This window comes from Mobula hypostoma, chromosome 22 (assembly GCF_963921235.1).
Source record: "Mobula hypostoma chromosome 22, sMobHyp1.1, whole genome shotgun sequence".
NCBI lineage: Eukaryota > Metazoa > Chordata > Chondrichthyes > Myliobatiformes > Myliobatidae > Mobula > Mobula hypostoma.
In genome coordinates, this window is record NC_086118.1 from 41,381,687 (window position 1) to 42,535,119 (window position 1,153,433).

The following is a 1,153,433-nucleotide window of genomic DNA, read 5'->3' on the forward strand; positions in this document are numbered from 1 at the left end:
CCCTGAGATCCCTTCACTGAGAATGGTTACCTTGTTGTGATGGAGAGCCTTGTGAGATCCTGAGATTCTATGACTAATATCATGTGGAGCTTAGCTCCTGGTAGGATCACCTATGGTAGTATAGACAAGGATGAGGTTCCAGACAAAGTGATCCAACCAAGACCACAACACTGGAGCTGGCAGAAGATGATGACATATCACAATGGCAGTGAAGGTGAAGGAAGATGGCAGCAGTGAAGGGTCGCCAGGCATCTTATACTCCATGCCACTGCACCCTGCCCTCGATCTGTCAAGGACTGTGTGGAGGATGCCCACGCATCAGCCTCCCCACATTAAACGGGCAATCTCGGGAGAACATCATACTCAACTCGAGTCATCATACTGCATCTACTACCCTGGAATTCATTTCCTTGCAGGTATTCACAGTAGAATAAAGAGATACAACAGAATCAATGAAAAACTGCACACAAAGACTGACAAAAAAATGTGCGGAAAAAGACAAACTGTGCAAAAAGCACAATAATAAATAAGTAAATAAATAATACTGAGAACGTGAGTTGTAGAGTCCTTGAAAGTGAGTCTGTAGGTTGTGGAATCAGTTCAGTGTTGAGGTGAGTGAAGTTATCCAGACGGGTTCAAAAGATTGATGGTTGAAGGCTATTTCTGCACCTGGTGGTGTGGGATTTAAGACTCCTCTACCTCCTTTCCTGATGGCAGCAGCGAGAAGAGAGCATGGCCTGGATGGTGGGGGTCCTTGATGATGGATGCTGCTTTCTTGTGGCAGTGCTCCTTGAGGATGTGCTCAATGGTGGGAAGGCTTTTCCTGTGATAAACTGGGCTGCATCCACCACTTGTTTGTATAATGCACCTTATGATCAGGAACAACAATAAGGCAGAGATATAGCATTTGCCGCAAGTCATTTATTGGCAAGGGAGCAGGTACAGAATTGTTAGCAACAGGGCAGGATTCCAAGCACATTAACTGCGTCATTTTATAATGCTTCTCTTTTTCAGTATAAATATTGTAATCTGTGTGCAAACAAACAGAAAAAGAAGTGCCACAAAAACAGAAAACGCTGCAAGTCCTCAGCGCCGGCGAGGGAAGAAACTGAGCTCGATATTCTGGGTCAACAGCCCTTCTCCAGACTGACAAAGTGAAAAGGCTGAAGAGAGACAGAGAGAACAGAGCAAATGCTTGCAATGGCTTGCAGACCAAAGTTGTCAAGGTAACAACTAGGTTAAAAATTGGCAGTTGAAACAAAATAAGTCAGAAACAATTTGGAACATAATAAATTGAAATAGAATGGTACGCATGGGTCTGTGCAGAGAAATAAAATGGGGAATGCTTGAAACTGTAAAAGTCAATATTAAGGCTTGAGGGTTATATTGTGTCTAGTCAAACATGAGTTCCAGTTCCTGAAGCTCATGGTGGTCATTGTTGGAACAGTTTAAGAGTACAATGACAGTGAAATCAGAGTGTGAGTGGGAGTGGGATGGAGAAATACAATTATAAAAATTATTACAAATACAATTACAAGCAACTGGAAGAACAGGACTAGTCAGAGGTGTTCTTCAAAATTGTCACCAAATCCATCAAAGTAGACTCCACTACTTTGGAGAACTCAAATGCTGATTTGAGGCAAACTCCTGAGATGCACCTCAGGGGTGTGTGCTTAGCCCACCGTTCTACTCTCTATATACACATGACTGTGTGGATGGGCATAGCTCAAATGCCATCCATAAATTTGCTGATGGTACAAACCATTGTTGGCAAAATCTCAGATGGAGATGAGAGGGCGTAGGAGTGAGATATACCAATTATGAAGTGGAGTCGCAGCAACAACCTTGCACTCAATGTCAGTAAGATGAAAGAGCTGATTTTGGACTTCAGGGAAGGTAAGACGAAGGAACACATACGGGGGTGGGGGGTGATTGATAAGTTCATGGCCTAAGGTAGAAGGATCAATTTTAGAAAACCTAGCAAATTTATTTTTCAACGTAGTCCCCTCCTACATGTACACACTTAGTCCAGCAGTCGTGGAGCATACGGATCCCTTCTTTGTAGAAGTGGTCAACAGCAGGAGTGATTGATAAGTTCGTGGCCTAAGGTAGAAGGAGATAGGTTATTAACTTCAAATTTTCTGCATTATCACTCAAAGAGTTGAATTGCACGTGCATGCAACAAGAGCGTATTGGACCTCCAGGTGGTCCACAGCAGGGGTGATTGTTAAGTTCGTGGCCTAAGGTAGAAGGAGATGAGTTATACAGCTCTCATTACATGCACGTGCAGTCCAACTCTTTGAGTGGTTATGCAGGAAGTTTGAAGTTTCTCCTCATCTCCTTCTACTTTAGGCCATGAACTTATCAATCTCCCCTACTGTGGACCACTTCTGGAGGTCCAAGACGCCAACTTCTACCAAGAAGAGATCCATATGCTCCACGACTGCTGAACTAAGTGTGTAAATGTAGGAAAAATAAATGTGCTAGGTTTTCTAAAATTGACTCCTTCTACCTTAGGCCACGAACTTATCAATCACCCCTCGTACCAATCCTTATAGAGGGATCAGAAGTGGAGAGAGTGAGCAGTTTCAAGTTCCTGGGTGTCAAGATCTGTGAGGACCTAACATGGTCCCAACATATCGATGGAGCTATAAAGAAGGCAAGACGACGACTATAATTCATTAGGAGTTTGAGGAGATTTGGTATATCAACAAAAACATTAAAAACTGTTATAGATGTACCATGGACAGCATTCTGACAGGCTGTATCACTGTCTGGTATGGGGGAGCTACTGCACAGAACCAAAAGAAGCTGCGGAGGGTTGTAAATTTACCCAGGACATGCCCTTTTCTCATTCTTACCATCAAGAAGGAGGTACAGAAGCCTGAAGGCACACACTCAGCGATTCAGGAACAGCTTCTTCCCCTCTGCCATCTGATTCCTAAATAGACATTGAACCCATGAAAACTACCTCACTTTTTTAATATATATATATATATATATATATATATATATCTGTTTTTGCATGATTTTTAATCTATTCAATATATACAGTACATACTGTAACTGATTTCCTTATTTATTAATTTTTACTTTTTTTCCTTCTATATTATGTTTTACATTGAACTGCTGCTGCTAAGTTAACAAATTTCGCGACACGTGCCAGTGATAATAAACCTGATTCTGATTCTGACATTGTCGTGGATGAACTGCAACTACCTCACCTGGATCCCTGGATGAAGGAATGTAACAGCTTTTACATCTCCTGCAGTGTCAAGGGAAATTGTATACAATTTAAGTCAACAAAGAGGTGTTGCTCTGCTTAAAAAACTGTAGAATGGCACAATTTTACGATAGATTTTGAGTATGATAAGATAGATTCTTCATTTCACAATCTACTTTACTGCTGTCGTTCCTTTCCACGCCTTGCGGTGCATTGGATGACAACCTTGCCATTTCTTTAGCTTTTGTTGTTTGTTTTAAACGAGGTTGAGATGCGAACTCAACACTCAACCCAGCGTGGATGGAACGCGCGCAAGGAACCGGCCAGATTCGAACCCCGGACCACTCACCTTGAAGTCCAGCGCGGTTGCCACCACATCACCGGCCGGCTTAATCTACCTCGTCATTGCACCTTATTGTCTGTCTGCACTGCACTTTCCCGGTAACTGTAAAACTTTATTCTCCATTGTGTTACTGCTTTTCCCTTGTACCACCTCCCCGTACTGAGACGATGAAATGATCAGTATTGCCAGCATGCAAAAGGAAGTGTTTCACTCTTTCTCCGTACATGTATAATATTAAACCAATTTACCAATTGCTTTGAGAAGAGGAATAATGGAGGAGATGGAAAGAATGGACCTGGAAGTTGCAGAGGGAAAGGAGCCTGTGGAATGCAGAAAGGAAAGGGGAAGAGAACGTGTGTTTGGTGGGAGGACCCGATTGAAGATGGTGGAAGTTATAGAGAGAACAGAAGATGAGGCAGAAGAAAAGCAGTTCTTTTTCTGGCTAGGTGGACAGGATGGATTGGGTAATGATGATGGTATTTGGGTGATTATAGTAGGAAATCATTATAGTAGGAAAGAAATTTGTCATAGCTGAAGGCCCTGACCACTGAGATAGGGGAAAGCCACAGTTTAGGAAACGTGAATTAATTATTTTCCCAAGGCAAAGTATTATTTTTGCCCCAGTTCCTTTCAGATGAGGCTAGGATTGCTACAAGATGGCATCAACACTATCTGAATCATAACAAAGCAGGCATTACTGGAATGAGCATCAACTTCTTCCCTTAAGTATGCAGTAATTATAATTCAATTGTGTCATTTTACAGTGTATTTTTACCTCTTTGCTGACCTAAATTATGAACAGAATTCGGTTTATGATTCAGATTGGCAAAGAGGTAAAAACACTGTAACATGACATAATTGAATTATAAACAGACTTCTGTTCATATAGTCCTACTAAAGAACTAAGAAGGATTGGTGACTCCCGATCAATATTGAACAAGAGAAAAATAATTGCCAGGTTTCCATGCTGTTTGTAGATTCATCTGAAAGTACAAACGTATTTGAAATATCTTATTTTCCTTGTACTTACAGCAGTACTGCCCACTAACTTGAAGGTTTAATGGCAGATCACTCTCTCCTGGAAATGGTTTTCCAAGTGAGGGCATTGGTATGTTTCAATACATTTTGAAATTAATCAACATCTGGCCACTTAATAAAGAAATGTATAATATCATAGAAGCATTGCAAGTATTAGGTGTGATTGCAGATCCAATTGACCTTGTTTCCTTCTCAACATTCAGCATTCAACAAAGACCACCACCAAGTGGCTGGAAATCTGAAATAAGAACAGAGCTACAGAACAGGCGAGGCCACTTCTGAGCAAAGAGAAGCAATGTTAATTGTACTGGTTGAAGACCCTTTATCAGAAGTAGGAAGGACTCTAAAGGAGATTGAAGGAGGAAACCATGACTACCACTAAAATCAACTCTTCTTCCTCCTTCCTTTTCAGTCCTGTTGAGGGGACCTGGTCCAAAACATCGACTGTTTATTCCTCTGCGTAGATGCTGCCTGACCTGATGAGTTCCTCCAGGATTTTGTGTGCGTTCCTTAAGATTTGTAGCATCGCAAAATCTCTTGTGTATTTGATCAATCTTCATTTATTTACTGTACGTGACATGCCTAAGTTCCTCGCATCATTTAACAAGTGTCTTATCAGTAATAAAATACTGATGTTGTGCTGGAGAATTAGCTTCCAAGATGGATGACAAAAATCTTGCAAACAGATTTAGATTTTAAGGAGCATCTTTATGATTAGTTGGGGTTTCAAGGAGGAGTCCAGAACAAAAGGCCTTGGCAACAATACCTTGGAACTCAGAGCACAATTACCAAAGAGAAAGCAAGCAAGGAATCAATCAAAGCAATCAAGCAATCAATACCAGTAAAGTCAGTAAAGGAACAACACAGGAATCTCAAGTTGTCTAAGACTGGTAGAGGATACAGACTTAGGGAAGACTGAGGTACAGAGGGAAATGAAATAAGGATTTAGTTTTTAAAATGAGGTGTTTTTGCACCTGTAACTAGAGCTCAGAGAACAGAGTTGTGCTGGGTGAGCGAGACTTGATACTAATTAGAGAGATGAGAGGCAGCAGAGCTTTGCATGAGGTTTGTGAAAGGTGTTAGTTAGCAGGCAGCCAGAAGAACGCAGGAATAGTCAAGTTTGGTTTATGGATTAAAGTTCAATTTGAAAATGATAACACCGCAAAGGAATGAGAGGACTATTCTGATGATGGAGCCGAGATGATCAAAACTTAACTCCAAATTAAACACAACTCTAAGGCTGCACACTACCTGACTTGGTATCAGATAGTTTTGGGGAGGGAGAGAGGAGAAAGGGAACATGTTGGCTATAATGGTTTAGACCTTGTAAACATTTTGTTTCAGGAAATTTCTGCTAATCCAGAACTGAGAAAGTGACCAAGCAAAGGAGTGGTGAAAAAGATCCAGAGACTATTAATATTGGTGTAGCAACGAAGAATAAATTGGCAGCATGCAAAAGGAAAAAGTAGAGAGACAGAAAGATTACAAAATTGATTGTGCAGGAGTGCCAAAGAAGTCATTGCAGATGATGTAATGTGACTTTTTAGATCAAATCAGAGTTGGGCCACGTCAGACCCACAGGCTAGAAGAAGAGCAGATGAATTAGAGGAGGTTGGCATATGGTCAGCGCTGTTAGAGATTACAGACAGGCTGAGAAGGGAAGGTGAGAAAAGTTAACATGGACACAAACACAAAAAGTCTCACAAGAACAGGAGAAGTAGGATTTCAAAAGACTTGTAGTTTTTAATCCAGTGCAGTAGCTTTTTTTTCATAAACTGACTTCATAAATCTAAGCGACTCATTTCACTGATAACACACATCAAGCATGGGGAGATCACTCCGTAAATGCTGCGCACCAGCTTACGTAAAATATTGCTGTCACCGTGTGACCATGGAACTCTGGAAAACTTCTATCACCATCAAGAATATCAGAGCAGGAGAAAATCCCCAAGGTTCTCCAGCCTATTTCAAATTCAGAAGTTGCTGATCCAAACCACCATCCACCTGGCTTCACTCTATATCATTTAATGCAAATGTCTGTTAATAGATTGAAATCTATTGATGGTGGCGTACTGCCTGCTGTGAGGGGACATTGGCACAAGCATGACAAACATCCTCCCTCTTCGGACTGGCTCTGGTGTTAAGGTTACTTTCCTTTGTCCTGGATTTTCCCATTAGCAGGGGAAAAAAAGCTTTCAAATACTTAAACATATCTAAAATAAACATTTTAATTTACACGCCACCTCCTTTATTCCAGGAAGCACAGTGCCATTCTATGTATAACTTCTTATAATTTACTTTTAAATCAGAATAACGTTGCGTCTCTTCCAAGGTCAGCCTGTTTCTTCTGGACTCCACATCTACCTGATTTATCTTTTAAATATGCACCAGCTGTTTTTCAAGTCAGGGTATAACAACTGTTACCTGGAATTAAGTCAAAATGAAAATAGTTTTCCTCAAAGGTAAAATATTTCAGTTCCAGGAATCTGAATTTTGTAAATGGTGTCCAAATTCATTGCCTTCCCTTCTAATCCTGTTACATAAATCATGTATGAGATTATATTACTGAAGGGACAGTTTGGTGCTGTACAGCAACTCTGGCAATTTTTGTTTGTTTATTTATTGAGGTTGTCAAGCCGAGGGGTGGTAGTGGGAACAAGCTCCCACTACCTGAGAAGTGCTCCTCACGGCATGCGACTCAAGTAGCCTCTGACAACAAGTCCAACTCCTGGCCTTCTCGTGTGGTTTAGTCTCTAAGCCCGGCTGAACTGTTTCTACTGACAGGAGAAGGGGCGAAGGCGGGTCCTGGCGCCTTAAAACCAGTACTTCGGGTAGATGGAGCTCATCAGCCTGGGAAGGCAGTCCATCTAAGAGAGGGGAAACTCTGATTTCAAACCTCCGCTGCCTTGCAGCCATACCCACTCAAGGGAAAGGCTTCGGAAGTAAACCCTGAGGACAAATCTGGAGCTAGAGTCCCTAAGGCAGTCCGACGTTGTCTTCAACCTCATTCTGGAAACTTCTGCGAAGTCACTGGTGCCAAGTTGTATTGGCCCTTGCTCTTCTTCCCTTGGACAACATTGGTGTCGTGGAGAGGGGAGATTTGCAGCATGGGCACCTGCCGGTCTTCCATACAACCTTGCCCAGGCCTGTGCCCTGGAGAACCCAGGTGCAGATCCATGGTCTAGTGAGACTAATGGATGCCACCATTATTGAGATAAAGAGTGGAATGGACCTTCCCAGCCCTTCTTGAGCTACGCCGCCAGCAATATTCTGACTTAATCCTAGCCTAATCACAATTTACAATGACCAATTAACCTACCAACTGGAATGGCTTTGGACTGTGGGAGGAAACTGGAGCACCCGGAGGAAACCGGAGCACCCGGAGGAAACCCACGTGCTCATGAGGAGAAAGAACAACCTCTTTACAGGCAGTGGCACAAAATGAACCTAGGTCACCTGTACTACAAAGGGTTGTGCTAACCACTGCACCATGATATATTGTACATAAAATGCCTCGTTTTATCAAAGCCTTTGTATAAATCATCTTTCAAAGTTATTGCTACTATCATACATGCACATTGAACCTAGTTCTGTTTGAATGTACAATGATTACACACTACATGAGCTCATCCTAATCTTGATAGCTTCATTCCTGTAAGTAAAGGGTTATTCTATGTAATCACTTACGATTCCAATCTTGGAGCCCCAGCAATATTGTTCTCTTGCATCGCTTCCAAGGTCACTATTCCCCTCCTAATGAGCCCACAGCCACCAGCATAATATTTTATTGTTCATTTGTTTTCAAGCAAGGATGATGATAATACTTAAACAAAATAGAATCTATAGATGTTGGAAATCCAGAGCAACACACACAAAATGCTGATGAAACTCAGCAGATCAACAGCATCTAGGGAGGGGAATAAACAGTCGACGTTTTGGGCCAAGGCCCTTTATCAGGAAGGTGGTGGTGGGGGGAATGCCGGAAAGGATAATACATAAATACAGTAAATAAATGTTAAATAAATTAAGTCCTACTATTTCTTCAGAAGGTATATATCTGATGTAGATTGTTGTCTGCATCTCACAATGGTTATTGCATTTTCTATGTTACATAGGCAATACTCAATGATTCAGGAATAGCTTCTTCCCCTCTGCCATCAGATTCCTAAATGGACATTGAATCCATGAATATTGCCTCACTACTTTTTATTATCTCTTTTTGCACTAATTCAATTAAACTTTTTAAATATACATATACACACTTCTTACTGTAATTTTACAGTTTTTATTGTTATGTATTGCATTGTACTACGGCCGCATGGTAACAAACTTCACGACATATGCCAGTGAAATTGATTCCGACTCTGATTCTGATCACTTGGTTCTGACACTTGCTCAGCTACACCACTAGATGGAGATCTTTTCTATCTAGGGCTGTTGCTTTCAAAAATAGGTGAGAAGGGATTAAAAACTGAATTATGTGGACCTGCTAGATATTCATCATGGATTGACAGTTTATAAATGGATTATGGAATTGTGAAGCCCTTTTGCGTACGAGAGAAGGCACCATGGTGAGCAGCTGCAGAGAGATACAGAAGGGTTCAATGTCTGCAGGTCTAAATACTGCCCTTTTCTGTGCCACGTAAACCAAATTATAACTTTCTTGTTCTAACAAGTGTCTTCCAGCTAATATCTTCTGTAACTAATTGCTGCAGATTACTAGAGTGTTGGTTTTAAAAAATAGGAACTGAAAGGACAAATGAACAAGTTTAGAAGTTACATTATGTTTTCAAAAATACAAATCCTGCCACCGTTTTAATTTGATTGGCCTGTGGCTCCAGTGGGGCCTGTGAACAATATATCTCCTCTGTCACCACCTTTACATTGAACTGCGTTGTCAAAGGATGAATATTATTTGATCCTCAGCGTCAGCTGGAATGATGGAAGTTATTTTCAATGCTTTTCATTTGCTTTCATTCCGCAGCTACGTACCCTTATGTTCAAAATTCAAAGTAAATTTATTATCAAAGTACATAAATGTCACCATATGTTACATTCAGATTATTTTTCTTGCAGGCATTTACAGGGAAAAGAAGAAATACATAGATTAATGAAAAACCATGCGCGACAAAGACTGACAAATATCCAATGTACAAAAGAGAGCAAATCGTGAAAAAATAAATTTTGAAAAGTAAATAAGCAAATAATGCCTTCAAAATCCAATGCCTCAAAAAGTGACATCAATTATTTAGGACCCACATCACCCAAGACGTACTCTCTTATTGCTACCATCAAAGAGGAAGATCAGGAACCTGAAGACACACACTCAGGAGCAACTTCTTCCCCTCCGCCATCAGATTTCTGAATGGACATTGGACCCATGAACAGTACCTCAGTATTTTTTTCTCTTTTTCTCTACTTATGTAATATATACATACACACACTTACTGTAATTTATTGTTTTAATTATCATGTACTGCAGCTGCAAAACAAATTTCACCATAGAGCAGCAATGGCATGAGTTTCTGGGAAAAATTGAGCCAGATGCAGGATAGATGTATACCAAAAATGAAGAAATACTTAAACGGCAAAATAGTACATCTGTGGCTGACAAGGGATGTCAAAGCTAAAGTGAAAGCAAAAGAGAAGGTATACAACAAAGCAAAAATTAGTGGGAAGACTTCTCTGTAGGGAAGCTTTTAAAACCCCACAGAGAGAAACTAAGAGAATCATGAGGAGGGAAAAGATGAAATATGAAAGCAAGCTAGCAAGCAATATCAAAGTGGATAGTGAAAGCTTTTTCAAGTGTGTAAAAAATAAAAGAGAGATGACAGTGGATACAGGACCACTAGGAAATGAGGCCGGAGAAATAATAATGGGGGCCAAGGAGATGGGAGATGAGCTAACTGAGTATTTTGCATTAGTCTTCACCGTGGAAGACACTAGCAGTGAGTGCAGTTACTATTACAAGGGAGAAGGTGCTCAGGTGAAAGACCTAAGGATACATTAGTCACCCGGACCAGATGAACTGTACCCTAGGGTTCTGATAGAGGTAGCAGTACAGATTATGGAGGCATTAGTAATGACCTTTCAGAAATCACTGGACTCTGGCATGGTGCCAGAGGACTGGAAAACTGCAAAAGTCACTCGGCTCTTTAAGAAAGGAAGACTGCAGCAGAAAGGAAATTATAGACCAGTTAGCCTGACGTCAGTGGTTGGGAAGGTGTTGGAGTCAATTGTTAAGGATGAGGGTATGGATTACTTGGTGACACAAGACAAGACAGGACAATATCCGGAATATCCAAATATCCGGACCTGCCTCTCAGTTTTCTTGCACTACCTTCCTTTCCATTTTTCTATTTTCTATCTATGATTTATAATTTAAATTTTTAATATTTACTATCGATTTGTAATCCAGGGAGCGGGAAGCGCAGAATCAAGTATCGCTGTGATGATTGTACGTTCTAGTCTCAATTGTTTGGCAACAATAAAGTATAAAGTCAGCGTGGTTTCCTTAAGGGAAAATCTTGCCTGACGGACCTAATGAAATTCTTTGAGGAGATTTCCAGTAGGATAGATAAAGCGGATGTAGTGAATGTTGTATATTTGGATTTTCAGAAGGCCTTTGACAAGGTGCCATACATGAGGCTGCTTACCAAGTTAAAAGCCCATGGTTTTACTGGAAAGTTACTGGCATGGTTAGAGCATTGGCTGATTGGTAGGAGGCAGCAAGTGGGAATAAAAGGATCCTTTACTGATTGGCTGCCAGTGACTAGAACTGTTCAGCAGGGGTTGGAGTTGGGACCACTTCTTTTTATGCTGTATATCAGCAATTTAGATAATGGAATAGATGGCTTTGATGCCAAGTTTGCAGATGATATGAAGATTGGTGGAGGGGCAGGTGGTGTTGAGGAAACAGGAACACTGCGGAGGGACTTAGACAGATTAGGAGAATGGGCAAGAAAGTGGCAAATGAAATACAATGTTGAAAATGCACGGTCATACACTTTGGTAGAAGAAATCAATGTGCAGACTATTTTCTAAATAAAATCCAAAAATCTGAGATGCAAGGGGACTTGGGAGCCCTTGTGCAGAACACCCTAAAGGTAGAGTCAATGGTGAGGAAGGCAAATGCAATGTTAGCATTCATTTCAAGAGGTCTAGAGGACAAAAGCAGGGATGTGATGCTGAGATTTTATAAGGCACTGGTGAGGCCTCACCTTGAGTATTATGAACAGTTTTGGGCACCTCATCGAGGAAAAGATGTGCTGGCATTAGAGAGGGTTCAGAGGAGGTTCACAAGGATGATCCCAGGACCAAAAGGGTTATCATAGGAGGAACTTTTGATAGCTCTGTGTTTGTCCTCGCTGGATTTAGAAGGATGAGGGGGGAATCTCATTGAAACCTTTTGAATATTGAAAGGCCTAGACAGAGTAGATGTGGGAAGGGTGTTTCCCATGGTGGGGGCATCTAGGACAAGAGGGCACAGCCTTAGGATAGAGGGGCGTCCATTTAAAACAGAGATGTGGAGAGATTGGTAATTTGTGGAATTTATTACCACAGGCAGCTGTGGAGGCCAGGTCATTGAGTGTATTTAAGGGAGAGCTTGATAGTTTCTTGAATGGACACAGCACCAAAGGTTATGGAGAGAAGGCCAGGGAGCGGAGCTGAGGAGGGTAAAAAAGGATCAGCCATGATTGAATGGCGGAGCAGACTTGTTGGGCCAAATGGCCTAATTCTGCTCCTATGTCTTATGGTCTTATATGCTATTGATGGTACACCTGATTCTGATTCAGGTGCTGCTGTCTTGTGGTAGCACCCCTTGTAAATGTGCTCAGTGATTGGGAGCGCCATACTCTTGGTGTCTCTGCATCTCCGTACAGTTCCATTGATGTTGGTTGCACTCTTAAGGAAGTCACCGTTCATGTGTTATGTAGCATTAATGCCAGCCATTGCATACAATAGTAGACAATTACACCGCTGCAGGGTTCAATGGCTGTCCCCCATGCACTCTCACCCAAATGTCTGGGCAATAATTAACTACAGATTCTGGCAATGGTTTTTCTTGAACTCTACAATAATACATGACTTTTTGGTGTGAACAATCAAAAATATAAAAATCTTGCTCTCAATAGTGGAGAAAATGCTGGCATTTATAATTATGAAAGTGGTAACCAGATAGGATTGGGCAGAGTCAACACAAAATGGGAAAAGGAAGTCATACCTTACAAACCTTAGTAAATAAAGTCGGACTTTGGTAAGATGGCGGTGCAATTAGATGCAGTGGCCTCTTTGTTAAATGTGTTCTGTTTAGTCGTAAGACTATACTGGACTCCGATAACTATGGGTACGGCAGGCCTGCTACATCAGTGAGCAGCTCGTTGTTCTGAGTAGCCGGCTGGGATGTTGTAGGAGCCGGCCAGCGGTTCAGAGAAGGGGTGGCCAGCGGGCGGCCATAGGAGGAGAGTCGGGCAGGTGGGCTGCAAGGGGAGAGTCTGACCAGCGGGCTGCATGAGAAGCCAGATTGGGTTTGGAGGAGCTGATCTGGGTGCAGACCATTCTGCTACCTGCTACTTGAAGGCACTGGAGTTGGGGCCCAAAGGCAGCATGCAGTGAAATCGTGAGTGACTGCCTTGGACATTTCTTATGCAATCACGAGACCCTAGTGGATATTGATTGCCACAGGCCTGTTTCCCTTGTTTGGAGGAGAGACAAGAGGCAAAGCAGCAATGTTGCTTTAGTTGTAGTAAGGAATAGGCCTCAAGCATGGGCTTGCCTGCTGCTGCAGTCCAGGTGAGGAAACGCCAAATGTAGTATAGCATGGTGTCCATGTTTGGTTGGATGTGGCCTCTTCCTTTGGTGCTGCCCTCCAGTGTTCGACCGGTGGAATTACAAGCTGGATTGCCAGAAACCATCAATTTGCAGTATATGCTTTCTTGTGTGACTATGGTCTTTTTTACTTTCTTGCTATTTTGACTGTGTGTGTATGTTTTTGCATCTTGGCCCCAGAAGAACACTGTCTCGTTCATCTGTATCCATGTGTGGCTGAATGATAATTGAAGTTGATTTAATTTTGATTTGATTTGATTTGATTTGACTTTATTCTCTGGAGATTGAGGAGACAGAGATATGCAAAGTTATGATGGATATAGATAGGCCTTTTCCTGAGGTTGGGTGAGACTAGAACTTGAGCATAAGACTGCCCACTGCATTAGTGGCACCGGTCTACTCACTATCAAGGACATATATACAGAAAGATGTCAGAAAAGGGTCAGACACATCATGAAGGATCCCACCCTCTCTGTTTATTCCACTCCCTTCAGGGAGGAGAATATGTCACATCCACACCAGTCTGATCAACTCCTCCGCCTGTTAACTCCACCACTATTTCCTATCAGTCACCTAATGTACAGCCAAGTGTCACTTTATGGACATACAGTCTATCTATGTATATATAAACTATCTTATGTATGTGTATTCATTGTGCTTTTTTTATTATTGTGTTCTTTTATCTTTTGTGTTCTTTTTGTGCTTCGTCAGATCTGGAGTAACAATTGTTTTGTTCTCCTTTACATTTTTGCTTTGGAAATTCTACTAAATAATGTTGAGACACATAGGTTAGGTGTGAAAAGTGAAACATTTAAGGGGAACATGAGGGGGAACTTCTTCATTCAGAGGGTGGTGAGACTGTGGAACGAGCTGCCAGCACAAGTGGTGCATGCAGGTTTGATTTCACCATTTAAAAGAAATTTGGATAGGCACATGGATGGGACAGGTAGGGAGGGCTGGAGTCCAGTTACAGGTTGTTGGGACTAAGCAGAATAATAGTTTGGCTTAGATTAGATGGGCTGAAGGGCCTTTTCTGGGCTACAGTGCTCTATGACTATCTATGACAAGTACTGCATGTTCCAGAGTTTTGTTTTAAAAACCATCATGTATTTAGATTTTCAAAAGGGCTTTGATAAGTTGCATGAAAGAGATTATTAAGATGCATGGTAAGAGGGGAGTGGTTGTATTGCATGTGGAGGTGCAGATGGTTAATGCATAGAAAGCCAAGACAAAATAAATGGATTGATTTTTAGGTTAGGAAGTTGTGCCCAGTTGGATGTCATGGGGACTGATCCTGGGGCTTCAGTTCACAACTCTTCAGAGAATTGAATGAGGGAATCATGTATAATATGTCCATGTTTATTGATGATACAAAGGTGATTGGTATGTGGGCAATGATCAGGATGTAAAGAAACTTTAAGCTATTATGGACAGACTGAGGGAATGGGCAAAGACATAATGAACGAATGAAATATAATATGGAAAAATATGAAATTACCCACTTCAGCAGATAAAATAGAAAAAGAATATGATTTACTTGGTGAGAAATTGAAAGGTGTTGGTGATGAGAGGGATCAGGATGTACTTGTACATGAGTCACTGCAAGCTAATCCGGAGACAGAGCAAATACTCTACGCAGGAAAGCAAATAGCACTTCACCATTTATTGCAAGATAATTTGAATGCAAGATTAGACATATCCTGCATTGATTGCGTAAAGTGCTGGTGAAATCAGTTCAGGTTGATTGTCAAAGTTTCCCTGTGTCAGGTCTGCAGACTTCCTGATGCAGGGTTTCCACCTAAAACATTGATAATTCCTTTCCTCCCATAGATGCTGCTCTACCCACTGATTTCTTCTAGCAGATTGTTTGTTCTTCCAAAGGTAGTCTAGTTATAAAGTTGCAACATTATATTTCAACCTTTATTCTTGCCCCTGAGCTGTGAAGGTAAGCATCTCCTTTGCCTTTTTCAGCATCTCATCTACCTTATCTGCTATTTCCTCAACCATGGACTTGAACACCAAGGTCCCTCTGTCCATCAACGTTCCTTAGTGCCCCTTCCATTTACTGTGCATGTCCCATCTCTATTTGGCATGGTAGCATGGCAGTTAGAGTAACACTACAAGAGTGCCAGTGACCTGGGTTTAATTCCTTCTGCTGTCTGTAAGAGGTTTGCATGTTCTTCCCCATGTGGGTTTCTTCTGGGCGTGCCAGTTTGCTCCCACATTCCAAAGGTGTACGGGTTAGGAGGTTAATTAGTCACATGGGTTTAACGGTCGGCGCGGGCTCATTGGACCACAAGGGTCTGTTACTGTGTTGCATCTCTAAAAAATAAAATGGATCACCTTGCACTTGTTGGGGTTAAATTCCATCTGCCAGCACTTCACCCAAGTTTCAATCTGATCTATACCTTATTGTGGATGTAGACAACCTGCCTTGCTGCCCACCACACCATCAATGTCTATATCATCCACAAATGGATGATTCGGACCTCCTGCGTTCATTAGCAAGAAGTGCAGCTTCAGAACCTGCAATACACCACTGGTCATAGATTTCCATTTGGAAAAGCATCTTTTTCTTTGCCTTCATAACCAAACTAATTATAGATCCAATTAGGTAGCTTGCCTTGGATCCTATAAGCCTTAACCTTCAGGACCAACCAACCATGTGAAGATCATCAAATGCATTACAAAAGGCCATATAAAGATGTCTACTGCTCTGCCTTTATCAATATTCTTATTCGTCTTCTCTAGCACTCACTCAAATTAATGAGATAAAATTTCCTCCACACAAGTCATGCAGACTATACCCAATAAGCCCCTATGTACATAATTCATATATCTTTGGATTTTTTGAGTAATTTTCCTCCATAAGGCTCATGGGTCTGCAGTTACCTGGCTCTTACTAAAGAACAACACGTACTATCCTCCAGTCTTCCGACATGTTACCTGTGGCTAGCAGAGGTAGAAGAATCTCTGTCAGTGCCCATGTATCCCCTTCCTTGCTTTTCATAGCAACCTTGGGATGGATCTCATGAGGCCCTGGGAAGTTACCAATCGTTATGCATTCCATGACATCTAACTCCTCCTTCTTAAAACTGACTTGCTCTTGATTACCCCTGTGCTCCTCCCTGAAACTTACTATCTTCTGCATCCTTTCCTTGGACAATGCAGATGAGAATTATTAATTTAGGTTCTAGCTGACATTGCCTGGCTCCACACAAGATTACCACTTGGTCCCTTAGGAGATCCACTATTTCCCTGGCTACCCTTTGCTCCTGATGCTCCATCGTGGCCATTAACCTCCCCACCATCGAGGACAACTTCAAAAGTGAGTCTCAAAAGGCAGTGTCCTTTATTAAGGATCCTTATCATCCAGGATGTGCCCTCTTCTTATCACTATCACCAGGGAAGAGGTACAGGAGCTTAATGTCACATACTTAACATTTCACAAACAGCATCTTCTCCTCTGCCATCACAGGTATTCTCCTTAGTTTTACTTACCAAAGATATTTCATGGCACCATTTTCCCCACCTAATTTCCTTCTTAAGTTCTCAAGAAAGATGTATTGGGAATGTAGCTGTGAGGACCTTAATGAATGGTAGTGCAGGCACAAGGGCCTAATCCCACTTCTCTTCCCTGTGCATATACATTCTATCCTAGAAGGACTTAAATCTCCAAAGAAGAGTACAGGTTGTCTCCAGGTTACAACAGAACTCTGCTCCCTTGTTCAAAGTTCAAATTTAATACCAAAGTACATACTTGTCACCATTTGCGATTCATTTTCTTGTGGACATTCACGGTGAATGCAAAGAAATGCAATAGAATCCATGAAAAACTGTGCACAACAAAGATGGACAAACAACAAATGTGCAAAAGACAACAAATTGTGCAAATGCACACAAAAACAAATAAACAAGTAAATAAATAATATTGATAACATGAGTTGTAGAGTCCTTGGAGATGAGTCCATAGGCTGTAGAATCAGTTCAGTGTTGGGGTGACTGAAGTTATCCTCTCTGGTTCAAGAGCCTGATGGTTGAGGGGTAATTGTTCATGATGCAAACAATTTGAAAAGTTGTTAATATGGTCACAGGTGAAGTACCCAGGCAACTGAAGATGTCTAAAGCTCTTTAGCAGATGAAAATCCACCCTGTAGTGTCCCAATCACAGTCTTATGTATTCCTCATATTCCATCTAAGTAGCCTCCAAGCTGGTGGCACAAACATTGTTTTCTCCAACTTCCACTAATTTTCCCTTTCCCCTTTCCATTTTTTTTCAATTCCCCACTCTTCTCCTCATCCTATCATCTCCCCTAATGCTCTTCCTGCTTCCCTTTTTCTCCCTTGGTCCATTCTCCTTCTCCAGCCCTTTACCTTTTCCACCTATCAACTCCCAGCTTCTTACTTCACCCTCCTCCCCCAACCAACTGGCTTCACCTATCACCTTCTGGCTTGTTCTCCTTCTCCTCCCCCACCTTCTTTCTGGCACCTTTCTCCTTCCTTTCCAGTCACAGTGAAGGGTCTTAGCCCAAGCTATCAACAGTTTATTCACTTCCATGGGTGCTTCCTGATCTGCCGAGTTCCTCCAGCATTTTGTGTGTTACTCAGTTGTACGTGCAGGCTGTGCATAAGTTTGGCTTTCGATTGCTTGGGAGAACCTTACACTTCAAATTTCAAGCCTTTCCATTAATCAGGTGTAATAACTTTAAATTCCATAATATACTCAAAATCTGTATACAGCTACAATTACACTGCCTCTTTTAATATTAAACAAAGCATTCTTATTTTGTATTAACAGTTAACAAATTGTATCAATTATTAGATCTAACAAAGTTTGTTCCGAAGACCCAACAGTCTAAAGAACTAATTAAATCAAATACTGTTTTATGTTTCTAATGCAGTTTGGGATCTAATTAAATTCACAGTTTGAGGGAATAAATTGAATGAAAATTATGCAATTAGCATACAAAATTAATTATTCAGGAGCTATGTGTCTCTGTGGTTCAAATCACCTGAGTCATTAACGTAGGGTTTACAATTCCTGAAGGTTAGGTTGAATTCAATGAGATGGCAATTTTAGTCTTCAGGTAGATATATAGTGCCTTTGCAAAGTATTCAATCCCCTTGGAAGTTTTCTTGTTTTATTGTTTTACAGCATCGAATCACAAAGGATTTAATTTGGCTTTTTTGACACTGACCAACAGAAAAAGACTCTTTCATGTCAAAGTGAAAACATATCTCCACAAAGTGATCTAAATTAATTGCAATTATAAAACACAAAATAATTGACTGCATAAGTATTCACCCTCTCCCCTTTAATATGATACACCAAATCATCACTGGTGCCACCAATTGGTTTTAGAAGTCACATAATGAGTTAAATGGAGATCTGTTTTTGGAGACCTGTGTGCAGTCAAGGTGTTTCAATTGATTGTAGTAAAAATAAACCTGTTTCCAGAAGGTCCAACCGCGGGTGGACCAATTGTCAGAATCCTGGCAAAAACTACACCATGAAGACAAAAGAACACTCCAAGCAACTGCACAAAAAGGTTGTTGAAAAGCACAAATCATGAGATGGGTACAAGAATATTTCCAAGCCACTGAATATCCCTTGGAATATAGTTAAGTTAATCATCAAGAAATGGAAAGAATATGGCACAGCAGTAAATCTGCCTAGAACAGGCCATCCTCAAAAACTGAGTGACCGTGCAAGAAAGGGACTCATAAGGGAGGCCACCAAGAGACCTATGACAACTCTGGAGGAGGTACAAGCATCAACGGCTGAGATGGAAGAAACTGTGCATATAATAGCTGTTGTCTGGTTGTTTCACCAGTCGCAGCTTTATGAGAGAGTGGCAAAGCGAAAGCCACTGTAAAATAAAACTCATAAGAAATCGCAGCTAGAGTTTGTCAGAAGGCAATTGGGAGACTCTGAAGTCAGCTGGAAGAAGGTTCTTTGGTCTGATGAAACCAAAATTGGGCTTTTTGGCCATCATTATGTTTGGCGTAAGCCAAATACAGCACATTATCAAAAACACACCATCCCTACTGTGAAGCATGGTGGTGGCTGCATCATGCTGTGGGGATGCTTCACTGCAGCAGGCCCTGGAAGGCTTGTAAAGGTAGAGGGTAAAACAAATGCAGCAAAGTACAGGGAAATCCTGGTGGAAACGCTGATGCAAGCTGCAAGAGAACTGTGACTTGGGAGAAGATTTGTTTTCCGGCGAGACAATGACCCCAAGCAAAAAAGACAAAGCTATACAGGAATGGCTTAAAAACAAGAGTGGCCAAGTCAGAGTTCAGACCTCAATCCAATGAGAATGTGTAGATGGACTTGAAAAGAACTGTTCACTCACAATCCCCATGCAATCTGACAGAGCTTGAGCAGTTTTGTAAAGAATGAGGAAAAATTGTAGTGTCCAAATGTGCAAAGCTGAGTGAGACCTAACCACAGAGAATCAAGGCCAATGATCCATCTACTAAATACTGACTTGAAAAGAGTGAATACTTATGCAATCAATTATTTTCTGTTTTATATTTGTAATTAATTTAGATCACTTTGTCGAGATGTTTTCACTTGGACACAAAAGAGTCTTTTTCTGTTGATCAGCGTCAAAAAAACCAAATTAAATCCATTGTGATTCAATGTTGTACAACAATAAAATATGAAAACTTCCAAGGGGGCTGAATAATTTTCATAGTCTCGGTATACTATTACAAATAGAACTGCGTTAATCTTACAGGGAGGTTAAAAACAAAAAGAACTTGTAAGATTGTTTAATTGATTATATTTTTCCCAGTTGCTTTCTGGACTGGTTCAATTACTTTGTCTGTTCCAGAAGTGCATGACCCTCACAGTGATGGCACATCTTGAAATGATCTAAAATGGTTACAAGTTGAATTTTGATAAAATATCATACTATACCACCGTGGTCCCCAGCCTCCAGATTGCGGACTGATACATTGTTGTGAAGAATGCAGTGGTGCAGCTGTAGGCGGCACCTAATTAATTAGCTCGTTTATTTCGTCTTTTTTCTTAAAGATGTGCTGGGTGCGTTCCGACTACCGCTGCACCACTGCATTCTTCGTAGCAATGTAACGGTCCGCGGCCTGGAGGTTGGGGACCACTGCTATACCATCTCTTGCGTTGGAGATTACATTGAAACGTTAACTTGAAATTTCTTTCAGAATGCATAGGAATTAGATTTGACAACAACTCCAGCTTAAAAGAACAGTGCTCTGTTGTTAATAGCTGAACCATTAATACAAGAAGTCTTTACCCAACAATAATAAATTTAACAAAAGATGATACCAGCATTAAAAATCACCTCAAATGTTTTTATTTTCCATGAGAACAAACTCTCTTTACATTACCTCATTAAGTTCCTGTGCATGCTAATTGGTTTACACTATATCTGCTCAAAGTATTCTTCTGGGGTGGGTTTCATTCTCAGTATAATGCACATAATTCCATAGGAGATCTGATTAGTCAATATTGTAATTTACAATCTATTCCAACACTTTTAATTATTTCTAAGATGTTGATCATACTTCTTTTTCTGAATTACTCATTAAAATATGTTTTGCGTTTTAGATTAAGCTTCCTTTTCTCATTTCCTGCAAATTAATTTTATGCCTTTCATTGCATTTTTAATTAATGTTCCCATTTTCCACAAGTTGCACCTCCTTCTGCGTAATTATTTGCAACCTTTGGCATTCTCATTTATAATACCCTGGTGTATTAGTAACTTAGGTTTATACTTTAGCCCAGACCCTCTATTTATTATCCCACTCACTGCACTGTAAACACTTTAAACCACTATTTATAATATTGTTTACATTATAAATATGTGCTGGTATCTATGTATTTATGCACATTTTAATCAATATCCTCTAACCCGACATTCTATATAATTCTTTCTTTATTTATAATTATTGAATATTGTTTTTGTAGCTTGTTGCACCATGACCACCACATCACGGCAAATTCCTAATACATGTAAATATATATGGTGAATCAAGATAATCCATGAATCTCTGGATCCTTTAGTCATTCTTCATTGATAAAATCATTGCCACCAATTTGTGAAAATGGTTACAATGGTCATATTTTCTTAATAGCAGTTCTAGATATTTTTGCTACAGCAGTGATATCTGTAAAAAGTGTTAGGATTATCTGACTAATTGTTACAACAGCAACTGCAGGAATTGTGCTTAACACCTTTGGAGAAGGCTGCACACTCTGTTGAATATGAAAGTGTACTGGTCACTGACAACAGCTTTGAGATTTCTGTATTCCATATGCAAACATCACCAAGTTGCTATAGTTTACAAATAATGCCATAATTGATTTTGCAAAATTTGCGCCAATTTTGGTATGGTTGTCCAAAACATCAGTTTAAAATCACTAACCTTTCTTGTTCACATAATAGTTACATTTAATCAAGCCAGTCTTTTTTCAATTATTTGTACCATTCAGAATCCTGTTTGCTGATTTCCCTACAGGTTGATCCTATAATCCCTTTTGGCAACTTTGCAGCAAAGGGAATATGCTTTTGACTTTTCAGAATTTTGAGATCACATTCCAAACAAATTGACTTGTAAAAATATTGTCTAGAGATTTGTTAACTTTTGGCCCAGTTTTCCTGCATGTTATGGGTTCCTATGGGACTGTGAGGAACAGACAGGAATCTGGAACTGAGGCCTAGTTTAAATTAACCAAAATCTTCTTGAATGGCAGAGCAGGCTCAAGCAATTGTAGATGTCAGCTTGTACTTACTTGTCTTTCTTATGCTCTTGTTCCATATTTATTTTCTTTAACTTAAATCGGCTGACATTTCAGTAAACATTTCTAAAATTTGCTGCACACTGCAAGGTCTTTCTTTGTTTTTTTTTCATAGAAACATAGAAAACCCACAGCACAGTACAGGCCCTTCGGCCCACAAAGCTGTGCCGAACATGTCCTTACCTTAGAACTAACTAGGTTTACCCATAGCCCTCTATTTTTCTAAGCCCCATGTACCTATCCAGGAGTCTCTTAAAAGACCCTATCGTTTCCACCTCCACCACTGTCACCGGCAGCCCATTCCATGCACTCACCACTCTTTGTGTAAAAAGCTTACCCCTGACATCTCCTCTGTACCTACTTCCAAGTACCTTAAAACTATGCCCTCTTGTACTAGCCATTTCAGTCCTGGGAAAAAGCCTCTGACTATCCACACGATCAATGTCTGCCATTATCTTGTACACCTCTATCAAGTCATCTCTCATCCTCCGTCACTCCAAGGAGAAAAGGCCGAGTTCACTCAACCTGTTTTCAAAAGGCATGCTCCCCAGTTCAGGCAACATCCTTGTAAATTTCTGAAATCTTCATATTTGAAATGAGTTTGAAATGCAACCTGTAAGTGTAGCAAATGCAAATAATTATTTAAAAGCCGTTCTTTTTCTTATGCACTTGGTTCAAAAATCTGCCTTCACTTTTAAATTCTCTGATGCTCTCTATCTCCCCTTATCCATTCTCTGCATTAGCATGTATCTGACAGGGTTTCGGCCTGAAACATTGAGTGTTTATTTCTCTCCATAAATGATGCCTGACCTGCTGAGCTCCTTGTCTGCGGTATTTTGGCTTTCCAGCATCTGCAGAATCTCTCATATTTATGACAAATATTCTTTATTTTTAGATAGACTTGGATTCTTAACAATTGTCCAAACTCTTTTTAGGTTATTCTATTTTGTCCTATAAATACTAGTTTTCATTTCTCTATTTTGTTATTACATTACACATTTGAATTTTGTTGTTGTCTCAAACACCATTATAAATTTTTCACATATAGTGCTTTGGAATTTGAGATATAGTAAAATTCCTTTGGGATAAATATCAGGTCTATTGAACTTCAATCTTCTTATGCTGCTGACCTTTCTTTTTATCCTCATAGGGATTTTGTGTCTGCAAAGTTATTGGACTTGGGCATTGTTCAGGTTTATGTCTGACTCCCCATCATTAAATCTAAAATAACATCTGGTTTTAGTTACCCAGCAACAATGCAATGCAACAATATTCCCTTGCCTCCATGCGCTTTCCTTAGTTGTGTTGCTGCTATGCAAGTCGGTACCTGGGTAGTTGAAATCCCAATGATCATCAATATAAATCTGGTGCTTTGGTTCATTAACAAGGACCTTGCTTTCTGCGAAGATCCCAGAGCTCAACATGTCAACATAATCTGCAGCAAATTCCAAGCGACTCTGCATGATTCAACATATTACATAGTCAAGGCAATTTACCATGACATAATAAAATACTGTTCAGAGAACATGTGTATTAGTTCATTGTCTCCAAATGATCATTATTTGGATTGCATTTAACATACCTACGTCAACTGAGTCCAGTAAATACGTGAATACTGTTTCAAGCCATACACTCAGCTAATATATTGAGATCCAAACTCAAAATAGACTCTAATTGTCTTGATAATGCTTTATTTTTGTAGTTCTGCCCACAAAGTATGGTAAACCCTTAACAGGCTGACTAAATAGGGGCTGAGGGGAATTCTGATTTGATGAAGATGGGCATGAAAGCACAGAGGAACATCTGGAAAAATTTCTGAAACGCTCGTTCGCTGCTGTTGTTACTGCGTGGTCGGGACTCTTTCGGAGGGTAGGCCTCAAAGTCCCCAGCTTTGCCTGCTGTTGGTGACCGAGAAGGGGGTCGAATCGTTCGGATAGTGAAAGCACTCAGTACTCGGTGTCGGAGAGCTGAGCAGTGCTCTAAGTTTTTGGATGACTCAGACTGTGACTGTGGTTGGGTATGGCAGGGAGAGTTTTTCTTCCTTCTCTCCGTCTGCGTGAGATGTAGGATATTTGAGAGACTTTGAACTTTACTGTGCTCATGGACTCCTTCATCAAGTTATGGTATTGTTTCACTGTTGTAACTATATGTTATAATTATGTGGTATTGTTAGTTTTTTTCAGTCTTGGTCTGCCCTGTGTTTTGTGATATCACACCGGAGGAAATATTGTATCATTTCTTAATACAGTTTAATATAGGTATTAATATTCTCATATAAAAACCTACCATTTTAAAAAGTATTTATTTCTTCACGTATTAAAATTTAAATCATAATATAAAAGGCTGGTTTATCATTTGGTCAATGTGTATTCATTAATTGCCTGTTATTATTACAAGGTAGATGTTTGCAGATTTACAACTGAGTTGTTGATTTGGCCTAATACTGGAATTGGAAGACCTAAATTCTGATGTGTTGCATATGGAAAGTACAAATGTTTGGTGTCCAACAGCAGATTGACATGTAGTTTTAGATAAATATCCTCTTGCCAATTCAAATTTAGCATATAAAACTTTTGGCACCATCTCAGTACCAAATATTTGGAAATAAGTTAACATTACATCATGAGTTGGACGTTACTGCTTCCCCACTGTACTGAAAGAAATTTCTTTACATTAAGGAAGCAAAATTGGTCACTAAACTGAACCAATTTTCTAGATGTAAGATTTTATAAATCATTATCAGGATAATTATGGGCAATTATGTAAAAGGCAGGAAATGTCATAAATTTGTACTAATGCTTGGTGGGACCGCAGAAGGCTTAGATAAACCTGCTGCTGATAAAGCAAATGTGAGACCGTATATCAGCCTGATGATAAGATGACTCATAAATGGTGAGGATAGACATAACTGTCCTTTCTCAATCAATGATTGGCATTGTATTACTCAAGTATATTTTTATGAATTAATTTTTGAGGTCATTGTCAAACCCATTGAAACTATAAGCCAAAATCAAAACTTACTCAACCCTAACTTATGTTTACCTTTTGACAAGATAATAACAAACATGTTTGCACCAGGTTACAACCTTATAATTAACTGATAAAATATTCAAGGCCTGTCAAAAACATTTTAACTAACAGAATGTCAGGTAATTTATCAGTCTGAATCCATTTGCTCCGGTAGAGTGCTAAGATCTGTGATATCAGACTGCAGATCTTTAAATGTAACTACAATTGTAATTGAGTCTCCCTGTGGCTGCCTGAAATGTTGTGTACAGTATACATACTTTGATTTTGAACTTTGAAAGAAAACCTGCCCTAGATGAATTAACGCATCTCACCTGAGAATCCAAGATTGATTAAAGTTAGGTTTTCTTTGACTCTGGTTTGTAAAATGGGCAACTTCAAGTAGTTAAGAATGGAGATGTCTGAATTGAAACAACTGGTGCATGTTGCGGCTGAGGGAAGGTTCTGCTACCAAAAGCCTGTAATAACAGGGCAGGATATGGATTTGGCACTTTTAAATCGGCCAGTGCCGTCCGAAAAAGATGAGAGGTCGGTAACTAACTTCTTTGTACTTATCACTGTATGTGAAACGCTTTGATTCGGTAAGTTTCATAAAAATGCAAATACTTGTTTTTAAAAAGTCTGTAAGTACAGTACTGTGCACTGCACTTTGTTGAGTATTTAAAACATTTTTACAAGAGATGTTTAATCCGTATTTATATAACTTCTAAAATTAATTCAATTTAAAAATTACTTTTCAATTTCAATCCACTGGTCTTGGAGAGACGGGGATTCGTTCTTGGGAATCGCTTTCGGTCCTAGGTGAACAGTTATTCGGAGAAGACTGATAAACGTACCTATAATAAATTACCGCATTTGCACGAATAAATCAAATAGCCACCTATAAATGGATATTATTGGTAAAGTAGCATTTATTAATTTCGCTCTGAAAACACAAACACTGAAGTTTCTGGCAGATGTACCCCTTACTAATTATTAACTTCCACCAAACTCGACATTATGACACGAATTCCGACAACTGCGTGACTGCCTTCACATTATTTGCAAAAACAACTAGATTACAAAATAATTCATGTGCTTGGTAGATTCTCAGAGCGAAATCAATAAACGTCACTTTACCATTACTTTGCGGGGATCTATTTAAACGCTCTCCCGTGATATTATTATAGGCGCATTTATAATTTGTTCTCCAGATAAGATGACCATAAAGCATCGACAATCCATCGCCACTGAATTTGAAACGTCCCGTCCGAGAGTCTTTTGTCAGTTTGCATTACAATTTTCTTCATAAATGATTCGCAAATTAAACAAGAATGCATTCAAAGCGAGCGGGAATCAGGCGAGAATTCGCGGCTGTCGCAGTCGTTCTCTGCGGGGGCGGGGAGGGGGAGGCCTGCAGTTGTACGAGAGGTTGTTTCACGTCGCCCTCGGCTGCGGTGCTCGGCTCCGTGCTTCCCAAAGTTATCAAAAATTCTCGGACTGGAAATTCCTTCTGGACTGGAGATTTTAGGGAACCTGGTTTGCGGAAGTGGGCGGCCAACGACGGGAAGAGCGCGGCTATCTGACCACGGTCTCCAACTCCCCACCGGAGGTCTCGGTCTGATCCGCCGTCTGGTGATGTGCGGCGATCTTCGCGAGTCTGGGACACAGCATCACTTGGAAAGCTCTCCCGAAACTTTCCGACAAGCAGATGTAGAGGATGGGGTTGGCGCAGCTGTTGAAGTACGAGAGGACCACCGTGAACTCGAAGAGCTTCCTCAGGGAGACGTTCCAGGAGACGGAAATGGAGACCACACAGATGTTGAAGGTATAGAAGGGGAGCCAACAAATGGCAAAGACCGCCACTATGGCAATCACCATGCCGGTAATCTTCTTCTCCGACCTCACTGACGCCGGGCTGTGCGTAGATCCCGCCGTGGTCTTTATCTTTACCAGCAACAAGATGTAACAGAGCGAGATAATGGTGAAAGGTAATGCGAATCCCAGCACAAAAGCACTCACAACGAAGGCAGTTCTCCGAACAAAACTGGGCTCCGGCCAGATTAAGGTGCACATCTCTGAAGTGTCATCCACCCCCGAATAGATGGCCATGGGGATCACAGGTACGAAGGAAGTTAACCACAGGATGACACTGACTTTTTTGGCCAGGCTGGGACTCCGCAACCTAGAAGATACGACGGGGTAGGCAACGGCCACGTACCTGTCCATGCTCATCGCCGTGATGCAGAAAACACTGGTAAATTGGTTAATGCCGTCCAAAATCATCACCGACCTGCACAGTAAGTGGCCTAAAGGCCAGCGATGGAGAGCGACTTGCAACGCCAGGAATGGTAACCCCAACATAAATAAGCCGTCCGCCAGGGCCAGGTTCAGGATATAAATGTTGGTCACTGTCCTCATCTTCTCATGTCGGACAATGGTGAAGATCACCAAGGAATTACCGAGCAGTCCCACCACACAGACCAGACAATAGAGAATAGGGATCGGGAGGTCGACCATGCTGGGAGTTATGTCATATTTGAAGTCCTCGGTGTGATTTTCCGGCCATGGTCCGTCGGAGGTGTTGGCTTCAGCCTCTGGGTTAAAGGATGTTTCCACGTCCGTTTCCACAACAGAGGTGTTCATTTCGGATGAGAAATAGTTCATTAGAATGATCCTTTGGTAAATTTAATCAAGCGATCACTTTTGTGTGCTCTCTGAATATTCACTAGACCTGGCCTCTTCCACCCGCCAAATTGTCCATTCACCGTCTTGTACACCTTTCCGCTTCTGTTGTTCTGTGAGTCATTGTAAGTAGCTCCTAAAGCTCCAACTGTTCCAAGCGCCTCAGATCGCTGAACTACTCTGCGTAATCACTCCCTCCCTTAAATAGTTTCCATCTTTCCTGGCATTAAGTTACTTTGTCAATGGTCATCAGTTAAGGCATAGCGCCCACTACAGCGACTAATTACAATTCTTATCACTCATTGCAGAAATTTACCAGATTTGACCATAATTATTTATTTCACACGGCCCCTTCATTCCCTAAATCAACGCGGAGGCTGTCCTGGCATTAAATGTTTAAATAGATTGGATTTGATTCTCAATCATGGATTCACTTAGTTCCAGTCAGTCGTATATTTCTATCAGCTCACGCCTGAAAGTATACTGTAATGGGTTGACTATTAGTTAGTAACTAGCTGGGACTGTAACGGGGGCTAAGGTTCTACGCATGAAAAAAGCTTGTAGGTCAGCAAATAGCCCACAAACTAATTTTTGAAGAGAGAAGCGAGGAGGATGAAAGGAGTGAATGATTTTCTATGCGTTAATGAACACCATTAAAGACGGCTTTCAACGAAACTGCTCTGTACCGCGGAAACCACCGGCGAAACGTGCTTAAACATTCGACTCCAGATGGGACTTTATTTTCTTCCGGATGACTATGTCAAGGAATTTCTGGAATTTCTCATTCCCCATCCTCATCAATCACAAGTCGCGCCCAATTTAACACTTCCCAGTTTGGCAAACGTTAATAATTCCAACATTAAATATCGCATCACTGAAATTCCGTTGAGTGATGCGACTAAGCGTGAGTTGGCCTAAGGGTTGCTCAAGCCTCTAAAATCTGGGCAATACAAGGAAGCACTCTTTGCAAAAGTTGGGACAACATTTCGAAGGAGTTCTGAATTTAATTCAGCACTTTTAAATGTAAAATGCTGACATGAAGGATGTTTAAAAGAATCAATAATCAGCAAAATGTTCCAACTACTGATACATGCACAGGTTGATCAGCTCACTTCCAATAATATTATGCTTTCTTTGAGCTGATAGCTATTATTTTCTAACATTATTATTCAATGTCCTGGGGAGCTAGTGACTTAAATCCAAAATACTTCTGTTTTTGTTTTAACAATGTCGCACTTGCTCACTGAGTAGAATGAAAGGACGAGCATTTCCACAGACTGGACACACGGTGATTTACTCCCCGCAGTTAACCCGGGGAATCCAAGCCACTGCACACAATGTGAATGTAAAGAAACTCCCTGCATGAACAGTGAAACTATTGACCTGTCCTACCTCGGAACGCCCTGACCCTGCTTATTTCTGAAACGCTTGCAGCGTTTGGACCCAGTGCCATCACTTTTCAAAGAACCATACTAAGAATATGCGGCGGAATCGCTCATTTTAAATTGCTACGGCGGATTTTGCCATGTTTAAAACAAAAGGGGTTCCCTTCAGAAAAGGGTTCGGTTCCCAGTTTAGCAAATGACGTTGTTTGGGTAAGATTAGTTGAGGGCAATGGTTTTATCAATCATCCTTTGGTTCGAGAGCCACAGAAACCTCCAGTTAGATCAAAAGTAATCCTATTTGCTAAACTGTGAAGTGATCCATTTACAAATGAGTATTAAATTATGCTATCTCCAGTCCGTCTAGTGTTCACTCCAGAGCAACACGCCGTACGATCTTCTAAGAGGCTTATTTGTGGCGCCAGCGAAAACTGAAGTGGGAGATGGCAAAGAGGTAATCTCTCAGAGGGTTGGAGAACTCTGAGTTTTACAGAAGAGACGGTAAACCCGCAGTTTGAATTTTAATAGTTAGGAATTGATAGCGCAAGGGTTAAAATTACACAAGTTCTGGAGGTTAAACTTTAAATTGTATATGTAAAAAATCAATTAATCTCGTTCAACCCCCCCCCCCCGCTACATTTTTATACTGTTATTCCAGTCCTGGTGTAGGGCCTCGATCCGAAATCTTTCTGCCGATTTCCCTCCATACCGGCGGAATCCCTCCAGCATTTTGTGTAGATTTCCAGCATCTGCAGTATCGTTTGTGTTACCACAATCTTTACGTTTCATGTGATAAATCAACAAATGTGGCACCAAAGCACACAAAGCCAGCTAAGTATTCGTATGGAGTGCAAAGGGAAGTTGCAGCCCGAGTTAAAATGAAGACTGTCAAAGGCAATTGTAATGTTTTCCATATACTGTACAAGGTATTAACACAGTAATATTTTACCAGGTTTTTAAAAATTCATATTCATTTCCAGCATTTAAAAATTGTTATCTGACACGAAACCCTTTATTTATCAGTGGAATAAACCCTACCTACTTCTCCTACAGCCGTTGTACTTTCGCAAGACCCACTCATGTAAGCTTTGCAAGGAGATTGGAACTAAGTCGGATTTACATTATTTTATTTTACTGTGTTATAGCGACTTCGATTCGTCCAGGCCGGCAGTAATTTTGAGCTCTTTGCAGTTAGCGGCAGTTCGTTGCTATGTAATTTTAGATATGGGACTGACAGGTTTTTATTAACTTCTGGTTTAAAGGATACGTGGAAAAGGTGAGCACATGGAGTTGGTCTCATATACCCAGATCACGTTGTACATGGAAACGGGCTCGTGCAATCCATTTGTCTGCTCCTGATCCTTTCCAGGTCCGTGGGGCGGCACGGTAGCATAGTGGTTAGCGCAAAGCTTTACAGTATAGTCGATTGGGGTTCAATACCCATCCTGTTTGTACGTTATCCCCATGACCGCGTGGGTTTCCTCCGGGTGCTCTGATTTCCTCCCACAGTTCAAAGACCGACCGGTAGGTTAATTCGGCATTGTAGGTTAATTGTCCTGTAATTAGCCTTCGATTTAATCGGGAGATTGCTTGAAACGTGCCGTGTCTTAATTTAAAAAAAATAAAAATATAAAAAGTAAAAATAAAAACATGGTTGCATGTAGTTGTCAAATCCTCGCCTGGCAGTTCTGTGAAGCGCTACTGCCTTAGCCAAGTTCCAATCCTTTATCCGAAAGGCCATTTCTGTATTTCACCCAATGCATGGCTTTGAACTCGGGACCATCTATGTAACATTGTAAGCACAAGCCTTCAAGTTTTCAGTCTTCACCATTACTCACAATTACTTCTCAGGACTTTAGAATTGTATTAAAAAATTGCCAGATATTTTTATAGCTTTCTGTGACTTAATGAAGAAATCATTTTTTTCCGCCCAGGTAAGAGACATCAAATAAATGAAAACATTTTCCTCTTCTGCACTGACATCACCCTTTCTTATGGAGAGTTGACTGCTGTCTATGTGAAAGTGTTTGCCTTTCCTAATTGGATATTGGCTGTGAAATGATTTTGCCCTGAACATTGCTTCCTTCTGTTCCTAAATTTAGAATTTCAGACCCTAATGATTCCTGTTATGCAAATGGAACTACTTCCCATTTACTTGTGACCCATAGACTTAAGTATTTCATTGCATTCCTACTTGGCTTCCCTTATTCTATTCCAATCTTGAGACAATGGACAATGGAAGAAGGTAAAGGAGCCTCAGGACCCATACCACCAGGTTCAGGAACAGTTATTAACCCTCAACTACCAGGCTCTTGAAACAGAGGAGATAAAAGCAGTCAGTGTCCCTTGTCCCGTCACTGAACTACTCCCACAACCTATGGACTCATTTTAAAGGACTTTACATCTCATGTTCCCAATATTTATTGCTTATTTATGTACTTATTTATTATTCTCTCTTTTGTGCTTGCACAGTTTGTTGTCTTTTGCATATTGGTTGTTTGTCCATTCTGTTAGTGCAGTCTTTCATTGATTCTATTGTGTCTCTTAGATTTACTGTGTACGTCTGCAAGAAAACATACTTGACTAGATATTTATATTTGACAGAATATTAAAAAAAGGATGTAATACTGAGGCTTTATAAGACACTGTTGAGGCCTAACTTGGAGTATTGGCAGCATTTTGGGCCCATTAACTATGAAAGGATGTGTTGATGTTGGAGAGGGTTCAAAGGAGGTGGACGAAAAATATTCTGGGAATGAAGGGCTTATCATATAATGAGCATTTGATGGCTCTGAGCTTCTGCTCCCTGGAATTTAGAAGAATGAGGGGGATCTATTGAATGTTGAAAGGCCTAGAGAGAATGGATGTGGAAAGATGTTTCCCATCATGGGGAAGTCTAGGACCGGACAGCAGAACTTCGGAATAGAGGTATGTCCATTTGGAATGGAGATGAGGAGGAATTTCTTCAGCCAGAGGGTGGTGAATCCGAGGAATTTGTTGCTACAGGTAGCTGTTGAGGCAAGGTCATTGGGTGCATTTAAGGCAGAGGGTGATAGATTCTTGATTAGTCAAGGCATAAAAGGTTATGGGGAGAAGGCAGGAGAATGGGGTTGAGAGTGAAATCGATCAGCCAGACTCGATGGACTGAATGGCCAAATTCTGCTCCTATGTATTATGGTCTTTATGTCTAAAATGAATCTTAGGGCTGTACATGGTGACAAATTTACTTTCAACTTTGAATTCCACTACCTCTGCCCAGCTCACATCTGCTCTCATTTACCTATTATTCCCATGCTTTTTGATGTGACTAGCCTGGAGTTATTACCTCGATCTTTCTCAATGAAATTCTTTCCTGCTCCCTTAGCTGTCATAAATTCTGGAATTACCCTCCAAAAAGCTTTATTTCTTCCTTCACTCCATTCTTTAAAATATTTCATAAATGCCAACTTGCTGACTAGGCTTCTTTTTAAATGCCTCAGAAGTAATTTGGTGACAGTGTTTTCATTTGATTTTGTTCCACTGAGGCATCTTGAAACATTTTATGCAATGTCAAATGTGTCAAATAAATGGAAATCATTGTGCAAGACTTGTTTTACACTTACTAGCTGTACATCCAATGAACACTTCAATTTATCGTAGCAAAAATTATATTGTGTGTCAACCAGTAGGATTTTATAATAATCATAAAGTTAAGTAAAGGTCCTTCATGGACATTTATGCAAACTCTAAGCATTAACTTTTCCTAATCTTTTCCTGATAAAAACGCCCACTGACCTTGTTCCAAATATGTACTGCTTTTATTTCAGGCTTACATGTCAATCTGGAGCAGTTTTCAGGACTGGGGGCACTATTGGAGATACTGTTAAAACTCAATTCCAACCAATCTTTCCAGTGGTCAGAAAAGTCCCAAGGCTGCACTTTGAAGAACAATAGGGGAATCATCAATGTCTTGGCCAATAATTCACTCCAACTCCATAGTACTAAAACAGCTTATCTTGCCATTATCATAACTGTGTTTGAAAGAAATTACTGTACACAAGTTGGCTGCGTCATTTGCTACATTACATTTAAACAGACATTTCCAAAAGAACTGCTACTATAGTGCTTTGGGATGTTCTGAAAAAGCCCCAGAAAATAATAGACAAATACAAACCTTTTTTTTTTAGATTTTCGGTGGGTCTAAGTACTCATAAACAAATTATGCTGAACCAGAAAGCTATTGTTAGATGACCAGGCTAAAGCTTTGTCAGAGAGTCATAGAATAACAGAGCATAGAAACCAGCCAAGATGTCCACTTAAGCTAGTCCTATTAGCCCAAGTTTCAACCATATCCCTCTAAAACTTTCCTATCCATATACCGGTCCAAGTGTCTTTTCAGTATTGTTATTTTAGCTGCTTCAACCAGTTCCTCTGGCAGTTTCTTTCATATATGCACCAGCCTCTGTGTGAAGATACCGCCCCTCAGGTTTATTTTAAATCTTCCTCCTTTCTTCTTCAATCTATGCCCTTTAGTTGTTGATTCTTTTTCTCTGGGAAAATAATTTCTTCATTGATCATATTGATGCCCCACATAATTTTATAAATCAAGTCTCATGTTTGTATATCAAGGGCAATGTAACAAGGGGGATTTCAATATGCAAGTCGATTGGGAAATTCAGATTGGCGCTGGATCGCAAGAGGGGGAAATTCTAGAATGCTTAATGCTTAAGGGATGGCTTTTTAGAGCAGGCTCATGGTTGAGCCCACCAGGGGTTCAGCTATTTTGGTTTGGGTGTTGTGCAATGAACTGGAATTGATTAGAGTGCTTAAGGTATAGGAATCCTCAGGGAACAATAATCACCATACGATAGAATTCACCCTGCAATTTAAGAAGGAGAAGCTAAAGTCAAATGTATTAAAGTGGAGTAAAGGCACAGAGGCACGAGAGAAAAGCTGGCCAAAATTGATTGGAAGGGAACACTAGCAAAGATGATGGTAGATCAGCAATGGCTGGAATTTCTAGGAGTAATTCTGAAGGCACAGGATATGTACATCCCAAAGAAGAAGTATTCTAAAGGCAGAAGGACACAATTGTGGCTGACAAGAGAAGTCAAAGTCAACATTAAAATGCAAAGAGACGTCATAAAATAGAGCAAAAATTAGTGAAAGTTAGAGGATTGGGAAGCATTTAAAAACCGAAAGAAGACAACTAAAAAAGTCATAAAGAAGGAAAAAATAAAGGTAAGCTAGCCAATAATATTGATCAGGATACCAAAAGATTCTTCAGATATATAAAGTGTAAAAGAGAGGCAAGCGTTGATAATGGACCACTGAAAAGTGATGCTGGAAAGGTAGTAATGGGGGAGAAGGAAGTGGCAGATGAACTGAATAAATATTTTGCATCAGTCTTCACTGTGGAAAACATTAGCAGTATGCAGAAGTTCGAAGTGCCAGTGGACAGAAGTGTGTGAAGTGTTACGTACCCCGTAACTGGGTTGCCAAACCAGCAGAAATGGATCACTCGGTTGGAGTCTGGAGTACTAGAACTAAGAAAGTTTTATTTAAGAAACAAGCAACACAGTAATCGAAAGGATAATAAATGCAACAGTTCAGCGATGATAAACACACATGTGCACAGAATTAAGATAACAGCATCAATCAAGCTCTATCGTTGTCTAGGGGTAAATGACCAAATTTCAAAGTGACTCAAAGTTCAGTCCAGTTTAGTAGTTCAGTTCGCAGTAATCGTTGCCATGGTGATGGACAACGTGGGGGAAGAGAGAGAGAGAGAACAGGAACAGCTGATCATTCAGACACTGCTTCACTCACAGACTGGCGAGATGGCTCACAAGCAGCTTTTGGGCGGGTCCTTGGTGATGTCACCTGAGGTCACCGACTGTGACCCCTCCTCCAGATGCGGTCGATCCTCTGCAGTGAACCCGGCACCCAGGCAAGGGCGGACACACACTGATCGTACACTGATCGTTCCCGCTGATCGTACCTTTCCACCCTGTGCGTTGTCCGATACTTCTCACCAACTCGTGAGAGGCGTACCGCTTCCAGGGTCTCGTTACCTCGGGTGGCGTGTGTGTGTGCTGCCTTAGCGAACCGGTCCCTTTTTATCCCCCTGCTGGGGTATCGCCTGTCCATCACTTCAAACAGTTCAAGGTTCAAAGGGGGGAGCCGCTCCAGACAGCTCTCTCTCCCCCGTTCCTTCATTACACATCTCCAGACGCTGCTCTATTGTTCCTTATCTCTCTTTCCCCTGAGGGCAGGTGGCAGACCACTTGCTGATGTCACTGATGCTAACCCAGGCCAGCAAACATCTTAATTTTATGTGTATTCTCGTCACAGAAGTTGCCATTACTAGGGTGAAGGTTCTGGGGAAACTGAAAGGTCTGAAGGTAGATAAGTCACTTGGACCAGATGGTGTATCCTCCAGGGTTTTGAAAGAGATGGCTGAAAAGATTGTGGAGACATTGGTAATGATCTTTCAAGAATCAATTGATTCTGGAATGGTTCCAGAGGACTGGAAAATTGCAAATGTACCTGCACTCCTCATGAAGGGAGAGAGGCAGAAAAAATAAAACTCTTAGCCAGTCAGTCTGACCCCAGTAGTTGGGAAGACAATGCAGTCGATTGTTAAGGTTGTGGATCTTGAGGTACTTGGAGGTACATGATAAAATAGGCCATAGTCAGCATGGTTTCCTCAAGGGAAAATCTTGCTTGACATGTACATTGGAAATCTTTGAAGAAATAGCAAGCAGATTAATCAAAGGAGAATTGGTGGATGTTGTGTACTTGGATTTTCAGAAGGCCTTTGACAAGGTGCCGTACATGAGGCTGCTTAACAAATTAAGAGCCCATGGTATGACAGGAAAGATATTAGCATGGATAGAGCTTTGGCTGATTGGCAGGAGGCAAAGAGTAGGAATAAAGGAAACCTTTTTGGTTGGGGGCCAGACTGGTGGTGTCCCACAGGGGTTTGTGATGGGACTACTTCTTTTTATGTATATGTCAATGATTGGGATGATGGAAGTGATGGCTTTGTGGCCAAGTTTGCAGATGACACCAAGACAGGTGGAGGGGCAAATAGTGTTGAGGAAGCAGGGAGGCTGCAGAAGGACTTAGACAGATTAGGAGAATGGGCAAAGAGGTGGCAGATGGAATACAGTATTCGGAAGTCTATGGACATGCTCTTTGGTAGAATTAAACGTGTAAACTATTTGCTAAACTTGGAGAGAAAATTCAGAAATCTGAGGTGCAAGGATTCCCTAAAAGGTAATTTGTAGGTTGAGTCAGTGTGGTGAGGCAGGCTAATGCGATGTTAGCATTCATTTCAAGAAGACTAGGATATAAAAACAAGGATGTAATTCTGAGGCTTTATAAAGTACTGGTGTGGCCTCACTTGGAGTATTGCGAGCAGTTTTGCATGGATGTGCTGACATTTGAGAGGGTTCAATGCAGGGTCACGAAAATGATTGCAGGATTGAAAGGCTTATCATATGAGAAGAGTTTGATGGCCCTGGGCCTGTACTCAGGAGAATGAGGGGGGACCTCATTGAACCCTATTGAACGGTGAAAGGCCTCGATCAAGTGGATGTGGAGGGAGGATGTTTTCCATGGTCTAAGACCAGAGGACAGTGCCTCAGAATAGAGGGGTGTCCTTTTAGAATGAAGATGAGGAGGAATTTCTTTAGCCACAGAGTTGTGAATCTGTGTAATTTGTTGCCACAGCCAGCTGTGAAGGCCAAGTCATTGGGTATATTTAAGGCAGAGGTTGATGGATTCTTTGATTGGTCAGGACTTGAAGGGATACAGGGAGAAGGCAGGAGACTGAAGCTGGGAGGGAAAGTGGATCAAATGAAATATAGACCACAGACTGAAGAGCTTAGTCCAGAGACCATAGACTACAGACCGTAGAGCTTAGGCCAGAGGCCACAGACCACAGGCCACAGACCACAGACCACAGAGCTCAGACCACAGAGCTTAGGCCAGAAACCTTAGACAACAGACCGCAGAACATATGTTAGAGCCCATAGACTACAGACCGTAGAGCTTTGGCCAGAGACCATAGACCATGAAATGGTGGAGTAGACTTGATGGGCCAAATGGCCTTATTCTGCTCCAATATCTTTTGGTCTTCTATGCTCCAATGTATAAAGTCCTACCTTGCTCAATCTCTCACTATAACTCCGGTCTTCAGGTCCTGCAGTCTTCTCAGAAATCTTTCTTGCATTCTTCCCAACTTAATGACATCTTCCCTGTTACAGGGTAATAGTAACTATATACAGTACTCTAGGTGTGGCCTCACAGATGTCTTATACAACTGCAATATAACATCCCAACTCCTATATCAATGCGCTGATTGACAAAGCAGGTATCAAATGACTTCTTCACCTGTCTATCAGTGACACCATTTTCAGGGAACTATGTACTTACATGCTAATTCCCTCTATTCTACAAAACTCCCTGCAGCCCTGTCATTCATTGAGAAAATCCCGGTTTGACTTCCAAGATCACAGCGGTGGCTTACAGGTGGATGTTAAAACAGGACTTAAAGTGATTTAAGATATGACAGCTTAACGTAGACAAAGGAGTGGGAGAGTGAACTGAGAGCAATAAATCATGGGAACAGATGATCCAGAGAGTGGTGGCACTTCCATGTTCACAATGCAAAAGTTAGTGCTTTTCTCAATATATACGATAGGAGGTCTGGATCTCAAATTGAAGTTGACAAGGATACCAAGATAACGAATGGACTCCTTCAGTTAGAATTTATCTCTGAATACCATAAAGATGTCTGAATCACAGAGGAAGATGAGGAGTTTGGAGACACATTGCAAAAGATGAATAACTAGGTGAGCTCAGGGATTGTTTAGAAACTGATGGTGGAGGGGAAGAAGCTGTTCCTAAGGTGTTGAGTTGTGGGTCTTCATGCTCCTGTGCCTCCTCCCTGATGGTAAGAATGAGAAGAGGGGATGTGCCAGATGGTGACGCTTCTTTAATGATGGATGCCACCTTCCTGATGCATCGCCTTTTGATGATGTCCTTGATGTTGGGGAGGCTAGGGCTTGTGATGAAATCGTTCATTCGTTCGTTATGTGCCGCGTCCAATGACGTGTGCAATTATGGTCTTTCCATGACCATGGTTGTCCTTGGCAAAGTTTTCTACAGAAGTGGTTTGCCGTTGCCTTCTTCTGGGCAGGGTCTTTGCAAGATGGGTGACCCCAGCCATTATCAATACTCTCCAGAGGTTGCTTGCCTGATGTCAGTGGTCGCATCACCAGGACTTGTGGAGCTCTTACGGCCAGCCACCACTTCTCCCATCGCTTCACATGACGCCGATCAGGGGCTAAGCAGGTGCTATACACCTTGCCCAAGGATGACCTGAAGGCTAGCGGAGGGAAGGACCACCTTACACCTTCTTTGGTAGAGAATATCTCCACCCCGCTACCCACTGTGATTAAATAGATTGACACGAGACTGGAGCATATGGCATATGAAAAATGACTATAGGATTGGAGTCAACATGGATAGCTGAACGGGAATTACAATGGATAAATCTGAGATTGGAACTAACAGGTGTGTGGGAATCTAGTTGATGTATTTCGATATTCATTGTGCTTTTGATAAAGTTGAACATAAAAGATTATTAAACAAAATTGATTCACATGTGAGAGGACAATTACGAACATGGACTGAAAACTAATTAAGAAAAGACAAAAGCAAAAGATTACGAGCGTGCTGGTCATTTCCACAGGGTTCATTGCTGGGGTCCCGCCTGTTCAGAATGTTTCTCAATAATTTGTAGGGAAGGAAGGTGCATAATATATTGGTTTCATGATAAAACACAGGAAGGAACTGAAAAAACGATTTTTTGGGACTAAAAAGATTGCACATCCACCCAGGCGCACACCCAAGCACTCGAGGGATAAGCGGCAGCAACCTGTCACGAGGCAGATCCGGTCCAGAAATGATAACGTTGTGAAAGATTTGTAGAAGTTGGGAAAATATTATGGGGCTCGATATAAATCCAGGTTCAATGCATGTTTTATAGTTCGAACTGAAGAAATTAATTATAATCAATTATTCAAATATATGGGTCTTTTTACTTAGCACTAATATAGCAATTTTCCGCGGTTCATTGAACGTTGCATTATATATTAAAACTATATTTAATTTTTTAAAATGTAGACATGAGGATATTTTTAAACTATTTCATGAATTGCAAAATGCAGTAAAGTGACATCTGAATTTTGTGACCTGCAAGGCGAAGCAATTGGAAACTGGAGCAAAAAAAAATCGCCATCAGCGTAAGCAGTAGCATTTTGTTTGACTGCAGAATGAATTTGTCTTATTCTGTCAGTGTTTGATTGCAACATTACACCTCTTACAAAATTAATGTAATCCTTTTTCATAAAGGGGCATACGAAGACGGAACTAAGGAGCTCACTCCCCGACCTCCATTGGACTGAATGAAATTGCTGGATGGGGACTGCTACACGTGAGACAGTGGACGCCGGTTTAATAGACAGGCATTGTGCCCTATGAGGCTTGTAGCGTCCTTTGTACGTGGCTTGCCATTGGATGCAGTCGGTGCCGTTTAGTCAAACGCGGCGTGGCTGCGAAGTGGCGGATGCGGAAGTGAGTGGAGTTGGGCTGGTTGGAGTCCAGGGAGAGCGAGATGATTGAAGGCTGGAGTCCGGTTCTGCAGACCTTACTTGGGACCTTTTTCACTTGGGGTCTCACCGCTGCCGGGGCCGCTCTGGTGTTCATCTTTGCACAGGGACAGGTTGGTATTTGTGGACATTTTGTGTACCAATTTGAATTTATGTGAATGAAATCATAACTGCTCTCTCCTCAGATATGCTTAAACATACAGCTTTGATTCAAAGGTCAAAGAACAACATATGAAAGATTAAACGTCAATGGAATGACATGATTAATATGTATGGAAGCAGGACAAGTCGAATCCAGCCAATTATTGCCCCATAGAGTCCTCCAGTTATCAGTAAAGTGCTGAAAGGTGTCATTGTTAGTTGCACTTGATACACAGGCTCCAGTATTCATTGATACTCCCTTAGGTTGTGGTTGGTGCACTTGGCCGCAGACCTCATTCCAGCCTCTTAAGAAATGAATTTCAGAAACAAACCAGATAGTGTTGGAAACGTTCAGTGGAGTTGGAATTGGTTTATTATTGTATGTATGGAGATACTGTGAAAAGTTTGTCTTGCACACTGATCAAACCATTACACAGTGCACTGAGGTAGAGCAACTTAAAGCAATAACACTACAGAATAAAGCTACAGAGTAAGTTCGGTGTAGGTAGAAAATAAGGTCCAAAATATCATGCTGAGGTAGATTGTGAGATCAAAGGCTAATTGATTATACTAGGGAACTATTTAATAGTCTTATAACAGCAGGGTAGAAACTGACCTTGAGTGTGGTGGTATGCACTTTCAGGCTTTATACAGAAGTAGAGTTAATTATCCAAATTGAAAATTCTAAGAGTTTTGTTTTAAATTTCAAATGTGCAAAATTTTTTTTGGTTTTAATTTAAAATATAGAACAATACTGTACAGGAACAGACAAGAGAATCTGCAGATGCTGGAAATCCAAGCAACACACACAATGCTGGAGGAACTCAGCAGGCCAGGCAGCATCTATAGAGAAAAGTATAGTTGACGTTTCGGGGCGAGACCCTTCTGCTGGACTTTCTGCCTGAAGCGTTGACTATGCTTTTCCCCATAGATGCTGCCTGGCCTTCTGAGTTCCTCAAGCATTTCCTATCTGTACAGGAACAGGCTCCTTGATCAATGATGATATAGAATCTAACCTTTGCTCTGACATAGCCCTCCGCTTTTCTTACATTCATATACCTATCTAAGAGTCTCTTAACTGTCCCTAATGTATCTGCCTCTGCCACCACCCCTGGTAGCATGTTCCATGCAGATCCCATTCTCTGCCAGCTACCTCCCGCATACTCTACCAGCACCTTAAAGTTACGTGCCTTATGTTAGCCATTTCTGCCCTGGGACCTTCATTGTGTTAAAGCAGCTCATGTACTTTCACTTCCACCACCTCTTTACAGGTTTGGATCAAGTTCACAATACCTTACTCAGTCACTGCACTAACCAACTCACAACAAGAAATTTCAATTTTGTTTTTTGCTCCCCTTGTTCTTTGAATTAATGTTTCCCAAATATGCTGGACTAATTAAGCTAATGCATCTTAATCCCTTTGGCCTGTACATTGTCCATATTCTTACATTATCTGTATATTCAAGTGTCAAGTGGTTTATTGTAATTTAACTACATACATGTATATAACCATATAATGTACGGAGAAGCAAACCAGGTTGTAAAGCACAGTAGTACACATAACTCACTTACCATGTGATAACGTATGAAGGCAAGGATAAAATCTACAGATGAATCACACATAACAAACTAAAGTGTATTAATATTAAATTCTGCAAGGTACGGAACAGTAACACTTCAAATACGATGCAGCTAGGAGTTCAGAGCCCTCGTGCCTGGGGGAGGAAACTGTTTCTTATTGTAACCGTTCTCGTTTTTATGTATCACAGTCTCCTGCCTGATGGTAGAAAGTCAAGGAGAGTGCTAGATGGGTGGGTGGGATCCTTAATAATACCAAGGGCCCTGCGTATGCAGTGCTCTGATGAATGTCCTTGATTGATGGTAGGGAGATCCCTATGATCCTCTCAGCTGTTCTCACAGTCCTTTGTAGGGACTTCTGGTCTGATGCTCGACTGCTCCCATACCAGATGGAAATGCAACTTGTCAAGATGCTCTCAATGTGTCAATCTGCCTCCCTACCAGAGGCCTTTAGGTTCAGACCCAGGGAATAACTGTACACCACAGTTTACTTAACAGTACATACTGTTTATTAGCAAGCTTGTGTCGCATAGTTGATAAAACAGAGTCCCTGCCTACAGCCTAGGAAAATCTGCAGTCAAGTGAGCCCCCAAGAATGGTCTGGGCTGCTGATATACAGTGGCATGCAAAAGTTTGGGCACCTCTGGTCAAAATTTCTGTTACTGTGAATAGTTAAGTGAGTGGAAGATGAACTGATCTCCAAAAGTCATAAAGTTAAAGATGAAACATTCTTTTCAACATTTTATGCAAGATTAGTGTATTATTTTTGTTTTGTACAATTTTAGAGTGAAAAACAGGAAAGGAGCACCATGCAAAAGTTTGGGCACCCAAGGGATTTGAGCTCTCAGATAACTTTTACCAAGGTCTCAGACCTTAATTAGCTTGTTAGGGCTATGGCTTGTTCACAGTCATCATTAGGAAAGGCCAGGTTATGCAAATTTCAAAGCTTTATAAATACCCTGACTCCTCAAACCTTGTCCTAACAATCAGCAGCCATGGTCTCCTCTAAGCAGCTGCCTAGCATTCTGAAAATTAAAATAATTGATGCCCACAAAGCAGGAGAAGACGATAAGAAGATAGCAAAGTGTTTTCAGGTAGCTGTTTCCTCAGTTTGTAATATAATTAAGAAATGGCAGTTAACAGGAACGGTGGAGGTCAAGTTGAGGACTGGAAGACCAAGAAAACTTTCCGAGAGAACTGCTCGTAGGATTGTTAGAAAGGCAAATCAAAACCTCCGTTTGACTGCAAAAGACCTTCAGGAAGATTTAGCAGACTCTGGAGTGGTGGTGCACTGTTCTACTGTGCAGCAGTACCTGCACAAATATGACCTTCATGGAAGAGTCATCAGAAGAAAACCTTTCCTGCGTCCTTACCGCAAAATTCAGCGTCAGAAGTTTGCAAAGGAACATCTAAACAAGCCTGATGTATTTTGGAAACAAGTCCTGTGGACTGATGAAGTTAAAATAGTAGTTTTTGGCTGCAATGAGCAAAGGTATGTTTGGAGAAAAAAGGGTGCAGTATTTCATGAAAAGAACCTCTCTCCAACTGTTAAGCACGGGGGTGGATCGATCATGGTTTGGGCTTGTGTTGCAGCCAGTGGCACGGGGAACATTTCACTGGTAGAGGGAAGAATGAATTCAATTAAATACCAGCAAATTCTGGAAGCAAACATCACACTGTCTGTAAAAAAGCTGAAGATGAAAAGAGGATGGCTTCTACAACAGGATAATGATCCTAAACACACCACAGAATCCACAATGGGCTACCTTGAGGCGCAAGCTGAAGCTTTTGCCATGGCCCTCACAGTCCCCTGACCTAAACATGATCGAAAATCTGTGGATAGACCTCAAAAGAGCAGTGCATGCAAGACGGCCCAAGAATCTCACAGAACTAGAAGCCTTTTGCAAGGAAGAAGGGCGAAGATCCCCCAAACAAGAATTGAAAGACTCTTAGCTGGCTACAGAAAGTGTTTACAAGCTGTGATACTTGCCAAAGGGGGTGTTACTAAGTACTGAACATGCAGGGTGCCCAAACTTTTGCTTCGGGCCCTTTTCCTTTACTGTTATTTTGAGACTGTAAAAGATGGAAATAAAAAAGTAATCTTGCTTAAAATATGAAAGAAATGTGTCACGTTTAACTTTATGCCTTTTGGAAATCAGTTCGTCTTTTACTCGCATAGCTATTCACAGTAACGGAAAATTTTGACCAGGGTTGCCCCAAACTTTTGCATGCCACTGTATGTTCGTTATCACATACATACTTTGATAAGGATGGATGGAGAAGCTTTCTCATGCAACAAACACTTCTTTGTTCATACATTATTCTCACACACGACTTGTTAAGCTGCCAGTAAGTCAGTTAGGTTTTAGCTCTTTTAATTCTGCATATAATTCCTCAAATGGTGGTCCTGTAAATGGCAGTTAAGATGGGGAGGGGATGGGAGCCTTGCTTTCTTCAGTCTTTTTAGGAAGTGCAGGTGCTGCTCTGCCTTCTTGTACAGGGAGGAGATGTTGGGGGACTAGTTGAGGTCATCCGTGATGTGAACTCCCAGGAACTTGATACACTTAATTCACTTCACAGAGGAGCTATGTATTCACAGAGGGGGATGGTTCGTCTGCACCTTCCTGAAGTCCACAATGATTTGCTTTGTCATCTCCACATTCAGGCTTAGGTTGTTCTTTTCACACCAGTCCACCAGACACTCCATTTTCCCCTCTGCACTCCATCTTGTCGTCGTTCTTGATAAGGCAAACCGTTGTGTCACCCGCAAACTTGATGAGGCAGTTTGAGCTGGATCTTTGACACAGTCACGTGTTAGCAGTGTGAACAGCAGTGGGCCGAGCACATGGTCTTGGGGAGTGCCAGTGCTCAGCGTAATGGGACTAGAGTCATTGTTGCCCACACGGACTGACTGTGGCCTTACTGTTAAGAAGTTAAATCTCCAATTACAGTGGGAGGTGTTGAGACCCCAGTGAGTACAGTATCCTCTCCAATTTCTGGGGTACAGTAATATGGTGTTGAACACTGAACTTCTGTAAACAGCAGTCTGGCATTTGACACCCCATTTTCCAGGTGGGACAGGACGGAGGGGGGCAGAGGCTGTTGCATCATCATTGGATCGATTTGAGTGATAAACGAACTGGAAAGGGTCTAGTGTAACTGGGAGAAAGGCTTTAGTGTGGTCTATGAGCAGCCATTCAAAGCATTTCATAATGGTTGATCTTAATGCCACTGGACGATAGTAACTTGTCTAAATGACTGTCACCTTCTTTGGCGCTGGAATGATGGTTGCTGCCTTGAAAACTGAGAGGACAATGGATTGTTCTAGGGAGATGTTGAATCATGTGTCTATCTCGGAGAATCTTAAGTATCCCTATCATATCTGCCTTTACCACCACACCTGTCAGTGCACTCTCAGCACTCAGTGCTTCTTAAATAAAAATCCTGTACATCTCCTTTGAACTCCCATCTCCTCTTAATTTTTTTGACCCTGGGGAGATAAATGCTGGCTATCTACTCTTCAGCCTTTTCCCAAATGTCCTCTCTGCTTCTATAGCTGTGGAGAAACCAACCCTTGTTTATCCAACCCTAGTTTATTGTTAATTTCCAGAGATGGAGTGAGAGTGACTGCTTTTGATATCAATGTTAAGTTTGATTTTAGTCATGTCAAGTGGCCAAGTAAGGGGAAAAGTTTTTCACAGGCTTGAGACATGGCTAGTGCATGGGTTGTCGGGGTCCAATCAATTCAGCCCTGTGATATTGTGGCAGAAGATCTTTTCCAGGGATCCAGTAATCTTCAGCTGCTTCATCGATGATCTTAACTGTAGCATGCTCGGATGTGTGGATGTTTGTTGATACAGTGGAGTCCGGTGAATTGGGACTCATTGGAACCAGTACATTTGGCTCAATTAAGTGGCTGCCCAAATCACAGAAATAGTTAAAAAGGTTTAAAAAGGGCCAAGTTCCATTTAACCAAGAAACGTATTATGGATTGTATTTAAATGAAATACAGAAGAAATTAGAACACTACCAATACCACTACAGTACTATAAAAGTGTATTAGTTTCTAAGAGTTATCGATGGAGGAATTCATCAGTGTGTGCTGCAGTGGGCTTTTGATTGACTGCAAATGAACAAAATCAGCGCAAACACCTTGGGTAATTTTGTTGGCTGGTGTCAAATCTTTTCGTGGCATCTTGGCAAAGGTCTGAAATCTTTTAAAGTCAAAATTATCAAAAATATCTTTTTTTAAATTGACATCTGTTGCCCAGATCGATTAGCATAATGCAAGCATGTGCAACTGACGCTATTTAAACACTGTTCGCTCTGAGCACGGTGTGGTGTCTAAAAGCCACACAAATACACACTACTTGCACTGATTCGAAACTGTCCAGCAACAGTCTTCTGTCCCAATTAAATGGCTAACCAAACAAAGGAAATCATAGCTATTTTCTCAATTAGTTTTGTGCTTTAAACATTGTCTAAAGTAAGCTGCTTCCTTGATAAACTGATGGCCCAATTAACTGGAATCCACTTGAAGCACCTTCAATTACTCCAAAAGACTGAGGTTTGGTAAAATACTGAAAGGCTTTTATTCGCTGTACAATACGACCTCCACAGTGAGTGTCTGTCCCCGGACTGAGGGGAAGGGGCAAGGCGAACACCTTTATACAGGACTCTGTGGGAGGAGCCACAGGGGCAGTCAGCAGAGGGGTGTGTCCAGACAAGTAACCGAGTTACAACATATATACATGGTTTACCACATTCACCTCTCCTTTTTTAAAAAGAGTCTCGCGGGGTGAAGTGACTGACAATATTTACAAGAAGTATATTTACAGGTTAAGTCTATCAGGCGGTCGAGTCTGTCGCTGTGATCTACGTAGCACCGGTGGTGATTGCACCGGTGATGGCGGTTGTGCTGGCTCCGGCCTGACTTGAGGTGCCAGCACGTTAGGCGTCGGTAATCCCTCGTGCGTGTGCGTCGCGCCCGGTATGGGAGTGTCGTGTGGTGTCTGTATAGGGTTTGGGGTGCACGGTGTCTTGTAGGTACATACATTGGTGGGTACGGGGTCTATAGTCACCACGGAGTGTGCAGGGTAGGGGCCCGGAGCTCCTGCGGGCGCCAGGTCCCGGATGGAGACCGTGTCCTCCCGCCCATCAGGTAAAACCACGTAGGTGTACTGGGGGTTCGCATGAAGTAAGTGAACCCTCTCGACTATCGGGGAGTATTTATGGCTCCTCACATGTTTCCGGAGCAGCACTGGCCCCGGGGACGTCAGCCAAGATGGTAGGGTGGTTCCAGTGGTCGATTTTCTGGGAAAAGAAAAGAGCCGCTCATGGGGGGTGGCATTGGTGGCTGTGCATAACAGGGAGTGGATGGAGTGGAGTGCCTCAGGAAGGACCTCCTGTCAGCGGGAGACCAGCAGTCCCTTTGACCTGAGGGCTAAGAGTGTGGCTTTCCACACTGTGCCATTCTCCTTCTCTACCTGTCCATTCCCCCGGGGATTATAGCTCGTGGTCCTACTGGTTGCAATTCCCCTAGCCCGTAGATATTGGCGCAGCTCGTCACTCATAAACGAGGACCCTCTGTCACTGTGGATATAGCATGGGTATCTGAACAGAGTGAAGAGCTTGCGCAGGGCTTTTATAACTGACGTGGTAGTGGTGTCGGGGCAGGGGATGGCGAAGGGGAACCGCGAGTACTCGTCAATTATGTTAAGAAAGTACACATTGCGGTCGGTGGAGGGAAGGGGGCCCTTAAAGTCAACACTCAGTCGCTCAAAGGGGCGGATGGCCTTGATGAGTGGTGCCTTTTCGGGTCGGTAGAAGTGCGGTTTGCACTCTGCGCAGACTTGGCAGTCCCTGGTCATCATCCTGATCTCCTCAAGGGAGTAAGGCAGGTTCTCCGCTGCTGATTATTAATCATGAATGCGACTGAGCGCTGGTCAGTTAGCAGGGTGAACCTTTAGCCGGCAAGATAGTTCCTCCAGTGCCTTATAGCTTCCACGATGGCCTGGGCCTCTTTCTCTACCGCAGAGTGCCGAATTTCAGGGCCTTGAAGGGTACGGGAGAAGAACGCCACTGGTCTTCCTGCCTGGTTGAGGGTAGCAGCCAGCGCAAAGTTGAAGGCGTCACTCTCTACTTGGAAGGGAATGGCCTCATCCACCGTATGCATTGCTGATTTGGCAACGTCCCCTTTTATGCGGTTGAAGGCCGCGTGGGCCTCGGCAGAGAGGGGGAATGTGGTGGACTTGACCGGGGGCGGGCCTTGTCTGCATAGTTAGAGACCCATTGGGTGTAATATGAAAAGAAGCCCAGGCACCTTTTGAGGGCTCTGAGGGTATTGGGAAGAGGGAGTTCCAACAAGGGACGCATACGGTCGGGGTCAGGGCCAATGACTCCATTCTCCACGACACACCCAAGGATAGCAAGTCGGGTAGTCCCAAATACACACTTGTCCTTGTTATAGGTGAGGTTGAAAGATTTGGCCTCTTGGAGAAATTTTTGGAGGTTGTTGTCGTGATCCTGCTGGTCGTGACCGCAGATGGTGATGTTATCCAGATATGGGAACGTGGCCTTCAGTTGGCACTGGTCCACCATTGCCCTCTGGAAGACAGATACACCATTCGTGACACCAAAGGGGACGCGCAGGAATTGATAAAGCCTGCCGTCCGCTTCGAAGGCAGTGTAAGGGCGGTCCTCCTGGCGGATGGGGAGCTGATGGTAAGCGGATTTTAGGTCTATGGCCGAGTACACCTTGTACTGTGCTATCTGATTGACCATATCCGCGATGCGGGGTAGAGGGTACGCGTCGAGCTGCGTGAACCTATTGATGGTCTGGCTATAGTCCACGACCATCCTATTCTTCTCCCCGTTCCAAACAACCACCACCTGGGCCCTCCAAGGACTTGTGCTTGCCTCAATGACCCCCTCCCTGAGCAGCCGCTGCACCTCCGACTTAACGAAAGCTCTGTCCCCCGCGCTGTACCTCCTGCTTTTAGTTGCCACGGGTTTACAGTCGGGGGTCAGGTTGGCGAACAGCGGTGGGGGAGGGATCCTGAGGGTGGAGAGGCCGCAAGTGGTGTCGGTAGTGTGGCAGTTGGCATGATGTTGGGTGGGATGCGCGGGCCGGTGTGTGTGTGTGTGGTCAGTAGCGGTGTACATGACATATCTCTACAAAACAGGGGATTTATGACAGTAATTGGCGGGAGGGGCCCATCATACTTCATTGTCACGCTTTTCAGGTGGCTCTGGAAGTCCAACCCCAACAGCACAGGGGCACACAGTTGAGGCAAGACCAGTAACATAAAGTCTCGATATTCTGTGCCCTGCACCACTAGTGTTGCTACACAACCCCCCCGGATGTCTGTTGTATGCGACCTGGAGGCCATGGTGACCCTCCGACTTACCGGCCGTATCATGAGTCCACGATGCTGCACCGTGGCCGGGTGGATAAAACTCTCTGTGCTGCCTGTGTCAAACAGGTAGCTTGCCCTGTGCCCCTCCACCAGGATGTCCATCATTGACCTTGCGAGCTGGTGGAGAGCATTTTGGTCGAGGGTCACGGAAGCCAGGGTGGGGTCGCTGTCTTGGTCCGGCGCGGTGGGGTGGCCCGTGAGCACCCGTTGGTCGTAGGCGGTGGGAGGTGGCGCCGACCAAGATGGCCGCCCCCATGTCTTGCACGTAGTGGTGGCGTGCAAGGAAGATGGCGGCAGGCAAGATGGCTACCCCCACGTCTCGCACATGGCGCTGCTCGATCCCGCTCGCGGTTTTGACTTACAGACCTTGGCGAAGTGGCCCTTCTTTCCGCAGCTGGAACATGTAGCTTGTCGGGCTGGGCAGCGTTTCCGGGGGTGCTTCTCCAGTCCGCAGAAGTAGCACTTCGCAGACTCACGACTGGCGGCAGCCGAGGTCGATTCACCGGCAGGTTGCGGGGTCTGCGGCACCCGCGAGGCGATCGGGGGATTGTGTGCCTGGAGAGCCTCGGAGTTATGCAGAGCGGCCTCCAACGTATCAGCCAGCTCGATCGCCGAACTTAGGGTAAGATCAGCTTTTTCCAGCAGCCGCTGGCGCACGTACACTGACCTGGTCCCCGTAACGAAGGTATCTCTCACTAGGAGTTCTGCATGCTGCGCCGCCGTCAGCTCCTGGCAATTGCAGGCCCGCACGTGCGTCCGTAGGGCCTGGACGAACTCAGCACTCGATTCCCCGGACCGTTGTTGCTGTGTCGCTAAACGGTGCTGAGCATAGACGCTGTTTATCGGCTGCAGGTATTATCTTTTGAGTGCGTTCATTGCGCCGTCGTAGTTCGGCTGGTCTCTGATCAGCGAATAGACCCGTGGACTGACCCTGGAGAGTAGAACTCTGCACTTCGCTACGGGGTCGGTCGCTTTAATCTCCTCTAGATACGCTTTGAAGCAGGCCAGCCAGAGTTCGAAAGCATTTCCAGCTTCAGGTGTTTGCAGATTGAGGTCTAATTTTTCTGGTCTCAGGGCCTGTTCCATGTTTTAAAATGTACAGCGAATAAAATTGAAGCACCTTCAATTACTCCAAAAGACTGAGGTTTGGTAAAATACTGAAAGGCTTTTATTCGCTGTACAATACGACCTCCACAGTGAGTGTCTGCTCCTGGACTGAGGGGGAGGGGCAAGGCGAACACCTTTATACAGGACTCTGTGGGAGGAGCCACAGGGGCAGTCAGCAGAGGGGTGTGTCCAGACAGGTAACCGAGTTACAACATATATACATGGTTTACCACACCACTGCAATTATATTGTACTTACTACCCATTACACTGCTGGTGTTTCGGTTCTCTCTCTCTGCTGGTGTTCAGTGCTTTCTCCTTCATGTCAGTAACTGCCTTTCAGTTTTCACTACTGTCAATGAAGCAAGTCTCGGATGGAGACTCAGGAACATTGTTACACGCAGATGTAGAAGGATTCTTCATTGCTGTTTCCATAACAATTCCGTTTGACCAGTCGGGGTTGTTAGCCCTGAGTTGAACCTCCAAACCTGGAGGAATGGTGGACCATTCTTAGTCTGGTTTCTACCATTTGACCTGTTTGGCATGGGTGACCATACCAAGAGTCAAAGCACAAAGCCCTGTCTCTAGCCAACATGGATCGTTGGGTCTTTGTGGTCGTCTTGGAAATTCTGTAGTTACATTGTGTTCAGAATCATGTATCTCTCTGTACATAATAATGTACTTAAAGACTTGATTCAAGAGTAGGTCATAGAGTGGGGTATTTTGCAGTGAGTGATCCCTGTTGCCTATTTTCTGCAAGGTACTGTACATTGGAAATGTGTTGGAACTTTCACCACTTGCCTGGAAGAATGCAGATCCAATTGCCTTCAACCATGATGAAATAACCCTTTTTATCAGTATCCTGCCTTCGATACTGAACTTCCACTCCCACCATCACTACTGCTGGTCAAATTAAAATGCATTTTGGTTACTTGCCACAACTTGCTCTCCTGTATCTCCTAATCTTCCCAACTTTCCTCTTCAGAGGAAAAGGGCAGCACACCAATGAGTGTCTATATCTCTGCTTATCTTCTGAATTTCATCATATTATCTACAGTCTTTTTCCCCAAGGTAGGGGAGTCCAAAATTAGAGGGCATAGGTTCAGAATGAGAAGGGAAAGATTTAAAAGGGACCTGAGGGGTAAGTTTTTCCCACAGAAAGTTGTGCGTATATTGAACGAGCTATCAGAGGAGGTGGTAGAGGTGGGTGCAAGTACAGCATTTAAGACATTCGGATAGGTGCATGGATAGGAAAGGTTAGGAGCGATATGGATCAGATGTGGGCAAATGGGACTGGTTCAGTTACGCAGCTTGCTTGGAGGGTCTATTATCTGTGCTCGGTAGCTCTATGCTACATTCTTAGTCTTGTCACAGAGGAAAGACCATTGAAGTTGCTTCTGAAAAGCACTGAAAGTGTCTTTGTCATATGGGGCATATTGGTTTGAGAAGATGTTTCTCAAGGGCTGTTGATATGAACACGTAGTAGTCTTTGCCAGCAATACTTGTATTCAGCATAGATAAAAGAATTCTCACAAAAGGATAAAAATAAAATAATTATTTTATCAAACTTTGCATGTGGAAAAAAAAGTATCCAGTAATTCACAAAAAGCTTGTGTGGGACCTTGGCCAGATTTTCTGTAAGATGCATATCTTACTATTTGTATATATAAAAGAAACCTGGCATGGGTGTCATCTCTTCATGAATCTTATCTCTGGTGATAACTTGTACTGAATTAGGTTGGAATTACAGTGCCTCACAATGCCATGTTGAGTGCACAAAGCTTTGCGTGTATTTATTTGGAGATACGGCACGGTAACAGGCCCATCTGGCCTAATGAGCTCATGCCACCCAAATATACCCATGTGAGAAGAAACGGTAGCAATCTGAGGAAACCCACGTGGTTACAGGAGGGACATAGAAACTCCTCACAGACAGCAGCAGAATTGAACCCAGGTTGCTGGTGCTGTAATAGCATTTCATGAACTGCTACACTACTGACTGCTGCCACTTCTCAGCCATCTTGTACTGTTATTTTAAGAGCTATAAATACAATAGTTTAATGATATTGACGGGAGGAGAAGATGGCGGCGTGATGCAGCTCGCAGCGGCTGCTCCAGTGGTGATGTCTGTTATTTGTCAAGTAGGGTGCCGTGCACAATCCTGATTTGATGGAGGCGGACGTGAAAGTACAGAGGAACATCTGGTGAAACTTCTGAAATGTCTGCTTCGTTGCCGTTGCTACTGTGTGGTCCGGAATCTCTGGAGGAGAAGGCCCCGAGTCCTCGGCTTTGCTTGTTGCTCGGCGGCCGGGGCGGGGTTGAATCGCTCAGCAGAGGATGGTGCTTGGAGAGGCTGTGTTGGAGGGGTTGGTCGGAGGCTTGAAGTTTTTGGACGGACTCAGAGTCCGCTGCGGTCGGGTGCTTCCAATGGTTCTGCATTGGCAAGTTGGCAGCGCTTGGAGGTTCTTGGCAGGGAGAGTTCCTCCCTTCTGCCACCTGCGTGAGATGATGAGTCTATCGGGACTTTGAGACTTTTTTTTACCGTGCCCATGGTCTGCTCTTTATCAAATTATGGTATTGCTTTGCACTGTTGTAACTATATGTTATAATTATGTGGTTTTGTCAGTTTTAGTCTTGGTTTGTCCTGTGTTTTCTTGTGATATCATTCTGGAGGAACATTGTATCATTTTTTAATGCATGCATTTCTAAATGACAATTAACGAGGACTGAGTGTCCTCATAATCTAATCTAATATTGGGGAAATTGAAATCACTGTTAAGTGAGATCACTAGTGTTAAAGGTTGAGAAGAGGTAGAATTTTTAATATTCATCCTGAAGAGCTCTTGAGCCAATACATTGATTCGTATTTGAGAAGTAGCAATATTAGGTCTAAACCTTGGCAATGTATCTAGACAAGGATAGGCAATGTCAGTGGGAGAACATTTCATAGATGGTGAATGCAGTTGTAAGTTTTAAGGTTGTTCTGGAGAATGATAAGGATAGACTGTAAATGCAAGCCCTGAAGTGGGGTAAGAGCCTGATTTCAATCTGATGACACAGGCTTGATGAAGGTGAATGTGGAGTAACTACTTTCAGGTAGCAGTTACTTCCCATCCACCTTTATACTTTCAGGTACATATACGAATGAGGAGTGGGAGGTATTTAAATATGAAATAACAGGAGTTTAGAATCAATATGTTCCAGAATGCTGAAGGATAAGCTGAATAAGTCTAAGGAACCTTAATGTCAAGGTATATTGGGGGCTGGTGGAGAAGACAATGTTAGATTATTGTAGATCTAGAGGAGTGAAAATAATTGAGGCCTTGCAGATGTATGGAATGTATTGGGGTAATTTAAAAAAAAAAGTAATTAGGGTTATGAAATTGCAATAGCAGATAATAATAAAGAAAACTGCAAAGCATTTATTTATATTACTTGGCAAAGGGATAACTGTGGAAAGAGTTGGAACATGGTTAAAGTTAGAAAAGAGGATATTTCACCTATCTTCACTATGGAGACATCCATTGTAGTTGGAGAATTTGTGGGGAGAGATATTGGTGGAATTCTAGAATAAATTATCATTAAACAAGGTTTACTGGTAGTCAAATCCTCAAGACCCAGATTTGATAATCCTGAGCAGCTGTAAATGTTTGACAAATTCGAACTGTCGCCTTTTCCTGGACCTGCATGATGTCTCAAAGCTATTAGTAACGACCAAAATGTGCGTTCGTGCCACTTCTTTATGCCAAGGAGAACACTCCAAAGCTGATCCACAGAGATGGACATGGACAGAGATTAATACAGAACCAAAGTTTGTTTAAACAACTGAGTTTTAAGTACACAAGAAGTAGGAGCAGTATTGGCTTGTTGAGCGTGCTCTGCCATTCAATGAGATCGTGGCTGATGTGGCTGTGGATTCAACTCCACCTATCTGCCATTTCACTATAACTCTTAATTCTCATACCATTCAAAATTGTATCTGACTGTGTCTTAAATATATTTAATGAGGTAGCCTTCATTGCTTCCCTGTGGGAGCAGTTTCTTCCCCTCCACGATCAGATTTCTGAATGGACAACAAACCCATGAATGATACCTCACTAATTTTTTCCTTTCTTTTAGCACTACTTATTTAATTTTTTAATATATCCTTAGTTAGATGAATTGCAATGTACTGCTGCCACAAAACAACAGATTTCATAACATATGCCAGTGTTACTAAACCTGGTTCTGATTTTGATTTTGATGCCCTTGGGTTGGGAAAGGGACTACTTAAGCCTAGAAGCTTTGCCAAGTGCAAAGGAATGCACCACCTCACAGACCTCATCTTAGGTCCTGAAAACTACCCAAAACAAGACTTGTTTGTACGGCTGAAGTCTGGTGGGTGAGTACAATGGAGGAACGTAGCGAACTAAAACCAAGGCGGAACCTAAGCTGATTTTATTGAGAGTTGATGCAAATTTGGAGAGGGAATGGGTTCGTGTGAGCAAGATTGATTTTGTGTTTAAGGAAATGGCTAACACTTTGATTGGAAAGATGAGCATGGATATACATTTATGTATTCGATGAAATTCCAGGAACCTTTGGCCAAAATTATGGCTCCTAGAATTGAATGTAGATTATTGATCAGCTTAGGAGATGGAGGAGTGGGATATTTCCATTTTGGAAGCTTACTAAGCTAGGAACTAAACTATTCACTGGATTTTTTAAAAAACAATTTAGCACCTTGTAGGTTCATTTTCCTCAAGCATCCCTCTACCGCAAAGATTGAAGACATTGTAAAAGAAATTGCTCAGAGGATGACATCATAGAGATGTGGATGATGGAGGAACACCCAACACCTGGATTTGAATAATGATGATAATAATAATAGGCATCACTATGAATAAGGAGGTAGTGAGATTGACCAGTATTACATTTGTGGGAGGGAGATGGCAAAGAACAGTGGGAATTCCATGCAACGTCAATCTACAGAGGAATTGCAGTAATAGTTCAGAGTACGAAATTGGAATGTTAAAATTAGGTGAGTGCGCAGCAAAGATGTGGACCCCTCCCCTCACGTCTGTTTAAACGTGTCAAAGATGTGTGTATATGTGAATGATGTGTAACACAGGTCCTTCCCAGGTTGTGACAGGGTTTCATTTCTGTGAGCTGGTGGTAACTTGGATAGTTCACAGGTTGGAAGTGTGGCCAACTACTAACTGAGTTCTCACGCAGCAGAAGATGTCCGAGCTCTGCGGCAGCCGGCAATGCTAAAGCGTCGGTCACCCAAATACTCGTCAATGTGTGCAGGTTGTAAAGTAAGTCAGATGTTGCTAAACTGGGGGAGGTGATCCGTGTGCTGCTTCAGAAGTAACCACGTTTTAACTTCCTGCATGTCCCTTTGGCCTGTGTATTATTTTGGTCCGTAATCTATCGAAAACTTGTAGATCTAAAGGAATGTGAGCATCTCTGGAGGCGACCATTGCCACATTTCATCAAGTTTAGGCAGTAATTTGACATACAAGCAGACAATGTTGTAAACAAGCACTCAGTAGGCCAGGCTGCATCTATGGAAGAAGAACCAGTGTTTACATTTCAGGTTGAAATTCTGATGACATTTTCTGTTTTTGATTCCATTATCAGAAGTAAATTTATTTTCATTTATACCCAATTTATTGAGACAATTAAGTTTATCGCACAGAGGCAGATATGTTATTAATTTTAACTTGAAGTGTTGTGCATGCTGCACACCAGGTGATGTTAGACCATGTGCCAGTGTCAGAGGTAAACAAAAAACTTGAGAAAATCAGAAGCGATAGGACTTATGTACACTTAGAAAGCAGAATTGATCTGGGACAGCCGGCATGGCTTTGTGTGGGGCAATACTGCCTCACTAATCTGATTGAGTTTTTTGAGGAGATTACTAAGCAAGTTAAGAAAAGGTAGGACAGCTGAGAGTCTATGCTTGGCCTGTAGTAAGGGGGTTGACAAGGTTCCACATATATTAGACGACATATAGTATTCGGGTATTCTCTTCAGGTTTGAAATCTGTCTATTGGTGTACTGTGGAAATTAATGCTGGGACTCAGTGTTTGTGATTCTAGATGTCAGGCTGACCAACTTGTAATTCCCTGGCTTGTCTTTGTTACCCTTATTAAACAACAGAATTGGCCGCCTTTTAGCCTTTGAGAATTTTATCAATGGCTAATGATGAATCAAGTATCTCCACAAGGAGTTCTGCCATTTCTTTTCTCACCTATTGAGTCTGAGGATGCACTCAAGTCAGTCCCTGGGGATTTATCCACTTGAACACGTTGTAAGGCTGCAAACAATTCCTCCCTGGTAATATGAATGTTCTCCAAAACATCATCACTTGTTTCCCTTGAGTCTTGAGCAACCATGATTTTCTCCTGAGTAAGCACAGAAGAAAAATTTGTTTAATAATCCCACCCATCTCCGGTGGCTCAAGGCACAGGCATCCCTTCTGATCTGTAAGGGAATCTACTCTCTCTCCCTTGCCATCCTTATACTCTTGGTATAGTCTTAGATTCTCTTGGGATTTTCCTTAACTGTACCTGACAGCTCCATCTCATACCCTCTCCTTGCTCTCCTGATTTCTCTTCTTTCTACAGTCACTCATCCATGAGTTCCTTTCTCTTGATGAGAGTCCCGGTATCTCTGATCAGCTAGGGTTCCCTGAGCTTGCCAGGTAAACTATTCACCTCAGCAGGAACATATGGCCCCTGGATTCTTGGTAGCATATTCTTTAAAGGCTTCCCAATTGCTATTTGTGTCTTTTCCTCATAGAGGCATACCAACAGACCTCCAGTACACCCATTTCACAAATTGGACAGTCAATAGAAGGGAAGCAGAAACCTTTCACTAATGCATCCCTATTATACTGATGCTGCCTGACTTGTTGAGCTCCTCCAGCTTTGTATGTGTGCTACTAAATGACCTGAAGGTTAGGTACAGCTGAACTGTCATGGAATGCTGCGTGTTTTTCAAAGCACCGCTGTTTCACAAGGAGCTTTGCCTGTGAATTCGATTTGAAGAAATTTAATTTGTTTCCAAAAGTTATAGATAACTATAGTAAAGCTTTATTTGTAACGGAATAATCAGCATTTTTAAGGAACATAGTTTCGGCATCTCTTGCGAGGCTACCTGATGTTTGCGTGTGTTGCTTGTATTGCACTTGTATCTATCCATTTGTTCCTCGTTTTGTTGTACTTTATGTAAGGAAATGAGATGGGTTTGGGGCATGTGGATAGATGAACTTTTCTCTTTCATCTAACTAGTCTCCATTATTGATGTGAATTGGGGCCAAGATGACACTGGTGACCAGTGGGACAAATGGTGATGTCCTGCAGGCAGTTCACGATACTACTGCTCCTTATTCTTTTAAATGTACCCCTACTACTAATCTGGTGTTCCCTTGTTTTTGTGGCTGCCTGTGGGAAGACAAATCTCAAAGTTGTATTCTGCATGCATACTTTGATCATAAATATACTTTGACCCACTTCATTGAAAATTTTTATTTCGCTTGTATTGAGCAGTGAGTTTTGCCAATCCAAAGATGAGTGGAGAATAATTGAAAGGTGCAATCTCACAAAAAATAAAATCCTGCATGGAGAGCACGGGAATGCTGATCCCAGACTATGTGGGGAAAGCTCTCTCCAACAAGTGAGGTCTTATGACTAATTGATCAATGTGCTACGATTTCAAAGATAATTTTGAAGTGAGAATATTTGTTTGAAGAACCAAAATGTATTTTGCTTGCACGATTTTATTGACTTCATTGCTTTTTGTAGGATCTTGATCCGTAGAAATTGGCTCTTGTTTGACTTGTGAAAAGTGGCTGAACTTCAGAAGTCTTTGATTGTTGGTAAAGACTTTCTGATGTGGTGAAGAATGATAAACGTTCTCCTTTTTATCAAAGTGTTTTAATTTTACTCTTATCTTTTCTACACAGAAACAAATCCTGGATGGAAGTCTTGGTTTTGCTGCAGGGGTGAGTGGATAAAGAGTCTTTAAACACAGTGTTTAAAAGCTGTTATGACAGCGTCAGCCTTCTAACTGAACATTTTTTGCTAGAATAATGATTTGTTTCTGCATCCTGAAACATACGATTGTGAGAGTGAAATGTAGATAAGGAACAAGAATATTCTGAAGGAAGACTATACAAAGAATCTTGCCGAAAGGTTTGTCTGCAAAAGTCAGGATAAAATTAATTTATGTACTGCCTTCTGTCGCATTGTCATGCAGACGGAAAGAGTACCCCCTTCAATCGGTAAATAATTTAGGCCCAAGTTGACAGGAGGTGAGGGCACATACTGTTGATGGAACTGAATTGAAACCTAGTGACATTAATTTATTTTTATGAAGATAGTTGAATGGTGAGGAGTGGCATATGTGCTATTTCTATCCTTATCAAGGTGAAGGATGGCATTGGTGAGACATGCAAACATGTCATTGCTTACGCAATTGAAGGTGTTCAACTGCCAGTCAGTCTACAAGCAGCACAGGCAGATGTGGGAGTATCTTCCTTTAATCAACGGCATCTAAGAAAATGAGAAGGAAAGGAATAAGATGATGTAAGAATAGTTGGACTGTCAACAATTCCTGTGGAGCGTAAACGCTGACACGGACTATTTCATCTAAATGGATAGTTGGGCTTTAGGAGCATGCCCCATTTCCTGTGTCAATCATTGATTGAAGTAGATGATTAGCAACAAGTTCTGCAAAGTTTCTCGCAGTGAGCTTTTCAGAAGCTGCCGTAGAGTAGCCACACTGCTGACAAGAAATGGAGACCTACTCTGCTCTTGAATATGCTCCTGCAACACTTTCCTAAATATGATCTGACATTTTGAATGTTTTCTGGTATTGTTCAAATCATGTGAGATTGTACATTTTGTTATTTAATATGATCCCCTTGAGTTCTGGTTTTAATGTATGCTGATTCCTCATGTAGATTTTCCATTAATGTGCTGGTCCAAATTCTTTGCCAGTCTGTGCATTTTGGTGCAGCTATTTAAATTCTATTATTTCCCAATGGCAAGGGTTGATCCTTATTTAACTGTTGGCAATCTTTTTACAAGAGGGAGTGAAGGATAAGCAGATGATAGGTTTGACCTCTTACTCATGATACTTGCTCTCCTTTTGATCAGCTGTTGGTTTCATCTGAATGGCAGCAGAGTTGTAGATTTGGTGTGTGCTGTCCATTCGAGGCTTTGATCTGACATGTAACAAATGGGAAGGCAGTCGAATATGGGGTTTTGGGAATAGAGGCTGATGAGATCAGATGAGAGGAACACTTGAGGAGTTTGAACACTGGATACAGAGATCCCATGAAATACAAAATGTTGAGAGTTAATCTTAAAAAATAGCATTTCATCTGACACTATTATGATGCAAATGCTAGAGACAGATATGTGATTCCCTAAACTTAAGAGGTTTTGCTTTTCATTGTTAAAAGCCATGATACTTATGTGAATAGATCTGGAACTTTCTTTTGTGTTCATTTAGAGAATCACTGTGTTGTTGAGAGTGAAATAAGCCCAATCTATCTCTGTGATATGGGAGACAGCAATAAAGCTGTTGGATAATGTATCACCTGAAGCATAACAAATATAAACTGTAGCTCAGTCTTCAAAAATAAAGTGAACTGATTACCAACTTCTGTTTAATCTGAACGCTAAATTGATTTTCTGGATGATTTTAATTGCTGAGGATGCTATCTTGCCTGTTTTATTTCCTTTTATGATACAGGAGGCCATTCAGCTTATTGATATTATGTTGGCTGTTGAGAGCATTTCTATATAACAGGAACAATGTCACACCCTTCGGCCTGTTGAGTGTGATTTGCTGTTTGATCATGCATGGTTTATTTTTGCTCTCAGCCCCATTCTCCTTCCTTCTCCCATTACCCCAGTTTACCCTTGACCCCATTACCCCAGTTCTCCTGCCAGCTTCCTGTGCTCGGAGTAATCTGATTGGGTTGGCTTTATTTGGCACACGTACATTGGAACAGTGAAACCTACTGTGAAATGCGTCATTTTGTATCAATGACCAGCACATGTCCGGGGATTTGCTGGGCGCTTCTGCTGCCAATGTAGCATGCTGACAGCTTACTAACCCTAACTTGCACCTCTTTGGAGTATGGGAGGAACCTGGAGCACCCTGAGGAAACCCATGTGGTAATGGGGAGAACACAGACTCCTTACAGGCTGCGGTGCAAATTGATCCCCAATTTAAACAGCCTAGCACGGTGAAGTGTTACCGTGACTACAGCACAATTGTGCCGCCCTGTATCGGTTCCTTGCAATCGCCAGTTAACCTACCAAGCAACACATATAGTGCCTGTAAAAAGTAATTGTTTCCCTGGGAAGTTTTCATGTTTTATATTTTACAACATTGAATCACAGTGGATTTAACTGGCTTTTTGGACACTCATTCGTAAGGCCAGTGATGTTGTGGACATGGAACTGGACTCTCTCACGGTGGTGTCTGAAAAGAGGATGCTGTCTAAATTGCATGCCATCTTGGTCAGTGTCTCCCATCCACTACATAATGTACTGGGTGGGCACAGGAGTACATTCAGCCAGAGACTCATTCCACCGAGATGCAACACAGAGCGTCATAGGAAGTCATTCCTGCCTGTGGCCATCAAACTTTACAACTCCTCCCTTGGAGGGTCAGACACCCTGACCCAATAGGCTGGTCCTGGACTTATTTCATAATTTACTGGCACAATTTACATATTACTATTTAACTATTTATGGTTCTATTACTATTTATTATTTATGGTGCAACTGTAACGAAAACCAGTTTCCCCCGGGATCAATAAAGTATGACTATGATCAACAGAAAGAGACTGTTTTGTGTCAAAATGAAAACAGATCTCTACAAAGTGATCTAAATATCCCACACAAAATAGTTAATTGCATTAGTATTCACCCCCCCCCCCTTTACTATGACATACCATATCATCACTGGTGCATTCAATTGGTTTTAGAAGTCACATAATTTGTCAAATGGATATCTGTTTTTGGAGACCTGTGTGATGAAACCAAAATTGGGCTTTTTGTCCATCAGACAAAATGCTATGTTTGGCATTAGGCAAACTCTACACATCTTCAGAAACAAATCATTCGTACCACGAGGCACAGTGGTGGCTGCATCATGCTGCAGAGATGCTTTACTGCAGTAGGCCCTGGAAGGCTTGTGAATGTAGAGGGTGAAATGAATGCAGCAAAATACAGGGAAATCCTGGAGGAAATCCACCTGCAGTCTGCAAGAGAAGTGTGACTTGGGAGAAGATTTGTTTTCCAGCAAGACGGTGACCCCAAGCATAAAGCCAAAGCTACATAGCAGTGGCTTAAAACCAGCTAAGTTAATGTCCTGGAGTGGCCAAGTGGGCTATCCAATTGAGAATTTGTGGTTAGACTTGTGCACTCACAGTCCACATGCAGTCTGACAGAGCTTTAGATTAGATTATGAGGACACGCAGTCCTCTTTTATTGTCATTTAGTAATGCATGCATTAAGAAATGATACAATGTTTTTCCAGAATGATATCACAGAAACACATGACAAACCAACTTAAAAACTGACAAAAACCACATAATTATAATATATAGTTACAACAGTGCAAAGCAATACCGTAATTTGATAAGAACAGATCATGGGCACGGTAGAAGTCTCAAAGTCTCTCGAAAGTCCCATCATCTCACGCAGACGGTAAACCTCCAGCGCCGCCAACTTGCCGATGCAGCATCCTGGAAGCATCCGACCACAGTCCGACTCCGAGTCCGTCCGAAAACTCCGAGCCTCCGAACAGCTCTCCGACGTCGAGCACCATCTCTGCCGAGCGCTTCAACCCTGGCCCCGGCAACAGGCAATAGGCAAAGCCGAGGATTTGGGGCCTTCCCCGCTGGAGACTTTCGATCGCACAGTAGCAACGGCAGTGAAGCAGGCATTTCAGAAGTTTCTCCAGATGTTCCTCCACACCTCTCGCAGCTGTCTGCATCAAATCAGGATTGTGCACGGTCCCCTAGTTAACACATATCGATATCAATTCGGAACAGCTGCGCACGCTGCGTCACACCGCCATCTTCTCCTCCCTTGAGTGGTCTTGTAAAGAAGAATTGGGAAAAATTACAGTATCCAGATGTGCAAAGCTGATAGAGTCCTATTCACACAGATTCAAGGTTGTAATTGCTACCAAAGGTGCATCTACTACATACTGACTTGTAGCGAGTGAATACTCGTGCTTTATATTGGTAGTTAATTAGATCACTTTGTAGAGATCTGTTTTCCCTTTGACATGAATGTCTTTTTCTGTTGATCAGTCTCAAAGGAGCCAGATTAAATCCACTGTATTTCAATGTTGTAAAACATGAAAACTTCCAAGGTGGGCTGGGAGGTGAAAACTTTTTATGGGCACTTTATATATTCACAGAAGGATTGGTAAAGCTTCACCCTGGTAAGAATGGAAGTTGGGAATGGACCCTGCTAGTTGGAGCCGTGGCGCAGTAACACGAAGTGTTATACAACTGCGTCATTGCGTCCTCATCTGGATGGAAATGACTGCATTTAATACTGAATATTTCATAAGATGCTGTAATACTTTTGGAACATCTTCACCAGAATCTGACAAACAACCCATGCTGACAAAACTCGTTTTAAAAAGAATTAAATTGTAAATCTGTGAGCAGTTGAGTTTCTGCGACTGTCTTTGTACTGTGTATGTAAATTAGGAAGGCAAATCTACCGGTACAACAGGTCCACAGCAGGTGCTATTTCATTGACTTTCATTGGAAACTCTGGACAGTGAAGATGCATACAAATGGATGATCTATATGGACTACAGCTTGGCATTCAATACTATCATCTCCTCAAAACTAATCAATAAGCCTCAGTACCCCCTTGTGCAATTGCACCCTTGATGTCTCTCACTTGCAGATCCCAGTCAGTTCACATTGGCAGCAACATTTCCTCCATAATCTCCATCAGCACAGGTGCACCACAGGCTGTGTGCTTAGCCCCCCTGGTCTACATGTTTTACACTTATGACTGTGTGGCAAAGTACAACTTCAGTGCCATTTTTGAGTTTGCTGGTGACACCACTGCCATTGGCCAAATCAAAGGCGGCGATGAATCAGCACATAGGAAGGAGATTGAAAATCTGACCCTGTGGTGCCACAATAACAACCTCTTGCTTACTGTCAAGTCAAGCTAGAGTTTCTAGAAAGTATTGGGACTTAGAGGCAAAAGAAAATAAAGTTTAAAAGTAATAGCAAGAATCCACTGATAGACCGGATGGAACTCACTGCCTGAGTGCTGCTTCTGCCTGGAACATCGGGAGGACCCGGCAGCGTCACAGCGGCAGTCCGGGAGCAGCGTTGGAATCTGCGGTAATAAGTAACTTGAAAGACTGTTTCATGGAAAAGAGCACTGCTGTCACTGCGATTTGGGTTAGCGCTAGCTTCATGTCATGGGGATCATCGCGCACAGGCGCTTCTGGGAAATGGTGTGAGGTTTAAGAAGAGTTGGGGAACCTTCGGGAAGGGTTGCCCGGTTTGAAAACATAACGGTCTATTAGGGAGGGGAGACTGTGCAGGTTGAATCCGTCTACAAAGTCCAGAGAGGCAGCCAGTTTTTTCACCTAATGACTAGTGTCCAATGGCTAATGCAACACTCACAACACGCTGGAGGAACTCAGCAGGTCGGGCAGCATCCGTGGAAACGATCAATCAACGTTTCGGGCCAGAACCCTTCGTCAGGACTGAAGAGGGAGGGGGCAGAGGCCCTATAAAAAAGCTGGGGGGAGGGTGGGAAGGAGAAGGCTGGTAGGTGCCAGGTGAAAAACGGGTCTGGATGAGGATGGCTAATGGTTGATGGAACTAATGGAACTATCAAACTGCCGCACTTGCAAAAAATAAAAGGAGGAAAAAGGAAAAGTTGTTTGGTCATTGAGTGGAATCCAGTTTAAAAAAAACCTTTGGGTAGATGCATTCAATCTCTTTCAAGTGGGGAAGCTGCACATGTTCAAAGAAGAAAAAGAAATCCGACTTGACACTTACTGTCAGCAAGACCAAGGAGCTGATTATTGGCTTAAGGGGGAAGAAATCGGAGGTCTATGAGCCAGTCTTCACTGGTGGATCCGAGGCAGAGAGGGTCAGCCACTTTAAATTCCTCAGTGCTGTCATTTCAGAGTACCTGTCCTGGGACCTGGATCCAGCACACAAGTGTAATTACAAAGAAAGCACAGCAGCACCTCGACTTCCTTAGAAGTTTTCAAAGATTCAACATGACATTCAACAAACGGGCAGACTATTATTTAAATGGGGAAAGAATTGAAAGTTCTGAGATGCAACGGGACTTGGGAGTCCTCGTACAGGATACCCTTAAAGTTAACCTCCAGGTTGAGTCAGCAGTGAAGAAGGTGAATGCAATGTTGGCATTCATTTCTAGAGGAATAGAGTATAGGAGCAGGGATGTGATGTTGAGGCTCTATAAGGCACTGGTGAGACCTCACTTGGAGTACTGTGGGCAGTTTTGGTCTCCTTATTTAAGAAAGGATGTGCTGACGTTGGAGAGGGTACAGAGAAGATTCACTAGAATGATTCCGGGAATGAGAGGGTTAACATATGAGGAACATTTGTCCACTCTTGGACTGTATTCCTTGGAGTTTAGAAGAATGAGGGGAGACCTCATAGAAACATTTCGAATGTTGAAAGGCATGGACAGAGTGGATGTGGCAAAGTTGTTTCCCATGATGGGGGAGTCTAGTGTGAGAGGGCATGACTTAAGGATTGAAGGGCGCCCATTCAGAACAGAGATGTGAAGAAATTTTTTCAGTCAGAGGGTGGTGAATCTATGGAATTTGTTGCCACGGGCGGCAGTGGAGGCCAAGTCATTGGGTGTATTTAAGGCAGAGATTGATAGGTATCTGAGTAGCCAGGGCATCAAAGGTTATGGTGAGAAGGTGGGGGAGTGGGACTAAATGGGAGAATGGATCAGCTCATGATAAAATGGCGGAGCAGACTCGATGGGCCCAGTGGCCGACTTCTGCTCCTTTGTCTTATGGTCTTATGGACATCTAAAACTTTGACAAATTTCTATTGAAGTGTGGTGCAGAGTATATTGACTGGCTGCATCACACTGCCAGATCAAAATGGATTGGCTTCAAGTGAAGAAAATTGATGTCCTTGAGTGACCCAGTCAGAGTTGTGACCATGACCCAATTGAAAATCTCTGGCAAGAGCTCAAGGTTTGCTGTCCTTCGTTGCTCTTCAACTAACCTGGCACAACTTGAGCAATTTTGCAAGAAGGAAAGGGCAAATCTTGTTCCGTCATGTTGTGCAAAGCTAATAGAGACTTATCCAAAAAGACTACTGGCTGTAATACTGCGAGACGTGGTTCAACAAAGGGGGATGAGTACTTTTGAACTGCTGACATTTCAGTTTTTGAATGTTTAGTTTTTTTCCGTGTTTTGCGCTCTACTGAGAAAGAAGGAGCATGTGATTCATAAGTAAAATAATTCTTAGTCAAATTGATCAACGTCCCTGGTTTTAATATTCATTCATCTGAACAAAGGGGTGGGGGCTGAATACTTTTACAAGGCACTGTATTGAGTGTGCCCGCAAGAAATTGAATCTCCAGATTTCATACGTACTTTGATAGTAACTTTACATTGAATGTCTATATAGAGCATAAGTAGGATCATAGGCTTATTCATTGAGAGAGGCACAGGAAATTAGGCCTTTGACCCATTAAGTGTGCTTCAGCTTTCAAGCACTCAATTCCCTAACCCTACCTGAACCTATCTTATTCTCTCCACCCCAAAGTCTACCAGCCTACGGTTTAGGGGCAATTCATGGCAGTCAATTAGATTGCCAGTCTGCACGTTGTAGGAAATTGAGAAAGCAGACCATCTCGAGGAGACACATGCCATCCCAAACTCCAAACAGATGGCACATACCAAAAGACACACATGGTTTGAGTCTAGGTTGCTGAAGCTGTGAAGTCAGCTTTTCTAGTCACCGCAGATGTGATGGTGCAGGAGAAGCTGCAGTATGTTGCCTGGGATGAGTGTTTTTGTTCTGAGGAGAGATCGGAGAAGCTATATCTTTTTCTGTGCAGTAGAGGAGGTTAAGAGGGCATCTGATTATTATACTCAGGCCAATTTATTAGGTACTCCTGGTAAACCCAGTGTGGTATTCTGCTTCTGTAGCTCATTAAAGGTTTGGCATGTTTTGCATTCAGAGATGTTCTTTTGAACACCACTGTGGCAATGTGTGGTTATTTGAGGTACTATTCTCTTCTTGTTGGCATGAACCAGTCAGGCTGTTCTCCTCTGATCTTTCTCATTAACAAGATGTTTTTGCCCACAGAACTGCTGCTCACTGGATTTTTTTTTTTGTTTGCACACCATTTTTTGTAAACTCTGAGGAGTGCTGTGTGTGGAAATTCCAGAGGATCAGCAGTTTTTGAGATACTCAAACCACACCTTTTGCCACCACCAATTATTCCACGGTCAAAGTCACACTTCTTCCCCATTCTGGTGTTTGGTCTGACCGACAACCGAACCTCTTGACCAATGTCTGCATGCTTTTAAGTATTGAGTAGCTGCCACATGATTGGCTGATTCAATTTTGCATTAACGAGCAGGTGTAAAGGTGTAATTGGCCACTGAAGGTGTATATAAAATTTAAAGGGTATCAGTGGGGAAGACTGCTGGAAACTTTCCCCCATATCAGAGGTAAATAAAATTAGAGGACATAGAATTAGGGTAATGGGGAGATGATCCAGAGGGACCCTCACCTATAAATTGCTAAGTATTTGGTATCACCTGAAAGAGTGCTTGGAACAGAGTTGATAACAGCATTTCTGGATGAGGACTTAAATCACCTGGGCATTGAAGGTTGTGGGGCAAAATGCGATTAAAATGGATTGGTGCCCAGTGGTCAGTATGGATATGGTGGGCTGAATGGCCTGTTTCCCAGCTTTTTGAATCTGGCGTAATAAATTCTGCTGCCTATTCCAGAATAAGCATACGTGAATTGTTCAAGTGTTATCTCGCTATCTTATAAACTGATATGTGGTGTTTGTAAAATGGTAGGCTTAAAATAGTTCGCATCTCATGAGAGAATAATATTGAATAGCATTGGTTCTTAATCCAACTTCCGTTAGCCTTGAGGTGACATTGCAAATGTGAGATTTTTGTAATACGCTAACATTTTTAAACATTAGTTATAAATACTCAGGAGGAATAGTAGACATTTTGTCTCCAGTGTTGAGACAGTGTGAAATTGCAGTCAAAAATGCTGGTAGGATCACGACTAGAAACAGGCAACTGAGATCTTTGGAGCATGGGTTTATGAAAAGATTCTGCTGAAATCTCAACACAGCATAGACCCACACTTGGAGGACCATATTCAATTCTCCTTCCCCTTGGGTAGAAAACACACTGTTTGAATTACTGTGAATCATCACGTGATTGATTGGCATCCGTCTGTCTTGAAGGACAAAGGGTGATGTTGATGATCATCATCAAAAGCCTGGGCGGAAGCTATGGAGATCCTGAGATGCATCCTCCTCTCGGCCTCACCAGTGTAGTCCAATGGGAAGTGAAGCAATATGTTTTGGCATCAGCCTGGCTGCAGGAGCTGCTGGAAGGATGTTCAGTGACATCCGGCCACTTTCGCGACTCCCATCTGGGTTTACTCCCGTAGCCTTTGTCTCTGCCGAGGCTGCCCACAAGGCAGTGGGGCTATTTACCCAAAGCTGGGGATCTGGTTCACGAGCACCAGGGCATGTCCACACACTGGTGGGCCTGTGTGCTACGTGTGCAGGGGCCAGACCTCCTCACCGTCCTGTAGTTCAGTCCGAGTCTGAAAGGAGCTCAGTTTCCATGTGTCGCCAGCGAGGAGGCAAGACATGAGGCTTGCTGTTGGACAGGTTATGTACTGGCAGGGAGAGACTTGCACATTCAGCTCTCCTTTTCGCAAGACTGCTAGCTGGTGGTGGAAGCTGAAAGTGAGAGCGACAAGCACTACCCACTACACTACCACACTAGATGCATCACAACAACCATTTTGACACCACATGATTATTATACACATAAAACAAATACCAATACAGTTATTTGCTCTTTTGTATGACATTGTTTTATAACTTTTAAAACACAACAGTTGGCTGCACCCTTGTGTAGTGTTACGTACCCCGTAACTGGGTTGCCAAACCAGCAGAAATGGATCACTCAGTTGGAGTCTGGAGTACTAGGACTAAGAAAGTTTTATTAAAGAAACAAGCAACACATTAATCGAAAGGATAATAAATGCAACAGTTCAGCGATGATAAACGCACATGTGCACAGAATTAAGATAACCGCATCAATCAAGCTCTATCGTTGCCTAGGGGTAAATGACCAATTTCAAAATGACTCAAAGTTCAGTCCAGTTTGTAGTTCAGTTCGCAGTAATCGTTGTCATGGCGATGGACAAGGTGGGGAAGAGAGACATAGAATAGGAACAACTCATCATTCAGCACAGCTTCACTCACAGACCAGCGAGATGGCTCACAAACAGCATTTGGGCGGGTCCTTGGTGATGTCACCTGAGGTCACCGACTGTGACCCCTCCTCCAGATGCGGTCGATCCTCTGCAGTGAACCCGGCACCCAGGCAAGGGCGGACACACACCGGGTTCCCGCTGATCGTACCTTTCCACCCTTGTCGTTGTCTGGCACTTCTCACCCACTCGTGAGAAGCGCACCGCTTCCAGGGTCTCGTTACCTCGGGTGGCGTGTGTGTCTGTCTTAGCGAACCTGTCCCTTTTTATCCCCCTGCTGGGGTATCGCCTGTCCATCACTTCAAACAGTTCAGGGTTCAAAGGGGGGAGCCGCTCCAGACAGCTCTCCCTCCCACATCCCTTCATTACACATCTCCAGACGCTGCTCCATTGTTCCTTATCTCTCCTTCCCCTGAGGGCAGGTGGCAGACCAACTGCTGATGCCACTGATGCTAGCCCAGGCCAGCAAACATCTTAATTTTTATGTGTATTCTCGTAACACTTCCCCCCTTTAAGGATTTTTACCGGGAGGTAAAAATTACAAACATGACTACATTATCTGATACATACACAATATACATCTTTAACAGTTCTTTAGCTAATACAGAGAATTTGAAGCTGTCAACACCTTGACAGACAGTCATCACATTTTCTGTTCCTTTTACACGTGTTATTAATAATCCCTTAGACCAGGCTCCAACTCAGCAAACTTCATAGTGGCCAAAAACACTGATGAATTGCGACCAATGTAACCTCTCATTTGGTTTTGTCCCGGACCACAACAACAAGGGTCGTCCCATTCCGACTCAGTTTTCTCTCGCAAGGGCTTAGTAGGAGGGGGACGGGTATTGACCGCAGAGTTATTGCAAAACTTCCTGCAGTACCCCACCATCTCCAAAAGCCTTCTGAGGGCCCTCTTGTCTGTCGGGGTTGGGAGGTCAGCGATAGCCTGCACTGTAGCTTGCATCACTGCCAGCTGCCCCTGTGCCACCACAATTCCCAGGTAAGTGTCCTTCGTGTGGCCGAATTCATTTTTTTCAAGGTTCACTATCAAGCTGGCTTCAGACAGCCGTATTAAATTGCCAATACACACCTCTGTGTTCATCAGCCCTTTAGTCACTGAATTACTCAAAAAATATGGGTGTTGTTTGCTTGGTTGCCCTATTGTAACCACAATCACCCAACGTCCCAGTTCTTTGCATTTCCTCGGGACAATCAAACACATGGGTGCGAGTCGTTTAATTACTCCTTCGGGGATTAAGGGAGAGACCTTATCAGTAGACCTGGCCAAAACAATAGCCTTCTCCCATCTGACCGATCCCATCCTAATCTTTTCAAAATGGTTCTTTCCTCTTATCAAGGGGCCCCTAGCTTCATTGATTTCCACGCTAACACCGACAAGGTTTGTTAGCATATCAAAAGCCGGTGACCGTCTCAGTTCGCGTCGGTCATGATCAATAACATTTTTCCCCCTGGGCAGCCGGTAAATCTCTTTCATGATTCCACCAACTGTTTCCTCCAGCACCGCAAGATGTCCACCGGGGGGTACCTCGTGGGCCATGTTAAAAACCTCATCCCCATAACTCTTTTGCACCACCCCCCACTCCTCATCTGCGGGTACTGTACTTGATTTCCCTTTCTTCCTTAGCACTTCCTCCTCCGCACAATAGCTTGTCAAGGCTGTGTCAGAGAGAGCGGTCTCGGCAAAAACCATCAGCCCCTCGTCTCGCTCCTGCGTCTGCACAAATTCTTTCCTGGCTACTGCTACGTCCGTCCCAGCTCCCTCACTACCTCTTATCTCACTACACCCTGTCTCATACAAGGTTGGCAGGAATGTTTCAGCCAAATTCACCATCGCGGGCGGGGCCTCCATGCTGGCAGGCTGACCCGTCAATCTCACGACTGGGAACACGATTCCTCCGGCGATGTCATTACCGAGCAAGACTTCCACGTCTTTCATCTGTAATTCGGACCTCACCCCGATCGTGACTAGTCCAGAGACCAGGTTGCTCTGTAAATGTATCTGGTGCAAAGGGACTGACTCTGTCCCTTCCCCAACACCTTTGACCTCTACCTCCCCAGTCTGGGTCTCTGAGCTAAACTCTAATACACTCTTCAGTATTAGTGACTGACACGCTCCCGTGTCTCTCCAGATCCGCACTGGAACTGGTTTTAACCTCTCCTTCACTGACACCAGTCCGGCCGAGATAAACCTCTCGCGCCCTTCCTGGACTTTTTCAGACCTGTCCTTCCCTAGCGGTTCGCTTAACAGCTCAATACAGCCATTCAAAATTTCCGCTTTTCCTTTCCCCGTCTCCTTCCTTGGGGCAAAGCACCTGGACGCAAAGTGTCCGACTTTCCCACAATTATAACAGACGACTCCAGGAGACTTCCTACCAGGCTGCTCCCGGTCTACCTTATCCTTTTCACTAGTCCCTGGCTTACTTTCTGACTTTTCCGGTGGACTCTCCCCGCCGTCCTGACTACCCTTCTGGTAGCCTTTACTCGGGGCAACCTTCATTTTATGCGTCAACGCATACTCATCCGCTAACTTAGCAGTTGCGGCTAACGTGGCTGCCTCTTTCTCATCGAGGTAGGGTCTCATACCCTCAGGGACACAACCTTTAAACTGCTCAATCAGAATCAGTTGCAGCAGTCTGTCGTAATCCCCCTCTACCCCTTTCGAGGCGCACCAACGCTCACAATATGTTTGCATCTCACGAGCAAACTCCAAATACGTGCGGTCCCACCGCTTCCTCGCATTCCGGAACCTCTGCCGGTATGCCTCCGGGACCAACTCATAAATCCTGAGGATGGCCTCTTTCACCACCTCATACCTCTGGGCATCTTCCGCGGATAAAGCGGAGTAAGCTTGTTGGGCCTTCCCTTTCAGTACACTCTGAAGTAAAACAACCCACTTATCCCTCGGCCATTCCTGACTTATAGCCACCTTTTCGAAGTGGAGAAAGTACCGATCCACATCGGTATCGTCAAATGGGGGAACCAGCCTAACCTCCTGGGTCACCCGGAACCCTCCACCTTGGTTCGGCACGAGCCCCTGCTCGGCCCTTATCCTTAACTTTTCCAACTCAAATTCCCTTTCCCTCTGTTTCTCCTCTCTCTCCAACTGTCTGTCCCTCTCTCTCTCTTCTCTCTCCAACTGTCTTTCTCTCTCTCGCCTTTCTAACTCTTTCTCTCTCTCCCGCCTTTCTAACTCTCTCTCTTTCTCCTGCCTTTCTAACTCTCTCTCTTCGTGTTCTAACTGCCGTACCCGGAACTCGTGCTCGAGTCTCAGTTTTTCAAGCTGTACCTGTACCGCGTCTCCAGCAGGTTTTTCAATAGACACCACCCCCAGCTCACCTTGGGGAAACACGCCTTTAGATACATAGTGCTCTACAATAGCTCTGTGTATCTCCTCTCTCCTCATTGTCGACTTCACCTTAGCAAGATTCACCCGTTTTGCCACAGCTATCAATTCCGATTTCCTGGCATCCTCTAATGCCTCCAAGGTCGGCGCCTTTATAAATTCCTCAACCTCCATTTCTGCTGTTTGTCTTTTCTTTCTTTTGGGAATTTTAACCCAATCAATTTACTCCGTCCCAAATTTAGCGTTCAAAATCCCGGACGAGCCCCCACTTATGTTACGTACCCCGTAACTGGGTTGCCAAACCAGCAGAAATGGATCACTCAGTTGGAGTCTGGAGTACTAGGACTAAGAAAGTTTTATTAAAGAAACAAGCAACACATTAATCGAAAGGATAATAAATGCAACAGTTCAGCGATGATAAACGCACATGTGCACAGAATTAAGATAACCGCATCAATCAAGCTCTATCGTTGCCTAGGGGTAAATGACCAATTTCAAAATGACTCAAAGTTCAGTCCAGTTTGTAGTTCAGTTCGCAGTAATCGTTGTCATGGCGATGGACAAGGTGGGGAAGAGAGACATAGAATAGGAACAACTCATCATTCAGCACAGCTTCACTCACAGACCAGCGAGATGGCTCACAAACAGCATTTGGGCGGGTCCTTGGTGATGTCACCTGAGGTCACCGACTGTGACCCCTCCTCCAGATGCGGTCGATCCTCTGCAGTGAACCCGGCACCCAGGCAAGGGCGGACACACACCGGGTTCCCGCTGATCGTACCTTTCCACCCTTGTCGTTGTCTGGCACTTCTCACCCACTCGTGAGAAGCGCACCGCTTCCAGGGTCTCGTTATCTCGGGTGGCGTGTGTGTCTGTCTTAGCGAACCTGTCCCTTTTTATCCCCCTGCTGGGGTATCGCCTGTCCATCACTTCAAACAGTTCAGGGTTCAAAGGGGGGAGCCGCTCCAGACAGCTCTCCCTCCCACATCCCTTCATTACACATCTCCAGACGCTGCTCCATTGTTCCTTATCTCTCCTTCCCCTGAGGGCAGGTGGCAGACCAACTGCTGATGCCACTGATGCTAGCCCAGGCCAGCAAACATCTTAATTTTTATGTGTATTCTCGTAACAGTAGGAAGCCCATTACTGGGAGTACGAAGTTCCATTTTAATGGCTTATTGAGCAGAGGAATTTGCTCTCTGTCAATTTGTGTGCTGATGTAATGCAATGTTTTTTGCTATTAGCACTACCAAGGACTTTGGAAAGAACTGATTGGTGCAATTGTAATTGTAAATATGCTTTTGGAATTAGTGAAACACCACTTATTATGTGGCTAGTTGATCTTTCCAACCCCTTCCTTGAAAGAGCTCTTCTATGTGAATGAATTATTTCCTTCATTCCACCCTTTATTGCTTTCAAATGATTTTATTGAATCTGCTTTCCCCATTTTTATCAGGCTGTCAGTTTGAGATTTTAACTATTTGTGATGCACCTTTCATTCCTCTTTAGTTCCTTTAATTATCAACCGAAATGTAATGCTGATCTTTGTACAAATGGAAACCATTTCCTCTTTAAACATTGTTTTATTGATTTATAGATCACTGTAAGTCCTTTGTTAAGCTTCTCTGTTTCAAGTACAATCCGGTTTCTCTTGTTTCTGCATAAAACTAAAGCACTACGTTCCTGCTTGTAAATCTCTCCGTATACTCTCTAGGGTCCTGGCAATTGTCATTATGATTGATGCTCAGATTCAGTGTGAAGCATCTGTGCCTTATCCACTGTTTTATATAGATGGAATATACAGACGTTGTAGTTTCATTCGTCTTGTTCTTCCTTTATGTTAAAGCCAAGGATATCAAAGATTTTTTCCAAAAAGATTTATAAAGATTTTTTTTTGTCACATGTACATTGAAATTCTAACTGGCTGCATCACAATCTGGTATTGGGGTGGAGGGGCTACTACACAGGATTGAAGTAAGGTGCAAAGAGTTGTAAATTTAGCCAGCTGCACTATGAGTACTAGCCTCTGTAGCATCCAGGACATCTTCGAGGAGCAATGCCTCAAAAATGTGGCATCCATCATTTAGGACCCTCATCACCCAGGACATGCCCTGTTCTCATTGGTACAATCAGGAAGGAGATACAGAAGCCTGAAGGCACACACTCACTGATTCAGGAACAGTTTCTTCCCCTCTACCATCTGATTTCTAAATGGATACTGAACTCATGAACACTACCTCACTACTTTTTTAAATTTCTGTCTTTGCACTAATGTAATGTAACTATTTAATATATCTACTTACTGTAATTCATGTTTTTCTCTATTATTATGTATTGCATTATTGTGGGCACGTGGCCAAGTGGTTAAGGCATTGGACTAGTGACCCGAAGGTCGTGAGTTTGAGCCCCAGCTGAGGCAACGTGTTGTGTCCTGGAGCAAGGCACTTAATCACACATTGTTCTGCGACGACACCGGTGCCAAGCTGTATGGGTCCTAGTGCCCTTCCCTTGGACAACATTGGTGTCATGGAGAGGGGAGACTTACAGCATGGGCAACTGCTGGTCTTCCATACAACCTTGCCCAGGCCTGTGCCCTGGAGAGTGAAGACTTTCCAGGTGCAGGTCCATGGTCTCACAAGACTAACGGATGCCTTTATTTATGTATTGCATTGTACTGCTGCCACGTTGTCAACAAGTTTCATGACAGACGCCGGTGATATTAAACCTCACTCTAAAATGTGCCATTTACGTCATATACAATCTGAGGTTTGTGGGGGGTACCTTGCAAGTATTTCCATGCTTCCGGCGTAAACATACCATGCCCACAACTTTAAAAACCCTAACCTTTACGCCTTTGGAATGTGAGAGGAAACACACGCAATCATGGGAAAGTGTACAAACTCATTACAGACAGGGCAGCAATCAAACTCCCTAAGAATGATCGCTGGCACTGAGAGCAGTTCTGCTAACTGCCATGCTACTGTCCGCCCACTTACTGTATATCATGAAAGAAGTCTAATTGGGGCTTGCCTTTTTTGAAAATCGTTGTGCCAGCAGTTTAGTACTTACCCTCACAGTTAATCAACACCTCTCATGTTCCCTCAAGTAAAACATTGTAAAGTGTTTGAGAGATTTTCACATGGCCAATAGGTCCCGTGGTGATAAGACATATGCTTCGTGTCCTGCAGCACTGGATACTGCTTAATGTCTTCATGTGCTTGCTCTTCACTCCAAAAAGCCTCTTCTCTCTCTCTGTTCCAACACCTACTTAGTCCTGTGTCATTTGGTTAATATTGCTCCTCCTCTTCCTACCAAAGCCTTACGTTTTGGTGTTGCACTGCAATTGACAAATATCTCTCTATATATCCAGCCTGGTACCTTTTTTCTTTTGTAGTTTCATAATTTACTCTCATGTTTGTGAATGTGTAATGATGCCAATACCAGGGCATCCCAGCAATCTTAAAAAGCCTTCAAAGCAACTTCCTGTTTATTGCCTCAGTTAAATTCTGTTAATTTCATGATTTGTCAAACAGGTATTTTGTGGAATGCCTTCTGAAAGTCTTTGTGCATGCCAACCCTCGGAAATTAGCCAAACTTGATTTGTATTTACATATTTATACTTGGTTATAGATTTTCAAGTATCAGTTCATTTTGACTCGGATTATTACCCCAGCACCAACTGGAGACTCAGAAATGCCACTGAACACAGATACAGAAGGATTCTTCATTGCTGTTTCCATAACGATTTTATTTTTGACCAGTGAGGATTGTTGGCTCTGAGCTGAACCTCCAAACCGGGATCGTGCTAAGTCTATCCTCTACCCTCTTTGATCTGTTTGACATGGATGACCCTACCAAGAGCCAAAGCACAAGCCCCTGACACCAGCCAGCATAGCTCTCTGGGATGTTGAGGCACGCAAGCCCCCAAACCCTGTGACAAGGTTGTGGTCCTCTTGGAGGTGTCATTTTTTTTTCCAAGCATGTGATTGAGTGAGTTTTGGAGTTTGTGAAGTAAACACAGAAAGTCTGGAAATGCGCAACAGATCAGGAGGCATCTATGGAGAAGTAACCACATTAATGTTTCAGCTGCAATGTGGCCTTTGGGTTCTGATGGAAATGCAAATGTCAAAGATCATAAACTAAAAACTGTAGATGCTGCAAATCTGAAATAAAATAAAACACAATGTGTGAAATTTTAAATGGGTCAAGTGGCAGGTATGGAGACGGTTAATATTTTCCATTGATAACCTTTTATCTGAACGAGGTAAAGTTGGAGATTGTTCTTGTTTCAGAGTTTGGATGGGAAGAAGATAACTAAGGTTGGAGACTAAGAGACAGATTGACTGACTTGCAAGATGGTGTGGCTGAGAGAGAGTGGGTGAAGCCTTATTAATTACATCTAATCTAGGGGATTTTGATTGAGTGTAAGGGCCAAGAGATTTGGAGAGGTTCTGAGGGGAACTTGTTTCAGCCAGAGGGTGGTGAGTAACTGGGTATTGCACTGCAGAGGACTGATGGAGGCATAGTTGCCAGTCGCATTTTGGACAAGCACTTGAATCACTTCAGCATGGAAGGCTACAGTAGAGCTGGAAGCTGGGATGAATACAAATGGGTGCCCGCTGGTCAGTATAGATGTGGCAGGGTGATTCCATGCTGCATGATTCTTACCTTTTTTAAAGAGATGTAAATAGATGGGTACGGATAGGGGAGGAAAAACAGATGAATGAGCAGAGAGAAGAAAATCATGTTGGACCTGAGGGGATTAAAAATGCTGAAATTGACAGAAATTTTAAGTTAAATAGAATGCTGGACAGGCATGTTTGGCTGCAGCTGTGGAGCGTTTAATAGACTTTGGCCGCTCTTGTAATAGTGTGAAAATTGAAAAAGAATACTCGGACACAGGATGTGGTGAAGATGTGAGAAATAGGTCTGACAAGGGTAGACTACAAAATTTCATTTCAAGACATGGTGAACATGTGATGGCAAATATTGTCAATCCAATAGTTGTACATAGTTTTCAAGCACAGAACTACAAACTGAAAGTGATCCAGTCTTGGCTAACGAAAGATGTTGCAGTATATTAAATCGAAGCAGAGTCCGAGAAGTTGTCAGAAAGAATTTCAAGAAGGCATGAGTGGCAAAGGGTATGGGGAGAGACAAAGAAAATTGTATTGAGGGAAAGGAACAGCCATGATTGCTTTGAACAATTGCCAACGTGACTGAACAGAATGGACTGCGTGAGCCCGTGCAAGCCAATCCAAAAAGCTGAGTGCTCTACTTGCTGCTGTTTCTCGGCTGATGACCTTACATTGTTGAATTTCATGTTGAATCCTGATCCTAACGTTCCTTGTTGGAAGATCAGGTCCTGTACCTTAAGTTTGTGTGAGGGTTCATTGGATCTACACAGGGGGCCAGAATGGGACTGGGGTGGAGAATTGGCGATGAGGAATTAGAATCTCAGGCTTGTCCTTGGAAACTGACAGATCATTTTGCAGAACATTTCCATTCTATGTGCCTTTGATGTCTCTAATGTAGGCGGGACTGCACTGTGAATAGATTGGAAGGAATGTTTGGGTTTGCTGACAAGAGAAAATCTGCAGATGCAGAGGGGAAGAAGCTGTTCCTGAATTGCCGAGTGTGCACCTTCAGGCTTCTGTACCTCCTTCCCAGTGGTAACAATGAGAAGATTGCACGTCCCGGGTGACGGGGGTCCTTGGTAATGGACGCCACATTTCTGAGGCACCACTCCTTGAAGATGTCTTAAATCTTACAGACGCTAATACCCATGATCGAGCTGACTCATTTTACAACTTTCTGTAGCTTCTTTCGATCCTGTGCAGTAGTACCACCCCCTTCCCTTATCCAGACAGTGATGCAGCCTGTCGAGATGCTCTCCACAGTACATTTGTAGAAGTTTTCAAGTGTTTTAGGTGACAAACCAAATCTCTTCAAACTCCTAATGAAATATAGCTGCTGTCTTGCTTTCTTGATAGCTGCCTCGATATACTGAGACTAGGTTAGATCCTCAGATATTGGCACCTAGGAATTTGAAATTGCTCACGCCCTCCGCTTCTGATCCCTCTGAAGGTTGGTTCAAGTTTCCTCATCTTACCCTTCCTGAAGTCCACAGTTAGCTCTTTGGTCCTATTGACATTGAAGTGCAAGGTTTTTGCTGCAGCACCCCTCAACTAGCTTGTCTATATCGCTCCTGTATGCCCTCCTGTCACCATCTGAAATTCTGCCAACAATGGTTGTATCATTGGCAAATTTATAGATGGCCTTTGAGCTCTGCCTAGCCACGCAGTCATAGGTATAAAGAGAGTAGAGCAGTGGGTTAATAGACACATCCCGGAGGTGCGCAGGTGTTGATCATCAGCGAGGAAGAGATGTTATCACCAAACTGCATGGATTGTGGTCTTCCGGTTAGGAAGTTGAGGATCCACTTGCAGAGGGAGGTATAGAGGCCTATGTTCCGTAGTTTTTTGATCAGGACTGTGTTAAACGCTGAGCTATAGTCAGTAATCAGCATCCTGATCTGGATGTTTTGTATTGCCCAGGTGATCTAAGGCCAAATGAGGAGCCATTGAGATTGCGTCTGCGTAGACCTATTGTGGCGGTAGGCAAATTGTAGCGGATCCTGGTCTTTGCTGAGACAGGAGTTGATTCTAGCCATGAACAACCCCCAAAGCATTTCATCACCGTAGATCACCGTGCTACAGTGGCTCACACTAAGGCAGCTCACACTACTCTTCTTGGGCACTGGTATAATTGTTGCCCATTTGAGGCAGATGGTAACTTTTGTCCATAGCAGCGAGAGGTTGAAAATGTTTTTGAATACACTCGTCAGCTGGTTGGCACAAGTTTGTAGAGCCTTACCTGATACTCCATTGGGGCCTGCTGCCTTGCGAGAGTTCACCAGCCTGAAATACAGCCTGATGTCCTGGAGCACTGAAAAGGAAAGAGAGAAAAGGTAGGGTGTTACATCTCCTGTGGTTCTGTGTAAAGTTGTGTCAAGCCTCTGAGGCGATATGAGAAAGTAACGCAAGCAGTCAAGGAGGGCACAATCCCTTTGGAATTCTGGGGAAGTAATGTGTGTCTCTAATGGTACTGAGGTGTCACAGATATTCCCTACATTCTCTCCTCTCTGCAATATAAAAACGTGTAATTTCTAATCTTTTGGTTTCTGAGGAAAGATCATCAATTTTCTACGCTAACTTTGTTTCTCCCTTCATTTGTGATTCTTGACCATTTTGCATTTTCTGTTTCGCTTTTCAGATTTGCAACATCTGCAGATTTTTCACACCTAAAGTGCTGGAGGAACTCGGCCCTCATGAATTCCTCCAGCCTCTTGTGTATGTTATTTTGGATTTTCAGAATCTCTTGTGTTTAGGACCCGCAGATTTTGCTGTTTGAAATTGTGGAAATTCATATTCTTTCCTTCAACTCCCAGGATGCATGACATCGGACATTTACTTTTCAACTTAGAACATTGCCAATGCTTATTATCACCCTGTCTTGTTTTATGTTGCCAACAGTGCTTTCTTCACAGTAATTTTCTTTAGAGAAGACCGTGGATGTACTTTTTCTCTCCATAAGGTTCGCTAAGTTCCTCAAAAGTCCCAAATACTCCTTCATTACCCTTTAACGAGATGTCTGCAATTGGTTTTAGCTGTTTTTTAGTAGAGAGCCTATCTTTAAAGCTTTTCGCTCCTTTTTGCTTCTCTACTTAATGTGTAGAGATGTTTGCCATAAGCTGAATGCTTTTGAGGTTCTGTGCTTTAAAAAAAATCTGTGGTTTTGGAAGCAAAGATGAAAATTTCAAAAGAAAGGATGGCTGGAAGAGTGTTAACTGATGGCACCGAATGAAGTTAGGTGAAAAGCACATCTGGAGGGTGTGGTGGTAGGCTAATTGCCTGCTGTAAAATAGGTTCAGTGCAGAGGGAAGGCAGGAGGATTGTAGGAGTTGATGGGCAAGGGTGAGAGAATAGGCAATAGGTGAGAAAATGGGTCTGATGGGAGTGCTTTAAGGACCAGCATAGATTTGACTGGCCTCCTATGTTATGAGGCAATATGGATATAATACAGTACAAAAGAATGCTGTTTAGATTAAAACTATTTGTTGAATTTATTAATGCCACTTAAGTTGACAAAAGAAATTAAAATGAACCAGAGCTTTAAGAGCAAATACTTAAATGATGAGGTGAATCAATCTGAAAATCTACTTTATTTGTGGAACGGAGGCGTCACTAGTAAGGATATTTGTCTGCTTCATAGTCCATTTCTTGGTGATTGTTGGTTTTCTTTTTGATGTCTCAGTACTCGTTGTTTGGCCAATGGAAAGGGCCACTTTGCGTGCAATTGTGTGTGCACACACAGTAAATAAATTTGATATAATGCCATCAATTACGGGTTAAATTTTTTTTAAGGTATGTGTTAATTTGCCTTGTTTTCCATGAGTTCCACAGGATCTTTTGCACCTTTGGGAGATGGGTTTGTGGTTCATGTTGCCCTCTGTAAAACAAAACTCCTGACAGTGCAGCTCTGTAGTATTGCCCAGATCAGCTTCAGTTTTAAAGTCCGTACTGTGAATGGCAATAGGTGCTTAGTAACTTTTAAATTTTTAGCCTGTAATTTGTTTTGATTATTCAAGGGTGCTGAAGAATCTGGGCAAAAGCTGCTTTGTGGCATTGCACAATATTCACCGCGATCCCTTTGAATGACAGAGCAGGGTCAGCTTGTGCCAACTATTTTTTAAAAGTGCGTCAAGTGGCACTTTAAATCTCAACCTTTTGACTGAGGCAATGGCAAATGCTGATCAGCCAGAGCTGAAATATGGCCTGTCAACTGTGTCTGCGTCAGTGGCAATGCGGTAATTTACTCCTGATGGGTTCCTCTGTTTATCACCATGTCAACTTTGGGAAGAATTGTGTCAAACTTGGTGATATCACTGTGGAGATTGGCAGATCGACAGCAAACCTTAAGAGGTTAAGATGAAGGAGCACAAAGTACTTTTCAGCATATTAACAAGCACCTTTGCAACATAATCGGTTTGGAACAAAAAGCCCTTTGTTTTAGCCACAGGCTGTAATGTATGGACCTATTTCTTTTAAGAGCAATGACCCCCCCCCTCTTAGTACTACGTATTGCGCTGTTGTCTACGCATATGCATTGGCGTCTTTGGCTGCAAAGTGAATGCACCAGTTAAAGCCATCTCCTGCGTGCGTGCTTTTATTTAATTGATATGTAATTGTGCACACACACAACACAGGCTATTGATAATGACTAGTATAAATTAACATTTAACTTTCTGCTGTTCTGAGTTCTAGCAATACAACAAGCTAGTCTGCATAGGGGGAGGAAGCAACTGAAATATTTCCAGTGTTGATTCTTTTTAACATGATGTGACAGTAGATGCATCAGATTGCCAGCTTCTATGGTTACTCTGGTTTGATTTCAACTTTTGCTCCACAGTAGAACATTAAGTCCTCCCTGATTTGCAATATTTTGGGTACTTGTTCCAGTATGGCAGGACCTAGTTGTTGTATTTAAATAATCCTGTTGAGTCCAAGAGTCAGATTGTTGGTTATGACTGCAAGGTTTAACAAATGTTATTATTATTTACGGAGACAGTGTGGAATAGGCTCTTCCGGCACTTTGAGCTGCGCTGCCTGGCCACCCACCGATTTAATCCTCACCCAATCACCGGACAATTTATAGTGACCGTCCTTGGACTGTGGGAGTAAAGTGGAGCATCCATACAGTCTTGGGGAGAACGTTTAGACTCTTTACCGGCGGTGGTGGGAATTGAACCTACATCTCCTGTACTACAAAGCATTGTGCCACCCCAGGTTCGCTTGGAAATGAGAGCTGTGGATGTTTGATCCACGGGCAAGAGTTTGAATTCAAGTTTAAAGGACATTTATTATCAAAATATGCATATATTATATAACCTTGAGATTTGTCTACTGACAGGCAGCCACGAAGCAAGGAAACTTTTAAAAAAAACAACATTAAAGGCTGTCAAACACCCAGTTGCAGAGAAGAAAAAGCACAAATCATACAAATAATAAATGCAAGCGAATAGCGTTCTGAATTGAAGTCTACAGGTCAGCGCATAATGAACTGGAACATCACTCACTTCAGGGTCCAGACATCCTGACCTTTTCAATGTGGCCTGGCGCTTCAGTCGTCACCCAAACATAGAATTAAGTCTCTTCGATGCACTCTGGGGCCCGGACCTAGATTCAGCCTGTACTCGACCTTTCCGATTCGGCCCGGCACTAAAATGTTGGCCACCTTTGGCAAATGGGAAATAGACGACTGAATTAGAAAAAGAAAGATGTTTGGCTTGGTAACAATAGACATCATGTAACTTGATTGTTCCAGAGCTGACTTGGTTCATTCAGGAAAGGAAATCTGCCATCTTTGCCCTGTGTTACCTGGATGTAACTCCAGACCTATTAATGTGAACAGAATCTTTATCTCAGAGGCAACGAGACCTGGACAGTAAACACCAGATGCCTTGCCAGCAACATCGACCTCTCCTGAGCTAATGAATTAAAAAATGGAGAATATTCATGGTGGTTCTGTTCCTCAGTGGCGTTCCATATTTTTTACAGGAACGCTTGTTTCTAAAATCTGTTTTGAGTCTCATGGCTTGCATTAAAAATTATTTGAAACAGCTGGCATGGAGTGTCAGTGTAATCAGGTGAGAGCGCTTTGTATTTCAAGCTGCAGCTATCATTAATTATGGACTAACAGCTGTTAAGTTTTTGCCAAAAGCACGGTGGAAGGAGAGGCCCGTGCAAGCTGCACGTAAGCTACACTTAGTGGCCACTTTATTAGGAATGTCTTGTGCCGAATAAAGTGGCCACTGGGTCTTGTGCATGTCGTTCAGCTGCTGTAGCCCATCCACTTCAAGGCTCGATATGTTGTGTGTTCAGAGAAACTCTGTTGAACACCACTGTTGTAAACAACAGGAATTCTGCAGATGCTGGAAATTCAAGCAACACACATCAAAGTTGCTGGTGAACCCAGCAGGCCAGGCAGCATCTCTAGGAAGAGGTATAGTCGACGTTTCAGGCCGAGACCCTTCGTCAGGACTAACTGAAGGAAGAGTTAGTAAGAGATTTGAAAGTGGGGGCGGGAGATCCAAAATGATAGGAGAAGACAGGAGGGGGAGGGATGGAGCCAAGAGCTGGACAGGTGATTGGCAAAGGGGATATGAGAGGATCATGGGACAGGAGGTCCGGGGAGAAAGACAAGGGGGGGGGGAACCCAGAGGATGGGCAAGGGGTATATTCAGAGGGACAGAGGGAGAAAAAGGAGAGTGAGAGAAAGAATGTGTGTATATAAATAAATAACGGATGGGGTACGAGGGGGAGGTGAGGCATTAGCGGAAGTTAGAGAAGTCAGTGTTCATGCCATCAGGTTGGAGGCTACCCAGACGGAATATAAGGTGTTGTTCCTCCAACCTGAGTGTGGCTTCATCTTTACAGTAGAGGAGGCCGTGGATAGACATGTCAGAATGGGAATGGGATGTGGAATTAAAATGTGTGGCCACTGGGAGATCCTGCTTTCTCTGGCGGACAGAGCGTAGGTGTTCAGCAAAGTGGTCTCCCAGTCTGCATCAGGTCTCGCCAATATATAGAAGGCCACATCGGGAGCACCAGACGCGGTATATCACCCCAGCCGACTCACAGGTGAAGTGTTGCCTCACCTGCAAGGACTGTCTGGGGCCCTGAATGGTGGTAAGGGAGGAAGTGTAAGGGCATGTGTAGCACTTGTTCCGCTTACAAGGATAAGTGCCAGGAGGGAGATCAGTGGGGAGGGATGGGGGGGACGAATGGACAAGGGAGTCGCGTAGGGAGCGATCCCTGCGGAAAGCAGAGAGATGGGGGGAGGGAAACATGTGCTTAGTGGTGGGATCCCGTTGGAGGTGGCGGAAGTAACGGAGAATAATATGTTGGACCCGGAGGCTGGTGGGGTGGTAGGTGAGGACCAGGGGTACCCTTTTCCTAGTGGGGTGGCGGGAGGATGGAGTGAGAGCAGATGTGCGTGAAATGGGGAGATGCGTTTGAGAGCAGAGTTGATGGTGGAGGAAGGGAAGCCCCTTTCTTTAAAAAAGGAGGACATCTCCCTTGTCCTGGAATGAAAAGCCACTTGGTGGTAATTTGAGTTACTGTCACCTTCCTGCCAGCTTGAACCAGTCTGGCCATTATCCTCTGATCTCTCCCATTAACATGGTGTTTTCACCCACAGAACTGCCGCTCACTGGCTGGATTTTGGGGTGTTTTTTTTTGTACCATTCTCTGTAAACTCGAGAGACTGTTGTGCTTGAAAATCCCAGAAGACTGAGATACTTAAAAGATTCAAAGTACGTTTATTATGTGTGCAGTATACAAGCCTGAGATTTATCTTCCTGCAGACAGCCACCAAACAAAGCAATGTCATGGAACCTGTTCAAAGAAAACATTAAATACCCAACGTGCAAAAAAAAAGGAACAAATCACGTAACCGGCAAAAGACAAGTGAAAACAGAATGTAAAACATAAAAACATTGAACCAGTTCAAAAAGTTTAGTTCAGTTTAATTTAGCCCTGCTGTTCATTGACTGCAGATCGCACAGCCAGTCTGCCTTGATCAAAATAACACAAAGTAACAATGAAAAGGCGTAACCAGAAACACATAACATGAAGTACAGAGCCCAAGCCACATCGATTTAAAGCAAGACTCCAGCACCATCCTCTGGGAGCAGTGAGTGACAGTGAGAGAGAAACCGGTTAGACAAAGGCACTAATCTCCAGCAGCAGTCAGGGGGAGGGAGTGAGAGATCAAATGCAGGCAAATGCTCGCCTTAAGGCTGATTTATACTTGTGCGTACGGGCTACGCCGTGGGCCTGATTTATACTTCTGCGTACCCCTACGCCGTAGCGAGCATGCGTAGATGTGTCTGCGTCGCTCTGCAATTCACCACCAAAACGCTAGTTGGCGGTGGGGTTTCAATGCCACTGTGTTGAGTTTCTTCATGAGAGACATGGACGAGGAAATGCATTTCAGATATTTTTGGAAATTGACAGGTAGATTTGACAATTTGGTTCATCGTCTCCAACTATTTATTTTGCGTCAGTGTACAGACATGGCGGAGAAAAGCAACCGGAAATGCATAGGAGGAAATGCGATGCTACCAAGCGGACCAATCACAGTTGTTGTGGTCTGCAAACACGAGGAAATCTGCAGATGCTGGAATTTCAAGCAACACACACTCACAAAAGTTGCTGGTGAACGCAGAGGCCAGGCAGCATCTCTAGGAAGAGGTACAGTCGACGTTTTGGGCCGAGACCCTTCGTCAGGACTAACTGAAGGAAGAGCTAGTAAGAGATTTGAGAGGGGGAGGGGGAGATCCAAAATGATAGGAGAAGACAGGAGCAGGAGGGATGGAGCCAAGAGCTGGACAGGTGATTGGCAAAAGGGATATGAGAGGATCATGGGACAGGAGGCCTGGGGAGAAAGAAGAGGGAGAGGGGTGAAAAAGCCCAGAGGATGGGCAAGGGGTATAGTGAGAGGGACAGAGGGAGAAAAAGGAGAGAGAAAAAGAATGTGTGTATATAAATAAATAACGGATGGGGTACGAGGGGGAACTGGGGCATTAGCGGAAGTTTGAGGAGTCAATGTTCATGCCATCAGGTTGGAGGCTACCCAGACAGAATATAAGGTGCATCCCATCAGGTTGGAGGCTACTCAGATGGAATATAAGGTAGACATTCTTTGGTAATAGATGTGAGTTACATTTTTGGGGAGGTGCACATCACCCTACAACATAGGGTACGGTGTAGGGTATGCAGTACCTATGGCGTACATTTGACGCACAAGTATAAATCAGCCTTTATGCTCCCATTGATTTCAATCTTGCTTGATGCTTTAATCGGCGAAATTGGTGATAACTGGAGTAGATCGTGGGCTTGTGCCTTGTCTCCAGGCTTCTTGGCCTTTAGGCCGCGCACTCCATTCAAAACCTCACTGAACTCCCTCAGTGACAGCAGAGCACGAGATAGTGCAATTGTCACAAAAACACACCATCAAAATGTAAATCACAGGTTCTAATAGTAGCAGAATTATATTTGAAAGAAGTAGCAAAAGAAGTAGCTTCATGAACTGCCTGAAGGTCGTGTTCTTCGCTGGTGCCATCTTCTTCTGATGGAAACCATCCTGTCTGGCACCAACAATCATTCAAAGTACATCTATTACTACAGAATGTCTAAATTATTCAACCTTGAGATTTGTCTGCTTACAGGCAGCCACAAAGCAAGAAACCTGAAAGAACCCAATTAAAAGGAAAATAAAGACCAACCCCCAATGCACAGAGAAAGAAAAAAAAATACAAATCATGCAAGCAATAGAAGCAACAGCATTTCAAACTAAATTGAGCCCTTAGATCCGAATCTCTGGAGCGGCCTGAAGTAGGCACAAAACCTTTGCATCAGTTCATCTTATTAGCGGAACAAATCGCCACGAAGCTTGCAAACATGGAGCACGGCAGCTGAGGACAGCCTCACAGCCTCGGTGCCACAGAGAGAGAGGAAAAAAAAATGAACATCGCTGGGGAGGTAACAAAATTGGCCCGACTCTCGCCTCCGATCCCGACACCCCATCTTTCCAGTCTATCCAAACCAGTGTTTAAATTGTACCTTGCGAAATGCACCAGGCCTAGATGACGCCACCCAGTGATTCACTGTGGATCTAGATTTTGCCACCCAGCCCCAAGTCTCTCTTGACCTTTCCAAATCGGCTCGGCACTTAGAGTAATCCAACCCTGCATCCGGGTTGGTTGGACAGTCATCGAAACTCCTTTGCTTCGACTTCTCTCCAAATTGCTCACTCCACCTGCATTGATTTTGCAGTGTACCAGCACAGCTCATCTCGCGAAATTGCTTCGCTTTTGCTTGCCTCATCATTAGCAGTAATAGTTTACCACAGTTTACTTCAGAAAAGGTGTTACTGGTAATGTTTTTAGTCAAATCTTTTGCCCTTCGAACTGCCAGAAAGCTGTAGCATGCCTTCGGTAGCGCCGTCTTAAACCGGAGAAAGCTCATGATCAAAGTTGCTGGGTTAACATTCCTTCCCCATTCTGGTGCTTGGTCTGAACAGCAACTGAACCTCTTGACCATGCCTGCATGCTTTTATGCACTGATTTGCTGCCACATGATTGGCTGATTAAATATTTGCATTAACTTACAGGTGCACTTAATAAGGTGGCCAATGAGTGTAGGATGTGAGTCATGAAGTAAAGATAGATTTTAAAGATTGGGATTTTGAGCATCATGTGCTCAGCAATCATTTCACAGAGTGAATTGTACTTTGTTGCATGACAGCAACTTCTAAATATAGCTGACCTTGGAACTTAATGGTGTGTGTCTAACAAGGGTGCTCAGCCTTCACCTCCATCTGAATGAATGGTTCATCTGAGAGCAGTATTGTACATTATAGACCACACTTTAAAAAGGTGCATGTTTGGTTGCTAAGTACCATTGTAATATCCTGAGACCATGAAGCTTGTTGCAAATGGCCTTCTTCCCCAGATCATACTGGTGCAATTCTACACTGCCATCATAGGGAGCATCCTCACATCAGCCATTCCTGTCTGTTTTGGTGCAGCACCCTCTCACAATATATGAGAACTACAGTGAGCTGTCAGGTCTGCGGAAAAGGTCATTGGCTGCAGTCTACCAGCACTGCAGGACTTGAACGTGTCTGGGAGAAAGAAACGGGCAGAATAATCATTACGGACACTGCCCTTTCCAAAAGCTCCTTTATGCAAAGTGCTATGTAGACCAATTAAAACAAAAATGTCACACCATCTTAAAAATTTCTTGCCTCGGGCAGTTAATCTTATCAACCATTCCATTTAGCCTCTCCACCCCTCTATTTGTGACCACCATCGCTGCACCGCACTGTAAATTCTTCAACACACATAAAAGTTGCTGGTGAACGCTGTAAATTCTTCCGTCACTTTTTATAATGTTGTCAATACATAATGGTGCTTATGCATATTTTATTCCATATCCATACTTTAATCTCTAATTTTTTTTTTACAAATCTTTATACTTTGTAATTGTTGAATGTTGCCTTTTGCTGCATGTCACAACCTGACTAACACACCACAGCAAAAACCTATACATGTAAATGTATTTGGTGAATAAAACTGATCCTTCAAGACCTTTTTTCTTTCTTTTTACTCCCAGACAATATGAGTAAATCTATGTTCAATGTGAGTTTGAACAAAAATGTAAACCTTTTGACTGGATTATAATATCCAGATCTTCTGTTTGTTTTCAAGCTCTGTAATCTCACCCAGATAATAGCTCATGAGCTAATGTCATGTTTACAGTACTAAGACACCAAACACTGACAAAATGCTCACTTGTTCTAAGTACCGTGGTTTGTTTACTCGGAACAGCCAATCCCAGCACAAGTTTTGCCAGCTACATCAATCGCACCAGAATTTTCCGTCCATGTTAACCTTTGATTTATTAACCAACTGCTTGTTTCCAAGACACATTTTTATGTTTTGGAACAATTAGGTGGTTTCTTCACTGGTGAATTTAGGACTTTGCGAGCTGACTGATCTGAGAATAGTATTGTGGGAAAATATGAAGACACAGTCTTTCCTACTGCTGGGTACGCTGGTTGAGCAAGTTCAGTCATCCTGATTGTGCTATCCAAGCTACCAACCAGTATTCCCTCTTAATTTGTAATGGCCAGTATATGCCAAAATCTTGTGCGGTGTCGTTTTTGCCCAGTGACAACGTGTACACTGAATCATTTCTTCAGTAAAAACAGTCAAGTAGGAAAAGATGTGTGCGTGCACACACCTTGGAGGGAACATAGCTGTCTACCATGCATATTCATGTGCACACAGATACAGGTAATCCAATAGCAGGAAATTTTACTCCGAAGTTGCATGTGGAAAAAAAAAGTAAGTGGACGGGTGTACCTACATTCTGCTTACTGCTGTTGCAGTGCCCAAGAAATGTCTCCAGCCATTTACGGTATTCCCGCGTAAATCTGCATGGATCGAGTGAAGAGCCAGAGACTTTTTCCCAGGGCTGAAATAGCTAATACAAGGGAGCTTAATTGCAAGTGCTGTTCCCTCTAAGCTACGCTGGTGCACGGCCACGCAGTAACTGAAATGCTCCTGCATGCATGGACTTTGTTGCCGTGTTGCTGCGATTTTAAAAAGTATAATGTTAATATAATTTTGATGGCTACAGTATAGTACTGCAAAAATCTTGGGTACATGTATATAGCTATGGTGCTTAAGACTTTTGCATAGTACTGTAATAATTTTATGTATTGTACTGTACCACTGCCACAAAAATAACAAATTTTGTGACATATGTGAGTGATGATAAACCTGATTCTGACATGGGTGTCTACTATGGAGTAAGAGTGGGAAGGGGGCAGGGAGAGGGGAATCATGGTTGAGAAGAGAGGAAGGGAGAGGGGAGGGAGCGGGATGCACCAGGGAGACATTCTGTAATGATCAATAGAGCAGTTGTTTGGAATCACATGACCTTGCCTGGTATCTCAGGGCTGGGTGTGTCTGCACCCACACCACTTGTGGCACTTCTTCTCTACCCACAAACCCCTGCTGTTGTGTGTCATCCTTGCCATTCCCAACATCCTTTGCCCCCTCCAGCTCTATGAACTCTCTCTGTGTTCCATGTTGACAAATACAGTACTGAGTTGGTCCAATTCTTTGCAGAGTATATATGTATTTTTTTTGCATAGTGCTGTGTGTCAATATAACTTTGAAATACCCTAAATTAATTATGTGTTAACATAGGTGTTCGTAAGCAAAACGGTAGAGGCATTTAAGGGAAACCGTAACAACTGATTTATTGTCAAACACAGAACATAAAGCGTGGTAAAAAACTTCACGTCATTATGACATCACGTCAGACCAGCCTCTTAAAATGAGCCCCAATTCAATGTCGGTGGTTATGAATTAAGCATGTGTTTTCATCCATTGCATTACCCTACATTACTGAACATAATCCTAATTTTCTAAATAATAGAAGTATCACAACCTTCACTTTGAAACATTTTAGAGCTTCAACATATTTACATTGTCAGTGTTTCAAGTTGCAACACTGTCACAAATTGTAACAATAAACACAGAATGGAATTCAGTAGCTCATTGTAAATAAACCGCCGCCCCGCTGAATGGCAGCACTTTCTAAAGTGCCGCACAGCTTTCGGACTGTGTAAATAAACAAACAAATAAATTAAATTAAATTAAAATTCCTGCTCAGAGCAATGGTTGGTCTGTGTAGCTGCTTTTTTTTTTAAAAAAGAGAGAACATTGATAGGAGGAGGGATGTCAAAGTTAAGTTCTTCACGCAGAGGGTGGTGGTCAATGTGTGGAATGCCCTGCTAGGGGTGGTGGTAGAGCAGGTGCATTGGTGGCAGCTGAGAGACTGTGAGATAGGCACATAGATGTAGGCAAATGGAGGACTATGTCGGAGTGAAGGGCTAGACTGATCTTTGAGGAGGTTAAAAGGTTGGCACAGCGTAATGGGCCGAAGGGCCTGTGCTGTGCTTTATCTTCTAGTTTATTATGTTCTATCTTCTAGTTTATCTCTATAACTTATTCATATAGGAAGGATGAAAGACTGAAACTATCATTTGAATCTAAGATCACTTGGCGTTGATTTGGGAGCTTTCCTATTGGGCTTTCTGCTTTTGCTGAGGTTCAACCTTGAGAAAAGTGGTAAGGCAAATTAGATTACTGCAGGTACTTTCAAATTTTGGTGGGGGTTTCACAACCTCTTTTATGCCGTGGACCCTTGCCATTAACTGAGGTTGGGAACTCCTGATTTAAAGACTGGATTTCTTTGGTTGGAGGACTCAACATTATGGTGCATGGTGATGAAAATCCACACTGAGATGTGCACCTCTGTACCTGGAATGGTACTACCGTATCTAAGGCAGCTCCTGCCATTGGTTAACAGCACTGAACATGTCATCTTACTGTTGTATCTATTGGAGGATCCTGTGACAAGCAGACTGTAAACTGGGCTGGCAGTGTGCTTTCTTTTGTCAACTACAGTGGTGCTAGAAAGTTTGTGAACCCTGTAGAATTTTCTCTTTTCTGCATAAATATGACCTAAAATGTGATCAGATCTTCATGCAAGTCCTAAAAATAATGAGAACCCAATTAAATAAATAATACAAAAATTACACTTGTTCATTGATTTATTGAGAAAAATGATCCAATATTACATGTATTCGTTGGAGGAAGTATGTGAACCTTTGCTTTCAGTAACCGGTGTGACCCCCTTGTACAGCAATAACTTCAACCAAGTGTGAAATGTACACGATAGCAGCTATTCAAGTTTGGTTTACCACCGAAAACACTTGAAAACTTTTACAGATGCACCATTCTAACAGGCTGCATCACTGTCTGCTGTGGGGGGGGGGGCGGGGGGTGGGTTGCTACAGCACAGGATTGTAAGAAGCTTCAGAAGGGTGTAAAATTAGTCATCTTCGCCATGGGTACTAGCCTCCGTAGTATCCAAGACATCTTCAAGGAGCGGTGCCTCAGGAAGATGGCCTCCATTATTAATGACCCCCATCACCCAGGACATGTCTACTTCTCCTTGTTACCGTCAGGAAGGAGGTACGGAAGCCTGAAGGGACACACTCAGAGATTCAGGAGCAGCCCTCCTCCCGTTTGCCATCTGATTTCTAAATGGACAATGAACCCATGAACACTGCCTCACTTTTTCTTCTGTTTTTGCACTAATTTTAGTCTAACAATTTAATATACATATACTCCCTGTACTTGAATTTTTTTCTATATTATCATGTATTGCATTGCACTGCTGCCACCAAGTTACCAAATTTCACGACGAATGCAGTGATATTAAACCTGATTGTGATTTTATGGTTTATTTTATCTTGATCTAATTGTATTATAAGCCTAAAACAGGGAAATCTGGAATGCAATGGCAGTACCTTACAGCAGATGGAGAGTTCTGAAACAGAGAAACAAGCCCTGCGATGCACTTACAAACAAGTTTTTTCATTGTACCTGAACCTCATTGTACTTGTGCACTTGTTAATAAACTCGACTGAGTCTGCACTGACCATTAAATAGTCATTTATTATTATTATTATATCGATTTTATTCTTCTCGCATTCCCATCACTTTTATGCTGCAACTCGGCTAAACTCCATCAGCAATTTAGAAGCTAATTAAGATGCCAATCCGCGTCTTTGGGAGGAATCATTGCGCTCGGAAGAAGTCCACGTGCAAACTCCACATGAGCAGCGGTGATGGTGATGGGTCACTGGAAACCATTAGCTGGCAGCTCAACCCGCTGTACCAACGTACTACCTTCTGGGTTTGTCTGGTGGGTTACCACATCTGGAAAATTCGGGGGTTAGTTTTGTGTGCAAGTTCAAAAGCAAGTGCCTCAAATTTCAGCTTGTTTGGTCACGACCACCCCAAGTCTTACTCTAACAGAAATTGGCATTGAATTTCAAACCGTACAATTTGTTAATTATATCTGTTCCACAAGGCCATTCAGCCCATCAATTCTGCTTCACCATGGCTGATCCATTTCCTTCTCAACCCCATTTTCCTTCCTCCTCCCCATAACCTTTCACGCCCTAACTAATCAAGAACCTATCAATCTCCTTAATACACCCAATGACCTGGCCTCCACAGCCGCTTGTGACAGTGGATTCCACAGATCCACCACCCTTTGGCTAAAGAAATTCCTCCTCATCTCCATTCTAAATTGTATTCCTCCTCATTTCTGATCCTACTACTACTACTACGTCGACTCAGGCCTAGGGGGCCGGTGTCGGGCACGATGACGGACTCTCCACTTCTCCCTCTCCCTGATCCATTTCTGATCCATACAATGAATTTCAGAAATAAGTGGTTTTGCTTTTCATTTTGCTTCTTTCTTTTGTATTTAAGCCTCTTATTTTCACTTAATTTCATTTCATTCTATTCTGTTTGGTTAATTCCATGGTTCACTTCATATGCACTTGCTCTGCCATTTATCTTTGATAATAGCATGCCAGGGTGCTATTTCAATCTCTGCCCCTGAATTACTTGCTGGAGTACACTCTCCTTTAATGTATTATCATCCTGTGACTTATTACCAAAGGGTTATTTTATTAAGCTGTATTACATCTGAATTTGAGTGCAATATATGTATGTTTTATAAATGTTCCACCTAACAAGAGATGAATTATGCTCTGGCTGGCCCCTTTTGTGTAGTGGAATTGGAAGGAATTGAATGGATTTAAACGTTTACATGATAATAAACAGTGGCACTTTCTGATTGAATTAAAGTAGCTACTGGGACAGCTGTTGCAGAGTTTAAGAGCAGTATTATTGATATAATGGGGGTCGGAAATCTTTTCCCTTAATCTGTTGAAAATATCCCAAGAAACTTTTGAGTAGGGATTGTTTTCCACTTGGACATTAGTGCTTCTCCTGTAGCATTTGTAAACCATTTCATTGACTGCCATGTCTTTAATTGTCAAGGCCCTGGAATCTGGATTAGTCCTTAATGATCAGAATCATGGGCATATAGTATGTCGCATTATTTGTTAACTTTATGGTAGGAGTATGGAGCTGACTAATTTCATAAGTCTCTGCAACTTACTTTGATCTTGTGCAATTGCGCCCCCATACCAGACATTGATGCAGCCAGTCAGAATACATATTTGTACTGCACTACATATTTGTACTGCACTGCATATTTGTAGAAATTTTCTGGTGTTTTGGTTGACAAACCAAATCTGAAACTCATAATGAAATGTGGAACTAGCTTCTTTCTTTGAAAGCTAACACTTCAGCCAAGTTTTTTTGGCATTTGCCCTCAGTTGATGTGAAAACAGCACATTTGGAAAGCGGTGAAATCATCGGACAAAGTCAGCATGGATTTGTGAAAGGAAAATCATGTCTGACGAATCTCATAGAATTTTTTGAGGATGTAACTAGTAGAGTGGAAAGGGGAGAACCAGTGGATGTGGTATATTTGGATTTTCAAAAGGCTTTTGACAAGGTCCCACACAGGGGATTAATGAGGAGGACTTTGTAGAATGCCCATGAAATGATTTTTTAGAGCAGCTTGTAGGTGCAGGGGAAAGCAATTCTGGATTCGGTGTTCTGCAATGAACCCGATTTGATTCGACAGCTGAAGGTAAGAACCCCTAGGAATCAGTGATCATAATATGATAGAATTCACCCTGCAGTTTGAGAGGGAGAAGCTAAAGTCAGATGTATCAGTATTACACTGGAGTAAAGGAGATTACAGAGACATGAGAGAGGAGCTGGACAAAGTTGATTGGAAGGGAACACTAACCAGGATGATGGCAGACCAGCAATGCTTGAAGTTTCTGGGAGTGATTTGGAAGGCGTAGGGTAGGTACATCCTAAAGATGAGGTATTCTAAAAGGAGGACGAGGCAAGCGTGCCTGACAAGAGAAGTCAAAGCCAACATAAAAGCCAAAGAGAGGGCATATAATAGAGCAAAAATTAGTGGGAAGTCAGAAGATTGCTTTTAAAAATCAACAAAAGCAGCTAAAGAAGTCATTAAGGCAAAGATGGAATATGGCAGTAAGCTAGCCAATAATATTAAAGAGATCCCTCAGATACATAAAGTGTGAAAGAGAGGCGAGAGCAGATATTGGACTACTAGAAAATGATGCTGAAGAGGTAGTAATGGGGATAAAGGAAATAGTGGATGAACTGAAGACGTATTTTGCACCAGTCTTCAGTATGAAAAAACACTAGAGGTATGGTGGAAGTTCCAAGTGTCACGGGGTCATGAATTGTGTGAAGTTACCATTGCTAGAGAGCAGGTTCTTTGTGGTTTCATGACCGGCCGTTGTTCGGCACACCAAGGGTTCGGCCTGAGAGTGGCCTCGTGTTTGGAAGCCTAAGATCTTGGGGGTTTGGAGACAGGCGGATCGAGGGTCGGTGTCGTGGCAGGAGACTCGTGTGTCGTCGGGGAGGCTGGAAAATCTTTCGCTATGGGCCTGAAGACTCGAGATCTTTGCGATCTTCGGGCACAGAGCTCGTAAAAAGCGATGATACGGACTTCTTAACATCATAAACTAGCGAGTTGTTATGTCTCCCGCTTCCTGTGAAAATAAGGGATACCTCCCTCTCTATTATTAGGGAGAGAACCCGTGGTTTGGCGAATACCAGATGAAATGCGATAGTCTTTGGGGTAACTGCAAGGTCTGTGTCTTTGCTATCGCCTAGCTCACGCTTGTGCTTGGTAGCGGGTGTGCTTTTTTGCTGGGGGAGGGGGGTATCGCTGCTGCTTACGCATGAGAGCGGGGAGCTTGGGGGGGGGCTTTGGGGTTCTCATGTTTAACTGTCGTTCATTCTTTGGGGCACTTCCCCGACTTTGTGGATGTTTTGCGAAGAAAAAGCATTTCAGGATATATATTGTACACATTTCTCTGACATTAAATTGGACTTTTGAACGTTTGAAATTCTGAAAGGTCTGAAGGTAGATAAGTCACCTGGACCGGGTAGTTTACACCCCAGGGTTCTGAAAGAGATGGCTGAAGAGATTGTGGAGGCTTCAGTAATGATCTTTCAAGAATCACTAAATTCTTGAATGGTTCCAGAAGACTGAAAAATTGCAAATGTCACTCCACTCTTCAAGAACGGAGAGGGCAGAAGGAAAGAAATTGTAGGCCATATAGTCTGACCTCAGTGGTTGGGAAGATGCTGGAGTTGATTATTAAGGATGAGGTCTCAGGGCACTTGGAGGCACATTATAAAATAGGCTGTTGTCAGCAAGGTTTCCTCATGGGGAAATCTTGCCTAACAAATCTGTTGGAATTCTTTGAGGAAATAATAAGCTGCATAGACAAAGGAGAATCAGCTGATTTTGTGTATTTGGATTTTCAGAAGGCCTTTGACAAGGTGCCACACATGAGGCTGCTTAACAAGCTATGAGCCCCATGGTATTACAGGAAAGATTCTAGCATGGATAAAGCAGGGGCTGATTGGCAGGAGGCAAACAATGGGAATAAGGAGAACCTTTTCTGGTTGGCTGCTGGTGACTAGTGGTGTTCCACAGGGGTCTGTGTTGGGACCAATTCTTTTTATGTTATATGTCAATGATTTGAATGATGGAATTGATGGCTTTGTTGCGAAGTTTGCAGACGATATGAAGATAGGTGGAGGGGCAGATAGTGTTGAGGCTACAGAAGGACAGGCAGATTAGGAGAATGGGCAAAGAAATGGCAGATGGAATACAGTGTTGGGAAGTATATGGTTATGCACTTTGGCAGAAGAAATGAAAGGGTTGACTATTTTCTAAATGGAGAGAAAATGCAAAAAACTGAGGTGCAAAGGGATTTGGGAGTCCTTGTGAGGGATTCCCTAAAGGTTAATTTGCAGGTTGAGACTGTGGCGAGGAAGGCAAATGCAAAGTTAGCATTCATTTCAAGAGACACACACAAAAAATGCTGGTGAACACAGCAGGCCAGGCAGCATCTATACGAAGAGGTACAGTTGACATTTTGGGCCGGGACCCTTCGTCAGGACTAACTGAAAGAAGAGATAGTAAGAGATTTGAGAGGGGGAGGGGGAGATCCAAAATGATAGTAGAAGACAGGAGGGGGAGGGATGGAGCCAAGAGCTAGAGAAGGGAGAGGATCATGGGACGAGAAGCCTGGGAAGAAAGAGAAGGGGGGAGGGGAGCCCGGAGGGTGGACAGCAGGCAAGGAGTTATAGTGAGAGGGACAGAGGGAGAAAAAAAGAGAGAGCGAGAAAAGGCGGGGGGGAAATATATATTAAATAAATAAGGGATGGGGTGTGAAGGGGCGGAGGGGCATTAATGGAAGTTAGGGAAGTCAATATTCATGCCATCAGGTTGGATGCTACCCAGATGGAATATAAGTGTTGTTCCTCCAACCTGAGTGTCGCTTCATCTTTACAGTAGAGGAGGCCGTGGATAGACATATCAAAATGGAATGGGATGTGGAATTAAAATGTGTGGCCACTGGGAGATCTTGCTTTCTCTGGCAGACAGAGCATAGGTGTTCAGTGAAACGGTCTCCCAGCCTGTATCGGGTCTCGCCAATATATAGAAGGCCTCACCGGGAGCACCGGATGCAGTATATCACCCCAGCTGACTCGCAGGTGAAGTGTCGCCTCACCTGGGAGGACTGTCTGGGGCTCTGAATGGTGGTGAGGGAGGAAGTGTAAGCGCATGTGTAGCATTTGGTCCACTTACAAGGATAAATGCCGGGAGGGAGATCGGTGGGAAGGGATTGGGGGGGGACGAATGGACAAGGGAGTCATGTAGGGAGCAATCCCAGCGGAAAGCAGAAAGAGAGGGGAGGGGAAGATGTGCTCGGTGGTGGGATCCCGTTGGAGGTGGCGGAAGTTACGGAGAATTATATGTTGGACTCGGAGGCTGGTGGGGTGGTAGGTGAGGACAAGGGGAACCCTATTCCTAGTGGGGTGGTGGGAGGATGGGGTGAGAGCAGATGTGCATGAAATGGGAGAGATGCGTTTGAGAGCAGAGTTGATGGTGGAGGAAGGGAAGCTTCTTTCTTTAAAAAAGGGCATCTCCTTCGTCTTGGAATGAAAAGCCTCATCCTGAGAGCAGATGCGGCGGAGACGGAGGAATTGCGAGAAGGGGATGGCATTTTTGCAGGAGACAGGGTGGGAAGAGGAATAGTCCAGGTAGCTGTGAGAGTCCGTAGGCTTATAGTAGACATCAGTAAATCAGTAAATGAATTTTTAAATTCATTTCAAGAGGACTAGAATATAAAAGCAAGCATATAATGTTGAAACTTTATAAAACACTGGTGAGGCCTCACCTGGAGAATTGTGAGCAGTTTAGGGGCCCCATATCTTAGAAAGGATGTGCTGAAACTGGACATGGTTTATAGGAGAAACGAGAGAAAATCTGCAGATGCTGGAAATCCAAACAACACACACAAAATGCATCTATGAGAAAGAGAGCAGTCAATGTTTCGGGCTGAGACTCTTCAGGACTCAATCAGCAGGACAGATTCAAAGGAAGTTCACGGAAATGATTCCAGGATTGAATGGCTTTTCATATGAAGAGTGCTCGATGGCTCTGGACCTGTATTCACTAGAATTCAGATTAATGAGGGGTAACTTCATCAAAATCTATCAAATGGAGAAAGGCCTTGATAGAGTGGATGTGGAGAGGATGTTTTGTGTGGTGGGAGAGTCTAAGACCAGAGAACAAAGCCTCAGAATAGAGGTGGGGGTCCTTTTAGAACGGAGATGAGTAGGAATTTCTTTAGCCAGTCAGGGGTGAATCTATGGAATTCTTTGCCTCAGGCAGCTGTGGAGGCCAAGTCTTTATGTATATTTAGGGCAGAGGTTGATAGATTCTTGATTGGTCAGAGCATGAAGGGATACAGGGAGAATGCAGGAGATTGAGGCTGAGAGGAAAATTAGATCAGCCATGATGAAATAGTGGAGCAGACTCAATGGTCCAAATAGTTCCCGTCCAAATAATTCTGCTCCTACATCTTATGGTCTTTTATGTTTGACTCCCAGTGACTAGCATTGTTGCACAGGGGTTGGTATTGGGACCTATTTTTTTCACATTATATGTCAATGATTTGGATGACAGAATTGGTGGCTTTCTGGCCAAGTTTGCAGATGATATGGTGATAGGTGGAGGGGTAGGTAGTGTTGAGGGGGCAGGGCTTCTTAGATTGGGAGAATGGGCAGAGAAGTGGCAGATGAAATATAGTGTAAGGAAATGTATGGTCATGCATTTTGTAGAAGGAATAAAGACAGACTGTTTTCTAAATGGGGAGAAAATTCACGTCTTCCTACAGGTTAACTTGCAGGTTGAGTTGGTGGTAAGGAAGGAAAAGGCAATGTTAGCTTTAATTGCGAGAGGATTAGAATACAACAGCAGCGATGTAATGTAGAGGCTTTATAAAGTATTGGTTAGCCTGCATGTAGAGTATTGTGAGCAGTTTTGGGCCCCTTATCTGAGAAGAGATGAGCTGATATTGGAGAGTGTCCAGAGGAAGTTCACGAGAATGTTTCTGGGAATGAACGGGATATGAGGAGCGCTCAGCAGGTCGAGCAGCATCCGTGGAAAAGATTGGTCAACGTTTCGGGCCGGAACCCTTTGACCTCAGCATCTGCAGATTATTTTGCGTTTATGAGGAGCATTTGATGGCTCTGGGCCTTTATTCACTAGACTTCAAAAGAATGTCGGGGTGGGTATCTCATTGGAACCTATTGACTATCGGAAGGCCTAGATAGAGTGGATGTGGTGATGAATCTGGATGGCTGTGCAGTTATTCAGTATATTTCAAGCTAAGGTTGATAGGTTCAGGGCTTCAAACGTTACAGAGAAAAAGCAGGAGTATGGGGTTGAGAAGGATAATAACCAGCCATCATGGAATGGCAGAGCCAACTTGATGGGTTGAATGGCCTAATTCTGTTCCTATTTCTTAATATCTTATGGTATTTTATTAAGTACTTCCATTAAAATAAATTCCATGCAGAGTTTCCAATGAGGAAAGTGGCCATAATGTGACTGTAGATTCTGATTTTGTACTGGGGTTCACAATAAAGTCAGTCATGTGAACTTAAGGGAACTACACACTAAACTACAGGAACTGAAAATATAGAATGTGCAGGTAAAGGTAATCTTCTGCACATCCCTGGTCTGGCTTGAAAATGACTCACATTTTGAAGTTTAAAGTAAGTTTATTAACAAAGTACATCCATCTCATCATATGCTACCCTGAGATTCATTTTCTTGCAGGCATTCACTGTAGATACAAAGAAATTCAGTGGAATCAATGAAAGCCTACACACGCAGACTGACAACCAACCAGTGTGCAAAAGAAGACAATCTGTGCAGATCCAAAATAATAACTAAATATTTATGATTATAAATTATTATAATTATAAATAATTGTGATTATAATTACCGTGATAATTGTGTTTTGATTGGCTCTTAACTGCTCTCTGGTGCTTCAAAAATATCATCCAATTCAAAGGCAGCTATTATAGACAAATGGCAATATTACTGGCAATGCCCGCTCCATGTGAAAGAGTTTTAAAGTTCTAAGTAAATTTATTATTGAAATATATACATACACACACACACACACACACACGTGTCCCCCGCTTTTCGAACATTTGCTTTACGAAACCTCACTGTTATGAAAGACCTGCATTAGTACCCTGTTTTCGCTAACAGAAGATGTTTTCACTGTTACAAAAAAAAATCGCGCGATAAAAAATCAGCGCACGATGAAAGGCCCCGAGCAGCCGCTCTCCCCTGGATTCGGAATGGCATTGCTTTAACACGTGCCTGTGAGCAGCCGTTAGCAAGATGAGTTCTAAGGTGTCGGAAAAACCTGAAAGAGCTCGTAAGGGTGTTACACTTAGCGTAAAACTAGACATAATTAAGTATTTTGATCATGGTGAACGAAGTAAGGACAACGTGAGTTTGGCTTGTGGAAGCTGAGAAGGTAATGTTGAAGAGGTTTTGGCATCCCATGACCAAGATCTGATAGATGAGGAGCTGATGCAATTGGTAGAGGAAAGGATAACAATCGAAACCAAATGAGTAATGATAAAGTACGACTTTAATTTTGAAAGGGTACGTCGGTTTAGGGGATATTTGCAGGATGGTTTGAGTGCTTACAAAGAACTGTATGATAGAAAAATGCGCGAGGCTCAGCAGTCAAGCAAGCCTTGCATATTAGCCACAGCAGACGACGAACTTCGACATCGAGGCAGGCAGTCATAGGAGAAGATGAGCCGCCTGCTCTAATGGAAACAGACGACAAGATGACACCCCAGTGTCCCACCACCCCATCCTCCGGGCCACGGACAGATACCGATTCGCAGAGAATGCAGCGGTAGCCAGGAGGCACACAGCACATCTTTAAGAAAAAAGCCGAAATAAACATGCTAATTAATTAGGTGCCGCCCCACATGTAATTGTCAGCCCAGATCAGAGATGACGCAGTCGGCACTATCATCACCATCATCAGTGTGCTCTGTGCTGTCCCGATTCCGTTAAGTGATACTACACTGTACATACATTTTTTCTACTTTATATCGGCTGTGTATTTTTACGTGTTGTTTGGTATGATTTGGCAGCTTCATAGCTTAAGGGTTACTGGAGAGAGTGTTTTTGCCAACAGTACTTGTGTGAGATTTTCGCTTCGGCGAACAGTGCCGGCAATGATTGTGGAAAAGTATTTCTACTTTATATAAGCTGTGTATTTATCATATTATTCCTGCTTTTACTATATATTACTGTTATTTTAGGTTTTATGTGTTATTTGGCATGATTTGGTAGGTTATTTTTGGGTCTGCGAACGCTCACAAAATTTTCCCATATAAATAAATGGTAATTGCTTCTTCGCTTTACGACATTTTGGCTTATGAACCATTTCATAGGAACGCTCTACCTTCGGATGGCGGGGGAAACCTGTATCACCATACACATTCCTGAGATTCATTTACTTGTGGGCATACTCAGTAAATCCACAATAGAATAATAACCATAATAGTATCAATGAAAGACTGCAGCATTCAACCAATGTGCAAATGACAAGAAACTGCAAATACAAGAAAGAAATAGTAATTAATAATTAAGTAATAAATATCGAGAGCACGAGAAGAAGAGTCCTTGAAAGTGAGCTGAGGGAACACTTCAGTGATGGGGCAAGTGAAGTTATCCCATTTGGTTCAAGAGCCCGATGGTTGAGGGGTCACAACTGTTCTTGAACATGGTGGTACGAGTCCTGAGGCTCCTGTACCTCTGTCCTGATGGCAGCAGTGAGAAGAGAGCATGACCTGGGTGCCCTGACGATGGATGCTCATTTCCTGTGACAATGCTCCGTGTGCAGGTTCTCAATGGTAGGGAGGGCTTTACCCGTGATGGACCGGGCTGTATCCACTACTTTTTGTAGGATTTTCCATTCAAGGTCATTGGTTTTCATACCCGACTGTGATGCAGCAGCTTCATATACTCTGCATCATACATCTATAGAAATTTGTCAAAGCTTTAGAGGTCATGCTGAATCTTCACAAAGTCCTGAGAAAGTAGAGGTGCTGCTGTGCTTTCACTTACCTGCTGGGCCCAGGATTGGTCCTCTGATATAATAATACCGAGGAATCTAAAGTTGCTGATGCTCTCCACCACTGGTCATCCGTTGATGACCTCTGGTTTCCTCCTGCTGAAGTCAATAATCAGTTCCGTGGTCATGCTGACATTGAGCAAGATGTTTTTATAGCACCACTCAGCCAGATTTTCAATCTCCCTCCTATATTAAGCTCCTGAATTTTGAAAATGTAATGAATGCAGTCTTCCGTTTTCTGAAGGGACCTCTAGGTGTGAAGGAGGACAGCCTTCTTTAATGTACTAACTATTTTAGTAAACTGGAGCAAGCTTGGCAGAACATCATCAAAGAAATGGTTAAGAAACAAGTGACATTAACCTCTGAGTTTTTGAGTGGGATGTTTTCAATCAATTGACTATATAAATATTTTGTGAAACAAACTTGAATCTTAAGAATCCATTTCTTAACATACTCTTAATATAGTCTCAGGAGAAAGCCAAGTCAACCTTGGGTCAAACAATACTTTTTCAAGTAAATCATATTCACACAGGCTCAGTTTAAAATTTGTATCTGGCAAGTGCAAGTGTTTTAGTTCAACGAAAAAATACTCGCTGTGGATTGTATGTCATCAGTGTCTTATTGTAGGTGACCTTAACCTTTCGATGTTATCATCAGTGGTGCAAATGCCTGAAACACTGTTTTTTGCACTGGTTTTCCTGCAGGAAATATTGGTAGAAAAAGTCTTTGAGGGACTTCTTTCAACCATGTTGTACAGCAGTGGCCTGCACTGTATGACTTTGAGCCTTATAGCAAACAGAAATTTGGATCCTGTGGGCTAGTCCCCCAAACAATCTATCAAAGTTGCTGGTGAGAAAGCACCCAAGACCTGTTCGTGCTGAGGTTTCCATCACCAATTTCATTCTGTACTAGGCATTTGCAAAGAAGGTTTGGAAGAAAATGCAGTGATCTTTTGTCAAGGTTCATCAGCTGGATTACGGGAGACTTTGTACGTCACATGGTCTGTACTTGTCATGGTCTGTACTCATTATACACCGTAGGCTGTACTTAGGAGTCCGTACTGAGATGAGCTTCAACCAGTTTTATCTGTCCAAAACTTGTTGGTCTTCCATGAGAAAATGTTGCAGTATTGTCATTTCCTAAGGCCCAGGACAACTGCACTGCAACTGCTTCAAAACAGCTGTCAGAATGGCCTCAGTTTAAGCCCGTCCTATCATTAGTCACTGAGAAACTGGAATCCATTTTAAATCTTATTTGCTTTTGAATGTCTATTTTAAAAAAGTAATGCTGAAAATCGAATCTAATAAGTAGAATACATGGTGATTTATAAATATACTGTGGTATTTATTTGCAAGGTTAGTAAATTGTACTTTTCAAAATAAAATATAGAGTAGCTTCTTACTCTTTTGTTTTAAAAAGAATGGAACAGTTGTCAACTGTGTTCCTGGGCACTACACAAAATGACCAATTTAAGTCCAATGGAAAGGTTGATATATAACATCATTGCAAATTATGTCCTTAGAAGTTGAGATGAATCTCCAGTCCTTTTAAATAATTGCACTGTACGATGGATGTTAATTTCACCCAGTGCCAGCCTACCTTGGTGGAAATTCTCTGCAATTCTATGGTGTACAGTATTTCTCGACTCTTGACCGTACCAAAATACCGGGCCAAGATTCTTGAGTGCTGATGAAGGGTCTTGGCCCAAAACGTTGACTCTCTTCCTTTCCTTAGATGCTGCCTTACCTGCTGAGTTCTTCCAGCGTTTTGTAGGTTGTTACACTGGATTTCCAGCATCTGTAGAATCTCTTGTGTTTAGGAAGAGCTGTTTGTATTTCATACAAAGCCTGAGATAAGTGTTATCTGCATTTTTCACCATCTCCTTTTGGGTTACTTCCCAGTGCATTAAATTTTATGTCCCCATTTTCAAATTCTTCTACAGCAATTCTCTTTTCATTTACTGGTCTAGAAACTCCCCTTTGCACATCTCCCAGTCATCTAGCTTCAGTGATGGACGCCTATATGCCGTGCACCTGGCGTTTCTTGTTCAGACCCTCTTTCCACCTTAAGTGTCTGTAGAACGTCCCTTTGATCATGTCTTTGATCAGTCTGATACTGCCACCCCTTTGAAGCAAGCTAAAGTGGCCATGTGGGTATGTTAAGCAGCAAAGTCTCAGGTTTGGTTAACTTGGTCTAAACACTGAGCTTCCAACCCAACACTATTTGTGTACTTTCAACATAGGAGCTTGGTAGTTAGGGATGAATTATGTACATTGATTACGTTGTTTGGTCTTGCATAATAACTTGGTAATTTTTTTATGTGTGAAAGGTGATTTAAAATGTCAGTTAATTTGATTCAATTACATTTTACTTTGCCGTACACTCCAAACTGAATACTAATTATTCTGAATAGCAGAACTTTTAGCACTCAACAATTTTAAACAGGGAATGGTTTAAACAGTGCATCAATTATAATGTCAGTTGCATAACCTCAATTAATTTGCAAGAAATCAGCGTTTCTGACAGATCCAGTATTTATTGTTCATCCCAAACTATCCAAGAGAAGATGGTGGTGAGATGACTTCTTGAACCTCAGAGTTAGAACCAAAGTTCCCTCTCATGTTTTGAACAGCTGCATGGACCAACCATTGCTCTAAGCAAGACATTTTTACATGGCCTGGAAACGGCGCGGCTCTTTAAATGTTCTTTTTTTTGTGATATGCTTATTTAGATTGAAAAATGAAAAATCACAATCTTTTTATTTTATTTTTCAATTGCAGGGTATAATAACATATAATGCAATAAAGAAAATCTTTCACTTTTTTGGTAAACTTTTTCCAGTCTATTCCAGCTGTATGGCAACGATGGCTATGTACGCTGGAGCAATGTAGTTACAGCACGGACGCCCACCTGCAAAGCTTAGAGGGAACAGTGGTTAAAACATAGAGCACATAACATTATTGCACAGGACGGGCCTTTCAGCCCATGATGTTGTACTGACTTTTAAAATGCATTGCATGATAGATCTAACCATTCCCTCCTTTATAGTCATCCATTTCTCTACCATCCATGTGCTTACTTAAGAGTTTCTTGAATGCCTGTAATGTATCTACCTCTACCACTAGCCCGAGGAGTGTGTTCCTACACCACTCTCGGTTTTAAAACAAACTTACTCTGACATTCCCCCCCAATACTTCCCTCCTTTTCATTATGAACCCACAGATTAAGCTGGGAAAGAAGTCTCTGGCTAGCCACTCGATCTACACCTCTTATCATCTTGTATACCTCTATCAAGTCGCCTCTCATCCTCCTTCAGAGAAGAGACATCACTCAGAAATGGGACCTTCAATTCACCACGTAGATTTGCATCTTATGCTTATCTACACTAATCCCATTTGGCTCATTTGGACTGCAGCCTTCTCTCCTTGTCTATTTAAGTGCTGTTAGAGAGGGCAGTCCATTAGCTATGTCCAGCAATGAAAGAGCAGTGGTGATGCACTACAAAGCCAGAATGCAGCTCGGAGGGCAATTTGCGGGTGGTTGCTCTCCTACCCAGAAGCTTGGCACATCTTCCAAATTTGCAACGGTGCTGCTTTATAGGGGAGGTGTGGGAGTAATGAAGTAGAATGCGGATTGTCACAGAGGGCTGATAGAATTCATAATCAGGTTTATTATAATTTGACATGTGTCATAAAGTCCTGAAGAAGGGTCTCAGCCTGAAATGTCAACTGTTTACCCTTTTCCATTCCATTAATGCTGCTTGACCTGCTGAGTTCCTCCAGCAGCTTGTGTGTGTTGCTGGGATTTCCAGCATCTGTAGACTCTCTCATGTCTTTTGTAAAATTTATTTTCCAGCGGTTAGTAATGAGAGGAGGGGATGTCCTGATGGAGGGGATGCTCAATGATGGATGCCACCTTTTTGAGGCATTACCTGTTGAAGATGTCCTTGATGCTGGGGAGGCTGGTGCCCATGATGGAGCTGGCTGAGTTTACAGTGTTCTGGACAATGGGTTTCCTTTCCTTGTTTGCAACCACAGTTGAATCCTTCTCCCAGTTACTTATGGTGAAAACTGCTGAGCACATTCCTTAGCCTTCCTGAAGACTTTACAAAGCTTTTCATCACCTTTATTAATTCTGTGCATGAATTGAAATAATGAGCTGTCTTCTGAAACTAGCCTGTGAACAGCACAGTTAGATACAGTATGCTGATCAGTAACCACTTGGATGTAGAATGCTGCCATGTGATACAATCTTGATGAGATTTTGTGAAATTCTGCACCACTCAAATCTGAAGTTTGTGCCATTTCTTTTATTTTTAAAATGACTTATAAATGGAATCTAGAGAGATGTAAATGCAACAGGTCCATGGACTAGTGCCATTTGGGCATCTTGGTTGGTTTGTGTGTCATTAGATTTTAAAAAAAGATAAATAACACTTTATACAAAATGCTGGAAGAACTCAGCAAGACAGGCGACATGTATGGAAAAGAGTACAGTCAACGTTTTGGGCCAAGACCCTTCATCAGGGCTGGGAAAAAAAGATGAGTAAGAAAGTGGGAGGAAGGGAGGAAGTACCACAAGGTGATAGGTGAAACCAGGAGGGTGGGCGAGGTGAAGTAAAGAGCTGGGAAGTTGATTGCTGAAAGAGAAACAGGGCTGGAGAAGAGGGAATCTGATAAGACCATAAGGCACGCGTAGAATTAGGCCCTTTGGCCCATAAGTCTACTCCGCTATTCAATCATGGCTGATCCTTTCTTTCTCCTCCTCAGCTCCACTCCTGGGCCTTCTCCCCATAACCTTTGATGCCATGTCCATCAAGAACCTATCAAGCTCTGCCTTAAATAACCAAATGACCTGGCCTCCAATGCTACCTGTGGTAATAAATTCCACAAATTTACCACCTTCTGGCTAAAGAAATTTTTCTGCATCTCTGTTTTAATTGGCCGCCCCTCTATCCTGAGGCTGTGCCCTCTTGTCCTGGATGCCGTCATCATGGGAAACAACCTTTCCACATCTGCTCTGTCTCGGCCCTTCAACATTCAAAAGCTTTCAGTGAGATTCTGCCCCCGCCAAATCCTTCTAAATTCCAGCGAGTACACATCCAGAGCTATCAAACATTCCTTGTATGATAACCCTTTCATTCCTGGAATCATCCTTATGAACCTCCTCTGAACCCTCTTCAATGCCAGCACATATTTTCGTAGATGAGGAGCCCAGAACTGTTCACAATACCTCAAGGTGAGGCCTCACCAGTGCCTTATAAAGCCTCAGCATCACATTCCTGCTCTTGTATTCTAGACCTCTTGAAATGAATGCTAACATTGCATTTGCCTTCCTCACCACTGACTCTATCTTTGGGTGTTCTGCACAAGGACTCCCAAGTCCCTTTGTGTCTTAGTTTTTTGGATTTTCTCCCCATTTAGAAAATAATCTGCACATTTATTTCTACTACCAAAGTGCATGACCATGCATTTTCCAACCTCGAATTTCATTTGCCACTTTCTTGCCCATTCTCCTAACCTGTCTAAGTCCTTCTGCAGCCTACCTGTTTCCTAAACACAACTTGCCCCTCCAATCTTTGTATCATCTGCACACTTGGCAACAAAGTCTTCTATTTCACCATCTAAATCATTGATATAGATTTCTGGTTGGCTGCCAGTGACTGGTAGTGTTCCGGAACGGTTGATGTTGGGCCCTCGCGGAACACTACTTGTTACTGGCAGCCAACCAGAAATGGATCCTTTATTCCCACACACTGCCTCCTTCCAATCAGCCCATGCTCTAACCTTGCCAGTAACTTTCTTGCAATAACTTGGGCTCTTAACTTGGTAAGCAGCTTCATCCGTGGCACCTTGTCAAAGACCTTCTGAAAGTCAAAATATACATCCCCTTTATCTTTACTACTTGAAATCTCCTCGAATAATTTCAACAGGCTTGTCAGGCAGGATTTTCCCTGAAGGAAACAATTCTGACTTTGTCCTATCTTGTGCTGTGTCACCAAGTACTCTATAACCTCATCTTCAGCAATTGACTCCAACATCTTCCCAACCACTGAGGTCAGGCTAAATGGTCTATAATTTCCTTTCCTGCTGCCTTCCTCCTTTCTTAAAGAGTGGAGTGACATTTGCAATTTTCCATTCCCCTGGCACCATGCCAGAGTCCAATGATTTTTGAAAGGTCATTACTAATGCCTCCATAATCTCTACTGCTACCTCTCTCAGAACCTTAGGGTGCAGTTCATCTGGTTCAGGTGACTTATGTACCCTCAGGTCTTACAGATTTTTGAACAACTTCTCCCTTGTAATAGCAACTGCACTTACTTCTCTTCCCTCGCAGCCTTCAACATCAGGCACACTGCTCGTGTCTTCCACTGTGAAGACTGATACAAAATACTGATTTCGTTCATCTGCCATGTCCTTTTCCTGCTGTTATTCTTTCTCTGGACTCATTTCCCAGCGCTCCTATATCTACTCTCATATCTCTTTTATTTTTGCATACTTGAAAAAGTTTTTACTATCCACTTTTATATTGTTTGCTAGCTTGCTTTCATATTTCATCTTTTCCCTCCTAATGATTCCTTTAGTTACTCTCTGTAGTTTTTTAATAGCTTCCCAATCCTCTGTCTTAACATTAATTTTTGCGTAGTTGTATGCTCTCTGTTTTGTTTTTACGTTAGCTTTGACTTCCCTTGTCAGCCATGGTTGTGCTATTTTGTCATTTGAGTATTCCTTTGTTTTTGGAATACATCCATCCTGCACCTTCCTCATTATTCCAAGAAGCTCTCACCATTGCTGCTCTGCTGTCATCTCTGCCAGCATTTCCTTCCAATTTACTTTGATGAACCCCTCTCTCATACCACTGTAATTTTCTTTGCTCCACTAAAATACTGCTATGTCAGACTTTACTTTGTCCCTTCAAATTTCAAGTTGAACTCAGTATTATTATGATCACTGTCTCCTAAGGGTTCTTTTACCTTAAGCTCCTTAATCACCTCTGGTTCATTACATAACACCCAATCCAGTATAGCTGATCTCCTAGTAGGCTCAACGACAAACTTCTGTAAAAAGCAATCCTATTGGCATTCAACACACTCATTCTCTTAAGATCCATTACCAGTCCGATTTTCCCATTTGACCTGCATCTTGAAATCTTCCATGACTATGCAAACACGAGGAATTCTGCAGATGCTGGAAATTCAAGCAACACACATCAAAGTTGCTGGTGAACGCAGCAGGCCAGGCAGCATCTCTAAGAAGAGGTACAGTTGACGTTTCGGGCCGAGACCCTTCGTCAGGACTAACTGAAAGAAGAGCTAGTAAGAGGTTAGTAGTTACTAACTCGTTACTAGCTCTTCTTTCAGTTAGTCCTGACGAAGGGTCTCGGCCCGAAACGTCAACTGTACCTCTTCCTAGAGATGCTGCCTGGCCTGCTGCGTTCACCAGCGACTTTGATGGGTGTTTCTTCTATGACTATCATAGCATTGCCCTTTTGATAGCCCTTTCTAATATCCATTGTGATCTGTGGTCCACATCCCAGCTACTGTTGGGAGGCCTGTATAAAACTGGTATATAACTATGTAACTGATGAGGGAGTACAGAAGGCCATGGAAGAAAGAAAGGGAGGAGGAACAGCAGAGGGAGATGATAGGCAGATAAGGTGAGAGAGGGAATAGGGAATGGCCTGCTGAGTTCCTCCAGAATTTTGTGTGCATTGCTTGGATTTCCAGCATCTGCAGATTTTCTCTTGTTTGTAAATAACACTTTAGTTTTTAGTCATTTTTCAAACATACTGTAAAGGAAATGACACAGTCATTGAAATCCGAGTGGAGCAGATTTTCGTGAAATCCCCATGAGCTCAGAGTAAATTTACGTTCTGATCCATTGCAACTCCACATTGGGTCTTTCATTTGGAATTAATGTGGTTTTCAGCTGAAATTAACAGGAGTAAAAGCCATCAAATAAAAGAAGGATTTCAAAATTCCCAAACAGTCTTTCAAATGGCCACAATTGACAGATATACAGTTAAGAGACGTGTTTAGCTTTCAGTCGAAAACCTGATGCTGCATACATAAAATATAAGCTTCTTCCAATCCACAAGGAGGAACGTCCTAAACCTGAGAGAGCTGAGTTTGTTGAAAAGTCCCAGGCAATGAAGCAGCATCATCACACAACACTTTAAGAGGTAGAATTTTCTCAATGGCAACAACAAGTACTACATACTTCAATAAGTATCACGTCTCCTGACCTATTAAATTGCCGAATGTAAATCGCTATTTGCCATAGATGAAGAATATTAATATCTTTGATAATGGATACCTGTTCCCTCTTGGGTGAGAAAGCTGCCACAAGATTTAGCAATATTTCATTGTCAAATGGTACTGCCTCACATAGAACTGAGTTCCCGTTGATTGAGAAAGTGAAAACTTCAAGCTGGTTTGTAATTGCCGATGATTGCACAGTGTTCAGTTCCGTGCACAGCTCAGAAAATGAGGCAGCCTGGTTCTGATGCAGCAGTAGGAATGCTAGGTAATGGCTCTGTTAAGAGAGAACCTAAACATTACCCTCATGATAGTTTTTGGCACTGCCGTTGTAAGCTCTTCAGACAAAAACAAATGATAGGAGTTGTAATAACAAAATGCTGGAGGAACTCTGTAGATCAGGCAGCATCTGTGGAGGTGGAATAAACAGTTTATGTTTCGGGCCAAGACCCTTCATCAGGACTGTAAAGAAGGTGGAGGGGAGGAGTACACAAGCTGGGCGGTGATAGGTGAAACCTGGTGGGTTGAGGCAAGAGTGATGAAGTAAGAAGCTGGGCGGTGATAAGTGGAAAAGTTGAAGGGCTGAAGAAGGAATCTGATAGGAGAGAAGAGTGGATGGTGGGAGAAAGGGAAGGAGGAGGGGCTCCAGACAGAGGTGATAGGCAGGTGAGATGGGGTAAGAGGGGAATCAAAATGAGGAGTGGGAAGTGGAGAGAAATATAGGGGTTGCAGGATCACTATTTACTAGAAAGTTAATTTGATGAGGCACATAAACACATTGGCTGTATCAGCAGATCAGAAAGAGAGATCTTTCCTTGTTGCCCATTGACTTGTCTGTTGCTTTGTTCTTGTTACAATGAGAGATTTGCTTCCAGGTTCTGCAAATCTTGCACAGCAGTTTATAAGGCACAAGACAGATGTTTGATGGAGTGCTTTCTTCATGTTTGCAAGGATGTAGTTTCAACAACAAACAGGTAGCTTAACAAAGTGACTTGTATTGCTGATAATCTATTTGTCACCATTAGCATTGCCGTACTCCCTATAAAATGCTCTGTAACAGTTAGCTAACATTTTTGACAGCCTTCGTGAATTTAAACTTTAACTATCTAGAATCCTGGCGGCATCACGAGTTCATCTCCAAGTTGTTCATCTCCAACCTGTCTTTGAAATATTTTGCTATTCCTGCATTGTCCTTAGGTCAAACTATTGGAACTCACGTGTGGCACAAACATCACAACTAGTTCAAGTTCTTGGCAAGATACAAATGATTATCAAGTGCTCGATTCGGTAGCATCCACATGCAGGTATACTGAATTGAAAAGGGGTTAAACTGCCATGGTATTCCATGGGAGAGTCACACTTGGAGCAAAGGTACTCTTGATCAGCATTAGTGAGGGAGCCTGACTGCTTTTGCTAGTATTAATAACTTTAAACAATTGAATCTTGTAAAGGCTGAAGGGTTAGATTATGAAAGATGGTTGCTTGGACTTGGCATATTTTCTCTTTTGTTTAATTGGTTGATTGGTGATATAATTCAGGGATTTAAAATGATTTGTTTAATAGAAACAGCAGGTAATTATCAAACTAATTTCCATGCATAAGCTGGTGCCTTTTGGGAGGAAAAGAAGACATAATTATAAAATAAGAGATTAAATTGAATTAAGGACCTAAAGGGAGCCTGAGTATTTCATAAACGTCACTAAAATTAATAAGGCCATAAAAAGGCAAATATAACAATGTGAATCTTATTTCAAGGTTTGAGTAAATCATTCTATGTCAAGGGAAAATGTTTCCACTTGTTGGGAGAACAAAAATATTTATAAATATAAATATAACCTTGAACAGGTCTGAAAATGGTTGGAATTTGAAGCCCATATCCACCTGTTAGTTGAGACATGTCACCTTGATTCATTGAAAAGGAAATTTAATTAACTCCAAACGAAAAGGAATAGAATACTTTCCTGAAAGCTTCTTGGATGCTTATGTGGATGAGAAAAACTGGCATAATGTAGTCAGGCCAATCAGCCTTCTGTGCTTTATATTCAATACAATCTTCTTTTTCGTCTTGGGGATCAAAGGTGACTTGCTTCCACTCCATTTCTGAGAACTCTTGAGTTGGCTCACGAGACCACTGTCAGGTCCGTCAACTTTGCCACATCACTTGGGATGTGGATCACTGTTGTCGGGGATGGTGCATTCCCAGTTTTGCTTTAGTGTTCTGCATGTCTCCATTGAAGCGATCAATGGTTGTTAGTTCCTTCCCAAACATTTCTTCATCGTTTATGAGTAGTCATGACCAGGAATTCCTATAGAACATTTTTTTTACCCAAGAAGTGTCACCTTGATGGTTTTTGTTGTCCAGAACTCAAGTTAGAGTGCCTAATTTTGTAGTTTAGTGTTTGTACTATGATCAGCATGGTTAGCTCACCCGGATCAGCTGAGTTCAACTGGAGCCTAGGTATTGTCGTTGCTGGCCTGGGAGAGGATGTTGACATTGGGTTGCTCATCCTGCAGGTGAAGTTAGAGGAATTTGCAGAGATAATGAATGTGATTCCCTACAGTGTTTGAGATTGCAGCTGTAAGTAGTCCATATTTTGATGTACACAGGAGAACAATGATCACTGACTATGTAGACCATGAACTTTGTTATTAGTGGACGGTTGTGATCTTCGCCCAACCTTTTCAGATAGCCGAAGGTTTCGCTGATGCCCTGAAGATAATCTGAATTGGGTTGGAGATCACAACAATTTTATTAACAAAGACTGTTTGTAGTATGGAGGTGTTGCCTGAGGGTAGAGTGGAAAACAATTTTGCATGTTATACTAGCTTAATATAATTTGTTTTCTTTTAGAAAAACTGCGATTTTAATTTGCGGGTAATGATCTCTAATGGTAGTTAAAATTTCAATGCATGCAATGTTTCCATCTGCGGACTACTAAAAGAAGAGTAGGTAGATGAAATAATTTCTAGTTGGCCATCAGTGAGAAGTTCTTCACAGGTTCTCAGAAAAGCTGATTGCAAACAGACAAGTGCACGGAACAGAATCTGTTTTAAACACAGGAGATTATGCAGATGCTGGAAATCTGGAGAAACATGCACAAAATGCCGGGGGAACTCAGCAAGTCAGGCAGCTTCTATAGGAGAGGAATAGGCGATGTTTCTAGCCGAGACCCTGCATCAGGACCCATTTCAGAATCTGTTTCTAATGCGTCCTGACCTGAGTATAATGCATTAGAGCAGGGGTTCCCAACCTGGGGTCCACAGATTCTTGCTTAAGGGTATTGGTCCATGGCATAATAAAATAGGTTGGATACCCAGTATTCGAGTATGTATGCTAGTATTTTTGTTATGAATATTCATGTGTGGTCAGGTGAGGGTTCAATTCTGCCCATAGTAGTGCACTTTGCTGTGCCAGAGTGACTCAAATTTCTACTTACGAATGAAAGTTTAAGTCACTGGAGTTCATGGAGCATGGTCAACAGACTTTTTCAGCATGAGCAATGCAATGAATGGAGTTTGGATTTCACTCATGATGGTTTGCAGCTCCACTTGTGTAACAAGTCAGGCTATAATTTGTGTTAGAATGTTTAAATTTATTGCAGTATTCCAGACTATTTCCAATCTGTTGTAGGCAAGGCTGGGAGAGGGTTGAAACTGTCCCAATGTGTAAACTTTATATGTTACATGCCAGTTGTGGAGGAAGTGCAAAAATAGATTCACTGTGCTAATTCCTGGGACAAGAAGACTGTCAAACCACACAGCGAAGGAAATTAGATCCATTTTCTTTCGAGTTTTGTGGTTAGTGATCTTACTGAAACATTCAAGATCCTTAGGAGGTAGGTCGGGTTGGTTTGTGAGATGCTTCCTCTGGTGGGAGCATCTTGTTCAAAGTTACAAAATTAGCGAGCAGCTACTGTACGTGGGCACCTCTTCCCTCAGAAGTGAATCTCTCAATTTATCTACCGTAGAGGGTTACAGATGATCACTCATTGTGGACATTTACAGAGGAAGTAGGTAAATCTCTGAAAGATCAAGTTCGTGAAGACTGTGGGAGACTGGCACAGAAGAGAAGATGAGGCAGTGGCAGATCAGTCATGATCATAGCAAAGGCTGGTCAGCCTTGAGGACATACACTGAGTGGCCAGTTTATTTGGTACGGAAGTGAAACCCAGCGTGGTCTTCTGCTGCAGCAGCCTATCCACTCCAAGGTATTGTTCATTCAGAGACATTTTTCTGCACACCACTGTTGTAACAGGTGGTTATGCAAGTTACTGTTGCATTCCTGTCAGCTTGAACCAGTCTGACCTCTCTCATTACCAAAGTGATTTTGTCCACAGAACTGCTGCTCACTGGATGCTTTTCATCATCCTCTGTGAGCTCTAGCGACTGTTGTGCATGAAAATCCCACTTTCTGAGATACTCAAACCACCACATCTGGCACCAGCAATCATTCCATAGTCAAAGTCACATAGATCACATTTCTTCCCCATTCTGATGTTTGGTCTGAACAACAACTGACCCTCTTGATCATACCTACATGCTTTTATGCATTTAGTTGCTGTCGCATGATTGGCTGATTACATACGGTATTTGCATTGATGAGCAGGCGTACCTAATAAATTGGCAACACCGTGTTCCATTGCTATTTTCATTTTGAAGCCTGATTTGTTCACCTGCTTTTTTTTTTGCTCCCAGGCACATTGTAGAGTTCTTGTTTTTAGACAAGGTAATGAGTCGCATTAAATTGATTCTCCAGCCTTCTGCGCAAATTTAATAATGTTTAAGAACTAAAAGTGTTCACACATGAATAAAAATTAAATTTCCATATATATAATTAAAAATAAAATTGCTTCAGCACAATCGCGAGGCTGGTAGGGATGATCGCCTGACTGTGGGTCTCATCTGCATTTCTGCATTCAAAAACAATCCTTTTAGACTTCACAGTTTCCTATAATTGAGAGTACAAGTAAGTAGTTTACAAATTTCCTGGTATAAGCAGTACTATATTTTTATTGAAAGATGTCTGCAGTCACTTTTGATTGAGGAGAATCACTTTTTTGGTGAGACAGAAGGCTGACCTTCATCAGTAGCATAGCCATCATTTTCCTGCATCTCAGAGTGTTACCAGTATCACACACACAATACTGGTTCTAAACGTCGAGTTGAGTTTGTTGGTCGTCTCGCTGAGATCCTGAGATTGCCGTTTTGGTGGGGTGGGGTGGGGGTGGGGGCGGGGGTTGGGTTGCAGGTTTTTGTGATTAAGATTTTACATCACACAAACACTGATAAAGAGGAGGTAGGAGAAAGGCTAACCACAGTGAAAGACAAATAAATTATTTGATCCTAGTTTGCTGAGGAGAATGAGGGAGGAAATTGCAGAGGCACTGACCATAAATTTCCAAAGACTATCTTCAGGATTGAATCTGTGGATTGGAAAATTTACAACATTACACACTTGTTTGAAACAGGGCACTGGAATTAACCCAGTAGTTACAGGCCAATCGGTGCAATCTCTCTGGTATGCAAAATCCTGATCAAGGTAATAATTATTAGTCAATTGGACGTGTACGTATGCATTGTTCTAGGAAAGGCAGCATGGATTTGTGAAAACAAAACATGACCAATTAACCTGATAGTCATTGTTATGAAATTATAGAGAATGGTGATGAAGAAAACGTGATTGATATAGTCTGTATCGATTTTCAAAGAGTATTAAATAGGCTTGTTATTAAAGATTGAAGGTATAACATAAAAAAGGCTCCTGCAGCATGCATTAAAGAAAGCAGATATTTGTAGTGAAGGGTTGTTTAATGGACTGAAGGGAATTGTATATGGTTGAGTTCTTTTTTCTGCGGATTTTTCAATGTGTTCTTGGGTTTACAGGGCATAATTGCAAATTTGCAAACTTGGAGGTTCTTGAGCTGTTATATTTGGCAAATAGGTAGCAGGTAAAATTAGATCCTGGTAAGTGGAAGGTATTAAACTCTACTAGGAGGAATGAGAAGAGACAATATAAACTAAGAAGTTTACAAGTCCAGTAGATTTGGGGCTATATATAATCAGTTATTTGAGTGGCAGGATAAGTTGAGAAACAGTTTTAAAAAAAGGATGGGATCCCATGGTTTTTGGATAGGACTGCAGATTACAATAGGATGTCATGATGAACCTTATAAATCACTGGTTTAGCCACAATTGGAGTATTGTTTCCATTCTGGGTGCCACATTTTAGGAAGGATATGAATGCTTTAGAGACAGTGTGGGAGAAAATTACCTGAATAATTACAGGGGTGGGAGACTTCAGTTATGTGGATAGGCTGGAGAAGCTGGGGTTGTTCTTCTTTTGTGTAGAGGAGATGGTGAGGGGGATCTGAAAGGTGCTTAAAATCAAAAAGAGTATGGATGGATGGAGCCCATTCTCATTGGTAGTAGGGTCAAGAATAAGAGGACAGAAATTGAAGACAGTATTAAAAGAAACAAGTGATGTGAGGAAAAATGTTACCATGAGGAATTCTGCAGATGCTGGAATTTCAAGCAACACACATCAAAGTTGCTGGTGAACGCAGCAGGCCAGGCAGCATTTCTAGGAAGAGGTACAGTCGACGTTTCGGACCGAGACTCTTCGTCAGGACTAACTGAAGGAAGAGCTAGTAAGAGATTTGAAAGTGGGAGGGGGAGGGGGAGATCCAAAATGATAGGAGAAGACAGGAGGGGGAGGGATGGAGCCAAGAGCTGGACAGTTGATTGGCTAAAGGGATAGGAGAGGATCATGGGACAGGAGGCCCAGGGACAAAGAAAAGGGGGAGGGGGGATAAAACCCAGAGGATGGGCAAGGGGTATAGTGAGAGGGACAGAGGGAGAAAAAGGAGAGAGAGAAAAAGAATGTGTGTATATAAATAAATCATTATTTATTACACATGGGGTACGAGGGGGAGGTGGGGCATTAGCGGAAGTTAGAGAAGTCAATGTTCATGCCATCAGGAAAAATGTTGTTTCACTGTGCGAGGTTGGAGGAGGCTGACTGAATGTTTTAAGGGGAGCTGGATAAGTACCCAAACAAAAAGAATTTGCAGGTCCGTGGGGAAAGGGTGAGGCACGATTAAAGTGAGTTTCTCTTGGGTAGAATTGGTACGAGTCAAGTAACTAAAATATTTTCCTTCGGTGCTGATTCTGTTATTCTGTGAGTTATCCATGTGGGAGCAACAACTTGAAATGATAATAAATAGACAATTTTGATATGAAAGGGCATCACAGGAATGTTACCAAACAAACCCTGGCTTTAGGCAATTAAAAAAAAATTGATAACCAATAGGTAGGCTTTAAAGAGTATCTTGAAATAAATTTAAGAAACTTAGTAGAAAAAAATCCAAAGCTTTGAGTAAGTGGAGAACCTTAAAATAATTGAATTGAGGCAAAGAATTTAGTAACACGAGATTGTGCGGTTGCTGGAAATCCAGAGCAACATATTCAGAATGCTGGAGGACATCCAGCATTTTATATGTGTTGCAAAAAGATTATGCCTTGCTTTAACAGCACAGCTGAACTCTGTCAGCCTTTTATTGAAAATATAGGCAGAGAGATTTTATTGGTATTGCCCCTGTGGGATGAAAAACAATTCTTGTAAAGTTGTAATGACGAAACAGGACATATGAACACACAAGTCACAGTAATACACACAAAATGCTGCAGGAGCTCAGCAGCTCAGGCAGCATCTATGGAGAGGCTCTGTATTCCTCTGCGTAGATGCTGCCTGACCTGCTGAGTTCCTCCAGCATTTTGTGTGTGTGTGTGTGTGTGTTGCTTTGGATTTCCGGCATCTGCAGAATCTCTTGTGTTTTTAGTTACAGTAATGGTGCTTTTGAAATGTGTAACATTTCGGGTAGTGTGGTAGTTCGCGCAATGCTTTATGGCGTCAGTAATCCGGGTTCAACTCCTGCTGTCTGCAAGGAGTCCATTCTCCCCGTGACCACGTGAGTTTCCTCCGGGTGTTCTTGCTTCTTCCCGCATTCTAAAGACAAACGGGTTAGCATTAGTAGGAGTTGAGAATGCTACGTTGGAGCTGGAAGCATGGTGACACTTGTGGCTGCCCCCAACACATTATCATCACGAATGACACATTTCACTGTATGTCTTGGCCCGAAATGTCGACTGCACTCGTTTCCAAGATGCCGCCTGGCCTGCTGAGTTCCTCCAGTATTTTGTGTACGTTGCTCGGATTTCCAGTATCTGCAGATTTTCTCTTGTTTGTCACTGTATGTTTTGATGTATTATACATGTGACTGTACAGGTTTGATAAGGTAATCTTCTGCTCCTCCTCATACCTGAGACGACAGTGCATTATCTGTCACTTGTGTGAGCGCCTGGCCCTTTGAATGCAAGCTGCTAGTGGCCACAGAAAACAATGTCTGTGATCAGACCACACCATTCCACTACTCCATCACAGATAATTTGGAAGTTTGGTTGATTGCCAAGTTTGGCAAAATGTCTGCAGACGTTTCGGCCCCAATTGAGAAGCCATCACCTGTGTACAGTTGAGGGCGTTGTCTCCTCAGAATGCCGGTTTACAGACTCCTCTGGGATCGGAGTGGATATTGATCGGACCCTGTGACCTGCATGGCTGGTTCAAAACACTGTGAACATTCGGACCCCAGAGGAGTATATAAGCGAACATTCTCAGGAGACAACACCCTCAACTGCACACTGATGGTGGCTTCTCGATTGGAGCCGAAACCTCTGCAGACATTTTGCCAAGCTCGGCGATCAACCGAACTTCCAAATAGCCACTCCGAGCCACCAATATTCCACAATATTTCAAATCATATATAATGGTCAATTGGCATTTGTATGATGCAGAATATGTGGACCTCACTCCCTTCCTCAGCATCTGGTCGTGTTCCTGATGTACCACCTTGACTCCCATTGCTCTTTTTGGTTACTGGCTCATGTATCGAAGGTACAGTGGAGGGGAGCAACTCACTCGCAGAGGCAGTGCGATTGTGACCATGCTGCTGCCTCCTGTCATGAAGTATTTTGGATCAGAATATTGGGATATTGGCTCTCCATTGGTTTCAAAGTACATTTATTATCAAACATACATTCTATAACCTTGAGATTCATCTCCTTTCAGGCAGCCACAAAACAAAGAAACTCAAAAAAAAACTCATTTAAAAAAATGACCATCAAACACCCAATGTGCAGAGAAAAGAAAAACAAATCATACAAGCAGCTAGTGTTCTAAACTAAAGTCCACAAAGACCGTCTGGCCACAAATCTTTAGTTCAGCACAGAGCCAAATAAAGGTTGTGGAATAGCAAGCTGAAATGGCCTGTTCCTATCCTTGGGCTCGATGATGACAATAGGAACCTGTGCGGGAAAGCTTTTACAGTGGAAAAGTCTTTGCTCTGGGGCAGTTCCACTCTCGACCTCAGAAGACCTGTTCCAGTGGTATGAGTGATTGTCACAACTGGAGACCTCCTTGGTGTTGTAGTGGATGGCCATGGCATCTTCTGTGCCTCACCATGCCCTTCGTGCTCCACAGAGCTCTACAGAATCACCTTCCCGACTGTTGGATCTCACTGTTAATCTTATTCGCCCGGTCCACCAAAACTGACTTCTCATGCTAGGATAGGCATATCCCCATCTCACCAGTGTTTGGGGCCAACCAGCTACTCTCACCTGGTTTGACCCGGCTGTCGGAATGGTGCACCAGGGTGTGGCTGCTGTCAGAAGCAAACAGCTACTTGGGGTCGTAGGTGAGAGCTGAGTGTCCGGTGGGGACCAAAGGCGGACCAACTGACCTAAGGGAGACACAACAAGCCCTCTCACCAGAGGTCCTACCCCTCCCTGGACACCCCATGCACGCCTGTGTTACGATAATTAACTGTCACAGAGTCATAGAAATATACAGCACAGAAGTAGGTCCTTCACACCTAGTCTGTGCTGACCATCAGCCACCAATTTACACTAAGTAGTATGTTAATTCATCCATCTTATTCTCCCCACATTGCTGTCATCTCTGACCAGATTCTACCACCCACCAGCACAATAAGAGCAAATTGCAATGGCAGTTAGCCTAGAAACCACCAGCTCTTTGCGACGTGAGCAGAAACCACATTACCAGAGGAAACCCAGGGAGAGCATGCAAACGCCACACAGATAGCACTCGAGGTCGGCGTTGAACCTGGGTCTCTGGCATCGTGAGGCAGCAGCTGTACTACAAACATCATGGGCTTACTTAACATGACTTTCATGACCATTGACCTTAGGTAAAAATAAAAGCTGATTTAGTATTCAAAATTATAATGGCCTCTTCTCCGTCTTGTTTTACGGCAGTTGGCACCCAGCTTAATGGTGCATTACCGCCACATTTATAATGGCTTGTTTATCTGCAATACTTACAAAATCTCAAGCAAACTTTGGCCGTAACCAAACTTATAAAAAAACATTAGATGAACTAAACTTTGTGTTAACATGAATCAGAGTTTACAGGAGTACTTATTTGGAGAAACACAGTTCTTTGAATTATATGGTATTGTTGCTACTTGCTGGTCCCATGATCCCTGCCTGAACTTGTAAACTGTCCTTTCATATCTTATTTCTGACAAGTCCCTCCAGTGGGATAATTGTTTCAAATGTCATGTTTTTGATATAGTTCTCCCGAAAGTTTTATATTCATTATTTTTATCAAAAGTTCTTGAATTTGTTCCAGATGTTGTTAATCAGCACTTCAGTTTTTCAAGCAAACTTTGGAAGTGTAGAAATTTGTGACAATATTTGTATTTACTCTTTTGTAAACATGATAAACCATTCTGCCATTTCTTGAGAGATGCTGTCCACACATTGCTTCTGCTCTGATTACATCTGAGGTGGCCCCTTTGGCTTCTCACTTCCCTCCCTGTGACTTGATTTGATTTTTGTTTTGGATGTGCCCTTATCGTTAAGTGAATAATATTGCCCTCCCCTTATCCTGCAGGTTTATAATTTCTTCAGGAAGTGGTGAACAGATGAGGAAAGAAGGCAAAGAACTATAATAGTGCCTTTTGCAGTCTCGAGTTGCTCCAAGCAAGTTTGAGAAGTGGCCCCACTGAAATGCAGACATTTACAACCATCTCCCACGGACAGCTATTTAATCTATTCTCATGATGAGGAAAGAAACCGCTGACTGCTGTCAATTTAGCAGAAATATTACAGAAATATCTAATCATAGTTCAGCAATAACAATAACAGTTTTTCAAAGAAATGGCAAGTACTTCCTGTACTCAATTGAAGCGAACTCAATTTTCACTTTTTCTATTTCTTTTTTCACACCATGCATGCTTCTGGTGGCTGTGTCACCACCTAGTAGGGAGGCTCCAGTGCACAGGATCACAAGCGGCTGTGGGGGTTGGGGGTATAGACTTAGTCAGCTCCATCATGGTGCAACTCTTCCCACCACTGGAGACATCAGAAAAAGAACCGGGTTTATTATTATTGATGCGCAGTAGCTTGTGACATTTGTCGTTTTGCGGGAGTAATGCAGAGCATGACTTTAAAGATACAATAAGAAATATATAAAAGAAATAATCGTGCAAAAAGAGCAAATTAATGAGGTGGTGTCCATGGACCATTCAGACATCTGGTGGCAGAGGGGGAGAAGATGCTCCTAAAATGTTGACTGTGTGTCATCAGGCCTCTGTACCTCCTCCCTGATGGAAGGAATGAGAAGAGGGCATGTCCTGGGTGGTGGGGATCCTTAAGGATGGATGCTGACTTTTTGAGGCATTGTCTTTTGAAGACGTCCTCAATGATGGGGAGGCTAGTGCCCATGTTGGAGCTGGTTGAGTTTGCAACCCTCTGCAGCTTTTTGCAGTCCCCGTGCAGTGGGGCCTCCATATCAGACGGTGATGCAGCACGTCAGAATGCTCTCCACGGTACATTGGCAGAAATTTGCAAAGGGTCTTTTATGACATATAACCATATAACAATTACAGCACGGAAATAGGCCATCTCGGCCCTTCTAGTCCGTGCTGAACTCTTACCCTATCCTAGTCCCACTGACCTGCATAAATATAACATCTTTTTTCATATTTACATATTGAGATACAGCGCGCAACAGACTCTTCCAGCCCTTTGAGTCCTGCTGCCCAGCAACCCCCGGTTAACCCTAGCCTAGTCACAGGTCCTTTCGTAATGACCAATTTATGTACCAACCGGTACACCTCTGGAGTGTGGGAGGAAACCCACGTGGTCACGGGGAGAGCGGGGAGATCTTAAAGAGCTGGTCCCTCAAGAAAGTAGTATCCGTCGTCAAGGACCCTCACCATCTCTTTGATCTTGTGTCTGTAGGTGTCTTATTTGTTACTAATGGCTCTGGGTGCTGGTGATAAGGCCAGGATGGACTGCACATCCCAAATTCTACTTGCCTTCCTCAACCAAGGCACAAGAGATGCTGGAACACGCGCAAAGTGCTGGAGGAACTCAAACAAGTCAGACAGCGTCTGTGGAGGGGATCCCTCTCAGATGCTGCCTAACTTGCTGAGTTTCTCCAATAATTTTTTGGTGTTTTTTTGCCTTCCTACACCACAGCATCCTATGTATTTAATTTTGTTTTACAGTAATACTGATTAAAGGAGTGCATGATTTTCAGCTACCAAAATGAAGATATGGCAATATATTTTTAACTATTTGAAAATACTCTTACGAAATACCTTCAGATATTTAACAGTTGTAAATGCTCTGCATAAATGCAAGTTGGTACAAATTGCAAGTTAACTTTTTAGAACAAAGCAGAAACACTGTGCTGTAAACAACAGGAATTCTGCAGATGCTGGAAATTCAAGCAACATACATCAAAGTTGCTGGTGAACGCAGCAGGCCAGGCAGCATCTATAGGAAGAAGCGCAGTTGACGTTTCAGGCCGAGACCCTTCGTCAGGACTAACTGTGCTGTAAATTGCTTTGAAGGTTCTGTATTGTGTAAAGTGTACTGGTGTCATCTAACATTATTATGAAAGCAAAATGCTAATCGTTTTTGAGGTCAAATGATCTTAAATGTTAAAAAACCAGTGGGGTAGTGTGTTAGCATAAAGACTGATTTATACTTCTGCGTAGTAGCCTACACCGTAGCCTACGCTGTTGTGAGCATTTATACTTGTGCATTGGTGTGTCTGTGTCGCTCTGCAATTCACCTCCAAGATGCTAGCTGGCGTTTCTATGCCACTATGTTGAGTTTCTTCGTGTTGAAGCTGAACACAAAGAAACTCAAACATCAAACAATGGCGACTGAAACTGAAGGAGGGTGAATTTCCTGTGCTTGTCCGGCCACTGAGGGACATGGACGAGGAAATGCATTTCAAATATTTTCGGACGTTGGCAGGTCGATTTGACGATTTGGTTCATCGTCACCATTTATTTCGCATTAGTGTACGCATAGTGTACTCAGAGACTGGCAATCACCATTCAAGTTTTAGCTTCAGGTGGAAGTCAACGGGCTGTAGCAGCTAGCTACAAACTGGCGTCAAGCACAGGGTCCTCCATAATTTCGGAGGTGTGTAAAGCTTTATGGAAAGCATTGCAGCCAGAGTTCCTTCCCTGCCCTTCAGTCGCCCAGTGGGAAGCTATTGCAGTGTAGGAGGAAATGCGATGCTACCAAGCGGACCAATCACAGTTGTTGCGGTCTGTGTTGCCGCGACACGTAGTTACATTTTTGGGGAGGTGTGCGTCAGGCTACGGCATAGGGTACGCGGCTAAGCTGTACCTACGGCATAGATTTGACGCAGAAGAATAAATTGGCCTTAATGCTGCTACAATACTAATGACCCAGGTTCAATTCTGTTGTTATCTGCAAGCAGTTTGTATATTTTCCCTGTGACCCCGTGCGTTTCCTCTGGGTGTTCTGGTTTCCTCCCACAGGCTATAGAAATATGGGTTGATAGGTTAATTAGTATAATTGGATGGTGTGGGATCATTGGACTGGGAGGGGCTGTATCTCTAAATAATTAGTATTTGTCATTGTTGGTTATTTGCAAATATGTTGCTTAAATAGATACTGTTGAAGTAGCATCATCTTTTCATAAAAGAAGACAGCTTGAAATAGGGTTTCATAAGGTTTTGAATAATCGTTTGCTGGTGTTAAAGTTTATAATTTAGTTACGTGGAAATATCTGTGTTGTAAACCACATTCTTTTTCAATGTAATCCGTCATTAATTGACATCATATTCTATGGTCAATCATTGAATTAGTCGAGAATAATATTCATTCATGAATTTATTCCCTTTTGCTGATGAGCTCCTTGAAGAAGACAGTTTAGCCATCACAAGTGAACTGCCTTTGCCATTAAGGCAAAATGTAGGTCCTTTTCTACCTTCAGAAAGCAGAAACATGCAATTAGGCCTGGCAGTTAGTTGCACAGCAACAGACATTTGTTTGAGGCCTATGGCATTTTCAATAAACTGTTTCTGATCGGTTATTGACCTGAAATGTTAAATCTTTCCTCTCCCAGAGCAACCTGACTTCCTGAACACGACCAGCATTTTCTGATTTTATTAATGTGATTCGGTCTGTCACCTCTTCATTATTAGTTTGCTTCCCACTTCAGGGTCTCGATGAAAAACAGGTGACATTGTGTTTGGATAAGCCTCTAAAGTGAGAACTTAAGATGATCTTGTCAACCAGTTAGACAGGGGAACACGATCTCTGATCTCTGACTTTTTTCCCTCACATGTAATTCATATTCAGATTCTTAAAGGTTTTTGCCTAGCATAGTAACTACAGCTGATGCTCATTTTATTCCTGTACCGTAGGTTATGCTGGCTGCTTCGTACTGGTCACTGCTGGCCCCGGCTATTGAGATGGCAGAATCATCAGGGAGCTACGGAGCATTCGCCTTCTTCCCTGTAGGGGTGGGCTTCACACTTGGAGCAACCTTTGTTTACTTGGCTGATGTTTTGCTGCCCTCACTGGTGAGTGTGCATACATCTAATCCACTTTGAAATCACATCTTTCCCTGGTGTGCAGACATTGCTTTGCGGGCAGAAAGAGCAATTTGGCGTTTCCCGCAGGGAGATAGAAGATGAAAAATGTGGGAAAGTTTAATAAAAAATAATTGAAGAGGTCTGAAAGCATTGAGTAATTTTACCTGAAGACAATTTTGTGATGTTCACACAAATTACACCAAAGATCAGTACCAACAGAGCTACTCATAAAAAAATTTAAAATGTTACTGTGAAATACAGTTTTTCTGACTGAATGATTGTATATTTTCACTTAACTGATTACTTTCCCTGCAGACGGAGTGAGTCGCAGTACGAAATCGCCAAAGGCAATTAACTGCCTAGGTATCCTCACTTAGAGGTCTCTAGAGACGTACAATAGTTTGTCACAAAGCAAGATGTTCTTTTGGTATAGGTAGGAGTTAGCAGGTGGAGGATGGATATTGTCGACCTCTTTACCTCCATAATGGATGAATGCTAAGCATAACGAAGTGGATGCAGTGATAGAAGATAGTGCAGTAGAACTGAAACATGTCGGATGTAGATGTCTTGTAGTGGATGGTGTGGTTTTAGGTTGAGCATGATATCATTTAACCTTGCCTCTACCCTGCATACTCTCCATGTCTGTGCATGCAAGGTCAGTATAAGGTATGACATGATGGTGTTTCCACTGACCATCTTATCCAAACTTTCTGATACAATGTGCCTTCATTATTGCTTTACTGTAAAGTGCCGAGATCTATAGAATTAGTTCTTCAACGGAAAAGGTCCTTCACCATTATGCCCTTTGTTTCTCTTGTCTATTTTAAACTCATTGGTGTATTAAGGAGTGAATTTTATCTGCGGTCCATTGAGTGGAGGCAGTCACTGGTGATCTGATGGCTGCTTTCATTTTGATTTCATTCCGATGGAACCAAGTGGAGAGGAGCGGGCAGTTGGATCAGAGACAGCGGATTTTGAAAGTTGAACCAATGATACCACTTCAAAGTAGTAGGAGTTTAAGCTTTTTGCATCAATTTAAAAACAGCTGAAAATGTCACGTATAAGCCAAGGTCGGAGGAGATGTACACAAAATCTATGCATGGATTTTAATGATAATCAAAGGTGATCAGTGAGTAATCTGATTAGTTGAATTGCATGATAAAAATGTATGGAAATAATTATTAGGCAAGGGTGGAAACTAAATGCAAAGTGAAATTCAGTTTGCTTCAGAGATTAGTCTTAGATAAGACATCCACTCCAGCTCCAAGAATGTGTCCTTCTAGTGAGGAAACAACCCCTGACTCGGCTCCATCTCACCCTCGCTGCTGAAACCTGCAGACTCTAGACATGAATTTCCCATTAAAGAAACCATGCTGACGACAGTCTATTTTATCATGTGCCTCCAAGTATGCCAAAACCTCAGATTTAATAATGCACTCTAACTTTACCAGCCCTTGAAATCAGGCTAATTGGCCTATTAATTTCTTTTCATAGAGACTACATGGTGAGTGGCTACTGAGACAAGAATGTCCATCCATCAGTAGGAGATGGAGCTTTTAATGAGCCAAGTCTATTTACTCAACAAGCTGCAGCAAATTTAGCAGTGTATCAGAACAAGCTGTTTGGGGAATGTAATCAATATGTTATAAATATGCAGTTCCAATTAGAACAAATTCTCCCACTAAAAGCCTGATTATTTCTCCAGCAAGATGCTGTGTAGAGGAGATTAGAGATGGCGGCTGTGATATATATGCCAGCTGCAAAAGCAAGGAGGACTGCAGATGTATTTAGTGAGGACATTCTGGCTAGGAATGTTGATATTGTAGGCTTCTTGTCTTAGATTGTGATTCTAGACTCAGGCTGTATTCAGATCACAGCTACCCAGTTGATGGAAAATGAAGCTGCTTCATTTCAGTCGATGTGTTCGTCCAAAACAGAGCAACCTTAAAGAAGAATAGAATATTATCAATACACAAACAGGATTTAAAAATCACCAAACTATTTGAAAGATGTGTCCCTTTTTGAGATAATAATTATTAAATGTTGCCTATTTAATAATTGGATTTTGTTTTAGTGTATTGCAATTTATTCAGCGGAGAGTAGCCAATTTACTTCAAAGGAATTCAGCAAGAGGTTTGGTGTCTTGTGGAGTGTACTGTTTCTCTTGTTTTTTTTATATAAAGTTGACAGTTACAAGGACTAAATGGCAGTTTGCTTCTAGATTGAGTTAATTATTCAGTCCAATAATCAGTGCTTCTTGGATTATTTTTTGAATTAAGAAATGAAAAATTTGAATTCAGTAATAAAAGTTGTGACCCCAGGTTAGCTCTGTCGATATTACTGATCAAGAGTCTTCCCATTGCTCTGCATTGTTTGTTCAGTTCGTGTGAGTTATAACTTACAAAAGGTTTACAGTAGTAGAGATGTGTTTTTCTTTCTGGGGAGCTCAGGACCAAGGGCCACATAAACAAGTTTGTCATTAATAAATCCAGTGTAAAAATTCAGCAGTAGCTGGTTTACTCAGGGAACTTGACAATAGGGAACATGCTATCACTTGGAATGGTCTAGTCAAGAATGGTGATTGGGATTGGTGATGTCTGTGTTGTGGAAGCCATTTGCATTAAACCAGATGCTACAGTTTGAATTAAACAAAGAATTATTTTAAAGTATTGAGTTAACCAGAGTGGTTATTTTTTGGGGGGGGTGGGAGGGAGTTGGCAGGTTTTGCTTCTGCATCAGGGGTTTCCAACCTTTTTCATGCCATGGACCCATACCATTAACCGAGAGGTCAGTTTGCCCCAGTTTTGGAGCCCTTGTTCTAGATATTTTGATGGGAATGGCAGGTATAATGTGCATCTTAAGTAGGCGGAAGGGAGACAAGTGTGCTTCTACTTTCAACAAGCAATTTGCTATATGAACTCAGTCGCATCTGTGCGGGAAAGGGAATTGTCGATGTCTTGGGTTGAAACCGTGCACGGCCAGTATAAAGAGAGGGGGAGTCGTGAGATGACTAAAGAGAGGGGGAGTCGTGAGATGACAACCAGACTTGATTGGAGAAGATCAAATCACAAACAAGAGAAAATCTGCAGATTTTGGAAATCTGAGCAACACACACAAAATGCTGGAGGAATTCAGCAGGCCAGGCAGCGTCAATGGGAAAAGTACAGTCGACGTTTCGGGCCGAAACCCTTTGGCAGGACTGTATTCAATATATTATGAAATATGCAGTTCCAATTGGAACAAATTCTTCCACTAAAAGCATGATTGTTTCTCCAGCAAGATGCTGTGTAGAGGAGATTAGAGGTGGTTGCTGTGATATCAATTCCAGCTACAACAGATAGGAAATAGAGAAGGGGGGGGAGCATCGATTGCTCAAACTTCCAGTAATGCCTCCCCCCTTCATCATTTCCCATCCCCTTGTCCCTCTCTCATGTTATCTGATTCCTAAGCTCTGGAACCTGGGCCTTAGCACTCAGATCTGCAGCTGGATCTTCAACTTCCTCACAGACAGGACCCAGGCTGTAGAAATAGGGGACAAGCTCTCCTCTACAATCACTCTGAGCACCGGTGCCCCACAAGGCTGTGTACTCAGCCCCCTGCTGTACTCACTGTACACCCATGATTGTGTAGCCAAGTTTCCATCGAACTCAATATATAAGTTTGCTGATGACACCACAATTGTAGGCCGTATCTCGGGTAGTGATGAGTTTGAGTACAGAGAGGAAATTAAGAACCTGGTGGCATGGTGCGAAGACAATAACCTATCCCTCAACGTCAGCAAGATGAAGGAGTAGCGGACCGCATGACCCCATTTACATCGGTGGTGCGCAAGTGGAACAGGTCAAAAGCTTTAAGTTCCTCGGGGTCAATATCACAAATGAACTGACTTGGTCCAACCAAGCAGAGTTCACTGCCAAGAAGGTCCACCAGCGCCTTTACTTCCTGAGAAAGCTAAAGAAATTTGGCCTGTCCCCTGAAACCCTCACTAATTTTTATAGATGCACCGTAGAAAGCATTCTTCTAGGGTGCATCACAACCTGGTATGGAAGTTGTCCTGTCCAAGACCGGAAGAAGCTGCAGAAGATCGTGAACACGGCGCAGCACATCACACAAACCAATCTTCTGTCCTTGGACTCACTTTACACCGCACGCTGTCGGAGCAGTGCTGCCAGGATAATTAAGGACACGACCCGCCCAGCCAACACACTTTTCATCCCTCTTCCCTTCGGGAGAAGGCTCAGGAGCTTGAAGACTCGTACGGCCAGATTTGGGAACAACTTCTTTCCAACTGTGATAAGACTGCTGAACGGATCTTGATCTGGATCTGGGCTGTACCCTCCAAATATTTGGACCTGCCTCTTGTTATTTTTGCGCTACCTTACTTTTCCTTTTCTATTTTCTATTTATGATTTATAATTTAAATTTTTAATATTTACTACCCATTTGTACTCCAGGGAGCGCGAAGTGCAGCATCAAATATCGCTGTGATGAGTGTATGCTCTAGTATCAATTGTTTAGTGACAATAAAGTATAAAGTATCTCCTTGCCCGCCCATCACCTCCCTCTGGTTTCTTTCCCCTCCCCCTTTTTCTTTCTTCCATGGCCTTCTGTCTCTTTCACCAATTAACTTCCTAGCTCTTTGCTTTATCCCACCCCCCCCAGTTTTACCTATCGCCTGACGTTTCCCTCTCCCCTCCCTCCACCTTTCAAATCTACTCCTCAGTTTTTTTTTCTCCAGTCCTGCCGAAAGTTTTGAGCCCAAAACATCAAATGTACTCTTTTCCATAGATGCTGCCTGGCCTGCTGAGTTCCTCCAGGATTTTGTGTGTGTTGATTGGTGGAGTGAAGGCTAACAGTCAAATTGAATCAGGTGTATTTTTGACCAAGGTGGATGACTTCATGTTTTTCCAATATGTATTCCTTCATTTGTGACATACACCCATATGCCCTGAATACAACAATACTCTAACTATTTCTGATAAGTTTTCAGCACATCAAAGGAGACCATTCAGCCTACTGTGTTTATACCAGCTCTTAGACCATTCCCTTGTGACTCATTTCCACCTTTATCTACTCATAACTTTTTCTCTCTCACATGCCCATCAACTCCCCTCTTGAACTGTCTCTGCATCTTCCTCACTAACCATGATCAAGAACAGTTATATTTCGCAGTCCCACTGAACAAATTGTTAACATGTGTGGTGAACTGTTGATATTTAAACGGTGTTCCCACGGCACCTTATCTTGGTCACTTTGCGACCGCACCTGCACAAAGATTATTCAGTTGTAATTAGCCATTGTTTGTGTATGTCATGGATTCAATTACCTTGTTAAGAATTTTGTGTGCACTAAGAACTGAATCTATGCTAACATAGATTCAGTCTTGTGAGTCGGCTGGGGTGATATACTGCGTCCAGTGCTCCCGCTATGGCCTTCTATGTATTAGCGAGACCCAACACAGACTGAGAGACTGTTTCGTTGAACACCTTCACTCTGTCCGCCAGAGAAAGCAGGATCTCCCAGTGGCCACACATTTTAATTCCATGTCCCATTCCCATTCTGATACGTCTATCCACGGCCTCCTCTATGGTCAAGGTGAAGCCACACTCAGGTTGGAGGAACAACACCTTATATTCCGTATGGGTAGCCTCCAACCTGATGGCATGAACATTGACTCCTCTAACTTCCGCAAATGCCCCTCGTCCCCTTCTTACCCCATCCCATATTTATTTATTTATTTTTCCCTCTCTCTTTTTTCTCCCTCTGTCCCTCTCACTATAACTCCCTGCCTGCTCTTCACCTTCCTCTGGGCTCCTCTCCCCCTTTCTTTCTCCCTAGGCTTCCCGTCCCATGATCCTCTCCCTTCTCCAGCCAATCAACTTTCCAGCTCTTGGCTCCATCCCTCCCCCTCCTGTCTTCTCCTATCATTTCGGATCTCCCCCTCCCCCTCCCACTTTCAAATCTCTTACTAGCTCTTCTTTCAGTTAGTCCTGACGAAGGGTCTCGGCCCGAAACATCGACTGTACCTCTTCTAATAGATGCTGCCTGGCCTGCTGCGTTCACCAGCATTTTGTGTGTCTTGCTTGAATTTCCAGCATCTGCAGATTTCCTCGTGTTTGCTATGATAACATTGACTTTCCAAGCGTTAATCCCACTTGAAGGTGTGCACTTTTGTTTGGACACACTATCCCTACCTGGCAGTTTGGTCACCATTACCTTGCCCTTCGTGCTATAAGTTTTGTCTCCCCCGACCGCAGCCTATCCCTTGAAGTTAATTTTAAAGCCTTATCTTCTGCTCCAGCTGTTCAGCTTGCTTAGGCATTGGCCCTGGCCTAATGTGAATGAAGCCCAGTTCACTGAAACAACTCCCCTCTTTCCCTTGGACTGGTGCTAAATCCACATGAATTGAAATCCATTTCTCCCACATCAAACTTTGAACCGTGTATTCAACCTCTTGGTGTAATTGATTGCATGTAGTTCAGGTAATAATCCGGAGATTCTTAACTTTGTGGCTTTGCTTTACATTTGGCACCCTGGCTGAGAATACTCTTCAGCAGAACCTCATCCTTAGTCAGTTTTCACAGGGGCTGGCAGCTGAGCTGTTTTCTAGCCATTCTCTGTTCCACAAGTTGTATTTGAGCAATCGTAAGGGAATTGATCTTGGGTTTGATTGCATCCTGCAGAACATGAGTTTGGATTCCCAATATTTATTCCATTTTCAGAGATGTGTTAGTTTGGCATCATTTGCTTCATCAAATTTATTCAGAAAGACCTAACCTGTAAAAATGAAGAAAGTTTTCAATTGAATCAACATTTCATACAAACTCTTCTCCCTCCTGCCATCTGGCAAAAGGTACAGAAGCATTCAGGCTCTATGACCAGACTGTGCAACAGTTTCTTCCCCCAAGCCATCAAGTCTAATACCCAGAGTCTAGACTGACATCTACATTATTTATTATTATATTGTAATTTGTCCTCTACTGTGCCTATTGTCTCGTTTATTATTTATTGTACTGCCCTGTACTGTTTTGTGCACTTTATGTAGTCCTGTAAACATCTGTAGTCTAGTGTAGTTTTTATGTTGTCTTACGTAGTCTAGTGTAGCCTTATGTTGTCTCACTTAGTCTAGTGTAGTTTTGTGTTGTTTCATGTAGCACCATGGTCCTGGAGGAATGTTGTTTCGTTTTTACTGTGTAGTGTACCAGCAGTTTATGGTCGAAATGACAATAAAAAGTGACTTGACTTGATTTTTGCCTGAATTGGTCTTTCTCAGCCAAGAGGGTTTGAGGGTTCTCCAGATATTGATAGGCCCTGCCGTTCTAATAATTCAGCATTCCTTACGTGTGAGAAGGCGTAGGTGCTGTTGGGATGGGGCTGGGTCCGCAGAATGCCAGTGAACAAAATAGTAATGGACTGTGTCATTACGTCACGGAGTTGAATCAGAATCAGAGTCAGGTTTAATATCGTAAACACGAAGAATTCTGCAGATGCTGGAAAATTCAAGCAACACACATCGAAGTTGCTGGTGAACGCAGCAGGCCAGGCAGCATCTCTAGGAAGAGGTACAGTCGACTGTACCTCTCCCTAGAGATGCTGCCTGGCCTGCTGCGTTCACCAGCAACTTTGATGTGTGTCCCAGGTTTAATATCGCTGACATAGGTTGTGAAATTTGTTGGCTTTGTGCCAGCAGCACAATGCAATACAAAAATAAAAGAAAAACACGAATGACAGTGTGTGTGTATATCCCAAGAAGTGTGATCCTGAGTCTTGGAAGGGAGCAGGTATACCGGCAGAGGAGCAAGATCTTTGGATGGTGGAGTGGGGGGATAAAAGGATGGAAGAAAGCTGCAAAGAAAGAAGAAAAAGATATTCTTGAATTTGGACATGGAATTTTGGACACTGTTTGAAGGGATAGTCACTAAAAATCTTTTCACACCTCAGATTTAGTTAGAAATCATACTTCGCATGAAACATTTGCTGGTTCTTTGAATTCCTTGAAAAATAAAATAGAAATGGCAGACTTACAGTATAATGTTTAGTTTCATGTCACTGTATTACAGGGTTAATTATTTTAATTGTTAATTAACATGATCATGGGCTGTCAGCTTAGTCTGCAGATAAACACTCAAAGTTTAATTGTATGATAAGTGGTGTAAAATTTGATGCAACTGAAGTTCTGAAGATTTTAGTGCTTGTAAAGTGGATGAACAATCTCTGTGCTTTTCTTTGTATGTATTTGTTAGTTTATCGAGCTGCTGTTCATTGGCTGGGGGTTGTGTATAATTTAGCAGTTGTACTGACTTGTGAGTGAGTGCTTCTTCTAGTTCCCTTTGGATGATTTGCATTGGTGGCCCTGTTTTAAATGGTAATTATCTTATCTGGTGAGTAGCAGAAATTTTTACATTGAAATGATGAATGATGATATCCAGGCAATGTAAATAAGAGCAGCAAGCAGAGGGAGAGGAACAGCCTCTTTGATTTATCAGCCATGATAAACATAAAAGGGAAAAGATCAGTGTATGGAATTCTGAGTCTGAGAATCTTAAAAAGCAGAGAACATTTAATTCTGGCTGTCGACCAGCAAGATCCCTGATTCATAATCTGCATATGATTGAATTATTTTAATAAATGAATCATCTATGACCTTTGAAAACTACCGTGCATGAAGTAAAATCGTTCTGTGCATTAAACCACCAGCGCAGTGCTGAGACTGCTTTCTGTGTTAACATTTCATCACTAATTGCTAAAAAGTAGTGATTTCCTACTAGCTGTAAACTGGATTCTAAAATTTTATGTATTTACATGCAGGAGAATATCCAAATGAAGTACTTAGATTTTTTGCAATTGCAATTTTTTGATGTATTATTCTGGATATTTTTGTAATGCTAAAGCATTTTTAGTATTGTATCATTAGAAGATTAAGTTCTCTTGCTATTATTTGAAAAAATTAAGAGTTATTCTTGTTTCCTGCCACTGCTTGTGATGCCTGTGTAAAGCACTATGCCATATACACTCAGTGGCTACTTTATTAGGTACCTCTTGCACCTAATAAAGCAGCCACTGACTGTACATTCATGGTCTTCTGCTGCTATAGCCCGTCCATCTCAAGGTTCGACGTCGTGAGCTTTCAAAAATGTTCTTCTGCACATGACTGTTGTAACAAGTGGTTTTTTGAGTTACTGTCGCCTTCCTGTAAGCTTGAACTAGCCTGGCTATTCATTTCTAACCTCTCCCATTAACAAGGCGTTTTTGCCCACAGAATTGCCACCCACAGGAACTTTCCCAGCAGCGATGGGCAACCTAGAGTCCACTGACCTAGCGATTAATGGGTGGGGTCCATGACATAAAAAAGTTGGGAAAGCCTGACTCTAGACATGTTGGTGCGTGAAAATCCCAGGAAATAAGCAGTTTTTGAGGTACTCAAACCACCCCGTCTGGCACCCCCAGCAATAATTTTACAGTCAAATAAATAAATCACATTTCTTCCTCATTCTGACATTTGGTCTGAGCAATGACTGAACCTCTTGACCATGTCTGCATGCTTTTATTAATTGAGTTGCTGCTGATTAGATACAGTATTTGTATTAATAAGCAGGTGTACAGGTGTTCCTAATGAAGTGGCCACTGAGTGTTCTGGATGTCATGTGCATCTATATTAAACTAAGTGTTCATTTAAGCTTATTATGTACTTTATCTTACTCGTATCTGCTATACAAGTATATGTTCAGTATTACATGTTTGCAGTGAGGTCCTTTGATTTGTTCCTAAACCGTGAGAGAAACTCCTTTCAGTGTCAGCTATTGAGCCACCACTCAATTTGTTCTCTGTTATTTTTCTGCAAAATCGGATTTGAACCTGTGGACAAGAAGGTCACATACCTCAATACGTGGGCTCCAGGTTCATTTCTCTTGTGTCCAGAAGCTATGGAATACAGTTTTATCTCCTGAACAAATACTGGACTAAATCCAGATTGGGAGCAGTTTGAGAACTTGGCTTAGTGCTGGTGTTACGAGTACATGGCTGCACATTATTCTTATCTACATTATTTTTATATAACTGAAATATTTCTTTCCCCCCGGCAGTTAATCTGATTTTTACTTATTGACATACAGTGATGAATAGGCCCTTCTGGCCCTTTGATCTGCACCACCCAGCCATCCCCCCTTGTAATCCTCGCCTTACCACAGGACAATTTACAATGACCAATAAGCCTACCAATTGGCACATCTTTGGACTGTGGGAGGAAACCGGGGCACCCAGAGAAAACCCACACGGTCATGGGCATGACGTTCAAACTCCTTACAGGCAGTGGTGGGAATTGAACCTGGGTCTCTGGTGCAGTAAATTTTTTTAGCTAACCACTACACGACTGTGCCACCCTATGTCCTCTAATTAGCCCCCCACCCCTTCCATCTATTACCCCCGTCACTGTACTGCACAGTAAACCCTTTAAACCACTTCTGATATTGCTGTTTACATTGTAAGTACATGCTGGTATTGATGCACATTTTATTCCATATTTGTTCTTTAGCCTCTACCGTTCCTTATAATTGAGGAAAGTAGTTGCTTTTGTTGCCGCCTGACCAACACACCACTGCAAATTCCTAATACAAATAAATGAATAAGGTGAATAAAGTTGATACTTGATGTGTATGTGTCTTCTTGTGCTTTTGTGAGGGGTGTGTGTGTGTGTGCGCGCGCGCGCGCGCACACCCACTTGTACAGGTGGAGTTGTACAACAGCTTTTACAAGGGCTGGTCATTGACTTCAGGCTGGGGGTGGTGCACATGCCCCTGTTTACATCAACCCTGCTGAGGTCAAGAGGTTCAAGTTTCTAGGAGGGAACACCACCATAGCATTCAGTGTCCTGAAGAAGGGTCTCGGCCCAAAATGTCGACTGTTTTCTCATTTCTATGGATGATGCCTGACCTGCTGAGTTCCTCCAGCATTTTGTGTGTGTTAATCACCATAGCCAGTCCTGCTCCAACCATGTCGATGCCATGGCCAAGACAGCTCATCAAAGCCTCCAATTCCTCAGAAGGCTGAAGAATCATGTCCCCTTTGACCCTCAACATGGCAAGTATCCTATCTGAATGCATCAGGGCTTGATATGGTAACTGCTTTGCCCATGGCCGTAAGAAACTGCAGAGAGCTTTGGACACCGCTCGGCACATCACGGAGCCAGCCTCCCCTCTACGGTCTCTTCACACTTCTCGCTGCCTCAGTAAAGTAATCCTGGACATATTGTCTCTTCTTCAAAAGATACAAAGGCCTGAAAGTATATACTGTCCCACCAGGCTCAAGGACAGGTTGCATGCAGTCTGTTATGAACCATTGAATGATTATCAGACAGTACAGCACAGGCTTGTTGGCCCACGACATTGTGCCAACCTAACCAACTCCAAGATCAATCTAACCCTTCCCTCCTATATACTGTCGCTCTTCAATTTTCTGCCATCCATGTGCCTATCTAAGAGTTTCTTAATGTCTCTAATGTATACGTCTCTACCACCACCCCTGGCAGGGTGTTCCATGCACCTACCACTGTACGTGTAAATAAATTTATCTCCGATATGGATTCCGCACACGCCCCCCCCCCCCATACTTTACAGCAGTCACCTTAAAATTATGCATGAAGTTGAGCACGATACTATAAGTCGGACCCTGTGGATGTTTCACAGTGTGCGATATATTTTATATTATACCTGAATGGCCAACATTTGCAATGCAATAAGTAACATTAAATGAAAATTAATTTGTATAGAGGCTGTATTTCTATTTAAGTTTTTTGAAATACCACAGCCCAGAATTTGTTATAAAATAATTGGTTGCTGGGCTAGCTATTATCTGTATTTACAAAGACAGGTTATGTGACAAAATGACACACGTAAATTGCAAATTGCTTAATAATTTGTGCCAGCCAGTTGATGGCCTCAACTGACGGCTCCTTATGTGTCTCGGAAGTTGCTGGCTTATCAAGGTAATTGCAATTTAACCTCGCTCCACAACACAGAGGCTGCTGTTTGACAGGGCCAGGACTCTTAATCAGATGACGTGTGGTCTTGAGTTAAGTCGATAAGACGTAAGAGCAGAATTAGGCCATTCAGTCCATCGAGCCTGCTCTGCCATTCCATCATGGCTGATCCCGGATCCCACTCAACCCCATACACCTGCCTTCTCGCCATATCCTTTGATGCCCTGAATGATCAGGAAACAATCAACTTCTGCCTTAAATATACATATGGACTTGGCCTCCATCGTAGTCTGTAGAATCTGACTTCCACAGATTTTCTACCCTCTGGCTAAAAAATTCGTCTTTATCTCTGTTCTAAAGGGTTGCCCCTCAATTTTGAAGCTGTTCCTCCTAGTTTTGGATACCTCCACCACAGGAAACATCCTCTCCACATCCACCCTATCTAGTCCTTCAGACCAAGAAGAATAATTAAATAAGAGTCTTACCTGATGCAGGGGCTGGCCTGAAATATCCACATGTCTCTTTTGTTTCCACCAACGCTGCCTGACCTGCTGAGTTCTTCCAGCAATTTAATTTTTGCTCCAGATTCCAGCTCCTGTAGCCTCTTGTACCTTCAAGAAACACACACAAAATGCTGGAGGAACTCAGAAGGCCAGGCAGCATCTGTGGAAAAGAGTACAGTTGATTTTTCAGGCCAGATCCTTCACCAGTCCAAATGAAGGGTGTCGGCCCGAAACACCAACTGTACTCATTTCCATAAATGCTACCTGGCCTGCTGAGTTCCTCCATCATTTTGTGTGTGTTGGTCGGATTTCCAGTACCTGCAGATTTTTCTCTTGTTTGTGATTGTACCTTCAAGAGTCTTATTTGTTTGGGCAGTAATTGCCGAGTTAACATGCACGGCCTTGCTCTGCAAACTTACTCTCCCTTACTTGCATCCTCCTCTTCTCTCTCTTGTAGACTTCTCTCCCTCCCCCTTTCTTTCTTTATCAACAAAGTATTTTTTCAGTTTTTATAAAAATTGTATTTTCTGCATTTCTTTCCTTCCTTTCCCCCACTGCCTCCTCCAAATATCTATCATTGTGAGTGAACACTGCATAAAGTTGTGTAAGTAGAACGCTTGAAGTCGAATAGTTGATAGCTTCTTGCAATCTGAGCGGGAAAATGAAAATGAAAGAGCTTTGTTCTTTTTGGACAGTATAAAAGTGAATCGCAATACTCCCAAGGATTCTGATATATCAGATAAATAGGTTATTATATTTTACAGGTTAAAGGCATTGAATGATCTTAATGCAGAAGATGACACAGGACAATTGAAAAAAATTCCATCTTGATGTTGTGGTTTAGATCAAGACATAAAAATTTGGAAGAATGCCATATATGTGCACTTCTTCAATAAAACAACTTGTGTATCACTGGCTGTGTGGGAGTACAGCACATACATAGCACTAAGGATACCACAACGTGCCGGTTTGAGAGATGAGAATAATGTGGGTGGAAAAGCACCAGCAAAAGCTGTTTTTGTTTCATCTGTACAAATGGGAATGTGCTGAGGTGCTGCCCATGACTGCTCAGTTAAAGATTGGTGATACTCCCCCAAATTAAAACATGTAAGGTTACATTTGGGGGGGAAATAACACCTCAGTGTTTCTGCCCCCATTGACTTTGTGCGCTCTGAAATTGCCTGTCAGTATCTCCCACTGATGAAGTGGGTGGAGGGCAAAAACCGTGTGTTCTTCTGTTTCCTCCTGCCATCACCACTCTTCTGCCCATTCTTTTCATTCATCCCAACTCAACATCCCTGTCTGACTAAATCCACTTTCTCAGTACGCACACCCCTCTCCCTCCCCCCTCCCCATCCCCCATCCAACCACCCTACTTTTCTCCTCCCACTCCCCACACTCCCCAATCATTGCCCCTTCCCTTCCCCTCCCCTTCTCCCTCTCCGCCCCCTCCCGACTCATGCCTCCCTCCTCCTCCTCTTTGCTCTCATTCTCTCGCCCCACCCCACTCTTGTGTCCCCCCACTCTCTACAACCCCTCACTTTCCCTGCTCTCAGCACCTCCCCCCCCCCGGCTCGGCACCCCCCCACACCCCCAACTCTTGGCACCTTCTCCTCCCCCAACTCACAGCACCCCCCCCAACCTCACATACACCCTCAGCGCTCTCAACCCCTCACCCCCCCACCCGGTCTTGGCCCCAGCTCTCCACACCACCCTTCAAACCCTCAACTCTTGACACCTTACTCTTGATCCTCTCCTCTTTCGACCCTCCCCCCAGCTCTTCAAACACCCCAAGGATCAATCGCCCTTTATTTCTCCCCTCACACTCGTTCTCCACCCTCCTTACCGCACTCAGCTCCTCTCACTATTGCCCTCCCTTCCTCTCTCTCTATTCCAAAGTGTGCATGATAATCCAGTTTAATACCATATAAGGAAGTTCTTCCCTTTGTGTACACATTTTGATTTGTATTCCAATTTCATTTCCAAGAATGCGAGAAGCTAAGAAACAGAAATACTAATGGGCCACTCTCTCCCTAATCCCTGTTGTACCGTTGAATAAACTCAATACTGATCTGTATCTCAGCGCACGTTCCTTTTTCCTGTTATTCTCAAACTTTCAAAGTTCAAAGTGAATACACTATCAAAGTACATATACAGTACGTCTCCATATACAACCCTGAGATTCATTTTCCTGTGGGTATACTCAGCAAATCTGTAGAATAACTGTAATAGTATCAATGAAAGATTAATCAGAGTGCAGTAGACAACAAACTCTGCAAATATGCATATAAATAAATAGCAATAAATAATGAGAACATGAGATAATGAGATAAAGAGTCCTTAAAGTGAGATCATTGGTTGTGGGGACATCCAGTGATGGGGGAGGTGAGTGTAGTTATTCCCTTTTATTCAAAAACCTGATGGTTGAGGAGTAGTAACTGTTCTTGAACCTGGTGGTGTGAGTCCTGAGGCTCCTGTGCCTTCTATCTGATGGCAGCAGTGAGAAGAGAGCATGGCCTGGGTGGTGGGGCTCTCTGATGATGGGCGTTGTTTTCCTATGCCAGCATTTCATGCAGATGTGCTCAATGATTGGAAGGGCTGTATTGGTGATGTACTGGGATGAATCCACTACCTTTTGTAGGATAGAAGTTTATCAAAGATGTCATGCCAGATCTGTGCCGTTCCTAAGGAAGCAGAGGCACTGCTGTGTTTTCTTCGTAATTGCACTTGCACGCTGGGTGCAGGACAGATCCCTGAAATAACAACACCGTGGAATTTGAAGTTGCTAACCTTCTTCACCTCTGATCCTCCAATGATTACTGGCTCATGGACCTCTGGTTTCCCTCTCCTGAAGTCTGCAATCAGTTTCTTGGTCTTGCTGACATTGAGTGACAGGTTGTTGCCATGACACCACTCAGTCAAATTTTCAATCTCCCTCCTGTACGCTGATTCATCCCCGCCTTTGATTCGGCCCACAACAGCACGCTTGAATATGGCATTGGAGCTGTGCTTAGACACGCAGTCGTGGGTGTAAAGCAAGTCGAGCAGAGGGCTAAGCACGCCTGTGCTGATGGGGATTGTGGAGGAGATGTTGTTACCGATCCAGACTGACTGTGGGTCTACAATTGAGGAAATCCAGGATCTAAGTGCACGAGGAAGTATTGAGGCCGAGCTCTTGGAGCTTAGTTCTGAGGGGCGATGGTATTAAATGCTGAGCTGCAGTCGATAGAGCATCCTGGTGTGAGCATTTTTTTGTTTTTCTCCACCCACTCATCCTCTGCATCTTTTTCCCATTGCAATCACTCCCACCCCCACCTGTACCCCCACACCTTACTCCTCTGTAACGTGTTATCTTTCGATTGCTTTCTTTTCCATGGCCCTTGTCAGGTTGCTTCGGATGTGCTTTAATCACGCTGTTGCCTGCACTTTGTCTCAGAGTGCAGTGCAGTGATGTTTGCATTCAACCAACCAACTGAACACCAGCCTGAATCCTTATCTTCTGGGATGTAGCTGTTCTATCATTCTACCTACGAGTCTTGCCTTTCTTTAATGGTGTTGGTGTTGTTGATGAACGAATTAGTTTTTTCTCGTGTGCAGTATTCTATTCGTTTAAAACTTTGAGCCTATTCAGTATTAGTCTGCTTTGTTTCTTTCAGGGAGTGTGCAGAAATAAATTGGAAAGATTAAAGTTTTTTGAAAGATTAACTTTATTTGTCACATGCACATCAAAACACAGTGAAATGCATTGTTTGCGTCAAATCAAATCAGCAAAGCTTGTGCTGGGCAAGTGTTGCCACTCTTCCAGTACCAAAGTAGCATGCCCACAACTGACTAACCCTAACTCGTACGTGTTTGGAGTGTGGAATGCGGTCTTGCAAAAAACATACAACCTCAACAGGCAGTGGCAGGAATTGAACCCCTGATCTTACAGCAGGCACTGTAAAGTGTTGCTCTAATCTCTACAATGCCCGCGAGAAAATATCTTGAGTGTCATTTCTCCGCACTTGCTTGCCGTGTGGCAGCATTGATTACATCTTGTTGGCTGAAATCATTGTTTTGAGATGTAAGTGTAAAATGAGAAGTTATTCTGAAATAGGGACCCACCAGAATAAGAAGCTGAAGATGATAAATGCCTTAAGCTAAACCATCAGACAACTGCTGATAATCCTTTCGTCTGACATCCATTTTCTTTAGCTAAAAGCCAATTTTCTTTCCAGTATCTATCAGAAATCTAATTCCACCCTCCCCCCCGCCGCTTTGTTTTACAGTAGACCTTGTGATAAGAAGACTGAAACAGTAGAAATCAGATAATTGTATTGACCTGTATGTTTTGGACTATTTGGCATGAGTTCTGTTTGTCACGGTTTCCGGTATCATCAGGAAACGCAGCCAGTCTTGTGCTCACCAGTCAAGACAGATAGCTCCTGAAAATTTAACACACAGAGTTCCAGGTTGCAGGAACTCATTCAGGGTCTGTTCAAAAACCAATAGTTAAATTAAACTTTGTGGTCACTTTATTAAGTATACCTGTACACTTGTTCACTAATCGGCCAATCACATAATAGCCACTCAATGTATAAAAGTCTGCGGACATGGTCAAGAGGTTCATTTGTTCAGCCCAGACATCAGAATGGGGAAGGAATGTGATCTAAATGACTTTGTGGAATGTTTGTTGTTGCCCGACTGGTAGGTTTGAGTATCTCAGAAGCTACTGATTCCTGGGATTTTCACGTCTAGTGGTCTCTAGAGTTTACAGGGGATGGAGCGAGAAACAAAACCTCGTTCAGTGAGTGGCAGTTCTGTGGATGAGAACACATTGTTAATGAGATAGGTCAGAGGAGAATGGCCAGATTGTTATCAAGTTGACAGGAAGGTGACAGATACTTAAATAACCACGTTTTACACCAGTGGTGTGCAGAATAGCATCTCTGAATGCACAACACGTTGAACTTTGAAATGTGTGGGCTACAGCATCAGAAGACTACAATGTACTATCCAATCATGTGTGAAGAAGTTGAAGCTGCAATACGATCACTGAAGTGTTGGAAGTCAGCAGGAGTTGACAACATCCCTGCTGAGCTGCTGAAGCATGGAGGAGAGGCCACAATAGACATGCTTACCAGCATCTGCAATAAACTCTGGCAGACAGGTGAATGGCTGACACCTTGGACTCAGTCGCTGATCACTGTGCTTCCCAAGAAAGGCAATCTCCAACTTTGCCAGAATTACCGTACCATCAGTTTGATCAGCCGTGTAAGCGAGGTAATGCTCAGAATCATCTTGAATAGACTGAGACCTCAGGCAGAAGACATCATTGCCAAGGAACAAGCAGGCTTCCATGAGGGCAGAAGCACCATTGAGCAGATTTTTAACTTCCGCACCCTTTGTGAGAAACACCTTCAGCACCAGAGAGAGTTCTACCACGTCTTCATAGACTTCAAGAAGGCATGATGCCTTATGGGCCACCATGAAGAAATTCAACATGGGGCAGAAGCTGATCCATACAATCCGTCAGTTTCACGCCAAGGCAACCAGTGTAGTACTCGCTCAGGGCACCATCGGGGAGTGGTTCTATACCTCTGTAGGAGTCCGTCAGGGCTGCCTCCTCTCCCCACTCTCTTCAACATCTTCCTGGAACGAATCATGAGTGTTGCCCTTGAAGATCATGTGGGCACAGTCAGCATCGGAGGGAGGAATATCACAAACCTTAGATTTGCTGACGACTTTGATGGACTTGCAGGAAAAGAGGACAAACTGGCCAATATGGTCAGCCATCTTGACAGAGCCTCCACAAAGTTTGGAATGGAAATAAGTGCCGAGAAAACCAAGCTCATGGCAAATGCTAACAGTGCCATCACAACAGACATCTCAGTCCATGGTCAGAAACTTGAGACAGTGCAGCAGTTCAAATACCTGGGGGCAATCATCAGTGATGAAGGATCAAGACCAGAAGTCCTGGCAAGAACCGCACAGACAATGACTGCACTATCCAAACTCAAGACAATATGGAGGGACAGCAACATCACCATGAAGTACAAGATCAGACTCCTGCGTGCATTGGTATTCTCCATCTTCCTGTACGCATGTGAGACATGGACCCTCACAGCAGAGCTACAGAGGAAGATACAGGCATTGGAAATGAGATGCTATCGCAACATCTTGGGCATCTCATACTTGGACCACATCACAAACGAGCAGGTCCACAAGACCATCCAGCACCACATTGGCCCCCATGAAGACCTTCTCACAACAGTGAAGAAAAGAAAGCTGAGATGGTACAGCCACATAACAAGATCCAGTGGCCTTGCAAAGACCGTTCTACAAGGAACTGTGGGGGGGGAAAAGAAGGAGAGGCAGACAGAGGAAACGATGGATGGTCTATATTAAAGAATGGACGGGGAAAACATTTGCGGTGACCCAGGCTCTGGCACACAACCGCGACAGATGGAACAGACTGGTGCAAGGCTTGTCATGATGGCGCCCTGATGACTCCACCAGGAGTTAAAGGCGCAAGGAAGGAAGGAAGGACTTAAGTAAAGTGACCACTGTGTGTATACATAAACACAAGACATTCTGCAGCTGCTGGCAAGCCAGAATAATCTGAGGGTTACAGTCCAAAACGTTGACTGCCTATTCCTCTCCATGGATGCTGTCTGACATGCTGAGTTCATCCAAATTTTGTATGATTACAGTACATTAGCATCCAGGAATGGTTAGGCTGAGGATTGAAACAAAACAACAAAAAGCTAAAATCAGGGGCGGTGCTAAGGTGGTGCTAGCTGGTGGTATAGCCCCAGCAGAAATTACAATAACGCCATCGTAGCACCACCAAGAAATTAACTGAAATTTCACATACAAATTGCAGCTGCTTTGCTTTCTCTGTATAGTTCTGAATACAGCTTGTTTCTCCAGTTGATCTAGTGAAACAGCGCCCCCAGTTACCATAGCACCCACGCAGCAATAAAGTTATAAACTCTGTCAGGTCCACTCTACACTTCTGCTTATTCGTTCGTTGTCAATGTCTTGCCGTTGCTGTCCTTGGATCAGTTACGCTGATCTAAGATTGCTTAAGGTGGTGATGTCACTCATTCTCACTCACGCGAGAGATTGATAGTATACATCCAGGCACAGATCCATGGTCTTGTGAGACTAATGGATCTCTCTGTCTCACACACACACACACACACACACACACACACACACACACACACACACACACACATATATATATTGTGCTAGCGTGGGCCTGGCACGTGCATTATTTTGGCCGGCGTGAAAAATGGATTGATTTTTAGTGAGAAAACTACCCTATCCAGAGGAACCAGTGGTGTCTCAGCCTGAGCCTGTCTTAATTGAAAGTGACATGCAGAAAGAAGTAAGTGGAGATGAGGACGACAGCAGTTCATCGAAGGAGTGTGAAGGCGAAGTAGAGGAACAAGAAATGGAGTAGGATTCCGAAGAGAACGTGGATGAAGCTGCTCTTAGTGCTAGTGGGAATACTGTTAGCGATGTTAGCCAGCAGCCTGACGAAGGACCCCGTCGGCCAGCATTGAAAAAGTACCCTTCGCTGCTCGCAACAGTTTGGCAATCAGCAAAGGAGTTTTAATCGTGGCTGGTTTGACTGACTGGAATATTTGATCAGGAAAGATACTACGTTCTGCTTCGCATGCAGGCATTTCCTGTGTGGAGGACAGGGGTTCCATTCTGAGTCTACCTTCACTGTCACCGGTTACTGCAACTGGTGGAAAGCTACAACAGCTTTCAAAACCCACCATGTAAGTGCAGCTCATAAGTCTGCTATGGAGGCACGGGCCGAATTCAGATTGAGAAAACAAGACAGTTCAAGATTGGGAAATATGCTTGACAAAGCACATGTAAAAATTGTCCAAGAAAATCGTGAGTGTATGAGAGCAGTGGTTGAGTCTCTAGCAAGGACAGACAGTGAATGACACAGTGGAATTTCTAGCTCTCATGAGATCCTACTGCGATATATTTATAGATTTATACAAACAAATCTGCATATCACTAACTCTACCTGTGACATCTGCCTCAGGCAAACGGAGTTTCTCTTGCCTCAGATGCCTCAAAAACTACCTAAGGAATAGCAGCGGCGATGCGAGGAACAGCAACTTGGCCCTATTAGCCATAAACAGCCGGAGGACCAAAGCACTTGAAATCCAGAAAATTATTGATGCTTTCGCCACCAATCACAACAACAGATGGATTGTGCTTCTCTGAAAACATCAATGGTGAGTGCAGTTGATTTAAAAAAAAATTTGGTCGAAGACTAATGCTGATTATTATTATTATTTTGTACCCCGTAGTCCTTATGTTTCCTGCAAATCCCACAATGTTACATTTACTGCTATTAAGCCTACTGGTTTTGCTTAGACTTCCAAGCGGTGATTCTGTTGATTTTTGTTTTAAATTCAGTAGCTGAATTAATTGAGGTATTGCATGGTCAGAGTACGATTTGTCCAACTCCTGGTAAAGCCTTGCATCTGTTGTTTGCCTTATTTGACTTTAATAACGGTGTATCTTTTGGCATGCGAAAAGCAGTGGACATTGTGGGTTAGTGTTGTGTTTTTCAGCTGAAAAACATGCATTTGATGGTGATTGCGGGATTGGTGCGTGATTCACGTTGTGCGCTGTGGGTGAGATGTTCTGTTGGTTTGTTTGTTTATGCTCTGTGTAGCCTGGGTTGTCTCTGATGCTGTTGACGCTGTCAGAGTTCACTTTTATATTATATTTATCAATTACTGTTGCTTGTGAATCAACAGAGGCACTTATAGCAGGCGCATAATGCTTGAAACTGACTTTTGAACGCCACGCGTCTGGCCTTGCGAATGCATATTACCATACAGTACATCCCTCAGCACCATCACTGAATAATTCAGCCCCACTGTAGCACCAGCAAGAAAAAATCTCCGGCGCCGCCACTGGCTAAAATCAATGATTAGGAGCAAAGAGGAGTGGAGTTCTCAAAGTAATGTAAACAAAATGTTTCTGAGGACCCTGTTTCAATCTAACGTTACCTCTCTTGCCTCTTTTTGGTGTTCTAACTCAATGCCCCTTGTCCATTCTTCATGTTCTACCTTGTTCTGGTGAGAGGGCTGCAGCTATTGTCTAACCTACTGAGTATTTTCAGGAAATAACTGTTCTTTTTTCACCTTTCTAGCATCTACTTTCTGAATTTTGTCTGGTTTCGTGGGCAAGGAGGGGGCTGGAGAAACTACGGCTCTTTTCCTTATAGTGGCACGGTCTGAGGGGAGACCTGATAAAGGTTTATCATCGCAAGCTCGAGGAAATCTGCGGATGCTTTAATTTCAAGCAACACACATAAAAAATGCTGGTGAACGCAGCAGGCCAGGCAGCATCTATAGGAAGAGGTACAGTCGACGTTTTGGGCCGAGACCCTTCGTCAGGAAAAGTTTATCAAATTCTGTCTCTCATAATGCTGGCTGTCCACTCCAAACAGTGTAGACAGCTCGTATTTCTCCAGGGTCAAAATTTCTAATACTAAAGTGCATGCATTTAAGGTGAGAGGGGGAATATTCAAAGGAATTGTGTGGAGCAATTTTTTTTAGACACAGAATGCACAGCCGAGGGTGGTGGATGCAGATACGATAGAGATGTTTAGAAGACATGAATATGCAGTGAATGGAGGGATAAAACCGTGTGCATTCAAGAGTGAGTAAACATCATTAGCTTTTTTTTAAGTTTGCACATCAAGGGTCCCAAGGGTCTTTTGTTCTGTCTTACTGCTCTGGTTCTCATTTCTGTTCATTCTGCTTGTGTCCCTACTCTTGTGCAGTTGCATTCTTGATGGTGCGTAGTATTATTCTTGTTCTGTCCCTGTCCCTGTCTTGATTTCTTTCCAGTCCTGATGAAGGGTCTTGTGCCGAAACTGTTTACTCCTCTCTTTCGATGTAGCCTGACCTGCTGATTTTCTCCAGCTTTTGGTGTGTGTTATTTAGAATATGTGCGGGCACTTTGCTCCTTGCCACGTTTGTCTTGTTTTCCTGTTTCTTACCCAGGTTTGGACCAAGATTTTTGCAGTACTAGCAATGACTTAATTTGTTATTGAATTGTAAATCACACAGTGACTTCTGGTGTGCACACATATGGTTAGACATGGAAATCTGGTAGTTGCTGTCGGCATGACCCTGTTCCCTTGGAAGATTCAGTAAGAAATATACTGAAGCCTGCAATAAGAAATATAATTTATGAACATGTGAATGAGTATAAGGCAAGCAGAGTCTCCTAAAACAGGTGAAGGTAGATGTGAAATTATGTGGTTTCTCTACCTGAGTACGTTCTTACTGCCCATTATGTCACTGGAGTTTAGGGCAGCAACGAAGGTCCTCCTACCTTGGTGGTGGTTTAGAGCTTCCTTCATCTTGTCGGTGGCTTCCTCTCTGTTTTTACTACTGCCAGCCGTGCAAGTCCTGAGTGAAGACTCAGGAATACCATCGTAAAAGGGTTCTCCGTAACAGCTTTGTTTGACCAGCCAGGGTTATTACCCCTGAGCTGAACCCCCAGATCAGGAGGACCAGTGGTCCATTCTTAGTCTGGCCTCTACCCTTTGACCTGTTTGGCATGGGTGACCCGACCAAGAGTCAAAGCATAAAGTCCTGACTCCAGCCGACATAGCTAGCAGGGTCTTTGAGGTACGCAAGGTGTAGAACCTGCTGAACCTCCCGATCAGGGTCACGTGAAACCATGGGGACAGGTTGTATGAGCAAGTCCTGGTTATGCGACCACTTCCGTCAGGCGCACAATCTCTGGGGAGTACTGATAATGGCTGGGGTCACCCTCCTTCTAAAGGCACTGCCCAGAAAAGCACAATAGCAAACCACTTCTGTATATATCTATCTTCGAGGAATAGTTGTTCGCCAGCATTTGGTTTAACCATTGATGTACTGACCTTGGAGATCGTACAGACAAAGGGTAATATACTGTAATGGAGGAAATAATTACTTCTTTTATTATTTAGCAATGATAAGCTATTGCCGATGTTCTACTTTTTTAAAAAATCTTTTTCCAATATTTTTTATTGATTTCTATATAGAAGAATACAGAGTCCAAGAGAATACATATTATAAAACAAAAGAAAAAATATAATAATACCAGATACAGTATATTGAATCACATTAATGAACTCCTTACTCTATATTCATGTAGATTAAATTAATTAGTGTATTAGAATATAAACAATTTTATTTTTAAAAAAGATCTCCTCCCACTACCAAAGTCGAAGTTGTTTGGGGAAAAAAAAGAAAAAAGACTTATCAGATAATAAAGTATGCTATTAACCAACTTCTGTACTTTAACAAGAAGTCAAAGATTATGAAAATAATTTTAAAATGGTCCCCACAAATTTCGAAAATCTTGGTTAGATTCAGAAATTGAACAACGAATTTTTTTCTAAATTTAGGCGTGCCATAGCACCCCGTAACCTCTGAGCACGATTAGGCGGAACAGCATCCTTCCGTTTAAACAAAAGCGCCCTCCTAGCCATAGGAGAGATAAAAGCCCGAATGTGCAGATCAGACGTCTTCAAAATGATATCTTTCCTTCCAACGATACCAAATAGGGCAGTCAAAGGATTAAGCTTAAAATTTACTTCAAAGAGTACAGAAAAAGTTTCGAATACTTCCAATATTTTCCAAGACTTGGGCACGTCCAAAACATATGAAGATGTTCTATTTTCCAACAGTTAGAAACATGGCATTTATAATTTAGTCCTCATTTTGTCATTTATTTATAGGAAAATGTATCTTTCTAAAATAAAAATTGAAGTATAGGCCAGGCAGCATCTATGGAGAGGAATAGATTGAATCTTTCTGTTTGATAATTTTTCATCACAACTTGGAAAATGTTGGATAAGTATTGTGTGTTGCTGGGAAGTGGGAATGGTGAAGAAAACCAGTAAGTGTCTGCAAACCTATTTCAACAGACTTTCTTGTCGTCTGCAGCTATTTGATGTGAACTGAGAAGTGTATTCAATAGAAGCAATTGGCAATCTACTAAGTATTTTAAAATATTTTGACATTTCTTGAAAGATCTTTGCTTTCATTTATACTGCTGACTATTATTTACTGTAAAGTCTATGAACTATTTCCAGTACAAACAACAGGAATTCTGCAGATGCTGGAAATTCAAGCAACATACATCAAAGTTGCTGGTGAACGCAGCAGGCCAAGCAGCATCTATAGGAAGAGGTGCAGTCGACGTTTCAGGCCGAGACCCTTCGTCAGGACTAACTGAAGGAAGAGTGAGTAAGGGATTTGAAAGCTGGAGGGGGAGGGGGAGGGGGAGATCCAAAATGATAGGAGAAGACAGGAGGGGGAGGGATGGAGCCAAGAGCTGGACAGGTGATAGGCAAAAGGGGATACGAGAGGATCATGGGACAGGAGGTCCGGGAAGAAAGACAAGGAGGAGGGGGGGTGACTCAGAGGATGGGCAAGAGGTATATTCAGAGGGACAGAGGGAGAAAAAGGAGAGTGAGAGAAAGAATGTGTGCATAAAAATGAGTAACAGATGGGGTACGAGGGGGAGGTGGGGCCTTAGCGGAAGTTAGAGAAGTCGATGTTCATGCCATCAGGTTGGAGGCTACCCAGATGGAATATAAGGTGTTGTTCCTCCAACCTGAGTGTGGCTTCATCTTTGCAGTAGAGGAGGCCGTGGATAGACATGTCAGAATGGGAATGGGATGTGGAATTTAAATGTGTGGCCACTGGGAGATCCTGCTTTCTCTGGCAGACAGAGCGTAGATGTTCAGCAAAGCGGTCTCCCAGTCTGCGTCGGGTCTCACCAATATATAAAAGGCCACATCGGGAGCACCGGACGCAGTGTATCACCCCAGCCGACTCACAGGTGAAGTGTCGTCTCACCTGGAAGGACTGTATGGGGCCCTGAATGGTAGTGAGGGAGGAAGTGTAAGGGCATGTGTAGCACTTGTTTTGCTTACAAGGATAAATGCCAGGAGGGAGATCGGTGGGGAGGGATGGGGGAACGAATGGACAAGGGAGTCGCATAGGGAGCGATCCCTGTCCCATGATCCTCTCATATTCCTTTTGCCAATCAACTGTCCAGCTCTTGGCTCCATCCCTCCCCCTTCTGTCTTCTCCTATCATTTCGGATCTCCCCCTCCCCCTCCCACTTTCAAATCTCTTACTAGCTCTTCTTTCAGTTAGTTCTAATAGATGCTGCCTGGCCTGCTGCGTTCACCAGCAACTTTGATGTGTGTTGCTTGAATTTCCAGCATCTGCAGATTTCCTCGTGTAGGGAGTATATTGCGTGGGATGAAGTGCTTCAGTTATGAGCAAAGATTGGAGAAGCTGGGTTAGCTTTCTTTAGTTTGGAGAAGGCTAAAGGTTGACCTGATTGAGATAAATAAAATTATGTGGGGTACAAATGAGCTTGGTAGCGACACATTTTCCTCTGTTATGAGAAGCATCCACGACCAGAGGGAATTGGTTTATGACAAGGAAAAGAACAATTAACAGCAGTTTGAGGAGGAGTGTTTTCACTCAGCAGGTGGTTGGAATCTACAATGTGTTGGGGTGGTGGAGGCAAGGCAACCTTCAGGAATTATTTAGCTGAACACATGAAATGCCATGGTGCAAAGGCAATGAGACACGTAGTGGAAGAGAGGCATTAATGTAGGTAAGTACTGGATGGTCAAACAGTTTGATTCTATTACTTCTAACATTGATTTTCCAAGCAATGCCTAATTCCTGTGTTAACAAAGATTATTCTCTCAGAGAAGAATAGCTGAGAAAGCCCTGAGCAACCAGTTGGAGAGTTACTGTATGGAGAATATAGCTGCTTTAGGAAGTGTTAGGCAGGACTGTACTGAGCCAGGCTGCCTGGCAAGTAGTTCACCCCCACCCCCGACATTCCCCTAAAAACCATGAGCCAAAGCATCACTCAGTGACAAGGCCACAGGTTTCAGAGGCTGTGACTCACGCTGATGGCCTTCCGACAGCTGTGAGAATCAATCAGACATGTTGAAATTGTTGAAAAACATTAAAATAACTAAAAATTATGGTTATGAACCAAAAAAAATTGAATTGCATTACACAGATGAAATAACTAGAAGCATTATTCACTGAGAAGAAATCTAAATATAAACAAACCTCTTGTGGAAGGACATCAAACCCGTTCAAAGCAATGGGCTATGTTGTTTCTTATGGCTGGTGTAGACCGGAACAAAGTGTATCCAGCTTCTTCACCAGTGCCTTATGGAACAGGAATAGATTAAGGTTAGGAGCACTGGCCTCTGACCTCCTGCTTTTTCCATGCTTCCTGCACTGCTGAGCTCCAGAAAAGCTGCATGGGCTAAACTGTCAGACACTTGGACTATGTAGTCAGGCCCTTTTTTCACGACAAGCTATTATGAACAGTTTTTTTAAACTTTGGTATTGAATAGCTCTGATTACATTTCCAAGTAATTTGACAGTGACAATCAAATTGACAACCGCAGTCTGTTTTTTTTTCATCAGGACTGTTCCCTCCACGCCACGCTGTTATTTGGGCTGTGCCTTGGGGTAAATGATGTGTTTGCACTCCAGTCCTTTGTTTGGGTCCTGAGGTGGTGAACGGATCCTACGCTGGATCTGCTGACTCTGTCAGAGGTGGGCTGGGTGAAGCTCGGAGGGGCTGGTAAATTTCCGTGGTTATATCGGCTGTTGGCGTACATTCGGCGCACACATCGATGTAGTTACAAAGAAGGCACGACAACGGCTATATTTCATTATGAGTTTGAGGGGATTTGGTATGTCACCAAAGACTCTTGCAAATTTCTACAGATGTACAGTGGAGAGCATTTTAATTGGCTGCATCACCATTTGGTATGGAGGGAGTTACTGCACAGGATCGAAATAAGCTGCAGAGAGTTGTAAACTTAGCTCCATTGTGGGCACAAGCCTCCATAGTATCCAGGACATCTTCAAGGAGCATCCATCATTAAGAACCCCCCTCACCCAGGACGTGCCCTGTTCTCACTCCTACCATCATGAAGGAGGTACAGGAGCCTGAAGGCACACACTCAACGATTCAGGAACAGCTTCTCCCTCTGCATTCCAATTTCTGAATGGACATTGAGCCAATGAACACGACCTCATTACTTTTTAATTTTAATTTTTGAACTACTTGTTTAATTTGATTATTTAATATACAGTATACATTTACTGTAATTCAGTTTTTTTCCCTCTATTATTCTGTATGGCATTGTACTGCTGCTGGAAAGACAACAAATTTCACAACATATGCTGATGATATTAAATCTGATTCTGTTCGTTTGGTGGAATAAACAACTAGGACATAATCCCTTTTGTCATTTGCAAACTCAAGATGAGATTAGGCTTCTTCTTGAATTTGAACATATGGATTTACTTCAGCTCCATGCTGTTACTTTGTATATTTATGAAAATGATGTGCTCCTCACAGAACATATTGATAGTATTGACCCTGACTGTAGTGGTTAGTGTAACACTATTACAGTACCAGCAACCTAGGTTCAATTCTGCTGCTATCTGTAAGGAGTTTGTACGTTCCTCCTGTGACTGAGTGGGTTTCCTCCGGGTGCTCCAGTATCCTCCCACAGTCGAAAGATGTAGGGAACAGTTGGTTGATTAATCACATGGGTGCAGTTGGGTGGCACGGCCTTGTTAGGTTGGAAGGGCCTTTTGCAATGTTGCATCTCTAAATAAAATAATTTTTGGTCTGTAATTCTGAGAATTAATTTTCAAAATTATCTGTGCAGTGGCACGGTGTAGAAACATTTTAAGGGTAGGGTTTCCTGTCATTTTTACAAGCGTCACTTCGAGGATTCTTTCTGAGCCTGGAAGTCTCCAATAATAAGGTAAATCTTCTGTTGATCTACTTAGGCCATAAAGCTGCTGCTTTGTCATAAAAAGAAGATCACTCTGTTTCTAAATGTCTCTAATTGTTACATCAGCAGAGAAATGTTCAGTGTTCTCCCCCACTAATTGATTCTCCCTCTTTCAGTTGTGAAGAAATATCCTGGACCTGAAATTTTAACTCTTTTTCTATCCACATCTGCTGCCTGACCTGCATAGTCCGGAATTTTCTGTTTTAATTTTGCCTTTCAATTAAAAATGACCTGCTGAAGGTTTTCAGCCCGAAACATCAACTGTACTTTTTTTCATAGATGCTGCCTGGCCTGCTGAGTTCCTCCAGTATTTTTGTGTGTGCTACAATGAAATAAAGTCATTGGTTTACATATTTACAACTACTTTGAATATAAGTAATTATTGTCCAACACAGTATCTTCTTAATATTTAACTTGAAAAGCAGAGATTTTCCTCTATTTAACCTCTTTGATCATTCTGCAGAGGAGCTGTAATGAGACTGAGTAGATTCCATTGTCTTGTTGACAATCATTAACAAGGCATTGGTTAGTTAATATGTATTGATGAAGCCTCATGGTAGGTTAAATTGAACAAATGCTAATGGCAGTAATTGGCGGTAATGCACCATTAAGCTGGATGCCAACCGCCGTAAAACAAGATACAGACAGACAGGCAGTAAAACAAATTGCAAAATCTATTGAGATGGATAAAAATGACATTTTCTTCATTGGGCTTTCAAATGCATTCTGCAAGGCACAAGTTGTAAACAACAGACTATACTTTTTAAGGATTTATTATTATTCATGAAAAACAGGCATGTTAATTGTAAGCAACAATATTTGTTGGGCAAAATTATTCTTCTGCTACATTGACAACTGCATTGGTGCTGCTTCCTGTACCTGTGCTGAGCTCGTTGATTTCATCTTCCTATACTGCATCAACAAGTGCATTGGTACTGCTTCCTGCGCCCATGCTGAGTTCATCAATTTCGCCTCCAACTTCCACCCTGCCCTCAAACTTACTTGGTCCATTTCTGACACCTCTCCTCTTTCTCAATCTCTCTGTCTACATCTACTGCTATCTTTTATAAACCCACTGTCTCGTACAGCTATACCTCTTTCAACTCTGTCACTTGCAAAAACGTCATCCCCTTCTCTGTTTCTCTGTCTTTGCTGCATCTGCTTGGAGGATGAGGCTTTTTATTACAGATTTCTATTATCTGCAGTCTGTTTTGTGTCTGCAACTGGTTATCCTTTCTGTAGACTTGTGGCACAAACTGTTGGTGTACGAAGATCCGTAAAGTAACAAAAAGAAAACTGCCGATGCTGGAAATCAGAAAGGAAACAGCATTTGCTGGGGAAACTCAGCAGGTAAAGCAGATCTGTGACGGAGGAACAGAGTTAACTTCAGGATGATGACTCTTCATCAACAGATTTCTTCTTGCTGGCCTGCATTCTTGGACAGTGTCAAGCTGTTGTTCAGCCACAGGCAGTGTAGGTGTGATAATGGTAAACGAATTACCACAACATATCAGTTAATTGAACAAATATACTCAGTGGCCACTTTATTAGGAACAGGCGTGGAACCTGAGTGATCTTCTGCTGCTGTAGCCCATCCACTTCAAGGGTGGATGTTGTGTGTATTCAGAGGTGCTGTTCTGCACATCACTGTTGTCATGTGTGGATATTTGAGCTACTGTCGCATTTTCTGAGATGCTCAAACCAACCTGGCACCAACAATCATTCCACGGTCAAAGTCACAGGTCACATTTCTTCCCCATTTTTATGTTCGGTCTGAATAAGAACTGAACCTCTTGACCTTGCCACAGGATTAGCTAATCGGATATTTGCATTCGTGAGCAGGTGCACCTAATAGTGCGGCCACTGAACATATACCTCATTTCTAAATCATTGTTTCCTATAAAGGTGGTCAAGTTGCAAGTGATTTTCTTTCCTATTCCTATAGACATCATGTTCTGTTAAATAGAAAATGACTTAACTTGGTTGTATGTGAGTGCCACCCCATTGGCTGGAAATCATTCTTTCTTGAATCACATGTCATATACCCAGCTTCAGCTCCAGGCCCTGGAGAGAAGGAAGAGTATCTGGACCTTAAAGTGGAATTCCTGAGGTTTTTCCTGACATGCAATCATCAAGCCTCAGATAGTGCTTATCTTTTTTTAAAGTTTTGGTCTTTTATATTGCTATGAATATACTCTAGGCCTAAAGCACAATTAAAGTTAAGGTTATTAACTTTAATCAAAGTAGAGTGTGAGGTTTCAAATTGAAACAGCATTTGTATTTTCTATTTAAAAGCTGGGTTTATTACTCATGAATCCTTTTGGAATTGGAATATAATGATTGCAAGATGGGAAAATATCTCAAAGTCAAATCAAGTGAACACGTACATGAATGCACTGGTACAATGAAACGCTTACTTGCAGCCGCATCCCAGGCGCGGGGTATTAGAGACACAGCACTCACAATAACACTAATTAAACAAATTATGAAAAATGTTGCCAGGGCACAATTAAGAGAAATAAAAAACAAAGTCCATTGTTGTGTAAACTTGTCAGTGTGGTCGTAATGAGCTAGACTGAGGTACTGAGGTTGGTCCAACTCCTGGACTTCTATCAGTAATCCAGGCATATAGATTGCAAAGCAATGCTAATCTTAATTAGATTATGTTGCGTGATTCCTTGATGGATTTTTTTTCAACCAGGTGAAGGATTGCTGAAGTAGCTGTGATACTGCGAATGAATTATTAATATTGCTCTCTTCCAAAAAGGAATAACTTCTGAAAGATTCCAGATTGAGCAGGTTTGGACCGCAGCAAATTGACTAGATTTAGATACAAGTAACAAGGACTGATCTGTTGGCTATTTCCAGCATTCACTTTTGTTTTAGGTTTCCTGTAACCTTTGTGTTTGCATCTCATTGTTTCAACATGGAGTCCTAGAGTAATACGGCCAGTGACAGCCCCTTCAGCCCAACTTGTCCGTGCTGACCTATTTGCCCCCTTTTAGCTCATTTCCCATGGATTTACTTTTCTTTTTTCTCCCTCTCATACTGCCCTCCCCAGACTAATTCATCGTTTAACTAAACAACACCAAAGCGTCATGTCATTAGGTTTCTATTTTATCACAGGTACTTCACCCGCCCCCCCAACTCACCGCACCTCTGCAAATTAAAACATGCTTGTTCTCTCGCATTCTCAGTTCTGACGAAGGCTTATTGAACTGAAGCATTAACCCTGCTTCTCTCTCCAGAAATAGCGGCTGACCTGCTGAGTACTTCCAGCACGATCATTTTCTTAAAATTTCCGACTTGTATCTGCAGGTAGAACATAGAACTCTACTGCTCAGCACAGGAGAGCTGGTGCAGGGATAACAACTTGATGCTCAATGTCACCAAAATCAAGGAGATGATCGTCAATTTCAGATGGTCTCAGCCTGAGCACACACCCCTCAGCATCAGTGGCTCCACAGTGGAGAGAGTGGAAAACATCAAGTTCCTTGGGGTGCAGATCTCGGACAATCTCACCTGGTCCAGGAACACCACTGGGATTGTGAAACGGGCCCAGCAGAGATTGCACTTTCTGAGGAAGCTTAAACAAGCATCACTCCCCACTAACATCTTAACTACATTCTACAGAGGCGTGGTTGAGAGTGTGCTGACCTTTTGCATCACAACCTGGTACTCCAGCTGCAGTGCTGTCGACAAAAAAGCCTTGCAGAGGGTGGTTCGGGGAGCAGAGAAGGTTATTGGGGTCTCCCTACCTTCTGTCCAAGACCTCTTTCAGAGTCGATGCCTCCAGAAGACATGGTACATCATTAAAGACCCCTCACACCCTCTCCATGAACTGTTTGTTCTTGTGCCATCAGGCAAACGTTACAGGAGCATCAAAACTAAAACCACAAGGCTACTAAACAGCTTCCTCCCACATGCAGTCAGACTGCTAAATAGCTGCTCTACCTGACTCTGCTTTGGACACTTTTAACTTGCACTGGATACTTATAACTTGATTTTAACTGACATGTGGCTGTTGTGTTTTACTATTTATTGTTATGTTTATTACTTAGTGTTGCGTTTGTTATGTTATGATTGCACTGCTCCTGAGAAATACTATCTCATTCTGCACTGCAGAGCTGATGCACGGTTAGAATGACAATAAAGTTTTTTGAATCTTGAATCTTTGAATCTTGATTTTGCGCTGACCTTGTAACCTACTCTAAGATAAATCTAACCCTTTTCTCCAACATGTTTTCCATTATTCATCTGCCTGTCAGAGTTTCTTAAATGTGTATACCTCTACCGCCATTCCTGTCAAGGTGTTCCACGCACCACCGTTTTTAAATTTTCTTGATAAAGCAAAGTTGTTTTAATTCTCGAAGTCTTGGCAGTAAGTTCATTTCACTAGGTTACTGCTGTAAGTCAGTGCTGAATATGTGTAAAGCGAGCTCTTCAATTCACCCCCTCCCCCTCGCCAGTGGGAGGTGATAGTTAAATGTCTCAGATGTCTATTTCAGAAGTGTTGCTGTGAGTGAGGCCTGTTCCTACCACCTTTGGAGACTTGGAAAGGTGGGCAAATGGTGCAATCTACTCATCCCAGTTCTTCCAGATTGACCATCCTCTGGTATTGTGTAGATCTTCCATGCCAGATGAAGGCAAAAATGCTGAATTTTGTCTGATTCAAAGGTTCCATATGTTCTGTGATGGCTTCCAGTGTGGATGGCTTCCTCCAATCGGAAATGGAAGAAATTGAACAATCCTGGGACTTAAAAGGTTTGAATTATTGGAAAATTGAACCAGGTATTGCAATGGCTTGAGCAAATTGGTACTAAGTAAATTGGCCTGACGTGTTCTTTTTTAAAAAATTGATATATGGATGGTCACATGTGAGTATATGCCTATTTGTTCAGTACCTCCCTTGATGGAGTAGGAAACAGAGTTAGACAAATAGTTAAAGGCTATGAATTTCACTGCCAAACCTGAACCAGATGCCTTGTTCACACAAACTGTTTGATTGTAAATAGTTTCCACAGCAGCTATGATTGTGTTACTACATTTTCCATTTGCTCAAGTTGATTCAGTTTAAATAGACCCAATCTCTTATCTAGCTGTTTGAGTTGCAGAGATTTCAGGAGTTTAAAAAAAAGTGCTTGATAAATTTAGGATAAGTGTGCAATTCAATCCTGCAGGAGTATAGTCACTTATTTCCAGTTTAATCTAAGCCACATTAGTGAATACTGCTGCAGCAGTATGCAGGCCATCACCTTATGTATTTGACATATATAAATTTACAAAATTCCCTGGATAACTTTAAATTACTTTAACCAATATTATTTTTGATTTTCAAACCATTATTTCTTGGTCAGCGAAACCAACTGAATAAAAACATAACTATCCACTATCTTTGCAACAAAGGTCAGAGAAGATAACTTAACTCAACTTCACTTGCCCCACAACTTATGGACTCTCCTTCAAGGAGTCTTCACCTCATGTTCTCAATATTTATTTATTATTATTATTTCTTTTTCTCATCTTTCTTTTTATACTAGCGCAGGTTTTTTTTTGCATATTGGTTATTTGTCCACCTTGTTGGGTGCGGTCTTTCGTCGGTTCTTCTATGTCTATTGTATTTACTGTGATTGCCCCAAAGAAAACGGATCTCAGGATTGTATATGGAGACATATATGTACTTTGATAATAAATTTACTTTGAACTTTGAAAGCTGCAGAAGATTAGATTTGTTATTTCTTGCTATAATTGGACATTCATCTTGGGTCAAATCCACATACATTTTTATTAAGACATTTACAGCAAAGATGTTAATTATTGCCTACTCTAATAGTACTTCAATGGAGGAAGTAGTTTGTTTATAATTTATTTGTTGAGATACAGCACAGAATAGGCTCTTCTGGCCCTTTGAGCCACGCTGCTTCCCCGATTTAATCCTAGCCCAATCACGGGATAATTTACAATGACCAATTAACCTACCAACTAGTACGTCTTTGGACTGTGGGAGGAAACCGGAGCATCCGGAGGAAACCCACACGGTCATGGGGAAAATGTATAAATTCCTTACGGGCAGCAGCGGGAATTGAACCCAGGTCACCTGTGCTGTAAAGCATTGTGCCAGCCACCATGATGCTGTGCCATAGCTAGTAGTCAGTCACAAAGACCTACGGGGCAGGATTAGGCTATTTGGCACATTGGGTCTGCTCTGCCACTCTGTCCTGGCTGATTTCTTATCCCTCTCAACCCCACTATCCTGCCTTCCCTCTGTAACCTTTGTTACCCTTACTAATCAAGAACCCAACAATCTCCACTTTAAATATTCAAGATTCAAGATTCAAAAAACTTTATTGTCATTCTAACCATACATCGGCTCTGCAGGGTAGAATGAGACGGTGTTTCTCAGGGGCAGTGCAATATATCATAAATGCAACACTAAATAATAAACATAACAATAAATAGTAAAACACAGCAGCCACATGTCAGTTAAAATCAAGTTATAAGTGTCCAGTGTAAGTTAAAAGTGTCCAGAGCAGAGTCAGGTAGAGCAGCTATTTAGCAGTCTGATTGCCTGTGGGAGGAAGCTGTTTAGTAGCCTTGTGGTTTTAGTTTTGATGCTCCTGTAAAGTTTGCCTGACGGCAGAAGAACAAACAGTTCTTGGAGAGGGTGTGAGGGGTCTTTAATGATGTACCATGTCTTCTGGAGACATCGACTCTGAAAGAGGCCTTGGTCAGAAGGTAGGGAGACCGCAATAACCTTCTCTGCTCCCCTAACCACCCTCTGCAAGGCTTTTTTGTCGACAGCACTGCAGCTGGAGTACCAGGTTGTGATGCAAAAGGTCAGCACACTCTCAACCACGCCTCTGTAGAATGTAGTTAAGATGTTAGTGGGGAGTGATGCTTATTTAAGCTTCCTCAGAAAGTGCAATCTCTGCTGGGCCCGTTTCACAATCCCAGTGGTGCTCCTGGACCAGGTGAGATTGTCCGAGATCTGCACCCCAAGGAACTTGATGTTTTCCACTCTCTCCACTGTGGAGCCACTGATGCTGAGGGGTGTGTGCTCAGGCTGAGACCGTCTGAAATCGACGATCATCTCCTTGGTTTTGGTGACGTTAAGCATCAAGTTGTTATCCCTGCACCAGCTCTCTCGGTGTTTGACCTCCTCCCTGTACGTAGTACCCAATGACTTGGCACCCACGGGTGTCCGTGGCAATGAATTCCACAGATTCATCAATCATCCTCTGGCTAAAGAAATTCCTTGGCATCTCTGTTCTGAAGGGATGCCCTTCTATTCCGAGTCTGTGACCTCTGGTCCTAAACGCTCCCACTCTTGGAAACTTGCTCTCCATGTCTACTCTGGCTAGGCCTTTCAATATTCGGTAGGTAAAGTAAAGTAAAGTAAAGGTTTCAATGAGATCCCCTCTCATTCTTCTAAACTCCGGTGAGTACGGGCCCAGAGCCATCAAATGCAGCTTTATGTTAACCCTTTCATTCCCAGGGTTATTCTCGTGAATATTGGCGGGCCTAAAGTCACTTCAAGGTGGCACATTTCCTTCCTTAGAAGATGTTGGAAGATTTAATGGGTTTATGCAGCAATCTGTTAGCTTCGTGGTTACTAGGTTTATTTTTACAGATTTTTATTTAATTAGTAGAATTTAAATTTCCCATCTGCTGTGGGGGGTGGTGGGGGGGTGGCGGACTTTTTTTTCCCCAGAATCTATCATCCAATCTTCTGGAAGCAGCTAAATATTTAAATTAACAGAATATCTCAACCTAGTTTTGTGTCTTCCATGTGAAAAGCCAACCTTTAGTTACTCTTGCTGGTAAAGCTGCTGAGTACATAGAAGTGTTGTGCATATGAGTCTAGTTTTGAGAATTTCAATTACTCTTTGAGGATGAAGGAGATCTTTTGATCCTTGAAGCAAGCATTCTTTCATGGTTAGTATGTCCCATTAAGTTTGAAAGTAATCATGGAACATTGTTTTTGGAAGAAAGGTTATGACCCAGAGTAAAAAGTATCTACGTCATACTTAGCATCAAAGGGATGAGGTCATCCTACTTTTGACTCTTCTATTTTTCACCATACGGAGGGTTGAGTGCTGGGTTGTCTTCCAAAGCACCTAATTAGGAAATGCTATCACTATAAGTAACACACAAAAGTACTGGTTGCAGCTATGCTCTTTCACAGTGTGCTGTCTTGATGATACTGATACCCTAATGCCACTTTCCAAGGCTGTGTGGGACATTGTAAAGCTTCAAGAAGAAGCACATTGGTTGATGGCAGTGCACCCACTCAGCCAGTAGTTTCAACTCACATCTTCAAAATTTATTGTCAGTGAAAGTAGCTGTGACACGATTGCCTTCAACCGAGGAATATTTTTCTGAATATGTGTTTGACTGGCGCATAGCTTCGCAATGGTTCTGTGAAGCATGCCTCAGAGACAAAGGAGAGGAAAAAAAGCTTCCCGCATGTGCTACTTTATACCCCCCCGCCCCCACCACCCCGAGGTGGCTGGAACTGGAGATTGGTGCCTTGGTGTGCAAATCAACCAATGGGAAAGAGTGACAGCAGTTTTTAAATGCACCAATCAACAACTGACACTGTGGAGGTAGCTTTGACTGGCAAATAAGCCGCACCTCACAGCACAAAATCTGTTTCACATTTTAAGCACGTGAGTCAAATTGACTTCTCTTCGAGAGTACTTCAAATTGATGTAAAAGCGATCCTCGGATAATGAAGTCACAGGAATGTTCACCACATCAAGCAAAAAGAAGAAGGAAAATGCTAGTGACCAAACAGAATTTAAAAGTTCGGGAAATAAATCCAAGCAAGTCAAGAACAGCAGTTTGCTTTCATTTGGGTCTGATGATGAATAGAGTAGGAAGCACTCGTTTTGAATGCTGATTTACGTCAGAAGCCTGAAGAATTGTTAATGCAGGGTGGCACAAGATGGGAGAAATAAGTATCGACCTGTGTGCAATTATTTTCGATGAAGATAGTGAAAGTCCTGTCTTATCCCCAGGTGTATACAGTCATATTGCTGTATCAGTTGCACAGTGTCAGTTACTGTTTGTAACTGAAGGAGTGCCAGACTGTCTCCACCATTCTGCAAAAAGACTCAACTTCACTCCTACAATCCTGACTCGGCCTTTAAATAATATTGTCTAGGTCTAGACTCCCAACCAGTAGAATGATTTCCATGTCCCCTTTTTTTTGGTCTTCTATCTTAAGTCATGGTTTTGCCATTTCCATGGTTAAAGAAATGAAGTAGGAAGTTAATGTTTTCATTGTATTTGAATCTCCTGAAAAATGTGTGTTGGGTATTGTTACTTGAGCATTGGTACAACACCAAATCATGATGGGTGTGTAATAAAAGATGTAAAGTAAAAAAAAACCCATCCCTATGTTAAGACTTTTCTAAACATTGTAATTACTCTGATAAATCTGCAACAGCACCGCCGTCTAGTTTGTACCTGTCACAAAAAACTGTGGGTCAATTGTTTAAGAAAAATAACCAGATGGCTTGAGTCGCAAAAATAAATTAAGGTGCTTTTATTTACCTCAAAACAAGACAAAAACTGGGGAAAAAACAATATGTATATAGCCACCCTCAGACTAAACACAAAAAAAACTAACCCTAAAGCCTTAGTAACCTGCTTATAACTGCTAAGCCTCCCTCTAGACCAACCAAAAGCTAATTAACTCAATTATCCAATTAAAGATGGTATCCTCCAACATCAGCACACCTGTGCAGGTTGCTGCTGCCTCTATATGAGACAGCTCCATGAGGCAGCTCTGGTTCGGACCCAGTGATTATTACAGCTGGGGATGAGTGTTTTACTGAGTGCGCCATGTGCCGTCCGTAGTTAGTGACGGGCCTTCGTGAGTTAGTGAGGCCTAGCCGTGAATGCAAGGTTGCTGGTGGAGTCTGATCAAGACTCGTGACTCAGCCATCCTCACCCTCCAAAGGTCTTTCTCAGCCTGAATGAAAAGTGCTGGCTGCACCAGGACATTACTTAAGGGACTTTGCAGTCATCCAAGGGAGAGTATCAGAAGGAAAAGAAAATGAGAAGGAAAATATAAAATTACATTTTATTTCCAGAAACATTATGCTTTAAGGCAAAGGCAAGTTCAAATGTAATACCAAACTAGCCAACCAGCTGACTGCAGACAGCTTCCTAAGGTGTAATGAGGATAGCAAACAATTTAGATTTGCCTGGGTATACATGGAGATAAAACTATGTAAATTACCCATTTGCGTCAAGCACTTAAACAATTTGGATTTATGGTTGTTGATAACTACGTAATATTGATAACATTGCTAACTGTCTATCTCATCACTAAGAACTGAGAAAATGTTCGTGCATAGGAGTAAGTAGCAGCTACTGCAATACAGTTTTTTTGTGTGGTGAATAAAGTGAAAGGAAGATGAAGAGTCCAGTGCTTTCTGCTCTTCAGATGTACTCTCTTTAACAAAATATTTTACACCCTGGAACGTTGATCAGCACTGCTCGATAACCCAACCTGCACAAACATTTAAGTGGAGCTTTGCCCATTTTCTCTGCCTGTACTGAAATGAGTGCAAGATATTTGGTCTGAATGCCAGGTATCCATTCCATGTTGGTCTTTTCTAACACTGGACTTCAGTTTCATTTTGTCAGCTTGGATTTGTGTCATTTTTCTAATACTAGTTAGCTTGGCACCTAAGTTGAGATGTCCTTCTTGAATCAATCTGCTCCTCTCCCTATTCAAGATATTTTTTAAAACTCTTTGGTCATTTGTCCCAGTCACTTTTTATGTGCTTTTCTGTCATTCTTACCTCCTGTAAGGAACTTTGGAGCACTTTACAATATTAGAGTTCTAAATGTTACTGATTTGTTATGCCAAGATTGAACTTGGCAACAGCATTTTTCAATTATCTACCTCTACATTAATAATTGCTCCCTAATGCTTTTAGAAAAAGATGTTATGCGGGTGAAAAATATTTTGAAGGATGCCTGTAAAAGGTCACAAACAGCACCTCAATTATGACTGGACAGGTTTTTTTTTAAATAATTTTCTTTGAATCTATTTCTAAGTTACAGCACCATTCCCCAATTTCAGTTTCATTCAGAGCGTACAGTGGGCTACTGGTAGTCTGCTGATTAGAGTGAGGCTATTACAGCTCAATGCTTTGGAGTTCAGTTCTGGGGCCATTCTGGTAAGGAGTCTCGTAAGTGTTCCCTGTAGAATGCACGGGTTTTCTCTACGTGCTTCAGTTTTCCCCCCACAGTCCAAAGATGTACCGGGTAGGGTTATTTGGTCATTGTAAGTTGTCCTGTGATTGAGTTAATTGGGGTTGTTGGACAGCGTGGCTCAAAGAGCTGGAAGGGTCTACTCTGCACTGTATCACTGAATAAATAAACAAAGTTGGTCCCATTACTCAGCAAGACTTAAAGCTAATTATGATTTGGTCACTTTTCCCGTAGTGGTTTGACTTTGGAATTTTTTGAAGTCATGTGTTGTCTCAGATGTTTACGCAGGCTTGGCATGTCATCTAAAACTTTGACAAACTTCTATAAATGCACAGTGGAGAGTATTCTGACCAGTGCATCACAGCTTTCTATGGAGACACCAATGCACAAAAAAGGAAAAGCCTACAAAAAGTAATGGACCACCACCCAGGCATGCTCTCTTTTCACAACTGCCATCAGGGAGGAGGTACAGGAGCCTTGGGTCACACACCACCAGATTTAGGAACAGTTATTACCCTCCAACCATCAGGCTCCTGAACCATCGTGGATAACTTCACTCTTCTCAACACTAAACTGATTATTGAATATCAGCCTTTGGACTCACTTTCAAGGACTCTACAACTCCACTTTCAAATCTCTTACTAGCTCTTCCTTCAGTTAGTCCTGACGAAGGGTCTCGGCTCGAAACGTCGACTGTACCTCTTCCTAGAGATGCTGCCTGGCCTGCTGCGTTCACCAGCAACTTTTATGTGTGTTACTTAAATTTCCAGCATCTGCAGAATTCCTTGTGTCTACAACTCATGGTCTTAGCTTTATTTATTTATTCGTTCATTTGTTTGCGCAGTTTGTCTTCTGTTACATCTTGGTTGCTTGGCAGTCTCTGCCGGTGTGCAGTTTTGCATAGATTCCATTGTTCTACTGTGAATGCTTACAAGAACATGAATCTCAGAGTGCTATATAATGACATACACGTACTTTGATAATAAATTTACTTTGAACGTTTCCACCTTTGCAAACTGACGTTGCCTTTCAAAGCACTTTTGTTGAATGTTTCTTTGCACGTCTTGAACAGCTGACAGGATTGCACAGATTGTTTTAGAAGTGCAGGTCTTCCCCAGCTGATCAGCGCCCAACTTGTTTACAACCCATACGTACAAATCAGTGTACGTGAGGCTGGTGGGATGGATTTGCCGGCTGCCATGGGACTGCAGGGACCTTCTGCCTGAACTGTTTACAGGAATGGAACTCTGTTGTAGCCTGGAGAGGCCACGTAATGTGACATAACCACAAAAACAATAGTTTGTAGATGCTTGCAGACTGCTGGAAAAACTCAGCAAGCCAGGCTACATTTGTGAAGATTGACATGCAGTTAATGGTTCGAAGTGGTACCTTTAACGACTTTAAAAGGTTGTTCTCCCAGATATTGCATTAGTAGAGATGTGACTGCCTTTAAAAAAGAAAAATTTCCAGGTCACTTAACCTCTGCTTTATGTCTTAGTAAGTTACAACACTGAAGTGTCTGCACATTGGCGATCAAATGGATGTGTCAATTTATTGTGTTTTATGGTCTAAAATAGCTTCTACACCACTGATAAGGTGGGCGTAGCTATTAGGCATTCAGGTATATTACCAGAATTCTGATGGGCCAATTTGAATGAAGTAAGCTTTTCAACTAAATGACTCCACAATTAAGTGCGTCGTTGTCTTTGTAAATTAGCCCCAAGCTGAAATTGTATTGCTGTAATGGTTTAGAAGTTTGGTGCTCATCTGTTCTGCATTAGTATGATTCACTTGGGCACCTGTGGCGTGTTGGAGTGAATTTTGTGAAATTCAGGAACATTGTGTGAGAAAGTCTGATGTTCCTGGGGACTTGCAGGGGAACTGTCAGAACACACGTCAGCTGTGAATCCGTTCCAATCCTGTTGCTTCAAGTGAAGACACCTTTGTGGTCTATGTCATAACTGAATGTAAATCTGCGCTTTTTATGTATTGAACAGAGACTATTTTAAGATGTGTTTGTCGAAGATTGATGATAACAAATTTGTTCAGTAGTAGTTGAAAACTATGACATAAAGTGAATAAGAAAAGCATGGGTGATCTCATTATCGGCCCCTTTCATTTAATTTTTTCGCCAAAGCAATAGATAATATTTTGTAATTTGCAGTGTAGACTATAGCCGTCAGTTTATGAGTAATTACAGTAGGACGCTTATGCATTAACTAAGTTACTTAGCGTAAACAATTCATTCAGCTTTTATTTTTGGTTCAATTATTTTTTCAGATATAATTCAGCTATTTTCCATTATCCAAAAAAATTAAAGCGAAGGGAATCAACTTTCATTTTTAATAATAATTCACCGCCAGTTGAAGGCACCAAAAATAGCACCTGCATGTTCAAAGCTGTTCTTACCTTCTCAGCTTCCTGGCTCCTGAAGAGCCAGTCATGTGACTTAATGTATCCTGTGTCCATAAATACTCAATAATCTATGTGTAATGCATGCATTTTGAAAATTGTATTTTTAAAACACAATATACAATTATCATTACAGTGTGGATTCTATGTATAATGTGGATTACATCATATCATCATCATCAGGTGCTGTGCCCAGTTTGAGCGTTGACTGCCATGGCCCACACACTCCTGTTTTGGGTCAAGTAGATCAGTTCATTGGTATTCATTTCCAGTTTTCTGGCTGCCGTCTCCATCGTCATTTGTCTTTGTCTTCCTCTTGCTTTCTTCCCTTCAATCTTTCCCATAATTACCGTGCATTTTAACTCCTCTTTCCTAATCACATGTCCAATGAAGTTACGTTGCCTTTTCATGATCTCATACATTATTTCTCTTTTTGTGTTTGCTCTGTTCATGACATCCTCATTAGATATTTGTTTTGTCCATGATATTCTTTGCATCCTCCTCAAAAACCACATCTCTGCTGCTACAAATCGTTTCCTCATGTTACTAGATATTGTCCAACATTCTGAGCCATATAACATAACTGGATAAACGTAACATTTCAGTTCTCTGAGGCGGGTTGTTATGCCTAGTTTATTGTTGGTCAGTATACTCCTCATTCTCGTAAAGGTGTCTTTTGCCATCCCTATTCTTCTTTTGATGTCTATGTTGCACCTGCCATCTGATGTCACCCAGCTTCCTAAGCAGCAAAAGTTCTGTAATTGTTTTATGTGTTCCCCATTTATTCTCAGCCTGCAGATAGGATTCTCCTTCTTTTTGGATATCACCATACATTCTGTCTTTTTGCAATTGATAGATAGACCCATTTTTGCACTTTCTTCAACAACTATATCAATTAAGTTTTGTAATTCTTCCTCCATACTTGCAATTAACACAGTGTCATCTGCATATCGGAAATTATTGAGTTTTCACCGCCAACTTTGATACCCAAGATGTGTCTTATTTTTTGTAATATTGTTTCACTGTACACATTAAACAAATCAGGGGAGAAAAAACACCCTTGTCTAACGCCGCTCTTGATTTTCGTAAACTGACTCACTTCTCCATCTATTCTTACAGCGGCAATTTGTTCCCAGTACAGATTTCTGATTAGGTGGAGGTCTTTCGAATCTAGATCTAGAGTTTCCTGTAATGTTTCGAATAATATATTGTTTCACTTTATCAAATGCTTTTGTGTAGTCAATAAAACAAACAAACAAATCTTTTTGCACTTGAATAGCTCATTCTGATAATATCCTTAACATCAATATCACGTTTCTTGTACCTTTGTCTTTCACAAAACCACATTGTTCTTTACTTATTTCAGCTTATATCTTACTTTTAGCTCTTGTCGTCAAAATTCTTAGAAGTATCTTAGTGATATGACTCATTGACCTTATGGTCCCATGTAACTCACATTCTGTTGCTCCAGCTTTCTTAGGAAGAGTGATAAATACTGATTTTTTTCATTTCTTCTGGTATTATTCCGGTCTCCTAAATGTCATTGATTAAATCAGTAAGTTTTTCAATTCCATAATCTTCAACAGCAATAATTTGTTCTATTACTAATTCATCAGGACCTGCTGCCTTCCCTTTCTTCATCTTATTTATTGCATTACGAACTACAGATTTTAAAATACTCAGTTCTTCAACATGCTTCTTAATTTCTGGCTTTTCGCCTCGATCGTCTTCAATATATTCAGTCCATCTGTTCATAATCTCATCTTTTTCCATGATAATGGTACCATCATATATAATCATATATAAAGCCAAAAATTAAAAAGAAAGGTGATGTTTTGATTCAGGTATTAGCTAAAATGGAAACATTCTAGCATTTTTATTGATTTCCATGTGTACTGACCTTATTGGAAATGAGTTTCTCACCTGATCCTACTTTTGGTTTATTCCTGAGGACTCTAGTGATACCATGTCCCTTAATTGATGGACTAGTCTTCTATCAGTCATCCTCTGTGGCTGAGTGCTCAGACATGGGGGAAGGGGCGCACACTGAGCTACGAGGGAAAGGGTACGCCTGTCTAGCTCGCCAGATCAATTGAACCTACTGCATCAATTCATGGAATGATCAGAACTCTACCAAAGGAAATCATGTAGCCAACGTAGCCTGAATTCTCCACAGTGAAACTTGTAAGTATCATTATGCTGGGAAGGATTTTGAACTCCGTTTGTGGGCAGCGAATTGGAACTTAGAAGACTAAAACAGGAAGAATTAGAAAAATATCTTTCAGAACTTTAGCACTTTCTAAGAAGCTCTGCAGCCAATGAAAAACTGTTGTATGTTTTTGAGATGTATCTGTTGTGCATTTAATATTTCAGTAATGTTTGAAAATAAACATGTTGTTTGATTAAGCATTCTTGTTTGTTTAAATTATTCATTATGGGTTAAGCGTAAAAATATGTGAAATGCACTTGTCATCATGCTAGCCTGTGATATATGCGTATCTCACTTAAAATAAACACTAAGTTAGACTCATATTTTGGACTCCCGTGTCTTCCTTTGAATTTGTTTAAAACTCAATTGTATTTTTAAACCTGATATACAGTTATCATTACAATGTAGATTGTATGTATAATGTGGATTGCATCATATACAAAGACAAAAATTAAAAAGAAAGGGTTTTGGTGGTATTAAGAAACGTGACAAAGTTACAAAACTTAACAGTATCCACTTCTGTAATGTTGCAAATCCAGTGTCAATGTTTTGAAAACTAACAATAATGAGCAGATGATATCTCTTCAAGTAATCTTGTTTAAGTGTAAACGTATTAGCCTGGGCACCATGGATCAATTGTCGTATAAAGAGCTGGCATTGACTTCAGGCTCCAAATGGCCTTCACTTTATGTTGTAATAATTCCATGAGTGCTCTTTTTGTCTGAAATAATGGTGTGAAAGATCTTGCTCTTACCTAAAATGTCTTAAACATCTCATTCCAATGCGGCTATCAGAGACATTATGGCATTCCTTTCTACTTCACAGATATGTCGACCTAGATTATATGTTCAAATCTTTGAGTGTGAACGCAGAATAATTTGACTCAACAAATTCCAAATAGCTGAATGATATTGCAAGCCAACCACACTCTGCCATGCAAAGGCTGAAGAGTCTGTTACAGGAGCCCTCTCCAAATCAGCTGTGGCTTTGTAATGGTAAAAATTGATCTGTTGGCCTCAATCACAACAAGCTTTTAACTATTGAGCAATGTACTCACAGAATTAGCTGTTGAAATGCATGCAGCTGTGTGGAAAAAAAACCCTTCATGTTCAAGGTAAAATAAATCGAGAGAAACCTTGAGGTATGAGCTGGCATTATATCTGTTTAATGGAAAATGCTAGGGCTGAGTGCTTTTATGGTTGTTAATGCTGTGAGAGGACCATAAAATTTCTCCTAGAAACCAGGTCGAAGCTAATCTCATCTTGGAACCGGACATATGGGCATCTTTATGCCCATTTGAATCCTGCAGTATCAGAAGTGGCATTCCAGATTAAGGAACAAAGATAATGGTTGCAATTTGCTTGTAGTGCTGTATTGTAGTGCTATAATTTACAGGTAATGAGTGGCTAGCTAAGGGATTGTTAATAACTGGGCAAATGAACCGAATCAGAAATGTGTAAGCACAAATAAATACTGAAATATCAGTAAAAATCTATATTATTTAGTATAATAACATCATAATTGTTAATGTTGTTATGGACAGAAGAAATTCAAATGATGAATTTGCCTCACATTCTCCATGTTTGTATCCTCTCATTGTAATTTCTGAAGGCTCTGATTTACCCTCTGTTATGAATGTATGGATAATATTGATTTATTAGTGCTTTGCTCATTTGTACTGGGTTGAAGGAGTAAGAACATATGCTGGCAGATTCATTGTGGAGCAGTGGTGACTTTCCCAAAGTCTTGTTTACATTTCAAAGCCATTAGTGAATTTCCAGCAGTAGTGTGGCGAGTTGCTTTTCAGGTGTGAGCAGGTGACTGAGATCTTTGTTGGCACAGGGTGCAGTTAAAACTGGTGGCTTTATCTAAGTTTTTGAGGCAATTCCCGAACAAACACTGGAACACAAGAACTGATAGAAGATCATTGACTGGCAACTGTAACACTGATACTCCCTCCCTGGATGCTGACTGACCTGTTGAGTATTTCCTGTTGATCTCTGATCAATATGTTGATCTACAACTCGCCTTAGGGTAGTCTGTGAAAGGCAAAGTAGCCACAGATAAAGAAAGCAAATAGTAGGTACTGGCTTTAATAAATGGAGATTTCAATTTCAAAATTTAGTAAATAATGATTGGCTTTGTAGCTTTGATCGTAAAATAGGAAAATATTTTATGACTTAGTATGTCAAAGAAGGAAAGAAACAAATACTCAGGGCTTAATTAAGTAATAGAGATAATCAAATCTGCAATGCAAAGGTGGGTAGGTCACACCATTAAAAGAAATAGAGAAGCTTTTGCCAACCAGGAGGTGATCTTAATGCCTGTAAGGAACTTAACTGGAGTGGCCACAGAATACGTACAGAAGTGTGAAGGAGCTGTTGCATTGCTTCGTGTAAGTGATTCTAAATGCAAAGGGCTAAATTTGATAATGCAAGGGTCCAATAAGCTGCTGCTGCTGTTAGTGTTGTTACATACACTCAGTGGTCACTTTATTAGGTACACCGGTACACCTGCTCATTAGTGCAAGTATCTAATCAGCCAATCATGTGGCAGCAACTCAATGTATAAAAGTATGCAGACATGGTCAAGAGTTGCTGTTCAGACCAGACATCAGAATTGGGAAGAAATTTGATACAAGTTACTTTGACCGTGGCATGAGTGTTGGTGCCAGACAGGGAGGTTTGAGTATCTCAAAAACTGCTGATCTCCTGTGATTTTCACACTCAAGTCTCTAAAGTTTAAAGTGCGAGAAACAAAAAAACACATCCAATGAGCGGCAGTTCTGCGGGGGAAAACACCTTGTTAATGAGAGAGGTCAGAGCAGAACGACCAGACTTGTTCAAGCTCAAAGAAAGCGACAGTAACTCCAATAACTATGATTTACAACAGTGGTGCATAGAAGTGGATCTCTGAATGCACAACTTGTCGAACTGTGAAGTGACTGGGCTGCAAGAGCAGAAGGTCAAGGTCTCGAACATACATTCAGTGGCCATTTTATTAGGTCTAGGAGGTTCTTAATAAAGTGGCCACTGCGTGTATGTCTGATGAATGGGATGATCAGGTATTGCAAACTCAAGGTGCTATAGGTAAAATTTGCGTGAATGTTGGTAAATGTACCAATTGCTTCTCGCACAGTAAATTTCCACTCAGGACAATGTGAAGACTTAATGTTGATGCTTGTGTGCAGTGTTTGAGTGAACAACATTGGTCAAGATCTGCAAAACTCTGTGCTGTATTCTGAGGATCTGGGATAAATATCAGAAGAATTGAGGTAATTTTGAATGAGTGAGAAGTTAGCTAGTCAGTGAGTGATTACAGAGCCATGTGATGATAACACTCTCAGTGGCTGCATGTAATTCTTGTGTTTTCATCCTGTACTTATTAGGCAGGCATCATAAAGATGAAATTGTATGAATGCTTTTCCATAACTATAGTCTAAGTTGTTTGAAAGGCACCAGTGATGGAGGTTGAATTCATGCAACTATTGAACGCGGCCACTTGAAAGTGGAATCCAATCATGTGACTGAAGTTACTTTATAGCCTCTTTTTGCTGTGGTGGTGCTGAAGTGAAGAACTTTATTTCACAGTGTACTTTGTTACTCGTCTGTTTCTGATTCCTCCTCGTGATGTTTAATGCTGAGTGGATTCTTGGCCTGTATGCAAGGCAAGCTTTTTCCGGCATGTTGGAACACATGACAGTAAACCTATTCCAATTCCTTCTCACAAGAAGGGCATTTAAGAGCAAATGAATCCATCAAAAACTATTTAAGTTGCAGTTAACCGAGATATACAGGTCCTCACCAGCAAACATTTACACACTTTTGTAGCCTCCCGGTAAGCCTCAGGCTCGCTCAGCTCGCTTCCGTCTGGGGAGAGCAGCCTTCGGCCCTGCCAAACTGGGTAATCAAGTTTAGGTGGATGCTGTATGTTGTGTCTCCTGTGTAACATCAGTACCCCGAAATAACATTCAGTCCACAATGTGCGGTTAAACGAGTAAGATTTTATATTTAAGTATGGGGTGAGTAGAGAATAAAAGAAAAGGAAAACAAATAAAAGCCGCCAATAATCTCATAAACGTGTCCAGTGCACAAACGTTGGAGCTCACAGATTCCCTGTCGCTGATCCTCCTTTGCTCGTCTTCGACCCCTGGGCTCCCTCCCCGAGCCCAGGCCCAGCGGATCCAGCAACCGTCTCCTCAAGCCACGTCTTCTCTCTTCATCCTCCTCGCGCCTTCTCTCCAAAGCCCGCGCAACTAACAGCTTTCACACAGACAGAAAGAATAACATCTATCCCAATTGGCTAACAAATGAATACAAGTCCCAATATCACTAATTATAATCCAAACATACTGCTATAGAGATCCACTGTCTCAGCAGATAACAGTACAGAGAAGCCATTTTATTCATCTTAGCAGTAACATAAAAGAAGAAATCCTTACACTTTATTTACAGCCCATACGTAAGGTTGAATGTTTGGAAGACCATTGGGCTGGATTTGCCAGCTACAATGGGTCCCATACTAAAGGTTGAATGTTTGAGAGACCATTGAGACAGATTTGCCAGCTACAACGGCTTGCAGGCATCTCCTGCCTGGTGGGAACTCGTTTACACTGTTTGGGTTATGAACAGTTCACAGGAACTTGTGGATGACACCAAGTTTGGCTTGCAGAGAGATCTGGATCACCTGGAAAAATGGGTTGAAAAATGGCAGATAGAATTTAATGCAGACAAATGCGAGGTGTTGCCCTTCGGGAGGACGAAACGAGCTAGGTCTTACACAGTGAAGAGTGTATTAGAACAAAGGGATCGAGAATATAAGTCCATAATTCATTGAAAGTGGCATCACAGGTAGATAGGGACATAAAGAAAGGTTTTGACACATTGGGCTTCATAAATCAAAGTATTGTGTACAGGATTTGGGATATTATGTTGAAGTTGTAAAAGTCAATGGTGAGGCCTAATTTGCAGCATTGTATGCAGTTTTGGTCACCTACCAGAAAAGATGTAAGTAAGGTTGAAAGAATACAGAGAAAAATTACAAAAAAAAATCTGGGTGACCTGGGTTATATGGAAAGATTGAATAGGCTTGGACTTTATTCCTTAGAATGTAGAAGATTGAACATAGGACATAGAAATCTACAGCACATTACAGGCCCTTTGTCCCACAATGTTGTGCTGACCATGTAACCTACTCTAGAAACTGCTTAGAATTTTCCTTCTGCATAGCCCTCTATTTACCCATCTAAGAGTCTCAAAATACCCTGTTGTATCCGCCTCTACCACTGTCACTGGCGGTGCATTCCATCCCCCCTCACCCCCCCACCACTCTGTGTGGAAAAACTTACCTCTGACATCCTCCTTGTACCTACTTCCAAGCACCTTAAAACTATGCCCCGTTATGTTAGCCATTTCAGCCCTGGGAAAAAGCCTCTGGCTATCCATACGATCAATGCCTCTCATCTTATACACCTCTATCAGGTCACCTCTCATCCTCTGTCTCTCCAAGGAGAAAAGACCAAGTTGACTCAACCTATTCTCATAGGGCACACTCTCCAATCCAGGCAAGATTCTTGTAAATCTCTCTCTGCACTTTTGTAAGGAGATTTCATAGAGGTATACAAAATTATGAGAGGTATAGACAGGCTAAATGCTTTTTCCCACTGAGTTTGGGTGGGACTACAACCAGAAGTCTTGAGTTAAGTGTGAAAGGTGAAAAGTTTAAAGCGAACTTGAGGGGAAACTTCAGTCAGAGGGTCATGAGAATATGGAACAAGCTGACGGTACAAGTGGTGCATGTGAGCTTGATTTCAATGTTTAAACGAGGTTTGGATAGATACATGGATGGGAGGGGTATGGAGGGCTATGGCCCCAGTGCAGGTCGATGAGAGTAGGCCATTTAAATGCTTTTAAATGGACTGGATGGGCCAAATGGTCTGTTTCTGTGCTGTACTTCCCTGTGAATCTATGACTGGAATCCTGGGGTAATCTGGGAAGGGCTTGTGCATGAGAGACTGATTTAGCAAATCATTCAGGTCTTTTGGAAAACAAATAATCCTCCTTGCAGTTTTTTTGGGGAGCATGTGATCATTTTATTTGAGTCATCTGTCAACGTTCGTTTGACTAAGAAATAGTGCGTGATAGATGGCTTTGTACTGTTGGCAAAGGTGATGGGTTCGTGCTTTCCTGGTCCCAGCAGTCACCAATGAAATAAGTATTTATTGACGTGCTGTTTTACTAACTCATTATTAACTATGGTTATGATCTCTTTATATGAGTCTAGCAGATGGACAGCAGTTATGTTGTCTTTATGTTGGGGCAAACGTTTATTGACTTAATTGGAGATTGGCAATTGTGGTGACTTGATAAAGAGTGTGACTGGAAGGTCACATTAAATGCACAAAGTTTACATTTACCTAATTACACAGCAATTAACATTAGACTTTGACTGAATCTGTATTCCTATAATGCTTTGAGGAACTGTGCTCCTGCCCCAAGTCTGTTCATGGTTTTAATTACGGCTATTTTGACAATCTAAGCCGTAAACTGTGGAATTTGCCTACATATTTGGTCAACTGCCTGGATGTTTATTTTTTCTGGCTTGATTTTCAGTGTTTTACTTGATAACAGTCCCATGAAATACCTTGGGATATTTTTGACTTGCTAAATACATACGTAACATAAATGGAAGTTATTATTTTTGTAAAGTATAACATGCAGACCATTAATTACATGAATTTAGATAACTCAAGCTTCTCATTACCACGTAACTTGTAAGGCAGAATTCCCCAAATGCTTTATTTTCATGGACCGAATCAGAAAATGTGCCTTTGGAATGGCACTAAATTAAAAATTGCTTGGCAGTTGGTTATAAAATCAGGACATCTGCACAGATTAAACATCTCCAGTGCAGCTGTGTTGCTGAATGGTGGGAGTTAAAATGATTAGTTCAGACCAGCGTGTGTTTTCAGGTGCCACCCCCCCCCCCCTTTGTGATGGTGCTGTATAATTGCGTGACCTCCGGTGAAATTGTATCAAAAAATTGCCGTAGCTTTAAAAATAGCAGTTTGTTTCCTCAAATGTCAGCTGAGGTGTGGGGTGCATGACTTCAAGCTGCTTAGCTGCATTTTCAGAGTGGACTCCATCAGCCAAGCAAATTTGATGCCATGAAAATTGTGTTACTGAACGTTATAGCTTACACAATTTGCCTGAAATTTCTGAGGCTTACGTTAGTTGTAGAACTGGTGCTTTTTATTTTTGCCTTAAGAGGTATATGGTAACAGTTGGATGTTCATTTTCAGAGCTCAGCGAGTTCCTTTCAGCAGTCAGTTCATCAAGACCTGGAGGCGCAAGTGTAAAATGGAGAAGGGTGGATTCCCTGAATGAAGAATGCCTGTTTGTGATTTTGTTTAAAGTGGGGAGGCTGATGCACGGACAGTCACCACACCGTCCTTGACAGACTGGAGTCAGGGTTCAGTGTTGTGTTTTGCAAGACAACTGGGGACCTTTCATTGCTGGAGCCTTCCTCCACCTTCACTTTTGTTGTGACGTATCACCATCATCCGTCTGCTCCACCGTTGAGGTCTTGGTTGGATCACTCTTTGTCACCCTTACCACCCTGGGTGACCCGATCAGGAATGAAGCAGCGGATGACTAAAGTCCAGATGGCGTCGCTCATGGGATCTCAGGAACTCACAGAACTCTCCTCCATGATAAGATGGCGATCCTCGTAGAAAGGAAGTTTAAGATGCAAATAAGGGATAATGAATTCTACCATGTATTGGATTAATTTGGAAGAATTGATGCTGACTGAAACACCTACACTGTTGAAAGAAATTGACAGCTTGGTAAAGCAACACTAATAGACTGAGACATTGTCTCTTTAAACCAAGATTGTGACAAGTTAGATGTTGTGAGGATATTTTCCTTGGTAGGTGTGTTGTAAGAGGAGGCATAGTCTATAATTTAAACTGTCAACTGCTTGTCCTAGAGTGAAAAGGACAGTTTTCTCTGTTAAGTTTGAGAATCCCTGGAACTTTCTGTTTTCAGAAACTATGGATGTTGAGTCACCAATTACATTTAAGCCTTTGATGCAACTCTGAATTAGATGGCATTAAAGGCTATGAGGAGCAGATAACATAGGGAGTTAAGACCAAAATTCAGATCAGCTATGACTGCAAAGAACATGCTGAATGTACTCAGTAAGCTCTCTGGCACGTTTGGAGAAACAGGGTTGGCAGAACCTCCGATGGTGACGAGAAGGCGTACAGGAGCCCTTCCGATACAGCCTCTCGAGCGCCTTCGATCTCGCCCCGGCCGCTGAAACAAGCAAAGCTGAGGATTTCGGGGCCTTCTGCTCCAGAGATTCTGGACCACACAGTAGCAGCGGCAACGAAGTGGGCATTTCAGAAGTTTTCCAGATGTTCCTCTGTACTCTCATGTATGTCTCCATCAAATCAGAATTGTGCATGGTCCCCTACTTGACAGATAACAGACATCACCACCGAAGTGGCCGCGCGTGCTACCGTCACGCCGCCATCTTCTCCCCCTTTTGATAAATCTCCAAAAACACTTGCAAATTCCTACAGATGTACCGTGGAGAGCATTCTGACTGACTGCATCACTGTTTGTTATGGTGGGGGGTGGTGGTGGGGTGGGGGAACTACTGCACAGCATCAAAGTAAGTTGCAGAGAGTTGTAAAATTAATCAGACCCATCATGGGTACTGGCCTCCATAGTATGCAAAACATCTTCAAGGAGCTTTTAATTTTCTTAATATGAAGCTTTCAATGTGGTAGAAATTCATCCTTGCTGATTTATGATCAGAATCATCTTAGTAGTGGCGTTGCATTGTTGTTTGCTGCTGAAAATCTGTGCTTTTGAAGTCAACAGGTGTGAACAACAGTACTGTAGCACCATAGGACAATCACTTTGTACGCCTAGCTATCACTTAAGCTGAATCTCCCAACACGTTTGTTTTGCTGCTGCAGGAAGGCACTCCATTTACTAAATAATGGAAGGGATGTAGAATGAATTCAAACCATATGGTTTTGTTCAGATGTCCTGAAGCATGTACAGCTGATAAGTTCCTTGCAATGTTTTTGTTTTGGTTTTAAATGAGGTGTGGCGGTCATTTTGTACATGACAAGGCAATCTCTCACAGTTACGTTGTTTTTAGTACATCAGCGATAAGTATTGGCCAGCACATCATGCACAACTTCTCTGCACTTCTTCAAAACGGTCCTGGGAGGTGCTTTACATCTACCGGAGAAAACAGAGAAGGTTCACCCAAAAGACTGCATTTCGAAAGGTGTAACACTCTCTTACACTGAAGAGTTAGCTAAGCCTGATGTACTCAGATCTCTGAAGATCTGAAACTTGAGTCTTACGACTTTGGGGAGAGAGCTACACACTGAACCACAGTTATGGAGAAAAAGATGAAATCTGTATTTGATGAGAATAATATATGAGTACAATCTGAAATTAAATGAAAACAAATACTTTTCTAGCAATTTTCATTTTTCTCTTGTCTTAGGCATATAAATCTAGCCCGCCAGGCAAGTCCCACCATCTTACCCTTGACAACTCGTTACACAGGTTCTGTTACCTGACCCATTAACCTGTTTCAACCCTGATACTATCTTTATTCGACACATCCCTCCTACTGAGAACCAACTTGCATCTCTCTCTTTTTCCAATTCTGATGAAAAGATTAACCGTTGCTGCTTCTTGCCAAGTTTTTCCCAACGTTTGCTTCCAAAATTAAATTGACCATATGCATACTTACAGATCTTATACATCAAAGCGACCTCAACGTTCGTAGATTTTGATAACGGTGGGAAGACTGAACAGAAATTGTTTATTATTTTGTGTTTGTACCAAGCCTCTTTGTGAGTGAGGGGGGGAAAGATAAGTGAAAGAAGGAGAAAGACAAAGGGGCAGGAGTAGGAGGGAAAAGAACGTGAAGCAAAAGAGAGAGAGAGGAAAGAATGAAATTGAAAAAAACAGAGGGAATATAGAATGAAATTATAATTTTTCTTCATTCTAACATTGTGGAACAGTAGTTAGATGTCTGTAACAGAGGCAATAGACATTCTCGCTACAGTACAATGAATAATCTGACATTGAAGTGCCTGCTCGGGTATGGGATTACTGCTGATTCTTAGCAATGTCAGGGGTCAAGAAACACTCGTTAGTTTGCATAAATTAATAGGTATGTTTATCAATAAGCATCACAGCAACAGGCCCATCGGCCCCCAATAACACTTCTGTGAACACTTTGCATGTATTCTCACCACTTCAAAACTTCTTTCCCAGTAACTGCAAAATGAATCACAAAACCTCATGCTTATTCACATTTACACAAGGCATTGTACAAGAGGTAAAAGCCTGCTCACAAGCTGATTAAAAATTTAGGCTGAGGCCCAGGTAATTTGAATTTCTTACAACTAAAAGTGGCCAGCATTACTGTTTTTTTAAGAAAAATAATGATTGCATTAGCCACCTTATTAGGAGTACACCATATAGGTCTGTATTGAATGGGTTCATCTCTTAACCTGAACTCATGTGAGGCTGTTGGTCTGAGATCGGAGGATAAATGTTCATTGGCAAACTCAAGCAAGCTTCTGTTCTGAAAGTTAAAAGTTACAGTATGTGGATAGCTCAAGAAACATTGAATACATTTCACTCTTGGTAATTCATCCTTAATCAAGACAGAACTTGCCTTTACAAAATGACTATTAGAGAGGTACACTGGCAACTTATCAAGAGTGCATGATGTGTTACCAGAAGGGAGAGTGTTGATAGAATCAGTGCCAAGAGGGTTCATTACAGCACCACGTGCTACAGAGAGATCTGTTACTGACAGTTCTGCCATGCCCGAACCTGGTGCAAATCTGGTAATGCTTGAATTGGTGTGGAAAATTTGCCGTTGAGGCCTGGCGTTGGGCAGGTCAAGCCAAGCAGAGTGATTGCTCACTGGCCAACATGTGAGTTGCCCACTGCCATGTGTGACCTGTAACCTGTAACCTAGCTGATAGGGGTGAAGTCAGGGCAATGCACTTGGTTCGTTCATTGTCAAACCCCTGACATGGTGCCTCTCTGTATCTCCTGCTAGATGTGGTGAAAGTTGCTGCTCCCCTCCAGTCTCGCTTCAGCCCAGAGATTTCTCTGTGATAATAATCTCAATGGGTATTTACCAGCAATAGGTTTGTTACCTTAAAACAGACGACACTACAGCATAGTACTGACTCTTCAACCCATGATATTGTGCCAACCTTTTAACCTTCTGAGATCAATTTAACTCTTCACTCTCACATAGCCCTCCATTTTTCTGTCATCCATATACCCATATTAGAGTCTCTAAGTGTCCTTTATCTTTCTGCCCATACCACCACTGCTGGCAGCATATTACATGCACCCACCACTCCCTGTGCAGAGGAAAAACTACCTATGACATTCCCTTATATTTTTTTCCCAATCATCTTTAAATTATGCCTTGTCATTTTCCAATTTATCCCTGGGAAAAAGGTGCTGTCTATCCACTATTAATGCCCCTTCTCATCTGGTACACCTCCATCAAGGCCCCTCACATTCTCCTTCGTTCCAAAGAGAAAACCGTAACTTGCTGAACCATTCCTTGTAGGTCACACTCTCTAATCCGAGCAAAATCCCTGGTGAATCTCCTCTGCGCCCTCTCTAAAGCTTCCACAGCCTTCCTGTAATGAGGTGACCAGAATTGAACACAGTACTCCAAGTGTGGTCTAACCAGAATTTAGGGAAATCTCTTGGCTGGGATCAGTTGTGCAGCCAAACACAGGGAGCAAGGGAGCTGCAGCTCCTGCACCCCCCCCCCCCGCCCCTGGAAAGGAAGTGTTGAGAGACCCCGTAGGGTTCGGGTGGCCTGCCAGTCAATGATGTCCCACATTCACCCTGCCCACCAAGTGAGCAGCCAGAGCATCTCCACTAACTGCTGAGCTAGTGTCCAGTTCGTCCCGTTCAATCAAAACACACCTTTACAGGCAACCTCTCCAGAACGTGCCATGGGGTGATGCCCCACTGGTGGAGCATCTGCAGAGAGCAGAGATGTCAGGGATCCACCCAATCCATCCCAGTTCATTCCAGGAAGATTTTTTTTTTAATTCAGTGAGCTGGGACTAGAGGACTGAGTAATCTTATGAATCAGTGCTCTGCATGGTTGCCCTAAACAGAGCATCAGTGTGGGTTTCTCTCATTTAGGGAATCTAAGCTGTGGAAGGTAGAAGTTAGAAAAGTTCCACACTGAACAATGCTTCTCCTGTATTTGTGCAAGACATTTACCGCTCATGAGGAAACATGATCCTTTGTCTTTAAAGAATGTGGCTCGATTTAATGATGCAAGTTTAGGTCTCAAACCAGTTTACTGTGCCCTAGAACAAATACACACTGTTAAATCAATACACAGTGACAATTTCTTTAGGATGCCAAGTTCTTTGCGCAATTTTCTGCAAGGAGACGAGATTGTGAAAGCTGATTTTTGCCTTTGTTCCTATCCCCACGTTTGTAGGCTGGAAGTGTAGACAGTTTTGCAAAATCCTGGGTTTACAATCTCCCAAGTAGACCCACACTCAGGTGGTTTTACAAAGGGAGTCCTGGTGAACCTGACTATTTGCTTTGACTTGCTTTAAATGACTTAAAAATGTTAATGAGACATGCAAAAGCTCTTTATATTAACTGGGAAAGACTATTTATAATTCATGACATCTGATCAGGCATACACTGGGGTTGCTGCCCTTGTATGAGCATGGCTTTTACCTCTTGCAAATACAATATATTTCTGTATCAGAGCAAAAAAGATCTGCAATTTAATGAACAATTAATTCCCACTTTTTTCCCCCTCTGTTTAATTCTCTTCACACACTGTTCAGACGAGGGGATGACAGCAGTCGCAGACTCCACTGCTGGCTCTGCTACATTTTCCATCGTTTTTGATTGTTGGCTTGCTGTTAGTAGGAAAATTAAAGACAGAAGACTGCAGATGCTGCAAATGTTAAAGCAGATCAGAAAATCCTTCAAATATCTGCCATGTCACGCAGCATCCGAGCACAGGATTTGAAAAGTTAAAATTTAAAACCTGTGACCTTCTGTCACAACTCTTAGCTTTAAGCATGAAATGTAGTCCATCTCTTTAATCGCGTTATTCAGAAGATCAACGGGAGGGAAAGTTGTCGTCAATTGGAGTGGGGATAAGGGAGCTTGAAATCAATCTCATGGATATAATGACCTTGAAGAGGTATATTTAAGGCAGAGTTTGACCGGTTCTTGATTAGTAAGGGTGCCAAAGATTGCGGGGAGAAGGGAGGAGAACGGGGTTGAGAAGGAAAATAAATCAGCCATAATTGAATGGTGGAGCAGACTTGATGGGCCAAATAGCCTATTTCTGATCCTACGTCTTATGGTCTTGTGGCTTGAAGGGAGACTAGGTAAAGGAAAGAGAACCAGGAGAATGGTCCCTTCAGCATCGGTGAATGAAGGTTTCGGCAGGTGATCCAAAGAAGGGAAGAATGTGGCAGAGATGACGATCATCAGCAGAATTCGGTGCAATCCTGATTCGATACCTCTAGTGAAAAAAAGATACGTTTGGAAGGCGTCTTGGATATGCTTCACTCTGCTAATGAATATAACTTACTTTAATTCTAGACTTTCAAAGACTGTTGGCAAAGACTTAGTCATTGAGTCATAGAACACAACAGCACAGAAACAGGCCCTTTAGTCCATCTTCTCCATGCTGAACTATTATTCTGCCTAGCCCATCGACCAGTACCCAGACTGTAGATCTGCATACCTCTCCCATCAATCTACTTAGACAAATTTCTCTTAAATTATGAAATCGAACCCTCATCCATCACTTCCACTGGCAGCTCTCACCACCCTTTGAATGAAGAGGTTCCCCCTTATGTTCCCCTTAAACGTTTTACCTTTCACCCTTAACTTATAACCTCTAGTTCTAGTCTCACCTAACGTTAGTGGAAAAAGCCTGCTTGCATTTATCCAATTTATATTCCTTATAATTGTATACCTAAATAAAATGATTGACTTCTTGATATTGACTTGTTAATTTTCTCTCCTATTGTTCAGTGCTTTATATTAGTCCTTTGGCATAACTCCTTAAATTGAATCAATTTTGTCTATAAATTCAAGTATTCATTTAAACCATAAAATTAAACTGTGAATTGAAAAGTGGGAAATGTAGTTTCAGCCCATTATTTTTGAGGGATGTTTCTCTAGGTCATTCATTTTCAGTTGTGCTGTATTTTATTTATACTGAAATTTCAATCTGGTGCCTTTGATTTTCACTTGGTATTGGGATGTTGGAATCTCAAAAGCAGCCTCATTTGCTTCATTGCACTTAAAATTGTTGCTTAGCTGTTCAGTTTAGTAATACAGTGGATTCCGGTTAATTGGGCCATTAGGCAGCTGTTTATTTGGGACACTATTTGAGAAAATAGAGGGAACACTGCCACTTTTGAGTCAGGAGACTGCTGTTGAACAGTTTCTAACTTGTGTCAGTTGCGTGTACTTGTGTTGGCTGTTAGACACTAAATCGTGCTTAGAGTGAACAGTTTTCAAATCGGGTCAGTTGCTTGTGTTATGCCTTCCATTTGAGCCGATGGATGCTAATTCAAAAAGCAGTGACTTGTGATAAGTTTGTCTTTTTTTTATACCTTTTGAACAATTCTCATGAAATTTTAGCTTATTAGGGCAGCGGCTTAATTGGGTCAAAATGCACTGGTCCCGATGTGCCCCTATTAACCTGAATCTATGTTATTAACTGTTTTTCCTCTTTACCAATACTACCAGATGTACTGGGTATTTCCTAAATTCCAGATCTGCATTTCATAGCTTTTTATTTTCTCTCTCCCCCTCTTCTGTCTCCTTTCTCTCGTCCTTACCCCCTACCTCCTAATCCCCTAAACCCCATTCTTTCCAACCTGGCTGATCGAAATTGTACTGCCATTGTCTCTTGCAGTTGTTACAATGAGACAGCCAGTCTCTTACGTCTGTCGTGTTTGCTGCAGGATCCGTGCAGGCAATTTGCTCATCGGAGCTGAGAATGTTATTGTTTCACTTAGAAGCACCTATGAGAAGAAATCTTTTCCAGATTTCAACATAAGTATTACTCTGCAAAAAAATGCAGTATTTCTTTCAAATAAAATAATATCTGTTTAAATTGTGTTTTGTATGATTCATACTCCACTGGAGTTAGTATTCCATTAGTAGACATCTTATCTGAGCTGCTGCTGATAATAAGACATCAAGCAGAATAGTGAGCACACTATTTTGGACTCTTATTTGGTAATTGAGACTACTCTCATTTCACTTACTAGTTCATCAGCAGTGAATTTTATCATATGGTTGAGCAAACCTCCTGTAGTGGTTGCTGATTCCACCTACACACCATCATTTCAGGCATTTCTTACCCTCTGAAGATCAATCTTAACCCGTTCCTAGTTCCTAGTTATTGCTTTGTGTCAGGAACCAGTTGTTCCATAGTAACCCACAAAGTGCTGGAGGAACTCCCTCATCTATGGAGAGGAATAAAGAGTCGGCGTTTGGGGCAAAGACCCTTCATCGGGACTGGAAAGGAAGGAGTAAAAGCCAGAATAAGAAGGTGGAAAGGAGGGGAAGGACTACAAGCTGGAAGATGATAGGTGAAACCAGGTGATGGGGGAGGTAAGTAGGTGGGGGAGGGGGAATTGAGAAACTGGGTGGTGAAGGTGGAAAGGTGAAGTTCAAAATAAATTTATTATCGAAGTATGTATATGTCACCATATACAACCCTGAGATTCATTTTCTTGTGGCATTAACAGTAGATACAAAGAAACACAATAGAACCAATGAATGAATACACACCAACAAAGCTGAGCAAACAACCATGTGCATAAGAAGACAAAGTGTGCAAATACAAAATAAATAGTAAGTAAATAATATTAAGGATATGAGTTGTAGAGTCCTTGAAAGTGAGCCCATATGTTGTGGAATAGTTCCGCGTTGAGGCGAGTGAAGTTATCCACACCGGTTCAGGAGCTGAATGGTTGAAGGGTAGTAACTGTTCCTGTACCTTCTTCCCGATGCCAGTAGCGAGAAGAGAGCAAGGCCTAGATGGTGAGGATCCTTGATGATGGATGTTGCTTTCTTGTGGCAGTGCTCCTTGGAGACATGCTCAGTGGTTGGGAGTGTTTTTCCCCTGATTGATTGCACCGTATCCACTACTTTTGCCAGCTTTTCCATTCATGGCCGTTGATGTTACATACCATGCTGTGATTTAACCAGTCAGAATACTCTCCACTGTGCACCCATGGAAGTTTGTCCAAGTTTTAGATGACATACTGAATCTGTGCAAACATCTAAGAAGCAACACACATCAAAGTTGCTGGTGAACGCAGCAGGCCAGGCAGAAAAGCTGTTACTAACTCTTCCTTCAGTTAGTCCTGACGAAGGGTCTCGGCCCGAAACGTCGACTATACCTCTTCCAGAGATGCTGCCTGGCCTGCTGCGTTTCACCAGCAACTTTGATGTGTGTTGCTTGAATTTCCAGCATCTGCAGAATTCCTGGTGTTTACGTTTTTAAAAACACCTGTTTAACCCAGGGGCTCCCAACCTTTTTTGCACCACGGACCGGTTTAATATTGACAATATTCTTGCGGACTGGCCGACTGGGGTTGGGGGGGGGGGTGGGTGTTCAAGTAGGGTTAAACTCATTTCAACATGTCTTTTACAGTTAGGGTTGCCAACTTTCTCACTCCCAAACAAGGGACAAAAGTAGCAGTTAAACTGCGGGACACTTTATCCCAGGAAAGACTACCATGACCATGAAGCCTTGCGCGGGAACCTGTGTGCGCATGCGTGACGTGTGCGCCTCCGTGCCGATTTTTTTTCCCCACAAATTGGTTTTGTCTTCATCTTCCCGACTACACTGTACATACATTATTTCTACTTTATTTAGGCTGTGTATTTATCATATCATTCCTGCTTTTACTATATGTTTCTGTTATTTATTTTCGGCTTTATATGTTATTTGGTATGATTTGGTAGGTTATTTTTTGGGTCTGGGAACACTCAAAAATTTTTCCCATATAAATTAATGGTAATTGCTTCTGCGCTTCATGCCATTTCGGCACGAAAGGTTTCATAGGAACACTCTACCTTAGCGGGGGGAAAAACGGGACAAACCAGTTTAGCCCAATATACAGGATGTCCCGGCAAATAGTTGGTAACACTATGTTCAAGTGCAACAGTGCGTGACAGGGAATGAGGAAAGGTGCAGCTGACTCGTATTGTTTCCTCGCGGCCTGGTAGCACATGCTTTGCGGCCTGGTCATTGGGGACCACTGGTTTAACCAAATCCTCTTGGTTATACCTTATTGAATTAGTTGCCATAAATTTAAATTTAGTGAATCATTCCGCCAGCCCCAAATTGTATTAAGATATAACTGAATATTGACGATATACAATATTTTTGGCCATTCTTTCCCAAAGCCCATAATCCCCTTGGCAGCAGGAACTAAACAAGGCAAAGTAAGTCACAGAATGGAAACAGCAGCGCTTCTAAGAGTTATTCATTTCTCGTTTTGATCTAAGCATAACTTACATTTGGGATCTAAGTAAGACTGTCAGAAATAACTCGGAAAATGCTCGGGTGGTTGAAGGTTTGGTTGAGTTGTTCAACAGCGCACGGATGATGTCTCCTTTTATGGTGACAAAAAGTTTGCAAATGGATTGTCAGCACCAGAGAACAACTCAACCCAACTAAGTTAGACTCTTCATATTCCATAACCTTCACGATCCATAGTCCATTGGGCAGCACCGTAGTATAGTAGTTAGTGTAATGCTAATACAGCATCAGCAACCTGGAACATAAGAAATAAGAGAAAATTCAGGCCATTTGGCCCATCAAGTCTGCTCCACAATTCAATTGTAGCTGATTTATTCTCCCTCTCAACCCCATTCTCCTCACTTTTGCTTTTGTTAAGTAAATAGCAAATCATAAATAAGAAAGTACATTTCTAATTAAAGAGCAGCAGAGTGATGCAATGATTAGCGCTGCTATCTCACAGCTCTGGTTTGACTTGGACTCCCCACTGACGTACCAAATACATACGGGGGGTGATTGATAAGTTCGTGGCCCAAGGTAGAAGGAATCAATTTTGGAAAACCTAGCACGTTTATTTTTCAACATAGTCCCCTCATACATTTACACAATCCAGCTGTTGTGGAGCATACGGATCCCTTCTTTGTAGAAGTCGGCGTCTTGGACCTCCAGAAAGTGGTCCACAGCAGGGGTGATTGATAAGTTCGTAGCCTAAGGTAGAAGCAGATGAGTTATACAGCTCTTGTTACATGCACGTGCAGTTCAACTCTTTGAGTGACTATGCAGAAAGTTTGAAGTTAATAACTCATCTTCGTCTACCGTAGGCCACGAACTTATCAATCACCCCTCGTGCAAGTTAGTAGGTTAATTGGTTACTTGAGTGGTGCAGGCTCATTGGGCTGGAGTTGCCTGTTCCAAGCTGTATCTCTAAATAAATAAAAAAAATCTGATGTGCCATAATGACAAACAATAACAAAGAATACTTTAGAGAAATTCTGTTCTTTAAAATCATGAGATTTCTAGAAACAGCTCAAAGTCAATATATCACATTATCCAAAGCAGCATGCCCAGCCATAACTCAGCTGCCACAACACAATAGAAAAGCAAGTTGGACAAATAATCCCATGCACACGAAACTGAGACAACAAAAAGCAAACAGGTCCATCCCGAGCCAAATAATAGTGATTATTTGCAATGTTTTCAACATGGGAAGAGCAGCACGTAATGACCTAGATGCTAATGTGCTCAGTGGGTCTGTTTGCAGCTCCCATGAGTAGTTTCGATTTTTGTAAACAAACATTTCAGTTGCTTCCAAAATGTTTTCCAGTTGACTTCAAGCACAATGTTCTGCATCCTACATGGGTTAATGGTAAAATGTGGAATATGGATATTCAAATCCCTGGTGGGAAGATGGCGGCGCGACGCAGCTCGCAGCAGACACTCCGGTGGTGATGGCTGTTATTTGTCAGGTAGGGTGCCGTGCACAGTCCTGATTTGATGGAGACGGATGTGAGAGCACGGAGGAACTTCTGGTGAAACTTCTGAAATGCCTGCTTCGCTGCTGCTGCTACTGTGTGGTCCGGAATCTCCGGAGGAGAAGACCCCGAGTCCTCGACTTTGCTTGTTGCTCGGCAGCCGGGGCGGGGTCGAAGCGCTCGGCAGAGGATGGTGTTCGGAGAGGCTGTGTTGGAGGGGCTGGTCGGAGGCTCGAAGTTTTTGGATGGACTCAGAGTCCGCTGCGGTCGGGTGCTTCCAATGGTACTGCATTGGCGAGTTGGCGGCGCTTGGAGGTTCATGGCGGGGAGAGTTCCTCCCTTCTGCCGCCTGCGTGGGATGATGAGTCTATCGGGACTTTGAGACTTTTTTTTACTGTCCCCATGGTCTGCTCTTTATCAAATTATGGTATTGCTTTGCACTGTTGTAACTATATGTTATAGTTATGTAGGTTTGTCAGTTTTAATCTTGGTTTGTCCTGTGTTTTTCTTGTGTTATCATTCTGGAGGAATGTTGTATCATTTTTTAATGCATGCATTTCTAAATGATAATAAACGAGGACTGAGTGTCCTCATAATCTAAAAAAAATCTTTAAAAAACTGAAGCTTTATTTTATATTCAAAGGTAAAAAAGACAGCTTTGAAGCAACTCTCTGTAGTTCTTCTCATGGCACAAAATATACAGTACCAATTCATATTTATAAATTATCCACAACATAGGCAAATGACTAGAAGCATTCCTCAGGAGATTGGGTTATGGTAACAGCTTGGACTACAAGGAGAGTTTTAAGGAGAAAGTAAAAGGAAAAGGGTGAAAAGATTTCGGGCTAGAATTCCAGAGCTTAATGCTAAGACAACACAAGACAGCCACCAAATGTTGAAACAAAGCAAATAGGATGACCTGCGTTGCTCTTGTCAAGAGTTGTCGGGGTTCAAAGGATCAAATGCTCTTCTTCAGAGCTGCTACCATTCTCAGATGCCATCAGGAGGTGGAGATGAAATAATGCAGGATTTCTTGCAATGATGCGAGGCCAGGGGAGATTATGGAGGTACAGAGAGAAGAAACTCATATTTAGAGAATGAAGGTAGTCAACAGCTTTAAACTTCCCAGCATGCTACTGGGGTACGTTTCAGCTCATCCAGGAATATGGATGAAGAATCAGTTTACAATACAGGGAAAGTAAGACTGGGAACAGAGACATGGAACAACAATTACTATCCAGTCAGACTTCCTCTTCTTCAGCCCTTTAATTGCTTTATAGGATGGAACTGCCTCAGTGCACGCAGACGGGAGAAGGAAGAAAAACTCTCCCTGCCATGCCGACCACAATTCGACTCTGAGTCATCCGAAAACTTTGAGTTCTGTTCAGCTGTCCGACACCGAGTACTGAGCGGCATCTCTGCCGAACGATTCGACCTCATTCTCGGTCGCCAAAAGCAGGCAAGGCCGGGGATTTTGAGGCCTACCCTCCGAAAGATTCCCGACCACACAGTAACGACAGCAGCGGACAGGCATTTCAGAAATTTCTCCAGATGTTCCTCTGTGCTTTCACGCCCATTCTCCATCAAATCAGAATTGTCCACGACCCCTATTTAACAGATACAACATCATTTTTCACTGGAGGGCTGCGTATGCATGGCGCGCTGCCATCTTCTCCTCCCGCCATCTTTAGGAACTGATTACTGACTGCAGGAGGAGGACACTGGAGGCCCATGAGCCAGGCCTCATCAGGGGATCAAAGGTGGAAAGTATTAGTAACTTTATATTCCTTGGTGTTATCATTTCAAAGGACCTGTCCTGAGACCAGCACGCAAGTGCCATTACAAAGAATGCACAGCAGTGCCTCTACTTTCCTAGGGGAGGGGACAGAAAACCACCAGGTGATAGGTGAAACCTGGAGGGGGAGGGATGAAGTAAAGAGCTGAGAAGTTGATAGATGAGGTGAGAGAAGGACAATGGGATGTGAAATTGTGAGGGGTTGTGGGGTGGAGGAGGCATCACCGAAAGTTTGAGAAATCGATGTTCATGCCATCAGGTTGGAGGCTACCCAAACAGAATAGAAGGTGGTGTTCCTCCAACCTAAGTGTGGCCTCATTTCACCTATCACTTGGTGGTTCTCTCTCCCCTCCCGGCCACCTTTGAAATCTACTCCTCAGCTTTTTTTCTCCAGTCCTGCTGAAGGGTTTCGACCCAAAATGTTGACTATACTTTTTTTCCATAGATGCTTCCTGTCCTGCTGAGTTCCACCAGCATTTTGTGTGTGTGTTACTCGGATTTCCAGCATCTGCAGATTTTCTCCTGTTTGAGGATTTGGTCAGTTTATTTCAACAGAAAGAGGAGATTGGGATATGGTGTCCTCATCAGACCTCTAGCAGTTCACTTTCTTCTTAGGAAGAGTAATCTTGTTTTCAAGACCTTGAAGGAACTTATCCATCATTCATACAAAATAAAGGCCTTCATTGCTGCTTTTTCATAAATTTTCTTTTGTGCAACTTTTCTCCCCTCTTTCTGTTCTCGAAGCCTCCTGCAACATGCTTGGTGATTTCGGTGGGAGCTGCTCACTGGCTCCTCCACCAGCCAGATATTATTGAGGTGCCATTCTGAGAATAACAACAGAGAGGCCTCTTTCAGTGCAGAGTGGCTTTACAAAAGAGGTCAAAACATCTCTCCTCTTTGTTCCGTGTTGTCCGATGAGTAACTGGGTAAAGGAAAGTAAAATTCTGCCTTTTTTTGGCACTTTTGTCATATTTTATTGACTGAGAATTCCTCTGTAGTGTTGTCACTCTAGTAATTTTGGGTATGCGGTTTCTACCTTGCATACAGGTTGATCCCCCAAACAGGAAAGTAATATCAAATAGGTAATTGTTTTTTTTCAATTGTCCTGAATGAAGGAAGAATGTGAGTTTTTTTTTGCATCCACCTGAGAGACCACATGCCAGAATGTTCCTTTCAATCTTCCAGTGTTCTCTCATGCTGCCCTGGAGCACAGGGCTTTGATTTTTTGTGGTGTTCCCTCTGTAGAGCTGATGCATTTCACTTAGAAGCACAACGGCTGTTAAGCTGAGCTGCAGCTGACCCCCGTCTCATTGCAGTGAGTGAAGATCAAAAGCGCCTATGTTCGATTTGGAGGACTGTCCTTGTTTTGGTGGGGGTAGAGAGGGCGAGAAAGAGGAAAAGAGCTTGTTTTGTTCTTGTTGTTTTGTTGCTTGTTCTGTTCTGCTTTGTGTTCTTTGCTGCTCTGCTGAGCATTATGGGTAGAGGAATAGCATATGGGAGCAGGGATGTGATGTTGTGGCTCTATAAGGCATGGTAAGACCTCACTTGGAGTACTGTGTGCAGTTTTGGGCTCCTTATTTAAGAAAGGATGTGCTGATGTTGGAGAGGGTTCAGAGAAGATTCACTAGAATGATTCTGGGAATTAGAGGGTTAACATATGAGGAACATTTGACTGCTCTTGGACTGTACTCCATGGAGTTTAGAAGAATGAGGGGGGACCTCATAGAAACATTTTGAATGTTGAAAGGCATGGACAGAGTGGATGTGGCAAAGTTGTTTCCTAAAGTGGGGGAGTCTAGTACGAGAGGGCATGACTTAAGGATTGAAGGGCACCCATTCCGAACAGAGATGCGAAGAAATTTGTTAGCCAGAGGGTGGTGAATCTGTGGAATTTGTTGCCATCGGTAGCAGTGGAGGCCAAGTCATTGGGTGTATTTAAGGCAGAGATTGATAGGTATCTGAGCAGCCAGGGCATCAAAGGTTATGGTGAGAAGGCGGGGGAGTGGGACTAAATGGGAGAATGGATCAGCTCATGATAAATGGCGGAGCGGACTCGATGGGCTGAATGGCCGACTTCTGCTCCTTTGTCTTATGTCTTATGGTTATGTTGGTGCCAGAATGTTTGGCAACACTTGTGGGCTGCCCCCAGCACATCCTGAGGTTGTGTTGGTGAGTGATGCCCTACATTGTGTTTCGCTGTAAATGTGATAAATAAATCTGACCATGCATCAGAACTCATCACAGTGTGGATTCTGAGGAGCATTGGCACCTGCTGCACGCCATATTTGCCTCACTTTTGGCTGGGGTGACCAATGGTGTTTTTGATAAACAGTGTTGTTGCTTGGAATTCAGTGTGTGGTAGCAAGGAAATTTCTAAAGCAGTGGTTTAAGGCTGCCCACAGTTAGGTTTTTGTTACCCTGTAGTCTGTATAAGCTTGATCTTGGTCTAGTCTAGTCCAAGGACCCCCTAGCCGAATGGTATTGGTCCAGGAAATTTTAAAAAAAGGGATTGGAAACCATAAAGGCAGCAGAGACTGCAGGTGCTGGAATCTGGAGCAACAAGCAATCTGCTGGAGAATCTCATCGTCTGTGGAGGGAAAGGAGTTGTGGAAACCCTGCATCTGGGCTGGGAGGGGAAATGGCCGGGATATAGAGGAGAGGGGGAGTAGTGGAACAGAAGCCTGAGGTGACTGGTGGACTGAGAAGGAGTAAATGATGATCGGCAGGTTGCATCAGTGAAGGGAAGGAGTAGAGTTGGTGATAAATAGACAGAAGAAGAAAATTGTGAGGCAGATGGAGTGAGTTGAAGGAAGGGGAAAGTTGAAAACAGATACTGGAGGGTGAAAAGCAAAACACAAGGATTATCAGTGCTGTAATCTCAAAAGTAAAAAAATTGCAATTGGAATCCTTTTATAAACTATAGGCAAACTCATTGTACCTGTAGGAAGTTCTAATGCACTTTGAGTAGATGAGAGCTTCTGTTAAAACATCCCTCCTTGTTCCATCCTCTCCAATAAAGCATCATACAACCAAAACGCTGCAAACTCTTTCATTGCTACGGTGATCCACGGAGCTGTCTGTAAATGTTAAATTTAAAAACATTTTGGGAAAATTTCTCTTTGGGATGCGGCCAGGGCTGTCTCATGGAGATAACTGTTCATGAGGTCATTTGCTTGCTTGGTTATTTATTTACTGATTTAGAGATACAGTGTAGAACAGGTCCTTCTGGTCCAATGAGCCACGCCACCCAGTGACTATTTAACCCTAGCCTAATCACAGGAGACAATTTAGAGTGACCAATTAACCTGTTAACTGCTATGTTGTTTGGACTCTGGCAGGAAACCGGAACACCTGGAGGAAACCCACGTGGTCAAGGGGAGAACGTACAAACTCCCTGCAGACGGCATTGGAATTGAACTCCAACACCCTCAGCTGTCGTAACGTTATGTTAACCACTACGCGGCCATGGCGCCCCAATAGCTTGTGGGAAGAGGTAGGGGGAAAGAACGCAGTCCTTTCTTCATAAAGAATCTGTGGAATTCATTGCCACAGAAGACTGTGGAGGCCAAGTCATTGGGTATATTTAAAGTGAAGATTGATAGGTCTGTGATTAGTAAGACCGTTAAAGATTATGGGAAGAAGGCAGGAGAATGGGGTTATGAAGGATATAAGATCAGCCATAGTGAATAATGGATCAGACACGATGGGCTGAATGGCCTAATTCTGTCTAATTCTGTTCCTATGTCTTATTGTCTCACAAAGGCCATAGAACTGAGGGGAGGGGGTTTAGGAGAGAACACAGACAAAGAATTGTCAGTGTGGTCCTATAGTCCTGCATTTCATATTGTCCATAGGTCAAGCTTTGTAAGCAGAGCAAGAAAAACGCTGTGTCAATATTGAAGGTAGATTAAAAATCAGTTAAAAAGCTGTAGCTGTTGCAAATCTGAGGCAAAATCAGAGAGCTCTAGAAGCAGTCAGCAAGCTCATCTGCTTCTCTGAAAGTCAAAACCCAGCACTCCTGAAGCCCACCTGGCAAACTTTTGGACTTGCGATAAAACCAGGCCACTTCAGGTGTTTAGTTCATTCGATTTCAGTGAATGATAAGGATCGAGTGGCCGCAGCCGTCCATTAGAAGAGCAGCACTGGCCAGACCTTGAGCTGTCTCTCCAATCACTCAACCTCAGGGAAAGAGAAGGAAGCAACAAGCTGACATGACCTTGCAAAGCCTCTTAGGATTCCTGTTCTGGCACAGTGTCTGCACTGACACTTGCATCTGTGTTTTCATAGCGATCTTCTTATCTACCTGTGAAGAGGAGACGTTTTATATGTGGAATTCATTGTAAATGGAGGTTGACCATAATAGTGCAGCATAGTAACCTCAAGTATTGGGTCAAACACTAGGTCAAGGAGAGGTTGACAAGGAGAGGTCAATTATAAGATGTGTCTCTTGTTCAGCAGACAACGTTACAATACTCAGTACTCAGTACACGGATCATTTGGAGAGTAATCAAAAATGAAAAGGGCCATTGCTGGATTAAACCCAGATCACTTTACTCAGAGTCTCCCTCTCCTTCAGTGGATCACTATAAAATTAATCATTGTTCCTTGTCTCTAAATCTTAATAGCAGGGTGGTATTCAAAACTTAACTCTCTGCCACAATGTTTTGTATCTGCTGTTTCACAGGCAAATATTGTTTCTGCTATTTCACTGGACAACAAAGATTTTGCTTCCTGAATACCTTTAGGTGTATCTTATGTATTTTGGGCAACTGATCATGAAAATCACCATGAAATTTCCCTATCACACACCATTTTTTGAAATCATTTATGTTTATGTAAGAGGTTTCTTCTTTTATGTTACTGCTAAGGCTAATAAAAATGGCTTCTTTGTTATGTTAGAATAAAATAGCTTCTTTGTTATGTTAACTGCTGAGAAAGTCCTTTGCTCTAGCAGCTTGTTTGGGTTATAATTACTGACAAAGAGAATTGTATTCATTTGCTAACCAATTGGGATAGATGTTACTCTTTCTTGTGTGTCTGTAAGCTATTGTTTTCGCGGGCTTTGGAGCAGAAGGCGCGATGGGGACAGAGAGAGGAGACACGATGCTGTAAGCTGGGTGACGGGACGGACCCCGAGCGGGAGTCCGAGGCCCAGGGTCTTCTGCGAGGAGAGGAGACAAGGACAGACTCGTGTGGAGCGTCTGGTCGACCACCATGGTTGGTCCCAGGCGGCGGGTTGAGGAGGTCGGAGGGGATCGAATGGTGGAAAGAAGACTCTGTTAATTGAGCTCCAATGGTTGTGCACAAAGTGGTTGGTCTCTGATAAGTTTGGCACCTTTTACTTTCCCTTTTATGTTGTATCTCTATTAATTTCATAGTTCCAGTAAGATCTATGAAGTGTAATCATTTGATCGCATATGGTGTACTGTCTGTTATTTGGCGGGGTGGGGTACATCACACAGCATCTACACAAACTTGATTACCCAGTTTGGCAGGGCCGAAAGCTGCTACCTCTAACCGAAAGCGAGCAGAGCGAGCCTGAGGCCTACCAGGGGGCTACATTTATTATTTCAATTCATAATTCAAGTCAATTAAAATGTTGCCTACAATGTAAGCTGGAAAGTTTCCTATCTTGTCCAGGCATGCTTGGGCAGGCTTAGGTGGTGCAGCTGCTGCATGGCAGGACAGGTTTTAGTAATAATTTTTGGGTTCAGGACTGTAAGGATGGAATTTGCTATCACCAGACACAAAAATTTCTATGAAGGATTTTAATATTTGAGACAGGTGCTTCCCAGAATAACTGATGTCAAGATTAAGGAAAGCATTTTTGTTGGTCCACAAATCAAACAGGTCATCAATGACAGGCAATCTGAAGAATTTCTAGTGGGACCGGAGAAAATCACATGGAAGGCATTCAGGAAGTTGTTGAAATTTTTCTCAGCATCTACAGAGCACCAAACTACATGCAAACACGAGGAAATCTGCAGATGCTGGAAATTCAAGCAACACGCACAAAATACTGGTGGAATGCAGCAGGCTAGGCAGCATCTATAGGAAGAGGTACAGTCGACGTTTCAACCCGAAACGTCCACTGTACCTCTTCCTATAGATGCTGCCTAGCTTGCTGCGTTCCACCAGTATTTTGTGCGTGTTGACCAAGCTACATGCAGCTGGTTGAAAGCATGTTTCAAGCATATAAAACCATGAAATGCAACATGTCACTAAAGATTCATTTTCTGCATTCCAATTTGGACTTCTTCCCTGCAAATCTTGGTGCTGTTAGTGACGAGCATGGTGAAAGGTTTCACCAGGACAGATACCATGGCAACTGGAATCCATCAATGCTGGCGAATTATTGTTGGACACTTATGCAAGAAGCCTCAGACACTGAGTACAAATGAAAATCATTAACAAAATATTTTTAACTTAGTTGAACTTTTGCAAAGCATCAGCACCATTAGGCAATGAAACACATTTATATTCAATAAAAGTTAATTTGTTGTTTCTCCAAATTCCTACGTGATACAAGTAGTCTGAAATTATATTTGTGTTCATCTTCAAGCAGTCTATCATAAACAAAAAAATGATTCTGAAGAAGCAACACTTTTGAAAAAATTTTTAGACGTCCTTTAGCACTCTCTGTTACCCCTTGAAGCAACATGAGCAAATAAGCTCTCACCATGGTTAAGGAGGCTATCACTTGGCACGGGTTTTGTTAAGGCATTATATAAGTGTAACTTGAAGTGTCTTATAATGGACTCTGTTGGTACTTTGAACTATATAGTGTAAATGGTTAACAACACACACAAAATGCTGGAAGAACTCAGCATATCAGGCAACATCTGCAGAAGGGAATGAACAGTCAATGTTTCGGCTCGAGAATCTTCATCAGGGCTGGAACCGAAGGGAGCAGAAAGGCCTCAGCCTGAAACATCAACCATTTCTTTCCACTCCATAGATGCTGCTTGACCTGCTGAGTTCATCCAGCATTTTATGTGTGTGGCTCAGGATTTCCAGCATCTGCAGAATCTCTTGTGTCCTTGGTGTTTAGTGTTTTGTTTTGCTTTTGATCTGTTATTGGCACATTCATAGTTAACTTTCTATGTCCCTTTCATTGCCTATCATTTGCAAAACTTCTTTGCCCTCTTTCAACTATCTTGGTTTTTTTTTTATTATTGCCCAAAGTGTTCACTTTTCAACTGATATGTCCATATCTGTATATTCATCCAGTTGAAAAGCGACAAAATGACTGTGGACACTGAAAGTCTGAAATAAAATGGAAAATGCTGGAAAGACTTAACAGATCGGACAGCTTCTGTGGAGAGAGAAACAGAGGAACTGTTAGTAAACAAGCATGTTTTTAATGGTGGAGGAGGGGGAAGAGTGGAGAAACAAAAGGAATTGTTTGAACCAGGGGGAGATCAAGAGACACATGATGGTGATGTTGGCTGAAAGAGTGGTGAAGATGTCCTCATCTCGTGTAAGACCATAAATATTAGAAGCAGAATAAGGTCATTTGGCCCAGCGACTGATCCATCATGGCTGATCCATTTTCTCTCTCAGCACCAATCTCCTGCGTTCTTCCCGTAAGCTTTTACACCTTGACTAATCAAGTACCTATCAAATATACCCAAAGACTTGGCCTCCACAGCTGCCTGTGGCAATGAATTCCACAGATTCACCATTCTCTAGCTAAAGGAATTCCTCCCTATCTCCGTTTTAAAAGGACGCTCCTCTATTCTGAGGCTGAGTCCTCTAGTCATAGACTCCCCTGCCATCAGAAACATCCTCTCGATATCCTTTCAATATTCAATAGGTTTCAATGAGGTCAGCCCTCATTCTTCTGAATTCCGGTGAGTACAGCCCCAGAGCCATCAAACGTGCTTCGTATGACAAGCATTTCAATCCCAGAATCATTTTCGTGGACCTCCTTTGAACCCTGTTCAATGTCATTGCATCCTTTCTTAGGTAAGGGGCCCAAACCTGCTCACAGTACTCCAAGTGAGGCTTCACCAGTGCTTTATAAAGTCTCAACATTACATCCTTGCTTTTATAAGTTTAGCATTTTAATCATTATAAAGTCACTTGACAGTACCTGTCACTTAATATTTGCCTTGTCTGTACTGAAGTGTGACACATTATGATTTATGGCCTGCAGGTGTTGTACAGCTGTTCTGAATATTTAATGCAAGATGGTAGCTGTCTGCTGGGTGATTGTGATATTACAGCCAAACCTTGCTTTTTCTCATTTGGCTATATAGCTGACAGCAATAAAACCTTGGACCTACTTACTCATTCACACCTTTCTATTTCTGTACCTAGTCAACCCTTTTAACCCAATTCCCCTGCCTTCCCCCCGTAAATTTTGACGGTCTTACTAATCGAGAACCTATGAACCTCAGCTTTAAATATACCTAATGACTTGGCCTCCACAGCTGTCTGTGGCAATGAATTCCCCAGCCACTGCTACCACTTGATTGGATGAAATTATAAAATTAAACACATTGTGGGGTTGTAGCTAGAATCTCATATGGCTTATTAATCTAGCAATTGAACTATGAGTAGCCACTGGGGAATTGTAGATTTTGTCAAGAGTGGGTTTTTTTCTGATATAGGTTTGTTCAGTCACCATTCAGCATCGATATATGTTATGTCTACTTGATGAAGTGTTAGCCATCGTCAGACCCCGACTCAAACCCCATGCTGGTATCAAAAGCTCAATTATACCATAAGGCATAGGAGCAGAATTAGGCCATTTAGCGCATCAAGTCTGCTCTGCCATTCTATCACGGCTGACTTTTTAATCCCTCTTAACCCCATTCTCCTGTCTTCTCTCCGTAACCTTTGACAATCTTACTAATTGAGAACCTATCAACTTCCACATTAAATATATCCAATGACTTGGCCTCCACAGCCATCTGTGGCAATGAATTCCACAGATTCACCAACCTCTGCCAGAAAGAAATTTCTCCTCATCTCTGCTCTAAAGGGATGTTTATTCTGAGGTTGTGCCCTCTGGTCCTAGACTTGCGCTCCATGGCCTGACTCTTGGTTTTCAGAATGAAGCCAGTGGCAACACTGATCCCAACCTGATATTCCAGACCTCTTTCATAGCCAATTTTGGCTCTCCTCCTCGTCTGTATTTTCACTTGTCTGACCCCAACCCATCTCACTGCTTCTGTCATCTGCCGACTCAGTTGTGTCAGTATTGCTTGGGTGACCCTTGTTCCTTTATTCTGTGCCTTCAGACCATTCATATGTCTGGTCACACCGTTCCTCCAGACCTGATCAATGATCATATTTTTATTGCCCCTGGATCAGATTTAAGATTTAATAAGTGCAGAGAAGATAGCTAAGAGGAGAAAAGGATGATATTAAAAAAGAGAAGAATATTGAGAGCAGGTGAAAGTAGGGTATGGAAGCTCACATGGAGAGCAAAGACTGGCATGATCAAATTATGGTTTATGTAATATTTATTTTTAAATTCTGTTATTCTTGTATCGCCATGAATCCTGATGGTCAACCTTTCAGTTGCCTCAGATTTTCTTTGTAGATCCCTTTCTTAGAATTATCCTTTGGGAAAAAAAAGCAAACATTTTTGATTAAGCTTTTGGCCACATCAGCAGCACTGCATTTTCTTCTGCTTATATCAAAATGATTTTCTATACTTAGGAAAAATTCTAAATGCTTTTTTAAAAATCCAGTCTTGCCAAAAGGATCTCGGCCCGACTGTACTTTTTTCCACAGATGCTGCCTGGCATGCTGAGTTCCCCCAGCATTTTGTGTGTGTTGCTTGGATTTCCAACATCTGCAGATTTTCTCTTGTTTGTAACTGGAAAAAAAATCTATTTTAGTCATCATTTTTCAGCTACTCTCCTCACAATAAGGGGATATGAAGTCAACCTAAGCAATTTTATTAGAGTTCTGACAGATTTTGGGCTGGTTTCATGTGCTAAAGACATTAGACATGTCTTCTCTAATGCAATGCACTATGAAGTCATAAAGTACGTATTTTATTAGGATTCCTTATCACCGAGCTGGCCATCTGTTAGTTTTGGCTGCGGTAGGCAGCTTCTCAGCATCAATAAAGGAAGCTATTATGACACTTTTTTTCAATCTTTCGATCGACAAGATCTAAAGTACAACTCTTATGTGTCACGTTTTATTATTTTGCCTTTATGCTTGTGTTGAAAGGCTGTGGGTTCAATCAAAGCACTCTTCCCACTGATATATGATTGTTCCTGAACTACTGTGGTCATTTGAGAGTTTGCTTGGAAAGCTGGACAGTCTGATTAGCTAAATCACGAGTAGCAGGACAATAGTGCTGATGAGCCATATGCTGACTGCAGTATTGTGGAAGGCAAATTAAGCTGTCTGTTCTTGAAAGGATTGACCTTTCCAGGTATCACACTGCAAGGCATACGCCAGTTTATTTTGCTAAGGTTTAGCCTGTTCTAATAAATAAGGCAGAATAAAAAGAAACAAAATTATAATGCTTCAGTGTTTTAACATAATTTGGAAGGTGAGATTTACAGAACAAAATGCCAGAAGATAGTTGTGCAAGTGCACAATAATATGTTTACATAATTTAAATATATAATTACACAGAATGGATGTGTTTCAGAAGCTGAGATGTTGTTAAAACTGTGGGGCTTTAACTACAACTTTTGCTCATCATGTTCCACTTCTCGAGCGGTTTTGAAATTGAAAAAAAATTACTTCAGGCCTTACCATGTGGAATGTTGATGTGCTTAGTGAAAAAAGTGATCTTTATTTATGAACATCGTACAGAAAAGTGAGCAAGAAAGCAAAGTGGAGTTCAGGCAGTGCTTAAAAAAGCAAATGGATTTAGCAACTGACAAGTTTGGTTTTGGCTTTGGTGGCACTGGAAAGAAGTCCAACTGCGAACAGTTTGAGAGTTATGGAGAGGAGTTTACTGTGCATGATATGATTGGATGCTACATTGATCTTGATTCTAACATTGTTAAATTTTCAAAAAATGAGAAGTTTCCGCTGTGGTGTGAGAGAAATTGCTTGTTCCATATTCAATTCTCTTAACCATTGAGAAAGTGTAGAGCACACAATCATTAGCTCTGTGATGTGAGAGAGATTCCTTGTTACAAATACAATAGAAGCAACTATTGACAATGTGAACAGCTCACTGTCAACTGTCATGTGGTGGGAGGAGAAACTGATTTTTCTCCATCCAAATTCAGTGGATTACTGAGAATGGAACACTCAATATGGTTTGTTATGGCGTGTGAGAGATATGATTTCTATCCATTATATTGTGTGAATTAGTGAGAATGGGAACAGTGCACAGTCCAAAGTTATGTGTTGTATGAGAAATCGCTGATTACACTTGTAGTTCATTGCATTATTTACGATGGGAAGTTTGTTGTGTGATATGTGTGAAATTGCTTGTTCCACATGCAATTATGTTAGTTATTGACAAGGAGAAGTCCTCACTGTCGTTTTTTGTGGGATTGCTGTAAATGGCCCGTTAAATTCCAATTCAGTGAATTATCGACAATTTTAAGAGTTTCCTGTCGTTTGTGCTAGGGTGTGAGTGATATTGCTTCTACACATTTTATTCTGTAAAATAGTGAGATGTATGCCGTATTATGCTGGTTGGTGTAGTAGAAATAACTTGTAACAGATGTAAATCATTAAAATATTGACCGTGGTTTCTTTTGACTGTCGTTTGTTGTGGGATGTGCACAAATCGCTTGTTTACGTTCAGTACGCAGAAGTGTATCAGGGAGAGAAGTTTCTTGGAATTATTGAAATTGGGAACTGCACCCAGTCGTTTTTTCTTGGGTGTGAAAAGCAGAATGTGTTATAATTCTACTTAAGTGAATTATTGACGATGAGAATAGCTCACTAGCATTTGTTGTGTGGTGGGAGGAGTAATTCCATGTTTCCCATGGTAATTCAGTGGATTATTGAGAATTGCGCAATAAGTACCATTTATTGTGGGGTGAGAGATATTATTTATACACATTATCTTGTGTGAATTACTGAGAATGGAGTTAGTGCACTGTCTTCATTATGGGTTGTAAGAGAAATCGCTAATTACACATGTCATTCATTGAATTATTGACAATGGGAAGTTTGTTGTGGGGAGTGAGAGATATCACATCTACACATTTTAATCTGTGAATTACTGAGAATGGGAACAGAACACTGTCATAAATTGTGGGTAGTAGGAGAAATCACCTTATACACATGTAGTTCAGTGCATTATTGAGAATGGGATGTTTCCTCTGTGGTGTGAGAGAAATTGCTTGTTCCATATTCAATTCTCTTAACCACTGAGAACGTGTAGAGCACACAATCATTAGCTCTGTGATGTCAGAGAGATTCCTTGTTACAAATACAATAGAAGCGACTATTGACAATGTGAACAGCTCACTGTCAACTGTTGTGTGGTGGGACAAGAAACTGATTTTTCTCCATCCAAATTCACTGGATTACTGAGAATGGAACACTCAATAGAGTTTGTTATGGCATGTGAGAGATATGATTTCTACCCATTATATTGTGTGAATTAGTGAGAATGGGAAATGTGCACTGTCCAAAGTTATGTGTTGTATGAAAAATCGCTGATTACATTTGTAATTCATTGCATTATTTACAGTGGGAAGTTTGTTGTGTGATAGTTGTGAAATTGTTTGTTCCATATGCAATTATATTAGTTACTGACAAGGAGAACTTCTCCCTGTCGTTTTTTTTATGGGTTTGCTGTAAATGGCCTGTTAAACTTCCAATGCAGTGAATTATCGACAATGGTAAGAGTTTTCTGTCGTTTCTGCTGGGGTGTTCCATTGGATTTCAATAACAATTGTTTTTGGAAGTGTTGCTTCCACAGAATTTTTTTTGTTTATGTTATGATAGATTACTTGAAGTTGAATATAATTTCAGATTATTTGCATCAGAGAGGACTTTGTAGAAACAAATTTTGATTGCATATAATGTGTTTAATTGCATAACAGTGCTGACACTTTACAATAGTTCAACTAAGCTAAAAATGATTTGTCGATGATTTTCATTTGTACTCAGTGTCTGAGACTTCTCACTTAAGTGTCCAACAATAATCAGCCTGCACTGATGGAATCCAGTTGCCCTGATACCATTTCTCCATGACTGTAATGTCCGGGTGAAGCCTTTCACCATACTCATCACTGATAGTGCCAGGGTTTGCAGGGAAGAAGTCTAAATGGGAAGGCAGAAAATAAATTTTTAGTGAAATGTTGCACTTCATGGTTTTGTATGCTTGAAGCCTGTTGTCAACCAGCTACATATAGTTTGGTGTTCTATAATGCCAAAAAAATTTTCAACATCCTTGAATACCTTCCATGTGATTTTCTCCGGTCCCACTAGAAGTTCTTCGAATTGCCTGTCGTTGATGACCCGTTTGATTTGTGGACCAATAAAACTGCCTTCCTTAATCTTCGCATTGGTTATTCTGACTTGAATTATGAATTGAATGAACAAATATAGGCAAATTTTTTTTAAAATGGCGCGTGATAGGGAAATTTCATGATCAGCTGCCCAAGGTCCTCAAGGTACACCCAAAAGTATTCAGGAAGCAAAATCTTTGTTGTCTGGTGTATTTATTTATTTATTTATTGAGATGCAGTGTGGAATAAACCCTTCTGGCCCTTTGAGCCATGCTGCCCAGCAATCCCAGCTTGTCTGATCACAGGACAGTTTATAATAACCAATTAACCTACCAACTAGCAAATCTTTGGACTACGGGAAGAAACTGAAACACCCGGAGGAAACCCACGCAGTCACAGGGAGAATGGGAATCGAACCCAGGTTGCCTGTACTGTAAAGTATTGTGCTAACCACTACGCTATCGTGCAGCTCTTATCACTGACACCTGCTCGAACTTCCAGGAAACCAGTAAAATGAGTTAATAAAAAATGGCAATAATGTTAAGATTAGTGTAAATGAGTGGTTGCTGGTCACCATGAACTCTTTGGCCGGAACAGCCAGTTTCTACATCAGAATTTAATCTCTCAATATAGTTTTTAAAATGCAGTTTTTATTTTGATGAGAACTTGCAGAATAATAAGTCTTGGACCAAAAGTTGGTTACAGGTTTCAAATCAAATGGTTATGTGTGCCAATTCTAAATGAAGTGTTTTAGAGTGTTAAAAGATTATTAACTTTTACTGGATTTGATTGGCAGTAATCTGATTGGCATTTACCTAGGCAATACAATAGTGCACATTCACCCAAATAAGGGTTAAAAATTGAAGTTCTCAGTTTTTCTGTATAAAGTGTATATGGAGATGAGTTTTTGTCAGTTGAATTCACACAGAGCATTCAAGTCTTTCCTTAGGTTCCTTCAAAAAGCACTTGATAATTCTGAATTAATCTTAAAGAGGAACCTCTATAATTATATAGGTAGTAAATTGCAAACATCCAGAGGATGCATACTGTTGGTCCGATTCATTCCCAGTGCTAAGGATTACTGGTCCCATAAAACCATAAGACATAGGAGCAGAATTAGGCCATTTGGCCCATTGAGTCTGCTCCGCCATTCAATCAAGGCTGATCCTTTTTTTTTCTATCTCCTCCTCAACCCCAGTTCCCGGCCTTTTCCCCGTGACCTTTGATGCCATGGCCAATCAAGAACCTATCAATCTCTGCCTTAAGTACACCCAATGATCTGGCCTCCACAGCTGCATGTGGCAACAAATTCCACAAATTCGCCACCCTTTGGCTAAAGAAATTTATCTGCATCTCTGTTTTGAAAGAGCACCCCTCCATCATGAGGTTGTGCCCTCTTGTCCTAGACTCTCCCACCGTGGGAAACATCCTTTCCACATCTACTCTGTCTAGGCCTTTCAACATTCGAAAGGTTTCAATGAGATTCCTCCCTCATCCTTCTGAATTCCAGCGAGTACAGACCCAGAGCCACCAAACGTTCCTTGTATGATAACCCTTTCATTCCTGGAATCCCCTTGTGAACCTCCTTTGGACCCTGACCAATGCCAGCACATCTTTTCTAAGATGAGGGGCCCAAAACTGTTCACAATACTCAAGGTGAGGCCTCACCAGTGCCTCATAAAGCCTCAGCATCACATCCTTGTTCTTGTATTCTAGACCTCTTGAAATGAATGCTAACATGGCATTTGCCTTCCTCACCAGCGACTCAATCTGCAAGTTAACCTTCATGGTGTTCTGCACAAGGACTCCCAAGTCCCTCTGCATCTCAGATTCCTGGATTTTCTCCCTGCTTAGAAAATAGTCTGCACATTTATTTCTACTACCAAAGTGCATGACCATGCATTCCAACATAGTATTTCATTTGCCACTTTCTTGTCCATTCTTCTAATCTGTCTAAGTCCTTCTGCATCCGACCTGTTTTCTCAACACTACCTGCCCCTCCACTATTCTTTGTATCATCTACAAACTTGGCAACATAGTCATCTATTCCATCATCTAAATCATTTATATACAGCATAAAAAGAAGTGGTCCCAACACTGACCCCTGTGGAACAGCACTAGTCACTGGCAGCCAACCAGAAAAGGATCGTTTTATTCCCACTTGTTGCCAACTACCAATCAGCCAATGCTGTAACCATGTTAGTACCTTTCCTGTAAAACCATGGGCTCTTAACTTGGTAAGCAGCCTCATGTGTGGCACCTTGTCAAAGGCCTTCTGAAAGTCCAATTATACAACATGCACTGCATCCCCTTTATCTATCCTGCTTGTAATCTCCTCAAAGAATTCCAACAGGTTCATCAGGCAGGATTTTCCCTGAAGGAATCCATGCTGACTTTATACTATCTTGTCCTGTGTCACCAGGTACTCTATAACCTTATCCTTAACATTTGGCTCCAACATCTTCCCAACCACTGAGGTCAGGCTAACTGGTCTATAAATTCCTTTCTGCTGCCTTCCTCCATTCTTAAAGAGTGGAGTAACATTTGCAATTTTCTAGTCCCCTAGCACCATGCCAGAGTCCAATGATTTTTGAAAGGTCATTTATAATGCTACCAGAATCACTTAAGCTACCTCTTTCGGAACCCTAGGGTTCAGCTCCTCTCATCCGGGTGACTTATGTATCTATAGGTCTTTCATCTTTTTGAGCACCTTCTCTCTGGTAACAGTAATTGTACCCACTTCTCTTCCTTCACACACTACAATATCAGGCATGCTGCTATTGTCTTCCACAGTGAAGACTGACACAAAATACTCATTTAGTTCATCAGCCATCTCATTGTTCCCCGTTATTATTTCTCCTGCCTCATTTTCTAGCGGTCCTATATCTGCTGTCATTTCTCTTTTATTTTTAAAATATTTGAAAAATCTTTTACTATCCACTTTGATATTATTTGCTAGCTTGCTTTCATATTTCATCTTTTCCCTTCTAATGATTTTTTTAGTTGCTCTCTGTAGGTTTTTAAAAATTTCCCAATCTTCTATCTTCCCACTAATTTTTGCTTTGTTGTCTTCCCTTTCTCTTACTTTTACGATAGTTTTGACTTCCCTTGTCAGCCACTAGTTTACCATTTGAGTATTTCTTCGTTTTTGAAATACACGTGTCCTGCACCACCTTCATTTTTCCTGGAAACACATGCCATTGCTGCTCTGCTGACATCCCTGCCAGCAGCTCCTCCCAATTTACTTTGACCAACTCCTCTCTCGTACCACTGTAATTTCCCTTACTCCACTGAAATACTGCTACATCAGACTTTACTTTCTCCTATCAAATTTCAAGTTGAACACAATTATATTGTGATCACGGCCTCCTAAGGGTTCTTTGACCTTAAGCTCCCTATTCGCCTCTGGTTCATTACATAACACCCAATCCAGTATAGTTAATCCCCTAGTAGGCTCAATGACAAACTGCTCTAAAAACTATCTGTTAGGCATTCAACAAACTTGCTCTCTTGAGATCCATTACCAACCTGATTTTCCCAATCGACCTGCATGTTAAGATCTCCCATGACTACCATTGCTCTTTTGATTCGCCTTTTCTATTTCCAATTGTATCCTGTGGTCCACCTCCCAGCCACTGTTGGGAGGCCTGTATATAACTGCCATCAATGTCCTTTTACCCTTGCAGATTCTTAACTCATCCCACAAGGATTCAACATCTTCTGATCCTATGTCACGTCTTTCTACTGATTTGATGCCATTCTTTACCAGTAGAGCCACACCACCCCCTCTGCCTACCTTCCTATCCCTCTGATAGAACGTGTAACCTTGGACAGTCAGCTCCCAACTACAACCATCCTTCAGCCACAATTCAGAGATGACCACAACATCATACCCGGCAACCTGTAATATTGCAACAAGATCATCCATCTTATTTCTTATACTACGTGCATTTAGATACAACACCTTGAGTACAGTATTTGCTGTCCTTTCTGACTCTGCATCCCTAATGATTTGATACTCAGCCTGTTAGCTGCAACTAAGTCCCATCACCTGCTTGCCCTTCCTGACAATCTGACTGCATGCTATCTTTACTTTTTTGCCATTCGTCCCTTTCTGAGTCTCTTCACCGGTTCCCAACCCCCTGCCAAGTTAGTTTAAACCCATCCTACCAGCTCTAACAAACCTGCCTGCGAGAATATTGGTCCCCCTCGGGTTCAGGTGCAACTTGTCACTTTGGAACAGGTCATACCTCCCCCAGAAGAGATCCCAATTATCCAAGAACCTGAAGGTCTGCCCCCTGCACCAGCTTCTCAGCCATACATTTATCTGCAAAATCATTCTGTTTCTATCCTTACTGGCACGTGGCACAGGCAGCAATCCAGAAATTACTGCCCAGGAGGTCCTGCTTCTCAGCTTTCTACCTTGCTCTCTCAATTCTCTTTTCAGGACCTCATTGCTTTTCCTTCCTATGTCGTTGGTACCAATATGCACCAAGATATCTAGCTGCTCCCCCTCCCTTCCAAAATGTTGTGGACGTGATCTAAGACATCCCTGATCCTGGCACCTGGGAGGCAACATACCATCTGGGTGTCCTGTTCACATCTGCAGAATCTCCTGTCTATTCCCCTCACCATCGAGTCCCCTATCACTACTGCTCCTTTCAAACGAAACGTTATTTCGTTTTTGCTGTGTACTGTACCAGCAGTTTATGGTCGAAATGACAATAAAAAGCAACTTGACTTGACTTCTCTCTCTTTCCCTTCTGCACCATGGACCCATGCTCAGTGCCTGTAGCCCGTTGCCATGGCATTCTCCCGGGAGGTCATCCCCCACAAAAGTATCCAAACCTGTTATACCTTTAAAATCCTGCGTATAGAAACATAGTTTTTTTAAAAATAAGTTTGTGATATATTGGTTCATTTAAAAATAGTTGGTTCAAACTATAAAGTGCCTCAGTGTAGAGTCAGTACTGTATAAAATATGGGCTCAAAGACCAGTGCAGACTCGAAGTATTTTCTGAAGGATCCACTCTTTAATATCTGGTAGGAAAGATAGCTTATGTAGCACTCCCTGCACTGAAGCATAATTTTAAGTCTGTGCTCTAGTGAACTTTGAGGCCACTTCTTATTCTGTTTACACCAAGCTGACACACAAATATTCTGCTTTACCTGCTTTTAACCTGCATCCTAGGTAGATTCATTTTTATTTTTAACACCGTCATTAATTGCCTGCCTTGGAGACCGACTTCAGCATTGTGGTTTTAATAGAGGAAGTACATGGGGAGTAATTTCTAAAAACAATTGTAACTTGAGCCTTATATATATTAAAAATGTGTTTCTGTATCCAGGATTTTAAGGCTGTGGGAACATTATGTTTATTTGTTGGACCAATAACCTGTGGACCTGTGATATTCCAATTCTATATAGCTGCTGGGAAAATTAAAACTCAGTTAAATGAATAGATGTGAAATATAACATCAGCCTTATGTCCATGAAACCACCAGATAATCATAAAATCCCATCTGGTACACCAGTGCCCTATGGGGAAGGGAATCCGCCATCCATACTAAGACTGGCCTCTGTTCATTCAGGGATATTGAATATGACTGACTCCTAATTACCTCTCTATAATAGTCTTGTAGGCCAGTCAGTTTGAGGGTAAAAAAGACCATCGGGGACGGCAATGTCTACATCCTATTTGTGAGTTAAACACAAAAAAGGAGTCTGATTATCAAATCTGTTTTCAGTGCACAGAGAAGCCTTTGCACAGCAGGACAAATAGATAATGCTTTTAACTCAGATTTCCATTATCGCCCACATGGAGGTCACCCTTGAACTTGCCCCGTCTAGTTATTTCCTCCATAATTCCTTTCTGCTTATCATACTGTGGTCTGATTGTGTTTTGAGTGATGGCCTTCAGCTGTCTTGTGTGAAAGAGGTTTAAAATCAGGGTGTTTTCATTAAACACCTGAACTTTTATCATGTTGTTTTGAATCATTTTTAAGGAGAAAGAAGAAGATTCTTATAGTGTTGTTGAAGATATCCATCTTAAATGATATACAGTATGGTTGTGTGCAGATTTTATTGCCTGTATTAAGCATGTTGTTAAGTGGAGAATTGGTACAAGCATGGAATGCTAAAGTTTTCATAAATATATGTGTTGGGGATTATTAATCTACCCAGAACTTTGACGCATTCAGTATTAATTGTCTCTAGTTCCTCAATCTATTTTCATTTTTATTATATGTCTGTCTTTCTTTATAGGAATTGGTAGCTGTTCATCTGATTTACCACAGTGCGCACAGGACAAATAAAATATACATGCTGAAGAACAAATCTATAATAATTTAGATTTATTTGGCATTTTGCTTGCAAGGAAGCATCTCCAGGCACTTCCCAGAAGTACAGCCAGAATAGTACTGATGGTGATACAGGAGTTACTCCACTCCAGGTCTGGACAGTATGATGTTCAAACATCTGCAATCAGCTGTAGTAAAAGACTGACCAGGTTTAATAAGGCGCTAAACAAAGCTATTTTTAATTTCCTGGATCCTGCTACTGCTATAATTTAAAACTGTTGAAGTATGGAAACACTGTCGAATGCAGTTTAGGCTGTGCTGAGAGAAAATCAGTAATTAATCAGCATCACCACGCAATAAGCAAATTTTAACTTGTCTGCCCTTTAACATTTCTTTCTTTACAATTTGTGAAGTTTTATTACTTACAGAAGTACTGAAAGCCAGACACAGCTAATGAATATAGGTGGAGGTTTTATCACATGGGAGAGCCATTTTGTTGACCAATATTGTTGTTATGGTGAAGTATTCCCACAACAGTTTGAGAGAGCAACCCTGTGGAGTGTACCTTTTGGTTGTTGGGTTGAACGCATTCCACATCTGTATCTGAAAGAGGCTACATAGCATCCACACCAGGAGCTCTAGACTCAAACACAGTTACTCCCCCCAAGCCGTCAGGGTGCTCACCACCTCCACCCATTAACACCACCTCCCCACCCCACCACTACATCCACATTAACCAGACGTCTCCACAGCCTATCAGCACTCTTCATCTCTACCATGAATTCATGCTTCCACTCCACATCTCACACAGTCACTGTCCTACTGTTTATTAATGCATTAATTTATGTGCGTACAATCAGTCTATGTACAGTGTCTATGAAAAGTATTCACCGCCCCCCCCCCCGGAAGTTTTCATGCTTTATTGTTTTACAACATTGAATCACAATTGATTTTTTGACATTGATCAACAGAAAAGACTCTTTCGTGTCAAAGTGAAAACACGTTTCTACAAATTGGTCTAAATTTATTACAATTATTAAACACAAGATAACGGATTTCATAGGTATTCACCCCCTTCAAGTCAGTATTTAGTAGATGCACCTTTGGCAGCAATTACAGCCTTGAGTCTGTGTGAATAGGTCTTAATCATATCTGGACATTGAAATTTGCATATCTGGACATTGCAATTTTTCCCTCGTTCCTCTTTATGAAACTGTTCAAGCTCTATCAGATTGCATGGGGATTGAGTATGAACAGCCCTTTTCAAGTCCAGCCACAAATCCTCAATTGGATTGAGGTCTGGACTCTGACTTGGCCAATCCAGGACATTAACTTTGTTGTTTTTAAGCCATTCCTGGGTAGCTTTGGCTTTCTGCTTGGGGTCATTGTCTTTCTGGAAAACAAATCTTCTCCCAAATTGCAGTTTTCTTGTAGACTGCATCAGGTTTTCCTCCAGGATTTCCCTGTATTTTGCTGCATTCATCTTGCCCTCTACCCTCACAAGCCTTCCAGGCCCTGCTGCAGTGAAGCATCTCCACAGCATGATGCAGACACCACCGTGCTTCATGGTAGGGATGGTGTGATTTTGATAATGTGAGGTGTTAGGCTTATGCGAAACATAATGTTTAGACTGATGGCCGAAGAACTCAATTTTGGTTTCATCAGATCATAGAACATTCTTCCCCAGCTGACTTCAGAGTCTCCTACATGTCTTCTGGCAAACTCTAGCCGAGTTCTCATGTGAGTTTTTTTCTAACAGTAGCTTTCTCTTTGCCACTCTGCCAGAAAGCTGTGACTAGTGAAGCACCCAGGTAACAGTTGTATGCACAGTCCCTCCCATCTCAGCCACTGATGCTTGGACTTCCTTCAGAGCTGTCATGGCTCTCTTGTTGGCCTCCCTCACTGGTCCCTTTCTTGCACAGTCACTCAGTTTTTGAGGACGGCCTGCTCTAGGCAGATTTACAGCAGTGCCATATTCTTTTCTTTTCTTGATTGACTTAACTGTACTCCAAAGGAAATTTTCTTGTATCCATCTCCTGACCTGCTTTACAATAACCTGTTCGTGGAGTTGCCTGTAGTGTTCTTTTATCTTCATGATGTAGTTTTTGCCAGGATGCTGACTCACCAGCAGTTGGACCTTCTAGATACAGGTGTATTTTTACTACAATCAATTGAAGTACTCTAACTGTACATAGGTTATATATAGCTGGGACACCTTATCTAATTATATGATTTCTAAAACCAATTGGCTGCAGTAGTGATGATTTGGTGTGTCATATTAAAGGGGGGGGTGAATATTTATGCAATCAATTATTCTCTGTTTTATATTTTTAATTCATTTAGATCACTTTGTAGAGATCTACTTTCACTTTGACATGAAAGAGTCTTTTTCTGTTGATCAGGGTCAAAAAAGCCAAATTAAATCCACTGTGATTCAATGTCGTAAGCAATAAAACATGAAAACTTTCCGGGGGGGGGGGGGTGTGAATACTTTTTTTTGGCACTGTGCATAAACTAATCTTATGTATATATGGCCACACTCAAAGCAGTTACTGTACATCATTTTTTATAAGATTGCTTTTATATTTATACTTATTGTGTTCTTTCTGCTTATTGTGTGTGTTTTTCTGCTGTATTGGATCTAGACTAACAATTAATTTGTTCTCCTTCACACTTGTGTGCTGAAAAATGACAGTAAACAATCTTGAATCTTGTGATTGGTCTTGTCGTTGCAGTTTGATCTTCTTAAAGCCTTTTGCTACAAAACTATTCAGTGAGTGATAATTTCTTTGTCAAGTACTTTTGTTTTTACATGACTAGTCCTCTCATTCAATTTCTCCTGTATTCTTCCATGTTTCAGAATATCTATTCTTCTATCTTATTTCGAAACTTGCATGTTCTTCTGCTGTTCCCCAGCTCTGATGAACACATTCTGCTTGACCTCCTGAGAATTTCTAGCATTTGCTGCTTTTTATTACAGATTTCTACCATACATACATTTCTTTGCTTTTGTAGTTGCTTTAATTAATAAAATAAGTCGAAGACCTATGGCTTTAAGGACTGATAATAGCAGAAAGTGAAATATAAACATTGAACACTTAAGAAGGAAGAATGCAGCTGAAGCAAACCTTTATTTCCAAGGTGAAGGAGTGAGAGGAGGAAATTAAGGTCCAACAGAAATCTGATATAAATGCTCCTTATTTTAGCTGAGCTAATGAAGATACTCTCTTCACATTTTATGAACAGATTGTACTACCCACTCCGTGCCATCCGATTTCTAAATGGACAATGAACCAACCCATGAACTCTACCTTACTATTTTTGTTCTCATGTGCACTACTTATTTAATATATTTTTAATACATCTTATTGGAATTTATAGCATTTTTATGTATTGCACTGTAGTGCTTCCTACAAGTTCCATGACATATGTCAGTGATATTAAACCTGATTCTAATTCTGATTCTGAGCTGCCCAAAGGCCTGTGCTAGCACCAGGCAAAATTGCTAATTGTTATGTAGCCCTCATGTTTGTAGCAAGTATATTCTGATGCTTTACGGGCCAGTTCACTGCTGCTTCACAGTGAATTTGGTGGAGAGATTGCAGTGGCAAGCACAAAAGCAGTTGACTGTTGCAGATTCCACTTATTAAACTGAGTTGCGCACTCTGACGTCTCAATGGACAATGTGTGAGAGGCGGTGATTATGACCCTGCAGTAGAGAAGCAAATAGTCATCACAAATGTTGTTTACTTATAGAGAGAGAGAATATTAAATTTGAATTGACAATGAGAAATTATATAATTTTAGATAAAGGGTAGTCTTTCTAATTAAGATTGTGCATGAACTATACTTTTAAATAGAGGAGTTCAGTGCAGTGAGCAAAATTTTGGTGTCTATGTGGTTGTGTGTGTGTCTGTCTTTGAAGTAATTTCATTTACTACTAAACAGATTTAAATAAATAATTGTTAAATGGTTTATTGCTGTCACTTAAAAAGCTTTTGTTTGTATGCCATCCAAACAGATGTAAGTACACTGAGGAAACACAAAAGGGGAAAAGAAAATGCAGAACATTACTATTTTTGGGTGTGTTACGTACTTCATGGATATCTTGTGATTGTTTTATGAGGATGATATAATGGTCTTGCAGAGGTCACATGATGTAATTTCCCCGCCGATGTGAGGTCATGTGATGACCTGTTCTCAGCAGGTATATAAGTGTAGACCGCTGGTGACGCAATTAGTTTTCAGTTAGATCGTCAGTCAGATACTCCGCTACGCTGCTTATTAATCTCATGACGCAGTATAGTTTTAAAACGGAGTTTTACTTTCTATTGTAAGGTACAGAAGTATTGGGCTCGTAGTTTCACCAATAGCTGCCAGATTTGTTGATGAACCTTTTCAGTAATATTGGAGAGTGAAGATGGGAACCTGAAGGAGTCGTTTGGCGGTTTTGGAGAGGATCGACCATTATTGAATTCGTTCAAGTAAGAATGATCTGCATGAGATAACCTCTGCTAAAAGAAGCAGAAAAGGTTGTGCAGTAGCTAGTCTATTCTACAGAGAAAAAGGTCAGTGCCTTTAAACCGTCTTATTTCCGTCGTCATGAATCCTGCGGACAAGGCAGGTTCCAGCTGGGATCGACAGTAACGTCGTGTCTTCGAGGAATTCTTTACTTCAGGAAAATCTCTCCTAATTGACGGTATAAATCTCTTGGACTTTCAAATTTACCATTTGAAGAACTGTGTTTGAATTTACCACTTTAAGACTGTTTTCGCATTTACTGCTTTAAGAACTAGTATTGAGTGGCGCTTTGTTAAATGGCTGCTTAGCAGTTTACTTCCAGTTGAGATTTTTCATTTGTTTATCATTTTACTAATTTTGAGCTGAGTTTAATAAATGTTTATTTGTTTATAGAACCTGATTCATTTCTATATTCATTGTTGCTGGTCACCTGACAGGTGGCTTTGAATCGGAGCGGACTGCCAATAATAAACACTGAGCTGAACTGTATGTGAACTCTTCGTTTTATATTCCGTTCTTTTTTTTGCTTGTTCTTCCTTGTTGCTGTTTGCATGATTTTTTTGCATCCGGTGGGTGGCGTTTAACGTTTTCCCTTGAATGGGTGCCATGGTGTTTTTTTTTAATCTTGTGGCTGTCTGTGTAGAAGATGAATCTCAGGGTTGCATACTGCATACATAGAATACTTTGATAATAAATATACCTTGAATCCTTTATATGCAATGTTACAGTTTCAGAAAAAGTACAGTCGGAGTGGGCAAATAAAATGCAAGGCTCAGGGCAAGCTAGATTCAGAGATTAAGGTATCATCTCTATTGTATAAGAGAGCTGTTCAAGAGTCTTGTAACAGATAACAAGAATCTTTGAAGCTGTCCTTGAATCTAACGGTTGGTGTGTGTCTTCTGTCCAGTGGAAAGCGGAGAAGAGTGAACGACTGTGCTGAGAGAGGTCCTTAATGATGTTGGAAGCCTTCCTGAGGCAGCAGGAAGTGTGGACAGAATCATTGCAGGGGAGGCTGGTTTCCATGATATACTGGGCTGAGTTTGCATTTCTTTGCAATTTCTTGTAGTCTTCGACAGAGCAGCTGCTATACCAAGCTGAGAGGCATCTGGGTAGAGTGCATCTATAAAGAGTGGGTGAGGGTCATTGGGGACAAGCTGAATTATCGTGGTATACTGGGTAAGTAGAGTCTTGGTGTGCTTTCTTGGTCATAGCACCTGCGTGGCTGGACCAGGACAAATTGCTGGCGATAATTGCACCTGAGACCATGATGCTGTCAACCAGATTCGCCTCTGCATCTTTGATATGGACAGAGGCACATCCTCCATCCTGCTTTCTGAAGTCAATGGCAGGCTCTTTGATTCTGCTGACATTGAGAGAAAGATTGCTGTCTTGACGCCATGCCACTTGGCTTGCTTTTGCCTTCCTGTTCTCTGCCTTGTCGTCGTTTGTGATCTGACCCAGTGTGGTAGTGTCATCAGCAACCTTATAAATTGAGACAGAGCAGAATCTGGCCACACAGTCGTGAGTGTGTTGGGAATAATGAAAGAGGTCGAGGATGTAGCCAGGTAGGGATTGTTGTGGCAGAAGTGTTGCATTTATAAATCAAACATGGAGTTTAGAATGCAACAGAAATAGAGGAATAAAAAAAAGTTCGGAGGAACAATTTAACCTTTATTGCTCATTAAAACCGATATTGTCATTGTGCAACAGATAGGAACTAATGCAACGAGAGACTGTGCTGCAAAACGGTCAGTCCTTGAAAGAACTCATGAAATCCATGTTAATAATAGCACTGGGAAACATTACATCAGATTTAATGGAAAAAAAATTGAACATAATATTTGAAAGTTTGAAATATTATGTTCGAAGTTTTTTTAGTTGAATCTGTTTTAGTATTTCCCAATGCTGTTGTTTAACATCTACCTCATCGACTTGGCTCTGTTGAGCTAAACTGTACTGATGATTACCTTGAAAGACAAGGGCAGCCATGTGGAAGAGTCTGTTGCTACCTATGAGTTCCCCTCCAAGTCCGTGCCTGCTTAGCTTGGAATTAAACTATTCAATCTTCATTATCACTGGGTCGTGAAACTCTCTGCCTAATATCAAGGTTGACATTTCTTCACCAGAAGCAGTGATTCACAAAAGACAAGTCGGTACTTACCTTCTCAAGAGCATTGAGAGAAAGGCAATTAATGGTAGTCACATATCTTACAAATATGGAAGAAAGTAAATATCTCGCTGAGAACTCCTAGCTCTCCTGAATTTTAGCCTCTGAGATGTTTCGGGGCATTGGTGTTTCAACATCCTTTAAAGGATATTTAGGATCTATGTTCTCTTCAGTTAAATAATATGCATACCACTGTTAAACTGTAACCAAACTGGTATGAATGATGTGTGCAGAAACCAAGGACAGATGAGGGCTGCAGCTGAAATGATTGTGTTGGAATTTGTGGAAGTGGCCAAGTTAATGTGTGGAGAATTGCATGTGCCAAATTGCATGTGCCAAATTGTCTTATCTGCCTTTGACCAAATTGTTTTATGCTTTGTTGATAAGCAATGAAACTCAAATGCCATTTACATCAGAACATTGAGCACAGTTGGAGAAAGAAGGGTCGAAGATGTGTAAATCCTGCCTGAATCACATTTGAATTATGGCAATTAAAGCAGCTTTTTCCAAAGAAAAGTCAGTCTATCAATTTCAAAGTTCAAAGTAAAATTATTTCAAAGTACATATATGGCATCATATACAACCCCAAGATTCATTTTCTTGTGGGCATTCTCAGTAAATATAAGAGATATAATAAAAATAATGAAAGACCACGCCCAACAGGACAAACAAACGACCAATGTGCTAAAGACAACAAACTGTGCAAATACAAAAGGAAAAAAAGCAAGAAATAATAATAATAAATAAATAAGCAAGAACATGAAAGTCCTTGAAAGTGAGTTCACAGGTTGTGGGAACAGTTCAGTGCTGGGGTGAGTGAAGTTATCTCCCTTGGTTCAACAGCCTGATGGTTAAGGGGTAATAACTGTTCCTGAACATTGCAGTGTAAGCCCTGAGTCTCCTGTACCTTCTTCCTGATAGAAGCAGCTAGAAGGGAGCATTGCCTGGGTGGTGGGGGGTCCTTGATGATCGACGCTGCTTTCCTGTGATAATGCTCAGTGTAGATGTGCTCAATGGTGGGGAGGGCCTTACCCTGGATGGACTGGGCCATACCCATTGCTTTTTGTAGGATTATCTGTCCAAAGGCTTTGGTGCTTCCATACCAGGCTGTCATGCAACTAGTCAATATACTCCACATTGTACATCTATATAGGTTTGTCAAAGTTTTAGATGGCATGCCAAATCTTCGCAAACTCCTAAGGAAGTAGAGTGCTGGACCCAGACCAGTTAACACTGAGAAATTTAACGTTGCTGACACTCTGCACCTCTGATCTCCAGATGAGGTCTGGTTCATGGACCTCTGGTTCCCTTCTCTTGAAGTTAATAATCAGCTCCTTGAACTTGCTGACACTGAGTGAGAGGTTGTTGTTTTGGCACCACTCAGCCAGATTTTCAATCTCCCTCTTCTATGTTGATTCGTCACCACCTTTGATTTGGCCAACAGTGATGTCATCAGCAAACTTAAATATGGCATTGGATTTGTGCTTAGCCTCACAGCCTTAAGTGTAAAGTGAGTAGAGCAGGAGGCTATGTGGTGCCCCTGTGCTGATGGAGATTGTGGAAGAGATGATGTTCCCAATCTGAAATGACTGTTCTGATTTACTGACTAATTTTTGGTAGTTTATGGATTTCTGATTCCTTAAAGGACAAGTTGAAGTACAATTTTTTTTTATTTTAGTGTGACGAAAGGAGTTGATTTGCATAAACTTTCTTGTTTTACCAAGTTATTGTTAAAAGTCCTTTACTCATTTGTGTTTATGGATATGAAAGTTTTCCAGAGTTGACTGGAGAACCATTTTGCAGATGTCTTTTATCGATTTAGAATGTTGGTGCCAGGATTTTCTCCACACTTGCGATACTTTCTATTGATGGGTACAATGCAAAGCAAGCTGGCTGACTTAGCCAATATCTAGTGCACATGCCATTCTAGAGGATGCTTTGTCCTTCTGCATAACAGGCACATTCACAGCAGGGCCGTAGGCTTCTTTTTGACTGAGATCAGTTAATGAAGATTTACTGTGTAAGCCTGTAGCAACTGAACATGCCTGAGCATTGTGGTGACTCTATCTTTGTTCACAATTGGTGTGCATAGTGCCAAGGAGCATTCCACTTTAATTAGACCATAGGAGCAGAATTCAGCCCTTCAGTCCACCAAGTCTACCCTCATGATTTATTTCATCATAATTTATTTTCTCTCTCAATTCCATTCTCCTGCTTTTTCCTCGAGACTTTGACGCCATTACTAATCAAGTACCTGTCAAATTCCACTTTAAATATACCCAGTGACTGGCCTCCACAGCCATTTGTGGCAAAGAATTCCGCAGATTCAACACCCTCTGAAGAAATTCCTCCTATCTGTTCTAAAGGGAGGTCCTTCTGTTTTGAGGATGTACCCTCTGGTCTCGACACAGTCATTAGAGGAAACATTCTCTTCACATCCACTCTATCTAGGTCCTACAATATTTGATAGGTTTCAAAGTTACTTATGGAAGTATTAATACTCATGTAGCTAAATCCAACATGCCCATTCCAATTGAAGAACAACACTGATGACAACGTTCTTTTTGATTTTGTTCAGTAATTATTACTTCTGTGCCATTTGCTTTGTGAAACATGACTTCACGAGTTTACAAAATAAGCACGAGCTAAGAAGGCTGTTTGAACTTCAGATTTTATCCTAACAAAACTCTGAAACCAGCTTTTGATCACTTCAGACGTTCACAAAAGCATGAAATTTAGTGAATAGTGTTTGAAAAATATATCAGTGAAACATTACAAAGTTGTGAATGCCTTCAGGAGAGGAAAACAGGATGCAGCACTGATTTTGTGTTTTTGACAGATGAACTTAACATAACGAAGCCCTGTCGATTTTAACTATGAAATATTCACTGTCAGTATTATACAGAAAAACCATAGAACCATAGAAAGTACAGCACAGAAACAGGCCTTTGGCCCTTCTTGGCTGTGCCGAACCATTTTCTGCCTAGTCCCACTGACGTGCACACAGACCATATTCCTCCATACACCTCCCATCATTGTATCTGTCCAATTTATTCTTAAATATTAAAAAAGAACCCGCATTTACCACCTCATCTGGCAGCTCATTCCATACTCCCACCACTCTCTGTGTGAAGAAGCCCCCCCTAATGTTCCCTTTAAACTTTCCCCCCTCACCCTTAACCCATGCCCTCTGTTTTTTTTCTCCCCTTGCCTCAGTGGAAAAAGCCTGCTTGTATTCACTCTATCTATACCCATCATAATTTTATATACCTCTATCAAATCTCCCCTCATTCTTCTACGCTCCAGGGAATAAAGTCCTAACCTATTCAACCTTTCTCTGCAACTGAGTTTCTCAAGTCCCGGCAACATCCTTGTAAACCTTCTCTGCCCTCTTTCAACCTTACTTATATCCTTCCTGTAATTTGGTGACCAAAACTGAACACAATACTCCAGATTCGGCCTCACAAATGCCTTATACAACCTCATCATAACAGTTCAGAAAGTGTGAACATTATATTGTTCTCAGCTGTCAAGCTTAACCTTCAATTGATATAGAGACAGGTGTATAGGGCTACAGCTGGTGGGTCGATAAAATATCATTTGTGGTCAGTGATCTTTTATCTGAATATGAGGTGAATGAAATTCCCACCAAAGGCTTCAATAAGAAACATCAGAAATTACAAATCTGTCATTAGTGTTTATTTACTTTGTATGTTTGTTTGTCCTCTATCATACTGGTGTATATTTAACAATCATAATCATACAATCCTTTTATGCTCTAAGGAGCAATTGAATGGCTTGTGCTTTCCCTGCTGCTTTTTGATACATTGATTGGCTTGTTCAGGTCAAGCTTATTCCTGTGGGTTGGAATTACTTGCTCATCACTCTGATTACAGCCAAGACCATTGAATGCTTTAGCAGGAAAGTCGATGTGAACAGCATTGATATCCTGGCTTGGAGCTGTTCTTCTTTTATCTGCCATTAAAATTTTAAAGTAAATTTATGATCAATATATATATGCCAGCCCTGAGATTCACTGGTTGTTTGATGGTCTTTTTTAACAGGTTCTATGGGGTTTCTTTGTTTTGTGGCTGTCTGTAAGGAGACAGATCTCAAGGTTGTATATAGTATATATACTTTGATAATAAATGTACTTTGAACTTTGAGATTCATTTTCTTGCAGGCATTCACAGTAGAACAAGGAAGTTCTATAGAATCACTGAAAAACTACTCACTGAGAAATAGTGCAAATACAAAAAGAAACAAGTTTTAATAATAGTACTAATTATAGGAACATGAGTAAAGCACGAACAAATCTGGGAACATGATTTGTTGAGTTCTTGAAAGTGAGTCCAGAGTTTGTGTTCAGTAATCAGTTCATTGTTGAGGTGAGTGAAGTTATCCACGCTGGTTGAAGGGTAATGTAATTGTCCTTGAACTTGGTGGTATGGGACCTAAGGCTCCTGTACCACCTTCCTGATAGTAACTGTGAGAAGAGGTCAGCAGTACCTCCTGCCTCCCCTACCTTTTGCCTTTTCCTACTGCTTAAGACATAGAGTAACAGACAGTGAGAGAGGGGCGTGAAACATGGAATAAATATGATAATGCAAGGGGAAATGTGAACAGTTGCAAAAGTATTAAGCTGTTACCAGAAATTAACAGAAGAGTTGACATTTAAAGATAAATTTAAACTGGGTTGGATTTGGTTTACATTGTGGAAGGAATTGTAGTCTGCAATTTAAATGTGTTTTTTGACTTGAACTAAACAAGATGTTGTTAAGTATTTCAGTTGCACAGGGCATTGATGGAAAATTTTCTTCATCACTGCCCTGTGAGCCTTCAGAAGGTCATGTGTACCACCTACAGGATACACTGTAGCAACTTGCCAAGACTCTTCAGAATAGCACCTTCCAAACCCACAAACTCTACCAGCCAGATAGACGCGCATAGCAAAAACAAGGGAACACTGCCACTAGAATGTTGCTCTCTAATTCACACACCATCCTGACTTAGAAAAATATCACCACCCCTTCACTGTTACTGGATCAGAATCCTGGAACTTCCTCACTAACAGCGGATGCACCCACATCTCAAAGACCGCAGTGGTTCATGAAAACAGCCCACTACCATCTCTGAAATGCAATTTGTGTTGGAAATTGGATGTTTGCTGAGCCTGTAAAGTTTGCATTCCCTGAATGAACAATTACAAAAAAAACTTAAACGTGTCACTTAAGATTATTGACATTTCTGTTCAGTGAAATGTATCCTTTCTATTCATCGATGCTTTTCAATATTATTAAGTTCAAGTTTAATTGTGATTCAATCATACACCTGAATGCAGCCAAATGAAACAGCATTCTTCTGGAACTAAGATGTGAAACGCAGAACCAACAGTCACATACAGGCAATTGTGATAGCAGAAAAACACAGTTACAGAAAAAAATAATGTAGTCCATGTCCATGAGTGTCATAGCCTGCAGATTTTTGGTGCCTGGATGTTGGCCTGGAGCCATGTTTCTGCAAGAACAGTCTGTAGCAGTTCCTCATGTCATGCAGCTGCGGGCAAACGCAGTCCAGCTTGTCTTCCATCGAGCAAACACTGGAGGCAGCACTGACAGCGGGGGCCAGCCTTCAATACAGTGTGAATCCAGCAGCACACAGCCAGCTCTGGCATCTCCTTCCTCGACGGCTGCAACAGACGACCCCTGAGGCACGAGGACCTGGTCTGTGGCACAACTAAGGCCACATAGTTCCCTGCCGTCAGTCTCACCAATAAACCAGTAAACTGGACTCGCAGTATTTTACCATCACAACAAAAAGATCCAAGGCAATCATCCTCACCGTCCGTTGGATTGCACGTTGCTTCTGATGCCTTCTTCCCTGGGTGGCTGAAGCAGGCTGCAAAACAGTGTGAAACACGTCCAGCTCCACCGCGACCAGCAACTCACTAGCAGGGTAGACCTGAGGTACTTGATGTTCTTGATTACCAGCAGTGTCTTGCAATCATGAAAACAATGTAAAGGACAAACAATCACACCTTTAGCTGGACCCAGAGAGGCCGCTGTGTTTGAGCTTACCACCGTCTTACCAGAAGATGCTACAAGTCAGAATCATTAAGAAACTGCCAGTGCAAAGACGGAAATTAACTGTAAATTACAAAATAAACAGTGCAAAAAAAAGAGAATAACGAGGTAGTGTCCATGGCTTTATGGACCATTCAGAAATGTGGTGATGGAGGGGAAGAAGCTGTTCCTGAGTTGTTGAGTGGGTGCCTTCAGGCTCCTGTACCTGTGTTGGTAGTGATGACAAAAAGGACTTGTCCTGAAAGGTGAGGGGTCTTGATGATGGATGCCACTTCCTTGAGGCACCTTGCTGTACTCGATGGTAGAGAGGGTTGATTGAGCTGGTTGAGTCCATAACATTGTGCAGCCTCTTGCAATCCTGCACATCAGAGCCTCCACACCAGAGTGTGATGCAGCCAGTCAGGATGCTCGCCACCGTACTGTAGACATTTGCAAGGGTCCGTGGTGACATATGAAATCTTAAACTCCTAACTGCTTGGTGTGCCGCCTTCTCGATGGCATCAGCATGTTGTGCCAAGACTGATCCTCGGAGATGTTGGCACCCAAGAACTTAAACCATAAGAATCTTCAACCAAGAACTTCTGCTCACCCTTTCCACTGATAACTCCTCATTGAGGATTAGTATGTGTTCTCCCAACTTCCCCACTTCAACTCTGAACATCTGTCTAGCTGCTCCCTGTTTGCTGCAGAGTGGCACAGTGGTGCAGCAGTAGTTTGTGCATGATTCCAGTGGCGCTCATTGGATCTTAACCTTGGGTGGAGCTTACTAGTTTGTTCTGGTGCTTTGGTTACCTCCCATATCCTGTAGGTACAGTGTTTGGCTAATTACCTGTGATGTAGGTGAGGAGCTGGAGAATCAAGGACACTTGATAAGCATGTGAGAAAGAATAGGTTAATGAAAAATAAGAGAGGTACAGGCAATACTGGAGTGCTTTGTGAGATGGCATTAATTAGATGGGCTGAATATCAGCCTCCTATTATATTAAATATAAAGGTACTATTGTGGATGGTGAGCCCCAGTGCAACCAGCAAGGTTATGTACTTGGATGGAATCTAAGATAGTGCAAAACAATATTTATGCAACAGAATTTAATGGTTTGTCTGAAATTTTGTGGGACCCGATTCAAATGTTTTTGTTGAAAGGATGTTAGAAGCAGATTAACTCTTGATTTGTGCAAGACAAACGGTTATATTTCTGAAGAGCGAAATATTTCATGTTTGGAGAAAAAGCAGTGGAGAAGAGGTTTTAAAAAGTTCTAATAAAGATGTTGGCACAGGCATGATGCACTAATTATGCCATAAGATTCTATGAAATAACTTTCTCTGTCAAAATGTGGAAAAAGGTGAAAACTGGATTAAAATATTGTGATCTGCCATCCATTTTCTGAATGAACATTGAACCCATGAACACTGCCTCACTGTTTTTTGATTTTCATTTTTGCACTACTGATTTAATATATATATACCTACTGTAATTTACTGTTTCTATTATGTATTGCATTGAACTGCTGATGCAGAGTCAACCAATTTCATGATATACCAGTGATATTAAACCCTGATTTTGATTCTGATTCTGATCAAGGTTGTTTGTCAGCAAAATGGAAATAGTGCCACATTTCCATTTAGGCTATTGTTGCTAAGCAGACAGCTAAAGAAAATAAATGGTTTTGAATGGATTGACACTGATAGTGCACAACAAGATAACGCCTGAGGATTTCTCATGCACATGATTGGAAGGTATGATGGATATCCTGGAATGTGTGATTGGTATGAGGTTTAGTGTAGCTTACAGTAACTACAGATTACCTCATGGCATCAGTTGCATGAAACAGACTCCTCATCCTTCAGACTGGAGACCAAGACTGGATACAAAACATCAACCGTAGAGAATTTCAGCAAGACTTCCTTCCTTTTACACTTCAACATCCTTGTGCAGTGTATAATTTGCAGCCTTAGTTGCTTGTGGTACCTAATGACTATGTCTTGTGCCTCCCAAATCTATATAAACAGTTTTCTCCAAGCCAGTATTTACTTGTTACTCACATAAAACATAGAACATTGAACAGTACAACACAACATAGGCACTTCAGCTCATAATGTTTTGCCAACCTTCTAATCTTCTTCAAGATCAATCTAACCTTTCGTCCCATATCGTCCCGTTTTTCTTCTTAAAAAAAAATCTGCTTTTCTGTTTTTTCCAAAGTGTACAGCTCACATTTTCACACATTATATTCCATCCCTCGCATTTGCTTAATTTATCAGAATCCCAGTAAACAGACACTTTTCATCTTTCTAGCTTTTTGTTTTTCCCAGTTTTCCATCAAGTTTTGTATTACAAGCAAATTTGGTTCTGCCAATACTAATCTGTATGGCACCTCAGTACGCTCTAAGCTCTGGGGGTACGCGGCTACGCGGTAACTGAAATGCCTCTGTGCACATAGCCTTTATTGCCGCACAGCTGGAATTTTCTCTTGTATAACGTTAATCTAACTTTGAGATTTTGCTAATGCAATTTTGTAATCTGTATTAATATAATTGTGAAACACCCTGTAATTAATTATGTGTTAATGATTATAATCCACGCTTTCTAAATAATAAACAAATCTTTACTTTGAAACATTTTAGAAAATCAACATATTTACAGTATATTGTCAGTGTTTCAAGTTGCAACACTGTTACAAATTGTAACAACAAACACAGAATGGATGTCGGTAGGTCATTGTAAATAAACCATTGGCCTGCTGAACGCCGACACATATTACAAAAAAAAACATTTACAGTGCTGCACTGTTTTCAGGCCATGTAAAAAATTTACTGCTCAGAGCATTAGTTGGTTAGCTGTAAAAAAAATTAGTGGGTATGTTGCAACTACTAATAATCTGTAAATTTTTGAAAAGCACGCTTCTTCTTATTCCCTTATTTATTTATCCTTTAGCTATCTGTAATAATGCTGCTCTAAATTAATGAGACCATATTTTATTCAACAGCCTTTGATGTGCTATTAATCAAGTGCCTTATTATTCATTGAATGATTTATCCACACCAGTGATTCATTAGTCAGGTTTATTACATTTCTTCAAATTTTTATTGAGGAAAAACGACATTTGCTTTCTGATTTGTGCACATTGAAATGTTCTCTAATTTTGCATCTTATTAGCAACCTGTACTGTGCTTGACGGTGCAGAGATCTACTGCCCTTTGCCTTTGTTTGCTTTATCATAGGTGCTCTTACTGTTGGCACTCGTCAGCTGAGGATGTCAGTCTAATTCAGCAGTCACCTCTCCATACTTTTTTAGTCTTGTTTCATTTCCCACTTCAATCTTTCTTCTATTAAGTGCGCCTGTTGGTGTTGACAAAGATTTACATGAGGTGAGGCTTAGTGACACTGCTACTGCTCGGGGCGTGGGAGTTTGGAGTTCAATCCTGGCACCGTAAGGAATTTGCACATGCTACCCATGACCGCGCGGTTTTCCTCTCACAAGTAGCTCTCACAAGCTACTCTGGTTTCCTCCCACATTCCAAAGACATACCAGTTAGTAGGTTAATTGGTCGTTGTAAATTGTCCTGAGAATAGGCTCGGGTTAAATGGGGGCGGGGGGATGCTGCGCCGTGCGACTCGTTGGGCCAGAAGGGCCTGTTCCAATCTCTATCTCTAAATAACCAAATTCATTCTGGACAATGCATGCTTTCATACGGGCTGTGCACAGATGCCATTCTGTTCACTGAATCCTCCCATGTGGAAAACTTGGACGACTCAGAACTGGTCTGTAAAACAGATGATTAATTATCACAAGTGAACTTCGGTGATACTAAGAAATTTTTAATCCCATCATTAAACTGCACAAGAAGATATTTTGCCAAAACTACTGAAGCTTTAGGGGTCATGGAGGCAACTAAATAATATAATGAGAAACAGGCAAGAGCAAATTGGTAAATGATTTCACAGTTCTCCTAATTTTTCTTTTCATTGTCTGAAGAATGGAAAAACACATCATTGCAATATCCCTCCCGCACACCATTCTCACCAACCCACCTTCCTCTTCACTTGGCTTTACAATCACTTGCCAGCTTGTACACCTTCCTCTCCCCCCACATTTTTACTCTGGCTTCTAACCCCCCTTCCTTTCCAGTCCTGATGAAGGGTCTCTTCCCAAAACCTCGACTGTTTATTTCTCTCCATAGATGTTGTCTGACTTGCAAAGTTCCTTCAGCATTTTGTGTGTGCTGCACATCATTGCAGTGAGGTATAAACATAACAGATGTTCAAATCAATCAAGTACCATCTGTGTCATTATAGAACATAAAATCCTGTGGGATCTTGGCAGCGAAGAAGATGTTTTCTCTTCATTGGGTTGGGCCGGTTCAGCTCACTGCTCTGCGAGATTTACTCATCTCTGAACTGAGGCTGTGGCCTGCAACTTACAGGCTATTGCCTCCGATGCAGTGATGGCTTCCTGGCTATGAACTCACTTTTGTTAACTTCACTTGTCTGTTTGCTTTTGTTGTTTGCACAATTTATTTTTTTTCTTTGCACATTGGGTGTTTGAAAGTCGTTTTTTAATGGGTTCTAAAGGTTGTATATCTCAAGGTTTTGTATAGTATACATACTTTGATAATGTACTTTGAAATTTGCAAGAGTCTAAAACTTGAGATTTAAGAGTAAGGATCACTCATTCAAGATTGAGGAAGTGAATTATTTCCTCTCAGTTATGACCCTTTGAAATAGTCTTCATCAAAGGGTGTTGGAAACAGAGTCTTTGAATATTCTTAAGGTAGATGCAGATGGAAACTTGATAAGCAAGGGGTTGAATAGCTAATGCAGGAGTGGATGGGAATGTGAAATTGAGGTTACAGCAAAGTGGGATGATAGCTGAGCAGTCAGTGTAATGCTGTTCCAGTGCCAGCGATCGCCAGGCGGGGTTCAATTCCTGTCACTGACTGACAGCAGTTTGTACATTCTTCCCGTGACCACATGGGTTTCCTCCCACATTCCACAGATGTATGGCTAAGGTTAATGAGTTGTGGGCATACGGTGTTGGCACCGTAAGTTTGCCCTCACTTGCTGTCTGCCCCCAGCACCCCCTCGAACTGTGTTGGTTGTTGATGCAAATGACGCATTTCACTGGATGTTTCGACGTACATGCAACAAATGAAGCTAATCTGTCTATCTTTCATAATGTTATTGAAGGGCAGGGCAGGACTGAGGCTCCACCCCACACCATCTCCTACACACTTTTTTTCTTTTTTCTCTCTCTCCTTTTTCTCCCTCTACCCCTCTCACTATACCCCTTGCCCATCCTCTGGGTTTTACCCCCTCCCCCTTTTCTTTCTCCTTAGGCCTTCCTGTCCCATGATCCTCCCATATCCCTTTTGCCAATCACCTGTCCAGCTCTTGGCTCCATCCCTCCCCCTCCTGTCTTCTCCTATCATTTCGGATCTCCCCCTCCCCCTCCCACTTTCAAATCTCTTAGTAGCTCTTCTTTCAGTTAGTCCTGATGAAGGATCTCGGCCCGAAACATTGACTGTATCTCTTCCTAGAGATGCTGCCTGGCTTGCTGCGTTCACCAGCAACTTTAATGTGTGTTGATTGAAATTCCAGCATCTGCAGAATTCCTCGTGTTTGCCATCTCCTACATCTTCAGTTTGCATGATGCCAGGAACAGTGTTACTTTCCATACTATATTAATTGTTCTGAATATTCTCTTGTTTTCCATCCTGGTTTTGGACTCGATAATCTTAAGCATGATATCAGTCTAGAGTTCACTTCCTCTGCATACATTACAAGATAAGGCATGTTTTGTCTTGTGCCTAGAGACCCGAAAATGGCCAGCTTGTTTCAATTGCTGCAAGCATCCTTTGTTCTTGGCTCTCAGGCTTGTTTGATGTTCTAATCGAGGCACGAGGGCTGCAGTTTCGAGGTGTGACTAACTCCTTTTTATGTGCAAGTCCTATTCAATTCAGTTTTGGTGCAGATATTGTCAAAGCGACAGATGAGCAAACAAAGACATTGTGAGGGAAATCTGTATTGAATTAAGCTGTGATCAAAGAGGAGGAAAATAATAAGAGAAAGCAAACAACAGGCTCAGCAGGTCGCAGGAGAAAGTGAAACCCAGGCAGCACAAAGTACCAAGGGGAGGCCTCCAGTAAACTGTGATGAAGTCACAGGATACTTGTTCTCCCCAAGTTACTGCTGGGTTCCGTTCCTGTGAACGATTTATAATCTGAACAGTTTATAAGTGAGGAATGTAGCCACAAGTTGAGTTCCCAGATGGTAGAAAATGCCAGCAGTCTCCCCCCACTCCACCCCCATCCAGCTGCTGCCGGATCTACGCTTTCAGTCTGCCAAACGCTCATTTGTATATAATGGCTGCACACAAGTTGGGTGTTGAGAGGTGGAGAGGACCTGGATGTTGTTGAATGGCATCTGTGCATCACTAGGCGGGCACTGGTGAGAGGAGAACTGAAAACCCTTACTTTACTTTTATTGTCGCCAAACAATTGATACTAGAGCGTACAATCATCACAGCGATATTTGATTCTGTGCTTTGCGCTCCCTGGAGTATACAAATCGATAGTAAATATTAAAAATTTAAATTATTTATCATACATAGAAAATAGAAAAGGGAAAGTAAGGTAGTGCAAAAAATCCAAGAGGCAGGTCCAGCTATTTGGAGGGTACGGCCCAGATCCAGGTCAGGATCCGTTCAGCAGTCTTATCACAGTTGGAAAGAAGCTGTTCCCAAATCTGGCCGTACGAGTCTTCAAGCTCCTGAACCTTCTCCCGGAGGGAAGAGGGACGAAAAGTGTGTTGGCTGGGTGGGTCGTGTCCTTGATTATCCTGGCAGCACTGCTCCGACAGCATGCGGTGTAAAGTGAGTCCAAGGACGGAAGATTGGTTTGTGCGATGTGCTGGGCTGTGTTCATGATCTTCTGCAGCTTCTTCTGGTTTTTGACAGGACAACTTCCATACCAGGTTGTGACGCACCCTAGAAGAATGCTTTCTATAGTGCATCTATAAAAATTAGTGAGGGTTTTTGGGGACAGGCCAAATTTCTTTAGTTTTCTCAGGAACTAAAGGTGCTGGTGGGCCTTCTTGGCAGTGAACTCTGCTTGGTTGGACCAAGTCAGGTGTTTTGTGATATTGACCCCGAGGAACTTAAAGCTTTTGACCTCTTCCACTTGCGCACCACCGATGTAAATGGGATCGTGCGGTCCGCTATTCCTTCTGAAGTCAACAACCAATTCCTTCGTCTTGCTGAAGTTGAGGGATAGGTTATTGTCTTCGCACCATGCCACCAGGTTCTTAATTTCCTCTCTGTACTCAAACTCATCATTACCCGAGATACAGCCTACAATTGTTGTGTCATCAGCAAACTTATATATTGAGTTCGATGGAAACTTGGCTACACAATCATGGGTGTACAGTGATTACAGCAGGGGGCTGAGTACACAGCCTTGTGGGGCACCGGTGCTCAGAGTGTTTGTAGAGGAGAGCTTGTCCCCTATTTTTACAGCCTGGGTCCTGTCTGTGAGGAAGTTGAAGATCCAGCTGCAGATCTGAGTGCTAAGGCCCAGGTTCCGGAGCTTAAGAATCAGTTTATTTGGAATGATGGTATTCAAGGCTGAGCTGTAGTGAATGAAAAGGAGCCTTACATATGTGTCTTTATTCTCCAGGTATTCTAAGGAGGAATGTAGGGCCAGAGAGATGGCATCTGCCATTGACCTGTTCCAGTAGGCAAATTGCAAAGCGTCGAGATTGACCGGTAGGCTGTGGTTGATGTGTGCCATAACCAATCGCTCGAAGCACTTCATAGGAATTGATGTCAGAGCCACAGGTCAATAGTCATCCAGGCATGCCACCTTGCTCTTCTTCGGCACTGGGATTATCGTTGCCTTCTTAAGACACGATACCAAGCGAAGCATTTTCTGTGGAATGATGGAGCTGGGAGATCTGCTGCCTTGGAGCTTCAATGTTCCGGGTTTGATCCGGCATTCTGGTGTTGTCTGTGCAGAGTTTTCACGTTCTCCCTGTGACTGTGTGGGTCTCTCCTAGGTGCTCTGATTTCTGCCGATGTCCCATAATTATGTTGGTAAGTGAATTGGCCCCTGCAACTTCCCTGCAGTGGGTCGATGAATGGTAGAAGCTGGAGGGAGCTGATAGGTTTGGGTAGGTTGAATATAAAAGTATGTGCTTGATGGTCAGCACAAAATTGATGGGCTGAAGGTGTTCTTCTGTGTTGTATGCCTCAGTGACTCACTGACAAGAAAAGAGACAGAAGAAGGATCCAGAGGAACATGACAATATATTGATTGAATGAACCAAACTGCCAAACCTATCATGGGAGATTTTGTAGAATGTGTTTGAGATTGCATCTTATAGCAGTATGTTACAAAACCCACCTGGGCACTGATTGTTTTTGATTTGGTCATGGCAAATGAGAAAGGGTTGATTAGAAATCTTGTGGTTAAGGATTCCTTGGGAAGTGATGACCGTAATATCATAGAATTCTGCACTCAGAGGACACTTTATTGAATACCTCCTATACCTAATAAACTAGACACTGAGTGTATGGTCATGGTATTCTGCTGCTGTAGCCCATCCACTTCAGGGTTCAACATGCTGTGTGTTCAGAGATACTCTTCTGCACACCACTGTTGTAATGTGTAGTTATTTCAGTTATTGTTGCCTTCCAGTCAGTGTGAACAAATCTAACCATTCCCATCTGACTCCTGTCATTAACAAACAACAGGAATACTGCAGATGCTGGAAATTCAAGCAACACACATTAAAGTTGCTGGTGAACGCAGCAGGCCAAGCAGCATCTATAGGAAGAGGTGCAGTCGACGTTTCAGGCCGAGACCCTTCGTCAGGACTAACTGAAGGAAGAGTGAGTAAGGGATTTGAAAGTTGGAGGGGGAGGGGGAGATCCAAAATGATAGGAGAAGACAGGAGGGGGAGGGATAGAGCCAAGAGCTGGACAGGTGATAGGCAAAAGGGGATACGAGAGGATCATGGGACAGGAGGTCCGGGAAGAAAGACGGGGTGGGGGGGACCCAGAGGATGGGCAAGAGGTATATTCAGAGGGAGAAAAAGGAGACTGAGAGAAAGAATGTGTGCATAAAAATGAGTAACAGATGGGGTACGAGGAATGGGGTAGAGTCTAACTTCCGCTAAGGCCCCACCTCCCCCTCGTACCCCATCTGTTACTCATTTTTATGCACACATTCTTTCTCTCACTCTCCTTTTTCTCCCTCTGTCCCTCTGAATATACCTCTTGCCCATCCTCTGGGTCCTTCCCCCCCCCCCCGTCTTTCTTCCCGGACCACCTGTCCCATGATCCTCTCGTATCCGCTTTTGCCTATCACCTGTCCAGCTCTCGGCTCCATCCCTCCCCCTCCTGTCTTCTCCTATCATTTTGCATCTCCCCCTCCCCCTCCAACTTTCAAAACCCTTACTCACTCTTCCTTCAGTTAGTCCTGACGAAGGGTCTTGGCCTGAAACGTCGACTGCACCTCTTCCTACAGATGCTGCTTGGCCTGCTGCGTTCACCAGCAACTTTGATGTGTGTTGCCTGTCATTAACAAGCCATTTTTATTACAGAACTGCTGTTCACTGGATGATTTTTTGAATTTTCTGCACCAATCTCTGTAAACTCTAGAGACTGTTGTGCATGAAAATCTTAGACCAGCAGTTTCTGAGAAACTCGAATCACCCTGTTTGTGAGCAACAAACATTCCACTGTCGGCCACTTAGATTCGCTTCTTCCCCATTCTGATATTTGGTCTGAACGATAACCGAACCTCTTGACCAGGTCTGTATGCTTTTCCGCATTGAGTTGCTGCCAAATGATTGGATGATTGGGGATTTGTATCAATGAGCAGGTATACAGGTGTACCTAGTAAAGTCACCATTGGGTGCAGATGCAGTTTGACAGTGAGCACCACAGGTTCGGACCATTGCCCTCAATTTAAATAAGGAAAATTCTAATAATATTAAGGTAGAGTTGTTGAAGGTGAACTGGGAAAATGAGCTCTGAGACAGGTCAATGAATGAGCAGTGGCAGATATTCAAACAGTTGGTCCATTACGCTCAGCTGGCATTTATCCTAATTATAAAGACCAATTCCGAGTAAGAAGTACAATCTATGGTTGAAAAAGGAGGTCAAGGATAATATTAAGTTGGAAAGTTGGCCACATGAAGTGTTAAGATCTGGTGGTAGGCCTGAGGAAATGGACGATTTTACGCTCCAATAATCTGTACATCTGTGGATGAGCACCATTGGCAACAAAGGCTGCTGTCAGTTGTTTGTCTGACTTCACCAGCTCCGTAATCTGGTCAGCAGTAAAATCGGAAAGCTGCTGTGGATTCCACCTGCTTTGGTGAGTGATTTTTACACTTTCCTTGTTTTTCAGACCGCTACCTCCAAGTGTGGCCCGAGGAGCCACAGTTGTAACAAATCGTCTCCTTTAATCCCTCATCTATTCCGCAGTTCCTTGCTATGTGCCCCCACCGCTGGCACACAAGTTAAATTCACGGTGATGTCACGGTGGCTACATTCACTACAGCCACCTTATAGCTTCTCTTCCCCCTTCTCTGGTCTATCTCACTGGCTCATGATACTATAGCCGAGTAGGACACTATTCCCAAACCTAAAACTACCTGATGGGCTGACCTCGGGCCTTCCTTCAGCATTTTCAGCTGGACTGGGCCATCCCTACTTGGATTATCCAACCCTGAATACTCCTGAAGCGCTCGATATTTACTTTCTGTGTAATCTATGGCTGGCTCATCAGCTCTTTGAATCACTGCCATTATCGTTCCCCTAGTTACTCTCACCTCCACCCAATCATTGCCTCACTTCCTCTTTAAAGAAGTGATATCTCTCTTCATTGCTGGCGTTCCCAGTAGTTGCCCATTTACCATCCTGCACCCCCGGGCTATACTGTCCCACATATTCCTTTGGGCACTTTGCTACTTTGCTTTTACCAACACATGTATATCTTTAGGGTGTATCTGGTGAAGTTCAATCAATTCCGTGAGCTTGCTCCAGAATTCTGAATTCCCAGATGTGACTTGTGAGCGCAATTCCAACAAAATGCGCTGCTTCTCCCTGGGGCTGAAGGACTTCTGAATGGTTGTAAGCAAGGTCAAGGGGTGGCTCGAGTCATCAGGGCTCTTGACCTGATGTTGCCTGACCTCAAAAGGTGCCATCCTGACAGATACATCTGGATAAAACCTCTCCCTGAGATATCTCCACACTAATTCCCACACTGTGCAAAACATAAATGGCAGATACAAGTTAAACAGTGCACACTTAAAACCACAGAGCATGTACTCCGCAATTTGTCACTGATGTGCGTCTGAACTCATGATCCCTGCTGTCTGTTACCCCAAGGCACACGCGCACTCACAAACGCGTCTGTCCAAGTACAGTTTCCAGAATGAGTAGAACACCTCGACTGGCATTCGGAACCTTCAATAACCGCTCTTTGCAACTGGTTACCCTGTCTCACCAAATTAACACCCAATATCAAGTCTCTTATATAAACACACGTGCACGCATAAACACCACACTACTTTATCTACTAGTTCAGCTCTCTGCTGTTTTCGTGATACCTCCTGATCCTGTGTAGCCACCAACCCGAACAGGTCCAAGGGTGAGTGCTAGTTTTTAAAATGCTTGCCCACTTAGATTGCTGGCCATACAATGGGTCACAAGAAGATATCCCGGATGAGCCCCCAATGTTGTCGCGTGAGCAGAGTCATTGGAGGGAAGTAGCTGGCAGATATGAAGCAGTCTCTTTATTTGACAACATGAGAGACAGCAAGCATCATATTGAGACCCTTTCAGATCTGAAGGTTGATGATGTTATTTGCTCTGTGTCCTAACCCCAAAAACAGTCCCTCCTGGACAAAAATAAATTTGTACAAGGAAAGGTCAACCTTAAGGAGGATCTACTCAATTAGGGCAGCAGAAATGCCCTGCCTCAGAATTCCCCCAATTACTTAATGTGCATCTACATTTACCCTCTCATTCCTAATAACTACCTACAAGATGCTAAGCAGAAAGACAGTTTCGGAAATTTGAGAAACAGTGTTTAAAAATTCAGCTTCATCATTCATATGCCTATTGCCTCCTTTACTTCTTGGGACTACTTGCTGTCTGTGGGCCATGTTAGCTACTTTGCAGACAACAGATGCTTGCTGTCCCTGTCTTGTCCATGTTATTTCTCCTTTTCCTGAGTCTTATGATTGTACCTGCCTTACTCAGTGTGTCTATTCCCAGTATAGTATCTTCATTGTTTGGGCACACTCAGAAACCTACAGGAAGTTGCACTCCCTCGATCTCAAGTACCTGAGGCTGACTTCTCTCATCCTCATTGTTTCACCTCCTGCACTAGTAATGTAAATCGCCTCTCCAGTCGTGGGCAGGGGTAGATCAGTTATCGATACTGACAATACTGTATCCACTAACATTTTGCATTGCTGGCCTTCCAGCTGAGAAACACAGCTTATGATGAAAAGCCCTCTTTCAAGAGGCTGAACCCTTGCAAGGCATCAAGACCAGATCGTGTATCCGATATGGCTCTGAAAATCTGTGCCATCCAGCTGGTGGGAGTGTTCAAGGACATCTTTAATCTCTCGCTGCTGCAATTGATGGCTCCCTCCTGCTTCAAGAGGGTGACAATCATTCCAAGAAAAGAGGATGTGGAGCCACTGCAGTTTGCCTGTCCCCACAGTAGGTCTACAGTGGATGCAATCTCTCTGGATCTCCACATGGGCTTGGGTCATCTGGATAATAGTAATACATCAGGCTGCTGTACATTGACAAGTATCATCTGGAAAATAGCTATGATCTTATGTCTCAAACAAAATACTTTTCTACTTTTTATAGACAACAGTAATTAGGCTGCTGTATTCCATAACGTTCCTCTGTTATGTTTATCCTTATCTGGGCCTGACATTTGTTCTTTAGAAGCTCTGTCCCATTTATCTTCATTGTCAAAACATCCCCCCAGCCATAAAACAATTCTCCTGTCATAAAAAGAACACAGAGTTTCCTATCATAAAACACACACAGTCTTGTAAGCCTCCCACGCAAACCAGCAAAACACCATTGGATTTCATAGGTTCCATTTTGTCACATTGCATTTTATAAATGTTACAAATTCATATAGACTTCATGATTACAAATATATTTCTACAAGCTTTTTCTTGACCTGATTGAGGTGTATAAGATGATGAGAGGCATTGATGGTGTGAAGAGTCAGAGGCTTTTTCCCAGAGCTGAAATGGCTAGCATGAGAGGGCACAGTTTTAAGGTGCTTGGAAGTAGGTACAGAGGAGATGTCAGGGGTAGGTTTTTTACACAGAGTGTGGTGAGTCCGTGGAATGGGCTGCTGGCGGTGGTGGTGGAAGCGGATATGATAGGGTCTTTTAAGAGACTCCTGGATAGGTACATTTGTGCTTAGAAAAATAGAGGGCTATGGGTAACCCTAGGTAATTTCTAAGGTAAGGACATGTTCGGCACAGCCTTGTAGTCCGAAGGGCCTGTATTGTGCTGTAGATTTTCTATGTTTCTATGTTTAATCAAAAAGCTCTGAATTCTGCTTCTCCTCCTCCCTCTGCAACTGGATCCTTGACCAGCTCATCAGGAGAGCACAGTCTGTGTGGGTCGGAAATAACATCTCCTTGCTGACAGTCAGCATTGGTGCGCCTCAAGGATGCATGCTTAATCCATTGTGCTTTTCTCTCTACACCCTCGACTGTGTGGCAAAGCACAGTTCAAATGTCATCTATAAATTTGCCGACAACACAACTATTGTTCACAGGATTTCAGATGGTGATGAGGAGGCAGACAGGAATGCAATGGATCAGCTGGTTAAGTGATGTCACAGCAACAACCTTGCACTCAATGTCAGTAAGACGAATTGATTGTGGACATCAGGAAGGGTAAGTGGAAGGAGCACACAACAGTCCTCATCGAGGGATCAGGAGTGGAAAGGGTGAGCACTTTCAGGTTCCTGGCTGTTAACGTCTCTGAGGATCTATCCTAGGCCCAACATATTATGCAATTACAAAGAAGGCCCAACAGAGACTATATTTCATTTGGAGTTTGAGAAGAATTTGTATGTCACTAAAGACACACGCAAATTTCTACAGATGTACTGTGGAGAGCATCCTAACTGGCTGCATCACCGTCTGGTATGGAAGGGCCACTGCACAGGATCGGAGAAAACCGTAGAAAGTTTTAATTTCAGTCAGCTCCGAGGGGGACACTAGCCTCCCCAGCACTCAGGACACCTTCAGAAGTTAGCATCCATCATTCAGGGCCCACATCACCCAGGACATGCCCTCTTCTCATTGCTGGCATCAAGGAAGAGGTATAGGAGCCTGACGACACACATTCAACATTTCAGGAACAACTTCTTCCACTCTGCCAACAGACTTCTGAATGAATCATGAACCCATGGACACTTCCTCAGTATTTTTTCTTCTGTTTTTTTGCATTTTTTATTTAATTTATTCTAATTATTGCAGTTTATTGTTTTAAATTATTATGTAGTACAATGCACTGCTGTTGCAAAACAACAGATTTCATGATATATACTGATAATATTAAATCTGATTATGAAGCCATTAACCTGAAGTTAAACCTTAATATTGTCATTGTGGGCGGAGGGGGGTGGGGTGGGGAGGCAGGTTGGAAGTGTTGTGCGATAAACTCCCGCTATCATTAAATGCTCCCAATGGCTTGCCTCTCAAATAGGCTCTGACAGTCAAATCTATCTGCTGGCCTTCATGTGTGGCCTCGCCTGGTGGAACCATTTCTGCTGACAGGAGAAGGGGCAAAGGCAGGTTCCTGGCACCTTAAAACCAGTTGCTTCAGGCAGATTTGGCTCGTCAGTGTTAGTAGATGTGTTAGTGTTAGTTAGCCTGACTGACTGGAGGCTAGTGACTAGTGGTGTGTTGTAAGGATTGGTGCTGGGTCCATTGTTGTTTGTCATCCATATCAACAATCTGGATGGTAATGTGGTAAACTGGATCATCAAATTTGCGGATGACACCAGGACCGTAGTGGACAAAAGGGAAGCCTAACAAAGCTTGCAGTGGGAACTGGAAAAATGGGCTTTAAAATGGTAGATGGAGTTTAATGCAGACAAGTGTGAGGTGTTGCACTTTGGGAGTAGGAGGACCGACCAGAGTAGGTCTTACGTGGTGAGGGGTAGGGCACTGAGGAATTTAGTAGAACAGAGGGATCCGGAAATACAGATCCATAATTCCTTGAAAGTGGTGTCACAGGTGTATAGAATCATAAAAAAAAAGGCTTGGCTCATTGGCTTTCATAAATCAATGTAATGAATACAGGAGTTGGAATGTTATAATGACGTTGATGAGGCCTAATTTGGAGAATTGTGTCCAGTTTTATTTACCTAACCACAGGTAAGATGTAAATAAGATTAAAGGTGTGCAGAGAAAACTTACCAGGATGTTGCTGCAGTTTGAGGAGCTGAGTTATAGGGAAATGTTGAGTCGGTTAGAACTTTATTCCCTGGAAGGTAGAGGGAAGATTTGATAGAGGTATACAAAATTTTGAGGGATATAGGGTAAATGAAAGCAGGCTTTTTCCATAGAGGTTGGGTGAGACAACAACTAGAGGTCATGAGTTAAGGGTGAAAAGTGAAATGTTTAAGGGGAACCATGATAGAGTAGTAGTTAGCATGCGACTATTGCAGCTTGGGACATTTTCCCGAGTTCAGATTTCAATTCTAGTGCTGTTGTGCGAGTAGTGTCTCTCTCTCTCCTCCCTGTGAAATATGTGTGTTTTTTCTGGGTTCAGGCCCAAGATCAAGGAATGAGCTGATGGTTGGCCATTGCTGGAGCGGGCTTGGGGTCAAATTGAAGTGACAGGGCCCAGTCCTGAGAGTGAGGAATGAGCCGATGTATGGTCGATTAAAGCACAGGGCCAGATTGGAAAGGTCAGGGTGTTGGGAGCCAGTGTCCAGCTCACTGCTCTGCGAGGCCTACTCATCTCTGGACTGAACTGAGGCGATGGCCTGCAAATAACACTGGCTGCAGTGATGAACTGGCTTCGTGGCTGAAGACTCACTTTTGTGAACTTTAGTTTTGTTTACTTTTTATTGTTTGCAAAATTCGTTGTTTTTATGCCTTGGGTATTTGACAGTCACTTTTGCAAGGTTCTGTTAGGTTTCTTTGTTTTTGTGGCTGCCTGCAAGAAGACAGATTTCAAGGTTGTACACGATATACTTTGATAATAAATGTACTTTGAACTTTTAACTTTCCTCCCACAGTCACAGATGTACAGGGTAGATTAATTGGTCATTGTAAGCTGTCCTGTGATTAGTTAGGGTTAATCAAAGGTTGCTGGGGCAGCATGGCTCAAAGTGCTGGAAGGGCCTACTCCACGTTGTGTTGTTAAATAAGTAAATAGATAAACATGAGGGGGATCTTCTTCACTCAGAGGTTGGTGAGAGAATGGGATGAGCTGCCAGTGGTAGATGTAGGGTCGGTTTCAACATGGAAGAGAAATTTGGATAGGTACATGGATGGGAGGTGCATGGAGGGGTGGGGGAATATAGTATGGGTGCAGATTGATAGGACTTGGCAGATTAATGGTTTGGCATGGACTAGATGGGCTGAAGGGCTTGTTTCTGTCCCATAGTGCACTATCACCCTTGACTCTAGATCTTACAGGTGCAGTGAAAACCTTGCCGCAGAATCAAAGGTGCATCATATCATATAAAGAGCATACACATAATAAAACATAAATCAGGCGTACTTTAAACCCAATTTTTACGAGAAAGAACATAATTAGAATAAAAAGGTCTATTTCAGTACAAAGTGATGAAAGTGATCGTAGTCTTATTAGATTGTCATGTTTTTGGGCTCAGGAACTGAATGGTTCAACGAAAATACCTGGTTGAGTGGAAGTCCTGCCTGATGGTAGCTGGGAGAAGATGATATGGCCCACATGCTGGGTATCTTTGAAGATGGATGCTACTCTCTTGAGGCAATGCCTCTGGTAGATACTGCCAGTGCTGGGGAAGGATATGCCCATGATGTAATGGGCAGAGTCCACTACTCTTTGAAGTTTCTTGCATCCTGTGCATTTGAATTGCTGTCCCAGACCACGATACCTTCAATAATACACCAACAGGATTTTGTGTGAATGTTTGGTATCAAGCCAAGCCTCCACTACTATAGTTTGCTGTGATTTTCAGAAACCATTGGGATGGACGATGATCACTGAGGTGGTGTGAGAGTAACAGTTTTGGTAAACGCAGCCCGATTCAGGTTATTCACTTAAATGCTGGACCTTGAGATGAATATAAATGTGCATTGTGAAGTCATGTTGCACTGAATCACCAATTACCCAGCCAGACAATTGTATTAGATAGCGGACTTTAAATAAATCTTTCTTTGTGACAGCTAACTTGTCATTTTTAAATTTGCAGTCTCTCATAATTCGGGACATGGATAAATAAAACTTTGAGTTATGTTCACAAAAATCTAAAAGTCATCTGAATTTGTGTTTTAAATTTGCCCTTGTGATTGATATTACATGAATTCGGTCTGCAAAGCACAAATGAAAGATAAGCTGGGCGACTTGTAAGAGTGAAGATATAATTTCAGTAACTGGAGCATGATAACATCCTGCAGTGAAAAGAATTAAAATTGTAATTCAGTTGGTCAGTAATGATAGCAACACGCTTCAATCGTCAGCCTGATTTCAGAGGATCTGTCGTGGATCCAGCATAATGAAGAACGCATGCCAGCACCTCTACCTCATTAGAAGTTTGTGGAAATTCAACATGACATCTAAAACTTTGACATACCTCAGAGTATGTTAATGATTGCATCATGGTGTGGTATTGAAAAACCAGTGCCCTTGTATGGAAAATTTTATAAAAGGTACTAGATACGGCCAGTCCATCACGGGCAGAACCCTCCCCACCATTGAGCACATCTGTATGGAGCACTGTCACAGGAAAGCAGCATCCATCGTCAAAGACCCCATCATCCAGGCTGTGCGCTCTTCTTGCTGCTGCCATCAGGAAGAAGGTACAGGAGCCTCAGCACACGCACTATCAGGTTTAAGGATGGTTATTACCCCGCAAGCAACTGGCTCTTGAACAAAGGGGACAACTTCATTCAACTTCACATGCCCCATCACTGTACTGTTCCCACAACCCTTGGATTCACCTTCAAGGACTCTTCACCTCATGTCCTTGCTTATTTATTTATTTATTATTATTATAATTCCTTTATTTGTCTTTTTCTTTTGCTATTTGTACAGATTGCCGTTCCCATGGTCTGCTCTTTATGAAATTATGGTATTGCTTTGTACTATTGTAACTACATGTTATAATTATGTGGTTTTGTCAGTTTTAGTCTTGGTTTGTCCTGTGTTTCTGTGATATCTTTCTGGAGGAACATTGTATCATTTTTTTAATGCATGCATTTCTAAATGGCAATAAATGAGGACTGAGTGTCCTCATAATCAAATCTAATCCAAGATTGTTGTTTATTCTTTGTACATTGATTGTTGTCTGTCTTGTTGGGTGCCATCTTTCATAAGAAGCTGCAGTGAGTGAGAATTTCCTCTCTCTGGCAACCACAGCGAGAGAGCATTCCTTTGCAAATCCTATTGCATTATGACCTAATATGAAAACCGTAAGATCGTAAGACATAGGAGCAGAATTAGGTCATTCGGCCCATCGAGTTTGCTCTGCCAATTTATCATGGCTAAGCCACTTTCCCTCTCAACCCCATGACCTTTCACCCCCTAACTAATCAAGAATTTACCAACCTCTGCCTTAAATACACCCAGTGACCTGGCCTGCACAATCACCTGAGGCGACGAATTCCACAGATTCACCGCACTCTGGCTAAAGAAGTTCCTCCTCATCTTCATTCTAAATGGATGCCTCTTTTCTGAGGCTGTGCCTTCTGGTCCTAGACTCCACCACGATCGGAAACATCCTCTCCACATCCATATTGTGCAAACGTGGCCAGGTAGGAACCCAGGAACAAAAGTAGACCGGTGTGAGTGATTCATTCTGAGTCACTATAGGCAGGTAGTATTTTTTTGCATGGCAATGTGGTCTCTTAACTTGAATGACATGCAAGTTTCCTCTATTTGATAAAGCAGCAGTTACTTTATTTTAAACCAGAAACCAATGAATGAATTGTGTTCAACCGCAGTCTATACAGTTTTTTTTACTATAATTGTAATTATTCCTGTCAAAACAATAAAGACTATTTTTCTTCAACAAACCTGAACTTAAAATTACAATGTCACAACTCCTGGGAAGTAAATTGTCACTATAGGATCAAGGGGGGTAAAAAAAAAACAAAGCATTCTATTGCAGAAGAACTAGACATCGCTGCAAGTGTTCTCAAGGCAATGACATGCTGTAAGTCTGGATGACATTTCTGTCATGTGGGAGCTTATCTTGAACCGTGTTGTGTGCTGGTACTTTGTCACATTGTCCTTGCCATCTGTTATTCTATAATGTTCGAGTGTTCCGTCTACAGGATGTTCATATCCTGGGGGTGGAGTGGGCGTGAGATTAATGGTGTTTTATTTTGTTTTTATGTATCACGTTCTTTTCTTCTATTTATCTTGTCCTTTCTGGCAGTTTGCCACCAGACAGCCTATTGCCAAGGAGACAAGATTGTTCCAGCAATGCGTTCCTTCTGGACTGATGTTAATGTCGCTGTATTGTTGGCCACAGAAAGAAAGAGCTACCAATCAGGTGGCCACATTTCAAAAGCCCTCATCCCTTGAGCCACTGCCATTAACTCCCATTTGCAAAATAGCAGGGACCTCATCACAAACATGTGAACGTCTGCAGATTCTGGAAATGCAAGCAACACACACAAAATGCTGGAGGAACTGAGGACCGTCCGGAAGAAGGGTCTCGGCTCAAAATGTCGACTGTTTGCTCTTTTCCATAGATGCTGCCTAGCCTGCTGAGTTCCTCCAGCATTTTGTATGTGTCGCTAGGAAGCTCATCACCTTCTGCAGTATCAAGGATCAACTTTATTCACCATATGCACTCAGTGGCCGTTATTAGGTACCTCCTGTACCTAATAAAGTGGCCGCTGAGTGTATGTTCATGGTCTTCTGCTGCTGCAGCCCCTCCACTTCAAGGTTCAATGTGCTGTGCATTCAGACTTGCCCTTCTGTATACCACTATTGTAACGTGTGGTTATTTCAGTTACTGTCACCTTCCTGTCAGCGTGAAACGGTCTGGCTGTTCTCCTCTGACCTTTCTCATTAACAAGGCATTTTTGTCCAGGGAACTGTGCGTGTGTGTGTTTAAAAAAAAAATTAAAAAATAATAATAATTTTGTCCACAGAACTGCCGCTCACTGGATGTTTGTTGTTTTTCGCACCATTCTCTGTAAACTCTAGAGACTGTTGTGTGTGAAAACCCCAGGAGATCAGCATTTTCTGAAATAATCAAACCACCCCTTCTGGCACCAACAATTGTTTCATGGTTGGAGTCACTTAGGTAGCATTTCTTACCCATTCTGATGTTTGGTCTGAGCAACAACTGAACCTCTTCACCATATCTGTATGCCTCTATACATTGAGTTGCTGGCACATGATTGGCTGATTAGATATTTGCATTAACGAGCAGGTGTACACGTGTGCCTAATAAAATGGCCACTGAGTATATATTTTCATAGATTGGGAATTTGCTGCCATGTGTTTGTCAGGGCATGACATAAAACAAAAAACAACATTCAACAAATATGAACAATAATGAATTATATAAAAATAAAGTTAGAGGATAAAGTATTGATATGGAATTACATGTGCATAAATACCAGTATACATTTACAATGTTAACAGCATTATAAAATCTGTTTTAAAGTGTTTACACTGCAGTGCCCTGATGGCGTAACAGATAGAGGAGGATGGGGTTCTAAATATAATGGTTGATCAGATAAATCGCCTGGGGGAAGTCATTCTCAAGATGGAGCGAAGCTTTTGTTCCAATAGCCTGGTTACAGGGCTCCACGATCGCGTAGTGCTTTGCACAACCCCATTACAGCTTGGGGCATTGAAGTTCGGAGTTCAATTCCGACATCAGCAGTCAGGATGATGGAATGGGTGTGTTTTCTCCAGGTGCTCCGCTTTCCTCGCACAGTCCAAAGGCGTACTGGTTGGTGGGTTAATCCGCCATGAATTGGGGCTCATTGGGGTAGGGCAGCTCAAAGGCCTGGAAGAGCCAACTCTGCACTGTAATTTTAAGAAAATAATTGCACATTCCAGAAGAGAGCTATTGGAAATATCCAGTTTGCAGGATGGGTTGCATCCACAATTTTTTCCTCCCTACTTCTTTGTCCTGGATGCAGACAAGTCCTGCAGTGATGGCAGACTGCAGACAATGGCCTTATTATTTTCTGCATTAAGCGTGGGGGAATATTGTGGATTTATGTAAAAATTGCTGGTTTGGGTATAACTCGACGATTGCATGCCATTCTGGTCTGGAGGGATGTGAAGGCTTTGAAGAAGATGCGGAGAACATATGGTAAAATGATTACAGGAATGGGGAACCTCATTTATATGGAGAGACTGGTGAAACTGTGATTGTTCTCTTTGCAGGATTGGCAATCAGACATTGTGATAGAAGTGTTCTGAATCATAAAGAACCAAAGTCAATAAGGGAAGCAGTCTGGATGTCCTCTCTTTGAGCGTTGATCTGAATTATCCCTCACCTTCAGTTAGTTGATTTATCTATCTCTCCCTGACGTAGGTTCATTTATGAAAACTGTTTTAGTCATTGGTGTTTTGAACAAGCTAATGAGTTTCAGAGAATGATGTACTGGATAGATCTCTGTCGATGTTCAATTGGTAATGCATCCATCTTGCATTGAGGCCCCTCAAGTTCTGTACAGTACCTTTATGCCTCCGTCGGTCAGGGTCAACCATGGATGCTGCATCCTAGCTGTCTAGATACACAAGCCAGGGCAGTACAACATAGAGAGCAAGGTGTTGCTCCTTTCCACGCATCTGATGAATCCAGAGGAACGGCAGAGACTGATACAGTTTGGTACCAGCAGTGTCGCAAGAGTTGCCAGTCAACATTGAACTCCATGCAGGACTGCCTGAGCGACTCCAGCTCCGGATTTTTTTCTCGGGCCTTACTCCTGAAGTCTTCCCCGTGAGTGCGTATAGCCGCAAGGCAACGGAGGTGTGAGATCAGAGTTTTCCCTCTCGTAGGAGAGCTGCCGACCACAGCTGCTAAGCCCCATCTGCCAGAAGCGACTGGTTTTAAGGTGCCAGTGGTCTGCCTTTGTCCCTTCTTCTGTTAGGAGAAGCAGTTCGGACAGGCTTTGCAGCTCAGCCACACGTAAAGGCCAGGAGCTGGACTTGGTTGTCAGAGGTTATTTGAGTTGTACGCCATTGGGAACATTTAATAGCTGCTGGGAGCTTGTCCCCATTACCACCTTTGGCTATAACAACATTAAGGAACCAGTGCCTTCGTATGAATGACATTTACCAGTTTTTGGGTTGCCCACCCGATTTACCAGTGCCTCTCTAGCCTCAGTTGATGGATGTGCTTTATCTTTTTTGTGCGCTTGTAGTGCATTTGACTTTGCTGTCCGTTTCTGACCTCAAAAACACATTGTGTTGAGGAGGATGTAAAGAACACAATGAAGCCAAATCGGTTGTGCAGATTCAATCATAACTGAAACATCTTTACTGTTTCTTGACAGCTGGATAGATCTGTGAGGCTCAAACTGCAGATAACTGAAGAGATTTCTCTAACTGCAGCAAATTAATAAACGCTCACTTGTAACCCATGAATACACACAGTATAGAGCTGCTGATTCCAGTGACCCAGATGTGATCCCGATCTCCGGTGCTGTGTGTGCAGGCTTGCATGTCTTTCAGCGAACACATAGGTTTCCTCCAGGTCCCTCATTTTCCTGTCATGTCTCAAGGACAAACTGTTGATAGATTAATAGAGCAACATGGCAACAAAGTAGTTCATGCAATGTTTTACTGCGCAGTGATCATTGATCTGAACTCAATTCCCACTGCTGTCTGTGTTAGAGTTAGAGATGGCGAGTTATGGGCCAACTATGTTGGGGCGGGAAGCATGGTGATATTTGCAGGCTAATCCCAGCTCAACTGTTGGACTGCTTGACGCAAAATGAATGCAGTTCATCATACGTTTTGATGTATATGTGACAAATAAAGCTAATCTTTAACTATCCTTAAATTCTTTAATTGGCTACTATAAATCGCACCTTGTATGTGGTGAGTGATAGAATCTACAAAGAGTGATGGGACCTAGGGAGAACAAAATGGGATTGGTGTATGATTAGTGCAAAAAGGTGGCTGATGCAAATGGTGAGCAATAGAGCCTGATTCTACCAAGGACAATTAACAGATATTTTAACATTCCTGTGTTAAGTTTTGGTTCACGAATGTCTAGAGCAGGAAGAGCTCTTTAAGTTGCTTAGGTCAATGTACAGAACTAAACCACATATTACCTGACCAACATCTGTACTTTATTTATTTTTTGTTTGCCCAAAAGTTTGTCTTTTGCACATTGGTTGTTTGTCAGTCTTTGTTTACGTATAGTTTTCATAAATTCTATTGTATTTCTTTATTTTCCTGTAAATGCCTGCAAGAAAATGAATCTCAAGGTAGTATATGGTGACACATCTCTCACTCAGTCTTGAAAACAATGGGAATGTACAGAACTTTGCTATTGGTCTGGTTTTGGACTGTTCAGAGGAGACCTGTTTTTGTTGTCTGGAGCAGTTGCCTCCGTGTAAAGTCGGAGGGAGATGGGTCTCCTCTCTGCAAGCCTTATTGCATACAAGTTGCTCGAGGGGTACCTGTCTCGCTGCAGAGACGTTCTGGCTGACTGAGTTCTGAATACCTAGTGATGGGTGGTATGTGAGGCAATGGAGAACCTTGAGGTAATACACCTGCTGTCAAAGAAACAGGAGAGAAGAGAAATGGTCTGCAATGAGAGAATAAGTAAGGATACAGATTACATAGTCAGCGAAGAAGTTGTAAAGCAAAATATGCGGATTTTACCCCACATCACTAATGGACAATTTGAAGTATTAAAGGGAATGGCAGACAACACTCTTAATATTAGTTTTTAAGTGCTAGAGATGTTGAAAAGTAAAAAGGCTAGCAATGACAGACAATAAAGTAACATTTCTGTGTTTTTTTAAAACAAGAATAGGTCACTAATAACTGAACTTGACTGAATTTTGAACTTGTCAGTTCACTGATTTCTGTTGCTTACGCTGAGGAAAGCTCCAGTTGTGCCCTGCGTGGCAAACCGAATAATATCAGAGAGAAACTAATGGATTTCTAAAAGTGCATATGCCTGTTCCAGATGTTGCTGTCATATTTCCTCCATTATAATGCTGTGTCATAATAATTTCTCACTGCAAATTTTGTCATGTGATTCAGCATACACTCTATGATAAAACTATAAAACTGACCTTTGTAGTGAAGTAACAGACCATTTAAACTGAACAAAATTAAGTGCAGTTGTTGTTGCAGGATTATTTCGATCCTCACTTGGAGTCTTGGAATTTATCTCAGCAGAAATTAATCCCTTGGTTAGTGAAATTTTTCCTTGCTAATGCATTCATTGGATTAAGTTTAGATCCTGTGCCTGTTTTTTCACAGGGGGTTGCTTCTGTTGCACATTCACATTTCTGAGATTAAAGTAAAATTAAAGCCTAAAGATGTACACACAATGTTATAGAAACAGCTTTTTTTCCCTGCCGCTATCATATTTCTGAATGGTCTATAAACCTACGCACTACTCCTCTTTGGAATTACTTATTCCTGATTGTAACTCTACAGTAATTTTTCCTCTGTTGCACAGCATCATTAAAATGTGCCGTGCGATATGACATATCTCAAAAAGGAGGTTATGAGGATGATTCTGGGAATGAAGGGGTTAACATATGAGGAATGTTTGACAGCTTTGGGCCTGTACTCACTGGAATTTAGGAGAATGTGAAGGGATCTCACTGAAACCTACTGAATATTTGAAAGGACTAGATAGGGTGGATGGGGAGAGGATGTTTCTTATGGGGTGGGGGTATCCAGAACTAGAGGGCACAGCCTCAAAATTGAGATCTGACCCTTTAGAACAGAGGTAAGACAGAATTTTGATTTTTAGCCAGAGAGTAAATCTGTGGAATGCTCTGCCACTGACTGTGGTGGGGGCCAAGTCCGTGCATATATTTAAGGCAGAAGTTGATCGTTTCCTGATCGGTCGGGCATCGAAGGATATGACGAGAAGGCAGGTGTATGGGGTTGAGTGGGATCTGGGATCAGGCATGATGGAATGGTGGAGCAGACTCGATGGGCTGAATGGCCTAATTCTGCTCCTATATCTTACGGTCTTACGGATGTGGGTGATCATGGTCTATGACCAGTAGTCATTTGCCATTGCCTTCTTCTGGGCAGTGTCTTTACAAGATGGGTGACTCCAGCTATTCAGGACATGATATGCACCAGCTGCTGATATGGCCCTCTGACTCCCATGGCTTCACATGACCCTGATTCCCTGATTGTTGGGGGGGTGGGGGGATAAGCAGGTACTACGCCTTGCCCAAGGGTAACCTGCAGGCTAGCGGAGGAAAGGAGCGCCTTACATCTCCTCTCGTGGAGAGGTATCTCCAACTCGCTATCTGCCACTGTCCCGTTGGCAAAAATGACAAATTTCATGACGTATAATAAACCTGATTCTGATTCTGAAGATTGTGAATTTGTATAGAGCCTATTCTTGGAAAGCCACAAAGCCCTTCAGAACTAATGACGTGCAGCCACTGTCTTAATAGAGGGAAGGTGACAGCCGATCTGCACACAGCAAGCTCTATCAAATAGTTACCTGGTAATGATCAGTGCTAGTGAAATGGAGCGAGGAATAATTATTGGACCTTGATATTCTCTGAAGTAATGTCAAGGAATATTTTGCATCCACCTGAGAAAGTGGACACAGACTTACTTATAACAATAGATGATGCTCCTTGCTCTGCAGTAGAGTGCTGTTGTCACTGCAGCATGAGCTTAGTCTGCAGTCTTGTGGATCGGAGATGTGAAGGCCCTCAAATTGTCCAGGGCGGATGCAGCTGGTTTCAGTTGTTAACCGATAATGGTACCTGATAAATTATTTTCTCTGGCATGTTTATTGCTTCTGATTTCATTAGTATGGATCAGTTATTAGAGAGGAAATTAGAGTGCACTGCATTCTAACAGTCACAGGATGAGACTGAGGTTTCCTTGAGTTTTTATTTGCAATTTGTTTTTTAAGCTTATGAATCATCCAATGCAAAGTTGTTGAATTTTAAAGGTTCTGTGGCATCTTATTTATTAAGAGCCAAATACGTTACTGATTTTAAAAGAAAAAGCACCCATCTCATGCCTGGCCAAAAGATGATGAGACCCAACAATTACCATTTCTTGTTATCAAAAGTAAAATGACTGTCAGTGCAATTATACGGATCACTTGGTTTTGGAATTGCTATAATACAGCACAAGTTCAAAGGAAAGAGCAGTACTTGCATTTATTCCACATCTTCTATTCCTTAGGATGACCCAACATATTGTGTACTGAATTAACTCAATGAATTGTCACCACGGTGGTAACTAAGGCATATGTTGAGCGAGGAATGTCCCACAGTAGAAAATGAGATGAGTGATCAGATAAGCTATTTCAGGGACTTACACTGAGAGATCACTGTTCAACACAACCTATCTTAAAATCTTTTGCAACACACACAAAATACTGGAGGAACTCACCACGTCAGGCAGCATGCATGGAGAGGAATAAGCAATCATAGTTTCAGTTGAGATCCTTCAATGCCGACCATTTATTCCACTCCGCAGATGCCGTCTGACCTGCTGAGTTCCTCGCAAGCAAGAGCAAATCTGCAGGTGCTGGAAGTCCAAGCAACACACACAAAATGCTGGAGGAACTCAGCAGCCCTTCGGCAGGGCTGGGTTTTGGCCCGGAACATCAATTACAGTACACTTTTTTCCATAGATGCCGCCTGGCCTGCTGAGTTTCTCCAGCATTTTGTGTGTGTTGCTCGGATTTCCAGCATCTGTGTGTTCTCTTGTGTGTAACATTTCTTGTGCTTGTTCAAAGGTGCATTGTTGTCTGTAACATCCAATGGATTTCTGTCACTCAGACCACAATAAAGTCTCAGCCTGGGTTAAGTTCAAAGTAAATATATTATCAAAATACATATGTATCAGCATTTACAACGCTGAAATTCATTTTCTTGTGGGTATACTCAATAAATCCAGCGTAGAATAATAACTATCATAGAATAGAAACATAGAAAACCTACAGCACAATACAGGCCCTTCGGCCCACAAAGCTGTGCCAAACATGTCTTTACCTTAGAACTACCTAGGCTTACCCATAGCCCTCTATTTTTCTAAGCTCCATGTATCCATGCAGGAGTCTCTAAAAAGACCCTATCGTTTTCACCACCGCTGCTGGCAGCCCATTCCATGTACTCACCACTCTCTGCATAAATAAACTTACCCCTGACATCTCCTCTGTACCTACTTCTAAGCACCTTAAAACTATGCCCCCTTGTGCTAGCCATTTCAGCCCTGGGAAAAAGCCTCCGACTATCCACACGATCAATGCCTCTCATCATCTTATACACCTCTATCAGGTCACCTCTCAGCCTCCGCCGCTCCAAGGAGAAAAGGCCGAGTTCAATCAACCTATTCTCATAAGGCATGCTCCCCAATCCAGGCAACATCCTTGTAAATCTCCTCTGCACCCTTTCTATGGTTTCCACGTCCCTCCTATAGTGAGGTGACCAGAACTGAGCACAGTACTCCAAGTGGGGTCTGACCAGGGTCCTATATAGCTGCAACATTACCTCTCAGCTCTTAAACTCAATCCCATGATTGATGAAGGCCAATACAATGTATGCCTTCTTAACCACACAGTCAACCTGCACAACAGTTTTGAGTGTCCTATGGACTCAGACCCCAAGATCCCTCTGATCTTCCACACTGCCAAGGGTCTTGCCATTAGTGCTGTATTCTGCAATCATATTTGACCTACCAAAATGAATCACCTCACACTTATTTGGGTTGAACTCCATCTGCCACTTCTCAGCCCAATTTTGCATCCTATCAATGTCCCGCTGTAACCTCTGACAACCCTCCACTCAATCCACAACACCTCTAACCTTTGTGTCATCAGCAAATTTACTAACCCATCCCTCCACTTCTTCATCCAGGTCATTTATAGAAATCACAAAGAGTAGGGGTCCCAGAACAGATCCCTGAGACACATCACTGGTGATCGACCTCCATGCAGAATATGACCTGTCTACAACCATTCTTTGCCTTCTGTAGGGAAGCCAAGTTCTGGATCCAGAAAGCAATGTCCCCTTGGATCCCATGCCTCCTTACTTTCTCAATAAGCCTGGCATGGGGTACCTTATCAAATGCCTTGCTGAAATCCATATACGCTACACCTATGACTCTACCTTCATCAATGTATTTAGTCACATTCTCAGAAAATTCAATCAGGCTTGTAAGGCACGACCTGCCTTTCACAAAGCCATGCTGACTATTCCTAATCATGTTATGCCTCTCCAAATGTTCATAAATCTGCCTCTCAGGATCTTCTCCATCAACTTATCAACCTCTGAAGTAAGACTCACTGGTCTATAATTTCCTTGGCTATCCCTATTTCCTTTCTTTATTAAGGGAACAACACCTGCAACCCTCCAATCCTCCGGAACCTCTCCTGTCCTCATTGATGATGCAAAGATCATCGCCAGAGGCTCAGCAATCTCCTCCCTCGCTTCCCACAGTAGTCTGGGGTACATCCTGTCCGGTCTCGGTGACTTATCCAACTTGATGCTTTCCAAAAGCTCCAGCAATCTTCTTCCCTAATATCTACGTGCTCAAGAATCGATGAAAGACCATGCTTAGAATGGTAGAGCATGAACAGACAATTTCCAGAACTTCCAAGACAAGCTTGATATTTAAGTGCAGTCAGAAATCCTCATCAGGATGTAAGAAATGTTACTTTGGGGTACAGAATTTGTAATTTATCTTTGTTTTTAGATCAATATTAAGTTTGCAAAGTTGCTCCTTAAATAGAGAAGCATATGATATAAAATCAGATGATGTCTTACTTGTAAGTCAGAAGCGTGCTCTACCTTCAGGATGGTCTTCAACAAACTAAATAGTAGTTAGACATCTCTGAATTAGCATACCCAGCCTGTTGTAAACAATTAAAAATTAATGAATATTAAAATGAATTGTAAAGGCATTTCTAAATGAAAAATGAATAAAACATGAGAAAATTTATTAAACTAATTAAATTCAATTAATTCAATAAATGTAATTTATTGCTATTCTATTATTATTTGGAACAAGGTGAGCCAGTAATTATAATGAATGATTTTCATTACAATACAACCCTAACTTGAAAGTTGACATTTAGAGTAGCCAGATTAATTGGCAATTGTCAATATGTGAATTTGCCAAAGTTACTAATAAGCCAATCACGCAGCAGACAGGAGCTGCAAGTTGTTACTTAACATCTCTGTTATGACCAACAATGTAGGTAATTGTGTCTCTCAGGCACGATACATTACAGTTGAAATTGTGGACTAATGGCAGCTTTTCCTGCAAAACTTGAATTAAATCTATCTTGTATCACAAAGAATGCTTGCAAGTTATGAACTGAATATTTGCCCTTTTGAGAAGCAATTCAATTACTGACTTGGATTAGTGAGATTCTGCTTCATGCTCTTAAATTTTTTTTAATTTGTACTTTCTCTCTAAGCCATGAATAATTTGGATCCTTATGTAGCTGTATTCTATCGGGATTGGAACAAATTTTCTTCCAATTGACAAGCAATGTAAAGTATTAGTGTTATAAAACTAGTTGATGATAGAAATTAATAAATACTCTTTAATATGTGCCGTATCGTATGACATAGGTGATCATGGTCTTTCCATGACCGTGGTTGTTCTTGGCATATTTTTCTACAGAAGTGGTTTGCCATTGCCTTCTTCTGGGTAGAGTCTTCACAAGATGGGTGACCCCAGTCATTATCAGTACTCTTCAGAGATTATCTGCCTGGTGTCAGTGGTCGCATAACCAGGACTTGTGATGTGCGCCAGCTGCTCATACGGCCATCCACCACCTGCTCCCATGGTTTCACGTGACCCCGACTGGGGGGCTAAGCCTTGCCCAAGGGTAACCTGCAAGCAAGCAGAGGGAAGGAGTCCCTTACACCTCCTTAAGTAGAGATGTATCTCCAGCCTATCATCCGTAAATGCAGCCATGTTATTTATTATGGGTGTACTCTTCTTGAGCAAGGCCATTATTTTTGGTGGAAACAAATGGGCCTGAGGTAGGTGCTGATCTCCGGCTTTGAGTTGCCAGAATCCACTTGATGAAAGAGCCAACATCATTGATTTGGGGAGATGGTCCTGGTCTCGGTGGGTGTTTCAGTATGTTGAGCTAGTGAATATGAAGCAACTACTCTGTATTGTTTAATCAGAGCAGTGTGGCAGGGAATTTGTACGGGGCTGCACTCCAATACGTCTACTTCACTCATCCTTCTACATGTAATATATCACTGGAAATGTGGGGGCTCTTGAAACAGCCATAGTGAGTTGAGCCATGAATGAGGACAGCATTCAGGCTTAAGCTAATCAATGCCAAATAATGTTCCCGTTACAGATGGCAAACAATTAGTATTTTGTAGAAGTGTCTAACCACTCACCCATGTCACTTCAGTGCTGAGCCAAATATTTGCGGTGCCGAGGTGGCATAAGATATAGGCACTATGTTTAAGCAGCACTTTGATTTATTGTCAGAGTTGCCTCATCCCTTGCATTGTTGTATTATCCCAAGACCTGATTACTTTAGAGCTTGTTGACTATTAGTCTTCCCATCTTCTATCCCTAAGCTTCAGCTGCTCTGCCCCTAGCCCACTGCACATCAAGCTCAGACCACCCTTAGCCTATGTGCATTGACTCCTCATCCAGCAATGCCTCAGATTTAAAATCCTTTCTCACGTTCCTTTGCGGTTTCACCCTCCTCCACTGCCGTACTATCAAAAAAAAACAGTAGAAAATCGGTGGCAGAGTAGACCATCTGGATGCCTGCCCCATCCTAATGATGGCTGATCTCTCTTGGACCTCAGTGCCAGTTACCCTGGGGCCTCAATACCTTGATCTTACAAAAAATATATCTACCTCCTCACTAGATACTTCCTATGAGTTAGCTTCACAAGCCTCTGTGTTCGAGAATTCCTGAGGTTCACCATTATGTGTTTGAAGAAATTTCTCTGCACCTTAGTTTTAACTGTCCTTCCACTTCGTAGCTCTGTCGCCTCAGTAGAGGTATCTCACAAATGGAATCATCTCACTGTCAACCTGTTTGTGGCCCTTTTGGGATCTTGCATGTTTCAATAAGATCATCCTCACTCTTCAGAACTCCCAATGATGCAAATCTAACGTTTTAGCTATGAATGGTAGAACAAACATTCTCATCCAAGATTCAAGAGATTCATGGTTGTTTAATGTAATTTCCAGTACACAAGTGTAAAGGAGAACACAATAATTGTACTCTGGATCCGATGTAGCATACAAGTAAAAATGTAATAAGATGAAGAAGACAAGAATAAAAAAAATATATAAATGTATAAGATAGCTTCTATATATATATAGATTGATTATATATCCATAAAGTGATGGCTGGCACAAGTGTGTCTGTATATATAGTGACTCTGACAGGAAATGATAAAGTTATAATGGTGGTAGATGTGGAAGGTTGTGTTAGTGGGTGGAGATGATGATCAACCTTAATGGTTAGGGCAGGTAACTGTTCTTGAGTTTGGAGGTCCTCGCGTGGATGCTATGTAGCCTTCTCCCTAACGGGAGTGGGGCAAGCAGGGTGTGGGATCCTTCATGATATTGCTGGCCTTTTACTGGCCAGCGAAAAAACTGGAAACTCTATGGAATCTCTTCTGATCCACCTCCAGTAGTGATTTATCCTTTCTTAGATAAAAAGACCAGAGTTATCCTTATTCCACATGTGGCTCCAACAATACTCTTTAAAAATTAGAATAACACTTTTTGATTTTCTAGCAACAATCCCTTGAATTAAAGGCTTCTTCCTAAGGAGCCTTGTACCTTAATCTATATGTTTCATTATTTTTTTTTAGTTCTGTTCTAATATTTGTTTATCTGTGCACTTGTAATGCTACTGTGACACTGTAATTTCCTTTGGGATCAATAAAGTATCTATCTATCAGTCTAATTATCGATCAAGAACATGTAGACCTCTCATCATTCATTTTCAATTTCTGTCTAATTAGATAGTAGTCTGTCTTTGGATTCCTTCTACTGGTCCATTACATAATACTTTCCCACATTAAACTTCCTTTGCCCAGTTTTTCAAAGTTCAAGGTAAATTTATTATCAAAGTCCATTCATGTCACCATATGCAGTCCTGAGATTCATTAGTCTACTTTTATTTTGTCTACTCATTCAACCAAAGAGGTCCTCCCAATAAACTTGTTATTTAAGAAGTTCTGACCTCTTGTTTATCAGTGTATGCCTTCACACCAACCAACCTCAATTGATGACATTTAATTAAAAAATCTATATAAGTGTTAACTTGTGAAATCCACGCCATAAACTTCTTTGCTTCTTGACACCACTTTTAATCTTCAGACACTCTTTAAAACCTACCTCTTTGATATTTTTGGTCACCCACACCTTACTGTCTCCCCATATAGCTTGATGCATCACAGGAGGTAGCTTGAGGGCTTTTAATATATGGTAAGTGCCATAGAAACTCAGACTGGCATTATCTAAGCTGGTATTGAATTGGCTACTTGCCTGGAAGCAAGTGCTTTAGATAATTCCACAGTAGTTCCCTTTAAACAGAGAGGTATGTATCTCCTGCAGTTCACTGTTTCCATCAGGGTTTTCTACAATTTTAGTATTAGAACCAGTATCAGATTTATTATCTCTGCAGTTTAATATTGAACTTCATTTGGATGGCAGCTCAACAATTATACTTAAAGAAGATTAGAATTAAATTCCATTCGTTTTGTATTCCTTATCTTCTTGTTCTTTCCTGTTACTCCAGTCTGAACATAACCTGTAGAACCTTTTTAAGAATACTTGACTTCACAATATGCGAATGAACTGCTAATATTATATCTGGCGTCCTGAATAATTAATTACTGTGGACTGTTGAATTTATTTTGCCTTCCCACATAAAAAGAATAAATAAATTTTTTACTGAAGCGGAGTGGGCAGGTTACCTTATTATCATGTATTAGAAACAGATGAAGTCGTGAGTGATGCAGTATAAACGCTGAAAGTTCCTGAGGACTGACCCTTCATTTCAATATATTGGAAACAGAAATAAAGCATGATATTTTAATTAAGAAGGCGGCTCTGTTGTTGATTGATGTTTAATCTCACAGAATGAACGATTACTGTTGTATTCTATGGTGCATTCAAGATCAAGGTGATTGTGTTGTCTCTGGTGTTGCAGTCTAGCACGCATCTTTTATCAAGGGCCGAATTATTTTGCCAAGATTATTGCCTTGTGTGTTGATTTGTTTGTATATAGATGTACTAAATAGATTGCAAAACGAGGATATTACGTAGGTGGGGGGAGAATGGAAGGGAAGAAAGGGGCTTGTTTTATTGCTTTTTTTTGTGTTATGCGTTGTTCTGCTGAAAATTGTGGGTGTGCTATGTTGGCATCAGAATGTGTGTTGACACTTGCAGGCTGACCCTAGGAGATCCTTAGGTATGTTGGTTGTTAATGCAAACTGTGTACTTCACTGCATGACTTGATGTGTATATAAGTAAATCTGAATCTGAGGTAAAACAGTTCAGCATAATTTTTAAATATTGCCAGTCACGATCCAGTCTGAAAGAATCTAATGCCAGACCACTCTGACCTGGTCTTGATGGATTAGTGTCTGTGTTTGTAAATGTTTGATATTGCAAAGTATTATCACATAAATTCTACCACCGTAGTCTTGTGATACTGTACAGACTGAGTTGGATAAATATTATTTTCCATGCGTTTCTATGTGCTTCTTTCTTTACTCCTAATGTACTCTTTCACTTCTTGTTTGCTTCTCCCTTTCTGTTTTCTCTTCATTTTTTTTGCTTCAAACTGCACAAAACATGTCCTGAATCTTACTATAACCTGTCATTCACCTCACCTTAACCCTTTGCTACTGCTGTTCATGGGGGTTCATAATGAGAATTGTTTCCCCTGCTAAATTCAAAGCTTGGAAGAGAGGCAAAAGAAGTTTTTCTTCTTGATACCTCTTGGGCTGTGCCAATTTCGCAGGGAAAGTTTCCAGCATTACAGTGGGAGTGTGGAGGATTGTGCTGCCTGCCATTATGGTGAAGACATTTGGTTGAAACAAGTGTTTCTTAATGCAATAAATTGTGCAATGTATGCAATTACTGTCTTTCAATCTGAATGGTTATAAATGAAAATCAGCAACAGACCATTTTTGTTTGCATGTGCAAGCACTTGTTTTAAAGTTGCTTCTAAATTACTTCCTGTTTTACAATTATTTCCAAAACTGGATTTCTTGAACTCATCAGGATCAGTTAAGCATGCAGCAAACGTATCTTAATGCAAACTGAAGCAGTGGCTTTGCAAAACCATCATCCAGCATGTGCCTTGTTGTTCCAGTTTCTGCTGTTTGTTATTGCATCTCAACTATTCAGTTGAAGGCTAATATGTATTCTTGAATGTAAATGTTATGAGCATATTGCTAAGGAACGTAAATGGAAGCAGAAGGAATCCACTTGAATAGTTGCTTCACCAATCAATAAGCAGTGGAATGAAAAATGCCATTTAGTTCTTTTTGCTATTTGTACCGTGGTTTGGTTGCAAATTGGAGCATCATCACACTTGTCCCAATTGCTTGTGAGATGGGACTTTTCCCTTTCAGAAATGCAGAAGAGGCCATTTGTGGGAAATTACAACAAAAAAAAATTGATCTATTTGAAGTGAAGCCCTCACTTTTAAAAAAAACATAACAGGGGACCTTCATGTCAGGTTTGTGCTTCAAGAATTGTAATTAGTTTATTATTGTCATGTACTGAGATACAATGAAAAGATGATCTTGCCGATGGTTCAACAGATTATTACACAGTGCAGAGAGGTAGAACAGTGTAAAGCAATACCAATGTAAATAAAATGTAGCAGTTACACAGGACAATCTGTAGAGAGAAGACAATGTATAGTCATGCCACTCAGGGACTTGGGCTATATTACTTTTTTTCTTTGTGACTGCATGCTTTTCTGAATTTGTAACTTTATGTGCTATTTGTGCTTGGTCTGAGTCCACTAAGCAAGTGGTGCTGCTGGAGCTGACAGTCCCATGGGAAGATAGCTTGGAAGAGGCCTTTGAAAGGAAGCTCTCCAAGTACGCAGGACTGGTCAGCAACTGTCAGCAGGCTGGATGGAGAGTGAGGTGTCTCCCAGTGGAGGTTGGTTGTAGGGGATTTGTAGCCCGTTCTTTAGTTAGAGCCTTCAGCATTTTGGGCATCGAGGGAGAGAGGAAGAGGAGAGCCATCCACAGTACCACCGATGCGGCAGAGAGGGCCTCAAGATGGCTGTGGTTCAAAAGAGGGGAGCCATGGAGTCATAAGTAGCTAGCCTTCTGGACATAAGCTGGGGTCTGATCAGCCCCGGCTGGGTCACCTGGAGGAGGGTGTATGATGTTGAAAGACCTGAAACACCCGATGATTCCAGGAACATCACTGAAGATGTGTCCAGAAGCATCAGTAGATGTATGTACACAGTGCTTTGTGCAGTATGCTGTGTGCTGTTGGTAATGTGTTTTGCACCTTGGTGCTGGAGAAACACTATGTTGTTTGGCTTTATTCATGTATGGTTGAATGATAACTAAACTTGAACTTGAAGGTGCACTGAAGGCAAACAATAAGGTGCAAGATCATAACAAGGTAGATTAGAGTACTTATTGTACTAGGAAACCATTTAGCAGTTTTATGACTGCAGGATACAAGCTGTCGTTGATCCTCGTGGTAGCAATATAGTGCAGTACATCAAATTACTACAGTACTGTATGTTTAACAAAGGTGGGCTTGATGTTTGCCCTTCATTTAACTGTCAAATCCATCATGTGACTACACTCTATGACCCAAACTTAGAAAGTAAAGAGGTGTACAACAATAAGACATTAAAAACAATCTCATATTCTGCTTCTGTTCCTAATTGCCTCCTGTCCCATTTTTTTCCCCACCAGGGCATTGATGATTCTCCACAAATGGCATTTGCACTCAATCAGGAGCCAAAATCAATGAAGGAAAAGAAAGATGATGATGCTGCAGATTCCCGGTTGCAAGATGAAGAATTTGCCATCCGGATAGGTAGAGGTGCATTATTAGCAGGCAAGCATCGTGTCATATGCCGACAAACAACAAAAAACTAGGTTGAAAAAGGGAGAAATTGAATTTAGTTAAAGAAAGTATTAACAAATGACAATTGTAAGGCTTGGTTCAGTTCTTCTGACGGTTTGTTTGTTGAGGTTTAATCAGTAATGAATGGCTTTGGAGAGTTCTTTCTTCCTTTGGTTGGGGACTATTATCTAATCTCTTCTAACTGATGTGGTAAATTATCTGCTTTGGTCTGGTTGCATGTTCAAACCTTTTATCTTCTTTTATCTATGATTCAAAGAGTGTTGCTTTCTTCAAATTGCACAGGCCTTCTTCAGAGTGAATTTCATCAGTGAGTGCAGGCAGTACTGTAGATGGCATAATAGGAATGCTCCATCATTGATAGTCATTCCAAGAAATAAATGCGCAGTCTAAAACATGTCAATATTGATTACTGAAATAGATTTCCATGCAAACAACTGTAAAAGCAGAAAAATAAACTTTTCTTATATTGGGAAGATGTTTTCATGTTAACTTCCTCAAAATCATTTCATCTTTTTTTTCAGCACAAGGATTCTGCACATGCTGGTAATCCACCGTAACCACACACAAAATTCTGGAGGAACTCAGCAAGTCAGGCAGCATCTTAAGTCCAGTCTCCATTCCATTCTGACATGTTGGTCCGTGGCCTCCTCTACTGTTAAGATTAGACCACTCTTGGGTTGGAGAGGCAACATGTCATATTCCATCTGGGTAGTCTCCAATCTGATGGCATGAACATCAATTTCTCTAACTTCTGGTAATTTCTCCCCCCTCCCCCTTTCCCCATTCTAGCTCCCCTCTTCCCTCTTCTTTTCTCATTACCTGCCTATCAGCTACCCCTGGTGCTGCCCCATAGTTCACTCTTGTCTCCTATTGGATTCCTTCTTCTTCAGCCCTTTGTCTTTTCCAACTATCACCTCCCAGCTTCTCACCACCCCCTTACCCCTCACATGGCTTCACCTATCAACTCCCAGCTTGTAGTCCTTCCTGTCCTCCCCATCACCTTTTTATTCTGGGTTTCCCCCTTTCTTTCTGGTCATGAAGAGTCTTGGCCCAAAATGTCGATTCTTTATTCCTTTCCCTAGATGCTGCCTGACCTGCTGAGTTCCTCCAGCACTTTGTGTGTGTTGATCCTTTTCTGGTTAGTTCTAAAAAGCTCTTGTCACTGGATTATCTAGGGATTGACATATCTCTGAGCAAAAGAATGGGAAGCAACTGCATTTGCTATTAGTTGAAAAGATTACTCTGTACTTTGATTTTTTTTAGAAGAATGCTTAAAATGATTAGCCTAATACTTGGGGTTTGTCAACCAAGGGTGTGATAGCCAAGCAGGTCAATTTTAAATATTTTAGACCCTGTGTTGTGGGGTAAGAATGGCAAAGAGATCTTTTGACGTATAATAATTATGCAGTTGTGTAACAAAGATTCAAATACTGTAAAATCTCATCAAAGCTGTTGATGGTTCAGTTTGTTTCAGACTGTAGCACTAACACTTGAGTCATTACTGGCTGCTTTCATGTTTGTTGTGGTTGAGTTATAATGCTCAAGGTACGGCACTTAAACATGCACAGGAGTTATTTGGTAAGTTATACACTTCAAAAGGATGCAAAACAGGCCTCCATATATTCTTATTCTTTCTTTTGACTAAAATCTTGTGGTGTTGCGTCTTTGGATTTTAAAATCATCAAGAGGTAACTAATTTGCAGTAGAACAAGTTCCCTCAAATGTTACTGTTGTTGTGTGAATGAAGTCACCAGAGAAAAATTCTGGTAGGTATGAAGCAGCCTCTTTATTCAACAGAATAAGATACAGCAGGCAACATATGGTGACCCTGTCGGCTGGAAAAAGGTCAACACTACACACACATTATGTGCTAAAGATCAAAGAAAATTCAATACAATTCAAACTAATCCATATTTACAGTGCCGTTCATACCCCAGAAACTGGTGAGGAAACTGTCCTTGCGGTGTCTCAACACCTCGTTCTGCATCTGGATACTGAAATACCACTCTGCCGTCCCATTACGCTGAGGATCAGCGCTCCCCAGACTGTGTGCTCAGCCCGCTGCTGTTCACAATGCTGACACATGACTGTGTCGCAGGATCCAGCTCAAGCCGTGTCACCAAGTTTGCAGATGACACAACATTGTTGGCATAATCAAGAATGACAACGAGACAGAGTATAGAGAGGAAGTGGAGTGACTGGTGGATTGGTGTGAGAAGAACATCCTAAGTCTGAATGTGGAGAAGACCAAAGAAATCACTGTGGACTTCTGGAAGGTGCAGCTGAACCATCCCCCCTCTGCGAATACATGGCTCCTCTGCAGATACATCAGGTTCCTGGGAGTTCACATCATGGAAGACCTCATCTGGTCCCTTAGCATCACCTCCTTGAACAAGAAGGCACAACATTGTCTCCACTTCCTTAAGAGTATTGAGGCTAGCAAGACTCCCCACCTCCATCTTAACTGCATTTTATAGGAGCACCATTAAGAGCGTCCTCCATCTGGTATGGGAGCAGTCGAGCGTCAGACCAGGAGTCCCTACAAAGGATTGTGAGAACAGCTGAGAAGATCATAGGGGTCTCCCTTAGTATTGTTAAGGCCCTTAGTATTATTAAGGATCCCACCCATCCATCCAGCATCCTCTTTGACTTTCTGCCATCAGGCAGGAGACTACGATGTATAAAAACGAGACCGGTTAGAATGACAAACAGTTTCATCACCCATATCAATAGGCTTCTGAACACTCGGCTGAATTGTCTTTGGAGTGTCACTGGTTAATCTGTTCCGTACCTTACAATATTTAATATAAGTGTACTTTAGTTTGTTTTTTTTTATGTCTGATTCATCTGTAGATTTTATCCTTACCTTCATAAATTACTGTGTGTTATGTATACTGCTGTGCTTTACACCCTGGTTTGAAGAAACATCTTGTTTCTACATACATTATATGGGTATAGTTAAATGACAATAAGCTTGACTTGACTTGAGATACACATGTAACAATTTTAAACAATTTTGAATTCATACATATGGAGACAATCAGTTAAGTGCCTGTTTCCTGGTCTGTCTGGTCTGCATATTAAATTTAATCTTCAATACATATTCGAATCTGGAGGCTAGTGGCTGAAGCTGGTTAAGTTAATTGCTGGATATGCTAACCCAAAAAATTGTTCTAACACTTACTATTTCAAATGAGTCTGGTTCCACTTTACTCTTTCTCATTGGACTTTGACACATCATTCTCTGTCCCCAGTTTCTGACCCCTGTGAGTGCGGACATTGATTTAAATGATTAATGAAATAATGGATTCAGATATAATGGTAATTTAAGAATTTCGATGCTGGAAATCAGAGAGAAAGAGAAAATCAATGAAACACACTCAGCATCTGCAGAAGGAAAATCCAGAGGTAATGCCTTATCGGGACTACATTGGCGGTGTAGAGCAAGCAATCTGACAACAGCCACCAGATACCGCGGAGGAGGTGAGGATAGAGGTCTGCGTGACCCTCCAAAGGGCTGTTTTGCCAAAGTCAAACATTACAAAAGAAAAGTGACTGGCCCTCCGGGCACTACGGCGAAACCAAGACACCATGATTTTACCTGCAGACAAAGGATGTGTGACAGTCCTGATTTCCTTGGAGGAATACCACAGGAAAGCCCAATAGATTCTGGACTACTCGCCTACAGATCTCTACAGCGTGATCCCACGGGTTTTGATATGAGGATGACCTCTGCTGTAGTGAAGAAATGTGGATTGCCAGCAGACATATGCAAGACACTTCTGGCTCAAGTGTGGGGCCACCAAGACTTTTCGGACTCTCTTAAGATACGCAAGGAGGGTTCACCCCGTAGTCTGTTGTCAGTGGAATAGATTCTCCAACTTGCTACCTCGCTAAGCATTTAACGGCCATGTTGTCTCCCTTTGCTGGGGGCTGTGTGTATCACATCATGAATTTGACTGACTTTGCAACAACAATAACCAACATGCAGCTGACTCTGGAGGATATAATGGTCAGTTTTGATGTGATGACCCTGTTCATGAGAATTCTCATTAAGGACAACTTGGTTTTCCTTTCAATCTTCTATTCAGCGGTGTGCTGGGGCAATAGCATCAACACAGGTGATGCGAACAGGTTCAATAAACTGATTAGAAAGGCTGGCTTTGTTATAGGAGTCAAATTGGACACACTGGAAGCTGTGGTAGAACAAAGGACCCTCCGGAAAATCCTGGCAATTCTGGACAATGTTTCTTACCCTCTGCATGCCACCTTGGCTGAATAGAGGAACACTCACAGTAATAGACAAAGACAACTGCACTGCTCCAAAGTGCTATATGAGGTCTTTCTTACCCTTGGCCATTAGGCAATATAAGAGCATTCCTATAGCCGGGAAAGTGATGATTCCTCTCCTGTTAACTGTTATTAACCTCTATTCAAGCTCTGTTTAGCTCTGTTTACCACACACTGCTATCTCGGACTCCCTGTGCAATGCTACCAGCACTTCTGATCTGGATGGTGTGAATATGCACCCATTACTGTATAATATTACGGTAATTCTTGCACTACCATCTTATCAGCGTGAACTTAGAAATCTTGCAGAGCTTGTAATCTTTGACAGGTAAATCTTGTACATCTTATTTTTAAAGTAACTTATTTTTCATTCGTTCTTACTTCTAATATTTGTATATTTGTAGATCTGTGCACTTGTAATGTTACCACAACACTAATTTCCTTTGGGATCAATAAAGTATCTATCTATTTACTGGAATTTGATTGTAAACAAGGTGGGACAGCGAAAACTTAATTAGATGAGGACTAACCAATCAGGAGGGATGGACGATGGGGGTCTTAATACCACCTGACTAGACATGTCCAGGCATCATCCCTGATGAAGATGGCAGAGTTTGTCGTCGAAACATTGGTTAAAATCGATACCTATGTCCGGCTGGAAGCCTGAGAAGAGTGTATTCAGTAAGCATACATTAATCAAACTGGCTACGGAGAGCAGTAAAAGGAGGAGGCTTGAAGATGTGAGGGCTGCAGTTATATTCTTCCCCATTGTTTTAACAACCGTGAACGTGTATGATTTGATGTGACTCAGTTGGAGCGCTCTCACCTCTGTGTTGAAAGGGCAGTCTAAAGACCGGAGTAGAGATGTAAACTGACACTCCTGAACGTGCTTGGAGTGCTGTGCAGATGAAGGTGCCATCTTTCAGAAATGATGTTAAAATGAATCCGCACTTCCTTGTCAAGTAGGACGCTAAAGGTTCCAAGCTACTGTTTTGCAAAGTGCATTAGCTTTCCTCGGTCAGCACAACTGGAAGAAACAGATTATCTTGTTATCAAATGTGGCAGTTCATTCAAAAACTGGCTGCCTCATTTACTATACTTTGGAAACAATTTGTTAGGTTCAGGAAGCTTTATTTATTTATTTTTCATTTAGCAAGACAGAACAGAACGGGCCCTTCCGGTCCTTCAGGCTGTGGCATGGCAGCAAACCCCTACAACCCTGATTAACCCTAACCTCATCATGGGACAACTTACCATGACCTACCCATGCAAATCTTTGGACTGTAGGGGGAAACTGGAGCACACAAGCTCCCACAAGCAGGAAGATTATGTTGTAACATTCCACAGGGAGGACATACAAAGTCTCCTTACAGACGGTGCCAGAGTAGAATTCCAATCTCTGATGCTTCAAGCTGTAATAATGTCACGCTAACCACTGTGCTCCAGTGTTGCCTTGAAAGAGACGTGAAATGCATTCTGAATATGCAACACTCATTTTTCTTCGTCATTTTTTTCCAAATCATAGTGAAGAAAGAAGCACTGGCAGAAGCAAATTTAAAATCATGCTGTGGTGGACACAAATTAAATCAATAACTTGCGTTAACTTTGAATCTCCAGATTTTCTCTTGTTTTTGATTTTGACTCTGTTTAAGTAGCCCTCCACCACTGAACCAGTGGGCCTTTGAATTGCAGATTCATATTGATTTATCACATGAATATGAGGCATACAGTGATACAGTGAACCGCTTCGTTTGCACGAACAGCCAACGCAGCCAAGGATTTGCTGGGAGCAGCCCACAAGTGTCACCACACTGGCTTTCAATAAAGCTATTCAGAAGGTCCCATATGGGAGTCCAAGGCATCCAATTAGGTGTAAGGTTGGCTTGGTATCAGCAGGCAGAGGATTATGGTGTAGAGTTATTTTTGTGATTCCAAGCCTGCGGCCTCTGCTACCCCACAGGATTCTGTGCTCTTCTTGTTTAACAATTAGGTGTGAATGTAGGGGGTATGATTAGTCAGCTGGCACAGAAATTGTTCGTTGCAGTGATTACAATTATTGACGATTATGGAATAATATTGATGATTACTGAGTAATATTGTTGAATTGGAAGACAAGTGGAGAAACAGCAGATCATGTTTCAGTTTGATAAGTGTGCCATAATATATCGTGAGAGGACTAAGACAAGCACACATGCAATGAATGGTACATCCTTGTGGAGTATTGAGGAACAAAGGAACCTTGATTGTATTTATGTGTAGTTCTTCCTGAAATCTGTTAGATTTCTTTATTTTCCTGTATATGTCTGCAAGAAAATGAATCTGAACTTTGTATATGGTAACATATGTGGACGTCAATAATAACCTAACTTTGACATTGAATTTGCCTTTGGTGTACAAACTCAAGAATCCCTGATGGTATTGATCGTGTGGATAGTCAGAGGCTTTCTCCCAGGGCTGAAATGGCTAGCACAAGAGGGCATAGTTTAAGGTGCTTGGACGTAGGTACAGAGGAGATGTCAGGGGTTGGAAAGTGTATGGTTATGCACTTCGGCAGAAGAAATAAACGGGCAGACTATTATTTAAATGGGGAAAGAATTCAAAGTTCTGAGATGCAGCGGGACTTGGGAATCTTCGTACAGGATACTCTTAAGGTTAACCTCCAGGTTGAGTTGGTGGTGAAGAAGGTGAATGCAATGGTGGCATTCATTTCTAGAGGAATAGAGTATAGGAACAGGGATGTGATGTTGAGGCTCTATAAGGCGCTGGTGAGACTTCACTTGGAGTACTGTGGGCAGTTTTGGTCTCCTTATTTAAGAAAGGATGTGCTGACGTTGGAGAGGGTTCAGAGAAGATTCACTAGAATGATTCCGGGAATGAGAGGTTTAACATATGAGGAACATTTGTCCGCTCTTGGACTGTATTCCTTGGAGTTTAGAAGAATGAGGAGAGACCTCATAGAAACATTTCAAATGTTGAAAGGCATGGACAGAATGCAAAGAAATTTTTTTAGCCAGAGGGTGATGAATCTATGGAATTTGTTGTCGCAGGCGGCAGTGGAGGTCAAGTCATTGGGTGTATTTAAGGCAGAGATTGATAGGTATCTGTGTAGCCAGGGCATCAAAGGTTATGGTGAGAAGGCGGGGGAGTGCTATGTCCAGTTTTGGAAGCCACACAATAGGAACGTTGTAATTGCATTGAATAAGGTACAGAAGAGATCACCAGGATGTTGCTGGGATGGAGTATTTAGTTTATGAGGAGATCCTGGATAGGGTAAGTTTGTTTGCTTTGGAGCAGAGGAGTCTGAGTGAGAAACAGATTAAGATTTGCAAAAATGTGACAAAGAGTAGATAATGAGAACATTTTTCTTTTAGCAGAACTATCCTAAAACTGACAGCAAATGCTTAAGATAAAGGGTAGGGATTTAGAGTGGATTTAAGGAAGAGTATTTTCACATAGTTGGAATCTTGAACAATTGTCTTTGGGAATGGTGACGCAAACTCTCACAACACTGTAGATGCACTTAAACAAACATTTGCTTCTTCGAGGAATAGGAGGCTATGGACTAAGTACCAGCAAATTGGATCAGTATAGATCAGCTGTCGATAGTCAGCATGGATTTTGTTGGCTGCAGACTTTTGCCCTAAGACTCTATGACAACACTGCATTGGACTAACTGTTGTTTAAATGGGACACTAAATGTCAGGTTTCTCCATGAACCCTTGCACTACCTTGATCTTTCTGCAAACCGACTTTGTTCCTGGTATTTCATGAACATGAGAAAGTCTGCAAATGCTGGAAATCCAAAGTAACACACACAAAATGCCGGAGGAACTCAGCAGACCAGGCAGTATCTATGAAAATGAATAAGCGGTCGACGTTTCGAGCTGAGACCTTTCTTCAGGACTAAGAAGGAAGGGGAAAGATGCCAGAATAAAAAGGTGGACGGATGGAAGGGAGGCTAGCTGGAAGGCGGTCTTCTTTACTTGCTGTGATTGATGGCGTTTCTTGTATGCCTGAGAATTTAGTTCAGTGTTTTGACTTACATGGATCCTCTGCGGTTTACAAGTTTAGAACTTACATACAAGTTATTTTAGTCTCATTGAAGCTATGTTAGTAAATCAAATTTCTATTTCTTAATGAAAATCCCACTTGGTAATCAGCACAACTGTAGATTTTTTCATTATAAATCTTTGGCAATAGATGATAATCTAAAGCAGCCTTTCTGCCTGGAGGAACCCTTGAAATAATTTTCACTTTTCAGGGAACGCCTGCATAAAAATTATTATACCCACAACTCATGGTAAATGTGCATGATCAGTAAGTTGTAGATATATTGAAGATAGAGTTATATAACTCTTTTGAGTAGAGAATGAATTTTTAGCTGACCTTTCTTGAAATTAAATTCTTTCTTTCCCTTTCATAAATTTCAAAAACACATAAGAAGAACTTAATAAATTTCTCAATTCTGGATCAAACTTGAGATAAGCACACATGGATTTCACCTTCAGCTGAAAAGAGACGATTTCTATCCTTGCTCAATGCTTGTTAAACAAGAAAAAGCTTGTTCACGCATGCAAGAAGTTGAAAACTGTATCAAAATATTCATTGCTTTCCTATGAATGTCAGGATACTCTTCTTTCACAGAAATCCAGAACGTGTCCAGGGGTAGGTCAGTAAATCTCAATTTGAGTGCTTGATGAGTCAAGTTCTTAGGCTGAGCAGAAGATTCAGAGAAAAGGTCCCTCACCTAGTCATACACTTGTGTTGAAAGGGAGGGAAAATGCTGTTCAGTTTTGTTCTGCAGTTCTTCCAGGTGGTTTTCAATAAGACTCAAGACTTCCTGATACCGTTCCTCACTCTCAAGCCCAAGCAGCAGTGGAAACATTTCAAGATTTCCTTTTGGAACAAGATTTTTCCAAAGATTCAGTTCCTTTTAAGTCTAAGAACCTTGCCACTTGAAGTCAAAACGTTTCTCCAGGGCCTTGCAGAGATTTGTTCAACTGGTTCATATGATGAAAAATGTCTGCTAAGTAGGCTAGTTTCTTCAGCCATTCTTCATCTTCAAAGCACTCAGCAAAATCTGGCCTACTACTTTCATGAAAGTACTCCTGCAATTCACCTTTCAGCTCAAACACCCTGTGGAGAACTCTTCCTCTGCTAAGCCACTGGATTTCTGTATGTAGCAGGAGATTGGTGTGCGCTTTGTCCAGGTTTTCGCGCGGTTTTTAAAAAATATCCTTGAGTGTACTGGTCTTAAAGCTACTAAATAAATTGCTTTCTGAAGCTTTTTATTGACTATGACTTTTATTTTCAAAAGCATTAATCTGTATGTTTTGAGATTCCAATAGTCGTTTAAAATATTCAGCACTTCTACGTGTCATATGGCTGTGATTTGTAGTTAAGTGTCTTTTTAATTTTGCTGGAACCGTTGCTCCATTTGTAAGTTGTTTGCCACAGACTAGGCATGATGGAATAGGACAACTTGGCTCACCAGTCCATGTAAAACCCATTGAAAAGTAGCTTTCATTGTAGAGAGGGACTTCTTTTGTGTCAGTTTTTCCACTAGTGCAGTGAAATGACTCAGAAGATTGTAATTGTTCATCATTAACTTTATCACAATTGTACGTAGACCTGGGCCTAGTATCCTCTTCTTCAAAAATCGCCACATTGACCATATTTAGCATGAAAATTTCCCTCCAGTTTTCTATTACACTGGTGGTTTGTTTGCTCCCGTAAGTCAGTCAGCAACACGTACGGGGATGTTGGGGGAGATAATACAAGAGGGAGAAGCTGACGTCCCACCTCAAGTTGGGCGAGTCCATTCAGTGCTAGGAAAATGCACCACGCTCCTCATCAGCCTACCGTCCTCCCTTCCGTGCAATATAGTGCTCTCCGGGTATCAGCCTACTGCCCTCCTCTCTGTGCTGTACAGCGCAAACCAATTATCAACAGCTCCCCTATCTCGCGTCAAAAACTGAGAACAGACTCAGCCAAATAAACACGGTCCTACTGTGCACTGCCACACTCGGCTGAGATTGCTAACAGGGTTGCTGGGTCACTGCCTGCCACTGCGAGTGTTAGCATTGAGCGTTGTGCGAAGTTCTATAAAAGGTTTTTTTAAAAAATTACGACGGAATCCCTAGTGACCTCTCACAGAACCCCAGTTGAGAAACCCTGATCTAGAAACATAAAACATAGAAAACCTACAGCACAATACAGGCCTTTCGGCCCACAAAGTTGTGCCGAATATGTCCTTATCTTAGAAATGACCTAGGCTTGCCCATAGCCCTTTATTTTTCAAAGCTCCATGTACCTATCCAGGAGTCTCTTAAAAGACCCGATCGTTTCCGCCTCCCCCACTGCCGCCGGCAGCCCATTCCATGCACTCACCACTCTCTGCGTAAAAAAAAAGAAATCTACAGAAAGAAGCAACCATTGGAACCAATGGAGTAAGCAACAGGATTATTGTCATATTTAATAGGAATTCTAAATGCAATTTAAAAAAAAATCACTGTATTCAGAACAAAAACCTTTGTCGGTGTTTCAGATTATGACAGGATGCATTGATAAATTGATTGGATGCAAAAAAATATACAACCCATTCAAGCGTGCATTATGATAATGAGTTATTAATAAAAAAGGATTGCAATCACATATTTAAAATGCATGAGTTTTTAGTGAAAGCATGACTGCAAGATCCTGTAGCTTATAAAATCCTGCAGGAGAAGTTTGTTCTTCAGGCAGTCAAATATCTAGAACTAAGCATAGAACTGCACAACATTGGACAGATTCTTCAGCCCATGAATTGTACCTATCTTGATGCTGATTTAATCTAAATGTCCTCCTCCTGTTTATCATCCATTTCTCTCGATTCTCCTCATATCTATAAGCCTCTGAAACTCTACTAGACTGCAGAATTCTACCACCCCGATAACCCATTCCAGGATACTCATCATTTAAAAAACACTCACCCCTCATGTCATCTTTAAATTTCTGCCCTCTAACTTTAAAATCTTAAATTTTAGAGCGTTTAATTCAATTTTTCAAACTTGTACGCAGGCACACTGATACTTAGTGATCTAGTGTATTTAGTGGAATGATAAAGATGAATCTCCTTGCTGTTTTCTGATCTGAGCAAACTCTCTCACTTGTGTTTCAGTTCAAATTAATTAAATTTTGAGATTTTGCTGGTGCACTATATTAGTAATTCTCCTGGTCTTGTCTATATTTGGCTCAACTAAAGAACCCATTGGTTTTCTGGGTGCTATGTCCATGATTCGCTGGATGGCTAACAAAGAAGGCCATTGCCTTCATTATTTCTGGAAAAAAATGCTGTTGTTGCTGAAGTTGAAGCAGTGGTCACCATTCTTTGGTTTGGGATACCAGAATGGCTAGTGCCTTCCGTTCGTCGGGTGAGTCGCCTTATCCTACCCTTGCGGCTGGGTAAATAAAATTATGCCGATGAAAGAGTTCCTGAGGTAGGCAGAGTTATGGTTAAACACCGTGTAAACTCAATGCACATCTTCTGTCTGTCATTTTTGCTTTTTTTTCCCCTGTTGCACATACTCCCCAGTCCCTCGTTTCTCCTTTCATTTTCTTGCTCTTCAATTTCATCAGCTCTTAGTTTTTCATTCTCTCCGTCCCCTCAACCCCTGTCCCTTCATCTCTGTAGTGTTTTGTTTGGTCTGGACAGATGGTTGACAGTATAGCTTTCTTGAGAAGGCTGTCTGGGTTCAGGCAGTCCAATTAGTGTGAAGGGTCATAAACCAGAGGTCCATTTCTGAATATGGTTGACAGATTAATGTTAGGATTAGTTATCCCTGCAGTGCACTGCAAGAATAAGCGATGATAAGAAGTTGGAGCACTAGCTGGACAATAAGCCCTTTGTGCCATCCTTCAATAAGGCCATCCACCCAAACAACATTTTCCTGATCTAACCCACATCCTTGATTCCTTTAATACCCAGAAACCTATTGATCTCTGCTTTAGTGCTAACATTAACTGAACTGGCTCAGCCCTTCCGTGTAAAGAATTCCAAAGATTCACAACCCACTGAGTGGGGAAAAAAACTTATCATTTCAGTTATAAATAATCTACTCCTTGTTTTGAGGCTGTAATTGCAAGTGCTACACTCTGCAGTCAAGGGAAGTGTTCTTCCCATATCCACCTTGTCAGTTGTTGAAGAATTTTGCATGTTGCAAACAGGTGACTGCTCATTCTTCTGAACTCCAGAGAAATTATCCTGGCCTACTCAATCTCTCCTTGTGGGAGAAACCCATAATCTTGGAACCATTCCATAGAATCTTTTCTCTACTCCATCTGAATCAATTACAGGTTGACCTTCACTAATCCAGCACCACTGGAACCTGAGGAGTGCCAGATTAGGGAAAATGCCAAATTACAGAAGGATCACATTAAGCAATAGCTAACCGCCTCATCGTACCTTTAAAATATCATGTAAATCAGTACAAGTTAGATAATTATATTACTTTATTAAAATTTCACTTGCTACTCACCTAATATTTCTGTTTTATTATTATCTAACTTGTACCGTACAGGCACAGATAAAATAAAGGGTACAGGTAAATGTACAGGAATTATGTTGAGCACTTCTGCTTCTAAAGTGAGACATTTATTATATCTTCAGGCAAAGTTACATATCTGCAAGTGTAGGGTTGTCAGGATCATCAATATCTTCATCTTGAAAAATGAGTGAAGTATCAGGAACTGGTGCTGAAACTGGCACAACTGTTTCTTCAAAAACTGTTGATGTTGGTTGAAAATTGAAATCAGTGCCGGATTATCGAAGGAACCGGATTACAGGTAGTCGGATTAGTGAAGGTTGACTGTATTTCCTTTTTAGATAAAGAAACTAAGATTGTATACAAAATACAATCAGTACTAATGAAGGGCCTGATGGATCATTTCCATAGATGCTGCCTGACCGCTGAGTTCCTCCAGCATTTTGTGTGATTTGCTTTGTGTACAAAACACCTTTTGACAAAGTTGTTTGATGTCTGAAGTAACTACAGAAAAGATTTCTTGCCTAACTTGCCTAACTAAATGCTAAAATCTCAGAAGATATTATTTACAGCACGTCTTTGTTGTAATTGACTAATTCCAACACAGCAATCCATCTGTCCTAATCCCTCTGTCCTTACTTCCTTACATCCGTGCAATGTTCTTTTTCTTCTATTCCCATCAACTTCCTGTTGATTCGTTTGCCTCACCTATTGTATCTTAAAGTATGTTTTTGTCACTCATTTAACCTAGCCATTTTGGGGGTGTGGGAGGGAACTGAAGCAGTAGTCATGGAGGGACTCTTGTCAGTTCCACAGCCTCAAAAGCTGAGCCTTTGAACCTGAGTCCTTGGATCAGTGAGACATTGCTACCTGTTTGTTCTGCGGTTTAGTTGCCCCTCTTCAATATCACTAATACAGAATTATCATGGCTGTGGAGTTATGTCATTAATTTCCTAAAAATGTATTTTGATCTTGCAAAATTGTTATTTACTTATGATTTTAATTTTGAGCCCATGGACCAATGTGTCTTTTCACCAATTTGAGCCTGAAATCTAACTTTACCAAAATATTCCTATTATTCCAGTAAAACGCCCTTTCAGTGGCCGCAAACAATGAGGTTGAAGTTCTACCTGTATCTCTGAAACTTTACTAAGTTTCTACTCCCTCACCTATTGGACCAAACAACAACTTTTCATGTCATGCTCTGTAGCGGTTGGCTCAAAGTACTGTCCAATGAGATTCTAAGTGCTCAACATTGTAGTGTGGAGCGCAAGAAACCACTGTGGTAACACAGTTTTGATTTGAGATTTTGTTCCAATAATTGCTCCATGTTGCTTAGAAGTGGACTGGATGCTGAGTGGATCCACCATAATTGAACAGCTGAGCTAATTGAATAATCGTTGTCCACAGGAATGGAAGAGTCTTTCAGTAAAGTCACATGTCAGTAATTATGCCTTGGGAAACTTGAAAGTACCAGTTATGGGAACTGAATTATGTTGGTTCGTATCACACATTGAAGTGATGTGATGTTTAAACACTTGCAGCATGGGTAGCAGGCTGACCATTCAATATATCTACCAATGGCTCAAACATGATTGCACGAGGTAACATTTCTGGAGGGCGAATGATTAGAAGCAGGGTAAAGATTGAGAAGTGAGGATGATTAGGCAGAAAAGTAGCAGCCTGAATTTATTGCAGGTAAGTGATACACTTAATTTATATGATCCAAAAGGATTTGAAGGAACTAAAAGTCTGTATGTACATAAATCCTGGAAAGTCATAAATGCATGTTGAGAATGGTTCATAGTGCCTATGGGATCCGTAACAGAGGTGTGGAGATCAAAAGCAGAGAAGTTGCATTGAACCTGTAAAAAAGAAATTAGAGGAAAGCAATTTTTTAAGCAATGATGTCTTGAAATCTGTGCCTGCCTGGTTGTGATCTCATAGCCAGAGGGAACACTGCTTACTAGCACACTTAAACAGATAGAATAGGGAGATGCTTTAAGTGATGGTGGGAAAGAAGAAGAGATTAAATTGAATGTTGGCAGTAGCACCAAAGGACTACTTCATCCTAACACCAGGTTGGAGAAACAGCTGTGGCATACGGAATTAATGAAAGCAGCTTAAGGAAAGACAATCCCAAAAAAACAGTTGCATTTGTTTTAATCAATTTGCCCCAAGTGAAAGTGTACTGTGTACTTTCTCTTTCAGTTATATTTTATTACTGTCGTTCTGTGGAGGTGATCTGAAATTCTTCCAAAAAAAAAATGGAATGCTTTCTTCAAGTAATAATTGTGCTCCATACAAGGACAGGGAATATTATGCTTGCTTATTTCTTTCTGCTGCCAGATAGAATGGAATGCTTACTTTAGTACAGGGCAGTGTATTGGAATTTGGAGGTCATATCATTAGAATTTGCATGTAGGCTTTTTTTTTTGTAGCCTTATGCATTTGTTACTCTGGGTCCAAGAGTTATTTTTAATTATCAATTTGAAATAAGTTTTGCAGCACTCAAAAATGTACACAACCCTCTCTGAACACAGTTCCTTTCCTCCATTCTTTCTTTGGTGTCATTTTCAGACTTCCAAATTATCTGAACTTTTGTCTGAAAGTTCCTAAGAAATGTTGATGAACGCAGGGAATGTTAGGATTGAAAGTGTTGGCAGAGTTAGATAGCATGGTAGAGAATACCTATGGCATGCTGTTCCCTCATGGGCTGGAGCATAGAACATCAAGGTTATGTTGCAACTTCATAAAACACTGATTATATTGCACTTGAAGTACTCCATGAAGATCTGGTCACCATATTACAGGAAGGATGTAGTTGCTCTGGAGAGATTGCGGAAGAGATTCATCCATATCTTATCTGGAATTGGCAATCGGCGGGAGGAGAAGATGGCGGCGCGCCTGCGTGTGCGCAGCTCTCCGGTGAAAAATGATATTGTATCTGTTAATTAGGGGCCGTGAACAATTCTGATTTGATGGAGAATGGACGTGAAAGCACAGAGGAACATCTGGAGAAATTTCTGAAACGCCTGTTTGCTGCTGTCGTTACTGTGTGGTCGGGAATCTTTCGGAGGGAAGGCCTCAAAATCCCCGGCCTTGCCTGCTTTTGGCGACCGAGAAGGAGGTCGAATCGTTCGGACAGAGATGACGCTCAGTACTCGGTGTCGGAGAGCTGATCAGAGCTCGAAGTTTTCGGATGACTCAGAGTCGAATTGTGGTCGGCGTGGCAGGGAGAGTTTTTCTTCCTTCTCCTGTCTGCGTGAGATGTGGGACATTTGAGAAACTTTGAACTTTACTGTGCTCATGGACTTCTTCATCAAGTTATGGTATTGTTACACTGTTTGTAACTATATGTTATAATTATGTGGGTTTGTCAGTTTTTTCAGTTTTGATTTGTCCTGTGTTTTGTGATACCACACCGGAGGAAATAATGTATCATTTCTTAATGCATGCATTACTAAATGACAATAAAAGTGGACTACGTGTCTTCATAATCATCATTATCATCTTTAGTTATGTGGAGAAATTCCATCAGCTGGGCTGGTTTCCCTTGAGCTTAGGGGAAAATAGATCCTTGATGAGCAACACACACAAAATGCTGGAGGAGCTCAGCAGGTCAGGCACCATCAATGGAAAATCGATGCTTTGGGCTGAGACCTTTCATCAGGTCTCTTGATAAGTTTAGGTACACCCCAGGCTTCCCTTAAGTGGCACTTAGCAGAAGCATGGATAGCGTATATAGTCAAAAACTTTTCCAATGCTGTAAGTGTCAGAAACATGAGGTTACATACTTAGGTGAGAAGAAAACATTTTAAAAATGATGGTAAGTAGAAAAGTTTTTTTGTATTGATGTCTGGAACTTGCTACCAGAGGAGGTGATAGAATTAAATACAATCCCTACATTTAAGAGGCATTTAGAAGGCAGTTACATGGGCAAGGTAAATGGGATATGGTCCTGGTTTTGACCAGTGTAAGTACTGATGTAAGTAGTGTAATAGTGTAGTGCAGTAGAGGGACTTGTCCCTCTCCATCTTCATCAACGTGGGTGCCCCCCAGGGCTGTGTGCTGAGCCCATTGCTGTACATTCTGCCCACATGTGACTGCAAGGCCAAATACCAGAGTAGTCACATTGTCGAGTTCACCGATGACACAACAGTGGTGGGGCTCATCACCATCAAAGTGAGATGGCCTACGGAGCTTAAGGTCTGGTGCCAGGAAAATTGTCGTCGTCGTCGTGGCTATCCCTCGAGGTTGAGGATGATGGTCTTTCTTCTGAAGAAGTGGCCCACAGAGCGAAGACGCCTGTGCGTGTATTTGTTTAACGTGATACTTGATGTTGCACTCTAAGAAGCACACGATACTTCACAAATCAACCAACTGATTCCAATGGCGTGGAAACCACGATGATTGGAGCTGATGGATTTGTTGCAGCCTTCGTCCGCCTTCACAGCCATTGAGTTCGAAGTAACTTTGTCCGCCTGTTCCACCATTATGGTCTTGGTTGGATTGTTCTTTGTCTGGGACCTCACCCTCGGCCTTACCACCATGGGTGACCCTACCAGGAGCATAGCTCCAGATGGCATCGCTCTCAGGATCACAGGACCACATAAGCTTCTCCACTACGACAAAGTGACAATCCACGGAGAAGAAAATATCCTCTTCCTTAATGGCAACAAGATGAAGAAGATGGTTATCGACTTCAGGAGAACTTGTACCACCCACTCACCTCTTTATATTGTCATCACTGTGAGCAGTTTCTAACTTCTGGGAGTGGACTCCTTGCACAAACCCTCATGAGCACATCCTGCACAATCAGGAAACCTCTGGTTTCTGAGGAGGCTGAAGGGACTTAGACTATGCCCATCATTACTCACATCATTCTACAGATGCACAGTAGAGAGCATCCTAACATGCTGTGTCACTGCACGGACAGAAAGGCTCTTCAGTCGGTAGCCAAAACAGCCCAACCCATTACCAGCACCAGCCTACCCACCATCAAAGACATATATATACATAAAGGTGCTGGAAAAGGGCCAGTAACGTCATGAAGGATCTACCAACCTTACTCTTGAGCTGTTTGTCCTACTCCCATGAGGGAGGAGGCTACGTAACATCCACGCCAGGACCACCAGACTCAAAAACAGTTGCTTTCACAAGCAGTAAGGCTGATCAACACCTCTACCCACGAACCCCCACTCCGCACCCTCTCCCAGCACCACTACATTATAATTTCCTGTCAGAGTCACTTCCTAGCTATAATGTCACTTTATGGATATACAATCAACATAATAACATGCATATAAGCAGTCATATGTATTTATATTTTTTGTGTTTTTTATTGTTGCATTCTTTATCTTATTATGTTTTTTTTTCTGCTGCATCAGATCCAGAGTAGCAATAACTGTTCTTCTTTATACTTGTACACTGGAAATGATATTAAACAATCTTTAATCTTATCTTATGGATGGCCAAAAAAAAAGCTGGCATAAGCATGGTGGACAGAAGAACTGTTTCTGTGCTGTGCAACTCTAATTTAGTGAAATGCTCAGATGTGTCTCCCGTTGATTGCTGATGGGCCTGTTGCCTATTTTTAGTTCTTTCTGTTTTTCTTTCAGGTTTTCATGCAGAGTTTATTCTCTCGTCTCCTCTGTTTACTCCCACATCTGATGTAGTTTGATTTCTCACATCTAAAAGATTTAAATATTTTAAGATTTTATGAAATGCACGAAAACCCATGGAAGTGCATGAGCTTTGTGTTTGCTTCTCCATTATAATATGTATTAGAAAAACAAGCTTGTTATACAGTATATTATTGAAAAAAATAAGCATCAATTTAATTCTTGGACCAAGTAAATGACTATCAAGACATTGTAGTAGTTAGCTGGGTTGACAGACCAAGATGGTCTGACCTGCCAAGATTTTCATTGCCAATCCTGCTATTACTATTTTGTACAGTGATATAGCCCTAATTGAGAAATATTCTTGTACAATGGATTAATGTTTTTTTTCTGTGTATAGTCCTTTTGAGCTGAAGCTCCCACTCTGCTTGAGTGGGTTCTAAGATGACTTATGAGGTAAATGTAACAATCTCACAGGGGGTGGGCATCGAAAGTGCCTAATGTGTTAAGACTATAAGAGATAGGATCTAAATTAGGCCATTCAGCCCATCGAGCCTGCCCTGGCAGTTAGTCACGGCTGATTTATTTTTTCTCTCAACCCCATACTCTTGCTTTTGACCCCGTACATCCTTACTAATCAAGAATCTATCAACTTCCGCTTTGAATATACCCAGTGACTTGGACTCCATAGCCATCTGTGGTAGAGAATTCCACAGTTTCACCAACCTCTGGCTGAAGAAATTTCTCCTCATCTTGTTGCTGAAGAGACATCCTCCTATTCTGAGATTCACATGAGTGTTATTTGTGAGGTGATGCTCTTCTTATCCAAGTAGCCTATTGGCACGGTGTCAAGACAACAACCTTGTCTTCAATTTCAGCAGGAAGGAAAAAGCGAGAGCTTGTCATTGACTTCAGGAAGTGGGATGGAGAAGACACCTCTGTCTGTATTAATGATGCTGAGGCGAAGATAGTTGAGAGCTTCAGATTTCGAAGTATGACTATCGTGAATTGTTGTGGTCCAACCAAATCGACAAAAAAAATGTCAGTGCCTCCACCTCCTCAGAAAGGCTATGGAAATTTGGCATGTCCCCTAGTTTTTATCGATGCACCGTAGAAGACGTCCTATCTAGGTGCATTACATCTTGGTATGGCAACTCCTCTGCCAAAGACTGCAAAAAAAAAATCACAGTGTGTTGCGGGTACAGCTCAGCTGTCCATAACTGATGAAAGCAAACCTCCCTGTCACTGGATTTGCTTACTCTTCCCTCTACCTTGGGAAAACAGCCAAGGCTCTAGACCACATCTCTTGGACAATAAAGGTGGACTTTTGATCTCTCAGTGTTCTTCGTCATGGTCTAGCTGTACTGGATCTTTTCTGCAACTGTAATTATATTCTGCATTCTGTTATAGGGGGTGTTTCTTTTGTACTACCTCAATGTACTTATGTTTGAAATATTCCATCTAGATGGCTTGTAAAACAAAGCCTTTCACTGCACTTTGGTGTATATAACAATAATAAACCAATTACCAGTGTTTACATGTGATTGAGCTCCACACAGAGTGTCTGTTTCAGGAGTCTGGTGTCCAGAGCATCAATGATTTGTCCTCTGCTGTACAGCCAGCTGAGTGTACTTAGGGACTGAGAGAGGACTCTGATGTTTGTTCCCGTATCCTTTCAGTTAATTTGGAAAATCTTTAGGGAGAGTATTGGAGTATCTTTCCAGTGTATTGAGATGTCTGCAGTACGTAGCCCAGGGATCAGAGGTATATAAGAGGCCAGGGATCACTGTTGCCTGATAGACCATGAGCTTTGTACTAACTCTGAGGTCTTTATCTTTAAACATTCTTATCCTCAATAGACCAAAGGCAATGAAGTTGGTGGGAAATTTCATTATTGACATCTGACTTCACTGAGAAGCAGCTCTTGAGATACAGAAAGTGGTCCACATTTTAAGCAATCTTTCCATGAATTTTTTTGCTCCAGGGTGGCATTGGGCACGGGGGCTGGTTGTTAGAGAAACTTTGTCTTACCACATTGTGTGAGGCCCGTTGTCTCGTGTGCTTCAGTGAAGCATGTGAGACAATGGAGGTCAGCTTTAAACACACACAGGTGCAGGAGTTGACTGCATAGTGGAGCTCAACAAATTACTCAACCATTAAACTTTTGTCACCATTCACGAGCACAGTGGTTGTGTCAGGGTCAACTGACAGAATCATCATCTGACTGTGGGGGCTTCTCAGATCATTAATTGGGAATTTAGTTTAATAAGGGGCAAACAAAACAAACCTAAAAGAGGATTAAAGGTATCCCTGTTTTAAAGTGAAAATTCTTGAGTCGTATGGTAATTCATTGTAAAATTTCACTTTTGTTTTGGATTAGCATCGGAGGTGTAAAGTTTACAACCAAAGGTGGTGTTTATTGGATGGTTTGCTTGCCCCAGTTCATTGGCTCCCTTACAATAAGAGAGATTACTCCTCAGGGATCTTAAGATAGGAGTCATGTCTCATTTAACTTTGCAGTCGTTGCTGGAATCATTGACAACAACCTTCTGCTTCTCAAACCCAAGCTAATAAATTTCTAATGTGCTGTACATTATGACTGTCTCCAGTGGCACGTCCATGCAGCCTTACTTTGGTCTCAATCCCAAGGAGAGCAAGAGCTAAAATCTCATTTGTTGCAAATTTAGCACACATCTCACATGAAAACATCATTGGTTGATTGAGGAGGTAAATAGTGTGACATTGGTGCATGACTGTTATTTATTTAATTTTTATTTATTGAAATACAGTGCAGAATAGGCCTTTCTAGCCCTTCAAGCCACGCCGCACAAAAATCCCTGCGTTTAACCCTGGCCTAATGATGGGACAGTTTACAATAACCAATTAACCTACAACCTTGATACATCTTTGGAATGTGGGAGGAAACCAGAGCACCCGGAGGAAACCCATGCGGTCACTGGGAGAACGTACAGACTCCTTACAGACTCCTTACAGACATCGGTGGGATTTGAACCTGGGTCGTCTGTACTGTTAAGTGTCCTGCTAACCACTACACTACCGTGCCACCTCACTTCTGGCAGTGGAGTGAGATATTTACATCATGAATGTTATCAAATAATTTTTTTCTGCATTAAGAGAGAATTTTCATAATATTAAATATATGGTGTTGCAACCATTGATATTATTAAATATATTTTATTCAGTGGGTTGTCCAACTTAGACCAAGATGAGGATTCTAAACAATGGGAATTCTATAGCCCAGGGATATGTTGATATTGAATTTTTGAGTAGATTATTGATTGATAGATTTTTGATTGTAGGTGAATCTGCATTTGGAAGGAACATGAGCTTAAAATACCAAGTCAGTCGTTGTCTTATGAGCAGTGGAGTAGGCTTGAAGTATACGTGGTCCACCTCCACTCCGATCTCTTCTTTCGCTATGTTCATAGGGGAGTGTTTGTGCAGGGCGAACAGACCTAAGCCTACTCATACAAGCAAGGAGGCAACCAAACTATAACATCTCTGGATCCATATGATGTTGATATATAAGCCCATAGGACATTGGAGCAGAATTAGGCCATCTGACCCATCGATTCTGCTCTGCCATTCAATCATAGCTGATCCTTCTTTTTTATCTCCTCCTCAACCCCATTTACTGGCCTTCTCCCTGTAACCTTTGATGCCATGTTCAATCAAGAACCTATCAATTTCTGCCTTCAATACAACCAACATTGTGGCAACAGTGTTGGACTATTACAGTGTCTCTGCAATTGTCATAGGGATAGTGATTATTCACACAAGGGAAATTCAACCATAGAATCCTTTGGATGAAACTAGAACATTTCCTCACTTAGCAATCGTGGTTATTTTGAATTTACTCATAAACTATATTTAATTCTTGATCATTCTCCAAAGAACACAGTGATTATTTGCAGCTGGGTGTACTGAGAGTAACAATTTCAGAATGAACCTTGGAAAGAAATAGGTAATTTCAGATTGGTCTGACAGAGTTCCACTCTCGCAGTGTATTTATCCTTGATCCAAGGTGAGGAATACATTGTCGTGGGGAAAGGGTGTCGCAGCAAACTGCTGTGGCATGAATACGACCTACCTTGTTTCTCTGGTTCATCAGTTAAGGCCTTACTGCAGTGAGTAGTGCAATGCTTTACAATGCCAGCTGTAAGATCAGGGTTCAATTCTCACCGCTATCTGTAAGGAGTTTGTATGTTCTCCCTGTGAAAGTGTGGGTTTCCTCCGGGTGCTTTGGTTTCCTCCCACACTCCAAAGAATTACGGTTAGGGTTACTAAGTTGTGGGCATGCTGTGTTGGTGTAGCCAGAGGCATAGCGACACTTGCGGGCTGCCCTGCATAGTTGATTTCATTTGGCGCAAATTATACGTTTCACTGTTTTGATGTACATGTGACAAATAAAACTGATATTTCATGCTCAAATTCCCCCCCCCCCGCTAAATCTCTCTGCCTTTCTACTTTTTTTTTGTTGCCTTATAAGATCTCTTTGAATCATTTATCAATGAGAATATTTTGGTTATCTGCCTTAATTTCTGGTATTTTGGAAACCATGGAAGACCATTATTATTGGAGATGAAATTTGTTGACTTGGTGTAAATAGTGTAATTGCACTGACAAACAAAATGGTGAGCAGTATGAGGGATGGACCAATAGAGGCATGTAACTCTTTTCACTCAACTGCTACCATCTAGATCATTTCCCAAACTAACTGCTTCCTGACTCTGAACTGACCTAACAAAAATCCGGTTTAAACACTACACTTTTGGTGGCCCTGCTTTCAGCTGCCAAGTCTTCATATCTGAAATCTCCTTTTGATGCTTGCCCGTCTCTATCTCGGTCTCATTCAATTTGTGCCTCATGTTCAATCTTTAGGTCATCTACCTGAGTATTTTCAAATTTCATTTTAATGGTGTTTTTTTTTGTAGAACCATGCAAATTTATAATGTTAAATGCACATGAAATGTATACAAGTGGTTTTGTATTCAGCACTTGTAAAATTCTGCCTTTCAATTTTTAATCAGGAAATGTGTTGTACTGAGACTGACATAATGTAATGGATAACTCCTCATGGTTAGTACAATGGAATTATGAGCCTCACAGTGATTTGCCATAGAGAGCAATTCAATCATCTCCAACTAACTGGAGTGACCATAACACCCTTGTACTGGAGCTCAGTTTGTGTGATGGGGCTTCAGTGATTCCATTTAATATCAGAGAATGTATACTGTATACAACCTGAAATTCTTACTCTTTGCAGACATCCAATAAACAGAAGAGAACCCCAAAAAATGAATGAGGAAAACGTTAAAATCCTAAAGACACTCCCCTCCCTCCCACGCACAAGCAGCAGCAAAGGCATTAACCCCACCCCCCAACCTTTTCCAGCAGGAAACATCACCGCCCACCAAGCAAGCAGTCGCAAAGCTCCCAAAGAGACCATGATCTATAGACCATCAAAAATACAGTCCAGAATACAGCTCTTCGACATGCCACAGGCTCTCTCTCTCTCTCTCACTAACAAGGGAGAGAGAGATGTCAGCCCTTCCACAGAGAAAGGGGAGACCAACAAACAACTCGCTGTTACAATGTTTAGTTAACAGTTCATTTTGAGAAGTCCTTGACAGGAAATATTCTGCTTTAATGAGAGTTTTCATTAACTCCAAATATATCCAGGACTCTCGGATGCCTAACCTATTAATTATTGGTTCACTTTGTAATTTTATCTAAGCAGAGATATTATACATAATTGATACTTAATTCACAGAAAAATGAATATAAGTTTTGAATAAATTCCTTAAAAATTTTATTGATTTGTGTCAATTGTTGAACTCTTGGAGATTTCAACTATCATTCAGCTGAAATTCTGCACTGGGTTTGGTATGTCATTTTTAAACCATTGAAAAATAGAAGAATGTGTTAAATAACTCAGCTTAATAGCAGGATATAGTTGTTGTGAAACAGAAGTGGATTTAATTGCAGTCCATTAACCCGTCATATTTGATTTTAACTATTGCTATGGGAATGTAAGCTTGCATGAAGCAGTGATTTTATTTCATTGAAGTTATGACATCAGCCTATCAGTGATAACGAGAGTAAAATTGGAGTAACCCCTGCAGTTTTTGTGTTGCAGAGTCATCCATTAGCGCTGGCTGTGCTTGATGTTTCACCCCGTTATTAAACAATCTGATCTATGATGAAGTTCCCAATCTTTGACAGTATCATTTTGGAAGCAAATGCCATAATCAATGTCATCCCTGAAGTCTCAAAAGCATATTAAGGTTACAGTACAAGAGCCTGAACACTCACACTCAAAATCTTAGGAACAGCTTCTTCCCAACCGCCATCTGAATGGTCCTTGAATCCAAAAACCCTACCTCTCTATTTTGCTCTTTTTTTACACTACTTCTTTTTATATTTCTTAATATAACCGTAACCCCCTCACTGGGGCTTGTACTTTAACGTAACTCTTAAGCTAACTCTGCTAACAGGCACGTGACTCAATGGTGAGAATGCCACCTTTCATAAACAATATACGTTTAGGGTCGGTATGATTTGGAGTTCAATCAAATAGGGACGTTGGGATATTCTGATTAAAGAAACCTTGATTTGAGCAAATGCTATTTCAATACTGCCTATACTCTGTTATTGGTAGACCAGAAATGATAGGTCGTACACCAGCATAAAATTGTAAAGAAAGTATATTTACCTAATTTACAGTTACAGGGGAAAAAGAAAAATAAAAGGGCCTATTATTACAGTTACACCAGTCCAATGTGCACACAAACGTTGGAGCTCATTTCTGGAGTAGTCAGGGGGGTATCACTTTACTCACGAGCTGTTTCCACGTGCTATGTGAAAGCACCCACCATGGTCTAAATTGCCCTCGAAGACCATCTTGAGCAAACTGGCTCTCTCAGGAGTATTGGCCCTTCCTCCCAGGAGCCATTCATCCGCACAAAGCACTTCTTTCAGCAGGAACTCTCCTTCCAATAGCATTCCGTGGTATCTTCCCTTCTGCCCTCCTCCACAGCTCCCGCTGAAAGGACCCCAAATCAGATTACTGTCCTTCAGAAATCCCTTCCCACCCACCTCTCTGGAACCTTCTCAACATCCCACAATCCTGATTGGCCCATACAACATTCCTGAATCAGACAACATAGCTCCTTATCTTTAGCCCAAGCCAAAACACTCAAAACAGCAGGACACACTGGTTTTACAGAAAACTGGTAAAATAAAATACCTCACAGCATAGTAGTAGAAATCTTAATCAGGGCATTACATAACTTAGAGTAATTTTTAATGTATTGCACTATACCGCTGCTGCCAAACAATAACATAGATCAGTGATGATAAACCTGATTCTGATTAAAATTTGAAGACTTGAGGATATATGAATTGATTCTCCACTCTTAAGTGCTGGGAAATCTACTGAGAGTTCACTGAAACTTACAATGTCAACTGCCCTTGTGGAGTCGTGCTGTCTGTCTGTGCACAAGTCTGACAGCTACAAGAAGAGGTTGGACAAACATGGATTTATTTCTCTGGAGCATCGGAAGTTGAGGGGCAATTTGATATTAAATTTTGAAAGGTATAGTTAGGGTGGATAGTCAGAGATTGTTTCCCAGAGTGGAAATACTGTGTAAAATACCAGATAAGAGGAGGAAAAGCTAACAGAAAAAGGTGTATGAGGTAATTTTTTTACTCGGAAAGTGATAGGTGCCTGGAAAGTTCTGCCAGGGAAGGATGGTGGTAGCAGAGGCAATAACGTTGAGACATTTAGACAGACACATGAATAGGGAGGGAATGGAGGGATATAGACCAAGTGCCAAGTAGCTGGCATTAGTTTCAATTGCCATCATGGTCAGTGCACATGTATGTTTTAAGTAAATCCAAAATATGCTGGCTTTTAAATGGGTAAGTGTTCTGTTTGAAAGTATCCAAGCCACTAATTTCTTAAACTGAATTTTAATCAAAGTGGTTTTTGCAGAAATGGAATTACTTAAGGATTAACGTACTTCCTTTTTAATACTCATTGTACAATAAGTGAATAATACATTTGAACAGTCCTTTTTCCAAGATGCTCTTCAGTACTTTTGTAAGTTGGCATGGTGGAGGAAATCTGTGGATCTCCAATGTAACACTTCCTTGAGAAATGCCGTGAGCTTCATGATCAAGGACAAATGGAGGTCAGACATTTAAAGTTGAGAAAGACTTGGTGATATCCAGTGGATGTAAAGGATGTGGAGATTAGAAGTACATAACAAGGCAAGAAATTTAACCTTGGGAAGGAATAAAAAAATGGAAGTGTGGCGGAATGATGGAGCAATATGGAAGGAATTTAAGATAAATCTGAACATGATTCATCACAACTAGAACACAAGCTTATTTACATACAAAATAATCACTGTTCTTTTTCAATCAGACTTTCCTCGACTGCTTTGAGCTTCCTATCTGGGATCTGCCTTTTTTTCCCCATTTTCCTTGGAATCTGTTGGGATCTTACAATAATCTTTCAATATTGATTGGGTTTTCAAGTTAACTGATTTGTTGGCTTGTCAAGAGGAATGGTTTAAAAAAAAGATGATGCATATGAGATTTTCGCCAATTTAATTAAAACATTTTTTGAAAGACAAATTACTGTTATTCAGATATGCATTGATGCTGCCATTAGCAAAACTTGCATGTAAATAACTATGTTTAATTGTTGAGGTGTGCATTTTTTTTTAAGACTATGCCTAGAACCAAATGACATTTAAAAACAAAAATTTAACTCTGGGCTATGTATTTAAATTGCATAATATACCTGAAAATCCATTTTTAGTATATCTGGATGTAGTTTTTCTTTTTTTCTTGCCCACTAGAATGAAAGAAATTTTCACTCAATGCCATTTTATTCTTCATTTATGCTGGGCCATAGACGAGTGACTAACTTGATAACTTTTCCCAGACTTACTTATGAATTTCCACATTGTATAATTTTTATCTCTGATATCTGGCTTTTAGCTCCCTTTAAACTGGGGAAAAGAGAACACAGTGGCCTATTCAACATCCAAAGTTTTCTATAGCTCATAGTTTCCGATTTTTATCTTGTTTTCATCCATCACAAAGCATCTCACCTTGGCTGCTGCCTCTTTGTGTTGAGTAGTTCAGATTCTCCCCATCATATATCCACTACGGGTTCCTCTTTTATTCTTTATGTATTTAACGATACAGTGCGGAGTAGACCCTTTCGGCCTTTCGTGCCATTCTGCCCCAGCAATGCCTGACAAACCCAATTAACCCTAACCTAAACATGGGACGGTGTGCAATGACCAGTTAGTCTACCTGATGCATCTTTGGGCTGTGGGATGAAATCAGAGCATCCAGAGAAAACCCATGCATTCCATGGGGTACAGTCTCCTTACAGATGGTTCTGGAATTGAACTCTGAACACTGGAACCCCCCCCGAGCTGTAATAGTGTTGCGCTAACTTCTACAGTACTGTGGCATCTTTTTTTAAAGAAATATATCAAACCAAGATCATATCTCAGTGTCAGCTCTCCACCTCATAGTAGATTTTACTCTATTTCATAAACCAATAGTCCATCGTTCATAATATAAATTTTAAAAATTATTTAAACCCATCCATGTAGGCCAACAACTGCAGTTCTATGGGCAGATGCTTTATTTTTGTCTTTATTGATTCACTTTTGGCTGCTATGATTTATTGTTTGGAAGTGCAATGATTATTTGAGAAGATGCAATCATTTCATCCCAAAATGTTCCCGTAACGACAAGTGGAAAAAACGTGATTGTTAAATAATTGTCTGCAGCTGTTTTGGGGAAATTATACTAAATTGATAGAATTATTTGAAGGCCTTTGATGCTGGAGATGTGAAGTTCTAGCCCAGGGTAAGTGGATGTTTCCTGGAAAATTTTTTGTATGTAAGATAGAAAATACAATGCTCTTCAGAAATTTAACACATGTTCAAAGGGCTCATCACCAAAGACGTGAACTTTTGTTATCTTCACTATATTTCATTGTTTAATTTTGGGAGAAATGACTGTATTTCAATATTATGATTTCTCCCTTCATTGAGATCTTTTATCCAAAACTTAGTCACATTTTCCTGACCATCAAAAACGATGACTATTTCAAAAGGAAAGCGACACGTAAGTTGGGTCCTTTTAAATAATTGATGGCTTGCAATCATATTCTCAAACTTGATCACTCTTTAATGTGTGTTTGGTATATGGCACTGAATGTGACATAATTGCCTGCAATTTTACTAATATGTAGTGAAGTAAGCACAATGTTTAGCTTTGAAGTCGTAGCGCATTGCAAGTGGTTTGGAACTTAGTTTGCATTACTTCAATGTTCAATGTTACTTGAAATAAGTTTGGTGTAATGTTTTATTGGGGTTTTGAGCAAGAAACACAAGTTCTAAATGCACTGTGTCATCATATTAAGAACACTCAGTTACAGAGCATCTTGTGCCATACCATTTTCTAATTGGCCTTTTTGTGTCAAAAGGAATCCTGGACTGAGGAGAATTTCCATGCAAACCCTCTCCTTTAAATTATATTATAAACCTGCTAAGAGTTGGCGTTCTGTGGGTGGAGCTAGGCTGGAGACTCCCCTCTGCTGGCTCAGGGTTACCATCTGTTTTCTGCTGCAAGTGACATTGTCTTGTATAATGGGATCTCAGGTTATGAAATTCATGGTCAATAATTATAGGGAACAATGGAGACCTGGAATACAACACAACCTCTGTAGCTTGTCCTGTGTAAAGCTATTTCTAACAGGAGCACTTTTAGAGTCACTAAATTAATCTTCAGAATCAGAATCGGGTTTATTGTCACTTAGAATAAAAAAAACAAATGAAGAGTGAGATAGTGATCATGGGTTCATGGAATTCTGAAAAGTGATGGTAGAGGGGAAGAAACTGTTCTAAGAATGTTGAGAAACCACCTTTAGGCTCCTGTACCTCCTACTTGATGGCAGTAATAAGAAGAGGGCATGTCCCAGGTGTTGAGGGTCCTAAATAATGGATGAGGCATTGAAGGTGTTCTTGAAGGTGGGAAAGGTTGAGCCCATGATGGAGGTAGAATAAAAGAGGTGCTGGGAAGAAGGAAATGCCGAATGAAAAATGAGACAGTGAATTTGGTCATTGGCTCTAAGATACAAGAAATGTACACAAAATTGCTGCCCTTCAGATTAAGCCAATTAAAATATGATCAAGTTTCTTGCCATATAATTGCTCTATTCAAGGCTATGTTAAGCTTTTGGAATCCAAGACTCAGTTCTTCTAGTTCTATCCTGATCTTGATTCCACCTGCTTTTTCTCCTGATCTACACTAGTTCCAGAAACATTCTAAATCCTAAGTCCTGAATTCTTCCATGGTAACATTTTCAGAGTCTCCCCTAGCTTTAACATAATATTCCCTTTCATGCATCACCACCTTCCCTTGTCTTATTATCAGACATCCCACCTCTCCCAGAAGTTCCGAGGGTCTCCTGCATATGAATAGTGGCTCCCTGATGCCCGCAATTTATGTACAATATCACAGAAATCAATTTTTTTGAGAGCGAGCGAGAGAAAAGCAAGAGGGAGCACGCAAGAGCAACCACGAGTGAGAGCAAGCAAGCGAGCGAGTGAGAGAGAAAGCAAGCGCGAGTGCGCGAGCGAGAGAGAGCAAGCGAGAGTGCGCGAGCGACCACGTGAGAGGGAGAGAGCACGCGCCTTGGCAGAGTGTTCCAAAAAATATGTAAAATGTACGTCACCCCAGACTACCCTAAAGTGTACCCCTGCCTAATAGGGGTCAAAATAATGACAGTGCTGCTCGCTGCACTGTTTGCAACAGTGACTTTTCTATTGCCCATGGTGGGTTAAGACTGTAAAAGACGTGTTGAGGTGAGTTTAACAGGTGTCATGGTTAACAGGTGTCATTCATTCATTAGCATAGCTAACGTTATTTAAACTAGCTGGCTAGCTGCTAAGGAGCTACTCGATTGCAGACATCTCACGTCTCCCGGAAGTCTGCTGCAAATTGATGGTGCTACCTCCGTGAAATGAGTTTTTGCAGGGTGGGATGTCTGTATTATACATTTTGCCAATAAGGCATCGACATTGGGTATTCTCTGCTCCCAGTTCTAAGACCCCCTTTAACTCAACAAGGACACCCGTCAATAACCATTTGTTTAAAAATAGTTACAATTCGGCGAAAACTGAGTTTTATTTATGTTAAACATGCTGTATAAATGCAGGTTGTAAATGTAGAGTAACAACAAAAGAGAAAAAAAATTCAATGCCCGTCTGTTTAAACAGCTTAGCATTTGTGGTATGGGCCTGTCACCATAGGGTGAATGATATGTCAATGCTCCATTCAACAGTGTATATGTATTGCAATGATTTATTGGTTCTGAATTTGTTTGGATAGTTCTTTGAGGCCATCAGTCACTTTTGAAAGCTAGACTCATATCTGGTTTGTTGTCCTGAGTTGATAAGACAACCTTTGAAAGGATCCTGAAGAGAAGGCGGTAGGTGTTTTAAATTTGGACACTGTTCATTGTCATCAGCTTGATGTTCAACTTCAGTGCCAGTTGAGGTCAGAATAACAAGTTTGGCACATTGAAGATAATGAAAAATCAGAACTCTATTTCATGGAGAGTGCTTTATGTCCTTTCTGCTTTAGATTTTGAGTCAACGTGAATGGTTATTGTATTTCCTTCTTGTTAACAGACTGTCACAACCAACTTTTTTGCTGAAGCCTTGTCTGAAATAAGGGATAAGAAAAACATTGTAAGGAAAGTGAGACTGGCCAAGCTGAGGATCTAATTTGCTGAGTCATTTTTTAAAATGCATATTTATATTTTGGCAGGCAAGGAATAAGAAATTGGTAACACTTTCACCTCTGAGTCACAGGATTGTGAATTCACAACTGCTTTACTGTGTATGAATATCTAGTCTGATTATCTGACACAGAGCAGAGGGAATACAGTGGTCTCCTATTGAAAATGCCATTTTTGGAATGAAATATTCAATCTGCTCTCTCAACTATGCACTAAATATCCCATAGTAATATTGTAAAGAAAATCTCACCAGCTTTCCTCTGCATTCTGAACCGATATTCAAATCTGAATCAATATTTCCGGAACCGAATATCTAGTGTTGATCACATTGCTGTTGATAGAGCATTGTGTGTGTAAATTGCAACATTACGGTAGCAAATACCATTCACAAGTACAACATCAGCTGCAAGGAGATGTGGATGCTAGGGGTATGGAGGGCTATGGTTCTAGTGCAGGTCGATGGGAGTAGGCAGCTTAAATGGTTTGGCATGGACTAGATGGGCTGAAGGGCTTGTTTCTGTGCTGTACTTTTCTATGACTCTATGTCTCCAACTCGATGACTCTGAAAGGCATTAAATAAATGCAAACTTCCCTTACTATCTAAAAATATATGTACTAACCAGTTTGTTGGTGTTGGAAATTCTGATATTGTTCTGCATTTTCATTTCTTCAGCACTGCTTTGGTTTTCAGGTAGTTTGTGTTAGATTGTTTTTTTAAATTGAAGGAATGTTTGATGCTTATTTTCATGACAAACTAGTAAAGAACAATGATAGAGATATCAAATTGGAAACATTGCCACAGGTGCAGATGTAATAAAACACAAGCATTGGGCATAAAATAAGGCATAAGTATGAGAATCGTTTAACGGATCAGGTGGCATCCACCGTATTCAGCGTGTGATAAACTCCGAAAGCAGTAGAAATCGCTGCCTGTAAGGAATTTGTACATTCTCCCCATGACCACGTGGACTTCCTCTGGGCGCTCCACTTTCCCCCTGACGTCCAAAGACGTACCGGTTGGTAGGTTAATAGTCATTGTAAATTGACCTGTATTCAGGCTAGGGTTAAATTGGGCAAACACGAGGAAATCTGCAGATGCTGGAATTTCAAGCAACACACATAAAAGTTGCTGGTGAATGCAGCAGGCCAGGCAGCATTTCTAGGAAGAGGTACAGTCGACGTTTCGGGCCGAGAACCTTCGTCAGGACTAACTGAAAGAAGAATGAGTAAGAGATTTGAAAGTGGGAGGGAGAGGGGGAGATCCAAAATCATAGAAGACAGGAGGTGGAGGTGGAACCAAGAGGTGGACAGGTGATTGGCAAAAGGGATATGACAGGATCATGGGACAGGAGGCCTAGGGAGAAAGAAAAGGGGGAGGGGGGAAACCCCAGAGGATGGGCAAGGGGTATAGTGAGAGGGACAGAGTGAAAGGGTATAGTGAAAGGAGAGAGAGAAAAAGAATGTGTGTATATAAATAAATAAATAACGGATGGGGTACGAGGGGGAGGTGGGGCATTAGCGGAAGTTTGAGAAGTCAGTGTTCATGCCATCAGGTTGGAGGCTACCCAGACGGAATATGAGGTGTTGTTCCTCCAACCTGAGTGTGGCTTCATCTTTACAGTAGAGGAGGCCTTGGATAGACATATCAGAATGGGAATGGGACATGGAATTAAAATGTGTGGTCACAGGGAGATCCTGCTTTCTCTGGCAGACAGAGCGTAGGTGTTCAGCGAAACGATCTCCCAGTCAATTGGGAATTGCTGGTTGGTGCATCTAGAAGTGCAGAAGGGCCCTAGTCCATGTTGTATCTTTATAAATAAAATACTCAGACTCCTAGATTAGCCTGCTGAGTATTTCTGGCATTTTCTATCTTTACTTCATATCTCTAGCGCTGAGCATGAATGTTTAATTAGTCAAGATAAAAACCAATTCCAGAACACTAAGAACAAAAGGGCGATTATGCAGAACCTTCTCAAGAGCTCCTAAAGCATTTCACAGCCAATAAATCACTTCTGCAGTCGAATGTCTATTGTTTGATGGCCAGAAGTGTTTAGGTCCCATCATGCAATGATGACCAATGATCTGCTGTTCAGAGGAGGCCGATACAGAAGGGGGTCGATGATCGTAGAAAATGCCTTGGCAGGATTATTTGAAGCTGATTGTTCTATGATTTCAATCTGTTCACATTGACCTAATGACAAGTTGGCACATCAAAGTGAATACTCCTGTGTCCTGCACAGAAGTGGCAGCCCAATTAATTTTCAGGTTGCAGATGGAGGCATGGCTCATTGAGATCTGTACTGTGGTACAATCAGTACTCAATGAATGGTCTTAGCCCCTTTGAAGAAAACAAAACAATTTCTTAGTATTGATTAACTTAAATGTCAGCGTTCATAGTAGGTTTATCAGGAACAGCCCGATGATTATTGACTTGAAGGGTGAAGGAAAAATATTGCGGTGAAAATGTCATTGATCCTTATTTGAGCCAGCTCAAGCTAAAGGCATAATGCATTGAAAATACGAGCAAGGACAGTCAATATTCTTCAGCCCATAATGTCTGTGCCGACTCCTATGATTTCTGTACCCTCTGCAAATTCCCACTGTTGAGGGCATCTTCAAGGAGCACTGCCATGAGAAAGCGGCATCCGTTACCAGGGAACCCACGCTCCACCCATCCAGGCCATGTTTTCATTGAGACGGAGGTACAGGATACTTAGGTTCCACACCATTAAGTTTTTGAACAGTTACTACCTTACAACCATCGGGCTCCATCAGAATCCAAGGTGGATTCTACAAGCATTGTAATTCATGTCCCTGTCCAGTCCCTTTGAAGTCATTAGTTGGTTCAGTTTGCACCATCCTACAGGCCATGAACTCCAGCTCCCAATATATAGATTAGTTTCTCTCCTGTTTTCTAAGACTGGATTTAATTTCAAGTATTTGTTTCAGTTGTCCATAATTTAATGTCTTTCTGGCTAATAAGTATGATATTCGTAGCGGGCCTGATCTTGCTCACCCGGCCCTCTCTACCCAGAATCACCATCCACAATTGACCTTATTCTGTGTTTATCAGGTCTCAAAGCAGAAGAGCTATTTTGACTGAAGTATGCAGGACTCCAGTGGCATGGTCTGAACAGTAACAGGACCTCCACAGTATAGTGAAAACTTTAACAGATGTCAAAGTTACACTTCCATCGTTGCTGGCTGCAGAAGATGTGAAGAGTTTATACTTGCTGCCTGTTACACTGCTGGCGTCTAGGGCAGCAATGAATGTCCTCCATCTCTCTCTGTCCTTTATTGCTATTTTTGTAACAGTATAACTTGACCAGTTAGGGTTGTTAGCCCTGCGCTAAAGCTCCGAACCTGGAGGACCAGTGGATCATTCAGAGTCTAGCCTCTGACCTTTGACCTGTTTGGCATGGGTGACCCTACCAACAGCCAAGACATAAGGCCCTGACTCCAGCAAGCATAACTCTCCAGGTCATTAAGGTACATAAGCCTCCAAACCCTGACAAAATTGTAGTCCTCTTGGAGGGAAGAACTTGTAATCAGTTTTAAATTTCTCTGATATTCTGAAAAACATTAAAAAAAACTTTTAAAATTGAAGTCATTAAAATAACCTATTTTAATCAATAAAACTGAAAAATATTGCTCCTAATCTTATTCTCTGTTTACCTTATGCTGGACCTGGCAGGAAGTCCAGGATTTCATGTTTGACAGCATATGTACAGATGTTCCGGACATACTGTTGTTTTACTGCAGCAGTCAGGCAGACTAAGCCTATTATTCTCTCCCACTTAAAGATCACTGAAGCATTCTGTGTTGTCTGTATTTGGAGATAGCTCTGTATCCAGTCAGAATAGAAAGGTATTGTCCTTTCTCCATCAATCATTCCCGGTGATGATCTTGTTGTAAGTGCCTGAGACTGATATGATAGACATTATTTATGTGTACCAGCACATTTGTTGGAATTACTTACCCTACTTTTATTGGGAGATGTTATCTTAGTTTTGGTCATAAACACACTTTCCTCTGCTCTTTGAATAGATTCCATTTTCCCAGTAAGTTGCCTTTGTTTGCTGCAGAATAGGCTGACTGATGTGAGCACAGACATGCGTTCACCTCTAACATGTCTACTGGCTCAGTGTTGTTCAATAGATGCTCAGTAAGCAAAATCTCTCAAGACAGAATGACACATTCTACTCAGACAGCAACGTACATAAAGTTGCTGTATCAGATAGCATAGAATAAATCACCTCAACTTGGACGTTGGACAAATAAACCACTGGAAGCCTGTCCTTGTTGATGTTCTTGTTGTCCTTTGGCGAGTTTGTGAGTTTCTTTTTGTGTGTGGGTGGGCTTGGGTCGATGTTCTTGTTGCCATTTGGCGTGTTTGTTAGTTTTTCGTGTGAGGGGCTTGGGAGTTGATTATTGTGTTGCCATTCTTTTTTGTGTGGGGGGAAAGTGGGCTTGATATTTTTCTTGAATGACCTCCGTGGTGTTCCTTGTTCCGTGGCTGTCTGGAGGAGAGTTGTGTACTGCATACATAACTTTGATAATAAATGAACCTTTGAACCTTTTATTGCTTTGTAATTCAGTTTCCTCATAGATCTTGCTGGTTGCTTTCTCCTACATCTACCTCATTGCTGGTCTTGCTGAATGTTTATCAACAAATTGCATTAAGGGTTTGAGAAACGTTTGTGTTACCAGATGAAGAAGGAGTGTTACCGGATGAAGAAGGAGTGTTACCAGGTCATGTGACTTTCCTGGCATCAGCTGATTTGTGTAACATTATTCGTTTGCCCCAATCTCCTGCTGAATGGTATTGGATCAATTGTGAGAATAGGCAAATGTACATGTGGCCAATTGATCATGTGGTGAATTGATTGGACCTCTTTTAGACATTCTCTTTTGGGCACGGGCTCTTGAGTGTGCATGTTTTCATCTCGAAGGGCCAGGTTCATTACTCTCACACTGTAATAAGTTTCCTAGCGCGTGCCATTACTAACACGACTCAGTAAAAATATTTAATTATGCTCTTGCTCCATCCATACATAATTCTTGCCATGAACAAATTAGGAAAAATAAGCATCTCACGGCACAATTAGTGTCAAATAAAATGAGACCCATATCTAGATAACAGACATGGATCCTTTATTCTGCTGGAAGCTGAAAGGTATCATGAGAATAAATATTGATGGGAAACAAAAATCAATTTCTGACTTAGTTTTCTGGTTCATTTCTTGCATCGTCACTGTGGAATATTAAGAGCATAGTCTAGTATAACTATTTGTTAGTATGTCATATTTTATTGATCTGTCACCTTGTGGTAGAAAATGAATAGAAACTATTATAATGATTACTTCACAGAGGCATGCTTTTAATGTATGTGACATGATGTAGTGGGTTAACCTATCGCAGGCATATAGTCAATTTAGATACTGTTATTGTGAAGTGCGGTACTTCAGACTGCAAAACAAGCATTGATTATGATGATGTATTTCATTTCAAAATAGAAAATAAGAAGTCATCACAAAAAAATAATAAATAAAGATGACACGTCTAAACAATAGCAAATCTAATTATTCTGGGAGCACCTGTAGTTTACGCATGGTTGAAACTGAAAAAGCTGACTTTTTAAATTCAGAATGATTAGTAACCTCCAGTTATCAAATTCTCAACTAGCATTAATTTAGGAGCTCAGTTCAAAAATTGCTTGCGTTCTTTCGTTCTATATGAGCATTAATTAAGGTACAGTATAGTGTAAAAAAAACCTAGATGCTGCGATGAAGTGTGTTCTGGGGTTAGAGGATTGTGGGTGGGTGGGTGTGAGGGAGGGAGGGGCAGGGACTCGTTTTGCTATTGTTGCCTTGTTGTTTGATATGTTTTGTTCTGTTTTCTGTGTTGTTCTGTCGAGCATTTTGGGTGGGCATGTTATGTTAGCACTGGAATGTGTGGCACCACTTGCAGGCTGCCCCCCCCCCACACACATCTTTGGGTGTGTTGGCTGTTAAGGCAAATGACACATTTCACTGTAAGTTTTGACTTACAGAGATAAATGTGAATTTGAATCTAGTCATTCGGTAGTATTTGTGTGTAGTCTTCATTGATTCTATTGTATTTCTTAGGTCTGCTGTGAACGCCTGCAAGAAAATGAATCTCAGAGTCGTATATGTTTACATTTATGACTCTGAGGTAATAAATTTACTTCGAACTTTGAACACTGTCACTTTCTTACCCACCTGACCACCTGACCTGCTGAGTATTTCCAGCAATATTTAAAATGTACTTAAGATATATTAGGATAGAAGAGGTCGAGAGGGATATTGGCCAAATGTAGGCTAATTGCACTAGCTTAGATGGGCACTTGGTTGGCATGAATGAGTTGGGCTGAAGGGCCTGTTTCTGAGCTTTATTGCTTTGAAGCTCTATTTGCCACATTTGTAGTGCATCCTTTTTGAAAAACAAAGGGTTAATACTGAGATCTGCAGTGGAAAACGCAGGCATCTGAGATTTTTTGAAGATAATAGGTTGATTTGATTTATGTTTTTCAGTTGAGCTAAGTGCATTTTTCATGACCTAGAATTATCTCAGTTGAGCAATTTGCAAAGCTGAAAGAACTACCGAAGAGCACAACAGTAACTGATCTAATTTTTATGATCAGATTAGAACGCAAAAGAGAAGGAATGAATAGCTGGTTAATTGTCCTTTTTCTTAAGGATTCTAATGTTCTTACTCATTTAGGGAGCATTCAAGAAAAGTGGGATTCTGAATGTATTACCCAATTAAATTACAAATGTCGTCACTTTTTGCTATTCATTGGTGTGGGTATATTCACAGACCATGACAGTTTTAAATACTGTAGGTTTTGAGTGGAAGAAAATAAATGAGGCAATGTTGGTTTATTTTCTGTGGGAAAAAAAGCATAGCGTTTCAAAGGGCAATGCTATAGAAACCGAGAGAAAATTTCAGCAATTTTGTCCAAAACAAAGAGATCACAGCCAGGCCAATTTTGTTGCATCTTTTTAATCCAGGAAACTAGTGATATAGGCTCTAACCTTTTTTTAAATAGAGTCATACAGCACGGAGAAAAGCCCTTCAGCCTTATTGGCTCATGCTAACCGAGAAATACCATCCAAGCTAATTCCATTTGCCAGAATTTGGCCCATAGTCTTATAAACCTTTCTGATTCATGTATCTTTTAAAAGTTGTTATTCTTCCTGTCTATGTTAGGATGTATTCTGGAGATGTGCAATAGAGCAAATATTCATTTCCCCAGCAACCAGTCTTCAGATCTAAATATGGTTTGTAGATCGAATCTGAACAATGGTCTTTCTGGAGCTGCATTTTAGAGTAAATTGCAGACCAGGATACACACAAATGACCTGAGATGTCTGCTAATGCATAAATACAATCAACACCCCCATTGAACTGAGATGTCTGCAAATGCATGATATAACTCAGAGACAATGGTAAATCACGCTTATTTTGGGTGTGTTGGTGGGAAGATCCAGGTATTTGAAAAATTACATCACTCAAAACAGAGATGCGGTTAAATTCCTTTAGCCAGAAAGTGATAAATTTGTGGAATTTGTTACCACAGGCAGCTATGGAGGCTAGGTCGTTGGGAGTATTTAAAGTGAGATTAATTGGTTCTTTTGACCATGGCATCAGAGGTAACAGGGAGAAGGCCGGGGAGTGGGATTGAAGAGGGGAGAAAAAGATCAGCCATGACTGAATGGCGGGGCAGACGCGATGGGCCAAATGGCTTAATTCTGCTCCTATGTGTTATGGCTTTAACCTATTCCAAGTTCAATCTAACGTACGCACATGCCCTTTTTCTTTCATCCATGTGCCTTTTACTGGGCAAAGAGATGGCTTCAAATTAATTTTGGAGTTATAGGGACATTATCATTGATAGTACACTATCCCCCACTGATAACTTCCCAGTTGATTAACTATTTGATCAAATCCACCACTGAGGTCATGTTCTTGTCTCAGGAAGATGATACTGGAGCCTCAGGACTCTCATCACCAGGTTTGGAACAGTTATTACCCCTCAACCGTCATCAGGCTCTTGAATGAAAGGGGATAACTTCTATTCTGAGGTTGTGCCCTCTTGTCCTAGACTCCCCCACCATGGGAAACATCCTTTCCACATTTACTCTGTCTAGGCCTTTCAACATTCAAAAGGTTTCAATAAAGTCCCCCTCATCCCTCTAAATTCCAGTGAGTACAGGCCCAGAGCCATCAATCATACTTCATATGATAACCCTTTCATTCCCGTAAACCTCCTCTGAACCCTCTCTAATGGCAGATAAGGAGCCCAAAACTGTTCACAATGTTCTATATTCTTATATTCTAGACCTCTTGAAATGAATGCTAACATTGCTTTTGCCTTCCTCACCACCAACTCTACCTGCAAGTTAACCTTTAGGGTGTTCTGCACAAGGACTTGCAAGTTCCTTTGCATCTTAGATGTTTGGATTTTCTCCACACTTAGAAAATAGTCTTCGCATTTACTTCTTCTACCAGTATGTATGACCATGCATTTTCTAACATTGCATTTTATTTGCCACTTTCTTGCCCATCCTCCTAATCTGTCTAAGTCCTTCTGCAGCCATTCTGTTTCCTCAACACTACCTGCCCCTCCATCAATTTTTGTATCATCTGCAAACTTGGCACAAAGCCAGTTCTTCCATCGTCTAAATCGTTGACATAGAGTATATAGTCCCAACACTGACCACTGTGGAACACCATTAGTCACTGGCAGCCAACCAGAAACGGATCCTTTTATTCCCACTTACTGCCCCCTACCTATTAGCCAATGCTTTAACCATGCTCTTACTTGGTAAGCAGCCTCATGTATGGCACCTTGTCAAATGCCTTCTGAAGATTCAAATATCCAGCATCCACTGCATCCCCTTTATCTATCCTACTTGTAATCTGGTCAAAGAATTCCAACAGGTTTGTCAAGCAGGGTTTTCCTTGAAGGAAACCATGCTGACTTTATCCTATCTTATCCTGTATCACCAAGTACACTACAACCACAACCGTAACAATTGACTCCTATACCTTCCCAATCACCGAGGTCAGGCTAACTGGTCTATAATTTCTCCTGCTGCCTCCCTCCTTTTGTGAGGAGTGGAGTGACTTTTGCAATTTTCCTGTTCTCCTGAACTAGGCCAGAGTCCAATGATTGCCTCCTCAATCTCAACTACTACCTCTTTCAGAACCCTAGGGTGTAGTTCATCTGGTCTGAGTGACTTATGTAACCTTTATGTCTTTCAGCTTTTTGAGCACCTGCTCCCTTGTAATAATAATTGCACTCACTTCTCTTCCCTCACACCCTTCAATATCTGGCACACTGCTCGTGTCTTCCACTGTGAAGTAAAATGTTCATGTAGTTTATCTGCCATCTCATTGTCCCCCATTATTATTTGTCTGCCCTTATTTTCTAGCAGTCCTGTATCCACTTTCATCTCTCTTTTATTTTTTAATATACTTGAAAAGGCTTTTTTTCCCCACCTGGATATTGTTTGCTAGCTTGCTTTCATATTTAATCTTTTCCCTGCTAATGATTCTTTCAGTTGCTTTCTGTAGGTTTTTAAAAGCTTCCCAGTCCTCTTATCTTCCTGCTAATTCTTGCGTTGTTGTATGCCCTGTTTTTTTGCTTTTCCATTAGCTTTGGCCTCCCTTGTCAGCCACGGTTGTACTATTTTACCATTTGAATATTTCTTTGTTTTTGGAATACATCTATCCTGCACCTTTCTCATTTTTCTCACAAACTCTAGCCGTCGCTGCTCTGTTGCCATCCCTGCCAACATCTCCTTTCAATTTACTTTGGCCACCCTCTCTCTCATACCACTGTGATTTCCTTTACTCCACTGAAATACTGTTAGGTCAGACTTTACTTTCTTCCTATCAAATTTCAAATTGAAATCAATCATATTGTGATCACTGGCTCCTAAGTGATGCTTTGCCTTATGCTCCCTATTCACCTCCGGTTCATTGCATAACACCCAATTCCCTTAGGCTCAACAATAAGCTGCTCCAAAAAGCCATCTTGTAGGGATTCAACAAGTTCACTGCCTTGAAATACATTACCAACCTGATTTTTCTTTCCCAGTCTACCTGCATGTTAAAATCTCCCATGACTGCCATAACATTGCCCTTTTGACATGCCTTTTCTATTTCCCTTTGTAATCTGTGGTCCACTGTTTGGAGGCCTGTGTATAACTGCCATCAGGGTTCTTTTAGCCTTGTAGTTTCTTAACCCACAAGGATTCTTCATCTTTCATCCTATGTCTCATCTTTCTACTGATTTTATGCCATTCTTTACCAGCAGAGCCACGCCACCCCCTCTGCCTACCTTCCTATCCCTCCATTGCAATAGAGTAAGATTGGACATTAAGCTTCCAACTACAACCATCCTTCAGCCATGATTCAGTGATGGTCACAACATCATACCCAACAATCTGTAATTGTGCAACAACATCATCCACCTTATACTTTGTGCATTGAAATATAATACTTTAAGTACTGTATTTGCTACCCTTTTTGATTCTGCATCCCTAATGCACTGATACTCACCCTGCTGGCTGCAATCTTTTTCCGTCATCTGCTTGCCCTTCCTGTTTGACTGCACGCTACCATCTTTTTTACCATCTGACCTATCCTGAGTCCCTTTACTCCGGTTCCTGCCCCCCCCCCACCAATTTGTCTAAACCCTCCCCAACAGCTCTAATAAACTCGTCTGCGACAATATTGGTCCCCCTCGGGTTCAGGTGCAACCTGTCCCTTTTGAACAGGTCATACCTCCCCCAGATAGGATCCCAATAATCCAAGAATCCGATGCCTCGCCCCCTGCACCAGCTTCTCAGCCATGCATTTATCTACCCAGTCATCCATTTCTACGAGCACGATGCACAGGTAGCAATCCAGAAATTACTACCCTGGAGGTCGTGCTTCTCAGCTTTCTGCCGAGCTCTCTAAATTCCCTCTTCAGGACCTCTTTGTTTCTCCTTCCTATGTCGTTGGTACTGATCTGTATCAAGACATCTGGCTGCTCTCCTTGCACCTCCAAAATGCTGTGGACACGGTCTGAGATGTTGCTGACCCTGTCGCTGAGAGGCAACATGTCATTCAGGTGTCCTGTTCACATCCACAGAATCTCCTGTCTGTTCCGCTGACTATTGAGTCCCTTATCATTACAGTTCCCCTCTTCTCCCTCTTTCCCTTCTACACCATGGACCCATATTGAGTGCCAGTATCCTGGTCTCTGTGGCATTCCCCTGAGAGGTCACCCCCCCACAATAGTAACCAAAAAGATATATTTATTGTTGAAGGGAATAGCCACAGGGGTGCTCTGCCCTGCTTATTCTCCATCCCATTCAAGGGTCGGAACAACATCGTGCACTGAAAGGTCTGCACTGTGCTGCACTGTTCTATGTTCCATTTTACCTACTTAGACTTCTGGAATTGATATTTACTTTGTTTTGGCTTGTTATAGAACCTTGTTTCGATCTGTACCATAGAGGGAATCTGAATAGCAACTTAATTTGGAAAATGATGTAAACAAGCTTGCTTTGCAGCTCATTTCTGTTAATTGCTGCAGTTGATCAGTGCAGTCTGATTCCTTAATAGAATAATAAACCTTACTTAGAGTCTTAGAGAAGTACAGCACAGAAACAGGCCACTCGGCCCATCTAGTCCATGCCAAAACTGTTTAAACTGCTTATTGCCATCAGCCTGCTCTGGTACCATAGCCCTCCGCACCCCTACTGTACCTATCCAAACTTCGCTTAAACATAGAGTCATAGAGAAGTTTTTGAAATGGAAATAAGATTTTCACTTAAATATTATTTATGCTTTTTTTATGGCACTGAACGCACAAGATGAATTCCAGGAATGAGAGTGCTAGGAGAATCAGTAACATTATAGCATTAATGTATATAGAGCCAAATGTGTTATTGACAGCTCTGATTCCCATTCCCATTCCGACACGTCAGTCCATGTTCTCCTCTACTGCTGTAATGAGGCCATAGTTAGGTTGGAAGAGCAACACTTTCTGTCTGGGTAGCCTCCCACTTGATTGGAAGAAACATTGATTTCTCGAACTTTCAGTAATGCCCCTCCCCTTCACCATCCACCTCTCTCACCTTATCTCCTTATCTGCCCATCACCCTCCCCTGGTGCTCCTCTCCCGTTTCTTTCTTCCATGGCTTTCTGTCCACTCCTATCAGATCCCCTCTTCTCCAGCCCTGTATCTCTTTCACCAATCAACTTCCCAGCTCTTAACTTCACCACTTCCCCCCCACCCCCTGGTTTCACCTTTCACCTTGTGCTTCTTCCTCCCCTCCCCCCAACTTCTAACTTTGACCCCTCATCTATTTTTCTTCAGTCCTACTGAAGGGTCTCGGCACATAATGTTTACTGTACTCTTTTCCATAGATGTTGCCTGGCCTGCTGAGTTCCTCCAGCATATTGTGTGTGTCACTTTCCTTTCCATTCTAATTCCCTCAAATTGGAGCCGTCTCTCCCTTCTGCTTGGAACATACTATCAGTCATTTCTCACTTTACATTCCAACGTCTGGGAGTATTGTTGGCACATTTTCTCCCCGTTATTTCCTGCTGACATTCTCCTTCCATCCCCTCCCTCGATCGTCCGTTGGCCTCTGTACTTTCTCTCATCCCTTAATTGGCTCCAATTTTTCATCCAAGTTTATTTTCTTTATTTCTCCTTACTGCTCTCTGTTGCTTTTCATAATTGTCACATGGTCTTCTTTATTTTCATTCATTCCCCTGTTCCTTTCTCGTCTGAGCCCAATTAGAAAAATGTCTAGACTGGTTCCTCAATTTATAATCTCCCATTGGTTCCTCATGTCAGCATTTCAAGTGACTCCAGCATTTAAGTGGGCTGTTCTGTATTCAAGAAATATCCTGACTGCAGCAGACGATATCCATTATCATTGCTTGAAAAACCATAGTATCTAGGTTCTTACAGAATTAGGGAAATGGAAATTGAAAAATGTTGGACAGTACTTTAAAATTCTGAAGCCATCGTATTGCTAGGATGGTTAACATTTTTTCCATAATACATTTATAAGATATTTTCCCAAAGCATGGTTGTATGTGGAAGGGGATGTCTTATAGTGAAACGGTTGTCTTGTAGCTAACAACAGGATTCCTGCAGATGCTGGAAATTCAAGCAACACACATCAAAGTTGCTGGTGAACGCAGCAGGCCAGGCAGCATCTCTAGGAAGAGGTACAGTCGACGTTTCAGGCCGAGACCCTTCGTCAGGACTAACTGAAGGAAGAGTTAGTAAGAGATTTGAAAGTGGGAGGGGGAGGGGGAGATCCAAAATGATAGGAGAAGACAGGAGGGGGAGGGATGGATAGGGATGCCTTGCCCATCTTCTGGGTTCCCCCCCCCACCCGTCTTTCTTCCCGGACCTCCTGTCCCATGATCCTCTTGTATCCCTTTTGCCAATCAGCTGTCCAGCTCTTGGCTCCATCCCTCCCCCTCCTGTCTTCTCCTAACATTTTGGATCTCCCCCTCCCCCTCCCACTTTCAAATCTCTTACTAACTCTTCCTTCAGTTAGTCCTGACAAAGGGTCTCGGCCTGAAACGTCGACTGTACCTCTTCCTAGAGATGCTGCCTGGCCTGCTGCGTTCACCAGCAACTTTGATGTGTGTCTTGTAGCTAATTTAAGTTTTCAGCATAATTCTGAAAAGGCATTGTTTTGTTGAGTATCTGCATCTGAGAACTCAAATCTTGTTCTATATCAACATCAAAATTCAAATTTATTACCGAAGTACATATACCATATACAATCTTGAGATTCAGCTTCTTGCAGGCACCCACAAAACAAAGAAATAGAATAAAATCCATGAAAGACCGCAGACAACAAAGACCAGCAAACATCTAATGTGCAAAAGGGGACAAGTCATGCAAATAATACAAAAGAGTAAAGAAATAATCAGAATCAGAATCCTTTATTATCGCCAAGTATGTGGACACATACAGGGAATTTGATGCCAGTTTCCCTGAGCTCTTGCTGTACAGAATCAAAAAGCAAACAAAACAGTAGTGCAAATAATCGTTAACTATATACAATGGGGTATACCTGTGTATGTACAGGTGGACTTGGTTTATAATAAACTGAAATTCAAGTGTTCGTAAGACTGATGGCATACGGGAAGAAACTGTTCTTGGACCTATTTGTCCTGGCATACAGTGATCTAAAGTGCCTACCAGAAGGAGGGAGTTGGAACAGGTGATGTCCAGGGTGTGATGGGTCTACAATGATGCTGCTTGCTTGCTTCCTGACTCTAGATGCATATAAGTCCTGGATCTAGAACAAAAACTGCAGAATCCCTGAAAGTGAGCCCACAGCCGTTTAGTCAGTTCAGTGCTGAGGTGAGTGAAGCCAGTCGTGAAGCCCAATGGCCGCAGGGCAACAACTCCCCCTGAACCTGGCAGCGTGCAACCCAAGGCTCCTGCACCTCCCACCCAATGGGTGTGGCGAGAAGGGAGGGAGACGGGTCAAACGCATGTAGATGGTGCTGACCATCGGTTCGCCTTTCCCTCTCGGCTTTGACAATTTAATCTGGCTCGACGCTTTAATCAGCACAGAGAAATAGAGCTGAGCACGGGCACAGAGTTTGTATGTGCTGGCCAGTTGGATGCTTTGAAAAAGACGCGAGTGAGTTAGTAGTTCAATGCTAAGCAGAGGGCTACCTTCACAATGAATAATTTGGCTACAGAGGCACATTGTTTATGATTGTATTATGCTGACAATGTATCTGAGTGTTTGATCAAGAAATCAGCTAAATTATTGAATTTACATCTTACTCTCTCCGTGGTATATTTTCCAATATCGACCAGTAGGTCACAATCCAATACCAAACAGAAAGCAATAGAATAATTCCAATAAAGGTTTGTTTTATTTATTTTACAAATAGCCTGCGTTTGCTATTTCTGATTATGAGAAACCCTTCATGTCTACCAATTGTAAAATAAAAAAAAAATACCCTGAGGTTATCAGGACAATTGAAATATTGGGTGTATTTAAGCACCCTTGAGAAGGTTCCAGATATCAGCCACAGCATAAACTTCAAACAATAACTGGGGACAATGAAGAAAGTTGTGTCCTTTTCTTAAAGCATATTAAGGATTCTTATTTTCAATGATCAAAGAGGAAGGCTGATTATTATGTGAATGCCCAAAGCAAAAATCTTAATTGCATTATGCTTTTGAGTTCTTATAAATATTAATTGAATGAGAAACACAACTTGGAGAGAGTGCACTCAAGTCTACACATGATAAGTCCAGAGAGCATTTATCCAGTTGAACAGTAAATCAATTAGTTTTATCAATGTCATTAATTTGTCTTAATTGTAAGTTTCCCTATGTTACATCAAAATGCAAGTCTATTACTGAAATATTAGAGTTGTTTCTGAACTAAATACATTCACTGTATTGTTTATCGTATAAATTCCCATTATCTCCGACCTCCAACCTGATAGAATGAACATCAATCTCTCAAACTTCTGGTAATGGCCCCCCTTCTTCATTCCCCATTCTCATTTCCCTCTTTCACCTTTATCCTCCCTCTTCTCTTTCTTCCATGGCCTTCTCTGTCCTCTCCTTATAGATTCCCCCCTTCTCCAGCCCTTTTATCTTTTTCACCACTTGACTTCCCAGCTCTTTACTTCACCCCTCTTCCTCTTCCGGTTTCACCTATTACCTCCTACCATGTACTTCTTCCCCGCTCCCCCCCTCACCTTCTTACTCTGACTTCTCATCTTTTTTCTCCAGACTCGAAGAAGGGTCTTGGCCCAAAACGTTGACTGTTTACTCTTTTCCATAGATGCTATCTGACCTGCTGAGTTCCTCTACCATATTGTGTTTGTGTTTCTTGAATTCCCATTATCTGCTTCTTTAATACACTTTCCTGTTTACTAAAACTTTATTTGATAAAATTCATTGTTTAAACTATGGCTTTAAAGATATTATAGAAGAGCAATATATGTTAAAAAGTCAAGTATATTGTCTGTCTACAGCAAAATGGAAAGAGAACTGGTTATCTTTTATAATTACTCTTAATCACTGCAGTAGAATTTTGAGAGTAGGCATCTATTCAAAAGAAAATGCCATACTTTGGTAAGTGGATTTAGAGGACTTGGAAGGAATTAAACAAGTTTTTCAATGAGCAAATGAGATGTGGAGGAGAGGAGAACATGGCTGATCTTTTGTTCAAGAATGAAACTCGGGACTTCATGCTGCCCTGCTATGTAATGAATGCATGGATGGACAAGTCATCCATGATATAAACTAGACAGACAGGACCACAAACACAAGGAAATCTGCAGATGCTGGAAATTCAAGCAACACACATCAAAGTTGCTGGTGAATGCAGCAGGCCAGGCAGCATCTCTAGGAAGAGGCACAGTTGACGTTTCGGGTCGAGACCCTTCATCAGGACTAAGTGAAAGCAGAACTAGTAAGAGATTTGAAAGTGGGAGGGGGAGGGGGAGATCCGAAATGATAGGAGAGGACAGGAGCCTCCTCTACTGTAAAGATGAAGCCACACTCAGGTTGGAGGAACAACACCTTATATTCTGTCTGGGTAGCCTCCAACCTGATGGCATGAACATTGACTTCTCAAACTTCTGCTAATGCCCCACCTCCCCCTTGTACCCCATCCGTTATTTATTTATTTATTTATTTATACACACACATTCTTTTTCTCTCTGTCCTTTTTCTCCCTCTGTCCCTCTCACTATACCCCTTGCCCATCCTCTGGGCTTCCCCCCCTCCACCTTTTCTTTCTCCCCAGGCCTCTTGTCCCATGATCCTCTCATATCCCTTTTACCAATCAACTGTCTAGCTCTTGGCTCCATCCCTTCCCCTCCTGTCTTCTCCTATCATTTCGGATCTTCCCCTCCCCCTCCAACTTTCAAATCTCTTTCTAGCTCTTCTTTCAGCTAGTCCTGACGAAGGGTCTTGGCCCGAAACGTTGACGGTACCTCTTCCAAGAGATGCTGCCTAGCCTGCTGCATTAGACAGCACCACAAAACTGGAAACATTCAGAGTGGTATAGGGTGGAAGGTGTAACCTTTAAAAGACTGGATAAGGAAAAGAAGAATGGAGTCAAGTCAGATAGTAACAAGATGTTCCTGTCTCTCTTTGAGAAACTAAACCCAAATTGGGCAGCAGATTATAAACACAAGAAATTCTGCAGATGCTGGAAACCTGAGGCAACACACACACAAAATGCTGGAGGAACTCAGCAGGTCAGGCAGCATCTATGGAAATGAACAAACAGTTGAGGATTCGTGCTGAGACCCTTCTTCAGATTGGGCAGTTACTTCAGAAAGCACTTTCATTCAGTGACTTTGGTATTTCCCTTGCTGTATCTTTAATTCTACTCCACCTCCCTGACCTCTGTCTTTGGCCTTGATGATATATATCAGTATTTCCAAATAGATGAGTTATGTCCACTGCAATAAAGATGAGCGGTCTTCAACCTCACAGCAATGTGATGGAGATTGTAACCCCAGTAACACATTGCCCTGTTGTACAACATAATGGAGCTCTGTTATTTATTACCTCCTGCCATATTAACTATAACCTCCAGATGATTTGTTCTATGATGTGGCTAGTTATTGGTTTGATCATGATGCCTTCATGCTGTTCCTGTTTTTTTTTAATGAAAATAATCCAATTAGTGCTGGGTAAACTGCCAAGCCTTTGAGAAAGCAAAGTAACCCATTTTTAAGAGCTTTACGACAAAAATTAAGCCTGATTTATACTTTTACGTCAACTCGACGCTGTAGGTACGGCGTTGCCGTGGACCCTATGCAGATCCCTGCGCCAGAGCCTGACGCACACCTCTCCCAAAATCTAACTGTGCGTCATGGCAACGCAGAACGCAACAACTGTGTGGTAGCATCGCATTTCATCCTGCGCTGCAATAGCTTTCCATTGGGCGACTGAAGGGCAGGGAAGGAACTTTGGCTGCAATGCTTTCCATAAAGCTTTACAGACCTCCGAAATTACGGAGGACACACTTCGCTTTTACGAAAAAAGATGCTCGCTTCTTGTTTACCCCGAGAAAAACTACCATGACCGTGAAGCCTTGCACGGGCAGGTGTGTGCACACGCGTGATGTGCGCGAATTGCAGAGCGACGCAGGCACACCAACGCACAAGTATAAACACTCACAATGCGCGTCGGTCACTCGCATAGGTTACGGCGTCGAGTTGATGGAGAAGTATAAATCAGGCTTAATTTTTGTCGTAAAGCTCTTAAAAATGGGTTGCTTTGCTTTCTCAAAGGCTTAGCAATTTACCCAGCACTAATTGGATTATTTCCATTAAAAAAAAATCAGAAATTGAATCCATAGTCTTCATTGACTTTGTTTCTTTCTATTGAGATTTTTGTGGGGGAACCACAGTTATTGATATCTTGAGGTTAGGATTCTGCTGAACTTAAATGTTGTGCGGAGCTTCCGAGTATAATTGTATGATTACGTATGCTGTGTAGGGATAGCATTGTCTTTGCCTGTGAAACCCCCATACATGAATACTAGCCCTATGTATACTTCTGATATTTACCTGTCAATAAAATAATCTTGATTTCAGTAAATAAAAGAGATACTTCAGCTTTTGACAGACTTATTTCTGGGATTGCAGCAGCAGGAATTGGCAGAATGGAGTCCAACTAGACAAAGGCCGTAGCTGGCTTTCTGGCACTCTGCTAGATATGATGCTGGATGGTGTAAAAATAACAGTCACATCCTCTTTGGGAGGAAAGAAAGTTGCTGGTGAAACAAACTGCTCGGGTCAGTGATCCAACTCGGGGGCAGGAAATGGTTGTAGAGGGGTCTTTCATTATTTCCTCGTGTCTTTCACCCTGATAAGCTAACTTCAACTGATCACACCAATAAGTTTACGCAGGCAGCAATCTGTGTATTAGAATTGCAATGCATTTCCGTCTGTCTGCTTGCTGCTGACATACCCATGTGCAATGCTGTGCCTGACTCTTGTTGGCACCCTCGGGGAATGCTCTTTACTCACTTGTTTTATACACGACGGGACACCCATGATACTTGGGCAGGAGGACATGCTATAGGACATGAACGAGAGTCAGAGGAGTTTAGCTGATGACTATTGATAGTTGCAGAGTACAGGGAACTGGGAAGTCAGCAGAGCTTTGAGGCATGGATCTCTTTGTTACTTGGTGAGAGCCAGACAGTTCCCTGGTGCACAACATATGAATTCATCTCACGATATTAGTAGAAAATGAAATTTGTGATTACTTTTAGCATCCTTCCCTAGCTGGTTCCAATGCTTGTGTTAGTTACAAGAATCCCAGAGGATGTGGTCCAGGAGGGTAACCTCAACCCGGCGGTGGAGTTATTGGACTGGCATCCAGAGCCCTACACAAGGAATTCAGAGCCTCGGGTTCAGGTAACTAATTAAAACTCAGCAGGGAAGTGCTAGTTTTAGTAATGTGCATATTAAATCTATCAGATTGACGTGAATACTCATCTGGTTCAACATCGTTATGATCTTACACTTTATCATTTACCCGCAGTGCACTCTATTGCTGGCTTTTGCACTTTATTCTGCATTGTTATTGCTTTACCTTATTCCAGCTCAGTGCTCTGTGTAATGATTTGACCTGTATAAGCAGTATGGGAAGCAAGCTTTTCGCTGTATCTCGGTAAATGTGGGAATACCAAAGTAACACCAATACTAGTGTCCTACAGGGAAAGGGATCCGGCATTCACTGGAAAATTTCTTCACTCAAAACCTTGTGGAATTTAACCCCACAAAATTGATGATGCTTAGTCGTAGTAGTAGTAGTAGTTGTCATACTTTATTGATCCTGGGGGAAATTGGTTTTTGTTACAGTTGCCCATAAATAATTAAATAGTAATAAAACCATAAATAGTTAAATAGTAATATGTAAATTTTAGCTGATAATTATTTTAAAAGTGTAGCAGTAAGGGAATAGGCGGGAAGATGTAGTGACATGAAATTTAAGTTACAGTTTTAGTGAGTGATTGAACATGGTTAATATTTTCCAGGGATGACTGCTATTTCATTTCTCTGTCTTATTCTTCGGAAGGTCAATAAGTTGTTGCATTTGCAAGGTGGAGGACGAGTCATCTTGATTTAGGTTTGGTGCTATGAGTTGAGAAAAGGATGTTCTGTCACCTGAGAAGGGATCTGAACCTGCTCATGATGCCTGATCTTAATGAGTAAGTCGATCATATATCATACAAAAAGGTTAAGTAACTTGGTCAAAAGGTTACTTCTCATAGTTCATGGAGGAACAGGGGAACAAAACCTTATTTTGCAACCCAGGTTCTAAAACAAGGAGAAAATCTATTTTGGCAAAGAGTCCCTGAGAAATAAATATTCTTAACTTGGAGCTTTGGGTGCCTTCACGTATTGATGTGATGCAAAATTAATCTTGTTAATTTTCGATCATTCCCCAATAATTCATTTTGAAAAACAGGATAATCTCTGCCAGTTGAAAATAATGTAGGACTGTAATTTCATTATCAGCTACTAAAGAGATTCATAGATGGAAATACCACCAGATATTGAAAACAGCTTTTAATAATTTCATGAGCAATGGAGGCAATTAATTTCTTGTTTACTGGGCTTTTTGACAATGTGACTGAGTATTGAATTATCGACTACATGAAATAATTCAGCATTTAAAGCTGGGGTAAATCAGAAGCACATTATTTTCAGGTGAAGAGGAGTTGAAATTTAGATTTTTTTGTTCCCAGAACTTTCTGAATGTTGGGCCAATTGAAATTGTCAAGATTGGCATTGATGAGTATTTATTAATTAATGCCAAAAATTTAAAGATTAGCTTTATTTGTCTGAGATACACCAAAGCATAGAGTGAAATGTGTTGTTTGCATCAAATCAATTCAGTGAGGGTTGTGCTGGGTAGCCCACAAGTGTCTCCTTGCTTCCGGCACCAACGTAGCACGTCCACAACCTGCTAACCCTAACTGTACGTCTTTGGAGTGTTAGAGGAAACCGGAGCACCTACAGGAGACCCGCATGGTCACCGGGAGAACAGACAAACTCCCTTACAGACAGTGGCGGGAATCGAACCCTGGTCTTACAGCTAGCATTGTGACAGCATCATGCTAACTGCTGAATGTAGATCAAAGGCAGATAGAAGGATCTTGTGAATGGTAGAATGTGATTGAGGGGCTGAATGCTTTCCTATGTTCTGTGAACTCCGTGTTTAGTTTAATCTATCTCAATGCAATTTAACTATTGTAAAAAAAAGTACCAGGCAAAGAACTGGTTGATCCATTGAGCTGGTGTCCACTGCAATTATATTACTTTTCAGAAGAAAGCACTAGCTACAGTGAGTTACATTACTTTGATTTAGGTCTATTGACCACGAGATAGCAGCTAGCGTAGATAACGAGATATGAAAGAACTAAATATTCTAAAAGTGCCCCTTATGCCCCTGATCCCCTGAGCGGCATGACAGGTAGATATCGAGATATTTCCACTGGTGAAAGAATCTTGCGTGAGGAGACAGAGTTGCTAGATTAGAGGCAGTCATTTAAAACTGAGGTGGCAGGAGCTCACAGAGGGTAGTGAACCTCTGAAATTCTCTTATCTCAGAGGGATGTGACGGCTGGATCTCTGAGTGGGTTTAAAGAGGAAGAAGGTAAATTTTTAGAAGGTAAGGACAATTGAGTCCGATAATGTGCTTATGATCTGAAGGCATGCGTAACCATTGGCCACAAGACACTTCGCAATAATCTGAAAGAAGCTTGAAGATGTTTGCCCAGGTGCCTGGTCTTGACCTGAAATGTTGACTATCCATATTCTTCCAGAGGTGCTGTCTGACCCCCTGAGTTCCTCCAGTGGTTGTTTTTTTGCTGCGTATATAAAAGTCATTTTTTTATTTCAGTCCAAAGCATCAAAATTATTGCAATTTAGAAGCACAGGTCCTTTCAGTCATTTGACCAATGTGATGTGGCCTTCAGTTTTCTTGTGCATCTAAGAAGCAATACTTGTGATGTTAAGGCAATCAAAAACACATTAGATTTGTATTAGGAAGCTTTCAAATATAATCTGTAGTGAAATACTGTACAGTTTATATTTACACATAAAATTCCCAGCACACCAAGGCCATAATCTATGTTATCTGCAATAAGGAGTACAACTACTTGCCTGGACATTGTAAGCAGTATCTCACACAGTCCTCGATACCTGGACTACAGAAATATCACATGACATACCATCTTGATATTTCACCCTGGGGGAAGATCCTGGAACTTCCTGCCCTTTTGGCATTGTGGGAATATTTTTAGCGCACGCTCTAGTCTGGTTGAAAAAGCAAGTCAAGGTCCAGGAAGGAATGGGCTGGAACTGCAGTTCTGGTTGGGGATGCCTGTGTATTGAATGAGTTTCTTGAAAAAGGAACCTGGTATGTGAGAACATTGAACTCTGTAAAGTCAGCTGAGGTGTGCTGCTTGAGATCTGGAGGAGGGCTTAACCCAAATTTGGAGTTGGGGCCAAGTAAGAAGTTGTGTATAAATTCCCTGCAGTTTAAACAACTTAACTTTTTAGTCACTACATTGATACATTTACACACGGGCAGATGATTGAAATCTGGTTTTTATCTCTCAATATGACAAAGTGAACTGGTGGATTAAATTATACCCTGTGTTTCTCACTGGTTGTCTCTCTGTCTCATTAAAACAGAATTGCCATGGCAGTGACATTTCAGTGTGCAGTAAAGTCACCTCATTGGTGGCAGTTCTACAGTACGTTTATAAAATGTACAATCTGGCTTAAGTTTAAACTACATAAGAACCAAATTTGGGCAGCAGCCCAAAATCCCACACAGAGGCGTCACTACTTATTAGCCTGACATTTAGGCTGACGTGGAGGGAAGCATGCTGAGCCCACATTGGCTGCCATTAATTATTGTAGCTCACTCATTTCTGGCTGTCAATTAGTATGAAACACAGCTGAGACAAGCGTTTGAGTATTGATTTCAGAGCAGGATTCCCAGCACAGGTCCCAAGGAAGTGGATTGCTGCAGTGTATAGCATTGTTGGAAACTAATTGGAATTAACATGTATAATAGATGAAACAGCATAATTCCTGTTATTAGAACATTAATTCAGTTAAATATTGCAACATATGTAATGCACAAGTTGAAAACAAATAAATTGAAGAATGTTGTGTTACAAAATTTTAGAAAGGAATCTCATGAAGAAATTAGCATTGCTTTTATTTAATATCTGTCTCTGAGCAGTTGGAGTTGGAGAATGAACAGGCATAAACCTTCAAAATGTAGCTGGTGAGATTTTCTTTGTTAATTATAGAAAATAGACTTTAAATCAGTGCAGTGCAAGTGCGATGAGCCAATTTTAAAGTTTGGATTCAGCTTCTAATTTTCATGCAAGTTGCTGGTGACATTGATTTGAAGTTGCTTGCAGAGTTTATCACATGGATTCTTAAAAATGGCTTGACGGCTGAACTTCTAAGCAGCAGATTTTGAGTGCTCAGTTCATTTTCACCGATTCTGTGCAGAGTATGCTGACAGGCTCAGCAACATTGTGGATTACAGATGAAGCAAAATGTAGCTCATGGTCATTAGATCTTTGTGGAGCAGGTCCTTGGTTCAGAAGTTGAACAATTTGTTGCGATCATCTCCAGCTTTTGCAGGTCCTGTGGTATCTGGCCTCGGTCGTCCTCCAGTATTTTTACAGAACAAAGAGGCCCTTTAGAAAGATACTGTGCCCAGGCATCCCCTTCTCCTTGTGCCTTTTACAAGGTGAAATAGTGTAGCACTTAATGGAGAATTTCTAGAATGGATGTTGATAGAATGTGGTGAAGCCACAGAAATCTCCTGTCATGTTACAGATCTCCAGTTCATCAGTCAGTGAACAGAGCAAATGAGAAAAGAGACACATTTGAATGATTGGAATTCTCATTGACATTACATTTACTGACTCATGCCTTGCAACAATTCGTTGCTCTTGGAATTAATCAATTGAAGTTAATCACCTAAGTATGAAGCACTAGCATTCAGAAGTTCCAGAGGACTGGGAAGTTACACATGTAATGCTAGTATTTAAGAAAGGGTTAAGATACAAGTAGGAAATTACAGGGGTCACTTATTTCAGATGGAGATGAGAAACAACTTTTTTACAGAAGTTCATGAATGAGTTTTGTGGTGATGGAGTCATTGAAGATATTCAGAACTAGACTTGGCAGACATTTCAACTAGAGGGATATCAAGGGATAGGGAGAGAGAGTGGAAAAAATGACGCTGAGGCAGAAATTAGATCTGCTATAATCTTAATGAATGCAGAAAAAGCTCATTCGCTGACGTACTCCCGCTCCACATTCTCTTACATAGCATCCATCAGCTGCCTAATGAGCCACAGTCTGTCCTTTGCTTGTGCAGATTCCGAACCAAACAGTGCATCCTTCAATAAGCGGCAAATAAATGACATTTCTGCTCAAAACACTGTTGTGGAGACTTAAAAGGTTGTTTGTATCTAATGTCTTGTTATAATTTATGTTCTGTGATGTCATATTCTCATTGTAATTGTATACATCATTGCCTTTCTTTAATCTGGATCTTCCCCCTGAAGTTGAAGATGACTTTGTAGTTCTGTCAACCCCTTGTCCTCGCTGTGCATCCATTGAAAATCCTTTGTAGAATTTACTTAATGTGCATACACATTGCAAAATAAATTATTTGCACACTTGGTTGGACAATGTAATTCTTCAGGCTGATGCCCAGTTCCACTTTATAGGATAATTTAGGACATAGAACAGAGAAAACCTACAGCACAATACAGGCCCTTTGGCCCACAATGCTGTGCCGAACATGTACTTACGTTAGAAATTACCTAGGGTTACCCATAGCCCTCTATTTTTCTAAGCTCCATGTACCTATCCAGGAGTCTCTTAAAAGACCCTATCGTATCCGCCTCCACCACTGTCGCCGGCAGCCCATTCCACGCACTCACCACTCCCTGCGTAAAAAACTTACCCCTGACATGTCCTCTGTACCTACTTCCAAGCTCTTTCCAATTTAGAAAAAGAGATTAAATTGAGTCCTGCCAGAAACCTATTTAGAATACGATAATTACTAGATAGAGTCTGACGAACTCTATGTTGATATCGATTTAGGATTTATGCCTTTGGTGAGAGAATGCCTCACTTAGCAGTGTTGCTGAGCAGATTAGTGAATGAGGCCATTCAATTTACAAGCATTTAATTGATACATTTATTGACTTGGTATAAAACTGTCATCTGCATTTTAGCCATTCAATGGATGAACACATCTGCGTTGTGAGTACTTTTCAGTCATGCTGTATTTTTGATCTGGTAAAATAATTTCTGTGAGTTTAATTTACAAAAGCAACTAATTGTGCTGACTCAAGAGCTTGGGGTGCATTACTGCATTTAGAATAAATGACTTGCAGCTGGCTAATGAATGCTGCAATGAGGTTGCTAGGGAGATTGTCAAAATATGTGCAGCTATGAGCACTGGCCAAGTTACATTGGGCTCAAAAGGGCAAACATTTCTGTCTTCCATTTCTGCCATATCAAGAGACGTTCTTTGAATCTTAGACCAATGAATGAAGGTTGCTGCACTTTCAGCATTGAAAGTCAATGCCAGGTATAGTGGCGATGTTACAGGAAAGTTGATTTGGAGACTTGAGTTCAGCCTCAGGACATTCATGAGGAACTCCTGAAATGAAATTCTAAGTCCAGCCATCTTTACCTGCACCATCACTGGGCTTCCTTCCATTCTTAGATCAGAACGCACAAAAATAGGAACAAGAGTGGGCTACTTTGTCTGCTTTGCTTGCTCAGCCATTCAATATGATTATGGGTTTTCTATGCCAGTTCTTCATAGGCCCTAATTCCCTGATTTTCAGAGATGTACAAGACGATGCCAAAATAAAGCACGTGTGAAAATAAAATTCTGTAAAATGAAGATACTTCCAGAAATAATGAAATGTAAAGTTTCTAAATATCAAAAAATTGCCATAAAGAGTAGTGACAAGTAGAAAATACTAAATCAAATGAATACTTGGTGTGACTACCCTTTGCCTTTAAAACGGCAGCAATTCTCTTTGGTACACTGAAGTGCAGTTTTATGAGAAAACCAGCTGGTCGGTTGATGCAAGCATCTTGAAGAACTTGCCACAGTTCTTCTGTGAATTTTGGTTCTCTCGCTTCTGTCTCCCAGGTAATCTCAGAGAGCCTTGAAGATGTTGAAATCAGGACTCTGTGGAGACCATACCATCTGAAACCATATAAAAAAAATTTAGGGAGCCTAAGACTTTTGCACGGTACTGTATTCATCTCTTTGAGTGCCTTCAATGTTCCAACCGTCATAGTCCTCTGTGAGACGAAATTCCTATGTTTTATGATACCGAACAGAAAAGGCCCTTTGAGCCGCACCACCCAGCAACCCCCAATTTAACCCTCGCCTAATCATGGGTCAATTTACAATGACCAATTAATCTACTAACCGGTACGTCTTTGGACAGAGAGAAGAAACTGCAACACCTGGTGGAAACCCATGTGGTGACGGGGAGAACGTACAAGCATCTTACAGACAGCAGTGAGATTTATGTACTTGTACACGTTTTATTCCTCAAATTTTATCTTCTGTATAATTCTTTATTTTTTATAGTTATTGAAGGATGCTTTTTGTTGCATGCCGTGCTAACACACAACACCAAATTCCTAACTTATAAATAAATGTAGACAGTGATTAAAGTTCCTTGATCCTTATCAAGGAAAGTTAAGGATGGGCAATAAATGCTGTTATTTCTAGTGATATATCAGATTCTGAAAATGAAGGACTCCCACAAGTAAAAGTAGCATGCAAAGCAGATATCAGTTTATGGTCCATTTGGATTATTATTGCAAAAACCCCTTGGTTCATTACTTTCCTTTAGTGAAAGAAATCTGTTGGCTTGGTCTTGATTGGGTAATATATCACTGTAGTTGACCTTTGACTGTCCTCAGAATGGTGAGTGAGCATTAAAAGATGATTGTTGAGGGCAGGGAGATAAATACTGTAGACATGGACTCGAGCAAGACCTTTGACAAAGTCCCCAATTATTAGGCTGGTCCAGAAGATAAAATCACATTGAATCCAGAGTAAACAAGCAAATTGGTTTGGTAGAAGGAATGAGAGTGCGCTGGTGGAAGTTTTTTTTTCAGATTGGAGATCTGTGAACATGATTTGCTGCAGGGATCCAGTTGCTTGTCATCTGTATTAATGATTTAGATGAGAGTGCAGGCAGAATGGATAATATGTTTGTGGTTGATACAAAAATTGGTGATATGGTGAATAGTGAAGCTGGTTATCTAAGATTACAACACGATGCAGATCAGGGGTGGCCAACCTTTTACATTCCATGCGTCAACTTTTTCACGCACGAGTTCAGATGCGATTTTTTTCACACACGGGTTCTGTATTGACATATTTTTACAAGAATTGAATGGGGGTACAAGAGTTGTATGGCACATCTGAACTCGTGAGTGAAAAAAATGTGAAAGGTTGGCCACCCCTGATGTAGATCAATTGGGAATGTGGACTAAGGAATGACAGATGGAACTTGGACAGGTATGAAGTTAACCTGGGGTAAGAATTACACAATAAATGGTAGGTACTGGAGAGTGTTCTAGAGCAGAGAAACCAAGGAATACAAGTACATAGTTCCCTAAAAATGGCAACATGGTGGCTAAGAAGGCATTTGGTATGCTTGTCTTCAGCAGTTAGGACCCTGTGTACTAGGTAGCTGTAGAAGATGTTGGTGACACTCCACCTCGAGTGCTATGTGTGTTTCTGCTCACCTCACCACAGAAAGGATGGAAATAGTGCAGGGAAGATTCACAAGGATGTTGTTGAAACTGAACAGCTTGAGTTATAAAGAAAAACTGGGTTGTTTTTCCCTTGGAACATTGGAGGCCAAGGCTTATATACCTGTATAGAAGTATATAATACAAATTTCAAGGTTGTATTATATATTGTATTAATTTCAACTTTGAACTATGAAATCAAGAGGGACATAGATAAGATGAATGATCGGTCTGTTTTCCAGGGTAATGGAATCTTAAACTGGAAGGGATAGGTTTATGGTGAGAGCTGAGATATTTATAGGGGATCTGAGGAGCAACTTTTTCCCACAGAGTATGGTGGATATATCAAATGAGTTGCCAGAGGAATTTGTAGAGGCAAGTACAATTGCAACTTTTAAACAACATTTAGACAGGTCTGTTGACAGAAATGATTTTGTGTGATATGGGCCAGATGCAAGTAAATGAGACATGGGACAAGGCACCTTGGTCAGCATGAACAAATTTGGCTGATGTACTGTATGACTCAGTGTCTCTATGACTCCATGGCACTACAGTCAGAGAACATTTAAAATAATTGGTACAGTTGTCATTGTAAGATGAAGCTGAACGTTTGTTTAGTGACTGCTGCTTGAAGGGAAATCAACTAAGGCTGAGCTAAATGACAGAAGTGAGAGTATTAATCAAGAAATTGAGGCTATTAGTCTTATTTCTGCAGTCACAAATGTTGGACTAAGGTGCACTTCAGTCAAAAGAAGCAGCACTTACTGAGGCAATGGATCTTTGACAAACTGAAGGCTGCCCAGTTGGCCATCTGTGATTGCAAAGTATGTTAACATTAAAATAAAAGCCATTTACTGACAAGTCTGTTTTACACAGCAGCTGGTTGGCCAAGAGATTGTTAGGTAGAAGAATTCATTAGTTGTTTATGTTTCACTAATATTACGATATATAAAAAATTATGTACATAATTCTTTGTGTATAATTGCTGAATGTTGTCATTTTTAGTTGCATGTCCTGCCAACACACTACAGCAAATTCCTGATACAAGTAAATGTACAGTCAGTGACCACTTTATTAGGTGCAAGAATGAAACCTGATGTTGTCTTCTGCTGCTGTAGCCCATCCAGATGGCAGATGGAGTTCAACGTGGAGAAGTGTGAGGTGGTACAGTTTGGAAGGACAAACTCCAAGGCAGAGTACAAAGTAAATGGCAGGATACTTGGTAGTGTGGAGGAGCAGAGGGATCTGGGGGTACCTGTCCACAGATCCCTGAAAGTTGCCTCGCAGGTGGATAGGGTAGTTAAGAAAGCTTATGGGGTGTTAGCTTTCATAAGTCGAGGGATAGAGTTTAAGAGTCGCGATATAATGATGCAGCTCCATAAAACTCTGGTTAGGCCACACTTGGAGAACTGTGTTCAGTTCTGGTCGCCTCACTATAGGAAGGATGTGGAAGCATTGGAAAGGGTACAGAAGAGATTTACCAGGCTGCTGCCTGGTTTAGAGAGTATGGATTATGATCAGAGATTAAGGGATCTAGGGCTTTACACTTTGGAGAGAAGGAGGATGAGAGGAGACATGATAGAGGTATACAGGATAATAAGAGGAATAGATAGAGTGGATAGCCAGCACCTCTTCCCCAGGGCACCACTGCTCAATACAAGAGGACATGGCTTTAAGGTAAGGGGTGGGAAGTTCAAGGGGGATATTAGAGAAAGGTTTTTTACTCAGACGGTAGTTGGTGCGTGGAATGCACTGCCTGAGTCAGTGGTGGAGGCAGATACACTAGTGAAGTTTAAGAGACTACTAGAGGAATTTAAGGTGGGGGCTTATATGGGAGGCAGGGTTTGAGGGTCGGCACCACATTGTGGGCCGAAGGGCTTGTACTGTGCTGTACTATTCTATGTTCTATGTTCTATCCACTTCGAGATTCAATGTGTTGTATGTTCAGAGATGCTCTTCTGCACACCACCGTTGTAGTATGTTGTTATTTGAGTTATTGCCTTCCTGTCAGCTTGAAGCAGTCTGACCTCTGTCATTAACAAGGTGTTTTTGCCCACAGAACTACCACTCACTTGCTGTTTTTTTGGGGGTTTTTTTTGCACCATTCTCTGTAAATGCTGCAGGTTGTTATGTATGAAAAGCCCAGGAGATCAGCAGTTTTTGAGATACTCAAATCACCCTGTGTGGCACCAACAATCATTCCATGATCAGAGTCACATTGTAGATTACATTTCTTCCTGATGTTTAGTCTGAAAAACAGTAAACTCCTTTGCCGTGTCTGAATGCTTTTATGCATTAAGTTGCTGCCACATGATTGGCTGATTCGATATTTACATTAACGAGCAGGTGTACCTAATAAAGTGGCCACTATATGGCAAATAAATTTGATCCTTGAAAAAGTAGCAATTTGCTCACCTCTGTGCTCTTTGCACCACAGTTCCTACTTTCTGGAAGAAAGATTGAACTGTTTGATGAAGTACTGGCACTGAAGACATCTAATCCTCCACAGAATTAATTCTGTACAAAGCTTTGGTTGTGAAGTTCTTGATAATATCTAAAATTGCACTGTAAATGTCACAAGGAGCAAATTGTGAGTTGGCACCTGTGCTACAAATGTAAATACAAGGTCCATCATTAATTTAATAACAATAAATAGTTGGAACGCTGCAGTTCAGTGTGCACATGGTCGGGTGTTAGTTCTACTTCATACTTTATTGTTGCCAAACAATTGATACTAGGACGTACAATCATCAGAGCGATATTTGATTTTGCGCTTCCTGCTCCCTGGATTACAAATCAATAGTAAATAATAAAAATTTAAATTATAAATCATAAATAGAAAATAGAAAAATGGAAAGTAAGGTGGTACAATAAAACTGAGAGGCAGGTCCGGATATTTGGAGGGTACGGCCCAGATCCGGGTCAGGATCCGTCCAGCAGTCTTATCACAGTTGGAAAGAAGCTGTTCCCAAATCTGGCCGTATGAGTCTTCAAGCTCCCGAGCCTTCTCCCGGAGGAAAGAGGGACGAAAGGTGTGTTAGCTGGGTGGGTCGTGTCCTTGATTATCCTGGCAGTACTGCTCTGACAGCGTGCGTTGTAAAGTGAGTCCAAGGACGGGAGATTGGTTTGTGTGATGTGCTGCGCCGTGTTCACGATCTTCTGCAGCTTCTTTCGGTCTTGGACAGGACAACTTCCATTCCATGCTAGTATAGTTTCTAATATCCCAAAAAACTTTTACTGTTCTTGGACAATTACCAGTTACGTTTTTTTCTGCACTGTGGTCCAGATTCCTCTCTAAATGGCAATGGATGCTCATATATATCAGTAAGGCATGTGCCTCAAGGGAATACTTTTATTCATTATCAGTGATAATCTTTTAATAATTTCACACTTAATATTTTGTCACTGTGCATATGCATGGGATTCTAGTGTAGCGTCTTAGATGATTTAGCTGGTACTTGAGCAGATTCTCTGCTCATTTTCAGACTTAAAAAAACTAAGTATGAGGAACAGTCTCTGTGAAGGCTACATTTCTGCACGATGTTGACCAGAACTGATGGAGTAGAATTAGGTCCTCAGTGCTGGGGTATTGAGAGAAGATGCTGATGCTGGTTTAATTATCTTGCCAGTGGATTTGAAGGACTTTGTAGAGACAGCAATAGTGGTAACTCTCTGATATTTTGAATTGCCCGCTATAGGTTGTCTCTGAAGAGCACAGGAATGCATAGATCGATGAAGCCTGGAATAACCAGAAACTTGTGCTGGGTTTGAGGGCTTGAACTTCAATCACTCAGGTAGTTATAGCCTGCACTGAAGGTGACGGTGGGTTCCAGGCCGATATCTGCCTTCATTCATAGTTAGTTCATGGGAGAGTGAAGATTTCCATGTTTGCAGATCTTTAGATAGATAGATACTTTATTGATCCCAGAGGAAATTACAGTGCCACAGTAACATTACAAGTGTTCAGATATATAAATATTCAAAGAGAGGTAGAAAGAATAAAAAAAATTACCTCAAACATTTTGCTTCAGTATTCACTATGGAAAAGGATCTTGGTGATTGTAGAGAGGACTTACAATGGACTGAAAAGCTTGAGCATGTAGATATTAAGGAAGAAGATGTGCTGGAGGTTTTGGAAAGCATCAAGTTGGATAAGTTACTGGGAATGGACAAGATGTACCCCAGACTACTGTGGGAAGCGAGGAAGGAGATTGCTGTACCTCTGGCGATGATCTTTGCAACATCAGTGGGGATGGGAGAGGTTCTAGACGATTGGGGGTTGCAGATGTTGTTCCCTTATTCAAGAAAAGGAGTAGAGGTAGCCCAGGAAATTATAGACCAGTGAGTCTTACTTCAGTGCCTGGTAAGTTGATGGAGAAGATCCTGAGAGGCAGGATTTATAAACATTTGGAGAGGCATAATATGATCAGAAATAGTCAGCATGGCTTTGTGAAAGGCAAGTCATGCCTTATGGGCCTGATTGAATTTTTAGAGGATGTGATTAACACATTGATGAAGGTAGAGCAGTAGATATAGTGTATATGGATTTCAGCAAGGCATTTGATAAGGTACCCCAAGCAAGGCTTATTGAGAAAGTAAGGAGGCATGGGATCCAAGGGGACCTTGCTTTGTGGATCCAGAACTGGCTTGCCCACAGAAGGCAAAGTGTGGTTATAGACGGGTTATATTCTGCATGGAGGTCGGTGAACAGTGGTGTGCCTCAGAGACCTGTTCTGGGACCCCCTACTCTTTGTGATTTTTATAAGTGACCTGGATGAGGAAATGGAGGGATGGGTTAGTAAATTTGCTGATGACATGAAGGTTGGGGGTGTTGTGGATCGTGTGGAGGGCTGTCGGAGGTTACAGCGGGACATTGATAAGATGCAAAACTGGGCTCAGAAGTGGCAGATGGAGTTCATTCAACCCAGAGAAGTGTGAGGTGGTGCATTTTAGTAGGTCAACTATGATGGCAGAATATAGTATTAATGGTAAGACTCTTGGCAGTGTGGAGGATCAGAGGGATCTTGGGGTCTGAGTCCATAGGATATTCAAAGCTGCTACGCAGGTTGACTCTGTGGTTAAGAAGGCATATGGTGCGTTGGCCTTAATCAATCGTGGGATTGAGTTTAAGAGCCAAGAGGTAATGTTGCAGCTATATAGAACCCTGGTCAGACCCCACTTGGAGTACTGTGCTCAGTTCTGGTCGCCTCACTACAGGAAGGATGTGGAAATCATAGAAAGGGTGCAGAGGAAATTTACAAGGATGTTTCCTGGATTGGGGAGCGTGCCTTATGAGAATAGGTTGAGTGAACTCAGCCTTTTCTCCTTGGAGCAACTGAGGGTGAGAGGTGACCTGATAGAGGTGTACAAGGTAATGAGAGGCATTGATCGTGTGGATAGTCAGAAGCTTTTTCCTAGGGCTGAAATGGCTAGCATGAGAGGGCACAGTTTTAAGGTGCTTGGAAGTAGGTACAGAGGAGATGTCAGGAGTAAGTTTTTTTTAATGCAGAGAGTGGTGAGTGTGTGGAATGGGCTGCCGGCGATGGTGGTGGAGGCAGATATGATAGGGTCTTTTAAGGGACTCCTGGATAGGTATGTGGAGGTCAGAAAAATAGAGGGCTATGGGTAACCCCAGGTAATTTCTAAGGTAAGGACATGTTCGGCACACCTTTGTGGGCAAAGGGCCTGTATTGTGCTGTAGGTTTTCTATGTTTCTATGTTTCAAACAGTCTAACAGGAGGGGGTCAATACTTCCCCAACTATAGGTTTACTCATTGAAGAGCCTAGTGGCCGAGGGTAAGAATCACCTCATATCACACTCTTTGGAACAGCGCAATTGTCTTAGTCTGTAACTAAAAGTGCTCCTTTGTTCAACCAAAGTGGCATACAGAGGGTGCGAGACTTGTCTAGAATTGCCAGGATTTTCAGTAGGGTCCTTTGTTGTACCACAGCCTCCACTGTGTCCAGTGTAACAGAGCCAGCCTTTAGTATCAGAGGGTAGGTTTGTACAGCAGGAGGTGGTTGTTAGAGGACCTTTTTTTTTGTAGATGCTAAGTGTAAAGTCCATTCTCCCTTAAGCTACAGTGAATGAGTCAACAGTGACAGAAGGGATCTAAGCTTTTGAATGTGTGAATAAGTATGTGTTACCTGCATACTAAAGTTTACTGACTGAAATTGGCATGATCTTCCTCTGTAATGGACGTAATATAGGTTAAAATTTCTCATTTATCACAGAGGTTGACTTCACTCTCATGGGAGCATGTTGGTAATGAGGCACAGCATTGCAGTGGGCTTACTTGTTGCCAGTCTTCAATTTATGTAGTGGAGCTAGTGATTCAGATTATAGCTTGGATATGATCATTCTTGGATATGAAGAGAAGATGGCGGCGCTACGCAGCGCGCAGCAGCCACTCCGGAATAAATATCTGTAATCTGTCAGGTAGGATGCCATGCACAACCCTGATTTGATGGAGACAGACGTGAGAAGCACGGAGGAACATCTGGTGAAACTTCTGAAATGCCTGTTTTGCTGCCGCTGCTACTGTGCGATCCAGAATCTCAGGAGGGGAAGGCCCCGAATCCTTGGCTTTGCCTGTTGCTTGGCGGCCGGGGCCGGGGTCGAAGCGCTCGGCAGAGATGGTGCTTGGTGCTCAGTGTCGGAGGCTGGTCGGAAGGCTCAAAGTTTTCGGACAGACTCAGTGTCGGCTGTGGTCGGGTGCTTCCAGGGTGCTGCATCAGCAAGTTTGCAGCGCTGGAGGTTCATGGCACGGAGAGTTTTTCTTCCTTCTACCGTCCGCGTGAGATGATGAGTCTATCGGGACTTTGAGACTTTTTTTTACCGTGCCCATGGTCTGCTCTTTATCAAATTACGATATTGCTTTGCACTGTTGTAACTGTATGTTATAATTATGTGGTTTTTGTCAGTTTTAGTCTCGGTCTGTCTTGTGCTTCTGTGATATCATACTGGATGAACATGGTATCATTTCTTAATGCATGCATTACTAAATGACAATAAATGAGGACTGAGTGTCCTCATAATCTAATCTATCATTCAGCTGTTATAAGATAAAGCCGAATTTCTGTTGACTGCAAATTTAAGAAGGAAGCTTCACAATGGCTTGACTAAGCTCAAGGCTTTTCTGAGATCAAGGAGACCACACAATATCCTGCTCCCTGCGTTTTCCTTTGGTCTTATTGACTAGTGAAGGTCATGCTTGATGTTTGGCCTGATGGATGCAAGCCCCATTGTCATTTGGGAAGCAGCTCGCTTGCTACTGGGAGGGATTTGTTGCGATGGACCCTGACAATGGTATTCCTTTAGGCAGGCACCAGAGAGATCTAACTGCAGTCAGAATTCCTAATTCCCAATCCTAAATTGGTTATGATTATGGTGTCTCTGAGGTACCTCCATAATAGAGTCATAGAGCACTATAGCATAAAAACAGGGCCTTTTATGTCTTTTTTTTCCAAAACGGTGAGGTCAGGTTGAAAAATTGCAGCTGGCGTTCTTCCCTGCCAAAAATTGAAAAATCAGTCAGAAAGCATTCTGCTCCCAATGCCTTTATGCTCTTTTATCAGTTGACATATGGTCCCTGCAGCCTTCCCTGGGATGGTGAAAGATCGGACTGGATAATTTGCTTTTATGAAATGGAGTCAAGAGCATTTGGGTCAAGGACCAAGTCAGGGTTGAATAGTTCTTTAGAGCATTTATTCTAGTGAGTGCTGATTGCTTCTCTGTCTTCGATTATGCCTCTGTCTTTGGTTTTTACTGGCATGGGTGTTTGGGCTGCGGGTGGTCTTGATAGTGCAGAACAATCTTGGTATGACACGATTATAATTGAATCAGTGGGCTTAGTGTGGTCTTTTCACCGAGACGAGGTTTGGTGTTCTTTAGGCCACAGTCTTTCAATTGAGCCTCTGTCTTTAGATTTCAGGAGAGCTGTTGTGTCCTGCTTGTGGAGTGCTGAATCCAAGAATGCTTTGCGTTTGTGGTTAAATAGCATCTCCTGATTATTTCAAGTAGGGAAACTAAGAGTCTCTTCACAGCTGCTGGCTTTGGTGGCTGCTTAGACATCTCACACTCTTATTGTCGAAAGAATGTACGTAAGGTACTGTCTGAGAACAACTAATTTGCAAGATAGTTCAAAATTTTAACACTGCTTTTCTTGTGGGAGGGAACATTACTGTGGCAACCATCGAGTTATGGTAGGCTGATTATAGAGTAGATTAAGTGAGGTTAGCACATTAATCATCAGTGTTTATCTTATATGATTTGAAGAAGGCAAAGGGTGTCTATGTTTCATGATAAACTCTTTATAGAAACATAGAAACATAGAAAATAGGTGCAGGAGTAGGCCATTCGGCCCTTCAAGCCTGCACCGCCATTTATTATGATCATGGCTGATCATCCAACTCAGAACCCCGCCCCAGCCTTCCCTCCATACCCCCTGATCCCCGTAGCCACAAGGGCCATATCTAACTCCCTCTTAAATATAGCCAATGAACTGGCCTCAACTGTTTCCTGTGGCAGAGAATTCCACAGATTCACCACTCTCTGTGTGAAGAAGTTTTTCCTAATCTCGGTCCTAAAAGGCTTCCCCTTTATCCTCAAACTGTGACCCCTTGTTCTGGACTTCCCCATCATCGGGAACAATCTTCCTGCATCTAGCCTGTCCAATCCCTTTAGGATTTTATATGTTTCAATCAGATCCCCCCTCAATCTTCTAAATTCCAACGAGTACAAGCCCAGTTCATCCAGTCTTTCTTCATATGAAAGTCCTGCCATCCCAGGAATCAATCTGGTGAACCTTCTTTGTACTCCCTCTATGGCAAGGATGCCTTTCCTCAGATTAGGGGACCAAAACTGCACACAATACTCCAGGTGTGGTCTCACCAAGGCCTTGTACAACTGCAGTAGTACCTCCCTGCTCCTGTACTCGAATCCTCTCGCTATAAATGCCAGCATACCATTTGCCTTTTTCACCGCCTGCTGTACCTGCATGCCCACTTTCAATGACTGGTGTATAATGACACCCAGGTCTCGTTGCACCTCCCCTTTTCCTAATCGGCCACCATTCAGATAATAATCTGTTTTCCTATTTTTGCCACCAAAGTGGATAACTTCACATTTATCCACATTAAATTGCATCTGCCATGAATTTGCCCACTCACCCAACCTATCCAAGTCACCCTGCATCCTCTTAGCATCCTCCTCACAGCTAACACTGCCACCCAGCTTCGTGTCATCCGCAAACTTGGAGATGCTGCATTTAATTCCCTCATCCAAGTCATTAATATATATTGTAAACAACTGGGGTCTCAGCACTGAGCCTTGCGGTACCCCACTAGTCACCGCCTGCCATTCTGAAAAGGTCCCGTTTATTCCCACTCTTTGCTTCCTGTCTGTTAACCAATTCTCCATCCACATCAATACCTTACCCCCAATACCGTGTGCTTTAAGTTTGCACACTAATCTCCTGTGTGGGACCTTGTCAAAAGCCTTTTGAAAATCCAAATATACCACATCCACTGGTTCTCCCCTATCCACTCTACTAGTTACATCCTCAAAAAATTCTATGAGATTCGTCAGACATGATTTTCCTTTCACAAATCCGTGCTGACTTTGTCAGATGATTTCACCGCTTTCCAAATGTGCTGTTATCACATCTTTGATAACTGACTCCAGCAGTTTCCCCACCACCGACGTTAGGCTAACCGGTCTATAATTCCCTGGTTTCTCTCTCCCTCCTTTTTTAAAAAGTGGGGTTACATTAGCCACCCTCCAATCCTCAGGAACTCGTCCAGAATCTAACGAGTTTTGAAAAATTATCACTAATGCATCCACTATTTCTTGGGCTACTTCCTTAAGCACTCTAGGATGGTGCTCAGATGTAGCAGTCTTGTCACACTCCTGTTCCCCTGACCTGGAACATGTAATGATTAAATGTCAGCCATTCTACTTACCAAGAGAGTTCTCTGTGATCCTGACGGCAGTTTACATACTAGTAAAGGACAATGTTAAGCAGGCACTCAAGATACTGAGTGCCGACGTCAGCAAACAAGAACTTCGGTAAGGCTTGTTTAAAGAAACCTCTGGCTAATTATCATCAACATATCGCCTGCAGCACCAGTGTTCCCAACACACTCAACCACTGTTACGACATGAATAGGAATGCCTACTGTTGCATGCCTAGACCGCGCTTTGGGAAATTTGATCACTTAGCTGTCCTCCTCCTTCCTGCATACAGGCAGAGGATTAAAGCACAAAACTCCAGACATAAGGACAACAAAGAGGTGGTTGCCGGAGGTGGAAGAGTGGCTACGGGATTGCTTCGAGTCAGTGGGCTCGGCCCTATTCAAGGATCTGAACAAAAACACCACGGTTGTCATGGCCTTTATAAAAACAGTCATAGAACTGTCCCCACAGAATCAATCGGAGTTGTCCCTAACCAGAATCCCTGCATGAGCTTTGAGATCTACAATCTACTGATGGTGAGATCGGGGCACTCAGGTCCAGTGACCAAGTAAAATGCAAGAGGTCCAGCTACGTTCACCATCTCATGAGCGAAGAGGCAATTCCAGTTCAAACTTGAATCATTGAAGGGTGTTCGGCAGCTGTGGGATGTCTCAAATGCTATCACCTCCTACAAAGTGAAACCAGGCGACATAGGTGATAACAAGGCTTCCTTCCATGATGTGCTCAATGCACATTATTCTTGTCTCGACCCTTTGCACCTGAGGTTTTTGAACTTTCTCCCCATTTAGAAAATAGTCTTTGCTTTTATTCCTTCTACCAAAGTGCATGACCATAGACTTCCCGACACTGTATTCCATTTGCCACTCCTTTGCGCTTTCTCTTAATCTGTCTAAGTCCTTTTGCAGCCTCTCTACTTCCTCAACACTACCTGTCCCTCCACCTATCTTTGTATCATCCACAAATTTGGCCATAAAGCCATTAATTCCATCAGCCAAGTCATTAACATAAAACATAAAAAGCAGTCCCAACACCGACCCCTGCAGAACACCACTAGTCACCAGCAACCAATCAGAAAAGGCTCCCTGTATTCCCACTCTTTGACTCCTGCTAATCAGCCCATGCTCTATCAATGCTAATATCTTTCCTGCAGTACCACGGGCTCTTATTTTGTGAAGCCGGCTCATGTACGGTACCTTGTCAAAGGCCTTCTGAAAATCCAAGTACACAACATCCGTCGATTCTCCTTTATCTACCCTGCTTGTTATATCCTCAAAGAATTCCAACAGATTTGTCAGGAAAGATTTTCCCTTAAGGAAACCATGCTGACTTTGGCCTATTTTATCCTGTGCCTCAAGTACCCCAAAATCACATCCTTAACAAGTGACTCTTAACATTTTCCCAACCTCTGAATTCATGCTAAATGGCCAATAATTTCCTTCCTTCTGCCTCTCTTCCTTCTTGAAGAGTGGAGTGACTATTGCGATTTTTCTAGTCCTCCAGAACCATGCCGGAATCAATCAATTCTTGAAAGATCATTACTAATGACACCAAAATCTATTTAGCTACCTCGTTCAGAACCCTCGGGAGCAGTCCATCAGGTCCCGGTGACTTAACTACCTTCAGACTTTTCAGTTTCCCAAACACTTTCTCTCTGGTCATAGCAACTGTATTCACTTCTGCCCCCAACGCTCACGAAATTCTGGCATGCTGTTCATGTTTTCAACAATGTAGATTGATGCAAAATATTCATTCAGTTCATCCGCAGTTTTCGTGTCCCCCGTTACTACCTCTCCATCATCATTTTCCAGTGATCCAATATCTACTTTCACCTCTCTTTTATGCTTTATATATCTGAAAGAAGATTTTGGTATGCTCTTTGATATTGTTGACTAGCTTGCCTTCACCTTCCAGCTTTTCCCCTCTTATTGCATTGTCAACCACAGTTGCCTCAACCCATATTTTGAATACTTCTTCTTCTTTGTAATGTATCTATCCTGCACGTTCTAATTTGCTCCCAGAGTCATGGCTTCTCTGCCATCATTCCTGCTAGTGTCCCCTTCTAACCAACTTTGGCCACCTCCTCTCTCATGCCTGTGTAATTTACTTTACTCCACTGTACATCTGACTTTAGCTTTTCCCCTCTCAAACTGCAGGGTGAATTCTATCATATTATTATCACTGCCTCCTAAGGGGTTCCTTTACTTGGAGCTTCCTAATCAAATCCAATTCCTAACACAACACTCAATCCAGAATAACTGATCTCCCAGTGGGCTCAACTACAAACTACTCTTAAAGGCCATCTTGTAGGCATGCTTTTTGTATGTCCTGTAGTAATTTGCAGCCCATTTCTTGGCTACTGTTTGGAGGCCTGTATGTAACTTCCATCAGGGTCTTTTGACACTTGCAGTTTCTTAAATCTACTCACAAGGATTCTACACCTTCCAATTCTATGTCACCTCTTTCTAAGGATTTGATGTCACTTTTTACCAACAGAGCCATGCCTGCCCACCTGCCTGTCCTTTCAATACAATGTGTATCCTTGGGTGTTAAGCTTCTGACTGTAATCTTCGTTCAGCCACAACTTGGTGATGCCCTCAATGTCATACCCGCCAATCTCTAACTGCATTACAAAATCATCTACTTTATTCTGCGTACTGTGGGCATTCAAATATAACATCTTCAGTCCTATATCTGTCACCCTTTTCAGTTTTGTTCCCCTTTTACACTGCAACTCATCTCACTGATTGCAATTTTGGCCTATCATCTGCCTGTCCTTTCAAACAATCTCACTACATACTGCCTCTGCTTGTAAACCAACAGGCCAATCATTCTGGTTCCAAACCCCCTACCAAATTAATTTAAGCCCTCCTTACTAGCTCTTGCAAATCTGCCCAAAAGGATATTAGCCCCCTCTCAGGTTCGGGTGTAATCCATCCCTTTTGAACAGGTCATATCTTCCCCAGAGGAGACCTTAATGATCCAGAAATCTGAAACACTGCCCCCTGCACCCGTTTCTCAGCCACTCCTTCATCTGCCAAATCATCCTGTTTCTACCCTCACTGGTGCTTGTCTGCTCTTCTATGGAATCCCTGTCACAACTGACGTCCTCTTCTTCCTCCCCACCCCCCGCTTCCCTTCTGAGCCTCAGTACCAGAGATCTGGTGGCTGCCACTCTCCCTGGTAGGTCTTACCCTCGACAGAACCCAAAAGGGTATACTTATTATTGAGGGGAACAGCCACAGGGGTACACTGTACTGCCTGCCCAGTTCCTTTTCCTCTCCCGGTAGTCACCCATTTTCCTGCCTCCTGCAACTCAGAGTGGCTACCTCCCTGTAGCTCCAACCTGTCACCTCCTCAGTTTCCTGTATGCTTATGACGCTGAAGCAAAGCACAGGACCAATTTCATATTTAAGTTTGCTGACAACACCAATATTGTCGGCCAAATCAAAGATGGTGATAAATCAGCATATAGGAGGGAAATTAAAAATCTGGCTGAGTGGCGCCACAACAACAACCTCTTACTCACTGTCAGCAAGACCAAGGATCTGATTATTGACTTCAGGAGGAGGAAACTGGAGGTCCATGAGCCAGTCTTCATCAGCGGATCAGAGGTGGAAAGGGGTCAGCAACCTTAAATTCCCTGGTGTTATCATTTCTGAGGAACTGTCTTGGTTTCAGCACATAAGTGCCATTACAGAGGAAGCATGACAAGTGCCTCTACTTTCTAAAAAGTTTGCAAAGATTTGGCATATCATGTAAAAACTTCTACAAACTTTTATAGATGTGTGGAAAATATATTGACTGGTTGTATCACAGCATGGTATGGAAACACCAATGCCCTTGACCAGAAAAAAGTAGTGGATACAGCCCACAAACAGGAAAAAAGATGCCGGAAATCCAAAGGAACACACACAAAACTCTGGAGGAACTTAGCAGGCCAGGCAGCATCTCTGGAAAAGAGTAAACAAGAGTAGTCCTGAAGAAAGGTCTTGGCCTGAAATGTTGACTGTTTGCACTTTTCCATGGATGTTGCCTGGCCTGCTGAGCTCCTCCAGCATTTTGTGGATACAGCCCAGTCCATCACAGATGAAGCCCTCCCCACCATTGAGCACATCTACACAGTGCACTGTCGCTGGAAAGTAGCATCCATCATCAAGAACCCCACTGTTCAGGCCATGCTCTCTTGTCACTGCTGCCATAAGGAAGAAGGTACAGGAGCCTCAAACCCACACCACCAGGTTCGGGAACAGTTATTACCCTTCAATCACCAGGCTCTTGAACCAATGGGGATAACTTCATTCAACTTTGAACTGTTCCCATAACCTATGGACCTTCGTTCGAGGGGTTTGGCTTGCTGATCACATCAGTGTTTGAGAAAGTAAACAGTGAATTTGGCACCCAGCCCTTGTTACTGGTGTCTCAGCTGAAGTTTGATTCATTTGTCGTTTGATGTTGACTTGAGAGAAGTAATGCACATTTTATATTTGAATGATTAGCAAGAAATGATTTGACAATTTCCTTGCAATGAACCTGTGTGGAAAATACAAACACTGTGGGTTACAAGATAAATTATCACAACAGCACCCAACAAATGGCAATAGACAGTTTCTCTACCAGATCCTAGTCTGATGTTTGTGGATATAGATAAGATATACCCACACTCAACACACACAAAATCCCAGAGGAACTCAGCAACTCAGCAGTCCAGACAGCATCTATAGAAAAGAGAACAGTTGACGTTTTGGGCTGATATCCTACATCTCCAATGCACTGCATGTTTGTGTGGAACCTGGCTTAAACCTGCTCAAAACCGTAGGCAAACAGGTGGGGAAGGACCGCAGTAAAGTGTTCTTCTGTTGCTGGGGGGGGGTTGGGGGGGACACATGTTGGGGCTGGAAGAATTTGAATTATTGCTCCATTCTTACCCCTAGGAAAGGAGACAGTAAACATGGTGTGAAGACAATAACCTATCCCTCAACGTCAGCAAGACGAAGGAATTGGTTGTTGACTTCAGAAGGAGTAGCGGACCGCACGACCCAATTTACATCGGTGGTGCTCAAGTAGAAGAAGTCAAAAGCTTTAAGTTCCTCGGGGTCAATATCACAAATGACCTGACTTGGTCCAACCAAGCAGAGTTCACTGCCAAGAAGACCCACCATCGCATTTACTTCCTGAGAAAACTAGAGAAATTTGGCCTGTCCCCTAAAACCCTCACAAATTTTTATAGATGCACCATAGAAAGCATTCTTCTAGTGTGCATCACAACCTGGTATGGAAGTTGTCCTGTCCAAGACTGAAAGAAGCTGCAGAAGATCATGAACACAGCCCAGCACATCACACAAACCAATCTTCCGTCCGTGGAGTCACTTTACACCGCACGCTGTCGGAGCAGTGCTGCCAGGATAATCAAGGACACGACCCACCCAGCCAACAGACTTTACGTCCCTCTTCCCTCCGGGAGAAGGCTCAGGAGCTTGAAGACTCGTACAGCCATATTTGGGAACAGCTTCCTTTCAACTGTGATAAGACTGCTGAATGGATCCTGACCCGGATCTGGGCAGTGCCCTCCAAATATGCGGACCTGCCTCTCGGTTTTTTTTGCACTACCTTACTTCCCATTTTTCTATTTTCTATTTATGATTTATAATTTAAATTTTTAATATTTACTAATTTTAACTATTTTTAATATTTAATATTTGTAATCCAGGGAGTGTGAAGCGCAGAATCAAATATCGTTGTGATAATTGTACATTCTAGTACCAATTGTTTGGCGACAATAAAGTATAAAGTTTCTACCCTTTTTCTTTTTTCCTTTTCCCTCCTCCCTCCTCCCTCCACCCTCTCCCTCCACCCTCTCCCTCCTCCCTCTCCCTCCTCCCTCTCCCTCCTCCCTCTCCTTCCTCCCTCTTCCCCCTCCCTCTTCCCCTCCCTCCTACCCCCTCCCTCTTCCCCCTCTCTCCTACCCCCTCTCTCCTACCCCCTCTCTCCTACCCCCTCTCTCCTACCCCTTCTCTCCTAACCCCTCTCTCCTACCCCCTCTCTCCTAACCCCTCTCCACCCCTCCCTGTCTCCCCCTCCCTGTCTCCCCCTCCCTCTCCCCCTCCCTCTCCCCCTCCCTCTCCCCCTCCCCCTCCCTCTCCCCTCCCTCTCCCGTCTCTCTCTCCCCCTCCCTCTCCCCTCTCTCTCCCCCTCTCTCCCCCAGTCTCTCTCTCTCTCCCCCTCCCTCTCCCCCCTCTCTCTTCCCCTCTCTCTCCCCCTCTCTCTCCCCCTCTCTCTCCCCCTCTCTCTCCCCCTCTCTCTCCCCCTCTCTCTCCCCCTCTCTCTCCCCCTCTCTCTCCCCCTCTCTCTCCCCCTCTCTCCCCCTACCTCTCCCTATCTCTCTCTCTCTCCCCCTCCCTCTCCCCCTCTCTCCCTCCCCTCCCTCTCCCCCTCTCTCCCTCCCCTCCACTCCCTCTCCCAATGTTCACTGATAAGAATTCACATAACTTGAAGCATCTATGCTTCCTCGATCATCCAGTCTCTGCTCTTTTTTTTATTGGAGATGCAGCTTAAAAGTGTTATTAATTATGGAAAAACATGAGGTTATCCACTTTAATGGAAAAGTACAGAAATGCTGAGTTTTGTTTAAATGGTATGATATTGACAAATGGCAATATGCAAAGGAGCCTGGGGGTGTGTGTCTTGTACACCCATTACAGGCAGCTAGCCTAGTGCTGTAGCAGGTAGCCTAAAAGACAAGTTACCAGTTGCCCTTCATGGCAAAAGAATCTGAGAGCAGTTTTGGTCCCCTTAGCTCAAAAGAGAATATTGTTGTCTTCGGTGGAGTGTAGGATGCTTTACTAGATAGTGTAAGGAAAGAATGCATCGACTGTCCCTCATTTCCACAGAATTTAGAAGAAGCAGATACAACAGCATTGAGAGACATTTAGAGAGGTGCATAAACTGGGAGGGAATGGAGGGATTTAGGCCAAATGTAGGCAGAAGGGATTAATTTGGCATCATCATTGGTATAGACATTGAGGTCTAAAGTGGCTGATCGTGTCCTTCACCATCCTATGATCCGTAAGGTGATCTCTTTATAGTTAACAAAGAACTTGGAGGATTTGAAAAGGTAGTCGTAGGGTCAAAGATTTTTCTGGCTGTTGTCCAGAACTCAGAGGTCCTCACATAAGCGATAAGCCATTTAGGACAGGCCATTTTGGACTATGGTGGGGAGAATTCCTTCATTCCAAGATGTTAAACATAACAAATTCTCCATCAAAAGGGACGGTGGGCACTCAGTTATTGATGCATTTAAAGCAGTTTGACATATCTCTGGATAAGGCATGTAGGGAGATGACTTGGATGTCATCTTGTTTAATGGCACAATAGACTTGTGGGTTTGAATGGCCTTCTCCTCCTCCTTTGTCTTATGTTCTCCAGCCTTGATTTGAGGCCTCATCCAAAAAGACAACATCTTGGAGGTGCAGGATTCCCTCAGCATCTGCTCAAGTCTTTGGAGTGGGTCTTGAAACCACAGTCCTTTAACTCAATGCTGGAACCATCTTTGGCATCAGGGTCAACAAAAAGATATGAAAGGGTCATTGCAGGATTAGTGCAAAAATATTAAGATTATCGTAAATCTGTGTAATTTTTATCTGATGTGTATCAGAAACTTTTTTTTGGCGTGAGTTGAACTAATCTGGACCCTTTTCCTTCTTCCCAGCTTTATGTTGTTGAGAAATAGGAACCATTAATCTGTTCAATAATTATATGCCTGATATTAAAATAGCTTTATACAACAAACATTATTTTAATGGCAAAACTATTCAGATGTTTAGATTTTTTTTCATATTGTAAAGTATAAAGTTTCTCAGGCATTAAATACTCTTTACATTTACAATTTAGGAATGTACCTTTGATTGACATTTGTCTCCAGAGAACCACTGAATTGATAAGTGAGTTTAAAATCTCCAAAATCTACCTGGTGACCTTGCCAATTGGTACATGGAGGTGCTCCATGTTAAAAATTGGCTGATGTCAATTTTCAATTTATTTTTACTCTAAATTTATCTAAAAACAAAACAAACTGTCACAATTCACTTTTCCAGACAGTGAATAAATATGGAACAGAAACTCTCTGGGATACAATAACTTTCTATTTTGCCATGAATAATTTTTTCAAATTTGTAAAATCTTAGGTCCTTAAATTTAGATGCCGTTTATGGGAATGGCTCTGTCAGTTTTTGAAGCTCTGATGCTGGCTTGTTTCTACATATTTCCAAGAATCCATTTAAGTGGGAACTAAATTTAAATCTGCTATGTAGTATGGGAACTGATGCTTCACCCCGGACAGCAATTGACGAAAAGCTTCATTTGTGTAGAATTAAAACAGAGAATGCTGGAAGTATTCAGCACACCAGGCAAAATTGTGGTGAGTGAGATGCAGAGGTGAAATCTCAGTCATGAAATGAGGTGAAATTTCCATTTGAATGACAGATCCAATACTGACCACAGCAGCTGTGCAGCACTTCCACAAAAGGAGACTGATTTTAGGTGAAAGCCTGATTCGAACTTGGTTTGAGGGCATTTGATGTCTCCATACTTCCACATGTTGCTTTCAGTTAGTAAATTCAGAAATGCTGAAATATAATACTACATATCTGATTTCATTATTCAGTAAAAAAAATACTTATTGTATTTTCCTGGTTAATGACAAATCATATCCTATAGCAACAAATGAAGGCCATTTGGCCCATTAAGTCTATACTGGCTTCCAGCAGAGCAGTGCTGTGAATCTCGCTCTCCTTATTTCCTTGTGGCCCTGCAGCATATTTTCTTGATTATTTTTGTGATTTTCCCACACAAGAGGGTTATTTGCAATTGCCGGTTGGTTTATCAGCATGTCTTTGAAAGGAGGTGGGTATTATGGGAGCATTCTCCTGGGAAACCTGTGTTCCTGGGGTATTAATTGCTGCATCTGCTTTCATTTCATTTCCGTCCTGTTGGTGGTTGAATGCCTCCTATAATTCAAATGAATCCTATTTGTTATTCTTGGTATTCTGAGGACATATGTAATTAATTTATAGCCTTAACTTAAATGTGAACTCACTTATATGATAGAAACAGCTGTAACTTGTAATTTGGCGCTGGCTGCACCACCTGAGGCTACTAGGCTGTCTTCATATAACAGGGTCACATTGTAGATGGATGTTGGGGAGGGTAGACAGGGAACAGTAAGCCCCAGCCATAAATATTATGAATACTTTGGCAGCTGGTTAAGCTCTGCCGGTATTTAAAACTTATGAATAAACTTCCTACATATTCCTATTCTTATCAAACAAAAATTACAAAAGGCATTCAAAAATAAAAACTCTATTTTCAAAGGTTTCAATTGGCTGAAGTTCAGTCTGCTTGTCTCTGGAAGGAAATGTGAATTAAAGGCATATCCTTAGATTGTCAAATGTAACCGTACGATCAAATGCTTGGGGAACTTTTTGAGTTCAGATGTGAAACACATTGTGAATTGCTGAAATCCTTTGCTATTAAAAAGAAAAAGTATTACATTTATTTTAATACCAAACATACAAATTATATTATAATTATTGAAGGCCACAGTAAGCATGCTGTCCTAACACTTCAAGTGTTTCTTCATTTAATAAAATGTTTGTTGCTAGTTTGAATTGTTGACCATTGTTGATATATGTCCAAGTTTACAGATTTCAGCATCTGTACCTTTTTTTTGTGCCTCCATCTGGAATGTCGTTCATTTTGTTATGCGCAGTGGAACACTTCCTCCGATCACTCTTTGGCACGCAACTGTAAATTCATTCCCTCAGCTCACATTCACCATCTTGTCAATCACCCAGTGCCTTGGTGTTCCCTATCTTTTATTCCTAGAATGCTCGGCTAAATCTCTTTGATCCTGATGCATTAAATATAAATGGCTATAAAATGTGTGCAGTAGAAGGAGCACAAGAGGCAGAGCTCCGATGAATTCAAAGAAATGTGTAAGAAATATTGAATCCCATTTAGTTTAAATAAGCATTTGAATTTAAAAAATCATGAGAGAAATTAAAATGTCCCTTCAGGGTAATTTGAAAAATAAGTAGTTTGAAAGTAACAATATTTTAGGTGTGTTCTTTTTTTAAAATTAAGTGCCTTTGAGGTGCAACAGTAGTTTTGCGGTTAGCGTGATGCTATTACAGCTCGGAGCATCGGAGATCGGAATTCAATTTCACTGCCATCTAGTAAGGAGTTTGTATGTTCTCCTGTGACCACGTAAGCTTCCTCTGGGCGCTCCGATTTCCTCCCACAGTTCAAAGGCATACCAGTTAGTAGATTAACTGGTCATTGTAAATTGTCCCGTGATTAAGTTAGCGTCAAATAGGTGGTTTACTGGGCAGCGTGGCTCACTGGGCCAGTAGGGGCTGTTCCACGCTGTATGTCTAAATATAATAAATTTAAAAATAGATGCATAAGAGAGTACCTAAGACCAGAAGAATGAGGCTAGGGAGTTAATACAGGAAGAGAGCTTTAGATTTCTGATTTATTGGAATTAGATGAGTGGACTTAAAGAGGCTGTGTGTATTAGCGAAGAACGCACCTCCTATGCGGTGTGGATCTTCAAAACTATCATGGGAGCTGTGCGTGTCATCAGCTAAAGGAGCACAATCTCTGCATTTTGCAGCCTGAGCAGCAGCTGGTGTTGGCGTTCAGGAAGCTGAGGGCTTTGCGGGAAGTGCGCTTTAGGAGGTGGTCACTCCTCAACTTAGAAGAATGCAGCAGGGAGGGACAGGCCAAAAATGCAAGCGCACTCAGATTTCCAATTGGGATTCAAATTGGTTTGTCACGTGTGCATCAAAACGTACAGTGAAATGAATTGCTTGTGTTAACATCCAACACAGCCCAAGAATGTGCTGGGGGCAGCCCGCAAGTGTTCTGACACCAACATAACATACCCACAATGTTCAGCAGAACAACACGAGCAGCAACAGCAACAACTAAGCAAAACAACCGCAAAACAGTCCTCTTTCAGAGATATCCCATGTCCTTTCCAACCCCTCCCCAACTTGCAGCTTCAAACTAACTTGCTTTGTCACATTGCTAGCTCTGATGAAGAGGGTTTCTAGTGTTTTCTGGATTTTGTGCCACTGTTCTGTTGGTGTGGAGATGGAGAAAAAAAAGATGAAAGGATTGTACAGAGCAGCTGCAGAGAATTCTGGAAGGCTGAATCAGCCATGACTGAATGGCAGAACAACCTTGGTGTAATTCTGCTCCTGTGTCTAATGGGATGGCCAGGGATTATGTTGGAATTGATGATAGAGGTGGAGAAAGAGTTGTGATAATTACTCCCGATGCTATAGGCCAGCAAATATAAATAAATAAATAAATACATTCTCCTCCTCTCTCTTCTCTCCTCTCTACTCTCTCTTCTCTCTTTCTCTTTTCTCTGCTCTTGTCTCTGTCTTCTCTCTCTCCCCTCCTTCCTCTCTCTCCTCTCTACTCTCTCTACTTTCTCTGCTCTCTCTTCTCTTTACTCTCTCTTCTTTCTCTTCTCTATCTACTCAGTCTTCTCTCTACTCATCTCTTTCTCTTCTTTCTCTCTTTCTGTTCTCTCTTTTTGTTCTCTTTCTTCTTTCTGTTCTCTCTCCTCTCTCTCCTCTCTCTCGTCTCTCTCCTCTCTCTTCTCTCTCGACTCCCTCGACTCTCTCCACACTCTGTACTCTCTCTTCTCTCTTCCCTCCTCCCTCTACTCTCTACTCTCTTCGCTCTTTTCTCTCTCTTCTCCCTCTACTCTCTATCTTTCTCCCTGTCTCACTTGCTCTCTCTCTCTCTCTCTCTCTCTCTCTCTCTCATATATGTATCTATATAATCTATCAACAGGATACTGGAGATAGTGCAGGAAGAGACTGTTCTGTCAATGCTGGAAATCCAGAGCAACACACACACACAATGCTGCAGGTTAAACAGCATCTTTGAAAATTAATAAACAGTCGATGTTTAACATCAAGATCCTTCATCAGAACTGGAAAGGAAGGGGAAAGAAGCCAGAATAAGACTGTGAGGCAAATGGAAGGATTACAAGCTGGGAGGTGAGAGGTGAAGCCAGGCGGGTGGTTGACAGGGTTGAATTAAGAAGCAGGGAGGTGCTACGTGGAAAAGGTAAAGGGCTGGAGAAGAAGGAGAGAAGGGCAAACCACGGGGAAGAAGGGAAGAAGGGTCAACGGGGGTAGGTGAAGGCAGTTGAGGAGGAGAGGAGAGGTGAGAAGGGAGCCAAAGTGAGGAATAGAAGAAGTAAGAAGGGGAGGCAGAAATAGACTTGATGGGCCGAAAGACCTTGTTCCTTGGTGTAGCCATCTGGTGATTCCATGAAATGCAGTAGCTGATTTATTCGGTTTGTTAGTGGATAACACAAAGTGGACCAGAAAATTGTCCATTAACAGCCGTGATTGCGGAATGATTGACTTTGAAGCATTGTTTTAAACCACTTTTTACCATTTTCGGTCATGTTTGAAAGTTGGCAAACACTTTGTAAAGTAGGAAAATCAAACAATATATAATCACTCACAAAATCATTTTGTTATTATGAAACCTATATGAAGCCATGTGTGGGTTTTTTAATCGATTATATTACCTGTCAGATTCAATCGTTGCTTTTTTTTGTCCTTGAATGTCATTGTTATGTAAATTAAATTCATTAATTATATGTATGGCCTAGCGGGCCATACACTGAGATTTAGTGAAGTTCAGCTTCTGAACACACAGTCAGTTTCATTTCTTCAGCACTTAATCATTTGAGTTGATGGATGGCATTTGATTCTTTTCATGCACCATGCACATGAGCCAATATAAATTACTGGAGGACGTGCATTTAAAGGTGAGGGGAGGGAAGTTTCAGGGACACAACACGCTGGAGCAACTCAGCAGGCCAGGTAGCGACTGCTGAGAAGAACAAAGTCGATGTTTTGAGCCGAGACCCTTTATGAGGCCCTGAGGAAGGGTTTCACCCCAGAAATATTGACCCTTTAGCCCCCACATTGATGATGCTGCCTGACCTGATGAATTCCTCCAGAGTATTGTGTGTGCATTGCTCTGAATTTCCAGTATCTGCAGAATATTTTGTGTTTGAAGTTTAAGGGAAATGTGCAGGGCAAGGTTTTTTTACACAGAAAGTGGCAGGGTACCTGGAGGAGGCTGCTGGTGGGGCAGGGGGGCTGTGGGGGGGGGGAGGGGGGAGGGGGTGTGTGCGGTCAAAGCAGCTACAATAGTAATATTTCAGAGGCTTTTAGACAAATGCATAAATATGTAGGGAATGGAGAGAGAGGGATCATGTTCAATTTGTATCTTGTTTGACACAGACATTGTGGGCTGGAAGGCTTTTTCCAGTTTTCATAGTCATAGTCATACTTTATTGATCCCAGGGGAAATTGGTTTTTTGATACAATTGCACCATAAATAATTAAATAGTAATAAAACCATAAATAATTAAATAGTAATATGTAAATTATGCCAGCAAATAAGTCCAGGACCAGCCTATTGGCTCAGGGTGTCTGACCCTCCAAGGGAGGAGTTGTAAAGTTTGATGGCCACAGGCAGGAATGACTTCTTATGACGCTCTGTGCTGCATCTCGGTGAAACGAGTCTCTGGCTGAATGTACTCCTGTGCCCAACCAGTACATTATGTAGTGGATGGGAGACATTGTCCAAGATGGCATGCAACTTAGACAGCATCCTCTTTTCAGACACCACTGTCAGAGAGTCCAGTTCCATCCCCACAACATTACTGGCCTTACGAATGAGTTGTTGATTCTGTTGGTGTCTGCTACCCTCAGCCTGCTGCCCCAGCACACAACAGCAAACATGATCGCACTGGCCACCGCAGACTCGTAGAACATCCTCAGCATCGTCCGGCAGATGTTAAAGGACCTCAGTGTTTATGTTTTATTTTCCAAATTGTTGATCAATTATGGGACTTTGAGTCATGATCTCGCACAAGCACGCCGTTAAAAACTGCAGCATTTGAAACTTACGAGGGTCCTTGCTGTTGGTTCCTTCTGCTATCCTTTCATCTCTGGTTAAAACACCATCGGCTATTTTCTGTCTCCTGATGTTAATTCATTTTCATTTCTAAATCTTTTTATTAATTATTATTGAAAATTGACAAAGAAAAATACATTAGAATAATCAAGTCAATATATCAATAAGTATAATGTTAATTCTAGCCATTTCTGCTCGCTCCCGGTGGGCCCAGAGAACACAACTTATATTAATTGAGTACGGAGCAATTGTTTTAAAAGCAGCAGGCAGTCTCAGGGAGGCCTCGGTGCCATTATGAAGGTGTCAGAGTGCCGCCCAAGCACATTTGAGGGTGCCATTCGATAGCTTTCGACTGAAGCAGAGAGTTTACTGCTATGCCATTACAGCTCAGGGTGCACTGGAATTCGGAGTTCAACTCCAGTGCTGATCAGTGAGGAGAATCTGTACGCCCTCCATCGTGGAATGCATGGGTTTTCTCTGGGCCCTTCTGGTTTCCTCCCACAGACCAAAGATGAATGGGAAGCTTAATTGTTCATTGATTAGGTTAGGGTTAATCAGATTTATCGAATGTTGCTGGGGCAGTGTGGTTCAAAGAGCCTACTCCATGCTATATTGCTAAATAATAAATAGATTGTTTGGACGGAGGGACTGTGGAGGAAAAGGAATTTTTAATCTTGTGTCCACTTGCCACCTGACCTGGATCTGGATCCAACTGTCTTGATCTGGACCTCGAATATTCCATTCACCACTGGAACACTTTCAGCTGAATCAAATCTGAAATGGTTTCCTTTCCATTTCCCTTGGTAATTTACAAATGAATCAAAGATCTATTCTTTTTCAGACCTCTTCAATTTTCTTGTGGTATTTTAGATGTTAAATTATGTATGAGGAACATGCATCATACTTTTTAACAGCCAGGGTGCTTAATAAAACAAGGAAATGGAAAGGGAACAAGTGTACCGGCTGATCCAATTTGCATATAAAGAACTTCATTGTCCATAAAAGTGTAAAGGTGAGATGAATTATAAACTGCAATAATTTCATGATTTAGTGTTTTCTGATGTAAGAAACTAGAAATGAGGGAGGAGAGAAAGGAAATTTGAGTTATTGATTTGAGGGAACTGCGGGATTTGTAATCTGTTTGCTTGAATGACCTTATGTTCTTTGCTTTATATTAGTTGTTCACAGTGACTGGTAGTAGATCATGGTGCTCTGTTATGTTAGTGAGCTGTTGTGGCAGTCAGGAAATTTTTCAATCTTCCATTGTGCGATTGCCAAGTGGATGTGACTAGACTCCTTGTGGTAGCCTATGCATTTTGCTTCAGGCCAGTTGATTTCACTCATCCTTTGAGTCTTTTGCCCCCACTGAATACTATAAATTAATCCAGCCAAGACCTCAACGGTGGAACAGGTGGACGAAGTGACTTCAAACTCAATGGCTGTGAAGGCGGATGAAGGCTGCAACAAATCCATCAGCTCCAATCGTCGTGGTTTCCACGCCATTGGAATCAGTTGGTTGATTTGTGAAGTATCGTGTGCTTCTTGGAGTGCAACATCAAGTACACGTTAAACAAATACACGCACAGGCGTCTTCACTCTGTGGGCCAATTCTTCAGAACGAAGACCATCATCCTCGACCTCGAGGAATAGCCACGACGACTATAAATTAAAGAGAAATACTGACATCCTTATGTTTGGAAAGGAAGGACATTTGCAGTTTGCTATATAAGGGTATTCAGCCAGCTAATAATGCAAGACCAGTTAATATCTAGTTAATATTTTATGCACTATCTGCGATATAGTCTGACACTCTTGTTTGCTTTTTCCACTGATGTACTGCAATTTCTGTGTTCCATTTGATCATATTTATTGTTACTCTTCAGTACACAGCTGTAAAGGAGATTGTTACTTCGTATTCAATGCAGCATTTAAAAAGCACAATAAAAAAGGAGAGGTACGTGGCACCTGGAGTTTCTCAGGTTAGCGGACGATTTCCCTCCATGCCTCACTGACGTAGTGGGGAACCACGCACGAGGCAAGTTACAGCAGTGGTTTGCCGTTGCCTTCTGCCGGGTGAGTTTCCAAAGAGATCACCAGCTCATAACTCAGCACGGATGGAAAGCGTGCAGGGGAGCCGGCTGGATTCGAACTCGGGACCTTTCGTCCCGAAGTCCGACGCTGATGCCACTATGCCACCAGCCGGGTCAAAAAAAGCACAATAAGCACTAAAAAATATATAAATATACATGAAGCCCTATAAGACCCGTAAAGTGTCACTAGGTGATGTGTACGTAGTGGTGACAGGTTGGGTTAACGGGTGGAGGTGTTGATCAGCCTGACAGCTTGAGGGAAGTAACTTATTTGAGTCTGTTGACCCTGCGTGGAAGCTGCGTAGCCTTTTCCCTGACGGAAGTGGCAGAAGCAGTCCATAAGCAGGGTGGGTGGGATCCTTCATGATATTTCTGGCTGTTTTCTGGCACCTTTCTGTGTACACAAGTTTCCCTTTACCCTCTCTTACCTTATCTCCATGCCCGCCCATCGCTTCCCTCTAGTGCTCCTCCCCACCTTTTTTTTTCTTCCTTGGCCTTCTGTCTCTTTCACCAATCAACTTCTCAGCTCTTTACCTCATCCCTCCCCCTTCAGGTTTCACCTTTTACCTGGTGGTTCTCTCTCCCCTCCCCCTCCCCCCACCTTCTAAATCTACTCCTCAGCTTTTTATTATCCAGTCCTGCTGAAAGGTTTCGGCCCGAAACGTGGACTGTACTTTTTCCTATAGATATTGCCCGGCCTGCTGAGTTCCTCCGGCATTTTGTGTGTGTTGCTTGGATTTCCAGCATCTTGTTTGTACATGAGACATTCTACAGATGCTGGAAATCCAAAGCAACACACACCATGTAGCGGTTAATTGAAAACAAACCAAAGCCGCTCCGAGACTAAACATGGAAGTTGACAGGTCTGATGTGCTTCAAATAATGAAGTTTCAAAGTTCAAAGGAGTATATTCGATCTTTTATTAATAAAGCAGCAAAGACAAACAATCTTGTAATGAAAAAGAACGAATGAAACTAAAACTAGCGATGTAATGTGAAGTAAGTGGTGTAAATGGCAGCATTCGCAATCTTAGCATATTTAAGCGTTCAACAAAAAATATCACCCATGGCCTACTCCCTGGCTCTAATCAGACTAAACTGAACTGAGACTAAGTGTGAATACTTCTACCACACCTCAACCCACGTGACAAATTACCATAACCCTTAATAAACCTGCAACACAAAATACAATACATGCAGGCAGAAAATAGATACATGGCCCGTACATGTACAAAATGCAAGTCAGGCAGCATTTTGTATGTATGTCCGTGATGACAGGTAAGCAGATGCCGGAGATGCATCGGGCGGTTTAACTTACCTGTTTTAGAATTCTCCTGTCTACTGCACTGCAGTTTCTGTATCTCACCAGATCAAGATTTCTACCTTTCCTTTAATTTTCAGTTTTTCTCAGCGTTAACAATAAATCAGCAGCAAGTCTGAAAGCTGATAAGAAACTTTATGCGGAGAGGATGCCACCAAAAGAGCATTTAAGTAACTGTTTCCACTTCCTCATACATATGAGGGGTGATTGATAAGTTCGTGGCCTAAGGTGGCAGGAGTCAATTTTAGAAAACCTAGCACATTTATTTTTCAATGTAGTCCCCTCCTACATTTACACACTTAGTCCAGCGGTCGTGGAGCATACGGATCCCTTCTTTGTAGAAGTCGGCGTCTTGGACCTCCAGAAAGTGGTCCACAGTGGGGTGATTGATAAGTTTGTGGCCTGAGGTAGAAGGAGATGAGTTATACAGCTCTCATTACATGCACATGTAGTACAACTCTTTGAGTGTTTACGCAGAAAGTTTGAAGTTAATAACTCATCTCCTTCTACCTTAGGCCACAAACTTTTCAATCGCCCCTCGTAATTAGAGCTTGCATTCATGTAGAGCTTCTAATGTAGCACAATGTCCCGAGGTACTACACTGACCTGAAAAGATGCTGCCTGCCAATTGTCCTAACATGATGCCAGATGATTAAAAACTCAAAAGGGATTGGAAATAGTCTTTCTGTTTAGGAAAGGAGACAGTAGTCTCAATTGCAATGAAAAATGAAAGTGTTTTATTATAGTAATTGCCAATCTTTGCCAGTCATGCCCTAATGGTTCTTGTGATAGACAGAATCAAACAGTGCTCTTGGGTTGCTGAGGGTGGTCATCAGATGAATATGGCTCATAATGACTGCCATTATAATGGGGGAAAGGCTCCGAATCCAGATAATTGAGTTTTCCGTGCAGCTTTTTACTGTATCTAGTGCATGTTCATAACAACCATTAACCTAGCCCTGTCACTTGTACATTTTAACTGAATTATTCAAAGATTCAAAGTGCATTTATTATCAAAGAATGTATAAATTATACAACCTTGAGATTTGTCTACTTACAGTCAGCCACAAAGCGAGAAACCCGAAAGGACCCAATTGAAAAAGAAAAGGCCGACACCCAATAGGAAAAGAAAAAAGGACCATCATGCAAACAATAGAAGCAAGCAAAAGCATTTTTGACCCCATTAACAGATCAGTCAAAAGAAGTGATTAAGCAGGATAATTTTTTCATATATTCTTACACAAAACGTGGACGTTGTTCGAAAGGGCGTCATCCATTGCCCATCCCTGACGATTTGCCAAGCCATTTCATCAGGCAATTCAGAGTGAATAAAATTGGCATGATCCTAGTCATAGGCTAGACTTGTTAAAGATGGCAAATTTCCTTTTGTAAAATTTATTTCTGATTTTTAATGATCATCATTACAGATATCTGTATCAACTACTGCACAGAGTCTTGTCATCTGCAGAAGTTTTCTGATCACTCTGCCATAGTTGGATGCATCAGCAAGGGAGATGAGGCTGAGTACAGGGCTACGGTAGGAAACTTTGTCACATGGTGTGAGCAGAATTACCTGCAGCTTAATGTGAAAAAGACTAAGGAGCTGGTGGTAGACCTGAGGAGAGCTAAGGTACCGGTGACCCCTGTTTCCATCCAGGGGATCAGTGTGGACATGATGGAGGATTACAAATACCTGGGGATACAAATTGACAATAAACTGGACTGGTAAAAGAACACTGAGGCTGTCTACAAGAAGGGTCAGAGCCGTCTCTATTTCCTGAGGAGACTGAGGTCCTTTAACATCTGCCGGACAGTGCTGAGGATGTTCTATGAGTCTGTGGTGGCCAGTGCTATCATGTTTGCTGTTGGGTGCTGGGGCAGCAGGCTGAGGGTAGCAGACACCAACAGAATCAATAGACTCATTCGTAAGGCCAGTGATGTTGTGGGGATGGAACTGGACTCTCTCACGGTGGTGTCTGAAAAGAGGATGCTGTCCAAGTTGCATGCCATCTTGGACAATGTCTCCCATCCACTACATAATGTACTGGTTGGGCACAGGAGTACATTCAGTCAGAGACTCATTCCACTGAGATGCAACACAGAGCGTCATAGGAAGTCATTCCTGCCTGTGGCCATCAAACTTTACAACTCCTCCCTTGGAGGGTCAGACACCCTGAGCCAATAGGCTGGTCCTGGACTTATTTCCTGGCGTAATTTACATATTACAATTTAACTATTTAAGGTTTTATTACTATTTATTATTTATGGAGCAACTGTAACGAAAACCAATTTCCCCCGGGATCAATAAAGTATGACTATGACTATGACTGTCTATTTTTATATGCCGGATATAGGAAAGATAGCAGTGAGCTTGTAAAAGTGCAGAGAACATTTATAAGGATGCTTCTGGGATGTGAGGACCTGAGTTATAGGGAAAATTGAATAGAGTCATAGAGAAGTACAGCACAGAAGCAGGCAATTCGGCCCATCTAGTGCATGCCAAACCATTTAAACTGCCTACTCCCATCGACCTGCACTGGCCGTCCATACCCCTACCATCCATGTACCTCTCCAAACTTCTCTTAAACGCTGAAATCAAGCTTGCATGCACCACTTGTGCTGGCAGCTGGTCTCACCCTCGTATGACTCTGAGTGAAGAAGTTTTCCCTCATGTTTCCCTTAGAACTTTATTCTCTAGAGTGCAGGAGAATGAGAAGAAATCTCAAAGAGGTATACAGAATTATGAGAGAGTACGGATAGAGTGAATGCATGCAGGCCTTTCCCTTCTGGATGGGTGGGAATAGAACTAGAGGTCATAGGCATAGAGTGAAAGGAGAAATATTTCTGGGGGGGATCTTTTTTCACGTAGGGAGTGGTAGGAGTGCAGAATGAGCTGCCATTGGAAGCGATAGACATGGGTTCAATTGTAACCTATAAAAAAAGTTTTACAGATGGATTTACGTGGATGAGAAAGGTGTGGAGAACTCTGGTCCAGGTGCAGGTGAATGGGACAAGGTAGAAGACCAGGCTGACATGGACTACATGGGCCTGATTTTGTGCTGTAGTGCTCTATGACTTTAAAATTATTTAATTAATTTTCTTGTTGAAACTCTCAGTTGTCAGTTCATGACACTGGCTTCTCCGTCATCAGCAATGTGATGACCCCATCCACTCCCATTGCTTGATGTTTCAAAATATATACAGTACTGTGCAAAAGACTTAGGCATGTATATGTAGCTATGTTGTCTGAGAATCTTGCACAGTGCTGTATTTGTCAATGTAGAGCAGAGAGCAAGTTTGTAAATCCGGCAGGAGCACAGGATGTTGAGAATAGTGACGGAGCGTCGCAGGAGGGCGTGGGACAAGTGGAAGAGAAGGAGTGCTAGGGGCGGCAGGTGATGTCAGTGCAGGCACACCCAGCCCTGAGGCACCTGGCAAGTTCATTTGATTCCAAACAATTGGTTTATTGTTCATTGCAGAATGTCTCTCTGTTGCTTCCTGCTCTCTCCCCTCTCCCTTCCCTTTTCCAACCATGATTCCCTTCTCCCTGACCCCTTCCCACTCTCAGTCCATAATAGTGTCCTCTATCACAACTAGGCTTATCATCACTCACTTATGTCATGAAATTTGTTTTTTTTTGCAGTAGCAGTACAGTGCAATACATAAAATTATGCAGTACTGTGCAAGAGTCTTAGGAATCTTTTACATAGTGGTTGAATTGGTGTGTAATTTGCTGTGAACTTTTAATATTGTAAATTAATTGTTTTTTGTTAGTATATTTACTACCTGTATAAATCCATCAATTGGCTGTTGTTTCTGTTGTTAACCAGGGCATTCTAACACAAAGGAAGATTCAGTTTCAGTAATCCAACCTCACTGTGTTCAAAGATCATAACTGCAATTATAGTTCATTGCCATAGAGTTAATTGCTTTGTCAAGACATTAAGGTTAATGTTCTATACAGGGCCGCCCTTCTCCCCTTATCAAGGCTGTACTTAGAAATAAATAATGTTTGGAACAATTTAACTCTTGCTGAACTCTACAGACTTATTTGATAGCAAACAATCCCTTGAATGCCTTGCCATGCTGACGGTTTGTGAAACTTCATACATCAAGAAGTCGGTAATCCTTCAATATTGCTCTACACACGTCATAGAGACATAAAGAAACATTGGATTAAAGTCAAAGTCAAAATAATTGTCATATGCGCAAGTGCACGTGTGCATAGATGCAATGAAAAACTTATTTGGAGCAGAATCGCAGGCATCATTTCAGTATTATTCACAAGAAAAAATTTAAACATTTTTACCACAAAGAACACAATCGGAACGAACAAGTCAAAGTGTACTTTCGTGCAAAGTGAACAAAATGGTTATACTGTTGCTAAACTATAGTGATTAGGATTGAGCAAGTTGGTTCAAGAACTGAATGGTTGAAGGGAAGTAACTGGTTTTGAACCTGGTGGTCAGGACTCCGTGATTCTGAAGGGCACCAACCTTGCACTCAATGTCAGTAAGACCAAGGATTTGATTGTGGACTTCAGAAAGGATATGATAAGGGAAAGCACACCAGTCCTTATCGAAGAATCAGTAGTGCAAGGGGTGGGCAATTTCATGATCCTGGGTGTCAATGTCTCTGAGTATCTATCCTGGGCCCAGCATATTGATGCAATTATAAGTTTGTGGTGATTTGGTAAGTTACCAAAGATACTCCCAAATTTCTACAGATGTACCATAGAGAGCATTCTAACTGGCTGCGTCACCATCTGGTATTTGGTGAGGGCACTGTACATGATTGAAATAAGCTGCAGAAAGTTGTAAGCTCAGTCTGCTCCATCTTGGGCACTAGTGTTCGTAGTGTACAGGACATCTTCAGGGAGTGATCCCGCAAAAAGGCAGCATCCATCGTTAAGGGCCCCCATCGCCCAGGACAGGCCCATTTCTCTTTGCTGCCATCAGGGAGGAGGTATGGGAGGCGGAAGGCACACATTTTATGATATGTGGTAGCATAGTAGTTAGCGCGCTTTACAGTACCAGAAACCAGAGTCAATTCCCATTGCTGCATGTAACTGGTTTGCATGTTCTCCATGTGACCATCTAGGTTTCCTCAGGGTGCTCTGGTTTCCTCCCACCATCTAAAGATGTACTGGCTGGTAGGTTAATTGGCCTTTGTAAATTGTCCCATGATTAAACTGGGATTAAATCGGGGAATTGCCGGGAGGCTCGGCTCAAAGGGCTGGAAGGAGGGCCTATTCTGGGCTGCATCTCAATAAATAAATAAATCCAGGAACAGCTCCTTCCCTTCTGCCATCAGATTTCTGAATGGACATTGAACCCATGATCACTGCCTCACGACTTTTTTTCCTCCTTATTTAATTTAACTTTTTAATTATATATAGATATACTTTTCACTGCAGCTTCTTGTGTTCCTGTTCATGCACGTTGCCATTCCAGACCATGAGACAACGAGTCAGGATACTTTCAACAGTACTTCTGAAGAAGTTTGTCAGTATGTTCAGTGACAAGCCTTGACTTCCTGAGAAAGTAAAATAGTGCCACATTTTCCTCGTGATTGCATCTATGTGCCAGGCTCAGGCTTTTGTACGTTAATGCCCAGCCGCTGACTTCTTTCATTGCCGATCCCCTGATGTAGACCAGCACATATTCGCTCTCCTCCCCCTTCCTGAAATCAACAATCTCGTCTTTAGTTATAGCATCAGACAGCCAGGTGTCCTACCTTGCTTCTGTAAGCTCATCGTCAAAGTTGGCCGAACATGAGAAAGGCTATTAGTGTGAAAACCTGGGAGCATTTGGCATGGCAGTCAGTGATGGGCAAAGGGAAGCTGAGTATGTGGAGCCCATGCAGGAGAATATTTTTCTCATTTAGCTGGTGGAAATTATAACTTGTCTAAGGCTTGAGTGCCAGGCAAACTCACAATGACATAGGTTATCAGTGGCAGAAAGAATTATCTGTGAGATTGGTGTTTTAGCAAAGCCTGAATTTGGTGAAGGGAAGGCGATGGGATGTAAAGTGATTGTATGAGGAAGAGATGGGGTTGCAAGACAGGAGGCTATCAATGCCCAAAGCAAAATCAATATAAACCAATTTCATCTTGGTGTCAGGTTGAACAAAAAGTAGCTGTGGGCTTGAAGAGCTTTAATTGAAGTAATGTAAGACAACAGCACCTCTGAAGGAAAATTCTTTGATGTAGCAGTTTGAACCAAGTGTGCAGAGCAAAGCTTGAATAGTATCAGGCAAGTATAGTTTTCTTTACAATGAGAGATTACACAAACTGACATTGTGTTTCCTTGAACTTGTAAGGTGATTGTGTTCTACTACAGAGTTATTCTATTCAGGCTTGCAAGATTTTTTAAATGGAGAGATATGGTAGATAGAGTTTGTTTTGTGTTTTGAGGAGTTTGCAGTACAGTCTGCAATTGGTAGTAAGTCACGGCTAATTGTTAACTTTCAGTTGTGACTGATTTTTTTCCGATGGAGACGGTGAATAGCTAGAGCTATGTCACAGGTGTGATCATCTTCCTGACCAGTGCAACAATCTCAACTGGTACGGTGACGGAGTGGTTTGCGTAGCGATAATACAGTGCCAGCGACCCGGGATCCTCGGACTGTGTTGGTCGTTGACGCAAATGTCGTGTTTCACCGTATGTTTTGGCGTACATGGCAAATAAAACTAGTCTTTAATTTTTAAGCAACACACATCAAACTTGCTGGTGAACGCAGCAGGCCAGGCAGCATCTCTAGGAAGAGGTACCCACTTTTTCCACTGCTCTTGGTGTTGTTAGTTCTCAAGGTGCACACTGTATAAGCAACCGTCTGAGATATTGTATGTAGTGAAAGGATAAAAAAAAGCAACAATATAATGTACACAAATTTTGACACAGAATTTATAGGATTACCATTGTTATTGTAACAACGCACTTAGAGTTTGTTCTCAAAATGACTTTCAGAACAACCTCCGCTGACTGTCCTTAGTGACTTGCATGGAGCATTAGTTGTTACACTCTCCCTCCCAGTGCTGAGATAGAAATTGCTTTTTGAGAATCAGATAAATTTCAATATGGAACAATAACTGAATTCAATAGGTCTACCAGTGTACTTTGTGAATTATTCACTGGATTTTTATCTGTAATCTAATTGATCTGTGATACCCAGAACTAGCTTGTGAAATTTATTCAGGTGAAGTTGTTAATGAATAATTGAAGGCAGTGATTTATTTATGTAAAATTCATGCAGGTCAAAGAGATACTGCAGCATTAAATTATCAATTTGTCTTTATAGCACTAATTGCTTGTGTATGATTAATTTATTTAAAAAGCTTGTCCATGAATATTTTATATCTAGGCTTTAATATCAGTTAAATGCTCAGAGCTGACAAGCTTATGATATCTGCACCTTCGTCAGAATCAGAATTAGAATCAGAATCAAGTTTAATATCACTGGCATATGTTGTGAAATTTGTTAACTGTGGCAGCAGTACAATGCAATACATGATAAGAATAGGAAAAACACTGTGCACTACAGTAAGAATATATGTATATCAAATAATTAAATTAAATAAGTGGTGCAAAAGCATAAATTAAGAAAGTAGTGAGGTAGTGTTCATGAGTTTGGTGTCCACTCTGAAATTAGATGGCAGAGGGAAGAAGCAATTCCCGAATCGTTGAGTGTGTGTCTTCAGGCTTCTGTATTTCCTTTCTGATGGTAACAGTGAGAAGAGGGCAAGTCCTGGGTGCTGGGGGTCCTTAATGATGGACGTCGCCTTTTTGAGGCATTGCTCCTTGAAGATATCTTAAATACTACGGAGGCTAGTACCCATGATGGAGCTGTCTAATTTTACCACTCTCTGCTGCGTACTTCCCCCATACCAGATGCTGATGCGGCCCATCAGAATGCTCTTTGCGTAGAAATTATTGAGAGTTTTGGGTGACATTACAAATCTTCTCAGACTCCTATGTAATATAGCCGCTGTCTTGCCTTCCTTGTAGCTGCATTGATGTGCTAGGACCAGGTTATGTTCTCAGAGATATTAACACCCAGGAGCTTGAAATTGCCCGCTCTCTCCACTTCTGCTCCCTTTATAAAGATTGGTGTGTGTTCCTTTGTCTTACCCTTTCTGAAGTCCACAATCAGCTCTTTGGTCTTACTGACATTGAGTGTAAGGTTGCTGTTGTGACACCACTTCAACCACTCCTGTACTCCCTCTCGTCTCCATCTGAGACTCTGCCAACAATCACTGAGTAGATCACTGACTGATGTGTCCCTTCCAAAGTCAGGTCCATTATTGTCAGTGAGATCAAAACAAAAAGCCTGCCCATAGAAATGCTGAAAAAAATCGATTGCTGTCTAAGTCTTGCCTGTTCAGTGTTGGCTGTCAAAATTTAAAATGCCTTTTAATGTCTTTGAAACAATCAAAAAATCTTTAGCAAATAACATTTAAGTAAGCTTCTGGAAGAAAACTGTAAATGATACGTAACCGATCTTTCTCCCTTTCTCCTGGTCTTCCTTAGCTTAATATGGTGCAGTTTCAATGGATAGGCTTCCCAGACTGAGCCTTGGGGATGCCCATGAAGTTGAAGTTCAAACTTTTTGTCATAGACACAGAAGCTTTGGATATAAATACCACCAAAGCTAGCTTTATGCAGCAGCAGCAGCAGCTCGGTATGTTACAAATATAACACATATGAGTTAACATAAATTTAAATTCATATAAATTATGCATAGTGTTCACTTGCACAAAATAAACAACAACATAAGTTCGAATTGAGAGAGAATAAAAGATAGTGTTTGGGTTTTTCAAGCAATTTCAACAGCCTGAGCACAGTGGGGAAGAAACTTCTATAGATGCACAGATGAGCGTATCCTAATTGATTTCATTATGGCCTGGAATATAAACACCAGTGCCCAGTCTATCACAGGCAAAGCCCTCACCATTATGAGCACATCTGCAAAGAGCAAGAAAGCAGTGTCCATCGTCAAGGGCCCCCACCATCCAGGCCATGCTCTCTTCTTGCTACTACCATTGGACAGAAGGCTTGGGATCTTAAGTCCCACACCACTAGGTTCAGGGACAGTTTTAACCCTACAACCATCAGGCTTTTGAACTAGGGTGGATAACATCATTCATCATTATTCTGAACTGATTCACTTTCAAGGACTCTTATACAGCTCATGTTTTTGGTATCATATTCATTTACATAGTTTGTCTTTTGCACATTAGCGTTTGTCAGTCTTTGTATGTTTATGTATAGTTTTTTGTAGAATTCTATTTTATTTCTTTTCTTCCTGTTAATACCTGCAAAAAACTATTCTCAAGGTGGTGTATATGTACTTTGATAATAAATATACTTTGAATTTTGAACCTTGAGGTGTGGGTCTTCGAACTCTTGGCAACAATGAGAAGAGGACATAGACTGGATTGTAGGGGTCCCTGATGATAGATATCGCCAGCCTGAGACATCGCCTCACGTGGAGGTCCTCGGTGGTGGGGAGAACTATACTGGTGGTGAGGGAGTTTCACTCTGTGCCTGCAGGAGTGTGTGATCGTTTGGTGGGGAGGGGTCTTCACTTTGTGTCTGACCCTGGGAGTGTATGCAGGAGCAGTGCAGAGAGAGCTTCAGTGGTGGGGAGAACCATGATAAAACTGGCTGTCCATAATTCTTTATAGTTTCTTGCATTCCTGTGCATTGGAGTGTCCATACGAGACAGTAATGTAACCAGCCAAAATGCTTTCCACTTTACATCTGTAAAAATGTTCCCTTAAACCCCTAAGAATGTAGAGAGACAGGTGGGCCTTTTTCATGGTTGCCTGTATGTACTGGGCCGATGATAGGTCCTCTAAGATTTTGATACACACGGACTTGAAAATTCAAAATTAATTTATTATGATGTATACTGTGTACAACTTTAGGATTCATGTTCTTGCAGGCAGCTACAAAAAAAACACAGTAGAGTCCACACACACACACCAAAGACTGTTGAACACCCAATGTGCAGGAAAAAAAACACAGAAAAACAATTTAAAAAGTAAACAAATAACACACAGCACATTAACTGCAGAGTGTGCAAAAGTGAATCCAGTTCAGCGCTGAGGTGAGTGAAGTCAGTCCAGGAGCCCGATGGCCAGTTCAGCGCTGAAATGAGTAGAGAGTAGTGAAATTCATGGAGTAGAGAGCTGCTCACTGGTTCTTCCTTCACTCTCGGCCTTGAACCCTTCGATCAAATCACACAAACAGTGACAAAGTAAACAAAAACACATGGAACATGAACTGCAGAGCCCCCGAAAGTGAATCCACAGCTGAGGCGAGTGAAGTCTGTCCAGGCTGAAGGGCAGCAACTGCTCCCAAACCTGGCGATGGGGAAGCCGACTCCTGCACTACCTGTCCAGTGGTCGAAACTGCTCACCCTTCGCTCTGCTGACCCTTCCTTTCGTGTTTCACAGCTTCAACTTACAGTATTTCCTTTTGTGTAGCCCCATCAGCAAAATCTCAGCAATTGCTAGGAAGTTATGAAACGCAAGCGCATGTGACCTGAACTTATTCAGCATGTCCTTTTGTTGCAACTTGAGTGATATGGTGTGAGTGTAAGCCAGCAGCACGGGACTGAAGTTGCAGAACAGCTACTGACATTTTAACAGAATTTGGACCAATTGTATCATGATGAAGCAAAGTCAAATTCTTTTGCCTGAGCAGAAGTGCTTTACTCAGTGAGCTACTGAGAGAATAATCCAAAGGAAATTACAATTATTTATTGGTGCTTTGACAGTCCTTCTTCTTCCAGTGGTCTCCATGTGTGACTTAGTACAAAGCATTTAGAGATTTATTTCTGTTCCTAGAAAGATTAGACTGTAAGTTCAAATCCTGAGGGTTTTCATCTCCATGATTTGAGCCAGGAAAGACCGTGGGTCCTTCTTGTTCAAGGAGTTCTGAGGTTTAGAAAATACTTCTGTTTTGGACTTTGTTGTAGAGTGTAAGCCAGCAGGTGTATTGTTATTGAGGCATGTCTCTGCAGTGGGGTTCTGCGCTGAATACAAATAACTGACAAACAACAGGAATTCTGCAGACGCTGGAAATTCAAGCAACACACATCAAAGTTGCTGGTGAACGCAGCAGGCCAGGCAGCATCTGTAGGAAGAGGTGCAGTCGACGTTTCAGGCCGAGACCCTTTGTCAGGACTGACGATTGTTTCTGTTTCTGTTTGTTGTTGCTTGTTGTTTGCTTCACATGATGACAGAGAAGGCAGCAGTCAGTGTACGGATGCATTTTGCTAATTTAGTAACATTAGCAGCTAAAATTTGACAAAGATGAAGAAAAAGAACTCGAAAACAGCAGCTTCAAAATAGCTCTCTGTATTTCATGCTCAGCAGCTGTGCTTTATGGGGATTCCCTAACTATGTGCTAAGCATCTTCTGATATTGTGGAACAAAAGTTTGCTAAAAAGATTAAAACCAAGATCTTTGGCCCTGGCAACAAATTTTTTTTTCCCCTTAGACTTCACATTGCATCTCACCTTGACAATCATCCCTGTTTGTTACATATGTTTCATCAAAAATTCTATCCTGAGCTTCAGGCCACTTATTGTGTTGTCACTAAAACTGTGTTTTATTCCATCTTAGTAACTTTGCCTGACTTTACCCCTCACTCTGCTCATCTGATGGTGCCCATGACTTTGTGACCTTGACATTTAATATTTCTGTGTGTTCTTGGCAAGCCTCTCAGTCTCATCCTCCGTAAAAGATGAAGTGTCCTTGTCTTAACTTGTACCAGGTCACATTCACCTTTCAACGTCAGCTCCTGGTTACGCAACACATTTAATTTTAAAGAAACTTCATTCAAACCCCTCTTTGGCATCGTACACTAACCCCCTCGCCCCGACTGTTGAAAGCCGTCTAGCTTTATGCAATAACATATATTCGCTCAACACACATAAAAGTTGCTGGTGGAACGCAGCAGGCCAGGCAGCATCTCTAGGAAGAGGTACAGTCAATGTTTTGGGCTGAGACCCTTCGCCAGGATTGGCAACGTCGACTGTACCTCTTCCTAGAGATGCTGCGTTCACCAGCAACTTTTATGTGTGTTGCTTGAAATTCCAGCATCTGCAGATTTCCTCATGTTTGCATTTTTAAATATATTCGCTCGTATTGTTCTCACATTGCTTTAGCATATTTCAAAAATGAGGCAGAGGAACTCTTCAAAAACACAGAACGCTAAAACAAAGGATGTCTGTAATTGCCACCCACTCTTCTACTCTCCCCGACTCTACCTTTCTTTTCCCCTTTTAACATGTTCCTTAAAATTTAGCTCTTTGATCAAACCTTTGGTCGTTTGACCTGCTACTTCCTCTCCTGGCAAAGTGTTAAAATTCGTTACGTAACAGAATTACTGCAATTTTAAAAGTGAAAAGTGATATAGCTGATATTTTTGTTGGTATGATTTGAGGAATTTTGGTGTGGAATGGGTACATATCTCAGAATCAGAACCAGGTTTATTGTCACCTAGATATGTCATGAAGTTTATGGTTTTGTGGCAACAGTACAGTGAAATATATAAAATATACTAGATATACATACTCAGTGGTCACCTCCCGTACCAAATAAAGTGGCCACTGAATGTATATATAAGTAGATATAAATATATACAATAATCATAAGTATTGCAAAAAGAGAACAAAGTTAGTGAGGCAATGTTAATGGGTTCACAATCTGTTTAGAAATCTGATGGCGGAGGGGGAAAAGCTGTTTCTAAAATGTTGAGTCTGTGACTTCAGACTTCTGTACCTCCTCTCTGGTGGTAGTAAAGTGAAGAGGGCCAGTCCTGCCAGGTGGCAGTGGGGTTTCTGAGCTACTTGCTCACCCAGTCATTTTTTTAATTAGTAACACTTCCTTATAACAGTTCAAAAGACTTGCTGTTTGAAAGCATAAAAAAGAGAAGCAGCATGTCATGGGTCTCACAACTTATTCAGGTACATTACTGAAGTGGCTAGACACTAATTGAACGGACTTGTGCTTTAATATATATGATGATCCTGACTCAGTGAAATGGAACCCAGTGGGTCACATTTTTTTTTCATTTCATTGCAAAAATGAGGTGGGGAACTTGGCAAAAAACAAAATGGAGCATTCAAATAATGCTTGCTGCTTTGTAATTAACTTTTGTAATGAATCCCCCATTGTATTGAACAACATTTAACCTCTGTAAACATACTGGACTTGAGAGCAGTAATAACAAACAGTAGTAGATTTCTGACTTCACTTCCTCACTGGTAATCTCATGGGGTCAATTTAATTTCAAGTCCAAGTTTAATTGTCATTCCACCATACATAGGTATACAGCTAAATGAAACGGTGTTCTTCCATGTCCAAGGTGCAAAACACAATACACAACATTTGTTGGACTCAGAGAGGCTGTTACAACCAAATGCGCCACCATCTTTCTTGGGGGGTCATATATGTTCAATTGAACATATTTAGACTACCTTTTTAATTCTCAGTCCTGTAACATTATAGGGGTTCAATTCCCACTGCTGCCTGTAAGGAGTTTGAACGTTCTCCCTGTGACTGCACCAGCTTCCTCCAGGTGCTCTGGTTTCCTCCCACGTGTCAGAGATGTACAGTTAGAATTAGTGAATTGTGGGCACACGTGTAATGTTACTTGAGGGCTGCCAGCACAATCCTCGCATGACCAAAGGGCCATGAGCCAGTCTTTATTGGGGGAATCAGAGGTGGAGAGAGATCCAGCAACTTTAAGTACCTCAGTGTTATAGTGTTATCATTTCCAAAGATCTGTCCTAGGTCATTAGGGTCATTACAAAGAAAACAAAATGGCACCTCTACTTTCTGTGACATTTGTGAATGTTTGGCATGCACCTAAAACTTTGACAACTTGTATAGATGTGTGGTGAAAAGTATATGGACTGGTTGCATCATGGCCTGGTATGGAAACACAAGTGCCTTTGAATGGTAAAGCCTACAGATGGAAATGGATACAGCCAAGTTCATTATGGGTAAAGACCTCCCCATATTAACCACACCTACACAGAGCAGTGTTGCAGGAAAGCAGCATCAATCATCAGGGACCCCACCACCAAGGTCGTGCTCTCTTCTTGCTGCTACCATCAAGAAGAAGATACGGGAGCTTTAGGACCCACACTACCAGATTCTGGAACAGTTATTACCCCCTCAAACGTCAGAGGGGATAACTTCACTCAATGTCACTTGCCCCGTCACAAAACTGTTCCCACAAACTATGGACTCAGTTTCAAGGACTCTTTTTCCCAAGTTCTTGATATTTATTGCTTGCTAATCCATCTATCTATCTGTTAATCATCATTTCTATTTTTTTCATCTTGTACTTGAACAGCTTGTTGTCTTTTGCATATTGGGATGTGTAAGAAGATTGAGTCCTTAAAGTGAGATCACTGGTTGTGGGAACGTCCCAATGAATGGGCAAGAGAGCGTAGTTATCCCCTTTTGTTCCAGAGCCTGGTGGCTCTTCATATATGTCTATGTCGTTTATTACAGAGGTATATTTCGCTGTATGTTTCAATATGGCAAATAAAGCTAAGCTTTAAATGATCTTTAATTATTTTATGGCTGAATGGTGGAGATGAAAATTCATCATTTTGTGTCTTACTGCTGATCATCCATTTGTTGACTGAGCATTGCCACAGACCTTGTGATGGCTATATTGGCATGTTATGTTTTCTTCATTCATAATTAAGAAATGTGTACTGCATTACAAAAAGAAAGGCAGCATTCTCTGACTGCGACATTGGGGGATATCCACAAGTTCAAACCCAGAGGTGGAAACTCCCAATAACAGAGAGCAAGTTTTAATGACTATAACAAAAATCAGAAATAATTAAAAATTATTACTTTATCATCATCATTATGCGCCGTGTCATATGACCTGGGTCCTTCGTCTGTCTTCACTCTGAGAAGTTCTAATAAGCTCTTCAAAACTTTTGCCTGTCCATCCCTTGATGTAACTCATCTTATGTTGTCGACTGCGACTTTTTCTTCCATCAATTTTTCCCGTCACTATTAGATGTTTGGGCTTCTCTTTTCTTAGTACATTGGCCCAGAAATTCCAGCTGTCATTTAATTATAAACAGTCATAAATCAAACAAGTGGTATTCTCCTGACCCATTGTAAAATTTTAATTACAATGTAAATTAGCAATTATTTATTGCCTGATAAAAATATGAAAGCCATTATAAAATGTGTGTTTTTAAGTTTTTGGGTAGCATGAATAGTACTTTTATATGAAGGCTTATAACTGATAACTTGGAGGTTCATTTTTTTATTAATAACTAGATTGGAGGAGTTCTCATTTTTCTGAAACATAATTAACTCCAACCGCATGTACGGTTTCTACCATCTTCAAGACCAAATCCTCCGTACTACTGAGAATTTTCTAGCCCACATCTGTACAGCTCTTTGAATGCAAATAAAGGGACCCTTGCAGGAGTCTGGAATTTCTTTAGTTCAGAATCAGGTTTGATATCACCGGCGTATGTTGTGAAATTTGTTCAACTTTGGGGCTGTAGTACAGTGCAATACAAGATAAATGTAGGAAAAAAATAAATGAATTACAGTATTTTGATCGTTATCTCTGCTTCTGCTTGATCAGGCAAGATCACCGTTTGCACCCTACCAGGGCAGCCCGCGGAGCCCTGCCCTACGTCTACCCCCAAATCACAAACCGTATATTGGGTGGGGCTTTCAGCAGCTAGATGAATCAGCGGGTATGCAGCAGGAGGCTAGTTCGGTTTGCCTTTCACTGACCCATGCTTGTTATAATACTCATGAAACATGACATGAAGGCTGCGGTTACTGTAGTGGGGTCTTCTGCTAGAAATGGGTAAACTGCAGAGAGGTGAGAATGTGTGAAGTCTACAACTGCACCACTATCTGCCACTACAACTTCCATTAAATCGCTGATACTTATCATATTTTGAAAGGAAGTTCAATTCACTTTTCTCAATAGTATTGCAGCATTTCAAAATGATAAGCAGTTTGGAGAACAAATTGTTGCTGCTAAGTCTGACATACTTTACCTGTCAGATACGTGTGAAAATCTGAATTTATTAAGCGGACAGTTATAAGGAGAAAGCTGCAATCTCATATCATTTAAAGAGGCTATTACCTTTTTCCTTGGAAAACTCAAACTTTTTAGCAGCAATATTTGACGTTACAGGCTGAAATCAGTGTGAGAGGTCATTCTTTGGTAAGTTTAACAAGAGCATGGGAGCTTTCTCTTGACAAGCTGAAGTCAGCGTGAGAGTTTGTTTATTGGTGACACGGCACAAAGTTTAAAAACAGCTCTGGAGCTTTCAGCTTTCTTTTGACAGGCTGAAATCAGTGTGGGAGGTGTAAGTGGAGTGGGCATTGTTGGAGTGGACTAGTGTTAGAGTGGTCTGGCTTTGACTCACAGGCTCAGCGAGAGCAGGCTTGAGCAAGTGTGGGTGGAGGTACTAAGTAAATAAGTAAAAAAGTTTCTAGTAAGCTTTCTTTTTCTGTTAATACATAGCTAGTGCACTGAGAATGGGTCCAGAAATAGTGGTATGTTCCTCATGTGAATTGTGAAGAATTTGGGAGATCTCAAGTCTCCCTGATAACTACATCTGCATGAAGTACATCAAGCTGTAGTTTCTTAGAGACCATATTAAGGGCTGGAGCTGCAGCTGGATGACCTTCAGCTCCTATAGGAAAATGAGGCAATAGGTAGGAGCTACAGGGAGGTAGTCTCCCCTGAGATGCAGGAGACAGGTCCCTGGGTTACTTTTCAGGAGATGGAAAGATGCCAGGGTCAGGGATGTCTTGGATTGGGTCCATGGAATTCTAAAAGGGGAGGGTGAATGGCCACAAGTCGTGGTACATATAGGTACCAACAACATAGGTAGGAAAAGGCAGGAGGTCCTGAAGAGAGGATATAGGCAGAAAGCTGAAAAGAAGGGCCTCTCTGGATTAGCACATGAATGTGTGGCTGAGATATTGGTGAAGAGGCCAGGATTTCAGATTTCTGGGTCATTGTGAGTCGGCTGGGGTGATATACTGCGTCTGGTGCTCCCGGTGCGGCCTTCTATATATTGGCGAGACCCGACGCAGACTGGGAGACCGTTTCGCTGAACACCTACGCTCTGTCCGCTAGAGAAAGCAGGATCTCCCAGTGGCCACACATTTCAGTTCCACGTCCCATTCCCATTCTGATATGTCCATCCATGGCCTCCTTTATTATCAAGATGAAGCCACACTCAGGTTGGAGGAACACCTTATATTCCGTCTGGGTAGCCTCCAACCTGATGGCATGAACATCGACTTCTCTAACTTCTGCTAATGCCCCACCTCCCCCTCGTACCCCATCCATTCTTTATTTATTTATTATTTTTAATTTTTCCCCCCTTTCTTCCTCTCTTTTTTTTCTCTCTGTCCCTCTCACTATATCTTCCTCTGATGCTCCCCTACCCTTTTCTTTCTCCCTCGGGCTCCCATACCATGATCCTCTCCCTTCTCCAGCCTTGTATTTTCTTGCCAATCAACTTTCCAGTTCTTGGCTCTATCCCTCCCCCTCCTGTCTGCTCCTATCATTTCGGATCGCCCCCTCCCCCTCCCACTTGCAAATCTCTTACTATCCCTTCTTTCAGTTAGTCCTGACGAAGGGTCTCGACCCGAAACGTCGACTGTGCCTCTTCCTATAGATGCTGCCTGTCCTGCTGCGTTCCACCAGCATTTTGTGTGTGTTGCTTGAATTTCCAGCATCTGCAGATTTCTTCATGTTCTAGTTTGCATCAGTCACAAGGATCTCACTAAATACCCAAAGTAACAATATTAAGCACTATTTCATTGCTGGTTGGAAAAATATATCATGAATAAAGTATCCTATTCAGACCTTTGAAATAGATTTATTTTTCATATACACCTGTAACCTTATATTTGACATATGATAATACCTATAACCAGTTAAGACATAAATATTGGCTGTATATTAGAATAATTAGTACAGTTGACTAAAGAAAACTTTTATCAGCTAACGAAGACTATAGAGACATACATCAAAGTTGCTGGTGAACGCAGCAGGCCAAGCAGCATCTATAGGAAGAGGCGCAGTCGACGTTTCAGGCCGAGACCCTTCGTCAGGGTCTCGGCCTGAAACGTCGACTGTGCCTCTTCCTATAGATGCTGCTTGGCCTGTTGCGTTCACCAGCAACTTTGATGTATGTTGCTTGAATTTCCAGCATCTGCAGAATTCCTGTTGTTTAAGACTATAGAGAGTTGGGGCCACAGAGGTAAGTGAAATTCGCAAGTGGGCCACAAGCAGAAAAAGGTTGAGAACCACTGTTCTAGTATTTAACTTTTCCATCTTGGATAAAAGACTTTAACTACAGATCCCATCTGTGCTTGTCATAATTTTATATATTGCTATTAGGTCACCCCACAGCTGCCAATGAATCACTTGCATTTTTCAGCAAGTGCCTATCTGAGATTCTAAATGGGGAAGATGGCATGGGGTAGGGGTGAGGGTAAACCAGTTCGGATTGTGATGGCGTACTAGTGAGAAAGTCGACACAACAATGGGTTCAATTGGCAGTATTAGCTTTTCCAATATAAAAAAATCTTAAGTTAATTTTATCTGGTTTTGTGGGTAGTTGGGTAGTGAAGAAATAGGTTGCATTAAACCTAGCTTGTGGTTTAAGGAAATGAAGGAAAGAGCGCTGGGCAACCTCCTCCAAATTGTTAACACCTCTTGTGCCTCTGTACGGTACTAGAATGCTTTTTGATTTCCATGTGGTGATGATAATGTAAATTGTGACGGAACAGCCGCTCCTCAGTTGAATTTATGGAAAGTTAAGAGAATGTTATTGTGTGAAATGAACTTCTCTCTGAGACAAGCCAATAAAGCTCAGATTATGCAGCCGATTGCATTTTGCCCTCACCTGCACACCCACCAGCCAGATTGTAACCATGATTTCCGCTGAGCAGATCCACAGGTTGTTAATACTTGTGGATTTAGCAGTCAGTGTAGCAGCGTTCATTTTGATAAGGATCAAATCTGAAGTAACCTGTTGGTGTGCATTGAAGATTAAGCAGCTGACCTAGTCAGAGACTATTAGATCTGTAGTCCTAGACATTTCTAGAGTGCCTTATAATAACCACAATAATGTTCAATGATAAGTCTTTATTTATTGTTTGGTGTGCAATCTGAGGTCTTTCTGCTTTTTTGATCATTATGTGAGATGAAGTTTACAGAAGTATATTTACTTTACATATCACACTATTAATTTGTTGTCTATTTATTTTTTTGATAAATGTTTTGCGTGACGGCCATCAAAGGGGAGCATTTTAGCTGAGAAAGCCTATTATACTTATCCCTATCTCTATTGCTGGCCACATTGCTGATGCCGTGAATCAGTTCATTCATTGTCTGTTCACCACTGGGATCTAGGTTTAAATCCAATGGATTGAAGAGAAGAACTGCTCAAAGTTGAAAGTACATTTATCATCTAAGTACATACATGTCACCACATACAACCCTGAGATTCTTTTTTCCTGTAGGCTTACTCGGCAAATCTATAGAACAGTAACTGTAAATAGGATCAATTAGAAACAACAAACTATGCAAATGCAGATGTAAACAAATAGCAATAAATAACGAGAGCATGAAATAACAGGATAAAGAGTCCTTAAATTGAGATCTTTGGTTGTGGGAACATCTTAATAGACGAGGGTAGTTAGCCTCTTTCGTTCAAGAGCCTGATGGTTCAGAGGTAATAACTGTGCTTGAACCTGGTGGTGCAAGTCCTGAGGCGTTTGTACCTTCTACCTGATGGCAGCAGTGAGAAAAGAGCATATGGCCTGGGAGAGGAGGATATTTGATGATGGATGCTGCTTTGCTATGACAGCATTTCATGTAGATGTGCTCAATGGTTGGAAGAGCTTTACCCCTGATGTACTGGGCCGTATTACTACCTTCTGTAGAATTTTTTGCTCAAAGGCATTGGTGTGCCCGTACCAGGCCATAATGCAGCCAGTCAATACACTTTCCACCACACACCTATTGAAGTTTGTCAAGGGTTTGATGTCATCCTGAATCTCTGCAGACTCATAAAGAAGTAGAGGTGCGGTTGTGCTGACCCAACTGCAAACTTTCAGTTTTGAAGCTTACTTTCAGCAATTTTAATTCTGGGGCCTGTTCACTGGACAGTACAATTATTTTGTACAGATGAAACTTCAAGTCTAATTCTTTCTCTGCAGAATGCTCCCTGCCTGGCTGAATGCTTCTGAATGTTATTTATATATTTTGGTTTGGGCTTCTTGCATCTGTAGTTTTATTTTCAATCTTTTTGTATGATTGGATGGTATAACTTGGAGAAAAATTAAAAGTGCGGTGTGAGAAATGTAAAAGAAAAAACACATTGCTGCAATTCATCTGGTTGGGTTGGAGGTGAAAGCCTGTTCTCCTATCAGAGTCCATCAGGCTGTGCGTGATCACTCCTTAAGCTGTTTAATGCTGATGAGGGATGTGAAGAGCAGAGTGTGATCCTTTTCCCACCACTGTCATATCTCCTCTTCGTTGGTGTAATTCAAATGCTGAATAATCTCCAGTTTGCAGCTGATGTGGGCCTCCTTCAATCAGCCTTGGTCAGAAATCTGCATCAGTTCCTCTGTTTTTTGAGACAAAATTAAGTTTGATTATGCCTTTTCTCCTTCAGAAATCATTTGTTCTTTCATCGCACTGTACAAGCTGGAGCACTTGACACTCTGTGCCTTTGATGTATCACCTGATGGCAGCTTTAATCAATCCGTAGCGTGAGGCCCAGATTTAATTTTGCCCTCAGCTAACAGAGTTTGCTCATGGTTGTGTTAGTCCAAAACAAATTTTCTACTGCCCAGGCAAAAGCAATTGGAATTGAAGCAATATTGATTGCCAGATTGACCAAATGAAAATGTGGAGCTGGATACTGAAAAAAAAAATCCTGAGCCTCTCAAACAAATGTTGGTACAGACCAGAATACCAGTCAATGTCAGTCAGTATTTAATCAGATCTTTACTTCAGATTTTGTCTTGCATGCACTGCTCTCTTCCTCTCTCAATGCAGTTCCAACTCAGTTATTCAGTTATGTTAAAACTGTTGAACTTGTTGGGAGTATACACTCAGTGTCCACTTTATTATCTACACCTGTACTGCTCATTGACAGACAGTCAATCATGTGGCAGCAGCTTCATGCATACAAGCATGCAGGCATGGCCAGGAGGTTCAGCTGTTGTTCAGAGCAAGTATCAAAATGGGAAAATAAATGTGGCTTACGTGACTTAGACTGTGGAATGATTGTTGGTTCCAGATGGGGTGGTTTGATTATCTTAGCAACTGTTGACCTCCTGAGATTTTCATGCACAACGGTCCCTGGAGTTTATAAAGAATGATGTGAAAAACAAGATTAGTTGAGTGAGTGGCAGTTCTGGGGGCGTATACCTTGTAAATGGGAGAGGTCAGAGGACAATGGCCTGGCTGGAAGGTGATAGCAACTCAAATAACCACACGTGACAATACTGGTGTGCAGATGAGCATCTCTGAATGCACAACATATCGGAACTTGAAATGGATGGGCTACAGCAGCAGAAGACAACACTGGGTTCCACTCCTGTACCTGATAAAGTGGGCACTTAGTCTATATTGTAAAATGATAAAATACAGGCTGAGAATTTCTTGACTAAGTTTATTATTTCATTTTATTTAAATTCATTTTGTCCTCATTTATGCTGTTATTTCAGATCATCCAGATCTATTGATTGCTTCACAAAGTTATCTTTCTTAAAGTTGTACCAGTTAGAACAACTTGTGATACACTACTTTATATTTATCATTCGGGTGCTTAAGACTTTGGCACAGTACTGTGTTTGGAGAGCAAGTTGGTGAATCTTGTGGGAGCAAAGGATGCTGGGAATGCTGAGGGTGAAGTGTTGCTGAAGGGCTGTGGGACAGATGGTAGAGAAGGAGTACCGGGGCTGTAGGTGGGGTGGGGTGGGTGTAGACATACCCAGCCCTGAGACAACAGGCAGGTTAATTTAATTCCAAACAATTGGTTTAGCAATCATTATAGAATGTCTCTCTGGTGCTTCCCACTCCCACGCCTCTCCCTTCCCCTTTTCCCCCCACCATGATTACCCTCTCCCTGCCCCCTTTTCCACTCGCAGTCCATAATAGAGACCCATATCAGAATCAGGTTTATCATCAATCACATATGTCATGAAATTTGTTTTTTGTGGTAGCAGTATAATGCAATACATAAAATTACGACAGTAATATGCAAAAGTCATAGGCACTCTAGCTATAGTGTATATATATGTGTCCATGACTTTTGCAGTACTGTAATAGGTTTGGAATTGAAACAGCAGCAGGAAAGCACTATTTGAGAGAGTTCCTAAGAATGAATCAGCTTGTCATCTGCAACTTCATTTACAAAAACAGGAAACTGCAGATGTAAGGAATTTGAAATTAATTCAGGAAATACAATAAATACTCGGCAGGTCAAGCAGTATCTGTGGAGAGAGCAATAGAGGTGATGTTTTGGTCCAAACACCTTTCAACAGAATACAAGAAATGTTGACTTGATTTCTCCCTTCAATGATGCTGCTCACCTGTTGCTTATTTCCAGCGTCTCTGTTTTCTGTAAGAAACTTGCTTTCTAGTTCATTCCAGATTCTGCAAGTGATAAAAGGTTTGTAATTTTCATTAGTCGAAGATCTAGGAATAAAGCTACTTATTTATTCACTTAGCATAATAGCAGATAATTGCATTGGTTCCTGTACTTCCACAAGCTGCTGATTAGCTTTACTATGTGTAGTGCTGCCAACAGATCTGGTGTGTAGATTTTTCGTAGAATACAAGGATGATCTTTGTGATCAACAGCTTTATCCCTACCCTCAGCATTTACGTTTGCAACATCTGGAATTATTTAATAACCTTTCTATAGGGTGTGAATAAGATGGACCATTAACTTGCTCGTTATGCACCGTGTTGTATGACATGGGCCATCATGGTCTTTGCATGAGAGGCAGAGGCAGGAAGCATGTTCCTGATGTTGGGGGAGTCCAGAACCAGAGGCCACAGTTTAAGAATAAGGGGTAGACAATTTAGAACGGAGTTGAGGAAAAACTTTTTCACACAGAGGGTTGTGGTTCTGTGGAATGCTCTGCCTCAGAAGGCAGTGGAGGCCAATGCTCTGGATTTTTTCAGAAAAGAGTTAGATAGAGCACTTAAAGATAGCGGAGTGAAGGGATATGGGGAGGAGGCAGGAAAAGGGTACTGATTGTGGATGATCAGCCATGATCACAGTGAATGGTGGTGCTGGCTCGAAGGGCTGCATGGCCTACTCCTGCACCTATTGCCTATTGTCTATTGATTGTTCTTGGCAAATTTTGCCATTTCCTTCTTCTGGGCAGTGTCTTTACAAGATGGGTGACCCCAGTCAGTATCAATACTCTCCAGAAATGATCTGCCTGGCATCAGTGGTTGCATAATCAGTATGTGATATGCACCAGCTGCTCATCTGACCATCCACCACCTGCACCCCTGCCTTCACGTGACGCTGATCAGGGGGCTAAGCAGGTGTTACACCTTGCCCAAGGGTGACCTGCAGGATAGCAGCGCAGACATCCCACCTCTCCCGGAAGTTCCAGGAGTCTCCCGCATATTGATAATGACTCCCTGATGCCCGCAAGTTATATACAATATCCCGGAAATTGATTTTTTTTTGAGAGAGAGCGCCATGGCAGAGTGTTCCAAAAAAAAGAAAATATAAAACGTACGTCACCCCAGACTACAATAAAGTGTACCCCTGCCTAATAGGGGTCAAAAATAATGACAGTGTTGCTCTCTGCACTGTTTGCAACAGTGACTTTTTTATTGCCCAGGGTGGGTTAAGACTGTAAAAGACACGTTGAGGTGAGTTTAGCAGGTGTCATTCGTTCATTAGCATAGCTAACGTTATTTAAACTACCTGGCTAGCTGCTAAGGAGCTACTCTATTGCAGACATCCCACCTCTCCTGGAAGTTCCGGGAGTCTCCCGCAAATTGATGGTGCTACCTCCCTGAAATGAGTATTTGCAGGGTGGGATGTCTGGCAGCAGGAAGGAGCGCCTTATACCTCCCAAAGACCATTCATCGCGAAGGGAAATTGGGGGAAAAAGCAACTGGAGGAATTCCAAAATAAAAGTGTAAAGTGCTGGAATGCTCAGCACATCTGTGGAGAGAGAAACGGTAGGCGGCTTCAGCTCTTAGACCTTTCATCAGAATGAGGAAACAAGTTAGTTTTCTGTAGCAGAGAAAGTGGGTCAGGGATGGGGGAAAACTAAGGCACTCTCCTTGGTAAGATGGGATCAAATGATTAAAGTTAGAAGCCTGTTGTGCTTATTTGTCTCCATTGTGTGTTGTTGGGGCTGTTGGGCCTGTGCTGCATGACTGATTATATACTAAAAGAAAAACTGAGCCAAAATAATGAAGGGCAGAAATATCCAGTTCTGATAAAGGCATTAAGGAAAAAAAAAGTGAGTTAATTACTGCTGGACAGTTCAGTTCATCAGGCTGCAATCTATGGAGATGAAGATGAAGATGAATGTTTTTCTTCAAGCTTGCATTGGGCCTCACTGCAACAGTATGTGAGATCATAGCCAGAAAGGTCAGAGTTGAACTAAACTAGTGAACTACTATGGCAGCAGCTGGAAGCTTAGCGATCTTTCTACAGGCGGAGCATAGGTACTTTTCAAGGTGATCACTCAATCTACACCTGAAACACAGTAAAATGTGTCATCGGGCGAAACAGTCCGAGGCTGTGCCGGGGTCAGCCTGTAAGTGTTGCTAAACTTCTGGCCAACATAGCCTTCTAACTCTAACCCGTACGTCTTTGAAGTGTGGGAAGAAACTAGAGTGGCAGAATTTTACCCCGGCCGCTGGTTCAATAATAGCAGCGCGCTAGCCACTGTGTTACTCTACCACCCGGTCGGTTGTTCCAGCTGAGAGGAAGCCACGTGTGTACACTGAACATGGCACACGCAGCTGGAAAAAATGGTCACTGCTTTGCCTTGGTGGAGTGTTTCTGTCCTTGAATGGTGGGAAGTGGTTGGTGGAGATGGAAGTTTGGACAAGGAAGTCATGAAGGGAACGACGCCTTTGATATGCTGAAAGGGGAGGGAAGAAGAATGTGTCAGCTCGGGCTCTTGTTGGAACTGGCAGAAGTTGTAAAGGTAATTCACTGAACGTGGAAGCTGAGGGGCATGGGAAATTCTGTTCTAACTCTGACAGAGGAGGGGTGGGTGAGGTCTATGAGCAGAGGAGAGGAAATATATGAGACGTGGAGACAAACTCTGCCGCTTTGGTAGAGGGGAAACATTTGCGGGCTGCCTCCAGCACATTCTTGTACTATGTTGGTTGTTGATGCAAGTAACACATTTCACTACATGTTTTGATGTTTCTGGGCACATATGTCAAGTACAGCCAATCTTTATCTGTGTTGATACACCACCCCATATTCTGTCATAATCTATAGATCCCTGTTTTGAATAGTTATTAACTATATGAGTCATTTTGAGAGCAGTGGCTACAAGCACATCTTTTTTTGCCTTTGCTTGCTGACCTTCCCTCAGTGCCTAGTGGCATGGTGACAAGACTGCAACCTTTCCCTCAGATTCAGCTAAACAAAAGAACTGTTCTTTGACGTCAGGACGTGGTGCAGTGCATATGCATGGGTATGTGTCAACAGGTGATCTTGTGGAGATGGTTGAGAACTTTATTCCAAAGCGTAAACATCACCGATAGCTTGTCCTTGTCCAACCACAGAGATACTATGGCCAATCACCAGCACCTCTACTTGCAGTACATGACTAAGGTAATTCAGCATGTCCCTGTTGACCCTCACTAGCTTTTATAGATGCACCATAGAAAGCATCCTATCCAGATGTTTCACAGCTTGGTGTGACAGCTGCTATGTCCAAGAGCACATGGCATTGCAGGGAGATGTGGACACAGCTCAGTTCATCACGAACAATAGCCTCCCTTCCATGGACTCTGTCTACACCTCTCGCCGCCTCGTAAAGCAGCCAATGTAATCATAGACCCCACCCACTCCTGACATTCTCTTGTCTCCCCCCTTCCATCAAGCAGAAGATTTCAAAGAACACTTGAAAACATGCACCACCAGATTCAAAGGCAGCCCCCATCCCACTGTTATAAGTAATGGATCTCCAGCACATTAAAGATCAACTGGAGATCTTTAATTAACTGGAGAACTTCACAATCTACCTCATCATGGACTTTGGACCTCATTGTCTACCTGTCCTACACTTCCTCTCTAACAGTAAAACTATATTCTTCCTGTTAATTATTTTCTCTTGGATGACCTCAATGTGCTTATGTTTTGAAAAGATCTGTATGGATGGCTTGCAAAACAAAGTTTCCCACTGTACCTTGGCACAGATGATCAAGTCTTTCATTGATTCTGTTATAATTATTATTCTATTATGTATTTATTATACCCCCAAGAAAATGAATCATATATGTACTTTGATAATAAATTTACTTTGAACTTTGAAATAGGGATAGGAGTAGGCTATCTGGTCTGTCGACACCTGCTCTGCCATTTATGGCTGACCTAGATGTGGATTCAACTCCACCTACCTGCCTTTTCCCATAACCCTTAATTCCCCTGCTATGCAAAACTCTATCTAAGATGTGCCTTCCATGGGGCGATAATAAGCCAATTCCAATTCTATTATCATTGTGAGAACTTGATTTGGATAGTAACATGCAGTTGCCTACCTGTGAATTAATATAACTTATTTTATTTCCCAACTGACCTTTCAGTTTTATAAAATTAACTGAAGGAAATTTAATAATTATCCATCTTTGTCCCTTAATTCCAATTATCTGGATCCCTCGAATGATTCGTGTTTAACCTGCTGTATTGAAGCAAGCTGCCTGAATTGATGGATGTTTCTAGTCGGTCGTTTTGGGGCTGTGCATTTCAGTGCTTCATGAGCCTTAACCTCTCTCTCATGAAGGCATAAATACACAGTAAAGCTAAAAGCACGTCGCTAAGTGGGCTGAGTAAGACGTCAAAAAGCCCCAATGGAACAGTTGCTTCCCTCAAACTGTCAGCACCTCTACCCACTAACCCACTCCCCCACTCTCCCTCCACCAGTACATACACATTACCCAGCGTCTCTTCATGTACAAACATACATCTGTTTTATAGGATTGCTTTAATATTTATTGTGGTTTATTTTATGCTTATTTTGCTTTTTTGTATATTTATTGTGTTTTTGTTTCTTTATTGTGTATTTTATGATTATTGTCTTTTTTATGCTGCAGTGGATCTAGAATAATAATCATTTCATTTTCCTTTACACTTATGTACTGAAGAACAACAATGAACAATCTTGAATCTTGAAGTGGCAGCATGGGGCCCAGGTCCACCATCTTAAAAACGAATCTGGTTAACACTGCTACTGTTCTTTGGGCACAAGATGTTCCCAGGAATGGGAGTTCAAACAGACTCAGTGTTAAAAGAGGTTATTATTGCATTTCACATACAGAGAGATGCAATATTGACAATCTGACTGTGCTAGGAACTTGGCATGACACTCAGCTGTAGAGGCGGCAACTTCCATTACAATCTCTGTGGCCTAAGGGGATGTGGTGCAGATGTTGCCTATGTCCGTCAGTGATCCATGCTGCTCACACCAGCCCAGCCAGCCTTCACAGGCTAACTCTTCACAAAAAGCGGTTTGTTGCCAGGTTCTAGGCACTTTGCCACGCACCAACAGTGAGGGCAAAGATTCATGCCGGGGGTCCTTGAACCCAGGCTCTCAAGCATGAGGTGGGAGAACAAGGAATTCACAGCAGGCTGCTAATACACCAGTACAGTCAGCAGCAGATCTCCCTCTATATAATCCTCTCATGAATCTTTCACCACTGATTCTACTAAAGTACCACTCTGTAGGTCCGCGTACTTATGAGTACAACACCAAACATTGCTTCAAATACCAAGTTGCAGGTCCAACAGTATCACAGTGATTTTATTGAGTCAGTTAATCTAGCTGATATTTTTACTGCCTATTGAATTTTGCAATGACTAGCAGTCATCTTGCGGACAATTACTCAGGGATTTCCTGCTGACTTGTTGGCTAAGATTTCCAGTCTTACCAGTCTGTTTAATTCAATGTGATAACCTCAACTGGGAATTGGCAGGGTCAGTGAGCAGAACAAATAGTAGGGATTACTTTTAGTCGGTCAGATTGACGAGGCTGCTTTTGAGACTTGCAAAGGTAGGAAATTAAATAAGAAGAAATGTCAAGTACGTTTACACAGAAGCCAAAATGAAGTCGGCAAATAAATATGGTTAGGGCAGAGAATTAAAGGAAAAAAGAAGAAATAAGAATATTTTCATTTTTTAAATCTGCGATATTTCACTGAATATGATAACACATTTAATTAATTTTTCAGGGTCTGTTGTGCATCAATAATTATCAATCATTACAACAGTAAAAATTCTATTGCCCTTGATCATACAAGCTGAACCCTAATTGTAGATTTGTCATTATTGTGGCTAAATCACCTCAAACCACGTTGTTAGTCTGCTGACTTTTTTGACAAAAATTGTAGCATTGCAGTCTTGGAGGATTAAAACATTCAGGTAATTCCAGTTAATTGGGACCAGTATGTTATGGCCCAATTAAGTGGCTAGCCCAATTAGCCGAAGTTTCATGGAAATAGTTAAAAAGGTATAAAAAAGACAAGCTACCATTTAACTGAATAACAAATAATGTATTTAAATGAAATACAGAACAAATTAGAACACTATCAATACCTCTACAGTATTATAAAATTGTGTATTAGTTCTCAATAGTTATTGACAGAGGAATTGGTCCAGAGAACACTACCACATTCTTTTGATTGTCTGTAAATAAACAAAATCAGTGCAGACACCGAGTGCAGATGATGGACTGCTGTCATGCAATGCTTTTAACGATTGCATTCTCCAAATACTTTATACTTTATTGTCACCAAACAATTCATACTAGAACGTACAATCATCACAGCGATATTTGATTCTGCGCTTCCTGCTCCCTGGATTACAAATCGATAGTAAATATTAAAAATTTAAATTATAAATCATAAATAGAAAAATTAGAAAAATGGAAAGTAAGGTAGTACAAAAAATCCGAGATGCAGGTCCGGATATTTGGAGGGTGCAGCCCAGATCCGGGTCAGGATCCATTCAGCAGTCTTATCACAGTTGGAAAGAAGCTGTTCCCAAATCTGGCTGTATGAGTCTTCAAGCTCCTGAGCCTTCTCCTGGAGGGAAGAGGGACGAAAAGTGTGTTGGCTGGGTGGGTCGTGTCCTTGATTATCCTGGCAGCACTGCCCCGACAGCGTGCAGTGTAAAGTGAGTCCAAGGACGGAAGATTGGTTTGTGTGATGTGTTGCGCCGTGTTCACGATCTTCTGCAGCTTCTTCCGGTCTTGGACATGACAACTTCCATACCAGGTTGTGATGCACCCTAGAAGAATGCTTTCTACGGTGCATCTATAAAAATTAGTGAGGGTTTTAGGGGACAGGCCAAATTTCTTTAGTTTTCTCAGGAAGTAAAGGTGCTGGTGGGCCTTCTTGGCAGTGGCTGTGCTTGGTTGGACCAAGTCAGGTCTTCAGTTTCATTGTAACATTCAAGACAATTGTCAATATCTTCAAATTCTTCCTCATTCCCGGCCATTTCTAGCACCTCCGAGCCTGAATGCTCGAAACCACGGAGAATAAAACAGTTCTAATTGTCTTACTACTTATTACTCACCAATTATCAGTGACAGAAATCACTGCTTTTTGAACATAAACTCACATAGCTGATGCTATTTAAAAATGATTCACTCTAAATACAGTGTAGTGTCTATAATGGCCACACAAATGCACACCACTGGCACTAGTTACAAACTGTTTGACAGCAGTCTTCTGTCCTAATTAAGTAGCATAGTGACCCATATAAATGAAGAAAATCATCTACTCCTCATCTTTTTTTCTCCAATACTGTCGAAGTGAAACGGCGACTGTACTTTTTCCATAGATGCTGCCTGGCCTGCTGAGTTCCTCCAGCATTTTGTGTGTATGGAAGGAAATTTCTGCTCTTTTCTTGATTAGTTTTTTTGCTTTTTAAGAGTTTTGCCAAATAAGCAGCTGCCCTGATTAACCAATGGCCCAGAGATTAACCGATCGTCCAGTTAACTGGAATCAACTGCATTTGACACCAGCTTTCAGATTTTCATCTTTAATTATACATGTGTGGGTACATCTGTGATAACGGCAAGCAGTGTCAGCTTCACCGTTAGTATCACAGCAATATCTGAGCCATAGTAATAGAAATAAAACTGTTGTGAGGGAATAATCTCTGGTTTTCAGTAGCTAAAAAATCAGTCTCACCACAATGAGGATACAATTAATAATAAAGATCAAGGAAACTCCATTTTCTTTTTAGAATTTGACTTTCAGTGTCTCCTCTTCCTCCTTCTGAAATGAAGTAACATCTTGTGAAGAATAACAGATTCAGTAATTTAATTTTAATGTAATTACAAAATTGAATTAATTAATTCTCCAACAGACTGTAAGACAGAGGACAGAATTAGGCCACTTGGCCCATTGTGTCTGCTTCGCCATTGCATTATGGTTGATTTATTACCCTTCTCAACCCCATTCTCCTGCCTTCTCCCCATGATCTTTGCTGATCAAGAACTTACCAATATCCCTCAAATATACTCTCCTATGGAACTACTTTATAATCCCACACCTGCAAGTTTCAATGAGAAATTCACACTTTCAGGCAGCTCATCGAACAGAGCCTTTTGTGAAAATCTGCAGCATGATGAAAGAAGGCTATTGAAAACAAAATTGCAAAGGCTGAAAAGCTGAAATAAAAAGCAGACAATGTTAAAAACACTCTGCAGATCAGTCAGCCTCTGTGGAAAGAGGAACAGAGGAAACCGTCCAGGTTGAAGACTGTTACAGTGGTAAAGTCCAGGACTAAAGGGCACAGCCTCAGAATAAAGGGATACCCATTTAGAATAGAGATGAGGAGGATTTCTTTAGCCAGAAGGTAGTGTATCTGTAGAATTCTTTGCTATAGACGGCTGTGGAAGCCAAGTCATTGAGTATATTTAAACCGGAAGTTGATAGGTTCTTGATTTGTCAAGGTGTCAAAGATTATGGGGAGAAAGAAGGAGAACGGGGTTGAGAGGGATAATAAATCAGCAATGATGGAGTGGCGGAGCAGATTCAATGGCCCGAATGGCCTAATTCTGCTCCTATGCCTTAAAGGTGTTATATCAGGACACCAGAACAGAGAAAGAAAGAACACAAGTTAATTTTGAGTTCATTACAGTGTGGTAAAAATGGATGGGGCCTAAGGAATATCTGTGAAAAGATGTAGGCATTGTTGCTGTGGGAACATGTTATGGAAGTCATCTGGTTGATAAGTTAATGGGGACTGTTAGAAAGAGAAAATAACATGAGGCCATGTAGAAAGTAAGACTGCAAATAAAGGAAAAATATCTGAAATACAGGGTTGTAGGACATGTCCAGGAGACCAGGCTGTGCTAATGGACAGAGAAAAACAGTTCTGACAAAAGATCTTTCACCTGAAACCTTACACTTTTCAGAGACATGGCCTGAAATGCTGGCTGTTTGCAGCATTTTCTATTTTTATGTTAGGCTCCTGAAGAATGTTTATTGAAATCTGCTGTCAACATAGAAGTACTCTGTATTTCCCATAATTGACTCCTTGTTATAGGACTTTTTTGCTTGGCTGAAGGAAGGCATTATCTGATCACCAGCAAACAATATTTTTATCAGCTTAGTATGTGAAATACTCATGAAATTATATATTTTTCTGATAAAAGCAGCTCACAGTGTATAATACTCTTATTGATTGCAGAAGGTTGTATTAAGATTGCTATTGCAGAATTAAATGCAATTTTGTATCTATGGCGAGGTAGATTCTTCAACTCGAGTGTTTCATTTAAACTTTCTCTGATGCTTGGAGAGTGTGGGCAGTGTTTAATTGATTGGATCTGTGAGCTTTTAACCTTGAAATAAGTCATCCAGTTTCCTAATACTGTAATCATTTTAACATGCAAAGCATGGATTGCCATCGAGTCAAAGAGAGGTACAGCATAGAAACAGGTCTTTCACCCTGCTGAGTCTCTGACTATAATCAGGCCACATTCTTACACTAATCCCACCCTGACCTATTTAGTTCTTCACACATTCTCATCGATTCCACTACTGAACTCCTTACTAGCAGCGATTTATTATAGCCAATTCACTTAGGCAGCCGGCACGTTTTTGTGATGTGGGAGGAAAGTGGAGCACCCAGGGAAAGCCTACGTGGTCACAGAAATTGTGCAAAGTCCACACAGTGCTGGAGGTCGGGATTGAAGCTGGGTCATAGGAGAAACAATTCAACTGCTTTGTTATTCACGCCCAAGTTGGTGTGGTCTTCCATTGATTCGGTAATGGTTACTATTCTATAGATTTATGAGTATGCCAACAAGAAAATGAATCTCAGGGTTGTATATGATGACATATGATAATACATTTACTTTGAACTGTGAACTGTCACTCTAAGTTGTGGTGGGGTTCAGAATATTGTTTTGTTGAATGTATAGGATGTTTGTGAAGGATGAATGTTGGATTTTCAGGAACGATTTTGTAAAATTGGGACTAGCTGGGGATCAGAGGTTTCTTTATGTCAATTATTTTTCTTAGACAGTCCCTTGGGGTGCAGGAGACTTACTTCCACTCCAGTTTCTATGGATTCTGACAAGGCTGATTCAAACACTTTACCACAGCTCTGGCAGGTGGTGCCTGAGAAGTATGGGATGTGGTGTTCTTATTGTGCTCTCCTGTGGTTTCTTGTACCACAGACAAAGAAACTCGAAGCTCTTATTGTTGTCCTTGATGGTCCCCCTTATTTTCATTGGCCATGGGCCTGGTATTCCCACAACTCAGGATGTTTCTCCTGCAGAGGGAATTTAACTCCTCACTTACCCATTCTCCGGGAACTGAACTGAGATTACTAAAGTGAAGATGTGTAGTATTGTCTCAGTACACCTGCAGCTGAACCACCAAAGGTTAATACCGAATGTTTCAGAATCAGAATGAAGTTTATTATCGTTGATTTAGTTTGATGCAAAAGATGCATTTCACTGTATGTTTCGGTGTACATGTGACAAGTAAAGCTAATCTTTAAATCTTTAATCTGACATGTCGGGAAATTTGTTGTCTTCTGGCAGCCAGATAGTGCAAGACATAAAAGAAATGTTGTAAGTTACTGAACAATAAAAATTAAAATAAATAAATAGTGCCAAAGTGAAACATTTAGTCCCTTGTATCCTCCTAGTTCGGTTCAAAGTAAATTTTATTATCAAAGTACAGATATGTTATCACTTACAGTCTATGACTGTTTAGACACTGTTGCCTCCATTTCTTTCTCTGCCCTAACTTACAGATAGTTGAGAAGGTTTGTGATGAGTGTACATTGCTACAGATGTAACATCATGTAAGATGTTGCCTTGATAAATCAATAGTGTAATAATATTATGTATTTGACCAGATGTATCTGAAAACATATTTGTGTCATTCAATCTCGAATAAAGTTGATCAATAAGAATACTGCAGATATTTATATCTGCTACTTCATGGGCTTTCCTGCATATGGCTGTCGAGTTGCTGCTGGCTGCTGTAGAAAGGGAGCAAAGATGTTCTGGGACAGATGATCACTATCTGAATTTTAGGCCACTGTGTGCATGTGTGGTTAGGTCGACCTGAATGCAGTGATTGAACTGTGACCCCGACTGATAGATGTTCTGCCTTTGCTAATAGACCTCTTAGCTGTTTGGTTATCAGTTGTCAAGGCTTTTCTTCAATGCAAGACACTCTGATCGTTGCCAGAATTTGCCTGAACACCTGATGTACAAGTAGCTTAATTACAGCCTCCTACTTTCCAGAGCAATACCAACTTCGGGGGAAATTTCATGCCTAAAATTCATCGTTGTGAGGAAGAAATTAAATATAATGCTCATGGATTACCTAAAGAGAAAATGTTCAGATTTTACTTTAAGCTGATGTGTGCAGGTGATGTGAAAATTATATTGGTATTTCAAATAATTAATGATTTAATCACAATGAAGGGTCTGTTGTTCTCAAACTATGCACTTAAATTCCAGCTGGGTGAGTTTGAATACACTGGACGATTATTTTTACGTTCATTCATTCATGTCATGTGAATGTGGTCATCAAGGGAAGAACGTATTGCTCATTTCAAATCATTCTGAAGAGGGGTGAGGTGCATGTGAAGGTACTGCCACTGACTTGCTGGATAAGCTGTAGCAGGACTTAGATGCAGCGACACCGAAGGAACCACAATATTATTTATAAGTCAGGATGCAGTATGATTCTGTTAGCTGTCTTGGCAAGTTGCTGGAGCTTGTTTTATAATTGGTAGACTTTGTAGCCTTAGTGTGCTGGTAGTGAATTCAGTGAACATTAATGTTGGTGAATGGGGTAACAATGAATGAGTCACATTGTCCCAGATTCCTTGAGTGCCATTGCTACCACACTTTTATGGGGAATGTGAAAGAATCTCATCACACTTCTGACGATTGCTTTGTTTTGAATCAAATTGACTACAGGCTAGCTTCAGAGATCTTGAGAACCATACGGAAAGATTGAGATAGATCGACACATGACAAGCTGGATCTGAACTGTCAGTTGTGGGATTGTTAGCGCTTTTAACCACCTTTTAAATGGATGAACAAAATCTGGAGCTGCAAGAAAGACTTATTTTGGTGTTATTGTTCATTGCTTCTTGTGTTCTGGCAAACATGGTGGACATGTGACGTTGGCACCAGAATGTGTGGCAACACTTGCAGGCTGTGCCCAGCACACCCCTAGGTTTGTCATAATTATATGCGCTATGCGTGCTGCGAGCTGTGTGTGACTGTTGGCCCCAGAGGAATGCTGTTTCATTTGACTGTTGTATATATTTGAATGGCAATTAATCTTCAACTTGAACTTGTTGGTTGTTGATGCAAATGATGCATTTCACTGTATGTTTCAATGTACGTGTGATAAATAAATGAATAGGAATCTGAATCTAAATTGACTTAGTGGTGAAACTCTTTGTCACAGCTGTCAGAGATATTGGCGATGGTTTTCACATGGGCGTGAAATGAGAAGGTCCCAGCAAAATCCAGTCGTGGGCATTGAACCTGATAAAGTTGAGGATCCGAAGGACTTGGTGATATCACTGGTTGGTTGTCAACTGAATAAATTTCACCGCTGAACACCCAACTAGGCCAAGTACAATAAGACTCTGATAATCTGCTATCTGAAGATTTAGAAATCCTGATGATGGTTTGGCATTTGGCTCATCAGTTAAGTTTCTTGGGATACTGAGATACAACCCTGAAGACCAGAGACTGCAGATGCCTGGAATCTGGAGTAACAAATGAAAAACTGGAGGAACTCGGAAGGTCAGGTACTATCTGAGGAGGGTCACGGATGGTCTACTCTCCACTGTCCCGCTTTGCTTTCTCCTTTTAATCTACTTGGCACTCATGCCTTTCTCCCCTTTTCCACCTTCTCCAAATAGCCATCACATCCATGCAGTTTTCCCATCCCACAGCACTCTCCACCACCCTCCCATTTATTCCATTATTCGCCTTGCTCTCCTGTCAGTTTCCATTGATCACTGCCCTTCCCAGCCATCACCTCCCAGCTTCTGGTGCTCCTCCCACTTCTCACCTCCTCCACCTATCTGCCTATCAAATGCTCCACTGTTCCCAAACCTGGATTCACCAATCGCCTGCTCCGTCCCTTCCCTCCACCTTTTTATACTGGTTAGCGACCCTCTACTTACAGTCCAGATGAAGTGTCTTGACCTGAAACGTCAACTGTTCATTTCCCTCCACGGATACTGCGTGACCTGCTGTGTTCCTCCAGCTTTCTGTGTGCTACCTTTGGAAAACCAGTTTGCCCAGCACCACCAAAGTGTGCTGAGTTATTGGAAGTTTATATCTGGTCACTGGGTTTGAGTGGCTATTTTCCAATAGGAGATCAGAGTCGATAACCCTGACTTGTCCTCTGTCAGGTCGGGATAGTTACAATTAAACACTAGTTATTTTTGGCTCCTTCTCCATTCAACTGTCTTTATCCCTGCATCTGTATTGCAACAGTTGCCGCTCTTTGGAAGTACTCATTTGGTTCGCAAGCCCTTGGAATGTCCTGGAAGGGATGCCAAATGTTTTCCGTTTTATCTCGGTCCACAACTGGAACTTCTATGGTCATGTAAAAGAGTACATTGAGGAAAAAAGAGTTCTCTGCACTTAGTGGGTTGGAGGTGGTAAAATGGCAAGGGGTTGAGAAAGTTGTTATGCTACAGTCACATGCTCTTACCATTAGTTAGTTGGAAGTCCAAAGAGTTCAAGTACATGAGCAATCACAGAATGTGCACAAAAGGTGGTGTCACAGTAGTGTGGCAGTTAGCATAAAGCTTTACAGCACCAGGGACTGGGGTTCAATTCCCGCTATTGTTCCTATGGTGTTCATATGGTCCCCTGTGACTGCATGGATTTCCTCCTGGTGCTTCATTTCCTCCCACATTTCAAAAAGTTAGTAAATTGTGGCCATGCTCTGTTGCCATAGAAACATGGCGACACTTGTGGCCTGACCTCAGCACATTCTTGGTCTGCGTCGGCTGTCGACACAAATGATGGATTTCATGATATATTTTGATGTTTTTATGTGCGTGTGACAAATAAAGCTAATCTAATCAACCATTAGACACCTTCACAAAATCCTCATCTAGCTGTTGCATTGTCTTGATTACCTGTTGCAACTGATTCCAGTTCAACAGACCCGAGTTACACTATTGACTTCCTGTTACTGTGTATCAGGAAACGTGGTTTTGATGGCTAATATTTTTTCCTTGTGTACCTAGAGCTCCACCTACTGTTATCTATGTGTTTGTAGAGCTATGGATGAACAGTTTGTTCTCTGCGAACATGACGAAAATCAGAAGTTGGCAGTTTGATACTTCTGAGCTATTTTGGACCTCTAGTGGCGGACCTTGTCAAATGCCTTGTTAAAATCCATGTGGACAACATCCATTGCCTTGTCTTCATCAACTTTCCTGGTAACATACTTGAAAAACTCTGTAAGATTAGTTAGAAATGACCAACCACCCATAAAGCCATATTTTCTTGTAATATCTTCTACTTTTGTCTGCTGTTGACTATATGTCCACTGTCTCATTGGACAGAACTTTGCATATCCTGGCCACTTTTTGTTTCTGGTCATATCACATCTCACTCTGCAGCCAAAAGCATCAAATCTATGCCCTTTGGTTAATGATCAGGTACCTGAAAGAGCTTCTTTAAATTTACTTCTATTAAACTTTCTTCAAGATCTTAAACACCCGTATAACTTCTCTTCTTCACTGCCTTTGTTTTCTAGTTCATCCATTTAATCCTCATCCCAGAACAATTCTGGAGCTTCTCTTCTTCTTCATTACCAATGATGGAGGGGGAAAAAAAATCAGTGTTAACTTGTCGGAGTTTAAGTTTATTTGCCTGTACTACATCAGATTTTTATCTAGCCCATGATGGTGTCAATCTATTTGCCATTGCCCTTAAAACAGCATAATGTTTCCTCTCCCTAGTTGAGATGAATTAAGTATGTTCTCAGCATTGAAGTCGTTATTATGATTTTCAACACCAATGCAAAACAAAATGTTTTAGGTTTAAAAATGAATCGTTTCATGTTGTTCTGCTTTGTGACCCTTGACCCAGAATAAAAACCCACAAGTTTTCTGTTTCATTTACCCCATGTGAGTATGCAACCACTGTCCTTCAGGGTGAGTGGGAGGATTTTAAGTTATTATTTGTAGATCTTTTAAAAGATGGACACCTCAGTGGTGGAAATGAGAATGTTTGATATGATAATTTGGATGTCTGCTACACAAGTAGAATTTCAAGACATAAGTCTCTGGCTGAGTTTTTAAAAAGTTTTAAAAGATTCGCTTTATTTGACACACGTACATTGAAACATAAAGTGAAATGCGTCATTTGCTTCAGATCAAATCATTGAGGATTGTGCTGAGCAGCTTGCAATAATGTATTCTTTGATCCTGAAAGTTTCTTCAAGACCTGTCTGTTCAATCTCTTGCCATCTGGTAGGAGAAACAGAAACATCTTGGCCAAGACAGTCAGACTAAGAAAAACAGCTTTTTCCCACGGGCTGGTGTGCAGCTGAATAATGCTACAGTCCAGCCTTCCATTGATCTTTGAGTGTTAAGGACTACTGAAGTCACTTGTTGCTGTAAATATATATAGATATTTAATTCAGCCACACTGCACGCATTGGAAATATCCGATTTGCACAGTCTGGGGTAGCAACACAATCTCATTGTCTTGACCAATGACAATATAGTGTTCTGTTCTTTCTATTCTATAATTAAATTTATAAAAAAGTAGAATTTAGAATCGCAAACACGGGGAATTCTGCAGATGCTGGAAATTCAAGCAACACACATCAAAGTTGCTGGTGAACGCAGCAGGCCAGGCAGCATCTCTAGGAAGAGGTACAGTCGACATTTCAGGCCGAGACCCTTCGTCAGGATCTCGGCCTGAAATGTCGACTGTACCTCTTCCTAGAGATGCTGCCTGGCCTGCTGTGCTCACCAGAATTTAGAATCTTTGTTTATACTGCATGGCAACAGGCTCTTTGGTTCACTGAGTCCGTACCAACAATCAACCCCCCCATTTACTCTAATCCTACATTAATTCCTTTTGGTCTCTGCCTATTCTCATCAGCTCCCCAGATTCTATCACTCACTTACACTGTGCACACAATTAGTGATAGCCAATTGGCCTAAGCTGCATATCTTTGGCATATGGCAAGAAACTGTACGATCTCGAAGAAACCCTCACTGTCATAGGTTGAACATGCAAACCCTGTACAGAGAGCACTGAGGTTGGGATGGAACCCAATCACTTTAATTTTGTTCCATATGCACAATTAGCTACCACAGTTCTCAAGCCATTGAAATGGAACTAAAATGGACATTGGTAAAACAACTGCCATCACTATGATGTACCCATTCTCTTAAATGTATTGACTTTAAAATGTACTAACCATATTTCTGGAGAATTAAATGACAGCGATTCTTGAACTCTGGGGGGCTATTTGCGCAGAAGTTAGCTCTGTTAAGAAATGTTTGTCTAAGCAACTATATTCCTTCTGGAGTAGCGTATTAGTATCAGCAATCTAAAGAGATCCTTCTAAAATCCTCACCGCTATGCCAAACAATTACTTGTCTCATTCTTGAAATGATTTGACTACCTTCATACAAATGCTTATCCCTTATGCTTCCATCTGTACAGTGATGTTTTAATGTTGTATTGGTTGAACTGTAGATCATTTAGATTAAGTCTCCATTTTCCACTATAATAGGGTAGTGGGTGGATTGGCACTGCCACAGCTCAGACTCTGAAACTGTTAAGAGCAACTTTCTAGGGAAGAAGTATCTGGTTTGTGTTATCCTTCTGAGAAACCAGCTGATTTCCCCCAAACTGTCAGGCTGATCAACACCTCCAGTTATTAACCCACTCCATCCCCACCACATCCATATCAACCACTCCTCTCCACAGCCCCTCAGCACCTTTCAGTCACTATGAACTGCCACTTTACAGTTCCTTGTTTATTGTGTTTTATAGGATTTCATTTATATTAATATTTACAGTCGGCCCTCCGTATCCGCGGATTCAACCAACCGCGGATCGAAAATATTCGGGGGAAAAAAAATTCCAGGAAGTTCCAAAAAGCAAAACTTGAATTTGCTGCATGCCGAGCAGTACGCTGATCCACGTGAATGAAGTGATGTGTAGGCATACCCTGCTGTAGCCTCCCGCCATTTCACAGATCCTGAGTCTCTCTCGAGCTCTCGTTGTTTGAGCATTGTTCGCCTCGTGTCTCGTTCGTTTGCTACTTGTGTTGTGAGCAAGAGGAAGGAGTTGAAATTACGACACATTTGGATAGCAGTAACAGGATCGGTCCAAGTCAGCATGGATTTATGAAGGGGAAATCATGCTTGACTAATCGTCTGGAATTTTTTGAGGATGTAACTATGAAAATGGACAAGGGAGAGCCAGTGGATGTAGTGTACCTGGACTTTCAGAAAGCCTTTGATAAAGTCCCACATAGGCGATTAGTGGGCAAAATTAAGGCACATGGTATTGGGGGTGGAGTACTGACGTGGATTGAAAATTGGCTGGCTTGGACAGCCAATTGACAGGAAACAAAGAGTAGCAATTAACGGGTCCCTTTAGGAATTGCAGGCAGTGACTAGTGGGGTACCGCAGGGTTCAGTGCTGGGACCGCAGCTGTTTAAAATATACATTAATGATTTAGATGAAGGGATTAAAAGTAATATTAGCAAATTTGCAGATGATACAAAGCTGGGTGGCCGTGTGAAATGTGACGAGGATGTTATGAGAATGCAGGGTGACTTGGACAGGCTAGGTGAGTGGGCGGATGCATGGCAGATGCAGTTTAATATGGATAAGTGTGAGGTTATCTGCTTTGGTGGTAAGAACAGGAAGGCAGGTTATTTCTAAATGGAGCCAAGTTAGGAAAAGGGAAAGTACAACGAGATCTAGGTGTTTTTGTACATCAGTCACAAAGCAAGCATGCAGGTACAGCAGGCAGTGAAGAAAGCTAATGGCACACTGGCCTTCATAACAAGGGGAATTGAGTATAGGAGCAAAGAGGTCCTTCTGCAGCTGTACAGGACCCTGGTGAGACCACACCTGGAGTATTGTGTACAGTTTTGGTCTCCAAGTTTGAGGAAGGACATTCTTGCTATTGAGGGAGTGCAGCGTAGGTTCACAAGGTTAAGTCCCGGGATGGTGGGACTGTCATATGTCAAAAGATTGGAGCGACTGGGGATGTATACTCTGGAATTTAGAAGGATGAGAGGGGATCTGATTGAAACGTATAAGATTATTAAGGGATTGGACACGCTGGAGGCAGGAAGCATGTTCCTGCTGATGGGTGAGTCCAGAACCAGAGGCCACAGTTTAAGAATAAGGGGTAGGCCATTTAGAACAGAGTTGAGGAAAAATTTTTTCACCCAGAAAGTGGTGGATATGAGGAATGCTCTGCCCCAGAAGGCAGTGGAGGCCAAGTCTCAGAATGCTTTCAAGAAAGAGATGGATAGAGCTCTTAAAGATAGTGGAATCAAAGGTTATGGGGATAAGGCAGGAACTGGATATTGATTGTGGATGATCAGCCATGATCACAGTGAATGGCAGTGCTGGCTCGAAGGGCTGAATGGCCTACTCCTGCACCTTTTGTCTATTGTCTATTGAGTTTAAGGCTAGTAAGGGATGGCTGGCTAGCTATGTAAAGCGCTGCAGCCTCAAGAACTTAAAGATCATGGGAGAATCTGCATCAGCGTTCCCAGAAGAGCTGCGATGGTTGTGTCTGTACTGAACATGTACAGACTTTTTTTCTTGTCGCTATTCCCTAAACAATACAATATAACAACTATTTACATAGCATTTACATTGTATTAGGTATTATAAGTATTCTAGAGATGATTTAAAGTATACGGGAGGATGTGCATAGGTTATATGCAAATACTACACCATTTTATATAAGGGACTTGAGTATCCGCGGGGGGGTTCTGGAACCAATCCCCTGTGGATACCGAGGGATGACTGTATTCTGCTTTATGCTTGTTGTGTTTTTTTATGCTGCATGGAATCCGAAGTAGCAATCATTTCGTTCTCCTTTATATTTGTGCACTGAAGAATGACAATAAACAATCTTGAATCATAAATTTGTCAAAGTTATTTGTCCAAAGAGATTAATTGTAATCTCCTTTTATTTGACTGTTTATTCATGCACACATGATCTTCAAAGGCGATGGAGGAATTTTCACCCTTTTTAGTTTAGAGAGTGCCTAGTGAAATGGAGATCATTTTAATGTCAGCATGATCCAAAACAACCGAACATTGTAGCTGCAAACAAAGATTGTACACCATGGTATATCAATGGTCAGTTTGGTATGGAGGTACAATCTAGCTCTTTTAACTGTTTAACAATTTAACTGGACAAGGTTGGTGATTCAGTGAGAACAATCATTGTACTACTTATCATTAAGAAATTAGAGATTTTTGTATTTGAAGAGCTGTCAAGTGATGCGATACTGTTGCTTTTAAAAGGTTAATGTAAATGATTCCAACAATGCCTTTTTTGCCTGTTTTGTCTCATGGTTTGTGTAATTATTTACAAACCCATTTCCAGAAAAGTTGGGATATTTTTCAAAATGCAATAAAAACAAAAACCTGTGATATGTTAATTCACATGAGCCTTTATTTAACTGACAAACGTACAAAGAAAAGATTTTCAATAGTTTTACTGACCAACTTAATTGTATTTTGTAAATATACACAAATTTAGAATTTGATGGCTGCAACACACTCAACAAAAGTTGGGACAGAGTTAAAATAAGATTGAAAAGTGCACAGAATATTCAAGTAACACCGGTTTGGAAGACTCCATATTAAGTGGGCTAATTGGTAGCAGGTGAGGTATCATGATTGGGTATAAAAGTAGCGTCCATCAAAGGCTCAGTCTTTGCAAGCAAGGATGGGTCGTGCCTCACCCCTCTGTGCCAAAATTTGTGAGAGAATTGTTAAGTCAGTTCAAAAGGAACATTTCTCAACGCAAGATTGCAGAGAATTTAGGTCTTTCAACATCTACGGTACATAATATTGTGAAAAGATTCATAGAATTCAGAGACATCCCAGTGCATAAAGGGCAAGGTCGGAAACCACTGTTGAATGCGCATGATCTTCGAGCCCTCAGGCAGCACTGCCTAAGAAACCGTCATGCTACTGTGACCATTATAGCCACCTGGGCTTGGGAGTACTTCGGAAAACCATTGTCACTCAACACAGTTTGTCGCTGCATCCAGAAATGCAACTTGAAACTGTATTATGCGAGGAGGAAGCCATACATCAACTCTATGCAGAAACGTCGCGAGTTCTCTGGGCCCGAGCTCATCTCAGATGGACTGAAAGACTGTGGAACTGTGTGCTGTGGTCAGATGAGTCCACATTTCAGCTAGTTTTCAGAAAAAACAGGCGTCGAGTTCTCCGTGCCAAAGATGAAAACGACCATCCAGATTGTTATCAGCGAAAGGTGCAAAAGCCAGCATCTGTGATGGTATGGGGGTGCATCAGTGCCCACGGCATGGGTGAGTTGCATGTTTGTGAAGGTACCATTGACGCTGAGGTGTATATTAGGATTTTAGACATATGTTGCCATCAAGGCGACGTTTGTTCCAGGGACATCCATGCTTATTTCAGCAGGACAATGCCAGACCACACTCTGCACGGGCTACAACAGCGTGGCTTTGTAGACACAGAGTGCATGTGCTTGACTGGTCTGCTGCCGGTCCAGATCTATCTCCTACTGAAAATATACGGCGCATCATGAAGAGGAGAATCAGACAACAGAGACCACGGACTGTTGAGCAGCTGAAGTCTTATATCAAGTAAGAATGGACACAATTTCCAATTGCAAATCTACTACAATTAGTATCCTCAGTTCCAAAACAATTAAAAAGTGTTATTAAAAGGAAAGGTGATGTAACACAATGGTAAACATGCCTCTGTCCCAACTTTTGTTGAGTGTGTTGCAGCCATCAAATTCTAAATTTGTGTATGTTTACAAAATACAGTTAAGTTGGTCAGTAAAACTATTGAAAATCTTTTCTTTGTACTTTTGTCAGTTAAATAAAGGTTCACGTGAATTAACATATCACAGATTTTTGTTTTTATTGCATTTTGGAAAATATCCCAACTTTTCTGGAAATGGGGTTTGTACTTGAAATTGCTTCTTCTTATGTTCCCTCAGTTAATCCTCTGCTGAGGCCAACATCCATGTTTTAGCATCTTCTATACTTGCCATTTCAAATAATTTCATGGTCACTGCTACTAATGCTCTTCAGTTCAGCCACATACGCTGAAATGGACCACTTCTTTTTGATTCCACTTATGAAGCCTGAGGCATTCTTGCAATTGACAATGGTTTTGATTCTAAATGTTCCTGCATTACTTTCGTGATATCAGAAAGTTCATTTTGGCTGGTTTGGTTGGAGTAGTCAAACTTGAAAGCAAACTATATGCCTTCAACCCCGATGCACTCAGCAAAACAGGTACTCATTTCTCAGTAACACACATCAAAGTTGCTGGTGAACGCAGCAGGCCAAGCAGCATCTGTAGGAAGAGGTGCAGTCGACGTTTCAGGCCGAGACCCTTCGTCAGGACTAACTGAAGGAAGAGTGAGTAAGGGATTTGAAAGTTGGAGGGGGAGGGGGAGATCCAAAATGATAGGAGAAGACAGGAGGGGGAGGGATAGAGCCAAGAGCTGGACAGGTGATAGGCAAAAGGGGATACGGGAGGATCATGGGACAGGAGGTCCGGGAAGAAAGACAGGGGGAGGGACCCAGAGGATGGGCAAGAGGTATATTCAGAGGGACAGAGGGAGAAAAAGGAGAGTGAGAGAAAGAATGTGTGCATAAAAATGTGTAACAGATGGGGTACGAGGGGGAGGTGGGGCATTAGCGGAAGTTAGAGAAGTCGATGTTCACGCCATCAGCTTGGAGGCTACCCAGACGGAATATAAGGTGTTCTTCCTCCAACCTGAGTGTGGCTTCATCTTTACAGTAGAGGAGGCCGTGGATAGACATGTCAGAATGGGAATGGGATGTGGAATTAAAATGTGTGGCCACTGGGAGATCCTGCTTTCTCTGGCGGACAGAGCGTAGATGTTCAGCAAAGCGGTCTCCCAGTCTGCGTCGGATATAAAAGGCCACATCGGGAGCACCGGACACAGTATATCACCCCAGTCGACTCACAGGTGAAGTGTTGCCTCACCTGGAAGGACTGTTTGGGGCCCTGAATGGTGGTAAGGGAGGAAGTGTAAGGGCATATGTAGCACTTTTTTCTCATTTCTCATTTCTCAGTGGCGATTTCATTTGCTTTAAAATATTGCTCAATTCCTTCAGTATAAAAAATCTAGTTATCTCTTGTGCCATCGAATACTTCAATCTTTCCGATGTAGCCAGCCATTTCTTTTTTATTATTTATGATTATTATCACCCTGTACTCACTGTTTATGAACCCCTGAATTTGTCCATTTTCTGCCTTTTTTTAAACCCAGACATCGCACTGCACTTCATCAGTAGGTTTGACGTCTCAGGTTCATTTAAAACTTCCTTGTCATTAATAGAAAGCAAAACAAATAACTGGGAGATAAATGTGTGAACCCCGTTTTTGTTTTAAGCAAGGCGCGTACATAAGATGCAGTGGCGTGATTGCATACGCCATTCACGTACTTCATACTTAACACTATAATAAATTATTTCAGCAACAAAGAATGCTTAATCAAACTATATACAGTATTTACAATAATTCTCAAATATTTCTGATATATTAAACACACAACAATCTCCATGAATGCTACCTGACTTGCTGAGTTCCTCCAGCATGTTGTGTGCGTTTGTGTGTTGCTCTGTTGAAATCCTACTGTGTTCAAATAGCTGCTGCATTCTGTTCTTGTATCTTTCTTTAGCCTCACGAGATTTTACTGTCTCTCAACTCTTTGCACCTTACTGCTTTTAGTCACATTGCAGTGTCCTTTGCAAACCTTGCTCTGGAATTCCATCCCTAAAGATTGCATATCTCTTTCTTTCTCTCATCTTTTAAGTGTCTCTTCAAATTCTCCCTCAGTGGCCAAATTATTAATTGGTAATTATAGTCATGGGGACATATTGTGAAAACCACTTAAATGCACATTATCGTGGTTTCCTCCATTTGTTACCTCTGCTGTCTGTCACTTTTCACCATGAGTACTTTGTGAGTGATATGAGCTTGGCTGTCCTTTGCTTATTCCAAAATTGGAAATGATACATGTATTGTGGCTTCAGGTGAGATATAAGAGAGAATAGCTATATAAAAGAGGGGGCTAAAGTTTATTTGTTGCATGTACTTCAAAACATGCAGTGAAATGCATTATTTTGCATCAAATCATGTCAGTGAAGATTGTGCTAGAAGCTGTCCTCAGGTGCTGCCAAGCTTCCAGTGACAACATTGTATGCTCACAACTTACTAAGCCTATGCAAACTGTGGTATGTTTGAGGAAACTGGAGCACATGAAGGAAACCCATGCAGTCACAGGGTGAACGTACAGCCTGCTTACAGACAGTGTTGGGAATCGAACCCTGACTGGTGAACACTGGTGTTGTAAAGCGATTGCGCTAACCAGTACTGTGACACCCCATACTTCATCTATTTAAAGGAATTGAGTTTGAAATTGTTTGCATTGATCCATCAATTCAAATTGAAACTGAGCATACTTTGCACTGTATGTAAGATGACTTAGAAACAAGATAACTGAATGAATTAGTCCAGTATCATTAAAATACTGTGAATGTGATTGCCTATTGATCTTCTAGTGTGTAATGTTTTATGGAAAAGACTCCAATTAATAGGTTGCCTTCCAAGATCTATGAGCAATCGAAGTCTGCACAACTTTGGAAATGTGTGTGGTAATGTTTTTATTGAGCAAAATTGTTAAACAAAAGCATTCTCTTAAAATTGGAATATGAGGTCAAAGACTATCTTTAAAGTACAGAAAAAAATACTGCAAATTTAAGTGCAATTCATAATACATTTACAGCGAATTTTAAATATATTTTAAGCTTTAGTGTAAAAGTAAACTGAGGGTGTTGGAAATGCTAGAAACAATGGTAATGTTTCAGATTAGAGACCTTTCACCTGGGCAATGTCAACACATTGTTGGGTTTCGGCTCTAAATCTCAGAGATAATTACTTTTCACCATTCAGCCTCTTCGTGTTAACTTGGTTCCCAATGAGATGGAACCTGATATAGTGCCAGAGTGTAATATGGAAATGTAAGAGCTGAAACTCTAAAAGTAAAGGGACCAATTCTGTTAAAATGTGGGCTTGTAGTTGGTTTAACTGGGCAGCATTGTAGCTTAGTGGTGAGTGTGACACGTTACAGCACCATCTATCACCAATTGGAGTTCAAGTCCCACCACTGTCTGTAAGGTGATTATACATTCTCTATATGACCTTGTGTGTTTTCTCCAAGTGCTCTGGTTTCCTCCCCCGTTCCAAAGACGTATACCTGAGGTTAGGATTAGTGAGTTGTAGGTGTGCTACAGTGGCAGTGGAAGTGTGGCAACATAATCTTCGGACTGTATTGGTCATTGATGCAAATGGCACATTTTATTATATGTTTTGATATACATGTGGTAAATAAGGTAATCTAATCTAATCTCACAGTTTTAGACATATTACCATGTGCCAAAACATTTCAGCTGGGGAAATTGTCCTTTCATTTTTTAGTGAAGATTTTCTTCTCCCTGGAGCATTTCTAATACCAATAGTCGTGTAAGTGCAAAGTTTGACTGCAAACTTTACAAAGTTTTTCAATTGGACTGTTCTGAAGAATGGCTTCTATTTACTCACAGATCAACTAAATTTTGCTCAGTCTTTTTATCCCTGAAAATGTGCAATTTAGGGGTTGGTCTTTTTTTAGATTGGGTTCTTTCGGGTTCTTGCTTTGTGCTGCCTGTTAAGCAAACAAATTTCAAGGTTGTATAGTTTATACATTCGTTGATAATAAATACACTTTGAATGTTTGAATAATATATATGAAATAGAACAATATACACACACACACACACACACACACACACACACACACACACACACACACAGAAACTGGAATTTTGTTGATTTGCTAATTTGCTGTATTGGATTCCGGTGAATTCCAGTTAATCAGGGTAGCTGCTTATTTGGGACAACTCTTAAAGAACAAAATCTAATTAAGAAAAGAGCCGGGTTTCCCTTCATTTATTTGGGACACGATGTCACTTAATTGGGACAGAAGACTGTTTCCGAACTCTTTCTAACTAGAGTCAGTAACATTTGCTTGCGTGGCCATTAGGCACCCTGCTTCCTGTGAACAGTTTGTCAATTGCCCCACGATTAAGCTAAGGTTAAGTCAGGGGTTCCTGGCGGCGCAGCTGGAAGGGCTGGAAGGGGCCTGTTCTGTGCTGTATTCAATAAATAAACAAACAAAGGTTACCCAATTTGGCTTTTTTATGCCTTTTTAACTATTTCCATAAAACTTCAGCTAATTGGGGCAGCTGCTTAATTGGGCCAAGATCTACCGATCCCGATGTGGCCCAATTAACCAGAATCCATTGTACATCAGTACAAAATACCATCATTTATTTGCTGTGCACAGCTACCAATCGTGGCTTGGATTTGAGCACAGTGTGTGTGGGGAAATTGCAGGCAGACTAATTTTCCATCAATTTGACCTTCAAGATCAAACATTAGACTGTAAACACTTTCTGTGTTTTTCATGTTCTATTGCATTTGAACATGCTTCGAATTGGATCTCTGGAGTGAAATATGATTGGATTTCAAACAATATTTTTGAGAGCATGTTGAAATCTGCAATTTATAAGTAAGTTTCACAGAGCAGAAACCAAAGTTCAAAATGGATTTCTTATCAAAGTCACCATATACAACCCTGAGATTCATTTTCTTGCAGGCATACACATTAAATCCAGTATTCATAATAGAATCGATGAAAGACTGCACCAACTTTGGTGTTCAACCGATGTACAAAAGACAACAAGTTTGTCCAAATCTAAGAAGAAAGAAATAATAATAATAATAAATAAATATCAGGAATATGAGATGAAGAGTCCTTGAAAGTGAGTCCATAGGTTGTGGGAGCATTGCAATGATGAGGCAATTGAAGTTGAGTAGTTATCCCCTTTTGTTCAAAAGCCTGATGGTCGAGGGGTAGTAAGTGTTCTTTAACAGAATGGTGTGAGTTCTGAGGCTCTTGTACCTTCTTCCTGATGGCAGCAACGAGAAGAGAGCGGGTCCTGAGTGGTTGGGTGGGGGGGGGGTGGGAATCTCTGATGATAGAAAGTAATGGTGAGTCTTGAAGTTCACAAGTTACTGAGTAAACTGCAAACTCCATGCTAAGGGCTTATTCTTTCTCGTCGCATCGAAGTTAGCTGTCCTTTCTATACTTGGACGAAAGATCTAATGTGTAAGTTTAGGAAAAGGTAAATTTTGTGATAGCCAGCAAGTGTTAAAGTAGCACCATTGGTGACATTTTTGCACGTCTTTGCTGATAAAGTGTAAGGTAATGAGGTATGAATTGTCAGGCTGGAGTTGTTCCTCTTGTGGAAAGGACATATCAGATACTCAGTAAATGCCAGCGTTGTAGCTTGGCAGTTTCTACCATTGTAAGGATGTCATGAGCCCAAATCTTTTTGCGCAGTGTTTCCTGCAGATTGTATATAATTAATTCAGCTTTTGGCTTGAATTGAAATGGAATCCATTAACCTGGAATGCTGTGAACTGAACTGTTCTATCCTGGATGGTGTTAGTCTTTTCGAGGGTAATTATAATTCCATCAAGCAGTGACTATTTCATCACAGCAGACTTCTGTCTGATAGAGGGTGTTTAGGCTTTGTGTGGCCAGGAGTTGTGTCATTGCTGACAGAATCAAGCACCTGAGCCTTGCCCTGTTCTAGTGGATTCATTGTTAGTGTGACCAATTTCATTCACCTTCAGGTCAGTAGTAATCCATTATAATGATGGTGGAACCACATAATATCAAGGGTATCGATTCCTTCCCTTTCAAACAGAGAAGATGGCATATTGTTAACAACTGGTTGTCAATACAAGTATAATTGTCATCCTGAAACTACTTGAGTCTGAAATATTCAGAGAACGAGTCATGGATTGGAACAGTTGTGAGTGGACTGCTCTACTCTAGATCCCATAATGGCTGAAATGCCAAAAATGGCTCTTGCTTATTTCTCTGTCAGGCTGCTCAACTATTTGCACTTTTTTCAGTTTTGTTAGACGTATAATCCTGATATTTTTCATTTATGCTGATGGACTTATTGATTGACAGAAGAGTTTCACACGCATTGATCGATAAACTCACTGCAAAACAATATGAATCTTCAAGAAAACACAAAGAGCACAGATACATTTTTAAAACAACATAGCTTAATTGCAGCACAGACAAAATGCTCGAGGAACTTAGCAGGTCATGCAGCAACTATAGAAATGAATAAACAGGTGACATTTTGAGCAGAGATCCTTCTTCAGAACTGTGAAGGAAGGAGGAAGATGCCAGAATTAGAAGGTGGGAGGAAGGGAAGGAGGCTAGCTGGAAGGTGATAGGTGAAGCCAAGTGGGTGGGAAAGATAAAGGGCTGGGGAAGAAGGAATCTGTTAGGAGAGGAGAGTGGACCATAGGAGAGAAGGAAGAAGGAGGAGCACCAGGGGGAGGTAATGGGCAGGTGAGGAGCGGAGATAAGAGGCCAGAGTGGCGAAAAGGAGAAGGGGGAGACAGCATAGGAAGAAGTATATCAAGATAGCCATGGAAATCGGTAGGTTTATAAAAGATGTTGGTAGACAGTTTGTCTCCAGGGATGGAGACAGATTGAGAAAGGTGAGCTAGGTGTCAGAAATGGACCAAGTGAATTTAAGGACAGGGTGGAAGTTGGAGGGAAAATTGATGAAACAGCACTTTTACAGTCATCAGTGTAGTTGTTTGGCATCTTCTCCTTTCCCTTCCAATCCTGAAGAAGGGTCTTGGCCCTAAACGTCAGCTGTTTACTCATTTTCATAGATGCTGCCTGATGTGCTGAGTTCCTCCAGCTTTTTGTGTGTGTTGCTCTGGATTTCCAGCATCTGCAGAATCACTAGTGTTTTTAATTAGACACTTCACTTCTAAAAGGACAGAGTTCACATATGTAATCAAATGTCTAGTTTCTGGATGTAGTGGAAATATTGTTCTGATTCTACTGATATGTAGAAAAGCATCTTTGATCACAAATTAGTTATGATAGGAAGATATCGTCGGGTTTTCTTGCGTGGTTCAGTAAAAGGTACACTATCTTCCTTCAGCGTTGCCCACCTTACTGAGAATATAGAAGGCAATTTTCTCTCACCATTGTATCTTTAATCAGAGGTTGACAAATGTCATTTTTGTACAGCACAAAATGAGGCTATTTGGCCCAACTTGCCATTGCTGAGCAAGGTGCACATCCAACCTAGTCCCACTTACCCATGTTTGGCCAAAACCCTCTAAACCATGGGTTCCCAACCTTTTTTGTACCATGGACCAATAACATTAGGTAAGAGGTATGTGGACTCCAGCTTAGGAACCCATACTCCAAGTGTTTCACTGTCCCTGTACCTGTCCAAATGTCTTTTAAGTGTTGTTGTTCTACTGGTGGCCCCCTATTTTCCGAACGTTCGCTTTACGACATCTCGCTGTTACGAAAGACCTACATTAGTTACCCGTTTTCGCTAACAGAAGGTGTTTTCACTGTTACAAAAAAAAGCAGCGTGCGCTTGAACAGCCAAGCTCCTCCCCCAGAACTGCATTCTAGCTGCCATTGCTTAAACACGTGCTTTATCTCGATTTATTTTGTGCATCCGTTAGCAAGATGAGTTCTAAGGTATCGGAAAAGCCTAAAAGAGCTTGTAAGGGTGTTACACTTAGCGTAAAACTAGACATAATTAAGCACTTCAATCGTGGTGAACGAAGTAAGGACATTGTCCGCGCATTGAACTTGCCTCCGGCCACCATTCGCACTATTTAGATTATGAAGACACGCAGTCCTCTTTTATTGTCATTTAGTAATGCATGCATTAAGAAATGATACAATATCTCTTCCGGTGTGATATCACAAAACACAGGACAGACCAAGACTGAAAAAGCTGACAAAACCACATAATTATAACATATAGTTACAACAGTGCAACTATACCATAACTTGATGAAGAAGTAAAAAGTTCAAAGTCTCTCAAATGTCCCACATCTCACGCAGACGGGAGAAGGAAGAAAAACTCTCCCTGCCATGCCCGACCACGATCTGTCTCTGAGTCATCCAAAAACTTCAAGCCTCCGAATCAGCTCTCCGACACCGAGTACTGAGCGCCATCTCTGTCTGCACAACTCAACCTCAATCTCGGTCGCCAACAGCAGTCAAAGCCGGGGATTTTGAGGCCTTCCCTCCGGAAGATTCCCGACCGTGCAGTAACGACAGCAGTGAACGAGCGTTTCAGAAATTTCTCCAGATGTTCCTCTGTGCTTTCACGTCCGTCTCCATCAAATCAGAATTATCCACAGCCTCTATTTAATGGATACGATATCATTTTTCACCAGAGGGCTGCGCACGCACAGCGTGCTGCTCTCTCCTCCCGCCAGAGAGTAAGAATTTATACGCAGAGAGTAAAAATTTTGAAAGCTGCCGATGTTACTATTGGTTCTGCTCGTAGCAAAGTGGTCTCTCTTAGTCAGCATCCAATAATGGATAAAATAGAAAGTCTATTGCTTGAGTGGATTGATGGTTGTACAAAGCATGGTTTTCTGTTAAGTTTTCTTATACTTAAGGAGAAATCAGTCAGTCCTTTTAATAAGCTGAAACAGAAAGCACTGGACGATGGTGATGAAAGTGTTGTGAAAGTGGAATTTAAAGGTAGTCATGAGTGGTTTGATCAGTTTCTGAGGCAAGGGCAGCTTCATGGTTTAACATTTACCGGAGAGAGTGCTTTGGCTGATACCAAAGCTGCCGAAAAGTTCCCAGCAGAACTGAAGAAAATAATTACAGAAGGTGGTTATTTGTTATTTGTATAAGCAAGTGTTTAACTGTGATGAAACTACAATTTATTGGTGTCTTCCCGATTCCGGTAAGTGAAACTACACTGTACATACAGGTGTCCCCCGCTTTTCGAACACTCACTTTACGAAACCTCACTGTTACGAAAGACCTACATTAGTTCCCTGTTTTCGCTAACAGAAGGTGTTTTCACTGTTACGAAAAAAGGCAGCGCGCAGAAAAAGCAGCACGCGAAAAAAAGCAGCGCGCACCCCGAGCAGCCGCTCCTCCCCCGGATTTGGAACTGTATTCTAGCCAGCATTGCTTAAACACGTGCCTGCGAACAGCCGTTTGCAAGGTGAGTTCTAAGGTATTGGAAAAGCCTAAAAGAGCTCATAAAGGTGTTACACTTACTGTAAAACTAGACATAATTAAGCGTTTCGATCGTGGTGAACGAAGCAAGGACAAAGTGAGTTTGGCTTGTGGAAGCTGACGAAGATGATGTTGAAGAGGTTTTGGCATCCCATGACCAAGGACTGATAGATGAAGAGCTGATGCAATTGGAAGAGGAAAGGATTACAATTGAAACTGAATGCAGTAGCGAACGGACCGAAAGTGAATTCGTCCAGGAACTGAACGTGAAGCAACTGCGTGAGAGTTTCGCTGCAATGATTGCAGAAAAGTACGACTTTAATTTTGAAAGGGTACGTTGGTTTAGGGCATATTTGCAAGATGGTTTGAGTGCTTACAAAGAACTGTACGATAGAAAAATGCGCGAGGCTAGCAGTCAAGCAAGCCTTCAGCAGACGACCCTCGAGCTTTGACATTGAGGCAGGCAGTCATAGGAGAAGGTGAGCTGCCTGCCCTCATGGAAACAGACGACGATGAGATGACACCCCAGTGTCCCAGCACCCCAACCCCCTGGCTGCGGACAGATACCAATTCGCGGAGAATGCAGCGGTAGCCGGGAGGCACCCAGCACATCTTTAAGAAAAAAGCCAAAATAAACAAGCCAATTAATTAGGTGCCGCCCGGCACGTAAATGTCAGCCCAGATCAGAGGTGATTGCCGATTGCGTCGCCTCTGATCTGGGCTGACATTTACGTGCCGGGTGGCACCTAATTAATTAGCTTGTTTATTTCGGCTTTTTTCTTAAAGATGTGCTGGGTGCGTCCTGGCTACCGCTGTACCCCTGCATGCTTCGCGTATTGGTCGGCGGCCCAGAGGATGGGGGCCACTGCACCACCCCAACCTCCGACAACTCAGCCTAACACACCATCATCAGTGTGGTCTGTGCTGTCTTTCTGATTCCCGTAAGTGATACTACACTGTACATACATTATTTCTACTTTATATAGGCTGTGTATTTTTATACGTTATTTGGTATGATTTGGCAGCTTCATAGCTTAAAGTTTACCGGAGAGCTCTTGCACCGTGTTTTTGCTGAGAGTGCTTGCATGAGATTTTTGCTACGGAGAACAGTGCAGGCAATGATTGTGGAGAAGTATTTCTACTTTATATAGGCTGTGTATTTATTATATCATGCAACACACATCAAAGTTGCTGGTGAACGCAGCAGGCCAAGCAGCATCTCTAGGAAGAGGTGCAGTGCACGTTTCAGGCCGAGACCCTTCATCAGGACTAACTGAAGGAAGAGTGAGTAAGGGATTTGAAAGCTGGAGGGGGAGGGGGAGATGCAAAATGATAGGAGAAGACAGGAGGGGAGGGATAGAGCCGAGAGCTGGACAGGTGATAGGCAAAAGGAGATACAAGAGGATCATGGGACAGGAGGTCCGGGAAGAAAGACGGGGGGGGGGTGACGGAGAATAATATCTAGGACGAGGGAGATGTCTTCATTTTTTAAAGAAAGAGGCTTCCCTTCCTCCACTATCAACTCTGCTCTTAAACGCATCTCCCCCATTTCACGTACATCTGCTCTCACTCCATCCTCCCACCAACCCACTAGGAATAGGGTTCCCCTGGTCCTCACCTACCACCCCACCAGCCTCCGGGTCCAACATATTATTCTCCGTAACTTCCGCCACCTCCAACGGGATCCCACCACTAAGCACATCTTTCCCTCCCCCCCTCTCTCTGCATTCCGCAGGGATCGCTCCCTACACAACTCCCTTGTCCATTCGTCCCCCCCATCCCTCCCCACTGATCTCCCTCCTGGCACTTATCCGTGTAAGCGGAACAAGTGCTACACATGCCCTTACACTTCCTCCCTTACCACCATTCAGGGCCCCAAACAGTCCTTCCAGGTGAGGCATCACTTCACCTGTGAGTCGACTGGGGTGATATACTGCGTCCGGTGCTCCCGATGTGGCCTTTTATATATTGGTGAGACCCGACGCAGACTGGGAGACCGCTTTGCTGAACATCTACGCTCTGTCCGCCAGAGAAAGCAGGATCTCCCAGTGGCCACACATTTTAATTCCACATCCCATTCCCATTCTGACATGTCTATCCACGGTCTCCTCTACTGTAAAGATGAAGCCACACTCAGGTTGGAGGAACAACACCTTATATTCCGTCTGGGTAGCCTCCAACCTGATGGCATGAACATTGACTTCTCTAACTTCCGCTAGGCCCCACCTCCCCCTCGTACCCCATCTGTTACTCATTTTTATGCACACATTCTTTCTCTCACTCTCCTTTTTCTCCCTCTGTCCCTCTGAATATACCTCTTGCCCATCCTCTGGGTCACCCCCCCCCCCCCGTCTTTCTTCCCGGACCTCCTGTCCTATGATCTTCTCGTATCCCCTTTTGCCTATCACCTGTCCAGCTCTCGGCTCTATCCCTCCCCCTCCTGTCTTCTCCTATCATTTTGCATCTCCCCCTCCCCCTCCAGCTTTCAAATCCCTTACTCACTCTTCCTTCAGTTAGTCCTGACGAAGGGTCTCGGCCTGAAACGTCGACTGTACCTCTTCCTAGAGATGCTGCCTGGCCTGCTGCGTTCACCAGCAACTTTGATGTGTGTTGCTTGAATTTCCAGCATCTGCAGAATTCCTGTTGTTTGCATTTATCATATCATTCCTGTTTTTACTATATGTTACTGTTATTTTAGGTTTTATGTGTTAGTTGGCATGATTTGGTAAGTTATTTTTGGGTCTGTGAACGCTCACAAATTTTTCCTATATAAATAAATGGTAATTGCTTCTTCGCTTTACGACCTTCCAGCTTACGAACCGTTACATAGGAACGCTCTACCTTCGGATAGCGGGGGAAACCTGTACCTAGATCTACTACTTTCTTTGCCAGGTTATTCCATGTGACCTACCACCCTCCCTGTAGAAAAAATTCAGGTTCCCATCGAAACTCTTCCCCACCAATTACCCACACCCTCTAGATCAGGGATGGCCAACCTATGGCGCAGGTGCCCAAAGTGGGGCATTGGATGATTAGACGTGATGCATTGCACCCCAGTGATAATATTAAAAAAGTAAGCCCACTCATGCAAAACAAGTCTTAACCAAAAACCGATTTGTAGAAGAAAAAAATCTATAACAGGAATTCAAGTAGCTTAGAGTTAGAAATGGGTTTTACTGAGAATAAATCTAAAACTTAGCAATTATTTTTAGCGATTTTATTCTTCCGTGCACATCTTTTGGCGAATGTTATCTTCTTTCACATTAATCTGTTTTCAATTTTTAAAAAAAGTTCAACGAGTCAACTAGGAAAGAAGGACTTTTGTTCTGCCGTCGTTCCATAACAAGTTTGATACTTGTTTGATCCTGAGGCGCCAGGCGTCTGCACCTGCGGTGTGTCGTAGGTTTTTGCCAGTCAGTTTACAATTGACACTCGTGCACTACGGAACTGTGCTTTGTTCGCCCTTTGCGAACATTTGCAGTTTTGAACTTTGTCGAAAATTAAGTCTTGTTTTTATATTCGGTTACCCATCACAGTGCAAAAGAAAATGAGCAAAAGAAAAGCAGAAAGTGATAGTAAGCATGAATTCAATGAACAGTGGGAAAATGAGTTCTTATTTATAGCGGGTCTGTCAGGAAAACCGTTGTGCATTGTTTGTGAAAACACTTTCTCACATAATAGAAGACATGATCTTAATAGACACTATAAAACACAACATCAGACTGAAGTAGAAGGAAAACTAAAGCTAGAGCTTGGGTTTGAGTTACGGAAAGAATATGTGATTAAGTAAAAGGAAGAAATCAAAAAAAGACAAAATATATTTGTTAAAAGTCTCATTAAAGTAAGTAATGTTTATCTTGTTTTTATATTAAGTCAATATATCATGTAAAATGCTAAATATGTCTATATTAACATTTTTTACAAGAATTAAATGGGGGTACAAGAGTTGTATGGCGCATCTGAACTCGTGCGTGAAAAAATTGACGCATGGAATGTAAAAGGTTGGCCACTCCTGATATAAATCTTGATTTCACAACTCTGTGAAAGAGGCCGGAAGTATTTACCCTGTTTGTGCAACGACAGAAATACTGTAGCATTAGTAAGGGCATCAAAGGTTGTGGGATGAAGGAACGAAAATGAGGTTGAGAGGGATAATAAATCAGCCACGATAGAATGGCGGAGCAGACTCGATGGGCTGGATAGCCTAATTCTGCTCCTATGTCTTATGGAAACTGGAGGTTTGTGCCAACCAACAAAGACCCATTTTTTCTTGCACTCGTCCCACCCTGATTCCTTCTGTCCTCACCAGAACTCCCCCCACTGAACTCTCATACACACTGTTAAAAATAAAAACAAAATGATACTAAGCCCTGCAGCAAATTCCATGTCTATAGAAATATAGGGCTTTCAGACAAATCTGCTTTTATCAAAAGCTTGTTATATGCTTTTCTCACTATCGTTATTTGTAATGTTTCGGTGTGATCTTCCAGCTTTCTCTGAGAAAGGGATTTAGTCAAAGCCATTTTAATGTTTTCTTTGCTTCACTTCAAGTATTATTGATTGATGCGGTAGAATTGCAGAACTACCTCAGTGCATTAGCACTTAGGCCATGGAGTCAGAAGGCTGTGAGATCAAAGCCATTACCAGAAACTTAGCATAGAAATATGAAAGGACACTGTGGGTATGGCTGCACTTTTGTCGAGCTGTATTTTACATCAGATACAAAACTGAGCCTCAATTTCTCCTCTTGGTGGATGTGAAATGAATCTCTTGGTATTGTTTTAAAGAGCTGGGAAATTGGCCTTAATATCCTGGCAAATGTTTATCCCTTAAATAACAGTGCTAAAATAAAAGTTATCTGGTTGTCATCGGATTACTCTTTGTGGAGACTTATTGCATGCAAATTGATTGTGACATTGCCTGCTTTACAACAGTAAATCCACTTCAGAAGTACTCAGTGGCTGTGTGACACTGTTAGAGGTTCTGGGATTGTGCAAGCAATATTTAAATCCAAGCCTTTATTACTTTTCACTACCACCTGTCTGGAGATGTCAGCGTTGCTGAAATATGCAAATTATATATTTTTGTCATTCAAAAGAGACACTTGTTCTTTGAAAATGGTAAAACCTGCTGCTGTAAGTTTTACGCAAACAACATGAATTCTGCAGATGCTGGAAATTCAAGCAACACACATAAAAGTTGCTGGTGAGCGCAGCAGGCCAGGCAGCATCTCTAGGAAGAGGTGCAGAGGTTCGTCCTGACGAAGAGTCTCGGCCTGAAACGTCGACTGCACCTCTTCCTACAGATGCTGCCTGGCCTGCTGCGTTCACCAGCAACTTTTATGTGTGTTGCTGTAAGATTTACCACTTTTTGTACTTGTGTGTGACTTTTGTTCCTTTATCACAAGGAAAAAAATAATCTGTGACCTTGAACTATACATCTATCTGCACTTACAATCTTTTGCCTCAAGAAAAAAATAAAAATTAAGGCTACGTCCGCACTACGCCGGATAATTTTGAAAACAGAGCTTTTTCCCTTCGTTTTGACCTTCCATCCACACTGAAACGGTGTTTTCAGCCCCCGAAAACGGAGACTTTCAGAAACGGTCTCCAGAGCGAATAAATCTGAAAACGCCTAATATCCGTTGCAGTGTGTACGGGGTAACCGGAGCTTTTTAAAACCGCTGTCATGACGTGCCGGAACAGATGGCAGCAGCGCGGCATTTCATTGTTTTCTTCTTATTCTTATTATTATTAGTGCTTTATTGTTGCCAAACAATTGATACTAGAGCGTACAATCATCACAGCGATATTTGATTCTGCGCTTCACAGAACCTAACAATTTCAGAACAGACAGCAACGAGACTGAAGCCAGAAGAGTTAGAAATGTACTCACCAAATACTTTGACCCATAGCTTACTGAATAAATAAGTATACTCACTTTGCCCTGTTTTCTGTCCTTGCTTGTATGAAGGTGCTTTACCTATTTATGCAAGTACTTCTCTGACAATAGATGTGTAACAGCCTAATTTAACATTGTATGGAAATGCAAGATTACACTGATGCAGACGTTTTATATATTTAACAAGGTGCTTTATTAATGCAACAGAGTTAGTCAGTTTTTCAAAGTTCGTCGTCAGCTGGGTCATACTGTCCGTGAACTCCCTGTCGGTTGCCTCCATACCCTCCAGTACTTTTTTTTTGTTTTAAGTCCTCTTGCGCGAGAACCAAGAGCAATTCTTTTTAAGTTTTTCTACTCTGTAACCGGACAAACGTGCACCAAGTATATCGTTTCCTCTTCGCTTGTTTTCTGTGTGTCCTGCGCATGCCCAGTAGGAGGAGATTCGCCGAAATATCCGTCTGATGTGGACAGAGATATTTTGAAAAACGCTTAGTGTGGACGCTTATCGTCTTTACTCGAAAACGGCGTTTTCAAAATTATCCGGCCTAGTGTAGACATAGCCTAAGACAGAGCCTGGAATAGGCCTTTTTCTGGCCCTTCCCCCAATTTAATCCTAGCCTAATCACAAGACAATTCACAATGAACAATTCCTCCACGTGCTTTTGTTTCCTCCCACAGTCTCGGTAATGTGCCATTGTCGTGAATTTTACTCTATGTGCCTACCTTCTCTGATCATACCCGGTCGTGCCAGAATATGCCAGGAAGTTATGGCACCTTCCCATGGTAAGCAGTCGCACTATGTTCCTTACCTGACTGTTACTCTCTTCCTCTATCCGTCCATGAATGTCTGTGAGACGTCGATTGTCAGCCGGATGGTTAGACAATGGTTAGAGGAAACAAGAGCACATGGAGGAAAACCACACAGTCATGGCAGGCAGCGGTGGGAATTGAACCCTGGTTACCTGTACTATAAAGCACTATGCTAACCACTACACTACTGTGCTGCCAGATAAAAATTTGAACAGTGTGGCACAGAGATAGGCTCTTCAGACCATCATGTCAGCACTGACCATGATGCCGAATTCAACTGATCCCACCTGCTTTTACACAGACCATATCCCTCCATGCCCAACCTGTTCAAGAATCTGTCTCAATGCTTCTTAAACTTTGCAGTTGCAGTTTGTTCTATCAGTGTGTTCCAGACACCTACCACTCTCTGTGCAAAAAAAATCTTGCCTTGTGCACCTTTGTCCTCTCTAGTTTAACATATGGCACAGTAGCCTAGTGGTTAGCACATTGCTTTATGACTGTGAGATCAGGGTTCGATTCCCACTGCAGCCTGTGAGGGGTTATACATTCTTCCTGTGACCGTGTGGGTTTCCTCCAGGTGCTCCGGTTTCCTCCCACATTCCAAAGTCATATGGTTAGGGTTAGTGAGTTGTAGGCATGCTACATTGGCACCAGAAATGTTGTGACATTTCTGGTCCATACAAACCTCACTGATTTAATTTGATGCATACAATGTGTTTCACTATTTTGTTCTGCACGTGACAAATAAAGCTAATCTTTTTTCAAAAAGTGTTTGTTACTTCTACCCTGGGAAAAAGATTCTGACTGCTCGATTCTTTAAGTTTAATGCGTAACCATGGTATTCTGACCTGTCTTTTCTCAGAATACATGGTATAATCTATATTTCACTCATATTTACTCATCGTTGCTTGAGTACGTTGCATATTCCATGATGTCATACTGGAATACTTTAAATTAGACACAGCAATTCAACAGTGTGACCATAATTTGAGGAGGGGAGGAGTGTATTAGTAAGGTCTATCCCTTAACGCAAAAAATGCTTTTGCAGGTCAGTGTAGAATAAAGGGCAACTTGTACCTTCTGAATATTTAAAAGTGAATTAAAAAAGAGATAAAATCATGTTTGTGCAGCAATTGAATTTATGATGGGGGGGGGGCGGTAAATGAACAAGGTGCCCTGATCAATTCCTGGATGGATAGTAGTTTCAATGAAAAACAAAGTCTGCTGCTTGAAGCTAGCAAAAGCACTTTAATGGGAATGTTGGCACTGAAAGTTAAAAAAAATACTCTAATTGAATCAGAATCAGGTTTATTATCACCAGCATGTGAAATTTGTTAACTTAGCAGCAGCATTTTAATGCAATAAATAATATAGAAGGAAAAAAATCCATAAATAAATTACAGTATTTGCTGGGGGTCCTTAATAATGGATGCTGCTTTTCTGAGACACTGCTCCTTGAAGGTGTCCTGGGTACTTTGTAGGCTAGTACCCAAGATGGAGCCGACTGAATTTACGCCCCTCTGCAGCTTCTTTCGGTCATGTGTAGTAGCTCCCCTCCCATACCAGACAGTGAGGCAGCCTGTCAGAATGCTCTACACAGTACTTGTATTTGAGTGTTTTTGTTGGCATACCTAATTTTCTTTTACATGCAGTCTGAGGGACTTGTAGTCTATTGTACTGACAACCAAATGGATATACCGTTTTAGAAACAAAAAAAAATCAAATGCTGGAGATACTCTATTGGTCAGACTGCATTTGTGGGGAGTGGTAGAGAGCTGACATTTCATTTCATCAGAGTATCCAGAATGTTAACTATGTTTCCCTCGCCACATAAGTTGCTTCTCTGCTGAGTATTTGTATTTTATATCAATTAACTCTGCATTGTATTACAGGAAGGATACCAGTCAGTTTGAGTGCATCAAGTTCCCAAAAGCATTATTTGATAATGGCCAACTTTTTGTTTTATAGCTGAGGGATAAATATTGGCCAGGATACCAGAATGACTGGCTGCGGTATTTCATACGATATCACTCAATTTTTCACAGACAAATTTGACAGAGTATTTGCAGGAATAATGTTTTCTTTGGCTAGAGTGTGATGATCAAGAGTTCGCAGTCTCAGATCAAGGGCTCAGTTTTTCAGAAGGAATGTCTTCACCCAAAGGATAAGGAATTTTTAGAATTCTCAATTCAAAAGAGGCGTGGAGGGTCTGTTACTGAATACGTTCAAGAAAGATAGTGTGGAGGTTTTGATAGTCAGTGAATCAAGGAACATAGTGTTAATGGAGGAAAGTGGCTGGGGTCCTCTGCTGCCCCAAATGTGTGAGGTCTGGAGCAGTACATCTCATTGCTAATAAAATGCAGCAGAGAACAATGTCACAGATGCCATTGTAGCTCTTTGAATGTCATGCAGAATGAATCAGTTTAATTTAGAAAATATTCTGGATAAATGAAGTAATTGACAGGCGTCTTGGGTGCAAGAATCAGCTATTCCACTGCAGAGGCATGAGAGAGTTTGGATCTGTTAATCAAGTAGTGTGGAAACAATGATTTCCGTTTGCTTTGTACTCATTGTTGAAATTGTCTTTGCTTGGAATGGCTGTTTTAGCGAATGGAATAACTTAATTTCCTTCTTTTCTGCCCTTGCCTTTTCCTTTGCTCTATCTTTGCATCTAAATTGCAATTTGTATTGTCGAGCTTGTTTACAAATTAAGCCCATGGCAAGGATGTTATTTCCTTTATAAAAACATCCAATAAAGATATTACAGATGCTAGTGATAATGTTTTGCTAGAATCTATTTTGCATGAGTAGTGTGCGAATGTTGCCAAGCACGAGTCAGAAGTAACAGAATGCTCAAAATATCGGAGGCAATGTTATCTTTGTAATTTATCTGTCTGTAGAACAGAAGAATGACATTTAATATATCATTTTAATTACTCCCTTGTGTTAGAAGAGGACTGATGGTTTCCAGCAGTCAACTTATTTTCTAATTTGAATAAATAATTGTGGTGATGCACACTTTATTGCTGTACAGATAATCAGTACTGGTTATTAAAATGAGATGGAAAGTATAAGTATGTTCCCAGGGAATTGCTTCTGTCTACTCTGGGATTCACCCACTAATAGAAATATCTGTCAGTGGTTAATGTAAATCTGTAATTCAGTAGCTTGCTTGTACAGTGGGCTGAAATGTACATACTGTGGCGTGCATTTGGCCCATAATGACAGACGAGGAAGCTCTTTAACTCAACAACTGTTTTATTGTGATAGACACGAAACAGGCAGGGCACCATGATCTTCTGGGATTTGCAAGTGTCACTGCAGTGCACGGACAGCTCTACATCCTGCCTGTACCCAGGCCAGTAGAAGCTTTCACGCAGCCTCCCAACGTCTTTGCAACCCCAAGATGGCTGGCCCCCACCAGCCTGTGCACCGACCGCAGCACCGTGGTGTGGAGCCGCCGGGGGACTACCAGCTGCAAGAGATGTCTGTCACCATTGGACAACTGCCTCCGCCTGAACAGCAACCCGTGGTGGACCTCCAGCGTTCCCCACTGCCAGTATAGGGCGTTGGTCTCTGGGTTCAGGGCAGAGAGCTCTGCCCACTCCGGCCTTCGTCCCACACTCAGCCATCCCCTTACCTGGCCGGCACAGAATCGCTCACCTGTTCACTGTGCAGCTGCTGGTCCGTGGTGGGAAGGTCGTCACCAGAAGCAATGTCACCGTCGCTGCCCGTGGTTCATCTGTGTTGTGTCGGGCCGCTGCCGGGTCTGCTGCACAGCCGTGGGCCGTTGTGAAACTGATGGTGGTTGTTTCCCCCGCTGGGACCGCTTTCTGGAGCTACCCTGCCGGAGAGCCACGGCTTTGGCACCGAGGTAGAGTGTTGCCCCCGACGTATCCCCGCGGGCCCTCCAGCGGGACAGCAGGTCCAGGCCAAGGATGCAGGATTCTCGGATGTCGGCGAGCCACACCTCGTGCTCCACTGTGGCTTTCCCCACTGCGATGCACGGCCTCCTCTTCCCTCGCATCGCCACACAGTCGCCGGTGGCCAGCTGGACCATCATTGTTACCACCCAGGCGGGGAGAACACCGGACGGATGATAGTGATGGTTGACCCCTCCATCACGCAGTCCACGTAGAAGCCTTGCTCTTCACCCAAATGGCCCACCCGGAGGGCTTGTGCTGGAGGATACGGGCAGCGATTCGCACTCAGCATTTCCTGATGGCTGCTCTGAGCTGTGGCGTGGTGCCAGTGCGGGGCAATCCCGGGCCAAATGACCTGCCTCACCGCACCGGTAGCCGAGGTCATTTCGTGGCTGGCGGCGGGGTCGTCGCGGCGCTGCTCGGAACTGTCTCGCGGGCTCCTCCTCGTCAGTTTCCTCCTCACCCTCGGTGACACTAGCCTGGGCTCTCAGTGTGCAGCGCGATGTTGGAACACTTTGGTGGGGGGGGGCGCCAAGATCGCTTCTGCTCTCTCCACCTCGGCCAGCGCCTCGTCCAGCGATGATGGCGACGTCAGGGGAACACGCTGCCGAAGGCGCTGTGGCGTCAGCACCTTTTCAAAGGCGTGGAGGGCGAGCTCTTCCAGAGCCGCGGGAGGGAACTGGAGGTAGCCACGCCGGGCACAGTGGCGGAGATCTGCTGCAAGCGCCCCCAAGATTTCTCCCATACAGTGCCGTCTGCTGCACAGTTATTTCCTCATTGCTTCCGCCCGCAGCCTCTGCTCGAAACGCTGCTCTAGCGCTGCTACGAGTGCCCTGTGATCACACTGCTCCGCCGGCATTAGGTCGAGGAGGGCTCGCAGGGCATCTCCCTCCAGAGCCAGGTACACTGCTGTCTTGCTGGGGCTCCACCCGTTGTGCTACGTGGCTGGTTTACCATCGTATCTGGGGAGCTCCAGGGGTAGACCTTGAGGCTGAAATCGTCATGGCCCTTTGATCTTCCTGTTCCTCTGGTGGCGTCTGCCATGGTGCCCATCCTCGGGTTCTCCGGTGCGGGTTGCTATGGAGGTGAGTGATGCGCTTTGCTCTGTTCCCAGGTCCTCCCTCCGGATCTCGTCTGCATGAGCCCTGCCTGTGGGTGCGGGGGAAGCATACTGCGCGGTCCCTCGTCTTATTCCCCGGGACTGAAGGCACTCTGTCCGAAGTCATAGCTCTTCAATCCCGTCGTTGTTCTCACATCCCACTCCTGACACCAATGTGGCGAGCATTTGGTCCGTAATGACAGACGAGGAAGCTCTTTAACTCAACAACGGTTTTAGTGTGATCGACACAAACCAGACCGGACACCATGACCCGCAGAGTGAACCCAACCAGTCTCACACCCAAGGGGTAGGTGACCATCACACACCCCGGTTACAGTCAGGGTGACCCACAAATACACAAGCAAATAACTGTCTAACCCAAGTTAAAATGTAACAATAAATGAACTGGAACTTCCCACCATAATCCCACAAAAGCATTTTAACACAAGAACAATGAACAGTACCGGTCATTAGAAATGCGGGGGCAGGCTGTTGACCATGCGCCCCCCCCCCACCCACCCAGAATGTCACAATACCTTTTGCCAATCATTCAGAAGGAAATTGCTAGCAAGGTGCTCCCTGTAGGTTAACCCATTGTAGACTTAATGTAAGAGTGAGAAGCATACTGATGGTCAAATCTTGCCCGGGATTCAGGAGCTAGATGCACTTCATATCTTACCTCTCAGCATTATGCTTTTAATGCAAATGACAGTGAAGTCAGGGAGTGTATCTACTCTGAATGCAAGACATTTCTGAACTGGAAGCTCTATCCTTAAAAAAAAACACCTGTACAAGTACCTAAATGCTGAAGGTCACCAGACTACCTGTGACCTAAAGAATTAATGAACAACTGATGGATGGGGTACAGCAAGAGTCTTAGGTAGAGCCTGATAGAGAACATGTCAACTAGGGGGTATAGGAACCAAAACTTGTAGGTTGACCTGGGAAAAGACACTTGGCTTCTCTACCTAGAAGAACCAGAGATAGTTTGATAAGAACGACAATGAGACCGAGGAGCTTAGCCACACCAAAAAGGTGCAGCAGCTCACTGGAAGCGTTCCACATTGTTTATTTAGTATTACTTTTTTGTATTTACACTGGTTGTCTTCTTTTGCACATTGGTTGTTTGTCAGTCTTTGTGTGTAGTTTTTTTTCATGAATTCTATTGTATTTCTTTGTCCTACTGTGAATGCCTGCAAGAAAATGAATCTCTGGGCAATATATGGCTTACAGTGCCTATAAGAAGCATTCAGCACCTCCCCCTGGACGTTTTTGTGTTTTATTGTTTTACAACGTTGAATCACAATGGATTTTATTTGGCTTTTTTTGACATTGATCATCAGAAAAAGACTCTTTCATGTCAAAGTGAATACAGATCTCTACAAAGTGACCTAAATGAATTACAAATATAGAACACAAAATAATTGATTGCATAAGCATTTTCCCCCTTCAAATCAGTATTTAATAGATGCAGCTTTGCTAGCAATTATAGCCTTGAGTCTGTGTGAATAGGTCTCTTACAGCTTTGCACACTGAAGTTTTTCCCCATTCTTCTTTACAAAATTGCTCAAGCTCTGTCAGATTGCACAGGGATCGTGCGTGAACAGACTCAGCCACAAATTCTGAATTGGATTGAGGTCTGGACTCTGACTTGGCCATTCCTTAACTTAACTTGTTGTTTTAAAGCCATTTCTGTGCAGCTTTGGCTTTATGCTTGGGGGTCATTGTCTTGCTGGAAAACAAATCTTTTCCCAAATCACCGTTCTCTTGCAGACTGAGTCAGGTATTTCTCCAGGATTTCCATGTATTTTGCTGAATTCAGTTTATCTTCTCAAGCCTGCCAGGGCCTGCTGCAGTGAAGCATCCCCAGAGCGTGATGTAGCCACCAGCATGCTTCACAGTAGAGTGGTGTGTTTTTGATGCTGTGTGGTGTTCGGCTTATGCCAAACATAGTGTTTAGTCTGGTGGCTAAAAAGCTCCATTTTGGTTTCATCAAACTATAGAACCTTCTTCCATCTGACTTCAGAGTCCCTCACATACCTTCTCGCAAAGTCTAGCCAAGATTTCATATGAGTTTTTTTCAACAGTAGCTTTCTCTTTGTCACTCTCTCATAAAGCTGTGACTGGTGAAGCACCCGGTCAACAATTCTTTTATGCGCAGTCTTCCCCATCTCAGCCATTGAAGCTTGTAACCCCTCCAGAGTTGTCGTAGGTTTCTTGGTGGCCTCCCTAACTAGTCCCCTTCTTGCATGGTCACTTCATTTTTCGAGGATGTCCTACTCTAGGCAGATTTACAGCTCTGCCATACTCTTTCCATTTCTTGATGATTGACTTAATTGTACTCCGAAGGATATTCAGTGACTTGGAAATTTTCTTGTATCCATCTCCTGACTTGTGCTTCAATAACCTTTTCATGGAGTTGCTTGTTCTTTTGTCTTCATGGTGTAGTTTTTGCCGGGATACTGACTCAGCAGCAGTTGGACCTTACAGATACAGGTGTATTTTTACTACAGTCAATTGAAACAACTGACTGCACACAGGTCTCCAAAAACAGATCTCCATTTAACTGACTATGTGACTTCTAAAACCAATTGGCTGCACCAGTGGTGATCTGGTGTGTCATATTCAAGGGGGGGGTGGGGGGCTAAATACCTATGCCACAAATTATTTTGTGTTTTATATTTGTAATTAATTTAGATCACTTTGTAGAGATCTGTTTTCACTTTGACACAGAAGAGCCTTTTTCTGTTGATCGGTGTTTAAAAAAGCCACATTAAATCCACTGTGATTTAATGTTGTAAAACAATAAAACATGAAAACCTCGGGGGGTGGTGAATACTTTTTTATAGACATTGTATATGTACTTTGATAATACATTTACTTGGAACTTTGAATTCTTGGATCTGGTGCAATCGTAGTGACGAGTCTTTGGAAGCCTGGGTTCTTGATCAAGAGTCATGAATTGGAGCCCCACCACTGTAACTGAGTAAATTCAAATAACAGATATTTGTAAGGGTGAAGACAAAATGGCAGGGATGTAAAAACCCATCTGAATCACTAATGTCATTCAGGAAGGGAAATCCGCCACCTTTATCTGTGTAAACCAATGTGCAACTCTAGAAACTCCAAACCGCTCAATATGGCTGACTGTCAACTGTATCCTTTAGTTCAAGGGCAATGATGGCTGGTTCTTCACTCACGAAGATCAGGAGTGATGACATGATTGTTGGTTACTGTAAAGGGAGTTGAGAGTGCGACTTCCAGTGTCATCTAACACCTGTTTTTTTTTCCCCTTCTCCTTCGCTGTAGGACTTTGCTTCCCACCTGCGCTATGTAGCTTTATAGTGAGGATCATTGCCTGCACACTGATTCCACTCTTTAGGCTGGGGGACGTTCCGCAATGGCACAGCAAGCTGCGACCACTGAGGTGACCGCAAGGCTGCAGGTTAAGTATCGGAGTTTTCCTTCTAGACAGACTGCATGGCAAGGCTATCCAGTCCCATCTACCAGGGTTTAGAGTCAGAGTTGTCCCTCTCGTAGGCTGGCTGCCAACCAAGGCTGATGAGCCCAGCCTGCCTGCCCAGTGATACAGCTGGTCACTCTGTTGCACCATGACATAGCAAACTCAGTAAGAACAGGGACACCACGTGAAGGCGTTGCTATGGGGACAGTAGTGTAGGAGAGGTCATATGCGAGTGAACCCCTGCATGGAAAGCCAAACAGTGGTCCTGCAGCGATCACTACACCTGGAAAGGAGAGACTACAGAAGGCGCTTTCTTAAGTGAGCAGGACGTCCAACCCAGGAAATAGAGGACATTGAATACCAGTGATTGTCATACCTGAACGGAGAGTAAGAGTGGTGAAGGTACTCCCATGATGCTTTCAGTGAATTCCAGAACTTTTCCCTGACGACAATGAATCAGTGGGATTTCCTGTAAGAATGGAGATATAAGGGACTTTAGAAGCTGGAATCTTTGGCAAGAAACAAGATGCTGGAGGAACCTGGCAGCATCTGTGGGAGGGAAGGGACTCTTGATGTTTCGGGTGTCATGTTGGTGAGTGTCCTGGTATTGAACTTGCGGCAGGTGGATTTTGCATTTGATTGCTGCCTTTCTCCGACAAGTAGAGGCCACAAGGTTTAAGATTTACTTGGAAATGAGTTGCTGCAGTGCACCTTCCATGTACATCTCAGTCACAATTTGAGAATTTCAATAAAATGTAATTTTCTTTTCATTTGTCAAAGGATATTTGCTGAATTCTGTTGTAGATGATTACTTTTCCCATTTACAAATTCATTGGAATACTTTATAAATATTTTTTAAAAAGCAAGCGTACTTTAGCTAGAGGAATAAGATAAGAAAATTCATGAGTGATTGAGATATGAAATATTCTTACAGGGAGACTGGAGATTAAAATTGTTCATGACTGGAATTGATCAAGAAGCAATTGAATGCTTCCAGTAAGATCTCTGTAGATGGATTAATTCAGGTGAGCCAAATGGGTTTCTCGTTTATCTGCATCTTGTATCTTTCTATTCTTTGTGTTCTCTTCTTCAGCTACCTACACCCAAAATTTCCTTGCTTCCACCTCTTTACATCACCCTTCAGGAAACTACTCCCTGACTCGGGAGTCTCAGTCTCAAGATGGGGAGTGTTACGTCTTACCTGATTTGGATTGTTATTTTACTTCTAATTATCACTGCTTACTTGTGGGTTCACAGCTGTTGATTACTCATTATCACATTGTTAAGCAATTAGCCTTTGACATTAGGTCGGCCTTTATAAAATTGCTTGTATATTCATACATTCATTCATTCATCAGAAGCACTTGTTGGCAGTTGGAGGAACTTCAGTCAATATTTGAATCTGCCTTTTGTTAGAATGCCAAGAAGTACTTGCTTTGTATGCCAGCTCATTGAGTACTGTAACACATTGGTGAATAATAAAACCGCCTTGAACTACAGCTACACAGGGACTGGAGTTATCGATCTGTCTAGCTTGAAAAAATGGAGAAAAGTCTTGAGTGAGGGTAGAATAGAGAGTTATCTCCATTTTGAGTCGTCACAAATTGGTAGGGGTATTTCAGTCTCGGAGGTTCTGAAAACCTCCTTGAATTGTTTTCTCAGTCAATGAGGTTACTGCTTTCTTTGACAGCTTGGACTAATATGCCTGTTTGGGCATCTGGTATTGAGCACGGCAATGAGCTAGCCTGGTCATTGTAGCTGACTGGGTGTGGTTAACACTGCATTACACTGCAACACTTTTCTGGCCTTTGGGTATTGTGTGTGTGTGTGTGTGTGTGTGTGTGTGTGTGTGTTTGCATGCTTGTCCTTAAAATCTGAAAACGGCACTGAAGAGGCACAAGTTAATTGGAGAAATGAAGGATCCTGGCAGATTTGAGCAGAACAAAAATCTTCAGTAACTTTCAACCTAGCCGTAAATTCTACAGTGCGCACATGCAGAGTTGGAGTGTGTGTATGCTGAAGGGTCTGCCTCGAACAGAGCCATTGACAAAGGATCAGTTACAAAGGCACGTTACTCAAGAAAACACTACAAGAATTGCATGTAGTTGGCAAAAGAAGCAGCAGGTGCTTGTTACTGCCTTGCCTTGTACTTCAGCATTTGAAAAGGAACTCGGCGCTTCTGAGGGATTGGCTTTCAGTCATGAAGGAATGCATAGTTGTAAACTCTGTGGGAACGGAAATACTACAGCCAAGCTCTCATTAGAGTTTGCAAATCACTGCACTGGACAGGCGTGAATGCCGAAGTGGACAATTTCACAGGAAAACGTGAAGTGTGAAAATCTATGGAAGCAAAGCAACAGAAAGTGCAGTGCTGGACCAATCTTGTTTGAAAGTCACAGTACATTTCGACTTCTTTGTCATCTGACTGTACATATATACAACCAAACGAAACAATGGTCCTCCAGACCACAGTGCACTCACAGAACATATAACAACACACAGCACATAAACTAAAATATTACCATAAATAAGTTAATAAAATATAATTCAAAATGCAAGCAGCGTAGGTAAACAATGTAGTATACTTTAAACAGCATGCTGACCAAGTGACAAGACCTCATTGGTGGTGGGGTATTCGTTAGTCTCACAGCCTGAGGGAAGAAGCGGTTACCCAGTCTGACAGTTGTAGTCCTGAAGCTTCTGTACCTCCTTCCTGACGGTAGGAGGTAAAAGAAATAGTGGTATGGGTGGTAGGGATCTTTAACAATGCCTTGGACCTTTCTCCTGTAATGCTCCTTCCTCACATCTGAAGCTACCTGGTGGGTTGGTTATCTTTCCAGCTCCTTCTGAAATACAGAACTTCAACTCAATCACATATTCAGCCTTCTTTCTCTTGCTGATGCTCAGTTTGCCAGATACAATATCCAGGCCAGGCAGTAGCAGGCAACAGCTCACAATTCACTGCTTGCACAATTTGTGTGTTAGCCGACGTTCACTCATGCAGCGTCGTCAGTGCATTGGGAAAGTGGGAAAGTGGGAAAGTGAAGGAGTCAATAATAAAAAAAACAGTCGGGTCATTAATGCGATAAGGGGAAGACTGAGATACCGACCATACCTCAATCTCTTGCACCAACACAATGGTTTACTTCCAGCCCAACCCAGAGACCAAAAGATGACCGAGCCTGAGAATGACTCTAATCAGCTGCAAGCAAATTCAAACCTAAATGTCCAACTGGAACATGCAGACAGAGGGAGAGAAAGAAGGGCAAACAAGCTCTGTGATAACCAAGGAGATGTCACGCCTTAAAGCAGTTGATGTCAGAGAATCCAGCAACAGCATTAGAAACAAGGAATCTGGGGGACAGTTGAGATCCAGTGAGGCTGATGAAGCCACAGTAAAAGGGTGACTTTGACAAATGAAGCTGATAAGAAACAGAAGACGAATGAACTATACCTCGTGCTAGAGTCTGAGGGCAGCACTGTTCAACGACCATGGAGAGCACTAACCACTGAGGACTGGAGAATGGGTGCTGAAGTAGAAATGCATGTTTATTCATTTATTTTAATGATGCAGCTTGTAATAGGCTCTTCTGGCCCTTTGAGCCAAGTCGCCCCAGCAAACCCCTACAAACCTGACCTAACCACAGGACAATCTACAATAACCAATTAACCATTGGACTGTGGGAGGATATCGGAGGACCTGAAGAAAACACAAGTATTCCACGGGAAGGCTGTACAGAGGATGCCAGGGTTGAACTCTGAACTCTGTAATTGCTCTGTTATAGCGTCACGCTAACGACTGCACTAGCGTGTTGTTGGATTGGAAAATTGTGATATCTTTTTTTTGGTTGTAAACAGAGCAATTTAAGTTAAGTAGATTAAATTGCATGGATATGAATGCATCTAAATTTATTTGTGTTTATTGGAACAGTAGGTGGTTTGATTTTCTTATTCTGAATGTTGAAGTCACAACATGCTTAATTATAAATAAAGAATGCAAGAAATGAAGCACTATTTTATCGTAACACAATAATTATCATCATCAAGCATTTCCAGGTCAGAGAATGGAGAGCTGAAGACTTGTGAATAGCTCAGAAATAATGAAATATGACTTGCCGAGAGCGTGACAAAGGACTCCCTTAGGTAAAGAAATGCCAGCTATTAGAAATAGCATAGTGCAATACCTAAGTTCAATTTAGACAAAGCAACATTCAGGCTTAGTGTCTGGAACAATAGAAAAGCAAGCTGTTGATGAATTACATAATTACAGACATTATTCCTTCTGAAGTTCATGTCTGGTATTTTTTCCAAGCATTTCAGTTAATGATTCTGTTTTGGCTTATAATTATGTGGTTTATATCATTAGAACACAAGGTATTAGTTCATGAATATGCTACTTTCATGAGATGTTCAACTTCATGTAAAACTTTGTTGTTTTTTTGTTCGAGCGACTCTCTCAGTAGTGCAGATGCAAGGTGCTGGAATCTGGAGTGACAAGTAGTCTACTGGAGGAATCTAGCGTGTCGGGCAGCATCTCAGAATCAGATTCAGATTTATTATCACTGACATATGTCATCAGATTTGTTGTTTAGCGGCAGAAGTACAGAACAATGCCAACTAAAATTGCTGGACGTATATAAAATAGATAAATAGTGCATAAGGAGAGCAAAATAGCATGTTCATTTTCATGGGTTCATTAACCTTTCAGAAATCTGATGGCGGAGGGGAATACGCTGTTCCTAAATTGATAAGTGTGCATCTTCAGGCTCCTCTACCTCCTGCCTGATGGCATTAATGAGAGGAGGACGTGTTTTGGATGGTGAGGATCCATAATAATGCTTGGCACCTTCTTGAGGTATTAAGTTCTGAGTACTATATATCTTCCATAGTGGGGAGGTTAGTGTCCATGATAGGGTTGGATGACTCCACAACCCTCTTCATCTTCTTGTGATCCAGTTCTTTGAGCATCCATACCAGACAATAATGCAACCAATCAGAATGCTCTCCATACTGCATTTGCTGAAATTTGCTTGTGTGTTTGGTGATATACCAGATCTCCTCGTACTCCAAATGAAGTGTGGCCACTGGCATGCCTTCTTCATGATTGCATTGATATTTTGGGCACAGGATCCTCTGAGGTGTTTAAGCCCAGGAACTTGCAGCTGCTCTCCCACTCTACTGCTGATCCCTTGATAAGGACTGGTGTGTGTCTTCCTGACTTTTCCTTCGTGAAGTCCATAATCATTTCATTGGTCTTACTGACGTTGAGTGCAAGGTATTTGTCGCGACACCACTCAACCAGCTGATTTATCTCACTCCAGTACTTCTCCTCGTCGCCACCTGAGATTCTGCCAACAGTCGTGGTGTTATTGTGAAATTTATGAATGGCATTTCAGCTGTGCCTCGTCACACTGTCATGAGTGAACAGAGAGTAGAACAGTGGGCCAAACACACATCCTTGAGGTGCGCCTGGGTTGATAGTCAGCGAGGAGGAGATGTTATTTCCTACTTGTACTGTGTGTTGGCACGTGGCCAAGTGGTTAAGGAGTTCAGCTAGTGATTTGAAGGTCACTAGTTCGAGCCTTGGCTGAGGCAGCGTGTGTGTCCTTGAGCAAGGCAATTAATCACACATTGCTCTGCAATGACTCCTTCCGAGGCGCAAATCCATGGTCTCATGAGACTAATGGATGCCTTTATATATATATATATATATATATATATACTGACTGTAGTCCCCCGGTTAAGAAGTCAAGGTTCCAGTTGCAGAGGGAGGTACAGAGGTCCAGGTTTTGAAGCTTGTTGATTTGTACTGAGAGGATGATGGCGTTGAATGCCGGTCTGTAATCAATAGACAATAGCCTGACGTTTGTATTGCTCCTGTCTGGGTGGTCCAAGGATGGGGGGGGAAGGGACGGGGGAGGAATTATCAACTTGTCATGTTGAGGCGAAGTTTCAATCTGAACCATCTATGACTCTTTTCTCTTGTAGCAGTAGTAGGGGGATCTGTCGAGTCGAGTACGATGTTCTCCTAAGGGCTGTTCCCTTAATAGTTAACACCTGTGAGTGACTTTGTTTAACGTAGGGAGGCTGCCGCACGGCCAGCCAGCAGATGGTGCTTGACAGATCGGGGCCAAGGGTCCAGCGGCCTGGAGTGCAAGACGACTGGCGATCCTTCACTGCTGTGGCCTTCCTCCACCCTCACTGCCGTTGTGACACGTCGTCATCTTCTGCCAGCACCGCCGTTAAAGTCTTAGTTGGATTGCTCTTTGCCTGGAACCTCCCCGTTGACCTCCCTGAGATGGGTGGCCCTACGAGGAGCTAAGCGCCAGATGGCTTAACTCCATTCGCCATCGGTCTTGGGATCTCAGGAGCTCACAAGCCTCTCCGCCACGATGAGGTGACGATCCTCAGAGAAGCTTCTTATTTTGAACCTGTTTGACTGACAGCACTCCGCCAGCAAACGACTTGCTTCAGCAAACTGGGATCTCAATCAGATTTTGAGAAAATTAATTATTTAGCATATCTTTTGCCACTTAATGTGCCTCCCGATACTCATATTGATGCTTTATGTGAAACTGCAGTTATACCTTGTTCCTTTTCTCCATCACAGGACTTCACTTGTATGAGTCACTTGCTGGAACCATTCATAGATAAACAGTTCAGTTTTTTCTTTAAAGCGAGATTCGGCAATTGCAGCTGGGTTTTTCATGTCCGTTCCTCCACTTGTTGTGAGCAGATCCACTGCTCAAAGTCTCAAGTGCGCGCAGATGTCCTACTACCTGGGAACCGAACGTGGTTGATTCAAATTATTTCTTAAATTCCACTTCTATCTCATTAACCTCTTGCAGAGCCAAGGAAATTGCTAGGAGAGTGTGCTTCTCGTGTGACGAACAGATTAAAGCTAATTTTCCTCAGGTCTGTTGACTTATCCCTCACAGGGAATATATCAACATCATGGCCAATTCTCATGCTTAATCGCTTTTCAGCATGCAAGTAGCTTTAACGTGGGAGATTCTGCAATGAGTTCCCAATCAGATGTAATGAAAATATTAATATCTGGCTGTTCAGATGCAGCTTAGTTTTCTAGCCTTACTCTCACTATAATTACGAATGTTTTCAGTCATTATGATCCCCAAACAATGAATTGTTCCTTTTGGGAAAGAATTAATAAAGATAGGTGACTGTGTTTTGGCTTGTTCTGGTGCAATATAATGGGGTGACGTTTGTGGCTTGATTGTAGTGTACCATCATAATTGATGGATTTATATGACAACACTATTGCTTTGAATGTTGCCTCCAAAATTCAGTCTGGAATTAACTCCAAGATTTGTGGAGAATTTTCTTTCCTGGCTCTTCAGCTTGGCATCCATGTGCAGGCTCCTGCAAAGCAAAAAATCCTTATTAAAATCGGTATTAAAGATTCAAGTTTATCTATCGTGCACTTCGAAGCATGCAGTGAAATGCGTTGTTTGCGTTAACGACAAATGCACCCAAGGGTGTGCAGGATGCAGCTCGCAAGTGTCGCCACACATTCCGGTACCACCATAGCTACCCACAGTGCTCAGCAGAACAACGCAGAATACAGTAAAACACAGCTCAACACACAGTAGGACAACAACAGCAAAACAAGCCCCATCATCCTTCTCCCCCTCTCTCCCCCCTTTCTCTCTATCTCTCACTCTCTCTCTCTGTCTCTCACTCTCTCACTCTCTCACTCTCACTCTCCCTGTCTCACCCTCTCACGCTCTCTCTCTCACACACACTCTCTCACTTTCACACTCACTCACTCTCTCACTGCCTCACACTGACTCTCTCCTTGTCACGCTCACGCTCTCACACCTCTAACCCCTTCAGCCAGTCCGTATTCTTTGGTTCCAGCCTTCAGGGGACTCAGACACACAGACATCTATTTGATTTCACCTTTGAGATTCTGGTTTCATCATTATTCAGCTCAGAGTACAAAGTTGCCTGACTTGGGTCCAGATCATGCTTCCCAATATTGGCTTCGATAGATAACCTATTCTCGAGGACACGGTACATTTTTATTGCACATCCCCATAATGGCCCTTTCCTTCTCCGCCATGCATCCTGACAAAGCACTTGTAAAAAATATGTTGGGTGACTCAGAAATTTTAATGTTTCTAGAAATAAAGTATAGCTTACTGAAAGAGTTATAAATGTTGGCTGATGGATTTTGGAAAGTTGATTTGATTATGATCCTCAAGGTTTACATCTTAAAGGTCTTTGACTCAAGCTCACCTACTCTCAGGAATGGTTATCAAGGCTGTGTTTCTTGCCTTCTCTTCCTTTGTTTATTCCCCTATGATTTTTCATTGCCTGCTGAAATACCTGCTGAATTTGAAATGTAATTTTCTTTTTATTACTTGGATGGAATCAGAATTTGCTGTGTTTACTGCAGACCTAGTCCCGATTTTAATAGAAAATATATGAAGGAGAGAGGTCTTCTGTAAGCAATCCTATTTATTTTTTATTCTTAATAGGTGCTATGTTTGACAAAGCTGAGATCTCACTGGACTGGTCTGTCTTTGATATGTCATAGGTATTAGTTATTTCACTGCACTGCAGGTTTTATTTAACCTGTACAGCTCCATCATGGCCACTGGCATCTTTGAAAGGCGATGCCTCAAAACGGCGGTGTCCGTCATTAAGGACCTCCATCACATACAATACTATGCAAAAAGTCAGTCAGTCTCTCTCTCTCCCTCCCCCTCTCCTCCCCCTCTCCTCCCCCTCTCCTCCCCCTCTCCTCCCCCTCCCTCTCCCTCCTCCCCCTCCTCCCCCCCCCTCTCTCCTCCCTCTCCCTTACGCGCGTGCACGCAGACACACACGCACACACACACACACACACACACACACACACACACACACACGTACATATATATCTTCCTAACCTAAGACTTTTGCACAGTACTGTATTTGGCAACATGGAGTGGAGAGTGAATTTTATAAATCTGGTGGGAGCAAAGAATGGCGAAAGTGGAGCACCACAGCAGGGGTGTGGTACAGGTGACAGAGAAGAAGTGCCGGGGGTGGGAGGTGGGAGGTGGGGGTAGTGTGGGTGCAGACACATCCAGCCCTGAGACACCAGGCAAAGTCATTTGATTCCACCATTGATCATTACAGAATGTCTTCCTGGTACTTCTCGCTCCCTTCTCTCTCTCTTCCTCTTTTCCCAACCATGATTCCCCTCTCCTTGCCCCTTCCCACTCTCAGTCCACATTGGAGACCCATATCAGAATCAGATTTATCATCACTCACATATGTCATGAATTTTTTTTTGTGCAGCAGTACAGTGCAATGAAACCCAGCTGGTGGTGTAGTGGCATCGGCGTCAGACTTTGGGATGAAAGGTCCCGAGTTCGAATCCAGCCGGTTCCCTGCACGCTTTCCATCCGTGCTGGGTTACGAGCTGGTGACCTCTTTGGAAACTCACCCGGCATAAGGCAATGGCAAACCACTGCTGTAACTTGCCTCGTACGCGGTTCTCCACTACGTCAGAAAGGCGTGGAGAGAAATCGTCCGCTAACTGGAGAAACTCCGGATGCGATGTACAGTGCAATACATAAAATTGCGACAGTACTGTACAAAAGTCTCAGGCACCGTGGCTATATATATGTGCATCAGACTTTACACAGTACTGTATTTCTTGCTGTAATTTACAGTTTGTTTTATGCATTGCATTGTACTGCTACTCTAAAACAATGAATTTTATGACATATGACAATGATAAAAAGCCTGATTCTGATTCTGAACCTGCTGAATTGCAAAGCTAATTATAATGGGGCAAAGGCAACAGGAGCCTCAGTTTATGATGAAATTATTTCCTCCACAGAGTACTTCACTGATTGATATAGTGGATTGTCAGAGATGGAGGGGAAATTAGATCTTGGAAGGAAATCAAGTAAGTGATGGAAAGACTAGTTTAGGAGAGAAAACAAAAAAAAATTCAATACTAAAGAGTTGTGATTCATTGTAAAAAGTTTACAACACATATTGCTCACTCTATTAGCATTTGAGATGCATTCCCATGAATGTCAGAGCTAGTGGAATCAATGCTCGAAGGAATTAGAAAAATATTTAGAGATAGAGGCCTTATTACTGACAGTGCTGTGTGCCAGGAAGCTGATTGATATCCAACAATGGATCGCCTCACGGCTTGACGTGGAACAGGTCTGTTCTCTAGGGACTAGTTCATGGCAGGCTGGGGCATGAGGGTGTTCACTCACCACTGAGAAATCAAACACAATGGCCAGCTCGGTGAGTGTGGGACGTTGCTGAGAGCTGGCACTTTCGAATCCATGTGTTGGCAGACTGCCTAATCCTCTGGATGCGATTTAAGCTGCTACCTCCCGTCTCTTTACTTGACTGCAGATCTCTCTGTAGCCTGGAGATTTCCATCTGGTAACAAGCTGAACGAAGAGGAGAGGCTGCAGTATTTCTCACGTGCAAAATGTGGTAATGAGATAAACTGTGTAATTCAAGTACTTTGTTGACATGAAGAGCGCCCCCCCAGTTAAGATTGGCTTTATTTGTCACATGTACATCAAAAAAAGTTCAGTGAAATGTATCATGGACCACCCACACATCAAATGAAGAAGTTCTCAGAAGAGCCCAAGCAGTTCGATCACTCATACCAACAATAAGAGAAAGACAACTCGGATTCCTAGGACACGTCATGCGAAAGATGTACTAGAAAAACTCATACTCTCTGGAAAGATTGAGGGGAGCAAACCTAGAGGAAGATCTCGGCTTATGTACATCAAAAGCCTAGCCAGGTGGCTACACATTTGAGGAAATGGAAATCATCCAAAAAACGAAGGATGGAAAACCATGGTCACCAAAGTCCGCATCGGATATGGTACCTAGACAGACAGACAGACAGACAGTGTCTGTTGTGTCAAATCAAACCAGCGAGGATTGTATTGGGTAGCCTGAAAGTGTCCCCAAGCTTCCAGCGGTAACGTAGCATGCCCACACCCCCTAAACCTGACCCGTACATCTTTGGAAAGTGAGGGGAAACTGGAGAACCCAGAGGAGACCTATGCGGTCGCAGGGAGAGTGTGCAGTCAGTAGCAGGAATTGAACCCCCAATCTGACAGCTGGTGCTGTAAAGCATTGTGCTGACTGCTACGTCACTGTGCTGACCTGGTGGTCCACATTCACTATGCTGGGCCCACATTACTGAGTCACTTCACTCATACTATCCCACCCCAGGAGTGGCTGCTTGCAGTAGGCTTCTCCATGCCGAGCTGTGGCCATTTCTTTGTTGTGGTAGCATCAGTGGAAATCAAGGCTTTAAACCCGGTTCTCAGCACAGCCCAAGCAGCTGCCTTTGATGAAATACATGGACAGCAAACCTTTGAATGTTTGTAGTTGAGCAGCAAGCGTACACTGGCAAACAAAAACACAAGAGAGTCTGCAGTTGCTGGAAATCCAGAGCGAAGAAACACAAAATACTGGAGGAACTCAGCAGGTCAAGACAGCATCTATGAAGAGGAATGAACAATGGACACTTTGGTCCTGGTGAAGGGTTTCGGTCCAAAACATCGACTATTTATTCCTCTCATAGATGCTGCCTGACTTGCTGAGTTCCTCTAGCACTTTATTTCTTGCGATGAGAACCAGTAGTCTTTTAGGTACTGTTAAATGGGGTGTCATTATAAAAGGATTAAAATCTATCATTTGCTCTTTTTTTAGACTAGAGTTATTGATTAACATTCATTCCAAATTACTGTTACCAAATTTAATTGCCAAGTTAAGTTTCAGTAAGTTGCCCAGCAAGAATTCTTAAATGTTAATATAATATGCAACATTTTGTGGTGAGATCCAGCAGGTTCTTAGAAATAACAGAAATAGAGTGTAAGCTGGAATTTTGTGAGAGTAAGTGGGGAATAATGTTTATTGTTCACTCACACAGCAACCTTCCGATTTTCGAGAGAACTTTGATTCATTCCAAGTTTCTAGAGAGCAGAGGGAGGAAGGGTATAATTACATTCTGCTGTTTTCATCCTGAGCATTCCGGCCCATTAGTTTTGTGGCCTCTTGGAGAGCCACTCTTGTGCTTCTTCTTTCCTCTTCAACTGATTAGTTACTGGAAGAGGCTACCCACCATGTAGATTCCTGGGTAGAGTTGCAAATTCTGTGGCAATCTCTCCAACTAATGTTCATGTCCTCGGTACTAACTCAGACCAATTATTTGTGTCCTTGCCACCAACACCAGTCAGCCATCCCTACACCCTCGAATTTAGGTCAATCAGAATATCTGACATACAGTACTACGCACTGGGGTGCCTACGAAACTATATTATGGAGAGAGATTTTCTATATGCAATTCCATTTACTTTTTATTCGTAAAAGGTGCTATGTTTGGCAAAGCTGAGATCTTGCTGGACTGGTCTCTCTGTAAGTGTTTGTCCATCATCGACGTCGATGAGGACCTCGACACCATTATGATGGTGTCGAGGCTAGCGCGTGATTTGGATTTAAGTGAGGGAGAGTTGCGCAGCGTCAGCCTCACTCTCTCTTCCCAGTTCCCATCTGGATCTAGCGGCAAGACAGAGTCGAGACGGCTGGAGATGGGACTAGGCGCAGTGGATGACCAGGACGTCTTCTGTTTCTTGTCCTGCTCTATACGTTCCACACCGCTTGCAGAGGCCGCCTTCTTGACCGTTGGACCTTCCATTGGTCTCGTCCGCTCAATCCGCCGGAGTCTGTCTTCACATGCTGGGATAGACAACTCCCTATCTCATCGAGGGTTTGAGATCTGTCAGCTGGTTTAGTCGGCTTGTCGAAGCTGTTGCCCGGGGTATGGCCGCTGTCGCATGCAAACAACTTACAGGGAGCCACAAGTGAGAGTTGAATGCCAGGTGAGGACCAAAGGTGAACTAACGGCCTTGAAAAGAATGCGACATGTTCCCCCACCAGAGATGCTTCCCCTCCCTGACACTCCATACACCCCTAAGTATAACATATTTGTTAGCTATTTCACTGCACTGCAGCTTGATTTTGTTTTTATTGAATTTGTACAGCTCCATCATGGGCACTGGCCTCCCCAACATCTTTAAAAGGTGATTCCTCAAAAGGAGGGCAACCATCGTGAAAGTCCCTCACTGTACAAAAGTCTTAGACACACACACACATAATATATAGAGCTAGGGTGCTTAGGACTTCTGCACACAGTATTATATTTATCAATATGGAGCAGAGAGCCAGTTTCTAAATCTGGCTGAAGCAAAGGATGTTGAGAATGTCAAGGCTGGAGTGCCTCAGGAGGGGTGTGGTGCAGGTGGCAGAGAAGGATTGCCGGGGCATGGGACAGCTTGGGTGCAGACACACCCAGCCTTGAGAACCCAGACTGGATCACTTGATTTCAAGTAATTGGTTTACTGATCATTACAGAATGTCTGGTGCATCCTGCTCCCTTCCCTCTCTCTTCTCCTTTTCCCAACTGTGATTCCTCCCTCTCTCTGCCCCTTCCTACTCTCAGTCCACGATGGAGACCCATATCAGAACCAGGTTTATCATCACTCACATATGTCATAAAATCTGTTTTTTCTGATGTAGCAGTACAGTACAACACATAAAATTACTACAGTACTGTGCAAAATTCATAGGCACCCTAGCTGACAGCCCTTTCAACCACTAACTCCTCAATGAAGAATGGTGTGTCTTCTCCCAGCTTCTCCTTGGAGGGCACAGTCAAGTCCTCTGTCTTGCTGATGTTGAGGGAAAGGTTGTTACTGCAACACCACTTGATCAGCTGATCTATTTCAGTCCATTTTGCTGTGTCTTAGAAGTAGCTTAATCAACCTTAGATTGAAGATGCTATAGAAATACAAGTTTACATTTCCTCATTACTGGGTCTCCCACTAATAGGAAATCAGGAATACCTTTAGTATGTTTTATACAAATTCAGGATTGTAGTTTACCACCTCTTTCTCAAGAGCAATTAGTGACGGGTAATAATGCTAAATTTTTCACAAATTATCATCTCATGAATGAATCAAAACAAATGTTTATATGCTCTTTAAATTTGGCCAAGTTTGGTCAAAGTCAGAGTTTCACTGATCTACCTGATATAATTAGACTATTTTTAATGTTTTTGGTTTCCTGTTTAATTTCCTTAAACAGGATGTATCACCATTAATCTGAAATTCATAATCTCATGTGTGTTAGAGTGCCGAGAAGTAAGTTACCCTTCTAGTGAGACCAAAACTACTTGTATTTTTCCAGGAGACAGAAAATTGTGCAGAATTCACCCCCGCCCCCCAATAAAAGACAACGTACCTACATACCTGCTTATGCCATGGGTCTATACATACCCAGGTAATGTTTAAACCCATGCCAGTCAAGCTCCCAGGCACCACTGTCCATACCTAAGTAATTAGATCTCCTTCATGTCAATACTGTGATCCACCATTGAATAAGACTTTACTTCCCCTTCTGGGGCAGAAACCCCATCATCTCTAGCTGCAGATCTCACACCACTCCAAACTCACTCTCACTGAGGACTGCAGTCAGTCCCATAATGGGCTCAGCCACCAAACCCCCTCTCCCATATTTCAATGATAGGCTGGCTGCTCTATGTGATATCAGTTTCAGTAGTCCATTATAAAGGTATATTGCTGGGTAAGAGAAAATATGGGTGCCTTACAGAGAGAGGTGGGAATATGTATCATGAGGATTCATTGAGTGAGTGTGATTGTCCAAAAACGTAGCTGATGGGGTATTCATGGATAAATATGAGGTTATTCATGTTGGTAGGAACACCAGTGGAGCATTTTTAAATGGTGATAGATTAGGAAATATCAATGTTCAAAGGGCATCGTACAGGAGTCACTGAAAGTTAGTAAGTGCAGGAGGCAATTAGAAAGGCAAATCGTAAGCAAGAGATTCTGTCAATGCTGAAAATCTTGAGAAACACACACAAAGTGCTGAAGGAACTCTAAAGGTCTGGCAGCATCTATGGAGGGCAATAAATAGGGTGATGTTTCAGACCAAGACCCTTCATCAGGACTGGAAAGGAAGGGAGAAGAAGCCAGAATAAGAAGGTGGGACGAGGGGAAGGCAATGTTATCTTGGCTGTTGTTACAAAAGGATTGAGTACAAGTTTAAGATATCTTATGGCATTAATATAGAATCTACTGAAGCCACCCTAGAATATTGTGTACATTTTCAATTTCTGTTTGTACAGAATAGAAGAACAAGTGCTAACCTGATTGAAACATACCAAGTTCTTTGAGGGCTGATTGGGTTGATGCAGGTAGGATATTTCCCCAGACTGAGGAGTTCAGAATCTGATGTCATCATCTCACTGTAGTCCCAAGTGTAGGACATTCAGGGCAGAGATGAGGAGAAGGTTTTTCACTCAGAGGTGATGAACCTTTTGAATTTTCTACCCCACAGTGTTGGGGAAACTCAGTAACTGATGCATTCCGAGCAAGAATCAATAGGTTATTGGATGGTAAAGGAATCAAGAGACATGGAGACAGGGTAGGAAAATGGCTTTTAGGTAGGAGGTCAGCCACAATCATGTCCAACCTAAAAAAGTAAGGTCTTGGGCTGGCTTTGCACCAAATGATTTCATGACTTCAATTCGTCTTTCCATTATTTGACATATACAATGACATTGGCAACTTGTTGCTTCCCACACACTAAATTCAAGCTTACCTTGGAGTGATCTTGCAGAGAACTTTCAGCATCAGTTTGGAGGGGGATTCCTTCCCAGTGAGCAGAAGAGGCTGACCCCACACCTTCTCCCTTGTCTTTTGAAATGGAGTGTTGCCATCTCTAACTCACCTCCACTTTGACCTTGAGAGGTTAGTAATCCAATCTTGTCTTCTCTCCGGTGGATGGGAATTGTTAAATGTCATATTCATCATTTCCTCAGTCTTTGGGACTACTTTCCACACTGAAATCGGTGCAGTGTGGCAAATTCTGATGCAAGACACCATGCCAATTTTGAAAGCAGGAGAAAAATGCTACCATTGGAGAGGGTCCACAGGAGGTTCGCAAGCACGATCCTGGGAATGAAAGCGTTAACATATGAGGAGCATTTGATGGCTATAAGCCTGTCCTCGCGAGAGATTAGAAGAATGAGGGGGTTATTTCATTGAAACCTATCAGATATTGACATGTCTAGATAGAGTGCACGTGGAGTGGATAGAGGAGATGAGAGCACTAGTGATTGGGGTTCAATTTCTGCCCCTGTCTGTAAGGAGTTTGTACGTTCTCCTTGTGACTGGTGGTTTCCTCTGTGTTCTCTGATTTCCTCCCACGTTCCAAATGCATACAGGTTAGGGTTAGTAAATTGTTGGCATGCTGTGTTGGTGCCAGAAGCACGGTAACACTTGCAGGCTTCCCTCGCACATTTTCAGACTGTGTTGGTCATTGATACATACAATGTGTTTCACTGTATATTTTGGTGTTTTGATGTACAAGTGACAGGTCTATAAAAAAACTCAGTGACCACTTTATTAAGTACACATATACAGTATACCTGATCGATAATGCAAATATCTAATCAGCCGATCAAGTGGCAGCAGCTCAATGCATAAAAGCATGAAGACAGGGTGAAGAGGTTCAGTTGTTGTTCAGACCAAACATCAGAATGGGGAGGGGAATGTGATCCAGCTGACTTTGACCATGGAATATTGTTGGTACCAGACAATGTGGTTTGAGCATCTCAGAAACTGCTGGTCTCCTGGGATTTTCACACACAACAGTCTCTAGAGTTTACAGAGACTGGCGTGAGAAACAAGAAACCATCCAGTTCTGTGGATGAAAATGCCTTGTTAATGATAGAGGTCGGAGGAGAAAGGCCAGATTGGTTCAAGCTGACGGGACTGCAGATAACCACGCTTTACAACAGTGGTGAGCAGAAGAGCATCTTTGAACATGTAACATGTCAAACCTTGAAGTGATTGGGCTACAGCAGCAGAAGACCATGAACATACAGAAATACACCAAGTGGCCACTTTATTTGGTATAGGGGTACCAAATAAAGTGGCTACTGAGTGTTTTTAACATAGACAACAGTCTGCCTGGCCAATAAAGTAAATCACTTTTAATTCTCTATTTTTTTCTCAGAATATTGTGTTTACTATGTAATTTTTACATGTTCAGTAGCCTTAGAATCTTAGTTAGCTGCCTCATCAAGATGATTGATAGATAACATGAACCATCTGAGCCAATTCCCAGAGTGCTTTGGTCAGCCATTGCAGCCCAATTAAATCTGCTTCCATTAAAAATTAATGTTTATTTCCTGAAATTGCACCAATTCATTATCTAATTTACATTTATCAGCTTTTATTACGGGCCTGTTGCATTAACCCCATGTGTCTTGTGAGGCACATTGGGAAAGATTTACTGAATGCCATCCAGCTGATATCCACTGCAAAATCAACAGGCAGTAAAAAGCTGAAGAATTCTTGTTATTCTGTTCGGAATGATAGCCTTCCATAAATCTGTGGTTGCTGTTTTCCGGCCAATCGATGTTAACTTTATTTTTTTACTCATAATGTTCGTGATCCCCAGTGTCAGTGCATCAGACATTAGTCTCATAACTTACCCTCCTTGCCCCAGTGTGGAACCAAAGCTCGCCAGACAAGGCAATCAGTTCCTTGAACATTTGCAGCCTTGGAATGATTAAAACGATATAGTTTTCTTAAGTTGCTTTTCCTTATTTTCTCTGAGCATTTAATTTTCCTCCACCTTTCAACAAATGGCAATAAAATGCTTGTGATTTTTTTCTGCAGATTTAATAATAACTATTAAAATGACCACTATTGTTTGTTTCCCCTCTGTTTCAATTCTTTATTTTCAGAGATTTGCACTGAGTCTTGGCAGTTTGATTAATACGTTTGTCTGTGGCTTTCCCTTGGTAATTTCTGCCTCATGGTAATGTTTCCCAATGGTCCACTTTATAAAATTCAACGGAAATACTTGATTTTTATGCCTTTGTGTTAATTACTAGCTTCAATCTAATTTAATTTGTTATTGTTTTTGTATTCTCTTTAATCTGCTCGCATCTCTGTCAACCTTCCTGAATCAGAAAGCGGTCAGGTAATGAATGGCTGATGAATTGCACGCTGGGGTGAAGATTTATTATTTTTCCATTCTTTTATATACCCAAGAGTAATGCAAGGAAAGTGCGTTATAAAAAATTCTAAAATACCATAAGTTAGTATTGATGTCGAGAGGTTTATTTTCTCATCGGTGGCCCAGATGTGAGGCTGATTAAAAACACACAATTTGTTTGCCCTTGGTTCCAAGAAGATTGTGACACATTTCACTGGATGACAGAAAGTTTGTTGTAATTGTAGAGACGACACACACCAATTTTTTTTCATTGTTAGACAAAGGACGTGTTTCAGTGGAGCACAAGACACTGTAGAGGCATAAGAAACACACACAGGCAATTGCTGGAACCTGGAGCAGAAAATGAACTGGGGCTGCCAACCATTTTTATACCATGGACCAACACCATTCAGCAAGGGGTCTGTGGACTCCAGATTGGGAATCCCTGAGGAGATAAATGGATACCTGACGTTTCGGTTCCAAACCCTGCATCATCATCTGAAGCAATGGGTGTTTCAAAATTGAATTAAGGAATGGGATATTTGTTTTCCTATTTTTGTGTGGGATATAAGCGATGCTGACAAGGCTGGTATATTTTATCAAGGCATTCATTGAACTCGGAAGGGTGGTTGTGAACTAGCTTCTCAAATTGTTCCTCTTGTGTGGCACTAGTTCTTCCCTCCCACAGTGGTATGAGGTAGGGAGTTACAAGGTTTGACTTGATGACAATGAAGGAATATATTTCCAAGTTAGTGTGATGGGTTCCTTGGAAGTGGTATATTCTTGCAAGGCTGTGTGCTCTTAGTCTTACCATGTGGCAGAGATTCTGAATGTGAGAGATAATGTGACACAGCCACTGTGTGCTATTGGTGATTCCCTCTGCTCTTACTCTTGTAGCCATTCTAAATGTCATTAAATATCAGCGAGATGGTGATATTACACTCATGCCTGTGTGGTTAAGTGCAGTTCGAACAGCATCTATAATTTTGCCTATGACACCACTGTTGTTGGCAAAATCTCAGGAGGCATACAGGAGTGAGACAGATTGGCTGGTGGAGTGGTGTTGCAACAATATCCTCATACTCACTGTCAGCAAGAGCAAGGAAGTGATCATGGACTCTGGGAGTCCACGAGGACTGGTGGGTCAGGAGAATACCCACCAGTCCTCGTTGTGGGGTCAGCAGCAGAAAGGATGTCAGCATCTCAGAAGAGGATTTATCCTGGGCTCAGTGCTCTGATGCCAACACAAAGAAGACATGCTAGTGGCTCTGCTTCATTCGGAGTTTGAAGAGATTGAATATGTCACGAAAAACTAGAAAACTTCTAATGATATACCCGTACGGCAGAGAGTATTCTGACTGGATCAGCTCCTGATATAGAAGCTCCAAAACACAGAGGCTACAGAGGATTCAGTGAGCTCCATCACATGCCCAACCCTCCCCACCTTGAAGGGCATCTTCCAGAGATGGTGCTTCAACATGGTGGCAACCATGACTAAAGATCCTCACCATCTGGGGCATGCCCTCGACTTTTGAGGAGGAGCTGCAGGAGAAAGAAGACAATCACTCAACAACTTGGAAACAGTTCTTCCCCTTCCGCCATCAGATTTCTGAATGGTTCTGACCATTATCTCAGTATTAATTTTTGTACTGTTTATTTATTTTGTAACTGATAGTAATTTTGTGTCTTTCCGATATGCTACTGGTACAAATCAACTAAATTCACATCAAGCAAAATGGTGATAATAAACCTGATTCTGGTTCTAATCTGATATTCTTCCGTGTCGGAAATGGCAGTTACCTGTTACTCGTGTGTTATGCATGGTACTTCAACATGTTACTTCAACTTAACTTGAATGTTGCCCAAGTTGTTGTTGCCTGAGGGCATAAACTTGACATATCCCATTTCTTGATGCAAATTGTCATCTGCATCTGATATTTTGAAGCCAATTAATTTTTTTCATATTTTGGACATCTTTTTGGAACAGTTTTTTTTAAGCAAGTATCCTTGAAAGAAGATCATAGTTGGGAGCTCAACATCCAAGGATACACCTTGTATTGAAAGAACAGGCAGGTTCACTGAGGGGGTGCCGTGGCCCCTTTGGTAAAAAGTGAAATCAAATCCATAGAGAAAGGTGATATCACATGAGAATATATGGAATCTTTTTGTGGGTAGAGTTAAGAAACTGCAAGGGTAAAAAGACTCTGATGAGAGTTGTATACAAGCTTACGGACAGTAGCCAGGATGTGTACTATAAATTACAACAGGAGATAGAGGAGGCATATAAAAAGGGAAATGCTACAATAGTTATGGGGGATTTCAATATGCTGGTAGACTTGGAATATCAGGTTGGTGCTGGATTCCAACTAAGGGAATTTGTAGAATGCCCGCAAGATGGATTTTTAGAGAAGATTGTGGTTAAGCCCACTGGGGAAAAGGCAATCGGGGTTGTGTAATGAACCAGATTTGATTAGGGAGCTTAATGTACACTGTATACAATTATAAGGAAAGTATGTTTATGAATGTTCACTTAGCCAAAGAGTTATCAAAGAAAAGAAAGAAAAATCAGAAAGGGCCCATTATAATCATGCAGTCAAATGTGCACAGGTGGAGCTCAAATTTTCCAAAAGCCATTGCTTCTGATGTATTCACTCCACCACTCCTATTCACTGCTCCCCAGTAAAAGTTCCCCTCTTGGGCTCCATCGGATCACACGTTGCTGCCAGATTGAATCCTATGGCCAGTTCTCTCAAGCTCCCTTTCTCTCCATCTCCCACTGACTGAAAAAGGTCTCAACCCACCTCAGTGTCCATTACAAAAACTGCACCCCCAGCATTCTCTAGAACCTTCTCCCAGTTCCACCCTTATGTGTGGCACCTTGTCAAAGGCCTTTTGAAAACCCAAATACACAACATCCACTGATTTTCTTTTGTCTATCTGCTTATTATTTCTTCAAATGGTTCTAACAGATTTGTCAGGCAAGATTTTCCCTTGAGGTAACCATGCTGACTATAGCCTATTTTATCATGTGCCTCCAAGTACCTTGAGTCCACATCTTTAACAATCGACTCCAACATCTTCCCAACCATGGAGGTCGGACTAACTGGGGTATAATTTCCTTTCTTCTGCCTCTCTCCCTTTTTGAAGTGTAGAGTGACATTTGCAATTTCCTAGTCTTTCTGAACCATTCCAGAATCTAGTGATTCCTGAAAGATCATTACTAATGACCCACAGTCTCTACAGCCACCTCTTTCAGAACACTGGTGTGTACACCATCTGGTCCAGGTGCCTTATCTACCTTCTGACTTTACAGTTTCTCAATAATCTTCTCTTTAGTAATGGTAGCTTCACACATTTCATGACCTCTGAAACCTGGAACTGCCACTATACTACTTGTGTCTTCCACGGTGAAGACTGATGCAAAATATTTATTCAGTTCATCTGCAATTTCTATGCCCCCCAGTACTACCTCTGCAGCATCATTTTCCAGCGGTCCGAAATCTAATCTCACCTCTATTTTACACTTTATGAATCTGACGAAAGTTTTGGTATCCTCTTTAATATTATTGGCTAGCCTACTGTTGTATTCTATCTTTATCTTCTTAATTAATGGGTTTTTTTAGTTGCGTTCTGTTGTTTATTTTAAAGCTTCCCAATCCTCTAACTTCCTACAAATCTTTGCTCTATTATATGCCCTCTCTTCGGCTTTTATGTTGGCTTTGACTTCTCTCGTTAGGCACGGTTGTGTCATCTTGGCTTTAGAATGCTTCCTCTTTGGGATGTATATATCCTGTGCCTTCTGAATTGCTTTCAGAAATTCCAGCATTGCTTCTCTGCCATCATCCCTGCCAGTGTTCTTTTCCAATCAATTCTTGCCAACATGCCTCTGTAATTCCCTTTACTCCACCTTAATACTGATACATCTGACTTTAGCTTCTCCTTCTCAAATTTCAGAGTGAATTTGATCATATTATGATCACTTATCCCTAAGAGTTCTTTTACCTTAAGCTCTCTAATCAATTCTGGTTCATTGCACAACACCAAATCCAGAATTGCTGAGCCCCTAGTGGATTCAACCACGTGCTGCTCTAAAACCCATTTCAGAAGCACTCTAGAAATTCCTCTTCTTGGGATCCAGCACCAACCTGATTTTAACAATCTGCCTGCATATTGAAACATCCGATGAATATTGTAACATTACCTTTTGGTATGTATTTTCTATCTCCCATTGTAATTTGTAGACCACATCCTTACTACTGTTTGGGGGTGTCTGTATGCAACTCCTATCAAGGTATTTTTCCCCCTGCAGTTCCTGAGCATTCTCCACAATGATTCAACACCCTATGTCACCTCTTTCTAAGGATTTGATTTAACTTTTTACCAACAGAGCAGTGTCACCCCTTCTGACTTCCTGTTGTCCTTTCGATACAACGTGTATTCCTGGACATTAAGTTTGCTCTTCAAGTCAGAGAAACTGCCATGAAGCTCTGCTTTCTAAACCTCAATCACTGTCCTGATTGAAGGGTAGCTCTTTTTATGCACCCCTGATGTTGATTGTCCAACTTACAAGAAATATACTGGCATAGATAGAACACTGGTTGGCTAACAGGAGGCAAAGAGTAGAAATAAAGTGGGCCTTTTCTGGTTAACATACACAAAATGCTGGAGGAACTCAGTAAGCCAGGCAGCATCAATGGAAAAGCGTACAGTCGACGTTTCGAGCCAAGACCCTTCATCAGGACTGGGAAAAAAAAAGATGAAGAACAAGAAGTTGGGGAGAGGGGAGGAAGAAACACAAGGGGATAGGTGAAACCAGGAGATCGGGAAAGGGTGAAGTAAAGAACTGTGAAGTTGATTGGTGAAAGGTTAAAGGGTTGGAGAAGAGGGAATCTAAAAGGAGAGGACTGAGGGCCATGGAAGAAAGAAAATGGTGAGGAGCACCGGAGGGAGGTGATGGGCAGGTAAGGAGATAAGGTGAGATAGGGAAAAATGGGAATGGAGAAAAGTGAGTTCGAGAAATCGATGTTCGTGCCATCAGGTTGGAGGCTACCCAAACGGAATGTAAGGTGTTGCTCTTCCAACTTCGGTCTCTTTCACCTTTCAACTTGTTACTCTGACCCTTCATCCTTTTTTTCTCCAGTCCTGATGAAGGGTCTCAGCCTGAAAAGACGACTGTTCTCTTTTCCTTAAATGCTGCTGGGCCTGCTGAGTTCCTCCGGCTGCTTGTGTGTGTTACTTGGACTTCCGGCATCTGTAGATCTCCTCGTGTTTGTGATTGGCCTTTTCTGGTTGGCTGTCGGTGACCAGAGGTTTTCCACAGGGGTCAATATACTGGGACCGTTTCTTTTCATATTTTATGTTAAGGATTTGGATGACGGTATTAATGGATTTGTGGCCAAGTTTGTGGACAATATGAAGATAGGCAGAGGGGCAGGTAGCTTGAGGTGGCAGAGAGTAGAACTTAAACAGAACAGCAGAATGGGTGAAGAGGTGGAAAATGGAATACAGTGTAGGGAAGTGTATGATCATGCACTTTTGTAGAAGGAATGAAGGCATAGGCTATTTTCTAAATGGTGAGAAAATTCAAAAATCAGAGATGCAAAGGGACTTGAGAGTCTTTGCCTAGGATTTCCCAGTGCTTAACTTGCAGGTTGCGTTGGTGATAAGGAAAGCAAATGCAATGTTATCATTCATTTTGAGAGGGTCAGAATATAAGATGCAATGCTAAGGCTTTATAAGGCATTGGTCAGACCTCACTTGGAGTATTGTGAGCACTTGATCAGGTTTGATCAGAGTGTGATCAGGTTTACTTGTAATATGTCATCTGGTACAATACCCTCCAGGCAGCCAGGGCAGAAGATGTTATGACTGCGACTGAGTCTCTGGACACTGTGAGCTTGTAGAAATAAGAGGTCTTCACTTATTTCAAACTACTTGAAGAATGAATTTCTCCTCTCCTCTCCCTGGACAGTAAAGTGGTGTTTTTATGCTTTTTAAACACAAAGACTGATAAATGATCAACTATGGTTTCAATGGTTATAATTGCCTTCTTAACTAACATATTGAGTGCAGACAAGTAACTTTTGCAGAATTATAAATTTACGATGGGAGTATTTCCCAATTGGCAGAAACTCTGAACATTCAAATACCTGTGGCTGCACCGAGAGCTTCTGAGCACAAAGTGCCATTCACCCAAATGATGCTTCTCTGCTTACCGTGTTGAGGGATGGCTTCTTGATTATACAAACAGCAAGTGACGAAACAGACATACTTTGTGCTGTGTATTAAGTTGCAGGGAAATTCCTTTAGACATGTGTTGGAACATGAGATAGCCACTGCCTTGGTCTTGAGGATTTCAATGAGGGCCAGATAACATGAACATTTATCTATCGTCTTCCCCTGTGCAGTATCCATGGTACAGAACCAGAATACCCTTGAAGGCCTTTTTTGCCTTTAAAGACTAGCTTGTTTTAATTAATGCCTGCTCTCTCTATAATTCCATAACTCCTGAATAACTCAAATGACTGATGGCTTCAAGGACACTGTTTTAGGAAGTTCCCAGACCCTTAGAACTCAACCTATATGAGGAATAACAATGTGAAGGGAAAAAAAATCTATATAATCCACGTACCTATTTCTGCATGCAATGGATGCTAAGTCCAAACCATCAGAGAATGTCATTGCATTGATTATGAGATAGAGATGTTACGTAAATGGCAACAATGAATATCAATCGAGACAGGTTATATAAAAATAACCAAACAATTATTAATCACGGATAAACGATAAGGAAAAAAACAAACGAAAACATTAACCAGAAGTTAACTGGTATGCAGCCGTTCACCAACTTGCCACTCGGCTCTGGTTCTTAAAGCGTTAAATGCGAAAACAGTTCTTAAAGTGATACAGTCAGATATAGTTCTTAAAGCAATAACTTCGAAAGCCCAACAGATCTACACGTTCAATTGGGAGAGACTTCTCTGGAGAAAGATTTCTTCACAGGGGCAACTTTACTGCTGGTTCTGTCCACAGAATCCACGTGGAGGTAAATAAACAGTTTAAAACAACTGACCTTGAATTCTTTTAGAGAGAGAGCACAAACTGTTGCATGAACTCTTTGCTCTTTTTGGCAAGAGTTATCTCGATGCAGGTTGCTACTCCAACGAAGACTCAATAAGGTTGATCCTTTATTAAACTGCCAAACGATGCCGACTCCTCTCGATCCCTCGATCCTGCACTTCGATAAATTCTTCACTCTCCCTTCTAATGTTGGAATTGAGTAAATCAACACATCTAGCAAAAATTTCCAGTCCAATAATATGGTATCTTGCAAAAGAACACACACTCCGTTTTAAAAAGAAACTGCATCACAAAAACAAACACGCAACAGAAACGGAGGTACAGCATGTTCTACCTGGAAATCTACAAACTAAAAAACCCACCTGCGTCACCTGGGTCGACCTTTATATAGTCATAGGTCACATGTCATCTCGTGACCTCACATCGGCGGGAAAATTCACATCAGGTGATCTCCAAAAGACCATTACATCATTCTCACAGAAAAAAAAACAGATCTCCTTGAGCATGTAACAGAGAATTGAAGTATTGCTTTCCCGTCAACAGTGAATACTGGTTGAGAAAGGTTAATTAAGGACACAGGAAATTGAATAATTTGAAAGTAGATATGTTGTTCAAAAAGGACAATTGAACATTTTATATCTTGTGTGTCAATTGCCAGCTAGAATTATAAAATCAGTATCTTTATTATAAATATTACGAAGAGCTGCGTATAATAGCATGTCAAAAAGATAAATTGCTCAAAAAATTTCAAAATCATATCAGTAGAATTCATCAATCTGTTGCCACTAGCAACATGAAATAACACTTTGCAATATAAATAGAGACATTTGTTATTTTGAAAAGTTTGGCTGTACAAAATGCAAAAGTTATGGAAAAGTTTTTGTTTTAATTGTTGAAACTCCAGGCTTGGTGATACTGTTGGAAGACTGTATAGTCTTAATCAATCAAGAGGAGTCGTCCTGGAATTAATGGGGCGTAACAAATTCGGTTCTGCACGTGTGGATTGCAGATTAGAATTACAGTGTAGACAGGAGGTATTTGAATGTGCATTTGCAATTTGCTTTGTTTGTGAACAAAAACAAAATGTCTCTCTCAGAGCATCAGTGAATTTGTTCTGCAAGTGGCTGAACCATACAGATTACAAGGTTAGAGTTTCAGTGTTTGTGCTAATGTAACTAATTCCTGTGGACCATTATAGAATCACAATGACGGGTGCTAGCCCACATCACGCAGTTTGTCTTGGTATCTTTAATGCAGTGATCTTGGTTGAAAATTGTTTAATTGTAAAGGGATGAAAATAGGATTGTTAAAGCAAATGGATAATTAATTTTTAAAAGCAAATTGGATGCATACTGAAAAGTTTGTAGAACTTGGAAAAGATTGAAGTCAGAGAAAATTACAATACAGAAACAGTCCCTTCAACCCATCTATTCCGTGTTGAATGATTTAAACTGCCTATTCCCAATCGGCCTGTACAGTGTAATTACCGATAAGTAACTACGTGCTTCTCCTTACACCACCTTGTTTTTATGGCTTCTATCCCTTTCTTTCTAGTCCTGATGAAGGGCCTCAGTACAAAATGTTGACTGTTTATTCCATAAGTGCTGCCTGACCTTTTGAGTTTCTGCAGCATTTTGTGTGTGTTGCTCAAGGTATTCAGCATCTTCAGAATCTCTTGTGTTGCTGATGATGATCCAGGCATACTCTCTTCTTGACGCTGCTATTGGGAAGGAGATACAGAAGCTTTAGGCCCCACACCATCAGGCTCAGGAACAATTATTACACTTCAACCATCAGACTCCTGAATCAGCGTGGAGAACTTCACTCACATCAACACTGAACTGATTCCACAACCTACAGACACACTTTCAAGGACGCTACAACTCATGTTCTCAGTATTATTTATTTATTTGTATTTGCACAGTTTGTCTTCTTTTGAACATTGATTGTTTGTCTGTGCTTCTGTGTAGTTTTTCACTGATTCTTTTGTATTTCTTTGTTCTGATGTGAATGCCTGCAAAAAAAGAATCTCAGGGTAGTTTCTGGTGACATATGGTAATAAGTTTACTTTGAAATTTGATTTATTTTGATTAGCTCTTTCAAATACCTAGCACAGTACCATGCGTTCAGATTCTGTGACCAGATTAATAGTTAATGCAATTGGATTGATCTTTGTGTTGGGATCTGCTCAGTATGTGCAATGGGAATCTTTGAAGAGAAGGGCAATCATTCAATTGCAGATTTTCCCAAGTAACATCAGCAATAGAAGTTTTCCCTCTTGACAAGGGCAGTGCCTGATTCCCCCTTCACCCATAAATACACATCTACCACTGCTTCCTGCACCAGTCATCACCAAGATGGTTTAAAATGCAACCATGTGAGGGAGAGATTTATAATTTGACAACAGTTTGGGGTTACAAACTGAATGGAGACAACCATTTTATGTAGTGGTTTTACTGGATTGGATTAAAACTCAGGAGCTGAAACCTTTTTTTTAGCTCAAGGGCACTGTTTTACAAACAAATCTAAAAGCTGTTTCAAAATATGTAATACATTGCACATTTATTTCTCATATTTTAAAAAATTAAATGATGTTGAGGCACAGCGATTCAGCACGCTTCAACAAGTGATGATAAGGCATAGGTTTAAACACAGAATTTTGAATGCAGAAGGAACTTTTTATTCCATTAAAACTGTAACATTTTGCAAATAGTCTACCCTATCAGTCCATTGTATTTCCTGAGGGAGATTTCCGCATAAATATTAACTGACCTACCAAATGGTCATGCTAAAGTCCAGAATATTTACCCATCTTTGTGATTCTTAGTTAAGTGGTGACTTAGTCATGCACACACAGCAACTCTAGAGAGCTGGCAGGAAAGGAGTGTGGGAGGGGAGGTGGGGGCGGTGTATACAGTAGATAAACAAGTTTAATAGGACGTGGCTTTTTTGTTTCAGGTCCTGGGTTATGTTCCAGTCCAGACCAATAACTGATGTGTACAAAATGAGTTTGGGCAGTCTCCATTCAAATCATAGAACTATACTGCTTCCTAACCATAAATTCACCAAAATTTGTCAAATTGTCTGTGTGATGTGAACCATCCTTGCAGGTGTTTTGTGTAGGAAACAGTGAAAAAAATATCTTTATGGGCAAAAAGATGAATGAGGGAAAAACTGTAATTTAGGGATTGCCCTTCATTTCTATGGACACCATTCCATGTACCAAATGCATCCCAGCATTAAGAATTACTGGACAATGTCCCTGCATTCTGGAATGGCTCCAGCCACTAATGTTCAAATTGAAATTGTTGCTGACCGATATCAACTTCACGTAATAGATGTTGTATGCATTGTACTCAGCATTCCCGGACCATTCAGGGCATAGAATGTTCTGGACTTGTTTGTATTAAGAAATAGTGGTTTGATCTAAAGTTGTTCTTGATGTTCTTGTTCTTGATAGAGTTGTTAAATTCTTTTAGAAGGGTCAGTGATTGAAAAGAATTTTAAAACAATACAGGAAACAGCAGGTCAGGCACCAGTGACCGGAAGGTAAATACAGTTGGTGTTTCAAATCAAAAGCCCTTCTTTGTAATTAGAAGGATTTATCTCATCAAACTCATCGGGATAAAATGTTCATTTTTCTTTATAAAACTTTCCCAGCCTTCAGACACTTCAGAAATGTTTGATGGCCGAACATAAGAGATTCTGCCGATGCTGGAAATACAGCGCAATGCACACAGAATACTGGAGGAACTATGCAGGTCAGGCAGCATCTATGGAGAGTCAATGTTTCGAGCTAATCCGTCTCTTAAACGTGGTCGAGCATTCAAAAGCTCAAAGTAAATTTATTATCAAAGTACAAATATGTCACCTGATACAACCCGGAAATTTGTTTTCTTGCAGGCATGCTCAGTAAATCCAAGAAACGTAATAGAATCAATGAAAGACCCCACCCAACAGGACAGACAAAAAAACCAGCATGCAAAGGGCAACAAACTGCAAATATAAAAGAAAAAATGGAAATAATAAAAAATAAATAAGCAATAAATATTGGGAACGTGAGATGAAGAGTCCTTGAAACTGAATCCATAGGTTGTGGGAACAGTTCAGTAATGGGACAAGTGAAGTTGAATGAAGTTATCCTTACTGGTTCAAGAGCCTGATGGTTGAAGGATAATAACTTTTCTTGAACCTGGTGGTGTGAGCTCTGAGGCTCCTGTACCACCTTCCTGATGGCAGCAGTGAGAAGAGATCATGGCTGGAGTGGTGGAGGTCCTTGATGATGGATGCTACTTTCATGTGAGAGTGTTCCGTGTAGAAACGCTCAATGGAGGGGAGAGCTTCACCTGTGATGGACTGGGCCATATCCACTATCTTTTGTAGGATTTTCTATTTAAGGGCATTGATGTTTCCATATCAGACTGTGATGCAGCCAGTCAATCTACTCTCCTTGACACATCTTTAGAAGTTTGCCAAAGTTTTAGAAGTCAAGCTGAATGTTCACAAACTTCTAAGGAAGTAGAGGAGCTGCCTTGCTTTCTTCATAATGGCACTTACACGCTGGACCTAGGGCAGATGCTCTGAAGTGATAATATTGAGGAACTTAAAGTTAATGACCCTCTCCACCCCTGATCTCCTGATGAGCACTGGCTCATGGACCTCCGGTTTCCTCCTGCTGAAGTCAATAATCAGTTCCTTGGTCTTGCTGACATTAGATTAGATTAGATTATGAGGACACGCAGTCCTCTTTTATTGTCATTTAGTAATGCATGCATTAAGAAATGATACAATATAGAATGAGAGGTTGTTGTTGTGGCACCACTCATCTAGATTTTCAATCTCTCTCTTATATGCTGAATCAATAAGGACATTTAATGTCAGAGCAATGTATACAATATACATCCTGAAATTCTTTTTCTTCACAAACATCCACGAAAACAGAGAGTGCTGCAAAGAATGAATGACAGTTAAATGTTAGAGCCCCAAAGCTCCCCCCAACTTCCCCCTCCCACACATAAGCAGCACCAAAGCAACGATTCACCACCTTTGATTCAGAAAGTTACAGTGGTGTCATCAGTAAACTTAAATATGGCAAAGGAGCTATACTTAGCCTCACAGTCATAAATATAAAACGAGTAGAGCAGGGGACAAAGCACACAGCCTTGTGGTGCACCTGTGCTGATGGAAATTGTGAAGAAAATATTGTTGACAATCCAAACTGACTGGGGTGTGCAAATGAAGAAATCAAGGATCCAAATGCACAATTAAGTATTGAAGCCAATGTCTTGAAACTTACTGATTCGTCTTGAGGGGATGTTGGTATTGACTGTGTGCAAGGCCCCACAACAATGTGATAATATGCCTTGTGTTTGTGAAGGTGGAGTAAATATTATTGAGGACCTTGGATAAAACACCCTGCTCTTCTTCAAAGAGATCGTTTCCAACAGACCTCAGCTTAACTAAAAGAAAGCACTTCCAACAGTGCAGCTCTCTTGTTTTTTTGCTGGAGTGTCAATCTTGCTGATGTCCTGGGAGAGGAACTTGAACTCATGTGGCTTCTAATTCAGAGGGATAAGTGCTACCAACTGAGCTGCAGTTGACAAACTGACAGTTTGTTTGTGAAGTCCTGTGTCTATTTTCTGGACTGTTGTTGCATGTCGTGTTTCAAACACTGTGATTTCTGGATTCACCATTTTATGGCTTGGACTATTCCTGCCTTCAGTTGTTAACTCTTAACACTTGCAGAGAAATGTTTCTTTGTGGACACATATCATGGTAAAGTGTTAACTATAAACACAAAAATGTCTGCAGATGCTGAAAATGCAAAGCAACATACACAAGATGCTGGAGGAACTCAGCAGGTCAGGCAGCATCTACAGAAAGGAATAAACAGTCGAAATTTCGGACTGAGGCCCTTCTGTAGGACTCTGAAGGAGGGAGGAAGATGCCAAAATGAAAAGTTGCAGGGAGGGATGGATGGGAAGGGAGGCTTCCTGAAAGTGACAGGTGAAGCCAGTTGGATGGGGAAAGGTCAAGGGCTGGAGAGGAAGGAATCCGATAGGAGAGGAAAGTGGCCAGAGGAGAAAGAGAAGGAAAAAGCAGTTGAGAAGAAGTAAAAGATCAGAGTGGGGAATAGAGGGAGGGGTGGTGAGTGAGGAAGTTTTGTTTGCCAGAAGGAAAAATCGATGTTCAGACAGTATTCCTGCCTTCAGTTGTTAACTCTTAACATTTGCAGAGAAGTGTTTGTGTGTGGACACACATCAAGGTAAATAACTGTTGTTTTCTATATCTGAAGGCGATTTACATTCATGAGCTAAGTTCACCCATAAAGAATAGAAGAGATGCTATTGGAGTGACCAGTGAACCATGGAACAGAGTGAACTGTGTGATTGATGCCTTAACACTTAAATCACTACATTGTCTCAACTCTGATATGTTTATATTACTTCTGCAGCCTTTTAATCTCGATAGACCTCTGCTTTTCAAAACTCTTGTCTAGGTTTCTATATTCATCTTTTTGATGAGTCTGGGTTTCACGCAGACTGAGATTCAAGAAGCCGCAGGTGCTACAGTCTAGCAAAACAGACAATCACATGCTGCTTGAGTCACTGAGTTCCTTTAACAGATTGTTGCTTCACTCTCAAATTCTCCCCTTTAAACTCTGCAACTGACCAATCTTTCTGATGGACCTGCAACTGCGGACAAGTGTGTAACAACTTCTCTTAAAAATCTCTTACTTTGGCTCAGTAACCTCCTGCATGAGGCAATAAATGAACAACATTTTCTGAATGTAAGTAAACCAGACTGATCTTGTTGGTTTGAAATGACAGTCTTCCATTTCTCATGCAGAATTCTCCCTGTGCTCACCCACACAAAATTGTTACAATGCTGTTTATACAGCTTGATTTTTTTCTTTGATTTGAAGCATACTTGCTTGACGGAATCCAAGGGAGGATCGTGAGGTGATCTCTAAGGAGAGTACTGTTTATCCGCCTTGGCTTCAAAAAACTTACTGCAAATTGAAACTGGTAAATTGCACAGCACACTGGGAAAGCACCATTCTTAATATCAAGAAGATAGTTCTATAATGCAACTAACTGTGAAATTCATTATATTTGATAGAAAATATAAAGCAGAATTGGAGAAAAACCATTATGAAATAAAATGGCAAAGCTGCTTTGTACTTTAAATTGACATTTTTTCCAGGCAGTTTTATAATGGATGAGTCACGAATGCACCATTTGTCTGGTGATTTGCTGATAGATATTTCTATGTCAAAGAATCAACACTGGCCTGGATTTTTATAGGAATGGAACTTGCTTGAGGAAACTTAATTCTTCCTTATAAATCTATGCAGTACCAGTCATTGAAAAATACACACAGTGGCCACTTTATTAGGTACACCTGTGCATTAATACAAATATCTAATCAGTCATAAAAGCGTGCAGACATGAAAAAGAGGTTCAGACCAAACATTAGAATGGGGTTGAAATGTGATCAAAGTGACTTTGACTGTGGAATGATTGTTGGTGCTAGATAGGGTGGTTTGAGTATCCCAGACAGTGCTGACCTCCTGAGATTTTCACATGGAACAGTCTCTAGAGTTTACAGAGAAGGGTGCGAGAAACAAAGAACATCCAGTGAGTGGCAGTTCAGTGGGTGAAAACACCTTGTTACTGAGAGAGGTCAGCAGAGTATGACCAGACTGGTTAAAACTGACAGGTAGGCAACAGTAACATAAATTAGCCACGTGTTACAATAGTGATGTGTAAAAGAACATCTCTGATTGTACAACATATCGAACCTTGTTGTGGATGGGCTACAGCAGCAAAAGACCACAAACATACACTCAGTGGCCATTTTATTTGGTACAGGAAAGTCAAACATTTGAAAGAAACTTATTCTTGGTGTCGTCATCCGAAGTTACTATAGTTAAGGTTCAGAGGGCGATACCATATGAATAAAAGGTCTTGGTCCGAAAAATCGACTGTTTATTCTTTTCCATAGATGCTGCATGGCCTGCTGAGATCCTCCAGTGTTTTGGTTGTGTTGCTTTGGATTTCCGGCATCTGCAGACTTTCTCCTGTTTGTTATCATCATTATTATAGAGGAATATGGTTGTTTGAACAGAAAACAAATATTAACTTGCATTTTATGAAGGACTTCAATGAATTATTTGAGATATCTAGGATAATGAAACCTTCAGTGGCTGGTTTCCTCATGTGCCAATCCACAAATGTCATAATTCATTTATTGCAAGAAGGTGGGGTTTTTCGGAAAGCATGATTGTTGATTGCAGAGTGGGTGGCAGGAAAAAGGGGTAGGCACGACTTAAATGAATTGAGCGATTTTCAGTATTGTACTTTCTTTAAATCTGCTGACAGGATTTATGATTGGGCTGGACTCAAGCATCCATTGAAATGGGTGAGGCCTTTATTTTAAACAGAATCAGAATCCTTTATTACCGTTAAGTATGTGGACACATACAGGGAATTTGATGCCGGTTTCCCTGAGCTCTCGCTGTACAGAATCAAAAAGCAAGCAAAACAATAGTGCAAATAATCATGAACTATATACAATGAGGTATACCTGTGTATGTACAGGTGGACTTGGTTTATAATAGACAAAATTCAAGTGTTCATAAGACTGATGGCATACAGAAAGAAACTGTTCTTGTACCTATTTGTCCTGGCATACAATGATCTAAAGTGCCTACCAGAAGGAAGGAGTTGGACAGGTGATGTCCAGGGTGTGATGGGTCTACAATGATGCTGCTTGCTCGCTTCCTGACTCTAGATGCATATAAGTCCTGGATCAAGGGCAGCTTCACACCAATAATCCTTTCCACAGCCCTGACGGTTCTTTGGAGTCTATTCTTGTCTTGTTTGGTAGCTGATCCAAACTAGACAGTGATGGACGAGCAGAGAACAGACTGGATTATTCCTGAATAGAATTGAATCAGCAGCTCCTGAGGCAGGTTGTACTTCCTGAGTTGACGTAGGAAATACAACCTCTGCTGAGCCTTTTTGATAAGAGTGTCCGCATTGGGTGTCCACTTCAGGTCCTGGGAGATTGTGACACCCAGAAACCTGAAGGTCTCCACGGCAGACACAATACTGTTGAGTATAGTGAGTGGGGGGAGTATTGGGGTGCTCCTCCTGAAGTCCACTGTCATCTTCACATTCTTGAGCGTATTTAGCTCCAGATTGTTCTGACCCCCATACCAGAGGGCCAGCCGTTCCACCACCCGTCTGTATGCAGACTCATCACCGTCTCGGATAAGGCCAATGACAGTTGTGTCATCTGCAAACTTCAGGAGTTTAACAGATGGATCCTGTGAGGTGCACTCATTAGTGTAAAGGGAGAAGAGCAGTGGGGAGAGCACACATCCCTGGGGGGCACCGGTACTGATTGTCCAGGTGTTAGAAATATGTAGATTGCCATTTGATTAATTCATTGACCGCACCTTCATTATTTGATTCCAGATTCCATCATTTGCAGCCCTTTGTTACCTCCACTTGCAACTCTGAGATTCTGGAGACATGAACAAGGAGTGGAGGCTGGAGGTGCCCTGTTCTAGGCCTGGAGGCCTGTCTCGTGTGAGTGGGTGGATGGGAGTTAGGTGGGAGAATAGGAAAGTAGCTTGTTTTGCTGTTAACCAATGGCAAATACAACAGGCCTCATAATTAAGCCTAAGGGGAGAAGTTCTTACCAGTTGATATCAGAATATGAAGATGGTTCTCCTTTGGGGGTAATAATTTGCAATTGCCAGATGACACCAATATAAAAGCAGATGTTTTGAAATATATTAATATCCTTTATCATTGCCGGGTCTAAATCCTCACATTGACTGTGTGAATGACACGTTGGGAGTATCCCACTTGAAGGACTGCAGTGGTTCAAGAAAATAATCACCTTCTCCAGGCGATTGAGAGTGGCAATTAGTGATGTCCATGGACTGAAAATAGTAATAAATAAAGAAAATTGTGCCCTAAAGGTAAATTTCCAATCAAATCATACTCAAACTGAATGGAACACATTTTCACCATGGATATGCTATCACAGGTCTCACTTCCATTTTGAGCTGATAACTTCAGTTCTCAGCGCACAGAGTACAAAACCCCTTCTGCTGGAACCCCCAAAGTGCCAGCTTCCTGGCTTATTAAACCTGTTATATTCATTCAGTATTATTTTGTTCCTTTTCTGTATTTTGCCAGCGTTTCATTATTGAGTGTCCTGCTATGCCCTTCCAGTAGTTTGCACACACTCTGCTTCCTGTCTTATCAGTTTTGCCTGGATGGTCAGTTACTGAACTTAAGAGCTGTGACTTATTGACAGCGGCAGAGGAGAAATGGACATGGGAGGAATAAGAATTAAGGGGAAATGATCTGAACAGTCAAAGTAGACATTTTAACGCTTCCTTTTAAGGCGATAGACTGACAAAAACATATTTTGGTACTTTATGTCAAGGCCTGAACTTTTAATAGTCTTGAGCCACTGATCTGTTAGTCATTTAGTATTTTTAACATCACTTCAGTATTCTTTTGATCGGTTTAATATTCCAGTAAATGAAATGGAATAACTTACCCTTTTCTTTAAAGAGCCTTTTTTCCTTATTCTGTTACAAGTTGTCATTGACAATAGCATTTCTTCCTCAGCATCGAAGAGATGTTATTGTCAGTGACAGCTTGTAACAGGTGCATCTCAACAATGTTTGTTTAGCCCACTTCACCCTCTCTACACTCATGACTGTGGCTGAGCACAACTCAGTCTAATCACCACCTATAAATTCGCTGACGATACCACCATTGTTGGTAGAATCTCAGATGGTGACAAGTAGGCATAAAGGAGCGAGACAAATTGGCTCGTTGAACTCTTTCGCCTTGCACTCAATATCAGCCGAGGGAAATGATGGTGGGTGTCAGGAAGGGGAAGTCGGGAGAACACACACCAGTCCACATTAAGGGGGTCAGCAGTGGAAAGGGTGAACAGCTTCAAGTTCCAGGGCTCAAACCATTGATGCAGTCACAAAGAAGGCCCACCAGTGGCTCTACTTCATTAGGAGTTTGAGGAGATTTGTTATGTTACCAAAGACTCTTGAACTTTTCAACAAATGTATGCTGGAGAGCATTGTGACTGGTTGCATCATAGTCTGTATGGAGGCTCCAACGTAGTGCGCTGAAAGTGGCGGAAGAGGGCTGCAGTCTCAGCGACCTGTATCACTGACACACCCTTTCCCACCTTCAATGTCATCTTCAAAAGGTGATTCCTCAAGAAGGTGGCAGCCGTCTTTTAGCACTCTTATCATCTGGAACATGCCTTCTTCTCTTTACCGCCATCAGTGAAGAGGTACAGGAGCCAGGAGACACGCACTCAATATTTTATGAACAGCTTCTTCCCTTCCACCATCAGTTTTCTGAATGGTCCAGGAACACGACTTCATGATTCCTCTTTTGTGCTATTTATGTATTTGTTTTTTTACTGTAACCTGTAATTTTTTTTGTGTGTCTGCTTTACTCTGTCCTGCTGCCACAAAACACCAGATTTCACAACGTGTCAGTAATAATAAATCTGATTCTGATTCCTGGCATCTATGGAAAGATGGCTTTCCCTGTGCATCATTGCTACTGAATCTGAAGGACTTAATGAATATAATTAAACTTTTTGCCTTAGGACTCAGTGATATGGGGAGAATTTGTTGTCCTGCCTGATGGAATAGTCTAAGTCAGCCATTAGTGGTAGGGCATGGAGAATCTCAACTAATTGCGAACTCGACCATAACTATTTGACCTCTATTGCAATGGATTCTTTCCATTGTATTGGTCTCTGCACTTCAAGATTGTTTAATGCCATTTCCTGTACAGAAGTGTAAGGAGAATGAAACGATTGTTACTTGGGATTTGATGCAGCCCGGAAGATAAAGAACACAACAATAATAATTAAAACACAATGAATATAAATTCACAAAATAGCTTATAAACATAGATAGTATGTCTATAAAGTGATGCTAGGCTGTACGTGAGGTGACTGATGGGAAATATTCAAGTAGTGGTGGAGTTGGTGGGTCGAAGTGTTGATCAGCCTTACTGCTTGGGGAAAGTAACTGTTTTTGAGTCTGCTCGTTCTGGCGTGGATACTACCTGGCCTCCTCCCTGACACAAGTGAGACAAACAGTCCATGAACCAGGTGTATGGAATCATTCATGGTGTAACTGGCGCTTTGCTGGCACCTTTCCGTACATACGCCCTTGATGGCAGGTAGGCTGGTGCCAATGATGCATTGGGCAGTTTTGCCCACTCGTTGTAGAGACTTCCTGTCCGCTGCAGTGTAACTACTCTGACTGTGAAGCGCTTTGCCATATTCTGAATACTATGCCGTGCGACTTTTTCTCTTGCAATTGTGTGCAATTATTACAAAGAATTTCCTTTACTGGAGCAGTCAATTCTGGAATAGAAATCACTTCTTTTTAATTGATCACTATGCAGCACTAAGCTTCCACTTGCAATGAAATACTGCCAAATGAAAGAGCTTGGATGCATTAGGAGAAAGGCTACGATCTGCCAACTGAGAGCTGTTCTCTGAATGCTTGATGGGGTTGGGAATGTGTTGCAGGACCTAGCAGACTTGAGCAGTTGTATACCATAGAGTAGATTCTTCCAATATTCTTTCACCATTATAACCTCAAGAGATTCTGCAGATGCTGGAAGTCCAGACCAACTCTCACAAAGTGCTGGAGGAACTCAACAGATCAGGCAGCAACTATGGAGAGAAATGAAGAATTGACATTTTGGGTGAGACCCTTCCTGGGGACTGGAATGAAAGGGGGAAGAAGCCAGAATAAGAAGTTGGGGGGAAGAGAAGGAGTACAAACTGGCAGATGATAGGTGAAACTTATTTTTTTGCCATTATCTTTTAGTATTGGGGAAAATGTATGAGTAAACCTTCAATTCCAGATTTTAATGGCAGTTGGTCAGGTCTACCTCATACAGCACTTTATTTGCAATGGGGTGCAATGTATTTTGTTGTTACAATCAACCCTTCTAGAATGACACCTTGGCCGTGAATATCACATCACTCTCCAGCTCCATCCTCATTTTGAAGTCTTTACAACCACCATTCAGAGGCCCATTTCCTGGGTTGTGCCCTTGATTCTCTCATGATGTTAGCATCTCACAGCAGTTATTTCACAGCATTCTTTCAGTTTCTTCTTTATGTCTGCTCTCTTCCATCCAACTACTCTATTTCTTCCATAAAACATAGGAGCAGAATTAGGCCATTTGGCCCATCAAGTCTGCACTCCCATTCCATCTTGGACAATCTATTATCCCTCTCAACCCCATTCTCCTGTCTTCTCCGCATAACCCTTGATGCCCTGACTAATCAAGCACCTGTTCATCTCCACTTTAAATATACTTGGCCTCCACTGCTGTCTGGGGCAATGAATTCCACAGATCTACCATCATCTGGCTAAAGAAATTCCACCCTCAGTGGAATTCTTTCCTCAGATTCTGTCAGGGTGTTAATGCTTCCCAGTTCTTCACCCAATCTTACAGAGCTTACAGAGTTACTGAGGGCAGGAAGACTCTACAACGGGTAGTCAAAACTGCCATCAAGGACATGTATACAGAGAAGTGCCATAAACAGGCCAGTAACATCACGATAGATCCCACCCACCTAGATCATGGGCTGTTTGTCCCACTGCCATCAGGAAGGAGGCTAAGAAGCATACAGACCAGGAGTTTCCCCAAGCAGTGAGGCTGATCCACCCACTAACCCACCCCTCCACATCCTCAAGAGGCTTCACTTTACCATTTCCTGTCAGTCACCTTTTGTACAGACACTCCTGTGCCCAGTGTCACATTATGGACACAGTGGATCTATGTATATAAACTAAATTGTGCATTTATATTTATTGTGTTTTTTTTCATTGTGATTGTGTTCTTTAACTTGTAATTTTTGTGGTGCATCAGATCAGAGTAACAATTACTTTGTACTTGTGTACTGGAAAAGACATAAAACAATCTTGAATATTGAATCTAACACTTTGCTTTTAATGCAGTCCTTTCTGAATGTCACAGAGGATTCAACCAATTTGTACGCACGATAAACTCCTCCACCTTGTCAGTTCTCTCCCTTTCTTAAGCCTCCTCAAAACACATGACTTTGGTTACCTCTCCTAGTCCTTGTACCATTAACATTTGGTATTTGTTTTCACTGTCCCTGAATGCTTGAAATTGTTGTGATGGTGAAAACAATTTAAATGGAAGCTGCTTGCATGTGAAGCTGTTCTGTGCAATAATCAATTATAAAACAAATTGCTTGTGAGTTGGGAATAGGCAGTAAGGTGTGATTCTTTAGTCTCTGCATGCTAAATGTGAAGCACTTGCAGAAATATATGGACAACTTTTGTCTGTATTGGAAGTGTGATCTTAAATTGGGACATTTATTGTGAGGATGTTAAATATATTATAATCCATTTGAGGACCCGATTTCTTTGGCTAGCACTTATTCCTCAATCCGCTCCACCAAAGCAGATTTACTAGCTCAAACACGAGGAATTCTGCAGATGCTGGAAATTCAAGCAACACACATCAAAGTTGCTGGTGAACGCAGCAGGCCAGGCAGCATCTCTAGGAAGAGGTGCAGTCGACGTTTCAGGCCGAGACCCTTCATCAGGACGATAAACTCCTCCACCTTGTCAATTCTCTCCCTTTCTTAAGCCTCCTGAAAGGTCTCGGCCTGAAACGTCGACTGTACCTCTTCCTAGAGATGCTGCCTGGCCTGCTGCGTTCACCAGCAACTTTGATGAGATTTACTAGCTGTTTATTTTATTGTTTGTGTAGACTGATACTTGTATTTTCTGTAAAACTCTGCATAGAATGGAAAGCCAGCCTGAGGGTCAGGATTGGAGGCACAGGTCGGGCTGATTCTGCTCGCTCTCCCGCAATGCTCCTTCCTCTCTCCACGGCGCCGAGGCGATGACCTGCTTTGGCAGCTGTCGTCTCCATGGGTTTTGTGGCACTTTTCGCCCTGCTAATATGATGAACTGAGATCAAGACTTGGGCCAACTCTGGCGGTTCCCGGGAGCAGATCTAAGTACTCATTCTGGTTTGGAATATCGTTGTTTGCATGATGTGTGCGTGTTTTTTATCCTCTTACTCAGCATAGAGGATATGGTCTTTCTTTTTATTTAATTAGTTCTTTGGGTTTCTTGCTTTGTGGGTGCCAGTAAGCAAACACCATCTCAAGGTGTAAAATTCATACGCTCTTTGATAATAAATGTGCTTTGACCTTGTCAGTTGGAAAAGGCTGGTGACAACCTAATGTAAGTTATACAAAGTTTGTCCTTTGTAACGTATTTCAAGGCATCTTGACTTTAGTATTAGGAACAATATCAATTAAAAAAGGATGGCACAAAAGAGGCTTAAGTTCAGTATAGATTGGACAGTTGGTAAAGACCAATGCTTTAAAGTGGAACTAAGTGTAACAAATCTGAGTGTTGGCAGAACTTTTGTATTCAAGGACCAACTTGATTTGCCATATACATTTACGTGTTTTCGCATTTTGCTGTGAAGTGTTGGTGTGGCATGCAACAAAAACCACAGCATCCAACAGACGGGTCATATTCTGCATGGAGGTCGGTCACCAGTGGAGTGCCTCAGGGATGTGATCTGGGACCCTTACTCTTTGTGATTTTTATAAATGACCTGGATGAGGAAGTGGAGGGATGGGTTAGTAGGTTTGCTGATGACACAAAGGTTGGAGGTGTTGTGGATAGTGTGGAGGGCTGTTAGAGGTTACAGCAGGACATTGATAGGATCCAAAACTGGGCTGAGAAGTGGCAGATTGAGCTCAACCCAGATAAGTGTGAAGTGGTTCATTTTGGTAGGTCAAGTATGATGGCAGAATATAGTATTAATGGTAAGACTCTTGGCAGTGTGGAGGGTCAGAGGGATCTTGAGGTTTGAATCCACAGGATGTTCAAAGCAGCTGCGCAGGTTGACTCTGTGGTTAAGAAGGCATACAGTGCATTTGGCCTTCATCAATCGTGGAATTGAATTTAGGAGCCGAGAGGTAATGTTGCAGCCTGGTCAGACCCCACTTGGAGTACTGTGCTCAGTTCTGGTCGCCTCACTACAGGAAGGATGTGGAAACCATAGGAAGGGTGCAGTGGAGATTTACAAGGATGTTGCCTGGATTGGGGAGCATGCCTTATGAGAATAGGTTGAGTGAACTCGGCCTTTTCTCCTCGGAGCGACGGAGGATGAGAGGTGACTTGATAGAGGTGTACAAGGTAATGAGAGGCATTGATCGTGTGGATAGTCAGAGGCTTTTTCACAGGGCTGAAATGGTTGCCACAAGAGGACACAGGTTTAAGGTGCTGGGGAGTAGGAACAGAGGAGATGTCAGGGGTAAGTTTTTTACTCAGAGGGTGGTGAGTGTGTGGAATGGGCTGCCGGCACCGGTGGTGAAGGCAGATACGATAGGGTCTTTTAAGAGACTTTTGGATAGGTACATAGAGTTTAGTAAAATAGAGGCTATAGGTAAGCCTAGTAATTTCTAAGGTAGGGACACTCTCGGCACAACTTTGTATAGTGCTGTAGGTTTTCTATGTTTCTGTGTTTCTAGTTATAAGGATAAAGAATTACATAAAAATTAAACTTAGAGTATAACATATGGATGTAGAATAAAATGTGCAGAAATGCATAAATACCAGCATGTATTTACAATGTAAACGGCATTATAAGAAGTGGTTTAAAGTATTTACAGAGCAGTAAAGTGACTGAGGTAATAGATAGAGGGGGATGGGGTGACTAACTAGAATGGTTGATCAGATTAACTCCCTGGTGGAAGAAACTGTTAATATGCTGTGAAGTTTTTGTTTTAATATCCCTATAGTGCTTTCCACAAGGGATCTTTTGGAAAAGGGTATGCAGTGTCTGCAGTGATTTATCCTGCCTGATTCTTTGTTCTGGACACAGTGGGTTATGCAGTGACGGCAGATTGCAGCCAGTGACTGTGTCGGCTGGTAGTTTGCTATAGTTTTTGTATATAGTGAGAGGATGCTGCTGCAACCCCAGACGGCAGTGGCTGGTGCGTGGATTCTGTCAGTGTTGTCAGTGTAGAATTGCATCAGTATACTGTATTCTGATTCAGGAACAAATGGATTGAAAATCAATCAGAATTAGGTTTAATATCACTGGCATATGTCATGAAATTTTTGTTTTGTGGCAGCAATACAGAACAATACAAATAATATATACTATAAATTACATTTAGAAACTTGTACAGTGTACACTGCAGTGCTCTTTTGATTGTAAATGAACAAAATCAGTGCACATGAACCTCGCCTAGGTAATGAACTGCTTTTATACAATTGCCTTCACACAATTCTCGACAATTGTATCCTGTAAATGTTCATTTTCATTGTAACATTCAAGATGATTGTCAATACCTTCAAACCCTTCATAGTTCCTAACTTGCTGATGTAGTGGAATCATTTCATTTTCACTCCCAGCCTTTTCACAGAACATCGCATATCATTTGTGAAAGAAGGCTCCAAGTCAAGGGTGTACAGCGCAGGCTCACGATCAAGCATACTTTCTTCAGCCAATGATTGGTGTGTCAAGGCCAACGTGGACGGGAAAGGCAGTTTCCCGGAGCAAGTAGTTTTCATCACATTGCGTCCAGATATAATCGTATGGTCTGACACCAGTAGAGAAGTGGTTATTGGTGAACTCTCAGTCCCCTGGGAAGACAACATCAATGAAGCCCATGAGCGCAAGTTAACCAAGTATGCAGAATTAAGATCAGAGTGCAGAGACAGAGGGTGGAAGGTCTCATGCTATCCATTCGAAGTAGGCTGCCGTGGGTTTATTGTGTTCACTCTCCAGAAGTGGCTGCGTGACCTTGGCTTCACTAGAAGAGAGATCAAGTCAACCAGCAGGGCTGTAGCTGAGGCAGCAGAGAAAGGATCAGCATGGGTGTGGACCAAGTATGTCCAGAGGGGCAGATAGTCTGACAGTGTATACATCTTTTGCAAATCCTTCAGTAGTTGCATAGACACCTGAAGAGCAGACTATCTGTTGGATGGAAGTGACCAATAACTCTGATAGAGGCAGATGCCAAGTTTTTAAGCTCACCAGTGGGAGGTGGTGCTTTAGCACTGCTGGCTCACCACCTCGAGGGAGTCTTGATCATAAGCAGGCCGAAACTCCTGAAGACAGGTGGCAGATCAACTGATGATCCCACTGGTGAGAGCACAGGACAGTTAACATCTTAGTCCACGTGCATTTTGTAACTCTGGCGTCTTCAAGCTTGAATGCTTGAACCCACATGAGCAAAACAATTCCGAATTGTCTCACTGCTTATTTCTCGCCAACTACCAGTGACAAAAATCACTGCTTTTTGAACACAGACACACACAAGTGACGCTATTTAAAAACTGTTCGTTCTATGCATGCTGTTTAGTCTAACAGCCACGCAAGTGCACATGTCTGATGCTAGTTAGAAACTGTTCAGCAACATACTCCTACCCCACTTATGTCCCAAATAAGTATCTACCCCAATTAACCGATGTAGTGCAAAACGAGAGCAAACAGTAGAATTGTTCACATTCTTGATAGTTTGACATATTGTGCTCTACATTATTGAGCAAGAGTTTAATTTTTTTTTGGACACAGGCCATGACTGTACCAAAAGCAAGTCTTATTCTGATCTTGTTCTGAGTTCTCAGGAGGCAGTTTGATCCTGAGCTATTTGCCCAGTCCCTACTATATCTAGCCTGATAAAATTTCTATCTGTGTTTTTCTCAAGATTTTCTTTAAAAAACAGATTGATCTTGTCGTGTTCCTTAGTTGTGTTTTAAATTTAGATCAGCAGTGCTGTGACAGACAAGGAGAGCTGGCAAAGTGTCTCCAGATGTGTTGAAATTCAGTAATGACAGTGGTAATGAAATTGCTGCACAGGCACCCTGATGAATTCTATAGGTGTGATTACTTAACACTATACGAGATGCAAAATATGATATTGGCTGTAGTGAGTTTGAGTTTGGAACTTTGAAAAACTGCTAATTATCTCGATCCATCCGAACCGCAACACATTTGGTTTTCCTGTTCAAATCCTGTTACCTGAATGACCAATTGAAAATCATGTTTCATTCCATTCTGTATTTAGATGTTGTTCAGTGGATAGAAATGTTGTTATTTTATTTTTGTTTAGAGATGCAGCACGGAACAGGCTGTTTCAGTCTAATGAACGGTACTGGTCCTGCAATCCACTTATGTAAGCAAAGCCTAATCACAGAACAACGTACAATGACTAATTAACTGACTTACTGGGATGCCTTTGGAATGTGGGAGGAAATCAGAGCACCTGGAGGAAACCCACGCACACACAGGATGAACATGCAGACTTTCTTACAGAGGACGTCGGAATTAAACCCCGAGCTCTGACGCCCCAAGCTGTAATAGCATCACATTAACCGCTTCACTACTGTGGCGCCCTTTGCTGCTCCAAAAATTCTTTCGTGCATAGAACAAAATGATAGAATATTTGCTGCTTGTTTGATGTAATTTCTATAAAATACATTAGGCTGTCAAGGTCTTTATGATGGGCATATCAAGGTCAAAGTACGTATATGTCATGACATACTACTTTGAGATTCATTTTCTTGCAGGCCTTCACAGTAGAACAAAAAAATACAATAGAATCAATGAAAAACTGCACACTTTAAACGGTATAGCACAGGACAGAACCTTTGGCCCACATGATGCTGTGCCGAAATAATTAGGCCCGTGACACCTAATTTAACCATTCTGCTTGGAAAAGGTCCAGATCCCTCTATTCTTTGTATATTCAAGTGCCTGTTAAAGAACCTCTTAAACAATTCTGTCAAGTCTGCTTCCTCTACCATCCCTGGCAGCACATTCCAGGCACCCACTAGTCTCTGTGGAAAAACAAAACTTGCCCCACGTATCTCCTTTGAATTCAGCCCTCTTACTTTTAATGCATGCCCTCCGGTATTAGATATTTTGACCGTGGGAAGAGCTAGTGGGTCTAAGCCTCCCATAATTTTGTAAGCTTCAATCAGATCTTCTGTCAGCCTCCGCTGCTCCAAAGAAAACAGTCTTAGTTTGTCCAAGTTTTCCTTGAAAAACATTCCCTCTAAGCTAGGAAACATCCTGGTAACTCTCTTATGCACCCTCTCCAAAGCCTCCAAATCCTTTGTATAATGGGGTCACCAGAACTGAAATCAGTACTCCAGATGTGGCCTAACCAGTGTCTTTCAGAAATATTTGTTTCTATGAAGTATTTAAATAAATACAAAAAAAGTAAATTATCACCTCTACTAATTTGTTTTTCTATCTAAATAAAAAATGCTCTGCTAAAAAGACCTACAAAAGTTTGGAGGTTCTTCAGATGTGTATAATTTAGGAGCTTAATCGTGATTGGCTAAAGACCATGGGATATTGTGGTCTTGGGCATGATAAAAGATTTTAAAAAAGATAAAGATTAGCTTTATTTGTCACATGTACATCAAAGCATACCGTGTCATGTGTCGTTTGTGTCAATGGCCAACACAGTCTGAGGATGTGCTGGGGGCATGCGGCAAGTGTTGCCATGTTTCTGGTGCCAACGTAGCATGCCTACAACTTACTAACCCTAACCTATATGTCTTTGGAATGTGGGAGGAAACCAGAGTACGTGGAGGAAACCTACATGGTCAAGGGGAGAATGTCCAAATTCCTTACAGACAGTGGTGGGAACTGAACGCCTATCATTGATCGCTGATGCTGTAAAGCATAATGCAAGCCATTGTGGTACTGTGCCGTTCTGAGTGTTGGGATTTGGTATCCACATAAAACACAGAACGACCTTGTTAGTGACCCCAGGGAACTGACTTACTTCATATCAGACAGGTGCAGAGTAGGCTTGTAGCTGAATTCTTAGATTAGATTATGAGAACACTCAGTCCTCTTTTATTGTCATTTAGAAATGCATACATGCATTACGAAATGATACAATGTTCCTCCGGAGTGATATCACAGAAAAAAGGACAAACCAAAGACTAACACTGACAGAACCACATAATTATAACATATAGTTACAGCAGGGCAAAGCAATACCATAATTTGATGAAGAACAAACCATGGGCACTGTAAAAAAAAAGTCTCAAAAGTCCCTGAGTCGATCGACTCCCGAGTCCCCGATAGCAGGCCGCAAAACGGAGAAACTGCCTGCCATAAACCTCCAGGCACCGTCAACTTGCCGATGCCTTGGAAGCAGCCAACCCCAGCCAACACTGACTCCATCTGACCGAAAACTTTGAGCCTCCGAACAGCCCCTCCGATACAGCCTCCCGAGCGCCATCCTCTGCTGAGTGCTTTTGACCTCTCCCCGGCTGCTGAAACAAGCAAAGCCGAGGATTCGGGGCCTTCAGCTCCGGAGATTCCGGTTACCACACTGTAGCAGCAGCAGCGAAGCGGGCATTTCAGAAGTTTTCCAGATGTTCCTCCGCACTCTCACGTCTGTCTCCATCAAATCAGAATTGTGCACGGTCCCCTACTTGACAGATAACAGATGTTCATCACCGGAGAGACCGCCCACGCTGCCGTCACGCCGCCATCTTCTCCTCTGAGTAATATTGCTGGTTGGAATCACAAGATTGAAGGTTCACATCCACTTCAGAGTTCCAATGCAAAATCGTTCTTGCAGTCCAGGGCTATGTTTTGAGTAACAGGTAGCTATCGATGTGATTTTTGTTGTGACCCTAAACATTTCCTCAGTTTAGCAATACTATGGGCACTTAGCACTCCTGTGGATTTGATATTTTTTGTCCTAATTGTGCTCTTTCTTGTATAATTTTGTATAATTTATGCTTTTCTTTTAAATGTTATATTCTCTAATGCAATGTGTCTGTGACGGCTCTGTTTCTCATCGTACATGTGTATATATGAAATTGTGCATTTGACAATTAATTTGACTTTAACTTAAAAGAGACATTAAACAAATGGTTTATGGTTTAGATGGATGTTAAAGGTCCCACAGTATTATTGATGAAAATGAAAATTCCATGTTTTAGCTGTAATTAGCATAACCAATGAACAGATAACCTGGCCTTGCGTACCACTGCCATGGTCGCATTTAAAGAGGTATCATAGAAAGGTGTGGCAAATTGAGTGTAGATTTTACTTTGGAATCATTACTTGAGCAATTCCTTTCTGAACTGTCCTTGAAAGTGAGTCTAAAGTTTATGGTAATAATATAGTGATCGGGCAAGGAAACTATCTCCACTGGTTTGAGAGCCTGACATTTGAGGGGTAATAACTGGTCCTGACCCTGGTGATGTGGGCCTTGACTTTCCTGTACCTCCATCCTGATGGTAGTAGCAAGAAGAGATGGTTTTCCTGCAACAGTGCTGTGTGTAGATGTGCTCAGTGGTGGGGAGAGCTTTACCCGTGATGGACTGGGCTATATCCACCACTTTCTGTTGGCTTTCTTGTTCCATGGCATACTAGGCCGTGATACATATAGTCAATGTTCTCTCCACCGCATATCTGTAGAAGTGTGCCAGAGTTTGAGAGGACATGCCAAGCCTGCACAAATGTCTAAGAAAGTAGAGGCACTGACCTGCCTTCCTTGTAATGGCACCTGTGTGCAGGGCCTAGAACAAATGCTTTGAAATGATAATATTGAGGAATTTAAAATTGCTGACCCTCTCTACCTCTGGTCCCCTGATAAGGACCTCTGGTTTCCTCCTCCTGTAGTTATAATCATCGCTTTGGTCTTGCTGACATTGAGTGAGAAGTTGCTGTGGCACCACTCTGCCAGGTTTTCAATCTCCCTCCTATATGCTGATCTATCACTACCTTTGATTGAGCTAACAGTGGTGTTGTCAGTAAACCGAAACATGGCATAGGAGCTGTACTTCACCTCATGGTCACTGAATGACCACAGTGAACAAGTCTGAGTTCCATCTAATGCAGCCGTACAAAAAAATCCACTTAGTTGCATCCTTTGAATTTCTTGCCATTGTGATATCTTGTACTACCTCAATGCACTGTTATAACGAATTGATCTGTAAGAACAATATGCAAGGTCAGTTTGTTTTCACTCTACCCTGGTACATGTAACAATAGCAAACCAACAATAATCCAGTTTAAGCAACATACATCAAAGTTGCTGGTGAACGCAGCAGGCCAAGCAACATCTATAGGAAGAGGCGCAGTCGACGTTTCAGGCCGAGACCCTTCGTCAGGACTAACTGAAGGAAGAGTGAGTAAGGGATTTGAAAGCTGGAGGGGGGGGGGGGAGATGCAAAATGATAGGAGAAGACAGGAGGGGGAGGGATAGAGCCGAGAGCTGGACAGGTGATAGGCAAAAGGGGATACGAGAGGATCATGGGACAGGAGGCCTAGGGAGAAAGACGGGGGGGGGGGTTGACCCAGAGGATGGGCAAGAGGTATATTCAGAGGGACAGAGGGAGAAAAAGGAGAGTGAGAGAAAGAATGTGTGCATAAAAAGGAGTAACAGCTGGGGTACGAGGGGGAGGTGGGGCCTAGCGGAAGTTAGAGAAGTCAATGTTCATGCCATCAGGTTGGAGGCTACCCAGACGGAATATAAGGTATTGTTCCTTCAACCTGAGTGTGGCTTCATCTTTACAGTAGAGGAGGCCGTGGATAGACATGTCAGAATGGGAATGGGATGTGGAATTAAAATGTGTGGCCACTGGGAGATCCTGCTTTCTCTGGCGGACAGAGCGTAGATGTTCAGCAAAGCGGTCTCCCAGTCTGCGTCGGGTCTCACCAATATATAAAAGGCCACATCGGGAGCACCGGACGCAGTATATCACCCCAGTCGACTCACAGGTGAAGTGATGCCTCACCTGGAAGGACTGTTTGGGGCCCTGAATGGTGGTAAGGGAGGAAGTGTAAGGGCATGTGTAGCACTTGTTCCGCTTACACGGATAAGTGCCAGGAGGGAGATCAGTGGGGAGGGATGGGGGGGACGAATGGACAAGGGAGTTGTGTAGGGAGCGATCCCTGCGGAATGCAGAGAGAGGGGGGGTGGGAAAGATGTGCTTAGTGGTGGGATCCCGTTGGAGGTGGCGGAAGTTACGGAGAATAATATGTTGGACCCGGAGGCTGGTGGGGTGGTAGGTGAGGACCAGGGGAACCCTATTCCTAGTGGGGTGGTGGGAGGATGGAGTGAGAGCAGATGTACGTGAAATGGAGGAGATGCGTTTAAGAGCAGAGTTGATAGTGGAGGAAGGGAAGCCCCTTTCTTTAAAAAATGAAGACATCTCCCTCGTCCTAGAATGAAAAGCCTCATCCTGAGAGCAGATGCGGCGGAGACGGAGGAATTGCGAGAAGGGGATGGCGTTTTTGCAAGAGACAGGGTGAGAAGAGGAATAGTCCAGATAGCTGTGAGAGTCAGTAGGCTTATAGTAGATATCAGTGGATAAGCTGTCTCCAGAGACAGAGACAGAAAGATCTAGAAAGGGGATAATCCAGTTTATCATTTAAGTGACGACCTTATTTGGAACTGTATTACTTCCTTTGAAAGCAAGAGTTTCTTTTTAATAGTTTCCATAATGGAGACACACCTTAGATTTTATTCTTTGTTACGTTTCCTCCATTATCACAAGTTTTGCTCTTCAGAAAGTCCTCCATTTGCTGTAAAGTGCTTTGGGGGAAGCCTTGAGGCAATGATATGCTTTCTTTTGAAATGACTGCAGGGAGGCATTTGTATTAGGAGTTGCAAAACTCAATTTATGAGGAAGCTTTGCCTCTAGCAGAACAAATGGAAAGATAAATGCCTTTTTATATGGTAGATGTTTGAAAGCTGAAGGTTATAATGTTTTTCAGATTCTGGAAAGTAGAATGTGAAATGATTTGAGATCATGTAAATTAAAAAAAATCCTTTAAAAATGTCACCTTTCTGATGGATTATTACTTTTCTTTTCAGAGAGTGTAGACAATGGAGAAATTTATCAGAGAAAAAAAACTCAGCACCCTGACTACTCCGAGGGTCTGATGGCATTCAATCAATCAAGGTCTACGCCAGAGCAGCAACAAAGCAGTTGGAAGCGCATTATATTACTTATTCTTGCCATCACCATACACAACATTCCAGGTAAGAAGTACTGAACACAAATACAGTACCTTCAGAGTTAAATGCACCTTGATCAATTAATTAATCTGTAGAGGAACAATGTTACTATTGGAACCAGGATGAAAGTTGCAGTTCAATTTTATAAAGCTGCTTACAGAGTTGGCATAAATCAGGAGGGTGTTATTCTTGATAATAATGAATATCCCAATGAAGGATATGTTGGAATATGACAACCTTTATATTTGATACCATGTACAAATTTCAAACCCACCTAGATTGCCTTAATTATACTATCATCATCATTATGTGTCGTGTTGTATGACGTGGGTGATTATGGTCCGTCAGTGACCATGATTGTTTTTGGCAAATTTTTCTACAGAGGTGGTTTGCCATTGCCGTCATCACTCTTCCAGATCTTTGGAACTAATCACTGAACCTATCATGGTGGTAGAAATACTGGGAACACTGAGTAGGTCAGATTGCATCGGTGAAAAGACAAAGAGTTGATGTTTAGGTTTACACTTTCATCAGAACAGGATTCTGATGATGAGTCCAGATCTGAAACATTAATTATTTCTCATTCTTCAGATGTAGTCTGACCTGCGTGAATGTTTCCAGCACTTCCTGTTTGTAATATTGATGTGGAACTACAAGTTGCATTGAAGAGCTACATTTTAGTGAAGACAGAAGCCAAAGGGCTTTCTAAGATCACCAGTAATTTAGAAAATGATATCTATCAGTGGGTATAGTACTTGTTTCCTTTCTCCTATCAGATGCTTACTCTACACAGGAGCAAATGGATATAAACAGACCGGAAGCTATTATCACCTCATCAACTTAATGTAGATTTGAAAATGCCTTTTATGTGAATGCTCTTTTGTGCTTTCAGTTCAAAGGAGCAATAACAGCAGGAAGGAGAAAGCCTGTATGAGGGATTGTAAATACAACCAACATTAACAGCGTATTCCTGATTGCAGCACTCTGTAGCTAATAAATGAGCCATGGATAGGTTTAAGTCAGGTACCTTGGCAGCTAATATACCAAGATGCTACACGCTGATCATTGTCTCATTGAAAGGATGGGAAGGTAACTCCTGTGAATTTTCTTCCATATCTCACAGGCAATTTATGAAATGGTGTCAGAGTTGGATGATTCGACACTGTCCTCAGTTTGTAAGGTCATAACCATTCAAAGTTCAAAGGAAGTTTGTTATCAAAGTAAATATATGTCACTGTATACAACCCTGAGATTCATTTTCTTGCAGGCATGCTCAATAAATCCAATTACCATAATAGAATCGATGAAAGACCACACCAACTGGGTGTACAAAAAATGTGGAAAAAATATATGTGCAAATACAAAAAGAAAGAAGAAATAATAAGAAGCAATAAATATCTGGGCACAAGCTATTCAGTTGGGCACGGGACTTGCCATCCAGGGAGCCATAGTACCGACAAGTTCCTACTAACTAACAAATAGTCTCTAGTTTCAAAGCAGATGGAAGATTCCAGCAAAAAATTACTAATGTACGATTTAGCATTGTAAATTAGAAAAAAAAAATTGTTTTGACAAAATGTACCCACCAGGAAAAAAGCATCATTTATCTGGAAGTGTATTTGTGTCAGCAAAAATTTATTTTGAGTTAATGATGCAAAGAGAGGAGAATTAAAACTGATGCATTTGTGCTCACAGAAAAGAAAGGTGTAACATTGACAACATCTCGATGGAAAAGTAAATAGAATAGTCTGGGCAGCTTTGGGCAAGGTGGGGTCAAAGGAAATGGTGGTTTTCTGCAGTATCGATTTTTGACTCGGTTTGATGTAGGGGCTCATGCTGCAGAGAAACAAACAGCTTAAAAATCAGCTTGGGTGTAGCAAGTGAAGATGTGACCTGATGGAGGAGTGGTGGTGTGTTGCTATTTCTGAAACCTGTTACCTTGATGTTTGCATTTCTATTTAATTACTTTCTTGCACATCTGGCACCGTAACTGCTTGAAATGTATTTCCATTCGTAATTACATCTGCTGCTTCTCTTCCAATGCCGTTTATCAGATAATCAGTCAAATCAAGGATTTTCACTGCAAAAAGGAAGAAAAATGACATTTTAAAGTAACTTTTACACAGGTTCAAAACATTAAGGTTGTGTGGATTTGTCCTCTTTAATTCCGATACCCTGATTTGGTCTGTACGAGCTACAGGCTATCTTCGTGCAATACCATCACTTCTTTTATTTACATATGGCATCAATAATTGTATGATTTAATTTCGAGTTATAACATGATGCATTGATTTACCCAAATCATGTGAAATTTCAGGAAAAAAATTCCTTACAGTGCCAATAACTCAGTCTTACTGTTTGCAGTTCTTATTGCTTTGTGTGTCACTGTTCCAGACTGCTGGATATATTAAGATTGTGTTGAGTGAAAGGTGCCATATTCCTTCACAGCTGTGATCACACTGTAAGGGCTGATGAGTTCCTGCAGAGTAGTCTTGTGGTTTAAAGCTCATATATTTTAATTATAAAAGAGAAACTTCTCCAAATGTATGCAGAAAGAAAGATATTAACTTTGTTACACCGTTTGAAGACTCAGTGATGTTTCTTTGCTCTGGAAATAGCTGTCTTTTATATCTAGGTTGAGGATTAGAGGAAATATAATGTCATTTGAAGCCGTAGTGCCTGCACATAGGAATGAGTTGATGTTGAGGTGTAATGGGTGTCTCACTTGGCAACTTTGTCCTCCTGGAGTTGTTTGAATACCCTCGACGATTTAAAGGTTTGAAGATGATACCTTTGTAGTGGGCCACACCTCAAAAACTGACGAGTCAAAGGTTCAAAGAACATTTATTATCAAAGTATGTGTGCAATATACAGCCCTGAGATTCGTCTTTCCGCAGACAGCCATGAAACAAGGAAAACCATGGAACTCATTCAAAGAAAAACATCAAACCCCCAATGAGAGGGGGAAAGAAAAGCAAACTGTGCAAACAGCAAAAAAACGAGTTAAAAACACAGCCACAAAATCATTGAAACAGTCCAGGATGTTCAGTTTAGTGCGGTTCATTTCAGTTTAGTGTTGTGTCATTTGATTATAGGCCACAGAGCCCGTCCACCCTGGTCAAAATTGCAACAGAAAAGGAGCAACCAGAAACTGGATGCACATCATAACATGAACTACAGAGTACGTTACACAAAGAGCATCAATTAAACCGTGGCCCGAAACCCAAGACCGTGACACCATCCTCCGACAGCACTGAGCAAGATAGAGACCGACTGAACGCAGGCACCTTCGTCCACCAGCAGCGAGTGAGAGGAGAGAGAGACAGGTCAAACGCAGGCAGATGGCACTGAACACCCACCTGCCTTCTGCTCTAATCCTCATTGATTTCAATCTCCCTCGAAGCTTTAACTGGCGAGAAATGGAACCAATCATAGGTTCATGCCCCATGTCCGGGCTTCTTGGCCTCCAGCTGCACACTTTGCTTGAAACCTCACCGAACTCCCTCAGAGACAGCAAAGTGCTAGGTCACTCAACGGACCAGAAAATACACCATCGAAATGTAGATTACAGGCTCCAGTAGTAGCAGAATCATATCTGAAAGGAGAAGAAGAGGTGAAAGAAGTGGCTTTCTGAACTGTCTGAAGGATGTCACCTTTGGTGTCTTGTCCGCTGGTGCCATCGGAACACAGGGAGGAGGTAGAGAGCTTAGTGACATGGTGCCATGACGACCACCTTTCCCTCAATGTCAACAAAACTGCAGAGATTTCAGGGCACAGCTCAGCACATCACAGGAACCAGTCTCCCCTCTATAGACTCTGGCTATACTTCTTACTGACTCAGTAAAGCAAAGACCCCACCCACCCCATACATTCTGTCTTCTCTCTCCATCAGGCAGAAGATACAAAGGCCTGAAAGCACATACCACCAGGCCTATTACACTGTTATCGGACCCTTGAATGGACCTCTTGTACAATAAGATGTACACCTGGCCTCACAATCTACCTTGTTATGATCTTGCACTGTTTTTTGTCTGCTCTGCACTTTCTCTGTAGCTTTTAAACTGTGTTCTGCATTGTTATTATTTTACCTTATGCAAGACAATCACTATATCTTGGTACACATGGTGATAAGTGCTGATGGATTCATATTTATTGTGTTCTTTATACTTTTTGTGTTGGATTATGCTGAATCAGATCTGGAGTAACAATCATTTTGTTCCCCTTTACACTTGTGTACTGAAAAATGGCAATAAACAATCCTAAATCTTGAATAATAAACCAATATCAACACCAATACCAAAAGAAATTCCTGAAACACTATGAAGGTATATTATGACATGAGCCAGTCTTCAATTAGTTGGCTCAGTCTGCAAGATAAGTCTTAGTTCAGCAGATGAGACATCTCAGCTGAAATGCTGAGATCTTGTGCATCAGGATGAACTATGCCTCTACCCAAGCTCTTTCATAACATTTGCCAACAAGATGGAAAACGATCCATGTAAATCTAGCCTGGACAGAATGGGGAAATCCAGACTGGACTGATACCTTCCCATCAGCTAACTTACAGTACGTTCATCAGCAAAGTGACTTCAGGTTTACTCATGCACATTTACTTTTGAGTTGTTTGGAGTCTGCAAACTAAATACATTCCAGATTTCATTAAGTAATTTCAGAATCAAAATTAGGTTTATTATTATTGACATATGTCATAAAATTTATTGTTCTACAGCAGCAATATATAAAAATTATTATATGCTACAGTAAAAAATATAGAGTACTGTACAAAAGTCTTAGGCACATATACTCTTGTAGCTAGGGTGCCTAAGATTTCTGCACAGATATTGTATTTGAGAGTGAGTTTGTAAATCTGACGGGAACAAAGAATGTTGGAAGTAGCAAGAGTGGAGTGCCAGGGGAGGAATGTGGGACAGGTGGCAGAGAAGGAGTGCCAGTGGAGGGTGGTGGTGTGGTTGCAGACTCACCAGCCCTGAGACACCAGGCAAGGTCATTTGGTTAAGAACAATTGGTTTACTGATCATTACCGAATATCTCTCTAAAGCTTCCCACTCCCTCCCCTCTCCCTGCCCCCTTCCCACTCTCCACCCACAACAGAGACCCATATCAGAATTAGGTTTATCATTACTTACAAATGCCATTAATTTTCTTTTGTGGCAGCAATTCAGTGCAATACATAAAATGACTACAGTACTGTGGAAAAGATTGAAATAAGCTGCAGAGAGTTTTGTAAGCTTAGTCAGCTCCATCATGGGCACATGCCTTCGTAGTATCCAGGACACCTTCAAGGAGCAATGCCTCACAATGTCGGCATCCACCAATAAGAACCCCCATCACCCCGGACATGCCCTCTTCTCATTGCTATCATCAGGAAGGAGGTTCAGAAGCCTGGAGGCACACACTCAACAATTCAGGGACAGCTTCTTCCCCTCTGGAATCAGTTTTCTGAATGGACACTGAACCCATGAACACTACTCTATTTATTTTTATTTTGCACTATTTATTTTAATAAATATTTTATACACGAATACTTACTGTAATTCAGTTTTTTCCTCTATGATGTATTATATTGTACTGCCACTGCAAAGACAATAAATTTCATGACATATGCCAGTAATATTAAGCCTAATTCTGATTCTGAAAAGCCTTAGGCACCCTAGCTATGTGCATAATACTTTGACACAGTACTGTACGTATATATAAAATCAATAAATACTGCAGAAGGAGGAAAAAAGAGTTGAATTCTGAAGAGGAACTCACGCTGCCACTATCAAGTCAGCATTCGACCAAGTGTGGAATCAAAGTTGTTCACAACTCGAAGTCGGTGGGACTCTGGAAAGTGACTTTTCTTCTTTGGCTGTAGCATAACGGAAGGTGGTTGTGGTGTGGTCATTGAATACAAATAGGACGGAGAAGTGTCAGAATGTTTCACACAATGGAAATGCAAATCACGATTCACTGCCGCTCCACCACAGCAGTGAAATTCAAAAGATTCACTGCCAATGCAGCATAGAAATCTGAGCCCAGAGCGAGTCAAGGGCAGCATGGTCTAGGCCCGCAGCCTTTCACCGCAGCAGTGCCCAGATCCTAAAGCAAGGTATGGTCTGCTGTTTAAACACCGACTCAGATTGGAGACAAGAGCCAATTTCGCTCGCTCTCCGCAATGGTCACTCCTCTCTCTGGGGTGCCGGAGCCTCTCACTGTTCCATAATTTGGTCAATTTAGACACCAGCCCAGATAGACTGAAAAGACAGGGTGTTGGGATCCAGGATGAGAGTCGACTTCGCTCGCTCTCTGCGATGGTCACTTCTCTCTCTATGGTACTGAGACTATGAAGACTTCCCTAGCTGCTGTGCCCTGTGTCCGTTAATATGATGAACTGATAAACGAGGCTTTGGGCCTACTCCGGGCTGCTCCAGGGTTTGAATCTGAGGACTCAATTTTGGTTCAGAATGTTGTTGTTCACTTCAATTGTTTGCATAATTTGTGTTTTTTCCCTTGCGCATCAAGTTTTTTTATTTTCTATTCTTTTTTTTAATTGGGTTCTTTCAGTTTTCATGCTTTCTAACTAAATGTAAGCATGCAAAGCTCAAAGGTGTATAATTTATACATTCTTTGATAATAAATGTATTAGAATCTTGAATGAACGCATTGCAAAAGGTTTCTCCCTCCAATCTTTGAAAGGCACATCACCAACATTTGTGCGTTCTAACACCAGTCACGCTGAAGTTGCAATCAGTGCTGTTTGAAAAGATGAAGAGCTCAGCCTCGGGACACCAGCACATGAAATGGCAGTGATTCAAGGAAGTGATCCAATGTCATTTTTACAAAGAAAGTAATGATTGATTAACATTGCTGGCTAGCAGTACACACATTCTATGAATTAATTGTGAAAGAAATGCTTTGCTTCATGAAGTATTTCTTGTCTCTCAAGTGATGAATAGATGAAGGCAGCAGTGATAAACTGGGTAATTATAAACCAGTTAATCTAACATCAGCAGCAAGAAAATTACTGATTTTTTAAAGAATAGGATTAATCTGCTCTTGGGGACAGGGATTGATCAGGAATAATCAGCGTGACTTTGATGGGCCTGACCTGTTTGACTAATCGGATATGAAGTTCTTAAATGTGTTATTGAAGATAGCTGAAGTTCAAGTTTGAGTTGAACTCCCTTCCCCAACTCTAAATAGCTACATGGCTCCCAGGGTTTCCAGTCCTGCCAAAGGGTGTCGGCCCGAAACGTCGACTGTACTCTTTTCCATAGATGCTGCCTGACCTGCTGAGTTCCTCCAGCATTTTGTGTGTGTTATTTGGATTTCCAGCATCTGCAGATTTTCTCTTGTTTGAGTTTAATTGTCATTCCACCTTACATGAATACAGCCAAATGAAACCGCATTATTCTTGGGCCAAGGCACGAAAACACAGTACCAACAGTCACACAGTTACAACAGTATGGTAAATGCAGTCTATGTAGACTTGGTAAAGCTTTTGACAGGGTCCCAAATGAGAATGAGCCGAAGGATTCAATGCAAGTTCACATATTGGTTCCAAAATTGGCTTGGTCACAGCAGGCATGGAGTGATGGTTGAAGATCGTTTTAGTGATGGCACCTGACCAGTGGTTGACTGAGGGATCAGAGCGGGGGCTGTAGTTGTTTCTCATACGCATTTATGATCTGGATATGAATTCAACAAGTACGATTAGCAAGGCCATAGCTATCACTCAGCAATTCAGGAACAGCTTCTTCACCTCTGCCAACCATTTTTAGAATGGACATTGAATCCATGAACACGACCTCATTACTTTCTTATTTCAATTTTTGCTCTACTTATTTAATTTAACTATTTAACATTTAAATACTTACTGTAATTCACAGCCTTTTCCCACTATTATTATGTATTCCATTGTACTGCTGCCACAAAGGCAACAAATTTCACGACATATGCTGGTGATATTAAATTGGAGTCTGATAAGGATTGGCATTGTTGTGGAAACTGGGAAGTGGCTGCAGAATATTTGTTAATCAGTAAGATGGGCAGAGAAATGGCAGATGGACTTTAACTCTGAGGCATGTGAGGTGTTACGTTTATTAAAGTTTGGATATACTGTAAACAATGAATTCTAGATTGCTAAGAAGTACTGAGGAATACTTGGACCTTAATATACATGTTAAAGTATTCCTAGAAGCAGCATTGCTGGGAACCGAAGTGGTTGAGGAGTCATATGGGATAATTGCTTTCATTAGCTGAGATAGAGTTATAAGAGTGGGAAGGTTGTGGTACAACTTTGTAAAATATTAGGAAGTCTGTAGTGTAGTACTTTGTGAAACTCTGCTGGCCTCACTACAGAAATGATGTGATTGCTCTGGAGAGGGTGTAGAGGAGGTTCACCACAATGTTGCCTGTGATGGAGTGTTCACAATGAGAGATTGTATAGGCTGGGTTCATTTTCTTTGCAGTGGAGAAGGCATGAAAGAGGCTTACAAACTTATGAGGGAAATAGATGGGGAAGAAAGCAACAAACTTTTCCCCTAAGCTGAGATGACCATCACAAGAGGGAAGAGGTTTAAATTTAGAAGTGAGGGATTTAGAGGATATTGGAGTTTTTTCACTCCAAGGGTGGTTAAAATTTGCCTGAGTAAGTGGTGGAAGGAGGTACTCGTCAGACCGTAAGACATAGGAGCAGAATTAGGCCATTCAGCCCATTGCGTCTGCTCCTTCATGTAGATCATGTATGATTTATTATCTCTTTCAACCCCATTCTCCAGCCTTTTCCCTGTAACCTTTTATACCCTTACTAATCAAGACCTTATCACCTTTGTTTTAGATATACCCAATGACTTGGCCTCCATATCCACCTGTGGCAATGAATTCCACAGAGTCACCATCCTCTGGCGAAAGAAATTCCTCCTCATCCCTGTTCTAAAGTAATGTCCTTGTATTCTGAGGCTGTGTCCTCTGTTTCTAGACTCTCCCACTTCAGGATACATCCTCTCTACCTAGGACATGTATCAGGTTTATTTAGAGGATCATTTGAAACACTGTTCAAAAGTTCAAAGCAAATTTATTATCGAAGTACGTATAGGTCACCATATACAGCCCTGAGATTCATTTTCTTGCAGCCATTCACAGTATACACAAAGAAACACATAATACCCTGGTTCATATCTTTACTGTTATTTTGACCATCCTGTAAGATCAGTTTGTTCTGTTTTCATGCTTGTTTGGGTTCTTGTTGAAGATCAGAGTTGAGGAGAAATGTGTGCCATCCAATTAGGATGGTTGGATTAAGGGGAGGTTTCTCTATTGAGGGATAAAGAGACTGGGCTTGGGGCTTTTGTTTGAGAGGAGATGAAAAGAGAAGGTGCAAGGGAGAACCGGTCATAGCATACGATCCGGTGGGAGACCCGTTGTTCCGGATGGATTCCAAGTGACGATCGGAAGGTGGTGTGTGCTTTCACATTGACTGAGGGCCCAGCGTGTGAGTGACAGAGAAACTCGAGATGAGCTCCAACCTGTGCACACTTGACTGTTTAATTAGAACGGGCCCTTTTCTTTTTGTTATTTTTCACTAATCCTTTAGTTAAGATTTCTAAATATAATTCCTTTAATCATATGCAGTGTAATGTTTGTTATTTCATGGCATTAGTTTGTAACAGGGTGACAAATGACTCAGTATCCATACAAACTGGGGTTTGGGATGGGATCAAGCGCGCCTCCATCTCACGAGTTTGGTGGGGCCAGAGGTTGTCCTCCCTACACTTATGCAGCCAAGGAACCCAGGGTGTTTCACACAAAAGAATCAATGAAAAATGCACAGAAGATGGACGGACAACAAATGTGCAAAAGATAACAAACTCTGCAAATACAAAAAGAAAAAAAGACAATAATAATAGTGATAATACTAATAAAAAATAATCAATACATGTTGAGAATGTGAGATGAAGAGTCCTTGAAGGTGAGTCCATGAGATGTGGGAACAGTTCTGAATTTGGGTGAGTGAAGTTATCCCCTCTGGTTTAAGAGCCTGATGGTTGAGGGGTACGAACTGTTCCTGAACCTGGTCATGCGGGTCCTGAGGCTCCTGTACTTCAGCAGCGAGAAGAGAGCATGACCTGATCCCTGATCATGGAGCTGCTTTCCTTTGATAGCGCTCTGTGTAGATGTGCTCGATGGTGGGGAGGGCTTTATCCATGATGGACTGAACTGTATCCATGGCTTTTTGTAGGTTTTTCCATTAAAGGGCATGGGTGTTTCCATATGCGGCAAAGAAGGGTGAGATGCTATGAAATGGGATTATTATGGATGGGTAATTGAGGGAGAGCATGGGTAGTGAACCAAAAGAGCTGTTTCTATACATGCAATATGGAGTAACTCTGTTATTCTAAGATTACAGGCTATGTGAATTCAAATTTTATGTGTAGCAACATTATAATGGATGAAGATAAATGGTTTAATAAAATCAAGTCAAGTCAAATCAAACAACAGGAATTCTGCAGATGCTGGAAATTCAAGCAACACACATCAAAGTTGCTGGTGAACGCAGCAGGCCAGGCAGCATCTCTAGGAAGAGGGCTGGTGAACACAGCAGGCCAGGCAGCATCTCTAGGAAGAGGGCTAGTGAACTCAGCAGGCCAGGCAGCATCTCTGGGAAGAGGGCTGGTGAACGCAGCAGGCCAGGCAGCATCTCTAGGAAGAGGCCTGACGAAGGGTCTCGGCCTGAAACGTCGACTGTACCTCTTCCTAGAGATGCTGCCTGGTCTGCTGCGTTCACCAGCAACTTTGATGTGTGTTGCTCAAGTCAAATCAAGTCAGGTTTACTGTCATTTAACTATGTATTTTTATACCATCAAATGAGAATGTTTCTCTGAACCAGGGTATGAAGCACAATAGTACATATAACACACAATAATTTAGGAAAGTAAGGATGAATCTAGAGATTTTATAAACAAAGTAAAGTGTATAAATTAAATATTGTAAGGTACAGAACAGACTAACCGATGACACTTAGAAGGTGATAAGGCTGGGAATTCAGAAGCCTAATGGCCTGAGGGAAGAAACTGTTTCCCATCTTGACCGTTCTTGTTTTTATGCATCGGAGTCTGCTTCCTGATGGTGGAAAGTCAAAGAGGATGCTGAGTGGATGGGTGGGATCTTTAATAATACTAAAGGCCCTGCGTATACAGGGCTCCTGATAAGTGTCCCCCATGATCCTCTCAGCCGTTCTCATATTGCTTTGTAGGGACTTCCAATCGGATGCTCGCCTGCTCCCATATCAGATGGAGGTGCAACTTGTCAGGAATCTCTCGATGGTGCTCCTATAAAATTCAGTTAAGATGTTGGAGGAGGGGGCGTCCTCATTTGCCTCAATCTCCTTAGGAAGAGGAGGTGCTGCTGTGCCTTCTTGTTCAGGGAGGTGATATTAAGGCACCAGGTGAATGGCAGTCTTTGCTTGTTTCCTCACGCTGTGTTCAAATGTCAGTGATGTGGGTGTTGAAAGGGGAGAAAGGTTCAGTGACTGCAGCATACTGTCAAGTAAATTTGGGCTTGATAGAGTCATTCGGTGGAAATCTATCAGTTCCAGCTGCTTAAGTATTAAAGAATAACCTAGATGATATCCTCAAATGAATTTGCTGCAATCTGATCGTCACCAAAGTAAGAGTGAGCATTTTCTTTGTATTGGCTAATCTAGCTCTGATGATTTATCCTTCATCCAAGATAAAATAGTTAGAGCTGACTGGTGTCTCAATTTCGTCAGTGCCAGTTGTATTCGCCTCTCACTAAGCTGGTGTCGAATCATGTTTAGCAAATCTTCATTGACTCCAGATTTATTGGAGGTGTTCAAAACATCTGCTGAACCGAACAGTGGAATATCTGCCATCTTTTCCTTGAAATGAACATCTTTAATTTTCAAACTCCCTCTGGCAATGTAATTACACCTCGTGTGCTTGAAGAAATAATGAAATGCCAGTATTTATTTCTTTGATGGTACTTGCAGCAATAGCTCTCAAATGTTTATCAGAACAATTCCACCTGATAGCTTTTCGATGACTTGAGCAAGGTTGGACCAGTTAGGATGGAAGTATGGATAGCAGTTCACTGAACATAAACTGTTCCCTGATTTATGAAGCTGCAATTGCCATTTGATTTTGCCATGTTGAGATAAGAAGATTGATTTTGTAAGATTAGCAGCATTACTTCTGTTGAAGTAGTTTATTTATAAATTGAAACTGCCTGTAGTGGAATGTTCCAGAATGGGATCAGATCATCCTATCTGAGCCTGCCAGCAGTTTATTTGTGTAAAAGTCTTGCTGATCAGTTCCCCCGTCAAAAATGCCTGAACTTTCCTTATTAATTGACAAGGCAGTTTACATTCCTTCTGAATGAAAATCCATCAAAAAAATAAAGCAGTGAATAATCATGAGAAATGCTGGTTCTGTGAACGTTTTGCATTGTTTCTCATGGGTAAAAGGCTGGAAAATAAACAACAAAAGTCGGTTTGGCTGAAGTCGGTACTCTGAGGAGGAGGGGGGTGAATGCAGAGATGTCCCATTAAAAGCTTGATAGCTTTTTAAAGTGATTAACAAAGCAGTGTACCCTTGAGAATTACAAATTTGAACATGAAACTAATTCAACGTTAGTCAACATTTTGGTCTGTTGAATGGCCTGCTGAGATAACTAGAGTGGGAGGAGTTCTGTGCCGAAAATTGTTTATGCTGAACATCAAAATGTTGAAGGGTTCGTGTTATTGTCAAAGTGTGCATGTACGATACAACTCTGATATTTGTCTACTCCAGATAGCCATTAAATATAGAAAGACCACGGGTGTTGATTGAAGAAAAGGTGTCAACTCCCCCGCCCCCACATGAAGAAGAAAAGAAACAAAACTGGCAGATCCCAAAATCCCCCCCACAGCAAAAAAACAGCCACGATAATAATACTGACCCCCTACACATAACAATTCCCAACCCTCTCTCTTGCAGAAGAGAACAGCGAGAGGCACCAAATCCCCAAACCCCCACTCTCACACACAAAAATTAACAGATCACCCACCCGCCAATCGTCCACAAAAAAGAAAATGTCAAAAAACTGAAGGAAACCAATTGCAGTCTAATAATCATATAAATCTCAGAATATGGGAAAACACCTTTTCGTCTGCATACAAGGAGAGCAGGCGTACGAGCTCAGTCTTTCTGCAAAGAGTGACTGCCAGCCTGGGGCCGAACATGCCAATCTGGCTGCTGGCCCTCTCTGTTGGGAACCATCAATGAGTCCCTCACCATTTGCCTCGATGCTGCAATCTTCCTCGCCCTTTTGAGATCTAGTCGTTCATGGCTCTGGTCCTTTCCACGAATCTGCTTGTGTTCCCGGAATTTTTTGCCCCCTCTGTTTCTGATCTCCGCGAGGCAGCTCTCCGGACACAGCACAGAGCTGGGTCCTTCGAATGACTTCCAAACTATATGTCACTGGCTCCAACAGTTTCCGTAACACAAACGAGACAAAAAGAATAAACAGAAGGCTAGTAAAAGTGAAATAATTGGATAGACTTGCTATCTGAAATCATTGTTCGCTGGCGCCATTTTGATCAGAAGACAATATATTCTATTTCTGTGCTGTATTCCTACAATATTTCTTGATAAAAGAAGCTTTAGTTTTCCAGTTTCTATTTTTAGCTCACCTCAGGGTGTTTTCTCAGTTTTTGTTATTTATGAGTATTATTTAAAAAGTATTCGGAACAATGACGAGTTATTTCAGGTTTTACCTTAATGGTTTGTTTGAGACATTCAGATTCAGGTTTATTTATCATATGTACGTTGAAACACGTGTGAAATGCGTTGTTTGCGTTAACAGAATTTTTGAAGAATACATTTCACGAGGCCGTGAACGCATCATCAGAGATGTAACCTGGGGTCATTGGGTGTTTAGGGTCTTTCAGCGTCAGACACCCTCACCCAGGTGACCCAGCCATGGCTGAGCACGCCACGACTTGTGTTCAGGTAGCACGCCCTCCAGATCCCCACTGACTTTCTCTCTTCATCCAGAGCCATCGTGAGGCTTTCTCTGCTGCCTCGGTGATGTTGCTGATGGCTCTCTGCCTCCTCGTACCAGCGATGCCCAATGCATTGAGGACTCTGTGAAGAGATTGTCCAGCAAAGCCCTGGCCGCCACCCACTTCAACTGGCATGCATTTTGCCTTCCATCCCTGCCATTAACATTCTCTGACCAATTCCTCGTATCTGGCAAGGTTCCTCTCTTGGGACATGCCTTCTACGGCACTGTCAGCTCCAGCAGAATGATGTATTTTGCTGTCCCAGGGCATTCCTTATATTTTTTTTGCATAACAACCTACGTCCTTGGTATATCAATCAAATCCACCTGTGATTTTACTCCTGGTTTTATACTACTATCCACCTATGAGCCTGTACATTCCACAGACAAATGGGATTATTCTGTCTTCAGTTGTATTTTTGAAAGCCACTGCAGTGTTCTTTTATAACCAATGAGAAAGACTGAAGAGATGCCCCTGAACTATATCAAGACAGGGTGATGTAGTTCAGTTACAATACCGGCTTCTGCCTGACGATGTGTAAAATTGCTCAGATAGATCCTATTCATGAGATCAAGGTACATGCAAGCTGATTAATTACCACCCATCAGTGCACTCTTTTTATCATCAATGAAGTGCGAAGAGGTATTGACCACATATCTTGCTTTCCAATAACTTGATCCTCAATACCCATTGTGGATTTCGCTTTTGGTTCATCATCTCCAGAGGTCATTAAAGCCTTGATCATTAAAGCCATGGGCCAAATAACTCGAAAAATGACATGCAAGTGTCTGCTTAAGACATTGAAGCAGGACTGGACTGAGTAGCAACAGTGTCAAAAATATAAAAAATGCATTATGAGAATCTGAAAGATATATGCCTGTGTATATACTGCTTTGATGTATAGTGAGGTAATGTTCATGGGTTCATTGACCATTCAGAAATCTGATGACGGAGTGTCCATTGGCTGATCTACCTTATTGGTAGGAAACTATCCTCCAGGAAGGCCAAGGGGTTGTTTTTAATCAGGTGGAACTGAAAATTATAAAATAATAAAAAGCATAATATTGTTGAAATACCAATTGAGTGAGGGAAACAGAGTTAACATTTCAAGCCCGATGGCATGAACATCGATTTCTTAGGCTTCTGGTGGGGCACCCCCCTCCCCAACATACCTCGTCCCCTTTTCCATCTCTCAACTTGTCTCCTTGCCCGCCCATCACCTCGCTCTGGTGCTCCTCCCCACTTTTCTTTCTTCCGCGGCCTTCTGTCAGACTCCCCCTTCTCCAGTCCTGTGTCACTTTTGCCAATCAACTTCCAAACTCTTTGCTTCATTTTTTCTCCCATCCTGCCGAAGAGTCTCAGCCCGAAATATGTCGACTGTACTCTTTTCCGTAGATGCTGCCTGGCCTGCTGAGTTCCTCCAGCATTTTGTGTGCGTTGCTTGACATTTCAAGGCCTTTTATTGACCTGAAGTGTTAACTCTGTTTCTATCTTTCAGAAGCTGCCTGACCTGCTGAGGATTTCCATCAGTTTCTGTTTCAATTTTAGCATTTTACTAATCGAGCTGTATTAATGTATGTAATAAGAAAGTGTTAGCTTTCAGATGACAAGTACTGTTGTGGGAATAAGAGCCTCCATTCCTGGAGTTTACTTTTGCTCCAGTGTTAGCAGTGAGAACTGTGGGTCATCAAATGGGGGCAACATCTCCCATCTAACACGTGCCATAACTTCAGTCAAGACATGAAGGGACTGCTGGAATTAATGGAGATATTGAAACTTGTTTTCCATCTGTCCACCAGTGCTTTGCTGTATCGATGAGAGCAAAGGCATTTGTGCTGATAGCTGAGTTCTGCTGTCAGCAACACAGGCTTCAAGAGGATTTATTCCTTCACATGGACAGCTGAGTGGGGGCATATCTGACTGAGTGAGTGGGTTCACTGAGAGTGAGCTCTCTGTGTGAGTCTGCAAATCCATGAGGGGTATGAAACTGTACCCTATGTCAGAATATTGTAAATCACTGTGAAAAGACATCTCATTGGAAATATCAGGCCAAAGTCTTAAACTGCCCTAAGGTGTTAATGCATCACTGAGCAGTTTTGAAATGGAGGTTTCAGCTTATTTATCATGTCCTACTGTTGGTGTCGCAGTCACAATGAAACATGATGTAAGTAAAGCTCTCCCTGAAGGTTAGTGGAAGAAAAGGTAAGAAATGACTATTGGCAGCATTATAAGAATTATGTTTAGCTCTCTGTTGTTTCAACAGATCTGTATTTTTTTAAATAAAGAGGCAATACCATAAGAAATTGTTTGATCTGTTTATGACTTTCATAATTCCAGTGTTGTTTTCTATACAAAATATCTGTGACCCTTCCCTGCTGTTAACCATCCATTCTGGTATGTTACCTCCAATGCTCTGGGCTGATCCCTTGTGAGTTAGTCTTTTCAGAGGCACCTAGTGAGGTCTCCCAGAGGCTACAGAGGTCTGGATCTTCTCTGTGCACTCAGGTTGAGACTTGCTTGAGAAACTCCAACAAATTTCTCAGGTGTGTTTTCCCCTTCATGAAGCCACACCAGCTCAAATTGATTAGGTTCCATTTTTTTGAAATGTTCTGCTATTACTTCTCCAATAGTTGATTAGAATTATAGAAAACTACAGTACAGAAACAGGCCCTTTAGCCCATCTAGTCCATGCCGAACCATTTAAACTGCCTAGTCCCATTGACCTTCATCCGGACCGCAGTACTCCATACCCCTGCCATCCATGCACCTATCTAAACTTTGCTTAAATGTGACAATTGAAACGCAATCCACCACTTGTGTGGTAGTTCATTCCACCGCTTGTGTGGTAGTTCATTCCACACTCTCACCACCCTGTGAGTGAAGAAGTTTCCCCTCATGATCCACTTGAACATTTCACCTTTCACATTTAACCCATGACCTCTGGTTGTAGTCTCACCCAACCTCAGTGGGGGAAAAAAAAAACCTGTTTGCATTTACTCCATCTACACCTCTCATAATTTGGTATACCTCTATCAAATCTCCCCTCAATCTTCTACGTTCTAGAGAATAAAGTTCTAACCTATTCAATCTTTCCTTATAACTCAAGTCTTCCAGTCCCGGCAACATCCTTGTAAATTTTCTCTGTACTCTTTCAATCTTATTTATATTTGTCTTGTGGGTAGGTGACCAAACCTGCACACAATGCTCCAAATTGGGCTTCACCAATGTCTTGTACAACATCACCATAACATCCCAACTTCTGTACTCAATACTTTGATCTGTGAAGGCCAGTGCCAAAAGCATTTTTTACGACCCTATCTATCTGTGATAGTTTTTTCCAAAAATTGCAGATTGGGAAAGATTGCCTGAGGGTTATGTGCTCGTTATGTTTTCCAGTGGTGTGTAGATGAATAAAATCTTTGTTATGATTCCGGACACATTAGAAGGCATGTAACTTCACCCTTTCCAAAACTCCACTTTAATTTTGCCTTGATAATAGTTTAGTTTAACATTATGGCTTTGCAGTTAGTTGAAGTAACTTCCATTTTTCTTTCTCCGTAAAATACAACATATAGTGGGTATATGAAAATCAGAAAACTGCAGATGCTGGAAAAGGTCTTGAAAGTTGTTCCGTCTAAAGCATGAACTCATTTTCTGTTTCCTCAGGTGCTGATGACATACTGAATATTTCCATATTTATTTTGCCTTTTACATGCCATTTCCTTCTTTGCTTATTACTTGGTGGGCAGCACATTCCTTTGTGAGTAAGCTGTGGTGTTATAATGGATTTGGAAGTGAAACTTGCTGCTCTTTTGCCCATCCAGAATGGACTTCCGTTTCGTCCATAACAATGCAGTTATGTTGCACCAAAGCTGATTTCTGTCACTTCAGTCATGCTGTATGTTGAGTTGGCAGCACTAATTTACAGTGATTCACTGTTTCCTCTGGCTCATCTTCTGACTAAAACTGAAAAAAAAACTTCATCAACTTAATGGAGTAATTCTTGCAGGAAGTCAAGAAACTATCTCTGCTTTTGCAGGTGCTCATGAAAGCCAATTGCTCAGCTGCTTATTGGCAGCACTGATATATCATTCAGTGTTGGGGACCTGTGCAGAATGTGTCTGGAGAGCAATCACTGATTTGCTGGAAACTGCCTACACGGTTTTAACTTCCTCCCTGACATCTGATTGTCACTTCTTTTTTGATAACTTCTCTCATAAAGGCAGACAATCTTCTACTTTCTAAGGACCAGAGGGATAGGTAAGACATAATATTGAAAGTGCTGGAATCCAGGAAGAGCATGTACTTTAGGGTTAGAACTTAATACAGCTGTGGAGAGAAAGACTTCTTCAACTCATCAAATCCTGCCCCATGAGATGCCATTATTTTTGCTCTTTCCTCTGCACCAGGCAGTGTAAATTCCAATATTAATGCAAATCCCTCATTGGGATAAAGTAGTCTGGTGTATATGTTCGCAAACACGAGGAAATCTGCAGATGCTGGAAATTCAAGCAACACACATCAAAGTTGCTGGTGAATGCAGCAGGCCAGGCAGCATGTCTAGGAAGAGGTACAGTCACCAGCAACTTTGATGTGTGTTGCTTGAATTTCCAGCATCTGCAGAATTCCTCGTGTACGCATCAAAGTTGCTGCATTCACCAGCAACTTTGATGTGAGTTGCTGGTGTTTATGTTACTGTTGTTTATGCACAGCTGAGAATCGTTCATGAATATTTAAAAACAGCTGCATGATGGGAAGTTGGTTTTTAACACAACATTGACAGCGTCATGCATAGTCAGGAGAAGCTGACATCGGTATTATTCTGATTTACTTTAAAAAGCAAGCGCTTATTTTACCGTTTCTGTGTCAGTGATGGACCTTCTTTGTGGAGGATCATTCTTTGTTGAAAGGATGTTGGGTTTTGCTTGTGTTAATGATTACGCTAACAAGCCAATCCTGACTTAAGTTGTAATGGAGCTCCATATCAGTGAAAGTAATAATGACTCAAGAAAATCTTGGATAACCTGCATTATCTTCTTTGTTGTATTGTGATAGGCTTAATGTCAATATAGCAGGGATTTAAAAAATCAAATCCCTTCACAATGTAGTTACATTGCACCAAAACTAATTTCTGTCACTTCAGTCATGCTGCATTTTGAGCTGGCAGCATTCCTAGTTCCATATTTGCACTAATTTTCCAAACAGATTTTGAATCTTGAATTAATCAGCTTTGCGGTTGAGATACTTTTCAATGCTGGGCCAATTGCATTTTACCGTATAGCCTACATTATAATAAGGGACTACTTTATGTTTTAGTAACGCGTCATTGCATGCGCTATTAGGCGCATATTGATCTGTACGTGTGTGCCGAGTTCGGTTTCTGCCAGTAAGGAACAATGAACCTTAGCTGCCCTGTCCAGTGTTTTTATTAATAGCATAGTGGTGTAACCAGGCCACATACACAACATGCATGTACCAAAAACATCTGCTTTCTAATGCACCCAGAGCAGAGAACATAGACCAAGACAGCACAGCACAGCACAGCGTAAGCCCTTCAGCCCACAGCCATTGCTAAACACTTTGAGTTTCTTCCTTCAGGTATGAATATTTTGGCCATTTTGCCATATATATTAAAATAGCAGTCTAGTATTTGTTCCTTGAGGAGAATAAAATTGATCAGTTCGATAGACTGACTACTTTCCAGCCAGTGCTCAAATTCAAAATAAATCTATTATCAAGATTCATTTTCTTGTATGTGTTTACATTAAACTCCAAGAAATACAACAGAATCTATGAAAAAAACATACATAAACAAAGACTAACAAGTAACTAATGTACAAAGAAATACAAACTGCAAATAAAAAAAAATACTGAAAACAGGAGTTGTAAGAGATTCCTTTAAGGTAAGTCTTTAGGTCGTAGAATCATTCCAGAGGTGTGATCAGTGAAGCTATCCTTGCCAGTCCATGAGCTAGATAGTTGTTGGGTAATAACTGTTCCTGAACCTGGTGGTATGGGACCTAAGGACCTATGGTACCTTCACCTGATGGTCGTCGGAAGAAGAGAGCATGGATCTGGGAAGCTGGATTCTGCTTTCTTGTAGTGGTGCTCCATGTAAATGTATTCAGTCGTGGGAGTGCTTTGCCTGTGATGGAGGGGTTGTAACCATGACTTTATGTAGCCTTTTCTATTACTGGGCATTGGTGTTTCTATACATAGTCATAGTCATAGTCATACTTTATTGATCCCGGAGGAAATTGGTTTTCGTTACAGTTGAACCATAAATAATAAATAGTAATAAAACCATAAATAGTTAAATAGTAATATGTAAATTACGCCAGGAAATAAGTCCAGGACCAACCTATTGGCTCAGGGTGTCTGACCCTCCAAGGGAGGAGTTGTAAAGTTTGATGGCCACAGGCAGGAATGACTTCCTATGACGCTCTGTGTTGCATCTCGGTGGAATGAGTCTCTGACTGAATGTACTCCTGTGCCCAACCAGTACATTATGTAGTGGATGGGAGACATTGTCCAAGATGGCATGGAACTTGGACAGCATCCTCTTTTCAGACACCACCGTCAGAGAGTCCAGTTCCATCCCCACAACATCACTGGCCTTACGAATGAGTTTGTTGATTCTGTTGGTGTCTGCTACCCTCAGCCTGCTGCCCCAGCACACAACAGCAAACATGATTGCACTGGCCACCACAGACTCGTAGAACATCCTCAGCATCGTCCGACAGATGTTAAAGGACCTCGGTCTCCTCAGGAAATAGAGATGGCTCTGACCCTTATTGTAGACAGCCTCAGTGTTCTTTGACCAGTCCAGTTTATTGTCAATTCATATCCCCATGTATTTGTAATCCTCCACCATGTCCACACTGACCCCCTGGATGGAAACAGGGGTCACCGGTGCCTTAGCTCTCCTCAGATCTACCACCAGCTCCTTAGTCTTTTTCACATTTAGCTGCAGATAATTCTGCTCACACCATATGACAAAGTTTCCTACTGTAGCCCTGTACGCAGCCTCATCTCCCTTGCTGATGCATCCAACTATGGCAGAGTCATCAGGAAACTTCTGAAGATGACAAGACTCTGTGCAGTAGTTGAAGTCCAAGGTGTAAATGGTGAAGAGAAAGGGAGACAGGACAGTCCCCTGTGGAGCCCCAGTGCTGCTGATCACTCTGTCGGACACACAGTGTTGCAAGCACACGTACTGTGGTCTGCCAGTCAGGTAATCAAGAATCCATGTCACCAGGAAAGCATCCACCTGCATTGCTGTCAGCTTCTCCCCCAGCAGAGCAGGGCGGATGGTGTTGAATGCACTGGAGAAGTCAAAAAACATGACCCTCACAGTGCTTGCTGGCTTGTCCAGGTGGGCGTGGACACAGTTCAGCAGGTAGACGATGGCATCCTCAACTCCTAGTCGAGGCTGGTAGGCGAACTGGAGGGGATCTAAGTGTGGCCTGACCATAGGCCGAAGCAGCTCCAGAACAAGTCTCTCCAGGGTCTTCATGATGTGGGAGGTCAATGCCACCGGTCTGTAGTCATTGAGGCCGCTGGGGCGCGGCGTCTTCGGCACAGGGACGAGGCAGGATGACTTCCACAGTACAGGAACCCTCCAGAGCCTCAGGCTCAGGTTGCAGACATGGCGAAGTACTCCACATAGCTGAGGGGCACAGGCTTTGAGCACCCTGGTACTGACACCATCCGGTCCTGCAGCCTTGCTTGGGTTGAGACGTTCCAGCTGTCTTCTCACCTGTTCAGCTGTGAAGCCCACTGTGGTGGTTTTGTGTGGGGAAGGGGTATAGTCATGAGAGCAGGGTGGGGGACTGTGAGGAGGGGTAGGAGGGGAGAGTGGAATATGTGTTGGTTGGGGGCCGACAACAGATGACTCATGTGGGGGATGGTCAGGGGTCAAATCTGTTAAAGAACAGGTTAAGTTCGTTGGCCCTGTCCACATTGCCTTCAGCTCCTCTGTTGCTAGTTTGCCGGAACCCAGTGATGGTCCTCATCTCACTCCAGACCTCTCTCATGTTGTTCTGCTGGAGTTTCCACTCAAGCTTCCTCCTATACCTGTCTTTAGCCTTCCTGATCCTGGCTTTCAGGTCCCTCTGTACAATACAATAGAATCTATGAAAAAAACATACATAATCAAAGACTAACAAGCAACTAATGTACAAAGAAATACAAACTGCAAATAAAAAAAAATACTGAAAACAGGAATCGTAAGAGATTCCTTTAAGGTAAGCTGTAGAATCGTTCCGGAGGTGTGATCAGTGAAGCTATCCTCGCCAGTCCATGAGCTAGATAGTTGTTGGGTAATAGCTGTTCCTGAACCTGGTGGTGTGGGATCTAAGGCTTTCGTACCTTCACTTGATGGTCGTCGGAGAAGAGAGCATGGATCTGGGACGCTGGATTCTACTTTCTTGTAGTGGGTGCTCCATGTAAATGTATTCAGTCGTGGGAGTGCTTAGCTGTGATGGAGGGGCTGTATCCATCGCTTTATTATGTAGCCTTTTCTATTACTGGGCATTGGTGTTTCTATACCAAGCTATGATGCATTTCATTCGGATACTCTCCACTGTGCATCTGTAGAAGTCTGCCAAAGCGTTTGACGACATGCCAAACCTACACAAACTTAGAAAGTGGAGGTGCTGTCATGCCTCTATGCAATGGCATTTACATGCTGGTCCCAGGACAGATCCTCTGATATGTTAACGCCAAGAAATTTAAAGCTACTGACCCTCTCCAGTGTTACTCGATTCATAAGAAGGTACCTTTAAACTTTTGCCCACAGTTCTGTAATAAGTAAGGTATTTCACTGTTTGTTCCCCCCCCCCAAAGTACTGTTGTTTGTGAAAATAGCTTTACCTCATGCATGAACCCACATCGTGTGTGTTATTAGAGTTAGTAATGTTTAGTAATTCACCTCAAGCTCAGAATGGCCCTGCACAGATGTTTCCAGATAGAGCTTACACAAGGCATATCACTTGATACTCTTCCAAGGACTAACAACAAATTATTGCTGTTACTGCGTGACCTTGTGTTAATAAATATAGATTGTAATAAGTTTTACATAAAGGCAAAATTGGGCCCTTGACAATACTGTAGTGTCAATTGGTAATATAATGATTAAGAGCAACGAGTGAACTCTCTTGTCAGCACCTAAACTGCTTCATTCTGTGCCTGTAGAATGATTTGTTTCTGTGTTAACATATTTTCTTGGGGGTTTAGCACATTTTATCTGCAAAATATATGAACTGTCACTCTTTTCTAATGTATGAAGATAGAATTCAAGATTCATGATTGTTTGATGTCATTTCCAGTACCCAAGCATAAACAGCAACTGTGTAAAAGAAGGGCCAGAGTCATTTCCTCTTCCTGAGGAGACTGAGGTCCTTTGGATTATGCAAACCTTTCCTTCACATGTTCTACCAGTCTGCTGTTGCCAGCGCAATCTTCTATGTGGTGGTGTGCTGGGGCAATATCATCGACACGGGTGATGCCAACAGGCTCAATAAACTGATTAGAAAGGCTGACTCTGATTTAGGAGTCAATCTGGACACACTGGAGGCTATGGTAGAACAAAGGGACCCTCCGAAAAATCCTGGCAATTCTGGACAATGTTTCTCACCCTCTGCATGCCACTTTGGCTGAACAGAGGAGCACTTTTAGTAATAGACTAAGACAACTGCGGCCCTCCAAAGAACATGATATGAGGTTATTCTTGCCCTCAGTCACTAGGCTCTATAATGAATCAACCTGTCTTTGGGTAAGAGATGACCCTCCTCCTGTTAAACTGTTTGAGTTAACTTTTAAAAAAATTTTTTCTTACTTCTCTTTTAATATTTGTATATCTGTGCACTTGTAATGCTACTGTGACACTGTAATTTCCTTTGAGATCAATGAAATATCTATCTATCTGCCTGTCCACAGTATCTATCTATCTAGAGGAGAATGAAGTAATTGTTACTGTCAATCCAATGCAGCACAAAAACATAATAAGATAAAAACACAAAGATATAAATACGTAAGATAGCTTATATATATAGATTGATTGATTGTATCTCCATAAAGTGATGCTCGGCACAGGAGTATCTATACATAAGGTGACTGACAGGAAATGATAAAGTGGTGGTGAAGTGGTATGTGGAGGGATGGGTTAGTGGGTGAAGGTGTTGATCAACCTTACAACCTTGGGGAAATTAACTGTTTTTAAGTCTGGTGGTCCTGCGTGGATGCCACATAGCCTTCTCTCTGGACATACAGCTCATGAGCAGGGTGGTGGGATCCTTCAAGATGTTACTGGTTCTTGTATCCTTGATTGCAAGTAGGCTGTTGCTGGCGATGCATTGTGCAGTTTTAACTATGTGTTGCAGTGCGTTCCTGTCAGCCGCAGTGCAGTAAAGATGCTCTTTACTGTGCATCTGCAGAATAACGTAACTATAGATGGGCATAGTCTAGCTCTCTTCAGCCGGCTCAGAAAGTAGAGGCATTGGCGAGCTTTCTTGACTGTGTAGGACGTGTTCTGGGACCATGAGAGTAACGTAAGATGTGCGCTTCTAGGAGTTTTGAAACTGCTCACAGTTTCCACTGCTGTGCCAACAATATAAAGAGGGATGTGAGCAATACGAGTTCTCCTGAAGTCGATGACCTTGTCCTTTGTCTTACTGGTACTGAAGGACAGGTCATTTGCCTGGCACCAGGCCTCGAGCTCTTCCACCTCCTCCCCATGGGCCATCTCATCGTTGTTGGAGATGAGTCCCACCACTGCCGTGTCATTGGCAAATTGGCAATGTGATTACTCAGGTGTTTGACTGTGCACAAATGGCAGAATCTGGACTTAACCTATACTGTACAATTACTGGCAGACAGTGTTGGCCACAGCTCAGCCATGGAGTCAGAGAACAATACAGCATGCTTGGCTCAACCAGTCCCTGCTGTCCACAATGCCCGCCCAGCTAGTCCCGCTTCCCTGTGTCTGGCTGATGTCACTGTGAACCTTGCCCTCGATGTACCTATCCAAATGCTTCTAAAGTGATACTATCGTACTGCTTTGATAGTCTCCCTCTGTGTTAGCTAGTTTCTACCTGATTGTGTTCTTGTTATGTAATGTCCCTTCTGCAACAGAAGAACAAAGTGTGATAAACCTTAGGATTTCCTCGCTGTTGACTAACAAATTCTACAGTGTGGTTTTTCTGAACATCTATTGTAGACATGTGCACGTGCCCCGGGAGGCAAGTATTACTAAAAAAAAAACAGAGTAGTTTGCTGCACACCAGTTTATTCTTACTGAGATCTGTGCTTGGTATTCTTTATGAAGCGATGATGAGTCATGGAGGTTGGTTAGGCCCCAACACGAGAGCCCAGACTGTGTGTGCTTTGTAGAGCAAGAAGCATCTTGACAGATAGTTGAATGAGCAGGGCATAGAGGTGAATGGAGTTAAATGCAGGAAAGGACATCTGCAAGGAGTGATGCTTCAAAAAGGCGGCAACCATCAGTAAGGACCCCCCATCACCCAGGATATGCCCTGTTTTCATTGCCACCATCAAGATGCAGGTACAGGAGCCTGAAGGCTCAATGATTCAGGAACAGCTTCTTCCCCTCTGCTATCTGATTTCTGAATGGCCGATGAACCCATGAGCACTACTTCATTGCTACTTCAAAAAAATATTTTTGCACTACTTAATTAATTTAAATATTATGTGTGTGTATGTATGGAAACATTCCCTTTGTTCTATTACGTCTCCGCCAACCATTAGGCCTATCAGAATATAAATATACTTAATGTAATTCACACTTCTCTCCTCTATTATTATGTATTGCATTGTAATGCTGCCACTAAGACACCAAATTTCATGACACACGCCGGTGATATTAAATCCGATTCCGATTCTGATAGGTATAATGGTTGGCATAGACACAGTGGGACAAAGGGAGTGTCGCCATGCTGTACGACTCTATGGCTCTGTGGAGAAGGACAGCGAGGACAGGTTTTGTCTCCTGGAGGGAGTACATGTGTGTCTCTTTTGTAGAAAGGTGTACTGGCGTCGGAAGAAATTAAATGGAAACTGGAAACGCTTGAATATATTTCACTAATGTTGGATTTTAAAATAGTAAATGCTGGAAGCACTCGGTAGGTCTTTCAGCATCTGTGGGAAGAGGAAAAGAGTTAATGTTTCAGGACAAAGAGCCTTTGTCAGAACAGTCAATTTAAAAGGGAGCCTGCAGGTGATGGTTTTCCCATCTACCTGCTGTCCTTGTTCTTCTTGGTGGTAAAGCTTGTGAGTTTGGAAGGTGCTATATGAGTAGCCTGGAACAGCCAATACTCAGTGCTGAAGGTCGCGCACTGTGTGCTTTGGGCGATGGATAGTTGAGCTCACTTGCTTTGTCCTGGATGGTGCTGAGTTTCTTGAGATCTGTTGGATCTGTACTTCTCCAGGAAAGTATAGGTTACTTCATCAAACCCCACCTTTGTGATTTAGAGATGATGAAAGGGCTTTTGGAGGGCAAAAAGTGACCAAATAACCACATTAACCAGCCTGCTGTTATAGCCATATTAGTTACATGGCTCGCCCAGTTAGTTTCTGATCAATGATGAGCCTTGAAATAACGAAGTTGAGGGACTCTACGATTGTATTACTGTTGAAATGTTAATACGCTGTCTTGTTGGAGATGGTCATTCCCTGGAAGTTCTATAGGACAAAAGTTAATTACTATTGATCGGACTATAATTGAGTAATGTATATAGGTTTGAAATCTTTTACCATCTCTTCTTTCACTTAGTCCTGATGAAGGGTCTCAGCCCGAAACGCCGACTGTACCTCTTCCTATAGATGCTGCCTGGCCTGCTGCATTCACCAGCATATTTTTAATGTGTGTTGCTTGAATTTCCAGCATCTGCAGATTTCCTTGTGAATGTATAGGTTTGGCTGAGTGCAGGTATAGATTGCTTCATTTGTTGAGGAGGTGTGGATGGATTTTGAATATAATGCAATCCAACAACAATCCTCCCTACTTGGAAGGAAGGTCAGAGGTGAGGGATGGGCTAGTTCAATCACAGGTCCGCAAGCTTTACTCGACTCTGCTCTGAACTTCAGCCTGCTTCTCCACGAGGTTTACTCATCTGCACCAAACCTTGGCTGTGGCCTGCAACTATCAAAGTGCGGACTCGCTTTTGTGAACTTCGGTTCCGAATGCTATTTGCTTACTTTTATTGTTTGCATGTTTTTTGTCTTTTTCCTGCATATTTGCATGTTTGACGGGTTGACGGTCTTTTTTAATGTGTTCTATTGGATCTTTTTGTTTTGTAGCTGCCCATAAGTAAACAAATCTCAAGGTTTTACAAGTATACATTCTTTGATAATAAATGTTCTCTGATGAAGCTTTGATGAAGCAATTGGACCAAATACACTTTCCTTGTACAATGATATCTTGGGGTTGGCAGGATAAAACTCCAACCTCTGTCGTGTTCTTCCCCTGATGCCCGTTAGGTTTAGCTTCAGCAGGCCTTCTTGTTGTCGGCCTTGGTCAAGAGTTGTCTAGATGCTGAGAGCAGATACTCTCAACTCATCTCTGGAATTCAGTTCTTTGGCCAATGTCTGGAGCCATGTGGCCCTGGCAAAACCAAATGGGCACTGGTCAGTAGGTTATTGAAGAATAAATGCTCATTGATTGCATTGTTGATGACTTCTTGCAATTAGCTGCTAATTGAAAATAGATTGTCAAGAATTAATATTCTTGTTGATAATTGAAAGATTGAGCATATTTTAAATACTGTCCGGTATATTCCTGACAGATTAGATTTTTGTGAACTAGGTGATTATCAAGGAAGTACCATTATGTTCCATTTACCTTTGACAGTTTAATTCATATTCTTGTGGATAATTGAAAGACTGAGCAAATTTTAAATGCTGTCCTGCAAAGCTGAGTGGTAATATTTCTTCTCAGCTCTTGAAAACCATTTAGACTGGCTCTGAAGAAGTATCTCTTTGTCCCATTGAAAAAGGAAAAGGAAAGACATGTAATTTTTGTGATACAATCAGAAGAGAGGCCCAAAATACCTTGCAGTCATTGAAGTGTTCTCAGGTGGAAAACACAAGAGATATAGTGCACAGCAAGCTCTCCCACAAACAGCCGAGGACTCATTACCGAGTAAATGTGTCTCCAGATAATTTCAATTTGTCATCTTGTTTGAGGGTGGTTTTGGTAATTAAACCTTTAAGAGTTCAGCAGGGGAACTTTAATGTCTCATCTGAAAGATGATGTCAAGGCAGTGTTGGTCACTTGTGATGTCAAGAGCACTCGGAGTACTTGGCTTTCTTATTTAAGGGGAAGGGAGGGAACGTCGACTCAGACCATGAGGAGAGGCCTGCGTTGGGCATTTTCATGCTTTACAAGGCACAGATTGGAAGTCTGTGTGGGGCACCACTCCTTGCACAGACTAGAGCAATGTGTGATTAAATGCCTTGCTCAAGGGCACAAACACGCTGCCACAGCTGAGGCTCGAACTAACGACCTTGAGATCACTAGACGAACACCTTAACCTCTTGGCCACGTGCCCAACAATTTAAGAAAGGATATATTAGCATTTGTAATAGTCCAAAGGAGAGTCACTGGCCTAATTTGTGGGATGAGATGGCTGTCCTACTACAAACCGCTAAAGAAATTAAAGATCCTTCTGATTATAGACAAATGAGGGGGTGACCTTACTGAAATTTGCTGAACCTTAGGGTCATGAAAAGGTTGATGTTAACATGTTTCCACCAGTGGGTGAGACTCAAATAATGGGACGGAGTTACAAGGATGAGGTGCAGCCATTTAAACAGAAGTGCTTCAGAATTATTCCTTGCACGAATTGGTGAATCTCCAAGATTCTTTACCCCGTGCAGTTTGCCGGCTGGCAGGGTTACTTAAAGAGGAAGCAGAGTTTTTGAAAGACTGGGGAAATTAGACTTATGGGGGACTGGCACTGAAGAAGAGATGAAGCCTGGGGCAAACCAGCTGTTACACTGATTGGCAGGAGAGGCTTAAGGGGGCAGTTGATCCAATCCTGTTTGTATTTTCTGATGGTCTAATGGTCTGATCTCATTACTGGAGCTGCCTTTTGGTGTTGTGTAGGATTATCAGTGGAAATGTTTGTATTCACATGTCGAGATGGAACTTCAACCCACAGCCTTATTATTCAAACGTGAGAATGCTGCACGTGGAGTCACAGATAAACTGCTCTGCTTTGAAAGCAGTATCTCATCCCAGATAGATCCATGAAATAGGTCAATCTGACATGGGATTTAGAAATTGTCTCTTCTGGTAATAAACCGGTCTTCATTTATGTAGTGAAAGGTTTGCAGAGTCATTTGTGATAATACATCTCTTTATTACAGCACAATTTGCATTGCGGGGCTCTTTACTACAAAAATGGGGACTGACTTTTTACTGGATTTCTGAATCCAATGTCACATTTGCTTTCTTTGAGGATTTTCATGTTCAAGAAGTTCAAAGTTCAAGATAAATCTATTATCAAGGTACCTTAAGATTCACATTCTTGCAGGCATTTTCAAGAAAAAAAAGTAATACAATTAAATTACGAAAATATATGCATAACAAAGACACACAAACACCGATATGTAGAAGAAGACAAACTGTGCAAGTAAAGATAATACTGAGAACATGAGTGGTGAAGAGTTCTTGAAAGTGAGTCTGTAAGTTGTAGAATCAATTCAGTGGACTGGTGATTGAACTTATCCATGTCAGTTCAGGAGGCTAATGTCTGTAGGGTAATAACTGTTCCTGAATTAGGTGGTGTCGAACAGCGGTCCCCAACCACCGGGCCGTGGACCGGTATCAGGCAGCAAAGCATGTGCTACCGGGCCGCGAGGAAACAATATGAGTCAGCTGGCACTTTTCCTCATTCCCTGTCACGCACTGTTGAACTTGAACATAGGGTTGCCAACTGTCCCGTATTTGCCGTATATTGGGCTAAATTGGTTTGTCCCGTATTTTCCCCGCTAAAGTAGAGCGCTCCTATGAAACCTTTCATGCCAAAATGGCGTGAAGCAAAGAAGCAATTGCCATTAATTTATATGGGAAAAATTTTTGAGCATTCCCAGACCCAAAAAATAACCTAACAAATCATACCAAATAGCACATAAAACCGAAAATAAATAACACCAACATATAGTAAAGGCAGGAATGATATGATAAATACACAGCCTATATAAAGTAGAAATAATGTATGTGCAGTGTAGTCGGGAAGATGAAGGCAAAACCGATTGGTGGGGGGAAAAGATCGGCACGTATGTGCATGCGCACATCACATACGCACGTCACGCATGTGCACACAGGTGCCCGTGCAAGGCTTCATGGTCGTGGTAGTCTCCTGGGGCAAAGTGTCCCGGGATTTGACTGCTACTTTTATCCCTTATTTGGGAGTGAGAAAGTTGGCAACCATAACTGTAAAATACATATTGAGGTGAGGTGAGTTTAACCCTACTTGAACCTTGGACACCCCCCCCCCCCCGCCCCCCGGTCGGCCGATCCGCAAGAATATTGACAATATTAAAACTGGACCGCGGTGCAGAAATGGTTGGGGACCCCTGGTGTAGAACTTAAGGCCTCTGTACCTCATACCTGATGTTTGTAGCAAGGAGAGGGTATGGCCTGGCAGGTGGGGGTCTTTGACGCTGGATGCTGCTTTCTTGTGACAGTACTCCAAGTAAGTGCACTCAGTGGTGAGGGGGGTTTCTCGTGTGATGGACTGGGCTGTATTCACTATTTTCCATTCCTGGGCATGGGTCTTTCCATACCAGGCCATAATACAATCACTTTTCAGCCTATAAGATGCTCTTTTAAGGTGCATCCTGAATTCCTCAAGTTATGGTGCCTCTAAAATCTGCTTCAGCTTAACACAGGAATAGCTGTGTTCCACAGTGACCATTACAGAATCCTGCTGCTTATAGAGATTCAGTAAAAGGTTCAACAGTGTTAAAAAGAGATGCTGCAGACATTGTAAATCCAGAGTAACACAAAATGCTGGAGGAACTCAGCAGGTTGTTCGGCCTCAGTGGAGAGGAATGAACAGTTGATGTTTCAGGCTGAGAGCAGTGCACTGGCCGAAATTGAAAAGGCTCATGTTAGCTTGTGTACCTAGCTGATTCTGTGGTTTTGTGATTCCTTGTGACAGATGTGATTATGTAACAAGATAATCGTAGTTTATTGTATTGCACATCTTCTTTTGCATGTAAAAATTCATTCTCATTCACAGCAGACCATTACTTCAGTCTAGTGCATGAATAATTGCAGTCAGGGTCACCTTAAACTTAGAAGGTTGCAGAATTAATTTAGTAGGTTGAATTGGCATGTATAGTTAAGCAAATTACTCTCAAAGACCATGTTGACACATTTTGTTTGTTTAATTGCTGTGCAAGGAAATTCAATCGAAACCTCTCATGGTAAATTTAAAATCACTTTCCTTTCATCAGCATGCTTTTACTGAAATTAAACTTAAGTGACAGAACTGTGTTCAGGGCTATTTTTGAATTTTTAATGGTATAGTTCTGTTGCTTCAATCATATATGAACAAAAAATCATGATTAATTAGGAAGTGGGTTGTTTAAAAATATGATAATTATTGTTGCACACAAGATTCCAAGTGCAGTGGGATATTCAGCATTAGTATTCTACTATACAGAGAGTTGTAGAGCTCGCAACTCTTTATCCCTCTCCACTGATGCTGCATGACCTGCTGAGTTCCTCCGGCATTTTGTATGTGTCACTTTTGTTATGTACCCCGTAATGGGCTAAAGAACCAGCAGAAATGGAAAACACCTTGGAGGGCCGGCTGGTGGTGCAATGACATCGGCGCCGGACCTGGGAGCGGAGGTTCCCGGGTTCGAAACTAGTCGGGTCTGCTCCTGAGTACGCTTTCCATCCATGCCAGATTGAATGTCGAGATCGCAACTCGACCTCGTAAAATAAAGGGAAAATACTGCGAAAAGTGTCTGTGTGGGGAGTGGCGCGCCACACAGTCTCTCTCTCGCTCCGCGCCTTGTAAAAAGCCATGAAAAAGACATCATCACGGACACGCAGATGCACAAGCGCGCACACACACAGACTCGCACGCACGCAGGCACACGCTAGAAATAAGGAAAACACCTTGGATTCTGGTATTGCTGTTAACTAATGCTTGTTTATTAGTAACTACGCAATGCAGTACAGTAATATAAAATCAGATAAATCAAACAGGTTAGCAATGATTGTATATATAAGTGTGGAAATATATAAAACCCCAGCTTCTTCAAGCTTAGGAGGTAAATGGGTTCAGTCTTACGGTGATGGGTAAATGAAATCAGTTCAGTTCATGGTATTGAGTTGAGTAGTTTTGGAGGGAGAGAGGTGTTGTGGTTGTCCGAGTAAGCCAATGCCGTCGATTCTTCCCGTTGTCCTCCGAAACTTCCAAGTTAGCCAAACTTGACCAACTTAAGAGCACCGTCTTCAAGTGATAGTCCACCAACCCAGTCAAAGGTTAGACACACAGGTAGACTCCACAGGGTCGCTCTTTCACGCACTAATAATCACAGATCGATCCCTCACAATCGATCCTCAGTGCTCACTTGTGGGCACCTGAACAGGGTAGTGGTAACTTCACCACACCTTAGTGCATCTGCGTGTCCTGTGAAACAGGCAATTATGCTAGTTTAAATACTGTTGTATTTAAACATCAGCTGTCCATCAAGTAGCTCCTCCCTTCTCTCTCTGTAGGATCTCAGAAGCTGGCAGTGTCCTTGCAGAAATCCCAAACAAACTGTGAGCGGTCTTCGCCCTTCTCTATCTCAGTAACAAGTTGTTTGTGCTGTACAGCTGCACACTCTCTCTCTCTTTTTAAAAGCACAGTCCGTAATGAATAACTCAGGATATCGTCACACTCTGGATTTCCAACATCTGCAGCGTCATTTGTGTTAAAATCGCTGAACCAGCATTGTTTATCCTGGGCCCAACATATCAATGCAGCTCCAAAGAAGGCACGGCAGCGGCTATATTTCTTTAGGAGTTTGAGGGGATTTGGTATGTCACCAAAGACCCTAGCAAATTTCTACAGATGTACCGTGGAAAGCATTCTGACTGGCTGTAACACCGTCTGGTATGGGGGGGGGGGTGGGTGGTGCTGCTACACAGGATCGAAATAAGCTGCAGGGAGTTGTAAACTTAGCCAGCTCCATCATGGGTGAAAGGTGAAATATTTAAGGGGGACCTGAAGGGGAACTTCTCCACTCAGAAAGTGGTGAGCTTGTGCAACAGGCCACTGGTAAAAGGGGTACATGCGGGTTTGATTGCAACAGTTAATAGAAGTTAGAATAAGTACTTGGATGAGAGGGGTATGGAGGGTTATGGTTCATGTGACTAGGCAGAACAATAGTTTGACACGGGCAAGATGAGCCAAGGGGTCTTTTTCTGTGCTGTAGAGCTCGACGACTCAATGATTAGCCCAGCAGTTCGATTCCTGAAGTATTGATCAGAAGTTGGGATTTCAAATTTCATCATACCAGTTAAGGAATTAAAATTTAAGTATAGCTAGAAAAAGAAGCTAGTAATGATAACCACTAAATTGTTGGACTCTTGTGTCCTTTGAGAAAGGAAATTGGCCATCTTGGTTTGACCTACACTTGGCTTCACAGACTCTAGTGATACGGACTGAAGTGCTTACAAGCTACTCAATGCTGGAGACAACGAGGGGTGGTGCTCTAATAAGTCACAGGCCTTGCAAGAGAGAATGAATAAGTAGTTAAAATAGAATCTTGTATGAATCTGATAGCCTTCTCGAGCTGCAGAATGCCAAAGGTTTGTACAGATTTAGTCCCCCGGTCCCTTGCAACAGGTGCCATTCAGATTATTTGCATCACATCATTGTTCTGACACGTTAAGCCAGAGCAACAGTTCCACTGCCACTGGTGCTCCACCTTGTGCCAGTGTGCGTCTCTCTTGTGCCTGCATTTTCCCTCTGAACAGACAGGAGGGGGGGCCTATCAGAGTGAATCTGACACTGAATCCATTCAGGCATGACGGTGATGGGGCAGTTAGCATAATGCTAATATAGTCCCAGGTTCAAAGTTGCCGCAGTCCTTAAATGATTTCTACTTCCTCCCTGTGACTGCGTGGGATTCCCCTGGGTGCTCAGGTTTCTTCCTATGTTCCAAAGATGCAGGCCTTGGTAGGTTAATTGGTCAGATGGGTGTAATTGGGCAGCAGAGGCTCATTGGGCCAGAAGAGCCTGTTACTGTGCTGTGTAAAATAAAATAAAATGTGCTTAACTCTCTTACACCCTTAGTCGTGTTGGGTGAAATATCTAAGTGGACACTAACTAAAGTAACTACTCACCACTGTGTTGTTTCTATCTTAAAACTGCCCTGCCTTTCTGTTTTTAATTACCCAGACTTTAAATCATACCTTGATATAATTAGATATGTAATCCACACAGATGACAATGGCCACTTGAACTTTCAAATCTAACTATCGTGCTGTCTTCTCCTATCATTTTGGATCTCCCCCTCCCCCTCCCACTTTCAAATCTCTTACTAACTCTTCCTTCAGTTAGTCCTGACGAAGGGTCTCAGCCTGAAACGTCGACTGTACCTCTTCCTAGAGATGCTGCCTGGCCTGCTGCGTTCACCAGCAACTTTGATGTGTGTTGCTTGAATTTCCAGCATCTGCAGAATTCCTGTTGTTTATTGTGCTGTGGTTGTGTTTTCTGCCCTGCAGAGTAAGTAGCCTGTGATTTGTCTGAGCAGCAGTCTGTGGCCTCGCATTTTGTGCCCGTGTGCAGTGCGTGGTTCTGTTGTGCATGCATGTTCCCTCCTAACAGACAGGAGAGGGAGCCTATCAGCTTGGAGACTCAAGATTGTTTACTGTCATTTCCAGCGCACAAATGTAAAGAAGGATGAAATAATTGCTACTCCGGATCTGATGCAGCACAAAAAATAAAAACAATAAGATAAAGAACAGAATAATACAAAAGCACAATAAATGGAAACACATAAGATAACTTATATACATTGATTGTATGTCCATAAAGGGTTGTTAGGCACAGGAGTGTCTGTACGTAAGGTGACTCTGACAGGAAATGATAAAACAGTGGTGGTGAGGGGTGTTGAGAGGTGGGTTAGTGGGTGGAGTTGTTGATCAACCTGACTCCTTGAATCTACCCAAAGCCTGACTCTGTGATGGTGACATTGTGACCTGAGAACCTGGAATAACATAAGCTACCCAACAAGCCCTTTTCTACATACAGGGGGATGACCTTTTTACCAGAAGAGGGGATTACTGAATCTAGTTAATTGTATAGAAATCAGATCTGTTTACTGCGTGAAAATGCAAGTTAGCACCAGGGAATTTTTTTTTGATATTGTAGAAAAGTTTTTCTGAGTCTGCATAAATAATGCCCTTCTGCAACGTACATTTTACCTTTGTTCAGCATGTGTGCATTCAAAGTGAAGATGTCTGTCTCTCATGCCCCTTCTACTCCTACTGTGCTAGTGGTTGTAAAGTTCATCTCTGGGCACTGTGTTTGAATCGATCCAAACCGGTCTCCACTCCTCCTGTGGTATAAATTTGGCTCTTCAAAGGCATATCCTGTGTGGCCTCCATTTTAAAGTTTCTGTCCTTGTTTATCGCTCACTCCATGACCTACAAAGTTCAAAGTAAATTTTATTATCAAAGTACGTATATGTCTCCATATCCAATCCTGAGATTTATTTTCCTTTGGGCCTACTCAACGAATCAATAGAATAGTAACTATAGCAGGATCAATGAAAGATCAACTAGATTGCGGAAGGCAATAAAATGTGCAAATGTAGATATAAATAAATTGTTATAAATAATGAGAACATGGGATAACAAGATAACAGGGCATTAAAGTCAGATCATTGGTTGTGGGAACATCTCAATGGATGGGCAAGTGAGTGTAGCTAACCCCCTTGTTCAGTAGCCTGATGGTTGTGGGGTAGTGATATCCTTTCTATCACTGTAACCTCCAATAAATTCTTAGTCCACAAAGGGATCAGCACCACATCATTTCTGTGTTGCAATATTCTCACATTTTAATCCTTCCACTGTTGGCAGTGACATCTTTAGGTTCAGCCGGAGGCATAAGTTCTCGACTTGTCCCTTTGGTGAAATTGTTTACCATTGCTCAAACATCTCCTTAGTGCCTCTGTCCCTCTGAATATACCTCTTGCCCATCCTCTGGGTCACCCCCCCCCGTCTTTCTTCCCGGACCCCCTGTCCCATGATCCTCTCGTATCCCCTTTTGCCTATCACCTGTCCAGCTCTCGGCTCTATCCCTCCCCCTCCTATCTTCTCCTATCATTTTGCATCTCCCCCTCCCCCTCCAGCTTTCAAATCCCTTACTCACTCTTCCTTCAGTTAGTCCTGACGAAGGGTCTCGGCCTGAAACGTCGACTGCGCCTCTTCCTATAGATGCTGCTTGGCCTGCTGCGTTCACCAGCAACTTTGATGTGTGTTCCTTAGTGTCTTGTCAAGTCTTTATGTGGCTTTGCGTCAGAGCGTTTGTTGCTTTTTCTGTGAAGTAATTCGAATCATTTCGTTGTATTACGAGCAGTGTGTAGTTTTTAGGTCAAAATTATGTACAGGCATCCCTCATGTTACAGCCATTCAGGTAAGAGAAATCCATCTCTACTAAATTTACAAATAACCATCGTATGATCTGAGAAACAGAAGTAAAATTTGCTCTCTTGGAGTTTGTGTGGAAAATAAGTAAATAAACACAAAATCTTTTCTTCAACTCGTGTTTCTTGATGCTTGTGCAGATGACATGACAGGTTGAAAGCACAGAGTCTTTTTCCAAGAGAGGGCGTACTAAAAACAAGAGGGCATAGATTTCAGATCAGAGGCAAAAAATTTAAAAAGGATATCATGGCAACTTCATCATGTGGGTGGTGGTATACATTTGGAATGAGCTGCCAGGAGTTATGGTTGAGGTGGGTACATTAGCAGTGTTTAAAAGCCATCTAGTCAAGTACACAGATTGGAGAGGTTTAGAGGGTTTGGGCTAAACAGAGGGTATGGGCCTACCTCACTGGGCAACAGAGTCAGCATGGACCAGTTAGGCCAAAGGATATGTTTCAATGCTATCTCGCTCTATGACAAATGGAAAAATGTGGCACAGGCTACCTTCCAGGAATATAACCCAACCCTATTCCCCCAACCCCATTAACACAGGCCCATACTCAGAACTTACCTCATAGAATCTGACAAACTTAAGTTTTCATTTAGAAGTTAACTAGTAGAATCTAGATTCCTTAAGGTTGTTTTAGCCAGGAAGGAAGTGGGGATAAACTGCCTCTATCTATTAAATGCTCCCTATAGTGTGCATCTCAATTAGCCTCTGACAACCAAGTCCAGTTCCTTGCCTTCATGTGTGGCTCAGCTACTAAGCACAGCAGAACCATTTTTACTGAAAGTAGAAGTGACAAAGGTGGGTTATTGCTGCCTTAAAACCAGTTGCTTTGGGCAGAAGGAGCTCGTCACTGTAGCTGGCAGCTCATTTCAGAGAAGGAAAACTCTGATCTCAAATCTCCGCTGCCTTGTGGCTGTGCCCGTTCATGGGAAAGGTTTTGGGAGTAAATGCTGAGGAAAATCCAGAGCTGAAGTTCCCAAGGCAGTCTCACACTGAGTTCATGCTGACTTGCAACTCCTCCAACAATGCTGGTGTCAAACTGTATTGATCTGTGCCGTTCCTTTGGATTCATCAGCTGTGTGGAGAGGGGGAGCCTGCTACATGGGCAACTGCTTGCTCTCCGTATCATACTGTCCTGGCTTGCGTATCATATAGACCAGGGATCCCCAACCTTTTTTGTACCGCGGACTGGTTTAATATTGACAATATCCTTGCGGACCGGCCAACCGGGGGGGGGTGGGGGGAGGTGTTCAAGTAGGGTTAAACTCACCTCAACTTCTCTTTTACAGTTAGGGTTGCCAACTTTCTCACTCCCAAATAAGGGACAAAAGTACATCATACACTGATGATGTATATGATGTCCTCCTCTACATCAGTACTTCACTTGCGAATCTGTTGGGGTCATCTATTGCATTTTGTGCTCCCGGTGCGGCCTCCTCTACATCGGTGAAACCCGACGCAGATTGGGGGACCACTTCGTCGAGCACCTCCACTCCGTCCGCCACAACAGACAGGATCTCCCGGTAGCCACCCACTTCAACTCTGCTTCCCATTCCCATTCAGATATGTCCATACATGGCCTCCTCTACTGCCATGATGAGGCTAAACTCAGGTTGGAGGAGCAACACCTCATATACCGTCTAGGTAGTCTCCAGCCCCTTGGTATGAACATAGAATTCTCCAACTTCTAGTAATTCCCTCCCCCTCCCTTCCTCTATCCCTATTTCGCATCACCTCCCTCATAGTTCCGCCTCCTTCTACTATTGTTCTCCTGCCAATCACCTCCCTGCTTCCCCTCCCCCACCCCTTTGTCTTAAAAATTACTGTTTTTTTCAACTACCAGCATTCTTCAAACCCTCCCCAAAGTTCTTCCTTCAGTCCTGACGAAGGGTTTCGGCCCGAAACGTCGACTAAACTTTTCAACTGATGCTGACTGACCTGCTGAGTTCCTCCAGCGCATTGTGAGTGTTCCTTTGACAACAGCATCTGCAGATTATTTTGTGTTTAAGGGACAAAAGTAGCAGTCAAATCCCAGGACACTTTACCCCAGGAAAGACTACTATGACCATGAAGCCTTGCGCGGGCACCTGTGTGCGCATGCGCATACGTGTCGATTTTTTCCCCACAAATCGGTTTTGCCTTCATCTTCCCGACTATACTGTACATACATTATTTCTACTTTATATAGGCTGTGTATTTATCATATCATTCCTGCTTTTACTATATGTTAGTGTTATTTATTTTCAGTTTTACGTGTTATTTGGTATGATTTGTTAGGTTATTTTCTGGGTCTGGAAACGCTCAAAAATTTTTCCCATATAAAATAATGGTAATTGCTTCTTCGCTTCACACCATTTCAGCACAAAAGGTTTCATATGAGCGCTCTACCTTAGCGGGGAAATACGGGACAAACCAATTTAGCCCAATATACGGGATGTCCTGGCAACCGTATCATCAAGTTCAAAAGTGTGTGACAGGGAATGAGGAAAGGTGCAGCTGACTCATATCTTTTCCTCGCGGCCCGGTAGCATATGTTTTGCGGCCTGGTACTGGTCCGCGGCCCGGTGGTTGAGGACTGCTGATGTAGACAGCCAAAATGTAATACCCATGGTTGACCCTGACCAACAGAGGGCCTCGGAGGTAGAATCTGGTGAGAATAGATGGGAATGTGGCAAGAATAGAAATGAGTGAGTGTAAATGATTGTTTTATGTTGGCAGGGACTCGGTGATCCCAAGGGCCAGTTTCAAGTTTCACTGTGTGACTTTGTGACCTTGTGACCTTACAAAATACACAGAGTTTTTCACCAGGCTGCTCCCACAACATTTCCCAACCTATGACGTCTGATTACAAAGAGGAAGAAGGGTCACACCGTCCTGCCGAGGAGATGCATTACTCTTCTCTCATTATTTCTTGGTCTGAAATCTGGAGCTCCCTTCCCAACAATACAAAGGGAGCATCTACGTCAGTGATCTGGATCAGCATGCAAAGGTCACCCACTGCCGGCTTTTAAGGGAAATTCGGAATGAACAATAAATTTTCATTTTGCCAGCGATGTTTGCTGAAAGAGACTGCAGTAATGAAATAATATTAATCTCAGTTCATGAGGGCCATTTTGCGAGTCAGTATTTCTTGAACACGAATGTGTTGATGGGCGTTTCAGCTAACTGATCCTTGCCTTTTCGGTTAAAAAAAACATTTTTTATTTACTTAGAGATACAACGCGGAGTTGGCCCTTCCAGCAGCCCCGATTTAACCCTAACCTGATCACGGGACAATTCACCTGTCTTTGGACTGTGGGAAGAAATTGGGGCACCTGGGGAAAGCCCATGTCGTCCACAAGGAGGCCATGTAGAGACTCCTCACAGAGGATGCCGGAATTGAACTTTGAACCCAGAGGCCCCGAGCTGTAATATCCTCATGCTAACCACTATCATACCGTGGCAACCTAAACTCAAAATTTAGCACCAAAACTATTATTAATCTTTCTTTCTTTCTTCCTTCCTTCCTTCCTTCCTTCCTTCCTTCCTTCCTTCCTTCCTTCCTTCCTTCCTTCCTTCCTTCCTTCCTTCCTTCCTTTCTTTCTCTCTCTCTACCCCCTCCCTCTATCCCCCTCCCCATCCCCCTCCCCCTCCCCCTCCCCCCTCTCTCTCTCTACCCCCTCCCTCTATCCCCCTCCCCATCCTTCTCCCCATCCCTCTCCCCCTCCCCCTCCCCATCCCCCTCCCCATCCCTCTCCCCATCCCCCTCCCCATCCCTCTCCCCATCCCTCTCCCCCTCCCCCTCCCCATCCCTCTCCCCCTCCCCATCCCTCTCCCCCTCCCTCTCCCCATCCCTCTCCCCCTCCCCCTCCCCATCCCTCTCCCCGTCCCTTTCTCTCTCTCTCTCTCCCCTCTCCCTCTCTCCTCTCCCCTCTCCCTCTCTCCTCTCCCCTCTCCCTCTCTCCCCCTCCCCCTCCCCTATCCCTCTCCCCATCCCTCTCCCCATCCCTCTCCCCTATCCCCCTCTCTCCCACCCCCTCTCTCCCACCCTTCTCCCTCTTTCTCCTTCCCTCCCTCTCTCCCGCATCTCACCATCTGAGATAGATAAAATGTGTATGATAATGCAGAATAAAGTATAAACTAAAATACATAATTTTAATTTTGTGCTTTTGTTATTGCAGTTTATTCAAAATTTTCATTTAAAAGTTATGATGTGACTGCAGGCGAGATTTGGTTGAACTCACCATCACAAATTTTCAGCGCATATCTAAGAAGACCCAAATGAATGTTTAAGTACATTCCTTCAGAGTTAGCAGCGCTGTTTCACTAACAGACTTGCACAAAACCATTGAAGCAGGTGAAGACTTTGAATGAGTGCTCAATTGCAAAATATGAGCAATCTGCACATTCTCCATGTAAAGACTTCTGTGGGCTACTGTTTAGCATTCAGGCTAGCAGTAATTACTTTATAGATTAATTGTGTGACAAAGAAGTGAACCTGCTTCCCCTGCTTTATCTGCATAATACTATATAAGGTACTAATTGATAATATAAGAAAATTAGGTCTTTCAGGAAACAAGTATTTTACATTCTGTAGTAGCAGATTATTTTTGTTAATTAGAATCCTAAGATTAAATTTAAAGTAAGTCTCATTGAAGGTTGCTGATGCCTAATCCAAATATTATTGTGTTCATTCTGGTGTGAAATTGAGGAAAAGATTAACTCATCCATTCACTATAACTTAAGTTATCTACATCATGGAGTTACCGGGTCTTTATGTTTGCAGTGCATGTACAGTGCCCTCAATATTTTAAATTGTTCACTTGGAAATACTGAAGGAACAATATTCGGTTAGATATATAAAGGCTCACAGCTTTGTGACGAGATAGCTTTATTGATCACTTTTATGAATTAATCCTTTCACTTTCTCAGAATAATCTTAAACTTTCATCATGGATGATATAACTGAAATTAATGTTGGTTCAGCTGTTTATTAAAGATCTACCTCTTCATCTGTCCACCAATTCGTAGTTAACCTTTTGAGTGAAAACCTATACAGATTCTGTCTACACGATCTCACTGTTCAGCTGTTCAATTGGATGCCATCTATTGTTCAGCATCTAAAGGCCCAGTAAAAAGGGACAGTTCCCTTTCCCAATCTTGCTGTCAGTAGGATATCTTCGTTTTGTTCCACAACTGGCAGATGTTACCTTCTGGTCTGCAACTAATTACTTCTTCTTTAGACTTCTGTTGTTCATGATTGGCACAAGGGTGTGAGGAGTCACAGCCTTCTACTCCATTGTTAGGTTGTGGAGTACAGTGATAGCATCAAAAAGTCCAGCAGCTTTCATACTGTTGATACTCATGTCCTAGTGCCAATCATGACCAGATTTTTGAATCTTTAAGCATTGCACCATATCTTAAAGTAAAGGGGTTGAAGTTAATAGAACTAAATTTCAAAAGCATAATACAATACACATATTAAATATTGAGTGCATGTGACTGAGGTTGAAATTCTACCTCCGTGTCCTTCTCTCTATCATATCTCTGATGTTTTCCAGAAACTCTCATAGTTTTTAATTTGCTGCAGTGTCTTGGCCTGCCTCATCACTGGAATCCTTCGTTCTACAACCCACCCAGACTTTTCCTTTATCCGTTTTTGGCTTCTTGTACATCCCTGATTGCTTCAAAGTTCAAAGTACATATATGCCACCATATTCTATCATGAGATTAATTTTCTTGCAGACATTCACAGTAGAACAAAGAAATACAATAGAGTCAATGAAAAACTACACACAGACTGTCAAACCAAAACAATATGCAAAGTCTACACACAAACCAACAGTCAATGTGCAAAACAAGATAAACTGTATAAATACAAAAAAAAATAATAATGAATAAATAATACTGAGAACATGAGTGGTCGAGTCCTTGAAAGTGAGTCCATGGATTGTGGAGGTGGTGAGGAGGGTGAAGTTATCCACGCTGGTTCAGGAGCCTGATGGTTGAAAGGTAATAACTGTTCCTGAATCTGGCGGCTTGGGACCTTAGGCTCCTGAACCTCCTTCCCAATGGTCTTGCTCTTCGATGTCTTGGCCTCTTATTTTGTGCCTGCAGTACTGAAATTTCCTCCTACTCTATGTGATGACTACTATTTTAAGCTTACCTTGTTTTCTGAGTGTATTGTAAGCAGGCCAAATGTCTTTTTCTTGGGCTAAATTCAAATCTTTTTGTGTAAATCATTGAAATTTTGGGATCAAATCCTGTATTGAAGAGAAAAGGAAAATGGAACAGTTGTCAATCATGGGCTCTCAAGTCTACTGCACACTTCATTATTATTATGGCTAAACATTTATATGATCTTCATACTCCTTGATTTTATTTAACCTCAAAAATCAGTTTTTCTCAAAATTGAGCATAGATAATGGCTGTGAAATAACAGGTCCCTGAATAACTAATTAAAATAGATTAACAATCTTTGACGGGAAAAAATTTTAAATGTACCAGTTCTAAGTATCCAGTCATCTCTACTGAGGCTATGGCTGATAATTCTGAGCTCTTCAGAAAAGGAATACAGATTCTTGCCTGAATAGTTGGTGGAGACAAATGCTTTCACAACACTTAAGTATCTAGATGAACATTTAAGTCACTAAGACATGAAAAGGCTGCTGGCTAGAACATGGTATAGATGAGCACTTGGTGGCTGACATAGATCCGAGGATTCTCCAGGATATCTTCAAGGAGCATTGCCCAAAAAGGTGTCATCCGTCATTAAGGGCCCCCATCACCCAGGACATGCCCTCTTCAAATTGCTACCATCAGGGAGGAAGTACAGGAGCTTGAAAGCATGCACTCAATGATTCCGAAACAGCTTCTTCTCCTCTGCCGTCAGAAGTCTGAATGAACATTTAACCCATGAACATTACCTCAATATTTTTCTCTTTTTGCTCTACTTAATTTAACTTTTTAAGTGTATGTGTATGTGTGTGTGTATACATATATATATATATACACTGTAATTTACAGTTTTTATTATTATGAATTGCAATATACTGCTGTCACATAACAGCAAATTTCACGACATATGCCAGTGATAGTAAACCTAATTTTGATTCTAATTTTGTTTCTGAACACGAGGTTCTGCAGATGCTGGAGATCTTGAGCAACAGAGACAAAATGCTGGAGGAACAACATACACAAAATGCTGGCGGAACTCAGCGGGCCATGCAGCATTTTGTGTGTGCTGCATGGATTTCCAGCATCTGCAGATTTTCTCTTGTTTGTAAAATGCTGGAGGAACTTAGCAGGAATAAAAGATCAACATTTCAGGCCGGGACCGTTCATCAGGTTTTGTTTCTGATCTGTACAAAGCTATGGTGCATCCTATCGTCTTCATTAAGAATTTTGTCTTTCAATGCAATCATACCAAATTCTAATTTCGGGGAGCATAGCACCAATCTGCTTGATGGTACGATAGAACGGAATATTATTAACATAGAATAGTACAGCACAGTACAGGCCCTTCAGCCCACAATGTTGTGCCGACCCTCAAACCCTGCCTCCCATATAACCCCCAACCTTAAATTCCTCCATATACCTGTCTAGTAGTCTCTTAAACTTCATCAGTGTATCTGCCTCCACCACTGACTCAGGCAGTGCATTCCACACACCCCAACCACTCTCTGAGTAAAAAACCTTCCTCTAATATCCCCCTTGAACTTCCCACCCCCCACCTTAAAGCCATGTCCTCTTGTATTGAGCAGTGGTGCCCTGGGGAAGAGGCGCTGGCTATCCACTCTATCTATTCCTCTTATTATCTTGTACACCTCTATCATGTCTCCTCTCATCCTCCTTCTCTCCAAAGAGTAAAGCCCTAGCTCCCTTAATCTCTGATCATAATGCATACTGTCTAAACCAGGCAGCATCCTGGTAAATCTCCTCTGTACCCTTTCCAATGCTTCCACATCCTTCCTATAGTGAGGCGACCAGAACTGGACACAGTACTCCAAGTGTGGCCTAACCAGAGTTTTATCGAGCTGTATCATTACCTCACGACTCTTAAACTCTATCCCTCGACTTATGAAAGCTAACACCCCATAAACTTTTTTAACTACCCTATCTACCTGTGAGGCAACTTTCAGGGATCTGTGGACATGTACCCCCAATTCCTCTGCTCCTCCACACTACCAAGTATCCTGCCATTTACTTTGTACTTTGCCTTTGAGTTTGTCCTTCCAAGGTGTACCACCTCACACTTCTCCCATTAAACTCCATCTGCCACTTCTCAGCCCACTTCTGCATCCTATCAATGTCTCTCTGCAATCTTCGACAATCCACCACTCTTATCTAGAACACCACCAACCTTTGTGTCGTCTGTAAACTTGCCAACCCACCCTTCTACCCCCACATCCAGGTCGTTAATAAAAATCACGAAAAGTAGAGGTCCCAGAAGCGATCCTTGTGGGACACCACTAGTCACAACCCTCCAATCCGAATGTACTCCCTCCACCACGACCCTCTACCTTCTGCAGGCAATCCAATTCTGAATCCACCTGGCCAAACTTCCCTAGATCCCATGCCTTCTGACTCCTGAATAAGCCTACCGTGTGGAACCTTGTCAACTGCCTTACTGAAATCCATGTAGATCACATCCACTGCACTACCCTCATCTATATGCCTGGTCACCTCCTCAAAGAACTCTATCAGGCTTGTTCGACACGATCTTCATAAAGCTGTGCTGACTGTCCCTGATCAGACCATGATTCTGTAAATGCCCATAGATCCTATATCTAAGAATCTTTTCCAACAGCATTCCCACTACAGACGTAAGGCTCACTGGTTCTACAAGTGCATTCCATGATACTGACAAATTGAAGAAAGTTGTTAAATTTGTTTTGCTGCCATTGTGCAGCTCTGGGTTTCTCACCTGGCAGCTGTATCTGTGAATTTTGTACAGCAACTCTTTCACTAGGCAGCCCACTGGGTGGATGATGACTTCAAAAAACAGATAATTAACTTTCAATCCTGCATTGATTTGAAGAGTTGAAAATTGAAGTTTAACCTCTGTTGCATACAGTATAGCTACATTTACACTTTGATTTTAGAACATAGAACAGTACAGCACATTACAGGCCCTTTGGCCCACAATGTTGTGCGGACCCTCAAACCCTGCCTCCCATATAACTCCCCAAAATTTTACTCCCAATATTTACCAGTGCATTGGATGAATTTAAGTTCACACATACCTTGCAGGCCGTTGATAAATCTGTGGTTATTTTTGGCTAAAATACTTCATTTCGGCGGTCAACTGCTCCCTACCATACAGCTCTTGGGATCTCAGTGCATCAACATGACAAGAACTTTGACAACAACTGCATAGTTCTTAAACGCTCACAAAATGTTGGTAGGAACTCAGCAGGCCAGGCAGCATCTGTAGAAATGAACAAACAGTCAACATTTTGGGCCGGGACCCTATTCTCCCCTGTGGTCAATTTGAGTGTTTGGCTGAACTGAGGAGAAGGCTTCCACCACTTCTTCCTTTTGGAAATATTCCATTTGTCCCAAACCCTGCCTCACTGCAACTTAATACTAAATTATTTCTATCTTTTGAACTGAAAGCTGAGTTTTTTTGTCTTATACACAGGTATTTGAATGTCTAGGCTCAATGAAAATCACAGACATGTAGCATCATATAAGCAGCGGTCGCAAGGAAAACATTAACATAAGTTAAACACAACTTTTACGAAGAGGTCATTTGTCCCATTTCTGAGAAAGGGTCTTAGGCCTGAAATGTTAACTCTTTTTCTCTTTCGACAGATGTTGCGTGATTGGTCGATTGTTTCCTGTTTTTAGTTCAGATTTCCTGCATTTGCAATTTTTTGATTTTCCAATATTGGCTTTGTTTTGAAGCGGCCTTCTTCCTGCACCAGGGCGTCCTATACAACTTTTGTTCATTAATAATTGACTCCGATTGCGTTTTCAAATAAGGAGTATCCATCACCAGCTCATTCGATGGTTGTATCAGAGCCTGCCTGCTTTGTTGCTAGGCAATTATGTATTTCATTCCAAAATGGCTTTTTGCTGGTTTTTTTTGGAGCTGGCAGGCAAAATACTGCTTGTTTGAGACGAAAAGCAGAATTTTATTATCCCAACCAAAAAATGCAGAAGACATGCAAGGCTCCAAATCACAACCTTTATTTTAAAGTTACAGAATAAAAGGTTGCAGTAAAGTAGCGGATATCACTTATTTTATTTCTTTAATCTTGTCAAAAATGATTACGTTATTTTCTACTTTAGACTTGTATGATTTTTACTCATTGAAAATCCTAGCTGATGATTAGATTATATAAAATAGATTCTTGAGTTAGATTACAGTTAAAAACCTAGCTCTTTTTAAACTGCTGTGAAGGTATTCATAGTTACAAATTACATGAGTAATTGGAAGTTCATTTCATTGCACTTAAGTGCTTTGTCCCTATCATTTATATATTTTATTGTTACTTCCTCCCACTCAAACTCTTGAATACCTGGATATAGTGGCAACTTGTGGGTAGCACGGTAGTGTAGCGGTTAGCGGAATTGCTTTACGGTGCCAGTGGTCACCGGTCGGGGTTTGATTCCTGCTGCTGCCTCTAAAGAGTTCATACATTCTCATTGTGACTGAGTGGCCTTCCTCTGGGTGTTTCCTCGCACATTCCAAAGACGTACAGTTAAGGTTAGGGTTAGTGAGTTGTGGTCATGCTTTATTGGCGCTGAAAGTGTGGTGACATTTTTGACCCTAATCCTTGGACTGTGTTGTTCACTGACACAAAAAAACAACAGTTTAATGTATGCTTCGATGTACCTGTGACAAATACAGCCAATTTTAAAATCTTCAACTCAGTTCACCAATAAAGAAATCATACTTTTAACTTCTTCCATAAATCTTTCTGATTCTCTCCCTATAACACACATCTTTAATTAAAGGTTTAGTTGCACTTTCCATCAACTCATTTCTTGGCCCAATGCAATTTATTTTCCTTATATCTTTGAATTTATATGTAGTGATTTTCTTTGTTAAATGTACCATAATCAGTAACCTCAAATTGAACTGACTTAACTGCGTTCTGTGGTCCCACTGTTCTTTGCAGAAAAATGGTCATCTACTAATGAATAAAATAACTGTAAGCATAATTTGAAACCCAGCAGGTTCCTATGATGCTTGATTTCCTAGGTCAGAAAGACATCTCTGAAATACTTCCAGTTGTCATGTTATGAAGTTATCTTCACATTCCATGAAACTTGCAAACTAAAAATAAAATAATGCAGGTTAAAATAATTCTGAAATAAATCAGAATGCAGATTGAACTGGGTGAAGAATTTCCTTCATAATTAGAGTTACCATTTCAGGTCAGTAGCGTTTTTGATAGTGTTGCTTCCTCAGAACGATTTTATGGTTATGATAGACCACTTGAAGCTGAACACAGTATAATTTCAGATGATTTGTATCACGTAGGACTTTGGAGAAACAAGAAATTAACTGTTATGGAACATAATGCGTTTAATTGCATAATGTTGCTGACGCTTTGCAATACTTCAACCAAGTAAGAAACTAAGCAAGCTTTAATACTTTAGGGGTGTCATGAGAGTGTACCAGTTGTCACAGTTGCTTCACAGCACCAGCAAACACTGATTGAGATTTGCTTCTCGCCGCTGTCTATAAGGAGTTCATACATTCTCCACATGACCAGGTGGGCCTCCTCTGGGTGATCCAGTTTCCTTCTACAGTCCAAAGGTTAGGATTAATAAATTACGGGCATACTGTGTTGGTACCAATAATGTACCGATACTTGTGGGTTGCCGCAACACAATTCTCTCAGATTTGACATAAACAAAGCATTCCACCATATGTTTTGATGTTTCAATACAAATGTGTCAAGTGAAGCTAATCTTTATAGAAGATAGAATGGTACAGCACAGTACAGGCCCTTCGGCTCACAATGTTGTGCCGACCCTCAAACCCTGCCTCCCATATAAGCCCCCAACTTAAATTCCTCCATATACCTGTCTAGTAATCTCTTAAACTTCACTAGTGTATCTGCCTCCACCACTGACTCAGGCAGTGCATTCCACACACCCCAACCACTCTCTGAGTAAAAAACCTTCCTCTAATATCCCCCTTGAACTTCCCACCCCTTACCTTAAAGCCATGTCCTCTTGTATTGAACAGTGGTGCCCTGGGGAAGAGACGCTGGCTACCCACTCTTATCTATTCCTCTTATTATCTTGTACACATCTATCATGTCTCCTCTCATCCTCCTTCTTTCCAAAGAGTAAAGCCCTAGCTCCCTTAATCTCTGATCATAATGCATACTGTCTAAACCAGGCAGCATCCTGGTAAATCTCCTCTGTACCCTTTCCAATGCTTCCACATCCTTCCTATAGTGAGGCGACCAGAACTGGACACAGTACTCCAAGCGTGGCCTACCCAGAGTTTTATAGAGCTGCATCATTACATCGCGACTCTTAAACTCTGTCCCTCGACTTATGAAAGCTAACACCCCATAAGCTTTCTTAACTACCATATCCACCTGTGAGGCAACTTTCAGGGATCTGTGGACATGTACCCCCGGATCCCTCTGCTCCTCCACACTACCAAGTATCCTGCTATTTACTTTGTACTCTGCCTTGGAGTTTGTCCTTCCAAAGTGTACCACCTCACACTCCTCAGGGTTGAACTCCCATCTGCCACTTCTCAGCCCACTTCTGCATCCTATCAATGTCTCTCTGCAATCTTTGACAATCCTCTACACTATCTACAACACCACCAACCTTTGTGTCATCTGCAAACTTGCCAACCCACCCTTCTACCCCCACATCCAGGTCATTAATAAAAATCACGACAAGTAGATTCCCAGAACAGATCCTTGTGGGACATCACTAGTCACAATCCTCCTTATCTTTAAGATGCAGAGAAAGGAAGGGGGGGTGCAAAGGGAACAAAAATGTAAATATGGGATTGGGTAGGACCAGGAGAGATAGAATGATACAAAAAGTACTGATTGAAAGAGAGTGGTGTTTGAAGGAGGTGTACGTGGAAGGCGAAGAATGAAATGTAGAATGAAAGAGGTGAATGCTTGGAATATAAAAGACTGAAATAGAATAGTTGATCATCTGAAATTGCAGAATTTGCAAGTTCAAAGTTCAAAACGTCAATGTAAAATTTATTATCAGAGTGCATCCATGTCACCACATACAACCCTGAGATTTTTTCCCTGCGGGCATATCTAGCAAATCTATAGAATGGTAATTGTAAACAGGATCGATAAACAACAAACTGTGCAAACACAAATATAAATAAATAGCAATAAATAATGAGAGGTTGAAATAACAAGATAAATAGTCCTTAAAGTGAGACCATTAAATGTGGGAATAACAGAATGAGTGTAGTAATCCTCTTTTCTTCAAGAGTCTAATAGTTGAGGGGGAGTAACTGTTCTTGAACCTGGTGTTGTGAGTCCTGAGGCATTTGTACCTTCTACCTGATGGTATCAGTGAGAAGAGAGCATGTTCTGGGTGGTGAGGATCTTTGGTAATGGATCAACACACATAAAAGTTGCTGGTGAACGCAGCAGGCCAGGCAGCATCCGTAGGAAGAGGTGCAGTCGACGTTTCAGGCCGTGACCCTTCATCAGGACTAACTGATAATGATAATTGGTAATGGATGCTGCTTTTCTACAGCAACGTTTCCTGTAGATGTGCTGAATGGTAGGTAGGGTTTTACCCGTGATGTACAGGGCTGAATCCACTACCTTTTGCAGGATTTTCCGCTCAAAGGCTTTGGTGTTCCGTAATGCAGCCAATCAATACACCTTCCACCACACTTCTATAGAAGTTTTGCCAAGGTTTTTGATGAATCGCCGCAGACTCCTGAGGAAGCCGAGGCATTTGACGTGAGTCCGAGAGGCTGTAATATGTCCAGTCTGAAGATAAGGTGTTCATTGAGTTTTTACCGGTTCTGTTGTATTGCCAAAATATGGAGTGGTAATTGTGCATGGTTTTCAAAAGAATAAATGGATATTGCTGTTGTTATTGAAATTTAATAGATGTTGTTTTGTAATATCATTCACATATTTTATTGTTACCTTAATATTATATGGCTCCTGACTAGGAATACATTTACTGATGAAGCTGCGATGTATCTGTCCTTCACTGTAAGAGAGAATACCTTGTAAGCATAGATTGGAATATTTACCCACTGAAACTGTATGCAGTTGGTTTGTTTAATGCGAATTGCTTCCAATTCCAGCAATTTGTTTTGATTTCAGCAATTATATTATACATCAAAATCTGGCATGCATTTGTACCTGCAATGCAGCATCACCATTCTATGCACAATACTTGACAAATAGCTGCAGCTCACTTCAATATGAGGCTTTGCTGCTGTCTTTATGAAAATTGTTGCCAGTGATGCCAGTCAGCCAGCTTTGACTCTGAAGTCATCAGTTGCCTGTCTGTCTGCAAAACAGTGCAGTAAGTATATCACATCAAATTACCTTTTGTACTGCACTGGAGACCCTGAAAGTATCAATAAGTTATGTTGATCTAAATAAATGAACTGCTAAAATTGTTGAGTCAGATAAGTAACTGGACTTAATATGGCTGATGAAGAATTGAACTGCCAGTCCATTAAGTTTTAGTAAATAATTGGTCCACTTTCACCTCAGTAGGCCAGGTCCCTTTTATCTGCTCTTCTTTGATGGCACATTTAACTCCACCCACTGGCTGAGGGCGTGGCACGTGGCCAAGTGGTTAGGGCATTGGGCTCACGATCTGAAGGTCGTGGGTTCGAGTCTCAGCCAAGGCAGTGTGTTGTGTCTTTGAGCAAGGCACCTAACCACACACTGCTCCAGTCCACCCAGCTGAAAATGGGTACTGGCAAATGCTGGGGGTTAACCTCGCGATAGACTGGCGTCTTATCCGGGGTTGGTGCGGGGGGGGGGCGGGGAGTCTCGTACTCTCAGTCGCTTCACGCCACAGAAACCGGCAAAAGCACTGGCCTGATGGGCCACAAGGCTCGGGACAGATTTTAACTTTAACTGGCTGAGGGTAGTTATCGGCTTTGGAATGTATAAAGTCACATTGTCGAACTGGAAACAGAAAGTAAGTGTGTGTATGTAAGCTACACCTTTCAATGTCTCAGGATATTTTAACATGCAGTAAGTACCTCAGTAATTTTGTCACTATTGATAAGGTGACGAATACTGTACATTGACTATTCTGCGACCGTGATTTCCATAAATAGCAAGGGAATAAATGACAAGATCATTTATTTTAGCTGCTGGTTTGGAGGTAAATGTTGGTCAAGAGAAATTCATTTGCTGGTCTTCAAATAGTCCACAGTCTGTGTAAAATATATGACACGAGATTTGAAAGATACCGCCCCTTCTTCCCTTTGCCATCAGGTTTCTGAATGAACAATGAACATTACCTCACTATCTTTGCATTACTTATTTGATTTAGTTTGCTATAATTCCTAAATTTTTATGTATTGCACTGTGTCTCTGCTGCAAATCAACAAATTTCATGACCTACATCATCAATATTACACCTGACTTTGGTTCTGATTCTGATATCATCAGTAGTAAACTCCAATGGTAGATTGTGTACTCTGACCTGTGCAGCGATGTCCTTACTAAAATAAGACAAATGCTTTCACATTGCTTTTTCTGTTGCACACATTCAAGTCCAATTTACAGCAATGCTGTTCACACTGCAATCTAATTATTTTCTCAGGGGTTGTTATAGTGTTTATTTTGACTACAATTGAAATAAAAGAAACCTGACTCTGTAATGAGCACGGTTATTTGCGTGTTATGTTACTGCCCGTAGTTAGCTAGTATTGGTGATTCTATAAATTACTTTTATAATTGACAGTGATATGCAACATTCTTTAATGAGCTATCTTGCCAGTGACTCAGAGTTTAATTTGATATAACTGCGGAGCTTGCTCATTATTCTTTCTGGCCCCAGTGTTCTGTTATAGAACAGTAATCATGCAGCATCCGGAATCCGGTACACTCATAAAGTGCGCACTGTACAATGAGTGGAAGACCCCCATGATGTAATATTGGACTCTTTCCACCTTCCACGGCAGACATGGCGTTCCACTAGTGCCCTCCTCTTGGCATCTAGAGTGCTGCTCTTAAATTGTTCGAGTTAACTCGGCCATTTATCTGTGGATGAAGTCCAAAATGAGTCCGGGAGGTGCAGTGGGTGAGGAGGATCCCTGATGTTGAACGATACATAGCTTTGCATTGGCATCTGAAGGCATATGTGATTAATGTGAGAGCAGGTCACAGAGATGATTGTGGGCTTCTTCCCTGGACTTCCTGTCAGATCGCCGGCAGGTGGTAAGAGTGGGTCCCCTCACCTCTGCCCCTCAGGGCTGTATCCTAAGCTCCCTCCTTTACTCTCTGTATACCCATGACTGTGTCGCCACCCACAGCTCCAATCTGCTCATTAAATTTGCTGATGACACAACTCTGATTGGCCTAATCTCAAATAATAACAAGGCATCCTACAGAGAAGTCATCACCCTGACACAGTGGTGTCAAGAAACAACCTCTCCCCCAACGTTGCACAAACAAAGGAGCTGGTTGTGGATTACAGGAGGAATGGAGACAGGCTAACCCCTATTGACATCGATGGATCTGGGGTTGAGAGGGTGAACAGCTTTAAGTTCCTCAGCATAAACATTACCAAGGATCTCACGTGGCCTGTACATACCAGCTATGTGGTGAAAAAGGCACAACAGCACCTCTTTCACCTCAGACAGTTGAAGAAGTTTGGTATGGGCCCCCAAATCCTAAGAACTCTCTACAGGGACACAGTTGAGAGCATCCTGACTGACTGCATCACTGCCTGGTATGGGAACTGTACCTCCCTCACTCGCACACAGCCCAGCACGTCTGTAGATGTGAACTTACCACTATTCAGGACACTTACAAAGACAGGTGTGTAAAAAGGGCCCGAAAGATCATTGGGGAGCCGAGTCACCCCAACCACAAACTGTTCCAGCTGCTACCATCCGGGAAACAGTACCGCAGCATAAAAGCCAGGACCAACAGGCTCCGGGACAGCTTCTTCCACCAGGCTACCAGACTGATTAATTCATGCTGACACAATTGTATTTCGATGTTATATTACCTGTCCTGTTGTACATACTATTTATTATAAATTACTATAAATTGCACATTTAGACAGAGACGTAACATAAAGGTTTTTAACTCTTCATGTATATGAAGGATGTACGTAATAAAAGTCAATTCAATTCAATTCATTAATTCATTGCTGGAACATCCTGTAGGTGACTGTTAAAATGGAAGGCTCCTGATACATATATTATTTAATTCTAAACTTCCTGAAGGTCAGGGTTGTCCAGATTCAAGATCCAGGTGAGACACATATGATTGTTCTATTTTCATTCTATCTTGGGCCATTCTCCTTCAGTAATTTTCATTGCCTGCTGACTAATATGTACATATTCTCTGAAGTAGTCCAGGAGTGTAAATGGTAAAACCTTTTTCATTACATTGGTCCTTTTCAGTGCATTTCTTATTTTGGCTTTTATGCGCTATCTTGTTCATTCACATACCTCCAACTCTACGTGTATATAGCTTTCCTTATGCAACACAGACAAAATGTGGAGGAACTCAGCAGGTCAGGCAGCATCTATAGAAATGAATAAACAGTCGACTTTTCGGGCTAAGACCCTTCTTCAGGATTGGAAAGGAAGGGGTAAGATGGCCAGAATTAAAAGGTAGGAGGAGAGAAAGGAGGACTAGCTAGAAGGTGATTCCTCTCCTCCTTCCCTTTCTCCCATGGTCCATTCTCCTCTCCTATCAGATTCCTTCTTCTCCAGCCCTTTACTTTTTTCACCTACTTGGCTTCACCTATCACCTTCTTGCTGGTTCCCCTTCCCCTCCCCCCCACATTTTTATTCTGTTCTCTTCCCCCTTCTTTTCCAGTCCTGATGAAGGGTCTCGGCCTGAAACTTTGACTGTTTATTCATTTCCATGGATGCTGCCTGAGCTGCTGAGTTCCTCCAGCATTTTGTGTGTGTTGCTCTGGATTTTCAGCATCTGCAAAATCTCTTGTGTTTAAGCTTCCCCTCTGGTTTGGTTTGCGAAAGGATAATAATGATGTATGATAGCACAACAACACCAGATAAGGGATTATATAACAGTATATTATAGCCCAAAGATGATGTTATTTATTTTTGCTGCCTCAGTGGTTCATATTCATCAAATTGCTAGCATGACAGTTCTAAAGGTTTGAACTCTCATCTGGCTAAGTCAATTGGCATCTGATGCTCCAACACTCTGGGTGAGAAAGAACAACCTGTGTCGTGCGTGTAATTTAGATGAGGACCATCTCACTTTATTTTGTTAAGCAATTTGCAAAATATTGAAAACAACCCTCAATAATCAACAGAAATTATTTGCAGTTCATTCTGTTCCAATTTCATAAACAAATTAAGTTTCTGGCAATTCTGTTATTTCTCTTGCAGCGAGTTCTTACTTTGCTATATTATTGACATCATCACAGACTTCTGCAAAAAATGCTTCAATATGCCATAAATAGGTTTGCTAACGACATCACTGTTTTTGGCCAAGTCAAAGTTGCTGACGAATCAGCATGTAGGGGGGAGACTGAACATCTGCCTCAGTGGTGCCACAACCATCTTGCACTCAATGTCAGCAAGACTAAAGAGTTGATTGTTGACTGCAGGATGTCTGTGAGCCAGTCCTCATCGGGATATCACAGGTGGCGAGGATCAACAACTTTCAATTCCTCAGTGTCATCATTACAGAGTATCTGCCTTGGGTCCAGCACGACAGAGGTGCTGCCCATGCCTTTTGAAGGCTTGACAGCATTTCTACTTTCTTAAAAGTTTGCGAAGGTTTGGCATGTCATCTGAAACCTTAACACATTTCTCTAGATGTGCAGTGGAGAGTATATTGACTGGCTGCATCACGGCCTGGTATGGAAAGACCAATGCATGGATGGAGAAGCCTACCAAAAGTAGTAGATACAGCCGAGTCTATCAAGGGTAAAACCCTCCCTATCATTGAGTACATCTACATGGAGCACTGTCGCAGGAAAGCAGCATCCATCATCAAGGACCCCCACCATCCAGGCCATGCTCTCCTCTCACTACTGCCATCAGGAAGAAAGTACAAACAACAGGAATTCTGCAGATGCTGGAAATTCAAGCAACACACATCAAAGTTGCCGGTGAACGCAGCAGGCCAGGCAGCATCTCTAGGAAGAGGCACAGTCAACATTTCAGGCCGAGAAGTCTCGGCCTGAAACGTTGACTGTGCCTCTTCCCAGAGATGCTGCCTGGCCTGCAGCGTTCACCAGCAACTTCGATGTGTGTTGTTGGAAGAAAGTACAGGAGTGTTAGGACTCAAACCACCAGGCTCAGAAACAATTATTACCCCTCAACCAACAGGCTCTTGAACCAGAGAGATAACTTAACTCAACTTACTCACCTCATCACTGAACCCACAACCCATGGAGTCACTTTCAAGGACCCTTCACCTCATGTTCTCGATATTTATTGCGTTTTTTTTGTATTTGCACCATTTGTTGTCTATCACACCTTGGTTGATTGTCTTGTTGTGTGCAGTTTTTCATTTATTCTATTGTTTGTCTTTCTATTTACTGTGAATGCCCACAAGAAAGTAAATCTCAGTGTTGTATATGGTGACATATTTGTACCTTGATAATAAAGTTAGTTTGAACTTTGAATATGCCGCCTGTTGGAAGTGTAAAGAGTGAAGATCATATCCAGGGGTTCCTATGGCAACATTACATGAGCACAAGAGAATAGAAGTGGAGTAGGCCACCTTGTCCCTCAAGTCTGTCTCATTATCAATCTGCTTATAGCTGATCAACCTCAGGAAGGCTTCTCCTTCTCTTCTGTTTCAGTTCAAAATCATATATTCTTTGTTTTAGAGCATTATTTATCTCCTCTTTAACATCTCCAGTGACTTGACCTGTCCAGTCCCCCGAGGCAGAGAATATCAGAGATTAACCACCCTTCTACTAATCTATGCACCTCAGCTTTAAATGTTGTTTAAACTATGTGTCCTCATTTGAGACTCTCCCACTAGTGGAACCGTCTCAACATCTACCAAACAATGGATAATAGAATGTAGCTTTTTATTCCAGGAATTAATCTACTGAATTTCTTCCAGACTGCCTCTGAAGTTAGTATAATCTTTCTCAAATAAAAGTAACCAAACTGTCTGCAGTATTGACGAAGGGTCTCGGCCTGAAACGTCGACTGCACCTCTTCCTATAGATGCTGCTTGGCCTGCTGCGTTCACCAGCAACTTTGATGTGTGTTGCTTGAATTTCCAGCATCTGCAGAATTCCTGTTGTCTGCAGTATTTGTCGATTCAGTTCTTGTAAGTTATCTGTGTATTATGATTTGACTGTGCTTATACAAACAAGAACTTCCATTATTCATATCATTGGGCTAATCCACCCACCTTGCTCATGGACTATTTGTCCCACTCCCATCCGGAAAGAGGTTATTTACGGACTGATTGTGGGCGAGTATTCTGAGGCTGGTGAAGAGGTAGGGGTGTTTGCACACAGAGAAGATGGGGTAAACTGTGAAGTACAGTATACAGGAATGCAGAAAATCTAAAATGGTGGCAACACAGGTTTCCAAAGAAGTTAAGACTGCAATCAAGGAAACACAAATAATATGAACATTAAAACTTAATTTCCAGAATAATTGACTTGAAATAATAATTAGTTTTTCATTAACACTGCATGTGTTAATTTCAGTGTGTTGTTTTGTTTGGTTCGGTATTGTATTAAATCAGCATATCTTATTACTTCTGGTCTCATTGCACTGTGTGGTGGAAACTAATAATAAATTGCTGTGCTTAAAATCCAACTCAAGGCAAATTCTCAATTTAAATGTGAGTGTCATTCTTCCTGGCACTGCGTTAACTGTGCTAATGCAATACTTCATTAACTAAATATTATCAGAAGGTATAAGCTCGTCCATATTTGCTGCAAGCCATTACTGTCTTTTTAAAGTCTATTGAGTATGTTGCGTATTTTAAAACGAAAGAAAAGAGAAAAAATAATGGAAAAGCACTTCAAGAGGGCAGCATGCATTTGTAACGGTAGCTGAGTAACTTGGTGACACAGATTTTGTACTTGCTTCTGATCGTGATAAATCATAGAAAATTTCAAGACTGAATGTAGTTTTTGGTGGAAAGGGGATGCATAGACAGAATTGGAACTATGATTTGGAGGGAAATTGAAATAGAAGAGATTACTGATTAAAGATAAGATTACCTTTATTTGTGACGTGTGGATCAAAATATCTAAACATTCAGTGAAGTTTTTAGTTTCCGTGAATGACCAGCACATTGCAAGGATGTGCTGGGAGCAGACGCATGTGTCGCCATGTTTCTTGTGCCAACATAGCATGGCAATAACTTACCGTTCCTCAAACAAGAGGAATTCTGCAGGTGCTGGAAATCCGGGCAACACACACAAAATGCTGGAGGAACTCAGCAGGCCAGGCAGCTTGGGCCGAAACCCTTCGGTAGGACTTACCAATCCTAACCTGTACTCCTTTGGAATGTGTGAGGAAAGCGGAGCTCCCGGAGGAAACACATGTGCTCACAGGGAGACGGTTACAAATTCTGAAAACCATGATTTAAACGAGGCAAGGGTTTTACGTTTACAGAATCGGAGGCAAAGAAACCGTGTGGTCAGCGAGGATGAGTCCAAGTTTGTCGCACATGGTACAAAACAAGGAAACGTTGGAGTAAATGGAGGAACTGTGGTCAGGAAGACACGAACGGCAACTGTCTAAGTCAGCATGTGAAAAGGGAATAGGGCAGGAATAGTATGGAGCAATGTTGCTGCAAGAGTAAAATGTAAGAAATTTTGGCTATTGGACAAAGAGAGGTTTAAAACACATTTCAGAGCTGAAAAGACCCTCATATCCGCAAATGGACTGACTTAATCTTGGAGAGGAATGAGAGGAGTGGTAGGGGTATGTGGGAGATAAAATGACTGATCTGAGCTGATTTAGCTTGCTACTGATGACCCCATTAATCTGAAGTTAATTGAACCCAATGCAGCAAACTGAACAAGTTTTAACCCACTGCATCCTGGAATGACAAGGCAGAGTGGGTGATGCACAGGTATCCAGAGGCTTTTATTTCAGGACACTATGTACAATAGTTCTTAGGTGTCTCTGCCTCAGATCCACGTGGAATGTAGGATTCCTGTCGGGATATTTTGAATGCATCAAATGGCAAGATCCAGATTGGTTGCAAACACATTCCTCATCTAACAACACACATAAAAGTTGCTGATAAACGCAGCAGGCCAGGCAGCATCTCTAGGAAGAGGTGCAGTCGACGTTTCAGGCCGAGATCCTTCGTTGAAGGGTTAGTCCTGACGAAGGGTCTCGGCCTGAAACGTCGACTGCACCTCTTCCTAGAGATGCTGCCTGGCCTGCTGCGTTCACCAGCAACTTTGATGTGTGTTGCTTGAATTTCCAGCATCTGCAGAATTCCTGTTGTTTACATTCCTCATCTGCTGCTTCCCACAGATGATTTGCCTGATGTTTAAACGTCCGCACAGCATTTACCTACAATGTCACGTAAATAAATACCCCTGTTCCATAAAAATGCACAAAGGCCTTTGCATCACTCACTTTGACCTGTCACTCCAGGAGTATAGTTCTTATGCAGAAGGTTTACATTTGCTCGAAAGTTTATTTCATTCATTTATGAGCGACAATATAAATGGAGACTTAACATTCTTAGTAACGTTCAGATTTGGTGCTAGTGTAGCGGTGTGCTACACACAGCGCTAGAATAACTACACGGAGTCGGTGAGTTGGAGTTGCGTTGAAAGATATTTATTCAAACTTCGCGGCCTGCTTTAAAGCCTTCCCGTTCCCGCCCTTCCTGGGCGGGACTACTGTGGGGAATGCATATTCCCAGACCCTTTCCGCGCACGGGATTTTCCCCCTGCTGGTGAAGATGGCCTGGCACCCTTTTTGGGGCCGGCCCTCTGCCTGCGTGCGCTGTTTTGTGAGCCGGTTCGTGTGTGCTAGAAAGTGAGTCGCCACATAACCACCCCCCCCCCCCCATGAGAACCGGCGATACCTCCCCCAATATCCACAGTCTGGATCGGCCTCTGTTTGGGAGGTCTGCCCCTGCGCCGCGGTGCCTGAGCCTGGACCGGCTGCGCCAAGTCCACATGGGCCGGTTTGAGTCGGTCCACCGTGAAAACCTCCTCTCTCCCCCCAATGTCCAACACGAACGTGGACCCGTTGTTGCTGATCACCTTAAACGGCCCCTCGTAGGGCCGCTGTAACAGTGCCCGGTGTCCGCCCCGTCGTACAAAAAGAAACTTATAGATCTGCAGGTCTTTGGGTACGCAGGTCGGGCTCTGTCCGTGCTGTGAAGTGGGTATGGGGGCCAGGTTACCGAGCCTCTCCCGTAGTCTGTCCAGAACTGCTGTTGGTTCTTCCTCTTGCCCCCTTGGGGCTGGTATGAACTCTCCTGGGATGACCAGGGGTGCGCCGTACACGAACTCGGCTGACGAGGTGTGCAGATCTTCCTTGGGCGCCGTGCGGATTCCAAGCAGGACCCAGGGAAGCTTGTCCACCCAGTTAGGCCCCTCCAGGCGGGCCATGAGAGCCGACTTCAGGTGACGGTGGAAGCGCTCCACTAGTCCGTTTGACTGTGGGTGGTAGGCAGTTGTGTGGTGTAGCTGTGTTCCTAAAAGTCTGGCCATAGCCGACCACAGGCTGGAGGTGAACTGGGCTCCCCTGTCGGAGGTAATGTGGGCCGGTACCCCGAAGCGGGCTACCCAGGTTGCGATCAGTGCTCGGGCGCAGAATTCGGAGGTGGTGTTGGTGAGCGGGACTGCCTCTGGCCATCTGGTGAACCGGTCTATCATAGTTAGGAGGTACCGCGCTCCTCGCGACACTGGCAGGGGCTCCACGATATCCACATGAATGTGGTCGAACCTCCGGCGGGTGGGTTTGAACCGCTGCGGCGGAGCCTTGGTGTGCCGCTGCACCTTGGCCGTTTGGCACTGCATGCACGATTTGGCCCATTCACTGACCTGCTTACGAAGTCCATGCCACACGAACCTGTTGGAGACCAGCCGGACGGTTGTCCTGATGGAGGGGTGCGCTAAGTTGTGAATGGATTCGAAAACCCGCCGGCGCCAGGCTGCTGGGACGACGGGGCGGGGTTGGCCGGTAGCTATGTCACACAGTAGGGTCCTCTCACCTGGGCCTACGGGGAGGTCTTGAAGCTGTAAACCGGAGACTGCAGTCCTGTAACTGGGGATCTCAGCGTCTGCCTGCTGTGCCTCTGCCAGCGCTGCATAGTCCACCCCCTGGGACAGGGCCTGTATGGTAGGTCTGGATAGTGCGTCTGCCACGACGTTGTCCTTTCCAGACACATGCCGGATGTCCGTCGTGTACTCGGAGATGTAGGACAGATGTCGCTGCTGGCGGGACGACCAGGGGTCGGACACCTTCATGAATGCAAAGGTAAGCGGTTTGTGGCCTGTGAATGCGGTGAAGGGCCTACCTTCTAAGAAGTACCTGAAATGCCGGATTGCCAGGTATAGTGCCAATAGCTCCCGGTGGAAAGCACTGTATTTGAGTTCAGGTGGTCATAGGTGTTTGCTGAAGAACGCCAGGGGTTGCCAGCGACCCTCAATGAGTTGTTCCAGCACTCCACCGACTGCTGTGTTGGATGCGTGCACAGTGAGGGCAGTAGGAACGTCTGTTCTGGGGTGCACTAGCATCGCGGCGTTTGCCAAGGCTTCTTTGGTTTTAACGAAAGCGACTGCGGCCTCTTCGTCCCAGGTAATGTCCTTGCCCTTACCCGACATTAGAGTGAACAAGGGGCGCATGGTTCGGGCTGCTGAGGGGAGGAAACGGTGGTAGAAATTCACCATACCTACGAATTCATGCAGGCCTTTGATTGTGTTGGGTTGGGGGAAGTTGCGGACCACGTCTACTTTGGCGGGCAGTGGGGTTGCCCCGTCTTTAGTAATCCTGTGGCCCAGGAAGTCGATGGTATCGAGTCCGAACTGGCATTTGGCTGGGTTGATTGTAAGGCCGAATTCACTCAGGCGGGAGTAGAGCTGGCGGAGGTGGGACAGATGCTCCTGCCGACTACTGCTGGCTATGAGGATGTCGTCCAAATAGATGAATGCAAAGTCCAGGTTGCGTCCCACCACGTCCATTAGCCGCTGGAAAGTCTGTGCGGCATTCTTTGGACCAAACGGCATTCGGAGGAATTCGAAAAGTGCGAACGGGGTGATGAGTGCTGTTTTGGGGATGTCGTCCGGATGTACCGGGATTTGATGGTATCCCTGGACGAGGTCTACCTTGGAAAAGATCCTTGCGCCGTGTAGGTTTGCTGCAAAGTCTTGAATGTGCGGCACAGGGTAGCGGTCTGGCGTCGTAGCCTCGTTCAGTCTGCGGTAGTCACTGCATGGTCTCCAGCCCCCCCCTGTTGCCTTGGGCACCATGTGCAGGGGGGAGGCCCATGGGCTGTCGGACCGTCATATGATCCCCAATTCCTCCATCTTCTCGAACTCCTCCTTCGCTAGTTGGAGCTTGTCCGGGGGAAGCCTTCGAGCACGGGCGTGGAGGGGTGGTCCCTGGGTCAGGATGTGGTGCTGTACTCCATGTCTGGGCATGGCTACCGTGAACTACGGTGTCAGTACTGATGGGAAATCCGTCAGGACCCTGGTGAATTCATCGTCAGACGGCGTGATGGAGTCCAGGTGTGGGGTTGGCAACTTCGCTTCACCCAGGGAGAATGTTTGAAAAGCCTTGGCGTGGACTAGTCGCTTCCCTTGCAGGTCGACCAGCAGGCTGTGGGCTCGCAGAAAATCCGCCCCCAGGAGTGGTTGGGCCACGGCGGCCAGTGTGATGTCCCACGTGAACCGGCTGGAGCTGAACTGTAGCCGCACCGTGCGGGTGCCGTAGGTTCGTATTGTGCTGCCATTTGCGGCCCGCAGGGTGGGTCTAGGTTCTCTGTTGCGGGTGTCATAACTCGTTGGAGGTAAAACGCTGATCTCCGCTCCGGTGTCAACCAAAAATCAGCGTCCCGACTGCTTGTCCCAGACGTACAGGAGGCTGTCCTGATGGCCAGCCGCCGTAGCGATCGGCGGCGGCTGGGCCTTGGCGTTTCCCGGGAATTTGCAGGGTGGTCTACAGCGGCGGGCCTCTGTGCCCCACCGCTGGTGGTAGAAGCACCATTGTTCGTTGGGCTCTGCTGCCGGGCCTGGTCTGGTCTGTCGTTGGGCACGCGGCTTGGTGATCTGTGCAACGGATACCCCTCTCTCCTTCTTGGCATTCCACAACACATCTGCTCGGGCCGCCACCTCCCGGGGGTTGCTGAAATCTGCGTCGGATAGCAGCAGGCATATGTCCTCGGGCAGTTGCTCTAGGGACGCCTGCTCAAACATGAGGCAGGGTTTGTGTCCTTCAGCCAGGGCCAGCATTTCGTTCATTAATGCCGATGGCGGCCTGTCTCCCAAACCATCCAGGTGCATTAAGCGGCGTGCTCGTTCGCACCGTGAGAGTCCGAAAGTCCTTATGAGCAGGGCTTTGAATGCTGTGTATTTGCCGTCCTCCTGGGGTGACTGTATAAACTCCTCAACTTGTGCAGCTGTCTCCTGGTCGAGGGAGCTCAGCACGTAGTAGTAGCGAGTGGACTCCGAGGTTATCTGCTGAATGTGGAATTGTGCTTCTGCCTGTTCCAACCACAGACGGGGTCTCAGCGGCCAAAGGCTTGGCAGTTGTAACGAAACTGCGTGAACAGATGCGGCGTTGGTCATCTCTGGCCCAAATATCGTTTGGGCCGTCAGGGTCACCAAATGTAGCGGTGTGCTACACACAGCGCTAGAATAACCACACGGAGTTGGTGAGTTGGAGTTGTGATGAAAGATATTTATTCAAACTTCGCGGCCTGCTTTAAAGCCTTCCCGTTCCCGCCCTCCCTGGGCGGGACTACTGTGGGGAATGCATATTCCCAGACCCTTTCCGCGCACGGGATTTTCCCCCTGCTGGTGAAGATGGCCTGCCGCCCTTTTTGGGGCCGGCCCTCTGCCTGCGCGCGCTGTTGTGAGCCGGTTCCTCTGTGCTGGAAAGTGAGTCGTCACACATGTACTTTATACTTTATACTTAATTGTCACCAAACAATTGATACTACAACGTACAATCATCACAGCGATATTTGATTCTGTAAAGAGAGTAAGTAAAGAGATTGTCTGAGAACCAGGTGGAATTAATGTTGGGATAGACCTCCCTTTCCCAGCTTAGTATAGTCAACAGGTGGAAGGGATTGGAAAAGGCCTCCATGAAAGAGTGTATGCAAATTGTAGGAATGAAGGTGATTACAGGTCTCTTGGGCAACTGTTCCCAATTAAACCAGTTCAGTTCTTATATGTGTGCGTCATGACAGTGAGACTGTAAGGAATGGGCAACCCGGTGTAACCATAGTGATGCCTTTTTACCCACCCACACCTTCTGCACTTTATATCTAATAAATATTAATAGGTCTCGGGAGAAAAAGAAGACAAGAATTTTAAATCAAGTTCTGTGTTCTAAGTTAAGTTAAACCAAGTGGCTTTCAGATAATCCCTCGTACTTTGTGCAAGAGCAGCTGGATTGAACAGATTCACTCATTGCTAATCTCCCTGCTTTTATTATGATTGTAATACTTTTATTTTTATGTGCTTAAACTCTTAAACTAGCTAACAACCTAAGAGAATCTCTATAAATCTTCCATCGCAGAATGAAACTGGGCCTCTCTGTGGAATGCGGATGCATTAATAAAGCTGTAATATAACTTTTTTTTTCTTCCTACTTTAAATCTGCAGCCATTTAAAACTTAAGCCAGGTGTCACATAATAGTGCTTGCTTTTGTAATGCACTTTGATCGTGCTTATGAAGCACGATATGTTCAGTCTTTGACATTTCAATTTCAGAAGTTGGAACTGAGGTGGTGCTCAAAGTGACTTTTTGAGTATTTGCATCACCTGAACAGCACAACGGTAGTTAATTAATGTAACTGCTCATTAATCTGAATCTCGGTTCTTATTTTGGACAAGGAGAAATAAATAGTTAGAAAAGATAAGCTGACAAAAAAAAGGGATTATAAAATCACTTTGATGCTGAAAATGTGACTAGCAATGCTATGTTCATTTTACTGTCAGATTCTAAACACAAGAAATTCTGCAGAAGCTGGAAATCCTGAGCAATGCACACAAAATGCTGGAGGAACTCAGTAAGCCAGGCAGTATCTGGGGAGGAGAATAAACAGTCGACGCTTCATCCCTGAGAAAAGGTCTTGCCCCCGAGACATTGACTGTTTATTCTGGTCCGTAGATGCTACCTAGCTTACTGGGTTCCTCCAGCATTTTGTGCGTGTTACTGCCAGATTAATATTTGTAATTTTGTTATTCATTTAAAGGGTTTTGGCGCTGAGAGCGAGATCATCATTTGTTTGTTGTTGATTTAGAGAAGATGGTGGCAGAACCTTATTAAACTGCTGCGACCCAAGAGGCGCAAGTGTTCCCATAATGCCATCAGTTATTGAATTCCTTGTTTCCTTAATGGTGCCTGTCAGTTATGTTCTTTCTCATATGTTCTTTCATATTTCTGCCAAATTTCATGTACTAGGAAAGAGGCAATAGCTGGTATTTTTGTTTATTCTGAAGATTTAGAACCCTCTAGATTATTTTGCTTCGTTGCTGGAGGGGGTGGGGGGTCTTGATGGGTTTGAGTTATCATACCCTCAGTACTAATCAACAAACTTCAAAACCTGGGCCTTTGTACCTCCCTAGGCAACTGGATCGTTGGCTTCATTGGGAGACCAATTTTGGTGCGGATTGGTAGTAACACCTCCTCACGAAGTAGGCATGCTACGTTTGAGAAGACTTGGTAGATTACCAAAGATCCTATCAAATTCCTACAGATGCGCAGTGGAGCGCATTCTGACTAGTTGCACCACTGCCTGTTATGCAGACTCCACTGCCCAGCGTGGAGGGAAGCTGCAGAGGTTTGTTGACTCAACCGGCTCCATCATGGGCACAGCCTCCGCACTATCAAAGACCCACATTCACCATTTTACAAGCAGCTTCTTCCCCTCAGCCATCAGATTTCTGAATGGTCCATCAACACTATCTCACTATTGCTCTTAGTGCGATATATTTATTTATTTTTATTGCAACTTATAGAATTTTTGATGCATTGCTGTCACAAAACCAACAAATTTCATGACATATGTCAGTGATAAAAGCCTGGTTCTGAACCTGATGACGGAGTAGATCTCTGGCTGTTCACCAGCTCTTGCTTTGCCTTTAGATCAGCCATTGGCTCCTGAAAAAATACATTTCTCCAGACGTGGCATGTCCATCTGGGAACTTCATGGTTTTGTGGGCTGCCATATCGGATGGTTTGATTAACTCTACGCCTTTTATTAATCGGGAACCCAACATGAAAGCTTATTAGTGGACAGGCTCTGGTGGAACACTGTGCTGATGATGTGTGTCACACTGCCTCTTTACTGCCAAATTATGAACTGCTATACCTGTTCTTTATTACCTTAGTGCCAGAAAACTCAATTAAAGTTGTTCCCAAAGGGGGAGAAAACTTGGGGGTCAAGAGAGAAGATAGGTAGATTGTTGAGGAAAAGGTTATTCAATTGTATTCATTCCTGTCCGTGCACCTTCTCCCTCACCTATCGTTTGTCAACTTGTACTCCTTCCCCCCCCCCCACCTTCTTGTTCTGGCTTCTTCCCCTTTCCTGTCCAGTCCTGCTGAAGGGTTGCCTCCACAGATGCCTGACCTGCTGAGTTCCTCTGGCATTTTGTGTATTGCACTGGATTTCCTGCAGCTGCTAAAATCTCTCGTATGTATTGATTCTCCTCTCTGTTTTTACCTGCTGCATTCCCAGTGAGTGGCATGACATTGCCTTGGAGCTGGAGATTAAGGAGTTTGGGATATTGGCTATTCGCAAAGGTTTAGTATAAGCTGGTGTCCGGTGCTACTGATGCGGCCTCCTCTGCATTGGTGAGGTGCATCGTAAATTGGGGGACCGCTCTGTCGTGCACCTCCACTTCATCCGCCAAAAGCTGAACTTTCCAGTGGCCAAATGCTTTGATTCCCATGCCCATTCCGGTTCCGACATTTCAGCCCGTGCCCCCCTCTTGTGCCACAATGAGACCACCTTCAGGGTGAAAAAGCAACACCTTATATTCCATCTGGTCAGCCTCCAACCTGATAGCATTAATATTGATTTCTCCTTCTGGTAAAAAAAAATTCCCTCGCCCCTCTCCTCTTCCTCTATTCCCCCTCTGGCCTCTTACCTCTTCTCACCTGCCTATCACTTCTCCTGGGTCCACTCCTCCTTCTCTTTCTCCGATGTTCCACTCATCCTCTCCTATCAGAGTCCTTCCTCTCCAGCCCTTTATCTTTCCAACCCACCTGTCTTCACCTATCACCTTGCAGCTATCTTCCTTCTCTTTCTCCCAAAGGATTCAAAGGTACAATTTAATGTCAGAGAAGTGTGTACAATATACATCTTGAAATGCTTTTTCTTTGCAACCATCCTCGAGAACAGAGGAGTGCCCCAAAGAATGAATGACAGTCAAACATGAGGACCCCAAAGTCCCCCCCAGCTTCCCTCCCTCCGGCATGTAAGTGGCAGCAAGCAACAATCCCCCCTCCCTCCACCGGCAAAAAAAGCATTGGCAACCGCCACCAAGCACTCAAGACTGAGCAAAGCAACAGTAAAGACACAGACTTGCGATTACCCCAAAGACTACTGTGTTCACCTGGCGTTTGACATACCATAGGCTCTCTCTTCCCCTGCTAAGAGAGGAAGAGGTGCCTCCATTTTCCCAGCAAGTGGGGAGACAAAATAAACAACTCTCTGGTTTACGATGTTAAAAGTCCGCCACCTTGTTTTTTTCGAGCTGGGTACCCAAAACTGGGCGCACAACCGCAGATATTCTGACTCCTCCCATGACACATGGGTCTCCTGTTCTGACACCGACCCTTGATCCAGCCGTCTCCTGAACTCCAAGATCCTAGGCTTCCGAGTCCGAGCCAGACTCTTAGGCCAAGCCTTTGGCGTGCCGAACAACAACGGCCAGTTGCGAAACCCCTAGAGCAGGTCCCATTCCCGCAAAGGACTGTAGTTAGTGTGTAACTCCCTGAAAGGGAAAAATACAGATATTAAAGATGGAAATAGAGTTGTTTCTGAAGATGCAAGCAAAGGAGTTGCCATTTAGCGCCATCATCACTCCCCTCCTCTTACCTTTTCATTCCGGTGTCCTTCGCCTCCCTTTCCGGTCTTGAAGAAGGGTCTCGGCCCAAAACGTCCACTGTTTGTTCATTTTCATAGATACTGCCTGACTTGCTGAGTTCCTCCAGCATTTTGTGTGTGTTGTTTTGTATCAGACGTTGCTCTGCTGCTCTCGAGCGGTTGTCCAAACATTGCAATGTCTCCAGGTGGTCAAGTGGGGATCTTTACAGAATCACTTGAGCATTAAGTGCAGCTCTTGTTTGATAACTAAGTTGCAACTGAATGGTCCATTTAGTTTGATTTGTGACAGGCTTTGTAGCTGTCATCAACTGTGGAATTGAACACTGCAAGGCCCCCGATGGGTGGGAGCATTTATCTCCTTTCATTTAGTACTCTTCCCAGACAGACCGTTCTGGAAAAAAAAAAGCTGATTTAAAAGCAGCAAGCACACTACTGTCACAGCTGAACAGCTGATCAGGATAAGAGAGTTATCCTGGAAACAACTACAAGTCGGCAACTCATCCCTACTAATACACTCAGTGACTATTTTATTAAGTACACCTGTACACCTGCAAATATCCAATCAGCCAATCATGTGGCAGCAACTCAATACACAAAAGCATGCAGACATGGTCAAGTGGTTCATTTGTTGTTCAGATCAAACATCAGAATGAGGAGGAAATGTGACTTAAGTTACTTTGACTGTGGAATGATTGTTGGTGCCAGATAGTGTGGTTTGAGTATCTCAGAAACCGCTGATCTCTTTGGATTTTCATGCACAGCAGTCTCTAAAGTTTACAGAGAATGGTGCACAAAACACACAACACGTTGAACACTGAAGTGGATGGGCCACAGCAGCAGACCACGTAGATACACTCGGTGGCCACTTTATTAGGTATAGCAGGTACCTATAAAATGGCCATAGAGTGCATATATAAAGAAGATATAACCGATGAGATGAAACTCCACTTGGTGTTTCTGCAGTAAACAAAATAGAATGGACAAGTGTTAAAACGGTTCACTTTTGCTGTGATTATTGTATACAGAAGAAGATGAAAGTGCTAAAGTGATATGACTGTTCTTGATGCAAGAAGCCTCTGCCTCTGATTAGGCGTGTGACTGAACGCCAAGCTCTTAGCTCCCTGTTCAGCCCCTTTGCTCCGCTCTTCAATTAATGAGTTGTTTATTATATTGTTTTCTCTTTGTGTTATTGTTGCAAGAATTGCTGGTGCAATTCCCACCTCATCAGCATTACAATCTTCAAAGGAAAATATTTCGCATGTGGGTGTTGTTGCCTTCAACATAAAAGAAAATAGCTCGCAGGATGTACCTGCTTCAAAAGTCCTTTAATTCTTTCATTTTTATACCTGCTGTTTTGAATATGTTCATGTTATCATTATGGGGTGGGTATTGTTGAATTTTCATGGAGAAGTCCCTAGCAACTCGCCTGCATGTTTGGAGTAGGTTGATGTTTGATCTTTAGTATATGCTGATTTATTATTCTTTTTAAGGCACCCTTGCTTCCTCCCAATAATATGATAATTCAATTACATAGCAGTGAAGAAGCTCATTGGCGCCAGCAGGGGCAATGTATGCTGTGCCTCTGAATGTTTCAGTCATGTGACCTCACCTCCTCATTTCTGTCACTGAAGTCCTCGCTTGTTGATGAAGATTTTCCTCCAGGTGATACTTGACTCCAGAATTCATGAAGGAAACTAACAAGATCTGGGTCTGGGAGGACAAGTGAGTCGTGTGGGTGGTCGGCCCAGCTGTCTGGTTTTGTAGCAAATCCTAGTCGGGTTGTCATGGCAGCAGAGTGGAAGACCAGCTCAGTGCTGATGCAGAGAACCCTATTCGGACAGTGCTGTTTCCACTGTCTGCACTCACTCCAGATAAGGGCACTCCACTGAGAAGATGCAATTTACCCAGTTCTCCTCTTTGCCTGATCATCCTGTTTCTCCCCTTCCCCTCTTCCAATGACCTCTAGTGCAGTCAGCCTACAATGCTTCCTCTCTGTTAGTGGCAACCTTTGTAACTCATTCACAATTGTTCTTCTCCCAGAGGCAGGGACATCAAGGAAGTGTCGATTGGCTGTCTTGCAATACAGAATGTCCTTGGGAAACAAGTCTTCATCTGTGCAATGAATGTAGCCAATTTACTACAATTATAGCTGGTTTAGTAATGAATGAAGGCTGACAGACTCAGCACACTTGAGAAGCTCTGTGGGTGATCATGTCCTGTAAGGAGATGCCTAGGGTGTTGTGAAGGTGGGAACTGCCAGCCCTTTGCTGGTGTCTTGCATATGTTATCCGACCCCTGGCAGACTATGGTCTGAGGATGGGTGGGTGCACATCAAACACTTAAGTCTTGAAGTCAGAGGATCAGTGTCTGGGGAGAGTTGGGGATTGGAATAGTGTGAGGTTGAATTCGGGCTGTGGAGATCAGTGAAGGAAGTAAATTTAAGATGATTACACAGATCAGATTCCCAGTGCTGGGAAGGGACCTGTGCGGGGGGGGGTATGCAATAAAATGCGTTTCAGCAGACTTTCAGATTCAGATTCAGATTCACTTATCACATGTACATCGGAACACATTGATAAATGTATTGCTTGCGTTAGCAACCGAAACACCCGAGGATGTGCTGGGGCCAGCTCGCAGGTGCCACCACACTTTCTGGCACCAACATGACGTGCCCACCACGTTCAGCAGAACAGTGCAATCAACGTTAAAAAAAAACAAAGCAAAACAACACCATCAAAGCAAGGCAACAACAGCAAAACAAACTCATCCACCCACTCACTCACACAGACAGGACTCCAACGCCAGGACAGATGGCCTCCAGTCCTTGACCCTGGACACACAGACATTGGGCCTCAAACTTCAGACTTTGGCCCAGGACTTGCCATTCCCAGGTTTGACCTTTGGGTCTCTACTTACCTACTTCTGGACCTTGCAGTGCTAATAAAACGTCAAGCAAAAAAAATAAACTGCCAGAGAAACTGAGTGGAATTAGCAATATCTGGATAGTGAAAAGAACTGTCGAAGTTTTGGGTTGAGACCCTGTATCAGATTATAAATTGTGCTGCAGATAAAAAAGTGCATATAAAACTTTGAACAGAGAATAGAAATTGTTGGAGGAACTCAGTGGGTTGGGCAGCATCTGTGGAACGAAATGAACTAAAACATGGAACACCAGAGCACAGTACAGGCTTCTCATTGTGCAGACCTTTTAATTGTTCTAAGATCAAACTAGCCCTTTCTTCCTGCATTACCCTCTATTTTCCTATTGTCCACAGTTTTTTTAATGCCCCTAATGTATCTGCCTCTACCTGCACCCCTGGCAGGGCATTCCATAAAAACTCTGCACATGAACTGACCTCTGACATCCTCCCTTTTCTTTCCACTAATCATATTAAACGTACTGGGTCGTGACCCTGCATCAGTGCCATTCTGGCCACAGATGCTCAACAGCCCAAAGAGTTCCTCCAGTAGTTGGTTCTTTGTTCTAAAGTATTCATCTGCGGTCTCTTCTGTCTCCAGTTAGCCTTGTTATTTTGAAAGAAGACCTGTGAAACACTCTCACCCCAAAGACTCCAGAATGAATAGTGTCCGTCTTTGTATCGTTTTCAGATGTAATTGAACTTTCATTAATAGGACGAGTAATCAACTGGTCCAACTGTTATCATAGGCTTTTCACAGTGATTAAAGGACTCTATTGTACTATAAACCAATTACATTTGCTGCCGTCACTACAATTATAGTTTTTTTCAGTGACCAGAAGTCCAATTTTGGCTTCTCTTCGCAGTGTAGCTGACCAAATTTCTGAACGTTTGGATAACTCAAAGTAAGTTAATCATGAGAAAAACCCTTGGTAAAAAAGCTGCATACTGACAGCTTGAAGAGTTATTTCTTGCTGATGAGTTAGGGCAGGGGTTGGATGTGCTGGGTGATTTTAATTAATATTGGGTGGATGTTTTGAAAGAATAAAAATGCTTCAGGACAGTGATATTATTCCACATCAATAAAGGGCTAAAAATAAAGTGTCTGCAGACGGTGGGGTCAGATGGTGGCATCAAACAGCTTCAGTTCTGTGGTAAATGCATTTTTGTTGAGGAGCATATCACAATGAATAGTTGAATAAAGAGCACATTATTTGCATAGACCACATTCAACTGTGGACTCCCCACAGACAGCTGTCATTGAGCATTTGAGTCTGAAGGTGTCCATTTAAGAGGTATGCAAATTTTTGTGTTAATAACTCCCGTTAGACCAGATGTAGTCATAATCTTTATATGCTTTTCTATTTATGCCAGTATTAATTATGTCTGGGATTCCCAAAGAGCTTTCTAACGCTGCTTCCTATTTACTTTCACACATTACACCTGATTTAACAAGTGGACAGTCCTTCACCATTTTACTCTTCCAAACATCAGCACCTTTCATAATGCAAACACTGCCACTGAGCCAATTTCTCTTTTTTCTAAATCTGCCTTTTTTTTGAAGAAGGTTTCTTTACCCCAAATGCATAATCACTGAGAAATGCAACTGTTCTCCTTCCATTTTTATTTCAGAGTGGTTCAGTCATTCTTTCCAGATAATTAGTTGTACCTCTGCTCAAGTTAGCTTCTGTATTCTTGGTCTGGCCCTTCTCTTGTGTGTCCTACCGCCACCATTTTCCTCTCTTTGACTCAGAGCTTTGGTCTGACACACATTATGGGTGAGTTCAGTGTCACTGCAGACCATCCCTGCAGACATCTCAGGCAGACACTCATTTCCTAAAAGTCACAGGTATCCTGAGCATCAGAGTCTGTTAGAGTGTTTAAAAGTGCAGCTACACTGTGTACCAAGACCTGATGAAGGGTCTTGGCCCACGACTTTGTTTATTTCTCTCCATAGATGCTGCCTGATCTGCTGAGCTCCTCCAGCATTTTGTGTGTGTGTTACTCTGAACATCCAGCATCTGCAGAATCTTGTGCTACGCTGCAGACACAATTTTTAACTCAGTACCTGCTTTTAGAAGCCTGGTGACATGAGAACATTGCCGATCATTAAATTTGATCTTGTCTGCGGGTTGCAGCAACCATGAGCAAACAGTGTAGAGCAAAAACACAACATTATCGAAGCAGTAAGACCATAAGATATAGGAGCAGAAGTATGCTATTCGGCCCATTGAGTCTGCTCCGCCTTTCAATCATGGGCTGATCAAATTCTTCCAGTCATCCCCACTCTTCTGCTTTCACCCCATACCCTTTGATGCCCTGGCTAATCAAGAACCTATCTATCTCTGTCTTAAATACACCCAATGAGTACATCTCAAATATCCAGATTTGGGCAATATGATACAAAACATATTCCATACATACAGTATGTGTACACTGTGGGTTCAGTTCATATTACGGAGAAGCAGAACTCTCATAACTTGTTCAGAGGTCTGCTTTGCCTTTCTTTGGGTAATGAAAATTCAGGCTTTAAAAAACTTAATGGCTGCCTACTTGGTTTGGTAGTTTATAATTAGTCGCTGAAGTGCATGAGATGATCACTTTGGTATTGTACCCCACCTCATTATAGGTCTTTCAAGACACAATTAAACATTTGTGTAATCTGTGAAAAATGGAAATAAAATGCAAAATGCTGAAAATACTCAAGAGGTATTGCTCAGCAGGAGACAAGTTCTGCTGTGGTCGCCTGATGATTTTGATGGGCTGGGAGTTGTGGACGATGTACATGTATATTCTGCGTCATTGTATCTCACTGATGTTCTATATGGGTTTGTTTTGTATTTACAAGGACTGGGCCATAAGCTGCAGTGTCGTCTGAGAGGAAAGGGGACGTTGGGGGTGATTCAGGCTGGAACTGACCACTCCCCCCCCATTGTTCACTTGGGGGGAGATGGGCTCTATTGTGGCCAACAATGGATTGATGGGGCCCGTTTTGGGACTCCTTTATGCATGTTTGCAGTGCCATTTGTGCTTGCTGTCTTGTGTGTGCTTTGTGCTGTGTGTAACTATTGGTGCTGTGTTTTGCACCTTGGCCTCTGAGTGACATAGAACATAGAAATCTACAGCTCAGTACAGGCCCTTCGGCCCATAATATTGTGATGACCACGCCCTACTCCAGAAACTGCCTAGAATTTCCCTAGTGCACAGCCCTCTATCTTCCTAAGCTCCATGTGCCTATCTAGGAGGCTCTTAAAAGACCCTATTGTATCCGCTTCCACCACCGTCACCTGTGGTGCATTCCACGCACCCACCACTCTCTGTGTGAAAAACTTACCCCTGATGTCCCCTCAGTACCTATTTCCAAGTACTTTAAAACTATGCCCCCTCGTGTTAGCCATTTAAGCCCTGGGAAAAAGGCCCTGGCTATCCACACGATCAATGCCTCTCATCATCTTATACATCACTATCATGTCACCTTTCATTCTCCATCACTCCAAGCAGAAAAGGCCAAGTTCACTCAACCTATTCTCAAGGTATGCCCTCCAATCTAGGCAACATCCTTGTAAATCTCCTCTGCACTCTCTCTATAGTATCCACATCCTTCCTGTAGTGAGGTGACCAGAGCTGAACACAGTACTCCAAGTGTGGTCTGACCAAGGTCTTATATAGCTGTAACATTATCTCATGGCTCTTGAACTCAATCCCATGGTTGATGAATGCCAACACACTATGCGCCTCCTTAACAACACTGTCAACCTGTGCAGCTGATTTGAGTGTCCTATGGACACGGACCCCAAGATCTCTCAGATCCTCCACGCTGCCAAGAGTCTTACCATTATATTTTGTCTTCAGATTTGACCAATCACAATGAGCCACTTCACACTTATCTGGGTTGAAGTCCATCTGCCAGTTCTCAGCCCAGTTCTGCATCCTATCAATGTTCTGCTGTAACCTCTGACAACCCTCCTGACTATCCACAACACCCCCAACCTTTGTGTCATCAGCAAACTTACTAACCCACCCTTCTAATTCTTCAAGCAACACACATCAAAATTGCTGGTAAACACAGCAGGCCAGGCAGCATCTCTAGGAGGAGGTACAGTCGACGTTTCAGGCTGAGACCCTTCGTCCTTTGCGCTTCTAGCTGTTGTTTGCGCTTCTAATTCTTCATCTAGGTCATTTATAAAAATCACAAAGAGGAGGGGTCCCAGAACAGATCCCGATGTCCATGTAGAATAGGAACCATCTACAACCACCCTTTGCCTTCTGTGGGCAGGCCAGTTCTGGATCCAGAAAGTAAGGTCTCCTTGGATCCCATGCCTCCTTACTTTCTGAAGGAGTCTTGCATGGGGAACCATCAAATGCCTTACTGAAATCCATATACACTACATCCACTGCTTTACCTAACCTTGTCTCATTTGGCTGTATTCATGTGTATTCAATATGGTTGAATAGCAATTAAACTTGAATTGAATTGAAGTCAGACGATATCTGCTGTAGAGGGAATGAGAGTCGGAAATAGCAAGTTGATGGCTTTTGAACACAGAAGACAGAAAATGTGACCTTGATGGAGGGATAAACTGACACATGAATGAAGACAGGGGAGGGAGAGAATTCTGAGCATTGAACTGCTGTTAATCTGAAATTTAAAATAATTCCGGAAATTGAAAGGAAATATTCTGCAGCGAGGGTGAATTTCTAATAACTTGTCATTTTAATTCTAAGTAAAATAGAAAACAGCAAGCAAGAGCAAAGACATAGATAGGGTGAAGTTAAAAACAGATTATCCTTTTATTGAAGGCAAGATCTCTTGAGTAAGCTGCAGTGTCTTGGTTCAACATTGTACCAGGAGTCAGACAACATGATACTAAACAGACATTTTACAGCAAGTGCATCTGTGTCAGCACTGAGTTAAAAACTAGATTGAACCAACATTTCCACAGGCTCTTTAGTAGCAAAGATATAAGTCCAACTTTCTTAAGGGAAATTTCTTATATCCTTTACAAGACAGCAGCTGCAAGGGAACGCCATCACCACCTCTAAATAATGCAGTATTCTGTCGAAAATATATCTCTAGCATGGAACAAGTAACCTGATTATATGCTCTCATTCAGAGTGCTGATTCAGTACTGACCTTGCCAGTGAAACCCATCTCCCATGAGAGAATAGGAAGGGCTGCAGGGTGCTGCTACCTTGCAGCTCTAGGGGTCGGGGTTTGAATGTGGCCTCAGTGTGGAGCTTTCCTTTCTCTGACAAACATGTGTCACGTGTTAGCAAGAGTAGGTTCATTATTTTCTATAAATTGCCCCTCAGTGTAAGTCGGTGTCAGAAGAATCACAGGGACATTGTGGGTATGTGGGAGAGAATAAAATGCAGCTGTCCATGGAAGGAATATGTCACTTGTGGGATTGGCCAGAATAGGCTCGATGGCCTGAATGCCAGCTTTTGTGTTAATTTAACTTTAACAGCTTCACTTTATGTCATATCTAAAAATAACACTGGGCAACCAAGGTTTTGCTTCCTGAATACCTTTGAGTGTACCTTATGGATTTTGGGCTGCCGTTCATGAAAATCGCCATGAAATTTCCCTATCACGCACTATCCCTATTACTCAATTCAGAATAACTGATGCCAAAATTGAGGAAGGCATTTTTGTTGGTCTACAAATCAAACAGGTCATCAATGACAGGCAATTCGAAGAACTTCTACTGGGACTGGAGAAAATCGCATGGAAGGCATTGGAGGATGTTGTTAGAAACTTCCCTGGCAACTACGGAGCACCAGCTGGTTGACAATATGCTTCAACCATACAAAACTATGAAGTGCAACATGTCACTAAAGATTCATTTTCTGCATTCTTATTTCGACTTCTTCCCTGCAGATCCTGGTGATGTCAGTGACAAGCATGGTGAAAGATTTCACCAGGACATGGCAGTCCTGGAAAAACAATGTCAGGGCAACTGGAATCCATCAATGCTGGCTGATTATTATTAAGCACTTATGTGAGAAGGCTTAGGCACTGAGTACAAATGAAAATCATCAGCAAAACATTTTTAGCGTAGTTGTACAAACGTTTGTACTATTGCGAAGCATCAGCACCATAATGCAATTAAATGCATTATATTCAATAAAAGTTCATTTCTTGCTTCTCCAAATTCCTATGTGATACACTTAATCTGAAATTATATTTGTGTTCAACTTCAAGTGGTCTATCATTCATAACCAAAAAAATTCTTTTGAGGAAGCAGCACTTTTGAAAAAAATTTGTTGCCTCGTGTAATTAGTTCTTTTCTCTCTTGAGATAGAGGCTGAACTTGCACGTGTTGTCTGTAAGGAACAGATTACTTCTCTCTGACGCACTGCGGTGTAATTTTTAGTGTTACTATCACAAAATATTTCCAGTCATTGAGATTGCATGGCTAAAGCCCTCAGGGCTTCCCCTGCTCGTGGTTTAAGTCTGGGTGGAATGAAATGTGGGTGCCCTGGGGAAATTTGTTTTTAATGCAAGAGATTTCCTAATGGATCAGCTCTGTAATGGAGTTTGATTGTATTAACATTATATGTATTTGCATATTTCATTAAAATATTACATTGATTTGCTATGGTGCATAATGTTCCATTCAAAACAGTAATTCATTCCTCTGGCTGGGGAGGTTTCAACACTGAGCTTTCAACACTGAATGCACGTTTTACATGACTGTTGCCATACTTAGACGGTAATTATTTTAATTATATATGGCAACCGATAATAGATCTTAATGAATCATTAATAGCAGCATTAATCATTATCTTTTCCCTAATTGGCATTGAATTTTGTAGAAAACCAAACTGGATAATTTTGAATAAGCCACTCAGTCAGGAAACTGTAGAGCTGGACAGATCTCAGTGCAATAGAGAGGAGCCGATTAGATGTGTGTTTACAATTAGTCCACGCTTGCTGAGCAAGAGTTAGTTCATTATTTGTATCTCAAGGAAACTGCCACCTAATTTTCTTTATGCAAGCCTATATAATTGTTTCCATGGGACAGAAAAACAAAATTATTAAAGGGAAAAGGAGAATAAAAGTTTGATTGTGGGAAATGCTTCACCTAACTTCATATTTATGGACACCTATCAGTTGTGCAGCAGTGGTCACGCCGCATTAAAGAATCAATGCTTGTCCATTCATCCCTCTCGACTAATCTCCCTCCAGGCACCTTATCCCTGGCCCAAGTGCTACACCTGCCCATTCACCCCCCTCCCTCACCTCCATTCAGGACCCCAAACAGTCCTTCCAGTTGAGGCAACACTTCTCCTGTGAACACGTTTGAGTTGCCTTTTAGTGTGCTCCCAATGTGGCCTCCTTTACATCGGTGAGATCCATTGTAAATTGGGGGAGCACTTCATCGAGCACTTCTGCTCAATTCGCCAAAGCAGAACTTCCTGGTGGCCAAACATTTTAATTCCAATTCCCATTCCCAATCCAATATGTAAGTCCATGGCCTCCTCTTGTGCCACCTTATATTCCATCTGAGTAGCCTTCAACCCATATCAATGAATACCGATGTCTCCTTCCAGTAAAAGAATCCCCTCCCCCCCACTTCTATTCCCCGCCCTGTCTTTTTACCTCTTCTCACCTGCCTATCACCTCTCCTTGGTGCCCCTCCTCCTTCCCTTTTTCCTCTGTTCCATTCCCCTCTTCTATCAGACTCTTTCTTCTCCAGTCCTTTACCTTGCCACCCACTTGGCTTCTAGCTATCCCACCTCCTCTCCCACCTTTTTATTCTGGCGTCTTCCCCCTTCCACTTCAGTGCTGAAGGAAGGTCTCAGCTGGAAAGATCAACTGTTTATTCGTTTCCATGGATACTACCTGACCTACTGAGTTCCTCCAGCATTTTGTAAGTGCCAATGCTTAATTACTTTTATTAAATGTAATGGTGCCTCCTCCAGCCAATGATAAAGTTAGCTCATAATTTTATGTTCTGTAATGTCCATGCCTTCATGGATTCAATGAAGCATGGCCAAGTTTCAAAAGTAACTTTAATAGATTAAATGATTCTGCTCGTATCAAAAGGTTCAAATTACAAAGTACATTTACTATCAACTGATGTATGATATATACTACCTTGAGATTCATCCCCTTGCAGGCAGCCACAAAAGAAAAAAACCCAGTGGAACCCATTAAAAAAGACTGTCAACCACTCAATGTGCAGCAAGAATAAACAAATTCAGAACTGAACATCATTGAAAGTGAGTTCAAGGCCATGAAGCTAGTCAACAGTGCGGCCGGTCCAACAACCCATTAGCTGCAGGCCACAGCCTCAGTTCAGTGCTAACATAATAGAGAACTTTATTATTGAAGTTAGTCTTCTAATGGTTAGTCTATTCTTATAAGAGCTGCATGCTAGATTCTCTATGGTTGAAGTAAGTACACAAGGGCTCCATTGTGACAGTCCTGTGTCTTCAGGGATGTGTGTCCACTTTCGGCTAATTAATGTGCTAGTTGAGAGAAGAGGACACGTCTAATTCCAGTGTTCACAATTAAGGTTGTTATTCGCATTGTATCGAATTGGATAAAAAAAACTTCACAGAAGTTGCATTACATATGGACAATTTGCCATCTACTCAGCACGAAAGGTTCTATCCGGAATGTGTCTCAAACGGTGTTAGCCTTGCTCAGTAGTCTTGGTTCTGAGAAAGAATTTAGACGCTTTATCCAGACAGCATTTGATACCAATGCTGAATGAATGTGCTGATATTGAAGATGTCAGCCTTTGGCTGTGTTGAGATCTTGTCCATTCCCTCGAGTTGGATTGAAATACTCAGGGATGAGCCAGACTACTCCTCTGAGCTCCTGGCCAGGGTTTTATCCTTTGGCCAAAACTAAAAGTTAGGCTGAAGCAATGAGATCGACAATATTAAAAAGCAAAATGCAGATGAAACTATTTAAAATATATTCATTTTAGAGTCACCCCAATATCTTAGCAAATATATCAAACGAAGGACTGGATATATAATTGGAATATACCCAGTTTCGATCCTGAGCTGAATTGACTTCAATACCATTAAGTTTCAAGGGGTAAGTCAGCCAGGCTTGCTATTCCCAGTTGCCAGCAGCACCATCTGCTGGAAGTGTGCAAGTTGGACAAGGAGATGAAAGAATCATACTTCCATGATATTTGTCATTACCCAATCTAAACCTCGTTGATAGTGTTGGATCTCTGTTTAATTTCTGATCTTCAAGGTTCTTCTAGGACTAAAGAATGGGGAGCAGTCTTAACTCCAAGCTTTCAGTTTATTCTAGAGTACAAAAAAAAACTACTAAGCAAACTAAATAACGAACAGAGAAGTGGTGAATTAATCCTAAGCGGTGTAAAACAAAGGAATAAAGATGACGCTTCTGAAAAATCTATCACTTTTAGAGATAGGATAGAGAAAATTCCTTAGTGATGAATTAATTAATAGGCTACGTAATTAAAACATTACATCACGTGGGTAATCTGCTAATAATTAGCTGATGAAAAATGAGCAAGGTGGTAAACAGTTAGCTTAGCTGCTGTACCTCTTTCTGCCAGTGAGTGTCAAAGATACATGAGTTTGTTAAAACGTACAAATCTTATTTTAAAAAGTATTATTAAAGAAAGACAGTTGTTTCCGTCAATAGAGAACCTTGAAAAATGAGACCCTCGAGTTAGTTTGGGGGAGATGGAGTAAGTTTTTCTGCAGAGGGGGGAAAAGGACAATGAATGAGTTCAGATGAATACAAACAGGCTGTCTAAGCAGTTTAGGAAATCAAAAAATTGAAGACTTTTTAATTATGGGGTATCTATCTCTTTTAAAGTACAGTTCGTTGCATTAAGTTTTTGCGATGCAAGCTTATATCTATTATGGTAATCAGACAGTTGAGACTTTCCTGATTGCCTGGACTTGACTCAGACTCCATCACAGTGGCAAAGAGTTAGTTTTCCAGTTGACTGCACCACCCAACCTCTTGGGAGCTGGAAATTAATACATTGAATTACTCTCACTGAGGAAATCAGCAGCAGTTCATTGGAAAGTGAAGCAGAAGAGAGATGCTGGGGTAGCCTGTTGCTGATAAATAAAGCTCAACTGTCTTTTGACTTCACCTGTCCAAACCTATTAGACAAGGTTATTGATTTCTGTGTGGTAAGAAGCATTCAAGTCTTTCTTGCCCTTAACAGCTACCATCAATGCAATCTAATTGTGATGGCTCATTGGCTTCCTTTGTGTAATTGTAATCTGTCATTTTCCATATATCGTCAAGAGTTTCAGACCCAGTGCCCATTGTGAAACAGACAAAGCCAGATAATCACCTCAGTCTAAACTCCAATGCTGCATTTTCTTCCAGGTGTTTTACGGTTTATTGGGTTTATACTGATTCTCAGAGGTGTCCCAATACGCCCACTCCCCAGCCAGTCCCTGCAATCCAATTGTTCTTGCGTGTCCATTAACTACACTCAGACTCTGCCACTCACCTACACAAGGGGTGCTTTAAATAGTCAGATTAGGTTCAGGAACAGTTATTACCCTTCAACCATCAGTTCTCCTGAACCAGCGCGGATAGTGATGCTCACCTCAACACTGAACTGAATCCACAAACTCGGATTCACTTTCAAGGACTCTCCAACTCTAGTTTATCAATTTATTTATTTGTTTATTTGTATTTGCACATTTTGTCCTCATTTGCACATCGACTGTTAGTGTGCAATTTTTCATTGCTTCTGCTGTGAATGTGCACAAGAGGCCTGAATCTCAGCTGATGGTGATATACACACGTACTTTGAAATTTGAGACTGCACGTCTTTGAGATGTGAGTGTAGAACAGGGCACTGGGGGAAAACCCACCCAGTCACAGACAGCACTGGAAGTCAGGACTGAACCGGCGTTGTTGGAACTGTGGGGCAGAAGCATTAACTTTTGCATCACTGTGTCACCCCTTCCCCTATGCTTTAGATTAATCACCATTGTGTTTTTGATTGAATTTTTCCTCCTGCACAAAATAACTTTGGAATATTTGATACAGTGAACAGTTTCACTTTGAGCTGGAGTCGGAACTTACATACGATTGGCAAACTGGTTTTGATCTTTTCGGTTCCTCAAACACATTACAAAGTTGCATTTGGATACTTGGATCCAACTGGAACCCCGAGAAGAGTTTACGTGTCATATGCACCGGGAAAGCGCTGGATCCTTTTCACTTTTGGGGAGTTTGAATGTGACCTTTTGTATATAGTATGTGCAAAGCAGGTTATATATTTACTTGGATTCCACTGTATGCATTTGTATAGGAGAACATGTTTCCTGCATTGGCAATATACTCTCAGTGGCCACTTTATTAGGTACAGGAGGTACTTAAGTCACTGAGTGTATTTCTGTATGTTCATGGTCTGTGCTATAGTCCATCTACTTCAAGGCTTGACATGTTGTGCATTCAGTGTTGTGCTCTGGGTGCTGGATGTCCTTAATAATGGACGCTGCCTTTCTGAGACACTGCTCCCTAAAGACGTCCTGGGTACTTTGTAGGCTGGTGCCCAAGATAGAGCTGACTAGATTTACAACCTTCTGCAGCTTCTTTTGGTCCTGTGCAGTAGCCCCTCCATACCAGACAGTGATGCAGCCTGTCAGAATGCTCTCCATGGTACTACTATAGAAGTTTTTGAGTGTATTTGCTAACATGCCAAATCTCTTCAAACTCCTAATGAAGTATAGCCGCTGTCTTGCCTCCTTTATGACTACATTGATATGTTGGGACCAGGTTAGATCCTCAGAGATCTTGACACCGAGGAACTTGAAACTGCTCACTCTCTCCACTTCTGATCCCTCTATGAGGATTGATATGTGTTCCTTCATCTTACCCTTCCTGAAGTCCACAATCAGCTTTTTCGTTTTACTGATGTTGAGTGCCAGGTTGTTGCTGCGGCACCACTCCACTAGTTGGCATATCTCACTCCTGTACGCCCTTTCGTGACCACCTGAGATTCTACCAACAATGGTTGTATCGTCAGCAAATTTGTAGATGGTGTTTGAGCTATGCCTAGCCACACAGTCATGTGTATACAGAGAGTAGAGCAGTGGGCTAAGCACACACCCCTGAGGTGTGCCAGTGTTGATCGTCAGCAAGGAGGATATGTTATCACCAATCCACACATACTGTGGTCTTCCAGTTAGGAAGTGAAGGATCCAATTGCAGAGGGGAGTACAGAGGTCCAGGTTCTGCAACTTCTCAATCAGGATTGTGGGAATGGTAGTCTTAAATTGTTTGGGGTGATGATTTACCATAATTTACTTCAGAAAAGCTGTTATTAATAATGTTTTAAATCGAATTTCTTGCCTTTCAAACTGCCAGAAAGTTGTTGCTCACCATCAGTAGTGCCATCTTAAACCAGAAGCTCTTCTCAACTACTTAAATTTTGTACTGAAAATACGTCACTGAGAAATTATAATGTTGAATTTATTTTTGCCAACATCCTACTGAAAAATATTGTAATATGTTAGCTGTAGGTAATTATTTGAAATAAATGATTCTCCTGAACATAATCAAATGGCCCTTTGTAAGATAATCACATTACTGGATGCTGCAGAATGAATTTTACTAGTATAGGAAAGAATACATCCACTGCTTTGTTGAATTATTGATCGTTATTCCTTTAAAATCCAGTTCCATCCTTGTTATGTTTAATTCAATGAAGTGATTAAGTGGATGAGAACATATTTCGTGGTTCACATTCAGGCTGGTGATGCACCATTTTGTTTACCATCTCTTTTGCAAACATTGAATCTGCTATTGCTTGTCATCTCATTTTGAATTTGCTTCTGAGTGGTGTGATTTTCATAGCAACAGGCCTTAGTGCGTGGGAGTGTTTCATCTACTTAATACAGAGCCTTTATACAGCTGGAGTAGGGGATACAGCACAGAACATATTGTTGCTGCCCTTGTCATTTCTGGGTCCTGGCAAACAGTCTGTGACAGAATATTGGTCCCAGTGTGAATCCAGGCATCCTACAGGTCTCCCTTCACACCGGTTAGAGAATCACATCCACGTTGAGTGTAGCCAAGTTAAAGTCACACAAAAATAACATGTTGCCAACTCCCCAAGCAGCCCCAAGAATTTCTCCTGTAACGGAAGCAACCACGTCAGGAACCTGCGTCTGAACAAGCTGACGAAGCTGTCCCTACAGGGCAGATGTGAATTTGCAGGAGAGAGTAGAGTTCTCTGCCGATCATCCGGTTAATGACAACTGCGCAACAGCCTCTGGGAGACGCGCAAGAGAGCGCAGATGTTGGAATCTGGAGCAGCAAGCAGTCTGTGGGAGGAACTCAGCAGGCCAAGCAGCACGTGTTGGGGTTGGGATGCGGATTGCTGTCCTTCATTCTGCATTTGTATAGACTGCCACACTATGCATTGCCAGGAATAACAGGCACAGTCTTAATTTGTTACACAGTTAATGCTTTCAAAGGGGAAAACTGGGAAGTATGGAAGAATGTAATGTCACCCCTTCCTGTTCACACAACCAGTCATAAAGGTCATGGCCAATCTTTATCCTCAGTGCTGCTTTCTTGAGTAATTCGCTCAATGTATCTAAAAATCTGTGCCGAGTAAGGGTTTCAGACCTGACATTTTAACTATTACTCTTTCTGCTGATACAGCCTGACCTTCTGAGTATTTCTGTCATTTTCTACTTTTGTGCAAAGAGTCTGTTAATCTGTAAATTAAATATGCTGGGTAATTTGGTAGACTTAGCCCTCTTTGAAAGACAGTTGCAAGGATTCATCTCCCTCTGGCTGAATTTTCTTCTTATCTCTGTCCTAAATGGCTAACCCCTTATTTTGAGATTATGACACATGCTCTAAATACCTCAGTGCAGGGAGATATCAATACCTCAATGCCTCATCCTTGCATATATATCCTGTTGAGCTCTTTTAGGCTACCTCCTGATGAGTCCTGATCAGGGCCTTGGCCTGAAATGCCAACTGCTTATTCCCCCTCCATAGATGCTGTCTGAGAGAGAGTGGGAATGTGAAATGGTGAAGGAGGTGGGGGGAGCATTACCAGAAGTCCGAGAAATCAATGTTCATGCTGTCAGGTTGAAGGCTACCCAGACGAAATATAAGGTGTTGCTCCTCCAACCTGCGTAGGTTTCTCAAACTTCCTGTAATGTACCGCCCCCCACCACCTGTTCACCATTCCCCATTCCCATTTCCCTCTCTCACCTTATCTTCTTACCTGCCCATCACCTCCATCTGGTGCTCCTCCCCCTTTTCTTTCTCCTTTGGCCTTCTGTCCTCTCCTATCAGACTCTCCCTTCTCCAGCCCTGTATTTCTTTCACCAGCCCATTTTCCTGCTCTTTACTTCATCCCTTCCCACTCTGAGTTTCACCGACCACCTTGTGCTCCTTCCTCCCCTCCCCCCACCTTCTTACTCTGACTCCTCATCTTTTTTCCTGCGGTCCCGATGAAGTGTCTCGGCCCGAAACGTCAAACGTACTCTTTTCCATAGATGCTGCCCGGCCTGCTGAGTTCCTCCAGCATTTTGTGTGTGTTGCTTGGATTTCCAGCCTCCGCAGAATTTCTCTTGCTTGTGAGGGGAAACAAATGATTCTTCTGAACATAATCAAATGGCCCTTTGTAAAAGAATCACTTTACTGGAATGCTGCGGAATGAATTATACTTGTACAGGAAAGAATACATTTACTGTTTTCTTGTATTATTAATCACTATTCCTTTAAAATCCAGTTCCATCTTTCTTATATTTAATTCAGTAAAGTGATAAAACTGCCAGAAAACAAATTTCTTGATGAACGTCAGTGATTATTAACCTGATTCAAATTTTGATTCTGCTCTACATTTCGAGGAAATCACATCTCATTCCTACAAACTTAATAGATATATTAAGTTATACTATGGATCCAATCTGCTTAATTTCCTGGCATTGGACTATCCCTCTTTTCCAGGAATCAGTCTGCTGAAATTTCACTCCACTTCTTCGATCACAGGTAAATGTATCTTTCAGTGAGCAGACCAGATCTACGTATGTAAACATGATTTTACAAGGACCATATGCAACTGTGCTAAGATGTCCTTATTCTTATGATAAATGTTGATGTAGCATTTTCTTTCCCTTGATTGATGTATGATAAGGTGGACCCTTGACCTCACAATCTACCTCGCAGGCGGCACAGTGCCATGCTTTACGGTACCAGCGATCCGGGTTCAATTCTTGCTGCCATCAGTAAGGAACTTGTAAGTTCTCTCCGTGACCACGTGGGTTTCCTCTGGGTTCTCCAATTTCCTCCCACAGTCCAAAGGTGTACTGGTTAGTAGGTTAATTGGTCATTGTAAATTGTCCCGTGCAGCTTAAATGAATCAATCAATTAAATCTCGATAAGTTCTTGTGCTTTGGTGTTAACTGCGTGTAGCTTTTACATTTTATTCTGCATTTATTTGTTTATTAATTGAGATACACCACAGAACAGGCCCTTCGAGAAACACCGCCCAGCAATCCGTGATTTAACCCTAGCCTAATCACACGGAACAATTTACAATGATTAATTAACCTACCAGCCAGTACGACTTTGGACTGTTGGGGGAAACCCACACAGTCATGGGGAGAATGTACAAGCTCTTCTACAGACAGCGACGGGATGTTATTATTTCAGCTTGTCTATGAACAGTTTGCAGGAGCAGCTTTTCACTGTACATTGTGTCAAATCAAGTTCAAATTAAACTGATAATAAACCAATAACAATAAAGCATTGTCAACACCAAACTGCGTGTCAATCTTCATTTTTCGTGCACCAAGGGCGTCCCGGTCCATTTGATCAGCAAAACCTTTCATGCTCTTGTCAGCAAACAAAAAGACTTTGGTGATGCAGAGGCCAAGCTTGAGCTTTCAGTTGCCTGTCCATCGTACACTGACCTCTTTCTCTGTGGTCTCCTGCAACCTTAAAACAAGGCCCACTGCAGGCTTGAGGAACAGTACCTCATCTTCAGTCTGAATACCTGCCAGAAATGGCTATTTTTACTATGTCAATCCTTCGTGATATTGGCCAAATTTCTTCCCCCACCCCCCCACTCAATTAACCCATACTGTCCTGCTGTTTGGAACACATCGTACTTCCCTGTCGTTCTCTGACAGCACCATTAACAACTCATTCCTCCAGCATTTTTGGCTTCATCCTATCACAGGTATTCCCTTTGTTCTGCCCCTCCCTTCTAACAAATTCTTTGTAATTTAACTTTCTCTGTATTTCCCAGTTCTAATAAAAGGTCTTAGAACAAAGATGTTCACTCTGTTACTTAATCCCTAGTGACTGCCTGGTCTGCTGATTTTCTTTTTCACTATTTTCAGCTCTTGTTCCAGCATCTGTAGGTTTTCTTTTTTTTAAAAGAAAATAGTATTTAGCTGTAAATGCAGTGTCACTGTATTCCTCAGCTGGATTTACAGAGAATGAAATTCTTCTATGGCCAGCACAAATTGAAAGTCAGATTTTAAAGCAGGGAAAAAAACAAGGCAAGGAATCTGCTTTGATGAAATCATAGAAATGGATACCTTTATGAATGAGGAGAAATGTGTCTCCTCTCCACCCACTCATCATCGACAACTCTACAATTAGCACCATTTCAACTTTCAGGCTCCTGGGCACCATTATTTCACAGGACTTCATGTGGGAGAACCATATTCCTTCATTAGCAAAATGGCTCAGCAGAGGATATGCTTCTTGCGGCAGCTGGTATAATTCCATCTTCCCGAGAATATACTGGTGGAATTCTACATTACGCAGAGAGCATCCTCACGTCAGCCATTACTGTCGGTTTGGTGCAGCATCTTCTCACGATATACGAAAACTACAGTGATCTGTCAGATCCGTAGGAAAGGTCATTTGTTACAGTCTACCTTCACTGCAGGACTTGTATGTGGCCAGGACAAAGAAGTGAGCAGGAAAAATCATTGCAGACACTACCCACCAGCAATTTGTCTTTTCCAAATGCTCCCCTCAGGCTATTAAAACAAAAACTTCATGCCATCACAAAAGTTTCTTCCACAGGCAGATAATCTGATCAACCATACTGGTTAGTCCCCACATCCCCCTCTATCTAATACCTCAGTCACTGCAACGTAATGCACTGTAAACACTTTAAACTACTTTTTATTAAGCTGTTTCCATATCTGTGCTTTAACAGCTTTTTTCATATAATTCTTTATTCTTTATAGTTTTTGAATGTTGTTGTATTTCGTTGCATGTTGTGCCAACACATCACAGCAATTTCTGAATACATGTAAATGTATATGGAGAATAAAGTTGATCCTTTTGTTTTCTCCATTGTCATTGCTTTACTGTTTTAAAAACTTATTTTTCTAGATGAAAGTCGCTTATTGCCTTCATTTCTATTAAACTGTCAGAAGAGCAAAGCGAAGATTTTTTGTGAAGCCAGTTGAAGCAAGTGAATCGGAAAGCAGCTCTGTAATTACAGTCAACATTTTCTTAAATCTTCCCATCCAAATTTAGACTCTTCGTGCAGGAAGCATTGTCAGTCTCAACTGCAAGAGGACGCATGTTCTGAGGTGGGCGAGAAAAAAGAAGAAAAATCAATTATGCTGTTCAGTGACATCGTTTGCAAGAAATGCCATCCCAATCTCACATTGCTTTTGAGAAAAAAGACATAAATAGTTGTCTCAGAACCCAGCAGGCTGAAACGGCTGCAGGGAAGATTAATCCATCTATTTAGTGACATGAATTCTGGAAATTTTAGATTAATGACGGCAGCAGTAGCAAAATAATGATTTCATTTGTATAGATCTGGTTAAAGTAGTGTCAGTAAACCATAGATTCTGTACAAATGTACATTTCCCAAGTGAGAATATGAATTCCTTCACTCTTCAGAACATGCATTTTTATATGCTGCCTTAATTCAGCACCTAGGATCTTCTTGGTAGAATGATATTCACTGATAATAATAAATATCACATTTATGATATCACTTTTCTTGTCTCATCATTTTGATCTCTATCTTGCACTTTTCCTAGACGAGCTAGCTCTCTGATTTTCATCTTATTTTTCCCCGTTTCTGCTCCTTTGTACTAATTGCACAAAAGCACTTGCAAATTTCTACAGGTGTACCATGGAGAACGTTCTAACTGGCTGCATCGCTGGCCTGCGAAGTTCCGCCAGCGTTTTCTGTGCGTTGCTTGGATTTCCAGTATCTGCAGATTTTTTCGTGTTTCTGATTTGACTACTACTCTGCAAAGTGTCTTCCAGGGATGCCTGCCCTGAAGAAGTTTAAATCTTCCTGCCTGGCCTGCTGCGTTCCGCCAGCATTTTGTGTGTGTAGCTGCATCACTGTCTGGGATGGGAGAAGGGGTCTGCATAGGATTGAAGTAAGCTGCTGAGAGTTATAGACTTAGCCAGCTCCATCCTGGGCACTAGCCTTCATCATATCCAGGGTACCTTCAAGGATCAGTACCTCAGAAAGGCAGCATCCATCATTCAGGACCACCATCACCTAGGACATCCCCGCTTCTCATTGCTACTGTCAGGAAGGAAGTACAGAAACCTGAAGGCACACATTCAGTGATTCAGGAACAGCTTCTTCCCCTCTGCCATCTGATTCCTAAATTGTACTGCTGCTGCAAAGTTAAACAAATTTCACAAAATATGCCACTGATACTGAAACTGATTCTAAATTTTTGTTGGAATGATGACAAAGCAATCTTAGTCAAAGCACGTGACAGATTATGAAAGCAAAGAAGTATCATCATCATAGGAAGCATCGGTGAAAGGCTCAATACCTTCTGGAATTGACTGGATATTTTAGAAAGAAAAAGTATTCCCTTCCGATCAAAATGCTTCCCACATCCTTCCTCTTCACCACCGCCCAGCCACAGGGATAGAAACAGAAAATACGTAAGTGTGTTCCTGTAATTGGAAAATGTGATGTACTTTAAACACATATCAACTAGATTACACTGACTTGTTTCTTCCTCTCCAATGGCTGGAACATCACTGCATTGACAGATTTACTGGACCTGCACCATTATGTGTAAAACAGTTTTGGGTGGAAATTTTAAAAAAAACTTCAAATTACCTTTTCGGGGAATAATGGAAAAATAAATGTGTGGAAGAGTTCCCATCATTGCCGGGGACCCTTCTCATCTGTCCCCCAATCTCTTTGACCTCCTACCGTCAGGCAAAATGTACCGCAGTACAGGAGAAAGAACTATTAGGCCAGGTAACAGCTTCTTCCCCCAGGCTGTGAGACTTCTGAACACCCTGCTACCACCCAGTACACATAATTTATGACAGTGCCAGTAACAGGAATATTGTTGTATGTTTAACTATATATTGCAGATATAACTATTTGGAATCGATTGTTAGGGATGAGATTACAGAGTACCTGGAGGCACATGACAAGCTAGGCCAGAGCCAGCATTGTTTCCTGAAAGGAAAATCCTTTTTCTGAGGAAATTACAAGCAGGGTGGACAAAGGAGATGCAGTAGATGTGATGTACTTGGATTTTCAGAAGGCCTTTGACAAGGTGCTGCACATGAGGCTGCTTAGCAAGATAAGAGCCCATGGAATTACAGGGAAGTTAGTAGCATGGGTGGAGCATTGACTGGTCGGCAGAAAACAGAGAGTGAGAATAAAGGGATCCGATTCTGGCTGGCTGGGGGTTACCAGTGGAGTTCCATAGGGGTTGGTGTTGGGATTGCTGCTTTTTATGATGTATGTCAATGATTTGAAATATGGGATTAATGGATCTGTGGTTAAGTTTGCCAATGATACAAAGATCGGTGGAGGAGTGGGCAGTGTTGAGGAAACAGAGAGCCTGCAGAGAGACTTGGATGGTTTAGGGGAATGGGCAGAGAAGTGGCAAATGAAATACAATGTTGGAAAGTGTATGGTCCTGCACTTTGATGGAAGAAATAAATGGGCAGACTATTATTTAGATGAGGAGGGAATTCAAAATGCAAAGATGCAAAGAGTCTTGGGAGTTCTTGTGCAGGATACCCTAAAAGTTAGCCTCCAGGTTGAGTTGGTGGAGAAGAAGGTGAATGCAATGTTGGCATTCATTTCTAGAGGTATGGAATATAACAGCAGAGATGTGATGTTGAGGCTTTATAAGGCCACACTTGGAATATTGTGTGCAGTTTTGGGCTCCTTGTTTTAGAAATGATATACTGACAATAGAGAGGGTTCAGAGAAGATTCAGGAGAATGATTCCAGGAATGAAAGGGTTATAGTATGAGGAACATCTGGCAGCTCTTGGGCTGTATTCCCTGGAGTTCAGGGGAATGAGAGTGGATCTCATAGAAATATTCTGCATGTTAAAAGGCCTGAACAGATTAGATATGGCAAAGTTATTTCCCATCGTAGGAAAGTCCCGGACAAGAGACACAACTTTAGGATTAAAGGACGTCCATTTACAACAGAGATGCAGAGAAATTACTTTAGTCAGAGGGTGGTGAATCTGTGGAATTTGCTGCCACGAGAGGCTGTGGAGGCCAAGTCATTGGGTGTATTTAAGGCAGATATAGATAGGTTTTTATTAACCAGGGCATCAAAGGGTATGGGGAGAAGGCAGGGGAGTGGGGATGACTGGAAGAATTGGATCAGCCCATGATTGAATGGCGGAGCAGACTCGATGGCCTGAATGGTGTACTTCTGCTCCTATATCTTATGCTGATATGATCTTATATTTTATATGCACTTTATGTCAACTTGTATATCTGCTGAGTGCTTTTTAAAGCTGTTAGTATTGTTTTATGTGCTGTATGTGTGGGCACGTGGCCAAGTGGTTAAGGCATTGGACTAGCAACCTGAAGGTTGAGAGTTCGAGCCCCGGCCAAGGCAATGTGTTGTATCCTTGAGCAAGACACTTAATCACACATTGCTCTGCGACGACACTGGTGCCAAGCTGTATGGGTCCTAATGTCCTTCCCTTGGACAACATAAGTGTCGTGGAGAGGGGAGACTTGCAGCATAGGCAACTGCTGGTCTTCCATACAACCTTGCCCAGACCTGCGCCCTAGAGAGAGAAGACTTTCCAGGTGCAGGTCCGTGGTCTCGCAAGACTAACTGATGCCTTAAAATGTGCTGTATATGATATATGTACTGTGTTTTGCATCCTGGTCCCTGAGCAATGTTGTTTTGTTTAGCTATATACGTACATGTGTCTGGTTGAATGACAATAAACTTGAACTTAAACAGAATGTATGGCCTTTTTTAATATACCTAGATGCAGAAAGAAGAGTAGATGGTTGTTGGCCAATTATGTTTGATCGCTGAGTATCATGATGGTGTTTATGTTGAGTTTGCTCTGTGTAAGTAAACCAAATCAATAGTGGCAAGACTTAAAATGTATTGCATTGGATGTACAGTGCTCAGGCATAGGACCATAAGACCAAAAGACATAGAAGCAGAACCATGCCATTCAGCCCATTGAGTCTGCTCTGTCATTTCATCATGGCTGATGCATTTCCCTCTCAACCCTATTCTTCTGCCTTCTCCCTGTAACCTTGCACGCCCTAACTAATCAAGAAGCTATCAACCACTGCCTTAAATGTCCTCAATGACCTGGCCTCCATAGCCAACTATGGCAACAAATTTCACAGATTCACCACCCTCTGGCTAAAGAAACTCCTCGTCGTCTCCATTCTCAAGCAATGTCCCTCTATTCTGAGGCTGTTCCCTGTGGTCCTAGACTCCCCCAACATAGGAAACATCCTCTCCATATCTAGTCTATCTAGGACGTTCAATATTCGATAGGTTTCAATGAGAATCCCCCCCTGCCCCATTCTTCTAAATTCCAATGAGTATAGGCCCAGAGTCATCAATTGCTCCTCATATGATAAGCCTTTCATTCCTGGAATCATTCTTGGGAACCTGCTCTAAACCCTCTGCAATTTCAGCACATCCTTTCTTAAATAAGTGTCCCAGAGCTTCTCACAATACTCCAAATGCAGCCTCACCACGGTCTTAGAAAGCCTCAGCATTATATCCTTGCTTTTATATTCTAGTCCTCTCGAAATGAATAACATTGCATTTGCCACCTTCACCACCGACTCAGTCTGCAAATTAACCTTCTGGTAAACCTACACATGGACTCCCAAGTCCTTTTGCACTCAGATTTTTCTTCCTGTTTAAAAAATAGACTTTGCTTTTATTTCTTCTGCCAAATTGCATGACCATACACTTCCGGATACTGTATTCCTTTTGCCAATTCTGTTCCCATTCTCCGAATATGTCCAAGTCATTCTGCAGCCTCCTTGTTTCATAAATTCTACCTGCCACTCCACTTATCTGTGTATCATTGACAAACTTGGCCACAAAGCCATTCATTCTGTCATCCAAATCATTGACATACAACATATAAAGAAGCTATCTGAACACCAACTCCTGTGGAATACCACTAGTCACCGGCAGCCGATCAGAAAAGGCTCCCTTTATTCCCATACTTTGCTGCCTGCCAATCAGCCAATGCTCTGTCCATGCGAATATCATTCCTGTAATACCACAGGCTCTCATCTTGTTAAGCAGCCTCATGTGTGGCACATTGTCAGAGGTCGTTTGAAATTCCAAGTACACAACATCCACCAATTCTCTTTTGTCTATTCTACTTGTAATTTCCTCAAAGAATTCCAACAGTTTAGTCAGGCAAGATTTTCCCTTAAGGAAACCATGCTGACTTTGGCCTATTTTAGCATGTGTCTCCAAGTATCCCAAAACCACCTCCTTAACAATCGAATCCAACAACTTCCCAACCACCGAGGTCAGGCTAACTGGCCTATTATTTCCTTTCTTCTGCCTTTCTCCCTTCTTGAAGAGTGGAGTGACATTTGCAGTTTTCCAGTCCTCTAGGACCATTCTAGACTGGTGATCCTTGAACAATTGTTACTGATGCCTTGATAATCTCTTCAGCTACCTCTTTCAGAACCCTGAGGTGTAGTCCATCAAGTCCAGTTGACTTATCTACAGACCTTTCAGTTTCTGAAGCACCTTCTCCCTCGTAGTAGCAACAGCATTCACTTTTGCCCCCTGATACTCTTGAACTTCTGGCATATTGCAAGTGTCTTCCAGTTTGTCGGCCATTTTCTTACCTCTCACTACTACAATGTCATTTTCCCAACAGTCCAATATGTGCTGTCACCTTGGGATTGATAATGTGCGTTGCAGTATTAGCCCCCTTTGATGACATACTGTTTGGCTGCTAAGGCAATCACTGGCTTAGATGAATATTTAGTTATTTTGTTTCCTGATTGCATTGAACACCCTGAAAAACATGACATAATTTAAATGAATAATGAAGGAAGTGAAGGTTTTAAAATGCCCTTTGTATCATTGTGTAGACAGGGATATTAAATTACAAATGTAGTTCTTCCTCTGTAAACCACTTCTAATCTGTCAAAAGAAACTACACAATTATTATGCTTTGTACTGGAAGGACATTTGATTGTATCTTTTTATCAGATAGTTGGAATGGCTACATTGTGAACCAGACAACCCACAGCTTGGACTGAGGACAGTCTGTCCAAGTCTTCTGCCAACTCAGAAATCTGGAAGTAAAAGTACACGTTGGTCTGTTATCAAGGAGTTCTCACCCAGTTAGCCTCAGTTTAGACCAGAGGTCCACAGACTCCCTTGATTAATGGTAGGGGTCCATAGCTTAAAAGAAGTTGGGAACCCCTGCTTTAGAGTGTTGGTGTTTGCTGAGGAAATAGCATCAGAATTTCCTCCATTCCCAGGCTTCTGCTTAAGAGTCCAACAAGCCAGATCTTATGTTGTGTCAACTTGGAGTGCCATCAGTGTAGGTGGCAGCTCTCAAGGCAGAGTTGCCCCAGGTTTACACAGTGAGCAAGAGAAGGTATCCATCCCATACACTTATCATTGATCTCAAGAAAGTCGGGACGTTTGCTTCTAAACCCTGGGTTTCCCTGTTTCTTTTTAGCTGGCCACCTGAAATATCAATAGACAGGGACTGATTAGGGATAGGTATGTCGTAGGTCTTGTCTAACCAATCTTAATTGTTTTTCAAAGAAGTTGCCAGGAATGTGATGAAGGCAAGGCCGTGGATGCTGCCTACATTTGACTTTAGCAAGACCTTTGACAAGGTCCCACATGGGAGGTTGGTCAAGAAGGTTCAGTCGTTTGGCATTCAAGACAAGACAGTCCATTGGATTGGTCATTAGCTTTGCGAGGGAAGCCAGAGAGTGGCAGTAGGTGGTTACCTCACTGACTGAAGGTCTGTGACTAGTGGTGTGCCGCAGGGATCTGTGCTGGGTCCATTGTTGTTTGTCATCTATATCAAAAATCTGGATGATAATGTTGTTAAATGGATTAGCAGATTTGCAGATTACACCAAGATTGAGGGTGTAATGGACAGCTAGGAAGACCATCAAAGCTTGCGGAGGGAGCTGTATCAGCTGGAAAAATGGGCAGAAGATGGAATTTAATGCAGACAAGTATGAGGTATTGCACATTTGGAGGACAAACCAGAGTAGGACTTGCATGGTGATCGTTAGGGCCCTGTGGAATGTGGTGGAACAAAGGGATCTGGGCATACTGATATGTAATTCCTAGAAAGTGGCATCAGAAGTAGACAAGGTTGTAAAGAAAGCTTTTGGCATATTGGCCTTCATAAATCAATGTATTGAGTACAGGCATTGCTGAGACCTAATTAGGAGTATTCCGTGCAGTTTTGGTCACCTACCTACAACAAAGATATCAATAAGATTGAAAGAGTGCTGAGAAAATTTATAATGATGTTACCTGGACTTGAGGACATAAATTATAGGGAAAGGTTGAATAAATTAGGATCTTATTCCCTGGAGTGTAAGAGAATGAGAGGAGATTTGATAGAGGTACGGTACACAAACTTGTGGGAGGTATAGATAGAGCAAATGCATGCAGGCTTTTTCCACTGAGGTTGGGTGAGACTAGAGCGAGAGGTCGTGGTGAAAGGTGAAATATTTAAGAGGAACATGAAGCGGAACTTCTTCACTCAGATGTTATATATGTGGAACGAGTTGCCAGTGGAAGTGCAGGCTGTGGGTTTGATTTCAACAGTTGGGAGAAATTTAGATAGGTACATGGATGTGAGGAGTATTGGGGGTGGGGGCAGCTATGGTCCAGGTACCGGTTAATGAGACTTGGCAGATTGATGGTTCAGAAGGCATTAGATGGGCTGAAGGGCTTATTTCTTGTGCTGTAGTGTTTCTGAGTCTATAATTGGTTCTCTAGACTTTACCATTTCTGGAAAAAATTGTATAGACCAAATGTCTTAGGAGTACAGAAAACCTGACAATTGCACAATTACATTTGACAGATTAAATAGCTCGTCATTTGAGTGAACTTCCAGTTATTTATGTGGATTCCCCTCTTGACATCTGACGTCTCTGTTTATTCAATAATGAACTGCTCTAGTTTTTTTAATTTAAGGATTTATTGATAACTTACCAATAACTTGCTTGGCTGTACATGTTAATTCTCATGCTCCTTTGTGTTGCAAATGATCTACTGACAAGGCTAAGATTCCTCTTTATTTATGTGATTAGATTTTCAAATGATAAACACAAGTGATTGTGCAGATGCTGGGAATCTTGAGCATTACACACAAAATGCTGTAGGTTTAATGTAGTAGGTCAGAGAGCATCTCTGGAGGGGAATAAAGAGTTGATGTTTTGGTCTGAAACCCTCCTTCAGCACTGGAAAAGAAGGGGACAGAGGCCAGAATAAGAAGGTTGGGGGAGGTGAAGGAGTACAAGCTGGCAGCTGATTGATCAGTCTGGTGGGGGAGGCGAGACGAAGTAAGAAGCCGGGAAGTGATAGGTCGAAAAGGTAAAAGACTGGAGAAGACGAAGTGGGCTGTGGTAGAAAGGGAAGAAGGAGGGGCTCTTGAGGAAAGTGATGGGCAGGTGAGAAGATTTTCAAATGTTTGAATCAATCACTCTTTAGTTTTTGACCGAGCTGAATTTTCAAATCTGGCTGCATTTGCTATCAAGTGAAGCTATCTTTGCCTTTTATAATCAAGTACAGGCTTGACCTTGATGATACTTCCACAGCTGTAGATTGTAGAACATAATGTCACTTACGGATTTATCACGATTATTCCGTTTCCCAATGCAGACCGCATTGAGTAAAGTTACAGCTGATGTGTTAAAAGCAGTTTTGTATGAGACGTGCACTTATTCGTGGGATGAATCGGTCTCTGCACATTGAGGATGAGTCAGAATCAAGTTTAATATCACTGGCATATGTCATGAAATTTGTTAACTTAGTGGCGGCGGTACAATGCAATACGTGATAAATGTAGGAAAAAAATCAATTACAGTAAGTATATATGTGTGTGTGTGTGTGTGAGTGTGTATTAAATAGTTAACTTAAAAATAGTGCAAAAACAGAAATAATAAAAAAACGTGAGGTAATGATCATGGGTTCAATGTCCATTTAGAAATCGGATGGCAAAGGGGAAAAAGCTGTTCCTGAATCACTGAGTGTGTGCCTTCTGGCTTCTGTACCTGCTTCCCGATGTTAAGGATGAGAAGAGGGCATGTCTTGGGTGATAGGGATGCTTAATAATGGACACTGCCTTTCTGAAGCACCGTTCCTTGAAGATGTCTTGGATACTACGAAGGCTAATGCCCATGATGGAGCTGACTAATTTTTCAACTTCCAGTAGCTTCTTTCAATTCTGTGCAATAGCACCCACCCACCAATACCAAACAGGAATGCAGCCTGTCTGAATGCTCTCCATGGTATAAACCACTCTCTCAAGTGTTTTAGATGACAAACCAAATCTCCTCAAACTCCTAATGAAATACCGCTACTCTCTTACCTTCTTGGACCGCTCTTGGACTGTATTCCTTGGAGTTTAGAAGAATGAGGGGAGACCTCATAGAAACATTTCAAATGTTAAAAGGCATGGACAGAGTGGATGTGGCAAAGTTGTTTCCCATGATGGGGGAGTCTAGTACGAGAGGGCATGACTTAAGGATTGAAGGGCGCCCTTTCAGAACAGAAATGCGAAGAAATTTTTTTAGTCAGAGGGTGGTGAATCTATGGAATTTGTTGCCACGGGCAGCAGTGGAGGCCAAGTCATTCGGTGTATTTAAGACAGAGATTGATAGGTGTCTGAGTATTCAGGGCATCAAAGGTTATGGTGAGAAGGCGGGGGAGTGGGACTAAATAGGAGAAAATGGATCAGCTCATGATAAAATGGCGGGGCAGACTCGATGGACCGAATGGCCTACTTCTGCTCCTTTGTCTTATGGTCTTATGGTCTTTATAGCTGCATCGATATGCTGGGTCCCGGTTAGATCCTGAGAGACATTGATATCCAGGAACTTGAAATTGCTCACTCTCTCCACTTCTGATCCCTCTATGAGGATTGGTTCATGTTCCCTCGTGTTACCTTTCTGATGCTGGAACCCTGGAGCAAAGTTATGAGCTGCAGGATAAACTCAAAGATTAGCTAGCATCGAGAGAACAAAACGTGGATAGTCAGTGTTTTGGGTCAAGACCCTTTACCTGGGCTGAAACATTGACTGACTATTTCCGTTCTGCCTGACCACTGAAATCACCAGTTTCGCTTGAGTCATATGGGCTCATTTTCTTAAAAAAAACTTGTATCTCAGTTCATTGCTGAAGGGAAACTGTAATTTTTTTTCCAAAGTTATAAAAACATTTTACATTGTAGCCAAACTGATACAGGCTTCTCGGTGCTCAATTTCCTTTTTAAAAGGAAATATGTTTGGATGCTGAGTACCACTGGAAGGTTGGAACTATATGAAAGATCTTCAGAAGGTCAACGTTCTGTGAACCTCTTTACAAGTAACTAACTGAGACATGTAATAATCAGGGATATAGTTCTATGGAGATCTGCTGAAGTTGAGGGAACATCTAACTTTTGTTTAAGAAATGTGATGAATATTATCGATTATGTGCTGCATGATGTGCAAGTGATTCATTTGTTGTATCTAGTAGAGTTTGTAGCATGTAAGTTTGCTCAGGATAATAGTGTACAGATTTCTGGGCTTATTTGTTTTAATACAATTCACTATCTCTCTTAAATGTAGTCTTTATTCACAACTGTATGATTAATGGGGCCCATGAAGTGTAGTGCTAGCTGTGTACCGGTAGCATTCACGAATTCTTTTTGAACTTCGTCCAATTAGTATGTGATGTGAAGTTGTGACAATTTCTGTTCAATGATATAGCAGGCAACTTTCCAGATTTATCACTGCAATAAGTCCCAAGAAAAGGAGACAATATGGAAATAAACTCCTGTTGTTTTTAAGGGGACCTTAAAAGCAATCAGGATTGCATGTGTTCAGCTGCTGCAGATCATCACTCATACAATGGGCTACTCCTTTTTATGTTTGGGGGCCACATTTTCATTGGGCAGTCTTCTGGATGGTTGTTCACTCTTGAGACATGGAAGGGTATGCGCTAGCCATGGTATCTTACTAACTACCAATTAACCAGTTCAAGCCAATCTATAGCAACAGTGTGATCACTGAAGCTGAGTATGATGTCCTCCTGAGGGGTTGTCTGTTGATGGGTCCTCAGGTGCCTGTAGAGGCTGAATCCACATAACTCTGGGATGTTAGGGTGGATTCCCTTAATGGAGAATGCCTGGGCATGACTTTGTTTAACGTAAGGAAGTTGATGCATGGTACACCGCACAGTCCTTGACAGATCAGGGTCAGGATCTAGTGGCATGCAATGCAAAACAACTGGGGACCCTTCACTGCTATAGTTTTCACTGCCGTTGTAATGTGTCATTATCTTCCACCAGCTCCAATGGTGAGGTCTTGGTTGGATCACTCTTTGTCTGGAACCTCCCCCTTGACTTTAACACCATGGCGGACCCTACCAGCAGTTAAGCAACGGAGGGTTAAACTCCAGATGGCATCTCACTCAGGACTCAGGAATTCACAAATCTACCACCATGACAAGGTGGCAATCCTTGTTAACTGATCATGCCAATGTATGCCATATCTTGGACCACATTCTGGCATTATGAGGCAGCTGTTTTACCTATGTGCTGGGCAACAATCAACATGAATTACAGCCACTTCTCTTTGACCTTCATTGATTCTATAATTGCCAAGTTCTGGACGAGGAAACTTAGGAGCTAGGAAGCTGAGTTTTCGAGACAGAAAGCTTAAGTGGACCAGTCATGTCCGCATATGAATAGAAAAGCACTGAACTGAATTTGGACACTGGCTCACCTCCGTTCTGTTTACTCAGCACATGTCAAGAAAGTGATACAATACCCTTTGTTTGCCTGAATGGGCACAGCTACATTACCGGGAGAACTTCAGGATAAACTATCTCCAGGACTGGGGAGTGGACTTGATAGCCTTCCCTGCACTGGAATTGCTACCCCATTCCTGCAACACTGCTGCACTCTCAGCATAGTATTTACTAACCTACGGATGCACTAATCCCGGTCAGATTAGTTTTCAAAGTTGAAACTAAATTTATTATCAATGTACATATATGTCATCCTGAAACTCATTTACTTTCAGGCATTCACAGTAGAGCAATGAAATACAACAATGAAAAACACCATATGGATATAATAATACAGCACTGACAAGCAAGAACAATTTACTTAATAGGTATAACCATTCTAAGCACTCATTACTTACAGAAATCAATAAGTGAAACACACCAGAAATATGCTGAATTAATTGAAGAAATTGAAAGACTATGGAACATACGTTGTCCCAATTGCAATATCTGCAACTAGTATCATCCCAAAGTCACTACACAATAGCATTAAACAATTAAGCCTACACAACAATATTTATGTAAATCTCCAGAAAGCCACAATAATAAATGCCACTAAAATAGTCTGAAATTTCCAAGCAATTAGGAAATGAGTGTGCTTGGCTAAGTCCACACCCCAGGTTTTACCAGCTTGAGCTGAGAAGAAAAAAAAATTAAATTAAATTAAATTAAATTAATTAACTAACTAACACTGAGAGCTTGAGTTGTAGAGTCCTTGAAGGTGAGTCCATGGGTTGTGGAATCAGTTCATTGTTAAGGTGAGTGAAGGTTTCCATGCTGGTGCAGGAGCCTGATGACTGAAGGTTAATACTTGTTCCTGAACCTAATGTTCCTGTACCTCCTCCCCAGTAGCAGCAATGAGAAGAGAGCATAGCCTGGGTGGTGGGGGTCGACAGTGCATTGTTAGCAGTTTACAGTGCATTACTGAATGATTGTAAAGGGCTCTACTTATACAAAATGAATAGACTCATTTGTCTGCTAGTAATAGTGGAAGAATTAACTTATGACATGGGACTCTAATTAGGTACTGATTGTGACTCCTCATCTGAATGGCAAAGAGATAAATGTCCCTTTGATGCGAACCTTATCAATAGCAGATAAAGTTATTCAATAATATTCAGAATGAGCAGATAATAATCCAAACTAAGGAAGCAGATTGTAGGACACAATTTACAGATTAAGTCTTCAGGATGGCAGGTCTGTATGTTCTGTTCTGTGGTAAGATAATTAAATCTGTGACTTTGCAGAGCTGATGAACAGAATATCTTTCCCCAAAATAGCTTACAGTGAGCCAGTTGGGAATGTAGACCTTCTTAAATTCTGATGTCAATTTCTATTCTACAAAATCTATAACTTTCAGAGTTTACTTATGAGGCTCATTTGAGCTTGTCACTCTGCTTTTGACATCTGGCACAGTATATTGGAGAGAAGATGTCCGCAGTGAATTTTCTTGTCCAGTTTTGAGCAAGAAACTAAAGTATTTAGAGTATGAGAAATGTACTGCAGGTCAATTGATGTCAAAAGGTGGAGTTCACTGTAAAATAATCTTTCATTCAGAATAATGGTGTGTATTTTCTTCTCAGAATCTGTTGGACCTAAAGTAGATTTTACTTTCAGTGTTCTTTTCTTATTAGAGGATGAGAGGAGACTTGAAAGAAGTGTACACATGATTATAGGCATAAATCGAGTGAATAGTCAGGGACTTCCTTCCCAGAGTGAGAATGACTAACTCAAAAGGATATAATTTAAATTTAAATGGGAGATATTATGGTGGAGGAATGTCAGGGGTCAGGTTTTTACACAGAGAGGGGAGGGTGTATGAATGCAGTGCCAGGCATGGTGGTAGAGGCAGGTACATTAGGGGCATTTAAGAAACTCTTACATGGGCACATGGATGATTGTAAAATGGAGGGCAACCTTACATTCAAAAGTCTTAAGCACATGTCAAAAATTGTGTAAATCGAAGATGCTTTCATAAATCATGAAATGAAAAAATTTCTAAATATCAAAAATGTACAGTAAAGGGCAGTAAAAAAATAAAATCTGTATTTTGTGTGATCAGCCTTTGCCTTAAAAACTGCATCGGTTCTCTTAAAACACTGTTGTGTAGTTCTATAAGTAAATTGGCTGGTAGGCTGTTTCAAGCACCTTGGAGAACTTGCCACAGTTCTTCTGCAGACTTTAGCTGTCTCACTTGCTTCTGTCTGTCTAGGTAATCCCAGACAGCCTCAATGATGTTGAGATTAGGGCTCGGTGGAGGCCATACCATCTGAAACCATATAAAAAATCTAGGATGCCTAAGGCTTTTACGTGGTACCATATATAGATAGGAAGTACTGAGTAGGTTAAAAGGGTGTCATGACGTCGTTTACAAAGGGCCCATACTGTGTTGTAATGCTCTATGTTCTTATTGTATCATGGTATTTCAGTTTGTAGTTTTCACTAAAAAGATCACATTTAATTTTTAGGTATCATGAAAAGAATTGGTAAAAAAGACACATCTTTTGGTGGAGAATTTGTTGACGTCTCTCAAGTTAGTGAACTCGGGGGAAAATCAGCATGACAGACTTGAACACAGTAAATCAGCGAGTGTTTTTTTTTGTCTTTTTAGACTCCCCTCTCACTGTGTGATAGCTCTCTGTCCATTTATGAGGGAGAGAGAGAGAGCCTGTGGTATGTTGAATTGGCAGGTGAATGATTAGTTTTTGTTGTCCTGGTCCTTCATGGTCTTGCTTAGGTTTGCTGTTGCATGCTTGGTGGGTGGAGGACGCTGATGCTTTTTTGCTGAACTTAGTTAGGAGGGAGGGGTAGGGTCGCTGCTTGTGCATGGGAGGGGGAGTGTAGGGGGCTCTGGGTTTCTAATGTTTTTACTGTCACTCATTCTTTGTGGCACTCTTCTATTTTTGTGGATGTCTGTGAAGAACAAGAATTTCAGGTTGCATATTATATACATTCTTGGATATGAAATGGAACCTTTGAACTATTGTTCTTCCTGATTCTGATTCATTTAATTCACTGGATTGTAACAAATATGATCATTTAAACTTTAAATGAGCAGGAACTCTGTGCAACATGCAGCTTGCTCATGTGGCGTCTGCATCATGTTGTTCTGGGTTTGCATCCATTGTGAATTCATCATCTGATTCATTTTTATTACAGAACAGCAATTTCCTGATTCTTGCAGATTTAATTCCCTACCACAACAAGGGTAATTAGATCCAAACCAGTGCAGAGTTTGGAGCTGATTAATGCAATTACTTCTCCCACGATATGTTTGGTGGGTTGAAGCCATTTTTCAATGTACCATCACTAAGTCCACACATCCAACTATCACTGCTTCTAAAGGATGCAGCATCTACACTCAGTGGCCACTTTATTAGGTACGTCTATACACTTACTCTTTAATACAAAGCTCTAATCAGCCAATCCTGTGGCAGCAACTCAGAGTATAAAAGCATTCAAGCATGGTTCAGTTTTGTTCAGACCAAACATCAGAATGGGGAAGAAGTGTGATCTAAGTGTCTTTGAATGTGGATTGATTATTGGTGCCAGACGGGGTGATTTGAGTATCTCAGAAATTGCTGATCACCTGAGAATTTCATGCACAACAGTCTCTAGAATTGATAGAGATAGTGAGCAAAACAAAAATGTCCAGTGTGCGGCAGTTCTATGGGAGAAAACATCTGTTGCTCACTGTGGTGTGATCTAGAAGTCAAGCAATGAGTCTGGATCATTATTCTCAAAACGCATTTAATTAATTCGCTTTGGCTTGCTGAAGATATTTATCCTTCAGAAAGGGCAGACATATCATACCTGAGATGAAATTTGGTTGGAGTATATCAAAATCTGGATATCTAATTTCTGTGACCTTCCAAGATTAAGTTGATACTTATGGGCACAATTAAATAAATATGGTGAGGCAACACTTCACCTGCGAATTTGCTGTGGTTGTCTATTGTGTCTGGTGCTCATTGGTGAGACCCGTCATAAATTGGGGGACCACTTTGTTGAGCACCTCTGCTTCATCCAGCAAAAGCAGAACTTCCTGGTGGCCAAACATTTTAATTCTGATTCCCATACTGTGATGTCTGTCCATGGCCTCCTCTTGTGCCATGATGAGGCCATCCTCAGGGTTGAGGAATGGCCTCTCACACCTTCTTACCCACCTATCACCTCCTCCTGGGTCCCCTCCTCCTTCCCGTTCTCCTATGGTCCACTCTCTTGTCCTATCAGATTCCTTCCTCTCCAGCCAGTTACATTTCCCACCACCTGGCTTCACCTATCACCTTCTAGCTATCCTCCTTCTCATCCCCCCACCTTTTATCCTGGCTTCTTCCCCTTTTCCCGCCAGTCCTGAAGAGGTGCCTCAGCCTGAAACATTGACTTTCCCCAGATGCTACCTGACCTGCAGAGATCCTCCTGCATTTTGGGTGTGATAATATGGAGAGGACTTTATCAACAACATATACACAGTGATTTGGGAAGGATCCTGAATTCGGAAGTGCCCCAGATAGCGTTCCATTTGAACTGCTAAAACTAATAATATCTCATCCAGGCCCTTCATCATCAACAATTACTTGAGAGTTTGAGTTCACATCAGTTTGTGGAGTAGGACGAGCTCATAACCTAGTGCTTAAATTGTGGAATAAACTTAGACTAATTAAAGTATTTGACTGATTTTCCATGAAATACTATATACCTAAAAGTGGATTTGCAACAGTGGGTGACATGTGATAATAGACAGATAGATAGATCCCAAAGTATTACATGTCACAGATATACAAATATTAGAAGAGAAGTAAGAAAGATTAAAAAAAAGTTTACCTCAAAAATAAGATGTATAAGATTTACAAGTCAAAGATTACAAAATTTACAACATTTCCAAGTTCACACTGATAAAATGGTAGTGCAAGAATTACCACAATATTATACACCGTCAGGATGAGAGATGGTAGTATTGAACAATACAACTGCACAGCGTGTCTGCAGTAGTACGGTGTGGTAAACAGGGCTAAACAGACCTTAAATAGAGCTCTAGCAAACAGAGAAAGTATGTTGGTCATAGGAAAGGAATCATAATTAGTTCAGAAAAATATGTTGTCCTGCATCTGGGAGTTAGAACATGGAAATTCTTGCACAACTCATACTTGAAGCAGAATCCGCAAGTTCTCCTAAAAAGGAATACATTAGTTCTCAGTCAGGTACCCCTTCTGGGCAGATGCTCTCCATGGGTTCACCCTCCTAAAGGATGCTCTCAGCTCAGCCTCTGAGATTATAATCACAGGGTCATCAGGGGCTATAGGAGTTTGTGATGGTTCCTCCATGTTTTGATGGTCAAAGTGAGCATAGAAGGGACTGAGCTCATTTAGGAGTGAAGCCTTTTTGTCACCTATGTTGCTTGGTTTTACTTTGTAAGAGATGATAGTCATCAAGTCCTGCCAGAGCCATTGAGCATCTTCCAGTGGTTCAGGTTTGGTCCGGAATTGCAACTTTGCTCACAAGATGATCACTTGTTTCTTCCTTATTCACCATATCTGAATACCACCAACCTGGCCTTCAGCAGATTGTGGATCTCATGGTAATAGTACGGGAAGGAGGCCGGAAACTGGTGTTGAGGAACAATAGTATGGATTTACCTAAATGGGGCGAAGGTTCAAACATCAGAGGTGCAGAGGGACTTGGGAGTCCCTGTGCAAGACTCACAGAAGGCTAATTTGCAGATTGTGTCTGTGGTGAAGAAGGCAAATGCAATGTTGGCATTTATTTCAAGGGAAATAGAAAATAAAAGCAAGAAGGTAATGCTGAGCCTTTACAAGACACTAGTCAGGCCATACTTAGAGTATCGTCCATAGTTTTGGGCCCCATATTTCAGAAAGGATGTGTTGTTATTGGACAGAGTTCAGAGGAGGTTCATGGGGATGATTCAGGGAATGAAGAGGTTAACATATGTGGAGCATTTGGCAGCTTTGGGCCTGTACTCACTGGAGTTTAGAAGAATGTGGAGGGATCTCATTGAAATCTACCAAATGTTGAAAGGACTAGATAGGGTGGATATGGAGAGGATGTTTCCTGTGGTGGGGGGGATCCTGTACCAGGGGGTACAGCCTCAAAATTGAGGGGCGACCCTTTAGAACAGAGGTAAGGAGGAATTTTTTTTTTAGCCAGAGAGTAGTAAATCTGTGGAATGCTCTGCCACAGACTGCGATGGAGGCCAACTCCATGCATATATCGAAGGCGGAAGTTGATCGTTTCCTGATCGGTCAGGACATCGAAGGATATTGCGAGAAGGCAGGTGTATAGGGTTGAGTGGGATCCGGGATCAGCCATGATGGAATGGTGGAGTAGACTTGGGCTGAATGGCCTAATTCTGCTCCTATGTCTTATGGTTTAAAAGTTGAACTTTTTGGCAGAAATGCACATTGCTTTGTTTGGAGGAAAAAAGGCAGTACACACCAACACCAAAACATCATCCCAACCGTGAAGCATGGTGGAAGGTGCATTATGGTTTGGAGCTGCTTTGGTGCCTTAGGGCATGGACAGTTTGTAATTGTTGAGGGAATAATGAATTCAAAATTGTATCAAGTCATTTTACAGAAGAATGTCAGGGTAGCAGTCCGTGACCTGAAGCTTAACAGAAGTTGGATAATGCAACGAGACAAGGATCTGAAAGGCAAAGAGTAAATCAACAACAGATTGGTTTAAAAAGAAGAAAATTTTTGCTTTGGAATGGCCAAGTCAAAGCTCTGACCTTAATCCTATAGAAATGTTGTGGAAGGACTGAAGCAAGCGAGGATACCCACCAACACCCAGGAGATGAAGCCGTTTTCTCAGGAGGAATGGCCTAAAATTCCTCCAAGCTGATGTGCAGGACTGATCAACAGTTACTGGAAATGTTTGGTTGAAGCTCTTGCTCTACACGGGGGTCACACCAGTTACTGAAAGCAAAAGTTCACATACTTTTTCAACAAATACATGTAATATTGGATCATCATTCCCAATAAATGAATGAACAAGTATAATTTTTTTGTGTTATTTATTTAACTGGGTTCTCTTTATCTCGTTTTAGGATTTACATGAAGAAATGATCACATTTTAGGTAATATTTATGCAGAAATAGAGACAATTCTACAGGGTTTACAAACTTTTGAGCACCAATATATATTCTGACAGAAGCAATGCATGGATAATAACTTCTGCCAATAGAGATTTTTTTTTAGGATTTACGGTGTGAACTTTATTTTGTAAGATAATTATTCATTCAGAAAATCAGTGGCCCATTTGATGCATTGATTTGGTGGAGAGTCACTGAATCTGATTGATAATTAGGCTGTCGTCTTCACTGTTCAGAAGATAACTTGTTATGTTGATTACACTTTATGTGAAGGTTTTCTTGAAGGTTGTCCTGAAAGAACTCCTCTGGCTTGAAATAACTTCAGTCTGCACTATTTTGAATTGAAGTAATATTTTAGCTGTAACAATATTTTGTATTTCTTTAGGATCTGTTTTTCTTTTACAAATCTTATATCTGTGGTTATTAACATTTTTGCTTGTGGAAAAGTTACTGTCTATTTACTTGACTAAACCCCATATAAATTAGAACAGATGTATTAAATTTGTCATAATTCTTATCTATTTTGAAGAGGGCAATCACTGATTTTCTTCTCTCTAAAATACAAACTTTCACCACTGCTCTTTTTGTCATCTATTGTATATGTGGCTTCCTATGTTAGTTCCCATTAATTTTTATCTGCCAATATTTTGCCCGCTGAATGCATCTTATCCCATTCACAGTATAACTTCTTAGCTGCACTACTTGTTGGTACCATCGTAAAATTTGTTTCTTTGGATTAAATATTTGAGTCCATTTATGTAAGGTTGAAAAAGATCTGTGCTATTCGGAGTTCCAGTCCAACGTAAATCCATTAGAAATATTTTCTTCTTCATTTGGCAATCTGTAAAATGGGTTGTGACCATGTGTTATTCTATGCTTCTGACAGTGCAGGCTTTGGTTATTTTCATGGTCATTAAGTTAGTGACAGCAACATTTTCTATGGTTTGGATGTTAGTCATATTGAATTGAAAGATTTAATATCAGGAGAAAGCTTGAATCTAAACTGGAAACTCGGTGTACGCACATTTGTCATGGAGCTGAAGTCTGTGCCGATACTGTTCAGTTGTTTCAGTAATTTGTGGCGAAATTCTTGCCACAAATGAGTTGCCTTCCTGGCATGTGGTCACATTTCAGGGAATTCATTAGTGGATAAACTAGAGTCCTTCAGGCAGGATGTGCTGCTGATGTTAATTAAAAAAGAATATTTTGGTAGTAACAGCAGTGTTTAGCATTCCCTTTGCTACAATCAGCATGCTAGCTGCTGAGTTCAGCCAGAGATGGGAGATGTCCTGCTTGATTTGTTGTTCAGCGTGTGCTGACCCAGAGACTGAGACTATGCTCATACGACCAACAGGACATTCCCAAAATTCATTTGTCTGGAGAGAAACTGAAGGGCTCATCGAAGTTGACCATGTGGAATGTAAATGGGGAAGGTTTGATCCCTCTATGGAGGGAGACAGAAGCGATGATCACTCAACATTATAGAGTACCAGGGTAAAGATCACTTACATTCCTTACAGAGATACAATGCCCATTTAATAGCTTGGGGCTTGAAAGTGATCCTTGCTGATGGATATCCTAACTGCTCAGTCCACTTATGTCACCTGCATTTCCTTATCCCCCTCGAGTTTCGAATTCTCGTCCTTGTTTTCAAATCTTTGTCTCTGCCAAGACCTTGTGCCCTCCTATTCCTATCACAACTCTACATCCGCTGTACTTTGTCCTCCTTAATTGAACCACAGTCTTTGCACAGGTTCTTGTTTATCCGTCCAAGTATCTTCTCACTCGACTCTGTGTAACATTTTGGCTGTTAACACTGCTCTGAAGCACCATGAGTCAATTGCTACATTAAGATATTATAAAGATGTGAGCTGCTGTTGAATCCTTGAGAAATGCTCCAATAAAGATTTCTCATGCAATCAAACTTACTGCTGTCCCTGACCCCAGCATTTAGAACACAGAACACTACAGCTTAGCACAGGCCCTTCAGCCTGTGATATTGTACTGACCTTTTAACTTGCTCTAAGATCAATCAATCTAACCTTTCCCTCCTACATAGCTGTCAGTTTCTCTATCATCCTTGTGCCTGTGTGAGTGAGGCCTCTGTTGGTCAGGATCGACCATGGGTGTTAATCCTAGCTGTCTAGATACGCAAGCCTGGGCAGTACAATATGGAGAGCAAGCTGTTGCCCATGTAGCAAGCTCTCCCTCTCCACACATCTGATGAACCCAAAGGAACGGCCGAGACCGATGCAGTTTGGTATCAGCAGCGTTGCAGGAGTTGCCAGTCAGTGTTGGACTCGATGTCGGTCTACCTTAGGGACTCCAGCTATGGAGTTTTTGCTCGGGAAATGCCATAAGGCAGCTGAGGTTTGAGTTCAGGGTTTTTCTTCTCCTAGGTGAGCTGCCAACTGTGACTGATGAGCGCCATCTGCTCAAAGTAATTGGTTTAAGGCACCAGTAACCTGCCTTTGCCCCTTCTGCTATCAGTAGAAATGGCTCTGCTGGGCTTAGTAGCTTAGCCACACGTGAAGGCCAGGAGCTGGACTTGGATATCAGAAGCCATTTAAGGTGCACGCCATTGGGAGTATTTAATAGGCAGTGGGAGCTTGTCCCCACTAACATCACTGTCTAAAACAACCTTAGATTAGATTAGATTATGAGAACACTCAGTCCTCTTTTATTGTCATTTAGAAATGCATACGTGCGTTAAGAAATGATACAATGTTTCTCTGGAGCGATATCACAGAAAACCGGACAAAGCAAAGACTAACACTGACAGAACCACATAATTATAACATATAGTTACAACAGTGCAAAGCAATACCATAATTTGATGAAGAACAAGCCATGGGCATGGTAAAAAAAAAAGTCTCAAAGTCCCTGAGTCGATCGACTCCCGAGTCCCCGATAGCAGGCGGCAAAAGGGAGAAACTCCCTGCCATAAACCTCCAGGCACCGTCAATATGCCGATCCCTTGGAAGCAGCCGACCACAGCCGACACTGAGTCCATCAGTTCGAAAACTTCCAGCCTCCGACCAGACCCTCCAATACAGCCTCCCGAGCGCCATCCTCTGCCGAGCGTCTTCGACCTAGCCCCGGCTGCTGAAACAAGCAAAGCCAAGGATTCGGGGCCTTCTGCTCCGGAGATTCCGGTTACCACACAATAGCCGCGGCAGCGAAGCGGGCATTTCAGAAGTTTCTCCAGATGTTCCTCCGTACTCTCACGTCCGTCTCCATCAAATCAGAATTGTGCACGGTCCCCTACTTGACAGATTACAGATATCATTCACCGGAGAGGCCACGCACAATGCCGTCGCGCTGCCATCTCCTCCTTATCTAAGAGATTCCTAAATGCCCTAAAAGTATTTCCCTCTACCACCACCTCATGCAGGACATTCCATGCATATGCACTCTGTGGGTTAAAAAAAAACTTACCTCTGATATCCCTCTCGTACTTTCCTTTAATCACCTCAGAATTATGCCCCCTCATATTAGCTATTTTTGCCCTGGGAAAGTATCCTTGGCTGTGCCTCTTATCATCTTCCACATATCTATCATGTCAGCTCTCACCCTCCTTCGCTCCAAAGAGAAAGGCCCTAACTCACTCAACCTATCCTCATACGATATACCATCTAGTCCTAGCAGTATCCTGGTAAATCTCCTCTGCACCTCTCCAAAGTTTCCGCGTGCTTTCAATAAAGAGGTGACCAGAACTGAACACAAGTATGGTCTAACCAGGGTTTTATAGAGTTGCAACATTACCTCCCAGCTCTTGAACTCAATCCCCTGACTAGTAAGGCCAAAAAAACAACAGACCATCTTAACAATCCTATCAGCTTGTGAAGCAACTTTGAGGGATCAGTGGATGTGCAGCCCAAGATCCCTCTGCTCGTCTCTTTCTGAAATTGCCTACAGTTGAGTTGACAAGTTAGGCACCTGCACAATTGGATGATCAAACTTCGAAATGACTAGAATATAAAAGCAAGGTGTACTGCTGAAGCTTCACATGGTGTCCGCCAGACAGCATTTGGAACATTGTGAGCGATTTTGGAAACTGTACCGAAGGAAAGATATGCTGGTCGTGTGAGGGTCCAGAGGAGGCCCACAAGAATGATACCAGGAATTAAATGCTAACATAGCAGGAGCATTTGACGGTTATGGGCCTGTACTTGACTGAGTTCAGAAAGATGAGGGGTATCTCATTGAAATTTACCAAATGCTGAAAGGCCTGGATAATGTGGATGCAAGAGAGCCCAGGATCTGTTTGTGATCTTACAAGTGGCTGCTGCTGTGTTTAGGAAGTGAGTTTGGCCAAACACGAGAAAGAAGCCCGATGGCCCAGAGGAAGCAAATGTCCATCATGTAGGTTCTTAATTGGTTAAAGGTGATAGGGAGAAGATGGGAGAATGGGGTCGAGAAAATAAAAATCAACCGTGATTGAATGGTGGAGCACAACTGATGGGCCAAAAGACCCAATTTTGTTCCTGTGAAACAAGGTCTTAAAATGTCTGCTGAAGGCAAACCTGCATTTGAAGCAGGAGTGGGCCACTTGGAACTTCATACCTGTTCAGTAGCACTATAGCTGGTCTTTTAGCTCAGCACCATTTTCTTAGATTAATCATTCATTTTTTGATTTCCACAATAGATTAAAAAAAACCTATTGAAATTTGTTTTAATCACCTACCTACAGGAAAGAGATTAAAAAGCTTGAAAGAGCGCAGAGAAGACTGACATGGATGTTGCTGGCATGTGAGGACTTGAGTGACATTGAAAGATTGTATAGGATAGGACTTTGGTCCCTAAAGTGTAGGAGATCGAGGAGTGATTTTATAGAGGTATGAAAAAATTATGAGGGGTATAGGTAGAAAGTACATGCAATCTTTTTCCTTTGAAATTGAATGAGACTGGAGCTAGAGGTCATAGGTTTAGGTTGAAGAGGACAATATTTAAGGAGAACCTGAGGGGGATCTCCTTCACTCAGAGGGTGGTGTGAGTGTGGAGTAAGCTTCCTGTGGAAGTGGTAAATGCCGGTTTAACTGCAATATTTAAGAGGAGTTTGGATGAGAGGTTATAGAGGGCAGATGGGACAAGGAAGAAAATGGGTTGGCATGGACTAGGTGGGCTGAAGGGCCTGTTTCTGTGCTGCGGTGCTCTATGACTCTGATTACACTGAGTGGCTGAGCCTCCACAGGATTTTCAAAGGAGCACCTTCTCTAAGGAAATATTTCTTTGTATCTATATCCTAAATTTCCTGTTTCTATTCATCTCTCCCAGGAGAAACATTAGCTCTTCATTTACCTTTCTGATTCAGCATGAATCTTGGAGACGCTAGAAACTGTAGATTGTAACAGGACATTGGAGCAACAAAAAAATCTGTTGTAGGAACTGGTCTGGTTATGCAGTATCTGTGAGGAGGAAAATTACTCCAGTAGATTGCTTGTTGCTTCACATGCATTTTGTGTGTTTCATTGCAATCATGTCTTAATCTTCCAAATTCACAGAGTATAGGACCATTTTAATTAATCTTCCCTTAGGCGATAGGTCTGTGATTCAAGGATTAAATATAGTAAACTTGTTCTCCCTCTGTTTGCAAAGTATGGCCTCCTTCAGGTGGAGTGACCAGCCTGGGATACGGAATTCGTGATGAAATCTTACTATTACCCCTTATAATTGAAACAGGATTGCTTTGGTCAGTAGTCCTGTTCTGTTGCAGTGAAGTTCTGCAGTACAAGCTCTTCACCTTCCGAATTGTTGCTGTTCTTTGTTAACTGCCAGTGATTGCAGGCATGCAGGCCTTCTGAAGCTGAAACATTAAAGGTTTCTGGTTCCATCAATTTTATTTACTTACTTACTTACTGAGAGATGCAGCGTGGAACGGGCCCTTCACCTATTTGACACTTGCCTAATCACGATTTATAATTTACAATTTACCAATTAAACTGATTTGCCTCTGGACTGTGGGAGAAAATCTGAGCACACCAACGCATTCACGGGGAGAATATAGATGGTGCCAAAATTGAATTCTGAACTCTAACACCCCAAACTGTAACAATGTTTTGCTAACTGCTACATTATAAAGGCTCCCTAATCTGATGTTACCTAATCTGTTGAGTGTTTCCATTGTTTTCTGTTACTTCTGACAACAGGTATCAACATCTCACCACTTTTAAAAAAAAGCTTCGCATTTTTATTACTTCAACAAACTGGATGATTTTACTGCGTTTCCCACACTACGCCCAATCTGCCGTGCTTTCACTCATTCATTCATCTCTCTGAAGCCACTCTGCAGCCTCCTCTACACCCACACAGTCATGAAGTTTCACATCATCAGCAACCTGGCTTACAATAGTACACTAGGTCTCCTCTGCTGAATCACTGAATGCATTGTGAACAGTTGGGGCTCCAGTACTGATTCCTCTGGCTCCTCCCAACCCAAAGGTTAACCGTGTATTCGTATTCCATTTTCTGACCATTGATCTATCCTCAGTCCATGGCAATTCATGACTGCACTCCAATTTTGTTCAATAATCTCTTCTTTTGTAGCTTATCAAAGGCATCTAAAAGCCTAAAATTATCATATCAGCTGATTTCCCTGTTGCCAGATCAATAAAGGGTGATTTCCTTTCATAAAACTAGACTAGCTTGGTCCTATCCCATTCTCATTTCTTATGTAAACACGAGAAAATCTGCAGATGCTGGAAATTCAAGCAACACACATAAAATGCTGGTAGAACGCAGCAGGCCAGGCAGCATCTACAGGAAGAGGTACAGTCGACTGTACTTCTTCCTATAGATGCTGCCTGGCCTGCTGCGTTCCCCTAGCATTTTGTGTGTCTTGTTCTTTTCTTATGTGCCAACTTGCCATCAGATTTCTGAATGGACATTGAACCCATGAACACAACCTCACTACATCTTTTTTCCTCTTTTTGCTCCACTCATTTAACTTTTTCAATAGGTTTCAATAGGCACATTTAATGTCAGAGAAATGTATACAGTATACACCCTGCAATTCTTCTTCTTCGCAAACATTCATGAAAACAGAGAAGTGCCTCAAGGAATGAATGACAGTTAAACATTAGAACACCAAAGAGCCCTCCCCAGCACCCCCCTCCCACGCACAAGCAGCAGTAAGGGAACGACCCACCCCCACCACCAGAAAAAAAGGCATCAGCACCCTCCACCGAGCACTCAAGCGTGCAGCAAGCATCAATAAAGACACAGACTTGCAGTACCCAAAAGCTACTTGTTCACCCTATTATTCGGTGTACCACCAGGCTCCCTCTCTTTCCCTAATGAGAGAAAAAGAGGTATCCCCATTTCACAGCGAGAGGGGAGACATAAAAAACAACTCGCTGATTCACGATGTTAAAAGTCTGTTGTGTTGCTTTTTCCGAGCTTCGACCTCAGAAAGGTGTTGCCCCCCCCACCCCCCGCCAGCAGCTAAGCCGCTGCTCCCGATGTTCTGTGTTCTCCCACAACGCTTCAGTCAGGGGCACTGGCCTAGAATCAACCCGTCTCCAGCGCCACGAAAATCCGGCACCCTGAAGGCGCGCTCGCCTTCCAGGCCACGTCTTTGGGATATCAAAAAGCGGCCGGCCATGAGGCCCTGAGAGCAGGTCCCATTCCCGCAAAGAGCCAAAGTCAGAGTGTAACTCCAGGTCAGGGTCTTCAGAAGAACCTTGAAAAGGGAAAAAAGAGAAATCAAAGATAGAAATAGAGCTGTTTCTGAAGATGCAAGCGAAGGAGTCGCCACTTAGTGCCATCTTGACTTCGATCCGCTTCCAGAAGCCTCCATATTAATTAACTTTTATTAATTTAATTGTAATTTAGTTTTTATTATTATGTATCGCAATGTACTGCTGCCGCAAAGACAACAAATTTCACAGCATCTGCCGGTGATACTAAACCTGACTCTGATTTAGCATTTGCACTATTACTGATACCAGGTGAACTGATCTATATTTCCCAGTTTTCTCTCTCCCTGTGCTCTAGAGAACGTCTGCTACCTCTCTACCTTTGGGAACTATTCCAAAATGTATGGAGATTTGAAAAATGACAACCAGTGCATCCACATCCAGTGTCTCCATAGTCATGTCCTTTAAAAGTGCAGGATGCAGGCCTTCAGATCCTGGGGACTTGATACATCATTTAATTACTCCAAAACCTAATTTTTGAGATCTTTCTTCACTCTAGACCAGACTCTATCCTTCCGGAATGTGGGTTCTCATATTTCTTTGCCCCCTGGGTCAACAAGGTTATGCAAGAAAGCACCACTGACATTTGAGAAACTGACCTTTGCATTTTTCTGTGCCACTTTCTTGATCTACAAAATATTAAGATAGAAACATAGAAAACCTACAGCACAATACAGGCCCTTCAGCCCACAAAGCTGTGCCGAACATGCCCTTACCTTAGAAATTACCTAGGGTTACCCATAGCTCTCTATTTTTCTAAGCTCCATGTACATATCCAGGAGTCTCTTAAAAGACCCTATCGTATCCGCCTCCACCAGCGTCACCGGCAGCCCATTCCACGAACAAGATGAAGTGGAAAGGTGACTGTTCACTGTCCTTAAGGTGGAATGGAGGAGAAGGAATAAGCAACAGAGAAGTCAGAGTCTATATTGCATAGTGAATTTAAAACATATGCTGGATGTAGAAAGAGCCCGTTGAAGGGTTGCTAATTGGTCACAGAATAATATTTTGATTACTGTTTTAAGCAATTATTCCATAAAAAGTTATTTTTATTCAAATTTTATGAAAAGAAATATCAAGTTGCATAGCAAAAATATCTGTAAATGCTGTACCGCTTCTTATTTTGTTAAAGAACCACTTCTTAAAATACTCCAGATTGACGCCTTTCTTACTGTCTCCCCACCCAATAGATAATGCAGGAATATACTCTGTGTATACATTTTCAGTATGAGCAGTGAGTAAGATTACCTTGTGTCTGAGTTTATTTCAGTTTCTTCTCTTGTTCTTTGGGAGAAGTGATTGACTATGACTGTGCTTTCCATCAGGGAAAAGAAACAATATTCTTTACATCTCTGCTCACTCATGGAATGAAATAGCAGTGGCCCTTGTTGAGTTCATGACTCCCTGACTTCAGCACATCTTGTAACTTCTGCCGCATCCTGATGGGGAATCTGATCTGCAGCCTGATTCACAAATGAAATCTACAGTTTAGTTCACAGCTTTGTTGAACGGCTTACATATACATTTTCCTGAGAAATGAATGGTAAAATAAAACTCCATCAGACATTTTCTCAAAAGGTGCATGCTGAAATTCTCTGTTGGGTGAGCAGTACTGTCATCTTGCCTTTAAGTCAGTGAAGTGAGAGCTTTGCAGCCAGTAATTGACCGCAGTGTTCTGGCTTTGCTGTGTACATTTTTTCTCATTGCAACTAGATGCTTGCTACTTTGTTGAAATATTTTCTCATGATTGGCACTGAATCTTATGTGCCTCAGAAATTTACATCAGGACGACCCTAAATCTGAGGGAGAAAAGATACATACTGCATACTCATAGATGCATTGTAAGAATGCAATGTTTCTATAAGAGGTGCGTGTTTCTGTACAATACTTTTCCGGTGTAAATTGGCAGTGTCATGGCTTAGCTAAACTCAGTGGCCACTTTATTAGGTACCTCCTGTACCAATAAAATGGCCACTGAGATGATGTTCATGGTCTGCTGCTGCTGTAGCCCGTCCACTTCAAGGTTCGACACATGCATTCAGAGATGCTCTTGTGTACACCACTGCTGTTATGCGTGGTTGTTTGTGTTACTGTCGCCTACCTGACAGCTTGAACCAGTCTGGCCATTCTCCTCTGGCCTCTCTCATTAACAAGGCAATTTTTTTGCCCACAAAACTGCTGCTCATTGGAAGTTTCTTTTCTCTCTGTCAACTCTAGCGACTGTTGTGCGTGAAAATCCCAGGAGATTTGCAGTTTCTGAGATACTCAAACTACCCCATCTGGCACCAACAATCATTCCACAGTCAAAGTCACTTCTTCCCCATTCTGATGTCTGAACAATAACTGAACCTCTTGACCATGTTTGCATGCTTTTATGCATTGAGTTACTGCCACATAATCGGCCGATTCAATATTTGCATTACTGAGCCGGTCTACCTAATAAAGTGGACAGTGAGTATATTTACACTATTACGGTTATTATGGGTATTTGGCAGTCATAAATGTATGGATAGATAGATAGATACTTTATTAATCGGAAAGGAAATTGCAGTGTCACAGTAGCATTACAAGTGTACAGATATAAATATTGGAAGAGAAGTAGAAAGAATAAAAAATAAATTACCACAAACAGTCTAACAGGAGGGGGTCATCACTTTCCCGACTATAGGTTGGCTCATAGAGCCTAATGGCCGAGGGTAAGGATGACCTTATATAGTGCTCTTTGGAGGAGTGCAGTTGTTTTAGTCTTTAACTAAAAGTGCTCCTCTATTCAGCCAAGGTGGCATGCAGAGGGTGAGAAACATTGTCCAGAATTGCCAGGGTTTTCTGTAGGGTCCTTTGTTCTACCACCACAGTTTCCAGTGTGTCCAGTTTGACTCCTATCACGGAGCCAGCCTTTCTAATCAGTTTATTAAGCCTGTTGGCATTACCTGTGTTGATGCCATTGTCCTAGCACACCACTGCATAGAAGATTGTACTGGCAACGACAGGTGGTAGAACATGTGAAGGAGATGCTTGCAGGCTCCCAAGGATCTCAGTCTCCTCAGGAAGTAGAGACAACTCTGGCCCTTCTTGTTTACAGCTTCTGTGTTGGTACAAATGTACATATAATGAGAAAACACCTTGTACCCAGAAAGAACTCTTTTGAAATGCATTTAATGTTGTAATGTAATTAAAGGGCAAAATGTGTACTCTATGCAAATGAGTACAGGGTTGTAAAAACAAATAGTTCTTTCTCTATTAGCTTGCTCGTGCTTAGTTTTCTGTCCCATGTCCCAGAGAGCTTCTTTAATTTGTTCACTTCAGGTTTCCGAAAGACCATTAAACAAATATAATGTGCCTTGAATATGCCATTACATCAATGACTGATGTTTTCCTCACACACTTTCCAAGCAGAAACAGAATTCATTTGTGCTGTGTTTGCACAACTGCAGCTCTTCATTCTTTGCAGACTCTAATGTCTGGAAAATGTTCAAAACAACAAATATTAACAGCCTGCTGAGCCTGTATCAGAAACAGACACTGTCTGGCAGATCTGATTAGTGACAGTGTGAGTCACTGCCTTTGCTTGCTGTTATTTGCTACGTCCTTCCATAGCCAGAGGAATTATTTAAGAAGCATTTAGACAGTTACATAGAGGGATGGGGCTTCGAGGGATATGGGCTGAATGCTGGAAATTAGGAAATTGGCACTGTGGTCAGAACAGATTCATTGGGCTGAAAGGCCTATATTTATGTCATATTGATCGAGTCAGTGTAGTCAAAATGCATCTTATAGGAAAGCAATGATTGTTGAGGTAAAGAAAATCCAGGAATGGGATTAGACAAGCCTTTCCTAGATTATTCATAAAACATGGACAGTTTGGAGATGTTATGGGAGACTTTGCAGGTTCATGGAATCATTGAAATGGGCAATTTGGCCCAACTTGTTCACAGCAACCAATAGACACTCTTCCACATTAATCTAACTGCTCAGCTCTTGGTTTGCAGTCCTCTATGCTGAAGAGATTATGTTCATCCTGGTATTTCTTAAATGGCACCAATAACCCAGCTTCAACCATCCTTTCTGGCAGTGCATCAAATTAAAATCAAAACAAATCAAATTCAAGTTTAATTATAATTCAACAATACAAGAATGCACCTGAATGAGTCAGTGTTCCTCTGGGACCAAGGTGCAAATATACACAGCAAATTCAAAATAGCGAGCAAAAAAAAACATGGTCACGTAAAAATAAACACATATATAGGCCAAGACCTTGAGTGACACGTCCCGCAAATTGATGGTACCGTTCTTGGCAGTGCACAGGAAACATACACACGCAATCCAGTCTGTCATTTCACTAATTGAACACTGGAGGGCAGCACTAACGGGAGAGGCCAGCCCCTAACTGAGAATGAACATCACGCTACACTGCCTCTCCTGGACAGCAGGCAAGCCCACAGCTTGAGGCCCAGTCCTCGCCACAACTGAGGCTATGTAGCTTCCCTGCTGCCTTTCACTCTACCAAACAAGGGTAACAGACCTGAAGCATCTTACATTATTACAAGGTCCAATAGGGTCCTATAATCGTAAGAGAAACATCCAAGGCAATCACCCACAGTAACACTGCACGCTGCCTTCACACACCAAGAGGCTGCTGCATCTGAATGCACCACCATCTTATTGGAAGCAAAAACACCAGGTTCTTCTCATATCAAATTCCCAAATTCCAGATACTTCGCATTTTCTGGCCTGCCAGAGCAATGAGATGACTGTTTAGACCAGTATCCCATTTACTTGCCTTTGCATTGTACCTTTTATGCCTGGGACTAATTAATTTTTTTTTGGAATGCACTCACTAATATATAGCAGCAGGTTAGTCAACAGCTCTTTGTCTTCCTTCAGCAGTCCCTTGAGAAGGAGGGCAAGGAGCGTGTGTCACAGTTCTGTGGGTTTCAAGGAACTCCCTGGAACCCTGTGCTATCCACAATGGCAGGTTAGCCAAAGGGAGTTTGACTGAAGTGCATCCACTTTACTGATTTAAGCCTTAATGATACATTATATTTAAGATGCCTTCTGTAGAATGCACAACTCCTCCACCCCACCACCATCACTGGGTAATGGAGGAAGGAAAATCTAGCATTCTTTTCGCAGTTGAACCAAAATTACTAAGTTACCAAGTGGTTCATTGAGGGCTGCAATTTCCTAAAGGAACTGGCCCCATAATTTTGAGAAACTTTCCATTGTGTCAGCATTGTGCACAATCTAGCACAGAAGAACTCAACTTCTCAGCCCCCAAGTGGCGAAGTGTGTGATCTAGCCCATTGAATGAGAATTAGGTTTATGATCACTAATACATGTCATGAAATTTGTTGTTTTGCAGTAGCAATAGAGTACAACACATAAAATACTACTACAATAAGAATATACAGTACAAAAAGCAAATGAATAGTGCAAAAAGAGAACGAAGCAGTGAGGTTTTCATGGGTTCATGGACGGTTCGGAAGCCTGATGGCAGAGGAGAAGAAGCTGCACCTAAAATGTTGAGAGTGCATCCTCAGGATCCTGTACCACCTCCCCGATGGGAAGAGGACATGATGGATGCCTTTTGTCATTGCCTTTTGAAGATGCCTTCGGTAGGGAAGCTGGTGCCTATGTTAGAGCCGGCTAAGTCTACAACCCTCTGCAGCTTTTTCCTATCCTGTTCATTGGCTCCTCCATCCCAGAAGGTGATGCAACCAGTCAGAATGTTTTCCAAGATGCATCTGTAGAGATTTGCTAGAGTTTTTGGTGATATAAAAAATCTCTTTAAACTCCCAATGATGTACGGCCACTGGCATGTATCATTGAAATTGCATTAATATGCTGATCCCAGGGTAGATCCTCGAGACATTCAGGGGTTGCTGACAATTCCCTTCAGTGTTCCCTCGATGGAGATTTGTTTGTCTGCACTTCTCTCCCATGAGAGCGTGGGTTTCCTCCAGATGCTCCTGTTTCCTCCCACATTCCAAAAACGTACCATATAGTAGGTAACCTGACTTCACCTTCCAGAAATCCGCAATGAATCCTTGATCTAACTGTTGTTGGGTGTGAAGATGCTGTTGTGTGGAATAACCAATGTCGTGGAGTGTTATTTCACTTCATTTTTGTAAAACTCTTCAAAACTTGGTTTGCTTTTTATATTCTCTTAACTTTCATGAAGACTGGGATGAGAATCACTTCAATCTTTTATTTTTGGCGGCTACCACCATTTTACAACGTGTGGCTGCAAGAGCTGAACAAATTGTAGCACAAAAGAGCAGATGCAATTAGGTGCTATCAGGAACTGGGCTGGTCTAAGACATTAGAGGGGTGTTGACACAAGCTTGTTTTTGTTGTTGTTATAAGTAGGGTTTATGCAGTAGTAATGCAATGTCTGTATCGGGAAACAGATGGCTTAGTACCAGAATGGAAAGGTGCATGTCAGCAGATGCTCTGAACTGGTTGTTGCCAAAGAAGAATCGCAATGGCAGGCTATGTCTAGAATTGGTTGCAGTGTCTAAAAGCAGTTGCAGCTCAGTTATTGCTTGATATCCAGTGTAATAAGGGGGCACCACGGTTAGCCACGATGCTATTACAGCTGAGGATGTTGGAGTTTGGCGTTCAATTCCAATGCCAGCTGCAAGAAGTTTGTACTTTTCTCTGAAGAGAGTGCGGGTTCGGTCCGGGTGCCGCAGTTCCCACTCACATTCCAAAAAAGCACCGTACAGTAGGTTACTTGTTCATTGACAATTTTTCTGTGATTAGACATGATGGCTCTCTGGGCCAGAAGGGCCTGTTCTGCGCTGTATCACTAGGTAAATAAGTTAATAAAGTAAGCCATGTCTCAACGTGTGGTATCCCTGTCTTTGTTCCCCAGAATATACTTTATTCCAAATGAACTGTGAATATAATTAGAACACATCTTTCTCTGTATTCATAGCATCATAGATTGAATACATTCTCTTACAATGCATCAGCAACATTTTTTTTTCCTCCATGAGCAATGCATTAGTAAAATGTTTGTGAGGCTGTCACCCACGGTGATAAGATCCTCGTCTGGCCTTTGTGCCCAGAGTCTTTGCAGTGGTTGTATCAATATTCATTCGGTCTTTCAGCACATTCTCTTGTACTTTAAAAGTAACAGATGGCAGGTTTTTCTTGCCAACATCTGCTGTTCCTCCAAGGTTCTGGGTTCAATTCCCAAAACCCCAGAATACCAGAATACCAAAATGTGAACACTGGAGTGACATCTTTCTGGTGAGACATTTAACCGAGACCCATCAACCTTGCTGAACTTGACCATCACATTTCCTGCATTACACAGTGACTGCACTTCAAAAGTATTTTATTGGCAGCAAATCATAAACACCAGAGATTCTGGAAATTTTGAGGAAAACACACAAAGTGCTGGAGGAACTCAGCAAGTCAGGCAACATCTATGGAGAAGGATAAACAGTCTAAGATTTGGGCCATTACCCTTCATAGGGTTTGGAAAGGAAGAGGGAAGGAAGCCAGAATAAGAGGCAAGGGGTGCGATGCCTTCATAGAATGGGCAATCAGAACAATATTGAGAGATTGAAATGAGCACAGATGAACCAGTGCCTTACTGGGAGCAGGGAAAGGAGTCCAAGCTAGAAGGGGATAGGTGGTGCCAGGTGGTTGGGAAGAAAGTAAGAAACTGGGACATGATAGAAACCATAAAAGTCTGGAAAAGAGAGAATCTGGTGGGAGAGCAGAGTGGACCATGGGAGAAGGAAAGGAGGAGGGGCGCCAGGGGGATGTGATAGACAGACGAGCAGTAAAGGGAGAGTTAAGAAGGGAGCCAAAATGGGGAATGGAAAAAGACAGAAAGTAGGAGGGGGGAAATTACCGTAAGTTATAGAAATTATGTTCAAGCCATCAGGTTGGAGGCTACCCAGATGGTATATGAGGTGTTACTCCTCCAACCTGAGTATGGCCGTAGAGAAGACCAGTGAACAGACATATCAGAATGGGAAGCAGCAAAATGCTTTGGAAGAGATGTGGATTTTACTATACAAAAACAGATCTTTATTGATGGAGTTGCAGACTGCCATGGTAAAGTGAGCAGAGTAACTGGTACCTGTAGCATCTGTGAACAACTTAGATAACATGAAAAAATATTGGCTAATAGTTCTTTTCACACTGCACGCTCAGTTCCTTTGACTTCAGTGGAGTCCACTGTTCAGAGGCTTGTACGAGAAACGTACACAAGCAATCATCACAATCAAGTTTTCTCATTGCTGCACTTCATATTATAAGGAGGGTTGCTATCTGTAGTTTGGTGCCAGCAGAATTTCTCCAATAACTTAAAGAAATCCTGAATGCATAATGTTTCTACTTCATAAAGTTTTATTCAACTTCATTCTTCCAGTAAGAGGGGCTTGTATGACAATTGCTTCCCTTGCTTACTGAGGTAAGCATTTTATTTCTTTTTTCATGTCATTTTCTTTTGTTAAGTACTCAAGATGAGAAAACTTCACAATATAATCAGTAAAAAAAGGCACTGAGTTGTCTCTTAATCATAATTTTACTGCCATTTAGAGAGGATTTTGATTATATACATTGGCCATTTAGAACAATTACCTGTGCCGGGTGTGACAAGAAGATGACAGGTTTTATAATTATATGTGCGAACCTACTATGTGAATTGAGAAGAAGATACAGTAAATGTTGACAACAGGACAAAGTCACATTATCAGTTTAAATTTAAAAGTTTGACCAGCCCAGTGGCAAAGGTAGAAATGAAAGTCTGGGTGGGACTATAAAAGTTGACCAAATTTCTGATGCAACCGAAAATCATCTAAATGTGAGCCAAAACTCAGTGGGGCGCATCTTGTTTGAGTCAGGAGGCTGTGAGTTCAGCTCCGTAGACTGGATTGAAAAATCAAGGCTGGTGTGCCACTGAAGTATGTCCATTCAAGCAGAAGGAAATTTGATGGGTCTTTTACTCTTTCAATGAATGCAAAAGATCCCCACCCAAATTTTGAAGAAAATCAGGAAGATTAATGCTGGTATCCTGGTCAGTTTTTGTGCACAACGCATTGGGAGTTTAACACATTTCTAAGGCAGCCTCCTGTTCACAAATTGGCCGACATGTTCCTTTATTACAACATCTCAAATGGTACTTCATTGGCAGTAAAGTGCTTTGAGACATTCTAAAGCCAGGAAGGATACCAGTCAGTCTTCTGATATTCTATTTACATTTATTGTTCACATTACCTCTTTGTTGTAAAGATTGCTTCATTCCAATATTAGCAATCCTGAACTATTTTAGGGACTGATGCACTGGTTCATCTGTGCTCATATTGACCTCTCAATAATCTTCTGATTGCCCGTTCTATGAAGGCATCGCACACCTTACCTCTGTGATGGAAACCCACAGACTAATCACCTACCCCCCGCCGTCTCATCCTGTGGCCAAGTACGTGGATCCTGCACAGGTCTCATCTGTCACCTTGGAGTTCATCGAATTATAACATAAACCAGACGTCCTCCAACCAGTGGGACTGTCAAATAAGAACAGAGATTTTCAAACAAAATCAGCTGTTGTGAAACTGATACTGTGAACTATACCTTGTGAAGGTATATGCACACTGGTATTATAGAAAGATAAACTGGTTCTGTGTTGCATTATTGAAATATGATGATCAAGGTAAAATGGTAGATAAAGATAAAATTTATGCACAGATATTTGTTTAGAACTGTACTGACACAGCAGTAGTTCCTAATCTTCAATAAGGGTATATTGTAAATAGAGATAGAGAATGCTGCATAGTAGCTTCATATCAATGCATTGGAAATGCTGCTATAAGAAAGCTCATGAATAATTGCATGTCATTTACTATTAGATCAACAGTCTTCATGGGTTACCAAATAAACTTCCAAGAGAGCAGTATCTCATCTGTTTTAAAGCCTGTGTAGTAGTTACAGTGATCTACTTTCACTAGTTCCACTAGAATTCCTGCTCCATTAGTATGGGATGTTCCACAAGATTAAACTAGTGTTTTACTTCTAATCTGACATGTTCCAGCACCTATCCAACGAACTTTGCTAATTTCCATGATGTTAATCTTTAGTCTTTCCATTTCATTTATCACATTGTCCAATCTTCCTGCTTGATATAGGGTTCTTACTTTCCAAGTGGCAATAATTTTCTTTGTGTTACTTTAATCTTATGAGCAGTAGCTTGATGACGATCGGGGTTCCCCTGCTGGCCAGAATCAACCCTACTGAGCAAAACATCTTTAGGGTTGTCTTGAAGATCCTCTTGACGCTGTTGATGTGTGATATATGTGTGTGTATATATATATATATATATATATATATATATATATATCATCCAATATACGAGACCCATAACATTCTGATGTCGTCCCTCCAGTCTGGTATCAAATTTCAAACGTATGCAATGGACCGTTTAGCAGTGCAGACTCATTACTGAAAAGAGCAGTGGGAACAAAGCAATAGCCCGTGAGCAGATATTCAGTGGCAGATTGTGCTTTCTAGGCCCACATATTTTCCTGCTTGGAGCTGATTCTACCTTGGTGGGAAAAAAATTATATGTTTCTGTCAGTCAGGAAGCCAGAAGCAATCCACACAAAGGAACCATGTTAAAATACAGATGAAGTCAGAACTATATGGATTTTCAATTTGCATCCAGCTGCTGAATTTCATACTTTAGATTTATCATTCTAAGCAAGCATGCAAGCAACGTTATTAGAGGCTGTATTTCAGTGAGCTTCCATTGACTCCTGATGAGTCTTGAAGGCCGATTTATCTGAAACCTTTTTCGTTAGATATGTCAAGTACTTATTGGTGCAATGAAGAAAGGCATGTACCGTTGAACCAACTGAAGCATCCTTCATCTCAAATCTAATCTTTCCTCTTATTAGCAGAACATTCTGGTAATGTGTGACAAAACAAAATATTGCCCCATTGCTCTGGAGGTCTGGGTTTCGTCTTGACCTTGAGTGCTATTTGTGAGTAGTTTGAATGTTCTGGTCACTACGGAGATTTTCTCCCACAGGACAAAGGTTAGTAGGTTTTTTGGCTGATCTGAATCTCTGCTGGTGAAGACAGTGGCAGGATAATTGCAGAGGAAGAAGAGGGACAAAATTTATGGAGGATGTGAGAGCGAAAAGATTAGTAGAGGATTTGTGTATATGGGTACTTTGTGGTCAGTTTGGATGTGAGATTCAAAGTTAAAAGTAAATTTATTATCAAAATATATATACGTCACCTTATACTACTCTGAGATTCATTTTCTCTCAGGTATTTTCACTAGAACAAAGGAGTACAATAGAATCAATGAAAAACAACACACAAACAAATACTGACAAACAAGCAGTGTGTAAAAGGAGACAAAAACTGTGCCAATACAAAAAGGAAACAAATAATACTAACATTAATATTATTTATTATGTTAGCAATAAATAATATTGAGAACATGAGTTGTGGAGTCCTTGAAAGTGAGCTAATAGGTTGTGGGGTCATTTTAGTGTTGAGTGAAGTTATTCAGTTCAGTGTTGAATGAAGTTACTGAGTGAAGCTGGTACAAGAGCCTGATGGTTGCTGGGTAATAAGGGTAATAACCTGGTGTTATGGCAAGGCTCAGATTCAGATTTAGTTATCACACATATATTGAAAAATAGAATTAGAATTAGAATTTTATTTCTTACATCCATCTCAGAACATGAGGGAGTAAAAATCTTAATGTTGTGACTCCATTGCTATGTACAACCAATAAGGAAGGGAAATGTAGGAAGATATTGTCCAAACACTTAAGATTGTTTACCTAATTGTTTTGTATACATGTATCTACAGTCAGATGTGCAATCAGATCAATGTGTATTGAGAAACCTGGTGGAACAAGCTGCCTCGGAGCCTGTTGGCCCTGGCTTTAGTACTGCAGTACTTTGCCAGATGGAAGCAGCTGAAAGAGTTTGTGGTTGGGGTGGCTGGAGTCCCTGATGATCCCCTGGGTGCTTTTTACACACCTGCTGCTGTAAATGTCCTGAATAGAGGACAGTTCACGTCCACAGATGCGCTGGGCTGTCCGCACCACTCTCTGCAGTGCCCTGTAGTTGAGGGTAGTACAGTTCCTGTACCAGGCAGTGGCACAGCCAGTCAGGATGCTCTCTATGGTGCCTCCGTGGAAAGTCCTGAGGATCTGGGGGCTCATGCCGTCTGAAGTGAAAGAGGCGCTGTTGTTTTGTTGTGATACAGTGAAATGTGTTGTTTATGTTAGCAGCCAACACACCCATATCTGTGTTGGTGGGAGCCTGGACCTGCACAGCATTGCCGCAATGTTAGGCAAAACAACATAAGCAGCAGCAAGGGCCAATCAAGCCCCTTTCCCACCCTCCATCGACACATTCACACACATGGGCAGGTGTCCAACTCTAGGACAGGCCGCCTCCGGGACGTGATGTTTGTGAAATATGGCTATGTGATAACGTAATTTTATTGTTTATATGTAAACAATGAGCAGGTCTTGCTGTGATCACCGAGGCTTTGCAGTATTTTCTGTTTTCAATTCAAATCTCCAGCAAAGAATTTTTACATTGTATTGTTGCTGCTAATGCCAATTCACAGCAAGAATTTCAACATTCTTTCTCAAAATATGATATAGTAACTGACAAGGGAAGACTTACTTTACAGAGTACAGGGCAACGGTAGGAAACTTTGTCATATGGTGTGAGCAGAATTATCTGCAGCTTAATGTGAAAGAGATTAAGGAGCTGGTGGTAGACCTGAGGAGGGCTAAGGCACCGGTGACCCCTGTTTCCATCCCAGGGGTCAGTGTGGACATGGTGGAGTACCTGGGGATACGAATTGACAATAAACTGGACTGGTCAAAGAACACTGAAGCTGTGTACAAGAAGGGTCAGAGCCGTCTCTATTTCCTGAGGAGACTGAGGTCCTTTAACATCTGTTGGACGTTGCTGAGGATGTTCTACGAGTCTGTGGTGGCCAGTGCGATCATGTTTGCTGTTGTGTGCTGGGGCAACAGGCTGAGTGTAGCTGACAGCAACAGAATCAACAAACTCATTCGTAAGGCCAGTGATGTTGTGGGGATGGAACTGGACTCTCTCACGGTGGTGTCTGAAAAGAGGATGCTGTCCAAGTTGCATACCATCTTGGACAATGTCTCCCATCCACTACATAATGTACTGGTTGGGCACAGGAGTACATTCAGCCAGAGGCTCATTCCACCGAGATGCAACACAGAGCGTCATAGGAAGTGATTCCTGCCTGTGGCCATCAAACTTTACAACTCCTCCCTTGGAGGGTCAGACATGCTGAGCCAATAGGCTGGTCCTGGACTTATTTCCTGGCATAATTTACATATTACTATTTAATTATTTATTGTTTTATTACTATTTAATTATTATGGTGCAACTGTAACGAAAACCGATTTCCCCCGGGATCAATAAAATATGACTATGACTATGACTATGACTTTAGCATGATGCTGATTTGAAGCTCTGGTTGGCTTTCCAAAAGTTGCATTAAACCTCAACATTGACTTAATTGCCAAACACATTTGAGAAATTGTTATTCCTGATAAAGTGAGTGCATGCATTGAAATCTATGTTATTGTGCAAATATTTAAAAGATTCGTCATTTTCCTGATGGCTGTAATCTGTAAATGTCAACATTTATTCAGTAATCACAACAAAGCAGTAACATCACAAAATAGAATTGTAATTAACTTTTTATCAAAAGCTTCCATTTGATAGAAAATTCCTAAAAATTATAGAACGCAGGTGATTCTGCAGATGTTGGAAATATAGAGCAACACAGACAAAACGCAGGAGGAGCTTAGCAAGTTAGGCAGCATCTGTGGAAGGGAATAATCAGTCAGTATTTTGAGCCAAGACTTGATAAAAGGTATCAACTGTTTATTCCCCTCCATAGATGCTGCCATAGATGATCCACCAGCATTTTGTGTGTGTTGCTCTAGAAATTTTATGTTGGATTTGGCTTATAAGCAGTTCAGAAAAAAATGGACCTGGCAGACTTCAGGACTAATTCCAGAGTAGGCAAAGGCTGTAAAGATGGATAAACATTTCTTAAAATGGAACTATGATCCAGACAGAAAAGATTAACACGGGGCACTAATATTGGCTCAAAGGTTCAAAAAGGCTCAAAGTAAATTTATTATCAAAGTACATATATATCATCATATACAACCCTGAGATTCATTTTCTTCTGAGAATTCACAGTAAATACAAAGAAACACAAAAGAATCAATGAAAAACAGGGCACAAAATGGACAAACAGCCAATGTAAAAAAGATAACAAACTGCGCAAATACAAAAAGAAAATAATAATAATATTATTACACACTAACAGAGTACATGGGCATTAACAATACAAAAACACCCTACAAACCAAAACAAAACATGTCATGAAAATTAGCAAAAATTGTTAATACTCTTTACCACATTTAGGAAAACTTGAAACATTTGAAGAGCTATACACAATAACATACTGTGCAGCATTAACAACAGTGCAGTACAATGACTCCAAAATAGCGGCACGCATTAATAGAAGCTCAAAACTGAGTAATGAAATGAGAACACTGAAATTAAAAAAAAAAGATTGAATGCTTAAAAGCTGAAATAGTCCACCTAATGGAATATAAATGGATAACCTGAGCAAGAAAGTTAAGAGAAAAGCTAAGGAAATACTAAGGCCCGTACAAGATACAGTTAACCTAACAAAAGCAATGTAAGATTTATAGATGCACTGAAACAAAAAGTTGGTGTATACAAAACTAAACTAAATAGATGCGTGAAATGCACCAGATGAAGAATACAAAATTATCAGTTCAGAAACAATGAAAACGGTTTTTACAGAACACTAAAAGTAAATTCGACATACCAAAATGTCACCAACCCTAGCACAGAATTACCAACAAACACAGAGATAATGAACTTTTTGCCTAATATTTGGTCTAAAAGGCCAATGCAAAACCAAGAAGCAAGCTGGGTTAGGGAGGAAAAAGAACATACTCACTCAACTGAAGAAGTGCAAAAATCTGAAGTTGCAATGAATATGCTGAAAGAGGTTATAAAAAAACACGACTGGAAAAGTACTGGCAGTAAAACTATTCATAAATATTGGTCTAAAATATTTACTTGCCTTCTTCAGTACCTATTAATGCATATCAACAGTTTTCTTAAAAATCGTAAAAAGGTGCTTGAATTTTTGACAGAAGATAAAACGTATCTTTTACCAAAAGGGGAAATCACAAAAGATGCATCAAAATATTGTCCTATTACTTGTTTACAAACTATATATAAAATTGTAACGTCATGTATCTGGCAACTAATCGCCACTCACTTAGATAATCACAATATACTTACAGAAGAGAAGAAAGGATGTAAAAAAAACTGTTAATAGATTTTGTAATTCTGAATCAAGCCCAGTGGAAAAGCAGAAATCTTTCCTGCTGCTATATTGACTACCAAAAAGCGTTTGACTCTATCCCATACTCATGGTTAAGAGAAGTTCTGAACATATATGAACTACACCCAATACATATGAAATTCCTTCAACATCTGATGATGCATAGACATACTATATTCACCCTATTTAATAATAACCAAAAAAGAACATGCATCGTCATCAAAATAAATCAAAGCTTTTTCCAAGTTGATTCTCTAAGTCCACTATGGTTCTGTCCGGCTTTAAACCCGCTCTCTAATTTACTGACTCGGATGAAAATTGGGTATCAAATCAGTAACAATGAAATGAGTTGTACCTTAACACACCTTCTATACATGGATGATTTGAAATTATATGCTCCTTCCTTGGCAAGGCTAAAGCAATTAATTCAAATAATATAACTATTTTTGAAAGATATAAACATGAACTTTGGACTGGATAAGTGCAGAATATTAAACATAAAGAAAGAGCCAATAGAGCTAATGGAATACAAACCAGATCAACAGGATACAATACAACCAATGGACGAATATGAAACATATAAGTACCTGGGATATCAGCATGCAAAGAAAATAGATCATAGAGTGATAAAGGAAAAAACTTCTGACAGCATTTACTTCAAAGCTTAGGAAAATTTGCCAGACAGAGTTCCAGAGTAAAAATATAACAAAGGCTATAAACATTTTCACTATACACAGAATATTAACATATTCTTTTGGCATAATATCTCGGTCTGAAACTGATCTGGAAAATTTACATAGAAAAATAAGAACTGAAATGACAAATTTCAGAAAACATTATGTACATTTGAATGTGGTTAGATTAACACTACCTAGGACAGAAAGCAGAAGAGCAATAACAGATATTAAAAATCTACACAACAGTCAGATAAAACTTCTAAGAATATATTTTCATCAACGAAAACAGGATTCAGCACTCCATGTGAGCATATGCAATTCTGATAAGAAGCACACACCACCTGTCTTAAATGAAAGTACAACCCAGAAAAATGAAAACATTATCATTATTGAAGAAAAAGTTAACCAATGGAAGAACATGACCCTCCATGGAAGACATCTGCATGATCTGAGCAGACCAGATGACGACAAGGAAGCATCGAATGCCTGGCTCAGAGTTGGAGACCTCTTTCCAGAAACAGAAAGGTTACTTGTGGCAATACAGGACCAGGTGCTTAACACAAAAAAAAACTATCAAAAATACATAAAAGACCAACATATTCAAGATGCCAAGAAAAACCAGAAACAATTAATTGAACAGAATAACTGACTGGATATAATAATACAGGATAAACAACCAAGAACAATTTACTTAATAGATATAGCCATTCCAAACGCACATAACATACAGAAATAAATAAGAGAATAACACCAGAAAATACTAAATTAAAGGAAGAAATTGAAAGCCTTTGGAGCATGAACAAGGTATACATTGTCGCAATAGTAATATCTACAACCGGTATCATCCCAAAGGTACTACACAATAGTATTAAACAATTAGGGCTACACTGTAATATCTATGTAAATTTTCAGAAATCCACAACACTAAACACCACTAGAATAGTCCGAAAATGCTAGCAATTGTGAAATAAGCATACTTGGCTATGCCTGCACCTCAGGTTTTACCAGCCTGAGCTGAGAAAAAAATGATTTAACATTTTTATTATAATAATAATAAATAAGCCATAAATATTGAGAACATGAGATGAGAAGTCATTGAAAGTTAGTCCATTGTTTACAGGAACAGATTTGTGTTGAGGTAAGTGAAGTTATTCCCTGAGGTTCAAGAGCCTGATGATTGAGGGTTAATAACTGTTCTTGGAGCTGGTGGTGTGGGTACTAAGGCTTCTGTATCTCCCTTCTGATAGCAGCAGTGGGAAGAGAGCATGGACCAGTGGGGGTTGTCAAATTGATGTCAAGTTAAAATGGGTTTGGGATGAACTTGAGTAACTGTAGATCAGCTAAGTTTAATCTGGAAAATTTGAGAAACCCTGATTAGAGACCAATTTTTTGGATTTATGGGTTGATTATATATTTATTTATTTTACTGAGCTACAAAGTGGAATATGTCCTTCTGGCCCTTCTAGTGCCACCCAGTAACACCCGATTTAACCATGGTCTGATCACGGGACAATTTACAATGACAAACTAACCTACCAACCGGTACATCTTTGGAATGTGGGAGGAAACCAGGGCACCTGGATGAAACCCACACATAGAGAATGTACAAGCTCCTTACAGACAGTGGCGGGAATTGAACCCGTGTTACCTGTACTGTGAATCATTATGATAACCACTATGCTACAGTGCCACCCAGTGTTCCGGTAACAACGGAAAGTTGTGCCAAGCTAACATGATGGTATTTTTTGATGAAATAGGAGAAGAAGTTGATGAGGAAAGTGCAATGGATGTGCTACAAATGGACTTAAAACAGCATTTGCTGAGCTGCCATAGATTTAGCCTGTCATTATTTTGGAGGGTCACAGAGTGACTGTAACAGGAAGCAGAGAGTAGTAGTGAAAGGTGGCTTATTGGACAGCAGAAAGTTAATAGGATCAATGATCTGACAGGGCTCACTCCATCTGCCAAATTTTGGGGTTGTTCAGGCAGCAGAAAACCCCCAGAGCTCTGTGAAATTAGAGAATATACAGCTGATTTTTGATATAATTGTGTAGACCACAAAATGCTTGTATCGTGCTCTCCTTATAGAAATGTCAGAATCACAATCAGGTTTATTATCACTAACATAGGTCTTGAAATATGCTGTTATGTGGCAGTGGTACAGTGCAAGACCAAAAAAGAAAAAAAGACATAGGTTACAATAAAGGACAAATAAGTAGTGCGAAAAAAGGAATTGTTGGGTCGTGTTCTTTCCAGTTGACGGTGCTACCAGCCAGAATGCTCTCTCTGGTACATTAGTAGAAATTTGCTGGAATCTTTGGTGACATATCAAATCACTTCAAACTCCCAATGAAGTACTGCCAATGGTGTGCTTTCTTCATGATTACATAAATATGTTGGGTCCAAGATAGATTCTCTGAGATGTTGAAATGCAAGCAACAGGAATTCTACAGATGCTGGAAACTCAAGCAACACACATCAAAGTTGCTAGTGAACGCAGCAGGCCAGGCAGCATCTCTAGGAAGAGGTACAGTCGACGTTTCAGGCCGAGACCCTTCATCAGGACTGACGCGTCTCAGCCTGAAATATCGACTGTACCTCTTCCTAGAGATGCTGCCTGGCCTGCTGCGTTCACCAGCAACTTTGATGTGTGTTTCTCTGAGATGTTGGTTAGAATCAGATTCAGGTTTAATATCCATGGCATAAGTGGTAAAATTTAATTTTATGCAGCAGCAGTTCACTGCAATACATAATAAAAACAGTAAATTATATTATATATATATATATATTTAAAAGTGAAATGAAGAGTACAAAGAGAGAGAAAAAAAGTAGTGAGGTAGTATTCATGGGTTCAATGTGCATTCAGAAATCGGGTAGCCTTTCCTCTATCTTCAGCGAGAATGAAGACCATTCTCAGCAACCAAATTGTTGATATCCCTGACAATGTTGATGTGTCCTTGAAAGGCCATACCATTGTTGTAAAGGGGCCCTGAGGAAAATTACGAAGAGAATTTAATCACATCAACTTGGAACTCAGTCTTCTTGGTATCAAGAAGAAAAAGCTTCAAGTTGACAAATGGTGGGCTGACAGGAAGGAGCTAGCAACAGTGTGGAAATCTGTAGTCACGTCCAGAACACGATCAAGGGTGTCACAGTGGGTTTCCGTTACAAGATGAGATCTGTGTATGCTCATTTCCCTATCAATGTGGTTGTTCAAGAGGCAGGGCCTCTGTAGAGATCCGTAACTTCTTGGGAGGGAAGCATATTCGTAGAGTCCGTATGAAGCTAGGTGTTACGTGTATTGTTTCCCAGGCCCAGAAAGGTGAGCTTGTTCTGGAAGAAAATGATATTGAACTGGTGTCAAACTCTGCTGCCCTGATCCAACAGGCAACAACAGTCAAAAACAAGAATATTCGAAAGTTTTTGGATGGTGTTTACGTCTCTGAGAAGGGTGCAGTGGTTGAGACTTCAGCTTAGACATAATGGATTAAAGCTGCTCTCATTCAGCAGGCAACAACAGTGAAGAAGAAGGATATTCATAAATTCTTGGATGACATCTATGTGAGCCACAAGGGGACAGTTGCAGCTCAGAGTGGAGAATGACACTTTATACTGGATAATCTATAAAAATAATGGCTGTTAAAGCTGTTAAATTAAATTCTAATGGCTAAAAAAAAAAGAAATGGGATAGCAGAGGGGAAGAAGCTGTTCCTGATTCACTGAGTTTGTGGCTTCAGGCTCCTGTTCCTCCTCCCTGATGATAGCAATGAGAAGAGGGCATGTCTTGGGTGACGAAGATCCTTAATGGTGGATGCCCAGGAACTTAAAGTTGCTCACCCTTTCTGCAGTTGACTTTCTACAATGAGGAATGGTGTGTGTTCTCCTGACTTTCCCTTCCTGAAGTCCACAATCAATTCCATGGTCTTGCTGATGTTGAGTGCAAGGTTGTCGTTCCAACATTATTCAACCAGCTGGTCTATCTCACTCCTGTATGTCTCCTTGTCACCATCTAAAGTCCTGCAAATAACAGTGTTGTCCTCGGTAAATTCGTAGATGCCCTTTGAGCTGAACCTTGCCACGCATTCATGAGTGTAGAGAGAGTAGAGCAGTGCACACATCCTTGAGGTGCACTTGTTTTGATTGTCAGCAAGGAGATGTTCTTACCAATCCGCGCTGACTGTGGTTTTCCAAACGTGGCCACCATCTAGATAGCGCATTATTATCATCTGCTGTATTAGACCCTCCATTTGCCTGAACTGCCACCCTCTCCCCCTCCAGGTATCTTCAACCCAACCTTCGATCATTGTCAAAATCACACCAATCCACACCTCTTCCACCGCTCCAGTCTTCCATCTCAATCCCAGCCGTTCTCCAAATCACATGTTGAAAAAACTGGTGTTGGAAGAATCATAGGACAACGTTGCAGAGGCTGGTTCTATCAATTTGGGTGGCATGCTGGCCTAGCAGTTAGCACGATGCCATTACAGCTCGAAACATCAGAGTTTGGAGTCCATTTCCTATGTCTTCTATCGTGGGTCTCTGTATGTTCTCCCTGCGGAATGTATGTATTTTCCCTGGTGCTCCAGTTTCCTCCCGCAGTTCAAAGACGTGTGAGTTAGGTTAATTGGTCATTGTAAACTGTCCTGTTATTAGGTTACATTGAGGTTGTTGGGGGTTACTGGGGCAGTGCGACTCGAAAGGTCAGAAGGGCCTACTATGCACTGTATCTTTAAATAAATAAAATTTTAAAAATAAAGATATTTCCAATCCCTGTTAGCTTTGGAGTGATGCCAGAAGACTGTGTGAAAGAAAGGGGTAAAGTAATTACAGACCTGATAGTTTAACTATATTTGTGAGCGAAATATTAGATTCAATTCCCTGGACCATATAATCCTTCATTTTGAAGCCCCATGTTAATCAAGAGCTGTAGCTATGAAAGAAGGAAGTATCTGAGTAAACTGATTGAAATTTCGATGTAGTAACATAGAGTGTCAATAAGGGCCTTATAGTGGATGAAAATGTGTGTGTGTTATCAACATTTTTGACAAGTTCCAAAATGGTTGGCTGCCTAGAAAGGTTCCAGGGAACATTAGCAAATTGGATTCAAAATTAGCTTAGCAGCTTGAATCTCTAGGTATTGGTTGACAGGTTTTCAGTTCCTTGTTCCTTAGTTTATATATTTATGATTTAGGATGTGGAGGGTTATGATAGCAAAAGTTTGCAGATGACGGAAAAAAATGTCCTGTGGTTGACTGTGATGAGGAAAGCAAGGAAGTGTAGATGATTAGATCTGCTGGAAGAGTGGAGTTTACTGAGTAGAGGTGTGAGGTAATGCATATGGAGAGATGCAACAGGGCAGAAGTGTTCACAGTTAATGAGATGATATTGGTGATATGAAGGAACCGAGGGACCATGGAGTGTGTGACACGGATCTTTAAAAGGCAGTAGAAGATGTCAAAGAGGTGGTTAAGGCATTTGAAATATGAGGCATAAGAGAATATGAAGGGATATTTAATTGAGGTGTGTAAAATTAGGGTAGTCCTGAAATATAGGGAAACAGAAATGATCTGTTCCCATTTGCAAGGGACCTGAAAGCAGGATTCACAGACTTTAAAAAATAATTTTTGAAAAGATAGACAAGGGAAGAGGATTTTTTTCATGCGGAAGATCCTTATGGTCTGAAATTCTCTGCCTGAGAAGAAGGAGGAGGCAAGAAGCTTCAGCACATTTAAAATGTACTTGGATGTGTACTTTAAAAGATGTGAACTTCCAGTTTATGAACAAGATACCAGAAAATCACTTTTCCAGATGAGCTGAATTGTCTCCTTCTATGTTACAAATTTTCCCTGATTTTCGATCTCCCCCCAACATTCTCTGTTTGTTTGGCTCCCTGAAAAGAAACATTAAATGCCCATAAATGTACAGAGATGTTGTTTGGAACTTCCTCTCACCCTTGGTCAGGGCCCTGATATTTCCTCTAGGTTGCAATACCATAGTTGATAACTATGGTGTAACTTCAAGGTCTGTATTGAGACCATCAACGAAACAATATCATATGTCCCAGGAAGATAGTAACACTAGAGGTGAAATATGTTTAGAATGGGAAGGCTCATTTGAGGATAGAAGGAATCATTGCCTTTGTTGCTAAATTCTTGTTTCAGACGCTGCCAACTTATATCAAACCACCTTTATGCACTGTGTTTATCGAAATGCTATGTAAACGCAAGGCCAATTATAATGGAAGGTTTCACACAATGTAAACATCGTAGTATTTTAAGCTCTTGTATGTGAGAAACATTGAAATTGGTTTGTAATTGGTACAGTCAAACAGTCAAGTTTATTCTCTGGGTGAAAGAGTCCTTTAATAGCAGATTGTATATATATAATGACTTACTTAACAAAACCAGTAGGAGCAAGTCAAGATTAATTTGACATCCCTTTAGGATCACTTGACAAAAGCAGAAATATATTAAGTACTCTCTACCAGTCAGTACAAAGATGCAAAACTTCCCGATATAATGTTAGGGCCTTTAATATTTTAAAAAATCTTCCACCACTTCAACGTAGGTAAGGCATTTTATTTCCACGCAAACAACAGGAATTCTGCAGATGCTGGAAATTCAAGCAACACACATAAAAGTTGCTGGTGAACGCAGCAGGCCAGGCAGCATCTCTAGGAAGAGGTGCAGTCGACGTTTCAGGCGAGACCCTTCGTCAGGACTAACTGAAGGAAGAGTGAGTAAGGGATTTGAAAGTTGGAGGGGGAGGGGGAGATCCAAAATGAATGTTTTCTATGATCAATGTAAAAGTTCCCTGAAAATCTAGCTGGTTACTGAGCCTTACCACATTAATTTTCAAACCAAACATATTTAAACAATTCAGTCAAAAAGTTGCCAGAAGGAGAGTTTATTTCCAAATCATTGAAGCATGACCAGAGTCAAAGGGATTTATTCCAGATGCAGAACCAATCCAAAGAAGTGATAGCCAAAATGAGCAAAATATCATCTTTTTGCAGTTAGTTTGCTGCCTTTCAAGGTTCTGAATCAGAATTTGGTTTAATATCACTGGCACATGTCATGAAATGAGTTGTTTTAAGGCAGCAGTACAGTGCAATTGCAATACACAATAAAAGCTATAACTATATATCTGTACACATGTAAAATTTAATAACTAGAACAAAAAGGGAGAAAAACAAGATAAAAATGAGGTAGTGTACATGGGTTCATTGTCCATTCAGAAATGTGTTGGCAGTGCAGAAAAATTTGTTCCTAAAACTTTAACACGAGGAAATCTGCAGATGCTGAAAACTTTGTGTGTCTTTAGGCTCCTGTACCTTCTCCTTGATGATGACAATGAGAAAAGGGTGTGTCCTGGGTGACTGGAGTCTTTACTGATGAATAATGACTTTTTGAGGCATCGCCTTTTGGAGATGTTCTGGATGCTGGGGAGGATATTGCCCACGATGGAGCTGGCTGAGTTCACAACTTTCTGCAGCTTTTTTTGATCCTGTGCAGTGGCCCTTCCATAAAAGACAGAGATGCAACCAGTCAAAATGCTCTCCACAGTACCTCTGTAGAAATTTGCGAGAGTCTTTGGTGACATAAGAAATCTCCTAATGAAAAATAGCCTCTGTCGTGCCTTTTTTGCAATTGCAGCAATATGTTGGGCTTAGAATAGATCTTCAGAGATGCTGACACCCAGGAACTTTCCACTGCTGATCCCTCAATGAGGACTAGTGTGTGTTCCCTTGACTTCCCCTTCCCGAAGTCCACAATCAGTTCCTTGGTCTTAATGACACTGAGTGCAAGATTGTCGCTGTGACACCACTCAACCAGCTGATCTATCTCACTCCTGTACGCCTCCTTGTTAAATAAAAGATCAGTTTATTTGCAGATAATTTCTTGAATCTACTACATTAAATGAAATATTTATGGACCAGAATAGTGTATGTTGATGAGATTAGGTAGAGAAATGTAAGGAGGATTAGGAAGACAAATACTAGTGTGGACCTGTAGCTGATCTGCTAATGGGCCCATGCCAGTATTTGTTTTCCTGCCTCTCCTTACATTTCTCTAACTAATGTCATCAACATTCATGATTGTTTTCACCTGTGTCCTCGGTTAGCTTCTGCTTGAAGGTGTCAACACAGCTCATCACAAATACTCAGATTCCCACACTCCCATCAGTCTGGGTAAAGCACTTTCTTTTGAATTCACTGTTATAGTCGGTTTAGATTGAGTGAACTTGGCCGTTTCTCCTTGGTGCGACAGAGGATGAGATGTGACTTGATAGAGGTTTATAAGATGAGAGGCATTGATCGTGTGGATAGCCAGAGGCTTTTTCCCAGGGCTGAAATGGCTAACACGAGGGGGCATAGTTTTAAGATGCTTGGAACTAGGTACAGAGAGGATGTCAGGGGTAGGTTTTTCACATAGAGAGTGGTGGGGGCGTGGAATGCATTGCCGGCGGCAGTGGTAGAAGCAGACACAGTAGTGCCTTTGAAGAGATTCTGAGATAAGTGCAGGGGGCTTAGAAAAATAGAGGGCTATGCAGTAGGGAAATTCTAGGCAGTTTCTAGAGTAGGTTACATGGTCAGCACAACATTGTGGGCCAAAGGGCCTGTAATGTGCTGTAGATTTCTATGTTTTATGTTAATCATTCACGTTTATTTCATATTCATGATGACTACTTGATGGCATGAATATTGATTTCTCATTCTGGTAATTTTTCCCTTCCCCTCCTCTCCCCTCTTCTTCCATTCTTGACTTTGGCTTTTTACCTCTTTTCACCTGCCTATCACTTCCCCCTGGGTCCTCTCCTCCTTCCCTTTCTCCCATGGTCCACTCTTCTGTCCTGTCAGATTCCTCCTTCTCCAGTCCTTCATCTTTCCCAGCCACATGGCTTCATCTATCAACTTCTAGCTAGCCCTTTCCCCCATCTCCCCACCTTTTTACTTTGGCATCTTCCTCCTTCCTTTCCAGTCATGAAGAAGGGTCTTGGCCTAATACGTCAACCATTTTATTTATTTCCATAGCTGCTGCCTGACCTGCTGAGTTCCTCCGGCATTTTGTGTGTGTTACTTTTAACTTTGCTTACAATGGAAATATCTTTGTTTCTGTTTATCCTGTTAAACATAACTGGCACGTTAAACATCCGGCAGGCGGCATGGCACAGCAGCAGCGGTGGCCTTTCAGATCTGGTGTTACTTTAATTTAGTTTTTAAATTTAATTTTAAGGCACGAGTTTTTGATTAGGGCACATGGATTAGGGCATCTCCCGGGAGAGGGGAGAAGATGGCGGTGCGACGGCAGCACGCATGGCCTCTCCGGTGATGAATATCTGTTATCTGTCAAGTAGGGGACCGTGCACAATTCTGATTTGATGGAGACGGACGTGAGAGTACGGAGGAACATCTGGAAAACTTCTAAAATGCCCGCTTCACTGCTGCTGCTACTGTGTGGTAACCGGAATCTCTGGAGCTGAAGGCCCCGAAATCCTTGGCTTTGGGTGTTTCAGCGGCCGGGGAGAGGTCGAAGGCGCTCAGCAGAGGATGGCGCTTGGAGGCTGTATCAGAGAGGTTGGACAGAAGCTCGAAGTTTTCGGACGGATGGACTCAGTGTCGGCTGTGGTTGGCTGCTTCCAAGTCATCGGCAAGTTGATGGTGCCTGGAGGTTTATGGCAGGGAGTTTCTCCCTTTTGCCGCTGCTGTCGGAGACTCGGGAGCTGATCGACTCGGGACTTTGAGACTTTTTTTTTTACTGTGCCCATGGTCTGTTCTTTATCAAATTATGGTATTGCTTTGCACTGCTGTAACTATATGTTATAATTATGTGGTTCTGTCAGTGTTAGTCTTTGGTCTGTCCTGTTTTCTGTGATATCACTCCAGAGAAACATTGTATCATTTCTTAATGCATGTATGCATTTCTAAATTACAATAAAAGAGGACTGAGTGTTCTCATAATCTAATCTAATCTAATGGATAACAGAGCAACTATCTACCATCGCCAGATACTGCTACAATACAGAGATCGCCCAAAAACAAACCTTCATGAAGATCTGCTGGTTAAATTGCGCGACCTCGGCTTGCTGAGGGGATCGGGCCCGCAGTCCTCGGAGTGGCCTGATGGTGGGGGCGTCGTAAGCGGTGTGTGAGGACGCGGAAGTGGAAGCAAGGCGGGCGGGCAGGAGTCCGTGCCAGGCAAAAAGCAAGCCCTAGCCGGCCGACAGTCCTGTTCATTCTGCTCTCCATTGTCCACTCCCTGGACAATAAGTTGGACTACATCCGACTCTAATGAAATACTCGGCAAGAGTACAGAAACGTGGCTCATCGATGGAATCCAGGTCACCACCATTCAGCTGTTTATTTATGTAACAGTTTCTCCCCCAAGCCATCAGACTTCTCAATACCAGAGTCTGGACTGACACCAACCTACTGCCCTCTACTGTGCATATTTGTCTTGTTTGTTACTTATTGTAGTGCCTGCACTGTTTTGTGTACTTTATGCAGTCCTGGGTAGGTCTGTAGTCTAGTGTAGTTTTTGTGTTGTTTTACATAGTTCAGTGTAGTTTTTGTATTGTATCATGTAGCACCATGGTCCTGAAAAACGTCTCTTTTTACTGTGTACTGTTACCAGCAGTTATGGTCGAAATGACAATAAAAAGTGACTTGACTTGAAGAGTGAACAAGTAGACTCTAGAATTGTGTTCACTTGATCTTAGAAGATTGAGGAAATTTAACTGAACGTTGCAAAATCAGCACAGAGCTAAACAGGCCTGATGCAGGCAACAAATTTCCCCCTGGTGAGGAGTATAGGGGTAGGGAAACTTACTGTACAACTGAGATGAAGAGAACTGTCTTTACACAGGGGAAAAATCCCTGGAATTCTCTGCTATGGAAACTCCATCACTGAGTTAATATAAAACAGAATTGAAGGAAATTGGATATTTCAGAATTGTATTTGTGTTAGTGGATAAGCCATGATTACGATGAGTGATGTAGCCCCCTTGAAGAATTAAATAGCTTATTCCTGTAACTGTTTCTCATAATCCATTGTGCAACCTTATCAAGCTGTGAGAGTCTCCCTGAGATTGTTCTTTCTTGCTGTGTTTAATAATGTGTGGGCAATGCTCCAAAGACAACTAGGTTGAAAATGAATCACATCGGATTGTTGGTGAAGACTGAAGTCTTTGGAGAGGAAAACAGAGGCATTACCAAATAAACACGGAGTTAGTCATCGCAGTATTGGCATTACCTTACAGGTCATCATCATATTTAGCAGCTGAGCAAACAATCCATTTTTCACAATAACATTCTAGAATTGTTAAAAATACTCTCTAGTGTTTTTCCTTAAATTATGTGAGAGATTCTTAGTACTCTAGAAGGTGAGAGGTGTGAATGCTGGGGAATGGAACACTCACCTCCCTCTGCTGCCCCTTCTTCCCTTTCTCGATTGGTCCACTTTCCTCTCCTGTCAGATTCTTTCTTCTTCAGTCCTTTACCTTATCCACCAGTCACCTCTCAGCCTCTCACTTTATTCCCCCACCCGCACCCTTCCACCTTCCCCTTCACCTACCACCTTCCAGTTTGCACTCCTCCACTCCCCCATCTTCTCTTCCCTCCTTTCCCGTCCTATTGAAGGGTCTTAGCCCGAAATGTCGGCTCCTTATTCCTCTTCGTAGATGCTATCTGACCTGCTGAGTTCCTCCAGCATTTTGTGTGTATTCATCTGGAGTCAATGGGAACTATAACCACATCTAGTGTATGCCATTTGAACCCATTAGTAATCTGTCCTGAAAGAGGTGACCCCACTCCATCACCATTTCCCTTTTCCTTAGAAGAGATTTTTACGTTTGTAAATAATTTTGCCAGTTTATCCCCAGAGGAATCTGTGCAAAGATTGACATTTGCACAATGAACATGATACAGCCCAGAAGAACAGAGTGAGTATCATGTGTAGGCAGAAATTTAATTTGTGCAAAGATTGCTGGTTTTCTGCCATTTCGAATACATTGTAATTTTGCTCAGTAGGAATACCCTGGATCTGGAGAAGATGCATGAAACAGATTAGAATGGTTACAGAAAATTCTGTTTTCACTACTTCATGCAATTTCTTCTGGTGTCCTCGCCTCCGTCAACCACACCAATTAGCTGCCATACAAATGTCATAATGCTGAAAAGTCATAATGTGAGTCAGAAGAAAAGGACCTTTCTTTTGTGCCTGATATCAGTTCAGTTGTGCTGTGTGTAGCATGTTGATAGAATCATTTTTAAATTTTTAAACAATTTATTACTAACAAACAAACGAACAAAAAAAAAACACATCCACAGAAACCACAACCATAGCAAAATCAAATTAAATATTGAGCAGCAAAAGAAAGAAAAATATAAAAGCAAAAGTAAACATACACAACAGAGGTGCACCACACCAAAAAACCTTAGTCCTCACCCTGTAAGAAAGCCAATACGGGGCCCCATATCCTTTCAAAGATGTCCCCTCTGTCCTCATTACATAGTCTCAGTCTCTCCAAATGTAAAGTATTTGCCAGTTCTCTCAGCCACAGATCATACGTAGGCACAGAGTCCATTTTCCACATTTGCAGAATTAACTTCTTAGCAATCGCTATTCCAAACAATGCAGCCGCTTTTTCATACAAATTGGCTGAAGATAGGGATCTTGTTGCTCCAAGGATGGCTGTGAGCGGGTCTGGTTCCCACCGCTTCCCAAAAGCCTCAGAGAAACAGTGAAAAATACTTTTCCAGTATGCATAAAGCTTACAACATGACCAGAATGAATGTGACAAGTTACTGTTCGCAGATTTACATCTGGCAAAACAGGGTAGAAACTATGCAACTTTTCTTTGGAATAATGGGGTCTATGTTTTGTTTTCAACTGTATAAATCTGTGTCTGACATTGACTGAACAATCATGTATACTCTTTAAGCACTCATGCCAGACCTCCTCTGTCAACTCTGTACCCAATTCATCCACCCATGCCTGTTTAAGACCTGCAGTATTCACCCGAGCTCCATTATGTAGGATCTGATAAAAATAGGATACCGCACTACGAGTAACAGGATCACATTAATTTATTGCCTCCAGGGACTCATGTTTGTCTAAAACCTCAAAGTTAGGTATATATTTCCTAACATAATCTCGAATTTGTAATTATCTGAAAAAACTAGATGCGGGGATGTTGTAAACTGCTTGTAACTGCGCTAATGAGGCAAAGTTTCCATTAATATACAGGTCACCTATACTACAGATGCCTCTCTGTTTCCAGGTGGAAAAAACTGTATCATTCAGGCCAGGCAACAAGGAATGATTGTCACAGATCGGAGTGTCAATATAAGTTTTTGGGGCCTTAACCCAAAGGTGATTGTACTGCCACGATTTCTTCATCTTTTCCAGTCAATTCCATGTTTTATTCCTCTGTCATATTTTAAGCAATTGGATTCAATTATTATACCCTTCATTTGGAATTATAAAGTCATTAGAATTACTAAAGAACACTTGTCAAAGCCCAAGGAAGCAAGTGGTTTTGCCCTACTGAACGTTAAAATGTATTACTGGGCTGCCCACCTATCCATTCTTGCATGGTGGAAAAAAGGCCCACCCTCTATCTCAGACTCGTGCCCAGCATGGTTACTCATAGAGCGAATGCTTTGTAAGAAGACTTCCTTACCAGCTCTCCTTAATAGCCCCACTGCAGTTAATAAGTCACATTTTAGTAACAGCTTCATGGTCAGCAGCCCTATAAGAATTTGGATAGAATCATTTTAAGGATTAACAAGTGCCTGCATTGTGCGTTTCCACAGCTTTGATTCTGTAAAAACACTATCTGTTTCTGCATTACCATCAGTTAGAAGCTACCAATCTCAAGTAAATAGTTATTTTTCTGAACTTTTCTTTTAGACCATGAGTTAATAAGAGAACGATGTTGAGTTGCATGTTTGAAGAGAAAGAGGAAATCCAGTGATTTTTATCTGATGCCCCTTGTGAGTTATTTGCTCGAGGAATAGAGCTCTGATTTGGCCAATGTTGTGTAAAACATAGCCTGATAAACAAAGCAGAAATGCCATATAATACAAACTAATCCAGGTGGGAATATTTTAATTCAAGCTTCGAAACCCAATCTTAGAAAAGGCAAAAATGGCTAATACAAGGGGGCATAATTTTAATGCTTGGAGGAAAGTATAAAGGAGATGCGAAAGGTTTCTACACAGAAAATGGGGGTGTATTGAACATGCTGCCAGGGCTGAAGTAGAGTCAGATATGTCAGACACCTTTAAGAGACTCATAGATAGGCAAGTAGATGACAGAAAAAAATGGAGGGTTAGACTGATCTTGGAGTAGGTTAATGTGTAGGAATAACATCATAAACTGAACTGAACTGAAGGGCCTGTGGTGTGCATTATATAGTGTTCTACATTCAAACCCATTATTCCACCACCAAGGACAACAAGGCTAACTGGCATGTTCTATCTATAGGATCTGCTCCAAGTCCTTTTCCATCCTGCTTTGACTCCCTGCTGTCTTCGCAAAGGCAAATCAGAATGGGCAATGATTGCAGACCTTGCCAATTAATTAATAGGGTGGAAAATTGCTCAGAATACCCAAGGCCTGGGACAAGGCCTTAATTGTTGAACCATACTGCCAGTACTGTGCTGTACTGTTCTGTGTTCTTTGGAACCAACAGCTTTGAAGCAAATAAGTGTCATGAGTAAAATGAATATTGTTATTCAAGATTCAAGATGGTTTGTTGTCTTTCTTCAGTATATAAGTGAAAGGAGAAAAAATTATTGTTACTCTGGCTCCAATGCAGCATAAAAATAAACACAATAAGCATAAATTATACAATTAAAAAGCAATTCTATAAAACACAATGTACAAGTAACTGTATTGATGAATTATGAAGAGACCATCCAGATGCTTGTCTTGTTGATACCGTAAAGCTCTCCCATTGCTTTCTTGGCGTTTGCGCTTGGGGTGGGAGGGGGCAGGTAGAGTGGCTGGCATTTAATCGTAAGATGTTCGATTGCCACAGAACAGTGACTGCTCTCCACAGAAAGGTTTCTGCACCATCCTTTGTTGATACACTGTACACACAGAGTCCATTTCCCCTGTAAAAATCGTGAATTCAGTGCTAATTATGAACCAGAAGAAGCACAGGGAAAACATGATAAAAGTGTACTGTTTCTGGGTTCACATCCTTTAGTAGTTATATTTTACCTCATTAATGAAGTTTTCCTCAGATGAACAGATTCATGACAGCAACACACATCAAAGTGGGCAGTGAACGCAGCAGGCCAGGCAGCATCTCTAGGAAGAGGTACAGTCGACGTTTTGGGCCGAGACTCTTCGTCAGGACGAACTGAAAGAAGAGCTAGTAAGAGATTTGAAAGTTGGAGGGGGAGGGGGAGATCCAAAATGACAGGAGAAGACAGGAGGGGGAGGGATGGAGCCAAGAGCTGGACAGTTGATTGGCAAAAGGGATATGAGAGGATCATGGGACAGGAGGCCCAGGGAGAAGGAAAAGGGGGAGGGGGGAAAAACCCAGAGGATGGGCAAGGGGTATAGTGAGAGGGACAAAGGGAGAAAAAGGAGACAGAGAAAAAGAATGTGTGTATATAAATAAATGACAGATGGGGTATGAGGGGGAGGTGGGGCATGAACGGAAGTTTGAGAATATAAATAAATAACGGATGGGGTTCTCAAACTTCCGCTAATGCCCCACCTCCCCCTTTTCTTTCTCCCTGGGCCTCCTGTCCCATGATCCTCTCATATCCCTTTTGTCCAGCTCTTGGCTTCATCCCTCCCCTTACTGTCTTCTATCATTTTGGATCTCGCCCTCCCCCTCCCACTTTCAAATTTCTTACTAGCTCTTCTTTCAGTTCATCCTGACGAAGGGTCTTGGCCCGAAACGTTGACTGTACCTCTTCCTAGAGATGCTGCCTGGCCTGCTGCGTTCACCAGCAACTTTGATGTGTGTTGCTTGAACTTCCAGCATTTGCAGATTTCCTCGTATTTGAGATTCATGACAGGTTGAGCTCTAGAAAGTTCTGATGATATTGGTTGCTTACATAAGCCAAAGTTCAATACTGGGCAATCCTGGAATATGTCTGGGCTGCGTGGAGCATGAGTGAATGCCTTTGTGTAAAAAAAACTAAAACATGGTTTAGTGATCGGAGGGGGTGGAGGAGTAGAGATACGTCTCTAGCAAAAGAGGTGTAAGGTGCTCCTTCCCTCTGCTAGCCTGCAGATCCCTCAGTGTAGCACTTGCTTAGCCCCCTGATCAGGGTCATGTGAAGCCATGGGAGCAGGTGGTAGATGGTCGTATGAGCAGCTGGTGCACATCACAAGTCCTAGTTATGCGACCACTGACGCCAGGCGGACAATCTCTGAGTATTGATAATGGCTGGGGTCACCTGTCTTGTAAAGACACTGCCCAGAAGAAGGCAATTGCAAACCATTTCTGTAGAAAAATTTGCCAAGAACAATCATGGTCATGGAAAGACCAGGATTACCTACATCATATGACCCGACAAATAACGGATGAACGAGTAATCAGAAAACGGAGCTGCTTCTCAACTGTTTAGTTTTCCAAAGAGGACAGGATTTACTTTAATCTTTTGTGCCCAGTTGTGATACAGAATCCCAATTTGGTTATTCAGTTCAAATATACATGATTTGAGACTCTACTGTCAAGGGGTATGGGGTGAGAGGAGAAAGTAGTGTGGAGACTGCTGAATCATCCAAGATTTTACTGTTGTGGAGCAGGCTGTAGAGCTGGTTGGCCCACTCCTACACCAGTTTTCTGTGTTTCTATGGTAAAGGATTGACTTCAAAGGCACTGAGTGGAATATTTCAGAGTCATTTCTGAAATGAAATGGGATGCATTCCCTGTAACTTTGCTATGAATCAGTAATTCATTATTCTTAATACTAATTATTCATATTATTTGTTCTTCTTTTGTAATTGCACAGTTTGTCATCTTATGTACATTGTCCATCTTTATGTGTAGTTTTTCATTGATTTCATTGTGTTTCTTTGTATACACTGTGAATGCCTGCAAGAAAACGAACCTCAGGGTAGCCTATGGTGGCATATACTTACTTTGAAAATAAATTTACTCTGAACTTACTTTGAAAATAAATTGATTCTGAACTCTGAGCATATAAATAAGAGAAATTCTGCAGATGATGGAAATCCAAAACAAATCACTCAAAATGGTGGAGGAACTCAGCTGGTCATGAATGACAATGTTTCAGTCTGAGTCCCTTCTTCAGGACCAGAAAGGAAGGGGGATGACACCAGAATAAAAAGATATGGGGAGGGAAAGGAGGATAGCTGGAAGGTGATTGGTGAAGCCAGGTGGATGGGAAAGATAAAGGGCTGAAGATGAAGGAGTCTGATAAGAGAGGAGAGTGGACCAAAGGAGAATGGGAAGGAGAGGGGACTCGGGGAGGTGATAGGTAGGTGAGAAGAGGTAACATACATCTGTTCTGTTTCTCTTTTTTGTACAAGTTTACAACCTCTAATTTATTTTATTATAGTGAACTTTCATATCTGAATTTTTTCCACATAGAGTTAAAATAATCAGTATATTTCTGTCTTTAGCCTCAGGAATAATACATGTCATTTATATCCATTCTGGAATCAAATTAAAATGGCCTCTTTATAATTTGCCACTGTGATGATTTACAATTCCCTCAGGTCAAACACTTTCACAATTAAAATCTCACCCCCTCCTCTCACCAAATGAACTAAGAATCACTAAAATGCTGAAAATGAACACTTGCAGGGTGAAAGCAGAGTTCAAACATTCCCTTTGACAAACGAAGGAACAAAACATATTTTCGGGGGTTGATTCACTTTCCTCAAGAGATCTGTGAAGTTATTGCTTTTGAGCTCACAGTGGCTCAGCGAAGCTGATTCACATTGATTTTCCAAAACCTTAACACGCTCCCTTGTTTTGAAATTGCATTGAAACCATGTAATGTTCTGAAATAATCATAGCAATCTGTCGCTGTCTCCAAATGTCTTGTGAAATTGAGCAATCTAAGACTTTCTGGACTTTTCATGAGGGAAATTACATACACACAACTAACTTCTGCATTGTTGTAACATAACGTTTGTATTATGTAAATGGACCCTTAAATAAGATCAGCACAGCCACTAAGTTCTGGCATTCTGCTACTCATTGTTTCTACTCATACCACTGTGTGTGCACTTTTGAACTACCTCGATAAGTTGTGCATGTCCCTTCTATTTATTTAAAGATACAGTGCAGTAACAGGCCCTTCTGGCATAACGAGCCCACGCCGCCCAATTACACCTGTCAGACCAATTAACCAACTCATCCGTACATCTTTGGAATGTCGGGGGAAATCAGAGCTCCCGGAGAAAACCCTGCACAGTTGCGGGGAGAATGTACAAACTCCTTACAGAGAGTGGCAGTATTGAACCCATATTACTGTTGGTGTAATAACGTTACGCTGACTGCTACCCTACCCTGCTGCACCACGCAATTATTTTACAGCCATTAACTTACTAAGTTATTTAATCACATCCTTCCTTCTGATAATCTGTATTAAGAAAATCATTGACTTTTACCCTGGTAAATCATCTTGCCATGTTTGCGTGCTCTACCATTGGCTTGCTGGTGGTGAGAAGCCCACCAATGGCTGCTGGTGATGTGAAGCCCACCAATGGCTGCTGGTGTTGAGAAGTCCACCAATGGCTGCTGGTCGTGAATGCTGCACCAATGGCTGGTGATGGTGGGTGCTCGTCCAATGGCTGCTCGTGGTGAATGCTCCACCAATGGCTGCTGGTGGTGAGAGTTCCAGCAATAGCTGATTGTAGAGAGCACTCCATTATTGGTTGCTGGGCAACCCAGCATTGGCCATTGTGCCCCATAGCTGACAGCTGTGGTGGGGTGCCCCATCATTGGTCAGTGAGGCTGCATGTCCACATTGGCTACAGATGTAAAGAACTCCATTAGAGACTTTCAAATAAAAGAGATAGAAATAATTACCTTACTTGTATAGCCTCCTTGAGGTAAAATTTAAGGAGTAAACAGCAGTTACTCCCTGTGTTTCTGATGTTTGTTTGTTTATTGTGGTTCTCTTTTAGAGGGTCTAGCAGTGGGAGTCGGATTTGGTGCTATTGGCAAGACTGCATCAGCGACCTTTGAAAGCGCACGGTAAGTCTGGGTTCTGCTCAATATTTTCACGGTGAAAGGTCTTCCTAACTCTCAAATCAGTCGGGAATGTTGTAGCTTTTGGTTGCTGCTTGTTAGCTGCTGTCTCAGCTCAGAGTTGGAAAAAATCTGTATGCAAACTTTCAAAGTCAGAGGAGTGGAAGAAGCAAAGATATATTTCTCAGGTCTGTGGTCCAGGAGCGAGGTTTGTGAGTTGAAAGAGAACTGACACATATACACAATACAGCATATTCAGGATATATCAGGCTGTAACAGTAAACTGGATTCTTAATCTTCACCAAGATCGAACTTGAAGCCAGAGTAAAAAAATTAATGGCAAGATTTTAGCAGTGTATTGTGTTCAGTTCTGGCCCCTTCATTATAGGAAGGATATGGAAGCTTTAGAAAGGGTGTAGAGGAGATTTACCAGGATGCTGCCTGGATTAGAGAACATGTCTCATGAGGAAAGGTCGAGCGAGATAGGCTTTTCTGATTGGAGTGAAAGAGGAGAAGAGGTACTTTGATGGAGGGGTATAAGATGATACAAGGCATAGATGGTGTGGATGGTCAGCTCCTGTATCCCAGGGTTGCAATGGTTAATGTGAGAGGGTATAATTGTAAAGTGATTTGAGGAAAGTATAGGGGGGATGTCAGAGGCAGGTTCTTTTTCCACAGAGAGTGGTGGGTGCAGGAAATGCACTATCAGGGGTGACAGTAGAGGAACACACATGATGGGCATTTGAAAGAATCTTGAGGGTGGAAGAAAGTTGGATAGCCATGTGGGATAGAAGGATTAGATTGATCCTGGAATAGGTTGAAAAGGTCGGCATAACGTTGTGGGCTGAATAGCCTGTACTATTCTATGTTTTATGCAATAAAAACTGTGGTGAATTTATTGGCATGTTGGAGTATGTTTATGCAGAGCCTCAGTACTTTTCTGTGGTATGGTCTTTGCACATTGCACATCTTGCTGGATAATTTTAATCCTTCTGCAATTAATGACATTTCACTCGTCTTCATATGCAAAAGAATTTGAACTGCAAAGGACAATAGTGAAGAATTTCTTCCTTGTACCCTCTGCTTCTTTAGTTATTTTGTTTGCTGTTTCTAATACCCCGCTTGGTATCATAAATTTTCGTTTAACATCCCTATGCTGTACCATAGGATGTTTTACTGGCTTAATACAGTTATATAAAGACAATTTGTTTTTGTTACAACAGAATGAATATTTGGTAACTTGACATAAAATGAAGATTTGGTTGCCTTTCACTATGAAGTCTGTTACATTCAAGGTCGTTGTAAGCATATTGAATCTCAGCCACTGAATAATTGTGTAAATGGCTGTTTCTATTTCCCGTGATCTCTCAATGTGTATAATGAGTGCCCTCAAAAACACAAATCAAAAAAATAATCAATTCCTTTGAAAGGAAGAATCCTCAACCTCTGCTTTATGTTCTATCTGATATTGCTGAACTCCCTGGGCCAAGATTACATTGTGCTTTCGAAATGGGTTGGGGTATGAATTATGTTGAAAGAATCTTCAAAGAGAAACATAGTGCAAGGGCTATTTGCACTTTATTTATGTAATCTGGATCTTGGTGGAACTAAGTTTTGGAAATGGAGTAGAACATGCAGCCACAATATGGTGCATTTTGCTCGACTGACTGGCGATGAGTTTCCAGCCAGCGTTCTATGATTTGAATCCACACTCTGCAACATGACTGAGTAGTGGATCAGATCCAGAACTTATCTCCAATTGGAAAGTCCGGCGCATTTCATTATAAACACAAAAACATTTATGAAACTTCATTTCAAAGAAAAAGTGATTTTCCTCTTTGACTGTAAAAAAGAAAATCTTCCGAGAACCTGACCTTTACAGTTCACAATTTTGTATCTATCGAGAAAAGGCTACTCTTTGAACAGTTTTTCATACACTACAGTTGAGTAGCTTTAATCTTTTCCACGATATATAATAAATATTGGCTGTCCCTAGCAAAAGAAAAGATTAATCCCTGGATATTCAGGGGATATAAATGCTGATTTATACTGCGGTTTCGTGGATATTAACTAAAGAAATTGCGGAGACTCACTTCAGCTACTCTCTAGGACTGGGGCTCCCAACCTGGGGTCTACAGACCCCTCGGTTAATGGTAGGATCCATGGCATAAAAAAGATTGGGAATGGGAATCCCTACTTTAGGTGTAAAAGTTAGCTGTACTGGTTTTGTAGCTGCGGTGAAGAAAGTAATGCCATCTTTGAACTTGTTCTCCCACATCTGGTTGGAACTCTTTTCTAGCAAGAACAACTCCGTCATTCACACGTTGCAAGAAGACTGGGTGCAGCTTCTGCAAAAAACCTGAGGGTCTGGCATTGAACTGTTATGGTGTAAGGAAAAGAAGTTAAAATCAATAAGTAGAGCTATTGCTCCTCATTGTCAGTAGTGTAAGTAGAGGTGGGTGAGGAATAATTCAGGGATACATCTCCCCAGTAATATTTAACCATATTAATGGACACATGCATGTGTGGCTATTTCAGTGCCCTGTTTTATTCACCTGTGTTAGTCTGAATAGAATTACCCTCTAATAATCATTCCTAACTAGGTTTGCAAGCTTTAGGGACATAAGTTGCTTAAGTGTTTACGCAAAATATGATCCACAAAATGGCGTGTTGTTTAGTCCATCACCTTCTCCCAAACAGATCAATGCTTTTAGTGAACTCAACATCATCATTTAATTCTGTTCAAGAAAACTAGTTGCAGTTTCTACAAACCCTAAAAATCAGACTATGAACTTGATGGAGGTGTACAAGATGATAAGAGGCATAGATTAAGTGGACAGCCAAAGACTTTTTCCCGGGGTGGGAATGGCTAATACTATTAGAGTGATTTTTGGTTTTAGCACATCAAGCAAATAATTTCAGCCACCAATCCTCAAATCTGAATATAGGTTGAGATTTAATTTAAAATGCAGTTCTGAACAATAGATTTCTAAAAGCCTTGAATCACAGACCAGACAATGCTGATTAAAATTAATTTACATGTCTGTGGTGTGGGTGCGAATTGGGAGGTGTGAAAGTTTGGGTGCGAATTGGGAGGTGTGAAAGTTTGTGTGTAGTTTCACAGAAAGCTCTGTGGATGCATTGCAAATACAGAATTGTTCTTTGCTGTTTAGCACAGAAAATATCGGGTAACATGGGCCAGCCAGCCCTTTCGACCGAAAGCGTCTCCATATGATCCCTGCTGTATCTTGTTTTGATGAATAAAGAGGCTGCTTCATATCTACCAGTACTTTTCTCTGGTGACTTCGTTCATGCAACAGCAAATACAAGGGGTCAAAATGTTAAGGTGATTGGAGGAAAGTACAGGGGGAATGTCAGAGGTGGTTTTTTTACACAGAGGGTGGTAGGTACATGGAACATACTGCCAATGGTAGTAGTAGAGGCAAGTACAATAGGGATTCTTCTCTATGAATTACGAGGCACATAAATGAAAGAAAAATAGAAGGCTATGCGAAAGGAAAGGGTTAGTTTGATTGACCTTGGATTAGGTTAAAAGATCGGTACATCATCCATGTAGAAGGATTCTTCATTGCTGTTTCTGTAACAGTTTTGTTTGACCTGTTGGGGTCGTTAGCCCTGAGCTGAACTCCCAAACCTGGAGGATCAGCGGACAACTCTTAGTTTGGACTCTACCCTTTGACCTGTTTGGCATGGGTGACCTTACCAAGAGCCAAAGCATAAAACTCTAACTCCAGCCAGCATAGCTCTCTGGGTCATTGAGGCACACAATCCTCTAAACCTCTGAGGTTGTGTCTCCTTGGAAGCTACTGATGCGATAAAGGAAGCCATGAACGCCACCAGAGATGGAGGACCTTCATTGCTGCCCTAAACACCAATGATGTAACAGGCAAAAGAAGAATAACATCATGGGTTGAAGGGCCCGGAGTGTGCTGTACTGCTCGATGTTCTATGTTCAGATCCACGACTCTTCCACCACGGACAACAAGGCCAGCTGGCATGTCAGATTACCACCATCTACAGGTTCTACTCCAGGTCATGCTCCATACTGCTTTGATTTACTGTTGCCTTTTCCAAAGGCAATTTGGAATGGCCTTGCCAAGTTATTTCATTGGCTGGAAAGTTGTGAGTAATGCCCAAGGTCTGTGACAAAGCTATATTTGCTGAACCAGACTGACTGAAGCCTTTTGCCTAAAGCTGTCAACTGAGATGTCGGTTTGCCTCTTGCTTGCATTGGAACTGGAAACTAATTAACATTTGATCGGGCAGCATTTGTAGAGGGAAATAGACAGCTGACATTTTGGGTCGAGAACTTTCGTCAGTCCAATTGATATTGACTGTCAATTACCCTCTGCAGATGCTACCTGACCTGCTGAGTTCCCCAACAGTTTATTTTGGTTCAGATTCTAACATCTACAGATTCTTGTGTCTCTATGCAACCAATTAACATTACACTAGAAAACTGAATGAGCGTTCAGGCGGACCTTACTAAGAGAGTTCAGTTATGATCTATTTATTACGCTCAGATAAAATATTTACCATGGTTCAAGATTAATTACTGTTGTCTGCAGTTGTTGCAGAATTAATTCATTCCAAGGTAAGTATCTGGGATTAAATCCTATTAATGGAGTAATCTATCTCTTGCATACGTTGCATAAGTAAATACTTTTTTTTAAAAAAGGCTCAGAGTGGAACCGACCCTTCTGGCTCAATGAAGCCGCACCGCCAAATTACACCCACATACGTCTTTGGAATGTGTGTGGGGGTGGTGGTGGTGACCAGAGCACCCAGGGGAAGCCCATGCGGTCGCAGGGAGAAACGTACAGACAGTGGTGGGAATTGAACCCAGGTTACTGATGCCGTAATAGTATTATGCTAACTGCGATGCTACCTTGCCGCCCCAGATGGGAGATGCATGTAGAAGGGCAGCTATTGTTTGCCCTGCCGCAGTTCTCACAAAATGGAATTCACTGTGGAGGGTTTAACACCTTTGAGTTCCTTCTTCAAATCTGTATATTACACTTTACCTGACTTACATTAACTTTGTAGCATTATTAAGCTTACCCGTGCCTCAGGTAGCATGCAGCACCAAGTTAGGACATAAAGGAGGATATCACAAAGAGAAAATCTCCAGGAGTTCCTCCAGCATTTTGTGTGTGTGTTGCCTGGATAGCAGCTCCATTCAGCTTTAATCTATTTATTGTGTAGTTCCCTTCTTAATCGGCCATTTGTTCTGAATGTATGACAGAGAAGTTCAGTCATTAGCAATATGTTCTTAGATTGTTATGATCCTTTAGTGCTTTTTTATTTATTTAGAGGCACAGCATTGTCCCAGGACCTTCCGGTCCAACATGTCTGCACCACCCAATTGCATCTATGGGACTCTGGAACTCTGGGACTCGTACATCTTTGGAATGTGGGAGGAAACTAGAGCACCCACAGTTACGGGGAGAATACAAGCATACAAAGTTCAAAGTAAAAACTCAAAGTAAAATCTATAATCGGAGTACAGACATGTCACCACATACGAGCCTGAAATTCTTTTTCTATGTGTATACTTAACGAATCTATAGAACAGTAAACTGCAAACATCAGGAACTGTAAAGAAAGTGTACAAATACAGTTAATAAATAAATAGCAATTAATAATGAGCATGAAATAACAAGATAAAAGAGTCCTTAAATGAGTGTAGTTATCCCCTTTTGTTCAAGAGCTTGGTGGTTGAGGAGTAGTAACTGTTCTTGAACCTGGTGGTGTGAGTCCTGAGGCTCTTGTCCCTTCTACCTGATGGCAGCAGTGAGAAAAGAGATGGATGCTACTTTTCTACGGCAATGTTTCATGCAAATGTGCTCAATGGTTGGGAGGTTTTTAGCTTGATGTACTGGGCTGAATCCGTACTTCTTATAAACAGCAGTGGAACTGAACTCGGGTTGCTGATGCTGTAATCGTTACACTACAGTTTGCTCTCTGCTTTTCTTGGCAGAATTGATTGGCTAGGGAGTGAAATGTGTTCAGAGCAGAGATCTGTGATATATGAATTGGTTATTGCCAATTATAGTTGAACAATCAAACTTTAACTGTAATTTTATTACATCTTTGATCAGTGTTAAAATGGATTCACAAGGAACATGTACCAAGTGAGCCATTGACATTAAGAAAATGGTAACATCTATGTATAATTGAGTAGTACCACGAAATGATCAATTTCAATTACCAGTCCATGGAGAAGAAAACGTATCTCTTTATCAGCTCTTAACTATTTTTTATATTTTAACTTATTTTTTATTTAGAGATACAACATGCTAAATGACCCTTCTGGCCAATGAGCCCATGCTGCTTGGTTACACCCATGTGACCAATTAACTACTAACCGGTACGTCTTTGGACTGTGGGAGGAAACCGGAGCACCTGGAGGAAACCCACATGGTCACACGGAGAATGTACAAACTCCTTACAGGCAGCGGTGGGAATTGAACCCGTGTTGCTGGTACTGTAACAGCATTACACTCACTGCTATGCTACCGCGCTGGCCCCCACCTCTGTCAATAAACACGTGGTTTGTCTCTTCTACTGCATTTCCCATGGATACTCGGCAGTATCTGAGCTGTAATAAAGTTAAGGTCCTCAGGAGGAAGTGGAAGCAACATTGGTCTTCAGCTGAGTTTAAGCACCCCCTCTCCACCACAAAATTGTTGCAGTTGAATCAGCAATCAACCTTTGGCAAATAATGACAAATGAAACTTTGCCTCAGATCAAGTGGTAATTGGTTAGATTCTTGAAGAAAGACTGTTCATTTCTTCAGATTCAACTTAATGTCATTTCAAGTATAAAGAAGAACAAAATAATTGTTACTCCAAATCTGATACAGCAATTAAAAACTGAGATAAAGAACACAATAGTTAAAAAATACAATAAATGGTGTATAAGTACGTAAGATAGCTCATATACATTTATTATGTTATAAGGTGACGCTAGGTACAGGAGTTTTTTTTAACCTAAGATGACTGACAGGGAATGATAAAGTAGTATTGGTTGGAGTAGTGAGGTTTGTTAGGAGGTGGAGGTGTTGATCAGCCTTACTGCTTGGGGAAAGTAACTGCTTTTGAGTCTGTTGGTCTGGGCATCGATGCTACAGATCTGCTGACCCTGTTTAAATGGCAATTTTTTTCAAGTTATAAACTATAGGTGTAGCTTCCTTGGAATCCATGAACAGTATGTGCCGAGCATGTGTCTTTGTAGTGATTTCTATTTTTGCCATTGCATGCTAAGTATAGAGCACATTTCGTTACATAGCAATTCCTCTTAGGTTGCAGTCTGTCTCTGAGATCCCTTGTAAGATTAAATTGTTATTCAGTTTGGGTGATATCAATCTTGGCAGCTGCATTTCTGTGCTTTTCCCCTAACTCATCCTAGTTTCATAAATGTTAGTTGCAAATTTATGTACTGCTCATTATGTAATCTTTATGTAATACTTAGATAATAGCAATCAACACCTGCCTCTCTGAACTCTACCCCTAACGCTCCCAAATCTGTAGCTTTTGGCTACACATTTGTTTTATTTCATTATATTTATAAATGTAGGTTTTCAATTGGCGATCACTCTTCCGAGCCTTTGTCACGGTTCTTAGGATTCTTTGTTAATTACAAGGAAGCTGCAAGTACCATGAAACTTGAGATTGGGACCCAGACCACATTTGGAGTATTGTGAGCAGTTTTGGGACCCATTATCTAAGGAAGTGTGAACTGGCTTTGGACAGTGTCCAGGGAGTTTGTGAGAATGATCTTGGGAATGAAAAGGTTTGAAGTATGAGGAGCGTTTGATAGCTCTGGGCCTGTACTCACTGGAGTTTAGAAGAATGAGGAGGGATCTCATTGAAACCTACCAAATATTGAAAGGTCTATTGGACATAGAAAGGATATTTCCATGTAACCAGGTGACCGTTGAATATTATTTTTTCTTGTTAAAGTGCACTTATGTATTCACCTTGGTAATGCTAAAATAGCTGCCTGTGCCTTTAAGAGAAACAGATGATGTCATTGTGCATGTGCAGAGTAGAAAGTTACCATGTTCTGGAAAGAATGTTAAATACTGATTGTATGGTGAGGAAAGGTGAATAATATTTGATAATATCCATGTAAATTGATTTATACTTGCTTGTAAATCTAGAATATCAGTAATTTGACATGTTTTACATGTGGATGCTTTAGATATTCATGAGTAAGGTAGCGGTGCTGGATAGCGTGGTTGTGTGAAGTTCCGTATCACCCTATTAAGTTAGTCTTTCTGATAATTTTAACCACAAGGCAATATATTGTAAAAGTTTATTCTTACTTTATTGTTTCATGGCAAAATATGAATGTAAAGGAGTAATGTGAATGTGTTAATCTCTGTTCACGTAGTGTGAGCGAGAGGAATTCATTTCAGGATCTAGTCTATATGTGTTTGGAAGTTAAGCACGTGTGTCAAAGTGAGTACATTTCTTAGTTAAGATGAGATAAATGTATTCATATTTTTGATGTGTGTAAAGTACAGGATTGATGGGATTCTAATGTTGTTTGTTTTGTTTTTTCAAATTGCCACTACCATTATTGTTTTTGTATATTTTGTTTTATTATTATTTTCCTACTGTTTACATAACTCATTAATACACTAGTGTGTGGACCAAAATTAAGCTGAGATTGTAACAGCGTCGTGCTTTTAAAATTCATTTTGTAGTTTTTATTTTGATATCATCTTTCTGCATTAAAGCATCTAAAACAGATAAAGGAATTAAAGACCCGATAAAATATTTGATGTCCTGAGTTTTTATTTTTCCCCATGCTACTGGGGGAGCCTAGAATCAAAGGGCACAGCCTCAGAGTACAAGGTTGTCCCTTTAAATAGAGAAGAGGAGGAACTGCTTTAACCTGAGGGTGGTGTATCTGTGGAAGCCAAATCATCGGATATACTTAATGGAGAGGTTGATAGGTTCTTGATTAATCAGGGCGAAAAGTTTATGGACAGAAGGCAGGAAAATGGGGTTGAGAGGGAGATTAAATCAGCCATGAATGAATGGGGGAGCACACTGGATGGGCCAAATAGCCAAATTCTGCTCCTGTGACTTGTGGTTTGAAGTGGCAAAAGAACCCAATGTGTCTTGTGGTCTTGTGGGGGGGGGTGCAGGGGTAGGGCATGGGCTTCTGGTAGATGGTTTTGGGGGCTATAATGTTGAAGGCCAAATCGCAACCCTGGATGAAAGCGGGTGAACCTGGAGTATCATTTTGAAGTGAGTGTGGCAAGGAGACTTCGAGGAGTAAATTTAACGCATGCACCAACCAAACTGCCTGTCTGAATAAGTGACAAATGTTCTATCAAGATAGATGGACAGTCTCAAAGACACTAGAGGCATCAAAATACAGTTTGGTACCTGGTTTATTGAGTTAGCTGAAAGATAAGTGGATTTCCTTTGGCTGCGGCCCTTGTGCTCTTCTCCTTGACATTTCTCCCTGTCTTAAATCTCAATAAACTGCTACTGCAAATGTGGTCAGTTTTGTAGGGCATGTTGCAGTCAGTTTTTATTGTTATAAAAGGCAATTTTTCTCAGCTTAGGTTAGTTTACAGCAGCACTGCTGTCCTTCAAGTCAATATTACTAGTAGAAAGCAGTATTAATGAAGCGCGCAAATGTATTAGTAATTCAACCATCCTCTGCTTAATAAAAAGGCTACCACAAGATGTTTCAGCTACATTACACTGTGTGAAGTGGCAAGAAACAGCAGGAGTAGTGTCTGTTGCATCCATTTTAGTGTATTTCAACATTGCTTTCATCTCTATTTATCATATTTCTTCAGCACCAAATGCCAGCTTTGTCTGACTTAACATGTTTATGTTCTATCCTATTTAAATGCTCAATTGTAATGATCCTATTTAAAGTCTTGATTTGAAGAGAATGTTTCCTCATAGAATAAGAATCAGAATCAGGTTTAATATTATTGGCATATGTCATGAAATTTGCAGTTCTGCAGCAGCTGTATATTGCAATACGTAATAATAACTATAAATTAAAATAGACAATAGACAATAAGTGTAGGAGTAGGCCATTTGGCCCTTCGAGCCAGCACCGCCATTCACTGTGATCATGGCTGATCATCCACAATCAGTATCCAGTTCCTGCCTTATCCCCATAACCTTTGATTCCGCTATCTTTAAGAGCTCTATCCATCTCTTTCTTGAAAGCATCCAGAGACTTGGCCTCCACAACCTTCTGGGGCAGAGCATTCCATATATCCACCACTCTCTGGGTGAAATTACAATAAGATATACATTATAACTTAAATAAGTAGCGCAAAAAGAGAGGGAAAAATAGTAAGGTAGTGCTCATGGGTTCATTGTCCATTCAGAAATACTATGGCAGAGGGGAGGAGGCTGTTCCTGAAATGTTGAGTGTTTGTTTTCAGACTCCTATACGTCCTCCTTGATCGTAACAGTGAGAAGAGAGCATGTCCTGGGTGATAAAGGTCCTAAATGATGGATGCCACAGTTTTGAAGATGTCCCGGATGCCGGGGAGGCTAGTGTCCATGATGGAGGTGGCAGAGTTTACAACTTCCTGCAGCTTTTTTTTTCAGATCCCGTGCAGTGCCCCCTTCTGTGCCAGATGATGATACACCAGTCAAATGCTCTCCATGGTACTTCTGTAGAAATTTGTCTTTGGTGACATGCCAAATCTCAAACTCCCAATCAAATATAGCCACTGTTGTGCCTTCTTTGTAATTGCATCAATATATTAGGCCCAGGATAGATCCTCAGTGATGTTGACACCCAGGATCTTGGAAGTGCTCCCCTATTCCACGTCTGATCCCTCGATGAGGACTGTTGTGTGTTCTCTTGACTTCCCCTTCCTGAAGACCACAATCAATTCCTTGGTCTCACTGACGTTGAGTGCAAGATTGTTGCCGCACCATCACTCAACCAGTTGATCTATCTCGTTCCTCATCGTCAGCTCATCATCATCTTTATATCATCAGCAAATTCAGAGATGGCGTTTGAGCTGTGCTTAGCCACACAATAATGGGTGTCGAGAGAGGAGAGCAGTAGGCTAAGCACACTTTCTTGAGGTGCGCCAGTGTTGGTTGCCGGCAAGGAAAAGATGCTATTTCTGATACACACAGACTGTGGTCTTCTGGTGAGGAAGTCAAGGATCAGTTGCAGAGGGAGGTACTGAGATCCAGGTTTTGGAGCTTGTTTATTAGAACTGAGGGTTTGATTGTGTTGAACTCTGAGCAGTAGTCAATAAACAGTATCCTCATTTAGGTATTGCTATTATCCAGGTGATCCAAGGCCGAGTGGCCAGCCAGTGAGATTGCATCCACTGTAGGCCATTGTAGCAATAGGCAAATTGGAGCGAGTCCAAGGCCTTGCTTAGGTAGGAGTTGATTCTAGCCATGACCAACCTCTCAAAGCACTTCATCACAGTAGATGTAAGTGCCACTGGGTGATAGTTACTGAGGCAGCTTACTCTGCACTTCTTGGGCACAAGTATGATTGTCACCCTTTTGAAGCAGGTGTGAACCTCTGACTGCCCCAGGGGAAGCTTGAAAATGTCCTTGAACACTCCCACCAGTTGGTTGGCACAGGTTTTCGGAGTCCCACTGAGTACACAATCAGGGCCTGACCATGCATGGGTTCACTCTTTTTGAACATAAACTATATGTATTACAAATGGTTTAAAAAGGCAGTACCTCAAGAAGGCCACTTCCACCATCCAGGACCTGCCCTCTTCTCATTACCACCATCAGAAAGGAGGTACAGGAGCCTAGAGACACGCACTCAACATTTAAGGAACAGCTTCTTCCCCTCTGCTGTCAGATTTCTGAATGGTCCATGAACACTACTTCACTATTATGCTCACTTTCTGCACTATTTATTTATCTTTTAGGTATTTCTTATTGTGACATAGTAATTTTTAAAGTATTGCGGCCACAAAACAGCATCTTTCACAACATACGTCAGTGACAATAGCCCTGATTCTGATTCTGGTTGTGAAATGGCAATTCAGATACAGTGGCACATCTAGAGATGCTGCCTCACAGCGCCAGAGACCCAGGGTTGTGCTTTCCAATGCTATCCCTGCAGGGTTTGCATTCTCCCCTATGACTGTCTGGAATTCCTCTGGGTTCCCCCACATCCCTAAGACATGCGGGTAGGTGGGGTTAATTGGCCAATATAAAATTGCCTCTCGTGATGTGGTGAATGGCAGGATTTGAGAGAAGTTGATGATAAAATGAGATCAATGTAGGATTGGTGTAGGTGTGTGATTAAAGGTCTGAGTGGACTTACTGAGCCAAAGGGCCCATTTCCCTGCACTGTGTCTCTGAATTGCACAGGAGTGGCGCAGCTTTGGACAAAGGCATGACTCAGGGCCTTAGCATAACTGCTCTTTCAGTATGATGTCACAGGCATGATGGGCCAAGTATCCTCCTCCTGTTCTGCATGTCTGTTCAAACCATCTGCACTGACAATCCTGCACTGATACCCTGACACACAAGGCTCCTGAAAGGTGCCGTTTGACAGGTGACATGTCAGTCCTTGGCCGCAGTGTTAAAGTGAGCCCATGTTAAGGCTTCCCGCTGTGGCTGCATGTCCACCAGTCGGACAGCAGGTGGCGCACTCTCCGCTTCCTGCCTTTCACGGGCCATAGCCTGAGCTCACTGCTAACCTGTCTGCCTGGACGGCTCGTGGGTTCGTCAGACTGAGAGTGGGTGAGAAAGGTTCTTGGAGTTGGTGGAGGAAATGCCAAATTTATTTTTACTTGGTCACTCCCGAAGTTTTTAGTTAACCAGGTAGTTCTCCTGTTAGCCACTGTAAGTCTCCTTGGCATATTGTCTTGAGGCAGACATTCCCTGTGTCCCAGCCAGTGAGCCTCCAGTATAATTGGCAGGGGCAAAAGATAGGCTTTCTCAAAGATTCATTTGTGAGCTGTAGGGTCCAAGTGACTAAGAATTATTCTGAGGCTGCAAAGATGGACACTGTAGAATGTGATGAGGTGCGTAGAGGACAGAGTCAAAAATTCATTGCAAATATTTTATAAGAATAAAGAAACTGGAATATATTAGCTGCTGCTGTCATGGAGGGTAAATGCTGTTCCTGATGTGGTCTCAGGTTCAATCCGTGATCAGCTATAGACTCAACTGTTAGTGGAGTTAGTTTGTCCATGGTCTCCCCATGTCTATGAAAGGTCAAAAGGCATGATTCAGGCTGCTGTTCCAGACTGCAATCCAGTTTCCTGGCTTCAGTGTTCCTCTGTTGACCTTGGTGGCTGGTCACCTGCTTTCCTCCACTGTTCAGGGTAATCCGTGAAGATTTCACAGGTTGTCATGGTGGGCCAATCTCCTGTTTTTCCTCATTGTTCAGGTTAATCTATGAATATTTGACAGGGTTGTGATGGCATCATGAAACATCAGGAATGCAAAGTCTGTGATGAAGTGCATGCTGCAGCTTTTCTGAGACGGTAATTTTTGTGCTGGTTTTTAGTCGATACTGGACAAGTAGAACAGAATAGGATGGATTTTCGGTCTCAAGACTGAATCCAGAGGATTTGTTTGGTTTGATCTGCTATTATGTTCAGTGTTTCTTTCTTTTCATTAACTCAGTGCATCAATGCAGAACACAAAATTAAGGTTTTCTATCTTGCAAACAAAACCTTTTCTCTTTCAGCTGTTGAAGTAATTATTTGTTCATGAGGACTGAATGTCACTGATAAAGCCAGCATTTGATGTCCATGCCCAACTCAGCCTGAGCTCAGTAACTTGATGTGGCAGCAGGCAATCAAAATTAAATCACCTCTTGGGCCTGGAGTGTTGTATATGTGACCTTTGCAAATGTCTTTTGTGAGTGAACCATCTGTGTTAATGTGTTCATGACTCATGGTCACCACCTTTGATATCAGCTCTTTATTCTAGATTTTGTTTCATTGTTTGACTTTAAGGTCCCTGGTTACCATGCTGAGATTCACACACGTGACTCCAAACTTCCTGGATACTGGTACCACAGCTTAAGAAGCTACTGTATCCATGGATGATGCACAATAACATTGGTATTTTGATACGTTTGAAGGATAATTCTTCCTCCTTAATTCAATAGAATCAGCAATGTACACTTCATTGAGCTCTGGTGTCAAGTACATGCAGCAGAAAAAGGGTAAAGTTTTCTGAGCAGTGTTGGATCTGTTGACTTTGCGATCCAGGTGTTCTTCGGAAGTGAAGAATAAAACATATAGCTTGTTCCTCATGGCCACTTACTGCGTGTTAAAAGGACAAAGAATGAACAAAGGAATAAAAGCAAAGAAATCATGTCATCTTATACAAAAACTAGACCAGACTAGAAAGATAACAAGACATTCCAGTGATAACAATTAAGCTTTGAAGTGGCCAGAGTTAACTGGTGTGCCTTCTGTTACAGAAAAAACAGGAAGCTTCAAGAAAAATACAGCATCAACCAAACTACAATTACTGTAAAATTCACTGAGCAATTATGCATATGTAGGCAATTATATAAAAATACAAGCAAGCATATGAATGATTATGTTTCATAAAAATAACAATTTGCATTCTAAACAAACAGTGAGAAGATAAACATAAGCTTGAATTGAATTGACTTCATTACTTACATTGTCCATATACATGAGGAGTAAAAATAACCATATAACCATATAACAATTACAGCACGGAAACAGGCCATCTCAGCCCTTCTAGTCCGTGCCGAACTCTTACTCTCACCTAGTCCCACCGACCTGCACCCAGTCCATAACCCCCCATTCCTTTCCTGTCCATATAGCTGTCCAATTTAACTTTAAATGACAACATCAAACCTGCCTCAACCACTTCTGCTGGAAGCTCGTTCCACACAGCTACCACTCTCTGAGTAAAGAAGTTCCCTCTCATGTTGCCCCTAAACTTTTGCCCTTTAACTTTCAACTCATGTCCTCCTGTTTGAATCTCCCCCACTCTCAATGGAAAAAGCCTAACCACGTCAACTCTATCTATCCCCCTCATAATTTTAAAAACCTCTGTCAAGTCCCCCTTCAACCTTTTACGTTCCAAAGAATAAAGACCCAACTTGCTCAACCTTTCTCTGTAACTTAGGTGATGAAACCCAGGTAACATTCTAGTAAATTTTCTCTGTACGCTCTCTATTTTGTTGACATCTTTCCTATAATTTGGTGACCAAAACTGTACACAATACTCCAAATTTAGCCTCACCAGTGCCTGGTACAATTTCAACTCCTATATTCAATGCCCTGATTTATAAAGGCCAGCATACCAAAAGCTTTCATCACTACCCTATCCACATGAGATTCCACCTTCAGGGAACTATGCACCATTATTCCTAGATCCCTTTGTTCTACAGCATTCTTCAATGCCCTACCATTTACCATGTATGTCCTATTTTGATTAGTCCTACCAAAATGTAGCACCTCACATTTATCAGCATTAAACTCCATCTGACATTTTGCAGCCCACTCTTCTAACTGGCCTAAATCTCTCTGCAAGCTTTGAAAACCTACTTCATTATCCACAACTCCACCTATCTTAGTATCATCTGCATACTTACTCATCCAATTTACCAGCCCATCATCCAGATCATTAATGTATATGACAAATAACATTGGACCTAGTACAGATCCTTGAGGCACACTACTAGTCACCGGCCTTCAAAGTGACAAACAGCTGTTATCCACCACTACTCTCTGGCATCTCCCATCCAGCCACTGCTGAATCCATTTTACTACTTCAATATTAATACCTAACGATTGAACCTTCCTAACCAACCTTCCATGTGGGACCTTGTCAAAGGCCTTACTGAAGTCCATATAGACAACATCCACTGCTTTACCCTCGTCAACATTCCGAGTAAACTCTTCAAAAAATTCAATAAGATTTGTCAAACGTGACCTTCCCCACACAAATCCATGTTGACTGTTCCTAATCAGACCCTGTCTATCCAGATAATTATATATACCATCACTAAGAGCACTTTCCATCAATTTACCCGTCACTGATGTCAAACTTACAGGCCAATAATTGCTGGGTTTACTCTTAGAACCCTTTTTAAACAATGGAACAACATGAGCAATACGCCAATCCTCCTGCACCATCCCCGTTTCTAATGACATTTGAAATATTTCTGTCAGAGCCCCTGCTATTTCCACGCTAACTTCTCTCAAGGTCCTAGGGAATATCCTGTCAGGACCCGGAGACTTATCCACTTTTATATTCCTTAAAAGCTCCAGTACTTCCTCTTCTTTAATCATCATAGTTTCCATAACTTCCCTACCTGTTTCCCTTATCTTACACAATTCAATATCCTTCTCCTTAGTGAATACCGAAGAAAAGGAATTGTTCAGAATCTCCCCCTTAATGTTATGTCTCCATCTAAATGTGCAATGTGCAATTTATAATAATTTATAATAAATAGTATGTACAACAGGACAGTCAATATAATATAGAAATGCAGTTGTGTCAGCATGAATTAATCAGTCTAATGGCCTGGTGGAAGAAGCTGATCCGGAGCCTGCCGGTCCTGGCTTTTAAGCTGTGCTACCATTTCCTGGATGATAGCAGCTGGAACAGAATGTGGTTGGGGTAACTCAGGTCCCCAATGAACCTTCGGGCCCTTTTTACCCACCTGTCTTTGTAAATGTCCTGAATGGTGGGAAGTTCATATGTACAGTTGCGCTGGGCTGTCCTCACCACTCTCTGCAGGGTCCTGCAACTGAGGGAGGTACAGTTCCCATACCAGGCAGTGATACAGCCAGTCAAGATGCTCTCAATTGTGCCCCTGTAGAATGTTCTTAGGATCTGGGGGCCCATACCAAACTTCTTCAGCTTGTGAGCATTCTTAGATTTTTTAATGTAAATAAAATCTGTATGTGAAATAGGCTCTATTGTGTTTCTTCTTTATCATCATCCGATAACTTCCCTATTGTTTCTTTTTCAGTTCTTTTTATTATTATTATCATCCAAAATTTACAAGAGTACATCGAATGAAACAACACTTACAATGTCTCAAGAAAAAAAACATTATTATAAAGATTGAAAAAATTTTTGGTGATGGATAAAAAAGAGAAAAAAAACCTACTAAGCAAGAAAAAGTGAGGAAAAAATCCCCATTACAAAGCTTCTAAAGATAAGCATCAAATCGCCGGCAAAAAAAATGTACCAAAAATTTACAATTAGATCGTGGAGGAAATCTATCAATTAACTCAAATGATAATAATGAGCAAATGAAACCCATCTTTTCTCAAAATCAAACATAGGTTCAAAGGTTCGACTTCTAATTTTCTGCAAACTAAGACATAGCATCACTTGAGAGAACCATTGTGACAAAGTGGGAGCCGATGTATCCTTGCACTTCAACAAAATGGCCCTCCTATCTATCAATGTAACAAATGCAATAACATGTTGGTCAGACAAAGAAATACCATGGATATTTTGAGGAATTGTTCCAAAAAGCACAGTTAATTTGTTAGGTTGTAAATTAATTTTAAGTGCTTTAGAAATTGTCGAAAAAACTGACTTCCAGAACTGTTCCAGTTTAGAACAAGACCAAAACGTGTGTCAGTGTAGCTGTCTCAGTTTTACATCTATCACCCTCTTGAGTAAATATATTAGATTTAATAAGGATGGACACACCCTTAGTTTTACTCTGAGAAGTGGAGTGAAATTGCAAATTCCTCCACCATCCAAAAAATCTATTTTGATCTCCCGCCCTAATATGCGTCTCTTGGGCAAAAATTATATCAGGTTGGAATCGGTTAATGATTTTAAAAGTCTTTTTTTCGTTTAACTTCCCTATTGTTCATTCATTGTGTACATCATATTATAAATATAAGAAGAATGTTTGAATGCAAAACCAGCAGTGAATTGCAGGGAGGTGGTGAAATCTGATACAGTTATCATGTACAGTATTTGCAAAAATCTTAGGCATATATGTGTGTGTGTGTATATATATATCATATAGCTCGAGTGCCTAACACTTTGGCACTGTACTGTATTTGTCAACATAGAATATGGAGAGTGAATTTGTAAATCTGACGTGAGCAAAGGATGTTAGGAATGCTGAGGGCGGAGCGACGTGTGGGACAGGTGACAGAAGGAGTGCCAGGGGTGGGGTTGGCATGGGTGCAGACACACCCAGCCCTGAGACACCAGGCAAGGTCATTTCATTTCAAACAATTGGTTTGTTGATCGTTATATAATGTCTCTCTGGTGCTTCCTGCTCCTTTCTCTCTCTTCCCTTTTCCCAACCATGATTTCCCTCTCCCTGCCCCCTTCCCACTCTAAGTCCACAACAGAGACCCATATCAGAATCAGGTTTATCATCACTCACATGTGTCATGAAGTTTGTTTTTTTGCGGCAGCAGTACAGTGCAATATATAAAATTACTACAGTACTGTTCAAAAGTCTCAGGTACCCCAGCTATATATATGTATGTGTGTGTGTGTGTGTATTTATATGTGTGTGTGTGTGTGTGTGTGTGTGTGTATTTATTTATATATATTTATATATGTATGTATTTTGTCCAGTACTGTATTACAGCCATTTAGATAGACATTTACATAGGCAGGACTTAGAAGAATATGGTCCTAATGTGGGTGAATGAGATTAATGTATATGAGGAGAAAAGGTCAACATTGCATAAAGGGCCCATTTCTTTTTATATTGAAATATTGAATGTTATTATTATTAACCCTGCTGCAACAGGAGCATAGCAGGTAGTGCTACAGCCTTATGACTCCAGCAGTCCACGTTTCACCCTGATCTCCAGTGCTGTCTATGTGGAGACTCCCCTCCAGGCACACCACCTTTCACCTGCATCCCAAAGCCATACAGGTTGGCAGGTTAATTGGCCACTGTACATTACTCCGAGTGTGGGTCGGTGATAACAGACTTAGGGTGGAGAGAGAAGGTGTTACAGGAAAATAGGCGGGGAGTGGGATTGATGGAATCTATCTATCTATCTAGATCAATCATTTAGAGGTACAGCATGGAACAGGCCTTCCTAGTCTGAGCCACACCGCTCAGCAATCTACCTGTTTAACACTAGCCTAATCACAGGACGGTTTACAATGACCAGTTAACCTACTACCAGTCTTTGGACTGTGGGAGTGAACTGGAGCATCTGGAGAAATGCACAGAAAGAACGTACAAATTCCTTCTAAGCGGTGCCGGATTTGATCTCAGAATTCCCTGAGGTGTAATAGTGTCGTACTAACCGCAATGCCACCTTGGCGCCCAACGTTCTGAGAGCCAACACAGACTCGATGAACTCGTGGGCCTCTTCCCATATTGTGAGAACAGTATCAGCAAACATATCTTTAATGTGGCATGGCGCTGTGGCTCGTGGAGCTGATGCCTCACAGCGTCAGAGACCTGGATTCAATCCTGACCCATCTGGGTGGGCTTTGCATAGTCTCCCTGGGTTTCCTCAGGTGTTCTAGCTCCCTCCCACATCCCCAAAGCCTATGACTGGTAGGCTAATCATCCCTAGAGTTGTAGGGGAGTGGTAGAGTCAGGAGAGAACCACTGAGAGTGGGGAGGTGGGTGGAGAATTAAAAACAAGGGCTGATGATGTGAATTTACCCACACTAGGGTAAATGTTTAGCAAGTGGTCAGCGGCTGAAGGGCCTGATTCCATGCTCGGAGTATTTTTGGCGCTATAAATATTTCAATGCAGAATCTTCAATGAACTTGTAAGTGGTATTTGCCTTACACTATGAAGAATATTCTTTGGCACAGAAGAATAAATGGTTGGTGGTTCTGAAGAACAAGAAGAAAGTCCTTAACTCCGAGTGGAGTCATTGGAACGCTGTCATGACGGCTTTTTTTTTTAGCAGGCTTTCTTATTTTTATGCGGCCAAGTTGCTAACTCAACGCTCAACCCCCAGCACGGATGGAAAGCGTGCAAGGGAGCCGGCTGGATTTGAACTCAGGAGCCTCTGCTCCGAAGTCCAGCGCTGATGCCACTACACTACCAGCTGGGGGGTTGGTGATTCTAATGCTATGGATCTGTAGGGCCCAGCCATTTGATAAGATCTGTTTTAACAAGAGTCTGTAAGGAGAGGTTGGATAAACTTAGGTTGTTTTCACTGCAGCAGTGGAGGCTAAGGGGAGATCTGATAGAGGTTTATAAGATTATGAGAGGCATAGATGGAGTAGACAGCTGGAGGGTATGCATTTAAGGCGAGAGGGGATTAGTTCAAAGGAGATAAGTGTGGGCAAGTTGTTCTACACAGGGAAGTGGTGGGTGTCTGAACTGCACTGCCTATTATGGTGGTGGAGGCAAATATGAAAGAGGCTTTCAATATCCTATTATATAGGTGCATGAATATGCAGGAAATGGGAGGATATAGATATTGTGTAGGGCAAAGAGATTAGTTTGGTTAGGCATTTAATTACTGTTTTAATCAGTCTGCCATAACATTGTGGGCTGGAGGGCCTGTTCCTATGCTGTACTTTTCTATGTTCCATATAGTCCAATATTATTGTAGGTGGTTCATTCCATTATCAGTGTCACAAGAGTACATGTTCCATACACCAGTTGGGATTAATGCTCAATTTGTAGCTTTTTCAGCATGTATATCCCAGTATCTTCGAAGGGGATCTGAGGAATACGTTTATTATACAGTGAGAATCTGGTGAAATCAGATTCAATTACAATGTTTAAGATGCGTTTAGGTAAGCAGTTAAATGGGTGAGGTATTGAAGGAAACATCCTAATGCAGGTGAATAAGATTAGTGTAGACGGGCAGCTGGGTCGGTGTGTTGAATGGCTGGCTCAGTTCATTGCTGTATAATTCTGTAATGTAAGGCAGACGTTGATAGATTCTTGATTGGTCGGGGATGAAGGGATTTGGAGAGCAAGCAGGAGACTGGGGCTGAAGGAAACTTGGATCAGCTGTGATGAAATGAAGGAGCAGACTTGATGAGCCAAATTGCCTAATTCTGCTCTGAAACCTTATGGTCTTATACAATACCTCCCAGAAAACAGTGCTGGCTTTCATGTGTAAACTATAATGTAGATCAAATTTCCTCTGTCTAAAAGACATAGTACCCAAAGAAGTTAACCTTCTGCTGTAGAAGAGTGTCGGTCCCAAATGTCAACTGTTTATTAATTTCCAAAGATCAGGGGTGGCCAACCTTTTACATTCCGTGCATCAATTTTTTCACTCATGAGTTCAGATGCTCCATACAACTCTTGTACTCCCATTCAATTCTTGTAAAAGTATGTTGATATAGAACTCGTGCATGAAAAAAATTGACGCATGGAATGTAAAAGGTTGGCCACCCCTGCCATAAATGCTACCTGACCTGCTGATTTCCTCCAGCATTTTGTGTCCGCTTTTGTGACCTTGTATTCCCTTATTGTCCCTAACAAATACAAAAACAAAGCAACACGATCAAAATGCTGGAGGAACTGCGCAGGTCAGGCAGCATCGATGGAAATGAATAAACTGTCGACTTTTCGGGCAGAAACCCTTGTTCAGGACTGGAAAAAAAGGGGAATTCGCCAGAATGAAAAGGTGGGGTAGCTGGGACCTTGTTTTCAGAGTTAGTTAATCACCATGATGTTTCTTCAAATTGCACTTATTTGCCAGGTGTTTAAAAAAACACACACACACAATGTGGGTCTTTCCAGTGTAAATCTGCCAATAAATACAGCTTGACAAGTTTGGACTATTTTAAGAAATTGACCATGATACCTCAAACTAACTGTAAAATGCTTCAGTAGGTTTTTTCAAAATAACATTCAATTACGTAACGTAACTCGGTAGATATATACTCAGAGTTAAAATGCACATACTTTAGATAGAAACACTGTTTCCTCTAAGCTGCACGGATGCGTAGCCACGCAGTAACTAAAACGGTTCTGCGCACGTAGCCTTTGTTGCTACGCAGCTGGAACTTTCTTTCATAAGATGTTAATATAATTTTGAAATCTATGTTAATATAATTGTAAAATACTCTAATTATTTGTGTTAACGGATATAATCTGTAAATTTTCTAAATAATAAATTTCCCACAACCTTTACTTTGAAACATATTAGAGCTTCAGCATATCTACATTGACAGTATTTCAAGTTACAACGCTGTTACAAATTGGAATAATAAACACAGAATAGAAGTTGGTAACTCATTGGTAATAAACTTTTGACCTGCTGAACGCTGATGCCATCTAGTCAAAACATTTTACTTTGCCTTTGCGCCTGTCAGCTGTTTTGACTGCTTGGCATCGCTTACTTGTGTTGTGAGTTGTGGTTTGTGTTTGGTGTGTATATTACTGAAAGAAATTAAAAATGCCACAGTTTTCAGGGCACGTAAAGATTTCCCGTTCAGGGCAATGGTTGGTCCCCGCAGCTGTAATAAAAATTAGAGAGAATGCGGGTTGGAAACCCCTTCTCATCTGTGCTAGTCAAACCTTACCAAATTTTGCCTAAACAAAAGTTTATTTTTCATTAACATTTCTTCCTAAAGGGCTTCGACCTGAAATGTTGACAGTTCCTGCCCCCACAGATGAATCTTAACCTGCTGAATTCCTCCAGCAGTTTGCTTGGTACTCCAGATTCCAGCATCTGAGGTCTCCTGTGTCTTCCGAAAATAAATCTGTTTTCAAACTCTGCCCCATTGTGCAGGTCTGAAGTTAATGTTGTGTTCGGCAGCATGACAATATGTTTAAAGAGAATCTTAGAAAAGATACATTTACACCTTGATTCAGAATTGCATCCAAAGCAAGAAATTTTACTTCTCAATTTCAGTTTTGTAAGCAAGGCTGCTGGTGAAATCAGATTTACGTTTTTAATTTGCTTTGTGTTTTGTGTCTTTGTGTCAGATTGGCAGAAACTAGCTCTTGTCAAGAAGCCAAAAAGGAAATTGATGCATATGCTGGAAATCTGAAATATCATCAGCATGAAGTATTAACTCTGCTTCCCTCTCCAGGATTCTTTCACACCAGCCAAGTATTTCTATTTTATTTCAGAAGCATTTTCCATTTTATTTCTTGTTAAGAAGAATACCAGGGTGGGATGCTAATTAGACTTTATTGCCAGATGTCGCCCTGAATCAGAATCAGATTTATTGTTATGGACATATGTGATGTAAGATTTGTTGTTTTGAGGCTGCAGTAAATGCAAAGACATAAAATTGCTACAAATTAGACAGGCAAATAAATAGTGCAAGAGAAAGAATAACGAGGTAGTTTATGGGTTCATGGACCATTCAAAAACCTGTAGCAGAGGGAAATAAGCTTGTTTTGAGTGATTCACTCCAAGATGCAGATCATGCTCTGTTTATTCCTTGCAATTGCATTTTAATTTTACCATCATAGCAAAGATTTAATTTCTATTAAATTTCCCTTTTATCTTTACAATCCAGAGGTTGTACATGCCAGAGGTAGAGGAGCACAGATGGGGTCAGTAACGGACTCCCACAGACGGATTCCTGCATTCTGAGCTCGCTGATGGGATTTGACAGAGCTCAAGCTGTCTTCTCAACTCGTATCTCATCTGCAAAGATTTACATGTTAATAGCTGTAAAATGTAAAGCAGGGCTTTCAGGGATGAAATGCCAAAACTGTAATGCCTCCAATTTCTAGCCAGCTCATCGGTGTCAGAAACCTGCTTGTTAATCAGCTATCATAGAGGAGTTCTTCGGTTTCATTATCACCGTGGCAGACTCTTTGAAACTATGGTATGGTTCACTAGACCATTCTGTCAATGAAAACTTGAGGGCACAATGTCAATGCACATTTGCTCTTCAGCAATTCTTTTTGTGAGGCAGCGTTCAAAATACCAACAACCACCTCATTTTCCACGTAACTGTTGGCAATGATTATGGGAGTTATTTTGTTTTTTTTTTCCTCATTGATTATGAAATGCTGCTTATCTTTGAACAATTTGTTTTCTATTTATTTTTATTTTATTTATTGAGATACAGCTTTGAGCTGCACTTCCCGGCAACTCCCGATTTAACATTAGCCTAATCATGGGACAATTTACAATGACCAATTGACCTACCAACCTCTATTGTGGGAGGAAACCGGAGCACCCGGAGGAAACCCACGCAGTCACGGGGCAAACATGCAAACTCCTTACTGACAGCAGTGGGAACTGAACCGGGGTTGCTTATATTGTAAAGCATTGTGCTAACCACTACACTACAGTGCTGTCCAAAGTTGGAATGCAAGCTACATCTTACAGTTATGTGGCATGTTTGCCTTTTTAGATCAATACACTGACTCACATCTTGTCTGACAGGTGATCAGCAATGAAAGACGTGTTCGCCACCAATATTTCCTCTGTCCCCAGAAGGAAATTGTTTGCAAGTACAAAGGGATAATTTTAGGGTGATTGGAGGAAAGTATGGTGGGGATGTCAGAGGTAGTTTTTTTTAAATACGGAGAGTGGTGGGTGCATACACAGAGTGGTGGTAGTAGAGACGGATATATTAAGAGACATATAAGAATCTTTTAGATTGGCACATGGATGATAGCAAAATGGAGGACCACTTGGGAGAGAAGTAGTAGGTTGATCTTAAACTAGGTTAAGAGGTTAGCACAACATTGTGGATCGAAGAGCCTGTACAGTGCTGTAGTGTGCTATGTTCTATGTTCGAGGTTTCAATTGTGGTGCATCCCCTCCTGTCTCTTGCCTGCTTTAGCTCAACTACTGCTGAAATTCTCATCTTGGCCCATTGCAGTGCGAGTCTCTGCTCTGCTGGCCAGTTTCCCATTCCCTGCCCTCCACAGCTTTGACCAGGTCCAGAAACCAACTGCCCCTGTCCCGGTTCACAACAAGTATCGGTATCCCTGCCTGCCGGAGGTGGCAGTGGAGACAGGTACTCTCACAACATTTAAGAAACATCTGGGGCCACACTTGAATTGCCAAGGCATAGCAAGCTACAGATCAGTTGTGAGTAGACTAGATGAGCACAGATAAGTAAAATGGTTGGTATGGACACTGTAGGCCTGTACTACTCGACAACTCTCAGTCTACCAATATTCACTGTCTGGGCCACCCCACCTTCTCACAGCCGTCAAGGGGCAGGAGGTACTGAAGCCTGAAGTTTCACGCCACCAGGTTCAAGAATAGCTACGTCCCTTCAACTCTTTGGCTCTGGACCCTACCATCAAAACCCTAATAACTACAGCGTACCAACAATATAACCACTTCGATCACTTTGCACTAAAATGGACTTTGTCTCTTTGTATTCAATTTCCGTTCTTGTACGAATTGTGTATAATTTATGCTTAATTTGTTTTACTTATCGGATGATATGTGCGTGTGATGCTGCTGCAAGTAGGCTTCTCATTGCAGCTATGCATGTACGTGCATTTGACGAAAAACCTCCATTTGATTAGAAATTCCAGCCCTTATTATCAGATCTCTCCATGACATGCTTGTTTTTCATCACCTGTCACTCTGCAACATATGTATTCTCTGTACTCTGGTGTTCTTTTGCTGCTCTGATTTAAATCACTCCAGTATGGTATTTCTGCCTCCGGGTGATAAACTCCCTCAACCTCCCCTCCTTTGTGTACAAAGTTCCTCCATTCAGAATTCACTTGCTTTTGAGGTTGTGCTGTCACTTGGTTGACTACCTTGATGGGTTAAACAGTGAAGGGGAATTTGCAACTGCAATTAACTAACATGGTCTCTTCTCGCTACCACCAGCGGGCAGGAGACACAGGAGCCTTAGGTCCTACACCACCAGGTTGAGGAACAGTTATTACCCTACAACCATCAGGTTCCTGAATCGGTGTGGAGAACTTCACTCAGCTCAACTCTGAACTGAAGTCTTCTGTATTAGTTATCTGCACAGCTTGTCTACTTTTGCACATTATTTGTCTGTCAGTTTTGTTTATGCATATTTCTTATAAATTCCATCATATTTCTTTATTTTCCTGTAATTACCTGTAAAAAAAAAATGAATCTCAAGGTAAAATATACATACTTTGATAATAAATTTGCTTTGAATTTCAACAATGTACTGTGAAATGTCCCATTTCAGCAAGGTTTGGCTTTGCATGTACAGCTGCTTACATTTTGAATGCTTAGTAGGAAGCGGCTGTCAATCCCAGGGGATCATGGGTTTGTGCCTCCGGTGGACTGTGTCCTCTCCAGGGCACAAGCCTGGACGGGAAGATTTGGAGAACCGGCTGTTGCCCATGCAGGGGGATCCCCCTCTCCACGTCACTGATGTAGTCCAAGGGAAGGGCAAATGCCGATACAGTTTAAAGTTGTAAACAACATCAAACTGCCTTAGGGACCCCGGCTGCGGAATTCTTCCTCGGGGTTTACTCCCGAAGCCTCTCCCATGGGTGGGTATGGCTGCACGGCAGCGGAGGCTTAAAATCAGAGTTTTCCTTCTCCGAGGCAGGCTGCCGTCCAGGGCTGGTGAGCCCCAGCTGCCCAAAATTCTAACTGCCTTCAAGATAAACCGTAAGACTATAAGCCATGGGAGCAGAATTAGGCCATCTGGTCCATCGAGTCTGTTCTGCCATTCCATCATGGCTAATTTCTTATTCCTCTTAACCCCAATCTCCTCACTTCTCCCTGTACCCTTTAATGCCCTTGCTTATCAAGAACCATCAACCTCCACTCTAAATATACCCAATGACTTGACCTCCACAGCTGTCTGTGGCAATGAATTCCACCGATTCATCACCCTCTGGCTAAGGAAATTCCTCCTCATCTCTGTTCGAAAGGAACATCCTTCTATTCTAAGGCTGTGCCCTCTCGTCCTAGACTCCCCCATGATGGGAAACATCCTCTTCAAGTCCACTCTATCCAAGCCTTTTAATATTCAGTAGTTTTTCAATTCTATTTTATTGCATTATTTTCCTTTAATTGCCTGCAAGAAAATGAATCTCAAGGTAGAATATAGTGACAATATAATAATAAATTTACTCTGAACTACAAAAATTATTGCCTTAGACTGAAGGTTAAATTAAGTATACTCAGTTTCCAAATTTCAAGGACATGCCCCCTCAGTCTTCTAAACTCCACTGGGTACAGGCCTGATGGTCAGCTTTTCCACCTGATTGATTAGGCACATGGTCACAGTACAGGGAACACAGACAAGCTCTTGAATGAGGCAAATACGAACAATCAGCTTACTGCTGTCGAGTTTTGCATGAGCAGCTAGACAAAGCTAAAATATACCATTAGAAAAGCATCTTTTTCAGTCTCAACTCTCCCAAACCACCAACAGATGGTTTGCCTTTCATTATCATCTTTTTGCATCTTAATCTTTCTGTTCGAGTTGCGATATGGGCCCACTTAAATGCATTTAATTATCTAAAATGTGCCTGGTGCGGTGCTTCCATAGCACAAAGCTGCCGAGCATGAACCTCTTTGTGTAAAACAATGGAAAATGTCTTGGTTCAGAATTGCGAGGAAATCAAACAGTGACAGAAAGGATTGGAATAAAATGTCAGCAGGTGGGGTTGGATTGTGATGAAAACAAGTCTATATCCACATCTACAGAACCAAAATATAATATTCAATAAGATTGTGTTACAAAAGCAATCCGATGTGGGTTGCTGTTTGGAAATTGAGTATATCCAATTTAACCTTCAGTCCTAGGTAATAATTTTCAAAGTTCAAAGTAAGTTTATTATTAAAGTATGTAAATGTCACAATATTCTACTTTGAGATTCATTTCCTTGCAAGCAATTACAGGAAAATAAAGAAATACAATAGAATCAATTAAAAACTACATATAGACAAAGATGGATAAACAACCTGTGTGAAATTGTGCAATTAAAATAAATAATTAAATAATACTGGCCACATGAGTTGCAAAGACTTTTAAAGTGAGTCCATAAGTTAGTGCATCATTTCAAAGTTGAGATGAGTGAAGTTATCCATGCTAGATTATAATCCTGCTGGTAGTAGGTTAATAACTCTTTCTGAACCTGGGGGTGTGGTTCAAAACACCTTTTAACTTTAACATAAAAGGTCAGAGCGGTGGCCTCATTCAGAGACCTGGCACACACCCTTCGTCTGGCCCGAAACGTCGACTGATCTTTTCCACGGATGCTGCCCGACCTGCTGAGTTCCTCCAGCGTGTTGTGAGTGTTGCTTTGACCCCAGCATCTGCAGGTTATTTTGTGTTGAACAACAGGTCAGTGGGAGAATGCAAGAGAGTTGGAAGTTCTGAAGTGTGATGTCACACTGAGTCCTTGATGACCGTCTCTGATGAATGTTAAGAGATCCCATGATTATTTCGAAGAGCTGGGGAGTGTTCCCCCATGATCCTGCCAGTATGTAGTTTTCAACCAGCACAAATAAAACCAATGATCAGATTATAATCCCATTGTTATTTGTGTGTGCTCACTGTGAAGAAATTCTCCACTGCAGGGTAGCGTAGTGGTTAGTGTAATGCCATCACAGCCAGTGATTTGGGTTCAATTCCTTCCACAGTCTGTAATGAGATTGCAGTCTGCAATCTCAATGGCTCTTCACAGGGCCTTAGACCACCTGGACAACACAAATATGTCAGGATGCTGTTCATCAACTACAGCTCAGCATTTAATACCATCATTCTCACAAACCTGTTTGAGAAGTTACAGAACCTGGACCTCTGTACCTACCTCTTTAATTGAATCCTTGACTTCCTAACCAAAAGACCACAATCAGTGCAGACTGTTGATAACATCTCGTCCTCGCTGACGATCAACACTAGTGCACCTCAGGGATGTGTGCTTAGCCCACTGCTCTACTCTCTCTATACCCATGACTTTGTAGCTAGGCATAGCTCGAATACCATCTTTAAATTTGCTGATGATACAACCATTGTTGGTAGAATCTCAGATGGAGACAAGAGGGTGTACAGGAGTGAGATATGCCAACTAGTGGAGTGGTGTTGTAGCAACAACCTGGCACTCAATGTCAATAAGATGTAAGAGCTGATTGTGGACTTCAGGAAGGGTAAGATGAAGGAACACATACCAATCCTCATAAAGGGATCAGAAGTGGAGAGAGTGAGCAGTTTCAAGCTCCTGGGTGTCATGATCTCTGAGGACCTAATCTGGTTCCAACATAGCGATGCAGTTATAAAGAAGGCAAGGCAGCGATCATATCTGATTAGGAGTTTGAAGAGATTTGGCATGTCAACAAGCACACTCAAAAACTTCTGTAGATGTACTGTGGAGAGCATTCTGACAGGCTGCATCACTGTCTGGTATGGAGGGGCTACTGCACAGGACCAAAAGAAGTTGTAGAGTGTTGTAAGTCCAGTCAGCTCCATCTTGGGTACTAGCCTACAAAATATCCAGGACATCTTCAAGGAGCAGTGTCTCAGAGAGGCAGCATCCATTATTAAGGACTTCCAGCACGCAGGGCATGCCCTTTTCTCACTGTTACCATCAGGTAGGAGGTACAGAAGCCTGAAGGCACACACTCAGCGATTCAGGAACAGCTTCTTCCCCTCTGCCATCTGATTCCTAAATGGACATTGAATCCGTGAACACTGCCTCACTTTTTTAATATATATATTAGAAACATAGAAAACCTGCAGCACAATACAGGCCCTTCAGCCCACAAAACTGTGCCAAACATGTCCTTACCTTAGAAATTACCTAGGGTTACCCATAGCCCTCTATTTTTCTGAGCTCCATGTACCTGTTCAGGAGTCTCTTAAAAGACCCTATCGTATCTGCCTCCACCACCGTCACCGGCAGCCCATTCCATGCACTCACTGCTCTCTGCATTAAAAAAAACTTACCCCTGACACCCCCTCTGTACCTACTTCCAAGCACCTTAAAACTGTGCCCTCTCATGCTAGCCATTTCAGCCCTAGGAAAAAGCCTCTGACTATCCACACGATCAATGCCTCTCATCATCTTATACACCTCTATCAAGTCACCTCTCATCCTCCCTCACTCCAAGGAAAAAAGGCTGAGTTCACTCAAGCTATGCTCATAAGGCATGCTCCCCAATCCAGGCAACATCCTTGTAAATATGTTATTTCTGTTTTTGCACAATTTTTTATCTATTCAATATACATATACTGTAATTGATTTATTGAATTATTATTATTATTTTATTTTTTCTTCTTCTTCTATATTATGTATTGCTTTGAACTGCTGCTGCTAAGTTAACAAATTTCATGACACATGCCAGTGATAATAAACCTGATTCAGATTCGGAGTTCCTACAGACCCCTGTGACTGTGTGTATTTCCTCTGGGCGCTCTGGTTCCTCCCACTTTCCAAAAATCTACAGGTTAGCCGGTTAATTAGTGACATGGGTGTAATTGAGATTGGTTAAATATCTGGGCAGCACACGCTCATTGGGCTGGAAGGGTCTGACACTATTTTGTGCTTCTAAATAATAATTAAATATTTCAACAGTGACTATATCCAGTAGATATCTCATTGGCTGCAGAGACCTTCTGGATACCCTAGGGATGTGAAGGGTGCCTTGCTAAAGCACGTTTTTCTTGATAACTTACTGGGAGCATTGTTTGTTCCGTAAGTTAAGTTTTCTCAGTACATTTCAGACCCCACTTGGAGTACTGTGTTCAGTTCTGGTCACCTCACTACAGGAAGGATGTAGATACTATAGAGAGAGTGCAGTGGAGATTTACAAGGATGTTGTCTGGATTGGGGAGCATGCTTTATGAGAATAGATTGAGTGAACTTGGCCTTTTCTCCTTGGGGTGATGAAGGATGAGAGGTGACCTGATAGAGGTGTATAAGATGATGAGAGGCGCTGATCGTGTGGATAGCCAGAGGCTTTTTCCCAGGGCTGACATGGCTAACACGAAGGGACATGGTTTTAAGGTGCTTGGAAGTAGGTACAGAGGGAATGTCAGGGGTAAGATTTTCACACAGAGTGGTGGGTGGTGGAATGCACCGCCAGCGACGGTGGTAGAAGCAGATACAATCGGGTTTTTTAAGAGACTTTTAGATAGGTACATGGAACTTAGAAAAAAGAGGGCTATGCAGTAGGGTAATTGTAGGCAGTTTCTAGAATAGGTGACATGGTTAGCACAACATTTTTATGTTCAATGCTGTATTTCAGTTTGAGCAGAATAGATATGTCTTTATAAAGTTTTCAAGCGTTTGTGCTTCCATCCTGATAATGGATTCTATTTGCTCATCTTCTCATCTTTAAGTCTCCATTCCAAGAAGACAAAGTTGATGTTCTAATTCATTGATCACTGTGGACCGTAGTAGGAGGATACCCAGAGGGAAGCAATAGGTAGGTGAGCAGAAGTAAAAGGTCAGAGTTGGGAATAGAGGAAGAGGGATGGGGAAATTGTTTACCGGAAGGAGAAATCGATATTCATGCCGTCAGGTTGGAGGCTACCCAGACAGGATATATGATGTTACTCCTCCACCCTGCAGGTGCCCTTACCTTGGCACAAGAGGAGGTTGTGGACTGACAAGTTGAGATAGGAGTGGGAATTGGAATTAAACTGTTTGGCTACCAGGAAGTCCAGCTTGTGGCAAATAGTGCAGAGGTGTTTGATGAAGTGGTCTCCCAATTTACAACAGCTCTCACTGATGTATCAGGAGCACTGGACACAATAGACGACCCAAGCAGGTTCACAGGTGAAGTGTTGCCTCATCTGGAAAGACTGTTTGAAGCCCTGAATGGAGGTGAGGGAGGAGGTGAACGGACAGGTGTAGCACTTTGACCGCTTGCGGGGATAAGTGCCGGGAGGAAGATTAGTGTGGAGGGACATATAGAGATGGGGATCGCGGAGGGAGTGATTCCATGGAAAGTGTCACGTGACCGGCAACAATGAATATCAAATTGAGACAGGTTATATTAAACAAACATAAAGATTTATTAAACTCTGCTCAACAATAGCGGAAAAATATATTCAAATTACTAACTTAACCAGAAGTTAACTGCTATATGGCAACTCTGGAACAGTTCCTAAGAGGGTAAATTCGAAAACAGCTCTTAAAGTAGTAAATTCGAAAGTCCAAGTGATTTACACAGTCAATGAAGAGAGACTTCTCTGGAGAAGGATTTCTTCATAGACGTGACATTTCTGCTGGTTCTGTCCAAAGGATTCACGACGAAGGAAATAAACGGCTTAAAAGGAACTGACCTTTTCCTGGCGAGCGAACCCTGCATGAACTTCCTTGCTCTTTTGGCAGGAGTTATCTCAGATGCAGGTCACTATTTCTTGACTGAAGACACAATAAGATCGATCCTTTATGAAACTGCCGAACGACACCGACTTTTCTCAATCCTTCGGGTCCCATACTTTGATAAAGGTCCTCAGTCTCCGATATTGAACTGCAAAGGTAAAACTAAAACAAAACCCTGGCAGATATTGTCGAAACTGCCAGCACAAAGGTTCTACCTTAAGATAGAAAGTAAATCTCTGGTTTAAAAATGAACTGCGTCATAAGACGAATACGCAGCATAATGGAGTAACGAACGAGAACTCAACTGAAACTAAACTGCGTCACACCAGGGGTCTCCCTTTTATACCTGTCGTGAACATGTCCACACGTGACCTCACATCAGCGGGAAAATTACATCATGTGACCTTCATAAAACCATTACATCATCCTCATAAGACAGTCACAAGATACCCACAAGGTATGTAACAAAAGCAAGGGTTAAGGTGGGAAGTAAAGATATATTTAGTGGTACAATCCCTTAGGAGATGATGGAAATTACTGAGGATAATATGTTGGATGCAGAGGCCGATGGGGTTGTTGGTAAGGACAAGAAGCTATCACTGTTAAGGCTATGGGAAGATGGGGGGAGCGTGGATGTTTGGGAAATGGATGAGATGTGGGTGAGGACAGACTCAGTGGTGGAGGGAGGGAAAAGAAGGACATCTCTGAAGTCCTGGGAATAGATGTGGTGCAGGCAAAGAAACTGAGAAAAAGGAATAGCATTTTTACATGAGAAGGATGTAAGGTGGGAAGAGGTATAGTCAAGATAACTGCAGGAGATAGGGTGGGAAGAGGTATAGTCTAGATCAGTGGTCTCCAACCTCCGGGCCACGGACCGAAGGTTGGGGACCGCTGGTCTGGATAACTACAGGAAATGATAGAGTGGGAAGAGGTATTGTTGAAATAAGTACACGATGTCGGGTGGGAAGAGGTATTGTCACGACAATAAATATACTAGTAACTCGCTTGAGGGCACTCAGTGGGTAGAAAATATTTAACGAAAGGGAAACTGACAATCTTGGTCGCGCTGGTGAAGCAAGCGGTCCCTTCAGTTATTGCTGCTTTGTTGCCACCTAGTGTACATCACTTGCTAATCATGCAGCATTTCAGCTACACCAAATGCTATCTGAAATTATTGATCATCTTCCTCTTGTTGATGGCTAAATAGACTCACCTAATGAGCATCAAACTTGCCAGCAGTTTCCTGTGTTACTAGAGGAGAGTCAGGTTCAGGTAGGAAATGGCTTTAATCAATGGTTTATGTCTGCACTGGGTATTTTCATGACTTCAAAGTGCCTTTCATCGAAAGAAATACCTCCGAAGATCAGTTGTAATATAGACAACAGGGTTTCCGAATTCTATATGACAGTGTCCCACAAACCCCAATGTGACATTGTGTCTCGCTTCGCCAGTTTAGTAGTTCTGACCAACTTATTGAATAACATCCTTGCTGTTCTTTGGGTTGCTTCAAAGGATCTTTGAAGTCTAAGCTGCAGTTTAGTGCCTGGTTTTTATAGCCCTCCCTTATTATGACATCCAAGCCCAGCTTTTTCACATCATTTCAGGCTAATGCTTTCTGATCCTGAGATGAGACACCATCAGCTGACCCATGCTCGACGCAGTGCAAGGTTTGGGAGATGTGCTCCAGAGAGCAGTCAAGTGACCTGTGCTTGAACAGCCTGTTTCTTTTTCACTGACTCTGCCCTTCACACGGCTTTGTGGTCAACGAGTTTCAGAGCACATCAGCTCGTGAGACCTCAACTGTTAACTGAGCTCCACTCTTGTCTCCGGTACCTAGGGAAAAACTGCATCTTTGCATAGAACATTTGGCACTGGATTCAGCTAGTGGAGGCTCCAGAGTATGCCGAGATTAATTTCCAGTTTGAATTTTACATACTGAATTTACAAGTGTTACAGACTGCTGAGTGAACTGATTGACACTTTGCTCTTAGCTAACTGAGAAGGTTCTTGCATACAACTCAAAAATTTAATTCAACTTGATGCAGCTGACTTATCAAGAAGTACTTGGTGCATTCATATCTGAATTAGGTTCGTATCTGATGCTTGGTGTCGCATCAGATATGAACCCAAAAATTAAATCTTTGATTCATTCATTAAATGATATATCCATGGAGGGCTATGTGAGAGGGAAGGGGAAGTATTGATCCTCAAACCACCACACTGCAACATCTTCTCTGTTTAACTACATGACCAGTGCTATGAAAATGCAAATTACTGCAGAAAGGACGTAATAAATGTACGGATCATCCTTGTCATCGTATCTTTGAGAACAGGTATAGACTGAAACAGACTTGGAATTTACTGTTTTGTGTGGTGCATCAGTTAGGTTTGAGTTCCATAATGGCTTTCAATTTGGTGCTGATTTAACATGATGATATACGTTCAGAATGGTTGATGTCTCCTCGTGTACTTCCCCACAGTGAGAAGAGTTTTACCTGCGCTTCTTTCTGTCCTGCCACCCACGCTCCATCCTTTGAAGACAGCAGACCGCACCCCCCCACTTTTCCTTTCAGCTTTCCTGCAGGTGATTATTTCTCTCAGAGGAAAGTGACTTGCAGGTAACGATGAGATGGTTCTGTTGGATAAAAGATTGCAGTCCCTGCTCAAGCTGTGTCACTGTTGTCAGGAGAGGAGAACTTTTGAGATTATCAGAAGACAAAATGTGATTTTTTTTAAGGAGCCAGCCACAGAAGAAAACTAGGAAGTGCTGGATAAGAGAGGGATATTGCTTAACTGTCCATGTGAATATAAATGGATATTTTGGTTATTAAAATGTAGGCAGAATTGAACAGATAAGAAAAAGGTAAAAGAAGATTCCGAGAGTATGATGGGATCAATTTAAAGTACAAAGTAAATTTATTATCGAGGCACCTATATGCCACTATATTCTATCCGAGATTCATTTTCTTGCGGGCAGTGGAAGTGAGAAAGAAAACTCTGAGATAATGAGGAAATTCACTGCGTTCTAATTGTTTCCCATTCTAGAGATAATGGGTTATGATCAGGACCCAGCATTACCCACGAATGTGACCGGTTGGATGTCTGTTCTGATGAAACCTGCTCTGACTGTGAGGTCTCCTGCCTGATTCTTCCCTCTTTCAGAGATCAGAACTTTGCCCTGGTGATCTGTGATCAGTCGCCACTGATTGTGGTGCTGAGTGACGGCAGCACCTGCTTTGTCAATGGGCAGCTCATAATAGTGCCTCAGGCAGCACAAAGATTATTTTTTGTTTCTTTTTGTCCTCAATTTGCATTCCTGGACCCTTTTTGACAAAGGCACCCCCCAGTGCTGTTATACGGGGGGTGGCAGCGGTTGAAGAAAGAGCTCCAGGATTCAAGTGGGTGGTAGAGAGAATGGCCATAACATCCAAGTCAGGATAATGTGATAGAGCGAATAACATCAGCATTGGAAATCTATGGCTAAGGTGCAAAGTGACTCGGATGTCCCATTGTTCAAAATTCAAAGTAAATTTATTCTCTAAGTACTGTATGTCACCATGTACTGTCCTGGGATTCATTTCTTTGTGGAGATTCACAGTAAATACAAAGAAACACAATAGAATCAAAGAAAAACTGGATTCACTGAAGGTTAACTTGTACGTGAGTTGGTAGTAAGGAAAGCAAATGCATTATTAGCATTCGTTTTGAGCAGTCTAGAGTATAAAAGCAAGAATGTAATGCGGAGGTTTTATAAGGCATTGGTCAGACTGCACTTGGTGTATTGTGAGCAGTTTTGGGCTCCTTATCTGTTGTGTTGGGCACGTGACCAAGTGGTTGAGGCGTTCATCTAGTGATCTGAAGGTCGCTAGTTCGAGCCTCAGCTGTGGCAACGTGTTTGTGTCTTTGAGCAAGGCACTTAATCACACATTGCTGTAGTGTTTGTGTGAGGAGTGGCGCCCCACACAGACTTCCAATCTGCGCCTTGTAAGGCATGAAAATGCCTGATGCAGGCCTCTCATGGTCTGAGTCGACGTTCCCTCCGTTCCACCCTCCCGTCCCTTATCTAACAAAAGATGCACTTGCATTAGAAAGGGTCCAGAGGACATTCACAGGAATGAAAGAGTTAACCTATGAGGAGCATTTGATATCTCTGGGCCTATACTCGCTGGAGTTTAAAAGAATGAGGGCAGATCTCATTGAAACCTATTTGTTTATTGAAAAACCTAGATAAAATGAAAATATTGAGGATGTTTCCAATGTTCGGGGAGACTAGGATGGACCATCTGAACAGAGGCATGTAACATTTAGATCAGAGCTGAGGAAGAATTATTCACCAGATGGTAATGAATCAGTGGAACAAACAACTGTGGAGGCCAAGTCATTGAGTACATTTCAAGCGGAGATTGATAGTTTCTTGATTAGTCAGATCGTCAAAGGTTACAGGGAGAAGCAGGAAAATGGTGTTGAGAGGGATAATAAATGAGCCATTATGGAATGGCAGAACAGACTCGATGGGTTGAATGGCCCAATTCTGCTCCTATATCTTAGTCTTATTGGTTTACAAAGACATCCTTTTTGAACAGAGTTGAGGAGGAATTTCTTTATCCAGAAGGTGATGAATCTGTAGAATTCTTTGCTACAAACTGCTCTGGAGGCCAAGTCATGAGGTATATTTAAAGTGCAGGTTGATAGGTTTTTGATTAGTAATGGGATCAAAGGTAATGGGGAGAAGCCTGGAGAATGGGGTTGAGAGGGATAATTTTTTTTTAAATTTCAAAATATACTTTATTCAAAAATAAAATAAAATAAAATAAACCATTCAATGACTCTCAATCCTTGACATATGTTTCCCTTATTGTCTCTACGTATCCATACTTTGGCCACCCACATGGCACTCCAGTTGTTCGCCTTACCACACCATTGTTGAGAGGTATACTCCCCGCCACCCAACCCCTCCCACTCCCACGGGAGAAGAAACCTATACCGTGGTCCTTCCCCACCGGGCCCTTGCGGTGGCTGCACCGAGTTTCAGTGCGTCCCTCAGCACGTACTCCTGCAGCCGAGAATGTGCCAGTCGGCAGTATTCTCCCACGGACATCTCCATGTGCTGGTAGATCATCAAGTTTCGGGCCGACCAAAGAGCGTCTTTCGCTGAGTTGATGATCTGCCAGCAGCACCGGATGTTGGTCACCGTGTGCGTCCCCGGGAACAACCCATAGATCAGAGAGTCCTCTGTTACGCAGCTGCTGGGGATGAAACGTGACACTAGCCTGTCCATCCTCCTCCACACCATCTCTGCGAACTCACAGTGTGCAAAGAGGTGGGTCAGAGACTCCTCCTCACTGCAGTCCTCCCGTGGGCAGTAGGGTGTGGAGACGCCGTTCGGGGTGTACAGGAGGGATCTGACAGGGCGGACCCCTCTCACCGCCAGCCAGGCGAGGTCTTGGTGCCTGTTGGTGAGATCTGGCGATGAGGCATTTTGCCAGATGAACTGGACGGTCTGCTCAGGGAACCACTCCACTGTGTCCATCACGTCCTTCTCCTGCAGTGCCTGCAGGACATTACGTGCCGACTGCTGCCTGATGGCCCTGTAGTCAACAGTGTTCTCCTGGAAGAACTTTTCTAATAAATCAGCTGTGGTTGAATAACAGAGCAGACTCAATGTGCCGAATGGCTTCATTCTGCTCCTATGTCTTGTGGTTTTATCTGTAACATGTAGGTTGTGGTATTTCTGTGGAAGAGTCCCTTGTGAGGTTCAAAAATGAAATATACTGACATGGATTTTATGCTTCCATAGCTTTTGACTGGTTCTGCTGATTTACAGCTACTTTGAAAAAATAAGCTCTTGAATTCATCCAGTAAAACACCCTCAAGTTGTTCCTGAGTGGAAGTGTTTTATCCTGCTTTCTGCTGCCCTCTTGTGGCCTAAAGCTGATTTACTTCTGGAAGAATCTTTGCTTCACAGCAGGAAGATAGGCTTTTGGTTAAGTTGTGTGAGGGTAGCATCTTTGTCAAATTTTAATCACTTTCAAGACAGAAGCTGGAGTAACAGATGTAGACTCCCTCTGATTCCACTTTCCATTTGGGTTTTTAAAACTGCAACAGTTATTTCATTCTCCTTTACACTTGTGTACTGGAAACAATATTAAATAATCTTGAAATATCCATGACATAAAATTGTACTGAGGGACGTTTTCTGCTACAGTATTTGTAAGCAGCAATGTTTCCAAGATGTAAGGCACTGCTCGACAGTTTAACAATGTGAAGCAGCTGCACTTCATTCAACTGCTTTTTTCTTCCTACGCTTAACAGCAACTGCCTAATTCCATTGCTTAACTTTGGAAATTAGCTTCATTCCATGAACATTACACAACTCCCCTTTGAAAGGTTACAATTTACCAGGTTCAGTGCACACTGGCTGGTCAATCTCTCCGGACTGTATGCCAGATAGGTGCAAGTCTATGCCAATGCAAAGCTTGGGATTCTGCTCAAGGGAAAGAGTTCCTTTTTTTCTGAAGTGTTGCACATATCAACACCCAGAGAAAGAATAAGCTCTTTGTTGCAGTTCACGAAAGGGCTGGCCGTTTCGAGGAGCAATGCGCTGCTTTTCTTTCCTGGTTTTAAAAAAAACTTTCCACTCCCCTCCCTAGCTGATTTATAAGGAAGAAAAAATTTGAACTGAGTAATGGTTTGTGGTAGCCCCACTGATTGTCCTGTGACAGACCAGGGATGATAGATTGCAGTCATGCCTGGTGGAATGAATCACATAACAGGTAGTGTGTGTGTGTGTGTGATTGTTACTTATCCTTTAAATGAAACCTACTTGTGAGCAGATATTTTGCACAAGCCCATATCATTCTGATCAGTGGCTATTTTCACTGATGGTCACTTATGATAGTGCTCTTGTTACATTCGCAATGAAGGAATTTCGAAGTAGGGCTGTTCAAAATCAGTCATCCACAGGGAGTGATTTAACGCCTTCTATGCTGAATCTTCTGTGCAGCTTTCAAAATGTAGTTATGGATCCTCTTTAGAATTCAAATATAAACTCTTCATGTGTCAGATATTTATTTGTCGCTCGGCTGAAATGGTAATAGTCTTACCCCTGAGCTACAGTACTGTGCACATACATACTCTACGTAACTAGGGTGTTTAAACCTGTCGCACAGCACTGTACTTGTCAACGTGGAGTGGAGAGCGAGTTTGTAAATCTGGCAGGAGTAAAGGATGATGGAATAGCACGGTGGAGAGCACGGGAAGGGTGTGTGACAGGTGGCAGAGAAGGAGTGCTGGGGTGTCATAGGTGCAGGCACACCCAGGCCAGAGATGCCAGGCAAGGTCATTTAATTCCAAACAATCGGTTTATTGATCATTACAGAATGTCTCTCTAATGCATCCCACACTCTCCCCTCTCCTTTCCCCCTTTCCCAACCATGATTCCCCTCTTCTTGCCCCCTTTCCGCTCTCAGTCCACAACGGAGACCCATATCAGAATCGGGTTTATCATCACTCACACGTCATGAAACTTATTTTTCTTTTTTTGCGGCAGCAGTACAGTGCAGCACATAAGGTAACTACAGCAATGGGCAAAAGTCCTAGGCACCCTAGCTGTATATATGTGCTGAAGACTTTTGCACAGTGCTGTAGGGGGTTGTGGTTTCAAGCCCCACTCAGTGGTTTAGAAGGGGATGAACAGAAGTCGAACGTGTGGTTTTCAGTCCTGAATCCCCTGCCTCCCCCCACCCCCACAGATGCTGTTTGAGCCACTGAGTTCCTCCAGAAGTTTGCTTATTGCTCCAGATTCCTGCCTCTGCTGCCTCTTTTGTCTCTGGGATTTAAACGAGACTATTAGACAGCCGGGAAAGTGAGTCAAAGTGAATTGGAGAGGTGGGTATTGGACAACACAAGGCACAACCGAGTTAGCTGCACCTGAAAGAAAGACCAAGAGCAGAAAGATCTCAAGGTGGTTGAGGATTCATTTTTCAACACGATGAGCATCATGACACGAGAACAAGTTGAGAGAGGGAGAAAGGAAAATACATTGCAGCTTTTCGGGTCGGTTCAAGAGCCTTATGGCTGTGGGGAAGAAGCAGTGAACCTTGAGGTGTGGGTCTTCAGACTGCTATACCTCCTATCTGATGGCGGTTTCGAGAGGAGGCCATGGCTCAGATGGTGGGGTCCCTGATGATGGATGTCACCTTCCTGAGACTTTTGTATCGGACATGGGAATTCTTTTTTATTAAGAAAAGGGATAGAAGCCCTCAACATCTTGTAAATTGTGAGGTTAATACCGGTTATGTCCACCAAGAACGATTGAAAAGGCGGTGGGCCTTTTTAAAGAGGGGAAGACTATGGGGTGATGTCAATGTACCTGGTGAATAAGGAGGTCTTGTGACTGCTACAATCGGTGGTTCTCCTTTCAAGTGTTCTTTGTGTCTGATGTGCCAATGCACAGAGGACCCACAATATGCAAAGCACACCTGGACAATGCGTCTGCAATTGTCAATTTTACGTGTGCCCTGTGCTTTCTGAGACTACTCATGAAGAAGCAGACTTTCCCTGTGCATCTCTGTGAACTAACTCTGACAGGCCCCCGTGAGGAAGGCACATGCCCAGTTTTCCTTCGGATCCCCCCTCTCCATTCACAAACTTGTGGTCCCCATCTGACAACGTCCCCCTACCCCATGCCCATGCCTCTGCTGAACCAGTCACTGACCATTCTTTACCAGTCGTGAGTTTTCTGAACTGGTCCTTAGGGTGCAGAGCTGGGCTGAAAAGTGGCAGATGGAGTTCAACTCAGAAAAGTGTGAAGTAATTTACTTTGGAAAGTCAAATTTGAAGTCAGAATACAGAGTTAATGGGAGAATTCTTAGCAGTGTAGAGGAATAGAGGCAACTTGGGGTCCACATCCATTGCTCCCTTCTAGTTTCTGCACAAGTTGATAGGTGAAGAAGGTGTGTTGGGTTTCATTAGTTAGAGGATTGAGTTTAAGAGCCATGGGGCAATGTTGCAGCTCTGTAAAACCCTGGTTAGACCACACGTGGAATATTTTACTCAGTTCTGGTCACCTCATTATTGGAAGAATGTAGAAGCTTTGCGAGAGGGTGCAAAGGGGGTTTACCAGGATGCTACCTGGATATGAGAGCATGTATTATGTCTGTGGCAATGAATTCCACAGATTCAACACCCTCCGGTGAAAGTAATTCCTCCTCATCTCTTTTCTAAAGGAATGTCCTTCTATTCTGAGTCTGTACCTTCTGGTCATAGAATCACCAGCATTGGAAACATCCTCTCCACATCCACTCTATCTCGGCCTTTCAATATTCAGTTTCAATAAGATCCCACCTCATTCTTCTAAATTCCAGTGAGCACAGGCCCAGAGCTATCGACTGCTCCTCACACATTAACCATTTCATTCCCAGAATTTAGCTGGTCTTACTTTACCTGATATTCAGCCGGCTTTTCTCAGCTGGATTTCGATGTTTGGATAAGAGTTAGCATTGAATGCTGCATTACCCAGTTTCCAGAGCTAAGACTACACAATAATCTTCCAGTTGTAGTATAGCTGCAAGGCATTTAATTCTCCTTCTGACTGGATTATGATAAAGCTGTTGCCAAACCTGGAAAGTTCCACTGTCTTAGCTTTTACAGTTGCAAGAACATGGTCGAAATTGTAAGACATGTATAAAAACACTGCAGATGCTGAATATCTGAAACAACAACAGAATATGCTGGAAGTGACTCAGTCAGGCAGGCAGCATCTGTGAAAAGAGAAACAGTTAATGTTTCAGTCCAACCTGAAGAGTCAACTGTCCCCTTCCCACTATGGAGGCTCACTGAATTGCTGAATTCCCCTGGCAGCTTATTTTGCTTGTTGTGATTATTGTTTCGGGTCTGCAGCCCAGTGCCAGAACTGAGAAAGAAAGGCACAGCCTAGTTTTCAGTAGGAGAGATGATGGAGGAAGAATGTATCAAACAAAGGAACTGACCGTGACAGGATAAGTAGAAAATGGCTTCGTAGCAGTAGTTACCAGCACATTAAACTTCTTGGTCTGTGTAATGAGTTAAGGTGGTGGAAACAGTCTGGCTGGCTAGTTCTTTATAAGTAGGGTAGGAAATACTGAGCCAACGTGATGAAAGAAAATACAAAATGGGTGGGTTATATTTGGATTTCTGTCAAAATCGAAGTTCTCTGATGTTGTGACTACAGCTTGCATCTATCTTGTAATTTTCCGAATATATCTAAAGGGATTAAATGTTAATGTCACTGCTTTCTGTTAGACGTGTACACATTGATAATATTTGAACACTGAATCCTTAGATGTTCACTTCAAATAAAACAGAACAAGTCTCAATTCCATTTCGAAATATTACATTTCACAGTGATCTCACTTTGACTTCAAAGCCACAGAATAGATCAGTCAACCTTCGAAGTTTATAGGAGGCAGGATTAATGGAAGAATGCGGGCATGGCAAAAAGAGAAGTGAATAGTGTTGGAAAATGCTGAAAAAAAAGATTTTTGTTGCTTAATGATAAACTCACAAACACTTCCTCTACAATGCAAATTGTGGAGTTTGGGTCAATTCTCCTTCATGTAAAGAACCTTAAATTACAATTATCTAATCATCTTTAAGCACGACATTCCCACTTTGTTGGATCATTTCCACGATTTACTTGACACTATTTGCAAAAGACCCTGGGGGCAAATGAGTGAGATTTAAATGAAACATGGGAGTCGATGGTTACTTGAAAAACAAGATGGAAGGAGCTGTGTAGCAAGTTTAAGTAGAGCACAGTTGTGACTTTAGAACAAAGTTAGCTAAGGTGCATTTGGTATTACTAAGAGGCAATTTAATTGTCAAGACACTGGGCTTTCCAGAATATTGGAGCTGTAAACAATGGATTCATTTAAGAGACAATTATCATGAACCATGGGAGAATAAGAATTGTGGAGTTGCAGGGGTTAAGATGGATCAATCTATCCCATCTGTCTCTATTTTGTAATCTTAACAAAAGCAAGTTTAATTTAGTGAATCCACCTCCATAATTTCACAAAGTTTAAACAAACTATCCAAATCTTCTGAGAATCATCAGTGAAGTTACATTTGGAAAACTATAAATTTTGAGTGTATAAAGCCCTCTTACAAAGTAGGTTGCCAAAAATTACACATAGAGCTCCAAACACATTTAGGTTTACGAAAGATCAGTGCCACACCAATAACTTCTTTCATCTTGGTGAAGGGCTCTTAAGGTGTGTTCCTTATAATTCTTTTGGCAAAGTTATCAAAAGTGAGCCCAACAACTTTTAACTTTGAAGACTTTAGTGTAGAAGATTTCTCTGTATCCAAGGCCCGTCCCCATAGGTTACCCGCTCATCCACATTGCAGCCAGGATGCTTTTTGTCCAGATTCTGCTGACAAGCCTGATAGATTTATATCAGAGAGCTGAAAGTGTTTATGAAAAGCTTTGATGTGAACTGAGCAGACTTTCCACACGAATTCCTGAAGTGTGCTATAAAAAGCCTAAAGGACATTGTAAATTAGTCCCATAAATCAGAACAAATCTGATCACTGGTGGCCTCCTCTTAATGCTTTACAACCACACATCTGAGATCAGTACAAAATACTCAGAAGAATTCCTCCTTGTACTGTTGCAAAGTATTTATGTTATTAAGTGCTATTTGGAATGAACTTTATTTACCAGACTGACTCCAGCACTAACATTTTAGTCAGAAAAGAATTTTTAAACTCCTCAGCCAGTCCTATCACTCTGATCGAGCCTTTCAAGAATTTGACTCCCAAAGTAGACTCAAGATTGTGATCTGTCCTGATGCTTGCACAATACTTCAGCCTGCCAGATATTGTCTTTGAGCTGAGATGTTAAAAGATGCAATTTGCAGAGATGTGCATACAAATCTCCACTACACTATTTGAAATATGCAGTTCCTCTGGTGTCAGCATTCCTCCCTCTGCCAGTTCCACCAGAAACAGACGAGCTGGGCTGTCATTCATTACCGTTTGTGAACCTTGCTAAATTTCCACTGTGTTGTCAGCATAACTAGGACATGCACTTAACGAAATTTGCTATGTCTTGTAACTCCAGAAAGTCATTGAAAGAAAAACTCAAGAACCAGGACAACTTATGTACATTTAGTTTCTCTTTAGTAGGAGCTTGTAGGGGAATATATTGGGTGACAGATGACACATATTGATCATAATAGGCACAAACAAAACTCTGGAGGAACACAGCAGGCCAGGCAGTATCTATGGAGAAGGATAAACAGCCAACCATCTCCAAGGGGATCCCACCATCAAACACATCTTCCCCACCCACCCCACGCCCGCCTTCTGCTTTCCACAGGGATCGATCCCTATGCAACTCCCTTGTCCATTTGTCATTCCCCACTGATCTCCCTCCCGGCACTTGTCCTGGCAAGTGGAACAAGTGCCATGCCTGCCCCTACAGCTCTTCCCTCACTACCATTCATGGCTCCAAACAGTCCTTCCTGGTAAGGCGGCACTTCACCTGTGAGTCTGTTGGGGTCATATTCTGTATCCAGTGCTCCCAGTCTGGCCTCCTGTATACCCGACGTAGATTGGAAAACCGTTTCTCCGAGCACCTACGCTCCTTCAGCCAAAAAAAGCGGGATTTCCCAGTGGCCACCCATTTTAATTCCACTTCCCATTCCCATTCCAACATGTCAATCCATGGCCTCCTCTACTTTCGTGATGAGGCCACACTCAGGTTGGAGGAGCAACACCTTATATTCTGTCTGGGTAGCCCCCAACCTGATTGCCTGAACATCCATTTCATGAACTTCTGGTAATGGCCCCCCCCACCCATCTTCACTCTTCCCCATTCCTATTCCCTCTCTCACCTTATCTCCTTACCTGCTCATCACCTCCCTCTGGTGCTCCTCCCCCTTTTCTTTCTTCCATGGCCATCTGTCCTCTCCGATCAGATTCCCCTTTCTCCAGCCCTTTATCTCTTTCACCAATCAACTTCCAGCTCTTTACTTCATCCCTCCCCTCCCTCCCAGTTTCACCTATCACCTTGTGTTTCTTCCTCCCCTCCCCTCCCCTCCCCTCACCTTCTACTTCTGACTTCTCTTTTTGTCTCCAGTCCTGGTGAAGAGTCTCGGCCCGAAACATCGACAGTAATCTTTTCTATGGATGCTGTCTGGCCTGCTGAATTCCTCTTTCATTTTGTATCTGTTGCTTGGATTTACAGCACCTGAAGATTTTCACCTGTTTGTGAAACAGCCGATGATCTGGGCCTTCTTCACCAGGTGATCAAGTTTGCACAGGCCTTGCTAATACCACAGTTAAGGACTATAGAGAGCTAAATCTCAGCCAGTCAGGGGTGCATCATTCCTCCTCCTTTCCCTGTCTCACTAAGCCCTGTCAGCAGAGCCTCCAGTAGAATCACAGCCATGGCTCTGAACTAGACAACGGCAGGCCTGTGTTTTTATCAAGTAGGCTTTGACATGAATTCCAAGAAGTACCAACCGCCATGCAGCTTTGACAGCGCCAGTGCATCGAAGCATGGGAGGTCTGTGGACACCGTCGGTCCCAACTGCCAGGGCCATTTGTTGTTCATTACAGACACCTTTTCAGGGTGAATCTTCCCGTGTGACATGGGTGCTCGAGTGAGTGTGCTGATAGCATCACCCATTGATTATAAGATAGAGAGCAACAGGCTCTTGCTGGAGACCATGAACAGCAGCAGGATCTAGACTTATGGGTCACAATGTGTAATACTCTGCTTCAGTGGACAGTGCTACACATGGGACTTCGTCAAGGCTAAAGTTGCTAGACCTCTGCTCGATGCAGATTTCCTGTGTGCCAATCGACTCGCAAGTAGCTCTTAAGAACTGTCAGCTTGTGGAAGTAAAGGACTTTGGGTCAGTACCCCCTACCTCCAGTAAGTGCTCCCCTGTAAAGTGAGTGCCCTTAAAGGCAGTCCACCCTAATTGCATGTTTGAATGGTCAGTGGACATGTCTGGCGCATTTGTTGACACCAAACACAGCATGTTTGACTGTGAGTATCTTGGTCTCTACCTGGCCGTCTCTCATTTTCATCTTCTGCTGGAGTGCCGGCATTTCACAGCATTCATTGACCACAAACCCCTCGTGCGAATGATGGCCGCAGTTATATCCTTGGTCTGCACTGCAGCAATGCTACCTGCCCTACACATTGGAATTCACGACTGACATACAGCGTGTCAAAGCAAAAAAAAATAATGCTGTGGCTGATTGCCTTTCATGACCCACTGTCAATGCGATAAACGTTGGGGCTGACTATGCCAGCATGGTGGAATATCCAGCAACGAACAATCTGCTGGAGGAATTCAGTGAGTCAAGTAGCATCTTAGGGCTGAAAGAACTTGCTGATGTTTTGTATTGTTTTTAAGGAGGTTTTGGGGAGAAGATTATATGCATTTATAATAATAAATACTTTATTGATCTTGAGTAGGATATTCTTTCATTACAGCAGCAACATTTAAAAACACACTTAGCAGTGTGCAGATTTAACTAATAATAATGCACAGATTAATAATGTACCAATGCGCAATAATAATGGACGAAATAATAAAATAGAGACTATTGTGCTATGATGTGTGTTCTCCTGTCACACAGAGATGAACTGTTGTACATACTTATTGCATTTGGAAGGAAAGATTTTCTGTAACGATCCTTGTGACAGCAGAGCTCAGTGAGTCTGGTCAACAGGGGGCTTCACTGCTTATGCAGTAGGTCATGGAGAGGATGTGCCAGATTGTCCATAGTGGATAATGCTTTGCTTAGTGACCTCCTCTCCACCACTAACTCGAAAGAGTCTGGTTAGTAGCCAAGGTTGGATTCAGACTCGTTGATGAGCTTATTTAGACTTTTTGCATGGCCTGTACCCATGTTGCTCCCCTAACCTGAAGCCGCAAAGAAGACAGCACTCACGACAACAGTCTGGTAAAAGATCTCCAACATCCTGCTGCACACATTGAAGGGTCTCAGCTTCCTTAGAAAATCGAGTCTGCTCATCCCCTTCCTGTAAACAGCCTTGGTGTTGGTTTTCCAGTCAAGACCGTTGTTGAGGTGAACACCCAAGTATTCGTACTCCTCCACCACCACAATTTCTTTTCCCAGAATGTATACAGAACTCATCACAGTCATCTTCCTCCTAAAATCGATCCCCATCTCCTCGGTTTTGGCCACATTCAGGAGCAGGTGATTTCTCCCGCACCACTCCACAAACTTGTCTATCAGTCCTCTGTACTCCGACTGTACTGTGCTCATCTCTGATAAACCCAACCACTGCAGAGTCATCCGAGAACTTCTGCAAGTGATAAGACTCAGATTTGTGCTGAAGGATTTGTATTGGGATAGTGGGGGATTTGGCTAATGAGACAGGGATCTGGTAAAGTTCATAATCTGGTGATATGTTGTCAGGTCATTCATGTACCAGGCACACTTGGACCCAGAGAACTTGGACCTGAGGACTGTAGAGATGGGAACTCTGTCAGGGAACTATTGGAAATAAGGAACTCTAAACATGTAAAGATGGGGCAGTGGAGATCTGAGTAGGGGAGTCTTTAGGCCCTAGAATATTGCAGCATAAATTGTCAAAGGACGAGTTTGTGTTCATCAGAGACAGGGGACTTGGAACTGGATTGAGTGATGTGAACAATGAGGAGTCAGATATTTTGTCTAGTAGTCATAGTCATAGTCATACTTTATTGATCCTGGGGGAAATTGGATTTTCGTTACAGTTGCTCCATAAATAGTAATAAAACCATAAATAGTTAAATAGTAATACGTAAATTATGCCAGGAAATAAGTCCAGGACCAGCCTATTGGGTCAGGGTGTCTGACCCTCCAAGGGAGGAGTTGTAAAGTTTGATGGCCACAGGCAGGAATGACTTCCTATGATGCTCTGTGTTGCATCTCAGTGGAATGAGTCTCTGGTTGAATGTACTCCTGTGCCCAACCAGTACATTATGTAGTGGATGGGAGACATTGTCCAAGATGGCATGCAACTTGGACAGCATCCTCTTTTCAGACACCACCGTGAGAGAGTCCAGTTCCATCCCCACAACACCACTGGCCTTACGAATGAGTTTGTTGATTCTGTTGGTGTCTGCCACCCTCAGCCTGCTGCCCCAGCACACAACAGCAAACATGATAGCACTGGCCACCACAGACTCGTAGAACCTTCTCAGCATCGTCCGGCAGATGTTAAAGGACCTCAGTCTCCTCAGGAAATAGAGACGGCTCTGACCCTTCTTGTAGACAGCCTCAGTGTTCTTTGACCAGTCCAGTTTATTGTCAACTCGTATCCCTAGGTATTTGTAATCCTCCACCATGTCCACACTGACCCCCTGGATGGAAACAGGGGTCACCGGTACCTTAGCTCTCCTCAGGTCTACCACCAGCTCCTTAGTCTTTTTCACATTAAACTGCAGATAATTCTGCTCACACCGTGTGACAAAGTCTGCCAACAAGACTGAATTAACAATGACTAGTACAATAGCTACAGGGTGGGACTAAATGACAGCAGAGAGAGTCAAGAGGGAGGAGTCAGTCAATAAATGAAAGGGGATTGCTCAGTGCAAAACTGAAGGAAGAATGGTAGCCTTGTGATTAGCGCGAAGCTATTACAACATGGAGCATGACAGTTCGGAGTTCAACTGCAACATCATCGGCAGGGAGTCTGTACATCCTCCCCTTGGAATGTGTGGGTTTTCTCCGGGTCCTCTGGTTTCATCCCACAGACCAAAGACTTGAGGATTGCTGAGCAGTGCAGTTCCAAGGGCTGGAAGGACCTATTCCGCACTGTCTCTCTAAATAAATAAAATGAAATTTAAAAAAGAAATCTTGACGACTAAATGCCCAAAGATCTTGGGAAACTTGGAAAGCAAAATAGAAGAGGGTTTGTTCTTGTATAGTGAAGTTCCATCTGAAGAGTGGGATGGTGGGAGTTGAGAGTTTTTAATCCGTGATAATAGAATCCTTGAAAATAACTGGCAAAATAAATTTGCAGTGCTCTATTTTTCTTTAATTTTATTTTTCCGCAGTTGATAAAGTTATGAAAAGTAACAGCTGATTCTGTCCTTCTGTAAATGGAAATAGCCCAGGCACTCCTGCAATATCTTAAATGCTGTAATGATGTTAACTTGTATTACATGGACTATTAAAATGGAATAAAAACTAATTGAAAGAATACCAAATTTGGGCAATTTTTGGATGATTCATCTGTAACTTAAGAGAAGTGGCTGGAAGTTAGCAACCCTGGTTTCTATTTTGTGTGCAAGTTGCTAAAGATGCTGGAGCACGTTCAAATATGATTGAGCACTCTGGCCTGGTTGTGCAGACTAGCCCCACTCCAGATGTGAGCAGAGGAAAATGATGTGTCCTCTGGATTGTCTCCAGACAGGAAGGTGAAGAAAAGGCCAACCTTGTCTGTTAATGAGACAATCTTTTAAAAACCTGCCTCGCGTGGCTGATTAAAGTGAACCAGATGATATTTTAAAGGCACGCATTGAACGGAGCTTCTGGCTTCAAACACGTCTTCAAATGCAGGACAAAGCGCTCCTTTCTCTCAATCGCAACTGTGTCCAAAAGAGAAAAGTCCCCAGCAGATTCATAAAATTCCTGAAAATGAATCACAGGCGTGATAGGCCCACAAATGTTCAACTCCAACTTATCTCTGGTCAACTTACTTGGGACTCTTCACTGAGCTGTACTTGTTGGGGAATTTGAAAACCCTACAGAAAGTTTATTTTATATGGGGCTATGTGTTGTTCAGAAATCACAAGCTGTGCTAGTTTGACAAGGAGTTAGTTATAAGGAAACACATTGGCTGACTGGTAATTCACACTTAATCACCGTACACTGCTGCATCATATAACAGCACTAGACAGCATGAGGAGAACTGCTTCTTTTCAGTTGCGACTGGCTTTTTTTTCCCCCATGCAATTCAGTGCTGAATTGGTTTTATTAAATATTCCCTTGTGATCCACAACTAACAGTTCAAAGATGTTGCCAGGAATTCATTCCACAATTTAACTATCAGTATTTTTCCTCCTCACAGTTACCTCTTACAGATGACATGATCTTGAGCATATTTCACCATTAAACCATATGCTATTAGAGAAGATTTTGGGTGTAGTTGATAGTCAAATGCATCAAGAATTCTATTACTATTTTTTGTTTAATGCCAATAAAATGGGGATCAAACCTTTGGAAGAAATGAACGGTTCTTTCACTCTAAAACACAACACACTCTTTTTTCTCACTGAGCACAGCCCATGACCTGAATGTACACTCAGTGGGCACTTTATTAGGTATGCTTGTCTACCTGCTCGTTAAAGCAAATATCTAATCAACCGATCATATGGCAGCAATTCAAGAGGTTCAGTTGTTGTTCAGATTAAATGTCAGCATGGGAAGAAATGTGATCAAGTGGCTTTGACTGTGGAATGATTGTTGGCGTCAGATAGGGTGGTTTCAGTATCAGAAACTGCTGATGTCCTAGAATTTTCATGCAAAACCTTATCTAGGCTTTATAGAGAATGGTGCAAGGATCTAAAAAAAACAGACAATGAGTGGCAATTCTGTGGACAAAAATGCCTTATTAATGAGAGAGGTCAAAGAAGAATGGCCAGACTGCTTCAAGCTGACAAAATCAGAATCAGGTTTATTATCACCGGCATGTGTCGTGAAATTTGTTAACTTAGCAGCAGCAGTACAATGCAATGCACAATATAGAAAGAAAAGTAAACAAAATAAATAAATCAATAAATTACTGTATGTATATGTATATTGAATAGATTACAAATAGTGCATAAACAGAAATAATATATATTTTAAAAAGTGAAATAGTGTTTATGGGTTCAATGTTTAGTTATGGATTGGATGGCAGAGGGGAAGAAGCTGTTCCTGAATCATTGAGTGTGTGCCTTCAGGCTTCTGTACTTCTTTCCTGATGGTAACAATGAGAAGAGGGCGTGCCTGGGTGACGGGGGTCCTTGATAATAGACATTGCCTTTCTGAGACGCTGCTCCTTTAGGATATCTTGAGTACTACAGAAGCTAATACCCAAGATGGAGCTGATTAATTACGAATCTCTCTTGCTTCTTTGGTCCTGTGCAGTAGTACCCCCCCCCCCCACCCCCTGTACCAGACATTGATGCAGCCTATCAGAATGCTCTCCATTCTACATATATAGAATTTTTGGTTGTTTTAGTTGACAAACCAAATCTCTTCAAACTCCTAATGAAGTATAGCTGCTGTCTTGGCTTCATTATAGCTGCATTGATATGTTGGGACCAGGTTAGATCCTCAGAGATCTTGACACCCAGGAGCTTGAAACTGCTCACTCTCTCCACTTCTGATCCCTCTATGAGATTAGTATGTGTTCCCTCATGTTACCCTTCCTGAAGTCCACAATCAGCTCTTTCGACTTACTGACATTGAGTGCCAGGTTGTTGCTGCGGCACCACTACACTAGTCATAGTCATACTTTATTGATCCCGGGGGAAATTGGTTTTCGTTACAGTTGCACCATAAATAATAAATAGTGATAGAACCATAAATAGTTAAATAGTAATATGAAAATTATGCCAGTAAATTATGAAATAAGTCCAGGACCAGCCTATTGGCTCAGGGTGTCTGACCCTCCAAGGGAGAAGTTGTAAAGTTTGATGGCCACAGGCAGGAATGACTTCCTATGACGCTCTGTGTTGCATCTCGGTGGAATGAGTCTCTGGCTGAATGTACTCCCGTGCCCAACCAGTACATTGTGTCGTGGATGGGAGACATTGTCCAAGATGGCATGCAACTTGGACAGCATCCTGGTATAGCTGGTATAGCTCGCTCCTGTACGCACTCTCGTCTCCATCTGAGATTTTACCAACATTGGTTGTATCATAAGCAAATTTATAGATGGTATTTGAACTATACATAGCCACACAGTCATGGCTATAGAGAGAGTAGAGCAGTAGGCTAAGCACACATCCCTGAGCTACGCCAGTGTTGATCATCAATGAGGAGGAAGTTTTATCACCAATCTGCACAGATTGTGGTCTTTCGGTAGGAAGTCGAGGATCTAATTGCAGAGGGAGGTACAGTGGCCCAGGTATAGGAAGGCGACAGTAACTCAGATAACTACGCGTTACAATGGTGGTGTGCAGAAAAGCATCCCTGAATGCACAACACATTGAATCTTGAAGTGGATGGGCTAAAGCAGCAGAAGACCACAAGCATACACTCAGCGAGCACTTGATTTGGTACAGGAGGGCTTAATAAAATGGCTTCTAAGTGTATGCAGTTGATCTTTCCCTGTTCCTGCTGCAGTTTCCACTCCCTCCTCCATTTTCATTTATAACATAGACAAATACTGATGGACAAGAATGTTGTGAGAGAAGTTTGCTCCTGTCAGAATATCAGATGCTTTATGTATCAATTGGTATCCTACATTGTAATTGCAATGAAATCACAGTCTCATCAGATCTGACTCAATTGTCACTCGGCAAAAATAGAATATCTTTCCAAAATGGGAAGTTCTACACTTTTGTCTAGAATCTGGGATCTAGAGGGACTGAGTTGTAGAGAGATGTTGAGCTGGATAGGACTTCATTTATCATACTGTAGGAGACTGAGAGCTGATCTTATAGAGTGTATCAAAGCACTAAAGACATTGACCATAAGACCATAAGATATAGGGGCAGAAGTAGGCCAATTGGCCTATCGAGTCTGCTCCGCCATTTAATCATGGGCTGATCCAATTCTTCCAGTCACCCCCACTCCCCTGCCTTCTCCTCATATCCTTTGATGCCCTGGCTAATCAAGAACCGATCTATCTCTGCCTTAAATGCACCCAGTGACTTGGCCTCCACAGCCACACATGGCAACAGATTCCACAGATTTACCACCCCCTGACTAAAGTAATTTCTACGCATCTCAGTTCTAAATGGACGTCCTTCAATCCTGAAGTCATGCCCTCTTGTCCTAGAATCCCCTACCATGGGAAATAACTTTGCCATATCTAATCTGTTCCGGCTTTTTAACATTAGGAATGTTTCTATGAGATCACCCCTCATTCTCCTGAACTTTGGGGAATACAGCCGAAAAGCTGCCAGATATTTCTGATACGGTAACCCTTTCATTCCTGGAATCATTCTCATGAATCTTTTCTGAACCCTCTCCAATGTCAGTATATCCTTTCTAAAATAAGGAGCCCAAAACTGCACACAATATTCCAAGTGTGGTCTCATGAGTGCCTTATAGAGCCCCAACATCACATCCATGCTCTTATATTCTATTCCTCTAGAAATCATTGGCAACATTGCATTCGCCTTCTTCACCACTGACTCAACTTGGAGGTTAACCTTTAGGGTATCCTGCACAAGGACCCTTTGCATCCCTGCATTTTGAATTCTCTCCCCATCTAAGCAATAGTCTGCCCGTTTATTTTTTTCACCGAAGCACATGACCGTACACTTTCCGACATTGTATTTCATTTGTCACTTCTTTGCCCATTCCTCCAAACTATCTAAGTGTCTCTGCAGGCTCTCTGTTTCCTCAACACTACCCGCTCCTCCACCTATCTTTATATCATCTGCAAATTTAGCCACAAATCTATTAACCCCACAGTTCAAATTATTGGCATATATCGTAGAAAGTAGTGGTCCCAACACCGACCCCTGTGGAACTCCACTGGTAATCGGCAGCCAGCCAGAATAGGATCCTTTTATTTCCACTCTCTGTTTTCTGCTGATCAGCCAACGCTCCACCCACATTGATGTGGTAAATGCACCCAATATTTTTCTTGGGGTAGGGGAATCAAGAACTAGAGGGTATGGGTTTGAGGTGAGAGGGGAGAGATTTAATAGGGGTGACTTTCTTATCCAGGGAGTTATCCCTATATCAATTGACCTGCCAGAGGAAGTGATTGTCACCATTTGAAGGACAATTGGACAGGTACACAGATAGGAAAGGCTTAGAGGGAGGTATACCAAGAAGTGGAAAATAGGACCAGCTTAGCTGGGCATCTCAGTGCCATCAATGTCTTTTTTCAATGCTCCAGGACTCTATGTCTGTAATTTGCACCAATTAACATGTGATTTAAAGGTATTAAGCACACGGAAATCAATTTTGTCCAGTCAAGATCATACGCAACTTCAGTTTTATTTGGAAACTGCACTGTCACAATTGGTCTGGCACTTCTGATCATGGTTCTCATTGGCACATGTGATAGCTTATGTGCATGTATTGTGTCACAGGTTTGGCACCACATCTTTCACTCTCTCCCTCCCATTGTGTGTAAGAGACGCAGGAGCAAAACTCACTGAAGATTGCATTTGACTAAAACAGAGTCAATCCAATACTCAAGATGAGCTTCAGCAAGCAGCATTTGTGAGTGAATTTTAGAAACATTATAAGCAAGATTTATTCCATTCACTGGTAAAAATGGGAAATATAAATGATACTTTCAATAAGGGGAGATTATTGTTTCCCCTGAACCACTTGCTTGGAATTTATGCACTCGGCTTCACTCACGTTTCTGGTCCTGTCCCTGCCTTCCAACATTCACAGCATCTGCAGTGCTCAAGGTCAGCAATGTTAGGTATTAGTTCATCAATGCGTACAGTCTTTTTATCTTTTGTGCTTCAATGCTGTAATCTGTCTCACTGAACATCCTGCATCTCCAAGAGTGAAGAAGGTGGCTGCAAACCGCCATTTTTCCTCTCCCTCCCCCACCCCTTCCTGCCCCACACAGTTACCCTCTCCCTCTCCCACATACTCGCCCCATCCCTTTCTTACACACTCCTCCTCTGCCTCTCCCAACCTCTCCATCTCCCTCTCCCTCTCCCTTTCCCACACATTCACCCTCTCCCTCTCCCACAACCTCGCCCTATCCCTTTCTTACACACTCCCCTCTGCCTCCCCATACTCCCTCTCCGTCTCCCTCTCCCACACACTCACCCTCTCACTCTCCCACACACTCACCCTCTCCCTCTCCCACACACTCACCCTCTCTCTCTCCCACACACTTACCCTCTCCCTCTCCCACACACTCACCTTCTCTCTCTCCCACACACTTACCCTCTCCCTCTCCCACACAACCCTCTCCCTCTCCCACACACTCACCCTCTCCCTCTCCCACACACTCACCCTCTTCCTCTCCCACAGTCACCCACTCTCTCTCCCACACAGTCACCCTCTCCCTCTCCCACACACTCACCCTTTCTCTCTCCCACACACTCATCCTCTCTCTCTCCCACACACTCACCCTCTCCCTTTCCCACACGCTCACCCTCTCCCTCTCCCACACACTCACCCTCTCTCTCTCTCTCCCACACACTCACCCTCTCCCTCTCCCACACACTCACCCTCTCCCACACACTCACCCTCTCCCACACACTCACCCTCTCCCTCTCCCACACACTCACCCTCTCTCTCTCCCACACACTCACCCTCTCCCTCTCCCACAGTCACCCACTCTCTCTCCCACACACTCACCCTTTCCCTCTCCCACACACTCACCCTCTCTCTCTCCCACACACTCACCCTCTCCCTCTCCCACACACTCATCCTCTCCCTCTCCCACACACTCACCCTCTCCCTCTCCCACACACTCACCCTCTCTCTCTCCCACACACATTCTCTCCCTCTCCCACACACTCACCCTCTCCCTCTCCCTCTCCCTCTCCCACACACTCACCCTCTCCCTCTCCCTCTCCCACACACTCACCCTCTTCCTCTCCCACACACTCACCCTCTCTCTCTCCCACACACTCACCCTCTCCCTCTCCCGCACACTCATCCTCTCTCTCTCCCACACACATTCTCTCCCTCTCCCACACACTCACCCTCTCCCTCTCCCTCTCCCTCTCCCTCTCCCACTCACTCATTCTCTCCCTCTCCCACACACTCACCCTCTCCCTCTCCCACACACTCACCCTCTCCCTCTCCCACACACTCACCCTCTCCCTCTCCCTCTCCCACACACACTCTCTCTCTCTCCCACACACTTCCCCTCTCCCTCTCCCACACACTCTCCCTCTCCCTCTCCCACACACTCACCCTCTCCCTCTCCCACACACCCACCCTCTCTCTCTCCCACACACTCATCCTCTCCCTCTCCCACACACTCTCCGTCTCCCTCTCCCACACACTCACCCTCTCTCTCTCCCACACACTCATCCTCTGCCTCTCCCACACACTCATCCTCTCCCTCTCCCACAGTCACCCTCTCTCTCTCTCCCACACACTCACCCTCTCTCTCTCCCACACACTCACCCTCTCCCTCTCCCACACACTCTCCCTCTCCCTCTCCCTCTCCCTCTCCCACACACTCTCCCTCTCCCTCTCCCTCTCCCTCTCCCACACACTCACTCTCTCCTTCTTCCACACACTCACCCTCTCCCTCTCCCACACACTCACCCTCTCTCTCCCACACACTCACCCTCTCTCTCTCCCACACACTCATCTTCTCCCTCTCCCACAGTCACCCTCTCTCTCTCCCACACACTCATCCTCTCCCTCTCCCACACACACCCTCTCCATCTCCCACACACTCACCCTCTCCCTCTCCCACACACTCATCCTCTCCCTCTCCCACACACTCACCCTCTCCCTCTCCCACAGTCACCCTCTCCTACACACTCTCCCTCTCCTCTCACCAGCTCTCGAACACACTTCCCCGCACATTCCATCACACACACACACACACACACACACACTTTCACATACTCACGCCCACACATTTACATTTCCCATGCCCCCAACCCTCTAATCTGTATTGTTCCTCAACTCCACAGCAGTGTTTTTTTACAGTGAGTTTGTGGCTCTATGGGGAGTGGTCATTCAAGATCTTAGTAGTCTTCCCAGTAATGGAAGTGATAGTGATGGTGATGTAGCAGCTACCACTCTTCATGTAGTTCAAGTTGGGAACTGCACAGTTCACAACTTAACACTATTGTAGAAGTAGGAATTATGATGGAGCACCTTCAAAGAAATTTTCATCTAAGTTAGTGTGGCGTGTGAGCATTGCTCACCATGTTTTAGAGCATCCAAATGGGCCCGATCCAAATTGTTGGCATTCCTTCTGCTGTATATTTGGTAATGAACAACTGACTTCTCAGCACAATGGTTAGTGTAAATGAAAATCAGTTGACTTTAAACTGAATCCTGATATTCCACAGTTCTGTCATGAAGGAAGGATAAAAGAAATAGAAATAATCATCTAGTTGAGTATCAAGCACACACTTATGCAGCACAAGACAGGCTGATTGAGGAAAAGCTTTCTAGACATGCAAAACTAAGAATTCATCCATCCCTATTTAAAAATGTTAAACAAATCCAAACATCAAACATAGAAACTAGTGGCTGTCTTGAATCTGCACTTTGCCATGATCCTCGAGCTTCTGAATAATAGTTATGAAATAGGGCCAGCTGTTGCACACTAATAAACTTCATTGTCTTTGGCATCTGTGTAGTAAATGAAGAAATATAATTTTTATATCACTGTAGCAGATACTTAGTTTCTCAAAGCGCTTTGGAACAAATGGATTATTATCAAGGACCACCACCACTCGGGATATACTCTCTTCTGCTGCTGCCATCAGGCAGAAAGTACAGGAGCCTCAGGACTCACACCACCCTGTTTAGGAACAGTTATTGCCCCTCAACCATCAGGAAGGAGGTACAGGAGCCTCAGGACTCACACCACCCTGTTATTGCCCCTCAACCATCAGGCTCTTGAACCAGAAGAGATAACTTCACTTGTCCTGTTATTGGTTCCCACAACCTAAGGACTCACTTTCAAGGAATCTTCATGTTTTCGACAGTTATTGCTTATTTATTTATTATCATTATTATTTCTTCCTTTTTGTATTTGCACAGTTTTTGTCTTTTGCACACTGCTTGAATGCTTAAGTTGGTGCAGTTTTTCATTGATTCTGTTTTGGATTTATAAGAGTATGCCCGTAAGAAAATTACTTTCAGGGTGGTAAATGGTGACATACAGTATATGTACTTTGATAATCAACTTACTTTGAACCTGTATTGTTATGTTGACTCCCAATTTGGATCCAGCATTTTGTGAAAAGGCAGAAGTCATAGCAGTGCCCAAGAAGAGCAGGGGGAACTGCCTCAATGACTGTTGCTCAGTGGTGCTCACATCTACTGTGATGAAGTGCTTTGAGAGCTTGGTCATGGCCAGAATCAGCTCCTAGCTAAGCAAGGACCCAGACCCACTGCAGTTTGCCTATCGCCACAATAAGTCTACAGCAGATGCAATCTCACTGGCTCTCCCTCTCTGCCTTGGATCACCTGGACAATAGTAACTCTTGCATCGGACTGCTGTTTGTTGACTACAGCTTGGTATTCTGCACAGATATACTCTCAGTTCTGACTGACAAGCTCCAACACTTGGTCCTCTGTGCATCCCTTTGCAACCAGATCCTTGACTTCCTCGTCAGGAAACCACAGTCTTTGCGGATCAGAAATAACACCTCCTTCTCACTGGCAGTCAACACTGGCTCACCTCAAGGTTGCACGTTTAGCCGACTGCTCTACTCTCTCTAAACACTTGGCTATGCTATGCACAGCTCAAATGCCATCTATAAATTTGCCAACAGCACAACAATTGTTGGTATAATGTCAGATGGTGATGAGGATGCGTACAGGAATCAGCTAGTTGAGCGGCGTCACAGTAACAACCTTTCACTGAACGTCAGTAAGGGCAAGGTATTGATTATGGACTTCAGGAAGGAGAAGTCAACGGAATACACATCATTTCTTATTGATGGATCAGAAGTGGAAAGAGCAGTTTCAGGTTCCTGGGTGTCAGTATATCTGAGGATCCAACCTGGGCCCAGCATATGGCTGCAATTAACAACAGCTTTATTTCATCCAGAATTCAAGCAGAATTGGTATGTCACCAAAGACACTTGCAAAATTTCTACAGATGTACCGTGATGAGCAGTCTAACTGGTTGCATCGGAAAAAGGATCAGAAAAAGCTGCAGAAATTTGCAGCCTTGGCCGGCTTCATCATGAGGACTAGTCTCCCCAGCATCCAGGACACCTTCAAAATGCGATGCCTCAAAAATGCAGCCCTCATAATTAAGGATCGCCATCATCCAAGACACGTCCTCTTCTCATTGTTACCATCGAGGAGGCACAGGAGCCTGAAGACTCACACTCAACATTTCAGGAACAGCTTTTATCCCTTTGCCTGTGAGTTCCGAATGGACAATGAACCAGTGGACATTTCAACAGTAGTTTTTCCCCTCTATTTTTTGCATTATTAATTTAATTTACACACACACACACACACACACACACACACACACACACTTATTGTACTTATTGTAATTTATAGTTCTTATTGCTATGTATCGCAATGTACTGCTGCCACAACAGATTTCACAACATATGCCAGTGATATTAAAGCTCATTCTGCTTAAGTCCATGAAGGAGACCAAGCACAGGACCTCATCAGCACACCCCTTTGAAGTAATGAAGCTGAGCTCGCAAGCATCATGAAAGCCTATTTGTTTTCTTATTAAAATGCAGAAGACCATTCAGCCCATCCTATTCATGCCAACTTCAAGCCGAGCATTCCATTAGTCCCAGTTCCCCACTTTCTACTTCCCCATAGAACTGCAGTTTATTCTCTTTCATATATCCATCCGCACTCCTTTGGTTATTTACTACTGGCCTACACTGAAGGATAATCTACAGACAGCATTTCACTTACCAGTACATCCTTGTGATATGAAAATGAACTGGAGGAACCAAGGAAAACTCAGATACAGGAAGACCATGCAAACTGCAGACTCAAGATCAGACTCTAGCCCAACTCAACAGATCTTTAGGGCAGCAACGTTACTTGCTTAAGCCTCTGTGCCATATGAGAAATCTGCAGACAATGCAGACAACAGTATGAAAATCCGGAAATGGTATCCAGATGTTCAAATTTCAGTGCCCAAAGTAAATTTATTATCAAAGTACATGTACATCACCATATAATACCCTGGGATTCATTTTCTTGCAGGCATTCATAGCAGAACAAAGGAATCAGTGAAAAATTACACACAAAGACTGACAGGAAACCAACGTGCAAACAAAGGCAAACTGTAAATACAATAAATAATTAATATTAAGAATGTGAGTTGTAATACTGTTGGATTCTACTAAGCACACTTGGGTTCCTCCTTGCATCAGCTGTGTGAAAATAGAATGAAAATTACAGACTTTGGCTATCTCTCAATGTATCCACAATTCCCCATCATGTTTTATTTTAAATTGAAGTTGTGCAGTGCGCGAAAGGAGGCCTCACATGACCCTATCTCAAAGCAGTGATTATTTCTGGTGCTATATTCACTCTTCCTTGGGAAGTGAATCATTGCTGCAGTAGATAATAGGGTGGGAAGGGTCCGGTTGAGATAGGCTCGGAATTATCATGGGAAAGGGGAAAAGATTTCCTTACACCTCACGTTCTTTGATCACCTGGCCATTTTGAACACAAGCGTGAGAGATCAAAGTACCATTTGCTACGAAATGGCCAGAAAGATGTATGGGTGTGTATGCTCCTCCCTGTGTGAATTTACCAGCAATAGTTCCAGAGAAAGGAATAGAAAAAGACAGCCGCAGTTGCACCTAGGTTCTTGGTCCTGCCCGACTGAGAGTTTATACTTGCTGCACAGAGTTCAGGTATTTATTGTTACCTAATGGCGTGAGGAGTGATTAATTCTTTGCATTCCACGCCCTTGTAATGAATGAAGCACTTGTTTCCCTTGCTGCATTTATTCCTTATTGTGCTGGCATCCAGGAGTGTGTTTTGATTTGGCGATATGTGGCTTAAGTCACGAAGCTGAGCTATTTTGCCTCTTGTATGCGATGTGAGCAGTGAGGCTTAATGCTCCCAACTGGCTCGTTGCCTTTTGTATGTGGGCTGCGAGTAAGTGTTTGCAGAATATGGGAGGTTTCTCCAATGAAAAGAAAAGGGTTTTGTTGGAGGTGAAGGGGCTTGTGGAGACGTTCATGTTTTGTATCTAGATTTGGACTTCAGCCAGACTTAAGTTCTCCACAAATAAATGATCAACTTCCCAATTGATGCCATGCCTTAGTTTCTCTCTAAGTATTTTATGTTTAGGTCAGCATATTCAAATGAAACAACACTCACCATGGGGTGGCACGGTAACATAGTGGTTAGCGCAAGGCTTTCAGCGCCAGGAATCACTGATTGGGGTTCAATTCCTGCTGCTTTCTATAAGGAGTTTGTACGTTCTCCCTGTGACTGTGTGGGTTTCTTCCAGTCGCTCCTGTTTCCTCCCAAATTCCAAAGACGTTCGGTTAGGCTTTGTGAATCGTGGGCATTCTATGTTGGTGCCAGAAGCGTCGCACGAGTGGTGCATGTGAACTTGATTTCAACGTTTAGGAGAAGCTTGGATAGGTACGTGGATGGTAGGGGTATGGAGGACTTTGGTCCCAGTGCAGCTCGATGGGAGTAGGGTGTTCAAATGCCTTGGCATGCACTAGGTAGGCTGAAGGGCCTTTTTCTGTGCGATACTTTTCTATGACTCTGTGACCCTTTCGGCATGCTCCCAGCACAATCCTTGTTCTGGATTCCAGTATCTGCGATCTCTTGTGTCTCCACTCAAGATAGTTTGCAAGTTCCAGAGCACAGGTTTTTGATACCTCTTCCTTCACAAGTGGGAATGGTTTGCCCTGTTCATCTACGTTGTTGATTTCAATGGATGTTTTCCCATGTGTATTCTTTTTCTTATTGACGGAAGCAGCCAAGGCTGTCTCATGCTCTGTTTACGATCTTGCCGGCATATCATGGCAGGTTAACTGTAGCATCGTTCGAAGAAACTCTTTCAGGCTTCCGGCCGGGTACAGGTATGGACTTTAACCGACGTTTCAATGGCAAACTCTGCCATCTTCATCAGGGATGATCCCTGGGCATGTCTAGTCTGCTGGTATTTATACCCCGATCGGCTGCCCCTCCTGATTGGCTACTCTTCATCCAATCAGATTTGCTACACCCAATGTAGCGTCATTGATACAATCTGAAATGTCAGTAATTACCAAGAAGCTGACCGGAGATAGTCAAGAGGTCCAACAAGGTTGAATTTACATTAACGTCAGTTCATCATTGCCACCTCACAGCCTCACTGAAAGCCTGTTCAGCTCATTGACAAACACTGGGTTTCTATCCATAAATTCATTGCAGTCACATCCATGGGAACGATTTCATAACCCAGCTGCCAGAGACAATTACACCGGCAATTAGAAACACTTTAAACCTCTGCATTCCTTCAGCATTTGCTAATCAGAACAGTTCAGACATTCACTGCACATCATTGACTTTAAATTTCTAACAGATCTGGAATCTAACCGAAAAGGCAGTACTGAGTCCACGCTGAGACAGATCACGTTACCTCACACCCTTTTCCTCTTGAATTAAAGTACTTGGCCCAACCTCAGATACATTTCAGATTTTGTAATTACCAGCACTTTGAGGTTTCTGTGCTCGTTAGATGTTGGGCATTGAGTAAACACTGTATAACGGAACATTACTAACCGTGTGTCTAGTGGGAGTATTAAGTACAGAGTATCTTAGAAGGTTTTCTTTCTTCCTTTGACATCTCATCCTCCTCCTTTCTGCCCCCACAGCCCTATTGCCTGGAGAAACACCATCTTTTATGACTAATTTAGTGCCGGATATCAGTTTCATAAATACAATTTAAATTGTATGCTGCTTTGTATATCAAACACAATGTGTACAGATAATTATTTTCATGACCTGGACAACTTGCTGTAGCTAGGAATGAAGTCATTAACTTGTTTATTTCTATACTTGAGAGCCCTGTGTAAAGCTGCATTGAAACAATCAAACTTTTGTCACTCCACAAGAAGTGAATCTTAGAATTTTAATTTAAAAGACTGCATGGAACTTGCTTTTTCTCTCTGGGTCTACAGTTTTCACCAATTGCATTCCTTTACGTCGATAGTTTTATTCCGACTTGTTGTTTGGTTCTCAATCAATATGTCTCTTTAACCCAATGCAATGAGAGATGAAGCAATCCTCTGAAGACTTGTATGCCATTGCTGAAGCCACATCTACACTGCTTTTACTGAGATTGAAGAGCAATAGTCTTGGGAAGTCAATGCTAGCCCCAAACTATAAACTGGTTGTTGACTAGTAATGACAGAAGTTCCCATTTCAAGTCTGCTTCTAGTGTTAACAACCTTAATGTTCCAGGTACGCATTTTAAGATCATCAGCGGTACCTGATGAAAACAAATTATTATTTACAGTGGCATATTTACTCCAAAATTACAGATTATAGGGTTAATTGACCTCAATAATATGGAAGTATTCATCAAAATATATTATGAGGGGTGACTGATAAGTTTGTAGCCCAAGGTAAAAAGAGTCAATTTTGGAAAACCTAGCACATTTATTTTTCAACATAGTCCCCTCCTACATTTACACACTTAGTAAAGCGGTTGTGGAGCATACGGATCTTTGACCTCCAGAAAGTGTCCACAGATGGGTGATTGATAAGTTCGGGGCCTAAGGTAGAAGGAGATGAGTTATACAGCTCTCATTACATGCACATGCAGGTCAACTCTTTGAGTGATTATGCAGGAAGTTTTAAGTTAATAACTCATCAGGGGTGATTGGTAAGTTCGTGGCCTAAGGTAGAATGAGATGAGTTATTAACACCCCTGCTGTGGACACTTTCTGGAGGTCCAAGATACGTATGCTCCACGACCGCTGGACTAAGTGTGTAAATGTAGGAGGGGACTATGTTGAAAAGTAAATGTGCTAGGTTTTTTTAAATTGACTCCTACCTTAGGCCACAAACTTATCAATCACCCCTCGTATGGGCAAGTAGCTATGTAGCTCCAATGATAGCTTGAGAGTCACGAATAATTGCTTCTGGTACCTACAACGTTATTTCTAGTGTCACTCAAGGCTTTATCCTTTGCTGATTTCTGTTACTTGTGGTGCTTCTCAACAATCTTGACTGGAAGCAGGGTTTCAGTTTGCACATGAATGCGCATGACACCCAGTTCTAACTTGTCACCAGTTCTCGTGATTCCTCTGTTGCATCAACTTTGTCAAATCATCCAACACACACCATTGAATAAGTGGAAATGTCCTCTAAATAGTAGTTGTGAAGGTGGAAGCCAGTGATTTCAATGAAGAGGAATTTCTGCAGCCAGAAGGTGGTGAATCTGTGGACGGCTGTGGAGGCCGAGCCATTGGATGTACTTAAAGTGGACGTTGATAGGTTCTTGATTAGCAAGGGTTTCAAGGTTATGGGGAGAAGGCAGGAGTCTGAGGCCTAGTACTGGAGGCCTGGAGATGGCCTATCTGTGTGTTTGAGGGGTGGAAAAGGTGATGTTTCGCCGTTGTAGTCTGGTTCTGTTGTTGAAGTTGTTGGTACTTCGTCTGTTCTGTTGAATATTAGGGGCATGCTATGTTGGCGCTGGAATGTGCGATGACACTTGTGGACTGCCCTCAACACAAAATCCGTAGATTTTACTATGTTTTGATTCACATGCAGTAAGTAAATCTGAATCTAAATGGGGTTTAGAGGGAAGTAAATCAGCCATGAATGAATGGCAGAGTAGACTTGATGGGCCAAATGGCCTAATTCTGCTCTTATTCCTTATGGTCTTATAGACCTTTATATCCATATCAAAGCCTATTCCTAGCCACCAACTCCATCTCTGTGCTTGACAACTAAGGTGGTCAGACCATTAGCATCATGTTTGATCCCAAGTTAGGCACTGGACCACACCTCCACGGCATCTCTAACTTCTGTAATACTGTTTCATCCCTGTCCCAGTTTATTTGCTGCTGACTTTCTTGTTACTCCTAAGGTCAACGCTTCCAACTGTTATCTTGCTACCTTCCATACAATGGGGATCAGCCAATGAGCGTCTGCTGATGTCCTAACATGTACCAGGTCTACTCATCATCTCTGTGCTTGGTGACACCTGCCAACATCTGGTTCAGCAAAACCTTGACCGTAAAATTCTATTTTCAGGTCCTTTTATGTCTTCTCTCTCTAACTTCCAGGAACTACAAATCTGCAGTGTCTCTACTGTCCCCCAGTTTTAACTGTTATGCTATTACTAGCCAGCTCTCTACTTGGCAGCACTCTAAAACTCTGCAATTATCTCCTGTAACCTTGGTGTGGTTTTCCCTTCCTTTAAAAAAAACACTTTAAGTATCATTTCTTTGGCAAAATGTTTGACCATCTTACTTTGTATCTCAACGTCATCATTTGTTGGCTGAAGCTCCTGCAAAGAACTTCAGACCATTTTCACTACATTAAAAGTGCTCTATAAATGGAAGTTACTGCTAGTAGTAGTTTACTACACTAATACTAAAATGCCAGTTCAAATTCAGCGGTGCAAATTTAATTTGCTGAGAAGTCTGCAAGCTGTAAGCTCCCCATCTATCGAACCCTTTGGTGAAAGCCACATTCAATGGTGTTACAGTGGGGTCAAGTTCTTGCTAACTTAGTGGGGTATTCAACTTACAGATGAATCTACTTTTAATACATTGCATTCCTTGGACACACAAAATGATCCACAAAGTGTAAACTAGTCCTCAGCACATCAGGGGTTGGCCAATGTTATCATTCATAAAATACTTTGAATTTTGTATTCAGTTATAACGAATTGCAAAATGCTTCCTTTATGAAACAACTATATACACTCAGAAAAAAAATTGCAAGAGTCCCTGAAAGATATTCTTTTTGGTAATAAACTTTTTTTTAGGAGGTCATTTGGTAAAGTCTGGCATTCTCTCTTGCCTCTACCCTTTAGAACAGGTCCTGTGGGTTTATCAAAAGGTCTGTGCTGATACCACTATTTGGTGAACAATTCAATGATGGATGAATTCTGCTTCATGATGGAAGGAAGAGCTGATATTGGAGGATCAAAAGGCAACATTGCTATGAATGTTTGGCCAACGCAGGTCAGTTTGCCCAACGGTGACTTTCCTGGCACTTCATGCTTAAGACCCAAAAGTTTAGAAGAATCGTGGGTATCAGTTATTTCTGGGTGTAGATTCTCTCACCCAGGCAGTCAATGGTAGAGTGCCTCTGTTGGTGTGACAGGACTTTCTCTCTTCCCAGAATTGCAACCCACTATACCTGAACAATTGCTGCTCAGGTGGAGTGCTAAGCCGTTTCGTAGGTCCATAGGGGTGGCAGGGCTTGGGAAGGCATGGGATTTGGTGGAGAGGGGAGGGCAGTGATTGCAATGCTGGAAAGATATGTTGCAGGAACATGCTGTCAAAGTGCAAAAGGGGCAGTGAAGTTCTGATCCACACATATAAAGTATAAAATCTTGACATACTTGTATGCTCAACTCATTTGAAGTTGTTATGCTCTTTTGAGTTTGTTTGTCAAAAGGCCTGTAAGCTGCAAACAGACTAATTTTCTGGCAAACTACCAGAGGCCCTCTTCCAAAATGGCAGCACCAACAAAGTCAATGCAAGCTGGGAGGGAAATGATCCAAAGCTATTTTTGGCTTGCTGCAACCCCATTTATGTACGAGACAGGCTGATGGAAAACCAGGCCCACAGATCTCTGATGCATATAATTCATGGGGCATTCCTCTGTTTACCTAAGAGTATCATTGCTGGGGTTTGATGGAACATTCCATTCTGTTGTTGCTTGTGTGTGAAATATCCAAAGAGAAAGCCAAGTCAGATTCAAATGCATCCAGACTAATCTAAAATCAACCAAGTAAGGTGATCTGTGTTTCAAATTTGTCACCACCCACCCCACCTTCCCTCCTTAATCTATCTTGTGATTACTATCTTAATTCTATTCAGTTTCATTGCCAGAATGTAATTTTGTTGTCACTGGGGTGGAGTCAAGAGTTCTGAGTCTAAATTAAAATAATTAACAAATAGCTAGTTAGCCAGAACTTAAAATGGATCCAATTCCAATAAATACTTCATTGCTTTTTTTTTTAAGGACTATGTTATTGCTGAAGGCAAGGAAGCAATCTCTTTATTATTGAATCCCATGTGTTGTTAGTTTCAGAGCATATACCCATCACCGCCATACCCCACAATATCTTTCCCAAAGAAACCACAAGATATTAAACAGCGATGTTGATAATGTAGCAAATTTAATATGTTTTCATTGACTGTATTAAACAGGACTTTACATCATTTCCCCTCTCCAATAAAACCAGTTTCAACTGGAATTCAGTTTTTGCTTGGATCCTGGCCCTGTGCTTTTCAGCCCGCATTCAGACTTCAATGTTGACAATTTAATTTAAGTTTGGCCTTGCAATCTGGTTCCTCAGTGTTTACGCACATTTATTAGAGAGCCATCTACTTTCAAACCTACCACGTGATTCTTCAGCAATTGTAGCATTGGTTATGAGTAGTGGGTGGAAAATTATGGCAAGTTAACCTTTCACTTTTTGGCCCATGAATTTAGAATTCTTTACCTTTGTCTTCAAATCTAATCAAGTTATCGTCATTTTAAAGAAACATACAGCTGTAATCATACTTAATCTTTCTAATGTATCACTGTTTCCAAAATGTAATTTTTGCTCTTGGTTCCTTATGTTGCATTATTGTTCCTTGTTCCCTGTCCAAGTTTATATTAAATATGAATACAGAGGATTTGCTATTGAATGTTGTTTTCTTGTTAAAATGGCTTCCAACGTAATGAATTAGTGTTTCGTTCTGTGCCTTGACAAAGAATTTATTCATATAATAAAAGTTGGACTTCAGCTGAGAGAAGTTAGCTCTGGCAGATGAAACACTTTCTGGATTTTGGCAGTCAGGGTCAACATTACGCAGTTGCAGAATTGAGATTGGCTAAATAAAAAGCAGAGCTTTATCCCCTGGTAACATGCTTTGCCTAAACCTTAGGATCATGCTGCACTATCCCAATATAGTTTTCTATTCAACGTGCACAATCTGCCACTTATAGTAGCTCAGGAAGAATGTTGTTGCTGCTGATTAATATGAACTTCCCTGCAATTGTATATTATGGATTTTCACTACACAGCAATTGAGGATATACAGATGTATTTCATTTTAATAAAAATAAAGATGCGTCTTCATATTGCAATATGGCTGGATTGAAAAGAAGATTGACTTAGCACATTATCATTCTCATATTCAGAATCGAATTCAGATTAGTTTATTAGAGTCATAGAGCACTACAGCACAGAAACAGGCCCTTCAGCCCATCTAGTCCATGCTGAACTGTTACTCTGCAGAGTATAGATTGTCATCTACAACAGGGAGCAATGTAATTCATAACTCACATGAAGCTCACAGAATAAAGAGTATACAACTACACTGTAGTATTAAATACTGTGAAACACATTGTGAAGAGAGCAAATACAATGGAATGGTGCAAAGTATTCTAAAGTGAGAACAGTAGAAATTAGACTGCAAGTCAATCTAAATCTGAGTCATATTTATTATAACAGTTATTAATGAAATTTGTTATTTTGCAAAAGTGCCATGGTGAAAACACTCAAAATTACTATAAATAACAAAAATACATAAGGATAATAACGATTAGCTTTATTTATCACATACATATTTATCAAAACTTACAGTGGAATGCATTTCAAATCGGCATGGATTGTGCTGGGCAGGTTGCCTGTATCGCCACATTTTTAGTGCTAACATAGCATGCCCACAATCCACTAACCCTAACCTTTCTTTGGAAGGAAATAAATAACGTGAAAAAAAAGGAGTAATGAGGTGGTGTTCATGGATTCAAGACTGTTTTGAGATCTGATGGCAGAGAGAAAAAAGACATTTTTGAATTGTTAAGTGTGGGTTTTCAGGCTCCCCTAACTCCTCCTTGATGATTGTAATGAGAAGAGGCATTATTCCAGATGCTGAGGGTCTTTAGCAATGGATACCGCTTTCTTCACCATTTGAAGATGTCTTTGATGGTGGGGATGGTTTTGTACAGGGAATTAATTTGATATATTGAAATTTTATAAAAATATTCCAGTCAAAGGAGAGAATATAAGGTAACAGATCTAGCTCAAAGTAACTAATTGGTCACAAGAACTATTGCCCATAGAACATTAGAGAAGTATGTCAGCCATTCAACTTGCTCTGCTATATTCAGGAAACACATAATTATTTGGGATATTGATCAACCGTATTTATATGCTCTTTAACACTCTTATCAGATGGATTTAGAAATATTTGGCTCAGCCCCAGTTTCAGCTCTGCAAATTTGTAAGTGGTGAGTTCAGGGCCCGTTACACTTTGTGTGAGGAAGCTGATCTCACACCTGAATAGACTAGCTTCCCCGTGGGGAAGTAATTTCTCTGCATATCCAGTCAAATCCTTCAATATCTTAAACACGTCAGACTGATGTCAGATTGATGACCTATTTATGGATCTGACAAAGCATGTCCATCATTAACTGTTTCTCTCTCCTCAGATACAGACTGACGCACTGTGTATTTCCAGCATTCACAATTTTACTTCATTTTTTACAGCATCTGTTGTATTTTGCATTTACTTGCCCCACCCAACCTATTGCTATGAACCCTCAAAGAAATGCAAGAACACTATGTTACCATAAATAAAAGTTACTGTAAATACTTGGCAGGCAGGATATGTATGGAGAGAAAAAGATTAATATTTTAAGTCAATAACTTTCCAGCTGACTTGGAAAAGTTGGTCAACAAATGCTTTGTATATTGCAGAGGGGCAGTGAGTGAATGAGACCTGTCAAAAGGCGGTAACCATGATTCCGGGGGTGATACAATGCTTTCATAACAGTGTAGGTAATAGATGAATGAGAGTAAGTAATGAAAAAATAAACAAACAAACAAAAAGCAAAAGGACATGCTGAGAAATGTGAGAGGCAGTTGTTGCTGGAAAGCAGAAACACAAAGAATGCTAGAATGAGACAGGCAGCATCTGTGGAAAGAAAAAGACTTAGCCAAGGTTAATGGTCTATCCAAAATACTACGAGCTTTTAGAAGTCTGATAGCGGTGGGCAAGAAACTGTTCTTGATTCTGGTTATCCAGGCTTTCAAGCTCCTGTATCTTCTCCAAGAAGGTAGAAGAGAGAGAAGGGAGTGACAAAGTTGGCAGGCAGTCTTGAGAATCCTGTTCCTTTTACAATGCCCTGTGAGGACAGACTAGATATAAGCAAATGAAGCGCCTATGAGCTGATAGCATATGCAGGAATCACGTCCTTTCACAATGTAGAGTAAGTGGCGGCAGTGGGAAGAAGGGAGGATGTGTCCATCAGTGGAATCTCACTCCCAGCTTCAATTCTGTTATTTCTTATGACAGCTGAATTTCATAAAGGGGATTTGTGAACTGGAAACGGATGGGGGGGGGCGGGGGGAAGGAATAATTCCCATCAAGACCCTTGGACTCATTATCTAAAAAAGGGTGTGCTGACGTTGGACAGGGTCTAGAGGAGGTTCACAAGAATGATCCGGAGGATGAAAGGGTTGACGTTTCGGGATTACTTGACGGCTCTGGGCCTATTCTTGCAGGAGTTCAGAGGAATGAGGTGGTATCTCATTGAAACCTGTCGTATTGAAAGACTGAGAGAGTGTGGCTGTGGAGAGGATGTTTCCTATTTTGGGGGAGTCTAGGACCCCAGAGGGCACAGCCTCAGAATAGAAGGATGTCCCTTTAGAACGGTGATGAGGAGGAATTTCTTTAGCCACAGGGTGGTGATGATAGGTTCTTGATTAGTCAGGGTGTGAAAGGTTACAGGGAGAATGCAGGAGAATGGGGTTGAAAGGGATAATAAATCTGCCATGATGGAATGGCAGAGCAGGATCAGTGGGCCAAATGGCCTAATTCTGCTCCTATGTCTTATAGTCTAAGACAATATAAATGAAAACTGTTTGTTTGTTACTGTGCATGAGTGTATGAGCAAAGTGATGAAAATAGAAAATCATGATGTATTAACAATGACTGAAACTTGGATACTACTGGGCAAGAGTTAGCAATGGAGATTAAAAATGTAAATTTACATTTTGAATTGGTAAGTATCAAGAAACCTTGTCAATAAATGTGCCAGTGCCAGTTCATGCCAAAACTTAAATGTTTTAAATTATTTTCAGTATTTTAATGTTCTTAATAAGTTAAAGGTTTTGTTTGTAAAGAAGTTTCAACAGTTTTGTTTTAAATCAACAATATTTGAGAGGATTTTCAGTTTATTTTGTTGCATTGATAGCATTCCCACATGAGAAGAGTCCACCCCAAGATATGCCTCCTGTTAAAGGTTTTCTGTGTGATTTAGGAGCAGGATCTCAGCCTGAGACCTAGTCACTGATGAGGCTTTGCGACACATCTTATATCCAGTTCATTTTACCAGCGATCCTTGAAACCGGGATACATGTACGCTCTGCAGCAAGTCGGGTTCAGAGTGAAAACACACTTTACAGCATCCATAAGAGTCTACCTTTCTGCTCTGAGGATTGTCAGTTCGTTGTGCTGGAGCGGCTGGTGAGTTCCTGAGATTCCGAGATCGATGCTGCCTGGGGTTTAGCTCCTGGTAGGGTCGTGCATGGTGGTAGGGTAAAGGGGGCAGGGTTCCAGGAAAGAGTGAACCAACGAAGAGCTCAACAGTGGAGCTACTGGAAGATGATGCACCACAATGGCAGTGAAGGCGGAGGAAGACTGCAGCAGTGAACGGTCCCCCGTTGTCTTGCGTACCTTGCCACTGAATCCTGACCCTGATTGTGTGGTGGTTGCCCGTGCACCAGTCTGCCAAGTTAAACAAAGTTATGCACAGGCAGTCTCCACTAAGGGATTAACCATTTGGGAGAACGTCATACCAGTATCTTCTATGTGTTTAGCGATGTGCCAAAAGAGATTGTAGCTAAGTCTTCTTGCATCTGTATGCAGCTCTGGGTCCAGAAGACATGCCCATTAATTATATATTGCAACTGGACCTTACCTGGGAAGAAATCCACTGAAATTTACATTCCAACGCAATCTGAAGTGGTCTGATCACAAGGAGCTCTCAATGGCATAGGTGCTGGCTTGTCTTGGGTTGCTCCTTGATTTTACTTTGCTGTTGTATTTTAACTAATTTAGAGAACAGGCCCGTACAGCCCAATGATCCAGGAACCTGCTAACATGTTCGTCTCTGGACTGCGGGAGGAATCCGGCGCACCTGGAGGAAACCCACGTGGTCGAAGAGAAATTGTATACGCCTTACAAACAGCAGCAGAATGGAACCCAGGTCTCTGGCCCTGTAATAGCACTATGCTAGCTTACTGCCTTTTCCGGAAGGTGTTTATAAAATGTGCCAGACTGAGTTCTCTAACGCTGAAACACAGGTTGGATATTTGTCTGGTCACTCCTATTTAAATCATTCATGTTTAGTGACTTTCTCAAAATGGCCATTAAGTTCCTGATTTAGAAGGCAGTTAACACCTAGAATTGGCTTTTGGTTGGGATAATGAAGTTAAAAAAATACTGGATTCAATCAAAGAACCATTGGTCTAGTGTATTGTGTTTTATTCATATTGTTTAGAAGTGGTGAACTCCAAATGAAGAAGATTATTTCTGATCTACAAAACTTGCATCTTTATCTGATTGAAACACTTCAATTAGGTCTATTTCTAACCCAAATTCTAAAAAAATACGTAAAACAATGCTGAGATGATTGGATAATTTCCCTACCAATGAAGCTTTATGATCATATTACATAGAAACATAGAAAATAGGTGCAGGAGTAGGCCATTCAGCCCTACGAGCCTGCACCACCATTCAGTATGATCATGGCTGATCATCCAACTCAGAACCCTGTACCTGCCTTCTCTCCATACCCTCTGACCCCTTTAGCCACAAGGGCCATATCTAACTCCCTCTTAAATATAGCCAATGAACAGGCCTCAACTGTTTCCTGTGGCAGAGAATTCCACAGATTTACCTCTCTCTGTGTGAAGAAGTTTTTCCTCATCTTGGTCCTAAAAGGCTTCCCCTCTTTATCCTCAAACTGTGACCCCTCGTTCTGGACTTCCCCAACATCAGGAACAATCTTCCTGCATTTAGCCTGTCCAATCCCTTTAGAATTTTATATGTTTCAGTCAGATCCCCCCTCAATCTTCTAAATTCCAGAGAATATAAGCCTAGTCGATCCAGTCTTTCATCATATGAAAGTCCTGCCATCCCAGGAATCAATCTGGTGAACCTTCTTTGTACCCCCTCTATTTGTAGTATAATTCCTTAGCAGTTAATATGTTTCTATTGCACCAAAGCACCAGTTCCTGCCACAGCTGCAACCTTAGATGTAAGGGCACTGCCAGAAAGTGTTGACCCTGAAACTTTTTGTTTGGGCTGTTCCAGGCTGGAATATTTCCACTATGAAATAAGGAGGTAATAACGTGCACAAACAAGAGAAAATCTACAGATGCTGGAAATCCAAGTAAGAGAAAATCCACAGTAATAACTTTATCTTTTTTAACAAATTGCAGAGGCAGCCATGTGAGACAGTGAGTGCATGCACATCACCACTACATTTCAACTCTTGACATGAAGCAGTAATAAAAGGATATCATTCCCTCTGCTTTATGAATGGAGCCTATATTTTAAGTCATGTAGGCTAGCTTTAAGACCACCTATAAAGACATTATTGCAATGAAAGGCGCAGCTTATACAGACTGCACACACCACATGGAGATGAACAGGCAGCACAAAGCCGGTGTATTGACTGTATCAGAATCCATGAGCAATGAGTTTTCAGAGACTGCTCAGTTTAGCTTCCCTTATTCCTCCTCCCCTCCACTAGCAGATGTATGGTAAGTAAAATGACTGGGTGACCACGTTAAGAGTCATGGAACACTACAGCTCTTCTAGTCCAGGCTGAACTATTATTCTATCAAGACCCTTCAATCCGCACCTGCACCATAGCCCTTCATTTGCCTCCCATCCCTCAGTGGAAAAAGCCTGCTTAATTTACTCTGTCTATACCCCTCATAATTTTGTGTACCTCTATCAAATCTCCCCTCATTCTCCTACTCTCCAGGGTATAAGGTCCTACTCTATTCAATCTTTCCCTATAATTCAGATCCTCAGGTCCTGGTAACATACTTGTAAATTTTCTATGTACTCTTTCAACCTCAGTGATATCTTTTCTTTGGGTAGGTCGTCAGAACTGCACATAATACTCCAAATTAGGCCTCAACAACGCCGTGTGCAATTTCATCATAATGAACCTCCTTTACTCAATACTTTGATTTATTAAGGCAATGGGCTAAAGGCTCTCTTTATGACTCTATCTACCAGTGATGATACTCTCAAGGAATTATGGATCTATTCCCCAAGTCCCTGTTCTACCCTACTCCTCAGTGCCTTATCATTCACTGTGTAAGTCCTGTCTTGTCCTCCCAAAGTGCAATATCTCACTTGTCTGTATTATATTTGTTCTGCCACTTTTTAAATGGTCCAGATCCTGCTGCAAGCTTTTATAACCTTCCTTGCTGTCCACTACACCCCCAGTCTTGATGTCATCTGCAAATTTGCTGATCCAGTTAACCCACATTGTCATCCAGATCATCAAGATAGATGACAAACAACAACAGCACCGATCGCTGCAGCACACCAGTAGTCACAGGCCTCCAGTTGGAGAGGTAACCATGTTCTACCACTCTTATGGTTTCTCCTATGAAGACAATGTTAAATCCAATTAACTACCTCATCTTGAATGTCGAGCAACTGAACCTTCTTGACCAGCCTCCCATGTGGAACCTTGTTAACTGCCTTGCTAAAGTCCACATAACCAGCATCCACTGCCCTTCCTTCATCAATTTTACTGGTAACTGCTTTGGAAAAACTCTAATTGGTTAGAGGTGACCTATCATGTACAAAACCACGTTGACTATCCTTAATCAGTCCCAGTCTATCCACATTCTTACAATATATATCCAGTCCCTTAGAATACCTTCCAAAAACTTACCAACTACTGGCGTCAGTCTCACTGGCCTGTAATTTCCTGGCTTATCCTTAGAGCCTTTCTTAAACAATGATACAACATTAGCTATCCTCCAATCCTCTGGCACCTCACCCATGGCTACGAATGTTTTGAATACCACTACTAGGGCCCCTGCAATTTCTAAGTTCTTCCCTCAATCTAAAGCATTTAGGTATAAATCACAAGCTTGTTTTAATTTGAATGGTACTGAAAGTTGACTTGTTGCTAAAATTAATGTTTACATTCAACTACATCCTTTACATATTCAAAGTTTGTAATGTTTAAATATTTACAGTTTACATATTTACGGCTTATAATCCCGTATCACTGTTACTGTTGCATCAAATTGAACTGGCATTCCCACAACTGCATCAGCAGTTCCTCCCACACTCAGCCTGGTTGGGGCGGGGGGGACCCACTACTGGCATGCAGGAGTTGCTGTGTTACCAATGATACGCTCTCCCCCCACCCCAGCCAAATGACCAACCAATCACGCTTCCAGAAGCTAAAGGCTTGGACATCAGCAGTTCTAATGTTAAAAATTGGCCATTGGTAAATTGTTTCTTTTTGTCACATATTCTAAGGTACAGTGAAAAACTTGCCTTACCTACCGTCCATACAAATTGTGCTTTGAAGGAGTAGACGGTAAAGCAATAACAAATGAAAAGAAAGAATGAAAGCTCAAAGCTATTGCTATGAGTAATTAAAACCGGCTTTAAAAAACTTCATTTATATAATACAGTCCTCCATTTATGGCAATGTTTTGGACAAATTATGCCATTTTTGCTATGAGAAACTGTTGTAGTTTCCATTCCTTCTGTTTGTTTCTGAATACAATGACATTATTGGTTGAGCAATAGACTACTTTCTCTGAGTAATAGACTCCCACGCCATGTCCAACTCATTGGCCAACACTATGTTTTCAATAATCTGCAGGAAAATGTACCAAGGCTTTGTTCTCAATATAACTGGTGTGCTTAGTTGTTACTTCAAAAATGCTTTACTTTTGTGCTGTTTTAGACCACAAGACCATAAGACATAGGAGCAGAATTAGGCCATTTGGCCCATCGAGTTTGCTCTGCCATTCCAACATGGTTGATTTATTTTCCCTCTCAACCCCATTCTCCTGTAACTGCTGACATCCTTATTAATCAGGAACCTATCAACCTCCGCTTTAAATATTCCCCGTGACTTGGCCTCTACAATCATCTATGACAATGAATTCCACAGTCCACCTAACAAAATACTTGCCTTTTGGAGTGGGACAAAATGTGTTCAGGAATGTTTTGTTTGTTGTAGGTAGGAATTCCCAGTCCAATAGAGAAAGGAGTTGAATTTTCTCCCACATTGCATCCTCACTTTAACTCTGTTGAGGTTACTGGCTAAATCAGTGTTGGGTGCATTTGACATGAATTTGCAACCATTTGGATGGAATCATTTCTACCTTGACTGATGAGGATAACAAGGTCCTAATTTTTGCTTAATATTATACAATGCGCAATCCCTTTCTGTATCTGCCTTGTTTTAAATTAATTGGAACTATTTTGGCTTTGATTGCACTCCAAAGCAGGATGTGCAAGAACCCCAGCATACAGCTACTATATTATGTTCTATATAGGGATTGAGATAATGAGATATACTTGACTCAAAAGACTGTAAATATTTTTAATTCTTTAACTCAGAGTACTGTGGAAGCTCAGTTATTGAATGTACACTCAGTGGCCATTTTATTAGGTACACTTGTACACCTGTTCATTAATGCACACATCTAATCAATACAATGCATAAAAGCATGCAGACATGGTCAAGAGGTTCAGTTGTTGTTCAGACCAAGCATCAGAATGGAGAAGAAATGTGACCTAATTGATTTTGAACGTGGAATAATTGTTGGTGACGGAAGGGGTAGTTTGTGTATCTCAGAAACTGTTGACCTTCTGGGATTTTCACACACAGCAGTCTATAGAGTTTACAGAGATTGGTGCGAAAAACAACAAAACATCCAGTGAGTGGCAGTTCTGTGGACGAAAATGCCCTGTTAATGAGAGCGGTCAGAGGACAATGGCCAGACTAGTTCTAGCTGACAGGAAGGTGACAGTAACTCATATGACCGCGTGTTACAACAGTGGTGTGCAAAAGAGCATCTCTGAGTGCACAACGCATCAAACTTTGAAGTGGGTGGACTACAGCAGCAGAAGACCACAAATATACGCTCAGTAGCCACTTTAGCAGGTACCTAATAAGGTGGCCACTGATCATATATAGGGTTTGAAGTAATGAAATATACTTCACACAAAGGACTGTGGATCTTTTTAATTCCTTAACTCAGAGAAGCAAGGAAAGTCAGTAATTGAATATATTTTGCGGTGAGACGAATAGATCTTTGGGCACCAAAGGAATCAGAGTATGTGGGGATCAGGTAGAACAATTCCCTTGAGGCATGGAATTAGTCAGTGTGTTATCAGATGCTGTAGCAGCTTTGAAGGGACCCTGCAACCTACCACTCTTTCGTATGTTCTCATTTTCAATTTTGGCTCCCTGCCAGTATTGTGCCTCTTGAAAGGCTTCATTTCAATATTTCAGCATGTGCATCACATTTTTAAGTGGCTCGACAACTGAACACATGCACATGTCGGAAAACTAATTAACCACATGCAAGAGATACAACAACGGGGTGTACAACTCGGAGTAGTATTTAGGGCGTGACACAATTGTTCTCCAGATATGAAAACAGTGAATGTCTCAGCAGGTATTTTTATAGAAGCTCCACAGACAGTTGCATAAACATTGGTGAATGCTTCATTGTTCACGGCTTATTAGCTTTGAACTTAAGTCAGCATTTGACTGTCATAAACACAAGAGCTTCTACAGATGCTGGAACTCCAGAGCAACACACACAAAATGCTTGAGGAACTCAGCAGGTCAGTCAGAGCATCGATGGAAATGGGGAAAAAAACAGTCAACGTTGCAGGCTGAGACCCTTTATCAGGACTGGAAAGAAAGGGGGAAGATGCCAGAAGAAAAGGTGGTGGAGGGGAAGGAGGGCAAGCTAGAAGGTGACTGGTGAAGTCAGGTGGTTGGCGGGGGGGTGGGCGGATGAAGTCACAAGGTGATAGGTGGAAAAGGCAAAGGGCTGGAGAAGGAGGAATCTGGTAGGAGAAGAAGAGTGGAGCATGGGAGAAAGAGAAGGAGGGGGCACCAGGGGACGGTGATTCACTTTCATTTCAAGAGAACTAGAATACCCTAAAAGCAAGGATGTAATGATGAGGATTTATAAGGCATGGGTGAGGCCTTACTTGGAGTATGGTGAGTAGTTTTTGAGCGCTTTATTTAAGAAAGGATGTGCTGACATTTGAGAGGGTTCGGAGGAGGTTCATTAGAATGATTCCGGGAATGAAATAGATAGATATACTTTATTAATCCCGAGGGAAATTTGTTTTCGTTACAGCCGCACCAACCAAGAATAGAGCGTAAATATAGCAATACAAAAACCCCCAACAATCAAACAACAAAATGCAAACTATGCCAGAAGTCCAGGACCAGTCTATTGGCTCAGGATGTCTGACCCTCCACGGGAGGAGCTGCACGTTCGATGGCCACAGGCAGGAACGACCTCCCGTGCCACCAAGTGTTATATCACGGTGGAATGTGGCCGAAGTCCAACAGTGAAAAGTTGAATATCCAGTCTGCAAACATGTTCCTCGATCATAATATGCCCTGGATTGCACCATCTGTTGTTAGCCAGAACAGTAAGCACCCAATTCTTTTACGCTTACCGCTCTCACTGCACTTCCGGTCAGCCAGAACGGTATTACCCACTGAACTTTTCTTCTCCGAAAGTCTCTGTTGTCTCGACCCGGTCCTCTTTCCTCGGTTTTGTGATCCCCCTCTGCATCCTCTATGTGTTTTCCTCCGGATTTCAGCAGGGGTGTCCGCCACTCTGTTCGCTAAACTGGCCAGTATTTGCTGGTCCATGGAGTACACAATGCAACCTTGCTTCTGTCCCGCGTGTCAGGATGTAACCATTTCCAGCGCTAAAGAAAACCCAAATAAAACTCTCTCTACCAGCATGTTAAAGAGGGTGCAGCTTCGGCGTGTTACCATGAGAAAAAAAATACAAAAAATAACGTAAATTAAAAAGTAAGAAGAAGAAGGTAAGAATAGATTGGAACGGCTGTACCAAGCTGCATGCACGACCGGCGCATGCGCACTCAGTATCATATGAGGAGTGACTGATGGCTCTGGGCCTGTTCTCACTGGAAATTAGAAGAATGAGTGGGGGGGGGGGCGGATTTCATTGAAACTTTTGAAAGGCCTAGATAGAGATGATGTTTCCTATAGTGGGAAGTCTAGGACCAGAGGGCACAGCCTCAAAGTAGAGGGACATCCATTTAGAATGGAGATGAGGAGGAATAAATGGGTAGTAAATCTGTGGAATTCTTTGCCACAGGTGGCTATGGAGGTCAGGTCATTGGGTGTATTTAAAGTGGAGGTTTATAAGTTCTTGATCAGTCAGGGCATGAAAGGTTATTGGGGGAAGACAGGCGAATGGGATTCAGAGGGAAATGGATCAGCCATGGTGAAATGGCGGAGATGACTTAATGGGCCAAATAGTCTAATTCTGCTCCTATGTCTTACGGTCATATGATCTTATGGTGATTAGCAAGAGAGGGGAAGGGGTAAGGGGCTAGACTGAGGAATAGAAGAAGAGTGAATGGGGAGGGGGAAAAGATCACCAGAAAGAGAAATTGATGTTCATGTCATTAGGCTGGAGGCTGCCTAAACTGAATTTGATATGTTGCTCAAACAACAGGAATTCTGCAGATGCTGGAAATTCAAGCAACATACATCAAAGTTGCTGGTGAACGCAGCAGGCCAAGCAGCATCTATAGGAAGAGGCGCAGTCGACGTTTCAGGCCGAGACCTGACGAAGGGTCTCGGCCTGAAACGTCGACTGCGCCTCTTCCTATAGATGCTGCTTGGCCTGCTGCGTTCACCAGCAACTTTGATGTATGTTGCTTGATATGTTGCTCCTTCACCCTCAGAGTGGCCTCATTTTGGCAGAAAAGGAGGCCACAGACTGACATGTTGGAATGGGAATGGGGATAGGAATTAAAATGGTTGGCCACCGAGACACTCCACTTTTTTCAGAGGAACAGACCGTTGTTGAATTTTCACTTTGAAATAGAGAGAATTATTGTTTCATGTCTGCTTTGAAGACTTCCAGCTCTGAGAGGCATATAATAAAGTGCACTTCACTCGTTCATTAACTCTCGCTGTAATGAATGTGTAAACGACCTTAATTCAATTAAAGATGTCACCCATGGATCAGTCGGTGGCTCTCTGTGGGTGGAAGGTTCAAGTCTCATTCCATTGACTAGGCTGAAACTTCAATAAGTTATTGAAAGCTATTGGGGATGTTGTTGTGACACTCTATGTCCCACATTCAAACATAAATTTGGAAATGTGTGGTGGAAACTATAGCCTCACAGTTACATGGCACAATCTGAAATCAAGTCCTTAATGAACTTACAATTGCAAGTGTCTCAGACCTTCTATTATGATTTAATTGAATTGTCACCTCCCATTTACCCTCAGAACACCTTAGAAATGTTTCTTATTAAGATCATGGAACTGTGGCAACACAACATCCTTTATTCATTCCTGGGATGAATTACTTGATTAAAGTCAAAATAAACAACCATCTTTAGTGTCAAATCTACGAGAACCAATACAAATGTTGTCATTGGTGATTAATAAGCTAAGAACTATCATTAATTGTGACTGTGCAGATCTATATTGGAATGATCTAATCAATCTCCCCAACCTCACCCTCTCTCTCTTGAACCTCGGTTACCATCTGGGAGGTTACGTGTGTTTCTTTGTGAAAAGCCTATATAACTTATAATTTGCACCATTTCTGACTGTAGGGGGGCTGCATTTGTTTTCACTCATCCTTATCTCTTCACATATTAATAGGAGGTTTTACAGTCAATTTTTATGTTCCTTGCAAGCTTACAATTATACCCCGCCTTCCCGTCTTAAGCAACCTTTGTGTTCTCCTTTGCTGCACTCTAAACTGCACTCAGTTTCAGCTTGCTTTTCCTGGCAATTTTGTATACTCCTCTTCCTCCTCAGGAGCTGTCTACCATTGTGGAGAGTGCCCTTGACCACATTTCATCAGTACCCCACAGCAATATTCTAACCCGTTCTCCATCCAGATAGAGCAAGAACAGAGTTCTCTCGGTCCTTACCACCACCACCACCACCCCCTCTCCCACCCTGCCACCCATCCCACTAATGTCCATATACAATGGCTTATCCTTCATTATTCCTTCCCACTCCAGCAAGATTCCAGCACTGGGTACAGATTGCTCTTCCTTGCAATGGAAGGATTGCTTTTCTTCCTGCCTGTCAAAATTTTGGTTCAGTTTCTTCTATTTCCTTTTCTTTTCAATAGTCTACCTGCTGGGCGTATCCAACTGACTCCCTGTTAGCACCACAATGTACAGACAAAAACCCAATTCTGATCTTAATTAGCATATTATATTTGCCCCCTCTCAGAGATACTCCCTTTGTTCCACCCTTCCACCCTCCCTACACTTTCTGGTACTTAAAACTTCACTTTTTTTTTCTCTCAGCTCTGATGAAGAGTCATGTACTGAAATACTGGTCATTTCTCTTCCCAGCTGAGCTGCTGAGCTTTTCTGGTTCTCTGATTTTACTTCAGATTTCCAGTACCTGCAATTTTGTTTTGGTTTTCCCTTCCACCCCTGCCTCCCCGGTCCATCCATGATAAGTCACGGTCCTGTACATCAGACTCACCCTTTGCATGCACAGACACCAGCAACCACTAAGTCAACCTTCATAACACAGCCAAGGCACCTCATCCCATCTCCACTCCATATCAATGGGCCAGTAAGTAGGAGCACACATGCCTCCTGCTCTCCTGGGTCTCCCTTCTGCCTATACATTACCTTTGTAGTAGACATAATCAATTATGGACTAAGTGTCTTGCACGAGTAAGGTACTTGGGAAATAGTACACTGAAACAGATAAATTGGCGGAGGTCGAGGTTGGTGGTTATCTTCCAGATAAGCAGTCATTCTCTGTGTTCCTGTCTGTTCTCCTACTTTTCTCGTGCCCTTTTGGTAGGATAAGTAATCTATTCATAAGTGATAATGAGACCTCTGCCTCTATCCATTTATTCCAATTGGGCATTCCACAGACTCACACCCTTTTACTTAAAGGCTTTCTCTAATCTCTGTTGCAAATCTTTTATAATTAGGTTTATAATCCATGTTGTCTCTTTCTAGACAATGACTGGAGACTGTTTCTAGCTACCCTGTCTCATCTATTAAGTCATCCTATCATCCATTTTGGAATGAAAATTATTGAGCGTTTCAGGTGTTCTTGCTAAGACTTACTCATTCTACACATGATCCAGATGAATCTCCACTGTTCCACTGCCTTTGTCCCAGAGTCCTCACTGTGGTGCCAGAGAATTATATACAGTTCATCAGGTGTAATATTACTGAATTTTAGTAACTTCTCCATTGCTCACCAGTGCCTTTTCCTTAATTTCCATTGTTGCTGCTTATGTCAGCCAGTTAAATTTTAAACATTTTGTTCTTGACCTTCCCAGTTGAGTTATCCTTTTTCTACGTTAAGCTCTCTTTCAAAAAATCCCACAGCAGCCAAATTCCCTTTTAGTTTGTTATGTTCCTTGTCTGTTCCAACTGAATCTGTCACTTGATTTATTTCCCCCAGGCTTGCCCTTACTAGAGTCCTGTTTCCTTTAATCCGTTTTCAACAAGCCCTTCATCCAAAATGCAGTTTAATGGAGTATTAGCAACAAGGCGTTGCAATAGAAAGCCTTATCCCACACAGACCAGATAAATCTAGCTTCTCCTTCATAACACACTAATCAGTGTCATGGGTAAGATGTTACAGCTTTGTGCATTGCGTCTTATTTTCCCTGGACACCCTGTGTTGGTCAAGGACGATATGGTCCTGCACTAGTTCTCTGGGTTCTGAGATGGCTAATGAAGCCAGTTTGAGATCTGCTCACTTTCCCACAGCAGATCTACGATGTGCAGGACGGGATGGGTGAAGGTAGTTTATCCAGAGTTTCTGTGTGATTTCCAACACTTAAGGTTGGGAACTTTAAAGACTTATGGTTCTCAATACCTACCTCACAATACTCCTACATTTTGAATGGTTGCGGGCATTGAGATTGCTGCACATTTTCAAGGAGACTTTGAGGATGCTCTAAAATTGCTGTCCCTGTCCACCTTGCCATGATGGATCTTGAAGTAAAGTATTTGTTTTCGGTGCCTGCTGTCAAACCTGTACATTGGGGTCATTGGGATGTTGGCCCAGGAGAAGTTTCTGACGTTGGTTCACTTATGCTGCCACTGGATTTGCAGAGACTGCATTGCTGATACCTCTGCAGTCCTTCGAGGGATCTTAGTCTTTGTCTCATACTATAAGACAAGAATCATGGATGAGAGCTTTCTGCTGGGTTTGATGTCTTGATCTCTAAATATTTGTGTTCTCAGATGGACAGTGACTGTGGTGTTGTACTGAAGACAATAATAAATTTCATTCTTGATGAATCTAACTTTTGAAAAGTGGTGCTTGAGACGTGATGAGCAGTCCCACCATTTCCAGGATCTCTTAGCATTGATGAGGATCCTGATCTGAAGCACTGACGTTTTTCCCCTCCCTCAGATGCTACTTGACCTGCTGAGTTCCTTCAGCAGACAGCGTGTTGCTCCAGATCCCAGTCTCTTGATTGTAGTTGTAAGGATCACCAGCGAACTCAAGTGCAATAATCACAGAGACTTTGGCAACCCAAACAAAACTAAAGATTTCCTACAGAAGTTAATCAGCAAGGCTAACAGAATTCTTACTAACTTGAGTTTCTCATGACACCCAGAGGAACTCAGTCTGAGTTTGATCAGACAAGGAACCACAATGACTGAGCAAAGAGGGGTTGGCATGCCCCTCTGAAATACACTCTGGAGCACATAGGAATGCAATACATTGAAAATACTGTGCTTACCTTATCCCAAATTGAATGAAAGTGATAAATACAAACAGAGGTTAACAATCTCCATGATACCAAATGTAAAGCTGTGCAAAACCAGAGCTAGTCCAAAGACAAACAATTAGACATAAAAGGTAAACAATCCAATATACACTGAGAAAATACTGTCCTCATACTAACTGACAAAATGAAATCTTTATTATAAAAATCAATCCCTGATTTTGACAGTACTTGTTTAGTATTGGGTGGTGCTCTTGTGCCTGGGCTGGGGCTGAGATCAAGTTGGTAGAGGACCTGCAGCTTGTAGCTGCTAAGTGTGAAGCATATTTTGTTGACTGGTTCCGGAGTCTCAAGATACTAACATACTGCAGTTGAATGACATAGGTTTGGATGAACTTGGTTGTGGTGTCAATATGCTGGCAATATCAGAACCCAAGTGCAGAGGAAAGACAGACTCTGGTGTAGAGATGGCAGTGAGAGCTTATTCATAACATGGGTGGCTGAGCTGAGCGACGCCACGAGAGGTAACGTTCTCAAAACCAGGACCCCACAATCAGCGCTAATCGGGCATCTGCTTAAGTAATCCAAGTAACACGGAATTCCTGAGCCGATCAAAATAAAGTTAACAAGGCACCAGGAGACACCATTACAAGAAGCAAGCCACTCGAAAAGCACAGGAAACTCTAAACGATTAACAACTGTCATTAAACAACAACCAAACCTAACTCTAGCCAATTTGGCACAGATATTGTGCAAGAAGAGCTTGTACACATGCTGTACTGTTCTGAGTTCTAAATTTTGGAACCGTTATAAATTTCTGTTAGACCTCCCCTCAGCCCCTGACACTCCAGAAAAAACTAACCCAATTTTGTCCAATATCTTATAGCTCATCCCCTCTAAACCAGGTAGCATCCTGCTAAATTTCCTTTACACTTTTTCCAAAGCCTCTACATCTTTCCTGTGATTCGGACTGCAATTATTGGTTTATTTACCGCTTTGCAAGCGGAATGGAGAGTGTTTGCCGTTTACAGTTAATCAGTTATACGTTTCAGTCTGGAGCAGGTCAGGCAAAGCATCTCAACTGCCATCACCAGGATCTCTCATCACAGCAGTGGGGTGTTCATTTCATAGCTCTCTGGTTCCCAATTGTAATTACGAATGAAACTGACCAATCTACCACACATACTGTGCATGGAATTTTCAACCCATACGGAGCATATAATGCAAATCACAGCAGGGAGTTGTGTTTGTGGACTGCACAACTGACTCACGGGCATTTTTGTGTATCATATCGCTGAACAGCAGCTTTGTTAGACTTTGTATCAGATGCAGACACTCTTGAGAAAGTGAACGCCTGCTTCAACAAGGCAAAGAAATCTCCGTGGACACAATCGTGTTTTCTATTAGTTTTTCTTATAATCCCTCCCGTGATTGAGTTTGGACAGAGTTAAATTAATGGATATTCTGAATGGCATAGAAAGCTGGTAACAAGAATTATTATATCTAATTAAAACATTAGAACTTCAATAGTTGATTTAGTTAATGCCCTACATGTGTTCCCCTGTTGGGGATACGTTATGTATTCATGTATATTTTGATGCTTATGGGTTGTTGTCAAGCTTCCCCGTGTGTTATTTACTAAATGTAATGTGAGAGGGCATTCTGGATAGATGACTTACAAATAAAATAAACAGCAGCACATTTGTTCCTCACCTCTCCATCTCTTGTGTGTATTATTCACGGCCACCCGGCTTCACAATACCACAAACGTAACGGGATTGCCGTATGGTTCAGGTGATTGTGTGCTCGACTGAGGGTACGCACCCTTGGGTTTAATCCCGGTAGCTTTCACTTCAGCAGAAGTGTCTGAGTTGGCCGACTAACACATACTGTTTTTAGAAGCTACCACATGAAATTAGACACTGACATTGCCTCATGTTAATCTGGTATTGATAAGTCTTAGCTTATCCCCATTGGAATTGCCAACTAAAATAAAACAAAGCATTACAGGTGATGCTCACATCACCACCTAAATACTCCACTACTTACCTGGAAAGAATAAAAAGAATATCAAGTTGAACACGTCCTGTTATTTGATTCAGAGCCATAACTTGTAACATTCAAACTGGTAATCCAAATTTATCTGTTTATTTTCCTTGAAATTTGATAAATGCTGGAATCTCAGAATATTTTGTACAGCAGCAAAACTATTTTTTCGTTCAAAGAGCATCAATATGTATTAAAACTTCCAGATTCACTCACTGTCATGATATTGGACAGTAAGGTTGTCTTTTGTTGATTGAACAATAGGTTTAAAAGGATATTTTATCTTATTTCTGGTTAATATTGATTGCAGGTGACGTCTATCACTATTTTTGTTATAATGAAATTGCACTATTTGTTGGTGCATTCAGCATGAAGGACAGAAACACGTGCAGGAGTTTCCTTGTGTGGTCAAGAACAGTAATGCCTTTGGGTTGGCATTTGGTTTTGTGCTCCAATTTACTGTAAGTTTGTAAAGATATTTCAGTGAATGATGTGGGAGAAGATCGCTGAGATGATAGACCTGATAGAGTTTATAAAGTTAAGAAGGGCTCAGGTGGAGTGGACAGCTGGTAGCCTCTAGAGTGAGAGGGTTAAGTTCAAAGATGTGCAGGGCAGGATTTTTTATATAGAGAGTGGTGGACACCACTGTAGTGTAGCGGTTAGCATGATGCTATTACAGGTGTCTGAGTTCAATTCCAGGGCCAACTGTAAGAAGTCTCTGTATGTCCTCCCCATGAAATGCATGCGTTTTAATTGGCCATTGTAAGTTGTCCCGTAATTAGGTTAGGGTTAAATCGGGGTTGTCGGGTGGGGAGGGGATGCCGGGGCGGTGTGGCTAAAGGACTGGAAGGGACTACTCCATGCTGTATCACTAGATAGATAAAACGAATACCTGGAATGCACTACCAAAGTTGGTGGTGAAGGCAGATACGATAAAGGCTTTTAGTTAGGGGCATGAATATGCAGAGCACAGAACAATGTAGACCATGTCCAGGCAGGAGGTGTGAGTTTCATCTGGTGTTATTGGCACAACATTGGAGACTGAGGGGCCTTTTCCTGTTCTGTGATCATACAGAGCAGTAAAAGTGTTGTTATTCTGTCCCTGGATACGTTAAAAGAAGGTGAATCTCAAAGTAAATGAGGAACAGCAATTCATCTTTCATTTCGGCTGTCAGAAACCACTTTTGCCATTCCTTCTCTAGTCCCAACTTTTGTTCCCTCTCTCTACCATACTTGCACCCCATTCTGCTTTGACCCCCATCATCTTTTTTTCATTTTGTTTGCTCTGTCTCTCACTCCTTCACTGACTGTCCTTTAGTCAGTCTTGCCTTTCCCAATATTCCTTAAAACCCGTTATATCTAAGAATATGGATCAAGTTTATTATCACTAACATATCTTGTGAAATTTGTTGTTTTGTGGCAGTATTACAGTGTTACACTTAAAAAATATTTCACCAAATTACAATAAGAGGGATATAAAATAATTCAGTAGTGCAAAAAGAGAGCAAATTAGTGAGGTAGTGTTTATGGGTTCAGGAACCAATCAGAAATCTGATAGCTGAAAGGAAAAAGCAGTTCCTAAAATTGTTGAGTGTGTCCAGCTTTCCAGTTCTGATGAAAGTTCATTGGCCTGAATTGCTAACTCTGCATGTCCACAGATGCTTCCTGACCTGCTGGGTATTTCCAAAAATCTCAGGTTTTCTTTTAGATTTCTAGCTCACAGTGTTTTTTGCTTTCGAATTGAAGAGGGATTTGTATTATCTGCTGGTTAATTAGTGTAAACAACCTCTTTGATTTATTCATACCTCATTTCAATTTCTCTTGATTGCCTTTGAAGGTTAGAAAATGGACCTTTGCACGGCTACACTGGCTTAAGGAAAACCAACAGATCCAGTATAGTTGACCAAGAAAACAACCCTTCTGCCTAACAATATCAGAATCAGAATCAGGTTTAATATCACTGGTAAAAGTAGTGAGGTATTGTTCAATGGCCATTCAGAAATTGGAAGACAGAGGGGAATAAGCTGTTGCTGAATCACCGAGTATGTGCCTTCAGTCTCCTGTACCTCCTTCCTGATGGCCACAATGAGAACAGGGCGTGTCCTGGGTGATGGGGTCCTTAGTGATGGATGCCTTCTTTTTGAGGCATGGCTCCTTGAAAACGTCCTGGGTACTACAGAAGCTAGTGCCCATGATGGAGTGGACTAAATTTACACCTCTCTGCAGCTTATTTCGATCCAACACGTGATAATGCATCCTCTTGTGATAATGCATTTGCTGGCACAATAAAATCAGTTTATACTGTGTGGCGAGCAGCTTGGGTCATGCTGTTTCCTTAGCTGGAGACATTAAACAGAATAAACAGTATTTCCTGAGAAAGCCACTTCTCTATTGTGCCTGATATAGCTCTTTGAAAGAAGAATCCATGCAGTCCTTCTCATCCCCCTTTTCACCATTATCCTCAAATCTTTCTCACTTCAAGTATTTCTTCAAATTCTCTTTTGAATATTAGCAATGAATAATTCCACCACCAACCTTCCAGATGTTTTTCAGTTCTGCCTTTAAAAAGATACCATCTTGATTTCTTTTACCTGTTACTCAATTTCAGCCCTTTGTTTATATGCCTTCTAATAGAAACTATCTCTTAATTCAACACCCCCTTCATGAACCCATTAATCTCCCTATAACTTTCTCTTAACTTAAGATGAGTTTTTTTGCATGGTCATATTGGTCAATATTCTTCAATAGTTAGGTTCAGGCTGGCTTTGTAAAGAAGACAGTAGTGTGAATACTGTGTAGAAAACTGTATATGAAATAGTGATTCGAGAGTTTCTATTCTATGAGTATTGAGGACAAGTATGTATGGTAAATTCCCCCAAATTATCTTGGCTGTGAGGCAGGCAAGTCACAAAAAGCCAGGGTGAAGTTACTTAACCATTGTCACACATCTTACAATATTCATTAATTAGTGCGGAGAGAGACAGATATAAATGGATTAATGTACATATACACAATGGGAATAAGGGGAATACTTTTAACATTCTGAATTTTGGTGGAAGATGTTTAAAGAAGTATATCCTCATATATTACGTTGGACTTTTAGCTGGGACAGGCCATACAAGTGATTATTGTTCACAGACATAGACTTGAACATCTGCTGTTTATTGCTCAACACTAACATCATTACATCCAAGAGGTTCCACCACACGGTAAAGAATGCATCGCATAAAAAGGGCTGCCAGTCACAAGACTGACTAAAAAGAACCACATGTTTCTTACTATTCAATGAAAGGATCTATTTACAACCAAGTCATTTTTTGGAGGATTATTTTTGTGATTTGTGACTGGTGTGAACAGATAAGCCTTTAGTTCTACAATGGTGAAGAACAAAGCATTCTTTCATGGGATGTTTACAAAGAAATCATTTTAATTAACTTCTATTTCCTACAGATAGGACAAACTTGCTGCTTGTAAAAATCAGTGAAGTTTATTGCTGGCAGCAAACGATTTGGAAAATATTGATGTAATGGAGAGTGCCTGATACCCAGGTTGCATCTTCAATCTAAAACAAATGTTTATCTTGGGCTTCTGGCGGAGTCTGGTTTAACAAATTAGTAGTGGAAAGACAAAAGGAGTGCAGCATCTTTAACGCCTGTTCCATGTTGTAACTGAACTGGAGATCCTTCTTTGCCTGTTTTCCTCTTGAATCCATATATTGGTAGACTGTTCACCAATGGAGGATGCCATAGCTGATCCCCCTCTGATATCACCAAAAATTGCCCCTCTCTGCTTTCTGAGTAACCAGTTGTTACAAACCCACAATTCATTGACAGAGATTAGCTGATCACATTGACCAAGCCCTCTCTCCCATTCTTTATTGTGTTAGAGCCAAGCCATGTGGTGGAGTTTCCACTTTCTCATGCAAGGATCTGCATTTTCATGAAGAAAATAGTTTTGGGAATTAGCTGTACTTACAACTTTCCATGTTGAAGACTCACTGTGGTCACAGCTACCACTCCAATGCTGAACAACAGATAGCAACTGGTGCAAGAGCAGAGCTTGACCTCGCCCATTCTTGGAACAATGAAGTAATTCTACAAGTTTCTCAAACATTTCATTGGTTCGGGGCATGTAGTGCTCGGCAATCAAGTGTCACCTTCAGCCAAGTAGCTTTTGGATGAGCAAAATTAATGACATTCAAATTTTGGCCTTAGGAATCATGATAGGCAATTTACAACATGACTATTTCCTGCTACCTAAAAGATACTTCTACATGCAAATGCTTCAACAGTTTTTGTATCCACACCATTATTTTGCATAGTTCTGCTTCAGAAATTGATGCTTGGGTGGTTTGTACTTTAAAGCTTTTATATATTTGAGGATTACATTTTTTTTTACAGTGGGTTCTCGTTAACTGGGACACACCGGGACCAGTTCATGTTGGCCTAATTAAACAACTACACAGAAATAGTTAAAAATGGAATTAAAAAAGGCAAACTACACTTTGCAATGGCTCAATTTAATACCAGAGAATATATACAGTATACAACCCGAAATCCCGACTCTTCGCAGACATTCACAAAACAGAGAAAAAAATCCCGAAGAATGAATGACTGAAAAACGTTAGAACCATGAAACTGCATCCCCCCTCCCACGCACAAGCAGTAGCAAGAATATCAACCCTCCCTCCACTTGCAAAAGCATCAGCTCCCCCACCACCCACCATTCAAACCCCCAGAGACCATGATCTAGTGTCCATCAAAATCTACTGCCCATCCCAACACTTTGACATCTCAACAGGCTCTCTCTCTCTCACTCGTGAGGGAGAGAGAAATATCACTCCTGCCACAGCGAGAGCGAGGCCAACAGCTCGCTGTTTTGATGTTAATGATCTGCAGCATCACTTATTCAAGTTCCCCCGACTCAAGAGTCAGCAAATTCCCTCTCACCGTCCAGGGAGAGAGATTGCTCAGGTGTGCAGATCACTGACAGCCGCGCCCGCTGTCCCGATGATTCAATCTCACCTGACGCTTCAGTCGGCAAAATGCGTGAGGAATCAGGTCGACCTCAGGGCTGCACCCCAAAGGCACACGTCTTCTAAGTCACTCTCTAAATGCAGACCACTCGGCGAGTTCTGAAGAGCGAGAGTCCACCATCCGTGAAAACTGTAGTTTGAGCGCAGCTGTAGATCAGGGACTCCAACAGGACCCCAGCCACCTTGAAAAGAGCCAAAAGAACAGGAGATTTGAACTGTTTCTCAGCTGAACTGGGAGAAGTTGCCCAGGTCTGCAAAAACCTCTGGCGCCATCTTTAACTGAGTAACAAATGACGTATTTAAATGAAATACAGAACAAATTGGAATACTACCAATACCACAAGAATACTATAAAATGGTGTATTAGTTTCTAATAGTTATCAATTGAGGCATTCGTCCAACGTATGCTCTGTGTTCTTTTGTTTGACTGTAAATTAACAAAATCAGCACAGACACCTAGTGCAGATAATGGACTCTCTTCATACAATGCTTTAGACAATTGCATCCTCCAAATCTTCATTGTACTATTCAAGATGATTGTCAATACTTTCAAATTCCTCATAGTCCCTAACTTGTTGAATGAGTGAAATAGTTTCTATTTATTCCCAGCTGTGTCAGGCATCCCTGAGCCTGAATGCTTGAAACTGCAGTGAGCAAAACAGTTTTGATTAGTCTTACTGCTTATTTCTTGCTAACTATCAGTGACAAAAATCACTGCACTTTGAACACAAACACTTCCACGTCCCATTCCCATTCTGATATGTCTATCCACGGCCTCCTCTACTGTAAAGATGAAGCCACACTCAGGTTGGAGGAACAACACCTTATATTCCGTCTGGGTAGCATCCAACCTGATGGCATGAACATGACTTCTCAAACTTCCACTAATGCCCCTCGTACCCCATCCATTATTTATTTATATACACACATTCTTTTTCTCTCTTTCCTTTTTCTCCCTCTGTCCCTCTCACTATACCTCTTGACCATCTTCTGGGCTTTCCCCCCCCCCTTCCCCTCTTCTTTCTCCCTAGGCCTCTTGTCCCATGATCCTCTCATATCCCTTTTGCCAATCACCTGTCCAGCTCTTGGCTCCATCCCTCCCCTTCCTGTCTTCTCCTATCATTTCGGATCTCCCGCTCCTCCTCCCACTTTCAAATCTCTTACTAGCTCTTCTTTCAGTTAGTCCTGATGAGAGGTCTCGGCCCGAAACGTCGACTGTACTTCTTCCTAGAGATGCTGCTTGGCCTGGTGCGTTCACCAGCAACTTTTATGTGTGTTGCTTGAAATTCCAGCATCTGCAGATTTCCTCGTGTTTGCGACTTACAACTCATGCTATTTATTAACTGTTTAGCCTAAGCATGGTGCAGTGTCTAATAGCCATCCACGTGCACGCGGCTGATGCTATTTAGAAACTGTTCAGCAACAGTCTCCTGTCCTAATTAAGCGGCATAGTGTCCCAAATAAATGAAGGGAATCCTGACTATTTTCTCGATTACTTTGTGTTCTTTAAAGATGTCCCAAATAAGTGACTGTTCCAATTAACCAAAGTCAAACTTTTAAACAATCCTTTTTAATTAATTATGATTATGACTGACTAAACTAATGTTTATTGTCTATCTCAAATTGCTTTCAGACTGAGTATTTTGTAAGATCTTTTACTAGGGTAGTTCCGAGTGAATTACTTTCAAGATTAATTATCTTTCAACTATATACATGTATACAGCTAAATGAAACAGTGTTCCTCTAGGGCCAAGCTGCAAAACACAGTACATATAGTCACATACAGAAAACAATACATATAGTTAAAATAGCATATATTGATGCAAAATAATATCAACACAAGTCCCTGAGTAGAATGGCCTAAAGATTGATGATGAATAGGATGTTGTCTTGGAGCCATGTTTCTACAAGAACAAGTTTGCAACAGTTCCTCATTTCATGCTGGGCCAGCTGCGGATGAAGGCAAATCAACTTGTCTTGTGCTGGGTCAGCAGTTGGATTAGAATCGTGTGTGGGCCAGTTAGAAGACTGACGTCACCATCAGACTAAATATGGGTGTTGATGATCATCCTGTCATTTCATAATCTACACTTCTGATGACTGTTTATAAACATTCCAGATTTAGTTAACAATATGTTATCCACATCTCATGCGACTGGAGTCTTGGGTCTTGGGCAAGGTTTAATCGATGTGGTATGTGCATTGTACTCTGCAGTTCATGTTACATGTGTTTCTGGTTCTGGCTACTCATTTTTTGATTGCTATTTTGTGCAATTTTGATCAGGGCAGACTGGCTTTGTGGCCTGCAGGCAACAAACGGCAGAGCGCTAAATTTGACTGAACTGAACTAAACTGAACATTCCTAGACTGTTTTAATGATTCTGTGGTTTTGATGTTTTATATTCTGTGTTTCTCACTCGTCTTTTGCCATTTGCGCGATTTTTTTTTGCACGCTGGTGCTTGATACTTCCTTTCAACGAGTCCCATGATTTTCTTTGTTTCGTGGCTGTCTGTGGGAAGGTGAATTTCAGGTTTGTGTACTGCATAAATACTTTGATAATAAATGTACTTTGGATCTTTTAAGTCTTTCACAGGTCAGTCAAATGTCTACCAGGCATGGACCATCATAACAACGTTTACGTACTGTAGTCTCTGCTATGATCCTTCGAAAAGTGTTACATTGGCGGGTTAGAATGAATTATTAGAGCCACTTACTTCTAATATGAAAAGTTAATCTGGGAATCCTTTCAGTTTAAGCTATGATACTAAAATATAAATAAAAAACGACAGATTGCTCAAAGACAAATTTAATACCACTATCAGCTGGTACAATTTGTTGTAATTTTAGATACTTGCAGTTTCTTTCTTCAGGATGCTGGGGGTAAAATTTGGAATCATTTAAGAAACAGGGACTCTGAGAAGGCTAATATAGGTTCCTAGCAGAGCTTGTTTTCAGAGGCCCTTCTCAAGTGTACTCCCTTTTCTCTGGGAAGCAGCCAAATTTAAACTTTAATTGAATTGGGTTTAATAGGATAAGATCTACTTTATTTGCCATATATATTTACATGTATTGGGATTTTGCTGTGGTGTGCTGGCCGACATGCAACAAAAAACAGTATTCAATAGTTAGATTATGAGGACACACAGTCCTCTTTTATTGTCATTTAGTAATGCATGTATTAAGAAATGATACAATGTTCCTCCAGTGTGATATCACGGAAACACAAGACAAACCAAGACTGAAAAACTGACAAAAACCGCATAATTATAACATATAGTTACAACAGTGCAGCAATACCATAATTTGATAGAAGATCAGACCATGGGCACGGTAAAAAAATGTCTCAAGGTCTCTCGAGAGTCCCAACATCTCACGCAGACGGTAGTAGGAAGAAAACTCTCCCTGCCATGAGCTTCCAGCACCGCAAACTTGCCAATGCAGCATCCTGGAAGCACCCGACCACAGTCCGACTCTCAGTCTGTCCGAAAACTTCGAGCCTCCGACCAGCCCTCCAACACCGAGCGCTGAGCACCATCTCTGCCGAGTGCTTTGACCCCAGCTCTGGCCGCCAGCAACAGGCAAAGCCGAGGATTTGGAGCCTTCCCCTCCGGAGATTCTTGATCGCACAGTAGCAGCAGCAGTGAACTGGGCATTTCAGAAGTTTCTCCAGATGTTCCTCCGTGCTTCTCACGTCTGTCTCCATCAAATCAGGATTGTGCATGGCCCCTATTTAACAAATACGATATCATTTCACCGGAGAGGCCACGTGCGCTGCGTCGCGCCGCCATCTTCTCCTCCCTCCTAATATCATTCTTTTATAAGATTAAAGAATGATATACTTTATACTTTATACTTCATTGTCGCCAAACAACTAGTACCAGAACGTACAATCATCATAGCGATATTTGAATCTGCGCTTCACACTCCCTGGATTACAAATATTAAATATTAAAAATAGTTAAAATTAGTAAATATTACAAATTTAAATTATAAATCATAAATAGAAAATAGAAAAATGGAAAGCAAGGTAGTGCAAAAAAACCGAGAGGTAGGTCCAGATATTTGGAGGGTACGGCCCAGATCTGGGTCAGGATCCGTTCAGCAGTCTTATCACAGTTGGAAAGAAGCTGTTCGCAAATCTGGCCATACGAATCTTCAAACTCCTGAGCCTTCTCCCGGAGGGAAGAGGGACGAAAAGTGTGTTGTCTGGGTGGGTCGTGTCCTTGATTATCCTGGCAGCACTGCTCCGACAGCGTGCGGTGTAAAGTGAGTCCACGGACGGAAGATTGGTTTCTGATATTAAAAGAAACTTAGAGTTTATAGTATGGATATGGAATAAAATGTGCATTAAACATAAATACCAGCATGTATTTACAAAGTAAACAGCATTATTAAAAAGTGGTTTAAAGTATTTACAGTGTAGTGCAGTGACTGGGGTAATAGATAGAGGGGTGGGGTGGCTAACTAGAATAGTTGATCAGATTAACTGCCTGGGGGAAGAAACTTTCAAGAGTTTGCAACAAATGCAAAATGAAACTTTATGACAATGAGCACTCAGAATTTCTGTTTGTATTCGTTACACAGCTTCTTTGTACCTGCCAACTACCAGCTTCTGACTGAAATGATTCAGCACAATTCTCAGTACTGGAGCTGAAACCAGACCAGAACCATTGACAGTTTGGATAAGGCAGTAGGTCAGAAGCTGCTTACCTGTGGCAACTGATTTAGCCAACTCCACAAAATGTTTCCATCATCTACAAGGCACTAATCAGATGAATAGAATACTTCACATCATCCAAGACGAAGCTTTTGGCATCCCATTCATTACCCTGAATACCTACTGCCTAAGCTTCAGTTAAAAATGTACTGCAATTAGTTAGCAATTATGTGGACTTCTCCTCTCAAATCGGCAAGCTTTGCTTTTTAATGATCAGTGACAGTAAGCATATAAAAAAAAGCCAGCATCTTCAAATTCCTTTCCAAGTTACACATCATTGGAAACATACTCAGTGGCCGCTTTATTAGGTATATCTGTACACCAGCTTGTTAATGCAAATATATCATCAGCCAATCATGTAGCAGCAACTCAATGCATCAAAGCATGCAGACATAATCAAGAGGTTCAGTTGTTGTTCAGACCAAACATCAGAATGGGGAAAAAACGTGATCTAAGTGGCCTGGACTGATTGTTGGTGCCAGACAGGGTGGTTTGAGTATCTCAGAAACTGCTGACCTCCTGGGATTTTCACGCACAACAAACTCTAGAGGTTACTGCAAATGGTGTGAAAATCAAAAAATGTCCAGTGAGTGGCAGTTCTGTGGGTGAAAATGCCTTGTTAATGAGAGAGGCCTGAGGAGAATGGGCAGCCTGGTTCATGCTGATAGTAACTCAAATAACCACCGTTATAATAGTGGTGGGCCTTCAAGCCTTGAAGTGGGTGGGCTACAGCAGCAGAAGACCATGAACATGCACTCAGTGGCCACTTCACAGGTTCGAGGCTACCTAATAAAGCGGCCATTGAGTGGAGATAGCTATTCCTTCATTAGGCAGGCAAAACATTTTGAAAACTCAGTTCCCAGCAACAGTTGTAAAGAACTGCAGTTGTTCAAGAAAGCAACTGATCATCACTTCCTTCAGAGGGGTCACTGACCTGTTAGAAATGCCACGTCCTGCTATTGAATTGAAAGAAAAGTTTTATTTCACTGAAGCCGAAAGCTGTTATGACAGAAAATTGGTTAGTAGTAAAGTAGTAGAACATGTCAGACTGTATTAACTTTATGTCACTTTTCCTTACAACCCTCACACACAAACCTGAGATTGTAAAAATGCCAACTGACTGGGAGGCTCTGGGTCATTTGAGTTACGTTCCCAAAGAAATTCTGAATAATGAATTAAAAGAATTATTTCGGGTTGTGTTTTGTCATTTCTTTCTTTTAACACTTATATTCTTCAATGGTGGTGGCAGCAAATCGTAAACCACAAGAAATTCTGAGATGCTGGAAATCCGAATCAACACACACAAATGCTGGGGGATGTCTGCAGGCCAGGCAGCATCTATGGAAAAGAGTAAACAGTCGACGTTTCGGGCCAAGGTCCTTCTTCGGGACTGGAAAGGAAGGGGGAAGATGCTGGAATAAAGTGGTGAGGGAAGAGGAGGAAGGAGAGCTAAAAGGAGAAAAATGGTGGCCGCTATTTCTTTGAGATGAACAGGATATTTCTATGTGTTCATTTATTAATTGGAGTCCATTCAACATTATCATAGTTTAGTGACCACTGGGATTTCCAAATAATATGAGGAGTGAGATTGGAATAGTGAAGAGTTATACCCTATCCTAATCTTCGGAGTATGATTGATGTTGGTCATAGGTTTGTTTGAATATGAATCACTGAGCTCCGCTATGTTTTGTAGTATAGAAACTTGTAACGCTTTGTGGTCTTACTGAAAAGCAATGCGTGTTTCTGCACTGCTAAGGAACACGTTGCCAGAACCAGCTAGAAAAATAAATCTTATGGTTTCAATATTAGCAGCCCCCTGTGGTGAATTCTAAATCTAGCACTGCTAAAAAATTCTACTTTTGTATCATGAAAATGAGTCACAACCTTTGAAACGTGGATTAACCAGGTTAGTAGTCCAAACAATTACATAAGATCATAAGATATAGGAGCCAAATTAGTCTATTTGGCCCATCGAGTCTGTTCTTCCATTTCATCATGACTGATCCATTTTTCCTCTCAGCTCCAGTCTCCTGCCTTCTCCCCATATCTCTTCTTGCTTTGACCAATCAAGTATCTATCAACCTTTGCCTTAAATATACATAAAGATTTAGCCTCTACAGCTGCCTGTGGCAACGAATTCCACAGATTCATCATTCTCTTCCTAAAGATATTTCTCCACATCTCCATTCTAAAAGGACTCTGGCTATTCTGAGACTATTTTTACTGGTCTTAGACTCTCCCACCATAGGAAACATTCTCTCCACATCTACTCTATCAAGGCCTTTCACCATCTGATCAGTTTCAATGAGGTCACCCCTCATTCTTCTGAATTCTGACAAGCTATTCAATCCTGGGGTAATTTTCGTGAATGTCCTTTGAACCCTCTTCAGTTTCAGCACATCCTTTCCAAAACTGCTCACAATACTTCAAGTGAGGCCTCACCAGTGCTTTGTAAAGCTTCAACATTATATCCTTGCTTTTATATTCTAGTCCTCTTGAAATGAATGCTAACATCACATTTGCCTTCCACACCACAGACTCAACCTGCAAATTAACATTTAGGTAATCCTGCACTAGGGCTCCTTAAGACCCTTTGTACCTCAGCTTTTTGTATTTTCTCTCCATTTAGAAAATAGTCTACCCTTAGAGTAGTCAATATCCAGGGTTAATTGTTTTCATTTAGTTGTGAAAAACCTCCATTTATTGCCCTTGAACATTATTTCTGTTTGGAGATCAGAGTCAGCCCCTGTGCCGTGAATCTGGACTCTCACCTGGCAATGAGTAGCATTAATAGCACAGTAGCATAGTAGTTAGCACAACAGTTTACAATACAGGCAACCTGGGTTCAATTTCCACAGCTGTCAAAGGAGTTTGCACATTCTCCCCATGACCATGTGAGTTTCCTCCAGGCTCTCCAGTTTCGTCCCACAGTCCAGAGATGTACCGGTTGGTTGGTTAATTGGTCATTGTAAATTGTCTGAGGATTAGGCTAGGATAAATTGGGGGATTGCTCGGTCGCGCAGCTCGACAGGCCTATTTCGTGCCGTACCTCAATAAATAAATAAAATAAATTTGGAATTATTTATTTATTAGACACATGTATGTTGAAATATACAATGAAATGTGTTGCATTAACAGCCCACACAAGCCATGATGGTACTGAGGGCAGCCCGTAAGTGTTGCCACACATTCTATTGCCAACAGAGCATGCTTAGTAACGACATTGCTTGCATAGCAACCGCCTAGCATGACAGGTTATAAGAGGTTAAAAATGATATAATGACTGCAATCAGGTACCCATTAAGTGCAACATTTTGGTTCATTTTCCTGCTCTACAGCTCATTGTTTCATGCAGTTTTTCAAATTTTTAATTGTCTGTGATAAATGTTGACTTTTATTTCCTGTAAAAAAAATCATAAACCTTTTTGACAGGTTCAAAATAGGCAAGACATTTGTGTTGGCATTATTAGCAGATTAGCTGAACCTTGTAAACTTGTATATAAATCTGTGTGGCTGGCTTTATTTTTATCTTTCAAATTTCTGTAACCCCTCCAGGAGAAATTGTTTTTGGCATGAAGGGTGGGTTCCAAAATGCCAGGTTATGCACCAACTGAAATGTTGAAAAGCAAAACTGGCTGGAGGGCATTTTCCCAGATTGCATGAGGAAATAAATCTCATTCCATCCATCATTCATTTGAATGATTTCTAAACTCAGTATTTATACAACCTGCTCTTTTGTGTACTTTGGGTTTATTTCTTTTGCAGGAACAGAAACAGCAATGTTCAAGTGTGTCAGCAACGTACACTGTGACCCACTACTCCTTCCAGCGTCATTGCCAGTTGTCACATGTCAGTGTCAGACTGTTCCCTTTTAGGGCTGTTGGTCACCCTCACTTGATAATGCTGCACTCATGTTTGCTGTGGCTTGCACCAATCTAATTCAGTAATACACTGGTGATGAGCTCACAATTAAGGGGCCTTTAAGAAAATGTTTGCAGTACATTTAATCAACCTATGTTCTAAAATACACTGGACAACAAGGAATTTTCTTCCTGAATACCTTTGGTTGTATCTTATGGACTTTGTGGTGCTGATCATGAAAGTAACCATGAAATTTCCCTATCACACACCTTTTGTTTTTGAAATCGCCTATATTTGTTATTTCAATTCATAATTGAAGTCAATTAAAATGTTGCCCTCAATGTAAGATGAGAGGTTTTCTATCTCGTCCAGGCGTGCTTTGGCAGAGCGGATGCAGTATGGCAGAACAGTGTTTAGAAAGGCACAAACCGTTTTATGCATTGCGTTTACAGATATGCATATCGGTTTACGATCACATTGATGTGCATGCTCTATGCACATAGCATATTGTATGTACTCCTTATTATAAATTAACTGTATTTTCAGGAGTACTTGTGGTTGAAAAGTGTCTCACCAATGTTGCAACAGCTGCAATACTTTCCGTTATGTTTGTGGTGAGTATACACCAAAATCTCAAAGACAGAGCATGACTCTTCTTATTATAAAAGCCAATGAACCCTGCTTTGGGTGTAAAATTGGCAACCACGACAAAGCCTGGGATCCTCATAGTTGTTGCATTCCCATTTAGACTTCTTCCCTGCAAATCTTGGTGCTACATGGTGAAAGGTTTCACCAAGATATTGTGGTCATGGAGGAACGGTATCAGGGCAACTGGAATCCATCAATGCTGGCTGATTATTGTTGGACACTTAAGCAAGAAGCCTCAGACACTGAGTGCAATTGAGAATCATCAACAAACCGTTTTTAGCTTAGTTGAACTATTGCAAAGCACCAGCACCGTTATGCAATTAAACACATATACAATAAAAATTAATTTCTTGTTTCTCCAAATTCCTACGTGATACAAGTAGTCTGAAGTTATATTCAGTTTCAAGTAGTTTATCGAAACCAAAAACAAATTCTGAGGAAACAACACTTTTGAAAAAAATTGTTGTCCAGTGAATTTGATGAAATTGCTTCACTGAATTTTGTATGCAAAATCTTTCCTTTAAGCAAAAATTATCCATCGGTCCATCTGAAAACAAATATAAGTGAAGCCAGTGCAGAAATTAGAGTTTAATCAAAAGCAGATTGGACTATTAAATTCATTGAAACTGCTGCAGATAACCATAATGGTGTGCCTGTTTCTCTTGAAGGCAGGGTGTTTCTGCTGTCTGTTACTTATCATAGACAGCTGAAGAGATGAGGTGATAGCTGTTTCTTTACAGACATATAAAGCCCGTGATATCCAAGTCTAAATTGCACATGTTAAATACTTCAGGCTGACTCCATTTGAATTTGTAATCTGAATTTGAGTCAATAACTTCTGAAGCAAAAACATAAATAAAAGCACTCCCCCCCCCCCACCACCATTCTCACCCTGTTTGTACTGAACTCCAGAACACTTAGAGATATACAGGTAAGCATGTGGTACAGGTCATTAACAGAAACCTCTTAAAGAGCTTCTGTGGAAAATCGTGGACCTATTTCATCACAAAATGAGGCGGTTTTCTGTGCAGTAACTTTATTGCATGTTCAGGTTGGGCATTAACGCTGAAGAATATGTAAGGTTTGACTTAATACCGTGTTCGTGCGGCTTTCTGTAATTTTCTCCTCTGTGGAGGTACGACTTATGCACAATAACACGAATCAAGTATTTAAACACTGTTTATCCTATTTGATTCTTGTTAAGGAGACTTTGTATATAATTATGTAGCTTCATATTTCCCAGAGCTCAAAATACACTTGGTGGCCACTTTATTAGGTACTTTCTGCATCTAATAAAGTGGCCACCGAGTGTATGTACTAGCTGTTCTAGGCGAAGGGTAGACCGACAGGAAGAATGGAGATGTCTTGTGAATGAGAATGCAGACATGAGAACTCAAATACTTTCGATTAGGGAGGCAATCAGCTTGCTGCAGGCAGTAAACGTACATTAAGTTATAATTACATCAGAGCCATAGGCTGTATCTCTACAATGCTGCTCGTTTTCAGGTGAGGAGGTAGGAAAATAAAGGGGCAGCAGCACTAAATTCTACAAACATTACAAGGCTTTTCTAAGTGATTCCATGCAGAGGACAAATATTGTTATTAACACCATGCACAAGTATGGTGTATCAATGCATAGACATTCAAACTGAAGATATTTGTATAGTTACCTTTTGTTTGCAATGAGACAAAAGCTTTTGGATTCGATCTTCAAAACATCCTTGAATAACTTTCATACTTGCAGGTAGTGACTGGGAATCAAATTCAGAAATGGTAGCTGTTCATAACACCAGCTCAGTATTGGTAACCAACAGCTGTTCAGCTCTGTAATTGAGTGTGCACAGTTTGCAGTGCAGAATGTTTTTATTTCAAACAGAATATTTTTACACACACATTTCATTAAGCCTCACTATATGGTTGAAGATTAAGACAGGATTATCGAGTTCAATTACCTGCACATGCCTGAACAGTACAATACTAAATAGTTCTTTGTTATCCTCGGGATCCATTGTTATTTGTAGTCCTTGAAAATGAATTTAAACAAATGGAATGCTCCCACAAACAGTAATAAAACAGACCACATGATGAGATATAAGTTGGTTTGGCAGAATTTAATTACTTTGTAATAATTTTCCTGAATAAAATTAGTCTCTTTTTAGTCATAAGTTTTATTTTACTACTGATTTAAATTTTAAGGATAGCAGTGGGAAAGACATTTTATCGGTGTTAATACATCGTTAAAAGTTTTGAATGATAGATTGGCAAATTATTTTAACAGAAGTAAATGTGCATTAGTCAATGGCTTGGACTACTTGAAGCCATTGTGTTAATTTACAGTTTTACTGTATTTTGTTAAAAAGTACAAATGTGACCTCTTCTGGTTGTCTGTTCCATGTTAAAACATCTAATGGTCCAGCAATTATTTATAATGGTGGTAATTTTTCACATCTGTGAACGTAAGCATTTAATGGTATAAGATTCATTCAGCCGGTTCAAGATTTGATACACAACATTGGTCTTTATGGGGCTGAAAGAGTACAAGTTCACTGGGCTTATTCTGAGGTGATTTCATTAAAATGAATGGTGTTAGATGTATGGACATCCCACAGCAGAGTCTGTAGATCTCATCTGTTACATGACTCAATGGCTTAACTACAGAGCTTCCACAAAGGCTCATTTCCCTGGTAGATTCCAACCCGTTAACTTAAATATTGAAGTAAAAAAACAGCAGACTTCAGTACATTCTTCATTTGGTGAAGAAATGTTTGCCTCCTAAGGTTTCCCTTTCATTCATAGTTAGGCACAGGGTCAGAAAAGGATTTTTGTTGCAATCAAGAATTGTTTGACAGCATTGTTATGCCATTGTGTTTCATAATTTACTTTACTTTTTTATCTAGCTTTAACAAAACACAAGGCTAAAAATGTTAAGCAACACACATAAAAGTTGCTGGTGAACGCAGCAGGCCAGGCAGCTTACTAGCTCTTCTTTCAGTTAGCCCTGACGAAGGGTCTCGGCCTGAAACGTGGACTGTACCTCTTCCGAGAGATGCTGCCTGGCCTGCTGCGTTCACCAGCAACTTTTATGTGTGTTGCTTGAAATTCTAGCATCTGCAGATTTCCTTGTGTTTGCGGGCTAAAAATGTTAAGATGCCTTACAAAATACAAAATCACCCCTATTTGCCTCCTGTGAAAGGAAAGTCACATTATCCACACTGACTCTACTCTTCATCCTGTATCATTTAATCAGAATTGAGTTTAAAACCTTTTGTTTTAGCCGCAGCAAATGAGCATCTATTTCTCCTTTCACTATGTCTCCCAAACCCTGAGTATTACACAAAAAATTCTGGAGGATCTCAACAGCTTAGGCAACACCAGTGGAGAGGAATAAAGAGTCAACATTTCGGGCTGCAATATTTCAGCTAAAATGTTGACTCTTTGTTCCTCTCCATAAATGCTGCTTGATCTGCTGAGTTCCTCCAGCATAATGTATGTATTTCACTGGATTTCCAGAACCTGCATTATCTCTTGTGTTTATAACTCCTTAAACCTGCTTTTTAGCACCTGCATCTTTTTCTCATCATCATCATCAGTTCTGAGCGTGATGTTATAGTTATAGATGACTTAAATTTCCCAAATATTCAGTGGGAGAACCCAGTGACTAATGGATTATAGGAAAGTGAATTCATTAAGTTATTGAATGATTGTTTTTTTACCCTATATGTTAATGTACCAACAAGATCTTGTCTAGATTTGATATTCTGTAACAATCAGGATAAAATTTTGAGTACAGAAGTTGTTAAGCCTTTAGGAACTTAACATTGTTAGTTTCAAAGTTTTTAGGGAGAGTATTTCAGCAAAAACCAAAGCCATTAAATTGAATTTCAGAAAGGTAAAGTTTGTGCTGATACGACAAAAACTTCAGGAGGTAAACTGGAAGGAGCTGCTTGATACTGAGTCAGTTGAGTATCAATGGGGTCAATTTAAAGAAGTAATACACACATTGCAGGAAATGTTCATACCCAAGGTCAGGAGAAGCAATAAAAACAATAGATCAACTGTATGGATGAATAAAAATTATAGAAGAATAGTCAGCTATATAAGGAATACTGAAAAATGGTAATGATGTTAACCGTAGCGCATATGAAAATATGAGAGCTACAGTCATGAGGGAAATTTGGATTGCTAAAAGGTAGGTTGAGAAGGATATTTCTGATAATGCGAAGGTTGACCTCAGGAGATTTTTTTTCAATACTTTGGTAGTAAAAGAAATGTCAGGGAGAAAGTTAAGTGTTTTAGGAATAATTGTGGGGTGTTAACTTATGCAAAGAAGGACTTAGTGGATACCTTTAACTCATATTTTGCTGAAGTATTCACCTGTGAAGATGTTAGCAATATGCCAGTAAGGGTAGAGAAAATAAGGTTGTTTTAAGTGACTTAGTCTTCTTAGAAAGTGAGATCTTCCTTCCACTGAAAAGGCTGAAAGTTAATAAATCTCCAGGGCCAGACAATATACATCCAAGGGTACTTAAGGAGGTTTGTGATTATATATACAAACCCCTAACATGTATTTTTCAAAAGTCATTGAAGACTGGTGAAATCCCTAAGGACTGGAAATGGGCTAACATCACTGACCCGGGTAACTATAGACCAATAAGCTTAACATGTGTTGTAGGTAAAATAATGGAAACAATAATAACGAATGAGATGGGAAAGCAGCTGATAAGAACAGGCATGTTAGCAGAAAGCCAGCATGGGCTCAGAAGGGTGAAATCATGTTTTACTATTACGCTGGAGTTCTATGAAAAGGCAACTAAGGTTTATGATAACAATAGCACAGCTGATATCATTTACTTGGACTTCCAAAAGGCTTTTGACAAGGTACCCCATGAGAGGTTAATAATCAAATTACAGGAGGTAGAGATTCAGGGTAAGCTGTGTGAATGGGTGCAGAATTGGCTCAAAAATAAAAGAATGAGTTACTTACACATTTACACACCTAGAAGATGTTAAAAGTGGGGTTCCACGGGGATCAGTTTTGGGCCCACTGCTGTTTTTAATTTACATTAATGATTTGGTTAAACACATAACAAATAAACTAGTGAAGTTTGCTGATAGCACAAAATGAGGGGGATGGGCTGATAACATTCAGGCAGCAGAATCAATACAGTTAGTTCTAAACAAAATCCAAATGTGGGCAAATAAATGGCAGGTGAGAATTAATGTAAGTAAATGTAACATATTACATATAGGAAGTAGAAATATTAGATATAAATATACAGTGTGGGGTCTTGAGTTAGAAAGTGCACTGTATGGTAGATTCATCACTATCAACATGCAGGCATTGCACAGAAGTGGTTAGGAAGGCTAACAGAATGTTGCACTATATAATGCACTCAGTGGAGTTCAAGTCTAGACACGTTCTCCTTAAGCTGTATAATACACTTATGAGGCCACACCTTAAGTACTGTGGACAATTTTGCTCTCCATATTGTGTGAGGGGTGCAAAGGCACTGGAGAGAGTTCAGAGAAGGGCAACTAGACTCATTCCAGGTCTGCAGGGTGTGAGCTATGAAGAAAGATTGAAAGAATTAAACTTTTTTAGCCAAAGTAGACATGGAATGAGAGGAGACACTTTAGAAGAGTTCAAAATCATTAAGGGTATAAGTAAGGTGGATGCCGGCTGCTACCTCAAAATTAATCTATCATCCAGGACATGGGGCTGTAGGTGGAGCCTGATTAAGGGGAGATTTCAGACTAACATTGGGAAGCATTTCTTTACACAGCGAGTTGTGGACACATGGAACAAACTACCTACTTGAGAGTAGTACCTCAGAGACTTCCGAATCTAAACTTAATAGTTATTTCAACGCACTATGTGAATAGGAATTTGGCGAGCTTTGTTGGGTCGAATGGCCTGTTCTTGTCAAAAACTTTCTAATGTTCAAATAAAAAGCTTATCAATGACTTTGAGAGCTGCAGGTCCACAGAATCTGAGTTTTTATCTGTACCATTGGCAGTAATCCATTCATTTAAATAACATTTGGAAGCCAATTACCTCGTAGCTTCCAAAGTTCCACCTACTAGCAACGTAATTTACCCATTGTTTCTAAGCCCTGCTCTGGCCACTTTTAATCAACTTCCAAATCCTCAATGAATTGATTCCATTATCAAGGGCAACACACGCAAAATGCTGGAGGAACTCAATGTGTTTATGAATCTGTTACCAAGCTTCCCAGCTTTCGAAGCTGTAATGTTATTGATCATGCAACTCATTGCCTGTTAAACCCTTAACATAATTAGGAATATGAATCACAATCAGATTTAACTGAAATATATCTTATAATGTGTTGTTTTGTAGCAGCAGTACACTGCAAGACATAAAAGTTACCATAAATTGCAATAAATGAATCAATTGTGCAAAGAGGAATAATGAGGTAGTATTTATGGGTTCTTGGCCCATTCAGAAATCTGATGGTGGAGGGAAAGAAGCAGTTCCTAAAAGTATTGAGTGTGAGTCTTCAGGCTCCTCTCCAATGGCGTTAATGAGAAGACGTTCAGGGCTCAAGATTGATTAATGTCAGTTCCTGTACGTAAGTGTAAAGAGAACAAAATAACTGTTACTCTGAACTTGATGCAGCACAAAAATAAAACAAAAGATAAAGAACACAATAATAATAATAACACCACCACCACCAACAAGGAACACCAATAAATATAAATGCAGAAGGGAGCATGTACATAGATTGATTCTATGTCTATAAAGAGACGCTAGGCGATATATAAGGTAACCGATGGGAAATAGTAAAGTTCTGGTGGAGTTAGTGGGTGGAGCTGTTGATCAGACTTAGCTTGGGTATAATAACTGTTTTTGAGTCTGGATGTCCTTGTGTGGATGCCACGTAGCCTCCGCCCTGATAGGAGTGGGACCAACAGTCCATGAACAGGATGTGTGGGATTCTTCATGATGTTACTGGCCCTTTTCTGGAACTCTTTCTGTATATGTGTCCTTGATGGCTCATAGGATGGTTCCAGTGATGCATTGGGCAGTTTTGACTAGATGCTGTAGAGCCTTCTATCTGCCGCAGTGCAGTTTCTGTACAAAGCAGTGATGCAGCTTGTTAGGATGCTCTCTACTATGCAACTATGGTATGACATGAGTATGGATGTGGAAGGTCCAGCTCTCTTCAGCCTCCTCGGAAAGTAGAGGTGTAGGTGAGCTTTCGTAACTGTGTTGGATATGTTCTGGGACCATGAAAGGTTGTGTGTGATGTGCATTCCCAGGAGTTTGCAACTGCTTGCAGTTTCCAAAGTTCAAAAAGATCAAAGTTCAAAGTAAATTTGTTATCAAAGTACATATTTGTCACCCTAGACAACCTTGAGATTCGTTTACTTGTAAGCTTTTTCAATAAAACCATAACAGAATCCATGGAAGACCTCACCAACTAGGCATTTAACCAGTATGCAAAAGACAACAAACTGTGCAATGCGAAAGGAAATAAATAATAATAAATAAATAAGCAATAAATATTGAGAACATGAGATGAGGAGTCCTTGAAAGTGAATCCTTGGGTTGTGGGAACAGTTCAGTGATGGAGTAGGTGAAGTTGAGTGAAGTTATCTCCTTCGGTTCAGGGCCTGATGGTTGAGGGGTAATAACTGTTCTTGAACCTGGTGGTGTGAGTCTTGAGACTCCTGCACCTTCCTCCTGATGGCAGCAATGAAAAGAGGGCATGACTTGGGTGGTGGGAGTCCCTGATGATGGATGCTGCTTTCTTGTGGCAACGTTTCATGTAGAGGTGCCCAGTGGTGGGAGCACTTTACTCATGATGAACTGGGCTATAGCCACTATTTTTTTGAGGGTTGTTTGTTCAAGAGCTTTGATGTATCCATACCTGACTGGGATGCAGCCAGTCAGTCTACTCTCCACCACACATCTGTTGAAGTTTGTCAAAGTTTTAGATGTCATGCTGAATTTTTGCAAACTCTTAAGTGGCACTGCTGTGCTTTTCTCATAATGGCAGTTACGTGCAAGGACAGGTCCTCAAATGATAACACTGAGGAATTTAAAGTTGCTGACCCTCTCCACCTCTGACCCTCCAATGAAGACTGGCTCATGAACCTCTGGTTTCCTCCTCCTGAAGTCAGTAATCAGCTTGTTGGCCTTGCTGACAATGACTGAGAGATTATTGTTGTGGCACCGCTCAGCCAGATTTTCAGTCTCCCTCCTACATGCTGGATACATTCTGCTGACGTCATGGGGGTGTAAGTGGTGCCAGTTCTCCTGAAAAGATAACCATCTCCTTTGTATTGTTGACATTAAGGAAGACATTATTGGCCTGGCGTCAGGCTTCAAGCTTTGGCAGATGGAGTTCAATCCGGAAACCTGTGAAGTGATATACTTCGGCAGATTGAACTTGAAGGCCGAGTACAAGATTAGTGCAGGATTTTTAGCAGTGTGGAGGAACAGAGGGATCTTAAGGTTTAGGTGTATTGATGCCTCAAGAGTTGCGCAAGTTGAACAGGTGGTTAAGAAAGCATAATGTATCTCCGTGAGTTGGGGGATTGAGTTCAAGTGGTCCGAGGTAATGTTGCCCCTCTGTAAAACTCAGGTTAGACCACACCTGGAAAATTGTGTTGAGTTCTGTTCACCTCATTATAGGAAAGATGTGAATGCTTTAGAGAGGGTGCGGAGGAGATTTACTAACACGCTGCCTGGATTAGAGAACATGTCTTATGAAGGAAGGTTGTGTGAGCTAGGCTTTTCTCTTTGCCACTAAGGAGAATAAGAAGCAACTTGATAGAGGTGTATACAGTTATCAGAGACATAGCTAGAGTGGACAGCCTGTGCCATTTTCCTAGGGTGGCAATGGCCAACACGAGAGGACGTCTGTTTAACGTGAGTAGAAATAAAGTTGAGGGGAGATGTCAGAGGTAGACATTTTTATACAGAGTGGTCGGTACCCTGAGCACACTGCCAGGGATGGTGGTAGAGGCTGAGTTTTTAGAGACTTACGCATAGGCATATGAATGTAAGAAATATAGAGGATTATGGGCTGTGTAGGAGGGGAAGGGTTAGGTTGGTCACGGAAGAGGCTCAGTGCTCTGTGTACTGAGCAAACTGTAGCTGTTTGTTTTCTTGCATTATATCACTCTAAGTACATCTATGATGGTTAGCTTTGAAAATTAGTCCTCTCTCCTGTATTTCAACTTGAACCTGTTGTGATCCAGTTTTTTCAAGCATTATTTGAATGCAGTGAACTGAAGGGCGCCCGTGCATTTGCAGTGCATTGCAATTCTGTTGTGTGTAAATTGCCTTACAGCTGCAAGAGGAGCTTGTTTCTTACAAAGGTGGTCCCTCTCCAAAAGATCCCCACCTGTTTGTAATAAGCAGATTTGATTAATTTGTTATTCCTGTTGCAAAACCAATTTAGAAGCCAAGAGAATTCCTTTCACTGTATGTAGGAGATATTTTGAGAGCAATTTTATTTCTGGGAGTTTATGAACAAACCAGTAAATGTTTAAAGAGACTGTGTTTTAGAGCCAAAGTCTCTGTTTACCTCTATTAGGAAAAGCTGTACCTCCTATAGTGCAGAGAATTTGCTGTCAGTTTTTCACAAGATTGACTTGTTTCTTCACAACTCTCTTTCCACTTCTCATTTAACGGGAATCTACCCTGGTTTCTGGTTTACTTGAGTACCAGTGCCAGGTGTGATTATTTTTCTATTGAGCAGTCATTGTCATCTGGCTGACATTGTGGGATTTTATTCAAACAGGAAGAACAGATTTCTTCATTATTAAGATATTTATATTTGCAATCTCTTTCCAAGTCACTTAATTCGGTTTCTAGGGCTGAATTTTCATGAAGTGCAATGTAATTCTGTTCTTTATTCCAAAGAAACATTATTATTTTTTAACAGTTGAAGTGCTATCTGTTTAAAGCTGGTGACCTGAGGAGGTTTAGGTAATGTCACACCACCGACATTAAGATTTTTTTTAAAGATTGTAAGGAAGAGATCATTTGCAAGTTACAGTATACTGTATATCTGATGTGCTTTAAACCTGGTATTTAACATCATGCTGAATTCTGATTCCATGATAAATTATGATTCTGAGGACATGCAGTCCTCTTTTACTGTCATTTAGTAATGCATGCATTAAGAAATGATACAATGTTTTTCCAGAATGATATCACGGAAACACATGACAAACCGACTTAAAAACCAACAAAAACCACATAATTATAACATACAGTTACAACAGTGCAAAGCAATACCGTAATTTGCCAAGAACAGACCATGGCATAGTACAAGTCTCAAAGTCTCTCGAAAATCCCATCATCTCACGCAGGCGGTGAACCTCCAGCGCCGCCAACTTGCCGATGCAGCATACTCTAAGCATCCGACCGCAGTCCGACTCCGAGTCCATCCAAAAACTCCGAGCCTCCGACCAGCTCTCCGACACCGAGCACCATCTCTGCCAAGCGCTTCGACCCCAGCCCCGGCAATAGGCAGTAGGCAAAGCCGAGGATTTGGGGCCTTTGTCTCCAGAGATTGTCAATTGCACAGTAGCAGCGGCAGCGAAGCAGGCATTTCAGAAGTTACTCCAGGTGTTTCTCCGTGCTTCTGTCTCCATCAAATCCAGATTGTGCACGGCCCCCTAGTTACACATACGCTATTCATTCGGAATGGCCGCGCGCGCTGCCTGACAATCAACACTGGCACACCTTAGGGATGTGTGCTTTGCCCATTGGTTTACTCTCTCTATATCCATGACTGTGGCTAGGCACAGTGCAAATGCCGATTATAAATTTGCTGACAATACAACCATTGTTGGCAGAATTTCAGACGGTGACATGAGGGCATACAGGAGTGAGATATATCAGCTAGTTGAGTAGTGTCATAGCAACAACCTTGCACCCGACGTTGGTTAAGACCAAAAAACTGATTATGGACTTCGGAAAGGATAAGACGAGGGAACACACACTAGTTCTCATAGAGGGATCAGAAGTGGAAAGAGTGAGCAATTTCAAGATCCTGGGTGTCAGTATCTCTGAGGATCTAACCTGGACCCAACATATCGATGCAGCTGCAAAGAAGGCACACCAGCAGTTTTATTTCATTTTGAGTTTGAGAAGATTTGGTGGTACGTCTCCAAAAACACTTGAAAATTTCTACAGATGTGACGTGGAGGGCATTCTAATTGACTGCATCACTGTTTGGTATGGGTGGGGGTGGGTGGCTAGAGCACAGGATCGAAGTAACATGCAGAGAGTTGTCAAATTAGTCAGAAAACTGGCCTCCGTAGTATCCAAGGCATGTTCAGAAAGATGTCATCCATCGTTAAGACCCCTATCGCCCAGGTCATGCCTTCTTCTCATTGCTACTATCAGTTGCTGAAGCGTGAAGGTGCACACTCAATGATCAGGAAAAGCTTCTTCCCCTCTGCCATCTGATTACCTCACTAACTTTTTCTATTTTTGCACGACTTATGTAATTTATTTTATATATATCTCTCTCAATACTTACTGTAATTCACAGTTTTTTTTCTCTATTATTAAGTATCACATTATACTGATACCGCAAAGTCATCAAATTTCCCGACATACACCGGTGATATTAAACCCGATTCTGATTCTTCCCCTTCCCTCATTTTCCATTTTCCATGCAGACTCCCCTTTAAGCCCTACTGTTCTCACCTGCCCATCACTTACCTCTGGTTCCCCTCCTTTTTCCCGTTTTCCCTTTCTCCCATGGCTCACTGTCCTCTCCTATCAGATTCCTTCTTCTTCAGCCATTTCCCTCTTGTACTTATCATCTCTCAGCTTCTTACTTCGTCCCCCTCCCTCATCCAACTACACACCTTCCCCCTCACCTATCACCTACCAACTTGTACTCCTTAACCTCCCCCTCACACCTTCTTAATCTGACTTCTTCCCCCTTCCTTTTTAGGCCTGACATTTATTCCTCTCCATAGATGCTGTCTGATCTGATGAGTTCCTCTAGCCCTTTTTGTGTGTTGCACTGGATTTCCAGCATCTACAGAATCTCTTCTGTTTACCTTCTGTTCTTCTGCTTCAACTATCTACACACAGAAAAGTGCCTGTAAACATTGTTCATGAGGCATATTGGCAGAGATAGGCATTTGGTTCCACACAACAATTTTACCACTCATGGAGAATCTTTTACCTCATTGCTCCTTTCTTGGGTCGATATCCCATGATTCCCTTAAAACCTAACTGTCAAATGAAGAGAAACAACTTGGATCAATGCTTTTAACAGGAAGGTCTGTCATGTTAGTAAAATCATGCAGAAATCAGTGTGAACCTAAGAAATAAATGGCAGGTGACATGTTAAACAAAAAGAGTGGACTTAAGGGAGGAAATCTTTATGGGAAACAGTGACTTTCATTGTTTTCACTTAAGTATATGCTTAGTGAAATAAAGTGATAGTTAAGGAGCTTTAAATAAGCACATGAAAAATATATGATCAAGAGAATAAACAGTTATTTGAATGGCCAACCTTTAACTTGATTACTCCGCAACAAAATCGCACTACCTTGATACTCAACTGTATTTCCCAATAAGGTAATTAATATGTTGTAATTACAATGTAGAATATGTGATGTTAATGTGATAGTATTACATTTTAAAAAGTCAGAACTTTAATTCCCAGTTATGTCTGTTGATGAGTGCAAATGAATTGTCTGAGGTGCAATCACACCCCTCGCACTGGGCATTGATTGTACTGGGCTCCAATCCAATCAAATCTTGGTTTGATTTTCTCATGACAGTAAGGCTGCAGTAGAACCGAGCATTTTTTTTTTGTAACATTTGAAGGTATAATTTTAACTGATTCTGTGAAAATAAACCCTGGTGTGCATTGTCAAATTGAAAGCCAGGAGTTTGACCACAAGTTAGAGTCACCATTATGAATTTGGTTCCACAAAAATATCAATAATTATTCATAAATTACTCGTCATTATTAAGATTAATGCCAGAAATCTTTTCTACACTTGAAGTATAATCATATTTAAGTACAATCTTTTGATCACTCTTTTTTTGTTGCTATTTTGGGCGATTTTGATCGGGGAAGCCTGCAGATAACGTACAACACAGAGCCAGGCTAAAATGAACGGAGGTGAACTGAATATGCCTGAACCCTTTAGATTTTGTGTTTTATATTCTGTTTTACATTGGCTTTTTTTTGCTGTTTGCACAATTTGGGATTTTTTGTGCATGAGGAGGTGGTTGATGTTTTTCTTTGAACAAACTCCAGATTTTTCTTTGTTTCATGTCTGTTTGTGGGATGACAAATCTCAGGGTTTGTACACATACATACTTTGATAATAAATGTACTTTGAACCTTTGATTATGACTGAAACATTAGAAAAATGGACACATTGTCATTCTTCCTACTCATCAACTATTGGGAGTAGTATTCAAGAGATCTCCTCCCCTCCATTTCACTTCTGTATCCAGGTTATTCAATAGATCCAGATCCAATCTGGTTTAATTGGACCACTTTGCAAATCTCCATCACAATACTGTTTTCAGTTAGCAGGGGAAATTCAGTAATAACTCTGACAAAACTGAAAGCAAAAGACATTCAGCATGCAGATAAAAATATATGTGGGCTTCCCTTAAAAGATTATTGTCCCCTGCTCTTCCCTTGTCCTAAATCATCCAGATGCACTTGTCATCATGCAACACACACACAAAATGCTGGAGGAACTCAGCAGGCCAGGCAGCATCTATGGAAAAGAGTACAGTCGATGTTTCAGGCCAAGACCTTCAGCAGGACTAGACCCTTCTTGCACTCGTCATTATTTTAGCTTCACCTTGTGCTCAGAGTTCAAGTTCTTGATTTTGTTGAGGAGAACTAAATTTGGTCGAAGTTTTAAAGTTCAAAAGTTCAAAGTTCAAAGTAAATTTTGTTATCAGAGTACATATATGTCACCTCATAGAATCCTGAGATTCTTTTTCCTGTGGGAATTCTCAGCAAACCTATAGAATAATAATTATAACAGGTTCAATGGAAAGTCAAGCAGAGCATAGAAGAGAACAACTGTGCAAATGCAAATATAAATAAATAGCAATAAATAACAAGATAAAAAGTCCTTAAAGTGAGATCATTGGCTGTGGGAATATCTCAATATATGAGTGTAGTTATCCACTCAACTAAAACAAAAATGTGCTCAGCTTGTAAGTAATTAACAAAAATATTTTCTCCACTCTATCAGCTTCCCATCCTCCAATACAGCTGTCTGACAATTGGTTTTCCACAGTATCTGTCTCCACGCTGTCTCTCTGATTGAGATTAACAACTACAACTCCAGTTTTCTATTGTGACCAGCTTCTCCTGGGAGAATAAAAACAGAACCTGCCTGGATCTGAGCCCATCCCTTCTAATGTCCAATTGGGTGTGGCTACAGACAAGCCACCTGTGTTCAACAAGGGACAACAAAATGTTAAGAATAAAGCTTGTCCAGATATCTGAAGTCAGGTGTTGGAAGTAGGCAAAAATATTTTCCAGATGAACATCTTTTAGATGTACAGATATGGACTCCATGTGAACATGTAACAACAACCTGTTGACGAAGAATGTGTTTTGTATTTACGTTGACTTCTGGCAAAAACAACCTATTCAAGCTGTTATTCTACAATAACTTCCTTTGATCTGAAATTAAAGACAATGAGAGTCCTTGCAAACATTCATTTAATAACATTTGCATTATTGTACTCAGATAATTATCCTGTTCAACACTAAGAATTTACCTCCTTCACAAAGTCTATCATTTGTTTGCAAAGGCTCAAGCCGAGTTTCTCTCCTGCTATTATAAGACTATCAAACACTCCCTTAGGACATCAAGATGGACTCTCAACATCACCATCTACCTCTTTTTGTCCGTGCACCTTATTGTCTGCCTGCACTGCAGTTTCTTTGCAACACATCTCGTTATTGTTATGCATTGCATAATTGTTTTTCCATGTACTACTTCAGGGGAGGTTTGGTTGAAGATTACAAAATTATGAGGGGTATAGATAGGGTAAATGTGTTGATTGTGGGAACATCTCAATATATGAGTATAGTTATCCTCTCAACTAAAACAAAAATGTGCTCATCTGTAAGTAATTTCCAAAAATATTTTCTCCGTACTATCAGCTTCCCATCCTCCAATGCAGCTGTCTGACAATTGTTTTTTTTTGCACTGAGGTTGAGTGGGATAACAACTGGAGGTCACGGATTAGGGGTGAAAGGTGAAAAGTTTAAAGGGAACATGAAGGGAATCTTCTTCACTCAGACTATCTTGAGAGTGTGGAATGAGCTGCCAGCGCAAGTGGTCCATGCAAGCTGAATTTCAACAGTGAAGAGAAGCTTAGATAGGTACATAGGTGGTACATGGAGGGCTATCGTCCTGGTGCAGGTCGATGGGCGTAGACTGCTCAGATGGGCCGAAGGGCCTGTTTCTGTGCTGTACGTTTCTATGACTCAATCTACTGGTGTGATGAAGTGATCTGTATGGATAGCATCAACATCAAATATATTCACTGTGACGATAATTTACCAAATTACCACAGTGAAACCAATTGTAAAATCTGTGTCAGAGCTCACAAGATAAAAATAGATGGAGAATGGCTGAATTTTGTTTGGGAGATTGAGCCTAATTAGCTGCTGCAGGGATAGCTGCCAGCACAGCAGCTGTTTATGATCTAAATCAATGAATTGAGTATGAGCATAAAGTGCACTATATCCAAGAGTGATTTTAATAAAAGTCAGGAGAGACAATGGGACATGAGACGGTTGGAAGAAAATATAGATGAGTTCAGTGAATGGGCAATGGAATATAAAGTGGAAAATTGCAAAAGTCATCCCTGTTGGTCAGAAAATGTAGAAAGGAGAGATTTTTTTGAAAGGGGAAAAGATGAAAAAGTACTGTGATCGGGACTGGGATATCCTTGTGCATAAATCACTGAAAGTTGATATTCTGATTTAGGATGCAATTAGGAAAAACAAGTGATGATTTAGCCTTTATAACAAGAGGATTTGAATGTAAGAGGGGAAATATTAGGTTCCAATGCAGTGAGCCCCAGACAGTCTGCTTCTGAATACTGTGTGAAGGTCTTATCTCATTCCTTTACCTGATGAAAGATATACTTGCAATTCAGGGAATCCAGTGAAGGATTAAAAGATTAATTTGTGGGATGGCTGATTTCTCGTTGAAACAGAATTTAAGAAACTTCAACTTTTACATTCTTAAATTTAGAAAAGCTTAAAAAAAGGGATTCAACGATTAGTTTGATTTGTCACATGTACATAGACGCATCGAAACATACAGTGAAATGCGTTATTTGCATCAATGACCAATACGGCAGGAAGGTGTGTTGGGGCAGTCCGCAAGTGTTACTATACATTTAACACCAACAACTTATTAAATCTAAGCCCTTTTGGAATGTGAGAGCAAACAGGTGCTCCTGGAGGAAACCTGTGCGGTTAGGAGAGAAACGCACAAATTCCTTACAGACAGCAGCAGCAGCAGGAATCGAACCTGATCTTGCAGCAGACACTGTAAAGCATTACACTAACCACTACACTAGTGTACTGCCCACACACGGCTGGCTGTTCTTCTATTTCTGGCATGAAAGCAGTGGTGAGGATCTTGAAGGTATGTATGGTCAAGGGAGGAGGAAGATTGCTTACAGGACTGCTCTGAATCGATGGACTGCACCTCATTCAGAGATTCATCTTTGATTCTGAATGAATATGCCACAGTCCATAAGACCATAAGACAAAGGAGCAGAAGTCAGCCATTCGGCCCATCGTGTCTGCTCCGCCATTTTATCATAAGCTGATCCATTCTCCCGTTTAGTCCTACTACCCCACCTTCTCACCATAACCTTTGATGCCCTGGCTACTCAGATACCTATCAATCTCTGCATTAAATACACCCAATGACTTGACCTCCACTGCAGCCCGTGGCAACAAATTCCATAGATTCACCACCCTCTGGCTAAAAAAATTTCCTCTCATCTCTGTTCTGAATGGGCGCCCTTCAATCCTTAAGTCATGCCCTCTCGTACTAGACTCCCCCATCTTGGGAAACAACTTTGCCACATCCACTCTGTCCATGCCTTTCAACATTCGAAATGTTTCTATGAAGTCACCCCTCATTCTTCTAAACTCCAAGGAGTACAGTCCAAGAGCAGTCAAACATTCCTCATATGTTAAACCTCTCATTCCCGGAATCACTCTAGTGAATCTTCTCTGAACCCTCTCCAACGTCAGCACATCCTTTCTTAAATAAGGAGACTAAAACTGCCCACAGTACTCCAAGTGAGGTCTTACCAGCACCTTATAGAGCCTCAATATCACATCCCTGCTCCTATACTCTATTCCTCTAGAAATGAATGCCAACATTGCCAGTCATCACCAACTTCTTCATGACCTGTATGGATGGGAGTGTGCTTTCAACAGCACACTGGAAACAGTAGCTGTGGATGAACCAGGAGATTGCAGTCTGCTGAGAACTAGATCTGTGCTGTTCAAGACTAGCGATCCAGAACCCAACAAGAAGTCCATTATGACGTACGGGCGACCAGCATAAGAGCAAAAAGGCAACTCCATATGAAGTTAGAATGCAGTTAGTTGCACGGCCACTGTGGCAGGGTTCGCATGCTATTACGTCCTATCAGGTGAAGCCTGACAGCGTAAATGGCTGTGATGCTTCACTCCCCAGTGAGCTCAATGCCCTTTACGTACGTTTTGAAAGGGAGAATAAAACTACACCTGTGTGAATTTCCACAGCATCTGGTGACCCTCTGATCTCTGTCATGGAGGCTGACGTCAGAAAGTCCATCAAGATCCTTGACTTCCTCATCGGGAGACAACAGTCAATAGTGCGCCTGACAGGTGATTTCAGACCTGTGCCAACCAACTGGCTGAAGTACTTAAGGACATCTTCAACCCCTCACTGCTGCATTCAGAGATTCCTACCTGCTCCAAAAGAGAGTTAAACATATTGGTGACCCAAGAAGAGCAGGGTGAGCTGTCACAACAGTCACTGCCTAACGCAACTCAGATCTATGATGAAGTACCTTGAGAAGTTGGTGATGGCTAGAATTAACCCCTGCCTGAGCAAGGACCTGGATTAGCTGCAATTTGCCTATCACCACAACAGGTCTGCAGTGGACACAGTCTTACTGGCACACCACTTGGCCCTGGACCACCTGGACAACTGCAGTACCTACTGTTTATTGATTACTGTTCAGCATATATCACCATTATTCTGTCAATAAGCTTCGAAACCTGGACCTCTGTTCTGTAACTCTCTCTTTAACTCATCCTTGACTTCCCCATTGGGAGAGAATGGATCAGAAGTAACATCTCCTCTTTCTCCTCCTCACTGACAATCAACATCGACACACCTCAAGATTAGGTTCTTGGCACACTGCTATACTCTGTATGGTCATGACTGTATGGCTAGACGCAGCTCAAATGCCATCTATAAGTTTGCCAATGACACCACTGTTACTGGCAAAATCTCAAGTGGCAAAGTGGAGGTATACAGGAGTGAGCTAGATTGGCTGATTGAGTGTCTCAACAACAATCTTCACTCGGTGTCAGACAGACGAAGGAATTGATTGATGACTCATTTCTGAAATATTTTATAGCACAAGGAGCCAGAGTATGTGGTTCATTCTAGCCTGCATAACCATCTAGATATAAAGCCTCCAGAAATATCCCACCAGTGATTCACGTACACAAGCCTCCTTGATTTAAGTGGAGATGATGTGTATCTTTCAAGACTCCATTATTGACATGTTCTGGAAAATCAAATCTGCATTGTATGTCTTGAGCCTCTAGAAACACCGGTGTGAATTGCAAGTGACTTAAAATAGCTGACAAAACTGTTAGCTAGAAAAGTTTTGCCCTGTTGTTAAGTGATATATTGTGAAACAATGATGCTGTTCCGTCCAAAAGGTGGAGGGATGTGGAAAAATTATCGGGCCATTTCTTGAGAGGCCAGTTCTTAGCAGCCCAGTCCTTAAAAGGTACTCACACTGATTGTATTGTCTGTGAATTCTTGTGTAAGAGTGCAAAAAAAAATCTGTGATTCTGTTCTTAAATGAAGATGTAAAAGGTAGAATTTAAAATGCAAGAATGGTGAAGCAAGTGAAGAATCACTGAAATCCTAGATCTCCAACTATTGAAAGGCCTAGATCAGGGGTGGCCAACCTTTTACATTCCAGGCATCAGTTTGTTCACTCTCAACTTCAGATGCGCCATACAATTCTTGTACCTCCATTCAATTCTTGTAAAAATATGTTAATATAGAACTCGTGCGTGAAAAAATTGATGCGTGGAATGTAAAAGTTTGGCCACCCCTGACCTAGATGGATTGGACATGGAAAGGATGTTTCCTGTAGTGGGGGAGTCTAGGACCAGAGGGCACAGCCTCAGAATAGAAGAATGTCCCTTTGGAACAGAGAAGTGGAGGACTTGCTTTAGACAGGGAGTGGTGAATCTGTGGAATCCATTGCCACAGCCAGCCATGGAGGCCAAGTCAATGGGTACATTTAAAGCGGAGGTTGATAGGTTATTGATTAGTAAGTGTGCCAACAATTATCGGTAGAAGGTAGGAGAATAGGGTTGGGAGGGATATTAAATCAGCCCTGATGGAATGGTGGATCAAGCTTGTTGGTCTGATTGGCTTACGTCTGCTCCCAAGTCTTATAGTCTAAAAAGACACTTTTATATACAGTGTATGAAAGTGTGCTGATCATTTAGCCTTCAAATTAAAATTTATGGAGGAGGTCAAAGCATCTGAGGTACTTAGCTGCTGAGGTATTTAGCCTCAAAAGCTAAAATAAAACCCTTTCTGCCCATTATCCTGTGTCTGGTGACCCCCAGGTCTCCAAAAGGTGGGAAGGAATTTCTTTGCCTGTGACTGCACTCATCGACTCTCTTTGTTATACCGAGTCCAAACGAGGGCCAGCAACTTTGAAACCGGCGTGCTGCACATTTAATAGGAACTATCTGCGGTAGTTTAAGCCGAAATACAATGATCTATTTTGAAGACATGGCCCACATTGTGTGTAATGCTTCTAATTGGCCTGTAAACCTTTAAAGATATTTGAGACTGCCCTTGCTACAGCTGCACACAGCCGTTTTGTGGACCAGCAGTCATTTAAAAGCTCTTTGAAGTCAATCTGCCAACTCTTCATTAATTTTGCCAATGGCTATATCTTTTGTAATTTAAGATCCCACTATTAATGCCAAAGTATTTTTTTCTCTCTTCTTTCAAGAAAAGTCTCCTTTCTTAAGAAACTGATTTTAAGTGGATTTGGAAGCTGGTTGTCTATTACGCAATTGTTCCTTTTTTACCTCTGTGGTGACCAGAGGTCAAGTCCATTACCGCAGACCTCCTTTCCAACTCTCTCTAAAGACTTATCCGAGGGTCAAAAGTGAAATTAATTTAAGCCCTTTCAGTGGTTCTTCTTGCCTATGAATCCACAGCCCTGTGCTACTTTTGTTCTCCATGTAATTCAATGCTTGGCACGCAAATCGAGCATGATCAGAAGCAAGGCACGGTAGCGTAGTGGCCAGCGTAACTCTATTACCACGTTCATTTCCCGGTGCTATCCACAGGGAGCTTGTATGTTCTCCCCATGACCGTGTGGATTTCCCCCAAGTGCTCTGATTTCCTCCCACATTCCAAAGATATGCAGCTTAGTAGGTTAATTGGACACTGGGTGGAATTGGGCAGCATGGACTTGTTAGACTGGAGGGATCTGTTACTGTACTGTTCCTCCAAATAAAAAAAAATTTAAATTAAACATGACCTCATGCGAAAGGATGCACGGAAACAAGCATTGCACTTTCAGTGGAGGGAAGGCAAAGAATCCAATACAAATGTAAATAAAAATGTGGCTCTTTGTGCGAACTTTGAAAATCCTCAGGAGGTAAATCAATTTGTTGGCACAGCTGAATCATTGAAGCTTTGATTGGCTTTTTTTCGCAGGTGTCCATATGGTTAAAAGCTTTAGCAGAAATAGAATGTTGTTTCAGATGTTTTAAGAAAAAATATTTTATTTTACTTAAACTTTCAAACCTCCTTGGACTACTTGCACTGCAAGACCTGAAAAGAATGGCGCATTTTTTGGTCCGAATAGGATTAAGTTTAAAGCAACAGTGCAATTTTATTTTCACTCAAATGCCAAATCAGTGATCGTCTAGGTTCATAGTTTTGATGTGCTTGAAACTGAATCTCTTCTCATTTTAAATAAAGAGCTCTTCATGTGGAGAACACTAATGAATTGTGTACCGATCTTTCAACCTTACCGTTGAGCTGTGGATCAGGAACACTTTCGATGCCAGGCTGGAAGTTGATTATCAGTTGGGAATTGCAAGGAGCTGACATCTGACTGAGCAGGCGAAAGAACAGACTGGTCACTTCACATAAATCAAAATGTGAATGTAATTCTAAAGTATAAGCGATGACAGGATGAATTTTGTGAATCATGAGCTAATGTTGATCAATTTGATAGATTGGGATAGTGATTTAATGCAAATGGTATGATTATGATTAATTCCTTTTATTGTTTTTAATAATGCTTTTATGTGATATTTCTGCAAAATTACAAGATTCTTTGCAACAAATTGATTTATGATTATGTTGTATAGCAAAAAAAAACCTTCCAAAGTGTGAAGAATTTTTTTTAAAATTAGAAATAGTGCCTGGGTTGATTATTACCTTGAGTATGAAGGAATTTGTCTTATGGGTTCACATATGTGTTTCAAGTCATGGTAGCTCAAAAGAAAGTTGAAATAATGGTTAGAAACCAATTTTTTTTTTTTGCTTTCAGTTTGCTAAAGAATAATGCTAATTTGGAAACAAAAATTAAAAATATAAGACGTAGGTGCTGGAAACCTGAAATAAGAACCGTAGGAAACACTCAGCAGGACAAAGCAGCATTGTGGAAGGTGAAACAAGGCTAATGTTCCTGATGAGGTGTCTCCGACCTGAAAGGTTAACTCCGTTTCTCTTTCCACAGGTCCTGACTGACCTGCTGATATAAGGATTTCAGCCTGCAATGTTGACTGTACTTCTTTTCCTACGCAGATGCTGCCTGGCCTGCTGAGTTCCTCCAGCAGTTTGTTTGTGTTGCTCGGATTTCCAGGATCTGCAGATTTTCTCTTGTTTGTAATTATAGTAATTAAGTTGTCACAGCCTTCAGAGGTAGCGAATTCCCAGTGATTGACCAATATTTGCATGAAGCATTTTCTTCTCATTTCAGTCGTAAATGGTTTAGCTCTTATTCTGAGTCTGTGAACTTATCCCCAGTTCTTGATTCCTCAGCCAGGGGAAAACCCCGCCTGTATGAAGTCTGCCATGCATTATAGTAATTGCAAAGGTCTCAGTGAGATGACCTCTCAGTCTTTTAAACTTAAAAGAATAAAGCCCATCTCTCCTCAAATGGGACGTACACCATCTCAGGAACCAATCTATTAATTATTTTTTGCATTCCTTGAATGGCAAGTGCAACCTTTTGTGTTAAGGAGACCAAAACTGTACACAATACCAAAGGTGCAGTCTTAACAAAGTCCTTTGTAATGCAAGTGCTGGTAAATAGTATCTATAGAGTTGGGTACTTGATGGTTGGTGCAGGCAGGATGGCTCTAAGGGCCTGTGTTCGTGCTGCATGGTTCAATACATCTCGGGGTCTGTGCACAATTCCTGCCACGACAAAGGCCAACATAAGCTCTGCTTCCCAAACTGCGGGTGGATGAGCAGGGATGTCAGACAGCAGCTTGAATATTTCCACATTTATTTATTGGGTTACAGCGTGGAATTGGCCCTTCCAACCCTTAAAGCCGCGCTGCCCACCAATCCCTGCTATAACCCTAGCCTAATCATGGGACAATTTAAAATGACCAATACATTTACCAAACGGTATTCTTTGGACTGTGGGAGGAAACTGCAGTACCTGGGTTGCTGGTACTTTAAAGGGTTGTACTAACCACTACACCACCATGCTGCCCATTTAGTTGTCCGAAGTTGCCAGTAAGTTTTCACTTTAATAATAGTTACACTAACACCTTTGTTTTTTTGGCAAAACCTAGCCATACACCACCAAATATATTATCCATCGTAGGTATTACCAAAAAAGGAGGCTAATTTTGTGTAGTGTCTAGTTAAGTCTGGGTATCCTCATGTGAAGGCAAGATTCAGTGTAACTGGACTCAACAGTCAATAATCAGAGACTCAAGAGACTCTGCAGATGCTGGAAGTCATGAGCAACACACACAAAATGCTGGAGGAACTCAGCAGATCATGCAGCATCTATGGAGGGAAATAAACAGTTAAGGTTTCAGGCCATGACTTAATGAATGGTCTCAGCCTGAAATGTGAACTGTTTATTCTGCTCCATAGATGCTGCCTGACCTGCTGAGTTCCTCCTGCATTTTGTGTGTGTTGCACAACCAATAGTCATCAGTTTTCACCAATGCCAGCTGCAAAAAAAATTGCTTTTGAGAAAATGAGAGACTTCAAAGTTATAAAGCATTTTATTGTAGCTGCATACCAGCCTAACAGTGGAGGTTAACATGTGATCCTTGCAGGTTTTGTTACCAAGTAATGTCTGGTATGGGACTGGTATAGTATTGTGTTACTTCTCCAGTTCCCAAACACATATTTCCATTGTATCAACTTATTGCAAAGTCTACATACGGATTTTCCCATTCCATTCATTGTTCTCAAAAGAGTAGTTTCCACTTGTTTTTGAGCTGAGTGCAGTACATAAAATCTGAACTGATATTTTTCCTTAAAAAAACAGCTCTGTCAATAAGATTAAGACTAAGCTGTTAATTATGTTGGAAAATGAAGATGTCAAAGACTGCAGATGCTGCAGATCTGGATCAACTCACTAAGTGCTGAAGGAGCTCATGTCAGGCAGTACCTGTGGAAGGAAATGGGCAGTTAATATTTAGGATCTAGACCTTTCAAAGTACAACTTACCATCGAAGTGCTTATGTTATGCATTTTCTTGCAGGCATTTTACAGGGAAATAAAAATACAATAAAATTTACAAATTCATCAGGACTGGAAAGAAAGTGGTGAGGTAGCTGGTCTAAAAACATGGAGGGAAGTATTGGATCAAGAGCTGGCAGTTGATAGATGGGTGGGGGGGGGGGAGAAAAAACAGTCCGAAGAGCATGATATGATAACAGTAGTCATTGGGTAAATGTATCTAAAAACTGTCATTGGTTTTCCTGTCTTTTTCTCAACTGTTAAGGGGGTCAACAAAAAGTAAATAAATCTTTTTTCTGAAATAAATTAAGGTTAAAAACAAATAATGTTAAAATCACCAAATTGCACGTAAATTCCCATGCTTGTGAATGGAACTAGGAAAATCCTTTTCACTTTTCATTTAACTCAACCTGCTCATCCAAGTACCTGATGTAGACTTTTGCAAGCTCATCATTTCAAACTGTGAACCAGCTTCCTGCTCAATGTGATTTTCCTCTCTTCTTTCTGCCTATTCCTGTTCTGAATGGTGAGGCACAGCACAGGGTAACTACTATTTTGCAAGAAGAGGGGAATTGACTTGCCTCACCACAGCTGCATCCCCTGTTGTTGGTGCAGGATCCAAGAATAAAAGTTTTAGCTCCATCTCAGAGATTACAATTCTGCCATTTGGAAGTTCAGACAAAATGCCAAACCAATACAGTCGACTATCTCAAAGTGAATTTATTATCAAAGTATGTGTATGTCATCATACACTACCTTGAGATTCATTAACTTGTGGATATTTACAGGAAAGTAAAGAAGTACAATAGAATTTATTTAAAAAAAAGAATAACCATGACTGACAAATAACCAATACGCAAAAGAAGGGAAATTATGCAAATTGTAAAAAAGTAAATAAATAATCCTCATTTGTAGAGTCCTTGAAATTTAACTTGTTCCTGACCCGTAGAATGCCTTGTATAATGTGTTCTATATATGACGTTGAAAATGAACAAGCCAGAATTTAGCTTTCCTTCATCAGAACACAGGCAGGCCACTCAGACCCCTTGAACTTGCAGCATTTAATTAAGTGATCTATACCCCAACACCATTCACAGACCTGTGCTCCATACCCTTTCATTTTATCTTGCCTCACTGTAGAGGCTTTGGCCAAGAAAGCACAATTGTGCTTCTAATTTCTCAGAAGACTGAGGAAATTTGACATTTCCCTGATGCTCCTCACTAAATTTTATAGATGCACCATAGAAAGCACCTTATCCTAATATATCACAGCTCGATATGGAAACTGCTGTGCCTAAGGCCACAAGAAGGTGCAGAGAGATGTGAACACAGCCCAGTCCATTATGAAATTCAGCCTCCCCAGACTCTGTTTACACTTTCCACTGCATCAAGGAAGCAGCCAAGATAATGAAAGATCCCTCCCATCTCAGTCATTCTATCTTCTCCACTTTTCTATTGGACGGATGATACAAAAACTTGAAAAAAAATGTCACCAAGTATAAAGAAAAGTCCTATCCTGCTGATATAAGACCATTGAATGGACCTTTTGTACGGTAAATATGAATTCCTGATCTCTCAATCCATCTCGTCATGACCCTTGCTCCTTAGTTGTCTACCTGCAGTGCACTTTCTTTATAACTGTAACACTTATACTACATTCTGTTATTGCTCTTTCTTTTATCCTACTGGACAGATTATTCCATTAATAAATATAATTATTTCTGGAATGACTGCCTGGTTGACATACAAAACAAAGCTTTGGTAGAGGAGAGAATAATACACCAATTCCAATTAGATAGTGTTACGTACCCCGTAACTGGGTTGCCAAACCAGCAGAAATGGATCACTCAGTTGGAGTCTGGAGTACTAGAACTAAGAAAGTTTTATTAAAGAAACAAGCAACACAGTAATCGAAAGGATAATAAATGCAACAGTTCAGCGATGATAAACACACATGTGCACAGAATTAAGATAACAGCATCAATGAAGCTCTATCGTTGTCTAGGGGTAAATGACCAAATTTCAAAGTGACTCAAAGTTCAGTCCAGTTTAGTAATTCAGTTCGCAGTAATCGTTGCCATGGCAATGGACAACGTGGGGGAAGAGAGAGATAGAACAGGAACAACTGATCATTCAGACACTGCTTCACTCACAGACCGGCGAGATGGCTCACAAGCAACTTTTTGGGCGGGTCCTTGGTGATGTCACCTGAGGTCACCGACTGTGACCCCTCCTCCAGATGCGGTCGATCCTCTGCAGTGAACCCGGCACCCAGGCAAGGGCGGACACACACCGGGTTCCCGCTGATCGTACCTTTCCACCCTGGCCGTTGTCTGGTACTTCTCACCGACTCATGAGAAGCGTACCGCTTCCAGGGTCTCATTACCTCGGGTGGCGTGTGTGTCTGCCTTAGCGAACCTGTCCCTTTTTATCCCCCTGCTGGGGCATCGCCTGTCCACCACTTCAAACAGTTCAAGGTTGAAAGGGGGGAGCCGCTCCAGACAGCTCTCTCTCCCCTGTTCCTTCATTACACATCTCCAGACGCTGCTCCATTGTTCCTTATCTCTCCTTCCCCTGAGGGCAGGTGGTAGACCACTTGCTGATGTCACTGATGCTAACCCAGGCCAGCAAACATCTTAATTTTATGTGTATTCTCGTCACAATAGAATGCCATTACAAATTAGAGTCTATGTGATGTGCATTTATTTTATTCCTTTACTAAGTCTATGTAACCTTAATGAATAAATCAAGATGTGAATCTTTTTAAAAAGACAACTGAATTGGCAATTATGTAATTATTTGGTGAAAATTAATTTAAAAAACTGTAGTTGCCGGAAATCTGAGATAAACTCAGAAAATGCTAAGTAACTCCAAATCAGGCAACATTTGTGGAAATTACTTGCTTTTCATTCTTCTAACATGATGGATTGATTAGGAAGTAATTGCTCTCGTTACTACACTTAGTGGCCACTTTATTATCAGCCAATCATGTGGTAGCAACTCAGTGCATAAAAGCAGGTGGACACGGTCAGGAGGTTTAGTTATTGTTCAGACTAAACATCAGAATAGGGATAAATTTAATCTAAGTGACTTTGACCGTGGAATGATTGTTGGTGTCAGATAGCTTGGTTTGAGTATCTCAGAAACTGCTGATCTCCTGGGATTTTCGCACACACCAGTCTGTGGAGTTTACAGAGTATGTTGCAAAAAACAAGGAAACATCTAGTGAAGCGGCAGTTTTGTGGGCAAAAACACCTTGTTAATGAGAGGTCAGAGGAGAATGGCCTGACTGGTTCAAGCTGACAGGAAAGTGACAGTAACTCAAATAACCATGTGTTACAACAGAAGTGTGCAGACAAGCATCTCTAAATGCACAACATGTTAACCCTTCAATTGGATGGGTTATAGCCACAGAAGGCAATGAACATACACTCAGTAGCCACTTTATTAGGTAGGTACTTGCTAAGGTGGCCTCTGAGTGTTTATGTAATAAATTCATTTTTAAAAACACATTTACAGCCTCACTTCATTAAGGCCCAGGTAATGGATCCCTTTCATTCTTTGTCTTGTTTTCCCAGCCATCTTCTTCCCTGCTGACTTCTTTGGCCCAACATGTGGTGGTCATAGCTGACTGCTTTCACTTGCGACATCTCCCTTGATGCGTTTAGTCCACTTAAATGTTGGGGAAGCAGTTCACATTTGGCCATTAGTATAAATCATGCAAGAGGACATCAACCACCAACACAGCTCAATGTAGGGAGATATGACCAGCAATCAATTCCATATAATGTGTTTGTTTAAGAGTTAGAAGCCAAATGTACACTTGTAGTCTTCCTAACAATCAACCACACCATTGCTGTTTTGCACATGAACTTCAGAAGAGAAGATTAAAAGGATATGACTGTAAACTGTAAAAGTAATCAAGAAATTGTGATTCTGTCCACTTGGAATCTTATGGTGACATATGAGGAAGGTGTATAATTCCCCTGTGAAATTCTTCAATCCTCAATTTGGAATGAGAGTAGGTTTGAGATGACTTGTGCTTTCATGGGGATAAAAGGATAGAATATTAATGAATATCTTTGATGGTTCAGACAAAAAGATGTTACGATTTTCAGGCCTTTTATTTATTAGTATAAGCATTAAGCTTTTGGAATAAATTCCACTTAAGTAACCTCCTGAGCAGTCCCTTCCACTTTAATTGAACTGTATGCCTGGTCTGTTCGGCCCATGTTAATAGTATTATCTTTCACACTAGTTCAGTTATTTATTGTCAATGCCTGCTGAAACAGTAGAGCCATTGTATGATGTGAGAGTGTTCATAAGAGACTGAAGACAAGCCCATTCTTTCATCGAGAGCTGGCATTGCAGGCGTTTTTAGCACTGGAAGTCATGAACTTGCTTGTTTCATGTGACACCCTTTTCCATTCCAAGCTGCCTTCAAGCATGCAGACAATCTGTAGTCACGGGCACGGCTGCAGAGAATTCACATCAATAGTCTTTGATTTTCTTAGTGACATTAGAGCCATGGCATTTTTTTTCAGCAAAACACTCTGTACAATATCAGTTTTATTTCATTAATCCAAAGAAAAAAGCTTACAGTGAATCACTGCATATGCAGTCAATTCTACCACAGACCATAGTACAGCACAGATACAGGCCATTCAGCCCATGATTGTACTGACCATGATGGCAATTTAAACCAGTCTCATCTCTTTATACATGCTCTATATCTCTCCATTCCCTTCCTATCTGTCTAAATAATAACAATAACAACAACACAAAGTTATCAAAATGACACAATAAAACACCAACAAATTCAAGACAATTAATGGAGAAAATGCCAAGAGAAACCAGAAACAATCCAAAACTTTCTAGGGTTCTGCAGCAATTTAAATCAATCTGATTACTTACAGAGGCACAAGCAAGTGGGAAATATTGCTTTAAAATACAAACTCATAAAAGACATCGTACCTTACTACAAATACAAGCCTGATCTAGTTTTGGAGTCAGAGTCCTATAACTTATACTACAATCGATCCATTATTACAGATAGAACAATCCACATATATTACAGGATAAACAAGCAAGAACAGCTTACTTAATAGATATAGCCATTCCAAACATGCATAGCATACAGAAATCAACAAGTGAAAAACACCAGAAATATGCTGAATTAAAAGAGGAAATTGAAAGACTATGGAACATGAACAGGGTATACGTTGTCCCAGTAGTAATATCTACAGCTGCTATCATCCCAAGTAGCTACACAGTGGCATTAAACAATTAGGCCTCCACAGCAAAGCCACAATGCTAAATGCCACTAGAATAGTCTGAAAGTTCCGAGCAATTGAGAAATGAGCGTGTTTGGCTATGCCCACACCTCAGGTTTTACCAGCTTGAGCTGAGAAAAAACTAATAAATGATAATAATGACTTTATTTATCGAATACTTTTCATGTAAGTGATGTAGTTCAAAGTGCTTTACATTCAGATAAAGTGGAAACATAAAAATAATAGACAAAATTATATTGGTGTCGAAGAAGTTCACCGTCAATTTACCATGTTATCAAACAGAAATAAAGACACAGACCTCGGGATACAGTTAACCCTTTAATACGTGATCACAGAGAGCCATTCCAGGACTTTGACAACGTCAGGTTACATCTTAAATTTATACAGTAAATTTTGGGCAATAGCCAACACCTAAACATGGACAGCAATTTCAAGAAGTGCTTGCAAGGTATCAGCCAGTGTACAAGTGTTTCCACACAGAGCACAAAATTAGAACTGCATGTCCTCATTCAGTACCCCTATTAGATTTAGACTAGATTAGATTACGAGGACACGCAGTCCTCTTTTATTGTCATTTAGTAATGCATGCATTAAGAAATGATACAATGTTCCACCAGAATGATATCACAGAAACACAAGACAAATCAAGACTGGAAAACTGACAAAAAACACATAATTATAACATATAGTTACAACGGTGCAAAGCAATACCGTAATTTGATAAAGAACAGACCATGGACACGGTTAAAAAAAAGTCTCAAAGTCTCTCGAAGGTCCCATCATCTCACGCAGACGGTAGATGGAAGAAAAAAAACTCTCCCTGCTATGAACCTCCAGCGCCGCAAACTTGCCAATGCAGCACCCTGGAAGCACCCGACCACAGCCGACTCTTGAGTCCGTCCGAAAACTTTGAGCCACCAACCAGCCCTCCGACACCGAGTACCGAGCACCATCTCTGCCGAGCACTTCAACCCCGGCCCCGGCAATAGGCAAAGCCGAGGATTTAGGGCCTCCCCTCCGGAGATTCTCGATCGTACAGTAGCAGCGGCAGTGAAGCAGGCATTTCAGAAGTCTCTCCAGATGTTTCTCCGTGCTTCTCACGTCTGTCTCCATCAAATCAGGATTGTGCACGGCCCCTACTTAACAAATACGATATCATTTTGGAGCGGCTGCGCTGCGTCGCGTCGCCATCTTCTCCTCCCCTCATTAGCCAGACAGACTTAGAGAAACGTTAGGAATACCTCATTATTGGCATGAGATAGACAGGCTGTAAGTCACTTTGTTTCTCAGACAACGGTCAGCAATAGCTCATTATTGGATGACCTATTGTTAGCTAGCACAAGCAAGACAGAGTCAGCATCTTATCCTGTCACCCTCATGACCCAAATCTTGGACAATACTTAACTAGTCAAGCTTGACAAGATTTAATTCGAAATTTAATTTTCTTCCACAGTGAGTGAAAAGCAAGGTTAAATAAACAGGTTTTAAGCTGCCATTTGAGTCTGCATCATTTGTAGTTTTGGGTATTGAGTTCCACAGTTTAGGAGCACAGCTAAAAAAAATCTGACCTGCCAATTTTCTCTTGAGGGAGATTGTTTAAATTTAAGAGACAGGTGGAAGAACGCCTGAGTGCTTGAGAAGGATTATAAAATGAATGTGATTCTGTAATGTACTCTGGTCCCAGACTGTTGAGAGCTTTAAAAACAAGTTAGAAAACTTCAAAATCAATTCTAAAGCCAATTCAGTTTAGTTAGGATGGGAGTGATAAGCTCCCTCATCCTGGTTTTAGTTAGAAGGCTATCAGAAGCTAGATGTCTCTTAAAGATTGCTATCCTGTTGAATTCCACCACTACCTTCCTGGCAGTGTATTCCAGGGACCCTATGCCTTTCTCTGTCAAGAAGAGCTTACCTCTCAAATCTTTAAACTTTCCCTCACTAACCTATGCCCTTCAGTACATGGTGGGGAAATGACTTTAACTGAACAGTTCCTCCCCCATCTGCATCAACCAAACTGAAATATCATGATATTGTCATAAAAGTATCGTCAATGAGGTTTTTGCTTTATGGCCTCCTAATGCCTTTGTTTTTCACGCCTTTGCGAATTCTCAAAGTTACCTTGGACTTGTGACAAAATGGAATCAATGTCAAGTTCAGATTTCATACCTCTGTAAAAATGTATCTTGAGGTCACTTTATGGTGCAATTCAGGCTTTACCACTTTTCATTAGTGGCTCACAGCCTCTGTTTACTCCATTGCAGAACAAATTGCATACAAACTTAGGTTCATTTCTTAACATGTCAACATGGAAAATGTTGAGTCTGAAACTGAACATTTTGCTGAGGAAACAGGAGAGCGAATGTGAAACTGCAAAGTGACTTTGACCAAATCTCAGCCATTATGTTATCAGCAGACAAATCTTCACATGCTGCTTTGAGCTCATTCCTGTTCTGTTTAAATGTACAGTAAATTAGAACACTCCCAAAACTACCATAGTTTGATAAAACTGTGTATTAGTTCCTAATAGTTATCAACAGAGGAATTCATTACGCCGATATGTTCTTTTCATTGACCGTAAATGAACAAAATCTGTGTAGACACCTAGTGCAGGCAGCTGACTGCCTCCCTACAGTGCTTTTGATGATTTCATCCTCCAAATCTTCCTTTTCATTGTAACATTCAAGATTAATGTTGATACCTTCAAATGCTTTGTAGGTCCTGACTTGAAGAAGTAGTGAAATCATTTCATTTGCACTCCCGACTGTTTCTGGCATCTACGTCCTGAATGCTTGAAACCACAGTGAGCAAAACGGTTCTGAATTGTCTTACTGCTTATTATTCGCCCAATAATCAGTGTCAAAAATCATTGCTTTTTGAACAGAAACACACGTGACGCTGTTTAAAAACAGCTCACTCTAAGCACGTAAACACGAGGAATTCTGCAGATGCTGGAAATTCAAGCAACACACATCAAAGTTGCTGGTGAACGCAGCAGGCCTGGCAGCATCTCTGGGAAGAGGTGCAGTCGACGTTTTGGGCCGAGACCCTTCGTCAGAACTAACTGAAGGAAGAGCTAGTAAGAGATTTGAAAGTGGGAGGGGGAGGGGGAGATCCAAAATGATAGGAGAAGACAGGAGCGGGAGGGATGGAGCCAAGAGCTGGACAGGTGATTGGCAAAAGGGATATGAGCAGATCATGGGACAGGAGGCCCAGGGAGAAGGAAAAGGGCGGGGGGAACCCAGAGGATGGGCAAGGGGTACAGTCAGAGGGACAGACATTCTTTCTCTCTCTCTCCTTTTTCTCCCCCTTGCCCCTTGACTATACCCCTTGCCCATCCTCTGGGTATTCCCCCCCACCTTTTCCTTGTCCCTGGGCCTCCTGTCCCATGATCCTCTCATATCCCTTTTGCCAATCACCTGTCCAGCTCTTGGCTCCATTCCTCCCCCTCCTGTCTTCTCCTATCATTTTGGATCTCCCCCTCCCCCTCGTCCTGACAAAGGGTCTCGGCCTGAAACGTCGACTGCACCTCTTCCCAGAGATGCTGCCTGGCCTGCTGCGTTCACCAGCAACTTTGATGTGTGTCACTCTAAGCACAGTGTGGTGTCTACCACTGACGCTAGTTAGAAAATGTTCAGCAGTCGTCTTCTGTCCCATTTATGTGGTAGAATGTCCCAAATAAATAAAGTGAATCCCAACTGTTTTTTCAATTTGTTTTTGTTCTCTACGAGTTGTCCCAAATAAGCGGCTGCCCCGATAACTGATGGCCCAATTAACCAGAATCCACTGTGTATAGATGTAATTGATATAACTGAATATTTTTAACATACACAAAATGCTGAAGGAATTCAGCAAGTTAGACAGCATCTATGAAGTGAAATAAACAGTCAACATTTTGGACACTTCAACAGGACGGGAAAGAAAGGGCCGGAAGCCAGAATAAGATGGTGGGTGGAGGTGAAACCAGCTGGAGGAGAGGAGGTATGAAAGGGAATGATGTAAGAAGGTGGGAGGTGATAGATGGAAGATGTTAAAGGGCTGAAGAAGAAGAAGGAATCTGATAGGAGACCATGGGAGAAAGGGAAGGAGGTGGGAAAACAGAGGGAGATGATAGCCCATTATGAGGGCAGCAGAGAGGAAGACGAGGGTTGAGCGGACTACCTGAATGTGGGAAAACAAAGTGGACAGCTTACCAGAGTTTAGAGAAATCAGTGCTCTAGATTGTACCAGAAGATAGAGAAACCGATGTTCATGCCTTCTCACCCCTTCTCTCCCGCTACCCTGCCCTCATGTTTGATTTGTTGTGAAGGCAAGCAGTTAGGTATGTGAGATGCATTTGAGTGGGATCCCAACCTGGTGAAACATTACCAAAGCCTAGCTATCCTGGGAGTTCCCAGGCAAAGAGCACAACCAGGACAAGGTGGACTAACTTCCCTGCAAGAAACATTTACAGAGAATTACATTATTTGCTGAATGTCTGATAATGGAAATTTCGGGAGGTGCACCAAGCTGAACTCTGGTTGAAAGTGTTCAGTCACTACAGAGTGCTTCACTCTGGAAATGCTTTCAATCATGTTCCACCCCTGGAATAATCAATATTTAGAAGAGTTGCACTGATTTAAAGAAATTCACAACCTGTTTTATTTAAGATTAAATCAGTGGTGAGCAGTTCAATTCGGAACATCTAGGTACATTTGTACACCTGCTCGTTAATACAAATATGTAATCAGCCAATCAAGTGGCAGCAACTCAAAGCATAAAAGCATGTAGACTTGGTGAAGAGGTTCAGTTGCTGTTCAGACCAATATCAGAATGGGAACAAATGTTATGTAAGTGACTTTGACCGTGGAATGATCGTTGCGGTCAGTTGAGGTGGTTTGAGTATCTCAGAAACTGCTGATCTCCTGAGATTTTCACACACAACAGTCTCTAAAGTTTATAGAAAACAGTGTGAAAAACAAAAAAAGCATCCAGTGAGTGGCAGTTCTGTTGGAGAAAATGCCTTGTTAACAAGAGAGGTCAGAGGAGAACGGCCGGACTGGTTCAAGGTGTCAGGAAGGCAACAGTAACTCAAGGAACCACACATTATAACAGTGGTGCATAGAAGAGCATTTCCAAACCCATAACAGGTTGAACCTTGAAGTGGATGGGCTATAGTAGCAGAAGACCACGAACACAAACTCAGTGTTCTCTTTATTCAGTACAGGATGTGCCAAATAAAGTAGCCACTAAATGTAAGTCAAAACAGTCCTTCAAGAACAAGTAGGCTGAAACAATGCCCACAAATTTATAAAGCAGGATTGGCAGAATTCAGAGAAGCAGTAAATTTTTATACCTGAGACCTGGAATCTGCAACACTTAGAATATAAAGTAAAAACGTATTACAGTATTGGATTTTCTCCAGGGATTTTTCCATCAATTCCACTTAGAAATGAGGTGTGGTCCTCAAGTATTTTGGCTCTTTTACAAGGGAAATCTGACTTCAATATTATTATATTCCTTAAAAAATATTAAATCCTGAAAGCTTTGTCTAAAAACAAATAATAATTTCTCATGTGGAGATATTTTAACATGTAAGACCATTTGGAGCTTAACAGGTAGAGTACAACTGAACATATAATGGCTACATTATGTACAAATTCTGAGCTCCTTTCATGCTGTGCCAGGTGGCAAGAAATGCTTGCACTCTGGGATGTGGCACTTCGTGATATGTTTACTTTTGTACATGAAGTTTAAAAATATTTTACTAATCTCCTATTACTTAATAATATCTCAAGATTGGAGATAAATAAGCTCTACGAATTTGAAGTTTTCAGTGAATCTGGTTCTTGATAAAACAAGTTATCTCTGGAGCAACTTACTCCTGAGTGAGTGAGCCCTCTGTAGGAAAAGCTCTTGTTGAAGATTCTCGAAGAGAGCAGCTTTGTCTTCTAATATATGTGTGGGAGATTTGGATTTATCTTTAAACATCGGGGTTACCAAACTGACATGCTCAGTTATGTGAATCAAGAGCTTTCCTCAGTTTCCACAGAGCGCGTGTCAGCATTAAATCCCGATTCCTTCACACCGAAGCACCAGCTCTATGATTTTTCATTTCCCAAGTTGCTCCTACGTTCTTTTGCACCACGACTTGTACAACCATAAGACACTTGCGGCTGCTCAGTTTGCTTCTGATGCAGAAGTAAGTTGGGAATTGCCCATATTTAGTAAGGTCCCGTCCCTGGCCATGAAGGAATTTCGGTTGGTTTACTTTGAATGGTGTCAGCAAAACATATTACAAAAATCCCATTGACAAGTATCCTGTCCATTTCTTCTTGGTAGTTAAACAGACTGGATGTGCTGGGTTGATGAAGAGCAAGGAGAACTCCCTTTCAATGTGCGCACTTGTTTTCAGATTTACTGTATTTAGCAATGAATATATGCTTAGCAGCTGAGACATAGTTCATGAAATGAAGCAGTATTTAGGAGTGAACCGCATGCAGACTTCCCCTTAGTTCAACCACTTGCTCCTGCATTGACAGTGACTAGTCTTCAGTATCACCCTTTATGCTGCGGTCCGTCATGGTGAGGTTAGCTCCTCCTTCACTCCACAAAGAAAGCAGTGGTCTGTATTCAGGCCCCCGCTTGGATTAGAGGTGTTAGGTGAGGGCAGTTCAGGATAGCCTGTATCTCATATTGCATCGTGTCCTGGAATGGAGACACCAATGGCCAAGAATAAAAAAGCCGATGAAAAGAGCATATACAAGCCAGCCCATCACAGGAGAAGACCACCCCACCGCTGAGCACATCTACCAGGAGCACTGCAGGAAGAAAGTATCATCCATCATCAAGGCTGTCACCTTTCCAGGCCATGCTCTCTTATCACTTCTGCCTTCGGGGAGGAGGTACACTTCAAGTGTACGTTAAAGTTCAAATTTAATTGTCAGTCAACCATGCACGTGTAGTCAGCTGAATGAAACAGTGTTCTTCCAGGCCCAAGGTGCAAAACACAGGACACACACACACACACACACACACACACACACACACACACACACACACACACAATACGTAGCACATATAGTTACGATAGCACCTACAGTCACAAAACAATATTGGCCCAAGTGCCCGAGTGGAATGGCCAGTAGATCAATGGAACATAGAATGTTGTTCTGAAGCCACATTTCTGCATGAACAACTGCATTAGCAGTCCCTCGTCATGTGCTAATGAAACTGCAGGCAAACACAATCTAGTTTGTCTCCGACTGGAGAGCAGCACCAATGGGGGGGGGCAGCCCCCAACCTAGCGTGGGCTCCAGCACGCACAATGCACCTCTGCTCTGTCCCACACCACCTCCAGTATATTCGCCTTGGGGCGACTGCGGCAAGCGATGCTGTGGCCGAGGGCTTGATCCAAGCAACAGCCGAGGACACGCATCTCACCGGCCATCAGTCTCGCCGATGAACCAATGAAACAGACTTGCACTATTCTACATGTCAAATGCCAAACTGGGTCTTGTGATCACAAGGGAAACATCCAAGACAACCATTTGCACTGTTTGTTGGTCCGCGCACCACCTCCAACACCTTCTTCCCTGGTTGGCTGTAACGGGCAGCAACAAGCCTCTGCTGCTCAGCAACTGACCAGTGTGGTAGACATACAGTAGTTGGTGTTCTTAATATCCAGCAGAGTCTTGCAATCATAAGAAAGACATAAAGGACAAACAATTACACCATTACTTGGACCCAGAGAGGCCGTTGTGACCAAGCGTGCTGTCAACGTACCAGAACAGGAGTCTTGGTTCCCACACTGCCAGCTTCAGGAATGGTTACCCTGCAGCCATCACGCTCCTGAACCAGCATAGATAACTTCACTCACCTCAACACTAATCAAACACTCTTTCAAGAATTCTACCACTCATGTTGTCAATATTATTCATTTCCTTATTTATTTATATATTTTTTTGCATTTGCACTTTGTCTTCTTTAACACATTGATTGTTAGTCTTGGTTTGTATGAAGATTTTCATTGATTCTGTTGTATTTCTTTCTTCTACTGTGAATTCCTGCAAGAAAATTAATCTTGGGGCAGTATATGATGACATACTGTAGGTGTCCTTTGAGAATAAATTTACGTTGAACTTGAACTTTATTTCATTCCCGTTTTTCAAAGGCTCGGCGTTGGCATGTTTACCCAGTAGAAGGAACTGGCATGCTGGCACCTGTTGTACCATATTAACATGCCAGCAAGCACCCATTCTGATTAACCTCCTGTTCACATTTATGTAACCCTAGCACAAGTTTATCTTCCACTCATTGGATTTTAATTAGGTCACTCTTTATTGTCTTGTGTCAATAAATACAGATTTCTAATGGTGCATCACGTTCAATTTCCTCCTCGCCATCAGTTTCCACTCAGCCTCACAATAGGGATAACTAGGAAGTTTGTTCAGCTGCTGGATACACTTAAACAAATATCTTAAAATGGACTTGGTCACCTGGTCAGAAGGTTCTCCCTCAAATTCCTTTCAGCATCTGGTTTTATGTGTTCACTTCAATGATGTCTTAAGCCTCATTAGTCATGCACCACTTGCAACCTCAGCCATCCATTTATGCCCACTTGTGTTTGTTAGCTTGCTTAACCTGACGAGTCCAAGCTGAAATCTGTACTTTCCAAACAGATCTAAATGAGTGATGACAACCGAAGTTTCACAGGTCCCATGAGCTTTCCATTATGAAACTATTTAATCAGGGTAGATGGGTGATGTGCTTGTAGTTGACGTAAGTGCTAACATCAATGTCTAGCTCGCATGAATACTACTGCTTGCAAAGTACAGAACCTGTAGATTATCCGGAGGTTTTCCATGCGCTACTTTCAGTCTTGTTCTTTGTTTCCTAGATACTTTGCAAACAATATTAAATAGCTGAGAAATATCATTGTTATTTTCAATTCAGATAACTCATTAATGTGCTTGCTAAGGCCTTTGGTTTTACTGTTGCGGGTCTTTGACCAACTGCTTCAGTACAAGACTGCATAATTGTTCCTCATAATCAGATCCCATTAATAGAGCTGCAAACATTAGCAATTTGGATTCTGCTCCAGATGGGAAAATGATGAGGAAAAGATGGGTTGTATCACAATCCAGATGGAACAATAGTAAACAATATGCTGGTGGGAGTTGTCAGTTAGTTGGAGAATTTGTTGCTGGTTGCAGTACATCAACTATTGTTTATTCATTGTTTTAAGCTGAGTAATACTGCATTGACAATGGAGAAAAATGAGGCTGAATGACTTTGGCAGCTGGAATGGGAATGCAGCACCATTCAGCCTGACATTGTCTTCCACTGCATTAAGAGCAGGAATAATGAAAAAGCAAAATCTCCAGCAACACACACACAAAATGCTGGAGGAACTCAGCAGGTTAGGCAGCATCCATAGAAATGAACAAACAGTTGACATTTCAGGCTGAGAAGAGGAAAGACGCTGGAATAAAAAGGTTGGGGAGGAGGAAAAGAAGGATGGCTAGGCGACAGGGAAGTCAGGTGGGTGCGAAAGGTAAAGGGCTGGAGATGAAGGAACCTGGTAGGTGAGGAGAGTGGACCATAGGAGAAAGGGAAGAAGGATGGGTACAATGGGAATATGATAGGCAGGTGAGAAGCGGTAAGAGGCCAGAGTAGGAAATAGAAGAAGGAGGGAGGTGGAGAGGAACATTTTTTTTTACTGGAAGGAGAAAACGATATTCATGTCATCCGGTTGGAGGATACCCAGATAGAATATAAGGTGTTGCTCCTCCACCCTGAGGGTGGCCTCATCATGGCACAAGAGGAGGCCATGGACCAACATGTCGGAAGGGGAAATGGAGACTCCAAGGGCCCAAGAGGTGACGGTGGAGCCTGAGGCCGAGGTTGGAGAGTGGTGTTGTGGAAGGGGAATATGGGGGCCCAGCAGCAGCAAAGAAAGTCTGAAGGCATCTGGGGTCTAAGGAGATGGCATTGGTGGCATTGGAATCCGAGGTCATTAGAACTGCTGGTGGTGACAATTGTATTACTGATCCAGAGGTTTCTAAGGCCGTCAGAACCGGGATTGGAGTCGATGAGATCCAGGGTCTGGGTGCATCCAATTGAATCGAGTTCCGAGTGGGAATTTGCTGATGATGCTACATTGATTAGCCTTATCCCAAATAATAACAAAGAAGCCAACAGAGAAGAAGACATCACCCTGACGCAGTGGTGTCAGGAAAACAACCTCTCCCTCAATGTCGCAAAAGCAAAGGTTGTGGACTACAGGAGGAACAGAGACAGGCTAACCCCTATTAATATCAATGGATCTGGGGTTGAGAGAGTGAACAGCTATAAGTTCCTCGGTATGCACATCACCGAGGACCTCACTTGGTCTGTACATACTGGCTGTGTGGCAAAAAAAGCACAACAGCGCCTCTTTCACCTCAGATGGTTGAAGAAGTTTGGCATGAGTCCCCAAATCCTAACGACTTTCTACAGGGGCACAATTGAGAGCATCCTGACTGGCTGCATCACTGCTTGGTATGGGAACTGTACTTCCCTCAGTCACAGGACTCTGCAGAGAGTGGTGCAGACAGCCCAGTGCATCTGTGGATGTGAACTTCCCACTATTCAGGACATTTACAATGTCAGGTGCGTAAAAAGGGCCTGAAGAATCACTGGGGACCTTAGTCACCCCAACAACAAACGGTTCCAGCTGCTACCATTCCAGGAAATGGTACCGCAACATTAAAGCCAGGATCAACAGGCTTCGGGACAGCTTCTTCCACCAGGCCATCAGAATGATTAATTCACGCTGACACAATTGTATTTGTAAAATATATTGGCTGTTCTGTTGTATATCTTACTGTACATACTATTTATTACAAATTAATATAATTGCACATTGCACATTCAGATGGAGATGTAATGTAAAGATTTTTACTCCTCATGTATGTGAAGGTTGTTAGTAATTAAGTCAATTCAATTCAAATCAAACATATCAGGTTTGATTACAAAGGGAGCTGGATAAGTAAGTGTCTGAGAAGAGGTGATAGAGTGGGAGAGGTTGGATTGCTTTTATAAGGAGTGTATCAGATGACTCTCTCCTGCAGTGTGGCAATCATTTTGTGACTCTGAGAAAGCTCTCACAGCTGGAGACTTAGGATCACCCTTGCCTACTGATTGAAGGTGTTCTGCAAAGTAGTCACCCTGTCCATGTTTAGTTTCCACCTTGGAGAGTGGAGTGTATTTTAGCACCAAATAAAATTCACTCATTTGCCAGCGATACAAGTGAGTTGCTGCTTCACTTGGAGGCTCTGTTTGAATTCCTGAGTAGTGGGAACGGTTAGACAAGAGATGATATATTTCACAGGATTCCCTGGAAAGATGATGCGTTAAGAGAAGTGGGCATCGGTGGAGATGGAAGAATTGAAATTGGTTTGTTAATGTCACATTTTAAAATCAGGTTTATTATCATTGATGCATGTGAGGAACTTTGTTATTTTGCAGTGCAATATAACAAAAATATTATAAATTACACTCAGAAATATTGATTTAAAATATATATTTAAAAAGTAGTGCAAAAAGAGAACAAAATAATGAGTTAGTGTTCAATGGCTGGTTCAATGTCCATTCAGAAAACTATGGTGGGGGGAAGAAGCTGTTCTTAAAATGTTGAGTGTGTTTTCAGGCTTCAGCCCCTCCTGTCTGATGGCCGTAATGACAATAAATCATCTCTTGGGTAATGGGGGTCCTTAACAATCAATGCCACCTATTTGAGGCATCACCTTTTGAAGTTGTCCTCAGTGCTGGGGATGCTGGTGCCCATGATGTAGCTGGATGAGTTTGCAGCCCTCTGCAGCTTTTTCTGATCCTTTGCAGTGGAAAGCCCAGTTAGAGTGTTTGTGAGGTGTAGTGAAACGCTTGTCTTGCATACTGTTCATACCGATCAATTGCAGATACAGTGGTAGAGAAAGAGTGAATCAGAGTGCTGTGGAGAGAATGTTCCTTCCCGAATGGTGGAAGGGAAGGAGAAATAGGCTATCAGGGGCATCACGTTGAAGGTGGCTGCAGTTGTTGAAAAGAAATGGAATCCTAAGAGGAAAAAAAGGGTTGGGGGAGGCAGAATCACGATTTTAAAAAAGCCACCAACTTGAAATATTAACTCTTTTCCAATCTTCACAGATGCTATAAAACCTTTTGGGTATTTCCAGCATTTCCCATTTTTATTTTAGGTTTAAAGCATCTGCAGTTGAATTGAATTGACTTCATTTGTTACATCCTTCACATACACGAGGAGTAAAAATCTTTATGTTACGTCTCCATCTGAATGTGCAATGTACAATTTATAGCAATTTGCAGTTTGCAGTAATTTATAATAATGTGCACTTTTTGCTTGTCTATTGTTAGGATTGATTAGCTTTCAACTCATTCATATGAAAATGATGGCATTTAAGAATTTAGGCTTGTGCTTAAAAAGAATAGTCATTCAGTTTGTTACTGAAAAGGGGATTCTATAAGAAAGTGCAATTACTATGAGCAGGTCTCAGGAAGCTGATCTTGTTATAGTGTCTGAGCTGTCTATAAGTTTGGGCCACATTTCTTTCCCTCAGTAGCATGCCTTTTGTATCTTACTGGTTTGCAATGAATTCGTTGAGAGGAGGTGAGATTTCATCATAGACTGTCTAAAATATCCCTCTTATCAGTAGAAAGATTATATTTTAGCATTACTTGTAAAGCCCTTTGTCCACCTATGTCCCCAGTCAGGCATGATGATTCCCTATTGTGGTTTGGATAGAATTATTACCCCACTAGCATTGCAATAGTAATCCTAATCAGAATGAGAAGAACCTTATGTTCAAGTGTTTTGTGTCTGTTTGGCATATGTGTTTGAGTGAGGAGTAAATAGTGCAAAGCTGCCATCTGTGTCCTGAAGAAGGGTCTTGGCCTGAAACGTTAACTGTTTATTCATTTCCACAGATGGTACCTGTCCTGCTGAGTTCTCCAGCATTTTGCGTGTGTTGATCTGTTGACTAACGTCAAGTCCTTAACGACTATCGTAGAGTAGCACTCTCATCTACGGTGATGAAGTGCTTTGAGAAGTTGGTAATGGCTAGAATTAACTCCTGTCTCAGCAAGGATTGGGACCTGCTTCAGTTTGCCTATCACCACAATAGGTCTACAGTGGATGTGATCTCATTGGGTCTTTGCACTGCCTGGGATCACCAGGACAATGCAAATACTTATGTCAAGATGCTGTATATTGACTACAGCTCAGTGCCTAACACAATCATTCCTACAGTTTTGATTAAAAATCTCCAAAACCTTGTCCTCTGCACCTCCCTCTGCAACTGTATCCTTGACTTCCTCACTGGATGACCACAATCTGTACAGATTGGAAATAACATCTCCACTTGCTGGTAGTCAACACTGGAGCACCTTAAAGGTGTGTGCTTAGCCCACTGCTCTACTCTCTCCACACCCATGACTGTGGCTAGGCACAGCTTAATGCCATCTATAATGCTGACAACACAACTATTGTTGGCAGAATTTTGCAGATGGTGACGAGAAGATGTACAGGAGTGAGATGTATCAGCTAGCTGAGTGGTGTCGCAGGAACTACGTTGCAATCAACATCATAAGACCAAAGAACTAACTAATTGTGGGCTTCAGAAAGTGTAGGACAAGGGAACGTACACAGGTCCTCACAGAGGGATCAGAAATGCAAAGAGTGGGCAATTTCATGTTCCTGGGTGTCAGTGTCTCTGAGGATCTATCCTGGGCCCAACATATCAATAAAGCTATAAAGGAGGCACAACTGCAACTATATTTCATTCATAGTTTGGGGAGATTTGGAATGTCGCCAAAGACACTCATAAATTTTATCAGATGTACCATGGAGAGCATTCTAACTGGCTGCATCACTGTCTGGTATGCGTGAGTAGGGGAAAAGTGTGACTGCATAGGATCGAAAGAAGCTGCAGAAAGTGGTGAACTCTGCTGGCTACATCATGGGCACTAGCTTCCGTAGCACCCAGGACATCTTCAAGGAGCAATGTCTTAAAAGGCGACACCCATCATTAAGGATCCCCATCACCAGGATATGCTCTCTTCTCATTGCTGCCATCAGGAAGGAGATACAGGAGCCTGAAGGGACACAGTGAATGATTCAGGAACAGCTTCTTCCCCTCTGCCATCTAATTTCTGTATGGACATTGAACCCATGAACACCACCTCACTACTGTTTTTTGCACCACATTTAATGTAACTATATATATATATATATATATATACACCTCTGTGTGGACCAAGTATGTCCAGAGGGGCAGGTAGTTGGACGGTGTATACATATCTTGCAAACCCTTCAGTAGCTGCATAGACACCTGAAGAGCAGACTATCTGTTGGATGGAAGTGACCAACAACTCTGATAGAGGCAGATGCCAAGTTTTTAAGCTCACCAGTGGGAGGTGGTGCTTTATCACTGCTGGCCCACCACCTCGAGGGAGTCTTGATCATAAGCGGGCCGAAACTCCTGAAGGCAGGTGGCAGATCAACTGATGATCCCACTGGTGATAGCACAGGACAGTTAACATCTTAGTCCAAGTATATTTTTAACACACACACACTCTCACTCTCTCTCTCTCTCTATTTATATATATATATATATATACACACACACACATGCATATACATACACCTGTAATTCGCAGTTTTTTATTATCATAGAAACATAGATGCAGGAGTAGGCCATTCGGCCCTTACATATTGCATTGTACTGCTGCCACAAAAACAACAAATTTTGCAACTTATGCCGGTGATATTATATCTGATTCTGATGGCTAAATGCCTCTTAAATAGGAAATCGTCATTACACTTTGCTGCGGAAGGAGCAAAGGACATCAGCAGATAGGGTGTGCCTTTGTTCAAAATGCTCACAGTTGAGAGTGTAAGCTGAGATGTTGGTGGTAGAGATGCCTGTGTGGTGATTGATTGCAGTACAATGTTTTTTATCTGAGAACTATGGCTGACTTACCTGCCCTGCTATCAGTCCGTGTATGAGAAAGTTACTGTGTTTGTGCCCCTGGGACATCACCATCAGCTTGTGCCTCTGCCACTTGTGATTTACGAGATCTCTTCCACTTAAGACATGGAGCCAGTGACCCACTGTTTGTATTGGACATTGTCTGCATTTCAAATGGCGTTAAAAGACCTGCTGAAGGGCCCATCGTTTTAGTTGAAAAATTTGCACATAATTAAGAAAGGATAAGTGAAGTGAAGGATAGCTCATTTTCAACATGATTGATACTCAACCAAAGAAACGTTTAGCCATTTAAACCAAAGGCTTGATGGGAAAGGCCCTCAAAAATAAATGTTATTCTTTCTGAGCTCAAAGCAGACATTGTGCAGTCTTCCACAAAGACATTCCAGACTGTGAAAGGGGCCTTTTCTCTCCAACACTTGACAGCTGTTTCTTGCCTGTCTCTCCCTTCAGCTTGTTCTAAGAGCTCTGTGAACACACTTATAAAATTATCAGAGCCTTCATGCTCTTTGAATCATTGTTCTGCTGGTTCATGGCTGTAGGCTTGCAATGTCCTCCTCTTCTGCAGGAGTCCCAAAGAGTGATTAACACAAGGGTGTTTGTTGAAGTTTCGGAACTTCTCGGATGTTGGTAGAAAGTGACTTAATTCCTCAGGATTTCAGATTCAAATTCAGATTTATCTTTCACATGTACAACAAAACATACTGCAAAATGTGCCATTTGCATTAACAGCCTGCATGCCCAAGGACGTGCTGGGGGCAGCCCGCAAGTCCCTATAACATTTAATTATCACTCTATAACATTTTAAAAAAATTTGGATCGGCACATGGATGGGAGAGGTATGGAGGGATATAGGACTTGGCAGGTTAATAGGTTGGCATGGACTAGATGGGCCAAAGGGGCTGTTTCTGTGATGCAGTGTTCAACGGCTCTATGACTCTGACTGTTGCCACAAATTCCAGTGCCGACATAGTTTGCCCACAATGTTTAAATTAGCAACAACAGATCACCACCAATAACATTGAACACAAGCAGCAGCAACAACAGATCAAAACAAGATAACAGCAGCAAAACAAGATAACAACAGCAAAACAAGCCCTGTTGCTCACCTCCACTGAAGGGAACTTGAGGACAGAACTGAATAAATGCTTACAGTTACGGATGCCTGGGTCGCAGGGACACTCCACAGAAGAGCGCTGCACCAGCTGCCTCCATCTCTTACGGTCGTGACCAAGTACCTGAGTGGTGACAAAACTCTCTCTGGTCCACTCTGCAATGTTGTCGGCCCATCTCTGGGCAATAACTGGAGAAAACTTCTAACTGGGGTTGTAGATCTTTGCAAAATTCCAGTCCGATTATTAAGTCTGCATTGTATTGAAGTCTTTCATTTAAAATATATATATTCACAACACAAAAAGCTTTTATTTGTGGAAAGGTATTAACTATTACTGAAAAGGCTTTGGGAAGTAAAATGAAGCAGCAAGTGCAGGTCAAGTTGTATGATGATATTGGGTTTGCTGACCGTGAGTTCGAATCTCGAACGAAGACCTTAAGCCCTATCAGATATAAATAGCCATGAGTACTCTCACTAAAGGGAGATGGTACTGTAACTACCCAATTTTAAAAACTAGATTACTTCCCTGTTTATTCTTCATGGTGAGTTTAACTGTCAGTGCCCACTATTCACACTTTTTTTTACACGAAAGATCTAAAAGTATCTTGGAAGCACAGTTCTCAGCTACCTCCCATTAATGCTAGAAAGTTAACTTCTCTGAGTACATAAACCTTCCAACATAAATATGTCAGTTATTTGATATGCTAAATGATATTATCCATCTAGTCTGCAGGCTTCCTTGAACTTTATTAAAACAAAACAAATTAAATAATCTGTTATTTTATACTGCACTCTTGAGCAGTAGAACCCAAGTGCAGTAAACTTCATCTTACTTTCCACAGAGTGTCTGCTATACACACAGCTTGTTTGCAAAGCTGTGTTTTTAACTTCAAGTTGATTACTGTTTGCCATTTACATTTTTAGGAACTGAAGCCTAACTCCCATTTACAATCAGAAACTACCCGAAGCATATAGTTGGAAGTTTACTTATCTCTGTTTGATCTACAAGAAGCAGCTGCTGTCTTTAGAAAGCAAGCTTGGCGAAACATGAGCAAGAGGCTCAGGAAGCAAATATCCATCACAGCAGCATCTAAATTGTTTCTTTTAAAATTGAACTCGATTGAGGTAGATCAGAAATTAATTGTGTGATTTTATAATTCAGGCCTATATATACCCTATAGATTTTTATTCAGAACAAGAGCGTATATTGAGTCTGTAATATGGCACTGTGATTTTCCCAGCAATTAGTGTGTCAGACTTCCTATATAAGAAAATACCAAATATTGATTGGAAAAATCTTGCCATTCACTTGGTGAGCAAGAAAAAAATGACAATAAAAAGAATAAAAGCAAATAGTTAGTTAGATTTTACCACATATGTCAGTGGTAATAAACCTGATTTTGATTCTAGATTACGCAAGGATGAACATTTTATGTGTCACTCTGTGATAATTGTGTGGCAGGAGAGATCTTCATTGTCCACCAATTAGATTATCCAAGCTGTAAGACTCCTTCTTCTCCCTCATAATTTACAATGGAATGGGCTTTAGCCAAAAGCAGGGCAAGCAGAAATATTGCTCACTGATATATCTGCATCCCTGGGAAGAAATTATTGCACTGGACCCAATCTACCTCTGGGCAGCTTATCAGTCTCCTCAGTTGTGCTACTCCTTGGACTGGCAAGCCACAATTTTGTGACTAACCGGAAGGTTAATTGAAATAAATGCAGACAATTCATTTCACAGCAGAGATGAACCACAGGAAAGCATACCACTTCAGATTTCCTTGCCACATCTGTTGTTTTTTTTTTAAGTGTTTAAGATCTATCCTGCAATCAAACTTCTCATCGGTTCTCCTGATTTCTCTTAATGCAGCTTTCTCCCAGATTTTGTCTGGGTTCTATGGAATGCAGTTTGTAAAATTTAAATCAAACTTATGGCACTACTTGAAAGCAAATTATATTCAAGACTCTTTTTAGTTATTTGTGCTTCGTCCCTAGTCCCTTGACTGCGACAAAGTTCAAAGTAAATTTATTATCAAAGTTACATATATGTCACCATATACAACCCAGAGATTCATCTTCTTGTGGGCATTCACACTGAATACAAGAAACACAATAGAATCAATGAAAGACCACTCCCAATAGGATGGACAAGCAACCAATGTGCATAAGACAGCAAACTATGCAAATACAAAAAGAAAGAAAAGAAGAATAATAATTATAACCATATCTTACTATAAATGTCAGTCTGGTCCAGTTTTTGAGTCAGAAAACCACAAATTATATTATGACAGATCCGTTATTAAAGGTACGACAATCCACAACCATCCGGATATATTACAGGATAAACAAGCAAGAACAACTTATTTAATAGATACAGCCATTCCAAACACACACAACTTACAGAAATCAATAAGTGAAAAACACCAGAAATATGTGGAATTAAAAGAGGAAATTGAAAGCCTATGGAACGTGAACAGGGTATACATTGTCTCGATAGTAATATCTGCAGCTGGTGTCATCCCAAAGGCACTACACAATAGCATTAAAAAATTAGTGCTACACTGTAATATCTATGTAAATCTTCAGAAAGACACAATACTAAACACCACTAGAATAGTCTAAAAGTTCCTAGCAATTGACAAATGAGTGTGCTTGGTTGTGCCTGCATCTCAGGTGTTTACCAGCTTGAGCTGAGAAAAAAATAAAGAATAATAATAACAACAACAACAAACAAATAGACAACACACATACAGAATGCTGGAGGAACTCAGCAAGCCAGGCAGCATCTATGAAAATGAATAAACAGTCGATATTTAGGGCTGAGACCCTTCTTCAGAACTGAAAAGGAAGGGGGAAGATGCCAGAATAAAAAGGTTGGGGGAGGAGAAGGACGCGAGTTAGAAAGTGATAGCTGAAGCCAGGTGGGATGGAGAGGATGGAATGTTATAGGAGAGGAGAGTAGACCATAGGAGAAAGGGAAGGAGGAGGGGATCCAGAGGGAAGTGATAGGCAGATAAGAAGAGGTAAAAGGCCCGGGTGGAAAATAAAAGAAGAGGGGAGGGGTAGGGAAAAAATGTCTTACTGGAAGGAGATATTGATATTCATTCTATCAGATTAGAGGCTACCCAGACAGAATATAAGATGTTGCTCCTCCATCTTGAAGGTGGCCTGATCTTGGCACAAGAGGAAGCCATGGACCGATATGTCGGAATAAACAAATAGGCCTATACAGCAATATTTATGTAAATCTTTAGAAAGCCACCACTGGAATAGTCTGAAAGTTCCTAGCAATTGAGAAATGGATGTGCTTGGCTATGCCCACTCATGTCTTACCAGCTTGAGCTGGGAGAAAAATACATACATAAATAAATAAACAAACAGTAAATACCAAGAACATGTTAGGTAAGCCTGCCGCTGCACTTTCTCATGAACCTAGGGTGTACTATGCCAGTCTATGAGGCTACCCCTTGAAATGGTGTACATTTCATGGAACAGAAGAAAATAGCAGCAGAAGTAGGCCACCTCGCTCCTCATCCTTGCCCTGCCATACAATATGATCATGGTTCATCTATCCTGGGCCTCTGCATCAGTCAGGTCTTCAATGCTGCCATCCACCCGGACTTTCAACTATGCGCCCCACTCCGCACTGAATACTGCTAATTACCTCTCTGACATCTGGAGATTCATTACTTTCTTCCAAAAGAAATTACTACTTACCTCAGTTTTGAATAATTTGCTCTTTACCTTAAAATGATTTCTCAATCAAGTCTCCATGTCTGCCTCTATGTTACGCCTCCATGCAAATTCAGTTTGAAAAATGCTGGCTCTCTCAGGTAGAGTATGCATCTGAGTCTGAAATGCACTGCCGGGGATAGTAATGGAAGGAAAGTCAATTGTAGAATTCAGAAAAGAACTGGATTGGAATCCGAAAGAACAGAGTCAGAATCAGGTTCACTGACTGATGTCATAAAATTTGTAGTTTTGTGGCAACAGTACAGTGCAATACATAATTTGAAAAAAAAAGCAGGGTAACAGGGAATGGACACAAGACTAAGACAGGCTGGATAATTCTCACTGTGACAATATTAACTCAATCTGTGAATGAGACTTGCATACCTGGCACTTGCATGCAGTGCAGTCTCTTTTAAAGTAGAAACTAAGGGTGCACATATAACATCTCCCCTGTATCATTAATGTCTATTTGCTACTACACACTAGCTTATGATTCCCAAATGACCTTTACATTATTTCTTGCTACCGTTCATCGGATATTTGTTCAGCATTGACCCTTTAAAGAGTTAAAGTGATAAAATTCATGCCAGCTTCTCATGATGTTGAGTCACGTCTTTGTACTGAGATCAGATAGGAAAAGTTGAATTTTGTTCCACGTAAAGCTGAGTGATGTTCCACATAAAGCTGAGTCATAGGACAAATTTTTGCAATATGTTCTTTTGTTGTGCTCAGTATTTGGGAGGCATAATGTGCTGATGTTAAGTTAATTCTATCATTCTCATGCAGTGAGAGGCAAAATGTACTTCGATTTATTTTGGGTGCTGTTCAACATATTGATTTCTCAAGCTTTTAACCATGTTGATTTGTGGTTGGTACCTGTCCCGCACTTAATCCATCACTTGAATATTGGTTTGTCACCTTAGATGTTTGGTGGAGCAACTTTGAAGTAGAATTTTATTTCTGGATCTGACATTCCAACCAGGAGATTGAAATCTTTAGGAGTTCATAAATATCATCAAAACTTCCTTGCCAGTTTCTAATGGGAGCATTTCAAGCTTTTGGATTTTCACATGGATAACAGGCTGTATTGCAATCTACTGACTGAGAGGTGTTACAAATTTCAAGGTGTGTTTATTATTTCAGTAGCTGCACATCAAGGTAATACTTGAATCTGACAAGAAGGCTTGCACTAATTGTATACCTTTTTAAATAACTATAGACATTCCAAAGCACTTTGCAGTCAATAGAATTTCTTTTGAAGTGAGTAAATCAATATTTTAATATTGGAAACATGACAGCCAATTTGTACACAGCATATTCCACCTTCCACTCACACCACCCCTCCCCCCCACACACACACAACGTGACAATGAACAATTACAATTGTCAGAAATTCATCAATCCTTAGGTGTCTGTGGAAGAGTTATAAATTTCTGCCACCCTTTGCATCATGGCCTGGTGTGGAAACACCAAAGATGAAGAATGGAATAGCTAACAAAAAGTAATGGATACAACCTAGTCCATCACAGGAAAATCCCTTCCCACCTTAATATCTTGGAGCATTGATCAAAAGACATAAAGAATCTGTCAAACTTCAGCAAGTTCAGACTTAGTTGTATAGTGTTTTGTGATTAATTGCTTGTATCCAAGTACTACTCTAGTACTCTAAAAGTAAACTCTCTTGCTACAGTGCCCAGAACTGAAGCCAGTCTTTCAGGTAGAGACTGCTTAACCTTTTTTTCAAAGTAGCACGTCGCCAGACTTTTGTTTTTGTTCTCTAACAAAACAGCCGATTGGCAACAGCCGATTCACCAGTTGTCTCCGTCTATTTATTGGTTTGTGACAACTTAAAGATTCATGTACGTGGACTTCTCAGTCAGTTTGGAATTTAACTATTTGTAACTTTTCATTATTATTAGGTTCAAATTGAATATCTCATGCATTGAAAACCATTTCCCACATTTTACCTATGTACTTCAAGTCTGCATCTCAAACTTCAAAGTATGTATACTGTATACAAGCTTGAGATTCATCTCCTGAAAGGCAGCCACAAAACAAATAGAACCTATTAATAAAGAAGATCATCAAACACCCAGTATGTATTAAAAAACACAATTCATGCAAACAATAAGAATAAGCAAATAATATTCAGAACTGAAGTTCTCAAATGCAAGTCCACAGCTGTGAAGCCAGTCACAGCCAATCCAGGAGTCCTTTCATTGTCGGCCACAGCTTCAGTTTGCTGCAGAGACGAGCGCACCTCACAAGCAGCAAGCTTAACACTGGTCCATCCCTAATTTGTAAAACAGTGTGTATTTTGCTGTCACTCAGTTAACTAGTTCAGTAAATAGTTGTCCCTCAATGGAGAATTATACCTATCCATTAGGGACCTTGCATATTATCCCAGCAACTATCGAGTCAGCATGGCTGATTCCCTCTCAGCCCCAATTTCCGGCTTTCTCCCCATATCCCCTCATGCCCCAACTAATCAAGAATCTATCAACCTCTGCCTTAAATATACCCATTGACCTGAGTACAGGCTCAGAACCATCAAACACTCCTCATATGACAATCCTTTCAATCCCAGAATCATTTTCATGAACCTCCTTTGAACCCTCTCCAATGTCAGCACATCCTTTCTTCGATAAGGCACCCAAAACTGCTCACAATACACCAAGTGAGGCCTCACCAGTGCCTTATAAAAACTCAGCATTCATTATATATTTGCCTTTATATTCTAGTCCTCTCAAAATGAATTCTAACTTTACATTCTGCCAAACCTCTCACCAAACTGTTTTTGGTTTCAGTTGCATCTGTTACAGCTTACATTTGATTTCATTTGAGAGGATTTTTTTTAATGTCCTCTCAAAGATTAAATAATATTGCTCAGTCTATTCCATCAGTAATGGCTTAAAATAATTCAGCCATTTCATCAGGCACGGCACATCTATTACAAATCCACAACAGCTCCTTCTAATAATCTGCTCAACATTTTCAAGGTGTTTAATCACTCAATAGACCTGACAAATTTCCATTTTATAACATGGATTTGCCCAAGCCAAACTTGTTGGTCCAATCCCAATGGTTGTTTCAGAAACCATCCGTTTTAATGGCTTTCACATGTATTTTTGGCCTTCTGAGGTGAGAAGTTATTTTATACCAATTATTTTGGTATTCCAGTTTTGAGAGAAATAATTACTCATTCAAAGTCATTGGCTCAACACATAAGTACCAAAATTAGCATAAAAATTTGATCTTTGCTTAATCTCTTCTTAAGAGTCATTAACACAGAGTATAATTAGTTTATGATGAATGTCACCAGACAATTGAATAATATCCAGTGTGGCTAAGCAGTCACTAATCAGATAATGTTTAACTTCTTTTCATGTTTAAAGAACGTAATTTGTAAGTCTAATGGCTAGTTAAATTCTCTTTTGTGTACAAAAGCATGATATAATCTCCCTTGATGCTCTATTGGGGTGTGATTTTAAACACACCAACTGGAAAGTTCCATGCTGCTGATCTCAGATGGGGAAGCAATTGCATTAATTACCCTTCAATCTCAAAGGCACAAGTGTCAGCCAAACGCGTCTGCATTTGCTGCTATGAAGTGGCCTGGGAAAATGCAAATGATTACCAATATCTGTGGAACTTTACCTTCACATAAACTAGCAGCAGAATAAGGGTATATAAGTAGTAAAATAAGTTATTTATGTATAAATCTTTCATAGTGTTTTGCTAAGAATATCTCTTATGAATTTCAAGAAAGATATATAGTTCTCTAATCTAAATTTTGAATTGTTTGATAATAAATAAATTTCACTGTGGCTGTGGTCCAGGTACAAGTTGATGGGATTGTGCAGAATAATAGTTTCACACGGACTAGATGGGCCAAAGGGCCTGTTTCTGCACTGTACTGCTCCACTCCTAATTGGCCCTGTTATTATTTTTTTTGTCATTTATATTTCCTCAAGACAGTAGGGAAATCTTAATCCAGGTTCGAAATAATTTCTTAAAACAAAAGGTTTTTCGGCCGAACGTTAAATGGTAATGCAAATTACCTCCTCATTTTACTAATAACAAAATTCATTATTGTTTTCTATAGCATGGCACCAGGCATGTTCAGTCCAGGCCCAAAGCCTGAAATAATTTAGTGTCCAGTGTTGGTTATACCTTGAACAGAGTGTTAAAGGTAATGGTACAAAGGCTGACAAAAAATACGAAGTCATGCATTGAAAGTGAGAGGGAATGGTGTGGGGTAGGTATTTTTACACAGAGTGGCAAGTGCCAACAATGTGCTGCAAATGGATAGTGGTGGAAGCAGATATGATGGAGGCATTTTGACATGCGCATAAAGCACTTAGGGAATAGAATGATATGACTCATGCAGCCAGAAGAGATTTGTCTAATTTGGCATTGTGTTTGGCCGAGAAACTGTGGGCCATACCGTTCTATGTTCTAAAAATGTCCACGAAGACACAGTTTTCTGCCAGATCCCATGTACTTTGAGTTCACTTGAATGAATTTTTTTTGCAATACATGAAGGTACTAATTTAGTGATCCATTGAAAAATGCAAAATACAAAAGATCTTAATAACTGTCTGAACATACTTAGAACTACACATATGACTGTCAATTAACATATATAGTGGATTCCGGTTAATCAGGACACATCTTGACCAGTACATTGTGGCCCAATTAAGCTGCTGTCCCAATTAGCTAAAGTTTCATGGAAATGGTTAAAAAGGTATAAAAAGGACAAACTGAGCAATAACTTATGCATTTAAATGAAATACAGAACAAATCAGATCCTTACCAATGCTGCTTTAGTACTTAAATCTGTGTATTAGCTGCTAATAATTGTCGATAGAATAATTCATCCAGAGTGCATTGCCATGTAAAACTCTGGTTAGGCCAGTACTGTGTCCAGTTCTGGTCACCTCACTATAGGAAGGATGTGGAAGCATTGGAAAGGGTACAGAGGAGATTAACCAGGATGCTGCCTGGTTTAGAAAGTATGCATTATGATCAGAGATTAAGGGAACTAGGGCTTTACTCTTTGGAGAGAAGGAGGATGAGAGGAGACATGATAGAGGTGTACAAGATAATAAGAGGAATAGATAGAGTGGATAGCCAGCGCCTCTTCCCCAGGGCACCACTGCTCAAAACAAGAGGACATGGCTTTAAGGTAAGGGGTGGGAAGTTCAAGGGGGATATTAGAGGAAGGTTTTTTACTCAGAGAGTGGTTGGTGCGTGGAATGCACTGCCTGAGTCAGTGGTGGAGGCAGATACACTAGTGAAGTTTAAGAGACTACTAGACAGGTATATGGAGGAATTTAAGATGGGGGCTTATATGGGAGGCAGGGTTTGAGGGTCGGCGCAACATTGTGGGCCGAAGGGCCTGTACTGTGCTGTACTATTCTATGTTCTATGTATGGGGTAGCTCCTTTGGTGAAGGGGCCTGTTATGAGCAGCTCACTCACCTTTAGTCCCCATCGGACACTCACCTGTGGCTCCAAGTAGCTGTTTACGTGCAACAGCGGCTACATCAATTTGATAGGCGGGCTAAACCAGTTGAGGGTAGTGTCTCACCCTGGAGAAATCAGGACATGCTTGTCCTAGCATGTGAAGTCAGCTCCATCGTACTGGGGGCATGAGATCAACAGTGAGATCCAATGGCCAAGAGAACAGTTCTGCAATGCCTTGTGGAGAGCAACGGGCATGATAAAGCACAGAAGTCATGTTTGTCCACTGTGATCTGGGAAGTCCTTAGTTTGTGATGACTGCTCATACCACTAGACCCAGAATTCTGAATTTGGGAGGGTGGAACTGTCCCAATGCAATGGCTTTTCCATTTTAAAAACTCTCCTGCACAGGTTTCATTCTCCTCATCAGATATGATGAACAACTGTCACGCTGCCGTGTTCTTTAGATTGACTGCAAATGAATAAAATTAGCGCAGAAACCTAATGCACACAATGGACTGCTTTCATACAAAGCTTTCGACGATCGCATACTCCAAACCTTCGTCTTCATTGTAACATTCAATATGATTGTCAATACCTTCAAATTCTTGATAGCTCTTAACTTGTTGAAGGAGTGAAATCAGTTCATCTTAACTCCTGCCTGTCTCTGACATCTCCAAGCCTGAATGCTTGAAACTGCAGTGAGCGACACAATTCTAAATTGTCTTACTGCTTATTTTCCACCAACCGTCAATGAGAAAAATCACTGCTTTTTGAACACAAACACACGCAACTGACGTTATTTAAAAAACTTCACTCTAAGCACTGTGTAGTGTCTAACGGCCACACAAGTTCATGCAACTAACTCTAGTTAGAAACTGTTCAGCAGCAGTCTCCTGTTCCAATTGCAGAGCATAGTGTCCCAAATAAATAAAAGGAATCCCATCTATTTTCTCGATTAGTTTCTGTTCTTTTAAGTGTTGGCCCAAATGACTGTGCTAGTTAACTAATGGGCAAATTAACTGGAATCCACTGTATTTATACAGTATAATCACAGCACTACATGCATTAATTTCCATCCAGTAAACATTTTTATTTGCAACTGTAGAGACCAATATTTCAATATGAGCAATTAATCAAAATGAACTTTTTTTTTGCAATTGCAGAGATCAATTTTCCTGGATTTCAATGACAGAAATGTTCAATATGAAGAAAATTAATTGATTAACCTTTCCTGAACTTTGTATTAAAAAAATGCCTTTTGAATGCCAGGGGATCTCTGGATGAGTAGTATTTCAGCTATTTAATATTGATGAAATCTGTAGGGTTTAACCTGGAATTATTGAATAATTCCCAACTACCTATTAATCATGTGATTTTAGCATAGTTCATAACCAGTGACCTCTGGGAATAAGTATAATTTAATGTTTCTTTAAAATACTGTTTCCAGTCATCAGAATGAAGTATAGTTTCAGTGAACATTAAGGTAGTCAAGTATGAAAGTGTCCCATTAGTACTTAAGAGACTAATGGCCATTCAACCTTAATAGAACATTCCAGAATGATGGCCCCAAACCTCATTTACTATGGGCATATATTTGCTACCATATTCCTTTGCAAAATAACATGAAAATACTTATCTCATATTTCCAGACCATTTACTCTATGATCTTTCTAGTTCCTACATTATTTCCAGAAAGAGACAAACTACAGATTTTTTGGTCATCAATCACCCATAGCCTTGTGGCCTGAAGTAATATATTACTTGGTCAGATATAATTGCAAAAAAATTACTTCCTAGCAATCCCTGAGGTATTCAAGTTAGACTGTACAGATTTGATTTAATTCTTAAATACACAGCTGTGGGCAGCAAAAAAAAAATCTTACGGTGGTAGAATAATCAATATTGAAGGATTTGAACTTGCTACAACATCTATATAATTTTGTACAACGTTTCTAATCTATTAAATTACCCTCAAAACTACAGTAGCATTTCACAGAGCCTCTTTGTGTGTAGACTAACTGTTGTTACTTCGATAGCTAATAGTTTGGGGCAGAAAGGAACACTTATCAGGGAGTGCAGTGATGGTGTTGGAATGTACAGTATAAAAAAATTAGAAGGTATTACACAGCAAGATAAAATTGGAATATGAATCCTAAAGAAGAGTCTCGGCCTGAACTGTCGACTGTTTATTCATTTCCATCGATGCTGCTTGACCTGCTAGACCCTCCAGAACTTTATGAGTGTTCCTCTTACATGTATTCTATTGATAAGGTGACTGAGGCTACGACGTGATGCCATGTTGATCAGCCATAACAGTTTGTTTATTGCAACAAATATGTAAGAATCTTTCTGACTCATTTCAGTGGAATTCCTGCTGTCTTGCAGGTACCTTTCAGACAAACTTTGGAAAAGACCACCTCTTTTTAATCACCAAAGAGAGATGGATGATACATAAATATTAAAATAAAAATATCAAATGCTGGGATTACTCACCAGGTCAGGCAGAATCTGTGGAGAGAGGAATGAAGTTAACGCTTAAGGTCCCGAATAAGAAAAGAGAATTGAGAAAGACCGAACCGACATAAGCTCAGAGAACAACACCTAGTCATCCTAGTGAGGAAATAAGAGTGATGGCGAGTGATGGATCTTTGTTAATCTCAGTGATCTGTCTGAAAGAGAAATAGGGCTGGCCATTTCTGATCTGTGCAGTTCTGGTCACCAAGCTATTGGAAGAATGTTATTAAGCTTGAAAGGTGATTTTTGTCATTAAGGGAAGGAAGCTCAGAGGACTGAAGAATTGAGTTAGAAAGAGAGACTGGATAGGCTTGGGTGTTGTCCCTGAAATTTAGAAGGCTGAAAAGGTGACCTTATTGAGGTTTATAAAATCATGAAGGACATAAGTAAAGTGCATTGTCACAGTTTCTCCCCAGGGCAAGGGAATCTAAAACTAGAGAGCTTAAGTTTAAGGTAGGGCGGAAAGATCTCTAAAGGCCCTAGAGGCCTTTTTCACACAGATGGTGATGGGTATGTGGAATGAGCTGCTATAGGAGGTGGTGAAAGCAGGTGTATTTACAAGATTTAAAAGTCACTTGAACAGGTACGTGGATAGGAGAAGCTCAGAGGGATATGGGCCGAACATGAGCCAATGGGACTCACTCAGGTAAGCAATTTGGTTAGCGTAGTCTGAAGGGCCTGTTCCCATGCTGTATGGCTCATGTCTCTAACACAATGAGGTCATTAACTGGTAACATTAACTCAGTGTTTTTCTCACAAAAGCTGGTGTCAAAGTTGCTGTTAGATATTGCCAGCCCTCTCTCAAGTTGCCATGTTTCATAGCACGGAGACCTGTCAGCAGTTCTCCCTCTCTGTCCTCTTTCTATTGATATTTTCTCCAGACACATCAGCGGTGATTAACAATTCTTCACCACCTTCTCTCAACTGGCACCAGAGCCAACTGGGTCACTCAGTTCGTCTTGGTCTCCATGCTCTCATTGATGTTTTCTTTGTTGTCCTCTCTCCTCTCCCTTCTCTGCGATTTAAAACGCTTTCCCAGTTTTCCTGCCTTTAAACATTGTCCTGAAATGTTAATGCAAACATGAGAAAATCTGCAAACGTTGAAAATCCAAAACAACACACACAAGATTCTGGAGGAGCAGGCCAGCAGCATCTATGGAAAAGAGTAAACAGTTGATATTTTGGGGTGAAACCCTTCATCAGGCAATCCTGATGAAAGGTCTCAGCCCAAAACGTTGACTGTTTACTCTTTTCCATAGATGCTACCTGGCCTGCTGAGTTCCTTCAGCATTTTGTGTGTGTTGCTTTTGAAATGTTAACTCCATTTCTTTCTGCAGAGATGCTACTTGACCTGAGGAGCATTTTCAGCATCTTCCCTTTTTATTTCACAGTTCCACTTGTCTGTTTGATGGTTCTTTTTGATGCATTAATAAAATCAGTAATGTGAAGTAATCTAGAATGGAACTATGTAAAGGAGAACATTGCTATTCCTGTGGATGAAAGGGACACTTGATTATAGAGTCGTAGAATAATATGGCACAGAAACAGACCTTTGAGCCTAACTTGTCTGCACTGACCAAATCCCCGTCTTTCCTTGTCCTATTTGCCCTTATTTGGTCCAAACCTCTTTGAACTTCTCCTGCCCATGTTCCGGTTCAAAGGTAACTGAACTGCAGTTTGTGTACCTTGCCTCAACCACTTCTGTCAGCTCATTCCGTGTAGGCATCACCTTCTGTTTGAAGAAGTTGCCCCTCATTTTCCTTTTAAATCTTTCCTTTGTCATTTTAAATGCCAGCCAGGGGTGTAGTGGCATCAGCAATGGACTTCGAGGCGAATGGTCCCAAGTTCAAATCCTTTCGGCTCCCTGCACGCTTTCCATCTGTGCTGGGTTGAGTGTTGAGCTAGCCACTTGGCTTCCTAAAAACCAGCCAAAATTGCTACAGAAACTGAAAAAGTGCCGCCTGATGTGCCACAAGTCGTGAAAAGGAACAACAACAAATCTCAGCTTAAGCCTATGCCCTCAAGCATTTGATTCCCTTTCTCTGGAAAAAGAAAGGACTGTGTGCATTCACCCCATTGATGCTCCTCCTGATCTTCTACACCTTTGTAAGGTCACGCTTCTATCTCCTACGTTCCAAGAAACACTGGAGACAGAAGAGTCAGAACCAGCTTTATGTCACTGCCATGTGTCAGGAAATTTGTTGTTTCAATGCAGCAGTACATTGCAATACATAATATTAATAACTATAAATTACAATAAGAAATATATTTTTTAAATAAATTAAATAAATCGTGCAAAAAGAGAGCAAAAAAGATTAAAAAACTAATCCTTCTTTCAGTTAGTCCTGACGAAGGGTCCCGGCCTGAAACGCCGACTGTACCTCTTCCTAGAGATGCTGCCTGGCCTGCTGCGTTCCACCAGCAAATTTTGTGTGTGTTGCTTGAATTTCCAGCATCAGCAGATTTCCTCGTGTCTGCCTTAAGAAAACTAATAGTGAGGTGGTGTAAATGGGTTCATTGTCCATTCAGAAATCTGGTGGTGGTGGGGAAGAAGGTGTTCCTGAAACACTGAGTACGTGTCTTAAGGCTCCTGGACCTCCTCCTTGATAGTAGCAATGAGAAGAAAGCATGTCTTGGGGTGATGGGGTCCTTAATGATGGATGCTGCCTTTTTGAGGCATCGCCTTTTGGAGACGTCCTTGATAAGACCATAACACCATCAAATACAGGAGCAGAATTAGGCCACTCAGGCCATCGAGTCTGCTCCGCCATTCCACCATGGCTGATCCCGGCTGCCACTCAACTCCATACACCTGCCTTCTCACCTATCCTTTGATGGTGGGGAGGATAGTGCCCCTGAGGGACCTGGCTGAGCTTGCAATGTTCTGCAGCTTTTTCCGATTCTGTGCTCTGGCCCCTCAATACCGGATGGTGATTCAACCAGTTAGAATACTCTCCATGTTACATCCGTTGAGATTTGTGAGAGTCTTTGGTGACTCCTACTCCGCAAGTTCCTAATGAAATATAGCCACTGATGTGCTTTCCTTGCAATTGCATCAATATATTGGGCCCAGGATTGATCTTCAGAGATGTTTACACCCAGGAACTTGAAACTGCTCATTCTTTCCACTGCTGACCCCTCGATGAGCACTGGCATACGTTCCCTCAGCTTACCCTTCATGTGGGTGTGGGATGACATGATATGCATTCTTGGTGGTGGTAAAACAGTGGTCAAGTACATTGGCTCCACAGGTGATATGTTGGTGGTAGTTGTTCAGACTACTTTAACCTGACCTGGTTGAAATCCCCTGCAATGATAGGAAAGGCAGCAGAGACTGCTGATCAAGGTGCTCAGCTCCTTCAGTGCATACCTGACGTTGGCCTGACATGGAATTCTACCAGAATGATGGCAGAAAACTCCCTTGGCAGATAAAATGGACGATGCTTGACCGCTTGATGTTCCAGGTTAGGTGAGCAGGACAGAGACAGAAGCATCAGCTGTGTGCACGCAATGTTAATAAAGGCCTAGCCTGCCCAAACGCTCCTTAAAACTCTAGTCCTCACAACATTCCTGTAAACCAGGTGGATGTAGACAAATATATCACTGTTCTCTGACTTTTGACAACTCTCCATGTTTTTACTTCTTTCTGTCTCTGTAATCTCCTACAATGGTGAAACCATCTGACAGAACTTCAAACATAGAACAGTACAGGCCCTTTGGTCCCCGATGTTGTGCCAATCTTTAACCTATTCTACAATCAATCTGTCCCTACCCTCCCCTATTGCCTTCCATTTTTCTTTCATCTATGTGCCTATCTAAGAGTCTATTATATCTCCCTAATGTATCTGCCACCACCCCTAGCTGTGCGTTCTATGTATCTACCATTCTTTCTGTGTGAAAAACCTACTGTAACATCCTCCCGCAAACAAGAGAAAATCTGCAGATGCTTGAAATTTCCATAGATGCTGCCTGGCCTGCTGATTTCCTCCAGCATTTTGTGTGTGTTGCTCTGACATCCTCTCTATACTTTCCTCCTTGTACCTTTAAATTGTGCCCTCTCATTTTAGACATTTCCATCCTGGGAAAATATCACTGGCTGTCCAGTGTGTCTATGCCCCATATCATATTGTACACAGACATCCCACCTCTCCCGGAACTTCCGGGAGTCTCCCGCATATTAATAGCGGCTCCCTGATGCCCACAAATTATATACAATATCACGGAAATCAATTTTTTTGAGAGCGAGCAAGTGAGGGAGCGCGAGAGCGACCATGAGAGAGAGAGAGCACGAGAGAGCGCGCCATGGCAGAGTGTTCCAAAAAATGAAAATATAAAACATGCGTCACCCCAGACTACACTAAAGTGTACCCCTGTCTAATAGGGGTCAAAAATAATGACAGTGTTGCTCGCTGCACTGTTTGCAACAGTGACTTTTCTATTGCCCATGGTGGGTTAAGACTGTAAAAGACATGTTGAGGTGAGTTTAACAGGTGTCATTCATTCATTAGCATAGCTAACGTTATTTAAACTAGCTGGTTGGCTGCTAAGGAGCTGCTCTATTGCAGACATCCCACCTCTCCCGGGAGTCTCCCGCAAATTGACGGTGCTACCTCCCTGAAATGAGTTTTTGCAGGGTGGGATGTCTGTTGTACACCTTTAACAAGTCACCTGCCATTCTCTGTCCCTCCAAAGAGAACAGCCCTAGCTCACTCAACCTGTCTCCAGAAGACGTGCTCTCTAATGCAGACAGCATCCTGGTAAATAATGAGGGAACCAAAACTGAACACAAAACTCCAAGTGTAGTCTAACCAGAGTTTTATAGAGCTGCAGCATTATCTCATGGCTCTTGAACTAAGTCCCCAACTAATGAAGCCCGGCACTCCATATGGCTTCTTAACTGCATTATCAACTTGTGTGGTAACTTTGGTAAATCTGTGGATGTGGACCCCAAGATCCTTCAGCATTCTGAACCAGAGTGAGTCCCCGATCCACTCCCAGAGAAAAAGGAGTAGGCCCAAGCCAAGCCTCAGGCCCTAGTTTTCACACCAGCAGGGCACAGCAGCCGGATGAGTTCACGGCCTTGTCGCCGTAGAGAAAGGATTGAACATTCACGGGAGAGTGAGCGAAATCAGCATGACTCTCACCTCCGTACCCAACACTCGGGCTTCCAGTGTACCTGGGCCAGTGTTTGAATTCTCCAACCAGCAAGTGGTGTTCTTAGTCAATTCTCTTGCCTTAAGACTTAATAGAAATCTGCTGCACATCTTTGGTAGGCCTATCTTAAACCTTAACCTAATATTTCTTCATTCTTTCATTCTCAAAGATGGTTTTCAAAACTTACCACTTTTGACCAGGCTTTTGATCATTGCCTTTTACATGTAGTTTGGTGTCATTTTTTTTTAGCAATGCCACGAAATCACTTTGAGACTTCGAGATTACTTTAAAAACACAGCTTATTATTTATTGGGACCTTTGAGTATACACTGCTGAAAGTTTGAGTTTTGTGTTCCTAGAGAGAGAGGAAGTTTACCAACTTCCTGATGGGCACATAGAACCCTCCAGAGAAGCCAAGCCAATTAAATGGGCTGAACAATTCTCCAGATTAGTATTGCTTGTCCGAGTGAGCTGTTGATTCCTTTGACTACCAAAGCCATTTTGTGTAGAGACTTGTAAACAAGATATATGATGTTTAAGCTCATGCCAAAATATTATGTAGTTAATCGCACCTGATGAATGCATGCAGGCTTTTTTCCCTCAGGTTTGGTGAGACTAGAACTAGAGGTTATAGTTATGGGTGAAAGGTGAAATATATAAGGGAAATCTGAGGGAAAACTTCTTCACTGGGAGAGTGTTGTGAGTGTGGAACAAGCTGCTAGAGGAAGTGGTAGTTTCATGTTCAATTGTAGCATTTAAGAGAAGTTTTGATAGGTACATGGATGAGAGAGGAATGGAGGTTATGGTGTGGTGCAGATAGATGGGACTAGGCAGTAGAATAAGACATCATGGAATTTGAAGGCCAAAAGTTCTGGTGTTTTGCTGTAGTGGTCTATGACTCTATGTCCCCTTCGAATGTGCGCAAGTTTTAAAATCACCTTACAGTCCATCAGTTACTGTACTGCAGGTGGCAACGTGTTTATATTTCATCAGTGGGGTTGTTGGTGATGCCACGTTGGGATCAGTGTCTGCTGCACCCCATTGCACAGATCTATGTGTTCCATGACTCTGCAGGTCAATGTCTAGAATCCACTGGTAGCTGCAATCTAAAGAATGCTGCCAAAATCATGAGCCAGATGAACTTGGAGCAAACTTCAGTTGCCTGGCATGTTAAAATGATTGGTGTCCTGGATCTAATTTAGCAATTGTCTCGGCCTTCGCAGGATGCTGTTTGACTGATAACAACATGGGATCTGTGCGGCTGGATTGCTTAATTTTGTATCAATGGCTGTTTGTAATTGATGGATCAATTTGTGTAGGAAACTCCACAGGAAGGACGTGTTCGCCATGCTGGACTGTATTCAGGTGGTGCGCAGTCTTTCACACTGCCTTTGTCCAACTCACCTCCCTGCAGCGAGCTCTTTCACTGTTGATGGGCTCCCCTACAAGCAACTTGGCTGAGAGCAGATTGAACTCCTTGAACAAGCGGCTGGCAGATTAAGCTTTTAACTGCATTTCTAAGCCAGCCTGTAATTTTGAGATTACTCAGTGTTCGTAAGGAGTGTTTGATTATATCAAAGCCACTGCCTGATGAGGGTGTAGCAGACCATTATTTTACTTTGTGCATAGACTGCAGTTAAATCATCGATTGACTCCTCACATGTTTTGTTTCCATTTTTTTGGCTTTGTTCTTTCACTAATAGTATCATCCTCACCACCCTGCCAAGCCCTGGAGCTGGAGATGGATGGTTTTAAGAGATTATGAAGCCTTTGTGACATCCTTAAATTGTTCATGTAACACTTCTGTGAAAGGCATTACAAAAAATGCACAGCATCTTCTGCTTGACAGTGACTAATATATGGTGCTGGTATAGCAGATTGTACTAACAAGACAAACTTGTCTGATTTGCCAAAGGAACACACCAGAGAATGGCCTTTACTGAGAAATTCCCTTCCACTCAATATCACTAAATATTGCAGTGTCAGTGTGCTGTACTCTCTGCCTCTGAAATTAATTTCTTTGACCTCAATGGAACACTTTTCAGATTGTGAATGGAGTTTAGTGTGTTTAACCTTTAGTTATGAAACATGTGCCCAGAGGTTCATCGGTGGTAGGTATGTTATATCATTCCATTAGATTCTCAATGTGTCCTACAAAGATAACATAAGTTTTGAAGAAATAGCACATCTTTGACATAACATATCATTGTATCTCAAATGAGAGATTATTAACTTCAAGGGAAGCTCATAAGAAATAGAATGGAAATACACTCAGAACTTTCTCTTTACTTATTTCCTGTGGTAAATGGTAAAGGAGGTACCTTCACAAAAGCTATCCCTTCACCAGAGAAAGCCCAGGGAAGATTAAGTTTGTTGAGGATCTTTTTTTAAAATGAAAATGTAGTATTTCAGGAGGGACACTACAGACTGCAGAGGCTGGAATATGGAGCAATGTACAAGACACTCAGCGGGTCAGGCAACATCTATGGAGGGAAAAGGATGATCGATGTTTCAGATCATGACCCTTGCTCCAGACTGGAAATATTGATTGTCCATTTCTCTCCAGCAGACGCTGCCTGACTTGCTGAGTGTGTGGCATGCAATATCTTAAGTTGTTTTTGAACTGGCTGTAATTACTTAGGAAATATCGAAGTCAAAGGACCTTCACCGTCCTCCACTGCCAAAGAAGTAAATTCCTCACCCCTCACACTGAGATTTTGCAATGTCAAACGTATGATGCTTTGATTTCAGTAGGGCTCCGCCTTGAACTATCCTTTATTCCATTTATCTTACATATGCACTCAGTGACCACTTTATTAGGTACAGGAGTAGAACCCTTGTGGTCTCCTGCGGCTGTACTCCGTCCACTTCAAGGTCCAACATGTTGTGTATTGCAAGATGCTCTATTGCACACCATTGTTGTAACACATGGTTACTTGAGTTACTGTCAGCTTCCTGTCGGCTTGAACCAGTCTGGCCATTCTCCTCTGACCTCTGAATCCCAAGGTGTTTTTGCACACAGAAGTGCTGCTCACTAGTTGCTTTTTGTATTTTTTGCACCATTCTCTGTAAACATTATAGATTGTTGTGTGTCAAAATCCCAGGAGATCAGCCGTTTCTGAGATACTCAAACCACCCAATCTGATACCAGAAATCATTCCACGGTCAAAGTCTCTTAGATCACATTTCTTTCCCATTTGTATGTTTGGTCTGAACAACAACTGAAACTCTTCACCAGTCTGCGTGCATTGAATGGCTGATTAAATATTTGCATTAATGGGCAGGTCTACAGGTATACCTAATAAAGTGGCCACTGTGTATATGGTTTACAAATGCTATCTTTTAGAAGGTGTAGTTCATTGAAAGGTTACATTTGTGAGGTCATTGCCATTAATGTGATAAAGATGCCATTAATATCCATAGTCTGTAGTTTTCTCAGATCATATATGCCTATTTAACCTTCTCAAAACTGGTATTCCAAAACCAGTGAACAAAAGAGATGAGAAATTAATGAATGCTGTTTTTTTCCTTCGCAATCTGTTTATGTAAAAGGGAATTTGTTTTTGTAAGCTCCCTAAAGTATTAAAATCCAACTACACTACCTTCACATTGAACCAGTCATCAGATTTCTGAACGGGCAACGAGGGAACACTACCTTACTATTTTTGTTTTGCTCTCATTTTGCCCTATTTACTTAATTTAGATACACATTTCTGATTGTACTGTATAGTTTTTTTATCATTATGTATTGCAAAGTACTGTTGCTGCAAAACAACAAACTTCATGACATATGCCAGTGATGTTAAACCTGATTCCGATTCTAACTCTGATACATGTGACATTATGCTTGCTGGGTTTCTGAGCAATTATTGCTGCAAGTATTTTTTTTTGTTTCCTAGTACGTGCCATATTTTAATGCTCAGAGGATAGATGTGAAGGTAGCATGATCTCAGATCACGGTTGAAGGTCAAATGTGTATGTAGTGTGCATGTGTCTGCTCACAGAATGGGGGATGGGGCGTGGTATCTACCTCAGTAAAAGCCAGTGGACTTCAGCCTATAATAACACAGCAATATGTTTTCCTGTAATTAGGCTAATTACATAGTAAAACATTCGCTGAGACAATTTGTGGTAGTTTTAGGTTACAGCTCTGTCACAAATGTTTTCATTGTACATGTAATGGGGTCTGCATGAGGTTAATATAATAAATCTAAATTGCTATATTTTCAGCCATGAGAAACCAGAATTTGACTTGAAAGCAGAAATATTTTTCTTCATTAACTCTCCTTCCTACGATTTAACAGGGCTGTTTCAGTCATCATAATGCTTGGATAGGCAACAGCAAAAGGGTCGGCTCTGTGACGAGCTTAGACTGAAGATGCTGGTGCTAGGTCTAAAGCTGGTGTGTGTCCGTGCAAAGGACCATCAATAATAACTGGTCTTTGTGTCAAATCATCATTTAATTTGAATACGTGGACCTTACATGTGGTCAAGGACCTATCCATGATGTGCTAGACCCATTGGCTCTGCATGTCATGGGATACAGGCCTTCATTAGTTGGGACACTGAATAGGGAGGTTATGCCCTAACTTAATAAAACATTGGTCAGACCTCACCTGAAGTGTGCAGCTCTGGTCACCGCACTATCGGAAGGATGTGTTCATGCCTGAGAGGAAAATTCACGATGTGATGGAGTGTTTCATTGATGAGGAGAGACTGGAGAGGCTCAGTCTTTTCCCATGAGAGAAGGTGGCTGAGGCATCTCAAATGATGAAGGGTGAAAACAAGGATAAACTGCAATAATCAGAGAGATGTGGAAGCAGAGGCACTGATAGTATTTAAAAAGTGTCCACATGAGTCTGGGGAGAAGGCAGGAGAATGGGGTTGAGAGGGATAATAAATCAGTCATGATCGAATGGTGGAGCAGACTCGATGGGCCAAATGGCCTAATTCTGCTTCTATGTCATATGGTCTTATGAGTACTTGAATCACTGAGGCTTAAAAGGCTACAGACCAAGCATTGGAAGAAGGGATTAGTACTTATCAGCATGGATGTGGTGTGCTGAATGGCTTGTTTCCGTGCTGGATAATTCTGAATAAAAGTTCTCTTTTAGTGCCTGGCAAATCATTACCTAATGTGAAATCATCCTTATAAATGTACTGTTCTTGCTTTTCATGGAGTCAGATCTTGCTGAATGTTTATGTGCATTGGGTGAACCTATCGACTCACTTTCAAGGATCCTTCACTTCGTGTTCTTGATATTTATTGATTATTATTTATTTTTCTTTTGTACTTGCACAATTTCCTGTCTTTTGCACATTGATTGTTCATCTGTCCTGTTGGATGTGGTCTTTTATTCATACTGTTGTGTTTCTTTGTATTTACTGTGAATGCCCGCAGGAAAACAAATCTCAGGTTTGTGTATGGGTACAAATGTACACTTGGGAAATAGATTTACTTTGATCTTTGAAGGTTGAACACAAGGAAAAATTATGATTTCAAAAAACAGTCCACCACACAGAACCGCATTCTTGTTCTCACTGTTGTAGACGTGGGAAATGTTGAAGACAAACTGAAATCTTTGGTCCACCCAGTACTTCGCTAGTATTTGAGATTCACCTTATAGCTGAGTTCAAGAGTGCTATTTCTACTATGTGTTAACTGAGTATTTATCTTAACCTTCAAGTTCAGCTGCACAACTAAAGAGCAGATACCAAAATATTCCATGCTTATGGCAATACAGTTTCTTATACATTTGGAATTGTTCTCAAGAGTAGCACAGTGCCTCTTCTAATACATAGCAAATATTTTAACGTTCAATATATAAAAAAGCATTATGAACTTTGTATACATCTCTTTAAATGAAATGTGTAGAATAATGCTGCCATTCACAAGTGTAAAAAAGATGGACCATAGCGAAGGCTTTCCTACACTCACAGAACTAGAATGTATAGACCTTTATACTCTAAATAAATGTGAATGGTGATTATGATGGAACCATAAGTTGGTGCTGTTGAAGTCTTATTTATGAGCTTACTCTTAGCCCAGGGGTTCCCAACCTGCGATCCATGGACCCCTCGGTTAGTGGCAAGACTCCAAGGCATAAAAAAGGTTGTCGTAGTCGATATCACGCTTATGCAGAGGACAATCCAGTGATTGCTGTTGGCATAATGTAACACATTTTTTGGAACATCTATCTTTCATCATTAGACATTTTGTTTAATCAGACAAAATGGAAATAGAATTCTTTCATAAAAATAAATTACTTATTCAACCTATTGACTAATTCTTATTGACACCTTTTAAAAAGCAGGAAGAAATTATTATTATACTGAGCATTCTGTGAGCAATATATATTTTTTTTTAATATTTCAACTAGAATTTTCAATATATTCCTTGGAATTACATCTGTAATCCACTCACCTAGTTTCCATTGTATGGGCCCCTCTGTGTAAATATACTTAGCCAAAGAGTTAGTCCTGACGAAGGGTCTCGGCCTGTAACGTCGACTGCACCTCTTCCTAGAGATGCTGCCTGGCCTGCTGCGTTCACCAGCAACTTTTATGTGTGTTGCTTGAATTTCCAGCATCTGCAGAATTCCTGTTGTTAGCCAAAGGGTAAAAGGTTTGGTTAATGTGCTGATGAACGCAAGATTAGCATCCCCTCAAAATGAGTCACATACATGGGTGAACAGCCCAGCTCCAGATTACGACAAGGCACAATTTCAGAGGGCTCTGGACAAGATGATTGAATTAGGATTGTGGTTCCTTATTGCTTGAATCCCTCCAATCATATGCATCAATTGATAGAATTACAAATAAGATTTGAAAGTTAGGTTACCAACTTAATGAACTATTGCTTTTGCAACTTGGCAGTGAGTATCTGTGGAGACTAATATTCATTGTTTTAAAAATTTTTTTCAAGTGTTGATATAATTTGCTGTTGGTTCTTGTTACATGAACAGTAACCTTCATTCCAAGTCGCTTGGTGTAGTCAGTTCACTACTATACATTTCTTTTGTGTGACTGGGTCCATTGCATGTGGGAAGATACCGCCAAACAAGCATAAAATTGAAAGAAGAATATTAATTTGGGAGTGTCAGTAAGAGGGAAAATATTGTTGCTCTTTGAGTATAACCTGCACACACCTTCATGATTTCTGAAAGAGGTGAAATAGATGATTCTGTAAAACTACATGCTGCTTTTGTCATCTGGGATTAATAGGGAGAAAGGAGGAGTTCAGTTCTTCTGACTTGTTGGAGGTAATCATAGGACTGAAATCTGATAAAGGTTCATATTGTAGGGCCATAGTCCACCACCCAACCCCAAAACAGCAAAGATGTTGGCTCGGTTTTACAAAGTCAGTAAGGAGTTGGTAATGTTACCATGGTTTGCAAGAAGAATCAAAGCCACATGGTGAGGATTACAAGGACAGTTTTTAAGGGAAACAAGTCATGATGAAATGTGTGTGTGTGTGCGTGTGTGCGTGTGTGCGTGTGTGTGCGTGTGTGTGTGCGTGTGTGTGCGTGCGTGTGTGTGTGCGTGTGTGTGTGCGTGCGTGCGCGTGTGCTTTATTCTAACAGGTCTACTATGCTGGTAGTTTGTTTAAAAGAAGTCTGAAGAATAACACAACTAATCTTTGTGGCTCATTCTGTCATGAGCCTTTAATTTAAGGAATATACTTCTGCTTAGCCGTACATATTTAACATTTTGTAATGTGGGCTTTGGCTTAGCAAGATCTTCATAACAGTTCTAGGTGCCTGCTATCTTCTTTAATTTTTACTGAAGCCCATTTTGCAAGACTTGTGGTAAATGACTGCAAGCATGCAAGTTACCAGCAGTTTATCCCAACAAGTTACCTCATAGTCAAAGAGCTAATGCTGGATTTCAAATCATCTTAATGTGGCTGAAGAACTCTATGGCAAATGATCTATAATCACAATGGTACACGAATTTTATCCTGTAGTGGGACAGATGATTTAGATTCTGTGAATTAGAGCATTGAATTGTTTTTAAATCAATTGATTTAGTGTAGTTCTTATTTTTGGATAAGAAGTTTATACTGTAAAGAGTTTATAGTTTCTCCCTGTGACTGCGTACATTTCCTCCAGGTATTCTGGTTTCCTCCCACATAACAAAAGACATACAGGTTAGGGTTAGTAAATTGTGAACATACTATGTTGGTGCCAGAAGCACGGCGACACTTAGGTGCTATTCCCAGCACATAGACAGACTGTGTTATTCATTAACACAAATGCCCTATTTCACTGTGTATTTCGATGTATTGAAGTACACAACAAATAAGGCTAAACTTTATTTCTTCTCTATCTTTTACAATTATGTTTGATAGTAGTTAAATTCAGCAAAAGATGCATTAGCAACTCGCAAGACTACAACAAACAAAGATAAATAGAAACTGTGTTGCTTCTTTTCACTACCTCATCCTTACGTACCCCCTGCCAGCCCAATCCTTCATTTAGCACAACTCACCCTTAGTCCTTATCTCTGCATCTGCTCTTCTTCTATGTTCCTCCTGCACTCCCCAGCCTCTTCCTACCTCCCCAACAACCCTTATACTTTCCTCCCTCACTCCTACACACCGTCATTTGGCACTCTCATTCCTTATCTGCACAATGCAACTCCCCATCTCCTCTTTTTAAACCTCTGGTCTTCTCACTCATTACTCCCCAACACTCTACTCAGTCAACCCATGTCCTCTGTCCCTGAGAAAACCACTGCTCCAACCAGTGTTCCTCAAACAACCAAATCAATAGCAGATGCAGTGGTGAGTATGTGGGCTCTTCTGGGAAGCTGAGGGGAGAAGAGAGAGAGAGAGAGAGAGAAAACTGGCCTCGGAGGTCCATGGCAGTCTCAGTTCCTGCCCTCTTCACCCAACCCCTTACCTCTCTGACCTCCTCCCCACCCCCACTTCCTTTCACACTTAGTTACCCTGCTCTCTCCACCAATCCTGGCCTGGATGTCTGAAATTTTTACGACAAATCCCTCTGAAAAATCTTCCTTTTCTGCCACAAGTCTTTGTGGAGATCAGGGCTGATCTAATGATCCTTGCACGTCCACTTTCCCAGATCAGATCCTCCAGAACTCCACTGCTGTATTCTGTAATGCTGCTCCAAAACATGCCAACCTGTGATGATCTGATCAGGGACCTGCTTTGTTTCCAGGTCCTCACTGCCTGAGATTTCACATTCTGTGCCTTTCTTTAATTGAAATCCTTTTATGGCCTGACTCCTCCTTTTCTCTACAGATAAATAGATACCTTATTGATCCCAAAGGAAATTACAGTGTCACAGTAGCATTACAAGTGCACAGACATAAATGTTAGAAAAGAAGTAGCAAGAATGAAAACTAAGTTACCTCAAGCAGTCTAACAGGAGGGAGTCATCACTTCCCCAGCTATAGGTTGACTCATAGAGCCTAATGGCCAAGGGTCAAAATGACCTCATATAGCGCTCTTTAGAAAAGCGCAGTTGTCTTAGTCTTTTACTATAAGTGTTCCTCTGTTCAACCAAGGTAGCATGCAGAGGGTGAGAAACGGTGTCCAGAATTGCCAGGATTTTCAGTAGGGTCCTTTGTTCTACCGCAGCCTCCAGTGTGTCCAGTTTGACTCCTATGACAGAGCCAGCCTTTCTAATCAGTTTATTGAGCCTGTTGGCATCACTCGTGCTGATGCCATTACCCCAGCACACCACCACATAGAAGATTGTACTGGTGACAACAGACTAGGGGAACATGTAAAGGAGAGGCCTGCATACTTCAAAGGACCTCAGTCTCCACCAGAAAATAGGAGGTGCGGAAAACAGCTCCCGAGGTTTATCCGAGGCTGATCTGTCTTCTCCCGTGCTAGTACCCACTGGCCCTCAAATCTCAGAACTGTTCCACTCCCTCGACCTCTCCTGAAGTGGACCTTGTGTGACCTCGATCTCCTCACCTCACAAATCGCCTTCCACCACTGACAATCCTGCACTGTGAAATTTCCCTCTCTAGACCAGCTGCAGCAGGCTCCCTTCTCTTAAAATCAGCTGAAACCCCATCCCTTTGAACAGGCTCTTCTGTTTTCTCTGGAGTGGGGGATTTTAGTCAAAGGAAATTCACTTTTACTGGATACACAAGAAATTCTGCAAAGCTGGAACTCCAGAGCAGCACACACAAAATGCTGGAGGAATTCAGTAGGTCAGGCAGGCATCTGTAGAAATTAATAAACAGTCAACCTTTCTGGCCAAGACTATTCATCTGGACTGGAAAGGAAGGGGGAAGATGCCAGACTAAGAAGATGGGAGGGGAAGGAGGACAACCCAGGGGTGATAGGTAAAGCCAGGTGAGTCGGGGAGAGGGGATGGAGTCATAAGCTGGGAGGTGATAAATGGAAAAGGTAAAAGGTTGGGGAAGAAGGAGTCTGATGGAAGAGAAAAGTGGACCATGGGAGAAAGGAAAAAAGGAGAGGCACCGGGATTGGGGAGGGGGGGGGCAGTGATAGGCAGGTAAGGAAAAGAGGTAAGAGGCCAGAGAGGGGAATTGAAGAAAAGAGAAGGGGAGAAGGAAAATAAATTACCGGAAGTTGTAGAAATCGATGTTCATGCCATCAGGCAGAATATGAGGTGTTGCTCCTCCAACTTGAGAGTGGCCTCATCGTGACGGAAGAGGAGACGATGGACCAACATGTCCGAATGGGAATGGGGATAGGAATTAAAATGGTGGGCCATCAGATAATCCTTTTTTTGTGGATAGAGTGGAGGTGCTCAACAAAGCAGACCCCTAACCTACATGGGGTGTCGCCAATGTCAAGAGGACCACATCCAGGAGCACCAGATACAATGGACGACACCAACAGATTTGCAGGTGAAGTGTTGCCTTACCTAGAAGGACTGTTTGTGGCCCTGAATGGAAGAGAGGGAGGAGGTGAATACGCAGGTGTAGTACTTCTACAGCTGGCAAGGGTAAGTGCCAGGAGGGAGATTAGTGGGGAGGGACAAATAGACAAGGGAATCACAGAGGGAACAAACCCTGCAGAAAGCAGAAACATTTACCAGAAAGCCACTTGGATGAGTGACCACGTCTTATGAAGACAGGCTGAGCAAGCTGTGGAACGAAGGAGGAAGAGATGCAACTTGATACAGGTGTACAAGATGAGAAGAGGCATAGATCAAGTGGCTAACCAGGGACGTTTTCCCAGGGTGGAAATGGCAAATATGAAGGGCATAATTTTAAGGTGACTGGTGAAGAGCATAGGAGGGATGTCGGAGGTAAGTTTTTACACAGAGAATGGCAAGAGCATGTGATGCCCTGCCAGGGGTCATGATAGAACTAGATACATTGGGGGCTTTTAAGAAGCATGGATGATAGAAAATGGAGGGCTATGTAGGAGGGAAGGATTACATTAATCTTAGAATAGTCAAAAGGTTAGCATAACATCATGGGTCAAAGAGCCTGTACTGTGCTGTAGTGTTCAATGTTCAATGTTCTAACTGCATGTTTCTGTTGTTTAAGAACCTCAAAAGACGTAATTAATAATTAAAAATAAAGAAATACTATGCAAACAGATACAATAACTGTGCAAATTGCTCTTTAGCTATTGCACTGTGGACTGGGCCGCTGTTGTATATTTATAAAAATGGGGATGTTCAGATTCCTACATTGGAACAGAATCTGTTGGTCTTCTGCTTTAGTGTGAGTGTTACCAAGACTTCTGATTGTATTGATCTAAGCAAGTAGCTGTATCGTAACTTTCTTCAATCTGCCAGCTTGCCACACTCGTCGTGAAGAAGTTTTCTTTTGCCAGCATGATATCCTTACTCGTCTAACGACAGAAAAATGCTCCAGCTGCTGTGAAAAAAGACACAAAAGAGCTTTTGAATATCCATACTTGGTTCCAGATTATCTACTTTGGGCTGCAGAGTATCCTTTGTTGGAGAGCCAACCACTGGTGGTTTTAAAAACTTTTAATTGTGGCTTTCTGAGTCTGGTTGTCATTCACATTCTTGCTTATTTTAGTTTGAATCGCACAAAGCGGCTTTATGGAAGCCTAGCCCGTGATTGCAAAATTGCAATAATGCTGTTGGCCAGTGTGGGGAGGAAGTCCTTAGATTAATAGTTTTAATAGATCTGAGTTTTCACTGTGAAACAGCTGCTTGCTTTCCATTGTTCAGTTTGTTTTAATACCTGCCTTTAACCTTGCCTCTATTTTAGACCATAAAACATAGAAGTTGAACTAGGCTATTCAGCCCATTGAGAGATTTCAATAAATCACATTTGACGGTCAGATCACAGCACATTTAGAATAATTATCCATCTTAACAGTGTTTACAGAAGCCTGTCATAATTATACTGTAATGTCTTGTTTCAAAACCATAAAAAATACACTTTGATTTCAAACTGCATGGTTTTACCTGAGGAAACAGAGGAAGCAATTTTTAAACATGAGAAAATCTGCAATGCTGGAAATCCAAGCAACACACACAAAATGCTGAAGGAACTCAGTAGGTCAGGCAGCATCTATGGAAAAGGGTAAACAGTTGATGTTTCGGGCTGGGACTCTTCATCAAAGCTGGAGAAAAAAGATGAGAAGTTAGAGTAAAACGGTGGGGGGAGGGGAGGAAGAAATACAAGCTAGTAGGTGATTGGTTCATGTACTTTTTGATACTCTCTGTCAAAATATATCAAAACCCTGTCAGACGATAGTAGCTATCAGACAATTGTTTCTCTATGTTCTGTATTTGAAATGAAAATTATTTGATAGCTGTCTGTTCATGTCTATACAAAAAACATCACTGCTTCTCTCCCACTAGTAGAGTTCATTGGGTACAGTACTGATCCCAATCCACCTGAGCTGGGGTTTGTTCGGTACAGTACTGCTCCAAGTACCCCAGAACTGGACTTTGCTAGATACAGTACCAGTACTGCCCCCAATCCCCTAGAGCTGGGCTTTGTTGGGTACAGTACTGCCTCCAGTCTCCCAGAGCTGGGTCTCCTTAGGTACAGAACTGCCCCCAACCTCCTTGGGTACAGTACAGCTCCCAATCTCTTGTCACTGGATTCATTTGGTACAGTAATTGCTCCTATTCTTCCAGACCAGTGGCTTGTTGGATACAGTGCTGTTCCCAGACTCCTGTTGCTGGAGTTCGTTGAGTACAGATACTGCTCCTATTATCACTAAGCTAGGGTGCATTAGGGGATGCTAACAGTCTTCTGGGCTGATTACTACCCTACGGGTACAAGTTTGGGCTGCTTTTTCCTCCACCTTTCCAACCCTTCAACTCAGACTCTTTCCCAGACTGACTTGTCAGTGATGTTTTGTCCTTCGTACAAGGAGCAGCTGGTGACTTCAGTCTCGGGTGTTTGTTGCTTTTTTCCCCACTATCTTAGAAGGTGCTTCCTCCCTCTCCACCATCTCTTTCTCCTGGGTAAGAGACAAGAGATGGCAGCGTAACATGGTCAGACTTTCTTTGCTTAGCCTGGGCACGTTCTCTGGAGAGATGAGAGGGTTTTCTTGGAGGAGTTATTGTCAGCTCCCCTTGTGATTGACTGTGCATACAGCACTGAGCAAAAGTCTTATATACAGTAGCTTGGGTGCCTAAGACTTTTGCACAGTACTGTAGTAATTTCATGCATTACACTGCACTGCTGCTGCAAATAAAAGCAAATTTTATAATGTATGTGAGTGACGATAAACCTAATTCTGATATGGGTCTCTATTATGGACTGAGAGTGGGAAGGGGGCGGGGGGGGGTCACAGTTGGGAAAAGGAGAAGGGAGAGGTGAGGGAGCAGGAAACAACAGAGAGACCCTCTGTAATGATCAGTGAACCAATTGTTTGGAATCAAATGACTTTGCCTGGTGTTTCAGGGCCGGGTAGGTCTGAACCCATGCCATCTACCGCCCTTGACACTCCACCTGTCTGTCTGCATTCCTAGCTACATATATGTGCAGGAACATCAGGGCAATTATAATAGTAATAGTAATTGTTAATAGAATTGTTGTGTTTCCTCACACTGACTGCAGCATTTCAGGTTTTATCAGATAAATTATGAGGTTTATACCTCCTGTACTAATAAAGTGAGCACTGAGCATATGTTCATGGTGTTTTGCTGTTGTAGCCCATTGACCTGGAGGTTCAGCGTGTTGTGTGTTCAGAGATGCTCTACTACACACTACTGTTTGTTGAGCTACTGTCGCCTTCCTGTCAGCTTGAACCAAACAAGCTATTCTTCTCTGACCTCTCTCATTAACAAGGTATTTTTTCCTGCAGAACTGCCATTTACAGGATTTTTTCTTGTTTTTGGCACCACTTTTTGTAAACTCTAGAGACTGTTGTGGTTAAAAATATCAAAAGGTAAGCAGTTTCCGAGACATTCAAACCACCCCATTTGGCACCAACAATCATTCCACAGCCAATGTCACTTCGATTAATTTCCTTTCCCCATTCTGATGTTTGGTCTGAACAACAACTGAACCTCTTGACCATGTCTACGAGCTTTTATGCATTGAGTTACTGGCATATGATTGGCTGTTTAGATATTTGCATCAATGAGCAGGTGTATCTAATAAAGTGGACACTGAGCATACAACTGGAACATGCAAGACCAATAAAAGAGCAAAATGGAGATGTTTACTTGGATGTTACGTCCTTATACTGTAGTACGATGCAAAACATTTCAAAAATCCTAAATAAATAGAGCAGAAGAGGAATAGTGAAATGACGTTCATGGGTTCATGAACCGTTCAGAAATCTGATGGCAGAGGGGAAGATGCAGTTCCTGTAACATTGAGTGTGGATTTAAAGGCTCCTGTACCACCTCCTTTGATCATAGTAATGAGAAGAGGACGTGTCCTGCGTGGTGAGGTTCCTGAATGACAGATGCCGGTTTCCTGAGGCCTTTTGAAGATGTCCTCATTTCTAGGGAGGGTTGTGACCATGATGAAGCCGGCTGAATCCACAATGATATCTAGGTAATCTTTTATAACAGTGTTGGTGAAAAGGCACCTGTAAACTTCCTTATGTACTGGAAGAGCAAATATGTGTCTCTTAACAATGGAATTCAAATATCTTTGAAGTTTAACAGAGAGGGATTTTGGCAACAGTAGCTTGCACCTTCATGGGGCACTTTGCAAAATCAAATATCCTAAGGTAATTCATGGAAGTTTTCATAAATCAATCCTGATAAAGGGTCTCAGCTCACAACACTTTATTCCTCTATAGGAACTGCCTAACTTGCTGAGTTCCTCCAGCATTTTGTATGTGTTACGTCAGATGTCTTGTGAGTATGCAAAAGAATCAGAATCAGGTTTAATATCACCAGCATATGTCATAAAATTTGGTGTTAGGTGGCAGCAGTACATTGCAATACATAATAATAACTGTAAATCGCAGTAAATATGTATATAATAGTTAGATTAAATAAGTAATGCAAAAAAAGGAGTGAGGTTCGTGGGTTCAAAGTCCATTCAGAAATCTGATGGCTGAGGGGAAGAAGCTGTTCCTGAATCGCTGAGTGTGTGTCTTCAGGCTCAATACCTCCCCTCTGAAGGTAGCGATGAGAAGAGGGCATGTCCTGAGTGATGGGGGTCCTGAATGAACTAGGAACATGTAAGATAACATTGATGCATGAGCGCAATTCGAGGATACAAGCTGATTCAGAGTTAATGAGGGCAGCAGCTAGTGCTGCCGCTGTTCAACTCTAGAGACCTAGATTCACTCTTCATCTTCGGTGTTGTCTGTGGAGAGTTTGAAATGACTCCCCGTGACCATGTCATTCTCTTCCCATTGCCTCAGTTTCCTCCCATATTCCAAAGAAATGCTGGTGGCTTGATTTGCTGCTGTAAGTTAACCTTTGCCGTGGTAAGTGGGAAAAGGATTTAAATAGAATCGATAGACTTGCAAAAGAGCTACGGGGAAATCAGGAGGAACAGAACTGGACTGCTCGGTTTTCTGCACAGGGAGCTGGCAGGGAACCAGTGGGCTTAAACTCCTCATTCTATGTTGTAATAGCTATGAAATACCATAGTGAAGAGGTAAAATGGAAGCGATCCAAGATTCTGTGGGGGTGGAGAAAAGAAAGAAAATATTAATATAGCCATTCATTATTCTTTCTCACTGGGTTGGACCTGCATTCTGTTTCACATCTCATAGTCCACAGAGCAGATCTCTTGCAAGCATCAACAAGCATAAAGAAATAGTGACGGAATTATTGCAGACGATGACAGGTTCTCAAACACTCCTTGGCAGGGGTATCCTGAAAATTCTGCTGAGCCTCCCTCTCAAGGACTAATGAAATCCAGAACTTTGATATGCTGATGTCTGAAGAGACTCTCTGAAAGCATCTGTACCTATCTGGATGCATCATAGTTGGCTGTGGCAGTTGCTCTGCTCAAGAGAGCAAGAAAGCATAGAATTGTAGATGTAGCTCAGCCTCTCTCCTATGGACATCTCGCTGCCTCAGAAAAGCAACCGGAGGTATCAGAGGACTCTCCTACCTGGGACTTTCTCTCTTCTTCCCCCTTTCATCAGGCAGAGGATGCAAGTGCTTGAAAGCATACCCCACAGTTTCTATCCTGCTGTTAAAGACTCCTGAGTGGACCCTGTTGTATGTTACAGATGGACCCTTGGCCTCACAACCTGTCTCATTATGGCCCTTGCATCTTATTGTCCTCCTGCTCTGCACTTTATCTGTAACTGTAGCCCTCTATCTGCATTCTGTTATTGGTTTCCCCTTGTACTGCTTCAGTGTATGTTCTAAAATGATCTGTATAGGTGACTTTTCAAATGAAGTTTTTCCCTCGGTACATGTGATAATAACAAACCAACTCCAGTCCAGTAAACTTTGCACCAAGTTTGGCTGCTCAATGACAGCAATCCCAAAATCTATTGGTGGATTATAGTATTATGTAAAAATCTTTGGCACGTAGTGTATATATAGCTATTGTGCCTAAGAATTTTGCATGGTACTGTAGTCATTTCATGTATTGTAGTGTATTGCTTCCGCAAAAGAAAACCCAAATTTATTGACATATTTGAATGGTGATAAACCTGATTCTGAAATGGGTCTGTATTGTGGACTGAGTGGGAAGATGGCAGAGAGAGGAATCATGGTTGGGATAGGGGAAGGGAGAGGGAAGGGAGCTAGAAACATCAGAGAAACATTCAGTAATGATTAATAAACCAATTGTTTGGAATCAGATTATCTTGCCTGGTGCCTCAGGGCTGGGTGTGTCTGCACCTGTGCCACCCCTGCCCTTGGCACTCCTCTGCCACCCCTCCTGCAGTGATCCATCCTCACCATTCCCAACATCCTTTACTCCTGCCAGATTTACAAACCGGCTCTCCGCTTCACGCAGAACTGTACAAAAGTGTTAGGCACCCAAGCAATATATTTTACTCAGAACTGCAAAACAACGATGTTCGGTTTTGTCTGAGATTTTCTTGTAGATCCGGTCTGAAATTTTTAAAGGTTATGTTGTGCAATAACCAGTCAAAACCATAGAAAACCTTACAAGTCCCTCCCACCTGTGTTCAGGAGGGAAAACTGAAGCTATCTCTCTGATCCTGTCTGGGCTGGAATCTACAACTTCAGCAAAGTATGAGTCATAATGAGGGCTAAGCAAGTAATACAGTTGGGAGATACACCCTGCAATTCTTGAGGCAATAGGAGATGCTTTCTGTTATGTTTTTTTGACTGATTTTAATATATGGTGGATAATGAGATTTTAAAAGGTGGTGCGATTGAAATGTTGCTGCACAGGTCGACAGTAAAAATGCAATAACCTGCAAACCCTACAATGAGTGGTGGTACTGCCCAGTCCATCACAGGAAAAGCCCTCCCCAACTTTGAGCACAGGTGTTTCCAAACTGGGGTCTATGGCATAGGTAGGTTGGGAACCCCTGATTAAGCACATGTACAAGGAGCACTGCAGAAGAGAGCAGCATCTATTATCATGGACCCCCACCCACCCATCCAGGCCATGCTCTCTACAGGAGTCTTAGGTTACACACCACCAAGTTCAGGAATAGTTGTTACCCTTCAACCATCAGGCTCCTGAACCAGTGTGGATAACTTCACTCTCCTCAACACTGAACGGATTCCACAACCTGTGGACTCACTTTCAAGAACTCCACAACTCATGTTCTCAACATTATTAATTAATTTATTATTATTTTTGTATTTGCAGTTTGCCTAATGCATATTTGTTCTTTGTCCATCTTTGTAGCTTTTTATTGTTTCTATTATGTTTCCTTTTATCCACTGTGAATGCCTGCAAGAAAATGCCTACATATATGTACTTTGATAATAAATTTTACTTTGAACTTTGTGATTCAGCCCTTTCTTTCAAAAAGTAGTCAAAATAATCTTTGTGTACACATCTATTTCATTAGTTACTGATTAAAATTCTGAAGGAGTTGTCTGACTGTTAATTGTTTTAGATCACTTGATATCTTTCCTCAAAATCATTTTAATAACGTATTCTTAGTTGCATCCATTTTCTTTGGCAGCACACTCAAAAGAGAGATTGATGGTGAGCAAGAAAATTTGGTAGCTCCCTGCAACCTGGCCAGAGAGTGATCTGGGGGATTTAAATGGAAAGGTGGAAACTTAGAATACAAAATAAAATTCTGCAGATGAAGAAAATTGGAAGTAAGACAGAAAATGTTAGAGAAACTCCGCAGGTCAGGTCACATCTGCTGAGAAAGAAACAAAGTCAATGTTTTAGATCAATCACCTTTCGTGAAAGAACTTCTAATGAAAACGCATTAATGTGAAATACCATGTCTGGTTCTCTCTCCAAGGATACTTACTGACTTGCTGAGTATGTCTATTATGAAGCAGATCTACTGCCTCAATGCATTGTGTAATTAATTTTTCTGAATGAACAATATGCAAGTCAAAATTTTCACTTTATTTTGATATATGTGACAATTATAGATCAATTCCTATTCCTATTTTTATATCAGATAATTAGGTGCCCCATTTTCTGATCAGCAATATTTCTATGATAGTTTCATCCCTGTTGGAGATCCCAAACTGCTTTGAAAACAAAAAAATGAAGAAAAAGACATCATGGAACAGTGAATACATATTTAGAAATTATGATCTGGTCCGGCTGGTGGCGCAACAACATCAGTGCCGGACCCGGGAGCGATGGTTCCCAGGTTCAGAACTAGTCGGGTCCACTCCTGAGTACGCTTTCCATCCGTGCCGGGTTGAGTGTCGAGATTGCAACTCGACCTCGTAAAATAAAAAGGGAAAAATACTGTGAAAATGTCTGTGTGAGAAGTGGCGAGCTACACAGTCTCTCTCTCTCTCTCGCTCCGCGCCTTGTAAATAAGCCATGAAAAAGACATCATCACGGACGGATGCACAGACGCGCACGCAGGCACACAGACTCGCATGCACGGACACGCAGACTTGCACGCACGGACACGCAGGCGCAGGCACATAGACTTGCACACATGCAGGCACACACCAAAAAAAAGAAAGAAATTATGGTCCAAGTTCCACCAGTTTGGTGAAATTATCATAACCAAATTAGTCATCATCATCATCATCATCAGGTGCCGTGCCCAGTTTGAGCTTTGACTGCCATGGCCCACACACTCCTGTTTCGGGTCAAGAGGATCAATTCATTGGTATTCATCGCCAACTCTCTGGCTGCTGACTCCATTATCATTTGTCTTTGTCTTCCTCTTGCTTTCTTCCCTTCAATCTTTCCCATAATTACTGTGCATTCTAACTCCTCTTTCCTAACCACATGTCCAATGAAGTTACGTTGCCTTTTCATGTTTGCTCTGTTCATGACATCCTCGTTAGATATTCGTTTCGTCCATGATATTCTTTGTATCTTCCTCAAAAACCACATCTCTGCTGCTACAATTCGTTTCCTCATGTTACTAGATATTGTCCAACATTCTGAGCTATATAACATAACTGGATAAACGTAACATTTCAGTACTCTGAGGTGGGTTGTCATGCCTAGTTTCGTATTGGTCGGTATACTCTTCATTCTCGTAAAGGTGTCTTTTGCCATCTTCTCTTCTTCTTTTGATGTCCAAGTCGCACCTGCCATCTGATGTCACCCAGCTTCCTAAGTAGCAAAAGTTCTTTACTTGTTTTATGTCTTCCCCATTTATTCTCAGCCTGCAGATAAGATTCTCCTTCTTTTTGGATATCATCATACATTCTGTCTTTTTGCAATTGATAGATAGACTCATTTTTGCACTTTCTTCAACAATTATATCAATTAAGTTTTGTAGTTCTTCCTCCATACTTGCAATTAACACAGTGTCATCTGCATATCGGAAATTATTGATGTTTTCACTGCCAACTTTGATACCCAAGATGTCTCTTTTTTTTTGTAATATTGAAGTAAGGAATAGATTTCAAAGTCTAGAAATAGAATCTGTTGAAGATGATAGCAATCATGTAGAAATGAAATTTAATTCTCTAAAGGATGCCTTGGTAGAATCAGCAAAGTCAGTATTTCCTAAAAAAGAAAAAAAGCACAAAGAATAAATGGATGGCAGATGAAATCAAAAATCTAATGGAAGAAAGCAAATCCTATAGAATATAAGTCCTTAGATAAAAAAGTTAAAAGCTTATGTCAAATAGCCATGGAAGATTGGTTAAACCAGGAATGTGAGCAAATAGGAAGAATCCCTATTACTGATCCAAAAAGGTTATATCAACAAATCAAGAATATCACTGGTAAAAAGCTCCTGTGTTCTTCAGGTGGATGTTTGAAAGCAAAGGACGGTACCATTATCATGGAAAAAGATAAGGTAATGAACAGATGGACTGATACATTCAGGAACTGTTTGAAGACGATCGAGGCAAAAAACCAAAAATTAAGAAAAACATTGAAGGTCCAAGTATTTTAAAATCTGAAGTTCGTAATACAATAAATAAGATGAAGAAATGAAAGGCAGCAGGTCCTGATGAATTAGTAATAGAACAAATTATTGCCCTTGAAGTTTATGGAATTGAAAAACTTACTGATTTAATCAATAACATTTATAAGACTGGAATAATACCAGAAGAGATTAAAAAAAAAATCAGTATTTATCACTCTTCCTCAGAAAGCTGGAGCAATAGAATGTGAATTACATAGGACCATAAGTTTAATGAGTCATATCACCAAGATACTTCTAAGAATTTTGATGACAAGAGCTAAGTGTAAGATACAAGCTGAAATATGCAAAGAACAATGTGGTTTCGTGAAAGATAAAGATACAAGAAATGCAATATTAATGTTCAGGATACTATCAGAACGAGCTATTCAAGTGCAAAAAGATTTGTTTGTTTTATCGACTACACAAAAGCATTTGATAAAGTGAAGCACAATAAGTTATTTGAAATATTACAGAAAACTCTAGATCTAGATTCAAAGGACCTCCGCCTAATCAGAAATCTGTACTGGGAACAAACTGCCGCTGTAAGAATAGATGGACAAGTGAGTCAGTTTATGAAAATCAAGAGAGGCGTTAGACAAGGGTGTGTTTTCTCCCCTGATTTATTTAATGTGTACAGTGATACAATATTACAACCAAATTAGTTCACGAGCCAAAAACAAAAACTTGCCAACATTGATTTTTAACTGGTATGTTTTTAAAGGTTACTTTGTATAGGAACAGGAATTTTTCAGTTATTTTTAAGTTATTGGACATACAGTGTCTCAACTAATTTATTGAACAAGTTAAAGAGTAAATGATGGATTTCAACATGTCCAAAAGGTAATATAAGCTATCTAAATGAAGAATCATTTTCATTACCTGTCAAATTCCAACTAAAATATATAGTGCATTTCTGATTAATGACTGTTTATCGAAGATATTGACCAAGCAGATGGCTACATTTTGATATTTATCTCTTGTGCACTTGACTATAAATCAGAATTACATATTACCACTAAGATTAGGGCCTTTCACCCTTCAGAGGAACAATGATACGTCAGAGGGACTGGTAATGATTGCAAGAGTCATTGTCCAAAAATGTATCTGTCTTCATTATTGCAAAATGGTTTTCTGGTCAATAGCCAGTGTGTCATTGGGATTTTGCTATAGGAGATCCCTAAATTGAAACAACCAGCTCAGGTTTTGTAGTGTGAAAGAACTTCAGCACATTGCAGGTGTTTGGAGGACACCATTTCAATGCAACGCTTTTTAAAAATTTTCCTGCTACCTCAAAAAGTTCTAAGATTTGAAACCCTGCGTTAAATCTGTCCTTAATCTTCCCTGGATGTAAAGGATCCATATTGCTGATCACAGTTTGTATGTATATAGGAAACTCTCTTCCAGTTGTGAATGCAGGAATAAAAAGTATTGACAAGTTTATTTAAGCTATTAAGAGATCCAGATCCGGGAGTTAGGAAGGAAGCTGAGAAGCAGGACCTCCAGGGTAGTAATCTCGAGATTGCTACCTGTGTCACGTGCTAGTGAGGGCAAGAATAGTAGGATCAGGCAGATGAATGCGTGGCTGAGAGACTGGTGTAGGGGGCAGGGCTTCAGATTCTTGGATCATTGGGATCTCTTCTGGGGGAAGTATGACGTGTTCAAAAAGGACGGGTTACACCTGAACCCGAAGGGGACCAATATCCTGGTGGGAAGGTTTAATAGAGCTGTTGGGAGGGTTTAAACTAATTTGGCAGGGGGATGGACTGGAATGATAGAGCAGAGGAGGGGGAAAATAGAAATAAAACTAAGATAGCAAGCAGAAAAGATGTCAGGAACAACAGGCAGGTGATGGGGCAAATTTGCAGCCATTGGGATGAGTTGCAGTACAATCAAAGCAAAAGGTACCAAATACTGGACTTCAGGTGTTATACTTAAACGCACGCGGCATCAGGAATAAGGTGGATGATCTTGTCGTACAGCTACAGATTGGCAGATATGATATTGTGGTCGTCACTGAGACGTGGCTAAAGGATGCATGTCTCTGGGAGCTGAACATCCAAGGATACACAGTGTATCAGAAGGATAGGAAGGTAGGCAGAGGGGGAGGTGTGGCTTTATTGGTAAGAAATGATATTAAATCATCAGAAAGAAGTGACATAGGATCGGAAGGTGCAGAATCTTTATGGGTTGAGCTAAGAAATCGCAGGGGTAAAAGGACCCTGATGGCAGTTATTTATAGGCCTCCAGACAGCTGCAGTGATGTGGACTACAAATTACAACAGAAAATAGAAAAGGCTTGTCAGAAGGGCAGTGTTATGATAATTGTGGGGGATTTTAAAATGCAAGTGGATTGGGAAAATCAGGTCGGCACTGGATCTCAAGAGAGAGAATTTGTAGAATGTCTACGAGATGGCTTTTTAGAACAGCTTGTTGTTGAGCCCACTAGGGGATTAGCTGTACTGGATTGGGTATTGTGTAATGAACCGGAGGTGATTAGAGAGATTGAGGTGAAGGAACCCTTGGGAGGCAGTGATCATAACATGATTGAGTTCACTGTGAAATTTGAGAAAGAGAAGCTGAAATCTGATGTGTTGGCGTTTCAGTGGAGTAAAGGAAATTACAGTGGCATGAGAGAGGAACTGGCCAAAGTTGACTGGAAAGGGACACTAGCGGGAAGGACGGCAGAGCAGCAGTGGCTGGAGTTTATGGGAGAAGTGAGGAAGGTGCAAGACGGATATATTCCAAAAAAGAAGAAATTTTCAAATGGAAAAAGGATGCAACCGTGGCTGACAAGAGAAGTTAAAGTAAAGGACAGGGCATACAAGGAAGCAAAAATTAGTGGGAAGTCAGAGGATTGGGAAGTTTTTAAAAGCTTACAAAAGGAACCTAAGAAGGTCATTAAGAGGGAAAAGATGAACTATGAAAGGAAGCTAGCAAATAATATCAAAGAGGATACTAAAAGCTTTCTCAAGTATATAAAGAGTAAAGGACAGGTGAGAGTAGATGTAGGACCGATAGAAAATGATGCTGGAGAAATTCCAATGGGAGATAAGGAGATGGCTGAGGAACTGAACGAGTATTTTGCATCAGTCTTCACTGAGAAAGACATCAGCAGGATACCGGACACTCAAGGGTGTCAGGGAAGAGAAGTGTGCGCAGTCACAATTACAACAGAGAAAATACTCAGGAAGCTGAATTGTCTAAGGGTAGATAAATCTCCCAGACCAGATGGAATGCACCCTCGTGTTCTGAAGGAAGTAGCTGTGGAGATTGCGGAGGCATTAGCGATGATCTTTCAAAAGTCAATAGATTCTGGCATGGTTCCGGAGGACTGGAAGATTGCAAATGTCACTCCGCTATTTAAGAAGGGGGCAAGGAAGCAAAAAGGAGATCATAGACCTGTTAGCTTGGCATTGGTTGTTGGGAAGTTGTTGGAGTCGATTGTCAAAGATGAGGTTACGGAGTACCTGGAGGCATATGACAAGATAGGCAGAACTCAGCATCGTTTCCTTAAAGGAAAATCCAGCCTGACAAACCTATTGCAATTTTTTTGAGGAAATTACCAGTAGGCTAGACAAGGGAGATGCAATGGATGTTGTATATTTGGATTTTCAGAAGGCCTTTGACAAGGTGCCACACATGAGGCTGCTAAACAAGATAAGAACCCATGGAATTACGGGAAAGTTACATACATGGATAGAGTGTTGGTTGACTGGCAGGAAACAGAGAGTGGGAATAAAGGGATCCCATTCTGGTTGGCTGCCGGCTACCAGTGGTGTTTCACAGGGGTCTGTGTTGGGGCTGCTTTTTACGGTGTACATCAACGATTTGGATTATGGAATAGATGACTTTGTGGCTAAGTTTGCTGATGATACAAAGATAGGTGGAGGGGCCGGTAGTGCTGAGGAAACAGAGTCTGCAGAGAGACTTGGATAGATTGGGAGAATGGGCAATGAAGTAGCAAATGAAATACAATGTTGGAAAGTGTATGGTCATGCACTTTGGTAGAAGAAATAAAAGGGCAGACTATTATTTAAATGGGGAGAGAATTCAAAGTTCTGAGATGAAATGGGACTTGGGAGTTCTTGTGCAGGATACCGTTAAGGTTAACCTCCAGGTTGAGTTGGTGGTGAAGAAGGTGAATGCAATGTTGGCATTCATTTCTAGAGGAATAGAGTTTCGGAGCAGGGATGTGATGTTGAGGCTCTGTAAGGCACTGGTAAGACCTCACTTGGAGTACTGTATGCAGTTTTGGGCTCCTTATTTAAGAAAGGATGTGCTGACGTTGGAGAGGGTTCAGAGAAGATTCACTAGAGTGATTCCGGGAATGAGAGGTTTAACATATGAGGAATGTTTGACCGCTCTTGGACTGTACTCCTTGGAGTTTAGAAGAATGAGGGGTGACCTCATAGAAACATTTCGAATGTTGAAAGGCATGGACAGAGTGGATGTGGCAAAGTTGTTTCCCATGGTAGGGGAGTCTAGTACAAGAGGGTATGACTTAAGGATTGAAGGGCGCCCATTCAGAACAGAGATGCGAAGAAATTTTTTTAGCCAGAGGGTGGTGAATCTGTGGAATTTGTTGCCACGTGCGGCAGTGGAGGTCAAGTCATTGGGTGTATTTAAGGCAGAGATTGATAGGTATCTGAGTAGCCAGGGCATCAAAGGTTATGGTGAGAAGGCGGGGGAGTGGGACTAAATGGGAGAATGGATCAGCTCATGATAAGATGGTGGAGCAGACTCAGAACAGATGGGCAACTTCCGCTGCTTTGTCTTATGGTCTTATATAGATCCACATCATAACAAACATATAACCAGTTGCAAAATTTTAACAAGCATTAAAAACAAATGTAAGCATGAGGAAATCTGCAGATGCTGGAATTTCAAGCAACAGGCACAAAAAGTGCTGATGAACGCAGCAGGCCAGGCAGCATGTATAGGAAGAGGTACAGTCGACGTTTCGGGCCAAGACCCTTCGTCAGGACACCTCTTCCTATAGATGCTGCCTGGCCAGCTGCACTCACCGGCATTTTTTTGTGTCTGTTGCTTGAAATTCCAGCATCTGCAGATTTCCTCGTGTTTACTTCTGTTTTTACTGCTTGTTAAAATTTTGCAACTGGTTATATGTTTGTTATGATGTGGATCTATATAAGATTGGATTTCCATTTTGTTGAGTTTGTTTGTGTCATTCGATCTTCAGAGTATTAAATGCTTTTGAGTTTGAGAATTAGATGAGAATTTACATAAATGATATAAATTAAATTAAATCTTAGTTTCATATAAATGAGGAATTACCTTATATTCCTATTTATTGACAAGATGAGAGATCAGAGAGAGATTTTTTTCTTCCTTATAAAGTTTAGCTTTATTTGCCTCTTGAACATTGAAACACAGAGTGAAATGTGTTATTTGCATCAACAACAAACAAAGTCCTTGGATTGTGCTGGAGACAGCCTGCGAGCAATCCCACACTTCCAGTGGCAGCATAGCAAGCCCACAATTCATTAGCTCTAACCATATGTCTTTCGAATGTGGGAGGAACTGGAGCACCCATAGGGATTGAATTTAAGAGCAGGGAGGTTATGCTGCAACTGTACAGGGTCCTGGTGAGGCCACACCTGGAGTACTGTGTGCACTTCTGTCCTCCTTACTTGAGGAAGGATAGACTGGCTTTGGAGGCAGTGCAGAGGAGGTTCACCAGGTGGATTCCAGAGATGAGGTGGTTAGACTATGAGGAGAGATTGAGTCACCTGGAATTGTACTCGCTGAAATTCAGAAGAATGAGAGGAGATCTTATAGAAACATATAAAATTATGAAAGGGATAGATAAGATAGATGCAGGAAAGTTGCTTCCACTGGTAGATGAGACTAGAACCAGGGGATGTAGCCTCAAAATTCAGGGGTGTAGATTTAGGATAGAGATGAGGAGGAACTGCTTTTCCTAGAGAGTGGTGAATCTGTGGAATTCTCTGCCCAATGAAGCAGTAGAGGCTACCTCAGTGAATATATTTAAGACAAGGTTGGATAGATTTTTGCATATTCGGGGAATTAAGGGTTATGGGGAAAAGGCAGATAGGTGGAGATGTGTCCATGGTCAGATCAGGCATAATCTTATTGAGTGGCGGAGCAGGCTCGACGGGCCAGGTGGCTGACTCCTGCTCCTATTTCCTATGTTCTTATGAAACCCATGCAATCACGGGGAGAATGTACAACCTCCTCACAGAGAGCCGTGGGAATCTAACCCTGATCGGTGATCACTGGCACTGTAAATCGTTGCACTAACTACCGTGCCACCTGTGTGACTCTTCCATCAAAAATCCTTTTCCTTTCTCTACTTCCTGTTTGCTCACATATACTCATGCACGGATACCATGTACCATGCATGGTATGGTCTTTCCAGATAAATAGCAGGATGATTGTTAACTCATGGCCTGTATTTTGGCATCAACTTTAATAACATTATGTTGCAGTCAAAGCAGTTTTCCACTATGGCTGTGGACCAACAGCTGCTAAGCAAGCCATTGACTGTTCCGTTTCAGACTGCCAATGGAACTAGGTGCTGGTGATACTAATGTGGAAAAACTGCCCAACACATCACCAGCACCAGCCTACCCACCGTCAAGGACATGTAAACAGAAAGGTACCAGAAAAGGGCCAGTAGCATCAAGAAAGATCCTACCCACTCTGCTCATGGACTGTTTGTCCCATTGCCATCAGGGAGAAGGTTATGTAGCTTCCATGCCAAGACGACCAGACTCAAAAACGGTTACTTTGCCCAAGCACCTCCAGTTACTAACCTGCCCCTCCACACCTAGGCCACCGCTACTTTATCTTTTCCTGTCAGAGTCACCTTATGTGCAGACACTCCTGCACCTAGTGTCACTTTATGGACATGCAATCAATCTATGTCTATAAGCTATCTTATATATTTATATTTATTGTGTTTTTTTATCATTATTGTGTTCTCTATTTTATTGTGGTTTTTCTTGTGCTACATCGGAGCCAGAGTACAATCCTTCTTCACCGTTGTGTGCTAGAATTGAGATTAAATAGTAGAAACATAGGAACCTGCGGCACATTACAGGCCCTTTGGCCCGCAATGTTGTGCCGACCATGTAACCTACTCTAGAAGCTGCCTAGAATTTCCCTACCACATAGCCCTCTATTTTTCTAAGCTCCATGTACCTATCTAAGAATCTGTTAAAAGACCCCACTGTATCCAGCTCTACCACCTTTGCTGGCAGTGCATTCCACGCACCCACCACTCTGTATGAAAAACCTACCTCTGACATCCCCCTTGTACATACTTCCAGGCACCTCAAAGTAATGCCCCCATGTGTTAGCCATTTCAGCCTCTGGGAAAAAGCCTCCGGCTATCCACCTGAGGATAATATCATTCTATGGGTTTTTTCTTTGTTTGTCTGCTCTGTTGGGTGTGGGTTTTCAATGATTCCATTATGGCTTTTGGTCTTACTGAGTATGCCTGCAAGAAAATGAATTTCAGGGTTGTATATGGTGACATATACAGTATGTATTTTGATCATTGATTTTGAACTTTGTTTTGGATATCTATCATAAGTCCAGTGCCCCACATGGATATCGCCAAAACTTTTCAGAATCCTAAAGCATCGAAAGATTATAAAATATAAACAACGAAGTTTCTTTTGCTCAATTCATAATAATGAAAGCTAGCATGAGATAACAAGAAATCAAACAATATTTAGTGATAACAATTAGCCTGGGTACCTAAGCCTACCCTATGTTTAGTAATATTCGAAAATGATTCTGCAGTTTAAGGGTTAAGGATGCGTGTTTAGTTGGAATTTTTTGTTTGGATTGTGCTGCAGGAAACAGAAATTTACTGACCACATTTCATATAACCGAGGAGTCAGGAACTCCTGTCATTCAGACACATATTGCGTGCATCTGGTGATAAACCAGGAACACATTGCGTGCTAAGTTGCTTCGGAGAAGCAGGTAGAGCAGGTATGGGGAAGTCCTTAAGCTCTGCGGTTTCTGGAGAGGTCCTTGGCCACCTGCAGGCAGATCAAATGCTGGGATGTTAGCTGAAGTGGGAAGTGGTGATGTAATCAGCAGTCAAACAATTGACTCTTTCATGTTGCCTGATAACAATCAAAACAGTATGAAGCTGCCTGCCACGCAATGCTCTGCAAGGGAGAAAATGCACAAAACATGGAGGAGAAAAAGAAACTTACTGATCTCCTGACCATTCTAACTTTGGAACACTGATTCAAATTACAAAGAGGTTTGTAATAAATGCAGAAACATGAGATTCTGTAAATTCAGAGTAACACATGCAAAATGCTGGAGGGACTCAGCAGATCAGGCAGGCATCATTGGAAATGAATAAACAGTGGACATTTTGCGCTGAGACCCTTCATCAGAATTGGAAAGGAAGGACAAGAAGCCTAACTAAAAGGTGGGGAGGGGGGAGGAGTATAAATTAGAAGATGGAGGATTAAATACAGGACTTGGTTTAGTCTGTCGTCAGTATTTGCCGTTTCATTGTTGGGGTAGGTGGTAAAAGAAATGTTGAATTAAGTTTGTTCAAATAAGTGAGCCAAGGTAGGAATAGAGACCTATTTTACATTGTGCCAGTACAAGCTGGTACCTGTGTCACAGGTGGTGAGTCTGAAATGGCACCAGTGTGTTCCACTTTGTTGATCATTCTTGATGTATATTAACGATTGGTGATTTCCAGTCACACTCCAGGTCACTCTCAGTCAACCCGCACAAAATGCTGGAGGAACTCAGCAGGCCAGGCAGCGTCTATGGAAAAGGGTAAACAGTCGACGTTTCGGGCCGAGACCCTTCATCAGGACTGGAGGGAAAAAAGGATGAGTCAGAGTAAGAAGGTGGGGGGAGAAATACAAGGTGATAGGTGAAAACTGGAGGGGAAGGGTGAACTAAAGATCTGGGAAGTTGATTGGTGAAAGAGATAAAAGGCTGGAGAAAGGGGAATCTGATAGGAGAGGACAGAAGGCCATGGAAGAAAGAAGAGGGGAAGGAGCACCAGAGGGAGGTGATGGGCATGTGAGGAGATAAGGTGAGAGAGGGAAATGGGAATGGGGATTGGAGAATGAAGGGTCATTACCATAAGTTCAAGAAATCGATATTCTTGCCATCAGGTTGGAGGCAACTCAAGTGGAATATAAAGTGTCGCTTCTCCAATCTGAGTGTGTCCTCATCGTGATAGTCGAGGAGGCCATGGACTGACATGTCGGAATAGGAACAGGAAATGGAATTAAAATGGGAAGCCACTGGCAGATCCCGCATTTTCTGGCGGGTGGAGCATGGGTGCTTGGCGAAGTGGTCTCCCAATCTACGTCAAGTTTCACCGATATACAGGAGGCCACACTAGGAGCACAGGATACAGTAGGTGACCCCAACTCAGATTCAGATGAAGTGTCACCTCACCTGGAAGGATTGTTTGGGGCCCTGAAGGGTGGTGAGAGAGGAGGTGTAGGGGCAGCTGTAGCATTTGTTCCGCTTGCAAGGATAAGTGCCAGGAGGGAGATCTGTGGGGAGGAACAAATGGACAAGGGGGTCACATAGGAAGCGATCGCTGCGGAAAGCAGAAAGTGGAGAGGAGGAAAAAATGTGCTTGGTGGTGGGATCCCATTAGAGAAGCAGAAGTCATGGAGAATTATGTGCTGGACACAGAGACTGGTGGGGTGTCAGTGAGGACCACTCTCAGTCAAACTTCCCGCTCACTCCCTGCCCCTACTAAGCTGCTCATTCTGTTTTGAGATCTGATTTCATGGGTAGGTTCATTGCCTAGTGACAAGTATAGCTCGGTTTCTAGCTCTCCTGACTTTGAGTCAGATAGTTGTGGTTACAGCCCGTGCTCTGCATACTCAAGCCCATTCCTAGTCTGACATCCCCATTCCATAGTGAGGACATTCTGTATTCTGGGTTTTGTTGGTGTTTGGTTGAACCAATATGTCTCAGCCCTCGTAGTGGATATCACACAAATTAGGTGGGTTCTCCCCAGTGTCTTGGGAGATACTTACAGCCAGCTCTAACATCATTAAGCTTTCTGCTTGTGGAAGGTTGCTGTGTACCAGCTACGATTCTTACATGAGCAGTGACTACAGTTCACAGATCTTCCAGGGATTAAAGCACCATTTGATGCCTTGGAAGATGAGAATTAAATTTAAGTTCTTTTTCTCTTCTGGCTAAATGATTATATTTATTTATTTAGAGACACAGCGTGTTGCAAGCATTTCTGGCCCTTCGAGCCACACTGTCCCACAACCCCTGGCTACCCTGACTTAACCCTAATCTAATCAGGGGACAATTTATAATGGCCATTTAACCTGTGGACTGTGGGAGGAAAACAGAATATCCGGGGGAACACACACATTTCAGGGGAAGGACATACAGAGTCCTTACAGAGGCACTGGCATTGAACTCCGAACTCAGACACCCTGAGCAGTAATAGTGTTGCGCTAACTTTGGCGACCGTGATCATGTAACAAAGTGCTGGAGGAACTCAGCAGGTCAGGCGACATCTATGGAGAGAAATAAAGAGTCGACATTTTGGGCTGAGATCAGGCACCTTCATCCTGATGAAACAATCCTGATTGCTGATGAATCCTGAGTCCCAATGAAAGGCCTACGTCCAAAATGTCAGTTTTGATTCCACTCCACAGATACTGCCTGACCTGCTGAGCTGCTCCAGAATTCACTCTGTGTGTGTTACTCTGCATTTCCAGCATCTGCAGAATCTCTTGTGTTTATAAATAGCTGAAGCTCAGTTGCCAGACAAATAATTTATTACTTCTTCCTTAAATAAGCATAAACTGGACAACAATCCAGATCTTCTTGGAACTCATGCAAAGATGGAGAGTATCAAATGGAGGGCAGTTCAGTCTTTGGCAATGTTGAGCCAACTACTTACATCATGTTAATTCTGATGCCACAAAGACAAAAATAAAATAGCTAAAATCCAGGAAGTTTCGCCATGTGTGTTCACTCCTTTTAACCGATAATGAAGCAATTGCTCAAGTCTTTTTGGTAAATGTTGGGTGAACAGGGTCCCACGCTGTCTCAAGCCAAGCAAATATTTTTTGCATTAAGAAATGTTGAAATTGTATGAGGCATTGGTGAGGCCAAATTTGGAATATTGTGTACAGTTCTGGTCACCAAATTGTAGGAAAGATGTCAATAAAATTGAGAAAGTACAGAGGAGATTTACTAAAATGTTGCCTGGGTTTCATCTCCTAAGTTACAGAGAAAGGTTGAACAAGTTGGGTCTTTATTCTTTGGAGCGTAGAAGGTTGAGGGGGGACTTGATAGAGGTATTTAAAATTATGAGGGGGATAGATAGAGTTGACGTGGATAGGCTTTTTCCATTGAGTGTGGGGGAGGTTCAAACAAGAGGACATGAGTTGAGAGTTAAAGGGCAAAAGTTTAGGGGTAACATGAGGAGGAATTTCTTTACCCAGAGAGTGGTAGCTGTGTGGAACGAGCTTCCAGCAAAAGTGGTTGAGGCAGGTTCGATGTTGTCATTTAAAGTTAAATTGAATAGATATATGGACAGGAAAGGAATGGAGGGTTATGGGCTGAGTGCAGGTCGATGGGACTAGGTGAGAGTAAGAGTTCAGCACGGACTAGAAGGGCCGAGATGGCCTGTTTCCATGCTGTAATTGTTATATGGTTATATGTTATATGATATCATTTGCATCTTTTTTGGGCTTATCTGCTTTTCTGAGTTTGAGGGCTGCATTAATACATTTGAGCTGGGTGTGTCATGCTGCTTTATTTAATATCTCATGATAAAAACTTGGGAATTAGGAGCAGAGTTAAGTCATCTCGCCCCTTGAAACTGCTCTGCTAATCATCAAGACCACGATGATCTATTGCAATACAATTTGCTGACATTATCCAAGTATATTTGGAAATCTGTCCATCTCTGCTCTGAATGAACTTAATAGTAATAATAAAAATAAGTACTTTATTGATCACAAGTGGGAAATTCTCTCATTACAGCAGCAACGTTTAAAAACACGCTTACCAGTTTGCAGACTTAACTAATAACCAAATGCAGAATACTAATACACACAGTAATAATGTACCAATGTGCAATAATAATGGACGAAATAATAAAATAGAGACTATTGTGCTATGATGTGTGTTCTCCTGTCACACCAGGGATGAATAGTTGTATGTGCTTACTACAGTTGGTAGGAAAGGTTTTCTGTAACGATCCTTGTGACAGTGGAGCTGAATGAGCCTGTTTAAAAGGTACTCCGCTGCTTATTCAGTAGGTCGTGGAGAGGATGAGCCTGATTGTCCTAAATGGATAACAGTCTGATCAGCGACCTCCTCTCCACCTCTCACTCAAAAGAGTCCGGGTTGTAGCCAAGGATGAATTCAGCCTTTTTGATGCGTTTATTTAGACTTTTTGCATCGCCAGCATCGATGCTGCTCCCCTAACCTAAAGCCACAAAAAAGACTGCACTCGCTACCACAGACTGGTAAAAGATCTCCAACATCCTGTTGCACACATTGAAGGATCTCAGCTTCCTTAGAAAATCGAGTCTGCTCATCCCCTCCCTGTAAACAGCCTTGGTGTTGGTTTTCCAGTCAAGTCTGATGTTGAGGTGAACATCCAAGTATTTGTACACCCCCACCACTGCAACTTCTTCCCCCAGAATGTATACAGGACTCGTCACAGGCCTCTTCCTCCTCAAAACAATCTCCATCTCCCTGATCCTCCACAGCTCCAACAATTGAACATACTCTGAGTGATGTAATTCTCTGAAATGGCCAATCCCATTTTCCAAGACTCTATTTCTAAATTCCTCAGCAAGGGGAAAAATTCAACTAGAATCTAGCCTGTCAAAAATCTCCTCTCATTCTTCTCAATGGCTTAGAAATGCAGCATCCATCGTCAAATATCCTCGCCACTCAGTCCATGCTCTTTTCTCGCTGCTGCCATCAGGTAGAAGGTACAGGTGCCTCAGGACTCACACCACCAGGTTCAAGAGCAGTTACTATTCCTCAACCAACCAGCTCTTGAACAAAAGAGAACAGCTACACTCATTTAAGGACTCTGTTATATTATTTCATGCTCGTTATTTATTGCCATTTACTTATATCTGCATTTGCACAGTTTGTTCACAATTTATAGTTCCTGATGGTTACAGTTTACAGTTACTGTTCTGTAGATTTGCTAAGTATGCCGGCAGGAAGAGGATCTCAGGGTTGTATGAGGTGACATGTATGTACTCTGGTAATAAATTTTACTTTGAACTTTGAACTTTGCAAGAGGATACTGGCTACTCTGTATAACCTTTCCTTACGCACCAAACCTGTTCTCCCCGGAACCGGTCTAGTGGAGTTTGATGAGGTGTATTCTGTATACCATACTCCAAGTACAATCTCATCAAGATCCTACATAATTGCAAAGCATATGATGGAATGTCAAACATGACTTTATCGTGATATGCAGAAGTACATGTATGTACAGATGCAATGAAAAACTTAAAAGAATCAGAATCAGGCTTACTAATAAGCAGTGCAAAAGGAGAGCAGAAACTGAGGTTGTGTTTATTGACTCAGAAGTACAAAGGTCAAAGTAAATGGATTATCAAGATACATACATATCACCCTGAGATTCAATTTCTTGTGGGCATAATCAATAAATCCATAATAGAATTATAACCATAATAGAATGAATGAAAGTCCACACCAACTTTGGCATACCAGTGTGCAAAAGACAACAAACTGCAAATACAAAAATAAAGAAATAATAATAAACCAATAATAATAATAAGCCACCCAGCCAACACACTTTTTGTCCCTCGTCCCTCTGGGAGAAGGTTCAGGAGCTTGAAGACTCATACGGCCAGATTTGGGAACAGCTTTTTTCCAACTGTGGCAAGACTGCTGAATGGATCCTGACCCGGATCTGGGCCGTACCCGCCAAATATCCGGACCTGCCTCTCGGTTTTTTTGCACTACCTTACTTCCCATTTTTCTATTTTCTGTTTATGATTTATAATTTAAATGGTTAATATTTACTAATTTTATCTATTTTTAATATTTAATATTTGTAATCCAGGGAGTGTGAAGCGCAGAATCAAATATCGCTGTGATGATTTACGTTCTAGTACCAATTGTCTGGCGACAATAAAGTATAATAATAATAAATAAATATGCAATAAATATCAAGAACATGAGATGAAGAGTCCTTAAAATGAGTCCACAGGTTGTGGGAAGATTTTAATGATGGGGCAAGTGAAGTTGAGTGAAGTTTTCCACTTTGGTTGAAGAGCCTGATGGTTGAGGGGTAATAACTGTTCCTCAACCTGGAGGTTTGAGTCCTGTGACTCCTGTACCTTCATCCTGAAGGCAGCTGTGAGAAGAGAGCATTGGTTCGTGGTCTGTTAAGAATTCCGGTGGTAGAGCGGAAGAAGCTTTTCCTAAAATGTTAGTGTGTGTCTTCAGGCTCCTGGACCTCCTCCTGGATGGTAGTGATGAGAAGAGGCCATGTCCGGGATAGTGCAGTTTCTTAATGATGGATGCCACCTCTTAGGACAAAAGAAGTATCAACTTTGGGGCAAAGTGATTAAAATGGTCATCATGCTGTTAAACAGTAGTGATTAGAGATTTGCCAGTTGGTTCAAGAGCTGAATGGATGAAGGGGAAGTTCAAAACCAGAAGTCAGAAGAAACAATTAGTGAATATAAAGTTGCTCCAAAAGATCTGTCTGGATAATACAACATTGGTGTATTTCTGAACTGCATGCTGAGTATACCTAATCAGTTATATAACACTCATGATTTAATAATCAAGTGAGAATGCCTGATAGCTTATTATGGAAATGAATACTAAAAATGTAAATGAATTCTGGCTGATGTGAAATACAATTAGAAACATGGGACTAATTATGTGAACTACCACACTGAATCTAGGTCATTAGTAGAGTAGAGCTACCAGGACTTGATGTTTCAATCCCTATGGTAAGTTGGCACTCTCGATGTTGGCAGTGGGTTTGGAGTGGTGACAAGGAGGGAGGGTAGGTACGTCATTGGGGTCATCAGGTGGGCACCCTCCTTCTTTGACGTTTCGTTGGTAAGCCCACGACGTCTCCAGAGGGCTCAACAGTGCATGAAAAATATGTTTGAAGCTACTGTCGTAATTGGCATATGTTTGTCACTAAGAAGAGCAAGATACTTCAATTTTATGTTATTTTCTTCAGAGATACAATGCGGAATAGGCCCTTCTGGCCCTTCAAGCCACGCCGCCTAGCAACCACCGACAACCCCTGTCCCAGACACCTACCATTCTGTGTAAGAAAGTCCACCTCTGACATCTTCCCAAAACATTTCTCCACTTACCTTAAACAGATGTCCTTTAGTATTGGCTCTTGCCACACTGGGGAAAAGGTGTTGTCTGTTCACTCTATCTATGCCTCTCATAATCGTATACACCTCTAATAAGTTGTCACTCATCCTTCTTCGCTCCACAGAGAATAGCCCTCGCTCACTCAACCTCTTCTCAGAAGACATGTTCTCTAATCTAGACAGCATCCTGGTAAATCTCCTCTGCTCTCTCGCTAAAGCGTTCATATCCTTCCTACATGAGGTGACCAGAACTCAACACAATTCTCCAAGCATGGGCTAGCCCAAGTTTTACAGAGCTGCAGCGTTAACTCGTGGTACTTGAACTTAATTCCCCTGACTAACAAAGACCAATATATATACACACCTTCTTAACCTCCCTTTTAATCTGTGCAACTTTGAGAGTTCTGGGGATTTGGAACCCAAGATCTCTCTGATCCTCCACACTGCTAAGAATCCAGCCATTAACCTTGTCCTCCATCTTCAAGTTCAATCTTTTAAAGGGTATCACTTCACACTTTTCCAGACTGAACTCCATCTGCTACTTTTCCACCCACCTCTGCATCCTGTCAATATCCTATTGTAACCTCTGACAATATCCTACACTGTCCACAACACCACCAACCTTCCACTTCCTCCTCCAAGTCATTTATAAAAAATCATAAAGAGTAGAGGTTCCAGAACAGATCCTTGTGGAACACCATTAGTCACCTACCTCCATCCATTGCCACACTCTGCCTTCTGTGGGCTAGCCAATTCTGGCTAATAACCGAATAATTGAATAACTAAAGGCTCCTGAAGTTGCGACAGGGTTTATGGAGATTTTCAGAAAAAGTTTGCAAGGAATCCTTAATATACTCCAGACCCTTTGTTCAAACTGCTTATGGAAGATATAACCTAGAACAATACTGCTTCGTCCCACAATGTTGGGTCAAACCAACCAAATTAGTAATCAAATGGTTAACTAATCTCTTCTGTCTACACAATGTCATATCTTTCCATTTTCCTCAGACTCATGTGTCTGTCTCTTGAGACTGCAATGTTTCTGCCATCACCACCACCCCAGACAGAACATTCCAGGCACCCACCATACTGTGTTAAAAAACTTGCTCCCAAGTCTCCTTTGAAATTGACCCCTCTCGTCTTAAATGCATGACCTCTGGGATTAGACATTTCAACCCTTGGAAAAAGATTTTGTCTGTCTCTCATAATCATATAAACCTCTATCAGGGCTCCGTTCAGCTTCCACCACTCAAGCAAAAACAACTCAAGTTGGTCCACCCTTTCATTACAGCACATGCCCTCTCATCCAGGCATGATGTCTGAAGTGAATCTGCAGAATGCAGAAACCAGTGTGCACACATTTTTTAACATTTAGTGCCTTTAGCATAGTAAAACATCACTAGGTGCCTCATGGAAACAAGCTCACAAGGAATTTACCACAGAGAGAATCAGAGCAGGTAGACAAATAAAGTGAGGGTTGAACGAAGCGAGAGAGATAACCTCTAGAAGATGAAGAAGGTAAGCAGGATGAAAGAGGTTATGGGAACCCCATCTGGTGGAAGATATAGATGAAATTGAGTTCTTGGAATCACACACAACCACATCAGTTAATTTCTCACACAGAGCTCCACAACTGAAACTCTCACAGAAGTGCCCCATTTGATCTCTGTCACCGAACTGCCCCATTCGATCTCTCTCACAGAACTGCACCATAGGATCTCTCTCACACAACTGCACCATTCGATCTCTCTCACAGAACTGACCCATTCAATCTCTCTCACAGAACTGCACTATTCGATCACTCTACACAGAACTGATGTCTCTCTCACAGAACTGTCCCATTCGATCTCTCTCACACAACTGCACCATTCGCTCTGTCTCACACAACTGCACCATTTGATCTCTCTCGCAGAACTGCACCATTCGATCTCTCTGACAGAACTCCACCATTCGATCTCTCTCACAGGTCTGCCCCATTCGATCTCTCTCACACAACTGCACCATTCGATCTCTCACAGAACTCCACCATTCGATCTCTCTCACAGAAATGCACCATTCCATCTCTCTCACAGAAATGCACCATTCCATCTCTCTCACACAACTGCACCATTCGATCTCTCACAGAACTCCACCATTCGATCTCTCTCACAGATCTGCCCCATTTGATCTCTCTCACAGATCTGCCCCATTTGATCTCTCTCGCAGAACTGCACCATTCGATCTCTCTCGCAGAAATGCACCACTTGATCTCTCTCGCAGAAATGCACCATTCGATCTCTCTCGCAGAAATGCCCCATTCGATCTCTCTCACAGAACTGCACCATTCGATCTCTCTCACAGAACACCATTCGATCTCTCTCACACAACTGCACCATTCGATCTCTCACAAAACTCCACCATTCGATCTCTCTCACAGAACTCCACCATTCGATCTCTCTCACAGAACTGCACCATTCGATCTCTCTCACACAACTGCACCATTCGATCTCTCACAGAACTCCACCATTCGATCTCTCTCACAGATCTGCCCATTTGATCTTTCTCACAGAACTGCACCTTTACATCTCTCACACAACTGCACCATTCAATCTCTCTCACAGAACTGCACCATTCGATTTCTCTCACACAACTGCCCCATTCGATCTCTCTCACAGAACTGCACCATTCGATTTCTCTCACACAACTGCACCATTCGATCTCTCTCACAGAACTGACCCATTCAATCTCTCTCACAGAACTGCACCATTCGATCACTCTACACAGAACAGATGTCTCTCTCACAGAACTGCCCCATTCGATCTCGCTCACACAACTGCACCATTCGCTCTGTCTCACACAACTGCACCATTCGATCTCTCTCGCAGAACTGCACCATTCGATCTCTCTCACAGAACTCCACCATTCGATCTCTCTCACAGGTCTGCCCCATTTGATCTCTCTCACAGAAATGCACCATTCCATCTCTCTCACAGAAATGCCCCATTCCATCTCTCTCACACAACTGCACCATTCGATCTCTCACAGAACTCCACCATTCGATCTCTCTCACAGAACTGCACCATTCGATCTCTCTCACAGAACTGCACCATTCGATCTCTCTCACACAACTGCACCATTTGATCTCTCTCACAGAAATGCACCATTCGATCTCTCTCACAGAAATGCCCCATTCGATCTCTCTCACACAACTGCACCATTCGATCTCTCACAGAACTCCACCATTCGATCTCTCTCACAGAACTCCACCATTCGATCTCTCTCACAGAACTGCACCATTCGATCTCTCTCACACAACTGCACCATTTGATCTCTCTCACAGAAATGCACCATTCGATCTCTCTCACAGAAATGCCCCATTCGATCTCTCTCACACAACTGCACCATTCGATCTCTCACAGAACTCCACCATTCGATCTCTCTCACAGAAATGCACTATTCGATCTCTCTCACAGAACTCCACCATTCGATCTCTCTCACAGAACTGCCCCATTCGATCTCTCACAGAACTCCACCATTCGATCTCTCTCACAGAACTGCACCATTCGATCTCTCTCACAGAAATGCACCATTCGATCTCTCTCACAGAAATGCACCATTCGATCTCTCTCACAGAAATGCCCCATTCGATCTCTCTCACACAACTGCACCATTCGATCTCTCACAGAACTCCACCATTCGATCTCTCTCACAGAAATGCACTATTTGATCTCTCTCACAGAAATGCACCATTCGATCTCTCTCACAGAACTGCACCATTCGATCTCTCTCACACAACTGCCCCATTCGATCTCTCTCGCAGAAATGCCCCATTCGATCTCTCTCACAGAACTGCCCCATTCGATCTCTCACAGAACTCCACCATTTGATCTCTCTCACACAACTGCACCATTCGATCTCTCTCACACAACTGCACCATTCGATCTCTCACAAAACTCCACCATTCGATCTCTCTCACAGAACTCCACCATTCGATCTCTGTCACAGAACTGCACCATTCGATCTCTCTCACACAACTGCACCATTCGATCTCTCACAGAAATGCACCATTTGATCTCTCTCACACAACTGCACCATTCGATCTTTCTCACAGAACTGCACCATTCGATCTCTCTCACAGAACTCCACCATTCGATCTCTCTCACACAACTGCACCATTCGATCTCTCACAAAACTCCACCATTCGATCTCTCTCACAGAACTCCACCATTCGATCTCTCTCACAGAACTGCACCATTCGATCTCTCACAAAACTCCACCATTTGATCTCTCTCACAGAACTCCACCATTCGATCTCTCTCACAGAACTGCACCATTCGATCTCTCTCACACAACTGCACCATTCGATCTCTCACAGAACTCCACCATTCGATCTCTCTCACAGATCTGCCCCATTTGATCTCTCTCACAGAACTGCACCATTCGATCTCTCTCACACAACTGCACTGTTTGATCTCTCTCACAGAACTGCACCATTCGATCTCTCACAGAACTCCACCATTCGATCTCTCTCACAGAACTCCACCATTCGATCTCTCTCACAGAACTGCACCATTCGATCTCTCTCACACAACTGCACCATTGGATCTCTCTCGCAGAAGTGCCCCATTCGATCTCTCTCACAGAACTGCCCCATTCGATCTCTCTCACAGAACTGCACCATTTGATCTCTCTCACAGAAATGCACTATTTGATCTCTCTCACAGAACTGCATTATTCGATCTCTCTCACACAACTGCACCATTCGTTCTCCCTCACACAACTGCACCATTACATCTGTCACACTGTATTATACCAGTAGAGTTCTCATCTCATTTGTGAAAGGAGCTGCTTTGAGAAATACTGTCACCACATGGCTTTGCAGCTAATCTTCAGCTTCAGACTAGTTGAAAGCCAGTGAAGGCCCTATCAGTTCTAAACTGGATTTTCTGGGGTCAGTTTACCAAGTGTAACCAGACAATATTTGATGGCACTGCTTGTATTTTACCTAGACCAGTGCTTTACACAAAGAAAAGCATATCTCTAGAAACCAAGATCACCCACTATACTTTTTGGAATATGGAGGAAGATGGCTTTCAGTGGTAGTGTAAATGCTATTAACTCCAGTCTATGCTAAAGATATGAAATTACTTCTAATTCTGAGAGCACATATCATCAGAATTAAGGACAGCTTTGATCCAACTGTTATAAGACTATTGAGTCGTTTCCTGGTATGATATGCTGGAATTTTGACCTCAAAAATTTCCCCATTATGAACTTGTCTACCAGCAAGGTACTTTCTTTGAGATCGTTACACTTCATTCTGCATTCTGTTAATATTTTTACCTCAATGCACTTTTGTAATGAATTGATCTGTGTCATACTGCAAGACGAGTTTTTCAATGAACCTCAGTACAAGTGACAATAATAAACCAATTTACCAACTTTCTCATTGCCGAATCAAATGTCACTGAGCTGTAAATAACACCTCTGTGAAATGTTAATAAGTAGTGATTTCATGGTGGTTCAATGTTTTAAGTTCAAATTTATATATACAACCCTGAGATTCATTTTCTTGCGGGAATCACAGTAAATACAAGAAATGCCACAGAATCAATGACGGACATCAGTCAACGTGCAAAAAATATATCAACAAACTGCGCAAATACAAAAAAAGAAATAATAATAATACTAAATAAATAAGCAATAAATATTGAGAACATGATAGTCCATTTCAGTGGGAACAGTTCAGTGATAGGACGAGTAAAGTTATCCCATCTGCTTCAAAAGCCTGATGGTTGAGGGGTAATAATTGTTCCAGAACCTAGTGGGCACAGATCCTGCAGCTCCTGGACCTTCTCACTAATGGCAGCAGTGAGAAGAGAGCATAACCTAGGTGGTGTCGCCCTTGATGATGAATGCTGCCTTTCTGCAACAGCACTCTGTGTAGATGCGCCCAGTGGTGGGGAGAGCTTTACCCCTGATTGACTTGGCTATATCCACTACTTTTTGTAGGGCTTTTCCGTACAAGGGCTTTGGTGTTTCCATGCCAGGCTGTGATGCAACCAGTCAGTATATTCTCCACTGCGCAGTAAAAGAAGTTTGTCAAAGTTTTGAATGACACGCTGAATCTTCGTAAACTAAATAGAGGTGCGGACGTGCTTTCTTACGTGCTGGACCAAGGTCAGATGCTCTGAAATGATAACACCGAGGAATTTAAAGTTGCTGACCCGTCTCCTCTTCTGATCCTCCAGTGAGGACTGGCTCATGGACCGCTGCTTTCCTCCTCCTGAAGTCAATTATCATCTCCTACTTTGCATCAAAGTAGGCACATCTTGCCGACTTTGGGGTGCATCTTTCTTCTTCATTGACCCTCTCACTCAAGGAGAGGCATATTTTCGGCATGCATATAATACCAGCAATGAACCCTGATGTTGGCACTTAGAGTCTTAGTGCAATGATTGATTCAGAGTTCAGTTCTGCTTTATGATCACAGGCATAATAAAGCCCCAAATATATGTCTTCACATTTGCTACTGCTCAGTAATAAGTTCAGATACCTTGGTGGTAATGGGCATGCAAAATCTATGAAACATAAGTTTATTTTCAGTTTACGGAGCTCAAACAAATTAATCAAAGGTGATTTCAGGCTACTTTAAAAGCAGCTTTGCTCAGCAGTCTTCACATTCATAATGGTATTTTATATTGCTGACTCCTGGTAAATTCAAAGCTGAACCACGCATCTCAATACACTAAGTCACTTTGGAGTCGTGACTATTGGACCAAGTTCCTGATCCAAGCATAACAACAAAATGGAAAACTTTCATCCAAGCATGAAATCTTCCCCAATTATCCATTTTTATTGCTCAGCAGGCTAAACATAGGCAGCCTTCTGCCAAACTATTGGCAAGAGTCCGTGGTGAACTTAAGATATCTCATTACATTTGGTGAAGCATGTTTTTGTTGAGCATTATTTTTTATATCAAATTACTGCACAAATGATTAAATGAGCTGTGTTACAAAGATTTGCAAATTACTATTCTTATCACTGATTTATAAAAGTCAGGATCCAAGCATAACACAACTTGGCAAACCCAGTCATCATATGTTTTAACAGGATTCAATTGTGTTATATAATACACGTGGTTTCTAATGTGGTTGTATTGCTGCCTCCAGCAGCTTCTATGCTGGAATTGGGACAGAGAACTGTCGCCTTCCACGCTAATCTGTTTAAGGGCCCCAGCTGGTTGCAGACTGTGCTGCAGACTCCATGATAACCATTGGCTTTGAAATTCAAATGTGTCCTTAGAATGTAGGAGACTCCCAAGGAATCGCATCTGCAGGGGAGCCAGTTACAACATGTAAAACTCTAATCCAAGTATGAGTAATTTGATAATACAGTTACTTTGAACTTTGAACTTTCAAATCTTCCCATTGAATATTGTCTGGTTACACCAGGTACATTTGTTTGATGAAGTGCAGGATTTCCAAAACTGACACAAGCATAAACATCACTTCCCCCAGGTCACTCCTCCTTCTCTTTCAGTTTATTTCTGGCTAAGGAGTTGGTGTAGGAGGGAGGGCGTAAGATTTTAGGATCATTGGGCTCTCTTCCAGAGAAGGCGGGATCTTCACAGAGGGCTGGTTTGTTTGCACATGAACTGAAGAGGGACTGATATCCCAGTGGGAAGGTTTGATTCATTTCATTTTTAAAATCTTTTTATTAATTATTATTAAAGATAACAAAAAATACATTAATGTAATCAAGTCAATATGTCCATATGTACAATGAAGTAAACTAGCAAATAACTGATTAACAAAGTTAAGCAATATATCAATAATAAGAAGAAAAATAAAGTGTTAAGAATTTTTTTAAAAAGAAAAACAAGAACCCCTACTAACTAAGAGAAAAAACCTTACTAACTAAAAAAAATGGAAAAAAAACACCATTGGGAGCACAACCCCGGAGCTATACGCCATACAAGCTTCCGGAAAAGAAAAACATCAATCCGCCAACTCAAATCCATTTAAACAAAAATCGGAAGGAAACCATATGAATTAAATCAAATCAGATGATAGTAGCAGGCAAATGAACCCCACCTTTTCTCGAAATCAAGATTCGTTAATGCTGCACATTGGGGTTTAAACTAGAGTTGCAGGGGGTGGGAACTAGAATGCCAGGACAGTTAGTGGAGGCAGATGTTGGTAAGACCTCAGACAAAGTTCGGAATCAAAAGGTTTGAGTTTTGTGCGACTAGTGTCCTAAACTGTGTATGTTTCAATGCAAGGAGTTATTGTAGGAAAGTCGGATGATAGTGCTGAAGATGAGGTAGCTGGTTTACTAACAGTGACAATGTGTAGTGAGGAAAGGCTGTTGACAAGGGCAAAATTGCAGTCAACAGGATGAGTTCCAATGTAAAGTCAGACAAAATCGAAAAGGGTGAATACATGACTGAAGGAGTTATATTTGAATGCGTGCCGTAGACGGAATAAGGTAGGTGAACTTGCAGTACAGTTGCAGATTGGCAAGTATGATTTTGTAAGCATCACTGAGTCATGGTTGATAGCTGAGAGCTTAATGTCCAAGCATACACATTGTATTGAGAGTACAGGCAGAAAGGCAGAGGGGGCAGCATGGCTGTGTTGGTAAAAAAAAAGAAATTAATTCATTAGAAAGAGGTGACATAAGATTGGAAGTGGTTGAATCATTGTGGATAGAGCTAAGGAACTGCAAGGGTAAAAAGACCCTGATGGAACTTGTATACAGACCCCCAAACAGTAGTAAGGATGTGGCCTACAAATTACAATTGGAAATAGAAAATGCATGCCAAAAGGGCAATGTTACAATAGTCATGGGGGTTTTCAATATGCAGTTAGATTGGGAAAATCAGGTTGGTGCTGGATTCCAGGAGGGGGAATTTAAAGAATACCTACGAGATAACTTTTTTAGAGCAGTTTATGGTTGAGCCCACTAGGGGATCAGCTATTCTGGGTTGGGTGTTGTGCAATGAACCAGAATTGATGAGTGATCTTCAGGGAGAGTGATCATTATTTGATCAAATTCACTGTGAAATTTGAGAAGGAGAAGCTAGAATCTGATGTATCAGTTTGACATGGAGTAAAGGGGCAAGAGGGAGGAGTTTGACAGAACTGATTGGAAAAGAGCACTGGCAGGGATGACAGGAGAGCAGTCATGGCTGGAATTTCTGGAATCAATTCAGAAGGCAGAGAATATATATGTCCCAAAGAGGAAGAAGTATTCTAAAGGAAAGATGACACATAAAAGCCAAAGAGGGGGCATATAATAGAGCAAAACTTAGTGAGAAGTTAGAGGTTAGGGAAGCTTTTAAAAACCAACAGGAGGCAACTAAAAAGTCATTGGGAAAGTAAAAATGAAATACGAAAGTAAACTAGCCAATAATATTACGAAGCAGGGGGCCCCAACCTTCTTTGCACCGCGGACCGGTTTAATATTGACAATGTTCTTGTGGACCGGCCGATTGGGGGTGGGAGGGCATGTTCAAGTAGGGTTAAAATCACCTCATCATGTCTTTCACAGTTAGGGTTGCCAAATTTCTCACTCCCAAATAAGGGACAAAAGTAGCAGTCAAATCCCGGGACGCTTGTGTTTACCCCGAGAAAGACTACCATGACCATGACGCCTTGCGCATACGCGTACGTGCCGATTTTTTTTCCACAAATCGGTTTTGGCTTAATCTTTCCAACTATACTGTACATACATTATTTCTACTTTATATAGGCGGTGTATTTATCATATCATTCCTGCTTTTACTATATGTTAGTGTTATTTTAGGTTTTATGTGTTATTTGGTAGGTTATTTTTTGGGTCTGGGAACGCTCAAAAATTTTTTCTACATAAATTAATGGTAATTGCTTCTTTGCTTTACGCCATTTTAGCATGAAAGGTTTCATAGGAACACTCCACCTTAGCGGGGGAAATACAGGACAAGGGTGGTCCTGTATGGGACAAACCAATTTAGTCCAATATACGGGATGTCCCGGCAAATATGGGATAGTTGGCAACCCTATGTTCAAGTTCAACAGTGCGTGACAGGGAATGAGGAAAAGGTGCAGCTGACTCATATCGTTTCCTCGCGGGCCGGTAGCACATGCTTTGCGGCCCGGTACCAGTCCACGGCCCGGTGGTTGGGGACCGCTGTTGTGAGGATATCAAACGTTTCTTCAGATATATAAAGTGTAAAAGAGAGGTGAGAGTGGATATCAGACCACTGGAAAATGATGTTGGAGAGGTAGAAATGGGAGACAACAAAATGGTGGACAAACTAAGTAAGTATTTTGCATCAGTCTTCACACTAGCTGTCTGGTGTGAAGTTACAATAACTAGACAGAGGTTATTGGGAAATTGTAAAGTCTGAAGGTAGATAAGTCACCTGGACAAGATGGTATACACCCCAGGGTTCTGAAGGAGATGGCTGAAGAGATTGTGGAGGCATGAGTAATGATCTTTCAAGAATCACTAAATTCTGGAATGGTTCTGGAAAACTGGAAAATTGAGCATGTTATTCCACTGTTCAAGAAGGGAGAGAGGCAGAAGAAAGGAAACTATAGGCCAGTTAGTCTGACCTCAATATTTGGGAAGAAGTTGGAGTCGATTAGTAAGGACGAGGTCTCAATGAACTTGAAGGCACATGATAAAATAGGCCATAGTTCCCTTGGTTTCCTCAAGGTAAAATCTTGCCTGCCAAATCTGTTGGAATTATTTGAAGGAATAACAAGCAGATAGACAAAAAAAAAAATTGGTGGATGTTGTGTACTTGAATTTTCAGAAGGCCTTTGACAAGGTGCCACACATGAATCTTCTGAACAAGCTACAAGCTCATGATATTACCGGAAAGATTCTAGCATGGATAAAGTAGTGGCTGATTGGCAGGAGGCAAAGAGTGGGAATCAAGTGAGCCGTTTTTGGTTGGCTATCAGTGACTAATGGTGTTACACAGGGGTCTGTGTGGAGACCGATTCTTTTTACATTATATGTTCATAATTTGGATGATGGAATTGATGGCTTTGTTGCAAAGTTTGAAGATAATATGAAGATAGGTGGAGGGGTGGGTAGTTTTGAGGAAGTAGAGAGGCTACAGAAGGACTCAGACAGTTTGGGAGAATGGGCAAAGAAATGGTAGATGGAATACAGTGTCAGGAAGTGTATGGTCATACACTTTGGTGGAAGAAATGAAAGGGTTGACTATTTTCTAAATGGAGAGAAAATTCAAATTCCCCAAAGGCTAATTTGCAGGTTGAGTCTGTGGTGAGAAAGGCAAATGCAACGTTAGCATTAATTTCAAGAAAACTAGCATATAAAAGCAAGGATGTAATGTTAAGACTTTATAAAGCACTGGTGAGACTTCATTTGGAGTATTGTGAGCAGTCTTGAGCCTCTTCAAAAGGATGTGCTGAAACTGGAGAGGGTTCAGAGGATGTTCACGAAAATGATTCCAGGATTGAGTGGCTTGTCATAGGAAGCGTGTACAATGGCGCCGGGCCTGTATTCACTGGAATTCATAAGAATGAGGGGTGACCTCATTGAAACATATCAAATAGTGAAAGGCCTTGATAGAGTGGATGTGGACAGCATGTTTCCTCTGGTGAAAGAGTCTAAGACCAGGGACGCAGCCTCAGAATAGAGGAGCATCCTTTTAAAACTGAAAAGAGGAGGAATTTCTTTAGCCAAAGAGCAGTGGATTTTTGGAATTCTTTGCCACAGGTAGGTGTGGAGGCCCAGTCTTTATGTATAATTAAGGCAGAGGTTGATAGATTCTTGATTGTTCAGGGCATGAAGGGTTACAGGGAGAAGTTTGGAGATTGGGGCTGTGAGGAAAATTGGATCAGACTTGAAACGGCAGAGCAGACCCAATGGGCTAAATGGCCTAATTCTTCTCCAATATCTTACAGTCTTATGGTCTTTCTCCAATGGTTCTCTCTCCTCTCTTATCAGATTCCTTCTTCTTCCAGCCCTTGACCTTTCTCACCCACCTGGCTTCACCTGTCACCTTCCAGCTAGCCTTCTTCCCCTTCCACCCCAACTGTCCATTCTGGCGTCTTCCCCCTTCCCCCTTCCTTCTCAGTCCTAAAGAAGGATCTCAGGCTAAAACATCAACTGTTTATTCATTTCCACAGATGCTGCCTGACCTGCTGAGTTCCTCTAGCACTTTGTGTGTGTTGCTTTGGATTTCCAGCATCTGCAGACTTTCTTGTGTTTACAATAAATATAAATACATAAGCCTAGTTGATATACACAGACAGATTGCATGTACATAAAGTGACATAAGGTTCAGGAAAGACTACAGTATCTGTACATAGGGTGAGTCTAATAGGAAACGATAAAGTAGTGGTGGTACAGTGCATTAAGGGGTGGAGGTGTTGATCAGCCTGACAGGTTGGGGAAGTAACTGCTTCCGAGTCTGCTGGTCCTGGTGGGAATTCTACATAGCCTCCTCCCGGATGAGAGTGGGACAAAGAGTCCAGGAGCAGGGTGGTTGGGATCCTTCATGAAGTTACTGGTCTTTTATCATGAAAGGTTGCATTTTTTGCTTATGGCACGTACCAGCTCATGGACCGGAGTGATGTTAACCTATAGTCAGCACAATGCTTTACAGTACTAGCGGCCTGGGTTCAATTCCCTCTGCTGTCTGTAAGGAGTTTGCACGTTCTTCCTGCGACCACGTGGGTTTCCTCCAGTTGCTCTGGTTTCCTCTAAAGACATACTGGTCGTTAGATTAATTGGTCATTGTAAATTGTCCCATGATTAGGCAATGGTTAAATCAGGTGTTGCTGGGTGGCACGGCTCAGTGGGCTGGAAGGGCCTGTTCTGTGGTGTACCCTGGTAAATACATTACTATATTGTGTGTGTGAAATACCAAATAGCCAATAACCTCATTGCAATGTAGAAGTCAGAGTCAAAGTATCTGTCACCATATACTACCTTGAGATTCATTGCCTTGTGGGCATTTACAGGAAATAAAGAATACAATAGAATTTATGAACAACTTTACATAAGCAAAGACTGACAAACAACCAATGTGCAAAGAAGACAAATTGGGGAAATGATAAATAAATAAATAATATCGAGAACATGGGTTGTTGAGTGCTTGAAAAGGAGTCTATAGTTGTGGCGTCAGTTCAGAGTTGAGGTGTGTGAAGTTATCCACTCTGGTTCAGAAGCCTGATGGCTGAAAGGTAGTAACTGTTCCTGAACCTGGTAATGTGGGACCTAAGGCTCCTGTACCACTTGCTTGATGGTGGTAGAGAGAAGAGAGCATGGCCTTAATTTCACCTTCACTTTCTGTCATGTAAGTGGTACATTATCTCATAAGTTTTCAAATGTACAAATATTTTCAATGAAGCGGCCTTGATGATGGCTTTTAATCCAGAAATAGTAAATATTCACGGCTAAAGATTCTGGAAAGCAATCTGGCCAATATCTGGCATGGCCGGGAGGGTCAGGTCATTCTTATGAGGTACTGTTTTCCTTGGTTTTCCAAATGAATTCATAAAGGGCTTGGAATGCAAATTGATGGGCCAATATTGGAGCCAAGAAATACCTGAACGTTGAGGCAGCTATCTGTCCTTCCATCGGTCTGTGATCATTACATTTTTCATTCGATATTCTCTCACAGGATGGGAATGTTACCAGCTAGATCTGAATTTATTGCTTGTGAACTGCGTGGCATTTCGGTGAACAGTTAAGAATTAATCATCTTGGTGTGGGAAATAGATGAAGATCGGACTGGTGCTGGTTGGACTATCTGATTGTTTCATATGTACCTGTAACAATGCCATAATTATATACCTAGTTTATTTAATGACATAAAATTAAATTCGCTCTGGTGGGATTCAAACTTCTTTCTTCAGTAGTCTGACAACTTAATCAAAAATACTTCCATATCTGCTAATTACAATGGCCTAAACCAATGACTTCCTAACCAATAGATACCTTTTCTCTAAAGTATTTTAATGCTTCCCGTATTAAGTCAAGGTAGTACAGTGCATGCAGTTCGATTGTGGACTCCATCATGGGCACTGCAGGATATCTTCAATAGGTGATGCCTCAGGAAGGAGGCATTCTGGACATGCCCTCTTCTTATGGCTACCATCTGGGAAGAGGTGCAGGAGCCTGAAGACACACTCAACAATTTAGGAACTGTTCCTTACCCTCCGCCATCAGATTTCTGAATGGTCCATGAGCCCATGAACACTACCTCACTCCTCGCCCTTTTTTTGTACTACTTGTTTATTGCTTTCATACCTCTTATTTCAACTTATTGCAATTTTTTGTATTACACTGTACTGCTACCGCAAAACAAGGAATTTCATGACATATGTCAATGATAATAAACCTGATTCTGGTTCTGATTTTAATCCGAGATCAGTCGCATTTAACGAGGTGGCAGAACAGGCTGAAGGGAATAATTGTTCACATTCTTGTCAGCATCATTGTCACAGCTCCACTAGTCCTGAAGTCCCACCGGGTATTCTGCCATAGTGATGCAGTGAGTCAAGTCACTTTTTATTGTCATTTTGACCATAACTGCTGGTACAGTACACAGTAAAAACGAGACAACGTTCTTCAGGACCATGGTGCTACAGGAACAATACAAAAACTACACTAGACTACAGACCTACCCAGGACTGCATGAAGTGCACAAAACAGTGCAGGCATTACAATAAATAATAAACAAGACAATAGGCACAGTAGACGGCAGTAATTTGGTGTCAGTCCAGGCTCTGGGTATTGAGAAGTCTGTTGACTTGGGGGAAGAAACTGTTAAATAGTCTGTTTGTGAGAGCCCGAATACTTCGGTGCCTTTTGCCAGATGGCAAGAGGGAGAACGGTTTATATGAGGGATGCATGGGGTCCTTCATAATGCTGTTTGCTTTATGGATGCAGCATGTGGTGTAAATGTCTCTAATGGCGGGAAGAGAGACCCCGATGATCTTCTCAGCTGACCTCACTATCCGCTGCAGGGTCTTGCGATCCGAAATGGTGCAATTTCTGAACCAGGCAATGATGCAGCTGCTCAGGATGCTCTCAATACAACCTCTGTAGAATGTGGTGAGGATGGGGGGGGGGCGGGGGTGGCGGGAGATGGACTTTTCTCAGTCTTCGCAGAAAGTAGAGACGCTGCTGGGCTTTCTTTGCTATGGAGCTGGTGTTGAGGGACCAGGTGAGATTCTCCGCCAGGTGAGCACCAAGAAATTTGGTGCCGTTAACGATCTCTACGGAGGAGTCGATGTTCAGCGGAGAGTGGTTGCTCCGTGTCCTCCTGAAGTCAACAACCATCTCTTTTGTTTTGTTCACATTCAGAGACCATTAGCTGCTGCACCTCCTCTCTGTATGCTGACTCATCATTCTTGCTGATGAGACCCACCACGGTCGTAACATCGGTGAACTTGCTGATGTGGTTCGAGCTGTCTGTTGCAGCACAGTTGTGGGTCAGCAGAGTGAACAGCAGTGGACTGAGCACACAGCCCTGGGGGGCCCCCGTGCTCAGTGTGATGGTGTTAGAGATGCTGCTTCCAATCCTGACTGACTGAGGTCTCCCTGTCAGGAAGTCTAGGATCCAGTTGCAGAGGGAGGTGTTCAGGCCCAGTAGTCTAGCTCAGAAGAGGGTCAGTGTGTATCAAATACAAATGTGGAGGCCATAGTGTTGCAAGAGGTCCAAGGAGACCTTCATGCTCCCTTCCCAACTCCCTTTTTAGGCTTAGCATAAAATGATAATACTGATCTAACAGGATATTCAACTTCCATCAAAGTTGCTGGTGAATGCAGCAGGCCAGGCAGCATCTCTGGGAAGAGGTACAGTCGACGTTTCAGGCCGAAACCCTTCGTCAGTACTAACTGAAGGAAGAGTGAGTAAGAGATTTGAAAGCGGGAGGGGGAGGGGGAGATCCAAAATGATAGGAGAAGACAGGAGTGGGAGGGATGGAGCCAAGAGCTGGACAGGTGATTGGCAAAAGGGATACGAGAGGATCATGGGACAGGAGGTCCGGGAAGAAAGTCAAGGTGGGGGGGATCCCAGAGGATGGGCAAGGGGTATATTCAGAGGGACAGAGGGAGAAAAAGGAGAGTGAGAGAAAGAATGTGTGTATAAAAATAAATAACAGATGGGGTACGAGGGGGAGGTGGGGCATTAGCGGAAGTTAGAGAAGTCGATGTTCATGCCATCAGGTTGAAGGCTACCCAGACGGAATATAAGGTGTTGTTCCTCCAACCTGAGTGTGGCTTCATCTTTACAGTCGAGGAGGCCGTGGATAGACATGCCAGAATGGGAATGGGATGTGGAATGGGATGCTGCCTGGCCTGCTGCGTTCACCAGCAACTTTGATGTGTGTTGCTTGAATTTCCAGCATCTGCAGAATTCCTGTTGTTTTAGGATATTCAACTTCGCGGGACTTGGGAAAATAACATTTTCTTGCTCGTGTCCTCAGTTAGGGCAAGCATTATTGGCCTGACCCAGAATCTGATCGACAATGTCTTAAAGTCCAGTAATTTTATAAATGGCTCAAGGTTTGTTCCAGTAATGTGACATCATCTGAACTTTGAACAAAGCTTACACATTTTTTGTAGATGATATAAATCAGACTTTATGCCACGTGTACTAGGGAACGTTTGTTTGACTCATTATCTAATCCTGAAAATTCAGACAACTGTGATTCAAAGCGGCCTTGGCTATAGAAGACAGAAGGTAGTGGTAGACGTGTGTTTCTCTATCTTGGAGATCTGTGATCAGTGATATTCCACAGGGATCATTGCTAGGACTCCTTTTACTTGTGATGTATATAAATGATTTGGATGAAAATGTAGGTGGGCTAATTAGTAAGTTTGCAGATGACACAAAAGTTGCAGGAGCTTTGGATAGTGGAGAAGGAAACACCATGAAATAGATCATTTGGAGGTTTGGGTGTAGAAATGGCAGATCAAGTTTGATCCAGTTGAGTTTCAGGTGTGGCACTTTGGAAGACCAAGTCAATAAGGGGCAAGTACACAGGAAAAATCTGTAAGGGGAAAGCGCACAGTAAAACCCTTATCATTGTCACATCGCTAATGAACAGAAGGATCTTGGTCCTTAGCCTCTGAAAGTGGTGATACAAATAGATATAAAAGAAGGCAAACAGCTTGCTTGCTTTCATTGATCGGGGTATGAAACATGAAAAAGTTGGGAAATTATATTACAGCTGGATAAAATATTGTTTAGGCCACATTTGGGGTGCTGTGTGCATTTCCACTTGCCACATTAAAGAAAAGACGTTGGAGGCTTTGAAGAGCACGCAGAAGAGCATCACCAGGATGATGCCTGGATTATACAATATTAGAAACGGGAGGCTTGAAATTCAATTGTTTTCTCTGGGGTGTTCAAGGCTAACAGGGAATCTGATAGAAGTTTATAAACTTTTACAAGGCATTGGTGGATATATATTTTCCCAGGGTGGAAATGTGTCAAAATCTAAGGGTCATAGTTTTAAGGCAAGAAGAAGAAAATTTTATTTAGATGTGCAAACAAAGTTTTTTTTTAACAGAGTGTGGTAGGTGCCTGGAACGTAATAATAAGGCAGGTGATAGAAGCAGACATATTAAAGATTCTTTAAGGCAATCACATGAACATGTGGGGCATAGGATATAGGAACAGAATTAGGACATTTGGCCCATCAAGTGTGCTCCTGCATTTCATCATGGCTGATCCATTTCCTTCTCAGCCCCAACTAAGACCGTAAGGTAGAGGAGCATAATTAGACCACTTAACCCAAATTGCCTCATGCAGCAATATGGATAATTTGCAGATGGATGGATTAGTTTAATTTTGCATCATGGTCAGCACAGATATCATGGGGTAAAGAACCTGTTCCTCTGCTGTTCTGTTTTATAGTCCATGATTCACAGCTGGTGAATTTGAGGGAGTCGAGGGAAATGGGGTTAGTACAGGAAAAATTTCAGGCTGATCTGAAATTTATGATCAGCCAAGATCTTACTTGGAGGAGATACAGGGTAGATGGCCAAGTCCTGCTTCCATTTCTTTGCAGTGTGACCTGAAAGCTCCAGTTTGCCCTGTTGACAAAGTCTTATTAAGCTGCTGCAGTACATAGACTGACAGCACCAACAAAATGAACTTACCCTTACACAAACACTAAAGTAAGTGGGAGTCATTGGAAATGGACAGATACACTAAGTACCTTGCCAGTTGCTTTACAGCTGAGTTCCCAAGTCACCCTACCAGACAACGTACCCCTCAGATTCCCCCAAAATATTTCTCCTTTCACTCTAAAGCTATGAACTCCATGCTTCACAATTCATTGTAAAATCTTTAGACCATCTGAAATGTAAGGATTATAATACAACGGCGTCTGCTAGGCACCCTGTCCGCCACTCTAAATACAAGTATACTTTCTGCAAACTGTACTAAGTACAAAGTGCATTGGACCACCCTGCAAATCCATCTCCAAATGCTCCTTCCACGTACACAACATTAACTAAGTTGAGGGACAAGGTCATTTGGTGCTTGGGAATACCATCTGTGTTCTGCCATTCCAATCTCCCACTGCCACAAGACAAGGGAGCAGAATTAGGCCATTTGGCCCATTGCATCTGCTCTGCCATTCCATCATGGCTGATTTATTATCCCTCTCAACCCCATTTTCCTACCTCCTCTCTGCAATCTTTGATGCCCTGATTAATCAAGAACCTATCAACTTCCACTTTATATATACCCAATGACTTGGCCTCCACAGCTGTCTGTGGCAATGAATTCCACAGATTCACCACTCTCTGGCTAAAGAAATTCCTTCTCATCTCAGTTCTAAAGGGATGTCATATCCTGAGGCTGTGTCCTCTCGTCCTAGACTCCCCCACTATAGGGAACATCCTCTCAACCTAGACCTTTCACTATTTGGTAGGTTTCAGTGAGATTCCCCCTGCCTCCTCCTCATTCTTCTAAACTCAAGTGAGTACAGGCCCAGAGCCATGAAGCGTTCCTCATATGTTAACCCCTTCATTCCTGGGATCATTCTTGTGAACCTCCTCTGGACCCTCTCCAATGCCAGCATAGTAATAATCATGGATTTTTTTCTCCTTTTGGGTCTAAATCCTGAAACTCTGTATCCACCCACCCTTTAGGATGATGTTCACTGATATGACTGAAGCCCAGCACAACCTTTTGATGGGCAACTTAAGTTTTGACTTTGCTAATGGCAAGCATATCATGTTGATGAATTTTTAAAAAAGAAAAAAAAATGGAGAATAGAAAAGAAGGCTAGAAACCAATCTACTAATATTAATGTATATGTGGAGGGAAACTTGGGGCCAATCCAAAGTCAAGATGGCTTAAACTAAGCTCTATTCTGCCTCAAAACATGAAGTTGAAACAGCCCAGTCTGCATTATTTGAGCCACACATTTAACCTTTTGATCATTCCTCATAAAAATCAGGATAACTTTGGCAGTTACTAAAAAGCCACCTGAATAACCACAAACAAATTGAATACGTAACCATAAAAATCTGAATGTGGAATAAGGAGTTTATTCCTTAGTTCCCATGCCAGATTGGTTCCACACCATTCTAATCACATTTCCTGCTCTTTCCATTGATTGTGTTTTTCCAAGCTAACTCACTTCTTAACGTCTGTGATTCAACTGGGTTTTTTGGTCAGTTCGGATACATGCCAAATACTCAGTTAGCTGAATAAAAAAATAATTTCTTTAACCATCTCTCTATGTCCTAGTAATAACTTTAAATTGGCACTAGGCTCTAAATGGGCACTAGACTCCTCAGCAAAACACGATGCTTCAAAAAGGGAGTCTATCATTAAGGACTCCCATTACCCAGGACATGTTCTGTCTTTATTACAACCATCAAAGATGAGATACAGGAGCCTGAAGACACACACTCAATGTATCAATGTTCTTCCCCTCGACCATCAGATTTCTGATCGGACAATGAATCAATCCACCGGTACATTTGCTCGCTTCTTGTACTAGTTATTTAATTTTTGGTATATTTCTTATCATAACTTGTACATTTTATGCACTGCACTCGAAATAACAAATTTCATGACATATATCATTCATATTAAACCCGATTCTGATTCTGATAGACACGCCATTTTTAAAAAACGGTGAATTCCAGTTAATTGGGACAGATCGGGACCAGTACATTTTCGCCAAAGTTAGCCAAAGTTTGATGGAAACAGTTAAAAGTTATAAAAAAAGACAAATTGCCAGTTAATTGAGCAACGATTCATGTATTTAAGTGAAATACAGAACAAATTAGAACACTACCAATACCTCCACAGTACTAGAAAACTGTGTATTAGTTATCAACAAAGGAATTCATCTGCTGTCTTCTTTCCATTGACTGTAAATGAACAAAATCAGCACAGACATCTAGTGCAGATAATGGACTGCCTCTATGCAATGCTTTAGATAATTGCATCCTTCAAATCTTCATTTTCATTGCAATATTCAAGTTGGTTGGCAATACCTTTGAAGTTCTAACTTGTTGAAGTAGTGAAGTTGTTTCATTTTCACTCCTGGCCATTTCTGGCATCTCCAAGCGTGAATGCTTGAAACTGCAGTGAGCAAAACAGTTCCAAATTTCTTACTGCTTATTTCTCACCAACTATCAGGACCAAAAGCATTATTTTTTGAACACAAACACACACAACTGACACTATTTAAAAACTGATCGCTCTAAGCATTGGGTAGCGTCCAACAGCCATGCAAGTGCAAGAGACTGACACTAGTTAGAAACTGTTCAGCAATGGTCTCCTGTCCCAGTTAAGAGGCATAGTGTCCCAAATAAATGAAGGGAATCCCAGCTATTTTCTCGATTTAGTTTTTGCTCTTTAAGAGTTGGCCCAAATAAATGGCTGCCCCTATTAACCAGTGGCCTAATCAATTGGAATCCACTGTACATCATGATGTAATGGGAGCAATCTTTTCCTTTAAACTCTCTCAGATTCTTTATTAATGTAGAACACCTCCTTTCCATCCCTCTTTTGGTCTTGTGAAGCTTTTCAAATCATTAATTAAACTTGTACTTTCGGACTACTGACTATATTGAGGAGAAATTTCTCTAGCCAGAGGTTGGTGTATCTGTGGAATTCATTGCCACAGATTGATGTGGAGACCAGGTCATTGGGTATATTTAAAGCATTTTTAGGTTATAGGTTTATATATATGTAGGTTCTTGATTAGTTTGGACATCAAAGATTATGAGAAGAAGGCAGGAAAATAGGATTGAGAGATAAAGCATATTCGCCATGATGGAACGGTGGAGCAGACTGAAAAGCTTAATTGAATTGGCTTTATTTCTTACATCCTTCGCATACACGAGGAGTGAAAATCTTTACGTTAGGTCTCCGTCTAAATGTGCAATGTGCAATCATTATAATTTATAATAAATGGAACAGTCAATATAACATAGAAGAACACTCATATCAACGTGAGTTAATCGGTCTGATAGCCTGGTGGAAGAAGCTGTCCCGGAGCCTGTTTGTCCTGGCTTTTATGCTGTGGTACCGTTTCCCAGATGGTAGCAGCTAGAATAGATTGTGGCTGCTCTTAAGTGTTATGGTAAGTGTACAAGAGCCTTAACGAGGTCTCTCAACCCATGAAAAAATACCTTCTTAAACCCTTGTTTCCGGTCAAGATGACTCCAGTGTAGAACACTTCCTTCAGTCAGCTTCTTGCAGAAAGCTCCCAAAAATTTATTTTTTACTCCTCTTATGTCTGTTTTTCCACCTTAAATGTGTTTCTGGGATTGTTAGAGATCGTTTGAGTTATCCAGCTCTTTGCTGACTCCGAGAAGATTCTGAGAAGTGAGTTGTGTTCTTGGACAGTTTGATGTGAAGGAATTTCGAGATGGGACATGAGCAGATGTTCGACTCCATTTTGCATGTTAAAGTGTCCATTAACCGCCAATTAAGGCATTGAGGAAGATTGAAACATGGAGGCGAATGCGGAAGGCGAGTGAGAGTTCAGTGCCCACTGCCTTCCTTTTGATCGCTGCCAAGAAGGACTCTGTGAGTGGCCTATCACTGTGTGGCTCGCTGTGGCAGGCAGGTAGGCCTCCCCCGAGTGTGGTGTATCTCTCTCTTTTGATGAATGTTCATGATATCATAGGATGATATCATGGTTCTGCGTTTATGGATTGGACTATTCCATTTATGGACTGTGGACTTTTTCAAACTTATGGTTTTTATATTGTGTGTTTTTTATTGCCCCTTTTTTTCTGGTTTTCTTGTGCAGGGAGGAGTTGTTTGGGCGTCGATGTTTTTGTTCCATTTTGAGCAGGGGAGAGATTTTGGGGGTTGATAATCGGGATGCCATTTTTTGTGCAGGGGGGTTAGGTTTGATGCTTCTCTCTGAAAGACTTTCATGTTCTTTCTTTGTTTTGTGACTCTCTGGAGAAGGCAAATTTCGGAGTTGTATATGGATTCATGCTTTGATAGTAAATTATCCTTTGAGCCTTTTTGGTACTTATTGCACCACTTGTGTCCTCTCTGTGTATCCCCTCTTTGCTCAGTGAGCGTGAAACTGCGATGGCATGAACATTGACTTCTCAAACTTCGGCTAATGCCCCACCTCCCCCTCGTACCCCATTCATTATTTATTTATATACACACATTCTTTTTCTCTCTCTCCTTTTTCTCCCTCTGTCCCTCTCACTATACTCCTTGCCCATCCTCTGGGCTTCCCCCCCTCCCCCTTTCTTTCTCCCTAGGCCTCCTGTCCCATGATCCTCTCGTATCCCTTTTGCCAATCAACTGTCCAGCTCTTGGCTCCATTCCTCCCCCTCCTGTCTTCTCCTATCATTTTGGATCTCCCCCTCCCCCGCCCACTTTCAAATCTCTTGCTATCTCTTCTTTCAGTTAGTCCTGACGAAGGGTCTCGGCCTGAAACGTCTACTGTACCTCTTCCTAGAGATGCTGCCTGGCCTGCTGCGTTCACCAGCAACTTTTATGTGTGTTGTTTGAACCCTACGGCTACAGTGCAGGTGTAATTTGAAAACATTATAGTCAATGGTAGCACCTTTTGTTCTGAGACTCAAAAACCAACTGCATAAGTGAGATATCACACAAGTAAGTACCGTTTCGTGGCACTTCCAGTCATGTAAGAGTCTGCTAAAAGTAATTTGTGCCCATATTAGGTTGTTTACTTTAATCATGCACGTAGCATCCTAGATGTCTGGTATGTGTTTAGAATCAGAGCCCTCATTAAAAGCTAAATAATTATATATTGGATTGGGCTAAAAACAATGTGCTGGGGGAGGAAGTAAATAATCCTGCCTTATTATGTTGAAAAAAGTCGTATCTGCAAATTTACATTATATTCTATTTATCAGACATTTTAAAATCTTTTCTGTATATCAAGCGAGCTTAACTGCTACTTTAGTGAAAATGAAATAAAGTTCTTTAGGCCATCCTTACGAGTGCTCATGAGTGATTCATCTTAAATAAATAAACCTGACTTCCATGTGAGTCATATTGACCTCCTGGTACCTACGTGTGGCCTAATAGGGTGAGATAATTTCTCTCTGTTTATCTATTCTGCACCAGTGTGGTAAAGCTTTGAACAGTAAATTACGTAGTCTACTGGCAAACTACGGTCAAATCTCCATTCTCCCCTACCTCTCCAAAGACCTTAAGCATGTTGACACCTCCCCAGTTCTTTTTCCGTGTTTTTTCCCCTTGGTGAGATCATCATTGTTGCCATTGTATCAAAGTGGTTGTTAATAAACTCATAACTAATGTTCCAGGTTCTTGATAAACAAGGGAATGAAAGATCGCTGGGAATGCGGAATTGAAGTTCCAAATAGTTCTGTTCCAATCTTATTAATGATTGAGCAACTCAAGGGTCCAATTAGCAGCTCCTGCTCTGACTTGTTATGTTGGTATTTACTATATGTTGATATGTGACTGCGAAGTATAAACTTAAGCCTCTTTGTTTTTCCTGACATGTCTTCAAGTGTTTGATGTCAGTGACAAACTCCACCTATTTCTATTGTCCAACGGCTGGGAAATGGATTCTTCTGATTCATTTGTAGTCCTGTCAGTCACAAACATGGAATATTAATTTTTAGTGATGTTGGATTGGACTGTAGAGTTTTTAGTTTTCTTATAGTTTAACTTCCGTATGTTTGTTTGTACTGTTTATATAACTCCCTGTAAACATGTAATTGTTCAGTGAGTTTTTCGGTGGTTATAGTTGCCTCTGTATTTTTCTGGAAACTTCTTGGTTTCAGTGGTGGGTGTCAGATTACTTGAATCTGTCTATTTCATTGGTTAATGTTGTCAATGGAATTTCAGTTGAATTTACCGTCAGCTATAGTCTGGTAGAGCACCACACCACCTTTGTTCTGCCTCTTTTTCACTCTTTCCCCCGTCTCTCACCATCCTTTCCTCTTATTTGCTCTTAATTAAAACGATTATAAGCAACAAGCTTTATGCCTCATTCTTAACTTCTGAAGAATCTGTGGATCGCAAAAGCATTGGGATCCAACAGTGCTTCATACACAAGGATAACATGGTCCCTCCAAATAATCCTTCCCACTCTCGCACCATTTAACAAAATGATCCACTGTTCTCTCTTTTCTAACCAGGTGGATGGCTTCACATTTTTTCACATCATGTTTCATTTGCTACTGTATACTGTCATCAATATTAAACACTTAAGCTGTTGATTTTTCCCTGAAATTCCTCACAGTTGTTACTGACACCTGATCTTGCATCATCAAGGGACACAAGGGACTTCAAATACTGGAATCTGGAGCAACTTAAAATTCAGGAGGAGTTCAGCCAGTCAGGCAGTGTCTGTGAAAGGAAACAGACATTTGATGTGTCAGGTTGATACTCTTCATCTGGACTGTTCATATACTGTCTCATCTGCTGAAACTACATTGGTTCCTTTGGTTCAGATCATTGATATATGTTGTGAATAGCAGAAACCCAAGCATTTATTTTCCTGACATCATTTAGTTGCAGTCTCCGAACCTCAAAATGACCTCATTATTCCTCCTCACAGTTTTCTGAATATTACCCGACCTGCTTCGTGTCCTTTTTGGAAGAGCCCAAAGTGAATGATGAACTTCTGAAGCTCACTGTTCTATTCAATGTAGTATTAGATCGAAGTATTGAATACAGCAGTTGGAATGTTATGTTGAAGTTGAATAAGACTTGGTGTGGCCTAATTTAGAATATTGTTTGTAGTTTTAGTCACCTACCTACAGGAAAGATGAAAATAAGATTGAAAGAGTACAGAGGAAATTTACAAGGATGTTCCTAGGACTGGAGGATCTGAGGTAAAGGGAAAGATTGAATAGGTTAACACTTTAATCCATAGAATGTGGGAGACTGAGGGGAGATTTGAGAGAATTATACAAAGTTATGAGGGATATAGATAGGGTAAATGAAAGCCTTCTTTTTCCAATGAGGTTGGGGGGAGACTACAACTAGAGATCATGGGTTAAGGGTGAAAGTTGAACTGCGTAAGGGGAACATGAAGGAAAACTTCTTCACTCAGAGGGTGGTATGGGTGTGGAATGAGCAGCCAGCGCAAGTGGTGGATGCAATTTTGATTTCAACATTTAAGAGAAGTTTGGACAGGTACATAGATGGGAGGAGGATGGAGAGCTATGATCTGGGGCAGGTCACTGGAACTAAGCAGTTTAACTGGTTCAGCATGTACAGATGGACTGAAGGGCCTTTTTTCTGTGCTATGCTTTTCTATGACTTAATGACTCTATTACAACCAATTTAGATACAGCAAGATGCCGCAAATATCAGTGCCATGATTGACTAGATACTCTATATCATAGCATTAAACTGATCAGGGCAGCACAGTACAGGCCCATCGGCCTGCGATGTTGTGCCAGACTTTTAACTGACTCTAAGATCAATCTAACCCTTTGCTCTCACATAGCCCTCTATCTTCCTTTCCTCCATGTGCCTATCAAAGTGACTTTTAAATGTCCCTATTGTATCCGCTTCATTCCATACACTTACCACTCCCCGAGTAAAAAGCCTACTGCTGGCATAACCCCACCCCCCCCATACTTTTCTCCAATCACCTAACACTATGTCCTCTTGTGTTAGTCATTGCCTATCTGGAAAAGGACACTGGCTGTCCACTCAATCTAAACCTCTTTATCATTTTGTACATCTCTCTCGTCACCTTTCATCCTCGTTCACGCTAAAGAGAAAAGTCCAAACTCACTCAGACTTTCCTCATAAGATATGCTCTCTGAACCAGGCTGTATCCTGGTAAACCTCCTCTGCTCCCTCTCTAAAGCTTCCACATTCTTTCTATAATGAGGCATGCAGAACTGAACACAATATTCCAGTCTTATGGAGCTGCAGCATTACCTCACGGCTCTTGATCTCAATCTCCCGACAAATGAAGGACAACAAACAATATGGCTTCTTATCCATCCTATCAACCTGTGTGATATCTTTGAGGCATACTTAGGAATAAACATTAGCCAGGATACATGGAAGGGCACCGTTGCTCTTCTTCAAAGTAGTTTTGTGAGATCATTTATGTCACCTGGGTGAGCATATGGTTTAAAATCTCATCAAAAATCACACTTAACAACTCATGTCCTTCATTACAGCATGAGGTGTCTGCCTAGATTTTTGTGTTATACTCTCCAGGCTGGAACTTGAACCAGCAACCTCTTGATGATGGAGCAACAGCTATTCATTTCTTTTAATCCACATAATCCCTGTACTGTTTAAGCTTACTCTGCAATCCATAAACACGAGGAAATCTGCAGATGCTGGAAGTTCAAGCAACACACACAAAATGCTGGTGGACGCAGCAGGCCAGGCAGCATCTATAGGAAGAGGGACAATCGACGTTTCAGGGGTCTCGGCAGATGACACAAAGCTGGGAGGCAGTGTGAAATGTGAGGAGGATGTTATGAGAATGCAGGGTGACTTGGACAGGCTGTGGTGAGTGGGCAGATGCATGGCAGATGCAGTTTAATGTGGATAAATGTGAGGTTATCCGCTTTGGTGGTAAGGACAGGAAGGCAGATTATTATCTAAATGGAGTCAAGTTAGGAAAAGGGGAAGTATAATGAGATCTAGGTGTTCTTGTTCATCAGTCACTGAAAGCAAGCATGCAGGTACAGCAGGCAGTGAAGAAAGGTAATGGCATGCTGGCTTTCATAACGAGGGAACTGAGTATAGGAGCAAAGACGTCCTTCTGCAGCTGTACAGGGCCCTGGTGAGGCCACACCTGGAGTATTGTGTGCAGTTTTGGTCTCCAAATTTGAGGAAGGACATTCTTGCTATTGGGGGAGTGCAGCGTAGGTTCACAAGGTTAATTCCCGGGATGGCGGGACTGTCATATGTTGAAAGATTGGAGCGACTGGGCTTGTATACACTGGAATTTAGAAGGATGAGAGGGTATCTGATTGAAACATATAAGATTATTAAGGGATTGGACACACTGGAGGCAGGAAGCATGTTCCCGCTGATGGGCAAGTCTAGAACCAGAGGCCACAGTTTAAGAATAAGGGGTAAGCTATTTAGAACGGAGTTGAGGAAAAATTTTTTTCACCCAGAGAGTGGTGGATATGTGGAATGCTCTGCCCCAGAAGGCAGTGGAGGCCAAGTCTCTGGATGCTTTCAAGAAAGAGATGGATAGAGCTCTTAAAGATAGCGGATTCAAAGGTTATGGCAATAAGGAAGGAACTGGATACTGATTGTGGATGATCAGCCATGATCACAGTGAATGGTTGTGTTGGCTCGAAGGGCTGAATGGCCTACTCCTGCACCTATTGTCTATTGTCTATCACCAGATTCAGGGTAATTACTCCCATTCAACCATCTTCACTCAACCAAAATACTGAATTGACCACTGAACACAACCTACGGACTCGAACATTCCACAATTCATGCTCAGAATTATTTATTTACTACTTTATCATTATTATTTATATCTTTTGTATTTGCTCAGATTGTCTTCTTTCGCACATTGCTTGTCAGGGTTTGTGTGTAGCTTTTCGTTGATTCTAGAATTTCTTTGTTCTACTGAGAATGCCTGCAAGAAAATGAATCAAAGGGTAGTATCTGGTGACAAGTGGTTAAGGCATTCATCTAGTGATCTGAAGGTCACTAATTCGAGCCTTGGCTGAGGCAGTGTGTTGTGTCCTTGAGCAAGGCACTTAACCAGACATTGCTCTGCGATGATACCGGTGCCAAGCTGTGTGGGTCCTAATGCCCTTCCCTTGGACAACATCGGTGGTGTGGAGAGGGGAGACTTGCAGCATGGGCAACTTCCGGTCTTCCATACAACCTTGCCCAGGTCTGCGCCCTGGAAATCTTCCAAGGCGCAAATCCATGGTCTCATGAGACTAACGGATGCCTATATGTACTTTGATAATAAATTTACTTTGAACTTTGAACTTAAAAGAAAACAAGATTAATTATAATATTCATAAGCAGATAAATATATAGAAAAATCAAACTGGCACAAATGACACCTTGTGATAAAAACATGTAGAAGCATTAACTGATGATATACCTGTCAGTGATATTTACCAAACTTAACTTAATCAGCTGAGTTAGAATAATGACCTAAAGTAATAAGCCAAGGATTTTCTCATAAATATTTCAGCAAGTTTGTATGCAGTAATTAATACAAAATTGAACTGCTGCTGCTAAGTTAACAAATTTCACGTCACACGCCGGTGGTAATAAACCTGATTCTGATTCTGATGGTTGTTTAACCTCGTTTCTCCAAATACCATTATCGTGATCGTGAAATTATATTCCTCTAGTTTAATTCACCTTTCCACATAAAGGATTGCCGGTACTTTAAAACTTATTTTGTCAAAGGTGCAAGCTAAATAAAAATACAATTCTTGAGCTATTCAAAGGCAGCTCAGCTCTTGATGGGTTAAAAGCAGACCAATTAAATCATCTGAAAAGTCCTTAAGATCTTGTCTGTGAGATGTTGGAGCTGTGAGATCTTAGACTAGCTCCTGTGGTTCTCACAGTTAATCCTTGTTGTTACTGCCGAGCACAGGTGAAAGGTCAGGGTTTCTGTGTTGTTGGTGGGGCTCTGGGGGCCTGTATTTAGTTCTTCAGAGAGACCATTCACATGCCTGCCCCCACACGTTAATTTGTTGTGGTCAGGGGCAGAAATGGCTTCTTTGTGCTGCTGCTGTGCAGAAAAACACTGAGACAGAGCAGTACTGTTTGTTGTAATGGATGGCTTTTCCTGCCGTTGAATAATGTTTTGAGATATTTCTGTAGTGGTTAAGAAAACTATGTGCTTGTTTTGCCATCTGTGTAGTACTTCAGAAGGACCATCTCAGCACTTGTGGGAATTACTCAGTCCAAAAGCTATAGATGTTGCTTCAGATGTAATTTTTTTGCTGATATTAAAAAGGGCATGTGGACGTTCAAAATAATTTGTATTCATTTTTATCCTGACAATGTTTTGAAAATACTCCAAGTAAAATAGTTTTAATATTCCTTCAAAAAGGTTTCTGTGTTCTTGCAGAAGTTAATTATATTTTTCACTTGCTGCAGTCACTTAGATAAGTTAAAGGTTGTTCTCGGCTACAGAACAAATATTTTGCAGCTTAATAGCAAAACTTACATACCCATGCTGCATTAGTTTCAATAGCTCCCTGAAAAATAATTGATATTGTGAACTAAGTCTTATCTCATTCCCTGATAGTCTCTCCATGTCAAATGTTAATGCAATATCCATAACAGAAAGAAGCAATACTCTAAAAAAAGTAAAATTCTTCTGCTTGATGCTCCGCGAAGTTTACTCAGATCTGCGCTGAACTGAGGTTGTGCCCTGCTTCGGCTGTAGTGATGCCTGGCTTCATGTCTTTCATAAAACTTCAGGTCTGAATGCTATTTGCTTACTTGTACTGTTTGCACAATTGTTTTTCCTCTCTCTGGGGGTTTGATGGTCTCATTTTAATGGGTTCTTGTGCAGTTTCTTTGTTTTGTGGCTGCCTGTAAGAAGACAAATCTCAAGGTTGTATAATGTATGTGTACAGTGATAATAAATGTACTTTGAGATTCAATGGAGACATGCTTTAGTAGATTTGATAGTTGTGTTGTGGCTTGATATAGCTTTAAGGTGAAGGGGGGAAGAATAAAGGAAATGCACAGGGCAAGTTTTCGACGCAGAAGCTGATGGGTGCTTGGACCAAGCTGCCATGTGTGGGGGTGGAAGCAGACGAGAGCGGCATTGAAGAGGTATTTAGACGGGCACAGTAACATTCAGGGAATGGAGAGATATGGATCATGTGCAGGCAAATAGGTTTAGGTCAGGGCAGACATTGTGGGCTGAAGGGCCTGTTCCTGTATTGTACTGTTCAATATTCTTTTTAAGTGGCCTACTGGGCTGAGCAGAAAAAATCCTTCAATGTTCCTGCTCCAGGGTGCTATTCTGTTGGAAAGTGTACTGTTCATGTGTAAAAGGCATGTAGGAACAACATCAGACTTAGTGTCCAGTAGCTAAAGAGTCCCGTGATTTCCATTGCTGGGCTTCACATGTCTGGATGAGGCTGAGGCTGGCACAGCTCCAGTGGTCCATATTCAGTCCCAGACTCTGGTGTACCTTCTGTGGATTTTCCACATTCTCCTTGTGACCGCGTGGTATTCATTTGGGTGCTGTGATTTCCTCCCACATCACAAGGACATGTATATTGGAGGGTTAATTGGCCACTGCAAATTGCCCCAGTGCATGGATGAGTGGTAGAAGCTGAGTATAGTTGCAGTGGGAATAAATGGAATTAGGGTAGGATTAGTGTAAATGGATTATTAATGTCTGGTGTGCACTCAGTGGGCCAAGGATCTGGCTTCCTTGCTGGAGGTCTTATGACTGTGCAACTCTAAAATGGCCACCAGCAGTGAGTAAATTAGCTTTGCCAGAACTCATGCAGAATTACCTCAGTATGAACTTTCACAAGAGGGAGAGAGAAGTGGTAAGTAAAATGCTCCTGGTAAATGCCAGGTTCATCCATTAATGTTTTGTGAGAGATAAACTACAAAAATTAAGCACGTTTCCCCAAGATGTATCTCAGTACTTCATTCAACATCAGCAACCCGTCAATATTTGGATCCACATACAGATATTTTCCTTCTTTAACTATAAGATTATGACCAAAAAAAAATTATTCATAGCTTTTAAATATAGCATCAGGTTTCATATTGGAGCATGAAATGTTAGTTTGGTCCAACCTATGAACTTCCATTTTCATTGCATTAAAGATCTCCGAAGCACAGGTTCACTCAAAAATTGGGTGCCGGGACAGAAGGAGACTGCTGACAAACCAAAGTGTAGTTTTATTGTCAGCTTACTGCTTGGTTATGGTCCTCAAATCTTTTCATTAAATCTACAATGGCAGTACAGGTAACAATAATCAAACGTCCTCAGCAGGAAATCAGAGAATTGGTATTGGTTTCCAATTTTGCCACATTCCTGATTTGATTTTACATTGAGGCCAATAGAAAGTCTGTTATTAGAGTCATCATCATTATGTGCCATGTCATATGATGTAGGTGATCCTGGTCTACCCATGACCATGATTGTTCTTGGGAAATTTTTCTAGAGAAGTGACTTGCCATTGCCTTCTTCTGGGCAGTGTCTTTACAAGACGGACGGCCCCAGTCATTACCTCCTCAGAGATTGTCTCCCTGGCGTCAGTGATTGCACAACCAGGACTCGTGATATGCATCACCCACCTCCTGCTCCTATGGCTTCATGTGACCCTGATCAGGGGGAGGGGCTAACCAGGTGCTACACCTTGCCTAAGGGTGATCTGCAGGCTAGAGGAAGGAAGAAGCACCTTACACCTCCTTTTGTAGAGACATATCTCCATCCCACCACCCAGTTGTTAGAGTAACTGTCCTGCACGGGGTGATTTGGCATCAAATCAAATCCTTTGAGTCCTGGTTCTGTAATCTCCTTCAGCATTCTAGCTCCTGTTTAGATCACTTACATTTTCCGGATTTTGATTGTTTCACTGTACATAATCATTCCTCCAGCAGGATTTGGAATTCTGCTTTGCTCCTCACACTCTCTTTCCACTTTAACATATCCTCTTGTCAGAGCTTTTGGTCATTCACCCTGTTTTGTCCTTCTGTGTTCTGTCACATTCAGTGATACCTGCTGGAGTTTGACTTGCTCAGAGATGCTATGTACGTGTTTGGACACTAGAGTAGTGACTCGAGCATTCAGGTTCAAGCACAGTCACTACTGGCTTTTCCTTTTCCTTCCTACACCTCCACCCAGCCCTTTATGTTCTTGACAGAAAGGCCACAGTCCATCTGTAGTGGCAGAAGCATCTCTAGCTCTGGCGTTCCCCAGGACAGCGTGCTCAGCCCTCTACTCTTCACGCTGCTGATGGCTGCTTTGCCAGATCCAGTTCATCATCAAGTTTGCTAATGACACAACAGTGACTACGAGAGGACGTACAGAGCGGCTCGGAGAATGGTGCAAGCACAACAAGCTGAGTCTCAACATGGACAAGACCAAAGAGATGATTATGGACCTTTGAGGGGTGCAGGCTGACCTCTCTTCACTGCATATACACGGCCCCTCCTTGGACAGAGCTAGGAGCACCATGTTTCTGGGAATGCACATGATGGACAATCACAGCTTACCCCTCAACACCATCTCTTTGAGCATTTTAACCAATTTTTACAGAAGCACCATTGGGAGTGTTCTGACCAGCTACATCACCATCTGGTAAGGGAATTGTAAGGCATCTGACCACAAGTCCCTACAAAGGATTGCGAGGACTGCTGAGGGAATTATGAGGGTCTCTCTTCCACCTATGAGAGCTATTTATCAGATGTGCTGTATATGCAGGGCCCTTGGCATTGTTATTGATCCCTCCCACCTGTCCAACAATCTCTTTGATCCCCTAACAGACAAGGTACTACAGCATTAGGACAAGAGCTATTAGGATGGTAAACAGCTTCTTCCCACAGACTGTGAGGTGACTGAACTTCCTGCCATCGCCCAGGTCTCATCACAAATGAAGCAGCAGTAGCATTATACTGTTTACTTTTTAACTTGTATCATATAAGCACCTTATTATTTGCTTATTTATTTGTGGTAATATTATTTTATGTGTGTGTTTACCGTGTTGTGCACCTTGGTCTGGAGGAATGTTGTTTCATTGTGTGCTATACATGTTAAATGACAATTCACTGAACTTGATTTTGATCCTGTCCATTCTGCACAACAACTTTTAGTTTGCTTCCCTGTATACCTTCCACTTTTAGACCGTAAGAGGAGCAGGATTGGGCCATTCGGCTCGTCAAGTCTGCTCCATCATCCCATCATGGCTGATTTATTCTCCTTCTCAACCCCACGCTCCTGCTTTTTCCCCATAACCTTGGACACCCTTACTAATCATGAATTTATCAAACTGTTTTATATCAATCAAGTTGAAGCTCAAGTTTATTGTCATTCAACCATATTCATGTATACCGCCAAATGAAACAATGTTCCTCCAGACCAAGGTGCACAACACAGTGCATACACCTCACGCACAATACATAAAATGATAGTATGACAAATAAATTAATAAATAATAAAATATATTCCATAATACTGACATTTAGCATTCACGCCACAAGTTAAAAAGTAAACTGTACTGCATAAGTGAAAACCCATCAAATTTATCCAGTCAAACACGAGGAAACCTGCAGATGCTGGAATTTCAAGCAACACACATAAAAGTTACTAGCGAATGCAGCAGGCCAGGCAGCATCTCTAGGAAGAGGTACAGTCGACGTTTTGGGCCAAGACCCTTTGTCAGGACTAACTGAAAGAAGAGCTAGTAAGAGATGTGAAAGTGGGAGTGGGAGGGGGAAATCCGAGAGGGGATTTTGGATCTCCTGTCCCCCTCCCACTTTCAAATCTCTTACTAGCTCTTCATTCAGTTAGTCCTGACAAAGGGTTTCGGCCCGAAACGTCGACTGTACCTTTTCCTAGAAATTTATCCAGTCTTTGTCTTGTCTTCAATGTTATGAACTAGCTTTTTTTCACCTGTGCTTTACCACAAAAATATCAAAAGAAGTTATTGGGTGGGGGAGGATGCTCCTTCATTTTGGTCTCCAAGCTTGGCGACTGGCCTGTCAGAGGGTGATACAGACTCTGAACCCTGGCACTGAATCAGACTTCTCATTGTGTGACAGAAGCTATCAGCTACACTGCAAGAGGTGGGAGAATAGGCAGCACCAGATGGGGAGAGAGCAGCGACAGGTTTTAAACAGGAGGAATAATGAGAGCATCTGGTATGAAAATAGAGGAGGTATTGTTCCATCGTAGTTTGAAATGCACAAACCATGGGATACAGATCCCAATTGTAAAAATACAGCATTTCCCTGAACCTATTCTAAAGTGTCTGTTGTGCCCACCCTACCTTTGAATAAATAAATCCGATATTCTGGAGCTGCCCCTGTCCACATGCCCTAAAATTACTGCGTCCTTGAAGCCTAAAATAACTGAGTCGATTTGTGGGGTCCTGGTGAAGCGTTCTGCAGTGCAGACTTGAAGCCAATGGAAGACGTGTGATGTTGTTTCAAAAGTACTGCAATTCAGCCTTGTCCCACAGGCTGTGAATTCCTTGGATTTCATTAAAGTGAGTCACAGCCTTTCTGATCAGCTTCATATAATCAGCTAATAGTACTCCACATGGTTTGCATTTATTTCTATAAATGCCACAATGCAATTGCATGACAATGAAACAGAAACACAGTGGACTTTCCTCAAATCAATTCCAGTAACTTGCAGTACAAGGCAATCAGGGAAATATTTAACCCTTCTGAAAGACACTCTGAATTCCCTGCTCATCAGAACAGAGTGATATACAGGAAAGTACTGTTTTAAAGATGACGTTATGATTTGCACAACTTCCTTTCTGGAGTTCCTTGTGGCTATATGCTATGCTGTACGGACAGAACAGAAGATCTTTTGTGATCAGGAACAGTATTTAAAGGTGTTGACCATCTAAATTCTAAGGAAGTTTCCAGGAACATGGGTCTGATCGCTTAACTCAGCTATTCGGTTAATGTTCAACTATTCAGTTGTGAATCAATTCCCAATGCTGCTTGTAAGGAGTTTGTACATTCTCCCCGTGAATGCGTGGATTTCTTCCGAGTGCTGTGGTTTCCTCCCACAGTCCAAAGACGTACCGGTTGGTAGGATAATTAGTCATAGTAAATTGTCCTGTTATTAGACGAGGATTAAATCGGGGGATTGCTGGGTGGAATGACTTGATGGGCCGGAAGGGCTGATTCTGTGCTGTATCTCAATCAATCAATCAATCAATAAATAAGACTCACTCTGCCTCGGAGCATGTGCAGGTCGATACGTTAATGCTGTACTGAGACTACACCATCTGGTTGGCCTCCCTGAAACAAAACACTTATGCTGGAGTCCTGGAAATAACAAAGAATAATCTCAGTGAACCTTCAAAGTAGAGCAGGGAGTTGTCCCGGTATTCTGGTTGACATTCCTCTTCCAAGGACACTATGACAATCAAAAGGATCTTTCTGTTCAGGCAATATTGCTGTGCAGTAATTGCCTGCTTTGTTTGTCTGCATAATGGCAGAGCTGTACTTGAAACGTGATCCCTTGGCTGCACAGGCTGTGATGATATGAGCACTTGGTTGGCTCAATTTGGATTCTGCCTGTGCTGCACTTGAGAAGGGTCATTTCCACATGTGCATTTCATTATTACAACCTAATCTGTTGCTCACTTACTCACTGGATCGTTTTCTCATTTGAGTAGAGTTTATGATAACACATGCAAAACGCTGGACAAAGGAACTCAGCAGGTTAGGCAGCATCTGTGGAGAGGAATAAAAGGCTGATATTTCAGGTCGAGGTGTAGTGAAGCCTAATTCACAACAAATAGCTCAGAGGTTTGACTATTGAGTTAAGCAATCTGACTCATGTTCCATTAAACTTCCTTGGAAATTAGATTGTCAACACCTTTAAATATTGTTTCTGATCACTAAGATCTTGTTTTACTCTGAATTTTCAGCATCTACAGAATCTATTATGTTTATTGATTTTATGATATCCTTGGAGACAATAATTCCCAGTTTAAATGTTTTAAATACCTATTCATTTTAAATTTGATTATAAACCACAGTACCTTCATTTTGTCTCTTAAATGTATTTATGTTCATTTTAGTAGGATCTTATCTGACTTCATCCAATGTTTTATATTGTTGGATTCACCAGACTTGGGTTACATAACCTTCATGCTTTCCCTGTCAACTAGCACCTTTTTCCATTGCCTCATGTAAGACAATAACTTATTCTGTGACTCTGAGAGCCATTACTGAATTAACTACAAACGTGAATACAGCCCAGTCCATCACAGGCAAGGACCTCCCCATCTTTGACCGTATCTACAAATCAACAGCATCCACCATCAAGGGCTCCCGCCATCCAGACCATGCTCTCTTCTCACTACTACCATCAGGCGGGAGGTACAGAAGTCTTAGGTCCCACACAATCAGGTTTAGGAACAGTTATTACCTTACAGCAGGCTCCTGAACCAGCGTAGATAACTTCATTAACTTCAACGCTGAACTGACTCCATAGCCGATAGGCTCACTTTCAGGGACTCTACAACTCATGTACTCAGTATTATTTGGGTGCCACAGCAGTGTAGCAGTTAGCATGATGCTATTACAGCTCGGGGCGTTGAAGTTCTTAATTCATTTCCAACGTGGTCTGGCTGTCCTCCCTGTGGAATACGTGGGTTTTCTCCAGCTCCTCCGCTTTCCTCCAACAGTCCAAAGGCTTACTGGTCGGTAGGTTAATTGGTCATTGTAAATTGTCCCGTGATTAGGCTAGGGTTGAATATGGGGTTGCTAGGGCAATCGGGGGAAGGGTCAGGAGGGCCTACTCCATGGTGCATTTCTAAATAAATAAATAAAATGATTTTACTTGACCTTTTATCTGTATGATTTGTCTTCTTTTGCACATTAGTTGTTTGCCCGCTTTTATTAATTTTTCACAAGTTCAATTGTATTTTTTTATTTTCCTGTAAATAAATCGTAAGGTAGTATATGATGACATATACTGTACGTACTCAGATTATAAATTACTATGACTTTAATTTGAATTTATATGTATATATGAGGTCAGCTGAGGTTGGCTACTAGTAGTAGTAGTAGTGAGGTTGGCAAATTAGCAAAAATGATGGGTAGCAATAGCAGTGGTTAAAAACAGGTCAAAGTTAAGCTTGGTCCTGCACTTACCCAGTGCCTGTATCACTGGCACAGATGGAGAACTTATCCTGGCACATTTAAATTGCGCTGCCAACAACTTTAGTGACTTGCCAGGGACTACAAAACCATGCTAGGATTAATAGATCAGCTACTGTATCGTCAAAAACGCAAGCAAGTCTGCAGATGCTGGAAATCTGGGCAACACACACAAAATGCTGGAGGATCTCAGCAGGTCAGGCTGCATCTATGAAAATAAATAGGTTGTTGATGTTTCAGGCTGAGAGCCTTCTTCAGGACTGAGAAGGAAGGGGGAACACGTCAGAATAAAAAGGTGGGTGGGGGGGGGGAAGAGGAAAGAGGCCAGCTGGAAGGTGATAGGTGAAACCAGGTGGACGGGAAAGGTCAAGAGCTGGAGAAGAAAGAATCAGATAGGAGAGGAGAGTAGACCATAGGAGAAAGGGAAGGAGGAGGGGATCCGGTGGGGGGTGGGGGGAGGGTAATAAGCAGGTGAGAAGTAAAATGCCAGAGTGGGTAGAAATTTGTTTACTGGAAAGAGGAATCAATATTCCTGCCATCAGGTTTGAGGGTCCCCAGGCAGAATGTAAGGTGTTGTTCCTCCACCCCGAGGGTGGCCTCATCTTGGCACGTCAACTCAGACATTGGCAAGCTGAGAAACAGAGAGAAAATTGTACCCAATTTACATTCAAAATGAGGAGAAATACATTTGTTTTCAATCCTGTTACCTGTTATTTGTTTTTACTTCCAACAAAAAATAAGTGATCAGTTTGAAGGAAAGCTCCATATAATTTAGGAGCCAACACTTTTACTGAATCGATGGTTCTCAGCTTTGTGTTCAAAAGCCTTTTTTCAATTTGGGGTGTGTATATATATATATAAGCATTGTTTTAGGGATTCCCAACTCTTGCCTAATGGTATTAGTCCATGGCATAAAAAGTTTGGGAACCCCTACTGTAGCTGATCTCCTGCTTGAACAATTTCTCTACATGACAGGCAGAGGAGTTTGCTACCAAACCGGCTCTTTGGAGGACAAAGAAATGTCTTTTGATTTTCTCTCTCAATGTGCAGTGCACATATATTTTGTATCTGCATTTTGCATATTGCATATTCATCAGTCACAAGCTGGACAGTGACTATATTAACATGCCAAACGATATGAAACATTGTCCTCATTCCCAGCTTTGACATCCATTGAGGGTGGGATCAGTGATGCCATGGTTCAGATGGGCTGCAGCGAACAGTCTTATCTTCAAATTGCTGCAGCTTCATTTATTTGTGATTTTAATTTTCTGTTTTGGATCAGGGTTTAAGTGTCTGTAACTGACAAGCGAAAACTCATCCTCTCATCTGGCTCCCTTTGAGCTGGTAGCAGTATGGAGCATGTAACTTGAATTAAAGTGGTCTGCTCTCATGTATCACAAATTAGCTGGCTCAGAAGCATCCATATTTTTCCAAGCCCTTCCAAATTTCAACGTAATCATGGGCATTTATTTGCAGAGTGCATTGGTTTATTATTGTCACAAGTACCAAGATACAGTGAAAATCTTGTCTTGCTTACTGTTTGTGCAGATCAAATTATTACATTGTGAATTGAGGAAGAACAAGATAAAGCAATAACAATACAGATTATGGTGTAAAAGCTGCAGGGAAAGCGCAATGCAGGTAAATGATAGAGAAAGATCATAATGAGGTAGATTGTGAGGTCAAGAGTCTATCTTATGCAAGTTGTCCATTCGAGTGTCTGATAACAGTGGGATAGAAGCTATCTTTGAGCCTGATGATACATGCTTTTAGGCTTTTGTATCTTCTGCCCAACAGAAACGGTGGGGGGGGGGGTGCAGGAAGAAGAAAGACTTTCCAGGGTGCATGGGGTCTTTGATTATGATGGCTGATTTACTGAAGCAATGAGAAGAAGAGACAGAGTCTATGGAGGAGAGGCTGGTTCTGGTGATGTGCTGAGTTGTGTCCACAACTCTCTGAAGTTTATTGTGGTCACGTGCAGGGCAGTTGAAATTCAATTGACATTGCATTTTATAAAGACTTGCATTGCAAAATTATCATCTCCATCCTCTCTACCTAATGGATCTAATCACTTGTGAGTAGCAGATTAGTTGCATTCAGTTATTGCTGCTCGCCCATGACTTGGCCATAAATTATCCAAGAGTGTTGTAGCGTGGATGAAATCACTGGAGAGACAGAGTCACTGGTAGATACAAAGCAGCTTCTTTATTCGACACAACAAGCAGGCATCATACGGACGGAGATGCTTTCGGAAGAAAGGTCTGCTAACTCAATGTGGGCTCGATATTTATATGCTAAACACAAAGGCAATCGCTACTTAAAAAGTTATAGACAATGCATAGACAATGCTTCCTATTGAAGCTACATACGAAATACCACACCATCCTTTCCTTCCGACGCCAACATGTCTGGGTTGATATCGACAGCCTTTAAGAATGCAAGTTAGGTCCACGATACATTTATTTGGCATTTCATGTGCTAACATAGAAGACAATTAATATTTATAATGTATAGATAATACTGTCTTCGAAACCACAGCATCAGGTCAAACTACAGCGCCAGAAGCATCTGATATTCACACCTTTTTAGGAAGCGCATTGTCAAATAGAAGTCTGTTGGCCAAAGTCATTTAAGTGTAAACAAATCATCTACCCCAAAAAACTCACTCTAACAAGAGTATTACACCAGTGACTGGAAATCACTGCAATGGGTGAGGGCATTTTATAGGGGGTGGGGCTGAGGGCCTTATATGCATGAAAGGACAACTTGGCTTTACAGATTAGATTTTAATGAATTCTTGAACTGTTGGATTCCTAAAGGATAAAGACTCTTGTACCGTTTGCTTTCCATGGATATCCCGAGACGTTTGGCAATTAGCAAAATGCTTTTTGTGCACCTATTATCCTATTATACAGAGAAGCGCACAGCACAGCAAAATTAGAATCATAGAGTCACTCAACACTTCAGCACAGAAATAGGCCCTTCAGAACATCTAGTCCATGCCAGAGACTGTTAATCTGCCTGGTTCCATCAACCTTTACCCAGACCATAGCCCTCCATAGCCACCCCCCATCTATGCACCTGTCCAAATTCTTCTGAAATGTTGAAATTGAACTAACATCGACCACTTCCACTGGCAGCTCGTTCCACACTCCTACCTCCTACTGAGTGACGAAGTTCCCCCTTATGTTCCTCTTAAACATTTGACCTTTCACCCTTAACCTATGACCTCTAGTTTTAGCCTCACCCAACCCTCGGAGGAAAGAGCCTGTGGAAAGTGGAAAAAACGGCCAAAAGTAAATGACGAGGCAAACAACTTTGAGTGGCACGGTAGCATAGTGGTTAGCAAAGTGCTTTACAGTTCAGGTGAGCTGGGTTCAAATCCTGCCACTGCCTGTCAGGAGTTTGTATGTTTTCCCTGTGAACATGTGGGTTTCCTCCAGGTGCTGTGGTTTCCTCCCACAGTCACAAAGATGTGCCAGTTGGCAGATTAACTGGTCATTGTAGATTGTCCCATGGTTAGGGTAGGGTTAAATTGGGGGATTGCTGGGCGGAGCACTGGAAGGACAGGAAGGGCCTAATACACGCTGTAGCTCAATAAATAAATAAATATTTTTTCATTATGCCATATGAGGATTTAATTTTTTGAGAAATTAATTTTCTGGGAAAACGTACAAAGAACAGTTTGAGTTTCACTTAAATATTTCAGTTCTATTGTAAATTTCTCTTGTAAATTGCCTCCTGTGTCATCCATGGTAGTTCTGTTAAAATTGTTTTCATGGCATATGACTCCCATCTTCACTACGCATAATATTTAACTTCAAGGAAGAGATATTAATGTTTCGTTTATTTAATGCATGTTTTACTGGTCATTTGATGCCAGTTTTTTTTATTGGTTTTCAGCTCATTTTCTGGTTGAATTCCTGTCACTGAAAGTAAAGGAGATCCCCTAAGAGTGCAGCCCTCTACCTGAATTGTCATCATTTTGTTTTCTCTCTCTCTTAATGCTCGATGCAGATATATTTTGGATATAGTATATAATTTCACATCCAACACTCACTTGTGATAGTTTACACGTCTGTAATTCAACCCTGCCTTACTATTAGGTTTAATTACCACATCAAGCAATGTAATTCTGTTACCTGTTCATGTGCTCTGACCTACCTTTCAAAAAAAGTTCCGCCAAGAACAGAACTTCCTGATGACGAAATATTTTAATTCCCATTCCCATTCCGATTATAACATGTCAGTTCATGGCCTCCTCTTCTGCCACGATGAGGCCAGCCTCAAGGTGGAGGAGCAACAACTCATATTCACCTGGTGGCATGAATATCAATTAATCCTTCTGGTAAAAAAAAATCCCTCCCCCTCCCCTCGTCTTCTATTCCTCACTCTGGCCCCTTACCTCATCTCACCTCGGGTCCCCTGCTCCTTTCCTTTCTCCTATGGTCCACTCTCCTCTCCTATCAGATTCCTTCCTTCCTCTTCAGCCTTTTACCTGGCTTCACCTATCACCTTCAAGCTAACCTCTTCCCTCCCCCCCCCGCAACCATCTTATTCTGTCATCTTCCCCCTTCCTTTCTCATCCTGAAACATTGGCCGTTTATTCATTTCCATTGATGTTGCCTGACCTGCTGAGTTCCTGCAGCATGTTGTGTGTGTTACCCCTCTCTAATTATCTCTCAGCTTGTTGTCACTTTTGCTTTATACTATGTACACTCAGTGGTCACTTTATTAGGTTAATTAATGTACATTAATTAATGCAAATAGCTAATCAGCCAATCACATGGCAGCAACCCAATGCAGAAAAGAATGCAGGCATGGTAAAGAGGTTCAGTTGTTGTTCACACCAAACTTCTTTAAAAGCACAAATATTGACCTGTTTTGAATTTGTAGTCGTAGATACAGCATGGTAGCCACCCCTCGGCCCACTGAGTCCATACTGATCATTAAGCATCAGTTTCTGAATCAGAACCAGGTTTATTATCACCGTCTTATACAACGTGAAAGTGATGTATGTGGCAGCAGTACAGCACAGGCATACAATTTCTCTAAATTACCAAATAAATGTAATGCTAATAATAGAATAATGAGGTAGTGTTCATGAATTAATGGGCTATTCTGATGGTGGAGGTGAAGAGCTCTTTCTGAATTATTGACTGTGGGTCTTCTGTACATCTCCCTTTCGGTAGTAATGAGAAGAGGGCAATGGAATCAGTGAGAAACCACACACGACAAGATGGACAACAATCAACGTACAAAGCACATCAAACTCTGCAAATACAAGAAAAAAACAATAAATGATAATAATAATTAAATAAGCAATAAATATTGAACGTGTGATGAAGAGTCCTTGAAAGTGAGTCCATAGTTGTGGGAAAAATTCAGTGTTGAGGTGAGTAAACGTCATTGAAGTTACCCCCTCTGGTTCAACAGCCTGATGATTGAATGGTTCCTGAACCTGGCATTGTGGGTCCTGAGGCTTCTGCACTTTGGCAGCCTGTGTGGATGTGGGAGGAAACTGATACCATCTGGAGGAAATCCATCAGATCATTGGGAGAGCGTGTGGACTCCACATAAAGAGCACCATAGGTCAGGACTGGAGCAAGGTTGCTGGAGCTGTTCTGCTGTGCTTACTCCATCTTTGGTATTGATTATCCGTGTGACGTGAATGAAAGAAAAGTACACGCTGGGGTTCTCATTGCTCGTGTCCAAACAAAGAGATTACAAAGCCAATCCCAGACGTTCACTCTAACTCCATACCCAGTTTTCATGCTGAACCTTGGGGCTCATTCTCACACCAAATGTGAGCTGTGTAAGTTCTTTGCTACTTTACAAGAATGTTGCTGGGACTTGAGGACCTGAATTACAGGGAAAAAGTGAACAGGTTAGGAGTTATTTCCTGGAACATAGAAGAAGGAAAGATTTGATAGAGGTTTACAGAATTATGAGTGGCATAGATAGGGCAAAGGTAAGCAAGCTTTTTCCACTGAGGTTAGATGAGACTAGAACTAGAGGTCAGAGGCTAAGGGTGAAAGGTGAAATGTTTAAGGGGAACATGAGTGGAAACTTCTTGACTCAGAGGATGGTAAGAGTGTGGAACAAGCTGCCAGCACAAGTGGTGGATGCGATTTTTATTTCAACGTTTAAGGGAAGTTTGGATACTTACACGGATGGGAGGGGTATGGAGGGATATGGTTCAGATACAGGTTGATGGGACTCAGGAGAATAATAGTTTGCATGGAATAGATGGGCCAAAGGGCCTGTTTCTGTGCTGTAGTGCTCTATGACTCAATGACTCTACTTCTCATCAAACAATTGGCCTTTAGTGCAAGGTGATGGGGGAGCTTCAATCAGCTTGGCAAGGTTTCCTCAAAATTGGTAGGCAGGGTAGCAGCCTTACTTTTCTCAACAGAACAGCTCAAGAACTTTGCGATGAATGTCTTAACATACTAAATCCAGATATCATGGGGGAGGGAGGAAAATAATAAATAGACTCTAGTTTCATAGAATGAACAAAACCTTTTTGTTTTTTTTTAAAGCATAAAATAATGGGAGTTCCTTCCTGACACTGAGTCTTGTGTAGGAGGGAACTTAAGCCATGTTAGTGTATCATTCACATATATCTTCAGTGTTACTTTGTCCAAAGATGAAAACTGTCTTTATATAGGACACAAGTAAGGCATCATTGTGTCCTAGTTTGTACTCGTGCCAGAAAGAGACCCAATCGGGCCTTGTTACTCAAGTAACAAGAAAACTTGCATTAAGTAAACAGTAAAGCACTGTGCATAAGTTTGAGTTGCTGATGCTTTATGACCCTGCTGCCAAGAAATGTTGTTTTAAAACATGCTTCCTTCTCCCTGATGTCCTTCCGCTCTGGGAATAAAGATGAAATTACTAAAAATCTGAGAACCATTACAAGGGAAGTGATGTAAGAAATAGCTGCCCAGATGTATTTTCCCAGAGAGAAGCTTAAGTTAGATCCACTCCTAATGCCATTGTTATTGTGTTACTGGAGGCAATCAGTTGATGGACTTGACTGGCAGTGGCAGTGAGCCGTGGGAGTCTGTGTCTACAAGAAACTGACTGGACAGCTTACAGTTTGAAACTCAAAATAAAATTCATGTAAAGTGAGAGTTCGCAGAATGATTTCTTTTAAACTGTCTACTTTTTGTTTTACGTTCCTGGACAGAGTTAGTTGGCAATGCCTCAAACACAAGGAACGGATTTTCCAATGTTTGTATTCCATTGTGATTTCTTATTTACATAAGTACTCAACATTTAAAACCTAGCTGGAGGGCCAATCTGAACTGGTCTGAAATTAAGTGATTTTGATCCATGGAGGGGAAAGAATGAATTCCCGTGAACTGAGTTCCAGCCCTGATCTTAGGAAAACATCCTGTTGCTTTTCCTGGTGGAAGTTCTTGGCCACACAGCAAAGAGCCCCAGCAAAGGCATGAAGGATGCTTTCAGATTGAAGCGGAGAGAAATGGATTTCAAGCTGCCTTTATTTCCCGACACAAAGAAGCAGACTCACTCCAGCAGAATGAATTTATGATGCTGTAGGACCATAAGACATAGATACAGTAATTCCATTTTCATTCCATCCTATTTTATTCTTAATCTCCATCTACGTATATGGCTTCATGATTCTACACGAGGCTATTTGGATAGAGATTACAAGTAAAATGGGTTCGGTCACATTTGTGGGGATGATCAATCAGCAAGAAATAGAGGAACAGTTGTGTAGGCAAATAGCAGGATATCATTAAAGTAGTGCTACAGTATGCAGGGATTTCATTTTCCCAAAAATTGGTGGAATTGTTGACAGTGTAAAGGGTAATCTTAGGTTACAGCAAATCTTTTGAAGAATATAAGGGATTTATGATGTGCATAAGAATGAAGTCTGGAGAGCAAGAAGGTGACATGGGATATCCTTAGCAGATAAGTTAAAGGAGAATCTTACAAGATAGTCTATTAAGAGCAAAAGGTAAATTAGGAAGAGAATAAGCTTCCTTAAGAGTGGTCATTGTGTGCAGCCACTGTAGTTGAAGGAGATCTTTAATTAATATTTCTTGAATGTATTTACCATGTGGATAAGTTCACAGAAGCTAGAAAATTCATGGAAGAAAACAGTGATGACTTGAAACATACTAATATTGTAAGAGAGGAGGTGCAGAAGTGCGTTCGGTGGATAAACCCTCAGGCCCTGACCAGGTGTATTTCAGGACATTGTGGGAAGCCATGAAAAAAATCCTGGGGACCTAGGAGAAATCCTTGTACTTTTCTTAGCCAAAGTAAGATACCAGAGTACTAGAAGGTGGCGAATGTTGTCTGTTTATTTAAGGATTGCAAGGACAAGCCATGGAGGAGAATTTAAGAAATTCTTAGATCGGCATATAGATGATAGAAAAATGGAGGGCCATGTGGAAGGGAATGGTTAGATTGCTCTTAGAGTAGGTTAAAAGGTCAGCATGACATTGTGGGCTGAAGGGCCTGTACTGTGCTCTATGTTCTAACTACAGGCCCAGTGAGCCTAACATCAATGGTGGATAAGTTACTGAAGGAGATTCTGAAGGATAGGTCTTCTTTGCATTTGGAAAGGCAGTATGGCTTTGTGTATGGGAAATCATATCTGACTTCTTGAAGAGGTGACTGAGAGGATTGACGAAGGCAGGACAATACATGTTGCCTACACGGACTTCAGCAAGGCTTTGCTTGGGAGACTAGTCAGAAATGTAAGCTCATGTGGTTTCTGGAGTGAGCTAGCCAAGCTGATTCAGAATTGGAAGGTTTAGAACAAGGGCCTGCAACCAATGGTGTGCCATTGTGACTGGTGCTGTGTTCCCTGTTGTTTGGGTAGGTGGCATGATTAGTAAGTTTACAGATGACACCCAATCTGGTGGTGTGATGGAGAGCGAAGAAGGTTATCTAAAGTTACAATAGGATCTTGGTCAACTGGGAAATTTGGCCAGGCAACAGCAGGTCAAATTTAACTCAGACAAGTGCAGAGTGAAAGATAAATTCCTTGAGAATATCGAGGAATAGGGGGACGTGAAGTGAAGTCTGAAGACCTTTGAAGGTACAGCACATGTAGATGATGTGGTGAATTGGCCACATGGCATGAGACGACGACTGTCTATTCATTTCCACAGATGCTGCCTGACTTGCTGAGTTCCTCCAGCATCTTCTGTGTCTTGCTTTGGATTTCTAGTACCTGCAGACTTTCTTGTATACTAGCCTGCGTTAGTCGAGGCACTGAGTACAAAAGCAAAGGGATTGTGCTCCAACTTTATACAACACTTGCCAGATCTCAGCATGTAGCTCTTGTCACCACAGTATTGAAAGTGTGTGATAATGCTAGACAGGGTTCAAGAAGAATTGCCAGGATGTTGCCAGGTCTGGAGCCTTTTAGTTCAGTGCCTATAAAAAGTATTTCCCGCCGCCCCACCCCCCAGAAGTTTTCATGCTTTATTGTCTTACAGCATTGAATCAGATGGATTTAATTCAGCTTTTTTTGACTCTGCTCAACAGAGAAATACTCTTTTGTGTCAAAGTGAAAACAGATCTCTACAAAGTGATCTAAATTAATGACAAAGTGTTCTCAGCTAAGTGCATCATTTCACCAGTGTTTGCAAGAGAGCAAGTCAGAGGCTGGAAGGGGTTCCCTTCGTGATAATGACAGCTGATGCTTTGGATCAAGTCATCATACCTTGTGTAAAGATCCCCACAGGCTGGGAAACCTGTGGCAGTATTCTTCTTCTTCTTCTGTGGAATCAGTCTTCCTTAAACACATGCTGACTATTACCTTGGAGTAAACCAAATCCTCAGAAGCACAGGCCTACTGTGGAAGCTGAATGTAGCAAAGTTCCATCTTTTAATTAAAACTGAATGGCTGCTTTCTGCGTCCAGTTCCAGAATATAGCTGTAATTAAAGGAGAAGGTAATTGCAAGTGATTTTAATAGTTAATACTCAGCCATAGGTCATCATGAAACAACTGGATCCCTATCCAGATTGCTCTTTGAGCATTTTTTTTTACAAGGCTCTGTATGTCGTCCGTAAACCTTCGAAGGGGTTGATGTATAAACAATATTGTTTAAAAGTTCAAAGTAATTTCATTATCAAAGTACATTTATGTCACTATATACTACCCTACTCAAAGCAGTTTCACAGCATTGAAACTGTGATTTGACTTTTTAAGTTACAAACATTTGTAGTGTTTGTTTATTTTCATTTTCTTTAAGATATTTATTGTTTTACAGTGAACACATTGAGGTACAGTTTCTCTGCAGCCAAAGAGGTAGAGGTTTCCTTGCAGGAAAACAAAAAAGACAAACTGTGTAAATATTTCTAAGCTGTTGCTGTAAATCCAAAGTTTTTCTATGGCATTGTTACATTGTTGAAAAGAAGCACAGTGCAAGAATCCCCCGTGAATCAGAATCTCAAATACAGGTACATGCACACACTTGGATATGAGACAAAAGCATGATTTTTGCTTTAAGATATATTACACTCTCTTACCCTTTTAATTTGAGAAGTAAGAGATGTACCTGCATACAGATTTAATGAATGACCCATTTAAATCTCATCTAATAGTTGCTTTTTGGAGTACCCTTGCTCTTGTTACAGGTTTTGGTGTTGAATCATTCTCTGGACTGTATAGTTCTGGCTATGAACTCAAAGAGTGTTCTGTTTCTGTATTAGATTTGAATTTGGCACTTCCTTTCCTGAAATTTGTACTGGGCTCAACTCAGACACAATTTCATGATCGATTAGATTACCATCCACAGGTTATTACTACCAGAAAGCCAATGAACATTGCCAATTTCATCACCAATTTTGGCCAAATATCTCTTTCTTCTACTCCTCTGCATACACGTCTTTGAGCTAGGCCCGAAAAGAGGGCTGAGAACACAAGCGTGGTCTTTTCCTGACACTATGTTTGTTCCGAGTAGTTGAGGGAGGGGCACTGCTGAGAGAGGCTTGTCCCAGAATGTTTACCTCAGCTCCTTCTGTTCAACTCTCAGAATCAAATTTAATCCAAAAACTCAGAATACTCTAAATCTTCTCTTCATCAGGGGTTTGCAGGTATGGACTTCATGGTAGTCTGAGAAACTGTTCCATGCTTGATTAAGAAATTGCCTCAGGCAGATTATTGAATATTATTGTTTTATGATAATTTACTTAATCTGTTCCAACCGTGCCTTAATATATTCTTCTCATAATCTGTTCTACTTGTGCCAGATAATATGAAGAAAAAAGAGATTCTTATGTCGTTCCATTTTATAAAATTTGCTAATTTACATTGATCAAAATGCAGACAGGTGAAGGAACTCAGTGGGTCAGGCAGCATCCGTGGAAACTAAGGGATGGTTCACCATTTGGATCAAGATCCTGCACTGGGACTGAGAATACAGAGGGAAGATGGCTGGTGTAGAGAGGTGAGAGGAGGGAGTGAGGCAGGAACTGGCGGGTGAGGGGTTGTATCCAGGAAGTGGATGTGATCATTAGATGGAGCCAGGTAGAGGAGGGGGTGGGATTATCATGGATTGCTGACATGGGTGATAGACAGACTGAACCAGATGAATGAGGGGATGATGGGTTATTGGAGGGGTCATGAGGGTATTGGGAGACTCTGGATGGATCAAAAGGGGAAGAAAAGGAGTACCTGAGGCACATGTTATCTGAAATTGAAGAATTCAATGTTTATACAGTTGGGTTATAGACTACTCATACAGAATATGAGATGTTATTCTTCTTATATATGCTTGGTCTCATTCTGACAATTGGAGAAAGTCGAGGACAGTTCAGTTCAGTCTTTGTTTATTGTCATTTAGAAATGCATGCATTAAAAATGATACAACGTTCCTCCAGAATGATATCACAAGAAAACACAGGACAAATCATGACTAAAACTGACAAAACCACGTAATTATAACATATAGTTACAACAATGCAAAGCAATACCATAATTTGATAAAGAGCAGACCATGAGCACGGTAAAAAAAAGTCTCAAAGTTCCGATAGACTCATCATCCCATGCAGGCAGCAGAAGGGAGGAACTCTCCCCGCCATGAACCTCCAAGCGCCGCCAACTCGCCGATGCAGCACCATTGGAAGCACCCGACCGCAGCGGACTCTGAGTCCGTCTGAAAATTTAGAGCCCCTGACCAGCCCCTCCAACACAGCCTCTCCGAGCACTATCCTCTGCCGAGCGCTTCGACCCCACCCCGGCTGCCAAGCAACAAGCAAAGCCAAGGACTCGGGGCCTTCTCCTCCGGGGATTCTGGACCCCACAGTAGCAGCAGCAGCGAAGCAGGCATTTCAGAAGTTTCTCCAGATGTTCCTCCCTGCTGTCACGTCCGTCTCCATCAAATCAGGATTGTGCACGGCACCCTACTCGACAAATAACAGACATCACCACTGGAGTGGCCGCTGCGAGCTGTGTCACGCCGCCATCTTCCCATCTCCAGGCAAGGCAGTGGTGGTGGGGGGAGGGGAGAGCTGAAATGGCATGCAAGCTGCAGACGGAAATGGTCATTGTAGACACAATAGAACTGTCCACAACTTAACCAGAAGAATAGCCCTTCATATTCCACTTGGGTAGTCCACAACCCATTGGTATGAACATAGTATTTTCCAAGCAATGCTAGAGGAACTCAGCAGGCCAGGCAGCATCTATGGAAGAGAGTAAACAGTTGATGTTTTGGGCCAAGACCCTTCATCAGGACTCATACTTTCCAATTTCAGATTACTCATGTTTTTCTCTTTCTCTCTCTCTCTCTCTCTCTCTCACACACACACACACACACACACACACACCCACCTTCTGATCCACCCAGTTTCACCAGAAGTGCTATGCTGACGTACTTGTTATGTGTCCTGTTAATTTCTTCACTCTATTTTCCCTCCAGCTCACAGAGTACATTTTCAGTGTTACAACAATTCCCATCAATGGTATCAGGCTGAACTTGCTGGAATTTGCTTTTGACCTTTTACTGAGCAGTCTGAGCCAGTCTCGACTCACAACACTGTACACAATTCCTTCATCGAGAACCTGTCTATTTGTCGATGTTGCTGCTTGTGGAGGAATAGAGCAAAATCCCCCTACTTCGTTGTTGAATGAGCCACCAAATTGAAATCTTGGAACTGCAAATTGTCAAAATACGAGCTTTCTTTTGGTACCTAAATCGCAACATTTTAAACTAACAATTCTGAGGTGATGGATGACCATGGCAGTGGTAGAAGTTAGCCAAAGTAGTACACTTTAGACTTGATTTTGTTGCCCTGCTCAGAAGTGTTCATTTAAAAACTGCCATTTTGACTGTCGGTAGTTAAAAATTTAACATAAGCATTAAAGATGCACTTCTCTGAATTAGACTGAAACCTTTGGTGAATGAAAATCTACAGAATTTTGAATGTTATTTCCATCTTTGTAGCAACCTTTCAAACATTAATGTCCTTTTGGATGCAAAACAATTGTGACTAAAGTTATCTTCTACTATTTCGCACACAAACCTATCACAGGAGGCACCAAAGTTGGAATGCAACGATGATATCATTTACTCACTAATTGGCTTACTCAGCAACTGGATTTTTGCCCTAAATTTAGACCTTGCAGCTATTTCTAATGGCTTAGGTAAAAATATTCTTACAGATTTTGCACTTTGTTTCAGTTTTGTCAGCATGCAATAAAAATCAGTGGCCACTTTATTAGGTACAACTGTACACCTGCTTATTAATGCAAATATCTAATCATCCAATCATGTAGCAGCGACTCAATGTATAAAAGCATGCAGGCACGATCAAGAGGTTCATTTGTTGTTCAGAACAATCATCAGAATGGGGAAGCAATATGATCAAAGTGATTTTGACCGTGGAATGATTGTTGGTGCCAGGTAGAGTGGTTTGAGTATCTCAGAAACTGCTGACCTCCTGGGATTTTCATGTACAACAGTCTCTAGAGTTTCCAGAGAATGGAGTGAAAAACAAAAAAAAAAAAATCCAGTGAGTAGCAGTTCTGTGGGCAAAAATGCTTTGTTAATGAGAAAGGTCAGAGGAGAATGGCCAGACTGGTTCAAGCTGACAGGAAGGCGACAGTAACTCAAATAACCAAAACCGCCAGTAGTGGTGTGCGGAAGAACATCTCTGAATGCACAACATGTCGAGCTCTGAAGTGGATGGGCTACAGCAGGAGAAGAGCATTAAAATACGTACACTCAGAGGCCACTTTATTAGGTACCTCATACAGTTTTGGCCTAATCTCCTCGAAAGTTTTTTTTTAATACTTGCACATCACTTTGTTTTGATATGAGCAAATATCTCTTGAGCCTTCACCTTTTTTTTTTACCTCCAGGGTATTATTCACTTTATAAAGCAGTAAGTCTATTCATTCAACAAACAAACAGAATAATTCTCGTACTCTCTAATATACACCATGCCTCCTGACATAATGAGTTGGGCTTGGTGACATAGTTGAATAGCCAGTGGCGACTGGGGACCAAGATGGAAATGCCAATATGGTAGGATGCCGGAAGCAGTTTAGCATTGTTGGGACTGAAACTAGATGAGCTGGTGACCTCAAACGATTTGAGCGCAGGTGCAGATAGCAGGGCAGGTCTGGCATTCCCGTCTATCGAAAAGGAAAGGCTTTGCCAAACATGTAAGATCTTGGGCATCAGTCTGTATCTTCAGGACTGATCCTTATCACACAATCGCCCCAAAGTGGACTCCAAAACAGCCCAATGTTGTTGTGAAAGAGGTAACAATAAGATTGTTTTGTGTGGCAGTTAATCGTTCTGTTTTTGTGGTTATTTGCCTTTTTATCCTTGGTAACAATGTTTTTCACAGTAATTTTGTTACCCTGGAGACATAAAGCTCATAAAACTGTGCAGTCATATTGCCCAATTCTTTCCATTAGTTCCATCAAATAGCAGCTTTGGAAAACCGTTGACATGTCTTCAAAGCCGGAGATTCCAGTTCAAACTGCCTTTCGTGTGTTCTGGAGACTGACTTACAGATGTTGGGGCATTTGTATGCCGTGAACAGATAGACTCTTGTGATCAGCAGCTCCGGTTTCCAGTTATTAGGTCTTGCAGTGGCTGCTTCTTCCCTCCCAGCAGGCCCTAACAGCTCACAAATTGCATAGCATCATATTTATACTGAGTGCAGGAACCATCTGGGCGAAACAGATCCACCAGATTTCAAGTATAATAGTTGCTTAACAGGCACACAGCAAAGATTTAAAACCCAGACTATGGGTGATGGCATTTGGAATATTCCATGGATCTCCAAGTTTGACTACCATTTTCCAATACTTCCTTGCAGTAAAGTATTAAATTGAATTGTCAAAAATAAGATCTGATCTTCATTTTGAATAATTGGCTGAGAATAGTTCTGAGGTTAAAGGAAGTCATGTCAAGTTCATGTTTTGCCTCTTCTTCCAAATTTAGATGATTTGTAATATTAAACGGCACAAGCCCATGAATCAGGAACAGCTTCTTCCCCTCTGACATCTGATTTCTGAATGGACATTGAACCCATGAACACTACCTCACTACTTTTTTTTATATTTCCTATTTTGTTGCACTACTTATTGAATTTAACTATTTAACTACACACACACACACGCACACACACGCACACACACACACACACACACACACACACACACGCGCACACATACACACACACATACACACGCGCGCACACACGCACACACACACACATACACACACACACACACACACACATGCACACACACACACACACACACACACGCACACACACACACACACACACACACACACACACACACACACACACACACACATAATATTACTGTTTTCTTTTTCTCTCTATTATCACGTAATGCATTGTACTGCTACCGCTTAGTTAACAAATTTCACAACATGTGCCAGTGATATTAAACCTGGTTCTGAGCGTACACATTTTGAAGGTTGCATATTCAATGATCAGCCAGCAGCAACGTGAATGATGGGATATTAGATGCACAGTGAAAAGATTAGCATTTCAGTAGTGAAAATGAGCTATTAATCATGTTGTGCATCTGGAGCACAGAAACCATTTTATAATTGATTTTAAAACCTCACAGACTGACTTTTTATAAACCCATTGTACATTTTGCTTGCACAGTGCTTGAGGTAGAGTGTGTTGGGTTGTCAGTAGCAACTGGGAAGGACGTGTGTTTAAAGCTGTAAGTAATTTGTTTGGTCTGGGTCACCAGGGACTGCTTGTGCTGGAGAGGAGAAGGGTCCAATGTATTTGACTGATGATGTTGTTCTCCTTGCCTGGCTTAAGGCAAGCTATTCTGATTTCCAGATTTTCCTCATCAGTGTTTCACTTTCTTCTGGAAGTTGATGGGGGACCAGTTGAAATTAATGTCACCTACATTATGTCTCAGAGGGGTGTTTCATTCACATGTAAATTCATTGTTTGAGAGGAAGATGTTGAGACAAGGATTGGGTGGGGTATTGCACAATCTTTCAATGAGAAGTGAAAATGGAGAGATTTTTATTGTTCCCACCACAGAGGAGGATATAAATTCCCTCACACTCTTCCATTTAGTGCTGGAGTTTGTTCTGCCTGTCACTGGTCTTTGGATCTTTCAGCTGGTTGACACATTTACATGAATCTGGTTTGTTCTGAGATCTTCCTTCCTGCTACATGTGTTCCAGCAAGCATCAAAGAGCATATGCAATAGGTGTTCTCATGTAAGATCATGGCTGCTCTGATCTAGGGCCCTAGCTCCACTTTGCAGTCTGTTGCTTGTAATCCCTAACTTCTCTGAAAACCAAAATCTCAGTCGTAAGTACATTCAACCTCCATATCACATGAGAGTGGAGAATTCTAGAGATTCAGAACTGACTCCCCACAATTGCCTGTTAAATATAAAATACATTGGTTTTGTCACTGATAAATTACTCAACTATATCATGGAAAATCTTACTCTACCTCTGGTATCTTATATCTGCTGCTCTTTAAATTATTGCCTGAGAAAAGTGTCAAGCCCACTCAAGTTGTATATAAAACTCTTATCACATTGAAACATGGCAGCTCAGAAAGGTATAGGTGGGACTTCCCCTCAACTGTGAGCAGATTTCAACCTTAAACCAGCTCTCAGAAGTAGCTAAGCCCAGAAAGTCCAACCTCACTTTAAACACAGGCTTGATTGTCAACAAAGAGAGACATTCATTTGTGCTGAAGATAAACTTGAATTCCAGAACTGAAAGATCATTGTGATAATCCAGCCCCTGTGGTAACCTCAAACTTCAAGTAGTCAAGTATTCAAGTTCAAGGTTGTTGTTATTCAATTGTATACATGTAAATCACCCAATGAAACAATGTTCCTCTGGACCAAGGTGCGCACACAGTACTTTAACTCATACACAACACATAAAGTAATAATATCACAAATAGTAAAATATATTATAGAAGAAAGACAATTAGCATTAGGGGGATTTTACAATACAAGTTAAAAAGTAAACAATATAACGCTCTGGCAATTCGTAAGTGATGAAATGTGGGTGATGACAGAGAGTTCAGTGGCCTTGTGGCCTTGGGGAAGAGACTGTGTTCCATCCGAACAGTCCTTGTCCTAATGCTACCTCCTGCCTGATGGTAGTGGGTGAAAGAGTTTGTGGGACTCTCAACTATACCACTGTGATTTGGAATTTTCCTCTTTTATGTAATTTAACAACTTCAAAATGATCTGCAGTAAATGTTCATCTCTTTTCCAGAAAGCTTGTCCTTTTGTTTGTTTTGATTCACACTTTTCAGAATTTGTCCCCAACTTCGTGATCTATTGGTGCCAGATGCACCTGCCTCTGGAACAGAGAAGACATGTGTAACCCAGGTTTTTATCAGTATCATAAAAGGCTTTGCAGATGCTGGAAATCTTGAGCAATACACATGAATTGCTGGAGGAATTCAGCAAGTCTGTGAGGGTAATAAACAGTGGATGTTTTGGGTCAAGACCCTTCCGCAGGACTGGAAAGGAAGGAGGTATGAAGCCAGGATAAGAAGCTGGGTGAAATGGGAAGGAGTACAAGCTGGCAGCTGATTGGGTCGATGGTTGGGTGGGGGAGTAAGAAGCTGTGAGGGGATAGGTGGAAGAGGTGAAGAACTGAAGAAGGAATCTGATAGGTGAGGACAATGGATCATGGAAGAAAGAAGCACCAAAGGGAAGTGATCAGCAAGTGTTGAGAGGGAAACCAGAATAGGGAATGGAATAAGAGAGAAGTGGGAGGGGGAGAAATTATAGGAACTTAGAGAAATCAATTTTTGTATCAGCGGTACATGCAAATCCTGCTGGTCTCATGACCTTGTGGGATAAATTTGATGAATGGGAAAAATATACAGATCTTTCAAAATTCACGGGCAAAAGCACATTCATTAACCTGCTGGTTGGAGAGGGGCTACGGGTCTGAATTCCTCCCTGTGTAGGGAAGAATAATTAAAGCCCCACTATTCTAAGGAAGAGGGTATTCACACTTGCACCAGTTCAGTGACCTTGCACAATTTTGCACTGGACTTTGGAAACAACTCTGCATTTTAAATGAGGAAATCTGAATCGTGATCCTTACTGTTTCTTTTGCATCGTACAAAGCTTCTCCACTGGAGTAAAAGAGCGAACTTAACTAAGCCAGCCCAGACACCAATCTGATTTCCAGTCTGAGCACTGCCAATTATGAATTAACTAATTATGGTGGTTCCATTGCCAGTTTTATAGATCCAACAAGTCAAATCAAGCAGTGTACAACAAACGGAATTGTTGCACATACAGCTAATAGCTGACTACATGCCATTTTACAGACTGAAAAGATTCTGCAGGTGCTGGAAATCCAGTGTAACACGCACAAAATTTTGAAGGAACTCAGTAGGTCAGGTAGTATCTATGGAGGGAAATATGGAACTGGAATAGATAACTTTATCTTGCTCCTTTGCTACAACAGGCAGGATTTTCCTGGTGGTGGCCAACCATTTTAATTCCACTCCCCATTCCCATTCCAACATGTCGGTCCATGGCCTTCTTTACTGCCACTCTCAGTTTGGAAGAGCAACAACTTACGTTCCATCTGAGTAGCCTCCAACCTGCCTGACCTGCTGAGTTCCCCCATCGTTTTGTGTGTGTTACCATTTTACAGGCTTACTTGAAGTAACCAAGCAGCTCATGAAGTACTGCGATCCATCAACTGTGATCAGCCAACTGCAAAGTATAAGTGCCGTGAATTCACATTACAACATGAAGCTAAAGTTGCGTTATCCAAAATGAAACAGTCCAACAAAGAGCAGTTTTCTCAGTGCAAGACCACTAAACTCTGTCTCTTCAGTCCCTGTCTCTATTGCTATCCCACGTCCCTTTCACTCCATCCTGACAAGGCTGTTTCTGTCTCTTTTGCTTGTGTGAGGGTGTAAGAGTCACGCAAAGCCATATATTAGGGTAGCAGCACAAACGTGAGAAAATCTGCAGATGCTGGAAATCCAAAGCAGCACACAGAAAATGCTGGAGGAACTCAGCAGGCCAGGCAGCATCCATGGAAATGAGTGAACAGTTAAGCCTTCATCAGGACTAGATACAAAGAGGAAGAAGAAGTACAAGGTGGTAGGTGTCAGATGAAACCGGGAGAGGGGTAGAGGGTGAAGTAAAAGAGCTGGGAAGTTGATTGGTGAAAGAGATAACGGGCTGGAGGAGTGGGTACCTGATAGGAGAGAGTAGAAGACCATGGAAGAAAGGGAAGGAGGAGGACCACCAGAGGGAGGTGATGAAAGAGAGGAGAGGTAAGGAGATAAAGTGAGAGAGAGAAAAATGGGAATGGGGAATGGTGAAGGGGGGTGGAGTTACCAGAAGTTCGAAAAATCGATGTTCATGCCATCCGGTTAGAGGCTACCCAGACAGAATTTAAGGTGTTGCCCCTGCATCCTGAGTGTGGCATCGTCACGGCAGTAGAGGAGACTATGGACTGATATGTTGGAGTGGGAATGGGAAGTAGAATTGAAATGTGTAGCTAGCGGGAGATCCCGTTTTCAGGGATAGCAAGATTACTTCCTCATTTTAACTTGTTCATGAACAGTTTTCATCTGAAGACCCATAATCAGAAGTAGTTAAGTTTAGAATGCCCAAACTCAAAGCCTTTATAGTTAATTACACTTATTTCACTAATTTGACAGTTTGGTTAAAATGCAAACCTTCAGCAATTGCTTTGTTGTTTCACTGATCAATCCATTCCCTATTCTAACCTCTACCTTCAACCAAGTAGTAGTATGATGGGGTGAAGAAGCTGAACTATTGGAGCTTTCAGCTCATGTACTGTTGATGGAAAGCTGGGTGTAGCCTATTGTAAAAACACAAAATAGTGTAAACTTTGAGCGGGTCAGGCAGAGTCTGTGGAGAGAAGAACAGAAAGCTTTTAAGATCAACTGTCTTTCATCAGGATAGGCTAGGATAAGTGCCTTTTCAAAATTGATGAAGTGACATATGGCTTGTTTAGAGCTCTCCCTGTGTGACATGCTTGCTGAGGAAGTCCTGCTGATGCACAGACCTCACTGCGAGGGACTGGGCCAGCCCTGGATTGCAAGTCCGAGTAAACATTGATTTGTATTTTTCCCCTAGCCTCTGCTTGCCACAAGTTTTAAAGCAGGAAAGGTGGCTGGGAGTAGCTGGTTTTTCTACATTGCGACCCCATTCCCAGGACTGGCAGTGAATGGTATGTAGCTTGGGTAAAAGGAACATTCCTACCAGCACTATTTGCACATTGGTTGTGTGTCAGTCTTTGTTTGTGTGTCGTTTTTCATTGATTTCTTTGTTCTGTTGTGAGTGCCTGTAAGAAAATGAAGCTCTGGTTAGTACATGGTGACATATAAGTAGTTTTAATAATAAATGTACTCCAACCTTTGAACTTTTAACTTTATCCTGGAATCATGTCTGTACTGCAACAAACCAGATAGAGCACTCAGCCCAGGAGGGAGTAAACTTGTGCCCCTGTGGACTTGGCCTTGGCTACCATGGGCTCCCTTGTTGCGGGTCCTTTTCAATCCTCTGAAAAGTTGTCTCAAAACTGTTCAGTGTTGGTCCACAACTAGATTTTTTTACTTGGAGGCTGACCCGACCAAATAGCGACAGGTAGTCACCTTGCTCCTTATGGTCCCACTTCTGATCGTACACTTTATTGGTTCCCTGTGCAGCACTTTCTCTTTATTCAGTATTGTTATTGTTACTTATTTGTTTAGAGATACAGCATGAGAACAGGCCCTTCCGGCCCAAATGAACCCCCACCACTCAATTGCACTCGTGATCAACTAACCTATTAACTTGTGCAGAATGTGGGAAGCAACTGGAGCACACAGAGAAAGCCCATGCGGTCACAGGAAGAATGTACAGACTCGTTACAGTCAGCGTCATGAATTGAATCTGGCCACTGGCACTGTAAAACGTTACACTAACCACTATACTACTCTGCTGCCCCACAGTTATACCATGTTCCACCTCTGTGCATTGTGTAGCGATGTGATCTGTATAAACAGTATGCAAGACAAACTTTTCACTGTATCTCGGTACATGTGACAATAATAAACCAATCTGAGTTCCGATCCTTTCTGTTCAATAAATGAATCAACAGGTTCTCTGAGCCTGATCCCATCCTCAAAGTCAAATTTATTATCAGAGTACATATATGTCACCACATACAACCCAGAGGTTCCTTTTCCTGCGGGTATACTTAGCAAATCTATAGAACAGTAACTGTAAACAGGATCAATGGCCAACAAACTGTGCAGATGCAGATATAAATAACAAGTATGAAATAACGAGATAAAAGAGTCGTTAAATGAGTGTAGTTATCCCTGTTTGTTCAAAAACCTGATGGTGAGGGGTAGTAACTGTTCTTGAACCTGGTGGTGCAAGTTCTGAGGCTCTTGTACCTTCTACCTGATGGCAGCAGTGAGAAAAGAGTATGGACTGAGTGGTGAGGATCTTTGATGATTGATGCTGCTTTCCTGTCGCAATGTTTCATGTAGATGTGCTGAATGGTCGGGAGGGTTTTACCTGTGATGTACTGGGCCGAATTCACTATCTTTTGGAGAATTTTTCTCTCAAAGGCATTGGTGCTCCCCTACCAGGCCATAGTGCAGCCATCCAGCACACTTTCCACCATACATCTATCCAACATCCCTGCAAGGCTTTACTGGATTTCAGTATGAAAAGAGAGGTTTATCTGATTTTGTTGTTGCTTCATTAATTAAATGATGGCCAATTATGTGGTCGAATTACTGCTGACTTGAGCTCAGTAATTCCATAAATGCCAGACACCAAACCTCTAGGGTTTATGATCAATATGGTTACTGGGCCATGAAAGGATGCTAAGGACCCCTGTAGTTATTTGGGTAAACCCCTGTCCCACTATGTTATTCCAGTTACTTTTCAGCATGTGTTGGAGCTGCTAACAAACACGGTTTTTACAAATCAGAAAATGTGTAAACCGTGGTGGGGAAATAAATGGAAACAGAAAAGCTGCTGCTCCCATAGAAACAGGCTCAAACTGAAGATTGATGTTGACGACCTGACTAACTGGAAAATGGAAAACTAGAAAAGTGGAAAACAACAAGCTTCCCTTTTTGTGTGGGACCACACAAGCTGTATTGAGTAAAGTGCACATACGTGCATGCTCAGACACACTGATAGGCTCGTGCACGTACTCATAAACCAACACAAACTCCCACTCATTCAGTCACTGAAGCACACACACACTCACACACATATACACTCAGAAACTCACACGCACACTCGCAAACACACACAAACTCCTCTTCGTTAAGACACACAAACACTCAGAAATACACAAACTCACACTCATTGAGGCATACATTCACACACACACGCGCGCACACACACGCACACACGCGCACGCACACGCACACACACACGCACGCACGCACGCACACACACACACACACACACACACACACACACATTCACACTCAGAAATACACAAACATCAAACTCCCATCCATTCACTCACTGGGACACACAGAGGTGCACACTCTTTCAAGCACACACACATACTGATAGTCACACACTCTTAATCTCAAGCACGCTCACAAAGTCACACGCAGACACAATGCTCAATCTACCACAACCTGTACAAAGCAAGATAACCGCGCCCCCCCCCCCATATCAGCATTCCTGAGGATGTCCCAGAAGAGCAAGAAAGAAGCAGTCATTAGAAAAAAATTATCTTAAATGCTGCAGGCAGGCCTCCCCTTTGATTTAGTCAAATGGCAATTCTGGATCTGAGTGAGTGGTTGTGGTGATAAAGAGGACAGTACAATGTTATTTATGTGCCTGAATTGTTGAAGTGTTTGCAGAGGCATGTGTGTGTTCTGGAGAAATGTATGGGTGTCTCGAAATGTGAGACACAGACTTCACTGGGGTAACAGAACAAAGAATGATGGAAGCGTTTTACTGTTACTTCAGCTCAGTGTTCTGGTGTCCAAAAACCTGGCAGCACAGGAATGATATTCAAAGTGCCAGTAGGTGTTGGCTCGACTTACACAATAAGAAGAATGCATGCAGACTGCAGCCGCCTTTCCGTGACTAGCTCCCATTTATCTGTTTCATTCTAGGGCAGGATCTTGAAGCCAAGCCAATGGCAGGCGAAACAAGCCAAGGAACTCAAAGCAAAGCAGCTTTTCATAATTTGAAATCATCTGCAGCTAATGCCATATGCAAAGCTTATTGCCTCAAGAGTTTGGCTGCAAAGAGTTGTTTGGAGTGCCCTTAAGTTGTAAGAGACAAATATGATTTTTTTAAAAATCTATAACTGTCCTCACAATTTAGTTTCAACTCGATAGTCTTGAAGCAGTTGTTTAAACTGTTATTGAGAAATCATTCTGAACTGAAAAAATATTAAGTATGAATAATGCTCCCAGACCACAATCATCACCACTCCAATGCATTTAATGTTACATTAATATAGCATCTTTCTTGACATGAATGCATTTGACAACTTAGAAAATTTTCGAAAGCACAGTCACAGCTGTAAATAAGAAAACGCACAAACAGCAATGTAGTACTAGATATGAGGAGATCTACCAGGTACCCTGATCATAGGTGTTGATTTAATGGTAAGCGTTGTCCAGGACATTTTGGGATACTTTGTGTTGATCTGAGAAATCAGTTTAATTTCTTATCTGAAAGATGGATCTAACCATATTGGGACATCCTGCAGTTTCTGAATATGTGGGGTACAGTCTTGAACCTGCAATTGAGCACCGGAAAATGCAGCTTTATTTCTGGGTAAAGTACAGTGAGCAGTTTTTTCACCAAAGGGGTGAAAGGTTAAGGCAGCGCTTCCTTCGTGGGATCCTGAAACTAAATGTTCTTTATGAGTTTGATCAATGTTTTTTAACAAGCTGGTCCACTCAGTGTGGCCTTTTCCCATCTATTCTTTGCCTGCTGTCTAGACAGCAATATAACCTATATAGCAATCTGGCCAGGGATTCCAGTCCTTTGTTCCCTTTCTTTCTTTTCCAGTTTCCTCATTCGCTGTAGCTATCCGACCAAAATATCTACAATGACTTCTCCACAATTCTTCTGGCATATGATGGCACCCTACTTTGGAAAGGCCTGGGGAGAAAAGTTATTGATGGTTACTTTGTCTGACATTGAAGAAGAACTTAGAACATAGAGCAGTGTACCACAGTACAGGCCCTTCAGCCCAGAGTGTTGTGCCACCCTTTTAACCTACTCCAAAATCAATCTAACCCTTCCCTGCCTCCTAGCCCTTCACTTTCCTTTCATCCATCTGCCTATCTGAGAGTCTCTTAAATACCTCTAATAGATCTGCTTCTACCAGCACCTCTGACAATGCATTCAATGCACTTACCACTCTCTGTGTATAAAAAAGCTACCTCTTACACCTCCCACTATACTTTTCTTCAGTCATCTTAAAAGTGTGCCCTCTCGTATTATCTGTTGTCACACTGAGAGAAAAATGTTGGCTATCCACTGGATCCATGCCTGTTATTAACTTAGGCATGTCCATCAAGTCACCTCTCATCCCTCTCTGCTCCAAAGAGAAAAGCCCCAGTTTACACAAATTTTCCTCACAAAATATGCTCTCTAATCCAAACAGTGAGAATCGGAACGGAATACAACACTCCGGGTGTGGTTTCACCAGAGTTTTACAGAGTAGTGCATTACCTCTCAGCTCTTGACCTCCATCCTCCAGCTAATGGAGGCCAACAGACCATAAGCCTGTTTAACTACTGTATCAACTTGTGCAGCAAGCCTGGAGATCTGTAGATGTGGAATCCGAGATTCATCTTTTCCTCCACATTGCTAAGAATCCTGGCATTAACTTTATATTGCTGAGGCTTTATAAAGCATAGGTCAGTCTGCGTTTTGGAGTGTTGTGAGCAATTTTGGTCCCTTTATCTAAGAAAAGATATGCTGGCATTGGAGAGAATCCAGAGAAGGTTTACAAGAATGATCCCTGAATTGAAAGGGTTAACGTATGAGGAGTGTTTGATGGCTCTGGGTCTGTACTCGCTGGGATTTAGAAGAATGAGGGAGATCTCTTTGAAACAATGACTCAGGGGGTCTAGAACTCAACTGGAGACCAGTGTTGCTTCTGCTTCATCCTGAGGACCTTAATTTTACAACAGCCCATATATTTCTGAGCATCAATGGGAGCTGATAAGCAATGAAATAGAAGAGACCTACCACGTGTTTATTGACAAAGTTAGGGGCAGCACAGTAGCTTAACGGTTCGCATAACACTATTACTGGACCAGCACCTGGGGTTCAATTGCCTACAAAGAGTTTGTACGTTCTCCCTGTTTCCTCCAGGTGCTCCAGCTTCCTCCCACAGTCCAAAGGCATACTGGTTGGTTAATTGGTCATTGTAAATTGTTCCGTGAAGAGGCTAAGATTAAACTGGGGGTTGCTGGGTGGTACAGCTTGAAGGGTTGGAAGGGCCTAGCTCAATAAATAAATAAATAACATGTCAAGCAACAGAGCCTGAAGCCATCATTTTTACCATCGGTTAACAGAAGGTCCGTTTTGTTATTAAGTGCTGCATACATAATATATTTGGTTCCATTTACTCTGTAACAGACGAGCATTTCTTACGTTTCTTTGTAATGAACTTAAATTCTGAAGATTCGCAGTTCAACTCAATGTTACTCATAGACGTTTGCTGGTAAACAAAGCAAGCTGAAAAAAGGCAAATATTTACTGGTAAGCAACATTTAGTTTGGGAGCTGCAGTTAGTTTTCCCTGTGCAATTATATCAATTTTGTTATTAGAAGTTCAATAGTTGTTGATTTACAATGCTCTGGGGCTTTATTCAAGAGCCATTTGATTTTCCAAGTAAAGCCGTCTGATTCAGATGTTTTCTCAGTCTCTTAGTATTGGAAAACGAACAAATGTGGCCATTTCATGACAGGAAGAATGTTGCTGAGGGTTTGCGTTCTCTGAAACTGTCATACGATACCAAAGTAGTGAAAGAACACTAAAGACCAGTGTCCAGCACTGGTCAGCAATTCGAGTCACAGAGGACTACAGCACAGAAACAGGCCTTCAGCCCATCTCGTACAGTACTGTGCAAAAGTCTTAGGCACATATATATAGCTAGGGTGCCTAAGACTTTTGCACAGTACTGTATTTGACAATGTGGAGCGGAGAGTGAGTTTGCACATCTGGCGGGAGCAAGGAACATTGGGAGCGGCATGGGTGGAGTACTGCAGGAAGGATGTGGGGCACGTGGCAGAGAGGGAGTGCCAGAGGCAGGAGGAGGCATGGCCACAGCCAGTCCTGAGATACCAGGCAAGGTCATTTGATTCCAAACAATTGGTTTATCAATCATTACAGAGTGTCTCTCACCAGGGAGACACTCAGGCTCCTTCCTCTCACCCTTCCCCTTTTCCCAGCCGTGATTTTCCTCGCCCTGCTCCCTTCCCACTATTTGCGCACAACAGAAACTCATATCAGAATCAGGTTTATCACCACTCACATATGTAATGGTTTTTGCTTTGCAGCAGCAGTACAGTGCAATACATAAAATCACTACGGTACTGCATAGAAGTCTGAGATTCCCTAGTTATAGATTTGTGTCATAGACTTTTGCACAATACTGTATATGCCAGCCTGCCTTCTCCCTTTTCCCTTCTACTTGCAGACAGACAATAGCCTTCTATACCTCTCTCATTCATGTACCCATCCAAACTTCTCTTAGATGTCATAACTGAGCTCACATCAATCACTTGCAATGGCAGCTCGTTCCATGGTCATACCATCCTCTGAGTCTCCCCTCAGATTCCCCCTAAGTATCACATTTCACCCTAAACCTCTGACCAGTGGTTCTAGTCTCACACAACCTGAGGGGAAAAAGCCTGCGAGCATTCACTTTACCTATACCTGTCATGATTTTGTATACATACCTCTGTAAGATTCTCCTCACTCCTGTGTGGTCCAGGAAATAAAGTCCTGCCTTATTCAACCCTTCCCTATAACTCTATAATTGATCTTCAGTGTTTTGTTAACAAGCAAGTAATTAGCTGTGATGCCAGAAATTCCAACCACAATTCATTGGAAATGTCTGGAAATCCAGTGTGGGAGGGAGTGATGCTATTTTCTTTTCAGTTGTATCCTGATCAACCAGTCTAATTAATATATTACATCACAAACACGAGATAATCTGCTGATGCAGGAAATCCAGAGCAACACATACAAAATGTTGGAGGAACTCAGCAGGCCAGGCAGCATCTATGGAAATGAGTAAACAGTCGACGTTTCGGGTTGAGACCCTCTCTCAGGACTGCGAGGAAAGTGGAGGCGGGGTGGAGGGGAGATGTCTGGATAGAACGGTGGTGGGAGGCGAAAGAGGCTAGCTCGAAGGTGATAGGTGAAACCGGGTAGGTGGGAAAGGCCAAGGGCTGGAGACGAAAGAATCTGATAGGAGAGGAGAGTGGGCAGCAGGAGAAAGGGAACGAGAAGAGAAAGTAACAGGCAGGTGAGGAGAAGTAAAAGATCAGCATGGGGAATAGAGGATGGGGGGAGGGTAGTTTTGTTTACCGGAAGGAGAAATCAATATTCGTACCATCAGGTTGGAGGGTACCCAGACAGAATATAAGGTGTTGCTCCTCCACCCTGATGGTGGCTTCATCTTGCCCACAAGAGGAGCCCATGGACCGACACATCGGAATTGGAATGGGAATCGGAATTAAAGTGTTTGGCCTGCCTGTGGCAGATGCTGCAGAGGTGCTTTAAGTGCATTACCGTGCTTAGTAGGCCAACAACTTTTATATTCTAAATATTGTTCAATTATATTTAGAAGCTACTGGGGGTGAAAGAGTATGTAAAATTATACTCAGATCACTGTGCAAGGTAAATATTTCACTGAGATGATGAGATCTGTGGGTCTTGGACTTGTTCATGAGCCACGGTTCCGAATTCAACCGTTCGTCACTTTAGCTGATGTGATTTCCCGAGCAAGTGGTAACAGTGAATGAATCCTGTCCTGTCAGCCTTGTCTTAAAATCCAGCTCGCACTCTGTCAATACTGAACAACTCACTTCAGCAACTTGTCCGCAGTCTCCAGTCAGAAAGCGGTTATGATTACTTCGGCAGTCAGTCAGACCAATTGTTTCAGTCGTTGGGAATTCTGCTTTCACATTTTCATTCACAACATGAATAGGTGCAGAAAACGCAAGTTGGTCTTTATAGGTTATGTCAGTGTGATCCATTTGTGGCTGAACACTTGACAAGTGGCCATATTTCATTATTCGTTTTAGGTACAAGTGATCAAAACTAATTTGCGGCAACATCATATTTTATAGATTACTATTAGGAAGCACACTGTAACCCATAGATCATTCCTTTACTGATGGATTATAGAGATTTCCCAACACAAATCAAAGAGTAAAAACACATTGAATTTCAAGGCAGTGTACTTTCATGCTTCATTACAATCTGACAAAACTAATTGAAGTTTTATCTAAAAATCTCATGGTCAGAATTATCAATGTGCAGTTTCTGCATCATCTATTGATACATTTTTTTTTATTATTATTTCTTACTAGGAACCTAGCGATTGGAATTGGACTGCAGAATTTCCCAGAAGGCCTTGCAGTTAGCTTGCCATTGCGTGGTGCTGGAGTGTCCACGTGGAAGGCATTCTGGTGAGTAAGTGAGAAATAAGTGTTGGTGAAGAAATAATAAAATACATTTAATCCATTTGAAAATCTAAGCAGAAAGCTGAAAATACTTCAGTTAAGAAAAGAGCACAGTCACTTCCACTGAACTCACGTATTTTACTTTGCTTATGGTTGGTTTTGGGAGTTAAGTTTGGAAATAAGATGTGAGTGGTTTTCAGCTCTGCAGTGATAATAAATACTGTATCACTAGTTACTCATTCTCTATCACAGTGAAATTATTTTTAAATAACAATTGTTGGATAGCTGATTATTTGGTCAAGTCACTATTAGGACCCATGGCTGAAACTGTACCTGAGGTATTGTGAGACTACTGTGGCAGGTAGCTCTCAGCTGGTTTAGCTCTGAGACATAGCACCCTAATTCCATGCTAGGAGGCAGAATTGGAAACAGATCTTCACTTCTTATTAAAGCTGGGAGGGTTCTTTAACATAAAATTGTTATAGGTGATTAAAATTGTTAAATTTTTTTAAAATAGACATTAATTGTTAATTAACAGTCACATGAACAATTCAAACATAAAACTCAATTAATTTTAAGAGTCACTCTCTCCACTCTGCAGGCCAAGAGCCCATCTTCAAATGCATGGATCAGCTATAATTGATAAAGAACTAGCAAGAACGAATGCAAGGAGGCACAGTTTTAAGGTGCTTGGAAATAGTTACCGAGGGAATGTTTTTCACACAGAGAGTGGTGGGTGCGTGGAATGCATTGCCGGAGGCGGTGGTGGAAGCAGATACAATAGGGTCTTTTAAGAGCCTCTTGGATAGGTACATGGAGCTTAGAAAAATAGAGGGCTAAGGGTTAGGGAAATTCTAAGCAGTTTCTAGAGTAGGTTACATGGTGGGCACAACACTGTGGGCTGAAGGGCCTGTAATGTGCTGTAGATTTCTGTGTTCTGTGTTCTATTAGAGAGATATTCATTCAGGACTGTGGTCCTCCAACGGACCACAACAACAGAGCAGAGTTAAGGATGTGGCTGCACTTCACATTTAGCAAGTCCTGGACTTAAGCTTGGGAAAGGCTGAATGTTCGCAATTGCCTTTGAAACCCTGTCATCACATATCAGCGTAGTTTCTGGAAGATGCCCTTTGTTCCATCTGAGTGGATCCTCATGATCAGTGTTACACTCGGAACAGTTCTGAAAGTGTTCGACCTGAACATGTCTAGAATGGCAGAAATGAATTACAGTCCTATGAGGTAACTTCAAGTCGTAGTCTTCCACTGGAATGCACTTGGCTTCATTTTGACAGATGGAACCATCATCGTCTGTCAGAATCTAGTTCAGAACATAGCATTTAAAAGATGAAATTTTAAATATTGCAATGCTTTCTGAGCTGTGCATATGAAGAGTGTTGTGTAACAAAGTGCATGAGATGTTCAGCCTGAACTAAACCTCATCATCAAGAGTAGGTCAATAGTCCAACAGTACCCCCTGCCACCACCATCTCCACCACATTCTGAGGGCAACCAGCTGATGTGTCTGGCCCCCCACTTCATCTATGTCCTGGGAATAAATGAATAAACATTACACAGACAGAATATGTTGGCTGAATGAGATATTACTTCAGGTTTTGAGATCCAAACAAATCCATTGTAGCCAATTTCACAGCATAGCTTTTGGAATGAGTAGATTGGGGTGGGGGGGGGGGAACTCTTTGTTCAAAAAGTCAAAGCCAAAGTAGATTTTATTCTCAGAGTACATATACATCACCACACACAAGTCTGAGATTTTTTTTCCTGCGGGCATACTCAGCAAATCTATAGCATAGTAACTACAACAGGATCAGTGAAAGATCAGATAGAGCATAAAAGACAACAAACTGTGCTGATGTAAATATAAATAAATAACTTTAAATAATGAGAGCATGGAATAACAAGATAAAGAGTCCTTAAAGTGAGATCATTTGTTGTGGGAACATTTCAATAGATGAGTGTAGTTATCCTCTTTTGTTCAAGAGCCTGATGGTTGAGGGGTAATAACTGTTCTTGAACTTGGTGGTGTGAACCCTGAGGCTCTTGTACCTTGTATCTGATGACAGCAGTGAGAAAAGAGCATGATCTGAGTGGTGACAATCCTTGAGGACGGATGCTGCTTTCCTACGACAACGTTTCATGAAGATGTGTTCAATAGTTGGGAAGGTTTTACCCGTGATTTACTTGTCCAAATCCACTACCTTTTGTAGGATTTTCCATTCAAAGGCATTGGTGTTCCCATACCAGGCCATGATGCAAGCCAGTCAATACACTCTCTACTTTACTTCCTAATTCTGCTCCTATGTCTTATGGTCTTGTCAAAGGTTATGGGCAGAATGCAGTTAACTGGGGTTGAGGAAGAGAAAAAAAAAGGATCAGCCGTGATTGAATGGCGGAGCAGAGTTGATGGGCCAAGTGGCCTAATTCTGCTCCGATGACTTATGGTCTTATTACACACCGAGGGAAGTTTGTCAAAGTTTTTGATGTCATGCTGAGTCACTGCGGACTCCTGAGGAAGTAGATGGGCTGTTGTGCGTTCTTTGCAAATAGGATTTCCCAGTGGCCAACAGTTTTAATTCCAATCCCCATTCCCAGTCCGAAATGTTGGTCCATGGCCTCCCCTACCGCCATGATGAGGCCACTCTCAGGATGGAAGAGAAATACTTCATATTCTGTCTGGGTAACCTCCAACCTGATGGCATGAATACCGCTTTCTCTGACTTGTGGTAACGTTCCCCCCTCCCCTTTCCTCTTCTTTCATTCTCCACTCTGATTCTCCTTGTACCTCTTCTCCTCCCCTGGTGCTCCACCTCTTTCTCCCATGGTCCACTCTCCTCTCCTATCAGATTTCTCCTTCAGCCCTTAACTTTTCCATTTATCACCTCCCAGTATCTCACTTCAACCCCTCCCCCACACACCTACCTTCCCCCTCACCTGCCTTCACCTACCACCTTCTAACTAGTACTCTCACCCCTCTCCCCACTTTCCTATTCTGGCTTCTTCCCCATTCCTTCCCAGACTAATGAAGGGTCTCGGCCTGAAACGACGACCATTTATTCACCTCCACAGATGCTGCCTGACCTGCTGAGTTCCTCCAGTGTTTCGCATATGTTTTCTGAACGTATAGCACCCAGGAGCAATTTCCAGAATAGTGCAGTAATGCACAGTACCTTGAAGAAAGGCAGCATGCTGTGGAAAGACAGAATGATTTACAGAATGAAAGTACAGACTGATTTTACAATCCAGAGCTATCAACTGGACCCATTGTCGTCAGCCAATAGCAGACCATGTGCCCCAGATCTAGCAATGTGGGTGGCTCTCTGTTGGCTGTACACAATTGCACAATTGGTTCTTGTATTCTCTGCAAAAACTTAAAAAAGAAATGAACTTCCCTTCAGGTACCCTGGGAGGTCTGTCACTAAATAATCCTCATGAATATAAAAGAACAGACAATAGCAAATCAGGCATATTGAATTGGGAAGCTTCAGATTGTTGCTAAGAAAAGCTAAAAAGTATTGTGTTGTTAATAGTCCAAAACCTCCGGCTTCGCCGTGTTTTTATTTTGTCTTATCTTATTGGCAGTTAACTTTGTGTCTCCTTCCCAAGCAAATCTGTTTTTTTTGTGTGATAAAACTTTTTTCTTTTCAACACAGCCTGCTTTGATCACATACCTACATGTCATCGCTTTTGAGTGGTTAGTACAGCAACAGAAAGCAGGTTTCTTTGCAGATACTTAGTGTTATCTCCAGATGCTGAGCTTCTTGATAATTCCTATCAGCCACTGTCTCTCACTCTGTTTTTTTGCTGTAATGGCACGAGAGAGATTTATTTTAGCCAACTAGCATGTTTGCACTTGTTTCTGGAGCGATCCTCTCCGATTTAATCCCAATTTCCTGGAGTGGCTATCTGCATCCCTGTAAAATTTAGTCTGTGGACGTGGAACAGATCTCTGTGCCCCTTAGCACCCCGACTAAAACAAATCCTTTCCTTTCCCGGGAACATCTGAAGAAGTGTATCCCTGTTTCTTTTATATTTGCTGTCCTTCAACACATTTCAGTGGTAGTTGCGTACCCGTTCTGAGAACTATTCCTCCAGCAGCCTTTCTTTGATGTCTTTCAATAGTGCTCCATCTACACTGTAAACAAGACTGTTACTTTTAGCTATAAACATCACCTGATTTTCCCAATTTCAAACCCTAGCCAGCCCAATGATCTGGAAGTGCTTGCTGCTTTTTGGATTTTAACTTTTTCTGCGGCTTTCCTTTCTTCTCTTCACTTTAATGTGCATTCTGGAATCTTCTATCTTCGTCGAAACACTTTTTACCAACCCTACTGCTTCAGCCTTCCACATTTCCTGTATCTCTGCCTCAGAGTTATGGAACACTTCTGCACCGAAAAACGTCCATCGGCCTGTCTGGTCTAAATATTGACTAGTTTCCCCTCAATCTGTCTTCCTCCCTTTGGAACAATGAGTCACATTGGCTCTTTCCCAGTCTTCTGCTAATCTCAGAATTTAGTTGGTTTAAAAAAAAACTTTAACTAATCAATTCTTTATCACGTCCTCCACCTCCTCTAAAACTATTGGGTGCAGACCATGGGGTCCCAGTGATTTATCTGCCTTTATCCCAATGAGTTTCTCTATCCCCCTGATGACTGGGACTTTTACATGTTTTTGCCTGTTATTTGAAATTAGCCCACCTGGTATCTTAGGTATATCTGCGGTGAAGACTGATGAACAGCTGAGGTCACGATTGAACACAGATCTCTGGAGCTATGATGCAGCAACTATGTCTACTGTGTCACTGAGGGACTGATTGAAACAGGAGTGTCCAACTCTCCAATGGTTCCTCCCTTCCTCACCCTCGATGTAAGTCAGCCAGCCACCAGCATTATCCTCTTATTGGAGAGAAAAGAGGAGAGATCATAGTTTGACTGTGTAGAAGGTTTTGAAAGGGATTTTTAAGAGTTGGGAATGGATTCCGTGAATTCCAGCAGTTGAAGGCCCTCCCATTAGTGACTAGTCAAAGAGTGTGTCATCCAGAAGAATAATACATCCCAACACAAGAGAGGGTAGATGCTGGAATCTGGAGCAACACACAAAATGCTGTAGCATCTCACTATGTCAGGCAGCATCTAAATAGGGATCTTCCCATGGATGTTTTCTGACCTGCTGAATTTCCCCAGCTCTTTGGGTGATGTGTGCCTTTTGAGATCATAGCCCCATTTCTCAGTGTTCAGATTCTACCCTCCCTCCATTCTGAAATGTACCACTAAAAATATGTCAAAAGAGGTTAAAAAAATAGAAAAGTATCAAAATATTCCCAGTAAGTTAAGAGACAAAGGAAATTGAGAGTTCTGTAGGGGAGCGTAATTGGGAGAAATTACATAATTCACAACAATCGACATTCAGTTGGGGTTTCACTTTAAGAGGCTGGTCTGACGTGATGATGTTGCGTAAGGATTTTTAGCGCAATTTTGTGTTTATGTTTTGGAGTTCAATAAAATGTGTTACAGGTTTATTAAAAATAAAACACTTCACTTTATTTTATTTGCAAAAACCTACTGCGCAAATGAATTGATGGATTCAATGATGTCAAATCTGGCAATCCAATCCCATAGAGTCAAACCCAAGGACAGAGGGATACTTGATGAAAGTGCTTTGCTGTCATTTTAATCACATGGAGCACATGAAAGCTATAAATGTGTGAAAACGCAAAGTGAGATTTTGAGTCCTTGCTTAGAATGGGATGGATGTCATTGGAACCCTTGTGTCTATGCCAACTAATTTCCAGAGCAACCCATTAGTTTCACCCCTGGCTCTTCCTCCATAGCTTTGCAATTTTTTTCTTCATTGTATGTTTATCTCGAAGACCACAGTGAACCTACCAGTGTGGATCCATCGCATCTACTGGTGTTGCATTCCAGATCCAATTTATAAAAAGAAAACACGAGGAATTCTGCAGATGCTGGAAATTCAAGCAACACACATCAAAGTTGCTGGTGAACGCAGCAGGCCAGGCAGCATCTCTAGGAAGAGGTAAAGTCGACGTTTCAGGCCGAGACCCTTCGTCAGGACTAACTGAAGGAAGAGTTAGTAAGAGATTTGAAAGTGGGAGGGGGAGATCCAAAATGATAGGAGAAGACAGGAGGGGGAGGGATGGAGCCAAGAGCTCTCTAACTTCCGCTAATGCCCCACCTCCCCCTCGTACCCCATCTGTTATTTATTTTTATACACACATTCTTTCTCTCACTCTCCTTTTTCTCCCTCTGTCCCTCTAACTATACCCCTTGCCCATCCTCTGGTTCCCCCCCCCCTTAACTTTCTCCCTGGGCCTCCTGTCCCATGATCCTCTCATATCCCCTTTGCCAATCACCTGTCCAGCTCTTGGCTCCATCCCTCCCCCTCCTGTCTTCTCCTATCATTTTGGATCTCCCCCTTCCCCTCCCACTTTCAAATCTCTTACTAGCTCTTCCTTCAGTTAGTCCTGCCGAAGGGTCTCGGCCTGAAACGTCGACTGTACCTCTTCCTAGAGATGCTGCCTGGCCTGCTGCGTTCACCAGCAACTTTGATGTGTGTTGCTTATAAAAAGAAAGCTTTTTAACAGCTTCTTCCCGTTCACCATCAGATTTCTGAATTGTCCATGAATTCACAAACCTTATTATTTTGCTCTCTCTTTGCACGACTTATTTGTTTAATTATATAGTATTTCTTGTTGCAACTCATATATTAAGTTATTTTTATGTATTGCACTGTACTGTCGCAAAACAACAAATTTCATGACATACGTCACTGATAATAAAGCTGATCCTGTGCTTCCCTTTCCCCTTTATGTTGTACCTATGACCTCTCGTCCTTGACCTCTCCACCCTATCCACTCTGTCCAGCCACTTCCATTATTTTATATGTAACCACAATTCTGCTTGCATCTAATTGTCAAGTTTAAACTTTCACCTTACTTTTCATTTTGCTAACCCTACTTGTTTTCCTGTTGTAAAGGTACGGTCAGTTAAGTGGCATGGTTGAGCCAGTGGCGGGAGTATTTGGTGCCTTTGCAGTAGTCCTTGCCGAGCCACTGTTGCCCTACGCCTTAGCTTTTGCAGCCGGTGCCATGGTTTACGTTGTAATTGATGACATCATTCCTGAAGCTCAACTCAGGTGAGAACCAAATAATTCCTTGTAACTTCATTTGCGCTTTCAGTGTTGTCTTTCCCAGTTAACCAGTCAAAAGCAAAGGTATTCAAACTCTGGAATTCTGATATAAATACAGAAGGTATTGGAAGTTCACCAACTGAAGGATCACTATAATTATTAGAAAGAGATTGAAAATGGCACAACATTAATCAGTTGCAGATAATGGGCAGAGAAATGGCAGATGGAGTTTAACCCAAATATATGTGAGGTGTTGGTAGGGCAAGTCCAGGGAGAAAGTACACTGTTAATGGCAAGACCCTGAACAGTGTTGCTGAGCGGAGAGCTCTTGGGGTCCAAGTTCATAGCTCCACGAAAGTGATGACACAGGTCGATAGGGTGGTTAAGGAGGCCTATGGAATGCTTGCTATTATTAGTTGAGGCATTAAGTCCAAAAGTCAAGAGATTGTGTTGTAACTTTTTAGAACTCTGGTTAGGACACATCTGGAGTATTGCATATAGTTCTGGTCACCCCACTATAGGAAGGATGCTGAGGCTTTGGAGGGGGTGCAGAAGAGGTTTAGATTATGAGGACACTCAGTCCTCTTTTATTGTCATTTAGAAATGCATACGTGCATTAAGAAATGATACAATGTTCCTCCAGAGTGATATCACAGAAAACAGGGCAAACCAAAGTCTAACACTGACAGAACCACATAATTATAACATATAGTTACAGCAGTGCAAAGCAATACCATAATTTGATAAAGAACAGACCATGGGCACGGTAAAAGAAGTCTCAAGTCCCGATCGACTCCCGAGTCCCCGATAGCAGGCGGCAAAAGGGAGAAACTCCCTGCCATAAACCTCCAGGCACCGACAACTGCCGATGCCTTGGAAGCAGCCGACCACAGCCGACACTGAGTCCATCCGTCCGAAAACTTTGAGCCTCCGACCAGCCCCTCCGATACAGCCTCCTGAGCGCCATCCTCTGCCGAGCGCCTTCGACCTCGCCCCGGCCACCGAAACAAGCAAAGCCGAGAACTCGGGGCCTTCTGCTCCGGAGATTCCGGTTACCACACAGTAGCAGCGGCAGCGAAGCGGGCATTTCGGAAGTTTGTGGTTTACCAGGATGCTGCCTGGAATAGAGGGCATGTGCTATCATGAGAGGCCGGAAAAACTTGGTTTGTCTTCTGTGGAGTGGTGGAGGCTGAGGGGAGATCTGATAGAGGTTTATAAGATTATGAGAGGCATCGATTGAGTAGACGGGGAATATTTTTTCCCATGGTAGATACTAGGTTACCTGGTCAGCACAACATTGTGGGCCGAAGGACCTGCAATATGCTGTAGATTTCTATGTTCTTTGTTCTATGTATATCTAAAACCTGAGGGCATGTATTAAAGGTGCGAGGGGGTAGGTTCAAACGGGTACGAGGAGCAAGTTTTTTTACCCAGAGAGCAGTGGATACCTGGAATGCAGTACTTGGAAAGGTGGTAGAGGCAAATATAATAGAGGCTTTTAAAAGGTGTTTAGGTAGGCACATGAATATGAGGAAGATGGAGAGATATGGACATTCTATAGTTGGGAAGGAGATTAGTTTTTTTTTAAATTTACTTTTTTGCTGGTTCGGTACAACATTGTGGACCGAGGGCCTATTCCTGTGCTGTACTGTTCTATATTCCATGTTGCTTACAAATAAAGGAGCCTTCCATCTCAATGAGCTGGAAATTTATAGCATATCTAGGACAAGAATGAATGGTGGCAGCGATGAGGAACGCCAGTTATGTGGAGAAGGAGGCTGTTTGAGAGTTCAGGGGATCTAACAAAGATATTCTGAATCATGATGGGATTTGATGAATAAGAGGATCCGTCCCCACCAGCAGAGAATTTGGTCAGATGTTGTTTAAGCATTGAAGGCAAGGTGAAAAGAGGTTTTATTTCTCTGCATTAAGTTGTTAAGATCAAAACTGCACCACCTAAAAGGGTGATAATAGCACTTTTATTAACATTCAAAGTAAATTTATAAATGGGAAGGAAGCAAGGGAACAGAACTAATTGTTGGCAATGGCAAGGTGGGACAAATGGCCTCCTTTTGTCCTGTTTACTTCTGTCAGGTTTGACAGAATCTGTAAAAAGAAATAACAGGTTTATGTTTCAGATGGAGCTCATTTGTCAGATGAACAAAAGCAAATAAATATTGTGGTCAGGTAAAGATTTAATAAAGTTGTTCAGGTGATGCGTCACAACTTAAGCAACATTTAATTGTTTCTTAAGCAACAGCAGAACTTCACAATTGAATAATTGCCTCCTGAATGATTTCAACAGTGACCTAGATATGCAAATTTATTTCATCTCTAATATACTGACCAACAAAGTGGTGCAATATGGATCAACAAGGGGAGATGGGCTTCTACTAATGATCTGTAATTTTATCCCCAATATAATACAGGCGTGCTAAGTCAATTGCACTGAATGAAAGCAATGTTCAACCTTTTACTGTTCAACTGTTAAATTTATTTTTCTTTTGCCACTGGTGCAAGATCCAAGTCTAGTGTAAGTCAGCTTAGGTCGGCCACAGCTCTGTGCACCTTTTACTTGGCTGCTCTCATTAAGTGGGTACAAAGTATAAGATATTCCTGCCCTTACTCAGAGTCGTCTGTAATTGACGGTTGGGTCGCAATTACTTAAAGGTGCAATCTTTTTAAAGAAACTTCCATTTTGTTCTCCCCTTTGAACTTTGCCACATCAAAGGCCTTTTCCTGGCCAGATGTGTGTGTATGGGCAAAATGTTCTCAGCTGCAGGCTTTTATTAAGGCCACTTTGTGCACTTTACTAGAAGGCACAGAGCAGTGTTTTATTGTGTTTTGTACTCTGCCTCTTGCTGGTATCAATTGCACTGCTGTGTTCAAGCACCAATACCTGGGCTGATGTTTTAGATTCCCCGTTCTTCCAGAATGCATGGAGTCTCTCACAGCTGATAATGCACCAGTCGGAAAAGACCACAGAGCTGTTTAGGAATTATGATTAGAAAAAACAGAGTTGCTCAATTTTCATTCCCTTAGAGCAATATGGGGTCCACAGACCCTTCAGTTGACAGTCGGGTTCATGGCATAAAAAATGTTGGGAACCCCTACCTTTGAGATATACACACAGTAAAAAAATTGATCTCCCTGTGTTTGCTGCTGCACAGCACTTTATGGAAATCTAGTGCAGAGGCATTTCATGCCAAGTCTAATTCTTCTTGTGTCCATTCACCAAAGTCAGATTAATTTCCATTGATGGCTTCAGTGTTGATCTTGGCAAGATCTGGAACTGTTAATGGACTCTCCTCAAATCGTGGTCAAATCAGGTGTGCCTCCCATAGGCCTTCATCTTTGCAGCATTGCCCCATTTCACTATGTCAGCTCTTCTCAAGATGGATTAGGTCTGAAAGGACATTTCAGGAGCTCTATTTCTCCCTTGTCACCACAGGAAGCTGCTTGGTTGCCTGAATGCTGGCCACACTGCCAAGGTCTGCAAGTTGCTGACTGGCTCAATGTCATACTTCCAAATGTCAATGAGTTGTCCCTATAATATACCCTCTGTGTAAATGATTCCTCGGGACAGTGGACCTTGGACCATTGACAATTGCAAGTTGGCTTATCAGTGGTGCAACATTAGGTGTGTTACCAAGAATCCTTTTAGTGCATTTTATATATTAGTGAAGCAACTTTAAACACCATTCAAGGGGAAATAACTAAAACACATTATTATTTCAGGTTTTGATCATATTGTTTAGGCAAAGAGACATATTGAATGCATTCCAATTTACCAAATTATTCTAAAGCCATTAAAATTATTGATCACTGAATCAGTTGAAAGGAAAACTGACAGTATCCTTGCTCTTGTTTCCAGTGGAAATGGAAAGCTGGCTTCCTGGACCTCCATCATAGGTTTCGTCTTGATGATGTCGCTCGATGTGGGCCTTGGCTAATCTCAAGATGTACAGTACCTTCATTCTGAAGAAATTACTTTGGGAACATTATTTTCTTCACTACAAATTCTTTTTTTCCCCCCTGTAACAGATTGTGATGTCAGCATCAGTCTAGTAAACTGAATACACATTTCTAGATTGACACATAATTTGATCTCAGTGGAAAATAACATTGACTTCTTGTCTGGGGCAATCATTGGAACTTAAGCCTTTTTAGCGATCTGGACCAGTGATCATTTAACATTTGTTTCTGGTTTTTGTGGGTTTTCCAAAGTTTGAAACTCAATGTCTGTTTATAATGAGGTTTTATTTCAGTTCCAGCTTTCATTGGTAGATTCAGAAAACAGTATCACAGCTGGATATTTATCAGCATAAACTCAGGTTAGGAATAGGCTGATAATTTATGATTGACAATTGTGTAATAGAATAATGCTGCCATAACTATGCAGTTATAATCACCCATTGAATGATAACTGGTGTTACATCACTAGCTGAACAGATATTTTGAATGATTTTACTTGTACTCCAAGTTCAAAGTAAATTTATTATCAAAGTACATATATGTCACCCTACATACACCCTATGATTTGCTTCCTTGTGGGCATTCACAGCAAATACAAAGAAGCACAATAGAATCAATGAAAAACTGTAAAAAATATTAATCTGTTAAGTGTACATTTGACAAAATGTAACTGAAACACTTTGCTGCCCTTCGTTCTGAAGTTCAACAAACAATCTCAGTTACAGCAGCCTTGGGATAGTCTGCATCATTTATTTTGACATTTTGTGATTTCTGAAATGATTTGAAGTGTGGAGCGTTGTTTGAAGTAATATAATCTGTTTATTGCCACCAAAGAGTCTGTTAGCAGACACCAAGGGGTATGGTGAAATGTACCTTTGTAGATTCAGAGCCATTCGCTTTCTTAATTCAAAAATATGACAAAGACATTGAAATTTATTTAGGCCACTGCTAATTTTTGTAACTCACTGAGAGAACAAATCAGTATTGTTTCTTTAAAGTGACCTGCTAGCATTTTCAGCACACTTTATCTGCAGGCATACAATCTTAAATTAGGGTGAAATGAAGAATAATTGCAGATTTCTTTAAACAAAGTCAGGCCAAATCATGTTATATCAACTAAAAATCTAAGTCAACTAGATCAAAAGGAATTTTGTTATAAATGCAGTATATTGCCCGTGTTGAGGCTGCATTATTGAGAAAATGCTGTTATAGAGATGATTGTTACTCTGAATCCAGATCAGATCAGGAGTAATGATCGTTTCATTCTCCTTTACATTCGGGATGACAATAAACAATCTCAAATCTTGAATCTTGAGATGGCCCTGGATGGCTCCAACGAGATGTTGGTGCTGCACTGATTTCTGTGACCCTGCAAAAATGACTGGTGGAATGGTGTAGAATATGTTGCTATACAGACTCTTTAACTTTTTATCCTTTTTATTATCCTTTTATTAGTAATCAAATAGAGGTAGAGAATATCTCAAGAGCAGCACATTTTCAAGTTTCACAACCAATGTCCAATAATTTAGAAGGATGCAGTAAAGTCTGGGACAGAGTCTTTCCCATGGCCCACACAAAAGAAAGTAAAACTTCAAATACAACTCATGACAGCCAGAACCTGGCGTAGCAGAGAGCCTTTCCCATTGAATACAATGGGCCAGTGTATGAACTGTATTTGTACCATACTCACACACCCATTTGCAGAACTTGACATCAGTGCCCTTTTGGCCCGCCGCTCACTTTAAACAGCACTTAGGCATACAATGTCATGTTTGTTTTGAAGTAAATATATAACTACAGTAATGAGGTGAATTATAAAAAGGGCATTGAAAGATATTGTTTTGGCACAAATTAGCTGGCACTGTAACAAAAAGGAAAAGAAACTTGTTGGTGATTCAGAATAAATTATAATGATTGAACTTTGTAACCCTGAGAGTACTAGGGTCTAAGGTTAACAAGCATTTGGAAGTTTCCGCTCTCTCCCTAAGAAACGTTTTCAAATGACATTGTTTTTGGTGTGTTGCTTCCTGACAGTGCCCCATTATGAATCATTCTAACTGGCAGGTACAGCTTAATTTTCTAAAGGAAGATAATTCTGATTTCAGGATTTAACTTTCAACTGTTTCACATAGCCCAGATGTTTAGGTCATGGGGAGCATTTACCTTGTTTACAACTATATTCATAACAGTAATATGATAGGCAGCTGCCTATAAAACCATGGTGCTGGCTGAAGACTGCAGTAGGTACAGCTCATTAACTGTAGAGGGATGGCTCAGAGAGAGACACGGTGGGAGAATAGGTGGATACACAAACACACACGTACCACAGTTTTTTTTAAGTTCCGTATGAACTTTGAGCTATTGTGGAAAACATGCCAGATAGGATGAATTCATGTTACTGCTACTGGGCATAATATCACTTGGTTCTGCCAGTCAGTATTCATGCCAGGGAGTTATTGATTAAACCAGAAGTTAATAGCAGCAATAAAAATAAAAGCAAATCAAATCAAATTAGAAATGATAGGACAAAGATATTGAGTTTACATGTTACAGAATTGGTATATCTTTTGTCCTCTGCTATAACTGATATAAAAGTCTCTGCTGCTCTGGCATACAGTGATATTGTGAAGCTTGGGCTAGAGAAAGGCGGACCTAAAGTGAAGATTTCGATTTCATGTATCTCCTCAAATGGTTTCAATCAGGGAGCTGTTGCTCTAAATCTGTGCTACCATGAAGTTTTTGAATATAACGTTTTAACTTGAAGGGCTTTTGTGTCTTTATCTTGAATTATTTTAAAAATAATAAACAATTTTAATGCAACCAGCTAAGTAATGTTGTTGTGTTACCAGTATCATCACTATGTACTGCTCAGGTTGAAAAGACAATTATCAGGATGGCTTACTTTCATGACATGTTTTCTTCCAAAGTAACTCTGAATTTAAACACTAAATTCATTGTGAATTATGCTAGAGGAGCAGAGTTTTTGATATCAGTTATAACAGAGGACAAAAGATGTGCCAGTTCTGTAAGATGTAAACTCAATATCTTTGTCCCTGATAGACTCCCATAATTTCTAATTTGATTTGTTTTTATTTCTGTTGCTGTTATTAACCTCTGGTTTAATCAATAACTCCCTGGCATGACCACTTTCAGGGCAGAGGCACTGATTGGCAGAACCAATGTAAAGGTGAACTTAGATTTTATAACGAGTATCACAGGATTCAGGGCATGGACTGTGTCAGATTCTTAAGATGGTCGTGATTTCTGAAACAATGAAAATGCTGAATCATACAAACCCTTTGTACACCCTGATAAATATCTGTGGTAATATTTGATTCTGTAATTGAGGAACTGAAAAAGGCTAAACGAAGGACACTGTTGTATGTGAAAACAGTTTGGATAGCTGCAAGAAAACTCAAATGAATCCAGGATGGCCAAAGCCAGTTTTCATCACAATTTTATCTTTATTGCATCATAGAGCACTACAACACAGAAACAGGCCCTTTGGGCCCCAGCCCATGCCAATCTTGTCTTTTGCCTAGTCTCATCGATCTGACCCCAGACCATATCTCTCCAAACTTCTCTTAATATAGAGAATATTTATATTCTCCATATAGGGAATATTTTCTCTTCAGTTCATCTGCCAGAGCTGTTTGCAACACCTTTGTTTAAACTCAGTCAGATGCACGGGTGAATGAGGTGAAATGGTATTGGTACTGAGCTGAGGATGTGAGGGACAGAACACTTCTAAATCTTAACAAGTACTTGGCACGTCAGCCCAGGAATAAAACCTGAAGCTGCACTTCCTTCCTTTCTCACTTATTGCTTGTAGTCTGCAGTCTGGTACTGATCGTTCCAGTGTGTCTGTGTACACAGTCTACTTCTATTTGCTCAAACACGAGGAAATCTGCAGATGCTGGAATTTCAAGCAATGCACACAAAAAATGCGGGTGAACTTTTATTCGCTCTTGTTTTGGATGCTTTCCATTCCCTTCTTCAGGTCCTTACTCAGTGACTTGGGAAGTGAAGGAATAATTTGAGCTGCTGGCCAGTGGAGAGTGTCTGCAGCCAGAGACAAATCCAGACTCTTATAGAAATTGAGTTATCTTTCGCCTTCCAAACAGACGGCGGTTTAAGTAGATTTCACGTGGGGCTCTGGTCCTTCAGTTCCCGGGATCATTCTCCTAAACCTCCTCTGGACCCTCTCCAATGCCAAGGACATCCTTTCTTAGATTATCATCACCTTTATGCTCCATATCGTATGATGTGGGTGATCATGGTCTCATGACCATGATCGTTCTGGGCAATTTTATCTACGGTGGTGTTTTGCCATTGCCTTCTTCTGGGCAGAGTCCTTACGAAACAGGTGACCCCAGTCATTATCAATACTCTTTAGAGATTGTCTGCCTGGCATCAGTGGTCATATAACCAGGTCTTGTGATATGCACCAGCTGCTCATACGATCATACACCACACCACTTGTTCCCATGACTTCACATGATCCTGATCATAAAGATTTCTTCGATATGAGGCCCACAACTGCTTATATAACTCCAAATGCAATCTGACCAATGCCTTATAAAGTGCCCCAGCACAATCCTTAGGCTGTGTGGGTCATTGAAAGAAAACAAAGCATTTTGCTATGTGTTTAATGTTTTGATGTACATGTGTGGCATAAAGCTAACCTTTAATCTTCTGTCATTTTTAATTTCCTTCGAAACAATTTGACAGTACAGAACCTTAAAAAGCAGAAGTGTCTGACACTTGTATGATAATGCTGTAAGTTTTTAACTCTTTCCACTGTCTGACCTGAGTGTTTGCAACGTTTTCTGTTTTTATTTCTTGTAGTATAAAAATGGAATTTGATATATCTGATGAAATAAGCCAACAGCTCATGAGTAAACTAATGTCCGCAGCCACATATTGCAATGACAGTTGTGCTGTGTAATCTCTGTCTTCAGTTGAATCACTGCTCATTTGTCATGGGAGAAATTTTACTTTATTTTAATGTTCCTCACCTCCCATTGTTAGTTTGCTGAATTGCCTGATGCCCATGAAATATTCTCTTAATATTTAATGTCATTTCCATTACATAAGTGTGAAGGAGAATGAAATAATTATTACTCCAGATCCAACACAGCACAAAAAACACAATAAATATCAATACTTAAGATATCTTGCGTACGTATATTGATCGTATGTCCCTGAAGTGATGCTGGGCACCGAAGTCTTTGTACATAAGGTGACTCTGACATGAAGTGATAAGGTAGTGCTAGAGTGGGTGTGGTGTGGTGGGTTGGAGAAGGAAACAGTTTTTGAATCTGGTGATGCTGGCCTGGCTGCAGTGCAACCTCTGCTCCGATGGGAGAGGAAACCTTCATGACGTTGCTGACTTTTTTTTCCCGTCGCCTTTCTGTATATACATCCTTCTGTTGTTTATATAAATTTTGTGATGAAGTACTCTAATCTGGATGCATCAATACATTTTATTGCTCTTAAATTAAAGTAATTATATATGTAATGCTGTAGAAGTACCCATGCTTGAAGATTTGTCCCTCCAGGCGAGTACGAAGGTAAATAGATATCCACTCTGGCCTGGTGCCAGACCAGAAGACATGCACGTAACAGCAACCATCATGCCACAGGTGACTCTTTACATAAGCTAGCATTTCAAAAAAGAAATTTTTTTAAATTCTCACTGCGCAAAAAAGAAGAAATATTTGCTCTTTGTTGTTTTTAAGGTTTTTTTTTTGGATTTATGAGACCAAAATGATGATCTGCAACCCAAAGGACGATAATTGTGCAAAACGCAAAGTGCAATCTCCCGCCAAATTGTGGAGATTCCTGCTTCCATTCAGCAGCTATTTAGATAACGAGGCTAATGCCTCAAACTTGTTTTCCTGGCACAGTGTCTCACCCACTGGGAATTCACCTTGGCACATTGCAGGCTCAACACCCACAATTTTCTGCCTATTTATATGGAAAATCCATCGACTACACCAGCAGTTTCATCTACATCCGCTCAGACTGCGGATCCGGCTACTAAAAATGCACTTATTTGCTCAAGCTGATCTGGGTATGATCACTGCAAAGCTGGAAGTTCTGTTTATCCTCAGTTAAGATGTTCCTGTCCATTTGAAAGTCACAGTTTATTAGACGATCCTAAGGTACAGGAGCCTCAGGACTCACACCACCAGGTTCAGGAACAGTTATTACCCCTCAACCATCAGGCTCTTGAGCCAAAGGGGATAACTTCACTCAACTTCAATTCCCCCATCACTGACCTTCAAGGACTCTTCCTCTCATGTTCCAGATATTTATTGCCTATTCATTTATTATTATTATTTTTTCTTTTGTGTTTGCAGTGGTTGTTGTTTTTAGCACACCGATTGAACTCCCAGGTTAGTGCAGTCTTTCATTGATTCTATTTTGGTTATTATTGGATTATGGATTTATTGTGCATGCCCACAAGAAAATGAATCTCAAGGTTGTATTTGGTGATATATATGTACTCTGATAATAAATTTATTTTGAACTTTTGAATTTTGATCTTCATTGGGTGTTTTTTTCTTAATACAAAATACATGAGATAAATATCAAATTCATAATGAGAAGTTTCCTCATTCTAGCATTTGACATCAGCACATTTAAGAGTCTTTAAACAATGTAGGTTTATTCTATTGCCTGATGCAAATTGCACAAACCTTGCTCATGAAATCACACTCCTAAGCCTCTATCTGGTCACTAGGAATCTAATAAGCTGAAATCTGTTTGAGTTTTCCATGCATGCTATTGATGCTTTTACTAGTTGTTCAAGCATTGGTCCATCTGGTGCTTTGCTGTTTCCGAGAGGGTTCCACAGGCTGCAAGGAAAGCATGCAGGATGGAGGCCAGGAAACCAGGATTCGAGGCACAAACCAAGGATCGGCTCCAGACCTCACTGATTAAAGCGCCGGCGGAGATTGAAATCATCACAGTGGGTGAAGGGGACAAGCAGGTGGTCAGCACCGTCTACCAGCCTCTCGCTCGTTATTGCCGGAGGAGGGTGTCTGCATGTGGGAGTCTCTCTCTTTCTGCGATGGAGGTCTTTGAGCTCGAGTGATTTCTCTCTCCCTCGGCGCTGTCAGAGAATGGTGCTAGAGCAAGGTTTAATCACCACACTTTGTAGATTTGGACTCTAATTCGGTTTATGACGTGTACTAGTTCTGTTTCCTTCTTCGTTTGTTGCTGCTTTTGGGTGATTTTTGAATTGGGACACCCTGCAGATAACGAACACTGAACTGAACTGAAATATGCCTTTTGATTTGATGTTTTTGCTTGTGTTTTTTGTTCCTATTTGCGTGATTTTTTTTTTGCACATGGGGGAAGGAAGGGGAATTGATGTTTTTCTCTGAACAGGTTCGTTCCATAGTTCCCTTCCCCAATGATATTCTGATACCTGTTGAAATGTTCTTTTGAAGGAAAGACATATAATTTTTTTTCTGAAATGATAGATCCAAATATCTTGCAATTCATCACAATTCTGTAATATTTGTCTTCTACTGTTGATTTTAGAGTTATTAAATATACAAAATTACACCAGGTCATGATGTTAGATTAATTGTGTAACAGAAATACTGGAAGATGAATACAGCCCGTAACTGCCTTAACATCTGAGTCCATTGCCATAAGACGTGTTATTGACACAACAAACATGGCTTTGTCCCCTTTTTATTATAAAGAAACAAAGATCAAGTTCAAGTTTGTTGTATAGCTAAATTAAACAACTTTTTTTCTGAGACCAAGGTGCAAAACACAGTATATACAGTGTACAGGTATCACATTAACACAATAAAATAATATTAACAGAATAATATTGTAGGATTTTGTGAATAAAACATGTCAGAGTTGTTTATGTGCTTAACAAAAGCTGCAGCCCTTTACTCCCATTACAAACTAAACAAAAGTAGTCGCTCTACACTGGTACCGTTACGTCAGACGCCGTCTCTTAAAGAGAACACAACTCAAGGAAGGTGCTTGTGAATTATGTAGAACAATTATGAGCAATACGTGTCATTTGTCACCCATTACATTACCCCGCATAGAATTTACCAAACAACAGGAATTCTGCAGATGCTGGAAATTCAAGCAACACACATCAAAGTTGCTGGTGAACGCAGCAGGCCAGGCAGCATCTCTAGGAAGAGGTGCAGTTGATGTTTCAGGCCGAGACCCTTCGTCAGGACTAACTTCCTAGAGGTGCTGCCTGGCCTGCTGTGTTCACCAGCAACTTTGATGTGTGTTGCTAGAATTTACCAAAACTGGCATTATGAGTCTGTCTGGAGGTTGTATGAGCCACCCAGCTCAGGTCCTTTGTTCCTTGGTTGGAGTAACACCTGGTGCCTCTGGTTCATCCAGGGGGTGTGCTGACATGCACATAGTTACATTATGATGCAGGGGGTATGGCGGTGGAACCATTCAGGTCTTGGATGACCAGTTTAAGGTGATCTACACAAATACATTCAGGTTTACCCTTCCTAGCTACAATAATAGTCTTTTTGCCCCATTCCAAAATGTGGGATGGGCCATCGTTAAAGGGGCTGAAGGAGGCATTGATGTGCATCCTGGCAGACAAAAATGAACGAGATAGACTGTAGGCCAACTGGAAGCCAAGCGTCCTGTACGCCACAATGGGAAGTAGGAATATACGTAAAAGATTTGAGTTTACTGAGAAGGGCAGAACACTGTTGAGTCACCTACCGGGCACTCTTGGCGTTAGGAATAAAATCATCCAGCAACAGTAGTAGTAGCCCATACTTAAACTCACCTGCAGAGGACTGCAGGTCCTCTTTTGGAGCTGTTCTGAGCCCCAGCAGGATACACAGGAGACAATCACACCAACACACATCCATCAGGGAGGCCCTCAGAGCAGCCATTAATGAATGGTGACACTACTTGCACAGGCCATTGGACTGCAGGAGATACGCCGTGGTGTGATGCAACTTAACACCAAGGTCTGGGCCACCGCAGCCCAGAGGTCTGACATGAATTGGGGACTGTGGACTGCAAAGATGTCCGATGGCTGCTGGACAAAGAGGCCCAGGTGTTGGTGAAGGCCTGAGCCATGTCCGCAGCAGTCGTCGACGCTAGAGGGATAGCCTCTGGTCACCTGGTGGTACAGTCCACCATGATAAGGAGCTGCATGAAACCACAGGGGAGGGTGTGGTGAAGAGGATAAGTCAGGGCCACGTTGACTTGGACAAACTGTTGCTCAAGAACCTTGAAAGGTGCAGGTCGTGCCCGAATGTGAGGTTTAATTTTCGCCCGCTGACACGCACCACAGGCTGCACCCCAGTCTCACACGTCCTTCCTAAGGCTGGACCTCAAAAGCTTTAAAGCAACCAGTTTCTGTGAAGTCTTCCTGCCTGTGGCAGTCTGTGAATGTAGTTAAAAAGCTCCAGTTTGCAGGCACTATGGAATGAGAGGGACTGGTTGAGGCATCGTACAAAAGAGAAACTCCTGCATCCCTGACTTGATGTCAGCCAACTACAGGCCCACGACTGCTCTCCTGTAAGCCTGGACCTCTGGATTGATATTTTGGTCAGCTGCCTTGCCAGTACAGTCAACACCAATGTGTATAGCACTGATGGTGGGCTGTGAAAGGCAATCAGCCACAACAATGTGCTGTACGTCAGTCGTGAATTCCGAAATGTCGGCCAGGTGGCAATGCTGCTGTCGGACCAGGGGTCTGATGCTTTGGCCATCACGTGCATGAGGGGTTTATGGTCAACAAACGCTGCGGAATGCCAACCATCAGGTAGAAAATGAACAGCCAGGTAAAGACTGTGAAGCTCGAGGTCAAATGTGCTGTACCTCCTCTCGGGGTGTGAGCTGCTGGCTGAAGAAGGTAAGTGGCCGCCAACAGTTCTTGCTCAGCGCCCACAACATAGTCTGAGGTGTCCATAATAGCGGCAACTTTTGATGGCAGGGGTGTCACACCTTCTGTGGAGATGCCGTGGATGAGAAAGTCAATAGTAGACAACCCAAAGTGCCATTTAGCAGGGTTAATAATCAGTCCATATTGGCTTAAGCACTTGAAAAGTGTGCCGAGATGTGATAAGTGTTTGGGTTTGGATGTGCCGGCGGCAGGTAAGTAGAAAATCTAAGTCTTTTAACATAGAATCCATGAGTCGCTGGAAAGTCTGTGCTGCATTTTTCAACTCAAATGGAATGCACAGAAACTCAAATAGGCCAAATGAGGCTATAACTGCAGTTTGGGAACATCCTCAGTGCGCACAAGCACCTGCTGGTAGCCCCTGACTTAGTCCGCTTTAGAAACAATTATCTTTCCGGCTAAGTGTGCCGAGAAGTTTTGAATATGTAGGACCAGGTAATAGTTGGGGATGGTTAAGGCTACGGTGTTCGCTGCATGGATGGCAGCCACCGTCGGGCTTAGGAACCATGCGGAGGGGTGAAGCCCAAGTGCTATTCAACCTGCGTTCAATGCAAAGCATTTCCATAGGAGCGAAATCAGCCTTTGCACCGGCCAGCTTTTCCAAATCCGGGCTGTTCACACGGGTGCGGCCCAGCGAGCCAGTCGTGGGAATGTGGCACTCAACCCCATTGCTTTGTGACTGACGTGAAAAATGTCGGCTTGGTGAGGTTTGTGAATTCGCCCAGCAGGCAAGTAGGTTCACATGTGGCGGCGGACATTCTAGACAGTCGTCGTGGGGAACATCCTGGGCTTTCAGGGTAAAGACCCAATGTCCTTTGCGTCGACAGGCTGGCAGTTCTTAAGATCTATTAACAGTCCTTTGGTGCACAAGAAATCTGCATTGAGCAGAAGTCTAGCAACTTTAGCCAAGATGAAGCCCCATGTATGGTGTCACCCACTGTAGCAGAGCGTCACCCATTGTGTCCCATAAGTCTGGATCCTGCTGCTGTTGGTGGACTCCAACAAGGGTCCATCGGTCTCTACCTTATAATCAATGGGTGGTGCTGGCAGCACACTCGCCTGAGCATCCGTGTCACACAGGAAGCATGGTCCTGAAAGGGTGTCTGTAGTGAACAGTAGGCGACCCTGGCAGTTGGAACCCTCAGTGTTCACAGACCTCCGATGCCCTGATGCGCTGGTACTGTTGAAGCTGCATGGCGGTTGGCACATCTTGGCATTTATAGCGAAAAGTGTGTGCTGTTGTCTGGTTTGGAATCACGGGCATCATTCTGCTGGAGGCTCTGCTGACAGGGCTGACTGAGACAGGGAAAGGAAGAGGAATTATGTGCCCCTGACTGGCTGAGAGTGTAGACAATCAGCCAATTTAGCAAGCTCTCTGTAGCCCTTCATGGGCATATTAGCGAGAGCTCTGCAAACTTGATCAGGCATTTGTTGCATAAAGAGTTCCTTAAAAATAGAACAAGGTTGGTGATGTCCCAGGAAAGATATCATGCAGTCCATTAGTTCTGAAGGCCTTGCGTCACCCAGGCTGGGCAAAGAGAGCAACTGTTTGGTGTGCTCAGACTAAGACGGTCTAAAATGTCTGCAGTAGGTGAGTTTTCTGAGTGACATATTCATCACGTGCAGGTGGGTCTTCTCATAGCCTCACCATTCTGGCTGCAGTGGAACTACCTGGTGATGCTATGACATGGTCAAATTTGGTACTGTCCAGGGTGATTTCTCGATGTGTGAACTGGGCTTCCGCCTGTAGAATCCACACCAGAGTGTGCTGCTACCAAAACTCCGGCAGCTTCAAAGCGACTATATTGGTTGTTGAGTAACTCCGGAATTGTCCGTGAGCATCAGGGTCAACAATGTAGGATATTGTGAATAAAACATGTGAGAGTCGTTTTATGTGCTGAACAAAAGCCGCAGTCCTTTACTTCATTGCCATCAAAACAAAAGCAGCCACCTTACACTGACATCATTATGTCAGACTCCATCTCAGAACACAACTCAATGATGGTGTTTTGAAACACCCCCTTTCCCCTCTCTCGCCTTATCTCCTTGCCCATCCATCGCCTCCCTCTGGTGCTCCTCCCCTCCCCCCCTTCTTTCTTCCATAGCCTTCTGTCTCTTTCACCAATCAACTTCCCAGCTCTTTACTTCATCCCTTCCAGGTTTCACCGGTCACCTGGGAGTTCTCTCTCTCCTCCCCCTACCTTTTAAATCTCCTCCTCAGCCTTTTTTCTCCAGTCCTGACAAAGGGTTTTTGTTCGAAAATCAACTGTATTTCTTTTCCATCGATGCTGCCCGGCCTGCTGAGTTCCTCCAGCATTTTGTGTGTGTTGCTCACAACTCGATAACAGTGTTTATGAATTATATAGAACAGTTTCTATTATTAACAATTTACATCATCTGTCACCCATTACATTACCCTGCAATATTAACAGATAATAAAAAATATACAAGTTGATATAAAATGCATATATGACATATGGTTAAATATAGAACAAGTGTTGGCATATGGCCAGGTGGTTAAGGCGTCGGTCTAGTGATCTGAAAGTTGCGAGTTCGAGCCTCAGCTGAGGCAAGGTGTTGTGTCCTTGAGCAAGGTGCTTAACCACACATTGCTCTGCGATGATACCGGTGCTAAGCTGTATCGGCCCTAGTGCCCTTCCCTTGGACAACATCGATGACGTGGAGAGGGGAGACTTGCAGCATGGGCAACTGCCAGTCTTCCATACAACCTTGCCCAAGCCTGCGCCTTGGAAACCTTCCAAGGGCAAATCCATGGTCTCATGAGACTAACAGATGCCTAGATAAATATAGAACAGTATAATGCTACTGGCACAGTCATAAATAATGTGCACCTGGTGGTAGGAAGGCATTCCGAGCTCTCACAGCTGGGGAAGAAGTTGTTACTCAGCCCAACAGTCCTTATTCATATACTGTGGTACCTTCTGCCTGACAGTAGGAGGTCAAAGAGATTGTGGTACGGATGGGATGGGTTCTTGATAATGCTGAGGGGTCTGTGAACGCAGCACTTCTGTTGTGTGTCCTGGACAGGGGGAAAGAGACCCCAGTGATTTTCTCAGCATTCTTTACAATCAATTGCTGGGCCTTGCTGTCAGATGCTGGCAGAGCAGGACAGGACACCCTCAATGGTGCTCCGGTAGAATGTGGTTAGAGTGGGGGCGCGGGGAGCATTGCTCACCTTAATGTCCTCAGGAAATTGAGGTGCTACTGTGCTTCCTTGACTGAAGAGGTTGTACTGGGGGACCAGGTGAGATCACCCACTAGAAGGCAATGTTCCGGTAGCCATGATGCTATTATAGTCATTTGGAGCTGGGGTCACAATATCACCCTACGCTTTAAAGGCACAAGGATGAAAGAATGAATCTTCCATCCTCGTGTACCTGTTACAGTATGTATTTGAGGAATTAGTAAATACTAAGTAACACAGCTGACTCGGGTAACACTTAATTTAATGAGCGGAGTAATCCCAGGTACTTCACTTTTCATATGATTCATTTCTTTTTCTCTAATATTGAATTGGTCAAATTATGAAGGCTTAATTTATAAAATCAAACCATGAATGCTCAAACAGATGATACAAACTTTTTTTTTGTGAATTAACCTAAATTTGAACTGGTTGGTATACTTTGGCTTCTATGTGCAGTAAATATAATGAGGGCACATGACTGGAGCTTCACTTTGTCAGTAATATCTTTTTTCCTCGTGAAGATAACTAAGGGCTCTGGGTTACTCAACAGTTACAGGGGGGAAAGCTTATAATTGAGTGATTGTGTACCTTTTCCATTCCATGGTAATCTGTGTAACCTTACAAGCAACACACACAAAAAATGCTGGTGAACGCAGCAGGCCAGGCAGCATCTATAGGAAGAGGTACAGTTGACGTTTCAGGCCGAGACCCTTTATCAGGACTAACTGAAAGAAGAGATAGTAAGAGACTTGACCTTTCAGTTAGTCCAGACGAAGTGTCCCAGCCTGAAATGTCGACCGTACCGCTTCCTATAGATGCTGCCTGGCCCGCTGCGTTCACCAGCATTTTTTGTGTGTGTTGCTTGAATTTCCAGCATCTGCAGATTTCCTTGTGTTCGCGTGAGTAATCTTACTGTATGTTTGCATTCTATACAAAATTAATTTCAGTACAGACCCTAGGGGATGGATGGGGGCTTTGCATGAAATGGAAACAGCATTCCCTGTGCTCCTTTTTATTATTAAAAAAAGATTACAACATTTCTGTAACGAGGGGCAGATCTTACTTCATTGAAAGTTCAACTTGACACTGACACGGTGTTGGATCGCTGTTTAATTTCTGATGCTTAGGGTTCTTTCAGGAGTCAAAAATAGCGAGCAGTCTTAATTCCAAGATTTCAGTTTATTTTAGTGTACAAACAAACATACATATACTAAGCAAGCTAAATAAAGAGCTGAGAAACAACGCTAAGAAGGGAGTTGTTGCTACGGGGGTGTAAGAACAAAGGAATAAAATAAATAAGGGATGGTGCTTCTGAAAAATGTATCATTTACGTAGATAAGAAAGAAAATTCCTTACATAGTGATGAATTAATTAAGAGACTATATGATTAAAGTAATTACATCACGTGGGTAATGTGCTAATAATTAGCCAATGAAAAATGAGAAAGGTGATAAACCATTAGTTTAGCTGCTATACCACTTTCTGCCAGTGAGAGTGAAAAATACATGTCTGTCGAAAAGTACAAATCTTATAAAAAGTACTGTTAAAAAAAGACAGTGGTTTCAAACAGCAGCTAGATAACACTAGTTTTGGTTTGCGATTAAGGTAAAATTGAATGCATTGTCCTGTGTGTCTAACCTTTCCTCACTGACTTAATATTGCCTGTAGAAGATCAAATGTAGATTGTACTTAATCCTCCCCAACAGGACCCAAGGCTCCGCAAGCCTACATTTTAACATTTGCTTTGCAAATGTAGGTAACTGTCATAAACTATTGGCTGACTAATATCAAAAGATAAAGTTTTATTTGTTCAATTTTACTGACTTGCAGTAGTCATTGGTAAGTTATCACAAACTGGAACAAATTTAGCACCTAAAAAGTTACTGTTCAGACTGAAGCCTTGTTTATATGTAATAACATTTCTGTATGGGCAATAACTTATTGGTTTAAAAGAGCCCAGTTGTAATTCAAACTGAGAAAAACATTGTCAAAATAAATCTGTTTATGGCAATTCACTTACAGTATTACTGATTTCTTAAAAGAAAACATATATCACTTGGTACGTTCAGTCACTTTTCTGGTTTAGCGCTGGATTATTTATTCTTCAAAAGCATCTCGGTCCACATTTGAGCGTCTGCAGTTTGCAGTCTTGTGGGGTAATTATTGAACGTTCAAATCCAATACTGGGTAGAATCGCTTATTTATGGCCCAGAAATAAAGAAAAGAATTGATCATTCATTTTTGTGAAAATATGATATAAGTAATAACATATTAATAACTGACGCACTAGGGTAAGAAAGTGAGCTGGGAGAAAACAGAGACAGCAGAGCAATATAGACAGGTTTAAGTGAGTGGGCAAGGGTCTGGCAGATGGATTACAATGTTAGTAAATATGGACTTCCATCCACTTTGGAAGGTAAAATCTAAGATCAGATCAAAAATAGAAGATTATTTAAATAGCACAAGATTGCAGCATGCTGTTGTGCAGAGGAACTTGGGAGAATTTGTACATGAATTACAAAAGATTGGTTTGTGAATGCAGCAGGTTAGTAGGAATTCCAAATGGCTGCATCACCGTCTGATATGGGAAGTCGGGGCAACTGCACAGGATCGAAGTAAGCTTAGTCAGCTCCATCATGAACACCAGCCTATCATCCAGGACATCTTCAAGGAGGAAGGCCTCAAAAGGCAGCGTCGATCATTAAGGTCATGCCTTGTTCTCATTCCTACCAACAGCTTCTTCCCCTCTGCCATCCAATTTCTGAATAAACATTGAACCCATGGACACTACCTCACCGTTTTTCACAGCTTTTTCCCAATTATTATGTATTATATTGTACAGCTGCTGCAAAGTTAACAAATTTCATGACATGCGCTGGTGATATTAAACCTGATTCTGATTCTGAAATGGATTCTTGACAGATTCTGAAACATGACGGACATTTAAAAGATTCCCAGATGGATGAAAGAAATAGCAGAAGGAATTGATCATGGAGTAGGTTTAATACTCAGTCAACTACATGAGCTGAAGGACCAGTACTGTGTCGTGTTGTTCTATGTTATATGCTCTATACTCTAAACCAAATAGTCTGGCATAGACCCAATAAGTCTGTGCATCTAGAGTTTCACAGAGCTTGCTACTGGGAAGATCAGTGCAATGGGAGATCCAACAAATTGTGTGACAACTGCAAACTATTCCAGCATTAGAAATGGTGATTAGCAGTTCTCGACACAGAACCATCTTGGATTTATGCAAACACTCTGAATTACTCCTGAATAACAGTATATATGTGATGTAAAGGACAGTTTATATAATACAATTCATGAATGAACATGTAAGCCAGTTAATGGTGCATCACTTCTCATTAACCACAAAGCTGTCAACCGTTGCTGTGCCTAGATATTTAAGTAGCTTACCTTCAATTGCCTACATAGTTGCCAAATTTCAATGGTAATTACGTGCAAGAGACGTTTTTCTGAAATTAAGTGGCATTTAACTGCAAATAACTATTAATCATAATTTTTATTTTATTTTTTCATGTCACGATGATGGGCACATCTTAAGTGAAATTACTATTGCACAACCTTTCTTCAGGAACACAATATATGTCATATGGTACATTAGAGCAATCTCACTCAGCTTGTTGGTATCATATTAGGCAACAGTTTAAATTAAAGAGTCCTATTATGAAATGATACCTCAAATGTGCTCAGATGATTGAAAATGGATTTTTAAAATAAATATTTTATCATTAAAGGGCAATTTATAATTAATTTTCAATTATATCAGACTTGTCACATTTCAATATTGTCTGAAATACGTTACAATAAAAATTGGTGTAGAAAACACCCAATATTCCTGTTAATTATAATTGCAGTTTGTTTTCATTGCAGCCTCAGGGCTTTTCAGCATGAGTAAAACAAAACTGCTTCCAAAGCAGTTGTAATCTGCTATTTTTATTCGGCTCTGAAATGCGATTGGTATAATGGCCTCCACCTCCAATGGCTTAAGTTTCTGTCGAGTAATTCTGATTCATCCCGTGTAATTGACAATGCCACAGAAGCTCTACTGGTTATGTCATTCCCATCTCCAACACCTCCCTCTCCCTCCCTGTTAGTTGCAAACAAATAACTTCCTGAGATTGCACAATTCAGGAATGAGGATGTGCCTGCTGGAAGTCACCACCAAGATCTTTGTTTAGGGAGGGGGGAGTGCCGGTGGCTGTAGGTCCGACTGAGGCCTGTGCTGGGATGTAAAACTTGGGCCTGTGCACGAGGGCAAGTGGAGCGGAACGAGTTCAGTGCAGGTCATGGAATATGGGCACGGATCACGTGCTGTAATTAGATTAGTCGCACAAATGTCATTGGAGATCAGAGTGCTTGACCTCCAAAGGGTCTTAGCTCACGTCAGATAGACAAGAGGAGCGTAGAGCCTTGGAATCAAAAGAATTGAGGCTTTGGGAGAAAAAAATTAGGAGACACTGAAGGAGGGAGCTAGTGTAATGTGAGAGGGTGGTGGGATATAAGATTAGAGTTCAGTGAGAGAATTACTTCACAGTTGCCCCAATTCAACATTGCAGTGTGAGAATCTGGATGTGTCTAACGGCAAGTTTCTCTTTAGGCAACTGGTACAGGTTCCTTCACATTGTGTGGGCAATAACATTCTATCCTTACACAAAAATTTGCTCCGGGAACCAGCGTGATACATGCTTGGAAGTGTTCAGTTGGGTCTCCAGACCGTTAAAAAAAAATATGGAAATGGCTGTTGTCATGTTTTACCGGCGGGTAAACATTAACTTTCAATTGTGAAATGCTGAAAAGAAGGCGTTATGTGTTTGAATTCCCTGGGATGTGAACCTGTAGCACAATTCCCAGTTTGTTCCCTGAATTGACAGCACTGGTAAGGATGTAAGGATGGCGTGCAGTTTCAAGCAACATACATAAAAGTTGCTGGTGAACGCAGCAGGCCAGGCAGCATCTATAGGAAGAGGTACAGTCGACATTTCGGGCTGAGACCCTTCATCAGGACTAACTGAAAGAAGAGATAGTAAGGGATTTGAAAGTGGGAGGGGGAGGGGGAGATCCAAAATGATAGGAGAAGACGGGAGGGGGAGGGGATGGAGCTAAGAGCTGGGAAGTTGATTGGCAAAAGGGATATGAGAGGATCATGGGACGGGAGGCCTAGGGAGAAAGAAAGGGGGAGGGGGGAAGCCCAGAGGGTGGGCAAGGAGTATAGTGAGAGGGACAGAGGGAGAAAAAGGAGAGAGAGAAAAAAATAATAATAAATAAATAAATAAATAAATAATGGACTGGGTACAAAGGGGAGAGGGGGCATTAACGGAAGTTAGAGAAGTCAATGTTCATGCCATCAGGTTACAGGCTACCCAGATGGAATATAAGGTGTTGTTCCTCCAACCTGAGTGTGGCTTCATCTTGACAGTAGAGGAGGCCGTGGATAGACACATCAGAATGGGAATGGGACATGGAATTAAAATGTGTGGCCACTGGGAGATCCTGCTTTCTCTGGTGGACAGAGCGTAGGTGTTCAGCGAAACGGTCTCCCAGCCTGCGTTGGGTCTTGCCAATATATAGAAGGCCGCATCGGGAGCACCGGACACAGTATATCACCCCAGCCGACTCACAGGTGAAGTGTTATCACTCCAGCCGACTCACAGGTGCCACTCCCGCTTTTAATCCAGTGCCAGTCTTCAGCATCCCTTCTGAGGTATACTAGCAGACTACTTCCCTGCCTTTTGCTAGCCTGAGTAATATTAAATAGATGGGAATTTTAATGTTGCAAAGACATCATACTGTGATAATAAAATAAAATCCAAGAAATAAACTGACAAAGCACAGTGGTGAAGATGGTGGGAGGTGGAAGGGTATTGTGGAATTGGGTGGAGATCTAAAGGTAGGAATCCGATGGGAAACAGATTCTCTTCTAAAGAAGTGGCTGTGAACCTGCCCATTCCTCAAGCACCACCGTGCACTGTGTTATCCAGCTGCACACACATTGGCTATTTACCAGTGTGGTTGGTATTCCACACACAATTTCCTATTTTTGGAATGGGCTCAAACACCTTTAAAAGATTTCACTTCCATACCTTGAACAGAATGATTTAAAAACCAGTCATGGCTTGTGTTTAAGTCTGTCATTATCTACTGAACTTTGTAGTTAGGAAATTCAAGTTCAAGTTTAATTATCATTCAACCATACATGAACCCATTAAATGAAACCCCATTACTCCGGGGCCATGGTACAAAACACAGGTCGTATAGACATACACAATATGGTATACCACATTTGTTTCCATTTTGGGATTAGCTGGAGAAGCCAAAGCTAAAGGCAAATTAATCCAAGTTATGAATAAACCCAACAAATCAATAGAAACTTGAGAAGTGGCAAGATTGCCTGGAATGTGCTGCCAGGGTGGTGGTAAAGGCAGATACATTAGGGACTTTCAACAGGCACATGAATGCAAAGGAAATGGAAGGATATGGGCATTTTGTAGGGAAAAGCGATTAGTTTAGTAGGCCAATTGATTATAATTTAAATGGTGCAGCACAACATTGTAGGCTTAAGGGCATGCTCCTGCACTTTGCTGTTCTATCTTCTATATTCTATTATGACTTTGTCTGCCACCTTAGGTAGTTGGAACAAATATCATGGATGTTTTTCAGGGTAAGATCAATCTGATAAAGATAAAGAAATAGAACGATATATTGATAGGGTAAGTTGAGATAATCAGCTTAGTGACTTGTATAGAGATCATTTGGGGCAAATAATCTGAGCTAAACAACCAACCCAATGCACAGATGTTGAAATATATTTCTGCCGTGTTCAATATCTATCTGTTTGAATGTTGTACGCTTTAAAAATGTTAATTTTATTAGGAGGAAGCAGAAAACACACAGTGATTCATTCGCAGAATTTGTTCCATACTTTTTGTTGTCAACAGGAACTTCTTTTGCCTGAGGCAATATTGCTATTCATTAATGAGGACAAGTCAAAGTGAATATCTGTAGTGTAGGCATGAAATAATATTTGAGGAAATCGTCTTGTCAACCCGAAGTAACAACAGTCCACTCACAGTTCTAGAGAGCTTGTAGAGAGGAATCTGACTTCCACTGGTTAAACAGGTTTGCTTTGGGGCACAAGCAGTTATTCATTGCAATCATGGTTGGAAAGACCAGGAATGATTCTTCGAAACAGTATTAATATAATTGTTATTTCCCTTTGCTTAAGATGAGAAGGCCTGATAAATACAGTAATTGAGCCATTTCACCTTTGGCAAAAAATAAGTGATTTATGACTGATGACGTCCAAGATTTTGTGACCTTCTTGCACACCTTACCGCCTCTCTCCATCTATAATCCCAATGATTATTAAGTAAATCCCCAGGTTATTCTAGCCTATTCTAAACTAGAAATCTGCTTGTTTATAGGAATATTTATTTTTGGTAACTAAAAGCCTTGTGGCACCAAGCATTAGAAACCCACACAATACCCAACCACAGGCACTGCATTTCAGAGTGTGAGATAAATCTTACGACAGGTCAAGATGGCATCTGAATATTGGAATTTCATCAGAATGGAATATTAACTCTGTTTCTCTCTTCACATATGCTACCTCACATGCTGAGTATTTCCATAATTTATTTTTCATATCAGCTTTCTGCAATCATATTGTTGACTAACTTCAACTTTGGTGATATTATATTCCCTTTTTATTCCCTATTTATTGATATGAATGGAAAAGAAAATATAAATGGACTAATAATTAGTTCTTGCTCATTTTTCACCTTTGCAGATCACCTTTTTGAGCCAGATTACAAAATCTCAACCTCTTTCTTCTTTTCCTTTACAATTAAAACTTTGGACACCTAAGTTGGCACCAATTTAGTAGCTAATTTCCTGTCCTATTTTCAACTTTGGAAGTGTTATTATGATGACCTTCGGTTCTTCACTTGGTCCATTGCAGAATATGACACCCTACATTTAGGTTTGAGTTACCTTTTTCTTCAGTAAATTAGAATTCATAACTCGTCTGCAATTTGTGAAAATTCCAGAAACCTGAGGTGGGTTGTAGGAAGCTGCGAGGAGATGGAGATTTCAACAATAGTAAATTCGTTGCAGAATCAAACCAGAAAACGTTGACGTAGCCCAATGGGTCTGCTGGGACCTGAAAAGTTAAAGATCGTGTACATTCCCTGCAAATCCACCTTTCACATCTCTTTATCAGATTTTTTAAGGAATATCAGGGATGCAAAGATCGTGAATCACTGGAGAACCAGTTGCAAAAATATATATTATATATTCAAAAACACCAAAAATTTGAATTCCCACCTCATTCTTCATCAGTAACTAGTACACCACATATCAGATGCAGAAAATTACAAAGTAAATACGTTCAGATGGCTGACTTGATACAACCATCTAATATACTTTTTTCTGAGATATAACCAAGGCTTCTTTGAACAGGAATCTTCCTTCTTTGTTACTTAAATTAAAGCTGTCTGAGCTCCCAATCATCATCATCATTATGTACTGTATTGTATGATGTAGATGATTATGGTGACCATGATTGTTCTTGGCAAATTTTTCTGTTGAAGTGGTTTGCTATTACCTTCTTCTGCGCAGTGGCCTTACAAGACAGATGACCCTAGCCATTATCAATACTCTTCAGAGATTGTTTGCCTGGCGTCACTGGTCACATAAGTAGGTCTTGTGATATGCACCAGGTGCATCAGAAGGTTTAAAAAATAATTGAATCGTCCTTGCAAGTGGGGGTGAGAGCTCCAGATGACACTTGAGATGGTTGTCGGAATCCAGAAAAACATTCAACTATATGGGTCAAACAATCTTACAATAGAACAGAGGTAGATATGGTTATGGAGGAAGATCTCACAGCCTGTCCAATTGTCAGTCAATGTGTGAATCCTTCCAATGTATGACTATGCTCTCCGAAGAAGCAACAACCTACTTAATCGTAGCATAATAAAAGAGGGTTAATGCGCAATGTTCAGTAAAGTGTAAGGAGACTATGTATAAAAGAGTCATAATCCCTGATTAAACTAACAATGGGTAAGCCTTGTTATAGTTTTTGAATATTATATTTCACAGGACAGATATTCCTGGCACTAAATCAAAGAAATTATACCTTTGAGAGGGTACAGAGACAGAAATAAAAGAAATAGTCTGGGCTTCAGAAATGTAAAACATGTGGAAAGGAAGACTCAACTGGGCTTTTGAACAATCCACTTGAGCAACTTAATGGGTTGAGCAGCATCTGAAGGGGTAAGATAATTGTCAACAACTTAGATCCAAAATCCTTCGTCAGGTTGCTCCCCACAATACCAACAAAACTCTTTCCCCCCACCAGATGCTGTTCAACCCACTGAATTCCTCCAGTAGGTGGTTTGTTGCCCTAGGTTCCAACATCTGCAGTCTCTGGTGCGCCAAGCTGGGCTTATTTCTTTTCGGAAAATTACGCCCCAGCTTACTTTGACAACAACTGAAAAAGAAACATCTTTGTCAAGAGGTCACCTGTATTGTTCAAATTCTAGTTTAATTGTCATTCAACCATGCATGAATATCCATGAATACAGCTATTTCTCTGGGGCTAAGGTGTAAAACACGGTACCAATAGTCATACTCAGCACAAAGCATACTTGGCCGGCTGGTGGCGCAATGGCATCAGCGCCGGACTCCGGAGCGAAGGCTCCCGAGTTCGAATCTAAGTTGGGCCACCCCCCGAGCATGCTTTCCATCCGTGCCGGGTTGAGCGTCGAGCTAGCCATTTGGCCTCGTTAAAAAAAAGGGTCCAGTCAGGAACGTTCATATCGTAACCTGGTTAATCCAAAAGGAGACCAATCCTGACAACACATGCAAGACAAGAATGGCTGACTGTCTGGTGTAACACGCTAAAAAAAAGCACAAAGCACATGTAAGCATATATAAGATTTCAGTAAAATACAGTCATACGAAAAAGACTCTGAGTCCATCAGTGTTGTGATATCCTTTAATGTGGCTAAGGTTGCTCAACACAGGAAATGCTGTGGAGTGATATTTCCTTGAACATAGAAACTAAAGATATAATGAGATGTTCAGGATGATGAAAATTTTTATGCATCTAATTTTCAGAGGGCAAGGAACCATACCCTAAAAATTGGTGAGTTGGATTATCCACAAACAAAGTACAGGTAATTTTTCACCCAATTGACAGTCAAGACCTCCCCTCCTGCCTCCCCACCCCCCACTCCAAGGCTCTTGAGACTGCAGTCAACTCAAAATTGAAAAACTGAGATTTCTGAGATGTTCTGTTAGGCTTGGGTATCAATAGACAATAGGTGCAGGAGTAGGCCATTCGGCCCTTTGAGCCAGCACCACCATTCACTGTGATCATGGCTGATCATCCACTATCAGTATCCAGTTCCTACCTTATCCCCATAACGTTTGATTCCACTATCTTTAAGAGCTCTATCCATCTCTTTCCTGAAAGCATCCAGAGACTTGGCCTCCACAGCCTTCTGGGGCAGAGCATTCCATATATCGACCACTCTCTGGGTGAAAAAGTTTTTCCTCAACTCCATTCTAAATGGGCTACCCCTAATTCTTAAGCTGTGGCCTCTGGTTCTGGACTCACCCATCAGCGGGAACATGCTTCCTGCCTGCAGCGTGTCCAATCCCTTAATAATCTTATATGTTTCAATAAGATCCCCTCTCAGCCTTCTAAATTCCAGAGTATACAAGCCCAGTTGCTCCAATCTTTCGACATATGACAGTCCTGCCATCCCGGGAATTAACCTTGTGAACCTAAACTGCACTCTCTCAATAGCAAGAATGTCCTTCCTCAAATTTGGAGACCAAAACTGCACACAGTACTCTAGGTGTGGTCTCACCAGGGCCCTGTACAGCTGCAGAAGGACCTCTTTGCTCTTGTACTCAATTCCCGTTGTTATGAAGGCCAGCATGCCATTAGCTTTCTTCACTGCCTGCTGTACTTGCATGCTTGCTTTCATGACTGATGTACAAGAACACCTAGATCTCGTTGTGCTTCTCCTTTTCCTAAGTTGACTCCATTTAGATAATAATCTGCCTTTCCGTTCTTACCACCAAAGTGGATAACCTCACATTCATCCACATTAAACTGCATCTGCCATGCATCTGCCCACTCACCCAACCTGTCCAAATCACCTTGCATTCTCATAACATCCTCCTCACATTTCACACTGCCTCCCAGCTTTGTGCCATCAGCAAATTTGCTAATGTTACTTTTAATTCCCTCATCTAAATCATTAATATATATTGTAAACAGCTGCGGTCCCAGCACTGAACCCTGCGGTACCCCACTGGTCACCGCCTGCCATTCCAAAAGGGACCCGTTAATCGCTACTCTTTGTTTTCTGTCAGCCAGCCAATTTTTAATCCATGTCAGTACTCTGCCCCCAATACCATGTGCCCTAATTTTGCCCACTAATCTCCTACGTGGAACTTTATCAAAGGCTTTCTGAAAGTCCAGGTACACTATATCCACTGGCTGTCCCTTGTCCATTTTCATAGTTACATCCTCAAAAAATTCCAGAAGATTAGTCAGGCACGATTTCCCCTTCGTACATCCATGCTGACTCGGACCAATCCTGTTACTACTATCCAGATGTGTCGTAATTTCATCTTTTATAATTGACCCTAGCATCTTTCCCACCACTGACGTCAGGCTAACTGGTCTATAATTCCCTGTATCGAAGATTATGGGACCAAAGCAGAAAGCCTCACAGTTCAACCGTGATGTAACTGTGTTCTCTCCTTTGCAACACCCCTTTCCAGGTGCTCTGCTTTTTGCAGTATCTCAATCATGTAACAGGTTTAATTTACCTCAGTGGCTTGGATTCATGAGAATATACACATCAATAGCCAGAATTCCACAATGCATCTGCTTCTTTTGTGGCATCATTCATTTTATTTAAATTACTTTTATTTTTCTTATCTTTTACTGCAATTGGGTGACATTATCATCCCTTACATGGGCCATGGTTGTGCCTGACCTGTGAAGAATTAAAGCTGAAAACATGTTGAAAATGCTGACTCTTGGGTGCAGTATTTCAGAAAATTAAGCTAATAATTAATTCTGTTCTTTTTTACACAGCCACTACACAAGTTGCTTCTAAAATTGGTTGATTCAAAATGCATCATTTCAAAGGCTCTCTCAGTGGCCAATTCATTAGGTACACCTGTACACCTGTTCGCTACTGCAGGTATCCAATCAGCCAATCATGTGGAAGCAACTCTATGTGTAAAAGCATAGAGGTTCAGTTGTTGTTTACTCCAAACATCAGAATGGGGAAGAAACTGTGAAATGATTGTTGGTGCCAGATGGGGTGGTATGAATATCTCAAGAACTGCTGACCTCCTGGGATTTTCATGGACAACAGTTTCTAGAGTTTACAGGGAATGGTGCAAAACACAAAACACATTCTGTGGGTGAACACACCTTGTTAATGAGAGAGTTCAAAGGAGAATGGCCAGACTCATTTAAATTGACAGGAAGGCAACAGTAACACAAATTGTCGTCATCGTGGCTATCCCTCGAGGTCGAGGATGATGGTCTTCATTCCGTTGATCTATTTATGGGCTCTCAAGTGGCTTATGAGTCCAATCTTGGCTTTGAAAGTTCTTCCGCATTCAGGACAGGTAGTTCCAGATGGCAGATCGGGCTTTGGTTGTTGCTGCCTCTCTTTCCATTTTCTTCTCTTTTCTTCTAATTCTGCATGTCTGTTGGTTTTGAAAGTTGCTGTTCCTTCTCGGATGATGGCTTGCCAGAGTTTCCTGTTCTTGACATTGGTTTCCCAATTGTTGATATCAATGTTACATTTCTTCATGTTGGCTTTTAAGACGTCTTTGAATCTCTTCTGTTGTCCGTCTCTTTTACATTTGCCTTCTTTAAGCTGGGAGTAGAAGATTTGTTTTGGCGGATGTTCGTCTTTCATCTGAACAACATGACCGCTCCGTCTTAGTTGGTTCTTGATGACATAGGCTTCAAAGCTTGTTGTTTTTGCTTCATTTAGCAGACATTCGTCTTTCATCCAAACAACGTGACCGTTCCATCTTAGTTGGTTCTTGATGACTTGTTATCAATGACAATGCTTGTTATAACAATGTTAAAGATAACAATGCTTGTTATTTTTGCTTCATTTAACACACTGACATTGGTTCTTCTATCTTCCCAGCTGATATTTAAGATGTTTCGAAGACAGCGTTGATGGAACTTTTCAAGTGCCTTCAGATGTCATCGGTATGTTGTCCAGGTTTCTGATGCATACAGGAGCGTTGGGATCACCACTGCTTTGTACACTAACATTTTGGTGTCTGTTCAGATGTTACAATCATGAAAGGCTCTTGTTCGGAGACGTCCAAAAGCTGTTCCACAAATAACCACACGTTACAATGTTAGCGTGCAGAAGAGCATCTCTGAATGTACAGCACGTCAAACTTTGAAATAGATGGGCTACAGAAGTCGAAGACCACAAGCGTACACTTAGTGGCCACTTTATTAGGTGCAGGAGGTAATTACTAAAGTGGCCTCTGAGAGCATATTTTATGTTATGGTGAAGTACTTCAGCAAAGGCAAATTTTTCATTTTTGTGCATTAAGAATCAAACGTCAGTAATTTAATTTACTGATATCTGAGTCCTGTTAATTATAACTTCAAAGAAATAGTTCGAACACTCACAGAGAGACTCTGTAGATCCTGGAAATCCAGAGCAACACACACAAAATGCTGAAGGTCAGAAAGCATCTATGAACAAATAATGGATGTTTCGGGCCAAGACCCTTCATCAGGACGAGAAAGGAAAGGGGCAGATGCCAGAATAAAAAGGTGAGGGAAGGGGAAGGAGCAGGAGAACAAGCTAGAAGGTGACAGGTGAAGCCAGGTGGGTGGGGGAAGGGGGGGATGAAGCGAGAGGCTGGGAGGCAATAGATGAAAAGTGCAAAGGGCTGGAAAAGAAGGAATATGATAGGAGAGGAGAATGGACCATGGGAGAAAGGGAAAGAGGAAGAGTATCAGGGGGAGGTGATAAGCAGGTGAGGAGAGGAGGTAAGAAAAAAGAGTGGGGAATAGAAGAATGGGGAGGGGAAAATTGCCAGAAGGAGAAATGGATGTTCATGCCATCATGTTGGAGGCTACCTAGACAGAATATGAAGTGTTGCTCCTCCACCCTGAGAGAGACCTCATCATAGATGATGAGGAGGCCCTGGACACACATGTTGGAACAGGACTGGGGATAGGAATTAAATTGGTTGGCAACTAGGAATCTCTGCTGTTTGCCGGTGGAGCAGAGGTTGTTGTCAAAGCAGTCCTCCAATTTACGTCAGGTCTCACCAATGTAGGAGACCGTATCAGGAGCGTCATATACAGTAGACAACCCCAACAAATTCATAGTTTATGTATTGTCTCACCTGGAAGAACTGTTTGGGGCTCTGAATGGATTAGGTTAAGGGAGGAGGTGAAAGGGCAGGTATAGAATTTCTATTGCTTGCAGGGAAATGAGCTGGGGGTAAATTAGTGGGGAGGGAAGAATGGACAAGGGAATCAGAGTGGGAGCAATCCCTGGTGGAAAGTGGAGAGTCGGGGTGGGGAGAGGTAAAGATGTGTTTGGAGGTAGGATTCCTTTATAGATGGTGGGAGTTCTGGAGAATTAGTATAAAGTTTAATAGCACCAGCATATTTCATGAAATTTTTTAACTTTGCGGCAGCTGTACAATGTAATATAGATACCTAAACAAAAAAACTGAATTACAGTCAGTATATACATATATATTAAATAATTAAATTTAGATAAGTAGTGCAAAAAAGCAGTAGTAATGTAGTGTTGTAGTGTTCATGTAAAAAAAGTCGTAATGTAGTGTTCATAGGTTCAATGTCCATTCAGAAATCCATTGCCAGAGGGGAAGAAGCTGTTCCTGAAGTACTGAGTGTTTGCCTTATCTCCTTCCTGATGGCAACAATGAGAAGGGGGCATGTCCTGGGTGCGGACGGTCCTTGAAGATGGAAATCATTTTTCTGAGGCACGGCTCCTTGAAGGTGTCTTAGATACTATGTAGGCTAGTACCCATGATGGAGCTGACTAATTTTACAACTCTCTGCAGCTTGTTACGATCCTGTGCAGTAGCTCCCCCCGCCACCCCATACCAGAGAGTGATGCAGCCAGTCAGAATGCTCTCCATGATACATCTCTAGAAGTCTTCTAGTGTATTAGGTGGCAAACCAAACCTCATCAAATTCCTGATGAAGCGTAGCCACTGTCTTGCCTTCTTTATAGCTGCATCGATATGTTGCAACGAGTTTGGATCCTCAGAGATGTTGATACCCAGGAACATGAAATTGCTCACTCTCTCAGTTTCCAATCTCTCTGTGATTGGTTTGTGTTCTCTCATCTTACCCTTCGTGAAGTCCAAATCAGCTCTTTGGCCTTACTGACATTGAGTGCAAGGTTGTTGCTGCGGCACCACTCAACTAGCTGGTATATCTCACTCCTGTACGCCCTCTCACCACCATCTGAGATCCTGCCTACAATCCTGCCTATCATCAGCAAATTTATCGAAGGTATTTGAGCTGTGCTTAGTCACACAGTCATGGGTATAGAGAGAGGAAAAACAGCGGACTAAGCACACATCCGTCAGAGAAGTGGAGATGTTTTTCGATCAGCACTGGAGGAATGATGGTGTTAAACGCTGAGCTATTGTCAATGAACAGCATCCTGATTTAGGTTCTTGTATTGTCCAGGTGATCCAAGGTTGCATGGAGAGCCATTGAGATCATGTCCACTGTAGACATAATGTGGTAATAAGCAAATTGCAGTGTGCCCAGGTCCATGCACAGGCAGAAGTTGATTCTAGCCATAACCAACCTCTCAAAGCATTTAATCACCGCAGTTGTGAATGCTACTGGACCACAGTCATTGAGGCAGTTCATGTTGCTCTTCATAGGAGCTGGTATAATTGTTGCCCTTTTGAAGCAGATGGGTACTTCCGACTGTAGCAGTGAGAGATTAAAATGTCTTTGAATACTCCGGCCAGTTGGTTGGCACACGTATTCAGAATCTTACCAAGTGTTCATTCGGGGCCTGCTGCCTTGTGAGGGTTCACCCTCCAGAAAGACAGCCTGATGTTGGCCTCCAAAACAGAGACAACAGGGTCACCGGGTGCTGCAGCAATCCTTACTGCTGCAGTTTTTATCTCCCTCTCAAAGCGAGCGGAAAAGGCATTGAGCTCATCCGGTAGTGAAGCATCGCTGCCATTCATGATGTTGGATTTTGCTTGGTCGGAATTAATGGCCAGAATTGACGTGCATCCAATGTTGTCTCCAACCTCACTCAGAGTTGTCTCTTCACTCTTGAAATAGCCCTCTACAAGTCATACTTTGTTTCCTTGTATAGACCTGGGTCGCCCCACTTAGGTGACACAGATCTCAATGGCCCAATCATTGAGGGTGTTTAAGGAGGAGATTAACAGGTATCTAATTAGTCAGGGTATCAAGGGATATAGGGAAAAAGCCGGAAGTTGGAACTAGATGGGTGAATAGTTTAGCTGATGGGGGAGCTGCGGAGCAGACTCGATGGGCCGAATGGCCTACTTCTGCTCCTTTGTCTTGTGATCTTGTGATCTTGTGAGATCTAGTCCTCAGCGGACTACAAACCTCCTGGTTGATCCACATCTTTTGGTCTGGGAATGTACATAGGCACACACTCATCCACACAGGTTTTAATGAAGTTGGTGACAACTGCAGCATACTCGTCCAGGCTCCGAGATGAACACAACCCACCCCACCCATTCAAAGCAGTCCTGTAAGTGCTCCTGTGCCTTCCTTGTCCATCCCTTCTTGGACCTCACTACCTATACTCGGGAGTAGAAGTACAGACAGGTGATCAGACTTTCCAAAGCACGGGCGTGGAACAGCACAGTAAGCATTCTTGATGGTGGTGTAACAATGGTCCAATGTGTTGGTTCCTCTGGTACTTCAAGGGATTTGTTGATAATATTAATTTAGTGACTTTTTCATGCTGGCCTGGTTAAAATCCCCCAAAATGATGGGGAAAGCATCAGGATATGCTTTCTCAGGCCTGTTGATTACATTGCTCAGTTCGTCTAGAGTCTGCTTACAAACAATGGCTTGTGGTGGAATGTACACCGCTACCAAAATGACTGCTGAAGTCTCACGCAGCAGGTAAAATGCATGACATTTGATCACTTCAGGTGAACAGAAGTGGGACAGCACCTGGGTAGATTTTTACACCATGAGGAAATTGGTAATGAAGCAATGCACTACCCCCCCCCCACCCACCGCCTTTAGCTTTGAAAGACTCAGCAGTCCTATCTCCGCAGTGTGTCGTGAACCCGTCAATCTGAACCGCTGCGTCCAGAACGAAACGCGTGATTCTGTGAAACAAAAGGTGCAAGCGGTCCTAATGTCCCATTGTTGCTCTGAGATTTTTCAATTTTATTTACCAGAGACTGTAGACTTGCCAGCAAGATAGTTGGTATTGGGAGTTGAAAACCTTGTCTGTGACGCACCATTAAGCCCACCATAACAACCTCATTTCCATTGCTGTCTTAAGGGGATACACCACCTGCCACAGACCAACCTATTTCCATTGATTTGTGGCAGCGATAGATTGTCTAATTGCATTTAAAAAAACTTTACTGACTGTACACACCTTAAATGTGTTTCTCAGCTGTAGCAGGCTGAAACGAGAATACTTGATCATTTCCATCGAGCTGCGCCATTTCGAGTCACTTTAATTGGCGCCCCAGAAGGAATGATGAGTTGGATGCGGAGTCTCATGGGGTGGTAGGTGAGGTCAAGAGGAACTCTTATTCCTGTTAAGGCAACGGGATGATGGGGTCAGGGTGGATGTCCAGTAAATGAAGGAGATACGGGTGAAGGCAGCATCAACGGTGGAGAAAGAGAAACCCTGTTCTTTGAAGAAAGAGATCTCTGATGTCCTGGGAAGGAAAGCCTGATCCTGGAAACAGATGCTGTGAAGGCAAAGGAACTGAGGAAAGGGAACAGCATCTTTACAGGCGAGAGTGTTGGAAGAGCTATAGTCAAGTTAGCTGTGGGATTAGAAGGTTTATAAATGATATTGGTAGACAGTTTGTCTCCAAAAATAGAGACAGAGAGATCAAAAAGGGGGAGAGAAATGTCAGAAACTACATGGTCAGGAGAATATGTGCTATCCTTGAACCTTCCCAACAATCTGTATGTCCCATGAGGTTATGAATACATTCTTACAAATATGCCCATTTATTATGAATACACTGTCAACGCCCAGTCTATAGATCAATTTCTGTACTGGCTCCTAGTAAAATATTTATTTTGCCAATATCATCAACAGGGGACAATCTGCAAACTCTTTTTCTCAACTATTGGCTTTCTAGTTGAGTCTTGTTCTATTGTACACACTGTCTTTAATGTTATTTTTAAAATTCTATTTCTGTTTCCAAAGGCACTTCAAATGCTACCCTCACAAAAAAATGCACTGGAAAAATAGTGGCTGGAAAGAAAGATTGTTGTGGTATAATTTTTTTTCATCGGCCCTTGACTTCAGTAAGCAATCTCTTATTTTTTCAGGAAGACTTGTAGGAATAGTTCACGATTGAGTATTCAGCAGCATATTTTATTTCAAAAGGCTACAGTATTCAGGTTTTACTGTAACATGTAAACTGTAGAATAACTTCCTCAGCATTATCATTTCCAAGGATCTGTTCCGGGTCCAGTAGTTAGGTGTCATTTTAAAGGAGGCACAGAGCACCTCTAATTTTTTCAAAGTTTGCAAAGATTCTTCATGTCAGCTAAAAATGAGTTTCAGGGTCGTTCGTGGTGACATGTACGTACTTCGATAAAAGTTTACTTTGAACTTTGAACTTCACCCTTCCCTATGCAGTTGATTAAGACTTGAAGCCCACTGCTTGCAACATTGGTGCTGTTGTTGACCCTGAGTTGAGCTTCTCTTTTTTTTCATCTTTTTCATTTTCTTCTTCTTTTATTTGCTATTTTTTTCACTCATTCTTTGGGGGTTTAGCTCTTTTGGCATGACCAGCCATCCTTGAGAAAGCGCTGGTGAGCCCCACTCTTGAACTGCTGAGGTCCTCCCAGTGAAGGTACTCTTACAGTGGTATTGAGGAGAGTTTTGAGATTTAGACTCTGTAACAAAGAAGGGTGATTGCAATCCCATATAGTGTGTGACTTTAAGAGGAACCTGCCAGTGGTGGTGTTTCTTTACTGCTGATGCCTGCATCCTTCTTGGACCTACGCCTTTGGTTGTAGCGAATCATGACTGCACGCCACTGACCTCAAAGAAAGCCGAGGTCAAAGATCCAGCAATCTCTCTGGTGTGACGTCCTCTTCTCCAACAATGGTTGGTGTTCAAATGGGTGCAGCAACAGTGATATTTTCAGTCCTGGCCATCAGTAATCAATGTCATCCAGATTCCTCATTGTCCGATGACCAGAGTCTCAGGTCTACGAGTCCACTGGAGACCGGAAACGGCTTGTGTGGGGTTGGAGGACCCTATGCGTGGGTGAGTGGGTGGAAGGAAGGAGTGGGGCTTGCTTTTGCTGATGTTGCTGTTCTTGTTACTGGGGTTGTTCTGTGAAGTCTGGAGTTCAAAGCCCAGTGTTAGAAGCCTGGAATTGGGTGCAGGGGTTCCCAAACTGGGGTCCACAGGCCCCTTGCTTAATGGTATTGGTCTATGGCATAATAGAGGTTGGGAACTCCTGCATGGGAGAGAGGAAAGGGACATTTTTATTATTTCTGTTTTTGCATATTTTCAAACAAACAACACATTTCACTGTATCTCTGAGGATCTAACCTGCTCCCAACATGTGCATGCAGCTATATAAAAGGCAAGACAGTGGCTATATTTCATCAGGAGTTTGAGGGGATTTGGTTTGTCACCTAAAACACTTGAAACTTCTACCGATGTACAGTGGAGAGCATTCTGACTGGCTGCATCACTGTGTGATAAGTGGGGGGGGGGGCTTCTACACAGCATCGAAAGAAGCTACAGTAAGTTGTAAAATGAGTTAGCTCCATCATGGGTACTAGCCTTTGTATTATCCAAGACATCTTCAAAGAGTGGAGCATCAGAAAGTCAGTGTCTATTATTAAGGACTCCCATCACCCGGGACATACCCTCTTCTCACTTTTACCATCAGAAAGGAGGTACAGGAGCTTGAAGGCACACACTCAGCGATGCAGGAACAGCTTCTTCCTCTCGGTCATCTAATTTCTAAATGGACATTGAACCCATGAGCACTACCTCACTTTTTTATTATTTCTGTTTTGTACTATTTTCAATTTAACTATTTAATATACATATATATTCTTACTGTAATCTATGCATTTATTTATTTTTTTCTATATCATGTATCATATTGTACTACCGCTACGAAGTTAACAAATTTCACGACATATGCCGGTGATATTAAACCTGTTTCTGATTCTGTATGTTTCAATGTTCACGAAGTCAATAAATAACCTGAATCTGAATGTTGCAGTGTTTTGAAAATTCAGAAGCTAATAATGAAAAAGCACAATCTTTAGCAAATGTCTTAAAAGAATTGCTGAGCATGTAATGAAGATTGAAGCTTATTTAAGAAAAATTAGAATGCATTGCATTTTTAAGTACAAAGCTTTTTAGGGTTAAGTGAGCGCAATAATTTTAACAAGGTTTAGTACAATAATGGTTGCACTTCTGGACTAGCAGCAATATTCTGAGACTGCTCATCCAGAGCTATGAGTCTGATTCCCCGCAGGGAAAGTGGTGCACTTAAACATTTCTTAATGAATGTGGAGCAGGCATAAAGGGCCGGAAGGAGAGAAACTTCTTTGCCTAGAGGGTAGTGCACCTTCGAAGTTCTCTATCCAAGAGACTGATAATGGCTCAGTTGTTGTGTATCCTCAAAACAAGGATCAATAGGTTGTTAGATATAAATGAAATTCCGGAATCTGCAAAACGTGCAGGAAGATGGTGCTGAGGTTAAAGATTAGCCAATCTTGTTGTACAGGGAGGAGGCACAAGGGGCCTGACGGCCTCTCTGAATCTATTCCAAATCTTCCATTCCAAAAGCTTTCACCATTTTACAATGAAGACAGTACAGAAATCGCTAAATTTACATCAATACACAGATATACCGTAATTATAGTCAAGAAGACAGCAAGCAAAGAGTGTTATTAATGGCCTTTTTTTTCCGTTTTAAGAGTACAGTGGAAATTCTAAAATTGCAGCCACTTACTCAGTATAAAAATCATTACAACTGCAAACCTTGACTCTATGTGAAAGACCTTTCCAACTGCCTAAATAGCATAATGATTTCTGTGCTGCTTTCCAAAAGGATTTACGTACCTTTAATGTCTTTTACTTCTTAAAGTACATTACTTAGGAGATAATTAAACTATATTTAATTCTGTTTAGTTGTCTATCTTTGCTCTAGTGCATTGCAGGACTAAAAAGTGGGAGAATAGTGAGCAATTCGTTGAAAGGAATTCAGAAGAGGCCAAAAATGTAATGAGACACAGTTCTTCAAGAATAGAAGTTCTTAATATCTTTAAACAGCTCCTAACCTGGACTGAGCAGCACTGCTAATGACTTGGAAAATGGTTATTAACTTGACCACTAGTTTGCCAAATAGTGTGTTGGCCAAGATAAGTTCAAGGAATGAAATACAAAATAAGTTCTAATCGTAAAGATGGGCATTTATCCTAAGAACCACAATAAGTATTTGCAAACATACACTCGTTGGCTACTTTATTAGGTATACCTGTACAGCTGATTGATAATGTAAATATCTAATCAGCCAATCATATTGACATGGTCAAGAGGTTCAGTGGTTGTTCAGATCAAGCCTAAGTGACTTTGACCATAGAATGATGGTTGATGCCAGATGAGGTGGTTTGAGTTTCTCAGAAACTGCTGATCCCCTGGGATTTTCACACACACAACAGTCTCTGGGTTTACAGCGAATGGTGCGAAGTACAAAACAAAACTTGCTTTCCTGTCAGCTTGAACAGTCCGGTCGTTCTCCTCTGAGCTCTCTCATTAACAAGGTATTTGTGGCAGTTCTGAGGGCAAAACGCCTTGTCAATGAGAGAGGTCAAAGGAGAATAACCAGATTGGTTCAAGCTGACAGGAAGGTGACAGTAACTCAAATAACCACGCAGTACAACAATGGTGTGCAGAAGAGCATCTCTGAATGCACAGCACGTTGAACCTTGAAGTGGATGGGCTACAGCAGCAGAAGACCACAAACATACATTCAGAGGCCACTTTATTAGGTACATCACTGACCAACTGCATCACTGTCTGGTATGGGAACAGTACTTCCCTCAATCGCAGGACTCTGTAGAGAATGGTGCGGACAGCCCAGCACATCTATAGATGTGAACTTCCCACTATTCAGGACATTTACAAAGACAGGTGTGTAAAAAAAGGGCCCGAAGGATCCTTGGGGACCCAAGTCACCCCAACCACAAACTGTTCCAACTGCTACCATCTGGGAAAGAGCACCGCAGCTTAAAAACAAGGACCAACAGGCTCCGGGACAGCTTCTTTCACCAGGCCATCAGACTGATTAAATCACACTGATACAATAGTATTTCTAGGTTATATCAACTGTCCTGTTGTACATTTGATTTATTACAAATTACTATAAATTGCACATTGCACATTTAGATGGAGACATAATGTAAAGATTTTTACTCCTCATGTTTATGAAGGATGTAAGTAATAAAGTCATTTGAATACAGGAGGTACCTAATAATGTGGCCACTGTTGATAGATCCTGCTGGAAGTCTTGAGCAACACACACAAAATAATGGAGGAACTCAGCAAGTCAGGTAGCATCTGTAGAGGGGAACAAATAGTTGACATTTCAGGCCAAGGCCCTTAATCAGTACTACATATTAATATTTTGTTTTAGTCATTTAAAGAAATAAATAAAGAGAAGTATGAATCAAGATGACAATGGTCTATTGCAGGGTATATTCACTTCATAATTGTGTTTGCAAAGTCTCTAGAAGCACTTTCCTAAATATCCAAGTTAAAATGTAAACTTGGTAAAAAAAACAGATTTAGAAAAATGGCTCTTGCAAGTATAGAATTTTGAATATCGCTGCTGTCATTTAAAGAAAATGGAGAAATTGCAGTGGAACAGGTTACAGTTTCCTGATCTTGGGAGGAATGCATTTGTTTCTGTTTAATTACCACCTGGATCATGGTTTACATCTTGCGTCTCTGACCCATTTGATGAAAACCAAAGCTCACAATTTAAGACTCAAATATCTTGCTGTATTTTTTCTTGTCATTGCATTTTCCATTGCCATGATCTTAAAATATTCAATATATAATCCTTATATCCAGTGTAGTTTAAATGTGGTACGACCTAGCCCTGATGAAGAATCTCAGCCTGAAACGCCGACTGTTTATTCCCATCTACAGATGTTGCTTGATCTTCCCCATCTCTTTTTGCTCCATGCACCGATTACCACTTCGATCTTCCAGAGGACCAATTTTGTCCCTTGCTATGATTTTCCTCTTATATATCTGAAGAAGCCCTTAGGGTTCTGCTTCACCCTGTCTGCTCGAGCAAGCTCATTCTTTCTTTTAGCCCCTCCCATGCCCTGACTTCCTTCTTAAATGGTCTTTTGCATTTTTTATACTCTTCAAGGAAATAATTTGTTCCTGCCTGCCTATACCTGCTATGCAACTCCTCCTTTTTCTTAACCAGGGCTTCAATATTCCTCAAAGACTAAGATTCCATAAACCTGTTATTCTTGCCTTTTATTCTGACAGGAACATACTAAATATGTACTTTCAAAATTTCACTTTTGTAGTCCTCCCACTCAACAAGCACACCTTTTCCAGAAAACAACCTGTCCTAACCCACACTTGCCAGATCCTTTCTGATACCATCAAAATTGGCCTTTCTCCAATTTAGAATCTCATCCCAAGGAACAGACCAATCATTTTCCATAATTACCTTGAAAATAATGACATTATGATCACTAGATTCAAAGTGTACCCCTTCACAACTTCTGTCACCTTCCTTGTCTCATTCCCTAATAGGAGATCCAGTTGGGGATTTCAATGTACTGATGGAGGAAACTTTCTCAAACATATTTGACAAACTCTTTCCTTTGCAGCCCTTTTGATCTAACAAGCCTAGATGAATTAAAATATTTAGATGAACATAATTTTGAAATGACAGACCAAGATAAATTTAATAAATTAACAATATGTATGAATTGAACCAATGAGGTTCAATCGAGGCGAGAAGACTGCAACTAGTGGGACACTGTCTACGCCACCCCGAGCTACCTGCCAGCCTAGTCATCATATGGGAGCCCAAGCACGGGAGGATGAACCCTGGGCACCCTCCCAAGACTATGGTCAGCAGCTCCCAGAAGACAGCGGCGCAGCTAATGTAGATGAACTGAGCACACTGATGAGGGAGAGGGAGAAGTGGAGAGTCCATCATCGTGCCTGACGCCGGCCCCCTAGGCCTGAGTTGGTGTAGTAGTAGTAGAACCAATGAACCACCAGCAAAGAACCCATGGTCCAGAAGATAAACATAAATCTTTTATCAGCACTTTTTAATTGTAAAGGTAAATTCTGGCTTTTGATATCTGCTCACAAATACATAAATGTGACATAATTTTAAATAAACGATAAATAAAATTAGAGCACTTGAGGTTTTTGTAACAAGAAGTCAAGCTATGGTTTATATTATTTTTAAAACCAAGACAGCAACCAATTCAAGTACAGCCAAAGGTTTGCGCAATAGGGTTTCAAATGCTCAGTGTTCAGTCCAGATGTTGATGGTTGTTTTGAAATGTGACACAATTGTATGATCTTTGTGCCTGAAGCCACAAATGTGTTTTATATATGGTCATAGCACCCTAGAAATCTCTCTAATTGTGCTGTCAGGGATATATACTAGCATACAAAAATTATATTTAAACATTTGTCTCCAGAGGTTGTTGTCCTGTCTGTAGTATGTTTTTTATGCACAGTTGGAGCCTGCCAATTTAATAGTCCTCTGTTTAAGCAAAAGGCTTGTTTCAATTCTCAGAAAATAAAAGGCAAACATTCAAATCCTGGAATTTATTATTACGAATAATCCATTCCATCATTCTGTGAGATAATCTGCATCTTAACTACATTTTCCTCGCTTTTTGCCACATCTTTAGATTTTTGATACTATGTTAAGCCAAGATTTAAAATGTAAAAATGACTTTGCGGTCGATTTCCATTTGAGAAAAAGATTTGTGAGCTTCTATCACCTTTTGCTGGCAGTAGTATTTCCAATCTTAATTTGACAGATGGGATTTGCTGCTTAAAGTGGTTTCTGAGGATCACTGGCTGGGCTTTGTGTTTGAGTTGCTGGAAGATAGAGTGTGATCACTGGGCTGAGACTGACACTAGAAAATCAGGAAAATATCAGAAGGAACAGTATGTGGACATTGAGTTTTTTATTAATAAAAAGGTTTCAGGTAGAGGAATTATTAGATCTGAAGTTCAGGTAGATAATAATAACCATTAAAATGAGGCAGTTTGGCACGTTCTTTTTTTCTAACAATAAAGCTTGCTGAACTGAGAGAAACTGAGCATACAGTAACCTTTGGGCTGCAAGTTCTACACCATGAAATTAATAATTTAATTTGCATCAAGATTCACCAGCTGTTTAGAGGGTTCTTCTTTGAAGTTAATGCCTAGCGTATGAATTTTTACTTTAAACTATAAGGTGTTATGACTATAACAGTGTATAAATAGGTATGCATAGGTATAAATAGGACTTCCACCTATCTGAGACGTTTATCAGGAGTGCTGCATACATGGGGCCCTTAGTATTGTCAAGGATCCTTCCCATCCATCCCATAATCTCTTTGACCTCCTACTATCAGGCAGGAGGTACCATAGCATTAGGACAAGGACTGTCAGGATGAGATACAGCTTCTGCCCCCAGGCTGTGAGACTACTGGACTGCCTGCCATCACCCAGGTTTCATCACATGTGAAGTCCTGCAGTGTTACACTGTTTACTTCTTAGCCTGTGTCATAAATGCACCTTATGATAAATGACAATCTTCTGGAAAATATTTTATTATTTGTTAAAACAGACTGAGTACCCCTTCTCCAAAATTCCGAAATCCAAGTCTCTGAAATCTGAAATCTTTTGAGTGCTGATATGGCGCCAGAAGAGAAAAATTTCACAATACACCGGAAAGGTTCCCGGGTGATGTGCAGGTCTCTGCGCAACGACACAGCTCTGAGAAATAACCTCACACATGTAATGAACAGAAGTTAATGAAAAATAGAAAGTCACTGTATAAAATGAAAAATGAAGATCTTGATTGTGTATTGAAAGAATGTATTCGTCAACGTTGGAGTGAACATATACCGCTTCACGATATGCTGATCACAAAATAAGCAAAGATCTATCACAACAAACTAACATTGAAGGTAATTGTGGATATTCAGCAGATTGTTTGCAGAAACTTAAGAAAAGGCAGGGTATTACATTTTAAAAAGAGTTTTCAAATTTTAAAGATACTGTGTCTGATGATCATGAAACAGCAGAGAAATTCATTGATGAGTTTGCAAAGATTGTCGTTGATAAAAGTCTAACATCAGAACAAGTCGACAAAGCTGATTGTTTTTATACCTGATGTAAAACCTTAAAAAAAGTAAGGTACAAATATAGTGTACTGTAACATTTTAACCAAAACACAGCATCGTAAGTGGAGACTGAAAGCCTGTCGTTGTTTGTCGTTATACAACAGCTGATTCAGGTAGTCTCCTGATGCTGCTGTACTGGTTTTGTTACCTTGCACACATTATATTTTCATTATATTAATCTTACGTAATGTTTTTCCTGTTAAATAGATAAGTGTGATGTCCAAGTGTAAGAAAAGGATGGCTTACCGTTAGCACATAAATTCAGAGTCGGAAATCATAGAAACATAGAAAACCCACAGCACAATACAGGCCCTTCGGCCCACAAAGCTGTGCCGAACATGTCCTTACCTTAGAACTGCCAAGGCTTACCCATAGCCCTCTATTTTACTAAGATCCTTGTATCCATCCAGGAGTCTCTTAAAAGACCCTATCATTTCCACCTCCACCACCATCACCAACAGCCTATTCCATGTACTCACTACCCCCTGCGTAAAAAGCTTACCCCTGACATCTCCTCTGTACCTCCTTCCAAACACATTAAAATTATGCCCTCTCGTGCTAGCCACTTCAGCACTGGGGAAAAGCCTCTGACTATCCACATGATCAACGCCCCTCATTGTCTTGTACACCTCTATCAGGTCACCTCTCATCCTCCGTTGCTCCAAGGAGAAAAGGCTGAGTTCACTCAACCTATTCTCATAAGGCATGCCCCCCAATCCAGGCAACATCCTTGTAAATCTCCTCTGCATCCTTTCTATGGTTTCCACATCCTTCCTGTAGTGAGGTGACCAGAGTTGAGCACAGTACTCCAAGTGGGGTCTGACCAGGGTCCTATATAGCCACAACATTACCTCTCAGCTCTTAAACTCAATCCCACGATTGATGAAGGCCAATGCACTGTATGCCTTCCTAACAGAGTTAACCTGCGCAGCAGCTTTGAGTGTCCTATGGATTCAGACCCCAAGATCCCTCTGATCCTCCACACTGCCAAGAGTCTTGCCATTAATGCTATATTCTGGTAAAATCATGGCAATCCCAAGGTATCTCATTATATATTCCAAAATATGAAAACACTTCTGGCCCCAAGCATTTCAGATAAGGGGTATGCAATCTACATTACTTTATGTGTGAGTTATATGCACTGTGCTGTGCACCTTGGTCCGGAGGAACATTGTTTTGTTTGGCGGTATACATGTGTACAGCTGAATGACAATAAATTGAACTTGAACATGTTTGGGGCAATTTGAGTGCATTCCCATAAAAAGTGAGGTGTTTACTGTGGCACAGAATGTCGATAAATCAAGGAAGATGTTTGTGGTAAATTCAGTTTGTAAAAGCTTCATTTCTGTCCCTTGAGGGCTTCTCCTCAACGGTGGAAAATGTAGAAAATCAAAGTTTAAAGATGCTTGATATAAAGAAACTGCAAGAGGACAGACAGATGGAGATGCGGCATCAAAACCAACAAGCAAAATCTGAAATAAAAACAGAATATGTTGCAAATACACTGACCCAGACAGAAGCATCACATTTCACATTGGCAACTTTTCACCAGAGCTGGAAACAAAACATATTTTAAATTGTAGGTCAAGGGAGAGAAGTGGAGTGAACAGAAGGAATGGTTGTGGTAGGATAGAGTCCAGGAGAGAAGGAATAACACAAAACGGTTATGGTGCTAGCAGAGAGATGGTGTCAAAGGCTTCTTACTTGCAATTGTTCTGTCTGATGGAGAGACAAACAGAAAAAGATGAATGGGCAAAACAGAGAGTTAAAAATGCTGGAATTGTGAGATGAAAATGCTGCAGTTGTTAGAAACCTGCGATCAAGGAGAAAGCTGCAAATACCCAGCCACTCAGGCAAAAAGTAAAATTGAGCTTTCACATTACTGCCCAGTTAAGAAGCACACTGTTACATGTTCTGTGCTCAAGCTTAGATTGGACTTCGATGAAACTTGAATTTCTGACAATCTATTATGCAGCATTCAGAGTGTAACACAAATGACTCTGCAGATGCATCCCTGTCCCTAAACCCTAACCTGACTCCTAACTCCCAGCGCTGTCCCTAAAACCATCCGTATGGACCTAATAAAAAAGTAAAACATTTCAAGATACTTCACCAGAGCTTCACTGACAAATATTGGCAGCGAGGTCAAAAAGTTGGCAAAGGAGACAAGTTAAAGAGGTTTTTAAAATAGGAAAGGCAGGGAGATTTGGAGAAGGAAATCCAAAATTTCACATGTAGTCTATTAATGCCTACTTAACACGCCAAAACTGTGAAAGAGTAAAGGCGATATTTATAACAGCTCATTCTCACTAATAAATATTAACTTTTATTAAAACCATATTGAATTCTGACTGACGATGATTATAGTCTTTCAGTCGCCGAGGTCTGCCAAAGACAGGCTGTTCTGCTCTTGCCACATCATTACCCACTGATAAATGATAGAAGTGTTTTGTGCTAATGAATCACACTGCTGCAAATGAGCTGAGTGCACTTCTTGTCTCTGCCAGACCCAATAGTCTCACAGTTAAATGTCGGTTTTGAAGAAGAGGGGAATGAGCAGTTTGACATGAGTCCTTGCACCACTATAATAACCCACTGCCCTTCGGGGAGAATTGCACAAGGAAGGTGCCTCCCTGTGTGATCCATGACAAGGTACTAGTAACACTGCAGGAACGGGGAAGGCTAAGAGTTATCTGGTGTGGGATTTATCCTAATCTGAGAACAACAGTAGGCTTGGTGAGAATAGGTTTGGTTGGGGTAGGATTAGACTGGGATAAAAGTGGACTTTGGGAGCTCTAAATAGTTGTGTCTTGGATGATAAGGGGGGGCTTTGCCTTTCACCATGATCTGCATATTTTTCGTCTATTCATGAAGTTTTACTCCACTCCAAAGATGTTCAAGGGAAAATATCACATGATGTAAACACAAGGGAGTCTGCAGATGCTGGAAATCTTGAGCAACGTATACAAATTGTAGGAAGAACTCGGCAAGTGAAGCGACATCTGTGGAAGGGAATGAGCAGTTGATGTTCTAGGCTGAGACCCTGATGAAGTCATAAGTACAGTTCTCGGCCTGAAACGTCGACTGTTTATTCCCCTCCATAGATGCTGCCTGACTTACTGAGTTCCTCCAGCATTTTGTTACTCAGAATACAGCATGGATTTGCTTTGGGCACGATTTTATCAATTACTCTGTCCTTCCAGTGTCTCCTGCCCCCACTATTTCCAAGTGCTCTTGATGCCAGGAGTGGGCTCCTATCCATTCACCACACTGTGATGATGTGCTTTGACATGTTGACTACCTTTGGCTCTTATGGTGACAACTAAAGCGTTTAGTAAAGAGTTGAGTAGAAGAAAAATACTAATGAGCATCCTCATCAAGTGCTGCATCATTACCTCAACTACTATTAATGCTCCTCCATGTGGATGTTTCATTTTCCTGATAATCAGACACGTCATTCATGAGATCATGTGTTTGACACAAGCAACTCAGTTTTAATGAATGCCTGTCAGACATCTTCCAATATTTGTAGCCTTTTATTATCAGTTTCATCTATCTGGATTAAAAATTTGAAAGGAATGGAGCTTTTGTGATGAAATGATTAATTGAATAAGCCAACCTTAAGTGAATAAACGAAAAAGCAAGAAACTGTATTTATTAGAAATCTTGAAAGAATTTGGAAATACTCTGCAGGTCAAACAGAGTGTGTGAGGAGAAAAATCCAGAGGCAATATGAACACTATTTCTCTGACCACAGCTGCCGCCTGACCTGACCAACTTGCGTCTCCGTCAATGGCATTGAGCAAGTTTATCCACTTGTCAGTCTGTTTTGTCTTGACTCACAAATTCACTTTATTGATTTGAATGAAATAAATCAGAGAGATAGAGTACAATGTGTTCTGTCACACTCAGCTCTTCAAATTTTTAATCGCTTCAAGTTTTCAATACATAAACTTACGAAGACACAGGGTACTAAAGAAAATGCCTTGTGCCTTTTAAGGGAACTTGGCCCAAAAGTTCTTCAGTGGCTTCACGGGCTCATTAAACTTGCATTTACAATGGGCCAATGAATATTACTCTCAAGGGTCTGGTGTTGCAAAATCCTATTGCTTCAGAGCCCCAAGATGTAGATTACAATAAACTTGCCTTGTAATAGGAATGTCCTCAAAAGCCATTCCTTCATTCACTCTGAACATTATTCTAGCATTGTTTCATTTGCCTGATATCTTGGTTTTTACTTCAAGTGCATTTAACTGAAATAATTTCACAGCACTGTTTCCCATACTGCTCCCTTTTGGCTATGTTGAAGCAGGCATCACATACCCTGTGGCAGCCAACCTCTGCATGAGTGGCCCATGCTTGCATCAAGGAACATGAAAATCATGGCATATGGCACACTTCTACTGGGTGTCTCCCTGTGGCTGAACGTGTGGAAAGAAGCGTGTAGACTTGACAATCTTGACAAAATGTGTTCAACTTTTCAACTGGCACTCAATACTAATGTACTCTATGTTACTGAGTTCTTAGGTCTTCTATTTAAACAGGAAATGTTTCTCAAACTATCCAGAGCTGTAAAAGAAGATCTGGTGAAGCTACTGGAATTGAATTCCTACAAATCATGGTAATTTACTCAATTTAAACAATGCTCTGAAACTTTAAATGAAAACTGCAAAAGTTAACATCTAACCTTCTGTTTCTGTAATGGATCATGAATCACATCAGCAAAGTATCTAAAATATTAGAGTTAATGATTAAACCTCCATCTTGATGTTACAGTGTACACTTTTAAATTATACACCATTATCTATGTTTATTTGGTTGCATAATTTTAAATATAGAGTCATTGAGTCATACAGGATAAAATAGGCACTTTCACCCAACTTCAATGTTCAAAGTTCAAAGTAAATTTTGTTATCAAAATACATATATGTCACAATATGCCAACCTGAGATTCATTTTCTTGTAAACATACTCAATAAATATATAGGATAATAACCATTACAGAATCGATGAAAGACACCAAACTATTGTGTTCAACCAGTGTGCAAAAGACAACAAACTGCAAATGAAAAAGAAAGAAACAATAATAATAAATAAATAAGCAATAAGTATCGAGAACATGAGATCAAGAGTCCTTGAAAGTGAGTCCATTGGTTGTGCAAACATTTCAGTGATGGGGCAAGAGCAGTTGAGTTAAGTTATCCACTTTGGTTCAAGAGCCTGATGGTTGAGGGGTGGAAACTACTCCTGAACCTGGTAACGTGAGTCCTGAGCCACCTGTACATTCTTCCTAATGGCAGCAGCAAGAAGACAGCATGGCCGGGATGGTGGTGATCCCTGATGATGGATGTTGAGTTCCTGCAACAGCATTTCATGTAGATGTGCTCAATGGTTGGGAGGGCATTAACAGTGATGGACTGGGCTATAGCTACTATATTTTGTAGGATTTTCCATGCAAGGGCATTGGTAACTCCATACAAGGCTGTGATGCAGCCAGTCCATATACTCTCCGCTACACATCTATAGAAGTTTGTCAAAGTTTTAGATGTCATTCCAAATCTTCACACACTTCTAAGGAAGTAGAGGCATTGCCATGTTTTCTTCATAATTGCACTTATATGCTGGGTCCATGACCGTTCCTTCAAAATAACAACACCTGGGAATTTAAAATTGCTAACCCTCTCTGCCTCAGATCCTCTGATGAGGTCTGGCTCATAGACCTCTGGTTTCCTTTTCTGAAATCTATAATCAGCTCCTTGGTCTTATTGACATTGAGTAAGAGGTTATTGTTATGATACCACTCAGCCAGAGTGTCAATCTCCCTCTGCTTCATCACCATCTTTGATTCAGCCTACAACAGTCTCATCAGCAAACTTCAATATGGCATTGGAGCTGTGCTTAGCCACACAGTCATAAGTGTAATGTGAGTAGAGCGGGAGGTTAAGCACACAGCCTTGTGGTGCATCTATGTTGATGGAGATTGTGGAGAACATTTTGTTGCCAATTGGAACTGATTAGGGTCTGCAAGTGAGAAAATCCAGGATCCAACTTGTCCACACCAAAATGTTCATCAAGGGTAGATCCATTTGCCCATGTATGATCCATATACTCCTAACCTTTTCTATCCTTTCCTGTACAAATATCTTTTAAATATTGCTATTTTAGCTGCCTCAACCACATCATCTGGCAGCTCATTTCATATATGCACCATCCTTGGGTGAAAATGCTGCCCCTTGGGTTCCTATCAGATCTTTCCACCTTCACCTTAAACCTATGCTGCCTAATTCTTGATTCCCCAATCCTGGAAAAAAGACTGTGAGCATCCACCCTATCTATGCCCCTCATGATTTTATAAACCTCTGTAAGATCAGGTCTCTTTTGTCCAAGGAATAAAGTCCTAGCACTCCTAACCTCTCCCTATAACCCAGTCCCTGAAGTCCTAGTAACATCATTGCAGATCTCTTCTGGACTCATTGCAGCTCAATGGCATCTTTCCTAATATCAGGTTGACCAAACTGAACATAATACTCCAATGTGATTTGATACAATGCTCCAAAAATGAATAAAGACTTAATGATTTTGAAAATATTATCATTATAGTTTTGAATATATGACTGATAAGACTTTAATATTTCAGAATCAGAATCAGATACAGGTTTAATGTCACCAGCATGTGTCATGAAATTTGTTAAATTTTGTGAAATTTATATGAGGCTGAAATACAGCTTCATAATGTCTTAACAAATAAATAATCTAAATGAGGCGGAGGATAAATGCGTGGCTGAGGGATTGGAGCAGGGGGCAGGGGTTCAAGTTTTTGGATCATTGGGACCCCTTTTGGCGCAGGCGTGACCTGTACAAAAAGGAAGGGTTACACTTGAATCCTAGGGGGACCAATATCCTGGCAGGGAGATTAGCGGGGGCTACTGAGGTGACTTTAAACTAGAATGGTTGGGGGGTGGGAATCAAATTAAAGAGGCTAGGCGTGAGGAGGTTAGTTCACAACAGGGGGGTGGGAACCAGTGCAGAGAGACAGAGGGGTGTAAAGTGAGGGTAGAAGCAAAAAGTACAAAGGAGATAAGTAAAAGTGGCAGGCCGACAAATCCAGGGCAAGCATTAAAAAGGGCCACTTTTCAACATAATTGTATAAGGGCTAAGAGAGTTGTAAAAGAGCGCCTGCAGGCTTTGTGTGTCAATGCAAGGAGCATTCGTAATAAGGTGGATGAATTGAAAGTGCAGATTGTTATTAATGATTATGATATAGTTGGGATCACAGAGACATGGCTCCAGGGTGACCAGGGATGGGAGCTCAACGTTCAGGGATATTCAATATTCAGGAGGGATAGACATGAAGGAAAGGGAGGTGGGGTGGCGTTGCTGGTTAAAGAAGAGATTAGCGCAATAGAAAGGAAGGACATAAGCCGGGAAGATGTGGAATCAATATGGGTAGAGCTGCGTAACACTAAGGGGCAGAAGACGCTGGTGGGAGTTGTGTACAGGCCACCTAACAGTAGTAGTGAGGTCGGAGATGGTATTAAACAGGAAATTAGAAATGCGTGCAATAAAGGAACAGCAGTTATAATGGGTGACTTCAATCTACGTGTAGATTGGGTGAACCAAATTGGTAAAGGTGCTGAGGAAGAGGATTTCTTGGAATGTATGCAGGATGGTTTTTTAAACCAACATGTCGAGGAACCAACTAGAGAGCAGGCTATTCTGGACTGGGTTTTCAGCAATGAGGAAGTGTTAATTAGCGATCTTGTCGTGAGAGGCCCCTTGGGTAAGAGTGACCATAATATGGTGGAATTCTTCATTAAGATGGAGAGTGACATAGTTAATTCAGAAACAAAGGTTCTGAACTTAAAGAGGGGTAACTTTGAAGGTATGAGACGTGAATTAGTTAAGATAGACTTAAAGGATTGACGGAGGATATGCAATGGCAAGCATTTAAAGGTTGCATGGATGAACTACAACAATTGTTCATCCCAGTTTGGCAAAAGAATAAATCAAGGAAGGTAGTGCACCCGTGGCTGACAAGAGAAATTAGGGATAGTATCAATTCCAAAGAAGAAGCATACAAATTAGCCAGAGAAAGTGGCTCACCTGAGGACTGGGAGAAATTCAGAGTTCAGCAGAGGAGGACAAAGGGCTTAATTAGGAAGGGGAAAAAAGATTATGAGAGAAAACTGGCAGGGAACATAAAAACGGACCGTAAAAGCTTTTATAGATATGTAAAAAGGAAAAGACTGGTAAAGACAAATGTAGGTCCCCTGCAGACAGAAACAGGTGAATTGATTATGGGGAGCAAGGACATGGCAGACCAATTGAATAATTACTTTGGTTCTGTCTTCACTAAGGAGGACATAAATAATCTTCCAGAAATAGTAGGGGAAAGAGGGTCCAGTGAGATGGAGGAACTGAGCGAAATACATGTTAGTAGGGAAGTGGTGTTAGGTAAATTGAAGGGATTGAAGGCAGATAAATCCCCAGGGCCAAATGGTCTGCATCCTAGAGTGCTTAAGGAAGTAGCCCAAGAAATAGTGGATGCATTAGTGATAATTTTTCAAAACTCGTTAGATTCTGGACTAGTTCCTGAGGATTGGAGGGTGGCTAATGTAACCCCACTTTTTAAAAAAGGAGGGAGAGAGAAACCGGGGAATTATAGACCGGTTAGCCTAACATCGGTGGTGGGGAAACTGCTGGAGTCAGTTATCAAGGATGTGATAACAGCACATTTGGAAAGCGGTGAAATCATCGGACAAAGTCAGCATGGATTTGTGAAAGGAAAATCATGTCTGACGAATCTCATAGAATTTTTTGAGGATGTAACTAGTAGAGTGGAAAGGGGAGAACCAGTGGATGTGGTATATTTGGATTTTCAAAAGGCTTTTGACAAGGTCCCACACAGGAGATTAGTGTGCAAACTTAAAGCACACGGTATTGAGGGTAAGGTATTGGTGTGGGTGGAGAATTGGTTAGCAGACAGGAAGCAAAGAGTGGGAATAAACGGGACCTTTTCAGAATGGCAGGCGGTGACTAGTGGGATACTGCAAGGCTCAGTGCTGGGACCCCAGTTGTTTACAATATATATTAATGACTTGGATGAGGGAATTGAATGCAGCATTTCCAAGTTTGCGGATGACACGAAGCTGGGTGGCAGTGTTAGCTGTGAGGAGGATGCTAAGAGGATGCAGGGTGACTTGGATAGGTTGGGTGAGTGGGCAAATTCATGGCAGATGCAATTTAATGTGGATAAATGTGAAGTTATCCACTTTGGTGGCAGAAATAGGAAAACAGATTATTATCTGAATGGTGCCGATTAGGAAAAGGGGAGGTGCAACGAGACCTGGGTGTCATTATACACCAGTCATTGAAAGTGGGCATGCAGGTACAGCAGGCGGTGAAAAAGGCGAATGGTATGCTGGCATTTATAGCGAGAGGATCCGAGTACAGGAGCAGGGAGGTACTGCAGTTGTACAAGGCCTTGGTGAGACCACACCTGGAGTATTGTGTGCAGTTTTGGTCCCCTAATCTGAGGAAAGACATCCTTGCCATAGAGGGAGTACAAAGAAGGTTCACCAGATTGATTCCTGGGATGGCAGGACTTTCATATGAAGAAAGACTGGATGAACTGGGCTTGTACTCGTTGGAATTTAGAAGATTGAGGGGGGATCTGATTGAAACGTATAAAATCCTAAAGGGATTGGACAGGCTAGATGCAGGAAGATTGTTCCCGATGTTGGGGAAGTCCAGAACGAGGGGCCACAGTTTGAGGATAGAGGGGAAGCCTTTTAGGACCGAGATTAGGAAAAACTTCTTCACACAGAGAGTGGTGAATCTGTGGAATTCTCTGCCACAGGAAACTGTTGAGGCCAGTTCATTGGCTATATTTAAGAGGGAGTTAGATATGGCCCTTGTGGCTACGGGGGTCAGGGGGTATGGAGGGAAGGCTGGGGTGGGGTTCTGAGTTGGATGATCAGCCATGATCATAATAAATGGTAGTGCAGGCTCGAAGGGCCGAATGGCCTACTCCTGCACCTATTTTCTATGTTTCTAAATTAATATTAATTTGTTAATATATTTAGCAAATCACTCTTCTTGAGGGACTATGCAGAAAGCCTTGCATTTTTTAAAAATTTAGCATGATGTTTTTACAATAACTGTAAATAACATTTTGACAGTAGGACACACTATAAATGCCATTTTGGTTGCATAATGGGACAGGAGGCTTTTCCTTTTAATTTTCTACAGAGAGATGTCTGTCCTTAGCCCACTCTAGCAGCTTTCAAAAGGAAAATAATCTTATCATGAATTAAACCATATTGACAGTGCTATACCTTGGGGCATCCATAAAAATGATTTGCAGGATGAAATAATCTTTTTGAAGATAATTGAAAGCAGACGATATTGGACAAAGTAACCCTTTGAGGTCTTGGTCACATTTAAACCTAAACTTAGTCAAAGATTACTTCAAATTAAAAACAAGTCTTGGCTTTTTCTTTAACAACTTGTTCGGCTCATTTGTAAATGTGGTAAAACTCAAAATGAGCAGGAAATTCAGAGCCAACTAATAAGGGAACAACAAATCAGTCACTTTTCTATTGAAGAACCATTTATTTTTGCTGTTCTGGAAAACTGGCAGAATATTAAACCACAGATCATAGGGATGGAAGTATTTTGAAAGTATAAAGATCATCTTAATTTATAAATAGTTATGAAATATCACACTAAAATAGGCTACCATGTTCCCAGCTAAAGTAACGATATTTATGGAAATAGTCAAGTCCAGCTTTCAAGTCAAAATTACAAGATTTTACAATATAATTTGGGAAGGTGGTGATGAAGGATTTTTATATATCATATATGAGTATGGTGCAAATGTTTCAAGAATGTTTTTTTTACTATCTAAGATCTAAACAAAACCAACTGGTTAGATGAGTAGAATCCTGTATCTCAGAAGAAGGCAACAAAACCCTAGTGCCTATGCTAGCCTATTCAGGTACATCATTTGTTAATTCTGACAGTTAAAGGAACAATGTTGGAAAAGGTGCGAGTGTTTAAAAATTCATCATTGGTCAGCAGCATAAAGTGACCTCTACAATTGCTGCTTCACATTCATTTTCAGAACTAAAATCATTAAAATAAAGTAGAATAAATTTGCTACCATAAAGAACTACTAAATAAGGATGAAAATTCTAGATATTGTAGGGGAGCTTTCTCTTAATATGGTGGAATACGGGAAGAACGCAGGAGATTGGGACTGAGAGGGAAAATGGATCAGCCATGATGAAATGGTGGAGCAGACTCGATTGACCAAATGGCCTAATTCTGCTCCTATGTCTTATGATCTTATAATATATAGGCTCCATTATTTATAGTTCGAGACGTTAAGGAGTAGGGTGTAATGTGAGAGGAAACCTGGAAATAGGGACAGGTCAAGATCCTGCTGAACTCTGCCATGATGGTCCCAAAGCTGGCTGCAAAATGGGGAGGCCATCCTATATATAAAAAAAACAGAGCTACAGTGCTCCAGAGACCTCATCCCTGGGGCAGGAGGGATCTTCACTAGAAGATGTATGAAGTCATGAGGTGAAAGTAAAATCCACAGGGCTGATCAACCTCCAGCCCAGGACTGAAAACTCTGGTGGCGGCCTATATCCCAGTAGAGGTAATGGGCTTAAGAAGAAGAAGAAGAGTTCCTGCCGAACTTAATAGGAATTCTTCTCCTCCATAACAGCTGGGTGTGAAACCTATCAAGGACACTAAAGGTTGACATGCATTTTGCACGAGTGTAAAAATTCAAATTTGCCTGGGACTAGTGGCTAAAAGAGAAGATTAGCTTTATATGTCTAATGTACATGGAAACATCCAACAAAATGTGTTGTCTGCATCAAATCAAATCACCGAGGTTTGTGTTAAACAGCCAGCAAGCATTGCCATACTTCCGAAGCCAATGTAGCATGCCCACAACTCACTAACCCTAACCATATATCATTGGAATGTGGGAGGAAACTGCAGCACCCGTGCAGTTACAGGGAAAACATACAAACACCTTACAGAAAGCGACTGGAATTGAATCCCGAACAGCCATTTCTGGCACTGTGAAGCAAGGCACTCACTGTATGGACATATTGTTGTGGGGAAGGGGATGATTGACAGGGAGAGAGAGGGTTATAGGGCAAGATTCTTAAGCTTGGGTCCTGGTTCACAACACTGCTAGGATAAGCATTTATCTATTTCTCTCCGTTTACCTGTTTCGGGGGTGGGGGGGTAGATTTCCAGGAATCTAAAAAATCAGGACTACCATTTAATGACAAAATGGAATCTTTACTAGTGTGATGCAAGCATTAGAAGAGGTGTAACTGGGCAAGAAAAAAATAGAATAAATAGGAGGTTGCTGAGATTGATGGAGCAATGGAAGATGTCCACAGATCCTTCAGGGATAGATTCATAAGCTGATTAAAAAGACATGTGGGAAACATTTGTTTTTAGCCAAGGCAAAAGACATTAGAGCAGGAGGGTTATACTGGAACTCACACTTCAATTTGAGTATTGTGTGTAGTTCTAGCTGCCACATTACAAGAAAGGTGCAGGAAGATGCAAAGGAAATTTACGAGGGTGTTGCCAGGATTGGAAAATTTTAGCCAGAAGAGAAGTTTTTCTGTGGTCTTCCTAGAAGGCTGCGATTGTTTTCTTTGGATAGCAGGGCTGTCTTTTGAGAGAGATTAGCCCAACTAGCTTTGTATTCACTTGAGTTCAGAAGATTTGGAGGGAATTTAACTGAAACTTACTAATGTCTGACCAGACCAGGCAGACTGGATGTGGGGAAGATGTTTCCTATGTCTGAGCCATCTAGAACAAGGGCCACCGTATCAGGTTACAGGGCAAGAGATGAAGAGACATTTCTGCACTCAGAAAATGGTGAACATGTGGAATTCATTACTTGAGAAGGAGACAGAAAAATTTCTCAAGACGGAATGCTTGGGAGGGAAGAGCAGAAATATGGTATTGGGGTAAATGAACAGCAATGATTATGTTGAATAATAGAGCAAGCTTGAGAGGCTGATTGGCCTATTCTTGCTCCTTTTTGTTATGTTTCTTTGAATAGGAAAGTCTGAAGGGAGATTTAATTGAGGTTTATAAAAATATGAAAGGCCTAGGTAACTAAACAGGAAGGATATGTTTCCCTGAAGAGGTTAAGACAGAAATGAGCTATTTCAGGGCAAGCTATGACCGAGGTTTCAAGTGAAACCAGGTTTGGTATTCAAATATAGAATCTCTAACTCCCTTTATACCTCACTAGAAGGTCAAATTGTGGGACATTCATACAATAGAATAACTTTGCATACAATTGTATCAGCTATCCATTATAAAATTCGCCTCATTGGGGGGGAAAGGATATTTAATAACTCCCATTTCATAGTGTAACCCAAAAACTATGTATAAAATGCATTTCATACTGGGGGTGGCACGGTAGCATTGCAAGCAGTGAGCATAATCACTTTACAGCTCCACGATCACCAACTTTCCATTCCTGCCGCTGTCTTTAAGGAGATCGTACGTTCTCTCTTTGACTTCTTTTATTTCCTCATGCGGTTTCCTCCCACATTCCAGAGACGTACAGTTAGGGTCAGGGTTAGTAAGTTGTGGGCATGCTATGTTGGTACCGGAAGCATTGCTGATTTGATTTGACGCAAAATGTTGCATTTCACTGTGTGTTTCGTACGCGTGACAAATAAAGCTAATCTTTAAAATCTTTATCTTAAATCTTTAACGTAAATACAGCATCGCTGCAATTCACGAGGCTGTTTTTAGGTCAAATTTTGCATGGACCACAGAAATTAATATTAAGGCTCATGACAAAAGCTTGGTCAAATGATGAAGCTTTCAAGATTTTCTTAAACTACAGGCAGTAACAGTAGTGCAGCTCCTGCAGCTACTGCCTCTGTGCTCCAACAACACAATTCAATGCTGCCCTTTGGTTTTGCCTGTGCGGAGGATGAATATTTTCCCTTTTTCTGTGTGGGTTTCCTATAGGTGCTCCAGTTTTCTTCAGTGATGCGCTGGATGGTAGATTAAACAGTAGTGTGTGTAGGTGAGTGAACGGAAATGAAGGAAAATCAGGGTAGGATTCATTCAGTTGGGCACTTGTTGGTTGGCTTGGACTCAGTGTGTGTGGAACCAATGTCATCCAATGAATGCTAGAGATGATTGATAAAAGAAACTTGGGGGTTTTCCCCTCAAGGCTAGCAAATTTAAACCAAGGGACGATCAAGGAACTAGAACTTGAGAAGTGTGGGGATCTTGGTATTATGGAAGATGGAGGAGGTACCAGAAATAAGGAGATATAAAGTCACAAAAGGCCTTGAACACAGTTATGAGCATGTTTGAATCATGGTGTTGCTGAACAGGTGAATGAATGAGTCAGTGTAAGAGAGGGCAAGCAACACAAGTTTTTGATAACCTCACATTTATGTAGAGAAGAGTGAGCGAGGCAGATTAGAAGAATATTGGAAAAGCCATGTATCTGAGAAACAGACATGCATGAGGCAGTCAGCATTCCCCACTATAATGATTCCAAGTCTCATAATCTCAACAACTGGGAAGTTCAAGGGTAACAGGTACATGGGAACACATGTATGTTCCCCCTCTAAGTCACCAGCCAGTCCATTATAGGAAAGCCCTCCCTGCCATTGAACACATTTCCATGGAGCGATGCCGCAAGAAGGCAGCAGCCATCACCAAGAACCCCCACCATCCAACCCATGCCCTCTTCTCACTACCACCATCAGGCAGGAGGTACAGGAACCTAAGATCCCACACCACCAGGCTCAGAAACAGCTACTACCCTACAACCATCCGCCTCCAGAACGAGTGTGAACAACTTCACCCACCACAACTTTGAACTGATTCCCCAACCAACGGACTCACTTTCAAGCACCCTTTGCAACTCACGTTCTCAGTATTTTTATACTTGCACAATTTGTCTTCTTTTGTATGTTGGTTGCTTGTCATTCTTTCTCTGTTTATGCATAGTTTTTCATAAATCCTACTGTATATCTTCATTTTCTTGCAAATGTTAGTGGGAAAATGTAACTACGATAATAAATTTTACTTTGACTAGCTACCAAGGAAGATATTGCTGAAGATCAGTCAACTCCCTCATGGGCACTAGCCTCTGGAGTATCCAGGACATCTACAAAGAAAGGTGGGTGCCTCAGAAAGGTAGCGTCCATCATTAAGGATCCCCACCACCCAGGACCCACCCTCTTCTGATTGCTACCATCAGAAAGGACGTGCAGAAGCTTTAAGGCATACAATCAACAATTCAGGAACAGCTTCTTCCCCTCTCCCATCCAATTTCTGAATGAACATTGAACCCAAGAACACTATCTCACTACTTCTTGAGTTCTTAATTTTTGCACTACTTATTTAACTATTTAATATATATCCATACTGTAATTCAGTTTTTATTCTCTATTATCATGTATTTCATTGTACTGCTACCGCAAAGTCAACAAATTTCACGAGATATGCCAATGATCTTAAACCTTCATCATCATAGGGCAACACTCCTGCAGTTCTCTTTCTAACAGTGATGCTGAAGTACATTCAGCACGGATACCATCAGGTACAAGCATACACTGATGAGCAGTGAATGCTAAACCTGACAGCACTGTCCTTGCCCCTACAAAGAATTAAAAATAATGAGCGGAGGCCGAGCCTGTGTCAGGTGGAGGGAGATGCATTCAGAAGAGGGCATTTCATAGAATCACGGACTCGTGCAGCACTGAAGCAGCTTCGGCCTATTGAGTCTGGGGCAACGATCAGGAATCCATTTGTACTAATCCTGCACTGATTCCATTTTAATGGCTGAATCAGTCAGGAAGTACCTCAAGTAGTGAAATGGTCTAGCACCCAGGGTGCTTATGATGTTAAAGTTAAACACCATATATATGTTTTGAAGATGACAGTAAGAACGGTTTGTACTATGTTTATTCTTTTGTATAATTTTGTATCATATATTGGAGGAATTCACCCAGCAGCCTCATATGTATTTCAAAGTCCAAAGTATATGTATTACCAAAGTACATAAATGCCATCATATATAACCCTAAGATTTATTTTGTCATGGGCATACTCAGTAAATCCATGAAAGACTCCTCCCAACAGAGCATACAACCAGGGTGCAAAATACAACAAACTAAGCAAATACAGGAGAAAGAAATGAGATAATAATAATAAGCAATAAATATTGAGAACATGAGATGAAAATCCCTTAAAAGTGAGTCCACAGGACAGGCTGTGCTGTAAATGAAGTTGACTGACATCCCCTCTGGTTGAAGAACCTGATGGTTGAGGGGTAGTAACTGTCCCTGAACCTGGTGCTGCGGGTCCTGAGGCTCCTGTACCTTCTCCCTGATGGCAGCAGCGAGAAGAGAGCATGATGGCGGGAGTCCCTGATGATGATTGCTAGTTTTCTGCGACAGAGACAGGGCTCCGTGTAGATGTGCCCAACGGCGGGGAGGGCTTTCCCATGATGGACTGAGCCGTATCCACTCCTTTTGTAGTATTCTCCATTCAAGAATGTTTCTGTTTTCATACCAGGCTGGCATGTGATGTAAATTCTCTCTAACTTCGCATTCGTATAGTGTTTCCACTGTAAGTGATGCGTTGCACTGACAAAAGCAATTTAGAAAGCGCGGTGGCAGTCCCAGTTTACCTTTTGAAACTCGGCCTTGTTGTGCCAGAAAAATTGGCTGCCAAAATTTTTCTTTTTCCTTCCTCTGGCCATTATAAGCACATCAGTCTCGATGTTCGGTGAGACTTTTCTTGTAATTACGATTCGAAGGTTGAGGAGCGGTTGGGCTGTGACACAACTCGTCTGGAAGAGCCGGAGACAGAATACCCACTACAATGTTGGTCAGCCGGCACTGAGGAGGTTGTGTGACTGCGATGGGTTTGTTAGAGGGAGATCAAAGAAAAAAATAACAGCGAGTGATTACAAAGGAAGGCGGGGAGGTGGAGTGGGTGGAAGTCGGGAGGGAAAGGTGACTTGCGTGTTGCTGGTGTTCCAGGTCGGACTGAGTCACAGGCTGGGAATGCATGAGGTGAGATTGCGTGCTGAGAGCGCTTGTTTACTACCCCAGGGAAAGGTGCAGCAGAGTGGCCTGCGGTTTTAGCAAGTGGGCGGGGGGAGACGCAGGGAGCAGCCAGCTTCGCACGCACATTAAACAAGGGGCCCTTTCAAACAATGCCTCTCTTCTTCCACAACCCGGGCCAGCCGGCTAATAGAAAACACTTCAACAGACAAATAGGCAATTAAAAACCCTATACCTGGTGTACATTTGATGTGCCCGCTACGCTGTGAAATGCACCTTGTAAATTTACAAAGAGACAGATTGATCTGGAGAGGTGGGGGGAGAGAGGAAGGGGAAGGATAGGGAGTGGAAAGGGACCTTGTTAAGGACCCCCATAAACCAGGATCTGCTCTCTTCTAGTTACTACCATCAGGGAGGAGCTTGAGAACACACACTTAAAAGTTTTAGGAACGGCGTTGACCCCTCCGCCATCAGATTTCTGAATGGTCAATGAACCACCCCATGACTATTACTTCACTCTTTTTTTCATTTAATTTATTTATGTATTTATTTATTGACATACAGGTCCATCCAGCCCTTCGAGCTGTGCTCGCCAGCAATCCCCTGGTTTAATCCTAGCCTAATCATGGGACAATTTACAATGACTAATTAACCTACCAACCAGTATGTCTTTGGACTGTGGGAGGAAACTGGAACACCTGGAGGAAACCTGCATGGTCACGGGGAGAATGTACAAACTCCTTACAGGCAGCGGCGGGAATTGAACCCTTGTCGCTGGTACTGTAGAACGTTGTGCTAACCACTACACTGCTGTGTTGTCCCATATATATGTCAGTGATGCTAAACCTAATTCTGATTCAGAGGGTGAGAGATGTATGGGACGGAGGACAGGATTTGAGAAAATGGGGAAAAAATAGACAGAGAGGAAAGAGAAAAAAAATCTGAAAGTAAATAAAGGGGAAACAATATTTGCCAATGACATGGTCCTACACTTCGGGAGTCTAAATTATCTCTTCCCATGCTAAAACTAAAATATAGTTCAAAATGCTGAGCTAACGAAATGAACGTGCAATTGCAATGTGACTGATAGATAACTAGTTGGAGTGAGTTTATTATAAGCTGAATTATTGTCCTCTAAACTATGCTGTGTGGTACAGATGCTTAATATATTCATTTGAAGTTCTTTATTTCCTGTTCTGGAAGAGGAGTTAAACTTCTAGAAAAAGTTAACACCTCCATGTTAATATCAGTGAAAGACAAGGTTTATTGTACCAGTATACAAAGACCTGGTAGGATTATATGTAATCAATTTGCCTTTAATGTTAAAAGCTTTGTTAGCTTTTTAATGATTAATTTTACAGCTCTGTATGAAAAGGAGTTTTCTTACAAATGCAGTTAGTTAGATACTGAACATTAATTCTGTGCCAAGCACTTTCAAGGTGCTATGGTTTAGAAAATATAATTCACCAAAATAGACTAAACTAAAATAACTTAATAGCCTGTGAGAAATGGAATCATATATAACAGTGTTGGGTTAAGATTAAATGGACTGAATATACATGGATGGATCTTCCCTTCTGTGTCAAAAGCAAAAACTTTCAAAGAGTTTGATACTGGAATTTAGCCACAGGGGAATTAACAAGAGCTTCCGTTTCTCAAGTGTTAACTGCTATTGTTTAATACCTCCCTGGACCAGCCAAATTCCTATATAAAGGGAAGTATTTTGCTTTGTTGTATTATAATGAAGTTCAGATCCAACTAAGTATTTTGGTTATATTAGATATTCTACAGTATGGTTTTAATGCAGTACCAAGCAGAAAACAAATTTCAGTAATGCGGTACAATGCCAAACTTCTTCTGGAGCTCAGCTCTCAAATGAACTGTAAAGCTAATCGTTCAGTTCATTATTTTTGAATAGTTAATCTTTGGAGAGGCAGATACAACATGGTTTCTTGAAAGTTGCTCTGGGAGATATTGTCACAAACATTTCACATAAGTGTCATTTTACTCTGTGTATCTCCATTAAAATGCACAGAAAGATATAAATGTACTGTGTCTGTGCAGTGGATAGAAAGAAACTTAACTCAAAAATATGTATCCAAGTCTAATTACTGTGAATGCAGCAGTGGTGCAGCTAGTAGAGTAGCTACTTCCTACTGCCAGTGTCCTGGATTAAATTCTGACCCTAGATACTGTCTGATTGGAGTTTGCATGTTTTATCTGTGACCACAAGTATGAATTTGAATTTCACGAAGGTGTCCTCCAGGTGCATCTCAGCAATGTGCAGGTCAGTAGGGGTTAATTGGCTACTATATATTGACGCTAGAGTTTAGGTGATTGGTGGAATATAGGGAGAGTTAATGAAGTGTAGGGAGAATGGGTTTAATATAGGATCTATGGATGGTTGATGACCTGTTGGCTGAAGAGCCTCTTTCTCTGTTGTTTGTCTCTGGCTCTGTGATTCTATGACTGTGTGTTTAAAACAAAGCAATCCCTCTGCACTGAAAATTAACTATTACAAGAATGAGGGTCTGATTCCTTATGCTAATTGATGAAACTTTAAAAAATATGACATATTAACATAGTTTTGAAAATTTTAAATATTTTTGAAAACTCATTTTTCTCTCTTCATCTTGTCCGTCTTATTCTCTGTTTATTCTTCTTTCTGTCACTGATTTGATAGCGAATTCACTCTCTCTATTTACACTCCCTTCTCAGCCTAATTATTTCACAATCCTTGAATCTACTTTAGAATCAGGATCAGATTTAATGTCACCAGCATATGTCTTGAAATGTGTTAACTTTATGGCAGCAGTGCAATGAAATACATGATAAATAAATATAGAGGAAAAAACTGAGTTATGTTAAGTATATTTATGTCCTCTTCCAGGACAAGAGGGCACCACTTCAGGATTGAAGGACCTCCATTTAGAACAGAGATGCGGCGAAATTACTTTAGTCAGAGGGTGGTAAATCTGTGGAATTTGTCACCACGAGCGGCTGTGGAGGCCAAGTCATTGGGTGCACTTAAGGCAGAGATAGGTGGATTCTTTGTAACACACATCAAAGTTGCTGGTGAACGCAGCAGGCTAGGTGGCATCTCTAGGAAGAGGTACAGTCGACGTTTCAGGCCGAGACCCTTCGTCAGGACTAACTGAAGGAAGAGTTAGTAAGAGATTTGAAAGTGGGAGGGGGAGGGGGAGATTCGAAATGATAGGAGAAGACAGGAGGGGGAGGGATGGAGCCAAGAGCTGGACAGGTGATTGGCAAAAGGGATATGAGAAGATCATGGGACAGGAGGCCCAGGGAGAAAGACAAGGAGGGGGGGAACCCAGAGGATGGGCAGGGGGTATATTCAGAGGGTCAGAGGGAGAAAAAGGAGAGAGAGAGAAAGAATGTGTGTATAAAAATAAATAACGGATGGGGTACGAGGGGGAGGTGGGGCATTAGCAGAAGTTAGAGAAGTCGATGTTCATGCCATCAGGTTGGAGGCTACCCAGACGGAATATAAGGTGTTGTTCCTCCAACCTGAGTGTGGCTTCATCTTTACAGTAGAGGAGACCGTGGATAGACATGTCAGAATGGGAATGGGATGGATTCTTTATTAGCCAGGGCATCAAAGGGTATGGGGAGAAGGCAGTGGAGTGTGGATGATTGGAAGAATTGGATCAGCCCATGATTGAATGGTGGAGCAGACTCGATGGGCTGAATGGCCTACTTCTGCTCCTATATCTTATGGACTAAGTTAAAGTAAGGAGTGCAAAATGACAGAAATTAAAAAATAGTGAGGTAGTTTTCATGGGTTCAATGTGCATTCAGAAATCAGATGGCGGAGGGGGAGAAGCTGTTCCTGAACCATTAAGTGTATGCCTTCAGACTTCTGTACTTCCTTCCCACTGGTAACGGTGTGAAGAGAGCACTTCCTGGGTGCTGGGGACCTTAATGATGGACGCCGCCTTCCTAAGGCACCACTCCTTGAAGATTTCTTGGACACTACAGAGGCTAGGACCCATGATAAAGCTGACTAATTTTACAAGTTTCTGCAACTAACTTTGATCTTGTGCAGTAGCCCCCCCGCCCCCCCCCCCACCACCACATCCCAGGTGGTGCTGAAGCTAGTCTCCTTCTACCTGAGGCTACAAACTTATCAATCACCCCTGATGAGTTATTAACTGATGAGTTATTAACCTCAAACTTTCTGCATAATCACTCAAAGAGTTGACCTGCATGTGCATGTAACGAGAGCTGTATAACTCATCTCCTTCTACCTTAGACCACGAACTTATCAATCACCCCTGCTGTTGGCACTTTCTGGAGGTCCAAGATCCATATGCTCCACGACCGCTGGACTAAGTGTGTAAATGTAGTAGGGGACTATGTTGAAAAATAAATGTGCTATGTTTTCTAAAATTGACTCCGTCTAACCTAGGCCATGAACTTATCAATCACCCCTCGTACATTTGTAGAAGTTTTCTAGTATTTTAGTTGACAAACCAAATCTCAAACTCCTAATGAACTATAGTCGCTGTTTTGCCTTCTTTATAGCTGTGTTAATATGTTGTGTCCAGGTGAGGTCCACAGTTGCTGACACCCAGGAACTTGCTCACTCTCTCCACTTCTGATCCTTGGTTAAGGAGGTTCTCCATATTTTTATTTATTTAGAGATATAGGATAATAACAGGTCCTTCTGGCCCTCGAGCACAGCCACCCAGTTACACCCCTGTGACTAATTAACCTATAACCTGTACGTCTTTGGATTGTAGGAGGAAACCAGAGCAACCGGAGGAAACTCACATGTACAAATTTCTTACAGGCAGTTGCATTAGTTGAACCCAGGACACAGGAGCTGTAGTGACTTTATGCTAACCGGTTGGCTACTGTATCAACTCGGCTGCTTGTTCTTGCTTACTCTAGTTGCAAGTTTTTTTTAAATTTTACACTCTGTGCCAGTATCAGCAAATAATCTGAATAATTCATCATTCAAAAAGATGCAGAAGTCCAGGAGCACAAATGGTAGCTATGATTAGATACCCTGTCATCACAGAGTATGAGCCATTCTCCCTGAGCTTTTCACTCCCCCAAACCGAACAATGAGGAATAAAATACAGCGAAAAATAATCAGTGCACATTTCTTCTCTCTCTCTCAAACAATTGAAACTGGGTTGAAATATATTTGAAATGCAAGTTAAAAAAGCAAGTTATCAACAACAGATGCAGTATCAGTATGTGCTTAGATCAGATCTGCTGTTGCCTTTGTAACCCCTTATACCTTTAAAAGTAAAAGTTACTGTATTTTCTACTGAAAGTCAATCAATTTGACTAACGAGGAGCAGGCCCAGTTAGTCTACAATGTGACACATTTGCTTTGGATTAATTTTGAGGAATGGAGTTTAACCATGTGCCTCATTCTAGAACATTTTTATTTAGACATCAATTGTTCCAAAGAATTTAATTCATAATTTATTCTTGGATTTTTGTGATGGCAGCCAATCATTTTTGTGGAGTAGCTGATGAATGATTTATTGAGAATTACAGCATTATTCACACTTAAGATTGGCCATCAAACATAGTCACAGATATTAAATATATGCGTGAATGTTGTAAATGGAATATTCAGACGGGAATCAAAAGCAGAATTTAATTCACATAAACCACTGACCTCATGAGTTATGAAGGTATTTCTCTCATGAAGTGAATGATATATCCCACAGTTCCCCAATGAATGCCCTCTGTTACTTTTTTGGCTTTCTGCCTATGAAATGTCAATGACCAGTATTTTGGCAGGGTTTTTACATACTAAGGGCCATAGATCAGTCAGAAACTATGAATAAACAAATAGAAATAAATTAGTAATATGGCAGCAATGAAACAATGCTCAATTTATCAAAATGAAACACAGTTTATAAAACGTAAAGAGAGGTTAGTGTGATTTCTATGCTTCATGAAGAAGTTATGGAAATTATTGGGTACCAAAGGTTCTCTCAAGGAACAGGTGTTTCTTAAAATGACTTAATCATAAAATCTTAAAAAAAACAGACTGGTGACTTTAAAGTCTCTGGTATGTTGGTGCAACTTTCAGAGAAAGTAATTTATTGCGATCTAGTATTGTTCTTGGGAGCTCCCAGTGCAATTAATGATCTGCTAAATTCCAACATGACTCCACGAAAATATACAATACCCCTAGCTCCTCTAAATCCCATCCTCTCCCCTCTTGCTTAAAAATTTTATATTCACCCTCTTTTCCAGCGAGCTTCTGATCACCCTATCCTTAGTTCCCCCCTTCTCATCAAGAAACCACTCCCAAGTGATGAGATGTTTCAAATTCTGAGTTTACACAAGATATTTCTTGAGATCATTTGTAGGAATTTGCTTGCAAGGTAGGATCATGTGGCCGTAAAATGTGTGATACATATAAAAGTTATGTAGGAAAAGGCATCGTGTCTGGAGAAGCCAATAAAATTGGTCTGAATATAGAACATACAAGGTAGAACATAGAACATTACAGCACAGAAAAGGCCCTTCAGCCCATTATGTACCACCTACTCCAAGACCAGTCTAACTTCCTCCCACATAACCCTCTATTTTTCTTTCATCCATCTGCCTGTTGATGATTCTTTTAAATGTCCTTAATGTATCTGCCTCTACCACCACCCCTGGTCATTCCATGCACACACCACTCTCTGTGTTAATAAAAAACCTACCGCTGACATTCATTGAAGGCCAAGTAAATATCATTTCTCTTTACAAAAGGCACACCTGGGAGAGACAGAAAAGATTAGCTGAACAGCATGCTTTTAGTGTTCAAATGTGAAAAGAATTGTTGAAAAAAATCTAAGAGAATTTTAAAAGAATAGTTACAGTTTTATCTTGAGTATGATTGTTAAGTAGATAATAAAAAACATTAATAGAAATTAACAGTAGGAACATAGATTCTGTAGAAAAAAATGGAAGCAGTATAAATTTAAAAATGCAAACTTGAGGAAATGTGCAGATGCTGGAATTTCAAGCAACACACATAAAAGTTGCTGGTGAACGCAGCAGGCCAGGCAACATATCTAGGAAGAGGTACAGTCGATGTTTCAGACCGAGACCCTTCGTCAGGACTAACTGAAAGAAAAGCTAATAAGAGATTTTGAAAGTGGGAGGGGGAGGGGGCGGGGGGGCATGAACATTGACTTCTCAAACTTCCGCTAATGCCCCATCTCATCCATTATTTATTTATATACACACATTCTTTTTTTCTCTCTCTCCTTTTTCTCCCTCTGTCCCTCTGTCTATACCCCTTGCCCATCCTCTGGGGTTTCCCCCTCCCCCTTACTTTCTCCCTAGGCCTCCTGTCCCATGATCCTCTCATATCCCTTTTGCTAATCACCTGTCCAGTCTTGGCTCCATCCCTCCCCCTCCTGTCTTCTCCTATCATTTCGAATCTCCCCCTCCCCCTCCCACTTTCAAATCTTTTACTAGCTCTTCTTTCAGTTAGTCCTGATGAGGGGTCTCAGCCCGAAACGTCGACTGTACCTCTTCCTAGAGATGCTGCCTGACCTGCTGCGTTCACCAGCAACTTTTAAATGTGTTGCTAGCAGTATATATTGAAAGGTTTCCATGTGGACTGGAGACTAAACCAATCTGTCATTTTTGGCTGTGATTTACCAGAAGATATTTGTAGAAATATGTCAATCAATATAACTGGTGTGCATTCCGTCCACCTAAAATTTCCCCTGAGCACTTTGGTCCTCTCACATCCCAATGACATACAGATTGGTAATTGCTCACAATAAATTGTACATAGTGGGTAGGTGAGTGGTAGGATCTGGAGGGAATTGATAGGAATGTGGTGAAATTAAGATTTGTGTAGGATCAATGTATATGAGTGCTCAAGTATCAGAACAGACCTTCTGGAGCAAAGGGCCTGTTTGACACTCAGTATAACTTTGTACCTCTATTAATGAGTAACATATCATTTGTTTGTCATTATAAAATACCAATTTAATACAAGTAAGTATTATGTTCAAAGTTTTTAAAGTTAACTTTATTATTAAATTATTAAGGGTGAAATTTTGAGAGAACAGAGTTTTGTGTGATCCTGTCAGAATAAAAAGTCAAGGATAATAGGTTTAGGGAACATTGGCTTTCAAGAGATATTGAGGCCCTGGTTAAGAAGAATAAGGAAGTGCATAGCAGGTAAAGGCAGGAAGGAACAAATGAGATATTTGAGGAGTATAATAAATGCAAGAGAACACTTAAGAAAGAAATCAAGAGGGCTAAAAGAAGGCATGAGGTCGTCCTAGTTGACAAGGTGAAGGAGAATCATAAAGGCTTCTACATATATATTAGAGCAAAAGGATAGCAAGGGACAAACTTGGGAGTTCAGAGTGGTCATCTCTGCATGAAGCCGAAAGAGAAGGGGGAGATAAGAAATAGATATTTTGCATTTGTATTTACTTGCGAGATGGACACAGAGTCTATAAAAGTGAGGCAAAACAGAAGTGAGGTCAAGGGCCGTATATGGATTACAGAGGAGAAAGAGTTTGCTGTTTTGAGGCAAATTAGTGTTGATAAATAACCAGGGCCTGACAAGGTTTCCCGCTGAAACTTGTAGGAGATTAGTACAACAATTCCAGGAGCCCCAGCAGAGATATTTAAAATGTTCTAAGCAGTGGATGAAGTGCCAGAGGATTGGAGGATAGCTAAATTTGTTAGGTTGTTCAAAAAAGGATCTTTAAAAAAAAGACTGGGGAATTATAGGCCAGAGAGCCTGACATCAGTAACGGGTAAGTTATTGGAAGGTACGCTAAGGGATCGGATATATAAGTACTTGGATAGACAGGGACTGATTAGGGATAGTCAAAATGAATCTGTGCATGGTAAGTCGTGACTAGCCAATCTTACTGAGTTTTTTGAGGAAAGTGGATGAAGGCAAGGTGGTGGATGTTGTCTACATGGACTCTGGCGAGGCATTCCCATATGAGAGGTTGGTCAAGAAGGTTCATCTGCTTGGTATTCACAATGAGGTAGTAAATTCGATTAAACATTGTCTTTGCAGAAAAAGCTAGAGTGGTTGTAGATGATTGCCACCCCCCCCCCCCCGGACTGGAGGACTGTGACCGTTGAAGTGCTGGGTCCTTTGTCATTTGTCATCTATATTAACAATCTGTATGATAATGTGGTTAACTGGATCAGCAAATTTGCAGTTAACACCAAGATTGGGGGTGTGGTAGACGCCGAGGAAAGCTGTTAAAGCATGTAGTGGTATCTGGACTAGCAGAAAAATGGTCTGAAAAATAGCAGATGGACTTTAATGCAGAAGAGTGTGAGGTTTTATTCTTTGGGAGGACAAACCAGTGTAGGTCTTACGTGGTGAGTAATAGGGCACTGTGGAGTGCGGTGGAACCCTGGGATCTGGGAATACAAATCTATAATTCTCTATAAATGGCATCACAAGTAGGTGGGGTCGTACCGAGAACCTTTAGCACAATGAACTTAATTAATCAAATTACGAAGTATTAAGAGTTGGTATGCAATGTTGAAATTGTATAAGACATACGTGAAGCCTAATTTGGGGTATTGTGTGCTGATCTGCTCACTTAACTACAGAAAACATATCAATAAGATTGAAAGAGTGCAGAGAAAATGTACAAGGATGTTGTTGGGTCCTGAGTTATTGGAAATGGTTCAATAGATTAGGACCTTATTCCCTAGAGCGTAGGAGAATAAGGAGAGATCTGATAGGCATAGACAAAATTATGCAAGGTACAGGAAAGGTACGTCGCATCCGGAATTTCTCCAGTTAGCGGACGACTTCTTCCCACGCCGCTCTTGACGTAGTGGGAAATCGCGTACGAGGCAAGTTACAGATGTGGTTTGCCATTGCCTTCTGCCGGGTGAATTTTTCAAAGAGATGACTAGCTCTGAACCCAGCACGGAAAGCGTGCAGGGGAGCCGGCTGGATTCGAACTCGGGACCTCCCGCCCCGCAGTCCAGCGCTGATGCCACTACGCCACCAGCCAGGTCATGTAAGGTATAGATAGGGTAAATGCAAGCAGGGTTTTTCCACTGAGGTTGGGTGAGAATAGAATTAGAGGTCATAGGTTGAGGGTGAAAGATGAAATGTGTCAGACGAACATGAGGGGGAGCTTCACTCAAAAGGTAACGGGACAAGCTGCCAGCAGGGGCAATGGATTTGGGTTCAGTTTCGTCATTTGAGAGAAACTTGGCTAGGTACATGGATGGGAGGAGTATGAAGGGCTATGGTTCAGATGCAGGTGGATGGAACTAGGCAGATTAGTGGTTCAGCACAGACTAGATGGGTTGAAGGGCCTGTTTCTCTGCTGTAGTGTTCTATGACTATGACTATTGTCAAAGTAGATAAAGGTCACCATATACCACCTGGAGATTCATTTTATTGCAGGCATTCACAGTAGTACAAAGAAATACAAAAGAGTCAATGAGAAACTACACACAAATAAAGACTGACAAATGTGCACAAGAAGACAAATTGTGCAAATAAAAATCAAATAAATAAATAAGACTGAGAACATGAGTTGCAGAGTTCTTGAAAGCGAGTCTGTAGGTTGTGGAATCAGCTCAAGCTGAGGTGATGGAGTTATCCACACTGGTTTAGCAGCCTGATGGTTGAAGGGAAATAACTATTCCCGAACGTGGTGATGTGAGACCTGAGGCTCCTGACCTACTTCCTGATGGCAACGGAAAGAAGAGAACATGTGAACAAATAAAATTAACTGCTCTTTCAAGTAAAATCATTGACTTCTCAAACAAGTTAAAATCGTAAGTATGAAACCGGTTACTTTCTCAAGTGCACCTCTTGTGCACTTTTCTCTGGAAAATACCCAATATTTGGTTAAATAATATCACAGTCCGAGAACTATAGTCATAAAGCCATCTTTAGTCTCCACTAGATTGTGTGATATTGCTTTCAGTTCTAGATACAAATTTGCTGTGTTTAATAAGCATCATAAAGTCAGGTCCATTAAAGCACAAGTACTGTCAATGTTTCTGGTGTCTTTCAATACAATCAAATGAAATAATCAATATTACATTGATTTCCTTGTCTTCGATGTTGTTAAAGTAGAAAACGTTTCATGAACTTCCCAGAAAGGAATTCAAATGGAGCATTAAAAATGTTATCCAAAATATTGGCCAGAAGAGTTGGTCTTAAAAAAGTTTAAGGATGAGAAACTTGTGGAGGAAGTCCTATGCCTTGGGATAAGATGGAGGACAGCACAGTTTTCTTAGTTTGTGGGTCTGTGGAAGATTAGAGAGAAAGTGAGATTTTGAAACAATTTAAGCATGTGTATGAGATATTTAGGTCAAGTTTGAATTTCATCTCCCCCCTCTGCCCTTTAGAATCTTAAATGCGAAGCTCAGCTCTTTTTCAAATGGACCAAATTGTCCACCTTCAGTTGGACAATTTTGAACAAGTAATCAGACCATTGTGAGTCAGCAAGGAAGGAGTGGTTAAGAAGTATAACAGCGTATCATCATAAAACCTAGGGATCCTGATCCCAAATCCACTTGCATTCAAGTGATAATTCTGAAGTTATTTCCTTTGGGAAGTGTTGGTGAAGAGCGTGGGAGCCATATCTTTGATGGAAGAAGATGTCACTCTGAGAAGGTGCTCGATCCAGAGATACAAGAGAGTGGAAACAGGAAGCACTTTGAAGAACCTGTTAATTCCAAAAAAATATCAGTTGGTAGGTTAGTTGACCTTTTTAAATTGTTCATGGTGTATACACGATTGGTAGAAACCAGATGGCAATTATTGGGAATGTAGGGAGAATAACATAGGTTAGAGTCATATTAATGTAAAAATAAGTTCTCCATGGCTGGCATAGACCCAGTGGGCTGAAGGGCAGTTTTTCTGCTGTGTCTTTCCATAACACTATTAGTCTATGATTTACCAGTCTCGGTCTTTGATGTAATGCACCACACAACATGATTATCATGATACTAGCCTGCCAAGAGTTTAAAAATCCATGATCCACCTGAAAAAAAAAGGTCTTGGAAGCAGATGTTATCCTTATTGAAGTCTTAAACACACTAAAACTTCTTGCCAGAAGGTGAGGAACTTCTGGCACAAATTCAGTCTTTATTTTATTTACAGCATGGTAACAGGCTCTTCTGGCCCAACAAGCCTGCGCTACCCAATTAGACCCATGTGATTAATTAACCTCTTTGGAATGTGGGAAGAAACCGGAGCACTTAGAGGTGACAACGTATAAATTGCTTACAGACAGCAGCGGGAATTGGACCTAGGTTGCTGGTACTTTAACAGCATTATGTCAACTGCCGCACTACCGTGCTGTTCATCTCCCTCATCTGGAAAGAGGGGAGTATGCCAGGGAGCTGACAAACAATAATTTAAACTAAATGATCTTTATAATAATTCTGGATTTTCTGGTGGTTAAGCGGGGTGCGGTTCTACCCTGCTGTCTGCAGAAAGAAAGCCACAGCAAGCTTCCTTTCTCCAGTGGCTGAGAAAGTGCTCTTTTATTCAGGGTGGATCCTGAGAACAAGAAGTGCAATGGACTCTAAAACACCTTGCTGGGAATGGCATCAATTCCAAGTACATCGCCTTTTTCAACCTTTTGACAGCCTTCAGTGGTCAATTGAGAGTGACTATTGAGAAACCTCCTCAAAATCTGACACCTTTCAGAAAGTTGCCTCCATTCTACATCTACAACATCTCAGGGGGATCAGGTATTGACGGAAAAAAGTTGCCCTTGATTCGAGTGAGCTGCTTGGAGCATGTTGCCATGGTTTGGCGGTGGCATCTTGGAGAGAGAGAGATTGAAAATCTGGCTGAGTGGTGCCACAACAATCTCAGCAGGACCAATGAGATGATTATTCTCTTCAGGAGGAGGAAATCGGAGGTCCATGTGCCAGTCGACATCGGGGGATCAGAGATGGAAAGGGTCAGCAACCTTAAATCCCTCAGTGTTATCATTTCAGACAATCTATCCTGGGTCTAGCGCGTAAGTGCCATTACAGAGAAAACACGTTAACATCTCTATTGAAGGTTGCGACGATTCAACATGTCATCTAAAAGTCGATGGAGTCTTACAGTCAAATAATGAGTGGCTGTCATGGTCACTTTTCTTGTGACTGCAGGACCCCTTCAGAATTTGTTAATCTGGTATGCCATAAATTTGATTTGTTGATTTATTGGATGAGAGCAGGGGCGAATGGAGGGGGCCTAGTCCTTGGTGTGATCTGTTTGCAGCACTCAGAGTGAAGGGACAAAGCCATTGTGCTTCACTGGGGGCGGTGTGACACGGTGTCCAGGACGGAGTCGAAGCTGCTCTCCCAGAGTCCCATTCAGCAGAAGACAAGCTCTGTCATGGCTTTCTGGAGTTTTTTTTTAGCACCGCTCAGTGGATTCGGGCCTCAAGCTGTGGGCTGCTTGCTTTTCAGCTTCTGGAGGAGGCTGAGCCATTGTGCTCTGTCGGGGGTGGTGTAGCGCCGTTGTGGCGACTGAAGATTAGAGGACACTCAGGTTATGAGGACACTCAGTCCTCGTTTATTATCATTTAGAAATGCATGTATTAAAAATGATACAACGTTCCTCCCGAATGATATCACAAGAAAACACAGGACAAACCAAGACTAAAACTGACAAAACCACATAATTATAACATGTAGTTACAACAGTGCAAAGCAATGCCATAATTTGATAAAGAGCAGACCATGGGCACAGTAAAAAAAAAGTCTCAAAGTCCCGATAGACTCATCATCTCACGCAGGGAGGAGAACTCTCTCTGCCATGAACCTCCAAGCGCCGCCAACTTGCCGATGCAGCACCATTCGAAGCACCCGACCACAGCGGACTCTGAGTCCGTCCGAAAACTTCGAGCCTCCAACCAGCCCCTCCGACACAGCCTCTCTGAACACCATCCTCTGCCGAGCACTTTGACAACCCGCCCCGGCCACCGAACAACAAGCAAAGCCGAGGACTCGGGGCCTTCTCCTCCGGAGATTCTGGATCACACAGTAGCAGCAGCAGCGAAGCAGGCATTTCAGAAGTTTCACCAGATGTTCCTCGGTGCTCTCACGTCCGTCTCCATCAAATCAGGATTGTGCACGGCACCCTACTTGACAGATAAGAGACATCACCACCGGAGTGGCCACTGCGAGCTGTGTCACACCGCCATCTTCTCCTCTCCTTTGCTAATTACTGCTAATAATAATATTTACTTTTTCTTTTTGTATTTGCACAGTTTATCATTTTTTTGCACATTAGTTGTTGTACATCCTGTTGGGTGCAGTCTTTCAATAATTCTATTGTGTTTCTTGTATCTACTATGATTGCCCACAAGGAAATGAAACTCAGAGTTGTATATGGTGACATATATGTAGTTTGATTATAAATTTACTTTAAGCTTTGGAGTGCATCAGAATATCCTTTGGCCATCTGAGGAACAGAGTGTTTGAAGAGCAGGAGCTCAAAGGCAGAGGACATAGCTCATGGTTTACGAGGCAGCAATGACCCGTTCTCCATTACACACCTAAAGCAGTCACCTCAAAACATGAAAGAGGTAGCATAAATGCTACCTTCGCCAAGTTTGTCAAATGGATGTCAGTGTTCTCTCCTGGGCTAAAATCCCCAGCATCAAGGTTATAATTACGCTTAACTAGCTCCAGCATATGGGCTGTTGCCCAAGCACCTGATGTCAGACTCTTGAGTCAGACATTCCAGACTCTGACAACTCTGTCATAGAGAGTTCCAGCAAAACAGAGAAAACACTTCAAGATTGTGCTCAAAGCACTTCAGTATTGCCTGCTGGAAATCCCTCACCCATGACCACATAAAACAGGGAAGGTGAAGCTAATGCCTGAAAAAGGTCTAGCCACAGAAACAGTTTGCCAGCCTTCACAGATTGGATGGAATACAAAATCTTTCATATAACCTTAATGTGATATTCTCAAACATTAAAACAATCAAGAATTACTATCGATTAATGGTACCATTAAATTTTCTAAATAGGTTGAAAAAGTTTAAGAACATCTGACATCAATTAAATAAGACTAAATGAATTAAATCAAATAATGTAAAATCCCTTTAACTTAACTCTCTTCCTTGCAGCCTGTCTTCTCCATTGTAGTCATTAAAGCCTTGCCAGGTATAACCTGCTGCATGTTTAATGGACAAGTTCCAGACACCGCTTCCAAGAACCTGTGGAAGTGTGTGCTCCACTTTGAATTCAGTAATGATCCCAGTGTCAGAACTTAATTGGAATGACAATGCTGAAGAAATTAAGAACTGAGCTTGTGTATGAGTATGCAGGAGAGTTCTTGAATTCTGTACAAAGGTGAAAAGTTTTACATTTTTTTTGTAAACTCCGGACTTCTAATGCTGTGGGGAGATAGGTTTAAATTTGGGAGTAATTAACACGTTCGGTGTTTCCCTTATATTGAAAAGAGAATTCAATATTATCTTTAGGAGGAAGAATTGGAAGCGAGTGGAAGTAAAGGAGATGATAGAGACATAAGAGAGGCTGTATTGCAATCAACGGCTGAATTAAGGAAAGTAAGAGAGGAGCTTAGAGATACGAAGAGATGCTATAATAAAGTTATGGAAAGACAGGACAAAATGGAAAAGAAGCTTCAGAAGATGGAAAGAGAAACGGGGCTTATGAATGATAGAGTGGAAAAAACAGAAAATGATTTGCTTGTCTGGAACTTGGAAAGAAACCGACTCTTGGAGAAAGTGGACATGTTGGAAAATTTCAGTAGACGTAATAATATTAAAATGGTTGGTCTTACAGAAGGTATGGAAGGAGAAAAGCCAATAGAATTTTTTCAAAGATGGATCCCGGTGGTTTTGCAAATGGGAGAGGAGGCTCGATCAATTGAAATTGAGCGGGCACATAGAGCTTTAAGACCAAAACCAAAAGATGACCAATATCCACGATCGATTTTAATAAAATTCTTAAGATTTCAAGACAAGGAAAGGATTCTACAGGCAGCTGTTCGAGCTGCCAAAGATAGAAAAGGGCCATTGATAATTAAAGGGAAAAGAGTTTTTTTCTACCCTGATATAAGTTATGAACTTTTGAAGAAAAGGAAGAAGTTTAATCCAGTGGAAAAAGCCCTATGGGAGCATGATTATCAATTTATACTGCATTATCCTGCAACTTTGAAGATTTTTTTGTCTGGTGGAGAAAAAAGATTTTTTGATGACTACCAGAAAGCAGAGCAGTTTGTGCAAGATTCTCCGAATATTCACCAGATACAAGAACAAACTCAGGAGAGCGAGATAGATTGAAGATGAAGATTGGGTTTAAGAATGGATTTGTTGGATTTTTGAAGCTGGATGAATGTATAAATATAGTATTAATTATATGAGGGGGGTAAGAAAGGTTAATACTGGAGGAAATTAGCTGGGAATAATAATACTAATTTTGTCTATATATGTATAACTTTTTTTTGTTGCGGGGGAGCTGGAAGAAGCACTGATCGATTGCTACGTTAATCGTGTGCAAGCGTGGCTTTTGCCGCGACCCATAAAATGGAGGGGGTAGTGTTGTGGTGTTGTGTATCTTTTCATTCACAACATTAGTGGGGGGGTATTTTGTTTTTTCTTTTTTTTCTATTTTTTTTTCTCTTTTTGCCTGGATGGTTGGGGGGGGGGGGGGAACACATAGCATCATGGTGAAGTTTAAAGAGTTTCCCCAAGGAACTATGAGAGTTGAGAAGATAAGTAATGTTTTAGATTGGAGTAACTTTGTTAAGAATAATGACTAATTTATTGAATTTTTTGAGTTTTAATGTTAATGGGCTTAATGGACCACTTGAAAAAATTACTTATAATTTAAGAGATAATTACGTAACATTCTTGAATATTTGGCGCCCTTATTTACAAAAGATAGGATGTCATATTTAAGTGCTCCGACAAAGAATTTGGTTACTTGGGGAAAGTAACGAATAATTATACCAAATTTATTTTGAATCCCATGGAGCATGTGGAAACCTTCCAATACCCAGGCGGCTCTTTTTTTTTTCCTCTTTCTTTTTTTTAGGTAGGACTATATATATGGGGGGGGAGGGTTAAGGGGAGGGGGGGTAGATTTTATCTTTTCATGTATTCTTTTTGAAAATTTAATAAAAATTATATTTAAAAAATATTATCTTTGATTTGGGTTATGTAAATAATAAATTATATTAGATGGAGTGACTGAGCATAAATTGGATTGCAAACATCGTATCATACTAGCATACCCAAAATAATTAATGGTAACAGTCAAAAACATAACTTTTCTGCCTAGTAAAGAGGAATGCACCATACATATCTCTTAGGAAGGCATCGTCCATCATTAAGGGACCCCACCACCCAGGACATGTCCCCTTAACACTGTCACTATCGGGAAGGAGGTATAGAAGTCTGAAGGCACACACTCAGTGATTCAGGAACAGCCTCTTCCCCTCTGCCATCTGATTTCTAAATGCATATTGGACCCATGAAAATTACCTCACTACTTTTTTTTATTTCTGTATTTTTGCACTACTTATTGTTACTAAACTCTCTATATATATACACATACACGCACACTTAATGTAACTCAGTATTTATCCTCTATATTTATTTATCATGTATTTCATTGTACTGCTGCCATAAAGTTAACAAACTTCATGACATATGCTGGTGATATTAAACCAGATTCTGATTTGCAGAAACAATACATGATATGTACCTAAACAACAGGAATTTTGCAGATGCTGGAAATTCAAGCAACACACATCAAAGTTGCTGGTGAACGCAGCAGGCCAGGCAGCATCTATAGGAAGAGGTACAGTCGACGTTTCAGGCCGAGACCCTTCGTTAGGACTAACTGAAGGAAGAGTGAGTAAGAGATATCTTAGAGTGAGTAAGAGATATCTCTTACTCACTCTTCCTTCACTTAGTCCTGACGAAGGGTCTCGGCTTGAAACATTGACTGTACCTCTTCCTAGAGATGCTGCCTGGCCTGCTGCGTTCACCAGCAACTTTGATGTGTGTTGCATGATATGTACCTTCTGGGTTAGGATGAGACATGATGTTGGCCGATGTGAACAACAACACTGAAGTACATTGCAAAGCTGAAAATGCTGGAAAGTTCCTGTGAATTTTCTGCAGCTTCCTTACCGGAATTGACCCCCTTCTCCTCCTTTCCTGTATATTTCAAATGTATTAAATACCAACCTGAGCAAAGAGAGAGCTGGTCAGTCATGTTTATTGAACTGAACCGACACTGAGTGAAAACAAATAAAGTATCTTTAAGGAGTTAATTCACATGCAGTTGAAGTCCCACCTTTAAGTTATTCCTGGTGTTCCCTCTGACAGCTGCTGTTTGTTTGGATGACTGAATTGTCCATTAAGCATCAAGTGGAGAGCTGTGATTGACACATTGCGTGTAAAGAGCAGTGGGGATTTGGAGTTGTGATTACGCTTGATCTCTAGCCTGCGGCTTGCGGTTTGCATTGTGTGCTGACACTCAGTGACTGATTGACTTTATGCCATTGCAGTGAATGGAGGTGCTGTTGTTGGTGGATACAATAGAGATTATTGTTAGTCATGCAGGTTCCAGCTCGCTCGGCTTCCAAGCCAGTCATTTCTGGGAGATCTTCGTGAGGAGCTGATGCAGGTGAATTTTACATGAGTCACGCTATGTGCTGGAAACAACTGCAGTCCAGCTGATCCATTCTGTTCCTTTCAAAATTACCTGAAATTTCACCTTACATTTGTTGTCTTATTTTATTAATAGTTAATGTGTTAGCCTTAACTATTTTATTGCCAAATCCCTCAGAATTCTTTTCTTGTCCCAACTTTCTAAGTTTCAACACGTGGATAAAGCAGCAGGTTTAAAAAAAATTATATAATGCAATGCTTGATACAAACCACGTTGATGAAAAATATGTCTTAATAGCATTGCAGGAAAAAAGGTAAGTATAGGCAAGCGAACAGAGGATAGAACTTGAAGCATAATATTCTAAAAACCTGCTGAAAATATGACATTTGAGAAGGAATAGATGAATGGAGTAGAGTGAAGTGACAAGTGTGCGCGTTGGAGTACTGGCCACAAACAATACAAGGGGCAGGGAGCCTGTTTAAAATGTCACTTTGACGTTTTTTTGAGTTGGCTTATGAGTAAGTTTGATTAACTTGAACTGAGCTGACTGCAATAATGATGAAATCATTGATAATTCACCTTGATAACAATGATCATGATGGCCAGTGTTCAGCCCACCTGTCAGGTGTTTCATCTCTGCACTGAACTGAGGCTGTGGCCTACAACTAATGGGCTGTGACTGGCTTTGTGGCTGTGGACTCACTTTCGTGAACTTCACTTCTGAATCTTATTTGCTTACTTTTATTGTTTGCGTGGTTTTTTCCCCTGCACATTGGGTGTTTGACATCTTATGTTTTTAATGGGTTCTATTGGTTTTCTTTGTTTCGATTATGAGAACACTCAGTCCTTGTTTATTGTCATTTAGAAATGAGTTAAGAAATGATAGAATGTTCCTCCAGAGTGATATCACAAAAAAACAGGACAAACCAAAGGCTAACACTGACAGAACCACATAATTATAACATACAGTTACAGCAGTGCAAAGCAATACCATAATTTGATAAAGAACAGACCATGGGCATGGTAAAAAAAAGTCTCAAAGTCCCAAGTCCCCGATAGCAGGTGGCAAAGGGAGAAACTCCCTGCCATAAACCTCCAGGCACCGACAACTGCCGATGCATTGGAAGCACCCAACAACAGCCGACAATGAGTCTGTCTGTCCGAAAACTTCGAGCCTCCGACCAGCCCCTCTGATACAGCCTCCCGACTGCCTTCGACCTTGTCCCGGCCGCCGAAATAAGCAAAGCCAAGGATGCGGGGCCTTCTCCTCTGGAGATTCCGGACCACACAGCGGGCATTTCAGAAGTTTCTCCAGGTGTTCCTCCGTACTCTCACATCTGTTTCCATCAAATCAGAATTGTGCATGGTCCCCTACTTGACAAATAACAGACATCACCACCGAAGTGGCCGCACGCGCTGCGTCGCGCCGCCATCTTCTCCCCCTCCTCCTTTGTGGCTGCCTGTAAGGAGATGAATTTCGAGGTTGTATATCGTATACACACTTTGAAAATAAATGTATGTTGAGTTTTGAACTTTGATTATGTCTCCTTGTGAACACACACAGAAGAGTACTGTGTAACAGCGTGCTGAAAACACAGATAATCCTTGTAACCTGTGTTGGGTGATTGTGCATGGGAATTTTAATTTATTGTTATGCTGTTTACATTGCCTCCTCTCATGATGCTTCTGAAACCTTCTGGGATTTGCTAGTGTTGTTTGGTAGCATGACAGTGTGTGTTAACATGTGTTTAAGCTCTTTGACCATGAAGGTTATCACAGCCAAATGTTCTTCTCTCCCAAATCCACAGGATTACAGGCTGATGTTCAGGACCAGAAGTCTTAACTGATTGCATTGGGTCGTCCCATACATTTGTTCAACTTTGAACAAATATTCAAATGAAATATCACACAGTTTTTTTTTTGTTTTTACTAATGTGATGTCTGTGGCTTAGCGGTTAGTATACAGTGTTGGAGTCACTCTAGAAGTCAAAACGTTGCTTGCTCAGAATCCAGAGCAAGGACTTGAGAAGAATCGGAATCAGATTTAGTATCACTAGCATATGTCGTGAAATTTGTTAATTTAATGGTAGCAGTACAATGAAATACATGATAAATAAATATAGAGAAAAAGCACTGAGTTACATTAAATATATAAATGTCTATTAAATAGTTAAAATAAGTAGTGCAAAATAACAGAAATAAAAAAATAATGAGGTAGTTTTCATGGGTTCAATGTTCATTTAGAAATCTGATGGCAGAGGGGAAGAAGCTGTTTCTGAATTACTGAGTGTGTGCCTTCAGGCTTCTGTACCTCCTTCCCAACGGTAACAGTGTGAAAAGGGCATCTCCTGGGTGGTAGGGATCCTTAATGAAGGATACCATCTTCCTAAGGCACCACCCATTGAAGATGTCTTGGATACTATGGATGCTCGTACCCAGGAAAGAGCTGACTAATTTCACAAGTTTCCGCAAATTATTTTGATCTTGTGCAGTAGCAGTCCTGCTGTGACGAGGCAGTGATGCATCCAGTCAGAATGCTCTCCACGGTACATTTGGAGAAGTTTCCGGGTGTTTTAGTTGACAAACCAAATCTCCACAAACTCCGATTGAAGTATAGCCACTATCTTGCCTCGTTTATAGCTGCATCAATATGTTGCGTCCAGTTTAGGTCCTCAGAGATCTTAAACCCAGGAACTTGAAGTTGCTCACTCTCTCCTCTTCTGATCCCTGTATGATGTTCAGTTTGTGTTCCCTCTTCTCACCCCTCCTGAATTCCACAACCAGCTCTTGGGTCTTGCTGATGTTGAGTGCAAGGTTGTTCTGCAACACCATCAACTAAATGATATATCTCACTTGTGTATGCCCTTTTGTCAGCATCTGAAATTCTGCCATCAATGGTTGTATCATCAGCAAATTTATAGATGTTGTTTGAGCTATGCCTAGCTACACAGTCATGGGTGTAGAGAGAGTAGAGCAGTGGGCTAAGCACACATCCCTGTGGAACTCCGTTGTTAATTGTCAGCGAGGTGGAGATGTTATTTCCAATCCGTACAGATTGTGGTCTCGGTTAGGAAGTCGAGGATCCAGTTACAGAGGGAGGTACAGAGACCCAGGTTCTATGGCTCACACCATTTCAGCAGGAAGGAGTCATATTTTCTTAGTGGAGTCATTAAATGTTGACCATAGACAATTTAGGAAAAGCAAACCTGGGAAATTAGTATAATTGTTTAATATGCAACACAACAATCCTTATCATGGTCAAAGAAACAAGATAGAAAAATCAACTATTTCCTCATGTGTTGCGGCCATCACATACTGTCAAAGTCACACGGTCATACTGGAAAATGAAGCTCTGGAGCAGGTCCACCCGTCCAACATGTCTGCCCATCTATCTGAGTTAGCTGCAACATGTCTGTGGAATGGACAATGACCAAATCCGCTTGTCATCCTACACTCCGGTAGAGAGCATTTGGTAGACTACACCTGACATTCATGGATGCTCACAAAAGCATCAGGGTTTGCCGAAATGCTTGGGAAGAAGTATCTGATGTATGCCTAATGAGCAGGGACAAAATGATTCATAGGTAAAGATCACCCTCAAGAAGATGTCTCAGCAAAGTTTGTTTGGAGCAAAAACATTTGCGTGATGAATAATAGAACTCACTGAATTACTGAGGTAAACAAAAAAAAAGCTCTTGAGGATTTAATTATTATCGACATTATGATTTGTTTTGCTCTTGGTGTCTGACAATTTAGTACTTTCTAACTCTGTAATTCATAATTGGTGGCAGGAAGTTTATATTAGACATCCACAAAATGCTGGAGGAACTCTAACAGGTCAGGCAACATCCATGGAAACGAACAAACAGTTGACTTTTCGAGCCAAGACCCTTCTTCAGGACTGGAAAGCAAAGGAGAAGACGTCAGCATAAAAAGACCCCGGGGGAGGGGAAAGAGGATAGCTAGAGGTGGTAGGTGAAATCAGGTGGGTAGGAAAGGTAGAGGGCTGGAGAGGAAATAATATGATAGGAGAGGAGAGTGGACCATAGGAGAAAGGGAAGGAGGATGGGACTAGAGGGAAATAATAGGCAGGTGAGAAGAGGTAAGAAGCCAGAGTGGACATGTTCCCAGGAAGAAGACGTGGCTATGGTAGCGAATCTGGGTGAGTACATGGTCACACGATACCTCAATTTTTTTTTTCTTCCAGTCCTCTTCTGTATTTCTTGTTGACATGGTTTTCCCACAATTTTCTCTCATTTTTTTCCCATTATGCTGGAAATTTCCCATGTGAACAAATTATTCTACAATTATACACAAAATGCTGGAGGAACTTAGCAGCTCAGGCAGCATCTATGAAAGTGAATAAACAGTTGACATTTCGGGCTGAGAACGTTCGGCTGGATTTCTTTGGAAGAAAGAGAGGGAGGAGGGAAACTAGAGAGAGGTGGTGGGCAGGTGATTAGAGGAAAAGGGGTGAGAGGGTAACCAGAACAGTTAGTGGATAAACGAGAGAAGGGGTGGAAGGGGGGAAGAAATTACTGGAAGTTAGAGAAATCAATGTTTATGCCATCAGGTTGGAGGCGACTCAGGAAGAATATGAGGTGTTGCTCCTCCAACTTGAGAACCCCTGCCATTTTTCAGAATTAGTTTGAATGACACTATTTCTATTATCCAATTTAATAAAAATTGTAGCCGGAGAGGATCAGGCTGTATTACTAGTACAGATTCATTCAAAATTTTTGGAGTACTCAATCAGTTTTTTTGGCATTTGCACCTTTGGCCAGTCCCATTTCTCAAAGAAGGCAGTAATGTACAACAGCCAAATGTTTATTCACTAAGCATTAATTTCCTGAGATTTGGTAGGGCTCAGACTCTAAAATAAACTGTTTTAATCACTGACTTTGGCTTCAAAGGATAGTGTGTATTTGGTAGATCAACTCACAAAACTTTTATGTGGCTGCTTGACTAGAAACATTGTTCACATCTGGAATTAACACTGATCTGCATAAAGAGTACATGGTTCTTTGATTTAAGTGAAGTTAAAAACGAAACTATGATTCCCAGCAGTTACAAGCTGTCTGTACAGTCCTGGACATGTGAAACTGGGAGGTTTATTTTGCTGGCTGGGTGCAGCTTCCATTAATACATTTTTCATCAAGGTTGGAAGACCTGTCTTCTGAGGATTGAAATGTCCAATACAAGAGAGCATGCATTGATGCTGAGAGGGAGTGAGTTCAAAGGAGGTGTGCTGGGCAAGTTTTTTTTACACAGAGGGTGGTTTGTGCTTGGAGTTCTCCACCAGGCATGGTAGTGGAGATAAATATGATGATTATGAAGACACGTAGTCCTCTTTTGTTGTCATTTAGTAATGCAAGCATTAAGAAATGATACATTATTTCCTCCGGTGTGATATCACAAAACACAGGACAAACCAAAACTGAAATAAATGACAAAACCACATAATTATAACATGTAGTTACAAACAATGTAATAATACTATAACTTGATGAAGAAGTCCATGAACACAGTAAAGTTCAAAGTTTCTCGGATGTCCCACATCTCACGCAGATGGGAGAAGGAAGAAAAACTCTCCCTGCCGTGCTGACCACAATCCGACTCTGAGTCATCCGAAAACTTCGAGCTGTGATCAGCTCTCCGCACCGAGTCCTGAGCGCCATCTCTGTCCGAACAATTCGACCTCCTCGGTCACCGAAAGCAGGCAAGGCTGTGGATTTTGAGGCCTACCCTCCGAAAGATTCCCGACCACACAGTAACGACAGCAGCGAACGGGCATTTCAGAAATTTCTCCAGATGTTCCTCGGTGCTTTCACGTCCATTCTCCATCAAATCAGAATTGCCCACGGCCCCTATTTACCAGATACGATATCATTTTTCACCGGAGGGCTGCGCACACACAGGCACGCCGCCATCTTCTCCTCCCATTATGTTGGAGATTTGTTTAAGAGGCTCATGAATGTGCAGAGAATGGAAGGATATGGACATTATGAAAAGAGAAGGGATTAGGTTAGGCATCTAGTTACTAGTTTAGTTTGGTCCAACATAGTGGGCTGAGGGATCTGTTTCTTTGCCATACTGTTCTGTGCTCTATGTTTGGTCGTAAGCTTCCATTAATCGGGATCTACCAGGGATCCTAGCTGCCTACATAAGACAGGGCAGTACGATATGGAGAGCAAGCCATTGTCCATGCAGCAGGCTACCCCTCTCCAAGCAGCTGATGAATCCAAAGGAATGGCAGGGACTGGTGCAGTCTGGCACCAACAACACCACAGAAGTTGCCAGTCAGTGTTGAACTCAATGTAGAACTACCCTACGAACTCCAGCTCTGGATTTTTCCTCATGGTTTACTCCTGAGGCTTCCCCGGGAGTGGGTATAGCCGCAGGGCAGCGGAGATTTGAGATCAGAGTTATCCTTCTCCTAGATGAGCTGCCAACCACGGCTGACCAGCCCCACCTGCCCAAAGCGACTGGTTTTAAGGTGCCAGAAACCCAAGTTTGCCCCTTCTCCTGTCAGTAGAAGCAGTTTCGCCGGGCTGAATAGCTAAGCCCCACATGAAGGCCAGGAGCTGGACCTGGTTGTCAGAGGCTATTTGAGATGCATGGCTTTGGGAGCATTTAATAGATAGTGGGAGCTTATCCCCACTACTGCCCCCGGCTATAACAACCTTTGTTGGAGGTACAAAAATATCATGGGATAGTAATTGGCGTGCATTGCTTTTGCTTTCAAAGCATAACACAGGCTCAAAGCTTACCAATTTAGTAACATATTGAGCGACATTCAATGTATGTACATCATTGCAATAGTGAAAAGTTCAAGGGGTCCATTTTATAACCTATGCTGAATAAAGGCCTTTGGTGATTCTTCATAGAACAGATTGCTGGCAATGTATTCAACTTTGGAAATATTATAACCAGGCAAAGGTCCAGCTTTGCCCTTTTCAGTATGGGTGACTCATGAATCATAACATGTTGGGATGGGTAGATTACTCTGATAGAGCCAGATTGGACACAGTCGATCAAGTGGCCCCATTCTGTCTCAGGATGATTCTATTAGTGCTTTGCTTTTATTTAATGATGGAAACCATAAATGGGGAACAGCAGATCGCTGAGCAAGCACTGAAGAAACTTTAACAGAAGTGGAATATGTAACAAAGAGATACTAACAATTAAAAACATTTTTTTTTTGTGGCTGGATATATCAAGAAAAGAGAGATGGAAGTCATGAATGATTGTGTGAAAAAATCAGAGATGAGTCATTATATGAAAAGGAACAGGAAATGCAGATGCATTATATTTACATGTGGTGATACTTAATCATTCATTCTACTTGCAAGTTCAAACAATTCTAATTCAAATATTTTTACAGGTATTGATTTAGAATTCCTTACTGTTGTCTCCTCACTTTCATCACTCTGTCTGTACCTGTACCTTTCCTTAATTTTGGGCAAATTGTCGATAGCAGTGGAAGTACCCTCACTTCAACTATCTTGTATCAGCAAGTTATAGGTTTAAATCCCACTCCAATAACTTAGACTAATACTCTGATGTTTCACTAGTAGAGAGGTAACCCTTTAAATCGGATGTTAAAGAGAGATCTACTCTCTCAGGTGGACAAGAGTTCCCTTGGCACTACTTCAAAGAAGAGCCAGAGAATTATCCAAGCACCTTGGCCAATATTTATCCCACCTTCAGTGCAACTGTAGCAGATTATCTGCCTGTTATCACACTGCAGTTTAGGGACCATGCTACACACAAACTGACTACATATCCCATTCACGTTTCCTACACAGCACTTCAAAGAAAGTTCAGAAGTTCTAAATTGATTCAGGATATTCTCAGGAATATAGAAAGGGTTATATAAATGTGAGCCACTCATTCTTTGTCATCTGCCATGCTGAGATCAGGAAACTCTACCAGAGATGAAAATAAAGCCTATACTATCTCACTGGATTGAATTTTTTGGATTATTGGGAGGTCTTTAGTTTTTTTCTGAGATCATAGCAAATACAATGGTATGTATAAAATAACTAGAAGGGAAGAAGTATAGGTTGAATAGTATAAAAAGTACTGGTAGAGACAGTAATGAAAGTGAGGAGACAACAGTAAGGAACTCTAAATCAATAGCTGTAAAAATATTTGAATTAGAATTGTTTGAACTTGCAAGCTAACAGAACGAATGATTAAGTGTCACCACGTGTAAACATAATGCATCTGCATTTCCTTCTCATACTCCAATGACTCATCACTGATTTTTATACAATCATTCATGACTTTCTAGCTCTTTTTGCTTGACATACCCAACCACAAAAAAATATTTTTATTGGTATTATCTCTGTGTTACATATTCCCCTTTTGCTAGTGTTTCTTCGATGCTAGCTCAACGATCTGCTGTTCCCTATTTATGGTTTCCAATGTTAAATAAAGACAAAATGCTCATAGAATCATCCCAGGACAGAATGGGGCCGTTTGATCTACTGTGTCTCATCTGGCTCTGTGAGAATAATCTATTCCATCACATTTGCTAGTCTGTCTCTTAAACTCTTCATTTTTCTCAATTGCCCTTTAAATTTCCTTTCAAAAGCCTGGATAGACTATATTTCTACTGCCCTTACAGTCAGTGTGTTGCAAATTATCGTAATTTTTGGTGGAAAAAAAACAAATCTTTACTCAGTCCGCACTATCTTTTGCCCTACACTTTAAACTTTATCCTCTATTCCACGGGTTCCCAACCTTTTTTAGGCCATGGACAAATATCATTAAGCAAGGGGTCCCTGGACTTCAGGTTGGGAACTGCTACTCTAGTCCATGACCCAAATGCTTATGGGCACCATTTCTTTCTACCCTCTAAACCATCATGACTTCACTTTCTTTGCTCAAAGGACAAATCTATCTTCTCTAGTCTAACCTTGTTGGAGAAATCCTTCAACCCTGAAACCATTTCAGAAAATCGTTCACCCATTTGCTCTTTTGTGTCATCACTTCCTTTGTAGAGTACGTTGACCAGAATTGGATGCAACATTCCAGTTGAATCAGTGGTTTGTAAAAACTGAACATAACTTTCCTGCCTTTGAGACCTCATATAGTTCCTTGATGATTTACCACGATGAGTTTGTTGCTGTTCCGTGTTGACTTGCCCAGTGAAGCAATACAGGACAAATTGGCTGTCATCTGTTCAGTTCAGTTTGGATGCCTGACGAATCAGAGTAACATAATAGCTGACAGCTCTGTGTCACTTTTAAACAAATAAAATGCCCCAGTGACAAAATCAAAAACAAATAGATGTGGCTGATTGAGTTGGGCACAACAAGTAAAGATTTTAAGCATGAAGCTGAAAGGAAACTTACTAAACAATTTTTAAAGCATTCCAATGCTCAGTGTTAATGCAAGGTTTCGAACACACCAGCAGATTATAAACACTCCTTCTGTAGGTCAACCTGAAGGTGTTGCATAAATAGCGACTACCTCTATAAATCCCATCCATCCTAGGTCTGTGTATGGCTTGCTCTGACCTAGGAGTAGGGAGTAGTCCTTTTGATTGATATAAGTTACTGTTGGTTGACTTCATCTGCAGCTCTTTGTAAACAATGTGGCATTTTTCAACGTAGCCTTTTTGCAGAGTTTGACCCCTTTCAATTGTTTTCTAATTTTTCTTCAGACATTGAAGGAGGGTATTCAGCCCATTAATTCTTTGCTGGTTGACCATCAATCCCCTTCCCACACTTATTTCCTGTTGTCTATTACATGTCCATCTGTTCCACTCTGATGCTTGCACCACCCCACAGAACCAAGATTAATTTATAGTATTCAATTAACCTATCAACCAGCATGCCTGGAGACCAGACAACCTGTGGGAAATCCATACGACCACAGCAAGAATGTGAAACTTCACAAATTCCTTCAAGCAGGTGTTGGTGAGCTCCCTACCCTGAGGCTGTGAAGGTTTAGTTATTGTTCATTCAAAACAAAGATTGATAGGTTTCTGAATTTATGGAGATCAAAGGATTTGGTGAGAATATGGGAAAATAGTTTTCAGAAGGATGTTCTGATGCAGTCAGTACAGTGGCGCAGTAGGTAATGCAGCTGTCTCATGGCTCTGGTGGACTGAGTCCCATACTCATAATAACCTTGGCTGTTGTCTGCATGGGGCTTGCACTTTCTCCCTGTGACTGTGTGGATTTCCCATGGCTGCATTGGTTTCTTTCCACATCCCAAAGCCATGCATGTTGTTGTTGATGGGCCTGTACATGATCTGCAGTGTAGCTGGTTGATGGGGATATCAGGGGATGCGTGAGGGAGTAGATTACAGGAAAATAAATGTTGGAATGGAATTGATCTGAGAGCCGGACATGTCCAGTGGGCTGAATAGCTTTGTTCTGTATCATTATGAAATATAACATGAAAGTATTATTGTCCTGATGAATGATACAGCGGTCTTGAATAACCAGATGGCCTCGTGCCGATCCTGCACATTTGATTCTTGTTAAGACAAAATAAACCTTAAGTGTACTTGGTTCTGACAATTATCTGTCCTACACAAATGATGTTCTGTAAGCCATAGACGTTCAAAGTATCTTTTGTAAGATTTATAAGTGCAATTTTATTTTGGAAGATACCTTTTTGACTGTCTTTTAAGATCAAAAGGTCTCAACATACATTTGGTGGCCAATCTTGTACCTAATAAAGTGGCCACTGGGTGTACGTTCATGGTCTTCTGCTGCTGTAGCCCATCCACTTCAAGGTTCAGCATGTTGTGCATTCAGAAATGCTCCACCGCACACTGCTGTTTCAGGATTTTTGAGTTACTGTCATCTTGAACCAGTCCCGCCATTCTCCTCTGACCTCTCTCATTAACCAGATGTTTCCTCCCACAGAACTGCCGTTCACTGGATGATTTTTGTTTTTCGCATCATTTTCTGTAAATTCTAGAGCAGGGGTTCCCAACCATTTTTATGCCGTGAACCAATCCCATTAAGGAAGGGGTCCATGGACTCCAGGTTGGGAAAATCCAGCTCTGGAGACAGTTGTGTGTAAAGATCAGCAGTTTTTGATATGCTCAAACCACTTCGTCTGGCACCAACAATCAATCCAGGGTCAAAGTCACAGATCACATTTCTTCCGCATTCTGATGTTCGATCTGAATAACAAAGGAACTTCTTGACCATATCTGCATGTTTTTATGCATTGAATTGCTGCCACATGATTGATTGATTAGATATTTGCGTTAACATGCAGGTGTATACGTGCGCCTAATAAAGTGACCATTGTGGGCGCATTTCCAGCTTTTCTAAAGTCACCAAAGGTAAAGTATAAATAAGGAACACTCTCTACGGCTTAGGGTTACCTGAGGTTACATCAGATTACTGAAATATGAATGGAAAGTGCCAGAAACTTTCACTAAGTCAGGTAGCAACTGCAGAGAGAGAGAGAAAAAAACAAAGTTCGTGCATCAGGTCTGTGAGCTTCCATCTGAACTCTGCTGCAAGGTTATTGAGCTGATACACTAAAACTTCATTTCTCTTTAGCAAAGCTCTATGACCTGTTGCATTTCCAGAATTGTTTGCTTTTAGCATGATTAATATCTGAGCATCTGTAGTCTCTGAGATACAGATTTTCCAAGATTTACAACCCTACAAAAAAGGTAATTTCACCCCCCCTTTTTCAATTCCCCACTCTAACTCCCCTCTTACCTCTTCTCTTCTCACCTGCCCATCACCTCCCTCTGCTGCCCCTCCTGCATCCCTTTCTCTCAAGGTCTTCTCTCCTCTCCTATCATATTCATCATTCTTAAGCCAATTACCTCTTCCACCTATCACCTCCCAGCTTCTCACTTCATCACCCGTTCCCACGAGGGGACTACCCCCTCACCTGGTTTCACCTATCACTTGCCAACTTGTACTCATTCCCCTCCCTCACCAACTTTTTTTTAGCTTCCCTCCCCCTCTACTCCAGTCCTGATGAAGGCTCTCAGTCTGAAATATTGACTGTTCATTCCTCTCCATAGACGCTGCCTGACTTGCTGAATTGTCTGGCATTTTGTGTTTGTTCCTCTGAATAAGGATTGTATTTTTGAGAAGACTATTGAATGCATTGACGGTCAATCTCCCTCAGTAGGCCTGCAGGCTCTTCAGCCAGCAGAACAATTAGATGGAGCCTTGGTGTAATATTCAATCTGAAGAATCATACCACCAACCGCACGCACGCAGTTCACTCATTAAAGCAATGGAAAGTGAGCCTAGTTTATATCCCCAAGTGAACTTAAGCATGACAACCTGCTGACTGAGAGGTGACAGTTCTACCTGAGGATCAATAAACTTACATGACAATATACGTCAGAACTTTGTAATTTTAAGACCTTATTTCTTGTCAAAAACAAAAGCTGCACATTTTTGAGCATTTTAATCAGCCACTGAACGTGATCTGGTTATTCAAATGCTCAACTCTGGGAGCGTTCAATTTAACACCACAGTGCACATTCTCAAGTTGTTACCCAGTTTTGAGGCTGGCTTTGAATCTGTACCAAGGGTGATAAAGATAATCACAAACAAGAGAAAATCTGCAGATGCTGGAAATCCAAGCAAAACACACAAAAAATGCTGGAGGAACTCTGCAGGCCAGGCAGCATCCGCGGAAAAGAGTGAGAGTCGACTTTTTGGTCTGAGACCCTTCAGCAGGACTGGAGAGAAAAAGCTGAGATCTACTCCTCAGCTTTTTTGCTCTAATCCTGTTGAAGGGTCTCGACCCAAAACGCCAACTGCACTCTTTTCCACAGATGCTGCCTGGCCCACAGAGTTCCTCCAGCATTTTTTGTGTGTGATAAAGGTAATGTTCACTTTATTTGTCACATATACATCAAAACATAAAATGCATCCTTTGCGTCATTGACTAACACAGTCAAAGAATTTGCCAGAGGCAGCCTACAACTGTTGTCATACTTCTAACATGAACATAGCTTTCCCACAAATTACTAACTCTAACCAGTACACCTTTGGAATGTGGGAGGAAATTGGAGCACCCGGAGGAAATCCATACTGTCACGTGGTGAACATACGAATGCCTTACAGACAGCGGAGGGAATTGAATTCCCATTGCTGGCACTGTAAAGCGCTAGCCTAACTGCTAGGCAACCATGCAATGAAACCAATTCACCATATCATACATCGTAAACAGCCACAGACAAAATGAAATGTTTTATATACAACGTGACCTTGAGCAAATATTAAATGGGCCTTGGATATAGAGTATATTTCTGCAAAGTACAGTAAGTTGGTATTGCAGGGAGAATAGTAGGCAGTTGGAGATTTTCTGATAGGCAGTGGTGGCAAGGGTGTGGTGGCAAGGGTATGGTGTCACAGAAATATTAGTACAGACTCTATTGCTAGATCCACCTTTCTTTCTACTCTACAAAAAGCTACAGGACTCGAAGCAGTGCAGCAAAATTATCTGTATCGTTTTTCAATATTTACCTTGGAGATTCTCATTACTACCCACATAAATGGATATTCTGGTTTCCAGGGATATGAGATGCTTGAAAGATGATCAGTGACGAGATAGACACCAAGCTGATTCTAACCCCTACCTTCTGTCGGCAGGATATCTGTCTCTGAGGACAGAAGTAAAAATACAGTAAAACTTCATCAATCAAATTCAAGTTTATTGTCTTAAGCATGCCATGAAAATTAACCTTTTTTGCAGCAGTGTACATTACAAACTTGACAAATACAGAAGAAATTACATAAATTATACTTAGCTTACATATCAAAATAAACCAAACCAAATATGATGAAACACCTGTATGACTGTTGACTTTTAGAAGCAGGTGGGGACCTACTGCAGTTCACCCTTTCTGCCTATGACCTCTCAATGTGGACTGGTCTGTGTTCTCCCAACTCCCCAGGTGAGCAGATACAAAACCAGCTGAGTTTCAAGGGGGGGGGAACAGAAACAGTGTGTTGAAGGAAGTGTGTGTTCTAGTTCTGGTTGCTTCTTTTTTTTTATTTGCTACTGTTGGGCATTTTTTGAAACTAGCTGTCCCTGCAGATAATGAACACTGAGCTGAACTGAAATATGCCTTTTGATTTTGTATTTTGTATTCTGTGTTTTTGCTTTTTTGTTTTCTGTTGTCATTTGCACGATTTTGTTTAGTGCATGGTGGGGGTGGGGGGGGGAGCTGCTGATGTGTTTCTTTGAACGGGTTGGTTCCATGGCTTGTTGTTTCATGGCTGTCTGTGTGGAAGATGAATTTAAGGGTTGTGTGCTGCATACATATTTTGATAATAAATGTACTTTGAAACTTAAGTTCCTGATGGAACTTGAGAATTATCACTTGATGAGCCAGATGCTGAGTTATTGTGTATCGGGTGGCAGATTATCTGAGTTTTCCTGTACTTTCTGTGGGAGATGATCAATGCTGACGGAAGCTCCCGTTCTTTAGGCAACTGTGCTGCTCCTCTCAGTAGTTTATTGGGTCTCCTCCCCTGTGCCTCTCCCTTTAAATTTGTGTTGAAATCACCTTCCAGCAGCATCATTAGTTAATTGCTGAGACGCACCCAAATTGGGACCTAGATTCATGGATAATTGTACAAGTGGGATAAGCCACAAGTGTTTATACTTAATTAAAACATTGCAACACTGGCATCACTTTTTAATAACTTAGGACTTGTTTCTTCCAACAGACAAAAGGATGTCTGAGACACACAAAACTATTACAATCTACTAAGCACTGGCAAAGTGACCTAGTTTTGACATTCCATTGTGAAATAGAGTTGCTGAGAAATTATATCATAATTTATGATGTATAATTTTGGTTATATTGTGACATGCAAATAAGTACATTTACTTCTTTGGTGGCTTGAATGGTTTTATCAGGCATACTTCTTTCTAAATTATAATCTACATTCTGTTGAATGTAAAATTAAACTCAATTCTGAACTTGAGCCAACATTGACTGAGCCTGTGTACTAACAATTTTTCCATATTGGACCTGTCCCAATCAGACTGGGAGGGAATTGTAGAAAAGAGAAAAGTAGACTTGCTTTTCTGCATGAACTTTTCTATCACTGAAGGACAGACGATGCATGCATTTGTACTCAATCTTGGTCTGGACAAAGTACTGAACCGTGTTGGCAAGGAATGCGATAATGCAGACAAAACAGAATGTTCTGTCAGAAAATACAGAACACCTGACCTGACCTGGTTCTGACACACAGACAGACTTGCAAATTGGCAAGTTCCAATCCAAATACTGGCTCTGCCTTCTCAGTCTGATCATTGGAAAAAAGTTATCTCAAAGTAGTTCCAAACTTGTATTTTCATCTCAGTTCTGGTGCCTGAGACTTCAGCTATCCAGGCCTTAAGTTACATCCAGGTCACATTAGCATGCATGGATTTAGAATATTGAGGTACAAGTTTAAATTTCCCATGACAGCAAGAGAATTTACATTTAATGTTAAATAAAGGAGTAATATCAATGATAGTGACCATGAAATTGCAAGGTTGGGTTAAATCGTTATTGATTCAACAGTCGTCTAGTTTATTCTGGCCTGTGTGTGACTTCAGATACATTAATGGAAGTTAAACTGGCCTCTGAATGAGGGTGGAACAATAATTGCAGGTCTTGCCAGTGATGCCCTAGTTCAAAGTAAATTTATTATCAAAGTACATATATAACACTATATAAAAGATTCATTTTCTTGTGGGCATACTCAATAAATCCATAATAGGATAATAACCATAACAGAATCAATGAAAACTGCACCAACTTGGGTGTTCAACCAGTGTGTAAAAGACAACAAATTGTGCAAATACAAAAAGAAAAAAATAATAATCAGGAATTCCATAAGGAACTGTGGAATTCTTTCCCTGAATCACTTGTCCCCTCCTTTTATAAGATGCTCCTTAAAACCTCTGATCAAATATTGGGTCACCAATCCAAATGCTTCTTGCCTTAATAGCAATTTTGTCTTTTTCTTCAGGTCTATTAAATGCATGGAGAATATCTTGAAGATTGTACGTGTGCCAAGATATTGCTGGGCTTGAATGCATTCTGACAGCTGGTTTGTAGATTGACCACTAAGGGGAGGGGAGGGAACGTCGACTCAGACCAAGGGAGGCCTGCGTCAGGCATTTTCATGCCTTACAAGGCACAGATTGGAAGTCTGTGTGGGGCGCCACTCCTCGCACAAACACTAGAGCAATGTGTGATTAAATGCCTTGCTCAAGGACACAAACACGCTGCCACAGCTGAGGCTTGAACTAGCGACCTTCAAATCACTAGACGAACATGTGCCCAACACACTAAAGTCATTCAGGAAACATTCAATGTTCATGTATTTGCATATACTGCCATGCCATTAATCAAATAGATGCATCCAAAAAACTGCAGTAATTTTTTCCAAACAAAAATATCTATTTTACTGGCAGCAACATTATCTCACTGTGATGGTTCAGTTCCTGTACCCACATCAATCCATCACTAAAATGATTGTGTTGAAAAGAGTAAGTTCTTTATAGTACATTCTTGATAAAATGTATATTTTCATGGAAGAATGATGTTTGCACCGATGTTTGTAAGAAACCTGTTGGGCTAGTCAAGTGTTCTGTTGCAACAATGACATTTTATATATCAAGTCAACTGTAGCTCAGAGTATTTGTTGCTTCTGAGTCAGAAAGCTCTGAGTTCAAGACCCAAACCCATGACTTGAACATAAAAGGAAGGAATACGACAAAGTCAGTAATGATATAGTTCAGATGAAATGTTGAACCCAGGCCCTTTTTGTCCTCAAAATTCAATATAAATGATTGTATGGAAATAACTTCAAGAAGAGATTAAGCATTCTCCCCAACTGGGGGACCCTCTTCGTCGAGCAACTCTGCACCATCTGCCACAAGCGGAACTTCCTGATAGCCAAAGATTTGAATTCCGATTCCCATTCCTGTTCTGACATGTCGATACATTACCTCCTCTTGTGCCAAGATGAGACCACACTCGGGGTGGAGGAGCAACACCTTATATTTCACCTGGGTACCCTCCAATCTGATGGCGTGAATATCGATTTCTCCTTCCGATGGACAAATTCCCCTCCGCACCTCTATTCCCCACTTTGACCTTTCAGTTCTTCTCATCTGCCTATTATTTCCCCGGATTTCTGCCCCCTTCCCTTTCTCCTATTGTCCACTCTCCTCTCTTATCAGATGTTTTCTTCACCAGTCCTTGACCTTTCCCAATCATCTGACTTCACGTATCACCTTCCAGCTAGCCTCTTTCTTTGCCCCGTACCTTTTTATTTAGGCATCTCCCCCCCCCCCCCACTTCCTTCGCAGACTTGAAGAAGGGTCTTGGCCCAAAACCCTGATTGTTCATCCTTTTCCTTCGATGCTGCCTGGCCTGCTAAGTTCCTCCAGCATTTTGTGTGTGTTGCTTTGGGTTTCTGGCATCTGCAGACTTTCTCATGTATGTGAATTAATTCTTCCCAATTTCTGTGAGGGTTATTAATTGACTGAAGCTACTTTTTTAGAAGAAATCTGAATACTTGATCATTAATTTCACAGTGTTCTTGAGAGATTACTGAAAGCAAATTGATTGCTAGGTATCCGTTTGTAAAATTGCATTCACACCTCAATAAATATATTATAAACAAAAGAGATTACGCAAATTCTGGAAATCTTGAGCAACACACCAGCATTTTGTGTTTGTCGCTCAAAAAGGTCATTATTTGCTCCAAAATACATTTGGATGTTCTGAGATTGTGAAAGACATTAGATTATTAGGTATAAGTGTGTCTTTTCTTCTGTAATGCACACATAGTAGACTTTCAGTTAAGATGGCATCTGCATATAATGCTCCTTTGGTTAACATCTTCTGAATAGATCATGAAACCATATATTTCACTTCTTTTATGTCTTTTACATTTTATTTTCATCTTTAATGTGATTCTAGAACTATTGGAGCCTGTGGTTTGCAGTTTGGAGATTGTTTGGGTGTTTCAGCACTCTGCAGTCTCTATGAGAGCATTCAATGTTCGACTCCATTTCACCAATAAAAGCCTCCATTGTTTACTGATTAAAGTGACGAAGGAGATTGAAACATCAAGGCAAATGCAGAAGGTGAGTGCCCACTGCCTGCCTTTTTATCACTCTGCTACCGGAGAGGGACGACTGCCTTTCAATTGCTGGCGAAAGACTTCTTTTCAATCTTACAGATTTTTTATATTCTGTGTTTTTTGCCCAATCCTTTGCATTTTTTTGTGTGGGGAGCAAGGACTTGGGGGTTGATAATTGTGCTGGTTTTTTTTTTCCTTTCTTGGTTTCGTGGCTATCTGGAGAAGAAGAATTTCAGAGTTGTAAACTTGGAACCTTGGAAACATAAGGTACTGTTTATTCTTTAATCTTGCTCACATGAATGCAATTGGACAGTATAAAATTCCTTCGATTGGTTTTCTTTAACTCATTGTGAAGGCATATGAAGTAGATAACCAGGTGGGTATAACAGACATCCCACCCTGCAAAAACTCATTTCAGGGAGGTAGCACCATCAATTTGCGGAAGAATCCTGGAACTTCTGGGAGAGGTGGGATGTCTGCAATAGAGTAGCTCCTTAGCAGCTAGCCGGCTAGTTTAAATAACGTTAGCTATGCTAATGAACGAATGACACCTGTTAAACTCACCTCAATATGTCTTTTACAGTCTTAACCCACCATGGGCAATAGAAAAGTCACTGTTGCAAACAGTGCAGAGAGCAACACTGTCATTATTTTTGACCCCTATTAGGCAGGGGTACACTTTCGGGTAGTCTGGGGTGAAGTATGGAAACTCTGCCATGGCACGCTCTCTCTCTCTCTCTCTCTCTCTCTCTCTCGCTCTCTCTCGCTCTCACGCTCACTCTCATGGTCTCTCTCACTCGCTCTCAAAAAAATTGATTTCCGGGACATTTTATGTAATTTGCGGGCATCAGGGAGCCACTATTAATATGTGGGAGACTCCCGGAACTCCCGGGAGAGGTGGGATGTCTGGTATAATTACAAGTGGGTGAAAGAAATGAGAACATTTTTAGAAAGAATAATAAATATAATTGTTTTCAACATTATAGCTCTTTTCTTGGGGCATTGGCCTTGAGTACAGTGGATTAATGACAGAATGCCTACTGAAAAGGGAGCATGTTTACCTATTCTTCACTCATTTCAATTAACTGCGTCTCAATTACCATCAACGGCTTGTTTTGGTCTGGACTCTTCAGAATTACAAGCACCTGAAGCCATTCAGATTTACAATAAGTGGTATGGTTCACATTCTTTTGTTAGCACAGTGTTTGGCACTGAGCCACCGGAATGTTCCAGTTAATCTGCAGTACTTCAAGTGAAGCATCCTTAATATTTTCACTGAACACATATCATCACCCACTGATGCTCTTCTGGGCATCTCCTCTGAAATTAGTTTTGTTTGTACTGTTGTGAAATGCTATAGTAAAAATCTAAGCTGTTTATTTTTGGTGTGCTTTTATACGTATATAACGGCAATTATAACAGAAATAACACTGCTCAATTGCTGAATGTTCTACACTAAATATGTAACATCTGTTCCAAAACATTGCCTGATCTTTTGTTATAAATGAGGTCTGAAAGGGAATGTACTTTAACGTAAGGTTGCATTAGCTTGTTTGCAATTTTTTAAAATGACATTCATTTCTCCGGATGCTGATGTTACTCACAAATCCTAGGTGGTGATTGGCCTTTTTGAGCCCCTGCCATAACTTTTGTGCAAGTACTCTCATAGTCCTGTAGCGTTGCAAGTTCCCAGATTTTGAATGGGTGGTAAGTACTCCGTGGCCACTTTATTAGCTACTTAAGCCCCAAATGTTTTTTCAGATATGTTGGTGACACCTTCATAGTGTGGCCTGATGGACTCCATGCACTAAAACAGTTCCATGACCATCTGAACAGCATACATCCAAACATTCAATTTACAATGGAGATGGAGAAGGATGGCTGCCTCCTGTTCCTGGTCTTTCTAATCAAACTGGATGGTAGCCTCAGACATGGCGTCTGTCGGAAACCCACTCACACGAACTTGTACCTCAACAATAACAGCCACTATCACACCTCCCAATGTAGAGCTGTTCTTTCTACTTTGATTAACCTTGCAAAAACTATTTCAGACCTAGATAGTCTCCCCGAGGAAATAAGGTCTTTACTTATGACGTTCCTACGGAATGGCTACAAGGTGAAGGAAATCATTTGGGCCCTTAAAAGGGCTGACAGAAAAACCAGTATTCTGATGAAGTGGAGCTCAGTAAGTCATCTCCAATTAACTAGACCCTGAAATCTTACACTTGATCCCATGGCATACTTTATTTACTTGTGCATAGCCCTTGAATAGCATAGCTCTTATCACTGCACTGTTCTGAAGTTTGAACAGAGAAATGGCATTTTTGTACAGAACTGATTAGCAATTTTGGATAGTGACCATTTGTTAATCTGTTTATGTTTAAATTTCTTCCTTGAAAGTTCAATCACCATTTTCAACACAGGTGTTAAAGGTCATTAGAAACTACAAGTTAACAATTGACGATACTTTGATGTTAGTAAAATAATTGTCCCTTAGTTGGGGTGTGTTCCTTGGATTTTTCTGTAGTATCTTGTCTCTGAAAGCCAAAATAGTTCCAGATCCCTGCTGTGCAGACTGTCCAGCTCTTGGCTCCATCCCTCCCCCTCCTGTCTTCTCCTGTCATTTTGGATCTCCCCCTCCCCCTCCCACTTTCAAATCTCTTACTAGCTCTTCCTTCAGTCAGTCCTGACGAAGGGTCTCAGCCCGAAACGTCGACTGTACCTCTTCCTAGAGATGCTGCCTGGCCTGCTGTGTTCACCAGCAACTTTGATGTGTGTTGCTATGCTCTTCAAAGATCTTTCTTGTCTGGGTTGTCTACACTCTGTCTACAATCTTTTCTTATCTGTATGTCATGTTAACTTTTGCCTTGCTACATCTTCCACAGGTGATCATAATACCATTGATTGCCTACAATAGGTGGTTAGATGCTGTCCTCTTAAATATAGTTCTTGCCTACTACTTTGCGGCATGGATGTCATTTGTTAGTCTACAGCTGAAGTGTTTCTGCATGGGGGCATGGACTCTTTCATCGGTTGAGAAGCTGTGAGCTATTGATTAGCTTTTATTTGTTTGTTACGTGTACATTGAAACATCTAAACATACAGTGAAATGCATCATTTGTGTCAATGACCAACGCAGTCCTTGGATGTGCTGGGGGCAGCCTGCAAGTGTCACCATGCTTCCAACACCAAAATAGCATGGGCACAACTTACTAATCCGAACCTGTACAGCTTTGGAATGTGGGAGGAAACTGGAGCAGCCTGAGGAAACCCATTTGGTCATGGGGGAGAACGTATAAACTCCTTACAAACAGAAGCAGGAATTGAGACTTAATCGCTGGTGCTGTAATGTGTTAGGCCGGCTGCTATGCTACCATGCTGTCCCTATAAAGAAAGATAAGCCATTGATGAAACAGGTGGAGATGATTGGGTCAAGGATGCTTCCAAGAGGAATTCCTGAAATAGTTACTTGGAACTGGGAAGACGGACCAGCAGGAACCATCAAGCAACACACATAAAAGTTGCTGGTGAACACAGCAGGCCAGGCAGCATCTCCAGGAAGAGGTACAGTCGACGTTTTGGGCCGAGCCCCTTTGTCAGGACTAACTGAAAGAAGAGCTATTAAGAAATTTGAAAGTGGGAGGGGGAGTGGGGGATCCGAAATGATAGAAGAAGACAGGAGGGGGAGAGATGGAGCCAAGAGCTGGACAGTTGATTGGCAAAAGGGATATGAGAGGATCATGGGACAGGAGGCCCAGGGAGAAAGAAAAGGGGGAGGGGGAAAAGCCCAGAGGATGGGCAAGGGGTATAGTGAGAGGGACAGAGGGAGAAAAAGGAACCATAACCAGCTTTCCCTTGGAATGTTTTTGCTCTGATGCCCACTAGCAATATTTTTACCAAAACTTCTTGATTGTGCTCTTGGGTAATTGTGTAAACCATATATATATATGTATGTGTGTGTGTGTGTGTGTGTGTGTGTGTGTGTATATATGCTATAACTTGGTTACCTGCCTGGACACGCCTTTCTGCTGACTGCTCCTGTGGCTCCTCCCACAGATCCCTGAATAAAGGTGATTGTGCCATTGCTCCTCCTCTCAGTCCAGGGCAGATACTTAGCATGGTCGAGGTCACATTTTACTGCTGATAAAAGCCTTTCAGTATTTATTCTACTTCCAGTCTTTTGGAGTAATTGATAGTGCATCAGTAATCACTCTAATCTCACTTCTGAAGTGCATCTCCCTGTAAGGCTGCATTGAGCCCCAGAACTGAATGGTCTTGGTGAAACCCAAACTGAGCACCAATATGTAAGTTATCCACGAGCAAGTGCCACATGATAACTTGGTTGACCCCACTTTCCATCACTCTAGTAATTCACCAATTTGGATTTGTCCTACTTCTCTCTGGACAGGCCACACTCAAGAATATTTCCACATCGTTAGGTAGATGCCACATCAAGATTGGAACTGGAATATTTTGCCTTGGTGCGCATTTCAATTAGGAACACAACTCTTCAGCGGCATAGCCAGAATGCTGCCCCCCGAGTTTTTAGCCATTTCTTCACAACACATAGAGTGAATTGAATTGGCTTTAAGTCTGGCTTCTTGTGATGGTGGATCAGCCACTTGGCACTACTGACTGCGCAAAGCTGCCCAAGTTCTAGTGTCATTTTTAACATTAACGTACTGAGGGTAGGGATGTTCTTGGAGTATCTCCCTCTTTTTACATATTTCATTCTCAACCACATTTGCAATTTGATTTGGCAGAAGTGCAGAATTTTAATCTGCTCAGTTCTTTCTTCTGCTTTATGCATGTTGTTCTCGCTGTTTAGTGCATAATTGTCTGGGGTTTGAGCTTCATCTGGGATATCAGCTCATCTTAGGAAGATTTGGGTGTACACCTGCGTTTTCACTGAGTTTTAAGTTAGTTTAACATTTAAAGCTAGTGACAGAATGCGAAATAGATAAATATTTGTAAAATTCTCAGAAGTTAAAACTTTCATGTCGCACTGAAGATGGCTGTTTATAAAGGTGTGTGTGTCTGTGAGTAACAGCATGACACCTTGTGATTTCTGTCTTGTACTTGTCACGCAATGTGATAACAAGTTCAATTTTTACATTTTTGTGTTAAATACATTAATTCATGACTATCAAATAAACATGTGGAGAAGATTTCACCGTACTAACAATAATTTGTGTTTATGGTTTGTCTTCAATAAAACAAAATATCCTAACATCTGAAGGGTTATAAAGCGAGAGAGCAAATTTGATATAAGATTAGCTTTGTGGTGAGATAGAGATTTGTTCGTCAGAGGGTAAGCAGGTGTGGATGCAGAAGAGATTCACAAAGATAGAAAAAGTTTGTATTTAGAGGGATATGGGTGAAATGCAGGAAAATTTTTGGAAGCTTTGGCTTAACAGGCTTCAGCGTGAAAGAAGTCAGTGCAAGGTTCCCCTGTGGTCATTCCCCTCAGCAAAAAGTATGGCCCTTTGGATACTGCTGGGGGGCGGGTGATGGTCCATCAAATCATGGCAGCAACTGACAGACTGGTGACACTGTAGCCAGGTCTGAGCCTTAACAGAGAAAGGTAAAGTCAGGCAGTGCAGTAGTTACAGGGGACTCAAAAAGGGGACAGAAAGGAGATCCTTTGGATGCAGGAAAGAAACCAGGCTGTTATGTTGCCTCCTGGGTGCTAGGGTCCATGATGTATGAGAGTGACTGCAGGATATTCTCGGGGGGGGGGAGGGGAACAGCCAGAGGTCATTAGTACTGATGATGTAGGCAGAAAAAGGGAAGAAGTCTTATACAGTGAGTATAGAGAGTCAGGAAAGAGGTTGAAGAGAAGAACCTCCAAGGTTGTAATCTCTGGATTACTCCCTGTGCCACAGGAATGGGGTGATAGCACGTATGAATAAGGCTGTGGGCTTGGTGCAGGGGACAGGGTTTCAAGTTCTTGGATCATTGGAACATTTTCTGGGGAAGGAGTTTGCTGATGCTACTTGGCAGAGTTTAAACTAATTTTGCAGGAGGCTGGGAACTGGAGCCCCAGGTCAGTAAGCGAAGGATTGTTCCGGAAGGTGCATGTCAGGCAAAGTATTGAAAGGCAGAATTGAAATAACAGGTATGATGGGTCGGATAGTTTGAAGTGTGTATATTTTAATGCTAGGAGTATTATGGGTAAGGGTGATGAACAAGAGCGTGGATCACTACCTGGAACTACTGAAACTTGGATGAGAGAGCAGCAGGAATAGATGATTAATGCAACAGATTTTCAAAGTTTTAGAAAAGATAGAGAAGGAGGTAAAAGAGGGGGTGGAGTTACACTATTAATCAGGGACACTATCACAGCTGCACCCGGAGGAGACATAATGGAGGGGCCAGACACTGAGTACATTTGGGTGGAACTCAGGAATAGGAAGGGTGCAATCACACTGATGGGATTGTACTACAGACTCCCTAATAGCCACTAGGACATTGAGGAAGAGATATGTAATTAGGTTAAGGAAATGTGTAAAAATAATAGGGTTGTGGTCAAGGAGAATTTCAACTTCCCTAATATAAACTGGATATTCTTAGTGTAAGGGGTTTAGATGGGGCTGAATTTGTGAAGTGTATCCATTCTTAAATCAGTATGTGGATGATCCAATGAAAGGAGGGGCCGTACTGTACCTGATGTTGTGTAATGGGCCTGGCCAGCTGACTGACCTTTCAGTGGATAAGCAGTGACCACAACTCTTTATCTTTCAGGATAGCTATAAATAAGGACACATATGGAGCGAGGAGAAGATGGTGGCGCGACGCAGCTCGCAGCGGCCACTCCGGTGGTGATGTCTGTTATTTGTCAAGTAGGGTGCCGTGCACAATCCTGATTTGATGGAGACAGATGTGAGAGCACGGAGGAACATCTGGAGAAACTTCTGAAGTGCCTGCTTCGCTGCTGCTGCTACTGTATGGTCCAGAATCTCCGGAGGGGAAGGCCCTGAGTCCTCGGCTTTGCTTGTTGCTCGGCAACCGGGGCGGGGTCGAAGCGCTCGGCAGAGGATGGTGCTCGGAGAGGCTGTGTCAGAGGGGCTGGTCGGAGGCTCGAAGTTTTCGGATGGACTCAAGAGTCTGCTGCGGTCAGGTGCTTCCAATGGTGCTGCATCGGCAAGTTTGCGGCGCTTGGAGGTTCATGGCGGGGAGAGATTCTCCCTTCTATCGTCTGCGTGAGATGATGGGGCTATCAGGACTTTGAGACTTTTTCTTTTACCGTGTCCATGGTCTGCTCTTTATCAAATTATGGTATTGCTTTGCACTGTTGTAACTATATGTTATAATTATGTGGTTTTGTAAGTTTTAGTCTTGGTTTGTCCTGTGATTTCTTGTGATATCATTCTGGAGGAACGTTGTATCATTTTTTAATGCATGCATTTCTAAATGACAATAAACGAGGACTGAGTGTCCTCATAATCTAAACTAATCAAATCTAATATGGTCCTTGTGGGAGGGTTTTAAATTGGAGTAGGGCAAATTACGAGGACATTAGGAAGGAACTAATAAGCACTAATTGAGAACATCTTTTCTCTGGCAAGTCCACATCAGATATGTGGATGGTGTTTAAAGATCAATTGCACAGAGTACAAAAAAGTTATGTTCCTGTCAGAAGGAAAGCAGGGGATGAAAAGGTAAGAGAACCTTGGATGCCAAAAAAGGTGATGAATTTAGTCAAGAAAGAAAAGGAAATGTATATAAAGCTTTGGAAGTCAGGATCAAACAAAGCGTGTGAGGAGTATAGAGGAGCCTGAAGAGAACTAAGGAAGGGAATTAGGAAAGCCAGGAGGGGTCATGAAAATACTTGTCAAGTAGGATTAAGGTGAATTCCAAGGCATTCTGTACATACTGTACATCAAGAATAAAAGGATAACTAGGGAGAAAGTGGGACCACTCAAGGATAAAGGGGGGGGGGGGGACATTTGCTTGGATGCATAAAATATGAATGAGTTATTTTATGAGTACTTTGCTACAGCATTTTCCAAGGAAAAGGATATGGAGGACCAGGGGATCACTACTGAGTGTATAAATATGTTGGGCATTTAGAGGTCAAGGAGGAGGAAGAGTTGGGCCTACCAAGGGGATTTAAGGTAGATAAATACCCAGGGCCTGATGAGATTTGCTCCAGGATATTGAAGGAGGAAACAGATGAGATTGCTGGGCCCATGACCAATATCTTTGTGTCCTCTCTAGCCATAGGCGAGTGGCTACTGTTGTACCTCTATTTAAGAAGGGGCAAGAGAAAATCCAACAGACCGGCGAGTCTCAAGTCAGTTGTATGAAAATTGCTGGAAGAAATTCTTTGGAATTTGTGCATTTGGAAACCCGTGGCCTAATTAGGGAGATCCAGCATGGCAGGTTGTCCCTTTTCAACTTGATTTGAATTTTTCTGACAATGTGACAAGAGAGATTGATGAGGTTAAGGCAGTGGATTTGTCTACATGGATTTTAATAAGGCACTTAAAAAGTCCCTCATGCGAGGCTGATCCAGAAGATTAAGATGCATGGGATCAGTGGCAAATTGGCTGTTTGGATTCAGAAATAGCTTGCACGTGGAAGACAGAGGGTAGTGGTTGAAGGGATTTATTCGAGCTGGAAGTCTGTAATTAGTGGAGTTCCACAGAGATCTGTGCTGGAATCTCTGCTGTTTGTAATGTATATAAATGATCAGGATGAAAATGTAGATGGGTGGGTTGGTAAATTTGTGGATGATTCAAAGATTGATGGAGTCGTGGATAGTGTAGAAGGCTGGCAAAGAATACAGTGCAGTGCAGATCAGTTGCAGATATGGGCAGAGAAATGGCAGATGGAGCTTAACCCAGATAAATGTGAGGTGTTGCACCTCAGTAGGGCAAATGCAAGGAGACAGTACACTGTTAAGGGCAAAGTCCTTAACAGCGTTGGTGAGCGGAGAGATCTTGGGATCCAAGTTCATAACTCCTTGAAAGTGGCTACACAGGTCAATAAGATGGTTAAGAAAGCTTATGCAATGATTGACTTTAATAGTCTTGGCATTGAGTTCAAAAGTCTGGTTAGGCCACATCTGGAATATCGTGTACAGTTCTGGTCGCCTCGCCAGATGTTGAGGCTTTAGAGAGTGTGTAGAAAAAATTTACTAGGATGCCACCTGGTTTAGAGGGCACATGCTATCACGAGAGGCTGGATAAACTTGGGTTGTTTTCTCTGGAGCGCCAGAGGCTGGGGGGAGATCTGTTAGAGGTTTACAGGATTATGATAGGCATAGATAGTGGTCAGAGAGTATCTGTTTTCCAGGGTTGTAATGTCTAATACCAGAGGGTATGCACTGAAGGTGAGAAGGGGTACATTCAAAGAGAATGGGAGGAGTAAGTATTTTACTCAGAATCATGGACGCCTGGAATACACTGCCAGGTATGGTGGTAGAGGCAAATACGTTAGAGGTTTTTAAGAGATGTTTGGATAGGCACATGCATATAAGGAGGATGGAGGGATATGGACATGGTGTAGGTAGGAGGAATTATTGTTTCTGATTTGCTTTTTAGCTGGTTTGGTACAACATTGGGCTGAATGGCCTGTTCCTGTGCTTTACTCTTCTATGTTCTATGTATGTTCTACTTAAATAAGACTAGCACAGGAAGGCAGCTTGGAACATGGATGAGTTAGGCCTGTTTTGTATGTTGTATAGGTCTATGGCTATATAACTAGATTGGTGATCTCTATCCAATGTTATGTCACAGAGATTGATACTGGGCCCTTTATTATTTGTCATACATATTAATAATCTGAAAAGGAATGCAAGTTTGCAGATGACACCAAAATTGGTGGTATAAAGCAGAGCGAAGCTGTATAAGGTTACAGCAGGATCTGGGTTAACAAAGGAAGTGGGCATGGTTGATGGAATTTAACTCAGACAGGTGTGAAGTAATGAATTTTGAGAAGTTAAACCAGGACAGGATAAATATAGGCACAAGGATACACATAAACATGTGCACATGCATATAACAGTACAGACCATGCACACACACACACGCAAACATATATGGACATCCACGCACACAGCATAATAATGACGCTTAGCTCTGTAGGGACAGTAAATTGAAATCAATTTAAGTCCCTGTGGCTACAACTTTCTCCAGCTGCTCTGCTGACATTTCAGGGTCATGGCTTTGTGGCTAGAAGACCTTTGTTTTTGTGGTTTATCGAGTTATCTGTGTCAATGACAAGATCAATTATCAGCATTTTTGAGATCTCATTTAGATGTGTCAAGTTATATCCATCACGGAATTCAACATGGCATTTGACCAGCCAGTCAGGTCAAACCCAGTTTATGATGCACTCGGATCTTCTGTGCATGTTAGGAGTACCCTCTGCCGCTGCTTGAAATAAAAACCGGCAGTGATTTCCTCTAGAGAATGTTAAACCAGTTCAGTGTAATGTACCAACTAAACTCTCATAACAAATGTGTTAGTTTCCAAGTTCTGGAAGTAAAGGAAACATCACCTCCCCTTTGGAGATTTACCTTAAATACATACTGTAGTCATCTCATGTGTCTTGAACCAGTAGTTCACTCGTACCCATTGTGAAGAGAATGGTCAGTCATTGGGGCATGGAAACTAGGAAAGACTACGAGGAATGGAAAGTAGTGCTGCCCTGTTCTGTATAGTTTTACACAACACTAATTGGTGCATTTACCCAAGGGATATATGTATTTTGATGTCTTTGGAAATTGTGATTGTGGCAACATAGACCAATCTAGAGGTTCAGATTTATTTATCACATGCACATGGAAGCATTAACAACCAGCAATACCCAAGGATGAACTGGGGGCAGCCTGCAAGTGTCACCACACATTCAGCACCAACATGTTCAGCAAAACAACATAAGCAACTGCAACAAAACAACAACAACAAAAAACAAAAATAAAACAAGCACCTTTGGACACAGACGCAAACACAGACAATCCCTGGGCCTCCGGCCTTCAGTGGACTCATGGACTCATAGACATTGGCCTCCGACTTCCTCAGTAGATTTGTAGACCCACAGACCTCGTGCCTCGTCCAGACTCCAGTCTCGCTGACTTCGATCTTCACCTTTTGGGCTTCAGACTCCAGAACTGGTCTCAGGACTTGCCGATGATGGGACTGTGAATTCCAGGCCTCAAACTCCGGACCTGCTGACTTGCCGATTGCCCCTGTGCCTCCTGCCCACATGTACCTACCTCTGATCCCAGGACCCATTGACCTGGGTGGGGGGGGGTATGTGGCCACCAATCCTCGTCATTTCTGCTCTTCATCCACAGCACTTGCCAACCCGACATCCGTCTATGGCGATCACTGACCTTTGACCATGGAGCGCTCTGACATGGACTCCAGTTTGTCTTCTTGTCTCCAGTCTATCTGTGAGACTAGAACTAGGGGACATAGCCTGACGATTCGGGGGAGTAAATTTAGGACGGAGATGAGGAGGAACTGCTTTTCCCAGAGAGTAGTGAATCTGTGGAATTCTCTGCCCAATGAAGCAGTGGAGGCTACCTCAGTAAATATATTTAAGACAAGTTTAGATAGATTTTTGCATAGTCGGGGAATTAAGGGTTATGGGAAAAAGGCAGGTAGGTGGAGATGAGTCCATGGTCAGATCAGCCATGATCTTATTGAATGGTGGAGCAGGCTCGAGGGGCCAGATGGCCGACACCTGCTCCTATTTCTTGTGTTCTTATGTTCTAACTCCCCCACATCCCTGTCCTTAAACCCTAACCTGACCCCTAACTCCCTGCTCTGTCCTGAAAACTGTTCCTAAGAACCTAAAAAAACTGCTAAGTCTGAGCCATAAAGCAGTAACCATAGTGATAGACTGGGATCTCTCTAAAATAACCTCCCTTGAATGGTTTGAGGATGGAGGTGGGTTTGTGAGTGGATCAAGGTATTCTCACTGTTATTTTGTTTCCAACATACAGGAAGCATAGGATAGAAAGAAAGAAAGACTTGTGCGTTATGGTAACCTTTGGCCACCTTAAATTACTTCACTAATATTTCTGCAATGCAACAAAGGCAGTAATTCAGAAAAAGAGCAGCCAATTTGCATGTGGTGACAAACTACAATATGATTGTGTCTAGCACGTCATCTTTTAAAGTTCAAAGTAAGCTTTTATCAACGTCCATATCTATCACCATATGCAACCCTGAGATTCATTTTCTTGTGGGCATACTCAATACATCCATAGCAGAATAACAACCACCATAGAGTCAATGAAAGTTCGCACCAACTTGGGTGTTCAAAAGACACAAACTGTGCAAATCCAGTACAAAAAAAAAGAAATAAGTGATAATAATAATAATAATAATAATAATAGGTGAGCAATAAGTATCAAGAACATAAGATGAAGAGTCTTTGAAAGTGATTCCATAGGTTGTGGGAACATTTCAATGATGAATTGAAATTGACAACTTTGCTTGAAGAAAAGTATTGACCAAAGCGATAATGGAAATAACTCCACAGCTCTTTTTCAAAATTGTATCCTTGGATACTTTACATCTACCTAAGCGGGCAGACAAGGCTTTTGTCTCATTCATTAGATAACAGTGCTGCAACCCTGGCAGTGTGCCAGCCCCCATGACATTGAAACTAATTTTAAAACCTTTAATACTTTGTAGTTTGTATTTGAAAATATGTTTGTGGCTTAAAGTCAGTGTATTTGTCTTAGTAGCAGATGTATTTATAGGGTTAATTGATGTTCTTGGCTGGTAGACAGATTTGGCAGCCATTCAATATATGTCACCTGGATGTAAACCTGCTGGAGAAACTCAGCAGGTCGAGCAGCATCTGTTGGTGGGAAGGAATTGTCAATGTTTTGACTTTTGTGTCCTGATGTGGGGTTTTATGCTGAAATGTTGACAATTCCTTTCTTACTACAGAGATGCTGCTCAACGAGCAAGTTTGCTCCAGCTGGTTGGTTGTTGCTCCAGATTCCAGCATGACAGTCTCTTGTGTGTCAGGCCTGGATATAATGACTCTGTTGAAATGATACGTAAATAAGGATTGTTTGTGAGGCTAAAGCAGGATGAGTTTGATTGACAGTGATGAGTCTTTCTTGACTAATACTGTACATTATCAATAACAGCTGTACCACAATAACCAAAGTAAATGAAAATCAAAAAAAAAGCTACGGATGCTGTAAGTCTAAAATATAAACAGCAAACAATGGATGCAACACTGACCACACGCTGGAGGAACTCAGCAGGTCAGGCAGCATCCATGGAAACAATGAGTCGACGTTTCCGGCCGGAATCCTTCGTCAGGACTGAAAAGGGAAGGGGCAGAGGCCTTCTTTATAGAATGTTAATTACCAGTGTCTCCTAGCTGCATTCATGCATATGCAGACACCGCAGGTCAATGAAGCATTTCCTGGTTTGCAATTGAACCCAATCTGCAGCTCCAAAAAGACCATTGTTTTGAGCCACATTTTAAATTCAGTCTGCAATCCACATTCAAGTCTGAAGACTGGTTGCTGTTGAAATTAATATTTGCTATATTCCATAACTCCAGAGTACACCCTAACATCAGCCCAAAATGTTGACTGTTTATTAATTTCCATGCACGCTACCTGACCTGCTGAGTTCCTCCAGCATTTTGTGTGTGTTACTCTGGATTTCCTGCAGCTGCAGAATCTCTTGTATTTTCTCTCTCCACAGATGCTGCCTGATCTGCTGAATTTTTCAGCAGTTACTGTCTTTGTTTCAGGCCACGTATAAAACAGCTTTGATTTCTGCTGTCTATAGTATCAGGTATAAGAGATCTTTGTTTTAATAAGGAAAGAAACAAGGTTAGTTAGGCAAGAACTGGCTTTTCCAAAATCACATTGGTTGCTCAATTTCATTTAGATTAAAAATCTTCAAGGTGTTTCATACATTTGATTTGCCTGCCGATGGTGTTAGGTAATTGGGTTGCTCATTCAGATAATTAACTTTCTTTAACTCAGAGGTTCCCAACCTGGGGCCCACGGACTCCTTGGGTAATGGTAAAGGTACATGGCATTAAGAATGTTGGGAACTCCTGCTTTAACTCTTTCCTGATGTTTCATCATTCTCTTTATTTAATGAAGCCTTCATCTGCTTCCTTGAATTCATCGAAGTTCTTTCAGAAGATCCGGCCATAAATTAATTCAACAGTATTTCAGTTGAGTAATTATTGGAGTTTACAATGATGCAAAGGCAGCTTTAAATCAAACCATTAACCATGGCATTACTGTATAACTATCCTGTCTTATAAAGCTTCTTGTGTGTATTATGTTAGTTTTTGCCTCGGGCAAGAACTAATTATGAAAAAAAATTGGTGCTGAGTTTTTAAACCTTGTATAAAAGTCTTTTAAAAAGTGAGTCATTACCATTGGCTCTATTCTGGTAACAACTTTAACCTCTTTATTTTTTTCCTTGACTGGGAACTTGTCTCCTCCAGCACCTGCAGAAACTCTTGTGTTAATGGGTGCTGAAATCTTGCCTCCATCACACTTCGTCATCCCTCATGACACCATCATAATCCAGCAAAAAACCTCAGAAACAGGAAAGGCAATGAAAATGTTGTATTTGTAAATGCATCTGTTCTTTGTTTTGCATCCAAAGCACATGCCTGATGTGCTAAAATTCTCTTTGTTGTGGAGTAACATGAAACTTACTGTTTAGGGCCAGACATGAGGGACAGGCTGGTTCAGCTCACTGCTCCACGAGGTTTCCTTGTCTCAGAACTGAACTGAGGCTGTGGCCTGCAACTAGTGGGCTTCTGAATCAAGAACATCAGCTCTGAATGCCAGTTGCTTACTTTTATTGTTTGCACGATTTGTTTTTCTTTGCTTTGCACTTTCAGTGTTCAACTGTCTTCTTTGTGTTAATGGCTTCTATCGGGTGTCATTGTTCTGTGGCTGCCTATAAGGAGATGAACTTCAAGGTTGTATAAAGTATACAAACTTTGATAATAAATATACTTTGAACTTTGAAGCTTAACACTGTGTTGGCATTCCTTCTACAATTTGATTCTGCTTGCTGTCCATGGGTTATTCTGCATCAGATGGCTCAACTCTGTGACAACCTCTTATAAAATTGAGTCAGCAAAGAGCAAAGCAGGGCTCGCTGTAATGTCCAGATGCAAATCTGTATAAGTGCATATAAATGTGCTTCGCAGGTATAATGGAAAGCACACTTAAGGATAAAATGCTCGGATATTTATACATTTATATCTTCCAACGTGGGGATCACCTTGACAAGGACATCCTGACCAAGCTCATCTATGTTATGATATTAGTTACAATTACAATAAATTACAAAAATATGAAAGAAAGCATTGGACATAGGACAGTACAGTACAGGAAAAGCCATTCAATCCACAATGTTGTACCATACTAATTAAAATAGTAATCAAAAGCCTAGTAAATAGTCCTTTCTGTCTACACAAGCCCATATCTCACCATTATCTGCATATTCTTGTGCTTATCTAAAAACCTCTGAAACATCTGTCATATCTCAGTTGGAAACCACTGTTTTTTAATAATACTTTTTATACGATTTGTACTTTCAAACAAACTCGTGCATTTTTCACACTCACTGGCAGGAAGCAGTATAGCAGCTGAACTAACAGGTTATCATCTTTTTCATTGGCTAAGTATTTGCACATTACCCACGTGATGTAATTGTTTTAATTATGTAGCCTATTAACTAATTTAATCCTATCTAAGGAATTTTCCTTATCTTATCTATAAAAGTGATAGTGCCATCTTTATTCCTTTGTCCTTAGCATCGATTCTCAGAACTTTATTTTGTTTGCTTAGAATTTGTATGTTTGTTTGTACTCTAAAATAAACTGAAATCTTGGAATTAAGACTGCTTGTCATTCTTAACTCCCTGAAGAATCCTAAGGATCAGAAAGTAACCAGAGATACAACACATCTTGCCCTGGATGAGATCAGTTAATTCAACACCAAACCCATTTCACAGGGTAAAAGGACCCTAATGGCATTTGTATACAGGCCTCCAAACAGCAGCCAGGATGTGGATTACAAATTGCAGCAGGAGATAAAAAAGGCGTGTCAGAAGGGCAATGTCATGAAAATCGTTAGGGATTTTAACATGAAAGTGGATTGGGAAACCAGGCCAATACTGGACCTCAACAGAGAATTTGTAGAATGTCTAAGGGATGGCTTTTTAGAACAGCTTGTTGTTGAGCCCACTAGTGGATCGGCTATGCAAGATTGGGTGTTGTGCAATGATCCAGAGGTGATAAGAGAGCTTAAGGTTAGGGAACAGTGATCACAATATGATCAAGTTCACTTTGAAATTTGAGAAAGAGAAACTAAAATCCAATCTGTCAGTATTTCAGTGGAATAAGGAAATTACAATGGCATGAGAGGGGAACTGGCCAATGTTGACTGGAAAGGGACATTTGCAGGAAGGACAGCAGAGCAGCAATGGCTGGAGTTTCTGCGAAAAACGAGGGAAGTGCAAGACAGATATATTCCAAATAAGAAGAAATTTTTGAAAGGAGGATGCACACTATTGTGGCTGACAAGTGAAGTCAGAGCCAAATTAAAAGCAAAAGAGAGGGCATACAAGGAAGCCAAAGTTAGTGGAAAGATAGAGGATTGGGAAGCTTTTAAAAATTTGCAGAAGGAAACTAAGAAGATCATTAGGAAAGAAAAGATGAATTATGAAAGGAAGCTAGTGACTAATATCAAAGAAGACACTTAAAGCTTTTAGAAGTATATAAAGAGTAAAGGAGAGTTGAGCGTAGATATAGGACCAATAGAAAATGATGCTGGAGATATTGTAATGAGAGACCCAGATATGGAAGAGGAACTGAATGTATATTTTGCATCAGTCTTCACAGTGAAAGACATCTGCAGTATACCGGACATACAAGAGTGTAAGGGAAGTGAAGTTTGTGCAGTGAAAACTACGACTGAGAAGGTGCTCAGGAAGCTTAATGGTCTGAGGGTGGATAAATCTCCTGAACCTGATGGAATGCACCCTCGGGTTCTGAAGGAAGTAGCTGGAGAGATTGCGGTGGCACTAACAATGATCTTTCAAGAAGTGATAGATTCTGGCATTGTACCGGATGACAGGAAAATAGCAAATGTTACTGTGCTATTTAAGAAGGGTGGGAGGTAGCAGAAAGGAAGCTATAGACTTGTTAGCCTGACATCAGTGGTTGGGAAGTTGTTGGAATTGATTGTTAGGAATGAGATTACGGGATACCTGGAGGCACATGACAAGATAGGCCAAAGCCAGCATGGTTTCCTGAAAGGTAAATCCTGCCTGACAAACCTACTGCAATTTTTTTGAGGAAATTACAAGCAGGGTAGACAAAGCAGATGCAGTAGTTGTGGTGTACTTGGATTTTCAGAAGGCCTTTGACAAGGTGTCACACACCAGGCTGCTTAGCAAGATAAGAGCCCATGGAATTACATGGAAGTTACTAGCATGGGTGGAGCAGTGGCTGATTGGCAAAAAACAGAGAGAGGAATAAAGGGATTGTATTCTGGCTGCTAGTTACCAGTGGAGTTCCACAGGGGTCAGTGTTGGGACCACTGCTTTTTATGATGTACGTCAATGCTTTGGACTATGGGATTAATGGATTTGTGGGTAAATTTGATGATGATACAAAGATAGGTGGAGGAGTGGGTAGTATTGAGGAAGCAGAGAGCTTGCAGAGAGACTTAGATAGTTTAGGGGAATGGGCAAAGAAGTGGCAAATGAAATACAATGTTGGAAAGTGTGTGGTCATCCACTTTGGTGGAAGAAACAAACAAGCAGACTATTATTTAGATGGGGAGAGAATTCAAAATGCAGAGATGCAAAGGGACTTGGGTGTCCTTTTGCAGGATATCCTAAAGGTTAACCTCCAGGTTGAGTTGGTGGTGAAGAAGGCAAATGCAATGTTGGCATTCATTTCTAGTGGTATAGAATATAAGTGCAGGGATATGATGTTGAGGCTCTAAAGGCAGTCATGAGACCACACTTGGAGTATTGTGTGCAGTTTGGGATCCTTATTTTAGAAAGGATATACTAACATTGGAGAGGGTTCAGAGAAGATTCACGAGAATGATTCCAGGAATGAAAGGGTTACCGTATGAGGAACACCTGGCAGCTCTTGGGCTGTATTCCCTGGAGTTCAGGAGAATGAGGGGTGATTTGATAGAAACATTCCAAATGTTAAAAGACCTGAACACATTAGATATGGCAAAATTATTTCCCATGGTAGGGGAGTCGAGGACAAGAGGGCACAACTTCAGGATTGAAGGACGTCCATTTAGAACAGAGATTCAGAGAAATTACTTTAGTCAGAGGGTGGTAAACCTGTGGAATTTTTTTCCACAAGCGGCTATGGAGGCCAGGTCATTGGCTGCATTTAAGACAGAGATAGATAGGTTCTTGATTAGCCAGGGCATCAAAGGGTATGGGGAGAAGGCAGGGGAGTGGGGATGACTGGAAGAATTGGATCAGCCCATGATTGATGTGCTGAATGGCCTACTTCTGCTCCTATATTTTATGGTCTTACATCTAGTGTATTTTGCAAAACCTGTTATTCAATTAAACAAGACCCCTATTTTATGAAGAAAAATCTCGATATTGTTAATAAGGTAGTTGCAGTAAAGTTTGTTAAATGGTTGCGCTAGAACTGTACACCAGAGGTTTTGAAATAATGATTTGTAACCTGCCTGTAATTGTCTTGGAACCTGAAACAAAAATCAGTGTCTTGTGTTCTGATGATACATTCCTAGCTCTGCGCAGACCTCATAATAACATAATTACAATCAGGATCATCGGTGAATTATTCTCATTTGTTTTACAATGTCACATTTCATTTTGGAGATAATGTTTACCATCTTCAAATGACAGATGTCTTAATAAATTTTCACAAAAGAAAAGTTGTTCCTTTTTGAGGCAGAGATGTGTTACATCCCAGTCTGCCAAAGGAAGTAAGTTTTAAAGAGTTGCAGTGTGTCTCTAGTCTGCATAAACTATGTTTTTATTTCTCAAATTATAGGGTGTTATGTAATTCTGAAGCTGTGTACAAGCTGTCCAATAGATTTGCCGAATACCTATCATTAACAAATGACATTCATAAAGGAATATGAAGTTATGAATCTTTAGAATGTAGTAATTTGACTAGATAAGTCATTTCAATGACTTCCATTCTTAGAGCATATTTGGTACTAGCAATTACTATTTTATGAAAAGAAAACTATTTGAATTCAAAGAAATGTTGAATGCAGCAGACAGATCTATCAGCATCCGTAAACTATATGTTCGCACTTTTGGAATGGATCTTTCATCAGGACAGTACCTCGAGGCTTAAATGTCTGCTTACGGGCTTGGTGAACATAAAGGACATTCTATGCAGGATTGAGAGCTGTGGTTTTTATTTTAGCAGTGCGCTTAAGTCAGAATATATCATGAAAACGATTATTCCAATTCAGAATGTTTCCACTTTTAGAACTTTTGTCACTGTAACCAAATAAAACTGGAAAATTAATCTCCAAATGCTGGACCTCTCAATGCCTCAGAGAGCATCAGAACAGAACATACTAGTTTGTTAACCCTCTGGAAACAACATCAAAATCATTGGGGGAGGGCCAAATTAGATGAAAATGACATTCTGGAGAAATTGTTATATTGCCAGTCACCCAATATCTCTTTATATCACCGTCAGTGTCTCTTATTATTGCTTATAATTCTCTTATTAATGTTTCAATATAAGGAGACTTTGAAACCTGGCACAGGAGGATCCTGTACAAAATGGACAGGTTGCACCTTATTGGACCAATAGCTCAATGGGAGTTCCACTAGTGGGGTGGGAGAGTCACACAGCCATGCAGCCAAACACACAGAAACGGACCAATCAGTTTGACCCATGCATGCCAACCATCAAGATCCTATCCATGCAAATCCCTTAACTCTCATAGAGTTTCAACTGAATTGGTAGCATGTAGCAACAAAGAGAGGGAATAAGGTTGCAGAAAGAAGTGGGACTGACTATTAATCAGGGTCAGCGTTATCATGCTGAGATGATGTGAAAGCGATTATGATGATGACAAGAGAGAGTCCAATATTAGATGGAAGCCAACGACTAGAAGATGTTATAGGAAATGGAGATGGGTAAATAGACAAAGTATGGTGCATAAAGTGATGAACTTTGACCTACGATGCCTCAAAAAAGAGTTAATACTTTTCCAAGATACACAGAGATATATAAGAATAAAAGGAGATGACAGTGGGACTACTAATTGAGGAAGATATTATCCAGAAATATTTTGGGAGTTGGGACTCGACTGCCTTGGACGGCAGCCCGCCTAGGAGAAGGAAAACTCAGATTTTAAACCTTGTGGCCATACCCACTCATGGGAAAGGCTTCGGAGGTAAACCCCAAGGAAGAAATCCGGAGCCAGGGTCCCTAAGGCAGCTTGATGTTGTTTACAACTTCACTCTGGCAACCTCTGCAATGACACTGGTGCCAAGCTGTATTGGCGCTTGCCCTTCCCTTGGACTAGATCAGTGACGTGGAGGGGGGAAACCTGCTGCATGGGCAACAGCCCGTTCTTCAAATCTTCCCGCCCAGGCTTGCGCCCTGGAGAGGATGCAGTCCACCAGAGCTGCAAACCCACAATCCCCCTGGGATCGACAAGTGCCTACTATATCAAGAAAGGATGTCATTGAGAGGTCAAGTACTTGGTCAGACTTAAGCAGAAGGAAGCTATTCTGCACTATGATTGTTTTATAGGTCATTAAACAGATGGAAGGGAAATGAGGGGGTTGGATGCCTCTCTGATGGTCAGACTGAAGCTGAGTGGAGAAGTGAAAAGGGAAATTAAAGGAGATAAAGAGAGAACATGGGATGAAGAGCAGTTAACACAAAGTCAAGTCCAAAAGCCCTTCAGGTATGTACATAGCAAATGGGTCATAAATTAAGCAGTGGGACAGTTTACTGAGACCAAAGTTGGAAAATTGTGCTCAGTTTTGGTCGTCTCATTAGAGGGAGGATGCGGAAGCTTTAGAGAAAGTGCATAGGAAATTTACCAGAATACTACCTGGATTAGAGAGCATGTCTTATGGGAACAGGTTGAGCAAGCTAGGGCCTTTCGCTTTGGAGAGGAGGAGAATGAGAGGTGGCTTGATAGAGGTGTACAAGATGTTACGAGGCATAGACTGAGAGGATAGCCAGAGATTTTTTTCCTGTTATGTAAATGGCTAGTACCAGGGCAGTTTATTTTAAGGTGATTGGATGATAGTATGGGGAGAGTGTGCCTGAGGTATGTTCTTTACACGGAGAGTGGTGAGTGCATGGAATACTCTGGTATGGGGCTCCATGTCTTCACATACATTAGGAGCATTAAAAAAACTCTTAGCTAGGTACAAGGTTGAGAGAAAAATGGAGGCCTATATAGGAGGGAAGGTTAAATTGATCTTAGAGTAGGTTAAAAGGTCAGCACAACATTGTGGGCTGAAGGGCCTGTACTGTGCTGTGGTGTTCTATGTAATTAGAGGGAAACTGTTTTTGTTAATGGATTGATCCAAGACCAAGGGTATAGATTTAAAATTTTGGGAGGATATTTTGTAAGGGGGATATGAAGAAAAACTTTTAACCTCCAAGAGTGTTTAGGATTTCAAATTCATTGCCTGTTGCAAGGTACAAACAGAAATAATTGGCGTCTTAATAAGGGGATTGGGTAGTGATTTGGTGAAGTATAATTTGCGGAGCATTGGGATAAGAGTGGGAGAAAGGATAACTCTGCTGCAAGGTGGCACAGACACGATGGGTTAAATGCCCTCCTTTAGTCCGATAGCAATTCTGAATCATGGAGGCAGAATGCAGAACGAGGGCTTTGTCTTAGTATATAACACTGGAAAGGATGCAGACAAGATCGCAATAGAAGCCGGGGCAGTTGGAGAAAATGGATGGAATGAAACTTGGTAAGGAGGGAAAACTGGAAAGGTATGCTCTGTTTAAAATAAACAAGTTATTTGTTTTGGATAGGTTCAAGTTTGCTGAGGGGAGTTGGGCTTCCTGTAATCTCCCAATCACGATGAGTTATGGAAACTGAAGAAAGGTTGATGCAAGATGGATGACAGTATGACATGTTAACCTATGATCAGCTTGCCTTATACACTGGCAGATGGGCAAAACATTTAGCAATATAAAAATGAATGGTACTGTATTTCTGACAATATAGAATATAGAAGAGTACAGCACAGGAACAGGGCCTTTGGCCCACAATGTTGTACCAAACCAGCTAAAGAGTAAATCGGACAAAAACCCCAAAACTAATCCCTCCTTCCTACACAGTAACCATATCCCTCTATCTTCCTCATGTTCATGTGCCTACTAAATGTCTCTTAAAATGCCGCTAATGTATTTGCCTCTACCGCCATAGCAGGCAGTGTATTCCAGGATCCACAACTTACCCCTCACATCCCCCTTGAACCTAAAGGCTGTCACCTTCAATGCATGCCCTCCGGTAGACATTTCTACCCTGGGAAAAATATATTCCCTGCCTGCTCTGTCTATGCCTCTCATAATCAGACCTCCCCCCAAGCCTCCGTCTCTCCAAAGAAAACAACCCAAGTTTGTCCAGCCACTCATGACAGCACATGGGCCAAGTGGTTCAGGTGTTCGTCTAGTGATCTGAAGGTCGCTAGTTTGAGCCTCAGCTGTGGCAGCGTGTTTGTGTCCTTGAGCAAGGTACATTGCTCTAGTGTCTGTGCAAGGAGTGGCACCCCACACAGACTTCCAATCTGTGCCTCGTAAGGCATGAAAATGCCCGACGAGGCCTCTCATGGTCTGAGTCAACGTTCCCTCCCTCCCCATGACAGCACATGCCCTCTAAACCAGGCAGTGTTCTGGTAAACAACTTCTGCACCCTCTCAAAAGACTCAACATTCTGCCTATAGTGGGGCAACCAAAACTATATGCAATACTCCAGATGTGGCCTAACCAGAGCTTTATAATGTTGCATCAAATATAGTGGAATCTGATGCTCCTTTTAGCAAAAATTGTACTAGATACAACCCATTCAAGCAATCAAAAATAGTTTCTGCTTTCATCGTTTGGTAAAACAGTTCCAGCAGTTTGATGTTCAGTGACCTTTTCGAACATGGCTGAACATGGGTCTCAAGAGATGTATATACTCAATCAAGTTGTCATAACCCAACAAACAATTCTCCATTACTGATACTTCGAAATGTCAGCTCAGTGATCCTTTTGCTCAATGGAACTTATAATTGACAAAAAGCAGGCCAATGTATTTGCACGCAAACACGAGGAAATCTGCATTGACTTCTCAAACTTCTGCTAATGCCCCACCTCCCGCTCGTACCCCATCCGTTATTTATTTATATACACACATTCTTTTTCTCTCTCTCCTTTTTCTCCCTCTGTCCCTCTGACTATACCCCTTGCCCATCCTCTGGGCTTTTCCCCCTCCCCCTTGTCTTTCTCCCTGGGCCTCCTGTCCCATGATCCTTTCATATCCCTTTTACCAATCTCCTGTCCAGCTCTTGGCTCCATCCCTCCCCCTCCTGTCTTCTCCTATCATTTTGGATCTCCCCCTCCCCCTCCCACTTTCAAATTTCTTACTCGCTCTTCCTTCAGTTAGTCCTGACGCAGGGTCTTGGCCTGAAACGTCGACTGTACCTCTTCCTAGAGATGCTGCCTGACCTGCTGCATTCACCAGCAACTTTGATGTGTGTTGCAATGTATTTGCAATCCAGTTACATCCAGCCGTGAATGGCTGATTCAAACCTTTATTCCTAGAGTCATAGCCTCATTGAATAATATGGCACTAACGCAGGCCGTTCAGTCCATTGAATCCTTGCCACTCATGGTGCCCACCCGATGCCCTGATGTCCTCCATTTTGGCCCATATTTCACTCGGCACTGCCCATCAAATATTGATCCAAGTGCTCCTTAAATTACACCATTATATCTGTCTTAACCACTTCGTCTGGCAGCTCATCCCAAATACTCACCACAATGTCCATGGAAAAGTTAACCCTTAAGCCCCTTTTAACTTCCCCTCTCCTCTTAAATCTACGGCTCCTAGTGTTGGATTCCTCTACCAGAAAAGACTGCTATCATCTGTACTTACTTACTGCTTATTACGCTGCTGGCATTTAGGGCAGCAGTGAAGATCCTCCGTCTCTGGTGGTGTTCAGGGCTTCCTTCATCATGTCAGTAGATTCCTCTCGGTTTTCAATACTGTCAGTCATGCATGTCCCGGGTAGAAGTTCAGGAACACCATCACATTCAGATGTAGGATTGCTGTTTCCATAACAATTGTGTTTGACCAGTCAGGGTTGTTAGCCCTGAGCTGAACCCCCAAACCTGGAGGACCAGTGGACCACTCTTATTCCAGCCTCTACCCTTTGACCTGTTTGGCATGGGTGACCTTACCACAAGCCAAAGCATAAAGCCCTGACTCCAGCCAGCATAGCCCTCCAGGTCATTAAGGCACTCAAGTCTCCAAACCATGACAAGGTTCTGGTCCTCTTGGAGGGCTATTATCTATGCCCCTCATGATTTTGTGGTTTTATGATTCTTGGCCACTGTTTTCATTGAACCTGAATTTTCCACTTCCTTGGAGCCCTATTCAATCCTGAGTTCAGCAATTACTTCCACATTCTATACATCATCAAAATTGTTTGCCTTCACATCCACACACTGCACTCATTTTCTCCCCAGCTTCATCCCACATGTTGTTGAAAATGACATATTACTTACATTGCTCTCTGTCTTGACTGATTTGCCTCCCAACTTTTCACCCAGCATGCCTTCCGTACCACCATCCTCCCCAACATGAGGGACGGGGAGGGGGAGATAGGGAGAGGGGGACAGGGGAAGAGGGACTGACTTCAAAATTCATTTTCTTGCAGGCAGCCACAAAACAAAGAAACTCGATAGAATCCATGAGAAACCCCGCACCACAAAGACAGTCAAACATCCAATATGCGAAAAGTAAAGAATAAATTGTGCAAACAGTTTTTTTAAAAAAACAAAACAATCCACAGAACGTGAACTGCAGACTCCTGGAAAGTAATTGCACAGGCATGGAGATAGTTCAGCACTGTGGCTGCAGGCCACAGCCGCAGAGCCAGGTTCAGTGCTGAGGTGAGTGCCGATAGCTGTTAGTCACAGCTGCAGAGTCAGTTCAATGCTGAGGCAAGTAAACCTTCATGGAGTAGTGCACTGAACACCACTTCATTCTTCACCCTTGGCCTCAACACCTTAATCTTTTAAATCTGGTTTGGTCATTGGCCAAACTTCAATTCATTATCAACTCCCAGACCCGAGTTTTGTCACTTCATTTTGGCCCAAAGTTTGAGTCAGTCCCATGTCCACTCCAGCATTAGCCGCCACTGCCGTACCCATGTTCTCGTGTGTCCAGTTCACCAAATCTTTTGGGATACCACAAAAATGCCTGGTATAGACTGTTGAAAAGGACACCACCCAATGGGTTGTGGATTGCCGTGATCATAGACCCGGAGAAGTATATTTAGGAGAATTGTTAGCTGCCCGCAAAGCATGTCTCACCAGCTCCATCCTTGCACAAGTCATCAGTATGATGGAGTTTTCTCCACCTGAGTGGATGAGTGCAGTCCCAACACTCAGAAAGGTGAACACCATCGAGAACGAAGCAACCTGTCTGATCAACACCCTGGTCCCTCTCCCACATTCTTTGCTATCAGTTTACAGTGGCTACATTGCATGTTTTCTGCAGATGCCCTGCAGCAGATTGGTTGTTCAGCTGTACCGACCAACCTAGTGACCTCTACCACCTTAAACATGGAGACACCATCAGCAAGTTACATGATCTGGAAGTGGTTGTAGACACAGTGCCCACTTTATTAGGTACATGAAGTACCCAATAAGCTGGCCAGTAAGTGTATTTCTGTATTCTCATGGTCTTCTGTTGCTATAGACCATCCACTTCAAGGTTCGATGATTCGGAGATGCTCTTCTGCACATCTCTATTGTAACGCGTGACTTTTTGAGTTATTGTCGCCTGCCTGTCAGCTTGAACCAGTTTATCCACTCTCCTGTGACCCCTCTCATTAACAAGGCGTTTTCACCCATGGAACTGCCGCGCACTGGAATAATTTCGTTCTTGTTTTTCACACCATTCTCTGTAAACTCTCGGGACTGTTGAGTATGAAAATCCAAGGAGATCAGCAGTTTGTACTACTACTACTACGTCGACTCAGGCCTAGGGGGCCGGCATCGGGCACGATGACAGACTCTCCACTTCTCCCTCTCCCTCATCAGTGTGTTCAGTTCATCTACATTAGCCGCGCCGCTGTCTTCTAGGAGCGTGTTGACCATAGTCTTGGGAGGGCGCCCAGGGTTCATCGTCCCGTGCTTGGGCTCCCATATGATGACTAGGCTGGCAGGTAGCTCGGGGTGGCGTAGACAGTGCCCCGCGAGTTGCAGTCTTCTCGCCTCGATTTTAGTGGTGAGCATCGGTAGGTCGTTATAGAGCTGGACGTTCGTCATGTGCTGTTGCCAACTCACGTCAAGAGCCATCCGGAGCATTCGTGTGTAGCAACCATCTAGAGACTTTGGCATAGTCTTGGTGAGTGTCCACGTCTCGCATCCGTACGTGAGAATGGACTCTATGACTGCTATGAAAATCCTCTTTTTAAGCACTCTGGTCAGGTTTGACTTCCAGATTTCCTTCATGTCGTTCATAGCCCTCCACGCCAGCGCCTTCCGTATCTTTATGTCCTGCAGTTTCTGAGATGCGCAAACCATCCAATTTGGCACTGACAATCATTCCACGGTCAAAGTCACTTAGATCACAACTCTTCCCTATTCTGATGTTTAGTCCGAACAACAAATGAACCTCTTAACCATATCTGTACGCCTTTATGCATTGAATTGCTGCTATATGATTGGCTGATTAGATATTTGCATTAACTAACAGGTATGTAAGTGTACCTAATAAAATGGCCACAGAGTGCATATCACCACTTCTTTACACCAAACTTTTCCCTCTGCTTTACAGAGCAAGTTGTCCAGATGTTCAATGTTAAGAAGAATCTAATTACGAATGTACCTGTGTCAAAAAACCACCAGCTGACCTCAAAGCTATTTTTCTTTGCAAGTAATAAAGTTTTTCTTCCTGCTGCCCTTGGCGATCCCTGGCACAAACCCAGTTAATGAGTAACTATAACAGCCTTTCATTCTGATCTCCGTGGGTATTTTATGCAGCATAAGGACACATTTGTTCGCCAGGGTCTGAAAGAACCGTTGTGGAGGCACCAATAACAAGGCTTCATGGAAATCAAAGTTGTCCATTGCACAATGCCGGGCCCTAGATTTGCTTAACCTCTTCCTTCTGTCTAAATGTCTGATAAATAAATCAGGTATTTCTCAGAAACTTACAATATGTCTTTCAGTATATGTAACTGAAGGTCATTTTCCAGCTTTGACAGGGTTCAACATTTCAAAAATACCACGGAGGTGTTTTAATCCAGTGAAAATCTCACTATTTAGTCTAATGTGACGAAATTGCACTTAAATATCTGAAGTTTTCTGTTTTTCAAATAAGGAGAGATTATAGTAATTATTAATACAGATATATTTTCCGAGAAAGTGCTTTTAAAAGAGTTGAAAAAAACAAAGGTCTGGAAGAATTTGAGGAGGGTTTGGTTTACAATGCACGCGAAAGCTCTCAATACAATTGCTTTGTGTTTCCACCCAGGTCCAGTCACGCAAGGCTGTGTGTACAAACCTTTGAGTAACAGACAATAAAGTGAACGAATACAGGTATTTGACAGGATCGCGTGCAGCTCAGGTACTAGACTGTATGGCTCTTGGCCAGCAATGTCGTACGCAGCAAAGGGACTGGATTTTCACTCTTCGGGAATCTTCCAACTTGCCCACGCTGGAAATGGGGCCAGCTGCAGTTTTAGTCAAACTCGTGGAACGTTGGAACATCAACTGAACAGCCACTGCACAATCCACTTTCACTAGTTTGCTGCACGTCGCGTTAAACTCAGCCCCTTTTCGTTTGGGTGCCACGGTGGCCCGGCGATTTCAGACTGCCTTGCCAAAAGTGTCACGATTTCATAGTGCCTCCTTTGCAATCGTTTTGTACAAACGCTTCCACTCCATTTAGTCGCGTAGCAACATGCTTTAAACACCCCAGTTTATTTTTTGAGGTAAATTGTCTGTTCCGTTCCAAGAGTCCATCCCATGTTTTCCGAGATGATACTTTTGCGTGCTAAACGCTTTAAAGATACCGAAAAGAAATGGAAGCCTCCGGCCAAGTAGAAATTGAACGTAAGGTAGTTGAACAAGAAGTTCATTCATTCTAAGGTGATCCATAGGAATGATACTGATTAGTGCATGTCTTAATCAAACTATTAAGGCACTGCCTAGGGCAACACGTTAAAAGTCTACTTGCCAAACAATAATATTTAATGTTCACATGTAACACGGAACACTAGATCTTTCATTTGTACAATTCAATATTGTAAAAAAATCCAATTATTTTGAGGAGATTTTGAAGTTTGATTTTTATAGGCAAATGTATCTATGAGTACATATTTCAAGTTAATATTGACTAAAATGAGTCTGTTTTATAACTAGGCTGCAGGAGTGTTTCTTGGCTGAAGAAGCAATTCGGTTACAAAGTCCTATATTTATTTTCCCTTACCTTAGACTGTGAAGACTGGCGTATTTGTGGGACAGATTCAAAGTGCTTTATTACACATGTTACTCTCTGTCATCTACTAATTCAAAGTGCTTTATTACACATGTTACTCTCTGTCATCTACTAATTCATTTTCTTTTTCTGTGAGCTGTTAAAATAGTGTTTATAAACAATTCTGAACTCCCGATCACACGCACAAGATGCTGGAGGAACTCCGCAGGCCAGGCAGCATCTATGGCAAAAAGTACAGTCGACGTTTCGGGCACTCGCGATGTATGGAACAGCAGCTTTCAATTCCGGACATCACAGCTCAATGTTCTTTTCTGCAAGTCCAGCCAAACCCAATACATACCCCACCCCCAACCCCACGCACACACAAAACCCTATTTAGATATTGCAAAACTGTTAAATTAACCCGAACCTTTTTCAGAAATATTATAATTTTAAATCACAAATTTCATAAATGACATCTGAAATTTACAACTAATTTGGCAAATTAAACATCAGTAATATTTCGCTGGATAAAAGTAAAGCGCTTTGGGCCGCCTGAAACACCAATGAGAGAGAAAAAAAAATCCCCTAAGTATTGAACATTAATTAGGCAACCTTAAAATATTCACTGCTTGAGCTCTATGTCTAACGGTTTTAAATATCCGCCAAGTCACCCGCTATAAGCACTCTCAGATTCTATCCCTGTGCATTGCTTGTATGACCAATGAAAGAAAGTATGACGCTTGCAAATATTTTCGGCCGTGTTGATTTGAAGTTAAAACATGCTCAAGGTCGGGATGCAGATGTCATGAAAATTCCTGAAAAGGTGCACAAGTTCTGATGCGGACTCCTGACGCTGAAAGGGGCGAGCGGCTGTGGTTTATTTGCTTATCGTTAGTCCTTTGTAAGTTTTGTTTGACATTATTTCCACTTTTTATTCCCTTTAATTGTCAACCAGGTATTTTTACGTTGCTTTCACTCTTCATGGCACTTGTGCTGTTTGTTATTTTTGCTGAACTCTGTTTCTCCCTCTTGCGTTTCAATTGCATCCCTTCCTCTCGCTCTTTTCCGCCGTGGAAGATCTGCTCCAGTTTGGAAAGATGCAGGAATCCCGGGAATGAAAATTATGCTAGTGTTTGTCAGACACGATCCAATCACATCTCCTGCAGAGCGGTGAGGCTTTAAAAATAGTCGCACCATGCCATTTGTATCCCAGTCACTGACACTAGCACCAACACAGCACTCTGCCTGCGCAACCCAACTTGAACTCGGGGCCGGTTAAGGAAGGCGTGGGTATTTCAGTGAGGTCTATTTCAGTACGACACTCTCTGCGGCTGCGTGAGCGCAGAGCCCGCTGGCGTTTGTAGTTCTAAAAGTCTTTCCCTTCATCCGCTCGTAAACAGGTAGGTACTCCGGCTCCCACCATTCCTCGCGGCCCGTGTGGCCCTCCCTGGCTATCGGCCAGAGTTCTGCCCCTCGTTTGTTTCTGATTGGTTGGAGGACACCGCTGCGGATCATTCTAAGTGGTTGTCCATACGGAAATTCAGTAAGTTTGGTTGAGTCAGACATTTATACGGAGTGCATGGCTCACTCTCACGCATTGTCGTTGAAGACAGGGTTATGATGTATAGTGTTGGAGATACACTCCATCCACAGGAGCTGTACTCACTGGGCAGAAAGGGAAAGGAAAAATGCAACGGATGTAAAATCTACCAGGAATTAAAACATCCAGGATTATTTAAACGTCCATGTTTCTTATTGTATAAAGATTTTTGGAGTTCCTGCAATTGTTGGATATAAGGGATTTTCATCAGGACTGCGAATCACTAGACTCTAATCATCAGGGCTTTATTTTCACTTGTGTTTCCAGCAACATTTTGGGAACATATGCGGAATTTAGGATTATTGCGGTAATTGAATCGACACCGACAAGAAGTATTGGCTCTGTTAAATGGAAAAATGCCTCTCAGAATTTTCCTTGGAATAATTGGAATTTGGTTTGGGGCTGGTGGCATGTTTTCACCCAAGAAATGAAAACGTCATGGTCACGATTAAACAACCGTGCGGATAAGCAGCATGGATAACAGCTGAATCAATGGAGATGGCTATGTTCCCGGGAAAACAAACGTGGAATGTGTTACAAGCTTTTGGAATGTTCTTGTCATTTGGTTTAACGCCGCTATTGAGTGGATTCCGTGGATGTCCGAGGATATATTGTATCCAAATGATGTATTGAAAAGTCTGGGATGTATACAGGATATATCGTGGATTTAAGGTCGGAACAATAATGCGGATTTTTCCACCTTTGGGCGTGAATTTAGTAAGAGGTAGGTGTTACATAGCAAACCTCTTTTTTTAAAAAATTTAGTAAACTCTTCATAACTGACAGTGAATAACTAAATCCGCTCCACTTCCAAAACAAAACTACTCAGCGGTCGTGGATCCGATCACCTTAGCGGCAACATCTCAAAAAAAAAATCAGCCTTATCTGTTGCCTTTTTAAGATTAATGGATTACAAAGACCCTTTTGATAGAGCGTAGCTTAATAGAAACAGTGAACACTACAGTAGGGTATTGTGACACTATATGGCTCCACGCACACACAATGTTACATTGTGCTGTGTTTAGTGAGATTGTTCAAACTAGGTTTTTAGCGGGTTCTGGTTTTAACTATTTCATCACCGTGGCCGTGCCGCAGGTAATACCGGTCGCCAAGTTTACGCACACTTTCCTTAAAAGTAAGTCATCTTTAATCAGCTACCCCCGGTCCGTTACGCATGGGCAAAGGTGATGGTTTAGGATCAGGTATCGCTTTTAATTCTATTGGTAAGAGTTGGAAAGTATCTTGCTATTTTAACTCTAGTTTATGAGACTGATATCATTATCAGTGTTTATAAATGAATCTGGGAATTGGATTGTAATTGAAAAGAAGTATTTTGATGCCAGCGGCCGTTTCACTGAATTTCGATCGATACTGTTTAACGATTAACCCTCATGTAAGTTGCGTAAATAAGCCTTCATTTTGGAAACGTTCTATTCATTATATGATTTTAGTCCACGTGTTATATATAATCCTTTTTGAACTTGACCACTCGTTTGGACTTTATTTGAAGCCTTCCGCGATCACTTGCTGAGATCAATACAGGTTTAAATATTGGCGTTGTCTTTACTTTTCCCCCAACATGCTGTTGGGATCGGTGCCCGCTCCGCTGACAAGTGTGAAATTACGACTTTCGTTACTTGACTCGGGGCTCTCCTGGCTGTGTAATACTTCTCTTCCCGTGCGCTGTTGGCAACATGCACCTGTCAGCTGCTACTCAGCTGAGGCGGGCGGGGGGGATCAATGATTGACAGCAGCCTCTTCCAATCGCCAGTCAAATCTTGACAAAGACAGTCTTGACAATCGACTTGTTTGTGTAGGTGGTGCCAGGTAATAGTTGAGAGTGGCAGATTGGTTTTCACCTATTGGTTCATCTTCTGCACCTCGGAATCCCTGCAGAATTCACTTTCCCTACAATTTAAACAGCGCAGAAGAATTGCACTATTTTTGATGCACACCGAACGGGTGCTATTTTGCAACTTAAACGGATAAAGGAATCCAAAAATGAAGAACAGTGTTTACTTCTAATCTATGTGCATTTTAGACAGGGTATCAGCAAAATAGTTTTCTCGTTGTCGTAGGACACTTGACGTTTTGATTGTACGAATTTCCTCTTTGAACAGGTTTAAGGAAGCCGAGGGCTAACTCTGAAGAGAGCAGGGTTGTTCTTAACTTGGAGATGTCAGGGAACACGTTGTTATCATTTCCTGTAGCTCTTTCAGTACAATATCTGGGATGGAAGGTTGGCTCAGTACAGAGCGCACATAACTGGTTTTCATCTTTGCTGTGTTCTTGTTCAGCTTCATCACAAATCTCCCTTGTAAAACCAGCTTACAATGTGAACGATGGAAGACACTTCAGCTTTTTATTTGAGAGGACGGGATGGGTGAGGGATAGAGATAAAGGTGGTGGAAACTTGGTGAGAGTTTGATTTGCACAGCCTATCTCTATTCTCGTGTTGTGAAGAGATTGTTTAATTTTCCCAGCAGTATTCTTCTAGTGGCCCCAGTACAGAATTATTGAGTTCATCGTTGTCTTCCTTGAACTGGGTTAACCTGGCACAATATAGCAACAATCAAGGGTGAAATGTTTTTTATTGTGCTCTACAACACATTTCCCTCTGAAGAGTTGGGGAGGGTTAGTTACTACAAACGTACTTGATCAATGGAATCCACCACAGCACCACGTCAGTATTTTCCAATCAGTTCTATAATCTCAACTAAACTTCTTTTGAGTTTTATGTTTGCTTGTGAATAATCATGATCACTAACTAAAATCATAAGTTTGGGTAACTAATTGATTTTAAGTTTTATAAGTCTCCAACTATGGTTGTATGGCTTTAACCTGTGGGAGAAGAATTAAGAGGAACAATTCTCTGTCACTGATTAACAAGACTCTGCCCTGTAAACCAACGTCAGCTCTCAGGAGTGCCCTGAGCAATACCAGCATTGCCTCCAAAGACTGATAAAGTTTTGCTTTGCTCTTGGCTGTTCTTACATACGATATTGTGAACTGGTCCTTCATGGTGACAGCCAGCTAGAAATCAAAGGAAAGATTGCAGCTTTTTGTGGGCCATTTAGCACAGATAGCTGAGCCTGTTCAACATGCTTGTTCAGATGCAATCGGGAAGATGGCATTTCCCTGTGATTGGTGACTTTTCTCAGATGGTCATTCCTATCAAATGACCCGCAAAGAGGAATATTTGTTTGGTTAAATCTTGGCGTATTTAAAACTGCTTTAAATCAGCCTCCAAGAGGGACCACAACCTTGTTGTAGGATTTGGAGGCTTGTGTGCGTCAATGACCTGGAGAGCTATGTTGGCTAGATTCAGGGCCTTGAGCTTTGGCTCTTGGTAGGGTCATCTATACACACAGGACAAAGGATAGAGGCCAGACTAAGAATGGTCCACTGATCCTCCAAGTTCAGGGCTAACAATCCTGACTGGTCATAAAACAGTTGTTGCAGAAATAGCAATGAAGAATTCTTCCATACAGACAGAGATGGAGGCCCTTCCTTGCTGCCCTAAATGCCAGTGGTGTACCAAGCAATGATAATAATTTAAAGAAACCTTAACCAAAGCTGAGAATCTCCTTGGCAACAGAACACTGTAAGGAGGAAGTGCATGTTATGGATTGTGGCATTGCTGCACTGGACAGTACAATTCTTCCAAGTCTCAACCAATTGAGGTATAAGGCTGCCAGTCTGGAAGGCGCTGGTGGAAGGGGTTGCTTCAACACTGGCAGCCTTATACCTATAGGTCTCAGATGGCTGTAGCAGTTCACATGCGCGTTTAATGGCACAGGATCTAAATTGGTCTTAATGGAGTGCTTGAAGATTGTGCTCAGTGAGTCCAGGTTTTTTTTGCTTTCACTTTGTGTTTTTTCTCTGATGAGGGGAAAGGCCTGTGTGATTAACTGGGACCACTTTAAAATAAAATTCCAATGCACAATTATTCCTCCAATGTTCTCAATACTGTGCTATTGTGTAAATGGAGAAAATTCAAAGATAGCATATTATGGAGTGTCTCCAAGTAAACAGTTTAGTATGAATATGACCTGGGTGGTCCTCCTGTTGTGGGTTTGGCCATAACGCACAAGAATTCAGTTTGTTACATGAGGTAATATAAAATGGATTAACTGTAATGGTGCAATTCACTATCTACTCAGCATGGTTGTAATCAAGACTAATTAAGTGTTCTTCACTGTATTGAACATAAATCATTACAAAACTAATTACACTGGCTAACATTACAACCAACATGCAAAGACTCTATAGGTTCGCACTTGGCTAATTCTATGACCAAGATGTTGTAGATTTACAAAAGTTTACTAGTTTTTAGCAATTGTGTAAGTATTGGGTGAAATGGTTATTAATCTAGTTGTGGAACATTCAGAATGATTGCTGTATTTTGACACCTTGAGGATAAATAAACATTTTGTAATGTCACACACTGCTACCAAGGTAATCCTGTTTTTCTGGTTCTGTACAGAAGTTATTAAACTTCCTGGAAAATCAATACAGGAGATAGTAATTTTTATTTATGACAAAATAAATTCTGTTTGCGAGTATTTCAAGAAGCAAAGAATTGGCAGAGCCGTGTGTTGGACTGCATGATGCCTCCGATCTCCTGATGTATTTATGTTGAGGTTAAATGATTAGAGCAAGGGTTCCCAACCTTCTTTATCCCATGGACTTTACCATTAACTGAGGGGTCCATGGATGCCAGGTTGGGAACCCCCATTTTAAACGTTAACTCAATAAATCTCTGTTGCCTTCGCCTAGAGCTACTGACAGAGCATGATTTGGAAGGAACCAAAGTGATCTCCAGACTTCATTCAGGGAATAGGAGATTATATCAGAACCAGCTGTTAACGGAACACATCACTAGAGACCAAAGAATATAACACTTACATATTTGGTGTTTACCTACATTTGGATGCCAAAAAAAGTTAATATAATTTAATTTCTCCATTTGGGAACTCCTGGCAGAGTTTTGGCACCATAGTATAAATTAGGTATCTTAAGTGTAGCCTCTGACAATGAAGTATAATCTGTTTTTGACACTATGGAGTGAGGAGCATATTGGCTGTGCTTGCAAGGGTTCATCATTGAGGTGGACAGTCAGACCAAAATACTGCCATCTCCAAGCCTTGTGTCAGCCTGGCAAAGTAGAAGTTATTGTTAAGGCAGCAGAATCAACTTTGTACCTTGTGCCATGTTGATTGCATACACAACTGGCCAATAGTTAGCAAGGTCATATGAGTAATTGTGATTTGTAAATGTTGCTTTGTTAATGCAACCATTCCAATGTACCTCCCCAAGCTGATGTTTTCCCAGTAGATGGGAACACCGTGGAATTTATAGAGTATCTCTCAGAGAAAAAAATTCAAGCCCCTTTGAATTATTTGAGGCACAGTTATTTTTGTCATCTTTTGAGATTTGTTTAGGGCTGCAAAGCAAGTTGTTGACTTGAGAATGAACATTTCATGACCCCTATTTTGAAGGGGGGCATTTGATTAACCATGCTGTTGTGTCTTTTTATTCTTACTACTTCCTCTTGTGGTATTCCTTGGGATTGAGGGTGACTTGCTTCCGCTGCATTTCTCTAGGTTCTGAGGTGACTGAGACCAATGTGGGAACTACAGATGTTTACAGACTGGGCATGAAGTGCCTGATGGAGTGGGTAGTTGAATAGTTTGTGACTGAGGTATGTTCCTTCTGTCACTTCTGCTGGGTGTATATCTGTGAGTGTTCCCCCATACTCAGTGATTTCTGGAATGCTCATTCTCCACTTTAGAACAATCATTAGCCAGGCATTCCCTGAGAGAATGGTGCATTTTGTTTTCAAGGAGACTTTGAAGACATCTTGCAATCATTTCCATTGTCTGCCTGGCAATATCTTCCCTTTGACAGAGCTTGGATCAGACTATGTGTTATCAGGCAAGTGAGTAAGACGGCCTGAGTTTAAATAGGACCTCAAATGTTGACCTTGAAGAAGTTGCTGGTAGAGGTTTGCTTATCCTACCAGTTATGTTGCACTTACCTCTCCAATAACCTTGACGTGTGTTTTGTTCAGAAGCGTAGGAGGACAGGAATCATGGTTCATGCGTTTTGTGACAGGCTTGAGTTCTTGATAGTCAAATACAATTTTGTCAGGTGCCCCAGGACTGTGCTGGGCATAATAAAGGAGATGCCTATCTCAATCATGGATGACAACAACCTTGTGTGTGTCCACTGAAGTATTATTTAAAATAATGCAATTAAGCTCCAAACTACCTTCTTTCATATGAAAAAGAACATAATTGCAGAAGCTGTATAGAAGTAACATCTATACTTGGTCCCCTTTTATAGAGGGAGTCTAAAGTAGTGCCTGACAATGGTACTTGGTGATATCACATGTGCGAGATTACAGCCAGTTCCTTTGGAGACCTGCATTACTACATTATGGTGCTTGCTGTTTTCACAACTTAGTATGTTGTTTTTTAAAATATCACTGGATTTTTAGAGAAGGTGAAAAATGAAAGCACTATTCAATCATTCAAATGAAAGTGCAATTCATTCATTCTCAGCAGCTGGTACAGAAGTTCATTAGAATAGCGGTGAAGCAGTATCAGTCATCTACCCATGGGTTTTCTCTGTAGATTCTCCGGAGGTCAATAAGTAAACTGGAAGTATTTGCAGGAATGTGGGATAAGAGAGTATTACCCTTTGTATTACCCTTTGTAGTCCCTCATAATCAATTCTACAGCTATATTGCTTGAAATGAGTCTACCCCTTTCGTAGATGCTGTTGGAGAGCAGAACTTGATGCTCCCTTGCTATTGCATTGGTACCCATACCACCTTCCCATTACAAGAGCTTGTTCTTCCCTCAGATGAGCTCGACGTGGAGAGCTTTACTTTTTGGCCATGCTCATTGGGAAATCATGACAGGTGCACGCTTTGGATATTTCCCCCCGCCCCCCCCCTTTTTGAAATGGAAGAAAAGTCATCGGAGTAGATCCATGGTTTCCTGGCAAGATTACTTGCTTTGACTGTGTACTTGGAAAATGTGAATTTGGCCACTAAGCTAAAAATTCTGTCAAAGCGGGTACATGTAATTGCAATTCTCATGAGGATTCCCATGTTTCTGAAACTCATCTAAGGAGCACGCAAGGTTGAAAGTTTTTTCCCCTCTTACCCGGTCAAGCTAGGAAATTGAGTATCTTTTGCTTTAATGTCTATCTTGATATTATATTTTATTTATATATTTATGTGCGAGATGACAGGGGGCAAGGGCTTCTGCATATTTTCTGTATGTGAGCAAGCATAATCTTGAGTAAATCTAATAAATTGAGACTTGGCACAAATAACAGCAAGTCAGTAAAATTAAATATGAAAGTATCTTTTGTATGGATTCAACTTGCTTCATTTCTATTTTTGAACAGCAGCCTGGGGATAATTTTAACCTAATGTGCTCAGCAAGGGATGTGGAATGGTTGAGCAGTTAAAATTGCCTCGAATAAAACTTGCTGTCTTCCCCCCTGCTGATTCCTACCACCTTTTATCAGGGTACTGTCATTTGGGATCTCCGGTGTCCAGAGCATAATTAATATATGGAAACCGGAGTCCTATATTAGATTTAAGAGCCTGGGCTTCTTGACTCCTAAGATAGCCTCCCTATGAATGAAGAGGAAAGGCCCTAGTAAAGTAAACCACTTCCAGACTGGGACATCATTTTTGACTGTAGGACAATTATTACGCTTTGTCTTTTGACCCAGAGACAATATACTAATCCCGTTAATAAATATACATTCATCAGCCCAGTTCAGCTTATCTACTGTAGAGGGTACATGGCTGATCTTCCTTCCTCCCGTTGGAGCATACAGCTCCCAAAGTGTAGGCTCAGTGAGTTCAGCTTGTTGACAGGTGTATTGTGAGGTCAATAGTCAACATGATTGGTGATTACTGTGTCAGTTCCATTCATATTTCTTCATTTAATGAAAAGCATTTTGCATCCATTAAGATTGAGACCACAACTAGGCACTGGTGGGTAGATGACAAACTACGTATGTATCATCCACTTCCCAAGTAGTGATATCTCCAATGTGTGACTAAACAATTAGTGCTTCCCACAATGTAATTCTTCTACCATCAATACAGGGGGCAAGGATAAACACAAAGTGCTGGAGGAACTCAGCAGCTCAGGTAGCATCTATGGAGAGGAATAAAGAGAGGACATTTTGGGCTGAGACTCTTTATCAAGTCACAAAAGTCACCTCTTTATTTCTCTCCATAGATGCTGCCTGACCTGACTTCCTCCAGAATTTTGAGTGTGCTACAAGGGACAAGATGATACTTGAGAAATATTTGGTCATGGTTCCTTCCCTTTACACCCATGAGACTGTGCTGATACATTTATTTACCCATGACCATGGTATCTTGATCAAGTGCTCATGGGATGATTCTTCAGGCTTTCTGCCTTCCGGCACCCTTTTTAGCCTGCTTTTTGCTGTACAGCTGCCTGTCAGGATAGAATGGAGGCAAGGAATTACAGTAGCAGTCAAGATGCTCGAGGAACTCAGGCAGCATCTATAGGCAGTCGACATCTTGGGCTTAAGATCCTTCATCTGGACTGATTCCAGAGGAAAAAAAATACCCCCTTTGTTTCCTCTGATCACTGCTTTACCATCCACTGTCTAGGTAAGGAGCAGATAAGACCATTAGAGATAGGCCATTTCAGCCATTGAGTGTGCTCTGTCATTTCATCATGGTTAATCCAGAGATTCACTACACTGGCTAAAGAAATTCCTCCTCATCTCCATTTTGAATGGGTGTCCCTCTATTCTGAGGCTGTGTCCTCTGGTTTCAGACTCCCCCACCGTCGGAAACATCCTCTCCACATCCACTCTATCATGGTTTTTCAACATGGTGATGTCATGTCATGGCAGTTTTGGACTTGTGTTTGATATAGCTGATTTGCTTCCAGCTGTTGTGTGTAGATTAGGTAAAAGGTTTAAGTATGTGCTCCAAAATCGGTCTTCAAAGCCAAGGGGGTTAAGGTGACATTTTACACATCTTGTTTGTGCTTTGTTTTCTGAATCTTGAATAGCAACCTTTATAATTCACTGCACATCAGTCTGACAAAAGTATAGTACATTGCAAGCAGAAGAATTGGCTCCCTCTGCAGGGGAAAGGAAACTTTATGCGCATTAAACAGCACAATCCTAAATTAAAGAAAGTCTTGGCCTTTTTATCTTTGGTATCTTCTTACTCCTTGCATTTACCTGCAGGATAAATTTCAGTACTGCTAAGAGGTGGAGCAGGTAGCTGTGGCTGTGTGTGTGAAAAGGTTGTGGACAGAACCCGTTTTTTGGAAGAGGGAGAATGGATAAAGGGCCAGTGATCACACAAAGATGCTTTTAGTCCATAGAAGAGATTAACGAAGACCAGTAGAATGAGAGCTCTGTTATGGCATGTGGGGGTTGACAGGCAGTCATATTGACTGCCTGGATACTGAGTGTGCATTGGAACTCAAGAGTTTTATTTTAAAAAGACATTTTTCCACACACATTGCTTTCTGAATACACTTACGCTGAATGGCGCTGTCATAAATCTTTAGCAGAAAAAGGAAAACAGCCATAGCATCTGGCATGTTTATTGACTAATAATCCGTAAGCATACTGACAAGTCATCACCTTGTGAAACATTTCTACTGCAAACCTTTTCTCTGAAAACTGAAAATATTTATGACTTGTACATTAAAAAAAGGAAATGGAACAGACCCATTTTTGTCCCATTAGATGTTTTTAAACACTTGATTTAAATAATCATTACCTCATACTTCAGTTCTTCCAACCACACTTTCCTGTTTGAAATATGGGCTCTCAATTCCCATAACTTGTACAAACACCAGACAAAACTTCCAGCATGGATCTGTGGGTCTCTGCACTGTTGCATCTTACTGGAATGAACAGGCTTTAAAGGAAAGTGAAGTATTTATAGGCTTGTCCTCCCATTAATGTCAAGTCAGGCGATTTTCACCTATTGCTTCAATGCTTTACTGAGTTGACAAGGATGTATTCATGTTAGTCTTGGACTGGATGATTGTGCCGTCAATGAGGTGATACTGCTTCAAGGAACTAAAATCTACCTTGGAGTATATTTTCATAGGTATCACCCTGCTGCAGGGGTTCCTGACCTGGGGTCTACGGACCCCTTGGCTAATGATAGGGGTCCTTGGCATTATAAAGGTTGGGAACCCGTTCTCTTCCTATAAATGCAGCATTAAATGCCATGGCTTGCCATGGACTTTTTGGACTGGCCAGGTTCACTTTCCTTTCCCATGCTGAACAGACATAATCCCTCTGTTTTCTTTCCATAACCCTTTTTTTTTTAAATAGGACAGAAAAAAAATGACTTGGAGGCATTTGTAGCTTGCTTAGAGTTCTGAGTTTGCAGCCTGACAGAGACTCTCTGTCAAGCAGTAACGTCGTTCTCCAGTCTCTCCTCCTCACTGACCCCTCATTAAAATTTCTTCCAACAAGCACTTCATTTTTATCTCTCTCTCTCTCTGCTCAAGAGAGGCAACTGTCTAATGCCAAGTGACTATCTGGATTGTTTTCATTGTCCGACACTCTGAAAATGTGAGTTTACAAAGAGTACTGGAGTGTCATGTAAACTCGGTCAGGCCCTGAAGACAAAAAATTCCTTTTTCCGCTGGAGACAAAGGCAGACTTTGTGTCTGTGAGCAGGCCCTAACAAAACAACATTTCACGCAGGATGGTGGGCACTGTAAATCATGCTGTTCTTGTCCAGTGAGGACTTGCTACTGGAGCTGAGTGCTTCTGGCTGCTTCATCTGATGGCTTGGGTTATTCTCCCCTTCTCATATAACCAAACATTCTGTCAGCTTTTAAATCCTTTGTACTTCCATTTTCCCCTTTTTGTCCTCCTCGGCTGTCATTTCTATCTTTACTGAAGATATTTCCAATACAGTTTCCCTCTGATTGATTTCCCAAGACATTGTTCTCATTAGAGTACCTCGTTTTAAATGGATACTATAATTTGGAGGCAACATTACAGTATCTGATCCTATGCATTTTTAGTGGGGATCTGGGCTTGGTAATCAGGAACACAGAGGTGAGTCTTCCCTTCTGTAATCCTGACTCTCAAGCCAATCACAGCAGACCTCCTCTGGCTGAAAGTAACAGGTAATGAATAGGTGGCCTAGTGGCGTGTCTAATAGAGTTGCTGTCCCTACCATGTAAGGAAGTGGTAGAACCTGGCAGGGTTTGATAGGAGTATGGGGATGAGTATGTGATTTCTGATGCTTGCTTTGAATTGAGTGGGCCAAAGACAGATCTTTTCACCCTATGACTTTAGGAAGTGAAGATGAAGTCTAGCCACTGTATAACCTTGATCCAAGTTATTTTTTTTATGATTCTTATTCACTCCCCTCGCCTCGTGAATGGAAATTGGCTGCTCTGGGATCATGGGAGAGTAATTTCTTGAGGAAATCAGTGGCAGTCTTCACTGCAATGTCTTGTGAAAAAGAATGGCATATTTTCTCAATGTTAATATTCAATATTCTTTGCAACATTTGAAAGAAAAATTCCAGTGCATTTTGATGCTGCTCCTTTGGCAAGATGATGGGAATTATCTTGGTTAGGTAGAAAATATAAGTTTTATTGTTTGTGGAGTAAGATTTGAAGTGCTGCTCATGTCTTTGGATTCAGGCTAAGTTGCACAAAATGGACTGGGGAATATTTACAAATGTTACCAGCTGTGTGCTTGACAAAGACAATGTTGGCGGTTGTCTGGGTCAGCACATTCACTTGCTGAAGTTTGTTTGATTTGATCGATGGTTACTTTTTTAAAAAAGTTGAACAAAGGAAGTGAAGCCTTCAGGTTTCATCGTCATGATGCAATTGAGCTACCTAGTTAATGGAAAAATGAGCTGGATTGTCTGCTGCACATTAACGTGATGACAGCAAGGTCATGAACGGAACAACAAACAAAACCTATGCCTTCATTAAGTTTGGTCCTACGTGAACAATGAAGCTGCAAAAGTGCTGGTACTTAGCCTGGTTTGGCTGATAAGCCTTCTGTAATTCTGGTCAAGAATGTTAACTCTGAGTGCAGGGTCACTGTGGAGAATAAAGAATAGGAGAAACAGTCCAGCAACCTGCCTCTTCTGCTACCCTGAATCATTACCAATTAGTTTCTGAATAATATTGCTCTGTGTCACTGATAATTAAAATGTAGATGCAAAGATAAGAATAATATCAATAATTAATTGCAGTTGAATTGTAGCTGCAATCGATAGTCCCATTATGAAACTTACCCCACTGTGCTCTCAGAGTATGGTATCCAAATGTTACCTGTGTGGTATTTTAAATGTAATGAAATTAACTCTTTCTTTAATAGATATAACAGATATTTCAACGCTTCAAATTATTGTGCAGATTTTTTGTATTTGGATCACCTAACTCTATTGGTTCCTGTCAGCTAAGTATTTATTATCTGAAGTGCTTGATTTGTCTTTGTTTCTTGTTTTTAAACCAAGACTTGGTACCACTTAATTCCTTATTTAGATAAAACAAAGGATGCTCTTCCCTCATTAGTGGGACTACTCCAGATGGGCAGTTCCTCCGGTAGAGAAACATCACTAATGTTAATGATTCAGTCGGTCTGAAAGAGTGTCTTTTATCATTTCTTCTGGCTGGTGATTTTAAAACTGCTGACTCTGAAATACTAATAATAAAAAAAATTCAAAGGAACTGATAAAAGATTTGGAGCTTTTTGTACAGTATATGGCCAGTTTGGCTCCTGTTAGTTGACAGAGCCCTTGGTCAACTGCACAATGTCTAGAATTAGTTTTATTTTAAATAAGCAAATTCCTGACTCTGGGATACTATATTCTCTCCCGGTTCTATCAAGTTACAGAGCCAAAGCTAGATAACCTGCTTCCATTTTCAATTTCCAATAGGTTCCATTATAGATTAGATGTTACTCAGGGATTCTACTGATAACTGAAAAGAAACTTAAAGTAGGTTATGTCCCAGATAATTTATAATATGGTGAAGTTATTATACACATGTAACTTTTAATTTGCTTGTGAACAATGTTAGAACTTTTATTGGGTTGCAGTACTTGTCTATACTGTTGTCCAACTAATACTCCAGCTGTTCTATGGAACATTTTTTATGGCATTGCATTGTAGCACCTATTGCACAGAACATGAAGAAATGATCAGGGCACAGTGGTATTCTCAGTCCATCAGTTGTCTGACTTGAGGATGATGTTAAATGTGAATAGCATGACTGTTTAGCAAAAATAACAAGGGATGGCTTGAAAAAAATAGATGTGCTTCTAAATCTGTAGAAGGAATAGCATATGGGTCAAAGATGGCTGTACAGACAAGGTAATAATTTTTAGCCTTGAGTAGACACAAGAAGGAGAGCTACTGTTGTGGAAGATGGTGAAAATTATAAATGTGTTTGTATGGGAGAGCCTATGACAAATTAAATTTCAAAATTAAGGCAAATATCTAGACAGAGTCATGACAAACCTTAAAAGCAATGGCAAATCTTGCTACCCATGTTCTGTAAACATTCATACACTTTTAATAGCCATATTCCTCATCTTGCACTGAGCAAAGCCATCAGAAAGTTGTTTTCTTTCCATTGACCACAACTTTCTGGTATGTGTTGCTAACTTTACTAGTGAGATTTCAGTTAGTATTACTAATTATTATTCTAGTTATTAAGAGATTCTTGGATAGGCACATGGATGAAAAAAAAATGGAGGTCTATGTGGGAGGGAAGGGTTAGGTTGATCTTGGAGCAGATTAAAGGCTAGGCATAATATTGTGTCCCAAAAGGCCTGAACTGTTTTATGTTCTACGTAATACTAGGAGATGCTTCAGTGTGTCCCTGAAACAAATAATACGAGAAAACTCCAGACTAGCTATTCTCAGCTAGGCTATATGTGGTCATAGTGATCTTGGATTAGAGAAGAGAAATGTACTTTGAGTTTCCCAATCTGACTGGTAAACATCAACCAATGGATGCAAAAGCTGGTGAGGACCAGATTACCTCCCTTGCAATGTCCTTTGTAGTTAAATGGCTAGTCACTGGTGGGGCTTTACAGAAATGGGCATTACTTGGATAAGTGAGTCGTTACTAAAGGAGTCAGTGTAATAGTGCTAAGAGACAATTATTACCCATGAGGTGTATGTTTCTCTGAGGGAATTGATAATTCTTTGAAAGTGGCGATGTAACTTCCTAAAGTTATGAAAGTTAGCTTTTAAAAGTTATGACATAATGAGACTCATAACGAGAGCTTCTGGTGCATTGACCTTCATAAATCAGAACTAAACAGGAGTAGGGAAGCTATGTTGAAATTGTATAAAATATTGGTGAGGCCAAATTTGGAGTATTGTGTGCAGTTCTGGTCACCTGCCTACAGGAAAGACATCAATAATACTGAGCAGTGCGGTTCCCCCTTTCTCTCAAAGTAAACTTTTGATTTAGTACTGTTGTCTTCTCCACCAAGCTACTTCAGTTGCCACCCATCCCAATTAAAAGGCAGGCAGCAACCATAGATTGTACTCCTAAGAGGGTGGCAGTGCCTTTATGATAACCATTTATAAAGGAATATGCTTGAGTTCAAAGATGATCTCACAAGAAGAGATATTGCAGCAGACCTACTTGATTTGAAGAGGGAAAAATATTGTCCTAAATTTTGCCATTAATTTGAAATAAAAATTGTTATCCTTCCGCTTTGAGCAAGGTATGTTGTAACTTCAGATAGGGATTCAAGAAACTTTCAATGGCAACATGCAGGCACTGACTTGTTTGTCCTCTGACACTATCAGTATATTTCAGAAGTTTTAGATGAAGCTGTGCGGACAGATGATTTCTAGGTGCAATGAACAAATTTCACAACATGTATGACAGAGGTAATAAACCTGACTCTGATTCTTTAATTACTGTTGTTTCCTGTCAGTCGAAGATAATGAAGTTTATTAAGGCTGTTATTGAATTGGATTGTTGATACAGTATTGAAAATATTTCCCATTTTGGGCGTTCATTGTCACCATCAAGGTCATGTAGAGTAAATTGCAGCGTAAAATTCTCTCACACTGAAGCAGTATTATGACACACACAGCATCTTCTGTTTTTTGTTTTAATGCATAACATTCTAATTATTTCCCAGCTTGGTCATTCTTTGGCAGAGCGTCCAGGATTTAGTTATGCTTTTTTGCGGTGGGGCTGGCCTCAAGAAGAACCAGCTTAACTTTGCCTAGCAATTTTATGGCCAATTTCACACTAATCCAGTAGTACTAGCAGCGAAGTTTCCACCTTTCTCTCAAAGTAACTTTTAAGCTAGCACCGTTGTCTTCTCCACCAAGCTACTGCCAACCACTCCCCCACCCCCACCGCCCCATCAATGTTTTCCATAATGCATGTGTGAATTTTCTTTTGGAAGACAGTATTTTGGAAGACAATGTCGAAGGCATGATTTGTAAGTTTGCCACTGACAGCACAATTGGTGGCATCATGGACTATGCAGAAATTTGACCCTGAGAATATACCAGGGCACCTCAGTTTTGAAAGGATATGGAGGCTTTGGAAAGAGTACAGGAGATATTTACCAGGATGCTGCTTGGATTAGAGGGTATTGAGTGATAAGGAGAGGTTGACTGAACTTGCGTTGTTTCCTCCAGAGCAGGGGTTCCCAAACTGGGGTCCACAGACCCCTTGATTAACAGTAGGAGTTCATGGCATAAAAAAGATTGGGAACTCCTGCTCTAGAGCATTGGAAGCTAAGACAGAATTTTAGAAAATTTATGAAAGGCGTACATAGGGTAGACAGACAAAATAGGTTCCCAGGGTGAAAATGTCAAATACTGATGGATAGTGTTTAAGGTGGGAAAGGGAAAGATGAAAGGAAATGTGTAGAGCAAGTTTTTTTTAACAGAACTGTAGGTGCCTGGAATGGGCTGTCAGGGATAATGGCTGAAGCAGACATGATAGTGGCATTTAAGAGGCTTTTAGATAGACATGTATGCAAGAAGCGAAAGAATATGGATCATGTACAGGTAGAAGAAATTTGGTTTAACTTGGAGTTGCTTTTGGTGCAGACATCATGAATTGAAGGGCCTGGTGCAGTGTTCTACTGTTTGATGTTAAGTGGATATTGATCATTTGGAGAAAGTAATCAAGGGCACAGTAGATGAAACAGGACATGCACAAGGTCCTGGCGCGTTTAAGTGAATGGCAAAACTTGAGAGACAAGTACATGATTCCTTGAAAGTGATGTGACAAGTAGACAGAGTGGTGAAGAAGTCACGTGGGATGCTTGAGGCATTGAGTATCAGAATCAGATTTATTATGACTGATTTGTATGACTTAAAATTGGTTGCTTTGAGAATTTGTGGAGTTGGGATGTTGTTCTACGGCCTCGTAAATTCCATTAGGTCACTTGGAGTGTGGTGCGCAGTTATGGTTACCGTAGAAGAGGAAGAGAGTGACTGGGTTAGAGAGGGTGTAGACAGAATTCAGAGGAATGCTGCCTGTACTGGAGGATTTAAGGTGCAAGGAAAGAGTGAATAGGCTGGCGCTGTTTTCTCCTGGAGCGAAGGGTGGCTTGAATGAAGTTTATAATATTTGTGAGTGACATAATGAGGGTCCTTCCTAGATGTTTATAACAACAATCCAGTGGTTTCTTGGCCATTGTCACTATTACCAAGACTGGGTTATGTAGATTTAAAACAAGAATCTACATTAGTTAATGAACTGCACATAGCTTCCGTTGATGCCGTGGTGAGATTTGACCACTTGTCCTGGACCACCAGGTTGGCACCACTAACTTTTGTGCCAACACCATACCAAAATGCAGAACTGAAAGTAAGCTGGTAAGGGCCTGTATGCCTTTCTGTTAAGGAATTGATTGTCACCATCAGTCCACGGGTTAAATTGTCACAGCTAGTGACGTGACCATAATTGGTAAGAAATTAAATTTGCATTCACTCCTGTCCAAATATGTGGTAGCGCAGCATGTTTAAAACTTTGGTATTTGCTGAACTCATATAGCTGAAATGCTGTAGTCACACTTCTCTGGAAAAAATATGTTGTATTTGAGTAAACTGTCAGCTTTAAGCCATGTATGAAGAGATTATAGCTGAACAAATTGCTCTTTTTTTGGCAGTAATTTCACCTCACTCCTGTGTGAAATAGCTCACCAACAATGCTCTGTTTCAGACCCCTTATAATGCACAAAGCGAACAGAATACAAGCTTTTTATATCAAAATAGAAAAGGCCTATTTAAGTAACTTTAAAGTGTGTCAGTGCGGGGAGTTGTCATTTACTGGTGTGGCATAAACAATGTAGAGCTTGTCTGGAGTGTTATAAGCACCCATAGAACATAAAGAACCAGAGTGAGCCTGGGTCCAATGCTCAAACAAGCAGACATCTGATTAAAATATGCTGACCCCTGGGAAGGAAAAAAGCACCTTTGTTTCAGCTCTGAGTTACCGAGGTGTTTATGCTTGGGGGTGGCTCCCAGCTAGTAACCTGCATTCTTGACTGTGGAGTTTTAGTTGGTAAAACTGGAAAGGGTTTTAGAAGGGAAAAGTTGTCGCAGAGTTTCTAAAAGTGCTTTGGCGTTGTCAGATGACTAATTTTTGATGTAATGTGTCTTTAAAAATAAGTCTCTAATTTTGAGATTGAAAGTAATGTTATATTTCTAGGTTTGAATCAGAATCAAGTTTCTTATCACTGGAAAGTGTTGGGAAATTCGTTGTTTCACAGCAGCAGTACAGTGTAATACATATAATATATTATAAATTATGATAAGCTCTATAAAATTATGTAGTGCAAATAGAAAGCAAAAATAATGAGGTGCTATTCATGGGTTCACTGTCTGTTCAGAAATGTGATGACGGAGAGGAAGAAACTGTTCTGGAACAGGCTCTTGTATCATCTCTCCGGTACTAATGAGAACAAGGCATGTCCTTGCTGATGGTGGTCCTTAATGATGGATGCCACCTTTTCGGGTGAGGCATCACTTTGGAGGAAAGTCTGGATTTGATGCATTTAGAGGGTTTAGTTTCTGTACTCAACAAAAGAGCTAAGCTTTTCTATCCATTTTGTCATTCCAAGAAAATGTAACTGTTCATTCCTGTGAAACTGAGGCACACACTTCTGAGATCCCTGGTTCTATCCTAACCTCGGCCAGCAGTTAGGGTGTTAGCTTGGTTTCCATCCCTCATGAGCAGTGACTCCACCTTGTGCGAGCTCCACCAGGTTCCTTTCGTATCTCTTGAACTTGAATATTTCGGTCTTCTGTCAAGTTGTGAATGGGTAAGGGAAGGTGTCTGCAGTGAACTTGGTGGTTTGCGTGGGCCACACACATCATTGGGTGGAAGTAAGCGAAATTAGAAGAAGAAAAGTGTGGTATTTCTATAGTGCACGTTATCTATTCCTCTGGGCATCTCAAAACTTGGCTCAGCCAGAGAGATCTTCAAGTTTAATCACTTGTTGTTTTCAGAGGCAGATGCATGTGCGTTGTAAAATATAAAGTAAATATGTTACTATATATTACATTGAGTTTCATTTGCAGGCATTTACAGAAAACTAAAGACATGTAATAGAATTTATGAAAGCCTATAGAACCATAGAACATTACAGCACAGAAACAGGCCTTTTAGCCTTTCTTGGCTGTGCCGAACCATTTTTCTGCCTCGTCTCACTGACCTGCACCTGGATCATATCCTTCCATACACCTCTCATCCATGTATCTGTCCAAGTTTTTCTTAAATGTTAAAAGTGAGCCCGCATTTACCACCTCGTCTGGCAGCTCATTCTACACTCCCACCACTCTCTGTGTGAAGAAGCCCCCTCTAATGTTCCCTTTAAACTTTTCCCCCTTCACTCTTAACCCATGTCCTCTGGTTTTCTTCTCCCCCAGCCTCAGTGGAAAAAGCCTGCTTGCATTCACTCTATCTATACCCATCATAATTTTATATACATAAAGCAAAAGGCAAATCTTGCAAACAAAAACAGACTATGATTTGTAGAGTCCTTGAGCATTAGTCTGTAGGCTCTGAAATCAGTTCAGAGTAGTGGTGAATGAAATTATCCACGTTGGTTCAGGAACCAGCTGGTTGTAGGGTAATAACTCTTCTTAAACCTGGTGGTGTGGGATCTAAGGCCCCCGTACTTCCTGCCCAATAGTAGTAGCGAGAAGAGAGTCTGGCCTGGATGTTGGGATATATTCCAAGTACAGCAAGCTGCTGGGGGATGAACGATGAGTTGATCTCTTTTTCAGAAATGTTGCAGAAGGCCAATTTGGGGCACTGTTTATGCCCTTATTTTAAAACTCCAGTGGGATGGTTTACATAAATCTGAAAAAGCAACCAGGAATTTGTTGTTGAACCCTAACTATTATATATAGAGGTCTCCCCACTGCTGCGCCAAGTTGTCTCTCTCTTCAGGCAAAAGATAAAATTCCAATGGTTTTTCAATATGACCGATGGAATTTAATTGGGCGTTCAGCTGAATCTTGGTGCACTGGGTTCAGAATTACTTTTGCATTATTGCTATATTGGCTATTGGAGTATATAGGGAATAGAGCAGATGAAACATATGTTTGGTGTCTTTTGTTTAAGTTGCTCTTTAAATAGGTCTAAGGCAGCTTTACCATTCAGCGCCATGATACAAAAGTAACTTGAAACCAAGCCAGGGAGCGATCAGTCATTAAGTTTGGAATGCAAAGATGATCACATTGTGTTTTTAAAAAGAGAGTAAATTCTGGAGAGGAAATCTTATTTACAATATGATTAACTTTATTTGTCACATGTACATTGGTACATACAGTGAAATGCAAGGACGTGCTGGGGGCAGCTCACAAGTTTCGGCGTGCTTCCAGGCACCGACATAGCATGCCGACAACTTACCGACCCTAACTCGTACGTCTTTGGAATGCGAGAGGAAACCAGAGCACCCAGAGGAAACCCACATGGTCTGTAGAAGATTAGATCTCAGAAACTACCTCGTTATGGCCTTTCCCCTTTATCGTCTGCCTGCACTATGCTTTCGCTGTGGCCGTAGCTCATCTTTTTGCATTCTGTTATTGTTTTCCCTTTTACCAGATCAATGCACTGTTGTAATGAAATACGGATGGAATACAGATTCTTTTTTTTCCACACTATACAGTATCACAAGAGTTCAACTTCTAGATTGTCTCTTTAAATAATTATTTTGTCTTTTCACTTCATTGGTTCGATTGGCACATCAGTTATAGATTAGGAAGCTTTTTCATACATGCTCTTAATTGTGCTTTCTTAGAAAAGAAAATCAGATTACTCCACAAAAGGAATTTTTATCAAGCAAGGTGCATCAGACCAGTTTTCATCCCATAGCCAGACCCTTGTTCACACAGTTAGAAGGTGATCCACAGCTTCCTACAGGAAAACAGTTAATTTAATCAGGAATTTGTTGATAATTAGCTACTGTTGATGTTGGCTTTGATAGGATGTTGCTTTTAGTTATAGTTGAAGCATAATGTCACCTTTTTTTTGCAGAATGGTTGACCTGTACAAAATTTTCTCAAAAGTAAGCTTGTATTTACTAAATACTGGTGCTTCTATAAAGGGGATTATTATCTCCATTTGCAAGTGTAGCATTGAACTGGCTTTTAAATAGCTCACAGCAAGAGATCACCCAGCTCCCTTGACACCAGCTTCAGAGTGGCCTATACTATGGTCATTATCCTTTGGTTTACTGTTGGTGCAATTACCAGAGAATGGAAGGGGGTGAGAGAGGGTAAACCTCGATTTAAAAACATGAAAAGCAAATTGGTTCAGGGTATCTTTCAGAGCCTTCTCTGGGCAAGCTTTGAATCACAAGAAACCAGAAGCAGAGACATCGGTTCATCTAGGCCCTCCATTAGTCGAGGTCGACCATGGGTATTGGGTTCTAGCTGTCTACGCTGTTGGTGCAGCACTGTCTGTGGCTGATGAGACCAATGCAAGAGTGGCGGCCTCTGTTGCAAAGGTGCATCTCATTGTGTATCAGCTCTGCTGATGCTGCCTTCGTTTCTATGGGCCCGTGTGTCCTCTGCCACTTTCTGGAATTTTTCCTCGTGTGACTTCCTGACTTAAGGTGTTGTTTCAGGGTGCTTTTCCACCTGGTGTGGTTAGCTGCAAGTTGCGGGCAGTCAATGGTTCTTGTGCCTGAAGTCAGCTTACTGTAGAGCAGTGGTTCTCAATGTGGGCCATTCCCCCCGTCCCACCCCGTCCCACCCCGTCCCACCCAGGGAGCCATGCTGGATCTCATAAGGGCCACAAATTAAAAACAAGAAACTGGGGGCCACAGGAGTTTCTGAATCGGCCGTGATAAGTTTACTGTTTTAATGAAATATTGCTAAAATATACACGGTAGATAAAAAAAAGAAATGAATATATGGGATGTAATTGAAATCCTGAATGAAACGAATGGGAAAATATGCCTGATGGTGCAAATGAGGCAGTGAAACAGCTTAGCGTGTGTGTGTGTGTGTGTGTGTGGCAGGGAGGGTGGGGGGCAGCACATCAATTATTATCTCTGCTCCTGCTTTACCGTGCACAAATCACCATTCACACCCTGCAGGGCCGCCCACTGAGCCCGACTTCCACACCCACCAAAAATCACAAACCACATATCGGGTGGGGCTTTCAGCAGCGGGATGAATCAGCAGGGAAGCAGCTGGGGGCTGGTTCTGTTCGCCTACCGCTGGCCCGTGCGTGTTATAATACATGTAAAACGTGACACGAGGGCTGCAGTTACTACGGTGGGGTCACCTGCCTGAAATAGCTGAACTACAGAGAGATGAGAGCACATGGTCTACCACTGCATTGCCATCGGCCACTACAACTTCCATTGAATCCCTGATACTTAGCATATTTTGACAAGAAGATTAAATTGCTCTTTTTGGTGAGTACCCCTCTTTATTGCCTCAGAGAATTTGCATATATAATAGCATTTTCTAAAAAATTTACATAAAAATAATAATTTTTTAAGCAATGCAGCCAAAAAAGCTAGTTTTATTTTTAAATGTGCATTCAATACTGCTACTTCATAATGTGAGGTTATACTTGCTATAATTCTGCAACATTTATGTTTATATTAGAATAATTAGTACAGTTCAAAAAAACTTTAGCAACTAACTGAGATTATGGGACAGTGGAGGGGGGCTGAGGTAAATGAAAGTCAGAAAGTTGAAGTACATTTATTATTGAAGTATGTGTCCCGTATTCAACCCTGAGATTCGTCTTCCCACAGACAGCCACGAAACAAGGAAACACCACGGAGCTTGTTCAAAGAAAACATCAAATACCCAATGCACAAAAAAAAACCAGAATAACACAGAAACGGCAAAAAATGAGCATATAGCACACAGAATATTAAACATCAAAAGGCAGAGTCCCTGAAATGGTCTAAGAATGTGTGGTGTACTTCAGCTCAGCTGGATTTTAGTGCTGTGTCGTTTATTGACTGCAGGCCGCAGAGCCAGTCTGCCTCGAAGCGAGAACCACTACCACTGAGGGTGCCTCCTGGGACGCATGCAGCAGATGTGGCTCAGTCAGTGCAGCCTATGCAATCTGAGCATGACGTCCACGCTAGGAGGGCTTGCACGAGAGAGAACCTCAGCATTGGGTACTCTGTCCCTAAGGCATCCGTTAATGCTGTGTAATGTTCATCTCTCACCCTGATGCTTTCAATTAATATCGGACAGTAGGGGAACATTGACTTCTGGATCTTTGAACTACATGACATTGTCCCGAAGATTATATTCAACATGAGATCCAAAAAGCATTTAATCAAAGTTGGGTGATTGTTGAACATTTTTAATTTCCATCCTTTAAAAGTCACTTGACCTGTTTTTTAGTGTTTAGAAAAGAGGAGGGTAGTAATTATTTTGAATACAGTGACCCTGTTCCTTTTCAAGTTCCTGGTACATGTACACAGCGCAACAGAGAAAGGTTGTGAGTTCCCCTGATCCCTGTGTATGTTTAATGGCAAACGCCTTCTGCCAGCAGAAACGGTGAATGGGGAGGCAGATATCTTCCTCTCAGTGGTATGAGCAAATCTATTGATAGCAAAGAGCAGGGGAACAATCCTGGCTGTGTTTGGGTGTTTGCATGTTATGCTAACCCTGATGTTTGGAAAGACTGGGTTTGGCAATTGAACAATATCAGGCAGCCAAAATGTTACATTGCACTGAGGAGGCAGTGAGAAACATGCTCAGATCTCCTTGGTAGTTTTCTTCTCCCTGCATTTTCTTGGATTCCTCTGCTTTTAAACTGTTGCCTGTTATCTAATTTCCTTTACTTTGGCATGGGAGGAGACTGTCCGTGCCTGTTGGTTCCACTCTGCTGTATCCCTGCAATGTATTCTCCTATACAGGCCTATTAATGCTCATTGTTGATTCTTTTAATGCTTCTCCTATACTCTGGTGCTTTGGTTTCCTGTTGTATTCTTTGAAATGGAGGGCACCTAATGTTGGAGGAGACTGAGGAGTGACTTTATAGAGGTGTGTGAAATTGTGAGGGATATAGAAGGGGATCAATAAACACAGTCTTTTTAAAGAAAGATAAAGAGACCTTAGCTTTGTTTGTCACATCAAAGCATACATTGTGTCCAATTAAATCAGCGCGGATTGTGCTGGGGGCAGCCCGCAAGTGTTAACATTCTTCCAACGCGAACATAGCATGCAAACAACTCACTAAATCCGACCGTAGGATTTAGGAATTTATTTATCTATTGAGATAGAGCACGGAATAGGCCCTTCGAGCTACACTACCAAGCCGGACTTAACCCTAGCCTAATCCCAGAACAATTTACAATGACCAACTGGTATACCTTTGGATTGTGAGAGGAAACTCAGGCATCATGGGGAGAAGGTATAAATTCCTTACAACAGCAACGGAAATTGAACCCTCGACCTTACAGCTCGTGCCGTAAGGTGATTGTGCTAACTGTGCTGCTTTCTTCCCAGGGAAAGGGAACTAAAAATTAGAGTGCATAACCTTAAGGTGAGAGCGGATCTATAAGGGAGCTGAGGGGCAAATTCTCCTTGCAAAGAGCAGCAGCAGAGGAAGTGGTTGAGGAACATGCAACAACATGTTTAAATGCCATTTAGACAGAATAGGAAAAGTTTGGAATAATATGGGACTAGCTTAGGTAGGCACTTGATTGGCACGGACAAGTTGGGCTGATTGGCCTTTTTCCCTGCTGCGTTGCTCCTATGACAACATTTGGCAGAAATCGCCATGGTTACAGGAGCAGCGGTGACCCAAGGCAAGGTTTGAACTATGGTTCCTGGATCAGTGAGGCAGAAGTGCTAGTAGATTCATCACCTTAATCTTCAGTAGCAACCTCTGAAGATTGGATACATGTGGGTCCTTGAATCCTAGGAGCTTTTCCACTGTTAGAAGGGCACAAATCAAGAGTGGGATTGGAGTGCTTTCCACTTGGGTGCAGATGAAGCCGCGTGCTTGATTTTTGTACCCTGTCCATCACCATAAATAGTTTTTCTCTCTGCCACTGCAGTCTGCACCATCTGTAAAATGTACTACTTTGACTCACCTGGGAGACTCTGACACATATATGACACAAAGCATATATATACTTTCACTCAACTCAAACTGATTCCACAACCTATGGAGTCCTGAGATTCATCTTCTCACAGGCGTTCACAGTGAATACAATAAAATCAATGAAAACTACACACAACTGACCAACAACCAATATGCAAAAGAAGACTAATTGTGCAAATACAAAATAATATAATGTAATATGGAGAACACGAGTTGTAGATTACTTGACAGTGACCCCAAAGGTTGTGGAATCAGTTTGTTGTGGAGATGAGTGAAGATATCCACGCTGGTCAGGAACCTGATGGTTGAAGGGGAAGAACTGTTTCTGAATCCAGTGGCGTGAGACCTGTGTCTTCTGTATGCACTATCTGATGGTAGGAGCAAAAAGGGATCATGGCCTGGATAGTGGGGGTCCTTGATGATGGATGCTGCTTTCTTGTGGCCGTGCTCCTTGTAGAAGTGTTCAGTAGTGGGTTCATTGCTCTTCCATCAACATTGTTTGGCCCTAATTCCAGGAATTCCCATAGCATTTTGGGAGCACCTTCACCAGAGGGACTGCAGCAGTTCAAAAAGGTGACCCATCTTCGCCCTAATCTGGGCAGTTCGGAACGTAGAGGAAATGCTGACATGGAAATTTACAGCACATTACAGGCCCTTCGGCCCACAATGTTGTGCTGACCATGTAACCTACTCTAGAGACTGCCTAGAATTTCCCTAGCACATAGCCCTCTATTTTTCTAAGCTCCATGTTCCTATCTAAGAGGCTCTTAAAAAAACCCTATGGTATCCGCTTCCACCGCCACCGCCGGCAGTGCATTCCACGCACCTACCACTCTCTGTGTGGAAAAACTTACCTTTGACATCCCCTCGGTACCTATTTCCAAGCACCTTAAAACTGTGCCCCCTTGTGTTTGCCATTTCAGCCCTAGGAAAAAGCTTCTGGCTATCCACAGGATCAATGCCCCTCATCATCTTATACACCTGACCTTGCCATTGACCTCACATCCTGAAAAATAAACTTCAAAGACAAAGCTTCATAAGGATATTGTTTTCAAGGGTTGATTCAGCATTAATTATGACCATCATTACCCAGGCTCCTTCAGTGCATGTACATGTTTAATCCCCCACTCTTCCCATCATGATCCTGCTTCTGGACAATTAAATAAAAATATTCCACCCAGATAAACAGCTGAAATGTGTTCAGATTTTAATCAGAGTTCTTCATGTGTTTCATTTTTTTCAGAAGTTTCCTTTTGAAACATTGCTCTGAAGTGCAGACCAGTTTGGAAACAAACTCTTTTAGCAATGCCTCTGTACAGAAAATTTATTTTCCTCGTTCTCTGTGGGCTAATATTCTAATCGGTCAAATCCTTACGGCGGAAAATTGGAAGTAAGTGAGGAAGATTAAATCAGTCAGTATTGGGGTGGGAGTTCCAAACTAGAAATGAAAAAAAACTAAATAAAATCAGATGCTTCTGTAATTTTTTTTTCTTTTGGATATCTCCTTTTTGCTCCAATTTCTAGTGGTGTCCACCAAATCAAAAGTCTTGAAGCGTAAAGTATCAAACCAACACCAGGGAAGCAAAGTGAATTATCTTGGATAAGGCCATGGTAAAGTTAGAGATGTAAAACTGAACGTTGGGCACTTATTAAAATCTATCACACCGAGTAAGATGGAGAAGCTGGGAGTTAATTCCTCTGATTATTGTCTTGATAGTTACTTGAGAGTTTGTTGCTGGTTATAAGATGGGTAACCTGACATTCAAATGTACAACAAAAATTTTTCACCTTGCTGCTCTGACAGCAATACTCAAGTTTTGAAATGCCTTGGGGCTTTCTCTTGGAACCCTATGGATGTGCAACTGTCCTAGTTGTTTTACATCAATTCCCCAGCGGATTAGCATTTTGTGAACTGACAGTTGTGTTTGGTGTGCACCTGTGCACATAATTTGTAAGTTGATGTCAAAACCATGCATGCCATTGCGGGTCGGGGAGTCTTGCCACGTCTTCCAGTCAAGTTGTGCCAATAGGTCATTACTGAGAACAATGAAAGCCGTTGAACTGCTTCTGTCAAGAAATACAATTTTACAAATCCCTGGCATTTTCTTGATTTTTTTTTTCAGAGCTGTATTCTGTGTTTTGTTTGTGAAAAATCAAAGCCAGTGATGAACTAATGTCAAACTCAAAATAGAAATTTTATTTTACTAAAAACTGCCATTCATGAGTTTGATATAAATCTATAGCAGGCTCTATAAGAGCTATTCAATTGTTTGTAAGTATTTGATGGACAAATTGATGCAAGAGAAAAAAAGAAAAAATCTGTTCATCTTCAGTTAAAAATTTAAGAATGCAAGTAATTGTTAAATTTTCTAAGTACGTAAGTTTCGTAGAGAACATGCGATGGGCAGATTAGCCTACAGTGTTTTCCCATTGCATTCTGGATAAAATTAACTCTCGGAAATTCACTGGTTTGTTATTGCAACTTTACAAAATGCTCATTTGGACTGCACCAAATATATATAATAACAGTTGTACAAGAGGCAAGGACGGGGTAGATAGTTTCAGCACATACAAAATGCTGGAAGAGCTCAGCAGGACAGGCAGCATCTGTGGAAAGGAATAAAGAGTCCTTTTATATGAATAGCTAGTTGCCATCTTTTTCCCGTAGTAGAAAAGAAGAGCAGAGGTTTCAAGGGAGAGGAAGGAATTTTAAAGGGATTTGGGGTTAAATTTATTATACAGAATGGTTGATATCTGGAACTCGCTGTCAGAGGAGGCAGTAGAATCAGATACAGTTGGATGTTTAAGAGACACTTAGATAGGCTCTTAAAATTGCAAGGCATGTAATGTATCATGCCGTGCAATTTTAATATTGGCAAATGGGAATAGTGTAGCCTGTCATCAAGGTCAGCATGGGTGTGATGGGCTGAAGGGCCTGTTTCTGTGCTATGAGGTTGAGCAGCAGGAAATGCTCTCACTTCTATAGTTCAGAATCTTTTGTCCCTTCATTATCTGGATGGGAAGTTCATCCTCAACTCAGCCATACTAAACACACAATTCAATGTTTGTGTAATGTCCTCTTCATTTCCTGTATGTTCTGGTCACTGACCTGGAGGGACAGATGGTGTCTGACTGGTCTTTTCTGGTGACATCCCTTGGCACTGCACCAAATAGACCACGAATATGAAAAGTGAGAATATGGCCTGCAATTTGCAGGCAGGGTGTTAATTACTGCTTGCTCCAAGCGATTCCAAGAAGCTGTTGCTTCCCTGACTTCCCTGAAGGTCACAGCCAATCTCCATGAAGCTCAAGAACTCACTGGAGTTGCACCATTGTCCTCCAGTGAATATTCTTGCATGGCATCTGCTAGGCTGCTCAAGTGACAGGTTGTGATTATCAGGTCAATTTGTCATCGTCCCATATTCACACTATTTGGACAAGTGAATGGGAATCTAGAACACCAATCCCTCAGATTATAAATGTGGTTGAACTCCCATCTACAAACCTCTGCTCACTCGAAGCACGAATCAGTTGTTTATCCCATGTTTCTGGAAAACCAGCAGTGCGTTAACAGTTTGCCCAAGGCTGTTTTAAATATCTTTTTAATTTCAGTCTGCCCTGGCTGGATTTCGTAGGTAAATAACATGGAAGCTGGCACGGTTGAATGGGTGATGACAAAAGCTCTTGAGAGGCATTGTTATGGTGACAACATTAAGCTGCTGATTTCTTTTTTTGTAGCTATGGGCACATTAGAAAGTGGATATCTTTGAAATAAAGGAGCTAACCTGAGATGAGAGGGTAAAAAAATAACTTGCCTTCCACATCAATTAGGGACATCCTCACCATCAAGCCCTCTTCTCATTGCTACCATCAAGGAGTCTGAAGACACTCACTCTATGTTTTAGAATCAAATTTTTCCCCTTTGCAGTCAGATTTCTGAATGGCCCATGAACACTACCTACTTTTTGCTCTCCTTTTGCAACACATTTATTTAATATTATTATGGTAATTTTTATGTGTTGGACTGTGTGGCTGCTGCAAGACAATATGTTTCACAGCATGTATCAGTGATAGGAAAACTGATTCTGAATGTCTCTGTGCAGGGGTGTTCAATGAAGTTTCACTGAGATGGCCCTGACACCATTCCTGCTGTAAATTATTATTTACAGACTTGTAATTAACCGACTTTTATTGAAACCTGAATCATTCAGCTCCTGAAACTTGAAATGCCTCTTGCTGGCTGCTGTAACTTTAGTAGACCAGTGATGTCCAGGAGAATGAAGCAACAGTCTGTCAGTGAAATATACTTAACTAGCAATGCAAGAGTTCTGGTAAGTAAAGAGAAGGTAAACCTAGATGTTTCTGTGTTTCACAAATTCTTCCCTTTGATAAAAGAAGGCATCTCCCCTCCTGAACCAAATTTGTCAATTTGTGCAGGCAGTTGCCCGGGTCTTGATTACCCAAAGAATGAGTTGTCTGCTATGTGCGAATGGGCGAAAGCACACTTTGAGCAATGACTTATGCAACATACGTGTATCGGTTTTGAGGTCTCCCCTCTGCAAATCAACTTTAATTTTGGTCTCTTTCTCCTCTTTCTCAGGATGTGTCCCATCACCAAGCAGGATCAGGAAGACAAAGGCACTTTTGTTTCATGACTGTGCATGTAAAGTTCCTATCTCTCAAGCCAGGTGGCCCAGTACATGAGCCTTGAGCCAGTGCACTTCCAGTTCTGCTAGACCTCCAAGTAAAGTGTACTAATAAAAGCTGCACTTAAGCTTTGGGCTCTGGACTTCTTAATTAACAGTGAATTTACTTTGGCTGAAACAGAGCTGCAGATTTTTCCCTTTCTGTTTCAAATCTTTCCTTCTCAGTCATCCCTTTTGCTTTGTGGAATTTTTTGGAGGAGGCACATTGTGATCCATCTTTTTCTTTCAGTGGGAGTGCTGATAATCCTATGACATTATTCTGAAGAGGGCTGTTCTAACAGTGGTCAATATTTCTACATCTACAGTTGTCATTTTTAACACTGCTTGACATTTGTTAGTTGGAGCTTGCTGTGCTCTTTTACACAAATGTTAAAGCACTCTGAAATCTGCTGCCACTGAGAAAGGTGGTACATTTCCTTGCTCCATCTCATTGACTTTGTATCTCCGTTCTGAAAACAAGGGCCTTGTTTTCTTTATCATACTCTAACCAAAAGATTTTAGAACCCAACTGGGATTTTAGTCCACCATTCATGCTTGGGATTCCTGAGAGTGATGTGTGAGATGAAATATTTCCTTGTCATTGGATTTCCCTGGTGCGCTGCAAGGCCTGTATCCCACAATTGGCCCGTTCCACAAGAATGTGTGATTGATTGTAATACGCTTTGCTGCAAGTGTGTCTTGGGTCACAGGTTAATTTTTGTTCCCCGTACTTTAAAGCTGAATCCATTCATTTCTCAACCCTCAACCATTGGGCTTTTGAACCCGAGGGAATGACTTCACTTGTCCCCATCGTTGAAATGCTCTTACAACCTATCCACTTTCAAGGACTCTCATCTCATGTTCTTAATATTTATTGCTTATCTATTTATTATTATTATTTTCATTTCCTTTTATATTTGCACACTGTGTTGTCTTTCGCACATTGATTGTTTGTCTGTCCTGTTGGATGTGGTCTTTCATTGATTCTGCAATGTCCCTTGGATTTATTGAGTATGCCTGCAAGAAAATGAATCCCAGGGTTGCATATAGTGACATATATGTGTACTTAGATAATAAATTTACTTTGAACTTTGCCTTTCAATCTATAGTTGCCAATTGAAAGTTATATATTCCCCTGCTTTGTCCACTGAAGCACTGTAGGAAGTGCTTTCAAATGGCATGGTAATAAATTAGGCTTGAAGTAGTTTCTTGATAGTTATGAGTATGTGTTTATTTTGCATGGGAGTAAGTAGGTTCTAATTGTCCAGGCTATTGACCTTCCTTCCTGTGGCACTAAACTCAAAGACCATTGTGTGCAGCACTTGAAAATGCACTTCATCAAATCTTCAGCTCAATCAAGGGTTTACAATTCTCCTATCTATGTTTTAGAGCCTAAATTTGGCATACATTTACACCATGTGATCACCTACTGTACAGACGCCAGAATAGACAATGCCACCTATTTATGAATTAGACCAGTTTAACAAATTTGAATTGAGTTCTTTGTTATTCTTTTCAAGATTGATAAACTACTGCATCTAACACAACTATTTTGGAGTTGTCACTGAGTTAGACAATGCAGTTAGGTTCTTTGACTCATTACATTTGCCCCAACCATCAAGAATTCATTCATATCAATCCCCTCTTTCTACCGTCATTCCTTTTTACTCTTTTGTTGTTCTTCTACATACCTACTCTGAGGGCAATGTAGAAAAGCCAATTTTTAAGCCATCAACCAGCAACTCTTTAGAAGGTGGGAGGACGCCAGAGGATCCAGAGAAAGCTGACGTTGTGGCACACGGAACATGCAAACTCCACATGCTGAATTCCCCTTGATCAGAATCAAACGCAGATCTCCAGAGCTGAGAGGTTGTACCACTGACTGCTCCACTATGTGTGTTTATAGTTGAATAAAGGTGATTTTTGGCTTCAGTTGAGGTGTGGGACTACTTCTGACCACTCTTGCACTTACTGGAAACAATGGCTTTCATATCATCTCCTGCACATGATAGGCAATGGTTATGGAACTCGCTGCCCTTGCTCCACAATATACATTGAGTGAGTCAGAGAGAAATTGCTTGGTCTGAGACAAACGTAGTGATAGTGCACTACAGCCCTTCTTCAGCCCACCCAGTGCATGCTGAACTGTTTTCTGCCTATCCCATCAACTTGCACCTGGATCATAGCTCTCCATACCCCTCCCATCCATGTACTAATCCAAACTTCTCTTAAATATTGAAATTGAACCTACATCCAACTTTTCCACTGGAAGCTCATTCCACACTCACACTACCCTCTGAGTGAAGAAGATCCCCCTCTGGTTCCCCTTAATCCTTAACCTATGATCTCCAGTTCTAGTTTCACCCAGAGTGGGAAGAGCCTGCTTGCATTAACCTTAACTATAGCCCTCATCGATCAAGTGCTTGCTTCTAAAGCAGTAACATTAATTATACCAATAGCTGACTATTTGTGAATTGATCAGTTGCCATCTCCTTAACCTTATAATAGACAAAATTTTGATCTTCGTTGCTGGATCCTAGAATTTCAAGTTTTAAAAAGATTTTAAGGAATTATTTATTTTCAGGAGCATGACCACTTTTGGTTATATTCTAAGCTGGGAATGTGTTTCTTAACGCTGTTGCATTTTAGAATACAAATAGGTGGAGTTGTGCTCCTAGCTGCAAAACAATTAAAATTGATGCTTCTTGGCGGAGCTTTCTTTGAGTTCTAAAAGCTTTTTTAAAAAAAAAATCTGTAGCTGCAACACACAATACTTTAAACCAAGGGTTTCCGACTTTTCTTTTTATGCTATGGACCCCTAATTAACCTGTGGACCCCAGGTTAGGAACCCCTGTTTTAAACCATTGCTGCACTTTGATTTGTGCCAATTCTATTTCATAGCATAGGGCAGGGTAGTAAATGCGAGGTTAATGTTTGTATTAACTATTCCAGCAGGGCAGTTGTGGAAGACATCATTCAACTGCATAATTCCTCTGCTGACATCGGGCTCATTTATACCTTCTGGTTTACGGTCCATTGAGCAATAAAGCTCATGGCACATCTATTCATATAGATTCAGGTTAGCCAAATTGCATCTGTCATCTCTCATGATGAGAAGAATGAGGTGTGACCTCAAAGAAACATACCAAGTCCTTACAGCACTTGAAGAGATGAGTGCAAGAATGTTGTTTCTCCAATCTGGGGTGTCTGGAACCAAGGATAAAAATCTCAAACTAAAGGGTCACCCATTCAGGACGAAGGAAGGAATTTCTCCACCCAGCCAGTTATGAATCCTTTGGAATTTTCTACCCTAGAGGGCTGTGGAGGCTCAGTTGCTGAGTCTAAGTTGAAATCAATAGATTTTTAGATAATAAAGGAAACAAGATTTGGAGTTGGTTCTTGAGAAGGGAGCAGCTCATGATGAAGATTGACTCATAATGGGAACTGAGGAGGAATTTTCTTCTGGTTAGATGCTAATGTGTGTATTTTGTTCTAATATGACTCTAGTGATGGTTTACCTCCTGTGCAGCACGTTCTCTTACACTAAGGCTGAAATGTAATTACAGCACAATCCCCAGAGCTGTAAATTCCTCCTGTAAGATATAAGGGCTGTAAACCATGTACTAAACAACGGTCTCAGTCACAAGTTGTCAACAGTTCCATTAAGTGTGGCTAATCTACTGACCTCTGCTCTCACTCTCTATGATGTCATTTGAACCCAATCACTTGCCCTGCCTGTTGATGAATTCATTGTGTTGGATATTAAAGTCCACACCTGAAAATTTCCCCTTCTGGAAACCTCATATGGAAAATTTGCTTTATATCTTGACACAATGGTGAAATGGGTGGAGGTGTTATCAATGTTTCTTTGATTCGAAGTTCTTTGGTTCAAATTCACTCCAATGAGGGATATTGCATCAGTTTGACATTCATGTACACCAAATCTTCCATTTGTGCCATTTGCCAGATCGTTTCATTAGTTCAGTCTCTTTCACTCTAAGGCAGTGAGGTCCCCCTCCCTACTACTATTTTGGAAAAAGTTTCTTTTGACTTCCCTCAAACACTTTGATCAATAATCTGCGCTTATGCCCCCTACTTGTTTCTATTTTCTTCTTAATAACATACTTCCTACCTGATCTGTTTCAAGGCAAACAACCCAACTAAGGCAGCTTCTTCCCACAAATAATAGTTCTCCAACTCTGGCAACCTCTTTCTCCACTCTCACCACATCTATCGTCTCACGTAATGGTCGGAGTAGTGTGCGATGTTCTACTAATATTTACGTTCTTCTAGAATGACTTCATGGGGGCACTTACTTTGTCCTAAAACTGTTTGGAAGATTGACATTGATACAGTTGTTATAGCGACCAGTGCCAGAATCATGCTCTCTGGATGATGGTGATTGTGCTGGCTTGAAGTTGCATGGGGAATAATTTCTGCAGACAAAGTGAGATGATTAGTAACCACACCCCATAAATCCACGGTATTTGAAACTGTTGTTTGAAAACCACTGGCCAAATTGGAGTAGTATAAATTTGGAGAAAGGAAAAGTGGCAGTGGTGTGGTGGAGATAGACTCTGAACTCAGCAGGTCAGGCAGCATCTATAGAGAGGAATAAAGAGTCGACATTCGAGGCCGAGTCACTTCATGTTGACTTTATTCCTTTCCGTAGATGGTGCCTGCCGGCTGGTAGTGTCGTGCCATCCACACCGGACTTCGAGGCGAGCGGTCCCGGGTTTGAATCAGTCCGGCTCCTTGCACGCTTTCCATCCACGCTGGGTAGAGTGTCGAGCCAGCAACTTGGCCTCATTAAAAAAAAAACAGACAAAATTGTGAAAGAAACTGCAAGGTTGCTGCCTGATGCGCCACAAGGAACAACAACAATAGATGCTGCCTGACCTGCTGAGTCCCTTCAGCATTTTGTGTGTGTCCCACTGGATTTCCAGCATCTGAAATGGCTCCTGCCTTTCCAAATGTTCCTCAGTTATGTTTATTCCTTCCTTACTCTGAGGCTGGGTATCGAAGTTAGGCAGGCAAAGTCCATCTCCAACACCGAGTCAAGGAAACCAAGTCCACTATTTATGAGATCTGAATGAGCTACAAGTTTCAATACTGAAGTTTGGGTATTTTGTCAGTATGGTTGTGGAGAGTAGGAACAGCACAGTAGCGTAGTGGTTAACACAATGGTTTACAGTACCGGCAACCCGGGTTCAATTCCCACTGCTGCCTGTGAGGAGTTTGTATGTTCTCCCTGTGACCACGTGGGTTTCCTTGAGGTGCCCCAATTTCCTCCCACGTGTCCCATTGGTAAATTACTTGATGTTGTAAATGGTCCCCTGATTAGACTAGGATTAAATCAGGAGGATTGCAGAAGTGCCTACTCTGCACTGTATCTCAATTTAAAAATAAATCAAATTAAACAATGGAGTGAAGATGTAGATGTAAGCATGGTCTGGAACATTCTCCTGTTCACAACCTTCTCTCCCGCAGGACAGCTAACATCTTTGGGTTTTTCGGTTGTTAATTGAGTCATTAGAAAAGTTAGGCTTGTATCTCATGTCCGTGATTCACATCGCTATTTATTAGTTGAGACTGGAATAAAGAACAAGTGATGAAGTTACTTCATGCAGTCTCCTACTTCTGTGTGCTTTTGTGGCTTGCTGAATTTTGATTCCTTTAATTGTTCCCAACCCTAGGCTTTGAATTGGTTCATTTTTTTTCTGTCTCTTCAAACCAACTTCAAGTTCAAGTTTACTGTTATTCAAACATTCACATATATACAGCGAAACAAAATACTGTTCCTCTGGGGCCAAGGTGCAAAACACAGTACAAATAGTCACACACAGCACATAGTTAGGATCCAGCCCAACTTCAAAATCAAAGAGAGATTTATTATCACTGACAGTATATTGCGAAATTTGTTTGGTGGCAGCAATGCAGTGCAAGACAAAAATAAAATACTGTATGTACAATTAAAAAAAATGAAACCATGCATTAGTGTTCGCAAGTCTATGAACTGTTTAGAAATCTGATGACAGAGAGAAAGGAACTATTACTAAAACATTGAGTGTGGGTCCTCATCTGATATAATTCTATCAGACTGGAACCGGTCTGTGTCCTCCTTACACTGTGATAGCGCATCAGATTGAAACCTTGGACAGCAGTGGCAGAGGTTGGACTGTAAGCCTGGGGAAATAAATGCAAAGAATGAAAGAGACGGACCATGTTTAATGGAAGGTAAGTTTTTGCATAGAGGCATGCAATCGAATGCAGCCCTTTCTCTGGTACAATAGCTTCTACTGGATCCTCCTCCTCCTGTGAAATAAGTTGCTATTGATACCTATCTGGGAATTGGCCAGTGATTATTGAGCATGCATTGTTTTCATGTTTGTGGTAAAATTGAGTTGTTTATCAAAAATGCAAGAGATTCTGCAGTGACTGGAAAATCTTAAACAATACTCACAGACACACACCATACTGGAGGAAATCAGCAGGTCAGGCAGCATCTATGGAGGGGAATAAACAGTCGATTTTTGAGCTGAAACCCTCCATCAGGGTCTGCTGAAGTGTCTCAGCCTGAAGAGTCTACTGTTTACTCCCTCTCCATAGGTGCTACCTGACTTGCTGAGTTCCTCCAGCATTTCGTGCGTCTTTTCCGTCAAGTTTGGACTGGAGATGTATAAATTGCAGACAGGTGGGCAGCTTGGGTTGACACTGCATTTTAAAAGTAAAGAATTCAAGTCCATGTTCATTGTTGATCTTTGCTCTCATGACTACCAATGCATGAGTTAGATCCAAGTTGTAAACAGCGTGCACTTTGAGCCTTTCATCAAATGGAATTTCTATTGCCGCATAGGCTTCCAAGGTGAAATATGATGTCCCTTGATATGAATAGAGTCATGGTGCACAGTTTACATACACTTTGAAGGTAATTGTACACCTATTATTTGCTGTCTATACTATGCAAGATCTTTCAAGAATCCCACTGTCTTTCTGTGCTCTGAAATAGTACAATGCTTACCCTTCCTGTTGAGAGCCAATTGGAAATTCCTTGTCGATTCTGATGAATGACACTGTCCAAAGCACAGTGAAGATATTGTTCAACCTGAATATCCTATCCCATCATGGAAACTCCAACGATCAATAAAACAAATCTATAGTCCCGTCTATAATCTACCACATCTAACACAAATATTTTGGATTTGTCATTGAGTTAGACAATACAATTAGGCTCTTTGATTCACCACATCTGCATCAACCACCAAGTATCTATTTAGATAGGGCGCCACGGTATCGGAGTGGTTAGCACAACAGCATTATAGTTCAGGGCGGCGGAGTTGGGAGTTCAATTCCAGCGTCCTCTGTCAGGAGTCTCTGTGTGTGTGTGGACTGCCTGGGTTCCCCCCCCCCCACCGAATGCTCCAGTTTCCTCCCACAGTCCAAAGACGTACCGGTTAGATTAATTAATCATTGGAAGTTGTCCTGTGATTAGGTCAGGGTTAAATCGGGGTTGCTGGGGGGTTGCCTGAACTTTGCTGCCATTTTACATTTTAATCACAAGAGGTCTGTGTTTCAGACTTGGGTTAATGTAGGAGACTTGTAAATTGTGAAATTGCTGCTTATGGTAGAAATGTCTATTCGTATTACAGTGATCATTTTATAATTCAGACTTGTTATCAAGGTACATGTATGTCACCACATATATCCCAGAACTTCCTTTTCTCGTGGCCGTTCACAGTAAATACGAGAAAGGCAATAGGCTCAATGGAAGACCTCACCCAGCACGATGGAGAAACAGCCAGTGTGCAAGGATAAGAAGAAATAATAACAGTAAATAGATGAGAACTAAATCTCGAAAATATAAGATGAAGAGCCCTTGAAGTTGAGTCCAGTTCAGTGATGGGGCGAGTGAGGTCGAGTGAAGTTATCCCCTCTGGTTCAGGAGCCTAGTGGCTGAGGGGTAATAACTGTTCCTGATCCTGGGGCTCCTGTACCACCTTCTGGATGGCGGCCTGGAGATCTGGGTGGTGGCGATCCGCGGTTTGATGCTGCTTTCCTGTAACATCCTTCTGTGCGGCTGTGCTTGATAGAGGGGAGGCCCTTACCTGTGACGGACTGGGCCGTATCCACTACTATTGGTTCTGTCCCGAGAGCAGTTATTGATACTGCAGAGTAAAAATCCGCAAACAGGATTAAGATGTGGGCAGAATGCACTCTTCCTCAGAAGTGCTATCTGTATTCTGTAATAATGGAGATGTGACATCTTGCTGGCAACAGGGTCTGAGCTGTGGATGGAGTTATGGAGATTAAAATAATTGCAAGTTCTGTTAATGAGAGGTGTCTATACAATGACATCATGGGCACAACCCGTCCCTCCATTAAGGACACCTTCAAAAGGCAGTGCCTCACAAAAGTGACATCGATCATTAAGGACTCTCACCCTCTGGGATGTGCCCTCTTTACATTACTACCATCAGGAAGGGGGTACAGGAGCCAAAGTTTTAGGAACAGCTTCTTCCAGTGTGCCATTAGATTTCTCAATGGTCCAAGAACACGACCTCACTATTTGCCTTTTGCAACATTTGGACTACAAGACATTGAAAGAACAGCGTCAGGCTTTCTGGCCCATTGAGTCTGCTTTACGTTTTATCTATTTTCCCTCTGAACCCCACTCTCATCCTTCTCCTCGTACCGTGTGACACCCGTACTAATCAAGATCCTATCAGCCTCTGTTTTAAATAAACAGCCTCTACAGCCATCAGTGGCAATGAATTCCACAGATTCACCACACTCTGGCTGAAGGGTGATATTATACGAACAAATTACTCAAATTATTTATAAATTGTAATTTGGTAATTTATATGCCTTGCACTGTACTACTGTCACAAACAACAAATTCTTAAAGCTGTTAGTGATAAAATTTCTGATTCTGATTCAAACCTACATTTGCAGTTGCTCTTGAAACTATTATTTAAAAAGAACTTCAGTTTCAATGGAATACAGGAAATTTACTCGTACTGTGGGCCCTTGCTACTGAAAACGCAAAATTAGACTAATGCTCTTTTTTTTGAGGAACATATGAGTAATCTTTTTATTATGTTAGAGGTGTAGTCTCTTCTCTCCCTCTTCCCCACCATCTGTACCTTGAGTTTAATGCTGGGTTTCTCCATTAAGTGGTCCTTCGATCAATAACTAATCTTAGGTGCTGGAGCATGTGCATCATTTCCGTGATCATCAACTGCCAACAAGACATTGGAAATGCTCTTTGGCTTTTAGGTCCAAAAGCAAAATACTGCAGATGGTAGAAATATGAAATAAAGATGGAGCATGCTCAGAAACGCTCGGGAAGTCAGTTTGTCACATGTGTTCTATATTGTTCCGCTGAGCATTATGGGTATGCTAGGTTGGCACCAGAATGTGTGGTGATACTTGCAGGCTGCCCCCCAGCACATCCATGGTTGTAAATGCAAACAACTCCTTTTCACTGAATGTTGTGAAGTGCATGTGATAAATCAAAGTTCAAAGCAAATTTATTATCAAAGTACATATACAACACTGAGATTCATTTTCTTGTGGGCATACTCAGTAAATCCATAGAATAATAACTATAACAGAAAGACCACACCAACTTGAGCAGAAGACAACAAGCTGTGCAAATACAAAAGGAAAGTAATAATAATAAATAAATAAATATCGAGAACATGAGGGTAAGTCCATTGGTGTGGTGTCTGATGTCTGAGCAGTAATAACATTTCCTGGACCTGGTGATGTGATTTCTGAGGCTCCTGTACCTCCTTCCTGATGACAGCATGTCCTGGGTGGTGGGGGTCCCAGATGATGGATGCTGCTTTCCTGCAACAGCATTTCATGTAGGTGTATTTAACTGTGGGGAGGGCTTTACCCGTGCTGGACTGGGCTGCATCCATTACTTTTTCTAGGGTTTTGTACCCAAGGGCAGTGGTGTTTCCCAACCAGGGTGTGGTGCAACCTGGTATGGAAATCCAACTTGTGTTTGAGAATGAGGAAGTCAGACCTCGACTGGGGAGAGAGGAAACTACCTTGATGTTTCAGGTCAATGGCATTTCACCAGAACAGGAAGAGTTTGAAATGAGTCAAGCTGAAGATAAAGGAGACAGAGGAATTGTCGAAGTGTGTGCCAAAGAGGAGATGAGGGATTGATGCTTGACATGGTGGTTCTAGCTGAGAGAGGGCGGGTTTAAATTAAGAATAATAAGGCAAGTCTGTGGGAAGTATAAACTGAGGAGGTGAAATGAGCAGGAAGAGATTAAGCTGAAGTGAGCTCATTTATTTCCTGCAACCTCTCTCAGGCTCTGCCCGCAGTAGACCTTTCATCTTGTTCTCCCTGTCACCTTCTCCGTTTGCAAATCATTAAATCTATTTCTGTCTTCACAGAGATAAAAACACAGAGTGCTGCAACTGCTCACCACCACACATAAAATGCCGGAGGAACTCGGCAGGTAGGGCAGCTTCTTGAAGGGGAATAAACTGTCGATGTTTCGGGCCGAGACCCCGTCATTTGGAAACATCGACTGTCTGTTTCCCTGCAAAGATGCTGCTCGACCAGCTGAGTTCCTCCAGCATTTTGCACGCATTGCTGTGGATTTCCAGCACCTGTACAACTGCCTGTTTGTCAAATACTCAGCAGGTCAGGCAGCATCTGTGGGAAGAGGAGCGGCTAGCGTTTCACATCAATCACACTTCAGACAGGAAAGCTGGGTTTCAGCCGCAGAGCAGGCGGAGTGGAAGGGGACTGGGACGGGCAGAATTAGGGTTTCCCGTGGGGGGCGAGACTGTACCCTGGAGGCAGCTTGACAAGCAGTCAAGATCAGGTTGTGCTTTCCCTTGTCTGTGTAACGTGCTGCAAATAGCAGGGCTGTGGGGCATGACCAGCAGATCAGGAATTCCAATGGTGCCGGCAAGCGTGGTTTCACTGGTGTCTCTTTGCCTTGTGGATGCCATACTGAGCATAGTAAATTGTCCTGGGATTAAATCAGGGTTTTGCTGGCCAGAAGGGCGGTAACTGTATCTGCACCGTATCTCAATAAATAAAATACATACCCTCAGCTGGCTGTGGGATAGGGGCATTGAATTAAAAGATAGATTAGCTTTATTTGTCACATGTACAGCAAACATACAGTGAAATGCGTCGATTCAGTCAATAGCCAAAACAGTCCGATGTGCTGGGGGCAACGTGTGTGGCCATGTCTACAGACATGTGCCCACTAGCCCTGACCCGTACACCTTTGGAATATGGGGGGGAGCGGGAGCTCCTGGAGAAAATCCTGAAGTCACAGGGAGAATGTACAAAACTCCTTACTGACAGCAGTGAGAATTAATGAATTGAACTAAAATAAATCTGGTATCAGTAATGGTAACCACTGGACTGTTGTATAAGCCCCCTTTTGGTTTACTCTTTTACAGCAGGGAAAGAGACCTTTCATCCTGGTCCATGAGTCTGTATGTGACTCCAGACGCTGAAGTGGGCCAACAAGCCATTCATTCAAGTGTAACGAGAGCTGGGCGTTAAGTATGGTCCATGCCTACATTCTATGTATGCATAATAAACGTGCTATTTACAGCTCACATCCCCGATCTTGGTCTTCCAGAGAGATCCAGGCCAATTTTTCTTGAGGAAGGTTGTGGTGTACGTTGTGGCTGAGACTCTGCCGCCATCTAGTGGCGAATACTGTGATTTGCATCCTTTCACACTTCTGGAAATTCCTGTAACACAGATCCGGTGGTAATTGACCCATTCACTTGCACAATTTGTTTATTTTTTAAAGAAAGTGTTATCTTAGATCTTCAAGGAGCTCCTTTCTGTGTGGTGTGTGTGCTTGTGCGTGCGTGCAGGGGTGGGGGGTGGGGGTAGGGCCAGGTTGTGAACAAAATCAGAATTGACTATGTTCTTACTTGCCCTTAAATGGCCACTTCAAAGGGGCCTTTTGGTATCAAATCCATTGTTGTAGGTCTGGAGTTCAGAGTACGTCACACTTGGGTAAGGATGGTAGATGTCCTTCCCTGAAGAATGTTGGTGAGCCGGAGAATTTCTTTTTATGATGTACTGGCAGGTTTATGGTATCGGTAGAGTCTCAGAGTCATTGAAAAGTTCAGCAAGAAAACAGGCCCTTTGGCCCATCTAGTCCATGCTGAGCCATTTAAACTTCCTACTTCCACTAACTTGCACTAGGACCATAGCCCTCCATTCCCATACCATTCATGTACATTGGACCTTCTTAAACATAGAAATCGAGCTGGCATGCACCACTTGCGCTGGCAGCTCGTTCCACACTCTCACAGCCCTCTGAGTGAAGAAGTTTCCCCTCAGGTTCCCCTTAAATGAAAATAGTCTTTTCATTGTGTTTCTCTGATTCTCATATTGATGGTACACCATTGCTGGTCATCAAAGCAATCCTGTTGGTCGTATTCCTCCACTCCCTGCGAAGCTGGTCTCTCTCACATGCCTTGTGGCCGGAGTGATTTACACCCAGTACGCCATTGGGAAGAAGGAGGGAACAGGAACATCTTGGAGAACCCCACAGAGCCAAAGGAAAAAAAAATGCAAATTCCACCAGCAACGTTGATCAAGCCTGGGTCGCTGGTGTAGTGAGGCAGTAGCTTTGCCGGATACGTCACAGTCTGAGCTGTGGAGGTGGAACTTCAAATTCTGCTTTTTGGGTTTTTCTTCTAGTACCTTCCATCATACTGTGCCAGCTTTCATGTAGAATTATTATAATGCCAAACATTCCGTTTTTATTGCCACACATTCCTATTTCCCATTTAAATTTTGTTACCATCTCAGACTAGTCCCTAAGCCTTGGAAGACTCCTGAAATCAAATATTGCCACCCCCCCCCCCCCACTGGACCCTTCCCCTCATGGACGAGAGGTAAGCCCACACAGCCTGCTCTGCAGTTTGATAAGATCGTGGTTCAACTCCATAAAAGTCTGTAACTTTTCAGATCCTCATGCTTGCTTATCAAACCTCTCTCCACTTCTTAAAAATACTACAAAGACCCTGATTCCACCGTCCTTTGAGGGAGAGTTTCAAAGGTTGAAGTCATTGAGGGCCTTGTTTGTCTTAGACGGGCAGCGGCATTTTGTTTAAATCTTCCTACATCTCTACATCTACCCTTCAGGATCTCATGCCGCCAGCATATATGAGACCAACCCGTCTGACCTTTCCATGTGAGGCAGCCCACTCATTCCTGAAGTTAGTCCAGGAAGATTTCTCAGAACTGCTTCCAATGCACTAAACCTCCATCCTCAATGTTGAATATTTCAGCTCCCTGAGCAAGTATTTTAGGTTCAAATGCCACACAGTGAAGAAAAGTCTGCCCTTGTGTTAAGCACATTTACTGTTGTATTCTAATCTTTTTAATCCTATGGTCCAAAGTCTGAATTGGGTGGGTCCTGTTGCAGAGTCCCATCTGAATTTTGTAATTATGGAAAACTACTTTTTATTGAAAAATGTACAAGTGTCTAACAATTGTTCCTAAACAAACCCACCCACCGTGTTCATAGCTGGGCGAAGCTAAATCTGGATTGAATTTCAGTCAAATGGCTGTCTGGTTCAACTGGAATCTTCCAGCATGGAGTACTCATTAAGCTGAGCCTGTAAAAGCACATTTATGTGACCTTGGTGTCGAGAAGCTCTTTCTAACCTGTGAAGTATTTCCTGGAGTGTAGACACTGGTGTAAATGTAGAACATGTGCTGGCCTCCTGGTGGGGTTCCACCAGGAAATAGCTGTGAATCCGTAACAAACCAGCAATTGTTGGCTGAGTGATCTTTGGATGCAGCTCAGGACACAAGGAAAACCCTCCCTCCCCTCTGACTGTTGCCACGGGATCTATTCACCTCCTCCAAGCTGATGGGCCCCCAGTTTAAAGTTTTGTCTGAAAATCTTAAAAATTTGCATTTCCTCCTGTTCTGCACTGAGGTGTGGCACTCACGGATTTGAACCAATAATCTCGTCAAAGTTACATACTGTACTGTACCTCAAGATTCATTTTCTTGCAACAGTTACAGGAAAATAAAGGAATACGGCAGAGTTTATGGAAAAACTATACAATGACTAACAGTGTGCAAAAGAGGACAAGTTGTGCCATTAATTCATTTAAAAAAATAATGTTGAGAATTTGAGTTGTAGATTCTTTGCACAGTCAGTTCAGAGTTGATGTGAGTGAGGCTATTCACGCTGGATCAGGAACCTGATGGTTGAGAGATGATAACTGCTCCTGTACCTGGTGGTGTGGGATCTAATTACAAAGAAGAGAAAATTTGCCGATGCTGGATTGCCCGATTGTAGCAGTGAGCAGCGTGGCCTGGATGATGGGGTCCTTGATGATGGTTGCCGCTTTCTTGTCTCAGAGCCAGCACTGATGCTGCTGCACCCAACTCCTCATACAGCAAAGTACCCGTATTACACACAAACTGGACAGAACTGCGATACAGTTCTTCCGTTGAGAGTTTAAATAGACGCTGCTCTCCATGGATTGTAGAAGTTCCTGTTACATTGTTTCAGAGATCGTTGTGGGAATTTGATGCCAGCGAATTGGTTGATGTGTTTCCTACACAACAGTCAACGCTCTTGTGTCTGTGGAGTGCTTTGCACTGTTGTGAAAAGGGTGTGGAGCGTTCTGTATAACATACAAGTCTTACTTTTCATTTAACTTGGTGGCAATTGTTTGATGACTTCAATTGATAATTGATGACTTCAAATTCGGCTTTTAAAGCCACGTAAGTCGTTACAAATTGAGATATCAAATTGCTATCGGAGTTACAATTTTTGCAGTGATTTTTATTTTAGTTGGGAGTGTTATTTTTACTCTAATTATGATGTTGGCTCAATTTGAAAACACAAAGCCCAGATCTGTGGTGGTGTGCTGCCCTCTGCTGGCGACATCAGAGGCAGCAGCTTGGAGACGGGATTGTGTTTGGAACTTGGTTTTCCTTCTAGCTGCATTGTAGTGCCCCCTGCAGGCGATGAAAGAGACTGCAGGCTATCGGCTCTTGCTCTGCCTCTTGTTGGCAGCGTTTGAGTAAAAGAACTAAGACTAATTCACTGATGAATTACTGAGTGTCTTTTACACAACTGCCCAAATATTAGAGGGATTAGTAATGCAGTAAGTCTAAAATCTAGTTCATCAGCCTAATTCATAATCAAGTCACAGCACACGTGGCTTGCAGTGGCTAACAGTTGTGGAAATCTGCAAGTGTAGCAAAGATCACCATTTATTGTCACTCAAAAGCCAATCAGAGTATGAATACTATTCTGTGTATTTGGGAAAAATTAAACCATGAAATACCGGAAAAGCACTCAGCAGGCCAGACATCATTTATGGAAAATGGAACAGATTTCACGTTTTGATTTGGAGTCTTCATCTGGGATGGGAAAGAGAGTAAAGCAGGCAGATTTTAAATTGCAGAGTGAGCGGCCACCAATGATACCTGAAACATTAACTCAGTTTCACTCTCAGAGATACTGCCTGACCTGCTGAGTTAATTTCCCAGAACTTTCTGTTTTTATTTCAGAGTTCCAGCATCTGCAGCCTTTGCTCCCCAAAAAGTTCAGTTTCTATGTAGTGAGCAATTGTGCTGCAATAAATGTAACCATGGTAAAATCATGTAGACTACTGCTTCCGGTGGAGCACCAGAATTTCCTCTGGAGGAAAGGCCTAGGGAAACACACACTTCAGTCCACTGAATCCATGGCGACCACTGACCACCCATTGTACATGAATTCCATTTGTAAATTCTCCCCAGGCTCTCATCGACTTTGCCTAGTTTCTACCATTCTTCTACACGCTGGGAACAATTTATAGTGTCCTCTTAACCCACCAGTCCTCATATCTATGAAACATGGGAGGAAACCCATACGGTCACAGGGAACGTGCATACCCCATTCAGACAACCGAGGCCAGCACCAAGTCGGGGTTGCTGGAGGTTTTAGGCAATGGACACCGTGCTGCCTCCTGGCTCCACAGCCTCATTGTAAGGTTGCTTCCATCCCGAGGGAAGTATTGAGGTAGTTGTCTCTCTGTGAGGAGAGTTTCCTCCGACTGTGCAACGGTTCTCCTCGGCATTGCGCCAATTAGTGGCCAAGCCCGCGGGAGACTGGTGAGGGGTTTTGATGGTGATGCAAAAGAAAGCCTTCTGGATTTGGGAGGGGATGGGAGCAGTTTGTGGATTGGCATTTCTTTGCTCTCAGTGTGGTTGGAGATTGCAGGTTGGTATGAAGGTGTGATGAGAATGGGGTAGTCGGGCATTGAAGTTTTATTGGTTGACCTTATTTATCAACTTCTATTGGACAACTATAGAGAGCCTCCTGACGTATTGCTGTGCAGTGTGGTTTGCCAGCTGCACAGAACAGAACAGGAAGGACTCGCAGCAGGTGGTGAGGGTAGCAGAGGGGGTTATTGGCACAACATTACCCTCCCTCAGAGACATTTATACTGGCAGACTTCAAAAGAAGGCTACTTGTATTTCAAAGGATCCCACTCATCCTGGACATCACTTGTTTCCCTCTCTAACTTCTGAGAAGAGATACAGAGCATTAAGGACGAAAACAAAGAGACTCCTTAACAGCTTCTATCCACAAGCAGTGAAATATATAACACCCACTTCCCTTCTCCTGCCCCCCACTCCTAAGACGGCGGCAGCTAAATGCATCACACTTCCAGGAATGGCAGGTGTGCAATAGTCCTACCCCCCCATCCATATATTATTGATCTTGGACTGCACTCCTGAGGTTTTAGAGTTTATTTTATGTATATATTCTTTGTCGTGCTGCAAATCGTTGAGCTGCTAAACTGTGTTTCATTGCTCCACAACAATGACAATGAAGATATTCTAAGAATTCTAAGCATACAGCGCAGTGCAGGCACTTCCAGTCCAACGGACCAGTGCCCCCCTTGTGACCAATTAACGTTCTAACCTGTACATCTTTGGAATGGTGGAGGAACTGGAGTACCTGGAGGAAACCCATGCAGTCATGAGGCGAATGTCCAAACCCTTTACAGACAGTGGCTGGAACTGAATGCTGGCTACACTATCGTGCCAGCCTAAGCTAATGATGGCAAACAAGAGTTCATCCAGACGTTGACCACGCTGTGCTGAGGAGAGCAGGCGTACTTCGAGGCGGGTTTTGCAAGGCAGTGAGTTTGAGTATCTTCGCACTCCCCTCCCCCAACCCATTACAATGTTTCAGGTTGAGCATTATTACTTCTGTTCTGTTTCCAAATTCTTCCTGTTCTTTTCCCTTAATTTCTTTGGAACCCATCAGTTGAGGAGCTGATGGTGACCTTTGATTTCCTGTCTTTCCGGATGAGGATGACAGCACCGACCCACCAAGTCCAGCTCCATCCAGGACAAAGCAATCTACCCTGCCTTGTTATAACTTTTATGTCTGCGTTATTTATCTATTTTATAACTTATAGCAACTCTACTGTGTGCCTTTACACTGCACCGCTGCTATAAAACAACAAATTTCATGTCATACAAATTGGTGGTGATAAATCTACAAGTCAGACAGTGTCTAAGGAGAGGAATAAAGAGTCTCGGGAGAGGAATAAAGGTGGAAACCCTATGTCAGGACCTGCTCAGCTCCTCCAGCACTTTGTGCGAGTTACCCTGAACCTCCAGCATTTGCAGACTCTCTTGAGTTGGTAATAAGTCTGATTTCGTTTAATCCTCATCCCCGTTTTCTATCATTTGTTATAATGCCTCGCCTGAATAATCGTCGTCCTTAAAAGAACACAGTCAGTCCTAACACAGCCTGACTGTGTGGTCTTGCTCAAAGATCAAGGGCAGCTGGAGCAGACAGGTGCAGGAGGACGTGTGTGGGGTTCATCCGGTGGTATCAGTGATCTCTCTGTGGCGGTCTAGCAGTGGGAACCATGGCCGATTGTATCTCAGGGATTTTGTCTGTCCTGTGACACCAGATCAACACTGAGCAAAGACCATTCCCTTATGGCTTGGAGGTATTGAAGGTGAGGCCAACACCCTTTGCCCAACCCCAGTTGTCATAGAGTCATACAGCTGAGGGACTAGCCTGCCAGCCCTCTACCCATCTATACTAATCCTCCACGTCCTGGCTCTGTTTTCTAACCTGTCCTGAACTGAATGTTGGGATGGGGCTTTTTGGAAGGCTGTGGATCTGTGGTAGCAGTGTCGAGCTGGGAAAGACAGCAGAATTCCTTCCTCTTTAACTCCACTCATTTGCTATTGAGAACAATGGAACCTCTCAGCATTTTCATTCAGAAGCCATCACATGATTTGTATGTCAGCAGAAGTTTTTAAATAACTTTGAACATCCGGGCCACCTTATGGAATTCAGACTTTGTACTGTGCAGAAGTCTTGTGCATGTACTGTGTGTGTATATATAGCTGAGATGCCTAAGACTTTTGCACAGTACAGTGGTAACTTTATGTATTGCACTGTACTGCTGCCACAAAATAAAAACAGATTTCATGACATATGTGAGTGATGATAAACCTGATTCTGATATGGGTCCCCAATGTGGACTGAGAGTGGGAAGGGGGCACGGAGAGGGCAATCATGATTGGGAAAAGGGGAGGGGAAAGGGGAGGGAGCAGGAAGCACCAGAGAGACATTCTGTAATAATCAATAAACCGGTTGTTTGGAATAAAATGGCCTTGCCTGGCGTCTCAGGGCCGGGTGAGTCTGCATCTGTGCCACCTCCGGCCCCTGGCACTCCTTTGCCATCTGCCTCACACCCCTCCCACAGCGCTCCTCCCTTGCCATTCACAACATCCCGTGCTCTCACCAGACTTACAAGCTTGCTCTCGCTATGAGTAAAAATAAATAAATAAAACAAATAACGTACATGTCTAAGCCTTTGGTACAGCACTGCACATCAGAGAAGCTGGGTAGTAGAAGGGAAAACAATAACAGAAATCAAAATAAAGTATTACAGTTTCAGTGAAAGTGCAGGTAGACAATAAGGTGTGAGATCTTGATGAAGTAGACTGTGAGGTCAAAGTCTATCTTATTATATTCCTCTTCTAACTTTAGTGGTAGTTAGCAGTGTTAATCCTCTGCCACTCAGTTAGTCACCCTCACTTGGGAGGAGTTCACATACTGTACAGGGATGGTTATCAATGAAGTTTGGTTGAGAATCCAGCATGCACTGCCCCTCAACAATGGACACAGTGGTAGCAGTGGGATAGAAGCTGTCCTTCGGCCTGGTGGTACGTGCTTTCACGCTTTTGTATCTTCTGCCCAATGGGAGGAGAGAGGAGAGAAAGTATCTGGGGTGGATAGGATTTTTGCTTATGCTGGCTGCTTTATTGAGGCACACAGAAACCATGGAGGGGAGGCTGGTTTGTTTGATGAGGTGAGCTGTGTCCAAATCTCTCTGCAGTTTCTTGCAGCCATGGCCAGAATAGTTGACCTACCAAGCAGTGATGAACCTGGATAGGATGCTTTCTGTGGTGCATCCATGAGAATTAGTGAGGGTCAAAGGGAACATGCCAGTTGGTGCATAAATTCAGCTTTCATGCTACAGTCACAGGTGAGTAATGTTCAGAAATAATTGGCCACCTGGAGAGTCCAGAGAGACCGCAGAAGAATGAGAAAGGCACTACGCAAGAATGCAAGTTCTTCTTTTGCGTTAATGGAATTGGAATCCAGCTGACTCACCTCAGGATGGGCCAGGCTTTGGGTGGAGGAAAACAGGCTGAGTAGTTCTCTGACATGAGGTTTGCCTGCAGTTCTAGGCCACAATATACAGTACTGTGCAAAGGTCTTGGGCACATATATATAACTAGGGGCCTAAGGCTTTTGCACGGTATTGAGAAATTATAGGTATTGTATTGTACGACTGCTGCAGAAAAAAACCCCTCAAGTTTCATGACGTGTGAGTGGTGGTAAACCTGATTCTGATATGGGTCTCTCTTGCGGACTGAGAGTGGGAAGAGGGCAGGAAGAGGGGAATCATGGTTGGGGAAGAGGGGAAAGAGAGCGGGAAGCATCAGAGAGATATTCTGTAATGATCAATATTACAATTGTTTGGAATTAAATGACCTTGCCTGGTGTCTTGGAGCTGGGAGTGTCTGCATCTGCAGCCCTCTTTCCCCCACCCCCCTTCCCTGATCCTCCTTCCCTGCCATCTGTCCCATACCCCTCCGTGGCACTTCATCCTCGCCATTCCCTCTGACTTCTGCGCTGTACTGCAGATGTGATGGTTTAAGGAGAAGGCAGAAGGGTAACTGTCAAGGACAGGTCCATAGTTGGGGTGGAGTCATACTGTTCGCCCTAAGATCGGGCGAGTTCCTGTGGGAGAACCATCTGTGTGCTTTGGCTCGCCTGCAGCGGGAAATGGAGACAGGCACATACCTCTGACATTGGGAATGTCCACCCCACCACTCACCGGCTTCCTAACCCCACCTACAACTTGGGCTGCTTGTTGATCCTGCTAATCCCAAGAAGAGCTCAGAATTCCCTCTCTCTGGTGACTCATATTGGTCTTCCAGACATGGGTGTGGGGGTGAAGGGAAGGGGAGAGTTCACATGACCAAGTCCTCTTCCTCAGGGGTGATGTCACTGTTGATGACAGCATCTTGCCCAAAAACAATGAAGAAGTGTGCTCTGACTTTGAATTGTTCTCATCATTTCAATGGCTGAAGACAATGTTCAAGATATTTATTTCTTGATCTGGAACTCAATAAAATTTCAAATGAATTTCTCATTTCAAATGAACAAGGAGTTTGTACATTTTCCGTGTGACTGCGTGGGTTTCTTCCAGGTGCTCTGGTTTCCTCCCACAGTTCAAAGACCAGTTGGGAGATTAATTGCTCATTGTAAATTGTCCTGTGATTAGGCGAGGATTATGTCCAGGAATTGCTGGGTGGTGTGGTTTGAAGGGCTGGAAGGGTCTAGTTCACACTATATCTTAATAAATACGAACAAAATTAATAGCTTGCAGTACCAGTTCATTAAATCAATCCTATTTGTGATTCTAATCGGCACATGGTAACCTGTCCAACCAATGTTACTATGGAGACACAAGAGACGGCAGATGCTGAGATGTGAAGCCAAGTACAAACTGTGGGTGGGGGGGTGGTGGTGGTTCTCAGTGGGTCGACCAGCGCCTGTAGATGTGAAGGTGATTGCTGCTCTATCAGATGGAGAGCATTTGGGCGGCGCGGTAGTGTAACGGTGAGCGTAACGCTTTACAGCGCCAGCGACCCGAGTTCAGTTCACGCCCCTGTCTGTCAGGAGTTTGTACGTTCCCCCTGTAACTGCTTGGGCTTCCTCCGGGTGCTCTGGTTTCCTCCCACGTTGCACAGAGGGACGGGCTAGAAGGTTAGTTGGCCACAAGAGCGTGAATGGAGAGCACGGGCTTGATGTTCTGGTAGGGCCTGTCACTGTGCTATGTCTCTAAATTGAACAAGGTATATTGGACCCAAATGGTGACATCGGAAAACAATGCGATAAGGTATGATTATGTAGCAAAGGGCGTCCCGTTTTCCATTCTGAAGGAGGAGAGTCTTGTATTCAGTTTCAAACTAGATCCAAAATCCCTTTCCAACATTTCATTAATAAAATCCATTTTGCCAGCTGTGGTGAGAACCGGTTCAGAAAGATGACTTGATGACTGGGGCGTTAACATTTGGGGGGGCTCGGTCGCACAGCTGGTACGTTGGCTGCTTCACAATGCCAGTGACCCAGGTTTAATCCTGACCTCTGGCACTGCCGGTGCGGAGTTCTCCAGTTCCCCGTGTTTCCTGCCAGGTGCTCCAGTTTCTCTCCACGTGACTAAACTGCGCGCCTCAGAGTGTTAATTGGTCACCGCATTAATTATTTAATTCTCGTGTCAGCGGTTTGAATCTTGGTCAGGTTTTGATGGAGTGTCGGGAGCTTAAAATGGATGAGGGTAAATGGGATTTTGCTGGTCAGTCTGGACTTGTTGGGCTGAAAGGCCTGCTTGCATGCTGTATCTGTCTATGACTGGTTGATATCCCTGACCAAGTCCACTCTGTGGTCAGCCGTGCCTCACCACAGGCAGGTGGGGGGGATTGATGCAATGGCTGTGAATAGGAGGAGGTGGCCCCCGGGCCATCAGCACAAATGTGACCGTTCTTTCTTCCAGTCAGTGGTCCTGAGGTGAGATGATTCATCAAATTGGCGTCAGGTGATTGGATGGGGTCTTGGCTAGGCCTGATCCTTGTTCATAATCCGTCCCGGTCTAGATGGTTTCCACCTCCCACAGCCAGGTGGAGTTCCCAAGAAGGGGAAGGGAGCAGAGGCCGATGCTTATTTCACCGGGAGGCACAGGAGATTGCAGGTGCTGGAACCCGGAATGAAAATCAAGGTGTTAGTGGCTCGGGCAGCATCTGTGGAGGGAAATGAACAGTGGATCTTTTTGGGTTGGGACACTTCTTCCAGGCAATTATTTTGTACTTCACCGATTTCACTTGCCGGGTGCTGAACAAATACAATTCTCGCTGCCTCACCTCCCTCCAGCCGCTGCACTCCCCAGGGCTTGGGGTTTGGCTGTTCTCTATCACAGCGACCATAAAGCCAACTAATTACTTAACTGTCATTTCCCCCACCCCTCCCCTTCTTCCAGAACTTCCAACCCATGAACCAGACTGATCTGGACAGCTAATTCCCCCGCAAACTATAATACAGAAAAAGGCCATTTGGCCCACAGAGATCGTACTGATTATCGGACACCCATTGTGTGCTATTTTATTCTGCCCGCATCCCCATCAGCTCTCAGGAGATTCTGCCACTCGCAGTGGCCAGTTACCCTACCAACCCGTGTGTCCTTGCAGAGTGGGGCACCTGCAGGAAACGCACGGTGTCGGAGAGAACGTCCAAACTCCATACAGGCAGCACCGGAGGGCGGGATTGAACTGGGACCATCGGCGTTGTGAGGCAGCAGTTCTACCTGCAGAACCGCTAGGTTGCCATTATCCTTCCCACGACAACGCATGTTCACCCAAGCTTTCTCTTCCCAGTGGACAGGGGACAACCTTTGGTACCATTTTCCCTGATCGTCAGATGATACCGGTTGGGTGCTCCTGGGTGCTTCAGGTGACCTTCTCGTTGGAGCCTTGCTCCCTACAGCAAAGGTCGCCCCAGCCTTGCGGGGCTGGAGATCCCTTGCAGTGAGGGGCCAGAGAGCGGAAGGTTGGGAGACCACTGTGCTGGTGTGGAATGTGCAGCATGCTCCAACCTCACTAATCTTCATTCCGAGCAGTAACTGTGGAAAGGTTAAAGATTAGCTTGATTTGTCACATATACCCGGAAACATCGATTCATACTGTGAAATGTGCCTTTGTGTGTCAATGACGATGCTTTGGGAGCCAACAAGTATCACCATACTTCCTGCACCAACATAGCATGCCCTCAGCTCAGTCACCCTAACTGTCTGTCTTTGGAATATGGGAGGAAACTGGAAGACCCAGAGGAAACCCACAGGGAGAATGTATAAACTCCTTACAGATAATGACAGGAATAGAACTCTCATTATCGATGGTTAGCGCTGTAAAGGGTTGCACTAACCGCTATGCTACTGTACTGCCTAAAGTGTGGTTTCGATGTCGGTTTACTATTCCCGCGTGTTCCAAGATACAGTGAAAAGTTAGTCTTGCATACTGCTCCCACAGATCAACGCATTACAAGGTGCATTGAGGTAGAACATAGTAAAAGGTTAACAATGCAGAATGAAGTGTAAAAGCTACAGAGGAAGTGCAGTGCGGGCCAACAATAAGGTGAAAGATCATAACGAGGTAGACTGTGAGGTTAAGAATCCATTTTACTGTACAGGAGGTCCGATGACAATGGATAGAAGCTGTCCTCGAGCCTGGTGCTTTGTGCCTTTGGGTTTTGTATCTTCTACCTGATTGGAGAGGGGAGTAAAGAGAATGAGCAGGTGGGTGGGGTCTTTCATTGTGTTATCTGCTTTACTATAGCAGTGAGAGGTGAAGACAGAGTCCATGGAGGAGGAGGCTGGTTTCTGTGATGTGCTGAGCTGTGTCCACAACTCTTTGCAACCTCTTCTGGTTGCATGCAGAGCAGTTGCTGTACCAAACCACTAGGCAGCCAGCTAGGGTGCTTTCTCTGGGGCACTGATTACAAATTGGCAAGGGTTGATGAGGACGTGCCAAACTTCTTTAGCCTCCTAAGGCAGTAGAGACGTTGAAGCACGTTCTTCACTGTGATACCATCTTTGCTGACGTACCTAGAGAGTTGTGGCATTCCATGTTGGGGGTGGCATTTTTTCTAGGAACGGTACAAGGGCAGTTGGCCCGTCAGTCTGTTCTGTGCCCAGACCCTGCACAATTAACGGTCAAATAGGAACAATTTTATAAAATGATCGGGGGGGGGGGTTCAAACAGGGCACGGATTGTAGGTCAATGGGAGACATTTCATGGAGATCTGAAAGACAAGTTTTTTTCCTTGCAGATTGTGGTGGGCATATGGACCCAGCTGCCAGAGGAAGGAGTACAGATAGATACAATTAAAGTTATTTGGACAGGTACTTGGATAGGTAAGAAGTAGAAGTATATGGGCCTAATACAGGTTAATTGAATGAACAGAGATAAACATCACTGTCAACATGACTGACAGTTCGGCTGTAGGGCCTGTTTCTCTGTTGTGTAACTCAGTAACTTCATCTCTAAATTTATCATATGCCATCTGATTGCAGAAGGCATCAGAAGCATTAATACAGACGGCTAAAGAGACATTCCATAAAAAATGGTTGCTTTGTTAGAAGCACACTCTGATTTCTGTGAAAATCAGAATTGGGTGGAAATCACTGGCATATTTTGTGTAATTTGTTGTGTTGTGGCAGTAGTACGGTACAATACATAATTAAAAATTACAAATTACTGTCAGAAAATATATATTTTTGTATATGATGATCGTAAATGAACAAAATCAGCGCAAGCACCTAGTGCAGATAATGGACTGCCTTCGTACAATGCTATTGATGATTGCATCCACTAAATCTTCATTTTCGTTGTAACATTCAAGATGATTTTCGATACCTTCAAATTCTTCATGACTGCTAACTTGTTTAAGTAGTGAAATCATTTCACTGTTACTCCTGGCTGCTTCTGGGACCTCCAAGCCTGAATGCTTGAAACCGCAGTGAGCAAAACGGTTCCGAATTGTCTCGCTGCTTATTTCTTGCCAACTTCCAGTGACAAAATCACCTTCTTTTTGAACACAAACACACACAAACGCTGCTATTTGAAAACTATTCCTCTCATGGCCACATGAGTACATGCCGCTGACATGAGTTAGAGGTAAGTAGTGCAAAAAGATAGCAAAAAAAAAAATTAAATAGTGAGGTAGTGAACATGGGTTCATTGTCCATTCAGGTAGTGGGAAAGAAGCTGTTTCTAAAACTTGGTTGTGTATCTTCAGGCTCCTGTACCAGCTCCTTGGTGTTAGCAACGAGAAGAGGGCACGTCCTGGGTGATGGAGATCCTTAAAGATGGACGCAGCCGTTTTGAGGCATTCCCTTTTGAAGATGTCCTTGATAGCTGAAAGAGACAACAGTAGTTGCAGGAAGTTATTTGTTCTAGTTCAAAGGAATTCCTATAAGGAATCTCTGATAACGAATCTATTTTCGAGTGAGGGGATATTGAAAGAGTTTGTTTGCTGGATTTCAGGTAAAACTTTGGAAATTGTACTGCACTGCTTGCAGTTGTAGCCATTGACATTAGATGGCAGTAAGTCTCCACACATGAGGCTGAAAACAGCTCAGTACGGTGCTGCAATCAATTAAATAGCTGACGTTCAGACTCTTTTAGTACCCATGGGTTTTGTTGGAGACTTGTACTAGGTCCTGCTGATACCTAAATACCTACAAAAAAAAACCTTTAGCATTAAATTTCATTGCGCTCTTTCTTAATCCTTTTTTTTCTTTTAATAAACTTTAACACAGTCTTGTCTAATTTATATTGCTTTGGAAATGCAATATTTCATTACTTTTGATAATTTAATAATTCTCTGCTGAATTGCTTTCTTATCCCACAGAATGCTATTAAATCCATAAAAATACACAAACAAAACACTGGGGTTCTTTTCTGGAGGAGTAGCAGTCAAAAGCAGAGATGTAATGTTAAATATATAAGACCACACTTGAAGTACTGTTCTGAGTTCTGGTACCTATATTGCAAAAACTGATTTGGAGATACAGGATAGCACACAAGCAAAAAAAGAATCTACACGGAGAGGTCTGTAATTGAATCTGAAGTTTTGTAAATCTATGTAAAAAATGTGAGAGCTTCCGTTGAAGAAAAAACTGTGTCTCTGTCACTTGTGCTAACTTGTGCTTAAACGTTATTACATCTGCTAACAGCTTTGTGCATTTCCCTTTTTAAAGCATTGTGTGCAAATGATTGCTGCTTCCAAACTATCTATCTGATTACTAAAGTAGGAATGTTTATGGTAGTGATTGCAAGGTGAAATCTGAATTTCAGCTGAATATGAGGTGCAGATGTGACTGAATTGGATGGTTAGCTCAAGAGCGATAGTGGATTTTTGTCCTTGTGTTTCCATTTGGGGAGGGATTCTGAAACTTTTGGATCATAAATCTTGGATAGATAAATCTTGGAAATCTTAGAAACTTTTGGGTGGGTACTGTATCTAGTTACCGACTTGAATGATGTTTATCCAGAGTAACACACACAAAATGCCGGAGGAACTCAGGATATTGGGATGTGTGAAATGGGGGGGTGGGGTGGGTGTTGTGGTTGGGTTGGAAAAGCAAAGTTGAAACAATTAATGATTAGACATAACCTCTAGTTTGATTCTCGAGTTTTCGCAAACACTTGTGGAATTTTTTTTGGCCAATATTTAAAACTTGGTAAATATTGTATGTGGTCAAAATATTTTGACCCTTCAAACTTTTTATTTTCTTAATTGTGACTGAAATTAGTGCACTGGACCAAAAGGAGAATGGATTCAATTGAAGAGCTCGCTTAAAGAATTAGCATCCTTGTGATTGGCTAAGTGGTCTCATTCTGAGTAACGTTGCTGTGGTTTACGTGATGACAAGCCATGCTTCTGTTTTGCAGGGCTCTGCTCAGGCTGAAAAGTGGTGATTGTACTTTTAATTTGTGATTTGCCATACCATCTTCAATATGGAACAAAGGATTGTACCAGCTGAGCTTTGGCCCCTTTAAGCAGCTCTGTGTCAGGGGAAAGCCCGAGGGTCTGAGGCTGAGGACTGTCACCTTAATGGTAGTGAGTTTTGTAAATGACACTGAAAGCAGCGTACTGTATGTTGCAGTGGTGTTGATATTCTTTGGGGAGTTTTTACACTGAAAGACAGGTGCAGGGTAATGCTGGAGAATGCTGGAGGAACTCAGCAGATCAGGCAGCATCTATGGTAAGGAATAAAGAGTCAGCACTTTCAGTCAAGACCCTTCATCAGAACTGGAAAGAAAGGGGGAAGAAGCCAAAATAAGTTGTGGAGGGGGGAGAGGGAAGGAGTGCAAGCTTGAGGGTGGGTGAAGTGAGAAGCTGGGAGGTGATAGGTGGAAAAGTTGGAGGGCTGAAGAAGACGGAATTTGATACCAGAGGTGAGTGGACCAAGGGAGAAAGTGGGAGGACGGACACCAGAGGGAGGTGACAAGCAGGCAAGGAGAAGAGAAGAGGTGAAGGGAAGCCAGAATGGAAGAAGAGAGAAGGTAAATGAAACTTCTACCGGAGGTCCGGAGTTAAATCTTCCAGCAGACACGCACACACACACCTGGAAATGAGCAGTACGGCTGCCGTGCTGCAGGCATCGCTGACCTTTCAACTGGTGACCTGTTGCTTGAACTTTGCACACGCTGTCTTGCGGAGCTGAAATGCAGCCCTGCAGTGTGTTTGGGAGAGTGTGTGGATGTGGTGGGGGGAGGGGTTACTGCATTAGAGAATAGAACACAGTCTGCAAAGTTTTGAATGCTTCCCAACCAGAGATGGGGCTGTTCATTCTAGTTTAGTACCGGTTTATGGTTTGTGAGTCAGAGACGTGTGGATTTAAAAATCATTTCAGACATCATTGCAGAATCTCTTGTGTTTTTGCTTTTCACAACTGGCTGCCACCCTTTCTATATTTTAACAGGTATTTTAAGACATTCAGTAAAATATTTCAGGCACTGTACAATTGATTTATCCACTGAGATGCAAAGCAGAACAAGCCCTTCGAGCTGTGCTGCCCGGCAACCCCTGACTTAATCCTGGCAGAATTACAGGACAATTTACATTGACCAATGAACCAACCCAGTATCGTTTTGGACAGTGGGAGGAAACCAGAGCACCCGGAGGAAACCCACATATTCCACGGGGAAGACGTACAGATTCCTTGTAGATGATGAACTCTGAACTCCGTCCTGAGCGTAATAGTGTGTGTCGCGCTAACCCCAACGCTACTGTGCGATGGACGCTATATTAAATACTGTAGAAGGTGTGAGTGTGAGTGTGTGTGTGTGTGTGTGTGTGTGTATGTGTGTGTGTGTGTGTTGGTGGGGAGTGTGGTGTTGTATATCCATTATGTGAAGCTGGTTACTGTGAGGAACACCTGTCTTTGTCACCCTCTCTTGATCTCTCAGGGTATGTCGTGGCTAAGATGGTCTTCCACTCATTCTCTCCCCTGCAACTTGAATGCAAACTTGTGAGTTTTAAAGAGGAATTGCATTTGACGTTCCCATGCGTCAGGTGCAGGAAACTACCCCAGCACAGGGTGGGGACAAATCCTAGCTAGGTTGTAGGTTGGTTCCAGTTTGTTCTGGCTGTGAACTTGTGGTGTCTGTACATGTATATCAGCTGGTGTGTGTGGTGTGTGAGAAAGAGAGAGAGAGAGAGCTGCTCTGATCTTCAGCTGCAATTGGCATTAGTTTTCACTTGCAGTACCTTGAACTTCTTTCCCTCACTCTGATGCTTTCCATTCTCTTATCCTGTTTACAAGGAACCTGTTTTGCCACAGTGTCAAAGAAGTTGCCATAATCTGATCCAGAACTTGTCTGCTGCTTTTCCCCAGTTTAATGATTTCCGACATTTTTCTTTATCCCTTGCGACTTATTTTTATTTTTAAGGACGTCTTCTCCTGCTACTCATCAGTGTTTTTATATTTGCCTCACTTCCCCTTTTCCCTTTCGCAGAAGGAAATAAGACCATTAACATGTTTTTGATTTAACAGAATGTTTGGCAAACAGACTTCCCACATGCCCCGTTTGGGATCTGGGCTTCTGTCTCGAGTTGCTTGAAACCCCGCACTGGCGGAGGGAGTTTTGCGAGTTGTTAATCTGGTGTAAATCTGTGAATTCATTTCCCAGTTGAGCTGCCCGGGCCTGTGCATACTGAATCAACCTGACCTCATGATCACCTCCCCAGCTGCCCTCGGCCAATCACAAGGCTCCGTGCTTATCTCTTCATTCATCAGCTGCATTGATGAAAAGAAAGGCCTGCTTGTCTGCTAAAGCCTTTTTATTACCGCAGAAGCCCTTTCTTATAAATTTAAAGGGACACTGAGTTGGCAGTTTTAATGCTCACCTTAAGGTCTGGCTGTGCTTTTGTTTTCTCCTAATGTCTATTAATTCCCATATTTCGTTACAACTCATTAGAGGCCATTTGGTCCATTGAGTGCCTGATGGCCCTCAAAGCAATTATAGAGGCATAGAATACGACAGAGCAGAAATGGGCCCTTCTGCCCATCTAGTCTGTGCCGAACCATTACTCTGCCTAGTCCGATCGAATTTACAGTGTGGAATAGGCCCCTCCAACTCTTTGAGCCACGCTGTCTAGCAATCCCTCGATTTAATCCAGCAATCCCACAAATTAACCTACCCACCCGGCGTATTTTTAGGGTGTGGGACGAAACTGGAGCACCCGGAGGAAACCCACCTGGTCACGCGGAGAACGTACAAGCCCGGAATTGAACCCAGGCCTCCCACACTGTAAAGCATTGTGCTAACCACTATGCTGTCGTGTTGCCCTCCCTGTTTATCCCCCCCCCCACCCACCTTTTGTGCTCATTTAAACCAGCCCTGGGTGAAGGGACTTTCCAGCCCTCACTGGCATTTGGCAAGTCTATTGCTCCGCAGGGCCAAAATCAAACCGTCATCATTTTCCTGACGGGCAAGGGAAGTAAAAATTAAAACAAAAAATCAATTAAATCCTTGTTATTCATCCTGGGCATGAAAAATACTGCAACATACAACTTTCTTAGCTCTAATGTATAGTTCACTTCAAGTTCAGGCTGAGGTGCTGGGCAGGACAAGTCACTTAGTTTAAGGCTTGTTAAGTGCTGACACTCCCATTTGTGAATAAATACCTGATTTATTTAAGTTCCATTGCAAGCAAGGAAGACCCCAGTGGTGATGACTACTCGTATCACTGGACCGGACTTCAAATATTGAGAGTGAGGAACCCAAGTTTAGCGCTGTAAACAAAATGGGGAAGGTAGTGATTTGCAGAACTGAGGCCAGCTATTTCCCAACTCCTGGAAGCACTTCCAGAGTCTCCGTGACCTTCCTGTGGCATGGAGTTTATTGTAGCATAATCCTGACTGGTATTCCTGAGCCTACGCCTCGTGTTTTTAGTAGCTCAGTTAATCCTTTCTGTAAATGTCTCGCTTTCAAAGAGCAGATTTTGAAATTCCAAGGCCCCCTGAGCGAGTCTGAATCTGCGGACGGGGAGCACGTGCGCCGATGGAGCAGAGCCTGTGTCGCCCCTGCTCCGCCTTGCCACTTCTGTCGGTACCTGCACGCTCAATCTGCCAAATTCCACCGTGCGGTCAGGGAAAGTTGAGTCTTGTGTTGCAGGATCCCGCCTTTCAAGGGTCCGCATCTTATTGGGATATGCCTGAATATTTATTAAGAAAATTCTGCGGTTGAAGCAGGCTTAGGTAAACAATGTCTCGAATCACTCAACCACAAGACAAGCCAAATGCTGTCTGCCGGATTGCTTTCATCCTTCACCTTTCCCTGAGCTGCTCTGGAATTTCCCTTCATTCTGCAATTTAAAAATTTCAAACTAATTAAATATTGACAAGTGAGTTCCTTTAATGCCTCCCTTGAATGAGCAGTTAAATTCTCCCAGATCGAGCGCATTTACAGAGTGACGCAGGGCACAAAGTGTGGGATGGGGATGGGTCGGGAGGAATATGATAGGTGGTGGTCACAGAGTGATCCTAAGCTCACCCCTGGCATTTTCCAGTCCCTAGTACTTTTTCTGTGGTTACATATTAAATAGACCATTTCTTATTTGATTTGCTGTTTAGTGATTAGAGAAATAGTCAACTAGCATATGTTGTACACAAGGCAATTAGTCGTAGGTAACACAGTGAAAGTATGCGCCTTGCAGGAGGTAGTATCGAGAAGTTGAGATGCCAAGGTTCATATTCGTGTATCACATGTACTGTATATAGAAAGATATGAACCGTGAAATGTGTCGTATGCGTTAATAACCATCGCAACCCAAGGATGAGCTGGGGACAGCCCGCTAGTGTCACTGCACATTCCGGCGCCCAGCATACGGTAGCATGCCCACAATGCTGGGCAGGGCAGCAAACAGCAGAACAATAACAGTTAAACAGGCCCCTTTCCTGCTCCGACCCCAGTATAGGACCCCGGGCCTCCGACTTCCCCGTGGATTTCAGACTTGTAGACCCAGGGCTTCTGCATTGGTTGGAGAAACTGCTGCTTTGATATTTAGGCAGAGGAGGGAATGCATGCCATGCCTACAAAGAGGGCACCAGAGAGTCCTAGGCACTCCCTGGTTTCTCCTGTATTGGCTGTTGTTGAGGTATTATTTGCGGTTGTGTCCCTAACCGTCCACCTCATTTACGCCCTTGAACTTCGATTATCCTGCCTGCAATCCCTGCCTTGGCCTATAGGTGGAGGACTTGCTAGTTTTTAAAAAAAACTTGAACCCGTGTCAGATGACCAGTGCCCTGCTGATTCCACATTTAAATAAAGTGGTCAGTTTTTTTTTAACCCAACTTTTAGTGTCATTAGAGGATAGCCTGATTGTGCTGGTAGCAATACACTTCCTTTCACCTTTTTTTTCAGTTTCTGAGTCTTTCTCTTGATCTAACTTGCTCTTCAGCTCTTTTTTTCTCAGCTGACTAGTATGAGGTGTGGAGGGAAAAGAAGACATGGGATAAAGTTGTGTGTCGAATGAGCTGATGTTTATCTACACTGCTCCCTTTCGTTGCACACCCAATATTTTCCCTCCCTCTTACCAACAACCTCAACCCATCATTTATGTCGTCATTGGCCGTTTCCTCTCCCCTCTTTTTATGACCTGTCTTCAAAGCCAAAGTACATTTATTATTGAAGTATGTATGTGTCACCATATACTACCCTGAGATTTGTTTTCTTGCAGGCATTTGCAGTAAAACAAAGAAATACAATAGAATCAAATGAAAAACAAATTTAATTTCAACCTCTGACCCATTTCCATGTCCAGTTTCGTTACTCTTCCCCTAACAGTGAATATTGAGAGCGAGTGGACACTGTATCTTCAATATTTCTTTGTAAATCGAGATAGATTGATTACAGTTGAAGCAATAGATCCACATTAAACTTTTTATTCTTCTTCTCAAATTCCCCACTCTCTTCCCTGGATTTATCTTCAATGTTACCACCTTCTGATTTATTTTTCATCACCTATGAGATTATTTGCTCTGCCATTAGCTGCCGTGCCTTCAGCTGATTAGGCCTTAAACTCAGACGTTCTGAATCACTTTGCTGCTTTAAGGTGGCTGTTCACACTTGCCTATTTAACCAAACTTCTGGTCAGTTGCTTCAATATTTCTTCTTGCAGCTCTGCGGTATGTTTTGTTTGACTATTTTGTGAAGCGCCTTGAGGTATTTTATTGAAGGCAGCACATAATTATAATTAGTTCATCTTTCTTTATCCTCTTCCTCCCGTTCTCTCTTTTGGTTCTGTTTTGCACTGCATGCATGAGAAGTCAGAAGTGATGAAACCTGATGAATTGAATCATTAGTTGGAGGCATCAGGATATAGGCAGAAGCTCGGGTGACATTGACCCACCTGGTTTTGTTGACTGTGGCATGTAAGGTGCTTTGCAGGAATGAGGCTGTTTTAAATGCAGAAAACAATTTCTGATATTGAAATATTACTCTAGTCAATCTGCCAACTGAAATGGGAAAGAATGCCTCACAATATGCTCGGATCATGAATTCTGCGCAATAATGTCTACTGGGTGTGATTTGGTACATTGGAATTCTGTGCTCAGGATCAGGTATGTGTCTGCTGAGCTCTCTATAAATTCCCACTAAAGACTTACATTCCTTTCCTTTGAACGTTTACGGTGTTGTCTGTTACAGACCTGTACAGTTGTTCTTGAGCTTTAATTCTGGATAGTTGGATCTTTAATAAATCCACCATGGAAGCAATTTCTTAAAGAGATATCTCTGTCAACATTTTTTTTTGCAGATATTGGCATTCAGACCAACCTATGAACTTTCCTGCCCAAACAAGTCTGAGGATTTATAGGCAGCCTTGCTTTCTGCGTGTAGACAAGGAATATTTCTGGGAAGGCATGCTGAAAGCAAATAGAATTTAGTTTCTCACCTTTTTTGCCATAAAAGTTAAAATAGTTTTGCAAAATGCCCAGTGACAATTCCTAATCACAAATAATGCTGGATTTAGGGTTGGACGAGAAAATGATTGACAAGATACTAGTAGTTTCTGAATGGTCTTTGTGTTCCCATTGCTGGTTTTGGTGAATGCATGGCCACGATAACTCTCACCAGTAACGTTACAGGCACCCACTCATCTTGCCCATTCAAAAGGTCATTTTTATTTGGTCAAACTTGCTGCTGCATGCCCTTACTAATCAAGAGCTTCTCAATCTCCACTTTAAATATACCCAATAACTTGGCCCCCACAGCCATCCATGACAATGAATTCTGCAGATTCACCACCCCTTGGCTAAAGAAATTCCTCATCATCTCTATTCTATAGGGACTTCCTCAATCTGAGGCTGTGCCTTCTGGTCTCCATTATAGGAAATGAGGTTGATGGATCCTTGATTAGTAAGGGAATCAAAGGTTACGGGAAGAAGTCAGGAGAATAGGGTTGTGAGGAATAATAAATCAGCCACTATGGTCTTATGGTCTTGAAAATGTAAACATTTTGGACCTTCCTAAAGACCGCTTTGTGAGAGGTCTTTATAAATGTAATCTTTTAATGAATTCTTTCTTGCAATTAATATTTTTATACTTGGATTTTCCTGGCAATTTGCATGACTTGTATTTATTTCATTCCCCAGTGGCTGTAGGAATGACAATCCAAACATTTGGTTCGTTATGTGTGTGCTTTACTGGTAAGCTTGCAGCCCCAGACATCCATCACTCACACCAGACCAAAATGTGAAGAATGTTTCTTTGTAAATGATTGGAATGTATTTAAAAATAAAAATCCTCTTTGGTAAATATTTGGAAACGATACAGAAACGGTGTTAAGTAGGCCGGACAGACGTTTGCACAACCCAGCTTAAGCCAGAACCAAGCCTGGGATTGGCAAGGTTAGTTGGAGCAGGGCCATATTGAAGGCCTGGACTGCTCTGTGCCATATTAAGTCCTCAATCCCTCTGCTGATCTATGCATTAGCACCACTGAAAACATCCAGTGGTTATGGGACTGGTGGCACTGGGGGGAGTTCTGCTGAATGGTCTGTTCGCCACTTCCATGGGTGAACGTTCTTAAACATTGGGTTTAGACAGGACTCTCTTCCCGCAGCTAGCTGCCACTTGTGTATCTTGTAAACACAGCAAAAGCTGTTATAGCAAGAGCTTGTTTGCTAAGACAATATTGAACTGGGAGAGGCTCTTGTGGAGTGCTGATGAAGCTCCAAAAAGGGTGTAAGCTTTAAGTTCAGGTAAACTAAATGCCTGGAACTGGCCCTGGTGTTCCTTTTAGGCAATGATTTGAAGAATGACCCAAAACCTATACAACCTAGTGAACCCCTGCTATACCTAACCACCCTACAGCCTGATTAGGTACATTAATCTGTGAACTGATTCCACAACCTACACCCTCATTTCAAGCACCCTACAATTCATGGTCTCAGTTTTATTTTTTTCATTTTTATTTCATTGAATTTTAATTTTTGTATTTGCAGTTTCTCTTCTGCACATTAGACTGTCGAAGCAAGAGGTTAAAAATATCAGTGAACACTCCAGCCTGTTGATTAGCACAAGTCGTTAGTACTTGGCTAGATATCCCATCTGGTCTGAGGCTTTTCGTGGGTTCATTCTCCTGAAAGATGCTCCCACGTTGGCCTCAGAGACTGAAATCACAGGATCATCGTTGGGGGCGGGGGGCTGAAGAATTTCCTCACTTCATATGGGAGTTTGTGATAGATCACTGGGGGCTATGGGAGTACATCCAAAAGAAATTAACCAATTTTTCTTGCTTTGTTTTTCTCTTCCAATCAATAGAATATTTTATTTATTAATTATTCTGAGGCATAGTACGGTAACAAGTCCAATGAACCCACAATGCTTAACTACATCCATGTGATCAACTAACCTACTAACCCCTATGTTTTTGGAGTGTCGGGGCAGGCCCTCGTGGTCGGGGGGTGGGGAGTGAGCAGGCTCCTTGCGGTTAGGTGCGTAACTGAACCTGGTTTGCTTGCGCTGTATTATGATTAGACTAACCGTTACGTAAGGGATATTTAAATAGGTACGAGTTGGCGGTTGGTAGGAGGAGATTCGAGATTGAAGATGGGCTTTATTTGTCGCGTGCACGTCGGAACAGACAGTGAAACGCATCCTTTGCGTCGACAGCCAACATAGTCTGAGGGGTGCGCTGAATGCAGCCCACAGGAGTCACCCACTTAGCTTGCACAGAACTAATCGGGGGAGGAAACTGGAGGACTCTCACTCAGTCTTGGAAGCAAGTACAAATTTCTCACAGACAGCAGCAGAATTGAACCCAGGTTGCTGGTACTGTAGTACTGTTACTGCTACGCTATCGTGTGCCAGGTTGATAGATTCTTGATTAGTCAGGGCATGAAAGGCTAGGGGGCGGTGGAGGGAAGGCAGGAGGTCGAGCCTGAGAGGAAAAATGGATCAGCCATAATGAAGTGGTGGAGCAGACTGGTCGAGCCAAGTGGCCTAATCCTGCTCCTACATCTATGGTCTAGTTTTTTGTCAGTTTTGGTGGCTTTTCATTGACTCTGTTGTATTGCTTTTGTTCTACTGTAAATGCTTGCAAGAAAATGAATCTCGGTGATAGCATGTGGTGGGGATATAGACCCTTAGTCCTGACGAAGGGTCTCGGCCCAAAACCTCGACTGTAGCTCTTCCTATAGATGCTGCCCGGCCTGCTTCGTTCACCAGCAATTTTTATGTGTGTTGCTTGAAATTACAGCATCTGCAGATTTCCTTGTGTGATATTTACCTACTTTGATAATTATTTTACTTTGAACTTCGAAAGTCGCTGCATGAAATCATGATGCAGCACTCTGCTATGTTTCTAAGCAATAAGATGAAGTGCTTTGTAAATAAAAGTCTTTTATCAATATATTTACCATTCCAACAGATCTCCTGATTGTGTGCATGCTCTGGGTTTCATGAGCTTGCTATATCCAAACTGGTTGTATTACAATAGGATAGAGAATGTACTACATTAATTATGAAGTACTTGGGTGTAACAGGCAGTCAAAATGTCTGCACTAATCCAACACTAGGCTCCAAAAATGAATTTTTCTCATATGTGCAGCAAAGTTCCTAATTCGTAGCAGAATTTATCATCGAAGCGACTTTACCTATGTCCCAGTTAACTGCAGTATCTGTGAGTTCTGATCCAGCTCCATTAGTCAGGTATTGTTCACAACATACCTGAAATTTTAGATGTCCCAGTTACTGAAGCAACATTGGGTTGGGCCCCACCCAAATTGCAATGGCAGGTTTATTTTACATTCAAGCAAGATGAGAACACCCCCTGTGGGAGTTACATGCAAACCTAATAAAGCTCTTATTCTCCATCATCTGATCAGGGAGCTGCACACTGCAGCACTCCAAGATTACAGCAGAGTGAATTTTCAATGGTAAAGGGTTGTCCGAAATTGGAGATTAATTTACATTACTTGGTAGGTCTGAATTGCTGCATCCAGTTCTGACCCAGTCGAACACGTTGCCTCCCTCTTTGGAAGGTGGATGAGCCTGAGGTGATTTGGTATAGGTCTCGACTTGATTTCTTGTGATCTGACACCAGGCTGAGCCCACAATTCCTACTCGTCAGGAGAGCTTTGTCAGACAGCCCTGCAAAACGGTTCTGTTGAGGTCCGTACAGGCACAGGTCCGTTGTTGTTTCACTACATTTGGTGGACGATGTGCACGTCGATGGTTGCCCTCCCTAAAGGGGGCTGCTGCACCGTGCCAGGAAAACTGGTCTTAAAATGGGTGACTGCAGCATTGTACGGCAATACCTCCAGAGGAGTGAAAATCTTGGTTATTGGTACACCAATCCCTACACCAGCTCAATGTGTTTTTGTGCAATCCACGAACAAGTACACATTTAACAGGATGTATTTATTATGTAACCCTGTCTGCCACTGTTAGGAGTCAACCCTTTTGTGTTTATGGGCTAGGTCAGATAAGAATGGCAGCTCGATTACAGCTCGGCATTTAACACCATTATCCCCTCAAAACTAATCAGTAAACTCCAGTCAGCAATACCCCCTTGTGCAACAGTTTGATTCGGATTTCCTCACTTGTGGGCCCCAATCCGTTCAGATTGGTAAAACCATCTCCTCCACGATCTCCCATCAACACAGGAGCACTGCAGGACTGCGCCTCTACTTCCTCAGGAGTCTGCAGTGGTTCCGCACATCATCGAAAACCTTGGCAAACTTCTACAGAGGTGTGGTGGAAAGTGTGCTGACTGGCTGCATTACGGTCTGGTACGGGGAATTAACGGCATAGGCATGGAGCAAGTCAAGAAGTTTGTGTACTTGGGACAGATGGTCACAGAGGATGGGAAATGTGATACAGAAATTAGACAAAGAACTGAGATTGCAAGATCAATGTTCTGGAGCCTGATTGACGTGCTGTGTGGCAAGAAGTTGGACTTTGGGCTGCGTTGTAGAATTTGGAAATGGCTACGTCTGGAGCAGTCTGTTGTATGGAGTCGAATCGTGGACCTTATGCAAGGAAGCGCAATGACGACTGGAGGCATTTGAAATGTGGTGTTTAAGGAGAATGCAGAAAATTAGATGGGTGATGAAGGTCAGTAATATGGAAGTGTTGAAGAGAGTGAGGAGAGAAAAGGAGTTGCTGAAGAATGTGCAGAAAAGGAAGCTGGAATATGCCGGGCACTTGTTAAGAGGTGGTGGACTGCAGAAATTGTTATTGGAAGGGGTGATAGAAGGAAAGAGGGAAAGAGGAAGGCAGCGAACCACTTGGTACGATAATGTGAGGTAATGGACTGGGTTGAGTTACGCTGAGGCCAGAAAAAGAGCGCATGATTGATGAAGATGGAGGTGCATTACCACCAACCCCGGATTCGGGACGGCACCCACTGACTGACTGATGGGAACACCAATGCCTCTGAGCAGCAAATCAGACAAAAGGTAGTGGATTCAGCCCAGTACGTTGTGGTTAAAAACCCTCTCAGCCATCGAGCACATCTACCTGAAACGTTGCCGTAGAGAAGCAGCATCCATCATCAAAGATCCTCACCACCCAGGCAATGCTCTTTTCTCACTGCTGCCATTGGGTAGAAGGTACAGGTGACTCAGGACTCAGACCACCAGGTTCAAGAGCAGCTACTACCCCTCAACCAGCAGGCTCCTGAACAAAAGGGGATAGCTACACTCATTTAAGGGCTCTGTTATCTTATTATTTCATGTTTGTTATTTATTGCTATTTATTTATTTTCTGCATTTGCACAGTTCGTTTACAATTACTGTTCAGCCAGAGACTCATTCCACTGAGATGCAACACTGAGCGTCATAGGAAGTCATTCCTGCCTGTGGCCATCAAATGTTACAACTCCTCCCTTGGAGGGTCAGACACCCTGAGCCAATAGGCTGGTCCTGGACTTATTTCATGGCATAATTTACACATTACTATTTAATTATTACTATTTATTACTATTTATTTATGGTGGAACTGTAATGAAAACCAATTTCCCTCAGGATCAATAAAGTATGACTATGACTATAGCTTTGCTAAGTACGCCCACAGAAGAAGAATCTCAGGGTTGTATGTGGTGACGTGCATGTACTCTGATAATAAGTTTTACTTTGAACTTTGATGTTACACATTATGGGAAAATAAACCAATCTTGTTATGAACTTGCACTTTATTGTATACCTGCCCTGCACTTTATTGGTAGCCTTTGAACTTTATTCTATATCGCTATTGTTTTGCCTGATTTCAGCTCAAATAGCTATATAATGACTTGGCTGCATGTAAACAGTGTGCAAGACAAGCTTTTCACTGTAGCTTGGTCCATGTGACAGTTATAAACTGAATCTTTCCTTTAATGAAGGACATTAATGAATAAGAATTTTTTTTCTATATAGTGGATTGTTTACTTAAGTTTTTATCCCTAATTTATTTTTTAGTTTGAGTTTAAATTCTCTAGCAGCCACCATGGAATTTGAACTATTCTCTCCAAATCAAAGATCTGAGTCTTTGAGTAGTCTGATACAGGAACTTGGTCACTAAATCACCATCCCATGGCTGTAGGCTACCTTGATCAAATATTCATTACTTCTTCTAAGGGATTGAGTAGGAGAGTAAGCTTGCAGTGAACGTAAAAAGTAATTGTAAATATCTATAAAGCATTGCAGAGAGCACAATCACATTACATTGATTGCTGATTGGGGTTCAATATCTGCCGCTGTTTACATTCTCCCCATAACTGTGTGGATTTCCTCTGGGTGTTGCGGTTTCCTCCCACGTTCTAAAGACATATGGGTTAGTAAATTGTGGGCATGCCATGTTGGCACTGGCTGCATAGCGACACGTGCAGTCTTCCCCAGCATAATACTCTCTGATTTGATTTGACACAAAACATGCATTTCACTGTGTGCTTTGATGTACGTTTGACAAATGAAGCTAATCTTTATAAATGGAGAGGATAATGGTACAGAAATGGGGCAGAGAATAGTCAGAAACAAAGGTGCGGTAGAGCATTTAAATATACGCTTTGGTTCTGTTTTCACAAAGGAGGATCTATGTATGTTGGGGGGAGCAAGTGTGGGGTTCAGAGGATCTGAACTTGCATCGTTTTGCATGTAGATTGTCAAACTTCAGCCCCAATAAGAAAGTGGCCCTGGAAAAAAGTGGATGCATTCTGATACAAAATTTTCGGATTTTGTAAGTTCCTACAGATTGGAAGGTGGGAATTGTAACTCAACTAAGTTCTGTTTTGGTAAATAAAGGGGAATTACTGACTCCTAATTCTAATGTCAGTTTTGAGGTCAATGCTGGAATTGATTATATAGGAACACCAAGAAAATATTAACGGGATTGGTCAAAGTCAGCATGGCTTTGTGAAAGGTAAGTCATGCTTAACAAATCTACTGGAATTGAGAGGATATATATCATTGCTAGAATAGCTAAGTAGAGGGAGAACCCAGTTTGAAACTGAGGTCAACCTTTAACTGAACTTCCATTTCATTACCTCAACAATCATGGAGTTCTCCTGGTGTCATCTAATAGTTGTTCCTCAAACAGAGTCACCTTGTCACTTGAGTGGAAGAGGTTGTTTCACATGAAAATGCTTTGTAATATAAGAAAGGAACTTTCTTCCCTTTTCTTAATGATTTACAGTAAGTTGAGATTTTTCATTTGTTGTTCATTTCTACTATGACTTAAAAATACTTCCAATTAAACCATTAGTAGAATGTTTGATTTCTTCTATTTAAAGATTTGGAAGGTATAGTTCTTTAAGTGAAGTAGCTTTGTACATTGTGCAGGTGTACCTATTTGAAGTGTTTGTGTTCTCAGACAGTTGGCCATGGATTAATCTGCACAATGCCTAGACTTGGCAGAACTGTAAATATAATTTGGAACCCACGAGGACTTTACTCACTGCTTCATGTGAACCGCTGCTTACTGTAGTTATGACAACCATGTTTACAATGTTAATGGCACTGATTAGGAGTTTCTCCGTTCTTCCATTGGACGAGAGGCCATTTTATTGGAAACTCAAGGTCCTCTCTCGGAAAGTTGACCAGACAAAACTGCAAGATAAAGAGGATATGAAATTCTAAAGATGATTATTCTGCTCTGCAAATAAAGTTGGTTTTCTGATCATTGCCAAGTGCCATTAAGAGATTGGATTCCATTGTAAAAACTTCTAAAGAACTAACTGATAAATAACAGAAAGGCCGAGAATGTTAGGGCACTTCATTAATAACTGACTGTAATATCTGGCTGGAAGCCAGCACAAAACACAGTCTTTTTTGAAGATATTAGGTTAGAATTCCATAAATCTGGGTGAAATAAGTTGTGATAAGCTTTCAATTGGATTTTGTTTTAAATGGATGCAGGTTGTATTTTGTGTTGCAGATTTCAAAGTTCAAAGTAAATTTATAGTAAATTTATTTTCAAAAGCACGTATAGGTCACCAAATACCATCCTGAGATTAATTTTTTGCAGGCATTCACAGCAGAACAAAGAAGTACAATAGAATCAATGAAAAACATCGCAGGTACACACGCGCACGCACACACACACACACACACAGACACACACAGACACACACACACACACACACACACACACAGACAGAATGACAAACTGTGCAAATACAAAAATAAAAACTAATAATGAATAAATAAGTAAATAATTAATACTGAGTACACAAGTTTAGAGTTCTTGAAAGGGAGTCCATAGAATGTATTTAATTTATTCTTGGTCATTTCTTGGTATGGTTTGAAGCCATCTCTGCCCTTTTGCAAGTACGGCATCTCCCACAGCATTGACTGAGAGTTTCTTTATCATGGTTTGCATTTCTATTCTTCTTTGTCCTAGATATGTTCTGGTCTCTGGAAGACAAGCATGGCACAGTAAATCCTTTTTAACTCATTCAGGGCATATAAAGTCTGTTTAGCTTCTGCTATGGGAGTCAGTACATCTTCTGTTACAATTGCATTAAACATTTCCTCTATTTGCTATGCATTTGGTGTTTAGACTGCAGTTTTGTAAGGAACCTGGGAATTTCCCATTTGTAGAATCATAGACATTAGACCTTTTTAATAGCCCAAATGGAGGAAATTGCAGCCATCTTCGATGTAAATGCATTTCCGGATCTTCATCTGCACTTCTGATATGAATTGCTTATGTTCAACTTTTATGAAAATTCTGTGATTTACATATTCTAAAACCTGAATAAAAGGAATTCAGAGCATTGTGTTTGTCATTCTTCCTGTGTTTCTTTCTCCAAATGTGTTCACTATCTACAGCCCTCTGCTCTGATATGGAGGTGTTTCTTTTCCACAGGTTGGCGTGGATGATGTGTGGTAGGAGTGTGGACAGGGTGTGGTCGGCATCACAGTAGAAGCCTGCTCTTCATCAACCTTCCAGTATGTGGACTTTCCAGCAGAGCTTGGCTAACCAAGTACTAGGGTGGGAACCCAGGCTGATGAGTTCACTTTCCTGTTTTGTCTTCACAGTTGGCAATAGTGCTGCCGTCAGAGATCTGGTGATACTAAACAGGTCGGAGATTTTGCTAGGCGTCATTCTGGTCCCTAGCACTGAGCTATAAAAAGCTTCATTATCCACTGAGTCATCAAGAGAGACAAATTAATTATATGGAACTTTATTTCTTCAATGATTTATGTAGGACAATTTCAATATAATGATGCACAGAACACAATGTCAGAAGGTAGGTGTGAGAAAACAATGCTGAATATCATATGGTTGTATGGGCATCAGCTTGAGGCAAATTACATCATCAGGGCAGCAAAAAGTTTGTTCACAGTACAGTATAGATAAGTAGTAACAGAATAGTTGAAATAAGAGTGTGAATGCCTGGAGTGATGTGTCTACCGACTGAAAGAATCTAATCATGATAGGATCTGATTTGCAGGCTATCTCGTACAAAGTTCTGTTTCACTATTCAACTCCGATGCCTGTCTTCTTCATTTAAAACTAAGGTGCAGAGTTCCTCCTTGAATGGGTAAGTGAAGGATTCCCTGATCCATTTTCAGAAGTGTAAAACTTTCTTTGCTTGCAGTAATTTGCAATAGATCTAAAAAGTTTATGAAGCATCCAAGTGTTAGAGAGATATTTTGGTTTTGCAGATCTAGTTTCAGCCACCAGTCTTCAAATTTGAAAATGGATTGTAGATCTGAACAATAGGTTCCTAAAAGCCTTGAATCACAGACCAGGCAACGCAGGTTAAAATTAATTTAGACGTCTGTGGTGTGGGAGCGAATCGAGAGGTGTGAAGTTTGTGTGTAGTTTCAAAGAAAGCATTGTGGACACATTGTAAATATGGAATTGTCCTTTGATGTTTAGCACATAAAATATCGGGTAGCCTGGGGCCAGCCAGACCTTTTGACTAAAAGCGTCTCCATGTGATGCCTGCTGTATTGTGTTTTGTCCAATAAAGAAGCTGCTTCATAGCTACCAGACCTTTTCTCCGGTGACTTCATTCATGCAACAACACAAGAACCCAATATCTCAACCTGGAAAATGGGAAATTTTTGAAAATACTCCTTGGGGTAGGTAAGAGGAATATAAAAATAGAAACTATTGGTGTGGAAATTTGAGTATTTGTGAAACTTGGCTGGCTATTTTAAAGCAAGACCCGTCGATTATGTACGCTTATACAGTAATCACTGATCTCTCTATCCCGACACCGAAACAGTCACCATTTGACAGTCAGTGAATGTAGGTCCACCAATTAAAATGTAACAGAAAACCTGTTTCCCTTCCTGTGGATGACCAGCAGGACCTTGCCAGAGACCACAACGGTGAGATGCTGGTCTATAATTACACCCCAGAGCTGCATAATTTTTTAAAGCTATTTTGCACTGACAGATCCATTACTAGAACTCGATTGGTTTTTTGGAATTTGTTCTTCAGCGTTATGCTATGTGAAGACAGACATTGGATCCCGCTATATGAGGGAGCATTAGAAAACGTTCCTTTCAATATTTTATTTAATGTTTTTTTTTGAAAATCTGTCTGGAACTTTTCTGAAATGGCTTTTTATTGCTTGGTGTTGCAGTAGTTGGGAGGATTACATTGTAGGGCCTTTGTGAATAGAAGCTCTGGGAATATAGTGTGACTTTCTGTACGCTATTCCTGTGCAGAACAGGTAGCTGCATAGCGAGTGCTCCTGATACTGTAGGTTTCAATAAGCAGACAGGCAGGCCTCCCTGACGCCTGAGAGGTAAAGAGGGATTATTTTGTTAACCTTCTGCAAACCAGGATTTGGCCCATTTTTCTCTCATCCGTTTACATAGTCTCTGCTACTGCCGTATTTTTGCAAAATGAAATGTTTATTTCGGACACGTGCCAGAATTGCTACGAGTACAGTGCGTGTGCTCTTGGCAACAGGTCCTAATGAAGAGAAAGTGAGGGCAAACTTCAGGGCGCGAGGTGGTCGCTGGGGGTTTTGAAAGGCAGAGTAAGGTTCGACACATTTCCCAAATTGACAATGGTGTTTGGTCTTCTGCATGGACATGATGGGCTGAAGGGCCTGTTTCTGTGCTGTATGCTCCATGACTGACTCTGACCGAGACAATGACTACGTGAAGCAATACTGCAGAGGTGAATGGATCTAGGTGGCGAAATGGTAGTGCAGTTAAAGGCTGACCTCCAGTTTCGCAGACTCAAAGTATATTTATCATCAAAGTACCTATTCCATATACAATCCAGAGACTTGTCTTCCCACAGACCAGGGTTCTCCCTCTGCTTGTTCTTAGACAAACAGTCTTCTCTTTTTGCTTCTGCCTATTATGAGTACTTGCTTCAATACTATACAATAGGCAATACAAATATCGGTTAATTAATCAATTAAGATACAGTGTGAAATAGGCTGTTCCAGCCCACTGAGCCGCGCTGCCCATCAATTTCATCCTAGCCTCATCACGAGACAATTTACAATGACCAACTAACCTACCTTGAAGGAGCAAGAACAATTGTATGCATTCTAATAAATTTAACATTTCAGTGTGTGGGTAACGTGCAGCCCAGTACGATCAAGAGAACTAAGTCCTACTCACAAGGACAGTCAAGAGGATTTCATTTTCTTAGCATAGTTAGATGTTCTTATAATGAATCAAGAATCTGCAGGGCTCAAATTGAAAAATTCTTTGCAGATGTGACTGGAATAAGAATTGACTTGAATCATCTTCCTTTTTAATCTTTTCCCTAAAAGGTTCACATTTGGCTGTGCTGAGCTTTGGGCTCATACTTGAACAGGCTAGGATTGCTCACTTGGAAAGAGAATCCCAAACCTTTGCCAGGTAATATGCGCATAACAAAAGATAAACCTCCATGTTTTGGAATTCTGGAGACCAGAAACACGCAATGTTGAAATATTGGTTCATCTGTTGAACACTGAGAAAAGGATTTTCCTCAATCTATTCCCTGCAAGACTTTACTGACTAATCTGCCGAACACTTCTCTGTATTTAGTTTTGTTCTAGGTACCCTGAGCCTATCGGTAGGAGGAAACTCTGCCCACTTAACTTGTGTACACAGGGTTAATAGTCTATTGGCTGCCTGGACCCTGCATATTACAGTGGATTTAAAAAAGAGTTCCACTGAAACCTGATCAACAAAGCAGACTGTCTTATTGTCTAATTTTCTGTACTTTTTATGAAACCACTCACGTCAACTTTTCTGTAAAGTTTTGAGGAATGATTGGAACTGACAGCAGTGTACTAACTTGTGCAAAGTGTTTTCTTAGAATTTACTTAATTGCATTCTTGTAAATGTCGAACATAAACTTCTATATTTCTAAATAAGTAAAGCTTTTGTCTTCCCATTCTGAAGGCTTTATAAGAATCTTGAGAGTATTTTTAGGCATTAAGATTCATGCCCTAAGCAATTTGTAGAAAGGCTTTATGGAGTTTATGAATACAGGTATTGTTGTTCCTCGTCACACCTTTGGCACACTGGGTGGCACTTTTGCCGTTTCTGAAGCATTGATGGAAAGCGGAGCTGTTCAGATTTGAACTCGGGACCAATCACCTGAAGTCTGGGGATGATGCCATGACACCACCGGCCGGCAATTTAGTGGCAAGTGCCCTCAGGTGGGTACTACAGATTAAGCGTGCATCCAGAGATACTTATAGGTCTTTCTGGCATCTTGATTGTGGGAAATGGATGATTACAGCCCTGCAAAGGGGCTGTGGGGACACTTTGTTGGGAGAGAGTTGAGGTTGGCATGATACTACTGTTATCTTCTAGCTGTGTATTGTTCTTCATTTATTAGATTGCCCAGAGTCTGGGGAACACACTGGTTGTGAATTTATCATTTTGGTCCACTTCATATCACATCTAGTCAAAAAAGCATAAGAAAGAGAAGGACGAAGAAGCCGAATGGTCCATCTAAAGCTTTCTCCTCTATTTGATAGCATCATGGCTTATTCAATCTTTGGCTTCAACATCCCTTTCTAGCACCCTTCTCATATTCCTCAACTCCTCTGAAGTTTAAACGTCTGTCATCCTTGCTTTGAATATATTTAGTAACTCTGCCATCTCAGCTGTCTGGGGTAGGGAACTACAGATATTCATGATTTGGAGAGGAGAAAACTTTCCTCTGTTTGTTCTGAAATGTGTGACCTCTTTATCCTGCTCTTACCATGAGAGGAAATCCTTGCTTTGCATCCACACTGTCAGTCCCTTGGAATTTTATATTGCAGAAGGATCACTTCCCATTTTCCCCCAAACTCCAACCCCTTCATCCAGCAATCAACCTAGTGAACCTTCTCTGCACTTCTTCCAATGCATGTGCATCATTAAATATGGGGATTAGAACAGTATGCAGTTCCCTCTAACATTGCATTAAAATTTCCTTATCTTATACCCCTATACCTCTTGCAATAAAGGCCAATATTCCATTATCCTTCCTCATAACTTAATTTATGCTCAGGCCAATCTTTTGCATTTCATATCGACAACTCAGTTTGGAAATGAGATATCATGAGGTACATAAAGTGGAGCTAGGATATTTCGCCAGCAGTTAGATTGGCCAGCCTTGGCCTCTTGGCCAAAGTTATTGAATGCTAACCACCTCCCATTCTGCCAACTCGGTTCACAACACTAGGATTGTATTAATGTTTGAGAGTTTCAGCCAGTTGTGCTTCCTACAATGCAATAGAAATTGTATTCAAAGAACTTCATTTGCTGTAAGGTACCCTGAAATTATCAACACTGTTGATGTAATGCAAGCTTAATTTGCCTGTTCATTGAAAGATACTTATTGATGTGGACTGCTTGCTTACTTTTGAGAGTCATAGAGAAGTACAGCACAGAAATAGGCCCTTCGGTCCATCTAGCCCATACCAAAAGCTGCCTACTCCCATTGACCTGTACTGGGAAAATAACCCTCCATACCCCTAATATCCATGTACCTATCCAAACTTCGCTTAAACTTTGAAATTGAGCTTGCAAGCACCACTTGAACTGGCAGCTTGTTCCACACTCTCACACCCTCTGAGTGAAGAAGTTTCCCCCCCACGTTCCCCTTTAACTTTTCACCTTTCACACTTAACCCATGACCTCTAGTTGTAGTCCCATCCGACCTCAGTGGAAAAAGTCTGTTTGCATTTACCCAGCCTATACCCTCTTAATTTTGTATACCAAATCAAATCATCCCTCGATCTTCTGCATTCCAAGGAATAAAGTCTTAACCTATTCAATCTTTCCTTGTATCTCAGGTCCTCCAGGCCAGGCAACATCTTTGTAAATTTTCTCTGTACTCTTTCAATCTTATTTACATCCTTCCTGTCGGTATGTCACGATATCCTAAGTGTTCAATATTTTTTGCGAAATTCTTGCAATCCATAAAAAGCTTCATTTTTTTTCTTTGGACTTCCGTACTTGATGCTTAGTTTCAAGATGTTTTAATGCACTTTGTTCACAACTTTATGAAAGCAAATAAGACATATTGTTCATGTAAAGGGATCAACAGACATCTCAATATCCTGTTATAAAAAATCACTATATAAAAAATAACAAAATTTTTAAATGATTGAATTATTTTAATTTTTTAAGACTCTGCTACATTGTAATAAATTTATGTGGCAAAAGGTGTTTTGAGTGCTTTTGTAAATATATATCCCCCAAGTGTATAACAAGTTGGAGAATGTAAGTGTTTACATTTAACACTCGCACCGTGCGCACAGCTATGAAATCTGTCACGGAGCCAACCTCGAAATGTAAAATTATTTGAATGCAGAATTTGACTTTTAAATCTCTAGTTTATTTTAGTTTCCACAGTGAAGGTTTTCACTGTTGAAGACAACTTGCGTCTCTTTAAAAACTTGAATGTGAGTTTGAATAAAATGCAACTTTTGTTTAAAATCAAAGCTCTGGTGTAAAGCAGATTCGGGTAAAACTCCAAAAGCAATATGCTGCAGATGTGTGTAACCCTAAAACAAAACAAAACAAAACGTTAAAAAATACTGTAAATGTTCATCAGGCCAGGCACTATCCATATGGGCAGTTAAGCAGCTGAAAGATTAACCCTGCTTGTCTCTCCACGATGACCTGCGGCCCGTTTAAGGTGGTCTACATTTTACCATGTCGCAAATGTTGAACTTTTCTTGTGGCAATATTTTCATCAGCTTTAGTTTGAATTTGTGGGTGAGACTAAATGGAAACATTATTTACAAATTAAGTGATGAATGGATGACTTGTACATTCCTGCCTCGCAGTAATGCACAAGACAAGTTCTTATCTTAATATTTATTTTCTTCTCTCTGTTTGCTTTCTGTAGAAAGTGGATGCATCTGCTTATTCCTACTCACTACAAATTTAACTGGTTTAATTTTGTAAACTCCACTTTAAACTTGAAAACTTCTGCAAACACCTGTGCATAATCCATTGGATGTTCGAAGTTCTAAGTAAGTTTATTATTAAAGTACATATCTGTCACCATATACAACCCTGCGATTCGATTTCGTACGGGTATTCTCAGTATGGGGGTGGCACAGTAGCACAGTGGTTAGCACAATGCTCTACAATACGGGTGATCCAGGTTCAATTCCCACCACTGCCTGTAAGGGCTTTGTATATTCTCCCTGTGACCAAGTGGGTTTCCTCTGGGTGCTCCTGCTTCCTCCCACAGGCCAAAGACCTACTGGTTGGTAGGTTAATTGGTCATTGTAAATTGCCCATGATTAGGCGAGGATTAAATCAGAGGATTGCTGGGCGGCGCAGGTTGAAGGGCTGGAAGGGCCTATTCTGCCCTGTATCTCAACCAATCAATCAATAAATAAATCCAAGAACCACCACAGAATCAGTGAAAGACCACACCCAGCAGGACGGACAAACAACCAATGTGCAAAAGACAATAATCTGTGCAAATACAAAAGAGAAATAATAACAATAAATAAATAAGCAATAAATATCAAGAAGGTGAGCCCTTGAAAGTGAATCCATTGGTTGTGGGAACAGTTCAGTGATGGGGCGAGTGAAGTTATCCCCTCTGGTTCAAGAGCCTGATGGTTGAAGGTTGATAACTGTTCCTGAAACTGGTGGTAATGTGCCTCATTGACTATCACCCAGGAGCACTTGCTGCTCCTGACATCTTGCATTTCAGTCCCACACATCCATTATTGCTTAATTACAGCCTTAATTAGTTATTAGGACCCTGAGACTGATGAGATGTTAGGGATGTGATGTACAGTTTTTAATATCTTAATGTATGCTATTTAACATCTACACTGGCCTGGTGATTTAAAGAAATAATTGCGTGACAAAGGAAATATACAGCTGTGTATAGTCTATCTTTTGAACCTGCAAAGTAAAATTCCTACAATGTAATTCTAATTCTAATTGTTTAATATATTAGTATATTCAATACACCGTGGGGGTGGGGATAACTCGATGGTGTTATTTGCAATGAAAATCTTCATTTTATATCCTGAGCTTGGTTTTTCAAGGAAGTCCATTTGTTGCCTGTCAATGGATAAGTAAGATTTAACCTTGTGATGGATTCTGTTGTCCATTTACCTGCTGGTTTCCTGGCCGACTACAAAGAATTTTGCCACGGGGCCCCGCTCACTAATTGGGGCTGTAATTAAGCAATAAATAATGGATGTGTGGGACGGAAATGCAATATGTTGAGAGCAGTTTGCAGCGCATCCCTCTTTCCAACTGAGCTATTGCTTCGAGCTAACCCGCCCATGCTCAATACTGCTATGGTCTGTAAACACTTCATGACAATGGTTCATATCTGCTTTCTCCTGTAGGTGAGTCACTGTGGGTTTCCCTCAGCCAGATAATCATTTGAGTCTTTGCCCTTCTAACTGTGTAATTAAACCTCTTCAGATGTTGTTTTTAAGGGTCTGTTGAAGGGTCATTTATTAAGATGCTCCAAACCGTGTTTCAATGAACAGAGTTCCTGCTTTAGTAGTCTTGCCTGTGTTGTCTAGCTTGTATTTCTAAATGGGATTTGAAACTCCTTTGGGCTGTAGGCAAGAACTAATATAGTTAATTTACTCTGGAGTGTCATCTCAATTGTCAGCAGACAGAGTGCAGGTGAGTGAAAATTGACCTTCATTCCCATCTAACTCCCCTCACTTCACAGAGACCAGGCAGGGGAGAGATTCCTCATCAGTGCTGCTAAATGCATGAATTGTTAGTTATCCTTGTCACTGCACATTCTGTCCCGTTGACTCCAGTGGGTTCAGAGGTACAGTGGGGAGTGCAGCCACCAGCTGATAGTCTGGCACATACTTTAGTGATTTAATGAGGAATTCCACCTCTGCCCCCACCCCACCTAAACTCACATAACCTCTTTCAGGGTCTTTCACTTCAGGTTTTCTTGCAACACTTCAGTCAATATTGATACTGAACTCAAACAATTCTGTAGATGCTGGAAATCGAGAGTAACACACACAGAATGCTGGAGAAACTCGGTAGGTCAGGCAGCATCTATGGAGAAGAATGAATCAACAGTTTGGGCTGAGAACCTTCTTCATTTAAACTGATAGGTTCTGAATGTAACTGGCAGGCGTCTCCTGATTTAGCACATTAGCACAATTATTTATTCTTCTCATTCAAGCTAATTCTCATTCTCCCCATCACTCTTTCACCCCTCAGTGAATACTCCCTTCCCAAGCCTCATTGCTCTCAGCTTTGTTCTTGCTCTATTCACCTCCATATTTTCCTCCTTCAGTAGGGTAATCATTGAGTTGTAGGCTGCAGCTGGTATTTCGTTAGCAACACACAAATTGATGGAGGAATTTTGTGTGTGTTGCTTTGGATCTCCAGCATCTTTAGAGTTTCTTATGATTATGATTAGCTGGCATTTCTTTGGCTAGTTAGCATTCCTAGTCTAACATTTACCCATTGGTGCTGCAGTCCATTTGTGGAAGACTTAGGGATGATACTAAACATGGAAGGTCTGGTCAATGGAGCTGTTCTTAGAAAGTCTGGACCCATCAGGGTGAATAGCAGATGTTTGGCATCTGCTTCATACCTCAACTACTATCTCAACTGAGATGAGGCCAACAATCTCCAAATTGTGCCTTCGCTTTGACCTGTGTGTCAATAACTGTTGGATCATTGTGGATTTTTTTTGTGATTCTTTATTAAACCGAAATGTCACTTCTGATTCCACCAAATTAATGGCAAATTGTTGTGCATTGGGAATATACAAATTTACCTTTAGCTGAGGTTACCGTTTTTAAATTCTAGTTGACATGAGGACCAGACAATTGTCCAAGAAGATTTTCCAGATGCTCATCACCTCTATAATTTGGAGAACTGGTATGGGATTGTTTGCGTCTTTTCTTAAATGGTATGTGGGCATCACTGGGAAGATGAGCCTTTGTTACTTATCCTCAGTTGCCTTAGACAGTGTTGGTGAGTCAATTCCCCAAACCATTCTTGTGGTAAACTGATACCCACACTTCTGCTCCATTGGGAGTAGATGAAAATGAACCAGTGACTGACTAAGGCTGAACGCTGACCTGTACTCCACTCAGCACAGTAGTGTAGTGGTTAGCATAGTGCTTCACATTGCCAGCAATCTGCAGATCAGGGTTCATTTCCTACTGCTGTCTCCAAGGAGTCTCGAAGGAGTTTGTATGTTCTCTCTGTGGCCACTTCTGGGTGCCTTGGTTTCCTTCTACCTTCCAAGGTATTGGAGTTAGGGTTAGTAAATTGTGGGCATGCTCTGTTGGCGCCAGAGGCATGGCGACATTTGTTGTCTGCCCCCAGCACATCCTCAGACTGTGTTGGTCATTGATGCCATAATGCATTTCACTGTGTTTCGATGTATGTATGATAAACGAAGCATCTTTAATCTTTAAGTCAACAAAATAGCAAACTTGCTTATCACTTTGGAGATAATAGTGCTCTCTGTTGCACTTAACCTGGTAAATGAGGGAAGATAAACCAGAGAAACCCCAAGGATGTTTTCACAGCATTCCTCACACTTGTAACTGATAGCATCTGTGAGATGGTTATGGGAGATGCTGTAAGTAGTGTTCATCTCCATTAAGTTCCTTCTCTGAATTGTGCCATTGTTTTGGCCTGTATGCGTCAATAGTAGAATTAGCCATTGAATCATTGTGGAATTTCTTCATGGTTTTCTTGGTGGTAGAGGGACCTGAATGTTTAATGTGAGTGGAAGGGCTAATCAAGTGGGTTGCTTTGTTCTAAACTGATCTTTTTATTTTAAGCAAAGGGTGTCTGCAACTCCATTGATGTAGGCAATTCTAGACACAGTGTAGGCAGCAATGATGGACAAGCAGATGCATGCATAGGTACAATGAAAAACTGACTTGCCACAGCATCACAGGCACATGGCAGTAGAGACAATATACAAAAGGAGAAGGAATTGTACAAGGAAGAACACATCTACTGCAACACAGTGGTCATAGTATTATTAAACTGAGGTAGTGATTAATGCTGTACCAGTTGGTTTAAAAAGTGGTTGTAAGGAAGTAGCTATTCTTGAATCTGTCATGTTACTTGGGCTTCTGTACCTCATACCTTGTTGTCTGATAGCTGGTAGCTGTGAAAGGATGGTATGGCCATCTTTTGGTATGGTAAGATATCTTTGATAGATGTTGCCAACTTGAGGCAATGCCCCCTGTAGATACCAGCAATGCTGGGGAGGGATGCCCCCTTGATATATTAGACTGAGTCCACTGCTCTCTGCACCTTCTTGAATTCATGTACATTTGAATTGCCATACCAGACCAAGATGCAACCAGTCAGAATGCTTCCAACATCACAGTTGTAGAATTGGGTCCCGAAGAAGGGTCTTGGCCAGAAACACACATCAAAGTTGCTGGTGAACGCAGCATCTCTAGGAAGAGGTACAGTCGAATGTACCTCTTCCTAGAGATGCTGCCTGGCCCGCTGCGTTCACCAGCAACTTTGATGTGTGTTGCTTGAATTTCCAGCATCCGTAGAATTCCTCTCGTTGGCCAGAAGCATTGGCTGTTTATTCATTTTCGTAGATGCCGCCTGAACTGCTGAGTTCCTCCAGCATTTTGTTCAATAGGTTCAATAGGTACTTTTAATGTCATAGAAATGTATACAATATACATCCGGAAATTCTTTTTCTTCGAGAGCATTTTGTGTGTGTTTCTTTGGATTTCCAGCATCTGCAGAATTTCTGTGTTTACAATTGCAGAAGTTTGTTAGTATTTTGTGACCCGCTGAATCTACTCAACTTATTAAGAAAATGAAGACACTGGTGCATCTATCTTGTGATTACCCTTGGCCCAGAATAGGTCCTCCAACATGTTAACACTCAGACATTGAAAGCTCCACCATTGATTTTTTTTCCACAAGTGTAGACTGGCTCACGTTTGCCCTCCTTCCCCTTCTTTAAACTATCAAGCAGCTCTTTCATTTTACTGACACTGAATGAGAGGTTTTTGTTGCAGAACTACTCATCCACATGTCCTATCTTGCTCCTGTACGATGACTCATCAGCCTGTGATTTATCCGACAACGTTGGTGTTGTTGGTGAATTTGTAAATGGTATTGGGGCTGCAGTTAGTCTTGTGTGCTCACAGGGGGTACTGCAGGAGAGGGGTGCTACGAAAACAGCCATGAGGCCTCGTAAGGAGGAGATGTTAACAATTCTCACTGACTGAAGTTCACCGAGGAGAAGGTCCAGGATCCAGTTGCTGATGAAGGTATCGAGTGAGGTGGTCAGCACTGCCACCAATTTTCCTTTCCCACATTAAATGGACTAATCAAATATTATCAGAAATAGTGAATGTGCTTTACATTATTTTGTAGGGTATTTTCCTTCTAATGTCTCTTTTGTGAACTTTTGGGAAGATGTTGAAAGTGCTTCATTTCATAAATTGGAATTGTGAGCAATTTCACCTCCTTGAACAAGAAGGTACAGCAGCGCCTCCACTTCCTAAGGAGATTGAGGTAAGCGAGGCTTCACCCCACCCACCATCTTAACTGAATTTTACGGGAGCACCATTGAGAGCATCCTGAGAAACTGCATCTCCGTCTGGTATTGGAGCTGCTGATCATTGGACTGGAAGTACCTACAAAGGACTGAGAATGGCCAAGAAGATCATTGGGATCTTCCTACCATCCATCAGGGATGTTTATCAGAAGCGCTGAGTATGCAGAGCCCTTAGTATTATCAAAGATTCCATCCATCCAGCATCCTCTTTGACGTTCTACCATCAGGCAGGAGACTCCGATGTATAAAGACAAGACTGGTCAGGAAGGGAAACAGATTCTTCCCTCAGGCCATTTGGCTTCTGAGCTCACTCCGGCATCATGAAGTGTCACCGGTTAATCTGTTCTGTTCCTTACAATATTTATTTATCCACTCTGTTTATTTATGTGTAATTCATCTGTAGATTTTATCCTCACTTTCCCAGGTTATTGTGTGTTTTATGTGTGTTATGTGTACTACAGTGCTTTACACCCTGGTTCGGAGAAACGTTTCCTTTCACGGTATACATGTACTGTATATAGTGAAATGGCAATAAACTTGATTTGACTTGACTTGACCTATGCTTAAAATCTAAATCTCAGGCCCTGAGTTATTGGCAAATCTGAATCACAAAGGCATTTGTTCAACAGAGATGAACCTACTGTCCATTCAAATTAAAAACACCCACCATACTTGTTTTATCTGGCCTCTCGTGATGTTTCAAGAGAGATGTACACTTATTCCCTTGATTTCTTCTGGATGCAATCCCTGAGGTGGAATGATAAAACTCCAAAGCAGTCTTCAACCCAACCCTTTTAATCATATTAAGAAACGCGACTCTGATCTTGCACTTGCTCCAGACAAGTTTCTACTTTGGTTTGTTTGACAGAAGTACAAATCTTCTGTGAAAATACAAGTGCTGAATAAGGTACACATTAAAGTTTGTCAGGTGGCATGCATGGTTTATGCCTATGCAGCGACACCTCCATAGGTTTCAAATGTTGTCTGCGGGGAAGGGTGCAGACAAGTTACTTGGCATTTATTTTGCTTTTCAATATTCTGTTGACATGATACACTGAGCCTGGAGGGTGAAACAAACGCAGAAGTATTATGGGTGTTCGTTGTTCAGCATTTTTATTTCAGGGTTATTATTCAAGGCATGTGCTGTTTTTGTCTGGATCTCAATTGATGACACAGGGTGGTCTCTGGAACTGGGGAATAATGTTTGCAAGGAAACTTCTGGGAATTGTTGCAACATGCACCTCAGATCAGGCGTTCATTCGGGGAGAGCAAGCATTGCGATTGGAAGCATTTTAACCCGACATGTGGTGTTCTGAACTATGTCACAACAATTTGAGGCACTTTGTTTAAAATTTGCGATTCACTTATTAATTTATATCTGTTACTGGAACAATTGCCACTCATGTTAAGTTATCAACTGACCAGAACTCTTGACCCCAAACATTCAGTCTGGAGAGTTTGATCCTATTTGAGTGAACTTCCTTGTACGTAATAGAAAAGAATATAGCTGCTTCAGTTGCTCAAATTATAACAGCTGCAGAAAGAGGGCAGAACAGGATTTTCCCCAGAAGTGAGTTGGTTGATTGTAACTGGACAATGTGAATGGGATTCAACTGGCTGCTGGGAAAGGAACGGTATGCGGCATGGCTCCCCAGTGGCTGGCGTGGAAGTTATAGAAAAGCATAGAACAGGACTGCCTTTCCTCCAATGTGGAGCAGTGATGGGGGAGATGCACCCTAGGATGTGCTGGGACACATCATCAGAGATGTAACCTGGGATTGCCGGGTGTCTTGGGTCTTTCAGGCGACCCAGACAGGGTTGATCAGTCCCCAGCTTGTGTCCCGGTAGAACTGACCCACGGGCCACACTTCTTGATCCATAGCCTTCTGGCGGCTTGTTCAGAAGCCCCTGTGTTGGTCCTGATGGCCTTTTTTCTTTGCAGCCCCCGTAATGCCAAGGAGAGAGTAGGTTCTGCAGAGCGAGCAGCTTGCAAAACCTTTACATCCCATCTCTAAAGGCTGGCATCGTGGCCTCCACCCTGCTCTCTGGCACCGGTCTACCAGGTAAAACGGAGTGCCAGAGGTTCCTCATGGAGTCATTAAGAATCAGTGCCTATCTAAGCAAATAGGCACGAATAAAAGTGGAAATCGTTAGAAAACAAAAATAACATTGATCCTGCATTGTGTGAGCTAACTTTGAAATCCTTCAAAGTACACGAGGTACACGATTTCCAAGTCTTTGTTACAATGCCATTTCGTAAAACTTTTATGGTATGTGTAAATGTAAAAACAAATGTGTGGATTTCATGAAGTGGGCATTTTTTGAACAAGATTATGGTAGAGATTAATAGGGTTGATCGCATAAACTGATAGGGTTTTTATGAAGGCATATGATGTATTGGCCTTCGTTAGTCAGGGGAATGAGTTCAGGAGCCACTAGGTAATGTTGCAGCTCTATAAAATCCTGGTTGGACCTCACTTTGGAATATTGTGTTCCGGTCTGGTTACCTCATTATAGGAAGGATGTGGAAGCATTAGAGAGGGTGCAGAGGAGATTTACCAGGATGCCGTCCGGACTAGAGAGCATGTCTTAGGAAAATAGATAGAGTGAGCGAGGGCCTTTCTCCATGGAGCAAAGGAGGATGAGAGGTGATTTGATAGCAGTATGCAAGATAAGAGGCATAGATAGTGGACAGCCAGAGACTTTCTCCCAGGGGGGAAAAGGCTTAATTTTAAGGTGGAGGAAAGTATGGGGGTATCAGAGGTAAGTGCTGTACACCAGGTGGTGGGTGTGTGGAATGTCCTGCCAGGGTTGGTGGTAGAGGCAGACACATTAGGGGCATTGAAGAGACTCTTATATAGACACATGGATGATAGAAGAATGGAGGACCATGTAGGAGGAAAGGGTTAGATTGATTTTGGAGTAGGTTAAAAGGTCGGCACAACATCGTGGGCCAACAGGTCTGTACTGTACTGTAATGTACAATGTTCTAAAGCCTGTTCCTTGTCAGCATATGCAATGTGTTAGCAGCTGTTATGGGCTTGCTTTCCCATTTGCATTCCTATTGACTTACATGGGAAAAAATACAAAACAGGTGTGTTTTTTGAAGAGAAGCAGCTAAGTGGTTATATAAAATATGAACTCGTAGCGACCTATAGGTGAGGATTAACTACAGCTGTGTGTGGCTTCACACAGATGCAGTGAACCGCCTGAAATCTCATAGCTGCTGAAAGATATTTGGTACTTTTTATTTGCTCTATCACAATTTGTGCCCAAGGGGAATTAAAAAATCTTTCAGTTTACTAATACTGTCTGAGGCAGCTTTTATAGAAAGGTTCCCCCTCTTGTTTGATGTAAATTGTCTGTCTTAAGCTGGCCCATTTCAGATTCTTTGCTCCAGTGGATTTGACTTCATATCTGGCTTTTATCTTCAAAGTTTCTTGTTGCTGGAAACCGCAAGCTGTGATTTATCACCGTTCTTTGTCCACTTTATACCCCTCAACACTTTTCACAGTGCAGTTGTCAGTCTGCAGATTATCCTGAGTGACAATTGCATCTAATTAGCAGCTGCCTAATTTTGGCAGCCAATTATTTTCCACTTTTTACGTGACCTTCTATCTAATGTTTCTACTCTCCTGGTCTGAAAACAGCTACTTACAACGTGTGTAACTTTGCTCAGCCCAACACGGAACTGGTTCCACTGTCTATATCTCACTTTCAAGGACTGGATATTTATTGCTTATTTATTTATTTATTATTATTTTGTTCCATTTTCTATTTTTCTATTTGTACAGTTTATTGTCTTTTGCAGATAGGTTATTTGTCTCTTTGTTGTGTGTGGTTTTTGATTGATTCTATTGTGTTTCATTGTAGTTACAGTGAATGATTGCAAAAAATGAATCTCAAAGCAATAGATAATAATAAGTACCTTGATAATAGTCATAGTCATACTTTATTGATCCCGGGGGAAATTGGTTTAATTGGAATAAATTTACTTTGAACTTTGAAGTAACTTTGCATTATGGTTATGTTTGGTCCATTTGCTGTGGTGGCATATTGTTGAATAAGGTGTATTGCCTTTAAGAATACCAGGGTATGTCAGCTGTGAGCCAGAATGAGGCAATAAAGGAGCAGCTCTAATCCCATTTCACATACAGCAATGCAAGTATTAAGTCATTGGAATAGGAGAGTTTACAAATTTAGGTTCAGATTCATTTATTTATCTCGCATAGTGCTATGCAAAAGTCTTAGGCACACATAAATAACTAGGGTGCCTAAGACTTATGCACAGTACAATACTTGTCAACATGGAGCAGAGAGTGAGTTTGTAAATCTGGTGGGAGCAAAGGATGTTGTGAATGGCGAGGGTGGGAGTGGGTGGGACAGGTGGCAGGGAAGTAGTGGCTGAGGATGGGGGGATGATGCAGGTGCAGACACACCCAGCTCTGAGATACCAGGCAAGATCATTTGATTTCAAACAATTGTTTATTGATCTTTACAGAATGTCTCTCTGGTGCTTCCTGCTTCCTCCCCTTTCCCTTCCCCCTTCCCCAACCATGATTCCCCTCTCTGCCCCTTTTTCAATCTCAGTCCTGAATAGAGACTCATATCCGAATCAAGTTTATCAACACTCACATATGTCATGAATTTTTTTTGCAGCAATACAGTGCAATACCTAAAATTACTACAGTACTGTGCAAAAGTCTTAGGTACCCTAGCTATATATGTGGGCCTAAGACTTTTACAAGTACTGTACATCGAACCCTTCAGTGAAATGCATGGTTCGTGTTACAACCAACACAACTTAACGATGCACTGGGGGCAGCCCACAAGTGTCACCACACCTTCCCGTGCCAACATACCATGCGCAGTGTTAACACCACCAGCAGCAGCAACAACAACAATCCTCCTTCCCTCCTAACCACCCACCTACTGCCTCCCCAGTGGACTTACAGACCTAGTAGTTTAGCCATGTAGCTTTGGCTTCTGGACTCACTGATTTCAGTCTTCGACCTTCAGGCTTCAATCTTTGGTTTTGACTGCAGGACTTGCGATGACAGGACCCTGACCTTGAGGCCTCGAACTCTGGACTCACCAATGACGGGACCCTGGACTCCAGGCCTCAAACTCCCAACTCGCTGACCTCGGGGGGGAGGGTCATTGGCCCTTGTTTATTCCACTTCCATCTTCACCATGACCTCTGTCTTTGCAAATATGGAAACCTTGAGTGAACTGCAGGGTTCTCACTGTTCCCTCCACATCGTTTCTTTTGGTTTAAGGATTAATTCATACATACTATCACAGTAAACTGGGAAAAGCTGATGCACAGTGCCAGAAAAACCAATGAGCAACACATGTTCCTAGTTAAGTTGTGACAATGAATAAACACACAAAGTACTGTGGAACATTGTGCCCCAAGTGAACTACCTTATCTTGAAGGAAACATATAAAAAGAGGGAGCACAGGGTGTATTTCCATCCTGCAACCCTTTCTTGGTCTTCTTAGATGGCTGTGTTGTGAGGTAATAAGAAGTGACATCTGCAAATGAGGAAAAAAGACATTGTAAACATTTCTGAAAATATTTGCATATAATAATCACATTTATATGCTGCCATTAAGGGATTAAAGTGTTCCAAGATGCTGCTTGTGAGCATTTTGCGCAAATGTTGATGTCAAATTAGAGTTAATGTCCCCCATTCAGAATCATAAGATGAAAGGTTATTGGCTCGAAATATTAACTCCACTTTTCCATATCAGCCGAGCTTTTCCAGCATTGTTTTTATTTCAGATCTTCAGCAATCGCAGTTTTGTTTTTGCTTCAGAGGTTTAGAACATCATAGAAGGACAAAGCTATTAAACTTGCTTTGCTAAATCTGAATGTATAATGATGTGTGAATGATATACATGAATAATAACGTTGAAAGAGTACAGAGAAAATTTACAAGGATGTTATTGGGCCTGGAGGATATGAGTTATATGGAAGGATTGAGTAGGTTAGGACCTCACTCCTTGGAACGTAGAAGATTGAGGGGAGAATTGATAGTGGTATACAAAATTTGAGGGGTATAGATAGGGTAAATACAAGTAGGCTTTTGCTACTGAGGTTGAGTAGGATTACAACTAGAGCTCATGGGTTAAGTGTGAAAGGTGAAAAGTTTAAGGGGAACACGAGAGAAAACTTCTTCACTCAAAGAGTTGTGCGAGTGTGGAATGAGCTGCCAGTGCAAGTGGTGCACGCAAGCTTGATTTTAACGTTAAGAGAAGTTTAGATATGTAGCTGGGTGGCAGGGGTACGGAGGGCTTTAGTCACGGTGCAGGTTGATTGGAGTTGTTGGTTTAGATGGTTCGGCACAGACTAGATGGGCTGGAGGGCCTGTTTCTGTGCTGTACTTTTCTATGCATTCTATCATTATGGGCAGCTAAAAAGGAAAACAAAAGTTTCACAAATAATAACATGGCAATGCAATAACATATTAATGGTGCTCAATTGAATTTGAATTGTTGGATACAGCATCCCTATCTCATTTAAGAAAAAAAGTGTCACTAAATATATCTCACCACTCTGACCAAGCAGTTTTGTTCCTATTTGGAAGGATTTACAGCTGCTTGCCATTTGCCTTCTGTTCACCTGTGATTTGTACACAGTACAGATGTGGTGTTCCGGGGAGAATAACTGTTGACTTGGTTTCAAATCTCTTACTAGCTCTTCCTTCAGTTAGTCCTGATGAAGGGTCTCGGCCTGAAACATCGACTGTACCTCTTCCTAGAGATGCTGCCTGGCCTGCCGCATTCATCAGCAACTTTGATGTGTGTTGGTTGACTTGGTTTGTTTCACTCTCCTTTCACACATCCTGCTGTTGCTCTCATAAACTCATTGAGTTTGCTCTTCTATAGGAGGGCCTTTTGCTTATGAATACGTGCAGGCATTTGCAAACCAATCCAGTCAGTTCCATTCCCCTGTTTTAAGCCGGTGGCCAGGTTAATTATTTCCTATAAAATGCCAATCCAGTTCTCTTATACAAATTAATGACAAATTCTGCCTCTGTTGATAATCCTAGAACGGGGAATGCTGATCACCTGAAATATTCCAGAGATGAATGTTTCCCACAGGCAGAATAACATTTAACTTTGGACCTCCCAGAGCTAGAAAGTTTGCTTTCCTCAAGACCTGTTACATCTCTTCTCCAATAGAAATCAAAAATGCTGGCAACAGCTGCACCTCTCAGCATCTGAGTGAATAAGCTAAACTTTCATGTTGAACACCCTTCATCTGTTTTTCATGACTCCCCGCCTGAGGATGTCCGATTGTGACCTCTTCTGAGCACAGTAGCTGTTGGGGGGGGGGCGGGGTGTGGAAGAGGGCATTTGTGACATTGAGGTGACCATGTAGGCCTGTCCTTTCAGAAACCTGAATTTTTGCTGTGCTTCTCTTAGAATCTGCAGGAAAGTGAGTCCACAACAAAACCTGAACTCCAGATTACACTGAACTGCTGTGAACATGCTATTGAATGATTATTATTCTTCTTCATGTGCCTTGCGCGTCACACGCTTGGGCAATCATAGCACTCCACATCGAATGATCCCTCGCAGCGTCAATGATATCTCGCACACTTAGATCCGTTAGTTCTTTCACAGTGTCCATATATTTTCTTCTTTGCCTTCCTCTTCTGCGTTTCGCAGGCATATGGGCTTGTAATGTAAGGCATTCTATTTCTCCCTTTCTGATGACATGGCCCAGGAATTTAAGTTTCCACTCATTTAATGTTCTCATTAAAGATCTTTTTGTATGGGCATGTTGGATTACTGTCTCATTCGTTACCCTATCTCTATATGATATTTTCAGCATTCTTCTAAGAAACCACATTTCTGTTGCTCCTTTGGAGTTCTGGTGTTATAATCCATGTTTCAGAAGCATACAGCAAGATTGACCAGATGTAACATTTCAGTAGCTTAAGCCTTGTTGTTATAGAAATGTGTCTGTTGGTAAAAATGGGTTTCACTTTTTTGGAAGTTGGTTTTGGCAATGGCAATTCTTCTTTTTATTTCTACCTTACTTCTAGCATCTTGTGATATAAAGCTACCAAGGTAATTAAAGCTGGTCTTTTGTTCAATCTCTTGGTTACCGTTGTACACTTGGCAATTGGGAGTATCCTGCTGTTTTGATATTACCATACATTTGTTTTTTTTTACAATTGATGGTTAGACCAAAATCTGCACTTGTTTGCACCACTTGGTCTTCTACAAAGGAGGATTTGTAGGTCTTCTACAGCACTTGCTATTAGGGTGGTATCATCTGCATATCTTATATTTTTGATGTTAACACCTCCAATTTTTATCGCATCTAGGTCTTCTATTTCTCTGAGAATCATTTCACTATATATGTATTAAATAATTCCGGTGAGGCAACGCATCCCTGTCTAATTCCTGTTTGAAATTTAGTTCAACTGCTTATATTATCATCAATTTTTACCGCCGTCATTTGGTTCCAATATAAATTTTGAAGCAGTTGTTGGTCCCTTCTGTCAATATTTAGTCTAGCAAGAATTTGAAATAATTTTTCATGTTGCACTTTGTCGAATGCTTTAGTGAAATCAATAAAACATAAAAAGACATCATTTTGATATTCAATTGCCCTTTCTGAAAGCATTCGTAGTATGAAAATTGCATTCCTAGTTTCTCTATCCTCCAAAAATCCATATTGCAGTTTAGAAGTTTCCGGCCTCAACTTGTTTCTAATTCGACTCAGAACAATTCTCAACAAAATCTTTATTACGTGACTCACAAGACTGATTATTCTATAATTCTTGCAGTCAATAGTTCCAGGAATTTTTGGCAGAGTTATAAATACTGATTTCAAGAGATCATCAGGCAATACACCAGACTCATATATGCCATTAAACAGTTCAAAAAGAATATCTAGCACTTGTATCATTTCCACTGAAATTTCATCAGGTCCAGTGGCTTTACCATGTCTTATGCTTTTCATCGCTTTAGTAGTTTCTTCTTTGATAATAGGTGGGCCAGAATTAGGGTGTTTAATATCTGGGGGTTCCCCTCTATTATCTTCAAAAAGCTGCTCTATATACTGAATCCACCTCTCACATACTTTATCTGGATCTGTTAGTTTGGATCTGTCTGCTGATCTTATGCATCCTGTAGAGGAGGTTTTCTTAATTCCAGTAATTTCCTTAATTTTTTTGTGCATTTCTTTGCTGTTGTTAATATGGCCTTCTACTTCATTGCATTTTTGATTCAGCCATTCTTCCTTTGCAATATTGCACAATTGTCTGATCTGTCTGTCTAGCTCTTTGTATTGTACTTCATTATTCTTCACTATCCTCTTTGTTCCATCAGATCTAGAATTTCTTGGGTTATCCACCCCTTGTTGGTGTGTTAGATTTCTTGTACTGGGATTATCTCCTCTGCTGATTGCTGTATAGCATGTTTAAATCTGTCCCAAACAGGTGTTGTTTCGTTTTCGTTGAGATGTTCTTCTACAGCTGTCTTGAATTGTTGCTTAAGTATGCTATCATTTTTAAGTTCTCCCAACATATACTTCTTTCTCTTTTTTCCATGTTTCAGTTTCTTTAACTTTGTTTTAATGGTAGCTATTACCGGATGGTGATCCGAACTACAGTCTGCTCCTGGGTAGGCTTTAGAATTTGTGATATTATTTCTAAAGCGTTCATTGATGTAATGAAATCTATTTAATTCCTTCTCCAGGGCTAATCCAAGTATACAATCTACATGGATGGTTTTTATACCAAGTATTGGTGATCACTTGGTTGTTTCTGACACACCAATCAGTAAACCTTTCTCCATTTTCATTTTTCTCCCCAATCCAAAAGATCCTATAATGTTATCAACCCTTTCCTGTCCAACTTTGGAGTTAAAATCTCCCATGACTAGTTTTATATCCTGAGATTTACATTGCTCATAAGCACTGTTGAGATCTTCATCCGCATCATTTGTTGGCGCATAGGCTTGGATTATGCTACTGTTAAAAGGTTTACCCCCTAATTTAACTAAAAGCAGCCGGTCGGATATCGCCCAATATCCCATAAGACATTTTGATACTTGTTTAAAATAATTCCAACTCCATACATATGCTGTTGACCTCCAGAATACATGATCAGAGAACTATTCTTAGTGAATTTGCCACTGTCAGTCCATCTAATTTCTGACATGCCTAAGATATCAACTTCCAACCTTTTCATTTCATTTAATGTGCTGAGCAGCTTTCTTTTCTGGTAGAGTGTACAGATGTTCCATGTTGCTACCCTTCGCCTCTCCCTATTGCTTTCAGGATATTAATAGAATATTTTCTGTTCAGATGCTCTTTGCACTCCTATTAAGTTCTCCCCTTACTTTGTTCACACAACCTATGGACTCACTTTCAAGGACTCTTTAACTCACGCTTTTGATATTTATTGCTTATTTATTTATTATTATTATTTCTTTCTTTTTGTATTTGCAGAGTTTGTGTCTTTTGCACACTGGCTGAATGCCTAACTTGGTGTTGTCTTTCGTTGATTCTAATATGGCTATTATTTTTTATGGATTTATTGAGTATGCCTGCAAAAAAATGAATGTCAGTGTTATATATGGTGACATACATGTTCTTTGATAATAAATTTACTTTAAACTTCGAACTTTAATAACTTTTCAATCTCATCTATCACATTCTGTCACTATAAACCTCCCGCTTGGATTTAATTGCTTTCTCCAACTTATCATAAATCAAGACGTTTGATTGAAATTTAGCCTTGTCAATGGAAGACAAATGCTAAAAGATCGTAAACACAGGAGATTCTGCAGATGCTGGAAATCCAAAGCAACATACAAAATACTGGAGGAACTCAGCTGGTCAGGAAGCATTTATGGAAAGGAATAAAGAGTTGACAATTCGAGCCATCCTAATGAAGAGTCTATGTCTGAAACATTAACTCTTTAGTTCTCTCCATTGATACCGACTGACCTGCTGAGTTCTTCCAGCATTTAGTGCGTTACACTTGAGATCTCTTCGTGCCATTCCATTTAGCATTCTCTCTCTCTCTCCATCTGGACACTTTACCATTACACATGGTAAACATAAACACTGTTACATTGAGAGTCCTTACTGAGGAAAATTTGAGTTTAAAATTAAGTCACTCGTATACAGTGTGAATAATTGGATTTTAGCAATCTCTATTACAGAAGGAATAATTTTTGCTTTTCACTTCCATGTTCTCAAATGTATTAACATCTCATCTTGTATTGACTTGACTGATGGGCTTCTTTAGTCATATTTATGCATTACTAAGGGTTTGTCTTATTAATCACACCGATGTACGAAAAACGTTGCTACAGATCTACACCTTTCATATTCATATGGATTTTGCTAATGAACTTCCATTGTATATTGATCCATTAATTTTCACTGCATCAATTCTGTCATTTGCAAAGCTGAATGGTATTAACTCCTGGTCCCACTGACAGCTGCCCGAGTTAGGTATGGCAAGTGTTTTTTGGGAGACTAGTATGTTGGATTTGCCGGCTGCTGTGTGGCTGGAGGTGTCTACTGTTACCTGCAAACTCTGCTCACAACCGCGTTTCTGACTTGTAAACTCTACTGGTTATGACTAGTTCACAGGAACGGAACCTTGCTGTAACCCGGAGATGACCTGGTGTAGTCACTAGCATACAAGGGTGTATAATATCACTGGAAGAATGAATTTGCAAAATAATATGTTGGAGTCTTTTTTGATTTAAACAGGAGTTTTTCTTGAAAAAAATGTTGTAATACTTCATTCCTGTAACTAATGTTAAGCAACTCTGGGTGGTTCTTTTGACCTCATTTCCAAGTGTGAAATACTTTCGGGAGCTGGGTGGCTCAGTGAGTTAGCAGGGATGTGTGCTTTATTGAGCTCAGAGTTTGGACCAAATGTTTCTTCCTTCTCTGACTAAAAGCTTCATTTGGTGCTGAATTTTTTTTGTCTGTTCCCTGTTTAGCTTTACTGTTGCTGGGTGTGCCAACCCTCATAGCAATGTTGGCTATCATTATTTTGGCCCAATCCCAAAATTCAGTGTTTCTCTTCCTTAACCCCCGCCCCCCCCAATGATAACTGGGAAGGTCAGATTATCAATGTTGTCTTGAAGCTGGAATAATTTGTGTCTCTGAGGTAGAATAAAGGAAAATTAGAAGAGGTACATTTCATAATAATGTAACAAGCAGTACTTTGCTGAAAGGTGGTCAGGCTGGAAAGAGAGTAGAGATTTTGCCTGATGATTGCCCAAAAACATCTCCATTGAGCTAAAGAAGAGATTGAGAGGATGAACCTAAGTGACTCCAATGATGTTTTCTAATACATGGCAGACAAGTAATAATGAGGGAGCTTAACCGTATCACTCTTTAAGTTATCCAGTTCTTGCCAACTTTTATGCTTTGGATCTTGTTGCAGTTTTAGTTTGGGTGAATCTCATGGCACTGAAGAAAAATCGTGCTTTCATCTATCGGGGTCTGCATTTGAAAGTGTGCATGGGTCACTGGTGTTAAAATGTAGTTGAGGAAAGTCCCTTTGCTCGCTCTGAGTGTGGGATTGGTGAGCTTAATATTCCGGGTATGAGGCTAAGAACATCTGGAAATGACTAACCTGTAGCCTGTTCTCACTATATCAAGCTTGTTTATAGGGGCTCGAAAGATTAATTAGCTTGTTTTTCGCAATTATAAAAGCGATTTCTGAAGTGCAAGTTAAAAATGTAAAAATGACCTATCCTTAACCCCTTCCCTCACGGATTTTGTTTGCCGAGAAGCTCTTTAGTTTCAAAGTGTTTATGCTTGTTCCATTTGATACCTTCTTTTGTTGTTTTTCTTTTATTGCCTGCAAGATTAGGTGAGGGAAAGGTGTTTCCCACAGAATGGGAGGGGAATCAGACAGTGACTCAAAGATTAGGGTGGATGTGGGAAAAAAAGGCTGCCAATACTTGTTGCATGGTTTAAAGGAGCGGAAAATGGAGTGCAAAGTGGATAACTATAATTTCCGTTCTGTTCTCCAGGGTGGCTAATGTTGTCCCTCTCTTCAAGAAGGGAGGGAGAGAGAAAACAGGGAATTATAGACCCGTTAGCCTGACGTCGGTGGTGGGAAAGATTACTGGAGTCAATTATAAAAGATGAAATTACGACACATCTGGATAGCAGTAACAGGATTGGTCCGAGTCAGCATGGATGTACGAAGGGGAAATCGTGCCTGACTAATCTTCTGGAATTTTTTGAGGATATAACTATGAAAATGGACAAGGGAGAGCCAGTGGATGTAGTGTACCTGGACTTTAAGAAAGCCTTTGATAAAGTCCCACATAGGAGATTAGTGGGCAAAATTAGGGCACATGGTATTGGGGCAGAGTACTGACATGGATTGAAAATTGGCTGGCTGACAGAAAACAAAGAGTAGCGATTAATGGGTCCCTTTCGGAATGGCAGGCGGTGACCAGTGGGGTACCGCAGGGTTCAGTGCTGGGACCGCAGCTGTTTACACTATATATTAATGATTTAGATGAGGGAATTAAAAGCAACATTAGCAAATTTGCTGATGACACAAAGCTGGGTGGCAGTGTGAAATGTGAGGAGGATGTTATGAGAATGCAGGGTGACTTGGACAGGCTTTGTGAGTGGGCAGATGTATGGCAGATGCAATTTAATGTGGATAAATGTGAGGGGTGGTAAGAACAGGAAGGCAGATTATTATCTAAATGGAGTCAAGTTAGGAAAAGGGGAAGTACAATGAGATCTAGGTGTTCTTGTACACCAGTCACTGAAAGCAAGCACGCAAGTACAGCAGGCAGTGAAGAAAGCTAATGGCATGCTGGGCTTCATAACAATGCGAATTGAGTATAAGAGCAAAGAGGTCCTTCTGCAACTGTACAGGGCCCTGGTGAGACCACACCTGGAATATTGTGTGCAGTTTTAGTCTCCAAATTTGAGGAAGGATATTTTTGCTATTGAGGGAGTGCAGCGGAGGTTCACAAGGTTAATTCCCGGGATGGCGGGACTGTCATATGTCGAAAGATTGGAGCCACTGGGCTTGTATACTCTGGAATTTAGAAGGCTGGGAGGGGATCTTATTGAAACATATAAGATTATTAGGGGATTGGACACGCTGGAGGCAGGAAGCATGTTCCCGCTGATGGGTGAGTGCAGAATCAGAGGCCACAGTTTAAGAATAAAGGGTAGACCATTTAGAACGGAGTTGAGGAAAAACTTCTTCACCCAGAGAGTTGTGGATATATGGAATGCTCTGCCCCAGAAGGCTGTGGAGGACAAGTCTCTGGATGCTTTCAAGAAAGAGATGGATAGAGCTCTTAAAGATAGCGGAATCAAAGGTTATGGGGTTAAGGCAGGAACTGGATACTGATAGTGGATGATCAGCCATGATCACAGTGAACGGCAGTGAATGGCAGTGCTGGCTCAAAGGGCCAAATGGCCTTCTCCTGCACCTATTGTCTATTGTCTATTGTTATTTTTTTTAACTTATTGAGACACTGTTGGCCTTTCAAACCTCACTGCCCAGCAACCCCCGATTTAACCCTAGCCTCATCATGGGACAATTTACAATGACCAATTAACCTACCAACAGGACTGTGAGAAGAAACAGGAGCATCTGGAGGAAACCCACATGTTCATGGAGAGAACGTATAAACTCCTTACAGACAGCAGTAGACAACACACGTTAATAGTGCAGTGCTTTAAATAGCGATATAACATTTTCTAAGAACTTGGGATCGTAATGTTAACCTTCTGTTCAAATCTGTTCAAATCTTCTCATATCCATCTACTAGAGTCACTGATCCTTCACTCCTCTGGTTGGCACAACGATGAGTGCTGATAGTACAATCGACTGTGATGTGGTTGCTATGACTGTGACTCCTTTTCCAAGTGCAAAGTTGCAAAACATGTTGCTTGTACCAGTGATTTGCTGGATCCTAGTGCGACACAAATTTATCAATTATCTAAAGACCCGGGATGTTCTTTTCTGCTGCCTAGCATATATAAAGTTGTTTCATTTCCTCTGGGTGTGGTGAAATTGCCCTTTATCAATAGAATGGGAAGATTCATCTAGAGCTGGGATTCCCAACTTTTTTTATGCCATGGACGAATAACATTATACAAGGGGTCCGTGGACCCCAGATTGGGAATCCTGATCCAGCGTAACGCCTGGAGATCTTGGCAGTAAATCATACAAGGAAAATACTACTTTGAAAATGAGCTGCAGAATCTTGGAGGACCCAAGTCATTCAAACATCATAGAGTGAATGTACAACCTCCTTACAGACAGCTGCAGGAATAGAACCCGGATCTCTGGTACTCTGAAACATTGTGCTAACCACTATGCTACCACACATTGTGTGAATGAATTAGAGAAACCAAAAGATTGGTGATTTAATGTCAGTGGAGGCAATGATTTTGAGTGAAGTTCAGAACCTTGCTGAAGAGTAAGGTCTGTGAACCACTCATATAATAATTTAAGTTTGATTGCCCAAACAAATGCAAGCAAGGAAGAAGTCCAGCAATCAGACAGAGCTTAAAAACCAGCTATCTGGTAAAGTCAGCCCACCTTAAGTGAATTAGGACATGAATGCAAATCTGCGACTTGTTGAAAAGTGGATGAAATGATTGAAAGACTACCTAAATGTCAGATAGTGGGATAACTGTAAAGCATTGAACCTGACCAGAACAAGGATTTGTTGATGATATTTTTCCATTAAAGGGAACAGTATTTCCATTCAGGATAATAGTGAAAAAGGAAGATATAATTCGGAGATTAAAATCATCTATATCATTCCTCACACTCTGTTCTGCGCAAGTCTTAAAATGATCAGAACATTCAACATGCAATTGTTCTGTACCAATGAAGATGTCAAAACTCTATTTTTCTTCTTGCTCTATTGAATTGTGCCAAATTTCTCAGAGATGAGCAGATGCTTGTTAAATCTTGTCATGAGTCGTAAAACCTGGTATCTGCTGCTGAATCTAGTACTAGTAAACAACATTTTTCTTCCCCCAGATCCAAAGCTGTGTGCTGCAACATGTCTTCTGCCAGTCATATTCTTAAAAGCTAGAATCATGTTGGGGCCCCAAAAAAAAAGACTTCAGAAGTGAGTTATGTTGCAGTGTAGAGATTTCATGGGTATAAAATCAAAATGTGGCCGTGGCCAAGCTGAAGCCGACAGATATCATTTTGATATTCGAACCTGAATCGTTATCAGGTCCCGTCAAGCTGACTGAGTCTTCTTAGTGCATTCGTTTAATAAGAATTGGAAAGTTCTTCAGGTACCTCACGTCTTGAACTTGACAGCTCAGGTCAGGCTATTGGGCTCTTCAGCAATGCATTCTAGGTCTTTGCCCAGAGCGCAACTTTAACATTGCACAAAGATGCTTACTGAATCACCAAAATGCTAAGGCATAATTGGATTTCTTGTGAAATGTAGTGTACAGTTTTGCAATTGTAGATTGCTTATAAAAAAAATTCTTGTTTGTGTGCCATTAAAAGAAAGACAGAAATTTTATCTTGGATCCAGTACTCTGAAAATCCCCCATACTGTGGCAATGAGAGTTTGCCTCTCGACCTCAGGAAACTTAACTGAGTTTGACTTGTTTCAGGTGTAAATCCCCACTGGTGTTAGACCCCAACTTTTAACAACTCTCTCAAATTACTAAGCATAAAGTGTATGTTAACTGAACTATTGAGTTCTTCATGAAACAATTAACTCTTACAAAATTGGTCATGTCCTTGAGCAGAATTCCTTAACCAAAAGTATCATCCTGGTTACCCTTGGCACATCTGGTGAGCTTCCTTTGGTGTTGCCTTCCGCATTGGCTGCATGTCATGAGCACAACATTGAAGCAACTAATGTATTGGCTAGTATCCTTTACTGTACTGCACAGAGCAAACCAAAGACAACAGACCTGTTGCCAGAACCCTGGGCTGAGTGCAAACCTGTCTTGAACAGATCTTCTTTGTTTCAGCTAAACAATCGAATTGCATATCCCTCAATTACCACAAAGTCCGACAGCCTCTTTCTTCAAAAAGCACGTTGATTCTTGGCAACACTGCAAAAGAGCAATCCATCAGCGTGTTGGGCGCAGGCTGATACCAAAGCGGTGACTCTTGATGGAACTTGTAGACAGGCTGAACTTTGGAGTTAAATCTACTGATCGCCAAAGGCAAAACAGAAAACCACCTATTTCAATAACAAATCCTTTCATTGACCTGCTGTCATATCATTGAATTAACATTGTGCTATGCTCCATGCTTGTCTTCACTTTTTTAAAACAGGATGCTTTTATGACAGTGATTTTCTTCATCCTTCCCATTTCCTTCCTCTTATATCTTCACCAAAGTCTGAACTATTGGAACACCCCAACAGATCAACATTAGACTGAATAATTCAGGCTAAGGCCTATTTCTCAGTCGCAGTCGATGCTACCAGTTAATTATGTAATTATAGGCAAATTTTCATAGAAGGTGAAAGGTCATCAACTTAAATATTAGCACTTTTTTCCCCTCTCTCTTCAGCCATTACCTGAACCCTGAGTTGTCTGGCATTTTCGGTTCTTATTCCTTAGAATTAGACTTGGCTTTCCAGCTTTGTTTAGTACCTTTTCTCCCACGTTTTTCCCCAGCAGAGTCATGCTAAAGACTTTAACATTGCTTTTGAGGATGGGGATTTGAACCTTTGAACCTACCAGTCAGGAGTCTTAGCTCTGCTACAAGTGATACTCAGCTCCCTGTGATATGCCTAGGATCAATATATTGGAAATCTCTTGATCTGCATGCATTCTGAGTTTGTAGCAGTAAATGTAAATCATGACATGTAATAAGAAGTTGGAACCAAGAAGTCAGTAAGCAGTCCTGATGAAGGATCTCATCCTGATGCGTCGACTCCTCAATAGTTTTCCATAGATGTTACCAGACCTGCTGAGTTCCTTTTGCTTCTCGCAAATGCAGAATCTCTTGTTTTATAACAGTAAGTCTATGGAACAACGTCTATGGAAAGAGGAATAGAATGAATATCACAGGCCAGGGGCCCTTCAATAAACCATTATGAATACATAAAGGCCATTTGTTATCAATGTTGCCAAAGGCCAATGGGGTCTGCAGGAACACAAGTGGCAGGTTGGTTCCCAGCTCAAAGCAGTACGACACCTCTCATATATTCAGAGATTTTATTGCAAGGGCAAGAGTCTATTAATGGTGAGAGAGAGATCAAGCATAACCATATATCAGTGGGTTGCTGGCATTGTGGCTCAGAGGGCTGAAGGGCCTATTCTACACGGTATCTCTAAATAATAAATAAATACATATACTTTTTCACAAAAGTCATTTTTTCCAATAGATTTATTGAAGTTTGTAAAATATTTACAGCAAAATGAAATCCTAATTCCTTCTAGCGCAAGAAAAATGTTAAATAATATTCACACTAATCTTTAAGTTAAATAATTTGATTTTGAATCATTTTTCAATTTACTGAAAATGTTAAAAAGGCATCTTTCCATTGATCACTTTGCACGGTAAGGCACCTGTATCAAAGGCACATCTAGCTACAGGGTGCTGTAACATACGGAATGACGAGCAATTTTCGTTTCAAATGTAGTCGTATTTTCCTAATTCTCATTCTCCTTACAAGATGCACAAAAGTTGTCCTTTCACTTTGTGATGCATCGCTGCTCTGGGTACAACCAGTTGGAAAACTTACCGGTATCCAGAATAGATCACACAGAATCAATTTCATAAAATCTGTGGAGCTGAGATGCAGCTTTTCTTTTGATAAGTTGTCGTCTTGTAAGTGCAACTATTAGTGACTTAATACTAAACAGCAAGAACTTAGACCCTCTTTCAAATGGTGTTGTAATGCAAGGTACAAATGGTGATCACTGGTATAGCTTATAATGGGTAGTTCTACAGGCAATAAGTTTCTCCCTTTGTTCTTGACTGTGTCCCTGTTATTTTTCCATGAGAGGTAGGGATGATCCTGAATGCAATGTGAAGTATCTATTATCAGCTGGTGTGAATACAGGTGGTACAAGGAATGTAGGTGCAAGGGTTTCAAAAGGGACAATCAATGTATAGACCTGTGTATGAGTCTTTTCTTTGGAATTACACAGATTGCTGCCTCACGCGCTGTACCGTGAAGCTCATTACATGAGATGGATCAGCACATGGGAGTGATTAGTGCTTTACACGTAGAGTAACATTGACAGGGGTTAAGCATGCTGCAACCTCCTGTGCCAAGTTCCTGAGAGAAATGTGTTGCTTTGAGTGAGGAAGAGAGAAACAGAGGAGAAGGCAAGAACCATGTCCCTGCTCAAGGGAATTAACTGAAGACTGGAACTCTTTACCTGTCTGCCTTAATGTTGCTGACCCAAAATATTGGATAATTTCTTTTTCCACATGGGCTGTTTGCCTGGCTGTGTTCTTTCAGCATTTTTGTTCTCCCCTTCATTTTGGGAATGTGTATTGAACTAAGGAGGATTGTGAGAATATAAAGATGGATACGTTCATTTTTGCTTTTAGTTTGTGGAGTAAAACATTAATATCCTCTCCTCCTGTAGTCATAGTGGTACAACAGAGAAACTAGTCCTTTGGCCTACTGCATCCAAGCCGATCAAAACACTGGTCGATACTAATCCCACTTGCTTGAATTAACTCCGTATCCCTCTATGCCTTTGCTCATTTGAATAGTGTAGCAAAGTTCTCCCTGTAAGTTACCAGTGAGTTAATAATGACCAAACAGTAATGTTCAAAGAAAATACTTGGCTATTTGTCTCAGTATCTTCCCTTATTCACTCTCCTAGACACGGGAGGTAATCAGTAGATTAAAGTAGTACTAAAGGTAGTGTTTTTGTTGAGCTTTGCACAGAGCCAGCTGGCATCCTATTGGAGCTGGCCAAGGGCCTCTGTTGCCAACCAACCATTTCCTCAGACTTGCTTCAGCTTTGGTATTTAGCAAACCAAATTAAATAAAACCATTCTTAAAGGGGCAACAGTATTAAAGGAACAATTATTGTTCATGGGCTCATTATTACAAAGGATGCATCCTAAATTAATCCTCAGGAGAAATCCCTCTTCCATGTCATGAATCTTCAGAATTCTCGATCCTAAAGATCTGTATAAGTGCTTGTCATTACATGTAAAGAAGGCAGAAATGGATTTATGAATATAGTGGATTCTGGTTAATTAGGACACATCAGCCCAATTAAATGGCTACCACAATTATTTGAAGTTTAATTGAAATAGCTAAAAAGGTATAAAAACAAACTACCATTTAACCGAGTAACAAATTATGTATTTAATTGAAAAGCAGAGCAAATTAGAATACTCTCAATACCTCTACAGTACTATAAAACTGTATGTTAGTTCATAACGTCTACTGACAGAGGAATTCATTGAGTGTACGCTGGCATAGTACTTCATTGGTAAACTATCTGTTCTTAGTCCCTTAAAGCATCGAGATTTAATGCTTTTTCCCAGCAATCAACAATTTCTTTTCATCAGTCCCTTACATAATTGAACAATACAACACAGTTATGTGATCCATTGCTTTCTTTACATTTCTTTCAACATTTGTAGCAAGGGGAACCATTGGGCTTGGCACAGTTTTTCAAAAATGGCTTGTTTCATTGGCATTGTAGATATCAACTGCACAATATTTTTGAAACAAGTCAGAGAGTTTTGTAGATTTCCACATTTCTGCTCTTACAGCATCAGCCCTACCTTTCCCGTTGTGTGCTTTCTTGAATTTAATATGGTGCCTACGTTTCCTTTGAAACAACTAACCTACTGTTGCTTTAAAATCTTCATAACTCAGCATTTTAGCTAGCTCCTCTGACTTGTTTTTTTAACATTGGTCACTGGCATGCACACCTTATCCAGTTACATTGGAAAATGAATGATGTCCTCTTCAATATCTGGATCTTTACCTTCACGATTTTGTTTTGAGGATGTTCCTTGTTGTCCCTCATGTAATGCCCATTTTTCTCACAGTTTAACTTGCCGATTTATCACATGTGCAACTGTAGATTTTGGCTCACCAGTCATCTCTACTAGCTAATGATAAGCGGTCTAACCGCCACACAAGTGCATGTGACTGACAGTCTCCTATCCCAATTAAGAAGCATAGTGTCCCAAATAAACAAAAAGAATCCTGGCTGTTTTCTCAATTTGATTTTGTTCTTTAAGATTTTCCCTGAATAAGCAGCTACCCCAATTAAATGACGACCCAATTCACTGGAATCCACTGTATTTGGAAATCGAGAATGGGAATCAGGAAAGGAAAGTGTTATCAGATCTTGCTTAATGAGCTGCATAGTTCCTGTCCTTGTTTCTTAGTGTGTTTTGCATGACTTTATTGATGAACATATTGCAAAAGAAAATTCAAGTCACTGTTTATTGCAATTTGGAGGTGACTAAATTGCAAATTAAATCTTATGTAGATTATGAATCAAACTTTCTTCTCCGAATACAATTTCTTTATATTTTTAAACAAATTATAAATGCATCTTCAATATTTAGATGACTATGGAAATGGAATTAGGAAACTTGCCAGTGATGGGCAGTTAACTTAAAGGAAATAAGTTTGCAAGATGCGCTACCCCCAGTGAAAATCTAAAATTGAATTTGTTTAATAATGATTTGGAAGGAATGAAATGCATATATTCTATTTGACTGAAAATTGTTCAGATGGAAACAAAATGCAGTCAAAAGAATGTTTTCTTTAGAGAAGCTGTTTTGGTTTCCACCGGAGTTTTTTTTCTCTCTCTCACTTCTGACATAAATTGGCCAACAATAGCTGCAGTTCAGTTGCAGATCAATGGAACACTGCACTTAGTCAACAGATGACACCATGAACAAACTATGCTGAATATGGATTAGATTTTGGCCAAAAACAACAGTATGTTTTAGTTAAGGTGCACACCTCTAAATTAAGGTAGTGAAGAAGACAGGTATAAAATACAAGGTTCCATTATTTCTAAAAAAAACCACATAATCTCCTGGTATGACAAAAATTGCATGTCCTCCTTTTGATGGTAAGTGGAGGCTTACTCAACTCTTCCTCAGTGAGATTGGGAACATTTTTTTCTCTGTGCTGTACCTTTTCTGTAAATAAAAAGAAATTCCTTACGTGAATGGTATGTGTGTTTACTGGTCCTGTGATTGTGGAGGAATTTGTAATGACATATTTAGGCGATCGAAAATATCTCTTGTTATTTTATAACTTGTGTGGGTATAAGCATCTATATTTATGTTTGCCCTTGCTTTAATGTGGAGTTGCTGTTACCTTATTCTCTATATAGACTCACTCTTACTGCTGTGAATGAAGCTGTCAAAAATATCACTTGAGCTGTGAGTGCTACTGTTGAATAGATGCTGCATTTGGCGTGCAGCTGCTTACTAAATCATCTGTCTGCAACATTCTGTTGGTTGTTTAAATATGGAAAATCTAAGGAAAAACCCTGTTTTTCTTTTATTTTTTTCGGGGGGGGGGGTTAGGTGGAGAAGGGGTTAGAGTAGGGTTAAAGTTATGTTTTCTCCAATAAAATCTACTGTCCTGTTACAGGGCTGTATGAAGGAGGGGTTTCAAACTGTTGAAATTTGCAATGTGCACACTTTTTGCACATTGTCAAAAGATGATGGATTAATTGAGCAATTTTGACGGCTTTTCTTCTGCTTGTAATTGAGACTAGGAAGTAGGAAATGGAAATGCTCTGTATTTGTTTTCACCAGAGCAAATACTTGTGTGAACATTATTGTATACCAAGGAAATTTCTCCACAGTTCGAAAAGTTTTCTTGTGCTACTTCTTCCTGCTATTTTAAAGCAGACACTAAACTGAATCACTTGTGGGTCATAAAGAATGTTCCTTTCTTGCGGGTTTTAAACAACAAGCTGCACAATTTTCAGACCCAAATATAGAAATGCTTTAAGTATTCAGATGGTGAGGTGGCACCTTGGGAGAGAGAATTAACAATTCAGGTTTTTGACTTTTTTAAGTTGATGGATTTGAAAACACTTCAAGGTACAAAGGAAGAGGAGGTGAGACCAAAGAATATTTTTGATGGGTGGAGAAAAGGGGGAAATTGGCACAAATGGAGGCGGTACCGGTTGAGACTGGGTGGTGAAGGCTTCTTAATCGGAACTGATCTGCCTAGAATGGATGGAAGAAGAAAAATAGAACCATACGATGCAAAGCTGGAAATCCAAGATTGTTGACCAAGACCACTGTAGTTGGACGAATCGCGGAGAAAAGGTAACTTGAAGATGTGTCTGCTGTTGGCATCTGGTTGAATGTGGCAGAAATTAGAGAGAATGGTCTGCGGAATCAGTGATAAAAGGGGTGGAAGGTTAAGAACAAGGGATCTCTACCTTTGCTCTGGATGGAAGAAGACTGGCTGAGATGAGATCTGTAGGAAATAGAAACAGTGTGGTTGAAAGCTCTCTTGGTTTCAATGGAAGGAAAGCTATTGTCAAGGAAGAAGGAATCCATCTTGGAAACGTGGGTGCAGAAATTGTCATGGTCATCATCATTAGAATCTATTTGGCTAAGTTAGTGAAACTGGGGGAAAATGGAATATTGATCTCAAGAAGTAAGGTGAGATGGTGTTGTCAAGGTCACTATGGGAGTCTAGGGTCTTGTAATTGGTTGCTGACCCATCCCCTGAGATTTTATAGTATTGTATTGTATTTCATTCCAAAAATGGCGATGTATGCAAATTCCATGTTGTGCTTTATTACATTATGTCAGTATCTCGTCTTGAGTTTTGAGTAGTGCTCAGTGCGATGGACTGGTGCCCTCTGAGTGATTTGGGATGAGTTGACCAACCTTGTTACAGGGGATTGGTGTTGAACATATCAACAGGCTGCAGTGGGAATTGAACTTTGATTGGTGATCTCCTGTACTGTAATAGTGTTATGCTAACCAAAAAGGAATAAGTCATGTAGATAATGGCTACAAATGTCTCAGAATATACCTCATGGAAGCAAATTGACTTCAGGGGTACATAGTCTTCTATAGGAGATATGGATGGTTCCTACCTTCAGGAAAATTCTCACTTTCCTTCTACTAATTCTTAGAATTGTCAAAGGACCAGAACCTCTGCTAAAGAGGATACTCATCATCCAAAGTTATGGATGTCAGTTATTAGGGCCAAATGTTGAAGGCTACCTGTACTCACTGGAATGTCTGGATACGTTCTGGATGGGTAAATAAAATCACTCTGAATGCCCTAATGAACAGGTTTGAATTTGATCAAGGAATAATTGATGTCAATTTGGGAGGTACAAAATTCTATGTGATTTTTTGTGAACACTGATAAACATCGATTGCCCATAGTGATTCACAGCACAGGACAGCTCTTGATATTCAGCAGTCTGCATGGTTTATCCAACCAACACACATCAAAGTTGCTGGTGAACGCAGCAGGGCAGGCAGCATCTCTAGCAAGAGGTACAGTCGACGTTTTGGGCCGAGACCCTTCGTCAGGACTAACTGAAGGAAGAGTTAGTAAGAGATTTGAAAGTGGGAAGGGGAGGGGGAGATCCAAAATGATAGGAGAAGACAGGAGGGGGAGGGATGGAGGCAAGAGCTGGACAGTTGATTGCAAAAGGGATATGAGCGGATCATGGGACAGGAGGCCCAGGGAGAAGGAAAGGGGGGAGGGGGGGAAAAACCCCCAGAGGATGGGCAAGGGGTATAGTCAGAGGGACAGAGGGAGAAAAAGGAGAGAGAGAGAAAGAATGTGTGTATATAAATAAATTAACAGATGGGGTACAAGGGGGAGGTGGGGCATTAGCGGAAGTTAGAGAAGTCAATGTTCATGCCATCAGGTTGGAGGCTACCCAGACGGAATATAAGGTGTTGTTCCTCCAACCTGAGTGTGGCTTCATCTTGACAGTAGTGGAGGCCATGGATAGACATATCAGAATGGGAATGGGATGTGGAATTAAAATGTGTGGCCACTGGGAGATCCTGCTTTCTCTGGCGGACAGAGCGTAGGTGTTCAGCAAAATGATCTCCCAGTCTGCGTCGGGTCTCGCCAATACATAGAAGGCCACATCTGGAGCACCGGACGCAGTATATTTTGATGTGTGTTGCTTGAATTTCCAGCATGTGCAGAATTCCTCATGTGTGCATGGTTTATCCTGTTAGTTTCCTCTGCTCCTCTGTAAGCAAACCCAACAGAGTGGGTTGCTTTTACCCCTTTGTTGAGTGTTCATAAATTGCTGTTTTAGAGTCCTTTTTATTATTTACTTTATATTTATGTCTCATAATCTTGTATATGCTTTTTTTTATCAGCTACAATAATTTTGATTTAGTTTACAGCAAAATGCACTTAAATTGCAAGAGTTCTATTTGCTCGAGAGAGCGAGAGAGAGAGAGAATGAGAATGAAAGAAAATGAAAATGAATTGCTTTGGTTGCTAAACATCCAATTGTTCCCTATAGTTCTGTTGACATTTATGCCCAGTGCAGTAGGCACTATTATTAATGTGCTGTCAACATGCCAACGAAGATTATATTAAAACCTTGAATGTGACTCAATGGTATTTAAACATGGAAATTGCATAAGTAATGAATTTTGAGTTTTTGCATGACATTATGTAATGACAGGTTTTTACTCTTGTTTTGTGTGTTAGGGCATTCTTGGGGTTAGGACATAAAGTGAATATTGACTTCAGTGACCACCCTTCAGACCTGAATATGCACTGAAGATTAAATCTAAAATGCAACTGCGAACAATCGGTAGATAATGCTGCTTTAAATTTGTTATTCGGGTGTCTGTATTATGGGTACGAACGAGGGAGCTGTGAAAGGGATGTGTAGTTAAAAGAAGGCATTGTAAATATGAATTTGTTGGAATTGTCCTGAATGTTCTTTGATCTTTATCACATAAAATGTTGGGTGGTCTTGGGCCAGTCAGATCTTTTCCAAGGTTCTCAACATGATGCTTGCTGTATCTTGTTCTGTCGAATAAATAGGCTGCTTCATATCTACCAGTACTTTTCTCTGGTGACTTCATTTGCACAACAACATTGTGTACAGCAGTATGGTTAGTTTAAACAGTATTGGTTTAATAAGGCGTGCAAGGCAGTGTAGCAGTCAATGGATTGCCTTACCGCACCAGCTATATAATTGATCGGAATTCAATCCTTGCTGCTTTCTGGAAAGCAGAAATCCCACCTCTCCTGGAAGTTCCGGGAGTCTCCCGCATATTAATAGTGGCCCGCAAATTATATACAATATCCCGGAAATCAATTTTTTTGAGAGCGAGCGAGAGAGAGAGACAGAGCATGAGAGAGAGCGAGAGAGCATGCAAGTGAGAGAGAGAGAGCATGAGAGAGAGAGAGAACGAGCACAAGAGTGAGAGAGCGAGAGAGAACAAGATAGAACGCGAGAGCGACCACAAGAGAGAGAGCGAGTGCGCATGATAGAGAGAGAGAGAGAGCGCCATGGGAGAGTGTTCCAAAAAAAAAATATAAAACGTACATCACCCCAGACTACCCTAAATCGTACCCCTGCCTAATAGGGGTCAAAAATAATGACAATGTTGCTCACTGCACTGTTTGCAACAGTGACTTTTCTATTGCCCATGGTGGGTTAAGACTGTAAAAGACATGTTGAGGTGAGTTTAACAGTTGTCATTCGTTCATTAGCATAGCTAACATTATTTAAACTAGCTGGCTAGCTGCTAAGGAGCTACTCTATTGCAGACATCCCACCTCTCTCGGAAGTTCCAGGAGTCTCCCGCAAATTGATGGTGCTACCTCCCTGAAACGAGTTTTTGCAGGGTGGGATGTCTGGTAAAGAGTTTGTACATTCTCCCCATGACAGGGTGGGGTTCCTCCAGCTACTCTGATGTCTTCCCACATTGCAAAGGTTAGGAGTGGTAAGTTATGGGCATGCGATGTTGGAGCAAGAAACGTTTATGGGCTGGCCTAAGTCCATCCTTGGATGCATCAGTCGTTGATGCAAACGACACATTTCACTGTATGTTTTGATGTACTGTAACATAACTGTAACAGGGAGGTACTACTGCAGTTGTACAAGGCCTTGGTGAGACCACACCTGGAGTATTGTGTGCAGTTTTGGTCCCCTAATCTGAGGAAAGACATCTTTGCCATAGAGGGAGTACAAAGAAGGTTCACCAGATTGATTCCTGGGATGGCAGGACTTTCATATGAAGAAAGACTGGATGAACTGGGCTTGTACTCGTTGGAATTTAGAAGATTGAGGGGGGATCTGATTGAAATGTATAAGATCCTAAAGGGATTGGACAGGCTAGATGCAGGAAGATTGTTCCCGATGTTGGGGAAGTCCAGAACAAGGGGTCACAGTTTGAGGATAGAGGGGAAGCCTTTTAGAACCGAGATTAGGAAAAACTTCTTCACACAGAGAGTGGTGAATCTGTGGAATTCTCTGCCACAGGAAACTGTTGAGGCCAGTTCATTGGCTATGTTTAAGAGGGAGTTAGATATGGCCCTTGTGGCTACGGGGGTCAGGGGGTATGGAGGGAAGGCTGGGGCGGGGTTCTGAGTTGGATGATCAGCCATGATCATAATAAATGGAGGTGCAGGCTCGAAGGGCCTGTGTTCTATGTTTCTATGTTTCTATGTTTCTATAATCTTAAAAAAAAACTGATCACCAAGTTGGTAAACATTATTTGGTATCAATGGAGATGACTTGTGCTGATAATAGCTGTCCAAAGACAAAGAAGAAATGGAAAGGATGCCTAGTTTCACTCTTTTTAACAAGATTCCTTGGCAGTACAAATTGCTGCTACCTTGCACAGTTCTCTGCAGATTTAATTTCCCTTGGATATTTTGGGGATGTGTGGCCTTTTCAGCATCACCACCAGTTGTTGTTAAGGCCTTGTGCTTTCAGAGTGGTTATTAAATATTTTAGAACATAGAATATTACAGCACAGTCCCTTTGGCCCACAATGTTGTGTTGTGCTGACCCCTTAACCTCCTCCAAGATCAATCTCGCCCTTCACCCCAACTTAACTCTCTGTATTTCTGTTGTCCATATGCATAGAGATTTGATAGAGGTATATAAAATTATGATGGGTATAGATGGAGTGAATGCAAGCAGGCTTTTTCCACTGAGGCAAGGGGAGAAGAAAACCAGAGGACATAGGTTAAGGGTGAGGGGGGAAAAGTTTAAAGGGAACATTAGGGGGAGCTTTTTCACACAGAGAGTGGTGGGAGTATGGAATGAGCTGCCAGACGAGGTGGTAAATGCTGGTTCTTTTTTAACATTTAAGAATAAATTGGACAGATACATGGATGGGAGGTGTATGGAGGGGTATGGTCTGTGTGCAGGTCAGTGGGACTAGGCAGAAAATGGTTCGGCACAGCCAAGAAGGGCCAAAAGGCCTGTTTCTGTGCTGTAGTTTTTCTATGGTTTCTATATCCAAGAGTTTCTTAAATGTTCCTAATGTATCTGCTCTATCATAGTCATAGTCATACTTTATTGATCCCAGGGGGAAATTGGTTAAATCACCGTCTCTGACAGGGCATGCACACCCCCATCATGCTGTGTATTTAAAAAAAAACTACCTCTGGCATCCTGCCCTCCCATACTTTCCTCTAATCTCTTTAAAACTAGGCACCCTGGTATTAGCTATTTCCGCTCTGAGATAGAAGTCTCTGGCTATCCACTCAATCTATGCCTCAGCCCTTTTGTACACTTCTATCAAGTAACCTCTCATCCTCCTTCAGCCCAAAGAGAAGATCCTTTGTTTGCTCTACCTTCTCTCAAAAAAACATGCTCTCTAATCTAGAGAGCATCCAGGTAACTATTGACTGATGTAAGTTAGATATCTCAATGGGCTGGATTGTGCTGTAGCCAGCCTGAGTTGCACCGTCTCCTCCTGCTACCATTCCCATATTAGCCACCGGACCACATGAAGTCTTCATGCCCATGCAGTTTCTAATGTCTGTGAGATGCTGCAGCTCTTCTGTGGCATAGAGAGGAACTCAGAAGGAAGTAGACCCCCAGTAGTGCAGCATTAAGCCCTGCTCTCTGACTATCCTATGAGCTTTCGGTCACTTTTACTGCTGAAAGGCTTTTGAATTTCCAAGATATCGCAGGTGATTGCTTGTGTGAAGCTGAGGAGAGGGATGTATGTAAAGTGTCAATGGAATCTTGGTTCAGTGCAAAATCCAGATATGCATGGATATTAAAACAGGAAAAAGCTGGGAATACACAAAGATATCAGACCGCATCTTATTTTTCTTTCTTTACTTCGAGATACAGCACAGGCTCTTCTGGCCTGTGCCATCCAGTTACATCCATCTGATCAATTAACCTCCTAACCCATACGTTATGTTTTGTAACTTCTAAACATTAATTCAAAAGAAGACAGAATCCAAAGAACGCAGCTGTAACTTTAAGTGAGGCATGCATGTATCATGTGGTAATGTCACAAGTTTGAAGAGATCTGGTATGTCAACAAAAACACTCAACGACATCTACAGATGTACCATGGAGAGCATTCTGACAGGCTGCATCACTGTCTGGTACGGTGGGGGGGTGGGGGTGCTATTACACAAGACCAAAAGAAGCTGCAGAGGATTGGTAACTTTAGTCGGCTCCATCTTGGGTACTAGCCTACAAAGTACACAGGACATCTTCAAGGAGCGGTGTCTCAGAAAGGCAGCGTCCATTATTAAGGACCCTCAGCACCCAGGGCATGCCCTTCTCTCACTGTTACCATCAGGTAGGAGGTACAGAAGCCTGAAGGCACACACTCAGCGATTCAGGAACAGCTTCTTCCCCTCTGCCACCCGATTCCTGAATGAACATTGAACCCATGAACACTTTTTAAATATATACTATTTCTGTTTTTGCACTATTTTTAACCTATTCAATACACATATACTGTAACACACATAAAAGTTGCTGGTGAACGCAGCATCCCTAGGAAGAGGTACAGTCGACATTTCGGGCCGAGACAGAAACGTCCACTGTACCGCTTCCTAGAGATGCTGTCTGGCCTGCTGCGTTCACCAGCAACTTTTATGTGTGTTGCTTGAAATTCCAGCATCCTTGTGTTTACATATACTGTAATTTATTTATTTTTACTTATTTCTTCTGTATTATGTATTGCATTGAACTGCTGCTGCTAAGTTAACAAATTTCATGACACATACCAGTGAAAATAAACCTGATTCTGATGACATTTGTAATTAACCTATTTTGACATATAACCCATAATTAATTATTTAAACAAACAAGAATGCTTAATCAACCTGTATATACATTTTAAATACTCAACAGTGTATATTTTGGGAATGTGGGAGAAAAGCAGAGCACCAGGAGGAAATTTGCGTGTTATGGGGAGAACATACAAACTCTGTACACAAAGTGATGGAATTGAACTCCGGTTACTGGTGCTCTAATAGTGTTCTGCTAGCTGTAGCATAGCATAGTTATGTAGGAAAAAAAATTGAGATAACATTTTGCTTCTGTCAAAGGGTTTTTCACCAGAAATGTTAACTCTTGTTCTTCCTGTAGATGCTGCCTGACCTGCTGTGTGTTCCTAGCATATTTTAATTTTAGATTGGCAGCATCTAAAGATTTTTCTGATTAATCATATACATTAACATCTGTTCCATAAAATGTTCCTGGCATCCACACTTCAGTTTTCAGCTGCAGAAATCTTGAAAAAATGCTGATGCATGCACTGTAGCCTGCTGGTACGTCGCTACCATCGTGTTCTGACCTATTTCAAAGCAGGTTCAGCAGATTTCCCGGGAAGTCAGCTCTCTATCCTGGTAAAGCCATACCTAAGTTTGAAAAGTGAGTGTAACTTAATGGAAAGGTAGTTGCTGAGCAAGTTAATGTGTTGCTTTCTAATGGTGGGACATGCTGCAGGGTCCTACAACCTCATTGGCATGGAGAAATAGTTTTCTTTTTTCAGGTTTCATCACATGAACAGCATTTTTCTCTGTTCTTTATGATACGTAGGATCCCAGTGCTAGTTAGAACCATCTTCTGACTGTGCTGCAGAACGCCCATTGGCAGACATGGTGTCTCAGTCTTGTAGCATCTGTTGAGTGCCTTCGAAGAACATTCCTTAAAATGATAGTCATAGTCATACTTTATTGATCCCAGGGGAAATTGGTTTTCGTTACAATTGCACCATAAATAATAAATAGTAATAGAACCATAAATAGTTAAATAGTAATATGTAAATTATGCCAGTAAATTATGAAATAAGTCCAGGACCAGCCTATTGGCTCAGGGTGTCTGACCCTCCAAGGGAGGAGTTGTAAAGTTTGATGGCCACAGGCAGGAATGACTTCCTATGACGCTCTGTGTTGCATCTCGGTGGAATGAGTCTCTGGTTGAATGTACTCCCGTGCCCAACCAGTACATTGTTTCGTGGATGGGAGACATTGTCCAAGATGGCATGCAACTTGGACAGCATCCTCTTTTCAGACACCACCGTGAGAGAGTCCAGTTCCATCCCCACAACATCGCTGGCCTTACGAATGAGTTTGTTGATTCTGTTGGTGTCTGCTACCCTCAGCCTGCTGCCCCAGCACTCTTTTTAGCGTTCCGGATGTCCTTAATGTCCTTTGTCACCCATGGCTTGTTATTTGAATAACAAAGGACAGTTCCTGTCGGAACATTGTAGTCCACACAGAAATTGATGTAATCAGTGATGCACTCTGTGAGCCCATCAGTATCCTCTCCATGTGGCTCACAGAGTGCCTGCCAGTCTGTCACCTCAAAACATCCCTGGAGCGCCTCATAAGCCTCCTCCGACCATTTCCTCACTGTCCTCGAGGTTGCAGGTTTACTCTTCACCAGAGGCATGTAGCAGGGTTTTAGATGCACCAGGTTGTGATCTGACCTTCCCAGTGGGTGATCTCCCCCTCCCCCTCCAACTTTCAAATCTCTTACTCACTCTTCCTTCAGTTAGTCCTGACGAAGGGTCTCGGCCTGAAACGTCGACTGCACCTCTTCCTAGAGATGCTGTCTGGCCTGCTGCGTTCACCAGCAACTTTGATGTGTGTTGCTTGAATTTCCAGCATCTGCAGAATTCCTGCTGTAAACCGTATAGACTCCTGAATGTCAAGACGTCAAGCACTGTGTTACCACGTCATACCAAGGTTCCCAAATGTTTTCATGCCATGGGCCAATACCATTAAACAAGGGGTCCATAGACCCCATTTTGGGAATCCCTATAATGTAACTTCTGTGGTTGCTGTCTGTGTTAATGCCCTTTTGCTCCAAATACTGGGGTTTTACTGATGTTTGTTGTTTTACTCTGAATTTAAACGTACTGTGGAGAGCAATGCTTTACAGCACCGGCTGTAAGATTGAGATCAATTCCTGCCATTTCTTTAAGGAGTTTGTACATTCTCCCATGACTGTGTGGGTTTCCACCTGGTGCCCAGATTTCCTCCCACATTCCAACGATATACGGGCACGCTGTATGGCACTGGAAACGTGGTGACACTTTCGGGCTGCCCAGCACAATCCTCGTTGATTTGACTTGAAGCAAATGATGCCTTTCTCTGTATGTTTCGATGTACACGACAGATAAAGTTAATCTTTAATCTTTTTAAAATTCTTTAATTCCCATATTTGAAAATATTAGTCCATTTGCTTCTATCATCAGGGAGCCTGATGACCCACACTGAATGACTCAGGAACAGCTTCTTCCCCATTGCCGTCAGATTTCTGAACGGTCTCTAAACACTAGCTCACTTTTTTTTTCACTACACTTTTATTTTGTGATTTTTCTGTTTTTTGCACTGTACTGCCGCTGCAAAACAAAGTGATAATAAACCTGATTCTATTGAAGTTGCGCTGTTTGCATTTCCACTTGATGCTAAGGTGTCCGTAATCGCAGATGCTGGAACTTTTGCACAGAGTCTGACTTGTGTGTGACTTGTTCAAAGAAGATTTGTGATGATGGACCACCGCTCTGCAGTTGGGTGTAGGAAAAGTTAATAACTTGTGCACAGTTATCACAAACAGGAAACCATTTACTTGAAGATGAAAGGTATGCAGGTGTGGACATGACCAAGCTGGCCCAGCAAATGTGTTATGAGTTGTGCTGCAGCTGGTTCATGAATTCACTGATTCCTATCTGCCAGTATGATGCTTTGACCTGCAAGACATCCACACCTCTTGGAATTGGCGCAGAAGTCTGGATGTTCAGTCATAGACAATGGAGGATGCAGTTGGTGTTAAGCCTGCCAAAGTTTGGTCTTGAGGAGGGGCTTTAAACTTCAAAGTTCACAGTAAATTCATTATCAAAGTACATACTATGTATGTCACTATATACTACCTGTAGATTATTTTTCTTTCAGGCATTTACAGAAAAATAAAGAAATACAATGGAATTTATTGAAATTAATAAATAACAAAGACTGACGAACAACCAATGTGCAAAAGAAGAGAAATCGTGCAAATAATCGATGCTGTCCAAGTTGCATGCCATCTTGGACAATGTCTCCCATCCACTACATAATGTACTGGGTGGGCACAGGAGTACATTCAGCCAGAGACTCATTCCACCGAGATGCAACACAGAGCGTCAAAGGAAGTCATTCCTGCCTGTGGCCATCAAACTTTACAACTCTTCCCTTGGAGGATCAGACACCCTGAACCAATAGGCTGGTCCTGGACTTATTTCATAATTTACTGGCATAATTTACACATTACTATTTAACTATTTATGGTTTTATTACTATTTATTATTTATGGTGCAACTGTAATGAAAACCAATTTCCCCCGGGATCAATAAAGTATGACTATGTCTATGACTATAATAGGAAATAGTATATAAATAGTGCCAAGTTGTAGAGTGCTTGGAAGTGAGTCTGTAGATTATGGAATCGGTCCAGCACTGAGGTGAATAGTTATCCATGCAGGTTCAGGATCCTGATGGTTGTAAGTTAATAACTTTTCTTGGAGCTGGTGGTGTGGGTCCTGAGGCTCCTGTACCTCCTGCCTGACAGTGTAGTGAGAAGAGAACGTGGCCTAGTTGTTGGGGTCCTGGAGGATAGATGCTGCTTTGTTGTGGCAGCGCTCTTTGTAAATATGCTCAGTGACGGAGAGGGCTTACAGTTGCTGTTTGGGCAACAGACTGACGCCACAAAAGAAAAGTAACTGTATTCTTGAATTAGGGATTTTCATGCTTAAGACAGAAGTGAGTAATTTACTTCTCTGAGGATCATGGAACTTTGGAATTTTTTACAGTATGAAACACTGAGGCTGAGGTTGATGCATTTATTGTCTGTGGTGCAGTTGGGATCAGGGGTACAGGCAGGAACGAGGTTTGAAGCGAGACCAGAATAGCCATTATCTTATCAAATGACGCAGCATGCTCAGAAGGCTGTGTGACGCATATCTGTTTTTATTTTTCTTGTACTTGGGAAAGGTTACAAATGAGATTCAGAAATGATGGCTTGTTTGAAGAATATCGAACTCTAAACTTTGTGTGACAGTTGGTGCCCATGCAATCAAAGATGAAAAATGTTTAAATGCCAGTTGGAGAAAAACCTCTGCTCCCTGCTGCTCAGTAAGAATGCACTTAGCAAACTTTTCACCTGCAGGACATTCTGTGAGTGTTCATTGCATCAAAATGCACCGGAGCCTGAAAACACCAGTGTCTCATCCAGCTCTCAGTCTCTGAGGGAGGGTTACTATCTGTTCCAGTAAGTTCATAGAACAATATGGCACAGGGACAGGCTCAATGACTGGTCATGTCTGTGCCATCTTTGGTGCCAAATAAAAATAATCCTGTCCGCTGACGTGTGGTTTTGAGGCCCTCTATTGGTTGGTGTCAACCATGGATGTTGCGAATCGACTCTCTGTGTAATATGCAAGCCAGGGCAATACTATTTGGAGAGGAAGCTGCTATGTTCGTCGGCTCGCCCTCCCCACACAGCTGATGAGTCCAAAGGAATGGCGGAGACCGGTACAGTTTGGCACCAGCAACATTGCAGGAGTTGCTCGTCAGTGTAGGGACTTCAATTCTGGATTTTACCTCTAAAGCCTTTGCCATGAGTGGCTATAGCTGTAAGGCAGCAGAGGTTTGAGATCAGAGTTTTCCTTCTCCTAGGTGAGCTGCCAACCGAGCTTGATAAGCCCAATTTGACTGAAGCGATTGGTTCAGAGATGCCAGTAACCTGCCTTTGCCCCTTCTCCTTTCAGTAGAAGTGGCTCCGCCGAGTTTAGTAGCTAAGCCACAAATGAAGGCTAGGAGCTGGACTTGATTGTCAGAGGCTATTTGAAATGCACGCCATTGGGAGCATTTGATAGGTAGTGGGAGCTTATCCACACTACCCCCTCCCTCATCTTCAACAACATTAAGGAACCAAGTGTGGTCAGTACCTCTCAGTTCTGTTGCGTTTGTCTAGTTAGCTCCCAGCCCCACTGCTGTATCTGCTTCCTGCACACATCGCAGCCCATTCCAGTCACATTATACTCTCTGTTTGTAAACTTTCTCCTTTTAAGCTTTCCTGCTCTTCAATAAAGCTGTGCCCTCTTGTATTTGATATCTGGTACCATAAGAAAGAGATCTACTTATTGATGCCTGTCATAATTTTGTATCCTTCTATCAGGTCTCCCCTCAGCCTCCAATGCTCTAGAGAAAACATCCAAGTCTGTCCAATGTTTAAGTGTCTCTGATAGTGAAATATATTACAGCAGAAATATTTGACACCAATTTTTGGGTGTGTTCAATTTAAGCTTACAGACATTAAAGGGAAGTGACCTAAGTGTCTATTGGCAGAGAAAGAGAATACTTATCCTAGAGCAGACAAGTCATGATCATTGCGTGGCAGGGTAGGGTTGAGGGGCAGGGTGGCCTAATCCTGCTCCTTTCGTCACACTGTCTCTTTTGACTGTTGGAATTGCACGCAAACTACTCTGGACCACAGGACTAGGTGTGACTATCAATATGATGAGCTGTAAAATACCTTGGTTCTCCTTCTCCGCATTTGATATTCTATCCAGGAATGAGCACATTTGGTTTCACAGGAGAGCAAACACTGAGGTGCTGTTGGGGAGAGCGAGCTGCAGAGCTAGCACACACAGAATGGTGGAGCAAGTCCGCGAGTCAGGCCCCCATCTGTGGAGAGGATTAAACATTATGGGCCGAGAGCCTTCATCGGCACTGGAAAGGAAGGGGGAAGAAGCCAACATAAGAAAGTGGTGGGGGGGGGGGAAGGAGTTCAAGCTGGCACATGATCGGTGAAACTGGGAGGGGGCGGTGGGGAATGAAGTGAGAAGCTGGGAAGTGATGGGCAAACGAGTTAAAGGGCTGAAGAAGAAGGAATCTGACAGGAGAGGAGAGTGGATCATGGGAGAAAGTGAGGGAGGAGAGGCACTAGAGGGAGTTGTTAGGTAGGTGAGGAGAAGAGAGAGAGTAAGAGAGTGCTGGAATGGGGAAAAAAGAGAAGGGGTAAGGGGGGAATTGATTGCAAATTATTGAAATCTATGTTCATGCTGTCAAGTTGGGAATATGAGGTGTTGCCCCTCTGGCCTGAGAGTGGCCTCATTATGGCAGGGCTCGTTCTTTGTCTTTCTCTTCATATTGTCAGGAGAGAATAAAGACATTCTGCAACTTTCCCATCCTTAAATGACCATCTCTCTCTCACATCTCTTACCCAGTAGAATGGTTAGCACTCCAATATCTCAGCCTGTAATTGTTGGAGGAGATTATACCAGGTTTGTTCTGTGCAGTCAGGCAGAACAGAGAAAAGGAAGTCTTCATGTCAGAATCACTGCATGCCCCTCCCTGACAAAAGAAAATACTTCCTAAATCCCCAAGGCTTAATATTTAATAACCTGAGAGTTTGCCCAAACAGCACAATTGTTTTATTTTAAACACTTCTGAGAATTCACATCATTTTTCAAGGTAGTCATTTTACTTTTTAAAAGTGAACTACTTTTTGAAAAACTTTTCAATTTCAGCAAGGGACTGTGTTACCTTGAGGCAACAGTAGCTCAAATGTTACGATTTTATTACGTTCCGGCTCTAAGACAATGGCTAGTATGGGGACATGCTCAGTCCTGACACACTTTAATGGACTACAATTTGATGCAGGTGCTTTTACCCAGATATCACCTGTATGTTGCCATAGGGATCATCCACATTGAAACAAAAATAGAGCAAACTGGTTTGACAGAAAGTGAGAGGTGGGTAAGGAGAGGCTGAGGGAAAAATAAGGTACAAAAGCAGCCAGGTAATAAAATTAATTCTGGAACAATTGGTCTTGAACAAAGCCACGAGGTTTTGTCTGAATGTAAAAGGGCTTTCTTTAAAATGATTCCGGGGGGGGGGCGGGGGGGGGGTGAATATAAACACACTGATGAGGCATTCTTTCATATGTAGACAGCATACAGACTGATCAACTCACTGTTTGTTCAACATGTTTGTAATGGTGTCCGGCTCACTTTGGACTGCAAAGTTGCTTCAAATATCAAATAAGATTACTTGCCGACAGTACCCTGTGAATGGACACCTTTAAGATAATTAATTTCCATTCATCGAGTCAGAGGTGGCTTTTTAGATTCTCCCTCGGCCGCTGGTTATTTTGAGTTCTGACAGAGTCTGAGAAAGAAAGAAACAGAACAGAAACAAGCCCTTTGGCCGACTGCGTCCATGCTGAATGTCAAACACCCATTTACGTTAATCTCACATGAATCCCTTTTTCTTGTTCATTTTCAGCTGCAAATGTCCAGCAGTCATAACCACTGTCAAAGTCAAGTAAATTAATTATCAAAGTACGTATATGTCACCATATACTACCCTTAGATTCATTTTCTTGCAGGCATTTACAGGGAAATGAAGGAATACAAGAGAATTTATAAAAAAATATACATAAAGGCTGACAACCAGCCAATGTACAAAAGAGAACAAATTGTGCAAATAAAAATATAAATAATGCTGACAACGTGACTTGTAGAGTTCTTAAAATGAAGTCCATAATCTGTTCAGAGTTATGCTGAATATCATCAGTGGAGGGGCTTGTGGGTGGATGCTGGGAGGATGTTTTCCCAGGCGAGCTATCTGGAAATATAGGTCATAGTTTTGAACTTGGAGGTTTGAGATAGAGATGAGGTGCATATTCTTTATAGTGTATGACTTTGTTTTGGAATTATCTATGGCAGATACCTATTGAGGTGCAGGTATTGAATATATTCAAGATGGATATCTGCAGCATTTGAAGTTCAAGCAAGTCGTGGGGAATGAGGACAGAGTGGGATAGTGGTGCTGTGGACAAGACTGGGACAGACATGGTCTTATTGAATAAGTTGAGGCCAAATGCAGCAAGATCAGAGCTACCAAGCCAAGACAGGCCATTACTCGCGGTGTCTGCTGAGTTTGTTCATGACGAGAATAATATTAAGGAGAGCCTCAAGTGATCAGTCCAAAGCATAGAGACAGTGTAGACAAATATAGACAGGATACATTAAACTGGTTGCCATATGTTAACCACATTATGATGTTGGCTGGGCATGGTGATAGTTTGAGCGCCAAGTCCATTTTTTCTATGATGTTCCCCAGAGTCAAATGGTCTGCAACAAATTATTAATCAGTCTGTCTAGTATATAGGAACAATCAATGTTCAAGACACTATAGGGCTGGTTGAGCAATTTAAACAAAGAAAATAAATCTTTGAAAGTGTTGTGATATAGGGGAGGGGAAAGAAGTAAACAGAGCAAGCCATTCAGCTACTCAAAAGCCTGCTCTGCTATGGATTTGGATTATAGATGATCCAAACCTCAGTTCCATTGAGCTACATTAGGACAGTCAAACACAAAAATCTAGAAAATTTCAATTAACCTCTTGCAGCTCACAAAGAGGTTGAGATTTCAGTGCTTAACCACTCAGTTCCATTGAGATTCGTTGCCTATTCCGCTTTGTGCTGGAGTATCTCCTCTTGGTTCTGCTTGCATCTGTATATATTGTTTCAAGTCTGTGGGACCACATATGCAGAGCTGACATTGTCAGCAGTTTGAGGTTATACAGGAGTTTGGCACCAATGACCAGTGACCCATTTCTCAATGGAAGTCAAGATTACGCAACCGGTTCTTGTAAACTGACCAACTAACCCTTGTTTTTATTAACTGAGCATTGGAGGAGTATTAATAGCTTAAAATTATTACTGATGTGCATTCCAACATAATTTTTAATAAGCTTACTTGTGATGATATTGCATTTGCTGACTGTAAAGTTCGAAACTCAAATGAAGACCTCGAGTCCTATTGGTCCTATTGGACCCCCAACCATATCGAAAATCTGGGGTATTATTTATGCTAATACAAGGGACTATCATTTAAGCCCAGTGGATAAAAGTAGCCACAAGTACACATACTAAAGGGAGATTATAGAGTAACTACCCAATCTTCAAAGACAAGTTCACTTTCCTGTTTATCTTCTATGACGAGTTTAACTGCCAATAGCCACTATCTGAGTGGTAGGCCCCCTCTTCCTACCAAGGAGAGGAAACCTTCAGCTATCAAAGTAGTTTAAACAGTTCATTTCTTTACAGTGATACACATTTGCAGCAAATCCAAACACCATTCTTAAATGGCATTTAAAACTCAGAGGATTTCTATCGTAATTTTTTCCTTTAATTTCCATCTTTAATTTCAGCAAATTAAAAAAAAATTCTAAAACGCAAAACATAAAGTTTTTCCAAAACATAAATACAATTCTCATGAACTAAAAGGACATACCAATGATACAGACAAATAGTTCGACTGTTGCAGAAACTAAAGCTAGAGGAATGGTCTTTAGTTCACCTCGTGTTGCTTTCATGTTCCTTGAATATCCTTACCCCATTTCTAATAAGCCTGAGCTGCTCTCTACATTTATAACCTTTTTCTTTGCCACTTGGGTCACTTCACATGCATTTGATATTTCCTCAGATACCCTTTTTACACAAGAGGTCTAAAAGCACTTTTGGCACATGAATCGCAGGTACCTACAATTAATGCTGTGAAGCTAACCTCTTGGAGCTTCACAGAACTTGTTTGCAAGTCTGTGATTATTAACTTCAAGCTGATTACTGCTCGTAATTTACATTTAAAAAAATGAAGACCAACTCCTATTTATGTTTAGAAACTAAACAACTGTTTGTTGGAATTTTACAAGTGGCAGCGGCTGTGTTTAGAAAGTTAGCTGAGCAAACATGAGGCCTCTGGCCCAGGATGCAAATATTCATCAGATACTTTTGGTATATGAATTCTCTGAACTACAACAACCACAATTCACATTTAAGAGGCATGTTCTAACATAGAACATGAAGCATGTGCATGATCTTCAGCCCATGATGTTGTGCTGACCTTTTAACCTACTTGAAAATCAGTCCCTCCTACATAGCCCTCTTTTTTTTGTCATCCATGTGCCTATCTAAGAGTTTCGTAAATGTCCCTTGTGTATCTACCTTGACGACCACCCTGAACAGGGTGATCCAGACACCCACCATTCTCTGTGTGTAAAAAAAATCTTACCTCTGACCTTCCCGCCACCCTACCTACTTTCCTCCAATCATCTTAAATGATAGCCCCTTGTATTAACATAAAAAATACCCCCCAATTCATAGGAGTGTAATCAAACACAATTGACATCAAGCCAAACAACGTCTCACAACCTCACTCAGGAGAGACCTCCCAAATCCATAAAGGCCACATTCTCGTAATTTTTCATTTGCAGTTCCTAACTGTTTCTTAACTTTAGTTTTGTTTAGTTTCAAATGTATTTGGATAAAGGTTAGACAATTTTAGAAAATGGATATGTAAGGTATACATATATTAAAAAAATAAAAATCATCCTGCTATATTTGTTTGTGCAGCGCAAAGCTCAAAATATCTCTGAGAAAACATTATCATTGGCTGGCAAGAATGTAGTTTGGCTGGGAGGGTTGACCATTTAAATTACGGCCAAGCCATTCAAAGCACAATCTGGTGTTCAGAACATTTTGTCTGGGAGATGTCGACTAGGCTGCTTGCGCTCTGCCTGATACTGTTGTAGGATTTGGCTGGAGCTGAGTTGGCTCGGATGACATGCCGGGAGCCCAGCTCCAGCCCCAATAACTATTTTTGTTCATCCAAACATTGCAGTAGGTATTCTGGAAAGCCACGTTGACATCCTAACTTGGAGGAAGTGAAATCTTGCGGCTTTGCACTCCCAGAGGGAGGTTCAGGGTGTGACAATGAAAGAACCCCACTTCCCCCAAAAAATTGTGTTCAAATTTAAAAAGGGTTAAATTTAGGTAGCATTATTAAAGATTTAAATTCATCTGTCAGAGAAAAGCCATGGGTTGCTATATACACTGAGAGCCACTTGGTTAGGTACACCTGTATACTGTGTGAATGCAAGCATTTCATCAGCCATTCTTGTAGCAGCAATTCAGTTACATAAAAACATGCAGACACGGTTAAGAGGTTCAATTCTTGTTCAGACTAAACATCAGACGGGGGAAGGAAATGTGAGCTGAGTGACTTTGACCATGGAATAATTGCCAGATGAGGTGGTTTGAATATCTCAGAAACTGATGATCTCCTGGAATTTTCATGCCTCCTGGGCCTTCTGAGAATGGTGTGAAAAAAAAACAGTAAACATCCAGCAGTTTTATGGGTGTAAACACCTTGATAATGAGAGAGGTCAGAGGAAAATGGCCAGACTGGTTCAAGCTGACAGGACGGTGACAGTAACTCAAATAGCTATGTGCTACCACAGTGGTGTGCAGAAGAGCATCTCTGACCACACAACACATTGAACCTTGAAGTGAAATGGCTTCAGAAGCAGAGGACCATGGATGTGTATAGCGGCCACTTTATTAGGTACAGGAGGTACTAAGAAATTGGCCACTGAGTGTATAATAAATGCTCATTAAATGTCCCACTTCCATTTTGTCATCTACAGTCATGTTCAGTATCATACAGCAGACTCTTTGGTCACTCTTTTGCTCATTGGTTGTTTGTCAGTCTTTGTTGATGTGTAGTTTTTCATAAATTCTATTGTATTCCTTTACTTTCCTGTAAATTCCTGCAAGGGAATGAATCACAATATGTACATACCTTGATAATATATTTTATTTTGACTTTAAAGTTATGTTTTTTCTTGGTTAGAGGAAGATGGTAGAGGGCTGGTTTGTGCGGTTCGGGTCTTGCCTTACCTGATAAACAAGGCATGATGTTTTGGTTAATAGAAGGTGGTAACTATGAAAAACTGGTCTATCAAGCTTTAGAGAAGGATCAACCAGGGCTGTGTTAAGTAAATACTTTTTTTACTGCTGTGTTTTGCCAAAATTGAAACAAGTGATTCCCACTCTGTTCTTCAAGACTTGCATTAATGGAACATTCAGCATGGCACTATGTGATTTATAAGTTATTTCTCTTAAATGTGGTCCCTCCTGTTGAACAGGAAACATGGCAGCCTACCTGCACGTAGCAACGAACCATGAATGGCAGGGTGATTATGACTAGATCATCTGTTATGTTGAAGAATAAACATTGACCACAATGTGCATATTTTGTATTAAGCACTACATGTGTAATGCTGTGGAAGACACACAAAATGCTGGAGGAACTCAGCAAGCCAGACAACATCTATGCAAAAGAGCATAGTCAATGTTTTGGGCCAAGACCCTTCATCATTTGTCCTGAAGAAGGGTCTCGGCCCAAAATGTTGACTGTGCTCTTTTCCATAGATGCCACCTGGCCTACTGAGTTCCTCCATTATTTTGTGTATGTGCTTGGATTCCAGCACCTCCAGATTTTCTCTTGTATGTGTAATACTATTTTCTGCTTCTGTCTTGAAGTTAGAGGGTGGTGCTCAGTGCATGGAGAAATAGCAGAACCATTTTGATGGTAATTCCTTCATGGCTTCTGCTGTTAGCTCTACACCCTGCTGGTAGTGCAGTAGTGCATCTAGCAGACCCAGCCACTGTTCTCCTTCTCATGAGCATAAATGTCACCAAAAAGCTGATCAAGATCCTTAAAATAAAGTGATGGAAACATTGATGAAACAAATACCCAATCAACCCACTTTTATCTTGATGATAGATTCTTGTACTTGGATCTTTTGATACCCTTTGCATTTACTGATAACTTAAAGCATTGCTTCAGTTGATCTAAAATTGGCCAGACACTAAAACCGGTAGGTTGACCTCCTGGCCATGTTTGGTAACTGGGCACAGTCTTGCCCAGTGACAGATAGCAGACCCATACTGACTCCAGGGTGATGCTTGTTCTCTAGTTTCCCCTGAAGGCCTGCAGATGTTTCAGTTTCATTGCTCAATGTTGGAAGTGGGAGCAGAGTCCCCACTTTATGGTTTATCGTTCAGGTCTCACCATAAACACCTGTATTTGTTAGATGGTGGGACTGGTAGTGGAAGAGAGTGATGAGACCTTGTTATGCTATTTGTATGCATACATAAATATAATACGCAGTAATCTGCACATTCACTTAAATTTGCCTTCAGGTAATTACATGCTAATAAGCACAGCAAAACTATATTTATTTTTGCAGCACTTTGGCCAATCAGAATGTTGCAGTTTAGTTTTCTTCATATCTTTATGCCAAGATCTCATGTTATTAATGCATTTCAAGTTTTGATTTTGAGCTCAGCAAATGAGTTTCTTTCGCGTTGGAAGTAATTCTTACGGGTGTGTTATGCTTGTAACTCCAAAACATAAAACTAATTAAAAGAAAAAGCAGGGGGCCCGGAAGAACGTGCCCTAGTTTCATTTTTACTTTAAGCGAGGCACACACTTGTGACACAGTGACGTGATGATGTATGGCAATCGCATGCTGCTTACATAATACATTGCTGTTTGTAAGTAAAAGTAAAAAAATGTTTAATCAAACAATATATTTGCAATATTGCTGAAATATTAAATGCACCGCATGGTGAAAAAGCTCATGTATAGGTTGGGTTAAAATAGGATAGGATCGAGGGAGTACACGTGTGCAGTGGCATTTTTATTTTGTAACGCTTAAAGCCTTTCCCCATAATTAATGGTGAAAAATTTTAGGGAGAATCTGAAATTATGTAGGTGTTCCATAACTCTTTTTTCTTCTGGTATAAAATCAAAATGCTGAAATACTCAATAGGTCAGGCAATATCTGTGGCTGGAGAAACAGTTAACCTTTCAGATTCAGATGAAAGGTCATTGGCCAGAAATATTAACTCTATTTCTCTTTTCATGATCCTGCTCTTTCATATAGATCGAGTGGACCCCACCAACCTTAATAGCAAAGAGGTAATTTTTAATTGGTCAGAAATCTACCTCCCTTCTCTGTTTCTGTTCCAATATTTTTTGCTTTCATCACATCCAGCATCAGGTCATTGAGATCCTTCAGGTGGTTCTGGTACCTTGGAGCTTGGAGAACTTGCTGCCAGCCTTTTATCTCTGAACATACCGCTGGTTTCTTTCTTCAGGCCTTGCTTTGCTCAATCTGACATTGTAATGGGTCCATGCTGTTTGTATCCTGCACGTTATTAATCAGGCTGATGCAGTGAAAGAGTAGAGCTGGACTTCTGGCTAAGGATAGATTTTTGCTTAGCTTTTGTTTTCTTCAAATCTGTTCTTTAACAGATTTGACATTGTGACCCCTGCCCATCCCCCACATGAGCCATCTGTTGTCAGCCCCCAACCAATATATGTTCCACTCTCCCCTCCTACCCCTCCTCACAGTCCCCCACCCTGCTCTCACGACTATACCCCACCCCACACGAAACCACCACGGTGGGCTTCACGGCTGAACAGGTGAGAAGACAGCTGAAACGTCTCAACCCAAGCAAGGCTGCAAGACCAGATGGTGTCAGTACCAGGGTGCTCAAAGCCTGTGCCCCTCAGCTATGTGGAGTACTTCGCCATGTATTCAACATCAGCCTGAGGCTCCGGAGGGTTCCTGTACTGTGGAAGACGTCTTGCCTCGTCCCTGTGCCGAAGACGCCGCGCCCCAGCGGCCTCAATGACTACAGACCGGTGGCATTGACCTCCCACATCATGAAGACCCTGGAGAGACTTGTTCTGGAGCTGCTCCGGCCTATGGTCAGGCCACACTTAGATCCCCTCCAGTTCGCCTACCAGCCCCGACTAGGAGTGAAGGATGCCATCGTCTACCTGCTGAACCGTGACTACGGCCACCTGGACAAGCCAGCAAGCACTGTGCGGGTCATGTTTTTTGACTTCTCCAGTGCCTTCAACACCATTTGCCCTGCTCTGCTGGGGGAGAAGCTGACAGCAATGCAGGTGGATGCTTTCCTGGTGTCATGGATTCTTGATTACCTGACTGGCAGACCACAGTACATGTGCTTGCAACACTGTGTGTCCGACAGAGTGATCAGCAGCACTGGGGCTCCACAGGGGACTGTCTTGTCTCCCTTTCTCTTCACCATTTACACCTCGGACTTCAACTACTGCACAGAGTCTTGTCATCTTCAGAAGTTTTCGGATGACTCTGCCATAGTTGGATGCATCAGCAAGGGAGATGAGGCTGAGTACAGGGCTACGGTAGGAAACTTTGTCACATAGTGTGAGCAGAATTATCTGCAGCTTAATGTGAAAAAGACTAAGGAGCTGGTGGTAGACCTGAGGAGAGCTAAGGTACCGGTGACCCCTGTTTCCATCCAGGGGGTCAGTGTGGACATGGTGGAGGATTACAAATACCTGGGGATACAAATTGACAATAAACTGAACTGGTCTAAGAACACTGAGGCTGTCTAAAAGAAGGGTCAGAGCCGTCTCTATTTCCTGCGGAGACTGAGGTCCTTTAACATCTGCTGGACAATGCTGAGGATGTTCTATGAGTCTGTGGTGGCCAGTGCTATCATGTTTGCTGTTGCGTGCTGGGGGAGCAGGCTGAGGGTAGCAGACACCAACAGAATCAACAAACTCATTCGTAAGGCCAGTGATGTTGTGGGGATGGAACTGAACTCTCTCACAGTGATGTCTGAAAAGAGGATGCTGTCTAAGTTGCATGCCATCTTGGTCAATGTCTCCCATCCACTACATAATGTACTGGTTGGGCACAGGAGTACATTCAGCCAGAGACTCATTCCACCGAGATGCAGCACAGAGCGTCATAGGAAGTCATTCCTGCCTGTGGCCATCAAACTTTACAACTCCTCCCTTGGAGGGTCAGACACCCTGAGCCGATAGGCTGGTCCTGGACTTATTTCATAATTTACTGGCATAATTTACCTATTACTATTTAACTATTTATGGTTCTATTACTATTTATTATTTATGGTGCAACTGTAATGAAAACCAATTTCCCCCGGGATCAATAAAGTATGACTATGACTAGATTCTGATTTTTGATGTCTTTTGCAAGTATTAACCACAGCTCAGTGCGGAAATGCCGTACATTTCTGAGAGACTACTGGAAGGGAAGAAAATGATGTTCAAGGGTCACTCGTGTAACCTGAGGGAAGTTCTGTTAATGCTGGATTATTACCAGAAAATTAACAGTTGAGTTTTGTTTTATGAACGCCTTGGGCTAATGTCTCATTCTTTTACGTTTGTTGATGAAAAGGTAACAGACAGGTGGCACTTTAAGTACAATTGATCCTTGTTAAGATCTTCTCTGATAAAAATCCTTCAGCTCTCAAAATAAGGTTTTCAAGACTATTTGGATGAAATCTATCTGGTTTGCCACTGTTCTGTGCAGACTAAAAATCTAGTCGAGCACTGATTGCCAGTCTCAACAGAAAATTTATATTTCTCCTTGCTTAAATGACTATAAGCATCAACAATCCTGCCTGAAATTGTAGTAGGGGTTCAGTTCCTATGCATCCAACCCTCTAATGCATCAAGACATTTAAATCCTATTTCATTGTGTTTTAACTTCTGTATGTTTCCCTCCATGGGGTAATGTTGCAGCTCTATAAAACCCTGGTTAGACCACACTTGGAATATTGTGTTCTGTTTTGTTTGCCTCAGGTTTTGACATGGAAGCTTTAAAGCAAATTTACGAGGATGATGCATGGGTTATAAAACATGTCTTATCAGGATGGGTTGAGCGAACTAGGATTTGTTTTTCTCTTTGGAGAGGAGGAGGTTGAGAGGTGACTTGAGAGAGGTGTACAGGATGATAAGAAGCCTAGACCAAGTGGACAGCCACAAACCTTTTCCCAGAATGGTAATGGTTAATACAAGGAGGCATAAATTTGAGGTGTTGGGAGGAAAGTATGGGGGGGATGGTGTCAGAGGCAAGTTTTTACGCAGGTGCATGGAATGTGCTGCTAGATGTGGTGTTCGAGGCAGATATACTGAATTAGAGACATTTAAGAGATTCTTAGAAAAATGGAGGGCAATGTGGGAGGAAAGGATTAGATTGACCTTACTGTAGGTTAATGGGCCAGCACAACATTGAGGGCCGAAGGGACTGTATTGTGCTATACTGATCTGTGGTCCACTGAGTATTTCTGTGTGAGAAGCAAGTGTGTGAATGTTTGGAACAGTCTTCAATGAGAAGCTTCTGAGGCTGAATGGAGAGGTGACACTACTCTATCTTTGCTGAATAATGGGAACCTGACTGCACTGAAGGCATATGTTATACCTTGTGCAGCAGCAGATATGTTTTCTGCATTGATTAAGGTATGTGATTTAACTTTCTCTCCCTGTGGTTTGAACTTTGAACTCTCTGCAAAGATCTTGTACTTCAAGTCTTTGAGGGACAAGCAATAAATGTTCACCTTACTGGTGATACACGATCATGAAAATTTAATTTAGAGAAAGGTTGGCAAAGGAGTCACTGGACGGAATTTTTTTAACAACGAGCTATATTTATTGTGTAAAGTGTGTGTATGTATGTGTGTGTGTGTGTGTGTACACATACACATATATTTGTCCTGTCTCGTCCATTTATGGTTTGTTTTGGTAGCCAATTTATCATCAGATGATCCCGGTTCCCCAATCTTTGGTGCGAACCTTGTAAATCTGGGCACTGCCCGAGCCGGCATGACTCTTCTTGTTCTTGTCACCCTTACTGAAGGTTCTTGTGGGCAGGTGTAGTGTAAAAACGAGGGATCCAGCCCAAGTCTCCTACTCGTCTGTCACCATCAGGACTTGAACCGGTGATCCCAGACCCTTTCCAGTGTCGGCCTGCGAAGTTCCCGGTTCTGGTTGGTAGTGAAAAAAAGCAAACTTATTAAGACTGAAGGAGTCGATTTATCTGAAGGCTATGTATCAGATGTACAGGACTGCTACAAGTACAAGGAGATCCTGCAGGCACGTGGAAGCCGCGATAAGGACACAAGGAAGGCTGCAACATCCAAGTATTTCCAAGAGCAAGACAGGTCCTAAAAAGCCAGCTGAATGGGAAGAACAAGATCAGAGCCATCAGCACATTTGCCCTACCAGTCATCAGATACCCAGTTGCAATAGTGTGCTGGCCAAGGAATGAACTGGAAGTTGCTGACATCAAGACCCAGAAACTACTAACAATACATGGACGATTCCATCCAAAGTCTAATGTCAAGTGACTGTACACCCGCTGGAATAAAGGACAACAGGGACTTAGAAGTGTCAAGGCCACGGCCCTGGGAGAAATGTGAAACATCCATGAGTATGTCAAGAAGATCGTCCCTAAGGGCGATCTGCTAGGAGAATACCCCAGACAGCAGGCAGGAGATATGGAAATGGAAACAGGTGAGCAGAGCCAGTGGACCAGAGGCCACGGCAGGACAAGCCACTGCACAGGATGTACCATCACCAGATACCAGAGATGGCTGACATAAGAAAGTCCTACCAATGGTGGAAAATGGCAGGCACAGAGGCACTGTTCATGGCTGCACAAGGACAGGTGCTGAGCACAAGAGCAATAGAAGCAGGGGTCTATCACACCGGACAAGACCCAAGATGCAGACTGTGCAAGGAATCCGCTGTATCCGCCCAGCACATAGTAGCAGGGTGCAAGATGCAGGCAGGGTCAGCATATACTGAGTGGCACAACCAAGTTGCAGGAATTGTGTACAGGAACATCTACGCTGAATGTGGATTGGACACTCCCAAATCCAGAATGGGAAACACCGGAGAAGGTAATGGGAATGACTGAGCTAAGATCATGTGGGACTTCCGAATACAGACTGATAAGCAGGTACTGGCCAACGAACCAGACATAGTAATACTGGACAAGGAACAGAAGAAAGCAATAGTAATAGATGCAGCAATCCCAAATGACAATAACATCAGGAAGAAAGAATATAAGAAGCTGGAATAATACCAGGGCTTGAAAGAGCCGATAGAAAAATGTGGAAGGTTAAAGTCAGAGTAATCCTGGTGGTGATAGAAGCACTTGGAGCTGTGACACCTGGACTGGGAGAGTGGTTCCAACAAATCCCAAGAACAACATGAGATCTCAGCCCAGAAGAGTGCATTACAAGGAACAGCAATGATCCTGCACCAAACCCTCAATCTCCCAGACCTCTGGTAGAGAATTGAGATCGAGGAAAAAATACCACCCATAAAGGGTGAGGGTAAAATAAAATCTCTGCAGAAGCTCCCCCCACCCCCACCAGACGGTGATGCAGGTAGTTAGAATGCTCTCCATAGTACATAGAAATCTACGAGCGTTTTAGATGACATACCAATTCTCCTCAAACTCCTTTTAGCTGCTGTCTTGCTTTCTTTATAGCTGCATTGATATGTTGTTGCCCTCAGTTCAGAGTGACAGACTGAGATGGGGAAGCGTGCTTGTGTGAAGTTTCATCTGGTAGCTAATCACCACTCAGAAGGCTTTTGTTCTATTTCTGCAATGTAACCTTCTTTTACCTTGCAATTAATATGTCTGTAAACTGCTGCCTTCTGTGTTGCTATTGGCTGATGCTAGAAACATTCATTACTTGAACCTGTTGCAGTTACAGGCCTGGACTTTGTTCCTGTCTCATCAGTAGGAGAGAGGCCAAGGTTTTTGGAAGCCAGGGATCACGTAAGTGCAGAAAAATTCTCTATGCGGGTGTTAACCCTGATGCAAGGATCATTGGAACTTAAAGGAGGAGAAGGGAGCAGAGGTGTATACAGGAGCTCTCCATGGCAGTTAAAGCTATAATTTTGTTTTGTGCTCTTTAAGTAATTGCACTTTTCCTTTAGTCTGTTTTTTTTTTAATGACATCTTTAATCGCTCCCAAAAGAGAATCAAAAGGATCTTGGGCACAAAAATGATTTCTTTAATTTGGAAGAAATGTTAAAGGGAGTCAGTCCTGCCCCAAGAGTTGGACATACAACTCTTGCATACAGTTGGATCTTACGCGTGCAGTGAGTTTTCAAAATTTTATTTATTTTTCAGTTATTTAGAGATACAGCATGGTAACAGGCCCTTCTGTCCCAATGAAATTGCACAGCCCAATTCCACCCACATGACTAATGAACCTTCTAACCCGCGTGTCTTTGGAAAGTGAGAAGAAACGGGAGCATCTGGAGGAAATCTATATTGCCACAAGGAGAACATACAAATTCCTTATAAGCAGCAGTGGAATTGAACCCAGGTCACTGGTGCAGTAAGAGAGTTATGCTAACCACCATGCTATTGTGCCAGAATTCTAGAGTCCACGCCAATGTAACTACAACCTCTAAGCAAACCATGAGCTTTGTTGGCGATCTCAGTAGCTCTTGCTGAGAACAAATCTGATCTGAGCTAAGAGTTCAGACTTAATTACGTGGTAAACACAAGAGATTCTGCAGATGCCTGAAGAGGATCTTAGCCCGAAACGTCTACTGTTTATTCCCCACCAGAGATGCTGCCTGACCTGCTGAGTTTCTCTAGCTTTTTGTGTCTGGCTCTTAATTAAATGGTATTTGGAACGATCTGAACATCAAGATAAATGTCATTCTCTTTTCATTACATCATAAGGTATTGTGATTTGTTTTGTAAAGATAAGGCAGCTTTTCTCTGCAGATGCTCTCTGTGATGGCAGTGATAGCAATCAGGTGAAATTAACTGCATGCTGGAGGCAGGAAGTTATGCTGGCGATTCATTGTTGTAGTGGGTGGGGATTGGTAAAGTATGGGGAGATGTGAATGACTCAGTGGTTGGTTTTTTTAAATCTTACTCAACCCTGAAGAAATTGAGCACAGTTTCCATCTTGTTTTCATCCTGATTTGAATTATATATGACAGTTGTCCACAGAGGACAGATCTTGTTGAGTAAGGACAATGAAAAGATTTATTTACCATCATATATTTTGTGGCTGGGAGCATTGGCCTTTTGTTTGACCAAAAGATCAGAGTTTTAGCACAACTGATCACCCAATGCATTGTCTATGGAAAGTGGACTTTAGTAGGCGAGTGTCATATTGTGTAACTCCAAAACATAAAATTAAATTGAAGAGAAAGGACAGGACCCCAAGAGATGCGAGTCTTAGTTTGTTCTTTACTTCAAATGAGGTGCACTGTAACATGTGGTTGTGTCACGATGCATGAAATTCACTTATTTTTACATATAACCCATAATTAAGAACAAGAATTTAAAAAAAAACAAGATATTTACAATGTGACTCAAATATTACTAACGTATTAAACACACAACATTAAGGACAAAGGTGCAGCATTAATAAATTAACCAGCTTAAAGTAAGATGCATATGGTACATCCCAAACACGAGGAAATCTGCAGATGCTGGAAATCTAGATGTCCCGATAAAGGGTCTTGGCCCAAAATGTTGACTGTTTACTCTTTTTCCATAGATGCTGCCTGGTCTGCTGAGTTCCTCCAGCATTTTTGTGTTTTTTGTGTGTGTTGTGTGTTGCACATGGTATGTGCTGGGTGGAGTATTGCGGCTAAATTATGTGGCAGACCATTGTGTTGGAGTAAATATCTCCAGTGCAAATGTCAGGGCTCTGAGTTGGACATTGTCTTGCATAACGGAGGGGTTAGAGTTTCCTAAACACACTGCGGCAGCCATACCCACTAGATTTCCCGAAGAACTCATTAGACAAGGAGACTGTCGTATGTTACCAGGATTGAAGCAAGCATGTGTCTCCACATTTCAAGTAACATAGGCTCACCCTTATTACAATTTCCTGCTGCTGAATTGTCATTTGTTAAGACAAATGTTAGTGAGTAACAACCAGGTCTTTATTTGGTATTCATTAATTTATATAAGGCAGCTATGACTGTAGTGTGATTGTGGAAAGGAGAAAGATTCTGTCGTCCTTGTCCATGTCAGAACCAAATCCAGAGATCGGGCAAAGATGATGACTCTGCTACTGGATTACAAATTGGTCAAAATTGAAAAGTACACAACAAATGAAGATTAATGCGCAAGTTTAACAAACAATTAGGAAGGCAAACAATACATAGGACATAGCAGCAGAATTAGGCCATCTGGCCCATCGAGTCTGCTCCGCCATTCAATCATGGCAAATCCTTTTTTTTAAATCTCCTCCTCAACCCCAGTTCCCGGCCTTCTCCCTGTAACCTTTAATGCCATGTCCAATCAAGAACCTATCAATCTCTGCCTTAAATACACCCAAAGACCTGGCCTCCACAGCTGCATGTGGCAACAAATTCCACAAATTCACCACCTTTTGGCTAAAGAAATTTATCTGCATCTCTGCCCCTCTATCCTGAGTCTGTGCCCTCTTGTCCTAGACTCTCCCACCATTGGAAACATCTTTTTTCACACTTACTCTGTCTAGGCCTTACAATATTCAAAAGGTTTCAATGAGATCCACCCTCATCCTTTCGAACATCTCCTGGGCCCTCTCCAATGCCAGCACATCTTTTCTAAGATGAGGGGCCAAAAACTGTTCACAATACTCAAGGTGAGGCCTCACCAGTGCCTCATAAAGCCTCAGCATCACATCCTTGTTCTTGTATTTGAGACCTCTTGAAATGAATGCTAAAATGGCATTTGCCTTCTTCACCACCAACTCAACCTGCAAGTTGACCTTCAGGGTATTCTGCACAAGGACTCCCTTGTCCCTCTGCATCTCAGATGGTCTTTACATTGGCCTTTACTGGAAGAAGATTTGAGTGCAAGCATAAAGATGCCTTGCTATAGGAACTTAGTAAGACTGCACCTGGAATATTGTGTACAGATGTGGGCTTCCTATCTCAGACAGGATATATTTGCAGTGGAGGTCAGTTGTCAAAGATTCACTGAAGCAATTCTTGATATGGGAGATTTGTGCCTCAGGAAGAAGTTGAGTAGACCGGGTTTATCCTTTCTTGAACTTAGAGAAAGAGAGCTGATCTTTGGGACATGATAGGTCCTGAGAGGATAGATGCAGGAATGAGGTTTCCTCCTGGCTGGAGTTTC

General features: G+C 41.8%; 2 protein-coding genes, 2 long non-coding RNA genes and 1 pseudogene across 5 annotated transcripts; 2 read left to right on the forward strand and 3 right to left on the reverse strand.

Annotated features, from left to right (window-relative positions):
- Window positions 1-23,647: 23,647 nt before the first annotated feature.
- LOC134360310 (somatostatin receptor type 2-like) lies at window positions 23,648-30,870 on the reverse strand. The gene has a single exon (XM_063074528.1). It carries the CDS (start codon window positions 27,889-27,891, stop codon window positions 26,803-26,805), a length of 1,089 nt encoding a protein of 362 aa, XP_062930598.1. The 5' UTR covers window positions 27,892-30,870; the 3' UTR covers window positions 23,648-26,802.
- A 9,040-nt stretch (window positions 30,871-39,910) lies between these two features.
- On the forward strand, window positions 39,911-900,037 carry LOC134360311 (zinc transporter ZIP11-like). 2 transcript variants are annotated; one of them, XM_063074529.1, is made up of 9 exons: window positions 39,911-40,065; window positions 58,147-58,185; window positions 125,318-125,476; window positions 259,452-259,596; window positions 464,835-465,002; window positions 615,397-615,466; window positions 880,966-881,064; window positions 888,070-888,228; window positions 892,097-900,037. In XM_063074529.1, exons 1-9 carry the CDS (start codon window positions 39,958-39,960, stop codon window positions 892,173-892,175), a joined length of 1,026 nt encoding a protein of 341 aa, XP_062930599.1. In that variant the 5' UTR covers window positions 39,911-39,957; the 3' UTR covers window positions 892,176-900,037. The 2 variants fall into 2 exon arrangements, with proteins under 2 accessions (XP_062930599.1, XP_062930600.1); XM_063074530.1 differs by having other exon boundaries at window positions 259,452-259,575.
- Window positions 173,416-194,856, reverse strand: LOC134360312 (uncharacterized). Its single transcript, XR_010021314.1, has 3 exons — window positions 193,556-194,856; window positions 187,348-187,606; window positions 173,416-178,979 (listed from the first exon to the last, which is right to left on the reverse strand). It is a non-coding gene; the product is annotated as an uncharacterized LOC134360312 (long non-coding RNA).
- On the forward strand, window positions 599,164-599,925 carry LOC134336533 (large ribosomal subunit protein uL6-like; annotated as a pseudogene).
- Window positions 900,038-924,006: 23,969 nt separating the features above from the next.
- On the reverse strand, window positions 924,007-949,134 carry LOC134336534 (uncharacterized). The gene is made up of 3 exons (XR_010015819.1): window positions 948,797-949,134; window positions 928,151-928,240; window positions 924,007-925,112 (listed from the first exon to the last, which is right to left on the reverse strand). It is a non-coding gene; the product is annotated as an uncharacterized LOC134336534 (long non-coding RNA).
- Between the last annotated feature and the right edge of the window lie 204,299 nt (window positions 949,135-1,153,433).

Bases quoted from the DNA above. Each gene is read 5' to 3' on its own strand.
- LOC134360310 (XM_063074528.1), bottom strand. From the start codon at position 27,891: ATGAACTATTTCTCATCCGAAATGAACACCTCTGTTGTGGAAACGGAC.
- LOC134360311 (XM_063074529.1), top strand. From the start codon at position 39,958: ATGATTGAAGGCTGGAGTCCGGTTCTGCAGACCTTACTTGGGACCTTT. The intron at 465,003-615,396 runs GTAAGAAGTACT...GTTCTCTTTTAG, and splicing joins CACCATACACAACATTCCAG to AGGGTCTAGCAGTGGGAGTC. The intron at 615,467-880,965 runs GTAAGTCTGGGT...ATTTCTTACTAG, and splicing joins GCGACCTTTGAAAGCGCACG to GAACCTAGCGATTGGAATTG.